The 1,153,433-nt window shown below is 41.8% G+C and overlaps 4 protein-coding genes and 1 pseudogene across 21 annotated transcripts; 2 read left to right on the top strand and 3 right to left on the bottom strand.

Moving 5' to 3' along the window:
- Positions 1 to 39,002: 39,002 nt before the first annotated feature.
- CCK (cholecystokinin) lies at positions 39,003 to 44,810 on the top strand. The gene is made up of 3 exons (XM_044255181.1): positions 39,003 to 39,331; positions 40,354 to 40,569; positions 44,421 to 44,810. Exons 2-3 carry the CDS (start codon positions 40,356 to 40,358, stop codon positions 44,552 to 44,554), a joined length of 348 nt encoding a protein of 115 aa, XP_044111116.1. The 5' UTR covers positions 39,003 to 39,331; positions 40,354 to 40,355; the 3' UTR covers positions 44,555 to 44,810.
- A 40,164-nt stretch (positions 44,811 to 84,974) lies between these two features.
- Positions 84,975 to 203,584, bottom strand: TRAK1 (trafficking kinesin protein 1). Of its 14 annotated transcripts, none has more exons than XM_044252444.1 (16): positions 203,299 to 203,584; positions 172,231 to 172,425; positions 129,133 to 129,209; positions 121,362 to 121,478; positions 119,117 to 119,217; positions 118,180 to 118,288; positions 116,013 to 116,091; positions 114,989 to 115,119; positions 114,272 to 114,346; positions 113,476 to 113,613; positions 109,447 to 109,523; positions 107,728 to 107,964; positions 106,395 to 106,711; positions 99,774 to 99,992; positions 90,610 to 90,712; positions 84,975 to 87,749 (listed from the first exon to the last, which is right to left on the bottom strand). In XM_044252444.1, exons 3-16 carry the CDS (start codon positions 129,181 to 129,183, stop codon positions 86,951 to 86,953), a joined length of 2,553 nt encoding a protein of 850 aa, XP_044108379.1. In that variant the 5' UTR covers positions 129,184 to 129,209; positions 172,231 to 172,425; positions 203,299 to 203,584; the 3' UTR covers positions 84,975 to 86,950. The 14 variants fall into 14 exon arrangements, 13 of the variants coding, with proteins under 13 accessions (XP_044108379.1, XP_044108373.1, XP_044108375.1 ...); XM_044252438.1 differs by lacking the exon at positions 203,299 to 203,584 and adding an exon at positions 199,455 to 199,669; XM_044252440.1 differs by lacking the exon at positions 203,299 to 203,584 and adding an exon at positions 199,455 to 199,668 and having other exon boundaries at positions 99,837 to 99,992.
- Positions 203,585 to 295,725: 92,141 nt separating this feature from the next.
- On the top strand, positions 295,726 to 968,062 carry ULK4 (unc-51 like kinase 4). 3 transcript variants are annotated; one of them, XM_044252436.1, is made up of 37 exons: positions 295,726 to 295,799; positions 301,390 to 301,584; positions 306,040 to 306,139; positions 310,573 to 310,712; positions 313,383 to 313,545; positions 315,795 to 315,896; positions 316,889 to 316,972; positions 318,634 to 318,709; positions 320,624 to 320,716; positions 322,758 to 322,870; positions 323,024 to 323,093; positions 324,902 to 324,998; positions 330,001 to 330,105; positions 332,536 to 332,596; positions 334,531 to 334,712; positions 335,026 to 335,072; positions 346,216 to 346,294; positions 383,828 to 383,935; positions 398,296 to 398,379; positions 430,951 to 431,112; positions 450,775 to 450,957; positions 477,032 to 477,159; positions 522,010 to 522,143; positions 524,361 to 524,482; positions 524,636 to 524,692; positions 533,056 to 533,107; positions 533,210 to 533,304; positions 559,357 to 559,408; positions 559,516 to 559,660; positions 581,692 to 581,784; positions 612,249 to 612,297; positions 683,641 to 683,746; positions 753,018 to 753,184; positions 760,036 to 760,134; positions 829,542 to 829,727; positions 965,289 to 965,374; positions 967,889 to 968,062. In XM_044252436.1, the coding sequence occupies exons 2-37, from the start codon at positions 301,447 to 301,449 to the stop codon at positions 967,950 to 967,952; spliced, it is 3,822 nt and encodes a 1,273-aa protein (XP_044108371.1). In that variant the 5' UTR covers positions 295,726 to 295,799; positions 301,390 to 301,446; the 3' UTR covers positions 967,953 to 968,062. The 3 variants fall into 3 exon arrangements, with proteins under 3 accessions (XP_044108371.1, XP_044108370.1, XP_044108372.1); XM_044252435.1 differs by having other exon boundaries at positions 322,755 to 322,870; XM_044252437.1 differs by lacking the exons at positions 612,249 to 612,297; positions 683,641 to 683,746; positions 753,018 to 753,184; ... (2 more) ...; positions 965,289 to 965,374; positions 967,889 to 968,062 and adding an exon at positions 600,971 to 601,009 and having other exon boundaries at positions 322,755 to 322,870.
- Positions 601,254 to 601,844, bottom strand: LOC122908977 (annotated as a pseudogene).
- Positions 968,063 to 972,774: 4,712 nt separating the features above from the next.
- CTNNB1 (catenin beta 1) lies at positions 972,775 to 1,013,429 on the bottom strand. 3 transcript variants are annotated; one of them, XM_044252434.1, is made up of 16 exons: positions 1,013,246 to 1,013,429; positions 986,358 to 986,418; positions 985,694 to 985,921; positions 985,244 to 985,497; positions 984,884 to 985,122; positions 984,593 to 984,794; positions 983,352 to 983,496; positions 979,910 to 980,013; positions 979,489 to 979,827; positions 979,078 to 979,236; positions 977,252 to 977,371; positions 976,491 to 976,641; positions 976,280 to 976,401; positions 975,093 to 975,153; positions 973,854 to 974,074; positions 972,775 to 973,550 (listed from the first exon to the last, which is right to left on the bottom strand). In XM_044252434.1, exons 2-15 carry the CDS (start codon positions 986,368 to 986,370, stop codon positions 973,866 to 973,868), a joined length of 2,346 nt encoding a protein of 781 aa, XP_044108369.1. In that variant the 5' UTR covers positions 986,371 to 986,418; positions 1,013,246 to 1,013,429; the 3' UTR covers positions 972,775 to 973,550; positions 973,854 to 973,865. The 3 variants fall into 3 exon arrangements, with proteins under 3 accessions (XP_044108369.1, XP_044108368.1, XP_044108367.1); XM_044252433.1 differs by having other exon boundaries at positions 972,775 to 973,391; XM_044252432.1 differs by having other exon boundaries at positions 972,775 to 974,074.
- Positions 1,013,430 to 1,153,433: the final 140,004 nt, after the last annotated feature.

Genomic DNA, 1,153,433 nt, shown 5'->3' with positions numbered 1-1,153,433 from the left:
CTGATGGAGGCATAATACTCCATAGTGTATATGGACCACATCTTCCTTATCCATTCATCCGTTGAAGGGCATCTTGGTTCTTTCCATAGGTTGGCGACTGTGGCCATTGCTGCTATAAACATTGGGGTACAGATGGCCCTTCTTTTCACGACATCTGTATCTTTGTATGTCTTGATTGGAGAAGTGTCTGTTCATATCTTCTGCCCATTTTTTGATGTGTTTGCCTGTTTTGTGTGTGTTGAGTTTGAGGAGTTCATTATAGATCCTGGATATCAACCTTTTGTCTGTACTGCCATTTGCAAATATCTTCTCCCATTCCGTGGGTTGCCTCTTTGTTTTATTGACTGTTTCCTTTGCTGTGCAGAAACTTTTGATTTTGATGAAGTCCCAGAAGTTTATTTTCGCTTTTGTTTCCTTTGCCTTTGGAGACGTATCTTGAAAGAAGTTGCTGTGGCTGATATCGAAGAGATTACTGCCTATGTTCTCCTCTAGGATTCTGATGGATTCCTGTCTCACGTTGAGGTCTTTTATCCATTTTGAGTTGATCTTTGTGTACGGTGTAAGAGAATGGTCGAGTTTCATTCTTCTACATATAGCTGTCCAGTTTTCCCAGCACCATTTATTGAAGAGACTGTCTTTTTTCCACTGTATATTTTTTCCTGTTTTGTCAAAGATTAATTGACCATAGAGTTGAGGGTCCATATCAGGGCTCTCTACTCTGTTCCACTGGTCTATGTGTCTGTTTTTATGCCAGTACCATGCTGTCTTGGTGATCACAGCTTTGTAATAAAGCTTGAAATCAGGTAAGGTGATGCCGCCAGCTTTATTTTTGTTTTTCAACATTTCCTTAGCGATTCGGGGTCTCTTCTGATTCCATACAAATTTTAGGATTATTTGCTCCAGCTCTTTGAAGAATGCCAGTGGAATTTTGATCGGAATGGCATTAAAAGTATAGATTGCTCTAGGCAGTATAGACATTTTAACAATGTTTATTCTTCCGATCCAAGAGCATGGAATGGTCTTCATAGATCTTGGATATCAGCCCTTTGTCTGTAATATCATTTGCGAATATCTTCTCCCATTTTATGGGCTGCCTCTTTGTTTTTTTTGTCTGTTTCCTGTGCTGCATAGAACTTTTTATCTTGATGAAGTCCCAAAAGTTCATTTTCACTTTTGTTTCCTTTGCCTTTGGAGACATGTCTTGAAAGAAGTTGCTGTGGCCTGTGTTGAAGGGGTTACTGCCTATGTTCTCCTCTAGGATTTTGATAGATTCCTACCTCACTTTGAGGTCTATTATCCATTTCAAGTTTATCTTTATGTATGGTGTAAGAGAATGATTGAGTTGCATTCCTTTATACATAAATCTCCAATTTCCCAGCACCATTTGTTGAAGAGACTGTCTTTTTTCCACCAGATATTTTTAAAGAACTGGAAAATCAACAACAAATTAAGCCAACCCCACACACAAGAAGGGAAATAATCAAGATTAGAGCAGAGATCAATTGAGTTATAAATGAGAGATAAAGTAGAACACATAATAAAACTAGTATCCCATTTTTGAATGAATCAATAGGCTCAATAAACCACAGACCAAACTAATCCAAAAGAAAAGAGAGAGGACACAAAAGAATAAAATTATGAATGAAAGGGGAGAGATCATGACTAACACCAAGGAAGTAGAAATAATCTTCAAAAATTATTATCAACAGTTATATCATAACTGCTATATGCCACAGTTAAGCAACCTGGAAGAAACAGATGCATTCCTGAAACAGGAAGAAATTAAAACCTGAACAGACCAATATCTGGTAATGAGATTAAAGCAGTGATCAAAAACCTCCCCAAAACAAGAGCCCAGAACCTGATGGATTCCCTGGGGAATTGTACCAAACACTCAAAGAAGAAATAATACCTGTTCTTCTGAAACTGTTTCAAAAAATAGAAACAGAAGGAAAACTTCCAGACTCCAAATCCCTAAACCAGGCAAAGACCCCATCAAAAAGGATAATTTCAGACCAATATCCCTGATGAATATGGATGCCAAGATTCTCAAAAATCTCCTAGCTGTTGGGATCCAACAGTACATTAAAAAGACTATCCACCAAGATCAGGTGGGATTTATCCCTGGGATGCAAGGATGGTTCAACATTCACAAATCAATCAATGTGATAGAACAAATCAATAAGAGAAGAGAGAAGAACAAAATGATCTTCTCAATTGATGCAGAAAAGCATTTGGCAAATTACAGCATCCATTCCTGATTAAAACTCTTCAAAGTATAGGGATAGAGGGAACATTCTTCAACTTCAAAAAAATCTATTTATGAAAAGCCTACAGCAAATATCATTCTCAATGGGGAAAAGCTGACAGCCTTCCCTTTGAGATCAGAAACACCACAAGGAGGCCCAATCTCATCACTCTTGTTCAACATAGTACTAGAAGTACTAGCAATTGCAGACAACAAAAATAAATAAAAGGTATTCATATTGGCAAAGAAGTCAAACTCTCTCTCTTCACAGATGATATGATACTTTATATGGAAAAGCCAAAAGACTCCACCCCCAAACTACTAGAACTCATACAACAATTCAGTAATGTGGCAGGATACAAAATCAGTGCACATAAATCAATTGCTTTCTTTTACACTAACAATGAAAATATAGAAAGGGAAATTAAAGAATCAATTCCATTTACTATAGCACCAAGAACCATAAAATACTTTAGAATAAACCTAACCAAAGAGGTAAGGGATCTGTACTCGGGGAACTACAGAACACTCATGAAAGAAATTGAAGAAGACACAAAAAGATGTAATTTTTTATTTTTAAAAATATTTTATTTATTTATTTATTTGATAGAAAGAGAGAGAGAGCACACAAGAAAGGGGAGCAGCAGAGGGAGAGGGAGAAGTAGGCTCCCCACTGAACAGGAAGCCTGATGCTAGGCTCCATCCCAGGACCCTGGGATCATGACCCGAGCCAAAGACAGGTGCTTAACCAACTGAGCCACCCAGGCAACACCGGAGATGACAATTTTTAACACCACTTCAAATCTTCTTGGTCCCAATTCCTATGCCAGCCACCTCTGAAGCAAGTTCTACACAGGTCCCAACCAATTTCACACAAGAGAGGCCTGAGAGTGTCTCTCATGCCCTAGGGCTGCTCTCATGCCAGGCTGGGAATATTTGGGGAGAGCCCATTTAGCACTCATGCATGTACAACCTGGGAGGATCCAGGAGTCAACATCTATGGGGGTAATGGCCGCTGATGGATAGATGCTCCCCTTCCATACCCCAGAAAGGTTATTCTGAGATGCCTTCCACAAAGCTCCTTAGACCATCCCACAGCATTGAGCACCAGTCAGTGGTCATAGTGATACTAACTTAAAGCATCTTTGTATTCACTTTCCCTCCCGTTTCACTCCCCTTGTCACTTGCTCCTGTTCCTTGGGATCACTTCCCAACTAAATTATCATCATACTTGCTTTACCTCTCAGTCTGCATTAGGGGGAACCAACAAGACAAAAATCACTTATCAGGTTATTTGCCCAGCATGCATGATAGGTCACAAACAGGGTCACACTTTGATGTGAGCCACAACAGAGAAAGGAGAATTAATTTGCCTGGATTCCCTTTGCCTTCCATTTTTCCCTATTCCAAACTTACCCCACAAGAAGATAACGCCCAGTCCTTCTGCATTGTATCATCCAGCTCCTTGCCCACCATCCAGGAAATATGATCCCATGTTTCACGGTATGGGTTGAAAGGGTGACCTCCTGGGGTGGGGGCTGATTGGTACAGAGAGAGGAGGGAATGGATCAGAGCAAAGCAATAGACACCCAAGTTGAGTGTCCTGTACAAGGGAGGAAACAGTAGTTGAGAAACAAGAGAATTGAAGGGGGACAGAACTTGGGAGTCTACAGAATATTCACAGAGAATCCATCCAGAAGCTACTGAAGCTCACTCAGGTCTGGCGCTCAGGAAATAGACCAGAGCTGGAGATGTGGATCAGGGACTAGGGACACAGGAGGGCTAGAAGCCTGGCTTAGAATGAGGCTACTCTGAAAGGCACAGAGAAGTCAGGTTCAAAGCTGGGGATCCAAGGCAGGCGAATGTGCAGAAGAGAAGCCAAGGGAGGACAAATTGTGTTAGGAGGAGAGCCAGGAGAGTGAGTGTTCTGTTATAGAAGCCAAAGGAGAGAAGAGAGGAGTAGGTGAAGTGCTGTGAGGAGGTCAAGCACAATGCATACCGAGGAAAAATCTGTCTTGTCTGACAATTAGGAAGTCACCCGTGAACCCCATGAAGAACTGCATCAGCAGAAATGTGGGCATGTAAGCCAGACTGCAGTGGGGGAGGTGAAGGAGATGGGTCTCCATGGATGCTCTTAGAGGAGACTGTGGATGCTAGCAGGAAGGAGAAGGGACTGAAGTGGGGGAGAGGGCAAGGAAGCTAACAATTCCTAGTATAACACTGAGCAACAGGCCAGTGTCATCCACATTATGTCCCCACTGACCGTATGCCCAGTCCTGGAGGGAAGAACCATCCTGAATGAGAGAAGGGAAAACGGAGGCTCAGAAAAGTGGCCAGACCAACGTCACAGGCTGGTAAGGGACAAGCCTGGAATTTGCACTCAGGACTGCCTACCTCCATGAGTTAGCCTCTCCATCATCTGCTAGAAAGTGAAGCAAAGCTCTGGGAAGGACATTTCAAGTGGAAGGGAATGGATTTAGTTGTAGTCAGAGAAGGAGCCAGAGGAGAGGAAGGGCTGGCAGTCAGGAATGGAGAGACTACCTGGAGGCGGCGGTCCCCGGAGGCAGCGATGGTGGCAGGTGGTGGGAGAATGCCACCCGTACATAATCCATCATGAGACTCAACAAATATCAAAATCATGGATACATCTTCGTTTCTGTCTTGGCCTTCTCTATGTTCATATCTCTAAGTTGATAGATAGCCTTCTGTCTTTCTTGCCCAGAAATTATTCATGTAGCTCACTAAAAAGTGTGGGGCCTGGAGAAGTGGAACAGGGGTGTGAGCTGCCTATGAGTCACAGGCCCCAGGTCCAAAATATTTCTCTCTGGGGATGAAAATATGCTTATGTAAGGAAAAAGAAATATGAACATTGCTGTGGGAATGGCAAAATATTATAAAAAAAAAAGTATCTTTCCTTTGTTTATAATTTTTTTTTACTATTTATGTTGAAATAATTCTAGGTTCTTAGGAAGTAAAATAAATCCATTTTAAATGATAGATTATTTTTTATTTTTGACAGATATTTTAAATGACATATTTTTTAAATGACGTATTTGTTTACTGCCAATTGGCAAAAAAATCAGATGTTAATCGTATGTAATATTGGCAAGGGTGCAGGGACAGCAGCTTTTTGGAGGACAGTTAGGTTGTGCCTTTATAAATCGAACACCCATGTGCACTTGGAACCTCCAGGTCCCAGTGTGAGAGAAGTGCTCATACATCTGCACAAAGAGGGTAAATGCCCATCCGTGGGGACACAATACATCAGTAAGCTGGAATTCCAATCAACCATGAAGATAAAGAACATGTATGTTAGGAAGTTCTCCAAAAACATTGCTAACTGGGAAAAAAAAAAACCGAGTTGAAAACAGTACTATAATACAGTATGACCTTATGTATTTAAATATCAAAACCAACACAAAACCAAATTATTTGTGTCTATATAACTACAGTAATGTTGAAGGAGAGGAATGAGATTGGAGGATAATAGAATCAAGGTGGAATTTCATTTTTATTAGTTTTGCTCTTTTGCAATGAGAATATACACATGTATCATTTGGGCGTTTAATTTTTTCACTAGAATGAGAACTGCAGGCATGTAATGACTGCATGAGACAGCATCTCCACTCCTTTCCTGGAGAATGTCACATAAAACTCCATTTTAAGCCAAGCTAGACTCCTACTGTTCTTACCCCCAATTCAGCAGTTTTTAGTAAATGAATGCTCCTCAGTTGGTTGTCTGCCTTTGGTCTATACCAAAGCCCTGAAACAGTGATTGCTTTGCAATAATTCTTCTTTTGTCCAGTTTTATAGCTGGTTTTTTTTTTTTAGTTAATGTTTTCAGTTTTTATGGAGTTTATATTGTTTCCTGGGGCTTCCAGAACACGTACCAAAAACTGAGTGACTTAAAACAAATTTATTTTTTCACAGTTAAGGAGGTCAGAATCAGAAATCAAGGTGTTGGCAAGCCCATGCTCTGTCTGAAGTTTCTAAAGGAGAATCTGTTCCATGTCTTTCTTTTAGCCTCTGGCATCATTGGCAATCACTGGCTTATTTTTTTTCTCATAGATGGATCACTCCAGTCTCTGCCTCTGTGGTTACATGGGGTTCTTCTCGTGTGTTTTCACATCATCTTTCCTCTGTGTATGTCTGTCTCTGTATCTCTTCTCTTCGCATAAGGATACAAGGCATACTGGATCAGGGCCCACCTTAATGACTTCATCTTACCCTGATTACATCTGCAAAAACCCTATTTCCAGAGAAGGTCACATTCACAGGTACCTGAGATTAGGACATCCATGTATCTTGAGGTGCATAATTCAATCTAAAACAGTTAAATATATCAGTCTATTATCTTGTGTCTATGTATTGACATCTGCCTCAGAAAGGCAGATGCCTTCTTTATCCATTTATGAATAAATATATTTTTATAATATAACTTTTTACATTTAAATTTCTGAGACATCTGAAATTGTTTTGGTGTAAGAAATGAGGTAAAGACTTTGTATTTTCCATTTTCTAAAATTGCTTACTAAATTACTCATTCCCTGCCATTGCTTTCAAGTGCCACAAATCTGACCCAGGAGGCAGAGATGCTGAAGAACCAGATGCAGTGAGAGTCCAGCTGTAGCTCCTTGCCAACCTGGTTACTCAGCAGATTGGTGACAACCCATGAGAGTCACTGGAGTGTCTCATGTCCTGCATCAGCTTCCCCAGTGTAAAGGAACATGGTTGTCCCCTTCTGTCAGCCTTCCAAATCTTCTGGAAAATATCTCTGGTGGCCCACAGTAACTTATGTCTATGCAGAGAAAGGAATTCTTAGCTATATTGACATAATAGTGTTTGAATGGAAGAATTATGTGATCTAACTTGAATTTTTAAAGGCTCACATTGGTTGTTATTGCATAATCCAGGTGAGATATGCATGTGGGAGATCAGGGAGTACTAGGAAGTGGGCATATATTTAAAGAACAAGCAAAAGGACTTGCTTATGGATTGGATGTTGTATGTGAAGAAAAAAAGATCAGTCAAGGATGACTCCAAGATATTTTGGCATAAGCAGCCTGAAAAATGGGATTGCCATTAACGGAAGTAGAGAGACTCGGATCATCCAAATGTGAGATACTGGAGTTAAGAAATGGGTTTTGGGGGGCACCTGGGTGGCTCAGTTGGTTAAGCTTCTGATTCTTGGTTTAGATCATGATCTCAGGATTGTAGAATTGAGCCCTGTGTTGAGCCCCATGTTGAGCCCAGCAGTCAGTGGGGAATCTGCTTGAGAGTCTCTCCTTTCCTCTCCCTCTGCCCCTCCCTCAACATGCATGTTCTCTCTCTCTCTCTCTCTCTCTCTCTCTCTTTCTCTCTCAAGTAAATAAGTAATTTTTAAAAAGAAACGGTTTCTGGTTATGTTAGATTTGAGGTGCTTACTAAACTTCTAAGTGGAGGTGTTGTAACTTGGATAAGTCCAAGGATGGATGGTCATTACCCATCAGGATGGGGTAAGTATGTTCCATGTGTGGGGAGAAGGGCGCATAGGGATATTTGGGTAGCCTGAGTGGTGGATTATAGCAGAGAATGTTATAGCCATCAATACCCAGCCTCATTTTCTTTCTTTAATAAGAGAATCCTGAGTGTTAGTTGACAATTGCCAGCCTTCCTTCAGCTTTCTGAAATCATACAATTTAGTTTTAGTTAACACTGTCATAGTAGAAGTATGTTAAGGCACCTGAGGTGTACTTTTAAAAGGAATGGGTAGCAGACCCATTGGGCTTGTAAACTCTCTCAGATGCAGATGTTAAGGTCAGTACTAAAGCAGCCATCTTAGATCATGAGATGGATGCCACATGTTGAAGACAATGAAAAGTTTTAAACATACCAAAAAACAGAAAGATAGTATAGTAAACCCCCATATAAATCCACCATTTGTATTTAACATTTATTAAAATATTGCCATATTTCCTTCATTTTTCCCCATATATTTTAAGTAAAATTACAACAACATGCTATTTCATTACTAAATTCTTTAGTATGCATCTTTAAAATGTAAGGTCATTTTTCTACATGATCAAAGCATCAGGATCACAATGAACAAAATTAGTAGCCATCCTTTAATATATTATCTTATACTTATTATATATTTCTATTTCTCCAATTGCTCCCTAAATTACTTTCAAAGTAATCTGGTTGAATAAAGATGCTATGAAGTTCCATTGTATATGTTGCTGTGTTTTAAATCTCCTTTAATCTGGAATAACCTTACTCTCCTCTATTTTATTCTCACATGATGGTGACCAATTGAAGAGACACAGTCAGATGTCCTATAGAATGACTCATCTCTTAATACTAAAAGTCAGTTTTAAATTGAGGTTAAAATTTGGGGCAAGGGCATTTCATAGATTTCCCTACGGACCTCACATTGTGTCACAACAGAAGGCACACAAAGTCTGATTATCCCATTATTAAAGATGCTAAAATTTTAAATTGATTTCAAAATCACTTTTTAAAACAATCTAAAATGCCTAATAAAGATAAAAAGACATCGGAATATACTTCCATCGAATAATCTAATTCATGGATCTATGCTTTAAGGAAATAATGAACCCAAAGTTTTATGAAGACCTTAGGTCCTCCCTCTTTTATGAAAAAAACTGGAAACACTATGAATGTTAAACAGTGGTAACTCTGGTTTATCCATTCCTTTATTTAATACTTATCTAACTCTTACTATGGGCTAGACACTGGGTAGGGCCTGGGAAGTGGAAGATAAAGACGGAATGGCTCCCACCTCGGGATCTGCTGGGGGGAACATGCAAGCACATACACATCTGCTTCACACAGTGAGGAAAACCACAATGGGGGAGTTCCCATTTTAATGATTTCAGTGTATTTCCTCCATTGCCCTTCCAGCTCAGCAGATGAGGAGGCACTCAAAAATGGATTTCCAATTCATGTGACATTAACGCCTGCTATAGCCACAGTGTGGTTTTATAAAAAGATAAGCAACATGATTTTTCAGGTAGCACATATTGATCATCTTGAGCCCTGAAACATTGAAGAGTTCCAAGATAGGAGAAATGACATTTGTTCAATAACAGAATTGTAACCTTCATGTTTTAATGGCCCTGGGAGAGAAGGGATGAGGGGGAAATGAGCATGATGTATTTGTAGATGTATATCATATCAGGTTTAATGATTTTTTTCTGTCTCTGAGCCTGAAATCATGTCCCCAAGGCAATTTACTCCATGGCAGTGGTGGGTTAGGTGTAGGGCACCGCCATCCCCAGGTTAGCAGCAGGGCAGGCACATGGGCACAGGTGTGTGGACAGACTCAGGTCCCACATCAGAGGACCTGAGCGCCGTTGACCCTTCTCAACACAAAGGCTTACTGCCACAGTCTCAAAGTGAAGCTGATTGAGTTAGGGTCAGACACTTTTAATGTTCACCTGATAACTACTCATCAAAGTATGTCTCTATAAAACAGCTTAAGAGTTTATGATTGAGGAAGAGCCTGTGTGGGTCAGTTGGTTAAGCATCTGCCTTCGCTCAGGTCATGATCCCAAGATCCTGGGATCAAACCCTGCATCCAGCTCCTTGTTCAGTGGAGAACCTACTTCTGTCCTTCACCCCTGCATGTCCGCTCTCTCTCTCTCCCTCTCTCAAATACATAAATAATATCTTTTTTTTTAAAAGATTTTAGGATTGAATCAGACCTGGATGAGAATTTAGGATGTTCTTAGTCCATTCTTCTAACTTTCAACAGGACCATAACTACCTCAGATCATAAAGGTAAGAACTTATTTTTTCTTTTTTAAAAAATCAGTAATAATGATAAATGCCCCAAGGAGCAATTTCACCATTTCCAATACTAACTGGCTGCTGTTTACAGACATTGGCACTCCATTCCTTATGCTTCCATTTCAACTTTGTTCCTTTAGTTCTTATCTCGGCTAAGACGAGGTGCCCAGGATCATTCCTTTGCCCACCTTCGTCTTCCACCTCATCCACCTAATACCCTTGCTCTACTTGGCTAACTTCTATTGCAAAATTTCCAAACCACATGCCACCATGGGCTAGCATATGGCTCGTTTTTCAAGGGACAGTGAGAGGAAAATTTCTAGAAACTTATGCTGTGGGCAGTCTCCTCTCCCAATTTGAGTAGCTCAGGGAAGCTTTCTCTTCCTCTTTTGAGGAGGCAGCCCTGTCTCATCTAGACACTTTTTCCAGCCTAATTTAAAATTCTTATTAGCAATTCCAGAAAATGTAAACAACTTTGTAGTGACAAAAACAGATCTGTGGTTGCCTGCAAATGTGGATGAGAAGGAAAGGAGGAATGGGACACCAGGAAACTTGCAGGAGAGATGGAAATGTTCCTTATCTTGACTGGTGATGGATTCAAGGTTGTATACATATGTCAAATGTGATCAAATTATACATGCTAAATATATGCGGTTTATTGCACATTAAGTATATCTCAGTAAAGTTGTTTAATAAATTCTTATTAGCTCCTAGTTCAACTTCTTTCAGATCCAGCCTAATTTCAGAAGCCTTGGTTTACTAATTTACAAAGCTAGATCCCTCGGTCAATACCATGTCCCTCCATTCACCAGGGCTAGAAACCAGTGTGGTAACATCTTCACACAAGCCTTTCTGTGTTAGTCAGTGTTAGTTCCCTATAATCATGCACTCAACTTCACTGTCACTGGGGCTCAGAAAAATTAAGTTGATTACAGCCTGTGCCTGCCATGCTTGCTATTCAGCTGTGTGTAGGCTGCTCTGTGACACTGGAAGGGCAGACCTTGCTTAATACAATGGACATTTCATAGATGAATATTCTGAAGAAGACATTTGTCTTTATGAATATGGACCACCACTTCCACCAATACCTCCTCAAGGCCATGACTAAGACTTCTCCATGCTGAATGTTTGTTGCTTTGGGGGTGCTTTGGTCTTCACCTGGCATTTCCTCGCCGGCAGCATTCCAGCCAGTTTTTAAAGAGAAAGAGACCTTAGTTGAGGGAGTAATGAAGAGAGATAGTGGGAACACTGAGCATCTCAGAACAACTCTAGAGCCTTCTATAGCAAAGACTCCAGTCACATTTAGCTCTGAGGCAAGGCACAATAGAGAAGATGAACTAACACATGTGTCAACATCTGAGCTGCCTTTTCCAAGAAAAAATATTTCTTCTTCCATTCACCTGGGGAAACAAGGCAGGACAGTTTTTAAAAGTCAGTTTCAGTTACCTTTTAATTGAAGGTAACAAAATCTTGGCTCAAAAGGGCCCACAAAGAATTGGAATTTATTAACTACTATCACCTGGAAATCCAGTGGTGCGTCTCCTCAGGCGTAGATGGATTCATATACTGAAGGCTACTGTCTGACCTCTGTCCCTTTCTCTTGTCTTGTCCTCTGTGATGGCTGCCTTCTCCACGTGGAAGGCCACAGAGATTGTCTTCTCTCTTGTGAAATTTTGTGATTCTCATTCATCTGGGGGGAAAAGAGAGACTTCAACTGTGGTGGAAAGCCTAATGCCCTGCCTTTGCCTGTGCTATCTTGCTTTTGCAGCAGGAGGAAAGGCCATTGGACACCCCTCCTCATTCACAGGAAAATAATGATGCCAACTTGTAATTTATTCAGAGCAGAGATAAACTTGACCTTCACAGAAGAAAATAGTTCTGAGAGGGGGACTGTATTGTTGAAAGAAATGTCATCATTCTTGGCCTTGGCCTGTAAGACTTAGATATGTAGTAATAGACATTCATAGAGGAAGGGGCACCTGTAATCACCTTTTATTATGTGCCTGAGGTTTATGTTCTCAAGAAGCCCACAATTTGAGATTCTTTTCCCTCTCCCTTATTCAGTGCTCTTCCACCTAAACGAAAGGAAATTTTAGCGGTATTGCTGTGATTCAAAAGTAAGTCCAGCTTGTGCTAAATCCTTGCTTTTACCATTGAACCCCTCCCCTCCTTGGTTCCAGCTCTACCATATATTGGTTACATGATCCTGGGCAAGTATTTTAATCCCTCCAAGCTTCTTCTCTTAAGGGCATACCAATAGATTGGACAATCCTCTTCAAATTGATCTATAGATTCAATACATGTTTGATCAAAACCCCTGAAGGTTTTTTGTGTGTGTGTGGAAATTGACAAGCTGATTCTAAAATTCATACAGAAATGCAAAGACTCTAGAATAGCCAAAACATTTCTGAAGAAATAAGGCTTCGGTGGGTGATTTTTGTTCTTCTAAGATTCTCTACCTACCCTAATGTTTCTCAGGTTTTCTCAAAAGTGTCTATATGTGGATTTATCTTTATCCTAAATGGATTTTAGTACTATGACTCCAAGGACTTAAACCTTTCTTCAGTTCTAGAAAGTTCCCAGCATTTTCTGGGAATATAAACTTTTATTCTCCTTTCTAACTCACTTTTTGTGGAACTCCTTTTAGATGTTTGTTAAAGACTCTCAGTCTAATTTCTTTCTTTCTTTCTTTTTTTAAAAGATTTTATTTATTTATATATTTATTTATTTGTTTGTTTATTTGACAGAGATCACAAGTAGGCAGAGAGGCAAGTGGGAAGCAGACTCCCTGCTGAGCAGAGAGCCCAATGCGGGGCTCGATCCCAGCACCTTGAGAACATAACCTGAGATGAAGGCAGCAGCTTTAACCTGCTGAGCCACCCAGGCACCACAATCTAATTTCTTTCTGTGTGTGTTTTATTCTTTTCTCATTCTGTGCTAACTTCCAGTTTCATCCTTTATGACTTACTTCAATTTGATTAATATTAGAGTTTGGTCTGTTGAGATTTTATTTCATTGACCATATTTTTTATTTCTAAGAGTTCTAATTGATTTCTTAGCATATCTACCTGGTCTTGTTTCTTTTTGTTTGTTTGTTTGTTTTTGTTCAATAATTTCTTATTTTTATAACAATTTCTTCATCTCCTGAGAATTCTTAGAATAAAGTCATTTTTCAGATTACTCCATTATTTTTATTTAATGTGATATAATTCATCTCTTGGTTCCTGCTCTCAGGAGCTGGACAGACAATACCTTAATCTAAAAACACATATAATACATTGAAAGGTAAGTAAAAGGAAAGCTAGGATAAACGTATGATGGTCTAGGGTGATTAGGAAGGTTGCACTGAGTTGATAAAAGTTAAAGAGAAGGTTTAAGAAATCGGCGGGGGGGTGGGAGGTTGGGGTACCAGGTGGTGGGTATTATAGAGGGCACAGCTTGCATGGAGCACTGGGTGTGGTGAAAAAATAATGAATACTGTTTTTCTGAAAATAAATAAATTGGGGAAAAAAATTTAAAAAAAAAAAAAGAAAAGAAATCGGCACCTTCACCTACCTGCATGGTTTATTTCATTTATCCCTCTTGGAAAATGTGTGCTTCAACTGAGAAATACTGAAAACAACTGTTTCTCCAGCAAAATATTTCTGCCTGGCTCAGCAGTCAGTAATTTTATTAAGGTATGATAAGGTGGCCTATTATTATTTTATTAATCCCTAAAGCCAGAACACAGTCTCAGATACCATCTTCAAATTATGAATAGCGTAAACAATGTGGCCAACTTTAATTTAAAGGAACTTCCCAGTCACCTAAGGTCATGAAATAAGGAAGACAGTGAAACTGAAATATTCGCCTTTTAAGAAATAATCACCCACAGTCCTGACAGCTGGGAAAAAGGAGAAGAATTTGGATCTTTATTTTAAATAAGTAGTCCCCCTCAAATTGAAGAAGTTCTCAAATTAAAACCAATGAAAGGCGTAGAATCAAATTTTATTGGTGGATTTTTTTTCTTCTGTTTTCTGTATCTTACTTATCTATTTGATGTCTCTTCTATTGACTATGGGTCTTAGTTCCCTGCTTTCCATATGTGATAATTTTTTCCCAATTTATTTATTTTCAGAAAAACAGTATTCATTATTTTTTTCACCGCACCCAGTGCTCCAGCAATCCGTGCCCTCTATAATACCCACCACCTGGTACCCCAACCTCCCACCCACCCCCGCCACTTCAAACCCCTCAGATTGTTTTTCAGAGTCCATAGTCTCTTGTGGTTCACCTCCCCTTCCAATTTACCCCAACTCCCTTCTCCTCTCTAACACCCCTTGTCCTCCATGATATTTGTTATGCTCCACAAATAAGTGAAACCATATGATAATTGACTCTCTCTGCTTGACTTATATGATAGTTTTTTATTACTGTTGAACATTGTAGATGATACGTTGTAGGAAGTCTGGACTATGCTGTTTTCCTTTAAAAAGTGGTTAGATTTTGCTCTGATGAGTCGCTAAATTACTGGTGGACCTTCTTGAACTTTCCAGGCTTTGATTAAGGCTTTAAATCCACCCAGTTGTATCCATGTCCTAGAGATGTGGCCCTCGATTTACGATGTGTTCCTTACTCCTAAAGTAAGGTCTGAGGTTGGACTGGATGCTCAAAGTGCTCAGTAAGATCTCTGAACTTGGCTACATGGAAATCTCAATGTTTCCCAGCTCTTCACCACTGCTTGTATCTCTTTAGCTCTCTCATGCCAGCAGAGTCTTGCCTTGCACATATATTGCTCGGACTGCTTCCCCTTGCACAGTCTCTCCTTGGATCGTGCTCTACTGATCCCAAACACCCAGCCACTACAAAGCTCATTCTCTGACTCCTCCATCATGCAAGACCCTTGTGCAGACCATGTGCCAAGGACTCAAATTGGACTTGGATTCAATTTTGACTCAACTTTTCTGCTCAAGTCTGGGAAGTGCCCTTAGGCACAGGGCCAGGGAAAATAGGAGTTTCTTCTCTCAATAATCAGAGTCTCTCATGGTCTGCTGTCTTGTACTGAAAATAATTGCCTTATTTATTTCATCTAGTTTTAGAATTGCTTATAAGAGGGGACAATGAACAAAAGAAGTGCATATTCTGGGGGCAGTATGTGCCTGTTATTTGCTAAGCTTTATAATATGCCAAACATATTTTCCAGGCCATGCCAGCATCTGCTGTTAGTGACCTAGTTACATGTCATTTCTGATATATTATATTTCATAGACTCTAAGACTCTATTGATTATAAAACACGTGATTATTTTAGGAACACTGAAGCAAAAAATGTTGTTGGTCAAACATTATTCCTTGATAGTCATCCTATATGATACATATATCTGTCATACCCACCCCTTGTTGCTTTGAAATTTCTTTCATCTATTCTAAGGAATTTGGCAATCTTTCCTGTCTTCAACTGCATGGCTTAGAGGGTGCTGGGCAATCATTTTGTTAAGTATCTTATTATAAAATGCAGCACAGCTTTGTCTGCTTGTGGGTGTCTTCCTTTTTATGACCTATATAAAGGACTTGACTATTATTTGCTGAGAAAATATAGAAGTGCAATATTTTTTTCAACAATACCTATTTGCTTCACTGACAACATCTCTAGGTTTTACTACTGTTTCTGTGCCCTTCTAGGTACACAACAACTTTTCATTTCAATGTCAATTGTAGTGTAATCTTTCCAAAGACATTCAAAATAGTGTCTAAAGCCAACATGCATTGGAGTGCCTGGCTTGCTCTGTCAGTGAAGCATGAGACTCTTGATCTTGGGGTCATGAGTTCAAGCCCCACACTGGGTGTAGAGATTACTTAAATAGAAAATTTTCTAAAAAATGCCAACATGTATAACCCTTTTTATTGCTCACTTGACACGCACCAATATGAACAACCAAGGCCAAGTTTGTTCATCTGTATGCAATGACAATCACAGGCCACCTTGTCTCCTGTGATTATAAAATGCCACATATTGTAACACATGTCCTGATTTCAGAAACATTAAAATGTGCAAAAATATCTACTTCATATAATTGATAAAATATGGTACACATAAATTATGCACACACACACACACACTTATATGACATAAAACTCTGTCCAAAAGGAAGTAATTTGCTCATAAAAGGCCTTCTAATTGCTGTTCCTGTTTTGACAACTTCAAGCACACTTCAAAGTTGCATCAGTGTTGACCTGTTAGTTGGCCTGGTTTTGCAAATTGGACCACAATTGAAGCACACTTTTCATAAAAATGAAAGTAATTACAGTGTGAGCATTCTGAAGGCCATCCCTTGTTCTCACCACACACACTCAGCTGGGAGACTATAAATCATCCTAACTGCATGCCCCTTGCTTCAGGGACTCATGTTAGCTGAAGGTTACCTTCTCAGGTCCAGCTATCCTGTCCCAAGGATAAGGGGGAAGGACGATGCTCTCACACTTGTAGCCTCTCTTGGAAGTAGGACCAAGGCAGCTCCCAAGCTCTAGGCTGCGTCCTACACCTTCCCCCCCACCCTCAATGCTAGAAACAAACATGAGTGATACAGGCTCTTTAAAACTGGCATTTAGGGTATTTAACCATTAAACTTTTCTGAAGTTGGGAACTATTTAGGCAAGGTGCAAGTTTATATCCCAGAACCAACATTGAAAGTGCAACATTTATTTATTTTTTTTATTCTCCAGAAAACTTGTTTTAAAGATTTGGGAAATCCCAGCAAGCAAAAGGCCTATTTTATTTTTTTTAATTTTTTATTTCTTTTCAGCATAACAGTATTCATTGTTTTTGTACCACACCCAGTGCTCCATGCAATATGTGCCTTCTCCAATACCCACCACCTGGTTCCCCCAACCTCCCACCCCCCACCCCTTCAAAACCCTCAGATTGTTTTTCAGAGTCCATAGTCTCTCATGGTTCATCTCCCCTTCCAATTTCCCCCAACTCCCTTCACCTCTCCATCTCCCCTTGTCCTCCATGCTATTTGTTATGCTCCACAAATAAGTGAAACCATATGATAATTGACTCTCTCTACTTCACTTATTTTACTCAGCATAATCTCTTCCAGTCCCTTCCATGTTGCTACAAAAGTTGGGTATTCATTCTTTCTGATGGAGGCATAATACTCCATAGTGTATATGGACCACATCTTCCTTATCCATTCGTCTGTTGAAGGGCATCTTCATTCTTTCCACAGTTTGGTGACCGTGGCCATTGCTGCTATAAACATTGGGGTACAGATGGCTCTTCTTTTCACCACATCTGTATCTTTGGGGTAAATACCCAGTAGTGCAATGGCAGGGTCATAGGGAAGCTCTATTTTTAATTTCTTGAAGAATCTCCACACTGTTTTCCAAAGTGGCTGCACCAGCTTGCATTCCCACCAACAGTCTTCATTGATAGCAGCAGTAGTTGGCATGTGTTATGTGCTGATTATATGTTATATGTTAGGATTTTGTGTGCCTGATCTAGTCCTGACAGCTACCAAGAGAAGTAGGTATCATTATGCTATTCATTTTACAGATGAAAAACCAATCATCAGAGAGACAGAGTAACACAGACAAGGCCACACAGCCAATAGGGACAAAGCAGGGATTTAAAATTGAGATTGTCTAACACCAAAGCCTATGTTCTTATGATTCATAAGAATTCCTTCCCCTTACTCCCCAGCTTTTCCATTCAAACCTCTTTCAAGTATAACCTGCCATCTCAAGTAAAATAGTGCTCTACCCGAGGGACTGAAAAGGTGAAGAATAAATGCTAAACTCACACCTCAGAGTGAGGAGAGAGCTCACAGTTGGCAGGAAGTGTCCTATCCTGGAGGTGAAGGAGAAGCTCAGGTGGCAGACACTTCATTTTCCCAACACAGCAGGCTTGGTCCACATCTGACTCACCAACATCCCACAAAGTCTGTGGGTTACCAGCTTTCCACTTCCACTGAATCCCTTAAGCTAATGTTGGCCTTCAAGGGGGATATGAGGTTATGCCCTGGGTGTACTTGGGTCACATGGGTCCTGAGTATAAGAGGCAGCATTGGAAAATTCAGTGAACTAGGAGCACTGAGCAGGATAAGACCCAGGGCTAAAATGGGGGGCACCTGGTTAGAGAAACAGTCTTCTGTAGAGGCCCTTACTCTGGGCTGACCCCAGATCTCTGGTCCAGAGAGAGGATAGATGCCATCAAGGGGAAGAAACTGTGAAGTCAGGAAAATGTGGAAGTCACTACCAGAAAGAGCTTCTGAACAGTCTAGCTTTGTGGTGATTTGTTACACAGCAATAGATAATGGAAGGAAGGAGATGAAAGAGAAAGGGTTAGATCCAGAGGCTATGGTAATAGCCTAGGGAAGAACCCATGAAGACCTAAACTATAGGAATTGAGAGGGGGGAAAGTCACCTTTGATTTGACCTGAAAACTCAGAGACTTGAAGCCTAGACAGATATTCAAATAATCCAGCAGCTGGAATCTCCATTGCTGAAGCCTTCCAAGTTGGACAGCAAGCCATCAGACATTTTGGTCACTGCACCAGATACACATCTAGCATTTGTCACTTCTCCCTGAAAGGAAGAACGTGTTTTCATTCCCAGCAATGATCAGGTCCTGACTGCATAGAGGCTTCATTGATCTCAATGAAAAGTCCTTCACAGGAGTGTCCTGAGAAGTGGCTGCTGGGGGGACAAAGGCAGAAGGCCAAAGATGTACAGCAAGGCCTAGGAGTGCTGGCATCCCATCCCACCCTTTCTTAAATTTCCATCTGCTCTTATTTCCCTTTTATACAGATTTAAAAATTCATTTATTTTGTGTAGATGTAATTCCTTCTCCATTCAAAACAAGTAATAATAATCCTGGTTTTCCCAGGACTATCCTAGAACTTGACACCAAGGCAGCTGCTTAAAAATAATAGCCTGTAAAGAGACTCTCTCCTATCATTCAAATAATTATGTTGGGTCTCTCCTGGAATTGGGATGTCCTTTGGAGTATCTGTAGGCTGGGAAGGAACTTGGCAGTAAACATGGGGGCTCCTACTTTGCCTCCAGCAGAGAGAGATATTGAAGGACTCACTCAATCATGCTTATCTAATAGCATGTGTATGTGCATGCACATGCCCTAAAACTTACCTAGCAGACAACCAGAAAAAATGAAAAGGCATGTTTTCACAGCTCAGTGGTGGAGAGATCTCAAAAAGATGCCTGGAACTGTCCAATGGAGCCACACTCCTGCACTTATCTTCCACCCCCCACCCCCACTCCACTCCTACTGTCTCCACTCCATGGAGTTCATTCTAGTCCTGTATAAGTCACAAGGAAAACAAAGGCAAAAACATACTACTGGGACTTCATCAAGATAGAAAGCTTTTGCACAGCAAAGGAAACGGTCAATAAAACCAAAACACAGCTGACAGAATGGGAGAAGACATTTGCAAATGACAAAATGACATATCAGATAAAGAGTTAGTATCCAAAATCTATGAAGAACTTATCAAACTCAACAAATAATCCTATCAAGAAATGATCAGAAAACATGAACAGACACATGAAAAAATGCTCAATCTCAGTCATCATCAGGGATAGTCAAATCAAAACCACAGTGATATACCACCTCACACCTGTTAGAATGGCTAAAATTAACAAGTCAGGAAATGACAGATGTTGGCAAGGATGCAGAGAAAGGGAAGCCCTCCTATAATGTTGATAGGAATGCAAGTTGGTGCAGTCAGTCTGGAAAACAATATGGAGGTTCCTCAAAAAGTTGAAAATAGAGCTACTCTATGACCCAGCAATTGCACTACCCGGCATTTATCCCAAAGATACAAATGTAGTGATCCAAAGGGGCACATGAACCCCAAAGTTTATAGCAGCAATGTCCACAATAGCCGAACTATGGAAAGAGCCCAGATGTCCATCAACAGATAAATGGATAAAGAAGATGCAGACAAACACATCAAAAAATGGGCAGAAGATATGAACAGACACTTCTCCAATCAAGAAATACAAATGGCTATCAGACACATGAAAAAATGCTCATCATCATTAGCCCTCAGGGAGATTCAAATTAAAACCACATTGAGATATCACCTTACACCAGTTAGAATGGCCAAAATTAACAAAACAGGAAACAACATGTGTTGGAGAGGATGTGGAGAAAGGGGAACCCTCTTACACTGTTGGTGGGAATGCAAGTTGGTGCAGCCTCTTTGGAGAACAGTGTGGAGATTCCTCAAGAAATTAAAAATAGAGCTTCCCTACGACCCTGCAATTGCACTCCTGGGTATTTACCCCAAAGATACAGATGTCGTGAAAAGAAGGGCCATCTGTACCCCAATGTTTATAGCAGCAATGGCCACAGTCGCCAAACTATGGAAAGAACCAAGATGCCCTTCAACGGATGAATGGATAAGGAAGATGTGGTCCATATACACTATGGAGTATTATGCCTCCATCAGAAAGGACGAATATCCAACTTTTGTAGCAACATGGACGGGACTGGAAGAGATTATGCTGAGTGAAATCAGTCAAGCAGAGAGAGTCAATTATCATATGGTTTCACTCATTTGTGGAGCATAACCAATAGCATGGAGGACAAGGGGCGTTAGAGAGTAGTAGGGAATTTGGGTAAATTGGAAGGGGAGGTGAACCATGAGAGACTATGGACTCTGAAAAACAGTCTGAGGGGTTTGAAGTGGCGGGGGGGTGGGAGGTTGGGGTACCAGGTGGTGGGTATTATAGAGGGCACAGCTTGCATGGAGCACTGGGTGTGGTGAAAAAATAATGAATACTGTTTTTCTGAAAATAAATAAATTGGGAAAAAAAAAAAAAAAGAAGATGCGGTGTATATATATACAATGGAATATTATGCAGCTATCAAAAACGAAATCTTGCCATTTGCAATGACATGGATGGAACTAGAAGGTATTATGCTAAATGAAATAAACCAATTGGGAAAGGCAATTATCCTACGACATCACCAATATGTGGAATTTAAGAAACAAAACAGAGGATCATAGGGGAAGAGAGGAAAAAACAAAACAAGACAAAACCAGAGAGAGAGACAAACCCTAAGAGACTATTAATCATAAGAAACAAACTGAGGATTGCTGGGGGGTGGGGTAATTGGGTAATGGACATTAAGGAAGGCATGTGATGGAATGAACACTGAGTGTTATATAAGACTGATGAATCACAGACTTTTCACCTCTGAAACCAATAATATTGTATGTCAATTAATTGAATTAAAATAGAAATTTAAAAAAAGAATCACCTGCTGAAATGAACACTGTCTCTGTTCAACCAGGTACCCTTGGATGCCTTTTGTGGCTGCTGTGCTCCCCTGCCCAAGCCTCCAATGGCTTCCACTCATGAATCTATCTAGAGAGCTGTGTTCAGGCAACTGGAGTGTCTTTACTGGCACCTCCAGAGAGCCAAAGTGCCAGTGAACTTGCTTGCCCTTAGCCAGTGACTGACAGGTGCAGAAGAACAAAAGCTCAGCCCTTTGCCTCAAGGGGGAACATCACTGAGATGTATCTTAAATGCCAGAGCTTCCCTGCCAGATGGAGTAGAGGCTATGTGGGGTTCTATGTGTGATTCTATGTGTGGTTCTAATGTGGTTTTATGGAGCTCTGTCTGGGATACATACTGCCTTGGCTTCCCCCATTCCTGCCTCACTTCTCCCACTCTCCTACCAGATGCATCACTCAGGTTGAGTTTTGGGGAGTCCAGCCAAGACATTTCAGGAATTTGTCAAAAATCACACTTTGGCCCCCACCTTCAGAGGTTCTGATAGTGTAGGTCTAAGATGAGGCTCAAATTCTGCCTTTTAATAAGCACCCCTCATGACTCTGAAGGATGGCATCAATCAGTGGATTCTATGGTGAGAATGACTCATCCAAAATAAGTGATTCAGACTCAAGGGACTGTACACTGGGGGCTTCTCATGTGGTTTGATGGTCCTAAAAATGGATGAGAGTCCTGATGCCAGGGTGAGGCCACTGTGCATTCAGCAAATGCTTTGCCAAATTGTGCAAAGGAAGCTTCTGCAACCCATTAAGATAAACGCTAGTGTCCATGTCCACACATCAGACCCTGGGCGAAGTAAACTCTTCAAAGCCAATGCACTCCCTTAGTTACCATAGCTTCCCAGGACTGTGCAGGACTCCTAGCCATGTGGTCCTCGGGGAGTTTATTGCCCATGACAGGGGTAAGCATGAGGAATATTTTTAACTCTGGAATATGATTTAGATTGATGGAAGCTGCCAATTCAACTCTCATAAGTTGGGTTTTCCCAGAAGTAGACCTGAGCAAAGGCTTTGAGGGCAAGTGGTTTATTTGGGAGGGGATCTCAGACAACACAGCATTGGAAATAAGGAAGGAGACAGAGTAAGGAAGGCAGCCAGTGAAAAGAGCATTGCTGAGCATGGTACCCCCAAGGGCCATTGTGGGTGAACCCTGTTGGGGACCAATGGCAGCCCAGCCAGTGTCAAACATGGCTTAAGAGAGAGAGCTGAGGATGTGTTCACCACTTCCCATGAGTCACTAATTGAGGGCTGCCCAATTAACGGGGGCCATTAATCCCCACCACTTGAAGCCCACCTCCACTTAGCAGAGCAGGGCTCCTTCCACCACCAGAGAGAAAGCTCAGGAGAAGAGTCATAGGGACTGGGGGCTGGAAGTTAGCCCTACCCACAAGGCACCATGGCATTTGATGAAGCATCTTTATCAGTCTGTGAGGTAAGTTCTTTCCAATTATAGTGCCTATTTCACGGTCCCTTTAAAAAAATAGAGATATTTTAACAATGTTTATTCTTCCGATCCAAGAGCATGGAATGGTCTTCCATCTTTTTGTGTCTTCTTCAATTTCTTTCATGAGTATTCTATAGTTCCTCGAATACAGATCCTTTACCTCTTTGGTTAGGTTTATTCCCAGGTATCTTATGGTTCTTGATGCTATAGTAAATGGAATCGATTCTCTAATTTCCCTTTCTGTATTTTCATTGTTAGTTGAAAAGAAATTATAAGAAAGCCACTGATTTCTGTACATTGACTTTGTATCCTGCCACGTTGCTGAATTTTTGTATGAGTTCTAGTGGTTTTGGGGTGGAGTCTTTTGGGTTTTCCATATAAAGAATCATGTCATCTGTGAAGAGAGAGAGTTTGACTTCTTCATTGACAATTTGGATACCTTTTATTTCTCTTTGTTGTCTGATTGCTCTTGCTAGGACTTCTAATACTATGTTGAACAAGAGTGGTGAGAGTGGGCATCCTTGTCGTGTTCCTGATCTCAACGGGAAGGCTGCAAGATTTTTCCCATTGAGGATGATATTTGCTGTGGGTCTTTCATTGTTAAAATATCTCTACTGCCTAGAGCAATCTATACTTTTAATGCCATTCCGATCAAAATTCCACCAGTATTTTTCAAGGAGCTGGAGCAAATAATCCTAAAATTTGTATGGAATCAGAAGAGACCCCGAATCGCTAAGGAAATGTTGAAAAACAAAAATAAAACAGGGGGCATCACGCTACCTGATTTCAAGCTTGACCAGAAAGCTGTGATCACCAAGACAGCATGGTACTGGCATAAAAACAGACACATAGACCAGTGGAATAGAGTAGAGAACCCAGATATGGACCCTCAACTCTATGGGCAAATAATCTTCAACAAAATGGGATATCACCTTACACCAGTTAGAATGGCCAAAATTAGCAAGACAGGAAACAACGTGTGTTGGAGGGGATGTGGAGAAAGGGGAACCCTCTTCCACTGTTGGTGGGAATGCAAGTTGGTGCAGCCTCTTTGGAGAACAGTGTGGAGATTCCTCAAGAAATTAAAAATAGAGCTTCCCTTTGACCCTGTAATTGCACTCCTGGGTATTTACCCCAAAGATACAGGTGTGTGAAAAGAAGGGCCATCTCTACCCCAATGTTTATAGCAGGAATGGCCACGGTCACCAAACTGTGGAAAGAACCAAGATGCCCTTCAATGGACGAATGGATAAGGAAGATGTGGTCCATATACACTATGGAGTATTATGCCTCCATAAGAAAGGACGAATACCCAACTTTTGTAGCAACATGGATGGGACTGGAAGAGATTATGCTGAATGAAATAAGTCAAGCAGAGAGAGTCAATTATCATATGGTTTCACTTATTTATGGAGCATAACAAACAGCATGGAGGACATGGGGAATTAGAGAGGTGAAGGGAGTTGGGGGAAATTGGAAGGGGAGGTGAACCATGAGAGACTATGGACTCTGAAAAACAACCTGAGGGTTTTGAAGGGGCGGGGGGTTGGAGGTTGGGGTACCAGCTGGTGGGTATTATAGAGGGCACAGATTGCATGGAGCACTGGGTGTGGTGCAGAAATAATGAATACTGTTATGCTGAAAATAAATTAAAAATAAATTTTAAAAAAATTAAAAATAAAATAATAAAATAATAAAGGAAAGCGAATAACTACAGACCGAAGAAAAACACAGCCATATCCTGAAACCAGCAGCATTTCTCTAGATGAATCCTTTAGACCCATCTGTATCTTCCCAAGGAGAGCAGATTGCTTTGTGAGCTCCAGGACTGGTGACAAACCCAGCTCCTCGCTTCTGATTTTCCCAGCTGTGTGTACAGCACAAGCGAATGCCTTTAGCAGCCTGGCAACTCTTGCAGCAATCATGGTTGCCAAGAAAGAGCTGCACTATCACTCCTATTCTCTGCATCCGTGATTTCTCTTTTAAAATTAGCATCTTGTTTTACAAGGGTTGTCCACAGGGAGCCCAGAAAAAAATCTCCCCAAACTGGACTGTTTTGGTGGACTTGAGCTTTTAGTGGGGTTTGACTTCAATGGAGCCCCTGTTCTCGGAAAAGGGAGTGAGTGATAAAATCGGGAGGCTCGGCATGGATCTGTGTAAGTGTCAGAATCCCAAATGCCTCTCTCCTCTACCCCATCCTCCCACAAGTGTCTCCTCTGCATCTTATCCTGAGACCAGTCCTTTTGTTCTAAGAAGAGCTGAATGTGGGAAAAGTTAGCCTTTTCTTGTTCCCAAGACCTCCCCTCAGATAAACCTCTGCTAGGGTTTATCCCATTAAGAGTTCACAATGTTCTAGGAAGGGATTCCTACATGACTTGACAGTTGTGCAAACTCAGGATCAGGAAAACAAAGTGGCTCACTCTGGGTTACATGAACCATGGCAGGGAGACCCAGAACTTACAGAGCTCCCAGGGTCAGAGAAGAAAGAGAATGGTATGTGGCATGAGAAAGAGGATATGTTTCTTGAACATTTCTCCAGGCATACATATTCCCCAAAGAATTAGAACAAATCAGGAAGACTTGTGTGTTTTTAAAGTTCATGAATGAAATGGGGTCTGTCCTCAGGTTTGCACTTAGGGGCTGCAGGAGACACTGTTGCTTCTTAACGAATATCCCCCCTGCCCACTTGAACATACCAGCAGCTGCTGGGGACAGTTCCCATACAGGCTGGTGGCTGTCCACATTGACTACCCTCATCTTTATTCTCTGCCAGTGGTAGGTCCTCCCAGCCCCCAATCCATCACAGATTCATTTTCCAACCTTCTCAGCTTGGCAATCTGAGAAGCCCTCCCAAAGTCTTTGTCTCAGGGTCTTTGTCTCAGAGTCTTTGGGGGGGAGGGACCCAAATTAAGATAGAGACCCAAAATATAAACTAACATTATTTTTTTAAAGATTTATTTGTTTATTTTAGAGAGAGCACAAATAGGAGGGGCAGAGGGAGAGAGGGAGGGAGAATCTGAAGCAGATTCCACACTGAGTGTGGGACCTGATGTGGGGCTTGATCCCAGGACTCCAAGATCATGACCTGAGCCAAAATCAAGAGCTGGATGCTCAAATGACTGACTGAGCCATTCAGGTGCTCCACGAACCAACATTCTTGCTCAAAGACTGAATCTCTTTTTCCTTTCCTCTCCCAGCTCCAGGAACTTACATAAGAAACACAATCTGGCAGATAAGATCAGATTCTCACTCCTTTGCAAGTCCTCAGCAGCCTCTGGGCCCAGCACCCTGAAGCTCCCCACTCAGCTGGAGGCCCGTCTGTTGCCAGCCATCTCCACGGAAGTCACAGAAGCTGGTAAACAAACTCTTTCCTTCACTCATCTTCCAGGGTGCTAGGAAAATATGAGTACAGATCCCTCATTTCTGGGCTGCCAATTTTTAACATTCTGTTGCACATGCTACAGGTTTGTGCTATTTCTTAAGGAATGAAAATCTAAATAGAACTTTTACATTTATGGAACAAAGCCCCCCAGTTCAAATACCACTGCTTTTTAGCATGGAATGATTTCCTCTTTTTCTTTGAGCTACCTTTCCCACCAACATGCCCTTTGGACATTGCTCAATGTTATCCTTATGCAAAGTATCCCAACCTGCTTTTCCTAAAACCCCAAATCTCTTCCCACCTCTGCACTGGAATCTGGGACCTCCTTGTCCACCCTTGGATCTCAGGCTTGTCCACAGGAAGTGAATACAGGATGAATGGTGTGGTCAAGACCCACTGCTCCAGAGCATGGTGAGGAGGAAGAAATGTGTACTTACATTCTCTCTGCACCAACACATGGCTCCATGCAGGGCTCGATCCCAGAACCCTGAGATCAGAAACCTGAGCTAAAGGCAGACACTTAACAACTGAGCCACCCAGAACTCCCTAGGCTTGCATCATGATAGACAGTCTTTATTCACCTACTTGAATGTCCAATCAGTCATTCAACACCATGTGTTTGTCTCTACAGGGGGTTGCCAGACACTCAGCATCCTGGTCCCCTTCCCCCAATGCCAGTAGGGGAAGATTATTATGATCACCCAAAAAAAAAGTCCCCATACGGTGGTATCTCAATGTGGTTTCTTTCTTTTTTTTTTTTTTAAAGATTTTATTTATTTATTTGACAGAGATCAAAGTAGGCAGAGAGGCAGTCAGAGAGAGGAGGAAGCAGGCTCCCTGCTGAGCAGAGAGCCCGATGTGGGGCTTGATCCCAGAACCCTGGGATCATGACCTGAGCTGAAGGCAGAGGCTTTAACCCACTGAGCCACCCAGGCGCCCCTCTCAATGTGGTTTTGATTTAATTCTTTCACCAACTCAGAGCTAATGATGATGAACATTTTTTCTTTGTGTCTGTTAGCCGTTTGTATGTCTTCTTTGGAGAAGTGTCTGTTCATGTCTTCTGCCCATTTTTTTGATGTGATTATCTGTTTTTTGAGTGTTGAGCTTGAGAAGTACTTTATAGATTTAAAATATCAGCCCTTTGTTTGTAGTGTCATTTGCGAATATCTTCTCCCATTCTGTGGGTTGCCGCTTTGCTTTGTTGACTACTTAGACTAGTTAGAATGGCCAAAATCAATAAGACAGTAAACAGTAAGTGTTGGAGAGGATGTGGAGAAAGGGGAACACTCTTACACTGTTGGTGGGAACGCAAGTTGGTGCAGCCACTTTGGAAAACAGTGTGGAGATTCCTTAAAATTAAAAATAGAGCTACCCTATGACCCTGCAATTGCACTACTGGGTATTTACCCCAAAGATACAGATGTAGTGGAAAGAAGGGCCATCTCTACCCCAATGTCCATAGCAGCAATGGCCACAGTCACCAAACTGTGGAAAGAGCTAAGACGTCCTTCAACAGACAAATATATAAAGAAGATATGATCCATATATACGATGGAGTAGTATGCCTCCATCAGAAAGGATGAATACCCGACTTTTGTAGCAACATGGATGGGACTGGAGGAGATTATGCTGAGTGAAATAAGTCAAGCTGAGAGAGTCAATTATCATATGGTTTGACTTAGTTGTGGAGGATAAGGAATAACACGGAGGGCATTGGGAGAAGGAGAGGAGAAGGGAGTTAGGGGAAATCGGAGGGGTAGATGAAGCATGAGAGATTGTGGACCTTGAGAAACAAACAGGGTTTTGGAGGGGAGGGGAATGGGAGGATGGGTGAGCCTGATGGTGGGTATTAAGGCGGGCACATATTGCATGGAATACTGGGTGTGGTGCATAAACAATGAATCTTGGGACACTGAAAAAATAAAGTTAAAAAAGAAAAAAAAGAAGAAGAAGTGCCCGTACATTTCCAAAACCTCACCTAGAGGGCAATACCAGCCACACTGAGAAGCACTACCTATCTTTGCCTCCCATGTACTGGAATTCAAACAGAACCGTCCCTCAAAGTTTAAATCCCAGTCATTCAGTGAAGTCAGCTCTCTACCAACTCAGAGCTAATGCTCACAGGCTGTGGGAGTGGCTGATGAGCTGGCCAAGTAGCTGGAGCTGAAGAATTAATAAGCAAGAAGAGATAAATATGCTGTCCTTGGCCATTGGGAACAATTGCCATAGAGGGGAACTTGGCAATATTTATCAAAATGTTAAATGTACATACCCTTTAATTCTGTAATTTTATAAATTCCTGCCACCGGCATACTTGTGCATGTGCAGAATGATGTATATTCGAGGAGCTTCTGTTATAACTGGAAAATACTGGAAACTATTTAAATTTTTATCAACAGAGCACTAACTAGGTGAATGATGGCACATCCTTGTAAAAGGGATATTCTATAGATATTGAGGTAGAATTATGCCAACAATTCACAGTGACCTCAATATATATTTTAAGTTAAAAAGGAGAAGTAGAAAACATGGAATATGTGCTTCTACTGGGACATTACGTGCTTGTGTGTGTGAGTGTGAGAAAGAGAGAGGAAGACACTTATTTGATGTACTTGTATGTGCATAGACTTTCTTTGGAAGAATTCACTATAAACCAGAAACACTCTATGCCCCAAAGGAAGAGAAATTGGTTTTAAGGGTGGCGTGAGGGGAAAACTTAGTTTCATTATATACTCTTTTCCACCTTTTCAGTTGTGAATTATGTGCATTTAATGCCTATTCAAACCATTTAAATTTATTTTTTAAAACTAAGAGCTTTCAGGGTACCTGGGTGGCTCAGTGGGTTAAGCCTCTGCCTTCAGTTCAGGTCATGTTCTCAGGGTCCTGGGATCGAGCCCCACATAGGGCTCTCTGCTCAGCAGGGAGCCTGCTTCCCCTGCTCTCTGCCTGCCTCTCTGCCTACTTGTGATCTCTCTGTCTCTGTCAAATAAATAAGTAAATAAATCTTAAAAAAAAAAAAAACAACTAAGAGCTTTCCCCAGTAAGGTCATCCTGGGCCACAGCTATGGCCCCAGCCATTAACTCAAAGGAGAGGTAATTATCTCCACTGGATACTAGGTAGGCTGGTAATGTGGAACGTGTCTCTGCTGGGTGCTGAGACCACTGCAGGGACACACCCTTGTCCTCTGGCACATGGCCCCCAGCTTCAGAGGGAAGCTGGACTGGCAGGATTTCAAAGACTCCAGAGCCCTGGTCAAAGAACTTGAGTCCGTTCATTAACTTTTCCCCAGTATGGCCATGGTTTCTTCTAAACCTTCTACAAAGGAAAGTGAGCCAAGAGACAGGCCTGAGAACATTGGCAGCCACTTTCCCCAGCAACTATCATTCTCTTGGCTTTTCAGTATTAGTTTGAAAAGCAAAAACTCATTCTGCTTTGGATCAATGTCTGTGAACTGACCTCTCCTCATTCCTATTGTCCATTCATGAGGCGACCTCCTATTTCTCGTAGCTCTTACATCCCTGGCAAAAAGAAATGGTGCTGAAAACAATTCCTGTGACAATTTGAGAGTCAGTAACCCAGCCAAGGGGAACCCAATGGCTTGTCACTCACCACCAAATACCTTGTATATCCAATCTATTGCACTAGGAGTTGCTTACTCAGTAAATGCTTATTGATTACTTAGCATGCACCCAGCACAGAAGTCACAGTTCCTGTCCTCTGGCAGATGAGACATTCAGACAGATGAAGAGGTCAGTCAACAGATTTATTGAGCAACTGCTAGGTACCAGGCACTGTTGTAGGAAATTCAGGTGAAATACGGCGCCTGAAGGGGAGCAGGAGCAGCGGCGGGGACACGGTCTCCGCCGCAAAAAAAAATTGGGGGGGGTACTTAGGAGGATTGTTTTATTAAAGCCCAAAAACAACCAAGTAATGGTTTGTGCTGAAGGGAATGACCAATACAGGGAGTAACTGGTGGGACAGAGAACGCGACTGCGAGACAAAATCTCTGTGCAGAAAGAGGGGGAAGGGCCCTGACCCCAGCGGAAGGGGAAGGGGGTGTTGCCTGTCTTAACCAAAGGGGATGGTGGGACCTCTAGGGCTGTGGACTGTGCAAGTTGGGGAAAAGATCGGCGAGTGTGTGTGATGAATTCTATTCTATGACTGCAATAAACGATAGGGGAGGTCACTGGCCAAGAGTAAGGAAAACTGTCAGAATTAACCTGTAATTGAAGCTCTAACATTGAGTGTCAGCAAAGTGTTAGAGGAGTAAATTGGCAGTGTCCCTGCCCCACCTATCACACCTTGTGCTTGACCTTAATAGTGCCTGTGGGCCCAGCTTCCAAAACCAGCAGCTGCAGCTGTTCCCCTAAGGAGTTCCCATGGGAGCTGGAAACCCCTCTGTCCCACACGCCAAGTGGGCCAGGAACACTAGGGAATTAATGTCCCTCTTCCAGGAACCACCCTTGACCAGTGACCGGCTGGAGTTGGTGTATAAATACCCCAGCTCCCTCACCCATTCAGCTAAGAGAACTTTGAAGTACAAGTTCTGCACTCACCCTGAGCGTTCCCCAGTGGGATTAACTACTGCCCAAAAGCCTCATTTGACATTTATCATTGTGATGTTGCTGTTGCTCTTCTTACCTGCAGCCTGTTTCACTCACCTGGTGGTGTTGGGGTTTGTGATGAGAGATCCTTCCTCCCCATATCAAGGGATTCCACTAACCTTATAGAAATGCCAATGAAAGGGGATTTTACCCTGTTTTCCCATGCAGGTATGTTGCAGTGTGGTGTGGGCTCAATGTTTGTGTCCTCCCAAAATTAAGAGGGGGGTGCCCTAACCCCCAATGTGATGGTATTAGGAGGTTGGACCTTTGAAGGTAATTAGGTCATGTGGGTGAGGTCATGTGGGTGAGGTACTCAGGATGTAACTGGTGCCCTAACAAGAACAAAATCATAGAGCTCTCTCTACCATGTGAGAGGTGAAGGGCTCTCACCAGATTCCCGACCATGAAGGCCCCCTGACTTGGGTATTCTCAGCCTCCAGGCTGTGAGAAATAAATGCGTATTGTTTAAGCCACCCTGTCTATGCATGGTATTTTATAGAACCCAGCTTTATAGAAACCCAGCTAGTCCCCTGGGCTCTGTGGTAGCTATTCCCATCTCAACCATCAGCTTCTCTGTTGTCTACCTGAGAACCTTCTCTGGCCCTACAGGAGAGGAAAGTCTATACAGAAGTGAAGAGGGAGCTGACATCCCTGGAACAGCCCTCAACCAGTGGGGCATGGGAGCTTGGGGGGATATGCCCCAGGCTCTCTTCCCAGCCTCAGGTAGGCTGGTTATGAAGCATGGTCCACGAGGTATCTCACAGAGACCCCAGTGGAACTGTCCCTACAACATGAACCTGCTCATCAGCATACATTTGATTGTCCTCTCTCTCCTGCCCCCTCACTCCTGCTTCCTTGAGGCCACTCCTAAATAAACTCCCTGCTCCCAGGTGCTTGTCTCAGCACTGCCTTTGCAAGCACTGAAACTAAGACAAGACATTCTAAGGGAACCCATCGTTAAAAAAATGAAGCACCGTTCACAATGACCACAGCTACTTCCCTCTTTTCAATCAAATCGTCCCCAGGTGATAGCAGAAACATTGGCTCTGTGGGCCTTTGAAAAGTGCCAGGACAAGGGGTCCCTGGGTGGCTCAGTGGGTTAAGCCTCTGCCTTCACTCAGGTCATGATCTCTGGGTCCTGGGATCAAGCCCCACGTCAGGCTCTCTGCTCAGCAGGGAGCCTGCTTCCCCCTCTCTCTCTATGCCTGTCTCTCTGCCTATCTATGATCTCTGTCTGTCAAATAAATAAAATATTTAAAAAAAAAAGAAAAGAAAAGTGCCAGGACAAATAATGGCATTTCTAATACATGTTCAAGGGGAAGAAACTCAAGACCCAAAAAAGAAGCCTTCAAACCAACACATTTTGAATCAGAGCAAATAGTCTCCTGACCAATCTATCTATCTATCTATCTTTCTTTCTTTCCTATCTTCTCTTTTCTTTCTTTCTTTTTCTATTTTTTTCTCACCATAGCACATTCCCTCCCCAATGTCCATCACCCAGCTCCCCCCACGCCTCCCACCCTTCTCCCCTCCAGCAACCCTCAGTTTGTTTCCTGATATTGAGTCTCTTATGGTTTGTCTCCCTCTCTGATTTCATCCTGTTTCATTTTTCCCTCCCTTCCCCTATGATCCTCTATCTTGGTTCTCAAATCCCTCACATTAATGAGATCATATGATACTTAACTTTCTCTGATTGACTTATTTCTCCTAGGGTAATACCCTCTAGTTCCATCCATGTCGCTGCAAATGGCAAGAATTCAGGGTTTTTATGGATGCATAATATGCCATCATGTATATATACCACATCCTCTTTATCCATTCATCTATTGATGGACATCCAGGCTCTTTTCCATAGTTTGGCAATTGTGGACATTGCTGCTATAAACATTCAGATGCACGTGCCCCTTCAGATCACTACATTTGTATCCTTGGGGTAAATATCCAGTAGTGCAATTGCTAGGTCATAGGGTAGCTCTATTTTCAACTTTTTGAGGAACCTCCATATTGTTTTCCAGAGTAGCTACACCAGCTTGCGTTCCCAACAGTGTAGAAGGGTTCCCCTTTTTTCTGTACCCTCGCCAGCATCTGTCATTTCTTGGCTTAATTTTAGCCATTCTGACTGGTGTGAGGTGGTATCTCACTGTGGTTTTGATTTGTATTTCCCTGATGTCTAGTGATGCTGAGCACTTTTTCATGTGTCTGTTGACCATTTGGATGTCTTCTTTGCAGAAATGTCTGTTCATGTCTTCTGACCATTTCTTGACTAGATTATTTGTTCTTTGGGTGTTGAGTTTGGTAAGTTGTTTATAGATTCTGGATACTAGCCCTTTATCTGATATGTCATTTGCAAATATCTTCTCCCATTTTGTTGGTTGTCTTTTGGTTTTGTTCACTGTTTTCTTTGCTGTGCAAAATCTTTTGATCTTGATGAAGTCCCAATAGTTCATTTTGCCCTTGCTTCCCTAGCATTTGGCAATGTTTCTAGGAAGAACTTGCTGCAGCTGAGATCAAAGAGGTTGCTGTCTGTGTTCTCCTCAAGGATTTTGATGGATTCCTGTCTGACACTGAGGTATTATCCATTTTGAGTCTATTTTTGTGTGTGATGTAAGGAAATGGTTTAGTTTCTTATCCATGTGGCTGTCCAATTTTCCCAGCACCATTTGTGGAAGAGGCTGTCTTTTTTCCATTGGACATTCTTTCCTCCTTTTGTTGAAGACCAGATGACCACAGAGTTGAGGATTCATTTTTGGGCTCTCTATTCTGTTCCACTGATCTATGTGTCTTTTTTTCTGTGTGTGTGCCTGTACCATAATGTCTTGATGGTTACAATATAATAGAGCTTGAAGTCTGGAATTGTGATGCTGCCAGCTTTCATGTTCTTTTTCAATATTCCTCTGACTATTTGGGGTCTTTTCTGGTTTCATAAAAATTTTAGGATTATTTGTTCCATTTCTTTGAAAAATTTTGATGGTATCTTGATGAGGATTGCATTAAATGTGTAGATTGCTCTAGGTAGGATAGACATTTTCACAATATTTGTTCTTCCAATCCATGAGCAGGAATGTTTTTCCATTTCTTCATGTCTCCCTCAATTTCTCTCATGAGTATTCTATAGTTTTCTGAGTAGAGTTGCTTTCCCTTTTTGGTTAGACTTATTCCTAGATATCTTATGGGTTTGGGTGCAATTGTAAATGGGATCGAATCCTTAATGTCTCTTTCTTCTCTCTTGCTGTTGGTGTATAGAAATGTCACTGATTTCTGTACATTGATTTTATATCCTGACACTTTACTGAATTCCTGTATGAGTTCTAGCAGTTTAGGAGTGGAATCTTTAGAGTTTTCCACATAAAGTATCATATCATCCGCAAAGAGTGAGAATTGACTTCTTCTTTGCTAATTCAGATGCCTTTTATTTCTTTTATTTCTTTTTGTTGTCTGATTGCTGAGGCTAGGACTTCTAGTACTATGTTGAATAGCAGTGGTGATAGTGGACAGTGGTGATAGTGTTCCTGACATTCGGGGAAAGCATTCAATTTCTCCCCATTGAGAATGATATTCACTGTGTGTTTTTCATAGATGGCTTTGATGATATTGAGGTATGTACCTTCTATCCCTACACTATGAAAAGTTTTGATCAAGAAAGAATGCTGTCAAATGCTTTTTCAGCATCTATTGAGAGTGTCATATGGTTCTTGTTCTTTCTTTTATTAATGCATTGTATCACATTGATTGATTTGCAGATGTTGAACCAATCCTGACCTCCTTTAAAGGGGAATTGCTTGTAACAAGTTTACATTCTGTGAATAATAAACTAAACTACAAGGGCAGAATTATTATATGCCTTTGAGATAACCTCCCGTGGCTAAAAATCTTACATTGCAACAATTGCCTCTGTTGCAAGGACTACTCTTTGTGGATGCCTCCCCAACTCTAAATGGAACTTAACTTAATTCTTTCACCATAATCAGATGGAAATGTCTAGCTTCTAAAACCAGTCACAAGCCTCCTCTCACCACTACTCCCTATCAAATGCCACATCTGATTATGGTTGTCATGCTTCTAGCCTCCTGCATGATGTGAAGGAACTTCCACATCATGGGCAGTTCTGCGCCCTGCCCTTTCTTTTTCTTTTTCTGAGACAAGAGGATGGGCTTAGGATAACAGTTAATTAACATTTCACACTCCGTGAAATACAAAAGTCCTCCAAATGGAATAAAATCTCATTACAACTTCCCTTGTGTTTATTTGTACTGAAAAGCAAAACCACTGCTCCTTAATATACATAGTGAGGTCTACATATCAAAGAGCCTAAACAGACCTCAAGCAAGGGTTTGCATATGTTCCTGCAAATCTTCTGCCCACACCATCTACCTGATCTACTTCTCTCAGAATCATTTGTGCCCATTGATGACCTACCACATACACAAGTATTTTTCTTGTTTATTACCCATCTCCCCCATTAGAATGGAAGCACCATGGGGCAGAGGGATTTTGTCTGTCTTGCTCCCTGTTTTATCCCAATGGTGCTTAATGGACAGTTGATGCTATCAGTAGGATTATCCTGAAATGAGAGAAAACTTTGGGGGCAAGTGGTTTATTTGAGAGATGATCCCAGATACAAGAAGTGAAAAATGAGAGGAATAAGGCTGGAGAGGAGGAAAAGTCAACTAGAGGCTCCTGGGTGGCTCAATCAGTTAAGTGTGTGCCTTTGGCTCAGGTCATGATCCTGGGGTCCTGGTATTGAGCCCCATATTGGGCTTCTTGCTCAGCATGGAGTTGCTTCTCCCTCTCCCTTTACTATTCCTGTCCCCCTCTTACTCCCCCTGCTTGTACTCTCTCTCTCAAATAATAAAAAAATCTTTTAAAAAGGAAAGAAAAGTCAACTAAAGGGAGGTTATCAAGGCCATTGCTGGAGGCAAAGGAACTTTAAGAAAACTCCAGAAACTTCTGGGGATGATCCATACAGAGAACAGGAAATGGGCTCCTATCCCCACTGGTTGAGGGTTGTCCTCTGGGATGTTAAGACCTTTACACTTCCAGACTAAACATCTGCTAGGGCTGAGCTTTGAGGCAGAGAACTGCAGAGGGGTGCTTTAGAAGCTTGAAATGGGAACACTGTCTGAATTCTCCAAACTGCCCAGTCCAAACCCAGCTAGAGCCAGAGGTGGGACATGGAGCTCTGGTGAAGGGCACCAAAAGCATCTGCCTTAAGAGGTATTAAGTAAGAATCTTTTAATGAATAAATGGATTCTCCTTAATGCAGATATGCATATGCCTTAACAGGAAAATTGGGGTCCCAGGCCCATCTTGCTTTAGACATGGTCAGAGTTATTAGTACCCTCTGACCTATTAAGAAGGAAGACTCATTACTATGGTCATGGAGTTCAGACACCTTTTACGCTTTTATTTTCCCAGAGGATCTTTGATAACATATCCCTGCTCAGAATCTGCTCAGAATCCCGTTCCTAAGAAGTGAAGTGGCTGCAACTTTATTGCAAGTTATAAAGGTCTCCTGCAAGAGTCCTTCTTTCAGCTTCTGATAATCCTTGTCGCTTCTCCTTATATAAGGCATTTTTACTCTGGTGTCTTGGCCACTCCTTATTTGGTTCTTTACTAACTCCCTCTTCTCCAGTCACCTTCTTGCTCTCATTCCTCAGGGTGTGCCTATTCTGCCTGTCCTCCTAGGCACCCCCCATGACTCCCAGGATAGAAGCCATCTCCCCCTGCCCCCAAAGACTCTGGTCCACACCTCCAGTGCTTCTGTCCTGAGCTCAGGGCTCATTCTCAACCTGCTCCTAGACCACCCATGCACAAGCAATGAGCTCAGCCCACCCATGCACAACCAATCACTCATTACCTACCTCATGCCCATACCCCAAACCTGCCCTCACACCTGAATTCCCGGTCTCCACCTACCCCCTTGTCTCACAACATGAAGCTTCAAGGTCAGCCTCAGTCACCTAGTTTTCATCACCCCTACAGTTTTCTCAGACACCAAGAGGTTAATAGTGGCTGTCACCGAATGAGGGAATTTTTCTTCTTTTTCTACTTTTACTGATTTTCTGAATTATCTCTGATGAACACTTTAGTTTCATAATGTTCAGTACGATTCATAACAACTAATGGGCTTCATAATGCATTATAATCCTCAGTGTAAATCCATCTTGATCCCTCTCGGCCCTCCCAGGAGATCATGGCTTACAGCCTCTCCCCACTGGGAACACCTTGCACATCACAACCAGACTCATCTTTCTAAAATCACAGTCTCATTCCTTCACCCCCCCGCAAAAAAACAAAACATTTCTCTGGGGGCATCTGGGTGGTTCAGTAGGTTGATCAACTGACTCTTGATTTCGGCTCAGGTCATGATCTCAGGGTCCTGGAATGGAGCTCCCTGCCCAGGCTCTGCACTCAGCCTGGAGTCCCTCTCTCTCTCTGCTCCCTGCCCCCACTCACTTGTGCACTCTCTCAAATAAATAAGTCAGTCTTAAAAACACACACACACACACACATTTCTCTGAGATCATCTCCCACCTCTTCCACCCTGATAGTCCCCCTAATACCTCAGAATCACTGGGGGGAGTGTGTCTGTTAATTTGGTTTTTCTGCTCCCCCATTTCATTGTCACCATACTGCACCCCGAATGCCTGGCACAAAGCAGGTGTTCAACAAACACTTATTAATTAAATGTATAGAAGGAAGGGCATTAAGTCACTGGCTTACCACAAGGAAATTCTATAGCAGTGGTTCTCAAAGTGTGTTCAGGGGACCACCAGCAGGCGCATCACCAGGGCACTTGTTAAAAGTGCAGATTCTTAGGGCCCACTTCAGAATCAGAAACTTTGGGGCTGTTTGAAAAAGCCCTTTAGGTGATTCTGTTTTATAACAAGTTTATGTTCCCGGAAATGTCTTGGCCACAGTCACAAATGCAACTAGTTTCTCCAGCTGAACTGCACAACCCTTAGCAGCCTCGTGGTAAAACCACCAGAAAACATTTTAAGCGCCGCTGTTTCAAAAACGTTGCTTGTCGGTTGCAGAAATACAGCAGCCTCTAGAGTTTAGAAAAGGGGATGCAACCAGCCGTGCTCCCAGCCAAGCTCCCCCGGCCACCCGGGATCCCGACCCTACCCCCCCACCCCGCAAGAGTCCTCTCGCTCCGGCCATCTCGGGACCTCCACTGCTGAGTACTGGTGCCAGTTTTGAAGGAAGCACTTCCAAATCCTTCTTGAGGGAAAGGAGGGGGAGGAATGGAGGGTTCCGGGACGGGAGGAGGCACGGATGCGGCCCGGAGGTCTTGCGCTGGGAGGCTCCGCGCGCGAGGCGGCCAGGGACGGGTGGTGGAGCCTCGGCTAGGCGCAGCTCTTCGCGCTTCCCTTTGCCGTCGGTGAAATGGGATTGGCAGTGCCTTTGGCGGAGAGGCGGCGAGCTCCAGCGCCCACCCAAACGGCCTCAGAGCCGAGATGGGTTTGGCCACTACGGCACACTGGCACGGGTCGCCTTGCTCGGGAGCCAGAGGCGCGATGGCATAGGGAAGGACGCAGGCCGGCCTCGGCGCCTCCCTTGGCCCTAGCGAGTGGTGAGTGACCAGGGCGAGGTCCTCAAGCCACAGCTGAGTAGCCCGCGCTGGAGCGGGGATCCGGCGAGGGTGTGAGAGCTCCGCCACAGGAGGAAGGTGGGAGGGGCGGATGCTACTGAGGGAGGGGAACGCCCAGGGAGGGCTCTTTGGGACACTCGCTGGCGCCACTTGGCGACCAGGAGCCGCACGCTCCCCGAGCAGGAGTAATTTGGCCCAGAGGAAAACAGCCCTTTCCCAAACTCTGAGCCAAGTCCTGGGGTGTCATCCTCACTTTACAGCTGCGCGAACAGAAGCCTGGAACTCCGAGAGCCTGCTGCAGCCGAAGCCCTTTCACTGACACGGAACACCTGCCCTCGGAGTCCGAGAGAACCTCTAGGGCTTTTCATGGGGCAGAGAAGAAAGACCCCCTCCCTCCCTCAAGAAGCCAACTCACTGGTCCAAAAACAAACTATTGCTGCCTGGGATGCTGGGGGGCGGGAAACACCCCCTCCATCTCCAAATTACACTTGGCTGACACCCAGCCCTGTCCAGTCACCCCCGCCCCCCACCCTGCTCTCGGTTTTCTTTCCGGCCCCTTTGGTCCCCAAGGCGGACTAAACTGGGGCAGCTTCTCCATCCTGAAGGAGATTCCCGACACTTAGGTTTCCCACCCTGGAAAGGGAGAAAGAGCAGGACAGAGCTGGGAGAGGAAGAGACAGAGAAGGGGGCTGGACACTGGACACCTCGCCTGCGAGGGGTTAACCCGCTCCACTGGGCCATTGCCCCCTCTCTCCCAGGAGCCACTTCAGTCGGTTGTCGCCCCAGTGGCCGCCCTCTGAGCACGTGTTGCTGCCGGTCTGCGTCAACGCTGAGTAAACAGATGACTGGCTGACAGCGCCGGGAGGGGCTATTTAAGAGGCAGCATCCTGCCGGCCCACCTGAACTTGGCTCTGCTCCCTCGCCACTCCGTAGAGACGCGAAGCCCGCTGCGTCCTACTCTGAAGGTAGGTTCCCCGCGGGGAATCCAAGTGTCAAGGTGCTTTGAGAATGCCGTCTTCAGTTTTGTGCCCCTTTCGTTTTATTTTTCTGTTTTCTGTGTCTTCTTCCCGACAGCTCGGAAGGCATTTCTTAAAGTCAGAAACAGCAGGGAGGTCTGGGTGGGTAGAGCTGCTTGAAAGACTTCCAAGCGCCTGCTTTGTTCTGGTCCGCAAGCAATGCTGGCATATCTATTTGCGAAGATTAGCATGCAAATTGCGTTTTGCTAGATGTTACACAGAGGTGCAGTGTCCTTTGCAATCTCTGCAAATAAACTATCAAGGGGTTTTAAGATTGAAATTCATTTTCTAAAATACTGCAGAAAAATTCAAGGCTTTAGGGATAGAAACGTACGGGTGTTGTATCTGCTGGTGGATCTAAAAGGCGGCGGCGCTTTGCCAAGGACAGAAGACTGAGCGCATATTTCGGATTTTTAAAAACCCTTCCTGTATTTTGCATAGTAGTTTATTGCCAGTTCCCCATATGCACCTTAAAGAAACTTTATAAATATGGCTTTTCTTTTTTGTCCCCTCATTTTAAGCTGTGCTTCTCTTTTTTCTCCCTTTAATTCTTGGCATCCAGGGTCTCATTTCTCCCACGGAGTCTTCTCTTTAAGATATTTTCCCAGCTTTAATCTCTTGCTTTCGGTTAGAAGACAGACGCTCTAACAACACTTTCTGAAACAAAAGGAAAACAGAACATTTCTTAGGCTAGCCAGGGCAGAAGACAGGGTCTCAGTCCGTTTCCCTGGGGCACCGGGTGTGGTTCACCCAAAAGACAAACGGGGTGTGCTCAGACACGCGGGATGCGGCCGCTTGGCTTACGTCGGCGCCTGGTGAGCCCTAGTATGTGCACCAGTGTGGCGGGCCTGGGGCCCCGCGCGTTTGGACGGAGCCCTCTTTTCCCTACCCCAGTTGCCCCAAGCCTCCGCAAGAGCCTGCGATGCCCCCGCCACCAGTCGTTCACGTCCCCTCCCCTTTGCTCTCCGCAGCCATGAACCGCGGCGTGTGCCTGTGCGTGCTGCTGGCGGTACTGGCGGCGGGCGCCCTCGCGCAGCCCGTACCTGCGACCGACCGGGTGGGCCCAGGGGCGCAGCAGGAGGAGGAGGCGCCCCGGAGGCAGCTGAGGGCCGTGCAGAAGGTGGACGGTGAGCCCCGAGCGCATCTGGGAGCACTGCTGGCCAGGTACATCCAGCAGGCCCGGAAAGGTACTGTTCATTCATCTGTAGGGTCCTTACCCTTGCTTCTGACCCGTTGCGGGCCTTCCAATCCTGACCCTCTTCCCTAGCGTCTGGCTGATGAAGGGGAGTAACCGCTGGGAAGGACACGCAAGGCCACACGTTAAACTAAAGATTTTTCCCTTTCTTCCCACCCCCCACTCCCACCCCGCCCCGAATTGCGCTGTGGCCAGAACAGTACAGTTTTCTGGACATCCTTTGTAGCAACTGAGAATGAGGGTGGAGGATTCAATTCATGAAGGAAAACCTTTTTAAAAAAGCTTTTTTGAAACTAGTGTTTGGCACGTGTTGCTGTTAAGTTCAACGCCATATTATAAAGACATTAAAAGATAATGACCGATAATGACTCTAGAAGGGTTTGCCAGATCTACTACCTACCTCACCCTGTAAATGCCGAAGAGCCAGGAGCCACCCAGATAGTGACACTGGGAAACCCCTAGCAGGAAGGGATCGATAGGAAGAATGCTCTTGAGTTCTGACGGCTAGACAGTTGAAAAAGCAGTGACAATGTCAGTTTTCACCAAAGAGTGTAACAGGTGGAAAGAATCAGTAGCAGTTTTGAGTTCTCCTTGGCCGTGATTGAAAATGATTACTCAGGAGACCGGTTTGTTCTTATTTTGCTGTTGGAGTCATGGTCCCAGTTGCAGCAGGAGTGGGCACAAGCCAGGTTTCTCAGCATCAAAGTCTGCCTCCAGGAATAAGGTGATTCGGTGGCTCACTAGCTGGGTGACATAGTGACAGCCCGAACCCTTTCCTGGGCCTGCCTCATCTGTAAAGTTCCCTTAGGTCCCTTCTAACTTTTTGTGTGATTCAGAGAGAGGCTAGTGTGTCTGTAGTGACCTTAGGAACCATGATTGTGACTGGGGTAATTTTTTTCTACAAACTTGATCCACAGGGACACTGATGTCACACACCGGCTATGGGGCCGTGTGCTAAGCTGGACCAATGCAGCTGGACAGTAAACCGCAAAAAAAAAAAAAAAAAAAATACGCTGCTGGGAAGGGTAGAGGGCAGAGGGTGGCTCCTTTCCCAGGAGGCTCTCTTCCTCCCATGTGCCAGGGCCTAGATTTGAACCTTAGCTCATGGCTTGACTAGGCAAGGAGAAAACGATGGGCTCGGCTTTCATATGAAGGTTTTATATGAAGGTAAGATCAGAGCTTTTTGACCAGGGCAATTCAGAAGGAAAAAGAACAACAACAGAAGATGATTTGTTACATTTTGTCCTCTCTTCAGGAAATTGTCCCAGCTACCATCTTCGCTTTGCTTTCTGGCTAATTAAATTGAGAGATGTGGAACTACTAGTCAGATGACAGAGAAAGTCTGAAAACTTTTGGAGTTCCTATTGATTGTCTGTCTCGAAGTAATTTAATATCTGTCCTTGGATGTAGGTTGAATTTCAGCCAGACCAGTCTGAAATATCACAGGTTTTTCAGAGAGCCATAATCTGGAACCGCCTCCCCACATTCAGGAAAGAGCCACCAGAAACAGGTCTGGGAAAGAAGCCAGTTACCAAACTATTTCCCCTGAATGGACACTTGACACTGGCGTTGTGCTACAAATCTTAGCTGGAAGTTTCTTCCTAGCATCTCTTCTCAGCCACCTTCTCCCTTTGCCTGTAGGATGTCGTGCCCAACAAGCCCACGTGGGAATGGCAGCCCCGGGTACTTTAGCTGCCAACACCCACGATGAGCCCTAGGTAGAAAACAATCACACTCTTCTCTTTGACAAATACGAGCCAGAAGGAAATATTTATCCCCATACTGTTTCTTTGACTATTTTGAGAACATCTTGGATATCTCCTCAAGTATAGTACTTAGGCTTAAAGATTCTAAACACAGTCATGTACTCCTTGAGGAGTGCTCAAGAGTTTACCATCAGGAAATGTGTGCAGAGTTTTCAGTTAGGGAGGGGAAGCAGATCTGTTGGGGACAGGAGACATCTAGCTTACACGTACCCAACAGCCCACGAAGCTCTCATGCTTATATCGGTAACATCCATACTGTCTCCTGGTCCTCAAGGAAGCCCTGCTTAGTGAGTCCCTTTGTCCCTGTGGCAGACTGGGCTCTAAGAGAATGTGTAATCTACATGACTTTGCTCACCTCATAGTCTGTTCCAGCCCTGCCCTCGCCTGAAGGTCTGGGAGCCATTCAGCTTCCCAGCTGTACTGCCCATTCTGGGTTTCAAAGTTTAAAGGAGCCAGGCCCTTCCGTTCAATTCTGTAAACCAGTTGGAGTTCCTACCTCGTGTCACTGTGGGGAAGTGAGCAGGGACCCTGGTAAATGAGCACAGCGTGGGGGAACTGAGATGTGTAAACAGCACAGCTACTGGGACTGAAAATGTGGTCCCCTCCCCAGCCCCGCCCCCCCCCACAACCCAGGCTGCTTGCACACATCGAAGCTGCCACTTTGCCTTCATTAACGGGAACTTGGAGCTGTGCCCAGCCTTTGATGGGGGCATTCATCAGCAGCAGACAGAAGGATGGGCCATACTTCTGTTAACCGTGTACAAGTAACTGGATCTGCAAGGTTTTCTTTCAATGCGAGGACTAATATTTCACCTGAAAAACACAGAACAATTAAACAGCCGGCTCTGTTTGCCTGTTGCGTAGGCTGGAGATACCTGTGAAGGGGCTGGAAGGTGCTGTGTTGACTCCTAATTCCGAGGCTGGGAAGTGATTGAGGTAGGGGTTGGGGGAGAAGAACGATTAGGGACATGGCTCTGTATAATTTTTTCTGGCTTTACCTGGTCATCCAATAAGACAGAGGAACTGCTCCTGCAAGCTCGTTTCGCAATAAATTAGCCATGGTCTGACTCTTTGCTGCCTGTGGGCAGGAGCTGGCAAGGGCAGCCTCAGACAGAAGGGCTGAATGACAACATCACAAGCAGTGGGGACACAGTGGCCCCATGGAGCGACCACTCTGCTCTTAGAGTCCCCTGGGCTTTGCCCTTCGAGGTCCCTGAAGGACCTTTCTTGTCTCTTAGCTTGCACAGAAGAAGGCATGATACTGATATCATATCCAGAAGGCCACAGTCTGTGATCTATGGGTCAGGACTGTGTCACATGTCCCCAAAGAAACTGCTTCTTCATGTCTCTGCTTCCTCAATGTCAATTACACATGAAAATCATCCTGCTCCTGAGGATTTCACTCCCATCCCCAAGGCCCGTTGCTCATTCAGTTATTGCATTTTGGCCAAAAGGTATAAATGAAATAACCCCCTTATTATCTCTCTGCCACTCTTCACTGAGTGTTACTGACATAAGATTTTGATCTGACAGGGTGCCTTTTCCTCAATATCACTTTCTAAAAAGAAAGTAGTTTTCAAATTAATTTCTAAATAGTATTTGCCTAGCATTGGGACTTGACCATTTTTTTAAAAACCATTCAAGATCAAAATATTGTATATTATACTTGTGTTACCTTAACAAGAGTACTCAGGTATGCTTGGGATCTTAAGGGGTGAACTTCAGAAATGGGTAAGTACCAAAGAACCTGACTTCACATCTGCTAAGGGCCAGCTACATAAGAGAAACCATCCCCCACCCCAGGAGTAGGGAAACCAAGGCAGGTCCTACAGTTGGTAAATCCTCTGAAATCCTTACAGATTGGAAGTCATACCCCTCACTAGTAAATATTACCCTCCCAGATCTGGGTCCTTCTCTTAGATTTTGGTCCAGCAAGCCCACTACTTGATAGTTCCTTGATACCTTTAAGAAGGTGCATGTTACATATTGTCTGGCTTTTCTCATTGTTCTCCTTTACAGATTGAATTAGCGATGCTCTTAAATATAATGGCCTTTCCTTTTCCCTTGCGCCTTATAGCTCCTTCTGGCCGAATGTCTGTCATTAAGAACCTGCAGGGCCTGGACCCCAGTCACAGGATAAGCGACCGGGATTACATGGGCTGGATGGATTTTGGTCGGCGCAGTGCTGAGGAGTATGAATACCCCTCCTAAGGGACCCCGCCTTTGTCAGCACACCAGGAAACGACCTCCGGGCTCAGAGGAGGCAGAATAAGAAAACAATCACACTCATAACTCATTGTCTCTGAAGTCTGACATTTTAAGTATTTATTAAGTTTTCAATGTGAAAAACATGTCTGTAACATCTCACCAGAATTGTACAAATGGAAGACAAAACATTGTCCTCATCTGTGACGCCTGGTCCTAAAGTGTTGCTATGCTATTAAACTGATTTCATTCTGCCCCCTCATTCCCTGTGTCTGTCAAGCACCAAGACGCCATTTCATCCTCAGGACCCTCAAGGAAGGAAGTCTGATACGGGTTGCCCAAAGACAAAACCATCGGTAGATGGTTCCAGAGAAAGCTCCAGAATCAAGGGTCGGGCATGGGGCTGACTTCACTGCTGTTGGCCAAGTGACCAGTGAAAGGGCCTTCTGGGTCAGCCCCATGCCCAGCCCTAGCCACCCTGGGCCTGGGTCCCCAGTTTGGGTCCACTGTAAAAAGAGAATGTGCCCTGATTGTAGTAAGCACTCATTTGTCTGGGTAAAGACCAGAAAAGCAACTTGGGATGGAGCCTTCCTTCCATCTGCCCATTCCCACAGGATGTACCAACCCCATCCCACACCAGAATTTCCTCGGGGTTCTCTTGACCTTTAAACAAATTATGGGGCAATGCCGGTCCATGCTTTCACATCCCTTGGATCTCTCCATGGCCCTATGGCACAGAAGTTATTGTCCTTTTACAGATGGGGAAACAGGCCCTGAGAGGTAGAAGTGGCTGGGCCACAGTCCAAGGTAACAAGATTCACAGACTCGATCATTCCCAGGTAGAGTGACCTCCATCACCCCAGACCTTCCAGACTCTGGAATGCATATGAACCACCAGCAAGTCTTGTAACCCACACACTCTGATTCGACAAATCTAGCCTTGGGCCTGAGCAAGCTCCCGGGTGATACCAGCACAGCGAGGCCTGGGCTACACTTGGGGTGGCAGTGGTCTTGAGAGGAGCCTGTGATCACAGTCCCCTGGGTCTCACCGTATTTCAGAGACTTATTTCAGGGCACGTTGGATGATTCTGGTAGCTATCCAGAGCAGAAGCTCTCCTTCCTTGAGCCAATCCCTCCTTTAGGTCCCCGTAGGAGTCTGTAAAAGAAATTATGTTAAGGGGGCACCCGGGGATAATCTGACGCTTGCCACCCACGATGCAGCCTTGCCATGTCTCCTGGCCAAGGCTTCCAGGAACCTCAGGTTCTTATCCAGCAAAGGCCACAGATGGCTTGCTGCAGCCAGACATGAAGCCCCAAAGAAACAGACATTGGAAAGAATGCTGGCAAATCTATAACTGGTCCCAGATGGACCGTCCTCAGCCCAGGGCTACCCTGCAAGCCCTTAGTGCCAGCTTCCTTGTTGATAGAAAGAGGATGCCAGGAAAGTCCTCAGAGGAAGAGGACTTTGCAGTTCTTTAAGTTGAACTGAAGTCAGCATTCAGTGTAAAACTTGGACTCTGAATAGACAACTCATTATATTCTTACCTTGTGAGGTCATTATCTCATTCAGTCCCTACAGTTTGGTCTCAAAGATCGCTTCATATCTCGGGGGTCCAAGCCCTGGCCCCATACCCAGATGCATATGTTTTTAGTGCAGAACACACATCTCACAAAAAACTTTTTTTTTTTCTGGGTGTGCAGGGGATCTTAGGTACAGATGGGGAGGGGAAGTGTGTGTGTGCGTGTGCATGCACGCGCACACAGGTGTATGTGGTGGGGTGGGGAATGGTGAAAGACTTAGAATTTAATATTAAATCAGCAATGGAGAATGGGTGACAAAGGCTTGATCAGAATTAGTAATTTATAAATCATCAGGGAAGTGGATGGTAAAATATCATTTTCAAAGATAAAAACATGAGTCATACAAATATAAATGAACACACATCAAAGATGTCATTTAAGTCATTAACAAAGAGACCAGTAAGATGCGGGAAAGGGAAAGGAAAAGGACATTTTCTGACCTCTCCTGGGGTGCAGGACTCTGTACAAGGAGACTCGTGAGCACCAACTTGGGATGCTGCCCCAATCCTGCAAGCAAGGTGACCCCAATTTTCAAAGAGGAAGCTGGAGCTCAGAGAGACTCAGTGACTTACCATGCACTTTGCCCACACTTGGTGGCATCAGGGTTGAAGCAGTTGGTTCCGAACTTTTAATGACATATCTAGAGTCTGGCCAAGAAGGGGCTGGGCGACTCATCTAGAAGCTTCGTCTACGTGAGTCTGAATTGGGCTGAATCAGCTCTTGAAGCTCTGCTTCAAAGATGCCTGGGGCAGGGATGGGGGATGCACACACACTGGAAAACCATGATGCCCCCTTCCTCCCTCCTCGTCGTCCTCCCCTCCAGCCTCCTCCTCACTCACTCCTCCCCACCCTCCTGTGCCTCTCACCATCCCCCTTCCTTTGCCAGCTGATCCCCTTGAGTCCTTTCAGCAGGCAAGACCTCTGCCCCAGACCCTGCCCCCCTGCAGATGTTCCCGCTGCTTGCATTCTCAACTCTGCTAATGAAGACTGCTCTAAGGGCTCTTTTTTCATCAATCCATTGGGATTTACAAGTGGAAAAGGCCAATGGCTATCACTCTAGCTCAACACACACCTTCCCCTACCCGACTCCGATTTTATAGATGATAAGTTCACTCATGATCACACACTGAATTAGTGGTGGAACCCATGGTCCTCTCTGGAATGATTCCTTGCCAGGCTGAGACACAGCAAACTTCCCTGCTGCCGCCTACACTTGCTCACACCTCTAGACCTCTGGGTTCAGAGGCCAGACCTGGCCTGCCTTGACCAGTGACCACTCAAGTCTCAGCAAGACCAGCGGCTGCAGAGTGGACAGAATTCCCTTTCCCAAGATTTGCTTTACCAAAGTCTGACTGCAGCATATCTCTCCTATAAAGTGAGAAAATCTTTACACAGTGCACCCCAAGCTACGGATGGCGTTTTTGTTCTCAAGTTCAGCCAGTCACAGATAAAGGGAAAGGGAAGACGGGAGAAAGGTATTCTGCGTTCATTCTTTTAAAAAAGCAACAGCACAAAACACCATCCTTCTTTCTTGTCTCAGGTTGAAGAGCTAGAGGAAAGAATCTTGACCAGTTAGCTAGATTTCCAGGTACCTGTGTATTTTTTTTTTTTCAGCATCTTCAAATTACTGTGAGTCCTGAAGGTAAGAAAGCAGATGCCAAGCAAAACAAGAGAAAAAAAAATTGCCTCACGAGTTCCCCCTGGGTCCTGGGTTCTGGGTTCTGAAAGGATTTAGTAAAATGATCTGTTTGTGTCTGGCTCCTGCTCTAAGATATGTCCTTGCAAAGAACCAGGATCAGGGACTCCAGATGAGGGAGTACCTGCCCAGATTATCCACCACACACAAAGCCCTTGCTGGACAGACCTCCCCCCGGACATCTTCATCATCAGTCCCACCTCTGTGACCTCATTTCTTACCACCACCCCCTCACTTACTCATTACACCCCACCCTCATTGCCTTCCTTGTTATTCCTTGGAAACTCTAAAGTCACTCCTACCTCAGGGCCTTTGCACCTGGTGCCTGGCTCACTCTTCTTCCAAAAAGGATGGCTAGATCTCTCAGCTCATTCAACTCCAACATCATCTGCTCAGAGACTGCCCTGACCATTCTCTTAAAAACCTCCTCCATTTCACTCTATCCTTTTCCTTGCTTTACTTTTCTTCTTGTGCTTACCATTTTGTGGAATTACATTACTTATCTATTTGTTTATTGGTTCTGTCTCACCTACTAGGATGTCAGATCCATGAGGGTAGAGATTTTTGTCTGTTTTATTGCTATATTCCCAATTCCTACCACAGTATCAGGCACATAATAGATACTCAATAACTATTTGCCTAATTAATTAATTAATCAATAAGGGAAAATATCTCTGGATCTCTGCTAGGCAGGTTATAGATCAGTTTTAGAAGCAATTTCATGAGAACATTTGTTTTAAAAATCAGAGAAGTAAAGCAGGCTTAGTTGACCCAGCCATGTCCCTCCAAGATAGGCATAAGGATAAGAAACTGGAAAACAGATCATGCACACGAAACTGGCTGACGACCTGAATAACATCCATGGAGATCAACATGGAAAGCACACTTTAAAATATATCCTACCCCCAGGGGTACTGGGTAGCTCAGTGGGTTAAGCGTTGGACTCTTGATTGTAGTTCAGGTCATGGTCTCAGGGTTGTGAGATCAATCCTCATGTCAGGCTCCATGGTGGGTGTAGAGTCTGCTTAAGATTCTTTCTCCCCGTTTCTCTCTCCTTCTCTCTCTAAAACTAAACTAAAATAAAGTAAAATAAAATAAAATATACCCTACCCCAAACACACACCTCCACCCCTATTTCTTTTGCTGTAAGTTGAAATCCAGATAGAATAGAGCAATTTCAAAGAAAAAAAAAGAAGAAGAAGAAGAATGTTGATAGGTTTTGCTGCATTTACTCAGAATGTCAAAGGAGTGGAAACAATGTAAACGGTCCACAGTGTGGAGTTGTTAAAGAGATGAGTGCAACACCCGCAAGTGGGCTCCGAAGCAGTGACTTCATGAGTATCGAGATGGTCTCGGCACATGAGAAATGACTACAATCCATGCAAAGTGAAAAGATCCTCTAATCTAATCCCATTAGGGATCCCATTAGGGATTATTTTTCCTTTAAAAAGATTGTGTGAAGGGGCACCTGGGTGGCTAGTAGGTTAAAGCCTCTGCCTTCAGCTCAGGCCATGATCTCAGGATTCTGGGATCGAGCCCCGCATAGGGCTCTCTGCTTGGCAGGGAGCCTGCTTCTTCCCTTCTCTCTCTGCCTGCCTCTCTGCCTACTTATGATCTCTGTCTGTCAAATAAATAAATAAATAAAATCTTAAAAAAATTAAAATTAAAAAATTAAAAAAATTAAAAAGATTGTGTGAAAATGAAGATAGTCACTTGAGGGTCATAGAATCACAGATGTTTTTCTTCCTCTTCTGCAAACCTCTGTCCTCTTTGTAGATCATCCTTATAATAACTATAGTTCATGTTTTCCAGGTTGTGCCACTCTACAGAGAGACACAGAGTCAGCAGAAAAGCCATAAAATCAGTTCTTCAGACACCTTTACCAAGAAAACACTGCCACCACTCCCCAGATGATTTTGACGATCACTCATGTAGCCACCTACAGCATCCACCATTTGCCTTCCTTAGCTCCTGCTCGTTAAGGCCTTGAAGCTCCCTGGGGATGTCACCTCTGCTGGTGGAGATAAGAGTATTCTAGCTACTGTGCCCACCCCACCCCGAGTTTCAGGCCCAGTGTCTAGAGTCTTCTGGTACCTTCTGTCCTCAGTGTGGGAGCCTGGGCCACACTGGTACCATTTTGTTCTCACTGAGTCTCAGTTCTCTGTGGGACCTGGATGCCAATTATCATCAAATTCACCGGTTTCTTTATCCAGGTGGGGGTACTGCCTCCACTGAGTATGCAAGTCCTTTATTCTACTCACAGTTTTCAAAACCATCATTGGCCTCTGAAGGTCACTTTGCATATTGAAGTCTCTGTGAGTCACGTAGGCAATCCATTCTTTACACCTGCTGGCTACGTTAGGTTCAGGGGGGCATCAAGAGCTCAGCTGCTGGGGTGGAACCAGAAGATCACCCTTCTTTCTAAAGAACTTTATTGGTTTTTCTAGAGCAGGTCTGCTGCTATCAAGTCCCTTAGTTTTCCTTCATTGGAAAACTTCTTTGTTTCTTCAGCTTCCTTCCTGAGGGATATTTTCAATGGATTTAGAATTCCAGGTTGACGGTTCTTTTCTTTTGTACTTTCAAAATACTTCATCACTTCCCATGACGTCCATGGTGTCTGCTGAGAAACCTGCAGTATTAAATCATGACTTGCCTATAGGTAATGAGTCCTTTTTTCTCTGACTGTTTTCAAGATATCTTCTTCATCTTAAGATTTCAGTAGTTTGTTTATGCTGTGTTTGGGTGTGGATTTCTTTCAGCTTATCCTGTTTGGGATGTATTCAACTTCTTGAATGTGTAAGTTTATATCTTTCACTAAACTTGGGGAAGTTTTCAGTCATGATTTCTTCAAATATTTTCCCAGCATCACACTCTTTTTGTCTCCTGGGATTTTGATGCAACAAACATTCAACCTTTTATTGTTGTGCCACATGTCCCAGAGGCTCTGTTCATTTTTTTTCTCTCCATGGTTTACAATGGATAATTTCTATTTATCGATCTTCTGGTTCACTCATTCTCTGTCATTCCCATTCTGCTAATGAGTCCCATCCCCTGAGTTTCTTAGTATGGTTTTTCTAATTTCTCAGTTCTAAAATTGCCATGATATCTTCCATTTCCTTGTGAAGATTTTCTATCTAAACAATTGTTTCAAGGAGGTTTGCAATTGTTCACTTGAACACTTTTAGAACAGCTGCTTGAAAGTCTTCAATAATTCCACCATCTGTAAAATCTCATCCTTGGTGTCTGTTAATTGTTTTTTTCTGAGGAAGATTGGAAATTTTATGGTTCTTTGTATGTTCAGTAATTTTGGATTGCATCCTAGACAATTTGAATATTACATTTTGAGACTCTGGATCTTGGGTAAGTCTTACTAAACAAAAATGTTGATATTTTTGATTTAGCAGGTGCAACCTGTTTAGGTTCAGTCTGCAAGTTCTAGTGCCCCTGCTGTGGGCTGTGGATCCAATGACAGTTTGGTTTTCAGTGAAGTTCTACTGCTCTTTGGCTCCATTTCAGGCATGCACTCCCAGTGACCATGGCAGGCACTGGGTGGTGCTCTATGCATCACTTTAGCTCTTAAAATATTTGGTATGCTAATTAAGATTGATCCAGACATGTATGGTTCAGGAGTTCATGTAAAATGATACAGAGTCATTTTCCTGAGCTCCTCCCTCTCTGCCATCTCCCCCACACTTTTCAGTTCCCTGGGGCTCCTCTTTTGGGTTCTCCACCCAGAAATTCAGGACTCTGGTACCCTGTTCTGCCACATGCTTCCACAACTGAGCCAATATTCAGGTCCCAGGGGCAGGAGAACAAAGAGATGGGGGAAAAAAAGCCATGGGGGCTGGCCCACCCTCTTGGGATCATAGTTCCTCTTAGCAAAGAGCAACTTTCCCCTCGCTCAGGGTTTTGGCTCCTACTCCATTACTGATGGCCACCACTGCACTGTGGGTCTGCCTGGGGGCTGCGGGATGAGAGAATGGAGAGAGAGAAGGAAGAAAAAAACACGGAATGTCCATACTCTCTGGGCATAAGGAGCTCCCTTTCTCATTCTTCAAGCCAGAAAGAATGGGCATCTTCTAGAGCTATTTGTGCCCTAGACCCTGCTTCCAGTCTCCAGAGTATTAAGCTTAAGATAGGCACCATCGAAACCTTCAGGACTTTCCCTTGCCTTCTCTCAATCTGTCAGGGTCTGGCATATCCTGCTGGAACTGTAGGATCTTGATGAGCTGTCATTTTAAGATGCGTTGAAAGTTTTAAAACCAGTCATTACTAGCATCAGGCTATTCCCTAAGAAGGTGTGGCTTGATTTATTATCTAAATTTTGAATTGTTTAATATGACTCCCAGAAGGCTTCTGGCTTGGAAAATCTCAAGAGAGGACAAGAGTTGCTGACGTGCAGAATGGTATATCTAACCAAGTTCCAAGACTAGCATCTTTTATACCTTTTCCTCTGCATGGCTCACACGCTGGGCTGGACAAATAGAGGCAGGCATACTGGGCAGTAGTTCAAGCCTTACCTGCCCAAACACCTCTGAACTACAGCAGGAATGACTTCCATGAATTCAATCTTTCTCTAAGTAACATTTTGGAAAGGATTCAACTGCTCTCTTGTATCAGTGGGCAGACTTACAAACCCTTCACTGACTTGACATGCAAGGAAATGTGCCTGTGTGACAGGCACTGTGTTGATGTAATAGGTGCAGAGACCCAGCCAGGTGGGAGATCTAGAAAATCATAGTGCAATGCACCAGGAACCATGATAGGTAATATGCAGAGGCTGGGAGAAAGCAGGGCAGCTGAATGAAGGAGCCAGCCAGCCAGGCAACTGTCAGAGGATGCCAGTCTCTTACTGACCTCAAAGCACCAATGAGACAAGTTGGAAATCCTGGTGTCAGTGAAGTTCTTCAAGCTAAATAGTTTACCTAACTGGAGAAAGGAGTTTTGTTCCACCCCTACAGAAGACAACAGCGCCCTCAAGTGGACATCTAAAAAACCACACTTCTCGGGATGCCAAGCTTCTGGGTAAAGAAACAGTTGTGCCCATGTTGAAATCTGCAGAATCAGGCCCATTTCTACTTGCCACCCTGCTGGTTATCCCACCTAGTTGGCTGAGATTTAAAACCAGAGAATTCTCTGAGAATAGGTGGTTTCTTTTATTATTTTAATTTTGCACCTTCAATATGGCTGCTAAAAGTCTCCTGGGTTTGGAAAATCACCCAATGAAACTGAAGAGAGAAGAACCACTGGCAAGCGACATGCTTTTTGTAGGATTAGAACCAAAAAAAACAAATTCTCAGATACATTGTGAAGGCAACTTGGTAACTATGGTTACCTCTAATTAGGGAGCACCTTATGCTTCCCAGATTTGAGTGGAGGAAAATTGAAAGGGAAAAAAATTCCAAATAAGTAAACATGTTAATTTGCATTGAAAGTATGTATTCTTATATCTTTAACATAGAAGATGAGATATAGACGTTCATTCTCTTCTCTTCACCTTCACCTTCTATGTCTGTCCTTGCATAATGAGGATTCATAACCGAAACTGGGGGTCAAGGATGTCTCTTTGAAGGGGGTGACACCAGAAGCCTGGGTGAAGGACAGGCAGCTCACCCAGAGTCAGACCTACGCAGGGGTTCTAAGTGTGACTCAATTAGGGTGACCATATTGTAACAGGATCTGCATTAACTCCTCCTGTTCTGTGCTGGACCCTGGGGAGGGGTTGAATCTTGCTGTGGTCCCCATAAGGAGTGACCAGTGAAGGGGTCCATAATTACTTGAACTTGAACTTGAACAGAGAGGGAAGCCCCAAAAGAAAGTGTTCTGGAGTCCTCCTCAGGTGTTCTGAGAGGAGGAAGGACAACATAAAAACATACCCACCTTTAAAGGAAGAAGAGAGGTGGGGTACTCACTCTGCTCACTTCAGTCCAATCAGCCTCACCAGAACTGACTATCTGACCCAGTCTCCAGCTGAATTCCGGCTGAGGTAAACTTATAACCAGAGAGGCGAAGCTCCTGTCTCTGTGAGGGATTTCTGCACATCAAGGGAGAAAGATTTCCTCTCGATTAGTGAAGTCATAAGATGGGTTTCCAATGAACGCTAGGCATCAGGCTATTCCCTAAGAAGGTGTGGCTTGCTTTATTATCTAAATTTTGAATTGACTAAATTTTTAATACGACTCCCAAGAGTCATATTAAACAATTCAAAATTTAGATAATAAAGAGTCTCCCAAGAGTCGTATGCAGAATAAAATCCATATTTTCTGATACTGTCTGGAGAAGAATTGTAGGGTTGGAATCTGAGTAAGATGAACTTTGGCCTATGTGAGGAACCCCTGATGTTGTTCATTTATTTTTTCATCCTTTCATTCAAAAGCTATTCACTCTGAACCCAGTGTGGAGCACCAGGCATTTCAAAATGAGACACATGGGCGCTGACATCAGGCATTCATGTTCTAGTCAGAGGTGAGAAATTGGGTCCAAAGGCAAAGATTTAGGAATCATCTTCCCTTGGATACCTAATGGACACCTCAATCTTGGTAAGTCCAAACTTAGACTGATGACCTTCCCCCTCCAACCTAATACCTGAATTCCAACTCAGCTGAGAGCAATTCATCCGTCCAGTTGCTCTGGTGAAACCCCTAGCAGTAATCTTTGACTCCTCTTGCCTTCAAGCCTTTCATCGAAAGCATTGACAAATGTTGGGAGCTTTACCTCAAAAAGTATTTAGAAACCACCCACTTTTTACTGCTTTCGCCGTCACCTCCTTGCTCTGAGCCACGTTATCTCTCACCCAGATTGCTGGAATCTGCCTGCTTCTATCCTACAGCTTATATACATAATTACAGCAACACGGGCAGATACTGAAACCAGCAAGCAACGAGTTAACAGGACTCCTGCAGCTGTAGACCAAGAAGCACACTTTTTACCCAGACCTTTTTCATTTCATTCTCATTTCACTCCCCTCCTTCAGGGAAGCAGATGGGAGGTTTGCCCTTCCGTCTCCTGGTTTGGCTCCCTCTCAAGTAATCTTTTCCTTGCTGCATATGCCATGTCTCAACGATCATTTTTTGCTGTTCTTCAGGTAGAGGAACTTGGATTCCATTACAAATATGACGCGCCAGCCAGGGGCTCTTTGCGGGTGGTTTGTCGACCCCCAGCCAAGAACAGAAGTCTGGTAACCGCTCTAGCCAACTGCCTAGGCTCTCTGTCCTGGGGACTGTCCCCATGGCCCCACCCCAACTGAATGTCGCCAATCCTTGGTGCTTAATTTAACTCTTGTGGCAAGAAAATGGTTTTTGGATTCAGTATGGACAGACGTCTCTCAGTGAGCATTTTGTGGGTGACTGCAGGTGAGCTAATTTCTTAATCCCAGTCAGCTGCATCCAGACACGGGGTTTGGGTTTTCTTAGCCTCTTTTTCTTGTTTGATTAAGAAAAAGTTGATTAGGGGGGCCCCTGGGTGACTCAGTGGGTTAACCCCTGCCTTCGGCTCTGGTCGTGATCTCAGGGTCCTGGGATCAAGCCCCACATCGAGCTCTCTGCTCAGCAGGGAACGTGCTCTCCCCTCTCTCTCTCTCTCTGCCTGCTGCTCTGCCTACTTGTGATCTCTCTTTGTCAAATAAATAAATAAATAAAATCTTTAAAAGGAAAAAAAAAGAAACAAAAGGTTGGTTAGGAAGCACTTTGATTCCGTTGGTGAAGCTCTGAATTTTAGGGAGGAACTAGAAAGCAGGAAGCTGTAGGTTCAGTTGGTGATGCCCCAATTTTTGAGGAGGTACCAACACTCACAGAGGTATTCTGGGTTTCAGTTGGTTGGTTTGTTACTTCAGCTTTCGGTGTCTTTGAATAAAACTAGCCGTGTTCTAATTGGAAAACAGGAGGTGACAATATATCCCTACGTGCTGCCCTTTGGGCTATGTCCTCCAAAATTGGGCAGTCTTTATTCTTTTTTGCAACGTTGCTTGGCCATAATATTCATTCAGCTCTGGAGAAGAATGGCCAATTCATGGATCCATCAGCTGTAATACCATCTCACAATTAGATCTGTTTTATAAATGGGAGATATTAGGGAATTGAACTTTTAAGATTTGGTTTGCATCCTGTTTGTGTATTTGTCCATGTACGTTGTAAGTATAAACTATGTTCTCTGTCTTTGGATGGAATTGTTAAATTTTATAAAAGAGCTGTTTAGTTGGTTGAAAATAAGCACTTAGAAGAATTAGGTATTCTAATTCAAAGAGAGAAATAAATGTTTTACAAGTTCTCAGGGTCTGGGAAAATATTTGCTATGAAAACTAACTTAAGGTTGGTTTCATTAAAATGGACATGTCTTTCTAATTATCAGCATTAAATATAAAACTTATTGGGGCGCCTGGGTGGCTCAGTGGGTTAAGCCCCTGCCTTCATCTCAGGTCATGATCTCAGGGTCCTGGGATTGAGTCCCGCATCGGGCTCTCTGCTCAGCAGGGAGCCTGCTTCCCTCCCTCTCTCTGCCTGCCTCTCTGTCTACTTGTGATCTCTCTCTGTCAAATAAATAAATAAAATCTTTAAAAAAAATAAGTTCTTGTTATCTCCATTGCGAAATTTGTTGGAAAGGGGGAGGAAAAAAAAGCCCTTAGAACTTTGATGCCTTGTGAAGTTTTATGGACAATCTAAGAACAAAGAAACATGTGTAAGTAATTTTAATGTTAAGACTACTGAAAATAAGAGACCAACTGTGTATGCAAGGAAAGCGAGCCTGGTTATTTAAGAGGGAAAACTTTAGGACAAAATCTGAATGTATCAAGGAAAGTCGTAGGTTTTGGAGAAGGGCATCTTTGGACAGGAATTTTGTGCATGGTCAGGATGAAGATGATGGAGGCTAGTATGTAAAAATGTCTATTAGGGAGAGATCAGCACCTGGGGTAGAGAAGGGTGAGTAAGAGAGCAAGACCAGGCAGACATTGAGCAGTGATACAATATCAACAGAAAGTCTAACTGATTCTCTGGCAAGGTCCAAGAGAATGGAAATTGGGACAAGAAGGCTGGATTTTTACAATAGTCATTTGATGTGGCTACCCAGGAAGATGGCAAGCCTCTGGCAAGGCAGCTGTCTTCAGTCAAGGAAATCTCTGATGGCGTCTGAGAGTTAAGGATGGTTGGCAGCACCCTTATAACCGAGGGTCCTTCATTCCTGATGGGGATTGTGGTCCACACATTCCAGCACCCACCCCAAGAACACAGGTCCATGCAGCACCCTGGATGTCCTTGTCTCAACAAGTATGTCAACATGGGAGTTAGGCAGGAGAGTGGTGGGACTACTCATTTTTTTTTTAATTCAGCCTGTTGACATGAATGAGTTTTAATATCAGAAGTACATTCTGATATATGATTGGTATAAGATTGGAATTTTGAGTTTTCTCTGTTAAAATGACATTTTTCTTAGATAATTGGTCTAAATTATAAACAAAAGTTTATCGTGCCCCTGCCTGGCTCAGGTGGAAGAGCATCCACCTCTTGATCTCAGGGTCATGAGTTTGAACCCCACATTCGGTGTAGAGATTACAGAAATGAATGAACGAACGAATGAACAAGTAGAGCAAAGTTTTGTTAACAACTATGTAACCCTCTGCATTTGGCTTTAGAATCTTTTATTGCCACCTTGACAAAATACATAATTGATTATTAAGTTTTGTAATCTGTAATCTTATTTAGACATGTGCTTCAGCACCCGATATTTCAAACAAAATTCTCAAAATTTGACTTCAAAATGAAGTCTTCTTGACAAATTTCATTTGTTGGGCATTGTTTTGTATGTTCAATTACATGGGGAGCATTGCCAAGTAAGTGAAAATAAACCCTCTTTATCACGAATTCTACGACTGTCCCAGGAATCCTATAAAATTCCTAAAGTTCTGATACATCTTGCAAAATGTCATCACTTGTCCTTCTAATTATTGAAGTGTTGGTCACAGAATTTCCTTGTCAATTGCATCGTAATGACAAATGCAGGTCTCCGATACCTTTAAGATCCTAAAACTAGAATTTCCGAAACAAATGGGAAGGCTGCATCCAAACATACTCTTGTTTAAACACTGCTGGTTCTCTAATATTTACTTTTCCAGATTTAAGGCTATCACTTACAGAAATCTGGTAAAATATTCCTTTGTACACAAATATGAAACCTTTATATTTTTCTCCCTACCTGTTCCCTCCAGAATTCAAAGACTGTGAGTATTATATTTTCATGGCAATGCAATTATTTATATAAGTTCGATAAGAGTCTGATCTCCTTATGTCAGGACACAATTGGAAACACTGATTCTACTATCAAGCTTTTGACTAGAATGTCCTATTTGAGAGAGGCATGTATAGACTCAGGTATGACTAGACAGCTTTAAAGGGTAAGGTTGCATTTATGGAGTTAATGAAGCCCTTTGGAAAAATCAGCCTCATACCTTGTGACTCATACCAGGTGACTTAGGAAGGTCACTTTCTGACAGGTGCAGGAACCTCAGGATATTTTGGATACCTCTGGAAGAGAGGGATCACAGGTGAAGTCTGTGACAAGTATGTGGCGTGGCTTCTTAGCCTCAAGAGCCTGTTAAAAGTTCAATCTGAAATTCCTTATGAAATTGCAGCAAAACAGATGAAAAACCAACTAACCTATATGACCAGTCACTAGCCTTGCTGTTGCTTATGTAAATAATTAGGCCAAGTGTGTTAAAATAAGATTTATTTTACAAATGAATTGGCATTATTTGGCTGTCTTTGGAAATGAGGGTGATTTTAGAGAAATTGTTTCAGTAACACCTTTATGGATGTTAGATTCTAGTTCTGCTTCACTGTCTTTGGACTGGATCCTAATTTCCTCAAATGTCTGGCTATGACTCTTCAAAGTAAGCCTTCCAATTTTCTCCCATTCCCTTAAACTTAGAATTAATGAGAACGAAAACTGCTTTTTTCTGAAGCACTCCAAACTGAACCTGGACAACCTGAAATAAACTTCAGAGAAAAATTGCTATATTGGCTCATGTATAGACACACTTCCCGCCTCTTGCTTCATAGGCCACTCAAAGGTCTCCAGAGTCATGCAGATCATTGAACAATTTTATTCCCACCATCCAGATTTGCTGGATCTGCCACTGGAAAATCCAAACCTTGAGATGTCACACATGCAAGCAGTCTGGAACCCAGACTTCAGAGAAGAACATGTTGCTTGGCTATTATCACAGAGCAGGGTGTGTGTGTGTGTGTGTGTGTGTGTGTGTGTGTACACGTGCACGTACATGAGAGAAAGAAAGGGAGAGTGAATGATGAAGCTGGTTCTGAGAATGAGGGAAAAGACTGAACTGGAACCAACTGTTGCTTCCAGGGTGAAGAAGTATTGCTGGTTGACACTGCACAGACAGGCAGTGACAGGTCTTGTCTCCCTCCTCTGGCCCCACGTGGTGTCCCTATTGGTACCACTTCCATGTGGACATGGTTTGCAGTCCCAGTCATGTATAAAATGGTAAGCTCAGAGCTGAGAAACCATGGCTTAAAAACCGGCAGAGTTGACTTTCTCTTTGACATAGGATGTGATAAATGGCTAACGCTGCAGTACATCCACAGGTCCAGTACATCAAGGCAGGGTTACGATGGAACAAGAGAAGGTCTGCGCATATCTTGTAGATCCTGAAATTCTTTTTAAAGAAGGCCATGCATTTATTATATGCAGGAGAGTCACTGTTGCTGATGAGGTTAAAGAATAAGAGTGTAATTAGGTGTTGGACAGCCAGGGGGTGGCCTATAGGGGACATTCAACATTTCTTTTGTCTATTCAGCATCTTTGAACGGCCCTCCTCTGTTTGGGAATTCTCTATAACCCCCAAGTAGAAGCCAGAAAACTTTTTCCCCAGCCCCTTTTGCAGCTGAGGCATGGACTTGGGAGGCTGGCCGCATCAGTCATACACAACATCAGTAGCATGGATTTCAGTCTCCTGGGTCTCCTGGACTGGGCTGGTGACAGGATTTGGAAATGTTCTTACCTCCATGGCTTCTAGCCATGGTTCTCCCAGTTAGGAGATTCTGTAATCGTATTATCCCTTACTAAGCCTATTTTCTTCCTAAACCAACTACAGCAGGTTCTCTTGTTTGTAACTAAGAGCCCTGACTGAGCAGATGGTAAGAACATACAATGTGTTACATAACGTTTTGCTCTAAGTTTTGAATTCTTCATAAAGAAGGTTTTTAAGATGCAGGTGAATGAGAGTATGATGGATGAAATAAGGCCCTGGGGAGTTAGGGAGGAGCTGACATCTATAAAACTGGTGGAGACCTGGGCCAGAGTCCAGAAGAAGAACCCATCCTCCATTGTAACAGAAGGTAGAGAGAAAATAATGAGTGGGTCTTCAGCAAGTTTACAGGTTTAGTCACAAAAAATTGAGATGATTCTTATGTGATGAATTCTCTCTATGAAAAAGGGAATTTCATTTGTTGAACATGAGGGTGAGATGGAATTGAAAGTGAGGAGGGGAGAAGAGCTGAAATAGTACCTACAGGGAATGAGAGAGACCATTGACGAGGGAAATGTATTGCCTTGCCATTTGGAAGGCTCAGGTGGAGTGGGGGACAGTAATTGGGCATTCATATGCATGGTTTATTTTCTCTACCAGAAGCCAGGAGTCCTGGCCAGGAAATAAAGTGAATGATCCAGAATTGGGGTTTTGACTTAGGAATTTGGTTCTGGAATGATGGGGCATAGTCTACACTGCATAGAAAGAAAAGTGATAAGATGAGGGGTAGATGGCAAATGAAAGGAGCAGAGGAGCCAGGAGTCTAGATATTTCTTTGAGATCCAAGAACACAGGGAGAGTGAGTAATTGACATGGAACCATGTGCCAAGAGGTTATGGTCAAAAGGGGCATAATTGCATCTCAAACTTTAGAAGTTGAGCTATCTCAGGTGGTAATAAGATCAAAGGTAGGGCTCTGGGAGAGCTTGGCAGAAATGGAGTGGTGGTGAGGCCAGTGGGGATGAAGAGGTAGAGGAACTGAGGGCGCAGAGACAAAAGGGCCGTCCCCATGGTGGTTGAAGTCATCTAGGCTGACAACAAGATGTAAGGTGGAGAAAAAGACGATAAGCTCAGTGTTAACATCTTCAAAGAATGAGGGGGAATTTCCAGGAAAATGGTCAAGGACAGCCTTGTGGGGAAAGAAGATGAGGGTTAGGAATCATGGACTTCAATATGGCAGTGGCTCTGAAGGGGGTTAGTGGGAAAAGACCAATCAGTCCAGGACCCTCTGAATGTGGGAAGAAGGGAATGAGAGAATGAGAACCTTCTCTGAGAGGCTGTGGGGAAGCAGTTCCTAGGGACCAGGCAGTTTTGATGAAACATGAGGTGGAGTGTTGTTGATGGTGGAAGTCAATAATGTAAGGGAGGCTGTTCACCATGGAACTGGCATTCCAGTGAAAACTGATGGAGAGGGCAGGGCTGAGGAAGAAGGGAGCTGCTGGCGCCATTTCCTGTCATTACCTTCTCCCCATTCTGGGTGGCTGTCCTAAAGGTACAGCCCAGGGGCGCCTGGGTGGCTCAGTGGGTTAAAGCCTCTGCCTTCGGCTCAGGTCATGATCTCAGGGTCCTGGGATTGAGCCCCGCATCAGGCTCTCTGCTCAGCAGGGAGCCTGTTTCCTCCCCTCTCTCTCTGCCTGCCTCTCTGCCTACTTGTGATCTCTGTCAAATAAATAAAATCTTTGAAAAAAATTATTTAAAGGTACAGCCCAACTTTGGTGTCTGCCTTCTTCCTGTTCCTCCATGTCATGAGGGTTATTTGCTAAAAGCAAAACTAACCATCCCCAGTTGTTAAAAAGCAACTTCACCTAACAATGGGAGATTTAACAAAAAGGTGCCTATCACCAGAGGAGTCCTTCATACCAGCACAACTCAAAGAGTGGTTTGTGGGCTGATGCCAGTCCATAAGAAAAGTAACAATGGAAATGGAGAATGAATGGTCAGATTCTTTGGAAGCAATCGACGTTGCCACATCATCTGATACCAAAAGGTGGACCAGTTCAGGTGTAGGAAGGACTGTCAGGTGGCACCAGCTGAAGACTAGTCACATGGGTGGCACCACGTTACCACACATGATATTTTAAGGTTACTTTGTCTACCGTACGCCAAAAATGTATAAAAATCTAATCAAATGTAAGCCTTCATTTACTTTTCTAACTTTTAAAATTTACCATCAAGTTTTATCAAGCTTTTAAACAACTTATAATTCTAGGGGCACCTGGGTGGTTCAGTTTGTTAGGCGAACGCCTTCAGCTCAGGTCATGATCCTGGAGTCCTGGGATTGAGTCCTGCATGAGGCTCCCTGCTTGGCAGGGAGTTTGCTTCTCCCTAGGACCCTCCCCCTTCTCATGCGCTCGCTCTCTCTCTCTCTCTCTCTCTTTCTGTCTCTCTCATTCTCTCTCTCAAATAAATAAAATCTTTTAAAAAATTTATAATTCTGGATGTCCATCGACAGGTGAATAGATAAAGAAGATATGGTCTATATATGCAATGGAATATTTTGTAGCCATCCAAAAAATGGATGCCATTTGCAATAATGTAGATGGAACTATAGAGTATTATGCTAAGTGAACCAAGTCTGAGAAAGACAATTAGCACGGGATCTCACTGATACATGGAATTTGAGAAATAAGGCGGAGGATCATGGGGGAAGAGAGGGGAAAAAATCTTGCCATTTGCAATAATGTAGATGGAACTATAGAGTATTATGCTAAGTGAACCAAGTCTGAGAAAGACAATTAGCACGGGATCTCACTGATACATGGAATTTGAGAAATAAGGCGGAGGATCATGGGGGAAGAGAGGGGAAAAAATGAAACAAGATGAAACCAAAGAGGGAGACAAACCATAACAGGAAACAAACTGAGGGTTGCTGGAGAGGAGGGAAGGGATGGCTGAGGGTAGACACTGGGGAGGGTACGTGCTATGGTGAGATTGTGTAAGACTGATGAATCACAGACCTTTGCCCCTGAAACGAATAATACATTATATGTTAATTTTAAAAAATCTTAAGTAAAAAAATTTAAAAAGTATAACTCAATATTATTCAAGATCAGAAAGTAAAATTTGTAGTGCTTAATTTTTAGCTAGAATTTACAGATTTTAAAATAAGCCCCACTAGAATTATTTGTCAAGAAGTTACTTGACAAATCTTGTCTTCCTTTCCTGTTGATATTCCTTCTCTGACATTAGTTTCTGTATGGTGGACGTTAGTCAAAGAAAACATGGAAGCACTGTAGATACACCTTATCCCCTGCAAGGAGCATGTTTGTCAGTCTGAAGCAGCTGAGATAAAATAACAAAATCCAACTCCTTTACCACCTTAAAAACTTTGATGTACAGTGTTCATTCCAAGTGAGCTTATAAGAGTTTAATATGGAAAATCACTACTTATAACTGCTTAGTGATGACTGCAGAGTGACAAAGTTGAGTGCAACAGTGGGTCCCTATACTAAATGTTCTATGTACTTTTCCAGTGAATAACATGTACTATTTTCATAACTCCTTCCCTGTGTTATAGTTGCTCTTTTATAATGTATGTATATACTTACGTACATATTTCCTTATATAGGTATATAATATACATACAAAAATTGTAGGTGACAGTCTCTCCTTAGAAATTTTGAGTCGTTCTTTTCTAGTCAGTGTTGCTGTAGAGAAGTGAGGTGCTACGGTGATTTCCTTTTCTGTTTGATTCTAACTCCAGTATAGTTAACATAGTGTTATATTAGTTCCAGCTTTACAATATAGAGATTCAACAGTTCCGTACATTATTCAGTGTTCATCATGATAAATGTACTCCTAGTCCCCTTTACCTATTTCATCCATTCCCCCACCCATGTCCCCTCTGGTAACCATCGGTTTGTTCTCTATAGCAAAGACTCGTTTTTTTGGTTTGTCTCTCTTTTTTTTTCTTTTTAAATTTACTTTGTTTCTTAAATTCCAAAGAAGTGAAATTACATAGTATTTGTCTTTCTCTGACTGAATTATTTCACTTAGCATTATATTCTCTAGCTCTATCCATTTCATTGCAAATGACAAGATTTCATTCTTCTAATGGCTGAATGATATTTCATTACATACACACACACACACACACACTCTCTCTCTCTCTCTCATGTCTGTTGATGGACACTTGGGCTGCTTCCATAGTTTAGCTATTGTAAATAATGTTACAGTAAACATAAGGTGTATGTATCCTTTTGAATTAGTGTTTTTTTAAATTTGGGGGTAAATACCCAGTAATGTAAGTACTAGATTATATGGTAGTTCTATTTTTAATAGAGGAATAGAGGAATTTAATAGAGGAAACTCCACACTGTTTTCCACAGTGGCTACACCAGTTTGCATTCTCGCCAACAGTGCACAAAGGTTCCTTTTCCCTCCACATCCTCAGCAACACTTTTCTTTCTTTATTTCTTTCATCTTCTGGTGTCAGGTGATTTCTCATTGTAGTTTTGTTTTGCATTTCCCTGATGGTGAGTGGTGTTCAGCACCTTTTCATGTGTCTGTTGGTGATCTGTATGACTTCTTTGGAGAAATGTTTATTAATGATTTCTCCCATTTTTTAATTGGATAATTTGGTTTTGGTGTATTGATTTGTATGAGTTCTTTATATATTTTGGATACTAACCCTTATCAGGTGTGTCATTTGCAAGTATCTTCTCCCATTAAGCAAGTTGCCTTTTACTTTTGCTGATGGTTTGTCACTGTGCAGAGTCTTTATTTTGATGTAGTCCCAATAGTTCATTTTTGCTTTTCTTTCCCTTGCCTCAGGAGACATAGCTAGAAAAATGTTGCTATAGCCAACATCAGAGAGATGCTCTCTTTAAGGAGTTTTATGGTTTCAGGTCTCAGATTTAGGTCTTTAATCTATTTTGAGATTTTTCTTTGTGTATGGTGAAAGAAAGTGATCCAGTTTCATTCTTTTGTATGTGGCTGTCCAGTATTCCCAACACCATTTGTTGAAAAGAAGACGGTCTTTTCCCCCATTGTATATTCATGCCTCTTTTGTAAAAAATCAATTGACTATATAATTAAGGGTTGATTTCTAGGCTTTCTATTCTATCTCATTGACCTATGTGTCTGTTTTTATGCCAGGAAACATACTGTTTTAATTACTACTGTTTTGTAATATGCCTTCCAACCTGGAATTGTGAGACCTCCAGTTTTGTTTTTCAAGATTACTTGGGCTATCTGAGGTCTGCTGTGATTCCATACAAATTTTAGGGTTGTTCTAGTTCTGTGAAAAATGCTGTTGGTATTTTGATAGGGATTGCATTAAATGTGTAGATTGCTTTGGGTAGTATAGATATTTCAACAATATTTGTTCTTCCAATCCATGAGCATGGAATGTCTTTCCATTTCTTTGCATCATCTTGAATTTCTTTCCTCAGTTGTTCTATAGTTTTCACAATACAAATCTTTCACCTCTTTGATTAGATTTATTCCTACATATTATTTTTGGTGCAATTGTAAATGAGATTGTTTTCTTAATTTTACATTTTGATGCTTCATTACTAGTGTACAGGTTCCTGTACATTGATTTTTGTATTCTGTGACTTCACTGAATTCATTTATCAGTTCTAGGAGTTGGAGTTGGTAGGGTTTTCTCTGTATAGCATCATGTCATCTGCAAATAGTGAGAGTTTTACTTCTTCCTTACCAATTTGGATGTCTTTTCTTTCTGTTGTCTAATTGCTGAGGCTAGGACTTCTGGTACTATGTTGAATAAAACTGGTGAGAGTGGACACCTTTGTGTTGTTCCTGACCTTAGGGGAAAAGCTCTCAGGTAACATCAGTATGATGTTAGCTGTGGGTTTTTTGTTTTTGGGTTTTGTTTTTGTTTTTGTTTTATAAGGCCTTTATTATTTATTATTATTATTTATTATTATTATAAGGTGTGTTCCCTCTAACTCTATTTTGTTGAGGTTTTTTTTTATCATGAAGGGATAGGTACTTTGTCAAATGCTTTTTCTGCATCTATTGAAGTGATCATATGGTTCTAATTCTTTCTCTTATGAATGCAATGTATCGTGTTGATTGTTTTGTTAATATTGAACAGCCCTTGCATCCCAGGAATAAATCTCACTGATTGTGGTATATGATATTTTTAAATATATTGTTGAATTTGGTTTGCTAATATTTTGTTGATTATTTCTGCATCTATGTACATCAGAGATATTGGCCTGTGTGTGTGTGTGTGTGTGTGTGTGTGTGTGTGTCTGGTATCTTGATCTAGTTTTGGTATCAGGTTGATACTAGCCTCATAGAATGAACTTGGAAACTTTCCTTCCTCTTATATTTTTTGGAATAGTTCAAGAAGAAGAAGTATTAACTCTTCTTTAAATGTTCAGTAGGTGGGGTGCCTGGGTGGCTCAGTGGGTTAAAGCCTCTGCTATCAGCTCAGGTCATGATCCCAGGATCCTGGGACCTAGCCCATCATCCGGTTCTCTGCTCAGCAGGAAACCTGCTTGCCGCCCCCTCTCTCTGCCTGCCTCTCTGCCTACTTGTGATCTCTGTCTGTCAAATAAATAAATAAAATCTTTAAATGTGTGGTAGAATTTGCCTGTGAAGGCATCTGGTCCTGGACTTTTGTTTGTTAGGAATTTTTTAAATTAGTGATTCAATTGCTGATAATTGATCTGTTCAAATTTTCTATTTCTTCCTGCATTCTATTTCTTCCTGTGTTTCTAGGAATTTAACCATCTCTTCTAAGTCATCCAATTTGTTGTCATATGGGTTTTCATAATATTCTGTTATAACTGTTTGTATTTCTGTGGTGTTGGTTCTTATTTCTTTTCTTTTGTTAGTGATTTTATTTACTTGGGTTCTCTCTTCCTCTTACTCTTCTGTGAGTCTGGCTTGAGGTTTATCAATTTTGTTGATCTTTTCAAAGCACCAGCTCCTGGTTCCATTGATCTGCTCTATTGTTTCTTAGTTTCTGTAGCATTTATTTCCGCTCTAATCTTTACTATCATTATGTTCTGAGTATATGTTAGATCCACCTGGTCAAAACGTCATTCAAAGCCACTGTTTCCTTGTTGATTTTTCTGTTTGGATAATCTACCCATTAATGTAAGTGGGGTGTTGTAAAGTCCCCTGTATTACTATTGATTGCTTCCATTATGTTTGTTAATAGCTGCTTTATGTACGTGGGTGCTCTTATGCTGGGGGTATAAATACTTACAATTGGCATGTCTTCTTGTTGGATTGTTCCCTTTATCATTATACGGTGTCCTTCTTTATCTGTTGTTACAGTCTTCGTTTTAAAGTCTATTTTGTCGGAAATATATATATTACTACACTGGCTTTCTTTTCACTTCCATTTGCCTGATAAATGCTTTTCCCTCCCTTCACTTTGAATCTGCATGTATCTTTAGGTCTGTAATGAGTCCATTCTGTCACCTTATGTCTTTCAATTGGAGCACTTAGTCCATTTACATTCAAAGTAATTATTGATAGGTATGTACTTCTTGTCACTTTTTTGTTTCATGGTTGTTTTTATAGTTCTTCTCTGTTCCTTTTCTTCCTCCCTTCTCCTACGGTTTGTTGGCTTTCTTTAGTGAAATAAAATTGGGTTATAGGGCACCTGGGTGGCTCAGTTGGTTGAGCATCTGACTCTCAATCTCAGATATTGATCTCGGGGTCATGGGTTCAAGCCCTGCATTGGGCCCTGCACTGAGTGTGGTGCCCACTTAAAAAAAAAAAAAAAAAGTTTACTTTTTCTTTATTTTTGCATATCTCTTCCTGGTTTTTGATTTGTGGTTATTTTCAGGTTTATGTATAACATTTTATGCATATAGCAGTGTATATTAAGTTGATAGTTGCTTAAGATTGAACCCATTCTTTACTCCCCCCACCCCACATTTTGGGTATATGGTGTTAGACTTTACATCCTTTCATTTTGTGAATTGATTTTTATAATTATACTTAATTTTAATGCTTTTGTGCTTCCTATTTTTCTTACTCTTACCTATGATCTTTTCTTCCCACTCAAAAAGTTCCTTCTAACATTTCTTATAGGACTGGTTCAGTGGTCATGAATTCCTTTAACTTTTGTCAGGGAAACTCTTTATCTCTTTTTCTATTCTGAATATAGCCTTACCATATAGAGTATTTGTGGTTGCAGGGTTTTTTCCTCTTAAATATATCTTTGAATTTATCTTGCCACTTTCTTCTAACCTGCAAATTTTCTGCTGAAAAATCTGATAGCCTTATGGGGTTTCCCTTGTGTACTACTATTTTCTTCCCTCTTGATGCTTTTAAAATTCTCTCTTTATCACTACTTTTTGCCATTTTAATTACTATATGTCTTGGTGTGGACCACCTTGGGTATTTATTGGGGGGTGTCTGTGCCGTCTTGATCTGGATTTCTCTTTCTTCCTTTCTTTCTTTCTTTCATGTTATGTTAGTCACCATACAGTATGTCATTAGTTTTGGATGTAGTGTTCCAAGATTCATTGTTAATGTATAACACCCAGAGCTCCATGTAATACATGCCCTCTTTAATGTCCACCACCAGGCCAACTCATCTTTCCACACCCCTCCCCTCTAAAACCCTCAGTTTGTTTCTCAGAGTCTACAGTCTCTCATGGTTCATCTCCACCTCTGATTCCCCCCTTCATTTTTCCCTTCCTTCTCCTAATGTCCTCCATGCTATTCCTTATGTTCCATAAGTAAATGAAACCATATCATAATTGACTTTCTCTCCTTAACTTATTTCACTTGGCATAATCTCCTCCAATGCCATCCATTTTGATGCAAAAGTTGGTTATTATCATTTCTGAAGGCTGAGTAATATTCCATTGTATATTTGGACCACATCTTCTTTATCCATCCCTCTGTTGAAGGGCATCTCAGCTCGTTCCACAGTTTGGGCAATTGTGGATGTTGCTGCTATGAACATTGGGGTACATATGGCCCTTCCTTTCACTAGATCTGTATCTTGGGGTAAATACCCAGTAGTGCAATTTCTGGGTCATAGGGTAGCTCTATTTATAATTTTTTGAAGAACTTCCACACTGTTTTCCAAAGTGGCTGCACCAGCTTGCATTCCCACCAACAGTGTAAGAGAGTTCCCCTTTCTCCACAACTTCTCCAAAATTTGTTGTTTCTTGCCTTGTTAATTTTTGCCATTCTGACTGGTATAAGGTGGTATCTCGATGTGGTTTTGATTTGAATCTCCCTGATGGCTAATGATGATGAACACTTTTTCATGTGTCTTCTAGCCATTTGTATGTCTTCTTTGGAGCTCACATCTTCTGTCCATTTTTTGACTTGAATATTTGTTTTTTGGATGTTGAGTTTGAGAGGTTCTTTATAGATCTCGGATATCAGCCCTCTGTGTGTAGTGTCATTTGCAAATATCTTCTCCCATTCTGTGGGTTGCCTCTTAGTTCTGTTTACTGTTTCCTTTGCTGCGCAGAAGCTTTTGATTTTGAAGAAGTCCCAAAAGTTCGTTTTCACTTCTGTTTCCTTTGCATTTGGAGATGTTATTTGAAAGAGTTGCTGTGGCTGACGTTGAAGAGGTTACTGCCTATGTTCTCCTCTAGGATTTTTATGGATTCCTGTCTCGCATTGAGTTCTTTCATCTGTTTTAAGTTTATCTTTGTGTATGATGTTAGAGAATGGTCAAATTTCATTCTTCTGTATATAGCAGTCCAATTTTCCCAGCACCATTTATTAAAGAGACCTTTTTTTTTTCCATTGGATATTTTTTTCCTGCTTTGTCAAAGATTATTTGACCATAGAGTTGAGGACCCATATCTGGGCTCTCTCCTCTGTTCCATTGGTCTGTGTGTCTGTTTTTGTGCCAGGACCATGCTGTCTTGGTGATCACAGCTTTGTAATGAAGCTTGAAATCAGGCAGCATGACGCCTCCAGCTTTGTTTTTCTTTTTCAACATTTCCTTGGCAATTCAGTGTCCTTTCTGGCTCCATACAAATTTTAGGAGTGTTTGTTCCAGCACTTTGAAAAATGCTGGTGATATTTTGATCAGGATGGCATTTAAAGCATAGATCACTCTGGGCCACATAGACATTTTAACAATGTTTATTCTTCTGATCCATGAGCATAAAATGTTTTTTCCATCCTTTTGAATCTTCTTCAGTTTCTTTCCTGAGTGTTCTGTAGTTCCTTGAGTATAGATCCTTTACCTTTTTGGTTAGGTTTATTTCAAGGTATCTTATGGTTCTTGGTGCTATTGTAAATGGAATTGATTCTTTGATTTCCCTTTCTACAGTTTCATTGTTAGTGTATAAGAAAGCAACTGATTTCTGTGCTTTGATTTTGTATCCTATCACATTACTGAATTGCTATATGACTTCTAGTAATTTGGGGGTGGAGTCTTCTGGGTTTTCCACATGAAGTATCATGTCATCTGCAAAGAGTGAGAGTTTGACTTCTTCTTTGCCAATTTGAATACCTTTTGTCTCTTTTTGTTGTCTGATTGTTGTTGCTAGGACTTCTAGTACTATGTTGAACAATAGTGGCAAAAGTAGGCATCCTTGTTGTGTTCCTGATCTTTAAAGGAAAGGCTCTCTTAGCTTTCTCCCATTGAGAATGATATTCACTGTGGGTTTTCCACAGATGGATTTTACGAAGTTGAGGAATGTTCCCTCTATTCCTATAGATATATATCTGAAGAATTTTATACTCTGAAGAATTTTAATCAGGAAAGGATGCTGTATTTTGTCAAATGCTTTTTCTTTATCAATTGAGAGGACCATGTGGTTCTTCTCTCTTCTTTTATTAATTTGTTCTATCACATTGATTTATTTGTGAATGTTGAATCACCCTTGCATCCCAGGGCTAAATCCTACCTGGTAGTAGTGGATAATATTTTTAATATGCTGTTGGATCCTATTAGCTAGGATCTTGTGGAGAATCTTGACATCCATATTCATCAGGGATATTTGTCTGAAATTCTCTTTTCTGTTGGGGTCTTTGCCTGGTTTGGGGATCAAGGTGATGCTGGCCTCATAGAAAGAGTCTGAAAGTTTTCCTTCTGTTTCTATTTTTTGAAACAGCTTCAGGAGAATAGGTATTATTTCTTCTTTGAATGTTTGGTAGAATTCCCCAGGGCATCTGTCAGGTCCTGGGCTCTTGTTTTTTCGAAGGTTTTTGATCACTGCTTCAATCTCATTACAGGTTATTTGTCTATTTTGGGTAATCGTCAATTTCTTCCTGTTTCAGTCTTGGAAGTTTATAGGTTTCCAGGAATGCATCTATATCTTCTAGGTTGATTAACTCATTGGCATACAGCTGTGGGTAATAAGTTCTGATGATTGTTTCTATTTCCTTGGTGTTGCTAGTGATCTCTCCCCTTTCATTTATAATTTTATTAATTTGGGTCATTTCTCTTTCTTTTGGATTAGTCTGGCCAATGGTTTATCAATCTATTAATTCTTTCAAAAAACCAGCTTCTAGTTTCATTGTTGTATTCTACTGTATCTCTGGTTTCTAATTCACTGATCTCTGCTCTAATCTTAATTATTTCCCTTTCTGGGTGTGGGGTAGGCTTAATTTGTTGTTGATTCTCTGGTTCTTTAAGGTGTAAAGAGAGTTTGTGTATTCAGGATTTTTCACTTTTTTTGAGTGAGGCTTCTATGGCTATGTATTTTTCCCTTAGGACTCCTTTGCTATATCCCATAGGTTTTGAGCCAATGTGTTTTGGTTCTCACTGGTTTCCATAAATTGTTTAACTTATTATTTGATTTCCTGGTTGACCCAAACATTCTTTTGTGTGTGTGTGTGTGTGTGTGTGTGTGTGTGGTTTTTTTTAAATTTTTTTATTTTTTATAAACATATATTTTTATCCCCAGGGGCATAGGTCTGTGAATCGCCAGGTTTACACACTTCACAGCACTCACCAAAGCACATACCCTCACCAATGTCCATAACTCCACCCCCCTTCTCCCAACCCCCCTCCCTCCAGCAACCCTCAGTTTGTTTTGTGAGATTAAGAGTCACTTATGGTTTGTCTCCCTCCCAATCCCATCTTGTTTCATGGATTCTTCTCCTACCCACTTAAGCCCCCATGTTGCATCACCACTTCCTCATATCAGGGAGATCATATGATAGTTGTCTTTCTCTGCTTGACTTATTTCACTGAGCATGATACGCTCTAGTTCCATCCATGTTGTCTCAAATGGCAAGATTTCATTTCTTTTGATGGCTGCATAGTATTCCATTGTGTATATATACCACATCTTCTTGATCCATTCATCTGTGGATGGACATCTAGGTTCTTTCCATAGTTTGACTATTGTGGACATTGCTGCTATAAACATTCGGGTGCACATGCCCCTTTGGATCACTACGTTTGTATCTTTAGGGTAAATACCCAGTAGTGCAATTGCTGGGTCATAGGGCAATTCTATTTTCAACATTTTGAGGAACCTCCATGCTGTTTTCCAGAGTGATTGCACCAGCTTGCATTCCCACCAACAGTGTAGGAGGGTTCCCCTTTCTCCGCATCCTCGCCAGCATCTGTCATTTCCTGACTTGTTCATTTTAGCCATTCTGACTGGTGTGAGGTGATATCTCATTGTGGTTTTGATTTGTATTTCTCTGATGCCGAGGGATATGGAGCACTTTTTCATGTGTCTGTTGGCCATCTGGATGTCTTCTTTGCAGAAATGTCTGTTCATGTCCTCTGCCCATTTCTTGATTGGATTATTTGTTCTTTGGGTGTTGAGTTTGCTAAGTTCTTTATAGATTTTGGACACTAGTCCTTTATCTGATATGTCGTTTGCAAATATCTTCTCCCATTCTGTCAGTTGTCTTTTGATTTTGTTAACTGTTTCCTTTGCTGTGCAAAAGCTTTTGATCTTGATGAAATCCCAATAGTTCATTTTTGCCCTTGCTTCCCTTGCCTTTGGCGATGTTCCTAAGAAGATGTTGCTGCGGCTGAGGTCGAAGAGGTTGCTGCCTGTGTTCTCCTCAAGGATTTGGATGGATTCCTTTCTCACATTGAGGTCCTTAATCCATTTTGAGTCTATTTTTGTGTGTGGTGTAAGGAAGTGGTCCAATTTCATTTTTCTGCATGTGGCTGTCCAATTTTCCCAACACCATTTATTGAAGATGCTGTCTTTTTTCCATTGGACATTCTTTCCTGCTTTGTCGAAGATTAGTTGACCAAAGAGTTGAGGGTCTATTTCTGGGCTCTCTATTCTGTTCCATTGATCTATGTGTCTGTTTTTGTGCCAATACCATGCTGTCTTGATGATGACAGCTTTGTAATAGAGCTTGAAGTCCGGAATTGTGATGCCACCAACTTTGGCTTTCTTTTTCAATATTCCTTCAGCTATTCGAGGTCTTTTCTTGTTCCATATAAATTTTAGGATTATTTGTTCCATTTCTTTGAAAAAGATGGATGGTACTTTGATAGGAATTGCATTAAATGTGTAGATTGCTTTAGGTAGCATAGACATTTTCACAATATTTATTCTTCCAATCCAGGAGCATGGAACATTTTTCCATTTCTTTGTGTCTTCCTCAATTTCTTTCATGAGTACTTTATAGTTTTCTGAGTATAGATTCTTAGCCTCTTTGGTTAGGTTTATTCCTAGGTATCTTATGGTTTGGGGTGCAATTGTAAATGGGATGGACTCCTTAATTTCTCTTTCTTTTGTCTTGTTGTTGGTGTAGAGAAATGCAACTGATTTCTGTGCATTGATTTTATATCCTGACACTTTACTGAATTCCTGTACAAGTTCTAGCAGTTGTGGAGTGGAGTCTTTTGGGTTTTCCACATATAGTATCATATCATCTGCGAAGAGTGATAGTTTGACTTCTTCTTTGCCGATTTGGATGTCTTTAATTTCCTTTTGTTGTCTGATTGCTGAGGCTAGGACTTCTAGTACTATGTTGAATAGCAGTGGTGATAATGGACATCCCTGCCTTGTTCCTGACCTTAGCGGAAAAGCTTTCAGTTTTTCTCCATTGAGAATGATATTTGCGGTGGGTTTTTCATAGATGGCTTTGATGATATTGAGGTATGTGCCCTCTATCCCTACACTTTGAAGAGTTTTGACCAGGAAGGGATGCTGTACTTTGTCAAATGCTTTTCCAGCATCTATTGAGAGTATCATATGGTTCTTGTTCTTTCTTTTTTTGATGTGTTGTATCACATTGACTGATTTGCAGATGTTGAACCAACCTTGCAGCCCTGGAATAAATTCCACTTGGTCGTGGTGAATAATCCTTTCAACATACTGTTGAATCCTATTGGCTAGTATTTTGGTGAGAATTTTCTCATCTGTGTTCATCAAGGATATTGGTCTATAGCTCTCTTTTTTGATGGGATCCTTGTCTGGTTTGGGGATCAAGGTGATGTTGGCCTCATAAAATGAGTTTGGAAGTTTTCCTTCCATTTCTATTTTTTAGAACAGTTTCAGGAGAATAGGAATTAGTTCTTCTTTAAATGTTTGGTAGAATTCCCCCAGGAACCATCTGGCCCTGGGTTTTTGTTTGTTTGGAGATTTTTAATGACTGTTTCAATCTCCTTACTGGTTATGGGTCTGTTCAGGCTTTCTATTTCTTCCTGGTTCAGTTGTGGTGGTTTATATGTTTCTAGGAATGCATCCATTTCTTCCAGATTGTCAAATTTGTTGGCTTAGAGTTGCTCATAGTATGTTCTTATAATAGTTTGTATTTCTTTGGTGTTAGTTGTGATCTCCCCTCTTTCATTCATGATTTTATTTATTTGGGTCCTTTCTCTTTTCTTTTTGATAAGTCTGGCCAGGGTTTTATCAATTTTATTAATTCTTTCAAAGAACCAGCTCCTAGTTTCATTGATTTGTTCTATTGTTTTTTTGGCTTCTATTTCATTGATTTCTGCTCTGATCTTTATGATTTCTCTTCTCCTGCTGGGCTTAGGGTTTCTTTCTTGTTCTTTCTCCAGCTCCTTTAGGTGTAGGGTTAGGTTGTGTACCTGAGACCTTTCTTGTTTCTTGAGAAAGGCTTGTACCGCTATATACTTTCCTCTCAGGACTGCCTTTGTTGTGTCCCACAGATTTTGAACCGTTGTGTTTTCATTATCATTTGTTTCCATGATTTTTTTCAATTCTTCTTTAATTTCCCGGTTGACCCATTCATTTTTTAGAAGGATGCTGTTTAGTCTCCATGTATTTGGGTTCTTTCCAAACTTCCTCTTGTGGTTGAGTTCTAGCTTCAGAGCATTGTGGTCTGAAAATATGCAGGGAATGATCCCAATCTTTTGATACTGGTTGAGTCCTGATTTAGGACCGAGGATGTGATCTATTCTGGAGAATGTTCCATGTGCACTAGAGAAGAATGCATATTCTGTTGCTTTGGGATGAAATGTTCTGAATATATCTGTGATGTCCATCTGGTCCAGTGTGTCGTTTAAGGCCTTTATTTCCTTGCTGATCTTTTGCTTGGATGATCTGTCCATTTCAGTGAGGGGAGTGTTAAAGTCCCCTACTATTATTGACCCAAACATTCTTGAGCAGGATAGTCTTTAGCTTCCAAGTGTTTGAATTTCTTCCAAACTTTTTCTTATGGTTGAGCTCCAGTTTCAAAGCACTGTGGTCTGAGAATATGCAGGAAAAAATCTCAACCTTTTGGTATCAGTTGAGATCTGATTTGTGACCCAGTTTGTGGTCTATTCTGGAGAAAGTTCCATGTGCACTTGAAAAGAATGACTATTCTGGGACGCCTGGGTGGCGCAGTTGGTTGGACGACTGCCTTCGACTCAGGGCGTGATCCTGGAGTCCCAGGATCGAGTCCCACATCAGGCTCCCAGCTCCATGGGGAGTCTGCTTCACTCTCTGACCTTCTCCTCGCTCATGCTCTTTCTCACTGTCTCTCTCTCAAATAAAAAAATAAAATAAAATCTTTATAAAAAAAAAAAGAAAAGAATGACTATTCTGTTGTTTTAGGGTGGAATGTTCTATATATATATATATATCTATGAGGTCCATCTGGGCCAATGTGTCTTTCAAAACTCTTATTTCTTTATTGATTTTCTGCTTAGATGATCTATCTGTTGCTGAGAGTGGCATGTTAAGATCCCCTACAGTTAACATATCCTTATCAATATGTATCTTTATTTTGATTAACAGTTGGCTTATGTAATTTTCTGCTCCCATGTTGGAGGCATAAGAATTTACAATTGTTAGATCATCTTGTTGGATAGACCCTTTAAGAATGATGTAGTGTCCTTCTGTATTTCTGACTACAGTCTTTAGCTTAAAATCTAATTTGCTTGATATGAGAATTGCTACCTCAGCTTTCTTTTGAGGTCCTTTGACATGAAATATGGTTCTCCATCCCTTCATTTTCAGTCTGAATGTATCTTTAGGTTCAAAATGAGTTTCTTGTAGACAACAAAGGAATGGGTCATCTTTTTATCCATCTGCAACTCTGTGCCATTTTATGGAAGCATTTAGGTTGTTCACATTCAGAGTGATTATTGAAAGATATGTTTTTATTGTCATCATGTTGCCTGTGAGATCCTTGTTTCTATAGATTGTCTCTGGGAATTTCTGTTCTATATCACTCGTGGGGTTTTTCTTTTGTTGAATTCCCCCTTAATAATTCTTGCAGGATCAGCTTGGTGGTTACATAATCTTTTAGACTTTGCTGGTCTTAGAAGTTCTTTATCTCTCCATTCATTCTAAATGATAGCCTTGCCAGATAAACTATTCTTGACTGCAATATTTAGTGCCCTGAATATGTCTTTCCAGGCCTTTCTGGCTTGTCAGGTTTCTGTGGGCAGGTCTAACATTATTTTCATGTTCCTCCTTCTGTTTGTAAGGAATCTCTTTCCCCCCTAGCTGCTATTAAGGTATTTTCTCTGGATTTAAGATTCATGAGTTTCACTATTTCATGCTGGGGTGTCACTCTACCCTTGTTGATCTTGGGGGTGTCCTCTCTGCCTCTAAGACATGAACACTTGTTTCATTTCCCAGGTTAGGGAAATTGTCAGCTAGAATTTGATCAATTATATCTTCTAGTCCTCTCTCTCCACCCCCTCAGGGATCCCAATAATTCTGACATTGGAACGTTTCATGGTGTCATTTATTTCTCTTATTCTGTTTTTATAGATTCTAAACTGTTTGTTCCTAGCCTCCTCCTGATCCTTCTTTTCTATCAGTTTGTCTTGTAGATCACTAATTTGATCTTCTGCCTCATTTGCCCTAGCTGTTAGAGTATCTAGATTAGATTGGATCTCATTGATAGCATTTTTAAGTTCTGCCAGATCAGCTCTCACTTCTGCCCTTAGAGAATCTATGTTGCCACTAATAGTTCTCTTCAACCTAGCTATTATCTGCATAACTATTGCCCTGAATTCTCTTCCTGACATCTTGCTTCTGTCCATATCCATTAACTCGGTAGCAGAGGTCATAGTCTCTGAGTTTTTCCTCTGTTGGGGGTTCCTCCTCCTAGTCATTCTGGTAAGAGGTGGTTGAGGGAATGTACAGAGTCCAAACTATTGACCACAATCCAAACAAGATGCACCAGTTTTATAGGGACTTTAGGGTTCTTGGCCTCTTGTTCTTTCAGCCTGTCTTCTGGGGGGTGGGGCCTGCTGCACTTTTATTAAGACAACCCTGTTTGGACAGAGTTGCCCTGCCCCTGTGGTGGGAGATGGGCTCAGTGAAAACCAGTTTTGGGGGGCTTTTGTTCTCTGGCAGCTTTCCCTGGCAGGCTTCTGTGTCCCTTCCAAGAGTCAGAGCAGAAATGATTGTGTCCAAGCTTCTGTCTCAGAACAGAGAGATTGCAGACTGTTCTCCAAAAAGCCCTATAGATCACACTGACTCTCTTTTTCTCTGCTGCTAAAAACCACAGCAACCTGGGTTGTGTGCCCCACAGCAGCACTCCCCGCCCTAGCTTCCAGGTCCAGGCATGTCTCTGTCCTTTGTGCTTCTAAAAACTCCCAGCTCTCCCCAATTCACATGTGCACCCCTGCAGCTCCAGGTTTCAGCCTGGGGGGCTGCCCTAAAGTCCTTTTCCCATGGCTACCAGTCTGCGAGTCTGTGCCCAGGCCTCGGGCCTTAACACAGGAGGCTTTTGCACTCCTGTGTTATTTCACCTTCCCACAGAGCAAGTGCTTGTAGTGGCTCCCTCCCCCTTAAGGTTATCTTCCAATATATGCCCACAGAATCCAGGCTCCTTGCTTCATATCTCAAAACCAGTTACTGGAGATATTATACTGATATAGATCCTGATATATCTTCTTACATATCAGGCTGATTTCGTGGGTGTTCAGAGTGGTCTGGCAGATATCCAGCTCAATTCAGGGGACTGATGAAATAGGGTCCCCTACACCAACATCTTGCCAGGGTCCCTCTGATCTGGATTTCTATTTTTTTCCCCCAGATTTGGGAAATTTTCAGGTATCATTTCTTAAAATAATTTTTTCTGCCCGCTTTTCTCTCTTTTCTCCTTCTGTGGGCCTTACAATGCAAATGTTATTATGCTTGGTGGTGTTGCTGAGTTCCCAAGTTCCTAGAGTCTATTTTTTTTCTTTCTTTTTGGTCTCTTTCTCCATTTCAGCTTGATTGTTTTCCATTACTCTGTCCTCCTGGTCACTGACCATTTTTCTGCTTCCTGTAGTCTACTATTTATTCCACGTAGAGTGTGTGTGTGTGTGTGTGTGTGTGTGTGTGTATTTTTTGCTTGATGAATAAGTTTATTATTGTCTTTATCTGAAAAAATCTTCAAAGAAAATTGTGGTTTGGCTTATTAGCTCTCAGCAGCCCACTCCTGAGCTCAAAGGAAGCTTGCCTTCTTCTGAGCTACCCGATCTTTCTTTTGGGCAAGACACATTTCGGGACGCTTCCACCTCTTCTTTTTAACTTCTTTCTTAGGCTTCTTCTTGTAGACTGGGTTCTCTCGTATAGCACCATGAGCTTTCTTATACATCTCCTCCATCATGTCTGGAGTTACATTGTTCTTTATGTATTGAGAGAATTGTTTCTTTTCTTTTTTTTTTTTTAAAAGATTTTATTTATTTATTTGACAGAGAGAGATCACAAGTAGGCAGAGAGGCAGGCAGAGAGAGAGAGAGGAGGAAGCAGGCTCCCCGCTGAGCAGAGAGCCCGATGCGGGACTCGATCCCAGGACCCTGAGATCATGACCCGAGCCGAAGGCAGCAGCTTAACCCACTGAGCCACCCAGGCGCCCGAGAGAATTGTTTCTTGTATGCATCTTTGTCTTCTTCCATTAGGTCACACATATAATCTGCAACATTCTGACCCATGATGTGCTTTCAATGTACTTCTTCATTGAATTCCTTGCTTTCTGAATCATAACCAGGGAATAGTTTGGTACTGTGAGGGATAGACAAGCCTCCATCCACTGCTCCCTTGAGGGCCCCCAAAACCTTATTTCCAGTAGTAGTTCTGGCAAGCCCTTCATCCAAATAGCAGGTGAAGGCACCAGGTTGACCATCATCTTGCTTATGTCCATATCCATTAACTCAGTAGCAGAGGTCACAGTCTCTGAGTTTTTCCTCTGTTGGGGGTTCCTCCTCCTAGTCATTCTGGTAAGAGGTGGTTGAGGGAATGTACAGAGTCCAAACTATTGACCACAATCCAAGCAAGATGCACCAGTTTTATAGGGACTTTTGGGTTCTTGGCCTCTTGTTCTTTCAGCCTGCTTTTGGTGGGTGGGTCAGTTCCATAGCTCCTGCAGAACTGGGGGCACCCTCTTGGAACAGCTGAGCATGCAGTACACTGACCCAAGACCAGTGAAGGTGACTGTTGGCAACCAGGAGAGTCAGGGGTCACCTGGAGCCATTGTTACACTGGGTCTTAGTGTTATAGGTGATGAGTAGAAGCCCCAGAGAGGACTAAGAGTTTATCTAGTTGGGGGCTTAGAAGAACAAAATATCTATTTTTTCTCTTTTCTCTTTCTCTCTCTCTCTTTTTTTAAGTAGGCTTCATGCCCTGTATGGACTCACGACCCTGAGATCAAGACCTGAGCTGGTATCAAGAGTCTGACACTTAACCAACTGAGACACCCAGTTACTCCTGTTTTTTTCTCTTCTGTAAAGATGTCCCTAAACTTTGGCCTGGTGCTTGTGAGTCACCTCTCCAGGTGGTCCTTCAGTGGTACAGCTGCCTGATTGCAGGAAACCCTGTTGCATTCTGCTCTACTCTTGATTGACACCAGGTTCCTGTCTTACTTCATTTCCCCAAGACTTTTCATGTCGACTCACATGCACTGCTGAGCCTCCATGCTATGGGTCTAAGCTAAAGGGCCCACTTTCTCTCTCTGGTCCTAAGTTCTTTGGGACTTGAAATCAGAATCCAGGCTGCACCTTGGGTATTAGACATGATGAATGTCCAAGCACCAAGGAACAGCCACTTCCTCCAACCCTGGGTTCAGTCAGTGTGCTGTGGCTCTGTCATGTTCAGGAGACTGGGGGTAATGTATTAAAGAGTAAAGAGGCAGGATATCTACAGCCCACTCTCAAATTTCTTTGGAAAAAGCAAGGAAAAATTGTTTAAAAGGGATGTGCATTAAAAGGGAGTGGATTAATTTCCAGAGGTAGAAACACCCTTCTAGTAAAGAATGGTTTGTAAACTATGTTTTGCTTTCTTTTGTCTCCTGAGTATGGCAGGACAGAGGGAGTGGTTTCCTCCCCATTTTATGCTAAATTTCTTTAGTGATAGTCCAAGACTGTGCATAAGCCGATCGCTTAGCCTGGAATGCCTCCTTCCAGTTCACTTGGTCAACTGAGACTACCTTCCTTCAATGTCTCTGTTCATCCCAGTTGCCATCCCTGAATTGCAAAAGCAATTCCCACATGTATTCAGGATTGGATCATCCCGGTAAATTCTTTCAGGTCTTCTACTATCTTAAAGTGCCCTCTACTGGATGCAGAAAATAAATCCTCCCAGGATAGTTCTCCCACCAGGAGTCCACATGAGCAAAAAATTAATTTTTTAAATTTCTAATCCGGGGTGCCTGGGTGGCTTAGTGGGTTAAAGCCTCTGCCTTCAGCTCAAGTCATGATCCCAGGGTCCTGGGATCGAGCCCCACATGGGGCTGTCTGCTCGGCAAGGAGCCTTCTTCCTCCTCTCTCTGCCTGCTTCTCTGCCTACTTGTGATCTTTGTCTGTGAAGTAAATAAATAAATAAAATCTTTAAATTTCCAATCCATTTAAGTCATCAGAATAAATTTCCACCTCCCCAGATGCATCTAAGTTCTGGGTGACAGCACTTCTATGAGCTTGGAGGGAGGCACGTGTCTACTTTGTTCCCTGTGTTGGAAAGGACCCCTTGGGCATACCTGCCTCTCTGCTCCCAGGCCATGTTTAGAAGTGAGTCCTACATCTGTCTGGTACCAGATACTTGGTGATCCCCTGGGGATCTCTCTGTGGAGACCCACTGGCCACTTCTACTTTTGTGTGGTCATTGCCTGAATGAGGCAGAGTGGTATTCTAGAATATCTTCCCTTTCTTGGTCCCTACTATGAAACTAGCTTATCTGTATTTGGATCTTCAGACTCCTCTGGGGCTTCTCCCAAGACCCTTGAGTTGGCCCAGGGTCAGGGAAGGTGAAGGGCCCCCATGTCAGCTGTGGGTCAGAGCCCCATCTAACATTCTCCTTCATGTACCAGCTTGGAGAATCTGCTGGGCCATTGCAGTAGCGGAGGGGTAGCAAGTAGTAAAAAGAGAAATTGGCTTAGTGGGTTTCATCTCAAATCTTTCATCTTTTTCTAAAAAAGATGTTTATTTATTTGAGCGAGTGAGCGAGAGAGAGCACAAACGGTGGGGAGAGGTAGAGTGCGAGAGAGAAGCAGACTCTCTGCTGAGCAGTGAGCCCAACACAAGGCTTGATCCCAGGACCCCGAGATCATGACCTGAGGCTAAGGCGGATACTTAACCAACTAAGTCACCCAGGTGCTCCCTGAATCTTTTGACCTTAATCAAAACATTTACTCAGCTTTTCCTGTATTCATAATTAAAAATACCAAGAATTAGACATCTTTGTTTTCTGGTCCCATCAACTGCCTCTTTGAGAACTTGGGCCCTGGGACCTTCTGGTTGAGTCTCCTGAGCTGAGGGTAGGATTCAGAATGTATGTGAAGAAATTAAACACAGAACAGGGAGGAAAAAACAAGTCATCCCCAGCATCTTCCTGCCACATGCCACAGCCACAGGGCAGAAGAATACATTTATTCTTATAGTTTACAAGACCTATGGTATTAGGGTGCCTTCCAACTTTTAGGGGTTCTTTTTCTTTAAAAAAAAAAGATGTTTATTTTGAGAGAGAGAGAGTAAGCAGGGAGAGGAAGGGAAGGAGATGGAGAGAGAATCTGAAGGCCTGATGCGGGGCTTGATCTCACAATCAGGAGATCATGACCTGAGCTAAAACCAAGTCAGACATTTAACTAACTGAGCCAACCAGTCGCCCCAAATGTTTTTTTTAAGTTAATCTCTACACCCAACCTGGGGCTCAAACACACAACCCTGAGATCAAGAGTTGCATGTTCTACCAACTGAGCCAGCCGAAAACGTCCGAAAATGACTTGCAGACTTCAAGCCCCTCTATCTTAATTCTTTAGCTAGTATCTCCTTTAAGAAATAGGACAAACTTTTACATAGTGACTGTACAACTGAATTCGATGAAATTTAACATGGACACAGCATTTTTAAATGTGTTCAATATTCAAATTTCTCTGATCATCCCAGCTTCTTTTAGAGCATGTTTTTTTATTTCAGAACCATGAATTCCCTTAGTTGTCTCTTTATTCTCCTTCATTCGGCTGTAGGTCCTGGATCTTTCTTTCATGACATCGACATTTTTCAAGGGAACAGGTACCTTGTTTTATAGAATGTCCTCCATTGGGGCTAGTCAGTTTCTCAGCCTCATGACTCAGGTTTTACGATTTGGGCAGAGTAGCACAGAAGGGATGTGTCCTTCCCAGTACATCACATCAAGAGGCACTGAGGCCAGTTTGTCTCCTTTGGGTAATGTTAAGTTTAATGACTTGCTAGAAGCGGTGCATGACCATGACTGGTTTCTCCACTGCAAAGGTATTTACACCCTCTGCAAAATAGCAAACACTCTATCAGAGGAAACGTGTGTAACTAGCATGCTACCTAACACACTCTCACCCAACTCAGTGGTTCTGGCTTCCATTGCTGTCAAGAGGAGTTAGCCTTATGGTTGCAAAATGGTGGTTTTCCTAACCCTATTGCCCCTTTTCTATCAGTTACCATGCTACTGTAAGGAAGGGCCTAGAAGAAGGCATTATGCTTGGATCCTTTTCCCATTCCTCCTCTACATCTTTACTCTCTGCTTGAAATGCCATCCTTCCCTCCCTACCCCCGCACCTGGCATATCCTGCCCATCTTTGAAGCCCAGATCCAGGGTCACCTTGTCTCAAAGCCTTCCCTGCCCAAGTTGGGCAGATAAACCCCTCACTCTGCCTTTCCCTGCAAGATGGGCCGCAGGTGTATGGCCTTCTCAAGCCCCCCACCCCAGGGCAGGGAGAGACTGTGGAAGGAAAACCCTCCCTCACATAGCAAGAAGCATACCCCCAGCACTGCCTGACCCAGCACAGTGGTTCTCAAACTTTGGGCCCAGAGTCCCCAGGAGGTCTGGGGAAAATGCAGAAGATGCCTGGGCCCTACACTGGATTCTGATGCACTCACGGCCCAAGCATCTCACTGGCCTAACAAGTTTGTTTCTCCTTCAGATCACGTGCAAAGTGCAGGTTGGCACAGAGTCTGGCCCATGTGGTCCTGGGCAACTCAGGGTGAAGGAGGCAGGCCACACCAACCTGTCCCCTCCCTTTCCACCTGCCCTTCAGGGGAAGGGAGGGGCGTGGGGAGTGGGGCACGGATCTCTCTCTGCTCACAGCCTCCAGGCCAGAACTAATCATGTGCCTTGTTCCCTGAAGAGTGGCTGGGAAGCATGGGGATCAGAGGGACTCCTCAGTGAGCATCCTGGCTTCCTGGTCCCACCGTGTTCCCCTTCTCCGCCAGCAGGTGGGTCTTCTTTCTGCTCCTGAAACACACCAAATGCATTTCCGGCCTTTGTGCCTTTGCACTGACTGCTCTCTGCCCATGTGGTCTTGTGCCAGATTTCACATGGTTGACTCAAGTGCCACCTCCCTGGAGAGGCCTTCCCTGACTGCCACCCACTCCCTCACAACACCCCACTAGAATTCTCTGCACAGCCCTCCTTAAGCTATGTTCGGTACCATCTTTTTCTCCCACTAACAGACTGTATACTCCATAAGAGTAGAAGTGACTCTGATCCCCACAACCTAGAACAGTGCCCGGCACACAGTAGAAGACTCAAGGCAAGCTGACTCAACGGATTAACCCCTCAGTATTTTACTGTTCAAATCTTGCAGGTTAAGAAAAGAGGCCCCAAAGACAATATGTGGCTCCCCCAAAGTCACACCAAGACCAAATGGCAGCACCTGCTTTGTCCATAGACAGAGGTAGCAGAGTAAGTTTGATCCTTTTTCTCTCAATCCTCTCATGACCCTCCACTGCCCTTAGTTTAAAAACAAAAAAACAAAAAATTAAAGCTTTTTATTTCAGAGGAGCAGGGAGGAGGGACAGAGAGGGAGGGAGAGAGAATCCTAAGCAGATTCTGCAGTGACCATGGAGCCCAATGTGGGGCTCAATCCTATGACTCTGAGGTCACGACCTGAGCTGAAATCAAGAGTCAGATGCTTACCTGACTGCACCACCCAGGCGCCTTCTGCCCCTGCAGAAGTTTTTTAACAATTTGGTAAAATCCATCTAGGAATTTATCACACAGATGTGCTCACATATACGGAAGATTACATACACGCACATTTTTTTTTTCATTGCAGTGCTGTGATAGAAAAGGCCAGAAGGAACTCCGTGTGTCGCCATAGGGTACTGGGGCCCGGGAGTATGACTGTATCCACTGTGGGTACGTGTGCATAGTGGAACAGTGTGCAGCCCTGAAAGGGAAGATCTTTGGGTTCCAGCTAGATAGGCGTCTAAGGGACAGCACCGTGTGGAAAGGGGTGGTCGGAACAGCATGGAATATAGATGGCTTCCATTTAATCTTCTGGAAGAGCTGAATAGCTTTACATCTCACATAAATGGAAAAGACAAAAATGAAACACAAGCCAGAATCCCAGTGTGGTTTCCATCACTTGAACTTCTTTTATTGATATTAGAGAATAAAATTTGTTGTTTTTTTTGATGCATGACAACACACTCTGTTGGCGGTGGTTGCACAAGGTTGATCATTAACTATACTAAATACTGCAACCTCCGAATTGCTGATTTTTACACTGGTATTTCCTTTGTGGTGATGGGTGGCTCCTCGCTGAATACATGAAGTGGTCCGTTCAGTTCGTGGTTTTCATATTCCTTTGTTATTCTACCTACTGCTTTAAAATACATTCCAATACAAAGAATTTCCTTGCAGTGAGTGCACGCATACAACCACGAGGGGAGCTGAAAATCATGAACCAGCCCCCCGCCTCGAGTTCTGAGAATAAGTAATCTAGAAGGGCGGGACTGGAGCTTGCTCCTTTGAGATGTTCTCAAAGTCTTCAGTGGGCATGTTTACACTCAACTGGACACATTTTTGCCAGGGTGGGAGGGGCTCGGGGAACAGGGGATGGCAACATGACAATTTCATCTGCATGTGATGTCACCCTTCCACAAATGCCTGGAACAAAGGACCAGGGAGCACTGTGCTGGGCAGTACAGCCCTCAGGTGAGAATAAATAAGTTACCTGCTCGGAGTGGAAGGCCACAGACACACTGTGACCAGAACTGGGAGGACAGCACACACACACATAATAAATAAAAGTTCAGAACTTGGTCAGTGACGGCAACAGGATCAGGCTCCCCTCTGTTCATTTCTGGTTCTTCCCACGAGCACCTCTATCTGTTCCTAGGGATAAATAGTGGCACACAGAGACCAAGGCTTTGGTGGGGCAGGTGGCAGGAGAAAAGATTGTGTTGTGACCACTCTGTCCTGAAACACGAGGGCAAGGTATGTGGGCATCAGCTGTGTGTGTAAAAACCACGTACATGGGAGCACATGGGCCAGCCTCCAACATCACAACGAGGACTGCCTCACTGCCCTTGTGAACCAGTTTGGTATTACCTTTGGGGGTGGTTCTTTTTACTTTTCCCATGGACACCTTCCATCCACGCCCTTTTCCCCTGCCCCCTTTCCTTTTCACCCTATTGTGAAATTTGTCTTGGGTCTGGTCTTAATCTGGTTGTGATCCTGGGTCCCCAAACTCCACTGCTATCTCACGAGCGACTGGGTGTGTGTGAAACGGATTTCCGTGTCCCAGAGCCACAGAGAGAACAGAGACTGCAACTTTCCATCTAGTACCATTACTTCCCTGCATATAAAAAAATGGAAAAAATAAGACCTCACACAGAACAGAGCGGGAGTGTCAATACATTCTTTCAGGTCTGACGTCTGGCCAGAGGACCGAGGAAAGGACATCGAAGGATGACTCAGGTTGAAGGCATGGAAAGAAAAAGTCACACCTCAAAAAAGAAGTGACTCTCCATTGAAGCGGAGTGAAGGTCTTGAGGAAGCTGGGCTACCCAGAAGAGGAAGTACAGCCCTGCCATCCCGGAAGCTACATCAGCTGTGTGTGGCCGCAGACGGAGGCTCGGCGGCTCCCCCGGGGTGTGGGAGGCGAGGCGCCCAGCGACACGGGCTGCGTACCAGCTCGCAATGTGCGGCACTGGGAGCTGGCCACAGATTCACAGGTTTCCTATCCATGGGATAAGAACGCACTTGGGAGTTTCAGTGCTTCTCAAAGGAGAGGAGAACTGGACACCTGGCTGCCCTTTGCCTCGGGCTAGCACAGGCGAAGTCCCAGTGAGAGCAGGGATGGTGCTGGGGGCCCCTCCCGCGGGATCGAGAGAAAGGGCAGGTGGACACAAGGTCTGCACGTCCTATGTACACACTTTACAAAGTCTCCACTCATTCCCCCAATAGGCACGAGGTTGATTTGTCTAGCTCAGAGGGGAGGGACGGAGGAGGAAAGAGGGAGAGCGCGCAGTGCAGAGTGGGGGAGGAGAGGGAGGCAGGAGCAAGCCTGGTCTCCTCCAGGGGAAGGGCCCCCTCCCCTCCTCACCGTAAGCTAGTTTGTTTGGGGAGCTTAGCACCCATCAAGATGCCCGAGGTGAGAGTCACAGGGGCTTTCATCTGCATGCTGGACCCCACCATGGTGGGGAAGCTGCGGTTCCTCCGGATGCCGCTGTTGAGCTGCAACCCACCCATGGCACTGGTGACGGTGGGGCATCCGAGGGGCAGACCCTCAGGGACCAGGCCACCGGGGACGAGGGCCTGGGCGGGGCCCGGAGGCCCACAGAGGAGAGGTCCCTGATCCTCAGTCAAGGTGGGGACGTGGGCTCGCCCTGAGTTCACCACTTTGGCCACGCCAAACCTCCTGACTTTGTCCACGAGGTTGAGGTTGGAGACAGACACATCTGTCTGGCTCTCGCTGCTCCGGACGTTCTTCTTTTCCCTCACTTCCCGCAGGATGGAGCTGGCCGGCTTGGAGGCCAGGAAGTTGTCATAGGGAGGGCTCGTGCACTTGAACTCAAAGGAGGGCGGGGAAGACGTGGGTGTCTGCATAGGCGAGTTGGGTGGGGTGGAGGGGATCACGGCCATCCTGGGGGTGTAGGAGTGCAGGAGGGAGCCCCGGCCGGCCCTGTCCCAGCTCTGAGGATCATACACAGCCGCAGAAATGCCCCGCTCCTTCAGCAGCCACACCAGCCCCAGAGACGTGCTCATGGTGGTCGTGGACTCACGGATGTTAGTGAAGGACTCGGCCAGGCTCAGTCTCCGTGGTGTGCATGGGGTGGCCACAGGCGTGCACTTCAAGTGGCTGGTGCTGCCACAAGCTGGAGTTGGAGCCGAGTTAAGGCTGATAAAAGACAAAAGGTCATTCATCAGAAAATGCCCATAAGCCCCTGGGAACAGCTTGTAGCCAGTCTCCTGCAGGGGCACAGGGAGGAGTCCCTCAACCCAGGCTCCCCAGATACCTCTTTCCCTGTCTGTTCCTCCCTCCTACCCAAGAGGGCTCTGGGTTTCCTTGCAGGGACCATGGAAATGATTCCCTTGTCTCAGCCCCAGAAGGGGGGGCTAACTGTCCCCTTTGCAGGTGAGGAAAGTCAGACTCAGAGGTTAGGGGGCTAGTCAATGTCACACTCAGCTATTAAGTGGAAGACCCAGGATTTGAGCCCAAGTCTGAGGGCTCAGGCCTCAAGGATGGGGGAGGGGAGAGCCCCTCAGCAGAGAAGCTTCCTTTCCCTACCAAATATAATCAAATTTCAGCATTCCTTCCTAACGACTACTTCCCTGAAGCCAGAAGTTAACCAGGGCTCTGAGAGCTCATCTTACAAATGGCCCCAGCAGGTGGGACACCCAGGTGGAGGGCCCCTGAGTGATGGGGAGATGGAGGCTGAGGGTGTGCATCACATCAGCAGCAGACCCCTGCCTCCTGACCCCCACTGTAGGCTCTTCCCTGTGTGCCACACTACCCCTTTGTCCTCCTCCTGTGGTTGCTGAGTTCGCCTCAGGGAGTGGAGATGTGGGGTCAGCAGCAGCCACGTCAGATAACATCGGGCCTACATCTGTGGAACGATCTAGAAAAGGCTCATGGCATATATGAAGCCTGCGTCAAAGGAAAGCCTTCTTTCCAAAGATTTCTTCATCCACCCCTGCTATGGTGGCTGAGGACCCAGGATGTTCTAGAAGCTGGGGTCCCGCAGTAACAGGAGTTAGGAAAGAATAGTGTAACAGCGCTGTAGGGGGAAAGGCACTGCTGTCTGCTTAAAACAGAGGAAAGGCCCTCTCTTCACAGCTGGTACAGGGATGGGGCTGGGAGGCCACTTAGGCACAGAGGCCATTCACAGTTGCTGGATGAACCAGCAAGGGCAAAGCAGCACACCCCTCTCCTTACAGTGTTGTGAGCCCTGTCCTGCTATCCACCCAAAGACATGGCAGGGGCTGCAGGTGCCCCCTGGAGCAGCCAGCTGGGTCGGCCCCAGGAGCTGGGGGACTGTCTGTCCCCAGGCTGGCGAGGGGAGGGCCAGATACCTTGGGCAAGCCACGAGCCAGGGAAATGGGCAGGAAGGGGCCTCCTTCTGTGGGAGGGAAGGTTCACAAGCCAAGTTCGAGCTAAGGCATCCTTTTGGCTGCTTGCCGCTGGCTGGTCAGCACGGGGCGAGAAGCCCAGAATAGACCCACCTCACACAAGCTCAGGAGTGGGGATGCCAGAGGGTCAGGAGCACTCAGAGAAACACGAGATTAGAAGCCACAGCAGAGTCCTAAGGTTAAAAGGTGGATTCCTCAAACGGCACAGGTGGGATCTAACAAAACCAGTCTACAAGCAGTAAGGCCAAACACTCTGGACTCAAAATCTTGTTGACGGGGCCATTCTGGGGAGATCTGTGATTTGGGGTCAAGCTCTTTCAAACTCAGGCAAAAAGCCTTCTCTTGCTACTGACTGCCCAGGCCTTTCCCATCCCTGACAAGAGATGGGGACAGGTGTGCTGGGTGGAGTCCTACGGCTTCAGGAAGGAGAGCACCGGGCACCAGTCTTTCCCAGGAGAAGCTTTAGTGCACGGTGAAAACAGAGCTCTTCCAACACAGAGCCCTGGGGGGGTTGGAATGCTGGCTTCTCCAGAGGCAGGCAGGGAGACAGAGAGGACAAACTAACATGTGGATTCCCTTTCTGCCGAGAACTCGGGTTAGGCCCATATTAGTGCTGGCACTGGGCTCAACTGAGCATCTGGGGGTGGGGGGGCGGTTAGGGGTATCCACTGTCAAGGCCCCGTTAGCCAGGCACAACCACAGAGACACAGCCACGCCTAAGTCCTGGGTTAGTGGCGGCCACACGTGCACACACAGCTCCTTCCAGGAGGCCCTGCCAGGCAGGCAGCGCTGGCAGTGTGCTCACCCCCTGCCTCGCCTGTGGGCTCACTCTCTGCCCTACATCTCCTCTCAGCTCAACGGGGCACAGGGCCGCTTCGGCGTCCTCCTCACATGACCTGCGGAGAATTATTCATAGTTTAAGGTGCTCCCTGGGGCAGCTGCTCCCTCGGAGCGAGCGGGCCCGGCTCGCCTCCCTCCCTCTCTGTGTTACCTGCCACGCACCCAGGCATCTCGCTCGCCTGCACCACACAGAAGACGCCCGGCTGGGACGGGGGGTTGGGGGGGGGCTTGCCTTTTCACTGGAAGCCAAGCGGACCACGCCATGCCATCCAGGTCCTCTTGTCAGATGGTGCCAACCTCTACCACCTCTTTAAGGCACCAGAAGGAAATGGCCCGAGCTGAGCACAAGGTATGCGGTCTTCGGGTTTTACTGTTTCAGTCATTACCACGAGGCTGTGGTGCATGGCTCCCGCAGTCTAGTCCAGAGGCACTTCCACCGGGCTCAGTAACTCCATTCCATGAAGGACCTTCATGCTCCACCAACAAACTTGGGGACAAAACGCCAGCAACCTGGGCCTTACGCCTCTGGTAGCATAGCTTTGGCCGGTTAAGACCAGCCCTAAGAATCTGTGGCCCATGAAAAAGACAACTGTAGGTGGGTCTAGGTCTGTCTCTGGGGGGATCTGAATCTAACAGGGGCCTCAAGTTAAGAGGAAAGATGGGACCCCACACTGGTGACAGCACATACTACAGGATGCCCCAGCGGAGCCTCTACTTGACTTTCCTTGACCTCGAGTCTTGAGTCAAGAGCCCCACCCTTCCCCCACCCCGGGGCCAGGGTCCCTTACCTTGGCGTGACCCGTGTGAGCTCGTCTGAGGGGTGCAGGATGCGGCAGGTGGTGAAGGTGAAGGTGGAGTTGGTCTGTGACATGCACTTCCCAGGATGGTGAGCTACGGGGGGGTGGGGAGGGAAGAGAACATATTCCTTGAATCCACACAAACCCACGAGAACAGTCAAATTCCAGCATGGCTCGCAGCGGCGGAAGAAGCGATGAGCTACCTTGTGAACTGGATCTGGGCAAGGAAGGTGTAATGCCAGCGTTCTGGATCGCAGAATCCAGAATCCAGAATCCAGCCTGGAGCACTGGCGTGCAGCGCAACCAGATCCCGCTTCCGACCCAGTCCAGACAGGGTTCCCCATCGGTGTTCTCTGGCCAGTAGTGGATCCAGTTTGAGGAGCTAATGAGCCTGTGGGGCGGGGGGTAATTTGGTTTCCCTCCTCAGGGGTCAGAATCGGCTTCCTTCTCGTGGGGCTTCATACTTCTTTTCATTGGCAAACAGGTGCCAAGTTCTGCCAAGGAGATGGGAGAGGTGCGGGGCAGGGAAGGGCCTTGCCACCTGGAAACAGGGCAAGGCTCGCATGGCTCCCTTTCCAGATTACACGGAAAGGGGCTTAGGGAAGCTGGCTCCACTACTGTGTATTGGTGGTGGGCAGGGATTGGGGGAGATGGGGCCTCAGCTGCCTCAGCAACAGGGTGTTAAGACTGCCAAAGCCTGCGGCTGTCTTCAGCACTAGGATCAGGTGTGGTCTGATGCACTCTAGTGCGTGCAGCTCCTGTCCTGTAGGCCACCGTCCCGGCCTCTCCAGAATGTCTGATTTCTAATGAAAATGAGACAGACACCAGCTGTCCTCAAGTTATTTCCTTTTAAAGCTCTAAAGTGCTGTTGTTCAGGCAGCTGAAGACTAGGATTTGGAGCAAAGTAAATCACAGAAGCATTAGGACCGTGCGTCAGGAAGCTGGCAAATGGTAAAGTGATGAGTGACAGTCTACGGGAGACATCATGATTGTAGAGGTCACCCTCATTCATAACTCAAATGCAAAAAAAAAAAAAAAAAAAAAGGAAAAGGGGGAGATGCTGCTCTGAATAGCATGCACAGTGAGGTACTGGGACACACACACACCCCCCGGCCCAGCCCGCCTCCCCTGCAGCAGCTCAGCCCCCAGAGACCTCTTGGGGGGAAACACATTTGGTTCTCAGATGCCATGAGCTCTCTGAAGATTCAGGAAGCTGTGAATGAGAATCTTCTAGCTCATTATGGCCACTTTTCTCTTGGATTTGACAAAAAGAAAATGGAAAACAAAACAGAAGAGATCGCTGCCCTAAACCTACAGATCCACACACAGCCGACTGTGTCTTTAAAAAACAAAAACAAAAAAAACCCAGAACCAGATGAAACAAAAAATGCTGGAGACGGGCAAACTGAAGGCAGGCAGGACAAAGCCAGAGCACAAAAACGTAAGGCTGCTTTGCCCCGATTGTTCTAGTCCAGCCCATCTTGCTGGGTCCAGGCAGGTGCCCGTGGTCCCTGCGTGGCAGCCAGCACCCCAGCCACCAGAGTAAACTCGCAGCCACACAGAGTGCCAGGCAGAGCAGGAAGGGGGAAAAAAAACACACATGGAAACAGGCTTCATGAATCTTTGTTTCTCAACCAATAAATGGGATGGCTTAGGAACTCAGGCAACTGGAAAACTGTTACAAACAAAACAAAAATGGAATAAGCTATGAAGAAAAGGCAACCGAACAATCACGATTCTCTGACTGCAATAAGGTCTAGCAACAAAAGCAACAAAAAGCCTGAGAGAAGCGTCCCAAATAACCGGAGCGAGGGGTTATTTGGGAGGGAGGGAGGAAAGAAAAATGAAGTAAAGAGAGGTAACTAAGAACAGTGGAAAGAGAGAACCTTACAAATAAGTCAAAAGCAAGGCTGATTTAAAAGTAGGAGTGTACCCCCTTTAAACATGTGGCCAGAATATCCAACCAAAAGGTACCAAAGGCCCCCTCCTCCCCCACCCCATCACCCATGGGATCTTGGATTGCAACAGGTAGCGCAAGATGGACATTTTCAGGACACAGTTGCATCAGCAGAAGCAAAACCCATCGGACGCAAATGGGTTTTGGGGATAGGAAAAGGCTGCTAAAATTCAGAAGTCATCATTCCCCGGAAGCCATGGAGAGGAAAATCAACAGGAATCAAGAGCCCCAAGCCAGAGGTTCGGCCCCTCCGCAATACCACTGGGACGCCTGGCCCCGCCAGCTCTCCGCACGTCACCACTGCCCGCCGGGCTGCTGCGGCATTTCCCTTCCTTGGGACACAACACAGAGACAGTGAGTCGCCCGAGGCCCCTTGTGCTCACCACCCAGCAGCTGCAGGCTGATTCCTAACACCCTGCCTGCAGGAGAGAGCGATTTCTCCAAGCAAGACGCAGCAGATGCCTTCTCAGCAGGGACAGGAGGCTCGGGGTGAGGGCTTCCTGCTCCAGTGCCCCGTCCCCAAAGTGCACCGAAGCCCTGCTTCACATGCTGGGTGTTCACCTCCTGCTGCCCACTTGGGGCCTCCGAAGAATGGGCTTTCTTGGATTTAATGCTCCAGCTTCCTACTTCCATCCTTTTTTCTTGGTCTGGACTACAGGGCCCCGTGGTGTTGTGAGCAGAGAATATTACACGGGTTAGAGTAGTCACACTGGAAAGAGCTTCCATCAAGCATCCCCTAATCCTACATATTTAAAAAAAATTTTTTTTAAATATTATTTTTTAATCCTACATTATTTTTGTCTGTTCCTTTCCCACCAGGTTCTGACACTAGTACAAAATCCGAATCTATCGACAAGAACCTACAAACTTAGTTAATCCTTGATTATTCAAGATCTTCTGTGTTGGTGAACTACATACAGGTGCCTAGCATGCAGTCGTTTTTTGGTTTTTTTCTGAATACAGCACACACAGGCACACCCCTTCAGCTAGCTGCAGGCTAGGGCATAGGAAGGCTTTTGAAGGACAAGGGTCAGCCTGCTTGCTTGCTCTCTGAGCAGACCCTGTACATGTTCTGCCTGGGGCAGGTGCACTTGGTAAATGGTTCCGATGGGCTGTGCTCCTCTGGCAGGCGCAGGGTGCTCAGTACTGATTGGAAACTGGGTGCCTGGAATGCTGCTGACGGGGCCCACAGTCTCCAGAGAGCTGGGGCTGCCTCCCTGGATGGCCCTGAGACTATACTGGGGGTTATCTGCAAGTGTGCTATGCAGATCTGGATGACTGCAGGGCCCCTGCTCTAATTGTGAGGAGAGAAAAGGAGCACAGACAAGGTGGGGTTGTTCTGGTGAGGACCTGAAGCCTGACGGAAACTACCAGCCTCTCCCGTCCACATGATGTGATTCAGATATACCAACTCATGCATCTCAGTCAATCCCAATGGCACATTCCATCCCCCATCCACAGGGAAAGGGAGAACAGAAACTCGCCCCAGTAAAAGCCAGCATGGCACCTAGTCCTTGAAAGAGCCCTTATGTGACCCACACAGATGCCAAAGAGTATGTCTGCACCTGGAGATTTCTAGCGGAGTTGCAAAATACACACCCATGCGAGGCTGCTTCAAAGGGGCTCTCTAAAGATGGAGAAACCTGGCCACACCACACACCCAGGCTACGTTTTTTGCTAACATAAACAACTTCTTGAAAGTCAAAATTACAAACGCCTCTCTAAATCTTGGAAAAAGAGGACTGTCTTTGTGATGCACTGAACATTTTCCACACTCTCTTTCCCCTTTTTCATGGGAAGCGGCCAAACCTGTGTAAAATGAACAAAATGCCTGACAATTTCCTCTTCTTAACTTAAACACCTAGGGTGAAGCTGAGGTCACATGATTTAGATCTGCTTTGCAATTTCTATGAACTCATTAGCCCCCCCCCACACGGACGCATCTTCTCTCCCCCCCCCCCCGACCCTGCCCCCTAAGGTTCCAGAAGCTTCCACCACATCAACAGTGGTACCCATGGGCTGGCCTTTTCTATCCAAGCCAAACCAAACCCACTGAAAACAGAAGCCACTGTCCATCCAGTTTAAGATTGTGACTTGAACTAAGAGCATCCATACCTTTTGTCTTTTTGTCTTGACCTTTTGACTAGCTTCTAACAACTTTGTTACTTTTTGTTCAAAGAGTAAGCATATTGGGGGCGGGGGTGTCTTTGGCTGTCAGTTACTTTCCCATTTCTTAAAAAAGGCAAAAGCAAGGCTTCTGAATTCTTCCTGAAAGACTAAAATGTCAGGATACAGGAAAATGCTTTAAAGACTTTTCCTGTCACTTCTTTATACTCTGCCCATGAATTTTTCTGGGGAAAAAAAAAAAAGTTCCATGATGAGTGCACGTGGGAAAAGCTTCATAATGCCTTTGTGTACCCTGTGCCTCATCATTAATATCAGTATTGTGTCTGGGCTTCATGTGTCTCTAATAAGAGTTTTTCTCTGGGGATGGAAGCCAAGTTTCTAAATACAATACTGTCGTTTTCACCCTTTAAAAAAACAAAAAGAAGATAAAAGTGATTTTAAGCCAAATAATGTTGCAGAAGTGCAACATTTCTTAAGCCCTTAGATCCAGGCTTAACATGGACCTGCTACTCTCGTTCTCTGCCTCTTCAGCATTTCTTCAACATGGCTCTCGTCTGCTCCTACAGCTCAACAGGGACCCCTGAGTCCCTGATGCAGACCTGGGCCTGCAGGCACTGGGAGGATTCTATCACAGATTTGTGAACTACACAAGATCTTCTTCTGGTTTCCATACAACTTATTTTTTGTTCCTACAAAATTAAAACAATTAAAAGTCAATTTTGCCCACTGTGCCAAGCTGTCTACTCCCTGTTTCATCTAAGAAGTAAGTGATTTAACAGATGAACACTCTAACAGTGTCATTCAGAGAGGGGCAGAAATTCTCCACAAGTGGCCGCTGAAATATGTTCTGGAGAAAGACTTTTTTTCTTTTTTTTAATGTAGTTAAAATGTCAAAGGGACAAAATGAAAAAGTCTCTTTGGATCCTGTGGCTGCCAATAAAGCTGGACCCTACACCCTGTCCTCTTGTCCCTCCTGTGGCAGACGTCCACCAGCGTGGGAGCTGGTGGTCTGGCCAAGCTGCACCAGAGACCCACTGCTGCTGGAGACCCATCCAAGCCAGTTCAGGAGCGCGCTTCCCCCGCCCGCCTCTTGGCGGTGCTGCTGGACCGCTCATCCCGCCAACGACGCCCACTGCAGCGACGCCCACTGCAGCGCTCCCTCCTCCGCGAAGTGTCCCCCTGCGCACTGTCCTCTGCGGTCCATGGGGGTGCTCCTGGAGCACGGGAGCGCCCTCCTGTGGTCTTCAGAGGTGATGCTGCCATCGAGAGAGCGCTCGCAAAGAGCAAGCTTGTTCAGGACATTGTAAGCGGGGTTGACTCCAGCTGTTGGTCTGGAAGGAGTCAACGACCTCTTTTCATTCATTTTCCCACTTCCGGGTCGCAGTGGGCCTGTTTCATGCACCAGTTTTATAGGTATCCCAAGGCAAGAGCACGGGGCCTTCCTTAGCATCGCCTAACACGGGTGGGTGAGCCGACCATCTGCCTGTGCACAAGGATCCAACTCTTGTCACCGCTGCAGGACGAGGGCTGGTTGGAACGTCTTCCCATCAGGGTGGGAATGCGCGGTCCACTCTCTCCGTGGAGATAAACGCGAACCTTTCCCACACCTGAGGGTCTGGGAATCGGAGATTGCCTTCCAGACCCATCGGGCCCCGCTTGGGTCCTGGGACAGAAAGGAGAGGGCGCGGCTGTGAGGCTCTGCTCCAACCTGCTCCTGGCCGGCCCAGGCACTGCAGAAATACTCCGCTGGCCCCACTGGCGCTCTGGCTCCCTTCCTCCATGAGCTCTTCCTTCTCTTGCCTCACTCAGTAGCTGCTCCTGAACAGAACCTGGACCTATGTACCAAGCAAGGTTGCTACAGAAGTTAATTCCTGGCCTTTGCCAGCTATGCTTGGGGCAGGGTTGGGGAGGGGGCAGAGCAAGTCCATATGCTGCACCTTCAGGGGTTTTTCAAGGGCTCTTTGACCAAATGTGATTTTTGCCTTCAACACTTACTTTTGCACCTGCCCCAATGAAGACACAGCTCCACTGTGGGGCCGCTGCCACACAGGCAGCCGTGATTGCTACGAACCTCCTTCCAGGTTCTCCCCCACCTGAGTGGCCTTCATGGGTAGGACTATGAAAATAAACTGACCTTCACTTCCTTCTATGTTGCTCTAATCCTACTTCTTTCTTTCCTTGAAGGATCCTGGCCGGCATCCAAAATAATTCAACTACACTGTCCAACCAACCATCTACCAATGTAACTGTAAGACTTCAAAACTCTGATCTTAATCCTTTCCCACATGTTGGCTCTTCCCTCCACATAAATACCTAAAATTCAGAACACAGATAGTATGAGATAATGACTATTCCTAATAAATTGTACTTTCTATGTGAGTTAATACATAAAACATCACTAAAAAGTAAAACTGTAATTGTTTTAAATAAAACTGTAATTTGTTTTAAATAATCCATTTTAATCATCTAATTTATTTACAAATATAAAAAAAGAAATCATGCTTTTTAAGACATGGGATTATAGAAATCAGCCAATAATGATACAATACATTAAAATATATTAGTAGGGTTGGGTTTTTTTTTTTTTTTCAGTACTCAGAGCTTTTTCTGTGTGAGCTAGTATGTTCTGGATAAAAGTGCCTAATATATAAGTCTCCCCAGTTTCCTTCCAGAGTATCAGTTGCAAGAAAAAGGCTATGTCTCTGTCTTCAGAGTTCCTCCCTACACAGTAGTCCCAGATGGCAGCTTCTGGGACTGTGCTGTCTGGCAACAGAAAAGCCTAAACATATCAAAGGCAGACCAAGGCAGGGACTAAACCAGACTGGACACAAATCCCAGGACAGGCAATGGCCCAGTCCTCCCTGCTGAAGCTTGTCTGTTTACCTGGGCCTCCAGGATTATGTACATAGTGCCACTCAGGGGTCACACAGGGGTGATTTACGATTTAGAGTGACATGTTTCTTACCTTCCAGTAATCTGAAGGGTCCTTTTACTCCCAGCAGGGAAAGAAAAGAGCGATGTCACTGTTCCAAACCACTGATCCCCTCTGTGCTGAGCTTTTAACAAGTCTGACCAAGAACAAGCCCAAAAGAACTCTTGTCTAAATGATCAGGCTCTTCCTAAGTTACCTTCAGTAATCTACAGAATTCTTTCCGATCACAGACTTCTAACCTGGGGCTAAGTTCCAACTCTAGATTGGTGTGTCTCTCCTCAAAGCTGCTGGGATGAATTTGCTGCAGGTATGAGGAAGGAGGGAAGAAGCAGTAAATATGAATGTGTCTTTGTTTAATGTAAGGAAAGTGGTCAGGACTTATGTCATAATTGGTCTCTCCCTCTAATTTCTGAGGGAAGTTCTTAGCTGATTTGAGGATAAGTTTTCTTCTTTCTGAATAACTTCTTAAAGACACACCTAATAGGTGCTTCTTTAAGCCTAAAGCGTTCACCTTCTGGTCCACCTGTAGGACTGCAGGGAGGGGTCATTGCCCTTGACATGATTCCTATCCTTTCAGTCACAATGCTCGCAGACACCAGTGTTTCCCGTACCACTGCCTGCCTTCCAGAAGGTCAGTGGTGCTGAGAACAAAGGGAAGTCACAATACCACAGCTGGTTTCCCTTCCTTAAATGTGAAGATATTAAATAAAACTCATTTTCATTCCGGAGCAAGCTCAATCTGGTAACTTATTTGGTAAAAAATAAATCAATAAACCATAAGCTTACTTGATAAACCAATCCTTTTTACTTGGTGATATCTCTAAAGTTTATGTCAAAGAAAAAAGAAAAGTTGGCCCCAAATAAAGTCCCTTAGCAGGGAGGCACCACCACGCACCTCAGCTCTCTCTTGTCCTGTCCTTCACGGCAGGAGGGCAGCCTTTGTGAACCAAAGTTACGAATCACCAAGACGCATGTCCTCTCCTCAAGTCTAGTGACTCCAAGATACCACTGGGATGACAGCATTGGGCAAATTCATCTTTTTCTGAGTCTCTGCCCTGATTCCACAAGAAAGCTTCCTTGTCTTCTCAGCACTGTGGCTGGGGTGGGGCGGGGGCGGGGGGGAGACCCAGGAAGTCTGGGGCAAATGGTAACCACATGACCTCTGTGGTCCTGGTGCCCTGAGCCCAAACCATTTCATCTCAGTGTCACCTAGGGTATAATTCTGCAAACTCATGATCCCATCTTTAATGGGGTAGCAGGGGGCAGGTGATCAGCTAGAACTCTTCTCTGAGTTCATCTGGGGTCCTCTCTCTGGAAAAGCTTACTGACCTTCTCCTTGGGTTTCTTGGGTTAAGGAGTATTGCTAAAATGCTTTGGAAAAATCCCCTTTGAACACATGCATAAGCTGGAGAGAAAATGCATATACCTTCATTGAAGTTAGAAATGGGGGAAAAAGCTGATTTATCCCAGTGTTGTCTGAAATCCTGAACACTTTCCGGGCTTCTTCCCACTTTGATGCTCCTCATAGGTAACAGATTCTCTCCTCGGGCACTCTACTCATTTCCCCTTAAGATGCCCAACTCTGCTCAACTTAGTTTGGAAATCACCGTGGGACTTGGGAACCTGCCCCCCAGACTCGGGGAGAGACCCACAGCAGAAGCAGGGGAGCTGACGGGCAGGATGGGGTGGGGGGCCAACAATCCACTTCTTTTTAGCAGCCTTTCCTGCTCCCCTGTCAGGAGCCCTGCCAGGCCATGCACCTCCCAGATGGGCAGGGAGCTACACCCACTCGTTACATCGGACACCACGGGGGCATCAGACTCTGTGTTACACAACAGAACCTCACGATGGGAAGCTGTGACCATCACCCACACAGACGAGCGGAAGCTACAGACAGAGAGCCACTACAGATGGTGCTTGGGACAGAGGTGAGAATGGCCCAGAACTCGGCCTCCGGTGAAGATGCCAGGTTCACAGGACTTATCGGGGTGCCCTCACCAGACCCCTCCTCCTCCTCCTCCTCCTCCTCCTCCTTCTGCTCGGCCGCTGGCGGCTCCTGCATCTCCTCTGGGAAAGCCTGAGGCCGGCGTGGGAAACTTCTGCTGCCTGAGACAGTCTCGCGTGCTCGGGACCCCTCACCTGAGGTCTCTGGGTGCTGAACTGGCGTGGAGGTAGCTAGGCCCGGGAGGGAAATGTGGTCACCTGTGTCATCTTCCTCAAAGTCGTTAAGGCAGTACACTTCATCCAGGTCAACGTCCAGTGTCCGGAAGCCCTTGGTGACCACACCGGGCCGGGGGTCCAGGATGCCCCCTAGGTGGGGCTGGGCCAACTGCTGCCAGTGGTGAAGGGTGGCAGAGCCTTGCAAGAGAAAGGGCAGAGAGGGAAGGGGGGACAGGGAGGAGAGAGGGTTAGGATGGACATCTGAGCAGACGGTGGGCACCACCCCCGGAGCGTGGAAACTGACCCCTGGCAGGATCTGAGCCCAGCCGGTGAACTCTGGCCGGGAAGCCGGCGGAGCGGCCCCAGCCACCGTGCCACAGGGGCTGATAACCCGCCAAGCCTGGGAGGGGCACCCATTCAAGGAATCCCAAGTGAATCTTTTTTACAAGGTGAAACTAATACCATCTGGTGTGGCAAGGATATCTGGGGACTAACTATTTTAGTCAAGCAAGGTCGATCCCCAGATCCAACACCTCATCCATGTAGGAGCCCCAGCAGAGGAAAAAGAAGCGAGACAAGTACAAAAAGGGGGTGTCTGGGTACCGAATCTGTGCCAAGCACCCGTGGCCAGGGACAGGGAAGACGCAAGCCCAGGCAGCGTAAGACAATTTGGAACTGACCCTGGGATGCACAAGACACAAGCAAAAGGAAATGAGAGTCACCCACACGACTATGGCCTCTTTTAGTTATTAGGGTTTGTCTTCTGGCAGCAACCGAGAGGCTGCAGGTTGGGGAGACAGAATGGGGCTAGCCAGGTGTGATCGACAAGCACGGAAGTCCACACAGAGGTCTGAAGCAGAGGAGCAGATCTCCTCAGTGACACCAAATCCCGGGACTCAGATGACATCGTGCAAGGTCTGTAATAACACCGAAGCGTGTCCCTGAGCACCTCAAGGGCGTCACGGCGGCTCAGAGAGAGAAGCGTTCCAAGTACCAGTACGCCTCACAACCTGGGTCGAGAAGCAAATTTACTAAGGAACATCTTAGAACCTTCAGTATGTTGCTGCATCCTGGGATCCTGCCCAGCCCATTTGTCAGAGCAACCCTTTTTCCTTTGGGACACTTTTTACACCTGGCATGGCCCGGGGATGATGGCCCTTGAGGTCAGGTGTCAGTCCCCATTCTACAGATAAATTAGCCACACAAATGCCTAGCTTTGAGAGCAGTTCTCAGGCGTGGGAAAGCAAGAGCCTTCCCACATGAATGATTCCCAGTCACCGCTGGTTTACCAGGGGAGTCCTCTGTGGAGCAGGCTGCCCCCGGGCATGTCAGACAGGGAAGTCGGGGCACCGGGAACCGGCAGCTCAGGAGACAAGAGAAGAGAGAAGAAAACGATGGCAGGTGTTGGGGTTGGGGGCCGGTGCAGGAACGTGAGCGAGATCCAGACAACCCCTTCCGCAGGAGCCCCCGACCCTCTGGTGTGCCCAGTGAGCATGCGGCCCCCAACCCACCGCCAGGAAGGAGCTTCCCGGGGAGCAGCCTCAGCCAAAGGGTCTTGAAGGGATCTTGTAAGTGGGCAAGTTCACACACACTTTAAGCTGCACATGCTGCCCGTATATGTTTAGGGAACCCCCAGACACCTCCTCCGAGGTCTGTCCCAGGTTTAAGTGGGTACAAGTACAACCTTCACCTGACGCTTCCACATATAAATAGCAAATACCCCACATGCAGAAGAAACATGGTAGCACAACAAATACTGTCCTCTCATGACGTGCTGAGATTTGAGCGGTGGTTCTCAACTAGGGGATGATCTTGTCCCACACATTCGGTAAACGAACGGAGACATTTCCAGCTGTCACCATTGTGGGGAAGGAGGGAATGCTCATGGCATCAAACAGGAAGGGGCAGGGACAGGGATGCTGGGTCCAACGATGCCCAGGGCAGCCCCCCACCCCCCGAGCGATGTGGCCCTGGATGTCAGCAGGGCTGAGATGGAGACACCCAGACCTAGAGCTGTGGTCCTCTGGTGTCGGATCTCGGGAGAACCCGGAGGAGCTCAGGCGCAAGTGGCCAGGGCTCGGCAGACATGCTCAAGACACCGGGGCCTCAGCAGCTTTTCTTTCTTTCTTTTTTTTTTTTTTTTAAGCAGCTTTTCTTTTCTTTTAAAGCTACCCTGATTGAGCAGCTGGTGTTACATCAACTCCCAGCTCAGAAGCACCCGATGAGGGGACCGAGGGTCACTCAAGTTAGAGAATTTTCCCAAGTCCCTGAACAGTGGCAGCCCTGAAGTCCAGGTCCCTTGAGTAAGCTCACACGGCCTGCCCCCCAGCCCATGTTCACAGGTCTGTAAACAAGCAAGGACCTCCGTGCTCTGGCCGGGAACCCATAGCAACTGAGAAGCATCCATGGTGGGCAGTAAACATCCTAGGTGGCCATCCAAGGCCGGCCAGGAGGCACACACACTACAGCTGATGGGATTTCTCAAGACCCCCTGGAACCCCCATTCATGATCCATAATGAGGCCCCTGCTCCTGTGGTCATCAGATGCCCAGGCACATTCCTGGCAAAAATACTGCACTGGGGAGAAGTCTTAACATGGCACCGGGACATCCAGCTTCGGACTCACATGCTGGTCTCACGAGGATGATGGCAAACGACTAAGTATGGTGTGGTCAGATCACCTCTACTTTTGGGAGGGGAGGAAAGGGAGAGATGACAGACACGGGGAAGTGAGGAACTATGTCTGAAGTGCCAGAGGTCCTCACCCTTCTGAAGGGGACTGAGAGGTTTACAGTGCCCAGGGAAAGAAAGAAGTCAGGGAGGCCCGAGGTCTGGGCCCAGACACCAGTCCCATGGGCCTCCGTCCTCCCTCTGTTCAGCAGACAGCCCTCATCTCTCCCCAACCCCGGCACGGGCTCGAGAGAGAAACGCTGCTGTTTGGAGTTCAAGATGCTACACAAGTACATGAGGTTATCTGCAGAGCCAAGGGAGTTGAGATCACAATGGAGAGATTAGGCTGGAAGATGCACGGTACTTGGATTCTTACCCCCTGCCTTGGGCACCCCTTACTCACGAAGAGCCAACCTTTACTGAGCATTAACCCGGTGTCAGGCACCCCTCCAAGAGCCTATTCTTAGGAACTCGATCATCATAACCCTGTTGTCCTCATTTTACAGATAAGGACATGGCGCTCAGGATGGTCAAGCAACTTGCGAGAGGCTGCATAGCTGGCAGGTGGCTAATCCGGGTTCAAACCCATGCTGGCTCCAGTGTCTGTCCTTCTCCGGGTCAGCAGTGAGGGGGCCTCCCTGGTGTGTGTCTCAGAAATCCGGGCAGTAACACACCCGACTGGCTTTTTCAATCCTCATACAGGTGTCTTCCCTCCTACAAAAGTGAATATTGGCCAAAGCCCTCACAGCCCTGTTATCTGAGTTACATCAGGCTGGGGGGGCCCACGCATCGTATCGTTTCCATTCCCAACTGGTTCTAAGGCCCCAAGAGGGTTTCTTGAGTCCAGGACCCAGGCAAAATAGCTCACACCTCACTCCCTCCCGCTGCCACTGCCTGCACCACCACATAGGAATCTGACCCATCCCGTGACTACCTGAGGTACAAGATGGAGCACAGGTTAAAAATTAAGGATAAATGGCACCTTATTCAGAGCCTTGGCTGCCTCTTTCCTACTCCCACTGCCCCCTCCAACCCCCGCAAGCCTGGCTTCCTCTATTTGTCAAGCACAACGCAGGAGAATCACCGCACTGTGAGATACTTCCCATGACCAGCCCCTCCCTCCCATCCACAAGAGAACGAGGCTGGGGTCAGGGAAAGAGAAGGCTTCGTGCTCCTGGCTGGCACCAAGATGAAGTTCTATGAAATAAGGATGTGGCCAGCAGGGAACACAGTCATGGCCACCATGCCTTTCCCTGTTTCCTTTCCTTCTACATCTCACTGTTCTAACTAAAAGCTGTGATATGATCAAAGGAGAAGGAAACCAAATCCATCTATGTCACAGGAGTACCCGGGGCTTGGAAGTTTAGACCTAACCTGCTGGACAATGTCTAGCTCAGCTAAGAAGTGTATGCTTTCAACTAATTACATGTGAACTTATTTACTGGGAAATACCCTCTTGATTTTAATTATTCACAAAGAAAGAGCAAACAAAATATACTGCCAGAGTCATCTTTGTCATGCGGATCTTTGTCAAGGAGTCTTGAGAAGTTCACCTGCGCTTCACCTACTTAAACTCCTAGGGTACGAGGAAGGGGCAAGAGTACTGACCTTAAACACCTAGCTCAACTACTTCAGCTGACACGAACAAGCAGATACCAGGATGCTTTAAATAGGGAAGGGAGACGCAGAGGGAAGACCCAGATTGGCTATCTACGATCCCAGCCAACGCTCTCCAGGGACCTCACCCCGGCACACTGACCTGCGCCACTGAAGATCAAGGATACAATCGGCTTCTGAGTGGGCCAACAGGAAAGGATGGTATGAAAACATGGCCCTGGCACAGTGCTAGTCTGGGTTCTCAATACCCTTTAGACCTGAACTGCTGGGACATGGCAAGTTTGGGGAACCTAAGTTTTAATTAGCACCTCTTGGGTGCCAGGCATAATCACATTTACTCTTGACAATTTTGTGTGGCAGATGTAAGCCTCATTTCACAAGTCAGAGAAACGGGGCTCAAAAGGGTCACTTCTCTTCTGCCACAGTTGGAGCTGCATTGAACCCCGTGCCAGGCAGACTTCTGGGTCAGCACTCCATCTCGTCAAATTAAACAAGGTAATACAAAAAAAACTGTGGAGGCAAGGAAAAAAGAAAATACTGGTTGTATGTGAAATAGCTGAGAAGTCTGAGAACTACAAAACAGAGGAGAGGAATCTCTAACATAAGGGTGCATTACAGTCCATAGTGATACAACGTGACTTCTTAACAGCAGTGATTTAACCTCCTGGTGAGAAGGGTACTGTAGATGAAACTGATCTAGTACACCTCCAGGGATTTTCTCTTCTTCTAGTAACACAAAAAATACTGCTAAGTCACAAGATTAAAAGGAAAAAAAAGATGAATTGGTTGAAATAAATTTTTTAAAATCTTTTCCTGCAATATGCTTGGAAAATGAATCCAAAGACATATTCTTAGAGGATCTAATGAAACATAAAGTCAAATACAGAAACCAGACGAAACAGAGATGATAAATTCCAATGAGCTTTAAGAGACAAAGGAGAAAAAAAGAAAAGAAAGGCAGAAAGTAAAATTGCAGAAATGAAAGATTTTATTGAAAGAAAAACAGACATAATTATGGATCAGGAAACAATCACCAAGCTCACAACTGAATAAACAATTAAAAACAGAACGAGCCATCCCTTTTCTGAAATCTAATAAGGGTCTGAATTATACAATTAAAAAATAATTCTGAAGAAAGAATGTCAGCCCACCCTCTTCCTAGCTCTGGAGACTACAGGACCCAGCATGTCTTGGGTCTTTAACAAGCACACCCTCATTTTACACCACACATTCTCAACAGGATCTTACGGGATAAAACGAATCCTACTCTTTTTAGGCAGAGAGCAAAGCTCTAACACATCAACAGTGTATCTGTGGTAGAGAATTGCAGGAATGAGTAACTATCGACTATATGCCTAAAATGACTCCTTAAAAATATAGGTCTAACATGGGACATACAGCCTTATAGAAATTCTGATTTTACTTTGCATCAGATATGTAATACAGAATTCTAAAGTACCTTCTCACACTCAATAGGGGTTTCCAAACTAAAGGAGTCAAAAATGAAAAATACAAACTCTCAGTAGCTCCTGACAGGGTTAAGTGGGTAGTTAAGAGGGAAGATATTTTTATAACACCTGGAAGAAAAAGCAAAGAACAAAGGTGAATTTTTTCCAGGAGTTTAACCATCTCATGTCCCAATTTACTAAAAAGTAAACTGCCCCTGGGAAAGGCGGTATAGAGCTCACTCACCTCCCTGACCACCCCCTTCCCACCCCCAGACTGTGGAGGTCTAGGCCTCTTGCTCAGAACCCACAGCACTGGAAGAAAGCCACACCCCCTTTACTGGAAGATGGAAACAAAACATGAAAGCCCATAATTTCAGATCGCTTTCAAGTGGTTCCTGAAAAAACAACTTCTAGCATGTGCTCTGAACCCCTCCCTGACACCAGCATTTCTGAGAGGGGACAGCAAGAATTCCCTGCGCTTCTCAGACCCCAGGCATGATCCAATGAACTTTCTAGTACGTCAGCAGTGCCTCTGCCTCTCAAAAAGATGCTAACTTCTAAGGTCCCAGATGCACAACAAAGAGAACTAGGAAACTGGCCTGAAGGCTTCGTTCCTTTCCTTTGGCCTAACTGGAGGAGGTCAGAGTTGGCCCGGGGTCAGCATGCACACTCCCACACCTGCCCCAGGAAACGGAGGCCCAGGCTGGGCGCCACCATCAGAGGAACTCAAACCAGCAGCGGGGGAGGCTGTCCCGGAAGAAAAAGGAGTAGGCATGACAGAGGCTGCCCGCTTGCTGGTGGTGGATCAGGGACCAGAGGCGGTCGCCGAGGAGGGCGGAGAGGGGCCGAGGCCCCTGGTGATCACCTTCCAGCGGCTTCACGATCTGGAGTTTCTCGGGCAGGTAGGAGCGGCTGCTGAAGGACATGCCCGAGAAGCCGGTGAACTCGGAGAAGCGCGAGTGGGTGCCGAGGGACATGATGCTCTCCGTGGGCGTGAGGGAGCCGCTGAGCAGCTCGCCCTTCTCCGCCAGCTCCCTGAGCTTCCGCTCCTGCTCCTCCTCGAAGAACCTCCGCTCCGAGAGGTAGTTCTCCCGGCGGAGGGACAGCCGCCGCAGCGCGGTCTCCAGGTCGTGGGAGCCCGGAGTGCCCGGCGTCCCGGGCTTCTTGCTCCGCTCGTCGTTCCTGCGGAGGGAGATGGGGCTGAGCGAGGCGCACCCCGCAGCGGGCGCCATGCAGGGTAGAGTGCACGGCTCGAGGCAGTCCTTACTGCTCGGTGGCCAGAGGTGCATGTGTTTCTTAGTGGCCGCAGGCTCTTTGCTAGGGAAGCCAACAAGGCAAGGAGCAGAAATTTAGGCAAAGCTGGGGACGGAAATGCCTACCGGGGGGAACCTAGTTCCCTCTGTTGGGTGTTCTGCCCTGTGGGGGGAGAGCACTAAGGTGTAATGAAAATTCGCAGACTATGTAAAAAATCCGTCCCTAGCTACATCTCCCTCGTGAGCCCTCAGGAAGACGACTTCTTCAGACCGAAGTCCTAGTTACCAGAAGGGTCACTGGTTCTAGGGGCATTTCTCTTTGTTCTTGAACTGAAAGAGCTGTTCTGATCAAGCAGTTCCCCTCGGAGCCAAGAGGTCAGAAGAACCAATCTCTCTGTCACAGAAAAAGGGTGTACAACACAGTTGACGTGCCTGCGTGTGTGTGGGTGTGGGTGTGTGCATGCGTGCACGCGCAGCTGTGGGTCTACAGGGCTTCGGGTCACAGAGGGGCTGCCCACCACTGAGGAGGCCCCACCCCAGCGACAGGGCTGTGATGTGCACCCTTTGCAGCAAACTGGATTCTGGTCACAAGTCAGAGCCTGAGTCCTCCTCAGCCTTCCAAACACCCAAGCTACAGAGGGGTCCCTGAAACAAAGGTCTATTCTGTAGCCCGACAGGGAAGTAACAGAAAACAATCATTTATCCACCCCCTTCAGCATTTGACATAAAGGCCGACTTCCTGTTGTGCCTCCTGCCACTAATGAAAGTACCAGAATCAAGAATGAGTGCACACTCAGAGGTCCTGGCAAAACAGATTACAGAACGAAAGGTCTATACTTGTCAGGCAATTCTTTACCTGCCTCCCTCTTCTGTGGGCCAAACCTATCCTCCGTCCACACCACCTGTCTCCCAGACCCAAAGATTACAAACTCCCCGCCGGCTCACCCCAGGTCCTCGGACTCTGCTTCCAGGATGATGCTGTTGGTCTTGTTGTCCAGGACAACGTTGCCAACGTCACTACCGTAGAAGCTGGACCGGGGGGTGCTGACGCAGCTGGAGAGGAGGGAGTTCACGGCTGAGGACTGGTTGGAGCCTGGGATGTTCATGGGGGATGGGGTCAGAGACCTCTGCTTGACGACCTGGTTGATGTTTCTCACCGTCTCAAAGACTCGCTTCTGGTGCCTGGGGAGGTGTGGAGAAGATGCACAACATCCATGAATAAACAAATGCAGGAATGATCGCGGAGTTCAACCTCTAGAAACTACCATCTGAGAGGCGAGAAAGGCAGCTAGCCCATGTGAGCCCCCAAGCAACCTACCATCCCCATCCATGTGTTTCTTAAGCCTTCCATGTGTTTCTTAAGCCTGTTGGCTGGAAAGCAAGAGACTCAGTACCCACTGAATTCAGGGCTCTACTTTGTGGCTATGTCCCAGAGGTGAAGCTAGCAAGGGGATATTGCTTTTCTCTCCCTTAGGCTTGACCCCCAAGTACAAGTACTTAAGTAGGACTTTAGTCTCCTGGCTACTTTTCCTCCGTCATGATGGTGCCTAAAATGCAAGGTCCAGGAGAGCCTGCTCAGCACATAACAGGGCTCCATAAGTATCTGTAGAATGAGTATTTGTAACTGTTTATGTGTGTGTGTGTATATATATGTGTGTGTGTGTGTGTGTATATATATATATATATATATATATATATATATATATGAAAGCCAGACAAAATCTCAAACTTCTACAATGAGATGATAAACACCACAGGAATCTTTTTTAGAAACTGCTGTTTCTAAGAGTGGAACCTCCTTGATGTTCATTTGTTCCCATGTCCCCCCCCCCGCCTTTTTTTTTAAGAAGGGGAGAGAGACAGAGAAAGAGAATCCCAAGCATGCTCCACGCCCAGTGCAGAGCCCAACATGGGGCTCCATCTCACGACCCTGAGATCATGACCTGAGCTACATCAAGAGTGGGATGCTTAACCGAGCCTCCCAGGCATCCCCTTATGTGTTCCTTTTACAGGAGACAAAGGTAGGCACATTGCCATAAACGCCACATCTTTCTGGGACACCTAAGGCTTCATACACGCACAGAGGCTCAGGGACTCTGGTCACTCCCAGGATCCCATTTCAGTTCTGGCTGTGGGCTTTGAGTTCAGAAAATACACACTGAAATCAGATCCACACACATCTGAGGAAACACCTCAGGGCTAGCCTAGCACAAGGTCTCATGTCAGGGAGAGAGCCCATAGGGGCCAGTATCGGTAAACATACCCAGAAAGGGCAGAAGCCTTGCATGCACCCCTCAAAGAGCCCTCTGTATCTCCTATAGCATGCGATCTCTCTTTCTCTAACGGATATTAATCATTTCCAAGTATTGTTTTTCACTGAACGGAAAGATAAAACCAAGGGGTGGTATCAAGACAGGGCTGCATTAACAGAGATGGGAAACACAGCTGTCCTTACTCAACTTTCTAGAAGTTAGTAGAAGAGCTTTAAAACCCAGGAAGAGGAGCTGGGGGATATATATGACTGTCTAAGTGCTCTTATCTCCCTCAACCCGGACCCAAATCTGTGCAAGGACCACAGAGCTGGTGTCTGAAGCCCAAATGCTGCTGGTTTTGATGAGCACAGGGTGTGAGGCGGTCTCCGGAAAACTTAGAAGGAGGCCATACGCGATGTCCGGAGACTCGGGCTCTTCCAGCTGCAGCTCCTTCCGCATCGTCCCCTCGATCTCCGCTGCCAAGGAGTCCTGAGAAAAGCCAGAGACACACAGAGTGAGCAGCAATTCAAGTCTCTGAAAGAGGCTCCCGGCTGGCTGGCCAGAGGAGTCTCCGGTGAGGTCTCAGAAGCCTGCAAACTGCCCTTCCGTGAGGCTGTCACCACTCATCACTGGGGGGATCCCTGAGTGAGCAAGCCCCATGGCGGGTTCCGAATGAAGCAGTCCCCAGTGGGCACTGAGTGGACAGCCCCTATGCTCCCCTGCGGCTAAGGATCTGAGAGCAAACCCCGTGTTCCCTTGGCTACACCATGGAGCTGTGGCTCTGCCTACAAGGAGAGGCAGGGAATTTGTGGAGGAAGGGCCCTGAGTTGTGAGCACTGTCATGTGAGCCTCTGCTCTTGTGCCCCCCGCTTCCCGTGCAAGGAAGGCTCCTCTCCCCACCAACGACCCAATGCCCACCCTCCTTTAATGACCCGCTCCTACCTCGTTTCCACTACCAATCCTTCACTCCTCCCCCAAGAAAGACACCAAACACACGAAGTCCCGACGAGTTCCCTGAACAGTGAGTTCACTTGGATCTTCCTCTAGCTAGGTTGTGGATTCTGTGGGTCAGGGGAAGGCCGGTCACAGATGGCTTCTCCCTTCTCAGATGGGCCAGGCCCCGAGCTGAGGCTCACTGATGAAGACTCCCTGATGAGCGGCCCCCATCCCTGAACGCCCCATCACTCCTTACCACCCGAGGCAGAGACTCACAGGCAATCCCACACACCGGCACAGGTCGGTGCCCACAGGAGGACCAAGTGTGTGCAGAAAAGCACCCACTGGGATCTCAGACAAGGAGACCACCTAGGACAGCTTGAAGGGAAGGGCTAACTCTTTGTTAACCGAAGACCTCCCAAGATGAGAGGAATGTTCTTTCTACACCGTGCACTGTGAGAGCCACGGGCCACAGGTGGCCATCAGGTGCTTAAAACATGACCAGTATCACTGGGAACCCGAATTCCCTGTGCTAATTCTAATGGATTTAACTTTACACAGCCACTTGTGACCAATGCCTTCCCAGCAGACAGAGCATGGGGACTCCAGAGCGCCCAGCTCCACAGCCCCAAAGTCAAGGAGTGATGCTCCAGGCTGGAAGCTGGAACCTATTTATACATACCTGATTTTATTTAGTAATTATTATGTACAGGTTGCCATTCAACATAACCCAAGTTGTAAAAGGCTTCCCTGGGTGAGCTCTTTTTTAAGTGATTTTATTTACTTATTTGATAGAGATCACAAGTATGCAGAGAGGCAGGCAGAGGTAGGTGGGGGAAGCAGGCTCCCTGCTAAGCAGAGAGCCCGACGCGGGGCTCGATCCCAGGAATCTGAGATCATGACCTGAGCCGAAGACAGAGGCTTTAACCCACTGAGCCACCCAGGCACCCCTGGGTGAGCTTTTTTAAAGCCAGTTTACTTTTCTTTCTCTCTTTAAGATTTTATTTATTTTTTTGAGAGAGAGAGAGAAACTGAGATAGTAAGAGCACAAGCAGGGAGGAGAGGGAGGAGCCCGATGCGGGGCTGGATCCCAAGACCCTGGGATCCTGACCTGAGCCAAAGGCAGAAGCTTACTGACTGAGCCAGCCAGGCACCCTGCAAGTTTCCTTTTCTTACTACTGTAACTCACCATATAGTTTGCATTCAGAGTGCATTTCCTCTGCACGAGGAAAGGACCTTCAAACAACTTAGGAGAGATGACATACCAAACAACTAATTTCAAGGCCATGCCTGGAGGAAATTGCAAGCTGGTTCTGTGCCCTTTTTGGCCCTGAGCCCCCTAGGAGTCTGGGGGAAGCCATGGACCCCTTCTCACAACAATATCTTTAAGTGAATAAAGTAAGACAAAAAGGAAGCCAGATATATTGAACTAGTCACTAGACTATTAATAACAACAATCGTGATACAGTAACACACAGGACCTGGCTTCAGGCCTGGTAATTACTGCCACCTTGAAGTGGAGCTTAGCACGAATAGGACTTGGAGACATCTTGGAGACAACAGACAGCAGCTGTGATCTCCACCAGTGACAAAGTCACGGGTGCTATTAACGCTGTGCCTTGGTGCCCACCTTCATATGAGAAGGAAGCACTGTATGCAATTAGGGATTAAGAGAAAAGATGTGCCCCTTCCTCAGGTTCATAGGCCTCCTGAGTCCTGTCTGGGGATCCCCAATTGGGAGCTCCTGCCAAACGCAAGAGCTGGCAACGCACTCTTCAGGCAGAAACTGCTGCTCACGGTCTGATTCAGCTACTAGAGAGGTTGGGAGCAAGACTGACAGATTTGGCCATTCTGCTCCAGAAACACGGGCACAACACTACTCAGCGCCACAAATACCTTTAATACATCGTGCACTTTAAAAATAGCCATCCTCAAAAACTGAGGCCAGCTGTGCCAACGGCTCCAGGGAAAGACAAGCGAAAGCTCCACCTCAGCAAATATGAAAGCTGAGAATCTCTGCAGAAAAGCCCCAAACGCAGATTTTCAGTTTGACTTCACTGTGTCACGGCTTCATTTTAAAACAAGTCTGTCCCTGAGAGTGAATGCAGTGGAGGGCCTCCTAAGTGCATGGAAATAAGATGCCCCCAGGAGGCCACCGCACCAAGGTGGGAAGCCAAGAAGAAGGGAAACTGAGGCAGGGAGCACACACTGCTATGTCGCAGGCCAGTCTGAGCTGACTGTCATCGGCTCCAGATGGAGGAATCGGGGGGCACTGAATGTTCTTCGCTGCCTTTCCTGGGATTCCTAGACCACCAGTCTGCCCCTTGGAAAGCTATGTCATGTACCTTTCATTTTGGTTTTATTAGATGTAGTCAAGCTGAGAGAGAAAGAGTGTGTGTGTTCTAGCCTGATTTTGATATATAAAAGGGAAGAAGCTCATGATTTAGGAAAACTGGGCCAGACAACAAGGCAGGGAGAGAGCAGTGTCAGTAACGGGGGTGGAGGGTGTACAGGGAAAGAGACCTAAGGAAAGGCCCAATTCCAAGGGGACGTAGTGTCACAAACATTGACACCGCCATCCACTTGTATTCATTTGGGAGTGTTTCTCTCAAAAGTTCTCGTCTCCTCAAAAAGACTGTGGTATTTCCTCAAACCATGAAACAGGATCTAAATATAAAAGGTCTTGGTCATTTGTTCTTTGGTCTGTTTGTCCACCCATCCAAATCTAGTAGCTACTAAGCACGTACAATTCTGTAACACAAGCTCCGAGTAGATAGCAGAGTGTCCCAGAGAGGGATGGAGGAAAGGAGCAAAGAAGACATGGCCCCCGCCTTCGAGAGGCCTTAGTCTGACAGAAGAAGGTGCAGCGAGGAAGATCAACAAGCATCACAGGAAAAAGGCCAACAGAAGAGGCCTTCGCAGAGCTGCTGAACCCCAGCAGGGAGGGGCTGACCTGGAAAATCCCCTTCTCAACCGTGTCTCCCTAAACCCCCAGCATGAAACCGATCAGGCCAGAGCTACGAAATCAGATTGTGGGGGAAATCATTTTGTAGCAATGGAAACGCCCCTCCAGGTGGAGAGACAGACACTTTTTCAGGTCACAGACACTGAAAGCCCCCAAGAGGATGACTAGGAAGCCTAGAAAGAACCAGCAGAACTGCATGGGCAACTTAAGAAATCTGGAATGAACTGTGAGCCCAAAACAGCTCATATTCTAGTACGGTTAGAAAAATAACAAGGTATGAATAAGATCTTCCAGACAGCTGAGGTTCCCATGAAATATATCCATTATGGACACAAGGAAAAAAAAAAAAGGACCGAGTCAGAGAGACGGCAGAAGAGGAGTGAGTCTGCCGGGAGCGGGCTCGCGAGCCCCAGATACTGATCTGATCTAAGCAGTGGAAAGAGGAGCCCACCCTCTGCACCTCCCCTCTAGACCTGCCTCTCTGCCGGGGCGCCCTGCGGCCCAGCAGGTGGGAAGCAGGGACCCAGAGCGGGCGCTCACCATGGGGAACAGCCCGAGCGAGTGGTAGCGCCGGGATGTGGTGTTGGGCACGGTCTTGTTGCGGAGGTTCTTGAGCTCCTCCTGCGCCTCGTGAAGCATCTCCATGCACTCGGCGTACTTGTCCTCCAGCTCGCGCAGCTGCGGGCACCGGAAAGGTATGCAGGGTCAGCGCGGGGCTGCCCAGGGCCTCCGGGCCCAACCCCGAAGGGCCCTGGAGGCTTAGTCCGGCTCCCACTTGGGGCATGCTTCTAGCCCCCCAAGTCCTAATGCATGACCGAGATCACAGGCTTCCAGTGACGGGGTGTGTAAGTCACGGAGGTGAAAGGCACGGTACAGGAATCGTGTCAGTGGGACGGTAGGGTGTCATGTGGTGCCAGATGGGGCAACAGTGTGGTGACCACAGCGTAATGTACAGAGGTGTCTCACCACTACATTGTACCCCTAAAACTCGTGGAACCTTGTGCCAATGAGACACAGTAAAAAATGGTTATTTCTTTCAAAGCCAACACCCTCATTTCCAGCCACATCTGTGAGTGGGCACCTTTCCATGGTGAGCTACAGGCCATTTCTCTCACCGGACATCGAACAGGAGCGGGCTGTGCAGGGCCTGGCCTGCTGGGTGCTCGCCAGCGGTGATGGATATCAGCAGGAATTTACCAGTAAGAACGGCTTTCGATTCAGAGTAAGGACAGCTAGCGAGGCGGACACGACCCACAGCCCCTCAGACAGAGGCTGAGCACCTTAACTGCGACAGGCCTGGGGAAAGGCGGGGGGCGGGGCGGGGGGAGCTGCTCACCTCGGCCGTGAGCTGCCGCTGGGCATCCTTAGCGGCCCCCAGGTGCTGGACCAGCTCTTCATTTTCCACCGCGCACTGCAACAGGGCAAAGACCCATCAACTTCTCCTCGAAGATACCTGGAAACGTCTGACTGCCTCTTATTACCTGGTCTGTTCGGATCCTATCACATTTCTACAGTGATACTTTTATGCCATTTTGTCTTTTCTGTAATTCTGAAGGCAGCCTTTCCTACATCCGTGGTCATGATGGATGGCCCCCCATTTCCCCGCCACTATAGGCACAACCCCTCCCCAGACGGGCTCCACCTCGAGCTTCTGGCAAACGCCTGACATGGGACATGAAACTGTATTTGTTCTGTTCTTGCTGTCTTGCTGCTGCTCCAGCTTAAATCTATAGGGGATATGACTCTGCTGCGGGACAGACACACCAGAGTGTGTAAAAACAAACCCTAGACTAAAAAATTCATGAGTTAAATTCCAGAACTGTGGATCTAAGGTACTTTTCTTAATGAGTTCTATTGATGCACAGATTATTTTTAAGAGAGAAGTGGTTATAGGATGCCCTCCCCAGTTCAGGGTGACTTGTTCACTCTGCTGAACTTGCTAATAAAGCCTTTTCTCCAAAGGGGCAGCACAGACACCTGAACTATGAGACCAAAGGGCCCGGTCTTCATGGGCCAATGCCATCTGCGGCAGCCAGAGAAACAGAAGCCTTACAGCTTTTGCCTTCTTCTGCAAGTCGACTATCTGTGACAGCAGGTGTGTGATCTCCTCCTGCTGGCGGGCAGCATCCTCAGTCTTCTTGGCCAGCTCCTCTGAGATACTGGCGATCTGCACGTTGGCGTCCCCTTTCACCAAGAAATGACAACGAGAGAAAGTCAGACCCAGAGAGAATGGTTTCTTTGTGGTGTGCTCAAGAAAAGGCATCTTTGTTACCAGACGGGGGAGGAGTGGAGAGGACAGTGAAGAAGGAACAGTGCCCGTTTTCCCGAACAGGCTCAGTCTGTCATGAGAAAGAGGTGTGGGGACCCAGCCCTGCTGACCAAAGCCGCCTCCTTTCCCAGAGAAAGTCAGACAGGCTTGGGGAGTCAGCCAGGAGATGACTGCCCCACCACCCAGTGCATCTGCCCGAAGCCCCACGTTTGTGCATGAACGGGTCCACATCATTAACAGGAGCTCCCTGCTGCACCGTGTCCTAGAAGGAACTGCTACTGGCACAGTGTAATCCCCTGGAGTGTTTTCAACCCATATTCAGAGTCATAACTCATTTTACTAGATTAGAACACGGGGTGTGTTTCATTTACTGAATGTTTTGCTGAAACTCAAAATACTGTTTGCCCTTTTGTCTAAACTTGTAAACTTATGATGGAGAGGGCGGGGGCGGGGGCGGGGGGGGAAGTACTTATTTGCAAAATGGAGAACTCTGGCCTCACTTTTCACCCATCAGTTATGAGAAACCGTAACTGGTTAGTGTTTGCACATCGGCAAGAGAACTCTGTAACTGGGCTCAACTTAGACTTCACATAACTCCAGTGTTCTAGTAGAAAGCTGGAATCAAACATCCATCTCAGGGAGAAATTAGGACAGTGTAAGACTGACAACCCAGCACCCGATTTCTTATGAATCAGAGTGAGGGGTGCCATGCAAGACAGGGGGGCGGGGAGAGTGTCTCATCCCAATGATGGCAGTTATAGAAAGTAAAAAGAGGGGGTGGGGATGGAGCAAGGGAACCAGGCCATACTCAGTTCCTTCACGCAGTCGTTGACCAGCTGCTGTTCCTTCTCTTCGTAGGTGATGGTCTCTGTCTTCAGCTGGCAGGCCTATGGATAAGGCTCGGGTCAGAGTCCCACAGTCACACCTCGACCGGTGAGGCGGGCAAGGCTAGGGCAAGGAGCAAGGACTAACCTGGGTCTGGAAGGCTTCCCTTCACCCTCTCCCCACCTGCCATCCGTGACACCCTCAAATACAGACAGTCCATCAGAACACCCTGCTCAGTTAAGGAATCTCAGACCCTCAAAGCTGAAGAGCTGAAAACGGTGTACCACCAGAGGGCGCCACACAAAGCGGTGTGCAGTCCGCAAGCGGCTCCCTTGTGTCTGTTCATTTGCATCAGTCCCAGCTCACAGACACAGACCCCTTTGTGACCGCAGAAGTGTCTAGGACTCAGCTCTGCCTACCGTCTACGGATGACCACAAGAATGGCTAACTCTTATCATGTACCTGCTTTATGCAAGGCACTGTCCTATGAGGCCTGAGTTGGAGTTAAATCTACTGTATTTAGCTAAGTTGAAACACGGTATAATACGAAAGCAGGGCGCCTGGGTGGCTCAGTGGGTTAAGCCGCTGCCTTCGGCTCAGGTCATGATCTCAGGGTCCTGGGATCGAGTCCCGCATCGGGCTCTCTGCTCAGCAGGGAGCCTGCTTCCTCCTCTCTCTCTCTCTCTGCCTGCCTCTCTGCCTACTTGTGATCTCTCTGTCAAATAAATAAATAAAATCTTAAAAAAAAAAAATATGAAAGCATTAAAATTCAGAGACCCAGGAGCTACCCCGGGACTCTGGATAGCCTGCTCCCAGCTGACAAGGTGAGAAAGTAGAGATCCAAAGGTCTGAAGAAAATATCCCAGGTGGAAAGGAGCTATCTCTGAGCCCTCGGGACCGAGCCCCAAGGAGCCACTACACTCCCGGAGGTAGAAGGGGTAGGCAGCTGGGATCAGATTCCCTCCACCTGCTTTAGGGGAACACTGACAGAGGGACATACTACCATGCACCAAGGCCTGGGGCGTTCACATGGGACAGGCACTGGCTATTATGCTGGGCAATAGCCCTGGCTTCGCCCCTGGCTATCAGAGAAAGCTTGGACAACCCTCTTGGTCACTCTGGGTTTGTGTCTCACACTAGAAAATAAGGACTAGAAGATCTATGGTGTAAAAAAACAGGACCCCTTTCTCGTGCATAGCCCTCGTAAGCTCAGACATGAGGTTCTTTTCAACAGGTGGGCAAGTTCAAGGTGGTCTGCCCTACTGCAGGGGTTTCAGGGAACCCTGGGCCAGCTGAGGTGGGCATACCATACCAAACTTGACAAAACATACCTCTGGCTGGAGAACATAAACTCACTGATAATTAAGACAAAAAGTATTAAACTTGCACACATCGGTGTTTTTAAGATGGGGCCATGGGTGAAGGGAAGTAGCAGGTTCAAAGTCACAGAGTCTTACAAATCCAGCCCTTGTCATTCCCTAACTTGCACCACGTTGGCAAATCAAACACCTAGGAGCCTGGGTTCCAGCTTTCTTACTATAAATGAGAAGCAAAATAACCAGTTTCTAGCCCTGCTGTGAAACTTGGAAAAAACAAAAACAAAACACAACTGCTGTGAAACTTGAGAAAAAAATAAAATAAAACCTGAAAAACAAAAAACACAATACAGGCAAAGTGCACAGCGACCAGCTAGTCAGAAACACTCAAAAGCATGAGTCCCCATGTGGTCTCAGCTCTACCTTTTTATGTTAATTGTCTAAGAAATCTGTCTTCAAGTTCTCACGTTACTATATTCCCTTGGAGCGTATGTGACCTGCGGCAACAAGCCTCAGTGTCATCTCCATGGCAGAGCTAGAGGACGCCACGAAGAGACACCACCGACGGAGCCTGCCCTAACTGGAGGAGGAGGGGCTTGCCATTCTTGCCCACCCGCACGGAGAATCCCCAAGTCCTCGGCCCCCAGACAGGTACGTGCTCCCCAGAAGCCAATGCCCAGCTCAGAGGAGGCATGCCAGCCAGACTCAGGGTGCTGCTGTGAGTGGAGCTCAGGTGGCTCTCTCACAGATGGTCACCCTCGAGAGCAGCGCTATAAGCACATCTCCTCCTGCCACCACCCTCCAGAGGCAACAAGGGCAGGGAGTGCACTTGACCTCCGATCGAAGTACGACGTTCTCCTCTTCAAGGTCCTTCAGCTTCTTCTGAAGAGAATCTAGATGGAAGTAATTCTGGACAGAGGAGGATGACTCATTCCTCTTCAACCTGGGGGAGAAGGTGAAACTTCGCTCCAGAGAGAGACTGGCTCCCTGCACCTGTCGAAGTACCGTTTCTGGTGGGGGAGGGGTGACCATGAACCATGCAGGGGTGATGGTAGCACCTGCTGCCACCTAGGTTCACCAGCACTCAGGACCCCCATCCCCACCCTCTGGCCACCGTGTGCAGCTGCCACACGGCCTCACAACTCAGCAGAGTCGACTCTTTGAAGCTGACGCACAATTCCGGATGCCTAAAAGTCTATTTCATATTTACATTGCAATTCTGTGTGCCTCGTCCTAAGTACTCTACAGGTATGAAGCCAATTAATGCTCATAACCCTCTGAACCAAGTACTATCAGTATTCCCACTTAACAAAGAGGAAACAGGCACAGAGCAGTTAAGTAACTTAGCCAAGAGCACACAGCTAGGAAACCACAGAGCCAAGGTCTGAATTGAGACCACTGGGCTCTAGAGTTCATGCTTCTGATGTAAGGTTCTGTGGACTCTCTGAGAAGTCCCCACACCTTCTGTCCCAGGGGCTCGCCGTGGCATCTCTGGCTCCAGAACCCATCCTATCCTCTACCTAACTGCAGGGCCCACGTGTTACCCGTGACCAGGCCGGATCAATCTAAATTGACAAATAACCCTGTCTCCTTCCACGTCCTGCAGAAATCATCCAATCTGTCAGAGGCACCTGGAGATGCTTGGTCTGGGGAAGGCTGGGAGCAGTGGACCTGAGCCACTGGGGAAGTGACCCTGCCAAGGCACTGCCAAGGACATGGACAGCCAGCTGCCTGCACCCCAGCCTCAGAGACACGGCCCTCTGCGACTTACGGGGTGGAGCACACGGACTCAGGCTCGCTCTCCTCCGCAGCGCTGGTGTAGAACTGAAGCAGCTCATCCTTCATGGACAGCTCATGCCGGAGCTGAGACACCTGCACAGACACAGCGGGGTGGGGGTGGGGGGTCGGGGGGTGGGAGCATTCAGCCCTGAGCACCACAGAGCCCCCGCCATGTGCAGACACTTGCTGCTGGGTGACAGTGTCTGTTTAATTCCTCACCCAAAGTGAAGGCGGGTCATCAATTTTGGGCTTTTCAAGGAAAAGAGGTTGCATTTGATCCCACTGAAGAATACAGTCACCGTGTTCTGACAGAAAACCCTCTGCCTAAGTTTATGGTTTTTACTTTGGCTCAGAGAGGAGGTGAGAGACTAGAAGGCTCTGGAATGAGGTTTAGGGGTGGGGGACAAGATAGCATATGGGTTTTGCAAGTAGCCAGATGACCAGCTGCGCAAATGGCCAGAGAAAGAGATCGTTTTACCAAGTGAAAGAAGAGGCCATTCACTTCTGCTGAAACATAACGCCGCCCTGGACCGGGCCCCTGGCGATGCTAGCTCCAGGTGGGCAGCTAAGAGCAGCTTGTCCACCCTTGCTGTCATACTTGGGACACTCACAGCTCCCACCCTGTGACTGCTGCACTCTCACAGGGCTCGCAGCCAAGCCTGGCCAGACCTTGCTCTGTACTCAGTGACCACAAGACAGCAATTTCAGACACAGGGAGAAAGGAGGCAGCCATCAGGAAGTGGCCATACTGATAACTAGGACAGTTTTTGCAAGTCGCCTAATTTATACTTAACATCTTAAGCAAACAAACCTGTGTCATAAAAGTTTTCACTTCTGATCAGCAGGGAACCGGTGCTGTAAGCGAGAATTACAATCTGGTTGTCATTCTTTGTTTCTAATTTGATTTGGGGTCTACGGTTGTTCCCAGCTTTCCTACCCAACACAGTGGGTATTTATGACTTCCACGGAGAAGCAAATTCTATGTGCACAAAAGCGTTAGTTCTAACATCTACATTGACAATTTAATGATGTGCCAACGGGGAACATATTATAGCTTCCACATTCAAAGCTTTCCAAGGAAAAAGACACTTTTCCACTTCCAAAGAGGTGGGTACTATTTGTGTGACGTGAGGGAACCCCCGGCAAGGGCAGTCATGTGGAGGAACAGCACACGAGGGACAGTGGGCGACCACATATTGGTCCCCTGGGTGGCATGGTCCTCTGCTCCCTAAAGCCTGCAAGAAGGGGAGGTCAGGCCATGCTGCTGGGTGCCGGGAAAGCAGGGGCGACTTGACCTCACCAAACATGACCATATCCTACCCTAACATCTTTCAGAGGAAGCCACCCAAGGTGAAAACTTTTCTCAGATATTGGAAAGTCTGTTTTATCAATATGAAAACCATTACCAAACCTAGACAACAATAAGTGGGAACAGCTTTAATGAGGACAGGTCTAAATAAATCTAAAAGACATGAGTCCGGGCATCCCCTCCCACTTAGAAGGTTTCTGACAGAAAACAAGAGAAACCAGAAGAAGAAGGTCAAGTGAAAGTCCTCACAGCTAAAATCTGCAGTTAAAAGAACAGGATGATGGGGAAGAAGCAACCAAGTAGGGCCCAGCTCTAATTCCTAAGCCTGTTCCAGCCACCCCGCCCGACTCGGCAGAGCCTCCCTTGTCCTACCCACCCCACAACCTTCCAGAAAACCAGTGCTGCTCCTCCGAAACCCCAGACCTGTAAGATAAGCCTAAAGCATTCAGCACCCCAGCCCTGACCACTGATGCCCTTCAGCCAAGGTTTGGATCATGAAAATGCTAGGGTTCCTACCGTGACTACAATAGCCTATTTTTTCATTTTGTTTTACAAACACAAAATGGTACTGGAATGAAGAATGTGCCGTCACTGCCCTACTCTGCAGCACAGGCTAGCCTCTTCCCAACAGGATTGCCCTATGGCCTGCCTGTGCCCACCTGCCCCAGGAACCCCCACTCACCGCCGTCTTAGCCTGCGTGCACTCCTCACAGGCTGTGTACTTCCCAGCCTGCGTGAGGACCTGGATTCACAGGGCACGGGGACAGGGACTGCCCCCGCACAGCCAGGCTTGGTGGCACCAAGCAGGGTCATTAACAGAAGCAGCAGCAGGAAGGCAGCCTTCTGCCTGCAGGAGGCCGCCCCGGAATAGACAGCTCTGGAGCCTGAGCCCAAGCCCGCCGGCCCTTGGCCCTTGCCACCAGCTCACCTCCTCCCTGATGTGTTCCACCTGTTCCTCCAACAGCTCGTTCCTCTCCGTTAGTGTCTTGTTCTTCTTCAACAACGACTGGCCGATCCGAGCAGCCAGTTCTAAATCCCGCTCTTTCTACGAAAGGCAAAGGTGAAAATGGACATTCAGAACACCTGTGCTTCCCAAAGGAGCCCAGGGCGCTCAGCGTCAACTGAGGAAAACAGGACATTTCAAACTAACAAAGGTATTAATAACTCACCGTCCACGTACCCGCACTTGATACCTGTTCAAAGAAGGGGATGCTCTGCCTACAGAAGGTGTCAGAGCAGACCTCGAGCAATGGGAGACAACCCATGGACTACAAGTCTCTGTTTCTATGAGAGAAACGTGCTTCCAAAAACATTCCTCCGCAGTGGCTTTGGGTGTCTGTGAAATCACGTGACAATCTGTCCGCCTGAGGGCTGGGCTACTGTACCTGCAGGGCCCAGCGCATGGAAATACTCTGTAGCTACCTGCTGGATGAATGAATGAGCATAGGAATCCCACGGTGCTCTTGCAATAAAGCAAAGAGCTGATGCAGGGAGGCAGGCTCCTTAGAACATATGAAAGTGGAATTTACAGAGCTATTTGTATTTACTTCATACGAAACAGAAATGGCCAAAGTTACTCTGAAATCCAACAGCATGTTTCTTTTACTTAATGGAGGGTACTTAGGTTGATTTTTTATTATTTATGTATTTATTTGAGAGAGAGCGAGTGTGCCTGCACGAAAGGGAGGATCCAGGGAGGGAGAGAGAGAGAATGTGAAGCAGACTCTCCCCTGAGTGTAGAGCCCAAAGCAGGGCTGGATTCAGGGATCCTGAGATCAGGACCTGATCCGTGGGAGGAGTCTGCAACTTCTGATCTCAGGGTTGGGGATTTGAGCCCCACGTTGGGTGTAGAGATTATTTTAAAAAAAAAAAAAAAAAAACTTTTTAAAAACTGCTAAAAATATTTTCAAAATGGAGGGGCGTCTGGGTGGCTCAGTCATTAAGCATCTGCCTTCAGCTCACGTCATGATTCCAGGGTCCTGGGACTGAGCCCCGCATCGGGCTCCCTGCTCTGCTGCGAGGCCTGCTTCTCCCTCTCCCACTCCCCCTGCTTGTGTTCCCTCTCTCGCTGTCTCTCTCTATCAAATAAATAAATAAAATCTTAAAAAAAAAATACTTTCAAAATGGAGATAATGCATAAAATCGCCTTACCTCAGGGACAAAGACTGTGTTAAAGACACAGAAGTTTTTTTATTTCCGTTGATGATACCACTTATATGCCACAGAACAGTACACCAACAAAGACCTTTAGTGGCATATAAAGGTACAGCTGTGGGGCGCCTGAGTGGCTCAGTCAGTGGGGCAGCTGAATCTTGACTTCGGGTAAGGTCATGATCTCAGGGCTGTGAGATCGAGGCCCCGTGTTAGGATCCGCGCTCAGCCAGGAGTCTGCTTGAGATTCTCTCCCTCTCCCTTTGCCCTTACCCCTGCTTCTGTGCTCGCTCTAAAATAGATAAATCTTTAAATAAATAAATAAATATGGGAGGAAAGATGTTTCCTGACAGTGCAGACAGCAGGACAGACACCATCACCAAAGGATGACTCCTCCGTTCTGAGACACTGTCTGCCACTATGATTAGGTTCGACTTGCTCCCTTGTGGGTAGGATTAGCAAGGGGAGGGGAGCACTGGAAAACTAAATCATATAAGAAGCTTGTGCTAGGGGTGCCTGGGTGGCTCAGTGGGTTGAGCCGCTGCCTTCGGCTCAGGTCATGATCTCTGGGTCCTGAGATCGAGTCCCGCATCAGGCTCTCTGCTCAGCAGGGAGCCTGCTTCCCTCTCTCTCTCTGCCTGCCTCTCCATCTACTTGTGATTTCTCTCTGTCAAATAAATATATAAAAAAAAAAAAAAATCTTAAAAAAAAAAAAAAAAGAAGCTTGTGCTAATTTCATCCAGCTGGTATAAGAAGAAGAGGAATGGGAATGTGGAGTTGAGAGAAGGGGAAAAGCTGGGGGGGAAGCAGATGCCTGCGTGGCTCAATCATTTAAGCATCTGCCTTCAGTTCAGGTCACGATCCCACAGTTCTGGGATCAAATCCTCCAACAGACTCCTTGCTCAGCAGAGAAACTGCTTCTCCCTCTCCCTCTGCACTTGTGTGTGTGACACATAAATAAATTCTGACAAATAAATTCTCTCTCTGACAAATAAATAGAACTTTAAAAAAAAAAAAAAGCTAGGGAGGAGCCTTAGCTTCTAATCGGCTACTAACTAACCATCTGACCTTGGGCCAATGGCTTCCATTTAATAAGGATCAGGTATACTCTAGGTCAGCTTTTTCCAAACATACATTATAAACCATCAGTAGGTTGAGAATCATTTTTGTAATGGCAACTGATAATTTGTTTTAAATAAAATTCAACAGCACGAGATCGAAATACCAAAGTGCATTCCACATTATGAGGATATTATTTTATGTTTATGCTTTCACTTGTCATATACTCATTTATGGGAGTACTGAGTCGCAACCTGAGATGCGTTTCTTACAGTGGTTATTGGTCAAAAGTTATATGCTCCAGGTGAACCCTTCTCTTCCACAGTGGTGAGATCGGGCTCTGCTTGAACATCCCTGGAACCCAGTTCCCTCCCCTGTTAGGTGGGGAGGAGGAATGGGGCAAACTGGCTGTTAGCTACCCTTGAAAAAATCTCTTAGCATTATGATTCAGACTTGTAGGATATGAAGAGAACAAAGGCACTTTGTATTTCTAACTTTTATATGCCCACTGAATAATTCTGTGCATGAGCAGCACACTTTCCCCCTTGCTTATCACAGGAATTTCACTGACATAGGAGCCAAGCAATGGAGGTTGAAGTACCATTTGGAAAGACTCTAGATGCGATTTGGCACTCTCTCACACAGATGATGGCCACTCCCACCTCCGTTTCCTACAGTCTGGAAATCTGTCACTGCTGTCACCGTTGCCCCAGGTGCCGCATCACAGGGCCCACAAATACCTCCACCTTATTTCCGCAATCTGAACCTACCAAGGCACAAGGGGGACCAGTGACTCTAGCCAATGAACCAAGATTTTCCTTTCTGTGAACTCATCCGTGCTTGCCACAGAGTCTTCCCAGGACGGTCCTCCACTCGGTGGCCCTTCATCACTTCTGAGACTCAACCTATGTGTTGACTGGGTACGTGGAGGAAAGGACCCAAAGGAATGGTGGGAGGGAACCTACCTCTCCAGGCCAACTCAAAACCAGCATCTTGTGCAAATGGTTTCACCTGGCTAACACTCACTTAAAAAAGCAGTATCTGTCCACTTCTCTTTGGAAGCATGGTCTCCACGCATCTAGCTCAAGCCCACTGAATCTACCAGAACAAATTCTCAGACTGAATACCCAGTAAGCACTTAAGGCCAGAGGCTTCACTGCCTCCCTGGTCTATGCTGCCATCATGTATGTGTCGTAGGAAGTTTCGACAAGCGCAGACATTCCGCCTGTCTTGGCCACAGTCTGCATGCAAACCCCACAGCAAACAAATCAAGCAAAAATTACAATTACGAAAGCCTGCTGGGTAAGGCCAGCTGGAGCACCCGAAGGATGGTGACGGCTTCCCATGGCACACAAAGGCCCAAGACCAACAGGCAGGGATGGGCTGTGCACTCAGTGAAGACCCTCGCCCTCCCCATGACACCCCAAACCTCAGGCCTGGGGCTCTCCCTCATCGTCCCTGCCGCACAGTGGGGCAGCTTTCACCCCATCTACACCAAAAATTGAATCTTTATAGTAACAGAAACAAAAACTCTCTGCGGGGGGTAAGAAAAAGACAAAAGTTATAGTAAAACTATTTATGGATGAAATGAAAAAACTGAACAGATTCTGTGGTGTCTGAAAGTTATCTAAGAGGAGAACCCAGCTGGCTCAGGTGGTAGAGCATAAGACTCCTGCTCTCAGGCCTGTGGGTTCGAGCCCCACGCTGCGTGTGGAGATGACTTAAAAGTTACCTAAAAACAGTTCATTTAAAAGTTACAGTAGCTAAAAACTTAGTAAAATAGCTCTGGTTTTTCTTTACTAAGAGGACAGTTTCTCCTGAACGATTCCAGAAATGAAACATTCGCATTTATTACACAACCAGCCAAAATATGGTAAAATGTTTACAGCTAAAAACAGGAAAGCGGCTAGGAAGTGACCACTGGGTTAAACTACAGTGAGCATGAGAGATTACAAATAAAGAATTTAGGCCCTTAGAAAGTAACTATTAAAAGAGCCGGGTTCAGCTGGGAAATGCAGCCAGGTGGAGGAGCTCATTCCTAGGGCTCGCTCCCTCTTGCCTGCCCCTGCTTTGCTTAAAGAGACAGTGACCTGGCTCAGCCCCTTCTGCAGTGGCACCCCTGCTGTCAGACAACAGCCCTCGGAGACGGAGAGCAGCAAGCCTCCCACTCATGGCAGCTGACTCATCTCATTCACCAATCTCAGCATCAAAAGCATGACTAAGGGGCCCTCGGAACAACCCTCTCCAAACGAGGGGGAGAGAGTAGCAGGAGGCAAGCTCTGCCCAAAGGTAAATCCAAAGGCAGGAAGCCAAGGCAAGCTGCAGCGGAATCCTCTTCCCCTTAGAGGCAGAAACAAAAGCTCCCCACCAGCCATGGGCTGCGCTTTGGCATCCTGTGTGTAGTACGTGTACACACACACAGACACACATACACACTTTCTCTCTCTCTCTCTCTCTCTCCCCACCCCCCACCCCCTGACCCTGCCTGAGTGTGGCCAGCCTGCGAACCGAAGCAAATGATCAGAGGAAGCAGAACCAAAGCCAAGCCAAGCAGAACACAGCCCAGTACCACGGTCCAGTGACCAACGCAGTTCACCTTTCACCAGGGAACCGCCTAGTTCCGAAGAAAGGCAGTGACTCAGAGGTGGTTCTTATCAGGACAAGGAGAAGAATGGCATTATAAATGAGACACACATACACACAGACCATGCCAGAATGCACTGCTAAAAACAGAACCCAGAGGGCACAAAGCCACCCAAAGAAAGTGCCCCACAAATATTCTTCTTGACAGCTCAGGTTTTTTGGTTTTTTTCTGTTTTATTTTGTTTTGTTTTTTTAAAGAGGACAGCATGACATCTGGGGAGTGACCCTGGCTGAGCAGATGAGCTGGGGGGACGGGGAACTAGACACCCAGGCTCTGCATGAAGGGCTGCAGGCCCGGCTCCTTTGGGAGCAATCCTCAGACGTCCAAGCAGAGACGGGGCTCAGCATCGCCAGTGCCAGCTCAGCAGGGACCAAGCACGGCAGGGGGCGGACGCTTACAGAGTAAGCATCCCTTAAAAATACGACCCTGTTTGTGTTTTTATAAAAAGTCCCACTGATGGCCAATGGACTATACTCCCCACAAAATGCATACGGCAGTCAACACTCAAGCCAAAAGCATGAGTCCCAGGTGCTGCAGTTACCAGCCTGGGGTGCACAGCAGCTGTGTGGCCCTGGGCTGCTTCTGTCCTCTGATTCGGGTCCCTTCACCCAAACCAGGGGCACCCGTGGCGGAGAGCTACCGCAGAACTGACAAGACGCAGTTCTCAGAAACAATTCACCCTTGATAACAAGTATGACAACAGCAGCAGACACTTGCAAAGGGCCTATCATTTCCAAGGTTGTAAGGGAAGAGACCTCCCCACCCACCCAGTGCCCCTGTCCTGGATGGTCCCCACCTTGGAAAAGCTTCCAGCTAATTTGGCTAAGAGAACAGGACAAAGGGAATTGCAGGATGACTGCCATGCTCAGGGCTCACAGGGGTACAGACCCCCTGGAGCCGTGGTGACAAACAGCTCTGAAGGTTCCCATGAGCCCTGCTGCACAACACTCAAGGCCAGGGAAGGATGGGGGAGGTCCCTGGTGACAAGCTGGAGGGGATTTCAGAACGGGATCTGTGTGTAGCTTTGGTTGCCACAGTGAGGACTTCTAAGTGTCTGTAAGTATGGGGGGTGGGGCAAAGAGGTCATAGCGGGCTTGGGATGCAGGCAGCTACAGAGAGAAACAGAAACCTCCCTCCTGAGGCTCTGTGGGCTGGAGGAGTAGAGTGGGCTTGAAATAAAAAGAACGGTCCAGACAGAGCCTCCTCAGAAGACCTGACAGCTAACAGTGTGGACTGAGGAGTAGATGTTGGAAATACCAGGGTACCCAAACAGCATGGCACTGTTGGGGGAAAAAACCAGTGGGAAGGGGTCTGTGATGAACCATTTTCAGAAGTCATTGGTGCTGGGTGCCTGGGTGGCTCAGTGGGTTAAGACTCTGCCTTTAGCTCAGGTCATGATTTCAGAGTCCTGGGATCGAGCCCTGCATCGGGCTCTCTGCTCAGCAGGGAGCCTGCTTCTCTCTCTCTCTCTCTCTCTCTCTCTTTCTTGGCCTCTCTGCCTACTTGTGATCTTTCTCTGTCAAATAAACAAATAAAATCTTTAAAAAAAAAAAAAAAAGAAGAAGAAGAAGAAGAAAAAGCTTGGTGCTAACCAAGCTAGCCTCCCAAGTGCCTAACACCAGCCACCATAATGGCAGCAACTGGAGTACCACCAGAAGGCCTGTGCCCCAAAATGCCTCTCAATGGCCCAGTCTCACAGCCAAAAACGTAACATCACTTATTTGGGGCCGACCTGTTGGTAACTGCTGTGACATGCAGGTGACCGAGAAGTCTCAGTTTCTGCCTACACGCACCCAACTGGGTCCATGAGCGGAGAGAGGACAGCTTCAGGAGAAGGGAGGGGAGCGGATGGCTAGGCAGGTGACCTTGAGGGTCTCAGGGGGGAATCCAAAGAGTCCACCCCTCAGAGCAGCTGTGAGAATACTGGATGTTCAGTTGGGAAAAATACAGGAGAGGACATACATAGAAGTGGGATACAAAGATGCCTCTCAAAACATTGGGTTCCACCACTCCTGCTCGGTCCTATGTTTCAACCTTGTTCCACCAGTGGCTGAAAAGGACAACAGTGATTTCTGTGTCTCCCACATCATGCTACCCTTTTCCTGGAAGAGCTGATAAATAATAACATGACCCCAAGTCAACCTTGGTTCCAGAGCAGAAACAAGGGTCTAAGTTAGCACTGGTGCCATTACGGACAGATAATGTTTAAAGACAGGCACTTATTCAATATACACCTATAAGAACCTGCTGTGTTTGGCTGGTTCTAGGCATGGGGGTATACATATAGTGCTCATCATTTGTAGAGGTATGCACAGCCCTAGGATTCTCAACTGCCAACAGAATGCTAAGAAGAAACTGAGAAAAACAGAGTCCCTACAATACCGACAGCTCATCCACCTCTAGGCAAGTTTCATAATTTTTCTTTCCCACAATGATTTTTGGTTATTTCTATGCTGTGTAATATCCCTTTAACTTGAGGTAAGTTCCAAAAAACTACAAAGATATCATCATGATGTCTTCTTTGGATGCTTTTGGATACCCTTAAAGTATAGCATTACAAAATACTTTCAGGGTTTTAAAAAGTCTTAAATTGGGTCTTCTAGCAAACATTCCTATTTTGTGTCATTTATACATTCCTTTTAAAAACCTAACATACCTTGTACAAAGTTACAGCCACAAAGACCTGCGGAGCTATCAGTTCAAAAAGCAAAGGCACTGCTTTGTACCCCAAGAGGGCCCCATTTGGGGGACTCTTCAAGGAGACCAACAACCATGTATGCTTTGATCAATGTAAGTTATAATCAGTCAATCATAAGCGGCCCTCGGCCTCGCCAGAAGCACTTACCTCCTCAAGAAGCCGAGTGACAGCATCTATGTCATTATACGTCTTAGTCATCTGGCCAACTCTTTCAGCACATAAAACTGCAAGAAATAAAAGTGGCAATGAGCTACAGATGTCACAAACCAGCCAAACAAATAACCCATCTAATAAAGCGGCCTTTAAGTCGGGCACAAAGGGTCGCTGGTTTAGCCAGGTTCAACCCACGCTGCACTCGGCACCACCAGAATTCATTTCCCAGTTCCAGAGAAGAGCCTCGGGGGGCAGGGAGGGGGCGCTCAGAGGATGGGGTAACTTCCAATCCTGCAAGGTTCTGACTGTGCGTATGTGTCTGTGTGTGCCACACTGGTGCACACATATAGGGGTGGCACGGGGGACAAGACGTTGGATTAAAAAGGGGTCTGGATTCATGTAAACTCAGCAAACTGAAACGGGTCAGCAGCACAGCCACCAGTGTGTGAGGGATCAGAAAGCATCCCGAGGGTCTAGAGCTCACCAACCACAGAGAGCCAACCGCATGGACGGAGTAGGATCCTTCAGAAAGGGCTACTGGTATAATTATTATTATTTTTTTTTTTTTTGCTACTGGTATAATTATTAAATAACAACCTGAGGGGGCGCCTGGGTGGCTCAGTGGGTTAAGCCTCTTCCTTCAGCTCAGGTCATGATCCCAGGGTCCTAGGATAGAGCCCCACATGGGTCTCTCTGCTCAGCGGGGAGCCTGCTTCCCCCTCCCCCTGCCTGCCTCTCTGCCTACTTGTGATCTCTGCCTGTCAAATAAATAAATAAATAAATAAATAAATAATCTTGTGAATAAATAAATAACAACCTTACCTGATCATTTCATAATGGTGCAGCCCCTCCCCTCCCCTCTCCAAATAGCCTAAATTCTAAGGCAAGGCAACCAGTTTCCCTACCATGAAAACTAGGGTCGCCGATTCTTTTTAATCCACACCAAAAAGGCTAATACCATTCCCGCCACGGACCAATACACAGCTCGCAGACTGGTATTTCACCACGTATCTAATTGGCTGTGGTCATGAGAGGCTACGCAGGCCACCTGAGGGTGCGTGGGTCTTTGTTCTCCTTCTGTGGAGTAAAAAGTAGTGCCACAAAAGAACACTTTATTCTGCAGAAAAATCGCAGGGCGGTTTTATTTTAAATCCATGGTAAGGAATCGATTTGCAATTCCACAAACACCAAGAAGGGTGTCACAGGTTTTATTCTGTGGAGGAAGGAATGAACGTAAGTCCCTGTAGGACCCAAGTGAAAAATTATTTGAAACTTGCCACTTCTGCCGTTAATAGAGTCCCAGTAACTCCTTATAACTAAGACTCTACAAAATAATTCCTTCAGAGCCGAAGACTTGGTTCAGCTTTCACAATGAACCACGTCCAGTAACAGCCCAGGCAAGGCAGCTGGGAATCAAGTGGGTAACTAAGCCAACCTCCGTAGCACTGCTAACGGCAAGCTGCAAGAGGAATGCTATAGGTCTCTAAATATTTTATTAAATGCAAGTAAAGATCACCCTAGTGAATGAGCTCAGAGAAAGCGGATCCGTTGGAATGATTTTCTAGCTTAAGGAGATCTGAAATCTGGTTCCAAATCTGAAACCCCCTTCCAGCTCTCTCCTCCACCAGACACTTCTGTGGGACTGGAAGGAAGTACGCTGCCTCGGGCGCTTTCCTTCCCTGGCCTCCAGTGGGGGCTACCCTGCTAGCAAAAACCAGGGAGCTTCATGTAAGGGTTGGTTTAAACCAGAATTTAACTTGATGGAGGTGGAGGACAGCTCAAACTGCTCTAAATTGTTCATCAGCTCAGGGCAGGAGAAATCCTTAAGAGAAGATTCCTGTGCCCCCACAGGAGTTCGTTTTCACGGGAGGGGGGTGGGGGATACAACTGTGCTCTGTGGCAGCATTGCAGGAAAAGACGCAGGAGGCCCCCCAAGCCTGTCGGCCCCATGGACAAGCATAGGCACACCCAGCTCATTAACAAGAAACAGACCCCAGCAGTAACAAAACGCCTCTGTGTGAACCAGGTGTTGTGACCAGGGGGCCCTGCTTACTGCCTACCCCAGCCCTTAACTTAGAGAACCAAGTACTCTGCTAATGTGGAGAAAAAGAAAACCAGGCTAGACTTGAATCGGTCTCCATGTCACCCAAACAGGAGATAGCAGGATTCCAAGCTGCTTTTTTCCTCTGGGATTGTATTAATCAGAAATTACATTTCTATTTTTAGGCGAATTTTTTGAGTTAGTCATGTGTAGATAATCACATGCAGATGTATGAAATAATAGAGAGGTCCCTAACACCCTTTACCCAGTTTCTCGCAGATGGTAACTTTCTGTGAAATACCACAACCAGGGCACTGACACTGATACAATCCACGAAGCTGACTCGGATTTCCCCAGCTTAATTCTCACTCGTCTGAGTGTGCAAGCATGCCCCCACATGGGACTCGTAAGCTCTCAACAATCCTATTACTGTGTTGGTTGTGTATCCACCACCACAAAGATCCCTCGTGTTTCCTTTTCTAAAGCTAATTTTCAAAAAGCTTTAATGTGCTTTAACCATTGACCCAATAGTATGTATACACTTGGACCAGTGGGTTTTTTCCTAGCATGAACCATACATATTGTTGCCACACACACAGGAGGGCAGGTGTGACCTTTCATGTTCAGTTAGGGCTGCAGAGTGAGGGAGAGACCTTCCAAAAATCCCCAGGCCTTTGAGAGAGCCCAGCTTCGGAATTCAGAGGCATAAATGAAAAACCACTACTGACTCTGAGCTATTAAAGGATGTGTATTGTTATTCCAGTAATGCTTTGAAAAATACATATATATAATCTGGGGTGCCTGAGGGGTTCAGTGGGTTAAGCCTCTGCCTTCATTCAGGTCATGATCCCAGGGTCCTGAGATGGAGCCCCGCATCGGGCTCCCTGCTCAGCGGGAAGCCTGCTTCCCCCTCTCCCACTGCCCCTGCTTGTGTTCCCTCTCTTGCTGTGTCTCTCCCTGTTAAATAAATAAATATATACATATATATAATATATTATATATATAATCCTAATGAAGAGAAGATGTACTGATTTATAATAAAAACACAGGAAAAAATTAGAAGAGTCATAAAAATATTGACATTTAGATAGCATTACAAATTCTAAATTTTTTTTTTTTGTAGTGACCATGTACTGATGGGAGAAAAATGACTTAAAATATTTCTCAGAACGTATACAGTTGACTACAATATAGGGTCCTGGGATCCTCCCTGATGCAACTTCTTAGAGAAATCAGTAACAGCAGCAGCAGCAGACCTTTACTGAGCACATCTCCTATGGCCAGGCCATGTTCAATAGCCCTCTATATGGATGACTGATAAACATGGCAGGATGGGAACATACACTAACCCCATTTTAAAATGGGAAACTGCTGGGTGGCTCAGTGGGTTAAGCCTCTGCCTTCGGCTCAGGTCATGATCTCAGGGTCCTGGGATCAAGGCCCGCATCGGGCTCCCTGCTCAGAGGGGAGCCTGCTTCCTCCTCTCTCTCTGCCTGCCTCTCTGCCTGCTTGTGATCTCTGTCTGTCAAATAAATAAATAAAATATTTTTAAAAATAAAAAATAAAATGGGAAACTGAGGCCCAGAGAGGCTAAGTCAATCCTCTGATGTCATAAAGCTACCAAATGGTGATGTCAGTCTAAGAAGAGATGCCCAGCAGGGGTAGCAGTTAACATTCACGCAGTTTCTGCTAAGTCCGGGGGATATGATGTGCTTTTTCCTTAATCCTCACCGAAGCCTGCAGGGTGGGTGCTGTCACGGTGACCATTCCACAGATGAAAAAACTGAGATGTGAAGGACCCAATCAAGGTCATGGCTGCACAGCAGGACTGCAGGTCGGCCAGTCTGGCTTGCATCCTGAGCTAGGGAGCCATAGAGGACACAAGGGCGAGGCTGAAGCCAGCACACATCAACAATATTCAGGACCCAGAAACAGAGCAAGAAGCATCTCTGGTGTAGGGCAGAGATCCCCGGCGCCAGGGCTCTGATGCTTAGGTTTCCACAGGAGACTCTACCAAGGTCATGAGGCCCTGGACAAAGCCCTGTAATTTCTTGGGTTCCTCTTCCAAGAAATGAGGGGGCTGGTGTGAGAACAATGAAGTGGGCAAAGAACCAACAATGCCTTTAAACAGTAAGACAAGTATAGGCTGCACCTTCCAAGCACAGACTTCCTAGATATTCAATCTACAAGAGACCATGGTCCTGTTTCTCTCTCCATGGGAACGACATTCCAAAGGGAGGCTCCAGTTCTGACCAAAAAAGCGAGAGTACATCAATCCACTTCCACTCAAAGAATGTTGAAAAAACAAACAAACACTAAAGTAAAAGCACAGCCATAAACCTCCACAGTAACATGAACAAACTAGGGTCTAAGTCCTAGGAAGAGAAGTTTAACATGCCCACAGTAGCAAAGCTGATACACCATACACACAGCACCCCTCCCGCAGTATCAAACTAACATGTCTCAAACAGGCAGCAGACTCTGCGTTCACCAGGACGGGAGACCTCCCCCTCCCGAGGCACAGAGAAAACAGGCCGCCCACGTGCCCCTTCCGGGTAACGCTGGGCTGGGGCCCAGGGTGTGTGAGGTCCGGCAAGTCCGTTTAAGGAGGCTGGGCTTCCATGATGGGACAGCAGAAGCCACTCTCAAAGAAAAAGTGTCCACCTAAGAGCTGTATTTCAGAAAAAACTCTGGCTACAGTACAGAGAAGTGGGGGGGGGGGTAATCAAGGCTGTTGATTAATCCAAGGCAATCTTAAATGGCTGTTAAATGGAGAGAAATGGTCTCTCTTGCTCAGAGAGTTAAGAGACAGGATGGGATGGGAGTTAAATCAGAAAGACAGGATTTGGGCTTCTCACCAGAACAGAGGGGACACAGGCACTCCACTTCTTAGGCATACTGTCCCCCACAAAGACAGGTGCATGTGACAGAGTCAGAAGCACGATGGGGCAGCCCTAATGCAGTCACTGGCAAGGGGGGCAGCGGCTGAGGTCACTACGGGAATAACGTGCCAGGCAGAGAGCCACACAACCGCCTGTAGCAGGAGGCCCACAGCAGCAAGGAATGCCTTCCCAGGAGCTAAATCATGGTCTGCAATGAGAAAAGAACCCAGTGCCTATCCTTGGGTGGGCAGGTGAAATCAGTAAGCCAGACTGGAATGAGTGGCCCTGGGCAGGCAGAGCAGAGACAGCAAGGCCTGTACTAGGCTGTCAGCTAACTGGGGGAGGGAGGAGGGTGCAGCTCCTAGGGTGGGGGGTAGACAGTTCTGGCTGAAAATCAGCAATGCAAACTTCATGGAAATTAAACCATGCCCCAGACATTTTTGAGAATAAATGCTGGCAGCCGGTTTACAGTTCCCGTTCATAGACCTGAGATGCCAGCCAAGAAATTTCCAATATCTACAGAGAGTAGGCCCTGAAGAGAGACGAGTGCCTGTCTAATGAGGAGATGCTATCAGTGGGAAGCTCGAGGTGACCACCTGAGGCCCAAGAGAAACCCCCACAGGGAAGAAAACAAGGGGCCAGGATCAGCAGGGGTGGGGGATGGGGTGGGACTTCAGGGTCAGATGAGACACGCACCTGGGAAGGAGCCCCAGGGCAGCAGTGGGAGAAGTGGGCAGGGGTGGGGCAGGCCATGGAGTGGCCAGAGCAGGAGGTCAGACACAGAATTGCAAGCCTGACCAATGAGTGGAGGGCAAGAAGGTTCCAGCATATGACCATCTCTCCCGATGAACCCCTGCCTTCTCATCACATTAACAGACTCAACAAGGCCCCCTTGACAGTTTTGGCCTTATCAGGTTTCTCCAAGAAACTCTGGTTGGCAATCCTCACTGCTCACTGAGGTACTGCATCGTGGTGGAAAGAGTCTCCTCAAATTGTGCGAAAGAGTAGCTCTCATCACTTCTTAACCGAATTTTGGTAACATTTCTCCTGTCAGTTTTACACACCTTTGGAGCAAATAAATGAATGTTTTGCACATGTACAAATATATATGTGTATACAGACAAAAGTGCACATATATATGATTAAATTATAAGTGTGTGTGTGTGCCTGTGTGTGCGTGCAAGCGTGCGCGCGTGTGTGTGTGAGAGAGCATGTGTGTGTGTGCGCAAGCGCCAAGACCTCAGGCGACATCGCTCCCTTATAACACAAAGACCAAGTCACCAATATCTGTGAATGGAAAGAAGATATTCATGACTGCCCGTAATATTTGCATTTGGGGTTGTGTGGCTACGTGTTCTAGCTTATTCACAGATCCTTTAATTAATTAGAATATTGCTTTTCAACCTTAGAACCTGCTTCCAAGTCTCCTCCCTAATAAATTCTCCTCTTACCTTAAAATCTTTTAAAAAGTGAATTTTATTTTCTGTAATATTTATAAAAACCCTAAACATATTGAATAAGCTTTCAATATGCCCAGCTGAGATGGAAGCCGGCAGTTAGGTGTCAGGGAAGAGTCCACAAATCAATGGATTATCCCTCTCTCACTCTGACCAGTAACAGCAGGTGCCAGTTGAAATAGCATCCCTACAGTTGGCCCCATTCCTCCAGGAAGTAAATCTAGTAAGTACTTACTGTCTGTCCTGCTCCCAGGTAAGGCAAGGAGTGGAAGGTTCAGAACCTGAAAGCCACAGGCTAAAAAATTGCCCCTCACACCTGTGAAATTCTAAGTGAGTCACCACTGGGGCTAAGTTTCCAGGCATTACAAAACAAATGTCCTTTATTTAAAGCTTTGTCTAGATGCTTTTGAATTTGGTTAGGCTTGGTGCCACATGTGCCTCTTTCCTTCTGCAGGGACTGTCTCTCGTCCGCTTCTCCAGCTGGGGCCTTCCTGCTCCTCCCCGAGGCCCAGCAGGACAACAGTCCGCCCTTGTAAAGACTGCGGCTTTCCCAGTCAGCCTTCCCTTGGAAGACAGCAAGCAGACTCCCAGACTAGGCCAATCTGGCAAAGCACGTTGATGAGGGGGACATCTTTTGTTTTTGTTTTTGTTTTTTTTTTAGTTTATTTGGGAGAGAGCAAGCAGAGCATGCGAGAAAGAACATGAATAGAGCGGGGAAGAGAAAGAGAAGCAGGGTCCCTGCTGAGCAGAGAGCCTGATGTGGGGCTCGATGCAGGGACCCTGGGATCATGACCTGAGCCGAAGGCAGAGGCTTAATCTACTGAGCCACCCAAGTGCCCCAAAGGCAGGGGGACATCTTTAAATGGCAGCAGCCCCTGCGTGCCTTGGCCACACACAGTGCTGGTGGGTTAGACATCTGTGTTCCCATACTTTATGGCAGAGAAACTCGGGCTCTGAGAAGTCAGATGAATGGCCTAAGGTCACAGACTTGACAAATCCCTCAGGCCTCTGCACAAGAGAAAGAAAAACCTATGTCCACACAAAACTTGCACACAAATGTTTACAGCAGCATTACTCATGAGAGCCAGAGAGTGGAAACAGCCCAAATGACACTCTCCCAGTGAACAGATAAACAGAAAATGGTACATCTGCCCCCTGGCAAGTTACACAGTTGTAAAAAGGAATGGAGGTTTGGTATACACAGCAAGTGGAGGGACCTCAGCAGCCTGCGCTCACAAGCAGACCGACACAAAAGACCATACCTTTAGGAGGCCTTCCTATGAGGTATCCAGTACAGGCAAATGGGACGGAAAGCAGCTTAGCGGGGGCTGCAGCTGGGAGTGGGAATGGGACTAGCCAGGAACGGGCATGAGGGAGCTCACTCGGGGAGGGCATACACATGTTCTACAGCTGGACTAGCGTGATGGCTATACCCCTCTGAGAATTTTCTCAAAAGCATTACTGTCCATTTAAAGTAGCTGAGTTTTATGGTATGTAAGCTATACCTCAATATTTTAAGTTACCAAATAGGCAACCACATATACAGGAACTACGAAGACTCTGTTCCAACCAGTGCCCCGTTACGTGGTAGTGTAAAAGCCTTCTTTCACAGCCTCGAACCCTGACCGAGCCTTCCCCAGACCACACAGCAGTAGTCCCCCCAGTCCAAAACCCGCCGTGATCAAAAGCACACAAATGTACTCATCCACCCCCACAGAGATGATCTATGACTTTCACTTGGATACCTGTCACAAAAATGTGCTCAGGTGGTAGATCTGTAAGGAAACCAAGCGCCACCTCGGTCCAGTTATGGAAAAGAGGGACTCTGGACGCCCTTCCCCGGCGTCCACTCTCCTCCCAAGTTACAGCCTCGTCCCTGGCGCAGCTGTTGTGCTTCCCCTATCTTCAAATTCATTCAGACTTGGCCCAACAGCCCAAGTGGATTAACTACCATACCCATAAGACACACATTATTTGGCTTAAACAAACACACAAAATAAATATTTTGATGTAGCCCTTGAAGTGGATATAGGAATAGGGTGATGACCCACCAAAAGCAGCCACAGCCTAGGCCATAAAGAACGTAATTCTTTTTTTTTTAAGATTTTATTTATTTGATACAGAGAGAGAGTAGGCAGAGAGGCAGACAGAGAGAGAGAAAGAAGGAAGCAGGCTCCCTTTTGAGCAGAGAGCCCGGATGTGGGGCTCGATCCCAAGACCCTGGGATCATGACCTGAGCCAAAGGTAGAGGCTTTAACCCAATGAGCCACCCAGGCGCCCCAAGAATGCAATTCTTAAAAAACAAACAAACAAACAAACAAACAAAAACAGATTTTATTTATTTATTTCATAGAGAGAGCAGAGCAGGGGTAGTAGCAGGCAGAAAGAAAGGGAGAAGCAGGCTCCCCGCTAAGCAGGAACCCTGACTTGGGACTCCAAAATAGGGGAAGGGCTCCATTCCAGGACCCTGTGATCCTGATCCGAGCCGAAGGCACACACTTAATGACTCAGCCACCCAGCGCCCCAATGAATGTAATTCTTACAAATGGCCCACGTCCCCTCCCACCTGGGCTATGGACGTCACAGGAAGGCAGTGGAGCCTTCTGTGGGGACCAACACATAACTGATACTCAAAAAAAGGAAGATTTTGGCTCATGTCTAACCAATACCACAGGGAGGGATGAAAACATTAAAGCCTCAGGGTATATCTGGTCACCCCAAGATAAGCAAAGGTCCCAGAGTATCGCCTCCCCTTCTCTCCCACGTCCCTGGGGCTGGGGGTGGGGGAAAGAAGCCACTTGGAAAATGGCAGTCTCAAGTCCAATGGGACACAAAGGGATGAGGAAGGAAGCTGCTAAGAAAGAAGCAGCGTTCAAAGGAAAGGCATCAACTAATAAGCAGCCGTGGTTTCAGGCCAGAAGCAAATGGGTTGACCAAGGCCACTGCTCCTCTCGGTGCAAAGTGCTGGTCTGTCACCACAGCCCCAGGAGCTGGGCTCCGGGACGGTGTGGTGGCAGAGGCTGGCCCGCTACAACAGCAGTCTGTCCAGTCACCACCAGTGACTGCGTGTGCACTGTGGGTGGGGGAGGGGCAGCACTGCCAAGAGCTCAAACCAGACAATACAGTCTGGTTACATTTCACTGCTCATCACCACCACTCACTACAATGCCAGTGTGACTGTTTTACTGAGTCACTTTCCCTTCCAAGGTGGGCTGAGAGCAGAGCACGGCGGCAAACTCCTGAAGATACAGGGAAGGAGAAACAAAACACCTACTGAGTATCTACAACATGTCACCTGCTACCCTGGGCATCTCACAACAGACTGGACTATTTCACTTAAAACCCGGCACAGCTCCACGACATACAAATGATCCCTATTTAACACACCAGGCAGGGAGGGAGGCCACGTGGTTTGTCCACTGACATAAGCACGAACTCCTGGATGCCATAAACATCCACCCGACCCTCGGCTGGAACACTCAGTTGATCTCTGGTGTCCTTCCACCATCGGGATGTCTGATGACGGCTCACCAAGTGCTGGCACTCTGCCAAGTGCTGGACGGCTATCGCCTCAGCCTCGCCTTCTTCAGTGTTTACATTCATCCCAGGACAGAAGTATTACTGCTGTCCACCCTTTAGAGATGGAGAAACGCCCCCAGTTCACCGAGCTATCATGGGAGGGCCTGAATGCCTTGACACAAAGGCGAGCTTAACCACGGTCTGCTGAGTAAATGCATGAACCTCAAGCAGGTAAGGAACTTGCATAAATGAGCACGACAGAGAGGACCCAGCAGGAAGTGCCAGGAGAGGGGCTGCTGGAAGCTCAGATACAAGAAGACTGAGGATGGCAAGGGGTTGGGGACGTGGGCAGAGCAGCAAAGGACCCCAAAGGAACACAGGCCCTAGACGAGCCTTGTCCTCGACCCCCCCTGGATTAATGCTGGTCCCTGCACCCCAGTCAGAGGACCACCCCAAGCAACGGACATCGCTGGAGGCCTGCATGGGGTGGCCATGGATACCACTAACCAAACCCCAGGCTGGAGGCGAAGGTTATGAACACCAAGAGCAAACAGTGCTGAGCCAGTACTGATAAGCTGGGTCAGCTCCTTCCTCCTGCGTGACCTACAGCAGAGAGTCCTACACGGCTTGCTCACATGCTGCCGGCCAACCCGTGTCAACACAGACACCAGGGCGTGACCCTGATGGCGCCTGCTCTGGGGCAGACATCACAAACACCTCCCATCCAGCACCCTCCACGCAGCCAGCAATTTCCCTCTCAAACGGGAGGAATGTGCCTTTGGCGCTGCCTCTCAGCCTGTGCCTTTGAACCAGCTGGAGAATGGGCACAGCCCAGCAGGGTGCCACCATGCACAAAGTTCCCTGGCCGGAGGCTCTCCATTAAGCTCTTGCTAGGTTCTTACTGCCAACTGGTGTTTTCTCCAACTCTGCTTTTCCAGATGACCATTTCTGGTTAGTACTTCTGGTTAGTACTTCCGTCCTGGCCATCAGCGGGGTCCAGTCCTGCTGGACTTCACTCCAGCAGCACTTCACCAGAACCCCAGCACTTCTAGAACGTCACTCCAGCAGCACTGAGCCCTGCCCCCGCCTCCTGCCCACTCTCAGCCCGAGCAGAGGGGACTGCGGCAAACAAGCAGAGGCTTCCTTCAAGAACACCACGAAGCCCAAACCTGCTTTGGGTCAATGCTGTTTCTGCGCTCTTCAAGTCCTCAGTGGCCGGGAGACACAGAACCCAGCCCTGGTCCAGCAGGCACCAGGACTAAGGCTCCTCCGCAGCCCGTGGGCTCAGAAAACCAAAACCTGCTATGAGGGCACCAAGTAAACCCCAGAGAATTCCATATGCTCTTTTCCAATCCTGCCACCTGCCAGGGACGGGGTGAGAAACTCTGCAGTTGGGTAACAGCCTCAAGGATTGTCCAGATGAGAAAAAAAGTTACGAAATCAGGATTCCTTAGGCACTCCCTTGAGAAAGTGGCAGAAATCTGCCACACAGCAAACCACAAGGAAATGACCACAAAACTTCGCTCTTCACCAGTGTTTTCCTGGTGCCAGTGCCAGCACCCTGCTCGGCGCGGAGAGCGGGGCACAACCTAGAACTTCACTCCAGCAGCACTGAGGCCTGCCCCCACCCCGATCCCTGCCCACTCTCAGCCCAAGCAGAGGAGACTGTGGCAAACAAGCAGAGGCCTCCTTCAAGAATGCCACGAAGCCCAAACCTGCTTCGGGTCAATGCCGTTTCTGCACTGTTCAAGTCCTCAGTGGCCGGAAGACACAGAACCCAGACATCTCTCAGGAGGACGGCGAGCACCAAGCCGCCCCTCACAGCTGCCTGGTGTGAACAAGCTGCTTCTCTTGGGAGCACCCGCCCCATGGGTTAGAACCATTACATGAGGAGAGGCCAGGAAGGGCCTTCAACTCCATTAGCTTTACGCCTGGGTGTGGTGGAAGGCAGACCCCAGGCAGGATGACGGTGGGGAAACCCAGGTCTGGGACAACCCAGGTCAGGGACAACCCAGCTTAGCCTCCGTTGTGCTGACAGCAAATGGGAGGAGCATTTATTTCAAAGGCTGTTTTGAAGGTTAAAGGGTGACATTGGAAGGTGCCTATCACCCCCGCGAGGTGACCGAAGAGAATAAATGTGTCCCAGACCCACAGCTATCAGAGCAATCCAGCACTTCTTTTAGGTCAGTTTACAGGGAAGAAAAACCACCTAAACCAGCTCAGAATCCAGGGAACAGTCCTGTCCACATCCTGCACATAATTTCATTACCCAAGAGCACTTCTCTTCCACATACAGGATGTGCTTCCCATCTTGTTTTGCTTTCAAGACACAGGCAGTACGACATCGCTGGAGAAAAGCAAGAGCCTGTCCAGCAAGTGGCTTGCTCCAGGACACAGGAATGGCCCCAGAAACCAAACCTGTCAAACCAAACCGCCGTCTTCTGATCCATACCCCAGACTTCCTGCAGCCGGGAGCCAGTCTCATGAATTTCATTTTACAAAGAAAAGGAAGCACACTGGCAATAAAGTGTCTTTCTTTGGAGCTCACTGTCCTGAAATTATTGTGAACACTTCACCCCTCCAGGACACTTGAGCATTTTATTGGAGAAAGGAAGGCAATGGAATGGGAAGGAACAAAAGAGAATTTAAGTCTATGAGAGGGAAATTAGGTCTATGAGATGGCAAATACAGAGCAGTGGCCCCCCTTGAATGTGATCTTCAAGTAGGGGACCTGTGTTGGGGGATGCCAAAAAAAAGATGTGACCACCTTCAGGTGATCTGTGAGCCGGACCTGGGCACTCAGAGGCTCCCTGTCCCCTACCTATCCTTGGAATGTGGGTTCTGCTGGCCTTTCCTGCTCCCAGAGGCCATTCCAAGGTCAAAGACTTGAGATGGTAAGGTAGTGTTGAGAACACCTGCACGGTATACGTGACTAAACCCTGTTAAAGCTTCTCTATAAACTTCTAAGGTTTGGCAGGCAGGTGTGGGGACCCACTATCTTCCAGCTGCCCAAGGCAAGCCTCCTACGGAAGTTCTCCTTGCTTGTAAAACCTGCCACCTACCAATCTGGAGTGGCCTGCCTCCTCCTTCATCTCTAGCTACCCACGGGGAATGGGGGTGGGTTTCAGATTACACCCAGGAAGCTCTGGAAAGGGTTGCTAACCAACACCCATGATTATCTATGAAACGTGGCCCAGCACAGGACAATGTACTTCGGAATCAGCCAGAGGGCATGTTAAAACCCAGTCTGCCGGGCCCCACCCCAGGGTGTCTGGCTCAGCAAGTCCCCACATTCGGAGGCAGGGCCTGAGAATGTTCATTTCTAACACAACCCTGGGTGATGTGGATGCTACCGGGCGGGAACCCACTTTGAGAGCTGCTAGCACAATGGTTTAAGATTAGAGGGCCCCTGAGCCATTCTGCATAGGTTGAAATCACTTGCTAGCTCCACGACTCTGGACAAGGTCAAATAAGTTTCCTCTTATAAACCGGTGAAATGGAAATGGTAACAGCACTTCACCACATATGGTTGCTTTAAGGATTAAATGCACAGACCCATAGAAAGTACTTAGAAAGGTGCCCCGCCCAAGCAGTAAATACAAGACAAACACTGGGTCTCATCACCATCATCGGCTCAGAGTTTTTGCCTTAAGGTTAAAAATACAGATATAGGAAACATTTTCAATACAACGCTTTTTCTTCTCTTGCCTAGGCCATAAGACACTGCTCCAGAACCTGGTATAGTCTTTAATTTAGAATCGTATGGTTCAATGAGTGGTTTCTAAAATCATCCTGCTCTGCTTTACAGCGACTGCTCATCCCACACTTTCATCCACATGGGAAGCCTTGGAAGATCTTGTTAAAAAGTGGGTTGTGACTCTGTGGGTCTGGGGCCCAAGAATGTGCATTTCTAACCAGATCCCAGGTGATATGGGCACAGGGACTGCAGGCTACAGTCCCACAGCTGTAAGGGACAGAAGCTGATCCAGGTAAACCTACAAGAACACACGGATGCCTTTCTCCTGAGTATTTCAGGAACCTGACTCATGTGCAGTCCCCATCGGCCAGACACTTCTCCATCCACCTCCACTATGTCCTCTGTGAAAGGGCCAGGCAGGACACCTAGCCTTAGCACAGAGTCCCCCTGGCTCTCTCCTGGCTGCCCCCTTTCCCTGCTTTCTCCAAAGTAATGCTTTTAACTATCCAGCAGGGGAAATGTTAGTCTCTTCAGGACAGAAACCTCAAAAGAGAAACTTTTGCTATATGGCTGATTATAAATAATTTCTAAAGTAAGGTTTTGTTAAGACATGAAAAGAGATCATCACAGAGCAGAATTTTGAAAAGGTATTCACACTGATTTTACTCAAGACCTAAGGAACAGACATGCAGTCACCAATGAAATATCCAGCTGCACCATAAAAATCCCTTTCTCTGGGATCTCTCTGGGTTGTGGGTGAAAGTCAAAGAAGGCCAACTAGGAAACTCACACCAAGCCTTTGGGCCTATCCTTAATTTAACACTCTCCTGCTTGTCCAAAAGCAGCATCCCTCTGATAAAGCCTAAAGGTGGGTTCCCAAGGCGACTTCAACATCAGCCCTTGTACTTTTCTATTTGGAATAATCCTTAGGGGCACATGGGTGGCTCAGTGAGTTAAACATCCGACTCTTGATTTCAGCTCAAGCCTTGACCTCGGGGTTTTAAGTTCATACTCCACAGTGAGCTCCACGCTGGGCATGGAGACTTTAACCACTCTGGGGCACCTGGGTGGCTCAGTTGGTTAAGGACAGACTCTTGATTTCAGCTCAGGTTATTGTCTCAGGGTAATGGCCCCCACTCAGCAGGGAGTCCACTTGAGAGTCTTTCCACCCCTAACTACCCAGCCCCTCCCCCCCACCACTCACTCTCTCTCTCAAATAAATAATTCTTTGAAAGAAAGTAAGAGAAGAAAAGAAAGAAGGAATCCTAAGTTTTTTTTTTTTTTTTAAAGTCCCTATTTCAAATTGATGGTTAATGATCTTTGAAGAATAATGCTAGCACACTATAGAAAACAAACAGGGTTGGGGCACCTGGGTGGCTCAGTGGGTTAAGCCGCTGCCTTCGGCTCAGGTCATGATCCCAGGGTCCTGGGATCGAGTCCCACATCAGGCTCTCCGCTGAGCGGAGAGCCTGCTTTCCTCTCTCTCTCTCTCTGCCTGCCTCTCTGCCTACTTGTGATTTCTCTCTGTCAAATAAATAGGTAAAATCTTTAAAAAAAAAAAAAAAGGAAACAAACAGGGTTGCTGGAGGGGAGGTTGGCGGGGGGATGGGATAACTGGGTGCATTAAGGAGGGCACCTGATGGAAGGAGCACTGGGTGCTGTATGTAACTGATGAATCACTGAATTCTACCCCTGAAACTAATAATACACTATACCTTAATTAACTGAATTTAAATGTAAAAAATAATAAGTAAAAATAAAGCCAGCCCAAAAACATACTTTATTTAATAATGACTCGGTCTCTTGCCCATTAATTTACCAAAACCCAATCAGCTACAAGAAAACAACTAAACCTCTTAAAAAAAGAGTACTGGGATGCCACTAAGGGGAAAACAACCAACCAGACAACTACTGATACTTGCAATAACATGTATGAATTGGTTAAGCAACAGAAGCCAGACAAACTAATGCCCAATACTGATTCCATCTACATAGATCAAGAACAAAGGAGCAAACAGATCAAAGATGATAGAAGCCAGGACAGCGGCCTCCCTCCTGGGGTGCAAGGGGCCTCCTCAGGGTGCTGGACGTGCTGCGTGTGGTTTTACACGGAGGTCGTTACAAGCCACTCGCCATGTAAGATCTGTATACTGGAAGTCACACCTCAATAGGAAAACAGAAGAGTGCTGCGAGATGAGTGAAACAGCCAGTGAGACACGAACAGGGAAGGGGTCAGATTGGAACAAAGTGCAGAATTTACCCTCTTCCAAGAGGTCCAGGCCTTCATGCTGTTCACGGGAGGTTTTTCTCTCTTCATCCTGGTAGTCATACTCAAAGTACTCTTCTTCCCTTCCCACGTCTCTCAGGGACATTGCTGAAGCCACCCCAAAGCCCAAACATTGCCCTAACAGGCGGTTCTTGGGGTAGCACCCAGCCGTCTACCCAGAGGAGCCACTGGAGCCCGGACCCCTGGGGCACATGCTGGGCCCTGGACGGGGCAGAGGACATTCCCTGGCTGAGCTGGAGTCGAGGGTGTGCACAGGGAATTGGCCCAGCGTCACCCAGGACAGACCCGGAAGGGGGTGGCTCCCAGGAGCTGGGAGGAGGGACATTGTGGGGCGGGGCAGGGCAGAAGCACCTGCCAGAATGGGAATGCCCTGCCTGCCCCAGGTGACCCTGGCAGGTGCTGTCGACTCAGAGGGGAGGCCGGCAGGCAGGTGCAGGACTTTAGGTTAAACTCTCCACCTCCAGATCCTTCTCCCCACTCTTATTCCCCCGGGGAATGAGGAATGGTAGCTCCCTGTAAGTTTCATAGCAACTGCGCCCAGCAATACTAAACAAGCCTGAAGCAGGTACACCTGTCTAAAGGTAGGACTCCAGCAGAGGAGCTGCCCTGATGAGTAACTGCCTAATGCCCTCAGATGAAAGAATTTTGGTGGGCGTGCTCCGGAAGCAGAGACCGACCTTTTTTTTTTCCCCTAATATTTTATTTATTTGTTTGAGGGCCAGCAGGAGCAGGGGAGAGGTGAAGAGGGAGAGAAAGAAGCAGACTCCCTGCTAAGCAGGGAGCCCATTGCGGGGCTGGATCCTAGGACCCTGAGATCATGACCTGAGCCAAGGGCACACCCTTAACTGACCAAGCCACCCAGGTACCCCCGAGCCCAGTGTGACTTTGGCAACAGCCTGACACAGTGCTGGACGGAGAAGGGAGTGATCACTGATTTCTAGCAGAAGGAAAAAAAGTCATGGCAATCACCATTACCTGTTTTAAGCTTCATTCAGTCTCTCTTCGGTAATAATAGACGGCCTTTGTTGTTTTTAAATCCGCATTTTATAACCTTCACTGTCATCCTAAATCTGTGTATTCACAGTCAGATTTACAAATTCTAATTGCTAGGATGAGGGGGGGATGGGAAAAGCATCTAAAACCGAATAATTTACAATGTCGCCTGGAAGAAGAATCCGTGGTTTAATTGTGTCTCAGTACCAATTCCTCGGCACTGTCTGATTCTGCCTTTGACAGTGGAAGTGGCAGGTTCTTCCATCAAACCCACCGGAAGGTGGCCCCGAGTGCTGGGAGCTAAGGACTGCAGCACATTCTGCAATTTTTCTGCCTCCGCCACCTCCCAGCTACACTGTGGAGGGCGTCCCTGCTCCAAAAAGCAAACAGCAGGAGACCTAAGCCCGCTGTCTACCGATTCACCTCCCCCAGGGATTCACCTCCCCCAGGGAACCTCGAGGGCAGCTAGCAGAGCCCTGGCCAGGCCATCACGCAGAATTCCCTGCCCAGGGGCAGGTGCCTGGTCTCATTTGGCTTTGGATCCGCAGGGCTGAAGATCCCATTTTGGCAGCTAAAGAGGTCTGCTACGTTGAATTGCTACCTCCGCAAAAATGAATAGAAGACCATATGAGTGCCTCAAATAGCAAATCAGAATGCAAGGAAAATGCTATTTAAAAATAAAACCCGAGAGACATATTCATTGTCTGGTTAATATTTCGGAAACCTGGAAATGATTACTATGTTGTACAACATTAAAGAGGTATTCTTTATGAAAAGGAGGCTTAGCAGAAATTCAGTGGCAAGGGGTTTAAAATCACATTTTGCATAAGCTTTAAATACAATGTTTAGGAGGACACACACTGCTGGGGTGGGGGGAGATGCCATTTAATCTCAATAAATGGCATCAAATTGGGCTTAATTCAATTCAAATGACAGTGAGTCTGAAGCCCTGTTGAGGGAGGGAGAAAGGGAAGGAGGATCTCCACCTTGCGCATTATTCATTCAGCAAATATCAGACTGACTGTAAGATGCGTAGGATACTGTATTGGGCCACGGTGTGTACAAATGACAACAAAAGCTGATCTCGTGTTTGAAAATACTCTCAGGGATGACTCATCACCAAGTTGTTTCTAACTCAGCCTTTAACTCAAATCTAGGTTATCTTTAACAAAAGATGTCCAAGTCTATATATATTACATCATAAACACTGAGGACACAGCATTTTGAACACAAAACCAGACTCTTCGTGTCACCCCGTATTTCTGGGTTTAGTCCTTCCGGAAATTCCCTGCCTCCCACAGCAAATCTCTCCTCCCCTTCCTCCCCCACCCCGCCCCACCAGGGATGTCAAGGAGTTCTCAAACCTGAACCACACCTGCATACATTTCAAGATTAAAGGCAGAGATGGACCCAAGAACTTCTTCTCTGACGGAGTAATTTCTTCAAAAACCCAAACAATAAAGCCCAGCAATCCCTGTGCCAAGTGGGAGATCCTGGACAGACCGCCTCCACATGGAGCTTGGCCCCAGGAAGAATCAAGTAGCAAGGGTATGTGCGTCCTAAAGGCAAGGACCCGACACGGGGGCCCCGGAGAAGAGGGGCAGGACTGAACTCCGGATGGTGGCTGGAAGAATGGACAGGAAGGTAGAGGGCTTCCTTCTGGGAGTGTCTCTCTCCAGATCCATTCAACATACCATCAGAGACAACACTGTCCCAAAGCTCTACCATGCACTGTCCCAAGAGAGGCCACAAGCCACTGGGGCCATTTACATTCAAATTTAAATTGATTAAAATTAAATAAAATCCAAAATCCAATTCATGGTAGCCACATTTCTGGTGCTCCAGAGCCACAGGTGGCTAGCCTACCATCCTGGAATACACGCACAGAACGTTTCCACTGTCACAAGTCCCACCGGGCAGCTTCCTTCCAGAGGGTGCCCCTTCCTTTCAAGATGTGAGCTGTACACTTTCTGACCTCCACAGTCTATGCCTTGCCGACAGCCCCCTACCCGCCTTGACCCTACTGCACCCCCTGCCGCAAGTGTCCTTCTGTCCTCTCCTCCCATACCATCCACCGTGCAGACTTCTCTCAGTGCTCCAAGCACCCCACCTCCAACTTCTTGGTCCATTGGAGCAGAGCCCCCATTATTGAGGGTCATGGCAAGGACCTAGCTATGCCATTAAAAAAAAAAATAAATAAGAGAAACATCATGCTCAAAACCTGGGCTCTGGGCTTGCATGGACATCTGAGGGAGGACATTACCACTACTTTCCCAAAGTGATAAAATCAAACAGTTACTTTATGCATTTGTACTTCTTTCTTTCTTTTTTTTTTTTCTTTTTAAACTCACTTTTACAGCCATTCAGAAGGGTGCTATGTCTGGAAAGGGAAAAACCATCGCCCACTCCCAAAGGTTCATCCCACAATAAGCAAAAGATGAACACATGGGGGCCTGTTTGCGTTGTTTGACACAAAGCGCAGGAACTTCAGAAAATCATCTCGAAACCTAGGAACAGTTTTCCGATGAATGTTTGCAATACCTCTAACAAAACTTTATTCCCAAACTAGCCACCACCCCCGACCTTAGGGTGGCATTGTAGAGGTCACTGCAGTTAAGTAAGGAACAGAGCCCCCATGACAGCTCCCATGTATTGTCACCAACTTTTCACTATGGAGTAAGAATAAGAAGCCCAAGGAACAATGTCTTTAGCCGTCCACTGGAGCTTCCCTGTGATAAGACAGCATGAGCGAAACCACCCCAACCCCGACACTCACAACTACAATGTCGTACAGCTGGCAATGAGGGTGCATGGGTACAAGAGAGACTAGCAAGAAACACGTGGTAAAGATACTACACTTTGGGGAGGCTGGGTGGCTCAAGCGGCGAAGCATCTGCCTTCTGTTCAGGTCATGATGCCAGAGTCCTGGGATTGAGCCCTGGAGCCCTCATCGGCTCCCTGTTCAGCGGGACATCTGCTTCTCCCTCTGACCATCCCCCTTATCACACTGGCTCTCTCTCTTTCAAATAAATAAAATCTTAAAAAAAATAAAAAAAGAAAGAAAGATACTATACCCTGTTCAAAATGCCACTCCCCTTCTGAAAAGGATTTTATTTATTTATTTTAGATTTTTTAATTTACTTGACAGAGAGAAAGAGATCACAAGTAGACAGAGAGGCAGGCAGGGGGGCGGGAAGCAGGCTCCCTGCTGAGCAGAGAGCCCAATGTGGAGCTCGATCCCAGGATCCTGAGATCATGGCCTGAGCTGAAGGCAGAGGCTTAACCCACTGAGCCACCCAGGCGCTCCCTGAAAGGGATTTTTAAAAAGAACGTACTAATTAGACTATTTCTGAGAAAATAAAATTAAGCACTGACCTAGCACATCACTGTTTACAGAAGCTTTTTACAGTTGACCCTTGAACAACATGGGTTTGAAGTTGGTGGGTCCACTGATATGTGGATTTTTTTCAATAAATGCAGCACGTACTGTACGTATATTTTCTCTTGCTTATGATTTTCTTAATAACATTTTCTTTTCTCTAGCTTACTTGATTCTAAGATTACTGCAATGGACAGACAAACATACGTGTATATCATACAGGTACGTGTCAACTATGTTATTTGCAATACCTAATAGCAGTTAAGTTTTTTTTTTTTTTAAAGATTTTTATTTATTATTTATTTGAAAGAGAGAGAGAGAACAAGTGGGCAGAGGGAGAGGGAGCCCGATGTGGGGCCTGATCCCAGGACTCCGGGATCATGACCTGAGCTGAAGGCAGACGCTTAATGACTGAGCCACCTAGGTGCCCCAGCAGTTAAGTTTTGAGGGAGTCAAAAGTTCTACACAGATTTTTTTTACAGTATGGGAGTCAGTACTCCAAACTCCACATTGTTCAAGGCTCAACTGTGGCTCTGGTCAGTGTGGCTGACTCTCTTCACTATGGCTCAACTACTCTTCACTAAGGCTCTGGTCAGTGTGGCTATCCCCACCTTTCAGATGGGACATCTGAGCTGACAGGGACTACAGGGACTCAGAGGTCCCAAGATGTGCCCAAACCACACAGCCATACAGAATGCTAAATGGGCCTCAGACAGAAAACTCCAGGCCAGTGCACTTTCTGGCAATCTCTGTACTTGTACAGTCATTGCTCATGTACATTAAAGACACACACTTGGGGTGCCTGGGTATCTCACTGGGTTAAAGCCTCTGCCCTGCATAGGCTCTCTGCTCAGCAGGGATCCTGTTTCCTCTTCTCTCTCAGCCTGCCTCTCTGCCTATTTGTGATCTCTGTCCGTCAAATAAATAATAAAATCTTTAATAAATAAATAAATAAATAAATAAATAAAGACACACACTTGAACCCGAGACGTTTTTAAATATTAAAAAGGCCTGTATCTAAAAACATACTTTAAAAAAAAAAAAGTGACCAGTGTAGCCAAGAAACAACATAGGATTCTGTGACAGATCTAAAGAATTACTTTCCAGACCCTGGAGCCTGGAGTTGGTCTCCACGGACATTGGGACAGTTTCCCAAACACACCCGATATAAAGAATCACCTAAAGCTCGTGCTAAAAATTCAGATTTCTCAGGACCTCTCTGGATCTGGAGTAAATCTGAGAATCTTCTTTTTAAATATGTGGGTGATTTTCATCATCTGGCAGGCTTTAGATGGGGGACACATCCGTTGTGGCTAGCCGGGGCTGTCTGACACTGCAGTTTAAAACCATAGGCCCTCATTTATCTGCCCGAATTCCACGAAGGAGATGCTATACCGTTGAGGGCTGGTTGTTTCGAATCTCTAGAAATGACTTTAAGATGCTGGGCAACCAACCTCTCCAATTTCTTCTTATTCTAAGCCCCTACCCCATGCCCCTTGTTATGCCCTCTGGGGTCTTACTGGTTTTGGTTGGGGCGGGTGGGGAAGGTGGTGTGTGAGAATGCGTAACTGAAACCCAAACAGGGAAGGATATAGCATTCGACACCGAATAAAGCTCTCCTAAACCTCAGAGGGAAAAGAGAATAGCAGCTATTTTTTTATTCCAATTTTTAAAGAGGGGTACTAACTGTCCTAGGGTCCACACCCCCATCCATATATATATATATATATATACACACACACACACATTACCTTCCAGTGCTAACCCTCCAATGCGAGTGTGAGTCAGTAACGCTGACATACATGATGATTTTGCATCTTTCGCAAAACATTTGACTCCTCTTTTGTTATTAATATGGGAAGTTCCCCTCGTTAATGATTCAAATGCCAAATGGTAAGAGAGACAAAGCCAAGTGAGGTGTCTACTCTTACCCGGCCCCTTCACTGCCCAGCAGGGGAGGACTGGGAGATGAAAGGGCTATTTTGTTTGCAATTTAAAAGATGCATATATAAACAAAGGCAAAATGCATTTCCAGATCAGTTGCCGAGGTAGGGAGAAATGAGTAAAGGAGTTAACTATAAAACTGGCATTTACAGGGCGCCTGGGTGGCTCAGTGGGTTGGGCTGCTGCCTTCGGCTCAGGTCATGATCTCAGGGTCCTGGGATCGAGTCCCGCATCGGGCTTTCTGCTCAGCGGGGAGCCTGCTTCCCTCTCTCTCTCTGCCTGCCTCTCTGACTACTTGTGATTTCTCTCTGTCAAATAAATAAATAAAATCTTTTAAAAAAAAAAATTGGCATTTACTTGAAATCCCAATCCCCTGGGTTTCCTAAACCCAATGATTTCTGGGTTTCTGTCCCTTGTATTCCCTGTTTTGCTGACTATTTTAAAAATGGGATTACGCAAATGCTGGTTGTCCCAGTAAATTCTGTCCCAATGGCCCTCTCCCCTTTATCCAAACCGGAATGGCGAGTAAAGGCAAGTATTTTTGCTCAATACACACTCAGACAGTGACTGCGAGCAACACTGATTTACCCTTGGACAGATGAGTCGTCTCTCCTTCCATTTTCCTTTCAGTTCGAAGAAGAGAGATCTGGCTGCCTCCGGGCCAAACGACTCCACTGAGAAATGGCTGGGTAAGAAAATCCTTCTGACAAACACCCAGATAAGAGTCAGCCTGCCTCCTCTCAGTCCTCAGACTGACTACCACAAGCGACTGGCTTTATTCCCAAGGACCAGGGTATAAAGCGAGCTGGACACTGTAACAACTGGGTCAAGACAGTATGAAGCACCTTCCTCCTCCACTTCTAGGAGGGATCCGTGGGAGCCACGGCCATGCCCCAACTCAGCCACAGTGTGGGACAGGCATTCTGCCAGAACTCACACTCCCCATTCCAGGGATCCACTGAGGTCCACACTCTAAAAAAGTTAGGGAGAGCTCACTCAGTTGAGTCCCAAATCACCAAGGAAACTCTTAAGAGTTCAGTGACAGTTCTGAAAAGAAGCATCCCTATCATTGCCTCTTGGAGTGGGGTAAGAGGATGGGAACTTGCATCAAGAATAACACATCCAAACAGCAAAAAGGACCCAGTCATCTTCTCCCCAGAAGACTCTCGGAGCGGCCCACCAGCACCATTACTCAGGATATTTAAAAACCACACAGGGACTCCACACAACGCTGGGGGACAGTGGGGCTCAACTGGGGAAGTTTCTCAGCGCAATTACATACCCACCCTCCCTCCGGGAGGGGAAGCCTCTCCGTCCCTCTCCCGTAGCTGTTGGTCAAGGCAGCAATCAGCAGACAGGAGATAATTATGCAGTCCTCAGCTTCCTGACGAGGCCAGCTCCCCGCCTGCTACATCATTCAGATTCATCCAATGTGGTCATGGTCAGAGCGGTCTGAAACTCCCAATTCAATTAAGAAAACAGCTACCTCACCTACTAATGGCTCCTGAGGCGCTGGGAACATGGTACCACTAGGGACCAGACCCTCAGACTGTACATATTAACTGTGTTCTTTTCATGTATGGGGGATGAGGGGGGCATGCGAAAGACATGTGATTTGAGGGTCATTTTGAAGAAGAAATTAAACAAGACAGATCCACTGTGTCCTACAAGGTTCTGGGACCCAGCACCACAGGAGCCTAAGGGCCCTCTCCTATGGCCTCCCTGAGAATGCACCTCAGTGCTAATTTCCCGGTACCCGAAACCTCCCGAGGCCTCTCGGGCCACACAAACTCCACCCAGTCTCCTCTGGAATGTGCCACACCCTCCCTGCACAAATGTGGCCTGTGACAGAAGGAGACAGTCTCTCCAGCCCCTCCCAATGTCTCCCCACCCCCACAGATCGCTGGGATCCCACAAGCAAAATGCATTTGAATTGCCTGCCCTGTGGGAAGCTGCTTCTGCATCTTCTCCAGCCTCCCCAGGGCCCACCTCCGGTCAGGGCTGGGTCTGGGCTTGGGAAAGGGAGGACTCTTCCAGGCCTGCTGCCAACAGTCCAGAGAGCCGCCTCCTCAATCCACTACTCCCAGCCCCGCCAACAGCACAGAGGTCACTGAACACATCTCTCCTTGCACGCGCGCGCACACACACATACACACACGTGTGTGCATGCATGCGCACGTCAACATCAAACTCACGTCTCACCCCGGAGCGAATTCAATCCAAGAGAAGTACAACGCTCACAAACCAGGCACACACCATCTGCCCTTCTGAGCAAAGACATACTAAGCACAGAAGGGTCCCTCTGAGCCCTGCCCACCTGCCATCTCACCCACCCTGCTTTCCAAACCGTCAGGGTCATGCACGCCTGCGGTCATGCAGGTTCCAGCACCCCCCACCACCCCCCACCACCTCCTGCCCGTGTCCCCAGCAAAGGTTTCAGGATCACCACCCCACCCCAGAGGGAGACAATGCTCCTACACATTCCTGCTCTGTTTCGTGGGGGGGCCATAATTACCGTCCGAGCATTCTTCATAATACCAGTCTAGTTCATAATAATCCGCTTCAATAAATTTCTGCATAGTCAGTATTCTCGCAGAGGAAAGAACAGACTTCACAGCACCATCAACATCAAGTAAAACACTGCCATGCCTCCCTGCCCTTCCAGAACACTGGGCAGAAGAGCGTCCTGAAACACACCGGGATTGAGCCGTGCATTCTTAATGACAGTCTGCCGCCGAAACAGAAAAAGAGGCCGTGAGAAGCAGAATTCTGGTGGGGCGAGGACAGGAGGGGCAGAAAGAGAAGCAATTTGCAGAGCCCCCCAGCAGTCCTGCTAATAAAGCGGCAGTGGCCAGCAGCCCTGAATGGGAGTATCCGTTATCGCCCTATCCAGACGCGAGGAGGGTGACGTCAGGGACACACACCACCACCCGGAGGTCTCACTCCAGCCTCGCCTCCCGCTTCGCCTCCCGCTTTGCCTCCCGCTCGCTGATCATCTTTCAATCTTACAGTTGCCATAGAAACTGGCCAGCTCTGAAAAATGATGCCAAGATGGAGGAAATGTCTTCCAAGGATGCTGGGAGCAGGGGCGGGGAGGTGCCACACAAGGAGAAAGGGGGGTGCGGGCAGGTGGGAGCTGGGGGCCTTGCCACCATCATCACTTCCAACAAATGTAAAGACAAGAACATCTGCTCAATTCTGAGCCACTATAAAGTCTGCATTTCAAAAAATGCCACGTTCTAAAATCTATAACCATTACTTTTGGTTTTCCTTGGTCAACCTGATTTAATATGTGAAACACCTTTTCTGAACATTTTTGACCACCACCTAAAGGAAAGGTAAATCACTCAGAAAATGGAAATGCTAGGGTACCTTTGTGGCTCTGCCTTCAGCTCAGGTCGTGGTCTCAGGGTCCCGGGATCGAGTCCAGCATCAGGCTCTCTGCTCAGCAGGGAGTCTGCTTCCCCCCACCTTCGCCCGCCTGCCTGCCTCTCTATTTGTGATCTGTCAAATAAACAAATAAAATCTTTAAAAAAAAAAAAAAAAGAAAGAAAGAAAGAAAAGAAAAGGAAAATGGAAATGCTTTCATTGAGATGCAGTTCTGCTCTGCTGCTCATGCCTTTGCTCAAACTTCTGGGAAAACAGCTTGCAACATACAAACGGGGGAGAACGCCATCACAAAGGGGCCCAGGCAATGCAAGAGACTGTTTCACTGGCATTCATATGTGTGATCCAAGTACAAACAACAGAAGGCAAGAGCCCACCTGCAAAATGGTGTGGTTGCCTCTAGGGATGGAGGGAATGGGCTTTTGCAACTATCCTTATAAATGCATCTGTAATATATTATTTCTTAAAGAAAAAAAATGGAGTCACCGTTGATTAGTGTTTGGCATGTTTTAAATATCGCAATTAAATGAGTAATAGATAGATTTTGGACTAACTATAGGTTAGCTTAATCCCTTGAACCAGGGTTTCTCAAGCTCAGTGCTACTGACATTTAAGGTCAGATCAACTGACACTTAAGGAGGGATCACTCTTTGCTGCTGGGGGCTATCTGGGCATTGCAGGGTGCTTAGCAGTGCCCCTGTCTCTACCACTTAGATCCCAGGAGCACCACCCCCCCTCTCTCCTTGACGTAAGGACACTGCCAAATGTCCTCTGGGAACAAAAATCTCCCTCAGAAACCAAAGCCCAAAAACAGAACTCCCTACCAAACCTCACCAGCCTGCTGGCTGGATGCCGTAACCATGTGCTGGCATCAACAGCAGCCGCGTGGGCTTTGATGGGTTTCTCCTCTTAATTTTCTACTCAAGACCATGTAACTTGTAAACTAGTAATACAAGAAGGTCTCTTTTCCACCATAGGGAGAGCATGCTCCTTTCCTTCTATGGTGACCGAGCAGGGACCATTTCCCTTCATTCTTCCAGTGGCACATGATGCCTCAGTTCACAACCACAGAAGCATCCCTCTAGGGCGGGGCTTCCAGGAGTTAACATGCCCATGAAGCACCAGGAGCTGTTGCTGAAATGCAGATCCGGACGCTGCAGGTATGCAGCAGGCCCAAGACTCTGCATCTCTGAGGAGTTCCCATTGGACAGCGGTGCTGCTGGTCCACAGGCCACAGTTGCAACAGTGAGGTAGGTCAGTAGGACGGATAGATCAGGAAGGGTAACATACACAGTGTGTGCGTGTTTGTGTGTGTGTGTCTGTGTGTGTGTCTGCATTTGAATAAAAAAATTTTTAAGAAAAAACTGTAGAGATGCGTGTGCACACACACGTTTATATACACGCATATACACACATAATTACAAACCCTATGTATGGACTCTTGGGCAGAATCTGTACTAAGTATAGATCTATCTCAACCCTCCTAAATCATGGGAAGCAAATGTGCCTCTAATGCTGTGTTGTGAGGTCCCCAGAGCTGGCTTCCTGTCCCCTGTGTAGGTTCCAGAAGCTTGTCCCAGCTCCAGGTACCCTCTCTGTACTCAAGGGCCCTGTGCTTTTTTACCAGGCCGTGCTTGCCCACCAGCACAAGATGCTACAAGCAGATCTTCCCACTTGCCGAGTGGCCAACTAAGCCCACTTGGCCCGGCCTGCACACTGGGAGAGCACATCCTGTCCCGTGTGGAAAGCGGGGTTCCTGCCTCTTCAGCAACATCAAATAGCAGAACCTCCTCAACTCTCAGAAGGGGAAAGGAAAGCTCAAGGCAGCTGGTGATGAATCTTGGCCCAGGATGTAAACAGGCTTTTGGTAAAGTTTGGAAGATACACAGTGCCAGGGAGTGGTACTGTCTCTGGTCATGCTGTTCCCCAGCTGTCACTTACACCCTAGAGGAACTGTGCCCCTCCCTACCCAATTCCAAATTCTTCCTGGGCAACATAGAAATCAGACCCCATCACCCTACTCACTCACTTGAATCCCTGTCCTTCCCTCTCCCTGACGCCTGCTTAGGTACACATTTAAGATTTTCTAGGACATCTGCCTATTTAAAGTCAGCAGCCAATGATTTTAATTCTCGCTATAGCTGCCCCCATTATCTGAACATATCTCTCCCTCTGGTCCTCTATCATGTCTCTCCCTGGCAAGGACAGCACCTCTCAACAGCCCCACAGCAGACCCCCATGTGAGACATGAGCAGAGGCTGTGCCCCAAGGTTTTCCAAGGTTTTGTTTAAAACCTTGAGTTGGGGGCGCCTAGGTGGCTCGGTCGGTTAAGCGTCTGCTTTCGGCTCAGGTCACGATCCCATGGCCAGGGATCAAGCCCCACATCAGGCTCCCTGCTCAACCGAGAGCCTGCTTCCCCTCTGCTTGCTACTCCCCCTACTTGTGCCCTCTCTCTGTCTCTCAAATAAATAAAATCTAAAAATAAATAAATAAATAAAGTTCCTTAAGGTGTTTCTAAAAAGATGATTCTAGGCCTCCAGTCAACAATTAACAGATTCCTCAAATATCAGCATGCTCAACAGGTTCAATCCACTATGTCTGGGGGAAAGGGTCCAATACGAATCTGCAAAATGCAGATGTAATAAGTGAACAGGACATGCAAACTCTGTAAAGCATCACAGAAAGTCAGATAAGGGGAGAGAAGAACAAAGGCATGCACATTTCCCTTCCGATACTATGAATTCTTAAAAATACTTTATCGGTATCATCATAAAGGCAAAAAATGATAGATGGATGGATGGATGGATGGATTGATGGATGGACGGATGGACATACAGACAGACGAGAGACAGACTAACAGGCAGTTTAACTTCACAGTTAAGAGCGTGGGCTTTGGTGTAAGATGGGCTGAGGTGTGGTCCAGGCTCCTCACCCACCATCCCTGTGACCTTCTTAGACACCTGAGCCTTAACTGTTACACGAGGGGATTGTAATACCTATCTCAGAGACAAGGCGAGGTTTCAGTTAATTAATTAATGCATGGTAGAACACTCAGCACAGTGCCTGGGACAAAGTGAGTTTGCAATAAATACTATCTGATCATCTTCATCACTCAAATTCTTTAAAAACTTAAGTAAGGTGGTATAGGCAATGAGAAAGACAGTACAATTTTCTAAGCTATAATTAGGGAAATGAGGTAGAACCGTCTTGGCTTGGCTTGTCCCCGCATAATTAATGAAAAGGCACTGAGTTCACAGTAATAGGCAGGGGTCAGGACAGAGGACGCATTTCTGAACAGTAACATACTCCTGAACATGACTTACACCACGTGCAAAAACTCTGCATAACAAATTCACGTCTTACAAAAATGGGAAAGAAAACAAAGTGTGCAGCAACAAGCACAAAGGAAATAGCATCACTTGTGGGTGACTTCCATGGGCTCCTAAGCAAGATTCAGAGGAACATCTACACCAAAACTCCCATTTTATAGGCTCAGAAGGATAAAGCAGTCCATCTGCAGCTCTGGAAATGGTGCTGAGGTTGAGATCCGGCTGTACCTGCCTTCAAATCCACATTCTCCTCCAAGAGTCCCATGGCCGGAGGGTCCCAGTCTTCCTTCCCTTCCTTCCCCACCACCCCCCCACTTCCTGCAGCTGAAAAAGCAAGTTCCTCCACAGCAACCTCCTAACCCCCGAATGCTCCCATCACCGCCCCACCCTGGGGGAATGAGGATCAGGGACAGGTCCCCAGAGAGCCTCAGAGAAGCAACCTCTCACTCACCCTCATCACCCAATACCATTTAGGGCATGCAGGCTGCACACCAGGTGGCCAGCACTTTCTAGCTGCTTCCTCACTCACTACTACCTAATTACCAGCCCCCTCGCTGTGCAGAGAAGGCCAGGGGACCCAGAGAATTTAACTCACTTGTCCAATATCACTCAGCAATTAGGAGCACGTAGATTTAAACTGGGCATGGTCCACCTCTACCGTCTTCCCACGATAACTAAGAAAACATCTAAGGATTATTTACAAATGAACTGTGAAAGGCGGGGGGAGACAAAGATAAAAACTCAAGTTGGCATTTCACAGCAAAAACAAATTGTGGGGGTACCTGGGTGGCTCAGTGGTTTAAGCGTCCCACTCTTGCATTTGGCTCAGGTTGTGAGATCAAGCCCCTGGGAGGCTCCCCTCTCAGCAGGGAGTCTGCTGGAGATTCTCCACCCCCATCCCTCTGCCCCTCCCATTCATGCTTGCTTTCTCTCTCTCAAATAAATAAATCTTTTTAAAAAATTGTTAAGTCCTATTTCCTTTTAAGAACAAACTAAAAAATGATCATGAAAGAATTAAACTGAAAATATCAATGGGACTTAGTGATACTAAAAAGAAATACTATTTCCAGATCTGTCAAGGAAGTGGCCCAGCAAGGACACTACTGCACCCACAACCAGCAGGTCAACAGTCTGGTGTCCGTCCAGCTTTAGGTGAAATGTCAACAGCGCTCCTTGTGAGAGCTGCTCATTCCATGCCTTGGGGCAAGAAAAAAACAAGATCCACCTACAAGGCTGGCTCGGAGGAAAGCAAAGATGGCTCCACAAGGTCTTGGGGGCAGAAGTGATAAGGCACAGAAGCCAGCGTAAAAGGATGGTCAAGGGCCAGCTGTGACAAACTGAACATCAAAAACCGAACACAGTTAATGACATTTAGAGGGAACAAGTCGAGTCTGTAAAGGTCGTGGTGATGATCAAGGAATGCCAAGACTAAAAGGGCAACCAAGTGAATGAGGCAACTGATGTATAAAGGAGAGAAGATTATAGGAAGATATTTTTAATGCTTCTGAAGAAGTAAGAGGAGGGTGGGCGTGTATGACTGTTCTGTCTCTGCCACTAATATCTTTTATAAAGCATTACATGAACACTTCTCAAAGTACGGTGGCTGTGAATAAGACAACTGGATATGGAACAAGGAGGCAGGTGGAGAACAGAAACAAGAGCAGAACGCTGTGGTCACAGGTCACACCCGGGCAAGGAGGACCGTCCCGTCCTGTGTTGTCGCTTAGGGGAGCACGTAAGCGAATCTAACAGATCTGGTCTGTAGTAATCTATGGCTTCCATTTGTGATCAGATTCAAATGTTGAAAAGAGTTTCTAAGCTTCTAAGTTTCTAATGATTAGTTCTGTGAGCGTATGAATTAAATAGTCTCATGCGTATGAGTGATTTTCTATATACACATCTGAACATACACATATATGTGTACCTAATTTTGAACAGTTATTCAATCGCTTAAAAGATGAGTAAACAATAACACTGAACAATTTAAAGCACAAAGAATTCAGTTAGGAGTTTGCCCCAAAATATCTGATGTCATGGCACATGCCACTTTCCTTCCTCCGTGCCCCTCGGTGATCAGCACAGGCCACACGCTGCCACTCACTCAAGCAGGTGGGTAGAAAGATGGCTTCCCTCCTGCTAGGAAGCAGAACCACTCGGCGGCCCCAATCCCCTCTGGAACACGATTCCAGTCTCTAGGGCTTTTCTCCGCTCGGGAAACAGCATGGCTGGCCTTCTATCTGCACTCAAAGAGGCCAGAAGCCTAGTAACAGAAAAATGGGCTTCCTGGTCTTCCAATCCTGACAGGGCTGCTGGAGCTTGCGTGAAACCCAGCCTCACCAGCAGACCTTCCTGCACCTGCTGCAGAGAGAATGCTTCTGGGGAGCTCTCCTTCCGATCTTTAAGACATTGCCACTGCCAGTCACTGAGCTCCTGTGGCAGAAGGCTGGCTGCTGGCAAACAGCTTGCTGTCAGCTACCCCCCTCCCAAACCATCTCCACCTCATTTCAAGCACAGGAAAAGCAGGCACCCATGCCACCTCCCAGTTCTCTGGGGCAGAACAGAGTCTGGCTTTCAGAGACACATCCAAAGGCAGAGACATGGCACTGCAGACGCGACGTGCGGCCCTGCCTTGGTGGAGTTATTAAAATCCGAGAAGGAAATGGAAAAGAAACAGTTCAGATGTGTCCCAGGTTCCCAGTCTGCTTCCTGCAGCCTTGGGGGGCTGCATGGGGCATTCCACTCCAGGACCCAGCGGGTCATATGGCTGATGTCACAGGCTTCAAGATGCAGCCAGAAGCTCCACCGAACCCCCACCCTGCTCCTGCTGCAACTTGGAGCCTCTCTGGCCTGAGTGCGTCCCCCAGGAGGAGCCGATGGGGGTGTGAGCTGAGCTGTCACGTCAATTTCCCACCTGAGCCCATTCCAACTTTGTCTTGGATGCGCCGGAGGGACGCGGGAAAGCAAACAGTCAATCTGTACAGAACTGCTTGCCAAGCATTTTTGGTCTCAAAAGAAAAGATATTTAAGATTGGAATCTGATTTGATGAGGGGAAAAAAAAAAGGTGGCAGGTGGCAGAAGCCAGAGGAAGCTTAGGGGACACGTGGGTGGGTAGACTGCCCCCAGAGAGGAGTCCCTGGCCACCCTGCTTGACCGGATGCTGCGCCCAGAGCTGCAGGTGCTATCGGGCTTGCCAGTGTGCGGCCGCCCTGCACCGGCCCCAGGACACAGGTCCTCCAGTTCCCGTGGGGCCTGGGCCCACGCCAGGGTGAGGATGGCTGTGACCAGGTGCGGCTCACGTGTGCACTGGGCTCACGCAGCCAGAGCTACTCTGCTCCCATCTCTGCCCCTGCACACCCCTGGATAGCTAGAAGCAGCAAAAACAGGCCCAAGGAAAAGTCCACTCGTGGGAGGGGCAAGCAAGAGAGGGGAGAAGGCACAATCCAGGGCTCATCGGACGCTCACCTGTCAACAACATGGCCCCCGGTCTTGGGATGGCAGAAGGACCCGGACAAAGTGTGGGCGTTTACAGGACAGAAATTCACAGCAACTATTTATAAATGTATTATAATGTATGCACTTTGGTATCATTTTGGTTGGCAAATGAAATAAGAAGTTGTTCCTGGCCACGAGATCCCTTTCCCATCTCCAGCACAGGCTCCACCCCAACCCTGTAATTTGTCTTTCCTCCCCTCACTCGACACCCCCCCACCACACATAACACCTGGGGGAGAACAGATCCCCAGGGCCCCACAGGGCACCCCTCCCCCATGTTTTCTCCTATGTCACCACCTCACGGAACTATTAAGCCCCTCCCTTCAGGAAGTCAGCACCGGGTGTTATCTGTCCATTTCATTTGGCCTATCCCAGTGCCTCTATTTTGGCCACACTTAGGATTTTAATCAGACTGAAGGCCATCTTGGGAAGGTGGCAAAACCAAACTCTGTGTGCCGTATGTGGGTTTTTTGTGTTTGTTTTATTTTAAAAAAGGAGAAAAACTTGAACCTCAAAACATGTATCTTTTCATTTTCTCTTCCTGAGGAAGCATTTATTAAACACTTACTTAATGCAAACATGAGGCAGACAAGGGCTCTGTCCCCTTGGGATTTACTCAATGAATACAGAAATTATTTCAAACAGCTTGCAGTCTTTCAGAACATAAGCCTTGCAGAGATCTAAATTTTAATGAGAAAAGTTCAAGGCAATTTTAAAATGTGCTTAGAGAATTAGGCCAGTATTTCTATCGTGTTCTGAGAGTTCTTTCTTTCTTTCTTTCTTTTTTTTTTAAGATTTTATTTATTTATTTATTTGACAGACAGAGATCACAAGTAGGCAGAGAGGTAGGCACAGAGAGGAGGAGGAAGCAGGCTCCCTGCTGAGAAAAGAGCCCAATGCGGGCTAGATCCCAGGATCCCGGGAAAATGACCTGAGCCGAAGGCAGAGGCTTCAACCCACTGAGCCACCCAGGTGCCCCTGTGTTCTGAGAATTCTTAAAAATTGTCCCTAGAGGGGCGCCTGGGTGGCTCAGTGGGTTAAGCCGCTGCCTTCGGCTCAGGTCATGATCTCAGGGTCCTGGGATCGAGTCCCGTATCAGGCTCTCTGCTCAGCGGGGAGCCTGCTTCCCTCTCTCTCTCTGCCTGCCTCTCTGCCTACTTGTGATCTCTCTCTGTCAAATAAATAAATAAAATCTTAAAAAAAAAAAAATTGTCCCTAGAACTATCACCTGAGGGCAATAACAGCACTTTTATTTTATTATTTTTTTAAAGATTTCTATTTATTTATTTGACAGACAGAGATCACAAGTAGGCAGAGAGGCAGGCAGAGAGAGAGGAGGAAGCAGACTCCCCGCTGAGCAGAGCCCATGCGAATCTCAATCCCAGGACCCTGGGATGTCCTGAGCCAAAGGCAGAGGCTTTAAACCCACTGAGCCACCCAGGTGCCCCAGCACTTCTATTTTAAAAGAGCAAAAACTACCTTTTTTTTTTTTTTTAAACTTATGAAGCTGGTTTTTCTCTTTAACAATTTCTTAAAACTGAAAATTAAAGTCTCAAGTCTCATAATTCCTATTATACAATATGGAAAAAATATTTTTAAAGGAAACACAGTAAGACAAAAACAATAATAAAAGAACTTTGTCCTGGGATCCCTTTGACAAAAGAGTAAAAAACTCTCAGTGACATATTTCAGAGAGCCACAGAATGTTTAATGCTGACTAATTTCCAGATAGTAAAATCTGAGTCCCTAAGAGGCTATGAGATTTGCTCAAGGTCACACATGGAGTTGGCAAGGGGGATGAGGGAGGCGAGGCCCTCTAACACAGGGCTGACTATTGGGTCCCTCACGACTGGTCTCTAAGAACCACTCAAAAGAGGAAAACCTTCACCATATAGGGAGGTTACCTAAACCTCAAATAGACATCCCCTACCCCCACACAGATTAGCTGCATCTCTCAGTCCTAGCTAACTTCTACAGATAACATACATTACTGTTCTCTCTCATGAAGCGGTCCTTGGTGAAAAGTTTAAGGTGATCCCTGGATAACAAACACACACACACACACAATTGAGCACTTCAATCAATTCTTCAGGCCATTATCTAATACTGTCATTTTCCAAACATTAATGCGTAACGATCTGCCCAAGCTAAGATAAGGGTCAGATACTTTTCCTCAGGTGTCTTGTAAGAAAACACGTAGGATATGTTCAGACTTCTTCAAGACCAAATACGGCGTTTTCAGGCAAAGTGCTTCTGAGTACTACACGGCCTGAAGTCTTGGAAATAAAAAGATTTAGTGAAAGATGAGAAGATCACAAGTCAGGGCTAGGGAGCAGGGAAATGCTGCCCATTTCAAGCACCTCAAAAGTACATAAGACCTTTTCAAACCAAAAATAAGGCCTGGGCTGCACTGAGGATATCCTATGATAGAAGAGAATGGGCTTGGTCCAGCTGGGCTGAGATCCTGCTTCTCCCCTATCCTGTGCGACCTTGGGGTGGCAATGGAGGGTCCCTCTGAACCACGGCCTCCTCATTTTAAAAATGGGGGGGACGCCTGGGTGGCTCAGTTGGTTAAGCGGCTGCCTTCAGCTCGGGTCATGATCCCAGCGTCCTGGGATCGAGTCCCACATCGGGCTCCTTGCTCGGCGGGAAGCCTGCTTCTCCCTCTGCCTCTGCCTGCCATTCTGTCTGCCTGTGCTCGCTCTCCCTCTCTCTCTCTGATAAATAAATAAAATCTTTAAAAAAAAAAAAAAAATGGGGATAAGCCAGTCTCGATCTTTGAGCACTGCAGGGGAACTCATTGCTCAGAATGTAATAAGCACTCAATAGATGTCCTTTTCATTTCTCACTAACCACCATGACATACAAACCATCCAGCAGAAATTAGAGACGAAACCTGAAAAGAATTCTGTATCCAAAGAATGAGGCATCCACCAATCTTGGAATCTCTGCTGACCATTCTTAGGTTAGAAAGAAAAATCAGGAAGTTTATGAACTCTTAGCACCTCGTGGAATGATGTTCTACTCATTCACTCACTCAACATTTATTCCTCAGGGCTCCTAATGATCTCATGACTCTGTATGATCTCATACTCACCAAGAATGGGCTGCTTTTTTGCAGTAAGTTAATATCTATTTATTTATTTTAAAAGATTATTATTTATTTGGCAGAGAGAGGATGAGCAGGGGAAGCACCAGGCAAAGGAAAAGGGAGAAGCAGGCTCCCTGCTGAGCAGCATGGGGCTCAATCCCAGAACCCTGGGATCATGACCCAAGCCAAACGTAGACACTCAACTGACTGAGCCACCCAAGCATCCCAGTTAATATTTAATCTAAGAGTAATCGTTCAAAGAAACTTAAAAATTGCCACATTTTCAAGCCAAGTAAATTTCTAGAAATACACCTTAAGGAAATCACGAGTTGGGTAGATACCTACAGATGTGGAAGGATGTTTTCGGGTGTGTTATCTGAGGAAAATTTACAAATGGCCCAGATCCTTAATAACAGACCAACAATTAGGTATAAATGATGGGATATTAAACAACAATGAAAACTGTGCTTTTCAAGAATTTTAATGCCACAGGGAAATGGTCAACATATGCAATTAAGTAAAAAAGCATTATGTCCCCAGATACGTAATATATTTGTTGGAGGAAAAAAAACCCACTAAAAATATCTCACAAAAACTGAGAAATGGTTGCTAAGTTAGTCATCTTTTTGTCCTAAGTCTTGCTAAATTACCTACAATCAGCAAATTTTTATGACCGAAGGATATACTATTTTTAAAACCTCACTCCCTTTGAAAACGGTTGACATTCACTAAATGGCCAGGCACTAAGGGCTGAGCAATGACAAGCATCCCTGCTTCCTCCACCCAGAAAATCAGAAATGGACACCATGTCCCAACAGAGTCACAGAACCTTTTTTTTTTTAAAACTTAAAAAAAAAAAAAGAAAACCAAGGTCCAAAGAGGTTCCACAACTTGCTCGTGGAGATGACAGTAACACTCACTCAGGACCAGGACCAGAAGGTGCCCCTGAGGACAGAAAGGACGGGACGTAGCACAGGCAGCGGCCGGGTGGGTGCTTGGGGCCTCCATGCACGTCAGGTAGCTGTGAGAAGACGGGGCGTGAAGATGACAAACCCGCGCTTAATTTACAAGAGACTCCAGCAACGCATCCTGTCGGTGGAGAGGGACATGCAGAAGCAGAGAGGCACGGCTAAAGAAAAGCGGGGGAGGGCAGGAGACCCCGAGACAGGAGACTGGTAAGCACCCATCATGAAGCAGAGGAAGGAGAAAAGAAATTTACCAAAAAGGAACAGGAACAAGCCAGACCAGAGAGGACTGGTCCAAGGAGAGGCAGAACTACAACACTGCCAGGGACAAGTCCCCTGCACACAGAGCTGCTACAGCCCTCTGTAGTCCCAGGCACTCCTGCAGGACCCGGAGTCCCAACAAGGAGTCGTGGCCCCCGGAGAGCAGGCTGCCCGCCCGCAGACACACCACTGTCTCTCCAGCCTGGCCATGTGGGCTCATAGGAATCAAGTTCTTTTCCCTACCAAGGCTCATTTGTCTTTGTCCCCAGATCTGTTCATGGCCGTTTTTGCTTGTTAATGTAATGACAGAGTTACGTTTATTATTTCATGAATTGCACAGACAAAGAGCTGTTTCTATGAAAGTGAAGTTTAATACCCTGAAAGACTAAATTAAGGATTAAATGGCCAATTCAATTTGCCTTTGCACTATATCTGAAAAAAAAAAACACTTAACAAAGAGGGGATCATAGACTTCAAATCCAGTGTATGTGTCCTAAAAGATTCATGAAGGTAAAGCGCTTACGAGCCCCAGACCAGCCAACAGGAAGCGCTCCCCAGACCTGACTCATTATTATTACTGCTTGCATCATCGTGGTGGAAGCATATAGACAGATGACAGCCGCAACAGCAGCCAGGAGGAAAGGGAAGGGACAGCACAGCTGGCTGCTCTCCAGGAAGGCAAAGAGTCCAGAAGGGAGTGGTTCCTGTGTCACCCCTGCTCCCAGGGCACCAAGACCTCCAGGGACAGCTAGGTAGAGATGCTGAAGTCCAGCCAACACCCTGGCCAGTTAGACCCCCTGCAGACGCTCTGGGCTTGCATACCTAGTCCCAAGCACTCTCCCGCTGCCCTGAAAGAGTCCTAGGGTGATGAAGGGTAACACACAAGCTCATACAAACACTCATGATGCTTGAGACCATGTGGACACAAGTGAATGAACACAGTGGAAATCGGCGTATGACAGTGACTGTGGACTCTAATCTTCCCTGGACACAACTCCAGAGGGCCGGGTGAGGGGCAGAGGGACCCATCCATGACCCCTGGCCCGTGCAAGGCCGGCACCATGCACAAATTTGTGAAGCACTTTGCCACAGGCCTCAGGTGCTCCAACAATGGTCTTTCATTTTTTTGTTGTTTAAATGAAATTTTAAAAACAGGAACCTGGTAGAATATGTAAGTTCCCAGACCCCACTCACTCCTCCCACATAAGCAAGGCAAGCAACTCTGTGCAGAGGCCTGGAAGGCTTTCTGCATGGGCCCACGTCCAGCTGCAAAGTCCCTGCTCAGGTAAGGGAAGAAAATCCATAATCCAGGAGCCATTCTTACTTCCTTAGCCAGAAAACCTGAGCTGGAACCCAAAGAAGTCAAGTTCACAAAAGATTACAGGTACATACAAGGCGCTCAGTAAATACCTGTTGGCTGATTCATTAAGATTAGTTTACAGTAAGAGTAAACAATAGAACAATGTCTTAAAACTCTTATTTACTTTATAACCTTCTTTTCTCCTTAGGAAAAAAAGATTATTCCAGGTAAAGTCGGAGGTGAAGTGGTCAGGGAATCCTACGCACTTGAGACACAGAGAGATTGCTTTTCTTGACCCAAAGCTCCTTAACCAAAAAGTGACACAAAGCAGGCCCTGGAAATGAGAAATGGGAAGGGGCCACAGCCACCTCTGTAACAAGTCAGTCACCTCCGCGTCTGCTGTCTGCAGAATGCTATGTGACAAGAAAGGTCCACAGCACACACAAGTTGTTTCCACCAGAGGAAAGGAAACGTGACCTACAGACCACATGACAGAGGCAAAACCACAGGGAAGCAGGGAGGAAATCACAAGTTGACAGTACGTTCCCACTAAGTGTCACTTGGGACAGCGACCTTTAGAGGAAAAAAGTCAGATCTTAAATATGTAGGAAACACATTTTATAAACAAATAGCTACTGATATTCTCAAACTGAGGGTCTGCTCTTCACATCCCACATCAGTTTTACTCTTAAACTACAACTGTTTTCTCGTTTTGCTCTTCTGAGAGAGTAGTTAAGATACAGAGGCAGAGCAGACAACCTAGGTTTGCATCCACCACCCCTTGCAAGCTGTGTGACTCTGGGCAAGCTTCTTAACTTCCCTGTGCCTCAGTGTCCTCATCTGTAGGATGGGGACAGCAAGACTCTTTCACTCAGAGGACACTGTGCAAATTGAATGAGATACATGTAAGGAATTAGGAACAGTGCCTGATAAATAGTAAGGGCTAAATGTTGACTACTCTGTCTTCCTCCTAGACCATCTAATCCTAAATGTCCCCATTTATGGGTACATCTGCTATGTGAATCATTTTCCTGTTCTGTGTTTCCCACGCTCCTCCGGAATTAAAAAAAAAAAAAATCAACCTGTAAAAAATTTGTCTGAAAAGGTCATTCTACCACTTGGTAAAGGGAGACACCCAAAGAGGTATCCACCTCTTCTTAACAAGCCAGGTGAGGGGCTCCTGACTGGCTCAGTTGGCAGAACATGTGACTCCCAATCTCAGGGCCATGAGTTCAAGCTCCATGTTAGGCATGGAAGCTACTTAAAATAAAAAAATGAAAAATGAAAAATTTAAAAAAAAACAAGCCAGGGGAGGGCCAGATCCAAAAGGCAAAGCATCATTCCTCTACTCTGGGAGATAGCCTGTAAGAGTGGGAGCTGAGGTTTACCTCATCTCCTATTATCAGAACCCCTAGGGTACCCCTTGTCCCCACTCCCACCCACAACAGAGAACCACTGCCCTAACTGATGAGAAAAGACATCTAAGAGGAAACAGCTCTGTTATCGTCTCCCACACCTCACAACTGACTTGACACAGTGAGTCACAGTGCTGTGGCCATGGTATCCCCTGGGTTACGCTCCTATAAACAAACAAGGAAACCCAAAAAGGACACCACGCATGGAGCAGGGCTCCTGATCTGTGCCTTCCACCGACCTCTCAGCCAGTTTGGCCAGGCTCACAGACCCCTTCTTAGAAGACAGGGTTGAAAACACAACATAAAAGTACAGACGACTCGGAGGAAACCAACTGTATTGCAATGCAGCTATGAAAACTTGCAGAAAGTCTGTGATAGAAAAGCTTATCAATGCATTAAATAACAAGATCGACCAGCACACCTTACAACGAAGGTAATTTCAGAGCCGTGACGAGTAGAGGTATTTCAAACCATCTCCATCGCAGCAGGACATGAAAATCTTCATTTCTAGCGGTGATGAAGCCACAGGGCCTGCTGATACCACCGTGCTTTGTTTTCTGGGTTCATCATGAAAGGAAACACTGCATTTCAGTTAGAAATCAGTGAAAATAAAGACGCCATGTCATTTCTTTACAAGTTCACAGAATCCCCAATTTCCCTCTACAGACTCTTCAGGGGTCCTAGGACCTCCATTTAAAAGCCATGCTGAGGAGCCTGCTCTATTTAAGAGTTTCCCCCGATCATTCATTTAATCCACAGTTAGCAAATACCCGCTTTGCTCTAAGCACAAGTAACACAGAAGAAAAATACAAAATTAATGTAAGACTTGGGGGCAGCCGTGCCCTAAGAACTATCAGAGTTTCCGCTCAGCTTCCTCTAATTTTGGCATAATTTTGTTATCCACTGCCAAATGCATAACCAAAAACGGAGTGCACAAACAGAAATGAGCCACAGCGTCTGCTCGAGTCTACTGTCTGCAAGTATTTCAGAAGCTGAAGGTCAGTGCTATGGAAGAAATACAGGAGCCCTCCATGCTTCCACTTCTTCAATAACCAAACCAGCCCTGCCCAGACTGCAGACACTGCATAGGGAAGAAAGGAGCAATTCATGTGAAAGTTCTCCGAGAATACTGAAGTCCTGCCTGTGGATGGTTCCTGTTATACCGTGACTATAAGCAATTCACCCGTGCAGGGACCCAGGAGCCTCCCACAGCAGAAATGGCCATGCAGGGTCCCACAGAATCACAGGAGGATCTCTTAAGGAAGAAGAAGTAACACACGGGGATTTGGGGGGAGGAAAGAACCAAACCAAACAAAACCAAACCAAACAAACAAAACCACAAAAGAAAAACAAACAAAGAAAACCTGTCCTGCTCTGAATTCTACCATGAAGCAGTCTGAAGGAACCAAAGACAGAACTTGCCAAGGACGTGACTCTGGACACAGTTTTCTATCCAAAACCACATCTCTTGGTATAACAGATACCGTGAGTCAACAAAAGGGACCAGCAAAGAGCTTCCTATTCACTGCCAGACACGTCAGAAAGTCTAAAGCTCCACTGGGAACACTGGTACAAGTCTAACATGCTTCATATTTGCCCAGGTGTAGATTATTCTATTTTTATTCCAAATGAAACTGATTACCTGCCGTGTTCATACACCTGATTTGTCTCAGGTATAAACACACACGTCAGTCTAAACAAAATTCCCTTCTCATTGATATCTAAGAGAGAAAATGAGAAAATAGCCCCAGATACATTCTAAAAGAGAAGTTTGTAGTTCCAACATGTTTATTATAAATGATTTCCCAAATTCAAGAACACCGGAGATCACTCTGTACTGAGACAATAATTACAGAAACCTTATGGACGTTAAAAGCTGGTTTTGAACCAAGTTACCATCAAGTAGAAGCAGGATTGCTATACTTTCTCTTTTTAAAGGTGATACAATGATACACAGGTATGTAAATGATCTCACTGCCAAAGTGACATCACTAACTCAGACAAGGTTAAAGTTAACTTGAATTTTAAAGTCAGAGGTGTCAAGACAATGGAGAGCTGTGTCTGTCCTACCAACCTCATTGGGCTGTGTTGAATTTCTAAAGTGTAAAATGATTTCTACAAAGGCGCCTCTTGAATGAATATTAGAAACATCATAAGCATGTGCTTTTTAAAAAAATTATCACGTTTTCCAAATCTGCAATATCGGGTTTCACACCCTTGTAACCACACGTTGCCGGGGAAGAGGGGGGACCCACGTGGTATACTGTTCACCCTACCAGGTATCAACTCTGCAGCCCCAGAGCATGACAGGTTTGTCATTGGAGCAGCCTTTGGATTTTTCTGAGTAACCAGCTTAGTGGGCTCTCACACAGAAATCGTTAGTCTTGGAAAACCAAGTTCACAGACACAGAGAATACAATGATAGTTGCCAGAGGCAGAGCTGGGAGCTGGGGGGGGGGGGCAGGAAAAACAGGTGAAGTGGGTCAACAGGTAAAAACTCCCAGCTATGGGGCGCCTGTGTGGCTCAGTGGGCTAAGCCTCTGCCTTCAGCTCAGGTCATGATCTCAGGGTCCTGGGATCAAGCCCCATATTGGGGTCTCTGCTCTGCGGAGAGCCTGCTTCCCCCTCTCTCTCTGCCTGCTGCTCTGCCTACTTGTGATCTCTGGCTGTCAAATAAATAAATAAATCTTTAAAAAAAAAAAAAAAACTTCCAGGGGCGCCTGGGTGGCTCAGTGGGTTAAGCCTCTGCCTTCAGCTCAGGTCATGATCCCGGGGTCCCGGGATGGAGCCCCACATCCAGGCTCTCTGCTCAGCGGGTAGCCTGCTTCCCCCCACTCTCTTTCTCTCTCTGCCTGCCTCTCTGCCTACTTGTGATCTCTGTCTGTCAAATAAATAAAATCTTAAAAACAAAAAACAAAAAAACAACTTCCAGTTATAATATATTTATAAAATAAATATGTCACGGGAATGTAACGCACAGCATGATGACCACAGTAATAATACCGTATTGCATGTTTGAAATTGCTAAGAGAGTAGATCTTAAAAGTTCTCACTATGAGAAAAAAAAATTTTTTTTTCTAACTATGTATGGGGACAGATGTTAACAAGACAAAGATTCATTCATTCATTTTGCAGTGTAGACAAATATCAAACCATTGTGTTGTACACCTGAAATTAATATAATGTTATATGTCAATTATACCCCAATTTAAAAATTAAAAAAAAGAAAGAAAATGCTCAATCTTGGTATACATGTCTTGCTATATCATATAAATAATGCTACGTAGCCAAGATGTTCCCAGTGACTTTGGTTTAAATGCAAACTCCTTCCCAGGGAGAGTTTCCACGGACTCACATGGTATTTTGGTAAAAGGCGGGAAATGGGAGTATTTTCAAATTCTTCTGTACAGTTAAGAGAAAACTGGTTCAAATGAAAATTCGTACCTGGTCCCCACCACCCTAAAATTTCTACTCAGAACACTCAATATCAAGGCCTTGTGTGTGGATCAACCCTAGAGCCACATTGCTCAGCACACCCTACCACAAATGGCAAGCCATAAGACCTGCTAACCAGCATGAGGTCCCACGTGAGGCCATGGCTAAGGACACCGGCCATCACAGTGCTGTCACCAGATGAAAGGGAACTACTCACGGAAGTACTTCAGCGTCTCTTCGATTTGCTCGGTTGTGAGGTCAATGTTGGCATCTGGAGAAATGAGGGGTGTATGGAGCCAGTCGTCGTGGTCATAACCGTAGATGGTGTCGGCTCTTAACTTATAATGGGGCAGCTGCTCCTCCAGCAGGCTGATGATCTCGACTTCCGGAAGATCGGTGCTGTTGCACACGTCTACAGAGAAAAAGACAGGGAAATGAGAGCCCAAAACTGGCTCTGGCCTTGCGGCTGCTAACCACTGGCATCATGGCCCCAACAGGTGTCTTCGCCTACTTACCCAAAGCAGGGTGAGGCCAGATTTGGCCACCTCAGGGGCCTTCTTCCAACTTAAATTCCACTCTCAAAATGTACAAGACCTACCTGAGACAGTTCCTATACTGTTTTTAGCAGCTCACTTTCTTCAAAGTGAAGCCACAACTCCTTAGGCTTTCTGGGCTCAGGCTTCCCGACCCTTTCTCGGATCATTCTCTTTCAAACACTCTACCTGTAAGCCAAACCCGCTACAATTTCACCAATATGTCTAACTGCTGCCTGCTACTCTTACCACTCAAACCATCCCCCATCTGGGATTTTTGCCTTCATTTAATTCACTCAACTGTTCATCCACCTGTATTTCTTTCCATTCATCCATCCTAATATACCCTGAGTCTCAGAGACACAGGAGATGCACCAGTCAACACAACTGTCATGGTCCTGCTTTTGCAATGCTTGTGTTCTTGTGGGGCTTCCAACCATTAAAGCAACAGGTGCCCCTCCTTTGAGGCGGAGGCTAGATCTTCCTGGATATGTTGGTGTTTTGAACACTTCAAGAAGAATTAACCTCTCTCCTCCCTTCCATATTCCTACAGTGTTTTGTTAGATATTCTGCTAGGTTCTGTCTTCTGGATATTTTAGTATCCAATCTGTCCCCCTGGGAGATGGCCAATTTCCACCACTGGTTTTTCTCAATCCACCACCTGTACCCCTCCTAGGTCCTGGCCCAGACTGTGCTCAAGGGGTGCACCGCAATGCCTGTGAAGGTCCATCCATCCCTACAAAGCCCATTAAAGAGGCCTTGTAATTAAACAGTAAACACAACAACACAGCTAGTGCACCCAGGACAAGACAAGTCTTCTTCAACTTCTCTACCGGGAGGAAGAATGAATTAAATAAATGCTAATGGGTGAACCTTGATTATCTCTTAATTATCTCTCAACTAATCCTGACATCAGTGACCATACTGGCCCAGTTCGCAGAGAATATTCGTGACCCATGACCGCAAACGGCAGATGTGAGCAGTGGTGGTCTTGTGACCCCACAAAGAAACCAGAGCACCCATGGTGCTCACGGCTGGACAAGAGAGTTACCTCGGTCTTTCCTCCTAGATCGGGCTCTCTGCTCAGCGGGGAGCCTGCTGCCCTCTCTCTGCCTACTTGTGATCTATCTCTCTCTGTCAAATAAATAAATAAAATCTAAAAAAAAAAAAAAAGACTACAATCAGAGCAATTCTTTTTTTTTTTTAAAGATTTTATTTATTTATTTGACAGAGAGAGATCACAAGCAGGCAGAGAGGCAGGCAGAGAGAGAGAGGAGGAAGCAAGCTCCCTGCAATCAGAGCAATTCTTAAGTTTATTGCACAATGTTCTTGCCTTGAAGAGTAAACAGAGGCCGCAGCCTGGGTCAAGGGGGAGGGCAGAACATGGGACTCCGCCTCCCATCCCTCTCCAAAGCGCAGGAAGGGGCAGGAGAAAATCCTCTGGAGATACATGAAACCACACAAGGTCAAGGTGAAGTAAGGAAGAGATGGTGACAAGAGATCACTCTTAGGAGTCATTCTTAGGACATAGAAGGTGGCATCAAAGGCAAGGAGAGGGGCCCAGCCTGAACACAAAGGAAATGAGTGGCACAAAGAGTGGGAGCAAAGCAAGCTGGAAAGGGGAGGCGGAGGGAGCAGGAAGGGCCCGGGGCGGAGCCTTGAGATTCACGGTGGAACCAAGGCCAGCAGAGCAAGGAAGATCAGTCCCTTTGCTGCTCTTGGGGCTGAACCAAAGCAAAGGTGGCAGCAGGGCGTGGCTACGGGGCCATTCACACTGGAGGATAATATGGAGCCTCCTGTGCCCACAACAACGGCTATCCCAGAGACTCTGTCCTTCCTGTTTAAGGCCACAGGACAGGCAAAAAAATATACAGAATCACAGGTCAAGGAAGCGTTTGGTGACCCAGTGTCGCCCTGTAGGCAAGAGCTCTCAGAAAGCACCTGTCAGACTCCCTCCACCTCCTACCAACACCCCCACACACCCCACCCTGTCTTACTCAGTTCATTATGCAAAGCTTTACCACAGAACATTTCAACTCAGGAAGTCAGTATGGTTTTTCAGGCACTGGGGAAAGAGAAGAAAATAAGTACAAAGTGAAGACATTTAGAATTTTCCTTGGAGTTTTAGGGACTGGAGGGAGACAACATCCGAACACTCGGATTCTTGGCTTCGTGTGGGAAATGTCACTGCAAGCGCTCTTGGCATTTCAGCCAGCTGAAAACCAGACCAGAGCTGCTCTGCCACTTAGCAAAGGTCTGCCGTGAACAGAAGGGGCCTCCTCTCTGAGGCCAGTGCCAACAGCCCAAGCTCAAGACAGATGTCTCCTACTTCTTCTCACCTCCTGCCAACAACAAAATGCCACTCAAGAGGCTCAAGTAGGGTGCGTAACTAAGCAAGTATTTCCACCCCTCATAATCAAGTGAAGAGTAGGTTCTCACAAAGCTCATCTTGGGGAGAGGCTTCATGGTTTAAAAAATGGCGGCCTTGCAGCTGAGGGGACACAGGGTCAAGGAGGGCTGACACCTGACTGGCAGCCTCTTGTAACTGAACACAGATGGGCTCCAGTGCCAGCCTAAGCCGAGGAGACCAGGCAGGGGACCAGTCATTCCTGCATGACTCACCCTCCCAACAGCGCAGGGTCTTCTGGTGTCACTGCTCTGGGTGCTAGGGAAGGCAACTATCTAAAACAGAAGTCCCTTCTAAGAATACCGGGTCACTTCTGAGCATGTTGGCAGCTGCTCAGACTGAGGCTTGACCTGCCTTTCTACACTTCCAGAACTGAAGGTCAACTTATTTACAGTGCAGGTCTTGATGTCCAGGAGAGGTCGTTTCCCTCAGAGCACATGATGACTGGCGAGATAAAGTATCGAAAGGTGAGACTGTGCCAAAATGCCTCTTTTAAAAAAACAAAAAACAAAAAACAAAAAAAAATCAGATGCCTGCATGGCTCAGTTGGTTAAGCAACTGCCTTTGGCTCAGGTCATGATCCTGGAGTCCCAGGGTCGAGTCCCGCATAGGGCTCTCAGCTCTGTGGGGAGTCTCCTTCTCCCTCTGATCTTCTCCCCTCTCATGCTCTCTCTCTCTCTCTCAAATAAATAAAATCTTTAAAAACAAACAATTCTGTGTATTTGATTTTGCCATAACATGACCAGCCATATAAACATAGCAAGTTTTCGGCCGCCTGGAAGGTCCAGAGAATCAGAGCACAGGGAAGGACTGCAGAGACCCAGGGAGCATTCCTTGAACTTGGCGGCAGGGTGAAGAGGGGAACACCACATCTGCCCCACGGAGAAGACAAACTCAAGGCCTGAGGTTGGGTACACATAGCAGGAGAGCCTTCTAGAATTCTCCAGGAATGCCTGCAGTGTTGCAGGCCCCCAGCCAGCTGCGTGCAGGGCACTCTCTGAACCTGCCAGCAACCTGAGACAGAGAACATCTGCTCTGATCAACAGAGGAGGAAGCAGAGATTCACAGGGGCTGTGGAGTATCTTGTTGGTCAAGGCCATGCAGCTAAGTGGCAGCTCCTGCATGAGAAGCCTCAGCTGTCTGACCAAAAGCTGTGCCCCTCCCTCCGCCACCAGCAGTCCGTCCCTCCCAGGCGGGTGCACAAGAAATGTTGGGGAACTCCCAGGATATTCCGATCAGGAAGTTTTTGCTCTAAGCAGGGAGATGACTTCATAAGCATGACAGGGATGTGCAGTTAAGCACACTGACCAATGAGGGAGGCATCAGAGTGATTTTCCCTCCTAGAGCCCAGGAAGCGGAGTGGAGAAGTGAAGGAACTTGTCTACAGAACCAGGGAGGGTCAGAGGCGCAAGAAGGATGGCCCTACCCCCTCTCCTGGGGCTTACTCAAGCTGACAAGGTCAAAGAACACTTGTTAGCCCAGCCTGGAGGGAAAGACCCCTTTTTACTCTTGACTGTCATCATTTCTGCACAGCTCCAACTCACATTATTATTTTTTTTAAGATTTTATGTATTTATCTGAGAGAGAGAACATGGGCAGGCATGGGGTACAAAGGGGGAGGGAGAGAAAGAAGCAGACTCCCGGCTGAGTCTAAAGCCCAATGAAATGTGGCTTGATCTCAGGACCCCAAGATTGTGACCTGAGCCGAAACCAAGAACTGGATGCTTATTGCACTGATGGGCATTTACCCCAAAGATACACATGTAGTGAAAAGAAGGGCCATATGTATCCCAATGTTCATAGCAGCAATGTCACAATAGGCAAACTGTGGAAAGAGCCAAGATGCCCTTCAATGGACGAAGGGATAAAGAATATATGGTCCATATATACAATGGAGTATTATGCCTCCATCAGAAAGGATGAATACCCAACTTTTGTATCAACATGGACGGGACTAGAGGAGATTATGCTGAGTGAAATAAGTCAAGCACAGAGTCAGTTATCACATGGTTTCACTTACTTGTGGAGCATAAGGAATAACATGAAGGACATTAGGAGAAGGAAAGGAAAAGTGAAGGGGGGGGTTATCTGAGGGGGAGATGAAGCATGAGAGACTGTGGACACCAAGAAACAAAGTGAGGGTTTTGGAAGTGGGGGGGAATGGGTGAGCCTGGTGATGGGTACTAAGGAGGACACATACTGCGTGGAGCACTGAGTGTGGTGCATAAACAATGAATCTTGGAACACTGAAAAATTAAATTAAATTAAAAAAAAAAATTGGATGCTTAACCAACTAAGCTACCCAGGCGGCCCCCAACTCACATTATTAAGAAGCTATAAAAATGTGTTCTCAGATAAACCTCAAATAAAGGGCATCAAGCCTGCAGATTGAACTTAGACCCCAACAGGTCCCTGGCTTCTGGGAGATGTGCAGCAACCACACAGTCCGGAACCACCAACGTCCAGCCTGTCAAACCATCAGAAGGCCAGGCTCACCCAGGGCGGATCTCCCCCTTCCCCAGTTACTACAACGGCCCCAAGGTTGCTGGCCACACTGCTACTAGGGCCATCTGAGGAAAGGTACTTTTTAAAAACATGGTACTGCCCTGCTTTAAAAACCTCCCAGCTCCCTACATAGTGTTCCATGTTTCAGCCCACGCCTTCCTAAAACAGAAGCTGTCGGAAAAGAGGTTTCCCAATATCCAATTTCAGCCTCTTCCTTTTGGTAATGGAGTTCCCAAGGTGTGGTTGGGCACATGGCCACCAGGCTAAAAACTACATTTCCCATCTTTCCTTGCACAAGGTAAGTCCCTATGCCTGGTTCACAAGCTATAAAGAGAGCTTCCAAGCCATGTTCTCCAGCAGTCCGTGCAGAGAGGGGATGGAGCTGAAATGATCTTCAGCCACACAAAGACGAGCAAGGCCAGAGCAACCCTGGGTGCCTGGGACCACCTGGTTGAGCCCAGCCTTCACCTGGAACTTTGAGGAGGGAAAGACAGGTCTACCTTGTGGAAGGCACTATTGCCTTGGTGTCCGTAAAAACAGCCTCTCTTAACACGTGCAGACTCTGCTGTTTTATCCAGTACCTCTTTAGTTAAGCCACGCCAACTTCTCACCATTTGCTAAGCATACTTTTTCACGAATGTTGGTTTTTACACCAGCTGTCCTTGTTGCCCAGAATGCCCTTCGCTGCCCAGCAAACTCCCATCTCAAAATACCACTCAAATGTCACCTTGTATTTCAAGCTTGCCTTGACTTGTGTCCTGTGGCTAGGTACAGAGTACACTGATGATTTCACTACAACGTGATCAGTGTTTTCTACAGCCCCTTCTCGACTAGCTGTGAGCCCCTCAGGGGAAGAACTGAGTTCCCGCCTTTGTCCAGCTGGGCAACAAACTGTAAGAGACCATTGAGTGTTGGGTAAACAATGGGGACAAGGGCAAGGGAAAAACCCAGCAGTGGGTGGCAGGGCTGGTCTGTCAGCCTTGTATCCTAGACAGACCAAAGCCCAGCATTCAGCATGGGGGAGGCAGGGCCATCTAGTGCCAATTTTTTTCAGGCCTCTCTGGGCATCCGGCATTGCTGCAGTTTTCACTCAGCATGGGGGACTTTGGAGGTAAGTCCTCCCAGGGAAGGGAATGTCCCCTCAATCACTAGCAAACACAGATCGGATCCAATGCCCCTTATTCTTACCACACCACTCTGGGGGGCAAAACATAATGGGTCTCCTCAACAATTCAGGGCTATAATCCCTCCTAGGTTTTCTCCAAGGCATAAGGTTTGGAGTGGGTTCCTCCTACCCAAGGATGAAGGCTACATTTAGGACTGGCTGGGAGGTGGGACAAGGTGCTGAAGGTCGGGGGGCATGGGGGCACTATGTCCACTCGACACCTGCCTTGAGTAGATCCTCATTCCCACAGAAGGGCTGGAAGGGGACCCCTCTGATACACAGGTGACATGCCAGCTTCATGGAACTTGCCAGGTGCCTGAGATAATGCTTAACGTTTTACAGCAGAGGCGGCAGCTCTAAATCAGTGCCTGACATTTAAAGATCAGGGAGGCTCATGTAAAAACACAGATCCCTGGCCTCTCAGAAGAAATCAGCATATCCAGGACCGTGCAGTTACACACTGAGTGGTGGCCATCCCCAGACGGAGTGGGGGTGTCTCCCTCGGGGTCTCTGGGCCTCCCTGCCTGCACGCTGAAGCTGGAGGGCTCTGGGCCCGGGGGAGAATGGGGAACTGCAAAGATGCAGGGGAGAAGCCTCCCAAACACTAACCCACGCTCCAGGAGATCCTGGGCCAACAACAGGGGGAGGAGAAGGAACAAAAGGAGAGAGGGGACAGCGCTGGATAAAGAGGAGGCCTTCCTGAGAAGAAATGCTAAATCAGGAGAGAGGGGAACAAGGGAACCGGGTCAAGTCAGGGAAGAGACAGACTGGGAGGCAAGCCAGAAGCAAGACTGCCACCTGCCGGAAGGGGCCAGGTCCAGGAGGAGTGCTGTTAGAGAACTCAGGGGAGGGGACCCCAAGCCTGGCTCTGTCGCCAACTTCTCCCAGTCACCCCAGCAAGTGCCATCTCATCCATCTGGAACTCAGTTTCTGCATGCACAGAACAAAGGTGTGCGGCTGCAGAAAAGCTCGATTCCAGCCCTATCCGCGCTGGGCCAAGGGCTGTTGTAGGGCATACCCTGCTCCACCCAGGGGGCGCCCGCAGCCCCGGACATGCTGATTCCTTCTGAGAGGAACCTGCATTTTTACATGAGATCTCTTGATTTTTGTTAATGTCAGGCACTCACTTAGAATTCTGTAAACAGGGGCGCCTGGGTGGCTCAGTGGGTTAAGCCGCTGCCTTCGGCTCGGGTCGTGATCTCAGGGTCCTGGGATCAAGTCCCGCGTCGGGCTCTCTGCTCAGCAGGGAGCCTGCTTCCTCCTCTCTCTCTCTGCCTGCCTCTCTGCCTACTTGTGATCTCTCTCTGTCAAGTAAATAAATAAAATCTTTTTAAAAAAAAGAAAAGAATTCTATAAACACCCGAGAGCCACATTAAACATGCGTGTGCCTCCTGTTTGTGCGCAGGGATTTCCAAAGCTAGTGTCTCACTCTGGGCCTCGGGAGAATGCTCTAGACTACGATAAAGGTAACAATCAAAGAAAAAGCAAAGGAACCTAACTCAACAAAACTGGCCATATTCTGAAAGTCCGTCTATCTTCTACTTTTTCCTCCCCTACCCCAACCCATTCCAGTTCTCTGCCCAACATGTGTCCACTTAGCCACAAGGGTGGTAGCTGAGGAACTTGACCCCAGGCCTATGCTTGAGGAGGTTCTGGAGAGGTGATAAGCCTCCAATCAACCACTATGCTTGGCAGAGACAGTAAACCCTCAGCAGTGTTTTAAAGACCGCATAAGACACGACCCTTCTCCTTCTCAGCCACTTGCAAATCACTTGTACAGACTTGGAAACAATTCATTTTTCTTGACATTACTAAGATGAAAGGGCACAGATGCAAAGACTTACACAGGGGCCATCCTGGTGCTAGAGACACATGTGATATTTTGTAACTCGTGTCTTTCTAGAACATTCCTACTATAGGGTCACACGGTTGAGAGTTTCTCCTCAGCATCTTCAGGGAACTCAGGGTTAGTAGTCATGCTCTATATCACAAAAGCTGTAATTTCACAAACTGCAAAAGGACCATTAGAGCTAAAAATTACTGGCTCGACTGCCTCACATAACGGAAAAAAGACTGTACTCAGAGAGGCTGAGTTGGTAGCCAAATGTCTGGGAGCAACCAGCGACAGACCCGATGTGGAGCAGGTGCTCAGCCTGCTCCACAGCCCACCACGTGAGAGGCCTCAGAAAGGGACAGTGTCATCTTGGATGCTGATCTGTCCTCCCCGCTATTTATACAACACCCTACCTTGGTAATCTGTAAGCGCTCAACAAACGTTTTCTGAATGATGCAACGCACATAGTACCTATTCCTGAATTTCATCTACTCTCATGAACCAGCAGGCAGTGCAAGGGGAGAATTAAGAACATATTTTACAGAAGAGGAAACCAAAGTCTCAGAGATTATGTGAGAACCCCAAGTGACTCCGCTAGCAAGGGGCTGAGCTGGACCCCGCACCCTAGCCCATCTCCCCACAACCCTAACTGACACATAGCTCACTCCAGGAGGGTCCTGGCGAGGATCCTCCAGGGAAGGAATGTATAAGAAAGCATTTCCCTTCCTTTATTGATCCATGCTGAGGAACCCTCCCAGGAACCGTACGTGAGGGTGGCATTGTCAATAGGTGGGCTTCTCTCTGAGGGGTCTTCAGATGGTTCCTGAGGCTCTACTCTAGACCTCCCGTACCAGGATCTAGATGGTGTGACCCAGGAACTGGCTTTTATGTCAAGCCCTCCAAGGGGTCTTGCACACCGAGAGTTGATACCTAGCCCCGGTGGTGTTCATTAACTGAATTTGGTTTCTTTAAAATAAAATGAATTGGTAAGACATGTGGCTCAATATTCAAACAGTACACAAGGGCGAGGAGGTCTCTCCACTGGCTCCATCTCGTCCACACTCCACCCTACCCTATGTGCACAAAGACCCTTCTCAGACTCCTCCTGAGAACCAGTGTGCGCTCACCATGAGCCTGTCCTCACCCTCCCCTTCGCCTTACACAGGAGAAAAGGCCCCACAAGGTGAAGGGCTGTAGGTGGACCAGACATGAAGCCCTGCTGTCCACCCGCGGCACCTCAGCTCATGTTCCAGCCCCAGAGGGACAGTCCCCAGTCCTCCCTCCCCTCCTCTTCTGCCCCACCCCACTGAGGGTCAGCTCCCTTGCTGAGAGCAGCACAAGTGATCCCCGGGAGGGGCAGAGCCACACAGAGAAAACCTCATGGACACAGAAAGAAGAGGCCAACTATAGGAAGGAAAACCTACACAGGGGAATTCTCAGCAATGGCTGTGACCCTACCTACCATAGAAGCAAGTCTTCCTAAGAAAAAGGATAAACAATGACACAGAGTGGACTCCACGGAGACCTGGTCTCAGGTCCCCAACTATCGCATAATCACGAACACCAGCTTGGAGGACACCTACCCCCGCCAGGAGCACAGCAGCAGAGACGGCCCATTGGCCGGACGGCCATGTTCACACGCAGGATTGCTGACGTGACGCTACGGTGCAGTCCTGTGCACCCGACCGTGGCACCATACACCCCAACAGGCCAGGGTGTTGTGCAAGAACAGAGGGCAAGAAGAGGCAAGGCACAGCAAAGGAGGCGGATCCTGCTATGGGGGATCCCCAGTGGCAAAACCAAATCCAGCTTTTCTGAAAGAGCGCCCCCAAGTGGGCTTTGCATAGAAATTGACAAAAGCAAATGATGTCACACTGCGGGCTGGATAGATTCTTATACGGAGACATACAGCTTGAACTGTACAGAAATTTATCTTACAAGGAAAAAGTACTATGTATAAATTCAGCCCATGGTTAAACCTGCACACACACCAAAAATCGGGAGTGTTCCTCCCTCTTAGAATAATTTGTTTTAGTGGGAGAGAAACAGAAAAAAAATACTTTGGTCTTCTAATTTCCTTGATCATTTCTCTTAAAAGCGTGTATTTTATAATTACTAAATCACCAGGGGGGAAGTAATTTTACACAAAAATAGCCATGGTCGGGGTGATAACTGCAATTAAAATGCTCCCAGCTGAATTAGTGTTTAGACAGATGGAGCTGGTATAAACTGGAACAACACTGGCAGTAAACAGTTTGACAGCATGTTTGGAGAACCAAAAATGTGTCATGACCCTCAAGCCAGTACTCTCACTTATAGGATCAAATCTAAGAAAGGAATCCAAAAAAATCTAGCATGCCAAATACATAAGCATGTTTACAGTGCATTGGATGAAAACATGGCTAACCGGTTTCCTCCAGAGTTAAACACAGAACTAACTTATGATCCAACAATTCCAAATCTGGGGGGCACCTGGGTGGCTCAGTCAGTCAGGCATCTGCCTACGGCTCAGGTCACGATCCCAGGGTCCTGGGATTGAGCCCCACATAGGGCTCCCTGTGTAATGAAGAAGCTGCTTCTCCCTCAGCCCCTCCCACCACCTGTTCTGTTTCTCTCTCTCTCTCTCTCTCTCTCTCTCTCATAAATAAATAAATAAATAATTTTTTTTTTTTTTTTTTTAAATTCTAAATCTGGATAAGCAACTGCAGGGACTCGAAAAGATATTTGTATACCCACAATCACAACAGCTAAATGGCAGAAGCAACCTAAGTGGTCACAGATGAATGAATAGACATCAAAACGTGGTCTATACACACAGGGGGCTATCACTCAGCCCTAAGTAGGAAGGAAATTCCACCACAAGCTACACCATGGATGAACCTTGAAGACCTCAGATGAAGTGAAATGAACCAGTCAGAAAACGGCAAACACTGCATGCTTCCTCTTCTGTGAGGAACCTAGAATAGCAAACGCATGGAAACAGAAAGTCGAATTGATGGCGGTGAAGACATAAGGCTGGAGGGAGGGGTACAGGGGACTTAAAGGGTACAGAATCTCGCTGGGGAAAATGACAAAGTTCTGGAGATGGATGAAGGCAGTACTAGCTTAACCCTGAAGGTACTTAATGTTACAGAACTGTATACTTAAAAATAGCTAAAACGTTAAGTTTTATGTTATGTGTATTTTACCACTATTTTATTTTTTAAAAGAAATGAAAGATGGTCACTGCATTAGGGATTTCCTTTTCTCAGACTGGAAACCTGAGGACCTTGGCCCCTCAGGGACAAGAAAGGATACACGTGGAATAGAAGTTGAAAAACATGGGAGGGAAGCGAGCACACCATCTGGATGGTGGCTAACACCAGGAGGGAAGGGAAGAGAGAAGATGGCGGGGCTAGGCTGAGCAAGGACGCCTGTTTGTCTGGGCTTCCCCAAGGGCAGCCCCAGTTCATGCCTGTTCTCCCAGTGTAAGTATTAGTATCATTCTGTCATACTCAAAAGGTGTCCCTTCCAGAAAACAGTATGGCAACTCCTCGGTAAGTTAAACACAGAATCACCATATGACCCTACAATTAATTCCACTCCTGGGTTGATACTCAAAAGGACTGAAGGTGTGTATTCAAACTAAATCTTGTACACAAACATCCACAGCAACACTCTTCCCCAGGGCCAAAAAGTGGAAACACGTATTGTTTACATTCCCAACAACAGTGTACGAGGGTCCCCTCTCCTCCACATCCTCACCAACATGTGTTGTCTCTTGTCTTTTCCATAGGAGCCATTCTAATAGCTCCGAGCCATTCTAATAGCTGGGGGAGGGAGGAGTGATACCTCACTGTGGTTTTGGTTTGCATTTCCCTGATGACTGCTGATGCTGAGCACCTTTCCATGCACCTGCTGGCTGTTGGCCTTTATTCCTTAATAATATCCAACCTCTTTTCACAAACATATTGGCCTTTTGCTTTTACAGGATGCTCGTATGTATTTTTTCTTGCTTATCTCTTCTTTAATATTGTTATACGCAGAGGAAGCTTTATATCAATTCCCTATCAAATACAGAGCAACTGTTCCTGCCACCTGCCCCGCCTTCCCCCCACTGGCCATGCAGCCCTACTCGTGTTTCCTGGGTTTTCCCACACAGCCTTGTGTGCTGCAATAGGACTTTCTAGCAGGAGCTCCTATGTTGGTATTAAGCAGGGAAGCCCTCTTACACTGCACAGGCAGGACTCCTTTCAGCCCTCTTTTAAAGAAGTTTAAAATAAGCACTGCACATAGGGCTCCATCCCCCAGGAGGTGCAGCCCAGCCTTGCAGGGGGGTTCCTCACAGAGGCTGCCCTTCCTCCTATGCCCACCTCCATGAGAGCTGCAGGGCTCAGAGCCCCCACTTCTGCACGGCTCCCAGCCTTTGCCCTGCACGGTTCCCACAGTCTCACATTATCTCTCCATGCACCGTGGGTGCTTTGTACTTTTTAGTGTTCTGGCTACAAAGTCATTCAAGTCCTGTTATTTCTGGCTGGTGATTCCGAAGAACATGTGAGCTTTTCAGGAACAGAAGCATCAAGTTCCAGCAAGAATCCCCGTCTCAGGCTTCATTTTTTAAATCGTCACAATGATCCCTCCTTTTCTTTACAGTTCTAGCCTCTGATTCCAGCATTTGGATGGCCTTGCCCATCTCGAGATGATTAAAATATCCAGAAATGTTTACTTCTACCACCTTTCTGGCTTCTTTCTTGATGCTCATTCTCTTTGGGCCATGTGGATTTTACTGGGTGTGAGAGCAATGTAGGGATCCAGCTGTATTTTTTTTTTTAAAGATTTTATTTATTTATTTGACAGACAGAGATCACAAGTAGGCAGAAAGGCAGGCAGAGAGAGAGGAGGAAGCAGGCTCCCTGCTGAACAGAGAGCCCGACGAGGGGCTCGATCCCAGGACTCTGGGATCATGACCTGAGCCGAAGGCAGAGGCTTTAACCCACTGAGCCACCCAGGCGCCCCACCAGCTGTACTTTTTATAATGATAATAAACGACAGTAATAAGAAGGTGGAGGACTACCACCACTATGTAAACCCTACCAGGTGAAGCCGCTGCTCGGCAGTTATCTTTCAGTCACTAGGAGGTAAACGTCTATTTTTCTGCTTCTCCACAGCAAAGACAGCTTATCAGACTTCACCTCACCCATCTCCCTCTCCCCCCTTGACTCCTGTTTGCTTTAATTTGTGGGTTCAGATCCAGTCTCCTGTTTTGAAAAGATTAACTTTTTACACTAACAATTGCTTTCTGTTTCCCAGAAACATCTATACCCAGTCTTTATGGTTAGCCTCTCTAACGCTTTCAAGGCAGCTTTGAAAAGCTGCTGCCCTGAAAAACAGCTGAGCAGCTTCCAGAGTTCAAGGCCCACATCCTCCCCAGGTCCTCTACTCCCCAAAGTTAGCTTTTACGATGGGATGAAAGCCAATTCATGTCCAAGGTTAAACACTGAGATCAACGGTCAGATGCCAGATCAGGACAAGTTTATTTTATTAATAGAACACAATTTTTTAAAAGCATAATGCCTACCGTGTCTCGACCATTGAATGCAGTCCACTGCTTTATTGTTCATCTAAATTATTTCCTAGGCAGGAAATTCTGTTTAAAGGCAAACAATGACCACTTTTTCAAAACATAAAGTGAGATCATCTGGATATTAAAAGACTACAAACTCATCCCCAAAACCATTACCATAACCCAACAATAAGCAGTTAAGCAAAATAGGTAAAACCAATAAAACCCGAGTGTGAAATGATTCCACGTTCCCTGAACCAGGTCTCAAAACAAGTATAAAATTACAAAGGGCGATTCCTTCAAAGCAAAATACAAGCGAAGAAAAAGAAAGGTATGATAAAGGCAAATGTTAAAGCTATGTCCTCAGCTGATGTAGTTCTGATGCCCAGATTCTCAGGGGCAGTGAAAGTATTAGTTGTGCACCTGCAGAGCATGATGACCACTCAAGAAGATTCCTGGCTCCAGGGATGCCTGGGTGGCTCAGTGGGTTAAGCATCAGCCTTCAACTCGGGACATGGTGCCAGGTCCTGAGATCAAGTCCCATATCTGGCTCCTTGCTCAGCAGGGAGCCTGCTTCTCCCACTGCCTGTAGCTTCCCCTGCTTGTGCACTTCCTCTCTCTCTCTCTCTCTCATTCTTTCTCTCTCTTTCCCTCCCCCCATGATAAATAAATAAATTCTTAAAAAAAAAAAAGAAGAAGAAGAAGAAGAAAAAGATGATGATGAAGATGATTCCTCGCTTTGCTCTCCAAGGCCAAGCTGAGCCTGTTAGGGCCAAGAAACCAGGGTAGCAGATTCCAAGAGGTGACCATCCAAAAGCTCATTAAAGATTCAGCCACATTGGATATCCAAGATCTATAAAGAACTCCTCAAACTCAACACTCAAAAAAGGGGGGGGCAGATAATCACGTCAAAAAATGGTCAGAAGACATTAACAGACATTTCTCCAAAGAAGATATACAAATGGCTAACAGACACATGAAAAAATGTTCATCATTTTTCTAATTAGCCATCAGGGAGATTCAAATCAAAACCACACTGAGATACCACCTTACACCAGTTAGAACGGCCAAAAATAAGAAGATAGTAAACAATGTGTGTTGGAGAGGATGTGGAGAAAGGGGAACCCTCTTACACTGTTGGTGGGAACACAAGTGGGTGCAGCCACTTTGGAGAACAGTGTGGAGATTCCTTAAGAAATTAAAAACAGAGCTTCCCTATGACCCTGCAATTGCACTACTGGGTTATTTACCCCACAGATACAGATGTAGTGGAAAGAAGGGCGATCTGTACCCCAATGTTCATAGCAGCAATGGCCACAGTCGCCAAACTGTGGAAAGAGCCAAGACGCCCTTCAATAGACAAATGGATAAAAAAGATGTAGTGCATATATACAATGGAGTATTATGCCTCCATCAAATGATGAATACCTAACTTTTGTATCAACATGGATGGGACTGGAAGAAATAAGTCAAGCAGAGAGAGTCAATTATCATATGGTTTCACTTCGTTGTGGAGTATAAGAAATAACACGGAGGACACTGGGAGAAGGAGAGGAGAAAGGAGTTGGGGGAAATCAGAGAAGGAGATGAACCATGAGAGACTGTGGGCTCTGAGAAACAAACTGAGGGTTTTAGAGGGGAGGGGAAAGGGGGGTTGGGTGAGCCTGGTGGTGGGTATTATGGAGGGCACGTATTGCATGGAACACTGGATGTGGTGCATAAACAATGAATCTTGGAATACTGGGAAAAAATAAATAAATAAAAAATTTTTTTAAATTCAGCCACACTGTAGGGAGGTGTGTGGATGGGAGTGGATTGGGGGTGACAGCTAAAGAGTCTGGAGTTTCTTTTGGGGGTGATGAAAGTGTTCTAAAATTGATTTGTGGTAACCATTGCACAACCCTGTGAACAAACTAGAGGCCATAAAACGACAGACTTTAAATGGGTGAATTATATCTCAATGGAATGGTCACACACATAAAACATAACCACAAGAGATGGGGAAGCAGGGTCGGTGAGCACACCTACTACCCTTACTTGGGCCCACCTCAAAGTCCTTCACCAAAAATGCTATTCCTGAAAGATAAATCGGAATCCAACATAAAGGTTAAATCGCCTTTCCTATCATCCTTGGAAAGACCAAGGATCTTCTCATACCCTTTCCAGACATTTCCATGGAGAACAGGTTAAGCCAAACGAGGTTTCGTTATGTAGAGACAAGAAGCTTTGGCTGCCTAGAAAATTCAGTGACAAAGAACCAGTTTACAGCTTGACCATGCTGCATGGTGAGTAGAGTATTACTGGACTCCCCAGTAGCCTCCCAACAAAGGCTATTCCTCGCTTACTGTTAGGTTGACATCCAGAGAGAAATGAGGGCTTGAACGTCTGCACCAGGAGTCCACCAACCACAGTCCACAGTCAAATCCAACCCTGGCCTGTTTTCATAAATAAGGATTTTACCGAAACCCAGCTATACACCTATTCCTTGAGATACTGTCTGTGGCTGCTTTCAGCTATGACAGCAGAGGCCAGTTGTTGTGACACAGGTCATGTGATCCACAAGCTTGAAATTTTACCCTCTGATCTTTAGGGGAAAGGTCTGCCAACCGGTATTCTGAGCCACTGGAGAGATCGTGGACTCCCTGTGGCTTCCTGAAGGCCACTGAGGGACCTCAGCCATTCGAGGATCTTCTAAAAATCTGGCTGTTCATCTTATTCACAATTCTTCCTTCACTATCTACCTTGGTTTTGGTGCACTGTGAACAAAACACCACTCTGCAGTTCTGTGACTGAGTGGGGCCACAGAACTCGCCTCGGCCGGTCTGGAATGCCAGCCAGAGACTCTGCTGCACGTGTAGCCAGAGACTCTGAATATGCTGGCGGAGTCTGTCCGTGTAAGCCTTGTCCTCTGCCAGGAGAAGGAGATGGATGGCCAAAGACAGCCGGGGCCCCTTCAGCCCAAATCCTCCAATGAGAGCTAAGGAGGGCAGACCTGAACTGACGCCCGAGCCATCCTCAGGTGACTGAAGACCACAATCTAGGAATAAACATTACAGTAGCCACTATGGATCTGGGAGTGGTGTGTTACCCAGCAACACCCGACTCAGTTTGAAATGACGTAACATATAACGACTGAGGGCTGGAAGAAAAAAGTTGCCCGCATGGCACTGAAATCACACCACCACCAGGACCTCCTAAACAGCAGCCTAAGCAGGAAAGACACCGTCATGCTTGGCTCTCCTAATACCCTCCCTCTTCTCATAAATTGCAAAAAACAATCTCTGGAATGAACTCCAGCAAACAGCAGACGGGGATCAATTAGAATAAAGGTAAAAGGAACAAGACAGAGGAAGGCATGGAGGGATGGACGGAGATTTGTTTTGTTCTACACAACTGAAGCCGTCTGCCTTCCTGTGGGATTCTGTGGACAATTAACCTCCTCTTTCCTTCAACCACTTTCGGAAGTTGCCAACCCCAGGGTACGGGATGCCTCTGGTCTCTGGGTTAAGCGGTCACTCCTACTGCTGGTGCTTCTCTCGCCCACTAGATGGTGCTGCGTGCACACCTGGGTGGGCCTAGCACCCCTCCCGGCCTCCTGGTCCGGAAAAGGAGACTGGGCAGCAGGGGACTCGCATTACCTTTTCTCAGACTTGTCCCTTCCCATTTTTTACCACCACAAACCCCCACATAAATAGGGAGAAACACCTGAAATGACACTGAGCAGCGGAGTTCACGCCCGCAGTTATGATCATCTGAACGAACTGTTGTCAAGGTTTTTCTTGATACAGAAAAAGAAGTACAATTATATTTATCAGATAAGCTGAAACGTGGCAAGTTGGGTTGAAAAGGAGAACAGAATTCCTGTAAGAGAAGGAATGTCAGGGTCGCCATGCCCCAGGCTTAGCCCTATCATCTTCCCAGCCACTGAGAAGCAAGAAGGAAGGTTCTCCCCCACTGGGCAGGTTCAGCGCGGCCCACATACGTGTTCCAGCACACAGATCAAAATCCAGGAGGGCGGAAGACCTCCTGGAACATGAGGATTCGAGTCTTGCTCTGAGCTGGTCCACTCGGGGTCTAGAGTTGGTATCCGCATTCTCCAGCTCCTCCAGCTACAGAGGGTTCATTTCCTTCCACCTGCCCTTACGCTGGCTCACCTGAGACTCAAGCCACCCTTGCTCACACTCACGTCTCTACTCCCTAGTTCCTCCCTGACCACACGCTCCACCTCTGCGAGCCGAGTCTAGGCCACCTGAAATCTGAAATTCAGACACCCACCTCCCTGATCATGACCAGCCCCTCCAGCCCCTCGTGCCCCCTCTCCTCACAGTTCCCCCTCATTTATTCCCACTGCACCACCTGGAGACCACCGCCCTGTGATTCCTCCACTTTGCCTTTCTTGGGCCCTTCCCTCCAGCTTGAATCCCACAGCCCTTTGCTTCAACTACCCCACTCACTCCACGGTACTTTCACCCAATTCTGCATGACAAGTGTCCACCTTGCCCTGCCTTGTCCCTGGACTCCCGGAAGCACTAGGGGAAATCAGAAAGCACCATGAGGATAGTGGAAAGCTCTAGAAGGCTGAGAACTCCCATGCTGGGAGGGGCCCACGCCCAGCACCCCATCATCTATTCTGAAACAGTGCTAGGGTGACAGGGGTGGGGGATGAGATAGGCTGGGAAAGGTCTAAAACAGCCTCTCTGCAGGGCAGTAACTCAGGGTAAAACCACCTTCCAGCAGCTTGCCATCACCCACAGGAGGAGCAGCCAGTCTCTGCACGTTCTCCCTCCTTCTTCCCTTCTCCCAGTGGTCAGGTTCCCTCCTAAAGACTTCCAGAGGTCACATGCAAACACTCAGTCCTCCCTTCCCACTTAGCTCCATCTGAGAATTCTCTAGACCGACCGCACACAGACTACACACATGGTGTTAAGGACCCGTCCCCTCTCTTGTCTTTGCTCACCAGCACGCTCAGCAGCGTGGCTGGGAAACACCTTTCCTAATCTTCCTCTTGTAGCCAAACCCCAGCATGTTCCAAATCAGCATAATGGAGCTCCTTCATTATCCCAGGATGTGTCCAGGAACAGAAGAAGGTGCCTGCTACCCAAACACAACGGGCCACCTTGTGCTAAAAAAGCACTGAAGAACATTAACCCAGCAGGGCCTGTATCCTGTAGCCTCTACCATAGTTCTGGTCGAACGCGACACAGCTTCCAGAGTCTGTAAAATTTTTAGAGAAAGAAAAAAGAGGGGTGCCTCAATCGGTTAAGTGTCTGACTCTCGATTTCGGCTCAGGTCCTGATTCCAGGGCTCGAGCCCTGAGTCGGGCTCCACATTCAGTGGGAAGTCTGCTTGAGATTCTCTCTCTCCCTTTCTCTCTGCTCCCACCCTCACGTGCAAGCAAGCGCGGTCGCACACTCTCTCTAAAAATAAATAAATATTTCTAAAAGAGAAAAAAGAAGAAACCATTTCTCTTATATGGAGGGAAGGGCAGGGGGAAAAGGAGAAAGGGAATAGGGAGGACAGAGGAAGGGGGGACAAAGATAGGAGAGGAAAGATGGGAGAAGTAAAAAGAAGGGAGGAAAGAGAAACTGAAAACATAAGTCCTCCAGGCTAGTCCTCCGGCAATGGGATGCCCACTGGCCCGGAGCGCGGAGGCAGGCCCCAGTATGACTGCAGGTTAAAAAGCCGGGGCCCTGCAAGGCCTCCCCAGAGCCTCGGCCTGACCACGTGTCCCCACACGTGTGTTCACGTGTGTCCCAGGACAGACACCTGTGAAACTTCAAGGCTCAAATCACAAAACACACAATGATCCCTGTTTGCATAAGGCACACCCCAGTAGGTGATCCAAAGCCTGACTCCTCACTCCTGGAATTCAAATCACGCAGTGCGGATGGTGAACTAAGAGATGAGGACGACGGGCAAGGTCTCTAGCAGATTTCCCACTAAACTGGGCCGCATGGACGCAGCTTCACCCTAATGGGAATTAAGCAGAGCCGTAAGGAACAACAGTCACCAATCCTTACTGAACACCTTCCTTGCACCGCTGTACCAAGGACTTTACAGGAATCACCATGCTGAGTACCAACACCGAAGGACCTTGAGGTTCTTACTCTCATCCCATTTTAGAGATGCAGAAACAGCTTCGGAGACGAGCTGATGTGCCCAATGTCCCATAGTAAATGCTGCAGCCGTAAAACACACCCAAAATGTCTCTGCCCCAAAGCCAACATGCTTTAGGCTGAGAACCCCAGGAAGGCACGCTGCTTCTCCCTTGGGAATACTGTCAGAGTCTGTACAGGCTAAAATATGGGGGTGGGTGGACTTCCCACAGGAACAAGTTCATGGAGCCTTGAGAAAGTATAGTGAGTCAACCTTTATTTCCTCTCAAACCTCATGTATGTCCATTAAGGTTTCAACAGAACTATGTTAGAATAAGCATAAAAAGAGGCTCCTGGGTGGCTCAATTGGTTAAGCCACTGCCTTCATGACTCAGGTCATGATCCTAGAGTCCTGGGATTAAGTACCATATCGGGCTTCCCCTGCTCTGCAGAGAGCCTGCTTCTCCCTCTCCTTCGGCCTGCCACTCCCCCTACTTGTGCTCATTCTCTCTCTCTGTCAAATAAATAAATAAAATCTTAAAAAGAAAAAAAAAAAAAGAAGAAGAAGCATAAAAAGAGAGCACCCTGTGTATTCTATTAAATGGAAGGAGTCAGAAGTAGGCAAGGACAGTTTTACCAGCATACCTATTCAGTGAAAACCTAAGGCAACTGAACTTTCTAGAAACCAAGGCAAAAAGAGACCTTCCCTGGCACAAACACCAAAACAAACAAACAAACCCAAAAACAAACAAACAAAAACAAAACCCCTCATTACCTAATAAAAAGAACCACAACTAAGCAGAAAACAGTTTTAGCAAGAATCCCAAGAGTTCATCAAGAAAATTTTTTTTAAGATTTTTTTATTTATCTATTTGACAGAGAGAGAGAGAGAGAGACACAACATGAGTAGGGGGAAGGGCTGAGGGGGAGGGAGAAGTAGGCTCACTACTGAGCCGGCTCCATTCCAGGACCCTGGCATCATGACCAGAGCTGAAGGCTCTGAGCCACCCAGGTACCCCAAGTTCATCAAGAAATTTTTGAGACAAATATTCAATAATGTAATGGGAAGTATATTTGATCCCAATCACTTCTATAATCAACCAGAGCTTTAAAAAAAGCAAAATCAGAGATCATATGCTGAAAGTCTATGAAGACATTTTAATGGAGGACATTTCCATCACTGTAGAAGGTGCCACTGGGCTCCCTGTTGAGTGTCACTTTTCTAAGTATTTCACAGAAATAGGTCACTTGCTTCACCCCCTCAATAAATCCATCATCCCCATTAGACAGGCAGAGAAACAAATTCTGCCACCCGAGCATTCCAGAAGCCTCCGAGACCCACCCCGAGGTCCCCTCGCAAGGCTTTCCAGTGATGGGAGCCAAATCCCGCCCAGCTTGCCACTCCCCGAAGAGCCTGACCCAGAACAAGGAGAGCAGTAAAGTAACAAAAAAGGAGGAACAAACCCAGCCCGGGCAAAGGAAGGAAGAGGTGAGAGAAGAGCCACAAGTGGGTAAAAGAGAAGCACATTTCTGGGAGATGGGTGGGAGCACGCTGACGTCAGAAAGGACAGAGTAAGTCTGGGACACAGAAAAAGGGCAAAGTGGGGGGCGCCTGAGTGGCTCAGTGGGTTAAAGCCTCTGCCTTTGGCTCAACTCATGATCCCAGGGTCCTGGGATCCAGCCCTGCATTGGGTTCCCTACTCAGCGGGACGCCCGCTGCCTCTCTCTGCCTGCCCTCTCTCTCTCTACCTCTCTCTCTCTCTCTCTCTCTCTGCCTGCTCCTCTGCCTGCTTGTGATCTCTCGCTCTCTATTAAATAAAAAAATAAAATCTTAAAAAAAAAAAAAAAAACCTGGGATCCTCTCAGAGACAGTGAGACAGACAGAAGAGGGGGAAGGGACCACAAACCAAGGGAGAGCGGAAGGGCAACAGGTGAAACAACTCTGCAACCTGCTGTCCTTCCCCTTGACCCTCCACCCAGCAACCTGGCCTCAGGCAGCCCAGGCCTTTCCTCCGGGCCAAACACACACAGACCAACAGACAGCGATAACAGACAAAGGACAGATGATAAACAGTCGGCATGCAACAGTAACAACACAGGAAGGGACTCACTGAACACCTACTATGTGCCCACAGCATGCTTGGCACCGTGCGTGAGGTAACTCGGTGAATCCTCACGCAAGCCCGTGAGGCAGGTACAAGGAGAGCTTCTCCACCGTTGGCAAAGGAAGGAAAGCGTAAATTACTATTCTCTTATATGGAATGATGGAATTAACTACTCCATGGGCTAAAAACAGAAACTGGTAAGAAGCATTTCTCTCAGATACGGAAAATAAAAATAAAAACTCCTTCTACGTACTGAGGGGAATGTAAATCGAGACCATCTGCGCTCTTGTTTTCACGCCTCAGTTGGCAAAGCAAGAGGTGTTTGCCAATACCCAGGGTGCAGGGGGGTGCAGGGGGGTGTGGGCCCAGACACCCCCACTTTATCTGCATAAAAATAAAACTGCTCTGGCAACATCCGTCAAAACTGAAGTCCCCACTCCAGAAAGTCTCACAAGTGTCTTCATCATATAGTTGCTCAATTATCTGGGAACATCGATATCCCCGGCAGCCTTCATGAACATTGCAAGGGACCCTGAATTAAAACCACCCAGCTAAGCTACTCCTAACTTCTCAACCCACAGAAATATGTGAGACTATAAATGTTTGCTGTTCTCAACGGCCAAGATTTGGGGAAGTATGCTGCATAAGTGATACATGAGAATTAAATGCAGGTAGATATAAAACGCAATTAGGACAACATCAAGTACACAGTAAGCGCTCTTTCAATCTTAGCTATGACTGTCAATAATCTTCCTGCCACAGGGCCTTTGCTCATGCTGTCTTTGCTGCTTAGAATGCTCTTCTCCCATCCCCACCATGCAAACTCCTACATACTCTTCAGACTTCTGCTCAAACACTGCTTTCCCATAGAAACCTTCTTGGAAATGCCACTTCAGAAATCCCCTTTATACAATCTTTTATTACCCTCTGGTTCTCCTATGAATATCAAATCTATAGTAATAGTAGTTAAATAGTAATTCGTGTGACTATTTTTAAGACATTTTTCCTCTTCTGAAATGTAAAAGAATCTTAACCTGACACACTGCCCTATCCTCTGTACACACAACAGAAACTCAATTATACCTCTTAAAGGACAAAAACCATTAAAGAGACCAAAAAACCAGGCTGTCTGCAGAAAATAAAATGGAACAGAAAAGAGGTACAGACTGTTCATAATGAAAAAGATACAGAGTAAAATGAAGTCCCCTTTTTCCTGACTAACTCATTAACGAAGATGAAAAGGGCTGACGATGCCCAAAGTTGGCAGGAAATGGCCACTCCCTTCCACTCGTACTGGGCACTTAATGGGTGCAGGCTCTCTGGAGGGCAGGGTTGTGATGTAGATCAAATCCTAAATGCACATTCCCTGTTATCTTACAGACACATAGGATAAATGACCCAAAAGATATACATGCAACACAGTTCCCTGGCATATTGTTATGATGTAAACCCTGGAAATATTGTAAAGGCTCCCCCGACAGGAGTCTACCCCAAACAGCGGCTCCTGCTTGGACGTTACTCAGCACAGCTTGGAAGTACTCAGCACATGGTCAACTGCCTCTGCAGCTGCCACCTTCCCCAGTGATCCCACCTGCAGGGGCAGGAGCTGACTGATCGTCACGCACCCTGGCAAGGCCACGGGCCTGTAGTCACAACCGAAATCCAGGTTATAGCAGTCTGCTTTGGCTTCTTGCCCACATTACAAGGAAGCATTACGCTGGTTCTTTTAAAATGGTCTTTAGGGGGTGCCTGGGTGGCTCAGTCGGTTAAGCCTCTCCCTTGGCTCAGGTCATGATCTCAGGGTCCCAGGATCAAGTCTGCTCAGCAGGGAGTGTTCTTCTCCCTCTCACTCACCCTTTGTGCGTATTCCCTCTCTCTCTCAAATAAAGAAAATCTTAAAAAAAAAAAAAATTCTCCCTTTCCCTCTCCCTCTGCCCCTCCCCCTGCTTACTTGCTCAAGAACTCTCTCTCCCTCAAAAAAAGTTTTTTTCACATGGAGGAAATCCACTGAAATAGGGTCAGCAAATGACACCATGTAGTCTAAACCAAGGACCCCTATTTCACATAAGAGGACAAGTCACTCCACTGTACACCTCCTTAAGGGTGCAAGTGATAACACTGCCCGCCACCCCAACCCCAGCAGGGCTGTGCCAAGGACGAAATGAGTTTCCACAGCAGTGCCCCGAAGCCTGCCAGCCACAAACAACCACTCTTAAGTGTCAGCCTGTGTTAGCATTTGTGATGGCTGTCAACCCTTCTGAGCCATGGGAAGCCCGGAGAGTTGGGCAAACATTCTGGGTGTTTCTGTGAGGGTATTTTTGGAAGAAATTAACATTTCAATCAGTAGACCCAGTAAAGCAGACTGCCCTCCTTAATGTGGGTGGGACTCATCCCATCTGGTGAAGGCCTGACTAGAACAAAGAAACCCCCCTCCAGTAAGACGCTTCCTCCCGTCTGACTGCTTTGGGGCTGACATCAACTTCTTCCTGCCTTTGGACTCAAACTGAAACACTGGCTCTTCCTAGCTTGCAAGCTGCTGGTCTCTGGCCTGGAGCTACGCCACTGGCTCTCTTGGGTCTCCAGTTTGCTGACTGCAGACCTTGGGCTTGTCAGCCTCCATAATCCTGTGAGTCAATTCTTCATAATAAACCTCTTTACAGATGTATATCCTGTTGGTTCTGTTCCTCTGGAGAGCCCTGACTAATACATGATTTATGAAATCTGATTCATTCCAGGTGTAATTATGGCTATAAAGTTCTAGTTCACGACGGTTTCAGCTTGAAGGGCTCAAATCTGTCAATGTTCACACCAGATTGGGGGGGGGGGGGCAGAGAACACAGGCAGGTCTCCCCAAGCCCCAAGTCCCAGAGTCACCGCTGAATCGCACAGACATCTGAACCCAGGGGAACAACTCCACCAAGCTCCTCCTGCCAGCCTCATACCCTCTCTCGCCAAGTCCCTGGAAAGGTCCTACAGCATGCCCTGCCAAGGGGGCAAACAGGGTGCTGAGGCCAGAGGTCCACACCTGGCCCCTCAGCCAGCAAATGCCCCTGAGCCCTGGTCTGGTCACATCACAAAGAGGGCCCCTTGACAAAAGCATGTATGAAGCAACCCTCACTTCACTCTGATACCTGCAAATCAAATTAATATAAATCCATTATGAAAACGGAGCAGCTAAAGGAACGCCATGAGGAATGCTATTTGAGGCTGGGATCAATGTCCTGAAGCACCTGCAAAGCACACCTGGTTAACACTTTAAAATAAGATCACTCTCAGGGCTCCCCAGGGGCTTGGTCGGTTAAGTGGCTGCCTTAGGCTCAGGTCATGATCCCAGAGTCCTGGTATCAAGCCCTGCATGGGACTCCCTGCTCAGCAGGAAGCCTGCTTCTCCTTCTGCCTATGCCCCTTCCCCCACTGCTTGTGCTCTCTCACTCTCTCTCAAAGAAAGAAAGAAAAAAAATCTTTAAAAGAAATAACAAGATCACTCTTTAATTTTGTTTAATGTCATTTACTATTTGCCAGCTTCCTAAAATGGTTTAAAATGGTCAGAGACTAACAGGAATACATTGGATATGTTCAAAACTTGTTTCAAATTCAAAATGCAAACCAAATCGGAGGATAAAAAAATACACAGATATCAAGCACCTGGAATTACAGATTCCAGATCACATGGTAAAAATCTTACTAATGCATTTTGCCTAGACTTTACAAGGTCTGTCGAAGACCCTGTGGGACAGATATTCTTTCCACTCCTCTCGCGATGAGGGACTGAGGGGGAAGGAGGATCCGCTGCGGACCTCCAAAATAACTTACAGCGTGTTTAAAGGACAGATGTGAATGTTTGCATGTTTTGCTGAAGCTTACACATTAGCTCCAGAAATCAGCATATGAGGCCTTCCTCCTGCATTACACGCACAAAACATCCACTCAACAGAGCAGATTCCGCTATGAAGAAGAAAAGAACACGTCCAAGTTATGAGTTTAGAAAACGTGTCATTCCCTGGATGCTAATTCACAACTCACCCTGTGAAAGAAGGGATATTTCACGGTCCATTCTTTTCTGTTTCACTCAGCCATTCAGGCTAAACTTCTCAACGGGAAACACATGAGGACTTTTACGCTAGACAGGAACCAACAGGCAAGACGTTAAACTGAACTCATAAAAGACGTCCACATTATCTTCTCTGAGCATGTTTTCAGAGCATCATCAAGTTTGATGGCTTAGGCTAGCGACAGAAAAGGAACAAATCCTAAACAGTGGATTTGCAGAGTGGGAGCAATTCTCTGGGGGCCACCGCTGGTCAGCTTAACCTCTGCCTGCCTCCGGGGCTCAGAGCTGGAGCCAGTTCTCAGCCTGGACCCCAACAAAATGCTGGCCTTGCAGAGCTATTGGTTGAACAGAATCACAGCACATGCCTGAAGGGCTTTACATAGCCCTCCCACCCCCACACTCACACACTCACAGGACCCCATCATCTCTCATTGAACTCTTAAATGTCCTGAAAACTGAACCAATTCAAACAGGCCAAGAGGGTCTCACCTCTCAGTTTACTGGGTTTGGGCCCAATCAGCTCTTGGTAAGAGCAGGAAGACAGGACAGACACCAGACATTCATCCATCATCAGACTCTGATCTGCTCCCTCAGCGGGGGAGACAAGCCAGAGCACAGATGATTCGCAAGCTCTCCATCACTGGGGTGTGGATCAGAGGTATGGACGGGGCCAAGCATGTTTAGGAAAGAAAAGAAAAAAAAAAAAAAAGTAAAGGCAGAGAAGAGAGGGGGAGGAAGGGAGACACTAACTCTGTTCTTCCTTCGCCTTTCAAAAAAGTCCTTGCTGACCCAGATGCCAGGTTAGGTTCTGAGAAACCAGGATGAAGACACAGGATTCGGAAAAATCCAAGAGTTGGAGAGGTAAGAGCTGGGGGGAAGGGGAGCTTGAAGACTCTCCCTGTTTAGCTGCTGCAAAGAACCACAAGGGGGAAAGTGCTTGGAGTCTAGGAGGCCTGGTCCCAACTCAGAGCTATCCTCACAGCCCCATGTCACTGCCTCCCCCGAGCCTCCGGGATGAGGGGACAAGGTGGGACCAGCTTCTGTAGACCCTCGGCTCTGCCCTTCAATGACTCAATATTGCAATTTCCCCACCATATGCCAAGGACAACCCGCCAAGCAAAACAGGGCAGGAGAGACACTACTTCTCCTGTGGTCTCTTCTTTCCGGCCACACCACAAAGAAAACAAACAGCAGACACTCTTACCACATGCGTTTGTCCGAATGAGCTCGCCTTGGCAGAGTCCTGGCAGAGGCTGGGCCCCGACGGGCTGCCCGAACCCAAGTACCAAGGCCATGTACAGAAATCCACTCCAAAAGCAATTCAGAGAGAAAGGGGATTCTCCGTGAGAACCCCAGCGCGGGCAAGACCTCAGCACAGCCACCCCGCTGTGCCTCCCTCAGCAGCTTTCTCAGTTTGCTTGTTGGGGCAAATCCCAAGATTGTGGCTGCTCTGGAGGCACAATGGGTTATGTAACTCCAGGCAGCCTGGGCACCCTATCGGCTCATCTCGTTAAACCGCCCCAAAGAGAAAATGACGCACCCAAAATGTGATATCCTTAAGTTGGGGCGGGGGGGAGCAGGGGAGCAGGGCTTTGTGCTAGACACTGGGCTTTGCCTAAAAATGAAAAAGGAACAAAAGGTCTGCTGTTCACCTCACTGCTCGCTGGGAACCGGGGGCGGAGGGTATTTACCGGAGGCCTGATGCCAAGTGGGCTCCCGGGACTGTACTTGGCAAAGCCCCTGGAGGCGGAGAGGCATTCTTGGGGACACTCCAGGTCTCTCCGAGAATAGTTTTCACTATTTCGATGACCCTCTAGTAAGACTTGAACCTGCACCATCCGGCCGTCCAGCACCTTGACCATGAAACAGGGTCTGTGCCCATAGTCCTGTTCACTCAGCTGCTGCCAAGTGTGACAGCGCTGAGCCCTGCGGCTCAGCTGTCCCCCACCGGCTGCCACCAACATCCCAGCAAAGAGCCTCCAGGCACCACACCCTGTGGGGTTTGAAGTTCCAGCACTGCATTAGACCATTTCTTTGTCCTCGGTTGTCACCTTCAGAGAAAGTGAAACTACTTCAACAGGCTGGATGTTTCCTGGATTTCGCTGGCACAGATTCCACTGGAAGCCCAGGGGTTAGTTCACATGCTTGTACAAGTGAGGACACAGTTGGGACACTGCCTCCTCCAGGAAGCCTTCTGGGTCCTCCCACAAACTTTTCCCTTCCAGGCTTAGCCAAACACTCTTCTCAGCGTGCTCCCATATGCCCATGCTTATCGCTGTGCTAACTGCGGCGCACCATCCATTTTCGCTTGTTCATCTGATCACCCCACTGGACTGTATTCCTGGGGAGCCCAGAACTCCTGTCCTGGGGTCATGACATGCACTCCAATCTCACTCCTCAAGCTCAAGGATCTTGCGCAGGATGCTGAACCTCTCATGATTTAGTCTCTCTACCTGTAAAAAGGGGAGAAGAGACCCCCCACTTGCCAAGCACTGGCTGCATGAAGTATGATTTTAATCACTGGGATTCAGGGCTGCACAAAGTCCTTGCCCTAAAATACAAACATGCAGTAATAACTCATGACTAAGTCTGGGGAGGAAGGTAAGGCAGGAAAAAGAGAAGGGGAAAGGTAGCAGTGGATCATTCTTTGTTCAGGGCAGTCACAAATGGCCTCTAATGAAATCCCCTTTGGAGAATGTGAAAAGGGAATCATGAGGACATCAGGGGTAAGGCGATCCAGGTGCTGGGCAGCAGCAAGAACAAAGGTCCTAAGGCAGCACATTCCTGGTGAGTCCAAGGATTAGCAAGGAGGCCAGTGTGTCTGGGGTGGAGTGAGCACAGAGGAGACAGTCAGAGAGGTGAGAAAGCCCTATCACTTAGACCTCCACTGGCCATGATCCGATAGGAGCCCACTGGAGGTCTGGAGCAGATGAGTTAAAGAAATCATCTGACTGTGTTTAAAAAGCCTCATTGGTGGGTAGACGGAGAACGGACCTCACAGAAGCAAGCAGGGAAGCAGGTGGCCCAATTTGGAGGCTACCGCAATAATCCAGATGTAAGAGGAAGGTGGCGTAGGACAGGTAGATGCCGTGGAGCTGGTGAGAAACCATCAAATTCTGGACACACTGAAGGCCAAGCCAAGACTTCCCAGCAAACTGGGGTGTGAAAGAAATACAGAGGTCATGAATGCCTCCAAGGCGATTGGTCTTGGCAACTACAAAGACAAAAGTACCATTTATAAAGACAGGGTAGACCACAGGAAAAGCAAGCCTAAGTGGGAAAGGGTTCACTTTTAGCTATTCAAGTTTAAGATGCCCACAGACACCCAAGGGGAAGATGTTGTATATGGCTTTAAACCAACATGTCTGGCATCCAGGGGAGAGGATTAGTCTGAGGACAGGAGCTAGACAGGGGTCAGTGTGGGGCAGATTCTAAATCCTGGAGACCTGGGGAGATCACCTGTGGCACTAGTGCTAATGAGAGAAGGAGGGGCTAGCAGGACTAAGCCCCAGGCCCTCCAACATCCCCAGGATCGGGAGGAACAACAGTCAGCAAGGTAGGAGAACAGGAGAATCAGGGAGCCAAGGGAGGACCAGATTTCCAGAAGGGAGTGCTCAGCAGTATCAAGCCCTCCTGAAAAGGCAAAAAGATGAAGCCTATGGACGGACCCCTACACTGACAAGGCCTTCAGTGCTAGGGGAATGGTAGGCTCACACCCTGCTCGTCCTGGGTGCAGGTGAGCACAGAAGAGAAACTGCAGTGAGCACAGACAGGAGCAAAGACATGGGTACCAGCACCGGCCATGAGGACCACAAGCAATTCTCTTCACGAAGGGAGAGATCATAGCATGTTTCTGTGCTAAGAGGAAAGCTCCCCGAGCAGAGGGAAATGGATGACGTGGAAGAAGAGAAGCTGCAGGAAATGTCTCCTTCCAGAAGTGGGCAGGCCAGCAGGGGTGGGATTCAGGGCAAGAGCAGACGGAGGGCCACTCGTGGGGCAGGAACTCAGCACAAGGGCGAGGCCCCCAGGCTGGGATCCTGGGCCATCCCCCTGGCCCACTACTTGGGACACTCCTGACATACAGGAGGTCCCCCACGTTTAACTGTGAGACAGATCAGTGGAAAGCTACTGGAAGCAAATCTGCACATTTTCAGCTGTCACTGGGTGTTATTTCAAACAGGAGGAGAAAAGTAAACACTGCAGACAAAACGAGAACTGGGGTGAACTTTGATATGAAGGCATCTAGATGTGACTCTAACAACACTCCTTGCTGCTGTCTGACCTCACCAGCCCACACTACATCTGCTCGGAGCCCCGCCAAGCACTCATCCCCATGATCCCTGGGGGCGGGGGGGGGGGGGCGGACAACAACTGGAGCAGGAGCTCCAGTGGGATGAACTCTGCTCCTGGGCCGCAGGGAAGCCAGACGGCTGCAGGCATGTGTAAGAAGCCCTATCTAAGCCAGCCTTGGCAGCAGACGCCGGGCACCACGAGCAGCTCCCCATGTTTGCATCCCCACAAGGCAGTCGTGTGTGATTTCCATTCCACCTGCCTTTATGTGAGAATCAGAAACAGAGCCTCCGCGAGAGAAGCAGGAGCCAAACTACACCCAGCATCACTACAGGCCAAGCAAGCTGCTCAGGGGCCAAAATTTACATCCTTGGGGCATCTGGCTGGCTCAGTTGTTAAGCATCTGCCTTCAGCTCAGGTCATGATTCCAGGATCCTGGGATCAAGCCCCACATCGGGCTCCCTGCTCAGCGGGAGGCCTGATGCTCCCTCTCCCACTCCCCCTGCTTGTGTTCACTCTCTCACTGTGTCTCTCTCCAACAAATAAATAAATAAAATTATGAAAGAAAATTTCCCATCCTTAACCTCCAGGGCAATTCTTCATCTCATGTTGGGTCTGGATGGTCGCTCTTGCCATCCCAAAGCTCAGACCCTCCGCACTCCACTCGTCCTCCCCGGCCCTCACACCTGCCCCCAATGACTCCTGTGGCCACACACCCCATGCCCCCCACCCCACCCCAGGCAGGAAAGGCCCCTTACCGGTGATGGTGCAGGCATCCCGGTACCCTCTGCAGCTGGGAGCATCTTCCACAGCCTCGCTTACATAGTGCTCCTCAGGGATGCCCGGGCTGCAGGCTAGGACTGCATGGCTGCACGCCTCCAGAGGGGGCACAGAGTTGGCCGAAGTGTCGTCGTGCGGAGCTGTGGCGTCCAGCTTGGCAGGTTTCACGGGGAGGTGCCCACTGCCATCGGGGGCCCCGCTGCCGGAGTCTGGGGCAGTCAGGTGGACAGCCCCTGGTAGGTGTGGTGTACCAGCAGGGGCTCCTTACAGGAAACCTAGGGGACAATCCAGACAGAGGAGCAGTTAGCGGAGCTTCTGAAAAACGACAGTAAAATAAGGGCCCTGAGATGATGTGGGTTCAGATCACAAATTCTGCAAACCAAGGCATTTCCCATCAAATTCTTCTATTCTGATCCAAGAAACGGCACAGTGGAGCTTTCCAGAGACCACCTGATGTAGGGTGACACCTTGCCCCGAAGGCTTATTAATGGAATGTGTCCTTCCGTATAGCTGTGGCTTAAATTTCCATTTTGATTTCTAATACTAATTCATATAATCAGTATAATGCCTATGAACAAAAGCTCTTTGAGATCATCAATAATTTTTTAAGGGATCCTGGGACCAAGAAAGTTTTAGAATTACTGCTCCAGTATATAGTTCTTTTTTTTTTTTTCATTAAGTATAACAACCAGTATAGTTAACAGTAAATAACCAGTATAGTTCTTTTTTTTTTTTTTAAAGATTTTATTTATTTATTTGACAGAGAGAGAGAGAGATCACAAGTAGGCAGAGAGACAGGCAGAGAGAGAGGGGGAAGCAGGCTCCCCGCCTGCACCCTGGGATCATGGTCCCAAAGGCAGAGGCTTAATGCACTGAGCCACCCAGGCGTCCTCCCCACCTTTTTTTTTAAATAAGAAAGGAAACAAAAAGAGGGGGAAACTAACGGACATTTTACCCAATACCAACACAGCCCAGTAGGTTGTGACAGAAAACTACAGCCCTAGATCTGTGACCTTTTCCCTCCACAAGATGTTATTTACCATAATACACCAAGAGTTCCTATTAGATATAAATGAATTAGCCCTCATTAAAAGTGAACACACAACTATCAAGTGGGAAGGAGTGGGGGAGCCTGTAGATCCCTGGTGAAAAGTGAAAGGTAACCAGAGATAAAACTGGATTGTGACATCTAGTTAGTGATTCAAATACAAATGGAGAAGCCGCCTGGTAAGAAAAAGCCTGGAATTCCCAAGCAGGACACCAAAAATATTGCAGGCTGCAGCGGCCTACGGCCTACGGAGGTGGACCAGGAGACCTCCTGAAGAGACCTGTGAGCCCACTAAGCTACTGTTCTATGCAAAGACAACAGAAAGACATTGTCAGACAGATAAAAGCTTAAAGATTCGATCCCTGATACTCCTGAGGAAGCTCCAGCCAGGGAAAGCCACCACACCTTACAGACTCCCACTAGTGAGCAGATCAATGGGAAGAACTCAAAGGGGAGGAAGGCCTGCTTATAGTTAAGAATGGCAGAGAAATTAAGCCAGGGACACTTAGAATTAAGGTCTAAATAATGCATACGATTCACAAGCCTGAAGCAAAGAGCTGAAAAGGGAAAAAAAAAAAAAAGGTCAAATGATTTATAGATTCTCTAGTCCCCAAAAAAGAAATACACAAACACACACACTAAACAATATTAAGGAACCTTAATAGCGGTCCAAACAAACAAAATCTCTATCAGACTGACAAAGATTTAAAAATTATAAAAAGGTTCAATTTGGCAAGACTTTTAAGAAACAGTGTTAGGCATTACTTGGGGTGGGAGGGGTGGTAATAAATTCAGGAGGGCAGCATGGCTGGATGTGAGCAAAGGATGTTTACCATCGTGAAATGCTAACAACAACCCAACTATGCCACAGGCGGTGGGGGGGGGGTGTCAATTACAGCTCCACCAGAGACAAGGCAACCATGCTACACTGAAAAGAAGTTTCAGGGCCCAGATTATTTCATCACCGTGGAAAGACACCCTGCCCAGAGGGAAGGGAGAGGATGAACATGGCCTTCCAAAAGTTTTAAATCCACTAACAGACTGAACCCTCAATGTATCCTTCTTTTTCTTTTTTTAAATAAGGAGTCTCGAATATACAGATTTCTTAAAGACGACTTCAACCATGGATTATACAACTTTTGCTTTCATGGTCCATAAAGTGAGGGGTTTGGCCGAAATCCTGGTGATTACGAGCCCTAAACTGCTACGGTTCTGCCTCCTGGTGCCTTTGCTTCAATTTACAGTAGTCATACCCTCACCCCAGGAACATAATGTTGTAAAACAAATAGTTTCAGGGCGCCTGGGTGACTCAGTCGGTTAAGCATCTGCCTTTAGCTCAGGTCATGATTCCAGCGTCCTGGGACTGAACAACATGTTGGGCTCCCTGCTCAGTGGGAAGCCAGCTTCTCCCTCTGCCCCTCCCCCTGCTCATTCTCTCTCTCTCTCTCCAATAAATAAATAAAATCTTAAAAAACAAATAGCTCAAGTTAGTATAAGCACTTTCTAAAAAACATAGTTTGGACACATCAGCAAATGCTCACTCAAGCCTCAAACAGGAACACAAGGAGCCATTTTTGAAGCACAAAGTACACTTATTATGGGCTGCAACTGGCAAAGCCCTCAGAAGCTTGAGAGGCCTCTCTTTTTTAAGTAGAACAGAACTACTCCAATTTATTTTCTCATCTCCAACCCCGGTGAAAAATAATTAAGTACATAGGCACGGGCATTCACATGCACACCACACCTGAGCTACATCATATCCCATAATTTGTGAATTTTAATGCTCATCACATGACTTTCTTTGGTCGTAATATTTTTGGTTTGCTGTGGTTAAAAAATATATAAATACCCACATAACATAAAATGTACCTTCTTCACTGCTTCTAAGCGTAAAGCTCAGTAGTGCTGAGTACCTTCCCATCGTGGTGGAACCAATCTCCAGAATGCTTTTCAGCTTGCAGAAATGAAGGTGCACCCATTAAACAGCCCCAGCCTCCTCTCCTGCCACCACCTGGCACCACCACCTACTTTCTATCCTATGAATTCCCTACTCTAAGTGCCTCATGTGAGTAGAACCATAGCATATCGTTTTGCAAATGACTTACGTCACGTAGCATAATTATCCTCAAGATTTATCTGCGTTGGAGCATCTGTTGGAATTTCCTTCATTCTTTCTAAAGGCTGAATAATATTTCACTGTACTGAGAAGCCCTTCTTGAAATGAAAAGGCCAATCTCTCGCCCATTAAAGTCAAACAGAAAACAACCTGAACTTCTACAAACACAAAAACAGTTACAGGGACACCTGGGTGGCTCATTCAGTTAGGCATCTGAGCCTTCAGCTCACATCATGATCCAGGGGTCCTGGGATCGAGTCTCACATCAGGCTCCCTGCTGCACAGGAAGGCTGCTGCTTCCTCTCCAGCTCCACCTGCCTGTGCTCCTTCTCTCACTGTGTGTCTCTCTCTCAAATAAATAAATAAAATCTTTTTTAAAAATAAATAATTAATTTTTTTAAAAAAAGTTGCGAATTGCAGCCGACCCAAACCACTGAAATTCTGGAAGAGGAGCTAATCCACCTAAGACACATGCCTCTGTGCCAGGTACATCTAACATTCTCAAAATAATCACAGACTTGCAAATCTGACCATCATATTCACATGCCAGCATCTCCCATCCTATTTCACTGTGAAACCTTTCTCCACGTGGTACCCAGTTGCCAGGTGTTTACTTCAGGAAAAGCCTCTAATGGAGTTTACTTCAGGAAAAGCCTCTCTGTGTGTCTGACTCAACCCCCCTGCCCCCATCCTCTTGTCTCCCACACACTGTGAGCATCTTAAAAGTCCCGGCACCTGCTGGGTACTAGGTAAATATTTACAGAATAAACAGTCATGAGTGAAGAACAAGGGATTTGGTCCCAATGACTCTGAGGATCTCCTGAAGCTACAAAGTGGTAGTTTGAGGATCAGTGTTGTGCGAACCCCACCGCAAGTCACAACGCCACGTACTGACCTTGAGGAATCTCTCTGAAGGGCGTCTGCAGAGCTGGGGGGAGGGAATAAAGACCACACCCTGTGGCCTCTGCAAGAGGGCGCCAATCGAACCTCACCACGTCCTTCCCATTACTGACTGATACAGACCAAGTGTGATTTTGTGTAAGATCACCCACATACAACAGTTCAGGAAATCAGGAAGCCTAACCCGTAAAACCCTCCCTCACCCAGTTTCTAGGTTGAAGAAACTCAGAGCATGAGTCCTGTCCCCACCCCCCAACCCCGGGGAGACCTCAGGTGCGGTGGGGGAGGGGTGACGACGCTTCTCTCCTGCCCCAAGTGCAGCTGGGCAGCCAGTCCAGGAGTGCTGTGAGAGACACAGTACCGTTTCAAAAATCAGTTTTCCCAGAACAGTGGTTTATCAGCGCATAATGCAGTTTTCTGCTGGGGACTCTAAGAGCTCAAGGATCAGAAATATAGAGAGCCAGGCACCCAATCAGACTCCAGAACCAAGTGGCCACTGCAAAGGAGATCACCCAGCAATATGACCCCAACAACCCCAAAGCAACATTTGGGGGGCAGGGAGGAGAGAGGCGCTCCTGTATGTCCCAGAGCCTCAGACGCCTCCTCTCTGAGGCAGTAATACCCACATCTCTCAGACTGTTAAACAGACTATAGACACGGATGTAAGTCTTTATAGCCAGCACCGTGCTAACCACACAGCAAACCCTCCAACTTTACAAATCCCCAAATTGCTCCCCCCTCCCAAAACTATTTATTTACTGTGTAAGAGAAGTGAACGTTCCTAAACGTGCACAATTTTGAATACCGGTATTCTGTAGGGCAGTGCATGTCTATAAAGTCCTAGCCATATAAACTTCTTTCCTAAGATTGTATTTATTTGAGAGAGAGCACAAGCAGGGAGAAGGGGCTAAGGGAAAGGGAGAAGCAGGCTCCCTGCTGAGCAGGGAGCCCAATGCAGCGCTCGATCCCAGGGCCCTGAGATCATGACCTGAGCTGAAATCAAGAGTCGGACACTTAACCAACTGAGCCACCTGGGCGCCCCAACAATCTCAACCTTATTAAGAGTTTGGAGAGTGCACCAGGCACTATGTCAAGAGTATTTTGGAGGCTTTAAGTTATGCCACCCTCTACCACCTCCCCATCCTTGCTGGGGTCCTGTGACCAGCTCCATTTCACAGTTGAGAAAAGAAATGCTCAGAGAGGTTCATTAACTTTCCAGAGGTCACAGAGCCAGCAATCCAGGTCTTCACTGCGACAAGGGATGGAAACCCAACATGAAGACAATTCCTAGCACCTGGTCTCTTGCCTTCCCCTCTGTCCACCGTACACGAGCATCTGAGGCTTCACGGGATTCAGGAACAGAGCAGCCACAGCAGCCCTGGGTGCTCTCTGGCTCCAGCAAACCCTGGCACCCCCAGCAAAAGGCCTCTTTCAAGCAGAGGAAACAAACAGGGCTTAGGCAAAGTGAAAGTGGACAGTCTGGAGCCATGAAAGGGCCTCTGTTTCCCTGCCTGACTTCTGCTTGCAGAGCCTGCGGGAAGGAGGGATTTTTCTCAGCAGAGGAGTGAGGAATTCTGCAACCTGGTCAATTCTTCAGCCAAAGAGGTGCCAGGAAAAGAAGTAGGAGAAAGTACACATGGAGGCAGTTTTGCATTCGAGCTAGGAAGCTTCTCCAGCCTCTGGCCCAAGGTCCTTGACCTAGGCTCTCCTGCCTCACTCTTCTTCTCAACTTATGACCCATGATCCAGCCCCCTGGTTGTCAGGGGATAGGACAAGCCACTCATCTTACTCTAGTTGGTTGCTGACAAAGTACACGGTGCAAGCTCTCGTCCCCCCCTGTCACCGGCATGTGATTTTCGGGAACCGGAACTAAAACCCAGAGAGCTGTGTGACACTGAGGACATGGCACTGCCTCTCTGAGCCTCAGATGCCTCATCTGGATAAGGAAGACCTTGAGGAAGCATGAACCAGACAGTCCCTTGCAGCTAAGCCCCATGAGGAGCCCCAAAAGCACAGGAAATTATGGGAAGGCTTCTGTGTCATCAGCCCTTCCCCTGCACCACCCTCGCCCCACTCCATACTATCCGCATGAATCCTCCTCCCTCACCCACATACAGGGGACTTCTGAGAGGAGAGCCAAGTGATACTATGCAGATACAGCCGCCCTACGCAGGCACGAATCAGCTATTTCCCAAGAGCCAAAGAAAGGAGCTTCCACCAGGACCAACTCAGATGTTGTTGGGGGGAAAACAGAACAGGGCTCCAGGTTGGTGACCCCACAGGTGACAAGAAGAAGCTGGTGCGGGATGACTCCCTCCATGGCCAGCCAGGTGCCTGAGCTTGCAAGGCCTCCATTTTCTGAGCAAAGGCATCCAATACATCTAGCACAGGACCTGCTATCATAGTTTAGTAATTCTGATTAGGTCCAAGAACAGCAAAAGTTTTCATCAGAATTTTATCAGTCCTGCACTGACGCAGTGGCAGGCTGCCACACATCTGCTGGCTTGAAATGACACCTATTTACCAACTCACTGTTTTCTAGGTCAGCAATCTGACATAGGACCCCCTGGGCCCTGGGCAACAGGTCAGCAGGGCCATGCTCCTTCCTGGTGCCCTGGAGAACAGCTGGAATCCAAGTGATTTAGGTTGTTGGTCATAATTGGTTTCCTGTGTTTGCAGGAATGCGATCCCGGTTTCCTTGCTGGGCTTTCTGCTGGGCACCTGCCTTTGCTCCTAGGCATCCTGTGTTCCTTGTCATATTTCCCAGGTTCTTGCTGGTGACCTGCACATCTCAGAGCAACCGCCCGTCGAGTCCTTCTCACACCTTGAACCTACAGTCCCCTCCCTCCACATCTGAGTAGCTCCTCTTCCATCCCCCTTCTCTGTTTTGAAGGGCTCATGTGATGACACTCACGTGATCAGGGCAATTTCCTGTCTTAAAGTCATGTGATCAATAACCTTAATTCCAACTGCAAGCCCCTTTGGGCCAGAACCTAGGTTGGTGCTGGACTGATGAAGCCAGGGGACAGCAATCTTGAAGGAACGACTTTAGAATTTTGCCTCCCACAAGGGCCTTTGGTTCTAAAGGCCCGGTAGACCTCAGGAGCCCACCATGTCGCCCCCAGCCTGGTGAGAAGGCAAACCAGAGTCAGCCCAGACCCTTTAGGCCCCACAGGAAGATGCCTGAGACCCAACACTGGGGACCAGACAGGAGAGGGTTTAGTCCCAGTTCTGCCACCACCTACTGACTGTGGTCCTTGGTCAGCTTCTAAGATGTATCTCATCTATAAAATGCAGGTGTCACCAATGGGTCACCAAGTGGCTGGGACAAAGAGAAACAATGAAAGCAGGTGGCCTGCCCCACCTGGGAGGGGAGCCTAAGCATTAGTACCTGAACATACCGCGGAGGCAGATTTATATCTACAATGCAGTTTTTCTCTCAAGAATCAGGTAACACGCAGGCTGTGGACTCAGGGCACCCACTTCCGGGCCCGGACACTCCCCAGAGGCTGAGTCAATCACAAAGGAGGCTGACTGAGGTGTGATGAGCTCTAGGCTCGCCCCACTCTTGGGTCAGCCATGCTGCAGCTGCTTCTCTGAGCAAACTGCTGTGTGCTTCGAAGGTGCTGAGACTCACATGCGCTACTTCAGAACCCGGGCGGCCTCAGCATTCCTGTAACATAAAATGAGCTACAGGCTTGGCACTCAACCTAGTAATCTACATGCATGACCTCATTTATGGCTCACAACCTATAAAAGTAATACCAGTAGCTGCTGTTTTCAGGAGAGGAACAGGCTCAGAGAGAGAAGTAACTCCAGGATTTGAACCTAGATCTGAATGGTCCCGAAGACGCTGCCTTACTGCAGCCGTGAGTGATCCTGGGTGACTGGGTCGTTCACTCAAGTGGAGAATCCTATGCTCCGTGCTGTCACACCGCTGCCCCTTCTCTTACAGCTGTCCGCTGTCTCTCAAAGCAACCTTCCTGGGACGCCTGAGTGGCACAGTGGGTTAAGCATCTGACTCTTGGTTTTCAGCTCTGGTCGTGATCTCAGGGTCGTGAGATGGAGTCCCACGTCCAGCTCCGCGCTCACATGGCATCTGCTTAGATTCTCTCTCCCTGGCTGTCTCTCCCTTCATGCTCACATACTCGCTCTCTCTCTGAAACAAAAAAATCTTTAAAAACAAACAAACCCTCTTGCCATAATAGGGGCAAAGGAACCCAAAGTGAAGATCCCACTGAAACCACTCAAGTGCACATAAGAAACATGTGTCCCCCGCCAGCCAGCCCAAGGCGCAGTCTGACCTCTGGGCCCACGCTGGGTAGGTACGCAGGCCTCCGAGGGGCACCCGCACAGGTCCGATCCTCCCTGACTTCTCCGTCTTACCCGCTCCCTCCCCACTGCATTTGACCTCTCTGCCACTCCCAGCAGCTCTGGCAGCTCCTTAAATAACTGGACAAGCAGCAAAGTAGTGGAAAATACCATGCACAGTTGGAACAGCTGGAGGATGAGGAGGGGAGGAGCTGCCACTTTGTGCAAAGGTGACACATGGCAGAAAGAGCGAGGCCGCCAGTGGACGGGCGGGATGGGAGTCCGGGGGAGGGGAGGTGAGCCCCCAGTCCTGCAGAATGACAAAATGGCTCACTGCAGGCTTTCACACACCCAAAACGCTTTGTCCCCTAAACCAAACCCACACTAGAGCCTGGTGGGGCCCTTCTCATTCTGGGAGGCAGCCGTGGGGCCAGGCTGAGGGCCTGGCTCCACATTTCATCCCCGGTAACAGGAGAAGCGGGACTGGGAAGCATTTCTTGTTGACATAAAAACTTCAACGACCGATCGCTATGCCACACTGCAAAGGGAAGGAGCGTCCTGGGAGAGGGTGAGCAGGACTACCCGTGGCACCAGGAGGCAGGGACAGCCAGGTCAGAGCCACAGTGGGCACCCCAAGGCACAAGAAAGGCAATGCCATATGGTCTCAAGGAGAACTGTCAGGGCCTCTCGTGGACTCCTAGGAGGTGCCTGGAAAGGGAGAGACGAGGGCTGGGGACAGTTAGGCACTGCAGGCAGGTGTCCTCACGGTTTGCACTAGGCTGGCTGAAGGCGTGGAGGTGGGCGGGGGGGTGGCACTCTAGTGCCTGCCACACGTGTCCTCCTCGCTGAAACCCACCTGCCCATGCTCTCATGTTCTTGTGTGTGCGCGTGTGCGCACACACACACACACACAGGAAATAACAGCCATTTCCAAGGCTGTACCATTCTCTAGTTCCAAAGAAAGTGAATCCCCAAAATAGTCTTTAAAAGAAAATAAAAAATCAAAGAAACGGCTGATAACTCTAGGCAAATAGAGGAAAAATTATGGGGTGTGGTCCTTTATAACCCCACCTTGTCTTTTCTAAACCTTGCTAGGACAGAAGCAAACCAGCCCACACACGGCACTGCCCCCCGCTCCCCAAGTCCCTGCCAGGAAGAATAGGCCCATTTCATCCATCGGGTCTCATGAATGAAAACTGCTGTCAGGTGACCAGATCTCCCAGTTTCCAAAAATAATCCTGCCGCGCCGGAGAGAACAGAAATGCCCAGCCTCGCCGCCTCCCAGCCCCGTCTCCCAGAAGAAGGCCGGCGAGGGAATCAAAGGCCGTGCGCTGACAGCCTTACGTAACAGCCCCAGCTCTCTAGAGCTGGCGGCAACAGATTTATAACATGCCAGAAATAGCTCCCTCTCCTGCGAAACGGGACTGGCCTGGGAGGCTGAGCAGCAGAGCCTCGCCTACAGCCTGCCTCTCCCCTTTCATCCGCAAAGGACCCCTTCTGTGCCTTCCAGCACGAAGTAAGTTCAGTGAGACCAGTTGCCAGGGCCCCACACAGACAGGTATCACCTGAGACCCTACCTCAATGCTGGAGAAGACATTCAAAACCTGGGTCCCTCAGAGGCGGCGTGCCCAGGCCAGGGGATGAATGGTAACTCCACTGCAGACAAGTGTCCCCAGCACCACTGGGTCGCTCCACGCTCCTAAACCAACTCAGGACAAAGCGTGGCCTCTGGACACTTTACCCTGTCAGCCCCAGAGTGCGAGGCCAGCCCGACAGGTGGCAGGCAGGACGGAGACGGTCATGTGTGCCCTGCCCCACTTCGAACCCCAATCGGAAAATCCGAAACTGCAGCAGAGGTCTGTTCACATTCCCAGGATGCCCTGGAGGAGTTCTGGAGGCTGGCCAAAGCTGGGGAGGGTAGCAAGGGTGGTGACCTCGTCCAGAATCGCCAGAGGATGGCTCACCAACAATCTCCATGATTCCAGGCTGGAGGGCTGTGGCTGCTTTAAAGAGGAAACAGTCCCCTGAGAAGAGCCAGATGTCCTCACCAGGAAGCCCGGCAGCCCAGATGCAAGTGTTCTCACTTTGAAGGGGCATGGGTCTCGGGGGAGCAAAAAGTGTGGGAGGGAAGAGAGCAGAGATCTTTGGGGAAAGGCAAGCGCATGAGGCCTCACCTGCCCTCTCAACATATAGGCCTGAATTAGCAATAAACTTTGCCTGGCCAAGAACAGCAATTGCCAAGCTGTCACGCTCCAGGATAAAGTTAATACAATAACCAGAGTGGGAAGGAGGCCCGAGAATGTGGGACAACAGTGGGAGACAAGAAGAGAAGGGAGCAGTTCTCTGTGCAGAAGCCCTCCGGAGGTCCTGGCTTTTATGGCACTCAGTCCCCAGGAGGAGCCTGGCTTTTAATGATTACAACAAGGAAAAGAGTATGAATGGCTCCTGGTTACTACACAGTGACCATGTCCCGGGTCAGGGCTGGGTGCATTACCCGCAGGCGTCCTGACGTAAAACTCCACGGTGGCCTGTGGGACCTGCGTCATGGCTCCTTCCTCACGCTGCTGATGGAGACACAGGCTGGAGATTCCTCGCCGACGGTCCGAGAGCCTGGAGGTAGGGCTTGTATTGAACCTTAGCCTATCTACCTGGCACACAGCAAATGTGTTGTACCCAGCAAATGCCAATAAATGCAGAAGGTGAGTGTCAGCTTTGCTCATGGCATTCTTTTTTTTTTTTTTAATATTTTATTTATTTGTTTGACAGAGAGAGAGAACACAAGCAGGGGAAGCAGCAGTGGGAGAGGAAGAAGCAGACTCCCGCTGAGCAGGGAGCCCAGGCAGGGCTAGATCTCAGGACCCTGAGATCATGACCTGAGCTCAAGGCAGAGGCTTAACTGACTGAGCCACCCAGGCGTCCCTCATGGTATTCTCTTACCACTCACATAAACTGGTAATTTTTCCGAACAGTTAGGACATAAAAAGAGCAATCCTTCACAAAGAAGAAATTCATAGTATAAGATAATGTCAGTTTCAAGATAAATGCATTCAAAGAAATCATGAAGATCATTTTACACTGAAAAATGTTAACATCCCCAATGAAAATGCTTAGGCATCATCATTAATAAAGGAAATTCAGTGATAGTTTTCAGGAGAAAAAAAAAATCATCAAAGAAATAGTAATGAAAACATGAGATACTATCTCATTATCTATCAAACAGGCACCCTTTTTCTTCCCCTGTAGATAGAGCCTCCACTGCAAACAAGGGTTTAGATAATGAGTTAGCTTCATGTCCAGGGGCAGGCATCAAAAGCAATCCCTCTTCTCCAAGTATTTCCTAGGAAAAAGACCATAACTGTGGACAGAGAGAACTTTCCTCTCCTCAGCACTGCACAACAGAGAACAGTTAGAAAATGAAAACCGCCTAATGATATAGACTTCAATTCAATAAAGCAAAGCCCATTCACATAACACATCTGTACACTCCTGACTGTAACACCATTTTTTTTTCATTTTTTAGAAGATTTTATTTATTTATTTGACAGAGAGAGAGAGATCACAAGTAGGCAGAAAAGCAGGTGGGGGGTGGGAAGCAGGCTCTCTGCTGAGCAGAGAGCACAATGCGGGGCTTGATCCCAGGACCAGGAGACCATGACCTGAGCCGAAGGCAGAGGCCTAACCCACTGAGCCACCCAGGTAGCCCATAACACCATTTCTAACATCGGTGTAGAGAAACGTGTGGTGGTCAAGCCAGGATGCTCAGGATAGATTCAGTGGGAAAACAGCAGACCACAAAAGCAGGTGCAGAAGACAGGGTGCCTGTTTTAATAAAAATGAGACACATACAAATATAATAAAAGAAATGTCATCTTCGTGGGCATCCCAACCTCATGCCCCATCCCCGCCCACAAAATTACACACAATAGTCTGCTGCTGCCCTTTCCTTATTAGAGCCCTGGCTGTCCTTCCTCATTACAGTCCAGCCTCCCCTCTCAATGGCTGGGTGAGCTCTAGCACCACTGCACCTTCCTAGATGCCCACAACTTTTGAACAGCCTGAGTTCAAGCACATTCCTTCACCAATGCAAAAAATGCCATTCCTAAAGCACTTCCACCATAAGCTCAGCCCCTTTGAAACAGTCCCCATAAGTCACCATGGGGGGTGTGGCAAGTTAAAGTTAGTTGGCCTCTATAAGCCTCAGTGTTCTCCTCTGTAAAATGGGACATAATAACAGTACCTAAGTGTGCAGGGCTGTCATAAGGATTCAGTGAGATATAATAAGCTAAAGTAAAGTCAAACGTACTCTAAGCACACAGAGTCAATGCTCAGTGACAGCTCCCTTAATGGGAGTCAATTTGTTGGGAAAATGGAAACCCTATTTCAACAAGCATTTTCCTACAACCAAGCTATGTATAAAGTTCAAGCACACATGGCTTATATTCTATGCTTCATATCATATGGACAGAAGCGGACTACAATCAAGACTCACTTCTGCCTCTTTGGTTCGTTGCTGTGGCCTCAGTTCCTGGGATATAGCAAAAGGCCCATGAATGCGGAAAGAATTAGATGACTCGCCCAACTGACTATAACCCCAACCCATCTTCTGATTTAATTACAACTACATGACAGGCTAATCACGATTAAGGTGACTCTGAGGTACAATGGGTTTCCACTGAGTCATCTGTCATATTAGAAAGTGAGAAGGGACTGTGTGAGAGGATTCCTGAATGACAGAACCAAGGTCATCTTCTGAAATTGACCCACAAAACCTGAAAGCTTAAAAGAGAAAAATAAGTCTCACCTAAGCATCAGAGGAGGACAGGAAATTTTTATTTTCAACTGTACTTCTGAATAAAGCTTCATTCCCATTTCCGTATCAGCTTCAACAAACTACAGTGAAATCATAGCCTTGTGTTTTTGAAAACAGATTCCGTAGCTATGGTAACAGAAGTTGTCACTACTCGGACTTCACTGTAGGATCAACTGGGGAGAAACAGCTCTCAGTCCAGACATAGCTAATCAGCTCCGGACAGTGTTCTTTTCAGTACAATGTGCTTAAACCATAATTAACAAAGCCCTTAAACAGAATTCTCTAGACAAACTGTACCACATAAAGGTTCCTTCAACTAACAATTCATAGTTAGGGATACACACACACAAATCTCCTTGTCCTGATTTTATTAATTCTAAATAATCCCCCAAGAGGCGAGTGATTGGTCCACATTAAAAAAATCAGATTCTGGACTTGAATCATCATGCCAACAAAGAAGCAATTTTCTACAAAACATTAACATAGGCATCTACACAGAAGTGGGAAACCATGGCTCAATTTTTATCATCCACTTTTGGTAAGTAATCCAAAACAGACTTTGGGATTACTCAAGAAGTAGCACAAATAATTAGGAATGCATGGTATTGAGAACAGAAGCCAAAAGTTTCTGTATGAAGATATCACAGGGGGGAAAAAAAAAAGAATATAGCAGAAAGCAGTGAGGTCAGAGACAATGGCTACTGAGGGGGGCTAAAGGAAGCACATTCCACCCCCGCCCCCGAAAAAAGCACCCAGGGGAGACTGGGTGACTCAGTCGGTTAAGCATCTGACTCTTGATTTCGGTTCAGGTCTTGATCTCAGGGTCATGAGTTCAAGCCCTGTGTTAGGCTCCACGCTAGACATGGATCCTATTAAAACACACATAGACACACACACACGGCACCCAATCAGGCTCTCTGAAATTAACAGGCTTGCTACTAGGGAACTGGTCGAACAGCCATGCACACACTGAATGAATCCTGACAGGTGGCTTGCAGTCAACATGTAGTTTCATGAGATGGCAAAATCTCCTTAAGATGAATGGGCCATGATAACCACAACACATAAAGGCAATAGCAAGACAGAAAACAGAAGGAGGAAACGCACTGGCTAGGAACTGGATGGATGGGATGGGAGGCAGGGAGGACAGAGTCATCTCCAAGCAAACAAGCACTGGCATCTCATTGGTCCTCACCAGTCATTGCCCCCAAGAGTGCCAAGAGCAGGGGTCCCACAGAGGCACTAATTCTGTACTGTTCATGACCTCAGCTGGGGGGATCAGTGCCCACATGCCACATTCCCAAGCTGGGCTATCCCTTTCCCTCTCCACCATCTTTCCAGTTCAAACAAGTGGCCCCTCTCCAAGGCCTTGGTGAGTCTAACGCACCCCAGAGTTTCATCTTCACAACTGCAAGTTTAACAGGAGACCCAAGGAAGACCGCTTGCTCACAACTTCAAAACCGCACCACCCACGTGGTCCTGGGAGAACTGAACGGGGTCACATTTTCACAACTCTCTTATGTTTGGCCTACAGCATGTTGTTAATTTTTGAACTAAGTGCCAAGTGTTAAAAGTCAAAAGTCTTCACATAAAAAATATCTGGATTTCTCAGCCTCTCAAGGTAAATTCGAAGTTCTGGTAACATCAGTCTCGTGGTCCTTAGAGGCGACCCTGGTCAGGAGCTAGAGAGCAGGTACCCTTCATCTGCCACAGTCCCCACCCCTCCCGGCTATCTGATACCCAGCTGGTCCACCCCTTGGTATTTCTTAGCCTGGCCTCTACTAGCATGTTCTATACCAACGAAGGCTACACTCTGGAATAGCTTTCCATTAATACAGAATGGTTCCCATCTTGGTAGGTGCCCTTTTCCCTATCATTCTACAAAATTCCAAACTCTGGAAAGGGACTGGTTTTAGATAAACTCCTGGTTAGCTTCTTGTTTATACTTGTAATAGAGAACATACAACCCAACATAAAAGTTTTTAAAGACATCCTTACACTTCCCATCATGAAAATTTTCTCCATCAAACTCTACTACTCATTTACAGAATTTCACAGGGGAATTCTATTAGACCTTCAAAGACCAGATAATCCCAAGTACAGTTAAATTATTCCGAGTCACATTAAAAAGAAAAGGGGGGAATAAAAAAACCACCGAGAAAACATGCACACACACATCATGGGATCTATTCCAGGAAATGTTCAACATTTAAGAATCCTTTACTACAATCCACCAAATTACTAACTCTAAGGAGAAAAATGATTATCTCTATAAATGCTAAAAAACTTCAATACAGTTCAACAACCTATTATCTAGTAAAAACAGTCCATAAAATAGGAATCGATGGATACTGCCTTAACAACACACACACACACACACACACACATCTATGTTCAACATCTTACTCAATGGAGAAACCATAGCACCGTTCTCAGTGAGGTGAGGAGAAGGTTAGGACACCCACTGTCTCCACTTCTAGGTAACAATGTGTTGTGGGTATGAGCTAACACAATTAGACAAATCAACAATTAGCAGCGTTAAGAATGGGGAAAAAAGTAGTAAAATGATCTCTCTGTAGATGATATGATTATATATGGAGAAAAACCAAGAGAAAAATAAAACTAACTCAATAAAGGAAGTTGGCAAAATAGCAGGATATGTTGGCACAAACATCAACAGCCTTCACATCCACGAACAATAACCAGAGGGAAGATACGACAGCAGATGAATCCCCCCACGACGCCAAAATAAACCACTCTGAAATAAACCGAACAAATGTATATACAACATAGGAGAACATTTTTTAAAAATCACACAAAGTTATTCATCATGTCACAAATTTTAAGACGAAAACATCAGAAACAGCATAAATATTTATATAAAAGAGTTTATTCAGCCAAACAATGGAATCCCATACAGCAGTAAAGAAAAAAAATATCTGAGGTAAGATCTCCATAAACAGATTATGGACTAGTTTCTGGAATATACTGCAAAGTGCAAGAAAAAAAGGTATAAAAGGTTACTACTTTGTGTACAAGAGAAGGGAAAATAAAACATTCACATACAAGTAGCAGGGTTTTTGTTTTTTTTTAAGATTTTATTTATTTATTTGAGAGAGAGAGAGAAAGAGCACAAGTTTAAGGGAGGGGCAGAGGGTGAAGCAGACTCCTCTCGAGCAGGAAGCCTGATGTGGTGCTGGACCCCAGGACCCTGAGATCATGACCTGAGCCGAAGGCATATGGCCAACCAATGCAGCCATCCAGGTGCCCCATCGCTGATTATTTTTATAAAAAGAAACACAGGAGGAACAAACAACTGAAAACTGGTTGCCTCTCCAGGTGGGTAGGAACAGGGCAAGACTAACACACGCTGTCTCTGGGTGCACCCTTTCCTACACTTTGGACTCTGGGTCAAATTCACAGTTTACATAATTGAAAAATTAAGTCAATGAAGATGGGAGACTGATACCGCACGTAATCAAAAGGACAAGAACATAGTCATAGAGCAAACAAGTAACACTAGCACTCAAAGAAGAAATCGGCAAAGTCACTCTTGCACCCAATACCCTGTACACACTCAATAAGGTACATTCTAAGGACAAAAAGAACTGCACAGGGACGCTTAGGTGGCTCGGTTGGTTAAGCGTCTGCCTTCAGTTCAGGTCATGATCCCAGGCTTCTGGGATGAGTCCCACTTTGGGTTCCTTGCTCAGCAGGGAGTCTGCTTCTCCCTCTGCCTGCCGCTCCCCTGCTTGTGTGTGCTCCCTCGCTCTCTTGCTCTCTCTCTCTCTCTCTCTCTCTCTCGCTGACAAATAAAATCTTTAAAAAAAACGAACTACACAAAGCCAATCTTACTTAGTAGGTGTACTGATGGGACTAGTATGGGTGTAACCACTTCTAAAATTATTTGGGGTGCAATGTGTAAATATGTTGGTATTGCATAATAAACAGCTATTGTTAGTAACAAGGAGGAGGGTGTTTATTTCATGGGAAGGGCAGGAAAAGCAGAACCAAGAAAACCCTAAAAAGGTTCGGTGTGGGTGGAACTGAAGATGCAGGGGAGAAAGCTGGAGAGGCAGGGGCAGGCGTGGATCACATCATCACACAGTTCCAAGGGGCCACTAGACACTGTCACCTGTGTAAATGAACACTAAGATGGCCCAGGCCTTTCTGCCCCATGCTAAAAAGAGCTTGGTCTTTATCCAGGAGGCAAATAATCTACCGTGGAAGAAATTCTTTGGGCTGCCAAGTTCATCCTAAGATACCCAGTGAGTTAAGATGACACCAGGGACTTTGACAGGAGAGAACATCGTGGCTAGGAGGCTCAGGAAGCCTCGGGACAAACAAGTCCCATAGATTTAGATCTGCAGAAAGGCATGAGCTTTAAACACCAATTCCAACCCTTCCACAATTCCTCTGATTAGAAACAAACAAAATCAAACTGAACAGCCCTATGCACGTGACTGCTTGGGGGAAAAGAAAAAAAAAAAAAAAAACAGCTCCTTAACTCACTGAAAATAAACCCTTGATATTCCAAGGTAAAAGCAACTCACAAATCATTTTCAGAAAAGCTGTCCTTTCCGGGAAGTCTAACACAAATATTTTAACTTTGATATTTTAAGAACCATTCTGTAAGCTGCTTAAAATGCTCATTATTCACTTGCTTTTCCATGATAAGCTCCTATAATAGAGCAACATTCAAGCTATTCTTCTAAGTCTAGAATCACATGAGAGCTTCCCAAATTCCAGCTGATAATATTTTAGAGTTCTTCAGAATTACATTTGGGTAACTCAAATGGCAAGTTCAAAAGTTTGTTTCACACCTCAAAGTCCTCAGGCACTGACACGGGACCGTCTGAGAATTCCCATCTGTATGCTATGTCACCACATACCAGTCTAGAAGGCATCTGTGGCCTCTCCCCCAGGTCTTATCTCACCTTGGTCTCCAGCTGCTTATCTCTTGCTGTACCACAAACCACCACAAAACACGCTTGCTCAGAACAACGATGGACTGTCTCTCCCAATTCTGTGGGAGTAACAGAGGCCCAGCTGGTAGTCCTTCTGCTGTTCTCACTCGGGTCTCTCCCGACACTGAGTCAGATGATAACAAGGGCTAGAGCATTTAAAATGGGTGCACTCATGTCTAGCACCTTGGCAAGCACGACAGGAAGGCTGGGACACCTCTCTCATGTGGCAACATGCTATTTCCATGGGGCTACTTGAGCTTCCCATACGCTGGCTGGACCCTAGTAGATGGCGTGTTCAACATATGAGGCAGAAACTGTAGATCTCTCTAGACTTGGTCTTGAAAGTTACACAGTATCACTTCTGCCACAGTCGGCTAGTAAAAAAAAAAAAATAATCACAAACCCAGCCCACGTTCCAGGGGAAGGAGACTCTACCTCTCCACAGGAAAGTGGCAGCAATCTGTGGTCCAACACATGGCCAAAGGTATCAGGCCCATGAAACTGTAGGGACGGCTGCCTTGCCCCTGCCTGCCTTGTCTTTGTTTACAGCAGAACTCAGTCACAAATTTGGGCTTTCCTGGAAAAAAGAAAAAAAAAAAAAAAAAAAAAAGTCTGAAAACACAAAGAGCCTAAAGGCTTCTTCAGCTATGGACTGTGACAAGGGTTGGCAAACTTTTTCTGTAAAGGGCAAGATAGAAATTTTCCAGGCTTTGAAGGCAATACAGTGTCTGCACTATTCAACTCAGCCTTTGTAGCAGGAAATTAGCCACTGACAATATGTAAATGAACAGGGGTGGCTGTGTTCCAATAAAACTTTATTTACAACAACAGGTGGTAGGAGGGAGTATTTTGCAGACCCCTGGTCTAGGACAAGGAGTACTGGATTTGGGAATGGAAAACCAGGCCTGGAATTCTGACTTCACCATCCACTATCCACGTGACCTTGGTGTAACTTCCGTTTTATTTTCTAAATCTACAACCAAGGGTAATATCATCTGTCTCCCAGGGTGGCTAGGGGCGGGGAAGGATACACAGCACCCTTCCCCCCAGTAAAACAAGCATGCCTTAGTGCTAGCCTGCAGGGCCTGAAGAACAGCTCCTTGGGAGGGGGTCATGGGGAAATCCAGCTGGGCAGGAGAGAAGGGACTGTCCTACACTGGTTTTCAGTGAAATGGAACCCTCACTGTGAAAATTATATTTCGCACCAGACTGAACACTCTTTGTTAAAGACCTGGCACTGTTTTTGCTCTTTTTCAACAGCAAAATACCTTGTTTTAAGGCAGACAGACAGTACTGAAACAACCAGTATGTCACAAACGAGTAGCACACACGCTCAATGAGAAGGAAAAAATAAAATACCAAAATGAGCAAAAGAAGTATTTTCTCAAATACAAAGTTTGTTCAGAAGCACAGCAATATAATCATACTGTATTTAAGCTGGTTTTATAATTTCTGAGAGATTAGGCAGAAAACAGTCTGAGACAAGTATATATATATATATATATATATATATATATATATATATATAAAGATAGATAGATTTTTTTTTAATGCTAAAAGCATACTGGCATTTTATAAACAGGTGAGTACAAGATTTACTTTCCTTAAGTTGGCCCTGATGGGAAACAATGTACTCAAAACATTTTTTTAAATCTACCCATAGCCAAAAGGAATTAAAAGCATTAAAGAACTCTGTTTGCATCCCCCCACTAATGGGGCAGCCCTTTATCATATCAATAGTCCTCTGTGAGAATAAGAGATTTCCCATAAGGAACTGGCAGCATTCTACTCCCTTGTTTGGAAAATTCCATCGCCTCACTGTCAACAACTTGTCCACTACCGGACTGTCCTGCTGCCCACACCTGAGCAGGATCCTGGCCACCACTCATTTTGCAATTTCATGTTCATTTCTCCCACAGCTGGGCAGCCCTGGTCAAAAGCAGCTGTCCTAGGGCCTCCATGAGAGACAGCTGCATTCCAGAGGGATGGTGTCAGGAACATCCTAGAAGGGTGTGGGCTCCTTCCTAAGCCTGGGAGTGAGTGCCAGTGGCTGTCACCATTTGGATTCAATGTCCATTTCCAAAGCAACCTGTACCACCTCCAGAACAAAATCCTCCTGAACAAAGTCAAAATCCAGGCAAATGGATGGATGAATGGCTTTCTTGTTCCTCATCCGGAAATTAATAAATTGGTACATATCATTGGTCTTCAGATTCAGAAATCAGATGGGAAAGAAGCAAGATGACTTAGCATTGAGAGAAGCAAAAGTGAATGCTTCCAAATTCTCTTGTATTTGTATTTGAGCAGAATGGAATTCTCACATGATCACTGGAATGTCTATATTAAGTCTCCGAGGCCAGTCTTCTCCTAAATAGAGTTCAAGTGGCACCGAGTTCACATGATCCTCGGCACTCTCCACACAGCTGACTGTTCCCCGGTATCTCCCGCTTTGGAACTTGAGCTTCAAAGTAGCTCCCTGTCTGCTTTTGCCACAGCCAGAGTCCATTCTGCACCCAGGAGGTGTGAGGGTGATGAGCTACCAGAGGCCCAAGTGCTAACAGAGTCACCCCCCTTGTGTGGGTATGTGTGTGTGTGTGTGTGTGTGTGCACGCGCATGCATGTGTGCACACACACAAGCAAACATGGCTGAAGGTCACCACAGGTCATGTAGGATGCTAAGATCAGGGAAAGCTGGGTCAAGGGTATATGGGAACTCTCTGTACTCTCTTTGCAACTCTTCTGCAAATCTAAAATTATACCATTATAAAGAGTTTCTTCTAAATAAAATAAACTTTAGGCCTGAGGGGTGCTTCTAGTTTTCACAGGCTCGTTTTATATCCACCATTAAATTCCCCAGAAGGTCCGTTTGTTTAGCCCTGAAATGAAGCTCATGAGCTTCCCAACGGATTGCAAACCATGCCTGACAAAAATGTATGAGTGTTTGGGGCGCCTGGGTGCTCAGTGGGTTAAGCCGCTGCCTTCGGCTCAGGTCATGATCTCGGGGTCCTGGGATCGAGTCCCACATCGGGCTCTCTGCTCGGCAGGGAGCCTGCTTCCTCCTCCTTCTCTCTCTACCTGCCTCTCTGCCTACTTGTAATCTCTCTCTGTCAAATAAATAAATAACATCTTTAAAAAAAAAAAAAAAGGTATGAGTGTTCAACATTCAGAGTCAGGCTTTCACCCCATGACGGGCTGCAGCTACACACCAGCCAGACCATTAAGTGAAGCCAGGCCTGGAAAAGAGACAGCCCGTCTCTTTATGCTACTATACGACCCTGCATTTCAATGCTGCCCCATCTCCTCGCTCCCAAATCCAAAGGGTCAGCAAACACAGAGGAACAGTCCTTTGGTAGCCCTTCAACATTTTAAGGGCACCGAAAAAATTTTTCATTTAGTTTTCACATAGTTGGTTATTACATATTTAAATGATTACTTCATAAGGAGTCATATAACACTAGCATCCTCTATTCCTTGAAACTCTGAATCTTTCTATTTGTTCCTTCTACCTAGAACCTCCTTCTCCCAGGCATCCTCACCACCTTCTGTCTCACCTTTTGTCAGAAACTAATGACACAACACCACCTCAGAGAGCCCTTTCCTGACCACCCAGTTTAAAACTGCACCTTTCCCAACATTTAGTATCTTCTTCCCTTCTGCCTTCAGCTCAGGTCATGATCCTGGAGTCCTGGGATCCAGCCCCACGTGGGGCTCCCTGCTCAGTGAGAAGTCTGCTTCTCCCTCGCCCTCTGCCCCTCCCCAGCCCCACTCATGTGCACTCTAATAAATAAAACCTTAAAAAAAAAAAAAAAAGTCATTCCTTCTAATGTACTATATAATTTACTCATTTGTTAAGGGTCCATAGTCCCCAAACTAAAATTACACTCCATGTGAGTGGAGTTTCTGTATGTTCTGTGCACTGCTAATGCAATTCTTAGAAACCCTCTATAGAAAGATAGTCCATGTTCATGGACAGGAAGACTCAATATCCTCCAGATGTCAGTTCTTTCCAACTTGATCTACAGATTCAATGCAATCCTAATGAATATTCCAGCAAGTTATTTTGTGGAAATTGACAAACTGATTGTAAAGTTTATATGAAGAAGCAAAAAACTTAGAACAGCCAACACAATACTAAAGGGGAAAAAAAAAAAAAACCAAAGCTGGAGGACAGATGTTACCCAAATTTAAGACCTACTAGAAATCAACAGTAATCAACACAGTATACTACTGGTGAAAGAATAGGCAAACAGATCAACAGAACAGAACAAAGAGCCCATAAATATAGTCAACTGATCTCAGACAAAAGAGCAAAGATGGTCTCTTCAACAAATGGTACTAGAACAACTGGACATCCACATGCAAGAAAATGAATCTAAACACAGACCTTACACCCCTCACAAATAACTCAAAATTGACCATGGTAAAATGCAAAACTATAAAATTCCAAGAAAACGTGGGAGAAAACCTAGATGGCATTAGGTATGGCTATCACTTTTTAGATACAACAGAAAAGGCACAATCCATGAAAGAAAAAAATTGATAAATTGTTAAATTTAACATTAAAATTATAATTAAAAACTTGTGTTCTGCAAAAGATAGTATCAAGAGAATAAGACAAACCACTCAGAGAAAATATTTGCAAAAGACACTTCTGCTAAAAAGGACTGTTAGCCAAAAAAAAAAACAAAACAAAACAAAAACCACCTCTTAAAACTCAACAATGAGAAAACAAAACCCAATTGAACAATGGGCCAGTGACCTTAACAGATACCTTACCAAAGAAGATACACAGTGGCAATTAAGCATACGAAAATATGCTCAAAATCACAAGTCATCAGGGAAAGGCAAATTAAAACAACTATGAAATACCACTAAGCCCCTATTAGAATGACAGCACCAAATGCTGACGAGAATACAGAGCAACAGGAACTCTCATTCACTGCTAGGAATACAAAATGGCATAGATACTTTGGAAGATGGGTGGCTTCTTACAAAACTAAATATACTCTTATCCTATGATCCAGGAATCAAGCTCCAAAGGAGTCCAAAACTTAAGTCCATACAAAAAACTGTGCACAGATGTTCACAGCAGTTTTATACATAACTGCCCAAACTTGGAAGCAACCAAGATGCTCTTTGGTAGGTGAATGGAAAAACTGTAGTACTTCCACACAATGGAGTATTATTAAACGCTAAGAAGGAATTCATTATCAAGTACAGAAAGAGATGGAGAAACCTCAAATGCATATTCCTAAGTGAAAGAAGCCAATCTGAAGAGCGACAAACTTTATGATTCCAACTATATGACATTCTGGAACAGGCAAAACTATGGACACAGTAAAAAGATCAGTGGTTGCCAGAGGCAGGAGGTGGGGAGTAGGGATGAATAAGAAGAACACAAAGAATTTTTAGAGCAATGAAATATTCTATATATTATAATGATGGATACATGTTATTATACATTTGTCCAAGTCCATAGAATGTACAACACCAAGAATGAATGCTAAAGTAAACTATGGACTTCGGATGATTACGCTGTGTCAGTGTAGTTTCTTCAACTGTAACAAATGTATCACTCTGGTGGAGGATGTGGATAATGGCCAGGGCTGGGAGGGCTGAGCTTGTTTGTGTAGGGAATATGGGAAATCTATGCATCTTCCACTCAATTTTGCTAGGTACCTAAAACTGCTCTTTAAAAAAAAAAAAAAAAAGTCTTTTTAAATTTAAACATTAGAAATTTTAAGTATGTAAGAAAAAAAAACCATGGTTCTTTAGGGTTGACAGGAAAAGAACAGAGTATTTTAAATAAGGAAAGGACATTTCTTATGCACAAAAAAGTGACTAACTTCAATCAAGCGCTTTCTGAATCACTGCTATGTGTATACAACACTATCCTTTATGCTCTGAGGTTACCATGGCACTTTCAGGTAAATTATTTCATTTGCTCTTCCCAAGACTGCAAAGGAGGAGGAGCAGGTATTATCATTCCCATTCCACAGAGGAGGAAACTGAGGCACAAGTAAATGGTAAAGCCAAGAAAGAATCTAAGCTACCAATATTTTCTTTGAACAGTCTCCACCACTGGTAGCTACTTCTCCGTAAGGGAAAAAAACACTCTGAAATCCGTCACTTTAAATTTTTTCTTAGAAAATAACAATTCAAAGTTGGATAATTCCTAAATTAAAACAAATATTAATGAAAATGACACATGTATTCTTGTAGGAAAACACACAAGGCCCTACTGATAGGCACGGGGAGAAACAGACCAGTTCTCACCAAGCTATTTCCAAAATTCTGTTGGAATTCATCAAGACTACCAGAAAGCTTACCAGTTAAGCCAAGTATATATTCTCCTAAGATACAGTTAACTTGGTTCCCATTGGCGGGGGGCGGGGTGGGGGGTAGTGAAAGTGGAATCTCAAAATTTGTATAGAAACAAAAGCACACATAAAATGCTGAAGCCCTGCGTGCCTGGGTGCTCTGTTGGTTACTCATCAAACTCTTTGACTGCGGGTCAGGTCATGATCTCAGGGTCTTGAGATCCAGCCCTGCATCGAGCTGCAATGTGCGTAGAGCCTGCTTAAGACTTTCCCTCTCCCTCTGCCCCTTCCTGCCCTCCATTTCTAAAAAATTCCCTGAAGCCCCAGGCCTGCTTACATTCCACGCATGAATATGTATACACACACACCTAGATTTCTTTTAAATCAGGTGAATACGCACTTGTTTAAAAGAAAAATATCACAGCAGAAAGGGCAGATGGTAAAGAAAAACTCTCTCAAGATACACACATTAGGCATTTTTCACATTTCAAGATCTCTAAAATCAAGGTCTGTCTTACATATAGCCAATGGTATCTTACACTTCTTTTTGCACCATTTTTTTTTCTTTTTGAGAGGTATATAAAATGGCAGACTCCCATTTAATATAATTTAATATAAAATATTATATATAATTTATTTTATTTATATATTTATATATATTTATATATAATTTATTTAATATAAAGGGTAGCATAGTATACACGCAGATCTGCTCTTTGCTCTCCTTGCTTAGCAGCTCTCCAATCAGTCCTTATCGATGCACAAATAGAGATGTGTCTTTGCCCTTAAACAGATATACAGCAAGCCAATGAACGGACAAACCCTAACTTAACCAGCTGCCTAGTAGTTTAGACTGTCTTAAATCTTTTGCCATATGTTGCGATGAATAGCCATGGACAATGGCTTTGTACATTCCTGAACACAGAGGACAGGTTTCTAGACATGGCATGGTGAAGTCTGAAGAAATCATGTAAATAAGTCACTTTGCCAAGAGCCCCCGGGACAGGAGAGATAAGCTCAACAACTCAAGTGGCCAAACAGAAGAGGAACAAGGACAGGCTATGTCTTATGGGAGATCCTTGCATCAGGGAGGACAGGGTGACTAAGGGTTCCTCTGGTCCTCACTGACCACTATGGAGATGAACATGACAAAACAGAGTTTACGGGGGAAAGGACACTGCAAACAATCCTTATTTCATCTAATCATCGTAACTGCCAGATGACATGGGAATGACTCCCATCTTAAACACGAGGAGAGAGACTCAGAGGGGTAAGGGACACAGGTCTGACTTCCCATCAAAATGCCCCGTGGCAAAGCAGTTAAGAAAACCATAAGCAAAACCAGGAGAGCTCAAAGGTGCAAGGACAATCCCAACTCACCTGGGGCAGAGGGCAGAGGTGGGAAAGAGTAAAGGCGTAAGGGAAGTCTGAGCTCAGTCTTAAAGGACAGGCTCAGGTTTCCTGGCATTAAAAAAAAAAAAAAAAAAAAAGAAAACTTTCAGATGGTTGTATTTTCCAGGTAAACAGGGTGAGTTCTCAAAGTTATAGGGCACTTTATGGAGGAAGGACATATGGCCTGCCTGAGAGGCAGATGAGTCAGAGCCAAACCCATTACCATCCATCCTTCCTGTTCCACGGGGCACCATGGTGCGTCTGCCGACACGCTGGTTCTCCTCAGAGAGCAGATACAGCATTACTGCAGACATGACAATGTTCAGGGGAAGGAGAGAGCCAGTCTTCACAAGTCTCTTTGTCGTTCTTCTCCCAGAAGAACCTTCCTCAGGAGACTGAAGCTGACTCGTCCTAGTTGCCACAGCCCATTTCAAAACCACAGCAAGGAGAATGGGACCCCAGTGACAGGCCTACGTCAATCAGCACCCAATCTCTCCTCCCTATCCCCACCACTGTACACTGCAAAGGAAGCTTAAGACTGGCACAAAATCCTGATTCTTCCAGGAAAGAAAAAAGCATGGTGGACGGTGGGTATGGGGGTTAGCGATGAGTTTCTGCTACTCCCATCACTTACTCATCCATTTGTCCGTTCGTTCATCCAAGCACCACTGTGAGCTTGTCAGCCTATGTAGAAAAAAAAACCCACCTGTCCCAAACTGAATTCTAGGCTTATGGTCCAGCCGTATTTACATAAAAAGATTTCCAACTCCTTGATATTCAGAGTAGCACTACCCAGGTGGTCTAAATATCCATGAGTAATATCGCTGCAGCAACTTCTGGCTAGCCAGGTCTCCAAAGGCAAGAGAAACAAAAGCAAAAATAAACTACTGAGACTTCATCAAGATAAAAAGCTTTTGCACAGCAAAGGAAACAGTCAACAAAACTAAAAAGGAACTATGGAATGGGAGAAGATATTTGGAAATGTCTTATCAGATAAAGGGTTAAGTATCCAAAAATCTATAAAGAACTTATCAAACTCAACACCCAAAGAACAAATAATCCAATCAAGAAATGGCCAGAGAACCTGAACAGACATTTCTCCAAAGACGACTTACAAATGGCCAACAGACACATGAAAAAGTGCTCCACATCACTCAGCATCAAGGAAATACAAATCAAAACCACAATGAGATACCACCTCCCACCAGTCAGAATGGCTAAAATTAACCAGTCAGGAAACAACAGATGTTGGTGAGGACGAGGAGAAAGGGGAACCTTCTCACACTGTTGGTGGGAATGCAAGCTGCTACAGCCACTCTGAAAATCAGTATGGAGGTTCCTCAAAAAGTTAAAAACAGAACTTCTTTAAGACCCAGCAATCACACTATTATGTATTTATCCAAAGGATATAGACATAGTGATTTGAAAGGACATATGCACCCCAATATTTACAGCAGCAATGTCCATAACAGCCAAAATACGGAAAGAGCCCAGATGTCCATCGACAGATGAATGGATAACAAAGATGTGCTATAGACATACAATGGAATATTACTCAGCCACCAAAAAGAATGAAATCTTGCCATTTACTAAAATGTGGCTGGAACTAGAGAGTATCTTGCTAAGTGAAATAAGGTAGTCAGAGAAAGACAAATACCATATGATTTCCCTCATATGTGGAATTTAAAAGAAACAAAACAGATGAACATAGGGGAAGAAAAGGGAAAATAAGACAAAAACTGAGAGGAAGGCAAACCATAAGAGACACTGAACTCTAGGAAAGAAACTGAGGGTTGCTGGAGGAGAGGTGGCAGGGAGATTGGGGGTAACTGAGTGATGGGTATTAAGGAGGACACCTGATGTAATGAGCACTGGGTGTTATAAGCAACTGATGAATCACTAAATTCTGCCTCTGAAATTTAAAAAAATCAAAAAGTAATATAATAGTGATACACAGATTTTAATTACTACACCTTAAAATGCATCAGTACCCTACTTCCCATTGCCACGATCATAGGTGGCTAGGAAGTGGTTCAGGGCAAAGCGGCTGAGGCAGAAGGTGCCCTTCGCCAGGCCCCTTCTATTAATAGCAGCTCACCGTGACTCGGGTTACAGGTTGGTTCAAATCCATAGACAACTGGCTCCTCTGACTGAGGCAATTTGGGAACTTTTTTCCTCCCATGAGATTTTTATTGTTAAAACCCTAGTGCTGGAAATAGAAATGTCAATGAAGTTATTAAAAAGGGTGGAGAACAGTCTATCATTACAATTAAGGCCAGAAAAATAGAATGTGTGAATACACACACACACACACACACACACACCCCTCCCTCAAGTTTTCAGTATTATATTCAGTATTATGGCACACACGTAACCTTACAATAGGAAAGATACACCTTTCTGATATATTTGAGACATTAAAAAGCAGGAATTCTGACCTTGTTTCTGTAAGATCTCCAAGTGAACAGAACAAAAAAGACTGCTTTTAATTTTACAATTTCTAACATTCACTTGGTGAAAAAATCTGTTTGATGTTAGTTAATATGTACGCTAAACATAATGTAAAAATCAATGATAAAAGGATGGATTTCTGTTTATGTTGAAATATTTTAAGCATTTACTGGTTATACACCCAAAATATGTTTTAATTAAACAAAATATTTCACAAGTTCATGGGACAAATGGCCAATAAGCTCATGGAGAGACAGATGTTCAAGGTCAGCAGCCATCAGGGAAATGGAAATCAAAATCTTAATGAGCTGCGACATCCCACACACTGGGACTGGCGGAAAATAACAATGATAAAGAAGACCCAACCGTTTGCTAAGCTGATGGGCAGGTTGGAAGCCTCATACACTGCTTGGGAAAATGCAAAATGGAGCAGCCACTTTGGGAAGCAGTGGGGCAGTTCCTGAAAAGGTTACCATATACAGGATCTAGCAAATTCCACTCACAGGTAGCCATCCGAGAGAAGGAGAAACACACCTCCATGCAAACATCTGTTTCTGAGTGTTCACAGCAGCGTCACTCATAATAACCAAAAAGTGGAAACAATCCAGAAGTTCAACTGATGACTGGATAAATGTAGCATACGCAGGCAACTGAGTGTTAAAGGCATGAAGTACCTGGAAAACAGTATGCTAAGTGAAAAAAGCCAAACGCCAAGGACCACATAGGACCCCATTTATATGAAATGTCCAGAGTAGGCAAATCCATTGAAACAGAAAGCAGATTCGTGGTTGCCTGCGGCTGGGGTGATCGAGGGAGATGGGGAGCCACTGCTGGTACAGGGTTTCTTTCTGGGGTGATGGAAGCCTTCTAAAATTGGTGGTGATGATGGCTGCATAACTTGTAAAGACACACAAGACCTGTGAATTCTCTACTTAGAGAGGTAAGGGGTAAGGGGCACGGTGTGCAGATTATTATCTCAATAAAGCCATTATTTTGAAAAAGAACATTTTTTAGATGTCTATGAGAGCAAGAGACTATGAAGGGACAGGGCAGTGGCTTTGGGGTAAGGGAACCACTTCTTTCCCTCAGTGGTGATTAGTGACTCTACACATGCGTTAAACCTCACAGACCAGACACAAAAGAAAAATGTCCATTTCGCTGTATGGCGATTTGAAAAATAAAATATTCTTCACAAGTCTAAGCTCTGGACATCCACAGCTGACGTATTAGGAACCAATTTTCAGATATAACACTGGCTGTATCTGCTGCAGTGCATAAAATGACCAAGCCCTCTCCACATTCCTCCTTACATGAACTGTAACATGCTTTAGAAATGATTCAACCGTGCTGGGAACACGTACAAAGGTGGTAAAACAGCAGAAGGCTGTTTTCAGAGGTAACTGAGTACCCCAGTATAACGCCACCTCCCCCAGTCACCAGGCAAGGAGTGGAAGGTCCTTGAGTCTCAGTCTTGCTAAGGAACTGCTTCCCTGGTAAGCAGGTGACCTGGGCTGAGTTATTTCTGATCCTTCTGCTTAAACCTGCCCACCACTTCCCATCATGCTAAAACAAGACCCAAGCTCCCAATTCTGGCGTGCAAGACTCTGGCTGTGCGGCCACATCTCTCTGCCTCTCCGTGCTGGCTGGGGACCAGGACAGGGCAGGAAGGCAGGGTAGGCCATGAAACCAGCCAGGCCAGACTCTCCAGCCAGAGGGAGAACGAAAGGAGGTCATTCACTGCACAAGTACTTATTGATCATGTTGACTAAGCGCTGAGCACACGCTTGGCACATAATGCATCCTCAATAAATGGTAGCTATTGTTTGTGTTAAAGATACACACACAAACCCGAATGTTAGCTCCTGAAGGACAGGTCCCCATTCATGCTCTATCATGTATCAACACCCAAATGGCAACAATATCAGGTATTCAGTAAACACACTGACTGCATGAAACTTGCCCTGGAGAACCAAGGGACAATTCTTCAAAAAAAGCCACTGTCTTTAGAGACATTTCTACTTAAAATGTTAGCAGACTTTTATGCATCCCAGTATCTTTTGTCATAGCTGAAGTAAGTGTCAGGGTAAGGTAGGCTGTCCGCTGGGACACAGATTTTGATTCCCAGGTGTATGAGATGAGCAGTAAATCCATCACCAGGCTTGGAAAAAGCAAACAGAGATCTGGGGTCTCACCTCACACACAGAAGACAAATCAAGAAGGAAAGGCCACATCCCTACATTCAAAACATCTCTTTGCTCAGGCTGGTTTAGACCCACACTACCTGTTGGGCCAGGTCAAGCAGGGTCAGTGAGAACTTGGCTGAGAGCAGGCCTGGGGCACTGGCACAGACCCAACTTTTGCTGGCTCCTCTGAGCGTGGATTTCAGGGACGGGGACAGGGAGGCAGTAGCTCCTCGGAATTTCTCTGCTCTTTGCCTGGGGCCAGGAGGAAAGGAGACTACACCACAGAATGGGGAACCCAGCAGAGTATACCCAGCTCCCCCACCAAAAGGAGAGACACCCTAGGGCCCAACCATCCACCTGTCCTAAGGGTTCTCTTTTACCCTCTTTCCTTGCTATCAACTTGATTTCTTATTCTGAGGGGACTGAACTGTGGAATCCTCCCTCCACAGAGTGTCCCATCCCTTGCCCCCCCAACCCGGGAATGGGGTGATGCCATCATCCACTTTTTTCTTTGTGCAAAGAATTAGTCGGCTATCCCACTACACTATCGGTAAACATCAGATAAAAGTCAACGAGACAGAGTCCATAAGGTTCACCAGCTTAAACAAATGGAAAAGAAAAGATTTCATTGTGTGTGGCATTGCCTGGGAGAAGCAAGAACTCATAGAACCAGCCATTGTTTGGGAGGAAAAGAATCAGGCAACTTTATTCCCGGCAGCACATGAGAAAGCAACATTCAGCCAGCTTGCAGCGTCAGGGAATCTGAATGGGAATGGAGTGGCCTGGTCAGTTGGCTCCCCCTGCCTTTCCCCCTTAACAGAAGGTTCAAGATGACCCAGGAGCCCGACAACTCCAAATGGCATGGGGGAGATGACTTCTTAAGGGCCTGCACCTGACCCAGTGCTTTTCTCAGAGCACAGGTAGGTGTCTCTGACAACTGGAACTCAAAACTGGGTCACCAGTTTTGAGTGGCCACCTGCCACCTCAGTCCTTAGACAGCAGTATCCAGGGCTCTTCCACCATGGGTTTGGGGGAGGCGAGGAACATAATACAGAACAATGCGTACAGTGGAATCGCAGCTAGGTGAAATATACATCCCGTATATTTCATATATACATCCCGTAGCCACAGGCACACAGAAGAAAGACTGGAAGGAAACCCCAAGAATGCCAACTGTTCTTATCACCCATACATACACACATACACATACACACACACACACACACACACACACACACACACACACACACCCCTCCTCAGTTCTTCACAGGATGCAGAATAAGACAAGTTATTTTTTGCCTTGGAGATTTAACCACGCTTTTGGTCTAGTTGGCTGCTTTCCCAAATCCCAGGCTGGAACTGCTCAACCACGCCATAGGGGCCTTGGGCAATGACTCTGGGGGGATACTTTTCTCAGGAAGCTGCAGGTAAGATTACTGCTCCTGTGGAATATAGATTTCCAGGCTTTGTGCCACTAACCCCCAAGTCCACAAGGATGAGCTTCAGTATGAATCTCATCATCTAAACCAGTCAGCATGCCTGGGAACCTTCTGGAGGGCTTGTTAAAAACTAAGATTGCTGGGCCCCATCCCTGCATTTCTCTATTGTGGAGTAAGACCTAAGAATTCACATTTCAGGTAGGCTTCCAGGTGAGGTTGCTGCTAGGAGACCAAAATGAGAGCCACTGCTCTAAACCAATATGTAATTTCAAGCCAAACATCCCTAAGACACCAACACACTGAATTCTTCAGCACAAGGCTAATGTCCCTTAGAACACTACCTAGGAGGGGTGTCTGGGACTTTTAATTCTCTTTAAATTTTTTGTGAGTTTGGAATTCCCAGATTACTCCTTGCTTCTTAAGAAGCCAGATTTCATCATTCAAAAGCTGGGGCCCCAGCTCAGCTATCATATCACAAGGTCATGGGGCAGCTTCAAGTCACAAAAGCTTCCAAATGAGTCACCAGGGTGTTGCCAGGCACTAAAGAAGATCATATTAGAAGGGAGAGAAGTTTGATAAGGAAAAAAAAAAAATCTCCGTCCCATGTAGACAGTCACCAGGCCTGCGTTCTTGGTAACCTGCGATGAAGCAGCTAGAACTCCACTGTGTTTCATGATTTAAAAGATGGGGGTTCTGACAATCTTCAAGGTCACACACGTATCACCCCTTATTGTCCTGCCCTTCTTCCTTAACCCATCCAAAGACAGCCGCAAAGAGCTAGCCATCCTCTCTATAAGACTTTGAAGGCCAGTTCACTTGGGTCTTAGCTATTCACCTCCTCAAACTAGTGCATAAGTACCCACCAGAGCCAAAAGAGGAAAACCATGTGACAGATGTTGGCCCAGGTTGAAAAGCAAGCTGCAGATAAAAGGGAAGTCCTCACTAAGGGAGCCCCTGAACTGTGAGGAGGGTTGATACTGTCCCCACTGCAGGGAAAAACGAGAAGGCATGGATTCTCACTGAGCTACCTACCCATCTTCCCATGGGCCTTGGAAGGTTCCCTAGTGAGTATCAAAGAAGAAGACACAGCAAGAGCTGCACCATCTCTTGCTCACAGAGGTTAACTCAAAGACCGAGAGCTCTGGCCTGGGATATGCCCATATGAAAGGACCCACCACCACTGGGAAGACAATAGCTAAAGAGCTTGCCTCTACACTGGACGGATGATACAATGTCAGCTTTGCTGTACATAAAAATAAAATTCTGTCTTCAAAATAAAGTCAGCCAGAGGGCCTTCAACTTTACTCCCATAAGTCCCCAAAGGGGAAAAAAAAAATGTCAAGATATAATAAGCTATAAAGTCAAAGAAACTGGAAGAGAAGAGAACATGAAAAACGTCAACCAATTTTCAGAAGATGAAAGGCAGCAGGATCTGGCTTCACCCGCCTTCCCAGAGCAGAAGCCACTGTAACAAGTACCTGCAGGGAGGGTCCCAAGGAGAAGTAAGGGACTAACTCTCAGAAGGCTGAACTATGGGGGATGGTGAGGGCCAACAAGCTGGGGATTAGCAGAAGGTTCACATACAAGAACAATCGGACACCTTCTCAGGCCCACAGATCCTGTTGGCCTGCCAGAACATCCGGGTAATAGTTCTTTGTTCATTCCAGCAGACCTTTGGAGTCAGAGTCAGAGACGTTGAACCACAGAAGCACTAGGCCCTAGAACACCAGGGAGGGCTGAGATTGGGTCAAAAATAGGGGAGTATGTATAGATTCCCCCTATTCACTTCCCCAACTCAATTCATAGAATACCAGCCACCAGGCAAGAGCTGAGGGTTCCCCTCTAGGGAAACAGACCAGAACCAAAGGAAACAACTCCAGATATCCAGAGTCCCCAGTGAAAAGGCTAAGTGCCCCAACACTTACCATACTCATCATACTTAATGCACAAGCCCCACTCTCCATATAGAACTCCAAATGTAATAAGGACAACCAAAGACCACCAGACATTTGAGAAAAGCCTCTAACCTGTAGACAGAGACCAAAGCAAACAGGAAAAGGAATTCAAAGGAAACAGGGACAATGCAGGGAACAGAAGCAAATTTCAAAATATTATCATTAATGCTTTCAGAAAGAGAAGACACTGCCCCCCCCCAAATGAGAATAGGACACTATTCCAAAAAAAAAGGGAGGAGGTATACTCAGAGAATAAAAGTGAGCATTCACAAATTAATACCAGAAATTAGCTTATAGCAGAAATAAGAAATTAAAGAACCAAGAATAAAGCTGAGGAAATCTCCCCAAAAAAAGAATAAGAATTAATAATAGAGAAAAATAGATAAGATAAAGAGGGAGCCAATCCCAGGGGTACAACAATCAATAAAAGGAGCTCCAGAATGGAAAAAGGGGGGGGAGGGGCTGGGGGGATAACAGGAAGAAATTATCAAAAAATTATATAAAGATTTTATAAAAATTATATGCATGATTATATTATGGATTTATATATAATTATATTTATGCATATATCACATAAATATTTCTTTATGCATAAAAACTGTGTCTCCTAGAACTGAAGAGCATACATTTCTAGATGAAGATGACCCACTGAATACCCAGAGTAATGAATCACAAACACCTTCTAAAAAATTGAGTGATATGCAAAAGATCAGGAATCAGGTTGGTCACAGACTTCCTAACAGCAACACTGAAGGGTCAAAGACAGGGAGCATGGCCCTCGGAATTCTGAGAGGAAGTTACCACAACCAAGAATTCTATACCCAGTCCAACTACCAATCAAGCATGAGAATAAAGTAAACCAAGATAATTTAGAACTATAAAAGCGAAGATGAGAAGAAAAACCTCAGAGCTTGTAATAAGAGGGAGAGGTGAACAGGTGGAATATGGAAAATACAGTTGTTTTTCACTGGTCCCTTAGTGTTATTAGACTTTTTAGAAACCATGTACATGAGATTAGCAGGAAATACAATGGACTGAGGACCACACTGAACTGCCCTGTGACTGTAAACACAAGTCAGGTCATTTCAGAGCTGTGGTCAACTCTGCAGTCCAATGGCCTGGGTTATTCAATAAACCATGAGGAAGAGGAAGTAAAGGAAGAGAAAAATCTGTGTATTAAAAGACTTAGAATGCATAGCATGTTTCTGGGGGTACCTCGGTGGCTTAGTCGGTTAAGCATCTGTCTTCGGCTCAGGTCATGATCTAGGGGTCCTGGGATCAAGCCCCATGTCAGGCTCCCTGCTCAGCTGGGAGTCTGCTTCTTGCCCCTCCCCCTGACTTGTGCATTCACTCTCTCGCTCACTCGCTCACTCTCTCTCTCTCTCTCAAGTAAATAAATAAAATCTTTTTTAAAATTGACAAAAATAAATTACGGTACTTAATGATTATGATAAAAGTCTGGACAGCAGTTACTTTTGGAGGGAGGTTGAGAGGGGCTTCTGCAGAAGCTGACAAAGTCGTACTTCCTAAACTGGGCTGTCACTATAGAAGGTATTTAATAATAATTCATTATGCTATTCATGGTTTTGTGTGGTGCTCTGTACCTGTTTGATTTTATAATAAAAAAATCTTTTTAAGTTATGTGCATGTGCATGTGCATGTGCTTGTCTTGATAAAAACTGTTTAAAAAAAGAAAAGTCAAGTGGATCTCACACACAGAAGAGATTCTGTGGCAAGATGTTCTCTGTGCATCAACACTGGGTATTTCTGAGTGGTCTATTTTGGAATGTTTTCTTGCTTTCATCTCTGTTCCATCCTAAATCACAGACCCTTGAAAAGGCTACTGCCAGGAAAGATTCACAATTTTTAACTTAAAAAGTCAACTGCAGGTATCTATGGGCTAATCATTCAAATTTGGGGGTTCCAGAGCTTTCTTCTTTTCTTTCCACCTGATTAATGTCAAAACTAGAACTGAAGGATAGAAATGGAAAAAAGTAAATCTAAAATGAGCCCATTTTTCTATCTTCCAGATCTGCCAAAAGACTGGCTTGTGTAGGACCATTTACATTCCCTCTTGTCGCCACTGAATATACAAAAATAATTCAGGGATAGAATAGTCATGTATTTTAAAGTCTGCTTCACTTTTATTTATATGAAAAAAAAAAGGCAACCTAATACTTTTGACCTCACTTAATGTAAAGAATGAATTTAAACATTAGGCACTAAAATGTTATTCTTAATTAGTAAGAAATATATACAAGTACCTCCAATTTCAGTCAAAGTCTGCACTGCCCCTTAAAAACTAAATGAAACCAAGGCCATCCAATTCAACAAAAAATAGTTACTTCAGGACCCTCAGGAAATAGCAAATCACAATATTCAGAATGGACAATCAAAAAGCATATACACTTACATTAAGAAAAGTAGGGGTACCTGGGTGGCTTAATTAGTTGAGTGGCAGACTTTCCATTTTGGCTCAGGTCATGATGTCAGGGTCATGGGATTGAACCCGGATCCATGCTCAACAGAGGGTCTGCATGAGAGTCTCTCTCCCTCTCCCTCTGCCCCCAACCCACTCCTGTATGCACACACGCACACACATGTGTGCAGGCTCTCTCTCTCCCTCTTTCTCCCAAATAAATAAATCTTTTAAAAGGGGGGGGGGCGGGAGAACACTCTTCAATGAACACCAGAACTATGACCCATTCATGCTTGATCGGTTTACGGATTGGGAGTTAATCTTATTGGAAAATGGAAACCGTTTACATTTCTCCCTCCCAAGACAAGTACTGTAAATATTAGCAGACACTGTGTCTTCTAGCCTAAATCCAAACTTAACTGTAAACACATTGATTAATTTTCCCTCTCTCAGAAGGGTTCCAAGTACTCAATAGACATCATCTGAATTCATCTTCCTAGGAGTGGGATACTAGGGCCTGAGAACCCCAGGCAGCAGCTGGATGAGCCAATAGACTCCTCCAGAGGGGAAGACCTAACATGAGCTGCCATGCTAAGCAGCAGAGGGGCACACAGCAGAGACCACGTCTGCTCTCACCAGGCAAAGTCTACCCGCCTTCCCAAGCTATGGCCTGCAAAGGGTCTCATGGGAGTTCCTGAACCGCATGAAAATTGTATGTGATTTTTTTCCAAGTATGCTCTATGGTACATTTGAATCCACAAAAAGAAAGAAAATTGCAAAAGTTGCTCAGTCCAAACCACGTTTATCAAGGCAAAGCTTCCAGTTCTGAATCTAGGATCTGCTACCCTTGAAGTCCCTGGTTTTCGTGGGGTTTGCCATTCAGTTCGGGGACCGCTACCCCAGGACACACATATTACTAAGACTGATACTGGTCTGGGAGAGGAGGGAGGTTCACATGGAAAGATAGCAATTCTCGGCAGGCTCAGGGACCTGCAGGCATAGGGACTCCCACTCATAGGATGTACTGAATCGTTCAATCATCTAAAATTCATGTAACCCAAAAAGCTTAAATATACAGATCTGTAGTGTTACCTTTGTATGTTATGGGCGATTGGAACAGCAGCCCAGGGGAATGCATTTGATTCCAAAGTAGTTCTGAACAAAGAGTATACTATGAAGGCTTTCGGTTTACTTGAACACAATGGCCTGATTTCTAACCATCCCAGGTGAAGGAGTCTTGGTTCAAGGGAGGAAGCCAGATGGCGTGGCCTCAGGATCACAGGACAACTGAAGGCCAGAGTCTGGTGCCCCAACCATGCAGTGAACCAAGAGTTCAGGGGACCCAGTTTTGAGTGTGAGCTTGAGGCAAAGGATTGGTTCCACAGTTACCCCACCTCACAGAGAGCATTCAGTCCATGTTTACCTTATCTTTTTTTTTAAGATTTTATTTATTTATTTGACAGAGAGATCACAAGTAGGCAGAGAGGCAGCCAGAGAGAGGGGGAGGCGGGCTCTGCGCTGAGCAGAGAGCCCAACGCGGGGCTCGATCCCAGGACCCTGGAATCGTGACCTGAGACGAAGGCAGAGGCTTAACCCACTGAGACACCCATGGGCCCCTCAGTCCATATTTAAATGAAAAAGGAAGTGATTCCACCTTTAAAACTCGACTCTGAAACAGTCCCCACAGTAAGGTGCCTTTAAATGAAGATAGGAGTCCAGCTTCTAAATAAGGTTATAAAAAGAAAAGGTATACATTTATATAGAGATGTAATACACTATAAAATGTGTATGTGTCCTCACGAGCAGTTTATAGCAGCAACAGGTTCCTGCTCTGAGAATTTTAAACCATCCCATTTCAGAATGGCCACATCTTTTTAAAATTTAAAAATAAAAAAAATTTTTTTTAAGAAACACACAGGCATTAGCTGCTAAAGATTTTATTTCTTCAAGTAACTTGGTTTTACAGCTCTAATTTCTTAGTCCAGGCTAACTTAAAAAACCCAGAGGAATCATGTAATTCAAGTGAAAAACAGAACAGGAAAGAAAAATAAAGAAAATGGGCAACCGGCTCAAGGCTGTTTCAGGGACTGACCTCTGTAACTAAATAATCATAATAACACATTGACGGTGTTTAGTAATAAGCACTTAAACTACAGCACACCCCCCCTTACCTTCACCATCCCTTGAACAAGGCACCCCATCTCAGCCCTACTGAGGAAGACACTACAACTCTAGGAGTAGGAGGAACAGACCACACAGCAGGCAGGTGGCACAGACCAGAGCCCAGCCTCTTGGCACAGCAAGATGAAACTTGGACTGGCAAATCCAATTTATTGACTACTTTCTAGGAAACTTGTCCTCTCTGAGACAGAAAACTTCCACATTATACAAACAATATTCAAATGACCTTTAAAAAAAGGAAAAGAAAGCCTTGAAAAGTATTAGTGGGGAGGGTGAAAGACACCCAAGTTGAACTTTAAAAAAAAAAAAAAAGAAAAGAAAAATTCATTATTTTAAAATTTCAACATCAGGGCCACCTGGGTGGCTCAGTCAGTTAAGCATCTGCCCTCTGCTCAGGTAGTGATCCCAGGGTTCTGGGATCAAGTCCTGCATGGGGCTCCCTGTGCAGTGGGGAGCTGGCTTCTCCCTCTCCCATTCCCCCTGCCTGTGTTCCCTCTCTTGCTGTCTCTCTGTCAGATAAATCAATAAAAATCTTTTTTTTTTTTTAAGATTTCATTTATTTATTTGACACAGAGAGAGAGATCACAAGTAGGCAGAGAGGCAGGCAGAGAGAGAGGAGGAAGCAGGCTCCCCACTGAGCAGAGAGCCTAATGCGGGGCTTGATCCCAGGACCCTGAGATCATGACCTGAGCTGAAGGCAGAGGCTTTAACCCGCTGAGCCACCCAGGTGCCCCTCAATAAAAATCTTTTAAAAAAATTTTTTTCAACACCAGTTTTAAGGTCCAAAATCTAAATCAATCTAGTACCTATGTAGAGCAACCTGAAAGGTAAATTTCTATCCAGGCCAGCAGCCAGGACATCTGGGTTCCAGCAGATCAAGAGAACTGGTCAGAAGATGACCCTTTCCATCCCAAACCAACCCACATCTGCAGATCCCAGCAAAGAATCACAACCAGATGTTTACAAAGTATTAAACTACGACCATAGCAATCATTTTGTGTAAAATATACCATCTCCCACTAATCAAAGGCATTCCAAAGGGGCAGTAAGAAGGCTGCCCATCAAGTCATCAAGAGCTTTCAGAGGCAACAGCATTGTCCTCTTTCAAATCTGCCAATATGTGTCCCCCAGGAATGGTGGGGGAGGAGCTCTGCCACTCTCAAGAGGTCACAATCAAAACCAGGGATACTGATAAGCAAAGCCAGGGACTGGCTCAGAAATAGCTAGACCCTAAAAACAGAGCCTGTCAGCGACCATGAAAACCGGGTCCCCCTTACTCCCCACCTTTGTGGAGAAAACAGGACACGGGATCTCAAGTTAGAGAAACCCACAGGCAAAAAGCCAAAAACAACATCCATCAGAAACCAGAGAGATTTGCTCACACGGCAGAGGGGGATTAGGGGGAGGAAAGGGGGGCCCCCCGGCGGTCACAGTAAGTACAAAGGATTCCCAAGACAAAGGGTGAAGCAGGAGGGCAAGGGTCAGGGGGAGGGGTCTAGAAAGAGAAAAGATGGGGCAGGAGAGAGGAGGGAAGGGGGAGAGAGGGGAGATGGACTGCAGGAGAGGGAATGGGGGAGGGGATAGAAAGAAGGGGAACAAGGAGGGGAGACCAGAGGAGAGATTAGGGGAAGGACAGGGGAAGAAAAGAGGAGAATGGGGGAGGGGAGAGGGAGAAGAGTGAATGCAGGAGAAAGAGGACACAACCAGGAACAAACTGAGACAGCTGAGTGCCGTGAAACGGTTGCTAAGCTGCTGCCCATAAACCCACAATAATGGCTGCAGATACACTAATCCTTACCTCAAAAGGGGGAGGCAAGATCAGTGAGAACACTAAAGCAGAGCTCCCGGGATCAAATTCCACATAAGCATCCTTCCTAATGTATTCTTTACAAAGGAGGCCAACATTCTCCGGTAATAAGAACCCGGGCTCATCATTCTTTCTAAAGATGAGACAAGGAGATCAGTATAATTAGTAACACTTCTAGACTGTGGCAGGTCAGGGTCCACAGCAGTCACAGCTAGCAGGGGCAACCGGAGATGATCAGCCCTGGAGAGCCGGACAGCCGGTTTGCCATCAGCATTAAGAACTGCATTTCTTCTTGGGAACATATCCTAGGAAGCAATCACTGTCACGGGTTCATTTTCCAAAAGAAAAAAAACAAAAAACAAAGAACTTCAGCTCAGTGAAAAACAATTTGTCAACAGAAGCAATTTTTTTACTTAGAAGTTCTCTATTTCAAAAGTATTTTCATTTAATAGAGGTCCTGAAAAATAATATAAGGAAGTAATGATCTGAAAATCATTTACTGCGATAGCCATCCTAATAAAATAAAGGACAAAAATCACAAGACCATCTCAATAGACGATGAAAGAACATCTGACAAAATTCAACACTCTTTCAAGACAAAACACTCAACAAACTAGAAATAAAAACCTACGATCAAGGGGGTGCCTGGGTGGCTCAGTTGGTTAGGCAACTGCCTTCGGCTCAGGTCATGATCCCAAGGTACTGGGATCAAACCCCATGTCGGCCTCCTTGCTTGGCAAGGTGTCTGCTTCTCCCTCTCCCTCTGCCTGCTGCTCTGCCTGCTTGTGCTCTCTCTCACTCTCTGTCAAATAAATAAATAAATTTAAAAAAAAAAAAAAAACTACAATCAGGAACAAGGCAAGGATGCCCACACTTGCCACTTCTGTTCTTCACTTTACAGGAGGTTCTAGCCAGAGCAAATAGGCAAGAAAATGGAATTAAAAACACTATTACTGGAAAGGCAGAAGTAAAGCTTCTATTTCTACTTGCACAAAAATCCTAAGGGACCCACTAAAAACCTATTGGAACTAATAAACAGGTTCGGCAAGGTTGCAGGATATGTCATCAATATACAAAAATCAGTTGTACTTCCATACACTGGTAAGGAACATTCTAAAAATGAAATTAGGAAAATTATCACATTTATAGTAACATCCGAATAAGGATAAAATACTAAAGGACAAATTTAACAAAAGAAGTGTTTAAGACTACATTGTGGAAAGAAGTGAGGACTATCTAACTAGATGAGAGGACATCTCACATTAAGGAAGACCTACTATTTTAAGACTGCGATGGTCCCAAAATTGATCTACAGATTCCATGCGACCCCTATCAAAATCCCAGTTGCCTTTTTGGCAGAAATTAAAAGCTGATCTTAAAGTTCAAGTGGAAATGTAGAAGATCCAGAAGGGCCAGAACAATCTTGAAAAAGGAAAAGTTGGAGGACTCACACTGCCTGATTTCAAAATTTTGTACAAAGCTACGGTTAATCATTACAGTGTAATACTGCCATAATGCTACAGATCAATGGAACAGAATGAGCACCCAAAAAAAACATACGTATGGACAACTGACTTTCGACACGACAATTCAATGTGGAAAGAACCGTCTTTCCAACAAATGGCGCTGGGACGATACCCACACGCAAAAACAGCAAAGCTGAACTCCTAAGCACGCAGCACACAAAAATTAACGGATCGCAGTCCTAAATGTACGAGCTGAAACTATAAAACTCTTAAAAGAAAACATAGGAATGGATCTTCAGGACCTTAAGCACGCCGCACACAAAAATTAACAGATCGCAGTCCTAAATGTACGAGCTGAAACTATAAAACTCTTAGAAAACATAGGAATGCATCTTCAGGACCTTAAGTCAGGCAATGAACAGTTTCTTCATTATAACACAATAAGCACAAGGAACCAAAAACAGATACATTAGGCTTGGTCAAAATTAAAAATTTCATGTTGCCAATGATACCACCAAGAAAGTGAAAAGTCAACACAGAATGGATATGTCAACTGGACCTCAAGGCTGTTCAAAACAAAACTACGTATCCTTGGTATTTTGGTCCAGGTATAAAGGCAGCTCAGGCTTCCTAACCCTACCCCAACACCCTTGCGCCACCTCTAGGAGGGGACACTATTGCAAAGATCTCAAGAGTTACCCAGTGGGTTGTGAACCTCTCTGCCACTCTCCAATCCCAGCCTGCCCTCCACTGGGTGTCCCCCTTAGAAAAAGTGATTGACCTCTCCAATCCACACCCTTGTCAGGCAAGGTGATAAGAGTACTTATAACCCAGGGCACCTGGGAAGCTCAGTGGGTTACAGCCTCTGCCTTCAGCTCATGTCAGGATCCCAGGATCCTGGGATGGAGCCCACATCGGGCTCTCTGCTCAGCGAGGAGCCTGCTTCCCCCCTCTCTCTCTGCCTCTCTGCCTACCTGTGATCTCTGTCAAATAAATAAATAAAAATCTTTAAAAAAAAAAAAAAAAAAAGAGTACCATAACCCTGTCTTTCAAGTATACAAGGTCCTGCAGTTCTCCCTGCAGTGACCCTGCAAGACAGCTCTCATGAAGCCAGGACTTCACACGCTTCACACAGCTTGCCTCTGGAAGCAGGAGAAGCAGGGATATGAGTAAAGATGCCTGGACTCGAACCCCTCAATACGGACCAGCTACTTAAATTCCAAAGGTTGGCCAGTCCCATCTCTGCGAAATCACTGGGAGGTTAAAACGTTGTAATCCATTAAACGTTACCGGTTGTTCTGAGAAAGGAGAGGCAGGTGTTAGAGTCCACTGATAGACACAGAAAAGAGGGTCCTCTAACGTGATTTCCCAACATGGGTCATGCTGCTCCCTCCATCTGAACGGCCCTGCATTTCTCTTGAGCTGAGCACCTTTCCTTTACCTCTGGGGACCCTTCCCAAACTCCCCAAGCCAAAAAGCTCCTGTGATCATCCATTGAACCCAGCAGCTTCTCGGTCACTGCTACAACACTACATTTCCTTCTGAAACGTCATTAATGTCTGTCTACACCACCAGACTCTAAACTCTAGGGGGCAGGGACTGCACACCTGTCCACCATCCCCCACCCCCTGCCCACCATGCCTTCAGCAGAAGCACTCTGCCAGGCACTGTGCTGAGCCCTGGGCACCCCCAGTGAGCCTCACAGATGAGGTTCCCAATCTCCAGCAGCTTCCAGTCTCCCTCGGGGGAGACTGGAAATAAAACCCCAAAACCAACGAATAAGATCATTAAGAAAATGGGCACAAAATGGGCCCGCTACACATATTTGTCCAGTAAATGATTGACAAAGAACCATACCCATTTCATGCTCCTGAAAGCATGAAAGCATCTTCCATGTGTCTCCTGCACGACAGCAGATGCCTGCTGCTCGGGACCCCAGCGCCAACCCCCGCACTTGGCCAGGTCCCTTTCCAAGGAGCATCAACTCCCTGGAAGGTGACGTGGAGAGCCAAGTCGAGTCTGCTTCCCCAGACCAGAAACATGTCCATTTTTCCCCAGTTGGGGCATGAGTCAGAGCAGCCACAACTATCTCATGACCCAGGAATTCTGTTACACGGCTATGGTGATTTACAACTTGTGATTTTAAAAGGCTCACAAACATGTGACAAAACGGTACAAGAGAGGTCAGAGAACAAGTCCACTCCAAGGGGCCGCTCCCATTCCCAAATCCATGCCCCCCTCTCCCCCATCATCCTGACAGACAGAGAGCAACTTAAATGTGCCATCATGAAAACTGAACAAGATCGAAAGGGTCACGTTTGCTCTGCAGTCATCTGATCTGATATTTACTGAGCACGTACTAGGTGCCAGGAGCTATGCCTGCCTCCGGTAGTACTGGGACTAGAGAGAAATGAATGGGACAGAAATCCCTGCCCTGATGGAACCTGCCACCCATTGCAAAGAATGATCTCAACATGCTGTGCCCCATATAAGATCCAGATGAAAATAGCCCTTTGGGTCAAGTGCCACATGCCAGGGCGGATGTCTGCACGCCCTCCACTGTTCCACTAAAGCCTCTCATGGATGTTCTTTACCTCCAAAGGGGCCACAGACAAAAATATCAGCAGTGATAGGCCTCCGGGAGAACTGCTGATACAGATGGGTAACCTGGGGTGAGGAAAGTCTTCCTGTGCCAAACTCAGGACAGACCTAAAAAGTGAGCAAGAGTCAGCCAAACTGCCAGGACAGGCTGTGCAGGGAGTGGGGGCAGAGTTAACAGCACAGGCAAAGTCCAGGAGGAAGAAGGGAAAGCAGGGCCCTGTGAGGGAATGGAAAAGCTCTGAAGGGCTTTAGCAAGGGAAAGAGGGGCAGCAGCCTCTTTGGCCCCATGGGGAGTTCCTGAACAGGCTGGAAGCTCGCAAATGAAGGGATCTGATCTACACTTCAGAAAGTCACCTCAGCAGAGTAGAGAAAATATTAGAGCAGCCAAGGCCAGCAGGCTATTCAGAGTGATCTAGGAGGCAAATACCCAGGGCAAGGGGCAGGAGTGAGAAATGGAGGGTAGGAAAAGGTCCAGGTTCCTACCTGAGCAGCTGAGAACAAGGATAACCACAATGTGACTGGGCTCACAGGTAGAGACTCCTTTCTTGGTGGGGAGGAAGTGGGGGGCAGGGGGAGAAAGTGGTGGAGGTGGTAATGAGCTGGGCCATGTTCATGCACCCTTAAGTGGAGGTGTGAGGTAGGCAGGCAGGGAAGCAGGCAGGTAAACGGGTCCAGGGCTCAGGAAACAAGATTTGGGTAGTGATGGCAAACGAGGCCACAGACGTGGCCACTTCCAGGGGCAGGGTGCAAGGCAGGGTGCTCCGCTGAGGTGACAGAGCTGGAGGACGCCACCACGCAAAGACTGCACTGGGGCAGAAGAACCTGTGAGGCAGGGCCGCGGCAGAGGTGGAAAGGAAGCCAGAAAGGAGCAGCTTTTTAGAAGCCCAGGGAAAAGAGCCTTCCGACATGGAAGGAATGCCAGTGTGTAGCCTATACTATCAAAGGTCAAAAATGACGGGACTGGGTGTTCCCTGGACTTATAGCACCAAATTCAGAGCTCTTCGTAGGGGAACAATTGGCTCAGGTGCCTGAGGGCAACAGGACCAGGGAGGAGGGGAAGAGAGGAAGGGGAAGTTTCAGTGAGACTGGCAGTGAAGGAAGGAAGGAAGGAGCTATGGCCAAGGAAGACCACGGGTCTAGAAAGAGGGGAGAGAACAAAGTATGTCAGAGGGATGTGGGATGCAGTCCACAGACAGGATGAGGCTAAAGAGACAGAAAGGACTGGGATTCCAGGCGCCACTCCTAAGGATGTGAGAGAGGATGGGACCCACAGGCTGATGCAAATTAGCCTCAGGCCAGAAGAGGGTCCCTCCTTCACGTCACAGGAGATAGGACAGAAGAAAGGTTCTCAACATCTGCACATGGAGGCTGCGAGGCAGCAAGTCTGTTGGCTCCTGCTCACACTGCCAGGGGTAAATGTTAGGGAAGACTTGGAAAGTCTTCAACAGTCACTGGGGCACAAGACAGAGAAACCTAAAGAAACTTCTGCATACAACTGGGCAAAGCCTGTGGCCCAGCTGAAGTTGCTTGACAGGGTCACCGTGCTAGGTGATAGGTGATTCTAGAACTTGTCCAGCAGCCCCCGGGAGGTTAGGCACAGAGTTCCACCCGGTGGCAAAAAGGAAGGACAACGGGTGCTCGGTGACAGTAGGCCAGAGTGGAGGGGAGATGCCAGGAACCTGGAGGGTGCAAGGAACGTGCATGAAGGGCTGGACAGTCTAGAGTCCAAAGAGCAGGGTAGTTATGCTGAGGTTTTCAGAGGTGGGACAGGTAACTTCAGGAGATGACACAGTCCAAGCTAAGACAAGGGCAAGGGAGGAGAGGCCACCACGGCAGAGGAGATGGTCAACATGACGGGTGAGTCATCAGAATCCCGAATAAGGCACTAGGTCAGGGGAACACGACCGTAACCCAAACATCCTGGTCTTCCATGATGGGAGGCATACAACCTGGGAGTGGAAGGAGAGGACAGTATCCCAAAGTGTCACCAGCCCCAAAAGAGTGGAGCTCAGAGCTCTCCAGGCTAAGGGCCTGCTGAACAGGCGAGAAGAAGCCAAACCATTCTACACGTCACCTTAGTGAATCCCCACAATCTTGTGACAGTCTTATTCCACAGATAGAAACACAGGCTCACTGGCAGAGACCCTTCCCAAGGTCACAAAGCCGAAGCCTGCAGGACCCAGATTATGAGGTTCAGGCATCTGAAGATCCAATGTGCTCGGCCCCGCCACATGCACAGGGAGGCAGGGTAGATTGCATTATTTATGCCCCAGCAATCACTTAGCCCCGTCCAAGGGCTCTCTAATTGGGCCTCACACCATCTCCAAGGAGGAGGGGTCAGGGGCCACCAGCTGCCAGCTAATAAGCAACTGGCTATCCTCCTGAATGGCTTACTGTACTCGCTGAGATGGGAGGCCACGGTAATTACCCAGAGCCCATTAAAAAGAGCCCAGAATGTGATGTGCTAATAGTTCCAGAACAAACACATCAAAATATAGTTGAAGGCACCCCGAGCCCAGAATGGCTATTTCTAAAAGAGCTGACTTGATCGTATTCTACAGGAAAAATCCCTTCCTTCCCACATTTCCGAACAAAGCAGCCAGTGTCTTGATTCAATGACAATGGAGTTTCATTTTAAGGAGGGTAGCAGCCTACCACACTGGTTTCGGGGAGTTAAAAAATATTGGTGCCACAGTCTTGGGGTGATAGAGAAGACACGAGGAAGGAAAACAGGATAACAGTCTTGTAATAGGCGAGACAGCCGTCAGCATTAATCTGGTTCTTCGTAACTTCCTATTGATTTATTCAGATGCCAATAAGACATAGTGCAAAGGCCTAGAAGAGAAGCATTCAGAGGTTGGAAAGCAGCCCTTGGGTGCTGACACACGCTAAGTGAATTTGAGCAATATCCTGGGGCTTCACACCATACTTGGCAAAGACTCGCCAGGCCTCAAACAGCATGACAGGGTGAGGGGCAGCTCCTCTGCACTGCACAGAGAGGAAACCCAAGTCCCAAAGCCACTACCTGGAAGATGGCAGCACGTTCTGCAATAAGCAGGCATGCCCCACTCATCTGCACATACCGGAATCCCAAGTAAACCCAGCTCTCGTGTTGATTATTCTTGCCATACTCGACCAGAAAGCAGCAAGATCTGTCCTTAAATATTTCAGATTCCAAGAGAACGCACCTTCCAGATTCTTGACCGATAACCTCAGCAACTGACCCCAAGAGAACGCACCTTCCAGATTCTTGACCGATAACCTCAGCGACTGACCGGCCTCAAGCAACAGCACAGGCTTCTCAAAGAAGGCTGTTAAGCCATTCCTCACTCAGACCCTTCAAGCCTTCAGGTGAAGGAAGGGAATCCTCTCACTTCCCAGAAGCTGGGGCAGAGTCAGATTTTCTGCCCAGGCCAAGTTTCAAGGCCAGGCCTTCCAGGGAGGGACATCATCTCAGATAATGAGGTAAGCAAGAGTGATAATGATAAACCTGGGATCGGCTTTTACTGTTTCTATCATCTTCCTGGTTCCTGAAATTCTGATCCTCACAGGGGGGAAAAGCTATCATCCACACTGTGAGGAAATCAGCAAGACACCTCAGACAACCCCACTCTCATTTATGGGAAGCCTTCTTAAAACAGTAAATTCCAAATAGAGCACTGTATCCAGACACAGGATAAGCAAACAAGCAACACACACAAAGAAAATACTACCGAATCGTTTGGAGACTCTTCAGAAACTTTTTTTTTTTTTTTTAAAGGTTTTATTTATTTGTTAGAGAGAGAGAGATACAGAGCGCAAGCACAGGCAGACAGAGTGGCAGGCTAGAGGCAGAGGGAGAAGCAGGCTCCCTGCCGAGCAAGGAGCCCGATGTGGGACTCAATCCCAGGACGCTGGGATCATGACCTGAGCCGAAGGCAGCCGCTTAACCAACTGAGCCACCCAGGCGTCCCCAGAAACTTTTTCAACATTGAAAATTCACATCGCTATGGCTCTCACCGTTACTCATGTGCTGAGGCACACCGTTCCTTTCCCTCTTTGTAATCTGTTCAACGGTTCATGCTCCTTGCCTGGTTGAAGTTTGATATTCCCCTTCTTCCCTCTTCTGCCAAGAAGAGTGACTTCCGGGCTGTGAAAGAACACGGCATTCTCCTTCCTCTCAGCCTTTACCTCAGGCTTCAGAGGAAGACGCCTCCGCTCTTTTCTTAGGTGTTGGGTAAAGTTTACCTCCAGCTGTCCCTACTAACCACTTCACCAACAAAGGACACCGAATGACTTCTAACACCAGGATTTTAAATTATGTAAATGATGTCCGGTGTTAAAAGCTCCATTCAGAATGTATGCGATCTAAGGCATCCCCGTTGAATCTTCCTTGCCATGGCTCCTCACATCCCTGGCCGGCCTGTCCTGAGCCTCTACCCCCAACACACAGCGCATCCTCCACCCTGGCCTAGAGCTGCCACCACCCTGCCTGAGCCTGTACCAACACAGAACACTCTCCCTCTCCCTGCTCCCCCTACCTGGCTGTCCACACAGCAGCGGGGGAACCCATGTACAAAGTAAATCCATTCACGTCACACTCCCTACTCAGAATCCTCCAGCAGCTTCCTTCCAATCACACTCAAAATAAAATTGCAACTGCTGACCGTAGCCAGGCAGGCCAATGGGACGCACTAGCCTACCTGCAGAGGCCTGGGCACTTGCTGTTTGCTTACCCAAGAGGACGCTGTCCTTCCACATTTTCCCATGGCTCATCTCCCTCTCCCCATGGTTGGGTCTCTGCTCACCCATAACCTCCCCTTGGAGGCCTTCAGAGCCACTCCACCCTCTGCCACCCCTCCCTCCCTATCACCCCCAGTCTCCACCTGGCATTACAGCTTACACCTGCTACTTGTTTGCATCTCTTTCACCTGTCCCCAGACCTGGGCTGTCTAGTTTACTGTCACACCTCAGTGCCTGGCCCAGGGAGGCCACTCCACACATACTTGCAATCACTCTTCTAACCAGACCTCCAGTTCCCCATCCTGTTGAGAAGGCACTGACTCCAACCAAAGCTGACTCTTACCTCCTGAAGACCTAGGAAATCAGAACCAACCACGATTCTGGGATCAGCATACTCCACTCAGCGAATACACTGACATTCGGCATGGATACTTGTCGCCCCACAGCGTGGAGCCATGGCACCCCCTTCCACCGATCTGTAAGAGCTGGGGTGGCCATCATAGGAAAAGGCTTCCTACTTTATGATTCCCCTTCTTCAGATAAAGTTAGAGACATGGGGAAAAAAAGGCCATTGTTGGTTATATTTCCCAATCTCTGAATTGGCAGAGAGACCAGTAAGAATAATTAGGTGCCCAGTTCATAACTCTCTTCCCATGTTGATCTCACTCCACATTTTGGGCTTGGGCTTTTTTTTTTTTTTTAGCATTTTCACAACAAAATGGTCTCTAAAATCCAAAAAAAGTAATTTTTTTCTAAAATAGTTATATTTAGTTATATTTATTTTCCTTTGAGAAAAAAATGCCCAGGTTATAGAGACTTTCTTAAAATTAGAGTAAGATAGGACAATGATATATGTATTATTTCATTATTTTTGAAATTAAAATGGGATCAATTTGTCATAGCTACAAAATTAGTGTAAATATCTCAAAACAACAGCACTGGGAAAAAAAGAGTAGTAAACTTTTCTAATGAAGCTTGCATCCCTTTGAGCTTTAAAACATATACATCGAGGTTCCAGCCCATAACCGCACATCCCCCGTACCGATTCAGTCCTCCCAGAAGAGTAATATAAGTAGCTCTGATACTGATTTTACCTTGTGTTTCCAAGCTGAGATGGGTTACTATAAAAATGAGGGGCGAGGGAAAGACCACATAGACACTTGCTGATAATAGTTGATTGGCGGGGACCCAGCACAATGGTGGCAGGAGAGGTCATCAGCCAAACCAACAATGCACACACTGTGTGCAAAAATGAACAGATAACCAGTGCCCTGGCCAGCTCCTCAGTCTGTCTGGGTTACAATGGCCCCAGAGCCATTAGGATCACTGCTGCGCCCCATGATTGGAGAGCAGTTCAGCTAATTGTGCAGTTTAAAACAGGCTCTTGACCACACAATCTCAAGTGTTCATCACCCTCAGACTTACCTGCACTCCTTATACTTTCTAGGAAACGCCGAGGTTCACATAACCTAAAATGGGCAAACTTTCTTCCCGTGCCACTCTGTCCTGCCCTAGTTCCCCACCAGGTTAAATAAGAGGGCCTCAAAGGAGAAAAGAAGGAAGTGTTATAGGAGGGAGGGAGGGAGGGGTGGGGGGGGCAGGGAAGAGTGCTAACAGCCCAGAAATAGAAAAGATGGAGAGAGACAGAAACAGAGAGAGGGAGGGAGAGAAAGACAACAAACAGCAGAGAGAGAAACAGAAAGACAAAAGACAGAGACAAGAAAACAGAAAACACAGTGAGAGAAAGAAAAAGAAAAGGAACGACACAGAGAAAATGCCACAAAGGTCGAGAGAAAGAGAAGGGAAAAGTTCACGGGGACAGGGTGGGGGGGTGGGAGGAATGATGTGTTTCATGGAAAAGCTATCTGTTACCGAGCCGCTCCTTTTCCATGTACTGTATTATGCCATATGTGGGAAGTGAACAAGGCTGGAACTCCGCCTAAGAACATCTGCCACGGACTTTAAAAGCCCTAATAATAGCACAGCTGGTGTCCCCAGCCTAATGAGCTCACCGCCCACGTGACCCATCTTCCCGGGCAGCTCCTCCCCAGAGAGAAGGCAGCCAACAGCGGCCAGTCCCCACCTCTCCGCCCTCCCTCCCCCAGGCTTTATTTCCTCCACTGCCTTCCCCACTCCCTTCTCCCAACACCACCCCCACCCACTCTCCCGAACCCAGTTACCCCGATGTGGCAGTTCCTATAAACAGAGATCTTCTTAACAGGAAAGGCACAGATCAGAAACAAAAGGGAGGACACCACTACACCTCTTCTAGACATTAAAAGGATAATGGTTACAGCAAGAAATTCAACAGCTTTAATGACATAGACCACTCCTGGAAACATACAACTTAACCAAAGCTAACACAAGAGGAAAGAACAGATCTGAATAACCCCATCTTTATTAAATTAATGGAACTCCTAATGAAAAAACTTTGCCCGATCCCATGAAAGGCTAGTGCACCATCAGCTGTGCTTTGATGCCAGGGTACAAGGTACCAGCCCCTCCAGGAGACCTGGTGCCGGTCTGGGGAAGCTGGTCTGTAGCAGGGAGGCTCTCAGCCAGCTTGACTTTCCCACTGACCACTGCATGTTGCTAGGAGAAAACCATGCACAGCAAAATGGGCAAGCAGGGTGGGAAGGCTGTGAACAAAGAAGTGAGCTTTTACAAGGCTGGAAGTTTTAACCCTCTCTGGCATACTTTCTTTAAAGTAATTCCATACGGTACACTTATAAAAGTCCTCTAGTACTCTGAAGAATCCATACCTTAGCATCAGGAAGGGCAAGCATTTCAGCTTCTAAGGGGAAGCCTGTCGGAAAGGGACAGAAAGGAGACTCCAGTTGGCACTGATACAGTATCCATAGCAATTTGGAAGAGATGCTGAAAAATATGGGACTTCTCTCGCGTGCGCATGCTCAGTCCAGGCAACACCTCAGACCACGAAGAAGAGCCCAATGGCATGATGCATGGGACTTACTCACCAGAAAAAGGCAAGAGGCCACATTTCAAAAACCACGCTTGATAACATACAAATGCACGGATGTGTCTGGAAGTACGTAATATGGAGGCTTGCAAATTACTAGATTCTGCCCTGCCTACCGAGTAATTACATCAACAACAGTCACACGGTTAGCTCAAAGGTGGGCAATCGTGAATTTTTTCTACTACCAAATACTGTTCCACACTACAAGACAACATTTTATATCTTGTTAATGCCATGAACAAATTACCTGAGCCTTAACAATTTCCTGTTTTGATTTAGAACATCAAGCCACTCTTGCCAGAAGTCAACACTATAAAATTCACCAAAACTTAAAAAAGAACAATTATAGTACCTGAAGGACCATCATTAAGTGCTTGTATACATTATTCCCTGTTGTCAGAATGTTTAATATACTGAGAAGAATCCTTTCCAAGACACAGCACAGTTGTTTCCATTCCCAAAACACTGAAGAGCACTAACAGAATCAAGGGCCATTCAGTCTTTACCAACCTGCCTTTTCACCTTTTACTCTCTTGAGTCAGTCAGACATCCAGGCCAAGACTATGGTTCTCAAGCCTCACATTCCTCCTGCTCCATCTTCTGGCCCATGACAGTGTCCTGTCAAGCCATATGCGAGCATCGGGAAAAACGAAAAATCAGTATTATGAATTCTGTCTTTATTACAAACGTTGACGTTTTGTTCACCATTGATTTCTCTGTGCTCATTTTTTTTTTTTTTAAGAAATACCACACTAAAATATTTTTCTTTTGATTACTTAAACTGTGCCTCTATCATATCACCCTAGGCCTGGCCCTGGGCCGCCAAGATAACAATACACCCTTCATGAACCAAGGAAAAATGAGTAAATACCCAGGCTTCATTAACTACCCCAAAGACTGGACAACAGCTGCCTTAAGGACCACGTACAAGGTGTGTGTTTTATGTTCCAAATGACTCCACGGGGGGACAATGGGATGGAAACCCCAGATCAGGGCACTGTTAAATTCTGTGGAACAGCTAACTATCTTACATCATGTTACATTAAAATCTCACAGTTGCCAAATTCGCCGGAACCTTTCACTGTCTTATGCATGCCTTACACATCCATCTTGCACAGATACCTCCTCGTCGGTAGAGGAGTTTTGTCCAATTAGACTTCTTGAGAATGGAATCCTCTGGAGTATACTTTTGTGTCTGGTCTCCTCAGCTCAACATTTCCTAGCAGCATTCGTCTACTTGTTGTGTCCATCAATAGCTCACCCCTTTTTACCGCTGAGCAGTAGAGCACTGTATGGATAAACCATGATTTTGTTGACACGGTCACTCGTTAATAGACATTTGGGCTTCTCCACCTGGAGACTAACTCGAGCAAAGCTGCTACTAATTAAGCAGCAGCACGCGTTTTTGTTGAATATACACCCAGGCGTGAATCTCAGGCTCATAATATAGATGGTCAGCGTGAGTAACTATCCCCAATCTTCCTACAGGTTGTTGTTCTTTGCATGTGGTGCGTGAGGTTTCCTTCCGCCTGTTCCACACCCTCACCAGCGGCTAGTACTGCCGCGTTGCTTATTTTATCCATTGTGACAGGCAGTAGAAGTTATCTTTACTAGAACAAGCAACTTCTAATTCCCTCCCATTTCACCATGATTCCCCAGCTCTAACAACACAAGCTGAAAACCCTCAAGTTACACATACAAGGGTCACAAAAAAAGTGCAACAAAATCCCTAATTCCAAACTCACTAATTTGGGGAACTCATCAAACATGCCTCCCCCACCATGAGATAAGCATATGGGATGCTTGGCAAGAACACTTGAAAATGTTCCTGAAGGCCACAAGAATCCTCATGGTCAACATGTTACTGTGCTTCCAAGGCGAAGCCTGCATCGCTTCTAGATACAACTACACAAATATTTGCATACCAACAAGTGTAAACAAACCCGGAGAACATTTTAGCTGCTATCTTGCAGGGCTCCGCACAGCAGAGAGAAGCCAGGAACCTGGAGCTTGCTGCAAGCACTCTCTCTTCCCCCAGCCCCTCTGTTCTCCTCCCAGGTAGATCTCTGGGAGTTCTTCCCATGACGTCACTACTGTCTACACCGCAATAGCCCCCAAGCCCTCCCCTCACACTCGGATCTCTCCCCTAAGCCTCAGGCCCAACACCTCCATCAAACCCAGGACCTCCCAAACAAGGTCCTGCCCGTCTTCACCACCACCCACCCACCGCCCCACCCCCTAGCGGTGCAAATGAGTTATCACAATTGAGTTAGCCAATTCAAAATTCTCAGCCCCATCCTTGAGGCCACCCCTCCCAAATGTTTAAAACCATCTCTTCAAAGGGCAAGCTGAGGTATCCCCTCCAGGTCACCCAAAGGAATCCATCCACTTTAACCACACTATCACTCACTGTCTGAAGTCACACCCTCTCTCACCTCTAGCCAAGCCAGAGCGTGGCTGTCGTTCCAGTGGCAGAAAGGGCTGGGGACCACACACATGCCTGGGCACGCTCACCCTGTGAAGCCAGCCGCCTCCCCTCATCACACCCCCACTCCGCCATGGCCTTCTCTTTGCTGCATCCCTGCTCTCCTACTGACCGCATGTGGGGGCAACTTCTGAGTCTGTGAAGGAAATCCTCACATATGATTACACTGAGATTCTCTGCCATGCGGCCTCTTCAATCAGGATACCATAAAGGATGATGAAAAAGGGTATGTTTGATGATAAAATAACCAAACTCTCTTCATTATTCCCTTTGTTCCCTTCCATATGAGTACTATTTCTCTTCTAGTATCAAGAGACTTAGCAGAGCTGAAAGCTGTTCAAGTTCACACTCAACAGCAGCTATGACATTCTTCTTCTACTCTTTTAATGACACAAACTATTTTCCTATCTTTCCAGTACAGTATGAACACACCTACTGCATCAGTCAACAGTTTACAGCCTATTTGTTTTCCCAGTGATTTGCTTGTCATACTTTATCTGTCGTAATAGAATATTCTGCTTGTCTTCTCAAACAGAAAGGTATTTTCTCAAATACTTAACACCGAACTACACTCCTTCCACAAGAGACCTTGGAAATGTCTTGATATTTGTGTCCAAATGTCAAGTCCAAAGGGATATCTTTGATGCCTCAGGATCCTTGCAAAGAGAACCGTTTCTCCTCAAAGCCAAAGGAGGGAAGTTCACTGTCAGGTGAGCAAAACTCACAGCCCATATTGCCTTAGGTCATGGGGGTTATCCCGGTGAGAACCACAAAGACAAGGCCCATAGCCCTGGGGCATAGCACAGGATTCGTAGCACAGGATGCCCTGAAATGACTCGGGAATGAACACATCATAAGGAGTTCAGTAACAATAATAATGGCCAACACAAAATGTTTACTGTGAGCCATGCATACACATTAAACTCACATAATCCCTTTAATAACCATATGAGATTATCATACAACGTAATGATTCAGAAATTGGCTGCCCCAAACAGGAGTTTTTGCCGGGTTCAACACAAATAACCCTGGAAAAGCACCAATCTTGGCGGGGGGGGGAGGGGGGGACATGACTTCAAACATCACGGTGTGCTACAGTTGATCCCAACAAACTATTAAATCTGGAGGATTTTATTTTTTAATGAATGGAAATAAGGCTATGCCCCAGTCAAGCACATAAAACTGTACAATTCCCAAAATTCAGCATTTTATTTAAAACATATTCTAGATGCCAAGGTTGAAACGGAATACCCACTGTCTGGATGACACTATTTCCTTCCCTACTACCTAAGCCAGTAAACCTATTGTCTCAGAAATCCTGTGTTCAACTGAACACTCACAGACACAACACCAGTGACTCATCCGTGTAACAAATTGCTCATTTTCCTTCTCTCCACCTTTCCTCAAAATCATTACACTGCTACCCCTGAATCATAGGTTTGGTTTTTTGTTTGTTGGCTGGTGTTTTTAATCTCCTGGCACAAAGCTCATCAATCCCAACCATGTAACATGACAAGAATCTGCCTGCCACTATAGTTTAAATAAATCGCCCATTTTCTTCCCAGATTTGAAAAAAAATGTTAAGATTGTATTTATTTGAGAGAGAGACACACACACAGAGCATGAGACAGAGAGAGAGCAGGCAGGAGCAGGGGGAAGAGCAGAGGGAGAAGCAGACTCCCTGCTGAGCAGGACCCCAGGATCACTACAGGAGCCAAAGGCAGATGCTTAAGCAACTGAGTTGAAACCCCAGATCTGAAATTCTGCAATATGGGCAAGATCTGGAGCCGACAATACAACTGTGTTGCCAGATTTCTGCAGATGTTAGACTGCCAAAAACCCCTACTACAAGGCAAGGTCCAACAAGCAAATCAAATTTATTCTTAGAACCCTGGACTCAGAATCACGAAATGCCATGTCCTGTCTTACTGAGTAGTCTTTCCACTATTGTCCTCCTTATTAACCCAACTTACACACCCACATTCCCATTCAAAATAAAAGAGGAGAGGGAAGCACGAAGGGAAAGACCATGAACTCACAGACCTCGCAGACTCTGAAATACTAGCAGCTCCTAGAAACCTTATTCATCCTAGTCTCACCACACTAAGTAAATTCAGTGTGACACCCACGGAGTTAAACAGCAATCAGGAGCAAGGATTGAAGCAAGAGTTCCACTTCTCAGAAATTCTCCACAGCTCAAAATCTGGCAAAAACCGTGGCTAGTGTTGGGAGACTATCAGAATAAAGAAAAGGGACTCGAAAGAAATAACCCAATCACACCGATCAGAATGGCTATTATCAAAGAGAGAACAGAACAAAAAACTGAAAATAACAAGTGTTGGTGAGAATGTGGAGAAATTGGAACAGCTGTGTGTTCCTGGTAGGAAAATAAAACAGTTCAGCCACTGAGAAAAATGGTATGGCACATTCTCAAAAATTAAACAGAATTACCACAGGACCCAGCAATTTTGCTTGTGGGTATGCACCCCAAAGAAGGTAAAGCAAGGACTCAAACAGATATTCGTACCCATGTTCATAGCAGCCTTATTCACAACCAGCAAAAGGTTGAAGCAACCCAAGTGTCCAAAGATAGATGAATGGATAAACAAAATATGGTCTATACACACAATGGAATACTACTGATTCTTAAAAAGAACTGAAATTCTGGTACATGTTACAACATGGATGGACCCTGACGATATTATGCTAAGTGAAAAAAGCCAGATACAAAACAACAAATAGAGTATGATGCCTCTTAAATAAGAGACCTAGAGTGGTAAACTCACAGAGACACAAAGTAGAAGCACAGTGGTTGCCCAAGGCTGAAGGGACAGAGGTATGGGGAAGCAGGATTTAATGGGTATAGAGTGGCAGTTGGGGAAGATGGAAAAGTTCTGGGGGTATCTGCACAAAGTGAATCAGTTTAATGCCACGAAACTGTACAATGAAAAATGGCTAAAATGGTGAAATTTGTTGTATACAACTTTTTTAAAAAGAAAAGCTGATTATATTAGACATTTCCTTTCCTTTTTTAATTTGCTTTTTTTTTTTTAAAGAGTTTATTTGTTTATTTCAGCACAAGTCAGGGAGAGGGAGACGCAGGCTCCCTGCTCGATCCCAGGACTCTGGGATCATGACATGAGCTGAAGGCAGATGCTTAACTTACTGAACCCCCCAAGGGCCCCTAGAGATTTCCTTTCATCTCTCAGACTGGGATCTTGGGCACCTCTAGGGCAAAAAGGGAAAAAAGGAGAATTTTGCAAAGGCGGGTTGTGTGCACCCATCCCAGTATGAGGTTACAGAAGGAGGACCCTAGGCCGAGAGCTCTGCACCTGCCAGGAAAGCAGAACGAAGAAGGGAGGATGAGAAAGTTTACCTATATGCTGGGATCAGATCCACCCACCTTCTCTCTAGCTTCCACCCTGTCTAGTGACGTCCACACATATGACCGGGCACTTCCAATCTACCCAGCAAAGGGAGGTGAGTGTGTGGGTAGCTAGGTCAACTCTAGAGCTAGAACTTAGAACCACCTAGTCACTGCTCTGGCGTTTTAAGAACGTAAAACACCACTGAATGTTTCAGATGTGCCTTGTGGCAGGGAGGGTAAATGACTGGCCACATTTGGGAATGCTTCTCCTCACTGCTGAATGAGAACAACAGCTTGTCCATTCCCTCTTTGGGTCTTCCCATTGTACAGTTCACTGCGCACAATTTAAGGGAAGAGGTGGGCACTGGGGAGAGCCCAGGTTCACCAACCTCTTCTCAGAAACCCCAGCCCCTTTCCTTCCAGGGGAGGGCAAGAGGAGGAATCCAACCTTGAGCGTCAACTATCCCAAGGAGGGCAGGGAATGAGTGTGTACCGGCCACTTGTTCTTCCCAACATATATGAAGTCTCACCTCACGCATGGGGAAAGAACGTTCTGGGGAACCACCAAGAGGTGAAGAGGTCTCTGAGCATCAATACCACCTGGGGATAGGTTTAAAATGAAGATTCATGGGGCATCAGGGGTGGCTCCACTGGTTAAGCATCGGACTAAATAAATAAATAGAAAAATAAAATAAAATAAAACAAAATTAAATCAAATCAAATGCAGCTTCATATCCAGCAAGTCTGGGACAGGGTCTGAGGTTCTGCAGGGCTAACAGGCTCCCAGGTAATGCTGACCGGCTGCAGGCCCACCTGCCACAGGTTGGGTAGTGAAGCCTTCCATTTCTGCAAATGGCTGGAGCCAGGAGAGCAGGGAGCAAAAGCCAGGCACAAACAGCACCACCAGGATCTTCCTCTCATGAGCCTCCCTCTCAACCTCCCTGGGGGCCACAGCCAATCGGTGGGACCAATCAAGGTCCCACCTCGAACCCGGTCCCCTTTGGCATAAATAGCAAAAATGAAATTCCTCCCCCTCACTCCTCACCAGGCCAAATTTTCCAAACTCTTCGGACAACTTCAAGGGCAGCTTCCACACTCATTGTTCACCTGCTCCCCCTGGTTCAAACTCCTGCGTCAATCACACAAGGGAAGCCAAACCTATTCTAACATTCTAATGTGAGACGCAGGTGTTTGACCACATCCCCCTTATTACTTGAGAAGGAGCATGATAAAAGGAAGCAAACCTACACCAAGGTCCCACCTTCTCTACTTTTTGCAAAACTTAGAAAGTGAGAGCTCAAAAAAAAAAAAAAAAGAAAGAAAGAAAGTGAGAGCTCGCAGAACGCACCCTTGAAAAAAATCCAGGCCCACAGCCTATACCACTGATGTGAAGAACTGCCAGGAAGGAGTTTTTGACTTTACCCAAACCACCAGAGGAACTGATGGAGAACTTCGAAAATCCCAGGGTTCTCCATTTGCAGGGATGCTTTTTCTCCCTAAATGTGGAGAAGAGAAATCAAAATCCTTACGCTTATTCTAATTAATACCCATTTTAAAGTGACATAAGCAAACCTGCATCTGTGTAATCCAAGGTAGGAATTGCTACCAGCTAGTTCATGTGAACATAATTCAGGAGACAGCAGCATTTTGTGATCAATATCATCTTGCTACCTAGTAACAGGTCTAGTTACTAAGGGGGCGTGCAATAAAGTAAGTAGTGCTCTGAATACTATTCTACAAGGGATACCTTCCAGAAAAAGTCAAACCACTTTATCCACAGGTTCACGGTTTTTTTTCAACAATTCTTACGGGCAAAAAAAAAAAATTTCAAAGTCCCTTGAATACCCAGAGCATGGTCTTCCTTTACATTCAAATCCAGATAATTTATACTCTGGTGTTTCTTTGATTCACTAACATACCTTTGGATATTAGAGCACCCTTTTCACCTCTAGGAAGGAGAGGACCTCCTGCTTTTAAAAGTCCAGGCATGGAGCACCTGGGTGGCTCAGTGGGTTAAAGCCTCTGCCTCCGGCTCAGGTCATGATCCCAGGGTCCTGGAATGGAGCCCCACATCAGGCTCTCTGCTCAGCTTCCCCGCCCCCCTCCCTGCACCTGCCTCTCTGCCTACTTGTGATCTCTGTCAAATATATAAATAAAATCTTTAAGAAAAAAAAGTCCAGGCACATCATGAAGTCTGGAATGAGCAGAGCCCCTAGAAATAATCCAGCTCCAAGATTCTAAATTGAGGTATCCAAAATTTTTTTTAAGATTTTATTTATTTATTTGAGCGAGAGAGAGATACGGCAAGAGAGGGAACACAAGCAGGGGAAGTGGGAGAGGGAGAAGCAAGCTTCCCACTGAGCAGGGAGCCCAATGCAGGGCTTGATCCTAGGACCCCAGGATGATGACCTGAGCAGAGGGCAGAGGCCCAACAACTGAGCTACCCAGGGACCCCTGGGGTCACCAAACTTATGCTGCAGGGAGCCCACAGAGCCTAAGGTGCATCTTCCTTGGGTGCTTTTTGAATTAAGACAATAACTTAAAGCATTTTTATATTAAAACAAATGAATCCTGAATCCTATTCTCCATCAAAGGAATTGGTGAATGAACATTGAAAAATTCCCTGAAAAGTGCCAGAAACCTCAGGCTATGCCCCGAAATCCCCCTTTCCAGGGTTCCTTTGCCCTGAAGATTATGGGGCAGGTTTAAGAAGTATCAATATGATCCATTTCATAGCTTGAGACCTGGCTGTGAGTGGCTCCTAGAAGTCACTGCGCTGTTAGTCTTCGAAGAGATTTACAGCCCTCCTCCTATTAACCAGGTGAGGCTGGGAGCAGCCCTTCCCGAATGCAGGACCAGAAGCCAAACAAGGTTGTTAAGAGCCAGCCTTCCACCTGTGTGCCATCCTCTTCCACCTCAGGTGCACTCCTAACAAACACATAATTAAATGAGCTTCTCAATGAATCATAAAGCCACACGTCCCTCCATAAAACACGTCAAAGCATTTCTTTAAGCGGCTGTTCATCACTGGCATTATATGTAGCTTGGAGGCATCCAGATTTACGCATATGCTATTAGTTACTGTCTCTTCACTAAAACGCTGAATTTTTCAACACTGCAGGTGGCCTCCATTTGGACACACCTAATAAGGAAGCAAGTCAGAATGGGTAGTATTTGTTCCCAAAAACGGGGGGGGGGGGGGGGGGCAGAAGGCCCATTCAACATTGTGTCTCTAGACAAAAGACACTCCCTTGAGACTGAAAAATAAAATCTAAGAACCTATGTGAGATGGTCAACTCAAGAGTCATCTAACAATTAGAGACCTACTGTGTGCCAGGTCAGAGGCTAGGGGCTTAAGAAGCAATGACCAGAAGGAAATCCACATCAGACAGCAAATGGTAAGGCACTGTTAGTTTGGAAACTGAAAGCTGAGGAACTCCTTTCAACGCAAGTCCTGCTCGTTTATTTTCAAAGCCCCCTTTTGGGGGAGAGGGGAAGAGGGAGAATCTTAAGCAGGCTCCAGCCCAGCACAGAACCTGACCTGGAGCTCAAACTCACAACCCTGAGATCATGACCTAAGCTGAAATCAAGAGTCGGACACTTAATGGACTGAACTCCCCCAGGTGTCCCTCAACACCCTTTTACGTGATCTGATTTGACCTTCATAGCAAAACTGTAAGAAAGATAATTAGTATTATAATATCTGCTTTATTTATCTCTGTTAGGGCTGAAAAAGGTCACCAATTGACACACCTAGTCATATCAGAATGAGACCTGAAAATCTGTCACATCATTTAGTCAAACTTTTACAAACACTTTCATTTAAAACACTCTTTAATCCTTGTAATAATTCCATGAGTTTTGTTTGTTCCGGGGAGGCAACCAATCCCAGAGAAGGGAAAGCCAGATCATAGGGGTTAAATAAGGGCCCAAGGTCACAAAGGAGAGAAGAGCTGGAATTTGAATCCAGGTCTTTCACCCAAAGGCCTGCGTCCTGGGGCACCTGGATGGCTCAGTGTGTTGAACAGCAGATTCTTGATTTAGGCTCAGGTCATGGTCTTGGGGTCCTGGGACCAAGCCTACCCTCCCCCCCATCAGGCTCAGTACTCACTTCCTTAGTCTGCTTGGGAATTCTCTTTCCTCCTCCCACTGCTCCCTCCACCCGGCTGGCCCATGCTCCCACACAAGCACTCTCTAATAAATAAATAAATATTAAAAAAAAAAAAAAAAAGCCTGTGTCCTTTCAGAAAGAACATCAGCAACACACCCAGGGTAGGGACACCCTCCAGGAGGAGCTGGGGATGGGAAACCAAATCTCACAGGCCCCCGGGGAGTTGAACAGGAACAGGCTCATGCTGGGGTCAAGCTGAGACCCAGCTCTTGCCAAACCTGCTGGGCTTTCTAACCCAGCTCAGCAACCCCCAGCCCTGCTCGGCTCCCCAGGTGGCCTATGTTTGTCAGGGCACCTCTGTGATAAAACTAGGGTCAGAGATCAAAGGGCACACAAGTGTGATCTTTCCAAACCAGGAAAAAGAGGAAGGTGTCATTTGTCACTCCAGATCCAACTCTGAACCTGCCAGGCAAACGTCCTGTCTGGCGCAGGGGGAGGGGGGCATTGACCCTCCCCAGTGCAGACTGCACAGGACTGAGCATTGCTCAATCTGGCCAACCACCTCTCTGCTGCTCTTGCAGTTGCAAACTTAAAAGGACCCTGTTCCTAGCTTGTCCCCCTGTCTGATATCCCTTGTTTATCCCTGCCGCAGATAAACAAAAGATGCTCCAGGAAAGGGTACCCATCCAGCCTACACACTTGCAGACAACAGTTACGTATTTGTTTGAAGCCATTAAGTTCTGGGAAAGAAAATCAGAAAACTGTTTAAAAAAAAGCAAACGGAGGCCAAACCACTTACACTTCGGAGGCGCTCAAAGTGAAGGCTGATTTCGGTTTCTGAGCAAGTGCAGGAAAGGGCTTGAAGCACAGAGGCTTCAAAGGCTCTCCTGCACCGGGAACGCCAGCCCGGGAGCAGCTGAGCTTCCCTAAACACAACTTAACAAAAGAAGAAACCACACTTCATCACATTTGTTTTCACCTGCAAGAGGCTGACCTTGAAGCTTCGAAAAGGATTTAAAAACCCATGTCAAAAAAGTGACAAAAGTAGGGACGCCTGGGTGGCTCAGTGGGTTAAAGCCTCTGCCTTCGGCTCAGGTCATGATCCCAGGGTCCTGGGATCGAGCACCATATGGGCTTTCTGCTTGGCAGGGAGCCTGCTTCCTCCCCCCTCTCTCTCTGCCTACCTCTCTGCCTACTAGTGATCTCTGTCTGTCGAATAAATAAATAAAATCTTTTAAAAAAAAAAAAAGTGACAAAAGTAAACTTGTTAACTCTCAGAATTGAAAGGAAGGTTCCTAAAAGCCACACGTTCGGTCCCAGACACACTCAGATGATGTAATTTACATTAGTTTTGCGGGAGAGTGGGAACCGGGGTGCTGCTCACTCTCTGGCCTGGCTCAGATCGGGGCTCTCTGAAGGTCGCCTCACTGTCATCTCCGAGTGCCGAAACCCGGAATCCGGGCCACGCGGTGTGACCGACACCATGGCTACGGGCACCTTTTGGGGCCCCGCGAGGGTCTCCCTCAGGTGCGGCCAATGCAGGAGGGGTATGCCTCAGGGTCCCGGAGTCCGGCCTCTCCCGCCGCCGCCAACACCGCATCACGCGCCCAGACTCCACGAACACTGGTGTTCCTCCCCACCCACCCGCCGGGCCCGATGCGCGGCCCCGGGTCTTACCCGAGAGAGGCGCACGGAGCGCGGCCCCGTCGCAGGCGCGGTCCCGGGGGCCTCCCGCGCGGGGCTCTCCGGGCGCTTGGTTTTGCCGGCCGCCTCCTCTTCGTTGTCCTCGGCCCGGCCCCGGCCGCCCGGCGGCTCCGGTTCCCTCCGCAGCTGCCGGCCGGGCGGCACAGGGGTGCACGCGGCTGGGTTCGGCTTCGGCGCCCCCTCCTCCTGCTGCTCGCCGCCGACTCGGCGCTCGAGGGCTCGGGGTCCGCGGTTCCGGGACGCGGGGGTCGTCTAGGTGCTCCGGCTGCCCCGCGCTCCCTCCCGCGCGCAGCCCCTCTCCGGGGGCGCCTCACTCGTGGCGCGCGGGCGTCACGGGCTCGGGGCGCGCGGGCACGGCGGCGGGGTGGGCCCCGGGGCGGCGGGCGGGGGCGCTTCTGCAGACGGGGGCACTGATGCGGGCGCCGCGGCGCGGCCTCTCGCCATGGCTCCCCCGCGGGCAGGCGGCTCGCACCTCCCCTCCGCGCTGCCGTCACCGCCCGACGCGCGCCGAGCCCTCCCCTTCCACCGCCCCGCCCGCCCGCCAGCCTGGGCCGCCACCTGCGGGCGGCCCTCCAGGATGCACGCCCGGCGAAGCGCGCGGGTTGCGCCGGAAGCCGCGCCCCTCTGCCCTGCAGCCGCGGTCCTGGTCCCGCCCCTCGCTTTTACCTGCGCCGCGGGGCTTGGGAAAGTGCCGGTCGATTCGAATACCTGGGTGGGGGAAACCTGTACACAGCTCCCCGAGCGCTTACTTCTAGCGCTTTTCCGCGTCCGTCTAGGTTCAGCCTACCGGGAGCACGTGCGCTGCTTACCACTAAAGCAGTTGAAGTCCAGACGCGTTCCTGCAGGTTGGGCGTTCTCCTAGGAAGCAAACCTGAGGCTCAAGCAGAGGAAGGACACCGCCGGGTGCTGGGGAGTGGCGGTGGAGGAGGGGTATGTCAATGGACAGTCTGAAAAAAATGCCACCGACCTCTAGGTCGGGGAAGGCCGAGGGTTGGGGGGCGGGGCGTGGAATCAGAAAAGGATCCAGGAAGTAAGTGCTCACAGGCCAATATATTATGCAAATCACCAATGGACAGTTTAACTCGAAACAACCCAATTAGCTCATTTCCACTTAGGGCTGCTGAGTGTACTACTTTGGCCCCTTCTCTGCCTAAAGGTTGTAGAGGATGTTGGGAAGGCACGGAGAGGACTCTTAACCAAAACCAAAGACGTAAGAAAGCTGAGCCATAGAAAACCTGGTTTCAAATAATGGAAGAAGACTTGAAGTGTACCACAAAGATTCTTTCAAGCAAGAATCATCCCCCGATGCTAACACTAGAGCGGATTTAATTGAAGAGCAGATATTTGCTTCGCTTAATGTCTCTCCATTGATGGTTTAGGCTCATTAATAGCAAGGGGGAAATATTTACAAAGGAGCCGGCAGACAACACCTTGACCAGGTGGTCAAAATTAACATCATGAATGAGAGTAGACGGGTACCATGTCCTCAGAACTCTTCACCTACGCAGTATTCCGGGGAAACTGCATTAACCTGAATCTGACGATGATGAAACCTCAGATAAACACCAAATGAGGAACATCTAGTGAAAAGGGGCAGAGACTGTATTCTTCAAATGTGTCAACGTCAAAAAGACAAAAGAGGGGAGTCCAGGTGGCTCAGTTAATGAAGTGTCTGACTTTTGGTTTCAGCTCAGGTCTTGATCCCAGAGTAGTGAGTTCAAGTCCCACATTGGACTTTCAAGTCCTGTCTCCAAGGCAAGGAAACAAAAGCGAAAATGAACTTTTGGGACTTCATCAAAATAGGAAGCTTCTGCACAGGAAAGGAAACAGTCAAAAAAACAAAGAGGTATCCCCCAGAATGGGAGAAGATATACAAATGACACTAAGACAAAGGGCTGATATCCAAGATCTGTAAAGAATCTCAAACTCAACACCCAAAAAACAATTGGGTCAAAAAATTGGCAGAAGACATAAGCAGACACTTCTCTAAAGAAGACATACAAATGGCTAACAGACTCATGAAAAAGTGTTCATTATCAGTAGCCTTCAGGGAAATTCAAATCAAAACCACATTGAGATACCATCTTATACCTGTTAGAATGCAAAAACTGACAAGGCAAGAAACAACTAATATTGGAGAAGTCGTGGAGAAAGGGGAACCTCCTTATGCTATTGGGGGGAATGCAAATTGGAGCGACCACTTTGGAAAACAGTGTGGAGTTTCCTCAAAAAATTAAAAATAGCAGCGCCTGGGTGGCCCAGTCATTAAGGGTCTGCCTTCTCCTTAGGTCATGATCCCAGGGTCCTGGGATTGAGCCCCGCACTGGGCTCCCTGCTTGGCCAGAAGCCTGCTTCTCCCTCTCACGCTCCCCCTGCTTATAGTCCCTTTCTTGCTGTGTCTCTCTCTGTCAAATAAATAAAATCTTTTTAAAAAATTAAAAATAGAGCTACCCTATGACCCAGCAATTGCACTACCGGTACTCACCCCAAAGATACAGATGTAGTGAAAAGAAGGGCTATATGCACCCCAATGTTCATAGCAGCAATATCCACAATAACCAAACTGGAAAGAGCTGGGATCTCCTTCAATAGATGAATGGATAAAGATGTGGTCCATATACACAATGGAATATTACTCAGCCATCAGAAAGGATGAATACCCAACTTCTGCGTCAACATGAACAGGACTAAAGGAGATTATGCTAAGTGAAATAAGTCAAGCAGAGAAAGTCAATTACCGTATGGTTTCACTTACATGTGGAACATAAGGAATAGCATAGAGGACATTAGGAGAAGAAAAGGAAAAGTGAATTGGGGTGAATCAGAAGGGGAGATGAAGCATGAGAGACTGTGGATTCTGGGAAACAAACTGAGGGTTTTAGAAGGGAGGGGATAGAGGAATGGGTGAGCCTGGTGATGGGTATTTAGGATGGCATGAGTGGCATGGACACTACATCAAAAACTAATGATGTACTGTATGGTGACTAACACAATAAAAATAAATAAATAAACATTACCATATGTACATTAGAAAAAAGAAAAAGAAAAAAAAAGGACAGAAGGAGGTTAAATGTTCCAAATTAAAGGCTGCTAAAAAAGACATGACAACTTAATGGGATACCTTGTCCTAATCTGAATCCTGTACTGGAGGAGGGAAAATGCTGGAAAGAATATTTCAGCGGACAAAGTTGGAGTCCTGATAGTAAATTATTGGCTCAATGTTAAATTCACTGCTGTTGATAACTTGGACCATGATCATGTAGAAGAATATCCCCATTCTTAGAAATAGACACTAAAGTATTGTGCAAGCATGATGTGTGCAACTTCAAGGGACTCAGAAAAAAATAGGAAAAACAATAAAATAAATGGGCAAAATATTAACAATCAGTGAATCTGGGTACAGGATGTACTGAAACATGTCTGTACGTTTGAAATTATTTCCAAATAAAAATACTTTTGAGAAACCAAGCAGGGGATGTGGTTGGATGGGAGGAAGGCAAGGTGCGTCTGTAAAAGGGGGACACAAGATTCTTCTGCTTTTAGAACTTGTGGTCTTAGAGCAAGTGGTCAAATTTATATAGAACTGACATACACTGAAATAAGTACAAGTAAGACTGGGGAAATCTGAATAAGAAGTGGGTTGTATCAATGTTAACATTCTAGTTGTAATAACATATCAAGGTTTTCAAAATGTGATCAATGAGGAAACTGTGCAAAGTGTATTATTTCCTGTGGTTAAATGTGAATCTACAATTATCTCAATAGAAATTTCAATTACAAAGACGCCTGGCTGCCTTGGTTGCTAGAGAATGCAACTCTTGATCTCGGGGTTGTGAGTTCGAGCCCCACACTGGGTGTGGAAATTACTTTAAAATAAATAAAATCTTTTTTAAAAAATTCAATTATAAAAGAAGTGATCGAATATATGCCAGATTGGTATGTAGGTAGGCAGGGCTAACTGGGAGTGTGTAAGAGCAAATGCGCTGGTGCTATCTCCTTGTGGGTTTAGAGTAGACATGGGGCTGTTAGCAATATGTTTTTTTAACTAAAAAATAATAATAATTAAAATAAAATAAATAATACAAATAAGTAAAAATAAAATAATAATAAAATAAACTATTTGATAAACTATTTGACTATTTGATATATCACTGACAGATCAGGTTCCTTCCAATTCTGTAATTTAAGAATCCTAGAGCTGGGGGATCTTTGACATCATCTAGTCCAACCTTCTCATTTTCAGGAAAATGCGGGCAGAAAAGTGGTACATGACCAAAGGAACATCCAATTAGTGGTAGACCCATAACTACAACTCTTGTCTGCCAAATACGTCCAATGCTCTTTGCACCTTTACCAGCTGCCTGTCACTCTCTATATCCATGAGGTGCAGTCAAGATTGGTGCCAAATTTTGAAGTCATCCATTCATTCATTTTGACTCCCTGACTGTGGCCCCTTGGGCACAGGGTCCTGACATCCTGTTTCCAGCACCAGATGACAGACGCATGTATCCCACCCTGGAGGAGGAGGGGCTGGTTTCCTTCTGCCATCCTCAGCCTGGTAGGAGCAGGTGGCAGGCAGGACCCCTTGAGTGAGCCCCCAGCTGTGTGCCCTGAGCTACTTCAGCAGCTGGTGACCTGCTGCTTCTGGAAGTCAAGGGTGCAGCGACCTAAGAGAGCAGCTAGATGGGTATACAGAAGAGAAAGTACTAATTGCCTGGCAGGTCCCAGCCTTACCCAGCATCCAGCATAGGTCTCTACACCAGAAGTGACTTGGGCCTCCCTTAGGACACAGATAGGCACTGTATTCTTTCCTTCTGTCAAATCAAATCAAAATCAGCATATGTTCACTGATATTTGCCAGGCCCTGAATAAGTAGCTATGGGGAAAAAATATATATATATATATGTAATTCCTGCCCTTTAAAAACCCAAAATACAACCAGGGACCCACGATGGACATGCAGAAAATGTCCTGACAAAAGAATTAAAACGTTAGCTTTGCTGGCTTGGGTTCTCCTCAAAAGCAGTGTTAAAGGAGGACTCAAGAGCAGGTAGTTTCTTTGGGGAAGTGATTGCATGGAACAGGGGTAGGAAAAGGAATCAGGGCCAGAAAGAATGAAACAGGCAGGGAGAGAAAACCCATCCAAGGGTGCTTAATCTAGGTGGTCTCCTCTATGAGCAAGTAGGCCTCAGTCCTCCCGGCACCCTCTGAGGAATTGCATAGAATGCAAGACATGGGGACACCTGGGGGGTGCACTTGGTTAAGTATCTGACTTTTGGTTTTGGCTCAGGTCATGATCTCAGGGTTGTGAGATCAAGCCCCACACCAGGCTCTGTGCTCATCATGGAGTCAGCTTGGGGTTATCGCTCCCTCTTCCCATGCCCCTCCCCCTGTGCTCTCGCTAAAATAAATAAATGAATCTTTGAAAAAAAAGGATGCAAGACGGAAGAAGGGACCATTTATCCACCAGCTCCAAGCTCCCATTGGCCAAGTGGGCACTGAGCAAAAAAGTGAACTGAGAAGGTATCACGGGGACATACATATATATAAAATGCTCAGATTCACCAGCAGAAAAGCAGCCTCCGGGCAGAGATTTTTGCTTGCTTTATTCGTTGCTGCATTCCAAGCAGCAACAATAGGACTTGACTCATAGTCGATGCTCAATCAATTGACCCAGAATGAGTGGACTATAGAGGAAATTGTTAAAAGTATGTAAATAAGTCATTTATCAACAATGGGTGTGTGTTTACATGCTCACTTGTATGTGCACTGGGTATTGGATAGGTTAGAGTGATAGTGAACAAAAAAGGTACAGTCTTGGCCCTGTGAATCTTTCACTCCAGTAGAAGAGTCAGATAATATGCTCTATATGCACCTTCAATTAGTTTGTGACACATGCTGAGAAGAAAAGCATGCAGGCACTGGAAATAGAATCATAGGAGGATTTATAATAGACCAGTTGGTCAGGGAGGATCTGTCCAAGGAGGTGACCCAGAAGAGGAACAGGAACGAATCATGCAAGGGGCAAAGGGCAGCATCAGAAAAGGGCCCAGAGGCAAGAAAGACAGTAGCTGGCGCTGCTGGGATTTCAGGGAAGAGCCAGACTGTGACCTGTGTGCCAGTTTGAGGAAATCCAGATGGCACTTCAGAGCCAGACGGCAGGGCTCACCCACAACCTCCACTTCCATCTCCACTACTGCTACAAGTAATACTTCGGGAACATGCTAAAATCCCACGTCATATAAGCAGGCCCCTGCAAATTCAACTGGTAGGGTGTAGCATAGGGTCACAAAACTGAAAGTTAATTAAAATCAGTATTTCTGGAGTGCCAGGGCAGCTCAGTTGGTTGAGCGTCTGCCTTCAGTTCGGGTCACAATCCTGGGGTCCTGGGATGGAGCTCCAAGTGGGGCTCCACGCTCAGCATGAAGTCTGCTTCTCCCTTTCCCTTTGCCCCTCCCCCTGGCTCTTGCTCTCATGCTCTCTACCAAATAAATAAATAAAATCTTTTTGTAAAAAATCAGTATTTCTTGGGGCACCTGGGTGGCTCAGTGGGTTAAAGTCTCTGCCTTTGGCTCAGGTCGTGATCCCAGGGTCCTGGGATCAAGCCCCGCATTGGGCTCTCTGCTCAGCAGGGAGCCTGCTTCCCCTCCTTTCTCTCTGCCTGTCTCTCTGCCTACTTGTGATCTCTGTCTGTCAAATAAAGAAATAAAATCCTTATTAAAAAATCAATATTTCTAGTAACTATTTCATAGTTACTATGTGACCAAAAAAAAGGAAAATGTTTTCTATTCATTTAATAAATATCTAGGGAGTCATGAATAAAGCAACAGGTTAACTGAACTGAGAGCACCCCCAAATGATCATGGGCTCCTCATGTATAACCACCTTCCACACATACATCCTCCAAGAAAAGAACTTGAACCTGCCAGAACAAGAACAAAAATCCAATCTTGTTATATCCACACCCACGTTGTCACTGAATGTCTTATCCCAGGGTTTGTTTGTTTGTTTTTATTAAGATTTGTTTATTTATTTGAGACAGAGGTAGAGAGAGTGGGGAAGGAGAATCCCAAGCAGACTCCATGCCGAGTGCAGAGCCTGACATAGGGCTGGACCCCAGGACCCTGAGATCACAACCTGAGCCAAAACCAAGAGTCAGTTTACCAACTGACTACACCACCAGGTGGCCCTTATCGCAGGGTTTTAATCTGACATTTACTGAGCACATATATGCACCAAGCACTGTTCTAAGAACTGACATCACTTCATTGAATCCCTACAGCAAGTCTGTATGATAGCCATTAACATCTGCAATTTATAAATAAGAAAACTGGAGCCTCGGAGAAATTAATTTACCCAAAGTCACACACTATTGACAAAATCAGAATCAATCCAAGCTTCTAGCCCTCTATGATTGATTCAACACTTTGCTTTTGTCCTGTGAAGAAAAGGAGAATCAACCAGTCTTAGAAGAATGGAAGAATGGGGAGGTTAGGATTGGGGTGAGAAAGGAACCCTAGGATCAAGATGCGTAGCCTTGTGTTTATAATGCCGACCAGCTGCTCGTGGGAAGTAAGAAAAAAATAGATTTATATCAAAACCTTCTTTAATAGCTGGTCTTAGTCCTGATGCTTTAAACACCATCTATACGTGGATAACTTCCAACTTTACCCTTCCAGTCCTGACTCTCCCTCCTGAACTCCAGACTCATGAAACAAACTGCCTAACTGGCACTTCTGTCTGGATGTCTAGCAATCATCTCAACCCTCTGATGCGCCAACATGAGCTGCTGGCCTTGTCCCAAGTAGTTCTACTCTCCCGGTCTTTTAGATTTCAGTTGCTCAGGCCAAAAACCTTATAATCATTTTAAACTTCTCTCTTTGTTCCCAACCTATTGGGGATTCTGTTGGTTCTACCTTTCAGATACAATTCAGAACCTACTTCTCACCACCTTCATTGCTTTCAACCTGCTCCATTTCCCCTGGAGCCCTGCAAGAACATCCCCAAAACTTGCTTGCTCCCCTCTCATCCTCTCCTTTCCCCCAGAGTCCGTTGTCAACACAAGAGCCAATATCCTTGTAAAATGTGGCTCATTTCATGGTCCTCCTCTCTCAAAATCCTCCAATACCTCCCCATTTTCCCCAGAAAATAAGCAAATATCTTTCCAGTTGTCCATAAGATCTACAGGGTCTGCACCCCCACCTCCCAGCCTCATTTCCCTCTTCTCTCCAACTCCCTTCACTCCACAAGCATAATGATCTCTTTGCTATTCCCTGAACACCCAAAGACACTCTCACCTCAGCATTGCACACTGTTCCCTTTGCCCCAAATTCTCTTCCTCCACATGGCCCTTCCCATCACCTTCCCAGCAAGGCCCTTAGGCACCCCAATTCCCCTTGCTCTCTTCTATTTTTTCTTATTCAACACATTATAACATGTACTCATTGCTGTTTATTTTCTGCCTTCTCTTGATTCACAAGGTAGTTTTATTCCTAGGTATAATCTTGACACAATGTCTAGAACAAAGTAGTTGCTCAATAATTATTTGTCGAATGATCCATCCTTCGGACTCTTACCAAAGAACCATCTGACCCAAAGTACACTCATTGATTAACATTTCATTGTCTTATTGGAGGTGGGGAATATAGTAATTTCTGGTTTTTTATCAGTGTTAAAAGACCTTGAGAGGGCGCCTGGGTGGCTCAGTTGTTAAGCGTCTACCTTCAGCTCAGGTCATGATCCCAGAGGTCTGGGATCGAGTCCCACATCAGGCTCCCTGCTCCATCGGGGGAGTCTGCTTCTCCCTCTGACCTTCTCCTGTCTCATGCTCTCTCTTACTGTCTCTTTCTCAAATAAATAAGTAAAATCTTAAAAACAAACAAACAAACAAAAAACCCTTGAGAATATGTCCTGACTTTCCTTAACTTCTCTTCTACAACCCATTATGAAGTGACCATCTACCCAAACCCTGCGAGACCCTATTTATTCTCAAGATCTACAGTATTATTCTCAAGGGAATGAGTATCCTATATGATTTTCTGATTATGGTATATTCATTCCTATTGGCAAATGTTGTCATAAAACAACTTCTTATCTCCAAGTCCTAGGAATCCACGTTTCACTGGATGACTCTGGGGTGTCACTGTCAGTTTATCCTGATAGGAAACTATCTCTGCTATTTTAATTCTTTACTTACGCCCATCTAAGTCTTTTCAAATTCATATACCTTGAAGATTTTCTGGTACATGATATTTTACATGTGGCCAATATTCTCCTAATTGCCTGTTTCCTAGTGGTATATATTTATGTTTTGTTTCATTTCCCCCTGAGCATGGATTCTTCATCCAGGGTCCACGGAGGTCCAAGGGGAGATGTCAGGGAGTGTTTTAGTTTGAGTGGGCTAAACTGATGTAGTAAGTAAATGTAAAATGTAACAGTTTGACACAGTGGTTTGTCTTTTGCTCAAGTAACAATCGAGAGTAATTCCAGACTGGTAGAGGAGCTCTGCTCCACTTATTTCACTAAGGGACTGATTGTGGACTGAATGGGCAAACTCTGGCTCCGCCATCTTGGGTCACGCAGGCCATGGCCCAACTCAGTGAAGGGCTGGGGGAGAGAGCGTGGAGGAACCTGCAGGGGAGGTTCTGTGAGCCAGGCCTGGCAGGAACACACAAACCACTTCCACTCAAGTTTCACTGGCGAAAGGTCTTAGTTACATGGCCACAGTCACTAGAGGGAAGCTGGGCAATGTCATCTAGCTGAGCAACCAGGAAGAAAGGGGAAACAGATTTTGGTACCCAGCTAGCATTTTCTGCCACGGGGGGCAGGGAAGGTCTGAAGAACAGGTGCAAACACACACACACACACACACACACACACACCACAAAAGATGCATTTTCATTTTATTTACTTTAAAAATTATAAAGAAAAAATTGCTTTACTAGTTCAAAGTACAAGCTTATGGTTTTAGTTCACTTTATGCTTCATGAGGAGGCATAAGGTGATCTGATTGGTCGGGCTGGGTCATATGACTATACGGGATCAGGGGTGGGGTCTGTTACCAAGGAAAGATGCTGGTACTTAGGCTCAGTCAAGGTACAAGGGTCATCCCACTATCGTGTCATCTGAATTAACTTAATTGGAAAAACATGTTGTGAGGGACACAGCTGGAATTTCCCTGTCCCCCTCACAGTTTAGTGCAGCCCGTGTCAGTAGCCAGCACCTGCATCTCTTCCACTTTTTCTGGCAACTGAAGGCTGTTCTGCTCAGTAGGACAGCCTAGAAGTTTGGGGATATTGAAGACCCTATTCCAGAAGTCTCCATTGCCTTGCCCCTTAGGACAATGTCAATTTTGTGTTGGCTCCCCGACTTCTTCCACGTGATTAAGTTCCAGTTATTTTTGCTTGATAAAACGTCCTTCATTGGCTATCTTTCTTTCTCTGTCTCACTTCTCTGCTCTCCTGCCCAAGTCTCTTGGGATCGCCAAATAAGTAGCTTGAAATCCCTGGAGTTTCTTTTGGGGGGGACCCAGACTAAGACACTTAACCCGCCATGACTGTTATGCATCTTGGTCAATGTTTGTTAGCGCGGACTCTGTACTGTCAAAGCAAGCAAAGAACATCCATGGAAACTGCTTTAGATACCATGATTATGTCAAGCTGGGAAATAAGGTGAGGAGAAACAGGGTCAGTGGTTTCTGTGCTGCAAGGGCTATGAAAAGAAAACAAAAGTAACAGTCTCGTAGAGCTCAGCATCAGCAAGTAGAACATTTTCCCCTGCTGTTACTAAATTTATCACATTCAGCAACAGAAAGTAGTTGACCCAACTTGAACAGACTCCCATTTCTCTGACTGGAGTTTAGGAATAAATAAGCCTGTAAGAACAGCCTCCATGTAGGATGTAAGACCTTGGCACAGATGAAGTGGAGTTAGGTAATGGAATACGGCAGGGCAGAAACAGTTTGCTCTCTTCCTCCCAAGCCCCCCAACACAGACCAATTATATTAATAGTATAGCAGTAGCAGCAAACTCTTAAAAAACAAACGAACAAACAAACAAACAAACAAAAAACCCCAAAACCTAAGACTATTTGTTAGCTGAGGCGACAAAGAAGGGTTTTCAGGAACACGAAGTGCTCATGGCTTTCGTTTGACTTGAATTATCGCGTGGGACAAGACACAAAGCCACCCCGTTCCACATGGGATGACGTTCTTGCTGACAAAAGCACAAAGGCAAAGGCCAAGTGCAGGAGCATCCGTGGCTCGTCATCTTGGACAGGCTGTAAAGAGGGTGCATCTTCTTCCTGAGAAGAACTCAAACTGGGGTTTGCTTCCATTCAGAAGCCCCGTGTGAAGCCTCCATGGGGGGTGCACATCCCAGTGCCAAACGGAAAAGATGACACACAACTCAAGGCAACTGATGAAGTCCTTGCTTCCTCCTTCCCCCTCCACTTCAAAAGGTTGCTGGAGAGAACGCATGTTATTCTTTTCCTCACTGTCTCAATTGTTATGAAAGTTTTACAACCTGTTTCAATTTCTTTCATATTTACCTTTAAAATTTTACAAATATATGGTTATTTATCAAAACAAGGCATCAATCTGACTTGAGGATTTACTCTAGGAAAACAAACAAACATAGATGCAAATAAAGAAGCTAACAGACGACATGTAAAACAATAATGAGAAAATGTCATATGTGTTTGGGTTGCGGGGTGGCACAGTGGGGTAAGTGTCTGACTCTTGATCTTTGGCTCAAGGTCGTGGCATGGAGCTCCAAAGTTGGACTTTGTGCTCACTGTGGAGTCTGCTTGAGATTCCCTCTCCCTCTCCCTCTTCCCCTCCCCCCCTCGTTCTGTCTCTCTCTAAAATAAATAAATAAATCTTTTTTAAAAAGGTTTATTTATTTATTTGACAGAGATCACAAGTAGGCAGAGAGGCAGGCAGAGAGAGAGGGAGAAACAGGCTCCCCGCCGAGCAGAGAGCCTGATGTGGGGCTCGATCCCAGGACTCTAGGCTCATGACCTGAGCCAAAGGTAGAGGCTTTAACCCACTGAGCCACCCAGGCACCCCAATAAATCTTTTTTTTCCTAAGGTTTTATTTGTTCAAGAGAGACTGAGGGACAGATAGCTAGAGAGCACACAAACAGGGAGGAGAGGGAGAAGCAGGCTCCCTGCTCAGCTCAATCCCAGGGCTGGATCCCAGGACCCTGAGATCATGACCTGAGCCAAAGGCAGACATTTAACCGACTGAGCCACCCAGGCGCCCCTAAAATAAATAAACCAATCTAAAAAAAAAAAAGAAAAAGAAGTGCTCAAAGGACAAAACAAAACCCAGAGTGATGGGTTATGTCAACGGGACCAGGGGTCAGCTATAAGAATTCCAAATGGTCAAAGCTGAGACAATTTGAGCAAAAAATAAAGTGGTATTGAGTCATTTGGATTATAACCCAAAGTACAAATTAAATAGCCATGAATACATACTGGCATAAATAAATGATCGAATAAGTAAATACACGGGAAGCAAGAAAAAAATCTCCCATGCAGAAGAATTCCAAATAAAGTATGTAGATCTCCATTCTCAAGGGGGTTGGTGCATAACTCCCCACTCTGGAAGTGTGGGCTAAATATAGTGACTTCCTTCCAGAGAGTTCCATACAGAAAGAGGAAAAAAGAGTTACTTTACAGTGGGGAAACATGGTAAATACCGCCTCCACCAGGTGAACAAGACCTATGTCAACAGTGACATGTCATGTTGACAGCGGGTACCCCTAATACGATGTGATGAGAAGGGCACTTCACCTCTGTGGTCCTCCTTCCTTGACCCATAACCCCAGTCTAATCATAAGAAATACATCAGACAGATCTCAACTGATTGATATTCTAAAAATACCTAACCAGTGTTCTTCAAAACTGTCAAGGTCATCAAAAACAAGGAAAGTGTGAGAAACGGTCACAACCAAGAGAAGCCACAACAACTAAGAGATACAACAACTAAACTAAACTCAGTATTTTGGATGAGCTCCTGGAAATTTGGTAAAAACTAAAGAAATCTGAGTAAAATGTGGACTTTAGTTATGTCTCAATATTTGTGACAAGCATGCCATCCTAAGATGTTAACAGAGAAAACGGGGTGTGGGGCATGAGAAGTGTTCATGCTATCTTCGTCATTTTTCTATGAATCTAAAACAATTCCAAAGTAAGTTTATTTAAAAAATAATGGTAACATCAAAACTGGTACCATTTAAAGTCAAAACAACTTTTTAAAAAAAGGTGTTGTTTGATTATTTGAGAGAGAGTGTATGTCCAAGAGCATGAGCTGGGGAGAGGGCAGAGGGAGAGGAAGAAGCAGATTCCCCACTGAGTGGGGAGCCCGAGGTGGGGCTCCATCCCAGGATCCCAGGACCATGACATGAGCCGTAGGCAGACGCTTAACCGACTGAGCCACTCAGGTACCCCTAAAGTCAAAATAACTTTTAATAATATGATGAGAATGCTTAATGCACTGGTTGTGAAGAAATGATTTAAATATAAATAAAATCAATAACTTGAAATTAAAGTACAATTTCCACAAAATCCATGGAGAGGGAGGAAGTTGGAGAAGGAAATTAAGTCTTAGGGGACAGGGGGATGGGCAAATGGGCGAAGGGGAAGGGGAGGTCCAGGCTTCTCATTATGGAATGAACATGTCAGGGGGATATAGTCAATGGTACCATAGGTAGAGCACCATAGGTGTGGTGATGGACACTTGTGGGGAACAGTGCATAACATATGGAGAAGTTGAATCATTCTGTCTTATATCTGAAACTAGGGGAACATTGTATGCCAACTATACTTTAATAAAATAAAAATACATTTTAAAAACATTTTTAAAGGGAAGTTAAGTCTAAAGATTTCGTCCTGAGTAATGCATGATTTTGGAGAAAAAAGACATATTTTGTAGATGGGCGCACTTATTGCTGGAGGAATTAAAGTAGCTGCCACATAGGCAAAGCAAGAGAGGAGAATGACGATAAAGCATAATAAAGTCAAACACAGAACATGACCAGAAGAAGGTCACTGTGTAACTGGGGATCATAGGAAACTTCAAAAGGTTAAATCCTCCCTCAGAAAGAGAAGACTCTCAGACTGGGTAAAGGAAAGTCCAGCTTTTTGGGCTTTACAAAAGACACCAAAAACAATATGATTATTTTTTTAAAAAGATTTTTAAAAATTTATTTATTTGTCAAAGAGAGAGAAGAGCACAAGAACAGGGAGCAGCCAACAGAGGGAGAGGGAGAATCAGGCTCCCCACTGAGCAGGGAGTTGAGGGGCTCGATCTCACAAGCCTGGGATCATGACCTGAGCTGAAGGCAGACGCTTAACCAACTGAGCCACCTAGGCATCCTAGGAGTATGATTTTTAAAACACTGACAGTCCTAGGAAGGGCAAACATATAACAGTAGAAGGCACAATACATTAAGAAATGGAAACATACACAGAAAGCTTTGGTGACACTACTAACACAAGAGCAGTGTCCTTAACTGCTTACACGCGCCTTTCTCAGTCCGTTCACACCTAGCCTGAGTCCAGCGCACACCTATCTACAGGAAGTTCTACCCTTCCCCTGGTAAATCTGAGTGCTTACATTTTCCAAAAAGCCATCTGGCTATTCTTGTCACCTCTTGTGCTGGGGCTGCAGATGACTCACTTGGGCCTCTGGCCTCTCTGGATCTCTCCAGTCAAGGCCACCTGGAGACCCCCCTATGTCCAGCCAAGCACAGCTAATGTAGGGCTTGTCAAGTTTAATTAGAGTTCACAAAGACCCAATGACAGTCATTACATGTAAGCCAAGCTTACCAGATGGAAAGAGTTGTTGTTGTGATATGTCACTTATCCCTCCAAATTGATCAGTGGATTTTTTTTAAAAAGATTTTATTTATTTATTTGACAGAGGGTTAGAGAGAGAGCACAAGTAGGCAGAGTGGAAGGCGGAGGGAGAGGGAGAAGCAGGCCCTCCGCTGAGTGGGCAGCCCCACGCTGGGCTCCATCCCAGGATCCCAGGATCGTGACCTGAGCTGAACACAGCTGCTTTAACCAACTGAGCCATCGAGGCATCCCTGATCAGTTGGTTTGATGTTAAACCAATCAGACGCCAGGGAAAAATTTTTTTTTATGTCTTTCAGTTCATAGGGAAAGACAAATACATAAGAATATCCAAGACAATTGAAAAAACCATCAAGGGCTACTAATTCTAACCAGAAAGCAAAATACAGGGTTGTTTCTGTCATAGGAATTGACAAGAACAGGAATAGCATGGAACTGAGAACTGAAAAACAGAACAATGCCATTGTGAGAATTTAGGACTTTGCTAGCAGGACACTGTTTTCCCTTTGTTTTAGTAGTCAAAATTCTCTGGGGTCCTGAATAATTAAATAAAAACTGTGTTACTGAAAGAAAACTGTGAAGTTTGATTAATCACTGTGACATGAGTTTCAGGCAAAATTCTGAACAATTCAGAGAAAACACTTTTAAAAAGGGTTCCCTAAGTGTTCCTTGTTTCTCTAATTTCTTCTTAGTTTCTCTTCCTCTTTTTATATTTTCTAAATTTTTTGAAAGATTTAAAAAAAAATTTTAAGATTTTTCATTTATTTGAGAGAGAGAGCATGAGCTGAGGGAGAGGCCAATGGAGAGGGAGAGACGGATTCCCCGCTCAGCAGTACAGGGCTCTATCCCAAGGCCCCAGGATCATGACCTGAGCTGAAGGCAGTCATTTAACTAACTGAGCCACTCAAGTGCCGTAAAAGATTTTATTTTTAAGTAATCTCTACATCCAAGGTAGGGCTTGAACTCATGACCCCGAGATCAAGAGTCACATGCTCCACCAACTGAGACATCCAGGAGCCCCCTCTCCTTCCCCTTTTTATTTTTATTTATTTTGATTTATTTTTAAAGGTTTATACTTATTTACTTGTCAGACAGAAGAGATAGAGATCACAAGTAGACAGAGAGGCAGGCAGAGAGAGAGGGGGAAGCAGGCTCCCTGCTGAGCAGAAAGCCTGATGTGGGGCTCTATTCCAGGACCCTGAGACCATGACCTGAGCTGAGGGCAGAGGCTTAACCCACTGAGCCACCTAGGCACCCCTTCTTCCTCTTTATAAAGAGATGATGTGGAAAATATATCTCTAGAGGCCCTGAAATTCCAGTCATCACCAACAGATTCAGCAGTTTTTTAAAGAAACTATAAAAAAATTTCTGAACATGAAAATAGAGTTGTATAATGGGCTCCATGTATTCATCGCCAACTTCAACAAGGATCAGGGCAGAGCCCACTTTTTCCATCCTCACCCAATTCCCTCATCCTTTAAATTATTTTGAAGCAAATCCCAATCCCAGACAACATATCATCTCATTTATAAATATTTCAGTGTGTCTCTCTAAAAGGCGAGAAGTCCTTTTCTGACAAGTTACCTAAAATGTACCTAGTTTTGGTATTATGCTACGTGAAATAAGTTACGGAAAGACAAATGCCATATGATTTCAGTAGCAAGTGGAATCTAAAAAACAAAACAAAACAAAACAAAACAAACAAACGAGGCAGAAACAGACCCATAAATACGGAGAACAAACTGGTGGTTGCCAGAGGGGAGGAGGGTGGGGGGATGGGTCAGGTGGGAGGTACAGGCTTCCAGTTCTAGAATGAGTAAGTCACAGAAATAAAAGGCACAGCACAGGAAATCCAGTCAATGGTATCTTAGTAGAGCTGCACCGTGACAGACGGGAGCTGCACGTGTGGTGAGCAGAGCATGAGGTATAGGCTGTGCAACCACTACGTTGTACACCTGAAACTAATGGAACGTGTGTGTCAACTATACTTCAATTTAAAAAGTACATGTTATTGGGCATCTGGGTGGCTCAGTCATTAAGCATCTATCTTCAGCTCAGGTCTTGATCTCAGGGTGACGGGATCGAGTCCCCCATTGGGCTCTCTGCTCCCCGGGGAGTCTGCTTCTCCCTCTCCCTCTGTTGCTCCCCCCCACTCATGCTCGTACTTGTGCTATCTTGTGCTCAAATAAATAAATAAAATCTTTTTAAAAAATGTACAAATTATTCATGAAGCTGAGTTCACAAAACGAACCTTGACTTAGCTTTTTGAGGGACTCCAGGTCTTTTGTAAATTTTTCAATATCTTCTTTGGTTATTACTTTATTAAAATTTTCTATGTTTGAGGCCATGTTGTGAGTCTGAATTTTGGTAAAAATACAACAATTTCATCAAATCTCCCAATTTATTTTCATGAAATTGCATCTAGTGAGAGAAAAAAATAGAATATATTAAGTTAATGCTGGAGGAGGAAATTGATGATGTAGGAGAGAGAGGATGGATTAGGGGAACAAGTGTGTGTGGCGGGGGCGGGGGCAATGGTGCCTCCCATCCACTGTGTAAGGTGGGGAGAGGGCTCATGGGTTCAGATAGGTGTAAGTGGCTTGATTCAGTATTTCCACTGAGAGTGAGGGTAGTGATGAGAACATCAGATGCTGCAGGAGAGAGGAACTGCTCAAAAAGGGAAGAAGTGAATCGTCTAAGAAAATATAGGAATTCCTGGAGGTCTGAAGAACCATTTTAGATGCGTGGGTTATAAATTTAAATAGAGCTCGATCAATGTGATTGCGTATTTTCCCCTGACCACAATCCTCTGCTTCATGTTGGCATAAAGGGAAGAAGAAAGTTGGATTTCACCCGTTAGTTTTTTCCAATTGGGTTTAATGAAGGAAGAGAGGTAGGTTTGGGGTAGTTTAGGGTAGACATAGGAGAGTAATTTTAGTGATTGGGAAAGTAAAAAGAAGCTGAAAGCGGTGAAGGATGTCAAAACCATTGTGGTGTGGGAGAAAAATGCCTGAGAGGTTGGTAGGAGCAGCTATGTGTTTAGGGAACAGCCAGGGGCTTTGGCTGATGATGGGCTGTAGCTTTAGAGGGCAGAGCCGAAGTGCCTGGAAGGGGCACAGTGGAGGAGTGTGCGGGAGAGTGTTGCAGTAAGCGTATCAGAATAAGATTACAAGAGAGGAATGATGTCCAAGGAAGCTTTCACTTCTTGTGACCATTACACACTGCCCGTGAATCTTGTTTACTCTTTATTTCTGGGCTTTTCTCTATTTAGAAAAGTGGATTCACTCTTTAAAAGTTCCCCCACTGGGAGGATTTTCTTTCCTTTAGTTTTCAAAACCATCCTTCTCTGTCTTTCATACCTGTAATGATAAGGCAGCCCACTTCTGGTCGGTTCCAAGAAACCTTGCAGAGAACAATATAAGCCAGCCTTGAATTTTTCTTCAACCGTCAACTGGTCAAAAGAAACTCCCCAAGAGGAAAAAGTGTGGGTTAAAAAGGGGTTTCTAGGGACGCCTGGGTGGCTCAGTTGGTAGAGCACTCTTTATCTTAGGATCGTGAGTTAGAGCCCTATGTTGGGAGTTGAGATTACTTTAAAAACTAAAGCGATTTTTTAAAAAAGGGAGGGTTTCTATGCATCAAGAGTTGTCATGCTGGGAGTTTAATCAACCTGCTCAGGCAGCTCACTGATGCCTTCAGGACCTACAATTAACAAGGTGGTACTAACACTGGACACACCCATCTTAGTGGTTTCTTGGATCCTAAAACTCAGTTCATGATAAGTGCCTTACATACCAAGGTTACTTACTATCTAATGGTATCTATCAGGGGCCTCGAAGAACTGTTTCTCAAAGCTGGTTACCTGATGGAGAAAGGGTGCTCTGTTTCAAATTCATGGGCACCAGCCCTGGGCTAGTGTAGTCAGAGCTGACTACAGGATCCATATGGATCTGACACTAACACTTCAACAGCATCGCATCCATTGGAGTATGTGGACCAAATCCCAGAACTCTTTGCTCATTGGCCTGGACAGGCTGGAGAGGTTCTTTGGTTCCTGGTTCCACTCAAATTTGGCATCCTTTTCATATAAGTTAGCAGACTCAGAGTAACACATCTGAATATTTTGCTTCAGAAATCCAAAGAGGTCCAGCAAACATTGTGCATCTTTTTTAGTGGTAGAGATACTAGGTGGGGTAATTTCCTCTTGGCTTTGAAGTAGGGACCACTGGCTTATCAGAAAATTCGATCAAATAAAAGGTATCTGAATTTTCTTAGGGCTTCTTAAGATTCATACCCTACTCTCACAGGGTAAATATGTATTACCAGGAAATCTAGCAGGCCTGTTATTTCCATCTTTCCTGATTTTATCAGCATTATGGCTTCAATATAATGAAACTGTGTGATATCCTGTAGGATGATGAGAGGGTCAATGTCGCTATGAGCTAAACTGTGGCACAGAGCCAGAGTGCATATAACCCTGAGGAAAATTTGAAAGTCCACTACTTACCTTATCAGGTGAAAAAAAAAAAAAACCACAAAAAAAACCAAACCCTGATTTCCCCCTCCCTCCCATGTCAAGAGATAAAGAAAAATGCATTTGCCAGGGCACCTGGGGTGCTCCATTTGTTAAGCAACTGCCTTCCAGTCAGATCATGATCCTGGAGCCCTGGGATGGAGCCCCTGTATCTGTCTCCCTGCTAAGCAGGGAATCTGCTTCTCCCTCTGACTTCTCCCTTCTCATGCTCTCTCTCTCAAATAAAAAAATAGATAAAATCTTTTAAAAATGCACTTGCCAAATAACAAGTTACACACCAGATGCTAAGAAGGTTGATTTACTCCAATAAGGAAACCACATCTGGAAAAGCAAGTGCAATTTTAAGACACCAACTGACGAAGCCTGTGGTAATCCATTGTCATTTTGCAACGTCTTCTGTTGAAAGTCAGTCTGGGTTTGTTACTTCAAAGCCAGTGCCAAGTGTCCCCAGACAGTCCAGGAATTTCCCTTTCCCTGGTGCACTGTTACTTTGATCAATGGTTTCAAGTCTTTTTGGAAAATAGCAGGAGGAAGACACACAGTTTCTGAGTCTGGTGGAAGTATTTTCTTCTCATGGGCATTTGGGCCTCCTCCTCATTTGAAGACTCCTGGTCTGTCTTTGGTGTGGCACTTGGGTGAGGGGCCATGATTTTCCATCATGGTGTTTCAAATTACACCTCTGTTTTTTAGACCTAAACATTTTTGTGGGAGGAGGAAGGGTCATACAGATCAAATAGTACTTAGTACACAGTTATCTATGTTAGTAGTACAGATTACACCATTAAGTAGCCCCACTTAAATATCCCTGAGGTGAGCACTTTCTCTTTAGTCTCACCATCCCTGCTGGCTCTCATGGTAACCATGACCATCTTGACTCTTTGCAGTCAAGAGCTGCGTGATCAGACCTTCCTGGGGTCCCGCCATTCCCATCGAAACAAACATTGCCCAGTCTATGGAGAAAAGCCACTCAAGTGCTTTTAAAACATGTTTAGGGGTGCCTGGGTGGCTCAGTTGTTAAGCGTCTGGCTTTGGCTTGGGTCATGATGGGATCGAGCCAGTGTCAGGCTTCCTGCTTGGAAGCCTGCTTCTCCCTCTCCCACTCCCCCTGCTTGTATTCTCTCTCTCACTGTCTCTCTCTATCAAATAAATAAATAAAAAAAATCTTAAAAAATGTTTATACTTCTCTCCCAATATATTTCTCAAGGATTTAGTGAAGTAAGGGTCTTCTGGGTTCCATTGGGACACATACAAAGGGATGATTAGGTCCCCTCTTAAAGTCTTTGGAGCCCTTTCTCTTTATCAATGCCTCTCAAAGTACGGTGCAGGGACCCCCAGGGGTCTCTGAGCTCCTTTTAGGGTATGTACAAGCTCAGACCTATTTTCACAGTAAAACACGGGGCCACCTGCCTTTTCCACTCTCATTCTCTCATGAGTAGACTGTGAAGATTTCCAGAGGCTCTGTGACATGACCCCTCCGCAGGCTGAGTGCAGAGGCACGAGTGAGAATCCAGCTCTCTCCATTTAAGCTAGACCCTAGAGAGATTTACAGAACAATGCTATCTTCCTCACTAAATTCTTTCTTTGGAAAATAGTTATGTTTATCAAATTATGTTATTGTGAAAAGGTAAGGGATTTATTCTTTAGTAAATACTATTACATGAATACTTTTCTTAAATTTCTGAGTTTGAATTGTTGACATGATTAGTATCAATAGCTATGCACACAAAATCTGGGGTCTTCAATAATTTTTTTAAAAAGATTTTATTTATTTGACAGAAAGAGGGAGATCACCCGTAGGCAGAGAGGCAGGCAGAGAGAGAGGGGGAAGTAGGCTTCCTGCTGAGCAGAGACCCCGATGCAGGGCTCAATCCCAGGACCCTGAGATCATGACCTGAGCTGAAGGCAGAGGCTTAACCCACTGAGTCACCCAGGTGCCCCTTCAATAATCTTTAAAAAATATTTATTTATTTATTTATTTGAGAGCGAGAGACTACAAACAGGGGGAGGAGCAGAGGGAGAGAGAGAGAGAGAGAGAGAAGAGAGAGAATCCCCCAAGCAGACTCCCTGTTGAGTACAGAGTCCCTCCGAAGGAGACCCGAGGATGCTGAGATCACAACCCAAGCTGACTTCAAGGGTCAAACACTCAACTGACTGAGCCACCCAGGTGTCCCAGGGCCTTTTTTGTTTTGTTTTAAAGATTTTTTTTTTATTTTTAAAGATTTTTATTTTTTTTTAGATTTTTTTCCTTTTTTTTTCCAATTTATTTATTTTCAGAAAACCAGTATTCATTATTTTTTCACCACACCCAGTGCTCCATGCAAGCTGTGCCCTCTATAATACCCACCACCTGGTACCCCAACCTCCCACCCCCCCTAGATTTTTTTATTTTTAAAGATTTTATTTTTAAAGATTTATTTATTTGAAACAGAGAGAGAGAGATCACAAGTATGCAGAGAGGCAGAGGCAGGCATAGAGGAGAAAGCAGGCTGCCCGCTGAGCAGAGAGCCTGACACAGGACTCGATCCCAGGACCCTGAGATCATGACCCGAGCCGAAGGCAGAGGCTTAACCCACTGAGCCACCCAGGCGCCCAGTCCCAGGGTCTTGAATAATTTTTGAGAGTGGAAAGACATCCCAACACCAAAAATTTTAAGAACTTTTGATTTATATTTTATAACTTGGGGCTTTTGGCATTAAAACACACTAGGTCACCGGTGAGACCAGTTTCAATCAACTAAGAAAATAGGCTATAAATTCGGCTGATATAATTTGCAATCCACAGTTTTTTTTCCAATTTAAGTCATGTAGCTTTGAAATAAGAGATTCTTTAATCATAGTCATACAGGTTCCTGAGGTTTTATTCCATGCTTCAAACTAAGAATTTAGGAACTTAACACTGTCCAGCCCCATTAGTAGACGCTATCTCAAGCCACAGGTCTTAAACACTTTGTGGTGTGTGTGTGTGTGTGTGTGTGTGTGTGTGTGTGTGAATCCTGCAGCACTGGCTTTTTTACTCTCAAGCCTTTTTTCAATTGAGTATCCATCCCAGGTGACTACAGATAATAATTTCAATCCTCATTTTCCCTCTTTCTTCTACGGGTTGCCAAATTCCCACCCTTAAAATGAGCTAGATTTCATCATGTTGGTCCCCAGGCAGACCTGATATCTACCCCACATTTACTCTGAAATTTTAGGGGTTTTCTTTAGTCTGCATCTACTCTTGGGATCATTTCCCATATTAGTCAGGGCTCTTAACTGAAAGCAACAGAAATGGACTCTGATTAAATAAAATAGGAATATATTGATAAGATACAGGGAAGTTCACAGAAATATTGGAAAGACTGGGGAACTGGGCTTTAAAAAAACAAGAAAGAATAAAGAGAACCATAGTACTAGGACATGGGATCAGAGCTGTAACTGCGGTTAAGGTTAGGGTTAGGATCAGAGCTCAGATTGGAGAAAGGGCTGGGGCTTAGGTTAAACTAGTGATAGAATTATGTTTGGGATATGGCTAAAGTCAGGGTTACAATTGGGGCTAGGATTAGATTTAGGGCTAATGTAGGTCTAGGGTTGAAAGAGTAGATTTAGAGTTATGGCTAGGTCTAGGCTTTTATGGCTTTTGCTAACCTTAGGACAAAGAGACCCATAGGACTAGAGGTGGGGTTCCTCTAGTACTCAAGTTAGATTTATGGTTAAGGCAAGTGTAAGTCTCACTTGGTGAAGGTAGTTCGTGTTTCTGAGATTTCACCAAGGTTTTCTCTATCTGGCTGGTATTCTCTATCTGGCTGGTATACTCATCCTCCAATTACTTCCTTCTGTTGAAATTTACTCTATTTAAGAGTAACCGTCACAACCTTGGAAATTAGGCTGCTCAACCTGGTGGAAGTAGACTTCCACAAAATTTGACTGCTACCAGCATTTGAAAATGGCACCTCAGCTTCAAGGTGGAACCAATTCTGGGTTGCAATTTATGGTTTGGGGCTACCAGTGGGTTCAGGCCAAAGCTTGTCTCCAGGTAGACCACATTCCTGCTTAGCTGCTCCTATGTCCTGTCCTATTTTCCTCACTCCCCCTTTTCTAGGAACGCTTCCCACTAAATCACATGCACAAGAATCCCCTTCTCAGGTTTGATTTCTAGGCAACGCTACCCAAGACAGTGAACAATAACTCAATTATAAGAAGGAGATTCATGTTTTGCACTGCCAAAAATGGACAGTCATCCACAATGGCTATCTTAAGAGAAAAAGCAAGATGCATAATCCCCACTGACAATGTATTCTTGTCCAGGGACACCATTTCTCTCTCCAGTTCCAATAGACTCTGTGAGACAGAAAGCTATCTTTTTGTTCACTGCTTTAGACTAAGGAGTGAATGTCTTGCCTGATACATAGGAGGCTCTAAGTATATATTTGTTGAATGAATGCGTGGTTAATACATATGATTCCTCTGATCCTGTTCGCAGACAGCTGTGAACTACAGAGGGTCACCATGCCAGAATTTTTCTCTTATAATTTGATGTTCTGCAGCCACAGTTCAGCTATTAGCGTAGCTCAGGGCTTCAACTCTAAATGGCTCCCCATCCCACATGTGCCCTACCTTTTCTTAACCATCCCCCTCCCTATGTTCTCACTGTTACCCTGCCCCTTTGTTCTCTGCAGGTAATTTGTCTTTCTTCCATGTTATAAAATTTTAAAACACAAATTATTCAGAATCCTCTTCAACTACTCCACAAATACAGATCTCAACCAATCAAAATAAACAAGCTAGAAACAGAGCTTCATGTGTATATTTAAAAAACTGGTCTACAATGAAGAAGGCATCACAAGTGCCTGAGGAAAGGGAGAATGTTAGTGCTGGGATAACTGGTTAATTATTCTGAGGTGAAATAAAGTTAGGAACTACTTCCACTATGTTCCCCAAGACAAATTCCAGTTGGACTAAATAATCCAATGTAAAAGCTGAAACAATAAACACAGAAAATATGTGAATGGCTAATCTCCAGATGGGAAATGCCTTTTTTGTGTGTGTGGGAAATGCCTTTCTAAGCTTACAAATAACTTTCTAGAAATCACAAACGAAATGTTAAACCTGTGACACTACCCTATCACATGTGAATTTATGCTCAGGCCAAAAATCAGAGCTGCTCGCAGAGATGGATGGATAAGAACTTTTCTTTCAGTGTTACCAGGAAAGAGGAAAGGGAACCAGCTCTTCCCCTTTCAGAGACTCTTAAGAGAGGCTGGCTTAATAATTTGGCTTGAGATTTGTTCAGAGAAAACTCAGAGTTCAAATAATCTACAGACTCTTTGGATACCTAAAGGTAGCAATCAGGAGCAGTCAACATCTGTTCAGGGAAACTCTGTTAACAACCTTCCTGCTGATGAAAGATTAGATCAGTTCTGCCCGAAGGAGATAAGGAATGGGTAAGGAGCTCAGGTGCTCCATCAGATAGGATGATGGGACTGAGACAATATTCCCCTGAGGACAAAGAAAGAGGGATGTCAGTCCTGAACTGAGTAGAAGAGGAGAGAAGGGAAAAAGAGGCTCTGGGGTAAGTCTAAGAGAGGAGGGTGGTACGTAGCTGGGAGGCTTGCAGAATGGCAACGAACCACACTCCATTTTGTCTATTTGTGGATAAATGTATATATGTGTGTATATATAAAACATATCCATATGTTATATATAATTTAAAAACATATATTCATTTACATTATGTGATGCAGAGGTAGAATAGGTAGTCCTTGTTATGTGGTTTCAAATTTGAACTATACAAATTGTGTCTCTTCTAGCCGGTCCTGCACCCACCCAGGTCCCCTTCAATAGTCAGCAGTCACTGGCTTCTTGTCCTTCCTTCAGGAGGTGTTGGAACTATTCTCTGCATATATGAACAAATATCTGCATGTACTTTTGCTCCTTTTTTTTGGTTTATAAATGGGAGTATATTAGGCTCAGTATTATGCATCTTGCTTTTCCCCTTTAATAACTAGTTTTGGAGATTTTTTATATCAATACACAAAGAGCAAATTCATCTCTAATTTAATCATTATCTTGCTGATAGACATTTGAATTGTTATCAGTTTTTTAAAACTTATAGACGAGGCTTCATTGAATAGTTTTTGCATACATTATTTTTCAAATGTAAGTATATGTGTGTGAATAAATACACACATATATATGATTTAGATCAATTTTTAGAAGAGCCGCTGGACCATTGGGGATGTGCATCTGTTATTTCGATAAAATTGCCAACTTGCTCTCCCACCAGCAGTGTGCAAGTGCCTGCTTTCTAACACCCTTTTCATGACTATGTCTAACACTCACTCTTAAGTCCTTTCTGTGTTGTAACCTCTGTTCTTACCACTCCATCGGTAAAATGTCTTGCAAAGTAACATGGGCTTTGCATCAAATGCATGAGGGGGAGCAGGGTCAGAGGTGACTAGGATGTCCTGGAGATAAGATGGGGAGAAGGAAGCAATCATCAAGGTATTTGTTGCAGTAAGTGTCCAAAAAATGTAATTTCTTTGGAAATCTAGTCTAAACTGGAGTTTCCAGAGCATTTGTAACAGATGTTAGAGTGATTAATTCTTGTTATTAAAGGGAAAAGATATCTCAGGAGGCCAGAAATTTTAAAGACTATGGGTTAGTGTTATAGGGTTGAAAATCTCCCATTGAAGAGGAAGGTGGCACCTGGTTCTTTCAGTATCTACACTTGTAAGCCGGTGCTAGAGGAATGATCATGCTTTCTCCCAAGCCTTCAAAGTACTACCAAGTAATGGGGTACTTTGGTCTTGAGGTTCTCAGACTTGAGCTTGTGTCTCCCAGATAGTCCATCCCCTGAGCTGGTAATCTGAGCATGGAGCACATTGCAAGGAGAGCTGGATACCACAGGGAACAAGAGTCAGCTTCTGTGTCTAGTTCTCTGGAGGAAATTACAACCCAAAAGAGAACCATGAAAACCATCTTCTGCCCTCTGAGTTTATATCCTGGTTGGATTTCCACCCCTTCTGTTTCATTCATTTCTGTTTCTTAAAAAAGCTTCATTGGGGCACCTGGGTGGCTCAGTGGGTTAAGCCTCTCCCTTCAGCTCAGGTCATGGTCTCAGGATCCTGGAATTGAGCCCCACATTGGGTTCTCTGCTCAATGGTGAGCCTGCTTCCCCCTCTCTCTCTGCCTTCTCTCTGCCTATTTGTGATCTCTCTGTCAAATAAATAAATAAAGTCCTGAAGAGAAAGATTTTATTTATCTATCTATTTGAGAGAGAGAGACAGTGAAAGAGAGCATGAGAGAAGAGAAGCAGACTCCCCGTGGAGCTGGGAATACGATGCGGGACTTGATCCTGGTGCTCCGGGATCATGACCTGAGTGAAGGCAGTTGTTTAACCTTCTAACCGTTTAATCGGTTAGAAGTGCCCCTTTTTTCTTTTTTTAAATCTTTAATAGTGTTTTCCTTCTATTTATTTCCACTGGGATAATTTTGTTGTTATTTTTTAAGCTCACTGTCCTTGAACTAAACCCCAAAACAAGTAATTGCCAAATCCATAATCATAATGAGTAACTTCAAAACACCTTTCTCAGTAAGTGGCAGAGCAATCAGGATAAAGAAACTTAGAGGTTTGAAAGATTAGAACATGTCAGTTAATAACCTTGAAAATATGCATATGAAATTCTAAACACAACAAATAAGAAACAGATCTTCTTTCCAAACTCCTGTGGAACATTTAAAAATATTAGTAATTTATTAGACCACAAAGGAAATTTCAGTAGTTTCCCCAAACCAAATATATGCAGGCCAACAAGAAGAGCAAAATTTATCTAGCAACAAAGCAAACAAAGGCCCAACTCTTACATCTCTTGCATTAAAGAAAAACAAAAGAGAATGCAAACTACAGATGCTATAGATTTCACATCTATAATGATATTAATAACTTTGAAGTTTTATCCTGGTTTCTGCCTTGTTTTTGTTTCATTGGTTTGCTTATTTTAATCTCTTTCATATTAGGGTCTTTCCTCATGTATCTTGATATTTGCGGCTACATATACACATGCAAGACTAAGGCATTAAAAGGCTCATTCAGTGTCTATCGCACATTTTGGGGGTTATTGATTAGCGAATTTGGTTTGGAAGAAATAAAGCATTAACATAGCTCTTTTATTGGGAGACCTTCTCTTCTGCCAGGTATTTGGCAAATCTCTTTCCCCAACTTTGCCAGTTTTTTTCACCAAAGATTAGAACACTAGCTGCTGCCATCATTGTGGGTAGAAAAAGCCTCAGGGTTCAGAAGGCATTCTTCATTCTCCACTGCTTTCAGCCTTTAGCTCTTGTCGTTTAGAAAGTACTTCCAAGTTCTATCTTGAAAGCAGAAGCGCTGAGAAAGAATCCTGAGAGAGTATGAAGGGTTTTAAGTCAAAGAAGAGCGGCGATTCACCTGAGATCAAAGAGATTAACAGCTCCTCCACATACAGTTTTGCAAAGCGTGGCTCCTGATCAGCAACATCCACATTATCTGGTAAAACTTGATAGAACTGCAACATTTTGGACCTCACCAAGAGGCACAGAATCCAGTGTTCTGTGTGTGGGGCCCAGAAACGTGTTTCAACAAGCGTTCCAGGTGATTCTGATGCCAAAGTTTGAGAACCACTGGCCTAACTTGACGGAGGGAAGGGGGGGGGGGCTTGTGTTCACGTGTCTCATGGCTGGAATTTGAGGAGTGGGATTTTAAAAGCCATATGCAATCAACTCGAGATGGAGGATATGGTCTGTTTTCTCAGGTGCAAGAAGAAAGGTTTTCTCTTTAGTCTTCTCTTTTCTTCTAAAGGGTGAGGGACCCGAGACATCCGCTTCTTTCTGAGCCATTTGTTACCCAGATTGCGTCGCCTCGTCCCTGAGCTCCGGCAAGTGTCAAAATGGGAGAAGATAGAGGAGGACAGTGTGGGGCAAGAAGAAATAACAAGGTCCCAGTCTTTCATAGCCTCCAAATGTCAATCTATAGCCCAAGCAGGTGTCCTATCCGCCCCAAATCCCAACCACCGCACGCAGTTAGGTTGGATAGACGCTTCACCACGGCCTCCCCACTTCCGGGCCCTAGCCAATAGGAACTCGAATTGCTCAGCCAGTCAGCGCCCTGCGCTACTTCCGGCGTTCTGCGTGCTGCCCTGGAGACGGGATGGGCGAATCCAAACGCAGAGGGGTATAAGACACGCATTACCTAAAACTGCGCCTGCGTGTTCCACTTTGCTCCCTTGCTTCACCCCGGGCCTTGCCCAGTGGACCTGCCTTGAAGGATTAGAACCCCAGACGCGGGCCTTGGCTGGAGCCTTGCACTGCGTCGGCGGCTTTTTTTCGTCGATCGTTCTGGTGAGTGGCAGTGGCAGTGGCAGTTTTAGAGTTTACGAATTTGGGTTTGTGTCTTGCTGAGGGTGCGGGGTACACTACAGGCCTGGAGGGGCGCCATTCACCTACCCTTTCTCCGTGAACCCTGTGTCTCCGGTGTCTTCTTTCTTCGGACTCTGTCTTGATACCGAGTTAAACTAAAAACCTGAAACAGTTTTCTCGAGGCTTTGGTTCCGGGTACATGGGACACCTTCTCGAGGACTTAGGTGCAAGGGGGATTCGGGGCTGTAGGGTTCGGGAGATGAGCTTTACGGACGTCCCAGATGCGGAGTTTTTCCCCTTAAAACCTTGGCGGCGCTTCCCGAATTCTAAGCCGGCCGTGCTTCCAGATGTCCGTGGACGTGGAGAGAAAGAGAGTGAAACCTCCAGTTCGCTGGCAGTGAGCTTCTTAGAGTGAGGGGTGTTTACATAGTGATTGAGCACCCGCGCTTTCGAGATCAGGCTAAGCTTAGAGACTGTAGTTAAGCCTGTCAAGAAGGCGCGCCTGTTGAATGCTTGGGCACAGCGCCTGCCACCTTTTACGCCCTCCAAAAAGGTTGTTTTAGTCTGTGGTTAGGGAAGTTGAGCGTGTATTCGGGGGGTGAGTGAAACCACAGGTGGCTGGGCTTTGCTTCCACAGTTTCTGATTCAATAGGTTTGGGCGGGGGCAGCTGCTGCTAGTTGAGGAGTTAATGGCCTGAAGGTAGAGTTAAGGGAGGGTTCCGGTCTTCATCTGCGTGCGTCTAGCACCGGGTTAGTTTCAGAGTTTGTTGCCTGTAAGCCCAGCCACTGAATCTTAAATGCCTCATTTGGTCCTATGTGTGATTCGTTCTGATTTCTGGCTTCTCTGGTAATACCTTGGTGAGCTTGTAGGTTGAGAGTCTTAAAAGACACGCCACACCTTTAGAAAAATTGGGAAGGCTAAATGGTGGTGTCTGGAAATGCACACTCGGTGAGAACACAATAAACAAGCGCGAGGAAGTGATAACAAGCGCGAGGAAGTGATAACTGAAACTCGGGAAAATGATTGCCTTTGGAAAGGATGAAGAGTTGTGATTGCCATAGGCCCAGGAAGGGACTTCGGGAGTAGCAGGCCAAGTGATGTTCTTTACCTGGGTGGTGATCGCAAGGATGTCCCTCTTATAATCATTAAACTATACATTTATTTTGTGGAGTTTTCTGTATTTGTGTTTTATTTTACAATTTAAGAGGTTACATATTTTTAAAAACTCTTATTAGGAAGTCTAAGTGAGAATGGCATTGGAGTGAGCCAAAAAGACTCTAAAAGCCTGGAATTTCAAACTTGAAACAAAACTTAGAAAATCATCTGATCCAATTCCTATTTTACTCTAAGGAAACTGAGCCTCAGAGAGGGGAAATGTTCCCATAGTAAACCTCTCTTACCTAAGCCAGACTTTGTAATTGGTGTATTTCATTAATTTCAGGCTATGTGGTCTCCCTAGATATCACTACTCCGTAAAAGATTGAAGAAAATAATTTGGCCCGAAGCAAGTTCAAAGCTTGAAGATTTCATTTTTTTTTCTTGTGGCTTAAAACCTTATTTTCAAAGAATGAATTCTTTGTCTTACATAAAAACTTACTTCAACACCTTATCCTGCTGTATCCTAATGTAGCCAATTTGCAAACATTTAAGTAAATGTTAAAGATCTGGTTATTTTTTTCTGGCTAAATGGCTTTTCCATCTTAACATATTGTCATTTTAATCTTACTTTGGTTATATTACATACTTTGTAATGTTGACCTGTTACCACAAAATTACTCTTGTCTGGGCTGAATTTTGGTGGGTCATGAGTCAGCACTGAAGTCATGACAGAACTTTTTTTTTTTAAGATTTTATTTACTTATTTGACAGACAGAGCTTACAAGTAGGAGACATGCAGACAGAAAGAGGGGAGGAAGCAGGCTCCCCGCCGAAGCAGAGAGCCGGATGTGGGACTTGATCCCAGAACCCTGGGATCGTGATCTGAGTTGAAAGCAGAGGCTTTAACCCACTGAGTCACCCAGGCATTGGATTTTTAATGAATGGGTTTTAGGAAGAGGGGAGCATAGAACTTAGTAAAAGTGCTTGTTAAAATAAAATAAATAGATACTACCTGTGCCACTTTTGGATTTTCATTTGATTTAAATTTGGATTTCTTCCACATCTTTTCTAATTAAAATTTAAAGAATTTTGCTCTCAATAGTATGAGTTCTTCTGATTTGACATAGAGACCAGGTTTGTAATCCAAATAACTAAATGTAATTACTAGCCTGTACACTTTATAGATTTTTTCCCATTTTGCAGTAAATTTTAATTTTTTTGGAAAATTGAATCATAAAATTAGTTATTCCTAGATTGTTAGATTACTGGTTCCCTATGCCAGGATAGGACAAACTGCTGCCTGTTGGCCAAATCTAGCTCTTAGGTATGTAGGCCATACCTGTTATGGTATGGCTTACAGCAGAGAATACATTCTGAAGATCTGGTATACAGCATAGTGATTATACTGAACAATAAGGTATTATGTACTTCAAAGTCACTACAAGAATAGATCTTACATGTTCCTACCACAAAAAATGATAATTATGTGACATGTAGAGATATTAACTACTGCTATGGTAGTGATCATATTCTTATATATAAATGTATCAAATCACATTGTACACTTTAAACTTAAAGTACATGTCAATTATATCAACACAAAATTGAGATATGTAAATACTATATAGTTAACCCCTTTTAAAATGTAGAATTCAGTGATTTTTTAAAAAAAGATTTTATTTATTTATTTGTTAGAGAAAGCACAAGCAGGCAGAGGGAGAGGGGGAAGCAGGCACCCTGCAGAACAGGGAACCTAATGTGGGGCTTGATCCCAGAACTCTGGGATCATGATTTGAGCTGAAGGCAAAGGCCCAACCATCTGAGCCATCTTGGTGCCCCCAGTGATTTTTTTTTTTTTTTTAAAGATTGTACTTATTGGGGGAGAGAATGAGAGTGTGGGGATGGGAGGGCAGAGGGAGAGGGAGAAGCAGACTCCACACTAAGTAGGGAGCACTAGGGGCTCACTCCCAGGACCCCAAGATCATGACCTGCACCCAAGGCAGATACTTAACCTACTGAGCCACCTAGGCACCCTGATTCAGGGATTATTCACAAAGTTGTACAACCATCAGTACTAATTCCAGAACATTTTCATCTGCCCAAAAAGAAATGCCATACTCATTAACTTCTTTTACAAAGAGTTTTGCTATAGGTTCTGACTTACTGGATACAATGTAGAAACAGCTGCTTTTAAAGAATTTATTTTTTTTTTTTAACTCATAAGTTTTTTTTAAGAGTCCATCTATTTATTTGACAGACAGGGATCACAAGTAGACAGAGAGGCAGGCAGAGAGACAGGGAAGCAGGTTCCCTGCTGAGCAGAGAGCCCTACGTAGGGCTCAATTCCAGAACCCTGGGATCTTGACCTGAGCTGAAGGCAGAGGCCCAACCCACTAAGCCACTCAGGCGCCCCTGCTTTTAAAGAATTTCTTATAGCTTACTGGATAATTTCTGGAAAATTTTCTGTAGTCTACCATATGAAATCCTTTCAAAGAGATACCAGTTTAAAATCGGTTTTGTGGATCAAGTTAATACTTCGATTATATTGTAAATGTATTGTTCAAGATGCTGAATCTACTGATGTGCTTTAATTCGGCTCAGTGGGTTAAGCCGCTGCCTTCAGCTCGGGTCATGATCTCAGGGTCCTGGGATCGAGTCCCGCATCGGGCTCTCTGCTCAGCAGGGAGCCTGCTTCCTTCTCTCTCTCTGCCTGCCTCTCCATCTACTTGTGATTTCTCTCTGTCAAATAAATAAATAAAATCTTTAAAAATAAATAAATAAATAAATAAATTCTAAAAAATAAAATTCTAAATAAAATAAAATAAGACTATATCAATTCCTGTTCAGTCATGCAAATTAGGACAAATTGGCCAAGAAAATGAACTCTCTCTCTTTTTTTTTCAATTTATTTATTTTCAGAAAAACAGTATTCATTATTTTTTCACCACACCCAGTGCTCCATGCAATCCATGCCCTCTATAATACCCACCACCTGGTACCCCCGACCTCCCCCCCCCCCCCCGCCACTTCAAACCCCTCAGATTGTTTTTCAGAGTCCATAGTCTCTCATGATTCACCTCCCCTTCCAATTTACCCCAACTCCCTTCTCCTCTCTTACACCCCTTGTCCTCCATGATATTTGTTATGCTCCACAAATAAGTGAAACCATATGATAATTGACTCTCTCTGCTTGACTTATTTCACTCAGCATAATCTCTTCCAGTCCCGTCCATGTTGCTACAAAAGTTGGGTATTCATCCTTTCTGATGGAGGCATAATACTCCATAGTGTATATGGACCACATCTTCCTTATCCATTCATCCGTTGAAGGGCATCTTGGTTCTTTCCATAGTTTGGTGACCGTGGCCATTGCTGCTATAAACATTAGGGTACAGATGGCCCTTCTTTTCACGACATCTGTATCCTTGGGGTAAATACCCAGGAGTGCAATTGCAGGGTCATAGGGAAGCTCTATTTTTAATTTCTTGAGGAATCTCCACACTATTCTCCAAAGAGGCTGCACCAACTTGCATTCCCACCAACAGTGTAAGAGGGTTCCCCTTTCTCCACATCCTCTCCAACACATGTTGTTTCCTGTTTTGTTAATTTTGGCCATTCTAACTGGTGTAAGGTGATATCTCAATGTGGTTTTAATTTGAATCTCCCTGAGGGCTAATGATGATGAGCATTTTTTCATGTGTCTGATAGCCGAAAATGAACTCTCTTAACTGCTTATATCCTAGATGATGAAGTGGTTGGTTAAAAAAAAATTTTTTTTTTGGTTTTTGTTTAAATTTAAAATAGGAGTTGGTAAACTTTTTCTGTAAAGGGATAGATAGGAGGTATTTAAAATGTGTGTAGGCCATTATTCTGTCACAGCTCTGCAATTGTAGCCTAAAAGGAGCCTTAGACAATATACAAGTAAATGGGTGTGGCTTTGTTCCAGTTAAAACTTGATTTACAAACGCAGGCAGCAAGCTGAATGTGGAAGAGGACCCTTTAGTTTAGTAACAGCTGACTTCAAATAGTATTTGGATTGACTCTTAGAATCTTTGTGGATTAGATGTAAATATCATTACATATAAAGAATTTTAACATACATTGTCTAATTTGTATTTCACAGTTTGAGGTTTAGGTGGGTCATATATTGGCACATTCTATACAGATGTTGACACAATGTGCCTGCCTTTGTAATAAGAGCCTAAGAAAAGTATCAAGATACATTGACTGGTATCTCATTCATCCCTCTTTTTGTCATTTTCATCACTTTTGTTGAGATCTTGTTGAAGGAATTTGTGAATTTTTTTGTTTTCCCCTTAGCTTATTTTTTTCTTCACCCTACAAAGAGACATTAGTATCTAACATTTGTAGGTGAATTTTCTGAGTTTATTATTAGGTTTACATATTAAGTATCCTACGCTAATTAAACATGTAACCAGCTTGCATTTATAAATGTTTTTGTTTACCTTTTAGGAACTAGAGATGCCATTAAGCTCTTATTTTATCCAATGTTGAGAAGTCAGCCCAGAGATGGAAAACTTCATTCTCTATGAGGAGATTGGCCGAGGAAGCAACACCGTTGTTTATAAAGGGCGTAGGAAGGGAACAATCAATTTTGTAGCTATTCTTTGTACTGATAAGAACAAAAGGCCTGAAATAACCAATTGGGTAAGTAAGTCAAGTATGTTTCCTTCCCCCTGGGAAAACACAGAGCTATTATCAAGGAGAGGTAATAGCGTCAAACCAAAGCCATTGAACTCACTATAGCATATACCATATTTTCAGTCGGGATGGGTGACCTTCTGTTTAGTGCCACCAATCCTGAATAATGACTAGTATACATACCTAGGTAATTACCAACTTTGTTATTTTTTTGGGAAGAGTCATGGAAAATACACTCTATATTAGTATATTTACTTATAAATTTAGTATGTGATTTATGAAGATTGCCAAAGGAAGGACAGTGGGTAAGAGTGAGTTGGGTTTAAAATTTATAGCCCAGGGTCCTGGACAAAATTTAGGTTCCCCCCCTTGTGGTAAAATACACGTATCAAAAATGTACCATTTTGACCATTTTTAAGTGTATAGCTAGTGATATTCAGTACATTCATAATGCTGTATAACCAACACCATCCCTAGAACTCATTTTTTTTTAAGTAAAGTTTTTTTTTTTTTAAAGTAGTAGGCTCCATGCCCAGGGTGGAGCTCAGTGTGGGGCCTGAACTCATGACCCTGAGATCAAGACCTGAGCTGAGATTGAGTTGGATGCTTAACCAACTGAGCCATCCAGGTGCCCCTAAAAAGTTAAGTTCTTAAGAGCAGTTTTAGAGTCACAGCAAAAAGTGTAGTGATTTTCCACTTACTCCCTGTTGTCCTGCATGCATAGTCTTCTCCATTGTCCGCATATCCCTACTGAAGTGGCACATATATTACAATGGACGAATCCACATTGATACAGCATAATCATCTGTACACCATAGTTGACATTAGGGTGCACTCTTGGTGGTGTACATTCCATAGTGGTGGACAAATGTCATATGTATTTATTACAGTATCGTACAGAAGACTTTGACTGCCCTAAAAATCCACTGTGCTCCACCTAGTCATCCCTCCACCTTCTCCCCAACCTTGGGCAACCACTGACCTTTTTATTAGGTCTATAGTTCTGCCTTTTCCAGAATGTAATATAGTTGGAATTGTATAGTATGTAGCCTTTTCAGACTGACATCTTTAACTTAGCAATGTTTTCTGTGTCTGTCTGTAGCTGACAGCTCATGTCTTTTGAGAAACCTCACATAGATGTACCAGTTTGTTCATCTATTGAAGGGCATCTTGATTGTTTGCAATTGTGAATAAAGCTGCTATAAACATCTGTATACAGGTTTTTGTGTGGACATGAGGTTTCAACTCTTTTGGGTAAATACCTAGAGTGCGATTGTTGGATGGTCTAGAACTCTCATCATCTAGCAAAACTGAAACTCTATACACCTTAAACAGTAATTCCTCATTTCTCCTTCCCCAGTCCCAGGCAACCACCATTCTACTTTGTCTCTGAATGGTACCTCATGTAAGTGGAATCCTACCTCCTTTGTCTTTTATGACTTATTTCACTTAGCATGGTGTCCTCAGGGTTCATTCATGTTGAAGCATGTGTTAGAATTTTTCATAAGACTGCAATATTCTATGGTATATATAGACCACATTTTGCTTATCCATTTACCTGTCTATGGACACTTCTGTTCTTCTACCTTTTGGCTATTGTGAATAATACTGCTGTGAAAATAGGTGTACATATATGTCTTCAGGACATGTTCTGCTTTCAGTCCTTTAGATATATACTCAGAAAATGGAATTCTATGTTTAACTTTCTTTTTTTTTTTTTAAGGAACTAACACACTTTTCCACAGAGGCTGTAGCATTTTACACTCCCAACAATGTACAGGGAATTCCATTTCTCCACATCTTTGGTGGCAACACTTGTTACTCTTTGTTTTTGTTTTGAAGGTAGCTATTCTAAGGGGTGTAAGGCGGTGTTGGTTTCTCTAAGGAGTGCGGATAGTTGTGGGAAAACAGATGTATGGGACATGATACAGGTTAGTTTGTAGATTTGGTGCTGGGAACACAAGAAATTTCTCTTCTAATGAGGTTTTCTCTGAACTGAGAAGCTAAGTCCTCAATTGAGGGGGTGGTGGAAGGCGTTCTAGGCAAAAGGAAAGCAGAAATGTGAATCCTCACTTGGCGGACAGACTGGCTGGGGCCACTTGAAATTGGAGATCCTGAACTGAAGCTGTATCAGTCAGTGTGGCTTGTGTCTGCCTCAGTTGCTTGTGTCTGTGCAGAGTGTGGAGGTCTAAACTGAACCAGAATTGGAGTACTAGCGTGAGTGAACTGGAAAGTCAACAGGTAGTGGTCACGAGCTAGGATGTGTGCAAGATTTTGGAGACATTACAGCTCTTGGTCAAAACCTAACAATGCAGTCCAATAGAAATACAATGGGGGCTGCATATCTAACTTTAAAGGTCATAGGATCCACATGGAAAGGACATTTTATTAATTAATCCAGCAAGAAGAATATATTATTTCAACAGATGGGTGGTTTGCAAGATTGAGAGTGCCAAGGTGAACCAGTATCTGGAAGAGTAGGTACTTACTCTTACATATACTGAGTGATAGGCAGCGCGGGAGGGTGGGCTGTGGCCTGATTTCTGTTGGAATTTCCATACCTCCTTTACTTGTCATTAGGACCTCCCCCTTCCAGTGCCTGAATCAATGGAGATCCATTTAAACATGCTCACGATGTGTCTTCCCCATTTTCTTCTGGCCCTGTATTAGTTTATTATAAGGTGCTCCTCAAATTCTCTTGGTCACTCTGATTTTTGTTTTTCTTCTCATCTGTCTTCTAAATTATGTGCATTCATTTCCCTTTCTTTGTGTTAGAATACGAGCCCACCCGCTGTTCCTAAAGTGTACCACTTATCCATTTTTAAAACTGGGAGCTCTGTATTTCTGTGGATCAATGGGCCCATTAGCCTGTGTTGAGTGTGAGTGACAATAGAGTGTGTGTGTATGTGTTAGTGTGTGTGTGTGTGTGTGTCAGGAAATCAGAGGACGAGGATTCAAAGCACTTGGATCACGAATTTGGAGTCTGGATGGTTTGTTAATAGAGCATATATTTTTATGGTTTCAGTTTCCATACTTCTAGGAATTTTGAAGGGAGGAAACAAAAATCCCTGAGGCAAGTTAGTATTCTTTTAAACTGACAGGTTCTTGCATCTTTGTTGAGTTTTCAATTCACTCTTGTTTTTGGTGCACAGCAATTCTCATGATATAATGGAAATGTACATTTTAAGATCAGTGGGCTCACTGTAATGATTCTTTTAATAACCCAAGTGAATTTACACTGGGATTCACTAAGGATTTTTTTTTAAAGATTTTATTTATTTATTTGACAGAGATCACAAGAAGACAGAGAGGCAGGTGGAGAGAGAGGAGAAGCAGGCTCCCTGCTGAGCAGAGAGCCTGATGCAGGGATGGATCCCAGGACTCTGGGATCATGACCTGAGCGAAAGGCAGAGGCTTAACCCACTGAGCCACCCAGGCGTCCCCACTAAGGGTATTTTTAAGAATAAAATTGTAGGGGCGCCTGGGTGGCTCAGTGGGTTAAGCCGCTGCCTTCGGCTCAGGTTATGATCTCAGGGTCCTGGGATCGAGTCCCGCATCGGGCTCTCTGCTCAGCGGGGAGCCTGCATCCTCCTCTCTCTCTCTGCCTGCCTCTCTGCCTATTTGTAATCTCTCTCTGTCAAATAAATAAATAAAATCTTTAAAAAAAAAAGAATAAAATTGTAGAATCCTTTAAGGATTCTTTTAAATATTTTAAAAGTAATGTATCATTATTATAGAAAACTTGGACAATCCAGAAGAATGGGTAGAAGAGGTGGGGAAAAGAAAGGGCTGCATTGTGCTGTCACCTGAGGTAGTCCCTGTTTTGTTTTGGTTGGTTGGTTCTACTGTTGTTTACTATGAGTTTTAAAAAAAAATTTGAATCCTGATAATGCATAATTTTGTTTCTTGCCTTTTTCACTTAAATTATTATGCTGTCATTTTTTTATCATATAAAATTAAACATTTTGAAGTTGGGCTAATAATTTTTCACTTGCTATATAATTTAACTATTGTGTTATTGAGACTTGAGGTTATTGTTACTTAGTAAAGGTGCTTTTCTTCCTTGAAAATTATTTCTTTCCTAATTATAAAAGTACTGTGTGCTTAATGTATAAAATAGAAAAAAGTAGAAATTACCAGTTCTACTCATAGCAGCTATTTTGACGTATTCTTTTTGGTCCTTTTCCTATGAACATTTCTTTTGCAATGATGTATTTATATAAATACACAAAACTGTATTGCATAAGTTTTTTTTCTAAGACTGTACATTAAATTAGCATTTTTCCACATCACCAGCCTTAAGAGCCATCATTTTAAGTTTGTCTGATTCCACCAAATTCTGCTATCTTGTTACCCATGTCCCAATTGTGTATTTAGGTGTTTCTTAACAGATGTGAGGATTAATATGAGAAAATTAAGCATTTTCTTTTATGTGTGTTTGTGAATGCTGTATTTTTATAGGTCCGTCTCACCCATGAAATTAAACACAAAAACATCGTAACTTTTCATGAATGGTATGAAACCAGCAATCATCTCTGGCTAGTGGTGGAACTCTGCACAGGTAAGTGTGTGTAGGAAGTGCTACAAATATTTCCACCTCCTGTAATTTTGAAAAAACATGTAGGTTTTGTTATTTTCCTTTTGTATTGCAAATAGAAGCACTTGATACTATTGACTGTGTTCGCTTGCATGTATGTTTGGTTACTAGGGGAGAATAAAGAGCAAAGATGTCTGCTGAGAGGAAGACCGTAAAATTCAATTTGGACTTAACTTTATTTTGGTATAAAATACTACTGCATCGCCTATATAAAAATTTAGAAATATTTTTTAGTGAGGAACTTATCAAGCAAGTTTTCTTATTCAATAAAAACCAAGTGTTTTAGTTCAAGGAGCTATTAGTTAGCTCATTAGTTTATAAAGTGATCATCTTTTTGTTTATGAAGAGAATACTTGCTGTTTATAAAAACTTAAGGTATGTGAATAAATAAAAGATGAACCAACAAATACTACCACCTAACAATGATTAGAGATAACTTGTTATAGCTCTTGCTTTATACAACTTTCTGTGACTGTATGTAGGGAGAAAACTGACTGACTATATTGATATTATCTGGGCTTTTAGTTTCAGTCTCTTCAGGGATAAAGTACCACTGTTGGCATACTTCTGTTTATACATTGATAATAAAGAATCACTAAATATTAAGATAGAATTTCTAGTTTTATGGGTCTTACCCATTATATTGGCAATTCAAATTTATAAAACTGAATCCTGAAAGAGGTTATTTGGAATAATTCTTACATTTTATTTTTTCCAAAATAATAGGAAGGGACTATAGTTTAAATGCTTTCACAGTTGAACACACTTTTTTTTTTTTTTTTAAAGATTTTATTTATTTATTTATTTGAGAGACAGTGAGAAAGAGCATGAGCGAGGAGAAGGTCAGAGAGTGAAGCAGACTCCCCATGGAGCTGGGAGCCTGATGTGGGACTCGATCCTGGGACTCCAGGATCACGCCCTGAGCCGAAGGCAGTCGTCCAACCAACTGCGCCACCCAGGCGTCCCGAACACACTTTTTTTTTAAAATTTTTTTTTTTAATTTTTTTTTCCAATTTATTTATTTTCAGAAAAACAGTATTCATTATTTTTTCACCACACCCAGTGCTCCATGCAAGCTGTGCCCTCTATAATACCCACCACCTGGTACCCCAACCTCCCACCCCCCCGCCACTTCAAACCCCTCAGATTGTTTTTCAGAGTCCATAGTCTCTCATGGTTCATCTCCCCTTCCAATTTACCCAAAAGCACATACCCTCCCCAATGTCCATAACCCTACCCCCCTTCTCCCTACCCCCCTCCCCCCAGCAACCCACAGTTTGTTTCGTGAGATTAAGAGTCACTTATGGTTTGTCTCCCTCCCTATCCCATCTTGTTTCATGGATTCAGTTGAACACACTTTTGAGGTGATCAGCAGACTTTCCCTGTGTTCCTTCTTGCTTCAGCTGTTATTTCTGCTCCCGGACCATCTTCATAGCTTTACTACTTTATGCCGGTGTATGGAGTGGTTCCTCACCCACTGAAACAAAAATCAGCTTCAAAAAGTCTATATTCAGACAAACCATAAGTGACTCTTAATCTCAAAACAAACTGAGGGTTTCTGGGGGGAGGGGGGTTGGGAGAAGGGGGGTGGGGTTATGGACATTGGGGAGGGTATGTGCTTTGGTGAGTGCTGTGAAGTGTGTAAACCTGGCGATTCACAGACCTGTACCCCTGGGGATAAAAATATATATTTATTAAAAAAAAAAAAAGCTATTAGGTTAACATATCATTTAAATGCTTAATTTCAGTGGTGAGATTTTGTTAAACCCTGGGCTACAATAAATGTGATTCAACCCAATCTAGATCAGACTCTACAATTTTCCTGTTTCTGCTTTCTGCTACCACTGTAAATTGTTCTTTTTGTAGGCCTACTTCACACATCGTTGTTAAGAGAGAAAACCTCTTATTAGCCTACAGTGTTTGCTCCCAGCATACATATATTCGAAGCCTACTTGTTTTTATGCTTCCTTCTATATTCCTTCCACCTGTTCCCAGAACACAACCTGGAAAAGAGTAACTGATGATCAACGAGTAGATAATCTTAACTTCCCTTATTTAATGTCTTCACAGAAACAACTCTTAAGGCTTGTACAAGTCCCTTAGATTCTTACAAATACAAACTTGATGTTTCTCCTTGCTTTGAAGTAGACATCCTGATCAAAATCAACCTTCCAAACCTTACATCAAGTATCCTCAGTATCAGAATACTTCTTTTCCTCTTTAAATTATGAATTTATGTAAGTTAATGACTTTCAGTTATTAGTCTTCAACATGGTCTTCACTTAATAAATATTCGGTGTTCCTTGTACTGAATAACACTGTGCCCTTACTTTTACTTACTTCTCATTCCCCAGTAGGACTCATGAATCCTAATTCATAATGCTTACTTTTTGAATTTGTTAAGTATTATATTTATCAGTTTATTAAATATCAGATATACTAAAAATATGTATGGATATTTGTGAGTTGTAGAGAAATACTGATGTATATAGTGTATTTTCTACAATAAAGATCAAAATTGCCAAAAAAAAAAAAAATCTATTTTCAGGGGCACCTGGGTGGCTCAGTGGGTTAAACCTCTGCCTTCGGCTCAGGTCGTGATCCCAGAGTCCTGGGATCGAGTCCCGCATCAGGCTCTCTGCTCAGCAGGGAGCCTGCTTCCTCCTCTCTCTCTGCCTGCCTCTCTGTCTACCTGTGACTGTCAAATAAATAAATAAAAATCTTAAAAAAAAATCTATATTCATAGTGTTCTGACTGAACTTTCAGATAACATCTAAGGCTTTTTTTTTCCCCCCCCAAGAGTGTGTGCAGGCCCCGGGGCCGGGGGAGGTGCATTGGGAGATGGGGTGGGGCGGAGGGAGAAAGGGAGAGAATCTTTTTTTTTTTTTTTCTCCCAATTTATTTATTTTCAGAAAAACAGTATTCATTATTTTTTCACCACACCCAGTGCTCCATGCAAGCTGTGCCCTCTATAATACCCACCACCTGGTACCCCAACCTCCCACCCCCCCGCCACTTCAAACCCCTCAGACTGTTTTTCAGAGTCCATAGTCTCTCATGGTTCACCTCCCCTTCCAATTTACCCAAATTCCCTACTACTGTCTAACGCCCCTTGTCCTCCATGCTATTGGTTATGCTCCACAAATGAGTGAAACCATATGATAATTGACTCTCTCTGCTTGACTGATTTCACTCAGCATAATCTCTTCCAGTAAGGGAGAGAATCTTAAGCGGACTCCATGCCCAGCACAGAGCCTGACTGGGCTTCATCTCCTGACCCTGAGATCATGACCTGATCTGAAATCAAGAGTCCAATGCCATCAGGCGTCCCAGGACGCCCCTCCCCCCTTCCCCCCTCTTCCTCCCTCCCTTCTCCCCAAGACTTTTTTCTCCCCCAACCCCCTCCTCTGTCCTGCCCCCCTCCTCCACCCAACCCTCCTCCCCCTTCTCTCTTTTTTCTTCTCTCTCTCCTCTCCTCTTTTCTTTTATCTTCTCTTTTCTCTTTTCTTTTTTCTTTTCTTCTCTTTTCTTCTCTCCTCTTTTTTCTTCTCTTTTTTCTTTTTTTCTTCTCTCTTCTTTCTTTTTTTCTCTTCTCTCCTTTTTTCTCTTATTTCTTCTCTTCTCTTTTTTCTTTCTTCTCCTTTTTCTGTTTTTCTTAAGAGAAAGGAGAAGAGTTTTATTTGAGCCCAAGTTAGGTTAGCTGCCTGGTTTATACAATTGTCACAAAGAAAAGAGTGCTCTGGGGAGAGAACATTATGTGCAGGGTTATATATATTCCTCTGAACTTGGCTCCTGTTGGAACCTTGATGCTTTAAAAAAAAGTTTGTTCCTGGCACTTAGATGGTAGAAATGTGAACAGGACCTTGGTAGAGTATAGGAATAGAATTCAGTGTGTCTGCCTTTGTTTTATTTCCTCAGTGATGTACTCTAAGGGTTGTGATTTTCTGTTAAGGAAAGACCTTTTTCTGCCATGCAGACTTTGTAGAAAATGGTTAACTTTGTATAGGAGTAAATGTGGCTATACTTTGCATGGTGTGTTTTAAATGCACAATTTGAATTAATATTTACCACTAATTTTTGTAGCTGTTCAGTTCCCAAGGGATGAGTTAGAAATCATAACACCAGAAGGATTCTCCCTGCATCCCTCCTGCTTGCTTACTGATTAGTTTCCCATCCTGAGCAGTAAGTCTCTGGAAGCTGGCTCTGGAGTACGGACACAAATTCCTCTTCAGTGCTTGGACCACTGTGTTCATCCATATGTGCATTTCCCCTGTCAGGCTGTCCATGTGTACTGATTTATTTTTTTAAGGCTCAGTATCATCACCAATCGTGGGAGCTCCTGGAGACACTGTGCTATGTTGGTGGGTTAAAATGGGTGATTTTTAATCAACTTGCAGGTGGTTCCTTAGAAATGGTTATTGCTCAAGATGAAAACCTCCCAGAAGATGTTGTTAGAGAATTTGGTGTTGACCTCATTACTGGATTACATCATCTTCATCAACTTGGCATTCTCTTTTGTGACCTTTCTCCTGGCAAGGTAATTTATGAAAGTTTTCATTTCCTAACTCCTACTGTCTTAAGTTATAGTGCTTTCCCTGAGGTGTTTTTATTTTTAGATAAAATTTAGGTAAAATACAGACCATCTCGAAATTGAGTTAATTTTTTTTCTTTTAAAGCTTTTATTTATTTTAGAGCTAGAGTGAGCACTATCAAGAAGGGGCAGAGGGATGGGGCGCCTGGGTGGCTCAGTGGGTTGAAGCCTCTGCCTTTGGCTCCGGTCATGATCCTAGGGTCCTGGGGTGGAGCCCCACCTCTGGCTCTCTGCTCAGCAGGGAGTCTGTTTCCCTCCCCTCCTCTGCATGCTTCTCTGCCTACTTGTGATCTCTGTCTGCCTAATAAATAAATAAAATCTTTAAAAAAATAAACAAAATATATATAAAAAATAAATTAAAAAAAATAAATCAAATCTTAAAAGAAGGGGCAGAGGGAGAGGGAGAGAGAATGTCCAGCCGACTCCGTGTGCTGAGCGTGGAGCTAATCTCCTTACCTGGCATCATGACCCAAGACAAAACCAAGAGTTGAAGCCCAACTGACTGAGCCACCCAGGAGCCCCTTGAATTAATACTTTTTAAAATTAAAAACATGGTGCCATATTTTAGTTACCTATTGAAGTAGCTTTTATTTATTTATTTATTTATTTATTATTTTTATTATTATTTTTTTTAAGATTTTATTTATTTGACAGAGTTCACAAGTAGGCAGAGAGGCGGGCGGGGGAGGGGAGAGCAGGCTCCCCACCAAGCAGAGAGCCTGATATGGGGCTCAAACCCAGGACCCAGAGATCATGAACCAAGCTGAAGACAGAAGCTTTAACCCACTGAGCCACCCAAGTGCCCCTCGAGGTACCTTTTAGAATGGGAACTCTCCTCTGAGTCCTTTTTTTTTTTTTCCCAATTTATTTATTTTCAGAAAAACATTATTCATTATTTTTTCACCACACCCAGTGCTCCATGCAAGCCGTGCCCTCTATAATACCCACCACCTGGTACCCCAACTTCCCACCCCTCCGCCACATCAAACCCCTCAGATTGTTTTTCAGAGTCCATAGTCTCTCATGGTTCACCTCCCCTTCCAATTTACCCAAAAGCACATACCCTCCCCAATGTCCATAACCCTACCCTCCTTCTCCCAACCCCCCTCCCCCCAGCAACCCACAGTTTGTTTCGTGAGATTAAGTCACTTATGGTTTGTCTCCTCTGAGTCCTTTGAGTAAATGTTACTGCTGCTAAGGTATATTGTGAATGATGAGCTCAGTATCTCTATAAACTAGGATGCTAAGCTCTTAAATTACGATATATGATTATAAGCCATTATTTTAGCTTGATAATGACCTTTTTGGCTTTGCTATTTGATTAGTGACATTATGGGTCAAAAGCTTCTTTGTTGGTAAAAATTAATGACCCATAACTAAACGTGCTTCAGTGTGGTAGAGGCATGAAACCTGCTCAGTTCTAGAATCATAGGTGACACTGACATTTAGAAGTTGTGTGACCCTGGGCAAGTTTCCCTTTCTCTCTGCATTGGCTTCCTTTCTGATCTGGAAATGGATTCCATACTATATTTAGGTTAAGCTTCTAGGACACTTGCTGGTGTTTTCAATCAATGGCATCTATTTATAAGTACATATTCTTAGGTATTGTACTTATTACTGGTTTGAGTTGCTGCTTTGTGAAGGTGTACATAATGAAATACAAAGTTGAATATTGTTTTTTTTTTTTTTTTAAAGATTTTATTTATTTATTTGACAGAGAGAGATGACAAGCAGGCAGAGAGGCAGGCAGAGAGAGAGGAGGAAGCAGACTCCCTGCTGAGCAGAGAGCCCGATGCGGGGCTCGATCCCAGGACCCTGAGATCATGACCCGAGCCGAAGGCAGCGGTTTAACCCACTGAGCCACCCAGGTGCCCCAAAGTTGAATATTGTTAAACATTATTATTGTAATCCCTTCATATGAGAATATAATTACAGGTGAGGAGACTGAAATTTAGATAGGTTAAGTGAATTCTCCAGTCTGAACTTGAGTGGTGGACCTAGGGCTAGACCTCTAACTTCAAAATGCTAGTTTTTTTTTTTTTAAAGATTTTATTTATTTATTTGACAGAGATTACAAGTAGGCAGAGAGGCAGGTAGAGAGAGAAGGAGAAGGAAGCAGGCTCCCTGCTGAGCAGAGAGCCCGATGCGGGACTCGATCCCAGGACCCCGAGATCATGACCTGAGCCGAAGGCAGCAGCTTAACCCACTGAGCCACCCAGGCGCCCCCAAAATGCTAGTTTTGAGCCTGTGAGTAAACAACACCTTGGAGAAGTAGGTTTTCAAATCCTCCTACAGCTGTGATGGAGGATTGGCGAGGATGAATTGTTCCGTATACACTGTTCTTTATCTTTCCCAAAGGCATGTGGTTTCCTTCTGTGGTTATGATGTGTTCATTGTATACATCTGAGCATGGGCAGCTTAATATTTGATCCTATTATTAAAATATTGCATTTTATTTCTTTAGCCGCTTTAAAAAATTTGTATGCCTTTAATTTTTTGAGTAGGATGAAGCAAGAAGGCCAGTGCTCCAAGATCTTCAGCGGGATTTGAAGAGGGACTGAAGGGGAGTGCAAATGGGACTGGTTTCTGAACACCTGTATTTTCTCATCTTCATAGATACTCTTGGAAGGGCCTGGCACATTGAAGTTTAGTAATTTTTGCTTGGCCAAAGTAGAAGGTGAAAATTTGGATGAGTTCTTTGCTTTGGTGGCAGCAGAAGAAGGCGGAGGTGATAGTGGGGAAAATGTACTGAAGAAAACTGTAAAAAGTAGAGCCAAAGGTATGTGGAGAGCTTACAGATCAGAATACTGCCCAAGTCATTGTGTTTAGGAGATAATGTCGACTTTGTGTTTTTGCCAGTCAAATTAATATATTGAAAATAACAGTAGAAGTCTGGGTATGGGAATGGCTTTGTCCATAGCCCAAAGGTTTTCGCATAGGTCCAATACTGTGTAAAGTACAGGGAATCTCTAACAAAGCTTGTATTCTATCCTTGGCTTTCTACGTCACCACTCATTGAACATGGGGATGGCCATTTTGTCCTGCTTCCTTCTGTATCCTAAGTACTTAGAACAGTGCCTGCCACACACTATAGGCTCAGTAGATATTTTTTCAGCATTGATGAGCTGCTGATATTCTGAAATTAAGGGAGATTGTTAGGGTGCATTTTTGGGAGGTGGTTTTGCTAGTGAGTTGGGGCCTGGAATGTTAAGAGTTGTTGTACTTGAGGGGCGATTGTGAAGTGATACCTTTTGTAATACTCTGTTTTTAGAGAGAGAAGGAGTGTGCGAGTGGAGCTGGGGGCAGGAAGGGGAGAAGGAGAGGGAGAGAGAGAATCCAAGCAGGCTCCATGCCACTGCGGAGCTGATGTGGGACTCAGTGTCACAACCCTGAGATCATGACATGAGCCAAAATCAAGAGTTGGAGCTTAACTGACAGAGCCATCAGGCGCCCCTCTTTTGTAATGTTCCATGTGTAAATCTGTTGTCAAACTTAACACACGTAATCATTTTCTTCCCACGCAGTTATGTTGGTAGGGACTTCATTTGTTCATTAGTATGTTTATTAACTCAATGTCGAGGGAAGAAGAAAGTGCATAAATCAACAGAAATTTAGACATGTCCTAGACACTGGAAATATGAAAGTGAACAAACAGGCAAAACCCCCAGGCCTAACTAAACTAGTATTCTAATCAGGGAAGACTGACATTCACCTTCAACACCTACTAATGATGTGCCTGGGCAGGGTGCCTGGGCATCTTGGGGGTCTTATTTATGCTTGCTTTCTCAGGACCTGGCATAGTAAGGGCAAATAGGCCTTCCGTAAGTGTGTGCTGTGTGAGTGAATGTATGGATGAAATGTGATGGCATAGCAAAAATGTCACCTAGGAGAGCTTTAAACACTGAGGCCACTTGAGACTGCAGCCCTGGCTGTAATGGGCCCTGGGGATACTGTTTGCTGGAAGATTTACCTCAGTGGAATATACTCACTCACCAGTGAGTGGTGATGACTCGCTTCATGGAAAGAACTTTCTCATTGGAAGATGGGCGGGTTTTCGGTGGAATTCTGGTGGGTGTTCTGCAACCCCTCAACCATGTGACTTAGAGATGTTAGGGGACCCTCTAGGCTTCAGTTTCTCATCAGTGAATAAGGGAACTTGCTAACTCAATGCTACTTATCTGTAATTTTTTTAAAAAGATTTTATTTATTTATTTGACAGAGATCGCAAGTAGGCAGAGAGGCAGGCAGAGAGTGGGGGAGAAGCAGGCTCCTCATTGAGCAGAGAGCCCGAAGCGGGGCTCGATCCCAGGACCCTGAGATCATGACCTGAGCCGAAGGCAGAGGCTTTAACCCACTGAGCCACCTAGGCGCCCCACTTCTTTGTAATATTAAACTTGTATAAAGTCTATGTGGCACACCTTAGTGTTTCTCACTAAACACTGCCTGTTCCCCTAGATTGCATCTTCTCCCTGCCAAAGTTTAGGAAGTGTGAGCAGAAGTGATGGGAGTTACTCTGAGGTGGGCATTTTCAGAGCCAGTGTGCAGTTTGCCATGTTCTTTCCCCCATCTTGGTGATTATGGAAGCCTGTGTTGAGATGGTGTCTCTGTCAGCCTGGCTCTTGGAGTGATTCTGAGGGTCAGGGCCCCTGGGCTGACCTGTGGTGGACGTGTTGGTGGACATTGGGAGTAATAAATAAGCCTTTGTTGGTAAGCCAGTGCGAATTTGGGGTGTTATTGCTATATAATTTAGCCTGTTCTAATGAAAATATTATAATCAAAGGTTCTTTTGATTATTTAAATTTTTACCTTAAAAAAAAAAAAGAATATACTGAAGATGCAATAGTATTGTGCCATACCTTTAACTCAAGTGGGTTTTTGAAACCTCTTTGTGTTCTTATGTATCCTTGTAAATGAAACCTTAAAATTAGAAACCATTAAAAAAGTGGAATACACAGGAAGGCCTAGGGAGGTAGATTTGTTTTGGGGATTGATGCAAACGCCTAACAAAGTTGTTTTTTGTACTTCTAGGATCTCTTACATATACAGCGCCAGAAATTTTAAGAGGTGCTGACTTCTCCATCACCAGTGACCTCTGGTCTTTGGGCTGCCTGCTTTATGAAATGTTTTCAGGTGATTACTTTCTGGTTCATTTTAAAATCCAAGCTGGGGGGTGCCTGGGTGGCTCAGTGGGTTAAGCCTCTGCCTTCGGCTCAGGTCATGATCTCAGGGTCCTGGGATCGAGCCCCACATCGGGCTCTCTGCTCAGCAGGGAGCCTGCTTCCTCCTCTCTCTCTGCCTGCCTCTCTGCCTACTTGTGATCTCTGTCTGTCAAATAAATAAATAAAATCTTTAAAAAAAAAAATCCAAGCTGGGCACACACAAAAGATTGAAGTCTGTAGTTTGCAGCAATTTTACCTGGAAGATGGGAAAAAAACCAAAAAAATTTTTTTTAAATGATTTTATTTATTTATTTGTCAGAGCGCACAAGGAGCCAAAGAGGCAGACAGAGGCAGAGAGAGAAGCAGGCTTCCCGCTGAGCCAGGACCCCCGATTCGGGACTCGATCCCAGGACCCTAGGATCATGACCTGAGCCAAAGGCAGTGGCTTAACCCACTGAGCCACTCAGGCATCCCACCAAATTTTTATATAACTGGTTTTAGCTTGCTTTTCTCTGTATTCCTCCTGTATTCTTGGTGTCTATGCATACATCTGGAATCTTTAACATAATACGTTAAGGAGCTTCTGAGGTATAGGTGTTTTTCATGATAATCATTTGGAAAAATGTGCCTACTTATTAGATTATTAGATTATTATAGTTATTAGAAGTTGTAAGGTACCTTGTGCCTGTGAATTATTCAGATGTGTCCTGTGGCCCATGCAGTCCTGGGATCATGGCAATGGTCCATAAATGCATCAGCATATTTGTTAGGCTGATAGGTTTTGAATTATAGAAATATAAAAATATACAGTGTGCCTGGTCTGTACCAAGCATTCAGTAAGTAGTTCTTGCTCTATATTTTTTCCTATCAATTATATAATCCTAAACTATCTGTAGTTCAGATTTAGAATTATTAGTGATAGCAAAATATTGTCTAATTTTGCAGTTTTTCTTGTGGTTTCAGGAAAACCTCCATTCTTCTCAGAAACTTTTTCAGAATTAGTTGAAAAGATTTTTTATGAGGATCCTTTGCCACCTATTCCAAAAGGTAAGATTTATTTATTTATTTATTTTTTGTGATAAAGGCAGCTAGTTTTCATCTGACACTAATGGTACATTTTTATCTAAAATCAGTTTTTAATTCCTATCCCTCAAATTTACATTTTATAGATTCAGATGGATACTTTTAGAAATGTTAGCATTCCTTTTGCTTTTTTTTTTAAGACACTAAAATGAAAACCAAAGTACTACTAATAGATTCCCTCACTTAAAAGCACAAATTATTTTGTGCTCTTATATCAACATAAGTCTGATTAAAGATTTTAAAAACCCAACCTTCTGTGTTTTTCTTTCTTGTGTATGTATCATTTATCATTTATCTTGTGTATGTATCATTTACTTACATTGTGCTTATGTTCCAAGTAGTTGCTTCTGTTTAATATTCAAATAAGGGCAAGCCAGGCATTTGTCAGTCCTTCTCTATCTCAATGAATAAGAATGTCCCTGACGTGTTTTTAGTCTTTTTTTAAACTAGATAGAGTTGTAGTATTTTAAAAGTATTGGAACTTTTATCATGTGAATTTTGATTAACCTAACAATGTACCACTAACAATTTTAAGGCAAGAAAAGGAAAAAAACCCCGACCATACAAAGTAAAGCACTTTGGTGTGCATGGAAGTGCCATGCTCACAAAAGGAGTTTCAAGACACACACGTGAAAACAGGACTTTATAAAAAAATGTACATTTTTAGAAGAAAAAAACGTAGAGAACTAATCTATGGAACTGGGAATACAGAATTCTTTTAGGATTTCAAGAGCCATTCTAAGGAGGAGAAAACCCTCAAAACCTTATTTTGAAAATAGTCTGTACTTACTAAAAAAAACAAAACTGCATTTGTTTGTCTTTTAACTTTTATATTAAGAATGACTGGTTTCTACAAAAGTTATCTCCTGTAATGATGATTTCTGATATTTGTTTTGTTTTTAATACTCACAGTATTGATTATGGGTCTGTCCTGTAAGTTAAGGATTTTTATGCAGGGAAGAGAAATCTGAAAATGCAGGTGTCAAAGGTGTGGTGGCCCAGGCTTATTTAGCAGTCTTCCTGTGACAGTGACCATAGTGCCCAATAACACCCTCTGTTTGATGTGTTTGTGCATTGTCTTCATGGCCACCTGTAACCAGAGACTGGTAGTGTGGTTGTGGTATAATCTTATTTAAAAAGAACTTATAGTTGGAGAATACTGGAATTGGCCAATATCATCATATTGTGCTATCTATTATTTTCCTGTTAAAAAAAATCTTTAGAATAGGGAGAGGGAGAAAAGAGGGATTGCAAATATTTTTATTATGCATTGTGAAGCCACGTTGGTCAAATTAAGAATGCCTCAGAAAATGAGGCATAATTAAAAGTTAAAGACAAGGGTATGAGCATGTCAGGCTTGTGGTTCTTCCTGGGCTTTATGCAATAAAGAGAAAATGAAGTCAAGACTTAGTTTTTGAGATTCATGTTTTTTGTGTTCTAGGAAAACACATTTCATTTTATGCCCACACCTCACCCCCATTAAATGGAGGCTGTAATTGTTAGTAATGGATCCAGTGTTCTCTTAAACATGATACGTGCTTAGAGTACTGTTACTCTAAATGTTTTTGCAGAGTATGTATTCCTATACTTATCACCTGTTTTTCCTTTTGGGAATTTATGTATAGATCCTTCTCTTCCTAAAGCTTCTTCAGATTTTATTAATTTGCTTGATGGTTTACTTCAAAAGGATCCTCAGAAGAGGTATGTGTGGGTAGTATTTTAATATGAAGAAGAGGAATCTTTTTCCTCTTTTTCTCTTTTCACATACTTCTAAAATAGTACTGTTATATACAGAGAGCTATTCAAATTACTCAACATAAACTCAGATTTCTTTCTTTTTTTTTTGAGTGTTTATTTTTTCTGTTTGCAGGGGTTTTAAAGTTTTTAATTCCAGGTAACATACAGTGTAATATTAAAGATTTATTTATTTTAGAGAAAGTGAGAGAGGGTGAGTGAAGGGAGGGGCAGAGGGAGAGGGAGAAACAGACTCCCTGCTGAGTGGGAAGTCCTACATGCAGCTTGACCCCTGACCCTAAGATCATGACCTGAGCTGAAATCAAGAGTCAGCAGCTTAACCTACTGAGCTGCCCGGGAGCCCCTAACACATAGTGTAATATTAGTTTTAGGTGTACCATATAGGGATTCAACAGTTCCATACATCATCCTGGGCTCATCACAGCGAAGGCCCTCCTTTATCCCCGTCACCTATCTCCCCCATCCTCCCGCCTTCCTCCCCTCTGGTAGCCAGCAGTCTATTCTCTCTAGTTAAGAGTATTTGGGGTCTCTGCTTCAGGGTGTAAAATGAAGTCAGTTTAGTGTAGCATGTAAAATAATCCAGTCTCTAAGATTAAGGTCCGTAAGTATAAGTGAAAAACAACAGAAGGAGCTGCTAATTCTTGCTTAAATGGATGCTTTTAGGATTGCTGTTATTTTGCTGTGATCTTCCAGACACCTTTTGATAGGATACAAATATACTTAATTTAGGATGGTGTATTCACATTTCCACATGTTTATATCCTTGTATACTTAGTTGCATAAATGGTACCACTCTGTAACCTAGTTCTTTCTATATGTGCACTAAGTCCTACATGGCTCCATGCCCAGTGTGGAGCCCAACTCAGGGCTTGAACTCATGACCCTGAGATCAAGATCTGAGCTGAAGTCAGAGTCGGATGCTTACCTGACTGAGCCACCCAGGCGCCCTAAAGTGATTTTATTTCATAATCATATCTTCTCTTTCATTTTGAAATTTCAGTTAGGCTTAACCATTCCTAGTCTGATGATTATAACCAGAAGCATGCTTTATTAATTGTAAAAACTAATGCTTTGAAAGTGAGTCTGGGTTTTAGACACGGTCTGAAGTCATTCTAATATGGGTGAACTAGCTAGATAACATTTTGGCTTCTACACAGAAGTGTGACTGTGTAAAATTATGAGGTTAATTTTCTTCTTTATTTCTGAATTCAGTTTTAAAAGTGAAGTTCCCAAAATGAAATGTGTGAAATAGGTAAGGTATATAGAATAAAGGATGACAGAATTATAGATTGATAATGTTGGATATATTTAGTTTAAAATTTTAAGCTAATTTTAGATTCCATTCATAGAATGTTTTTGAGAACCCAAAATGTTTTTATCAGGCTCCGTCAAATATGAGCCCTGAAACTTCTAATACTTAATTATTGGACTCTTTAATTCTTTACTATTTAAGTTTATGAATTATTTTTTCGTGTTTCATTAAGAGATTAATTATATACTAAAATGAAACTAGGGGCACCTGGGTGGCTCAGTCGGTTCATGTCTGACTCTTGGTTTTGGCTCAGGTCATGATCTCAGGGTGGTGCAATTGGGCCCCGAGTCAGACTCAACGCTCAGCGGGAAGTCTGCTTGAGACTCTCTCCCTCATCTGCTCGGCCATATGCTTGCTGTCTTGTGCTCTGTCTTTCAAATAAATAAATAAAATCTTAAAAACAATTAAATGAAAGAATTGCTGAGGTATATTTATAGAGAGAAATTTATAAATCATAAATTCTGGTAGATGTAGTTGGGACATGACTTGGGAATTGTGGATGGTAGATAATGTTAAAATAGAATTTTTAACATTTTTGTTTTATAAAGATTAACTTGGGCAGGCCTACTGCAGCATTCATTTTGGAAGGATGCCTTCACTAGGAAAGATCAGGAATCAAGCATTGAGGATTCCAACATCAGGTAGTAATATAAGCTTATCTTTGTGTGGGGGGCATGGTTATTAAATGATCTTACTGATTACTGTTCTATCAATGCAGTGTCAATGACATGAATTTCTCTGCTTGCTAGGAGAAAATCTTTTAAGTTTTGCTAAAGGATTTAATCATGACATTGTGTTCTCAACTTTGTTCATTTTCTCATTAGTTGTTTATTATCCAGTCAGTGATTTAGTATGGTAGTCATTAGCTCTGACCACCAAATGTAACTCACGTTCCACCTTGCAGGCACATAGTAGGATTTCCTTTCCCCCTTTTGAGTTAGGTGTGGTCCTGGGACTGGCTTTGGCTAGTGAAACGTGAGCAGAAGCGATGTGTGTTCCGCATAGAAACCTTTGAGCCAGTGTGAGATCTGACACATTTCTTCCTGCTGATGAGGTAACTGGGATGAAAATGTCCAAATGGGGTTGCTGTCAGGATGAGTCTTCAGTGACTGTGATTAGTGTTGCTTCCCTGCCAGCCTTCAATGGCTGTGTGCATGAGTGAGACAAAGTTAGGAGACTCCAGCCACTGGGATTTGTGGATTACCGCAGCATAACCTAGCTCCTGTCTGAGCCTGACTGAAATACCTCATTTTTATTATATAATCTTCTTAGCCCAGGACACTTACACAAGTAATTTTTATTAAGAACCAGGTGAGAAGTGGTCAAGTAAAGTTCTGCTAATTAGCTTCCCTCCCTCTCCACTTATTCAGTGATGGGTGTCCGATTCTTGATTTTCATTTTGGCAAATTCAGTGTATTGGATGGAGAACACTGAATTTTAATAAGGTCTCTCCCTAACTTGGGTTTCTCTGATCCAGTGAGATTTAACCATACTTTCCCCATTGTGTTAGGCTTTGGGGGAACTCCAGAAAGCGGGGCCCTGGTCTTGGTCCTCCTGCATCAGCAAGTCACAGAACACCTCTGCCCTTAGTTTGTCATCTTCCCTTTTAATCTCTGTGCTTTTGATTTCTTTTCTTGCCTTATTGCCCTTGCAGAGCCTTTTTTTTTTTTTTCTTTCCTGTAAGATGTTGAATCAGTAGTGATGAAAGTTAACATCTTTGCCTGGTTTCTGCCTCTGGGATGAAAGCCTTCAGCCTTTCACCATTAAGTACAGTGAGCCGGAGGTTTGTGTAGCTGCTCTTTTTAGTTTGAATGAACATTCAGTTTTATAAAATGCCTTTTATTATCAGTTGATGAAGATCACATGCATTTTTTTCTTGAGACTCTGATTATGGACTCTTACATACATTGGTTTTCAAATATTGAAACAGCCTTGTAATCCCACAATAAACCCTACTTAGTCACGCTATGTTATAATTTTTATGTTTTGCTGCAGGTATTTGGGGCCAAGTGACAGGAGGACAGCAAGACAGGAGAAAGAAAGAACAGAGCAACAGGGATTTGCTTTATGTTCTTGGGATCCTAGCTATCTGATTAGAGAAGATCCCCCTCCCTCAGTTTTAGGCACCAGCTAGAAGCTGCTGCTTTGCCAGGTAGCTGCTGCAGGATTACCTGGAGGGTGGAACACAATAAAATGGAAAAAGAAAAAAAAATTGAAAAAACCAAAAACAAACCAGGGAATTTCCCCTTAGAGGTCCCTTTTCTTATTCTGTAGAACAGAACTACGAAGATTCTCTTGAGGGGTCCTCTTGTCTGTACTCATTGCCTTAGAGGCTAGGCCAGGCCATACTGGAAGGGGCAAAAGGGAAACTCACTGTGGGTTTATAGGTACTTTGAGTTATAGGTACTCAAGGTACTTATAGGTACTTTGAGTTTTGGTTTCTTTCTCCAGTCTGCGTGCTGTGTTTATTTTTCAGAGATAAGGTTTATATACTCCATACAATGCCTTTGGTATTGTAAGTGCTCATTTTAGCCACTCTGTGACTATACTTTCCAACCCCATAGCTTTGCCAGATGTTACCTGTAATTTAATGATCTTTTCCCCTCTCTTGTTCTGCACAGAAAATTCTAGAAAACTCAAAAGTAAATTTGATCGTGTTGCCTTTCTCCTGTTGAACAGCAGGAAAGTGATGGAGCTTTCTGGGACACAAGATCGCAAGGAGTTTTTGAAGCCTCCGAGCGGACAAGCCAAGGGGGAGAAGAGCGGTCAGCGATTAAGTCACTCTTTCAGACTAGGTGAGCTCTCAATACAGCACGTTCGTGTCACAGATGATACTTTTTAAGGGTTTCTAGTTTTTGTTACCATTCTCTTTAAGTTTCTGTCTGTATCCTGCTCTGCTCATAATATTTTTGGTCCTTTATGGGTAATGTTTATCTTTCCTGCCACAGAAAATCCAACCGAGTTGAGGCCTAAAAGTACTGTTGGAGGTCAACCGAATGAGTCCATGTTTCTTCTCAGGTGGGTAAGATGACAGAGCAGCAGGGAATCCATGGGAGGTGACAGTGGGGTCTTCCCAAAGCATCTCTTGTCCTGGTGGCAAGCCATGTTGAGCAGAGATACAGGACAGGGATGTGAATGCCAGATTCCATTTTCACTCTCTGCTTTCAAAGTTACTGTTAAGTGCTGACAATTGGAATGTTGACTTGGCTGTGCATTTTTAAGTTTTTAACAGCACCACCCATTTTTCCTATTCATAAGGGTTAAAACCTCTTCATTTTGTACTTTGCCTTCAAATAGTTGAATTTTAAATTTTAGCAGTCTCTTTTTTATTAGATAAAGACCTACAGGAAAGAACAGGTTTTTTTTTTTTTAAGTGTTATTTTATATGGAGGCATAGATAGTGTTCACCTAATTATGTAATTATCAAATAGTTAAATATCAGAATAGTATTTTAATGTGATTAAGAAAAATACATTTAAAATTTTAGTAATACATCTTAAGTTTTGTATTTTATTTATGGTTTTAGTCTTAGACACAGTATTATTTAATGACATAGGGTTTATAACAATAAACTAAGGTTTCCTGACTTATTTTACCCTATTTAATCATAAAATATGTTAACTTTTATCTATATACATTCTAGGCATTTTATTTTACTTTTTATGTTTTTATTATTATTTTTAAAGATTTTATTTATTTATTTGACAGAGATCACAAGTAGGCAGAGAGGCAGGCAGAAAGAGGAGGAAGCAGGCTCCCCATTGAGCAGAGAGAGCCTGATGCGGGGCTTGATCCCAGGACCCTGGGAGCATGACCTGGGCCGAAGGCATAGGCTTTAACCCACCGAACCACCCAGGCGCCCCCATTCTAGGCATTTTAAAGTCAGTTTTTAAAAACTTTGTATAATCTTTGGCATATTTTGTGAATTAAATAAGGATTTGTTCTAGGAATAAATAGATAAGTGAAAGGGGTGAGAATCCTGATATTTGGGAATTTGAAGGAACTTGTTGAAAAATACCCTAATTATCTGAGTGGAAACTTTTTTTTGTTTGTTTATTTTTGAAGATTTATTTATTTATTTGACAGAGTGAGAGTGAGAGGGATCACAAGTAGGCAGAGAGGTGGGCAGAGAGAAAGGGGGAAGCAGGCTCCCTGCCAAACAGAGAGCCTGATGCAGGGCTTGATCCCAGGACTCTGAGATCATGACCTGAGCCGAAGGCAGAGGCTTAACTCACCGAGCCACCCAGGCACCCCCAAAATTTCTAAAAATATGAAAAACTCCAAATCAGAGACCCAAGTATAATAGAGTGACCCACAGAGTATGACGACCATTTTTAAGTGTAGGAGGAGTCATTAAAAATAGATGCAGATTATAACTTGTTTCTTAAATAGATACCAAGATCATCTGCCATTTCAAACATTCTGAAATAAAATTGTAAATATTTTCCATCCTTTGTAGAATGTCTGTATTTTGTCAATCCTGATACCAGCAGACATCTACACAATAATAAAATCAGTGTTTTAAGATTTCTAGTTAAAATAGAAACTGTGATATATAACATAGATTGTATAAATAAAAGAGATAATAAATTAGCTAGGAAATTGCTTTAAAGACATTTACAAAAGTGTCAGATAAACACAAAGTAGAATTTAAATATATGAGATCACCTAGAATCTTGATTTTTCTGTTTTTTTTTTTCTCTCGTTTTTTTTTTTTTTTTTCTCTCGTGAGGTGTGTGTGTGTGGTTTTTTTTTCCCTCCAGATAATAGTTAACATGTGAAAGTTTCTAAAATCTGAGTAATGTTGACTGGTTGGTATTTTCCAGTACTCGTCCAACTCCAAGAACGAGCACTGCAGTGGGATTAAGTCCTGGTGAGGACAGGACTCAGCATTCACCCCAGAAGACTTCTCCTTCAACCAAGGTGAACATAAAGGAACTTTTTCTTGGTTTTTTTTTGTTTGTTTGTTTTTTGTTCTTTGTTTTTTTTCATATAAGATAGACTCAGAAGAATAATTACCAAGTTCATCTCTGAACTATGATCGAAGTGACGAAATTTACAATTAAGTCATCTTCTTTGATGATCACTGGTTTTTCTGCTAAGTACTCTTAAGAGGGAGTTATGTCTTTGATAATGGCTTTCCTGAGATGTGACTGACATCCATGCAATTCACTTGGACAGAGTATACAGTTCAGGTCTTTGAGCATATTCATGCAGTCATGCAGCCATCATCACGGTCATTTTGAAAACACTAATTGTGCCACAAAGAAACCCCACACTTACTAGCCATCACTCCTGCTTTCCCTCAATTTCTCTCACCTCTTACCCTAGGCAACCACTCTTCTTTGTCTTTAGACATTTGTTTATTCTGGACATCGCATGTAAATGAAATAACACAATATGTGTTCTTTTGTGACTGGCTTTCTTCACCTAACCTCATGTTTTTTTAAGATTCATCCAAATTATAGCATGTATCAGTCCTCTGTTTCTTTTTAGTGCCAAAAATTAATCTGTTGCATATGCCACATTAGATGTCCCATTCATTGGTTGGTGGACATTTGGGTCTTTTCCACCTTGTGGTTGTTGTGACTTGGGCTGCTGTGAACATCCATACATTTGGTTTTGAGGGAGCATGTGTTTAATTTCTCCTCATACCTGTAGGAGTGTAATCGTGGCATTGTGTGGTAACTGCCATTTTACATTGCCCCCAGCAGTGATGAGAATGCCAGTGTTGACCTATCCCTAACAAAACTTGGTACTGTCCATTTGTTTTCTAATTATGGTAAAAGAGATATTATGTAAAATTTACCATTTGACTATTTTTAAGTGGACAATTCTGTGGCATTAAGTACCTTCCCATTTTTGTTCAACCATTCCCACCATCTATCTCCAGAACTTTTTTATATCCCAAACTGAGACTATGTACCCAAACTGAGCTATGATTCTCCTCTCTGTGTCTGTGAAGTTGCCTAGTCATCTCATCTAAGTGGAATCATATAATATTTGCCCTTTTGTGTCTGGCTTATAACACTCAGTGTGATATCTTCTGGGTCCATCCATGTTGTGGCATGTGTCACTTCTATTCCTTTTTAAGGCTGAATAATAATCCATCGTGTATAAATCACATATTGTTTATCTGTTCATCTTTGGACACTTTGGTTGCTTCAGCCTTTGGGGTATTGTGAATAATTCACGGTAGCCATACTGTGGGGTGTGAAATTGTATCTAGTTTTGATTGGCATTTCTGATGGCTAATTATGTTGAGTATCTTTTCATTCATATATGTATGTGTGTAAGTATATACATATATACATATATATATGTATTTCCTTTGGAAGAATTCAAATCCTTACCCATTTGAGTTGTAGGAATTCTTTGTATATTCTGGTGGTGGTGTCCTTTGAAGCACAGATATTTTTAATTTTGATGTAGTTCAAATGATCTCTGTGTGCATGTTTGTTGTTGCCTATGCTTGTGGTGTCGTAATTTAGAAGCCATTGGCTACTTGAAGGTTACAAAGGTTTATGCCTATGCTTAGCTCTTACCTTTAGCTCTTTAATGCATTTGAGTTAATTTTTGTATATGGCATGAGGCATATGCCAGCTTCATTGTTTTGCATGTGGATTTCCATTTCTTAGCACTATTTGTTGAAAAGACTGTTCTTTCCCCAATTAATTATCTTGGCATTCTTGTTGACTATCAATTGACTATAAAAGTGAGGTTTATTTCTGGACTCTCTAGTCTGTTGATCTATGCATCCTTCTCATGCTGGTAGTATAGTAACTGGTTAGCTACTTTATTTTCTATTTTAAGAGATAGAGCACAAGGGCGAGGGAGGGATGAGGGGGAGTAGAAGATGGAGACGGAGAGAGATTTCCCAGACAGGCTTCATGCCCAACCCAGAGCTCAGTGTGGGGCTTGATCTCCTGACCCTGAGATCATGACATGAGCTGAAGCCACACAGGTGCCCCAATAATTTTTTTTTTTTTAAGTAGACTCTGTGCCCAGCGTGGAGCCCAATGAGGGGCTTGAACTCATGACCCTGAGATCTAAGAGTCGAACACTTAACTGGCTGGCCACCCTGATGCCCCTAGCTAGCTATTCTTATTCTTCTTCTTCCTTTTTTTTTTAAAGATTTTATTTATTTATAGAGCACACAAGTAGGGGGAACAGGAGAGAGAGGGAGAAGCAGGCTCCCCGCTGAGCAGGGAGCCAGTTGTGCAGCTCAGTCCCAGGACCCTCAAATCATGACATGAGCCAAAGGCAGCCGCCTAACTGACTGAACCATGCAGGTGCCCTCAGCTAGCTATTCTTGATCATCATAGCCTTTTAGTAAGTTTTGAAGTTAGGAGGTATGATTCTTCTAACTTTGCTCTTTTTCGAGGTTGTTTTGGCTGTTCTGTGTTCCTTGCATTTCCATGTGAATTTTAGGATCAGTTTTCACTTTGCATGTTTCTGAAGAAGGCAGGTGGGATTGTGATAGCAGTGACATTGAATTTGGGGAGTATGGCTATTTTAACAATGTACAGTTTTCCTCCGTGAATGTGGACTGTGTTTCTGTTTGTTTACATCTTTAGTTTCCTTCATTCAGTTGTTTTTGAATGCAGAGATATTTTGAATTAGTTTTTCCAAGTTAACTCATTGTACTTAGTGCTTGAGAGATATACTTCCTTTTAGTTCTGTAATTTTTTTTTTTTTTAAAGATTTTATTTATTTATTTGACAGAGAGAAATCACAAGTAGACGGAGAGGCAGGCAGAGAGAGAGAGAGGGAAGCAGGCTCCCTGCCGAGCAGAGAGCCCGATGCGGGACTCGATCCCAGGACCCTGAGATCATGACCTGAGCCGAAGGCAGCGGCTTAACCCACTGAGCCACCCAGGCGCCCCAAGTTCTGTAATTTTTAATATGAAATGCATTTGGACTGCACGAAACTTACTTCTGCATTGAAATGAAATACAAATGCATTATAATAAAATCTAATTCTGCTAATAATTGTTTAGTTATATGTGAGATAGAAAATCAGTGTAAAAGTTAAAAAAATGCATTTTGAAATAGATGTTGAATATCTTCTGGCACATGGTTATTGTAGAAAAGTTTACTTAATCATTTTATTGAGAATACTCAAGCAGTAATTATATAAGTACTATATGAGAATATTTTTTATTTTCTAAGTGATACTTTTTTTTTTTAAAAGATTTTATTTATTTATTTGACAGAGAGAGATCACAAGCAGGCAGAGAGGCAGGCAGAGAGAGAGGAGGAAGCAGGCTCCCTGCTGAGCAGAGAGCCCGATGCGGGCCTCGATCCCAGGACCCTGAGATATGACCTGAGCCCAAGGCAGTGGCTTAACCCACTGAGCCACCCAGGCGCCCTCTAAGTGATACTTTTAAATTTAATTACAAAATTTTTATAATTGTAGAAAACTTGGAAACTGTACAAGAGGACAAAAAAAACAACAACAACCCTACTTTAATTACCCAGAGGAACCACGGGTTATAATTTGATATTTCTTTTTGGTTTTATACATATGTATTCATTTTCAAACAGGGGAACATAATTTTTTAAACTTAATTTTTTTTCATTTGGTGGATTATAGTGTTTGATCATTTAGTTTATTCCTGAGCATTATATTTTATTTTTGGCTCTCATGCGTGGGTTTTTTTAAATTAATTTTTCTTTTTTTTTTTTAAAGAGAGCGTGAGTAGGGGTTCGGGAGGGACAGAGGGAGAGGGAGAATCTGAGAAGGCTTTACACCCTGTGCAGAGCCCAATGCAGATCTCAATCTAACGACCCTGAGATCATGACCTGAGTTGAAATTAGGAATTGGACACCTAACCGACTGAGCTACACAGGCTTCCTTGGTATTTCATTTTTGTAATCTGTTACCCATGCCTACATTTCGTTTATATATAGGAAATTAATTTTTACATATAAATTTCTAACTGGTCTGCCTAATTCTCATAAGAATATATTATATACTAATATAACTAATTCATTATGGTCTTTCTTTGAAGTCTTTGTCTTGAAAGTTCATATCTTTAAGCATTAAAATTTTTGTTTTCCAAAGTTGTTCCATACTTACTCTTTATGTTTTTTTTTTATATGTCTGTTTTCTAAGTTACAAAGGGGTGGTCTTGGTTCCAGTAACTTTATTAGCTACTTACTCTATTCCTTTTTTCATGCCCCTGCCTCAATTTTGGATAATTTCCTCATTTTTCACTTCACTGATTTGGTTTTATCTTGTTCAGTTTGCTGGTTGGTGTTTCAGTGGAAATTCTTGATGTATAAATTTTTTTTTTTTTTGTCTTATGTGAAGTCCTAATGCATAACACTAGGAATGAGAGTTCTGTTTACTGTTCAAGTAGAGCACAAAGAAACATCTCATAGAATTTTAGCAAATATCTGGTTACTCCTTTTCATTATGTGTTAGCTCTACTTCACCTTTCATAAAGGTAGATGTGCAACACTTAGGTAACAGGTTAGTACTTGACCCTGAGATTCTTTTATGCTGTCATTTTAACTTCGTACTGAATATTCTGTAAGGCGGTATAAAGTGATGAGCGTCCAGTGGATGAATGATAAAAACCATGCTGGTGACTGAAAAACCAGTTTGCCTCCTCATAGTTTAGAGCGTCAGACTAGAGAAGCTCCGTTTTCTGGTCCTCACTAGCCTTTGTGGCGAACACAAACAAGTCCATTACTTTGAGCTTTCTGTGTTTTACTTCTGTAAAAATGGAATGATACAGATGACTGAAGATCTTTGTGAGAATCAAAGAATTCTGTGAAAGTGTTTGATTTGCGAAGTGAGTGATTCACTGATCTAGGTGACCCTTCCAGGGGTGTCTTACTCAACATCTTATGAGCTCAGATTTTAAAAGCTCTTCATGAGTCACAGAAACAAAGCCTCATTTTTGTTCTTATTTCAGAATACAAGCGGACACCTGAGTCAGCAGGACCTGGAATCCCAGATGAAAGAGCTTATCTACATGGACTCTGATCTCGTTGTCACCCCCATCATCGACAACCCAAAGGTGTGGAAAGATGCTCTAAGAGACAAGGGCTGAGCTTTAGCTTTCCCTGAGAGCTGGAATCCTGGTGTGATATTGTCATCACAAATATTCTTTGCCTTATTTTCTTGGCTGATCCTCATGTCTGCTTTTATGTCACTCGTGCCGTGTGGCTACATTTCTTTCTACAGGCTACATTTCTCCTGTCTGTAACACTCTCCTTTCTGCTTCACTGAGTGGTGAGTTTTTTTTCTTCCTCTTGTGCATCAGCTCAGTCCCCCCTCCCTCCCCTCTATCTGTGGGCTTCTAGGCCTCAGACCTTTGTTTCTCAGTCCCTTCGTTTCTCCATGCATACTTGGGTGAATTTCTCTAAGCGCTCTAACTGTGCATGTGTTATGAAAGCAGATGGGAGTGAGCACTGCTCCCTTCAGCTGGGGTGGATGGGCAGGGCACACAGAGACCACACCCTCTCACAGGTGCTCAGGACTGCAGACCAGGTGGTAGGGAGAAACTGGGAGCTTGGGGAGTCATGTTTCACCGGTATACTTTGTACCCAGCATGATTTTTGTTGCTTCATGTCACTTTGAATGTACTACTGTATTACTGGGGAATGATGAGTATTCTCCTTAAGAAAATAAACATTAATTTTTCAGTCCCTCTGTACTACCTATTCTGTTACTTAATTTTCCCTTTCTTTCTTTCTTTCTTAAAGTCTTTCTATTTCAATTCATGGCCATTTTCTCTCCTCTCATTGGGGAACATTAATTTAGAACAAATGGGTTTTTGGATGTGTATTTACTAGGTAGACAAGATTTAATATAGATTACCCAGCAGTTTTTCATAATGGAGCTAATTCTTTTTATGAGTTCAGCTGTCTGGCAGAATAATTGTATATTATGCCAAATTTAATGTGTAATAGGTCATTTTCCCAGTAGACCTTCTAAGAACAGTTTGTAATATCTTTTGACCATATTTTTTCTGCTTATATCTTTTATGACCATACTTAATTGTTTTGGGGAAGCCTTAGTAGAAATTTTTTTAACTTCTAATTTTAAAGATACAGAAACGGTCCAAAAATAGTGGAGTTACTGTATAGTTTTTACCCAGCTTCTCCTAATGTTAGCATCTTATAACACCATAGAATGGTTAGCAAAGCCAGGGAATTAACATTGGTACAGTGCTAATAACTAAATTCCTGAATTTATTTGAATTTTACTAGTTTGTACTACTGATGTCCTTTTTCTGTTCTAGGGTTTGTTAACAGTTTGCTGTTAGGCCTTCTTTTCCTTCTACTTCCTGTCCTTGTCTTTCATGGCCTTGTGGTAATTTCTCAGTCATTTCTTGGCTTTCATGACTTTGACATTGAAGTGTACTGGTCAGGTATTTTGTAGAATGTCGCTCAAGCTGGGTTTGTCTGTTTCTTATGATTACTATGTATAAGGTTCTGCATTTTTGGCAAGAATACTACCAGCAAAGCTTTTTAAAATTCTCTCTCTGTAGAGAGGTTTTGGAGGATTTAGACTTAGAGATGATGGTTGAACTTTTTAATTAAACGTCTCAAGATGAAAGTACCTTTTGTTCTAAACTTATGGATCCAGCTAACCATTTTTTTTTTTCCCCTTCCTTAAAAAAACAGTCATGTGCTTTCCTTTTCATGCTGTTTACAGCTTCCTGCAGTGGTGTGTTCTCGAATTCAACCATGAAGTTCTTACCATTCTTTAAAACCTTACCCCCTTTCCAGCTCTTCCACAAACCTTGTCAGCCTAAAGTGCTCGCTGCTTTCTCTAATATTTTAAAATTTTTTTTCTCTAGGTTAATGTCCTATAATTATGTCCTGCCCAGTTTGCATTGTTCAATATTTGTTTGTTTGTTTTAACATGTTTCCAGTCAGAGTATCAGCTTTCTGACTGTAGGATTTTGTTTTTCACATCTTGGTTATCCCCCTTAGCATTTAGCCTCCTGCCTTACCCTCTCAGGTGCCCAATAAATATTTGTTGATATGACTAAATTTCTAAGCTAGAGTTTTATTACCTAAAGAGGATATCCTTTTGAGGATATCCTTACCAGGATAAATTGCTTCTTTTTTAATGAAGCTTTATTTTATTTCCGATATCAATTGAAGTGATATTCTAAAAATTTTACCTATTTAAAGTAAATTCTACCCCCAACATGGGGTTTGAACTCACAACCCAGAGATCAGAAGTCACATTTTCTACTGACTGAGCCAGTGAGGTTCCCTGAAATGATTTTATTTTTATAAATTATTATCTGTCTTTTGTATTTAAATCTGAAGGGCAGTGTTGAATTCTTTTTCTTCTTAGTGACAAATTTTCATTGTTTTTTTTTTTTTTTTTCCTGCCCTAATTGATTTATAATCTGGTAACGGGAGATATATCAGGAGATAGATATCTGTCTCAAAAGGCATCTTAAAAGTGTTTGTTTTTTCAACCACAGATAATGAAACAACCACCAATTAAATTTGATCCAAAGATACTGCATCTCCCGGCACATTCAGGTAGGATTATAGCAGCCTGGTTACGTATAGACTCTTAGAAGATAGATATGAATAAGAAATTTAATAGCAAATGGAATATCTTATTTATTAAGTAGCTGAGTTCCTGTTTTCTTGCCACTTGACTATTCTTGGAGCAGTGCTGTGTATGTTATAAATCTGTAATCCATTTGTGCCAGGCATTCACCTTACTCAGCTGAAAATTCCTGTAAAGCTGTGTGGACTCTTCTCTTGCCCTTGCCTTTTGTAGATCCACTGACTTTCCAACACTTATGGTGCTCTTGTGGGTACAGAGGGTTGGAGACCACAATGAAGAATTGAGATTCTAGGGGTGCTTAGATGGCTCAGTTGTTAAGTGTCTGCCTTCGGGTCAGGTCATGATCCTAGGGTCCTGGGATCGAGCACCACATTGGGCTTCCTGCTTGACGGGAAGCCCACTTCTCTCTCTCTCTCTTCCCCTGCTTGTGTTCCCTTTCTTGATGTGTCTCTTTCTGTCAAATAAATAAAATCTTAAAAAAATAAAGAATTGAGGTTCTATTTCGGAGTGGGGCAGTTGACAAGGGGGTCAGGTGGTTCACTTTTGTGGGGATGGTGTAGGAATGGAGATACTTAAAGAATGATTGTTAGGTTTCCTTTCACCTAATGGGAAGTCTTATTTGGGATGAACATTAGAAATTGTTTTATACCTGGGGCACCTGGGTGGCTCAGTGGGTTAAAGACTCTGCCTTTGGCTCGGGTCATGATCTCAGGGTCCTGGGATCGAGCCCCGCATCGGGCTCTCTGCTCAGTGGGGAGTCTGCTTCCTCCTCTCTGTGCCTGCCTCTCTGCCTACTTGTGATCTGTCAAATAAATAAATAAATAAATCTTAAAAAAAAAAAAAGAAATTGTTTTATACCTTAAATTTTGATGGCTATTGTTTGAGAAAATCTATTTGTAGCTATTTAGCTCGAGCCAGAAAAAATTCATTTTCCTAGCTAGAGTATAATCTATAATTTAAAAGCAAATTAAAAGTAAAAGTAAATTAAAAATAAAATGTGTTCAAATTTAAATAAACTGCCAAGTAGGGGCACCTGGGTTGCTCAGTGGGTTAAGCCTCTGCCTTGGGCTCAGGTCATGATCTCAGGGTCCTGGGATCGAGCCCTGTGTCAGACTCTCTGCACAGCAGGGAGCCTGCTTCCCCCTCACTCTCTCTGCCTGCCTCTCTCCCTACTGTGATCTCTGTCTGTTGAATAAATAAATTTAAAAAAATCTTAAAAAAACAAAACAAAGCTGTGCCAAGTAGAACCATATTCATGAAAACCTTGGAGGAGTATTTCAAAATAATATTCCATTCCTTTGTCCCTTTATGTTGAGTTGCTTTAGGAAATTATTATAGTTATTTTGTTTAAGGATAGAAATTAGCTGAAACTGTGTTAATTTTAGATGGCATCTAATGGCCCAGTTTTTGTTTTCTGTTTGTGGAGGGTTTGGATTTGGATTCTCCAGATGACTTTAGCTACAATATTAACGTGTTATGCTTAATACTTTCATTGAAACCTTTTAACAACTGTGCAGTTCTTGGCTTTTCAGATATTTTAAGGCTAGATTGCTTTACTTACACAAAGGCTATCTTGCTTTTTTGTAATACAATTTTATTTAGCTTTGTATTTTGTAGATTCTGGGTTGCAGGATGATTCTCCCGTGGGCATCTGCACAGTTTTCCATTCACATAGTGAAACAGTCTCCATGGGTAGAAGAAGAGGGATCTAGAAGAATAAATAAAAGTAGTGTCCTCTTTGGAGGACTTTATGGTTTTGACATTGTAAAGTTAGGATTTTCTTTGTCCTCATTTTAGCTATTGAAATTCTATGTTCCATTTATTTCTCTTGTAATGTTTTCAGTTTTTTTTTTTTAATTTTTACATGATACCTACTTTGAACCTTTCCTTTCCTCTCCAGTGGATAAGTTAATATTTCTAAAAGACCAAGATTGGAATGACTTTTTACAGCAAGTGTGCTCACAGATCGACTCCACTGAAAAGAGCACAGGGGCCTCCCGAGCCAAGCTCAATCTCCTTTGCTATCTGTGTGTTGTGGCTGGACACCGGGACGTGGCCACCCGGCTCCTCCATTCCCCGCTGGTACGTAGTTCATTGTAAAGACTCCTTTCATGGTCCTCACAGCATGCCTTTTGTATGTAACTTTTGTGTTTCTGTTGAGATTAAAACTTTAGTGCTAAAATACTAACTTGATCTAATTACAGTAGAAAAAAATGATTTATCAAGATTATAGTTTGCCGGAGTTGTTTAATCCTCATGTCTGAAATCAGTTTAATAGACAGTGATCTTTAACTTCTTCTGTTGTCTCCTAGTGCAGGATTCACATTTCAGTTGTCTTCAGGTCACATGCATTAGTCATGAACAAAGTGTACATCTTACTTTTTTTTAATTCTAGTTCCAGTTGCTAATCCAGCATTTGAGAATAGCTCCAAACTGGGATATGTAAGTAACATTTATATTTTAATTATTCATTAAATAGTTACAACATATTTATCAAAAGCACACAGTTCTAAGTTATTATATACTGAAGTAATAATTACTCTGAATCCTAAGCAATCATAGGCATACCAACTGTAAATTAAAAATATTTCAAAAATAGGCCATATACTATTATAAATATAATTCTAGGATTATATAAACTACCTCTGGAAACTTTGTTACTCTTCCTCTTATGAGTATTCTTTATTAAACACTGTGTTTTATTTTTGCTTCCTGCAGAGTTTTCCCTTGTGATTTCATCTTTCCTTTAACATGATGCATGACTTCCTTATGTTGTTATTTGAAATCTAATGGGATTATGATGTTATTTGAAATCTAATGGGATTATCAGGAGATGGAAAGATGTATATTTTCTTATTATGCAGGCAACATACCATGGTGGAAAAGCACATTAGATAAAGTGTTAGAAGGCTCTGGGCTCTGGTAGCCAGCGAGACCAGGCCAGATGATTACCTCTTTCTTTTCTTTTCATTCTTTTTTTTTTTTTTTAAAGTTTTATTTTATTTTATTTTTTCAGTGATCCGTAATTCATTGTTTATGCACCACACCCAGTGCTCCATCAGTTTGTGCCCTTCTTAATACCTACCACCAGGCTCACCCCCCCCCCACCCCCCTCCACTCCAAAACCCTCAGTTTGCTTCTCAGAGTCCACAGTCTCTCATGGTTGGGGGAAATCGGAGGGGGGAAACAAACCATGATTACCTCTTTCTGAGTCTCAGCTCCGCTGGGAGTCTGTGTGGGGCTATGAAATTGCATGGGCTTTGCATTCACACAGACCTGGGTGTGACTCACAGATCTGCCCTCTGGGTAAATTGCCTTAAGTGCTGAGCCTCAGTTTCCTCAATTCTAAGATGAGGATAGCGTATACATCAGATACTAATAATTACTTTCGAATGAGCAAGTACAGGAACTACTTTGCACTGGTGCCAGATTCTTCCTGGGTGGGTAGCAGATGTTGGAGACTGGAGGTTGCAGTGGCTGTGCTTGGTGTGGTCAAGCCTGCTTATCTTGTATTCTTGTTAGAAAAGTACATGAAAACAACAGTGAGGGTATTTGTGAAATGTGGTAATAGCACTTATTCCAGAATGGTGAAATTTGGGGGAAATGAGGTATTCACAAATGCTTTTTTTTTTTTTATAATTTTTGTTAGGTGTCTTCTGAGGTTACTTCCCCAAGGTAAAACTTGGCATTGCAAATAGGATTTTTAGATATTTTTTGAGCATGTAAAACTTTGAGAAGGTTTGTGGTGTGATTACTAAAAAGAAACCAAACAAAACCTCACACTTCAGCTAAAACTTATATCCTTGAATGGGGTGCCCCCTGCTGACTTACAAAAATCGACTTTTTTTAATCCTTTCCAAGGACTGCCCCCCCCGCCATCTTTTAGATTGAAACTTCATTATAAAACAGCTTGTGTTTGAGGAAAGTGATAAATAATAAGGTAGTCAAATCCTCTGCTTGGAACCTTCTTTCTATTTGTCTTCCTCCATTCAAACACCAGTTCTTCCAGCAGGGCCTTCTCTGACCTAGGTCATATCCCCTTAACAGCATATATGGGTCCTCAACTTAGCTGGGGGGTAGCCACTGTTGAAGTAGATGTGTTTATTCCTTGGCTTTGTTCAGCATACAGAAAAACAAAGTAGAACAACATAGAATTTGTTTCTCCGAACCGAGGGTCTGGATGGCGGGGAGGTGGGGGAATGGGATAACTGGGTGATGAATTTTTTTTTTTTTTTAAAGACTTTATTTATTTTATTTGACAGCTAGAGATCACAAGTAGGCAGAGAGGCAGGCAGAGAGAGAGGGAGGAGGAAGAAGGCTCCCTGCTGAGCAGAGAGCCCGATGCGGGGCTCGTTCCCAGGACCCTGAGACCATGACCTGAGCTGAGGGCAGAGGCCCTAACCCACTGAGCCACCCAGGCGCCCCTGGGTGATGAATATTAAGGAGGGAATGTGTCAGCACGGGGTATCATAGGAGACTGATGAATCACTGCTCTCTACCTCTGAAACTAATAATATATGTTAATTGAATTTAAATAAAATTAAAAGACGTTTTGTTTCTCTTCCCCTTATGTCTCTACTTTTTTGAGAGCGAGAAATAGGGAAGGGGCTGAAGGAGTGGGAAAGAGATAATCTTAAGCAGGTGCTACACTCAGCATGGAGCCTGTTGAAGGGCTTGATCTCATGACCCTGAGATCATGACCTGAGCTGAAATAAAGTCAGGTACTTAACAAACTGAGCTACCCAGGCACCCCATATGTTATGCATTTTTTAATGTCATTAATAATTTGTCTAAGATTTTTTTCAAGGTATGCCTTTTCTTCTATGCTAGGAATGTCTGATCATTTAATTTACCCTGTTCCCTATTTTTGGATAATATTGTAACATTATAAATAATATGTCAATGAACATTTTTGTGTTTAAATCTTGGTGCCTGTTTATTTTTTCTTTTTTCCTGAGGGCAGATTCATAGAATTAGAACAAATGAGTACAAGGCAATAAATAATTCTGATAAAATGCTAAAACATTCTTTAGAAACATTGTATTGACATGCATTCCTAGTTGGTGTTTATAAAAATGCCCTTTTGTTAGAACTTTCAATAGTGGATATTTATGAAATTTTGTATCCTTTGCCAATCAACTTTATCGAGGTATATAATCCACATATAATAATGCATAATATTTTAGTATATGTGCTGCCAAAGCGAGCACAGTAATGTATAATATTTTAATTAAACTGTTTTGGGACACCTGGGTGGCTTAGCGAATTAAGCCTCTGCCTTCAGCTCAGGTCATGATCTCAGGGTCCTGGGATCGAGCCCCGAATTGGGCTCTCTGCTCAGCGGGGAGCCTGCTTCCCCCCCATCTCTCTCTGTCTGCCTCTCTGCCTACTTGTGATCTCTGTCTGTCAAATAATACAGGTTTTTTTTTTTTTTTTAAAGATTTTGATTGTGGAAATATACATCATATGAAATTGACCATTTTAGTGAGTGTACAATTCAGGGGTATTAAGTATATTCACAATGCTGTGCAACCTTCACCACTATCAATTTCTAGAACTTTTTCATCATCTGAAAAAGAAGCCATTACCCATTAAACTTTAACTCCCCATCCTCCTTCTCCCAGTCCTTTTGTTTCTCTGAATTTGCTTATTCTATACCTAAATTAATTGGGATCATACGATATTTTATCTTTTTATGCCTGGCTTAATTCACTTAGCTTAACGTTTTCAGAGTTCAGTCATGTCGTAGCATGTATCAGAAGGTCTTCCCTTTCCCCCAGATGTATATGCCACATTTAAAAAAAAATTTATTATGTTAGTCACCATACAGTATGTCATTAGTTTCTGATGTGTTCCAAGATTCATTGTTTAGGTATAACACCCAGTGCTCCATTTTATCTTTTTACCTGTTGATGGATACTTGGGTTGCTTCTATCTTTGGCTATTGCAATTAATACTGCTGTGAACATTGGTACACAAATATCTGTTTGAGTCCCTGCTATCAGTTATTTTGGGTATATACTTAGGAGTGGAGTTGTTGGATTATTTGGTAATTCTATCTTCTCATTTACTGAGGAGACCTCATACTGTTTTCCACAGCGGCTGTACTATCTTACGTTCCTTCTAGCAGTGCACAAGGCTTCCAATTTGTCCACATCCTCCTCCTCCTCATTTTTTAATAGTAGCTATCCTGATGGGTGTGAAGCTGCACACCCGCGTGGTTTTGATTTGCAGTTCACTGATGACTAGTAATGTTGCGCATCTTTTCATGTATTTTTTGACCATCTGTTTTTCTTTTTTGGAGAAATGTCCATTCATGTTCTTTGCCTGTTTTCTAATTGGGTTGTTTTATGATGTTGATTTGTAATAGTTCTTATCTTCTGGCTGTTACCCTTTTATCAGATTAGGTGATTTGGAAATATTTTCTCCTATTCTGTGGGTTGCGTTTTTGCTCTTGAATAGTGCCCTTTGAAACTTAGATTTTCCACTTTTTTCTTTTAATGTTATATGCAAGAAATCATTGCCAAATCCAGCGTCTTAAAGCTTTTCATTTCTGGGCGCCTGGGTGGCTCAGTGGGTTGAGCCGCTGCCTTTGGCTCAGGTCATGATTTCAGGGTCCTGGGATCAAGTCCCGCGTCGGGCTCTCTGCTCAGCAGGGAGCCTGCTTCCCTATCTCTCTCTCTGCCTGCCTCTCCATCTACTTGTAATTTCTCTCTGTCAAATTAATAAATAAAATGTTTTAAAAAAATTAAAAAATAATTTAAAGCTTTTCATTTCTTAGAATTTTACAGTTTTAGCTTTTGTATTTAGGTTTTTGATCCATTTTGAGTTAATTTTTGTATATGGTGTTAGTAAGGGTTTGACTTCATTCTTTTGCACGTATATATCCAGTTTTCCCAGCACCATTTGTTGAAAAGGCTGTTGTTTCCCCATTGATTGGTATTGGCTCCCTTGTTGATAATCTTTTGGCCACATATGTGAGGCTTTATTTAGTCTAAATACCAGTCTTTATGCCAGTCCCAGAGTGTCTTGATTATCATAGCTTTGTAATAGTTAAGTTCTGGAGTCAAAGTGTGAGACCTCCAACTTTTTTCTCTTTTTCAGGATTGTTTCTTCGTTGGGGTCCCTTGGGATTCATATAAATTTTAGGAAGGATTTTCTAATTTTTGGTATAGGTTTGACACTTGAATAAGGTAAAGTAAATGTTCATCAGTTTTTAAAATCTAGTTTCTCTGTAAATTTTGTTGCTCTGCTTTACCTCTTAGTTGATTGTATTTCATTTTTTTCAGGAGTTCTATTTTTTTCTTTTTTCCTTTCTTTTTTTTCTTTTTTAATTCAAGATCTCTGAGTCTCTGCTTCTCTAGTTGTTGCCTCCTCAAGGTTTTGTGTCTGGTTTTAGGGTTTAGGTACAGGGGCTGACTGAGACTTTCTTGTGCCCTTGGGCTCGTTCACCCCTGTGCCGTGCTTTGGAATTTGCCTTCTGTTTGCACAGCTCTGGAAGACTCAGGGCCAACCTGTCTTTTTCTTCTTCTTTATATGTGACTAGTTTGATTATTTCTCAGTATCTGGATTTTTCTTTATTCTAGGCCACGAAATTTTATTGGAATGTATATAGGTATTTTCACTAATTTGCTATGCCAGATTAAGTTTAAGTGCTTCAGGCTTTCTTTAGCTTCCCTGTTTCCTTAAGATCACTTCTTCTGTGTTTCATCCTTTTTCTGCTCCTGAAAGTCCTGTGGATGGGTGTGGGATTTCCTGTCTTTCTCTCTCTCCTCTCTCTCTCTTTTTTTTTTTTTTTTTAAGATTGATTTATTTGTGACAGAGAGCAAGAGCAGGAGGGATAGAGAGAGGGAGAGAGAATCTCAAGCAGATTCCATGCTGAGCATAGAGCCCAACACAAGGCTTGAATTTATGACCCTGAGATCATGACCTGAACTAAAACCAAGAGTCAGACACTTAACTGAGTGCACCACCCAGGTGCCCCTCCTGTCTGTTTACTCTTCTTTCCCTTTTGCTTTCTTACTCTTTTGCTGAGATATAATTCACATATCAAGACTCACTTTTTTTGTTTGGTTTTATTGAGTTTATTTATTTATTTACTTGAGCAGTTTTAAGTTCACAGCAAAATTCAGAGGAAGGTATAGAGATTTCTACTATGCCTCCTGTCCCCATACAGGCTAGCCTCCCCTATTATCACCCCCCACCCCTATTAGAGTAGTATGTTTGTTAGAACTGATAAATCTATATTGGCATGGTGTAATCACCCACAGTTCATAGTTTACAGTTTAATCTTGGTTTATACATTCCATGGGCTTGGACAAATGCATTATGACCTGTATTGTCCTTATAGTATCGTATGGAATATTTTCATTGCCCTAAAAATCTGTGCTCTGACTATTCATCCCTCTGACAGTCACTGAAATTTTACTTTCTCTATCGTTTCACCTTTTCCAGAATGCCCTACTGGTAATCCTACAATAATGGGATCCTACGATATGTATCCTCAGAATTGGCTTCTTTCACTTAGTAATAGGCATTTAAGGTTCCTCCATCTCTTTTCATAGCTTGACAGCTTATTTCTTTTTAGTGCCAAATATCTCCTCGTCTACATGTACCACAGTTTGTTCACATACTGAAGGACCCCCTGGTTGCTTCCAAGTTTAGCATTTATGAATAAAATTGCTGTAAACACCATGTGGACATATGCTTTCAACTCCTTTGGGTAAGGCCCAAAGAGTAGGATTGCTGGATTGTTTAGTAGGAGTATGTTTAATTTTGTAAGAAACTTTCAAACTGTCTTCTAAAGTGGCTATACTATGTTGCGTTCCCATCAACAATGAACGAGAGTTCCTGTTGCTCCATAGCCTTGCTAACATTTGGTGTTGTCAGTGTTTTGGAATTTGGCCATACTTATTCAGGTTTAGTAGTATATTGTTTTAATTTGCATTTCCCTGGTGACATACGATGTGGAGTGTTTTCTCATATGTTTATTTGCCATCTGTTTATCTTTTTTGCTGGGGTATCTGTTAAGATCTTTGGCTCATTTTTTCATTTGGTTGTTTTCTTACTGAGTTTTAAGAGGTCTTTGTATATTGTGAAGGACAGTCTTATATCAGGTATGCCTTTGGTAAATATCTTCTTCTACTCTGTAGCTTGTCTTCTCATTTTCCTTATGTTATCTTTCACAGAATAGAAATCTCTTTCTTTCTTTCTTTTAAGAGAGAGTATAAGCAGAGGGGAGTGGCAGAGAGAGGGAGAAGCAGGTTCCCCTCTGAGCAGGGAGCATGATGCAGGGCTCCAGGACCCTGGGATCATGACCTAAGCTGAAGGCAGTCATTTCACCAACTGAGCCATCCAGATGCCCATAGAAGTTTTTATTTAGATAACGTTCAGGTTATTTGTTTCTTTTATGGACTGTGCCTTTGGTGGTTGTATCTAAAAAGTCCTTGTCACACCTGAGGTTATGTAGGTTTTTTTTCTCCTATGTTACCTTCAAGCAGTTTTATACTTTGACTTCTTTCTCTTAGGTCTTTGTTCTATTTTGTATTTTTATAAAGTGAGTAAGATCTGTTTCCAGATTCTTCTTTTTTTTTTTTTTTTTGCATGTATATTAGCACAATTTGTTGAAAAGACCATCTTTGCTCCATTGTATTGCCTTAGCTTCTTTGTCAAAGATCCTTTAAGTGTGTTAATGTGAGTCTATTTCTTAGTCCTTTGTTCTGTTTCATTGATCCTTTTGTTCTTTGTTAATACCACACTGTCTTGATGACTGTAACTTTGTAGTGAACCTTGATGAAGTCCAGTGTTGTCAGGCATCTGAATGCTTGTACCTATGTATTCATTGTAGCCTCCTTGCCGTGCTTGGAAAAGTTGGTTGAAGTTTCCCACTACTCTTGGGTATACTTTCAATTCTTTGTTACACAGTGTGTAGTAATACCCTTTGTAGTTTATACTGCTTTTAGTTACAAGGAATCTTTTTCTCATTTAGTGATGTTAGCCTAAAATTCTTTTTTTGAGGTTTATATTGAAAACCCTGTTCTACTTTCTTTGACTTCATGCAGTGATATAGTCACTCCTTTCCTACTAAGGTGTTTAGTTACCTTATATTTGATGTCGATGTTCTGTTTATTCAGGGCCTACTTGATGCAAGGGATTCTCCTGATGTTGGCGTTGGTGAGCAGTACCAAGGCCTTGCCTTCGTTGGCCTTCTAGGCTGGTGGGGGAACAGATAATAAACAAGTAAACACATGAAGAAGGAAGTACTTTTAGATCTACTCTGTCTAACGTAGCCTCTAGCTGTATGTGGTTATTAAAATTTAAACTTCAAAGTAATTCCACAAAACATTCTTAACTTGTACCAGCTCTATTTTAAGTGTTAAATAGTCACATGTGACCAATGGATACTCTTTTGGATAGTGTAGATATAGAACCTATCTGTCATTGCATGAAGCTTATTGGCCAGTGCAGTTTTGCATAATGTCATGAATATGGGGACACTTCTGAGGTACAGTGTAACAGGACACTAGGGACATCCAAAGTGGTGACATTTAAGAGGAAAGCTGTTTATGAGAAGAAGTCTTTTTTGAGGGCATCATATATAGGATATAGTTGTATGTAAGTATTTGGTATAAAATAAGAAAGGTTTTTATTAAATATTTCATAATTTAAAACCAAGAATGTTAAGATAGTGTATCATCTCTTGTTCTGATAGGGATTGTATCTGCTGAGATTGGAGAAATTAATCTTGAGATTAATGTTTTAATGCATTTTTCTTTTAGTTGAGTAAGTCTTGTAGACAGTATTTACTTTCATACATAGAAAAAAATAAGTTAGTGTTTGGAAGTACATTTAGGTTTGCCCTAGAACTAAGATAAGTTTTTGCCTTGCATCCTCTAGTTTAGTAGTCAGTTTTTGATAGTGTTTTATCATTATAAAAAAAATTTTTTTGTAGTTAATTTAATCCATCTATCCCTTGAAATTGCATGAAGGAAATCGAAGCATAATTCACTTGGCTGTGGTCACAAAATGGGTCAGTGGCAGAGCAGTGACTAGGTGCTTTTTCTTGTAACTTTTGGTCCAATGTCCTACCAAATCTTTTTCAAAATGATCACTTTTTAAAAAATTTTTTATTTATTTTTTTCATTTTTTTTCAATTTATTCATTTTCAGAGAAAACATTATTCATTTTTTTTCACCTTTTATTTATTTTTTATTTTTTAAGGATTTTATTTATTTATTTGACAAACAGAGGTCACAAGAAGGCAGAGAGGCAGGCAGAGAGAGAGGATGAAGCAGGATCCTTGCTGAGCAGAGAGCCCGATGTGGGGCTCAATCCCACGACCCTGGGATCATGACCTGAGCCGAAGGCAGAGGCTTTAACCAACTGAGCCACTCAGGTGCCCCAAAATGATCACTTTTAAAGAATAATCTTGTTAAGACCATCTTTTCAACACATGGTGTTGGAGAAAACTGGAAAGACACATGCAAAACAATGAAACTGGACTACTTTCTTACACCAAATACAAAAATAACCTCAAAATGGAATAAGGGCTTACATGTGGGACCTGAAACCCTCAAAATCCTAGAAGTGAGCATAGGCAGTGATGACTCTGACATACCTATAGCAACATTTATCTAGATGTCTCCTGAGGCAAGGGAAATAAAAAGAAAAATAAACTCTTGGGATTACATCAAAATAAAAGCTTCTGCACAGCGAAGGAAACAAAACTAAAAGGCATCTTATGGAATGGGAGAAGATATTTGCAAATGATCTATTGATAAACTTACATAACTCACGACATAGGAAACAATCTAATTAAAAAATCGCTTCTCGGCCTTTTGGCTAAGATCAGGTGTAAAAATGGGCAGAAGACCTAGACATTTGTCCAAAGAAGAACTTGACGTGACAGCAGACACATGAAGAGATGTTCAGCATCACTGACGATCAGGGAAATGCAAATCAAAACTAGTGACCTATCCCCTCACACTTGTCAGAATGGCTAAAATCAACAAGGACCAGTGCTGATGAGGATGTGGAGAAAAAGGAACCCTCTTACACTGTTGGTGGGAACACAAATTGGTATAGCCACTGTGGAAAATAGTGTGGAGGTTCCTCAAAAAATTAAAAATAGAACTACCATATGATCCAGTAATTACTACTGAGTATTTACCAAAGAATACAAAAACACTAACTCAAAGGGATACATGCACCCTTATGTATTTTGTAGCATTATTTATAGTAGTCAAACTGTAGAAGCAGCCCAAGTGTATATTGATAGGTGAATGGATAAAGAAGATATAATGCAGTATCATTCAACCATAAAGAATGGAATCTTGCCATTTACGACAATATGGATGGAGCTGGAGAGTATGATGTAAGCAAAATAATTGAGCCAGAGAAAGACAAAAACCATATGATTTCACTCATATATGGAATTAAAGGAAAAAAAAAAGACAAACCAGAAGCCAGACTGTTAACTATAGAGAACAAACTGATGGTTACCAGAGAGGAGGTGGGTTGGGGGGGAATGGGTGAAACCGATGATGGGGGTGAAGGAGCAGACTGGCCCAATCACTATATTGTACACCTGAAACTTCTGTAACACTGCTTGAAGTACACTGGAATTAAAATTTAAATAACAGTGTAATGTTTTTTATTTAGAGGCAGGATGCTCGTCATACAAATGCCTAGGACTTCTTTAATTTGTAAATGTTACGAGATTTGAATCGTTAATTCAAGAAATATTGAAATCTGTAAGAATGATGTCTGTATGTTAGAGTTCTGATAACATGAATACTTTCCTGTGGTCCTTCTTGGAGTCTGATTTGTTTCCCTCCATGGGTCCTGTGTAGTTAAGAACCTGAACAGTTAAGAGACTTTCTGGCTGGTATACACACTGATTAGCCCAGAGAGCATGCAAGCATCAATATGAATACAGTGCTTAAAAAAAAAATACAGTTCTCATCAACTCACATGTCCAACTATTTTCTCCAATTAAAAAAATCTTCTGACTGAACTTTTGCAAATCATTTGAAAATGGTATGTAATAATTTATTGACCTTATTTTCTGTTGAATAATGATACAGAAACACCTCACTAGAACTAGTAGTTTTTGGAACAATATTTGTAAGATCAAGGATTGTAAAAAATTTCTATAAAAGTGGATATATAAATATTTATTTAACTGTTCTGTTGTTTTTTTTTATCACTTATGAATAAAACCCTTGGTCTGCTAATAAGTAGGACCTAACCTTTAGCCAAATACTGCTGTACCCAGAAGTAAAAGAGTTCATTACATTTTTTCTCCTCTGGTTAAGGCCCTTCATAAAGTTTATCTGGCATTCTACCACAAAAGCCCAACTTGTTCAACTTGAGTCGCTATTAGACTCAATCCCCTGCAGAGGGCATTGCTGCTCTTGTCCCTTCGTGTACACGAGGGCCATATATGTGGGGGAGTGAATGCTCATCCTAGCACGCCTCACTTTGATCTTACGTTAATGCTTAGAATCGTGTAATGTAACTAACTAGGGCTAGTTACTTGGGTCTCTAACTCTCTTCTTCAGAGTTTATTTTTCTTCATTAACAGACGGGCCAAGGTTGCTCGGGTGATTGGTTTACTGGCCTCGCACACAACTGAGCTCCAGGAAAATACACCGGTTACTGAGGTAATTCTCTTTTATTACTGGAATGTTACAAATGACAAAAAAAGGTTGTTCTTGACTTTGTAATTTAGAACATGCAGCTTTCATTGACCTTCACTTAAGTTTTCTTTGTGGAATTGTGGCAATTATAAAATAACCTCAGTAGACCCTTAGGCATAAATACAGCTGCACATTTACAACCTATTCTGTTATTAAAGGTGATAACGGTGCAGATAAAAGGCTTGTGGGCTCTATTCATCATTATTTCAGGAATTTTTGGATAACCCTTATTTCATTCCTAGTTTTCTTGTAGTCCACTCAACATTTTATTATACTTAATTTATTTCCTAGTTGATGCACAGCTCATAATTCCAATTAAAATCCTTTCAACCCTGAATTTCATGTTTTATCCTCACCAGTTGTCAGTTATTTTGGACAACAATCCAAGTATTTAATGGCCATGCATGCTTGAAAGAGATTTTGAAATATTTTGAAAATACTGCTATTGGGAAGTGTTTAGTAAATCTAAGTCCCATCAAGTGAATGCCACAATTGTATTGCCTTTCTGAGTCCTTTACCCCTTGGACTAGGGGAATGTCAAGAGTCGAAATAGGCAAAAAGAACCAAGGCTTGTAAGGGCAAGGGCAAGAACTTCTGAAGGAAGGAGAATGTGGGAAGAAGGAAGTAGGAAGAAGAGATGGGGTTTTTGTAGAACCAGGACCTGACGGTGTGGTAGTTGAGGCTTGAGGAGAACTTGTTTAGCCAAGTATTGTCCAGTAGAACTTTCTGTAGTGATGGAAAATGTTCTGTAACTTTGCTTTCCCAGCCAGTTGCTGGAATGGCATCCCAGTTATCCCTGGTCTGAGTGGCCATGCACAGACAGTTAATTTAAGGTCCCTGCATTTCCTTTGCTCTTAATTCCATCCCTACTTTCTGCAAACTGCAAACTGTGAGATCCCTGTGTCACTAAGACTAACCTTTTTCTTGTTTTTATCGGACCAAAAAGAATGAATTGTGACCGTAGCAATCCCTGATGGCACCCAACTTGGCTATCAGAGATGTATAAGCTTGACTTTTCTAAGACCAAGCAGATAGGGCACTATCACTAAGCAGAGAGGCTTTTAGCTCAAAAGTTGGGGGACTTCTTCTGACGACTCAGAGGAAGGGTTTCCAGTGAAACAGAGTGGTACTCTAGGAGATGAAAGAGAAGTTAAAATTCTACGACAAGTCCTGACATTCTAGAGGGCATTCCTAAATAATCAGAACAGGCAGTCAGTACTCAGGAGCAGTGTGCCATGAAGAGTGAGACCCTGAAGATGTAAAATAGGACTGTTGAATTAAAATGTTCAATAGGTGCCAAAATGAGTGGGGTGAATACTTTAGGAAGCTCAGTTAGTGGATTTGAAAATCATCTGCATGAATTCTTTTAGGATTCAGAATGAAAAGAGAAGAGTTAAAAATTATTAACTACAAAAGAATGGAAGAGGGTTCCAGAAGATCTGTTCTGCTGTCCGGTTTGACAGACACTAGCCCAAAATGACGTTTGAGCCTTTGAAAAGCAGGTAGTCTGAATTGAGATGAGCTTCAACTAGAGCTCACATACCAGATTTTGAAGACTCAGTATGTGGGGGGGAAGCATCTCACCTGTAAATTTTTTATAGATTACATTTTCAAATGATAATATTTTGGGTATATTTGGATAAATACATTATTACAATTAATTTCCTTTCTTTTTATTTTTTGATGTGGCTCCTGGAAATATTAAAATTACCTTTGTGTTTTGAATTGTATTTCTGTTGGACTGTACTTGTCTAAGATAAACATAATGGGATTTCAAGGCTAGATCAAAGCAAACATTCATGAAAGAAATAATAGAAGAAAATTTCACTCTGAGCTGAAGAAAGACTCAATCTTTAGATAAAAGGTTTCACCAAATGTCAGGCAAGATATTGAAAAAATGTACACATTTAGACCTATACTGGTGAAATTTGTAATTACCAAGAGAAAAAGAAAACCAAAACTCAGGTTATAAACAAAAGCGAATTAGACTTGCATATAACTTACTTGTAACCCTACAAGCTGAAGATATGGAAAACAATAGAAATAGAACAAAACTTCAGGGATTGTGTGACTTTAAATTTCTCTGTGCAGCTGCCCTGTTGCCTGCTTGTGAGGACAAAAGGAAGACTTTTTCAGAAATTCAGAGACTCAGTCTTAATTTCACCAACATTTCTAAACTTGAACTTGAGCAAGTTACTTGACTAGCTCCCTATAATCAAATTTTCAGGTAAAGAAGCAAATATAAACAATGAATCATTAATATTTAAATCCAAATGATAGCTGTTAATGTGACATGTAACCTAGAAAGAATTAATTCTTCAGAAAGAATAAATATACTCTGAAAATATTAATGGTAGCATGGAAGTAAATTCTACATTGTTTTAGAAGATCTGGAAGGGAGAGAAGGGAATAGGAAAGGGCGAGACAAATTGCTGTTCTTTTACTAATTGAACATTTCTTGAGTATCTCTTACGGGCATGGCAATTTGTTACATGCAGGAAGACCATTACTTGAGGCAGGTTCTTATCTTATTCTAGAAGAAATTCATAGATACGGTTTTATTGTATTGATACTCTCTTGTTCCTTGTTTGACAAATATTTGTCAGTGGCTGTGTATATACAAGGTACTCTCTAGGTACTAAGGTGCAGTGTTTGAGCAAGAGAGCTAAAAATCCCCGTTCTGATGGAGTCCATGTTCTAGTGTGAGGAAAGAGCGAGAATGAGCAGATATGTAGCATTGGGCGGTGATAAATGCAATGAAAAAGCTAAAAGTAGACTAGTGGTGTTTGGGAAGGATGAGGTGGTGGTGGCACCATTTTAGATGGGTTGGTCATCTAAACCCAAGATGGAGAGGAACATCCAAACAGATACCTGAAGGGGTCGGGGTAGGGGGGTACATTTCCGTCAGCTGGGGAAAGGGTGAACAGCAGGTGCACAAGATTGGCGATGGAAAAGTGGTTGGCATATTTCGAGGAACAATGCAGAGGTGATGAAGCTGGAACTGAGCGAGAGGGAGATTCAGGAGAAGGACATAGAAGATGAAGTTACTGAGATAGCCAGGGACTTGGTCATCCCAAGCTTGTTATAAGCCCTGGTCAGAACTGGGACTTTATTCCAAATGAGATGGGAAGCCATTAGAGGAATTTGAGCAGGGGAGAGAGCCTTGATAGGGCTTATGTTCTAAGAGGATCACTGTGTTACAAGGACAGGGGTAAGGTAGAATCAGAACACTAAGAGCCAGTGGTATGTGGTAGTTCAGGTAAGGGGTGGTGGTGACTTCAACTAGGTTTGTAGTGGTAGATGTGGTAAAAAAAAAAAAAAAGACTTTATTCTGGATATATGCTTTCTGGTTAGATCTCAAAGTGTTGACAGATTGGCTGATTGCTGTGATATTTGAAGGCAGACTTTAATAACCAGGTCTAGCCAATATAAATTCTAAAATTCACTATGAAGAGTATTGAGGCATCAGAGAAAGGCAAATCAAAACCAAAATGACATACCAAGGGAGTTGCCAGGTTGGCAAAGATGAAAAAGCCTAAAATGTTAGTGAAAGTACTGGACAGAAGGAAGGCTTGTATGCTGCTGGTGGGAATGTGACTGGGCACAGGCTCTCTCGAAAATGGTCTTTACTCCATAAGCCAGCACCCCATATCTTGTAACCAAGCGACATGCTCAAGAATGTATATTACCAGCATTATTTGTAACTATAAGCCCCAAGCATGAAATAACCCCTATATCTATCAACAGTAGAACAGACAAAGTGTGGCACCTTCACACGGTGGGATACTAATTAGCATTGTGAATAATGAACCCCAGCTTTGAGCAGCAAGTCTGAATGAATCTCCTCATCATGGACAGTGTCCTAGACATCAGTAGGACATTCCCTGGGGAAAGATTGATGTATAGATTCAGAAATATCCAGGGGCTGTGAAGTTCTTGTTTAGAAGATTCTTGCCTCTTGATGCCGGATGTCATGAAGGAGAGGCGGATGTAGGTAGATGTCATGGAGGGTGTGGAGGTGAGGGGTGCCTTGTGGCAGAATCTGGGAAGACAGGCTGGAGGCCAAGACTGGAACTGAGAGGTTGTCTGCACCCCTGTGATGTCCTTGTGCTTGGGGCTTCCTGTGGTGGTGACTGCAGACAGTACGTTGTGCTGTTGTAGGAATTCCTGTGGGTCTGAGCAGAAGGCCCCTGCACTAACTGGGGACCTGTAAGTCACCCCGAGTGATGTGCTCGACTCACCCCTGGCTCCATGCTGGTGGTCTGTCCCGCTGGTGATTGCTGTTGTCACTGAGGGTGTTTGGTGGGGGCAGTTCTGGAAGCATCTTTGTCTCTGTGCACCCAGGTTGTTCCTTAGCCCGTGCTTCCCTCCCTTTAGCGACTGGGTACCTCGTGTTCTCAAGATACTGGCCTACTCCTATTGCTGTTCTTTATTAAACATTGCATTCTCGATGCTGCCTGTGTTGACGCTCGGAGAGGGATGGGTGTTAATTCCTGAGGTTCTGGTGTCCTTCATTCATGTACTGTCCTTTTCTGGGTGTTTGCTGATGTTTTATTAATTTGAAATGAAACTTGGGAGAAATTATACTTTAAAAATGCAGTAATGTTAGGGCACCTGGGTGGCTCAGTGGGTTAAAGCCTCTGCTTTTGGCTCAGGTCATGGTCCCGGGGTTCTGGGATCGAGCCCCGCATCGGGTTCTTTGCTCAGTGGGGAGTCTGCTTCCCTTCCTCTCTCTGCCTGCCTCTCTGCCTACTTGTGATCTGTCAAATAAATAAATAAAATCTTAAAAAAAATGCAGTAATGTGTCATGAGTAATTTGGGAAACTTCTGAATTATGCATATTGTAAACTAAGTTCCTTTGGATAATGAGAAGTTCCCAGAGTAACCCGAAATTGTGCCAGGTGCTCCTGATGATGCCATCTTTTATTCTGTTTTTTCTTACACTTTTTCATTCTTAATTCCTGCTATGGACTGTTGTGACAATTAAAGCAGCCACTAGAGGGCACTCAAACACTGGAAACAAAGTTTGACAAGTGGACTGTATCTTCAACTTGAAAAAGCTGGCTTAATAGGTATACAGCCCAGTGTTACATCTTTTCCCTGGTTTTTGGAGTTTTTACTGCATGGCCCGTGATTTTATTCCATTACCAATTATTGCCATTTGAGATTAATGAACACCTTGGCAGCCTATCCAGAAAAATAGTCCTTTCAGGGGGTTTGAGAACCACATGGAGTGCATTGGTGAATCTTAGCTTCAGAACTCTGGAGACCAAGTTTCTGTAATACTCATAATTGTGGGTGTTCATAGATATTTTTCAGTAAATCATGAATAAAATCTCAAGTGTGAGATATGTCCTGATTTCGGCCGTAGGTTTACTGCTGGTGGACCCTTTTCCCATTGTGACTGAAGATTTTATAGACACTTTAAAGGCATAGAACCTCATTTTATAATTTATCTTTGTATCCCACAGTGCCTGGCCAGCAGAGCAATGAGTATTTTAGGCCCTGAGTCAATGTTGAAGGGTTTAATAAATGATTAAAAGAATGGTAGGGAAATATGGCAGTATAATTTGTTATGGAGAGAAGAGATGATGGAAAGCTATTTTGCTGTCCTGGTGGTATAATTTAAGTCTCTTTCATCTAATTCTATCACCAGTGGCCACAGAAAAGAGCTAGTTTTATTCTCCTAGATGTATTTAGAAGCATTTATTCCATTCTCTATTTTTTCTACTGAAAGAGATAGCCAGCTTCTTAAGCCTATCTTCCTAGATAATACACTCACCCGCCCCCCCCTTAATGATAATGATTCTTATGTGTAATAATTTTAAAGAAATATTCTTGATGTTCTGCTGCATAGATTGTCTTATGTACTCCTTATGACTATAAGGAGAACAGTAGCCAAGGACTGAAAAACTGAACTTGCGTCTAATCAAGGCTATGTATCAAAAACTACAGTTCAGGGCACCTGGGTGGCGCAGTGGGTTGAGCCGCTGCCTTCTGCTCGGGTCATGATCTCAGGGTGCTGGGATCGAGTCCTGCATCCGGCTCTCTGCTCAGCAGGGAGCCTGCTTCCTCCTCTCTCTCTCTGCCTGCCTCTCTGCCTACTTGTGATCTCTCTCTGTCAAATAAATAAATAAAAAATCTTAAAAAAAAAAAAAACTATGGTTCATAGGAAATGCAGGTGATTAAGGACCATGCAAAATGACATCAAGAGGGTGGGATAAAATTTCCGACATTCCAGCTTTTGCTAAAACAAATGGCGATTTGTCTTTAAAAGATGGCATTAAAACACCATAGGGAAATGTTTGAAATTAAAAGACATAGAGCCTACATTATCTAAATGCAATGCAAGACCCCATTTCAACTCTGGCTCAGTGAAAATTTACAAAATGGGACCATCAAGAAAATGGCCCACAACCACCAGAAACCTCATTGCTGGATCAACTGACCCTGTGCTTAAAGAAACTTAATGAGACCAGATTTGGAGCATGTTCCAGACCTCCTTTTTAATTAAACCCTCTAAGTTTGACTCAGATGGAGGAGACATATCAGGACAGATTTTAAATTAGATAAGGACAATGATACCTTTAATCACATTGTCAAGGAAATTACAGAAGCTGTTCTAGTTCAATGAAAACTCTGTAGGTAAATGGAATGTCTCCATAATCCCATTATAGAAGATAAATAAGTTTCACTTATTGGATAGATGACTATTCAGGGGACCATTGAAAGGAAACCAATCATTTATTAACAATACAATACACAGACTGCTAAGCCAAATTCAAAGGAATGTTTTTGTTCTGACCCACATTTAAACCACAGCCATTCAAGATGGGCTGAGTTTTGGATTGAATAATTCTTTACATTTCTGTGACTGATAATGATATATAATTATATATTCAATTTTTGTTACTTCCCTGCTTAGGGAAATAGGGATTACTTTGTGCTTGCTTTTTGATTTATAAGTAATAATGCTTTTTATTTAATTGAAGAGGTACAAATATACAGAAATGTGTGCAAAAGATACATATCCTGCTCAATGACTTGTCACAAAGTAAAAACCCAAAGTCCAACTGGGTCAAGAAATAGACCATTACCAGCGCAACGAATACCCCTTATACCTTCTTGTGATTACTCATCTCTCCCTTTGCTCTACAGGTGACTACTACTGTAATATGTAATAATATGATCATTGTGCCTGTTTTGAATTGTATTTAAGGCATACCATATGACCTGTATTCTTTGGCTTATTTTGTTCCATGTTATGTTTGGGGAACCCTTGTTGTTTTAGGTACCTGTAGTTCATTTTCATTAAATGGATATATCACACCACTGGTGATGGACATTGGGTATTTTTTCATATTTGACTGTTGTAAGTAATTCTTGGATGTACATTTTGATATACTTAAGTCAGCTTTCTTTTGGGTCAACGTAGGATTTAGAATTCCTAGACAAAGTGTTTGGATATGTTCAACTTTAGAGGATAATCTAAATGATTTTCTAAAGTTATGGAAAACAAAAATCCTTATACCAATGAAAGAATTTTCGGTATTCTGTACTCTCATAAATACTTGGTTTTGCTATAAAATCTTGCTCAAGATCTACCAAGTTCTCCTTTATTTTGAACATGAATGAGTGTTGAATTTCGTTATAGGACATCTATAAAGGTGATGGCAAAGTTTTTCTCTGTATCTCTATTAACAGGTATAGTTGGCATTCCTAAAATTAAATCATCCTTGTGTTTTTAGAAGAAACTCCACTTGGCTTGTGATATATTACATTTTAATAATCTGTTGGCTTTTTTGGTGCTAATGTTTCTTGTAGATTTGTGCCCCATTTTTCTCCTAGAACATCAGTTTCTTAATGCAAGTCACTTTTTTTTTTTGAATTTTATTTATTTGTTAGAGAGAGAGTGAGTGCCTAAGCAGGGGGAGAGGGAGAAGCAGGCTCTCCACTGAGCAGGGAGCCCAGACATGGGACTTGATCTGAGGATCTTGGGATCACAACCTGAGCCAAAGGCAGTTCTTTAACGCCTGAGCCTCCAGACACTCCCCAAGCCACTTGCCTTGTAGAATGTTCCACATTTTGAATTTGTCTTTTTTTTTTTCCCCCTCTTGGTTTTCTAGTCCCTAAAGTTCCTATAAACTGTAATTTAGGTCAAGAGGCTTGATTAGATTCAGATTCAACTTTGTTTTTAGGTAAGAACTTATAGGTGATGTTGGTGTTTCATATTTCCTCATAGGGGAAGCATATAGTGTCAAATTTCCCCTGTTAGTTTTACTTACTTTGATCCCTTGTTAAAAGACGTGATGCCAGATATCTGCATTGTTGAGGTATGTTTCTTCTTGGCAGTGTCACTTTAACTGTCATGTTAAATATACAATAAGGACATTTGTATGGATTATCAATTTTGTTTTTACCTTTTTCTAAATTGAAATGGGCAGTTTTGGTTTATGACCTCTTGATGTACTGCTGTCATTGATTGCTATTATTTTTTTCTCTTTTCATTCTCAACAGATTCACTAAGTTCATTATGCTATGCAACATTGTTATTGTTTTGAAATTAATTTTCAAGCTTTATTTTGCTTTTTATGTCATTTTTTTTGGTAGGATAAACACATTTTGTGATTTAGTTGCGCAAGAGTGAGAACTCCTAAGAGCTCTTGACTGAAGAAAATGGACATTGTGTTATTCAGGCTCCTACTGAATTGGGTTTAGAATTAAATTTTATGTTAAGCAGTGGATATATGGTGATTGGAAGCATTATTTAACTTACAGATTTCTCGGAACATTGCGTGCTTTGGGAACTCTAGGCATAGGATGTGTTGAACTGCATTTAGAGACAGAGCTCCTGTATATCGTGGAGGTCCTGGTACAGAGTGTTCGGCTACATAATTGCACCACTTCTGCCCACCGCAGGGTAGGGGGGTGGGGCGGGCCTGAGTACTGCAGCGCTTCATTGCTAGCATGGCTGCCCACGTGGTATTCTGCCGTGGTCCTTATGTGCCACAGTCTTTTTTTTTTTTTTTTTAAAGATTTATTTATTAGAGAGGGGGAGAGAGAGAGAGAGAGAAGTGGAGAAGTGGGGGAGAGAGAGACCAGGGAAGAGAGAGAGACAAGGGGAGAGAGAGAGACAAGGGGAGAGAGAGAGAGACAAGGGGAGAGAGAGAGAGACAAGAGGAGAGAGAGAGACAAGGGGAAGGAGAGAGAAAAGGGGAGAGAGAAAGACAAAGGGAGGGGGAGAGAGAGACAAAGGGAGGGGGGGAGAGAGAGACAAAGGGAGAGGGGGAGAGAGACAAAGGGAGGGGAGAGAGAGAGACAAAGGGAGGGGGAGAGAGAGAGACAAAGGGAGGGGGAGAGAGGGAAACAAAGGGAGGGGAGAGAGAGAGACGGGGGAGGGAGAGAGAGACGGGGGGGGGAGGGAGAGAGAGACAAGGGGAGGGAGAGAGAGACAAGGGGAGGGAGAGAGAGACAAGGGGAGAGAGAGAGAGAGAGGCAGGGGGAGAGAGAGAGAGAGGCAGGGGGAGAGAGAGAGAGAGAGAGGCAGGGGGAGAGAGAGAGGGAGAGGCAGGGGGAGAGAGTTTAAGTTTCCTCATGTTTGTGGTATAAATTTATACTTCTTCCAAACTGAAAAATTAAAAATCAGACATGGGGTAAAGTTCTGGTTCTGGTAATGGTCAAGAAGCTATAGTGGGCTAACCATTTTGCCTATAACAATAACAAATCTGGACAGAATATAAGAGCAAAAGTACATAAAAGCTAAAGAGGACACACTATTTTTTAAAATTAACATATGTTTTTGTTTCAGACATACAGCTCTGTGATTCATCAGTCTTATAGAACACCCAGTGCTCATTACAACACCTGTGCTCCCCAATGTTTATCACCCATTTACCCTGTCCCCCCACCCCTCTCCCCTCCAGCACCCTCAGTTCGTTTCCTAAGATTAAGAATCTCTTATGGTTTGTCTCCCTCTGGTTTTACCTTAATTCATTTTTTCCCCTTCCCCTACAGTCCTCTGTTATTTCTTAAATTCCACACATCAGTGAGATAATATGATAATTGTGTTTCTCTGATTGACTCATATTGCTTGGCATAATAAGCCTAGTTCCATCCATGTCATTGCCAGTGGCAAGATTTTATTTCTTGATAGCTGTGTAATACTCCATTGTGTGTGTGTGTGTGTATACATACACACACCCCCACACACCCCACATCTTTATCCATTCATCTGTTGTTGGACATCTGGGCTCTTTTCATAGTTTGGCTACTGTGGACATTGCTCCTATAAACACTGGGGTGCAGGTTCCCCTTCAGATCACTACATTTGTATCTTTGGGGTAAATACCCAATAGTGCAATTGCTAGGTCATAGGGTAGCTCTATTTTCCATTTTTTAGGAACCTCCGTATTGTTTTCCTGAGTGGCTGTACCAGCTTGCATTCCTACCAACAGTGTAGGAGGGTTCTCCTTTCTCTGCATCCTTGCCAACATGTCATTTCCTGACTTGTTAATTTTAGCCATTCTGATTGGTGTGAAGTGGTAGCTCACTGTGGTATTTCCCTGATGCCGAGTGATGTGGAACACTTTTTCATGTGTTTTTTGGCCATTTGGATGTCTTCTTTGGAGAAATGTCTGTTCATGTCTTCTGCCCATTTCTTGATTGGATTATTTGTTCTTTGGGTGTTGAATTGGTAAGTTCTTTATAGATTTTGGATACTAGCCCTTTATCTGATATGTCATTTGCACATATCTCCTCCCATTTTGTTAGTCGCCTTTTGGTTTTGTTGACTGTTTCCTTTGCTGTGTAAAGGCTTTTTATCTTGATGAAGTTGCAATAGTTCATTTTTTTTTTTAAAAGATTTTATTTATTTATTTGACAGAGAGAAATCACAAGTAGATGGAGAGGCAGGCAGAGAGAGAGAGAGGGAAGCAGGCTCTCTGCTGAGCAGAGAGCCCGATGCGGGACTCGATCCCAGGACCCTGAGATCATGACCTGAGCCGAAGGCAGCGGCTTAACCCACTGAGCCACCCAGGTGCCCCGCAATAGTTCATTTTTGCCTTTGTTTTGACTTTGGAGATTTCTCTAGCAAGAAGTTGCTCTGCAGCTTGAGGTGGAAGAGGTTGCTGCCTGTGTTTCTCCTCTAGGATTTTGATGGATTCCTGTCTCACATTGAGGTCTTTCATCCATTTTAAGTTTATTTTTGTGTATGGTGTAAGGAAATGGTCCACATGACTGAGGACACACTATTCACAGAAGGGAGGCAGATTTTAAGAGATGTACTTTTAATTGGTTTATTCCCTGCAGGAACCATGAATTCATGCAAGGGAACAGAGTTCAGGTAGAATACAACACTCTTGCTGGGCCAAGGAACTGTGGTTGGAACTTGGCACCGTTAGACAGGAGTGTCTAAGAAAAGGAGTGGGGGGAAGTCTTTCAAGAGCAAAGCTATGAAATATGCACACCAGTTCCTCTGTAGTCCTTAAGTAACTTGGAAGCTCTGTGTGTGTTGAGTGATACTGCATGGAAACAGGCAGAGAGTGGCAGCTGGAAGGTTGAAGAGTTCAGCAGAAGTTTCAGCAGTTGCCCAGTGCTGGGGAGATCAAGGGTTTGGGGGTCAAGTCCCACCAACTTAAGAGGGGCTTGATAAATACCATGGACTTTTCATTGAAATTCTAGGAGGGCTACACTTTAGATCTAAGAACTGTGCCCTAGGACTAAAGGAAAACCAAGTCTTCATAGGGTAGAGGTGATTGGACATTATTTTAACTGATTGAAAACAAAACTCTATGTTCTTTATAGGAAAGTAAGATTATCCACAGTGTTCAGAGGAGAATCTCTTTGTTACCCTCAGAGATTTCTTAGATTTAATGCCAAGAGCATGATCCATAAACAAAAGAAATCAGTAAATTGGACTTCATCAAAATGAGACTTTTGCTCTGGCAAAGCCCCTGTTAAGATGATGAAAAGGCAAACTACACACGGGAGAAAATATTTGCAAACTACATATCTGACAAGGGACTCATATTTATAATAGTAAAGAACTCTCAAAAGTCAAGAGTGAACAAGTGAAACCCCCCCCCCGCAAAAAAAAAAAAAGAAAATAGGCCAAAGACATGAGGGACATTATACCAAAGAGGATATATGGTAAATAAGTACATGAAAATATATTTAGCAATATTTTTCATTAGAGAAAAGCAAACTAAGATTGCATCTACATGTGTATTAAAACAATTAACATAATCGTGACAATACCAAGTGTGGGCAAAGATGCTGAGAATTGATCTTTTTATATTGCTGGTGGAAATGTAAAATGGTACATCAACTCTAGAAGACATTTTGGCAGTTTTGTAAAAAATGAAATCTACATTTATCATATGAATTAGCTGTTTTTCTCCTGGGCTCTCTTTCAAAGAAATGAAATCCTGTATTAATAAAAAAGTATATATTTGACTATTCATACCAGTTTCGTCATAGCCCAAACCTGAAAATACTAAAATATCCTTTAATTTTTGAGCCATTATATACAGACCTTAGTATGTCTTTACCATGGAATAGTACTTCACAGTAAAGAGGAACTATTTATAATTGGGTGGATATCAAGGGTGTTATGCTTTGTGAAAGGTCAGGTTATATATTATTCTTGAAATGACAAAATTATAGAGCTGGAAAACAGACATTGGTTGCTAGGGGTTAGGGATACTGAGAGAAGAGTGAGAGTTTTACTGTAAAGGCATAGCAAGATTTTGATGATGGATTAATTCTGTATTATGACTGCATTCAATTCATAGGACTATGAATTTGATATAATGAGGTAGAACTCTACGTACATATTGTACCAATGCCAAATTTCTGGTTTTTGATGATGTACTATAATTGTGTAGGATATCAGACACACTGGGAAACTGGAGGAAGAGAATATGGGATCTCTCTGTACTACTTTCTGTGGCTCCCTGTGAGTTTATTATTAAGAAAAAGTATTTTATATTTCCAACATCTTTACCTCTCTAGTTTTGTGTTTTTTTTAAAAAATTTTTTTCAATTTATTTATTTTCAGAAAAACAGTATTCATTATTTTTTCACCACACCCAGTGCTCCATGCAATCCGTGCCCTCTATAATACCCACCACCTGGTACCCCGACCTCCCACCCCCCCGCCACTTCAAACCCCTCAGATTGTTTTTCAGAGTCCATAGTCTCTCATGGTTCACCTCCCCTTCCAATTTCCCCCAACTCCCTTCTCCTCTCTAACACCCCTTGTCCTCCATGCTATTTGTTATGCTTCACAAATAAGTGAAACCATATGATAATTGACTCTCTCTGCTTGACTTATTTCACTCAGCATAATCTCTTCCAGTCCCGTCCATGTTGCTACAAAAGTTGGGTATTCATCCTTTCTGATGGAGGCATAATACTCCATAGTGTATATGGACCACATCTTCCTTATCCATTCATCCGTTGAAGGGCATCTTGGTTCTTTCCATAGTTTGGCGACCGTGGCCATTCCTGCTATAAACATTGGAGTACAGATGGCCCTTCTTCTCACAACATCTGTATCCTTGGGGTAAATTTTTTTTTTGTTGTTGTTGTTTGTTTGTTTTTTATTTTATTTTTTATTTTTTAAAGATTTTATTTATTTATTTATTTGTCAGAGAGAGAGAGCGTGAGCGAGAGCAAGCACAGGCAGACAGAGTGGAAGGCAGAGTCAGAGGGAGAAGCAGGCTCCCCGAGGAGCAAGGAGCCCCATATGGTACTCGATCCCAGGACACCAGGATCATGACCTGAGCCGAAGGCAGCTGCTCAACCAACTGAGCCACCCAGGCGTCCCTATTTTGTTTGTTTTTTAAGAGGTGGTGGTAAGGGCAGAGGGAGAGAATCTTTTTTTTTTTTTCTTGATGTATTTTATTTTTTCATTTTTAAAAATTAATATATATTGTATTAGCCCCAGAGATACAGGTCTGTGAATTGCCAGGTTTACACACTTCACAGCACTCACCATAGCGCATACCCTCCCAAATGTCAATAACCCAACCACCCTCTCCCTGCCCCCTGACCCCCCAGCAACCCTCAGTTTGTTTTGTGAGATTAAGAGTCTCTTACCGTTTGTCTCCCTCCCAATCCCATCTCGTTTCATTTTTTCCTTCCCTACCCCCCAAATCTCCCACCTTGCCTCTTAGCTTCCTCATATCAGGGAAATCATATGATAATTATCTTTCTCTGACTGACTTACTTTGCTCAACATAATACCCTCTAGTTCCATCTATGTCATTGCAAATGGCAAGATTTCATTTCTTTTGATGGCTGCATACAATTCCACTGTATATATATACCACATCTTCTTTATCCATTCATCTGTTGATGGACATCTACGTTCTTTCCATAGTTTGGCTGTTGTGGACATTGCTGCTATAAACATTTGGGTGCATGTGCCCCTTCAGATCACTACATTTGTGTCTTTAGGGTAAATACCCAGTAGTGCGATTGTTGGTTGTAGGGTAGCTGTATTTTCAACATTTTGAGGAACCTTCATGCTGTTTTCCAGAGTGGTTGTACCAGCTTGCATTCCTACCAACAGTGTAGGAGGGTTCCCCTTTCTCCACATCCTCGCCAGCATCTGTCATTTCCTGACTTGTTAATTTTAGCTGTTCTAACTGATGTGAGGTGGTATCTTACTGTGGTTTTGATTTGTATTTCCCTGAGTGATGTGGAGAACTTTTTCATGTGTCTGTTGGCAATTTGGATGTCTTCTTTGGAGAAATGTCTGTTCATGTCTTCTGCCCATTTCTTGATTGGATTATTTGTTCTTTGGGTGTTGAGTTTGATAAGTTCTTTCTAGATTTTGGATGCTAGCCCTTTATCTGATATGTCCTTTGCAAATATCTTGGGAGAGAGAATCTTAAGCAGTCTCCATACTCAACTGTGGAGCCTGACAAAGGCTTTGGTCTCATCACCTGAAGTCATGACCTGAACCAAAATCAAGAGTTGTACTTTTAACTGTGTGAGCCATCCAGGTGCCCCACTATAGCATATCTTTTATTTTTATTTACATTTTATTTTAGGTTTGTATCTAGACCTTTTTCCCCTTAGCCTGAAAGATTTACTTTCTTGCTAATTTTGGCCATTCTAAGTGGTGTAAGGTGGTATCTCAATGTGGTTTTAATTTGAATCTCCCTGATGGCTAGTGATAATGAACATTTATTCATGTGTCTGAGAGCCATTTGTATGTCTTCATTGGAGAAGTGTCTGTTCATATCTTCTGCCCATTTTTTGATATGATTGTCTGTTTTGTGTGTGTTGAGTTTGAGGAGTTCTTTATAGATCCAAAATTAGCAAGACAGGAAACAACATGTGTTGGAGGGGATGTGGAGAAAGGGGAAACCTCTTACACTGTTGGTGGAAATGCAAGTTGGTGCAGCCACTTAGGAGAACAGTGTGGAGATTCCTCAAGAAATTAAAAATAGAGCTTCCCTATGACCCTGCAATTGCACTACTGGGTATTTACCCCAAAGATACAGATGTGTGAAAAGAAGGGCCATCTGTACCCCAATGTTTATAGCAGGAATGGCCACGGTCGCCATACTGTGGAAAGAACCAAGATGCCCTTCAACGGACAAAAGGATAAGGAAGATGTGGTCCATATACACTATGGAGTATTATGCCTCCATCAGAAAGGATGAATACCCAACTTTTGTAGCAACATGGATGGGACTGGAAGAGATTATGCTGAGTGAAATAAGTCAAGCAGAGAGAGTCAATTATCATATGGTTTCACTTATTTGTGGAGCATAACAAATAGTATGGAAGACAAGGGGAGTTAGAGAGGAGAAGGTAGTTGATGGAAATTGGAAGGGGAACTGAACCATGATAGACTATGGACTCTGAAAAACAATCTGAGGTTTTGAAGGGGTGGGGGTGGGAAGTTGGGGGAACCAGGTGGTGGGTATTGGAGAGGGCATGGATTGCATGGAGCACTGGGTGTGGTGCAAAAGCAATGAATACTGTTACGCTGAAAATAAATTTAAAAAATTAAAAAAAAAAGATTTACTTTAACATTTTTTGTTAAATTGTCTGGAGATGAATTTGCCCATTTCCCTTTTATTTCTTCATTATTTTTGAATCTTTTCATAGATACAGAATTCTGATAGAGTTCTTTTTTTCTTTCAAGCTTTAGAAATATTGTTCTAGCATCTTTTTTTTTAAGTTTTTATTTATTTATTTGACAGACAGAGAGATCACAAGTAGGCAGAGAGGCAGGCAGAGAGAGAGGAAGGGAAGCAGGCTCCCTGCTGAGCAGAGAGCCCGATGCGGGGCTCGATCCCAGGACCCTGGGATCACGACCTGAGCCGAAGGCAGAGGCTTAACCCACTGAGCCACCCAGGCGCCCTTGTTCTAGCATCTTATGGCATTGGTGTTTTTTGATAAGAAGTCAGCATTTGTTCCTGTGATTGTTTCCCCAGAATGAATTATATAGCATTTCTCTAACTGCTTTCAAGGTATTCTCTTTGGTTTTTATTTTCAGCAGTTTGAGTATAATGGACCTAGTGCCTCTTTGTATATCTTGGTCCAGGTTCAACAAGATTCTTGGCAGTGTGAGCTGATTCTGTCATGATATTTGAAAAAATTTCAACAATTACCATATTCTGTCTTTTATGTGTCTTATATACCTATTGTTTGTGTTGTGCTGTATATGAAATAATATATTGTTGATTTAAGGTGAATTTTGATGATTTATAGGTATTCTTATAATCTGCAGAATATCTAGTAAAAATTAAACAGCTATAGCTAAATAGCCAATAGAAGAGATTAAATAGAATACTAAATGCTCAATTCAAAAGAAGTCAGGAAAGAAGGAAGAAAGATCCAGTGAGAAAAAGAGAAAGCAAATAGCAAGCTGATAGGCTTAAACTTCACCACATTAGTAATTACATTCGATGTTAGTGGCTTAAATAGTCTATTCGAAAGGGAAGTGATTATCATACTGGATCAAGGAGGGAAACCTAGCTATGTACAGTTTATACACGACCTACTTTAAATAAAAGACAAACTAAAAAAATGGGAAAAAATATACCATGGATATACTACTAGTAAGAAAGTTTATATGGATATATTAATAACAAAGTAGACATTAAGGGAGTATTGCCAACGATGAAGATGAGTATTTTAAAATGAGAGTTTCAGTTCAGGGTACCCGGGTGGCTCAGTTGATTAAGCATCTGATTCTTGGTTTTGGCTCAGGTTGTGATTTCAGGATTGGAATTGAGCCCTGGCTTGGACTCTGTGCTCAGCATGGAGTCTCAGATTCTTTCCCTCTCCCTCTGCTCCTGCTCCTTCCCCTGGTCTTGTAAATCTTAAAAAAAAAAAAAAGTTTCAACTCATTAGGAAGTATTAACAATCCTTAATTTGTATGTATCAACTAATAGCAGTTTAAAAAAGATGAAGAATCATTTAGTAGAACTACAAGTTAAAGTAGACATATTCATTATATATATTTTAAAAAAGATAAAGTCAGGACGTGAAAGGCTTGGATGATACAATTGAAACTGAACTAGTTGACATTCACAGAACACTAACTCCAGCAACTGTAAAACACATAAATTTTCAGTGCACACTGATTATCCACTAAGACATTTTCAGCCATAAAACATATCTTAAGTAAGGATTAAAATAAATGGAATTAATAGCACTAATTAAAATTTAGAATAAATTTTGACTACATAGAATTAAATTAGAAATAGATAACAAGAGGAAATCTGGGAAATCCCCCAAGCATTTGGAAATTGAAATACTTTTAAATAACTCATGAGCCAATGAAGAATGCTCAAGAGGATTTAAATATTTTAAACTAAATGATAATGAACACCTAATACATCACGATTTTTGTGATGTGTTAAAGTGGGACTAAGAGGGAAATTCAAGATCATTAAAAGGTATTAACTATAGGCCTAAATACTTGACAGTTTGAATGAAATGGACAAGTTGCCCAAATGACACAACTTTTTGGAATTGCCCAAAGAAGAACCATTTGGAGAGCACCATGTCTGTTAATCATTATTTAAACTACCCCCCCCCCCCGCAAAATAGCTCTGGGCTAGATGACTTCTGGTGAATTCAATCCCCCTATGTATGGGAGTATATATGTAGTAGTATATACATAAATATATATATTTATTTCCATTCAGCGTCCAGTTTACTTAGCTTTATGAGAAAGTGCAAGACAGGCAACATAGCATGAATTATAATAGCATGGTCGCGATCTCATGATGTAGGTGTAACTAGTGATGATCCATGTCACTTTGCACTTGGGAAGCATGTGGCTGAAAGAGATGAGGCTGGATGGGCATAGAACAATTTATTTTGGGGAAATGATAATCTTCAAAGTTAGGGTTGTTTTCTTAGTCCTGAACTTTGCTTATCTGTCTTCCTATTATCCATCCATTACCAACTCTCACTCTTTAGTGATCTGTCTGTATAGCTATATATCTGTATCTGAGAGTGCTTTATGTATTCTGGATATAAGTTCTTTATCAGATGTGTAGTTTGCACTATTTTTTTCTAGTCTCTGGTTTGTCATTTTATTCTCTTTATAGTGTTATCTAAAAGTTAATTTTGATTAAGTCTAATTTATCAGTTTTTCTCTTTTATGGATCATGCTTTTGATATCCTATCTAAAAAATCTTTGTCTATTCCAAGGTCACAAAACATTTTTATTTCTTTTTTTTTTTTTTTAAAGATTTTATTTATTTATTTGTCAGAGAGAGAGGGAGAGAGAGCGAGCACAGGCAGACAGAGAGGCAGGCAGAGGCAGAGGGAGAAGCAGGCTCCCCGCCGAGCAAGGAGCCTGATGTGGGACTCGATCCCAGGATGCTGGGATCGTGACCTGAGCCAAAGGCAGCTGCCCAACCAACTGAGCCACCCAGGCATCCCACAAAACATTTTTCTTATGTTTCTTTGTAAAATTCTGTAGTTTTAGATTTTATATTTGGACCATAATTTATTTTGAGTTAATTTCATATAGGATATTAGATATGGATCCAGGCTTTTTGGGCCAAGTAATGGAGTAGGCACTGGAAACACAATAATGAACAAAAAAAGATGTCCCTGTCTTCATGGAGCTTTATAATGGACAAAGGATATTAAACAGAGAAAGAGGAAGTCATAAAGGAACCTGAAAAGGAACAGTGGTGAAGTAGAAAGAAACTCAGGAGAGTTGCATTAGTAGAAGGGAAGAGATGACCATGTGCCAAAGAGAAAATGGTCATCTTTTTTATTGCATCTCAGATTTAGGTTAATTTGAAAATGGACATTTCTATTGGAATTGTCAAGATAAGGGTTATTAGTAACTCGTAAGAATAGTTTATATGCAGTGGAAGCCAGATGGGAATGATTATGTAGAAAACCAGAGATGAGTAAGTGGTAAATATGTATCTAGATAATGACGTTTGGGTACGAGTGTGGAGATTCACTCGAGAGAGAGGCATTGAAGATAGAGGCTAGTGAGGTCTAGCTGAAGGTATAAAATCCTTCAGATGAGAAGGAGGGAATGACTGAGGAGGATGATTGGCCTTAGGTCAGAGAAGGGATGCTTTATCTCCTAAAATAGGAAGAGAGGATTAGTAAAGGTAGATGGAGCAGGGAGGGGGTAAGATTTGGTGGTGGGGGATGCAAGATCTTGCATCTGGCTTCTGATAATGCAGTAAGTACATCAGGTCAGCATCAGAAAGAGGGGAATGAGTGCCCATGGGATTTGAAGTAGAAGAGAAGCTCAGAAACTGTCCTCTCCCTGAAAGAAAATAGGGTTCCTTAGAAACCAAGCGTGTGATAAAGAATTTAAGGTGAAAGAAACCAATCTGCCTCATTGTATGATGTTCTCTAGAAGAGAGAACATCAATGGGGCGGTTGAGTTCTCCCCATTGGAGGGAGAGAGTAGCTACTTCCAAACCTTTCACATGAGGCCCTGTGGTTTTGAGTCTTACACCCCAGGACCCAGTCCGGGTAGGAAAGCAAGTAAACAAGGAAATGGCGCACTCACTGACATGGATAGTATTGGTGAGTTTAAAAAGTATTGTGAAGGGCTTTTGAAAGGATCTTAAAAAGATGAGAGTGGAGATTGAAGAGTGTTTGAATTTGAGAAGTATTGGAGGTGTTGTCAGGGTCCAGGAGGTGACTGGGGGTGAGCAGGCTAATGAACTGAGCAATGAGCCCAAGGACACTGTGTGGTCAGGATGCTGGGTGTGTGTTCCAAATGGATGTCCACTTTGCTGAAGGTGCAGAAGGTGCAGGAGTGCAGGTGGGAAAGAAGGTGAGGAGCAAGGAGCCAATGTCCTCAGTGGGGAAGAGGAGTGAGCAGGGGATCAGTAGTCAAGGGCACCCAGGAAGCTGGTGTAATAATATGAGACTCTATCGTGGATCCTTTGGCATGACAGAAGGTTTGGGCCTCTCAGAAGGAGTGAGAAGGACACCAGCCTCATCTCACCTCCAAAGACACTTTGAGAGGGCACTGGAGTGGCATAGTTGGTTAGGCATCTGCTTTTGGCTCAGGTCATGATCCCAGGATTCTGGGATCAAGTCCGCATCTGGGACTCCACGCAGCAGGCAGTTTGCTTCTCCTTCTCCCTCTGTGTGTGCATGTGTGCTCTCTCAAATAAGTAAAATCTTTAAACAAACAAAAGCCCCCCTAAACCCACACATTTTGAGTTAGGTTTAGTATCACCTTTGCTGCATGACAGGGCAACAGGAAGCATAGAGAGAAATACATTTTTGATTAGAATCTCAAGAGACAGCAATTTCGCTGTTCTTGGGATAGGGGTATTTAAATTTGGCCCATCATCAGGACTCTGTTAATAATGGTGTTGTGTGTCTGCCAGTGTATGTGTCACAGTTCAAGACAAAGGAATTGCTCAAATGTGGCCAGTGGGAAGAACTTCTTAAAAACAAAAAACAAAACAAAACAAAAAAAACAAAAAACAAAAAACAAACCCAACAAAAAATTAGTTTAGCTAGGTTTCTGGTAATACTTTTCTTTCTAAAATCTGCATTTGAGCAAGTTCTTGTTGATGGCAATTTGTAAAAATGGTGCTAGGTGGGTTCCTTAAAAAAAAAAACAAAAAACCAAAACTATAGAACAACCTCTGCCTTGTTGGTTATATACTTCCCCCCTTTCGTGGTTATTAAATAGCCCCACAGAGTGCTTTGTACTCGACTGCTGTGTGGTTGTGGTCTCCTCAGGAGTTTTTGTGTTGAGGGGCTGACAGATGCCATCTTTTACATCAGATACTGGGAAACCATTTCTGGTTTGTTTGTACCCCTGAACTGAGACTGTTATCAATTATAATCTTCCCCATTGTTAGTTTCAGCGACTCTGCCCTTGTACTTCCCTGCTAAACAAACTTGTTTTTCTGTTACTTTTTGGATAGCGCCAGAGACAAATTTGTTGAAAACGATAAAGCGAGAGTTGAATAATAATCATGTCTTTTTGTAGAATAAAGTGAAACATTCTGGATTTGTTGTATTAAGCCATGATGCTGAGGTTTATATCATTTGAGGGAATTGCCATATTTGAATCACTTTTGCAGATAAATTAAATGTCTCACATTAAAGAATTCTTAAAAGGCATGTTTCCTAATTTCTTATAATGGTAGAATTCATCTAATTTCTTACCTGACATCTTGTAGAACGATTTTTAGCTTCTGTCTTTTCTGCTCTAATTTTTATGCTTGCTTTACCTGGGCTATGCACATACCTTTGTTATAATATTTTTGGAGTAGCAGTTGTGAGGCTTATATATTTGAATATGATATAATTTAGTAATCCTTGGGAACCTAGCAGAGCATCACATTTAATTTTCTATTAGATGAAAGAAACCTGGAAAGAGAATTGGTGATGGAGAGAATTGCACAAAACAGAACTAATCAGAGCTGATCCCTGAGGCAGAAAACTGCAATTTAAAATGAGTTTCCTTTGTATTTCTACTATTGAGGAATGTTGACGGGATGACTATTAAGAACACAGTACCAAGTAAATAATAGCAGTTATATATAGCAAGCTCCAACCGCAGTATTGAGGTTATGTTCTTTGTGCCATAACTTTTACATTGTTCCGGTCCCTAAAAGACTCAGTATTAATGAAGGACAATGATAACTTGGTTTCTTAAGAAGACATTTATGTATCAGGAGTACTTGTGTTCTGTTGATCCCAAATAAAAATGTCATTTAACCCTTGATAAAGATATGTATGTATATTGTCTATACCCTACTAGCTCCTACATTAGATACAGAAGAAGGGCTTTACCACGACACTGGGGCAATACCTGGAGTATATGTCTAGCTTTGTTTTATCCGTCTGGAATAGCTTCTTCTTCCCTCTTCGTCCCATTTAGTCTGTGGTTGCTGGAGGGAGGTGGAGAAGGGTGGAAGTAGAGCAGGTGTCTCTCTTTCTAGTAGAGCTGCCAGAGAGTCCTGGCTACAGCATCTGACATGGGGAAGGAATCACTTGTTAGACTCACATCACTTTTTTATCATCATAGGTTGATTTTAGACTGAGGCCTCTGTGCCCTGCCGGTGTCTCATTTTGTACTGCCCTCCCTTAGCCACTATCACACAGTTGCCATTGGTGAACATTGTTTGCTTGACCAGTAGTCCAGAGGCCAAATACAGGATCTAATTCTCTGATCCCTCCCTACTTTATGATTTTCTTTCTTTTTGGGGGGGTATCTCTCTAGGTTGTTCTCTCTAGGTTTTTGACTCCCCTGTTAGCTACTGCCTCTGAGTTGGTATAGATCCATCCTTAGTTCATCTCTCTCTATTAGTAGGTGTATCACCCAAAGTTTTGCCTGCTCAGTGGATTTTCTTTTACCGTTGTCTTTGTGGGCCAAGTTGAATGGGGACTGCAGTAAAGTGGCCATCCACTTTCTGTTGATTTTGATGTACCATGCGTCAAACCTGAGAACCAGGTTTATGCTTTTTTTTTTCTCCAGAGAGGGAGGAAATCTAGAACTCCCTAGGAAGTCATGAAAAGGGTCAATGATGGGAGAAGCAGCTGAGCAGTGGGAGCAGATAACCATAGGAGTCTGAGTCACCTGCACATGGAGTGAGTGATCTACTTGGCTTGGGCCCATTCTTACCATTTTAATTTAAAAATAAAATGCTATTGTGTGTGATGAATGTTATGGTAATATGCAGTTCATGATGAGTAGTCGGTCAGGTCTCATATTATTCCAGGGTCAGGCATTCAACCTCAGCCAGGGTCCAGGAACAAGCCAGGAGCTGCTTTTCAAATGGACTGGGCAGGACAAGACCTCATTCCAAAATCCTAGGGGTCTGTGCTGTGCTATGACTCTGCTGCTAGGGCTTGCCATAGGCTTTGTATAGCATCCGTATCTGCCCTAGTCCATTCCAGTGGCATTAGGTCTGCTGAGTCTTGAGACCCAGCTGACAGAGGAGGTTGTCCTTTAGCTTGGACTGGCTGTAGAGCCCTTTCTTGGGCCCCTCTCAAAATTGGCAGCCTTACTGATGATCAGGAAATGGGTTGGATCCTCTAAAATCCAAACAGACTTACCCATTATCAAACCTCCTTATTTCAGTGGGTAACGCAAGACACAGCCATTTTTCTCTTACTTTAGAAGGAATATTATCACATGCTCCAAGACCACTGGATTCCTAGGTACTTCACCAGAGTAATAGACCATGAACTTTTGCAGGACTTCTCTCTCCTACTCTCTGGCATCCAAATTAGGGTGCTACTTACCAGGTCCAGTTAGCATGCCACCAGGATAATGAAACAGTATGCTATCCTGCAGATTATCAAGATGAGGGAGTCCCTCTGGACTATATTATGACAGAGCTGGAGACTTGATATAGGGGCAATTGTTAAGTGGTAACTGCTTCTGATTTTATTTACTGATTAGAATGGAAAAGAAAGCAGAACAAATGCCGGGGGCTATGTTAATTTGCTTCAGTAAATATGCCACATCTGAAACTGCAGCTGTAGTAGGCATCAGCTGATTAAACTTGCAGTAGCTATAACCCACGTAGTTCCTGTACTGGCTTAACAGGCAAGTTAAGTGGGGATGTGATAGAAGTTCCCATCCCTGTGCTTTTCAAGTCTTTGTTGGCACTGGTTCCTAGTTGTTGATCTGGTGGATATGGCTTGCTTTTGCTTTACTGTCTTTGAATGTGTGGGCAGGGCACGTATTGTAGTTCCAGGAACTTCTGCTTTGTCTCTTTGTACTCTGAATAGTCCTCAGTTCACTGGGTGGGAATCCGCTCTGGGGATCCTACTAGTTACCGCATGTATCTTTTCTCATTGTATGTTCTAGGATACTAACCAAGAATAGGCCCACTGGACAGATGTGAGATGGATTTAGTAAGATGCCATGTGGCACCTGGCCTTGATAAGCTCTTTCTTAATCTGACTACTAGAGTAAAATGGCTTCTTAGGTCTTCAGAGATCAGCCCAAGTTCAGAGTCAGTATCTAAAAAGTTTAAAGGGTCTGGGTATTTTCCCAGTTCTCAGACCCATGGTAAATATCTGAGGACTCTCTGGGGAAGGAAAGTGGTGAGGGAAGATCTATAGCATTCACTATGACCATTTTTTAGGGTGTCTTTGGAAGGGACCTTTAGCTTAATATCGGAGCTCTGGATCTACGAACCAGCCTGGGTGTGGGATCTGGGTGAGAGACTGAATCCTTGGTGTGGGGATTTTTGTTAGGTTTCTGCCCAGTAGATCTAGAAATTTTCTTACCGTATGTCAGTCGTCACTTTAGTAGGCTGATTTGATGGCCAGTTTACCATCATCTTGGATTCTTGTGGGTCAGAATACTCTGATTACCAGATGCCACGTGACTCACTACAGCACTTGTGCCTATGGTTAAGTGTTCATTGGCCTCTACCACCGCTAGGTCCCATTATTCCCACAGTGACCAGAGAACCCAGTTCCACTGCTTGTATTTTCTGTTGGGCCCTCCACCCTCCCCAGCCTGTCAAGGACAGCCAAGAGCTTCTCAAAGGTGCTGGTTCCCTTATCCTTGAGGCATGTTTTTCAGGCCTATCTGGGAAGGGCGGTTTAGTGGCTTGAACAGATTGCATTTTGTAGAAGCATTCCAACATTTCTAGTTCCCTGGACTTTCAGGCTTTGTTCTCTGTAATTCTGATGTCCAGGCTACACTCTAGACCAATTAAACCAGAATCTTTGGGGCTGGATACAGTATCTATAGTTTTTAAAGCCCTGCAAATGATTCTAATATGCGGGCAACATTGGCTCCTACAGTAGTGATTTCATTGTTGTCTTAGAACTAAAGCACCACTGGGCAATTTGTTAGGCATACAGATTCTCAGGCCCCCACCCCAGATATACAGAATGAGAAACTCTGAGGGTGGAGCCCAGTATGGTGTTTTTACAAATTCTTCAGTGATTATGAAGCACAGTAAAATAGAGAATCACTGCTCTACAGTCTGCTGGGGAAATCCTGGCATTTATACCTCATTAACTGTAGACCATCATTAAGGCTATGTTGCCACTGGTCAGCTGAGCAAACTCCCAGGTGCTTGAATCTCTGGTCTCCCATGTGAGAGGCAATGAGAATATGACCTGCAGATGTGCTTTTCAGACCTGGTTCAATGCTCGGGGAAGATACCTGCCTGCCCGCCAACCCCCTCCCTTCTTGATTCAGTACCAAGATCTCAAGATTCCTTACCATCCTTTTTTGCAGGCTGATTCATGTTTTTTTTTAAAGATTTATTTATTTATTTATTTGACAGAAAGAGATGACAAGCAGGCAGAGAGGCAGGCAGAGAGAGAGAGAGGAAGCAGGCTCCCTGCTGAGCAGAGAGCCCGATGCGGGGCTCGATCCCAGGACCCTGGGATCATGACCTGAGCCGAAGGCAGCGGCTTAACCCACTGAGCCACCCAGTTGCCCCTGGTTCATGTTTTATTCCTACGTCCTTGGGGTTTCAACTGAATGTAAATGATCTCCTATATTTGATGCCACACTATGGGCAGGGCCCAAAATTTGTCTCTTGTTCCATTTCCAAAGGTCATTTTCAAGGTCACCAAGATTTAGCACATGCCACCAAGGTTAAAGTATCTTCTTAAAAAAAAAAAAAAGATTTATTTATTTGTTTGACAGTGAGTGTGTGTGTGAGAGAGAGAGAGAGAGAGAGAGAGAGACCAAGGGAGGGGGGGAAAGAGAAGCTCAAGGAGACTCCCTGCTGACAGTGTGGAGCCCACCCAGCCTGGGGCTCTACCCCATGACCCTGAGATCAAGACCCGAGCTTAAATCAAGAGTCAGAGGCTTAACTGACTGAACCACCCAGGTGTCCTAGGGTTAAAGTGTCCTGAGTGCTTGGCTTATATCTGTTTTCCCCTCTTCTCTATTTTTGGTCTTTCAGGTTTCCTTAATTTCTTGCAATTTAGTGGTACATTTTATAAACATATTTAAAAATATTTTACCTGGGACTCCTGGGTGGCTCAGTTGGTTGGACAACTGCCTTCGGCTCAGGGCGTGATCCTGGAGTCCCGGGATCGAGTCCCACATCAGGCTCCCAGCTCCATGGGGAGTCTGCTTCGCTCTCTGACCTTCCCCTTGCTCATGCTCTCTCTCACTGTCTCTCTCTCTCAAATAAATAAATAAAATCTTTAAAAAAAAAAATATTTTACCTGACATTTTTTGTTATTTTCAAGGCAAGTAATATTCAGGATATGTTGTCTGCCATCCATCTGAAAGGACAAAATAATTTTAATGGTTACTCAGGTTTCAAACGACAGATTCATTACAGATTTATTGTAATCGGATATCTAATTTCTTAACTTAATCTGCATAGCAAGATTTATTCATATGCTTTTATTTATTGATTTATTTTTAGATTTTATTTATTTGAGGGAGAGAGGGAGAGAGTATGCACCAGCAGGGGTGAGGGGCAGAGATAGAGGGAGAAGCAGACTCCCACATGAGCAGGGAGCCTGATTTGGGACTTGATTCCAGGGCCCTGGGTTCATGACCTGAGCTGAAGGCAGACGCTTAACTGACTGAGCCACCGGTTGCCCTATTCATACACTTTTAACACTGCTTTTCTGGTGGTTGGTGCTTTGCAACTATGGTAACAGATCCATGACATAAATGTTGATGGCAGATCTTAGCTGCCACACAATGATCTTTTACCCTTAGATATATGTGCAAGAATTTACTGAGTGTTTTATTAGTGATTATTTTAAAGTATGAAAAAGCCTTTGTTTCTTTTCTTTTTTTTTTTTAAAGATTTTATTTTTTTGACAGATCACAAGTAGGCAGAGAGAGGAGGAAGCAGGCTTCCCACCGAGCAGAGAGCCCGATGCAGGACGTGATCCCAGAACTCTGAGTTTGTGACCTGAGCCAAAGGCATAAGCTTAACCCACTGAGCCACCCAGGCACCCAAGCCTTTATTTCTATGTATAACTAGAGTAGTCTCCTTGAATGAGGGTTCAGTCTCATGATAGGCTAGTTTATGTTGTGATAATGAAGACCATCCACATCTCAGGCTCACCTTTGTTCTTGTTGGCCTTGGTTGCTCTGCGGGCATCTGACCTGAGCCTTCTAGGCTGCTTCCATCTCTATGGCGTCTCCCTCTGGCAGAATGCTTTCAAGTTTCCTGGGGTGGGAGGAGAGACTGGAAAATTGCACATGGGCATACCTACATTGTTTCCACTTTTGGCCAGTGGCTGGACCTAGTCACCCCACCACATCCAATGCCAGGTGGGGGTGTTGGGAAATCTTGGTGTGGGTTCAGGAAAGGAGAACTGGTCAGCGATGGTACTGTGTATCACTTTTCCAGATTGACTCTGCTTACCTTAAGCACAAGGGCTATTTATTAGGAGGGTATGAGCAAGGTCAAGGGGTCCAAGAGAAGGTTTGGAGAAGTCAGGACCTGGCAACTCTGGAAGGCCTCTGGAGCAGGACCCTCTTGGAATCTTGGTTGGGGCCACTGCCAGAATGAGTGAATGAAGTTCATCATTTTCTTTACTCCGTGTCTGTCCACTCAAGAGTCAGATTTCTGAGCAAGAGCCCTGCTGGCTGAGTTTAGACTGTGGCCTTCCCTAGACTGTACCAGACCATGGGACGAAAGACATTTCCAAAGGGAGCCAGGGTCCCTATCAGGTTCCATATTTGGACAGCAGAATGCCCTTTTTCTCATCCTGCAGACTAAGTGCAGTACAAAAGGTTTTTCCCCAAAAGGAAGTTCAGGGGTGTTCAGAAGGGGGATCGGATCACTGGTAACCAAAACATGACAAATTTCTTTTTCATTTGAAAGTTGTTGACACCTAATTTAAAAACAAAAACCCCCAAACAACTGAGGAAGTTGTTAAAGTTTGTGTGCCTAGTGCTTCCAAACTTTCTATGTGACTGTAAAAGACTGTAAGAAATCTACTTCCGTGTTTTATTTGCTTTTCTTGATAGCTTATTATCTTTATGAGAAGGAATCCACCAGTTATAGGTTGTTTATATTTAGGCCTCAACAGGGAAGGGACAAGTTAGCAGTCCTTGCTACATCTTCCATTAACTGGTTTTTAGGAATGAGATGCCAATTTGAATGCAGTTGCCCAACCCATATGCAGAGAATCAGAGATTAAAGGTTACATCCACAGATGATAGTGTTAAAACTTTGATGTCAGCATGTCACTAGGAGAACTTTGTGGAGACAACAGTGTTTCCTTGCAATCGCAGTTTCAATTATCAAATACAGAACAGAATTATATTCTCTTCAATCAGGTTTTCCATCTTTTTTTGGCATCATTGGCCTGCTTTTGTGTGTCAAGACTACATTCTCTCACTTTTTTAACCAGCTCTTGTGAAAATGAGGGTTTGAAGTTTCAAGTTTACAGGTGTGATTTTACTTGGCAAGAAATGCAAGGTCCAAGGGAATCTAAGATTTAATATGAATAAAATTTAAGAGAGGACCGTGAAACTTATCATGTTCTTATTTTATGTGCATGAGCTATGTTTGGGACATTGAAAGTGGGGTTCTAAGAAAGAAAAAGCCTGGGCAGAGTGTTATCAATTGGAATTGGAATTCAATTGGAATTGTGGAATACCTCTTGAGAGGTTAGGGGAGAATGTTGAATAATATCTAATTTAAAAGATTATGTTATAGTTGTTATGGTATCTGCTGCTCTATCTCCAACTGGGAGTAGGTCAGTAGAGTTTAAAAGGAGGTCCTGTTAGTTTAAAAAACACTGACCAAATAGGAAATGCCAGATATTTTCTGAATCTGGAGTTTAATTTAGTTTCTTTTTGTAGCTATTTATTGTATAGCTTTGAACACGAATATTTAAGAACTATTTTGAGGGTCAAGAGCAAGTAAATTTTATCTGTGCAAGTGTCAGATTATTAGTTTTATAACTACAGAACTTCCAAATTTTGGTATTCTTAACTCATCTTCCTGTCTTTCTGCCTTTGACTTAAGAGACTCGGTCTAAGATAGGTAAGACTGATGTACATTTGACTACTTTTTTCCAATCTGATGACTTCAGATAAAGCTGAAAGAGGCCTTCTTCCACCTTGTCAAAGTTGGTATAAAATAGGTTTGGATTTCAAAGTAGTTTAGGAAATAGTACAATCTTAAATTATTATTTGTAGTAATCAACCAATCATACTTGTGGTTGCAGAAGGATAGTCTTCATTAATGATGGTGTAGGTGTGCCTCAAAGCATAATGATGCTAGAAACAAGACCCTTCCCATTCCCTTGTTCTTCTTTACTTTGGTTTTTCAAAAAATGAACACAAGAGTAGCATAATACTTGAATATCCTATTTTTAATTAAAAAATTATTTTTAGAGAGATAGCGTGTGTGTGTGTGTGTGTGTGTGTGTGTTGGGGAAGTGCAGAGAGAGAGAATCTTAAGCAGGCTCCATGTCCAGTGTGAAGCCTGATATGGGGCCCAATTCCATGAGATCATGATCTGAGCTGAAATCAAGAGTCAGATGGTTAATCCACTGACCCAATCAGACGCCTCTTGGTTTCAGTGTTAGAAGGCCAGGTGAATTTTTACAGAACATAAGAAAATATGCTAAGATCAATATTCACACATTATTTGATTTTTGAGTTTGAAGAAGAACTAAACAAGGGTATTTTATTTTTTTATTTTTTACTTTTTAAATTTAATTTTATTTTTTTAGCATTCCAAGATTCATTGTTTATGTACCACACCCTTTTTGTTTGGTTTAGTATTGGCATTTTCCAATGTCATTGTACCTACATCAACAAAAACTTGTTTTTCTCCTTGGTGTTTGTCATTTATGCCATATGTTAGATTATTAATCTTACAGTTTTCCATTTTAATATTAAAATTTCTTTTAAAATTTAAAAATAGCAAATGGAAAATCTGTACAAATAACACTGCGGGCAAACATTACCTGTTGTGTACTGTTCAGGGTTATCAGGGGTACCTTTTGCAGGTGACATGTCCGGTTGCTGTGGCTCTACTAGCATAGATTCTGTGATGTGTGTCTATTTACAAGACACTAAGCTCCAGAGCAATTTCTGTTACGCTGCAGGCAGTTCAGACAGTTTTATCTCTTCAAGGATCTGCAGCATTGAAATGTTTTTAATTTCAAGTGACACTCACTGATACAAAATGCCAGTGGATTATAAAATGGAAAAATGTTATAAATCCCTGCCACTAACTTTGTGAAGCAGAAAGTGAGATTTAGGTTTCAAATTTAGTATGAGGTTGGCTTTTTAAAAGAAAGCTTTTGAGATAACTGTGGATCATATGCAGTTGTAAAAAAAACAATACAGAAATGCTGTGCATATAGGCTTCATCCAGTTTTTCACAATGGTAACATCTTGGAGAGCTATGGTACAATGTTACAGCCAGAATATTGGCATTGAAACAGTTAAGGAACAGAACAGTCTCATCCCCAGGGATTCCTCAGATTGCTGTTTTAGAATCACAGACATTTGCTCTGTCACGTGTCTCACCCCCACCCCAACCACTGGCAACCACTAATTTACTCTCCATTTCTGTATTTGTGTAACTTTGAGAATGTTGCGTAAATTCAGTCATACGGTATGTAATGTGTTAAGACTGGCCTTTAATACTTAGAGTTATTCTTTAGAGATTCGTCCACGTTGTAGCGTGTGTCAGTAGTTCTTTTTCATTGCTGAAGGGTATTCCATGTTATCAGTTGTACCATTTATTTAACCACTTACTTGCTGAAAGACACCCAGGTCATTTCTGAGTTTTGACAGTTACAGATAAAGCTGCTATAAACATTGTTGTACAGGTTTTTGTGTGGATCAAAGTCTTCATTCTCTGGGATAAGTTCCGAGGATCTGGGGTTAGGTAGAGAGTAAACCTAGCACCAAATCACAGTTTTTCTGGGACACAGGGGAACAGTTTGCTGGGTAATGACATGTTTAGTGTTTTTTTTTCTTTCTAGAAATGGCTACACTATTTTCCAGAATGTCTGTACCAGTAAGGTATGAGTGGTCTAGTTTCTTTCCATTCTTAGTAGCAATTGGTGTGTCACTATTTTGTATTTTTGCCATTCTGGTAAGTGTGTAGTGGTATCTCATTATGGTTTTAATTTACGTTTCCCTAATTGCTAATCACACTGAACATGTTTTCATGTGCTTATTTGCCAACTGCACATTTTCAGTGTTTCCTAGCCTTTGGTGTCAAGTCTACTTTTTTACCTATATCCTGAAGAATTTATCCCATCCCCGCTCACAACCCAGTTTTATAGTTTCATGTTCTACATGTAAGTCCCTGGTCCTTTTCTTTTTTTAAAGATTTTATTTATTTGCCAGAGAGAGATCACAAGTAGGCAGAGAGGCAGGCAGAGAGAAGAGAGGAGGAAGCAGGCTCCCTGCCTAGCAGAGAGCCCGATGCACGACTTGATCCCAGGACCCTGGGATCATGACCTGAGCTGAAGGCAGAGGCTTTAACCCACTGAGCCACCCAGGCAGCCCAGTCCCTGGTCCATTTTAAGTTAATATTTTGTATAAAGTGTTAGACTTAGGTCAAGGCTTACTTTTTCCTCTGTCCTTTGGATAGCCAGTTGCTCTAGCTTCTTTTGTTGAAAACGCTGATTTTCCTCCATTGGATTGCCTTTGCACCTTTGTCAAAAATCACCAGGCCATACTTGTGTGAAGCTATATTTGGATTCTCTGTTCCGTTGATCAATATGTCTATCTCTTTGGCAGTGCCACACAGTTTTGATTACTTATCTATATAGTAAGTATTGAAATCAGCTAGAATAATTTCAAGTCCCCCCACTTTTTTTCAAAATTGTTTTGGCTATTCTAATTCTTTTGCCTTTCCAAATAAATTTTATTTATTTTACTTTTTAAATTTTTTAAGAGATTTTATTTATTTACTTGAGAGAGACACAATGAGAGAGGGAACACAAGCAAGAGGAATATGAGAGGGAGAAGCAGGCTTCCCACTGAGCAGGGAGCCTGACGTGGGTCTTGATCCCAGGACCCTGGGATCATGACCGGAGCTGAAGGCAGACACTTAATGGCTGAGCCACCCAGGCACCCCAATTTTATTTTATTTTTAAAGATTTTACTTATTTATTTGACACAGAGAGAGAGTGTATGTGAGTGAGAGAGAGATAAGTTGGGAATTGGTGGGGGGAAGAGAAGGCTTGAGAGAGAGAAGCAGACTCCGGCTGAGCAGGGAGCCTGACACTGGACTCTATCCCAGAACCTTGGGATCATGACCTGAGCCAAAAGGCAGACACCCAACTGACTGAGCCACCCAGGCACCCTCCACAGAAATTTTAGAATAATCTTGTTGATAGCTACAAATTTTTTTGCTGGGATTTTTGTAAGAATTGCATTAAACTGGGCTATCAGACTGGGGAAATTGGACATCTTTACTATATTGTTTTCCTCTCTATGCACATAGTTTATCTCTTATTTTGTATTTGTTTATAAGATGGTCAGTCAGGACTGGCCACCAAAGGAGATAGAGGAGAGGCTCAGGAAAGCAAAGTTTATTATACTCACAGGTCCTAGAGACAGGCATGGCATGCCACACAGGACCACATGGAAAAATACCACAGATCAGAAGGCAGAAGATGGCAGCAAGGGGAATGCTTAAAGCCATGACCTTTATTGGGGTTTCCATAGGAAAGGCAAGGGAAGAGTGAGCAGTTTAGGATTGGGTGGTTGGAATAACTTAAGCAGACTTTGGGCCATAGGGTAGTCTCTAGTTGGATGCTAACACCCCTCTGGATGATGAAGGCAGAAGAATATTGCCTCCTGGGGTGTATGGACCAGGTAGAGGAGTATATGGTGGGATTTGCTAGTTTGCATATCAAAGACATAGTTAATCTGAGCCTTTGCTGTTTTAAGAATTGGCTAGCCTTGGGAAGGTCAGTCTCTCCCCAATCAGAATGGTCATAATCACAGAAAATATAGCACATGCATGCACAAATTCATGTCTTTTTTATTTATTTATTTATTCCAATTTATTTATTTCCAGAAAAACATTATTCATTATTTTTTCACCACACCCAGTGCTCCATGCAAGCCGTGCCCTCTATAATACCCACCATCTGGTACCCCAACCTCCCACCCCCCGCCACTTCAAACCCCTCAGACTGTTTTTCAGAGTCCATAGTCTCTCATGGTTCACCTCCCCTTCCAATTTACCCAAATTCCCTACTACTCTCTAACGCCCCTTGTCCTCCATGCTATGTGTTATGCTCCACAAATAAGTGAAACCATATGATAATTGACTCTCTCTGCTTGACTTATTTCACTCAGCATAATCTCTTCCAGTCCCGTCCATGTTGCTACAAAAGTTGGGTATTCATCCTTTCTGATGGAGGCATAATACTCCATAGTGTATATGGACCACATCTTCCTTATCCATTTATCCGTTGAAGGGCATCTTGGTTCTTTCCATAGTTTGGCAACCGTGGCCATTGCTGCTATAAACATTGGGGTACAGATGGCCCTTCTTTTCACGACATCTGTGTCTTTGGGGTAAATACCCAGGAGTGCAATTGCAGGGTCATAGGGAAGCTCTATTTTTAATTTCTTGAGGAATCTCCACACTGTTCTCCAAAGAGGCTGCACCAACTTGCATTCCCACCAACAGTGTAAGAGGGTTCCCCTTTCTCCACATCCTCTCCAACACATGTTGTTTCCTGTTTTGTTAATTTTGGCCATTCTAAGTGGTGTAAGGTGATATCTCAATGTGGTTTTAATTTGAATCTCCCTGAGGGCTAATGATGATGAGCATTTTTTCATGTGTCTGATAGCCATTTGTATGTCTTGATTGGAGAAGTGTCTGTTCATATCTTCTGCCCATTTTTTGATGTGTTTGCCTGTTTCGTGTGGGTTGAGTTTCATGTCTTTTTTATTTAGATCTTCTTTGATTTCTTTTAAACAGTGTTGTGTGGTTTTCGCATATGGGTCCGATGCATGTTTTGTTAGATTTATACCTAAGTATTTAATATTTGCAGTGATTGTAAATGGTATTTTTAAGTTTCCATGTGTTCATTACTTATATGAAGAAATAGAGTTAGTTTTTGAATGCTGACAGTTTATCCTGTCACTTTACCAGACTCACTTGTAAGTTATAGGAGTTTGTTTCTGTAGATTCTTTGGTGTTTCCTGTGAAGACAATTATGTCATCTGCAAATAATTTTCTATTTCATATTGGGTGAGTTGTGATAGTTCGTGTTTTCTAAGGGGTTGGTCCATTTAATCTAAGTTGCCAAACTTGTATGTGTAGAGTTTTGTCCTTTTGATGTCTGCTCATTTTCTGCCTACTTATTTTATCAATTTTTGAGAGAAGGGTGTTGAAGTCTGCAAAAATAATTGGTGGTTTTTTTTTCTTTTTATAATTTTGTCACTTTTTGGTTCACATATTTTATAGCTTTTTGTTTGATGCATGCACATTTAAGATCGGTACATTTTATTGGTGGATTGACCCTTTTGTTATGTAGTTTTCTTTGCTCTGAAATCTATGTTATGTGATATTAACATAGCCATTCCTGTTTTGCTTTGATTACTGCTATATATACGTGTGTGTGTGTGTACACACACACACACACATACATATACATGAATGTATGTATATATACAGGTATATGTATACACTTTATTATTTATTTTCAATCTGCCTATATCACTGTCTTTGATGTGAGTTTCTTATAGATTGCAACAGTTGTGTCTTATTTTTAAAGGCACTGTCTTTTAATTGTATTTAGACCATTTACATTTAATATAATTATGATAGATTTGATATTAAGTTTACCATTTTGTTTCTTCTTGCTGTTTTTCATTTTCTTTTTACTTTTATATGAGTTATTGAGCATTTTTCATAATTTTGATTTTTTATTGTATTTTAGAGTCTATCTGTATAGGTTTTTACTGATTATAAATATTATATATATATCATATATATGTGTATAATTTTGTATAACCTATTGTTTTAGTGGTTCAAATAAAGCATAGAAAACTTACCTACCTTTTCAACCTGTTTGTTTCCCTCATTTTTATATAATTGTCTTAAATATGTTGTCTAAATTAATTTAGAACCAAAGCAGACATTATTATAATATTTGCTTCAACCATCAAACATAGTTTAGGAAATCTAAAAGGAGAAGGAAAATCTGTTACATTTACCTCTATTATTTCATGTTCTTGTTTCCTTCCTGTTAATTCTAAGGTTCTTTCCTTTATCATTTCCTTTTTTTTTCAGAATACTTCCTTTAGCGTTGGGGTAGGTATGCTGGTGACAGATCTCTGTTTTCGTAGATTATAAAAAAAAGTCTGAATGCTGTTAATTTCGGATGGTTTGGTGGATGATCAGTAAAGGTCATGGAAAAGGAAGACTGGAGGAGAAGTGACCTCCTTTAAGGGCTGATGTGATTTACATGCTTCCCTTTCCTTCTCACTCACACAGAGTGTTCATTATGTATGAGGCGGTGAGTGGTGGGGTTTATACATTTTGGTATATCCATTCAGGGGAATACCACTCAGCAATAAAAAGAACAAATTATTGATATATGATGCGACATGGGTGACTCTCAAATGCATTATGCTAAGTGAACAGAGCCAGACCAAAAAGAATACATAGGATATGATCCCATTAACATAAATTCTAGAAAATGTGAGTTAATGGCAGAAAGTAAATCAGTGGCTGTCTGGAGAAAGAATGAAAGGGAGCAAGATGGAGGGATTACCAAGGGAACTTGAGGTAACATGTGGAGGTGTTATCTTGACTGTGGTGATGATTTCATAGATGTATATGTATGTCAAATGTACCTAATTGTACACTTTAAATATATGCAGTTTATTCTGTGTTAGTTATAACTTAATAAAGCTGTTTCAAAAATACCACATTAACAAGTGTTCCTTTAGTGCATGGCTGTTGGGCGGCAACCCCATGTGCAGGTCCGATTTGTCTGTACTCTTGTTTACAGAGTCAGGCCCATGATCACATGTTTGGATGTTGTGGCATTGTCAAATGGCTTTGGAGGTTTTTAAATGCTTACTCTCGGTTTCTTTCTTTCTTCCTTTCTTTCAAGATTTTGTTTATATTCTGTATTTGATACAGCTCAAGTGGGGGAGTGGCAGGCAGAAAGAGAGGGAGAAGCATGCTCCTTGCAGAGTTAGGAGTCCCATGCAGGACTTGATACCGGGACTCTGGGATCATGACCTGAACTGAAGGCAGACGCTTAACTGACTGAGCCACCCAGGCACCCTGTTACTCTCAGCTTCTCTACTTAAATTTTTGTTGACAGTAAGAAACAGTTTTATCTGTGCATGATACTTTGAGTCCCACTGTTTTAGAGCAGTGCTACCATGCTCTTTTATATACATTTTTTTTCTGTCTCAGCATGGGGCCATTCTATATGCATCATTCTAAACCCATTTTATTCTACTTTATGGACACATTGTGATTTGATTAACTTGTGTTCTCGTGTATGAATTCTGGCAATGTGTGTATGTATGTGATTTTCTTAGCATGGCTCCCAGGAAATTAACTGGGTCTGAGACAGTAGCCTGCTGAATTTCAAAGTGGATTATATTGAAACTTTGGTATAATGTTTCCTACTCTCAGATTTTTAGAGGAATCATTTAAAAGTTTCATGCAGTGTAAGAATTTTTCAAACTGCGGTACACTGGAAGATAGTAGGCTCTGGCATGGTAAAATCTATGTTCAGATCCTGGCTGTCCAAGTAAACTGGACAGAGACCTGTTTCAGCCTTTCTTGTTTTTAGAAATGCAGGAACAGTTGCCTGGTAGGATCAGAAATACAGTGAAAGTGCTTGGTAACTGACAAGTGGTATATGTATGTGCCCATTTTTTACTGGATATATTTTTACCTTCATCTGGGACATTTACCGTTTTTTCAGGATTAAGGCTCATATTTGGAAAATAATTTGGAAAGTAGTTCTTAAAAATGGAAGGTGAGTTTTGTAGATTGTCTTGTCTTTTACATATAGGTGAAAGAACTGAGAATACATATGAACTAATACACCTTTTTTTCTTTTCAGGCAATTACTGTCTTAACTGAATTAATTAGGGAAAACTTCAGAAACAGTAAATTAAAGCAGTGCCTGTTACCAACCCTTGGGGAGCTGATCTACCTTGTAGCCACCCAGGTGAGACCATATGATTAACTCTATTGCTGTTTGACCTGTTTTGACACATCCTGGCTAACAAGTGTTAATATCCTATAAAAGTTGTTTTGACTTTGCCCCTTAGAGCATACCTAAGGAACCTTGGGGAAATTTTTACCTCTGAAAGAGGTTATCATGTTTTTCAATCTCTCTCTCTCCTTGTCTGTCATGTTCCCTCTCTCCCGGTGCCTCCCAGAAAGTGTAGGAAATTCTCAAGCCATATTTAAAAAACAATCCACCCAAAGTCCCCCAAACTACTTTCTAGGTTGCTGCCATCATTGGCTCCTTTAAGAGGAGGCCATTGGTTCTCCAAATATAAAAGCTTCATTTCAGTTAAAAACACTACTTTGTGCAAATAGAGCTCTTAACATGGCCATGAGAGTTTGTATCCACAGAATTTGACTACTTATTTCTTAAATTACAATATGGAAGTGCTATTGAATTCAACAAAGAAAAATTAGTATTTCTTTAGTGTTTTTTTATGAATGTTATTACATTGATAATGATAAATTATGAGTTATTCATTAGATACTGATTTTTTTCTTTAGTTTCAGAGGTAGAATTTAGTGATTCATCAGTTGTGTGTAACACCCAGCGTTCATTATATCAAGTACCCTCCTGAATGCCCATCACCAATTATCCCATCCCTTCACCCACTTCCCCTCCAGCCACCCTGTTTGTTTTCCTAGAGTTTAGCATCTCTTATTGTTTGCTTCCCTCTCAATTTTCATCTTTTTTATTTTTCCTTTCCTTCCTTTATGTTCATTGATTTGTTTCTTAAATTTCACATATGAGTGAAATCATATGGTTTTTATCATTCTCTGGCTGACTTATTTCGCTTAGTGTAATCTGGAGATCCATCCATGTCAGTGTAAATGGTAGGTATTCATCCTTTCTGATGGCTGAGTAATGTTCCATTGTATATGTATGTATACCAACTCTTCCTTATCCATTCTTCTGTCAGTGAACATCTGGGCTCTTTTCATAGTTTGGCTAGTGTGGCAATTGCTGCTATAAACACTGGTGATACTGAGTTTTAAAGAAGTACTGGTAAGTTACAGTTGATCAGGAGTTTCTTTCACTGTGTTTGTGATGTTTTGAGTCCTAGATCTTGCTCAAGTGTTGTATAACTTGAGTATCCTTAGTATCTAAATTAAACTGACTTATTAGAAAAATAATCATTTTAAGACAACTACTGTAATTGCTATAAAACATCAGCATTTAAATTATTTAGCTCCATAATTAGTAGTGGTAGCTGGTACAGCAAATATGTCCTCCTTATTCTTTTTTTTTTCATAAATGTCTTGGCTGTTGGCCCCTTGCATGTTGGAATCAGCTTGTCCAATTTTGCAAATCGTAAAAAGAAATTGCCTTGATTGTGCAGATCAATTTGGGAAGTATTGTTATCTTGATAACTTGGAGTCTTCTGCATATTTGGAATTGTACTGAACCCTATGTCAGTTAGGAAAGTATCCATATATTAACGGTATTTTGTCTTCTAGTGCATGAAAGTGGCATTCCATATACTCTGTTTTTAGAAATACTTTCATTTAAGTTCATTCTATTCATAAAACTTCTGTACATCTATCTTTGGTTGAATTTGTTCTTAGTTAATTTTATATTTTGAAGAGACAACACATTCATGAGGCTAGAAAGCTAGGAAGTCCAGAAAGGTCTAGGGGGGAAAGTGGCTTTCCTGTTTTTCTTCCCTATGTGCCTTGTTCCCCAGTCTAATCATAGTTACTTTTGTCTGTATGAGCAAACAGAAATGTAGATTCTTATTTTGTGTCATTTTCATGTACCAAGTAGGAAAACTTGCTTTTTTCTCTTAATAGTTATACACTCTTACACCAGTTAGAATGGCCCAAATTAACAAAACAGGAAACAACATGTGTTGGAGAGGATGTGGAGAAAGGGGAACCCTCTTACACTGTTGGTGGGAATGCAAGTTGGTGCAGCCTCTTTGGAGAACAGTGTGGAGATTCCTCAAGAAATTAAAAATAGAGCTTCCCTATGACCCTGCAATTGCACTCCTGGGTATTTACCCCAAAGACACAGATGTCGTGAAAAGAAGGGCCATCTGTACCCCAATGTTTATAGCAGCAATGGCCACGGTTGCCAAACTATGGAAAGAACCAAGATGCCCTTCAGCGGATGAATGGATAAGGAAGATGTGGTCCATATACACTATGGAGTATTATGCCTCCATCAGAAAGGATGAATACCCAACTTTTGTAGCAACATGGACGGGACTGGAAGAGATTATGCTGAATGAAATAAGTCAAGCAGAGAGAGTCAATTATCATATGGTTTCACTTATTTGTGGAGCATAACAAATAGCATGGAGGACAAGGGGCGTTAGAGAGTAGTAGGGAATTTGGGTAAATTGGAAGGGGAGGTGAACCATGAGAGACTATGGACTCTGAAAAACAATCTGAGGGGTTTGAAGTGGCAGGGGGGTGGGAGGTTGGGGTACCAGGTGGTGGGTATTATAGAGGGCACGGCTTGAATGGAGCACTGGGTGTGGTGAAAAAATAATGAATAATGTTTTTCTGGAAATAAATAAATTGAAAAAAAAATAGTTATACACTCTTTAAAAATTTTTATTTGAAAGAGAGAGAGCATGTATGAGCACGAGTAGGGGGAGAAGCAAAGGGAGAGGGACAAGCAGACTCTCCCTGAATGTGGAGCCTGATGCAGGGCTCCATCCCATAGCCATGAGATCATGACCTGAGCCAAAGGCAGGTGCTTAACTGAATGAGCCACCCAGGTGTCCCAATAGCTGTACACTTTTAAGAATAACATATGGAAATACATACACTGGAGTTATTTCTCAATTAATGGATATATTTCTTAATCAGCGCTTAGGGCTCCCTCCTCCCTCCCTGTCATTCTCTTCTTGTCCCAGAACATTTTCATGTGTGCCAAGTTTGATGAAAAGCAGTTTTACTTTATCTTCAGCTTGAGTCCCCAGGGCCTTGGCATCAAAGCTCAGACTGACCAAGTTCTGTAGGCTCTCAGAGTCAAAGCACACTTTCAGTGCTCAGTTGAACTCTCACACTTGTGGTTATCTAAGGTTTGGTTTGATTCTTTGTTTTCCTGTCAACATCTCTGATGCATTGTAAGGATGTCAGAATACAAGGTGTTGCTTTTACCAGAAGAGTGTTCAGATACCTAGTCTGCCATCTGATCAGGAATGAGAGTCTACTTGAATTGTTTTCGCTGTTGTTCCTTTTTTAAAGTTATTATCTTGGCGCCTGGGTGACTCAGTGGGTTAAAGCCTCTCCCTTCGGCTCAGGTCATGATCCCAGGGTCCTGGGATCGAGCTCTGCATCAGGCTTTCTGCTCAGCGGGGAGCCTGCTTTATTCTCTCTCTCTCTCTGCCTGCCTCTCTGCCTACTTGTGATCTCTGTCTGTCAAATAAATAAATAAAATCTTAAAGTTATTGTCTCCCTCTCCAGCTTAATTGTGGTATAATTGGCATGCAGTCAACTGCACATGCTTAAAGATTACAGTTTGATCAATGTTGATATGTGTATACACCTGTGAAACCATCACCACAGTTCAGATAATGAACATATCCATCACCTCTCAAAATTTCTCCACACCCTCCAAGCCCTCCCGGGAAACCACTGATACAACCACTAGTTTGTATTTTCTAGAATCTTATAAATGGAATCTTACAGAATCCTATTTCTGTTTGCTTCAAAAAGTAGATCTAGAGAATCATTTTCTTTGGTACGTGCTTTAATTGGATATAAGCTAAGGCTATTTTAATAAAAGGATGGTTCTGTGGTATTTGAATACAATTTAGGATGGCAAACTAGAAAAGGAGGGTATGTCCCTGGATCTATGAAAATCAATAACTTTTCATGAGATTTTTGTGGAATTGCCACTTTGAATATACGTGAACTGTAAAATCTTAGGTCAGTGCTGATGTAGTGAGACTGACTTGAATCAAGAGTGTATACTGTGTATAATACAGAGACTTAAGCCCTGTCCTGTTGGCTCTTTGGGAGCACTCTAAGGTTACAAGCTTGAGGATGGAAGACCGGAGGAGGTTTTGCAGAGGACGGTAGTAGGTGATACATTTACAGTTTATGTATTTTTTTTTCTTTTGTCAAGAATACCTCCCACTTTGAGCCCAGGTATTCCTATTTTGTCCTTTTGTTGTTGTTGTTATTGTTGAGCCATTAAAGATCTTTCACCTGGACTATTGTAAGAACTCTTAGATGATCTCCTTGCTTTATTGTGTCTACTGCAGTCTATTTTCCAGACATTAGCCAGAGTGAGCCTGTGAAAGACACAGTGTCCCTCCTCAGAGCCCTCCTGTGCTTCTTACCTTGCTTGTTGTCACTGCCAAATCCCACCATTTGCCTTGTTGGCCCTTGTGGGCTGCCTCCACAGTGCCTGGTTGACTTTAGCTCTCACTGATGTCCTGCTCTCTTCCTCTTCCCGACATATTGACCTCCTTACAGCTCTTTGAAACTGGCATGCCACACTCCTGCCTCAACCCCATTGCACTTACTGTTCCTCCTGCTTGCAGTGATTTCACACCCTCCCCCACCTAGAGGTTTGAGTTTTCTTTGTTTAGATCCCTTCACAGAGCCTTTTCCTGGCTCTGTGCAATATGAGATGGACCATGTCTATGGTCTTTCTCTAGCTCCTTACCCTGCTCTGGTTTTCTTTATGGTAGTCCTCACCATCTTGACTGACTTGTCTTGTTGGTTCCTCCTCCTCATCCACCTACCTCTTTCTTTTCCTCCTTTTCCTTCCTCCTCCTCCTCCTCTTCTTTCCCCACTAAGCATTATTAAAGCAAAAAATTTGTCTTGCTCATAGCTTTGTGGCTCTTGTTTAGAAGAATTCCTGGCACTTCGCAGGTGCTTTTGTTTTTTATTTTATTTTATTTTATTTTATTTATTTTTTTTTTTTTCCCAATTTATTTATTTTCAGAAAAACAGTATTCATTATTTTTTCACCACACCCAGTGCTCCATGCAAGCTGTGCCCTCTATAATACCCACCACCTGGCACCCCAACCTCCCACCCCCCCGCCACTTCAAACCCCTCAGACTGTTTTTCAGAGTCCATAGTCTCTCATGGTTCATCTCCCCTTCCAATTTACCCAAAAGCACATACCCTCCCCAATGTCCATAACCCTACCCCCCTTCTCCCAACCCCCCTCCCCCCAGAAACCCACAGTTTGTTTCGTGAGATTAAGAGTCACTTATGGTTGGTCTCCCTCCCTATCCCATCTTGTTTCATGGATTCTTCTCCTACCCACTTAAGCCCCCATGTTGCATCACCACTCCCTCATATCAGGGAGATCATATGATAGTTGTCTTTCTCCGCTTGACTTATTTCGCTAAGCATGATACGCTCTAGTTCCATCCATGTTGTCGCAAATGGCAAGATTTCGTTTCTTTTGATGGCTGCATAGTATTCCATTGTGTATATATACCACCTCTTCTTGATCCATTCATCTGTTGATGGACATCTAGGTTCTTTCCATAGTTTGGCTATTGTGGACATTGCTGCTATAAACATTCGGGTGCACGTGCCCCTTTGGATCACTACATTTGTATCTTTAGGGTAAATTCCCAGTAGTGCAATTGCTGGGTCATAGGGCAGTTCTATTTTCAACATTTTGAGGTACCTCCATGCTGTTTTCCAGAGTGGTTGCACCAGCTTGCATTCCCACCAACAGTGTAGGAGGGTTCCCCTTTCTCCGCATCCTCGCCAGCATCTGTCATTTCCTGACCTGTTGATTTTAGCCATTCTGACTGGTGTGAGGTGATATCTCATTGTGGTTTTGATTTGTATTTCCCTGATGCCGAGTGATATGGAGCACTTTTTCATGTGTCTGTTGGCCATCTGGATGTCTTCTTTGCAGAAACGTCTGTTCATGTCCTCTGCCCATTTCTTGATTGGATTATTAGTTCTTTGGGTGTTGAGTTTGTTAAGTTCTTTATAGATTTTGGACACTAGTCCTTTATCTGATATGTCGTTTGCAAATATCTTCTCCCATTCTGTCAGTTGTCTTTTGGTTTTGTTAACTGTTTCCTTTGCTGTGCAAAAGCTTTTGATTTTGATGAAATCCCAAAAGTTCATTTTTGCCTTTGCTTCCCTTGCCTTTGGCGATGTTCCTAGGAAGATGTTGCTGTGGCTGAGGTCGAAGAGGTTGCTGCCTGTGTTCTCCTCAAGGATTTTGATGGATTCCTTTCTCACATTGAGATCCTTAATCCATTTTGAATCTATTTTTGTGTGTGGTGTAAGGAAATGGTCCAATTTCATTTTTCTGCACGTGGCTGTCCAATTTTCCCAACACCATTTATTGAAGAGGCTGTCTTTTTTCCATTGGACATTCTTTCCTGCTTTGTCGAAGATTAGTTGACCATAGAGTTGAGGGTCTATTTCTGGGCTCTCTATTCTGTTCCATTGGTCTATGTGTCTGTTTTTGTGCCAGTACCATGCTGTCTTGATGATGACAGCTTTGTAATAAAGCTTGAAGTCCGGAATTGTGATGCCACCAACTTTGGCTTTCTTTTTCAATATCCCTTTGGCTATTCGAGGTCTTTTCTGGTTCCATATAAATTTTAAAATTATTTGTTCCATTTCTTTGAAAAAGATGGATGGTACTTTGATAGGAATTGCATTAAATGTGTAGATTGCTTTAGGTAGCATAGACATTTTCACAATATTTATTCTTCCAATCCAGGAGCATGGAACATTTTTCCATTTTTTTGTGTCTTCCTCAATTTCTTTCATGAGTACTTTATAGTTTTCTGAGTATAGATTCTTAGCCTCTTTGGTTAGGTTTATTCCTAGGTATCTTATGGTTTGGGGTGCAATTGTAAATGGGATTGACTCCTTAATTTCTCTTTCTTCTGTCTTGTTGTTTGTGTAGAGAAATGCAACTGATTTCTGTGCATTGATCTTATATCCTGACACTTTACTGAATTCCTGTATAAGTTCTAGCAGTTTTGGAGTGGAGTCTTTTGGGTTTTCCACATAGAGTATCATATCATCTGCGAAGAGTGATAATTTGACTTCTTCTTTGCCAATTTGGATTCCTTTAATTTCCTTTTGTTGTCTGATTGCTGAGGCTAGGACTTCTAGTACTATGTTGAATAGCAGTGGTGATAATGGACATCCCTGCCGTGTTCCTGACCGTAGTGGAAAAGCTTTCAGTTTTTCTCCATTGAGAATGATATTTGCAGTGGGTTTTTCATAGATGGCTTTGATGATATTGAGGTATGTGCCCTCTATCCCTACACTTTGAAGGGTTTTGATCAGGAAGGGATGCTGTACTTTGTCAAATGCTTTTTCAGCATCTATTGAGAGTATCATATGGTTCTTGTTCTTTCTTTTATTGATGTGTTGTATCACATTGACTGATTTGCGGATGTTGAACCAACCTTGCAGCCCTGGGATAAATCCCACTTGGTCGTGGTGAATAATCCTTTTAATGTACTGTTGAATCCTATTGGCTAGTATTTTGGTGAGAATTTTTGCATCTGTGTTCATCAAGGATATTGGTCTATAGCTCTCTTTTTTGATGGGATCCTTGTCTGGTTTTGGGATCAAGGTGATGCTGGCCTCATAAAATGAGTTTGGGAGTTTTCCTTCCATTTCTATTTTTTGGAACAGTTTCAGGAGAATAGGAATTAGTTCTTCTTTAAATGTTTGGTAGAATTCCACCGGGAAGCCATCTGGCCCTGGGCTTTTGTTTGTTTGGAGATTTTTAATGACTGTTTCAATCTCCTTACTGGTTATGGGTCTGTTCAGGCTTTCTATTTCTTCCTGGTTCAATTTTGGTAGTTTATATGTTTCTAGGAATGCATCCATTTCTTCCAGATTGTCAAATTTGTTGGCGTAGAGTTGCTCATAGTATGTTCTTATAATAGTTTGTATTTCTTTGGTGTTAGTTGTGATCTCTCCTCTTTCATTCATGATTTTATTTATTTGGGTCCTTTCTCTTTTCTTTTTGATAAGTCTGGCCAAGGGTTTATCAATTTTATTAATTCTTTCAAAGAACCAGCTCCTAGTTTGGTTGATTTGTTCTATTGTTTTTTTGGTTTCTATTTCATTGATTTCTGCTCTGATCTTTATGATTTCTCTTCTCCTGCTGGGCTTAGGGTTTCTTTCTTGTTCTTTCTCCAGCTCCTTTAGGTGTAGGGTTAGGTTGTGTACCTGAGACCTTTCTTGTTTCTTGAGAAAAGCTTGTACCGCTATATATTTTCCTCTCAGGACTGCCTTTGTTGTGTCCCACAGATTTTGAACCGTTGTATTTTCATTATCATTTGTTTCCATGATTTTTTTCAATTCTTCTTTAATTTCCCGGTTGACCCATTCATTCTTTAGAAGGATGCTGTTTAGTCTCCATGTATTTATGTTCTTTCCAAACTTCCTCTTGTGGTTGAGTTCTAGCTTCAGAGCATTGTGGTCTGAAAATATGCAGGGAATGATCCCAATCTTTTGATACCGGTTGAGTCCTGATTTAGGACCAAGGATGTGATCTATTCTGGAGAATGTTCCATGTGCACTAGAGAAGAATGTGTATTCTGTTGCTTTGGGATGAAATGTTCTGAATATATCTGTGATGTCCATCTCATCCAGTGTATCATTTAAGGCCTTTATTTCCCTGTTGATCTTTTGCTTGGATGATCTGTCCATTTCAGTGAGGGGAGTGTTAAAGTCCCCTACTATTATTGTATTATTGTTGATGTGTTTCTTTGATTTTGTTATTAATTGGTTTATATAGTTTGCTGCGCCCACGTTGGGGGCATAGATATTTAAAATTGTTAGATCTTCTTGTTGGACAGACCCTTTGAGTATGATATAGTGTCCTTCCTCATCTCTTATTATAGTCTTTGGCTTAAAATCTAATTGATCTGATATAAGGATTGCCACTCCTGCTTTTTTCTGATGTCCATTAGCATGGTAAATTCTTTTCCACCCCCTCACTTTAAGTCTGGAGGTGTCTTCGGGTTTAAAATGAGTTTCTTGGAGGCAACATATAGATGGGTTTTGTTTTTTTATCCATTCTGATACCCTGTGTCTTTTGATTGGGGCATTTAGCCCATTAACATTCAGGGTAACTATTGAGAGATATGATTTTAGTGCCATTGTATTGCCTGTAAGGTGACTGTTACTGTATATTGTCTCTGTTCCTTTCTGATCTACCATTTGTAGGCTCTCTCTTTGCTTAGAGGACCCCTTTCAGTATTTCCTGTAGAGCTGGTTTGGTATTTGCAAATTCTTTCAGTTTTTGTTTGTCCTGGAAGCTTTTAATCTCTCCTTCTATTTTCAATGATAGCCTAGCTGGATATAGTATTCTTGGCTGCATGTTTTTCTTGTTTAGTGCTCTGAAAATATCATGCCAGCTCTTTCTGGCCTGCCAGGTCTCTGTGGATAAGTCAGCTGCCAATCTAATACTTTTACCATTGTATGTTACAGACTTCTTTTCCCGGGCTGCTTTCAGGATTTTCTCTTTGTCACTAAGGTTTGTAAATTTTACTATTAGGTGACGGGGTGTGGGCCTATTCTTATTGATTTTGAGGGGCGTTCTCTGAACCTCCTGAATTTTGATGCTCGTTCCCTTTGCCATATTGGGGAAATTCTCCCCAATAATTCTCTCCAGTATACCTTCTGCTCCCCTCTCTCTTTCTTCTTCTTCTGGAATCCCAATTATTCTAATGTTGTTTCGTCTTATGGTGTCACTTATCTCTCGAATTCTCCCCTCATGGTCCAGTAGCTGTTTGTCCCTCTTTTGCTCAGCTTCTTTATTCTCTGTCATTTGGTCTTCTATATCGCTAATTCTTTCTTCTGCCTCATTTATCCTAGCAGTGAGAGCCTCCATTTTTGATTGAACTTCATTAATAGCTTTTTTGATTTCAACTTGGTTAGATTTTAGTTCTTTTATTTCTCCAGAGAGGGCTTTTATATCTCTGGAGAGGGTTTCTCTAATGTCTTCCATGCCTTTTTCAAGCCCGGCTATAACCTTGAGAATTGTCATTTTGAACTCTAGATCTGACATATTACCAATGTCTGTATTGATTAGGTCCCTAGCCTTCGGTACTGCCTCTTGTTCTTTTTTTTGTTGTGAATTTTTCCGCCTTGTCATTTTGTCCAGCTAAGAGTATATGAAGGAGCAAGTAAAATACTAAAAGGGTGGCAACAATCCCAGGAAAATATGCTTTAACCAAATCAGAAGAGATCCCAAATCGTGAGGGGGGATTTCTCCCTCCCCCCTCACGATTGGGTGAGGGATCTCCTCTGATTGGGATCTCCTTTGATTGGGATCTCCCAATCTCTTCTGATTGGGATCTCCCAATCTCTTCTGATTTGGGGATAAAAAGAGGTTCAAAAAGAAAGAAAGAAAAAAAAGAAAAAAAGAATTAAAAAAAAGAGATTGAATTAAAAATTCAATCAAGAATTTTAAAAAGAATTAAGAAAAAAAAGATTGAAGAGATTAGGATCTCTTCTGATTTGGGGATAAAAAAAGGTTCAAAAATAAAGAAAGAAAAAAAGAAAAAAGAAGAATTAAAAAAAAGAAAATGAATAAAGAAAAGTATAAAAAAGAAAAATATATATATATTAGATAGTCTAGTTAAAAAACGTTAAAAAAGAAAAGGGTAAAAGTTTTAAAAAATTTTAGCAGAAGAAGAGAAAAAAAAATGAAAAAAAAAATTAAATTAACTGCAAGACTAAAAAATCACAGGGAGAAATCCATGAGTTCCGTGGTTTGTTTTCTCCTCCTCTGGAATTCTGCTGCTCTCCTTGGTATTGAAACTGCACTCCTTGGTAGGTGAACTTGGTCTTGGCAGGATTTCTTGTTGATCTTCTGGGGGATGGGCCTGTTGTAGTGATTCTCAAGTGTCTTTGCCCCAGGCGGAATTGCACCGCCCTTACCAGGGTCCGGGCTGAGTGATCCGCTTGCCTTTGCTTTCAGGAGCTTTTGTTCCCTGAGCGCTTTCCGTAGAGTTCCGGAGGACGGGAATACAAATGGCGGCCTCCTGGTCTCCGGCCGGAGGAGCCAAGAGCCCGGGGCCCCACTCCCCAGTGCGCCCTCAGAGAACAGCTCCCAGTAACTCGCGTCTGCCTGACCTCCGGCCGCGCTCCCAGCTCACCGAGCCTGCGACCGGTTCAAGGCAACTCTGAGCTGCGCGCTCACTGTCGGCTCTGTCTCTGCAGCCGGCTTTCCCGTTCCAATATCCGCAAGCTCTGCGACACTCAGACACCCCCGATCCTTCTGTGACCCCACGGGACCTGAGATCACGCCAACCCCGCGTGGGCTTCGCCCCGGTTTAGCCTCCGGAGCGATGTCCCTCAGCGGAACAGACTTTTAAAAGTCCCGATTTTGTGCTCCGTTGCTCCGCCGCTTGCCGGGAGCCGGCCCCTCCCCCCGGGGTCTATCTTCCCGTCGCTTTGGATTCACTTCTCCACCAGTCCTACCTTTCAGAAAGTGGTTGTTTTTCTGTTTCTAGAATTGCTGTTCTTCTCTTCGATCTGCCGATGGATTTGCAGGTGTTTGCAATCTTTAGATAAGCTCTCTAGCTGATCTCCTGCTAGCTGAGGTAGTCTCAGCCTGCTACTTCTCCGCCATCTTGACTCCTCCCCTCTCCCCCACTTTCCTATTTTATTTTATTTTTATTTATTTATTTGACAGAGATCACAAGTAGGCGGAGAGGTGTGCAGAGAAAGAGGGGGAAGCAGGCTCCCCAGTGAGCAGGGAGCCCAATGCAGGGCTCGATCCCAGAACCCTGAGACCGTGACCCAAGCCGAAGGAAGAGGCCTTACCCTCTGAGCCACCCAGGCGCCCCTGCAGGTGTTTTTATAATGCATAACTTGCACCAGGACCAGGGGGACAGGAGGGAAGTGAGCAAGGAGGCAGGGTTGGAGAGACCTGTCAGGCATGTTCAGGAAGGACTCCTTGCCTGAGTTGGACGTGTCTTGACTCTGAGCAAGGGGAAATCATGAAGGCTTTAAAGAAGGGAATCAACGTCATCTTGTTTAAATGCCAAAAAGATGACTCTGTCTTAAGATGGAGAATAGATTGGAGAATGATAAGAAAGGATTCTGAAACTAAATGTGAGTAAACAACGTAGAAGTAAAGTTAGGAGTGAGAAGAGGGTGTTTCAGGATAGAGAAAGTCTACAGCACTGATGTAATCGATGATCCATGAAGGAGGACTGAAAAGAACCTGCTGGACTGAGTGATGTGGAAGTTACCGGAAACTCAGCAAGAGCTATTTTAGGTAGTTAATTACTTTGAGGGAGGAAGTCAGAAGGTCTCTGGGAGTGTGCTGAGGTTTTAGTAGGAGGTGAGGAAGCTGGGAAAGGCAATATGAAGCCAGAATGGTTGTGAAAAGTTGGCAGGAGTGCAGGGGGCTGCAGGGGGTCCTGTTTGGAAGTTGGGGACAGTTAGCCTATTCTAACAGAGATGGAAAGGACCCGATGGACAGGACTTTGAAAATTTAGGAGTGGTATGGGATGGTCCATAACCTGATGACCCTGGAGGAGGCAGGATGTGAATGCAATCTGAGCCCACCTGGTGGGGGTGGAGGAGCCTCTCCTGGTATAACCACTGGGTGTAAGTAATGGATGCCTTCAGGTATAGGAAAGCTGGGAGCTCTTTTCTCATGATCTCCATGACCTCTGAGGAGGGGGAAAGTAGGTGCAGTGATGGGAGGATTCTAGGTGTGAAGCCTTCCTTTTGAAGAGGGAATCGGTCAGAGAGGATTGGGAGGCCACTGAGTGATACTGAAGATCCCTGGCTTGGTGACTTTAAGTCATTCATGGACTCTCTGTGTTCTGCGATCTGCTCTCTATGGGCCCAGCTGCATAAACATGGGCCTGGAGAAGACAAGCCATTGGCTCCCTTCGGGGTTGGGTTCCCCAGGGAAGTAAAAAGGGGATGTCAGGGAGGGAGGTGTTCAGGCTTTTGGCAGGAGTGATTGGATGATAGACCAGGGCATCTAAGTGGCCGGGAGGTAGGGTAGGTGATAGATTCCAGAAAGATTGTGGTAGCTGTTTTGAATAACTGAGCTAGAAAGGGGGAAAGTTGTGTTTTGAAGTTAAATTGGGTGCTGAATTAGTGATTTTTAAGCTGCAGCAGCAGCTTGCGATGGTAATGTCTAGATTATGACTGTGTGTAGGTTTCTTTTTTTTAGATTTATTTGAGAGAGTGTGCATGTGCACGAGAGCATGGGGGAGCAGAGGGAGGAGCAGACTCGCATTGAGCAGGGATCCTGATGTGGGGCTCAATCCCAGGACCATCATGACCTGAGCTGAAGGCAGATGCATCACTGACTGAGCCACCTAGGTATCGCGACTGTGTGGAATTCTGTGATTAAACAAGGAAATGGTTTTAATCAGTCATATTTCTCATCATAAGTGTAAGAAACATTTGGATCAGTAAGGTACCAGTTCTAAAATTTGGATAATCTTAAATATTTTCTCTAAATAGTAACTAATTTCTTTTGCTTTAAAGTGATTAATTTCCCCACTTTTCTGTGTGGTCCCCAATTTATATTTTGAAGTTATTTGATACATTGCAAGAGGGTTTTACGGGTTATTACCCTAATTTGGTTCTTCTGAGAGAATCATTGCTGATATCATTAAAACCTGTGGACCTGGGGCACCTGGGTGGCTCAGTGGGTTAAGCCTCTGCCTTTGGCTCAGGTCATGATCTTAGGGTCCTGGGATGGAGCCCCCCCATCAGGCTTTCTGCTCAGCAGGGAGCCTGCCTCCCCCTCTCTCTGCCTGTCTCTCTGCCTACTTGTGTTCTCTCTCTCTGTCAAATAAGTAAATAAAATCTTCAAAAAAAAAAAAACCCCACCAAAAACCATGGACCTGCTAAAACCATCACTTATTTTTGTTTAGCACATTGTCTTACTAGGTAACATACTCGTCTACTTGTACTTAGGGGTTATCCTGAATATTCCTAAGAGCTGTGTATTCTGTGCTTTCAAATCATTTCAGATAATGTAATACATTTTGGGTGGGAATACCTGTCTTATCAGCTACAGTTACCAATAGAGTAGTTTCTCTACCAGCTGGATCATACTGTCATTTCTCACTTCTTTTTGTCTGGCTCCTGATGAAGGGGTCCAATGAACATTACCACGTACACTCTGATGAGAAAGAGAAATCCCTTGTATGTACAAAGTGGTAAAAGACCCCCTACCGAGGTCAAAATTGTCAGATAATCAGCACTCCTTTACATAGAATATTAAGAAGTTTTAGATAGTTTGTGTATTTGAAATGGTCTTTTTTCTTAAACGGATTAATATCTTTTGTGCTGTTAGCTTCACTGCCTTTCCTTCTGCTTCATTTTAGGAAGAAAAAAAAAAGAACCCTAGAGAGTGTTGGACTGTTCCCTTGGCCGTGTACACAGTGCTAATGAGGTGCCTTCGGGAAGGGGTAAGCCTCCTTTGTTGTCCTCTGTAGACACCTGCCATTGTAATAACCCTTCAGGCACTGTGTGCGGATTGTAGCCTGCAGCGGTGCAGGAGCTTGTCAGCCCAGTATTGCTTCTGAATTTCAATAATCCCAACACGCTGCCGTGAGCAAGTGACCTACAGCAGAGCACGTGTAAAAACCAGCTAGCTTTCTCCTTCACTTTTGACAATGTCTTGCCTTTTAAAAGATGATAACAAGCACAAACAACGTAAGTAGATTTTTACTAACATGTTCTCAGTCCTCCCCTGCTTTTAAGCTTATTGAGACACCAGTTTAGTAAGCAAGGGGTATGCAGGGACTTTTCTGTGAGCCTCAAAAGCCCCCTGATTATCTTGTCAGGTTGCCATTTTGCAGTTCAGAAACAGGAAGCTTCCACCGGTACCCATGGATTTTTAATATTAAATAGTGTTTATTTCGTGATTTTTTCCCCCAGTTTATTCACTGTCCTCCTCATGCTGTTGTTTGTGGCTGAAAAATCAGCCAACTGTCCAACCAACTGACCAGTATATGTAGCTCCTGTGTGTTGCTGTGCAAAGGATTTGATAGCTGACCTGAAAGGTTTGCAATTTCTGTTGGCTTTAAACCATTTGACATGGCTTCACCCAAGGCAAAGCCATAAGCGAAAAACATTCCTTAAGGAGTGAAAAAAATATGTCACAATAAACATCTTCCTTTTGAGTTCATTACTTGCTGCGTTGTATGGAAGTGGAATGATGTTGCAAGTGTAGAAGAGCTCTGCGAGGTTTGCCCCCTAGTGATCCAGAAGTGAAGCTTGAACACTTCCCAGTCCATAGGGTTGGATGTGTTGTCAGCTGTCGTTCCGGGACATGAATGAAGCCGGTAAGTCCTACTTTATCAATAATATGAGAATGAAGTCCTGTTTATCTGTAGTCCCAAGATGTGTTTCAGTTTACCATTCAAGGCCTCAAGCTAAGCACACTTGGGGGCACACAGATGAAGAAGGTGAATATTCTCTTTACACACTGATCCCATCTATTGCGGGAGATAAAGATAAAAATATAAAGTGGAATATGTCGGGCGCCTGGGTGGCTCAGTGGGTTAAGCCGCTGCCTTCGGCTCAGGTCATGATCTCAGGGTCCTGGGATCGAGTCCCACATCGGGCTCTCTGCTGAGCAGGGAGCCTGTTTCCTCCTCTCTCTCTCTGCCTGCCTCTCTGCCTACTTGTAATCTCTCTCTGTCAAATAAATAAATAAATCTTTAAAAAAAAAAAATAAAGTGGAATATGTCGAGTGTATAAATGTGAACAAAATTTGGGAACTCAAGGGAGAAAGGAGTCTTCTAGAAACTTAACAGTGTAAAGAAATTTATACAACTTTGTATTTTAATTTTTAAAAGTTAGATTAATGTGTAGTAAAAGATGATTAGTTCTAGTCCATGGGATTTTATCCTTTATTGAAAATCTTCTCCCCATCCCCTGCTGTGTTTATCACTGTGCATGTAATATGAAGAATAATGTCTGATATCCATGTATATTGTTATTAAATAATTATTAATAATTATAATGACATTTTATATTGTAGTAGCACATGTACCTTTCAATGTCTTGGTATGTATGACAGGTCTTGTGTATTTTTCATGAAGAGGGAGGGAAGTCCAGGACTCTATAACTAATGAAAATTTTATTTTCTATCTGAAAAGCAGTTAGATATGTGCTTGGCACATGTGCCCCTTGCTTTTCAAAAGTTCATGTTACCTGCTTCACTTTTACAAAATACCCACGTTAGCACTTGTTTTTTCTAATTGAAAGAAATGGGAAGAGGATTTCTGCTTCTATGAAAAAAGATGAAAAGCAAAAATAGCCTTCAGATTTGTTTTGCAGCGAGTTGTTATACAGGGAGGCCTCCCCCGCCCTGTAAAGCAGGGAGAGCGGCCCTGCCATGTTTCTTCCTTTCCCCGGAATCTACTCATCATCAAGCTACCATGGCTTTGAACCGCGGTGTCTTTGAGTGTCTGGGCTTTGTCTGGATGTATTATCTTCATCCGTTAACAAGATGTGTCCTAAGATACCAGAGAAGCCTGAGAGAAGTTATTTTTGGGGTCTGGGACTACTCAAAATCTTGTCTATTTAAATTAATGTAATTGCTCTTCACTTTACACCATTGGGGCTTAGGAAAGTTTTCACAGGAACACAGTACTTTTGGATAGTGGGGGAAACCTGAACTTTAACTTTGTCTCTGTAAAAGAGATAAAGTAAGGGATGATTATATCCCCCCATAGAAAAAGGTTTCTATCTTTACAAAAATAACTCAATTGTAGCAGTTCTTTAATGTAATAGGTCTACTGTCTTTAAGACATAGTTGAGGGTAAATAATTAAGCCTCTTATCTTCAACAATTAAAACCTTTTTCCAGGTAGGAAAACTGTTTTCCGAGAACCTACTGATGTTTCTGAATGTAGGTTTTTTTTTGTGAAATATACATTATAAACAAAAGAGCATGTGAAATTTTTGTGTATGCTTATATGTATGGCTAAAAGCATACACTTAGATATACCCACTCTTGAAGGAAGTGAGAAGGGCTGGTGGCTTATAGAATTCTTCTCTGTCCCTCTTGGATTGCAGCTTGCTTTTTCTTTTAAGGAGTAGCCACTATTCTGACTTTATGATAAATATTCCCAAGTTTTTTTTTTTTTTTAAAGATTTTTTTCTTTTATTTGACAGAGATCACAAACAAAGAGGCAGGCAGAGAGAGAGGAGGAAGCAGGTTCCCTGCTGTGCAGAGAGCCCGATGTGGGGCTCAATACCAGAACCCCAGGATCATGACCTGAGCTGAAAGCAGAGCCTTTAATCTGCTGAGCCACCCAGGCTCCCTCAAGTTTTTTTTTTTTTAATCATGTTTCCATCTTTGATTGTATTGCTAGACATTTCTTCCTTTCCTTCCTTCCTTCTTTCCTTCTTTTGTTTTCTTTCTTTCTTTCTTTTGAGGGAGGGACAGAGGGAGATGGAGAAAGAGAATCTTAAGCAGGATCCTCGCCCAGCCCAATGTGGGGGGCTTGATCTCACGACCCTGAGATCATGACCTGAGCCAAAATCAAGAGTTGGATGCTTAAGCGACTGAGCCACCCAGGTGCCCCTATATTGATAGATATTTCATTGCCTGTTTCTTAAGGCTAAACGTCATATAAATAAATGGCACCAAATCCTGTGGAGACTTAATTCTTTAGCTCCAATGTTAGGTCAAGATTGATACATGCTAATTATGAAAACTGTCATTCATTTATACTACTGTGTAGTATGTTGTTAGAATACATGCTTCAATATACATAGAAATGTGTATATTAGTTATACTCCTACTGGTAGGGTATAAAAGTACCCCTTAACCCACATCTCGAATATTTGATATAGTGAGACTCCAAATTTTTGCAAATTTCATGGACATTAAATATTTTCTCATAATAGTTTTAATATTCATTTTTGTGATTACTGATAGGATCACCTATCAGTTTTTTCATTTTGGTTTTACATTGCTTTGCAGGAATTCTGTACACTGCCTCCCTTACTGCAAGCCTATTGTTATAAAATGTTTGAAATCTTAGAAAAGGAAAGAAAACTATAATGGTGACCTTTATTTCCATCACTTAGTTTTAACAGTTTTTAACATTTTGCTCTTCTTTCTTTGTTGTGGCATAGGTGTATATATTCATGTGTACATGCATTTATTACTCGTTTACTCATTTCTTTATTTTCTGAACTGTTTGAAAAGATTGCAGACATAATGGCACTCTACCCACTGGAGTTATGTGTTCTGGATATTCTGTTTTTATGTGTTACAGATATTTTGTGATTTATGGTTGGACTTTTCATTTTCTTTATAGTGTCTGTTGATAAGCAGGAGTTTCTCATTTTAATATAGCTAAAATTATCAATCTGCTTCATTATGATTTGTGGTTTTTGGGTCTTAAATGCTTCTCTTCTTCGTCATTAAGATGGTCTATTCCATTTTCTTCTTCTTCTTTTTTTTAAGATTTATTTATTTATTTGGCAGAGAGATCACAAGTAGGCAGAGAGGCGGGCAGACAGAGAGGGCAAAGCAGGCTCCCTGCTGAGCAGATAGCCTGATGCGGGGCTCGATCCAGGACCCTGAGGTCATGACCTGAGCTGAAGGCAGAGGCTTAACCCATTGAGCCACCCAGGCACCCCATCCATTTTCTTCTAAAAGCTTTATTTTCCCTTTTTCTATTTAGAACTTTAATCTGTTTGCAATTATTTTGTGTGTGTGGTGCTATGTATGGGTAGTTTTATTTTGAAAAAGTAATATGGATATCTGATCTCCCAGCATTATTTAATGAGAAGGTCACCCTGTCCCCAGGTCTGCAGTGTCCCCTGTGCCATCAATGTCTCTTCCCGGACTCTGTTGGACTATTATCTGTCTCTGTGCCATACCATCCAAATATTTTCTATTATTTAATAATTTTTAAGTGGGGAGCCTTTCCCTACTAACATAATCTTTTTTTTCTTTAAGATTTTATTTATTTAAGAGAGAGCATGTACATGAGAGAGAGCATGAGCGCTTGGGACAGTAAGAGTGAGCAAGCGGCCTGATATAGGACTTGATCCCAGGACCCTGGGATCATGACCTGAGCCAAAGGCAGACACCCAATCATCTGAGCCACCCAGGCACCCCAACATAATCTTTTTCAAGAGTTTCTTAGCTATTTTTGTTCCTTTCACTTGTGGATAGCTTTTACAGTCACCTCTTCAGGTGCGCCTGTTGGGATCTTAAGAATATATCTGTAAATAAATTTGAGGAGAATTAGTTGAAATTAGAAGATGGAGGGTCTACTCAGTGAGAAGACTTATAATAGGAAAATGATACATTTGATTGAAAAAACTGAATTAAGGAAACTGAAGTTTCTTTGAATTCTTGAAGACATTTAGCTAATGTATTTATTGCTCAAGTTAATTCTCTCAGATGTAGGTCTCATTCTTTGCAGCTAACATTTCTGAGACCTATATGATGTCCTAGCTGGGTACAAGAAAAGTAAAGATGAATTAAGACACTGCCCTCCCTTCATTTTTTTTAGGAAAGAGAGAATTATTTTTTACCTCAGTTCTGTGTGTCTGCCTTTTATTGTTGTTTTTGTAACTTAATTTGCTTTGGTTTCTTTGTGTAGTCACTAAGACATTTCCGGCTGTGAACTGTTTTCTTTCTCTAGTGTTAGCTGTATCTCACTAGTTTTGACATATAGTGTTTCCAGTGTTGCTGTTTTATTGATAGTCCCCAGTTCTCATTTTAAATTTGTCCTTACTCCAGGGTTATTTATGAGATGGTTAAAACTTTTTCAGGTGGGTAGGATTTTATTGTCTTTCCCCTCCCTTTGTTAAAATAGTGAAGTTGCATTACCTTATCAAGAAAGTGGTTTGGCCGGGGCACCTGGATGGCTCAGTTGTTAAGCCTCTGCCTTCAGCTCAGGTCATGATCCCAGGGTCCTGGCATCAAGCCCCATATCGGGGTTCCTCCTCAGTGGAGAGCCTCCTTCTCCTTCCTCTCCTGGTCCCCCTGCTTGTGCTTGTGCGCGTGCTCTTTCTCGCTCTCTCTCTCTCACTGTTGCTCTCTGGCAAATAAATAAATAAATAAATAAAATCTTTAAAAAAAAAAAAATCCCCAAAACGTTGTTTGTCCTATTTCTCTTTGGATGAAAAAAAATTATGGTTAAGTACACATAACATAAAACTTAACCACTTTAACCACTAAGCATATAGTTCTGTGAAATTGAGTACATTTACATTGCTGTGCTATTTCTTTTGTTTTAAATATAGTGAGATGTCCTTATTGCCTCACTGAACTGAGTTTTTTTTCTGCATCAAAACTTAATAATGTGTCTTGTTGAATATGGGCCATTGGTTATGGGCCTGGTAAAAACCAGGGTTTTACCCCTTTTCTTTCTTTTTTCTAATTTCTGCATTGGGAAGAAAGCAGTATAGATATTTTACTTCATTTTAATTTGATATGTAGACTTCTTAGAAGCCAATTTTAGTTTTAAATTATAAAATTTTTTTGTTCATTACATATAGAAAATTGGCTTTGCCATGAGATATTTATAAGTGTTGTAAGAATAAAGCATTTTTAAATCAAATACATTGAGACACTGGATTAAACAAGGTTGGACAGTTTTGGTCTTTTTTAGTACTTTTCAGAGCTTATAATTATGACTCTACTTGGGATAGTGTATGCAACATTTTCAAAGCAATTTGCCCACAGACCCACCTTACCCTATGTCATTGTGGGATGCACTTTGGGAGAGGAAGCTATGAACTGACACAGAGTGTTGGGAGTTTAAGATAGTTTTCAGTAGGTTTTCTCTAAAGTTATCTAAAATATTATGAACATGTTTTCCAAACAGCAAACCTACTTTCTGAACATGATTTCTGTAACTTTTAACAGTGGTGATAGGGATGCAAATTAGTTATTTTTGTCCTTGTTACAGTTGTCAGGTGGAGAGAGGGGAAATATTTAGAGTAAGAGACATGTGGTGGACCACAGAAACAATAGGAAGATCTGGTGTGACTGTTGAAAAAGGAGTATGGCAGTATGGAAGGAAAGGTTTTCATGACACTGACTGACTTTAAGAATTGGGGCTAGCATTTCAGAGACCTTGAGCTGGGAGACAGAGGATGTGAATTTCAATCCCTCATGTGCTACTCTTTAGTTGTTTTATCTTGGTCAAGGTCTGGGTGCCCTACCTGGTGGTATTTCTTACATAGGAGGACACTTGTTCTTGATGATCTTCCATGAGCTTCTGAAGTGGGCCCCTTCTGAGTCTGACAAATTTCCCTTCCGTTTCTTTGATTTTTATGCTTGCATACAGTAGCAAGGAGTAGTTCCCTCCTTGGGATCATTGCTGTAATGATCTCAGGAGTATTTGGCAATGAACTTACATGATGTATGTTTTATATATGCATGGAATAAACAGGATGAGAAAGGTGACATTTCTCTGAGGTGTTTGTTTTAATCCGGGTAGGTAGCATCCCATTTTACAACCCCAAAGAAGCTGGAAATGGGTCCTAGACAATTTTCACATATTTGGAGGAAAAGATTAATTTGTGTATTTCTATTTGATCAGCCACATGTTTTTTGATAGCCTGTGTAATAGTCTGCAATAATTATAGGTGCTGAACTGACATGGCGTAGGTTGTAGTTAAAAATATGAGGTTAAAAAAATAATGAATACTGTTTTTCTGAAAATAAATAAATTGGAAAAAAAAAAGAAAATGTTCAGAAACCTTAGAGATTTATGATAACACATGAGATTTGTGATTACACAAATCACATGATATCTGGTTCTTTTCCTTAATAATAAAACATGTAAAATAAATAAATAAAGACAGGAGATTAAGAAGCAAAAAAAAATATGAGGTTAAAAAAATAAACTGTTGGCTTTATTGTTTTATTTCTGAAGAATAATCAATAATTTTGGAGTAACAAAATTATTTTAAGAGGAAATAAGAGGAAATTTCATTTTTTAACTAGAGCTCTTTTTTTTTTTTTAAGGAAACTGGTAAAACTATTTATGTGTTTAATTAGAAAAGACTGGGCTTGAATTAGTATGAAGTGCCAGAGATACATTATCTTTGAAATGTTTTAGACAACTAGGGTTCCTAAAACAAAGAGAGAAATGAGTTAAAATTCTTGGTTTTTGATAAAAGTTAAAGCTTTTCTATATTTTCTGATTTTGTTATTGTAACAGTTTATTTTATCCTCTAATGAAAAAATATGTGTGTCTCAACATCAGGTTCTTTCTCAGTACTCACGGCTCTGATGGAATTTTTGCAGTGAGACTGGGCAACATGTATGTGGAATAGAAATGATCCAGTGTTTTCTTTAGTACTATGCATGATTTTTTTTTTTTTTGATCTAAGTATAGTATACTTATTTGATGGTACACGACAAGGTTAGTGCTCCCCAAGCTGGGGAGGTTGGAAACTGTGTAGAAGTCAAGAGATTCTCACTGTGTTGGGGAAAGAGTTGGGGCAAGGACTCCTCAGCAGCTGAGGGCCTCTTTTTCCTCTTGCTCTAATGGGGTCTGGGGTCCAGAGGGCTCTTACTCCTTGGAGGCTGTGTGGCCCATAAAGTCCATCACCTGGTTGTTATAGCCAAATTCATTCTAATATCAGGAAATGAGCTTGATGAAGTGGTCCTTGAGAGCAAAGTCTGTCCCAGCACTGAAGGTGGAAGAGTGGGTGTCACTGTTCAAGTCGCAAGAGACATCTGGTCCTCAGCCCAGGATACTTTTGAGGGAACCCTTTAGCAACTTCTTGATGTCATTATATTTGGCAGCTTTCTTCAGGTGGCAGGTCACATCCATGACTGACATGTTGGAGGTAGGGACCTGGAAGGTCATGTTTGTGAGCTGCTTAATCAGCCCAGGGATAGTCTTGCCTACAGCTGTGGCAGTGCCGGTAGAATGTTCTGGGAAGCCCCTTGATCATCATGCCACAGCTTCCCAAAGGGGCTATCCAACATCTTCTGGGTGGCAATGATGGCATGGAGTCATGAGTCTCTCCATGATGCCAAAGTTGTGATGGATGATCTTGGCTAGAGGGGCCACGGAGTTGGTGGTGCAGAAAGCATTGCTGTCAGTCTTTAGGGAGTTGTCATACTTCTGGTTCTTGCCCATCACAAACATGGGGACATTAGCAGAAGGGGGAGAGATGATGATCCTCTTGGCCCCAACTTCCAAGTGAGCCGAGGTGGTGCCTTATCCTTATCCATGGTGGTGAAGACCTCTTTGGACTCCACAACATACTTAGCACCAGCATCACCCCATTTGATACTGGCAGGATCTCACTCCTGGAAGATGGAGATGGGCTTTCCATTGATGCAAGTTTTCTGTTCTCAGTCTTGACTATGCTGTTGAATTTACCAGGGGTGGAATCATACAGGAACACGTAGACCATGTAGTTGAGGTAAATGAAGGGGTCATCTATGATGACAGTATCCATTTTGCCAGAGTTAAAAGCAGCCCTGGTGACCAGGCACCCAATATGGCCAAATCACTTTACTTTCACCTTCACCATCATGTTTTAGGGGTATGGCTGGCACTGCATCAAAAGATGCAGCCATCTGTTGAATGGGAAGGAGCAGAGAGCCATTATCCATAATGTTTTTTTTTTCCAATTTATTTATTTTCAGAAAAACATTATTCATTATTTTTTCACCACACCCAGTGCTCCATGCAAGCCGTGCCCTCTATAATACCCACCACCTGGTACCCCAACCTCCCACCCCCCCACCACTTCAAACCCCTCAGATTGTTTTTCAGAGTCCATAGTTTCTCATGGTTCACCTCCCCTTCCAATTTACCCAAATTCCCTTCTCCTCTCTATCCATAATGTTTTGAATGCTATTCAGTAAAATGCAGAAGGGCTTACTATGTAAAGTAAGGTGGAGTTACCTAATATGTTTTGAAGTAAACCTTTGAGAATGGTATGAGGAATTGATCCTCAATTCTGATCCTGAATTAGTACCAAGTGAGATAGACCAGCTTCCAGAGAGGTGTTGTAGGGTAATAAGCACAAAGCATGGCATTTTCCATTCAAGGGTGAGGTTGCATCTCCTCTCCTCCTGTGGCAGGTAACTTCACAGGGGAGGCTTCAGAGTTTGGCTTTGCTGAGTTCAGTATGTGAGAACTGGTAAAATATCAATTGTAATATGTTTCAAAGATTTATATTGGTTGGATTTCTGTGTAAATTTTCATTTTCATTTGACTTATTTTTATCCTACTACATGCTTTGCACTGTTAACAAATCCTATAGGTCTTCTGTTTCTTACTCATTTAATACCTTTCCTTAGAGTTTTTCTATTTATCTTTTTATTAATATTTTTAGCTTATGGTATTATGGTTAGAGGAAATGGCATATGTATGATTTCAGTCCTTTAGAATTTGTTGAGACTTCTTTCATGACTCAGTATGTGTATACTGAGGGGAAAAAAAGCGAATTCTCTCATTGTTGGATAATGTGTTTTTTTCTGTCCATTAGGTCAAGCTTATTAATCTGTTAGGGATATAAATCTTCTGTATCTATGCCGATTGCTTCTTGTCTGTTTATTTTATCAGCTACTGAGATAGGTTTGAAATGCCTTCTTTGGTACATTTGCAATTTTGTATTTTGCCTTTATGGATTTTGAATATTAGTTATTAGACATATAAAAATATATAGATTATATTTCCCTTGGCTTATTGAAATTATCATTATCTTGTTACTTAAAAATTCACCAGTATAGGGCGCCTGGCTGGCTAAGTTGGCAGGGCATGTGACTCTTGATCTTGAAGTCATGCTTTCAAGTCCCATGTAAGGTGTATAAGTAATCAGAAGATTACTTATGAATAAATAAAACTTTAAGAAAATCACCAGTAATGCTTATTGTTCAAAGCCCATTCTGTCTTAAATTAATTTAGTTTTACCATCCTGTGCTGGGTTACATATGACTGGCATATCTTTTTTTTTTTTTTAAAGATTTTATTTCTTTATTTGACAGATCACAAGCAGGCAAAGCAGGTGGAGAGAGAGGAAGGGAAGCAGGCTCCCTGCTGAGCAGAGAGCCCGATGCAGGGCTGTATCCCAGGACCCTGGGATCATGACCTGAGTGGAAGGCAGAGGCTTTAACCCACTGAGCAACCCAGGCACCCAAGAAAATTAATTCTTAAAAGCAAACAAACAAACAAAAAAACCCAGTAACAGTCTATAAGACACCTTCATGAACTGAATTGGAAGGAAACACACTTCCCATCAGTTTGTAGGGATGTTCCATCCTCCTGGACCAACAGCACATGATGCCAAGGGGTGGCTTCCTAAGGCCCACAGCTGGCTGAACAGAAAAAGCCCTAAAATGCCTACTTCAGTTTCGATCCAGTATGCTCCTTAAGTTTCTGAACCGTTGTGAATATGTATATACATGGAGAGTTACCTATTTTAAGAATCTAAGGTTTTTGAAATTCATTATCAGCTTATCATCAGAGGTATATCCATACCCTCTTGCCTTGATTTATTTTTATTTAAAAATTTTTTTTATTTTTTTTATTAACATATAATGTATTATCAGCCCCAGGGGTACAAGTCTGTGAATCGCCAGGTTTACACACTTCATAGCACATACCTTCCTTAATGTCCATAACGCCACCACTCTCTTCCTACCGCCTTCCCCCCAGGAACCCTCAGTTTGTTTTGTGAGATTAAGAGTCTCTTATGGTTTGTCTCCCTCCTGATCCTATCTTGTTTCATTTATTCTTTTCCTACCCCCTAAACTCCCCACGTTGCCTCTCAACTTCCTCATATCAGGGAGATTATATGATAATTGTCTCTCTCTGATTGACATATTTCGCTCAGCATAATACCCTCTAGTTCTATCCATGTCGTTGCAAATGGCAAGATTTCATTTCTTTTGATGGCTGCATAGTATTCTGTTGTGTATGTATACCACATCTTTTTTATCCATTCATCTGTTGATGGACATCTAGGTTCTTTCCATAATTTGGTTATTGTGGACATTGCTGCTATAAACATTTGGGTGCATGTGCCCCTTCAGATCACTACATTTGTATCTTTAGGGTAAATACCCAGTAGTGCGATTGCTGGTTGTAGGGTAGCTGTATTTTCAACTTTTTGAGGAACCTCCATGCTGTTTTCCAGAGTGGTTGCACCAGCTTGCATTCCCACCAACAGTGTAGGAGGGTTCCCCTTTCTTCACATTCTCTCCAGCATCTGTCATTTCCTGACTTGTTAATTTTAGCCATTCTGACTAGTGTGAGGTGGTATCTCATTGTAGTTTTCATTTGTATTTCCCTGATGCTGAGTGATGTGGAGCACTTTTTCATGTGTCTGTTGGCCATCTGGATGTCTTTGCAGAAATGTCTATTCATGTCCTCTGCCCATTTCTTGATTGGATTATTTGTTCCTTGGGTGTTGAGTTTGATAAGTTCTTTCTAGATTTTGGATACTAGCCTTTTATCTGATATGTTGTTTGCAAATATCTTCTCCCATTCTGTCAGTTTTCTTTTTTTTTTTTAAAGATTTTATTCATTTATTTGACAGAGATCACAAGTAGGCAGAGAGGCAGGCAGAGAGAGAGAGAGGAGGAAGCAGGCTTCTTCCTGAGCAGAGAGCCCGACACGGGGCTCGATCCCAGGACCCTGGGATCATGACCTGAGCCGAAGGCAAAGGCTTAACCCACTGAGCCACCCAGGTGCCCCTAGTTTTCTTTTAGTTTTGTTGACTGTTTCCATTGCTGTGCAAATGCTTTTGATCTTGACAAGTCCCAATAGTTCATTTTTGCCCTTGCTTCCCTTGCCTTTGGCAGTGTTCCTAGAAAGAAGTTACTGGGATGAGGTCAAAGAGGTTGCTGTCTGACTGGTATATCTTTACCATTCTCTTATTAGCCTTTCTGGTGGAACAACTTTTTTTTTTTTGGTTTGTTTGTTTGATGTGTCTCTTTGCTGTGTTAAAAAAACTTTTTGCTTTATAGTTTTTCTTTAGTATTTATTCCATTTATATTGTAGTTGTTGGTATAGTTGTCTTTATAGCTACTATCTTATTTAGTGCTTTTGTTTATTCTTTGTGTTTATTTTTTTCTTCATGTCTTTTTAAAAAATAATTCCTTTTATTCTTTTAGTAGTTATTCTCCTGCTCTTGTTTTTTAAATCTATTATTTCTGTGAATACAATTGTAGGGTGACAATATTTTTAACAATTAAAGATATTGTGTTAGTGTCTTTTGATTGCACTTGTTGCTGTTAAGAAATTAGCTGTTAGAACAACTGTGGCTCTTTTGAAAGAGATACTCTAAATCAAGTGAGGACCTACTTATGCTTTTAGCTTTTGGACTTCCCCTCCTGCAATATCCTTTCCCTAAAAGACACCTTCAGCCCCCAACCCAGATCAATGAGGGGCCAGGGAGATGGGAGACTACTTTTTCTTCATCTCTATTATACTTGGTTATAATACACTGGAAGCTCTAGCTTTAATTGGGGCTGGGTTTTCATCTAACTTCTAGTTTGCATGTGCCCTGACCTTTCCTCTCATTCTTCTTGTTCATCTTGTCAGACAAATGCTCTCAGTATAAACATCAGCTTTAGAGCTCTCGGTACCTCTCAGGGTTCTTGCCTATACAGTCACTGGCCTAAGAATTTGGTGCTAGTTAGTTCATTGATTCTTTTAAGAAGGTTTATTTTCTTATTTTTTGTTGAGCATTTTTAGTCACTTTTAGAGGGAGTTGTCCAGATATGTAGCCCACTATATATCAAGACATAGAAATCCTATTCTATTGAATTGACTAGACTGAATGAGTTACTGAAACAGTAAACCAAACGAAATAAACTCCAGGTACCTGGAAATCTTTAGAAGAAAGCTCATGGTTTTATTAAATCAACAAATGTGAAAATAATTAATGTCAGTATTTTAGATGTTAATTTTGGTACTCTTTTTGGAAAAGTAGGCATGTAGACTAACATTGGCAGCAATTTTTTTTAAGTCTACCCACCATACATTAAAATTGCTAACATTATTAAAAAATAGTACAGCTCTTCATTAATAAGCCTGGTCATCATAGCTTATTTTCATAGGATAATTTTTAATCGTCATAGGTTTTATCCTCATAATATGATGAAATAGCTCTTTGATTTGAATGACAGATAATAGTGCAATCCAGTTATCCCTTCCAAAGAATTAATTAAGCAGAAAATAGCACCAATCTTACTGCTTATATCGTGTCCCACAGGGGATTTCAGAGGGACTAGGATAGCTCATTTCAGGTAGTAGCAAGTTGAATTGGCCTGACAGCCTCACTGAGTTTATAGAGCACTGAGATGACACATGGCTCCTTTCCAACCTAAGTGCTAAAGTAGTGGTGGTTTTCCAGTCCTGGGAATGAGTCCTCTAGGAATTGACTGACAGTTGTGATGGAAAGCACATGTTAAGGTATTTGGGAAGGTCCTTCCCCCTCTCAAATTGCACTTTCCCCCCTACATGCAGGTCAAAGGTTCAGAACCTAATGAGAAGACACAGAACAAGGCATATGGGACAAAAATAACATACGTGTATGTACTGAGAGCTAGGGAGGGTGGAAGATGTAGCTTATTATTTTTGGATAAGTAGGCTCCCTTATATTGCACTCCCACGTTAGGGAAATTTTACACTGCCCAGGTATAGCTTCACTCTCCAAGTGGAATACCCATTTAGATAAGACTTAAAATGGGGAATATGAGAAGACAGCTCTGTGTGGTTGGGGCTGGGCTCAAGGAGAAAGGGGCAGGAGTTGAGCTGAGCAGTTAGGCATGCTTTTTTATTTTTTCCATAATTGCCAACTAGGTGTAGCATTTTATTTTCTCTTGAGTAGAATAAATAAAGGAACAGAGGGAGGATGAACAGGTTATATAAATTTATTCTCACCATATACAAGGAAACATCAGGAATGGGGAGGAAGCAATGAAGAAGTTCAGGTATCTTTAGCAGCCATACAATTTATACTCTATGATATTAATAGTAGGAAGGAAAACTAAAATGTTAAAATATGCTACTTTTTATGACTTGGTTAAGTGTCCATATATGTTGTTTAATTTCTAAACTGCCTTGTGTTTTATTATTTTTATAAATGCCCAAGGATATATAGCTTGTAGAATGTAAAATAATTGTGCGAACCTAGATCTAACTCTGTGTCTTCTATTTTATTTTACATTTTCATGAAAAATACATAATTTTTTGATTGAGAAGTAATGTGTACTCTTAACAATTCAAATAATGTAAACATGTCCTAAGTAAAATTAGTGGACCCCACTCCCTCCAGCTCACACATACTATACTGTTAACAGGTGTTCTATCTCTTTTTATGTCTTTCCTTTACTTATATACTTACATATGTATATTTTCTTGTTAAATAAACATGGGATTACATTATGCATAGAATTTTTAAGATTTTATTTAATTGACAGACATAGTGAGAGAGGGAACGTAAGCAGGGGGAGCTGTAGAGGGAGAGGGAGAAGCAGGATCCCTGCTGAGCAGGGAGCCCAGAGTGAGGCTTGATCCCAGGACCCTGAGATCATGACCCGAGCAGAAGGCAGATGCTTAATGACTGAGCCACCCAGGTGCCCCGGCATACAATTTTTAATATAGTTTTCAAATTTGAATTGACATATAACTTATATAAATTACTCAGATATTTAGTGTGTATGTATTGCAAATATTTTCTCCCAGTCTAAAACACTATGAAGCATAATGGTGTCATTATGGGTAGAAATTTATTTTTTATGGGGGTTACTTTGCCAATTTTTTCTTTTATGCTTAGTGCCTTTTTTTCCCTAAGAAAGCTTTGCCTACCCCGAAATAGCCAATACATTCTTTATGATCTCGTGTAGAAGCTTTTTTGTTTTAGCTTTTGTGTTTAAGTCTGTGACTCATCTCAAATTAATTTGTAGTATAGAATTTCATGGGATGTTTTATGGTTCAGAACATAGTCCAACATGGTAACGTTTTGTTTGATCTCAAAAAGGACATCGTGTTTTACTTCTGTTGAATAGAGTGTTATATCTGTGTCAAAATTGGTTGATTGTGTTATCTTTCTATATCCTTACTGAGTTTCTGCTACTTACTCTGTCAGTTATTGAGAAAGAATATGGAATTTCTCAGCTAAAGTTGCGGGTTTGTCTATGTACTCTCTCAATTTTATCAAGTTTTGCCTCAGGTATTTTGAAGTTCTGTTGTTAAGAGGCATACATAGTTAGGATTGTTATATCTTCTTGTTGAATGAGTCTTTGTGAAATGACCTTTATCTATCCCTGGAGATAATTTTTGCTCTGGAATCTGCTTTCCTGAAGTACTATAGCCCTTCTGGCTTTCTTTTGATCACATTAGCATGATATATATTTTCCATTCTTTTATTTTTAACTTGTGAATTTATTTATAAGGGGGTTTCTTGCAGATAGCCTATATGTGAGTTTTGTTTTTTAAAAAAATCTAATTTGAGAATCTCTACCTTTTAATTAGTATATTTAGACTTTTATATTTAGTGTGATTGTTGAAATAGGTTTAAATCTGCCATTTATGTTCAGTTTGTCCACCCATCATTTTGTTTCCTTTTTTCTTTTCCTGCCTTCTTTTGAAATTGACTTTTAAATGATTCCATTTTATCTCCTCTATAGGGTTATTACTCATTTTTCTTTACAGTATACATCTCTAACATATTACAATTGACTTTCAAGTAATGATACATGGATTCATACAGATAAGAACTTTGTATAAGAAGCTTACACCAGAACTTACTGTATATAATGTTATATAAATTTATATATCCTATATAAGAAATCTATATAAGGCCATTACACCAGAATATATCTAGTACTCCGTTTCTAGCCTATTATTGTACATTTTACTTCTACATGTTCTGTTTTTTGTTCTATATATATATTTAAAGATTTTACTTATTTATTTGTCAGAGATCACAAGAAGGCAGAGAGGCAGGCAGGCAGAGTGAGGAAGAGAAGCACGCTCCCTGCTGAGCAGAGAGCCCGATGTGGGGCTCGATCCCAGGACTCTGGGATCATGACCTGAGTTGAAGGCAGAGGCTTTAACCCAGTGAGCCACCCAGGCACCCCTGTTCTATATATTTTAAAAGATTTTACTTATTAGAGTGCACACATGAGTGGGATGGGGGAGGGGCAGAGGAGGAGGCAGAGGGAGAAGCAGGGTGCAAGGCTTGATCCCAGGATCCTGGGATTATGAGCTTAGCTGAAGGCAGATGCTTAACAACTGAGCCACCCAGGCGACCCTGTTGTTGTACTTGTTGAGGTACAACTGACACAATTTTAAGTGTGATATAGTGATAATTTGATCTATATATACACGGTGAAAGGATTCCCCCACTGAGTTAATTAAAACATCAATCACCTCACATATTTACCTCTCTCTTCTTTTTTGGATGAGAGCATTTGTATTCTACTGTTTAAGTAAATTCCCATTGTACAGTACAGGGTTGTCGACTATAGTCACAGTGTTTTACATTAGATCCTCAGAGCTTATTTATTTTATAGCTGAAAGTTTGTACCCATCACAAACCTTCCCTATCCACCCCCACCTTTATCTTTGTTTTTGAAAGGTATTTTTATTGGAAATACATTTGAAGGTTGACAGTTACCAGTCTTTTTTTGTTTTTTTCTTTATGTTTTAAAGATACTGCTCTCACTATCTTCTGGCTTGCGTTGTTTCTGATGAGAAGTTTTCTGTTCTCCTTATCTTTGTTCCCCTCTACATAATGTGTCTTTTTATCAAAATTCAGTACTGTTTTTAACAGTTTCAGTATGATGTGCCTTGGTGTAATTTTTTTTTTTTTGCTTGATTCCTTCCCACTTGAGGTTCATTGAATTTCATAAGTTGAGAATTACTAGTTTTTATGAATTTAAAATTTTTCAGCGTGTATTTCAACCTTCCACTGCTCTCTTGCCATCTTTGGGATTTTATTGTGTATACATTAGGTTATTTGAAGTTGCCCTATAGTTCACTGATGCATTGATGCTCTGTTCCCTTTCCCTGCCCCCAGCCTTCTTTCTGTGTTTATTTTAGATAGTTTTTATTGGTAATTTCTATGTCTCAAAGTTCAGTAATCATTAAGTTTCCAGAATGTAATCTGTTAATCCAACTCAGTATATTTTTCATATAAGAATCTGTAATGTCTGGCCATTTGATTTGGGCCATTTTTATATCTTCTATTTCACATTTTATCATGCTTAGGCTTTCTTCTTCCTTCTTAGTGTATAGAAAATATTTATAATAGCCATTTAAATATATTTTTCTCAAAAAAAATAAATATATTTTTCTCTAAATCCATTGTACATTTCGTTTCTAACTAAATTTTCTTTTTAGGAGTATTTTTTTTTCTGTTTCTTTGCATGTGTGGCAATATTAATGGATGCCAGACATTGTACTTTTTATATTGTTAGGTGCTAGAGTTTTTGTATTCTTATTTTGAAATTTTTTTTATTTTGCAGACACCTGGCTGGCTCAGTTGTAGGAACATAGGACTCCTGATTTGAGGGTTGTCAGTTCAAGCCCACATGGGGTGTGGAACCAACTTAAAGATTTTTTTTAAATTTGTAATTATCTTTTATTCCTTTAAATTCTTGTGTGGTTATTCTTGGATCATTTAAGTTATGTAGAAACAGTTTGATCCTTTTTAAAAAATTATTTTATTAACATGTAATTATTATTAGCCCCAGGGGTACAGGTGTGTGAATGATCAGGCTTACATTTTTCACAGCACTCACCATAGCACATACCGTCCCCAATGTCCATAACCCAACCACCCTCTCCCTAACCCCCGATCCCCCAGCAACCCTCAGTTTTGTGAAATTAAGAGTCTCTTACAGTGTCTCCTTCCCAATCTCATTTGTTTCATTTTTTCCTTCCCTGTCCCCTAAGCCTCCCCACCCTGCCTCTCAAATTCCTCATATCAGAGAGATCATATGGTAATTGTCTTTTTCTGATTGACTTATTTCGCTCAGCATAATACCTTCTAGTTCCATCCAAGTCATTGCAAATGGCAAGATTTCATTTCTTTTGATGGCCGCATAGTATTCCATTGTGTATATATACCACATCTTCTTTATCCATTCATCTGTTGATGGACATCTAGGTTCTTTCCATAGTTTGGCTATTGTGGACATTGCTACTATAAACATTTGGGTGCACATGCCCCTTTGGATCACTACATTTGTACCTTTAGGGTAAATACCCAGTAGTGTGACTGCTGGGTGGTAGGGTAGCTGTATTTTCAACTTTTTGAGGAACCTCCATGCTGTTTTCCAGAGTGGTTGCACCAGCTTGCATTCCCACCAACAGTGTAGGAGGGTTCTCCTTTCTCTGCATCCTTGCCAGCATCTGTCATTTCCTGACTTGTTAATTTTAGCCATTCTGACTGGTGTGAGGTGGTATCTCACTGTAGTTTTGATTTGTATTTCCCTGATGCCGAGTGATGTGGAGCACTTTTTCATGTGTCTGTTGACTATCTGGATGTCTTCTTTGCAGAAATGTCTATTCATGTCCTCTGCCCATTTCTTGATTGGATTATTTGTTCTTTGGGTGTTGAGTCTGATAAGTTCTTCCTAGATTTTGGATACTAGCCTTTTATCTGATATGTCGTTTGCAAATATCTTCTCCCATTCTGTCAGTTTTCTTTTAGTTTTGTTGACTGTTTCCTTTGCTGTGAAAATGCTTTTGATCTCGACAAGTCCCAATAGTTCATTTTTGCCCTTGCTTCCCTTGCCTTTGGCGGATGTTTCTAGGAAGAAGTTGCTGTGGCTGAGGTCGAAGAGGTTGCTGCCTGTGCTCTCGTCAAGGATTTTGATGGATTCCTTTCTCACATTGGGGTCCTTCATCCATTTTGAGTCTATTTTTGTGTGTGGTGTAAGGAAATGGTCCAGTTTCATTTTTCTGCATGTCGCTGTGCAATTTTCCCAACACCATTTGTTGAAGAGACTATCTCTTTTTTTCCACTAGACATTCTTTCCCACGTTGTCAAAGATTATTTGACCATAGAGTTGAGAGTCCACTTCCGGGCTCTCTATTCTGTTCCATTGATCTATGTGTCTGTTTTTGTCCCAGTACCATATGTCTTGATGATGACGGCTTTGTCATAGAGCTTGAAGTCTGGAATTGTGATGCCACCAACTTTGGCTTTTTTTTTTTTTTTTGCAATATTCCTCTGGCTATTTGAGATCTTTCCTGGTTCCATATAAACTTTAGGATTATTTGTTCCATTTCTTTGAAAAAAATTGGTATTTTGATAGGGATTGCATTGAACATGTAGATTGCTTTGGGTAGCATAGACATTTTCACAGTATTTGTTCTTCCAATCTATGAGCATAGAAGGTTTTTCATTTCTTTGTGTCTTTCTCAATTTCTTTCATGAGTACTTTATAGTTCTCTGAGTACAGATTCTTTGCCTCTTTGGTTAGGTTTATTCCTAGGTATCAACTCCTTAATTTCTGTTTATTCTGTCTTGCTATTGGTGTATAGAAATGCAACTGATTTCTGTGCATTGGTTGTATATCCTGACACTTTACTGAATTCCTGTACAAGTTCTAGCAGATTTGGAGTGGAGTCTTTTGGGTTTTCCATGTAAAGTATCATGTCATCTGCAAAGAGAGTTGGATGACTTCTTTGCTGATTCAGATGCCTTTAATTTCTTTTTGTTGTCTGATTGCTGAGGCTAGGAGTTCTAGTACTATGTTGAATAGTAGTGGTGATAATGGACATCCCTGCTATGTTCTTGACCTTACGGGAAAAGATCTCAGTTTTTCCCCGTTGAGAATGATATTTGCTGTGGGTTTTTCATAAATGGCTTTTATGATATTGAGGTATGTATCCTCTATCTCTACACTTTGAAGAGTTTTGAACAAGAAGGATGCTGTACTTTGTCAAATGCTTTTTCAGCATCTAATGAGAGTATCATATGGTTCTTACTCTTCCTTTTACTAATGTATCACATTGATTGATTTGCAGATGTTGAACCAACCTTGCCCTGGAATAAATCACACTTGGTCGTGGTGAATAATCCTTTTAGTGTACTCTTGGATCCTATTGGCTAGTAATTTGGTGAGAATTTTTGCATCTGTGTTCATTAAAGATATTGGTCTATAATTCTCCTTTTTGATGGGGTGTTTGTCTGGTTTTGAGATCAAGGTAATGCTAGCCTCATAAAGTGAGTTTGGAAGTTTTCCTTCCATTTCTATTTCTTGGAACTGTTTCAGGAGAGTAGGTATTAATTCTTCTTTAAATGTTTGGTAGAATTCTCCTGAGAAGCTTTCTGGCCCTGGGCTTTTGTTTGTTGGGAGATTTTTGATGACTGCTTCAATCTCCTCACTGGTTATGGGTCTGTTCAGATTTTCTTTTCCTTCCTGGTTCAGTTTTGGTAGTTTATAGGTCTCTAGAAATGCATCCATTTCTTTCAGATTGTCAAATTTGCTGGCATACAGTTGCTCATAATGTGTTCTTATAATTGTTTGTATTTCTTTGGTGTTGGCTGTGATCTTTCCTCTTTCATTCATGATTTTATTAATTTGGGTCCTTTCTCTTTTCTTTGTAAGTCTGGCCAGGGGTTTATCAATCTTATTAATTCTTTCAAAGAACCAGCTTCTCGTTTTGTTGATTTGTTCTACTGTTCTTTTGGCTTCTATTTCATTGATTTCTGTTCGGATCTTTATGATTTCTCTTCTCCTGCTGGATTTAGGCTTCCTTTACTGTTATTTCTCCAGCTTCTTTAGCTGTAGGGTTAGGCTGTGTACTGAGACCTTTCTTATTTCTTGATAAAGGCTTGTATTGCTATATACTTTCCTCCTAGGACAACCTTTGCTGTGTCCCAGAGATTTTGAACATGTGTTTTCATTTTCATTTGTTTCCAAATTTTTTTTCAACTTTTCTTTAATTTCCTGTTTGACCCACTCATTCTTCAGTAGGATGCTCTTTAGCCTTTATGTATTTGAGTTCTTTCCAGCTTTCCCCTTGTGATTGAGTTCTAGCTTCAGAGTGCTGTGATCTGAAAATATGCAACGAATGATCCCAGTCTTTTGGTACCAGTTGAGACCTTATTCGTGAACCAGGATGTGATCTATTCTGGAGAATATTCCATGTGCACTAGAGAAGAATATGTGGATATTTGGGATGGAATGTTTTGAATATATCTCTGATGTCCATCTGGTCCAGTGTGTCATTTAAAGCCTTTATTTCCTTGTTGATCTCTTGTTTGGATGATATGTCCATTTCAGTGAGGGGGGTGTTAAGGTCCCTTACTATTATTTTATTACTGTTGATGTGTTTCTTTGATCATCTTGTTAATCGGTTTATATACTTGGCTGCTCCCATGTTAGGGGCATAGATATTTAAAATTGTTAGATCTTCTTGTTGGACAGACACTTTAGGTATGATATAGTGTCCTTCCTCATCTCTTATTATAGCCTTTGGCTTAAAATCTGATTTATCTGACATAAGGATTGCCACCCCAGCTTTCTTTTGATGTTCATTAGCATGGTAAATTATTTTCCACCCCCTCACTTTAAATCTGGAGGTGTCTTTGGCTCTGAAATCAGTTTCTTCTAGACAGCATACTGATGGATCCTGGTTTTTAATCCGTTAAAGACATTAAAGACATTAATCCATTAAAGACATTAAAGACACAGATACCCTGTGTCTTTTGATTGGGGGCATTTAGCCCATTTACATTCAGGGTAACTAATGAAAGATATGAATTTAATGCCACTATATTTCCTGTAAGGTGACTGTTACTGTATATGGTCTCTGTTCCTTTCTGGTCTACTATTTTGGGCTCCCTTTTGCTTAGAGGACCACTTTCAATATTTCCTGGAGGAGTGGTTCTGTGTTTGCAAATTCTTTTAATTTTTGTTTGTCCTGGAAGCTCTTTATCTCTCCTTCTATTTTCAAAGACAGCATATTTTTCTTGTTTAGTGCTTTGAATATATCATGCCAGTTCTTTCTGGCCTGCCAGGTCTCTGTGGATAAGTCCGCTTCCAATCTAATATTTTTACCATTGTATGTTATAGAATTCTTGTCCTGGGCTGCTTTCAGGACTTTTTCTTTGTCACTAAGACTTATAAGTTTTACTATTAGATCACAGAGTGTGGACCTATTTTTTTTGAGGTGCGTTTTCTGTGCCTCCTGGATTTTGATGCTTGTTCCCTTTGCCATATTAGGGAAATTTTCTACAGTAATTTGCTCCAATATACCTTCTGCCCCCCTCTCTCTTTCTTCTCCTTTTGGGATCCCAATTATTCTAATACTGTTTCATCTTATGGTATCACTTATCTCTTGAATTCTTCCCTCATGGTCTAGTATTTGTCTCTCTTTTGCTCAGTTTCTTTATTCTCCATCATTTGATCTTTTATATCACTAATTCTTTCTTCTGCCTCATTTATCCTAGCAGTAATTGCCTCCATTTTTTATTGCACCTCATTAATAACTTCTTTGATTTCAACTTGGTTAGATTTTAGTTTTTTATTTCTCCAGAAGGGATTTTATTTCTCTAGACAGGGTTTCTATAATATCCTCCATGCCTTTTTTGAGCCCCGCTAGCACCTTGAGAATTGTCATTCTGAACTCTAGAGCTGACATATTACCAATGTCTGTAGTGATTAGGTCCCTAGCTGTTGGTACTGCCTCTTGTTTTTTTTTTTTTTTTGTGGTGAGTTTTTCTGCCTTGTCATTTTATCCAGATATGATTATATGAATGAGAAAATAAAATACTAAAAGGGTGGAAAAGACCCTAGAAAAATATATGCTAACCAAATCAGAAGACACCTGAAATATATATATTTTCCCCCCTATTCTCTATATATCTATATATCTATTCTTCCCCATATATATATATATATATATATATATATATATATATATATATATTAGGCTGATGAATAAGACAGAGTCATCCATTTGATTTTGGGTGTATTCTGGTCTCTTAGAAGAAACTACCTCCAAAAATTTTAAAGAAAAAAAAAGTATATATATACACAAAGATTATAGTAAACACAATGAAGGGGTGGAATATGACTATAAAGATGAAAATTAAAAAAAAAGAAAAGTTTTTAAAAAATGAATTGATAAGGGAAGTTGGTTGTAAAAAGAAAAAAAAAAGGGGAGAATGTGATCAGACTGGAGAGTAGAACAAAATCATGTGCTAAATTTAGGATATATTTTGATTTATTAGAAGAAATTGTATCCCAACATTTAAAGGAAAAAATTCTATATGTGTACCAAAACTAAGATTAAGTACAATGAAAGGGTAAAATATGACTTTAACAATGAAAATTTAAAATGATTAAGAGAAAAAGATATTCTTAAGATAAAATAGTTAAAAAACATAAGAGGAAAGAGGAAAAGTTAAAAAAATAGAATAAAAAAGGAAATTTAAAAGAATTCACTTAACAAGACTAAAGGATCATGGGAAAAATGCCATGAATTCTATGCAGTGCTTTTCTGTAGCTCTGGAGTTTGTAGTTCTTGTTGATCTGAACTTGGTCTTGGCTGGACTTTCTTACTGATCTTCTGGGGGAGGGGCCTGTTGCAGTGATTCTCAAATGTCTTTGCCAGAGTTGCAATTGTCATGCCCTTACCAAGGGCCACGCTAAGCAATCTGTTCAGGTTTGCTCTCCAGAGCTTTTGTTCCCTGAATGCTTTCTGTAGAGCTCTGGAGGATGGTAGTGAAAATGGTAGCTCCCAGTCTCTGGCCTGGTGGAGCATAGAGCTCAGGGCCCCACTCCTCAGTGCAAAAAGCAGTCAGTCCCTCCCGTCTCTCTAGTCTCTGGATGCACTCTGTGCTCACCTGGCCTGTGATTGAGCATTTATATCTCTGGTGCACAGCCCTGTTTGGAGTTGCCAAACCTAGCAGATACCTGCCACACGTTCCTGTGCACTCCTCCCAGAGGAGAAAGGAGGGGGTTTCCTTGGATCTGCCACTTGTGCAGTCCCTGCTTGAAGGGCAGTGGCCTGAGAGTACCTTGGATCATGGCTTAAGGTAATCCTGAGCTGCGATCCTATTCCTTGGCTCCAGTTCTGTCTCTGTAGTCAGTTTCCCTGCTCTGATACCTGACAGCTTCACCACTCTCAGACATCCCTGGTCTTTTGGTGTCCCTGCAGGTCCTGAGACCACCCTGTGCCTGTGAGGGCTCGATTCCTGTGTAGCTTCTGGAGCATTGTTCCTCAGTGGAGCAGACTTCGCAGTGGATCAAAGTTCTGATTATGTGCTCTCCTGCTCCATGGTTTGCTGGGAGCTGCCCCTTCCCACTGCAGTCTCTCTTCCTGTTGCTTTGGATTCACTTCTCTGCACATCCTACCTTCCAGGAAGTGGTCGATTTTCTGTTCCTAGAATTGCTGCTCTTCTCTTCGATCTCCTGTTGAGTTTGTAGGTATTCGGAATGGTTTGATAACTATCTTGCTGAACTACTGGGACCTAATGCTGTTTCAGTTTGCTATTCCTGTGCCATCTTGTTTCCTCCAGTTTGATCCTTTTTTTTTTTTAAAAGATTTTATTTATTTGACAGAGAGAAATCACAAGTAGGCAGAGAGGCAGGCAGAGAGAGAGAGGGGAGGAAGCAGAGAGCCCATGTGGGGCTCGATCCCAGGACCCTGGGATCATGACCTGAACCGAAGGCAGAGGCTTTAACCCACTGAGCCACACAGGCGCCCCCAGTGTGATCCTTTTCTTTTTTTCCATTTTTACTACATTTATTAGTTGGATTTTTTTTATACACATATATTTTAATCCCCAGGGGTACAGGTCTGTGAATCTCCGGGGTTACACACTTCACAGCACTCACCAAAGCACATACCCTCCCCAATGTCCATAACCCTACCCTCCTTCTCCCAACCCCCCTCCCCCCAGCAACCCTCAGTTTGTTTTGTGAGATTAAGAGTCACTTATGGTTTGTCTCCCTCCCAATCCCATCTTGTTTCATGGATTCTTCTCCTACCCACTTAAGCCCCCATGTTGCATCACCACTTCCTCATATCAGGGAGATCATATGATAGTTGTCTTTCTCTGCTTGACTTATTTTCCTAAGCATGATACGTTCTAGTTCCATCCATGTTGTCGCAAATGGCAAGATTTCATTTCTTTTGATGGCTGCATAGTATTCCATTGTGTATGTATACCACATCTTCTTTATCCATTCATCTGTGGATGGACATCTACGTTCTTTCCATAGTGTGGCTATTGTGGACATTGCTGCTATAAACATTCAGGTGCACGTGCCCCTTTGGATCACTACGTTTGTATCTTTAGGGTAAATACCCAGTAGTGCAATTTCTGGGTCATAGGGCAGTTCTATTTTCAACATTTTGAGGAACCTCCATGCTGTTTTCCAGAGTGGTTGCACCAGCTTGCATTCCCACCAACAGTGTAGGAGGGTTCCCCTTTCTCCGCATCCTCGCCAGCATCTGTCATTTCCTGACTTGTTGATTTTAACCATTCTGACTGGTGTGAGGTGATATCTCATTGTGGTTTTGATTTGTATTTCCCTGATGCCGAGTGATATGGAGCACTTTTTCATGTGTCTGTTGGCCATCTGGATGTCTTCTTTGCAGAAACGTCTGTTCATGTCCTCTGCCCATTTCTTGATTGGATTATTTGTTCTTTGGGTGTTGAGTTTGCTAAGTTCTTTATAGATTTTGGACACTAGTCCTTTATCTGATATGTCGTTTGCAAATATCTTCTCTGATTCTGTCAGTTGTCTTTTGATTTTGTTAACTGTTTCCTTTGCTGTACAAAAGCTTTTGATCTTGATGAAAACCCAATAGTTCATTTTTGCCCTTGCTTCCCTTGCCTTTGGCGATGTTCCTAGGAAGATGTTGCTGCGGCTGAGGTCGAAGAGGTTGCTGCCTGTGTTCTCCTCAAGGATTTTGATGGATTCCTTTCTCACATTGAGGTCCTTCATCCATTTTGAGGCTATTTTTGTGTGTGGTGTAAGGAAATGGTCCAATTTCATTTTTCTGCACGTGGCTGTCCAATTTTCCCAACACCATTTATTAAAGAGGCTGTCTTTTTTCCATTGGACATTCTTTCCTGCTTTGTCAAAGATTAGTTGACCATAGAGTTGAGGGTCTATTTCTGGGCTCTCTATTCTGTTCCATTGATCTATGTGTCTGTTTTTGTGCCAGTACCATGCTGTCTTGATAATGACAGCTTTGTAATAGAGCTTGAAGTCCAGAATTGTGATGCCACCAACTTTGGCTGTCTTTTTCAATATCCCTTTGGCTATTCGAGGTCTTTTCTGGTTCCATATAAATTTTAGAATTATTTGTTCCATTTCTTTGAAAAAGATGGATGGTACTTTGATAGGAATTGCATTAAATGTGTAGATTGCTTTAGGTAGCATAGACATTTTCACAATATTTATTCTTCCAATCCAGGAGCATGGAACATTTTCCCATTTCTTTGTGTCTTCCTCAATTTCTTTCATGAGTACTTTATAGTTTTCTGAGTATAGATTCTGTGCCTCTTTGGTTAGGTTTATTCCTAGGTATCTTATGGTTTGGGGTGCAATTGTAAATGGGATGAACTCCTTAATTTCTCTTTCTTCTGTCTTGTTGTTGGTGTAGAGAAATGCAACTGATTTCTGTGCATTGATCTTATATCCTGACACTTTACTGAATTCCTGTATAATTTCTAGCAGTTTTGGAGTGGAGTCTTTTGGGTTTTCCACATAGAGTATCATATCATCTGCGAAGAGTGATAATTTGACTTCTTCTTTGCCGATTTGGATGCCTTTAATTTCCTTTTGTTGTCTGATTGCTGAGGCTAGGACTTCTAGTACTATGTTGAATAGCAGTGGTGATAATGGACATCCCTGCCGTGTTCCTGACCTTAGCGGAAAAGCTTTCAGTTTTTCTCCATTGAGAATGGTATTTGCGGTGGGTTTTTCATAGATGGCTTTGATGATATTGAGGTATGTGCCCTCTATCCCTACACTTTGAAGGGTTTTGATCAGGAAGGGATGCTGTACTTTGTCAAATGCTTTTTCAGCATCTATTGAGAGTATCATATGGTTCTTGTTCTTTCTTTTATTGATGTGTTGTATCACATTGACTGATTTGCGGATGTTGAACCAACCTTGCAGCCCTGGAATAAATCCCACTTGGTCGTGGGCAATAATTTTTTTAATGTACTGTTGAATCCTATTGGCTAGTATTTTGGTGAGAATTTTCTCATCTGTGTTCATCAAGGATATTGGTCTATAGCTCTCTTTTTTGATGGGATCCTTGTCTGGTTTTGGGCAGTGTGATCCTTTTTGAGGCTAGTTTTTAAGCATTGTTAGGACAATCCAGAACAGCCTTTAGTTTAGTATTAATTTGGTCATACCCCTGAGGCAATGCATTTCTTGGGACATTGCCTTGTATTTTAGGTGGTGTTTGGTTGATTGGTATGCTAATTATTTCCAGCCTGGAGTGATTCCTAAAGATTTTTCTTCTTGGTGCTTTTGATTTTAAAAGTATCTTCCATTTTTAAACCCAAAAGACTCCACTCCAAAACTGCTAGAAATTATACAGGAATTCAGTATAGTGTCAGGATATAAGATCAATGCACAGAAATCAGTTGCATTTCTCTACACCAACAACAAGACAGAAGAAAGAGAAATTAAGGAGTTCATCCCATTTACAATTGCACCCCAAACCATAAGATACCTAGGAATAAACCTAACCAAAGAGGCACAGAATCTATACTCAGAAAACTATAAAGTACTCATGAAAGAAATTGAGGAAGACACAAAGAAATGGGAAAATGTTCCATGCTCCTGGATTGGAAGAATAAATATTGTGAAAATGTCTATGCTACCTAAAGCAATCTACACATTTAATGCAATTCCTATCAAAGTACCATCCATCTTTTTCAAAGAAATGGAACAAATAATTCTAAAATTTATATGGAACCAGAAAAGACCTCGAATAGCCAAAGGGATATTGAAAAAGACAGCCAAAGTTGGTGGCATCACAATTCTGGACTTCAAGCTCTATTACAAAGCTGTCATCATCAAGACAGCATGGTACTGGCACAAAAACAGACACATAGATCAATGGAACAGAATAGAGAGCCCAGAAATAGACCCTCAACTCTATGGTCAACTAATCTTCGACATAGCAGGAAAGAATGTCCAATGGGAAAAAGACAGCCTCTTCAATAAATGATGTTGGGAAAATTGGACAGCCACGTGCAGAAAAATGAAATTGGACCATTTCCTTACACCACACACAAAAATAGCCTCAAAATGGATGAAGGACCTCAATGTGAGAAAGGAATCCATCAAAATCCTTGAGGAGAACACAGGCAGCAACCTCTTCGACCTCAGCCGCAGCAACATCTTCCTAGGAACATCGCCAAAGGCAAGGGAAGCAAGGGCAAAAATGAACTATTGGGTTTTCATCAAGATCAAAAGCTTTTGTACAGCAAAGGAAACAGTTAACAAAATCAAAAGACAACTGACAGAATCAGAGAAGATATTTGCAAACGACATATCAGATAAAGGACTAGTGTCCAAAATCTATAAAGAACTTAGCAAACTCAACACCCAAAGAACAAATAATCCAATCAAGAAATGGGCAGAGGACATGAACAGACGTTTCTGCAAAGAAGACATCCAGATGGCCAACAGACACATGAAAAAGTGCTCCATATCACTCGGCATCAGGGAAATACAAATCAAAACCACAATGAGATATCACCTCACACCAGTCAGAATGGTTAAAATCAACAAGTCAGGAAATGACAGATGCTGGCGAGGATGCAGAGAAAGGGGAACCCTCCTACACTGTTGGTGGGAATGCAAGCTGGTGCAACCACTCTGGAAAACAGCATGGAGGTTCCTCAAAATGTTGAAAATAGAACTGCCCTATGACCCAGATATTGCACTACTGGGAATTTACCCTAAAGATACAAACGTAGTGATCCAAAGGGGCACGTGCACCTGAATGTTTATAGCAGCAATGTCCACAATAGCCAAACTATGGAAAGAACGTAGATGTCCATCCACAGATGAATGGATAAAGAAGATGTGGTATACATACACAGTGGAATACTATGCAGCCATCAAAAGAAACGAAATCTTGCCATTTGCGACAACATGGATGGAACTAGAACGTATCATGCTTAGGAAAATAAGTCAAGCAGAGAAAGACAACTATCATATGATCTCCCTGATATGAGGAAGTGGTGATGCAACATGGGGGCTTAAGTGGGTAGGAGAAGAATCCATGAAACAAGATGGGATAGGGAGGGAGACAAACCATAAGTGGCTCTTAATCTCACAAAACAAACTGTGGGTTGCTGGGGGGAGGGTGGTTAGGAGAAGGGGGGTGGGGTTATGGACATTAAGGAAGGTATGTGCTTTTGGGTAAATTGGAAGGGGAGGTGAACCATGAGAGACTATGGACTCTGAAAAAGAATCTGAGGGGTTTGCAGTGGCGGGGGGGTGGGAGGTTGGGGTACCAAGTGGTGGGTATTATAGAGGGCACGGCTTGCATGGAGTACTGGGTGTGGTGAAAAAATAATGAATACTGTTTTTCTGAAAGTAAAAGAAACAAAAACAAAAATAAAAGTATCTTCCATTTTTATGTTATACTCATATTACATATTTTTCAGATTATTTTAGCATTTTATTTTTAAATTTATTGTATTTTTCTTTTTCAAGTTTTTATATAAATTCCAGTTAACATACAGTGTAATATTATTTTCAGGTATAGAATTTTAGTGATTCATCAGTTACATACAACATGTAGTGCTCATCACAACAAGTGCTTTCCATAATAATCATTGCCCACATAACCCACCCCCCCTTCCACTAACTCCCAGTTTGTTCTCTGTAACTAAGAGGTCTGTTTTATGGCTTGCCTCTCTTTTTTTCTCCCATGTTCTTCTGTTTTGTTTCTTAAATTACACATATGAATGCGACCATAGAGTATTTGTCTTTCTCTAAATTATTTTGCGTAACATAATACACATCACCGCAGTTGGCAAGATTTTGTTCTTTTTGATGGCTAAGCAATATTCCTGTGTGTGTGTGTACCACTTTTTTTCCAATTTATTTATTTTCAGTAAAACATTATTCATTAATTTTTTCACGACACCCAGTGCTCCATGCAAGCCATGCCCTCTATAATACCCACCACCTGGTACCCCAACCTCCCACCCCCCCCGCCACTTCAAACCCCTCAGACTGTTTTTCAGAGTCCATAGTCTCTCATGGTTCACCTCCCCTTCCAATTTACCCAAATTCCCTACTCCTCTCTAACGCCCCTTGTCCTCCATGCCATTTGTTATGCTCCACAAATAAGTGAAACCATATGATAATTGACTCTCTCTGCTTGACTTATTTCACTCAGCATAATCTCTTCCAGTCCCGTCCATGTTGCTACAAAAGTTGGGTATTCGTCCTTTCTGATGGAGGCATAATACTCCATAGTGTATATGGACCACACCTTCCTTATCCATTCATCCGTTGAAGGGCATCTTGGTTCTTTCCATAGTTTGGCAACCGTGGCCATTGCTGCTATAAACATTGGGGTACAGATGGCCCTTCTTTTCACGACATCTGTATCTTTGGGGTAAATACCCAGGAGTGCAATTGCAGGGTCGTAGGGAAGCTCTATTTTTAATTTCTTGAGGAATCTCCACACTGTTCTCCAAAGAGGCTGCACCAACTTGCATTCCCACCAACAGTGGAAGAGGGTTCCCCTTTCTCCACATCCTCTCCAACACATGTTGTTTCCTGTTTTGTTAATTTTGGCCATTCTAACTGGTGTAAGGTGATATCTCAATGTGGTTTTAATTTGAATCTCCCTGAGGGCTAATGATGATGAGCATTTTTTCATGTGTTTGATAGCCATTTGTATGTCTTGATTGGAGAAGTGTCTGTTCATATCTTCTGCCCATTTTTTGATGTGTTTGCCTGTTTTGTGTGTGTTGAGTTTGAGGAGTTCATTATAGATCCTGGATATCAACCTTTTGTCTGTACTGTCATTTGCAAATATCTTCTCCCATTCCGTGGGTTGCCTCTTTGTTTTTTTGACTGTTTCCTTTGCTGTGCAGAAGCTTTTGATTTTGATGAAGTCCCAAAAGTTTATTTTCGCTTTTGTTTCCTTTGCCTTTGGAGACGTATCTTGAAAGAAGTTGCTGTGGCTGATATCAAAGAGATTACTGCCTATGTTCTCCTCTAGGATTCTGATGGATTCCTGTCTCACGTTGAGGTCTTTTATCCATTTTGAGTTGATCTTTGTGTACAGTGTAAGAGAATGGTCGAGTTTCATTCTTCTACATATAGCTGTCCAGTTTTCCCAGCACCATTTATTGAAGAGACTGTCTTTTTTCCACTGTATATTTTTTCCTGGTTTGTCCAAGATTAATTGACCATAGAGTAGAGGGTCCATATCTGGGCTCTCTATTCTGTTCCACTGGTCTATGTGTCTGTTTTTATGTCAGTACCATGCTGTCTTGGTGATCACAGCTTTGTAATAAAGCTTGAAATCAGGTAACGTGATGCCGCCAGCTTTATTTTTGTGTACCACATTTTTAAAATGCATTCATTAGTTGATAAACATTTGGGATCTTTTCATAATTTGACAATTACAGATAATGCTGCTATAAAAAAGTGTGCATGTGTCCCTTCAAATCAATATTTTTGATCCTTTGGGTGAATACCTAGTAGTGCAATTGCTGGATCGTAGGGCATTTCTATTTTTAACTTTTTGAGGAATCTCTGTACTGTTTTCCAGAGTCTCTTATTTTTATTAAAATATATTAAAATTATGTTATGCTAAGTTTTAGTGATTAAAAGATTAAATTGATTTAGTGATTAAATTGTCGTAATTTCATAATAGTCTGAAAGAATGACCACACCTTCTAAGTACCTAATACATGCAGAGGCAGATAATATATTCTTGGTATCAGGCCTTTATTTGCACTGGTTATGAATAAATTGCATGTATGTATTTCTCCTGTTAAATAACCCCCTTTCACTCTTCTCTCTTTCACTAGGAAGAACGTGTTGTGAATCACATGGCTGCAAAGATTATTGAAAATGTCTGCACTACCTTTTCTGCTCAGGCCCAGGGCTTTATTACAGGGGAAGTTGGACCCGTCTTATGGTACCTATTCAAACATTCCACTGTTGATTCTCTCAGGATCACAGCAATATCGGTAAGATGGAGCATCTTTTGGCGATATATCTGGGTATATTTAAATACGAAGTCTGACAAACTGCCAGAAATAGGGTAAATTTCAAATACAGTAAATTTCAGTGAATAAGTAGCACACAAATCTCAGACTAATATAGTTGGTGAGAACAAGAATTTTTCTTTTAAAACAAAATTTTCAAAATTGGAGTTGGAAAACCTTGGAACTGTGGGGACCTTGTGTGACCATATGTTATGGTTTCAGAAACAATTGGGAAGTGATAGTGGAATACTGTGCTCATGGGTAGGGTGCAGCATTTGGTTTGGTTTATGTTTAGCGTTCCCTGATTTTTCCTGCTAGCCCCCTCTTTCAGATTTTATACTAAATACATTTATCGTGAATTAATTATGAGGTGAATTCATGTTAATGTTCTGGCATCTGTGGTTTTGCAGCTTTTGTATTTTGATTGGCTGTCTACTACTTTGCTCACATGGTTATAGTGACTTGGTATAAAAGATAGTTATGTATGAAGAGGTGTTAACATGGTTGTATCAATTTAACAGTCTGTTGAACAAATACAACCTTGCTCATATGATTTATTAAAATACTCTTTTTGATCACTGGTCTCATGTGGACTCTCAGTATTTTATGGCAGCCTTGCTGTCTCTCTCTCTCTCCCCTGCTCATTCTTGCACTTCTCTCTTTCCTCCCTTATTCTCTTTCCTTAGACCTCCAACCCATATTTTTCTCCTCCATCCTCAGTAAGTGACTTTCTCCAGTACTTCCCAGAGAAAAATGGAGACTTCCAGTGGTAATTATCCCAGCATACGTCTACCATGTCTGTAGACTAATTTACATCCCACCGCCTGCCCTTACTGGTCCTGTCTTTCCCTCCTGTTAGAGTTGATGAACTATCCCTTCTTCTGGTAGAGACAAATCTCTCCCTATTTTTTCCCATCTTCCTCCTGTTCCTTTCTTGGGAGTTTCACTCAAATGGTTATTTTTGCTCTTTCCTGAATCTTTAACTCTCCCTCTCTACTAGATCATCCTAATCAGCATTCAGGTATTCTTTATCCCATTACAAAGAATAAAAGCACACATGCAGACATATCAAAGAGTCACTGGGCTTCATGTCCCCCTTCACATCCGTACTTCTTTAAAGAGTTATTGCCACAAACTGTCACTCTTTTCTGGCCGTTTCCTCTTTAACCCCGTGCAGTATCTGTCCCAAGATGCCACTGAAGCTGATCTTGCTGAGATATTTATTGACGTTTGTGTTGCTAAATCCTGGTAATATTTATGGATGTCTTCCAGTTCTTACCTTAAATTTACCTATGTAACAAATGCTAACCATTCTGTTTGTTGACTGTTATTAAGCAAAGGGTATGTAGCATCTGCCTCTGTTCCTGTCTGTTTCTTACACACACACACACACACACGCTTCTGGAGCCACATGATTTCAAACTGACAGAAAAAACCCTAATTATGATATTAGTAATTATGGAGAGACTGTCAGAAAGAATTACAAAGTATACCAGTGAACTTTCTCAAGGCACCTTGGAATCCTATCTTAGAACATCAATTTTACACTACATCTTCTCTATATACAATGGAATATTACTCAGCCATCAGAAAGAATGAAATCTTGCCATTTGAAATGATGTGGATGGAACTAGATGATATTATGCTGAGTGAGGTAAGTCGGAAAAAGACAAATAGCATATATTTCACTCATGTGTGGAATTTAAGAAAGAGAACAGAGGATTGTAGGGGAAGGGAATGAAAAAGAAGATGAAAACAAAGAGGGAGGCAAACCATCAGAGATTTAACTGTAGGGAATAACCTGAGGGTTGTTGAAGGGGAAAGGAGTAGGGGAATGGGGCAGTTGGGTGATGGACATTGGGGAGGGCATATGATGTGATGAGCTCGGTTGTCGTATGCAACTGAGGAATCACTAAATTCTACCTCTGAAACTGATAATACACTATATGTTAATTAAATTGAATTTAAAAAATTAAAAACATTCATTTTAATTCTGGGCCTTTAAAAAAAAGTCTGTCTTGCTTTAATTGGGTTTATGTAGTTTTCATCTTTATACTCAAGCTTGGTTTCTTTTCTTGGCAAATTTTTTTTTTTCCAATTTTCACCAAAGTTAGGCCTTTCTTCACCTGACACATTAAGCTTCATCCTTTCATCTTGGGGTTCTTGTATTTTGCTCTTAGCTTTCATCTGAATCATTAATTTTTCACTGAAATTTTGCCCATTATCCCAAAAAAGTCCTTTCTTTGCTCCAGGATCCTGTTCAGTATCATGTGTTTTGTACTGTTTTCCTATTTCTTTAGTCTCCTCCAATATGAAACAGTTCCCCAGTCTTCCTGTGTACTTCATGTCCTTTACTATTTTAAAGAATATAGGGCTTTTATTTTATAGAGGGAGGCTTGACCTGGGTCTGTCTGGTGCTTCCTCATGAAACCTCCTTAGCACTATTGACAACTCCCACCTGTAACCAGTCTGTGATGGGAGCCATGGGAGGATCATCTATTTTTATTATTTCTTCTCGAGCAGGGGTTGGCAAATGGTTTCTATAAAGGGCCAGATAATAAAGAACTTGGCTTGGTAGGCCACATGTAGTCTCTGTTGCACATCCTTTTTGATTTGTTTTCTATAGCCCCTCTAAAAGTGTAAAAATCATTTTTTTTAAAGAAAGATTTTTATTTATTACTTGAAAGAGAGAGACAGAGTGAGAGCATGCACGAATGGCAGGGTTGAGGGGAAAAGCAGATTCTCAGCTGAGCAGAGAGCCGACACCCATGTGTCTTGAGATCATGATGTGAGCCGAAGTCAGAAGCTTAACTGACTGAGCCACCCCGGGTGCCCCTCATTTCTCTTTCTTTCTCTCTCTTTTTTTTCTTCTTCTCTCTCTCTTTCTTTCTTTCTGTCTCTTTCTTTCCTTCCTTTCTTTGCCTTTCCTTCCTTAAGCTTTTATTTATTTGAGAAAGAGAAAGCACAAGCCAGTGCTGGGTGAGGGGGAGGTGGTGTGTGGTGTAAAAGGCAGAGAAGAGGGAAAAACAGGCTGCCCTCTGAACAGGCAGCTTGACACAGGGCTTGGTCTCAGGACCCCAAGATCCTGAGCTGAAGGCAGACACTTAACTAACTGAGCCCCTCACATGCCCCCAAAACCATTCTTCTTGTATATCTCATGAACTGTGGAAAAACGGGCCTTTGTTAGTGGTTGGTATTCTACTGTAACAGAGCTCTTTCTCTTCTTCCATGTGTATGTGTGTATTTATATAATTATTTTGATGAATAACTACTTTGTGCAATGGATCATAACGTGATACTCCTGCCACTATTATTATTTGTGGGGATGCTGTAGTCATCCTGGATTTGGCCAATGTGAGCCCTTCAAGCTGGCTTCTGTGTTCTATGGACCCATTTCTTTTTTTTTTTTTTAATTTTAATTTTTTTTTCCAATTTATTTATTTTCAGAAAAACAGTATTCATTATTTTTTCACCACACCCAGTGCTCCATGCAAGCTGTGCCCTCTATAATACCCACCACCTGGTACCCCAACCTCCCACCCCCCCGCCACTTCAAACCCCTCAGGTTGTTTTTCAGAGTCCATAGTCTCTCATGGTTCATCTCCCCTTCCAATTTACCCAAAAGCATATACCCTCCCCAATGTCCATAACCCTACCCTCCTTCTCCCAACCCCCCTCCCCCCAGCAACCCACAGTTTGTTTCGTGAGATTAAGAGTCACTTATGGTTTGTCTCCCTCCCTATCCCATCTTGTGTCATGGATTCTTCTCCTACCCATTTAAGCCCCCATGTTGCATCACCACTTCCTCATATCAGGGAGATCATATGATAGTTGTCTTTCTCTGCTTGACTTATTTCGCTAAGCATGATATGCTCTACTTCCATCCATGTTGTCGCAAATGGCAAGATTTCGTTTCTTTTGATGGCTGCATAGTATTCCATTGTGTATATATACCACATCTTCTTGATCCATTCATCTGTGATGGACATCTAGGTTCTTTCCATAGTTTGGCTATTGTGGACATTGCTGCTATAAACATTCGGGTGCACGTGCCCCTTTGGATCACTACGTTTGTATCTTTAGGGTAAATTCCCAGTAGTGCAATTGCTGGGTCATAGGGCAGTTCTATTTTCAACATTTTGAGGAATCTCCATGCTGTTTTCCAGAGTGGTTGCACCAGATTGCATTCCCACCAACAGTGTAGGAGGGTTCCCCTTTCTCCGCATCCTCGCCAGCATCTGTCATTTCCTGACTTGTTGATTTTAGCCATTCTGACTGGTGTGAGGTGATATCTCATTGTGGTTTTGATTTGTATTTCCCTGATGCCGAGTGATATGGAGCACTTTTTCATGTGTCTGTTGGCCATCTGGATGTCTTCTTTGCAGAAACGTCTGTTCATGTCCTCAGCCCATTTCTTGATTGGATTATTTGTTCTTTGGGTGTTGAGTTTGTTAAGTTCTTTATAGATTTTGGACACTAGTCCTTTATCTGATATGTCATTTGCAAATATCTTCTCCCATTCTGTCAGTTGTCTTTTGGTTTTGTTAACTGTTTCCTTTGCTGTGCAAAAGCATTTGACAAAGTACAGCATCCCTTCCTGATCAAAACCCTTCAAAGTGTAGGGATAGAGGGCACATACCTCAATATCATCAAAGCCATCTATGAAAAACCCACTGCAAATATCATTCTCAATGGAGAAAAACTGAAAGCTTTTCCACTAAGGTCAGGAACACGGCAGGGATGTCCATTATCACCACTGCTATTCAACATAGTACTAGAAGTCCTAGCCTCAGCAATCAGACAACAAAAGGAAATTAAAGGCATCCAAATCGGCAAAGAAGAAGTCAAATTATCACTCTTCGCAGATGATATGATACTCTATGTGGAAAACCCAAAAGACTCCACTCCAAAACTGCTAGAAATTATACAGGAATTCAGTAAAGTGTCAGGATATAAGATCAATGCACAGAAATCAGTTGCATTTCTCTACACCAACAACAAGACAGAAGAAAGAGAAATTAAGGAGTTCATCCCATTTACAATTGCACCCCAAACCATAAGATACCTAGGAATAAACCTAACCAAAGAGGCACAGAATCTATACTCAGAAAACTATAAAGTACTCATGAAAGAAATTGAGGAAGACACAAAGAAATGGGAAAATGTTCCATGCTTCTGGATTGGAAGAATAAATATTGTGAAAATGTTTATGCTACCTAAAGCAATCTACACATTTAATGCAATTCCTATCAAAGTACCATCCATCTTTTTCAAAGAAATGGAACAAATAATTCTAAAATTTATATGGAACCAGAAAAGACCTCGAATAGCCAAAGGGATATTGAAAAAGACAGCCAAAGTTGGTGGCATCACAATTCTGGACTTCAAGCTCTATTACAAAGCTGTCATCATCAAGACAGCATGGTACTGGCACAAAAACAGACACATAGATCAATGGAACAGAATAGAGAGCCCAGAAATAGACCCTCAACTCTATGGTCAACTAATCTTCGACAAAGCAGGAAAGAATGTCCAATGGGAAAAAGACAGCCTCTTCAATAAATGGTGTTGGGAAAATTGGACAGCCACGTGCAGAAAAATGAAATTGGACCATTTCCTTACACCACACAGAAAAATAGATTCAAAATGGATTAAGGAACTCAATGTGAGAAAGGAATCCATCAAAATCCTTGAGGAGAACACAGGCAGCAACCTCTTCGACCTCAGCCGCAGCAACATCTTCCTAGGAACATCGCCAAAGGCAAGGGAAGCAAAGGCAAAAATGAACTTTTGGGATTTCATCAAAATCAAAAGCTTTTGCACAGCAATGGACCCATTTCTTTTTTAAAAATTTATTTAAAATTTTTTTAAAAAGATTTTCTTTGGGACGCCTGGATGGCTCAGTTGGTTAAGCAGCTGCCTTCAGCTCAGGTCATGATCCCAGCGTCCTGGGATCGAGTCCCACATCGGGCTCCTTGCTCGGCAGGGATCCTGCTTCTCCCTCTGCCTCTGCCTGCCTCTCTGTCTGCCTGTGCTCACTCACTCTTCCTCTCTCTCTGACCAAAAAAAAAAAAAAAAAAAAAGAAAAAAAGATTTTCTTTGACAGAGACAGTGAGAGAGGGAACCCAAGCAGGGGTTGTGAGAGAGGGAGAAGCAGGCTTCCGATGGAGCCGGGAGCCCGATGTAGGGCTCAATCTCAGGACCCTGGGATCATGACATGAGCCGAAGGCAGACCCTTATCGCCTGAGCCACCTAGGTGCCTCTCGGTGGATCCATTTCCATCATTGTTTGAGCACTTCATTATTTTCTGATATTATCTGATGTTCTGGGTTATTTTTTACTTTCTCTCTCCCAGCTCTGGAATCAGTCATTTTTTGGGGGGGAAACTCTGGTATTTAGAAGCCAAGATCTGGGTGCTCTGTGTTTATTCCTATGGGGTGTCATTGTTTCTACGTCTTCTTAATATTCAGAGTTAGAAAAAATATATCCATCCATCCCTATATATTTATAATTGTTTTTATATATATCATTGTACATAAGCAGAACAAAACTCATGCATTCATGTTGATACTTCCAAATTTAACCTAATACCTTAAGATTCTTTCTAGCCTTCCCCCTTTCCGTGTTTGTAAGTCCCTTCTCAGATGGAGACAAACATGGCTCCTGTTATTCTCAATATCTGTACTGGTTTGTTCAGTGAATTTACTTCTGTCAGACTCCATCTACTCAGGCCACTTCCACTGTGTCATCCTCTGTCTTCCTTGCCATTGCCACCCAGCTTCCTTGACCACCTGTGCTCAGTTCCCCCTCCCCCTTAATGTCCCCTTTCCTCAAGCACTGACATGTTGACCTTGGGAGGGGAAAGTGAGAGGAGATGGATTAGGGAAAACAAAGGGTCAAGTGTTCTTTTTCATACTTTCCCTTAACTCCTCTCACCTCACTGTTCACATTCAGTTACTTAACCTTCCTGGGAACCTCGTTTCCTCTCAGGTTGCTGTGTTGCTACTGCCATGGTCTAGGCCCCACCATCTCTCCTGTGGACCACTCAAGTGGTCTCCTCACTGGTCTTCCTATGGCCAGTATGCCCCACTAACATCATTCTCCACACAGAGAGCACTTCCTAAAAATCATGTATCTTATAGTTTTTTACTATTTTTCTTCAAGGATTGGTACAACTTTAAGCAAAATACCAGGTAGAAGTTAAGAATTGGCGAGGCTTTCACTTTTAGAACTAATTCATTAATAAATAAATAAATACTATTTAAAGCAGTTAGCACATTGTGCTTAATAAAGTAGTTGTTAGCTTATTATAATTATAATGTAATTATATTGATTATAAACTCCTATAAAGCCAGGACTGTATTTTTTTCATCTCTCTGTTTGAAGCCAGGTCTTTGATTACAAGTGAAGATTTTTCCTGCAAAAAATGAGAGGAAGGGATCCTTCTGTCTCACGTCATGAATTGAGGGGGGCATCATGAGTAGATGTTTAATAACAGTTAACATCCCTTTTTACTGGGGAAACAAAAATAGCTCACAAAGGTCTTGCTAGTAATAAAGTGGGGTGATCCTTTTTATTATATAAAATATAAATAGATGTATTTTGTTATATAAAAGTATGAGATCATTGTTGGAGGATCCTAAAATAAAGTTATCCTAATGTAATCTTAAGCAAATTGTTTTTGCCTTGTAAACAGGTTTACCTGAGTATCTATTAAAGATTGAGGTGACAAAAACTGAAAATAGACATTCTGAACACACTTCATGTAAATTCCTAGCAGGGAATGACATTTCCTTCCTCCCTAGTATACCTAACAGAGCTGAACTTTTTCTTTCCTTTTTCTTTTTTTTTTTTAAGATTTTTTTTTTAAAGATTTTATTTGTTTATTTGTCAGAAAGAGAGCACAAGCAGACAGAATGGCAGACAGAGGCAGAGAGAGAAGCCGGCTCCTGCCGAGCAAGGAGGCTGATGCGATCTCAGGACCCTGGGATCATGACCTGAACCAAAGGCAGCGGCTAACCCACTGAGCCACCCAGGTGTCCCTGAACTTTTTCTTTTTCCAAACTCTTCTCTCAGGAATGTGTGCTGGAGGTTAACGTACCCATTTGGAGTTAAAGATGGAATTATCACTGCCTTCAAGATCTCAGATGGTTTGGCCCCTGCCTCCCTTTTTTGTCACACCTCCTAAAGCTCATCTTCTCACTCTCTGTGCTTCAGCCACATTTTGTTCTGACATTTTCTAGAATTTGCAAACACTTTTCTGCCTCAGCACTTTCCCCTTTGCTGTTTCCTGTGTCTGGTTGCTCTTTTCACATGGCTGAGTCTTCACGTTTCACGTATCAGCTCCTCTGGTAGGACATCTCCTGGACCCTCAAATCTCTTTGTAGTTTTGCTCATAGCAGTGACCACAGCTCGATTGACCTCAAGTATGGAAGCCAGATTTTCTGTCTCAGTGTCAGTTCCAGGAAGATAGGAGCCCTTTCCCCCTTGTTCCCTTCCTGAGCACACAAGGTGGGTGCTCTGGTAACCAGATGAATGGCTGGGCTCTGGCTGGGGAAAGTGTTGTTCAGTGCTGGGGACTGACTTGCTCATTTTGTTTGTAACAGTCTGCATCTGCTGTGCCTCCCAGCACAGTGATTTCCTGGTCATCTCCTGGTCTCATACATTCTCCTGTACCAGTGTGGTCCCTGGCCCAGCAGCATCAACATCACCTGGGAACTTGTTAGAAATCCAGATTTTTGACTCTTGACTCAGACCTGCTAAATAGGAAATTTCCAGGGGCAGAGGCTCCATAATCTGCATGTTAACATGCCTCCAGCTGATTCTACAACTTGCTGAAGTGGGAGAACCTAGTCCTTGAAGCTCTTGGAAGACAAGAGCCTGGCCTGGTGTGAGTGAAGGATGGTGCATTTCTCCTTCCCACTCAGGAATGTTTCCATGGCTTAGGAATTGGTTGTTGAGTGGAGTGGACCTGACTTAGGAAATATATTGGATGGATAAAAGATTACTAAAATTATTAGGATTATAAGAAATCTCTATGAACCATAGTGGGGACCAGAGAAACCTATAGAATTGGATTGAGAAAGATGACCCCGATAAGGATGATAACTGGGGTAAACATCATTACTGATGGGTTGAGATGAAGGGGATAAAAAGTGAAGAATTTTGCAGCATAGTGTTTCTCACTGGGGTTGGCCAGGAGCTTTTCAAGCAGCACTGACTACTTCCTCCACTTGACATACCCCCTTCCCTTATTCTGTTGTATCTTAAGATCTCTCAGGAGTCAGAGGAGAGTGTGTGCAGTTTAGAAAAGCTCCCAAGGTAATTTTGATAGGACATGAAAGAAACCATTCAAAAGACAAAACAGAAATGGTTTTTAAAGTTTTTATTCCATGGTGAGTCCATGTTTCTCATAGATAACTGTCCTCTACTTTTTTAAAAATTTACATTTATTTTTTTCCAGCATTCCAAAATTCATTGTTTATGCATCACACCCAGTGCCCCGTACAATATGTGCCCTCCTTAATACCCACCTCCACTTTTAACTTAGTCTATTTCTTAGGAGTTGCCTTTATTATATAGACTATCAGGAATTCTGTGGGTAACACAGTGTTATTTTTGAATAAAATTTGAAGTGAATTTTAGATGGCAGGTGTTTTCCCCAGTTTTAAAATGTAGTCACAAGCTCTATTTTAATAAATAAATATTTCAAAACTAGTTCACTGAGCTCAAACTTGAGATTTGATTTTTTTGATTCAGAAAATACAAGCACTAGTGTGCTCTTGAGCCTCCATGAAGCTCTCAACTGTGTTTGATATCCAGAAGTGGCAGGTTAAAAGTGTTTTTTTTTCTGCAGGAGCTTTTTAAAATGGAAAGTCTGTTAGGCTTCTGAGCTGCATTCTGAAGATGAGACCTTCTAGTCCCCTCATATTGGTTTGAACACATTTAGAAGTAGTCTGGACAAATCTTTTATCACGAAGAGTCCCCATTATGAACATTACGATCAGGTAGGGATTTTATATTGGTAGAAAGTTTTGCTGTGAGAGCTGCCCCCCAAATTTTCAAAAAGCCAATGACAGTGTTTTGTGTTTTGAGGTCACTGTTGGTTTAATCCTTAATTTGCTCAAAACATTCTGAGTGTAGCATGACTTTTAGGGACTCTGTTGAAAAAAAATTGTTTTTTTTTTCCCCTAAATTCTTGGATTAAAATACTTAAATAATTGCTTTGATTTCATACAGAGAAGTTTTCTTAGATCCATTGTAAATGAGTTTTAAAAAAACGTTCACATTCTACAATCAGAGCTAGTTTTGTTTTTAGTGAACTCATTTTTCATACTCCTATTTTCAGATATTAGTAGCCACTTTCTTGCTGAAACATATACAATTTGGGCTTTAGACTTGAAGAACCCGACTCTCTTAGTTTCCAAACCATCATGTCTAAGTTACCCATCTGTAAATCCCATGGAAGGAAGAGGAAGGACTGAAATACGATTTGAAAGGTGTCCAAAATAGAGTGATTTTCCTCCCATAATCTCATTTTGCTATGGCTATCTGTAAATGAATACAGATCCCTGGTATATGTTTGGAAATAGTCAATGATTATTGTTACATTTTCTAGCTTACTTACCATTTATTTTTTGTGGTGTAGACATTTACAATTTATTTTCTTAACAACTTTCAAATACATTATTTTATTATTATATATATTTTTTATTATTAACTATAATTACCATGCTGTACATTAGATACCCAGAACTTGTTTATTTATTTAACATAACACTGGAAATTTGTACTCTTTGCCCAACATTTCCCTGTTTTCCCACTCCCAAGTCCCTGGAAACCACATTCCAGTCTCTGTTTCTATGAGTTCGGCTTTTTCAGATTCCACATGTAAGTATTTCGATGTCATAAAGTATTCATCTTTCTTTTTCTGTCTTATTTCACTTAGCATAATGCCTGAAAGGCTGACCCATGTTGTTGTGCATGGCAGAATTTCCTTTTCTTGTGTGGCTGAATAATAATCTGTTGTGTATATTTATTGCATGTATACCACATCTTCCTTATCCATTCATCCATGGATAGACACTGAAGTTGTTTTCGTATCTTGGTTATTGTCAGTAATGCTGCAGTGAGCATGGGCATCCAGATCTCTTTGAGATCCCATATTCATTTGTCAGTGATTACTGAGACAAGATTATGCATCTCATATGGTAATCAGTTCCATGAGGAGAGGGACACTTTTTGTTTCGGCAGAACAGTATATGTAGTTAGTGCTTTGTCAATGCTCAGGTTTCAGTGCATTTGTTTATTCAGTAATTTCAGCTATGGTAGTAAATATATCCATTATTTATAATGTTAACTTGCCTGGGGTGCCTCCATGGCTCAGTCGGTTAAGAGTCTGACTCTTGATATTGGCTCAGGTCAGATCTCGGGGTCATGGGATAGAGCCCCATGCTGGGTTCTGCTCTCAGCACAGAGTCTGCTTGAGATTCTCTCTCTCCCTCCCCACTAGCGGTTGCTCTCTCTCAAATAAATGAAATCTTATAAAAAAAATGTAAACTTTCCTTAAATATTTATTTCCATCTAATTAAAAATGTCTAATACAGTCATGGTATCAAAATGTAAATTAAAAATTATTATAAAATAATGTGCATTTATTTGAAAACTTTGAACAGGACATATGTGAAAGGGTGAAGACTTCTTGTCTTTTCTCTAACTCACTTCAGTCCCACCCTGGGGAGACAGAGCTTGGAGACGTTCCTTCCAGATTTTCATTGTTACTGGTTGTACTATCTTTTCCTTTCTGGTTATAATATCACATTAGTATTTTCTTAAGGATTGGAACTAAGGTTTAGCATTGAGTAAATAGATATATTTACTTTAAACTGTTCATTTTGGTGGAAGTTTGATTTTATACTGATTAACACTTGTTTTCCTTATTTTATCACCAGGAATAACTTTTAAAGGAAGTTCATTTTTGGAGATAGAAAAAATATTTAATTTTTTTCCTGAGATTTTGTTTTATTTTAATTTAAAAATTATTAATAATAAGATTATTAATAATTTATTATTAATTATAAATAATAAATAATTTATTAATTATTAATAATTATCATTAATAAGAAAATAATTAAAATTATTTTCTTTCTTTCTTAGATTTGATTTATTTGTCAGGGAGATAGAGAGCATGTGTATGTGTGCACAAGCTGGAACAGCAGAGGGAGAAGCAAGGTTGAGCAAGGAGCCCAATGTGTGACTTGATCCCAGGACCCTGGGATTATGACCGGAGCCAAAGGCAGAGTTTAATGGACTGAGCCACCCAGGCATCCCATTTCCTGAGATTTTAAAGAAGATGAAAATATTTCTTGAAACCTTTATCTTTTCCCTTCCTCTTTCCTTACAGTTTGTCTTTAATTAATTCATTAATTTAAAGAGAGCTAGAGATTGCACACATGCACATTAGGGAGGTGGGGGGAGGGACAGAAGGAGAGGGAGGGGGAGAGAATCTTAAGGAGGCTTATGCTGAGCCCAGAGGCCAACTTGGGGACTTCATCTTAGGACCCTGATATGGTGACCTGAGCCAAAATCAAGAGTCTGACACTTAACTGACTGGGCCACCCAGGGGTTCCTAATAATTCGTCTTATATTTGATCTTTTCGTTATTGATCAAGGTTATAGATCTATTAAAATATAAATCAGGAAGAAGGAGGTTATAGGACATTAATTATAATGAATGTTTTTGTAAAACTGTTTCTGACTTTCTTTGTAGTCTCCCGTATATGCTCGGAATATGACCATCCCTTGTTTTTTTGTTTTTTAAATTTTGCTTAAAAACTTTTGAGGTCTTTCCATTACTTATGACATAAAATTCAAAAGCCCTAGTTTGGGGGCTTCATGGTGGCTCAGTGGGTTAAGCTTCTGCCTTCGGCTCAGGTCATGATCTCAGGGTCCTGAGATCAAGCCCTGCATCAGGCTCTCTGCTCAGTGGGGAGCCTGCTTCCCCCTCTCTCTGTCTGCCTCTCTGCCCACTTGTGATCTCTCTGTCAAATAAATAAATAAAATCTTAAAAAGAAAAAAGTCCAAAGGAAAGAAAAGTGAAAATAAACTTTTGGGACTTCATCAAAATCAAAAGCTTCTGCACAGCAAAGGAAACAGTCAAAAAAACAAAGAAGCAAAGAGGCAACCCACAGAATGGGAGAAGATATTTGCAAATGACAGTACAGACAAAAGGTTGATATCCAGGATCTATAATGAACTCCTCAAACTCAACACACACAAAACAGGCAATCATATCAAAAAATGGGCAGAAGATATGATCAGACACTTCTCCAATGAAGACATACAAATGGCTATCAGACACATGAAAAAATGTTCATCATCACTAGCCCTCAGGGAGATTCAAATTAAAACCACATTGAGATATCACCTTACACCAGTTAGAATGACCAAAATTAACAAGACAGGAAACAACATGTGTTGGAGGGGATGTGGAGAAAGGGGAACCCTCTTACACCGTTGGTGGGAATGCAAGTTGGTGCAGCCTCTTTGGAGAACAGTGTGGAGATTCCTCAAGAAATTAAAAATAGAACTTCTCTATGACCCTGCAATTGCACTCCTGGGTATTTACCCCAAAGATACAGATGTCATGAAAAGAAGGGCCATCTGTATCCCAATGTTTATAGTAGCAATGGCCACGGTCGCCAAACTGTGGAAAGAACCAAGATGTCCTTCAATGGACGAATGGATAAGGAAAATGTGATTCATATACACTATGGAGTGTTATGCCTCCATCAGAAAGGATGAATACCCAACTTTTGTAGCAACATGGATGGGACTGGAGGAGATTCTACTGAGTGAAATAAGTCAAGCAGAGAGAGTCAATTATCATATGGTTTCACTTATTTGTGGAGCATAACAAATAGCATGGAGGACAAGGGGTGTTAGGAGAAGGGAGTTGGGGTAAATTGGAAGGGGAGGTGAATCATGAGAGACTATGGACTCTGAAAAACAATTTGAGGGGTTTGAAATGGCGGAGGATTGGGAGGTTGGGGTACCAGGTGGTGGGTATTATAGAGGGCACGGCTTGCATGGAGCACTGGGTGTGGTGAAAAAATAATGAATACTGTTATGCTGAAAATAAATAAATTACTAAAAAAATAAAAATAAAAAAGTCCTGGATTGGTAGACCAATTCTGACTCCAGCGTACTTCCTTATTTTCTGCTTTTCCTCCTGCACCTGAAGGGTGTTCTCATTGAATCAATTTCACCTTTTTATTTTTTTAAGATTTTTATTTATTTATTTGACAGACAAAGGTCACAGTAGGCAGAGAGGCAGGCAGAGAGAGAGAGGAGGAAGCAGGCTTTCCGCTGAGCAGAGAGCCCGATGCGGGGGTCCATCCCAGGATCCCGGGCTCATGAACTGAGCCGAAGGCAGAGGCTTAACCCACTGAGCCACCCAGGCGCCCCAAATCAATTTCACCTTCTTAAACCATGCTCTTCATCTCCATGTCTCCTTGTGAACACTTGCTCTCTTCTCTTTGGCTAGAATTTTTTAAATTTAATTTAAAAAAAACCCAGTATATGTACAATGAACCTATGGTGTTGTATTAGCTCCAGGTGTTCAAGAGAATGATTCAGCAATTCTGTACATTACTCAGGGCTCATCATGAGTAATGCCCTTTACTTATTTCACCCATCACTTCCTGACCCCACTTCCCCTCTGGTAACTGTCAGTTCTCTACAGTTAAGAGTTAAAAGTCTCTTTTTTTTCTTCGTTTTTTTTTTTTTTTTAAATTTCACATTTGCGTGAAATCTGATCGTATTTGTCTTTCTCTGACTGACTTATTTCAGTTAGCATTATACTCTAGCTCCACCATGTTGTTTCAAGTGGCATATATATATATATATATATATATATATATATATGTATATGGTGTATATATACATACCACGTCTTCTTTATGCATTCTTCAGTGAGTAGACACTTGGACTGCCTCCATAATTGGGCTATTGTAAATAATACTGCAACAACCACAAGGGTACATGTGTCCCTTTGAATTAGTATTTTTCTTTGGGTAAATACCCAGTGGTATGGTTACTGGATCACAAAGTAGTTCTATTTTTAACTTTTTGAGGCACCTCCATCTAGTTTTCTGCAGTGACTACACCAGTTTGCATTCTCACCAATAATATGTGAGGGTTCCTTTTTCCCCCCATCTTCACCAACACTTGGTGTTTCTTGTGTTTTTGATTTTAGCCATTCTGACAGGAGTGAGGTGATCTCTCACTGTGGTTTTGATTTGCATTTCCCTGATGATGAGTGACATTCAGCAACTTTTCATATGTCTGTTAGCCATCTGTATGTCGTCTTTTTTTTTTCCAATTTATTTATTTTCAGAAAAACAGTATTCATTATTTTTTCACCACACCCAGTGCTCCATGCAATCCGTGCCCTCTATAATACCCACCACCTGGTACCCCAACCTCCCACCCCCCGCCACTTCAAACCCCTCAGATTGTTTTTCAGAGTCCATAGTCTCTCATGGTTCACCTCCCCTTCCAATTCACCCAAATTCCCTACTCCTCTCTAACGCCCCTTGTCCTCCATGCCATTTGTTATGCTCCACAAATAAGTGAAACCATATGATAATTGGCTTTCTCTGCTTGACTTATTTCACTCAGCATAATCTCTTCCAGTCCCGTCCATGTTGCTACAAAAGTTGGGTATTCATCCTTTCTGATGGAGGCGTAATACTCCATAGTGTATATGGACCACACCTTCCTTATCCATTCATCCATTGAAGGGCATCATGGTTCTTTCCATAGTTTGGCGACTGTGGCCATTGCTGCTATAAACATTGGGGTACAGATGGCCCTTCTTTTCACGACATCTGTATCTTTGGGGTAAATACCCAGGAGTGCAATTGCAGGGTCATAGGGAAGTTCTATTTTTAATTTCTTGAGGAATCTCCACACTGTTCTCCAAAGAGGCTGCACCAACTTGCATTCCCACAAACAGTGTAAGAGGGTTCCCCTTTCTCCACATCCTCTCCAACACATGTTGTTTCCTGTTTTGTTAATTTTGGCCATTCTAACTGGTGTAAGGTGATATCTCAATGTGGTTTTAATTTGAATCTCCCTGAGGGCTAATGATGATGAGCATTTTTTCATGTGTCTGATAGCCATTTGTATGTCTTGATTGGAGAAGTGTCTGTTCATATCTTCTGCCCATTTTTGATGTGTTTGCCTGTTTTGTGTGTGTTGAGTTTGAGGAGTTCATTATAGATCCTGGATATCAACCTTTTGTCTGTACTGTCATTTGCAAATATCTTCTCCCATTCCGTGGGTTGCCTCTTTGTTTTTTTGACTGTTTCCTTTGCTGTGCAGAAGCTTTTGATTTTGATGAAATATGTCTTCTTTAGAAAAATGTCTGTTCATGTCTTCTGCCCACTTTTTTTTTTTTAAAGATTTTATTTATTTATTTGACAGAGCGAGATCACAAGCAGGCAGAGAGGCAGGCAGAGAGAGAGGAGGAAGCAGGCTCCCTGCTGAGCAGAGAGCCCGATGTGGGCCTCGATCCCAGGACCCTGAGATCATGACCTGAGCCGAAGGCAGCGGCCCAACCCACTGAGCCACCCAGGCGCCCCTTCTGCCCACTTTTTAATTGGATTTTTTTGTTTTTTGGGTGTTGAGTTTTATATGTTTTTAAATATTTTGTTTTGTTTTTTAAAAGATTTTATTTATTTATTTATTAGATCACAATCTGGGAGGTAGGGTAGAAGGAGAAGTAGGCTCTCTGCTGAGCAGGGAGCACAATGTGGAACTGATTATGGGATCATGACCTGAGCCGAAGACAGTTGTTTAACCGACTGAGCCACCCAGGTGCCCCGAGTTTTTATATATTTTGGATACCAATTCTTAATCAGAGGTATCATTTGCAAATATATGTTCCCATTCTGTAGGCTGTCTTTCTGTTGACTGTTTCCTTTGCTGTGCAGAAACTTTTTATTTTGATGTAGTCCCAACAGTTTAGTTTTGCTTTTGTTTCCCTGGCCTCAGGAGACACATTTAGAAAAAGTTGCTATGTTTGATATTGGAGAAATTACTACCTGTGTTCTCTTCTAGGGTTTTTACAGTTTCAAGTCACACATTTGGTCCTGGCTAGAATTTTTTTCACTTATTTTTCTGCTATCCACTCTCCATTTACCCTTCAAAAACCGGTTCAAGATCATCTTCCTATGTTGTTGACTTGCTTTATTTTCCTTTCCAAGCATAATTTGGTGAGCTCACTTCTGTTACGATACTTGTTACATTTTATTAGTTTTTTTTTTCAATTTATTTATTTTCAGAAAAACAGTATTCATTATTTTTTCACCACACCCAGTGCTCCATGCAAGCCGTGCCCTCTATAATACCCACCATCTGGTACCCCAACCTCCCACCCCCGCCCCACCACTTCAAACCCCTCAGATTGTTTTTCAGAGTCCATAGTCTCTCATGGTTCACCTCCCCTTCTAATTTACCCAAATTCCCTACTCCTCTCTAACGCCCCTTGTCCTCCATGCTATTTGTTATGCTCCACAAATAAGTGAAACCATATGATAATTGACTCTCTCTGCTTGACTTATTTCACTCAGCATAATCTCTTCCAGTCCCGTCCATGTTGCTACAAAAGTTGGGTATTCGTCCTTTCTGATGGAGGCATAATACTCCATAGTATATATGGACCACATATTCCTTATCCATTCATCCGTTGAAGGGCATCATGGTTCTTTCCATAGTTTGGCGACTGTGGCCATTGCTGCTATAAACATTGGGGTACAGATGGCCCTTCTTTTCACGACATCTGTATCTTTGGGGTAAATACCCAGGAGTGCAATTGCAGGGTCATAGGGAAGTTCTATTTTTAATTTCTTGAGGAATCTCCACACTGTTCTCCAAAGAGGCTGCACCAACTTGCATTCCCACAAACAGTGTAAGAGGGTTCCCCTTTCTCCACATCCTCTCCAACACATGTTGTTTCCTGTTTTGTTAATTTTGGCCATTCTAAGTGGTGTAAGGTGATATCTCAATGTGGTTTTAATTTGAATCTCCCTGAGGGCTAATGATGATGAGCATTTTTTCATGTGTCTGATAGCCATTTGTATGTCTTGATTGGAGAAGTGTCTGTTCATATCTTCTGCCCATTTTTGATGTGTTTGCCTGTTTTGTGTGGGTTGAGTTTGAGGAGTTCATTATAGATCCTGGATATCAACCTTTTGTCTGTACTGTCATTTGCAAATATCTTCTCCCATTCCGTGGGTTGCCTCTTTGTTTTTTTGACTGTTTCCTTTGCTGTGCAGAAGCTTTTGATTTTGATGAAGTCCCAAAAGTTTATTTTCGCTTTTGTTTCCTTTGCCTTTGGAGACGTATCTTGAAAGAAGTTGCTGTGGGTGATATCAAAGAGATTACTGCCTATATTCTCCTCTAGGATTCTGATGGATTCCTGTCTCACGTTGAGGTCTTTTATCCATTTTGAGTTTATCTTTGTGTATGGTGTAAGAGAATGGTCGAGTTTCATTCTTCTACATATAGATGGAAGACCATTCCATGCTCTTGGATTGGAAGAATAAACATTGTTAAAATGTCTATACTGCCTAGAGCAATCTATAATTTTAATGCCATTCTGATCAAAATTCCACCGGCATTCTTCAAAGAGCTGGAGCAAATAATCCTAAAATTTGTATGGAATCAGAAGAGACCCCAAATCGCTATGGAAATGTTGAAAAACAAAAATAAAGCTGGCGGCATCACCTTACCTGATTTCAAGCTTTATTACAAAGCTGTGATCACCAAGACAGCATGGTACTGGTTTAAAAAAAGACACATAGACCAGTGGAACAGAGTAGAGAGCCCAGATATGGACCCTCAACTCTATGGTCAATTAATCTTTGACAAAACAGGAAAAAATATACAGTGGAAAAAAGATAGTCTCTTCAATAAATGGTGCTGGGAAAACATTTTATTAGTTTTCAAATTATGTTTCATCTCTAATCTGTGAGCAAGTTAGGAAAAGCTCAGAAGTCTGATTATCTTGGTTTGAATTCTAGCTTTGTCACTTACTAGGTACAAGCCTTTGGGCAAGTAACTTTAAGTATTCTATGCTTTAGTTCTATTGTTTATAAAGTAGGTTAGTACTAATACTTTTCTTATATGTTATTGGGAGAACTAAATGTGATAGCCTGATATTCTGAGATACCATTTTTCACATGCTAAACAATAAATGTTAAGTATTTATTTTTATGGCTGTTTTTTCCACCTTTACCAGTGTCTGCAAAAAGAAGGCCCTTGATGTTTTTTATTTCTTAAAGGGAAGTTTTTCTATACAGACTTATAAATTAGTTTGTCATTTCAGTTAACCCTTTATAATTTGTATGTTTATCATAAGAGGCTTTGTTGTCTTAAAACAACATTAGTTTTTACTGGGAGCTGGATTATTTTGTTTTTAAATATGCGGACGTTTTCCAACTTTCTTATGCCAAAACAAGTAATGAAGGGGCAAGGTAAGCACCCTCTACTCCTTTACACAGAAGCTGGTATTATCTTTCTGAGTCACAGTTAATGCACTTGGAGTTGTCTGACGGATCTATTCTCCTGTCTCTGCAGGCCTTGTGTAGAATCACCCGTCATTCTCCTACTGCCTTCCAGAATGTTATTGAGAAGGTGGGACTGAACTCAGTGATAAACTCCCTGGCCTCAGCCATCTGCAAAGTTCAGCAGTACATGTTGACCTTATTTACTGCAATGTTGTCTTGTGGGATTCATCTTCAGAGACTAATCCAAGAAAAGGTTTGACTTCGATTTCACCTATTACTATATTTTAAAAATTGTTGTTGAGCCTTTACAGTTGCAGGAGAAAACAAGTAATATCATCTCTGTAGAATTTATTTTTCTTCTCAGGGGACCTTTTTGAACTTTGCCAAACCCGTGTACCACAGGCCATTCATCTGCAGTTGTTGTAAGGGTCTTTTAGTGATTAAAATAGAAATCCAGTAAATGGCTCTGCCTGCATATCCCATTTTATTAATGAAAAGTTGGGAAAATTTATGAGTCCTTCCTTTATGCTGGTATTTCTTATGGCTCTTGTTCCTCAGCCCCCATCTCTTTCCCCATATGCTTTGTCTTCCCTTTATATCCTTTGGACTCATTTACCTGGATTCATTTCTTGCCCATTTCCTTGTCCAGTATTTGGCCAACACAAATCCCCTGGATAACTCCCTTTCTTCTCTTTTTAGCTTACTTTCTTTCTACTCCTTTGATAGTCCCTTATTTTATGTATAGTGGAGTTTTAAAATATTCAGTTCCGATCACAGAACTGCGTGGCTGTGAAGAAGCCTCTGTGGTAGCCTTCTCCAGCATGTCTTCTCAACATGTCTATCCACTAAAGAATGATCCAAGAACCAGAAGCAATGGGCATTACCTGGGAGAGGATTGGAAATGCAGCCCCTTGGGCCCTACCTTGGGCCTGCTGAATCTGAATCTACATTTTTTTTTTGCGTACTGAACCTGTTTATTTCACTCTACGTAAAATCTGCCTCAATTTTTTCCAATTTATTTATTTTCAGAAAAACATTATTCATTATTTTTTCACCACACCCAGTGCTCCATGCTAGCCGTGCCCTCTATAATACCCACCACCTGGTACCCCAACCTCCCACCCCCCCGCCACTTCAAACCCCTCAGACTGTTTTTCAGAGTCCATAGTCTCTCATGGTTCACCTCCCCTTCCAATTTACCCAAATTCCCTGAATCTACATTTTAATGAGATCTCTAGGTGGTTTGTTTGAACTTTATGATTTGAGAAGCCCTGTCGTAGAATATTAGTGTTGGGTGAGGTGTTACCAGGTAGAAAATGTGGACCATGTTTATCTATATGTGTTTGGAAAACTTTGAGTCAAAGTGAAATAGATAGTTTTAACTGTATGGCCTTTCCCAGTGTTTTATATGCTCATGTGTATTTCAAATCTTTTCAAGGGGAATGTAGTGTTGGTGTTCTTTAAACTTACTGGACCAATTACCCTTTTTATTTAGAGGGGAGATGCTTGTCAAACTGGAGATTTGGGAACTTGGTATAAGTATAGTGCTCCTAACAAGTGGAGAATAGAACCACTTACGTACACTGTTTGCCTTGGTTCTTGGGTGTTAACGGTCCACACATTAAATCCTGGTTTTTATAATAAAAGTTCAAATTTCAATAATTATGAATAATTATCTGATTTGCATAGTAAACTTGATCTGTCAAAGTCAAGCTGGAGAGTAAACCACTTCTTGTCTCTTTATTCTGATTAGTCTGATTTAGATTCTGTTAGGAAGTGTGAGCCTCAGAAAAACCTATTTTTTTTTCCCAACAGTCTATCTAATTTCCACTATTAATTTTCCAAGTCATTAAATATTATTACATTGTATTAGAAAAAGCCCCACTTGAGTAGTTTTCTGTGTAAATTGTGATAAGAGAGGCTGAGAGTTTTTGCAGTTTGGCTTTTTCCCACTTTCAGAACAGGTATGGATCGACTGAGTTTCAAATATGGTATTTCACAAAGGTAGTAAAATAAGATGCATTGATTAATGTGATTTTGTAATTGCTTTATAATATATAGTATTCCATGGACTTTAACAAAAGGAATGATTGAACTCTGAAATGTATTGAATAAGTAATCTTTTGATTTTGAGTAGTATTGGTACTGAAAAAAATTATTGTGGTAGAAAAGATGTAATACAAAATTCACAGTCTTCACTATTTTTAAGTTTATAGTTCGTAGTGGTAAGTATATTCATACCTTTGTGGAACAGATCTCTAGAACCTTTTCATCTTACAAAACTGAAACTCTGTGCCCACTAAACATTAGGGTGCTGTGTTTTAAGGAGTCTGGGTTTTATGTGAATCTGTTTTAGCAGGCCTCTGACAGGGAGACAGCAGAGAAAGGAGGGCGATGCCTGTGCCTGCCTTTCTGGGTTAGAAGTGCAGGTTCCTCAGTGGGCTTCTGTTGACATCCCGTGGATACAGAGAGCCCCTCCTTACTGTTGGGCAGGGGTGCGATTCCACACTCTCCATAGGCCTTCTTTGATGCACCCCCTGGCTGGGAGTGGGGAGGGCTTCTCATTTACTGTCTCCCCTGCCATATGGATGGAACTGTGAGCCTCATTTCTGGTGAAAGTTGCTAAAGGTGCAAACTTCCCACTCGCCTTCTCTGCTGCTATCTTGGGGAGAGAGAAAGGAATCTGGTTACTCTTATTATGGGTGGGGGCCCAGGCTCCCCACATGGCCTGTACTGACACCAGGGTTGGGGGCAAATGGCTGTCGTTGGGTGGGTGTTACTGTTAGCTCTCCACTTGCATTTTTGTGGTATTGCCCTTGTGGGGAGAGTGTTGGCTATTGAGGGTAGGAGTTTAGGCTCCCAACTTGCCCTGGGCTGATGGAGATGGGGTCATGGTTTTTCTTTGATGTTCAACTTGAGTAGAGTAGCTCTTGTTTGAAAGTTTTCGATCTTCCTGGCCTGCCCCTTTCTTGGTTCTTTGGCTTGAGAGAGCTGATTTTTCTTATGTTTTGTGCCTATTGGTGTTTCTAGGTTCTTGGATATCCACTCAATCCAGGATATCGGTGGCAAAAAAAAAATCCAGTGAGTTCATTGCCATGTTGATACTCAGATCCTGAGTTTCCTACTGGTTCTGTCTTCTCTCTACCTTTCAGAGTTGTCTTATGTTTGTTTATATCCAACATCGAGGGTTTTTAGTTGTGCTTAGTGGGAAGAATAGGAAAAAGTGTACCTCCTCTCTCTTGTCCTTTCGTTTTTTTTTTTTCTCAATTTATTTATTTTCAGAAAAACATTATTCATTATTTTTTCACCACACCCAGTGCTCCATGCAAGCTGTGCCCCCTATAATACCCACCACCTGGTACCCCAACCTCCCACCCCCCCGCCACTTCAAACCCCTCAGATTGTTTTTCAGAGTCCATAGGCCTTTCGTTTTTAAAATGTTTCTATGATAGGTTAGTAATATGCAGTGAATTCTCATTTAAAATGTAAGATTCTATTTGTAATTAATTAAAAAGTATTATCATTTATTGAACATTTACTATGGGCCAGTTAGTGACTTGCAATCTTGGGGTATTCACAGACGAAACTTAGTGTGTTGAGTAATTTTGTCAAGTTAATGGATGATGTCAGTGCTAGAGCTAATGCTGATGCCAGACAAATGAGGACACAGAACAATTTTGCATAGTGTTGATCCTCTGAAGAATGTAAAAGAGAGTAATGTGATAGCATGTCTGTAATAGGCAGTGTGCAGGGAGTGCTTGTAATGATATTACCTGGGTGTGTATGGGGAGAAGTCAGGGAAGGCTTCTCTGAGGAGATGTCATTCTATCTGAACCCTGAATGACAAGAAAGAGTTTTCTCTGTGAAGCTCTTGGGAGGAAGAACTTTGTAGTTCAGCTTCCCTGAGGTGTGAGAGATTCTGGGAGGGTCTGGAAAGAAAGAAGACCTGCTGAACCTAGTGAGCAAGGGGTGGGGAAGAGACCATTGGAGGGAGGCTGGGAACAGAGGGAGACCTAGATCATGTAGGGTCGTGGTATTGGCCTTCCTCACGGATTTTATTTTTATTTAAAGATTTTATTTATTTATATTAGAGAGAGAGAGAGAGAACATGAATGGAGTGAGGGACAGAGGGAGAAGCGGACTCCCTGCTGAGCAGGGAATCTGATCTGGGGCTCCATCCTGGGACTCCGGGATCATGACCTGAGCAGGAGGTAGATGCTTAACTGACTGAGCCACCCAGGCACCACTGTTTTTATTTTTTTAGGACTTTATTTATTTGACAGAAAGAGAGAGAAAAAACTAACACAAGAGTGTGCAAGCCGGGGGAGCTGTAGAGAAAGAGGGAGAAGCAGTCTCCCCGCTGAGCAGACTGCCCCGGTTGAGCTGGTCCTTGAGCCACGTGATCTCAGGACTCTGAGATCATGACCTGAGCAAGAGACAGACACTTAACTGGGGAGCACTCAGGCGCACCAGTGGTGTGTGTTTTTCATTACAGAAGGCACACATGGATGACTTGGCTCTTTTCTTTTCCCATCCAAAGAGTGAGCAGTGGCTTCACGTCCAAGTCTACTTGTTCTAAGTTTCCTCACCTCCTTTCCTTGTAGTGGTTTTAGCAGCTGTCAGTGATAATTGCTGAGGCATTGTGTTTTGGTATGGGTGAAAATATCATTCTGACTTCATGTCTTAATTGAAATTGCTCTATAGAAAAAAGCTTTTATCAACTGCGTGGTTACCCTGAGGAATGGTTTACCTACGATTGGCTTAGTGACTGGGTTTTGGAATCATGAGTTGGTTTTTCTAGCAGTCTCCAAAGACTTACTTTTTAGGATGGGGACTCGAAAGGATACTCATGGATTTTAATATTTTGGTATGTTTCCATTGTGGATGATGTTCTTTTTAGTACTGATAAGTGTTGCTTCTTTAGCCTGTGGAAGCCTCCCTAAGTGGCCTCCTGGGTCCTTTAGTCAGAAATCCAGTAGTCTTTAATTTCTTGCCTTCTGATGGAACAGTGTGTTTTAGACTTCTCTTGCAGGTTTTATGTGCTGCATCTGGAACCACTCGTTCCTCCAAAGAGCCACGGTTCCTCTAGTGGGAAATAATAGTTAGAGACCACAATGTGTTAGGAGTACTCACTGCCACTGGGTTAGTTATTGTTTTGAGGCACTCCCAACAGATAGAGCCAGGAAATGACTTTTATTTATTTATTTATTTATTAAAAGATTTTATTTATTTATTTGATAGAGACAGATCACAAGTAGGCAGAGAGGCAGGCAGAGAGAGAGAGGAGGAAGCAGGCTCCCTGCTGAGCAGAGAGCCCGATGCGGGACTTGATCCCAGGACCCTGAGATAATGACCTGAGCCAAAGGCAGCAGCTTAACCCACTGAGCCACCCAGGCGCCCAGGAAATGTCTTTTAAAACTACGTCTGCTTATGTTGGTATTTCCAATTTCAGTATTTTGGTTAATTTATTTTATATGATATATATAACTTATAATTTAATAATAAAATTATTTTATAGTAAAAATAAAATATATATTTATATTTATATTTTGTATTTATATAATAAATATATATATATTTATATATGCAATAAATATGTTTATGTATTTATACATACATTTATTTGCATATACAATGTTTAATATATCCACTTATATATAAAATATATATTATATATTTATAATCATATATAATTATTATATAATACCATTTATATAGAGTATATAATTATATCATTAGTTATATGTAATATTTATGTTATAACTATATAATTATATAATATATTAATATTTATATAATAATATAATTATATATAATTGTATTTACATAATATGTAATATATAAATATATAAAATATAAATAAATGTATATATAAACATGTATTTATAAGATATAAAATATATAAATATATACATAAGTATAAATATGTATATATATTTATAAATATAAATGTATATTTATAAAAGATATTAAATTATAAACTTATATAAAATTTATATTTTATTAAAATATTAAAAATAATAGAATATAATTTATATGATACTTCTTTAAGTTGAAAATCTTGCTTTCTGTTGGCATTAACATAATTTCTTACATGTTTTACAATATTTATAGAAGTCTCAGAATAACAGTGATATTTTTAATATTGTTATGATTTCTGAACACAACCTAGGATTTTTGTGCAATTGTTTTAGTGCTTAGGGTATGTCCAACTAATGTGTAGTCAGATTAGTATGGGGTAAATTCTTTTCAAATAATTGTTTTTTGTTTGTGTGTGTTAAAGCACCAACATAATATACCCTTAAGTATCATTTTCTTTTTTATTTGAGAGTATTGCTTTATGTTTGATTTAATTTGTTTTATAATCATGTAAAATGTTGGTATTGTTTTAATGTCAGCTTACAGAGAATCCATTCACAGGAAACTGCTTTCCATCTCTACACTTTTCACTTGTTCCCTTCTTTACCCATCGAATGTAAACTTTTTTTTTTTTAAGATTTTATTTATTTATTTGGCAGACAGAGATCACAAGTAGGCGGAGAAGCAGGCAGAGAGAGAGGAAGAAGCAGGCTCCCTGCTGAGCAGAGAGCCCGATGCGGGGCTCGATCCCAGGACCCTGGGATCATGACCTGAGCTGAAGGCAGAGGCTTTTAACCCACTTAGCCACACAGGCACCCTGAATGTAAACATTTTTATTAGTATCTGTTTAAATCTTCTATTTAAAGAAAATGGAATATAAACAACTATGTCTCTCTCCCTATATCTGTTTCTCTCTTTATATCCATGCAATTTATCTATGTATTTATCTCTGTGTATTTGGCCCTAAAATTTTCATTAAAATTTTTTTTATTTTTTATTTTTTTATTTTTAGTTTTTATTTTTATTTTATAGTTAATTTATTTTATAGATATACTGTTTATATCTAGCTCTTTACTTCATTTTATCTACCTCCCCCCTACCCACCTCTTCACCATGGTCCCATATCTATGGGTAAAGGATTAAGAATTGTACTTTCAGTTAACTTTCCAGCTTTTTCTGGAAACCTAAGACCAACCTGTCATTTGTGGTATTGTTGAGAGAGAGACTGTTGCCTGTGGGCTACGAAGCTTCTAAGCCAGGCTGACTCTCATAACTACCCAGTGTGGTCCTTTTCTTACTATACCGAACTGTGCTCCATAGGCTATGGCCAGAGCAACTTCAGATGCTGCCCGCCCAGCAAGCTCTGGTTCCTGAGCAGACCGGTTGAAAATGTGATCTATGGTCGTCTTTTGCATCAGTATGTCTAATTGACACTAAAATGACCCCTGGGTGGGTGCTGTATTATTTTCTTCTTTCTTTAGACAAAAGGACAGCAATATGCCATTTTGAACCTTGTAGGGTTTTTTTTTTTCATGTAGTAATGTATTTCAGAGATCACTGCACTGTTGTTAATAGATATGTTCCTGTAGGTGCCCCCCACCTTTTTAAAAACAGTGCTTCATAGTGGATGCACTACATTTTATTCATCCATTCTGTGTTTGAAAGATATTTGGCCATTAGGTCTCTTATCAGGCTAAAATATGAAAACTTGAAAAATTTTAAAAGAAAATGTAAGTGGCTATTTTTATAACCTTGCTGAAGGAAAGTTTTCTTAAAGTGTAGTATCCAGCACATAAAAAATAGCCTATGTATAAAAAGGAAAAGACAAGACAAAATGAACATAGGCTATGAAGGCGTACTTCATAGAAGAAGAATCTAGACTGGTCAATAGTGTTGGGAAAAGATGCTCTCACTGATTGTTGGTGAATAAAATGAAGGTTAAAATGAGTTAGTTTTATACACTTTAGGTTGGCAAATATATAAGTCTGACAGAGTTGTTGGTGAAGGTAAAGTGGTATAATCACTTTAGAGTGCAATTTCATACTCTCTAGTGAATTTGAAGTTGCACATAGCATAGCAATATTTCCATTAGGAACATATCCTTGTACAGTTGTATGCAGAAACAGTATTTGTATCACAGAATTTTTGTAGTATCAGAAGATGGCAAACTGTGTGTAAAAGTCAATCAACAAAGGATTGGGAAATTAAATTGTAATATATCCATATGATGGACCAATACATAGCAAGTAAAAATGAGTTAGCTAGACTGAAAATGTATTGATGTGGGTAAATCTCATAAAACTGAGTGAAAAAGGTAAGGTGAAAAGGATATGGACAAAAGAATAACATACACAAAGTTTAAGATATGCAAAAATATTTACCTATTTTTTATGGTTACCGAATTCTGTTGTAACCACCAGAGTTCTGAGAATACTTACCTTTTGTAATAGAGGGCAACAGCATTAGCTGTGTCTCTGTAATATGTTGTTTCTTTAAACAAAAAAAAGGAATTTGGGTTTATTTTTTAAATACTAAGATTTGATAGAGTTGAATGATTTTTATTTTATTTATTTTTTAAAGAATTTTTTTCGGTTCCAGAATTCATTGTTTATGTGCGTAAACATTGAATGGATTTTTAAAATAACTTTTCTGTATCCTTGAGATGTTTCATAATTTGGCTAAAAGGATTCATGTTATAGCACTCAAATTATAATTTACCTTTTCTTCACTTTTGAAGTTTCTGATGATCTCTAAGGAGCATTCAGTTTTCTCCTTGAGATTGTGTGTGTGGTGATTGTAGCTATGGTGTTAGGTGTGATAGTCTTACTACCACATGGATAATTTTTACCTGTATGCAGTATGGTCTGAAAGGAGAATCATAGTAACATCTCATAGGTAACTCATTTGTGATTTTTTTTTTGAAGTGCAAGAATTCTTCAAAATTCTGGTGTTAGGGTACCTGGGTGGTTGGTTGGGTATCTACCTTCAACTCAGGTCATGATCCCTGGGGTCCTAGGATCATGCCCCACCTCCCTGCTTAGCAGGAGTGGTCTGCTTCTCATTCTCCTTCTGCCCCTCCTCCTACTTGCACATGCTCTCTCTCTCCCTCTCTCTCTTTCTCAAATAAATAAATAAAATCTTTAAAAAAATTCTGGTATTTACTAATAATATGACTACCAATGAAATACATAAATCTTATAGTTTACATTTATTGAGTTCTGGTATCACTTGTGAGTCTAAGCTTCCTTTTGTTCTTTAGAAATGTACTTGAAGGTAGAAACACTGTAATATGTATTTAAAAAATATTTATTTAAACTCAATTTAGTGAACATACACTGTATTATTAGTTTTAGGGGTAGAATTTCATTTCATCAATTGCATATAACACCCAGTGCTCATTATGTCAGGTGCCTTCCTTAATGCCCATCATCGAGTTACCCCATCCCCCACCCATATCCCCTCCAGCAACCCTGTTTCCTAGAGTTCAGAGTCTCTTATGGTTTGCCTCCCTCTCTGTTTTCATCTTATTTTAATTTTCCTTCCCTTCCCCTATGTTCATGTGTTTTGTTTCTTAAGTTCCACATATGAGTGAAGTAATATGATGCTTGTCTTACTCTGACTGACTTATTTTGGTTAGCACAATACCTTCTACTTCTATCCATGTCTTTGCAAATGGCAAGATTTCATTCTTTTTTTTTTTTTTTAAAGATTTTATTTATTTATTTGACAGAGAGAGATCACAAGTAGGCAGAGAGGCAGGCAGAGAGAGAGAGAGGAGGAAGCAGGCTCCCTGCTGAGCAGAGAGCCTGTTGCGGGACTCGATCCCAGGATCCTGAGATCATGACCTGAGCCGAAGGCAGCAGCTTAACCCACTGAGCCACCCAGGCGCCCCAAGATTTCATTCTTGATGGCCAAGTAATATTCCATTGTGTGTATATACCACATCTTCTTTTTCTTTTCATCTGTCAGTGGACATCTGGGCTCTTTCCATAGTTCGGCTATTGTGGACATTGCTGCTATAAACATTGGGGTGTAGTTGCCCCTTGAAATCACAATGTATCCTTTATATAAATATCTGGTAGAGTAATTGCTGGGTTGTAGGTGGTTCTATTTTTAGCTTTCTGAGGAACCTCTATAGTGTTTTTCACAGTGGCTATACCAGTTTGCCTTCCCACCAGTGTAAGAGGGTTCTCCTTTCTCTGTATCCTCACCACCATCTGTTAGGTTAGGTCCTCCGTTAATTTTAGCCATTCTGACTGGTGTGAGGTGGTATCTCATTGTGGTTTTGATTTGTGTTTCCCTGATGATGAGTAATTTGAACATTTTTTCATGTATCTGTTAGCCATTTGTATGTTTTCTTAGGAGAAATGTCTTTTCATGTCTTCTGGCCCATTTCTTGACTGGATTTCCACCCCCCACCCCATTTGTTCTTAAAGCTTTATAGACAGTCTCAACAATATATAGGGTTTTAGGGACCTTATTATCTCATTGAAAATAGTATGGATTCCTAAACCAACGAACTTTGAACATTACCACCTGTGTTTAATGGAAATATTCTGGCAACTTGGTAATGTTGTACTTTATGATAGATGAGATGGAACGTGATGTAGGGATGAGACCCCATGTCACCACAAAAATAAAAAGAAATTATCCTTACCCAATGTATAAGATGTATGTGATGGAACGTGTTGTAGGCTCACTCAAGGGAGCTGGGGAGTGAGTGTCTTCTGTGACAGGCTGTGTTATTAGTTGCGTCACTTGTTTTGGATATAAGAAGTGTTCTGGGGTGCCTGGGTGGCTCAGTGGGTTAAGCTGCTGCCTTCGGCTCAGGTCATGAACTCGGGGTTCTGGGATGGAGTCCCGCATCGGGCTCTGTGCTCAGCAGGGAGCCTGCTTCCTCCTCTCTCTCTCTGCCTGCCTCTCTGCCTGCTTGTGATCTCTCTCTGTCGAATAAATAAATGAAAAAAATCTTAAAAAAAAAAAAAAGAAGTGTTCATCCTTTTTTCAATTCTGTCTTAAACATCACAAAATTAGTCATCTTCTTTCAATTTGCAGGCCTTCATGGTTGACTTTAGGCATACTGGTTTAGTTAAGGGGAGAATTTGAAGTTAATTAAAAAAAAATTTCTTTAAAGAAGTTTAGCTTCCAGAAATAATATTTGCCATCTAAAAGCCTACCAGATATCCCTCTGCTTTGTGATTCAGGAGGTATCATTCTATTAAATTCACATATGAAAAAAAATTTACATAAGACTTCTACAACTTTCAGTGACAACATTGCACTCTGTAGCTTTGGGAAAATTATGATTGGAAAGAGTGCTCTGAGGGAAGAGGTGTATTGCTTATATGAAATATTTGAGTTATTTAACACTGGTACTTGTGGTATGCTGATGAGATTGGGAGGTTGGCCACAGCTCTTGTGTATGCCTTCTTGTTTCTTTGTTTTGGTCTTTTGGGCTGTGGTTCATGTTTTGGACTGATGGTTTAGGAAGGCCTTGGTGCTTTTATTTAGTGGTATAAAAGATCTGATTGCTGTCATTTTGTGCTTATTCAGAGTGCTGCCAGCCTGGTGCAAAGAGTGGATTTTGAGTAGGATACATATATACACTTGAAATAGTTATTTAAAAATATTTATATGCTTGTTGATTTGTCCATATATTCCATATGTGAGATTGTGTCTTTGTAACTTATTTGAGATTATAATAATTTACTGATGGGATTATTCAGATGATAGAATCAGTATCATAGCCCCTTGCCTATGAATCCTGTTGAAACTGAGACAAACTCAAAGGTAAACATTATATAGTACAGTGTTCTGTTGGAGTAGATTTGGGGAGGAAGAATGCTGTTGTTACACAGAATTTTTTCACCTCCTCAGATCTCCTTATAAAGGTATCAAGTTATTCCACCAATGCCAGAATAGAAGTGAATGCAGTAAAATTGTGAATGGCAGTGTGGGGTCAGCAGCTGTTTGGGAGGTTGGGGAGGGAAGGAGAAGGTGTCTTCTGTCAGTCCCAGCAACTGGGAAATCCAAGAATTTCTGGCAAGTACTCACTCTCTAGCAGAAAATTCCCCACTCAAAGGGGAAAACCTGGCCTGTTCTTAGATTAGTCATTGAGAACTGGGGACACTTCATTCATAGGTTCTAGTGCGTGGTTGAGTACGGAAAGACTGGGGAGACTAGGGTGGGCAAGAGAAACATAAGCCCTTCCAGGTTTTCATAAATACCCAAGAAAAACTCTCCTAGGAAGCCACTCCACTCTGGACAAACTAAAACTAGAATACACATTAAATATGGTAAGAATCCTGAGAGAAAAGATGTAGAGGACATTGCATAAGGCAGCTCCTAGAAGTTGCTGTGGAGTTCACTTCCAAGAGGCCCTATGTGTGAACATTTCAGAGTCACAGCAGAGGAAAGAGCCTTCAAATCACAAAAATAACAACTAATCTTGGCCTATCCTCACTAGAATCTTCTAGGATTACAAGAAATCCATTTCGTTCAGACACCAACAAAGCAAAAATGTTATGGTCAAAAATCCGTGAAAAGATAGTGTAAAAGAATGTAGGAGGGTAAGAATAAGTGGTTCTGAATAACATCCCCCTGGACAGTGGACGATTATTAATAAAAACATGGACACAAAGCATATGAAATCTTTGAAACCTAATATTTAAAAAAATCAAAATGAATTAGGAAATTTGGAATGGAAGCTATGGAAGAACTGCACAAGTCAGAAAGAGGAGAGGGGAAACAGAACTGGGCTGTAGGAAAGTACAAAAAGGTGATATTATCTTAGGAAAGATTCCAAAATAAGGGGAAAAGCAGTAATGAAGATTATTAAGACAATTTATAAAGGAACACAAAGGGAAATAGGCACTAACACTTTTGTCTTATAAGGATAATAAGAATAGAAAGAAAGTGAAAAAAAATCAAGCAAATTAAGGGAGAGATGAAAAGCATCCCAGTGACTGTCTTAGATATAGAGGAGACAAAATAATCCAACATAGAAGAAAACTAAGTCACTGAAACAGAACAAATACTAAAAACTACAACCCAGACAATATTTTCCTGAATAAAAAGAGTTCTTGAATGTACAAATCAAAAGGACATACAGTGTATATAGGAAAATCATTCTACAATAGCAATAAGACAATGTTTTAAAGAAAAGCCCTTTGAGCATCTAGGCAAAAGGACCTTGAATTTTAGCAAGTCAGTTACAAGGAAACGATAATTACACTGGCATTTGACATTTCCATAGTGACCTCGGTTGCCACAATTCAGCTCCACTTACTCCTCAGGTATTAAAGATTTTTAAGAAAAGACATTAGCCAAAGATTTTATATTCAATTACATTGGATCTTTGTGATAAAAACCACAGGTAGTTGTGTGAACATGGAAGAGATCAGTTCCTGTGAGCTCTTCCTAAGGCTTCCATCAGAGAATGAACTGCAGACAACCAACAATGTTTGAATAAGCTAAGGCTAAGTAATGAGAATCAGGTTGATAGATTAGTATGTCATTCTAAACCTGCAGTGACTGTCTCCTTCCCTCCCCCACTCCCTCTCTCCCTTCCATCCCTCCATCCATCCATATGCATACATAGATGTGACTACACGCCTATGTGTGTATATAAGTACATACAACGAAAAGGGTAGTTAAGATGTGAAAGTTAACCTAGTCCATTGCTTTGTAAATCACTGGTGTGATTTAAAAAAACAACAACCCTAAAAACTCTGTCTGATTGTTGATGTTAGGAAATTGAAAGCATATAAAACTCTTGGAACCAGGGGCGCCTGGGTGGCTGACTGGTTTAAGCCTCTGCCTTGGTCTCAGGTCCTGATCTCAGGGTCCTGGGATGGAGCCCCACATCAGGCTCTCTGCTCAGTGGGGAGCCTGCTTCCCTCTCTCTCTCTGCCTTTCTCTCTGCCTACTTGTGATCTCTCTGTCAAATAAATAAATAAAAACTTAAAAAAACAAAACCAAACAACTCCTGGAACCCTGTTGTATTTCTGTTAATTGAGCTTTGAAAACTCACATCAACTTGTTTAAGTTTCACAGGTTCAAGCATTTGCCTTGGTTATGTTTTTCCTAAGGTAAGTGACCTCGAAAGTACTTTGTAGGTGGATAATCAGTAATGCATCCTTTGGACTTCATATGCTTTGGAGGTTAAAGATTTACACATTAATTTTTAAAGGCATATCATATTGCACAAGTGAGTTTGTTCATGCTCACTGGTAAGAACGGTTTCCTTCTGAGTGGTATTGACTAGAAATACTGCCTTCCGAAAATTTTTTCCTTATTAATCTTAACAATAGCTGCTGTCCATTTTTATTTTAGCAGTCTAGGTTGACTGAAGTTGTTGGTTCAGATTTTGTGTTTTGCCCAGGTAGCACATTAGCAATTAATAATAAACCAGAAGCTGTAGACCACTGTTATTTGGAAGTACCAGGAAGGATCAATGAGATATCTTATGCATGTAAAATGTAGAAAAATTTGAATGCTAAGCCTACTTAGTTTTTTTTTCTTCTGAAAATCACTAGGCATACTGGCTCAATGGTCTCTAATTAAGCATTTAAAAGATAGTAATTTATGCATATTCATCAGACCATGAGTTTGTATTGTGGTATTTTTAGTCTATCTACATTAATAAATGTGCTTTGTGAGACATTTTAGTTAGATACTTGGCTAAAGTTTAAGGAAGTGTAACCCAAAATCAATTTCAGATTTAATCAGTACTTTAAAAAAAATTTCCATTGCTATTAAACAGGAGAAAATTGTGTCACTGATTTCTCCTTGTTTTCCTGGAGGCGATTATCTGTTGATGGCCAGGTTGTACTCATTGATTTTTACCTGTGACAGTTGATTGAAGCAGATCAGTTTTTCCTCTTGAGATTTTCAGGAGATAATGTTGAAGTTCTCTACCTCATCATTATTTTTATTCATCTAATAGTTTTGTCTTTATGGGAAGTAGTAGAGGGATGTTTTATCCTTTTGCTGAATTTTGATGACGGTTTCATTTTGTTTGCTCTGGAAGCTTCACATATTTCGACCAATTCTTGTGTTGTGAATATTTCATCATCTCTTTGTTAGGTAGATCTGTCTACTGTGAAATCACTGCCAAGTACCATCTGATTGTTGGACATGAACTTACTATGCTGTGGTTTGGTTATAGACCTACACAGCTTCTGCTTTTTCTTCCCCACATGTAATATTTAGGCATGTTGAGCTGAATGGCAAGATGAATTCAATCAAAGCTGAATACATAGTGGACTGCAAACTGAAGTAACCTGAGGTCATTTTTGGTTCTCTAAAGGTAGTTTTGATTATTCATCCTGGACACTGAGTCTTTGCCTACAGCCTATGGTCTTCCCTCCTCAAGTGTTATAAGACTAACACTGTTCAAGAGGTGTGGTGCATTAGTTTAGGATTAATTTGGAGTCCTGAACAATTAGTTGTAGGGAATCAGACTGATCATTTTTTCAGTTATGATTAAGTGAGAATTTATGTAGGCCATAAGATGTTTTTAGGCCTCAATCAAAAATTGTTATCTGTAATATACTGCATCTTTTCAAGGGACTGAGAGTTACTGTGTCACAAACAAATCTCATATATAGTTTTTTTAATTTTTAGTATTTGTTTTTTTTTTTTTTTTAAAGATTTTATTTATTTATTTGAGAGAGACAGTGAGAGAGAGCATGAGCGAGGAGAAGGTCAGAGAGCGAAGCAGACTCCCCATGGAGCTGGGAGCCTGATGTGGGACTCGATCCCGGGACTCCAGGATCACGCCCTGAGCCGAAGGCAGTCGTCCAACCAACCGCGCCACCCAGGCGTCCCAATTTTTAGTATTTGTTATAGTTTTTCTTTTTTCCCAACCAAAATTATAAATTATTTTAGTTTTGCAAGATTGTTAATAATGGTTGTATCCACTACATCAAGAAGAAATACAGTAGACCTCATCACTTACTTGGGGGATGTTTCTATGTTTTAAAATTATGGCTGCTATTGTACAAAATTTTTTTTTATGCCTGGAAAGTTCTCGTCTTCCATTATATCCTTAAGCTGTATTTCACTCATCTTTCCTCTGTAACAAACTACTTCAAAATGTAGTGGCTTACACAAGGGAAGCAATTCATTTTGCTCACAAATCTGTAATTCTGGCGAGACTGTGTGAGCTGGAAAGATTGAGTGGGTTTGGAGAATAAATTTTCCAGATGGTTGATTCACATGAGCAGCAAGTTGCTGCTAGCCATTCAGTGGGCACCCAGCTGGGGTTGTGGGCTGGGAGCCTCATTTGCTTTCCATGTGGGCCTCTGAAGGTTGCCTGGGCTTCCTCACAGCATAGTGGCTGGGTTCCATGAGTGCTCTGAGAGGGGTGACCGGGTGGCACAGTCTGTTGAGCATCCGACGCTTGGTTTTGGCTTGGGTTGTGATCTTGAAGGTCATGGGATCAACCTGCATGTTGGGCTTCATGCTGCATCCACATGGAGTCTGCTTGAGTTTCTTCTCTCTCCCTCTGAACAACCCCCTCCACTCTCTCACTCTTTCTAAAATAAATAAATAGATCTTAAAAAAAAAAAAATATTTCCTGAGAGAAGCAGGCAGAGGCCACATGGCCTTTTCTGACCTGGCCTTGGAAGTAATGCAGTGCCCTCCACCCTCAAGCACATTGTTAATGTTTGCTGTGGAAGAAAACAATGAAACAGGAAGTGGGGTAGATACAGTCCTTGCTACAGTTATGATTTACTTAACAGATCCCCTGTTTTGGGATATTAAGATTGTTGCTTGTTTTTTTCTGTCATGTAAGCAACACGACCACAAATATAATTGTACTTAAAGCTCATTTTCATCACTTTGTTAGGAGAAATTGTAACACCTGTGTCAGAAGAAAATAACATTTTTAAGGCCCTTGAAAAATAACTCACTTTCCTCCCAGCTGGAGGAAAGGTTGAACACTTATTTTCATATGGGATATATTTAAGATTTACCTATTTACCCATGACCATGCCAACACTGGCTGCCATTCATTTTCATCTTTGCTGGTCTGCTTTGCAATGAAATGGAATCTTATTCTTCTGAAATTTGCATTTCTTTCTCTACTAGTGAGAGTAGATGATTTATTTCCTTCTTTGGCAGCTTAGAGTTCTTTTATCAGTTGTTTGCTAGTTCATATGTTTTTTAACTGGAGTGTTCATAAATTTTTTATTGGTAAAAGTGATTTATACATATTTCAAATACTTTTCCCCAGATTATGTATTTATTTTGACAGACGGATAGTAGCATAAGGCTGTTCCCCCACCCCTTATTTAAATTTAAATTTTTAACGACCTGCTCGGAGTCTTTCTAATGTAAATAAAACTCTCAATAAATGAATAGACTGTTTTTTATCTTTTTTATTTGCTAAAGTCTTAAATATACCTCTGATTGCTTTCCTCTTTTTATTGTTTTATTTATGTTTCTCATACACGTTTCAAAAACTTTAGTCCTTGCAGCCCTTTATGATGTGTTTTGGTAATTGTATGGAAAATACATTATTTAGTATTTTTAGTTATTTTAGGATTTTGAAGTTGGACAAAAAGCCTTTGGTCATTATATCAAGCCTGTGAAAATGTCAGTGTAATCATCTCCATTTGATTTTAAAAAGTTGAGGAAATGGAATCCTAGAGAGGTTATTTTGTCAAGGAATGTGGTGTTCGTACTCCAGTTTGCTTGGCTCCCAATTGCAAGTTCTTTCTCTGTCCATATATTATGCTGCCACTGCAGTTGCTTGAGTTCTCTTACCACTCACTCAAAAGCTATGGTTTTCTTTGTCGAGTCATACATTTCTCTCAAGTGTTTTCTTAAATGGTTTGTATTTTTGTTGTTTTATCAAAGTGATTCATCTTTTCATGGCCTAGTAGAGTGAAAACTATGGAGCTTTGAGTTCTATCTTGCCACTTTCCTAGGCACTTGGAAAAGAAAAAGCACTAATTATATTTTTGGCATAATGCTTTTGGGCTTGAATGCATAAATGCTAAATCTACGAGTACTTAAAAGATTTAAATGTTTAAAATATAAGAAGATACATTCTAATATACCTAAAAATCTGTGGCAAGAGTATTCACCATTTGTAACAGTGTATTTAAGTTAATGTAGATTTTCATTTTCTTGATTTCTTATTCATACTAAAGTCTTAGGCTGTGTTTTTTGTCAGGGAGCTGTATCTGTTCATTTATTTGTTTTTTTAAAGATTTTATTTATTTACTTGACAGACAGAGATCACAAGTAGGCAGAGGCAGGCAGAGAGAGAAGGGGAAGCAGGCTCCCTGCTGAGCAGAGAGCCTGATGTGGAGCTTGATTCTAGGACCCTGAGATCATGACCTGAGCCAAAGGCAGAGGCTTTAACCCATTGAGCCACCCAGGCGCCCTGGAGCTGTATCTGTTTAAATACAGATTTCCTTTGTTCATTGCTATGAATTCTTTTTAGTTCCTTTTAAGTTGGAATAAGGGATATGTTATCTTGTTCTTAAAACTTTGGATGGCTTTAAAGTAATACCAAACTCTTTAGAAACTTTCTCCTTCTAAATTGACTGTCATTGGTGTTCATTATATTTGCTCTAAACTCAGAGTTAGAAATTTAGATAAAATGAAAAGATGGATAATAACAAGTGTTGGGAAGGATGTGGAAATGCAACTTTCATATATTAGTGAAGAATAAATTAGTACAACCACTTTGGAAAATCATTTGACAGCCTCGATTAAAGCTAAATAGATACCTACTTCTTGACTTAATAGTTCTGCTCTAAAGCATATCTCCAAGAGAAGTGGATATATGTGTTATTCACAGAAAGACACAAATGAGAATGTCTATAGCAGCTTTACTTGTAATAGTCCCAAACTTCAAACAACACAAATGTTCAGGAGTAGAAGGGATTCATATATTTTTCTGTGTTTGCATAGTAGAACACTATTCAGCAGTGAAACATAGACTGCTTCTGCATGGAACACAGCTTTCACACCATTATACTGAAGCCAGGCATTGAAAATGTTTAAATTTCTTCTTCTTCTTCTTTTTTAAAAAAATCTTTCCTGTCTCACTTTTATCCTGATTAATTTAGTGCTTTATCTACTTTGTTATTTTTCAAAAAACCAGCATTTGACTTATTTATCATTTACCTCCCCCCCATTTTCTATATTATTACCTTCTGCTTACATCTTTATTTTCTTAACTTTTATGTTTTCTCCCCCCTCAGTTTTTTATGTTGGGAATTTAGTTCTCATATTTTTTGTTCTTTCATTTTCATTTACAAATGTATTTACAGGTTGTATTTTCTTCTGACTGCTGTTCTAAATATATCCCATAGGTTCTGATACATAATGTTCTTCCTATTTTTAAGTTTTTCAATTCTGGTTTGTTTAGGGCTTTAAAAAATAGGTTGAAAAAATTTCCAGGTGTCAGAATGGCCAAAATCAACAAGACAGTAAACAACAAGTGTTGGAGAGGATGTGGAGAAAGGGGTACCCTCTTACTTACTGTTGGTGGAAATGCAAGTTGGTGCAGCCACTTTGGAAAACAGTGTGGAGATTCCTTAAGAAATTAAAAATAGAGCTTCCCTATGACCCTGCAATTGCACTACTGGGTATTTACCCCAAAGATACAGATGTAGTGAAAAGAAGGGACATCTGTACCCCAATGTTTATAGCAGCAATGGCCATAGTCACCAAACTGTGGAAAGAGCCAAGATGTTCTTCAGCAGAAGAATGGATAAAGAAGATATGGTCCATATATGCAATGGAGTATTATGCCTCCATCAGAAAGGATGAATACCCAAGTTTTTTTTTTATCAACGTGGATGAGACTGAAGGAGATTATGCTGAGTGAAATAAGTCAAGCAAAGAGTCAGTTATCCTATGGTTTCGCTTACTTATGGAGCTTAAGGAATAACATGGAGGACATGGGGAGATGGAGAGGAGAAGTGAGTTGAGGGAAATCGGAGGGTGGTACAAACCAGGAGAGACTGTAGACTCTGAGAAAAAAACTGAGGGTTTTGGAGGGGAGGGGTGTGGGAGGTTGGATAAACCTGATGGTTATATTAAGGAGGGCACTTATTGCATGGAGCACTGGGTGTGGTGCATAAACAATGAAATTTGGAACACTGGGAAGAAAATAAATAAAAATTAAAAACGTTTCCAGGTATTAGGATCTTTTGGATTATTGGTGCTTATTGCATCAAGCTAATAAAAATTCTTTTGTATCAAACTATTTCAAAAAATGGAAGAGAAAGGAAACTTTCAAATTCACTATGAGTTTCAATGTTGCCCTTATAACAAAATCAGATAAAGACATTACAAAAAAAGAGAATTAGAGGCTGATGTATCTGATGAACATAGATGTAAAAATCTCAACAAAATACTAGCAAACTGAGTCTAGCAATACATTAAAAAAAAATCATTCACTACGACCAAGTGGGATTTATTCCCGGAATGCAAAGATGGTTCATTACTCACAAATCAATCAATACGATGCATCACATCAACAACAGAAGTGATAAAACCATATGATAATCTCAATAGGCACAAAAAAGCATTTGACAGAGTACAACATTCATTCATGACTAAATACCCTCAATAAAGTAGGTTTAGAGTGAACATAGCTCATATATGATCATATATATATATATATATATATATATGAAGATCATATATAAAAAACCCACAGCTAACATCATACTCAATGGTGAGAAGCCAAGAGATTTTCCTATAAGTTCAGGGACAAGAGAGGGATATCACTCTTGCCACTTACATTCAACATAGTACTGAATATCTAAGTCACAGTGCTCAGACAAGAAAAATAAAAAGCAACCAGATTGGTAAGGAAGAAGTAAAACGTTCACTATTTGCAGATGACATGATACTGAATATAGAAAACCCTAAAGATTCTACTGCTAGAACTGATAAATGGATTTGGTAAGGTCAGTGGCTACAAAACCAATGCACAGAAATCCATTGCATTCCTATGCACTAATAATGAAGTAGCAGTGAAACTAAGAAAAATCCATTTTCAGGTGTACCTAAGATAATAAAATCCCTAGGAATAAAATAAGGAGGTAAAAGACTAGTATTCCAAACTATAAAACACAAAGAAATGGAAAGACATTCCATGCTCATGGATTAGAAGAATTTTTTTAAAAAAAATGCCCATACTGGGATGCCTGGGTGGCTCAGTGGGTTAAGCCTCTGCCTTAGGCTCGGGTCATGATCTGAGGGTGCTGGGATCTAGTCCCGCATCGGGCTCTCTGCTCAACGGGGAGCCTGCTTCTCTCTCTCTCTCTCTCTGCCTGCCTCTCCATCTACTTGTGATCTCTCTCTGTCAAATAAATAAATAAAATCTTTAAAAAAAATGTCCATACTACACCCAAAGCAATCCACAGATTTATTGCAGTGCTATCAAAATACCAACATTTTTTCACAGAACTAGAACAAATAACCCTAAAATTTGTATGGAATCACAGGAGACCTCAAAAAAGCCCAAAGCCTTGAAAAAGAAGAGCAAAGCAGGAGTTATCACAATACCAGATTTCAAGATATACTATAAAGCTGTAGTAATCAAAACAGTACCATTCTGACACAAAAATAGATACACAGATCAATGGGACAGAATTGGGAGTCCAGAAATAAACCTGTGCTTTTATGGTCAATTATTCTACGACAATGGAGGCAAGAACATACAATGGGGAAAAGACCGTCTCTTCACAACAAATGGTGCTGGGAAAACTGGAGTACTTTCTTACATTATACACAAAAATAAACTGAAAATGGATTAAGGACCTAACTGTGAGACTTTAAAACCATAAGATTCTTAAAAGAAAACTTGGTAATTTCTGTGACAGCAGGTGTAGAAACTTTTTTTTTTTCCAAAGATATGTCTCCTCAGGAAGGGGAAACAAAGGAAAAATAAATTACTGGGACTACATCAAAATAAAAAGCTTTCACCAAAATAGAAAGGCAGTCTACTGAAAGAAGATATTTGCAAATGATATAGTCAATAAGGGGTTAATATCTAAAATACATAAAGAACTTATGTAACTCAATGCCCAAGAAACCCAAATCTAACTAAAAATGGGCAGAGGACCTAAAAACACATTTTTTCAAAGAACACATACAGATGGCTAACAGACCCATGAAAAGATGATCAACATCACTAACCATCAGGGAAATGCAAATCAAAACCACAGTGAGATATTGGCATACTTCTACCAGAATGACTAGAATCAAAAGACAAGAGATAACAAATGTTGATGGGGATGTGAAGGAAAAGGAATCCTTGTGCACTGTTTGTGGGAATGCAAACTGGAGCAGCCACCATGGAACACAGTATAGAGATTCCTCAAAAAATTAAAAATAGAATTACCATATGACCTCATAATTTCACAACTGGATATTTACCCAAAGAAAATGAAAACACTAATTCAGAAAGATAATGCATCTTTGTTTATTGCAGCATTATTTACTACAGCCAAGATATGAAAGCAACCCAAGCATCCACTGATGGATGAATGGATAAAAATGATGCCACACACTCACAGAAATATTACTCAGCCATAAAAAGGAATGAGATCTTTCCATCTGCAACAACATGGGTGGACTTCAGAGGGTATAATGATAAATGAAATAAGTCAGAGAAAGATAAATACCATCTGATTTTGTTAATATGTGGAATTTGAGAAACAAAACAAAGGAGCAACAAAAAAGACAAAAAAGACTTAAATAGAGAAAACAAAATGGTGGCTGTCAGAGGGGAGGTGGGTGAAGAGAGAGATGAAATCTAAAAAAAGTATTTTTTATGTTATGGATTACATTAAGATTTTCTTTGTGACCTTTTATATGGTCAGTTTAAAGGAACATTTTAAAATTGAAGAAAAAAGGTACATTTTCTGTTATCTAAGTGTAAAGTTGGGTATATATCTATAACATCTTATCTGTTGTTTATGTCATTTAGTATTTTATATTCTCACTTATTTTTGTTCTCTTGACAGTCTTGGGTTGAGAGTGGTGTGATAAAGTCTGTTGCTTCTTGCATCTTCTATAGTTTCCACTTTATAAAAGTGGTCACTGTACTATTTAAGGCCTAGCATTCATTACTGTATTCATTACTGGTGGATGTTTGTTTTGAATGGTGGGCTTTAGCATTGAAAAGTGTTCCTTGTCTTAATTACTTCTTTTTGGCTTCAGTTCTGCCTTGTGTGTGAGGAAGAGTCATTATGTAACTCTTTGTGTATTAGGAACACAAACACAGTTCGTGCTCTCTTTTCTTGTTTATCTCTCTCTCTCTCTCTCTTATCACTTTTTATCACTTCTAACATATATATACAGTGCAATTTACTTTTTAGAGTACAGTTCTGTGAGGATTAACACATGCATAGACCCACAAGAAAGGCACATAACAGTAGCGACATCCCAAAGAATAATATTGTGCTGCTCCCTTTGTAGGCAGACCACCTCCCTCCCACCCCATTCCCTGGCAATTTCTGATGCCTTATCTGCCCCAAAGTTTTACCTTTTCTAAAATGTTACCTAAATGAAACTATTTGTATGTAATCTTTGAGAGTTTTTTTTAACTTAATGTAGTTGAGATTCATCCATGTTGTTGTGAGTATCAATAGTTCATTTCCTTTTATTGCCAAGTCCTGTTCCATTACGTAGATATGCCACAGTTTATATACCCATGTACCCATTCAAGGACACAAGGGTTGTTTCCATTTTCTGACTTTTACGAAAAATGTTGCTGTCAACTTTTCTGTGTAGGTTTTTCTGTGGACATATATTTTTATTTCACTAAATACAAGTTGCAGTGGCTGCATCTAATATATGGTAGGTGTATGTTTAATAACTCTTTTTTTATGAAACTGCCAAGCTATTTTCTAGAGTAATGAGGCCATTTTGCAGTTCTACCAGCAATATTCATAGAATTCTAGTTGTTCCATATACTAGTCACTTTTCAGTTGGCCATTCCAATAATTGCATAGTGTCTTATTATGATCTCAGTTTATGTTGTTTTAATGGTGGTGATATTGGGCATCCTCTTATGTTTATGTGAATATTTGCCTATGTTCTTTGGTGAAATGTCTGTTTAAATATTTTGCTCATTAAAAATGTTTTTTCTTAATACTGAGTTTTGAGAGTTCTTTGTATATTTTGGAAACAAATATTTTATGCTACGATCTGGCTTGTCTTGTCTTATTTGTCTTCCACAGAGGATAATTTTAAAATTCGTGAGGTTCAGTTCATCAGTTATTTCTTTTATGAATTGTGCTTTTGGTGTTCTATCTAAAAACTTTCTGACCTAAGGTCATGAAGATTTTCTGTTCTGTTTTCTTGTAAGGACTTTATAGTTTTACATTTTTTATTCAGTTATATGATTCATTTTGTATTATTGCAATTTTTGCAATAATTGGTACAGAGTATGGAATGAAATATATCTTTTTGTTTTGTTTTGTTTTGCATGTGGATATCTATAATAAGCGCTACTTATTGAAAAGACTGTCCTTTATCCTAAGTTCCCCTTGCAACTTTGTCTTAAACTAATTGACTCCATTTCTGAACTCTGTTTCCTTGGCCTTTGTATCTGTCATTTTATCAATACCACATTGGGGTTTTTCTTGTGTCTTAAAATAATTGAGTGGTTTTGGGTGTGTGTTTGTATGTGTGGCTGGTGTTGGTAGTGTGGAAAACATATTTGTAACTGTAGTCCTTGGGCCCAGGGTTTAAATTAGAACTGAAATTTACTGTAGAGAATGCACTTTCTACTGTCTACATGCTGGAAAGGTGGAAACATATATTACTCAAAGATTTTTAGTGTTGATTCATTTTTTGACCCTAGGAGATGAATTAGCTTGATTATTTCATTCAGGACCTAGGTCAGACTCATGCATAGGTATAGATACATAAGTATATCTCCATCCTTAAATAAAAGCATATGCCTGTCTATGTAAATTCTTCCTGCTTGGCAACATATCATCACCCAGTGTAAAAGGACCATGGCATGGCCAAAATATTGAACTGCTTCCATTTGCCTTGGACATAACAGTGTCACTGTTCAGTGTTTGCTTCTCTTCAGGACTGCTGGGAACTTGCCCTCGTGCTCTGTGTAGCCATCTTGCTAACAATAAAGTTCTATTTTCCTCCCTGCTTATATTCGTTAACTCTGTGTGCATATGTGTATGTGTCTGCATTTCCTTTTTCATATCAATAGACACCTGAAATGATGGACTATCTGTTAGAAGGGAAATAATGTTAATATTAGTGAGTACGCATTCCTCTCTATTGTATTACACCTTTAGTTACAGAATGTTATAGGAATATAGGTTTTTCTTTTGGGTATTTGTATATCTGTAGGACCTTAAATGTGTAGACTAGAGATACATTTTCTGTAGACGCAAGTTTGTGCAGATGTTCACATGTACATACAGTTGTGATTTCCAGTTTTTCTAGTTATTTATTGCCACACTTCTCTTGGGTGGTCGAGTGATTAAGAGGCAGGCTTTGTTGTCCCACTGGCCTTGATTTCAGTTCAACTTTTTGGATTGCTTAACTTTTCAAGATTCATTTTCCTCTTTAAAATAGGGATAACACCGAGATGACTGGGTGGCTCAGAAGGTTAAGAGTCTGCCTTCAGCTAAGGTCATCACCCTGTGGTCCTGGGATGGAGCCTGCAATGAGCCCCACATCAGACACCCTGCTCAGCAGGGAGTCTGCTTCTCTCTCTCCCTCTACCACTCCCGCTCCCCCACAATCATGAGTGCCCTATCTCTCAAATTGATGAATAAATTTTTCAAAAAAATAGGGATAATAGCTTTAACTTGTTATGTCTAGTTTTCAGGTTTGAACGAGGTACTGCATACTAAAATTTTACCTATTTATTTATTTATTAAAGATTTTATTTATTTATTTCACAGAGAGAAATCACAAGTAGGACAAGTAGGCAGAGAGACAGGCAGAGAAGAGGAAGGAAAGCAGGCCCCCCACCGAGCCGAGAGCCTGATGTGGGACTTAATCCCAGGACCCCAAGATCATGACCCGAGCCGAAGGCAGTAGCTTAGCCCACTGAGCCACCCAGGCGCCCCCATACTAAAATTTTAGTATAGAGTCCAGGACAAATTAAGAATGCAAAAATAGGGCACCTGGGTGGCTCAGTGGGTTAAGCCACTGCCTTCGGCTCAGGTCATGATCTTGGGGTCCTGGGATCGAGTCCCACGTCGGGCTCTCTGCTCGGCAGGGAGCCTGCTTCCTCCTCTCTCTCTCTCTGCCTGCCTCTATGCCTACTTGTGATCTCTCTCTGTCAAATAAATAAATAAAATCTTAAAAAAAATGCAAAAATAGTAGCTGATTTTTTTTTTTTTTGCTGTATGTTTAGTTATTGTATGCTACTGACCCTGATAGTTGACTGCTCTGTTCATTTTATGTTTTCTCAAAAAATGTTTTAATGTCTTCCACAGGATTTTGTCTCTACAATTATTCGTTTACTCGACAGCCCCTCAACTTCCATTAGGGCAAAAGCCTTCCTCGTTCTTTTATATATTTTGATTCATAACCGCGAGATGCTGCTGCTCGGCTGCCAAGCAAGGTATGATTTTCTCTGATAAGGTTTCATCAATAACATCAATATGGAACCCATTTTATTATAGTATTTCATGGCCTCTGTATACTTAATATTGAAATGTTTTCCCCCTAGACTTTTCCAAGGGTTTAATTTTTCACATACAGCCTCGGCTAAGAAATACAGATGACTGAGAGAAGACTTCTAGAGCTGAAGCAGGGTGGTGGGAAAGAGCCACAGTTCCTAGATGTGAGGACAGTTCATGGCAGGTGTTAAAGTTGGTTCTGGTTTGCATCTTTGGGAGGCATTTTTGACTGGTGGTTTGGTCATTCACCTTTGTAAGATTCTGGAATGAGCAGCTGGAAGCCCAGCGGAACAGTCTACTCAAGAGTAGAGGAAGAGGCAGAGCAGGGAGAAGTTTCTGGACTGGACCTGGGCTGGGCAGATCTCACTCTCCCTGGGTTCCACCCTCTTTCTCTGAAAGGAGAAGCTGTTCTGACACACCCCAGATTCCCTTTGTGTTGTGATGCTTCCTGATTAGCATCTAGACTGTCTGATGCATGTGAAATTACAACTCAGAGGAACCTTAAATATATGGTTGAATGTCTATTTCTTGATCTAGCTTGTTACTCATTGTAGAATACTGAGGAGACCCTAGAATTGCTAGACTGATCTAGATTAGAGGTTGGAAAGCTTTTTTCCTGTAAATAGAGAGTAAATATTTTAGGATTTATGGGTTAAGAGGCAAAATCGTGGCCATTTATATTTATGTAATGAGAAAAAACAAATTTCCACAAATTTTTTTATTGATGAATGTACTTCTATAACAAGACAGAAAACAAATATCTACAGATTTTTGAGTTGACATAGTAAAAATATACTAATAAATGAGTACTTTTTTTAATAATGCAGGTTTAGAAATGAGAAGAACAGAATTCTTTTTCTGAGGGAGAGAGAACATTTTGCGTAATTAGGGATCAAAATTAGTGTCTTCCTCATCAAATCAGTTGTGAATGTCTGTAAGTGCTGATTGCTAGCTTAATTTTGTGCATCTTGTCTTTGAAAATGTCTTTTCTTACAGATAAGTAGTGTCACATACCAATATTAGTTCATGAGTATGTGATTTTAATTGAACATATTCATTGGTTGGAAGGCATGTATAGGATTCTGTTAGATTCTTCCTTGATATTTGCCTTTTAGCATGCCCTTATGTTGCAGGTTAATCAGAACTAAGTGCAGGGTATATTGAAGCTCCTACAGAGCCTCCTTTCTTTCTATGTCTCAGAGATCATCATCCAGCTTTGTTTTACAACCCGTGTCTTAAAAACTGATGTTTCACATATTTTGTCTAACTTGTACTTGTGTTTTTAAAAACTTCTCATTTAAATTCAATTTAGTGAATATAGACTTTATTATTACTTTCAGGGGTAGAATTCAGTGATTCATTAGTTGCATGTAACACCCAGTGTTCATTCCATCACATGCTCTCCTTAATGCCCATCACCCAGTTACCCCATCCCCTCACCCGCCTCCCCTATAGCAACCCTCAGTTTATTTCCTAGTTAAGAGTCTCATGTTTTGCCTCCCTGTCTGTTTTAATCTTATTTTTCCCTTCCCTTTCCCTATGTTCATCTGTTTTGTTTCTTAAATTCCATGTATGAGTGAGATCATATGGTATTTGTCTTTCTCTGATTTCTCTTAGCATAATACCCTCTGGCTCCATCCATGTTGTTGCAAATGGCAAGATTTCATTCTTTTTTGATGACTGAGTAATATTCCATTCTATATATTTACCACATCTTCTTTGTCCATTCATGTGTCAGTGGATCTCTGGGTTCTTTCCATATTTTGGCTATTGTGGACATTGCTGCTATAAACATTGGGGTGCAGGTGCCCCTTCAAATCACTATGTTTTTATTCTTTGGATAAATATCTATTAGTACAGTTTCTGGGTCATAGGCTAGCTCTACTTTTAACTTTGTGAGGAACCTCCATACTCTTTTCCAGAGTGGCTGCACCAGCTTGCATTCCCACCAACAGTGTAGGAGAGTTCCCCTCTCTCTGCATCCTTGTCTACATCTGTCGTTTTCTGGTTTGTTAATTTTAGTCATTCTGACTGGTGCGAGGTGGTATCTCAATGTGGTTTTATTTGTATTTCCCCGATGCTGACTGATATGGAATATTTTTTCATGTGTCTATTAGACATTTGTATGTTTTCTTTGGAGAAATGTTCATGTCTTCTGCCCATTTCTTGATTGGATTATTTGTTCTTTGGGTGTTGAGTTTGGTCAGTTCTTTATAGATTCTGGATACTAGCCCTTTATCTGATATGTCATTTACAAATAATCTTCTCCCATTCTGTCGTTGTCTTTTGGTTTTGTTGACTGTTTCCTTTGCTGTGCAAAAGCTTTTTATCCTTATTAAGTTCCAATAGTTCATTTTTACTTTTGTTTCCCTTGCCTTTCGAGACACATCTAGCAAGAAGTTGCTGTGGGCGAGGTCAGAGCGGTTACTGCTTGTGTTCTCTAGGATTTTGATGGATATCTGTGTCATATTTAGGTCGTTACTCCATTCTGAATTTATTTTTGTGTGTTGTGTAAGGAAATGGTCCAGTTTCATTCTTCTGCATGTGGTTGTCCAATTTTCCCAACTCCATTTATTGAAGACACTGTCTTTTTTCCATTGGATATTCTTTCCTGCTTTGTCGAAGATTAGTTGACCATAGAGTTGAGGGTCTATTTCTGGGCTCTCTATTCTATTCCATGGATCTATGTGTGTTTTTATTCCAGTACCATACTGTCCTGGAGACTGCATGTTTTATAATTGTTTCAAATGGAAGCATGCATCCCGTCCTTTGTCCATTAGAGCCAGAAGCAGAAGTTGTTATCTATTTGTAAAAGCCCCTCACCACTCTACTCTGTGTCTACCATAATTTTCACCAGGAAAAATAGTATAGTTTCTTAACAGATGTTCTTACATCATTTCTTAGACTCATAGTCTGGTCTCCATGTAGCAAATAGAGAATCTCTTACACAGTGTGAATTGGCTTTTGTTTCTTCCCTGCTCATACTCTTCTAACAACATCCTATCATGCTGAAATGATAGCCTTGGTCTCTTCTTCCCTGCTTCACCTAGTCCCTGCCCACCTCTCAGCCTGTGTCTCCTATGACTCTTCTTGGCTTTTGCTCCATTCCAGCCATATAGTTTTTCTTACTGCTTTTCAAACATAGTAAGCCTACCAGACTCACCTCAGGACCTTACCCAGGTTCTGTTCCTTATGCCCATAATGCTCTTCCCCCAGATGTCTTCATGGCTGGATTCCTCAGGTCATTAAGGTTTCTGGTCAGTGTAGGGGTCTCTTCTTCTGAGAGCCACTCTGAATCCTGTCTCAGACCCCCCTCCCAACCCCAACCACAAAAACCCTTTAACTGGAAAGACCTAAAGCATTCAGACCATCAGAGCCTGGGCATGATATCTTTGGTATCCTCAGGAAATTGCTATGATTTCTGTGTGTCTGAATGAATATTAGAGACTTTAGCAGTGGTGGGAAGATGGTGGTCTGTGCATACCCTGGCCCCGACTTCCACCCTGCCGATTCTCTGGAGCACCACCGTGAGCCAGGTGTGTGTAGAGGAGCTTGGAAAGTGAGGCTTAGCCTTGCTGGAGAGGTGAGGACAGGTTCCGTTCTTCCTGTGCTGGTGGCAGAGTTGACTCACTATCCTCTACACCTTGGCGAATAGCAATTCTTGGGCTTTGGGAGGGTCCAAACTGCAGATGCTTTCTATGTGTGGTTGTTGGGACTAGTATGCCTATGCCCAGGAGATCAGGAGCAAGACTCAGTGGAGGCCAATCTGCCCCAGTTGGTGAGGCTGCAGGCAGACAACCTCATTTCCTTATACTTGAAGAAATCAGCTCTGTCTCATCACCTGCTGCTTTGCCACAATCTGTCCTGGTCAGGTGCTGAGTAGATGAAGTCGTGAGTAAGCACATTTGTTAATGTGTCATAGTCCATTGACAGAGACATGGTACTTGAAGGAGGAGGAAAATGAAGAACAGGCAGCTCTCACCAGGGCAGAACGAATGGACTCGACAGAATTTTAACAAACAAGTAATGAAAACTCTGTGGACTGGCTGTTTTTTGAAATCCAGCAGAGGAACTAAAAGAGCATGGCCTCTGCTGGGGATGGTGTTAGGGCTTTGAAAGGCTCCATGATAGAACACACTGAACCACACCAAGTGGATGATAGAGACCTGGGCATTTCATGTGAAAACAATAGGAAAGATGGAGTGAAGTTCTAGGAGACCTCACACGCCCTGAATGCCAGTGGGAAGAAAGGAACCGATGGAGGATTTCTTTTGGTTTTTTTTTACTTCATAGGACAACTTTTATTTTTAATTCGTTTCCACTATTCTGGCTCATTTTTTTTAATATAGTTAATTTTTTAACCTATTTACCATCACAGTGAGATGTCCAGTACATCAAATTCCATAATAGCCTTCTAACCTGAACTTTTTGATACATACACCTGTGTTTTCCTTTTGCATTTCTATTTTTTAAATTTCTTTTTTCTTTAATTTTAGTTTAGTTTAATCTAGTTTATTCCTTTTTTAATTTTTATTTTCTAATATTCATATAGAGTTAAACTTTAAGGTAATCCCCTTTCCCCAATCAATGCTACCCCTATAGGTAAACCAATTTTTTTTTCTAGGTGTTTATTTTTATTTTATTTAAATAAATTTTTAAATTTTCTATAAACATATATTTTTATCCCCAGGGGTACAGGTCTGTGAATAGCCAGGTTTACACACTTCACAGCACTCACCAAAGCACATACCCTCCCCAATGTCCATAACCGCATCCCCCTTCTCCCAACCCCCCTCCCCCCAGCAACCCTCAGTTTGTTTTGTGAGCTTAAGAGTCACTTATGGTTTATCTCCCTCCCAATCCCATCTTGTTTCATTTATTCTTCTCCTACCCACTTAAGCCCCCATGTTGCATCACCACTTCCTCATATCAGGGAGATCATATGATAGTTGTCTTTCTCCGCTTGACTTATTTCGCTGAGCATGATACGCTCTAGTTCCATCCATGTTGTCGCAAATGGCAAGATTTCATTTCTTTTGATGGCTGCATAGTATTCCATTGTGTATATACCACATCTTCTTGATCCATTCATCTGTGGATGGACATCTAGGTTCTTTCCATAGTTTAGCTATTGTGGACATTGCTGCTATAAACATTCGGGTGCACGTGCCCCTTTGGATCACTACGTTTGTATCTTTAGGGTAAATACCCAGTAGTGCAATTGCTGGGTCATAGGGCAGTTCTATTTTCAACATTTTGAGGAACCTCCATGCTGTTTTCCAGAGTGGTTGCACCAGCTTGCATTCCCACCAACAGTGTAGGAGGGTTCCCCTTTCTCCGCATCCTCGCCAGCATCTGTCATTTCCTGACTTGTTGATTTTAGCCATTCTGACTGGTGTGAGGTGATATCTCATTGTGGTTTTGATTTGTATTTCCCTGATGCCGAGTGATATGGAGCACTTTTTCATGTGTCTGTTGGCCATCTGGATGTCTTCTTTGCAGAAATGTCTGTTCATGTCCTCTGCCCATTTCTTGATTGAATTATTTGTTCTTTGGGTGTTGAGTTTGCTAAGTTCTTTATAGATTTTGGACACTAGTCCTTTATCTGATATGTCGTTTGCAAATATCTTCTCTGATTCTGTCAGTTGTCTTTTGATTTTGTTAACTATTTCCTTTGCTGTGCAAAAGCTTTTGATCTTGATGAAATCCCAGTAGTTCATTTTTGCCCTTGCTTCCCTTGCCTTTGGCGATGTTCCTAGGAAGATGTTGCTGCGGCTGAGGTCGAAGAGGTTGCTGCCTGTGTTCTCCTCAAGGATTTTGATGGATTCCTTTCTCACATTGGGGTCCTTCATCCATTTTGAGTCTATTTTTGTGTGTGGTGTAAGGAAATGGTCCAATTTCATTTTTCTGCATGTGGCTGTCCAATTTTCCCAACATCATTTATTGAAGAGGCTGTCTTTTTTCCATTGGACATTCTTTCCTGCTTTGTCAAAGATTAGTTGACCATAGAGTTGAGGGTCTATTTCTGGGCTCTCTATTCTGTTCCATTGATCTATGTGTCTGTTTTTGTGCCAGTACCATGCTGTCTTGATGATGACAGCTTTGTAATAAAGCTTGAAGTCCGGAATTGTGATGCCACCAACTTTGGCTTTCTTTTTCAATATTCCTTTGGCTACTCGAGGTCTTTTCTGGTTCCATATAAATTTTAGAATTATTTGTTCCATTTCTTTGAAAAAGATGGATGGTACTTTGATAGGAATTGCATTAAATGTGTAGATTGCTTTAGGTAGCATAGACATTTTCACAATATTTATTCTTCCAATCCAGGAGCATGGAACATTTTCCCATTTCTTTGTGTCTTCCTCAATTTCTTTCATGAGTACTTTATAGTTTTCTGAGTATAGATTCTGTGCCTCTTTGGTTAGGTTTATTCCTAGGTATCTTATGGTTTGGGGTGCAGTTGTAAATGGGATGGACTCCTTAATTTCTCTTTCTTCTGTCTTGTTGTTGGTGTAGAGAAATGCAACTGATTTCTGTGCATTGATTTTATATCCTGACACTGTAGTGAATTCCTGTACAAGTTCTAGCAGTTTTGGAGTGGAGTCTTTTGGGTTTTCCACATATAGTATCATATCATCTGCGAAGAGTGATAGTTTGACTTCTTCTTTGCCGATTTGGATGCCTTTAATTTCCTTTTGTTGTCTGATTGCTGAGGCTAGGACTTCTAGTACTATGTTGAATAGCGGTGGTGATAATGGACATCCCTGCTGTGTTCCTGACCTCAGCAGAAAAGCTTTCAGTTTTTCTCCATTGAGAATGGTATTTGCGGTGGGTTTTTCATAGATGGCTTTGATGATATTGAGGTATGTGCCCTCTATCCCTACACTTTGAAGAGTTTTGATCAGGAAGGGATGCTGTACTTTGTCAAATGCTTTTTCAGCATCTATTGAGAGTATCATATGGTTCTTGTTCTTTCTTTTATTGATGTGTTGTATCACATTGACTGATTTGCGGATGTTGAATCAACCTTGCAGCCCTGGAATAAATCCCACTTGGTCTTGGTGAATAATCCTTTTAATGTACTGTTGAATCCTATTGGCTAGTATTTTGGTGAGAATTTTCACATCTGTGTTCATCAAGGATATTGGTCTATAGCTCTCTTTTTTGATGGGATCCTTGTCTGGTTTGGGGATCAAGGTGATGTTGGCCTCATAAAATGAGTTTGGAAGTTTTCCTTCCATTTCTTTTTTTTTTTTCCAGTTTATTTATTCAGGAGAATAGGAATTAGTTCTTCTTTAAATGTTTGGTAGAATTCCCCCGGGAAGCCGTCTGGCCCTGGGCTTTTGTTTGTTTGGAGATTTTTTTTTTTTTTAAAGATTTTATTTATTTATTTGTCAGAGAGAGAGGGAGACAGAGCGAGCACAGGCAGACAGAGAGGCAGGCAGAGGCAGAGGGAGAAGCAGGCTCCCCGCAGAGCAAGGAGCCCGATGTGGGACTCGATCCCAGGACGCCGAGATCATGACCTGAGCCGAAGGCAGCTGCTTAACCAACTGAGCCACCCAGGCGTCCCTGTTTGGAGATTTTTAATGACTATTCAATCTCCTTACGGGTTATGGGTCTGTTCAGGCTTTCTATTTTTTCCTGGTTCACTTGTGCTAGTTTATATGTTTCTAGGAATGCATTCATTTCTTCCAGATTGTCAAATTTGTTGGCGTAGAGTTGCTCATAGTATGTTCTTATAATAATTTGTATTTCTTTGGTGTTAGTTGTGATCTCTCCTCTTTCATTTATGATTTTATTTATTTGGGTCCTTTCTCTTTTCTTTTTGATAAGTCTGGCCAGGGGTTTATCAATTTTATTAATTCTTTCAAAGAACCAGCTCCTAGTTTCGTTGATTTGTTCTATTGTTTTTTTTGGTTTCTATTTCATTGATTTCTGCTCTGATCTTTATGATTTCTCTTCTCCTGCTGGGCTTAGGGTTTCTTTCTTGTTCTTTCTCCAGCTCCTTTAGGTGTAGGGTTAGGTTGTGTACCTGAGACCTTTCTTGTTTCTTGAGAAAGGCTTGTACTGCTATATATTTTCCTCTCAGGACTGCCTTTGTTGTGTCCCACAGATTTTGAACCGTTGTGTTTTCATTATCATTTGTTTCCATGATTTTTTTCAATTCTTCTTTAATTTCCCGGTTGACTCATTCATTCTTTAGAAGGATGCTGTTTGGTCTCCATGTATTTGGGTTCTTTCCAAACTTTCTCTTGTGGTTGAGTTCTAGCTTCAGAGCATTGTGGTCTGAAAATATGCAGGGAATGATCCCAATCTTTTGATACCGGCTGAGTCCTGATTTAGGACCGAGGATGTGATCTATTCTGGAGAATGTTCCATGTGCACTAGAGAAGAATGTATATTCTGTTGCTTTGGGATGAAATGTTCTGAATATATCTGTGATGTCCATCTGGTCCAGTGTGTCGTTTAAGGCCTTTATTTCCCTGTTGATCTTTTGCTTGGATGATCTTTCCATTTCAGTGAGGGGAGTGTTAAAGTCCCCTACTATTATCGTATTATTGTTGATGTGTTTCTTTGATTTTGTTATTAATTGGTTTATATAGTTGGCTGCTCCCACGTTGGGGGCATAGATATTTAAAATTGTTAGATCTTCTTGTTGGACAGACCCTTTGAGTATGATATAGTGTCCTTCCTCATCTCTTATTATAGTCTTTGGCTTAAAATCTAATTGATCGGATATAAGGATTGCCACTCCTGCTTTCTTCTGATGTCTATTAGCATGGTAAATTCTTTTCCACCCCCTCACTTTAAATCTGGAGGTGTCTTCGGGCTTAAAATGAGTTTCTTGGAGGCAACATATAGATGGGTTTTGTTTTTTTATCCATGCTGGTACCCCGTGTCTTTTGATTGGGGCATTTAGCCCATTAACATTCAGGGTAACTATTGAGAGATATGAATTTAGTACCATTGTATTGCCTGTAAGGTGACTGTTACTGTATATTGTTTCTGTTCCTTTCTGATCTACCACTTGTAGACTCTCTCTTTGCTTAGAGGACCCCTTTCAATATTTCCTGTAGAGCTGGTTTGGTGTTTGCAAATTCTTTCAGTTTTTGTTTGTCCTGGAAGCTTTTAATCTCTCCTTCTATTTTCAATGATAGCCTAGCTGGATATAGTATTCTTGGCTACATGTTTTTCTCGTTTAGTGCTCTGAAAATATCATGCCAGCTCTTTCTGGCCTGCCAGGTCTCTGTGGATAAGTCCACTGCCAATCTAATATTTTTACCATTGTATATTACAGACTTCTTTTCCCGGGCTGCTTTCAGGATTTTCTCTTTGTCACTAAGACTTGTAAATTTTACTATTAGGTGACATGGTGTGGGCCTATTCTTATTGATTTTGAGGGGCGTTCTCTGAACCTCCTGAATTTTGATGCTCGTTCCCTTTGCCATATTGGGGAAATTCTCCCCAATAATTCTCTCCAGTATACCTTCTGCTCCCCTCTCTCTTTCTTCTTCTTCTGGAATCCCAATTATTCTAATGTTGTTTCGTCTTATGGTGTCACTTATCTCTCGAATTCTCCCCTCGTGGTCCAGTAGCTGTTTGTACCTCTTTTGCTTAGCTTCTTTTTTCTCTGTCATTTGGTCTTCTATATCGCTAATTCTTTCTTCTGCCTCATTTATCCTAGCAGTGAGAGCCTCCATTTTTGATTGCACCTCATTAATAGCTTTTTTGATTTCAACTTGGTTAGATTTTAGTTCTTTTATTTCTCCAGAAAGGGCTTTTATATCTCCCGAGAGGGTTTCTCTAATATCTTCCATGCCTTTTTCAAGCCTGGCTAGAACCTTGAGAATTGTCATTCTGAACTCTAGATCTGACATATTACCAATGTCTGTATTGATTAGGTCCCTAGCCTTCGGTACTGCCTCTTCTTCTTTTTTTTTTGTGGTGAATTTTCCCGCCTTGTCATTTTGTCCAGATAAGAGTATATGAAGGAGCAAGTAAAATACTAAAAGGGTGGCAACATGCCCAGGAAAATATGCTTTATCCAAATCAGAAGAGATCTCTAATCGTGAGGGGGGAGAAAGGGGATAAAAAGAGGTTAAAAAAAAAAAGAACGGAAAAAAAGAAAGTAATTAAAAAAAGAAAACGAATAAAGAAAAGTATGAAAAAGAAAAAATATATATATTAGATAAACTAGTTAAAAAACGTTAAAAATGAAAAGGGTAAAACTTAAAAAAATTTAGCGAAAGAAGAGAAAAAAAAATGAAAAAGAAAAAACTTACTTTAACCGCAAGACTAAAAAATCACAGGGAGAAAGCCATGAGTTCCATGCTTTGCTTTCTCCTCTTCTGGAATTCTGCTGCTCTCCTGGGTATTGAAACCACACTCCTTGGTAGGTGAACTTGGTCTTGGCTGGATTTCTTGTTGATCTTCTGGGGGAGGGGCCTGGTGTAGTGATTCTCAAGTGTCTTTGCCCCAGGCGGAATTGCACTGCCCTTACCAGGGGCCGGCTGAGTAATCCATTGGGGTTTGCTTTCAGGAGCTTTTGTTCCCTGAGCACTTTCCGTAGAGTTCCGGAGGACAGGAATACAAATGGCGGCCTCCTGGTCTCCGGCTGGAGGAGCCGAGAGCCCGGGGCCCCACTCCTCAGTGCACCCTCAGAGAACAGTGCCCAGTATCTGCCTGACCTCCGGCCGCGCTCCTAGCTCACTGAGCCTGCGACCGGTTCAAGGTAACCCCCAGCTGTGAGCTTACTGTCGGCTCTGTCTCTGTAGCCGGCTTTCCCGTTCCAATATCCGCAAGCTCTGCAACACTCAGACACCCCCGATCCTTCTGTGACCCTGCGGGACCTGAGGCCACGCCGACCCTGCGTGGGCTTCGCACCGGTTTAGCCTCCGGAGCGATGTCCCTCAGCGGAACAGACTTTTAAAAGTCCTGATTTTGTGCTCCGTTGCTCCGCCGCTTGCCGGGAGCCGGCCCCTCCCCCCGGGGTCTATCTTCCCGTCGCTTTGGATTCACTTCTCCGCCAGTCCTACCTTTCAGAAAGTGGTTGTTTTTCTGTTTTTAGAATTGCTGTTCTTCTCTTCGATCTGCCGATGGATTTGCAGGTGTTTGCAATCTTTAGATAAGCTATCTAGCTGATCTCCTGCTAGCTGTAGTAGTCTCAGCCTGCTACTTCTCCGCCATCTTCTACACTCGATGGAGGATTTCTAACTGAAGAAATGTTAGCAGTCAGTCACCTTCTGTTCAAATGTATTTTCTTCTGATACTGTCTAGAGCTGCAAGTAAAGAAATGAGAAAGTCACAAAACTACAAAGGTAAAGGGAAGGATGGCTAAAGCCGATGAGCACTGTCACCTCATCTTTGGGTTCTGGAAGCTGGAAAGCTGACAGATGAATTCTTGCTTGTTTAGCAGAATGGGGATTGGCGAGATCCCTTTTGGTCTCTGGGGAAAGCCATGAGGAGATCTGATGACTGCATGACAGAACTCTGGAGAGGTTGGGAATTAGGGGTGCCTGCTATGTTTGATGGTGGTGGTGAGGGGGAGGGGAGACTCAAGGCAACATTGTTGGGGAATCTGCATGGAAGGTTGATCCCCAGCCCTCTTCCTCCAGCGGAAACCTCCAGGAGACTCTGCCTCTTCTGGTGCAGCAGGGGACTTGAAATGCATTCTGGATAGTGTGAACTGGAAATATTGCCAGTTCAGTTGTTCTCACCCATAGATATGAGGGAGATGAGGGAGTTGCCTTCTGAGAAATCTGAGGATGGTCCACAAGTCTACTTACTCTGAATGGTGAGGACTTCCACCCCCTTTTCTACTGCATTTGCAGGCTGTTGGCAGCCTGGCTAATGTACTATTGGCCAGAATCTGGAGATTCATCTCTGGGAAGCTGACCAAATTCTGATAAAAGTCCTATAGGGGCTGCCATTTGGATGTCCCCTTCTGCAGCTAGTGACACCTTGCTGAATATTCTTGGAGTGGAGTCTATCAGCCCTAGACTCTGCTCTTGCACAGACACCTCCCAACAACACTCCAGTGCATCATTTAAAAATATAAACGGACCTCAAGAATTACCAGATATTTAAGGGAAGCCTCTAACATGGGTTACAGAAGCCCAAACTCTCCAACAGATGAAAGGGACACAGCAGAAACAGAGATGAAACTTAGAAACAGACATCTCTTGGAGAAATGAATGAGGAGAGCCTTTAAGCCTACCAAGTCAATGTGAAAGCTTCCTCATAAGAGGAATGCACTTTGCTCTTCCTCATTCTAAGGGAAATCAGCAGACAGTGGTTCTCACTCAGTGCACTGGCGGGGTCTGAAAATGTATTCTTTTTGTGAGGCTATGGGGAAACCAGCTTTCTCCTTTGTTTTCAATGTAAGCTTAGGTTTCTTTTTTTAAAATTTAAATTCAGTTAACCAATACATAGTATATCATTAGTTTTTGATGTAGTGTTCACTGATTTATTAGTTGTATATAATATCCAGTGTTCATCAGATCACAAGCCCTCCTTAATATCCATCACCCAGTTAACCCAACCCTCCCACCCCCCTCTCTTCTATAACCCTCAGTTTGTTTCACAGAGTCAAGAGTTTGTAATGGTGTGTCTCCTTCTCTAATTTCTTCTTACTCTGTTTTCCCTCACTTTCCCTGTGGTCCTCTGCACTATTCCTTATGTTCCACATATGAGTGGAACCACATGATAATTGTCTTTCTCTGATTGATTTATTTCACTTAGCATAATCCCCTCCAGTTCCATCCATGTCAGTGTAAATGGTGGGTATTTACCCTTTCCGATGGCTGAGTAATACTCCATTGTATATATGAACCACATCTTCTTTATTCATTCATCTGTTGAAGGGCATCTCGGCTCCTTCCACAGGTTGGCTATGGTGGACATTGCTGTTGTGAACATTGGGGTGCCAGTGCCCCTTCTTTTCATTACATTTGTATCTTTGGGGTAAATACCCAGTAGTGCAGTTGCTGGGTTGTAGGTGGCTCTATTTTTAACTTCTTGGAGAACCTCCCTGCTGTTTTCCAGAGTGGCTGCACCAGCTCGCATTCCCACCAACTGTAAGAGGGCTCCAATTTCTCCACATCCTCACCAATATTCATTTTTCCCTGTCTTGTTAATTTGATCCATTCTAACTGAAACAAGGTGGTATCTCATTGTGGTTTTGCTTTGTATTTCCCTGATGACAAGTGATGGGAGCACTTTTTCATGTGTCTGTTGGCTATTTGTATGCCTTCTTTGAAACCAGCCTTCTCATACTTTGCTGGTGGGGATGTAAAATATAGTTACCATGAAGAGGAATTTGACAATATCTAGAAAAATCACATATTTTTATCCTTTTCCCCCAGTCATTTAACTTCTAGGTGATAGCATCCGAAGATCTATTATTAGCAAAGAAGTGAATGACACATCCACTAGGCATTGCTTGTTATGGCAAAAGACGCATCAGCAGGAGACTGGCTCTAGAACTGTAGGCAACCTTGTATGAGTTTTGTATTGCCACTGTAACAAATTACCACAAACTCCGTGGTTTCAGACAATGCACATTATTAATCTAACAGCCCTGGGTTGTGAGTCTGGGTGCTGTGTAGCGGGACCCTCTGCCCACCTCTCATAGACTTGAAGCGACGGTGTTGGCTTGTAATGCAGTCTTCATCTGAGGCTTCTCTAATTGTTAGGTCCTCTTCTAAGCTGAGTAATTGTTGGTGGAATTTATTTCCTGCAGCTGTAGGACTGAAGTCCCCATTTCCTTGCTGGCCTTTGGCTGGGGATAGCTCTCAAGCTTCTAGAGACTGACCTTCTACATCCTCAGTGTACAGTGGAGCTCTTTGCTTTCTTCCTGGTGGCCAGCAGGGGGCTACTTAGTCCTTAAATCCCCTCCACCCTCCTCAAATGTCCTTGACCTCCCTCTTCTGCTGCCAGCCACAGAAGACTGCTTTTTACAGGTTTCACCTGATTGGGTTAGGGTCCTGCAGATAATCTACATATTTTTAGCTTAATTGAACTGGGACTTGATTTTTTAAAATTAATTAATTTTTAAAAAAGATTTTATTTATTTATTTGACAGATCACAAGTAGGCAGAGAGGCAGGCGGGGTGGGGGAGAAGCAGGCTCCCTGCTGAGCAGAGAGCCCGATGTGGGGCTGGATCCCAGGACCCTGGGATCATGACCTGAACCAAAGGCAGAGGCTTTAACCCACTGAGCCACCCAGGTGCCCCTGAACTGGGACTTTAATGGCTTCTTCAAATTCTTCCCTGTAGTGCCTACATTAGTGTTTGATGTCAGAGGGGTGGGAATCTTGGGAGAGGGACATCTTTAGAATTCTGCCAACCACAGTCCCTATAATGGAGGACTAGGCAGCTGTGGAAAGAGACCAAGAAGATCCTGATACACAACCATGGAGTGGTCTCCAAGATAACGTTGTTATCCTGAAAACAATCAAGGTGCAGAATAGTATTTATGGCATACTAACTTTTGTATAAGAAAGGGGGTGAAAACAGGAAAGATACATGCATTTACTAATATTTTCAAAAAGAGAATGGAAGGATGAATGAAAAGTTAACAAAAAATAATTTATAGGGAAAGGAAGAGAATAGGGAGTAGGGGCAGGGAAGAAAACTCTACTTCTCTGAATGTAAATGGTTTATGACTTAGATGTAAAAACCACATAAATGTGCATGATTAAAAATAAAAAGAAATAAAAACAGTAAAAAGAAAGTAGTGTGTAAAAATGGAAAAAGTAACCTGGTATCAACTTTGTGGTATAACTCCCCAGAGAAGAGATAAAAACATGTTTTTAAAATCACAGTACTTGGCAGTATATTTCTATTGGGATATATTTTAGGGACCAGAAAACCATGTTAAGAAACTTACAGGTGTATTTTGTTCTTGTTGTTGGTGTTAATAATTGTACTTCTGGCTTGAAACTATTGTATATACATATATGTATGGGAAGATAAACCTAATAATTATGGGTAAACTGTGGCCTCTTTATATTACTTTGCAATAACTACTTATCAATAAATAGTTTTTAGAACTGAAACATCCTGCTTATAAGCTAATGAGCGAGCCTGCTGGTTTTAATAGATGCAGGTGGCAGACTCAGACTCCTGGGTCAGGGACAGGACTTTATTACTCAGGGCACAGTGGACAGCATGAAGGTTATGTTTGAATTGGTTCTCCTCGACTCCCAGGTCCCATGGTGGGGGACACGATGTCCAAGCCGGCCCAGGTAGATGATATCGACGGTGAGGGGGTTTGTGTCATTGCTAAGGAGGGCTGTGATTAGGAAACCCCCATTTTAAGAGGGGTGCTGGCAAGTCTGCCCAACTTTTACCCATAGAAGGAGACATTATCTTCATTATCCTGATTTGAAAATAAATCTACCCTCTTTCTGGGGGTAGGGGTGGGGGGGTACATCCTTTCCTCCCTCTTGTCCCTTTTTTCCTTTCTTTCTCTGGTTTGAGTATAAAACTGGCCTCATAAAATAAGTGGGCATATGTTCCTTCCTTCTCTGCTTTCTGGAAGAGATTGTATAAAATTGGTGTTTAGTTTTCTTTAAATGTTTGGTAGATTGTTCCAATGGCTTCATCTGGTCCTGGAGATTTATTTATTTATTTTTTTGGAGCATTTTACCCAAATCCAATTTTTTTTTTTAATTTATTTGACAGAGAAAGATCACAAGTAGAAAGAGAGGCAGGCAGAGAGAGGAGGAAGCAGGCTCCCTGCTGAGTAGAGAGCCCGATGCGGGACTTGATCCCAGGACCCCGAGATCATGACCTGAGCCGAAGGCAGCAGCTTAACCCACTGAGCCACCCAGGTGCCCCCAAATCCAATTTTTTAATTCATTGCAGGGCCATTCAGATTATTAATTTTGTTTTTGTCAAGTTTTGGTTACATGGTTTTTGAAGAATTGGCCCATTTCTTCTGTGTTGTTGAGTTTATGAGAATAAAGTTTTTTTTTCCTGGTGTTACTATTTTTTAACTGGTGAAGGATCTGTAGTAATATCTCTTTTCATTCCTGATATTGGTAATGTGTACCTCTTTTTTTTGCCCAGTTGTGTTAGAAATTTAACAATTAAAAGAAATAACTACCTTTTTGTTTCATTAATTATCTTTTATTGTTTTTTCTGTTTTCAGTGTCAATTTCTTCTCTGATTTTTATCATTTTTTTCCTTATTATTTGGGCTTGTTTTGCTCTTTTTTTATTTCATGAAGTAGAAACTGAGATTATTGATTTGAGTCCTTTCTCTGTAAAAGTTCTCATGTAGGTTGAATGTTTTAAGTCCACTTCATAGCAACACTTTTCCTGCTTTCGTACATATTTTATCTTCTTAGAAATTTCTTTCATTCAGTTATATGCATCTTTATTTCCTTTAAAACTTCCTCTTTGATCCATGGATTATTTAGAAATGTGTTAATTTTCATATGCTGGAGATTTTCTGTTGTCATTTTGTTATTGATTTCTAGTTGGATTTTATAATTGATTTCTAGTTGGATTTCTAGTTGGATTTTGTTATGGAATCATTGTATGATTCCAGTTCTTAAAAAAGTTGTTGAGATTTATGGTTTAGTAAACAGTTTATCTTAGTGAATGTTGGACGGATGCTTGGAAAGGATGTGAATTCTGCTAATTGTTGGGTGGAGTGTTCTTTCTGCGTCAGATTCTCTTGTTTCATTGTGTTGAGATAATTTGTACTCTTACAGTTTTTATTTCTAGATTTTTGGCAATTACTGGATATACGATAATGAAGTCTGCAGTTATAATTGTGGATTTGTCTATTTCTCTTTTTAGCTCTAACAATTTTTATTTATGTTTTTTATTTTGATTTTTAAATTTAAATTAAATTAGCCAAGGTATAGTAGATCATTAGTTTTTTATATAACACCCACTGCTCATCATCAGCCCTCGTTAATTCCCATCACCCAGCTGCCCCATCCCTTCACGCATCTTCCTTTCTGCAGCCCTCCATTTGTTTCCCAGAGTCAAGAGTCTCATACAGTTTCTGTTTTCTTCCCAGTTTTCCCTGCCTTCCCCTATTGTCCTCTGCACTATTCCCTATGTTCCACATATTAGTGAAACTACATGGTAATTGTGTTTCTCTGTTTGGCTTATTTTACTTAGCATAATATCCTTTGGTTTCATTCGTGTAGGTGTAAATGGTAGGCATTCATCCTTTCTGATGGCTGAATATTATTCCATTGTATATATGAACTACATCCTCCATTCATTTGTTGAAGGACATATCAGGTCCTTCCACAGTTTAGCTATTGTGGACATTGCTGCCCTGAACACTGAGGTGCAGGTCCCCTTTCTTTTCACTACATCTCTAACAGTTTTTACCTCATGTATTTGGAGGCTCCATTGTTTAGCACGTACATATTTAGGGTTGTTATGTCTTCCTGGCAGATGGATGCTTTTATCATTATTTAAATTCCTCTTTGATAGTTTTCTTTTCTGTGATATCTACTTCATTTAGTGTCAATATAGCCACTTCTGCCTTTATTTAGTTAGACTACTATATATTTCCCTAGTTTTGCCCATTCTGATGTTCTTCTTTACTTTTTTTGATATTTTTAATCTGATGTTATTGTTTCCTTTATATTTAGAGAACTTTCTCAAGCTTTTCTTTAAAGAAAGGTTTGTTATAAAGGAACTATTGCGTTTCCTTTTTCTGAGAAATCTTTATTTCTCTTACCTTCCCAATGCGTATTTCTCTGCAGTTAAAACTTTGGTTGACAATTTTTTTTTTTGTAAGTCCTCCAGAATAGGACTTTCTTCTGGTCCTCATAGTTTTATATGAAAAAATCTGTTATTACAGTTGATGTTCTTTATAAGTGATGGGCTATTCCTCTTGGGTTGTTTTAAAGATATTTTCTTTGTCTTTTAGGATTTAGAAGCTTAATTATAATTTATCTGTGGTGTGAATTTCTTTTCTTTCTTTCTTTTTTTTTTTTTTTTAAAGATTTTATTTATTTATTTGTCAGAGAGAGAGAGAGAGATCACAAGTAGGCAGAGAGGCAGGCAGAGACAGAGGGAGAAGTGGATTCCCTACTGAGCAAGGAGCCGGATATGGGACTCGATCCCAGGATGCTGGGATCATGACCCGAGCCAAAGGCAGCCGCTTAACCAACTGAGCCACCCAGGAGTCCCTGTGGTGCGAATTTCTTTGAGTTTCTTCTATTTTGAGTTTGCTCAGCTCCTTAAATACATAGATTTATTTCTTTTGGAAAATTTGGTTATTTTCCAGCCATTATTTCTTCAAATACTTGTTCCATTCCATTCTTCCTTTCCTTTCCTTCTTGGGACTCTGAGGATAAAAATACAGGCATACCTTAAAGATATTGCAGGTTCAGTTCCAGACTACCACAGTAAAGTGAATATCATAATAAAGTGAGTCAAATGAATTTTTTAAATTTACCAATGCATGTAAAAGTTATGTTTAAACTATATTGTGGTCTATTAAGTGTGAAGTAGCATTATGTCTAAAAAAATACACACCTTAATTAAAAATTACCTTATTGCAAAAAAAAATGTTAACCATCATCTGAACTTTCAGTGAACTACAATTTTTTTTTTTTTTTTTTTGCTCATGGAGGGTCTTACCTTGATGTTGATGGCCACTGACTGATCAGGGTGGTAGTTGCTGAAGGTTGGGGTGGTTATAGCAATTTCTAAAATAATCCAACAGTGAAGTTTGCCTCACTGACTCTTCCTTTCATGAATGATTTCTCTGTAGCATGTAATTTTGTTTGATTGCATTTTACCCAAGTAGAACTTCTTTCAAAATTGGAGTCAGTTTTTTCAAACCCTGCTGTTACTTTATCAACTAAGTTTATGTAATATTCTAAATGTTTTTGTTGTTATTTCAACAATCTTCACAGCATTTTTACCAAAAGTAGATACCCTCTCAAGAAATTGCTTTGTTTGCTCATCCATGAGAAGCAAGTCCTCATCTATTAAAGTTTTATCATGAGATTGCAGCAACTCAAATATAATAAATAATATGAAAAAATTTGAAATGTTGCAAGAATTACCAAAATGTGACAGAGACATAAGTGAGCAAATGCTGTTGGGAAAATGACACAATAGACTTGGTTCATGTAGAGTTGACAAACCTTCAGTTTATTAAAAATGCAGTATCTGCAAAGCTCAATAAAATGAGGTATCCCTGTGTAAAGTATTTTGTGATTATTCTACATGTGATGAGACTCTGCTTTTTTTTTTTTTTTCCTTTAGAGCAGGTGGAGGTGAGGGGGAGGGAAAGTAGAGAACCTTAAGCAGGCTCCACATCTAATGTGGGGCTCGATCTCACGCCCTGAGATCATGACCTGAGCTGAAAGCAAGAGTTGGATGCTTAGCTGAGTGAGCCCCCAGGGAGGCCTACTGCTTTTTTTTTTTTTTTTAAGTATTTTTTTTAAATCAGTTTTTCAGATTTTATAAATAAAATTAATCTGCTCATAATTAACTGGTTATGTTCTCTTCCACCTGCATTCTATTATTAAGCCCATACAGTGAGTTCTTTATATTGGTTATTGTATTTTCCAGTTCTCTATTTTATATTTTTTGTAACATTTATTTTCCCTGAAACTTTCAGTTCTTTCATTGGTTTTAAGAGAATTTGAAACATTTTTCTTATGGTGGTTTTAAAATTCTTATGAGATCATTTTAGCCCTGATTCATATTGGTGTTAGGATCTGTTGATGGTTTTTTTGATTACAGTTGTGATATTCCTGGTTCTTGCTACCATCAATGATTTTTGACTGGATCTTGGACATTTTGCCCATTATCTTAGGAGACACTCTGTCTTCACCTTAACTTTGTGTCATTAAATTGTGTTGCTTGTTAAGAAATGGAGGTTCCGCTCACTACTGGACCCCACTAACACTAATCTGATGGGGGAATCACATTGCTGCTTGCTTCTGCTGGCTGGGGAATGGAAGAAGAGCTTTGGCTCAGATATGCTGTATCCAGCTCTCTGGGAAACTGGAGAGGGCCTTGGTTTGGTTGGGGAGGGAGTGGAGGATCAGTTGCCTGCTCAGCTCACTGGATGCTGTCCCTGGGGTGAGGCGGTGGGTGGTGGGATCAGATTGTTGCTGCCTGCTCCCACCAGGCAGAGGATGGAAGATTAGCTGCTCGATGGCCTGCCCACACCTCCCCACTGGGGAGTGGGAGTGGGCTACCCACTGAACTGTAGAGGAAGGAGAGGCTGTATGCAGTTTTCTGTTGGTGTTTTGCCAAAGTAGGGCAGGTAATCTTACAAAAATTTCCCCTTAGGCTATCTTTTTACTGGTGCTTTGGCTAGGGGAAGCAAGACTTTTCTCTTTTGGGGGATAGTTGTGGGTCTGCAAGTTCTGCAACATCCTTTTCTGAATATGTGAGCCGCAGTAAGGAAACTGAGGAGACTCACGGCTGTGTTGTTCCTTAAATCCTTTATTCTCCAGGCAGCTCGCCTCCTTTTTTGCATATTTTAGAGTCATCTTATGCTTGTTCTTTATATTATGTCCAGGCATGTTTAGCTATAAGAGGGAAGATCTGGGAGGAATGGAGCATAATTGGAAATCCAAAGTCACTTTTAAGTGATGCCCATGGAAATACAAATTGGTGCAACTTTTTGGAAAGTAATTTAAAAGCATCTATGACTTAACAATACACATCACTTTCATTCTAACAGATCCGCATTTGGTGTTACAAAAAGAAGCATGAATTATTCAGGATGTATCCCTGAGGGTGTCCGATGTAGTAGCATTGTTTCTAGTGGTTACTATCTGGAAATACTATCCATACTATACATTGATATTAAAATAATGGTAAAGCTATTGTATAAGTGATTCATTAACTTGGAGGTATGTTCATTATATATAGACAAGTGGCAAAATGAAAGGGCGGAGCCACGTATAATGAAGTTATTTTTATAAAACAAATAAATTTGTATAAAAATTTATTTTAAAAAAAAGCTAGTGAAGGATAATACCAACTTGGTATTATCAGAGGAGGGTGGGATAGGGAGATTGTTATTTTTATTCAGGAGATTGTTATTTTTATTCATTTTTATTTTAGCCTTGTTATAAGAATGTTTCACTCCTGTAATTAAAATATAATGAAGAAAAAAATGTCAGCAATAAACACTAGCTGATTTTAAAGATTAAGGGAATCCTTAAGGTAGTCAAAGCTCAAGTTTGTTTCAACTTTTAGATTAAAATTATGAATGTGTTACTCTCAGAAACACAGAGGTAGCCCGCCCAGACTATGGAAAATCTTGGTACTTGTTGCTTTGTGCTTTGCAGCCCAGATATTATATTAGGGTGTCTATAAAATGTAAGGTTGAATATAAAAGTATACAAAAAGAAGGCAGAAATCAGGTTAGAGAGATATTAAAACTCTCTGTGATGAGTTTGTATGCAAGATTTTTTATTCTTCCTTACCTGTCCCCTGGAACTCCACTAGCAGGTGTAATTCTAAACTAACTACGATGCTGTCCATCTGCCTGAGAACTTGAAACCTCACATCGAGAGCCCACGATAACCTTTACTACATTATGTAGATGTTTTTTCCTGCTTACTGTCATCACCATTGGCCTTTTATGGATTAAATATCAGCACATTTTCTATGATGTCAGTTTTCAAATCTATCTTGCATGACAGGCAGTGAAATTGAGCTGTCAGGATCAGATAAAAATTACATGATGGCCCCAAAATGTCCACCTATTTTTCCAAAGGGTTTCCTACTCATATTGAATATGACAGGTGATAAAATAGGGTCTTATTTGTCTCTAGAAGTGATAACCCTTTCAGAGGATGAATAGTCTCGTAAGCTCATTGTATAGATTTGCTCTGTGAGCCTGGAATTTCAGTGACTCCTGAGGGATCACGTTTTTTTCAAGGTTTTTTTTCTCCCCCTTCCCCATAGCATTACTATTAATATGGTAATTAGTGAAATACAGTAAAAGTCTACTTTGATCTTGGAGGATTTTTTTAAAGAAACATTTATTCTGTATAATTGGTTAACTGTGTGGGAAGAATTTTTCTCAGGTTACACCATACAAAAGCCAATTCCAGATAGATTAAAGAATTATGTACCAAAAAGGAACCATAAGCAGCTGAGAAAGAACATGTTTAAATATATGTAGCCAGGGCGCCTGGGTGGCTCAGTGGGTTAAGCCGCTGCCTTCGGCTCAGGTCATGATCTCAGGGTCCTGGGATCGAGTACCACATTTGGCTCTCTGCTTGGCAGGAAGCCTGCTTCCTCCTCTCTCTCTACCTGATTCTCTGCCTACTTGTGATCTGCCAAATAAATAAATAAATTCTTAAAAAAAATAATAAAAATAAATCTTTAATCTGTACTTTCAATGTAAGATAGGGATGGTTTTTTCCTTAATATATTATGATAGGTAGAAATAGTATTTGGTTATAATTTTAATTTGCATTTCAATTGCCTGTTAAGTATCTCTTCATATCTTCATGAATCTCTTTATAGAATATAGGTTAACTCTTTGTTATATATGATACAAAATTTCATGAATTTTGTTAACATGAAATTTTATTTATAATTTTGGAGTATATAAAAGTTCCTAATCTTTATCCTACAACCCAGCAATTACACTACCAAGTATTTACCCCAAAGAGACAAATATAGTGATCGAAAGGGGCACATGCCCCTGAATGTTTATAGCAGCAATGTCCACAATAACCAAACTATGGAAAGAGCAGCCCAGATGTCTATCAACAGATGAATGAATAAAGATGTGTGTATGTAGGTATATACATACCTACATACACATATATACATACCTACATACACACACACACACACACACGACAGAATATTACTCAGCCATCAAAAAAAATGAAATCTTGCCATTTGCAATGACACGGATGGAACTATAGGGTATTATTCTAAGTGAAATAAGTCAATCAGAGAAAGACATTATCATATGATCTCACTGATACATGAAATTTAAGAAACAAAACAGAGGATCATAGGGGAAGAGAGAAAAAAAATAAAAGAAGATGAAACCGGAGAGGGTGACAAACCATCAGAGACTCTTAATCGAAGGAACAAACTGAGGGTTGCTGGGGGGGAGGAGAGGGATGAGGTGGCTGGGAGATGGACATCAAGGAGGGCACACGATATAGTAAGCACTGGGCATTACATAAGATGGATGAATCAATGACCTCTACCTCTAAAACCAATCATGCATTATGTTAATTAAATGAATTTAAATTTTTTAAATAAACAAAAAAAAAACCAGTTTCTAATCTATATATAGCCAAACCATCAGTATTTCCTTTTATGGTTTCTTTCATTGTTTTTCTACTCAAAACACTTTGGCTACATATATATATATATATTTTTTTTAATTATTTATTTATTTATTTATTTGACAGAGCGAGATCACAAGCAGGCAGAGAGGCAGGCAGAGAGAGAGGAGGAAGCAGGCTCCCTGCTGAGCAGAGAGCCCGATGCAGGCCTCGATCCCAGGACCCACTCTGAGCCACACAGGTGCCCCTGAAAGTACAGATTAAAGGACAACTTTTAACCAGTAGGTGAAGCTACCTTTTTGATGGCATTTAAAAATGTACATCAGGAATCCCTATGAATCAGTAGTTCCACTGCTTTAAGTAAATTTGAATCACAGGTTTGTACTTTTCTGAGAGTGTCAAGGACCTGAAAGATGGGAATGAATCCTCCCTCAGTGTGTCTTCCTTTACTTGCTTGCTGAGATTTTCATTAACTTTAACTGTTAAGGAAGTACCTAGAGGCTCTTTAAAACAATCCACTGGTTCTAGTTGCCCCTGTCCACAGTGTAATCATGACCGCTCACTCTTACACAGTAGCGTGACCCTCATTCCCTAAAATGGAATTGCTGTTGTGTCCTCTGGTGGCAGCTTTCCTTCCTTGGACCCAATCTAGCAGAGCCGTGGGGTCAGAGACCAGAAGTAAAAACCCTGTGAATGCTGTAAGACAGAACACAATTTTTCACTGTGTCCTTCCCAGTTGGCACCATGACTGAGTTGTCAGTAGGTAGGTCATTCCTCCTTCCAGTCAAGCCAGGCGCTTGTGGGAAAACGGGTGCTTGCTGAGATAAGTGAATTTCATGGGCTTGAGCACATTACCACACTTCTTTTACTGTTAATAAAATCCTGGGTCAGATACACTATTATATTGATCACTATGATGATAAATAAGGCATTTCTTAAATCCACAGTTAGTGGCACAGGCAGACGCTTAGAGGCAGGGAAAGCAAATCCGTATCCAGGATATGTAACTTGTTACACCAAGGGGAGTTTACTGCCTGACAGTAAACTTGTACTTGTTGCTAGATGACTGGCAGGTCTCCCCAGGAAATGGGGCCAAATGGGGCGCTCAGCATTGGCTTCTCCTGTTGGCTGAAGTGGCAATATCCAGGTCATGGTTGATGAGGAGCATTCCTTTTGCTGAGCCCATGCATAGCCTTCATTGTTGCTGCCTGGGCCACTTTGCATGTGGGTCCGTTGAGCAAGTCCCAGAGTGGCTGGAGGGAGTCCTGACTGATGTTGCAGATGATGTCGTCCAGTAATTGAGAGCCTCCTCTGATGGGGATGCCCACTAAAGGTCATCCACATGGTTCAGCGATGTCTTCATGCTTTGTGCCCGTTCAGATATGTCTGCCTACATACCCCTTTCCCAGTACTTCTTGTCATCGGTCTTCGTATCTTGTTCTTTCTAAGTCCCTGACCACCCTCCTAAGCTGTTAGCCAGTGCCCAGGAATCAGCATGCATCTCTGCTTGGAGCTGTATCTTCATTTAAACACAGGCTACAACAAAATGTATTTGAAGCTCTGCCACCTGGGAGGATTTCCTTTCCTGGAACTCTTGTGTTTTGGTTTGTAAACTGCAGGCAGCAGTGTATTTCGATTTGGTGCCAGCAAATTGTACCACGCCATTCAGCAAGCAGGCTCAGTGGTTTTCCTCTTCAGTCAGGTGGTCGTAAGTAATTCTCGATCAGGATCAAAGGATGGGGGGGCAGTGCCGTAGAGTGTGTGTCAGAAGAATCTCAGCCACCTACTTAGGCAACTTACTAGTACATTCTGGACCTGTTCCAGCTCAGTTTCTTCTGCTGATAAGTTTCCCTGGTGGGTTACTGCTCTGCATGCCCAGCCTAGTGGCTTGGTGTGTCAGATTAATGTTACAGGTAATGAAAGGTAACTCAGATGATGTGATCTTTCGATGTTCACATGTTCACAGTTATTCATCTTTTCTCCATCAGGAACTGTTTCTACAAAGAATTATTTTTTTTTTAAAGATTTTATTTTATTTATTTGAGAGAGAGAGACAGTGAGAGAGAGAATGAGCGAGGAGAAGGTCAGAGAGCAAAGCAGACTCCCCATGGAGCTGGGAGCCTGATGTGGGACTCGATCCCGGGACTCCAGGATCACGCCCTGAGCCGGAGGCAGTCGTTCAACCAACTGCGCCACCCAGGCGTCCCTCTACAAAGAATTATTATCTGCAGATGAGCATGTGGCTCTGCTCTAAAACCTCCAGGTCTCTTTGGGCAGCTATGACAAAATGCCAGAGACCCGCTAGCTTATCAACAACAAAAACACGGTTCCAGAGGGTGGAAGTGTGACATTCGGGTACCAGCATGGTTGGAGGAAGGCCCTCACCCAGTCATAGACTTCTCCTTGTGTCCTCACATCGAGGAAGGAACTAGGGAGCTCTGTGGGATCTCTTTTATAAGGGCACTAATTCCATTCATGAGGGCTCTCCCTTCATCACCTAATTACCTCTCAGGGGTGACCTAGTTGCTTTCTAACACCATCACATTGGGTGTTGGGAGTCCAAACTGTGAATTTTAGGGGGAATACAACCCTTCACAATATAGCAACCCTAGAGATCTGTGTTGTGATCCACTTCTTGGTGATTCCCTAGGACTTGCTCTGTCAACACTGTTTACCACTGACACTCAGAGTATCAGTAGCTCTGCTGGGTCATGGGGCCTGAGTGGCAGAGCAGCTCACACTGCAGGCTGGAAGAGTAGCAGAGCCTTCATTCACACCACCTCTGTTCAAAACTAGCAAGTTTTTAAATGGGTTCCTCAGAAAATGAGTTAAGGAGAACACATTCAAAGGTGGTACATGTTGCTTCCTAAGTTCACAAGAGGCCACTTTTGGGGTCGTAGTTGGTAGAAGATGCAATAATTTGTTTTGGACCCAGAGGGATGCCCCAATGTACTCTAGACCAGTGAGCCCCAGAAAGTTCACTGAGGACTATTAGGCCCATGGATTTTTATGGGATTTATCTGTCTCTCCTATGTCTTCCTGACCAACTGAAATACCCGCTGCTAACTGTTCCTCAAGTCCAATCAGCTTAATGCCAATAAAGTAGCATGCAAGTGTGATGTTGGATAGACATCAAGATGACCTAGATCTTTGCAACTGTTTTATGGCTGAGAGCAGGATCATGGCGTGACTCAAAGGCAAGGCAGTGAACATTGACTGTTTACTCTGATGAGTAAAAGCAAACACATGCTGGTGGTTCTTCTAAACTGGTAACAGTAAAAAGCCTTTGTCAGGTCAATAGTGACTACAATTCCAGGGTGGTGTTGATTTGCTTCAGGAGGGATCCTGAATCTTAAATCAGCTGCAGCTGGAGTCACAGCCTGTTCCTATTTTGGATCACTTATAGTCATTCAAGGTCTAGCATAGTCATTTCTAAGATTTTGCACTGGCTAAGTTAGTTTAAATGGGGACATTTTTTCAATTTTTTGCTATTGGCGTAACTCGGTGTGATTTGGTTTTCCACTGGTGTGAGTTACTATCTTGTTAGGGGACATGCCGGACACTGCCATTTATCCCTTCTGATCATAATAGGCCTCACTGCACAGATCAGATAGCCAGTGGATGGATTCTGCTAGTTGCTAAGTATGCCTGTTCCAGTTATAAATTTAGGAACTGAAGAAATAATCACTGACTAGGTTTGTAGGTATGCTCAGTGAATGCAATTTGAATCGGGGCCAAAACACCACTTATCACCCGACTTTCCTAAGTTGAGAGACAGTAGCTTTAATTAACAAACAGAAGTTTTAAATTGGATGATTAATTTGCTGAGGATTCTGACAAGGCAATGGAAGAGATTTAAAGTACAAATTTTTGCTGTATGGGGGAAAAAATCAGTTATGAGTTAAAGAATGTGCAGTAGATAGATAAAAATGGGCTTAGTGTGTAGTGCAGCAAAGAAAAATGTGGTGTTTCGGTTCTCTAGAAATAGTATATGGCCACAGCAAGGAAGTTGTCTAGGATGAATCCAAGTGGGATGGCTATCCCCAGGTTGCACAGTACTGCAGTAGTGTGGGAAGATCTGCAGTAGACACAGACAGTGGAGCAGTGCCATCCATGGGCACAGCGAGCTCAGTAGAACTTGAGGGGAGTAGAGATGTCTTGGGGCTAGGGGGTTTGAATGGGGGGCAGAGGTGAAGGCATCTTCCGGAAGGGCATGGATTAAATTAAAGCAAGGTGTGTGGCTTTTCCATTCTTAAAACCTATCTAATTGCCTTCCCACAGTGTGGGAAGCGGTTCCATTCTCTCAATATTATGAAATCTTGTCTCTCTCAATATTATGAAAATCTTGTTTCCTAGTCAAACCATTTCCAGGCAGTCTGTTCTGTTCTTGAGCTCCTTTCTGTTTCTCCTCCACCTGTTCACATGTAATTTCTAATTGCCTGTGTGGCTTACTCCCTTTCTGATCCTTCCTGCCACTACTAGATTAATATTCCTTAACATGCCACTTTTTTTTTTTTTATCAAGTCATCCCTTTGCTTTAAAAAATTTCCTTCCTGCAGTTCTCTGTGCTCCCTCTTTTAGTTAGCATGGCCTTTGTGCCAAGTTTGCTGGTTTGTGGGTCCTTTAAGAATTGTTCATAGGACATATCTGATAAACAGTATCCCAAATACATGAGGGACTGATACAGTTCAATACAAAAAAACAAATAGTCTGATTAAAAATGGGCAGAAGACAAGAATGGACATTTTTCCAAAGAAGACATCCAAATGACCAACAGACAAATGAAAAGATGCTCACCATCACTGATCATCAGGGAAAAGCAAATCAAAACTACAATGAGCTGTCACCTCATTCCTGTCAGAACAGCTAAAATCTAAAACACAAGAAACAACAGGTGTTGGCAAGGATGTGCAGAAAAAGGAACACTCATGCACTGTTGGTGGGAATGCAAACTGATGCAGCCACTGTGGGAAACGGTATGGAGGTTCCTCAAATTAAAAATAGAGCTACCCTATGATCTAGTAATCACACCACTGGGTGTTTACCCCCCAAATACAGAAACACTAGTTCAAATGGATACTTGTATAAATGAAACAAGATGGGATTGGGAGGGAGACAAACCATAAGTGACTCTTAATCTCACAAAACAAACTGAGGGTTGCTGGGGGGAGGGGGGTTGGAAGAAGGGGGATGGGGTTATGGACATTGGGGAGGTTATGTGCTTTGGTGAGTGCTGTGAAGTATGTAAACCTGGCGATTCACAGACCTGTACTCCTTGGGATAAAAATATATGTTTCTAAAAAATAAAAAAAATTTAAAAAAATTAAAAAGAATATAAAATGCAAAAAACCCCCAAAAAACACAAATGGATACTTGTACCCCCATGTTTATTGCAACATTATTTACAATAGCCCAGCTATGGAAGCAGCCCAAGTGTCCATCAGTATAAGACAGATAAAGAAGATGTGGTGTATACTATATAATGGAATATTATTCAGCCATAAAAAGAATGAAATCCTGCCATTTGCAATAGTGTTGTTAGAGCTAGAAAGTATAATGCTGAGCCAAGTAAGTCAGCCAGAGAAAGACAAATACTATATGATCTCACTCATATGGAATTTAAGAAGCAAAACAAAGGAGCAAATTTAAAAAAGAGACAGACCAAGAAACAGACTCCTAGCTATAGAGAACAAACTCTATTATTAGAGGAGAGGGTGGTGGGGGAAATGTAGGAAGTAGGTGATGGGGATGAAAGAGTATACTTACCTTGATGGAAAAAGAATGATAGTTTTCTTCCTGTAATCCCTCTGTGCTCCTCCTTTTCGTTAGCATGGCCTTTGCGCCAAGCTTGCTGATATGCAGTTCCTTTAAGAGTTGTTCGTGGGGGGAGCACCTGGGTGGCTCAGTTGGTTAAACATCTGCTCAGTGGGGAGTCTGCTTCTCTCTCTGCCCCTCCCCCCACTTGTGTGAGCTTGCTCTCTCTCTAACGAATAAAATCTTTAAAAAAAAAAAAAAGTTCATAGGGTTGAGAAACTTCCCTCCCCTTGTCAGGCTCTACATCTATAAACCTGTCTTGATTCCCTGCCATTTAGAGCTTCACGTTCTGCTGGGGTTCTCCCCACTTCTCAGCCAAGTTTTCCATCCTGGGCACTTGGGGCCTCCCTCGGTGCACTTACATCTGCACCATCATCTTTAGGAAATTCTTTTAAGGTTCTGGCTGTGAATAGTACAGTTTCCTGGTTGTAGGGCTGAGGTAAATTTTCTGTGGGAAGACGCAAAAATGGGAGGTAAGTGGCGGGGGGGGTGGGAGGTTGGGGTACCAGGTGGTGGGTATTATAGAGGGCACAGCTTGCATGGAGCACTGGGTGTGGTGAAAAAATAATGAATACTGTTTTTCTGAAAATAAATAAATTGAAGAAAAAAAATGGGAGGTAAAATGCTTGGGTTCAACTTGCCAACTGGACCCAGAATCTACCTTTGTAGATATAGAGCTCACAGTTGGAACTTGGTGGACAGTCCTTGCTTTCATTCCACGTCAGGCTCTCTTAGCTGGTTATCCCTCTTCTGTTTCATCCCAGGTCCTCCTTGTTTCCCTATCATTCTGAGGTGATTTCATCTAATCCAATGGCTTCAAAACCTTTTATCTTCTGGTAGGCACTGAAATGACCTCTTACCACTCTAGGCTTATATGATCGCCATGTGTTCAATGTTCAGTGGCATGCCTAAGAGGAATTTCCTGTACCAACCAGATCTGTACCAACCAGATCTGCTTTCCACCTCCATCTCCACTCCCAGACTCCACCATCTCAATAGCATTTAACATTCTAGGTAGTATTCTTTATCTAGTTATTTGATCCCAAACCTCTGAGTAACTCATGTTTTTGTTGTTGTTTTCATCACTTAGTCCATTTCACCAGCAAAACATATTGACTCTTCTTCCTAAACCTCCCCGTTTATCTACTTTCCATCCAGACCTCTCCTACTCTTAGTTCAAGCCAACAGCATCTCTCCTTGGCTATGACACTAGCCTCTAACTGGTTTCTCTGTTTCTAATCTTGCACCCCCCCATGATTTATTTTCCGTATAAAAGCTAGAATAATCTGATGAAAACATCTTGGAGTTAGTTGAATTCAAGGTGATTCTGATTATAACACAAACACCCAGTTTTTCAGTGATAGATTCAAAAAGGCTTGTTGGAACCATGGTGAACGTGTGTGTGTGTGTGTGTGTGTGTGTGTGTGTATTTGATGAAATACACGTATCTACCTATAACTCTAAATTTTAAACCCATTATGGTGGTTACATGTACATACTTAAAATTACATAAAAGAATATACTGGTTTAGAAATTTTTTCCATTCTTGCATTTCAAAAGATGGATTCATTTTAACACTCCACAGGCATCTTCTTCAGCTGTTTTATTGAGGTGTTACCACAGCTTGGTTGACATCAGCTCCTTGAGTTTTTTCTGAAACATCTGACATGGTATTCCAGGGAGTATCACCATCTCTTCCATTTGAATTGTTTCAGAGACAACACTTTTGGCGTCCAAGTATATTGTCCCTGAAAGTCCTATATGAACCATGCCTTTCCTGTATAATAGTAGACAATTACTTAGGCATTTTTCCCGTGCTTATTTGTGCTCTACATAATTTAATATGATTATTAAATGGATATATATTCAGCATGTTTCTTTTTTGTGTTTTTTTTTATAGTGGGGAGGTTTGTCTGAATAACTAACTTGCCTTTACCAGAAACTGGAAGTCCACTGTCTTCTCCTGTACTTCTGAAGTACTTTCAGGGTGGCCTGGCATCCAGAATAATTTTTATGGTTTTCTTCATCCTTCACTAGTCAATTCTTGCTCAGTTTCCTTTGCTGGTCCTTCCTAATGATCCCATCTCAGTAGTAGTCCCATGGCTGAGCCCTTGGACGTTCCCTTCCCAGGAGATCTCTTTTAGTTTAATGGCCTTACCTACCATCTGTGTGTGGATCATTGTCGGATCATTGTCAGATTAGTGTCATCAGCCTAGACCTTAACCTCTGAACTCGCATGTCAGCAGCCAACATGATATCCACACTTACTTGTCTAATGCTGGATTTTCTACCCCAGATTTGCTGTTCTATTGGTCTGTACCCCTCTCAATAAATGGCAGCTCCATTTTTCCAGCTGTTTAGTTACATAGTTACTCCTGGCTTCTCTCTTTCACATCTCGCATCTCTAATCAATAACAAGTCTAATTATTTGTACCTTAAAAAAATACCTAGAATCTCACGACAATTTCTTTCTTGAACTATGACACTGGCTCTTCACTAGTATTTATTCTTATGTTTGTATAATCTGTTCTCCTCATGGTATCCAGAGCTGTTTTTAACCCACAAGTCAGATCATGCTATTCCCTCTCACTGAGGGTGAGAGTCAAGGTTCTTACCATGGCCTCTAATGTCTTAGAAGATCTGGAGCCTATCTCTCTGCTCTTTTCTGTCACTGTGCTCCAGCCACACAAGAACACACCAAGCACATGCTTGCTTTGGGATGTTGCATTGTGCCTTCCCAGCTGCCTGGAACATTTTGCCCTGGCCTCCACATTCCTCCCTTCTTCACTCCATCTGCTCTTTGCTTAAATGTCATCTTGCCAGAGATGCCTTCTCTGACAAGTGACTAATTGTTTTACTCTTCTTTAACTTTTAGGATTTACCACTGCGTAAACTATTTTGTAGGTATTTGTTAATTATCTTTTTCCCACTTGAATGTACATTCCATGAGCCCTATCCCCATCATCTAGAAAAATGCTTAGCACATAGTGGACACTGTAAATACTGAGCTAATAAATGAATATCATTATCCTTGTGCTCATTGAGTTCATTTTACTAAAGGCACTGCACTGATATAAGTACTGGAGATATAAACAAGTTTAGGATATGGCAGGTTTGGCTGCAGACTCACGTGGTACAGCAGGAGGCAGATCAGGGACCTATAAAGGTGTATGTGTGTGGAATGAGCATAAGATTCCTTGGGAGATGATAGTAAGAAAACTGTGGTCAGATTGGTGGGAATGACGCACAGGAATAAATGGAAGGAAATGGGGGACCAGGCAGTAGATTGGAAAGAAGACGTGTCCTAGGCAGAAATAATTCTATTACAGGTTATGGGGGAGGGGAGGAGGAGTGAATCTTATTTTTTTGTGTTTTACTTGGATTACAGTGCAGATTGTTGGTCTTTTTAACTTGATCTCTTTGTAGAAAGCTAAAAAACATCATTTACAGTTTTGTTTTAGAGCAATTGTAAAGTGTTTATGGACACTACACTCAAATGTTCCCACATTGTATTTTGTTCATAGAATGTGAATCCTTTTAGAAGCTAATGTTCCCCTGTCAGTAAAGCCAATTTATCCTACTATAGCGTGTGTAAACACATCCTATAATGGGAGGGCACTGGAGAGAGCACAAAGAAATCAAGCGTCATTCTAGAGTTAGTTTGATATTGTTATGGATCCCATCAGTCTTTTATTTCTCCCAGCAGAGTAATGGATATTTTCTTATGTGTTAAAAGTCTGTGCTAGTGTTTGGAAACTATTTGAGTAGTTTTCGCCTTAAAAAAAATAAAAGATATATTTCAGGCTATAGTAGTTAGGTAGCACATTATAACATTTTGTAACAGATAATTTAAATACCAAGGAAAAATCAGTTCCTTATAGATGAGTGTTAATTAGCTTTTTTTAATACTCTGTGAATTTTGGCAGGATTTCTTTTGGATCCCCTGATTTCCAGTAGATAAACATTTCCATCTTCTGTTTTCTGTTTCTGGAGCTACCTGTTACTTATATAAGGGATTTCCTGGAACAAGGAAAGAAGCCCTCTTCTGAAACATCTCAATATCTGAGTGGATTCAAGTGATCCAGGCTTATTGATTCCCCAACTGCCTTCCAGAAGCAAATGTAAATTTTGTCTGGAGAAGACTAATCCTAGGCTTCAAAATATTTTTCCAGTTTCCATGTATAGAATCTAACCCTCAATAGAAAGTAATTAGGCCTACGAGGACACAAGATGATATGACAAAAACAAATGAACAAACAAACAAGGTAACAGTATCCACAAAGGATACAGACGATGGACGTATCAGATGTTGACCTTAAAATAACTATATCAGTATATTCCTGTTCAGATGGGACATTTCAATAGAGAGCTAGAGCAATAAAAACAAACAAAAATGGGGATTCAAGAACTGAAAAATGCAGTATCTGAAAGTAGGAGTTCAGTGGATTAGACACAGCCGAATAGAGAATTAATCTACTGAAGTAAGGTGGGGTCAGGATAGAGAGAAATTCAGGGTAGAAAACATGGAGAAGAGCAGAAGAGATAGGAGATGACAGTGGAAATGGTGGTTTTTACAATAGTGCTGAATTACTTTAGATATCAGTATAGAGAGACTGTATTAAGTTATACTGTATAAAATATCAATTTTGATAGATTTCATGTTTAAATATAAAAATGTTATTTAAACAATAAAGCTTCCAGTAGGTAACAAATAAAAATATCTTTGTGATCCTGGAGTTGACCAACATTTTTTTAACAGGACACTAAAGCAGTTCAAGAAGGAAAATATTGATAGATTGCATTACCTTAAAATTGGGAACTCTGTTAATCAAAAGACATGATGATAGTAAGAAAACTGTGGTCAGTTTTAAGAGAATAACAAAATAAGACATAGGGTACAGGAAGATATTTGACACACACATAATCAACAGTGGGCTCTTAATTACAGTATCTAAAGAACTGAAAGGGGATAACCCAACAGGAAAATGAACACAAGACTTGAATAGGCAGTTTATAAAAGTCATCTCCAAGAGGGCATTGAACACACAAAAAGGTGCATAACCTTATTAATCATCAGGAAAATTCAGTTTGATTGTAATGATGTACCAAAGGATACACACCAGAATGGCTATAAATTAAAAAACCTGTTAACGTAAATTTTGGCAAAAATGTAGAGCAACTGGAATTCTTTATATCTCCCTGTTGGAATGTAAATTGTCTTAATAATCACTTTGGAAAACTGATCATCTGCAGTGTCTACTAAACTGAATCTAAGAATGCATTGTGATCCAGCAATTTTACTTGCAGGTGTTTACCCAACATGGGACATGTTTACATGTGCCAAGCACAAGATATTCTTAGCACTATTCATAAATTGAAACAGCTCCAACATCCATCAATAATGACTAAGTTGTAGTATATCCACACACTGGAATACTATCCAGCAATGGAAAAGAGCATGGATGAATGTCAGCAATTAGAATTCAAGCAAAGGCATGGCTGCAGATAAGTGGTAATGTTTGGTTTGATCATGATTAAGAATTGAGCCTGTTTTAGAAGTTCTCAGTGCATGAATGAATTTTCTTGACTTTTGAGTTTCACACTAAGATCATCTGTACAGACATTTAATTTGAACTTCATTAATATCTCTAATATGTTTGCCTTGGGCTAGTTTTGCTAAAGAGCATGAAGAGCATCCTGGTTATCAGCTGGAAGCCTGGGCCCTGGCTGCGAGAATCCTCGGAGTCTTCTGGGGAAGGGGGCTGGAAGCCTCAATGGGAATTCACTTAGTCTCTATTTGTACTTTGGTAGTGGTCTCTTTGATTTGGTCTACTTTCTCCCAGTCTAGAAACTTTCTGTTTCATTTTCTCTCAGAATAAACCTCCCAATTTCAATGTCTTCTTGGGTGCAAGTTCAGTGGCAGTCACCTGACTTATTGGGTAGAGGAGGTAATCTAGGGATAAGCTGCTTTTTTATCAGACTTTGCCCTGTATTTGTTATTTTACCCTTCCTCTTTCACACTTAGTTTTAGAAGTACCTTTTTAGTCAGTAGTACCAGGCAAGTGGTTATCTACCTGGAAGAATTATGGATTTCAATTTCTTCCCAATCCATATGATAAATCCGTATCCAATGAATTGAGGAATTCAGTGGAAAAGACCAAAAGAAGGAGAAGAAAGAGAAAGAAGGGAAAAGAAGGGGAAGAAGAAAGATCTTGACCATATAGATAATGCCTACAAGTCAGTAAGAGAAGATTGAAAACCCAGTGGGAGAATGAGCAAAACACCTGAACAGGTATTTCACAAAAGAGGAGATACAAAAATATGCTTACCATGTTAATAATGAAGAAAATTCAAATGAAGACCACAGGATATGGATGGGTCAGGATGAAATCTGACACCAGTAGATAGCAATGAGCTTACAACTCAGAGGCAACTCCTACCTGGCTGTTGGGACTACCTTGGGACAGCCACTTTGGGAAGCAGTGGGGGCAGCTCCGTGATGTGGAACTGTCGTGGTTCTCTTTTTATGTATGTACCTCAGCCTCTTTTGCCCCTGTAACCCAGTAGACAAATGCAGTGGCCTTCACAGTGGAATGGTCTGTAAGAAAGAAAGCTGACAGCAGCCATAATGCCTCTTACTAGAAGATTGGGTTAATAAATGGCTGTACATCCTGGATGTTCTTTTAAAATAAAACTGACCTGATAGCTATTTTATTTCCTTACTGGAAATGTTTACATTTTTCTTACATCAAAAGGAGTAGTAAAGTTTTAATGACCTGTATTTCCACACCATCTCCTGAAAGACAGCATACTCCCTCTTACTGTAATCACTTGAGGCAGGGCTCTAAATGCAGGGGAAGCCAGAGGCAAGATTTTCAACCATGATGATCTGTGAATAAGAGAGTAGGATGAGAAGTAATTTGCCCTCTGGGATCTTTCAAGAAAGCAGTTTGTTGAGTTTGGTGGTAGAGGTAATAGTAATTATTAATATTAATAATAACAATAGTTGGGGCACCTGGGTGGCTCAATGGGTTAAAGCCTCTGCCTTCAGTTCAGATCATGATCTCAGGGTCCTGGGATTGAGCCCTGCATCGGGTTCTCTGCTCAGCAGGGAGCCTGCCTCCTCCTCTCTCTCTTTGCCTGCCTCTCTGCCTACTTGTGATTTCTGTCTGTCAAATAAATAAATAAAATCTTTAAAAAATAATAACAATAATTAACAGTACTAGCTACCATTTTTTGAGAAATGACTGTGTGTCCTACCCCAGGCTACTAGCTCATTGAATTGTCACAGTGGTATCCTACAACGTGGGCATTATTATCTCATTTATAATTAGAGAACTGAAGCTTTTAAGAGGTAACAGAATTTGTTCAGGATCATAGTTTTACGTAGTGCTGCAGGGAATTACATACAGGTTTGGTCGGCCACTCCATCTTAGTATTGTTGGATGAAGTGACCCTGCTGAAGGAAAGGAGAAAAAAACATATAGACATCTTAATGGGCCATGGACCATAATAAACTTTTGGAGGCAGTGCTGTGGTACTGTCATAGGCTTAATACTTTTTGAAAGTCATCCTGATACTTGGCACTGTGAGAAAGCATAACTCCATAGGTCTTACAGAGAGGGATAGTCTTTTTGTCTGCACTCAGCACTTACCATTTGGTAGCATCTCATGTGTTATTGAGCATTATATCACCGAAACAATATCTTTTCTTTTCTCTCTTTTTTTTGAGAACAGCTGACACACGGTGTTATATTACTTTGAGATGTAAAACAGAGTGATTCTGGAACTCTGTACATGGTCCTGTGTCCACTGCAAGTGTAGCTCCCATCTGTCCCCATACAACGCTTTTACAGTACCAGTGGCTATATTTCCTATGCTGTGCCTTTCATTCCTGTGAGTTAAAAAAATGGACTCTGTAGGACAATGATATTATTCCATGTTTTGAGTAGATAACTTGTATTCATTGTTCAAAAATCAAATAAAATTCAGAAGTGAGAAATATATTCCACCTTGTGTTCCGAAGCCCCAGAGCACCATCATGCAATACGAAGCATTGTTATTAGTTCCTTTTGGCTTGTGTATCCTTCCAAAGAATTTTTTATCCAAGAAAATGTGAGTATAGATCCTATTTGTCAAAACAAAAAATACTGTTTTGAACTTTTCCTGTTTTACTTAACAATGTCTCTTATACATCATTCTTTCCCTATAGTATATAGTTACAGTGTAATGAGGGACCATATTTTATTTAACCATCCCTCTTTTGCTGGGCATGTTCCTCCTTAATTTCTTACTGTTATAAGCAGAAAAATATGAATGTGTTGCGGGTGTACAATTATATACAGAATAATTTCTTCCTAGAGGTAGATTTGCTAGACTTTTTTTTTTTTTAATTTTGAAGATAACTGCCCATCTGCTGTCTCTGGGATTTGCGCCAAGTTATACTTCCACCAGCAGTACTATTGGTATCATCCCGAGTCTTGATGGCAGTCTTTGCTATCAAACTTTATGCATTTGGCCATTTGAAGGCTATATAGATATTTTAATATACTGTTGACCCTTGACCAATATGGGTTTGATCTGTATAGGTCCACGTTTATACAGATTTTTTTTTTTCAATAAATACCTTGGAAAAATTTTTTGAGATTTGTGACAATTTGAAAAAAGCTCACAGATGAAGCGTATAGCCTAGAAATATTGAAAAAAATTAAGAAAAAGTTGGGTATGTCATGAATGCACAAAATATATAGAGATACTAGGCTATCTTATCATTTACTGTCATAAAATACATATAAATCTATTATAAAAAGTTAAAACTGGGGGCGCCTGGATGGCTCAGTTAAGTGTCTGACTCTTGGTTTTGGCTCAGGTTGTGATTTTGAGGTCCTGGGATTGAGCCCTGCATAAAGACGCATGCTCAGCGGGGAGTCGACTTCACCCTTCCCCCTGCCCCCCCCAACTCATGTGCATTCTCTCACTCTCTCTAAATTAAGTAGATAAATCTTAAAAAATGTTAAAATTGATCACAGCTCAAGCCATTTGTAGTTGAGAGAGATATAAACAAATGTAAAGATGCAGTATTAAATCATAGCTACATAAAACTCACTGTAGCACATACTGTATTACTATAAGAATTTTATAGCTACTTCGTGGTACAGTTGCAGTGAGCTCAAGTGTTGGGAGTATCTGCTTAAAACATCATGTGACACTAGTTGTCTGTGCTTGAGCCGCAGTTCATCTCTGTAGGAAATTGTGTGATCACAGTAAAAAGTGCTCTATTGTGGTTCCTGTATTGGTAGTTAGGTTTTTTCAGGTGAGGGGGTCAAAAGTTATATGTGGACTTTGAACTGTGTGGGGAGCTCAGCACCCTCAACCCCCACATTATTCAAGGGCCAACATACATTTCTCTTATTATGGGCAAAGTGGAGCATCTTCTTGCTTGGGCCATTTATATTATCTTCTCTGTATATTGCCTTTTCCTATCTTTCATATTTTCTCTTGGCTTCTTAGTTTTATTCTAATTGATATCTGGGAGGCATATATATGTATGCCTCCCATATATACACACATATACATAAGTGTGTATATGTGTCTGTGTGTACATATCGTCTTTTGTGGTATGAATTGGAAATATTTTCCCACAGTTTGTCTTTTTTAGAAAGATTCAGCTTTATTGAGGTATAATTGACATATAAAATTGTAAGATGTTTAAAGTGTAGATTGTGGTGATTTGATACATTATGAAAGGACTCCTCCAGCTAGCTAGTTAATACCTTCACCACTTACAGATTTATCTTTATTTTTCTTTTGAGAGCATTTAAGTTCTACTTTCTTAGTAAATTTCAGTTATACAATAAAGTGTTCTCCACCATAGTTACCATGCTTTTTTTTTTTAGCTTTATTTTATTTTTTCAGTGTTCCAAGAGTCATTGTTTATGCACCACACCCAGTGCTCCAAGCAATATGGGCCCTTCTTAAATATGCACCACCAGGTTCACCCAACCCCACACCTCCCTCCTCGCCAAAACCCTCAGTTTGTTTCTCAGAGTCCTCAGTCTCTCATGCTTTGTCTCCCCCTCCGATTTCACCCAGCTCCCTTCTCCTCTCCTTCTCCCAATGTTTCCCGTGTTATTCCTTATCCTCCACAAGCAAGTGAAACCATATGATATTTGACTCTCTCTCTGCTTGACTTCACTCCAGTCCTATCCATGTTGATATGAAAGTTGCGTATTAATCTTCCTGATGGAGGCATAGTACTCCATTGTACATATGGACCATATCTTCTTTATCCATTTGTCTATTGAAGGGCATCTTGGCTCTTTCCACAGTTTGGCGACTGTGGCCATTGCTGCTGTGAACACTGGGGTACAGATGGCCCTTCTTTTCACTACATCTGTATCTTTGGGGTAAATACCCAGTAGTGCAATTGCAAGGTCCTAGGGTAGCTCTACTTTGAATTCCTTAAGGAATCTCCACACTGTTTCCAAAGTGGCTGCACCAGCTTGCATTCCCACCAATAGTGTACGAGGGTTCCCATTTCCCCACATCCTCTCCAACACTTGTTGTTTAGAGAGCCCAGATATGGACCCACGACTCTATGGCCAAATAATCTTCAACAAAGCAGAATACATATACAGTGGAAAAAAGAGAGTCTCTTCAATAAATAGTGCTGGGAAAATTGGACAGCTATGTATAGAAGAATGAAACTTGACCATTTTCTTCTACCACACACAAAGATAAACTCGAAATCGTTAAAAAAAACCTCAACATGAGACAGGAATCTATCAAAATCCTAGAGGAGAACATAAGCAGTAACCTTTTCGACATCGGCTACAGCAATTTTTTTCAAGATATGTCTCCAGAGGCAAAGGAAACAAAAGTAAAAATGAACTTTTGGGACTTCATCAAGATCAAAAGCTTCTGCACAGCAAAGGAAACAGTTTAGAAAACAAACAGGCAACCCACAGAATGGGAGAAGATATTCACAAATGACACTACAGACAAAAGGCTGATATCCAAGATCTATAAAGAACTCCTCAAACTCAACACCCAAAAAACAGATAATCATGTCAAAAAATGGCCAGAAGACATGAACAAACACTTCTCCAAAGAAGACATACAGATGGCTAACAGACACATGAAAAAATGTTCATCATCATTAGCCATCAGGGAGATTCAAATCAAAACCACATTGAGATACCACCTTACCCCAGTTAGAATGGCCAAAATTAAGAAGTCACTATGTTTTACATTAGATCCTCTGACTTTATTGCTCCTATCACGGAAAGTTGAACCATCTTATCTACCTCTCTTTATTCTCCCCACCCTCAGCATCTGGCAACTACTATTTTACTCTCAGTTTCTATGAGTTTGACTTTTCTTTTCCTTCCTTCCTTCCTTCCTTCCTTCCTTCCTCTCTCTCTCTCTCTCTTTCTAGATTCCACACAAAAATGCTACCATGTAGTATTTGACTTCTTGGCTTGCTTGACTTAGCACAGTGCCCTTAAAATCCATCCATGTTGTCTCAAATGGCAGGATTTCCTTTGACATGCTGCATAATACTCCATTGTATTTGTATACCACATCGTCTTTATCTATTCATCACTTGATGAACCAAATGGAGGAAATATTTTTCCTCCATTTGTTTTTTGATTTTACTTATGGTATCTCTTTCTTAGAAAAAGCTTTTCTTAGAAATTTTATTCCTTCTTTCCTTCTTTCTCTCTCCCCTCCCCTCCCTTAACTTTCCCTTCCTCCCTCCTTCCCTCCCTCCCTTTCTCCCTCCCTTCCTTATATAACACAGCTCTGTAAATGCCAAACACATCAAACAGTAGAATTAAGAAAAAGACCTTGGGAAAAGTAAGGACCAAGGAATTGCTTCAGAGAACTAGGTAAAGTCTTAGGGCAGTTTCAAAAGCAATATGTGTCTAGTCAGCTAATATTTATCAGGCACTTATTTCATGTCAGGAACTGTACTCAGAAGTAGAAAGATGGGGTGAGCAAAATCAGATATGGTTCTTGCCCTATGGTATTTTTAAATTTCCTGGGATGCAAACTATCAGATAATCAAAAATACATCATAAAAGGTATAAAAATACATTATAAAATGTATGAAAATTGTAAAATCTCACTGGCCAGGAGGAAGAGAAGATTCATGCAGGCAGAGAGGTAATACCTTGTTGCTGAGGAAGGTGAGAGGGGCTGGAAGAACAGTGTAACCAGAGGAAAAGAAAGCAAACCAAAGCTGGAAATGCAGTTGGGGGCCAGACCCTATAGGCATTGCAGGTCATGATAGGGACTTTTAAGAACTCCCCATGTTGGGGTGCCTGGGTGGCTCAGTGGGTTAAAGCCTCTGCCTTTGGCTCAGGTCATGATCCCAGGGTCCTGGGATTGAGCCCTGCATTGGGCTGTCTGCTCAGTAGGGAGCCTGCCTCTCTGCCTACTTGTGATCTCTGTCAAATAAATAAATCTTAAAAAAAAAAGTACTCCCATGTTAAGGATAGTGGGATTCCACTGAAAGGTTTTAAGAACAGGAGGAACCTGGTGGACAAGATCCACATAGATGTAGGGTGTGTAAGGGTTAAAATGACAGAGTAGAAGGACATACACCAGCTAGGAGGCTATTATAGTTGTGTGGAAGAAGGTAATATGGAAGCTTGCATTTGATTGGGAGCGAAAAACTGTAAGGGTTTGGGAAATATTTAATGATTGATGTGCTGTAGGAAGTAAGAGAAAAGGAGGTGATAAGGATGACTCTTAGGCTTCTGGTTTGTATTAATAGGGTGGAGAGTGATGTTTTACAATGGGACATTATATTATGAAAGACCACAGGTTGGTTGGGATGATAATTATGTTTACTTGGGATATGTAGATTTTGAAATGCCTTTGAGACAAAGAAAAGCAGAAGTCAAATCAGCAGTGGAATATAGAGACCAGGTTTGGGCTGCAGCTCTGGAATTGGAGTATACACAGGTGTATATGTGGAGTTCAAATCATTGATGGAGATGAGATTGCCTGGGTCAAATGGTAGTAGGAAAAGAGCAGTAGATCTAGAACTGAGTCTTGATAAACTTGAGCATTTAGAAGCACGAATCAACAAAAGACACAGAGAAGGACCAACTGAAGAAACTGGAGAAGAACACTAGGAAGGTATGGTGTTATGGTATATAGAGGAGTAGGAGGGGTGACAACAGTGTTGAACACTGCTGACACGTGCCCACTTGATTTGATGTCAGTGACCTTCAAGTGAGTGAAGACCGTGAGTGAGACTGAGGTGGTTGAGGAACATGTAGGAGGAACTGTGGAGGTGCTAGGTATAGATTTCTGTTTTAAGAGGTTTGACGAGAAGGGACTGAGAGAAGCAATGAGGAAGTTGTTAGAAAAATTACAAAAATTATGTTGTTAAGTGGCCGAAAGTAAATATATAAAAGGGAAAATGAGTAATTGGCAGTTTTAAGGTTCTGAGAAGGTAGGGGAGAATGAGAGCTAAAGCACAGAGCAAAGGAGAGATAGGTCCTCTGTTGAGATGGGAGGAAATGTGGCTAGGATGTGATTCACAGGAGGTGTGCATGTTGAGACTTAGGAAGGACAGTTCCTTCATGATGCTTTCTATTTTCTCTGTACAATAGTTAGAATCACTCAGTGAGAGTCTAATGAGAGGGTAGACCCTTAGGGGTTTGAAGAGAATGACAGTTTGAAAATAGACTGACATACATTGACCAATGAGATATTCAGATTGCTGCTACTGCTCTGGGCCATTCAGTAGAGGTGTCACGCATTTATGGTGGAGTTGAGCTTCAGCAGCCTTCTTTGCAGGCATCCAGAAAGCTGATCTTTGGACTCATCCAGAGTATGTTTGGCTAGATGGGCCCACAGAAAAGACAGGGGACAAGAGGGCATCAAAATGATAGATAATGGGATGTAATCGAAGCAGGAAGTAAGTGAAGAGAAGTCTTGGTGGATTGGGAGAAAACATCGTGGATTCAATTAGGAGAAGTTTCCTGAAATTGAGGATTGGTTGCAGTAGAAGAGTGTGCAAGTAGGATCAAGAGCAGATTATGGTTAGGGGGTGTGTTTGAAATACTCATCTTGGAGGAGACAAAGTATTCTTTCACTTCAGAAAAGCTGTTGGGCAGTTGGCTAAGGCTGGGCAGGGAGATGTCAGGCAACCCCTTTTGGGGAGCAGAAAAGGAAGATTAGTTTTCCCCCTCCTTGGTATTTTCAGGTCCCTCTCCTTGGGTTGGGCTGAGGGAACAGGGCCAACTAATCAAGAGATTCTTAAAGTTGCTGCTCTTGTCTCAGAAGCTTCCAGCCATAACAACAGTGTGTGGTGGCATGTGTTTTGGAAGCTCCAGGCTGGCTGGCTGAGAAGGCTGTCCCCATGCACTGTATCACATCTCCTGAAGCTCTTAGAGTCCATTCATCATGAAGTCTCTGGGTCTCATTTCTGTGGTTTACTTGTCATCAGAAAGTTTTGTCCTATGGGTTCTTTAAGTAGTAGTGATACACTGCTGGTGATTCATGAGTGTTTCCCCTGATTTTAATGAATGCCATGTGCTTGTTAGAGTGTGGCCAGCACTGTTATCAGTAACTTGAGCAGAGGATACTAACTGGCTGATGGAAACAGACTTTTGATTCAGTGTTGCCCGCTTGTGTTCACGTAGAGCTCCAAGTAATAGTGAGCAAAAATGGTAAAAAGCCTGACCAGATCTACGAAGAGAGCTACATGAATGCTAAGCATTATGATTTCAGTATTCTTTATATCTATATGTGTTATTTACAAACCCCCCTCCTTCCAGTTGACAAGAGGAGTTGGTTAGAAGTTCTCTCTGGGAAGTAAAAATTGGGTGATCTGAGTGAGAACAAGGGATGATGGCATGGGGAATATAAAGGAGCTTTCATGCAACAAAATCAGTGAACTCACTGCCCACTCAAGAAACAAGAGGAGTGGGCATTTGGGAATGTGCCTGGTGGGTTCAGCAGAGGGGATGAAACAGGAGCCTAAAAGTTTTCAACCTTACCCTCAGTGTCTGGAGTAATGGCCTGTTATGTTCCTTGGGTCTGGGCTGGGCACACTTGGTCAGAGATTGATGTACTAAATGCCAGTGGGTTGAAGAAGTCCTATGTTTGTTAAAGGACAGAGATCATAAAAGTAGGGGAAAAGGAACATGTGAAATGCAGATGTTTTGATATAGTATCTGCTATCCGTATCATCCAATGTTGAAATGAAACTCTTTCTTTGGATTTATGTACACAATTAGTGAAGGAGCTGGAATTCATGGGACTTGCCTGAGGTTCCAAGCAAATTTAGTACTGATGACCAACAGAAGTGCAGACAACTTGTGGTTCCACTTTGAATCTTTGAAACTCCGAGCGCTCTTCTACCCAGACGCCTTTTTCTGCCTTTCATCTGTCATCTGAAAAATGCGGTTTCTTTTCCTGGGCCAAGGCTAAATGAAATCAGGGCATTATTTTGTAATATGTTGGCAGATACATTCTAAGTTGCCTTATTTTCTTATTGCATAAACGTTTAGATTTTTCTAAGGCAAAAATAGACTGTGCCTGACAAATTGCTACAAATCCAAATGTCAGCATGATTGGGACTGTGCCCCCTGGAAACACTTGCCTTGGCGGCATTTTCAGACAGATGCTATCAACTGTTCTATCATGAGAGGTAATCTTTTGCACTTTCCTGTATGTAGACTGGTGATGTACATCGAGAGAGACAGCAGAAAGACCACTCCAGGCAAGGAGCAGGAAAGCAGCAATGAATACCTGTCCAGATGCCTGGACCTTCTCATCCATCACATCGTGCAGGAACTGCCACGGATCCTGGGTAAAATCGGGGGCTCCTCCGCAGGCCCCATGCTGACTGCCTTTCTGTGCATGAGCTTTTTGGTTGTGCCTCTTTTTTAGTCTTGCCTCTCGCTTATCACAGGCGAGTACAGTGACACCTTTTCTTGGTTGTGTCGTTTCAAGATTTCAATTCAAGATTTGCTTTATCTTGTTTTATAGTTATTTTGAATCAGTGACATGACTGAGGCAATGAGCAGGCTAAAGGTCGCACTGAGGTGTTCTCTGAGGTGAACGGGCAATTTTGGAAAAATCAACACAATGAAAGCATCTTAAGAGCTTAAAATTGAACTTAGGCTTTCTCGAGATTTCTCTCTGCCTAATTCTGAAGAAAAAAATTTTCCTTCAGGTTACAGCCACACATTTATTTACTGTCAAAAGAATTTTAAAATGCATAGGCATTAATGTATAGATATTAAAGAATTTTAATTTTGAAGTTCAAAGTTTAGAAACTTCTGGAGTTTGAAGAAATTTAAATAAATATATCACATAAGGATTTGCAAAAGATGTCTATCCCAGTTAATCTCTTTTTTTTTATTTTTTTGAAGACTTTTTTTCCAATTTATTTATTTTCAGAAAAACATTATTCATTATTTTTTCACCACACCCAATGCTCCATGCAGGCCATGCCCTCTATAATACCCACCACCTGGTACCCCAACCCCCCCCCCGCCACTTCAAACCCCTCAGATTGTTTTTCAGAGTCCATAGTCTCTCATGGTTCACCTCCCCTTCCAATTTCCCCAAATTCCCTTCTCCTCTCGAACACCCCTTGTCCTCCATGCTATTTGTTATGCTCCACAAATAAGTGAAACCATATGATAATTGACTCTCTCTGCTTGACTTATTTCACTCAGCATAATCTCTTCCAGTTAATCTCTTATTCATTGTTATTTGGAGAAACTAAAATAATCTAAGGAATGCATACATTTTATTTAAATCCCATTCCATGCTTTTCCAGCAGATGTAGCTGTAAACCAGAAATGTTTAAAATGTGAAATTTGATCCAGTCTCTTATGGTAAAATATACTTAGACTCAGAAGTGTTGAGTATTAAATCTGAATAATGAAAATATCTTCATGGCTGATTGATGGTATCCTTTTGGTCCTTACTTATACTTTGAGAGATTTTTTTTTTTTTTTGCCTGTTAATGACTGAAAATAGAACATTTCAAATTTTTTGGGGGGGGGATTGTAACCTTTTATAAGATTTCAACCTGAAGAGTACAGTCTGGTCAGTTGGTAGTTGAGTTTCTTAGTGCCAGATTCATCCTGTTTTAGGATGTGATGCTAAGATTCAGATGTCCATAATACAAGTTTTATTTATGATTGGACTTATCATCCAATAGGAAGTTTTAGGAATTGATCCTTTTTCCTCCATCCTATTCTGTTATTTAAAAATTGCAGTCTATAATCTGCTCACTTACATATTTTTTAAGTAGGCTGGGCATGGAACCCAACATGGGACTTGAACTCATGACTCTGAGATCAAGACCTGAGCTGAGATCGAGAGTTGGGTGCTTAAACGACTGAGCCACCCAGGAGCCCCCATTTTTAATTTTTAATTTATTTTATTTTATTATTTATTTATTTATTTTTTCAGTGTTCCAAGATTCATTTTTAATTTTTTAAATAAAATTTTTCTGTTTACAGAAGTGAAAAGTGCTTGTGGTTAAAATTTGGAAAAGACCAAAAAAACAAAGAATAATCACCATGTTGAAAACCACTACTATAAACTCTGTTTAAAATTGCTTGATGAGGGACGCCTGGGTGGCTCAGTTGGTTAAGCAGCTGCTTCAGCTCAGGTCATGATCCCGGCGTCCTGGGATCAAGTCCCACATCGGGCTCCTTGCTCTGCAGGGAGCCTGCTTCTCCCTCTCCCTCTGACTCTGCCTGCCACTCTGTCTGCCTGTGCTCGCTCTCGCTCTCTCTGACAAATAAGTAAATAAAATCTTTAAAAAAAATAAAATAAAATAAAATTGCTCGATGAAAGATCAAACTTATATCCATTCTGTCTCCAGAGGCCACAGTTTTCTATTATAATCTCAATATTTGTGAATAAAATAACACAGCTTCTACCCACTTCTTTTATTTGGAAAGTAATTATCACAGCAGCCCCATGAGTGTTCAGGCAGTGACTGATGGTCCTGAAGTATTTGCGTTCTGTAACCTTCGTGTGGGCTCTGGGATGTGCTTTGCAGGTGACATTCTTAATGCCTTGGCTAATGTTTCTGGCCGCAAACACCCATCAACAGTCCAAGCGAAGCAGCTGAAGCTGTGTCTACCCCTGATGCCTATCGTGCTTCACCTCGTAACTTCTCAGGTACTATCTTATTAGCAAAAAAAAATAATGTAAAAGTGACTCCCTTTTTGGTTAAACTGAGTCTTAGAGACTGCAACTCAGACAAAACATTTTTATTTTGTTTTCTTACACGTGGCTTTCAGCATTTAATCTGTGGAAACTCTCATCACACAGGTATTTCGACCTCAAGTTGTAACAGAAGAATTCCTTTTCAGTTATGGAACTATTCTTGTGAGTAACACTGAATTTTTAACGTTCCTAATAAAAATGTGGCTGTCTTTACTGTCTGTGGAATTTGGTGTCAGAATGAAGTAATTTTAAAATCCTTGTGGTATTTATTTGACTCTAGGGATATGACCTTTTTATATTTTTATCTGTTGACTGTAATAAAATTTGACATTTGGAGAAAAATACATTCTCTCCTGATAATGTATTTTGTTCAGATACCACCCAAGTAGGGCAAATAAGTCCATAGAAATCACTTCATAGATTTTGGTATTAAACGTTGTGAAAAAATTTAAAATAGTCAACCTGGAGAGAATAGAATGCTGGGAATATGTTATCATCATTATTTACTTTGGCTTATGTTGTCCAGTTACATGCAGTGTCTCTTTTTATGATGGCATTTCTCTAAGTTAAGCTCAATTTAACTTTTTCTTTAATTTTGATGAGATGGGTAACAATGAAAAGCAAATCATTGTCCTGCTTTCACTTCATTTTTGTTGACAAAAAATAGTCATTTTGTTCAGGTTGTGGCTCAAGAATCATATTATCTTTTTTTCTACCCTGGAATAGTTATATATTGTTGATAAAATGGGGTCCTACACAAAGGGGAAGTTGCGATATTTGTCACATGCCATCTCCAGTCTTACTTTGATATTAATAACAAACACTCAGTTGAGATTTTCAAAACGCCATAGGGGTTTCTAGTTAAAATGAAGTAAACATCTCTACATTATCCCAAGTTTGGAATACAAAAAAATGACTGTCCTTTGCAAGTGGGAGTGTAGTTTTCTAGAAGGTTCATCATAGAGTAAAATAATGAAGTTTTGAAGTTGAGTGGAGATCACTGATTTTTTTAAGAAGTGTGCTCAAGCAATGTAGTTAGGGTCCTTTTGTACCTAACTTCAAATCTTTATTATCTTAAGTGCCTTGAATCCCAAATTTTGCAAAGTATGTAATTTTGTTGTTGTACATTCATGGATTTGCAAATTATTAGAATTTTCATTTGCTACCTTCTTTAATTTGCCTTTTAATCTGTTTTTAAGTACTATATAGGTATCACTTTGGCATGCCTTAATTCCCTGATCCTTTTGCACTGAGCTATCGTTCCCTGGAGATGGTAGTTTTGCCCTTGTAGGCATCTTGGAATCTTTTGACATGATGTTTATTTGGGAGGCCGATAATTGTCCTTGTTTGTTTGCTCTCTTATTTTTTTCTCCTGTGGAGTGCTTTTCTCTGTGTATATTAACTGACTACAGTTTAGGTTTTCAAGGAACTGGCAAGTGTCTCCAACAAAAAAAGTCTTTATGAACTTCAGGAATTATGTGTGTGTGTTTTGGGGAGAACACATCTGCTCCATCTAATGCTATGCTCCAGACAAGGGAGGAGGTCACACCAAGGCGGGACCTCCTTATCTTCTCCCAAGGATGGGTGAACTCTGTGTGGATTAGGAGGTAGTCTGGAGGGTCCTCTTAATATAGGCCCTTTTAGGGAATGGAAAATTCTTGGTTGAAAGGTAGTTAGGATACTGGAAAAATCTTTAGCCTTGTCCCCCCGCCCCCAGATAATGTCACTCAGGTAGAGGGAGTTTAGGCAAGTAAAATGGAAAAGATCTTTTGGCTTTCTCCATGATGTTTTCCTAGTTTGGATCATGACCAGTTCCAGAATTCTTTCATCATTTTCCTCATCTCATATGTTATTTGGCCTTAGCTGCGTGTTCATTCTTCTTTTACTCAGTGTGGATGGCTTTGATGAAAAATTAGTAAAGGGGAAGAGATATTGACTAAAATGAAGGACCTAGATTTACTTATCTACAGAGTTCTTATGCATTTATTATGAACTATTGAGAATTGGTTGTTACTTCTGAGAACTTATTCATAATCTATCCAGAGGGTGCCAAAGGTATTATCGAAGTCACCCCTACTGATGCCATCAGACGAAGTCAATTTATCCAGCATCCTTCAGCTTCACAGAAATTCACAGCGCAGGTTAGCATATTAAAGCCTCTTGAGTTTTGAGCTTCGAAATAATTCTTTTAAATTTTATTTTGGTAAAGGTTTCCTCTTTTTTGGGAAGAGGTTTTGTTTGTTGGTTTTGTGTGCATGTATATGCGCGTGCATGCGTGTGTGTGTGTGTGTGTGTGTGTGTGTAGAGAAGGGGGCTGCACAGCTGTATGTAGCAGTCCTGTAGAAACTGTCCAGAGCACGGGGCACCCTCTGTCCTGGTGGCCTGAGGGGGTCATTCTGGTGGGTGTATTCAGTACTGTGCTTTGAAAGACTTATTGTTCTATCTGGAGTTAAATATTATTTTTAGTATTTTTTCCAAAATATATCTGGTAGAATAGCTTAGTTTGCCTTCATTTGAGCTACTCTAGCCTGGTTCATCTTCAGTAGCTATATCCAGTGGCAGCACGTTGCTCTCCAGAGCTTTCTGGGCTTCCTCTAAAGCAGCTGTCCAGGAGCTGCTGGCCTGCCTTTCACAGTTGTGGAGACAGCAGTCAGGCTGGTGCGATGGCCACTCGTGAGAAGGGTCCTGAAGGAGCTGGGCTGCAGGGAGCGGTGGCGTTGTGCTTCCTGTTGGTCTCACTTCTCATGCTGGCACCAGGCATGGTTTGCCTATTTGACCCATAGACTTCTTTTATTTATTTATTTTTGGGGGAGGGTAGGAAAATTCAGGACTTCTTACGTATGAACATATGAGTATAGCAATTAACATTTTATAAACATATTTTTCCTAACTAAAGTGAATTTTGGTCGTTTACGTTTAAAAGGGGTATTTGGAAACAATTTAGCAGGGCACCTTTAAACCATTATTGAGCTTTCAAAGGGTCCAGACAAAAGAGGACTACATAGCTGGTAATTGCTATTTTCCCTTCTGATTAACAGAAGCGGTATGTCATCATACCCACATTTCTCTCCGGTTTAAAAAAAAAAGTGTCTAGGGATAATGTGAGCCTCTGGGGAAGTGCTGTGGGGAGATTCTCTGGTGAATACCATAGTTCTGTGGGGCCTCCATTGAACTGGGCTGGGAAATAGGAAGCAATGACATTAAGGAAATGCGCTCAGGAACTCATGATGTGTATTAACCTAATGTTCACTGTGTTTCTTGTGTCCTTTGGAAAATTCTCTTGATTAATGCACTGAGGAAGAGGATTTTGTTGAGTTTTTTTTTTTTAAGGTCCTGGCCTCATCAAGTGCAACAATAGCAGTGTGGTGGCTATCGTTTTCTCCTAAAAAAGACCACACAATTCTAATTTTCAAATACATGAAATGATAAAATTATTCTGGTAAAATTTTTATAGAAAAGTATAATTATAATCTCCTTTATTAGTAAATCTTTACTTATCCTGAACATTGAGATAATTATTTGAAAAGAGATCTACTTCCTGCCTTCTGCAGATTTTTATTTTAAGTGAATGCTGGTTTGTTGGTAGGTATGACCTCAGCTGCAGTAGACAGAGCAGAGAGAGTACACTCTTACATTTTTAAAAATATGGTACTATGTACTTGGTCACTGCCACACAAATGTTCCTATTATGACCCCCCCGCCTTTTATGAACTGCAAGTTAATTTATATACATAGTTTGCTGCAGGAGCTCATTCCCAGCTTCTTTGAAGTACTGGATGATACTGCAGAGCACTGGCCTGCCCTCAAGGTGCTGCTTTTCCTTCTAGATGGTACCATTTTGGGGTCCCCATTCCTCCATGCCAGGAGCCTGGCTGTGGGACAGGTATCTATCTTCTCTGCTCCTCTGCGAAAACTCCCAGCTTTGAAACTTGTGCCCTCAGAAGGTGGTTTTGTGCTCATACAGATTCCTGGATCATTGCCCCTCATGCCTCAGAATCTTCCAGCATTGAGCTCACTGCTAGTGTCTTCATGCTGCATCTGTCCATGTTCTTGGAAAACCAAACCTCACTTGGACCATCCTTGCAACACCTCAGCCTCTCAGCCTCTCCACCACCTCTTCCCTCAAGAGTTTGTCTTCCTTCAGATTTACCCAAAAGCACATACCCTCCCCAATGTCCATAACCTTCCCCCCTTCTCCCAACCCCCCTCCCCCCAGCAACCCACAGTTTGTTTCGTGAGATTAAGAGTCACTTATGGTTTGTCTCCCTCCCTATCCCATCTTGTTTCATGGATTCTTCTCCTACCCACTTAAGCCCCCATGTTGCATCACCACTCCCTCTGAAAAACAGTCTGAGGGGTTTGAAGTGGCGGGGGGGTGGGAGGTTGGGGTACCAGGTGGTGGGTATTATAGAGGGCACAGCCTGCATGGAGCACTGGGTGTGGTGAAAAAATAATGAATACTGTTTTTCTGAAAATAAATAAATTGGGAAAAAAAAAAAAAAGAGTTTGTCTTCCTTCTCTCAGCCACCTGCACCCATGACGTTTCCAGGACCAAATTGTTTGGCCACCACCCCTGATTCTCACCTCACTTCCTCTGCTCCCCATGCCCAACAGCCCTTCGAGTCCTCTGAGGCTTAAATTGGTCTTAGCACTTTCCACTTACCGTCCTATCCTGCCAAGGGATAACAATGTCAATTTTCTCTTCACCCAGCTTTGAGTCCCTTGTTCAGTCCCCATTATTGCTTTATACAAACCTGTAATTCCCTTTGCTTTCTTCCTCTAGTGTCCTCCTCTGGCAGACCCTAGCTCTGGTTCTATGTAATTCTCCACCTCCTGCTTTGAGTGGCTAATATGGCTAGAAAAAAACTCAGTGAAGTAACTGGTCTCACTTTATTTTTTTTCTTTATTTTTTTGTAACTGGTCTCACTTTAAATTCATGACTGCTCATCTCAAGTGAGCCCTCTCTCTGCACACTGGCCCATCTAGCGTATTTTCCTAATTTACACACCTTCATGCTTACTAGAAGAAGAAATGTATCAAGTGTATTAATGTATCAAATGTATTAATGTATAAATGTATCAAATTTATTAAAATTGGTAAATCAATGAAACATTCAGGAGGAATTTTTAAAAATTAAGCAGGAAGCATAAGGAAGAGAATAAGTTAAAAGAATCCCATAATTTCACTGTCTAGATAACCCTTCTTGACATTAAAAAAGAAAAAAAACATTAATACACATATATGGCTAGAAAGTTCCAACAGTGCAGAAGGGCAGAAAATGAAATGTAAAAGCCCATCTCCTAGGCTAGCATTCTGTCTTCCTAAAGGAAACCTCTGCTGGTGGTTTCTTGTGATTCTTGCTCAAAAATTTTTGTCCTCATCTGTGTTTGTGTATTATCTATATTTAAAAAAATATACGCAGGAAAGATCATAGTATAAACACTGTGCTGTGCCTTCTTTCTTTATTAAGTAATCTATAGACCTTTAAATAGATTTATTTAAGTCAAAAGACATCTTTCTCTGAATATTTTATTCAACATCATATTTACTCGGCAAAAGTTATGTGCCCATTTTGGAATTTTGTGAAATTATTTCAACCAAATTATTATGACAGGCTTATGTTGCCTATTTAAAACATTTATTATATTATTTCTTTTTTAGTTTTTTGGGTTTTGTAATCATAGACTAAAAAAAACAATTTAAAGTATCTCATATGGTCAGATTTCAAAAAGCCTATGTCTTTGAAATTTTGTCTTAAAGGCAATTTGTGCTTATTTATTTAAATTATAAAATATGTACTCATTCAAGAAAATGTAGAAAATTATAGTGAGATTTGAAGGAGAAATTCACCCATAACTCCACCAGTTTCAGAAACAACCCCATTGTTAACATGTTGTTTACTTAGCGTGTTTCAATTCATATATATGCATCTGTGTGTGGAAAACTGTATGTGTAATGTATATATATATGTATACACACACATATATACATATATGACTTACACTGATATGTGGTTGAGATTATGCTGTGTGTATATGTATAAATAGATTTGTATTCTTTTTTCTATTTAACTTCTTAAAGATTTTATTAGAGAGAGAGAGCAAGCAGGGGGAGGGGCAGAGGGATAGAGGAAGTAAACTCCCTGCTGAACATGGGGAGCCCCATATGGAGCTTGAGCTCACAATCCTGAGATCAAGACCTGAGCTAAGATCAAAAGTCGGATGCTCAATCGACTGAGCAACCCAGGTGCCCCTGGAATGTCTTAGTTCTTTTGTTTTTTTTATTCATTTTATTTATTTTTTTTTCCAATTTATTTATTTTCAGAAAAACAGTATTCATTATTTTTTCACCACACCCAGTGCTCCATGCAAGCTGTGCCCTCTATAATACCCACCACCTGGTACCCCAACCTCCCACCCCCCCACCACTTCAAACCCCTCAGATTGTTTTTCAGAGTCCATAGTCTCTCATGGTTCATCTCCCCTTCCAATTTACCCAAAAGCACATACCCTCTCCAATGTCCATAACCCTACCCCCCCTTCTCCCAACCCCCCTCCCCCCAGCAACCCACAGTCTGTTTCGTGAGATTAAGAGTCACTTATGATTTGTCTCCCTCCCTATCCCATCTTGTTTCATGGATTCTTCTCCTACCCACTTAAGCCCCCATGTTGCATCACCACTCCCTCATATTAGGGAGATCATATGATAGTTGTCTTTCTCCGCTTGACTTATTTCGCTAAGCATGATACGCTCTAGTTCCATCCATGTTGTCGCAAATGGCAAGATTTCGTTTCTTTTGATGGCTGCATAGTATTCCATTGTGTATATATACCACATCTTCTTGATCCATTCATCTGTGGATGGACATCTAGGTTCTTTCCATAGTTTGGCTATTGTGGACATTGCTGCTATAAACATTCGGGTGCACGTGCCCCTTTGGATCACTACATTTGTATCTTTAGGGTAAATTCCCAGTAGTGCAACTAGGAATAAACCTAACCAAAGAGGCTAAGAATCTATACTCAGAAAACTATAAAATACTCATGAAAGAAATTGAGGAAGACACAAAGAAATGGAAAAATGTTCCATGCTCCTGGATTGGAAGAATAAATATTGTGAAAATGTCTATGCTACCTAAAGCAATCTACACATTTAATGCAATTCCTATCAAAGTACCATCCATCTTTTTCAAAGAAATGGAACAAATAATTTTAAAATTTATATGGAACCAGAAAAGACCTCGAATAGCCAAAGGGATATTGAAAAAGACAGCCAAAGTTGGTGGCATCACAATTCCAGACTTCAAGCTTTATTTTTATTATTTTTAAAAAAGATTTTATTTATTTATTTGACAGACAGAGATCACAAGCAGGCAGAGAGGCAGGCAGAGAGAGAGGGGGAAGCAGGCTCCCTGCTGAGCAGAGAGCCTGAAAGGGGGCTCCATTCCAGGACCCTAGGATCATGACCTGAGCCCAAGGCAGAGGCTTTAACCCACTGAGCCACTCAGGCGCCCCAGGAATGTCTTAATTCTTAACTCAAATATGGTTGTAAGGATTTTCTTTCCTTCTATAGTGCAAAAACCTGTACATATGTTCTTTTATATGATATATATATATATATATATATATATATATATACTTGTTTATATTACGAAGTATTTTAAGAGGAACCATTGGACTCATTTTCCTTCCAGACTAATTGCTTACTTTTTTTTTTTAAATACCACGGTAATCTTATACTTTATTTGGTATTTGTTATTATATACAAAATGTTATATATGTATTCTTTTGTGTGCCAAGGTCCAGAACTCCATTGTGGTGCTTCCACACATCATCATCATGGCCATGCTGGTTATTATTACTGTTGCATTCAGATCTTGTGTTCATAGAGTACCTCTTCTCTGTGGGGCCTTCAGCTGGGGACTGGGAAATTTACACAGGGAGCTCGTAGGCTTGCTTCTAGAACAGTGTTGGGGGTCATTGTGCATGGGGGCACAGGGCTTCGGTTGGGTTGGGGTAGCACATATATAAGAGGGACTAAGAACAATGGTGAACTTTGAAGGCTGTACTTGAACTGCTGCCTCTCGGTGCTAAGTGCAGTCAAGGGTAGACAAGGCTTGACCTTCCTGGGAGAGGTTTGTTTCACCCAGTTACGTGCATCCATACTAACTTCGAAGGTAGGGAGTAAGTGTAGTATATTGGAAATGGTTATGTATTAATTGGATTATCCTCACTTTTATAGGTTGACCTTTCTGTGCTTTTATTGCTATGGCATTTATTCCAACATTAAATCTCATGGGTGATGATCTGTGTTTAAAAATGACTATGGTTTACAATGTATATATTATTTCACATGATCCTATTTTAAGATGATGGTTGTAGTGTTTATAAATTGCATATGGTATGTAATACCTTCCAGGAATGATTTCAGTAAGAATGATGGGTGCAGTTTTGGGGAAAATATTATCTCTATTTTCTTTCAGAGTTATTTTGAAATCTTCACTTACTAATTTTTATTTTTTACAGAGTCATATTAAATCTGTAGACTCAGGAGAAACTAACATAGATGGAGCTATAGGTGAGTAGACCATGGAACATTTTGCATCTTTGTTTGAGGTTCTTTGATGTTGTGATTTTGCACATGAAAATAAACATCTGTAATAATTACCTGTATTCCTAGGACTGATGGCATCGGAAGAATTTATCAAGATCACGTTGTCGGCTTTTGAAGCAATAATACAGTATCCTATTTTGTTGAAAGACTATTGCTCTACGGTCAGTTCTGTCAGCTTGTGAGAAAGATTTTTTTTGTTTGCTTGGTATTTCTGTATATAAAGAGAGTAATTTACAGATGTTTGGTTTATATATGTTCCTCATGTGAAATAACCATTCAGAAAAGCTGCCCCCTGATGAGACGAACATAGAAGTGTCTTTCCTCATTGATTTTTTCAGGATTACCGATACTCATTATTCTGTTTCCCTTCTGGTCCACACCTTACCCCCAGCTTGCTGCTTCTTGCTTCTTTTCTGGTTATTTGTTGTACCCAACTGCATAAACTCTTACAGCAGGGTTTCTCGGTCTTGGCACTGTGAGCATTTGGGGATGGACCGTTTCTTGTTGTGATGGCTGTCCTGGGCCTTGTAGGATGTTTCAGAGTGTCCCTGGCCTCTGCCCACTAGATTTGGGTAGCACCCATGCTTCCCCCTTTAGTGACAAACAGAAAGGTCTTTACTAGTTGCCAGATGTCTTCTGGACTGTGAAATTGCATCCATTTTAGAACCTCTGCCTGAGGGATCCTTAGCTGAGTTGAGCTCTGACTTTAGAGGAGGGAGGAGAGGCTATGTGATTTCATTCTCACCCACAGGAAGCATCAAGAAAAGAAGCCAGGTAAGATGAATACCCTAGTTATCATTTTCCTATTTTCTCTAATGATTCTAGGGATTAACTGAACTCAGTAAGGCAATTCTAACTTGGGGTCTTTTAAGTGCTGGTGGTCAGTGGTGCCTGGGACTGGAATCATCTAAGGCTCATTTGCTCACATATCTGCCTCCAGCTGGGACTCTCTTTATCCTCTGTGTGGTCTCTCCAGCAGAGTGACTTCAGGGTGGCCTGAGTTCTTACATGGCATCTAAGGACTTGGAGGACACATGTTGCAAGAGAGTGGGGATAATTATTTTTTGAGGGTAGAAAATTTCTACCAATTCTTTATGGTTGTTTTCTTCTCCTTCTCTATTTCCTCTTTCTCCTCCTCCTTTTTAAAGGTGCCTTAAAACGTGTGTAGTTTAACAAATAGTTGCAAAACCAGTGCTGGAGAAATTGCCACTCTGTTGAAAAACCGTGACTATAGCCCCGAATTCCCCTCAATCAGGATTCTTTTCCTCCTGGGAGAGACTTTCATGGTAATCATTCCCATGTATTCCTTTGTAGGCCTGTGTATGCATTCCTAAACTATATAGATTGGTTTTGCCTGCCTTTATACTGTGTATCAATACTATACGTGTTCATTTGTAACCCCTTTTTTGCTCAGTGTTTGTAGGATATCTGTGTTGTTAAGTATCTTTATGGTTTAATTTTTCATTAGTGTATTGTAATGTTGAAATATGAGTATATGCAGATATCACAATTTACTTATTTTTTTTCTTGATAGGCATTAGGCTCTTCCTGGTTTTGGCATTTACACAAAATATTGCTGTGGAGGTTCTTGTTTTTGTATTTTGTACCACATAGCATGCAGTATTTCTAGGATACATATTTTGGAGTGAAATTAGTGGTTATGGAATACTTGCAAACTCATTTTATCTAGAAAATGCCACAGTGTTTTCCAAAGAGGTGGTACTAACTTGTATTCACACAAGCAGTGCAGTACCCAATCCCCACATCCTTCCCAACTCCTGTTATCTCAGGCTTTTTAATCAATGAATATATAGCGATATTTTACCATAGTTTTAAATGGTAGGATCAAGACTACTAAATGAGGATGAGTTATTTTTCTTTTTTTTTTTAATTTATTTTTTTTATTTTCCTTTTTTTTTCAATTTATTTATTTTCAGAAAAACATTATTCATTATTTTTTCACCACACCCAGTGCTCCATGCAAGCCGTGCCCTCTATAATACCCACCACCTGGTACCCCAACCTCCCACCCCCCCGTCACTTCAAACCCCTCAAATTGTTTATCAGAGTCCATAGTCTCTCGGGGTTCACCTCCCCTTCCAATTTACCCAAATTCCCTACTCCTCTCTAACGCCCCTTGTCCTCCATGCCATTTGTTATGCTCCACAAATAAGTGAAACCATATGATAATTGACTCTCTCTGCTTGACTTATTTCATTCAGCATAATCTCTTCCAGTCCCGTCCATGTTGCTACAAAAGTTGGGTATTCGTCCTTTCTGATGGAGGCATAATACTCCATAGTGTATATGGACCACACCTTCCTTATCCATTCATCCGTTGAAGGGCATCTGGGTTCTTTCCATAGTTTGGTGACCATGGCCATTGCTGCTATAAACATTGGGGTACAGATGGCCCTTCTTTTCACGACATCTGTATCTTTGGGGTAAATACCCAGGAGAGCAACTGCAGGGTCGTAGGGAAGCTCTATTTTTAATTTCTTGAGGAATCTCCACACTGTTCTCCAAAGAGGCTGCACCAACTTGCATTCCCACCAACAGTGGAAGAGGGTTCCCCTTTCTCCACATCCTCTCCAACACATGTTGTTTCCTGTTTTGTTAATTTTGGCCATTTTAACTGGTGTAAGGTGATATGTCAATGTGGTTTTAATTTGAATCTCCCTGAGGGCTAATGATGATGAGCATTTTTTCATGTGTCTGATAGCCATTTGTATGTCTTGATTGGAGAAGTGTCTGTTCATATCTTCTGCCCAAAAAATGGGGCAGAAGATATGAACAGACATTTCTCCAATCAAGAGTTATTTTTCAAATGTTTATTGGCTACTTGAGAATATTCTTTTATGAAATGCTTGTCCAGGTATTTCTGTGATTTTGATTTTGACTGTTGTATCATTTTTCTTTTTTTAGAAGATTTTATTTATTTATTTGACAGATAGAGATCACAAGTAGGCAGAGAGGCAGGTGGAGAGAGAAAGGAGGAAGCAGGCTCCCTGCCGAGCAGAGATCATGACCTGAGCAGAAGGCAAGGGCTTTAACCCACTGAGCCACCCAGGCGCCCCAGTTGTATCATTTTTCTATAACTTACTGAGAGAAGTGTGAATAAGTCTCCTTTAAGACTTATGAATTTATTTCTCCTTCTGTAATTCTATTTTTTGTTTTATGTATTTTGAGGCCATGTTATTAGGTGCATGAAAATTTAAATTCTGGTGTCATTTTATGAAATTGATCTTTTTTTTGTGAAGTGACTTTTTTATTTCTAGTAATGCTTTTTGCTGTAAGGCCTATTATGTCTCATTTAATATAATCACACATACTTTCTTTTGCTTAATATTTGTTGATATATCTTTTTCATTTTTTCCCTTTCGACAGCTCTCTATACTTACATTTTAGGTCTGTTTCATAGTAAATACTGTATAGTATTTTTAAAAAATTTAATTTGACCAATATTTAGCTTTTCACTGGAACATGTGCTCCATTTACATTTACTGTAGTTGTTAGTATATTGGGCTTCATTGTACCGTCTTCTTTCAGACTTTGTCATTCATATTTTCTCTTTTCTCATCTTTCATTTCTCTTCTTAGTGACTTTTTTTTTCATTTTTTCTCCGTAGGAATGTAGTATTTAGGTACTGCCTGTTCTTTTACTGCTTACCGTAAAATTTACATTATGCGTATTAATTTATTAAAAGCTGAACTTAAAAAAAGCTCTCTTTTCTTTAAGTAACATATCAGACTTTTAAATAAAATACAGGTTATAGGTTTGAGATTGTAAGTTCCCAGGGCAGCCTCCTCAGCAGTTCCCAAGACTGTGAATGTGTGTGGAGGGGTTGGTGACTAGATCACTGGAATGAGTTCCGCATTACTCTGAGAGCATAATCCCCCCTCCTCAGTGCCCAGCTGAGGGTAAGAGACAATGCAAAACTGGGTATGCTGGGAAGTCCCAAACTTACACCTTTCTCCCTGGCTCTGGTGCGCACCACCCCCCCTCAGTACCCTCAATGCCACTGAAGCCTGTGTTTGCATTACTGGTAGGCATCTCTGTGGCACAATCAGGTATGTGCTTATGTGGTCTACTCCACTCTCTAGGTAAGACTTTCATTCAAGAAATTGGTCTGAAAGTTCTGCCACTGTCTTTTTCAGATCTCAAATACTTTTAAGATTTTGTTCATTTATATTTTATCTGGCATTGTATACTGTTTTCAGTGAGAGGGTTAATCCAAATAATCATACCTACTATTACCTGAAACTCTGTGATGGTCATTTTCTCAGCAATGATTTCATTGAGTTTTTCATTGAGCTCTTACTTGCTCCAGTGTTGCTTATTGATTCTTTATCCTAGTGAACAATAACCCCATGGAGAATTTGTTAAGATCCAGTATTTACACGTATCTGTACTTACATGTATGTAGGCATTTAATTAGTTTATTACAAGACATGAAATGCCATCATAATAACTACAGCCCATATTATGATAGGAAAGGTACCATTGCTTCATAAAATGGACTTCATAAAAAAATATTTTTTAATGCTATAACCCATGGGAAATCTTCTAATTATCTCTTCCTGAGCATGACTGGAATACATGAAATTGAAGATCCAGCACTCCCAGGAGCATAACATTGTTTCAGATGCTAGCACATACTGTGTTCAAGGCTGCTGATCAATACTCTATTATATGGAAGTGATTACATGCATTTAATTCTTTTTTTTTCAATTTATTTATTTTCAGAAAAACAGTATTCATTATTTTTTCACCACACCCAGTGCTCCATGCAAGCCGTGCCCTCTATAATACCCACCACCTGGTACCCCAACCTCCCACCCCCCTGCCACTTCAAACCTCTCAGATTGTTTTTCAGAGTCCATAGTTTCTCGGGGTTCACCTCCCCTTCCAATTTACCCAAATTCCCTTCTCCTCTCTAACGCCCCTTGTCCTCCATGCTATTTGTTATGCTCCACAAATAAGTGAAACTATATGATAATTGACTCTCTCTGCTTGACTTATTTCACTCAGCATAATCTCTTCCAGTCCCGTCCATGTTGCTACAAAAGTTGGGTATTCGTCCTTTCTGATGGAGGCATAATACTCCATAGTGTATATGGACCACACCTTCCTTATCCATTCATCCGTTGAAGGGCATCTGGGTTCTTTCCATAGTTTGGTGACCATGGCCATTGCTGCTATAAACATTGGGGTACAGATGGCCCTTCTTTTCACGACATCTGTATCTTTGGGGTAAATACCCAGGAGAGCAACTGCAGGGTCGTAGGGAAGCTCTATTTTTAATTTCTTGAGGAATCTCCACACTGTTCTCCAAAGAGGCTGCACCAACTTGCATTCCCACCAACAGTGGAAGAGGGTTCCCCTTTCTCCACATCCTCTCCAACACATGTTGTTTCCTGTTTTGTTAATTTTGGCCATTCTAACTGGTGTAAGGTGATATGTCAATGTGGTTTTAATTTGAATCTCCCTGAGGGCTAATGATGATGAGCATTTTTTCATGTGTCTGATAGCCATTTGTATGTCTTGATTGGAGAAGTGTCTGTTCATATCTTCTGCCCATTTTTTGATGTGTTTGCCTGTTTCGTGTGTGTTGAGTTTGATGAGTTCATTATAGATCCTGGATATCAACCTTTTGTCTGTACTGTCATTTGCAAATATCTTCTCCCATTCCGTGGGTTGCCTCTTTGTTTTTTGACTGTTTCCTTTGCTGTGCAGAAGCTTTCAGAAGAGACCCCGAATTGCTAAGGAAATGTTGAAAAACAAAAATAAAGCTGGCGGCATCACGTTACCTGATTTCAAGCTTTATTACAAAGCTGTGATCAACAAGACAGCATGGTACTGGCATAAAAACAGACACATAGACCAGTGGAACAGAGTAGAGAGCCCAGATATGGACCCTCAACTCTATGGTCAATTAATCTTCGACAAAACAGGAAAAAATATACAGTGGAAAAAAGACAGTATCTTCAATAAATGGTGCTGGGAAAACTAGACAGCTATATGTAGAAGAATGAAACTCGACCATTCTCTTATACCGTACACAAAGATAAACTCAAAATGGATAAAAGACCTCAACGTGAGACAGGAATCCATCAGAATCATAGAGGAGAACATAGGCAGTAATCTCTTTGATATCAGCCACAGCAACTTCTTTCAAGATACGTCTCCAAAGGCAAAGGAAACAAAAGCGAAAATAAACTTTTGGGACTTCATCAAAATCATGCATTTAATTCTTGATGAGCACAATTGCTTAACTGAGATTCTTCCTAGAGTTTAGACCACTTAGCTCCTCAGAGTGCGAAGTCAACAGTGTGGCCTACAGAGCAGTCAGAAATACATAATTATTGGGATTATACAAAGAATTTGTTCCCATTCATGGTGGTTTCAAAAAAATGTTTCTAATAGCAAAGAGAAAAATAAAGATGTTCTTAATTGGAAAATTATGGCAATAATATACATAAATCACCCAAAATATATTTCAGTTTCTTTTACTAAAAAACTAAGCTAAGTCATAATCTACCCCCCACCCCTTATTTTAAATGAAATCCTGCCCTTTTGTGAATTTTTAAGCTAAAACCAGGAGGCTAACAAATACTGAGTAGTTTATCTTCAAATCAGAATTTTGGATTAAGAGTTGGTGAGGATGTAGAGCATGGAGCTCTCAAAAACTTGTAGTGGGAATGTAAGTTGGTACAGATACTTTGGAAACCGGGTAGTACTATTGAAACCAAACATAGTATATACATGAGTCCGCAGTTTCACCTCTAAATGTACATTCAATAGAAATGTGAGCATATGTTCACTAAAATACACATAGAAGGATGCTCATAACTCCAAATGGGAAACTATTCAAATGTCCATCATCAGCAATCTGATGGATAAACAAATTATGGTTTTGTCCTGTGATGGAATACTATGTAACAAAGAAAGTGAATGATTTATAGTTATACTTAAGAACATGGATAAATCTCACAAAGTTAGTACTGAGACAAAGATGGCAAATACAAAATATTATACAGTTTCATTAAATTTGAAAACAGGTTTGTCTATTACAAGCTAGGATAGTTGTTATCCCTGGGGCAGGTGTTGGCTGGAAGGGGCTACAAGGGGACTTTGCAATGTACTCCTAAAGTCTTATTTTGATCCAGGTGCAGACATGAGTGTGTTCATCTTGTGAAAGTTAGCCGAGACATATGCCTAGGATTAGTGTACCTTTCTGTATGTATTTATGCTGAAATTTAAAAAGGTTGCATAAATATAAATTTTTTTCCATAAATAAGTTAAAAAGTGTTTATATCTTGGTTAAATATAAGACTTTTTTTTTTGGCAAAGTAACTGATATGAATGAGCATATCTATTAATCAATCACTGGTATGGACTTGTATTCTATAGTAGCTTGCTATCATTTCTGTAATAAATTATCAAAACTTTAGTGGCTTAAAACAACACAAATTTATTATGTTAGGGTTTTGGAGGTCAGAAGTACAAAATGGGTACAAAATGGGTCTGTGAGGTTAAAATACCTATGTCAGCATACCTATGCTCCTTTTGGAAGCAATAAGGGAAAAATTCATTTTCCTTGTCTTTTCCAGCTTCCAGGGGCTATCCGTATTCCTTGGCTTATGGTCCCTTCTTCTGTCTTCAAAGGTGGCAGTGTAACACCTTCAGATCTCTCTCTCTGACGTCTGCTTCCCCCACTCCCCCCATCCTAGAGAGAACCTTGAGCAGGCTCTATGCCTGGTAAGGAGCCTGATGCTGGGCTCGATCTCACAGCCCTGAGCCAAAACCAAGAGTCAGATGCTTAACTAACTGAGCCACCCAGGTGCCCCACTGACCTCTGCTTTTGTTGACACACCTCCTCTCACTCTGACCCTCATCTCTTATAAGGAGGTCTTGTTTTTACGTTCAGCCCACCTGTCTGATCCAGGATAAACACCTCATCTCGAGATCCTTGATGGAATCATATCGACAAAATCACGTTTGCTGTGTAAGATAAGGAATTACCAGGTTTCAGAGATAAGGATGGTGGACATCTTTCTGTCTGCCATCATTCTGTGTACCACCGATTCCTATTTTTTATCAGCAGCTTCATTGCTAGATTTATTCTGGTGCTCAAATTACACCAGATTTGGCCAACATAAAGCCTTTAAAGTTGGCTCCTGTGTCCTTGTGACATACCCCATCACTTTTTGAGTGATTTTTTTCCCTAAATTTCTGGCACAACAAGATCTTCTTGCTTCAGCTTCTAGCTTCTAGCCTTGGCTCAGTCATTTCCCAGTCAATTCTCTGAGGAGCCTGGGCTCCTTTTCAAGGGAGGTGGCATTAGTTAGGGCCCCAAGTGTGCTCTTCCTTCCTAGGATGTCTTGGATTCTAGGAAATGTATACATAAAACAGAGCTAGGAAGTGGATACATGTATATACACATGGGAACACGCAGGGCACAATCATATGCATGCTTGCATATGCCTGTACCTATGCACAGACACATGTACATGTATTTTGAATCACGAGTTCACATTAAAACCTTCAAATCCAGTCCTTGTCCACATGGTCCTTTTTTGCCTTTCTCCATTTCATATTTATGTGTCCCTTCTTTCCTTTGTAAAAATTCTGGCTTCCAGCAACATCATATTCTCTCATTTGCTTAATTGTGTAAGGCATCTGAAATTGTTATAGAATTGCTTTACCCTCACCAATACAAAAACAAACAATGAAATCAGGGAACCAGGGAGGGAATTCTTCCCTCTTCTCTGCCTCCCAGATGTAACCCAAGCAAGACGGGGGCTGCATACTCAATGCTGTGTTCATAAGGCACTGGGGTTGGTTCCCTTCCTCCCCTTTCTGTGTGGTTATCATACTGATCTGAAATGCAGTTGATTTGTTTTTAGTTTGCTTTCAATTGTAGGTTTTCTTTTCTCCTTCCTATCCTTTTTGATTTTATTTTTTGAATACATGTAAGATTAACATGCTTCCAAAATCCAAAGCCATAGAAACAGATGTATTCAGAGCAGTATCACTTCCTTCCCCTGGGCATAGATCTCTTCTACCCTGCCATTGCTCCAGCACATCTTGCCTACTCTTACAGGTAGCTGGCCTCGTTGTTTTTGTTCTCCTTCAGTGTTTATTTTTGGTGAAGAGAACAGATGTCTTCTGCCTCTTTCTTGTATAAAAGGCAACACACTCTACTCTTTTGCACTTTGCTTTTTTGTTTCATAATGGATGTTGGAAATTACTCCATTTCAGTTCCTAGAACTCTGTTTCTTCATCAGAACAGTATAGTACTCCATGGTGTGTATATGGATCATAGGTTATTCAACCCATCTCCTGTGTTGGGACATGTAGTATCTAATGTTTTTCAGTTATAAACAAATAGCCTCATGCCTATGCAGTTTCCCATTGCTGGAGGGTTATCTTCAGGGCCCATTTTCAGAACAGTGCTTGTGGGATCAAAGGATAAATGCCTAGGGTTTACTGTTTTGCTTCCCCCCGAGTAGTATATGAGAGTTCCTATGTTTCCCAGTCCTGGTATTGCCAAGAGCAAATGCCAGTCTTCTGAAATTCTGCCCCCTCTTGTGTCTTGGGAATTTCTTAACATCTTTTTAGGTATTTACTATTATAAAGAAGATTTAAGCAAGTTCTGGCTAGTTTTCTTAGTTGTTCTCCTCAAAAGGGGTGTTCTGTATGACCCACTCTGCCATTAGCAGAGGTGGAATTCATCTCTTAGCCATGTGTTCCCTGTATGTCTGATGTTACTTTGTGAGGAGGAAAGGGGACTGGAAGTTGGTGTGAACATGTTAATTACTGTGCTGTCAGAGATACCAGATTTTCCAAGGCCTGCTGCAATGAAGGAAGTGGTGATTAATTTTCAAATGTAGGATAAGAATTTTAATCGAGTATCTAGAATAGTAAAACTTGACTTTTCAAATGATATACTTTCATCTATAAAATTAAAAAAAAGGAAAAAAAACCCTCTACAGAAATAACAGTATAAAGTTTACTTTCACCATAAATGATTATTTCAGAAATATACTTTCCATAGGTAAAATTGTTGCTTTTTCCTCTGTGAAAAGAAGAAAATTTGAGTATGGTTACATTTCTCTTTACAGTTTAAAACTGCTAAGTTCATGTTCATCATTTTTTAAAATGGAAAATAAGTCTCTTAACTGATAAAGTATCATTTCGGATATCATTGGCTTTAAGAACAACTGGAGTAAGGGTTTGCCGTGGGAGTGTTATTTACATATTTCAGTGCCTTTGTGATTGTTGAGCTTACGTGTCCCAGAGCTGTCGGTAGCATCTTTAAGTCATAGGCATTCATTTCTTTTGGGACACTGAGGATGATCATTAGCAGCAACTGATGTGCAAACATGCACACACAGTTTTTGAAAATGGGGCTTTGCCCACTTTTTGAGCAAAGAAATAAAAAGTCCATAGCCTTGGAAATCTGCACTATTTTAAAAAGAGGAAATACTCAAACTCAACCCACACGAAACAGACAAACACATCAAAAAATGGGCAAAAGATATGAACAGACACTTCTCCAATCAAGAAATACAAATGGCTATCAGACACATGAAAAAATGCTCATCATCATTAGCCCTCAGGGAGATTCAAATTAAAACCACATTGAGATATCACCTTACACCAGTTAGAATGGCCAAAATTAACAAAACAGGAAACAACATGTGTTGGAGAGGATGTGGAGAAAGGGGAACCCTCTTCCACTGTTGGTGGGAATGCAAGTTGGTGCAGCCTCTTTGGAGAACAGTGTGGAGATTCCTCAAGAAATTAAAAATAGAGCTTCCCTATGCCCCTGCAATTGCACTCCTGGGTATTTACCCCAAAGATACAGATGTCGTGACAAGAAGGGCCATCTGTACCCCAATGTTTATAGCAGCAATGGCCACAGTCGCCAAACTATGGAAAGAACCAAGATGCCCTTCAACGGATGAATGGATAAGGAAGATGTGGTCCATATACACTATGGAGTATTATGCCTCCATCAGAAAGGACGAATATCCAACTTTTGTAGCAACATGGACGGGACTGGAAGAGATTATGCTGAGTGAAATCAGTCAAGCAGAGAGAGTCAATTATCATATGGTTTCACTCATTTGTGGAGCATAACCAATAGCATGGAGGACAAGGGGCGTTAGAGAGGAGTAGGGAATTTGGGTAAATTGGAAGGGGAGGTGAACCATGAGAGACTATGGACTCTGAAAAACAGTCTGAGGGGTTTGAAGTGGCGGGGGGGGGGTGGGAGGTTGGGGTACCAGGTGGTGGGTATTATAGAGGGCACAGCTTGCATGGAGCACTGGGTGTGGTGAAAAAATAATGAATACTGTTTTTCTGAAAATAAATAAATTGGGAAAAAAAAAAGAGGAAATACCACTCTGTTTTTAGGACATGTCCTTCAATGACCTCTACCACAGATGAACGTCTTTGTTTAAGAAAGCAATGGTGCTATGTATAAAATTGTTGAATCATTATGTCGTACACCTGAAACCAATATAACACTGTATGTTAACTACACTGGAATTAAAATTAAAAACTTAATAAAAATCAGGTGCTGTTAAGGAAGAAAATAACACATGAATGGTATTTAAAAGTACACTGGGAAGAGGGCACCTGGGTGGCTCAGTGGGTTAAACCTCTGCCTTCAGCTCAGGTCATGATCTCAGGGTCCTAGGATCAAGTCCCACATCAGTCTCGCTGCTTGGCAGGGAACCTGCTTCCTCCTCTCTGTCTCTGTCTCTCTCTCTGCCTCCTTGTGATCTCTGTCTGTTAAAAAACTTTAGGATGAAAAAATAAAAAAGGGAAGGCTGAAGGCACATCTTAGTTGGCATGGGGGAGCTGGAGGCACACTAATGACAGGGTCTCCTGTGGGATTGGTTAGGGGAGCATATTTGGCTTCCTCTGGCCAGTCTTGAGTTGGGAGTGGCTCGTGGTGCCAAACACAGTGGAACTGGCTGTCATCCACCATGCTCTGACCGTCCCGAGCTGATTGCAGCAGGTGTGATTTGGCTTTCCTGCCCAGTTTGTGCAGAGGCTGTGGGGCAGGGTCCTAATTGTGACAGATAGTCTGACCACCGTTCCTTTGTATAGTCACTTTCCCTGAAGCAAACAGCAGGAGAAGGTGAGAAGCTAATAAAACGCTGGAGTACAAGGGCGCCTGGGTGGCTCAGGTCATGATCCCGGGGCCCTAGGATAGAGCCCCACATTGGGCTCTCTGCTCAGTGTGGAGCCTGCTTCTCACACTCCCTCTGCCTGCCACCCCCCTGCTTGTGCTCTCTCTCTCTTTCAAATAAATAACTAAAATCTTAAAAAAAAATAGCAGAATAAGTAAAAATCTCAGAGTCAGCAGTGAAGCACGGGAAAGTAAATAAACCACTGTACATTCCTAGAAATCTGGAAAAGGACCAGAGATTTCTTATAGAATTCAGGCCTGAGAGTTTTATTTAAAATTAAAGTTTGGGGTCACCTCAGCTGACAACTAGCATACAAAATCATATTAGGTTTTCCTTTCCTTCTTTTTCTTATTAAAAAGAAATTGCCATTGTGTAGAATGAATACTTTTTATTTTATTTTTAAAAAGATTTTATTTATTTATTTGAGAGAGAGAGAGAGAGTGTGAGTGAGAGAGAACGAGTGGGGGGAGGGGCAGAGGGAGAGGCAGACTCCCTGTGGAGCAGAGAGCCCAACACAGGACTTGATCCCAGGCCCTTGGGATCATGACCTGAGCTGAAGGCAGACTCTTAACTGTCTGAGCCGTTGTGGAGCCTGAACAAATACCTTTTGGGTTTCAAAACGTTTTTAAAATCCTCTTCATATTAATAGGATCGATTAATACGAATAGAGTTATAGCAGCCATGTAATGAATGGACCCCAAAAAACTTTTAAGTTTTTGGTATACTTACATATTTATCACTCATATATTTATAGTAAGTACCTTTCATAAACCACCTTTTAAAATCAAAGCACCAAGAATACACTAGTGAGCTGGAATCAGACCCTGCTCTGAATAGGTTCAGTTTTGGTTGGAAGAGACCAATGGGAAAAATTAAGATTGGACCACGTATGGTTTGAAGAGTGCTGCCTTGGTGGTTTGCATGGGGGTATAGCCAAGAATCCTATTCAGTTGAGAGGGTCTGGAGATTATTTTTAGAGGGGATGATTTTATTCTTGAACTAAATCTTGAAGACAGGTAGGCATTAACTCCTGAGTGGATGCCTGGGTGAGGAGTGGGCATTATAGGCAGAGAAGTATGAAATAATTTCACGAGTCATTTTAAGGTTTCTCCCTGTATTATTTTGAGATACTTAGGGTAATTTACTTGAAAATACTTAATCATAGAGGTATAAAATTCTATGCTTGAGTCGTTTTTAAAAAATTTTTTAAAATTTATTTATTTTCAGCATAACAGTATCATTATTTTTTCACCACACCCAGTGCTCCATGCAATCCGTGCCCTCTATAATACCCACCACCTGGTACCCCCAACCTCCAACCCCCGCCCCCGCCACTTCAAACCCCTCAGATTGTTTTTCAGAGTCCATAGTCTCTCATGGTTCACCTCCCCTTCCAATTTACCCCACCCCCCTTCTCTCTAACTCCCCATGTCCTCCATGCTTTTTGTTATGCTCCACAAATAAGTGAAACCATATGATAATTGACTCTCTCTGCTTGACTTATTTCACTCAGCATAATCTCTTCCAGTCCCGTCCATGTTGCTACAAAAGTTGGGTATTCGTCCTTTCTGATGGAGGCATAATAAATACTCCATAGTGTATATGGACCACATCTTCCTTACCATTCGTCCGTTGAAGGGCATCTTGGTTCTTTCCACAGTTTGGCGACCGTGGCCATTGCTGCTATATAAACATTGGGGTACAGATGGCCCTTCTTTTCATGACATCTGTATCTTTGGGGTAAATACCCAGGAGTGCAATGGCAGGGTCAACACACACAAGACAATCACATCAAAAAATGGGCAGAAGATATGAACAGACACTTCTCCAATCAAGACATACAAATGGCTATCAGACACATGAAAAAATGCTCATCATCACTAGCCATCAGGGAGATTCAAATTAAAACCACATTGAGATATCACCTTACACCAGTTAGAATGGCCAAAATTAGCAAGACAGGAAACAACATGTGTTGGAGGGGATGTGGAGAAAGGGGAACCCTCTTCCACTGTTGGTGGGAATGCAAGTTGGTGCAGCCACTTTGGAGAACAGTGTGGAGATTCCTCAATAAATTAAAAATAGAACTTCCCTATGACCCTGCCATTGCTTGAGTCTTTTTTAATGTTTGCCCCAGGAAAGTTTAGTTTGTATGTGACATGCTCTCACGAATGTACCCTAGAGAGGTGGTTGGTTAGCATTTGAAAGACTCTAATCAGAAGTTCACACCTGTGAAGTATCTTTATCTTGGTGATGCTTCTGTTAGAAGGATTTTTTCTTAGGTGAAATGGGTCCATTTTTAAAGATACATGCATTGGCTGGAAGTAATGGGCAAGTGGCCCACTTTGGAAGGGTAGGAGAACCAGGTGAGCCCAGCAGGGTGGCGTTCTTGGCGTCCGACTCGGGTTTGTTCCTGAGTTTTGTACAGTGGAAGCCTTTAGCAGTCTGGGGAAGTCTGTGAATTCATTCTCCAGATGTTTTTAAATACATAAGGCAAAATAAATAAACTGCATAGGGATATATTGGAAGCCATTTGTACTGATATACAGATATCAAGATATTTTTAAAAAAGAACAAATTCACCCTGCTGCTGGGCCCAAGTAATCCTCAGTCCTGTGTTTCCAAGAGCCTTTTTTGTTTTTCCAACATTCTCTGCTGACTCACTTTGAGCACCCTTGGAGCTGTGGTCTTTTATTTTCAGGAGTACCCCTCTATCCCTCTCTGCATGAGTGACCATGTGACTCCAGGGATTTGGGGCCAGAGGCTAGAATTTTGTTCAATTTGTCTTCATGAGCCAATCTCTCTCAGTTTAGAGTTGCTTTCTCCTCTCTGGCTGCTATCTTGTGGGTTATATATCCGTAATTGTTTTATGGTTCATCTGGATTTTTTCAAAATAAATTCAGAGTAAATTACTCTAAATATCTCAAAAAGGAAAAAAAAAAGGCCCAAGTCATCATATGTATGGACTTCTTGGACTTTAAACCTGACTCTTGGCAGTTATTTATTTCAAGGCCAGTGGCAGCAACAAAATATACCTCCCCCTGTGCCAGGAAACTCTGGCTCACCCACACATTCCAATTTATGTAATGTTAGTTATTTTACATTTGTGTTTGTTTCCCTCCCAGCCCTTAGTAGCTATTAAGTTTTGATAGTGGTGGTGATAAAAATACCTATACCTACGTACGGTGAGCTCACTGAAATTATTTCTGTGTCTGCGCGCAAGCTTGTGTGTGTGTATGTGTGTGTGTGTGTGCGTGTGTGTGTGAGTGTATGTATTTATATAGGTCTACTTATACTTAATATTTGTAGAAATGTTGAGATGTATCAGTTCTACAGATTTTTTTTTCTTGCATTTTGTTGAGAGTAGATTCAGTAACCCTTCTGATTTGAATGGGAAGATCTAAATGTTTTATTTTCTTAGATTTTTGTTAAATTTTCTTTGTATTTTCTGCTAAATTCTACTCTAAGAACTAAATATGTTTCACTGTTCTATGCTCTAAAGTAACTAACATTTAAAAATTTTAATTTTTATCTGTTCTTTTTTGCTCGAATCATTGTATATTTAATTTTAAGTGAGCATTTTGCCAAAGGTATGTGGTCCTTTTCCATGTTAGCATTTGAAAACCAGTGATATTTTCCTGAAAACCATTTATTATTTTGATTTATGTAGTTATTGAATAGAATATAAATAAAACAGATAAAACTGTTCTTCAGTTTTTATCTCCCTTGCCTTGCTCGAATTGCTAAGCATCCAGACATTTTCAGTGTAATTTTATTTTTATTTATTGGTTCATGTCTTTAGGGGTCGTTTTCTTTTGATAAAGTAATCAGCTGTCTTGTTCAGCAAAAATATGAATTAAAGTTGAATAGTCAGATAATCTTTTGAATTGTCTTGTAGTTTTCATTTATATATTATAGCAAGCATTTTATTTCTTCATCACCATCCTCTACCTGTTATTCCTTCTAAAGGATTATTCTCAATTGGAAGGATTAAATTTGTATCATCCTGGGATGCAATTGTAATTGCCTTCAGTCATTCAAAGGAAAACCATTAATTATAATATCATCTAATTTTTTAATGAACTAGATTTCTTCTTCTAAAACTGATGAAATATATTTTTAATACTGAAATTTACATTTAGGATGTATTTAAGATTGTATTGTATTTAAGGTATTGTTTGTATTTTTTTAAAGTATTGTTTCAGGCTATCTAGTGTTATGCCATCCAGATTTTTTTGCAGGTTGATTGTGTTCATGAAATATAATGAGAGATTTACACATTCTATTTTTGAACTCTTGAAATCAGATCTTCAATGAGGATCTTTGAATGTGTCACATAGATGTGGAATTGTTGGGTTGTAGGGTGTGTTCATCTTCAGCTTTGGTTGGTGTTGTGAAATCCTTTATCCAAGTTGTGGTACCAATTTACTGATTTACTGTGGAATGTGACTACCTGTCCCCCTACCCCAAGTTTTGCAAGTTCTTGGTATTAATGTGATTGCTTAACTGGATATGTGTTGATATGTATCTCAGTGTTCTGATTTTCATTTCTGTGATCATTAGTGGGTTTGGGTAGTTCTCACATGTTTGTTGGCTATTTGGGTATTCTCTTTTGGGAACCACTTATTCTAGTTTCAGGGACTGTTCATCTTTTCCCCACTGATTTATTTTCCCCTTGTATTCTATGTATTAATCCATTGTCAAGAATGGAAATTGCAGAACTTTCTTCTAGCTAGTGGTTTTTCTTCTCATTTTGTTTATGGGGATGCCTACAATTTTTTTTTTTTAATTTTAGCTTGTACTTTTTAGATGTTATTTAAGAAGTCACAAAACTGTGCTCTCTTATTTTCCTTTAAAAGCCTTTCTTTTTAACTGTTGGATCTTTAATCCTCCTATAATCATGTTTTTAAAGTATTTTCTGGTATTTTTTTTTAACCAAATAGATAGCTAACTATTAGCTAACTAAACCTATACCCTTAGATGAATAGTCAAAGACAGAATTGGTGTATAATGAAGGAAGTCAGTTTATTACTTTGCCAGGGAAAGAAGTCTGCAGCAGGCTAATGCTTCCAAGACTGTAAGCCTGCCTGGGGTAAAAGGCCAGGATCTGGGTGGTTCTGATAGGAATCTGAAACATGCCTTGCCAGCTGTCTTCATCGTGTCTTCGAGGTGGTCTCATGACTTGCACTGATGTGGCCATCCGAGTCTTGATTATTAAGTATACGTGGGGTTCAGCAAGATGTCAGTATTGATACTGAGTTCCTGAAACAAAGGATTCTACAGAAAAACAAGTGACAGAGAAGGAAAGGCTTCAAGAATAAGGAAGAGGAATATTTATTCGAAGTCAAGCCTTGCTCAAGAACTAGTGTGTCCCTCTTAATTTCCATCCATCTTTCTGTTTCTATAGCAGTGTCACTACTTTTCAAATACACTATGGAATCAATATGAGGAGTTCATGAAAACCTCCTTGGAATATACATTGGAATTAGGGGTTAATTTTGAGGAGAGTTAACCTCTCTGAGTCTTCTCATCAATGACTATGTGTTACTTTCATTTATTCCTTCTCTGACACAGAAATATGAGTTTCTGACCTGTATCATTTTTTCTTCTCTCTGAAGACCTTTTTATTTTCAAAAGATTTCATTTTCGATGCCATGAAGCGTTCCAACGTCAGAATTATTGGAATTCCTGAAGGGGAGGAGAAAGAAAGAAGTCTAGAAGATATCGTGGAACAAGTCCTTCATGAAAATTTTCCGAATCTCGCGAATGAAACCAGCGTTCATGTACTAGAGGCTGAACGGTCTCCACCCAAGATTATACACTCCAAAAAAAATCACGACACCTGATAGTCAAATTGAGAAATTATAATTGTAGATATAATCTCTTGAAAGCTGCCAGGGCAAAGAGGCTCCTTACTTACAGAGGGAAGCCCATCAGAATAACGTCAGACCTGTCCACAGAGACCTGGCAAGCCAGAAGAGGCTGGCAAGATATATTCAGGGCACTAAATGAGAAGTACATGCAGCCAAGAATACTTTATCCAGCAAGACTGACATTCAAAATGGATGGAGAGATAAAGAGTTTCCAAGACCGGCAAGGCTTAAAAGACTATGCAACCACCAAGCCGACACTGCAGGAAATATTAAGGGGGGTTCTATAAAAGAGGAAAAATCCCAAGAATAGCATTGAACAGAAATATAGAGACAGTCTACAGAAAGAAAGACTTCAAAGGTAACTCATGTCAATAAAAACGTATCTATCAATAATCACTCTCAATGTGAATGGCCTAAATGCACCCATAAAACGGCACAGGGTTGCAGATTGGATAAAACGACAGGACCCATCCATATGCTGTCTACAAGAGACCCATTTTGAACCTAAAGATACACGCAGACTGAAAGTGAAGGGGTGGAGAAGCATCTTTCATGCCAATGGGCCTCAAAAGAAGGCTGGGGTAGCGATTCTCATATCAGATAAATTAGACTTCAAACTAAAGACTGTAGTCAGAGATACAGAAGGACACTACATAATCCTTAGAGGGACTATCCACCAAGATGATCTAACAATTGTAAATATCTATGCTCCCAATATGGGAGCAGCCAATTACTTAAGAAAACCGTTAATCAAGATAAAGAGTCATATTGATATGAATACACTAATCGTAGGAGATCTTAACATGCCTCTTTCAGAATTAGACAGATCATCGAAGCAGAAAATCAATAAAGAAACAAGAGCAGTGAATGACACATTGGACCAGATGGACCTCATAGATATATACAGAACATTTCACCCTAAAAAACCAGAATACTCATTCTTCTCAAGTGCACACGGAACCTTCTCCAGAATAGACCACATACTGGGTCACAAATCAGGACTCAACCGATACCAAAAGACTGAGATTATTCCCTGCATATTCTCAGATCACAATGCTTTGAAACTGGAGCTCAATCACAAGGAAAAGTTCCGAAGGAACTCAAACACCTGGAAGCTAAAGACCACCTTGCTTAAGAATGCTTGGATCAACCAGGAGATCAAAGAAGAACTGAAACAATTCATGGAAACCAATGAGAATGAAGACACTTCGGTCCAAAACCTATGGGATACAGCAAAGGCGGTCCTAAGGGGAAAATACATAGCCATCCAAGCCTCCCTCAAAAAAATTGAAAAATCTAGAACACACCAGCTGTCTCTACACCTTAAAGAACTGGAGGATCAACAACAAATCAAACCAACTCCATACATCAGAAGGGAAATCATCAAGATTAGAGCTGAGATCAATGAGGGAGAAACCAGAGATACAGTAGAACGTATCAATGAAAGTAGAAGCTGGTTTTTTGAAAGAATGAATAAGATCGATAAACCATTGGCCACACTAATCCAAAAGAAAAGAGAGAAAGCCCAAATTCATAAAATTATGAATGAAAAGGGAGAGGTCACAACTAACACCAAGGAAGTAGAAACAATCATCAGAAGTTATTATCAACAGTTATATGCCAATAAGCTTAGCAACCTAGATGAAATGGATGCATTCCTGGAAAAATATAAACTACCAACGTTGAACCAGGAAGAAATCGACAACCTGAATAGACCGATATCTAATAACGAGATTGAAGCAGTGATCAAAAATCTCCCAAAAAACAAGAGCCCAGGACCTGACGGATTCCCTGGGGAATTCTACCAAACCTTCCAAGAAGAAATAACACCTATTCTCCTGAAGCTGTTTCAAAAAATTGAAGCAGAAGGAAAACTTCCAGACTCTTTCTATGAAGCCAGCATTACCCTGATCCCCAAACCAGGCAAAGACCATACCAAAAAGGAGAATTTCAGACCAATATCACTGATGAATATGGATGCTAAGATTCTCAACAAGATCCTAGCCAACAGGATCCAACAGCACATTAAAAAGATTATCCACCATGATCTGGTGGGATTCATCCCTGGGCTACAAGGATGGTTCAACATTCGCAAATCAATCAATGTGATACAACAAATGAATATGAGAAGAGAGAAGAACCACATGGTCCTCTCAATTGATGCAGTAAAAGCATTTGACAAACCCAACATCCGTTCCTGATTAAAACGCTTCAAAGTATAGGGATAGAGGGAACATTCCTGAGCCTCATCAAATCTATCTATGAAAGACCCACAGCAAATATGATCCTCAATGGGAAAAAGCTTGCAGCCTTCCCATTGAGATCAGGAACAAGACAAGGATGCCCACTTTCACCACTCTTGTTCAACATAGTATTAGAAGTCCTAGCAACAGCAATCAGACAACAGAGAGAAATAAAAGGTATCCAAATTGGCAATGAAGAAGTCAAACTCTCTCTCTTTGCAGATGACATGATTCTTTATATGGAAAACCCAAAAGACTCCACCCCCAAACTACTAGAACTCATACAGCAATTCAGCAGCGTGGCAGGATACAAAGTCAATGTGCAGAAATCAGTGGCTTTCTTATACACTAACAATGAAAATACAGAAAGGGAAATTAGAGAATCGATTCCATTTACTATAGCACCAAGAACCATAAGATACCTGGGAATAAACCTAACTAAAGAGGTAAAGGATCTATACTTGAGGAACTATAGAACACTCATGAAAGAAATTGAAGAAGACACAAAAAGATGGAAGACCATTCCATGCTCTTGGATCAGAAGAATAAACATCGTTAAAATGTCTATACTGCCTAGAGCAATCTATACTTTTAATGCCATTCCGATCAAAATTCCACCGGCATTCTTCAAAGAGCTGGAGCAAATAATCCTAAAATTTGTATGGAATCAGAAGAAACCCCGAATCGCTAAGGAAATGTTGAAAAACAAAAATAAAGCTGGCGGCATCACCTTACCTGATTTCAAGCTTTATTACAGAGCTGTGATCACCAAGACAGCATGGTACTGGCATAAAAACAGACACATAGACCAGTGGAACAGAGTAGAGAGCCCTGATATGGACCCTCAACTCTATGGTCAATTAATCTTCGACAAAACAGGAAAAAATATACAGTGGAAAAAAGACAGTCTCTTCAATAAATGGTGCTGGGAAAACTGGACAGCTATATGTAGAAGAATGAAACTCGACCATTCTCTTACACCGTACACAAAGATCAACTCAAAATGGATAAAAGACCTCAACGTGAGACAGGAATCTCTCAGAATCTTAGAGGAGAACATAGGCAGTAATCTCTTTGATATCGGCCACAGCAACTTCTTTCAAGATACGTCTCCAAAGGCAAAGGAAACAAAAGCGAAAATAAACTTCTGGGACTTCATCAAAATCAAAAGCTTCTGCACAGCAAAGGAAACAGTCAAAAAAACAAAGAGGCAACCCACGGAATGGGAGTAGATATTTGCAAATGACAGTACAGACAAAAGGTTGATATCCAGGATCTATAATGAACTCCTCAAACTCAACCCACAGGAAACAGACAAACACATCAAAAAATGGGCAGAAGATATGAACAGACACTTCTCCAATCAAGACATACAAATGGCTATCAGACACATGAAAAAATGCTCATCATCATTAGCCCTCAGGGAGATTCAAATTAAAACCACATTGAGATATCACCTTACACCAGTTAGAATGGCCAAAATTAACAAAACAGGAAACAACATGTGTTGGAGAGGATGTGGAGAAAGGGGAACCCTCTTCCACTGTTGGTGGGAATGCAAGTTGGTGCAGCCTCTTTGGAGAACAGTGTGGAGATTCCTCAAGAAATTAAAAATAGAGCTTCCCTATGCCTCTGCAATTGGACTCCTGGGTATTTACCCCAAAGATACAGATGTCGTGACAAGAAGGGCCATCTGTACCCCAATGTTTATAGCAGCAATGGCCACAGTCGCCAAACTATGGAAAGAACCAAGATGCCCTTCAACGGATGAATGGATAAGGAAGATGTGGTCCATATGCACTATGGAGTATTATGCCTCCATCAGAAAGGACGAATATCCAACTTTTGTAGCAACATGGACGGGACTGGAAGAGATTATGCTGAGTGAAATCAGTCAAGCAGAGAGAGTCAATTATCATATGGTTTCACTCATTTGTGGAGCATAACCAATAGCATGGAGGACAAGGGGTGTTCGAGAGGAGAAGGGAATTTGGGTAAATTGGAAGGGGAGATGAACCATGAGAGACTATGGACTCTGAAAAACAGTCTGAGGGGTTTGACATGGCGGGGGGGTGGGAGGTTGGGGTACCAGGTGGTGGGTATTATAGAGGGCACAGCTTGCATGGAGCACTGGGTGTGGTGAAAAAATAATGAATACTGTTTTTCTGAAAATAAATAAATTGGGGAAAAAAAAAGATTTCATTTTCAAGTAATCTTTATACCCAGTGTGGGGCTTGAACTCACAACCCCAAGATCAAGTGTCGCATGCTCCTCTGACTGAGCCAGCTGGGTGACTCTCTTTGAGAAACTTTTAAAAAATATTTCTTGCTCCTATGTAAATTCTACGGTTATTTGTTCCATTTCTTTGAAAAAAAAATGGATGGTATTTTGATAGGAATTGCATTAAATATGTAAATTGCTTTAGGTAGCATAGACATTTTCACAATATTTTTTCTTCCAATCCAGGAGCATGGAACATTTTTCCTTTTCTTTGTGTCTTCCTCAGTTTCTTTCATAAGTACTTTATAGTTTTCTGAGTATAGATTCTTAGCCTCTTTGGTTAGGTAAGGCAGGTCAATTGACAGAAATTTTCTTTCATTTTTGTTTGTGTGAGAAAATTTTTTTTGGATTTTTTTCAATTTATTTATTTTTAGAAAACCAGTATTCATTATTTTTTCACCACACCCAGTGCTCCATGCAATCCGTGCCCTCTATAATACCCACCACCTGGTACCCCAACCTCCCACCACCCCCCCGCCACTTCAAACCCCTCAGATTGTTTTTCAGAGTGCATAGTCTCTCGTGGTTCACCTCCCTATCCAATTTACCCCAACTCCCTTCTCCTCTCTAACACCCCTTGTCCTCCATGCTATTTGTTATGCTCCACAAATAAGTGAGACCATATGATAATTGGCTCTCCCTGCTTGACTTATTTCACTCAGCATAATCTCTTCCAGTCCCGTCCATGTTGCTACAAAAGTTGGGTATTCATCCTTTCTGATGGAGGCATAATACTCCATAGTGTATATGGACCACACCTTCCTTATCCATTCATCCGTTGAAGGGCATCTTGGTTCTTTCCATAGTTTGGCGACCGTGGCCATTGCTGCTATAAACATTGGGGTTCAGATGGCCCTTCTTGTCACGACATCTGTATCTTTGGGGTAAATACCCAGGAGTGCAATTGCAGGGTCGTAGGGAAGCTCTATTTTTAATTTCTTGAGGAATCTCCACACAGTTCTCCAAAGAGGCTGCACCAACCTGCATTCCCACCAACAGTGTAAGAGGGTGTGAGAAAATTTTATTTCTTCTTTTACTTTTGAGGGATAGTTTCACTCAGAATTCAAAGCTGGTGGCTTTTTTCTCTTAACACTTTACCTGACATATCAGGTAGAATGAACTGAGATAAATGAGTCATTAGTGTAAGATTGTACATGTGTATGGCTTGAAGCCAGGTTATGTTCACTGTTTGCTGAACCTGTGGTTTCAGAGGTTAAAATTCCCTGCGGCATCCTTGTTTTTGTACACCTGTTGTTTGGGTTTTCCTAATAACTCCTTCTGACATAAAACCTGTGTCTTGGAACTGTCTCAGTTGTAACCTGTGTTATTATACCGGAGCTCTGTTGATATTGTAGTGGGAGGGGAAGCATCCAACAGTCCTATGGTTAGGATTCTTTCTGTGAGCCTGTGCCTTTGGTCTATGACCTTCACAAGTACTTCTCAGTTATTTCCCCTCACAGAGGAGACAAGAAGGCTTAGAGGGTGCTGGAGTTGGGTTTGTCCTACCCAGGTCAGTTAGGTTCTGGTGAAATAGTGTTCCCTGTGTCCAGACCTTTGTTGAGGAGAAAAGAATGCTCTGAGCATGTTTCACAATGGTTAATTTTTCTTCCTTCTGCCTGAAGCATAGGGACGGGGGTGTTTCTTTGATTTTCACCCGAGAATCTAGTGGGGATTCTGGGAAGTTAAACTCCTGGGAGTGTTGGGTTCCACTGAGGCTGGGCTCTAGGAGTTTTAATCCCCCAACCTCAGGTTCCACTGATTAGTTACTCTTCCTGTTTTTGCATCAGTTGCCAGCTTTAGTGGTGATTCATGTTCCCATTAAGCTGTGATTCTCTGTATTTGCCTGGCTCTTAAGTGTTTGGGGCAGGAGTTTGTTCCATGACATCAATTCTCTGATCAGGTCTACAAAGACCTGTTGATTTTGTTGGTGTAGCATTTTTCTTGTTGTAAGGATGGTTGTGACAACATCCAAGGTTTTTTCAGAAGTCTGTCAGTAGTGATCATACCTATAAATATTTTCTACATTTTTTTCTGTAGAAGTCATAATATCATAGATACTTCAGAATTTTACTGTTGTTGTAGATTGTATCTTAATTAAGTCATTTTATTGGTTATATTGTAGGCATATAGGAATACTAATTTTTTTCTCTTCATCTTCTGATGATCTTGCTTTTTGACCATGCTTAACTGTTCTTTAAACTTGGACACTTAGATCATTTATGTCAGTCCCACTTCTCTAAAGCCTTTAAGGTAAGTGTTGATCATGTTAATAGGTGTTAATAGTAGGATATATTTCTTTCCTTTGTATGGTTTTTGCTTTTGACATAACTGCAAGTTTAGAGATGTCAAGATTCCTTAGTGGAGCAGGATATCGAGGCTTTCAGTGACGTGACATCACTTAATGGAAGAGGATAAACAGAACATCTCTAGTTCTTAGGGTTCTTGCACAAATATCAAGATATCATATATAAACTTTTTTTTTTTAAAGATTTTATTTATTTATTTGAGAGAGAGAGACAGTGAGAGAGAGCATGAGCGAGGAGAAGGTCAGAGAGCGAAGCAGACTCCCCATGGAGCTGGGAGCCTGATGTGGGACTCGATCCCGGGACTCCAGGATCACGCCCTGAGCCGAAGGCAGTCGTCCAACCAACTGAGCCACCCAGGTGTCCCAAGATATCATATATAAACTTTTTATATAAAGTGGAGTTAGAGTAGGTTTATACTGATGGGCTACTACCCATGTGTGGAGATCTTTATCTGTGCAGAGCTTCCTTTCCTTGGTTTGGACAGCAAGATGGTATTGTTGGGGTGTGACCAGTTTCTCCTGCCCTTCTTTCAGTGTAGAGAGAAAAAAATTCTTTTTTTTTTCATTGTAGATAGAACAAATACATATTTCAGGGTCTGGAATAAATTCAGTTGTAAACAACAGGAATTTTGTTTATTGTTGCCAAAATAGTTCATTAAACGAGGGAGTAGGTTTCCAAATTAGATGTGGAAATGACTTGTCCTTCTTCATTTTTCATTTTCATTCAGGGGAATAATTTTGTTATTTTGGAGTAGGTTTCAAACCATATTTGATTGTGCTCTGTCTGAAACTATGAGGAAGTCTTCAAGGTGGTTTGTGGAGTGGATTTATAGCTTTTGAATCAGTTTTTTTAAACACCCAAGATTAACTTGTCATGGCTCTTTGATGTATTTAATAAAGCATGAGGATTGGGTGTCTCCTTTTTCTCCCAATATTTGATTGTGTAGTTTAAATTTGAGTAATGATCACCAGCTTACATATGTTAATTTGGTGATTTAATGTCAACCCATGCCAACCAAATTTTGTGTTATATAGTAAAGTTTCTTTTGTAAACTCTGAAGGTTTGATAAATTACCATTTTGATGATCATAATGTCATTTTGACCTGAGGACTTTTTCAGAGTTAAATGAGCCTGGTGGCTTATCAAATGTCATGCAGAGTTTAAATCCAGGATAAATTTAGCTTTTGAATTTCCCCCTCTTTTGATTAGTGATTCTGTCAGTACAAAAAGTACTCATAGTAGTTAATACCAGTTTTGTGGTTAAAAAGATTGGAACCAAATCTTTTATGTCTTTTCTTTAAGGTTGTTGACTATATCCTGCCACCCTTGATCTCCTTGGTTCAGAGCCAAAATGGTAAGTGTGACCACATCAGCGAGAATGCCATTAGATACACATTCAGTTTACACTCTCTCTCCATGTACTCATATTCTTAGCGGTTTTTGTTTTTGTTTTTTTTCAAGTGGAGTGGAGACTCTTCAGCTTGCGGTTACTCTCAGAAACCACATCTCTACTCGTGAACCAGGAGGTTGGGGATGACAAGAAGGAGGCGAATGTCGATTTTGACAGCAATCTGCTAGCTCTCATTAGAGACGTCTTACTTCCCCAGTAAGTCCCACATGCTGCATTCATGTGGAGAAGTGTAGGAAGTCTAGGATGCTTCTGTCAAATGAGGGCCAATGCTGGGGTTGGGCTCAGTGTCCTATGCTACTACACTGCATGGAACCCAGGAGAATCCATTTAGAGCCTTCACTGTTTTCCCTAAGGCACAGGACTCTGAGGTTATGCAGACTTACAGGTGTTCGTGGCCAGAGAGTAAAGTTTATTATTCAAGGTCAACACTGTAAGACTCTTGGAAACATGGAATCAGGACATTTCCTGGCTCTGCTTTGAAATAATAGAGATGGAAAGAAATCTTCCTTCACTCCAAACTCTTGGAATGGAAATTAAGCTTATTTATAAACAAGGTATTTTGAGGGAGGAGTGGAGTGGGGATGGTGCTAGAACAAGTAATGTTCTACTACTAACAAACAGGAGGGGGTTATCTTTTTCCTTTGACTCCATGGTTCACATAGAAACATACGGGAGGATGACGACTAAGAGGACCCAAGGCAAACATGTGAAGCTCTAAAATGACATCTTATAATTGAGGGACACTGAAGTTTTTTTCCCCCCTACTGTGAGTCTTATCAAACAGAAGGAAAGGGCTACCTGGTTTTATTATTCTTTGCTTTAGTGTGCTTCAGAGATGTTGTGTCTTTCACAATTGAAGGTCAACCCTCTGTTGAGCAAGTCTTTCCAGTAATATTTGCTCACCTCATGTCTCTGGGTTATGTTTTGGTAATCCTCACAGTGTTTCAGACTTTATTATTATTGTATTTGTTACATTGATCTGTGATCAGTGGTCATGACTTGCTAAAAGCTCAGGTGGTAGTAGCCTTTTTTAGTAGTAAAGTTTTTTTAAGCCAAGGTACATGCATGTTTTTAGACATAATGCTATTACACACTTACTAGGCTATTTAGTACAGTGTAAAGGAACTTTTACATGAGCTGGAAAACCACAAATTTCCTTTGACCTGTTTCATTGCCGCATTTGCGTTGCTGTGGTGGTCTGGAAGGTCACCCACAAAACCCCACAGTATGCCTGGAACTAGAGCTGAGAAATGTATGCCAGATATCACTATTCAAGGAAAGATAACAGAATTCAACAGAGACCAGATTGCATGTCCTGCATTGGTGTGCCTGCCTGCTCATAGGCACAGGCTTCCTCAGGGTCCGGGCTGTCTGAGCTCAACGGGTTTTCAGGAGTGGCAGTTTCACCAAATGTCCCCATCAGTTTGTTTCACTTTTCCAGATCACTGGTGCTCATGTAAGAAAAAACTCATTTCCACAATATATAGATGCCAGATCTGATCCTATTCTAAAGCATTCAACCCCCATCATTGGTTTAGGAAGGTTCATCTTACGAAGCGAGTGGCCAGTGTGTCTGAACCTCTTCCTGGCAGAGGGGCCTGTCTCGACTGCTTGGAGCTGGATCTGTAATAGCTTGGTTTATAGAGCCAGGCTGTTTCTTTTATTCCTGCACTGCTGCAGTTGGTTTCAGGGAGACTCCTGATAATGAATATATACTGTTAGAATAGGTTTGATACCCAAAGTAAGAAAGTGGCTATCTATAGGAAGAAACACTGTTAAACTTTCTCATGTGAGAAACTATCAGTAAATGTATTTTTGGTTCCATTTGTTATCTCTGAGTGTCTATGTTTGTACTCCTGTGGGTAAATATAAGATTAGAACCTTCTCTCGTGGGATTAATTCTTTCTTTCAGTGCCATCTTACACTTCTAAGCCATATGTAATTATTTACATCTTTCTGATAAGAAAATGCCCCAAAAGATTTTTTATTTTTTTGTGAAAAGTGTAATTTTTGAAAGATTTGCTTTGGCTATCTGCTATCTAACAGCTTGTAGAGAAGCATTTCTCAGGACCTGAGATGTGCCCTCCACAGTAGGGACAAGATTTTCTTTAACAGGACTTCACAGGTTATTTTTTTTTTTAAAAGAAATTGATTTATTTTTATTTAAGTTCAATTAACGTACAATGTGTTATTGGTTTTGGAGGTTGAGGTCAGGGATTCATTAGTCTTATAGAATACCCAGTGGCTCATTATATCCCGTGCCTTCATCCTAATGCCTATCCCCCCAACCCTCCACCCCTCCAACAGCCCTCAGTTTGTTTCCTATGCTTATGAGTCTCTAATGGTTTGTTTCCCTCTCTAATTTCTTATTTTTTCTTCCCTTCCCCTGTGATTCTCTGTTTTGTTTCTTAAATTCCACATATCAGTGACATGATAATTGTCTTTTTCTGATTGACTTATTTCACTTAGTGTAATACCCTCTAGATCCATCCACTTTGTTGCAAATGGCAAGATTTTGGTTTTTTTTTTTTTTCTGATGCCTGAGTAGTATTCCATTATATAAATTAATGTACCATATGTTCTTTATCCATTTATTGGTCGATGGACATCTGGGTTCTTTTCATAGTTTGCCTATTGTGGACATTGCTGCTATAAACATTGTGCCCCTTCGCATCACTACACTTGTACCTTTAGGATAAATACCCAGTAGTGCAGCTGCTGGATCGTAGGGTAGCTCTATTTTCAACCTTTTCAGGAACCTCCATACTGTTTTCCAGAGTGGCTGCACCAGCTTGCATTCCCACCAAGAGTGTAGGGGAGGGTTCCCCTTTTTCCACATCCTCGCCAACATCTGTTGTTTCCCGACTTGTTAATTTTAGCCATTCTGATTGGTGAGGACCTCACAGGTTACCAAAGCTGGTTAACGCCCATGCAAATATGAAATAAAATTTCTTCCTATCTGGAGTTTTCCCACTTTTGGAAGAGTTTGTAAAATAAAAGTGTTAAATCTATTATTCCACACTTTTGTTTTACTCATCTGATTTGGAATAAATAGTATGTACTTCCTATAACGTGTATCTTTTTCCAGAGATGAGGAATTATGGAGGAAAATACAAATAAAACCACATGACAACTCAAGAACAGAAGTAATATAGATGAGTTCAGGTATTCATTAAGCAATTTGAAATCTACTTTGGTTAGTATTACAGAATTGATTGGAATATGGTGCAGGCTGTTTTCAAAGCTTATGGACTGACTCTGATGTGATGCATAAATCTTGGCTCTACATTTTGTTCTCTTGGCCTTGTTTTCTAAGCTCCCAGAATGGGGGCAATAGTATCTACCTCAGAAAATAGTTGTGGGGATTAAATAGGATACCTCTTGTGAAGCTTAGTGTAGTGTGTGGGGCACGGTATACTCTTGACAATATTAGCTCTGGTAAATTTATTATAACCTTTCCTTATTAACCTTTAAAAGGAAGATTGTGATAGAACAATAATAATTGTTGAAATTGTTGAAATTGAAGAGTTGAAATAACCATTAAAATAGGTATTGCTGAATGTGCCTAGCCAGCATGTATAGTAAGGGCTCAGTAAATGTTAAATAAAAACTTAATAATGAAATCGAATACATTCATTTAACCTTGACTCTGGAAAACTAGAAATCTTGGCAAGGAGTTTGGTCTTTGATGACAGCTCTTAGTGATTGTAAGTTTAGAAATTCTAATCAAAGAAAATTCATATTCTTCATTGAGTAGGTGAATATATGACTTAAGAATGATGAGAAATCTTGCCATTTGTGACAACGTGAATGGACCTAGAGGATGTTATGCTAAGTGAAATAAAGCAGACAGAGAATGACAAATGCCATATGGTTTCACTTGTATGTGAAATTAAAAAAAAAAATTAAAACAACAACAGCCTCATAGATACAGGAAATAAACTGTTGGTTACCTGAAGGGGGGGAAGCAGGAGGCTGGTGAAATAGGTGAAGGGGGTTAAGGGTATAAGCTTGTTGGTTATAGACATTGGGGGGGTATGTGATATGGTGAGTGCTATGAAGTGTGTAAGCCTGACGATTCATATACTTGTACCCTTGGGGTAAATAATACATTGTATGTTAATAAAAATAATTTAAAAACGTATAAGCTTGGGGACAAGATGGCGGGGGAATAGGAAGAGGCGCCTTTTCAGCCGGTACCCCAAAGTGAGCTGATTACCTACCAAAGAACTCCGATCACCCATGAAATCAGCCTGAGATCAGAATTATACACATCTGGATCTCTACAGGGGCAGAAGACGCCAGTGGGCAGGTAAAGCGGAATGGGAACAGCGGACTGATATCGGAAGATAAACAAAAGGGGGAGGGAGCCACCAGTGGCGACCGGTTGGAAAGTAATACCCCAATACGAGGGAGAGTGCCCTGCGTCTGGGGACCAGCATTAACTCGGAGACTGGTTGAAAGCACTCCAAAAGAGCAAAGGATCGCGGGGGGAAATTGTGGGAATCGGGGTGGCTAGGGACAGGGACTTAAGTCCCCGGTCCCAGGACAGCCTCCCCGGCACTGAAGTAGAGAGAGTGCGGTGGGGAAACCAGCTCCTGGTCCCTAAGCCGCCAGCGCGTCTGAGAATGCGTGGGTTCTGGTTCCTGTGAGGGGATGGGAGCCCCGCAGGTCTGCAGAACGCGCGCTAGCCCTACCACAAAGCTTGAGATATGCGCACACGTCCCTCATGCTCCCCTAAGTTACAAGGGCCCAGCCAGCGCTCTTTGACCCGCACCATTGTTTCGAAGCCTAAGCCACGCGCGAAACTCTTCCCCTGACAGAGGCGTGCAAAAGCCCAGCCTGGGGCTTATGGACCAGCGCCCCATTCTCAGTGCCCCAGACCCGCGCCCGACCCACAGCTGCCTCTGAAAAGAGGTGCGCGCAAGCCGGGCACTCCCAGCCCGGTCCAGCGGCAAAATCTCAGTGTGCGATCGCTGCTTGGAACCTCTCTGGCGGTCGGGAGCTCCCAGAAAGCCGCCACTGCCTTGGCTTTGGGTACAAGCAAAAGATCCTGCGCCCCCAGGGTCTGCAACTTGGAACCTGCTCTGCCAGCCGCCAAGGGGGAAGTTATTCAGGTTCTGCACCCAGACTGAGGCTTCTCTCTGAGAGGGAGATCAGGGTGCGGTTTGATTTCCTCTAATACTACAAAAACCATCAAGGCAGTCAAGGTGAGAGAAAAAAAAAGTGAACAAGCATAAAAACCGCCAGAGAACAAAAGCCTGAAAAAAACCAGTTTCCTCATAGCCCACCCCCTTGAGGGGGGCGGGAGGACTCAACTCAGGAAACATCATTGACTGACAACCCACGTGGCAGGCCCCTCCCCCAGAAAACAAACCAAGAAAGGAGAAAAAAAAAAAAAAGGACTACAAGAGAACAACCACTACTTCATAGGAAAACTTGTATTGTTCACTCGTTCCCACTATTCCGGTTCATATATAGATATTTTTTTAACACATAGGTAATTTTTTTAACCTATTTACCATCACAGCGATTTGTACAGTACATCAAATTCCATAATACCATTCTAACCTGAACTTTTTGATACATACACCTATATTATTCTTTTGCATTTTTATTTTTTGAATTCCTTTTTTAAAATTTTAGTTTAGTTTAGTCTAGTTTATTCCTTTTTATTTTTATCCTCTAATATTCATATAGAGTTAAACTTCAAAGTAATCCCCTTTCCCCAATCAATACTACCCCTATAGGTAAACCAATTTTTAATCCCCTTTATCTTAGGAAAGTTGAGTCCTTTAACAAAGATATCAAGATACATCCAGGAAGAATCAAAACAACCTTCCTCAGGGCGCCTCGGTGGCTCAGTGGGTTGGGCCGCTGCCTTTGGCTCAGGTCATGATCTCGGGGTCCTGGGATCGAGTCCCGCATCGGGCTCTCTGCTCTGCAGGGAGCCTGCTTCCTCCTCTCCCTCTCTCTGCCTGCCTGTCTGCCTGCTTGTGATCTCTGTCTGTCAAATAAATAAATAAAATCTTTTAAAAAAAAAAAAAAGGATCAGGAGGAAGCCTGGAAGAAACAGCTTAGAAACCACGAAAACAGAATCAAGGAAATAAATGATGCCATGAAGCGTTCCAACGTCAGAATTATTGGAATCCCTGAAGGGGAGGAGAAAGAAAGAAGTCTAGAAGATATCGTGGAACAAGTCCTTCATGAAAATTTTCCCAATCTCGTTAATGGAACAAGCGTTCATGTACTAGAGGCTGAATGGTCTCCACCCAAGATTATACATTCCAAAAAAACATCACGACACCTGATAGTCAAATTGAGAAATTATAATTGTAGGTATAATCTCTTGAAAGCCGCCAGGGCAAAGAGGCTCCTTACTTACAGAGGGAAGCCCATCAGAATAACGTCAGACCTGTCCACAGAGACCTGGCAAGCCAGAAGAGGTTGGCAAGATATATTCAGGGCACTAAATGAGAAGAACATGCAGCCAAGAATACTTTATCCAGCAAGACTGACATTCAAAATGGATGGAGAGATAAAGAGTTTTCAAGACCGGCAAGGCTTAAAGGACTATGCAACCACCAAGCCAACACTGCAGGAAATATTAAGGGGGGTTTTATAAAAGAGGAAAAATCCCAAGAATAGCATTGAACAGAAATATAGAGACAGTCTACAGAAAGAAAGACTTCAAAGGTAACTCATGTCAATAAAAACGTATCTATCAATAATCACTCTCAATGTGAATGGCCTAAATGCAACCATAAAACAGCACAGGATTGCAGATTGGATAAAACGACAGGACCCATGCATATGTTGTCTACAAGAGACCCATTAAGATACACGCAGACTGAAAGTGAAGGGATGGAGGAACATCTTTCATGCCAATGGGCCTCAAAAGAAGGCTGGGGTAGCGATTCTCATATCAGATAAATTAGACTTCAAACTAAAGACTGTAGTCAGAGATACAGAAGGACACTACATAATCCTTAAAGGGACTATCCACCAAGATGATCTAACAATTGTAAATATCAATGCTCCCAATATGGGAGCAGCCAATTACTTAAGAAAACTGTTAATCAGGATAAAGAGTCATATTGATATGAATGCACTAATCGTAGGAGATCTTAACATGCCTCTTTCAGAATTAGACAGATCATCGAAGCAGAAAATCAATAAAGAAACAAGAGCAGTGAATGACACATTGGACCAGATGGACCTCATAGATATATACAGAACATTTCACCCTAAAAAACCAGAATACTCATTCTTCTCAAGTGCACACGGAACCTTCTCCAGAATAGACCACATACTGGGTCACAAATCAGGACTCAACCGATACCAAAAGACTGAGATTATTCCCTGCATATTCTCAGATCACAATGCTTTGAAACTGGAGCTCAATCACAAGGAAAAGTTCCGAAGGAACTCAAACACCTGGAAGCTAAAGACCACCTTGCTTAAGAATGCTTGGATCGGGGCGCCTGGGTGGCTCAGTGGGTTAGAGCCTCTGCCTTCGGCTCAGGTCATGATCCCGGGGTCCTGGGATCAAGCCCCGCATCGGGCTCTCTGTTCAGCGGGGAGCCTGCTTCCTCCTCTCTCTGCCTGCCTCTCTGCCTACTTGTGACCTCTGTCTGTCAAATAGATAAATAAAATCTTAAAAAAAAAAAAAGTTTAAAAAAAAAAAAGAATGCTTGGATCAACCAGGAGATCAAAGAAGAACTGAAACAATTCATGGAAACCAATGAGAATGAAGACACTTCGGTCCAAAACCTATGGGATACAGCAAAGGCGGTCCTAAGGGGAAAATACATAGCCATCCAAGCCTCCCTCAAAAAAATTGAAAAATCTAGAACACACCAGCTGTCTCTACACCTTAAAGAACTGGAGGATCAACAACAAATCAAACCAACTCCATACATCAGAAGGGAAATCATCAAGATTAGAGCTGAGATCAATGAGGGAGAAACCAGAGATACAGTAGAACGTATCAATGAAAGTAGAAGCTGGTTTTTTGAAAGAATGAATAAGATCGATAAACCATTGGCCACACTAATCCAAAAGAAAAGAGAGAAAGCCCAAATTCATAAAATTATGAATGAAAAGGGAGAGGTCACAACTAACACCAAGGAAGTAGAAACAATCATCAGAAGTTATTATCAACAGTTATATGCCAATAAGCTTAGCAACCTAGATGAAATGGATGCATTCCTGGAAAAATATAAACTACCAACGTTGAACCAGGAAGAAATCGACAACCTGAATAGACCGATATCTAATAACGAGATTGAATCAGTGATCAAAAACCTCCCAAAAAACAAGAGCCCAGGACCTGACAGATTCCCTGGGGAATTCTACCAAACCTTCCAAGAAGAAATAACACCTATTCTCCTGAAGCTGTTTCAAAAAATTGAAGCAGAAGGAAAACTTCCAGACTCTTTCTATGAAGCCAGCATTACCCTGATCCCCAAACCAGGCAAAGACCATACCAAAAAGGAGAATTTCAGACCAATATCACTGATGAATATGGATGCTAAGATTCTCAAAAGATCCTAGCCAACAGGATCCAACAGCACATTAAAAAGATTATCCACCATGATCTGGTGGGATTCATCCCTGGGCTACAAGGATGGTTCAACATTCGCAAATCAATCAATGTGATACAACAAATGAATATGAGAAGAGAGAAGAACCACATGGTCCTCTCAATTGATGCAGAAAAAGCATTTGACAAAATCCAGCATCCGTTCCTGATTAAAACGCTTCAAAGTACAGGGATAGAGGGAACATTCCTGAGCCTCATCAAATCTATCTATGAAAGACCCACAGCAAATATGATCCTCAATGGGAAAAAGCTTGCAGCCTTCCCACTGAGATCAGGAACAAGACAAGGATGCCCACTTTCACCACTCTTGTTCAACATAGTATTCGAAGTCCTAGCAACAGCAATCAGACAACAAAGAGAAATAAAAGGTATTCAAATTTGTAATGAAGAAGTCAAACTCTCTCTCTTTGCAGATGACATGATTCTTTATATGGAAAACCCAAAAGACTCCACCCCCAAACTACTAGAACTCATACAGCAATTCAGCAACATGGCAGGGTACAAAGTCAATGTGCAGAAATCAGTGGCTTTCTTATACACTAACAATGAAAATACAGAAAGGGAAATTAGAGAATCGATTCCATTTACTATAGCACCAAGAACCATAAGATACCTGGGAATAAACCTAACTAAAGAGGTAAAGGATCTATACTTGAGGAACTATAGAACACTCATGAAAGAAATTGAAGAAGACACAAAAAGATGGAAGACCATTCCATGCTCTTGGATCGGAAGAATAAACATTGTTAAAATGTCTATACTGCCTAGAGCAATCTATACTTTTAATGCCATTCCGATCAAAATTCCACCGGCATTCTTCAAAGAGCTGGAGCAAATAATCCTAAAATTTGTATGGAATCAGAAGAGACCCCGAATCGCTAAGGAAATGTTGAAAAACAAAAATAAAGCTGGCGGCATCACCTTACCTGATTTCAAGCTTTATTACAAAGCTGTGATCACCAAGACAGCATGGTACTGGTTTAAAAAAAGACACATAGACCAGTGGAACAGAGTAGAGAGCCCAGATATGGACCCTCAACTCTATGGTCAATTAATCTTCGACAAAACAGGAAAAAATATACAGTGGAAAAAAGTCTCTTCAATAAATGGTGCTGGGAAAACTGGACAGCTATATGTAGAAGAATGAAACTCGACCATTCTCTTACACCGTACACAAAGATCAACTCAAAATGGATAAAGGACCTCAACGTGAGACATGAATCCATCAGAATCATAGAGGAGAACATAGGCAGTAATCTCTTTGATATCAGCCACAGCAACTTCTTTCAAGATACGTCTCCAAAGGCAAAGGAAACAAAAGCGAAAATAAACTTTTGAGACTTCATCAAAATCAAAAGCTTCTGCACAGCAAAGGAAGCAGTCAAAAAAACAAAGAGGCAACCCACGGAATGGGAGAAGATATTTGCAAATGACAGTACAGACAAAAGGTTGATATCCAGGATCTATAATGAACTCCTCAAACTCAACCCACACGAAACAGACAAACACATCAAAAAATGGGCAGAAGATATGAACAGACACTTCTCCAATCAAGACATACAAATGGCTATCAGACACATGAAAAAATGCTCATCATCATTAGCCCTCAGGGAGATTCAAATTAAAACCACATTGAGATATCACCTTACACCAGTTAGAATGGCCAAAATTAGCAAAACAGGAAACAACGTGTGTTGGAGAGGATGTGGAGAAAGGGGAACCCTCTTCCACTGTTGGTGGGAATGCAAGTTGGTGCAGCCTCTTTGGAGAACAGTGTGGAGATTCCTCAAGAAATTAAAAATAGAGCTTCCCTACGACCCTGCAATTGCACTCCTGGGTATTTACCCCAAAGACACAGATGTCGTGAAAAGAAGGGCCATCTGTACCCCAATGTTTATAGCAGCAATGGCCACAGTCGCCAAACTATGGAAAGAACCAAGATGCCCGTCATTGGATGAATGGATAAGGAAGATGTGGTCCATATACACTATGGAGTATTATGCCTCCATCAGAAAGGATGAATACCCAACTTTTGTAGCAACATGGACGGGACTGGAAGAGATTATGCTGAGTGAAATAAGTCAAGCAGAGAGAGTCAATTATCATATGGTTTCACTTATTTGTGGAGTATAACAAATAGCATGGAGAACAAGGGGTGTTAGAGAGGAGAAGGGAATTTGGGTAAATTGGAAGGGGAGGTGAACCCCGAGAGACTATGGACTCTGAAAAACAATCTGAGGGGTTTGAAGTGGTGGGGGTGGGTGGGAGGTTGGGGTACCAGGCGGTGGGTATTATAGAGGGCACGGATTGCATGGAGCACTGGGTGTGGTGAAAAAATAATGAATACTGTTTTTCTGAAAATAAATAAATTGGAAAAAAATGTATAAGCTTGCAGTTATAAAATAAATAAGTTGTAGGGATGTTACATGCAGCTTACCCAACATTAATAATATTGTAATAATTGTATGGTGACAGATAACAGTAACTAGACATATCATAGTGATCATTTTATAATGTATAAAATATTGAATCCCATGATGTGCATCTAAAACTAATAAAATCTTGTATGTCTCTTGTACATTAATGAAAGAATAGTGAAGTTTCTACAGTTTTAAGAGTGACATGGTTTTGGCTTCAGCTTGTTAAATGTACATACTAATATCCATATTTTTAATTTTGTTGAATTTTTAAAAAAAGATTTTATTTATGAATTTAACAGCACAAGCAGTGGGAACAGCAGAGGGAGAGAGACAGGTTCTCTCCTGAACAGGGAGCACTATGTGGGGTTCCATCCCAGGACCCTGGGATCATGACCTGAGCTGAAGGCAGATTTTTAACTGACTGAGCCACCTAGATGCTCCATAATTTTGTTAAAGTTTTAATCTTACTTTTGGGGTGCCTGGGTGGCTCAGTTGTTGAGTATCGGCCTTTGGCTTAGGTCATAATCCCAGGGTCCTGGGATTGAGCCCAATGTTGGACTCCCTGCTCAGCAGGAAGCCTGCTTCCTCTTCTCCCCACTACCCCAGCTTGTGTTCTGTCTCTCACTGTGTCTCTCTTTGTCTAATAAATAAATAAAATCTTTCAAGAAAAAAAGTTTTAATCTTTCTTTGACCTTAGTACTTTGGCTAAAGCCAAGAGGATAGGCTTTTTATGCACATATACAGTAGGCTTTCCAGTTTTTACACGGAAGTGTTATATTAGGACTTCTATTTGCAAACAGTAACACTCATACTAATTTGGAAAATACTCATGTGCTCACATTATGAGCTTGTGCTGGCATCAAATATAGCTGGATTCAGGGATGTGAGTGATGGCATCAAATATAGCTGGATTCAGGGATGTGAGTGATGTCGACATTCCTGTGTGTTTGTGTCTATAGCTATGTGGCTTTGTTCTCAGAAAGGCTCTTTCTGCTTGGTGGTTAAATGGTTCCTGGGTGTTGATCCTTTGGAAAGAGTGGATGTCTCTTCTAAAAACCTTAACAAAATGTTCAGGGAGCACAGTAATTTAATCTTGTTAAATACCATGTAATACCTGTGTTCCAGGTGCTTATCAGAACTGCTAGTGATATGAATGAAAACTCAGTTGTAAGAATAAATATCTTATTAAATATTAGTTTGGTTCTCAGAAAAATAGAACTGGTAGGGTGTATGTATATAAAGAAAGAGATTTACAATAAGGAAATTTGCTCACATGCCTGTAGAGGCTGAGACGGCTCAAGATCAGCAGTCTGCAGGCTAGAGACCCAGAGAGCCTATGGTGTAGTTCTGGCTTGAGTCCGAAGGCCTGAGAACCAGGCCAGCTGGTAGGAACATACCAGTCTGAAAGCTGACAGGCTGGAGACTGAAGAACTGATGCTTCCGGTCGAAAGGTGGCTGAAGAACAATGTCCCAGCTCAGTGCAGTAGAACAGAGGTGTTCCCTTTCACTCGGTCTTTTTGTTCTACCCAGGTCTTGAACTGATTAGAAGAGGCCCACCCACACGAGGGAGGGCAATCTGCTTTACTTAGTTTACTGACTCAAATGTTAATCTCATCCAGACAGACCCAGAATGATGTTTGACCAAATAACTGTGCTTGTGTGGCCCAGTCAAGTTAACACATAAAATTAACCATCACCTCATCTATCATAAATATCTTGGATGGATTGCTTTCTATATACATTCATGAATTAATATAAAAGAAGTGTTACCTCTGCAGTGTACGTGCTTTGCTTTCTGAAGAGATGAACTTTAGTTGTAAGTATTGGTTTCTGTGTGAAAAATTATAATACCACTGATAGAGAGGGGGTATTTCAGTTAGATACTGAAATCTAGGTAGGGTTGCAAAGAAAAGCAGTAGGTCTTCTAGGCAAGGTTGGGTTACACAAAGGTGTGGGAAGCACAGAGCAGTGAGCAGTAAACAGGCCAGCTTATTTCCAGTGGACAGCTGCATGGGATAGTTACATGAAGTGAGCTGGAGAGAGAATGTTTTTTCTCCCAATCAGCTTATTTATTCATTGGCACTAATTGAGTACATCTTACTGTATAGGCATATTTCTAGTTTCTGTGAATATAATAATGACCAAGACAGGCACAGCCTTTTTGGAATGTGTACTATGTGGTAGAGCCAAATATTTCAGACATTAATATTTTTTAACTGAACAAGTCTGTAAGTCCTGCAAATAAAAATGTTTAGTTAAGTATAAATTAAATTTCGAAGCCAACTTCCTTCAACAGGGTGCCTGTGTAAGGTTCATAGACCTGCCACAGAACACATGTTCTTTCTGAAACGTTTTGTGTGTTTACTATCCCTTGGGTTTTGAATTTCACAATTCACCCATTTAACTTTCTGAAGCTCAGTGTTTCTCAACATTTTATGACCTTAAGACACTATTTCCTATGGCTTATCTATTACCATCTCCCAGAACTCTTTTGATCACAGTTTTGAAATACTACTCAAAGGCTTTTCCATTAAGATCAGGAACAAGAAAAAGATGCTCACCATCAAAACTTCCTTGTAACATTGCATCATGAGAATTAACTAATGTAATAGAATGTAATAGTACAAGAATATTAAACTCTGAATATTCCATTAGATCTGTATTGGTGCATAAAAAATTATCACACACCGAGTGGCTTAAACCAACATCTACTTAGTTCTGTATGTGGGAAGTCTGACACAGCGTGACCAGGATCTCTGTCCTAGATCTCACACCCCTGAAGTCAGGTGTCCCTGGGCTGAGTCCTTGCCTGGAGACTATGAGAGAAACTTGCTTCTGGGCTCGGTCAGGTTGTTGGCAGAATTCAGTTTCTCATAGTTTGCATTCGTTTCTTAAGGCTGAATTACCACACACTGATTGGCTTAAAATAAGAGAAATTTATTCTTTGATAGTTCAGGAGGTCAGAAGTTCAAAGTCAAAGTCTTGGCAGTGTTAGTTTCCTTTTGGATGCTCTGAGGGAGAAACCATGCCTCTCTCCTGGCTTCTGATGGCTGCCAGCAGTCTTGGGTTTATAGCTGTGTCCACTCCAATCTCTGCCTCTTTTTTCACCTGGCCTTCTCCCCTGTGTCTGCCTTGACTTTGCCTCTCCTTTTCTCATATAAGGATATCTGTCATTAAGTTTAAGGCCTACTTAAATTATCTTGAGATCCTTAACCACATCTGCACGGCTTCTTCCAAATAAAGTCATATTCACAGGTACCAGGGGTTAGGACTTGGACAGATTTGGGCCCATTATTCACCTCAGTACACAGTCGTAGGACCAGAGTCCCTGTTTCTGTGCTGCCTTGTGTTCCGTTAGTGTGCCCTCACATCTTCTCACTGGTCCCTCCATCTTTACGTCAGCAACAGTTGTCAAACCTTCCTTGTGCTTACAGCCTTTCTGAGTTCCTTGTCTGCCTACCCCCAGTTGGAGAAGACTCTGCATGCTAAAGTTGGTGATGTTGGCCTCTGGTAGTCTGGGTCTTGTGATTAGAATAAACTTGTGATGAAATCTTGGTTCTGCCACACTTGGTGCGTGTGCTCTTACTTCCTGCTCCTCTCCTTCCCTCCTTCAGTCTCGCCCACTCTGAGATGGTTGGAATGCCACTAATGTAATTGATTCACGAGAAAAAGTTTTTTCCTGGGAAATTTCCGGAAATTGCTATGATTTCCTTCAGCAGAGAGACAAGATTTGATTTGAAAGATTCCTGCAGAAGAGGCAATAATAGTTAATGAAACTTGAGTCCAGAGTGACTTCAATTAAAGTTGACACCTCTCAGAAGTTTAATATCAAATTCATTATCAATGGACTTGTAGTATTGAAAGTAGTCTTCTTCTGTTTTTTCCCCGAGACTTGTTCTACAAGGTGAGGACATTTCTCTTTCAGTATTTAGCCATAAATGGGACTAGATTCTTCACTCAGGAAAGACACCATTTCTCTTCTTGGGAAAGAGGAAATTTTCATATTCATACAAAGGTAGATCATGTCATTTGTACTACATTTTGTGATTGTGTACATGAGGTTTAAAGCCCTCTCTCCCTCCCTCCCCTCCATAAATATATTTTAATGACTTCCACATGCCAGGCACTGGGGATGCTATGGTGGGTAAGATTGGATCCCTGCCTTTCAGCGCAATTACATTCTAGTGGGTGAGACAAAGCAGTAAACAGATAAATAAGATGATTGCAGCTAATTGTGAGCACTTTAAGGAAAATCAAAACATAAAACAGTGTCAGGGGATAGAGAATGATCATAAGGAGAAAGAGGAAGGGATTGTTTTAGGTAGAATAGTCAGGAAAAGCTTTCTTTATGCCAGGTAGCAAGCCATGGGGAAAATCTCCATGGAATTTGCCTTTGCTAGGCTAGAAGTACTTTGCCAACATGTATTTTAGTTTTCATATTTTCTTTTAGCTTTGTGTGTTTTGAAAAGAGATCATGCTGATATAAATGTGCTTACAGTGTTTTTATGACAATATGGCATTCAGCATTTCTCTCCTGGGGAAAATGAGTATTGCCTTTCTTCTTTAGAATTCTCTTGTGACCTGTGCAATCATCAGGGCCATAATGACTTCATAAATTATTAAGACTTTGTTTTTTAGAATCTCAGAAAGGGCTATATTTTTTACAAATTAGAATTGCATTTTCTCTTAGAAATTGGAATTTGTAAGTGGATTCCATTAGTGGCAATACACCGTAGAGCTCTTTATCTGGGTTTGAAATAATACCCTGTAAAAGTCGTGAGTTTGGCTACCTGGCTTATGTGTTGGTGACTTAACGGGCATCCAGATGGTTCTTTATCCTGCCTTTGTCTCCCTTAACCACAAATATTCTATGTTAAAATAGATGTGAACTTGGCCATCTCTGATGGAAATCAGAACAGAGTATTTCAATTTTAGCTTTCCCTCAGATAATTTTATTTTACAGATAACATTTGAATCACAACTATTTTTGTAGCCTAAAGAAGCATCATAATGTTCTACTTTGTTCCTTTTACTTAATCCTTCTATGTTTTGAGCGTCTACTTAAAGCAGTGCATTGAGGTACAGTGATCCCTCCTGGGATACAACCTCTAGGAATCTAAAGTAGGATAATCTCAGAGTTAAAGTAAGGACAGATATTCTTGTATCCTTCTGAATCAGGATAATTCTAATGCTCCAGTCCTTTGGATAATATTTGGTTAACTTTGAGTGTTGCTTTATTGAAGGCTTTTTTTTTAAGCCTTCCAGGCCTTTGTAATAAAAATTTGCTGTTGGTTTTGTTGAAGAGATCCAGAAGAGCTGAGCGTTTACTCTCTGAAATTATATTTAGCACTTATTTTGAAGTCATACCTATCTTTCTTTCACTTAAAAATATTAAAATATATAAATATATATATCATTTTCCTGTTTCTCCACCTACTTACGTATCCATTTAACTTCTTATATACTTAAATATCTATGCATTCATGCAAGACAACAGAATATCAGGTCACATAAAAATCACAAGACTGAAAAATTCTCAAGATATCAACTCTTTATTTGGTTCATGCCTTTCTCAGTTCATAAAATTTTGGAGTTGACTCAAGATATCACCTAGATCAATTTTTGGACAAAACTGTACAGAAAATGCCTAAGAGTAGGTTCTCTACTCCTTTCTCACAGCCATCTGGTGGGGAGGTCCTCAGCCTTCTCCACAGGCAGGTTTCACCTTCATGCCTTTGCTCTTTGGCAGTCTTCTCTTGAGCTAACCCCACACATTTCTTTCCTCTATGCTCCAAGCTTTGAATCCATCTTGTATTCTGTTAGATATGCCTTTAAACACACTGTCTTCTTCATATTGTCCCTTGCTCAAAAATCTTTGCATTATAGAAAATAACATTCACAGGACTTACCCGGCCATTCAAGGTTTTTCACATTTTGTCTCTCGCCTACCATTTTATGTTAATATCTGCCTGGTTTTCAATATGGTTTCTCTGTTTGTGGTAAGATTTACTTAGTATTTTCTGAAATTTCCTCCTTAGAACCTATCTTTCCTGCCAATTCCCAGACACCGTACTGTGAATATCTCTGTCTATCCCAATATAAGTGGATTACTGCCTTGTATTCTACTTATCTACATTTATAAATGTACTCAAAATGATTTAAACAATTTCCAGTTACTGAGCATCTAGGATTTTCCCAGTGTTTCATAATTATATATACTGCTGCAAAGAGCCACTTTTTGGGTTACATCTTTGAGTACATTTCTTTTTGTTGAATCTCTAGGGTTGGAGTCACTATAATATTAAATACATTTTTAAGGGCATTTGATAGGTTTTGACAAATTTTTTTCAGAGATGATGACGAGTTTATATTACCAGCTTCCCTTTATGAACTTATTTTGCTGTACTCTTGTTATCTCTTAAATTCCTTTAGATGTTAGTGAAGTTGGCCATTTCCCTCCATGCTTCTTGGCCATTTATATTCTTCTTGGATGGATTTTGTCCCCCCCTTTTTTTTTTGGTTGGATATTTATTGGTTTGCAATAGCCTTTTATATATTAAGACTATACACTCTGTTCTGCCAACATTCTGCAAATTTTCCCCTCATTTGATTCATTTATGGAGGTTTTGCCTATTGAGAAATACTACTTAAAACTTTAAAGCTATAAATATTTTTTGATTCATTTCTTTTGTCGTGCTTCAGAGTGCTTCACTCAAGATTATGTGAATATTTACTTATGTTAGTATTTTAGTGGAAGTTAAAATTTGTTAATTCTTAATTTATTGGTGATATATTTTCATAAGATATGTCCTAACGATTCTAACCCCTTTTCTAAGATCACTCTTTCTTGTCCAATGTATGTCACCTTTCTTTCCTTAGTTTATATGTATGTTCTTGATCTCACAACACTTAATAATTATTATGATTTTGTAAAGTAATTCAGCTTTTCATTTAGCAGGATCTTCCTCATTGTACTTTCTTCTAAAGTTCCTTGGATATTCTATTCTTTTTATTTTTTATTTTATTTATTTATTTAATTTTTTTAAAAAAAGATTTTATTTATTCATTTGACAGAGATCACAGGTAGGCAGAGAGGCAGGCAGAGAGAGAGGAAGGGAAGCAGGCTCCCTGCTGAGCAGAGAGCCAGACGACGCGGGGCTCTATCCCAGGACCCGGAGATCATGACCTGAGCTGAAGGCAGAGGCTTTAACCCACTGAGGCACCCAGGCACCCCTGGATATTCTATTCTTGAATCCTTTCCCCTAAAATTCTCAGAGCCCATCCCACTGAGACGTAGAAATGTGAATTTGTGGCTTACTCCAAGCAGAGTGGTCCTCTTCAAGATATGGGCCTCCCCTTACCCCTAGCAGAATAGATACTTCTTTCCACTCGGTCGGATCTTTGTTCACTTTTCCAGAGTAGCTTCTCCCAATGATGCAGAGTTATTCTGATAGCCTGTTTCCACTTCCTGACAGCTTATGTAATTGGGTGCCAGTTTCACCAGGCACTTAGCAAGATAAGGAAGAGAACATCCCTTGGATCTCTAAATATATGATTTTTAGAAGTGTGTTCTCTCCTTTGGGGTTGATGTGGATTTAGTACAAAGGGCTTTTCCTGCCTGGGTTCCAGCTGTTTGGGACCTGGAAAAGACCCTTATTTGGGAGGATTCTAGAAGCAGAAGAATAGAGGCTTACGTTGTTAGCGATCTCAGTCTGTATCCAGGCTCAAGGCACTTGGAGCGCTCCTCTCCAGCCCCTGTCCATCAAAATGGGCCAGCTCTCCCCTGTTCAGTCTCCTTCCACGCCTTCCAGGAGTCCAGACTCATCACTCTTGGTTTCCTGCCAAGTCATATTCAGAGGAGTGCAAGATCCAATGACCATCAGCTCAGATGCTTTATCTCTGTTTAGAAGACAAGCTTAATAAATCACAGCATTCTTCTGGCTAGTTCTTGCTGACCGTTACAAACCTATCTTTGATGAAATGAAATTATATTCAATGTATTTAGTATTTGTATTTTAAACATATTTATTATGACTCTTACCTTTTTTTTGTTCCTAAGGGGAGAAAAACATAACAGTATTTTTTGGGAACATTCTCATGCACAGGCTGGTACAAGCTTTATCTCTCCCTCCCATTTCCAGGTTAGATGACCTCAAACAGCTTAAGACATTTGAATTTCAGTCAGTAAAGCTTTATCCTTGTGTTCTTTTTAAATGTAGATTCTACATATTCCTATTAATTCTATTTTAAAATAGTTTGTGTTTTCTCAGTCTTCTTGGGATTGTTTATTACATTTCTAACCAGTTGTCCACATTTTATCTTGTCCTTTCCACAAGAAAAGTACAGAAGATTATATGGGAAGCTTTTGTAAATTTATAGGCTTGTGGTCTTTTCCTCAGTGATTCAGCTAAGTCTGGGAATGAGGACTGGCAGGGGTGGGGGGCGTCATCCAGCCTGTTTGTGTGACTCATCAGAAGCCTCCCATTCCCATTTCCAGTGAAATTCTCTGGCTGACAATTTCCAAATACTGGTCGGCAGCAGAAGGGTACATCCTTCTCCTATCTAACTTAATGCCTCACTTTAAACTCAGTGCCTCAGTTTCCTTTTTCAGGACGTGTGCCCTGAAGAGCTAACTTAGGAAATGTGGAGTGTTCAAGCCCTACAAGTTACAAAGAGAGACTGACCCTTGATATTCTTCTGGGAGATAACTTCTGAGCCTTTGGACTATCCTGCTTGATAAGAGAGTCTCTGTATACAGGGGGCCTTGAGCTGTGCCAGATACTTTATGCTAACAATGTGAATTTTGGTGGGGGCCTTGGGCTATAGCATATCAACTTGACCCCTGGAGGGGCTGGAGACTGAGCAACTAAGGTTAGCCTGCAGACACATGGCCATACCCATGTGACCGACCTCTAATGCAACTTTGGACACAAGTGCTCCAGTGAGCTTCCCCACCTGGCAGTACAGCCCGTGTGTTGTCCACAGTGTTGCTTGGAGGGTAAGCTCTGTCCAACCGCCTCCATTGGGAAAGGACAGCTGACAGCTTGCTCCCGGTCCCGCCTGGACTCTGCCCTATGAGCCTTTCACCTACGCTGGTATTCACTGTAACACACCATAATTATTAGCTTAACAACTTTTCTGTAAGGCTTTCTAGCAAACCATTAAATCTGAAGGTCGTCTTGGGTGCCCCCAACTTAGGATGTAAGAGCTTTTTATTTTATAAGACTCTTCTAGAAAGGAATAATGATTTCTCTCTAATATGCTGAGTTGTTCCTTTTTTAGAAAGAGTTCAACCTGGATCTTAAATTTTTATCACCTCTAAAGGTGTTTCCTTGCATTTTGTTTTATTCAGATGATAAAACATATTGTTTTTCTAAATTTGATTTTTTTTCACTCCTGAAATTATTGATGCTTAGGTTGTACCATACTGTTTTTTAACATACCATTCTCTTTGATTTATTAACATTTATGATTTTATTATGAGTGATTGGCATTTTGACTTTTATCTTTGTCATACCTGAGCAAAACTTTTAATTGCTGTAATTTAAAAATATTTTACAAGAAATCTTTCTAAAATATGGTACTTCCTGCCTACTTAACCAGAGCACTGTACCCAATTGAACATTTTCTTGACTCACTACCCCCATTTTGAGCATTATGGTGTGTAATGGGCCCTCTGGTCCCATTGAGGTACGAGCAGCTGCTGTTTCTACGTTAAATGCTCCCTAGACTTCTCTCTGTTTGGAGTTTTTGGGTTTGCTTTTTTTTTTTTTGTTTTTCCTATGCCTTCAAGTCCCACTTCATTCTGTAATAGTCCCTCTCTTCCCTTTACTTGGCTCCTTTTTAATGGCTGTGGGATTAGAGGCTACATAATTAAGCTGGTTATATAATGATTTCCAAAATGAGAGTAAATAGGCTCTGACTAAGAGCCTGGGGCCCTATTCGCCAGATGAAAAGCATCCGCTTCATGTCATGGATTTTTAAATATACATTTTGGGTTTGAGGGTAGTTTACTCCCTTTTTAGTTGTTGGATGTTCCAGAGAGTAGAGTCAAAAAGGTTTGTTTGTTGCTATGTCCATCCATTTCTCCAACTGTCTGTCCATCTCTTCATCTGACACTTATATCTTGAGCACCTCCGTGGTGCTGTAGACCAGCTAGCTGAACTTGAGTAGGTGAGACGCCCTCTGCAAACCAGCGTCTGCCTCACAGATAACACGGGGGCACTGTCTGAACTGTGTTGCTGAAACTTTTAGTTAATAATAATAAAGACCTTTTATTCGTTTATTTTTAAGTTTTATTCTTTCTGGCAATAATTGTTTCAGATTTTAAAGTTTTCATAAGAAGAATATTATGTAGAAAAGAGTTAACACAGCAGGTCTGTGACTGCTCCCCTTAGGAATGACTGCTTGCTGGATGAGAGGCTGGACCTTGGCAGGATGGCGACTTAGAACTTGGTGCTCAAGAGTGTTTCCAGCCCCATTTAACTGCTGGGGGTAGTTCAGACTGCCTGGTCTCTTGTGCAGAGGCAGGGTTTATGCTGAATGTCAGCTTTCCTCTTAGGAGCGATTTTGACTCTTATTAGAAGTTGCTAATGTCTCCAGCCCCCAACAAAAGCCTTGGTCCCTTGAGTCTCTGATAGGCAGAGACATCACATGCATGTGTTGCATTTTTGTTGCTGGGGACAAGATTATTCTCTGTCTGACCTCTTATGGGAGGGAGAGAACATAAGGAAGATTAGGACTCTGTACACAGAGTCCTCCAGTCTCCACCTGTGTCCTTCTTCTCTAGGATTCATCTGTGTATCCTAGCCATGTAGCCCTATTGAGTCTCCATCATGAGCCCATCTGAAGGTGCAGATGCTCTTGAAGGTGCTCTTGGGGACCCTGCCACAAATGCTTCCTTTTCCTTCTATCTTTTACCATGTGTGCAACCCAATACTAATCCATTTACTGGATTGTCTCATTAACTCTTCCTCAAACAGACCTCTGTGAGGCAGGTTGGTGTCCTCATGTCCTGTGGCCGAGTGAAGCTCTTTGAAGTTCCATTAGGTTAAGTATCCGGTACCAGGTCCTATTGCTCATATGTTTATTCTGGTATCTTTATTTTTGCACTTTATGGTTCTTTAAGGCTTCTGTTGTTCAGAGGAGACATGAAGTGAAGAAAACCACTGAATCTGTTTGTAATCACTTTATCATTGCAGGTATGAGCACATCCTCACAGAGCCTGACCCGGTCCCAGCATATGCTCTGAAATTGCTAGTTGCGATGACAGAACACAACCCAACTTTCACCAGGTACTATAGCTCCAGCTTTCTTTTGCTTGTTTTTTCAGCTGTAAAATGAATTTTATATGGTCTAAAAATGCTAGAGATGATGAGTTTCTGAAAGAGTAACATTTGAGTCACCAAAGTGGTCATTTCTCATGTTTGATGGTTTGTGGTACCTTGCATTTATGCGGTTTTGGGTCTTATTCTCATACTTTTATCCCTTACTGGAGTTTGCATACTCTGGAATTCATGATGCTTTAAAATTATAAATTCTTGGGATGCCTGGGTGGCTCATTTAGTTAAGTGTCTGCCTTCGGCTCAGGTCATGATCCTAAAGTTCTGGAATTGAGTCCCGCAGGGAGCCAGTTTCCCCCTCTCCCTCTGCTGCTCCCACAGCTTATGCTTTCTCACTCACTCTCTGTTAAATAAATAAAATATTTTAAAAAAATTATAAATTCTTTAAAGAGAAAAAACTAGGGGCACCTGGTTGGCTCAGAGGGTTAAACCTCTGCCTTCGGCTCAGGTCATAATCTCAGGGTTTTGGGATCGAGCCCCACATTGAGCTCTCTGCTCATCGGGGAGCCTGCTTCTCCCTCTCTCTCTGCCTGCCTCTCTGCCTACTTGTGATCTCTCTCTGTGTCAAATAAATAAATAAAATCTTAAAAAAAAGAAAAAACTAACACATATACTTTAAAATGTCAATTGGGGCTTCCTATTGTACTGAGCAGTTGTTTATTCAATCTGTCTAGTATTTATAGACTCTTATTTTCTACCATTTTGTTAAACTGACATGCTTTTATTCAGCAGGGGAGAGCTTTTGCCTCTATAGAAGATACTATGTGTGATGATGCCAAATATTTTAGAGCTAGTTTCTAGAAGAGTGGCAACTGCTTTCAGTCTGGGACAGGAGAGTTGGTCAGAGAGAGCCCCAGGTCCATAGAAGGGGCAGAGAAGAGGAGGCCCTCCTTGCTTTCCATCAGGAAAGCTAGTTGTAGTTGTTAGGTGATGGCCAAGGACCTTTGGGTTTGGACACCTCTATGGCTGGTCTTTAGGAAAGAACTAAGTCACACAGCCCCAACCATCTTGTTTTCATCTGCTCTGTTGTTCTGCCATGGAAGGTATTGTGTAGTGGTGAGCCACATTCAGTGTTAGTAGTAAACACCCAGTATGGGTGAAAGTCTGAACTGCAACCTTTCTGGTGGCATGCCATGACTGTGTCCTTGGGCTGCCAAGGTGCTCTTGGGCTTTGGATCATCTGCAGGGCTGATGCTGAAGTAATTTCAGGCCCGTTTCCTGTGCTCTGAGCAGCCTCATTTGTTTCCAGATAGCAACATAGAAATACTACCTTGTACTCTCAATGTCATGTTGCAAAAGAATTTGGGGAGCATTTACTCTTGCCAATTCTAAATCCTGTGTCTGTATAGCCCTTTAAAAGCCTGACCAATGAGCCTTCCAAACTTGTTACTCAAAGGTACTGTTTTCTCTTCCTACAGAAGAAATTTCATTATAAAGAGTGTATCTGTATTAGAAGTCAAATATAAATTCATATAGTTACTTCTTTACTGGAGTTTTGATACCAGGCATTAATACTGTATACTAACTGTATCCTTTCATTAGATGGGGCAGGTTGCATTTACTTTTTTAGTGCTGACTCTTGCTCACTCATGTCACATGCTTTCTAGAATCCTTCCTCTTCTTGCCAGCTTGCTATGAAATTCATGTGAATTTCCTCACATTGAGGGGAAGAACCTACTGAAGTCGATGACCTATATACAGTCTTTTTATTTTGAAAATGAGTAGTCTTGGAAGACACTTTTTTTTTTAAGTTTACAAGCAGAATTCAATGAATAATTTTTATAAATGTTTTTCTTTGCTTTAGTTTGACAAGTAACATCTGAATGTATTGTGTGTGCATTATAATCCAGCAGTAAAATCAAGAAGTCCTCTAGGCTTCCTTGTTCCCTCTCACACTGCCATACACAGGTCTCTGTCCCAGGGGTAATAGTTGTTGTTTTGGTGTATATCTGTCCTGAATCTTTTCTGGGTTTTTAAATTCAATATGCATGTACAGGAATAAATGACTTTGGTTTCTGATTGTTGATTTAAAAAAAATCGGAGGTAGTATCACTATGTATTTTTCTGGAATTTGCCTTTTTATTTATCAAAATTGTTGGAAGATTTTTTACATCAGTATTTATTCATACTCTTGGTGATATCTTTGCTAATGGATGAAAATGAGATTTCATTTTGCATTTATTTACCTACTGATAATGTTGAAGCACTTAATGTTTATTTACTATATTTAATTAAAGTATAAAAGGTCCAGTTTTCCCAGCACCATTTATTGAAGAGACTGTCTTTTGTCCACTGTATATTTTTTCCTGTTTTGTCGAAGATTAATTGACCATAGAGTTGAGGGTTCATATCTGGGCTCTCTACTCTGTTCCACTGGTTTATGTGTCTGTTTTTATGTCAGTACCATGCTGCCTTGGTGACCACAGCTTTGTAATAAAGCTTGAAATCAGGTAACGTGATGCCCCCCGTTTTATTTTTGTTTTTCAACATTTCCTTAGCGATTCGGGGTCTCTTCTGATTCCATACAAATTTTTGGATTATTTGCTCAATAAATGGTGCTGGGAAAACTGGACAGCTATATGTAGAAGAATGAAACTCGACCATTCTCTTACACCGTACACAAAGATCAACTCAAAATGGATAAAAGACCTCAACCTGAGACAGGAATCCATCAGAATCCTGGAGGAGAACATAGGCAGTAACCTCTTCGATATCAGCCACAGCAACTTCTTTCAAGATATGTCTCCAAAGGCAAAGGAAACAAAAGCGAAAATAAACTTCATCAAAATCAAAAGCTTCTTCACAGCAAAGGAAACAGTCAAGAAAACAAAGAGGCAACCCACAGAATGAGAGAAGATATTTGCAAATGACAGTACAGACAAAGGTTGATATCCAGGATCTATAATGAACTCCTCAAACTCAACACACACAAAACAGAATGGACAGAAGATATGAACAGACACTTCTTCTGTTTGCTTGGAGAGTGATACAACCAGATTGATTTTATATAATTTTATTTTAATTTTTTAAAATTTATTTTTTAAGGAGTGCCTTGGTGGCTCAGTTGGTTAGGCATCTGACTCTTGGTTCCAGCTCTGGTCATGATTTCAGGGTTGTGAGATGGAGGCCTCCTGATTCTCTCTCTGCTTCTGCTCTGTCCCACACTTGCACATGTACACACACATGCTCTCTCTCAAATAAATAAATTTTTTAAAGATTTTATTTATTTATTTGACAGAGAGAGACACAGCGAGTGAGAACACAAGCAGGGGTGGGTGGGAGAGGGAAAAGCAGACTTCCTGCTGAGTGGGGAGCCCGATGCGGGGCTTGATCCCAGGACCCTTGGATCATGACTTGAGCTGAAGGCAGACACTTAATGACTGAGCCACCCAAGTACCCCTAAATAAATAAATCTTTAAAAAAAAGAAAAAGAGATTTTTTAGGAGTTAATATATAACACTTTAAAAATTTCAGTACTTGGAAGAGTATGCAGAGAAAAGCATATTTTTACCCAAGGAGAAAGCCACTCTTATCTGTGTGTGTGTGTGTGTGTGTGTGGTGGTGGTGGTGGTGGTTGGTAGTATGCTGTATGCACCATTCTGCACTTCTTTTTAAAAATACATACAACAGCTTTATTGGGATATAATTCACATACCATCTGCACTTCTTTTTAACAGATGCATAAGCATTGCATTTTATGGATGCTCCATATTTACTTAACAAGTTCCCTTTTGGTGAACATTTAATTTATGTTTTTCTAAACTTTTGGTATCATAAAACAAAGCTATAATTAATGACATAGGCCATTCATTACATATGTGAATATTTATGTGTAGGATAAGTAAGGAAAAGTGGAATTACTTCATCAAAGGGTACATAAACCAGTGATTCCCAAACTTATCTGCACACTAATGTCATCTGGGGAATCTTTTGAAAAGTCTGAAGACTGGCCACAGCCTAGCCCAGCTAAATAAAAATCTCCATGGCTGGACATAGATACCAGTAATTGTTGACTCTCACTAGGGGATTACAATGTGCAGGCAAGTGTGGGAATTTGTATTTTGAAAAGTGTTGCCCAGTTGCCCCCCCACCAAGGTTGTGCCAGTTTATTCTCCACTAGCAGTGTATGAGAGCGCCTGTGGGTGTGCCAGCCCTTTACTCTATCCGTGCGTATATGTGTTTGGCCTTTGCCATTGTGATAGGCTGTCTATTCACTCTTCGCTCCTGATTTCTAGTTTTCTTGCTTTGTGATCAGACCATATTTTTTTTTCTAATTTTTATTTGATTTCATTTGTGATATAATAGGTCAATTGTGGTGAATGTTTTATGTTTAGTTGCTGACTATAACTAAAACAAAGTTTTAATGTCACCCATCCCTGACTTTGGCCCGTTGTTTTAAAATGGTAACTCATTAACTTAGGAGATTGTCCCCAGTCACTTGGTAGCAGTGACTTTTAGGCAAAATGCTGATTATAAGTGTATATCAAGTGTAGGATGTCTTAATTTTTATGTACAGATAGATTTCTACTAATATAAAATAAACATGAACGTTTTATTAGAAATTTAGCTTATTTATTGGCTCCATCTGCATCATGTTCTTTGAAGTATAGCATTTGAGCTTGTATATATAATGACCCTTGAACAATGTGGGGGTTAGGGCCATGGTCAAAACTCTGCGTATCTTCTGACTCCCCCAAAACTTAACTACTATTAGCCTAGTATTGACTGGAGGCTTTGCTGATAACATAAACAGTCAATCGCCACATATTTTCTATGTTATATGTATTATATACAAACATAAGGTAAGCTAGAGAAAAGAAAATGTTATTAAGAAAATCATAAGAAGAGATGGCATTTGTAGTACTGCACTGTATTTATTAAAAAAAAAAAAAAATTCCATGTATAAGCAGACCCATGCAGTTCAAACCAGTGTTGTTCAAGGGTCAACTGCATTAAGAGTTTAGAGTACCAAATAATAACCACTGGAACAGTAAATCATCCTATGCCAAGTGCACCATTATTTCATTGTGTTTATTCTTATTTTAGAGGATTCTGAATGGGTAAAGAAATCCTCAAAACTTAAAGTACAATTGCAAATTTATTGTTCCTTCAAATGAGAGAAGAGCACTATCTAATCTACATTGTATCTGACTGGGATTTTATTTTTTTTTTTAAGCCTACTGCCTTGGTGAATCTAGTTTCTGACTGGGTTTATAGCAGAAAAGTAAATTGTTTACCGTGTTGGTCCAATGTTACTACCAGAAGGGTTGTGTTCACTCCTCTGAGCTCTGCCCTTTTCTCTCTTCTTAATTTTACAGTAGGTTGCTCTGAACCATTGTTCTCAGGGAGAGCCGTACCCCAGGAGCTTGTTTCCATTAAGAGCTAATTAGCTTTCAGCAAATCTTTGTTAGCAAACAAATTGAATTTTAACTTCTTGAGTTCTTTAGGAGCAAAATTTACCTCTTACTTTGAATTGCAAAAGGTTGTTTATGCTCCATATCTAAGGATTATCATTTTAGTTCACTCAAAAAATGTTAGAGCTGTTTATTTTATGGCAAGATTCACAGAAATGTCTTTTGAAGAATAAAATTTTAGTGATCTCTTAAATGAAATTCATGGTGAATCCACTGTATAGCCTTCAGTGAAAAATACTTCTGCCTTTACAGTTACCAGGCTTCCGCTGACTTCCCTTATTGGTTTTTGGTTCATTTGTTCATTGATTCGTTCGCCCATTCATTCATTCAACTAAGCAGCAACCACTGAATGATACAAGGATAAAAGGCAGTTAAAGGTCTCCCCCTCGAGGTGCTAAGGATTTCGTGGAGGAGACATTTATCAATAGGTTCCTGTAAAACAGTATAATAATTTCAGCGGTACAGTCATGTCTAGAAGGTTATGGGAGCACCTAAAGGAATTTAACCCAAGTAGTTGTATGATTTTGGCCAAGTTTCTTAACCTCTCTGTGCCTAAGTTTCCTCATCTGGAAATATTAGCATCTGGTCCGCAGAAAATGCTGTGTAAGTCTTCCCTTTCTTCCTTCCCCCACAGTTTATCTCCGTACTCTTCCTCTTTTTCATATGATTAGAGGAAGAACTAGCAAAGGAAGTATCCCAGAAGAGGTATCCTCTTTGACAGTAGAAAGAAAAGTTTGGTGACAACTGAAACTAGAGCTCTAACACCCTACAAGGAATTGGGAGAAAACCCCCAGGTTTTCAATAACAGAAACAAACTGCATGGTGTGGTCTTATTAGTTTGTGCATAACAGAACTGGGGCAGCCATAGAGAACATTCCCCACACAAGATACCTGCCATACACACTTGCCTTTTAATTTATATTCTTAATAACATTTGTTTTTGACATATTCTGTTATATTTTATTTAAATTTTGTAGCCTGGTGAAGCTAAAAGCCCAAATGATGAGAAATGTTAGAGATGTTTGAGAGGGGTTCCCTGTCATTTAAATAAGCCAGTTAGGTGTTTTTACCCCCTCAGTGCACTGAGCTTACCCAGCTAAATATTTCCTTTGATGAAATCTGTGAGCAAAATAACTATGTAATATAATAACACTTTATTGTTAGAACAAATTGATTTCTCCAGAAATGATTTGCTGCTTCTCAGGTTGCTTGTGGATATCAAAAAGCCCCATCATGAGGAGCAAGTCAGTCTCTGCGTCTTTGTGGCTCCCATTTCTATTCTAGGGTCACTCTTCTGTGGCTTCCCCATTTATTCTTTATGAGCACTCGCAGAATAAAACACAAGGTTTTTCCAATAGGCGCTGAGACTTTGAGCATCTATTTTTTACCTTCTCTTTCCTCTCATGGACATAGCCCATGTTCGAGTGTTCCTAGCCACTTGTTCAAACTGGGCACACATCTATACTTCTTACTAAAGTACAGTCATTTCAGGGGATAAAGCAAGCATAAAAGATTAAAAATACTGAATGATTTTGGATTTGTGCCTTTCATCAGTTCCTTGAACCAAAAACTTTATTATTTACTTATTTTTGTTTTTTTTTTTCCTCTCTCTGCCTTTATTTGGGATTATTGTACTGCACCCTTGTTTAACACGTACATCTTTGGTCCTTAAATATTGAGAAGAATTTGGAAATTAAATTAAAATTGCCCTAATGATCCACTTTGCTGGGGTATTTTGTGTACTTCCATTGAGATTATCCTTTTAAGAGTTAGAAATGTTGTTTTGCTCTCAGAAAAGTTCAGCATTTCATTTTTTTTTCCAGGGAAGTTCTTCTTCAGCTGCTAGTGGTGGTTAACTGTCTTTGAAAACTGAGTAGAACAGCACCTTGCAATCGAAAGCTATTTCTAGGTCAGAGTGGATGGTCTCAGTTGACTTTTTTTGCTGTGACATTTACATTGAAAGAAAGCACTTTGAGTTCATTGTACACCTTGGCAAATAGTGCTTTCCCAGTTGTGTGTCGTAGGGCCATATTTGGTCTGAGTGGGGATTCAGTAAAGCTTCTTGTGTTTCACAAGATGTCCTCAGGTCTGTTGACTTACCCTTGTCATCTAAAGAGACTGGCAAACTGTGGTCCACAGAGCCAGCTGGCTTGCAGCCTCTTTTTGTATGGTCTGTAAGGTAAGAGTGATATTGACATATTTAAAGAGTCGTAAAATTTACAAACACACAGATGCATCTGAGTCATACCTTGGGTCCGGCAAAACCTGAAATATTTACTTTCTAGCCCTTTTCACACAGTGTTTCCTGAACCCTGATCTAAAGGAACAATCTTTTTTTTTTTTATTTTTTACCTTTATTCATGAGAATGTAGAAATAGAATTTTTGAGCTGTTAGGGAACTTTAGAGATTTTCTTGGTGTTATAAAATGTAGATTTTTTGATGTTGATGTGGTAAGGTGTAGTGTGGTAAGTTCAGTAGATCAGGTGAAAACTGTCCTGGAAAAGAAAGCTTATTATATTAACAGATCCAAAGAGGAGGGGACATACCATGCCAAAGGTGGCCACATGAAGAAGCGGCAGGGTCAGTCAAGAGGCAGAGGAAGTGAGAGGCAAATGTGGACCAGAGCCATTATTGTAGTTTACAAAGGAAGGAATGGGTGAGCAGATTTAGGCTTGACTAGTTTGAATAATTTCATGGGGTTGTGGAAGTATAGGGGCTGTCTCTAGTCATCTGGTACCTTCCCCTGGGGTAAGTAGGGGCCAGCCATAAAGGAGGTCGTTGGGGTTATGGCTTTGGGTTGGTTGGTTTGCATAGGAAAGGCAAGCTCAAAGGAGAGTTGTTTGCTATCTCTAAGAATCAGCTGGCTCTGGGAGGGGCATTCCCTCCAGAATTAGCAAGTCCTCAAGATGTTAAAGAGACAAGAATACAGAATAAAAAGACTTGATTAGTACACTGGGCTAATGTCTTCATTTTATACATTACCCTTGTATAGTCCCAGAAGGAATTGGTGACTGAACTTCAAGTCAGTTTGAAGATCAGGATTTGGATCAGACTACTGGTCTGTTGTTCTTTGTACTACCCAGCAGAGCCACTTTTTAAAAAACAAACCCAAGTGGATATCACAGTGGACTTTGAAGTCATCTTGTTTTCAGTTTCATTGCCCCATGTTTACTTAGAAGAGTGGTCCAGTTCCTCAACACAGTCAACTTCACTGTCACGTGGATCTGTTAAGAGCAAATGATTCTTCTTTGTGTCCCTCTGCCATCATCACTAGGTTCTGGCACCATTGTTCTTTGATTTTTATCACTGTGGCAGCTGCTGGCACAAATGTGGTTAATAATATCCTGGTTCCCGGTTCAATGGAACCTCTTTACCTCATCTTCCCAGGTTTGGGACCCTCCTGTGCTTATGACTTAGAACACACCAGTTGGGTTGAAATCCCTCCTTACTACGTTAATCATGCTATAATTAATCTCAGTGTTTCCTATAGGGAAAACGTAAGTGTTTATGTAAGCACTCATGGAGTAAACATTCAATTAATTCTCTCCTTCCACCCCAGCGTTCTGTTTCTGATAGAATTATGGAAGGACATCCACCTAAAACCTTAGGAACTGATCCAGGGCATTCTCTTTTCCTAAATGATGTGTGGGGAAAATAAATGGTAATTGAAATCTGTTTCAACGTTGTGTTTTCCGAAAAAAACAAAACAACAACAACAAAAAAACCCAAAAAACCCCAACAACTCTTAACATGGTTTATGCCTGCTACTAGTGGAAATACATGCTTCTGATTATTTTCTTCCATCATCTTGCTTACCATCATGGAGTTTTCCCCCAAGTTCATGAGCTGGTGAGCTGGTAAGCATTTCATTGCCTGTCCTTACTGTATGGGGTTCACTTGGGTCCCTGGAGACAGTTTGGATCTCTTGTCAGAAACAAATTAATCTTTTATTATTCTCATAACAGCCTATATGCTTGGTCATTTCAGTTTTCCTCTTCTGACTCATGTGGGCTCAGTGACAGCTCTCTTTAGGGAGTGGAGTGACAGGCAGCACCTGGCTGGGAGTCCTCCATGCTGGTGTTTCTGGCCCCTTGGTGCCCAGACTTGAGCAGCTCACTGAATGTCATGTCAGAAGCCAGCATTTAGTGGATGTATTTAGTCAGAGCAAGCCCTGGTATTTTGGGGGCTCCAATCAACAATGATTCACAGGTGCCTCCTCCTGTATTTAACTAGACATTCATAGATACCATCATCTTTAACAAAATGATACCTACCATTTTCTCAGGAAAGTTTGTTTGCTTCTTTTCAGTTCTCTACAGAAGCTCTTGAAGTTTTGCAGTTTATTTCCATCATAGAATTATGGACCTTCAGAACAGAGTGAGCTTTGATAATTTTCTACCTGCAAGAAAAGTTAATATTATTCATTCATTCCTTGAGTCACCCAACAAAGAGTTGTGTTCACTGAGATAGAACAGACGTGGTCCTGGTTTTCATGAACCTTATGATTCTGAGGGGATCATAGACAATAAGCAGGGAAATTAATTTTAAAAAAAAGTCTGAATTTCAGTTAGTGGTATAAAGAACAGAGAGCAGGGTTAGAGAATGGGGAGTGATGGATTGGGACCCACTGTGTTTGAAAGGGCGCTCAGAGTTTCCCTGGGAAGGTGGCAGAGTTGACTGGCTGCGTGAATGCTAGCTTCATAAGTAAAGAAGTAAGCCTCTGATTTTCAGGGTTTGAAGAGGGAGGGAAGTACTCACAGCGTCAGATGTTCTTGAGAGTGTCCCTAAGATGAGGATGGAGAAGTAATGGTTATAGTGGCAACAGGAGTAACTTCTTGAAGAGTTATTTTCACAAGCATGTGGGTAAGAGTTTGGTGGGGTTCATTGCAGAGGGAATGATGAGGTGGAGACAGGGAACCCCAGTAAATCTAGAGAGAGTTTTCCTCTAAAGGAGAGCTGAAAAATGGGGAGCTAGAAGGAGATATGGAGTCACAGGCATTTCTTGTTTTTTTTTTTTTCAGGATGAGCGATGTTTTAGAGACATTTCTATGTTGACAAGAATGATCTAGTACAGAGGTTGATTACCTACAGTTTACGGGGCAAATCCAGCCCACCTGCTTTTGTCAATATAATATTATCAGAGCACAGCCCTATGGATTTGTTTATGGTCTGTGGCTGCTTTTGCATTACAGTGGCACAGCTGAGTCGTTTTGAAAGAGACCATATGGCATGCAAAGCCAAAAGTATTTACTTCTGATCCTTTAATAGAAAAGTTGCCTAACTCTTGATTCTGTTTTTTTTTTGTTTTTTTTTTCAATTTATTTATTTTCAGAAAAACATTATTCATTATTTTTTCACCACACCCAGTGCTCCATGCAAGCCGTGTGCCCTCTATAATACCCACCACCTGGTACCCCAACCTCCCACCCCCCACCCCCCGCCACTTCAAACTTATTTGTGGAGCATAACAAATAGCATGGAGGACAAGGGGCGTTAGAGAGGAGTAGGGAATTTGGGTAAATTGGAAGGGGAGGTGAACCATGAGAGACTATGGACTCTAACTCTTGATTTTGGAGAGAGGATAAAACCACTGAAGCAAGAGGGTGAGGGGTGGTTTGCTAGACTGATGTCCTGTCCCCTAGGGGGTGTCCCCTACAGTATTCTTTAAGGGAGAAGGGTTGGAACTCTTGCATGCATGGAGGGACCATTGAACTGGGAAATTAGGAAGTGGTGTTTTGCTTTTGGGAAGATTTCAAATGAGACTTTTGAAGTGAAAGGTGCCATTAGTGGTCCTAAACCTGTAGAAACTGGGTGCGTGAGGACAGAATAAGAAAAGTGTTTGGAAACCACGAGGTCCATGAATTGTCACGTCAAGGTATTGCATTTCTATTTGGATAATTGGAAACTAGATTATATATGTCCATTTGTAGAATACTTATGAAAACAATACTAGCACTTTACTAAAGACTTGTTTATGTGTGTGTGTATGTTTTAAAGATTTTATTTATTTATTTGACAGAGATCACAAGTAGGCAGAGAGTCAGGCAGAGAGAGAGGGAGAAGCAGGCTCCCCACTGAGCTGAGAGCCTGATATGGGGCTCCATCCCAGGACCCTGAGATCATGACCTGAGCTAAAGGCAGAGGCTTAACCCACTGAGCCACGCAGACGCCCCTACATGTTTCTTTTTGAGGCTATTGTCATTTGTTATTATCCTTCGTTTCCTCCTTTAAGACAGACAGTAAGAGTGGTATTGTGGTTACTGAAAAATGGTGATCGTTATTGTAGTGATTGTTATTTTTATGAGTTCCTCTTTTTATAATAGCCTTTAAAAATAATTAAGTAATACTTATTTTGCCTGTGGAAAAAAGCGTTACATTTTTCTTAACAAACCATTTAAGCCTGTTTGGAATTACTCTTTATTCTTAGCCCTTTCAGATGGGATAGAGGGACTCACCTCTCTGGGGGTGGAGCGCTTCTCTGAACCCTTCTTAGGTAATTCTCTCTGGAGCCCTTGTAAGGTAGGTTTGAGCCTGGGTGTTGTAGGCTTCAGGGGCAGTGGTTTTTAGGAGTTAAGGGCTGGAGAGATTATTGGAGTGTTCCTACACATTCTTACTGAACTCCTGCATAAAGTGAGTATCATCCAGGTTCCTTGCTACATATAAACTCCAAATGTGGGTTAAATGTCAGATGTACCATGCCCTTGGCCATATTTTATCACCCGCTCATTATTTGCTCAGACTTACAGCTTTTGGGGCCAGGGTTTGGGGCTGGTGATTCTGGAGTCCTGGACAAAGCTGGAGTCCTGGACAAGTGGGCAGTGCATGCAGCCCCCACATCCCTAGTCATCTTCTCCTTGGTTCCTCACTGTCAACAGCCCTAGGCTTGCTGGACCTCCAGACAGAGCCAGAGACTCTTCTGCAAACTCTGTGGCCATTGTGGGGGTGCATGGCAGCATCACGACAATCATGGTGCTCAAATTCCATCATTCCTTGATGGTCAGAGGTCTGGCCAGCACTGTCAGAGTGTGATGTAAATTCCTGGGCTAGATCACACACCTAAGCCGTTAGGTGTTGGGCCTAGTTTGGCAGTAGGCTCTTCCATTGTGTAGGAATTACTGAGAAATGACTTGAGTTGTAGAGAGCAACCTTTCTGTGAGGCTTGTGCAGAGTGTTGTGTGTGTGAGTGCGCAGTGAGCTTTTCCAGCTAATTCAGTGGGGAGGTGAAAGCTCCAAGTGGCCTGTGTGCTAGTGGAAATGATGTTTCAGGGTGGGAGTGGCAGGGCCCACGAGGAGATGGCTGTTATGATGGTGTTGGGAAAACCCGACCTTCACAACCTCTCAAGGCCATTAGCCGTTGAAATATGGATTTCCCTTCACGATACTTGGTGTCTCACGTACACATCGGGGATGGCAACAAAGCAATCGACTTTATTTTCTATCATTTTAAACAGGTTTCCATTTCTTCAGCCAGCCAGCATAGGCATCATTATCTTCAGGATTTAAAAGGAGTAGTCTTGGGACGCCTGGGTGGCTCAGTTGGTTAAGCAGCTGCCTTCAGCTCAGGTCATGATCCCAGCGTCCTGGGATCGAGTCCCGCATCAGGCTCCTTGCTCGGCAGGGAGCCTACTTCTCCCTCTGCCTCTGCCTGCCATTCTGTCCACCTGTGCTCGCTCTCTCTCCCTCTCTCTCTGATAAATAAATAAATAAAATCTTCAAAAAAAAAAAAGGAGTAGTCTTTAAATTTCTTGTCTGTTTAACATCAGACTAACCTCTTCATCAGTTCATTAAGGAATATGTAGAGATGACAGTTGAGCCAATTGGCTTGGACTAGAATATTAATGTCAGGTATGTTTATTTGGACTGATATATTTATTTATTTTTGCTTGATGGGAGTTTCCAATTTTCCTTATTGACCTCTTTGATTTTTGACTCATCAGTTAATGCCTTTTGGTTATTTTATACTTGTAAAACAAATTTATTTTGCTTCTGAATGGTGTTAAAATGTGTAGCATTGAAGACCATGGCAAAGGGCGAAGATACCATTGTCTTGCTGTTAAGCATTTCTTTGGTGCCCTTACATTTTGTGTTTATATGGTTATTGGGTCTCTTTTTGAATCATACAGTTAATTTATAGGCCTTTGTTTGTTTGGTTTTTACAACCAGATAAACCATCATGGCATTCTAGTGTAGAAATAATAGGTAAACAAAGTCTCTTGGTATGATCAGTGTACCTTCTAAAGTCTTGAATAAATCCTTTGCTACTGTTTGGCCGATTTTAGCATCAGAGTTCTCTTTTAATGTTTGCACTCTCTTTCGGTGATTTTCCAAGGTAGTTTACCATTTCAGAAAGAGTATAGTACATGTGCTACAGACTCATTTTTGTTGTTGTTTATCTGCTCTTGATAAAGTCATGCATTGTCTGTGAATATATTGAGTACACCTGTCACTGTCAACTCCGTAGAACAAAGCGAAGCCCAACTGAATGGAATGTAACATGAGGCATAAAGCACAGACTCTCAACACCAAATCCTCCTCCTTATCAAGTCTTCTGATTTTATGTGATGACAGTTATTGGTCAGAATATATTACAGTGTTTGCTGTACAGACGGGGCCTTTGTGATATAATTAAAGAGCACAAGAGCTGCCAGACTAAACAGTGGTCTGAGTTTCAAATGTTCTGTGACTTTCCTGGCACAGTTTTATTGCCATCTTGAACATGTGTTATCACTTAAGATTCTTTGCCATAGAGTATTACATAGGAAAAAAACCCCAGGGAGTGAAGGAGACTAACCATGGCTCTTCAATGAGGTAAATGCCTCTGAGACACCTCATACCCTCAAAATGTACCATTTTATGCGTGTGCATTTCTTCTGTCTGCTTGAAGTCATAAATCCAGCTTAACCCAACTGTTACAAAGTAAACAAAATGGTCAGCTTTTAGGGACAAACTTCATTAGTTATTTTGAAATTCTAAAGTAGGGTAGCTCAAAGGGAAAATGGACAAAGGGCATGAAAAGGGCATTTCTAACATTAATATGAAAAAGAGTAACCCAATTAGGAATCAAGAAAATTCTATTTAGATAATAAAGAAGTCAAATTGGTAGGTTTTTTTTTTTTTAAACAGCTCTTGTTGAGAGTTTAGTGAAACTTGCACTTTCCTATATTAGTACTTCTTTTGTGACTTGCAGACTGTCAGTATGTGTTAAATCTTAAATGTCCTTTGGTTCCACTTCGAGGAATACAGCTTAAGAAAACAGTAAAAGATATGCACAAATATTTGTGTACAAGGATATCCATTGATACATTATTTAAAACAACAATGAAAGGTGGGGCACCTGGGTGGCCCAGTCGGTTAAGCATCTGACTATTGGTTTTAGCCCAGGTCATGATCTCAGGGTCATGGGATTGAGCCCTGTGTTGAGCCCCGTGTTGGGCTCTGTGTCAGGCTCTGTGTTGCGCTAGGCCTGGGGCCTGCTTAAGATTCTCTCTCTCCTTCTCTCTCTGTCCCTCCCCCACTGCTCACTCTCGGGCTCTCTTCCTCTCTCTCTCTCTAGTAAACAACAACAACAACAACAACAATGAAAGTGAAGACAACTAGTAACTGTCTTCAAAGAGAGCTGCTTATGTTCCAGACAGTGTTGGATAACTCATGTGAACAACCATATTTAATCTTCAGCCTCACAAAATGAAGTAGACAGTGCTATTATATGCAAAGAAAGTAAGCTTGGAGTTGATATACTTACCAGGATTACAGAGTTTAGGACTATTGAATGAGGATTCAAACTCCTTTGAAGTGATCCCTTAACCACTACATTTGGGTTTTTTCCCCCTACTGAATACTAGAAGAGTGGAAAACAAGGATCCATCCATAGAGAATTAGCTAAATACTTTGTAGGTTAGAAAACTATGGTTTATTGATATGGGAGAATGTTTTTAATAAGCCCCATATATGTGGTATGAGTTGACCATTTTCTCCCATCCCCTATTTGGATGCAATACACCTTAAATTAGGCAGATTCCAGTTCTAATCCCAGATCCATTCCTGGATTGTGAGTGGCTGTGAGAAAATTGCCCACCAGCCTGTGCTTCAGGGTCTTCTCTGTAAGTGTCATTAGACATTAAATGAGGCGTGGCTGAGCAGGGGTCAGAATACATGCACAAGAAATGGTAGCTGAGATTTTCCAGGTGAGGTGGACCCTATGCCTTGTATGAATAGAGAAAGACAAGTAAATAATACATCAGAATTTATTAATGATTTTCTTACAGCACTGGGATTGCAATATTGTCTTGCAATGTTTTTCTGTTTTTCCCAAAGGTAACATTCAGTAAAATACTATATTTTATACTTCTGTATTTCTAGATTTTATATAGATAATTTTATATAAATAAGTCTGTAAAATTAAGATTTTTTTCTCTCCATCCTAATTTGATCTGTAGGAGGTTTTAAACTAATACCATACTCCATTATAGTGAAGTTTATAAAAAATGTTGGTAACTGATAGAGTATATCTGCCTACCTTGTTCTTTTCTCATTTGTTCGTTTACTTATAGTCAATTTATTTAAAGTGTAAGAAAAAAATCAAACAGTTCACACTTTTCTCCCGCACCCACCCAGCCCTTACCTCTGGTAACCACCAGTCTTTCCTCTGTATTCGTGAGCTTGGTTTTGTTTGGTTTGTGGATTTGTTTTATTTAGATTCTACATTTAAGTGCGATCATATAGTAATTGTCTTTGCCTTATTTCACTTACAGTAATGCCTTTAAGGTCCATCTGTATTGTTGGAAATGGCAAGTTTTTTTTTTTAAAGGTCTTATTTATGTTTTTGACAGACAGAGATCACAAGTAGGCAGAGAGGCAGAGAGGGAGGAAGGGAAGCAGACTCCCTACTGAGCAGAGAGCCCAATGCAGGGCTCGATTCTGGGACCCTGAGATCATGACCTGAGCTGAAGGCAGAGACTTTAACCCACTGATCCACCCAGGTGCCCCAAGATTTTTATTTTTTTTTAATTAGCTGCATAATATACCACTGTGTGTGTGTGTGTGTGTGTGTGTGGTGTATCAGTGGACACTTGGACTGCTTCTGTAGCTTGGCATTTTTAAAGAAGGCTGCAGTGAACATGAGGGTGCATATATCTTTTCAAATTAATGCTTTTGTTTTCTTTGGATAAATACCCATAAGTAGAATTGTTGAATCATATGATGTCCTATTTTAATTTTCAAGAAACTAATATGTTGTTTTCCACAGTGGCTGTACCAATTTATATTCTGATCAAAAGGGCACAAGGGTACTCTTTTTTTCTACATCTTCACCAACATTGTTATTTCTGGTCTTTTTGATAAGTCATTTTAAGAGGTGTGAGGTGATAATTTCATTGTGGTTTTGATTTGCATTTCCCTGATGATTAATGATGTTGAGCATCTTTTCATGTACCTGTTGGCCATCTGTATGTTTTCTTTGGAAAAATGCCTACTCAGATCTTGCCTATTTTTGATATGATTTTTAATAATTATTTTGTAGAATCAGGAAAAAATTTGTTAAAAACACACTCCTAGAGGTTGGTAGTTTTTTTTTTTTTTAGGATTTTACTTACTTGAGAAAGAGAGCAAGCACGAGCAGGGGAAGGCAAAGGGAGGAGGAGAAATAGACTCTCTACTCAGCAGGGAGCTAGATGTGGGACTCGTTCCCAGGACCCCAGGATCATGACCTGAACTGAAGGCAGCTGCTTACCTGACTGAGCCACTCAGGCGCCCCCATGCTGGTGGTTCTTATCAAACATTAACATGAATGATAATCCATCACCTATCTTGTGGTTTTGAAGGTCAGCAATGTAGCCTTTGGTTCAGTGGCTTCCAGTTGATCATCACTCTATTTTGTTTGTTTGTTTGTACCATAGTATCATTTATTGATCTTAGAAATGACTCCTGAAGTGAGCTTGGGGAGTTACTCCATATAATACAAGCATAACTTATAGAAACTGGGACTGAACCTAAGATCTGAATATCCAGGAGATTGAGCAGGGTGTTAAGGTGTTCTTTTTGACTCTCTCCATTCCACTCCACTGACACCCTTGCTTCCTGCATTCTGTGAACCTTGACACCATTGGGTGTTTGTTTTTTTTCCTGCCGATTCTTTAAATGTTGGTGTGCCTTGAGTTTCTGCCCTCAGTTGACTTGTCACTCATCTTTCAGAACTTAATTCATTTTCTTAACCAAAGTAAGTTTTCCCTCTATGTATCATAGTATCTTAGAGCAGTTAATATCGTGAACTCAGAAACTAGCTATGTTACCTTGTATTAGGTTTAGTGTTCGTTTTCTTCTCTGTAGAACAAGGGGACTCCTTCCTACATCATGGTAAAGGATTAGGTGAGAGATAGAGTGCTGATTACACCCAGTGTGTGATGCATAGGAGTTCCTGTGAGGTTGCTTGTTGTGATGGGGATTGTTCTGGTGCTAGTCATGGTGGTAACTCCAGGTGGGACAGATCAGGCACCTGGAGTCATTCTGTAATCCTTCCCTCCTCTTCCTCTTCTGCATCCAGTAGATTTTGAAATCCCATTGATACAACCTTATTGATAGTTCTCATTTTTCTTTTCCCATTTCTGCCTGTGTTGGTGCTTATCACCTCTTATGTTGAGAATAGTCACTGTCAGCTAACTGATCTTTCTGTTCCTGGTCCCCCTTTTTTTTTTTTTAAGATTTTATTTATTTATTTGACAGACAGAGATCACAAGTAGGTAGAGAGAGAGGGGAAGCAGGCTCCCCGATGAGCAGAGAGCCCGATGCAGGACTTGATCCCAGGACCCCAGGATCATGACCTGAGCTGAAGGCAGAGGCTTTAACCCACTGAGCCACCCAGGAGCCCCTGTTCCCAGTCCTTTTTTTTTTTTTTTTTTAAGATTTTATTTATTTATTTGACAGAGAGAAATCACAAGTAGACAGAGAGGCAGGCAGAGAGAGAGAGAGGGAAGCAGGCTCCACGCTGAGCAGAGAGCCCGATGCGGGACTTGATCCCAGGACCCTGAGATCATGACCTGAGCCGAAGGCAGCGGCTTAACCCACTGAGCCACCCAGGCGCCCCCCCAGTCCTTTTTATTTCCAGTTCATCCTCTTCACTCTGGCCTGAATAACCATTGTAAAACTATAAAGCTGGTAACAATACCATTTTGCCTAATCAGCCGCTTAGCAGCTCCTAGTTACCTAGAGTAGGGCTTGATAAGCTTTCTCTAAAAGACCAGATAGTAAATATTTCAGGCATTACTGGCCATATGGGCTCTGTTGCAGCTACTCAGCCTTGGCATTGCAGTGTAAAAGCAACCAGAGACAGTATGTAAATGAATGAGCATGGCTGTGTTTCAGTTAAACTTTATTTATGAAAACTGAAATTTGAATTTCATATGTCATGAAATATTCCTTTGATTTTTTCCCCAACTATTTAGAAACATAACAGCCATTTGTAGCTTGTGGGCCATAGAAATAATAGGTGACCAGTAGGAAGCCTGGAATTTACCAGTCCCCACCCAGAGGATAAAGTTTAAGCTCCTTGGCATAGCTAGTAAGATCTCTTGTGATCTGCCCTGGTTTATTCCTCCAGCCTGATCTTTAATTATCTTCCCTTTACTACTTCTACTACTACAGCAAATGTGCCTGTTCACTTGCTTTTCACTGCCTGTAATGAGCCCATTCCAATTTTGCCCTTTGTCATGCTGTTTTTCCCTTTGCCCAGGACATAATTCATCCCTACCTGTCCTCCTCTTCCTCCTCCTGCTTCATCCATTTTCTGCCTGTCAAGAACCTACTCCTCTTTCAAGATTCAACTCAGGTAATACCTGTACTGTGGGGTGTAATCTAAGCTGTCCTCCTTCTCACTTGACCAATTTACTTCCTTATGTCTCAGTTTCTCATGTGAAACAAACAAAATTCATCAACATCATCATCTGACCTGACTCCTAGGATTTTTTTTCATACATTATAATTTTATTTTTGTGTACACGTTTGTTTAACAGTCACTAAATTTCTAGGGCAGGTTCAGGTAACTGAAGGGCCTTTATAATTAGTTTATATTGTCTAGATCCAAGGTATGCTGCAAACATAGTCTGGAGCAAAACAGGAAGTAACATCTTTCTAAAGACAGGCTTAGAAATTCTAGTCCAATAAGTTAAAGAAGTTTCCTTTCTCTGGTAACGGGGCTGACTCATACCTGGCTGCTAGGCCACAGTTCACAGGTATAGCCAAGATAACAGTGTACAGACCACCCAAAACAAGACCAACTAGTCCACCCTGTGTTATGGTACAGGTTTCACAGTTCAAATCACCTGTATTCAAAGGTAAACTTACAAAACCTTCGTAATTTAAGTCTGTAATCAAAAATGGGATCATTGCTTTGGTAAGCCAGCAGCTATACAAGCCTTTGTCACATTTAAGATGCATCAAAAAAGACTATTTGCTATTAGACCACAGAGACCAACGTTAAGTCCAACATATGTTGATCAATGTTCAAGCAGATTCCTTTCTGCTTCTGGGAGTTGGTTAATTTTTCTAGTTATGATATTGAAGATTAAGTCCTCCTTGACAGTATCATGTGGTTCATGGTTTTCCATCTTGAGCCTTAAAATATTTTTCAATAATATATTTTCAATAATATATATCTTATGTTTTCCTCACAGCATTCAGTGCCTCTGCTGGTCCCCCATGCTGGGCCTCCCTCCAACTTTTGTTGTCCTACCCTGAGCGCAACCATCTTTGGCTGACACGTGGCTCAAGTCAGGCAGGCACGGGGGATTTTCGTTTTCTTTGTTAGAATCTGGTGAATTACCACATGTGCAGCCTTGGGAACATGTTCCACACAGTAATTGTGCGCTCTCTGTTTACTACTATTGTCATTGTAGGTTTCAATTCAAAGACTTTGTTATGCTCCTCAGAAAAGTCTATAGCTGACTCTTGAACAACATGGGTTTGAACTGCATAGGCCCATTCATATGCGGATTTTTTCCCGATAAATACAGTACAGTATTGTAAATGCATTTTCTCTTCCTTATGCTTTCCTTAACATTTTTTTCTCTAGCTTACTTTATTGTAAGAATAGAGTATATAATTATATAACATACAAAGTATGTGGTAATGGGCTGTTTATGTTATCAGTAAGGTTTCAGATCAACAGTAGGCTAATACTAGTTAAGTTTTGGGGGAGTCAGAAGTTATACATGGATTTTTCAACTATGTAGGGTGTCAGTATCCTTACTTACTGTGTTATTCAAGGGTCAACTCTATTTCTAACGTCCCTTCTGTACTTTTTTTTTTCTTATATAAGATTTTAAGTAAACTTTACACCCAATGTGGGGCTTGAACTTACAACCCAAGATCAAAAGTTGCTCACTTTACCAACTGAGCTAGACAGGCGCTCCCTTCACAGTACTTGCTGTAGCTTTAACTTAGCTCAATGCATGGCATGTAATGGGTACCCAGTAGATATTAATGAGTGTGTGAAAGAAAAGAGATCTTAGCCTGACTTCAAGTAATTAAAAAAAAATTCTCTTGCATTTCATTAAGTAATAGGACAAGGGACCATAGAATATAAGCAGGTACATTAATTTGAAAAGAATTTAAGGATTATCTCTTATACATTTGCTCTTCCCTAGTGTTGGGCTCATGTCTATAGGGGAAAAGGAGATGCTGGCCGCGTGTGAAATCTGGTGGTCCTCTGGGGACTTGTCTCTGCTTTGTGCTCTTGCCAGTCCTTTTATCTTTCTTGTCTTACTTATAGTGTTTTCGCCCACCCCCTTCCGTTCAGTCCCCTCCCAGCTCTGGCGCAAGAAGCAACATGCTTCTCACCTGGAGTGTGAATGTGGAGCTGTGTGACCAGAACAGAACCATGTCCTGGGGAGAGTGCCAAGGATTCAAAGAATTATTACAGAAAAGAGACCAGCTACAGAGCCGCAGTGTTCAGAAAGATAAGAGGGTAAAGGCCCAGGACCTAGGCAGAACAGAAAGGATGTTATGAGGGGCCAAAAGCCCTTGGTTGGTGAACAAGAATGTTGTTGCCTGTGCAGGGACAGTGAGTGTAAGGCCCTGGACAAAATGTGACTTTCAGACACCTTATAGCACTCGGAGTTAGAAGGAGTCAGGAAGATTTTGTACCTGAGGTCCATGTACTGTGTGGAGAGCCTCTGGAGTCCGGCTCCTCCATCTCACCGGCTGTCCTTTCTGTTATAGAAACAGGCTGGGGCCTTGTTCAACAGATGTGGGTCGTTGCAGGCCTGTACTGGGTATTTGTTGAGGTAATGGGTACAAAAGCATTTTGTACATATAGAACATATGTACATACAGTTTAAAAATTCCTATATAAATATTCTTTCTCTTAGAAAACACTCGCTTTTTTTTAAGATTTTATTTATTTATTTGACAGAGAGAAATCACAAGTAGACGGAGAGGCAGGCAGAGAGAGAGAGAGGGAAGCAGGCTCCCTGCTGAGCAGAGAGCCCGATGCAGGACTTGATCCCAGGACCCCGAGATCACGACCTGAGCCGAAGGCAGTGGCCCAACCCACCGAGCCACCCAGGCGCCCCTAGAAAACACTTGCTTTTTGTTTAGCCATAGTTTCTTACTGAAATTTGTATCTTTTTCATGCTCCTTGGGGCAATGGGAGATTCTGTACATGGGAGGTGCATTCTGGTATAGCCTTGTATTCTAACTTAATTTTGAGACTTTCTCAGGAAATGAAGCAGTTCGCTTTATAAGTTAAATTATTTTTAACATTAATAAATTAAGTTATTTTTTGCTCACTGGGGTATAAACTTCTTCAAGGAAGAGGTATAACACTTGCCCATACGAAGGACTCTATAGATCCTTGTAAAATGGACCAATCTAAAATTGTTCTGTGCTAGAGCTGTTAAAATTTCAACCCTGCCCGTTTCCTGTGACAAGTATCTCCTTAGATGTGTACCTCTATTGGTAAGACTTCTGCAATTCTGTGCAAGAGGATTAGCAAGCATTGCAGGCAAGGGCAAACATTTCAAGGAGAAACATTACAAAGAGTCTTGCTTTCAGGCTAGACATAATATCATGCCATAGCTATACATTATGAAACTATTTCTTTTTGAAGCTGATTCACTGGGCCAGTAATTTGAAATTCAACTTGATGTTAGAGCTTTTTTTGTTTTTAATTTAAAATGACTGGTATTAGTCCACTAGGCTGGCAAATTGTGTAAGTCATAAGAAATGAAAAAGCTTTGTTTGTAGTCTAGTGCTCAGTTTCAAACTCCTAACCAGCATTGTTGAAGTTTTAAAAAGTCTAGCATCTGTTTAGGGCTTCTACATAAGTTTACCAGAGGCAGCTTATTTGAAGAACTAAATTTGAATTATTCCTTAAAAAAGGAAACAAGGATGAGGTGACACTGGAGTGGATGGAATTTCCAGGTGAGCTTCAAGGTTCCCAGCAGGTGTATACACTCTTTCTCCCAGGTACTCAGTGAAACAGTAATTTAGTGTTGTTGTGAAGGGGCATTGAAGATGTAATTAAGGTCCCAAACTAGTTGACCTTAAAATATGGAGATCATCAGGGTGGGTCTTACTCATAGGAGTCATTTCAGTCTGGCCCAGAGGTCAGAGTCTGGGAAGTCAAAGAGATTTGAATCTCGAGGATTTGACATGGAGGAGAGTTCTCTTTTGCTGGTCTTCCAGGTAGAGGAGTCCATGGACCATGGATGTGAGCGGTGTGTAGGATCTTAGAGGGACTCATGCCTGGTAGCCAACAAGGAAAGAGGGGCATCAGTCCTGCAACTGCAAGGAACTGAACTCTGTAAACAAGAAGGAGTGGTTGAAAACACATCCTCTGGGGTGCCTGGGTGGCTCAGTCAGTTAAACATATGCCTTCGGCTCAGGTCATGATCCCAGGGTCCTGGGATTGAGTCCTACACCTGGCTCCATGCACAGCGGGGAGTCTGCTTCTCCCTTTGCCCTTCCCCTTGTCGTGCTCACTCACTCTCAGATAAATAAATCTTTAAAAAAAGGAAAAAGAAAACACAACCTCTCGTCCCCAGTATCCCAAGGGGAAGTTAGCACCACTGACACCTTAGTTCCAGATCTATGGCGCTCTGAGCGGATCCCCTAGTCATGCTGAGCTAGGCTTCTGACCTACAGGACTTTGAATCAATGAATGGGTATTGCTTTAAGCCACTGAGTTTGTGCTGATTTGTTATTCAGCAAAAGAAATCAAATACGAGGCCCCAGTTACGACTCCTTTGGATTGCTGTCGTAGCCTATTAACTATTAACTGTTCTATTAATTGTTAACTATTCTCTCTGGCTCTAAACTAATGTTACTCACACTATCTGTGGTGAAGAAACCGTTTTTAAAATTTGTGTGTTGTGGACTAATGCCGGGGCAGACTGAATCTTACGGAGATGGCTACAGAAGTCTCTCTCATCCCATGTGCTCTTCCTCAACTCCCACCATCAGGGGATGACCATTTCTCCTCCACTTGAGGCTAAGCTGACCTTAAAGACTGGCTTGTAACCATCTAGAATGCCGTGAAAATGATACTAGGTAAGCCTGGGCAGTTTCATCTGGTTGTCTAGGAATGCTCCCTCTTGGCACCCGTCTGCCATGCTGTGAGAGGCTAGGCCACTTGGAGAGGGTAGCAACAGGTGATCCAGTGGGCAGAATTAACTGAGGCTTCCTTGAGTCACCCCCTGTGACATGTGAGTGAAGAAGCCTGCCGATGCTTCCAGCCCCTCAGCTGTTCTAGTCACCCCAGCTTTTGTGTCTTCCCAGCTGATGTCGGGGAACAGACATCAGAGAGCAAGGACAGGTCATCCTCCGCGTGCTCTGTCCAAATCCATGATCCAAAGAAGTCGTTAGCATCATAATATAGTTATTGCTTTATGACACTAAGTTTGGGGTAGTTTGTTATGCAGCAACAGATAACAAGAATACATAATTTGTAAGATGTTATAAAACTGAAATCTAGAAAATGCACTCAGAATATAAGCAGAGGTCATGCAGTGACTACACTGTTGGTCAAAGCCATTACAAACCTGCCTAGACTCATGGGGAACGAACATAGATCCCACTTCTCGGAGAGGAGAGTCAAAGATTTGGGAACCACAACACAAAACAACCCAAACAAACAAAACATACATCAAAAGACTTTTAATATTGAGATAATTTTAGGCTTACAGAACAATTACAGAATTAGTACAAAGAATTTGTGTATGCCTTTCACCCAGCTTCCACGAATGTCAACATCTTACAGAACAATAGCACTGTTATTAAAACCCAGGAAATTAACACTGATATAATCATATTAACTAACCTGCAGATCTTTTCGAGTTTTGCCAGTTTTTGCCGCTTTTTCTAGTCCTGAGTCTGATCTGGGGTCCCACATTGCATTTAGTTTTCTCTCTAGTAGGAGTCCCCCTAAGTTGGGGACAGCTTCTCACTCTTGTCTTTTATGGCTTTAAAATTTTTTTAAAAGATTTTATTTACTTATTTGTTTGAGAGAGTGAGAGAAGGAGCAGGGGGAGGAGCAGAGGGAGAGAGAGAAGCCAACTCCCTGCTGAGCAAGGAGCCAGACGTGGGGCTTGATCCTGGGACCTGAACTGAAGGCAGATGCTTAACCGACTGAGCCTCCCAGAGGCCCTGGCTTTAACACTTTAGAATTGCATTGGGAAGTTACTTTGTAGATGCCACTCAATCTGAGTAGCATTTTTTTCGTGATTAGATCAAGGTTTGTAGTTTTGGAAAAAGTACCTCAGAAGCAATGTTGTGTCCTCCTTAGTGCTCGATATCAGGATGTATATTTGATGTCATCTTATTTCTGGTGATGTGGAACGTGCTCTGTTGGTTAAGGTGGTGTCTGCCACATTTCTGCCCTGTAGGTTTCTTTGTGGGGAACTATTTTGAAGCTGTGCAAATATCCTGTTTTCCATCATAGTTCAGTGGGGTCATGTTTTAAACTGCTGCAAAGTTCAGATTTCTTATCGTTAGACCCAGCAGGCAAAAACTTACTTTTTCAGATTTGGATAGTTGTCTTGTCACAGACCTGTGACAGTTTGCAGGCTGGCTCTGGTCTGTAGTCCATTCTTTGAGTAGGAATGTTCTGACTATACTCCTTCCCCCGGTCATTGCTTGCATTGCTATCAGATTAGAGTTTGAACAGCAAATCAATGACGTATACGTCATTCTTCTGCTTAAAATCCTTCATCAACTCCCTGTAACCTGTAGGTAAAACCCAGACTTGGCATGGAGTTCAAGGTTGCATCATTCTGCTCCATCTTTCACATTGTCCTTTTACTACTTCGGCTGCACCGTTTCTCCTGCTCACCCTTTCCGTGTAGGCGCGCTTTACCTTAAATGGCCAATTCCTTCAGTGCTGGTGAAACACCTCTTCTCCCCAGCCTGGGCTCGCTGGCCTTTTCCAGTTCGGTTCCCTTATCTGTGCTAGAAGTTAATTAACTCTGGTTGCTGTTCAGCGTGTCTGTAAAGCCATTTGACTCCCAAATTTGAACGGACAGATTTTGAGCTCATAAGAGTAGCCCATGGCAAATGCTCAATAGGGTTAGTTATAATTTGAGTACTGAGATAGTTTTCAGGAAAAAAAGTCTGCAGCAATAAATAAGATCAGTATGACAATGTGAATTGTTGATATGCAGAGATAATGGATGGAAAAGCCCTTGGTGGGGACCTCTTGGCTTCTGGTGCTTGCTTCATTCATATTGTCCCTACCTCTGGTGGGCAGATAAAAACTTCAAGCAAGCTAGCGAGCAGACATGACAGTGCAGTTCTGTGACCAAACCTGGTTCCGCCTTAGACCCATTTAATCATGGTTGGGGCTGCTTTCTTTGTCTTGTAAACCTGAGCCAAGAGCGGGCAAAGATCCTTTCCTTCCCCTCCATGGACCTCCTCCTCCTCCTGGCTCTTCTTTTCTCTGAATAAATAGCAGTATGGTAGGGTAGGTCAAGGAACTTTATTTAGTTACTTTTTTTTTTTTTAAGTTCTTGTTCTTGGTTCATCCCAAGATAGTCTTTATGTTTCAAAAGAAAGTTAAAAAAATGTCAACAATGGTTCGAAATTAATTTCTTCTCATTTCGGTAGCTCTCTGAACAGAATCAGAGAACTCTCCCTCTTCCTACTTTTTCCTACCTAAATTGTGTTTAGTCATTTATATCTAACTGCTGCTAGACTTTATATTTAGTCTGAATTGTCATGCATCAGTAAATAAAACTTCTAAAAAGTTTCCCAAAACTGGGGTGCCTGGCTGGCTCAGTTGGTTAAGTGTCTGCCTTTGGCTCAAGTCATGATCCCAGGGTCTTGGGATCCAGCTCCTGCTCAGCAGGGAGTCTGCTTTTCCCCCTCCCTGTTTTCCCCCCACCCATCACTGGTGAGCATTCTCTTTCTCAAAAAAACAACAAAACAAAACAAAACAAAACAAAAAAACAAAAAAAAACTTTACCAAAAAAACTTTCCCAACACTAAGAGTGACAATTACTTTAGGCACAGGAGGGAGTTAAAATGCCAAATAATGTATCCTAAAGATGTAAGTTTATTCAAAATGTTCTAATTCAAACAACAGCCTCTTTGTTAATCATATAGATCACAGATAAAGGAAATCTGTGAATCTTCTGAATCAGAATTTTGTAAGGAAAACTCTTTAACCCCATGCAATCTATTATTAAATTGTACTGTTAAGGGGAAGAAACAAAACAAAGAAGACCTCTCCCTCCAAAATCAAGTGGTCCCATGAACTACATTTGGGATTCAGAGAGGGCAGAATATTTCAGTTTTCATCTGGAATTACTTAAAAACAGTGTGCTTGGATGGTTAACATAAAGAAAAGTATACTGTGTTGTAGTTAATATCTTCGCAGTCCTTTGAAGATTAGGGGTAATTTCAGAAAGATCTCTTTTTGGTTTTTTTTGGTTTAAAAAAAAAAACCAGATAAATCTTCTTACTTCCTGTCCTCAGGCTGCCTATAAACCAGAGAAATTTTATTATTTTAGAATGTAGGATATAACAGGCTCATGTAGTAAAATGATACTGGTGATTTAAAATCATGGTGGCCAACCGCCGAACGGAGCCCAAAAATAAGATAGCCTTTTGCAAATGTCTACTCTGATGATTTAAGACTTATGACCTGAACAAGTCCCTGAGACTGCCACATCAGCTTTCTTTGGAGGTAAACCTCGTCCTTCCTGCTCTACAGAGGCCTAAGCGCCAGGGCTGCTCTCCAGAGTGCAAATCAAAGGAAGAGAGCTCCAAGAAGATTGCTCCATTACTCAGAGCACATCAAGGGTTTGATCACTGGAGACCGGTGCCGCTAATTGGTACCACTATAGTGGTATGAGAGGAGGTGGTTAAAATAAGGAGATGGTTTTAAAAATCAAAGTTGAAGAGTACATGGGAGGCAAATATTGTCTTTAAAGCAATCTAAAATCTCTGGATTTCAGATGTCTAACTATGACCCACATATTAAAAAAATGCATTTTACGTCACTACCAAGTATGCATCTATAGGGCTAAAACTGAAACAAAAATGCTACGGAACCATACTATGAGTGACAGCTTTGGATATTCTTATTATTTTTAATTAAGAAAATGCTAGTCAGGGTGCCTGGGTGGTTCACTTGGTTGAGTGTCTGCCTTCGGCTCGGTTCACAGGATTGTGTCCCATGTAGGCTCTCCATTCAGTGGGGATCCTGCTTCTCCCTCTCCCACTGTCCCTCCCCACTGTCCATGTGCTCTCTCTCTCTCTCTCTCACTCTCTCTCTGTGTGTGTCTCTGCTCTTTCTCTCACATGAATAAATAAAATCTTAAAGGAAAAAAATGCTAATCAGTGAACTCATGTCATTGCACTCTTATTGGCCACTTCCCACAGTCTGGAAAAACACTGCCTGAGATTGTCGTAAATATTTGCAGCAACTTTTGTTCTGTACTTGCTTTAGAGAGTTGTTTTTGTTTTGTTTGTTTGTTTTGAATTTACATTTAGTTCATGAGTCGCAGAAAAGTTCATAGAAATGGTGTGTGTGTGTGTTTAAACTTAAAGTGCTTTTATTTAGCTCGAGCTCCCTTTTTATGGTTCTGAATCATGTCTGTCCAATCAGGGAATAACTGTTTTGCTTGGTGGTATTCAGAAAGATGTGAGGCCTGGCATGCTAGAACGGGGAGTTGAAGGGGCATGAAGAGGTAGTCCAGGCCAGCCTGTTCTTCATGCAGAAGCCTGGAGAAAGACTAGTTAATTCATCAGAACGAATTATAGTAGTTTCTGTAGTCGTGTCCTAGCAGTAGAGTATATTTAAAAGTACTGTCATGAGGGCACTAGTGTTGTGAGTGGATGCTTCTGGAACTGAATGTTGGGGTGAGAGTATAGAAGAAGCAGGTCTCACCTCTGGGTACCATTGGAGAAAAGTGGAGCCCATGTTCCCAGGACTTTCTTGGCTTGGGAGCTTGGCAACTCTCAGATGTATGTGCTTGGCTATTTCAGCCCAGGCCTAATAAAAATATATGTCATAAAAATTTAAGAAGATAAATTCAGGGAAAGTGTGGTCAACATCTTGGGAGCCAAGGAAGAAGCATGGAAATGTGCTGGCCCGAGGTCGTGCTCAGTCTTGAGTCTATGCATTTCCTATCCTGCCCAGACATGGTGTAAGGAGATTCGGCCTCACATCCAAGCCTTCAGTTGCCCCAGAAAGTGAATAAATAAATTTAATATTTGTAATATTTATAAATTTAATATTTATAAATAAATTTAATATTTATAGTCAAAACCTTATCCCCTAAGATATTAAAACTACAGAAATAATTACATTTATTTCTGCTAGATACTGAGACGCTAAGTACTCACTCCAGTCTTTGGGACTCCTCCCCGTGCCTCACTTTCCCTTAACACGTATTTATAAACACTGTGATCTCCTTTTGGCAAGTCTCATAGGCTTTTCTTTTATCAGTGTATTATCATAGGCAGACAAGCTTTAGGGAGGCTAGATGATAAATTCCTTTCCTATGCTCCTGGCATCTTCTATGAAATAGACAAACTGTAATACCCACAATGAAGGCAGCATGCTTATCTTAAGTGCTGTCATTTATCATATGAACTCAACACTAATAAAATGAAGGAATCTGGTTTATTTTTAAAATAGAACCAGGAATCAGCAAATTATAGCTTATGGGCCAAATACGGCACATACCTGTTTCTGTAAATAAAATTTTATTGGAACACAGCCATGCCTATTCATTTATGTATAATTTATGCCTACTTTTACATTATAGTGACAGAGTTAAGTAGTCACTGTAGAGAGCGCGTGGCCCACCAAAGCCTAAAATCTTGGCCATCTGACCCTTTACAGAAACAAGTTGACTGCCCTGGACTGAAGGAATATTTAGAGAATGAAGTATTGTTTTTAGTAAGGATGGTTGAGGCTATTTTCTCTTCAATGGTGTGAAAAAAAACTTGGCACAATAGATAATATAATAGATAATAATAACATAACTAGTTTCGATGAGAGAAAATTCCCAAAGTCTATTGGGTGATTGGGGCCTACTCTTTTCTTTTTTAAGTAAAAGATTAAAAATTATTATACATTCATTCATTAATGCTGAGAAGATAGCTAATGAGGCATATATGAAAGATTGTGTGTGGCACACTTATAATTTAACTGTGCAGTGAGGGTTGGTCACATGATTTCAGCTGTCATTGCCTATTCTCAAAGTCTTTATAATTATAATGACTGTGAGTTTTAATTAATTTTTACATTTATTAATGTCAATGTATTTGAGATTATACTTGCTACAGATCAATAAGGCTAAGCTAATAGTCGCTTGCCAAGAGCCCCATATTTCTTGTACTTAATGGATATAGTTAAATGTGTTAAAAATGAGTATTTAATCATCTGGTTCTCACTCACAAAATTTAAGTGGTAAAACAGGGGGCTGCAGTACTCCTGATCAGGGCAGTTTAAATATGAGCTATCTAATGTGTGTTTACCTTTTTTTTTTTGTTTTTCCCAACAGACTTGTGGAAGAGAGCAAACTGATCCCACTCATTTTTGAAGTAATTCTGGTAAGAAGGGAAATGTGTCTCTGAAATTCAAGTGACATTTAAAAAAATTTAAGGTTTTGACCATGTTGTGGGATTAGGGTTTAACCCTGACTCTGTCCAGAAGGATTCTGTGCCCTTCATCATCTCACTTAACCTTATAAGGCCTCAGTTTCCCTATCTGAACTCTTGTCCAGCTCTGAAATTGTATAGGACACTCCTTACTGACCTGCCTTCTTTTTTTTTTCCAATTTATTTATTTTCAGAAAAACAGTATTCATTATTTTTTCACTACACCCAGTGCTCCATGCAAGCCGTGCCCTCTATAATACCCACCACCTGGTACCCCAACCTCCCATCCCCCTGTCACTTCAAACCCCTCAGATTGTTTTTCAGAGTCCATAGTCTCTCATGGTTCACCTCCCCTTCCAATTTACCCAAAAGCACATACCCTCCCCAATGTCCATAACACTACCCCCCTTCTCCCAACCCCCCTCCCCCCAGCAACCCACAGTTTGTTTCGTGAGATTAAGAGTCACTTATGGTTTGTCTCCCTCCCTGCCTTCTTTTTACAAATCCTTCATGAGATCGGTTTGTGGAGGAAGGGCAGAGGGATGAGCATTAGGCTTCACTGTGAATTTTCTGATGCTTGGGAAGCCCTCTGACTTGGTAATCATTGGGTCAGGTCAACAGTTTTGTGCCTATGGCCAGAAAATCATGTTCTTTTGAATGTGGAATAGCTTTACTTCCATATGTCATTTTTTCCTGTCATAGAATGCTACTCCATTGAAAAGCCATCTGTTAAAGGAAACCTTTCTTCTATGGTTCCTATGTGTAAAGAGTAAAAGGAGATTGCGGAGTTGACTTTCCACACTTCTTTTTTTTTTTAAATTTTTTATTTATTTTCGACATAACAGTATTCATTATTTTTTCACCACACCCAGTGCTCCATGCAATCCGTGCCCTCTATAATACCCACCACCTGGACTTTCCTCACTTCTGATAAATCCCAGGTTTGAGAAATAGGCTGGAATTTGAGTTGGAACTTAGAGCAACAGAGTGCCCTTACCTGAAGAAATGTTCTCTTATACCTGGATTGACTGCCCCCCTTCACTAAAAGCTTGCCCTACAGAGCTAACTGACAGCATAAGGGGCAAAGGAGGGGACACCTCCCCAGCCAGCTCAGCCTAACCTACCTTGGTTGTCAGTGGAGCAATAACCCTAGTCTTATAACTGTATCATGGAAAATTAGCTTTCTTTAATCATCCTGATATATTAATCTGTAAGTTGTTTGTGTGTTGATATGGCTAAATGGTGAAAACATTATTTTTGTTAGTGGCAAGGTGAATCTTGTCCTTCTAGGAGAGTGGGTTGGGTTTGCTGAACTGTGTGGTTTAGATGGGGGACAAGAGGTGGCAGTGGATGGTATTCCCAAAGGATGCTCCGGTGACCAGATGACACAGAGCTGCCATGCTGGGGAATGTGCAAGGTTGGGAACTGGATTGAATTTCTTTGAATAATAAGGGTATTTTATAAGCAGTATTGAGAAAAGGAATAGAGAAAATGACAGGAAGATACATGGAGATGGAGAGCTGTCTAATGGGATTTTAAGCTTTGCCAAGTGGCCTATGTGTCTCCACATCTTCAGTAAGGGTATATGTGACTTGCTAATTTGTTGCAAGATTGGATTTGTTTTGGCAGACAGTGGGTGCAAAAAACTGCCTGCTGTGGGTTTGGCTGGGCGTGGGGCAAGAGCCAAAGCTTTCCAAACAGCCATATCAGGCTTGCATTTGAGGAGACCAGTGTTGAAGACAGGGAGGTCCTCTAGAGCTAGAACAGGCCTTAGTTGGGGTAGAGGGGGGATGTGACTCATTCCCTTGTGGTGGTAGAAACTCCTTTTGTGACTGATGAGAAGTTCTCATCCCATCTTTTGGCAATCACTTCAGGGTCTCAAATCTTGTACATAGGAAATTGCTTCTTGAAGGTCACCCAAATCCCTCTGTGCTTGATTAGTATTTGTATAATTACCACCTAGAAAGGCTTTATATATTTTTTAAGATTTTATTTATTTATTTTCCAAGAGGGAGAGTGTGTGCACAGGAGTGATGGGGGGGGGTAGGGGCAGAGGGAGAAGCCAACTTCCTGCTGAGCAGGGAGCCGATGCTGATGCCGGGGTTCTATCCCAGGACTCTGGGATCATAACCTGAGCCAAAGGCAGATGCTTAACAGACTGAGCCACCCAGGTACCCAAAAGGCTTCATATCTTACAAACCACAGTGAATATTTCATTGATTAATGCCATGATTTAGACCTTTGTCATGTGTTGGAGCTGTCATAGAGAGAGAGTGGGTAGAGGTGGTGTCTACTCTCCAGATGAGGATCTCAGCTGGTCCTGAGCCCTGCAACCTCCCAGCCATGTCTAGGATGATGCTTTTCTTCTAACTAGAACAGCTCCATACTCTGGCATTATTATCTTGTAGGATGATACCATACCAGAGTATGGTATTACTCTGGTATATTATCTTGTAAGATAATATTTCAAAAAGAGGTCCTGCTGCTAAAAAAAGGTAAATTAAAAAAAAAAAACAGTTGGAAATCACTGCTTTTTGGGAACAGGACTCTGATGTCCTTAAAGATCATTATTAAATCCCTTTTCTACTTTTGTCTTTCTTGAGTTTAATAATCTCAACTTTTTCCCTCTGTATGAATGCATTTTTTAATCAGTGGAATGTCTTTGTAGCAGTTATCTTGTGAACAATTACCTTGTTCTTTCTCAATTTTTGTCACTGAGCAAGACATGATATAGCATTTTAGTGATTCTCTGATGCACCTTTTTTTTCCCCTTCAGATTTTAACATTTCTGAAACTGGGATGTACTTTCCAAATCAGTGGCATTTTAAAATTGCTTTCAGCCAGGTGACCTGGTTGTCATTGCCTTAACCAATTCATTTCACTTTTCTTTTTCTTTTTTATAAGTGCCCAAGAGTGATGCATTATAAAAATATGTGTCTGAATATGTCTAAAAGAGCTCTTTCAATAAAAATAAAATGAACCTTCTAAGTAATAAATCATGTCATAGTTTAATTGGTAGCATTTTTCTTTCTTAGGGTTTAATAAAATAATGGTACATCTTAGAACTGAGGGGTTCCTAGTTTCAGGGAAACACAGTATATACTGTAGTTAGGTTTGGTTTCTAAGCTCAAGGGCCTGTGTGGCGTCTTTATACATGTAGCAGCTTCTTGGCAACAGTTTGATCAGGAAAGGCATAACAAAAAGATGGTGCGGGGTCCCATGTATTGGCTACTGCTTTTTAAAAAAACAAAAGCTGGTGGTCCACTGTGGCCTCCTGATGACTTTGTTCTCCCCTCTTAGCCCATAACTGTTTTCCAGCTTCTCTTGATGTACTTAAAGCCTGATACAGGCTTTATAACTTCCTCCTTTTCTAGAGGTCCTCATACAATGTGCTTTTACCAGCAGTGCATCCTCTCCTGCATGTTTTTCAGTAAGAAAGCAAATGTCTCTCTTCTCATGGGCAGGCAGTTTCTGTGTCTTTTCTGTGCGCCTGGAAGGAAGTGAAGATGATTCCATAAATTTTCCATATAATCTTTTACTCAAAGAAAAAGAAAACACTCTGAAAAGATACACGCATCCCTATGTTTATTGAAGCATTATTCATAGTAGCCAAAATACGGAAGTGTTAAGTGATAGATGAATGGATAATGAACATGCATGCACATGCGCACACACACGCACACACATACACATACACAGGAATATTACTCAGCCATGGAAAGGATGGAATCTTGACATTTGCAACAACATGGATGGAGCTGGGCAATATTGTGCTAAGTAAAATAAGTCAGAGAAAGACAAATGCCATATGATTTCACTTCTTTGTGGAGTCTAAAAAACAAAACAAATGAATAAACAAAAAGCAGAATCAGATCTATAAATATAGGAGACAAACTGATGGTTGCCAGGGGTGAGGGGGTTGGACAAAATGAATGAAGGGGAGTGGTTGGTACAGACTTCCACTTATGGAATGAATAAGTCATGGAAAAAAGGGCACAGACAGCGTAAGGAGTCTAGTCAATGGTATTGCAATAGCGTTTTATGGTGGAGATCAGAGGATAATGTATAGACTAGTCAAATCCCTGTGTTGTACACCTGAAACTAATGTAACATTGTGTGTCAACTATATTAAAGAAAACAACAACAACAACAAAAACAAATCACAACTGGTTAAAGAAAGTAGTTTTTATGATTGAAAAACCAATTGAAAGTAGTTGTTATGATTTTGAAAAAAAGTAGTTTTAGAGTTTAGAGACTCTTTTCTTTCTTTTTTTTTTTTTTTTGAGACTCTTTTCTAAAGTTACCAATTGAAAGCAGTTTTTATGATTTTGTAAAAAAAGCCCAATCTCCAGTTTTAACTGCCTACTCCGGAGCACAGTGTTCCCTCCTGTCTGGATGGCTAAATGTCTGGGCCCTCTGGATTCATAATGCAGAAAAACGATGTGCAAGCACATAACTGGACAGTAGTGTAGTAGCTTTATGGAGGGAGGGAGACAATACTGTGGATCCCAGGGGTGAGAGGGCCCCACCACTCATTGCAAGGAGAGGAGTCTCTCAGAAATAACCTTTGAACATAGCCTTGAGGGAGTTGCCATGAGGAGAGGGGACATTCCAGCATGGGGGATGGTGAGTACTTAGCTGTGCCTGGACTAGAGACTGTGGAGAAATGCAGGGAGTGAGGCTGGAAGGTAGTTTGGGCACAGATCCTGCAGGCTTTATACTGTGGAGGTTTCACATTTGGTTTGGCTTTGCACATAGTTGATGCTTTTCAAAATCAGATCATATCCTCTACTTCGAAAAAAGAAAATCTTTAGAAACTTATAGCTGCAGGGGCTGTGTGCGCTGAGGAGGTAGGCTGCTCAGCCAGAGGTTGGGACTTGGAAGGAATCAGGCTTAGGGTCAGGGGATTATATGGAAAACTTGGGACCAGTTGAGGGCTGGATTCAGTGAGTTCTCTGCAAATCTCCACCAGTGAGGCTTTTGAAGTCAAGCCACAGGGAGAGTGGGGAAGGAGACATAAAACACAGGGTTGGTCTCAGAGGTTTGATCCAAGGGTCCAGGAGTTCTAAAACCACATTCAGGCCAGAGAGCAGGCAGAATGTTTTTAATCTTCAGATCCAGCTGCAAGTGTCCCAGCTCTTGGCCAGCCAAGCGAGTAGAGAAAGCCAGGTAGCTGATTGCTTACAAAAAAGGAGCAGTCACAGCAGTTGGGGGCTGCTTCCCTGGCAGGGCCCACCTGGGTGAGGGCACTGCCTTTTCTTGGACCCTGCAAGGCAGCTGTGTTGAGGGGGAATGGAGGCTCAGGCAGTGTGTGTTGGATTAAGCTAGATGGATTTCTCTGCACAGTCTTCAGAGTCTAGCATGCTAAGGCAGTCTGGATCTGTGTAACAAATGCAGGTTCCTAAGAATGGGAGCCATCAGAAGGACCCTGTGGCTTGGTTTCAAGTGCAGAGTTGCCAGCGGAGCAGGATGGAAGACATTCTTCTTTCCCTTTTGCCACTTTTCCAAGAGTAGAAGTTGCTTTGAAATATGTCTTAAGTATGAATTTGGATGAATCAGCCTTTGGATTTTGCTATAACTCTAATCTCTCTTCATTTTATTTTAGTGGTTTGTGCTTTGGCCGACTTCAGTAAATCATTTTGATACCAAGTAATATAGGCAAACTATATTTTATTGGAAAAAATCTATATTCATGGCAGATTTTCCAATATGTGCCAAAATATCACTGTCATGATATTTTATGTGTCTGTTCCAAAACAAACAATTACAGAGCAATTTCAGTGGCAAATGTTAACAATAAAAATGGGATTAGCAATACACTAGTTTGACAATTATATTGTTTTAACAATCTCAAGGATAGCAGCTGAAGCAAGCTTGAGTAAATCTTTCAAGTCAATGGTATCTTTAGAAAAGAGTCTCTTTATAGATCCTTGGAGCCTGAAGGATTGAATCATGGAGGCACCAGCACAGTACAGACTGGCAGCCACTTTACATGTAAGAAATGTTTTCAGTCCTGTGCATTCATCAGGCTTTTAAACTTACTTTGCTCTTTTCTTGTTGCCGCACATCTGGTATGAATGGGTTCTGTTAGGGTATGTTAAAATGACAATTTCCTTGTAAGATTAAGAATCTGCACATTTGTGTTCAATATACCATTAATATGATTCTCCTGTGCACATGGGCATGAATTTCTGAAGTCGCAAACAAGATTTGATTACAATTTCAAAATGCTTGACTTAAGAAGATCCTTTCAGAGTTATGCAAAGAGCACTTACTGGATATAAGAGAAATCTGTTTCTTCGACCTGTAAGAATAACTATTCAGGATTTCTGTAGATTGCAAAAGGGAGCCGTATAACCCAACTGCTATTGTGTACAAGCTGATTTTCTATACACTACTCACACACTGTTGTTAAGGTATATATTTGAGTTGGTTTTTATTGTGAGGGGCAGGAAATGGATACACATGCATCTGCCCTTGGTAGCTTATGTTGTCAATTTGTATTTGCAAATTAGCTCTCTAGGGCTAGGGTGTAAGCTATTGATGCAGGATTAAATGTAGTGAAGTTGCCAGCATTGCTGCTGAACAGGTGACTAATCTGATCAGTATACTGTTATCTGGTTGGCCGAATAAATGGGTTGAAGCTAAATAAAATAAACGTATATCGGCAAACTTGGTGTAAAGCATAACTAGTTTCTGCATAATTAGCCCAATTGGCTTGAAAGAATATGGAGTCTATTAAGATAAAAACCATATATTGTGTCTACTGAAAAAAATGCTCAAGTAGAGCTGAGTATATCTTTGGCCAATCACAGGGCATACACTGGAAATTGTGTTACATATGGCCTCTTCTAAGCCAGTGGAATCCTGACTTTTATTCTCATCATTCTTGTTTGTAGTTAGTTATGCTCTAGGTCCGGGGCTTCACTTTGAGGAAGCAGAATTCCTTCTTCCTTCTCTCTAAGATGACAGTCTAGTGAAAAGTGTGGTAGCCAGTAGCCACGCAGAGCATTGAACAGGGATGTGCTCTAATGTAAAATACTGGATTTCAAAAACAAAAAACCGAAGTTAAGTAGCTAATTTTCTTATACTGACTGTATGTTAAAATAGTATTTTGGATATATTAGGCTTAGTGAAGTATCATTAAATTAATTTCATCTGTTTCTTTTTGCTTATTACAGCTTCTAGAACATGTAAAATGTGGTTTGCATTCTATTTCTGTTGGATAGTGCTGTAGTAGGTGATTTCCTATGTTCCTCAATTAGATCCTGGTTGAGTTTCACTTAGAGAAGAACCTCTGCTGTGTACAACCTCATTTTCCCCCTCACATTGCCCTCCTGCATTTTGCCTTTCAGCATGTATTGATTCATTCCCGAACAAGTGAGGGATGTAAGGCATGGCTGATATATGCAGATCCTTCTTTCCTAGACTAGGGTCAGCAGCCGGTCTTCCTCCTGTTGATAGTGGTGGGAAGATGAAATAGTAAGACAGGCCAGTGTTCTATAAGTGACATTCTCACAAAAGGCAGTTTGGTTGTAGCTCCCCTGACTTTTGTCCTTGGCTGGTGACACCACTTGATTTTTCTTGTTTCCTGACTCTGAACCATCTGGAGATGCCCATTCAGTGGCTATTGGTGACCTTTTGGTTCAGGCTTGTGTTAAAAATTAAAATGCCTGCAGTGGTCATCAGGCATTGCCCAGTCTCATGACTCCCAAACTTCTGTATTTAGGCCACTTAGATAGACGGGAACAGAGTAGAATGACTCATGGTAAATACAAAGACTTATTGGAAGGGCCTAGTGTAAAATCAGTGATTACTCATTCTCCATATGTAACCACTGAATGTTACTTTTTCTTAAACTTCTTCAGTAGCGTAGGATTCTAAAAAGTTTATTCATGAACAAAACAACTGAGAATACCCACTTTTTAAGAAAGTGGAAATGTTAGCAAAAAGTTACTAGTTTTGTAGGAGAAGAATAAATGAAACAAGATGGGATCGGGAGGGAGACAAACCATAAGTGACTCTTTTTTTTTTTTAAATTTTTTATTTTTTTTCCAATTTATTTATCTTCAGAAAAACAGTATTCATTATTTTTTCACCACACCCAGTGCTCCATGCAAGCCGTGCCCTCTATAATACCCACCACCTGGTACCCCAACCTCCCACCCCCCCGCCACTTCAAACCCCTCAGACTGTTTTTCAGAGTCCATAGTCTCTCATGGTTCACCTCCCCTTCCAATTTACCCAAATTCCCTACTCCTCTCTAACGCCCCTTGTCCTCCATGCTATGTGTTATGCTCCACAAATAAGTGAAACCATATGATAATTGACTCTCTCTGCTTGACTTATTTCACTCAGCATCATCTCTTCCAGTCCCGTCCATGTTGCTACAAAAGTTGGGTATTCATCCTTTCTGATGGAGGCATAATACTCCATAGTGTATATGGACCACATCTTCCTTATCCGTTCGTCCGTTGAAGGGCATCTTGGTTCTTTCCACAGTTTGGCGACCGTGGCCATTCCTGCTATAAACATTGGGGTATAGATGGCCCTTCTTTTCACGACATCTGTGTCTTTGGGGTAAATACCCAGGAGTGCAATTGTAGGGTCATAGGGAAGCTCTATTTTTAATTTCTTGAGGAATCTCCACACTGTTCTCCAAAGAGGCTGCACCAACCATAAGTGACTCTTAATCTCACAAAACAAACTGAGGATTGCTGGGAGGAGAGGGGTTGGGAGAAGGGGTGTGGGGTTATGGACATTGGGGAGGGTATGTGCTATGGTGAGTGCTGTGAAGTGTGTAAACCTGGCGATTTACAGACCTGTACCCCTGGGGATAAAAATATATGTTTATAAAAAATAAAAAATTTTTTTAAAAGTTACTAGTTTTGATTAAAGCCACAAACATCTATTAGCATTTGTTTTTGATGCTTTTGTGTTTGTTTTCTTGGATGACCAAGAAAGAGCAACCTGGAGCTGCAAAGGATTTTCAGACTGAGCCAGGAAATCTGATGAACTGAAGCAGTTTACAGATTTATGGGGAAAGGAAAGCTTTTTAAATAGCACTAGCAAGTGAGATTGCATTTTGGATTTATTAGAGGTACCAAATTGCAGAAAGACTGTGAGGAGAAGCCAGTAAGGACAAATTATTACATAGGATTTTGAGGTTTATTTTTTCTGGTAACAAAATCAGTGCCTACTTGTGAAGAGTTCAAATAGTATAGAAATGTCTAACATAGAATGTGAAGATCTTTCGTAATATCATACAACACAGCTTAATGCATAGTTGTATTCTTTTTCACCCATGTGTTTTTTTAATCAAAAACAGAACCATACTAAATATTCTATTTTGTATCTGCCTTACTTTATAGTGTCCATGACAGATGTGTGTATATGTGTGCACAAATGTATTAATTGTTCTATTTCATGACCATATAATGTTTCATTGTATTAACATCATTTATTTAGCCAATCCCCACTGATGGACACTTAAAGTTTTTTCCCTTGCCTTTTTTCCCTTGCCTTTTTGCTAATACGAGCAACACCGAACAGAGTATCTTTTGCCATGTCTTTGCACTTCTGTTTCTCAAAATTCTTAGAAGTCGAATTGTTATGCCAAAATATATGCATCTTTTGTATTTTATATTACTCTCAAAAATGTTAATATGAAACTTCCCACACAGCAGTAGGATAAAATAGTACCAACTAGGTCATGCTCACACTGAGTACATTCAGTTGTCAGTTGTTTGTGTTTTGACTGGTTTGCTTTTTAATATTTGTCAAATAGATCTTTTTTTAAAAAAAAGATTTTATTTATTTATTAGAGAGCGTGTGTGTGTTGGTGCGCATATATTAGCAGAGGGAGGGGGAAGGGCAGAGGGTGAGGGAGAAGCAGACTCCCTGCACTATCTGAGGAAGGCAGATGGTTAACTAGCTGAGCCCCTCAGGGGCCCCTCTTCTTCCCTCCCCGCCCCTCCCTCCCTCCTTCCCTCTCTCTCTCTCTCTCCATCCCTCCCTTCCATCTGTCCTTCCTTCCTTCCTTCTTCAGTCCCTTTCTTCCTCCCTCCTTCCCTCCTTCTTTTCTTCTTGCTTGCTTGCTTATAGCTTCTGTGTTTTCCAGCTCAACCAGTTTATATAATATTGTTTATTCTGCACATTTATGGTGTCATGATTACATTTTTTAGTTTTTCTCTAAAATAATTTCGTTGTAAGGAATGAGTTCAAATCCAGCTTTTCTCTTCCCCACACCTCCCTTTCTCATTCACTGAGTTGTTGTTCTGACACTGTTGGTTGGTGTAATTCATCATTATGGTGACTTAAAATATTATATTTATCATTTATTCATGAGATCTCTACATATTGTACATTTGAACATTATATTGTATTGTAGTACATTGTATTGTACATTGTGTATTTATCTCCACATATTTATTGTCTATATGTGCATACAATTTCCTGCATATATTTAGCATGTGTAATTTGATGAGTTTTTAAACATGGATATTCAATCAAGGTGATGAACTTATCCATCATCCCCCTAAAATTTTGCATTCCTATTTGTAATCCATCCCTTTATATCCCCTTCTTGTCCCAGGCAACTATTAATTTACTTTCAGTTACTATAGATCAGCTTTCACATGATAGTTTGTGTATAGAATTTTATATAAATAAGTAATAATATATGGACTTTTCTTTTATGGACTCTTGGCTTCTTTCACTGAACAAACTTATTATTTTTTTTTTAATTTTTTTAAAGATTTTATTTTAGTTATTTGAGAGAGAGAGACAGTGAGAGAGAGAATGAGTGAGGAGAAGGTCAGAGAGCGAAGCAGACTCCCCATGATGCTGGGAGCCTGATGTGGGACTCGATCCCGGGACTCCAGGATCACGCCCTGAGCCGGAGGCAGTCGTCCAACCAACTGCGCCACCCAGGCGTCCCTGAACAAACTTATTTTGAGCCCATCAGTGTTGTAGTGTGTATTGGTAGTTCATTTGTTTTTTTTGCAGAGTACTGTTCCATTGCAAAGAGTAAGAATTGCATTAACCAACGTATAGTACATTGAAAGACCCGCGGATCCCCTTACCCAAGAATTCAACATTGCCACAGGATGCAAGCAGCAAGAGGTTCTTTATTGTAGCGCGGGCGCCTGCGGGTGGTCAGCAGCTCCTGCTAGCTGAGTACACCAGGCTGGGGTGGTGCAGGATTTTTATAGACAGATACAAACAAGTTTTGGATGGGGCGGAGCTGATTGGCTGACAATTTGAACATTTGAAAAAGGCATACTTGGTGTTTGCGGATTGGCTTTGGAGGACCCCCGCGCGTGAAGAAAAAGGCGGGAAGGGGGAGTGAGGAGGGGGAGTTGGACCTTATTACTCAGCAGAGAAGCATCCTGCCTACGTGACTATGCGGCCCCCTGCCTACGTGACTATGCCTCGGCTATTAGCAGAAGGTATCTTGTTCAAACAGGAGACCAGTGTCACACCCTAAAAGCGAAGCGGTTACAGAAAGGCAAAAGAGCAGTTAATTAGTTAACAACTGGGGGAAGGGTCTTTCAACATCCTTAGTTTTTGATGTAGTATTCAGTGATTCATTAGTTGCTAATAACACAATGCTTATGACAACACCTGCCCTCCTTAATACCCATCACCTGGAGACTCCATCCCTCCTACCCCCTCCCATCGGTAACCCTGAGTTTGTTTCCAGGAATCCAGAGTCTCTCATGGTTTGTCTCCCTCTCTGATTTCTTCCCATTCAGTTTTTCCTCCCTTCCCCTATGGTCTTCTGTGCTATTCCTTATGTTTCACATATGAGTGAAACCATGTGATAGTTGTCTTTCTCTGCTTGACTCATTTCACTTAGCATAATCCCCTCCAGGTTCGTCCATGTTTACACAAATGGTAGGTATTCATCCTTTCTGATGGCTGAGTAATGTTCCATTGTGTATATGAACCACATCTTCTTTATCTGTTCATCTGTTAAAGGACATCTTGGCTCCTTCCGTAGTTTGGCTATTGTGAACATTGCTGCTATGAACGTCGGGGTGCAGGTGCCCCTTCTTTTCACTACATCCATGTCTTTGGGGTAAATACCTAGTAGTACAATTGCTGGGCCATAGGGTAGCTCTATTTTTAAAGTGTTGGAAAACCTCCACACTGTTTTCCAGAGTGGCTGTACCAGCTTGCATTCCCACCAACAGTCTTTCTCCACACCTTCACCAACATTTGTTGTTTCCTGTCTTGTTAATTTTGCCATTCTAACTGGTATAAGATGGTATCTCTTTGTGATTTTGATTTGTATTTCCCTAATGGCTAGAACTTTTGGGACTTCATCAAGATAAAAGCTCAACACAGCAAAGGAGACAGTCAACAAAAGTAAGAGGCAACCCCAGAATGGAAGAAGATATTTGCAAATGACATTACAGATAAAGGTGTGGTATGTAAGAACGATAAATAACTTAAAAACTCAACACACAAAAAACAAATAATCAAGCCGAGAAATGGGCAGAAGACATGAACAGACATCTCTCCAAAGAAAACGTACAAATGGCAAACAGGCACGTGAAAATATGTCTAACATTTTAAGAAACTGCAAAACCATTTTTGAACATGGCTGTAATCTTTTAGATTCCTATTAGCAGTGGATGAGAGTTGTGGTTATTTGACATTTTCATTAATACTTGGCTTGATTAATCTTTTTTGTTTTAGACATTCTAATGGATTTGTGGTAGCATATCAGTGTGCCTTAATTTGTATTTCCTTGATAATTACTTTGTTGGATTTATTTGCCATCCGTGTGTGTGTGTGTGTATAATATATATATCTTTATCTTTTATAATCTATAGAAATCTTCTGCCCATTTTTTTATTGTTTGTTTTCTTGTCACTGAGCTGTAAAAGTTTTTTTGTATCTGCCTAAAGTACTTTGTCAGTTGTATATTCTGAGTATTTTTATGGCAGCGTGTAGTTTGCTTTTTTATTTTCATTGTAGTGTTCAAAATACTAAAGGTTCTGAAGACTGAATGTTTTCAATTTTGATGAAGTCCAAATATTTTTTCTTTTTAATACTAGATATTTTTTGTATCCTATTTAAGAAATACTTGCCAAAACCAAGTTCATAAAATTGCTTATGTGCTTTCCTTTATTTTGGTTTTTCTGTTTTGTTTTGTTTTGCATTTAGGTTCAGTAAGTTAACATGTACTGTATTACTAGTTTCAGGAGTAGAATTCGGTCATTCATCAGTTGCATATAACACCCAGTGCTCATTATATCAAGTGCCCTCTTTAATGCCTATCACCCAGTTACCCCATTCCTCCACTCACCTCCCCTCCAGCAACCCTCAGTGTGTTTCCTAGAGTTAAGGGTCTCTTATGGTTTGCCTCCCTCTCTGATAGTTGTAGTTCTTACACTGAGATCTGAAATATATTTGAGTATATGATGTGAAGTGGGAGTTGGGGTTTATTTCCTTTCTTCAGGGCATCCAATTGTTCCAGCACCATTTGTTGAAAAAATTATCCTTTCCATGTTGAATTACTTCCGTTCCTTTAACCAAAGGTTAAAAACGAATTAAACATTTATGTTTTAATTGATCTCTGGATTTTCTCTTTTGTTCCATTGTTTTACATGGGTAGGTCCTTTGCATTTCCATGTAGATTTTAGCATCATCTTGTCAATTTCTCTCCCAAAATGCCTGTTGATTTATGGACTCTATGCATGATTTTGGGGAGAATGGATATCTCAATAACACTGTCTTCTGATCCCTGAGCTTAGTATATCTCTCTTTCTTTCTCTTTTTTTTTGTTTTTTGATATTCTATGATATCTGTCAGCAATATTTTGTAGTTTTCATTGTATAGGAAGGGTATATATGCAACCTTTCTCAAATTTAACTCTTGGAATTTAAGCTATTATAAGAAGCATTCTTTAACTTCCATTTCTATCTATCTTTTTTTTTTTTTAAAGATTTTATTTATTTGACAGAGATCACAAGTAGGCAGAGAGGCAGGCAGAGAGAGGAAGAAGCAGGTTCCCTGCTGAGCAGGGAGCCAGATGCAGGGCTTGATCCCAGGACCCCGGGATCATGACCTGAGCCAAAGGCAGAGGCTCTAATCCGCTGAGCCACCCAGGCACCCCTAACTTCCATTTCTGATTGTTCATTGCTAGCATATACAAATACAATTGATTTTTGTGTGGTGACCTTGTATCCTGCCACCTAGCCAAACTCACTTTTTATTTCTAATAGCTATATGGTAGAATCTTCAGAATATTCTATGTAAATGATCATGACATTTGTAGATAAAACTATTATTTTTTCTTTTACAATCTATATGTCTTTTGTTTTCCTTCTCTTTTTGCACTGGCTAGGACCGCCAGTGTAGCAATGTACAGAGTGGTTAAAGCAGATATCCTAGGCTCTTTCCAGATCCTAGGGAGAAAGGATTATCTCTGATATGGGCTATAGGTTTTTTGTAGAATCCTTTAGTGGCTGACAAGTTCTCTTTCGTTCATTCCAAGTATGCTGAGATTTCAACGTGATGATTTTCTTTTCTGCATCTATTGAAATGATCATAGAGTTCTTTAAAATTTTTTCATTTTATTTTATTTTATTTTATTTCTTTTCAGTGTTCCAAAATTTGTTGTTTATGCATCACATGCAGTGCTCCACGCAGTATGTGCTGTCCATAATACCCACCACCAGGCTCACCCAACCCCTCACCCCCTTCCCTCCAGAACCCTCAGTTTTTTTAAATTTTCTTTTAAAGATTTTATTTATTTATTTCACAAATGGAGATCACAAGCAGGCAGAGAGGCAGGCAGAGAGAGAGAGGAGGAAGCAGGCTCCCTGCTGAGCAGAGAGCCTGATGCGGGGCTCAATCCCAGGACTCTAAGATCATGATCTGAGCCGAAGGCAGTGGCTTAACCCACTGAGCCACCCAGGCACCCACAGAACACTCAGTTTGTTTCTCAGAGTCCGCAGTCTCTCATGGTTTGTCTACCCCTCCAATTTCCCCCAACTCACTTCTCCTCTCTATCTCCGCATGTCCTCCGTGTTATTCCTTATGCTCCACAAGTAAGTGAAACCACGTGATAATTGACTCTCTCTGCTTGACTTATTTCACTCAGAATAATCTCTTCCCGTCCCATCCATGTTGATACAAAAGTTGGGTATTCATCTTTCCTGATGGAGGCATAATACTCCATTGTATATATGGACCATATCTTCCTTATCCATTCATCTTTTGAAGGGCATTTTGGCTCTTTCCACAGTTTGGCAACTGTGGCCATTGCTGCTGTGAACACTGGGGTACAGATGGCCCTTCTTTTCACTGTATCTGTATCCTTGGGGTAGATACCCAGTAGTGCAATTGCAGGGTCATAGAGTAGCTCTATTTTTATTTCTTAAGGAATCTCCACACTGTTTTCCAAAGTGGCTGCACCAACTTGCATTCCCACCAACAGTGTAAGAGGGTTCTCCCTTTCTCCACATCCTCTCCAACACATGTTGTTTCCTGTCTTGTTAATTTTGGACATTCTAACTGGTGTAAAGTGATTATCTCAATGTGGTTTTGATTGGAGTCTCCCTGATGGCTAATGATGATGAGCATTTTTTCATGGTCTACTAGCCATTTTTATGTCTTCTTTGGAGAAGTGTCTGTTCATGTCTTCTGCCCATTTTTTTTTGTTTGTTTGTTCGTTTTATTTTTAATTTTAATTTTAATTTTAATTTTTTTATTTTTATTTTTTATTTTTTCCAATTTATTTATTTTCAGAAAAACATTATTCATTATTTTTTCACCACACCCAGTGCTCCATCAAGCCGTACCCTCTATAATATCCACCACCTGGTACCCCAACCTCCCACCCCCCCCGCCACTTCAAACCCCTCAGACTGTTTTTCAGAGTCCATAGTCTCTCATGGTTCACCTCCCCTTCCAATTTACCCAAATTCCCTACTCCTCTCTAACGCCCCTTGTCCTCTTTTTTGACATGACGATCTGTTTTTTGGGTGTTGAGTTTGAGGAGTTCTTTATAGATCTTGGATATCAGCCCTTTGTCTGTAGCATCATTTGTGTATATCTTCTCCCATTCTGTGGATTGTCTATTTGTTTTGTAGACTGTTTCCTTTGCTGTGCAGAAGCTTTTGATTTTGATGAAGTCCCAAAAGTTCATTTTTGATTTTGTTTCCTTTGCCTTTGGAGACATATCTTGAGAGAAGTTGCTGTGGCTGATTCGAAGAAATTACTGCCTATGTTCTCCTCTAGAATATTGATTGATTCCTGCCTCACATTGAGATCTTTTATCCATTTCGAGTTTATCTTCATGGATGGTGTAAGAGAGTGGGTTAGTTTCATTCTTCTACACATAGGTGTCTAATTTTCTCAGTACCGTTTATTGAAGAGACTGTCTTTTCCACTGTATATGTATTCCTGCTTTGTGGAAGATTATTTGACCATAGAGTTGAGGGTCCATATCTGGGATCTCTACTTTGTTCCACTGGTCTATATGTCTGTTTTTGTGGTAGTCCCATGCTGTTTTGGTAATCAAGGTTTGGTGTAAAGCTTGAAACAAGGCAACGTGATGCCCCCAGTTTTGTTTTTCTTTTTCAACATTTCCTTTATTAGCTAGGATCCTATTGAGATTCTTGGCATCCATATTCATCAGGGATATTGATCTGAAATTCTCCTTTTTGATGGAGTCTTTGCCTAGTTTGGGGATCAGGGTAATGCTGGCTTCATTGAAAGAGTTTGGAAGTTTTCCTTCTGTTTCTATTTTTTGAAACAGCTTTGGGAGAATAGGTATTATTTTTTCTTCGAATGTTTGGTAGAATTCCTCAGGGAATCCGTCAGGTCCTGTGCTCTTGTTTTTTTGTGAGCTTTTGATTACTGCTTCAATCTCATTACTAGATATTGGTCTATTCAGGTTGTCAATTTTTTCCTGTTTCTGTCTTGGAAATTTATAGGTTTCCATGAATGCATCCATTTCTTCTAGATCGCTTAACTTATTAGCATAAAACTGTTGATAATAATTTCTGATGATTGTTTCTATATTTCTTTGGTGTTAGTAATGATGTCTCTGCTTTCATTCATAATTGTGTTAATTTGAGCCCTCTTTTGTTTTGGATTAGTTTTGGCAGTGATTTATTGATCTAATTGATTCTTTCAATGAATCAGCTTCTAGTTTTGTTGATGTGTCTGCTATATCTCTAGTTTCTAACTCATTGATCTCTGCTCTAATCTTGATTATTTCCCTTCTTGTGTATGTGGTTTTCTTAATTTGTTGTTGATTTTCCAGTTTTTTAAGGTGTAAAGAGAGTTAGTGTATTTGGGATTTTTCATTTCTTTTGTGTGAGGCTTGGATGGCTATGTATGTACCCCTTAGGACTGCCTTTGCTGTATCCCATAGGTTTGGACCTATGTGTCTTTATTCTCATTGGTTTCTATGAATTGTTTGAGTTCTTTGATTCCCTGGTTGATCCAAACATTGCGCAGGATTGTGTTTGGTTTCCAAATGTTTGAATTTCTTCTAAGCTTTTGCTTGTGTTTAAGCTCCAGTTTCAAAGCATCTTGGTCTGGGAGTATGCAGGGAATAATCTCAATTTTTTGGTATCAGTTGAGCCCTGATTTGTGACCCAGTATGTGGTGTATTCTAGAGAAAGTTCCATGTGCGCTCAAGAAGAATGAGTATTCTGTTGTTTTAGGGTGGAATGTTCTATATATATCTATGAGGTCCATCTGGTCCAATGTATCATTCAGTGCTCTTATTTCTTTATTGATTTTTTGCTTTGATGATCTATTACTGAGAGTGGTATGTCAAGATCCCCTACAATTAATGTATTCATATGAATATGACTCTTTATTTTGATTAATAGTTGGTTTATGTAGTTGTCTGCTCCCATATTGGGAGCATAAATATTTATAGTTGTTCTATCTTCTTGGTGGATAGAGTCTTTATGAATGATGTAGTATCCTTCTGTATCTCTGACTACAGTCTCTAGCTTAAAATCTAATTTATCTGATACGAGTATTGCTACCCCAGCTTTTTTTTGCAGCCCATTGGCATGAAAGATGATTCTTCATCCCTTCACTTTCAGTCTGGGTTCCCAATGTGTCTTGTAGACAACATATGGATGGGTTCTGTTGTTTTATCCAGTCTTCAGCCCTGTGCCACTTTATGGGAGCATTTAGTCTGTTCATGTTGAAAGTAATTTTTGAAAGATAAGTTTTCATTGACATCATGTTGCTTGTGAAGTCCTTGTTTCTATAGCATGTCTCTGTAAATTTCTGTTCTGTGTCAATCTTGGGTTCTTTCTTCTTTTATAGAAACCCCCTTAATATTTCTTGTAGTGCTGGTTTGGTGGTCACATACCCTTTTCATCCTTGCCGGTCTTGAAAGCTCTTTATCTCCCCATACATTTTTGAATGTCAGCATTGCTTGATAAAGTATGCTTGGCTGCATGTTCTTCTCATTTAGTGCCCTGAATATGTCATGCCAGCCCTTTCTGGCTTGCCAGGTTTCTGTGGACAGGTCTGATGTTATTCTGATGGTCCTTCCTATGTTTGTAAGAAATCTCTTCCCCCTAGCTGCCCTTAAGACCTCCTGTCTGAAATTATGATTTGTGAATTTCACAGTTAAGCATCTAGAGGTCTTTCTAGATTCGTTGATCTTGGGGGGTGTCTTTTCTGCCTCTAGGACATGAACACTTGTTCCATTCCCCAGATGGGGAAATGCTCATCTAGAATTTGTTCAACTATATCTTCTAGTCTTCTCTCTTTCTCCATCTACTCAGGGATAACAATAAATCTGACGTTGGAATATTTCATGGCATCATTTATTTCCCTAGTCCTGTTTTCATGACTTCTAAGCTATTTGTTCCAGGTCTCCTCCTGATCCTTCTTTTTTTATCAGTATGTCCTCTAGATCACTAATTCCATCTTCTGCCTTGGTTACCATAGCTGTTAGAGAATTTAGATTAGATTGGATCTCATTGATAGCACTTCTACCTTCTACCAGATCAGCTCTCACTTCCGTCCTTAGAGATTCTATGTTGTCACTAATGGTCTTCTCCAACCTAGCCATTGTCTAGATAATTGTTACCCTGTAACAATTGTTACCTGAATTCCCTTTCCAACATACTGTTTATGTTCATATCCAGTAGTTCTGTGGCAGAGGGCACAGTCTCTGAATTTTACCTCCGTTGGGTATTATTCCTCCTAATCACTTTGGTGAGGGTTGTTTGAGAGGATATATAGCTGAATATATCAACCATGATCCAGGCAAGGTGCACCCTCTTGGAGATGCAGAAATACCACTAACAGCAAAAGGCTGCCATGTCTATTCCATGATCTTCTCTTCAAAATGGAGAAAACTGGGACCCTGGGTGGCCCAGTCAGCTAACCTTTTGCCTTTGGGTCAGGTCACAATCCCAGAATCCTGGGATGGATTGCCTAGCAGGCTCTCTTCTCCACAAGGAGCCCGCTTCTCTTCCTATAGTGTTTTTAAGTTTATCTTTTTGTATATGTTTTTTAGTGGTTACTCACTGTATCATACATAATTTATATGCATATTTATGTTTTTTTTTTATTTTATTTATTTGAGAGAGAGAGACAGTGAGAGAGAGAATGAGCGAGGAGAAGGTCAGAGAGCGAAGCAGACTCCCCATGGAGCTGGGAGCCTGATGTGGGACTCGATCCCGGGACTCCAGGATCACGCCCTGAGCCGGAGGCAGTCGTCCAACCAACTGCGCCACCCAGGCGTCCCCATATTTATGTTTTGATGATCTAATAGTGCCACTGTCTTTTACCAGTTTTAATGAAGCATGGAAAATTTATCTCCCTTTACAGAAGATTTGTTTACCAATTTCACCTCTGACACTGGTCATAGCTCCTTCCCCCCACCCAAGTTTATTTAAATTCCATTTAGTTAACATATAGTGTAATATTAGTTTCAAGAGTAGAATTTAGTGATTCATCACTTACATGGAATAGCCGATGCTCATCACAAGTGTCCTCCTCGATAACCATCACCCATTTAAGCCACCCTCCTGCCCACCTACCCTCCAACAACCCTCAATTTATTCTCTATAGTTAAGGGTCTGTTTTATGGTTAGTCATCTTTTCTTCTCTGTTCATCTGAAATTCCAATATATGAATGAAGTCATATGGTGTTTTTCTTTCTCTGAAAAAATAAGTCTGATTGACTTATTTTAATCTGACTTATTTTAATTAGCATGTATGCTGTAGCTCCATACATGTCATTGCAAATGGCAAGGTTTCAGTCCTTTTAATGACTAAGTAGTATTCCTGTTTAGACACACACACACACACACACACACCCCACAATTTCTTTATCCATCTGTTTATTATTTGAGCTCTTTCCATAATTTAGGTATCATTAATAATGCTGCTATAAAGATAGTGGTGCATGTGTCCTGTCAAATCAGTATTTTTGTATCCTTTAGGTAAATACCTAGTAGTCTGATTGCTGGGTCATAGGGAAATTCTAGTTTTAACTTTTTGAGAAACCTCCATACTGTTTTCCACAATGACCTCATCAGTTTGCATTCCCTCCAGTAGTGTAGGAGGATTCTCTTTTTTCCACATCCTCCCTCCCATCTATTGTTTTCTGTGTTGTTAATTTTAGCCATTCTGATGGGTGTAAGGTAGTATCTCATTGTGGTTTTGATTTGTATTTGCCTGGTGGTGAGTGATGTTGAGCATCTTTTTCATGTGTCTTTTAGCCATCTGGATGTCTTCTTTGGAAAAATGTCTTTTCATGTCTTCTCATTTCTTAACTGTATTGTTTTTTGGATGTTGAGTTTGGTAAGTTCTTTATAGATTTTGAATACTAACCTTTTATTAGATTGATATTTGCAAGTATCTTTTGCCATTCCAAAGGTTTCTTTTCATTTCATTGATTGTTTCCTTTGCTATGTTGCTTTTTATGTTGATGAAGTCCAAATAGTTCATTTTTGCTTTTGTTTCCCTTGCCTCTGGGGATGTATGAAGTAAAAAGTTGCTACAGCTGATGTCAAAGAGGTTGCTGCCGGTGTTCTCTTCTAGGATTTTGATGGTTTCCTGTCTCACATTTAGGTCTTTCATCCCTTTTAATTTTTTTTTTTGTATAGGGCTTAAGAAAGTGGTCCAGTTTCACTCTTCATGCCACTGTTCAGTTTCCATAAACCATTTGTTGAAAAGACTGTCTTTTTCCAATGGATATTCTTTCCTGCTTTGTTGAAAATTATTTGACCGTATAGTTGAGGGCCGATTTTTGGGTTTTCTAATCTGTTCCACTGATCTATGCGTCTGTTTTTGTGCCAGTACCATACTCTCTTAATGATAATAGCTTTTTATTATAGTTTGAAGCCTGGAATTGTGATGCCTCCAGCTTTGCTTTTCTTTTTCAAGATTGCTTTGGCTATTTGTGGTCTTTTGTATTTCCATACATATTTTAGGATTGTTTAGCTCTGTGAAAAATGATGATAATATTTTGACAGGAATTGCATTAAGTGTGTAGATTGCTTTGGTTGGTATAGACACTTTAACAATGTTTGTTCTTCCGATTCATGAGCATGGAATGTTTTTTCTCTTTCTTTGTTTCATACTCAGTTTCTTTCATAAGTGTTCTTTAGTTTTCAGAGTAAATATCTTTACCTCTTTGGTTAGGTTTATTCTTAGATATCTTATGGCTTTTGGTGCAGTTATAAATAGGATTAGTTCCTTGATTTCTCTTTCTACTGCTTCATTATTGGTGTATAGAAATGCAACAGATTTCTGTGCATTGATTTTTATATCCTGTGACTTTGCTGCACTCATGGATCAGTTCTAGCAACTTTTTGGTGGAGTCTTTGGGTTTTCTACATAGAGTATCACAACATCTGTGAATAGTGAAAATTTGACTTCCTCCTTGCTGATTTGGATGCATTTCATTTCTTTTTGTTATCTGATTGTTGTAGCTAGGACTTCCAGTTCTATGTTAAATAGCATTAGTGAGATTGGACATCCCTGTCTTGTTACTGATGGTAGAGGAAAAGCTTTCAGTTTTTTCCCATTGAGGACGATGTTAGCTGTGGTGTTTTGTTTTTGTTTGTTTGTTTGTTTGTTTGTTTTTGTATATAGCCTTTATGATATTGAGGTATGTTCTCCCTGTCCCTACTTTATTGAGGGTTTTTATCAAAAATGGATGCTGTACTTTGTGAGATGCTTTTTCTGCATCTATTGGGAGGACTATATAGTTCTTATCCTCAGTTAATTAACATATAATGTGTTACTGATTTCAGAGGTACAGGTCTGTGATTCATCAGTGTTATATAACACCCAGTGTTCATTCCATCACATGCCATCCTTAATGTCCCTTTCCCAGTTACCCGATCCCTCCCCTCAGCAACCCTCAGTTTGTTTCCTATGATTAAGAGTCTCTTATGATTTCTCTCTCTCTGGTTTCATCTTGCTTTATTTTTCCTCTCTTCCCCTATGATTTTCTGTTTTGTTTCTTAAATTCCACAAAACAGTGATGTCATATGATAATTGTCTTTCTCTGATTGACTTATTTCGCTTAACATAATACCCTCTATTTCCAGCTATGTCATTGCAAATGGCAAGATTTCATCTTTGATGGCTTCATAATATTCCACTGTACGCTGTTTTTTTTTTTTTGTGTGTGTGTGTGTGTGTGTATCTTGCATATCTTCTTTATCCATTTACCTGTTGCTGGATATTTGGCTATTGTGGACATTGCTGCTATAAACATTGGGATGCCTGTGTCCCTTCAGATCACTACATTTGTATCTTTGGGGTAAATACCCAGGAGTGCAATTGCTAGGTCATAGGGTAGCTCTATTTTCACCTTTCTGAGGAACCTCCACACTGTTTTCCTGAGTGGCTGCATTCTTGCATTCAGCTTGCATTCTACCAATAATGTAGGAGGGCTCCCCGTTCTCCACATCCTCACCAACATCTGCTATTTCCTGTGTTACGCTAGTTAGAATGACGAATTTATTCTTTAGTAGGATGTTCTTTTACTTCCATGTATTTATGGTTTTTCCAAATTTTTTCTTGTGGCTGACTCCAAGTTTCATAGCACTGTGGTCTGAAAATGTGCATGGTATGATCTCAGTCTTTTTGTACTCATTGAGACTTGATTTGTGACCTAGTATGTGATCTATTCCGGAGAATGTCCCATGTGCACTCAAAAAGAATGTGTATTCTCATCACTCAGCATCAGGGAAATACAACTCAAAACCTTAATGAGATACTACCTCACACCAGTCAGAATGGCTAAAATTAAGAAGTCAGGAAATGACAGATGCTGGCGAGGATGTGGAGAAAGGGGAACCCTCCTACACTGTTGGTGTGAATGCAAGCTGATACAACCACTCTGGAAAACAGCATGGAGGTTCCTCAAAAAGTTGAAAATAGAGCTACCCTATGACCCAGCAATTGCACTACTGGGTATTTACCCTAAAGATACAAACGTAGTGATCCGAAGAAGCATGTGAACCTGAATGTTTATAGCAGCAATGTCCATAATAGCCAAACTATGGAAAGAACCTAGGTGTCCATCAACAGATGAATGGATAAAGAAGAGGTGGTATATATATACAATGGAATACTATGCAACCATCAAAAGAAATGAAATCTTGCCACTTGTGACGACGTGGATGGAACTAGAGGGTATTATGCTTAGTGAAATAAGTCAATCGGAGAAAAACAACTATCATATGATCTCCCTGGTATGAGAAAGTGGAGATGCAATGTGGGGGGTTTGCGGAGCAGGAAAAGAATAAATGAAACAAGATGGGATCAGGAGGGAGAAAAACCATAAGAGACTCTTAATCTCACAAAACAAACTGAGGGTTGCTGGGGCAGGGAGGAGCGTGGTGGAGTTATGGACATTGGGGAGGGTATGTGCTATGGTGAGTGCTGTGAAGTGTGTAAACCTGGCGATTCACAGACCTGTACCCCTGGAGCTAATAATACATTCTATGTTTATAAAAAAATAATAAAATTATAAAAAAAAGAATTTGTATTCTCCAGCTTTAGGATGAAATGTTCTGAATATATCTGTTAAGCCCATCTGGTCCAGTGTGTCATTCAAAGCCATTGTTTCCTTGTTGATTTTCTGTTTAGATGATTTGTCCATTGCTGTAAATGGGGTGTTTAAGTCCTGTAGTATTATTGTATTATTATCAGTGAATTCCTTTATATTTGTTATTAATTGTTATATATGCAGGTGCTCCCAACTTGAGGGCATAAATATTTATAATTGTTATGTCTTCCTGTTGGAAGATATAACATCTATTGGGAGGATCATATCCTGTTGGATAGATCCCTTTATTATGATATAGTGCCCTTCTTCATCTGTTGTTAACAGTCATTGTTTTAAAATCTAGTTTGCCTGATATAAGCATGTCTGCTCCACCTTTCTTTTGATGTTCATTAGCATGATAAATGGTTCTCTTATCCCTCACTTTCAAGCTGCAGCTGTCTTTAGTTCTAAAATGAGTGTCTTATAGGCGATATATGGATGGCTCTTGTTTTTTAATCCATTCTCACACCAAATGACTTTTTAAAGATTTTATTTATTTATTTGAAACAGAGAGCATGAGAGAGAGAGAGAGAGAGAGAGAGAGAGAAAATGAACAGGGGGAAGGGGCAGAGGGGAAGTAGGCTCCCTGCCGAGGAAAAAGTCTGTTATGGGGCTCGATCCCAGAACTCCAAGACATGATCATGACCCATGCTGAAGACAGATGCTAAAAGAACTGAACCATCCAGGCACCCCACCCTATGACTTTTATTGGAGCATTTAGTCTATTTACATTCAGAGTGATTATTGATAGATATGAATTTAATGCCATTTTATTTCTTGTTTTGTCATTGTTTATGGAGATTTTCTCTTTTCCTTTCTATTCCGTGTTGCTTTTGGTCTCTGTCTCCCACTCAAAGAGTCCCCTTCAATATTTCTTACAGGGTTGCTTTAGTGGCCACGTTGCTCAACTCGGAAACTCTTTATCTCTCCTTTCATTCTGAATGACAGCCTTGCTGGATAGAGTACCCTGGGCAGCATATTTTTCCCATTTAACACATTGAATATATTATGCCACTCCCTTCTGGCCTGCCACGTTTCTGTGGGTAGAACTGTTGCTAGCCTTATTTGTCTTCCCCTGTAAGTTAGGAACTTCTTTTGTCTTATTGCTATTCAGATCTCTTTATTTTGCAAATTTAACTATGATATGTCTTGGTATTGGCCTGCTTTTGTTCATTTTGTTGAGAGTTCTCTGTAGTTCCTGGATTTGGATGTCTGTTTCCTTCCTCAGATGTGGGCAATTTTCAGCTATACTTTACTCAAATAAACCTTTTGTCCATTTTTCCATCTCTTCTTCCTTTGGGACTTCTATGATCTGAATGTTATTATGCTTTATGGAGTCACTGTATTCCTACTGTATTCACATTTGTGATCCAATATTTTTCTTTACCTCTTATTTCCAGCTTCATTATTTTTCATATTTTTATCTTCTATATCACTTGTTTCTTTGCTTCTTCCATCCTTGTGTTCATTATATCAAGTCAGTTTTGCTTTTGCATCTCCTTCTAACATTTTTTATTTCTGCCTCACTAGTTTTTAGACTTTTTATCTCTACAGTAAGGGACTCCCTGGTGTCTTCTGTGTTTTCCTCAAACCCAGCTAGTATCTTTGTGATTGTTGCTTTAAATTCTGGATCAGGCATATTACTTACATCTGTTTCAATTAGATACCTGGCTCTGACCTTTTCCTATTATTTCTTTTGGGATGGATTCTTACATTGTGGCATTTTACCTAGGTCTCTGACTTTTCTGTGTGTTAGGAAAGCCTATTAATGTTTTCTGCTCTTAAGAATAATGGCTTTCTGGGGCGCCTGGGTGGCTCAGTGGGTTAAGCCGCTGCCTTCGGCTCAGGTCATGATCTCAGGGTCCTGGGATCGAGTCCCGCATCGGGCTCCCTGCTCAGCAGGGAGCCTGCTTCCTCCTCTCTCTCTCTGCCTGCCTCTGCCTATTTGTGATCTCTCTCTGTCAAATAAATAAATAAAATCTTAAAAAAAAAAAAAAAGAAGAATGGCTTTATGGAGAAGAGGTCATACACTCTTCAGGGCCTGGTGCTTCAGGAAGGGTCTTTGGTCTATGCTGTGTGCACTCTGCTGCTATGTTTTGGCTGTTCTTTCCCTCAAGTCAGTCCTCTGCAAAGTTTCTCTTTGCCTGCAGTGAGGGAGTGTTTGGACCCTGTCCAGATTGTGGTGAGTTTTAACTAGGTGTACTTTGGGCAGCTTTTTCAAACAGACCTGGTGCTATTTCCCCTAGAGCTGAACCTTTATGTAGTGCTCTGTAGTCAGTAGACATGGTGTATGTGGGGAAGCTTGTGCTGGTCTTCTGGGGGAGATGTCAGGCACACTGGTTCTCTGGTTCTCAGGCACACTTGCCCACAAAAGCAGCACCTGCAGAGGGCAGGGGAGGCAGGGCTTGTTGTAAGTGGGTTTAGTCTGCCGCTATTGGTTCTGTGTTGCTTACTGAAGTTAGCTTGTGCTGAGTGGCAGGGGTGAAAAGTGGTGTCAGCCCCTCACCCTACTCCCCAGAGAGGGGAGTTCGCACCCACTGCTGTCCAGGAAGCCCTCCCAGAAGAGCAAACAAACTCTCCCTCATGTATCTTAGGCATTCCTCAGATCCTTGCCTTCACCCTTTTTGCCTGGCAGGGTGGTACATCTGTATTCTATCCTAGGCAAGCCTGTTGAGTTTTAAAACTACACAAGCTTTAGGGATCTGGCTGGCACAGGCCCATGCTGGTCCTTTGGGGGAGGGTGTCCCTATTCTGGGACTAAGGCAGGTTTGTCTCAGAATGACAGTGGCACCAAAGTACTGAGGCATGGAGTTTGGAGTAAAGTGCAGCAAAGAGCTGGTGTCCAGGTTAGCCTCCCTCAGCAGGGGTCTCTGCGCCTATACTGAGGGGTAGGGGAAGGAAATGGTGCCCACTAGCTCTCTTGTCCCTGAAGAGGCAAAGTCACCTCTCCCAGATATTTCCAAGAAAGGAAAACTCTCTCTCCCAGTGCTTCCTAGGGGATCCTCAGATCTGCTCCCAGGGTATCCATCCTTGCCATGCCACACATGTCTAAAACTCCAGTCTTTGAGCTCCATTGGTTGTAAAAACTAAAAAAATCAGCCCCTCTTGTTTTCCTAGTCAATGGCTTTGGGAAAATGTTTTCCTTGTGTGATCCCCTGTGCATTCCTCTTTCTCTTGCCTTTCTCTCTCTGACCAGGGCTCTCTCCCCTCTACAGCTCCGTGATCTGTTTCTCCCCCGAATTATGCTCTGCACCTTCTACCTTCCATGATGTGGGCTCTTCTCTCTCTCTAGTTGTGTACGTTGTTCTGTCAGGCCTCAGATTGATTACTTGGATATTCAGATTTATTTGGTATTTATCTAGCTGTGTTTGAGGATGAGGCAAAGCTAGGGTCCTCCTGCTACTCCTCCATCTTAGCTCTTCTCTGATCATGGTTCTTTTTTAAGGAAATTAGAATCTCCTCATTGACCACTTAAACAAACAAACACTTTTTTCTTAGTGTAGTTTCAGATTTGCAGAAAGGTTTTGAAGGTAGTACGGAGGATGTAGTCTTACCCCCTTGCCTGGCAAGTTCTTACCTTACTGTGCTGCATCTGTCACAGTTGGCAGTCCTATACGTGATTCAGATTCCACTAATTGTTCATAGTTCCTTTTTCTTTTCCCAGCATCACCCAGTGCAATACATTGTACTTAGACATGGTGTCTCCTTAATCTCCTCCTCAGACTTCCCTTGATTTTTAAGGACCTTGGTGGTTTTGAGTAGCCCTGGCATTTTGAAAAATGTCTCATAATCCAAGTGTGCCCTGTTTTGTTTTATTTTTTTCCCTCCTGATAAGTCAGAGATGGGTTTGGGGGAGGAATACCACAGAGGTGAAGTGCTGTTTATATCACATATGAAGGGTACAGACAGTCAGTGCTCTGTCACTGAGCATTAACCTTGACTGTGTGGCTGAGTTTTATCAGTTTTCTCCTGCCCCCCTTTTCCATACTTTGTTCTTCAGAAGCAGTTCACAAAGTCATCTGGCGCTCGAAGGATGTGGAATTCAGCTCTATCTTCCCAAGGGCATGGTATCTACATAAATTATTTGGAATTTTTCTATATGGGAGATTTATCTCTTCTCTCCATTAATTTTTTTTATTATTATTTGACAGCTTTTAAAATTGGTTTCCTAGTTATCTCCTCTTAAAGTTTTTTTTCCCTTTATTTTGGAAATTTGAATCTTTCTAAAGTATCATCCAAATCCATCATTTATTAGCGTGGCATTATATAAATATTTATTTTAACATATATGGTTATTTACCTGGTCTTTCTTCCTAATTTGGTGTATTTGTGACTTCTTCCATTTTGCCTACTTTAAGATAGCTAGTGTTTCATGATCCCCCCTGCAAATAACTAGCTCTTGGATATTTACCAATTCTGATTTTATCCTAATTACATTCATTCCCTTTAAAAATATCATTAATCATTCCTTTCTCCTTTCACTAGAACTTTTTGTTCATTTCCTTATCTCTTGACTTTGGTGCCCTTACGCACTTACCAGTTCTCCTTGTGAGAAATAATGGATGCCAACCAGAGCTTCCTCTTTTTCTTGAGAGTGTCAGGGAGAGAAGTGGAAAGTGTTATTATCATGTGGAAGTTTGTGTGTGACTTGTGGTGGTCCCTGTTACTCAGTGGGTTGGCCTGTAAAGCACTGCTGGGGGCGTGCTCATGGTTTACTGTGGAAGCCAACAGATACCAGCAGTTCAGTGCAGCATCCTGCAAGTTATAACAGATAACGAGGGCTAGCTCTCTGGTGTGGGGTGATTAGAGCCCCTTCATGGAGCGGGACACACTTGTGAGCGGGACACACTTGTGGTGAGCGGGAAGTATGCACTTGGCGCGACAGACGATGTTGTGCACCATCAGCAGTGTGCACTTACCCTGTCCCGGTCCCCCAAGGGCGCAGTCCCCTGCCCTTCCTTTGCCTGCATGACTGCTGATATCTGTGTGCAAGGGTAATTTCCAGTGGTGCCTCCTGTGCCCTCTTGGCTACCGCCTCCTGAGGATCAGCAGGGCTCTCGTGACCAGGTGAGATGCCTTTGTCCCATGCTTCTGTACAGCACTTGTCACTGTTACAGTGTTATCTTTGTTTTGTGTGATGAATTGATTAAAGTCTACCACGGAACAGCTGGCTTCAGACAGCAAGAACCGTGTCCTGTTTGACTACTGCCCTATCCCTGCATGTCCGTTAGGGAATGGTGCGTCCTAGGTGCTTAGTGAAGGCCTGCATTGAATGAGTGATGCGTAAGGGGGAGCAGCAGTAGATTTCAGGTGCATTGGGTCCATATTGTGAAGATCCTTATGTCTCTGCCAAAGGGTTTAGACTCTGCCTCATGTTCTCTGATGAGCCTTGGAAGAATATTAAGTAAGGAGTTGACATGATTACATTTAATTTAGAAAGATCTACTGGGAACCAGTTATGGGAAAAACACATTTTATTTTATTTATTTATTTTTAAAGATTTTATTTATTAATTTGACAGAGAAAAATCACAAGTAGATGGAGAGGCAGCCAGAGAGAGAGAGATAGGGAAGCAGGCTCCCTGCTGAGCAGAGAGACCGATGCGGGACTCGATCCCAGGACCCTGAGATCACGACCTGAGCCGAAGGCAGCGGCTTAACCCACTGAGCCACCCAGGCACCCCGGAAAAACACATTTTAGAACATGTGAGGAAAGCAGTGTTAACAAATAGAGGTTTCTTATTTTTGTAGATATTAGCCCCCTAGTTATTATTCACAAAGTTCCCATTTTGAAAATGCCTTTTACAAGCAATCTTTTTCTACATTTATGGAGATTCTCTCCTATGCTATAGTTAGGAATGTTTTTTAGAGTTTCTACCCATGGTTAACAGAATATTGCCTCCACCTGCTAAGATGTCCCTGTTTTAATCCCTGAAACCTGTGAGTTGCTTGGCTTTGGGGGAAATTACGGCTGCAGATGGAATTAACCTTGTTAATCAGTTGACCTTAGGGAGATTATCCTGGATTATCCAGGGGGCCCAGTGTAATCACAAGTACCTTTAAAAGTGGAAAGAGGAGGCAGAAGGAGCTCTTAAAGTGGCCGGATGAAATGCAGGCAGACCCATCTGGCCATTGCTGGCTTTCCAGCTGAAAAGGGGCCACAGGCCAAGGCATGCCAGGAGCCTCTAGATGCTGGAAAAGGCTGGGCTCTAGAAAAGAATGCAGCCTTGCCAACATCTTGGTTCTTAGTCCAGTAAGACCAATCTTGGACTTCTGACCTCCAGAACTATAATGTAAGAAATTTGTGTTGTTTTAAGCCTCTATGTTTGTGGTAACTTGTTATGGTAATTATGGTACATTCACAGAAAAACACTTAGCTATATTTTATAGTAAGACTACCATGTAAGGAATCATGAGAAAAAATACAAAGGGTTCTTTGTAGAAGGAGCAACTGAGATTAATTGTGAAATTCTGCTTGGGTCTTTTTGTATTTGTGTATTTGATGGGTGATAAAAATATCCCCATGTATTGGCTGTTTTTTAGATTTAAATCACATTAACATTTTTTGATCTATATTGGTCAAAGCAGAAATAATGTTCTTTTTTTATTCTGATGCTGCCCCCACATGATTCACATGTGAATAATTCCTGTGCCGAGTAACTATGGCAATTTCTAGGTTTCGTTGTAAAAATAATTCATTTTGCTCTCCATGACAGGCTTTCTTTTGAAATATATTACTCTTGTGCTCTGGGAGATTGCTCACATATGTCTCTCTCTGTGTGTCTGGTCTCCTGAGATGCTCTGTGTCTGTTGAAGCACTGCATTTTTATTTTTATTTCACTATAAAATGTTTAATAGTTTTCCATAGCTCCAGTTGAGCCACTTTTTAGCAATTAATATTTTTAGAGGGTTTAGTTAGACCGTATGCCACGTTGTAAAGCTGTTTAGATAGATGGCTGGGGCGGGCAGGCTGGAGCAAGGTCAGGTGCTCCCTCTCTTCCTTGTGATGGAGCCTCTGGCGGAGGGAGGGAGGAGCTGGTCGGCTCCATCCCAGTGTCTGTGTGTTGGTCAGTTTCACATATAGAAGATTCTTGTGATGTTCAGTGGGTCCGTTCATCTCTAGGGAGCCTTAGAACTCGTAAGTTTTATTAGTTGGAGACCTTTTGGAAGTCCGGGGCTGCCAGTAATGAAAGACATGCTTAAAAGTGAATTTTTAAGAAAGTTGTTACTCTTTAATTCCGGGAAACCCATGTCAAGAGAAGGTAACACTGTTGCTGCATTTAGGAGTTTTGTTTTGTTCTTCACTTTTCTCCATGTGGTGTGTGAACAGTTACACATTTTACCTTTGAGGTCCTCTGCTCTGCAGAGCTGGCCCCCACCCAAATCTCTTAAATTTGTGTTTTAAGGAGCCTCTTTTTGGCCTTTTAAAAAAAATTGTCCGAAGGTAATTCCATTGTCTGGGGATGGTAATCAGAGAGGAGCACCTCTCTGAATGTGGGTGTGACTGCCTCCTTAGGACCTCCCTGTGCCATGAATACACTCAGCACTCCCTCCTACCTTCACTCTGGGGAGTGAACCCAGATGACAACACAAGGGAGTCCTATACTCAGTTCATTGTTTGGTGTTACCAGGGTCTTGATTATGCAAGATGCTGGAATGTTCGCCTAGAACTTTCAACCTGGAGCATGCTGTGGGGGGAGGGGCAGGGAAACCCATGTTTTCTTTAAGATATAAAAGATAGATGTATAATTTGCCATGTCCCAATGAGTGCAAAGAAAGCCCTGCAAATTTTGAGCTTAAAGAAGGAGAGCCCCTGTGTATCTTCCTTGGTCTACATGGAGAAAAGTTCTTTGGACCCGGTTCTGTTTCCTGGAGAGTCCTTTGGGTTGAATGTGGGACTTCCCATCACCTCCAAGCTACATGAGATCAGGGTCCTCCGTGGACTTGACTCTTGACTCCTGAGGGAGGAGTCTGCAGGGTCAGCCTTTTCTCAACCCAGGAGAACTGTAACAGACTCATTTGGGATGCTATTTTGGTCCAGAAGCCAGAGGTTAGGGGTGCACTCAATGGCAGACAATGCCCAGGATGGCTACCACCACAAAGAATTACCTGGCCCCAAATATAGGTAGCACCGACGTCACTCTGGAGTCTGGCTCCCTTTCATTGTTTCTGTGACAACTGTCCTTGTTTTTGGTGACTTCAGTTTTTATGTAGATGCTCAATCAGTATGTCAGCCATTTTCAATTTTTCTTTTCCATCCCCTGCATACACTTGATGTGCCCGTCTGTGGACATGTTTCTGACTTTTTCACCCTCATCAACATACACTGCCCTCACAGTCTGGCTTCGAGCAGCCCCCTCTCTGAGTGCCCTCCTGTCCCTCCTGCGCACCCACACTAGTGCTCTTAGAGGTTCTCAGAAGCCATGCCTAGGCCACTGATGCAGCCCCCCTCACCCTCCCCTTCTCCAGCTCCACTATCTGTCTCCTGTCCTTGAGCATCCCAGTTCCCTCACCCCCTTCCCTGTCCCTTACTCACCTGTCAGACCTACTACAACTTTCATTAAGCCCAGCTGTCCTCCTGTTCTTCACTGGCACCTGATCAATTAAAATCTGGAGGAAAAACATGCAGTGATACCAACTGGTTTCTCTTTAAATTAACTGACTCTGTCAACTGGGAAGCCCCACTGGCAGTCTGCGCGTGCTTCATGGGTCTGATTCCCACTGTCCAAGCTGAAACACCTTCCTTCGCTTAGCATCCTGCTGGAAATAAAATCAAATTTCTTTACCTGGACCTACAGCCACCCATATCATCTGTGCCCTGCACCTTGCTCTCCCCATCTCCCACCCCGGGTCCCTTCCCCGTGTACTCACTGGAGGCACACTCGCCATCCCATTGCTCCAGCTGATCAAGCTGGCTTCCATGTTAGAGCTTCACAGTTTCATTTGCTTATGATGCCTGCCTCATGTGCTATGGCTGGTCCCTGGGATCATTTAAGTTAAAATCTGAATCTTATTCCTCTGGGAGGCCTCCCTCTGCCCCACTTCCAACGAAAATACTTACATGCTATCAGAACACCCTGAGGTGTTCTGAGGACACCTAAGGGCTACATTTATTTCTTAATGTAGCCCTTAGCACTTTTGGGTATTTTTCTTGTTTGTCCACTTTGTGTCTCTCCTTGCTAAAATTTAAGCTCCATGAGAGGAAAGCCTCACCTGGAACATCAAAGGGCAATATCAGCAGTGTTGATTAAATACTGAATGAATGAATGAAAGAGGAAACATCTGTTGAGGCATTTACTTCTCAAACCCATACATTTTTCGGGTTTCAAAATCTTCATTCTAGAAAAAAGTGTTAGATGCTGAAAGATGAAAGAAGGAAATAAAAATCAACTTTTCCCAACTACCTAGGCATAATCATGTTAACATTTTGGTGTGTTGTTCTCTAATCATGCATATACTTCTATGTCTAACTATTAATACTGTTTTCTAGTTTACATTTATTACATGTATCTTTTCCTTTTTAATCTACATAATTCTGTTTCATTGCTTTTAAGCAATTGTTGGGCGCTTAGCTGGTTCCCATTTTTTCTCTCTTCCACTAATTTGTAATCTTTGTGAGGTCATAAATTATACCTATTTAACTACTGGATTCATAAACCTTATCTCAATATAGCATTTAATAAATGCTCATAAATACTCTTTGAATGAATTTTATTTTTTACAGGGGATTGTTGATCAAAAATGTGGAGGCCAAGAAAAACAAGGCTGTACCCACCTCACGTCTAGCCCTGACATAAGTACAGCCATCTTGGCAAAGTGGAGGCTGACACCTTGCACCCCCTCTCCACCCGCTCCCTTCCCCTCCGTAGTATGTGTGACATTCCTTAGCCACTTCTGGCTGCCCTAAAAAAAAAAAAAAAAACAAATAGTAAACTTGCAGAGATCACAATCCTGCAAGACAGAAGTCTCCCTTGGTTTACCAATGTCCTAGAGATTAACAACAAAGAAGGTATCTTAACAATAGCACAATTTCCAGAGGAAAATAACTCAGTTTCTTAAGCCCTAATGTCACCCTCCCCACCATAAAACTGAAGGAGGCTGAGGCAGAAGTTAAATAAAGTAAGTAAATAAAGTTAAATTTCTTATAAACCTAAACCTCACTAACCAGGACACTTGATAGGAGAAATGTGAAACTTTATCTCTAAACCTCCAAGCTAGTGTCAGCGATCATTCCCAAGCATATGACTCACTGATATACATCTAAAGGGTCTCACAAGATGATTTTTATTATTGGTAATGAATAACCTTTTCCCCAGACAACAGCTAGCCCCTCAAGGTCCTGGAGACCTCACTTCCAAAATTCCTTAGAGACTTACATCATCCATAACCCCCTTTGTCCTCACCCACCACCGAGTCCACCCCTACTCTGCCTTTAAAAACTCTGTTTTTAAAGGGTCAAAAGGACTTTTGACCCTTGGCTCGGGGTCCAAGTCCTTACTCCGCTCTGTCGGGTATACTTGGGCTCAAGTTTAAGCTTATCAAATAAACCCTCGTGTGATTGCATCAGTGCTTGGATCCTTGGTGGTCTCTCAGACGCGAAAACTCGGCACAACAAAAAAAAAATCATATATTTTTATCTTTATACATAGTCTTAAAATTTAGGAGAAAATTCTAAAGGTAGAATTTCCAAAAAGAGCTGTATCATTTTATATTCCTTACAACTGTTTATAAAATCATCTATTTTCTAGATTCATGCCAATAGTTATAATAAATGCATACACATGCATTTATAAATCTTTGCTATATAAATCTGTATTTTATAGGCAGATCTCATAATTTCCATTTGCAATTCTCTGAATACCAATAAAGTTTTCCATGAAGACATTTACTAGAAATTTTACTTACTCTTCTGTCAATTGCTTATTTATGGCCATTTTTCTATATACCTATTTGTCATTTTCTTAGTGACTTATAGAACTCCATATATTACATTAACTTATTGTATATGACTTCAGTATTTTCTTAGTTTGTCATTTGAGTTTTAGGGGCATTTATGTTGATTTGAGACATATTTTTATTAATTTTAAAGTCCTATTTATATGCTTTAAGATTTGGTCTTTGATATTAATCTTTTCCTTTAAAGATTTCATTTATTTATTTGTGAGAGAGAGCATGAGCAAAGTGAGGGGCAGAGGGAGATGCAGACTCCCAACCGAGCAGGGAGCCCAGTGCGGGGCAGGACTCCAGGATCATGACTGGAGCCAAGCAGACCCTTAACCAATTGAGCCGTCCAGTCACCCCTGATATTAGTCTTTTAACATGGTTTTCCTACTCCTGATTTTAAAAGTGTCTGTCTTATGGTTGTAGTTTTATTTTTGACATTGGCCTTTCAGATTTACTTAAGGTTTGCTGTGGATTGTGCTTTGAAATGAAGATCTAGGTTTGGTTTTTCCTAATATTTACTTTATTTAAAAAATAAGCTTAGGGTGTTTAGCATGGACCAGTCACTGTTCTAAGGCTTTCTACTTGCTAACTTGTGGGTAATTTGTAATCCTCATAACAACCTTATAAAGTAGTTCTCCTTTCCTCACCCATTTTATAGATGAAGGATGCAGAGGCACTGGGAGGTTAGTAACTTGTCAAGGTCAAGGTTGGTAAGAGTTGGTACTGCCTTGATCCAGAGTCTGTACTGTTAACCACTTCAGTCTACGGTCTCTCCTCATGTTAAATACTCCTCTCTGCACCGTTTTGTAAATAGCCCACCTAGCCCACTTGTAACATTATGTAAAGACATATATGTGTTTAGATTTCTTCCCAAGCTTCCTTGCCTGCTCAATTTAACCTCTGTTCTAGTGAAAGTCCCACACTTTTAAGAATTGTTTTTAATTTCATCTTTTCCTCCTCATTCTTCTTTAAGTGTTCCAGTACTTTTACACATTTTTTTTTTGACCAAAACCCTACTTCTAGAAAAGTGAAGACCTGAATCTGCTCTAGTAAGCTGTGTTTCAGTGCCAAAAATGCTTGATTTATTATAAGGAATGATGTATCGACTTAATGGTTATGAGAAACGTTTCCCACAGTGATGACCCAACCCTGCAGGGCACTTCATGTCCAGTCCTCATTGGTTATGTGAGATTGTAGTGTGCACTGAAGCTCAATGCCAGGGATAGAGTAGGTGCTCAATAAGTGTATGTCATAAACTTAGATAGGAGAATAATTGGCCGGTTGCCACATTCTGTTTTTAATTTTCATTTGTATCTTCTCTGTCAAATGTGTGTATTTAAGAGTAATACTGAGTTTACTTGAATGGGAGGAGGCTTTGAAATCCCTCCCCTTACCTGTGCCAATTTCTGGTGGGATGAGGAAGATGCTAAATTTCCTATGTCAGCCTCTCCTCCACTGCTATTACTGGCACTATGGAGATGAATCAAGAGAGGCACCAAGATCCTTGGCCTCTCTACAGGGACTTGCAGAGGTTTATTTTCACAGGACTTTCCTCCTTAGAGCCAAAGTGATTGGGACTATTTGGAAAAAGCCTGACAGTACAAACCCATTGTTTGTCCTTCCTTCCTTCCTTGCCTGCCTGCCTTCCTTCCTTCCTTCCTCCTTTCCTTCCTTCTTCCTCCCTCCTTGTAAAATATTTTGTAATAATGGCCTTGGTTATGATAATCTAGAGAAAATAATTCAAGGCAATTGTCCATTTCCACCCACCCACCAAGAACCCTGTTACTACAAGTGAGAGGTGGACAATCTGAAACAGGAAATTAATTCTCTAATCCCCAGGTTTTGCTTATTGTAGCTAAATGGAATATGTTTAAATATAAGAGAATGTATACATTACTTGCATAAGGTACTTGAATGTAAAGACAGGCCCATTATTTCTTTTTTAAAATTAATTATTTTTATTAACATATAATGTATTATTTGCCACAGGGATACAGGTCTGAATTGTCAGGCTTACACACTTCACAGCACTCAACATATCACATACCCTCCCCAGTGTCTATAACCCAACCACCGAATCCATATCCTCCTCTGCCCAGCAACCCTCAGTTTGTTCTGTGAGATTAAGAGTCCCTTATGGTTTGTCTCCCTCCTGATCCCATCTTGTTTCATTTTTCCTTCCTTACTCCCCAAACCCCCCACTGCCTCTCACACTTCTCATATCAGGGAGGTCATATGATAATTGTCTTTCTCTGATTGACTTATTTCACTCAGCATAATACCCTCTAGTTCCATCCACATCATTGCAAGTGGCAAGATTTCATTTCTTTCAATGGCTTTATAGTATTCCATATATATTCCCATATATATTCCATATAGTATTCCATATATATATATATATATATATATATATATATATGCACACACACCACATCTTCTTTATCCATTCATCTGTTGATGGACATTAGGGTCTTTCCATAGTTTGGCTATTGTAGACATTGTTGCTATAAACTTTTGGGGGCACATGCCCCTTGGGACCCCTACATTTGTATCTTTAGGGAAAATACCCAGTACTGAGATTGCTGGGTGATAGGGTAGCTCTATTTTCAACTTTCTGAGGAACCTCTATGCTGTTTTTCAGAGTGGCTGCACCAGCTTACATTCCCACCACCAGGGTAGGAGAGTTCCCCTTTCTCTGCATCCTTTCCAACATCTGTGTTCCCTGACTTGTTAATTTTAGCCATTCTGACTGGTGTGAGGTGGTATCTCATTGAGGTTTTGATTTGTATTTCCCTGATGCCAAGTATGTGGAGCACTTTCTCATGTGCCTGTTGGTTATCTGGATGTCTTCTCTGCAGAAATGTCTGTTCCTGTCCTCTGCCTATTTCTTGATTGGATTATTTGTTCTTTGGGTGTTGAGTTTGATAAGTTCTTTATAGATTTTGGATACCAGCCCTTTATCTGAAATGTCATTTGCAAATATCTTTTCCCATTCTGTCAGTTGTCTTTTGATATTGTTGACTGTTTCCTTTGATGTGCAAAAGCTTTTGATTTTGATGAAGTTCCAATAGTTCATTTTTGCCCTTGCTTTCCTTGCCTTTGGCAGATTTTTCAAGGAAGAAGTTGCTGCGGCTGAGGTGGAAGAGGTTGCTGCCTGTGTTCTCCTCAAGGATTCTGATGGATTCCTGTCTCACATGGAGGTCTTTCAACCATTTTGAGTATATTTTTGTGTGTGGTGTGAGCAAATGGTCCAGTTTCATTCTTCTTCATGTGGTTGTCCAATTTCTCCAACACCATTTGTTGAAGAGACTGTCTTTTTTCCATTGGACATCCTTGCCTGCTTTGTCAAAGATTAGTTGATCATAGACTTGAGGATCCATTTCTGGGCACTCTGTTCTGTTCCATTGATCTATGTGTCTGTTTTTGTGCCAGTACCATACTGTCTTGATGATTACACCTTTGTAATAGAACTTGAAGTCTGGAATTATGATGCTGCCAACTTTGGTTTTCTATTTTAACATTTCTCTGGCTATTCGGGGTCTTTTCTGGTTCCATATAAATTTTAGGATTATTTGTCCCATTTCTTTGAAAAAAATTGATGGTACATGTTTAACGCAATCCCCTAGATAGGGATCTATCCTAGATAGGGGTTGCATTAAACATGTAGATTGCTTTAGGTAGCATAGACATTTTCACAGTATTTGTTCTTCCAACCCATGAGCATGGAATGTTTTTCCATTCCTTTGTGTTTTCCTCAATTTCTTTCACGAGTACTTTATAGTTTTCTGAGTACAGATTCTTTGCCTCTTTGGTTAGGTTTATTCCTAGGTATCTTATGGTTTTGGGTGACATTGTAAATGGGATTGACTCCTTAATTTCTCTTTCTTCTGTCTTGCTGTTGGTGTACAGAAATGCAGTGGATTTCTGTGCATTGATTCTGTATCCTGACACATTACTGAATTCCTGTACAAGTTCTAGCAGTTTTGGAGTGGAGTTTTTTTGGTTTTCCACATAAAGTATCACAGCACCTGCAAAGAGTGAGAGTTTGAATTCTTTGCCAATTCAGATGGCTTTTATTTCTTTTTGTTGTCTGATTGCCAAGGCTAGGACTTCTAGTACTAAGTTGAATAGCAGTGGTTATAGTGGACATCCCTGCCATGTTCCTGACAGGAGAAAAGCTCTCAGTTTTTCTCCATTGAGAATGATACTCACTGTGGGTTTTTCATGTTTTTTCATAATGATGATATTGAGGTATGTACCCTCCAACCCTACCCTTTGAAGAGTTTTGATCAGGAAAGGGTACTATACTTTGTCAAATGCTTTTTCAGCATCTATTGAGAGTATCATATGGTTCTTACTCTTCCTTTTATTAATGTATTATATCACATTGATTAATTTGTGGATGTTGGACCAACCTTGCAGTTCAGGAATAAATCCCACTTGGTCGTGGTGAATAATCCTTTTAATGTACTGTTGGATCCTATTGGCTAGTATTTTGGTAAGAATTTTTGCATCCATGTTTATTAAGGATATTGGTCTGTAATTCTCATTTGTGATGGAGTCTTTGTCTGATTTTGGGATCAGGGTCCTGCTGGCCTCATAAAATGAGTTTCAGCATTTTCCTTCCATTTCTATTTTTTGGAACAGTTACAGGAGAATAGGTATTAATTCTTCTTTAAATGTTTAGTAGAATTCCCTTGGGAAGCTGTCTGGCCCTGCGCTCTTGTTTGTTGGGAAATTTGATGACTGCTTCAGTCTCCTTATGGTTATGGGTCTGTTAAGGTTTTCTATTTCTTCCTGGTTCAGTTTTGGTAGTTTATATGTCTCTAGGAATGCATCCATTTCTTCCAGATTGTCAAATTTGCTGGAGTATTGTTGCCCATAATATGTTCTTATAATTGTTTGTATTTCTTTGGTGTTGGTTGTGATCTCTCCTCTTTCATTCATGCTTTTTTTTTGTTGTTGTTTAGGTCCTTTTTCTTTTCTTTTTGATAAGTCTGGCCAGGGGTTTATCAATCTTCTTAGTTCTTTCGAAGAACCAGCTCCTAGTTTCGTTGATTTGTTGTTTTGGTTTCTTTTTCATTGATTTCTGCTCTGATCTTTATGATTTCTCTTCTCCTGATGGGTTTAGGCTTTCTTTGCAGTTCTTTTTCCAGCTCCTTTAGGTGTAGGGTTAGGTTGTGTACTTGAGACCTTTCTTGTTTCTTGAGAAAGGCTTGTATTGCTATATACTTTCCTCCCAGGACTGCCTTTGCTGTGTCTCACAGATTTTGAACCATTGCGTTTTCATTTTCATTTGTTTCCACGAATTTTTTTCAATCCTTCTTTAATATCCTGGTTGACCCATTCATTGTTTAGTAGGATGCTTTTTAGCCTTCATGTATTTGAGTACTTTCCAACTTTTCTCTTATTAATTGGGTTCTAGCTTCAGAGCATTGTGGTCTGAAAATATGCAGGGAATAATCCCAATCTTTTGGTATTGATTGAGACCTGATTTGTGACCTGGGACATGATCTTTTCTGGAGAATATTCCATGTGCACTAGAGAAGAATGTGTATTCTGTTGCTTTGGGATGGAATGTTCTGAATATATCTGTGATGTCCATCTGGTCCAGTGTGTCATTTAAGGCCTTTATTTTCTTGTTGATTTATGCTGAGGTGATCTGTCCATCAGTGACGGGGTGGTAAAGTCCCCTACTATTATTGCATTATTGTCAATATGTTTCTTTGATTTTGTTATTAATTGGTTTATATAATTGACTTCTCCTATGTTAGGGGCATAGATATTTAAAATTGTTAGATCTTCTGGTTGGACAGACCCTTTAACTCTGATATAGTGTCCTTCCTCATCTCTTATTATAGTCTTTGACTTAAAATCTAATGTATCTGATAAAAGGATTGCCACCCCAGCTTTCTTTTGATGTCTATTAGCATGGCAACTTTTATCCACTGCCTCACTTTTTTTTTTTTTTTCTCACTGTCGCACTTTAAATATGGGAGGTGTCTTTGGGTCTAAAATGAGTTTCTTGTAGAAAGCATATTGATGGGTTTTGTTTTTTTATCCATTCTGATACCCTGTGTCTCTTGACTGGTGCATTTTACCCATTTACATTTGGGGTAACTATTGGAAGATACGAATTTAGTGCCATTGTATTTCCTGTAAGGTGACTGTTACTGTATATTGCCTCTGTTCCTTTCTGGTCTACTACTTTTAGACTCTCTCTTTGCTTATAGGACCCTTTTCAATATTTCCTGGAGGGCTGGTTTGGTGTTTGAAAATTCTTTTAGTTTTTGGTTGTCCTGGAAGCTTTTTATCTCTCCTTTTATTTTCAGTGACAGCCTAGCTGGGTATAGTATTTGTGGCTGCATATTTTTCTCATTTAGTGCTCTGAATATATCATGCCCATTCTTTCTGGCCTGCCAGGTCTCTGTGGATAGGTCTGCTGCCAATCTAATATTTCTACCATTGTATGTTACAGACTTCTTGTCCTGAGGTGCTTTCAGGATTTTCTCTTTGTCAGTAAGACTTGTAAATTTTACTATTAGATGACAGGCTGTGGACCTATTTTAATTGATTTTGAGGGGGTTCTCTGTGGCTGCTGGATTTTGATGCTTGTTCCATTTCCATATTAGGGAAATGCTCTACTATAATTGGCTCCAATATATCTTCTGCCCATCTCTCTCTTCTTCTTCTGGAGTCCGAATTATTCTAATATTGTTTTGTCTTATGGTATCACTCATCTTTTGAATTCACCCCTTGCGGTCTAGTAGTTGTTTGTCTCTCTTTTGGTCAACTTCTTTATTCTCCATCATTTGGTCTTCTATATCACTAGTTCTCTCTTCTACCTGATTTATCCTAGCAGTAATAACCTCCATTTTTTATTGCACTTCATTATTTTTTTATTTCAACTTGGTTAGATTTCAGTTCTTTTATTTCTCCAGAATGGGATTTTATTTCTCCAGACAGGGTTTCTCTAACATCTTCCATGCCTTTTTTGAGTCCAACTGGCACCTTGAGAATTGTCATTCTGAACTCTGGTTCTTACATATTACCCATGTCCGTATTGATTAGGTCCCTAGGCTTTGGTACTGCCTCTTGTTCTTTATTTTTTTTTTTTTTAAAGATTTTATTTATTTATTTGATAGACAGGGATCACAAGTAGGCAGAGAGGCAGGCAGAGAGAGAGAGAGGAGGAAGCAGGCTCCCTGCCGAGCAGAGAGCATGATGCGGGGCTCGATTCCAGGACCCTGGGACCATGACCTGAGCCGAAGACAGAGGCTCCAACCCACTGAGCCACCCAGGTGCCCCGCCTCTTGTTCTTTTTTTTATGGTTAGTTTTTCTGCCTTGTTATTTTATCTAGATTAGAATATATGAACAAGAGAATATAGTACTAAAAGGATAGTAAAGACCCCCCAAAAATGTACTCTAACCAAATCAGAAGAGAACCAAAACCAGGGTAGAAGAAAAGGGGGAAACAGAAAAAAAATATATATATATCTATATATTAGACTGGTGAATGGAACAGAGCCCCCCACTTGATTTTGGGTGTATTTCGGTCTCTTAAAAAAACTACCTCCCCAAATTTTAAAGATAGAAATATATATATATATGTGTATATATATACACACATATATATATATAAAATAAGGGTAAACATGATGAAGGAATGGAATATGAATGTAAAGATGAAAATTTAAAAAAGAATTCTAAAAAAGGAATTGATAAGTAAGTTGGTTGGAAAGAGGGAAAAAAGAAAGGAGAGAATGTGCTCTGGCTGGAGACTAGAACAAAGTCATGTGCTAGATTTAGGGTACATTTTGATCGATTAGAAGAAATTGTATCCCAAAAATTAAAAAAAAACAACCCTGTATGTATACAAAAACTAAGGTTATATACAATGAAGGGATAAAATATAACAGTGAAGGTTTTAAAAGGTTTTTTTTTTCAGAATGATATTGTTAAGATAGACTAGTTAAAAAATGTTAAAAGAGTAAAGAGGAAAAGTTAAAATTAGAATAAGAAAAAAATAAGATTAAAAAAATTTAACTTTGCAAGACGGAAAGATCATGGGGAAAAAGCCATGAATTCTATGCATTGCTTTTCCCTAGCTCTGGAGTTCCACTGTTCTCATTGATTGATGAAATTGGTCTTGGCTGGATGTTCTTGATGATCTTCTGGGGGATGGGCCTATTGCAGTGATTCTCAAATGTCTTTGCCCAAGGTGGAATTGTACTGCCCTTGCCAGGGGCTGGGCTAAGTAATGTGCTCAGGTTTGCTTTCCAAAGCTTTTGTTTCCTGAGCACTTTCTGTACAGCTTTGGAGGATGGGAGTAAAAATGGCAGCCTCCCAATCTCTAGCCCAAAGGAGCCAAGAGCTCAGGGCCCCACTCCTCATTGTGCCCTTAGAGAAAAACAGTCAGTCACTCCTGTCTCCCTGGTCTCCGACCTCACTCTGACCTCACCCAGCCTGTGACCGAGTGTTTCTGTCTTTGGTGCCCTGCCTTTTGGAGTCTGCAAACCCAGCAGATTCCTGCCTCACTGCTCCTCCCGGAGGAGGGAGGCGAGTTTCCTCGGACCTGCCACTTGTGGGGTCCCTGCTCGAAGAGCCGTGGTCTGACTGTACCTTGGGTCACGGCTTAAGGTAACCCCGAGCTGAGAGCCCCTCCTCGGCTCTGTCCCTGCAGCCAGCTTCCCCACTCTGATACCAGGAGCTCTGCCACACGCAGACACTCCCTTCTTTCTGTGACCCTGTGGGACCTGAGACCACGTGTCCCCACGTGGGCTCCTTCCCCACACCCCCAGCCTCTGGAGTCATTTGTTCTAAAACTCTGGAGCAGAGTTCTAAAAGTTCTGATTTTGTGCTCTGCTACTCCACCATTTGCTGGGAGCTGGTCTCTCCTTCCACAGTCTATCTTCCTGTAGTTTCAGATTCACTTCTCTGCACATCCTACCATTCAGAAAGTGGTTGATTGTCTGTTCCTAGAATCGCTGCTCTTCTCTTCTATCTCCTGTTGAGTTTGTAGGTGTTCAGAATGGTTTGATAACTATCTAGTTGAACTCCTGCAACCTGATGTCATTTCAGTCTGCTACTCCTCCTCCATCTTGCCATTCCTGTGTTTAGAAATATTGCAAGGGTGTGTGGCTGGATCAGTCAGAAGAATGTGTGACTCTTGATCTCAGGGTTGTGAGTTTGAGCCCCACACTGGGTGTAGAGATTATTTAAAAAAATAATAAAACCTGCTGGGGACATGCAGATGGGTGGATCCAAGGGCAGGAAGTTGGCCCGTAATTTCTTATAAGAGTTCTTAGTGATCACAAGCCATACACACTGGCTTGAATGATCTTTGACTGTAATGAACTCACCTCTGAGAGGGATGGAAACATCCATTATATTATATCATACACTAGTCATTGAAAATCAGGATGGACAGGGGGATAGAAAGAATATCTTTGGGTAATATTTTGTTCTTTTGAAATTGACATTTTGTTTTCAATATTTTCACTTATTCCTGGTTTTCTTTTTTTTTTGTATTTAAAATAGGTGATTGCTTTAATGATATCACAAAGTGGGAAACAACCAAAATGTGTAACTGTAGGGGACTATTTTTTTTTATATCAATTTTTTCCCATTTATTTATTTTCAGAAAAACAGTATTCATTATTTTTTCACCACACCCAGTGCTCCATGCAAGCTGTGCCCTCTATAATACCCACCACCTGGTACCCCAACCTCCCACCCCCCTGCCACTTCAAACCCCTCAGATTGTTTTTCAGAGTCCATAGTCTCTCATGGTTCACCTCCCCTTCCAATTTACCCCAAAGCACATACCCTCCCCAATGTCCATAACCCTACCCCCCTTCTCCCAACCCCCCTCCCCCCAGCAACCCACAGTTTGTTTCGTGAGATTAAGAGTCACTTATGGTTTGTCTCCCTCCCTATCCCATCTTGTTTCATGGATTCTTCTCCTACCCACTTAAGCCCCCATGTTGCATCACCACTTCCTCATATCAGGGAGATCATATGATAGTTGTCTTTCTCCTCTTGACTTATTTCGCTAAGCATGATACGCTCTAGTTCCATCCATGTTGTCGCAAATGGCAAGATTTCGTTTCTTTTGATGGCCGCATAATGAATAGAGAGCCCAGAAATAGACCCTCAACTCTATGGTCAACTAATCTTTGACAAAGCAGGAAAGAATGTCCAATGGAAAAAAGACAGCCTCTTCAATAAATGGTGTTGGGAAAATTGGACAGCCACGTGCAGAAAAATGAAATTGGACCATTTCCTTACACCACACACAAAAATAGACTCAAAATGGATGAAGGACCTCAATGTGGAAAGGAATCCATCAAAATCCTTGAGGAGAACACAGGCAGCAACCTCTTCGACCTCAGCAGCAGCAACATCTTCCTAGGAACATCGCCAAAGGCAAGGGAAACAAAGGCAAAAATGAACTATTGGGATTTCATCAAGATCAAAAGCTTTTGCACAGCAAAGGAAACAGTTAACAAAATCAAAAGACAACTGACAGAATGGGAGAAGATATTTGTAAACGACATATCAGATAAAGGACTAGTGTCCAAAATCTATAAAGAACTTAGCAAACTCAACACCCAAAGAACTGCTTCCCTCTCTCTCTCTCTCTGTCTGCCTCTCCATCTACTTGTGATCTCTCTCTGTCAAATAAATAAATAAAAATCTTTAAAAACAAAACAAAACAAAACAAAACAAAAAGAACAAATAATCCAATCAAGAAATGGGCAGAGGACATGAACAGACGTTTCTGCAAAGAAGACATCCAGATGGCCAACAGACACATGAAAAAGTGCTCCATATCACTCGGCATCAGGGAAATACAAATCAAAACCACAATGAGATATCACCTCACACCAGTCAGAATGGCTAAAATCAACAAGTCAGGAAATGACAGATGCTGGCGAGGATGCGGAGAAAGGGGAACCCTCCTACACTGTTGGTGGGAATGCAATCTGGTGCAACCACTCTGGAAAACAGCATGGAGGTTCCTCAAAATGTTGAAAATAGAACTGCCCTATGACCCAGCAATTGCACTACTGGGAATTTACCCTAAAGATACAAACGTAGTGATCCAAAGGGGCATGTGCACCCGAATGTTTATAGCAGCAATGTCCACAATAGCCAAACTATGGAAAGAACCTAGATGTCCATCAACAGATGAATGGATAAAGAAGATGTGGTATATATACACAATGGAATACTATTCCTGGTTTTCTACAGTTTTATTATAATACATTTCTGTGTTTTGTTTATTTTTAACCTGTTTTGGATTAGGTGAGCTTCTCGAATCTGTGGGTTAAGTTTTTCTGTTAATTGAAAATATTTTTAATCATTTGCAGAAAGTACTTAGATGCTACCCCTTTAAATATTTCTTCTGCTCATTCCTTCATTCTTGCTCATTCCCTCTTCATTCTGGGCTTAAATTATACCTGTTGGATCTTTTGAGTGTTTCATATCTTTCTTACCATCTTAACTTTTCCCCTTTGTTTCTTTCCCTTTTTGCTTAGTTTTCACTTTCTTAACCTGTCTTCTAGAAAACAAAGCAAGTATTTAGTTGTATGGAAATTACTTTTCTAGTGCATCTATTGTATTGGTAATATAGATATTTCATTGTTCAATTCTAGAATGTCCATTTGATTTTTTGAATAGAGTGCACTATTCTGGTGAGTTTCTCCATTATTTTGTCTATTTTCTGTTTTGTTCATTATTCATAATTATTTTAAGATACTTTAAAAATAACTAGCATTTTTTCCTCTCCACATTGGTCACAGTTTCTTACCTCTTTGCATGCCTAACAATTTTTCATTGTATATTATCTTATGTAAAAACTATAGAGAATACTGATCCTATTGTATTTTCCATCAGAGAGAGGCCCCATCTCTCTCTCTTTTTTTTCTTATTGAAGGGGAGAGGGAGAGGTAGGGGTGAGTAGGGGGAGGGAGGCACAGAAGGAGAGGGAGAAAGAGAATCTTAAGCAGGCTCCATGCCCAACTAGAAGCCTGACAGGGGCTCAGTCTCATAACTGTGAGATCATGACCTGAGGTGCAATCAAGAGTTGGATTTTTAACTGACTGAGCCTCCCCGGTGCCACCCCCTCTACCCCTTTTTTTTCTTGGTCATTTAGGGATAGAGCCTGATCAACTTAATCCAATTGGAAAGTAAGCTGTGTCAGGGCTGTTTTATTATGATTTGGTTTTAATTCTGTTCTTTTGTTTGGCTTTCCTGGACTTTGATTAACACCTGATTGTTCTGTGTCCCCTCAGTCCTACAAGACCGGGGGATTCAACTCTACTTTTCAAAATGTTTGAGCCTCGTTCTTGAACTTAATGCCTCACATACTTTCAGAATCTGACAAATACCTTAAGGGAGAGACCATTTGAATTCTTGGGATGGAGTCCTTTTTCTGGCTAGTCATATCTTCTTTCTTTCTTTTTTAAATATACTTTTTAAATTGAAGTGTAATTAACATATAGTGTTATATTAGTTTCAGTTGTACAATAGAATAATTCAACGATTTTGTATATTACCCAGTGCTTACCAAGATTAGTGTTTTTTTTAAGCTTTTATTTAAGTTCCGCTTAGTTAAGAGATGATATTATAATTACAGGTGTACAATATATTGATTTAGTACTTCCATACAACACCCGGTCCTCATCATAATAAATGTACTCCTGAATCCCCATCACCTGTTTCACCCATTTCCTTCTGTCTCCCCTCTGCTTACCATCAGTTTGTTCACTATAGTTAAGATTCTGTTTCTTGGTTTGCTTCTTTCTCTCTCTTTTTTGATCTTTGCTCCTTTGTTTTGTTTTTTAAATTCCACATATGAGTGAAATTATATTGAATTTGTCTTTCTCTGACTGACTTATTTCCATAACACTCTGGTTCCATCTATGTCTTTGCAAATGGCAAGATTTCATTTTTTCACTGGTGAGTAATATTCCTGTGTGTGCATATGTGTGTGTGTGTATGATCTCTTTTTCCTTTGTCTCAGATCTAGGGTTAGAATTAGGGCTAGGGCTAAGGTGAGGGTTAATGTTAAGATTTATGCTTGGCATCCTGTAGTTAGAGACCTCTCCAAAGAATAAAATCCCAGACTTCTGCTGGGATGAGAATAGATGTGGTAACCCTCTACTGAGCTGAGGCAAGGAGGGGCTTGGAGCTCTAAATAGTCTTCAAATAGATATTAAGTTATTCCATCTGTTTATCTCTACCTTCAGACCCATTTTCAGAAATATTACCAATTTTTAAATGTTTGGGTCTTCTCCAGAATAACAAAGTTAGCTGCTTCTCTGCTCTTATTGTGTGTTTGGGAACCCACTTTCTCAGACCTAGGTTTAGGGTTAGGATGAAAGTTTTTGCCTGGCATCTTGCAGACCTCTCCAGAGAATAAAACCTAGTCTTCTGCTTGGGTGATGAGTATGGACATGGCAGCCATCCACTGAGCTGAGTCAAGGAGGGGATTTGTGGCTCTAAATACTAATTTAAGATAAGTGTATTCTTAATCCCCTTTAGTTCACCCATCCCCCTATCTACTTCCCCTCTCAGCCACTAGTTCTTTTTATTTAAGAGTCTGGTTTTTGTTTGTCTCTTTTTTTTCTTTGTTCATATGCCTTCTTAATTTCCACATTCGAGTGAGATCATAAAGTGTTTGTCTTTCTCTGACTTATTTCACTTAGCATAATATACTCTAACCCCATTCATGTTGTTGCAGATGGGAAGATTTCAGTCTTTTTATGGCTGAGTGATACTCTATTCTATAGATACACTATATTTTCTCTATCTGTTCATATATGGATAGATACTTGGTCTGCTTTCATTTTTTGGCTATTGTAAACAGTGCTGCAGTAAACATAGGGATTATATGTATTTTCATATAAGTTTTCAATTTTGATCTTTATTTCCCTCAAGAATTTTAAAATTTCATTTAATAGAAACTTACCTATTTTCTTTGGGTAAATACCCAGTAGTTGAATTCTGGATCATATGGTGGTTCTGTTTTTAACTTTGAGGAACCTCTATACTGTTTTCCACAGTGGCTTTACCAATTTGCATTCCCACCACCAGTGCACAAGGATTCCTTTTTCTCTACATCTTTTTCAGCACTTGATATTCCTTGTCTTTTTTATTTAACCATTTTGACAGGTGTGAGGTGATTTCTCATTGTGGTTTTGATTTGCATTTCCCTGATGATGAGTGATGTTGAGCATCTTTTCATGTGTCTGTTGGCTATCTGTATGTTGTCTTTGGAAAAATGTTTGTTCATGTCTTCTGCCCATTTTTTGAATGAATTTTTTGGTGTTGTATAAATTTTTTATGTTTTGGGTATTAACCCCTTATTGGTTTTATCGCTTGCAAATATTTTCTCTCATTTGATAGGTTGCCTTCTTGTTTTGTTGATGATTTCCTTTGCTGTGTAAGCTTTTTTTGGGTGCAGTCTGAATAGTTTATTTTCTCTTTTATTTCTCTTGCCTCAGGAGACATATCTAGAGGACATAACTAGACATAAGTAAGGCAACATTGTCAAAGCAATTACTGTCTATGTTTTCTTCTAGGAGTTTTATAGTCATGTCTCACATTTAAGTCTAATTCATTTTGAGTTTATTTTTGTGTATGGTGTAAGAAAGTGGTCCAGTTTGATTCTTTTACATTTAGCTGTCCAGTTTTGCCAACACCATTGGTCAAAGAGACTGTCTTTTCCCCATTGTTCATTCTTGCTTCCTTTGTCATAGATTAATTAACCCATGAAAGCCTCTTGGGTTAGTGCAGACAGAACATGGTACAATGTTGTGTAACTGCAGCCCCAGCAGATGGCCTGGGGGCTGGCATCCGGTCTGAGTGCTTACACCACCCAACCACAATTCTGAGGCAGCCCCAGACAGACCCCTTAATAGCACAGGGACCAAACCCTTCCTAGTACACCCACAGCAGGCAAAGACGGTCATTGCAGCCAACTAGACTGAAGGCAATCATGGCTCAGCCACAGCAGTAGGGTGCACACAGTCCACATAAGGAAAGACATCAGGAGTGTCTGGTTCTGGTGAGCAGAGGGCATTCTGCTATAGGGCACTGCAGGACCCCTTCTTCCTAAGGCTACTACTTTCAAGATGAGGAGACATAGTTGACCTTCCTACTATATAGTAACAAAGACAGAGAGTTAGGTAAAAGGAGGAGACAAATAGTTGTGTTCCAAATGAAAGAAGAGGACAAAACCCCAGCAAAAGACTGAAATGAAATAAGCAATATGCCTCATAGAGAATTCAAAGTTATGGTCATAAAGATATTCACTGGACTTGAGAAAAGAATTGAGGATCTCAGTGAGACCTTTGACAAAGAGATAGAACATATAAAAAATAACCAGTCAGAGAGAAGGAACTCAGTGACAAAACAGAACAAAACAAAATCACTAGAGAAAATCAGTAGTGGAATAGAGGTTACAGAAGAACAGATCTATGAGCTGGAAGACAGTAATGGAAAGTAACCAAATTGAACAGCAAAAAGAAAAAAATGATAAAAAGGAGAATAGGTTAAGGGAAGTCCATGATATCATCAAGTGTAATAACATTTGTGTTACAAGAATCTCAGAAAGAGGAAAAGAGAGTTGGGGGCAGAAAATTCATTTGGAGAAGTAATAACTGAAAACTTCCCTATCTGGGGAAGAAAAACAGACATCTAGATCCACAAGACACAGAGCTCCCCCAACAAAATCAACTCAAGGAGGTCCACAAGTTACATAATAATTAAAATGGCAAAATGTAGAGATTGAAGCAGTGATCAAAAATCTCCCAAAAAACAAGAGCCCAGGACCTGATGGATTCCCTGGGGAATTCTACCAAACCTTCCAAGAAGAAATAACACCTATTCTCCCGAAGCTGTTTCAAAAAATTGAAGCAGAAGGAAAACTTCCAGACTCTTTCTATGAAGCCAGCATTACCCTGATCCCCAAACCAGGCAAGGACCATACCAAAAAGGAGAATTTCAGACCAATATCACTGATGAATATGGATGCTAAGTTTCTCAACAAGAGCCTAGCCAACAGGATCCAACAACACATTAAAAAGATTATCCACCATGATCAGGTGGGATTCATCCCTGGGCTACAAGGATGGTTCAACATTCGCAAATCAATCAATGTGATACAACAAATGAATATGAGAAGAGAGAAGAACCACATGGTCCTCTCAATTGATGCAGAAAAAGCATTTGACAAAATCCAACATCCGTTCCTGATTAAAACGCTTCAAAGTATAGGGATAGAGGGAACATTCCTGAACCTCATCAAATCTATCTATGAAAGACCCACAGCAAATATCATCCTCAATGGGAAAAAGTTTGCAGCCTTCCCGTTGAGATCAGGAACAAGACAAGGATGCCCACTTTCACCACTCTTGTTCAACATAGTATTAGAAGTCCTAGCAACAGCAATCAGACAACAGAGAGAAATAAAAGGTATCCAAATTGGCAATGAAGAAGTCAAACTCTCTCTCTTTGCAGATGACATGATTCTTTATATGGAAAACCCAAAAGACTCCACCCCCAAACTACTAGAACTCATACAGCAATTCAGCAGCGTGGCAGGATACAAAGTCAATGTGCAGAAATCAGTGGCTTTCTTATACACTAACAATGAAAATACAGAAAGGGAAATTAGAGAATCGATTCCATTTACTATAGCACCAAGAACCATAAGATACCTGGGAATAAACCTAACTAAAGAGGTAAAGGATCTATACTTGAGGAACTATAGAACACTCATGAAAGAAATTGAAGAAGACACAAAAAGATGGAAGACCATTCCATGCTCTTGGATCGGAAGAATAAACATTGTTAAAATGTCTATACTGCCTAGAGCAATCTATACTTTTAATGCCATTCCGATCAAAATTCCACCGGCATTCTTCAAAGAGCTGGAGCAAATAATCCTAAAATTTGTATGGAATCAGAAGAAACCCCGAATCGCTAAGGAAATGTTGAAAAACAAAAATAAAGCTGGCGGCATCACCTTACCTGATTTCAAGCTTTATTACAGAGCTGTGATCACCAAGACAGCATGGTACTGGCATAAAAACAGACACATAGACCAGTGGAACAGAGTAGAGAGCCCTGATATGGACCCTCAACTCTATGGTCAATTAATCTTCGACAAAACAGGAAAAAATATACAGTGGAAAAAAGACAGTCTCTTCAATAAATGGTGCTGGGAAAACTGGACAGCTATATGTAGAAGAATGAAACTCGACCATTCTCTTACACCGTACACAAAGATAAACTCAAAATGGATAAAAGACCTCAACGTGAGACAGGAATCTATCAGAATCTTAGAGGAGAACATAGGCAGTAATCTCTTCGATATCAGCCACAGCAACTTCTTTCAAGATACGTCTCCAAAGGCAAAGGAAACAAAAGCGAAAATAAACTTCTGGGACTTCATCAAAATCAAAAGCTTCTGCACAGCAAAGGAAACAGTCAAAAAAACAAAGAGGCAACCCACGGAATGGGAGAAGATATTTGCAAATGACAGTACAGACAAAAGGTTGATATCCAGGATCTATAATGAACTCCTCAAACTCAACCCACATGAAACAGACAAACACATCAAAAAATGGGCAGAAGATATGAACAGACACTTCTCCAATCAAGACATACAAATGGCTATCAGACACATGAAAAAATGCTCATCATCATTAGCCCTCAGGGAGATTCAAATTAAAACCACATTGAGATATCACCTTACACCAGTTAGAATGGCCAAAATTAACAAAACAGGAAACAACATGTGTTGGAGAGGATGTGGAGAAAGGGGAACCCTCTTCCACTGTTGGTGGGAATGCAAGTTGGTGCAGCCTCTTTGGAGAACAGTGTGGAGATTCCTCAAGAAATTAAAAATAGAGCTTCCCTACGACCCTGCAATTGCACTCCTGGGTATTTACCCCAAAGATACAGATGTCGTGACAAGAAGGGCCATCTGTACCCCAATGTTTATAGCAGCAATGGCCACAGTCGCCAAACTATGGAAAGAACCAAGATGCCCTTCAACGGATGAATGGATAAGGAAGATGTGGTCCATATACACTATGGAGTATTATGCCTCCATCAGAAAGGACTTTTGTAGCAACATGGACGGGACTGGAAGAGATTATGCTGAGTGAAATCAGTCAAGCAGAGAGAGTCAATTATCATATGGTTTCACTCATTTGTGGAGCATAACCAATAGCATGGAGGACAAGGGGCGTTAGAGAGTAGTAGGGAATTTGGGTAAATTGGAAGGGGAGGTGAACCATGAGAGACTATGGACTCTGAAAAACAGTCTGAGGGGTTTGAAGTGGTGGGGGGGGTGGGAGGTTGGGGTACCAGGTGGTGGGTATTATAGAGGGCACAGCTTGCATGGAGCACTGGGTGTGGTGAAAAAATAATGAATACTGTTTTTCTGAAAATAAATAAATTGGGAAAAAAAGATTAACAAGAAATAAACAAACAGAAGTTTAATAACAAAAAAAAATGTAGTGATAAAGACTTTTTAAAAGCTGGAAGAGGAAAGAAAACTGTTACATACAAGGGAAACCCCATAAGTTTATCAGCTGATTTTTCAGTGGAACCTTTGCTGGACAGAAGGGAATGGCATGCTATATTCAGATTACTGAAAGGAAAAATCCTGCAATCAAGAATACTCTATCTGGCAAGGTACAGAATAGAAGGTGAGGTAGATTTTCCTAGGCAAACTAAAATTAATGGAGTTTATCACCACTAAGCCAACCTTACAAGAAATGTTAAAAGAAATTCTTTGAGTGGAAAGACCATTATTAGGAGTAAAAAACAAATTATGAAAAGGAAGAATTTCACAGATAAATACAAACATAACCAAAGTTGTAGATTGATTACTTATAAAACCACTATAGAGGTCAAAGCACAGAAGCAGTAATATCAATTGTATCTACAAAAATCAGCTGAGGGATTCACAAAATAAAAGGATGTAAAGTATCACACTGTATATATAAAATGGGGAGTGGGAGTAAAAATTTAGTGCTTTTAGAATAGATTTAAACTTAAGCATCCATTAACTTAATATAGAGTGCTATATGCATAAGATCTTATATATGAAACTATTTATTGGTAACCACACAAAAAAGAGAAAAGAATCTAAGCATAATACTCAAGAAAGCTATCAAACAACAAGGGAAGATAGCAAAAAGAAGAGAGGAACAGAATTATGAAGACAACCATGAAAAAAGTAATAAAAGTAATAAAATGCCTATTAATAATTACTTTAAATGTAAATGGGCTAAATGCTTCAACAAAAGGACATAGAGTGACTGAATGGTCATTGTTTCTTCGGTACTACCAACTGCAGAAGATTTTACTCCACAGTGTATGGATTTTTCTGTTCATTTTATCAGCCTTCTGTAGCAACCATAAAATGTTTTGGGGGATGCTGTTTTTGTTTGAGGCCCCTTAAGTTTCCTATTTGTCATTCCAGCCCCATTCAAACTTTCAAGCCATTGCCACTTTCTCATGCCCTCAGTGGAGCCTTCTGTAAGTACTAAGCTCAGTTTTCAGCCATCATCCAAAAGAAGCAAATGCCCCTGCAGGAAGAAATGGAAGTATCAGTTGATATTTGAAAATTTCTCTCCTTTCTGGAACTTTAGTTCACCTACTTCTTGGTGCTTCCGTAGCCATCTGATGTCTCTACAAATACAATTTTATAATTTATGTGAGGTTTTCTGATTGTTATAAGGTAGTATTGGCCTTTGTGACCTAATAATACATCCTCATAGAGGCAGAAGTCTCCTAATTGGTTAATTTCTGCTTTTACTTTTTAAATGTCATCTTGTTGCTTGCTTTTAGTAACTTCATTTTTTTCTATATTTTAAAAACTGAATACTTCCTTTATTGTAGTATTTTTATCATTGTATCTAATGCTGTTTTCATCTTATAAACTGCTTTAGCATTATTGCCTGCGTTCTAATGTATAATGTTTTCATTATATGTATTTTCATAAAGGTTTTCAATTTTGATCTTTATTTCCCTCAAGAATTTAAAAAATTCATTTAATAAAAACTTGTTTGGTTTTTAAATTTCTAGTATTAGTATAATGATTAAATTTCTATTCGGGGGGAAATTTGTTGTTTCTTCGCATATGCTATGGTTCATTTCATGAATTCTCTGTGCCTTTGAAAATGATTATTCTCTGTAGGGTTCAGAATTTGGCATATGCCCATAAGATATTTATCTCTAAGATATATCATGTATGTATAAGATATACCCTACTAATTTTTTTCTTTAATCTATCTTAGATTGAGGGAAGTGAATATAGTGTTCCATTATTACTGTGTTTCTGTGTATTTCTCCTGCTTCTCCTGGTTTGAGAGTTGTTATATTACTGGGTGCAGAAATGTCAATAATTATTATATTATTGTTTAATTTTATTGTCTGTAGTTGAGATTTGTTTCAGAAGTTCATTCTTTATGGTGTTTTGTGTTCTTCAGTCCTTAATACAGAATTAGAATAGAAAATAGGTGTGGGTTCTTTTCTGGTTCATGCATGACATTCTCCCAGCCACTTCTCCCATAGTTGTCATTCCTACTGGATGTGAATTTTCCCTCATAAATCCTCTAATTCTTGCTAGAAGTGATCAAGATTTGCCCTCTAATTTGCAAATTGTGATTCTGCTTACACTTCACAGCTTTTTCATCATGTGCTTTGGGAAGAATATTTAAAACACCCCCTGCATATTCTGACAGGTGGTTCTGTTCTTTGCCAGAGCCCAGAACTGGGGAGCCACTCTGTTGTTCTTTGCTATGTTCCCTGTTTGCATGCTCCTGGACTGAGTGAACGATTGCTTACAATTTGTCACTCTGTGCTCGATAATTCTCATCTAGGTGGCTATGCTGTAGCATCCCTCTGGAAGCAAACACTCCAGCGTTCTGGACAATAGTATCAAAGCACTCCAAACATGATAAAAGTCCATCAAAGAGCAAGGGGAGGAGGATGCGTTTGATGATTAAGGTCTGAGGAGGTGAGGTGACCCATCAGCACAGGAAGTGGGAACAACTGTCGCTCCCTTTTAAAGCTGGTATGGAAGCAAAGACTGGTTAAAGATGGTCCCTCTAGCAGGTGATACGTTGCTTTTGAATGAGACCCTAATTATAGTATAATGCTTTCCTTACGGATCTAAATATAAAATATTAGACAAAGTATCATACCATCTCTCTGAGTGGTTACTTCCTGATTGCAGAATGGGTAAGATTTTAGATGATCCATCTCTTCTTATTAATCCTGCAGGGTTTCATAGTGGAAAATAAATGAGACTTATTTATGCTTGCAAATCAAATTACCATAAAAGGTTATTTCAATAGACAGAGGCAAAAATCATACTAAAATAATTTAGTAAAAATGGGAGCTAAGAGCATGCTTAATGGAACATGATTAGATTTAATTTTCTTACTATTTCCACCATTAAAGCTCCATTATCTTTTCTGAGACTTCATTTAGGTTTCCAGCCACACAGCAACTCTGAGGCATTTGTGGGGAGCACATGGAAGCCTGTGAGTTCCATTAAAAAACAAAACAGCTAATAATATGCTGTTCTTTCATTTTTGCTATCAGTCTCTCATCCAGAGCCTCTTGTATTCTCTTCTTAACCTGATCTCTTAAAACTTATAAGTATCACTATCTAAGAGCTTTCATGCAAAAGAAGTTTGATTCTAGAGTTGCAACAACTTAGATTTATTACGAATGTCTCTGAAGTTCAGAAGTTCTGAGAATTTTTAAGAATTCCTCTGTTAGACTTTGGCTTCAGGTATATCCACATTCCTCTCTACGTACCCAGTCTAGTTTTTGGCCATCACCCAGAACTCGCTAAAACCTTTTCTGGTCTTCTCAGCTCACCAGGGTCTCACTCCCTAGTGTGTGTCAGTATGATCAGCATACCTTACTCCCCTCAGCCCATTCTATCTCCTTGCCCTCCCACTGGATGGGAAGCTCCTCCAGGTCTGGTGCAGGTTTGGGGTGTGTTATCAGGATCTATGGTGGGCCTGATGTATGCTGGTCTTTAGTATGGATTGTTGAAGGAATTGACATTCAGTTGTGTGCAGAGGAGATCATGAATTTTTTAAATAAAATTTTTTATTTTTTATAAATATATATTTTTATCCCCAGGGGTACAGGTCTGTGAATCGCCAGGTTTACACACTTCACATAACTCACCAAAGCACATACCCTCCCCAATGTCCATAACCCCACCCCCCTTCACCCAATCCCCCTCCCCCCAGCAACCCTCAGTTTGTTTTGTGAGATTAAGAGTCACTTATGGTTTGTCTCCCTCCCAATCCCATCTCGTTTCATTTATTCTTCTCCTACCCACTTAAGCCCCCATGTTGCATCACCACTTCCTCATATCAGGGAGATCATATGATAGTTGTCTTTCTCTGCTTGACTTATTTCGCTGAGCATGATACGCTCTACTTCCATCCATGTTGTCGCAAATGGCAAGATTTCATTTCTTTTGATGGCTGCATAGTATTCTATTGTGTATATATACCACATCTTCTTTATCCATTCATCTGTTGATGGACATCTAGGTTCTTTCCATAGTTTGGCTATTGTGGACATTGCTGCTATAAACATTCGGGTGCACGTGCCCCTTTGGATCACTACGTTTGTATCTTTAGGGTAAATACCCAGTAGTGCAATTGCTGGGTCATAGGGCAGTTCTATTTTCAACATTTTGAGGAACCTCCATGCTGTTTTCCAGAGTGGTTGCACCAGCTTGCATTCCCACCAACAGTGTAGGAGGGTTCCCCTTTCTCCACATCCTCGCCAGCATCTGTCATTTCCTGACTTGTTAATTTTAGCCATTCTGACTGGTGTGAGATATCAATGTTCCATGCTCCTGGATTGGAAGAATAAATATTGTGAAAATGTCTATGCTACCTAAAGCAGTCTACACATTTAGTGCAATTCCTATCAAAGTACCATACATCTTTTTCAAAGAAATGGAACAAATAATCCTAAAATTTATATGGAACCAGAAAAGACCTCGAATAGCCAAAGGAATATTGAAAAAGAAAGCCAAAGTTGGTGGCATCACAATTCTGGACTTCAAGCTCTATTACAAAGCTGTCATCATCAAGACAGCATGGTATTGGCACAAAAACAGACACATAGATCAATGGAACAGAATGGAGAGCCCAGAAATAGACCCTCAACTCTATGGTCAACTAATCTTTGACAAAGCAGGAAAGAATGTCCAATGGAAAAAAGACAGCCTCTTCAATAAATGGTGTTGGGAAAATTGGACAGCCACGTGCAGAAAAATGAAATTGGACCATTTCCTTACACCACACACAAAAATAGCCTCAAAATGGATGAAGGATTTCAATGTGAGAAAGGAATCCATCAAAATCCTTGAGGAGAACACAGGCAGCAACCTCTTCGACCTCAGCCGCAGCAACATCTTCCTAGGAACATCGCCAAAGGCAAGGGAAGCAAGGGCAAAAATGAACTATTGGGATTTCATCAAGATCAAAAGCTTTTGCACAGCAAAGGAAACCGTTAACAAAATCAAAAGACAACTGACAGAATGGGAGAAGATATTTGCAAACAACATATCAGATAAAGGACTAGTGTCCAAAATCTATAAAGATCATGCATTTTTTTCCAATTTATTTATTTTCAGAAAAACATTATTCATTATTTTTTCACCACACCCAGTGCTCCATGTAAGCCGTGCCCTCTATAATACCCACCACCTGGTACCCCCAACCTCCCACCCCCCCCCGCCACTTCAAACCCCTCAGATTGTTTTTCAGAGTCCATAGTCTCTCATGGTTCACCTCCCCTTCCAATTTACCCAAATTCCCTTCTCCTCTCTAATGCATTTTTTACCTTCAAAATAGTGTACACTATTTTCTGTAATATAAAAGGGTATCAACTGGGGAGACTTCTCAAAATAATGAATAATTAAATTGGTTACATATTTGTAAAGGTTTTCAGGTCTGTTTGTGTGTATATATGTTTGTGTGCATTTAAAAATGTATGCAAATTCACATTAAAACCACTTTGTTTTAATATGGGAGCTTACATTCATGCTGAGTTAGTTCTGTTTTCTATATTATGAAATCCTGTGACTCAGGATAGTAACTCATAAACTTATCCTTTTCTACCCCTCCCCCCTATATTTATGTGATGAAATTGGACTTTATGGTAACTCAGGTGGCATGTGGTATTTAGGATTCTTTTAGTGGCTGAAGAAAGGCAGGATTCTGAGGACATTGTTTCACTCAACAACCTTTTGTTCTTGGATTGATTAGGTGGACATTGGAAAGACAGAGATAGTGTTACTTGTCTTCTGCTCAAACTTATATTTGAATGATCTTTGCTACAGTCCACAAGGAAATATTTGAGTGTGCAGAACTGTTCTGTTTGACTATAGGAAAGCGTAGGAATTTGATATTATTTGGTATTCTTTACCACCTCTTTCAAATATTCCTTCAGAAGAATCAAAGACAAAACTGCAAGTGGCAAAATAAAATATGTGCTTTTATTGGGAGTCTTTAAGGATTACGATCCAGAAGATACAGGTTTAATTGAAATAAAAAACGTGCTCTGGAGAGACAAAGTAGGTTAGCGTTTTTAAAGTGCAAAGAAAGGGGGTGCCTGGGTTGCTCAGTCGGTTAAGTGGCCAACTCTTGATTTTTGGCTCAGGTCATGATCTCAGGGTCCTGGGATTGAGCCCCAAGTTGGACTCCCTGCTTGTGGGGAATCTGCTGTGCCTCTGTCCCGCCCCCACCCCTGCTTGTGCTCTCTCTCCCTCAAATCAATAAAATCTTAAAAAAAAATAAAATAATTTGGAAAGAGAATTTACGGAAGTCGTAGTGAAGAAATGGTGATTGATGCTGGTTTATCTACAGTTACATTAATCTACATTTGATTGGTTGCTAGGGCTAATATGGGGCAGAAAATCCATTAATGCCCATTATAACATAAGTAGATGCCTTTACTTTTAGCTGAGTTCAGTTAAAAACCGTCTGAGAATTTGAGACAGAAGATGTGCATGAGCCCTACCTCCTTGGTGTCCTCCTGATTTCATTTTAAATAACTGTTAGAAGTGTTCATTCTGCCATATGCTCTCCGTTGCTGGAAGACACAGCATGTTTAGCATGGAAGGCTGTTAAAGCAGAAGAGGACCTTGGAGGTTAGCCTGAAACTCCAGTGGGTCACTTCTCATTGGTTGCCCACATCTGCATATGTCAGGGGTAGGGCTTTCCCTTCTGCCTGTTTCCAGTGGAGCTCCCAGCCCTGCCCCTTGCAGCTGGTGCAAAATGATGAGCTGGGTGTTCTGTCCCCCTGCATTGCTGGGGGGAAGGGCTCCCTGTCCTCTGTATGGCTCCATACAATGGTTCCAGCTGCCTGAGGTTTTGCCTCTTGCCCTGCCCTTGATGGATCTGGTGACAATGACTTGGATGCTGTGGCTTAAATTCATTGCTGTTGGAGTCATTCTGGAGCATTCTGTTGGAGCACCAGAGCCTACATTATTCAGAGCATGGTGATGTGAAATGTTTCAGACTGAAGCTATATTGTTTCTCCTCCTGCTTTTGGTTCCCAACCCTCTAAGGAGCTTCCTGGTTGAAATCTGAAGCCAACCCTAGTACTGGCAGGGCAGGGAGAGATGGAAGAAACAGACTGGCCACTTCAGGTTGGTAGGTGGCCATTTCATAAGTAAAGAGAACTTATATTCAAGGCTTGTCTTGGGCAGCAGCAAGACAGTGGATCTCTGCATTGCCTGCCAAATGTTCAAAGTTTGTAGATAGAGGCCTTAGCTGGGTTCGGTCATATATACCATGCAGGTGTTTTCATCACCATATCACTGTCTCAAGGTTGTGTCCTTGGGGCAGCCTTTGGGGGCTGGAAAGGCAAGCAGAACCCACATTCCAAGGGCGGGGAGGGGTTGGGAGCCACCGAGTGCCCTGGTCAACTGGCAGTCTTGTCTTTTTGTTGACTTTTCCTAATAGTTTCAAGACAGGGTGTGTGTGTGTGTGTGTGTGTGTGTGTGTGTGTATGTGTGTGTATGTGTGCACATGTGTGTTTGGTTTGGTTGTTTAATGGGCTACTTGTGCCCTCAGAGAGGAGATTCTAAGATTAGCCAATAAGACTGGTGATGAATAGACTCCAAGTCCTCCGTGAATGGTGTATGCATATCCCAGAAACTCAGGGACAGCTCAGGAAAACTCTCCTAAAGATCAACGCCCCTTCTCTGTGCACCCCACACAAACAGACTGGACAGCATTCACCTGTGCTCATCCATTGTCAAGCAAGCCATCAGAAGGGAGGATCCCATGTCAGCCCTTCTGCCCAAGGGGACCACATATCTTTTCATTTGCAGCTCATCAAAATTCACACACAGAAAGGGCACTATTATTCCATATATTCATGGGACTGTGGGGGGATGGCCGGGTGAGAGTGTGGTAGCAAGAAAAAATCCCAACACATGTGTTCCATGAATTGAGAAAGAGCTTGAAGTGGTTGGCGTTAAACAGAATCATTTGCTTCTTTGCTCCCTGTCTGTTGGGGATGGCCCAGGTCACCTGGGGCCTGACACTAGGCATTGCTAACAGGCAGAGACCCGAGCTGTTGTCTCTGTACATGTCCCATTGGAATGTTGGTCAGCATTTAATTTGGAGATACCCCATGGCTTAACATATAATATGTCATTTGACTGACTTCTAGTACCTAATTGAGGTGACCAGCTGCCCTCTGATACAGAGTTTTTGTTTTAGCACCTGTAGACCTGGGGGTTGTACCCTGAGCTTATCTTTTCTGGGCTCATTTTTCTTTCTTGAGGAAATCCAGTAGTCCCTTTTTTCCCCTTCCCATCCTTTCCAGTCTTTCTCTCTCCTGTTCTTTGCCCCTCCCTTCTCAGCACTCATTCTGATTTCTGGTTTTCTTTTTGACCTGCTTGAAGAAAACTTAATGAAACCATCCTGATATATAATTTCTTAAAGCGGAACTGTATTTATTGAGGTACAGGAATTAAAAATATGAAAATCCCATACCCTTCCCTTTCCCTTCCTCCCTACTCCCTCATTCCTAAGCTTAAGGGACTTCCCAGGTACTGGTGGGACAGTTGCTTTGATCCAGAAGCAATTGATGTGAGCAAATAGGCACTCCATAGATGAGTCTTGGTTGTCCGCATACAGCCAAGACCCCCGTAGGGATTTATCCCAGAATAGATGTTGAAGAGGCGGTCAGGTTTCAGCTGATATCACAAGGTCCTTAGGAGATGCTTAGCCTGGCTTTGTCTAAGAAATGATTTTAAGCTCTCAATATTCCCCTTCTAGGTTTTAGAAATGAAACTGGCCAATATATGGTCACATTCTTCCTTTGTCAAGTTTGTCAATCTCTTGACTCCTCTGGAATCTCCTCCTTTTTCTTGTGTTCCCAGGACATACCCAGCTCTCTGCTCAGGGTCTATGAGTTTCTTGATCCCTTCTCCCAAAACTTTTTCCAACACAAGACCTTTTTACCCTGCCCATGATTGTCCAGCATTGATACACATCAATGCTTTTATGCTTGTGCCCAGTTTATGCTTACATTAGAATATCTTCAAATGCCAGTTAATATTTTGGGTCCTTGCTGGCATTTTTTTAATTACCTAGTAGACGAAAAATTCTTCAGATGATTTTATCCTTTTACAACCCATTCATTCTCCAAGATGGTATAGTTTCTATCATTGTGTGGCCAAAAATGAGCATATTGAATGTTCCAAAGTGATTATACAGATATAACTGTTACTGTCTAAGTAGAGTCTCAAAAAAGGAAAGCTTGTTGCCCTCAGTTCTGGAGGTTGAGAACAGAAGTGTTGTCATGCACAAAATACCAAGTGCACCAAATTCCAGGGTGAGTGACAAAGTTCCAGGCTGCCTCGTGCTGCTGGTTGGTAAATATCCAGTGTATGTATTTGCAGTTCCCCTGATGTCTGACTTGTTACCTGCTCAGAATAATTTATTGGAGAAATGTGCACCTTCTTTGAAATTTCAACTCAGATGGTGAAATGGGTAGGCTGTGTTGCCTCTTTAGAGACAGCCCTGTGCAACAAAAACTGGTTGAAAGATCCAATGAGATCCAGACAGTATGTGCTTTGGGGATGTGGGGGTCAGTAGATATTATGTCATGGTATTCCCATGTCTTTAGGAGTAGTTGACCTAGCAAAGAGATGTTAAGGGCAATGAATCTGTAGCTCCAGGGAGCAGTGACTATAGTGTTTGCAAAAGAAAAAAAAAGAGAGAGAGAGAGAAAGAAAGAAAGAAAGATAGATCAGTTTTTAAAGTGGCTAACTTGACTCTGCATGTCCAAATGTAAATTGTGAGGACAAAGTGAGGTGGTGGGGAGGGAATAAGAAATTCTGAGTTGAAGTCCTGGCCTGCTCCTTCTATTCTCTTCTAGGACCTCAGTTTCTTTATCTTTAAAACCCAAAAATTGAACTAGCAAGTTCTCTAAGATTCTTCCAAAGTCTGGTAGTATGATTCTTGCTTAGCTCCTGCATAGCCTCCTGGTTTGGGGCAGGCCAAGGAGCTCTTTCCTCAGCCTGTGTTTCCCTTCTGCTTACCACTCTATCTCTTTGTGCTCTCCAAAAACCTAGGTTCAAAGAAACTTGCCAGTCAGCACAGTCTTTCCCCTGCAGACTTTGCTAGTACTCCTTTGAGATAGGAACTCTGAGTACCAACACTTGGTAAACTCCCAGCATGGGCACTTTCCCCTAGTAGAAGACAGCTGTGATTAAAAACAGTCTTGTGATAATGGAATGTATTGATCTTATCATTCACCATATGTAATATTTTCTTTCTTTAAAATGGGACACTTCTTTATTTTTGTGAGCAATCACTTTTTAAAAATTAATTTATTTTTTTCAGCGTAACAGTATTCATTGTTTTTGCACCACACCCAGTGCTCCATGCAATCCGTGCCCTCTCTAATACCCACCACCTGGTTCCCCCAACCTCCCACCCCCCACCCCTTCAAAACCCTCAGATTGTTTTTCAGAGTCCATAGTCTCTCAGGGTTTACCTCCCCTTCCAATTTCCCTCAAAAATACTTGTTTATTTTTCAGAGAGAGAGAGACAAAGAACAAGCAGGGGGAGTGGCAGGCAGAGCAGGCTCCCAATTGAGCAAGGAACCTGATGTGGGCCTTAATCTCAAGACCCTGGGATCATGACCTGAGCTGAAGGCAGATGCTTAATCGACTGGGTCACCCATGTGTCCAAGATGAGCAAACACTTTTAACAGAGAATGCCATTAAAAGTGTATCAGCATTGGGGTGTCTGGGTGGCTCAGTTGGTTAGGCATCTGCCTTTGGCTCAGGTCATGATCTCAGGGTCCTGGGATCGAGCCACATCAGGCCCCATGCTCAGCAGAGTGTGTTCTCTCCCTCTCTTGGCTATGTGTGTGCTCTCTCTCAATAAATAGAAAATCTTTTAAAAAATTGTGTGAGCATCTTTCAGGATTTGGGGAGTATGTATTTTCCATGCCGATGCAAGTGCTTCATGAGTCCTTGACAACTATTTCACATGGGAGGAATTTTATGTATTTAAAGTAGAAAGGTCTGGATTTATCATTTATTGCAAATACTCAAAAGAAAGTATGTATCTATTTAAACTTTTTGAGAAAGATTGTGCTCATTGCTCAATAAATATTTATCAGTTATTTAATTGAAAACAATATCTAGTCTGTGACAAGGTAATTCTTTGAAGGAGAATCCCATGAGCTATCTATCCCTTCCCCAGCTATATTCACCCAAGCAGCTTTGAGCCGTTTTGCTTCTTAGTTAATCTACTGGAGGCCTCTGCATACCAGGCACTGCACCTCGCACTGGGGACAGGATTAAAAGTCCCACTTCTGCCCTCCAGGAGCTTGTCATCAGGTGAGGACTGGATGAACCACGGGTTACTGTATACAGTAGGTGCTCTGATGAAGTCAGACACAGGAAGGTGCCAGTGGTGCTGCCCACCAAGGAGGATAGCCTTCCCCCCTACCCCCATCCCTGCCGGCTTCAGCAAACAGCATCTGGCCTGAATTTTTAAGAGTGAACATTGGTTTGCCAAGGCTGTACTTCTGTAACATTTTATTATTGTCTATTATTTTGGACAGTGGCAGGGATGAGATAGGATGGCGAAAGGAGTTGTGTACCTGGATGCACACCTGTATTTTCTCATTTGTCCCCTCTACCTGGGGCCCGTGTTTGGCTCAGATAGGGTGTTGTAGGGCAGTTTGGCCTGTCAGCCCCCTAGGCAGACACATGAAAGGGGTGCTGTTTATTCCCGGGACACTGGTCCTGGCTGCTTCCCTCCATCTCGCTCCATTGCCAGGGCTCTCCTTCCTGAGTAGCACTGGCTCCAACCCAGCGTGCCTGCCTTGAGGGCTCTACTGGGAGCCAGAAGGATGGAAATTTCCTGCTAGAAGCTTAAATAATGTGAAAGGGCAGGAGGGCTGAGCAAGCCAAGTGACACAGTTAATCTACCAGAAGGGCATCCATAGCAGTCCGCCATTGGTGTTGAGCAAGGACTGGATTTCTCAGGCTGAGCTCAGCATATGATTGGCAAGTGGTGCTATTTGGTTCATAGCCTCCCTTCTGTGCCAGCTGGAATGTGTTGCTAATAAGAACTTGTATTTGCTGCTGCTAGAAGGCCCCTATACTATTGGTCAGTCAAATTAAAAAATTTAAATTCTTTTCTCTCATGTCTTTGAATCAGAAAGATAATGACCCAAACCAAGGAAGAGACTTAATTCTATACCTCCAGGCTTTTAGGGTAAGAGCATCCTACACCTTTGGCCACACATGGGGAAGAACATGCCTGAGGGTCTCTCTTTGCCTCCTCAGAGAATGCTAAGCCCCAAGCAGCCCTGACCAGAGGGGCAGAGGAGCTGTTTGACTGTTTCATAACTGGCAGAGCAAATGCCCGGTGGTTGTTGCCCCAGCCCCAACATGATCACACCTGAAACATTCTCACTTCAGATGCCCATATCTGGACCTTGCTCCCCAGGAAATCCCATATATCTATTTACAAGGTAAACGAGTGAAGATTGATTTTATTTTATTTATTTTAAAGATTTATTTATTTGACAGGCAGAGATCACAAGTAGTCAGAGAGGCAGGCAGAGAGAGGGAGAGGAGGAAGCAGGCTCCCTGCTGAGCAGAGAGCCCAATGCAGGGCTCGATCCCAGGACCCTGGGATCATGACCTGAGCTGAAGGCAGAGGCCTAACCCACTGAGCCACCCAGGCGCCCCTGGAGATTGATTTTAAATTTGTGCTCCTTCAGCTTGTTCCCTTCCCTTTTCCTTACCCACAGGAGTCAGAATTTGGTCCAATAAATCATGAGAATATTTCCCAAATCATAATATGATACTTCTCTGGGATTGAGAGCAGTGGAGCTACAATGCCCTTGCTTATGCCATCCCCTGGTTCTTGTGTCCTCTCTCCCCTCAGGCCTTAGAATCCCCCTGGGGCTCTGGACAAATGGGATGGTGGGAGCAATGGCCCTCCACCTTGAGACTACAGTAGACTCTAATATACTCCCTGGGCCTTCAGGCCCCAGGTTTAAGCCCTAGGAATGGGGATCAGTCTTGCCACTCAAGAAAAAGGAGCCTGGTTAGTAGTGGAGGACAGGAGGCGAGAAGGAGAGACTCCACTAGGAGCTTGTGGCAGCCCTGGTCAAATATGACAACCACCTTATCTTTAGCAGAGGAGAGCTTCAAGAGGAGGCCCATGGAGAATCAAGAGGAATTCATTGCAGATGGGATGTGGAGGCGGGAGAGAGGCGGCTGTCCCAGGTGATTCCAGGATTTATGGCTACATGATAGACAGATGGTAGAGCTCTTCATTGAGACCAGAGGATGATGGTGAGGGAAAAGGACAGGATGAATTCAGTTTGGATCCCATTGGGTTGGAGCTGTGTGCGGTATAGTCTTGTGAAAAATCAGTAACATGAAAGAGTGTCCTCTTCTACTCTGATACATTGATTTCATCTGAAAGCTCTGAAGAGTCTTCTGTGGGCTCCAGATGTCTAGGAATCTAACTTTATGGGAGAAGGTATAAAAAGGAAAGTGAGCAGACACCCACTCTGTCTCTGTTACCTTTGTACTCTGTCCCAGCACATGCGCAGTAGACTAGCATCCTGTCGTGCAAGGTGCAAAACATTTCCCCTGAAATGTGATCTCATTGTGTGTTGAAATAGGATGTGCCCTGTGTTTATTTCCCAGAGATGATACATTTCACGTTCACAATCCTTGCGTGTGCTTCTTTTTCTGCCTCCTCTCAGTTTCCAACCTTCCCAGGACCAGTGCTTGTCTTTTATTTTGCCCTCTTTGGAATTTTGACCCCACATCAAGGGCAAAAGAGAGTGACCATTGCTCATTGTTACTTTCGATTGCTAAAGGTGTTTCCTCCCTTGACGATCAAGAGCCCTGCCAAACTTTAGAGTCTGGCCATCTGACATCTTTGAATGCCATTTCTGTCCTCAGATATTAGAAGAAAGTATAATGCTTTGTTTACAGTGAAGCCGCTTTGGGAAGGCTGATCATTTTTCAGGAGTGTTTCCTTGCCGTGTCCTTGGTAGTTCAGAGCTGTCCTCTTTAAGCACTGAAGCAATTAGTTTTGAGAAGGCTGATTCTTCAGGGTCCAGTGCTCCCCTGCCTTTCATTTGCTGAAGCTGTACATTTTAATGAAGTTGTTTCATCTATGTTGCCAAACATGAGGATTTTGCTGCTTCAATTCCAATTATCTCTACTGGCAAATGCTATGTTTTATTAGTATTCTCAAGTGCTCTGTTTATTAAATGTCCATATACTATGGCATTAGACACACAAATTAGGTCAGCTGTGCTTATTGATGGGTTATGGATAAAGGAGTTACATATTTCATCATAATCTTAAAATGCAGTGGGATGGCCTTCCATGGCTTTGCACGTGGTCAGTGATGCCTTCTCTGATGAGCTCTTCTGCCTTTCTTACCCAGTGGTCGAGGTTCATGCTGATTGAGCAAAGGGGCTATTATTGTATGTACTTCCAGTTTTTGGAGTAATATGCTTGTGCTTATTCTTTTCTTCTAGTTGCCTGGCACCTTCACTGGCTTCCTAGGTTCTGTGTCTTACAGCATGGTGATATCTACGGAGGGTACTTATGAAGCCAGGAGAGGCCAGCAGTGGTGGCACAGGCAGGACAGCGCTACCATAGCAGCCCCAATTCAGTATTTCTCTGCTTCTTTCTCCCCCCACACCCCAATCTGGGCCCTTTAGATTCCTCCCACCTTACCCTGTGGGTTCTCAGGTTGTACGGGTTACCCTAGGATGTGCTGACAGGCTGGAAGCTCTCACCCCCTCCCCCATCTTGTGTCTCTTGTGCGCATCACTGTGGGTCACCAGGCAATGCTGCATGGCGATGAGGTGCCATGGCTTTCACCATCCCAGAGACCCAGTCCTAGCTTCAGCTTTGAAGAGCTGCGTGACCCTTGGCAAGTTACACTTCACCTCGCTAACCTCATTGTCTGTATCTATAGGAAGGGGAGAATGTAGCCACTTCAGTGTTTCCGTGAGGATCAGATGAGACAGTGATATAGGTTACATGCCTGGGGTATGGGCTGTGGCACACAGTGTCCTATCAGCAAACTGTTAGCCCTGCCTCGTCTCTCCCCTTTCCCTCATAGGCCTGCGTGGCTGCTCTGCCACCACTGGGCTAAGATCAGCACAGAGGCCACTGGTGCCTGAGCCCCTAACCATGCCAAAGGCTCTGTTGAAGTCATCGGCTGCTGCTTTCTCTCCTTACAATGCTTTACTTGTTTGTGTTCCTTGCTTTTATTCATAAGCCGTGGGGATTTAAAAAGGAAAGGAAAGGAAAAGGAAAAGGAAAGAAAAAAGACATAAGGTCTTTACCTAGCCTTCTGTTACAATCTTTTTACCTTGGAATTTAGTCATAGCTTTCTGGGAGGAGGGGCTGCCCTAGAGAGCATCTAATGGGGACCTAGTCTTTCATCAGGATCATCCCTTCCCTCTGGCTTGGACTGGGGTCTTTGAACCAAACTTGAGCTTCCCACTTGTCTTTACACCAGGCTTGCAGAGTCCCCAAGAACAACTCTGGCCCCACATATTTACCCCTTGTTTTCTCCCTTCCTATAATCCTCTGCTCTCTAAGTAACTGGTGTTTTTCAGTGCATCGTTTATCCCCTGTAGGCTAATACTGTTGTGAACAGCAGGAACAAATCTTATTAAAGTTGCTAAGAGAAATGAAATAACTCAATTTGATAGAAGTTAATGGAAGTGTGTTTAACTCATTTTTATACCTTCTCAACTGTGATGTATTACATTCTTTCTGGGGAAAATGATGACCTGGGCCATAGCAGTAGCTGTCAGTCCACCTGGAGAACCGTAGCATCATCTCGAGCAGGAATAAGGACTATGTTTCACGCTCTTCCTCCCCAACACTATGTAGGAGATATATGTATATATGTATATGTGTGTTTGTATATATATACATATACATATATTTAAATGTATATGTAAATTTAATTTGTGTGTGTAAATACATATTTATAATATATAGTGTTATATACAAAAATTTATTTTGTAATATATATTTGTAAATATATACATTTACAATACAGATAAAGATTGTAGATATATCTGTAGATAAATATAGCTATAAGAGAGAAGAGTACGTAAATAGAATTCTCTGCTATAATTTTTACAAACTCCTCACTTTAAATTATACAGAGTTCATAGTTTATGAATGGCTTGAAATCCAACAACAAAGAAACTAAAAAACAATAATTTTTTTTATAATGGCTGAAAAAGAAAAGGAACCATTTCTTCCAGTCTAGTTATAGGATTATTGGTCTCTTTTACTTCCTGCATCAAATATTTTATCCTGCAGACCCCGAGTAGCATGGTGGGCTGGGGCTTTAAATGATTAAGAGTGCACCTTGGCTTTCTGCCCCTCTGTAGACTGAGATGTGGGGTTGGGAGAGGCCTTCATTTTGCAGGGACTCTGGAACCTCCAGGGCAGGAGTCCGAGAACCTGGTTGGTCAGGGGACAGTTCTGGGTTCGTAGTGTTCGGGGTAATGGGGATTTGGATAGTTGGCTTTTATATGAAAGGAAATGCCGATATCAGCAAGTGGTGCTCACCCCATGAGTACAAGGGAAAACGAAAGTATTGGCTTCACAGGGAGGCGAAAATATTACCAAGAGCATCATGGAAAAGGTACATTTAATCATAAGAAATGTATATAGTGAAGGAACAATAGATTTATCTCCAGCAAAACTGCCCTGTATTTGCTGACAGGCTGGTCTTTGAACAAGGAGCAGAATGTGTTATTTTATCAAATGGGACCAAAAAAAGAAAAAGAAAAAGAAAATGAAAAAGATGTATTAGCTTCTCTTTTCCTATGTATCATTAGTTACTTTATCATGAATAACATTTTGTGTCATCTTGTGCTTATTAATCACCCCTTCCTTCCAACCAGCTGTAGGAATAATTAGTTGAAATTGTTGGCAGACCATCGCTTCCATATTCATCTTCTTAAACTGGTGTCAGTGGAACATTCAAACATGAACATCTACTCTTAAGTGTGTGTGTTTCTAAAGAAGGGTAGAAATTGTTAGGTACGGGGTTTGCAATGCAAACCCTTTGTCTCAGATCAAGTGAAGAACTAGATGGTGAGACTTGGAACATCAGGTGGCTGGCATGGCTGGGAGGCACACATCTGGGGACAGAGCAGCTTCAGAAGCAGATGCAGGGCTGGTGTTTCTGTAAGCTTTGAAAACCATGTGTCCATCCAGGGTTTCCTGGTCACTCTGCTGCATCTGTCACTCTGAGACGTGGTAGCTTTATTTTGTGACCTTAGTCACTTTCAGGTGTGTGGTCTCCTAAGCTCCATGTGGTTGATTTCTAGTCACTCTGACACCCCTGCCCCCAGCTAAAGCCCAGAGGCTATGTGGTTGTCACTCAGCTCATGGGTAAGGGAGTGCATGTTGCGGTGCTGGTACCCTGACAGGTTCATGCTGCCTCCCCTCTGACTTAACGCCCTGATGGGGAGTGCCGTAATGCAGAAGGGTCTGCTTCATTAAAGCACAGAAAGATAATTGTTTAACCTTATGCAAAGACTGAAGGGATGGAGGTCATTTGACCACTTGTCTCTATCATGTTGTAAGTGGAATTCTATATAGTTATGATGGAAATTGTGATCTATTGCAGGAACATCAGGAGAACATTCTGGGTAACACCATGCAAAGTGTGATTGCATTGCTCAACAATCTGGTTGCCTGCAAAGATTCAAATATGAAGCTGCTTTATGAACAAGGTAAATGCTCCTTAGAATCTGTTTTGAGTCTTGATTTCTGCCTCTTTGTTATTTTCCTCATCATGTATAGCAGGGAGTCAAGAAGTGCTATTCAAAGGTGACGGGGTGGCTCAGTGGGTTAAGCCGCTGCCTTCGGCTCAGGTCATGATCTCAGAGTCCTGGGATCGAGTCCTGCATCGGGCTCTCTACTCAGCAGGGAGCCTGCTTCCTCCTCTCTCTCTCTCTCTCTCTCTCTGCCTGCCTCTCTGCCTGCTTGTGATCTCTCTCTGTCGAATAAAAAAAAAAAAGGTGATGAATCAAAATAGATATTTAAGAATCTGTGAATAATAATGTTATCAGTGAAAATAGGAAATGTGGTTGGGTTGTGTTAGTTTCTCTAAGTTCATTTATTTTCCTTTAGGGCTCAAAAATTCCTTACTCCTATAGGCACTGTTACAGATGATAAACCAAGAAGTATGAGTGTGAGCATGGTAATTAGACTTATTGCTGTCAGTCAGAATAAAAACATTTAGTCCAAGACATCTTAGAAAATGAGATCAGATGAGTTGAGGGTGGCTTTATGTTACATCTTGTGCATATCTATAACATTAAGATTAAAAATGTTTTTTTAAGACTTTATTTTTTTAGACTAGTTTTAGGTTTAAAACTACATTGTGAGGTAGGTACCGAAATTTCCCATATAACCCCTGCCCCCATTTATATCTTCCCCTTCTAATTGTCTTTTTATTGTCTCTGTAGTATAATTTTCCAGAATGGCACTGTTGGAATCCTAGAGTATGTAGCTTTTTAGGATTGGTGACTTACCAAACTCACCAAGTGATATGCATTTCTGGTTCCTCATGTCTTTCCATGACTTGTTAACTCTTTCTTTTCAGCACTGAGTAATCCTCCATTTGTCTGGATATACCACAGTTTTTTTTTTATTTTTTTTTTCTAAATCCATTCCCCAGCTGAAGGATATCTTGGTTTTGTCAAGGCTTCATAACTAGGGTGTAGTCATCTAAATTAAGTCTAGATATCATGAGACCCCTTGGGTACATTTTTGGTAGGTGTAGCTCCTTGAATTTTGGTCCTTTCAAACTTGAAGACTTGTGAACTAAGGACACAAGTTTCTGCTCTGCCACATCTCTAGACTCCGATGAGGATATACAGAGAGAAATGCCCTCATAGAAACTCTCATTTAAAAGGAAGAACTAGGGACACCTGGGTGGCTTAGTGGGTTAAAGCCTCTGCCTTCGGCTCAGGTCATGAGCCTAGGATCCTGGGATTGAGCCCCGCTTTGGGCTCTCTGCTTAGCAGGGAGTCTGCTTCCTCCTCTCTCTCTCTCTCTCTCTCTCTCTCTGCCTACTTGTGATCTCTGTCAAATAAATAAATAAATAAATAATGAATAATGTTTTTCTGAAAATAAATAAATTGGAAGAAAAAAAAGAGCAACAGAAAATATCACACTGCTGGTAATGGATATAAATTGGTATAACCATGTTGAAAAACCACTCGGAATTAACTTAAATTTGAACCATCTTAAATTTGAACCTTCAGAATATATCTGATGATTATGATGTACTATTTCATTACTCAAAGAAGTTTTGAGAATGAAAGGGAGAGTCATAAATAATTACAGGACAATAGGGCTTTTTTTTTTCATCCTGAACATTTTATTGTGAAATTAAAAAATGAAAGATACTTAAATAGATACAAACATGTAAGGCAAAATAGAATAATAAAATTTAATGTTGAATTAAAAATATCTTTAAAAAAATAAATAAAAGGAAAAACTAAAAGGACATAGCAGTCACTGATGCATGACAATGTTGAAATCTTGGCAAACGTATTTCCTGATTTCCTTTGTTCCACAGGGGAAGAAAAATATCTCTTGCTTTGAGAGTAGGTCTCCCTGCAACTGCTTCTCCATGGCTCTTACCTCTAACTTCTGGATCATTGTTCTTGTTCCATAAAGATGGCTCATCATTGTAGCTGAATAAGGTTCTAAGCCTGATTCCTGTCCATAGATGTTTGGGGCTCTACAACCTCTTTTCATTCTCAAAGGAATTATCCCTGCTCTTTTTAGTCCAAATCTGTGGTGCTTCTTACAGTATAAATCTATTGAAATCTTTGTTAGTTCCTATAATTTTTTTCCAGTTTTATTGAGAAATAACTGACATAACAACACTGTGTAAGTTTAAGGCATACAACATGCTGGTTTGATTTGCATATACTGTGAAATGATTACCACTATAAGTTCAGCTAACATCCATCTTCTCCTATAGGTGGAATGAAAAGAAAAAAAGATGGGCAAATTTTTTCCTTACAGTGAGAACTCTTAGCATTTACTCAACAGTTTTCCTGTATATTGTACAGCAGTGTTAGCTGTAGTCATCGTGTTGTATATTATATTCCTAGTACTTACTTGTTTTTCTACAGCTGGGGGCTTGTGCCTTTTTACACCTTATTCCTATTCCTCCTCTCCTAACCCTCCACCTATGTATGTATGTATGTATGTATGATGTATGTAACCACATACATGCATACACAGACATACATGCACACTCCATAACTTCTTTATCCATTTATTGGTCAATAGATACTGAAGTTTTTTTCATGTCTGGCTATTATAAACAATGCTGCTATTAACATGCAGGTGCAGACATCTTTTTGAGTGTTTTTGTCCTATGGATATATTCTCAGAATTGCTGGATCATAGGATAGGTCTATTTTTTTTTCCTTTTTGAGGAGCCTCCATCTTGTTTTCCATAGTGGGTGCACCAATTTACTTTCTCGCCCACTGCTCAAGGGTCTTTTTTCTCATCCATGCCAGCATTTGTTAGCCCTTGTCTTTTTGATGGTGTCCGTCCTAATAGCCATAAGATGATATCTCACTGTGGTTTTAATTTGCATTTTTCTAGTAACTAGTGATGTTGAGCATCTTTGCACTTACCTGTTCACCTTTTGGAGAAATGCATATTCAGGTTCTTTACCTGTTTTTTAATGGGGTTACTTTTTTTTTTGCTATTGAGTTGTAGGATTTCTTTATATATTCTGGATATTAGCCCCTTATCAGATATATGATTTGCAAATATTTTTTCTCATTTAATAGTTTGTCTTTTTACTTTCTTGATGGTTTCTTATGCTGCACAAAAGTTTTTTAGGAGTGTTTCTTCTACTTCTGTAAAATTGTCATTGGTATCTTCATAGGGATTGCATTAAATATATTGATGGCTTTTGGTATTTTTCGCATTTTAACACTATTAATTCTTCCAACCCATGAACATAAGATACCTTTCCATTTCTTCCTTTCTTCTTCAGTTTCTTTCATTAACATCTTCTATTTTTTGGAGTAGAGATCTTTCATTTCTTTACTGAAATTTATTCCTAAGCATTTTGTTGCTTTTGATGCTATTGGAATTGGGATTTATTTCTTTCTTTTTCAGAAAATTCATTGTTATCATATAGAAATGCTACTGAATTTTTGTTAATCTTTTATCCTGCAACTTTATTGATTTACTGATGACACCTAACAGTTTTTTGGTTGGGTCTTTAGAGATTCTTTATATAAAATAATGTCATCTACAAATAGAGACAGTTTTACTTCTTTGTTTGCCATTCCTTTCCCATGCCTTTGTAGTGACTCTTATTTCTTTTTCTTTCCTGATTATTCTAGTGAGGCCTTTTAGTATTATGTTGGTGGGAATGGGCACCCTTATCTTTTTCACTATTGAGGATGATGTCAAACTGTAAGCTTGTCATATATGCCTTTTTCTTTTGATGCCTAATTTGTTAGATTTTATCATGAATGGATGTTGAATTTTGTCAAATGCTTTTTCTGTGTCTATTAAGATGATCATATGTTCTTTCTTTCCATTCTCTTAATGTGATATATCACATTGATTTTGTATATGTTGAACCATCCTTGAATCCCATTTGATCATGGTGAATGATCCTTTTTAATGTGCTGCTGACTTTGGTTTGTTAGTATTTTGTTGATAATTTTTGCATCTGTATTCATCAAGGATATTGGCCTTTAGTTTTCTTTCTTAGTAGTGTCCTGTTGTGGTTTTGGTAACAGGATAAATTCTGGCTTTATAAAATGCATTCAGCAATGTTTCCTGCTACTTTGATTTTTTGGAAGCGCTTGAGAAGAGTTGGTATTCTTTCAATGTTTGATAAAATTCACCAGTGAAGCCATCTGGTTGTGACTTTACTTCATTGGGAGGTTTTTGCTTACTGATTCATTATTCTTACTAGTAATCAGTCTTCAGATTTTCTATTTCTTCCTGATTTAGTCTTGGTAGATTGTAGACTTCTAAGAATTTTTCCATTGCTTTTAAGTTTTATAGTTCATTGGTGTATTGTTGGTCATAGTAGCCTCTTAATGATACATTGAATTTCTGTAGAATCCATTGCAATGCCTCCTTTGTCATTTACAATTTTGTTGATTCGAGTCCTTTTTCTGTCTCTCTCTTCTTTCTTCCCTCTTTCTTTTAGTTAATCTAACTAAGCGTTTGTCAATTTTATCTTTTCAAAATAACCAACTATTAGTTTGATTAACCTTTTCTACTGTTTTTCTGTTTTCTATTTCATTTATGTATACTCTAATCTTTCTTATTTTCTTTGGGATCAGTTCTTTTTTTTTCTTATTGAGGTATAGTTAGTTTCTAGAGTGTAACATAGTGATTCGACAAGTCTATACATTATGCTGTGCTCATCACAAGTGTAGCTCCCATCTGTCACTGTACGATGCCAATTACATTATTAGTTGATTTATCTTTTTCTGTCTTCTTAAGGTGTAGATTTAGGTTGTTTCTTTGGGGTCTTTCTCACTTTTTTTTTTTTTTAAGATTTTATGTATTAATTTGACAGAGAGAGACAAGTAGGCAGAGGGGCAGACAGAGAGAGAGAGAAGGAAGCAGGCTCCCTGCTGAGCAGGGAGCCCGATGTGGGGCTTGATCCCAGCACCCTGGGATCATGACCTGAGCTGAAGGCAGAGGCTTTAACCCACTGAACCACCCAGGCGCCCTCTTTTTTGCTTCTTAATGTAAGTGTTAGTACTGCGAACTTCCCTCTTAGAACTACTTTTGCTGTATCCCATAAATTCTGATATATTTCTGTTTCCATCTGTCTCAAACTTTGTTTTGAATTTCACCTGTAATTCTTCTTAGAGCCATTGGTTGTTCAGGAGAGTGTTGAATTTCCATGTATTTGTGAATTTTTGTTTTCCCATTGTTACTGATTTTTACTTTCATGCCACTGTGACCAGAGAAGGTACTTGATATTATTTCAGTCCTTTTAAATTTTCTAAGACTTATTTTGTGGCCTAATGCATGGTCTGTCTTAGAATGTGGTCAGTGTGCATTCAAGGAGACTGTGTATCCTGCTGTTGTCGGTCAGAATGTTCTGTATATGTCTCTTAGCTCTATTTGATCTCTAGTATTGTTCAAATCTGTTTCCTTATGGATTGTCTGTCTGGATGGTTTATCCATTGTTGACAGTAGGGTATTAAAGTAACTATTATTGTATTGCTGTTATTTCTCCTTTTACATCTGTTTTTGCTTTATATATTTAGACACTCCTATGTTTGCCAAATAAATTTTTTTGGGGGGGGTGAAAATGGCTCATTTTTATTTATATTTGTTAGTTATTTTTTTCCAATTTATTTATTTTCAGAAAAACAGTATTCATTATTTTTTCACCACACCCAGTGCTCCATGCAAGCCGTGCCCTCTATAATACCCACCACCTGGTACCCCAACCTCCCACCCCCCCCGCCACTTCAAACCCCTCAGACTGTTTTTCAGAGTCCATAGTCTCTCGGGGTTCACCTCCCCTTCCAATTTACCCCAACTCCCTTCTCCTCTCTAACACCCCTTGTTCTCCGTGCTATTTGTTATGCTCCACAAATAAGTGAAACCATATGATAATTGACTCTCTGTGCTTGACTTATTTCACTCAGCATAATCTCTTCCAGTCCCGTCCGTGTTGCTACAAAAGTTGGGTATTCATCCTTTCTGATGGAGGCATAATACTCCATAGTGTATATGGACCACATCTTCCTTATCCATTCATCCGTTGAAGGGCATCTTGGTTCTTTCCATAGTTTGGCGACCGTGGCCATTGCTGCTATAAACATTGGGGTACAGATGGCCCTTCTTTTCACGACATCTGTATCTTTGGGGTAAATACCCAGGAGTGCAATTGCAGGGTCGTAGGGAAGCTCTATTTTTAATTTCTTGAGGAATCTCCACACTGTTCTCCAAAGAGGCTGCACCAACTTGCATTCCCACCAACAGTGTAAGAGGGTTCCCTTTTCTCCACATCCTCTCCAACACATGTTGTTTCCTGTTTTGTTAATTGCCAAATAAATTTTTAAAATTTTTTATTTAAATTCAATTTAATTAGCATATACTCTACTATTAATTTCAGGGATTGAATTTAGTGATTGATCAGTTGCATAGAACGTACAGTGCTCATAACATCAATGCCCTCCTTAATGCCCATTACCCAATCACCCCCTCCCTCTATTCTCCACCCCTCCAGCCCTCAGTTTGTTTTCTAGTGTTAAGCATCTCTTATTTATAATTATCATATCTTCTTGTATTGATCTCTTCCTTGTTCTATAATGATCTTCTTTGTCTCTTTTGATCATTTTTCATTGAAATTCATTTTGTCTGATGTAAGTACAGCTGATCCTGCTTTTTTTAGTTACCATTTAATGAAAATGTCCTTTTTTATCCCTCACTCTCAGTGAAGTCTCTTGTAGCCAGCATATTGTTGGTTTTTTTCAATACACTCTGTGTCCTTTAATTAGATAATTTAATCTGTTTCAAGTAATTATTGATAGGTCGGGACTAACCTTTGCCACTCTGTTGATTGTTTCTGGTTATCTTACAGATTCATTATTCTTTGTTTCTTATCCTGCTTTTTTTGAGTTTTCATGTCTTTTGCCATCTCTTTGCTTTGGTTCTTTCCTTGTGGTTACCATAAAGCTTACATAAGATATTTCAAACTTGTAACACCCTATTTTAAGCTGATAACAACTTCAGTAGAATTTTTAAACTTGGCACTTTTACTTCTCTAAGGTTATTGCTGTTACAATTTATGTGTTTTTTATGTTGTATAATTAATAACAGACTATTGTAGTTATTATTTTTAATACATTTTTTTTAAACTTGCGAACTAGAGTTGTAAGTGAATTATTCACCACTATTACCATATTGCAGAATCTAACTATGATTATATACTTAAACCATTATCAGTGAGATTTATACTGTCTTTTTATATTTTTATGATGATATTTTACTTTTACTTTACTTTTACTTTCACTTTTACTATTTACTTTTTACATCCACTCAAAGAATTTCCTTTAGCGTTTATTGGAAGACATTTCTGATGGTAATGAACTCTTTTTGCTCATTTAGGAAAGTCCTTATTCATCCTTCATTTCTGGAAGACAGGTTCATGAGGTATAGAATTCTTGGTTGACAGTTATTCTCTTTCAGTATTTTAAATATGCCATCCCATTCACTCCTTGCCTGAAAGTTTCTGTTTAGAAATTTGTCAGTAGTCTTGTAGGAGGTTCCCTTGTGTTTAACTTCCTTCTTTTCTCTTGCTGTTTTTAAAATTCTTCCTTTGTTTTTAACTTTTGACAATTTAGAGTGCGCCTCTGTAACTCTATTCAGGTTCACCGTATTTGGGGTCCTTTGGACCTCAGACATAGAGTTGTCCATTTCTCTCCCCAGCTTCTGGAAGTTTTCAGCCATTGTTGCTTTAAATATACTTTCTGTTCTCTCTCTTCTCATTCTGGAATCTCCTTAGTGTGAATATTGTTTCCTTTCATAGTGCCCCCATAATTCATATAGGGTATTTTATTCTTTTGTTGCTTTTTCCTTTTTGCTTTTATGACTGTGTATTACCATGTCCTATACTCCAGATTGCTGGTTCTTTCTTTTGTATTACTAGAAACTCTATTGAGTTCATCAGTTTAGTTATTGTATTTTTAAATCTAGGATTTCTTTTTGTTTGGTTTTTTGATGGTTTCTATTTCCTTGTTGAACTTCTTGTTTTGTTCATGCATTGTTTTTTTTAATTCATTTACTTGTCTGTGTTTTCTTATAGTTCACTAAGCTTCCTTAAAAGGCTTATTATGAATTCTTTGTCTGACAGTTCAGAGATCTCCATTTTGGGGGGCCAGTTATTGGAGCTTTATTAGTTTACTTTGGTGTTATCATCTTTACTTGACTTTTCATGATCCTGATTCTTTAGGTTGATATCCACACATTTGAGTAATCAATATCCTCAAGTTTACAACTTTGCTTTGGCAGAGATTAATCTTCACCAGTTAGCCCAGTTTGGGTTTCTGGGTGTGTCTGCTGGTAATGACCTTGAGCAGGTGGGATGGGCTATTTTGGTCTATTTTGTGATAAGGCAGCTATTTGTCTTTTGAGGACAGTGATGGATGTGCCACAGGCATAGAGCAGTTGGATAGGACTGCTGGCTCCATTCCCTACTTGAGTGAGGCTGTGGGATGGGCTCCATGGTTGGTTGGTTCTCTGATTAGGCTTACTAGATGGTCAAGACTGGGGACTAGACTGGGGCTATGAATTAGCTTGCCTGCTCTGGCCAGGGCAGCAGGATGGCGCTCAGCACCTGAATAGCTCATTTGGGAATGTGAATTAGGTCAAGCTGTGTCCTGAATTCCCCGGTCATGTGAGGGCACCAGTTTTGCTCTACAGATGGGGGAAGCCATTGGCTCTGCTCTCTGCTCTCTGCTCGTGGACCACTCTATGTGTATTATTGAATGAGCTCTAAAATTTCCTGTATGCTCTTGTTAGGTTCCCTGGTTAGATTGGCTGAAGGCTATATTCAGGAATCAGCAGGGCTTTGAATTAGATTTTCTGTTTGGGGACAGTAGGAGAAGCAGCTCTAAAGCTGGTAAAGCTCATTGTTGTCTTAAGTCAAGCCAACTTACATCCCAAGTTCTCTGACTGAACAAGGCCACTGGCTTTCCTCTGCAAACTTTTCTCCCTGCTTACCCATCTCTTGGCTCAAGTGTCATCAGGTTGCACAGCTTCTAGGATTTGTCATAGCCCATCTGGTCAGATGGGGCCAAATGACACCCCCATAGTGAGTGAAGCTATGTTGCTGCTTGCATGAATATGACATGGAGGGTCTGTGCAAGGCTACTCTCAATTCCAAACAGCCTCTCCAGTTGGGAAGGGTCAGGAATGACCCTCAGCCTTGGCTGTGAACGAATCCCCCTGCTCGTTTCTAGTACAGGATGCTCCATACCCAGTTCTGGCTTTTCTCTGTGGGTGATCAGCTACGTCTGCTCACCTGCCTGTTGGCTCAAGTGCCACTGGACCACACTGCTTCCAGCTGTCACTAGCCCTACTGGTCAGATTGTGCTCGAAATCACTTTTCATAGCAGGTGAGGCTGTGACTCAGCAGCACCATTCATTGAGATTACTACTTGGTCACCTCAGGAACAAGCTCAGTCTGCCAAGATACCCGTGTTGGATGTCACCAGCCCCTCCCCACTTCACTGTTAGTCAAGCTTCCATTGGCGGAGCTCCACAGATTCCCTTGGCAATCCCTGTGGTACAAGATCAGACCAAGGGCTCCTGCATAGCAACTCACAATGTTGGGGGGCTGCTGGTTTTCCCTGCAGGTTCTTTTTTTCCCACTGTTGAATTGAAGGCTCAGAGAGACCTTTCCCTGGGGTGCTACACTGGCCTGGGGGAGGGGCAATGTGGCCAATATGGAGCTGCTTCTCTTACTCTTCAGATATCGTCTGTCTCAGTCTCTTTGAAACAGGGTGTGCTTCAGTCTCACCTCCATGTTCTAGGATTTTCTCAGTGGTGTCTTGTTCCTGAACAGTTATCACTTGTTGTGAGGGGAGCAGAATCAGGAATAATCTGTATCACCATCTTAGTGACATCACTCAGTTTCCTATAAATCTTACTGGTATTTGTTACATTAAACCAATAGCCCACCCATGAATCCCTTCAAAGCATTCTAACTTAGTCTGAGGATTAGGATACTGTGAAACAGTGCCCATAGGATTCTTAGTTGCCCCATTGGCTGGTAGGGAGAGGGGGTGAGGAGTCAGATGGCTGAAATTGAGATTAGAGAGGTTGCAGCTACTGGCTTGTGAAAGCATGGAATTCCAGGGCTGAGGCAGGATGAAGGACAAAATGCTAGAGGACAGGAACTTAGGGAAGTATGAAATCAGGCATGGAAGGATTGTTTATGAGGTGATCTCAATGGCTACAGAGATTTTGTGTTCAATGAACTGTTTGAGCCAGAGCAGCTGAAGAAGCTCAGGCAGATTTACCACCAAGCTAATGAAGCTTAAGTGTCAAGGGCCTTCTTCTACAGAGGGGCAATTTTACGCTTGTAATTTTTTTCTTCTTCTTAAAGTCTGTCTCTACCCCCAACCAGAGAAGCTTCAGTTCTCATGGTATCTGGCCCCATTCCAGGTTTTGTGGGGTGAACTGGAAATCACAAAAGTAATTATGGCTAGAACAGTGTTAGTTAATGGTAATAATGTTAGTAACATTAGTGTTAATATTGTGCTCAGGGTGTAAGCAGGAGTGATTTAGTGGTCTGAGTGATGGCAATTGGGAGAGAAGAAGCAGGTGGTAGAGACTGTTGATCTGATATGTTGTGAGCCGTAGACTGCTGGCTGGGTGCTTGCTCTTGCAAATATAGTTTTGTTGGAACATAGACATGTCTATTCATTTACATGCATCTTTGGTAGTTTCATTGTATAATGGCACTGTCCACAGTTGAGATTCAACATGCATGGCCCATAAAGCCTGAAATATTTGTCCTATGGCCCTTAAAGAAAAACGTTTGCCAGGTCTAGAAAGGTCTAGAAGCAGCAGTATGGAATAGACGACTCTGCTCAGATACATTTAGAGAGAGGTGGACAGATTGGGAGTTTTGCTGATGGTCTGTTGCAGATGTCACAATGGAAGGGTTTCAGGGGTAGGGTGTTGCCCTTGAAAGATGATTTGCAAAACTGTCTGTGTTTGAAGTGCTGGAGATGGTGGATGAATGACTGGGGATCATAAACTTCTTGTGGCACCAGAAGTAGAGATAGTGGGCATGATGACTCTACATGGTCTTTGGCTGAAGGGGTTAGTCAGCAAGGACGGCAGGATGAGGAAGGGTAGTGAATTCCAGGAGTACAGACTTTGGGAACTCCTTGCTGGCACCTGCTAGCAGAGGATAGAAAGGAGGGGAAGGGAAGAGGCTCCTGTGGCCTTCAGAATGGTCTGCTTCCCATCTCTGGAGATGAGCGCCAGGTCTGATATTCCATATTGCTCTGCTGCTTTCCAAACTCTTTCGCTACTAAATGTGTGCGTTGATTTTTCTGGAGTTGGGTTAAGACCCAATGCATGTTTGCAAACCTAGAGCATATTAAGAGTCATTGGAGTGTGGCGATGTGAAGAGTCATTGACAACCTGCCACTGCACGGCTTTGAATGTGTGTGGTTGGTTTGAATGAAATCTTCTTGTTAATCTTTATTTCGGGTCGGTTCTGACTTGATTACTGGTTTATATATTTATTACAATTCTTACAGAGTTAAATTCCCTCTTCTGAACATAGAGCTGTTTCCAACATTGATACTTTAAAAATTACCTCCACCTAAGTGAACGATAAGGTAGATGAGGAAATGATTATTCTTGCTTTCCGGGTGCCTCATAAAGGCATTGTGTTGGGCCAGTGGCTAAGCTGAGTTTCATCTGCAGACTGTGCACCAGCAACAGGGAGAGACCTCAGGAGGGTCTGCTCCAGCCACACTCTCTTGTACCAGTGCTCTGATGGTACACAGTGTGCACAACAACACAGACAGCAATGATTCTGAATTGAAAAATGAGAAGAGTCCTCCTCCAAATGGGAAGAACTTTTTAGAAAAAAATGAGACCAACTAATTTTATTTCCATATTCCTTTTTATGTCCATATAAAGGTAATAGGTGAGAAACTCATCAGAAGTCTCAGGGAGCACTTGCATGGAGTGTAGGATGGGGTTCTGAGTGATAAAGCATGTGACATAATGTGGTTGGCAGCATTTTTTTCCTTCTTAGTGGTATATAAAATAGCGCTTTTTCTGTCAATTAGTGACATCTTAGACTCCATGAAGTGCATCTCAGTACGGTGTCTGCCACCCAGTAGGCCTGCCACAAAGCATGCTAACTCTGTTAAGTACAGTCACTGCCATATCACCAGCATGCAATGACATTATGTCATTCAGATTTTTTGTTTCAACATTTTCATTTTCAAATGAACCATTTAGGGAGAGAATTATAAAATAAAGGAAGACTTTATTTACATTTGAAAAATATCAGAGTTATTAACATTTTAGAACTGGCTGCTGGCTTGTCCCTGTGCAGTGACCTTTCAATAATGGATATTAATTCCAGCTCTGTTTTACCAGCAGAGCTGTCAGAAAGATGTATTTACTTGACACACTGCAGCAGCCAAAAAACTGTAGCACCTTGAAAGAGGCATCTAAAGAAATTATGTTTGTCTCCTTTGGTTTATGGTGTGTCAGAAATCAAAATACTCATTTCTTACTAGGTTTATGAAACCCCTGGAATTGGTGTTTACTTAAGAAACCAGAAAATCACTGAGAGTTGTTTGGGCTTTGAAAGTATACTTGATAGCTGTCTTAGATTCTTTCACTTTTGTGAATAAGATTCAAAATAATGCTGTACAGTAGAGGTTGGCAAACATTTCCTGCAAAGGACAAAATAGCAAATATTGTAGGCTTGTAGACTCTATGGTCTTTGTCATTACTACTCAGTACTATTAATAGAGCAATAAAGCAGCCATTGAGAATCCATAAATGAATGGACATGACCTGTTTCAATAAAATTTTATTTCCAAAATTAGGTGGCCAGTCTACTGGCCATGGTTTGCCAACCTCTATTATACAGTAACTAAATCAGACTTTCTCAAAACTACTCTTAAATCTTTACAAATCAACATATTTATTATATTTATTTATTAAGTTATCAAGAAATAACAGCAAAAAAAGAAATAACAGAAAATTTCATATAATTTAATAAGTTAAGTAGGAGTCTGCTGCCATTGTAATAGAATGAAGGTATATGAAGAAAAGCAGAAATTCGCCCTGAGAGGCTAATCTAAGAATGATAATTAATAAATTTGATTGTATCAGTTAGCCTTTACTAGATAATAAACCACATCAAAGCTAAGTTACTTAAAATAAGTCATTTATTTTCTCCCCATTCTGTGGGTTGGAAACATGGGCTTGGGCTCCCCCCCTTGTATGCCTGGATCCTCAGTGGGGGCCACTCACCTTCAAGGGGGACTCCCTTGGTCTTCCTGACATGGCAGCCACATTCAGGAAGAGCCTGCATGGAAGCTGCAAAGCCCTTCAGAAGTCTCATGCCCCTTGTATCCCATGCTCTTGGTTGAGGGGGATCACTAAGCCAGGCTGGTTCATGAGGTGAGAAAAGAGGTTCCAACTCTTGATAGCCGGAGCTTCAGAGAATACATGGCCATCGTTAATCTACTTCAGTTACCTAGACATTTAGAACCAGAACTTGACACGCTCCACAACTGGGCATTAGGGGTCGGCAGACCATTCTATGAAAGATCCAGGTAATACATATTTTAGGCATTGTGGCCACAGTCTCTGTGGTGGCTGCTCGTTTCCAGTCTCAGAGCCCTGAAAAAAATGTAGACAGTACATAAAGCAATGAGCATGACTGTTTCAATAAAAATTTATTTACAAAAACAGGGAATTTGACCCTCCCCCCACCACCCCAATCTAGTGCATTCAGTCTTCTAACAGATCTGTGTGTGCCAGGCATTGTTCTAGTGCAAGGAATACAGCAATGTACAAAACTGATAAATTTCTCTGCCCTCTTGTAACTTATGTTCTGTACAGAAAATAAGATTTAATGAAGAAGAGGTTTATGTTAGAAAATGTTAGATGTTATGTGGTGATAAGTACTTTGGGTAGCCAAGGAAGGTTTCACTTTGAAGGTGATTGTTAAGTAAAAACTTGAAAGAAGTGAAGAAGCGAATCCCGCAGGTAACTGGGGTCAGTGGGCAGTTGAACAAGCAAGTGCAGAACGAAGCAGGTGTGTGCTGGCAGGTGGGAGGAATAGTAGGGAGGTGAAGAACAGTGGGAAAAGTCAGCAGAACTGGTTGGTATGTTCAGGGTGCATGGGGCCATTATTTTTGTCAAAAGCTATTGAAAGTTTAAAATCATCTAGAAACTTGTGGCTAGACTGACGTTAAGGGTGTTTTTTAAAGATCATTTACTTATTTATTTGAAAGAGAGTGAGTGAGCAGAAAGGGCAGAAGGGGAGGGAGAAGCAGGCTCCCGCTGAGCAGGGAGCCTAATGTGGGGCTTGATCTCGGGGCCTGGGATCCTGAGCCAAGGCAGTTGCTTAACCGACTGAGCCACCCAGGTGCCCCTTCAGTTCAGTTTTAATGGAGGACTTGGTGATTCGTTGGTTGCCTGCCTACCTACCCACCTCCCTTGGCTAATGCGTAAAGATCAGACCAGTAGTTTTAGGTGAAGCGAATGATAATGCAGGTTGGAAAAATGGACTCAGCTCCCACCTGGGGCTGGCATCTTTTATTGGCTGTCACCTTGAGAGATTACTGTGTGTATGGCTCTGGCATTGGAAAGCCCTTTTTTGCACTAAACAGCACACTTCACCTTTGACCAATTCTAATTGTTAGGAAGGGTTTCTTTTTATTGAGCTGAAACTGACTTCTCTACCCTACTTGATCCTGGTTTCCCCCTTTGGAGCTACTTAGACAACATTTTTTTATTTCAGTTCCCTGCAGGGGGAAGAAAGTACCTTGCAGTATTATGTGTCCTCGTAGAGTTTAGATTACAGTGATATCACAATTTGCATTTTATAATATCTTACTGTTTAAGATGCCAGAAATACGTTATTGATTTTTTTTTTAGCTGTTAAGAGACCTATTTCATTCTTTCCTACCCTGTGTAGCTATTTATAGTACCCCTTGCTAACATATCTCTCAAAATGCATGGTGTTCCTTGATTTTGACATTCATTTTACTTCATCCATTATTGAGAATTTATTCAGTTATACCAATTTATTTTAGATGGTGTTTTTTTTTCAAGTTGTACTGGCTGTTGTGGATTACATACCACCCCATAAATCAGTAAATTAAAACAAAAATCTCATTATTTTGACTCCCCATGTTGGCTGGGGCTCACTCTAGGCTAAGTGTGAAAACTTAACATGAACAGATTGCCTAAGTAGGATGAACTCTAATGGACCCTGATGAAGTTGGGGTCTTCTACAGTTCTGTTTATTTCTGGATGCAGTCCAGCTGCAAGATCCCTCAATGCTTTCATGGCCATGGTCAATGCTGCAAAAATAAGCACGTTAGTCTTTGAGGACACAAAAATCCCAGTGTGACTCCCTGACTGCTGAGGACCCAATTTGCTCAGTGGTCCAAGCATTTCACCTCAGTTTTCTGAACTCCATCTTTTTAAATGCCCTGTTGTACCTGACAGCAGTTTCTGAGTGATAGATAATTTGAGAGGAAAGACTGATTTTAAGGATTGATGTGTTCAAGTTTCTTAAGACGGTTCTAGAAAATATTTTACTCTTCTTCATTTGGTGAAATTTTAGTTGTTTAAAGTATAGTTTTAAAATTTGAGATCAATTTCATATACCACAAAATTCAACATTTTAAAGTTACTAATTTGGTGATTTTACCATAGTCACAATGTGTACAACCATATCCACTATCTAATTCCAGAACATTGTCATGACTTCAAGAAATCCCCAAAATCAAAAACCAAAACAAACCCTGTGTTCTCCTCTCAGTCGTTCAGTCATTTCCATTTACTTCCCTGGTGTTTTCCAGGTATCTGGAGGCGCTCCTGGGTGGCTCAGTCAGTTGAGTGTCTGCCTCTTGATTTCAGGACAGGTCACGATCTCAGGGTCCTAGGATTGAGACCCACGTCAGTTTGCACTCAGTGCAGACTGATTGTCCCTCTCCTCTTCTCCCCACTCACTCCCTCTCTCTTGCTCTCTCAAATAAAAAAAACTCTTAAAAAGAACTAAGTATCTGGAAAACCCTTAATTGGGCTTTATCTATATAAGATAGTATTTTCTTTTAGTGGAATACTGAGGTATGTCACAAGGTTCTCTTTCAGCCTGTGTTGAGACAAAGTATATCTTTTCTTGCCTTCCTACTTATACTAACCAACACTTGACTACACTTAATCAATGGAAAAATCAATATTCTCCCCTTCCCCACATTTCCTTGGTTTTCTACTTATACAGTGGCTGTAATAATATTTATCTAGGTACTCTGCAGGTGAATGAATTGTTAGAGACTTTTGAAACCCCTCAGGAAAGATGCTATAGTTAACAAAACACTCCCTAACAAGAAAGCTATAAAATGAATTATTTATATGTAAATATCCATATCTATAAATTTTTAGTGATAAATTGGAGCATATAATTAGACCTAGGTTCCAATAGAAAACTATAAAAAATACCTGTGAAGGCAGGATTTGGGGGAGTGGCTTCAGGATACAGGAGTTATTAGGTGAACTCAAGCTTGGCCTGTCAGTCTTTGCTTCTTGAGGGTATGTCTGCCTATGAGGTGTGGCCAATCTCCTGTCTTACCATGTTATTTATATGTCCCACTCTCAAAGGGAGTGCATTATTTGAGTTTTTCTTCCATAAAATGAAAAATCTAGAGATCTGAAATTCCATCATCCTATCATGTCCTCACTGTGGGACCATGAAATCATAATTGATTTTGATCAATTTGATGAAGTAGAGCTTTAGTCTTCTTTGAAGGATTGGGAAAATTTAAATGAAATCATGTGTGTAAAGCACTTGACAAATAATGGAGTCCCAACAAATAGTAGCTATTATTACTACTACTATTTTGGTGTCAAGCTTGGTAAATAACTACTTGCTAGATGAATTGCAGATTTGATTTTTTTCAGACCTTCTGAAAGTTTCTGGATAAAGTAACAGGGAAAGAAAAACTCACTTAATTTTACTCCCACTTCCCCCAGTCCACATAAAACAGAATTCCAGGTTCATCTTCAAAGAAAAAAAAAACCTGCTAAACTTCAAGCAGCTAAAACTGCTAAAAACCTGCTAAACTTCAAGGACCTTTGAGGTCCACCTGCCAAATTCTGTACAAACATGAGCAATATTCACCACCTTTAGACTTTGAACAAGGTGTATATTTCCCCCAAATAAGTGCCACAACCCTGAAAGGCATATCTGATAAGTCCTTGATTGGAGTGACAAGATACAGGTCAGTCAAGTGGTGATGTCCCTAAAAAGATAACTGTTTCAGAACCACAGGGGCATTAGGAAACCCATAGGAAGTAGAAGGCTACAGGGGAGACCATGCTTATGTACCAGTTTTGTCATCTCTGAACTTGCCTTCCAGCTAAAGGCAGCAACCTTAGGAAATGTGTTAAGGAGGGCCTTTGGCAGGAACTTTTGTCTGAATTGACTTAGCGATGGCCACTTGGGTCTCTGGAATGTTAATGAGATGCACATGGAGATAGCAGACTGATTCCACTCATGCTGACCCTGGCCCTTTTCATATTTCTTGAGCAGGTAACCTGTTCTTTTTCAAAGATGAGTAACCGTCAGGAAGGAACCACCCATAAAAACTGGAGGAAGGAAACTTATGTGAAAGGTAGAGAAAAGACCAACATTTCAAGAGAAACAGAAGAATCCACATTTTCTAAGTCTGAGAGATGTAAACAGGCTCACTCTAGATGAAGGAGTTCAAGGAGAGATGCAGAAAGAGCTCGGAGTAGACATGAGACAGAGAAGGAAATGAACAGCTGACTGGGAGAGCTTGGGAAGAAATGGAAGATGGAAACTTTTTTTGGTGACGTTGGAAATTACCTGTTACAGACCTGAGAGCCATACCAGAAGGTGCAAAAAACTGAGTCAGTACAGCTGAAGGTATCATCAGAGAGCAAATAGACTTCAGGAAGTCACACAATGACGTAAAAGAAAATAATGATTTAAAAATACAAATAGAGGCAATGATCAATATCCTTGGAAAAGAAGATAGAACATAGGAAGGTTGATTGGTGCTCTTAAAAAAGAGGCCTGAGCAAATTGAACAGATAAATACTTTAAAACAGTAGAAAATGCTCCATAAATAAGTAAGTGTGCAGATTAAAAAGGCCTGTCGTATCCTAGAAAAAATGATGCAAGGTGATCTATTCTGGTGGCAGTATTAACCATCAAGAACAGAGAAAAGGTTTTTTGTACCTTTTTTATGTGACTGTCCTAGTAGAGTGAAGATGGTTTTGACATGCAGTTCCATAATGGCTAATGATGTTGAGCATCCTTTCATTGGCTTATTGACTATTTTTCAGTGAAATGTCTATTCGGATTGTCTATTTTATTATTGAATTGTAGGAATTCTTTTCCTTTAAATTTTAAAATTTCAATGGCACCTAGGTGGCTTAGTTGGTTAAGTGCCTGCCTTTGGCTCAGGTCATAATCCCAGGGTCCTGGGGGTGATTCCCGTGTTGGGCTCTCTGCTCAGTGGGGAGTCTACTTGTCCCTCTCCCCCTGTCCCTCTCTCCCCTGCTTATGTGTATTCTCTCTCTCTCAAATAAATAAATAAAATCTTAGAAAAATAAATTTTAAAATCTCAAATGTTTTAATGGCATTGCTGCCTACTAGGGATTTTAGAGGTGGTTTGTCGGGGACTTAACTTGGGAACAGGAGAACATTGGAGTAGCAGATAAGAGAATTCTCTGACTTATTTTTTGTAGAGCAATAGCCAGAATGGTCATTTCAGGGGGCAAATCTTATACTGCTCCCTATACTAACTTTTATGCTGTTTTTAAGAGCAAAGATGGAATCATTAATGTATCATAGCGCTCTCATTCTATCTACTTTATCCTAAGCCACTTTTCCCTCTGCTGTCTGTGCTTTGGCCTCATTCACCATATCTTAGTATCTGTCCTGTACCATGCTTCTTTCTACCCCACACCTTCTGCCTTCCCATGTACCATTTCCTATCCTTCTGTCCTCCTTACTGCCTTCAGAGCTCAGTTCAAACACCTTTCCTCAAGGAATCCTCCTGGATACTCCATATTCTCCTCTGTTATGCTTTTCACAGCTTTAATTATAATATGAATTACGCATTAATTGCTTAATGTCCCAGTCCTCTGTGAGAAGGAAATCCCCACAGCGCCTGGCACCTGCCTGTTCCATTCACAATGGACTCTGCTGCCTAATTTATAGGGCATGGAAATTGCTCAGTAAATATGCTCTGACTGAATTAATGGTAGTGGACTACCCAGTATAGTGCTCATATTCCATTTCTAGAATAAGTGCTTCAAGTCTCTGCACTCCCCTCACGAACTCAGCCACGGAATGCACCAACTATATGTGTTGTCCAACTGCTAACCTCATCTATTGTGATGTGCTTTGTGTCTTTCTTCCCTCCACACATATTTAAGTAAGACATGTGTGCTGGATTGTCTTAAGGCCACCAAACTGAGTAAAATTTGAGCTGCTGGTTTTTCTTTAGTTCTCACCTAGTTCCTCACCTTTGGGATCCAGCTCACTGATCTCCCAAGGGCAGATCCTATCACTTTGGAGTACACTGAAAGTCACTGCCAGAGGCTGAGACCATAATCTTGGACTTAGCTGAGCAATTCTGGGGAGCTAACAACTTAGAAGCAGTGATCTCATTTTTGTATCTTTTTTTTTTTTTTTTGTATTTGATTTTAAAATAAGGACAACTAGATGTTAGATAGATAGAACTGTCCACTTATCTTTCTTTCAGGTTTCTTTGAGCTAGAAGGACCTGTGCACCATTACTCCCCTTCCCAAGAATGTCCTCACCAGCCCTCAGTTAGGCTTTTTAATGTCAGAAATACTCAGAAATATCAAAGCCACATTATCATGTATCAAAAAAGTTTTTTTTTAGTAAAAGGAAAAAAGACTTTTAACAGGCTTTTTTATTAAATCAGATTAAAAACATGTTAAATAGGAGGAAAGCACATATAATGGAAGGTGTGAATCTATAGGCCTCCTCTAAATATTTCAAAGAACTATTGAAAGGTTTTTGAAACACTCTTCAAAGAAAAAAAAAAGATATAAACCCGTTATTTAGGGAAGAATTTGAGAAGTTAGCATGCAAGTAAAAGAAGGTTACATGGTATGGCAATTGAAATAGCTGGGTTTGAATCCTGAGTCTACAACTTATCTGTGAGATACTTTGGGTCCTAATCTCTTTAGGATAGTGTACCTATTTCATATGTTTGATTTGAGGATTAAATGATAATATATGTAAAACTTCCATGTATAATTAATAAAATTTGCATAGGTGTTTAAGAGTACTAAAAATAGCTGAGTGGTCCTCACATGGGACGATATAAGCAGATCCTTGGAATGAGAGAAGTGAAGCCCAAGATAAATTATTTGATTCTAAGATAGTATCAGCCATTTTAAATGAGTTAAACTTGACCACTTCTAATAGTTTATAATGCAGTATACTGAAAGATCCCCAAATATGATCTCTGAGCCATTGTTCTTTTTTCATAATTAGATATTTGTAAGATTCTTTCTCTTTCCTTCTTTCTGAGATTTAATTGACATATAAGAGAGTGACTGTTTAAGGTGTATAAATGTGTTGATTTATTATACAAATAGTGCAGAGTTATATCACATAAGTACCTTTTTTGGTGGTGAGAACATTCTAGCAACTTTCAAATATACAATACAGGATCATTAACCATAATCACCATGCTGTACATTAGACGCCCAGACCTTATTCATCTTATAACTGAAAGTTTATACTCAGTCATCATTCTTAAGAAGTTACCGAGAAATGGGGATGCTAAGATTGTAGGACGGAAAGGATCTCATTTACAAAAAAAGGAATGGAGGGAGTCCATCTTAACAAAATTATGATGCTGTTAGTTTGTGATAATTGAAAAAAGGAGGGTTAATCAGAGAATGCCCAAGACCATATTTAAGGGGCACTAACGGCAATGCAATCTAGGGGATGGAAATTGTGAACTTTTAGGTCTTACAATCAGAATGACTGAACATTTGGCAAGAGGACTGTGTTAGGTTAGGTAATGGTAGCTTGTGGAGAAAAGGAACAAAATTTCTGTAGAATACAAAAAAAGTTTATCGGTTATGTAAATAGTAGAATATGTGGCCTTCTTGGTCAGTGGAAGCTTTCTTCCTTGTGGTGCCCATCTCCTTCCATTTCATGGCTCCATTATTCCTCTGGTTCTTATTGTCCTCTACATCCAGTGGGTAGAAGAGTAAAATAGTGGAGAGGGCACACCTGCTTCTTAACAACCCCAGCTAGATGTGAAAATACTTGCAAGTCATTTATCTGATAAGGGATTAATTTCCAGAATATATGAAGAACACCTACAATTCAACAACAAAAATCCAAACAACATAATTCAAAAATGGGCAAAGTACTTGAATAGACATTTCTCAAAAGAAGATCTACAGGTAGCCAGTAAGCATATGAAAAGATACACAATATTATTTGTTATTAGGGAAATGCAAATCAAAACCATAAAGAGATACTACTTCACACCTATGAAGATGACAATTAGGTTTGTTTTTTTTTTTTAAGGGAAATGTTGATAAGGATATGGAGAAATGAGAACCCTCATGCATCGCTGATGGCAGTGTAAAATGGTACAACTGCTGTAGTGATTCCTCAAAAAGTTAAACACAGAATTACCACCTGATCTACGAGTCCCCCTCTGAGGTGTATGCCTGAGAGAATTGACAAGGACTCAAACAGATACTTAAACACAAACGTTTGTTGCAGCATTATTCACAACAGCCAAAGGGTAGAAACTACCCATGTGCTCCCCGGTGGATGAGTGGAAGACAGATGTGGTATACAGAACAAAATATATGTACATTGCAACATTACTCAGTCATAAAAAGGAATAGAATTCTGATACATACTACAACATGGATGAACTTTGTTAACATTACCCTAAACGAAAGAAGCCAGACACAAAAGGAAGAGTAGCAATATGATTTCACTTCTGTGAGTACCTGGAATAGACAGATTTATAGAGTCAGTAGAATAGCAGTTGCCAGGGCTTGGGAGGAGGGGGTGTGGGGGTACTGTTTAATGGGTCCAAAATCTGTCTGGGGTGATGAAAATGGTCTGGATACAGTGACAATAATTACACAACATTGTGAATGTATTTAATGCCACTGAATTGAATACTTAGGGGTTAAAATGGTAAGTGCTATGTTACGTACATTTTACCACGACTAAGAAAGAAACCCTGCTGGAAAGGACACACATCCCCTTTGGTCACATTCCCTGGGCGAGAACCAGAGCCACGGACAGGTTAGGTGGCGGAGAGTTTGGGCAGTGGTATACCAGCCCGAGCAGCCACTTCTCAGGGATGATTGCACAGTTTAGAAAGAAGACTGAGAACATTTTGTGGCCAGCCAGCTACTTTGGACACAAGAGATCAAGTTTTAAACTGTTTTCTAGTATGTATTTTGCAAGATAGTAAATCCAGTTTAGAAGCAACTTCTTGAAACTGTAGGATCAGAAGATCCTGAAAATTTCCTATCAAACATGAATGAAGTAACAGAAATATTGAAGTTCCCAGTTTAGTAATTTTAAGTGTAGGAAATGTTTAAGTGTAGGAATGCAATGTTTCTTATGTTAGCATGTGTTCTGTGTCCTATTAAGGCATTCATGAATTTACTTTGCTTTGTCCCTATTTTCTGCACATGTTCTTGTGTACTTTAAGCTCAAATTCTCTACGACACTCCATTTCAGGAGGGTCGCGCTTGATGACATCCCAGGCTTGGACTTCAGATATCTCTTTGATGTGAGTAAGAATGTTGAGTTTACTTCTGGGTGAAACATTAAGGAAACATTGCAGATAAAGTGAGAGGTTGCTTAGCATAAGGTATCAATGATGGAGAGGCAGTTCTTTCTGGAATGGAATGGATGGAAGCCATCTGTCATCCTAAGGAGTGACAGAAGATGCTGGGCTGTTGGCTTATAGGCTGGATGAGCTCCCAGCACTGTCTTCAGATCGGTATCCACCTCTGCTGTGAAATATAAGAAGGTTCATGCCATGAGTCGCTCCAAAAGGCAGGACCTGGAGCCCTAGTGAAGGTTCCAGGGCAGCCACATCCTGTTCAACAAAAGAAAGATCTTCCCAGCAATTTGAAGACTGAAGTGTGGAGAGGTCAGCTTCTGGGCAAAGTGAGTGCCACAAGTCTGGAAGGGAGACCAGACAGAGAAGCGATTTGCGGGGCTAGTGGGGGAGCTGGCTTATGGCAGCTAGAACTTCTTAAATGCTCCCAAGAGTCTGTGATTCTCTCCTATACTTGCCACTGTTGGCAAACATTCCTGCAGTCAAGATGAAAAGATGAAAAGCAGAGGAGGAGTTAATGTAATGAAAGGAAGCAATTAAGATGTAAATTGTTTTCTCCCTAAGTGCTTTCACAATGTACTGAAATGTACATTCACTTTTATTCCCTTCTGTCTAGGCTGCAAACACTGGGGAACTAGGAATGGAAATGTGGAATCAAGCAGGTTATCCCCATACAAAGAGAGACCGCTAACATCTGGCTCTTTCCTTTTTTCCTTTAAAGGATATAATCAGTGTTTCATGGTGTCTCTAACGCCTGCTCTTTTATATCCTTAGTTTTAGAGGGAGAAAAATGTAATGTCGGGTAGCAATTACAGCAGCAGCATATTCAGCAAACAGTAGGCCATTTAAACTGAGGACAGTTATTAATGGGATTAGAACAGTAATAAAACTTTATAGAGGAGTTTAATAACTCATTTACAGACCATGAAACAAAGCTAATAGTCAACCTTCATGGGTGAAGTGTTCTATTTGTCCTGTGGTCCACTGCTTTGACTTTTAGTCAAATGTCAAGAGATTACTTAGATTTCAAACACCAGTCTGCATCTTATTGTTAAAGCAGGTAGAATTTTGCACACTTAAAAAATGAGTCCCCAGGGAGCAATAATCTAGCATTAACATTTTTAATAAAATGTAAGGTATTTGCTCTTTCCATCTACAGATATATAAATGAGTGATTGGAAAACAATAAAATGATCTATATAAGCACCAAACTTTGGATTTAATCCAGTCATTTTCTCTAGGTGTCTCTTGGTTGTTAGCTATAAATGGCTGAACAAATCAGTCCATTTATCTCTCATTATGTTAACAACCTATACCACAGTGGAGTCTGTCTGGGCATCATAGCTGGTTCTCTCCTCCTTCCTAACAGCTGTCTTTCACTGCCCCATGCCCAGAGAATCTCCTTTCCTTTGGCGATGGTTGCCTGATTTGGATTTTGTTTCTTTACATTTCACTCCATAACCTTTTTTTTTGAACCCCAGTGTCTAGAGTTGGGATATTCCTAAAAGTCACTTACTCAAACCCCTCGTTGTGCATATGACGAAAGCAAGGCCAACAGGTGCAGAATCTTGCCTGGGGGATGGGAGCTCCAGTAGGAAAGTAGCTGAGATGACGCCTAGATGCAGAGGTTCTCAACTTGAGCCCCCTTCGCTCCCTAGCCTTCAGCAAGGGCTGGCTCACCTCTGTCTCCAGAACACCAAGTATTTGACACAAGGTACTTGGTACCAGCCATTAGGTATTATTTTCTGCTCTCCTTTGGAATCCAGATTTCGCTATAGTTCTGTTTGCTCTCAGTGAAATGGACTGGAACAATGCCCTCTGTCTTTGAGGCTAATCTTGCTGATGACTTGAGGTCCCTCCCTTATAGACACAATTCAGCATCTTCTCCCTTGATGTCCCTGGTTACCAGTGGCATACATTTTCTTTCTTTTTGAGACATGGCCAGTGTTTAGAAAAGGCATCACTGCTTAGAGAATAACGGTATGCATTTTTTAATCCTGGGTTTCCAACAACTGCGCTCTGTAGCTAGAAAAGACATTCACCCTAGCACTCTGACAATAAAGACAAAAGAAAGGATGATTGTTTGGGCACTGGTCTATTTTATGAAATTGAAGCAGTAAACAGATTGCTGGCATGGCTTTTAATTCGTTACTCAGTCCTCCTAATCATATCTTGACAGAATGGCCAGTCCAAAGGGTTTTACTAAGATAGCCTAATCGGGTATTTGATGGATAAAGGGTTGCTCATCTAGATTTTTCGGTATAAGATCAGGCATATCATTTTTGCTCAATAAATACTTTTTGAATGAATGAATGAAGAAATGAACTAAAAAAATTAGGTAATTAAAGATAATTACACATGGTGTGTACTTGTGAGTCCATCAGATGAGAACAATTCCTATAATAATAATAATAATAATAGCAACAACAGTTATAAGAAGTGGGATCCCAAAAGGCATTTGTTTTTCAAAGACCCAGCCATCTAGCACTGAACACTGTTAATGGGGTTTGCCTCTGTCTGGTTCTCTACCAGGCAAGAGGGATGTCTCTTGAGGAAAACCAGCCACCCAAATCCAGAGAGCCCACAGAGGGGTTATCAGAATGGCAGCATGAAAATAGAAACCTGATTTTGACTTTGTGGGTTATTTTACTTTAAATATGACATATCTGATACATGTTGTTAGATCATATATCTATGGGCCAAAAATGTATGTATGTATGTATAAATGAAAACCTTTCACAAGCCTCATCTCTACTGCATAGCAAAACCCAAATTAAACAAACAAACAAACAAAAAACCTTGAACTTTTCTCCCAAATGTGAACTTTCCAGTTAAATGTGTCTAATTCTCGTCTAATTCTTTCTGGTTGAAGATAGCCTGATTGCCAGTCTATTTGTAGTCTGTTCAACATCCATCTCTCTCCCCTCCCTAAAGCAGAGGCTGGATCTATAGCAGTGTTTTGTTTGTCCTTGTGGGGGCAGGGAAGGGTAGGGGCTCTGTGGCTCCCCTTATGACGAGACACAAATGAAATAAATTTTTTTAATTAATTTTATTTTAATGGTATGAAATACATTTTGGTTTTTAATCAGATATGTTTCATTATTTTTGAAAATAAGATTTAGCATTTTATGAGAAAGCATTTTGCAGATTTGGTTTGGTTTATTTTTTCTTAATGAGTAGATTTTTTTTTTTGTCCTTCATGTGGCTCTGATAGATTTTTTAAAATTTTTTATAAACATATAATGTATTACTAGCTCCAGAGGTACAGGTCTGTGAACCGCCAGGTTTACACAGTTCATAGCACTCACCATATCACACACCCTCCCCAATGTCCATAGCCCCACCACCCTCTCCCTAGATTTTTTTTTTTTAAGGAGCTGTTTTAGGGGGCATCCATGTGGCACAGTTGGTTAAGCATTGGATTTTTGGTTTTGGCTCACATTGTGATCTGAGTCTGAGATCAAGGCCTGCACTGAGCTCCATACTCTGTGTAAAGTCAGCTTCAGGTTCTTTCTTCCTCTCCCTCAGCCCCTCCCACTTATGCTTTCTCTCTCTCTCTCTTTCTTAAATAAATCTTTTTCTAAAAATAAGCAGTTTTAGGTTTACAGAGAAGTTGAACAGGAAGTACAAAGATGCCCCCTGTCTCTCCCCTTTCCTCTAACCCCCTGCATAGATTCCTCTCTTGTAACATACTGATGTTAATATTTGTTATAATTGGTGAACCAATATCGATACATAATTTTTATATAGAATTCATAGTTTACTTTGTGGGTTACTCTTTTTATTGCATGGTTCAATGGGTTTTGCCAAGTGCAGTGTCATATAGAATGGTTCCACTGTCCCCCAAATCTCCTGTTCTACATGTATTCATCCTTCTCTCTGTCCCACTCCAACCCCCTGATCTTTTTTTTTTTTTTTTAAGATTTTATTTATTTATTTGACAGACAGAGATCACAAGTAGGCAGAGAGGCAGGCAGAGAGAGAGAGAGGAGGAAGCAGGCTTCCCGCTGAGCAGCGAGCCCGATGCGGGGCTCGATCCCAGGACCCCGGGATCACGACCCGAGCCGAAGGCAGAGGCTTTAACCCTCTGAGCCACCCAGGCACCCCCCCCCCCGATCTTTTTAATGTCTCTATAGTTTTACCTTTGTCATGTATTTGGAATCATATAGTTTGCACCCTTTTTATACTGGCTTCTTTTATCCACAGTATCCATTTAAGACGTTTCTCTGTGTCTTTTTGTGGCTTGATGGCTCATCTCTTTTTATTGCTGAATAATATTCCATTGTATATACCATATTTATTCTATCAGACTGTCACAGTTTGTTTATCTACTTGAAAGACATCTTGGTTGCTTCCAAGTTTTAGCAATTATGAATAAAGCTGCTGTAAACTTGTCTGTGCAGATTTTTGTGTGGACTGAAGATTTTCAGCTCGTATGAGTTAATACCAAAGGGCACAGTCGCTAGACTGTACCGCAAGCTTACATTTAGTTTTGTAAGAAAGTGACAAACTGTCTTCCAAAGTGGCTGTGCCATTTTCCATTCCTCCCCGCCGTGAATGAGAGTTCTTGTTGCCCCACATCCTCACCAGCATTTGGTGTCCATGTTTTGAGTTCTTACCATTCTAGAAGTTTATGATGGTATCTCATGTGATTTGCAGTTCCCTAACCCCATGTGATGTGGGGCATCTTTTCATATGTTTATTTGCCATCTGTGTATCTTCTTTGATGAAGTATGTGTTCAGATCTTTTGCCTGTTTTTTAATTGGATTGTTTGTTTTCTTACTGTTGAGCTTTAAGGATTATTTGTATATTTTGGCTACAGGTACTTTTTCAGATATGTGTTTTGTAAATATTTGTTCCCACTCTGGCCTGTCTTTTTATTTCCTTCTGGTTTACTTAATTTTGATACTTGGTTTTAATGATTGCTATCGCTGAAAAATGAGTCTCATAACGGTGCATAGATGCGCGTGGAGAATGTGCACCATTGACTCTGCTTCCTAAATTATACTTATTTTCAAGACCATAAACCAGTTATGCAAAGATTTGTTAATAATTTATTTAGCAAAATATCATTTTCCCAGAACATTGCCTATTCTTACAAACTAATTGAAACATTTTGCATTCTTATATAGATTCAAGACCTACTGAGATTTCCTTGGAAAACATTTAAATGGGTGTGAAATAGCTTTAAATTTTTTTGGTCATATTTTATTTACTTTTTATTGAGCTTTAACAGGCAGTAATAAAATAGACTAATTTTAAGCATACAACTTAATGAATTTTTACATATGTACGAACATATGTAAAACATATGTAAAACCAACATCTAAATCCAGAGTAAGAACATTTTTACTACAACAGAAAGTTCCTTCAAATTCATTTCCAGTCCATGCTTTACCCAGAGCTAATCAGTATTCCGATTTCTAGAACTATTGATTAGTTTGTCTGTTCTTGAACTTCATATAAAAGAAATACAAAATAGTTCCACTTTTGTGTCTGGCTACTTTCATACCATAATTTCTTGGAAAGTCATCTGCATTGTTCCTTTTTATAAGTTTTTTAATTTAAAAAGTTGCCATATAGTATCCCATTATATGACTATATTGCAGTTTCTCTTTTCCTACTGATGAGCATTTGGCTTGTTTTCACTTAATGGCTAGTTGTTTTTTTTTTTTTTTTTTAAGATTTTATTTATTTGTCAGGAAGGGAGAGAGAGCATGAGCGAGCACAAGCAGGGGAGAGTGACAGGCAGAGGGAGAAGCAGACTCTCCACTGAGCAGGGAGCCCGATGCCGGGCTCTGTCCCACGACCCTGGGATCATGACCAGAGCCGAAGGCAGACACCTAACTGACTAAGCCACCCAGGCATCCTATACTTTATGGCTATTATGAATAGTGTTGCTGTTAATATTCTTGTACACATGTTTTTGTGGCCATATCCCCTCACTTGTTTTGGATATAGACAGAACCACACACACATGCATGTGCGCGCGCACACACACACACACACACACACACTTACAAGTAAGATTGCTGAGTCTTAGGGAAGATGTATATATTAGTCTTCAGAGATTTTTTTTTAAGATTTTATTTATTTGACAGAGACACAGTGAGAGAGGGGACACAAGCAAGAGGAGTGGGAGAGGGAGAAGCAGGCTTCCTGCTGAGCAAGGAGCCCCATGTGGGGCTCAATCCCAGAACCCTGGGATTGTGACCTGAGCTGAAGGCAGGCGATTAACAACTGAGTGCCCCAGGCTCCCCAGTCTTCAGAGATTTTACTAAACAGTTTTCTAAAGTGTTCTGCTGATTTGCCTACCAACTGCCTCTATAAGAGAATTACAGTTGCTCTGCGTATTTGGTATTCATCTTTTTAATTTTAGTCTTTCTGTTGGTGTGTAAGTAGTATCTTACTATGTTCTTAATATGTAACATTTTCATAAGTTGGTTGGCCATTTGAATATCTTTTTTTGTCCCTGTGCATATCTTTCACTCATTTCTAAAATTGGCTTTTTGGGTATCTAATTACTTTATAGGATTCTTTATGTATTCTAGATAAGATTCCTTTGTTGGATATGTATTGTTTTCAGTTCTGTAGTGTGCTTTATATACTCCTCAACTGCAAACTTCATGAGCAGCTGTTCCTAATTTAATGAAATCTTTTATTTTTATAGTTAATGTTTTATTGTGCCTTATTTAAGAAATTTTGCCAAAGTCTCAAAGATCTTCTACTATGCTTTTTTCTAGAAGCTTTATCATTTACCTTTCATATGTAGATCCATGAAACATCTCAAATTAATTTTTGTGTATAGTATGATATAATGGCCATGGCTTATTTTTTTCTTTTTAATCTCCTACACTGTGTACTTAAAGGCCTTTTCTTTTTGTCTGATTTTCCTTATGGTATAGATTTGAGATTTTTAAGGAACAGTCTTACTATAGTACTTTTAGTAACCCAGTCAGACGATGCTGGAAACATTCTCAAAAATATTTTTTAAAAATGCTCTCCATAGTGGTTCACATTTTCACTTAATGTTTTAACTTCCTCACCATGCAGGAATGGTGAAATGTGTGTTAAGGAGTGGAGGGTGCGTGTGTGTGTTAGCACCTGCTGGATAAATTCCTGACAGCTTGTTTGTTATCACAGAATCTCAGCAACTACCTTTTTGTAAAGGAAAAAAAAAAAACCCTGCATAAATCATCTTCAAGCTTAGCAGCTCTTCTAACATTTTAACCATAAGATAAGAAGTGAATCCATGTGTTTTTCTGATCATTCTGCTTCTCATTACAATATTTGTAAAGATTTGTCTATTGTCAAGATCTTGCTTTTCCAAAACTCACATCAGTGGCCTAGTCTTTGGGAGTGGGCATTCTCAACATGGGTTGCCTGGGTTTGAGTCCTGGCTGTGCAGTTGAAAGCCACTATGACCTTGGGCAGGTCTTCCCTTTTGCTTCAGTGGCCTCACCTGTGACGTAGGTTTAATTACAATATCAAGCATAGGGGATTGTTGCAAATGTTACACAAGAATGAATGTAAAGAATTCAGAATGTTGTCTTGCCCAAAGTTCATATTTTGTAAATATTTGTTATGCATATAGTCATGTATGGATGGGTGTTTATTTAATTTTGTTATTTTTCCTCTAACATATTGTGTATTTCTGCCATTCAGTACCTCTACTGCAGCAGTTTGCCAGTGAATGATGCTAGAACAAATTTTACTTATGGAGTTATCTTTCTAACCTTACCCTGAGAATAATTTTATAAAAAATTGATATTGAAATAGATATTCTATAAGTGATTTCACTTACACAGGTTTTAATAAAAACCTCTCTAGTAAATAAATTATTGACTGTCAAGAATATATCATTTCCAGCACATCTTTTCTTTAGTGACTCATAGAAAAAGTAATTATGTGACTATTTTTTGGTATGAACAGAATTTCTTAATAGTATGACTGGAATCAATTTGAGATAGCTATATTGTAATCCATCCTCTCATAATATATAATTTGTTCTAATACTTGCTGCTTCTAGTTTTCAGCAAGATTTAAAAAATATTGCCAACAATATATATTGATAAAGATTACATTTCAGGTTCTGTTTTTTTGTTTTTTGTTTTTTTTTTCGGTTGGATGTTATTTCAGCCATTTTTACTGTGAGAAGAAAAGTGTTGTAAAGTGTGAAACCACATAGAGGCTTCTGCATATTTATCATTAAGTTCCATAAAATATTGAGAGGTACTAGAATCACATGAAATATAGAGATTTATTTTTCTTCTTGGGTGCTTAGTCTTACATTTTCTTGCTAATTATGACAGATTGCTATTTCTAGCTAAAGTGTCAAAACAAAATATATAGCAAATTCATTGTAACAGTGGTACTTGTCGTAATTTAAATTTTTAAAGCTGCTTTTCAGATCTGATTAGCTTGTCTTTTTTTTTTTTTTTTACTTTTTTTGTTAGTTTTTTTTTAAATTTTATTTATTTATTTGTCAGAGAGAGAGAGAGAGTGAGCACAGGCAGACAGAATGGCAGGCAGAGGCAGAGGGAGAAGCAGGCTCCCTGCTGAGCAAGGAGCCTGATGTGGGACTTGATCCCAGGACGCTGGGATCATGACCCGAGCCGAAGGCAGCTGCTTAACCAACTGAGCCACCCAGGCGTCCCTGTTAGTTTTAATTTAATTTAATTTTTTTAGTGTTCCAACATTCATTGTTTACGCACCACACCCAGTGCTTCATGCAATCCGTGCCCTCCTTAATACCCACCACCAGGCTCACCCAACCCCCCACCTCCTCCCCTCTAAAACCCTCAGTTTGTTTCTCAGAGTCCTCAGTCTCTCATGCTTTGTTTCCTCCTCTGATTTACCCCAATTCACTTTTCCTTTCCTTCTCCTAATGTCCCCCATGATATTCCTTATGTTCCACAAGTAAGTGAAACCACATGATAGTTGACTTTCTCTGCTTGACTTATTTCATTCAGCAGAATCTCTTCCAGTCCTGTCCATGTTGCTACAAAAGTTGGGTATTCATCATTTCTGATGGAGGCATAATCCTCCATAGTGTATATGGACCACATCTTCTTTATCCATTTGTCTGTTGAAGGGCATCTTGGTTCTTTCCATAGTTGGGTGACTGTGGCCATTGCTGCTATGAATATTGGGGTACATATGGCCCTTCTTTTCACTACATCTGTATCTTTGGGGTAAATACTCAGTAGTGCAATTGCAGGGTCACAGGGTAGCTCTATTTTTAATTTTGTTGAGGAATTTCCACACTGTTTTCTAAAGTGGCTGCACCAACTTGCATTTCTACCAACAGTGTAAGAGGGTTCTTCTTTCTCCACATCCTCTCCAACACATGTTGTTTCCTGTTTTGTTAATTTTGACCATTCTAACTGGTGTAAGGTGATATCTCAATGTGGTTTTAATTTGAATCTCCCTGAGGGCTAATGATGATGAACATTTTTTCATGTGTCTGTTAACCACTTGTATGTCTTCTTTAGGGAAGTGTCTGTTCATGTCTTATGGCCATTTTTTGACATGATTATCTGTTTTTTGGGTGTTGAATTTGAGGAGTTCTTTATAGATCTTGGATATCAGCCCTTTGTGTGTAGTGTCATTTGCGAATATCTTCTCTCATTCCTTGGGTTGCCAGTTTGTTTTGTAGACTGTTTCCTTTGCTATGCAGAAGCTTTTGATCTTGATGAAGTCCCAAAAGTTCATTTTTACTTTTGTTTCCTTTGCCTTTGGAGACATATCTTGAAAGATTGCTGTGGCCGATGTTGGACATGTTACTGCCTATGTTCTCCTCCTAGATTTTGATATCTTCCTGCCTCATGTTGAGGTCTTTCAACCATTTCGAGTTTATCTTTGTGTATGGTGTAAAAGAATGGTCGAGTTTCATTCTTCAACACATAGCTGTCTAATTTTCCCAACATCATTTATTGGTGAGACTTTTTTCCACTGGTCATTGTTTTTAACATCATGATGTGGGGAAGGAATACTGTAGGGATCAGAATCGCTCTGAATCTTTGTTTGCTTGTGTTATTAGTATTACCTTCAATTCCACTTTTGTTGTTGTTGTTACAGCAATCATTATAAGGTACTCATCTACTTTTTGATTTGTTAGTTATTATTATTAATTTGGTTAAAACGAGATAGAACAATTGGTACATCCATTTAACCAAAGGTACATGAGCTGCTATGAAGTCCCAGTGGGGTGAAATTTTACAAAACCCATGGCCCACTCTGCCTCCCTGAATCTTGCTGCCCCCAGCCTTTTGTCTGGATACCAAGTACCCCTGACTGTGTGCAGAAGAATGATACATCCAGTGAAAAGACCAGCTGTTGGTGGGTTTTCTTAGTTGCTTGGTAAAAATAATTACAGTAAGTTCTAATGTTTTTTAAAACAAACTCCAGTAGGTCACTTTGGAGACCTCTGTTCAAAAACAAGAAAACACCTGCTTCAGTGCCAGAGAACAGGGAAGGGATTCATTAATGAAGGACTAAGGGTTAGAAAGCAAGAAAGGAGATTTGAGAGAAAAAATTAACAGAGAAGGTAATATAAAATTGGTGGGAAGGTAAAGAAAAATCATAAAAGATTCCAGAAAGGAAGAAGAAAAAGGTAGAAGAAAAAGCAGCAGCAAGAAAAAGAGAATGGTTATAATCCAGGATTTTTGCAGTCCTCTTGCTTCTAGCCTCAAGACTCGGACAAGCAAGGTGCATGAGTCATGGTCAGCTCCCACTCTCTTCCCTATAGTATATACTGTACCCACACTTAGGAAACCCATCTAACCACGCTCTCAGCCTGTTTGGGTTGTGGAATAATTGTCTCCAGAGCCATAAGATGAGTGGGAAGATGCATACAGCAGCTCAAGTACCTTCTCTTTGGCTTCTGCTGCTGTTTCTTTGTCCTGGAGACCTGAGGTTCTCTTCTGGATTCCTCCCTCCACAGAAATGAATATCAGTGCCAGCAGGGTTGGATGAAGGAACTATAATGTAGATAAAAAATGTTAATGTTCCCCATAATCTAATTTTTTAAAAGATTTTATTTATTTATTTGACAGAAAGAGAGATCACAAGTAGGCAGAGAGGCAGACAGAGAGAGGAGGAACAGACTCCTTGCTGAGCAGAGAGCCTGATGCGGGACTCCATCCCAGGACCCTGAGATCATGACCTGTGCCGAAGGCAGAGGCTCAACCCACTGAGCCACCCAGGCGCCCCGTCCCATAATCTAATTTTTAAAGATAATTGCATTCATGTTTGTACAGGTTATGTGAGACAGGCATTTCTAGTTTGTTTTTTCTTACTATATTGGCAATTAAAAGAATAACATTACAGAAAATACATTTGACAAAAGGTAACACCTATTTGTAATTTTGAAACTATTGGCTTACTAAAATTAGAAGGGAATTGGGGTACCAGGTGGTGGGTATTATAGAGGGCACGGCTTGCATGGAGCACTGGATGTGGTGAAAAAATAATGAATAATGTTTTTCTGAAAATAAATAAATTGGGAAAAAAAGGGAATTACTTTCAGTTGGTAAAGAATATTTTAAAAAAAAAAAACCTAAAGCAAAAGTCATATTCAACATTAAAACATCAGAATATTGACAATTTCAACCTGCAATTGGAACAAATAAAAAATGTTCACCATCACTATGTTTAAAATTGATAAGTCCTGCCCAATGCAATAGGTATATGAAAAAAAAGATGCATAAGAATTAGAAAGAAATAATACTATCATTATTTTCAGATGACATGAATGTGAACCTAGAGAATACAAAAGAATCAGTGCAGTACTGAAATTAACATGCAAATTTATCAAGGTCACCAGTTATAAGGTCACTATAAAATGTCAGTTGACATAAGATCAATATTAAGAAAACCACAGATTTCCCCTAACAATAAATAAAAATTGAAGGATGGTTCTATTTATAATAGTATCCAAAAAATCAAATACTTAGGAATAAATCTAATGGGCAAAACTTACTATACTTAAATCTACAAAACATTGAGAGATATATACAAGGGTGTTGATAGCAAAATATTTGTAGTACCAAAACACTGGAGACTCTTCCAATGCCCATCAACTTGAGAATATTTAAATACGCTGTGATGTAGTCACAAATACAGGGCCACATAGCACTACTCTACTGTTAGTGTCTTATGCATGGATCTCATGAACATAACGTGGGATTCTAATTATACAAAATACAAAGTCAGCAGCTCATTCTTGATGTTAGAAGTCAGGGTCCATAATGACTTTTGGGGAGGGAGATAATGTCTAGAGGGGGCACAAGAGGAATCTGGGTGCCGATGATGTTCTTTCTTTAGCTGTGGGCTCTTCACATGTGTTCAGTTTGGAAAATTTCATCTGTGTACTTGGGATATTTATATTTTTTTATATCTACTGCACATCAGTAAAAATGTTTTCTAAAAGAGTCTAGTATTTCTTAGAGATGCAGGTAGTGGCTTACCATTGGGTATATGGGTACCTAGATTCAGGTTCATCAGATTGGATTGTCATTTGGCACCGCTTTTCGTGATAGCTGTGTGACCTTGCATCCCACAAGCACACGTGTGAGCTGCTTCATCATCTCTAAGATGGGGATAATGTTATTGTTATTTAGTTATATTGAGAATTTAATATGGCACATAGATGTCATTGAGAAGAATGCTCCTTTTCTTCCCTTTAAGGGACACTGTATATTATATACACATAATATATCTATGATAAAGAGCAACAACTCAGTGAATTTTAAATTACAACTCCTGATAAGATTCAGAATGATATATCTACAAACAAAACTGAAAATATGTTTACAGTTTACATTTATAAATCAAGTATAACTATACGTTTATATGGCTATGTTCAAAGACAGAGCAAAGTTCATGGAAACGTTTTTACAGTGACAGTATGGCCATTTATTTTTTCCCCTCTAAGAGCTATTATGTATAATAAAATGTATCATTAGTTACATTTAGGTTGTTATAGACGATAGGTTGGGATCTAATAATGATTTTTCTCCCTTTGCAGGTTGTCAGATTTAATCAGTAGGTAATCAGGCATTGATGGAAATGAAATTCAAAGTTATGCTCTACATTTCCATATTTGCATACATCAGTCTGAAGACCTGAGCCGTTTTATAGTCCCAAATAACAGAAGTGGCTTTTATTTCCACCCACTTAGTCATTCACATATTCATTTATTTAAATGCTTGATGAGAACTGATTTCAGCCACTATTCCAGGCACTGGTTAGTGGATAAAACAAAGGCTTTTGTCTTAACAGTGATTCTTTATTGTCTCTCTCCCCCAGAATACAATCTGTGTCAAATATTTGTTAGATCATGACATGACAATGGGGGGGGTAGAACATGTGACATGAGGTTATGCACAGGATGACTGAGGAAGTCCTGTCTTTTAAAATGGCATTTGAGCAGAGATGTGAAGGAAGAGTCATACCGGTGTGTTTGGGGGAGGGGGGACACGCATTTTCTACCTGACCAACTTGAATATACCCTACTCTTAAATCAAAATCAAACACCCAATCTGTTGGGTGTTTTTTTTTTTTTTTTTTTTTAGTGTTGAAATTCAATAAACAAAACAAAGGAAAAGAGAGAAAAACACAGATTTACATACAGAGAATAAGCTGGTGGTTTCCAGAGTGGTGGTGGACAGGAGGATGAGTGAAATAGATGAGGGTAAAGAGTACACTCACGGTGAGGAGCGCTAAGTGATGGATAGTATTGTTGAATTACTGTATTTTATACCCGAAACTAATAGAACACTGTATGTTAATTACACTTCCAATTTAAAAAAAAACACCCAAAATAAAAGTCTTACAAGTCTTTCTATGGAACATTTTTGTTGTTTTCTGTTTTCTTTGCTTTAGTTTTATATTTTTTGGACACAACCAAAGTGGCCCATACTATTGATTCAAATGACTAGTTCCGAATGTTGAAGTTCCAGAATTCCAGTGTTTCTAGTTCTAGCTTCTCTTTTCAGGGCCTTGCTTTTTTGTTGTTGGTGGTGGTGATAATGTTTTTTTAAATTTATTTTTAATTGAAGGGTAGTGACATATAATATTAGCTTCAGGGGTACAATTTAGAGATTCAACATTTCTATACATTTTGAAGTGCCCGACAAGATAAGTGTCCTGACCTTCTGTCAGCATATACAAATTTGTTACAGTGCTGTTGGCTGTATTCCCTATGCTGTATTTTTATCCCCCTGACTTAATTATTTTATAAATGGAAGTTTATACCCCTTAATACCCTTCATCTGTTTCACCCATCCTTCCACCCCTAACCCTTTTGGCAACTACCAGATCCCTGTAATTGAGTCTATTTCTGGGTTTTGTTTGTTTTGTTTTTTAGAGTCCATGTATAAATGAAATCATATGGTACTTGTCTTTCTCTGTGACATACTTTGCTTAGCATTATACTCTCTAGGCCCATCCATCTTTTCACAAATGGCAAGATTTCTTTTCTTTTTTCATGGGTGAATAATGTTTCATTATGTGTGTATGTGTGATACATATATATGTGTGTATATACATATGCCATCCTCTTCGTATATTCATGTTATCCAGGGACACTCAAGTTGCTTCCATATCTTGGCTATTGTAAATAATGTTGCAGTAAACATAGGGGCACGTATATCTTTTGGAATTAGTGAGTTTATTTTTTTAAATAATTACCAAGTAATGGAATTACTGGATTATATGGTATTTTTATTTTTAATATTTTGGGGGAAACTCCATACTGTTTTCCATAGTGGCGGCATCAATTTCCATTTCCACCAGCAGTGCATGGGGTTACTTTTTCTCTACATCTTCACTAACACTTGTTATTTCTTGTGTGTTTGTTTTTGTTTTGTTTTAATGTTAGCCTTTCTGACCGATCTGAAGTGATATATCCTTGTGGTTTTGACTTGCATTTTCCTGATGGCTAGTGATATTGAGCATCTTTTCACATGTCTGTTGGCCAACTGTATGTCTTCTTTGGAAAAATGTCTATATAGTTCCTCTGCCTATTTTTTAATTATTTGGGGGCTTTTTGGTGTAGGAGTTCTTTACTTATTTTGGATATTAACCCTTTATCAGATATGTCATTTGCAGATATTTCTCTGTTCAGTAGGTTGCATTTCCTTTTTATTGATGGTTTCTTTCCCTGTGCGAAAGCTTTTTTTGTTGTTGGTCCTTGATTAATGTAAAAATCTATTGACATCCTGAATAAGATTCAGATTTATTTTTTCAGAAGGACAAAGTATGGGTTTTCTTTTTTTATGTTTTAGAACATTAAAATATCAGCATTAATCATCAGCTTTCTTCTTTTTTTTAAAAGACCCCCTCCAAAAAACCCCCAAATGATGTATAAAGCATGCATACAAAATACATATATGTTATAATTTTAAGTTAAATTTCAAGTTAAAAATATACATAGTTATTTAGGATAATTTTTCAACCAGCTCAGAACTCAGTGTTTTTAATATTTTTCAACAATCTAAACTATGTAGCTGATTTATTTTAAAAAAAAAAGTACTCCATGGCATTAGCAGGAACTTTTTTGAGAATTTTAGAATGGACAGGACCTTGAGAGCTCTTCTGATATGATGCCTTACTGACACTGAATAGGTCTGGAAGAAGGTGGGGTACCAGACTAGAGCTGACAACTGTGACCTGAAGTCTCTGAAACAAAGCCCTTCTCTCTGTTTCCTACATCAGCCACAGATCACAGCATGCTCATAAAGAGGAGCTCATGTCACAATTATTTGTATAGATGATCACTGGCACTGGAATGTTTTACACATATCTAGTTTAACAACCAAATTTTAATCTCTTGTTGGCCTTGCTATTTGCCTCTCTGCTCCCTGTACCAGAGCCAGCACATCCACTGATGGCCCTTTGGGACACTAATTAGACCTTAAGAAATGTCCATCTCTGTAAGATAGTTCTGTGCAGTTACAGCACTCCTTGTGAGAGTTACTATATGGCCAAATAAACCAAAGGAACAGAAAGATTACTCACAAATAGGCCCTCCCTTTCTTTCACGATGCAAGGGACATTTCAGGTCTCTGGAGAAGTCCTGGAGTATTCAGTAAATGGTCCCGGAATGATTATTTGTCATTATGAGGATGAAAGAGAAAGTGGACCTCTACTTGACACCATTCATGAAAACCAAGTCCAGGAGTTTTATGTATCTAAATGTAAAAGACTATCCTTTAAAAACTTTTGGAAGAAAATATAAGAGAATGCCTTTATGATCTCAAGATATGTAAAGATACCTTAAACACTAATCACGAAAAAGGACTGATTTGAGTACCTCAAATTTTTAAAAATTTGCTTATCATAATACACCATCTAAAAAGTAAAAAGACAAGGCATAAATCGAGAGAAGTTATTCTTGACATACATAATTGACCTAGCATTAACTTCCTATGTCTATGAAGAGCTCCCTGAATTCAGGAAGAACTGACAAAGACAAGCCAATAGAAAATTAAGCATAAGTAGTAAATAGGCATTTACTGAAGATATAAATGACAAATAAATATGAAATCATAAACAAATTTAAAAAACAGCCTTTTTATTAATAGGGAGATATAAATTAAGTTCTTGATGAGATACCATTTTATACTATTAGATTAGTTCTGGATCCTTGGTGAAGAAGCCACATGAATGCTGTATATTCATAACCCCGCTGTGGCTGGTAGACACGCTACCTTGTAAAATTGAACATCTGTATATCCTTTGAGCAATTCCTCTTCTACAAATCTTAGAGAAATTTTTGTGTATGTAAGTCAAGGGAAATATACAAAAATATTCATATCAGCATGGAAACAACACCAGTAAACATCAGTAGAAGAATAGATAAATAAATGTGGCAAAATCCTACAGAAGAATATTTTTCAGCCATGAAATGAATGAATCAAAGCCAAATACACAAACTATTAAAATACAAGCTGCACAATTCCATGCGTAGTGTAAAAACCAATTTTATAAAACTCAAGATTAAACAATACATTTAGGGATACATACATGTAATAAGACTGTGGAAGCAAAAGCAAGGGAATAAAACACTCAAAATGTAGCACAGTGGATGTATCTAGGGAGGATTATCTAGGCATATTATAGGGAATTGGTGATATTCTAATTTTCAAGTTGAGTATAACATTTATGGATGTTCATTTTATTATGCTTCATAATCTATTGATTATATCAAAATATCATAAAATCTAATGAAAAATCAGAACTACAATTACAGCTTATTTAGAAAATAAAGGCTCAGGGAATCTATATATTATATTTTCTGTATTTTCAGTTAAGCTCTTCCAGATTAAATAAATTTGAATTCTTTTTATTTTAAATAAGAAAAGTGAAGATAAGTGGATCAAATATTCAACTTGGAGTTAAACGAAAGCAGCAATGGATTGGAGGAATTGGTAGATGTTTCAGCAAAATAGTTGAAAGCTAAAAGTAAAATTAGAACAAATTTCAGAATTTAACACTTATTGCAGGGGCAAATAAGGACTTTTCAGCAAGCTCATACAAGTACAGAATGTCCCCTGGATCTTTGGCTGAGGTGCTCTGGGGGATCGTCTGGGCAGAGAGAAGGCAGAAACCTTGAAGGAGACTCTGGGACATGGCATGTGGGACACTGTACATGGGTACAGGGACTAGATGCATCACAAGGGCAGGTGGGTAGGATGGATGAGGTGGGCTTTTCTAGGCAGGGAGTATCTGGCCACAGGCAACCTTGTCATTTGCTGCACTGTGCTAAGCAGATGTTATTTTATTGTTACCTCTGAATGTCTCATTTTCATAATGCTGGCAAGCTTCTGCAGAATTAATATAATAATTAAAATTTCAATAAGTTACAAATTTTTGCCACATAGCAGAAGTCAGAAGTGAAGTTGAACACTTGAAAAAAAAAATCTTCAACTTTACTTAATGTAGAAGTTAAACTTTAACTCCCATCCTTTGCATTTTATGGTAGATTGTACCCAGGCTGGGAGCCTACCACACATTTTATGGCAATCAAAAACATTTACTCAGGGTGTCCTGCCTTCAGCACCCTACGCATAAGAAAAAAGTTGCCAAAGGAAACAGTCAACAAAACAAAGAGGCAACCCACGGAATGGGAGAATATATTTTCAAATGACAGTACAGACAAAAGGTTGATATCCAGGATCTATTAAGAACTCCTCAAACTCAACACACACAAAACAGACAATCATATCAAAAAATGGGCAGAAGATATGAACAGACACTTCTCCAATCAAGACATACAAATGGCTATCAGACACATGAAAAAATGCTCATCATCATTAGCCCTCAGGGAGATTCAAATTAAAACCACATTGAGATATCACCTTACACCAGTTAGAATGGCCAAAATTAACAAAACAGGAAACAACATGTGTTGGAGAGGATGTGGAGAAAGGGGAACCCTCTTCCACTGTTGGTGGGAATGCAAGTTGGTGCAGCCTCTTTGGAGAACAGTGTGGAGATTCCTCAAGAAATTAAAAATAGAGCTTCCCTACGACCCTGCAATTGCACTCCTGGGTATTTACCCCAAAGATACAGATGTCGTGAAAAGAAGGGCCATCTGTACCCCAATGTTTATAGCAGCAATGGCTGCAGTCACCAAACTGTGGAAAGAACCAAGATGCTATTCAACGGACGAATGGATGAGGAAGATGTGGTCCATATACACTATGGAGTATTATGCCTCCATCAGAAAGGATGAATACCCAACTTTTGTAGCAACGTGCATAGGACTGGAAGAGATTATGCTGAGTGAAATAAGTCAAGCAGAGAGAGTCAATTATATATGGTTTCACTTATTTTTGGAGCATTAACAAATAGCATGGAGGACAAGGGGAGATGGAGAGGAGAAGGGAGTTGAGGGAAATTGGAAGGGGAGGTGAACGATGAGAGACTATGGGCTCTGAAAAACAATCAGAGGGTTTTGAAGGGGTGGGGGGTAGGAGGTTGGGGGAACCAGGTGGTTGGTATTGGAAAGGGCACGGATTACATGGAGCACTGGGTGTGGTGCAAAAACAATGAATACTGTAATTCTGAAAAATAAATAAATAAATAAATAATTTTTTAAAAGGGAAAAAAGTTGCCACTTTGCCAAGGAAATGCTAGGATCCCGTTGTGGTGCTTCCGAAGTTTTGCAAAGATTTAATTTGGATATTTCTGTTGAATGTAGTCAACTACTGATTGCCCAGACCGCCATAAGAAGAAAGTGGATGGTTGGAAGAAAGTGTTCAAAGGTAGATCACAAGCAAGATAGCCTTTCTTCCTTTCAACAGAGCACCCCTACTCACATCTGTTTTGCATATTGGGGTTTTTCATGATACATCTCAGCAGAAGAATTTTCATCAGTAAAAATAACTTGGAAAAACAATGTTCTGTATTGCATTTTACCCATAAGAATTGAATTCCTAGCTCAATGAAAGTATTGGTAAAAGAATGACAGGATGAATAAATGAATGAAGTGGCTTCAGGGAAGGACATAAAACAGTCCATTTTAATTGAGAGTCCATTTAATTGAGTCCATTATAATTTTAATTAATTGTCAGCAAACTTGATAAGACAGAAAATAATACAGTGTGTGAAATTTAGGGCAGATTTCTGCTGGGCCCGATTTCCCATTTTCAGCTTTTGTTTTCTATAGATTTGTCTTCTCTGGGCATTTCATATAAATGGGATCATTCAATATATTGTCTTTTGCATCCAGCTTTTTTTTTTTAAGATTTTATTTATTTAAGAATGAGAGAGCGCATGAGTTGGGAGAGGGGTAGAGGGGCAAACAGACTCCCTGATGAGCAGGGAGCCTGATGTCAGATCCCAGGACTCTGAGATCACTACCTGAGCCAAAGTCAGACGTTTAACCAACTGAGCCACCCAGGCGCCCCTTGAATTCAGCTTTTTTAACTTAGATAGCATTTTTTGAGCTTTATCCATGTTGTCGCATATGTCAATATTTCATTTCCTTTTATTACAAAATAGTATTTTTACTTTGTGCTTTTCTTTTTCTTCACTTTTGCTAGGGTTTTTTTTTTAATTTTTTCAATTTATTTATTTTCAGAAAAACAGTATTCATTATTTTTTCACCACACCCAGTGCTCCATGCAATCCGTGCCCTCTATAATACCCACCACCTGGTACCCCAACCTCCCACCCCCCTGCCACTTCAAACCCCTCAGATTGTTTTTCAGAGTCCATAGTCTCTCATGATTCACCTCCCCTTCCAATTTACCCCAACTCCCTTCTCCTCTCTAACACCCCTTTTCCTCCATATTTGTTATGCTCCACAAATAAGTGAAACCATATGATAATTGACTCTCTCTGCTTGACTTATTTCACTCTTTTTTATCAATGTATTAGTTTTTAAAAGAAGAAGCTGTAATATTTGTCTGTTTTCTGTTTCGCTGATTTCTGGTTTTATCTTTATTAGTTCTTTCTGTTTATTTTGGGCTTATTTGGGGGGAGGAGGATTTCCCCCTAGATTCCTAGGGTTAGGATTTAGAGAACCAATTTTAAAGCTTTCTTCATTTCCAGCATTTATAACTACAGATTTTTGGCTAAGCACCTAAGCACTGTTGTATTTTCATTATTAACCATTTTGACGTATTTTCTAAATTTCCTTGTGATATCTTCTTTAACCTGATCGTGTTTTAGAAGTATCTTTAATTTTTATACACTTAGATACTTTACTGTTACTAATTTCTAGTTTGTTTTTAAGAACACACTCTGTAAGATTTCAGTGTTTTGGAATTTTTGAGGCTTATTATTTTGACCTGGTATGTATGTGGTCTGTCTTTGCAGGTTTCATATGTACTGGTAAAGAATGTATATTCTGAAGTAGTTGTTGGATATAGATACAGTAGTCTGTAAAAATTATTAACCTCAACGTGATTGTGAGAGCTATTCAGATTTTTTGGGTTAATTTTCTATATACTGATTTTTTTTCAATGGTTCAATCACTAAGAGAGAAGTATTTAAAATCTCCCGTTATTGGGGTACCTGGGTGGCTCAGATGGTTAAGTGTCTGCCTTGTGCTCAGGTCATGATCTCTAAGTCCTGGGATCAAGCCCTGTGTTGGGCTTCTGGCTCGGGAGAGAGTGTGTGTCTCCCTCTCCCTCTGCCCCCACCCCTGCTCATTCTCTCTCTCTGTATCTCTCTGTCTCAAATGAATAAATAAAATCTTAAAAATGTGGTGCATAAACAATGAGTTTTGGAACGCTGAAAAAAATAAAATTTGAAAAAATAGTAAGTATGAATTATAAAAAAACAAAAAATTATAAAATAAAAAATAAAATCTTCAATTATGACAGGATCTATTTTTGTTTAGTTGTATCAGGTTTTGTTTTATGTAGTTTGAAACTCTGTAACATTTAAGATTGTCATCCTTATATCATCATGAAATGTCCCTTTTTACTTCTGGTACAATATATTTGATTTTCTTGAGTTTGACTAATGACAAACCTTGGTATAGTTTTATTTATAATTTTCTCCTTGCAGTTTGTTGAGCTCCTTGAATTTGCAAGTATATATATATATTGATGTATATATTGATGTATATTTCAATCAAATTTGGCTAACTGTGAGCTATTATTTTTCCAAATAGTTCTTCTCCCCCATTATTTCTCTTTTTCCTCTAGAATGCTGGTTATTATGTATATCCTGCGTATGTGTTAGTCTATTTGGATTTGTTACGTTCTTTATTATTTAAACTTGTCTTTTCCTCTTTTCTTCAAAAGTATAGATCTTTTAGTTTACAGACCTTTTTCTCTGCCATCTCTAGTTTCCTCTTGATCCCAATGAGTGACAACTTCATTTCAGATAGTGTACTTTTTAGTTTTAGAATTTCCATTTGGTTTATTGTTTTCATTTCTTAAGGAGTTCTGATCTGTTAATTCATTATGACCATATTTTCTTCTATATCTTTCAAATATTTTCATTAGCTGCTTTAAAAACCTGGGTCATCTTGATACCATATATATATATATATATATATATATATATATATATATAGTTTTTTCCTTTTTTTTTAAATTTATTTTCAGCATAACTGTATTCATTGTTTTTGTACCACACCCAGTGCTCCATGTAATCCGTGCCCTCTCCAATACCCACCACCTGGTTCCCCCAACCCCCCACCCCGCCTTCAAAACCCTCAGGTTGTTTTTCAGAGCCCATAGTCTCTCATCATTCACCTCCCCTTCCAATTTCCCCCAACTCCCTTCTCCTCTCTAACTCCCCTTGTCCTCCATGCTATTTGTTATGCTCCACAAATAAGTGAAACCATATATAATTGACTTTCTCTGCTTGACTTATTTCACTCAGCATAATCTCTTCCAGTCCCGTCCATGTTGCTACAAAAGTTGGGTATTCATCCTTTCTGATGGAGGCACAATACTCCATAGTGTATATGGACCACATCTTCCTTATCCATTCGTCCGTTGAAGGGCATCTTGGTTTTTTCCACAGTTTGGCGACCGTGGCCATTGCTGCTATAAACATTGGGGTACAGAGGATCCTCCTTTTCACTACATCTGTATCTTTGTGGTAAATACCCAAGAGTGCAATTGCAGGGTCATAGAGAAACTCTATTTTTAATTTCTTGAGGAATCTCCACACTGTTCTCCAAAGTGGCTGCGCCAACTTGCATTCCCACCAACAGTGTAGGAGTGTTCCCCTTTCTCCACATCCCCTCCAACACATGATGTTTCCTGTCTTGCTAATTTTGGCCATTCTAACTGGTGTAAGGTGACCGATATCTAGTAACGAGATTGAAACTGTGATCAAAAACCTCGCAAAAAACAAGAGCCCAGGACCTGATGGATTCCCTGGGGAATTCTACCAAACCTTCAAAGAAGAAATAACACCTATTCTCCTGAAGCTGTTTCAAAAAATTGAAGCAGAAGGAAAACTTCCAGACTCTTTCTATGAAGCCAGCATTACCCTGATCCCCAAACCTGGCAAAGACCCTACCAAAAAGGAGAATTTCAAACCAATATCACTGATGAATATGGATACTAAGATTCTCAACAAGATCCTAGCAAACGGATCCAACAGCACATTAAAAAGATTATCCACCATGACCAGGTGGGATTCATCCCTGGGCTACAACGTTGGTTTAACATTCTCAAATCAATCAATGTGATAGAACAAATGAATATGAGTAGAGAAAAGAACCACATGGTCCTCTCAATTGATGCAGAAAAAGCATTTGACAAAATCCAGCATCTGTTCCTGAATAAAACGCTTCAAAGTATAGGGATAGAGGGAACATTCCTGAACCTCATCAAATCTATCTATGAAAGACCCACAGCAAATATCATCCTCAATGGGAAAAAGCTCACAGCCTTCCCGTTGAGATCAGGAACAAGACAAGGATGCCCACTCTCACCACTCTTGTTCAACATAGTATTAGAAGCCCTAACAACAGCAATCAGACAACAAAGAGAAATAAAAGCTATCCAAATCGGCAATGAAGAAGTCAAACTATCTCTCTTCGCAGATGACATGATTCTTTATATGGAAAACCCAAAAGACTCCACCCCCAAACTACTAGAACTCATACAGCAATTCAGTAACTTGGCAGGATACAAAGTTAATGTGCAGAAATCAGTGGCTTTCTTATACATTAACAATGAAAATACAGAAAAGGAATTTAGAGAATTGATTGCATTTACTATAGCACCAAGAACCATAAGATACCTGGGAATAAACCTAACCAAAGAGGTAAAGGATCTGTACTTGAGGAACTATAGAACACTCATGAAACAAATTGAAGAAGACACAAAAAGATGGAAGACCATTCCATGCTCTTGGATCAGAAGAATAAACATTGTTAAAATGTCTATACTGCCTAGAGCATTCTATACTTTTAATGCCATTCTGATCAAAATTCCACCAGTATTTTTCAAAGAGCTGGAGCAAATCATCCAAAAATTTGTATGGAACCAGAAGAGACCCCGAATTGCTAAGGAAATGCTGAAAAACAAAAACAAAACTGGGGGCATCACGTTACCTGATTTCAAGCTTTATACAAAGCTGTGATCACCAAGATAGCATGGTACTGGCATAAAAACAGACACATAGACCAGTGGAACAGAGTAGAGAGCCCAGATATGGACCCTCAACTCTATGGTCAAATAATCATTGACAAAACAGGAAAATATATACAGTGGAAAAAAGACAGTCTCTTCAATAAATGGTGCTGGGAAAACTGGACAGCTATATGTAGAAGAATGAAACTCGACCATTCTCTTACACCATATACAAAGATAAACTCAAAATGGGTAAAAGACCACAACGTGAGACAGGAATCCATCAGAACCCTAGAGGAGAACATAGGCAGTAATCTCTTCGATATCAGCCACAGCAACTTCTTTCAAGATATGTCTCCAAAAGCAAAGGAAACAACAGCGAAAATAAACTTTTGGGACTTCATCAAAATCAAAAGCTTGTGCACAGCAAAGGAAACAGTCAAGAAAACAAAGAGGCAACCCATGGAATGGGAGAAGATATTTGCAAATGACAGTACAGACAAAAGGTTGATATCCAGGATCTATAAAGAACTCCTCAAACTCAACACACATAAAACAGATAATCATATCAAAAAGTGGGCAGAAGATATGAACAGACACTTCTCCAATGAAGACATACAAATGGCTCATACACATTTAATATATTTTTTTTTCTTGCTTATGGGTTACATTTCTCAGTCCCTGATTTGTTGCAATGTATAATGATTTTTGCACGGTTGCAGTTCTGCCGGCACAATAGGGAGTCTGAATTTTGGTGCCTTTAGAGAAAATTGAGTTCTTTCTGGCTGTCATTTAATTTACTGGTAGTTCAAGTAAACTACTTTCAAGCTTTGTTTTTAATTTTTGTTCCATGGGTCTGTTAGTATGTGTGGCTTTTCTGAGATCTCAGTCCATTACTCAGAGTATTTAGTAAGATTAGTTCTCTCTGGATTGCCAGAACTCTTGTCTCCCAGCTCTGTGCAAATTCAGGCTCTCCCCTCAATCCACAGCTTCCAGGGCACTGTTGTCTATCAGGCTACCTGGACTCTTGTCCAACCGACATCTTAGCATGTGACCAAAGACTTTCAGGTATCACTGTGAAGATTTCCGAAACTGCTTTTCTGAGCAGCTGTACTCCCTTCATTAGTCTACCTGGGAAACCCCTGCTGCCTCAGCAAACCCTACCTCCAGTCTCCAGCTGCGCAGCAAAGTGAGGCTGCTGTGCTCTGAGTCCCACAACCCCATGTCTTCATCTGGAAAGTAGCTCAAAGGAAGAAATGCCAGGAAAGACAGAGTGATTATAGGGCTTATTTCCTTCATCTTCTCTCTCTTAAGAATCAGAGTCCTGTACTCTTTGTTATCTAACATCTGAGAAAGGGTTGTGTCATATATTTTGTCTAGGTTCAATCTTGCTTATGTAGAAGGATGAGCTTGGTATCAGTTACACCATCATGACTGGATATCACAGTCCTCTCTCTTTCTCTCTATTTTGAAGTTTACTTACTATGAGCATCTCTTCTTTTATGTAAGAGCCATTTGTATTTCTTTCTCTTAGAAGTATTTCTCTGTTCATTTTCTTTGACCACTTTTCTCCTGTGTTTCTAAAAGTGTTTTCTTATCAGTTTTTCAGCATTCTTTATGAGTAAGTGAAAATTAACTCCTGTGATGTGTTATGCAAATATTTACCACTTGGTTTTTGCATATTTATTTTTATTAATGTTGTATTTTGCTACAGAAATTAGACTTCTAATAAGTATTATTTAATAAATCTTTTATAGCTTCTGGGTTTTGTGTTCTATTAGGAATGATTTCTCAACTGTAAATTCTTCTTAATTTTTTTCTGTTACTTTTATGGATTCAGTTTTGATTATTAAATCATTGATCTACCTGGAATTTAATTGGTTTTAAGTCTTGATGTTAGGATTTATTGTTTTATGACTCCTTAGTAGTATCATTAAGTGTACATTCTGTCTTTTCTCTATCAATCTGAAATGCCATCCTATTAATCTTTGTATTTTTGTGCATATTTTCAGCCTCTTCATTTTTCCTTTTGATTGACACTCACATGTCAGTGCCAAACTCTTTTAATTTTCGTGGTATTGTTATGTAGTTAGACATTTGAATGGGATAGTTCCCACTTCTTGTTACGTTACCTATTTTAAGAGTTTCCTTGCTGTTTTACCTTTTGATTTTTTTCTCCCACAATAACTTTGTAAGTAGCTTGTCAAAATCCATGTTGACTCCTAATGTTTTTGCAGTTACTTTTAATTCATAGATTAATTTAGGAAGAATCAACACGTTGATGATTTTGAGCTTCTCTAGCCAAAAATATGCATGACTCTTTATTTGTTTGATTCTTTATCTCCCAGTAATCTTTGTTTCTTCCTGTGGACCTTGCAAGGTCCTTGATAACATTTATTCTTAAGTATCTCTTCTAATTTTGTTGCTGTTGTAAATGGGATCTTTTGTCTTTTAAGTGACTATTACTCTTCCACTGCATATTTTTCTTTTTTACAATAAATTCTAAACTGTGATATTCATAACCTTCACCTAAACACTGTCCCCTTCCTCTGTCTGCTTTTCTCACTGTCATTCACCCATAGATTTATTGAGTCCATTGAGATGGGCTCTGGGTAGAATGATGCACAAGATATGTTCATACCCTCAAGTGCCAATAGTCTAAATTAGTCATTTATTTTTTCACTCAAAAGGTATTTACCGAATATCTTCAATATTTGGAAACCATGATAGACAGCATAGAACTCACAAAAAGCACCTTGTGCAATTCTAGTATATATATTCAATATTTCTAAAATATGTTTTCATTCCAGTATTTGTTCTTTTCTTGGGGAACTTGTGGTCTCGTTGGGGAGAAACATTTTCTATGAAAGGATAAGTACCAATACAAGATGATATTGCACAAATGGATGGTATAAACAGAATCTTACAAAGGAGAAAGTGGTGAGTGCAAGTGCATCACTGAAGTGCAAGCTGGAGGCAAGATGAGGAAGAGAGGCCATCTTAGCCAGAAAGAGCAGTGGGAGCTGAGCACAGAAGCAGGAGTGAGGGACTAGAGCACGGGGGCATGGGGCCTGTATATCTGGGCTGAAAGAGCGGGTCTATGTTGGCAGGCTGGGCTGGAGCCAGAGTGCGGAGGGCCTTGAATGCTCAGCCAGGTAAGAAATGGCAAGGTCCGGTGCTCAGGCTCTCTTGGCAGTGTGGGAACATTTCCTCAGTGATGCTGAGCAAGATTAGGCTGCCCTGATGGTGGGACAGAGATTGGAAGCAGAATTGCAGGAGGTGAAAAGAGTAGCTGTAGATATGTGGTGATACCTACCAGTACAACCTGGAATGGAAAAGGAGCTGATGCAGCATGTGGGCGTGTGGTGAAAGGAGCACTGCTGGGACTGAGTGTCAGGCTTTTGGGTTGAGAGGGAAGAGATGTCATTGCCAATGAGGTTTCAGACTCAGGGAGAGGGAAAACTCATCATGCCTTTGGCTTCTTCCTGAAGATGTCGTGAAGATGTCCTGAAGATGAAGATGTCATCCTCTGATTTGGGTTATTGAGTTGGGAAAGTGAAAGAATTGATATGTGAGGATAATCCTAGTCATAGCCTGTGTGTTAATACCTTGTGTTTTAGGCTTTATAATTAGAATCTAACAACTAGAATGTTGCTAGCCAAGATTGGTGGGAGGTGACATCTGAGAGACTGTCTTTCTGGAGTGGGATCAGTTGAGTAACTAATCCACAGTAGAGTTATGTTTACTGGCTCTCAGGGTGCCTTAGTGCTGATGAGCTTGAAAACAGCAGGCACAGTAGGTGCATTTCTTATGCTGGAAAAAACTTTGCAGATAGTCACAGGGGAGATGAAGGTTAGGGGAAAAGCATCTACTTTTACCCAGGTTGGGTGGGAGAAGAAAAGATCACACCAGGAAGGTAGATCGTGTTGCTCTTTGTTTTATCAAGTTGATAGTAGGATTTGGCTTCATTATCAGAGGAGATTAACATATTGGTTGTGAAGCATGGGGCCAAGCTAGGGAATGAAAGCATGACACACCCTGCCCTCTAGATGCTCTGGTCTTCAAAAAGGTCCCGTTACTATCCCATTGTGCCTAATGAAGTATTCTTTTACCAACCAGCTATGATGAGCAACAGAGAACCCAGGAGGGCAGTGAGAAACCAGCCAGGGTTGAGAAGATGTGAAGTGCTGTGGTGAAAAATCTAGTGGTGACTTTACTAGAAGAAAAAATGGAAAGGAAACCAATTTGTCTACATTGTCAGTAAAATAAAGGGATAGGATGGTATTTTGAGAAAGGGGGCAACAAGGCCAGTTGAACATTTCATTTGGAACTGAGAAATTGACTTAGGTGAAAGAGACAGGTGAAGGGAGAGATGAAGGATACTTAGATGAGGTGAGCGACTCGACCAGGGAGGCAAGGGGTGGAAGATTTGGAGAAGGCAGAGGAACTGGCGTAGAGCTTGTGGACAAGGGATCTGTAAGCTGATCCCTGAAAAGGGATCAGACTGCTTTTTGCTTTTGCTCAGAGACATCCAGGAGGGATGATGATAGGGTATCATTTTTCCAGCTCCATTTTCTCTATCCTTGGTTTTCACATTATGCCCCTTGGTCAAAGCCATCACACCTAGACAGGCAAAGCCAGCACTCTGATGTCCCCTGAAACACCAGGTAGTACTTCTTTTCTTGGTATCAAGCTTCTTATGTCTGAGATTCTTGAGACTTCCTTGGTGAAACAAGGTGAGACAAGCCTCACAAATGTGTCAGAATGGAATGAGTCTCTCATGGTGTTACAGAGGTTCAGTCTGAACCCAGAACCCTGAATAGTAGCCTTTACGCGCCGGTCCAAAAGTGTCTCAAGTACTGTATCATTCCTTCTTCTTTTTATTTTTTAAAGATGTAAAATATCTGTAAATTTTCTGACCATAAAAGTAACATGTATTCAATAGAAACATATTCATGAATGCAGAAGGGTATGAAGTTAAAAAGTGAGCTCGCCTGGGTTGATGAACTGGGTTATTCTCTGAATAAAGATTTACCAAGCAATACTAGGTAGTGAGGAAGAATCCAGGTCTGGGGCTGTACGTCACTTCCAGTTCTCTTTAACGTCCCTACCTTCTCATCTGCAGGGTAGTGGGGATAACTGGGCGGCCATGGCAGATTGGATGAGATAATGTGTATAAAGATAACTGTGTATAAAGGAGCACAGTGCTTGAAAGATAGGATATGTTCAATAAATGACTCTTAAATGCCTTCTCTACATGCTGTTATTCTATGTGTATAATTTTTATTTATTTATTTATTTGACATGCAGGGATCTCAAGTAGGCAGAGAAGCAGGCAGAGAGCTGGGTGGGGGCGGGAAGCTGGCCTCCCGCCGAGCAGATAGCCTGTTGGGGGACTTGATCCCAGGATCCCGGGATCACGATCCAGGCCGAAGGCAGAGGCCCAACTAACCGAGCCACCGAGGCGACCCATGTGTATAATTTTTTAACTTGGTTTTCCATATTTTATGTGATAGGCAGATGTCTATGTCAATACATGTAGTTCTGCTTCATTTTTTTTAATGATTGCAAATCTCATTGATCCCCTCCCTAAGTAGACTTTTTGAGAAGCCTATTAACTATCAGAGTCATTACATATTATTGTCATTGCCTTGGCTAAATTAGCCAACAGAATTTTGAATGAAAATTGGGAGTGGGCATCCTTTTCCAGTTCCTGACCTTAACGGGTATGCCTCCACTATTGAGAGGCTCTACGTAAATGGCCAATGGTCAGTTCATATTTGAAAATAGAACTGACTCCCAGCCTCTGCAGCACCTAGCCTAGGAAGCCAAACTACAGCCTCTGCAGCAACCGCTCTGGGATGCCACACCACCACCATCAATAACTGTCATCTTACTTAAGTTTCACCCCTGCTTCTGACTCAGGATCAACCGCAGAAATCCAAACCTACTCCCTAAACCAATAATAGGACATGCCTTACTTCTAGTTAACTTGCTTCCAGCTTCCCCATACCAACCACCTCTGATCAGTGCATACCTCAAGGCTTCCTGTCTTCTTACTATAAAACTTTTCCACTCCTCTGCCTGCCTTTGAGTCTCTGCCAACTGCAAGGGGCAGTGGCTGACCCCCCTTGCTATAGGAAGCTCTGAATAGCCTCTGCTAGTTCTCCTTTGGATGATCTTTATTTCTTTACACTGTTCAGTAAAATATCCAGTAGTGGGTTTTCTAATGATTAATCAGCTGTGTATTTCTAGAATGAGCTCTTCTGAGGTTGCATAATGTTTGTTACTCAACACATGTTTCTTGAGAACATCTATGAACCAGGGTCTGTACTAGGCTCAGATAAGATAGGAATAACTCAAACAGATGTGTTTTCTGCTGTTGTAGGGTTTATGGTCTAGTAGGCAACACAGGCATTCATCAGAGAAGTACATTTGATTGTGGGGTTTTGGAGAAAAGTACTCCAGGAAACTGAGAAGGAATGGGCAGGGAGGAAACTCAGAAGAGTGGGGTGTCCTCTAAGCCAAGAGAAGGTGGCCATATTTCCAAGAGATCAGATGCGACAAGAGCAATCAAGAAGTCAAGTGCAAGGAGGGAAAGAATGAGTATTATGGTCTTCTGGTTTTTTTTTTTTTTCATGCTCTTCAGCTTTTTTTTTTTACCACGTTTCTTCATTTATTTTCCTCTGTGGTTATTTCGGAAGGCTTCCTTTTTACATTCATATTTAAGTGAGCATTTACAAGTTCCTTTATAGCTTGAATTGATTTCCAATGTGACTTCAAATTTTTTTCAGAAATTTGATATGTAGAAAGTGCATATCAAACTCTTCCTAAGTAATATTTATTTTCTCCACCAGAAAACTGGAAATGCATTCCCTGCTGATTGTTGTCATTTACTTGGCAGCACTGGTGTTGACTATCTGATATTGCTTCGTGTCTCCTGCAGCAGCGGCTCGATGGGCTCACTCTGTGAGTGGCACCTGTTAATTAACTAATGCAGAAAGATGTCACTGAAGTAGAAGACTGTCATGGGATACCGGACCTGCTGTGTACAAATGTGAAAATAACTTCTGCAAAATAAGACTTTAACGAAGCGGATTTATTTTCACAGCACAGTGTGGTAATTTCCTGTCCCTTCTTTCGTTTACTTATTTTTCAGCCTTTATATTTCTCTAGTGGTGAGAGAGATTCAACTTGATATGTGTTGCCCTCCCCCTCACCTTCTTAGCCTTATCTGTTCCTAATTACATCTTTTTAAAACCTGTTGTTTTTTGTATTTTTTAAGGATTATTTATTTATTGAGAGAGTGCATACATCTTGTGTGGGGTGCAGAGGGAAAAGGAGAGAGAGTCTCTTTTTTATTAATTATTTTTATTAATATATAATACATTATTTGCCCTAGGGATACAGGTCTGTGAATCCTCAGGCTTACACATTTCACAACACTCACCATAGCACATACCTTCCCCAGTGTCCATCACCCACCCACCTTATTCCTACCCTGCCCTCCCCCTGGCAACCCTCAGTTTGTTTCTGGAGATTAAGAGTCTCTTATGGTTGTCTCCCTCCTGATGCCATCTTGTTTCATTTCTTTCCTTCCCTACCCACCAAACCCCCGACCCTGCCTCTCAAATTCCTCATATCAGAGAGATCTTATGAAAATTGTCTTGAGAGAGAGTCTTAAGCAGACTCCCTGCAGAGCTTAGAGGAGATGATGTGGGCCTTGATCTCTAGACCTTAGATCACAACCTGAGCAGAAACCAAGAGTCAGAGGTTCAGCAGATTGTGCCTCCTGGGCACCCCTGTATTTTGTTTTATAGTCACATGATAAGCTTCACAGATAGTCCTTCTTTTCCATTTTCAGTCATTTCAGTTACAGAAAAACAGTCTTGCTGAGTGAGTAATAGCATAGACTAGAGCCAGATGACCGTGGCAAAGTTACTCAACCTTTTCCAAACTTCAGTTTCATCATCTTTAAAATAGAGTTAAGGGGATTTTTGGTTAGATTATCCGTTAAAGCACTTAGAATAGTACTTTGCACATGGTAAGAGTCCTATAGGTATTTCCTATCATTGTTCTTTCTCTTCACAGCTTATTCTAATATCTGATTTTTAGCTTTGGAGTGTTGATTTATAAATAATAATACCAGTTTGTTATCCTGTCTCTTGACTGATAGTGTAGGGACATAATTTTCCCTGTGGAGTTTTAATAGGTTTAGGGTAAATGAGTGCTATTTAATATTCATTTGCCACATTCTGACTTATAAAATATTAAAGCTAAGAGAAACCTCCAGTGTCACAGAGTGCTCCTTCTTTATTTTCTAACAAGGAAATTAGGGCTCAGGAAAATGGAATAAGTTGACCACAGTCACTTTGTAGGTTCTGATAGTGCTGACACCAGAACCTGTCACTTTCAGTCCGAAGAGTTTCCAGTGCTATAATTTGAATTATATAGAACCCCCCCATTTTTGGATGACCAAAAATGAGCCAGTTAATCAATTTTTCCCACAGAAAAATGCAGTTAATATAGTGTCTCTGGTCCATCAGCTGACACAGACTCAGTAGTGCATCTCATCAGCAGCAAGTGGGTGAGGACTTCTGGGTCAAGATGGCAGATCAACAAAGGGAATTCCATCTGCTTCCTCATTGTATTGTCTTCTTGTTGCTGTAGTAACAAAGTCGCAATTTTAGTGGCTTAAAACTACACAAAAATCTATTCTCTTACAGTTCTAGAAGTCAAGAGTCTAAAGTCAAGATGTTGGTGGCTTCATTTCTTCAGGAAGCTTCTGTTTCCTTGCCTTGAAAACCGAAGCTGAAAAGCTTCTAGCTGCTGCCTGTGTTCCTTGTTCCTCCACCTTTGTGCCACTGCAAACTCATACTTCTGTCTTTACATCACCTTCACTCTGACCTCCTGCTTCTCTCCTGTAGGAGTCATTGTGGTTACATTGGACCTGTTTGGATCATCCAGGATAGTCTATCTCAAGGTCCTTAATCAGTGGGAAGCCTGGGTGGCTCAGTTGGTTAGGTGTCTGCCTTTGGCTCAGGTCATGATCCTGGGGTTCTGGAATTGAGTCCCCCATTGGGCTCCTTGCTCAGTGGAGAATCTGCTTCTTCCTCTGCCTGCTCCTCTCCCAGCTTGTGCACACACACACACTCTCTCTCTCTCTCTGACAAGTAAATAAAATCTTAAAAAAAAAAGAGGATCCTTAACCTAATCACATTTGCAAAGTTCCCTTTTCCATGGAAGGAAGGTAACACTCACAGTTTCCAGGAATTAGGATATGGATATCTTTGTTGAGGAGGGGGTAGACATTATTCATCCTACCACACTCCCAAAGCACCATTAAAATGAGAATCAAGTCTTCAAAGTTATTAACTCTAGAGAAAACATGAAGTTGCCAAGGAAAGGAAAAATAATCATAGTTTTCCATGTGACTTAATTGGGAATAGTGTTTATACAGTCATTAACAATGTAATCACTGTCAATCTGATTGAAAGTAAGAGATACCTGTAGTAGGGGGATGAGGAGTGGGAGCTGTGTAGGTGTGAGGTAGGACATAGAGAAAGAGCTTCTGTCTTCCTTCCCACTTAGGGGGAAGTCAACAGATAATGCCGGCAACTCCTAAAAGCAAGTGTATTATTTAGAGAAATGGGGGGGGGGACAATGATAATTAGGTAAAAGAAGTGAAACTAGTTGCCTCTGGGGAGAAGGTTACCTGGACAACAGGAAGACTTTGACTCTGAAAGGAATAAAAAATTAAAAAATTAATATACATTGAAAGGGAAATGAGGAGGGTGGCTAATACATGGAGTCAAGATAGCATGATGCTTTTGAAGATAACTAACTTGAAGTTTGACACCTGGGAGACTGATACCCTGTCCCATTAAGGAAGAGTTATTTATTTATTTATTTATTTATTTATTTATTTCAGCATAACAGTATTCATTGTTTTTGCACCACACCCAGTGCTCCATGCAATCCGTGCCCTCTCCAATACCCACCACCTGGTTCCCCCAACCTCCCACCCCCCGCCCCTTCAAAACCCTCAGATTGTTTTTCAGAGCCCGTAGTCTCTCATGGTTTACCTCCCCTTCCAATTTCCCTCAACTCCCTTCTCCTCTCCATTTCCCCTTGTCCTCCATGCTATTTGTTATGCTCCACAAATAAGTGAAACCATATATAATTGACTTGACTCTCTCTGCTTGACTTATTTCACTCAGCCTAATCTCTTCCAGTCCTGTGCACGTTGCTACAAAAGTTGGGTATTCATCCTTTCTGATGGAGGCATAATACTCCATAGTGTATATGGACCACATCTTCCTTATCCATTCGTCTGTTGAAGGGCATCTTGGTTCTTTCCACAGTTTGGCGACTGTGGCCATTGCTGCTATAAACATTGGGGTACAGATGGCACTTCTTTTCACTGTATCTGTATCTTTGGAGTAAATACCCAAGAGTGCAATTGCAGGGTCATAGGGAAGCTCTATTTTTAATTTCTTGAGGAATCTCCACACTGTTCTCCAAAGTGGCTGCACCAACTTGCATTCCCACCAACAGTGTAAGAGGGTTCCCCTTTCTCCACATCCCCTCCAACACATGTTTCTTGTCTTGCTGATTTTGGCCATTCTAACTGGTGTAAGGTGGTGTCTCAATGTGGTTTTAATTTGCATCTCCCTGATGGCTAGTGATGATGAACATTTTTTCATGTGTCTGATAGCCATTTGTATTTCTTGATTGGAGAAGTGTCTGTTCATATCTTCTGCCCATTTTTTGATATGATTGTCTGTTTTGTGTGTGTTGAGTTTGAGGAGTTCTTTATAGATCCTGGATATCAACCTTTTGTCTGTACTGCAAATATCTTCTCCCATTCCATGGGTTGCCTCTTTGTTTTCTTGACTGTTTCCTTTGCTGTGCACAAGCTTTTGATTTTGATGAAGTCCCAAAAGTTCATCTTCGCTTTTGTTTCCTTTGCCTTTGGAGACATATCTTGAAAGAAGTTGCTGTGGCTGATAATAAAGAGGTTACTGCCTATGTCCTCCTCTAGGGTTCTGATGGATTCCTGTCTCACGTTGTGGTCTTTTATCCATTTTGAGTTGATCTTTGTGTACGGTGTAAGAGAATGGTCGAGTTTCATTCTTCTACATATAGCTGTCCAGTTTTCCCAGCACCATTTATTAAAGAGACTGTCTTTTTTCCACTGTATATCTTTTCCTGTTTTGTCAAAGATTATTTGACCATAGAGTTGAGGGTCCATATCTGGGTTCTCTACTCTGTTCCACTGGTCTATGTGTCTGTTTTTATGCCAGTACCATGCTGTCTTAGTGATCACAGCTTTGTAGTAAAGCTTGAAATCAGGTAACGTGATGCCCCCAGTTTTGTTTTTGTTTTTCAGCATTTCCTTAGCAATTCGGGGTCTCTTCTGGTTCCATACAAATTTTTGGATGATTTGCTCCAGCTCTTTGAAAAATACTGGTGGAATTTTGATCGGAATGGCATTAAAAGTATAGATTGCTCTAGGCAGTATAGACATTTTAACAATGTTTATTCTTCTGATCCAAGAGCATGGAATGGTCTCCATCTTTTTGTGTCTTCTTCAGTTTCTTTCATGAGTGCTCTGTAGTTCCTCGAGTACATATGCGTTACCTCTTTGGTTAAGTTTATTCCTATTAAGGAAGTATTAAAAAAACAATTAGAACTCCCAGTCCCTTGACCTGGTTAGGACTCTCAACATACACATATCAGAAATTCAGATTAGCGACATGGAAAAAAAAAAAGAAAATGTCTTACCAGTGAGAGCATTTCTGATGGGACTCAAACTAAGAGTCATTCTTGGGGGGGAGCACCTGGGTAGCTCAGTGTGTTAAGGCTCTGCCTTCGGCTCAGGTCATGATCTCAGGGTCCTGGGATTGAGTCCTGTATCAGGCTTTCTGCTCAGCAGGGAGCCTGCTTCTCCCCCTCTCTCTGTCAAATAAAGAAATCAAATATTAAAAAAAAAGAAGAAGAAGAATCATTCTTGGGCCAGAAACGGCTAGAACCATGGCCCTAAATATGATACTCGGAGCCCCTGACCCCTGAGTTCTCTTCCTCCCCCCATCATTTTCCTTTCCACCCTCACTACAGCCTAGTGTTCTTGCTCCTTGGTCCTTGAGATGATGCATTGGCATTGTTGCTCCCTATTTCTCATGTTGAAATATATTCATTTCTTGCCTCTGCTGCCCCATTTCTGGAACTCCAGGGCGGGGGAAGAAACAGCTGGCTATCGCTGGGGACAGTCACTTTGTGTCAAGTGAACACTACACAGTAACCAGGTGGTGCCTGAACTTGCCCCTTCCTTCTTGGGATTGCTAGCTGTGTCATGGAATTTCATCTTAAAAAGGGACACTGTACAGTTACTTAATAGAACAAGTTAGCATTTTATCTATTGAATGAGCTAAGATATAGAAGTCTCTGATACATCCTTCAGTGAAAAATAGCAAGGTATGGGCTATATTGCACGCATCTGTATATGCATGTGTTTGCATGTGTTTCATATGCCCTCTACAGCACCCCATGCATGGTAAGTTTCGAGGAAATGGGATGTCAGGGATCTTTGTATTTTCTGTGTCATACTTTTTACATACAAATACATTGGATTTTTACATTTTACATTACAAAATTGAATTTTTACAGAGTATAAGAAAAAATGACAAGTGTGGCTTGGATCTTCACTCCCTCTGGCTGAGTGGACCAAGCTGGCATTTTACTCCATGATCTGTGTGACCCATAGATATCTGTTTATGGACCCTGAAGGGAAGGGACCGTTTCTTGAATTGTTTTCTAGTTCCTTCCTTGTGGAGTACTATAAAATTTACATTACAGATGTTCTGCATATTACAGATGAACGGGGGATTGAATGAATGATTCATGTTCTCTCCCAAATAACTCACAGATAGATCACAGGGAAGGAGAAAGGGTAGGAGGGAAGATGTGGTAGGTGGAACTTGGGAGGATATGCTCAAACTCAGTGCCCAGCTCATAAAAGACCCTTCATACTTCAGCAAGTGCTTTATTGAAGTCAGAATTCAACTGGACAAAGCTTTCACACTTTCAGGACAGACCCTGAGGTGTGTGCTGCTAAGAGGGGTCACCCTCCCTCCTGAGAAGGTTTCCTTCCCTATTTTTTCACCCAACTCTGCCCCAGCACTTTTCCTGGGCTTCACACATATATAATCAGTCATTCCATTACTCCTCCATTTCCTGGTAGAGATTGGAAACTTGATGCACCTTTGAGTTAATGAAACGTACTTTTTTGATTAGTCATAAACAGCATTGTATCTTAAGTTTTGGATATGAAATTAGCACCTACTTCTACTTTTTGTGTTCACCCTTTCAAAAATGGCTCCGGATATATTTGTATAAATCAATTCTAAGCTACTCTAGCTATCTGAGTAATCAAAAGGAGTGTATGTTTCAGTGCATAAATCTGTCAAATGTTAAACTTCTTTTTTCAGCTATATTGTAATTGAGCTTATTCTATCCAAAATTTTTACCTCTCAAGTATGCATGGAGGGGGCGGGCATAGAAGTAGGTTTCCATGTTGCTAAAATGCAGGGTATCTGCTTCAAAAAGAAAAGGGCATTTCAGTCTCCTGGGGCAGGTGACCAGAATAAATCATATACTTGGAATAATTCAATACAGTGTTCTCCTCTGTCCTTTGAGTTAAGTGCTAGACTGATACTATACTAATTGTGGGGGTCCGTAGACCACTGTGGCTTCAGGGGAGCTGGGACAAGGTTGTTTTTAAGATACTCTCATATAGAGAATCCCTTCAAGTTGTTGGGGGGGGTGTTAATTAAAACATTAGCCTCTGTCATTTTTGAGAAGTCCCTAGCCTTTTTCCATGAAGTACTTTCAGTTTTCAGGTTTGATGGGTTCCTTGATTTCAGCAGAATACAACGTTGGGAATTGTTCGGTCCTACACACCAAATGAAGCTTATCCAGTGTCCTTCTCCTAACTGGGGCGAGCCAGACTCCCATGGGTGCTGGTGTTTGGGCAGGGTGTGAGAGGGAGGGCTTAAGATGTAGTGTGGAAACCAAAGCTCCAAGGCAGATGACATGCAGAATTGGGGCCACAATTGCGTGGGGGGAAGGAAAGCTGGAGAGCCCGGTGTAGACACCCAGGGTCTCCTAAGAAGCGGCTGAAATAACAGGCAAAACCTGCCCTAAGATGGTTCCTAAATTTTTAGACAGAGAGATGAGACATATTTTCTTTCGGGGTCGTGGCTGCGTGGGCTGCGTGGCTGCTCATTAACGTTCAGTCAGAACAGGTTTTGTGTTCTTGGATGCTCTGGCTCAGGACCTCGGATTTACAAATGCCTGCATTTACCTCGCCAAATGTTTCTGGGATGGGCATGGCCACTTTCACCCTTCATGGTTTTAACTCCGCGGATTTGTTGTGATCCTGCATTTGGTAGTATAGCACCGATCATTTTGGAAAAGAACGATTTCCCACATCACATCTCTCAGATGCCTTTATATTGCTTTTCTAGATTGCCTGTTCAGGGTGACTTTCATGAACTGTAGGAGAAATGGCCACATGTTTGTATGATGCAGATATAAACTTATTCACAAGGAAGCCTCAATTTGGGGAGGTTACATTTGGATTTAGAATGTTATATTCAAGCCATTAATGATAGAAATATAAATTGCTTTCAAATCTTGGCATTTCAAAGTGTACTCTCATATTATCTCTCTACTCCAACAGATTTTGAAAAATTAATAATATAATCAGGACACAGTGACCAGAGTTGGAAAAAGCTCATGTACATTAATATTCCCAGAACATTAAACACTTGAAAATAACTCATGGGGATGACTCCTTTAGAGATTTGCTTATAATTAATACAAAATAATTCTTGGATTTTTTTTTTTTTTGATGAGTTGGTTGTAATTAATGCAAAGTAATTCTTGGTTTCTGTAGCTTAATGAATTTTGATTTCTCTTTTAGGTGTTAGGATAGAGTATTTTTTTAAAAAGATTTTATTTATTTCTTTGACAGAGATCACAAGTAGGCAGAGAGGCAGGCAGAGAGAGAGAGGGGGAAGCAGGTTCCCCGCTGAGCAGAGAACCCAATATGGGGCTCGATCCCAGGACCCTGAGATCATGACCTGAGCCGAAAGCAGAGGCTTAACCCACTGAGCCACCAAGGCGCCCCATAGGTGTTAGGATAGAGTATTAAGAAGTTCTTACAGTGACATTTGACCAGAGGACTGGGAAAAGCTGGATCCCCATTTCAGATCCTTTGTACAGCATCTGTGAGAGAGCTGATGGGCAAACAAGGCACAGAAACCTTTTTTATTATGCTGGTCTACATAGAAGACTGCTTTTAGCCTTACTTCCTATATTAGATCCACCTGCCAGACTGGAAACAAAGTTGGTTGTGACTTTCCTGTGTATTTGCCTCAGTGTTGAAACATCAGTCTTACCACTCAAGGCAGGAGAGCCTCCCTTTTCCCTTTATACAGATGCATACTGGGTTGGACCAGTGGAAAGAGATGGGAAACACAGGTGCATTTGCACAGGGATCTGGAGCAGAGCTGAACCTAAGTCACAGGTAGCTACTAAATCTCAGACAGGGTCTGGATGATAGAGGGGAGAGAGGGAAAATCCCCCCAAAACCATGAAAGGAATGGCCAGGCCTTCCCCAGGGGTGCAGGCCTCTCGCTGTGCTGTATACCACCAGCCTTTTTAGTGGAAGAGGAGAGTTGAAAGAGCTGCATACCCATGCCCACTGACAGTTGAATCCCTTGGAGAATTTTCAATCTGGAGATCACGGCCCTGATAATGTCCCTGAACTTGATTCTCTCCCTTTTTGGAGGTAAGAATATCTTTCTCTTGATTAGTACCTATATTTGGAAAAGAATAAAAAAACAGAACTAGGGGAATGTTAACATGCTTTCCTTCCCTCTGCCTCCTTCTTAGATTTATTCCTCCATTTTGGTAAAATGCATCCTGTTTTAGCTTATTCACAGAGCTTTGCCAGTATTAGCAATCTAATCCTTGAGTCCCATGGGGTAGGATGAAGGGACAACCAGTGGTCCCTTGCTTTCCTCCAAAGTGGATATGGTCAGCCTTATGCAAATGCAGGTTCAAGCCTTTCCTTCCAAGAAACAGTATTTCCTAACTCCCTCTATGGGGAAATTCTGGACACAGTGTGGAAGCAAACATGTCAAAACCTACAGGGTTTTTGGAGAAAATATACCAAGAAAGATCTAGTAACTTGAAGTTTGACTTCAAGCCACAGGATTACCAACAACTGACATCAATTGCCTAGAAATGACCCAGTCAGGGAACTTTCCTCAGGTTTATGAACCATGGCAACAAAGCACCCTTCCTTGACACTCTTTTTAGATTTGAACCATTCCTTTTTATCTATGGCATGGTTATGTTATAATGATTATTTTTCTAGTAGGATCTTTTTCTTCCTTTCCTCTATAAAGCCTCCCCCTGTCTGGGATTTGCTTAGTGCTGGTTGTCTTGTCTGTCTTGACTGCCCTTTGGGAACCCTTATGTTCTTTCTGGTCATCTCCAATTTCTGTTTTTCTGGTCTTGACTGCTACCCAGTTTCTAGATTTTAATCTCCACCTGCCTTTGGTCATTGGCCTTTGGATGTTATCTCAAACTCATGTCTTAAAAAGCTATCTTACAGTGCCTAGAAAACCTACTCCCCAGTTCTTCCAAAGCTGATATAGTTCTCCTATTCCTTATTTACTCTTTAGTTCCCATGCCACTATTGCCACCAGAGTTAAAAATCACACTTCTTTAGTGATGTGTCTGCCTTCCTCCTTGCTTCCCACTACCACTTGGTTATGGCATGACCTCAGTGGCCTACTCATTGGTCTTCTGGTCTCAGTTTCCCACTGGTTGGTCCAAGAATCTCCACAATATTGACAAAATTACATGGACTTTGGAGGTAACACATGTGTTCAAATCACTTCTTGACTTGCACTTAATTCTGTGACCTTGAACTTGTTACTTGAGTACTTTGTTTTTGCTTATATAAAATGGAAATATCAGCATCTGCCTCACAGAGCTGTTAGGTATTAAATGTAAATTCAGGTGAGGTATTAAATGTAAAAAACCAAGTAAAACCCATTGCCAGACAGAGCAGTGCACAGTAAATGGTGCTATCATCCCAGCACAGGCTGCACTGTCAAACTATGGAAGAGTTCCATCACCCTAGAAAATTCTATCCTGTCCCTTCCCTAGAGGCAACTATATTCTGATTTCAATCAACATAGACATTTTTTTTCCCAGAATCTTACAGATGTAGTCTTACCACTGTGTTTATACACCTGTTTCTGGTGTCTATCTCTCAGCATCCTTTTTGAGATTCATCCATATCATTGTGTGATTTGGTGGCTCATTTCTTTTCATTGTTGACTAGAGTCCCATTGTATGAATATGTCTTATTGTGTCTGCCCATTCTCCTCTTGATGGACACTTGGGCTGTCTCTAGCTTGGGGCTATTTTGAATAAAGGTCTAATGAGTCTTTCTGTAGATAAAGGTTTGCACTTGGGTAAATATGTAAGAGTGGAAATGCTAGGTAATATACTAACTGTGTATTTAAATTTATAAAAACTGCAACTATTTCCCATCAGCAGTGTATATGAGTACTGGTCACACCACATCCTTACCAACATTTGGTGTTGTCAGTATTTTTTCCTTATAGTTATTTCTGTTTGTTTGTAGTGGTATCTCATTGTGATTTTAATTTGCATTTTGTTAGTGACTAATGATGTTGAACATTTTTCATGTGCTTATTGACATAGATCTTTGGTGAATGGACTGTTTAAGTTTTCTACCCATCTTTAAAATTGATTGTCTTTTTATTATTGAGTTGTAGGAACTGTTTGTGTATTCTGCATGTAAGTTCTTTATTAGATATCTAGGTTGTAAATATTTAATTTTGTGATGATGTTTAATTTACTGATTTTTAAGTGATCCATACTTTTTGAGACCTTAGAAATCTTTCCTGCCTTGTGGTTACAAAGTTCTTCTCTTATATCTTATTTTAGAACTCTTACAGTTTTAGTTTTTATGTGCAGATCTGTGATTCATGTGAAGCTAATTTTGCATAGCATACAATGTCATGGTCAAGGATCCTTTTCTCCATATGGATACTCAGTTTTTCTACCCCCTTTTGTTGAAAAGAATTTTTATTTTGTAAAACATTCATTTTTTTTGCAGTTTATGTGACCATATATGTGTGGGTCCATTTCTGGACTCTGAAACTGGAAGTATTGGCATAAAGTCATTTTTCTCTGTTGATGAGTACCTGTTATCTCTATTCACAGAATGACCCAGTAGCAATGAGCATCCTTAGTTCTCAAATCATGGTTTCCAAACACAGTTTCTTCTTAAAAGACACCAGGGCTTCTTGAAGAAGTAGCTAATGCCTAGTCTGAGACAGGAATTTTTTATTTTTTTAAACCCTTCATAAAGCTTTTAAATTCATTTTATTTAATATGTTTGAGGCAGGAATTCTTAAGATGAACTTGGAACATATTATAAAAGTGGCTAGGACACATTCAAGGGGCTTTCAGCAGCCAAAGATGGAAACAAGTTGGACATTAAAAAAAAAAAAAAGATTGAATCCACTGAAATCCATAAAATGTATCCTTTAAATATCCAGTGTATTCACAATGATACCACAAAATGAACTCATTAGTAACTTTTGGTAGTTTCTAGCTTCTCCACCCTGTCCCCCATTAGTCACATTTGGTAATTGCTAATACTCCAAAATCACTGTTCTGAAAACTGGTAAGTGACAACAAAGAAGCATTTATTAAACACATATCCTGCCTTTCCTTTACAAACCATATTTTTTGATAACTAGATAGTTGATAAAAGAATTTCTTTCCTTCCTTCCTTCCTCCCTTACCCCCTCTCTTTCTGTTTCTTCCTTCTTACTTCTTTCTCCCTTCCTACTTCTTTCTTCCTTTCTTTCTTTCTCTCGCTCTTTCTTCCTTCCTTCCTCCCTCCCTTCCCCTTCCTTCCATCCTACCTACCTTCCTTCCTTTCTCTCTTTCTCTCTTTCATTCTTTCTAGGAGAGACAATGAGCGAGAGTGAAAGAGAGAGCACGAGCTGGGGGCAAGGCAGAGGGAGAGGGAAAAGCAGGCTCTGCACTAAGCAGGGAGCACTATATGGGGCTTATCCTAGGACCCTGGGATCATGACCAGGGCCAAAGACAGATGCTTAACTGACTGAGCCACTGAGGTGCCCCCAAGAAGATTCTTTTTTTTTTTTTTTTTAAGATGTTATTTATTTATTTGACACAGAGAGAGAGATCACATGTAAGCAGAGCAGCAAGCAGAGAGAGAGGGGGAAGCAGGCTCCCTGCTGAGCAGAGAGCCCCATGCAGAGCTCAATCCCAGGACTCTGAGATCATGACCTGTGCTGAAGGCAGAGACTTAATCCACCTTAGCCACCCAGGTCCCTAAGAAGAAAACCAACTGAAAAAATGCAGAAGGAGTGATAGAATATGAAACTTAACTGTATTGCCCTTATCTAATGAAATGTGGGAATAGATGGTGGTCTTTAGTAGGTAGCATTTGATGTTGAACTTTATAATGAATTGCTTAGACTAACAATCCCTGAACCCGATGAATTTTAATATTGTTAAGTGTAGAACAGCTAGACAGTGTATCCGTCCAGATATGAAGCAACAGGACATATAGAGACCCAGCCTCCAAGTATCATTGCCCCCAAAATTGAATCTGAATTAAATGGAGTCTCTAGTCACTACAATTACCATTTTACAGGAAATGCAGGGATACAGGAACAACACCACAAGAAAATCTACAGGAAAACAACATTCTAACTTCTCCAAAAATAAATGGCATGAAAATTGCAGGCAGGGGAAAGACTGTTAGACATTAAAGGAGATGTAAGGTCTGCAACCAAATGGAATGTGTGGACCTGGTTTGTATCCTGATTTCAACAAACTAATCCTTAAAAAGACAGTTTTGAGATATTTGAGTTTTGAACACAGGCTGCATATTGCCTATATTAAATAAGTCTCATTAAGTGGTAATAATTTTTTTAAAGAAATAACCTTTTTCTGTTAGACTATACTGAAGTATTTACAGGAGAAATAAGATGATGTCTGTTATTTGCTTTAAAATCCTAAAAAAAAAAATGGGGGTAGATTAAGCAAAGATGGGCAAAAGTGTTGAGGATTATTGAAGAAAGTGATGGGGGCTCTTTTTACAGAGTCTTGTGACTTTCTTTGTTTCCATAATAAAAAGTTTAAATGAGAAAAACGTGTATTTTGACCCTGAAGTGTAAGTTCTAGCCATGAAGAGCATTGAATATGTGGCTGAGAATAGACCACTTGACATCCTTCTAATGAGTTTGCTGGCATTATCACCGGTGTGGAGAAATATTTTGTGTCATGCTTCATTTCAAGTCTCCTATGAACACCTTCCCTGACAGCTGGTGACTTCAGTGTGTCAAGCCAGAGCTTGGCATTTGTCGCCCACTTTTCCACAGAGCAGGCTGGAAAGACTTTCTGTCCCAGCGGGGATCTGATTATGTTCATTGTTTGCACTCTTTCCTTGAAGACAGAATGAGGATCAGGAATATCGCTCGCTGTTGCTTACCAGCTGTTTAGTCTGAGTCAAGCCTCACGTAGAGGGACATCTGGGGTCTGCCTCCCCCTCTGAAGAGCCACGTCCTCCTCTGCTGTTCTCATAGTTCTCACCCTTCTGCACCTTTGACCCTCTGCGTGATGTGTTACAAAGTAATCCTAACCCCCCAGAGGAAAATCTCTTGCAGCATGGATTTACCAAACACTTTGTTTTAAAGTCCTTCTGCCCTGTCTGCAGCTCATGAATGCCCAAGTGATGATTCATGGTATGGGAATGAGTGATGCTGCCTGACTCAGAGGAGAATGCCTTCTGGTGTCGTGTATGTGTCATAATAATTGCTTTTCTGGGCTCTATGTCATTGATGATATGTACCATCAAACCCCATCATCAGTTTTGCCAATAGTTAATTCTACCTTCTCTTCAAGTATATTTATCTTCAGCCCTGTGACTTGTACCACTCTTTGCCACAAGGAGTACAACTTTGAGACCTATATAATTTTGGTTTCTCTCTGCCTTTAGTGACAAAATTAATTACTTTTGAAGTCTAAGTCTAGGAGAACTCAGTTGCTTTACTGCAAATGACAATGGCATTGTTTGGAAGAGATACCAAAGCTTGGATAGCTGTGCTTGGCAGAGTTGCCATCCAATTGATCATCTGAAAACTAAGGACAAGTGGATTGTAAGACCAATAAAGTCCAGCTTACTGTATAGCTCTTTACCATGCTTCCCCCCACCATCTGCTATGTAAAATATTTTATTTTAGAAGATTCAGTTTTCTAGAGCATTCAGATGATCTACCGAGGCCAAAGGTCCTGTTTACCATGTTAGGTGTCTAACACTGAGTGTTGTATTTTCACCACATTCACTCTATATGAATTCAGAGAGTAATGCTACACAATAGTATCAATAAAAATGCCAATTTAAGTGTAAACAATAATGCTCCTACTTGTGAAAATGTATTTTTTGTGACCGACAGCATCAAACTTAAAGTTGAAGACAACCACAATGTTAATCTAATACCAGGTTTGCAGCAGCAAAATGATAGAACCTGGAAATTTCTGAATATCAGATTTCTTAAAATCATAGTTGATCTTACATTTTGCTTTTTTTTTTTAATGGAAAAAAATTGCCTCATTGCTTTTATCCTCTGGCAATGACCCATTACTTGTAGATACTTGTTGATCCTTATGTCCCCTGTGTCTGCCCGTAGAGCCTGATCCGGATTGTGAATAACTGAACTTCAGAGAACCTGGGGACAGTATGTTCATATGTAACATGTTTTCTTCCAGTGTGAGGGAAACCCTCTGCCCTTGTGAAGCCTCTTCATGTAGGATCATGTTTCTCAAAGTGTAATTTAGGGAACCCTTGCATCAAGTCACCCGGGGCGCTTACTTAACACATTCCAGGCTCGTGAGCAGATTCTGGGAGTGAGGAATTTTAAAATTAAATTAAATTAAATCAAAAAATTCTGGAAACCTGCAATTTTAAAAATGTGCCTGAGGGTATCTGGTATGAGTACCATTGAAGGACTGCTTTGGCTTTAGGCAACATAGAACACACATGCCTGCTCTGCTGGGTTTATGTGACACGTTATTTTGTAATTCACAAGACATGTTGTACCCTTCTTTTTTACCCTCAGGACTGGTCCGCCACGTCTGTGACCTGTTCACTGAAACCGCCACACTATGCTTGGATGTGGACAATAAGAACAACAATGAGACGGCAGCCGCACTGCTCTTCTCCCTGCTCGATATTCTGCATGGCATGCTGACCTACACGTCCGGCGTCGTTCGGCTGGCTCTGCAGGTGCAGGGCCTCTCCTCCCATGTCTTGAACAACCCTATACCACGTCACCCTTCCCTTTTGTTCTCTCCTTTCTGATCTTCCTCTACTGAGTCTTAATTTTGAAAAATAACATATGATTCTATAGGGAGAGGCTAGGAGAGAAGTCATCTTGGGGTGAGCAATGTCAAGGACACAATCTGAAAGGAAAACAGGAGACGCCTAAGGAAACATTTGCCAAGAGGTAGTTGGGGAAGTCTCCTGGTGGAGGAGATCATTTGCCTTATAGGCTCCCTAGGGCTGGCCCAGTGGTGTGCCATCTTTCCTATCTAGGGATGGCACCCCAGCCCACCCTCAACAGGATGAATTAGCTTACACAGACAGTGGATGCAAACACACACACACATGTTTGTACTCACATATACATACATGTATAACACATAAAGTTTATCACTTTCTCTTATGACCAATAACATGGAATTGGAAGACAGTTTTTGAGAACTAGGAGTATGTTCAGTGGCTATGAAAAGCCAGTTTACCCCAAAGTATAATGAATTTACTTCACACCATACTGTAAAGAAGGAAGGGGATGTGGCTTTATTGAATACTTTCTGTGTTGGATGTTAGGTGCCCACATGTGGCTATTTCATTTAACCAACTGTGTCTGCTGATGCTTAGATTATGTGAAAGCATACAGCCGATATGACTTCATTGCTATATTTGAAATCCTGGTAAAATTGCAACAGGTATATACATCAAATGTTAGCTTCCTGGCTTGGAGAGATGCAGAAGCTCAAGTTGAAACCAAGCTGTTTGATAATTTGCCAGGAGTCCTCGTAACAGAGCCAAGAATGATTCCCCAGACTCTGGTTTAGTTTCTGTTATTCATCATTCTGATAAATGGTATCTCGTATCCCCAGTTCAGCTGGTCAAGTGTTTAGCTTGTCTAGTGTGGTTTAATAAATAATTCCAGATGCCTTAGTAAACATGATAGTTAGTGTTTAACACAAACTTGTAAAGCCAGTAGAGGGAAGTGGCCTTCAAACTACCTGGTTGTTTTTATTTGCTCATCTATAAGAATTGCAAGCTAATAAGGCACTGTTAAGTACTCATGCAATCCTGTGTTACAGATTTCTTGCTTTTCCTCTCTTTTCTAGTGCTTTTTCCAAAGAGTGTTGTTTCTTATTTCAGTTTTGACAGTGGTTTTAGGTAATTCTTTAAGATGCCAGCAATAGGTACTCTGCAAGATGCTTTGATGGTATCAATCTATAAAAGATTATGTTTTGTAGTCTGTAGATAAAAAGGATCAGAAGTTTAAAAATTCCAGAACAATAGAAATCCTTTTATTACAAGCAATTTTGAGAGAGATTCAAGTGTGTAAAAGAAAACTCCTTAATACAAAATATTTTTTAATTCTGTTTTTTAAATTTTCTGGTGTGCCAATAGATCACTGTGTCTTATTTTTTCATTTCTTCCACACCACTGTATATTTTACTCTTAACATCTTTCTAAATCTCCCCCTATAATACCTGCTGCATATTGCTTTTGGCCTTGACTGCCAACTTTGATCTTTATATACCATGTCAGTCTGACAGAGGTAGAGTCTTTGAGACAGAATTAGGGGAAAGGGCTGGGAAAAGAAATGTCATGTGTATCAAAGACATATCCTTCTAGAACAGGGAGCTAGAAGTACTTTCCAAACCTAAGGTCACTTATTCCATTTATAAACATCCTCCAGGGGCATCTGGATGGTTCAGTCGGTTAAGCATCTGCCTTCAGCTCTGGTCATGATCCCAGAGTCCTGGGGTTGAGCCCCACATAGGGCTTTCTGCTCATCGAAGAGTCTGCTTCTCCCACTGCCCCTCACCCTGCTCGTGCTCTCTCTTGCTTTCTCTCAGATAAATAAATAAAATCTTGGGGCACCTGGGTGACTCAGTTGGTTAAGCATCTGTTTTTGGCTGGGGTCATGATCTTGGGGTCCTGGGATTGAGCCCTGCATCGGGCTCTCTGCTCAACGGGGAGTCAGTTTCTCCATCCCCTCTTCTTCTGTGTGCTTGCTCTCTCTCTTTCTCTCTCAAATAAATAAATGAAAAAATCTTTAAAAAAAATAAAAAACTAAAACAACAAAAAAAATCTTAAAAAAATAAAGTAAAAAGAATATAAATGAACGTTCCTCCCTGGAGATTCTTCAGCATTTAAAACCTCATCTGCCTCTTGCAGGAATGACCACCAAGCAGCAGAATTGAGGGTTGCCACTGTTTGAAGTGAGAAGTGCTTCGCTTTTCTTTTTCAGGGAGGAGAGTGCTATTATACAAATGTGTGCTAGGGAGGTGGGGACCATGGGAAGGCAGGTGTTAGAATCTCCATTAGGAGTTCAGTCCCTGCCGCCAACATGCCTTATGATTCAAAATCGGTCCTGGTTTAACCTGAGGGTTGTGTGGCAGAGATGTGGAAGCAGAGACAAGTACATGCTCTAGGCTCGCTGGTGTGGGATGGGCTTTGGATGCAAGTCCCAGCCACATCCCTTTCCACCTGTATGACCCTAGGCAAGTTTCTTCACCCACCTACTATTGGTTTCCTCATGTGCAGAGTACAAATGATAAAAACTGCTCTGCTGGGTTGTGGTGTGACTTCCATGAGAGAAGAAGATAAATGTGAGTAGATGTAAATAGACAGCACTTTGTATTTACCTGGCCAAGGGAAGGTAAGCACTAAATGGTCGCTGTATCATTGACAGCGAGAAGAGAAGTGCTCCCCTCATAGTCCTATTTACACAAGGCTTCCTGTGGATGGTGACTTCCTCAGGTCTATGTCCTGGCACATGGGAGGCTGCTTAGGCCATGGTTCCTGACTAAAGCGACTCCTGGCAGGCTAACGAAATATTAATTCATGGTTTGCTTCTGCACCTAGTAGCCTGGAATAGGGCTGGGTGAGATTTCAGCAAGGATTTAGGGAGGAAGAGTGTTAGTGCTCAGGGAGCTTCTGGTGTCAGAGGGAAGACCGTCACTACACAATGGTGAGGAAATCGCCATCTCTTTATGTCTTTGAGCCCGCAGCTGCTGTGACGTATAGGGCACTCCAGGATGAACGTGGAAGAGGAGAAACTAACCGAGTTTGGGGGGTCGGGAAGCCCAATTCAAATTCCAGGTCACCTGACTCTCCTGCCTGGGCCTCGACTATCATTTGTGAAGTGATGGGGGACTTTCACCCACTGCTCTTGTGATCATGGGGCCATTAGACTGCTGTTTCTAGGCAGACGTACTGGTGTTGCTGACACTGGAATGTGGACAAGAGTCTCTTGAAATGATCCAGTTTGACTCCTCTGTGGTGTCCCCCTTGTTCATGCCCGTTGGCTACCCTCTGCCTGGTTGCTGAACACAAGGCGGATTTTTCAGCCATCACCCATAATACTCCCCATGACTCTCCCTTCCTTGCCAGACCTCAGGGACATCTTGTTATCCGTGCCTTCTAACTCGTTGGTGAGACATTCAGGGCTTGGAATGATCCAGCCTCAGTGTGCATTCCAGCCTGGTCTGCCAGGCCTCCGTGCTGCCCACTCCTATGCCAGACAGTCCTCTCTCGATATTTCACTCCCGTGCATTTTCCTCCTATGGTTCCTGGCCCCTGAAATACCACTCTCCAAACTGTTTCCTGTAGACCTCCTTCCCACCATGGAAATGATGAAGTCGTATGTCATCTTCTCGTTAGCCCCCACTACCCAAACTGTGTCTGCCTCTACTTTCACACTCTTCCTTCAGCAGTTATTTGGAAGCATGCTGTCTTTTGGAGCAGATGGTGAAACCCTACAGAGGGGGGGCTAGATTGTGCCATCTGCCCATTGTGAGCACCCATGTGATGGTAACTGGGGAGCACAGTGAGTGCCGAACTGGTCCAGGTGCCACCATTGTGAGTTGTGCTCCTTAATGGGGCATCAGACAACAGCTACCTGAGGAATTGACTGTCTCTTGTTTTCTACAGCTGCCTTCCCTCCCTCATGTTTATTTTTTTTCAATTTTTAAAGAAGATTTTATTTATTTGAGAGAGCATGAGTAGGAGGGGGTGGAGGAATAGAGGGAGGAGCAGACTCCCCACTGAGTGAGGAGCCTGACCTGGGGCTTGATCCCAGGACTCTGAGATCGTGACCTGAGCTGAAGGCAGACGCTTACCTCACTGAGCCACCTAGATGCCCCACCTCCGTGTTTAACAAACCTCTCTCGAGTACCTACCTGCATGCACTAGATTCGTGTAGCATTGCTAAATAGAATAGAATTGTGTTTGCCTAGCCTTTTTTTTTTTTAACACTGTACTCCTTTAGCTCATTTTGAGCAATGCTGTGTTGCCATTTAATATTAAAGATGGCTCGTAAGTTGACATTCCCAGGTTTTATATGTTTAAGTCTACTAAGTTTATATTTCTACCCAGAGTCCTCCCGGGAAATCCATCCTTAGAAATCCAGCAACTTTCTCTACATAATCACTAGAACCTGCCATCATCCCCTCAAACATGTCCAAAGCGAAACTCAGGATTTGCCTCCCCAAAACATGCTGCTGCCAGCAAGGCCAGCCACTTTCCTTCTGCTACACATACTAGAAACCTGGGAAACATCCTTAAAACTTTTCTCTTTTTCATATTCCATATCTTTTTTCTTTTCTTTTTTTTTTAAGATTTTATTTATTTGACAGACAGAGATCACAAGTAGGCAGAGAGGCAGACAGAGAGAGAGGAGGAAGCAGGCTCCCTGCTGAGCAGAGAGCCTGATGCGGTGCTCAATCCCAGGACCCTGGGATCATGACCTGAGCCGAAGGCTGAGGCTTTAACCCACTGAGCCACCCAGGCGCCCCCATACTCCATATCTAATCTGTTCCTCAGATAATGTAGATTTTACCTTAAATATCTAGTAAGTCCAACCACTTCTCTCAAACCCTACTGCTGACTCCCCAGTGCTGTCTACCATCCTCTTGCTTAGACCATAACTGGGTGGGTCCAGAACACTGGATGACTGGGAGTAGGGTCAGTTTCTGTATGGCTGTGATGGGGGCAAGTGAATTGCAGACCAGAGGCAAGAGCAGAGGGCCTGAATGGGGAGGACAATAGCAGTGTCATAGCAGAAAGAGAATCCTTGCTGTAGAAAAGGCCCTTTATGAAATGCATACAGTGAGCCACAGATGTGGGTATCAAGAAGTTGCCTTTAGGGAGTATGACATTAGGGACTTGGAGACAGACTGAGAGGAGAGGTGAACTTGGGCCTCTGAAATTGTTGCTCAGCTTCTGTTTTTCCTCCTGCGGGAATCCCTGCTGGGATCCCTCTGTGCACAGAGCTTCCATTGCAGTCCCATATTTTTGTAAGTTCCGGGTGTGAACTTCTCTTTCCAGAACACTGGCAGCTTTGCAAGGAGGAGGTACCTGAATACTGGTGGGGAGAGTCCTGATGCCTGTTGGTAACAATTAGGAAGGACTGCGTGGATTTAGAGGCTATGGAGGATGCTAGATGTCCTGGTGGGAGAGTCTCACAGCAGGCACTTGCTCTCGTGACCCCATCTGCTTGCTTCCTTGTGTGTGGAAAGGAAGCAGTGGCCTCAAGCCCCCTCTCAGCCCAGGAGCTAGTTTGCAGGACTGCCTTATCTTTCCCAGGAGAGAATCCGTTTGCTCTAAAGGATAATGTGTTCATGTGAAAAGGCCAGTGTTCTGTCTTGCTCCGTACTTCCAAAGGCAGGATCAATAGCCAAGAGTCAGGAAGGTTCAGACCTGCACAGTTGTTTTCTGGAAGGAAATTCTACCTTTCTGGTAAAATCAGTTGGGAAGGCTGAGGTGGGGGCAGGATAGGGAGGGAAGTGGAGAGGGAAGTTCTGGGCTATGATTGTGGTGATTCCCCTTAGCCATAGAGAGGTATAAGTTGTTAAAAGACAGGCGTCTACTTTTTCAGTTGAGCCCCTCTGAGCCAGATAAAGCAGGCCACTTAAATTCTGTCCAGAAGGAACTGGGCCTTCCTGAGAAGGGTCCTGGAGTCCAGGCTAATAACCCGAGGCAGGCATTCTGCAGCCTACCCTGAAGGCAGAGGTCATGACGTGCAAGTAGTTTGGTTTCTTCTGAGTGAAATTAAAACAGAGAGGAGGTATATGAATGAAATGTGTATATATTATAGCAAACATGATAGTCAGTGCCTTTTTTCAGTATAAAATTATTCACCCCTTATAAGAGAGATTAGACAGTCCCATAAAACTCCTGAGAGCAGACACACTGGAGAGCAGAGCCACACAATTCTTATTTCCTTTTTCCAGTGCAATTTCAGGGCATTCTTCCTAAGCAATGTAGGTCTGTGTCTGAGGCCTCTGCGTGCGCTGGTATGTTGGACAGCTATTCCAAATGTTGTTCAAGCATGCAGATGCATACAGAAAATGAGAGCATAGCCGAATTACACGATGATGGTATGCATCAGGTAATGTGCATCAAAATGCCCATGAGAAATGAGCATATGTAATTTCGAGTCCGGCTTTGCCACTCATTATCTGTGGGGCTTTTTGACAAACTAACTTCTCTCAACTTCAGTTTTCTCACCCGAAAGATAGGGGTAGCAGCCCCTCATCTCAGCATGGTTGGAAAGATAGAGTCCCCTCCACAGTACATGAACATCAACATCCTTTCAAGGACAGCCTTGGTCTTGCTTTATCTGTGGGCTGTCCAACCCGGCCTCTGTGGCCTGAGCTGTTGGCCGTGGCCCTGTGTGAGCTCTTTGTCCTGTTATAACAAGGCCTCACCTCTCCTCAGGGGGCTGCGGGGGATTACTTCCTAGGCTCCTTTCCTCTCCTGATCTGTCTCCTCTGGCCAAACTGACAAATCTCCGACACACCGCTTCCCTTCTTTTCTCCCCCCTCAAGGCGCAGAAGTCTGGCTCAGGAGGGGACACTCAGGCTGCCGAGGACCTGCTGCTGCTCAGCAAACCTCTGACAGACCTCATTAGCCTGCTCATTCCGCTGGTAAGGGCCCAACTGTTTGTGCATCTTTCAGAACAGTGCTGAAGTGAAAGTCATTTTCTTTGAATTTTGTGATGTCTTCAATTTCTATGCCACTTTAATTATTTTCAAAGCTGGAACCAAAAGGAATTTCAGAAGATTATTTGGCCTAGAAATACTAAATTTCTACTTTATTTTAAAACTAGATGGCTTAGCATTCATTTCAATAGGTATTTAAGTCAGAATCTCAAAGCCATCTTAATGGGAGGTAGAAAATTTGAGAAATGAATTCAAAGAAGGAAGGAGAAATCATTATGGAGACCAGTTCTCTCTCCAAAAGATGTTTTAGAGTTGTGCTTGGCATGCAGGACTCCTGAGGAATGCAGAAGCAGGCACGTAGACCTAGAGCGTATTCCTCTAAATCTCCACAAAGACAGAAGGAAATAAGTAAAGTTAAATGAAGGCAGGTAAAACCACACAAGGCCACCGAATATATGGAAAGAGCCCAGCAGAAACTTGGAGTTTGGACCAACTCAATTTTACCCAAACTTGAAGAGGACCCAATGCTTAGACACATGATTCCTATAGAGCAGCCAGTCAGAGGGTGCACTGATAAAATTCCATGAAGGCTCCTGAATACCTCTCTAGATTTGGGGATCCAAGGATTGGGGGTCCCTGTAATCCTTGCGACCATAGATCTGGTTCTTCACAGAGACAGCCCTTTGGTTCTCAAACTGCTAGGAGTTGTCTTTTTCTGCTCTGTGGCTTTGAAAGGAAGGCAAATGCAGTTTGGATGAATAATTCCTTAGACTTAATTATGTTTAGCAAATAAAGGTTTGGTTTAATGGGGTGAGAAAGAAAGAAGGGAAAAATCCATCAATGCTGGGTTATATTAAATAATGGCACATGTGGAGTCGAGCAATCACAAAAAAAAGTGTCTGTGGGCTCACAGAGAGGTAAGGGAACACTCCCCAGCCCCAGAGTGGAAGGATAGTTGGTGTAGAGTATCTTTTGCATGAAGCTACATGGAAAATAGAACGCTAACTGCTCTAGCTCAGAATAGGGGCTGAACCAGATAATCAGCTCTCATCTTGGGCTAAGGCCAGGAAAAAGAAGAGGCTCCAGTGAACAGAGGAAAGACAAACACAAACTAGACTCTCTTCTGTAAGAGACTCAAATGACATCAAATTAAAAAAAATGTATATACATATGTATATACATACACACACATATATAAACTGATGCAACATATGACACACTGGATAATAATTACATTTATAGAGGAAAAGATTTAAAAAGACAGATGAAGGGGATCTTTCTTAAGAAGGACAGATGCAGAGATGCCTGGGTGGCTCAGTCAGTTGAGTGTCTAACTCTTGGTTTCAGCTCAGGTCATGATCTCAGGGTCCTGGGATTGAGTACCACTGTTGGGTTCTGTGCTCAACACAAAGTCTGCTTGTTCCTCTCCCTCCTGCTCTGCTCCTCCCCACGCTCTCTCTTTCTCTCTCTCGAATAAATAAAATCTAAAGAAAAAAAAAAAAAGGAAATGCAGATGGAGAATCCCTAATAGGTAAAACTTCCAGGACACTCTTTTGCACATCCATCTTATAGACCAGGCTTTCGTGTTTGCCATATTCTCAGATTGGCTTTCTTTTAATGGGTAAATTTATTCCAGTTGGATTTGTTGTTAAACTTCTCTTTGATCTTAATGTTATTGTTATTTTATATTTTCTTTCTAAATATTTTTAATATTAATATAAGTTTTAATGTACAAAAAACTTTTCAGAACAAAGAGAGGATTCTACAGTGATAAGGAATAAAATTCACACGAGGACCTAATAGCTATGAACCTTTTTGTGTTGAATATTAGATCATAGAACTCTATAAACAAAGGACCAAAAACACCTAGGAGGAAATCCAAAAAACACAGTAGTGTTGAGAGATATAACTCCTCTTTCTCATTGCTTTACAGACCAAGTAGTTAAAAATAATGATGTAGGACAGGGGTTGATAAACTGTGGCCTATGGGCTAACTTTGGCCCACTGCTTTTTTGTGAAGTGTTTTTATTTTTTAATTTCCTTATTTTTTAAGAGATTATTTATTTAAGGAGGAGAGAGTACATGCTCTGAGGGGTAGAGGGAGAGGAGGAGAGAGAAAATCTCTAGCAGACTCACCACTGAGCATGGAGACTATTGCAGGGATGATCCCAGGACCCTGAGATTATGACCTGAGCTGAAATCAGGAGTCAGACGCTCAACCAACAGAGCCACCCAGCTGCCCTCTCCCCATCCCCACATTGCCTATTTTTGTAAATAAAGTTTTATTGAATACAGCCACACAGACCACTTGTTTACATATCGTCTATGGCTGTTTTGCTCTTTGGTAGGAGTTGAGGAGTTACAACACACACCTTATAGCTCACAAGTCTATATTCTATTACTGTCTGGCTCTTCATGGAAAAATTTTGCTGACCCCTATATAATGGGCATAAATTTTTAAAAATATTTCATTTATTTGACACAGAGAGAGAGAGAGATCACAAGTAGGGTGAGCAACAGGCAGAGGGAGAGGGAGAAGCAGTCTCCCCACCAAGCAGGGAGCCTGTTGTGGTGTTCAAGCGCAGGTCCCTGGGATCATGACCTGAGCTGAAGGCAGATGTTTAGCACCTGAGCCACCCAGCTGCCCCCAGGGCATAAATATTTTAATAAGATTGAGCTAAGAGAAATATGTCCATCTCTGTACCCTGAAAACAGAAACTCTAACTTCAGTTTTCCAGAAACATCTTTAAAAAGTTGGCCATGCATTATGTTAAAAGGATATCAATAAACTCCAGTAAGTTGGAATTACATATACTACATCCTTTAACCACAATACAGTTAAACTGGAAGGAAAAATGAGTAGGAGATGCACTTTTAGCAAATACTATCCATGAGTATAATCAAAGAATAAGTTTTCTTTGTGATTATTTCAGTCTGGGTCCAATCAGAAGGGAGAAACCACACAGTGATTTAAATAGGGGAATTTTAATATAAAACATCATTCGCTATGAAAAAAGAGTAAGCATAAGATTTAAAAAGAACTTGTTAAGGTAACCTACAGCTGCTTGAGAGTACTCAAGGAAGGACAGACTTGATCCGGGGCACCCCTACACTGAGACTGTGGGTCACACCTTATTGGGGAAGGCAGCCCACGGGATAGTAGACAAATTTGCTGGGTTGCCTAGGCTGGAGTGGGTCCACTGTCCCCTGGAAAGCAGGAAGCAACCCTTTGGGGTGCAGATGACTCCTAGTCAGTGGGCAGGCAACAGAGGAACAGGGTGCCATGGTGGTAGGAAGCCTGAGGTGCCCAGTATCATGTAGAGAGGACTACAGGAAACAAAGATATGCAAGAGACAGATGAATGGGGGCGGCAGCGTCAGATAGCCAGTATACATGGGAGGGCTGGAGTGTACAGTTTGCCTTGGGGAGGGCAACAGGAACATAATCACAGGTCAGTATAGGGCTGTAGGTTGCCGAGGGGGCCACACATTCTGGGCCCCTGGTTAAGTTGGATCTCTGCCTCACATTCACACCTCTGAGCAACAGAAACAGCAGGAGAATCTCTTCTTCCTGCACTGTGTCATCTGAGAGATTTTCCCCAGCTCTCTGAGACTCTGAATTCTTGTTGCTAGTAACTTGATCACACTTATGTTCTAGTATATGGCCAGACATCAGCCTAGCGTGCATGAGCTGTGTTGTGTATATACACACCGATCACCAAAGTCACTGGTTTTAAAAATGGCCTGTGACAAGAACATTGCAATATATCTTCTCTGGAAAAGATTAGCACATATTTATAGCCATGTATAAAGTGAAGAAAAATAGTAATAAGGCAATTTAGGACTTAAACCAGAGCACATACAGACCAAAGATAAATTTTATAGGGGTCGTTAAAAAATGTAATAGGTTACAGAATGAGGTGTTGGAATTGCTTTCCCATAGGGAGAAATAAACAGACTTTCAGTTTTCATCTGACTTGGGTAATTTTGGAGCTATTTCACCCAAAGGCAGGTGGATGAACTTTTAGCTCTTGAGGTTCTTTCCAGATTATGGTCCTCCGAAAGAAAATATATTCTTAAGAGAAGAGAAACCTGTCAACCTCTAATTTATGCCCTATATTTTTACTATAGCTGTAGTAGAACCATAGTGGAAGATAGATGTAAGATAGTGATTCTTAGTCTGTTTTGAATGTAAACTGCTTTAAGAATGTGAGGGTTCTAGTCCCTCTTCCCAGAAAAATGTGTAGACTCATTTATATGCTGGGTTCTTGGCACAATTCACAATTTCAGGGGGATCTTTGTTTTTTTAATTTCAATTAGCCAACATATAGTACATCGTTTTTGATGTAGTGTTCAATGATTCATTATATAATACCCAGTGCTCATCACATCACCTGCCCTTTTAAACGCCCATCATCCAGTTACCCCATTCCCCAACCCACCTCCCCTTCCACAACCCTCAGTTTTTTTTCCCCAGAGTCAAGTGTCTGTCATGGTTTGTCACCCCTCTGATTTCTTCCCATTTAGTTTCAGGGGGATCTTTGAACCCTCACTTGGAACGTAGTATAAGATCTGGTTAATAAAAGGTATAACCAATTGACCATGTCTCCTAAAAAAAAAAATACAGCAAGGTAATTGTTTGAATTAAATATTTTACTTAGGAAGAAGAAATGAGCAGCTAGGCTGTACATCCTACATGAGTTTTTTTTTTTTTTCCCTACATGAGTTTTATAACTAGATAAAGTTGCTATAAGAAATTAGTCTTCAGCCTCCTTCTCCCTCAACTAAAATAGACATTTTCCAAACTTGGAAGAGATCATTGTTTTTAAAAATTTTTCTTCGTTTGGTCTGAGCTGCTGTATGTAGCCTGTTTTACATGTTTTGTGTTAGCCGTGCCTTCCTTGGCCATTGAGAAGATGGCCCTGTGCAGACTCTGTGCTGTCAGGTCGGGATGGTAGTCCTTACTGAGCCCCAGAACGTGAGTTCCCTCCTGTGCTAGAGGAGTAGGGACCTGAGCCTTCTCCCAAACAACTAATGATTCTGCCAGGAGCAACATTTAGGCCTGTATCAACATTATCCGTACCAGTTCATGTTTCTGATGCTACCGTGCAGTGTAAAAAATTGTGCCCCACTAAGTATAGGGGGAAAAGTTCCTTTTTTTTTTTCCCACTTTCTAATTTCTTAGTAGATTTTTCTCTTTACATAGTAATGAACTTGGACTTGTCTGTTCTTTCTCTTTGTAGTCAGCAGCCTGAAATCTAGGTGATGGTTTATGGTGATTATGGTCAAGGGTGATGGAGGCCAGAGGTACTGAGTAGTCTGTTTGCAGGTCAAACCCAAGAGGTTGGGCATCTTGCTAGTTCTTAGTAAGCAGCTGCTCTAAGAAGTTACTGACCGATTTAATAGGGATATCCCTCTTTCTAGCTAACCACTGTCCGTCTGGCTGCTCACCATTTCCACTGGATGCACCATAAACACCTCAAACACAACAGGATTAAAACAAACCCATAATCACCTCCTTAAAATTGTTTCTCTTCTTGTGGCCTGTGTCAGAGAAGGAAATTCACCCGCTCAGTTGCCCAGCCAAGAATGCAGGCATCCTCTTGGCCTCTTTTCCTTTGCCATCCTGCCCTATTCTGTCAAGCCACTGAAACGCAACAGACTGTCTTCCTCTTCACTCCCATGGACAGTATCATAAAGCCCACCACCATCTTGTGCTTGAGGGGTCCCAGTGGCCTTCTCCATGAGATTTCTGCCTGCTCTTGCCCTGCCCACTATCTTCTCACAGTGGAAGCAGCATGCTTTCTCTAAAATGCAAGACTCATCTTGTCACTCATTGACTTAAAACACATCAATGATCCCCCACTATTCATGGGTAAATTCTAACTTCTTAACAGGCTTACAGAACCATGTGTTGTCTGCATCTGTTGGCTCTCTCTGCCCTACTCTTGTGTTCTGTACCCCAGTTTTTTTCAGTTCTTTAAATGTAGTTTGATTTCCCTTGTCTCTGTCTAGAATGTGCTCCTCCTCCTTCTGCTTGAGTGTTCCTCAGCTTTCAGCTCTTGCCTTAGATGTCCCTTCTTTTCAGCTTTACTTTTGGGTCTGGTGCAGCAGAGGGATTTGATTAATATTTGTGTAGGAAAGCAAGCTAATTGCTAACAAATGCAGTATATTTTCTGCCTTTCCTTAGAATAACCAAGAATAGACTACATCTGGTAGGACATAGATTCAAGTACAAATTTATCCAAGGAGTTGCTCTGTACCCTTGCTGTCCTGCCCTGCTTAAGCCAGCCCCTTCTAGTGGTTGGTAATGACATGGCTCACTCGCTTGCTTTAAAATTACATCATTTGAATTTCTCTCTAGAAGTTGACCTCTTCTTGGCAGGAGTTCTCCTGACCTTCATTGGGCAGCCTATATTCCTGAAATAACCCATACTCTGCCTTAGATTGTCAGGAAAGGACACAAAAGGGCAGGTAACCTTGCCCAAGGACTTCTGTTTTGGGAAAATTGCTGTACTTGTAGTAACTGCAAAATATAAAAACTCAGCCCTAGAATCCCCACTGCAGTGGTGAGCATAAAAGCCTCTGAGCCATCAAAATAGAAACACGGCATCATCACCTTTTCTAACAGTAGACCCCCCTCCACCCTAGAATTCTGACGTTCAGTGTTTGAACTCAGGTAGCCTTGGGAAAGACTCCCAAAACTGCAGGTGTGTTTTCTGCCATTACTTCCATTACTTCTTACACCTTTATCTTAAGGTGGTTGCAATATAGTGGCATGTGTTTTTTTAAATTATTTATTTATTTATTTTAGAGAGAGACCAGGGGAGGATTAGCGGGAAAGCGAGACAGAGAGAGAGAGAATACTTAAGCAGACTCCCTCTGAACCTAGAGCCCAACTCGAGGCTCGATCCTAGGACCCGAGATCATGACCTGAGCCAACATCAAGAGTTGGTTGCTTAACCTAGTGAGCCACCCATGCACTCCATGATAAATTTTTTAATAGTATTTGGTTGTTGTTCAGAGCTGCTAGTTCTAATCTGAATAGGAACAAATTCCCTTACACAGTAGAGTGTGACTGGTGTCAGAAAGCAACCCCTCCCGTCTATGTTGCTACAAAAGTTGGGTATTCATCCTTTCTGATGGAGGCATAATACTCCACAGTGTATATGGACCACATCTTCCTTATCCATTCATCCGTTGAAAGGCATCTTGGTTCTTTCCATAGTTTGGCGACCGTGGCCATTGCTGCTATAAACATTGGGGGTACAGATGGCCCTTCTTTTCACGACATCTGTATCCTTAGTGTAAATACCCAGGAGTGCAATTGTAGGGTCATAGGGAAGTTCTATTTTTAATTTCTTGAGGAATCTCCACACTGTTCTCCAAAGAGGCTGCACCAACTTGCATTCCCGCCCACAGTGGAAGAGGGTTCCCCTTTCTCCACATCCTCTCCAACACATGTTGCTTCCTGTCTTGTTAATTTTGGCCATTCTAACTGGTGTAAGGTGATATCTCAATGTGGTTTTAATTTGAATCTCCCTGAGGGCTAATGGTGATGAACATTTTTTCATGTGTCTGATAGCCATTTGTATGTCTTGATTGGAGAAGTATCTGTTCATATCTTCTGCCCATTTTTTGATATGTTTGCCTGTTTCGTGTGGGTTGAGTTTGAGGAGTTCATTATAGATCCTGGATATCAACCTTTTGTCTGTACTGTCATTTGCAAATATCTTCTCCCATTCCGTGGGTTGCCTCTTTGTTTCTTTGACTGTTTCCTTTGCTGTGCAGAAGCTTTTGATTTTGATTATGCTGAGTGAAATAAGTCAAGCAGAGAGAATCAATTATCATATGGTTTCACTTATTTGTGGAGCATAACAAATATCATGGAGGACAAGGGGTGTTAGGAGAAGGGAGTTGGGGTAAATTGGAAGGGGAGGTGAATCACGAGAGACTATGGACTCTGAAAAACAATCTGAGGGGTTTGAAGTGGCAGGGGGGTGGGAGGTTGGGGTACCAGATGGTGGGTATTATAGAGGGCACGGATTGCATGGAGCACTGGGTGTGGTGAAAATATAATGAATACTGTTTTTTTGAAAATAAATAAATTGAAAAAATTAAAAAAAAAAAAAAGAAAGCAACCCCTCTAGAAAATTGTTCTCACCCATCAATGACCGGAATGCCCATACTTTATTGCCCTCTTTACAAGCCTTCTTTTAAATAGTAATGCTTTAACATGAAAGTGTGTCACTCATTTCACAAAACAATACCAGGGCAGCAGGAGAGATCAATAGAAAAGAATGAGGAGGTGGGAGTTTGAGGGACAAAGAACTGAATATGAAACTGTGAAACATGGATCATGCCAAAATCAAAGTTAGTTAGTAAAGATTTTGGGGGTGGACTTTATTCTCTGTTCCCAGTACATTTGCCTTGACTTAAAAAAAAAAAGTTAATAATTAATGGCTGAATCTTTTATGTGCATCATTGAAGAAAGTGAATGCTTGTAATTAGACTCTCATAAACAGCTCTAAAAGTTATTAGAACCAGCTAAAAACACATCAGAATTATGGTGTTGATTTTTTTAAAAATTTTAGTTATTTATTTGTCAGAGAGAGAGATCACAAGTAGGCAGAGAGGCAAGCAGAGAGGGTGGGGGGAAGCAGCCTTCCTGCTGAGTAGAGAGCCCAATGCGGGGCTTGATCCCAGGACCCTGAGATCAGGACCTGAGCCAAAGGCAGAGGCTTAACCCACTGAGCCACCCAGGTGCCCCTATGGTGTTGATTTTATATTTATATCTTGCTTATGTAACAAATGCACAAGAAAGCAATAACAGCCTGGGATTTTTGGAGTTCCACACTTGTTCATTTTTGAGACAGTGTCTGTAAAGAGGTACTCTATAGAAAGAAGTCATATAAATTGCCGAGAAATAGACAAGTATCCCAAGAGAAAAGTGAGCAAAGGATTTGAGTGGGCAACTCACAGCAACAAAAATGCAAATTTCCAATGTTAATTTCACTGGACACATTTAAATATGCTATGAATAATGGAAAATTATTTTTTAAAAATGCAATATGATCCTCAAAGTTGGAAGCTGACTTTGGGACAAAAAGAGATAAATAAAAATATATATAGGTCTGTATCAAAAGCCTTCCAATTATTTATATCCTTTGATGTAGTCATTCTATTTCTAGAAAATTTGTGCATAGGAAACAGAGAAGTACTGAGTGATTTGTGTAAACATAGGTTCTCACAACATTATCTCTAGTATCAAACACTTTGGTAATAACCTATATGTTGCTCATTTGGAAATTAATTTCCATTCTTAGGGTAGAAGTCCTTGTGCTATTAAATATCATATTTTCCAAGCACATATAATAGCATGGGAAAATACAAGGCTAAAGAAAATCAGAATATATATTAATTGTAGAATGATGCTAATTTAAAATGTAATAAAAATTGTAAATATATATAATAAAAAATGTATATGTACCCAAAATGCATATACATTTTAAATTAGCATCATTTTTATAATTATCATATATAGTGATGCTCACACAGAGACGATCCTGACTTTCACAGGGCTTTAATATGCACAGATTTCAGCCATATAATACCAGTGCCCCACAACATGGTTCATATTTCAGTTACCCTGTTGTATTCACTGTGATTAATTGCATGAAGTAGAGACTTTGCTGCTGGCTCTTCAGTGAACAAATCACTATGTAAATAATAATGTGCATCATCCCCAGTAATCAATCATGCACTTACATGAAAATCTGTCAGCAATTGGTCACATTGCATTTATTATTTAGTTCACACACAGACAGCAAAGCATGTAATTATGTTTCCTCCTTGACTTCTAGTGATAAATAGCATTTTACACATAGCATGTTACAAAACCTGATCACTGAAAGAGGGGATTGTGCACCAAAGACAAAAGAGCAACAAAGAAGCTGAAAGTGATAATGTTGGAAGGAAATTTGAATCTAATGTAAACAAAGTTGCAGAAGAAACAGCAGACTTTGAGAATGTTGACAGTGGTGCCATTTAAGAGGTTCTAGATAGGCGGCCAGAGGAACTTAGTGGAAGTGACGTCATCTATGTAAATAAGGAAAGGGCTTTTTAAAATGAATGAATGAATTAATTTTTTATTATAATATGTTAGTCACCATACAATACGTCATTAGTTTTTGATGTAGTGTTCCAAGATTAATTGTTTACATATAACATATAGCTCCATGCAATACGTGCCTAAGGAAAGTTTTTTTTTTGAAGAAAAGAATGAAATCTCAGAAGGCAATGCAAGCAAAAAACAAAAAGCCACAAACCAAAACAAACAAAAAAGCATAAACAAAAACAAAAAACCCTTTACACTAAAGGAATTCCGGGAGATATTTTCCAATAGTGAAAGCACAAAGGATAAATTGTTGGGAGTTGAGTCAGGGTTAGAAAGGAGTAGGACAGGTTGCCTATGGCATAGAAAAGATGCTCTCTCTGTATGGTGAGTTGAAGGTGGTAGTGGTAGAGGGGCAGAGGGCAAAGGAGAGAGAGAATCCCAGGCAGGCTCCATTCCCTTTGTGGAGCCTGTCCCAGAGCTTGATCTCCTGACCCTAGCTGAGACCAAGCATTGGTTGCTCAATTGACTGAGCCACCCAGGCACACCAAACTACTCTTGATAACTGTTTTTCAGAACAACAAAAACAAAAATACTTTAATTCTCAATGTTTCTAATGTTTTGGACTACAGCAATAAATATTAGGTTTACTGTTTATTCTCCTGCACATTTATCAGTACATATTTCTAATTGATAATGAAAGTTTTTAATGTTTTGATAACATTTTAAAGGTCATGGAATAGTTGTAATTTCCCCATTCATTAAGATCATTCTGTGTGGTTAAAGTTGGCATGGGCATTTTTATGGTTGCCTGCTGAGTAGGTAGATAGGTAAAGTAGGTAAATAAGACAGTGGTTAACTGCAGTGGTTAACTCTGGGTGGTAGAAATACATGTGATTTCCATTTTTGTAACACCCATCTGTATATTTCAGATTTTATAAATTGAGCATTTATTACTTTCATAATCATAAAAGTTTTAAGTCCTTATTTCTATCTTTTGTAATCCCATTTTATTCAGCAAAAACAATTTATAATACTGAATTTCTACCTTTTCTGTCCTTTCCCAGCTTCCTCCTACCTTCTAGTGAATGACTGACATTCCTTTTCCATCAGCCAACAGGCGGTCAACTTTAGACTTCTTAAAAATCCTACTGCCAAGTTTTCCTCCACTTTTCATCTCCCATAATGTCCTCTGGACAACTTTTCTTTCATTGAAATGTCTAACAGCAATTTCAGCCATAAACCTCCAGCCTCTTGACGATACATTCTTGAATTACAGAGATCTAGAGTATATTCCTCAGAAAACATTAAGGTTTTCCAATATATCTTCATAAACATCATGCATAAGATCAAGGAATAGCTATAAACTAGCAAATCCATCACACAATAAAATATAGTGAATCCTGTGGTAGACTTATAGGTGCCATTGGGTCCTGTGGAGGGAACAGCTAACTACATGAATTGGACCAAGGAGGTAGGGCTGGATGAATTTTTTTTCCAATTCTTTTTTATTATAGTGAAATAAATGTAAAATTTACCATGTAAACCATTTTTTAGCATACAGTTCACATTTAAATATATTCATAATGTTGTACAACCATCACCACTGTTCATTTGTATAACACTTTTCATCTTGTGAAACTGCAACTCTATACCTATTAAACATTAACTCCCTATTCCCTTTTACCCCAGTGCCTGGCAACTGCCATTCTACTTCCTGTCTCTATGATTTTGATTAATATTAAGTACCTCATATAAATGGAGTCATACCTTATTTTTTGTTTTGTGACTTATTTCACTTAGCATGATGTCTTCAAGTTTCATCCATGTTGTAGTTTGTATCAGAATTTCTGTGCTTTTTTTTTTTCAATTTATTTATTTTCAGAAAAACAGTATTCATTATATTTTCACCACACCCAGTGCTCCATGCAAGCTGTGATCTCTATAATACCCACCACCTGGTACCCCAACCTCCCACCCCCCCCGCCACTTCAAACCCCTCAGATTGTTTTTCAGAGTCCATAGTCTCTCATGGTTCATCTCCCTTTCCAATTTACCCAAAAGCACATACCCTCCCCAATGTCCATAACCCTACACCCCTTCTCCCAACCCCCTCCCCCCAGCAACCCACAGTTTGTTTCGTGAGATTAAGAGTCACTTATGGTTTGTCTCCCTCCCTATCCCATCTTGTTTCATGGATTCTTCTCCTACCCACTTAAGCCCCCATGTTGCATCACCACTCCCTCATATCAGGGAGATCATATGATAGTTGTCTTTCTCCGCTTGACTTATTTCGCTAAGCATGATACGCTCTAGTTCCATCCATGTTGTCGCAAATGGCAAGATTTCGTTTCTTTTGATGGCTGCATAGTATTCCATTGTGTATATATACCACATCTTCTTGATCCATTCATCTGTTGATGGACATCTAGGTTCTTTCCATAGTTTGGCTATTGTGGACATTGCTGCTATAAACATTCGGGTGCACGTGCCCCTCACTACGTTTGTATCTTTAGGGTAAATACCCAGTAGTGCAATTGCTGGGTCATAGGGCAGTTCTATTTTCAACATTTTGAGGAACCTCCAATGCTGTTTTCCAGAGTGGTTGCACCAGCTTGCATTCCCACCAACAGTGTAGGAGGGTTCTCCTTTCTCCGCATCCTCGCCAGCATCTGTCATTTCCTGACTTGTTGATTTTAGCCATTCTGACTGGTGTGAGGTGATATCTCATTGTGGTTTTGATTTGTATTTCCCTGATGCCGAGTGATATGGAGCACTTTTTCATGTGTCTGTTGGCCATCTGGATGTCTTCTTTGCAGAAACGTCTGTTCATGTCCTCTGCCCATTTCTTGATTGGATTATTTGTTCTTTGGGTGTTGAGTTTGTTAAGTTCTTTATAGATTTTGGACACTAGTCCTTTATCTGATATGTCGTTTGCAAATATCTTCTCCCATTCTGTCAGTTGTCTTTTGGTTTTGTTAACTGTTTCCTTTGCTGTGCAAAAGCTTTTGATTTTGATGAAATCCCAAAAGTTCATTTTTGCCCTTGCTTCCCTTGCCTTTGGCGATGTTCCTAGGAAGATGTTGCTGCGGCTGAGGTCAAGGAGGTTGCTGCCTGTGTTCTCCTCAAGGATTTTCATGGATTCCTTTCTCACATTGAGGTCCTTAATCCATTTTGAATCTATTTTTGTGTGTGGTGTAAGGAAATGGTCCAATAGAATTTCTGTGCTTTTTAATGCTACATAATACTCTATTGTGTGTATGTACCACATTTTACTTATTCATTCATTTGTCAATGGTCAGTTGGATTCTTTCCAACTTTTAGTTGTGGATAGTGCTGCTATGAACACAGATGTACCTTTTCTGAGATCCTGCTTTCAGATGTTTTGAATATATATCCAGAAATGGTTTTGTCAGGAGCTTTTCAGTTACTGATTCAAACTCTCTACTAGTTATAGTTATATTCACATTTTCTGCTTCTTTGTGATTTAGTCGTTGTAGGTTTTACATTTCTAGGAATTTGTCCATTTCATCTAGGGTATCCAATTTGTTGGCTTACAGTTGTTCACAGTACTCTCTTATAATCCTTTTTAATTCTATAGAATTGACAGTATTCCAGGATTATTTGTTCCATTTCTTTGAAAAAGATGGATGTTACTTTGGTAGGAATTGCAATAAATGTGTAGATTGCTTTAGGTAGCATAGATATTTTCACAATATTTGTTCTTCCAATCCAGGAGCATGGGACATTTTTCCATTTCTTCATGTCTTCCTCAATTTCTTTCATGAGTGCTTTATAGTTTTCTGAGTATAGATTCTTTGCCTCTTTGGTTAGGTTTATTCCTAGGTATCTTATGGTTTTGGGCACAACTGTAAATGGGACTGACTCCTTAATTTCTCTTTCTTTTGTCTTATTGTTAGTGTAAAGAATTGCAACTGATTTCTGTGCATTGACTTTATATCCTGACACTTTAATGAATTCCTGTACAAGTTCTAGCAGTTTTAGAGTGGAGTCTTTTGGGTTTTCCACATATAGTATCATATCATCTGCAAAGAATGATAGTTTGCCTTCTTCTTTGCTGATTTGTATGCCTTTAATTTCTTTTTGTTGTCTGATTGCTGAGGCTAGGACTTCTAGTACTATGTTAAGCAGCAGTGGTGATAATGGACATCCCTGCCATGTTCCTGACCTTAGTGGAAAAGCTTTCAGTTTTTCTCCATTGAGAATGATATTTGCAGTAGGTTTTTCATAGATGGCTTTGATAATATTGAGGTATGTGCCCTTTATCCCTACACTTTGAAGAGTTTTAATCAGGAAGGGATGCTGCACTTTGTCAAATACATTTTCAGCATCTATTGAGAGTATCATATGGTTCTTATTCTTTCTTTTATTAATGTATTGTATCACATTGATTGATTTGCGGACGTTGAACCAACTGTGCAGCCCTGGAATAAATCCCACTTGGTCGTGGTGAATAATCCTTTTAAAGTACTGTTGGATCCTATCAGCTAGATTTTGGTGAGAATTTTTGCATCTGTGTTCATCAAGGAAATTGGTCTGTAATTCTCTTTTTTGATGGAATCCTTGTCTGGTTTTGGGATCAAGGTGATGCTGGCCTCATAAAATGAGTTTGGAAGTTTTCCTTCCATTTCTATTTTTTGGAACAGTTTCAGGAGAATAGGAATTAGTTCTTCTTTAAATGTTTGGTAGAATTCCCCTGGGAAGCTATCTGGCCCTGGACTTTTGTTTGGAGATTTTTGATGACTGTTTCAATCTCCTTACTTGTTATGGATCTGTTCAGGTTTTCTATTTCTTCCTGGTTCAGTTGTGGTAGTTTATATTTCTCTAGAAATGTATCCATTTCTTCCAGATTGTCAAATTTGTTGGCATAAAGTTCCTCATAGTATGTTCTTATAATTGTTTGTATTTCTTTGGTGTTGGTTGATCTTTCCTCTTTCATTCATGATTTTATTTATCTGGGTCCTTTCTCTTTTCTTTTTGATAAGTCTGGCCAGGGATTTGTCAATCTTATTAATTCTTTCAAAGAACCAGCTCCTAGTTTCATTGATTTGTTCTATTGTTTTTTTAGTTTCTATTTCATTGATTTCTGCTCTGATCTTTATGATTTCTCTTCTCCTTCTGGATTTAGCTTTCTTTGTTGTTCTTTCTCCAGCTCCTTTAGGTGTAGGGTTACGTTATGTATTTGAGACCTTTCTTATTTCTTGAGAAAGGCTTGTACCACTATGTATTTTCCTCTCAGGACTGCCTTTGTTGTGTCTCACGGATTTTGAACTATTGTGTTTTTATTATCATTTGTTTCCATGAATTTTTTCAATTCTTCTTTAATTTCCTGGTTGACCCATTCATTCTTTAGAAGGATGCTGTTTAGTCTTCATGTATTTGGGTTCTTTCCAAATTTCCTCTCGTGATTGAATTCTAGCTTCAGAGCATTGTGATCTGAAAATATTCAGGGAATGATCCCAATCATTTGAAACTGATCGAGACCAGGATGTGGTCTATTCTGGAGAATGTTCCATGTGCACTAGAGAAGAATGTGTATTCTGTTGGTTTGGTATGCAATGTTCTGAATACATCTGTGATGTCCATCTGGTCCAGTGTGTCATTTAAGGCCTTTATTTCCTTGTTGATCTTTTGCTTAGGTGATTTGTCCATTTCAGTAAGGGGAGTGTTAAAGTCCCCTACTATTATTGTAGATGTATTTCTTTGATTTTGTTATTAATTGGTTTATATAGTTGGCTGCAGCCATGTTAGGACCATAGATATTTAAAATTGTTAGGTCTTCTTGTTGGACAGACCCTTTGAGTATGATATAGTGTCCTTCTTCATCTCTTATTATAGTCTTTGGCTTAAAATCTAATCTAATCTAAGGATTGCCACCCCAGCTTTCTTCTGATGTCCATTAGCATGGTACATTGTTTTCCACCCACTCACTTTAAATCTGGAGGTGTCTTCGGGTCTAAAATGAGTTTCTTGTAGGCAACATATTGATGGGTTTTGGTTTTTTTATCCATTCTGATACCCTGTGTCTTTTGATTGGGGCATTTAGTCCATTAACATTTCAGGGTAACTATTGAGAGATATGAATTTAACGCCATTGTATTGCTAGTAAGGTGACTGTTACTGTATATTGCCTCTGATCTACTACTTTTAGGGTCTCTCTTTGCTTAAAGGACCCCGTTCAATATTTCCTGAAGAGATGGTTTGGAGTTTGCAAATTCTTTCAGTTTTTGTTTGTCCTGGAAGGCTTTTATCTCTCCTTCTATTTTCAGTGATAGCCTAGCTAGCTATAGTATTCTTGGGTGCATGTTTTTCTCGTTTAGTGCTCTGAATATATCATGCCAGTTCTTTGTGGCCTGCCAGGTCTCTGTGGAGAGGTCTGCTGCCAATCTAATGTTTTTACCATTGTATGTTATAGACTTCTTTTCCCGGGCTGCTTTCAGGATTTTCTCTTTGTCACTAAGACTTGTAAATTTTACTATTAGGTGACGGGGTGTGGATCTATTCTTATTGATTTTGAGGGGCGTTCTTAGCATCTCCTGGATTTTGATGTTTGTTCCCTTTGCCATATTAGGGAAATTCTCTCCAATATACCTTCTTCCCCCCTCTCTCTTTCTTCTTCTTCTGGAATGCCAATTATTCTAATGTTGTGTCGTCTTATGGTGTCACTTATCTCTTGAATTCTCTCTTCATGGTCCAGTATTTGTTTGTCTCTCTTTTGCTCAGCTTCTTTATTCTCTGTCATTTGGTCTTCTATATCGCTAATTCTTTCTTCTGCCTCATTTATCCTAGCAGTAAGAGCTTCCATTTTTGATTGCACCTCATTAATAGCTTTTTGATTTCAACTTTGTTAGATTTTAGTTCTTTTATTTCTCCAGAAAGGGCTTTTATCTCTCTGGAGAGCGTTTCTCTAATATCTTCTATGCCTTTTTCAAGCCTGGCTAGAACCTTGAAAATCGTCATTCTGAACTCTAGATCTGTCATATTAGCAATGTCTGTATTGATTAGGTCCCCAGCCTTCGGTACTGTCTCTTGCTCTTTTTTTTGTGGTGAGTTTTTCCACCTTGTCATTTTGTCCAGGTAAGATTTGCTTTCTCCTCCTCTGGAATTCCGATGTTTTCCTTGGTGAGTGAAGTTGGTCTTGGCTGGGTTTCTTGTTGATCTTCTGTGGGAGGGGCCTGTTGTAGTGATTCTCAAGTGTTTTTGCCCCATGCGGAATTGCACCATCCTTACCAGGGGCCGGGCTGAGTAATCTGCTTGGGTTCACTTTCGGGAGCTTTTGTTCCCTGAGCACTTTCCGAGGGTTCTGGAGGACGGAATGAAGATGATGGCCTCCCAATCTCTGGTCCAGAGGAGCCAAGAGCTCAGGTCCCACTCCTCAGTGCGCCCTCAGAGAAAAGCGCCCAACCGTCCCCGTCTCCCTGGCCTCTGGCTGCACTTGGAGGAACGTGCTCAATCACTCGCACTTGGAGAAAAGCGCCCAGTCGCTTCCGTCTCCAAGGCCTCCGGCTGCGCTCCGAGCTCACCCAGCCTGCGACCAGTTCAAGGTAAGCCCCAGTCGAGAGCTCACTTTTGACTTTGTCACTGTTGCTGGCTTCCCCACTCTATTACCTGCGAGCTCTGCGACACTCAGACACCCCTGGTCCTTCTGTGACCCTGGAGGACCTGGGGTTACGCTGACCCCATGTGGGCTTCCTCCTGGTTTAGCCTCTGGAGCGATGTCCCTCCATGGAGCAGACTTTTAAAAGTCCTGATTTTGTGCTCCATTGCTCTGCTGCTTGCTGGGAGCTGGCCCCTCCCCCCATGGTCTATCTTCCCGTCACTTTGGATTCACTTCTCCGCAGGTCCTACCTTTCAGAAAGTGATCAATTTTCTGTTTCTAGAGTTGTTGCTCTTCTTCTCTTTGATTCTCTGTTGGATTTGTAGGTGTTCGCAATGGTTGGATAAGCTATCTAGCTGATCTCCTGCTACCTGATGTCGTCTCAGCCTGCTACTTCTCCGCCATCTTGACTACCCCGCCATTTCTTGTTTGGATTATTTGTTCTTGGGGTGTTGAGTTTGATAAGTTCTTTAAAGATTTTGAATATTAGCCCTTTATCTGATATGTTGTTTGCAAATATCTTCTCCCATTCTTTCAGCTGTCTTTTGGTTTTGTTGACTGTTTCCTTTGCTGTGCAAAAGCGTTTTATCTTGATGAAATCCCAATAGTTCATTTTTGCCCTTGCTTCCCTTGCCTTTGGCGATGTTTCTAGGAAGAAGTTGCTGTGGCCAAGGTGGAAAAAGTTGCTGCCTGTGTTCTCCTCAAGGATTTTGGTGGATTCCTTTCTCACATTGAGGTTTTTCATCCATTTGGAGCCTTTGTTTATCTGGTATAAGGAAATGATCCAGTTTCATTCTGCATGTGGCTGTCTAATTTTCCCAAAACCATTTGTTGAAGAGGCTGTCTTTTTTCCATTGGACATTCTTTGATGCTTTGTTAAAGATTAGTTGACCATAGAGTTGAGGGTCTATTTCTGGGCTCTCTATTCTGTTCCACTGATCTATGTGTCTGTTTTTGTGCCAATACCATACTGTCTTGATGATGACAGCTTTATAATAGAGCTTGAAGTCTAGAATTGTGATGCCACCAACTTTGGCTTTCTTTTTCAACATTCCTCTGGCTACTTGAGGTATTTTCTGGTTCCATAAAAATTTAAGGATTATTTGTCCCATTTCTTTGGGAAAAAAAGGAAGGGGATGGTATTTTGGTAGGGATTGCTTTAAATGTGTAGATTGCTTTAAGTAGGATAGACATTTTCAGAATATTTGTTCTTACAATCCAAGAGCATGGAACATTTTTCCATATCTTTGTGTCTTCCTCAATTTCTTTCTTATGAACTTTACAGTTTTCTGAGTACAGATTCTTTGCCTCTTTGGTTAGGTTTATTCCTAGGTATCTTATTGTTTTGGGTGTCATTGTAAATTAACTTTGACTCCTTAATTTCTATTTCTTCTGTCTTGCTCTTGGTGTAAAGAAATGCAACTGATTACTGTGCATTGATTTTATATCCTGACACATTCCTGAATTCCTGTACAAGTTCTAGCAGATTTAGAGTGTAGCCTTTTGGGTTTTCCACATACAGTATCATATCATCTGCAAAGAGTGAGATTTGACTTCTTCTTTTCTGATTCAGATGCCTTTTATTTCTTTTTGTTGTCTGATTGCCAAGGCTAGGACTTCTTGTACTATGTTGAATAGCGGTGGTCATAATGGACATCCCTGCCTTAGCAGAAAATGGACATGTTTTTGACCTTAGCAGAAAAGCTCTCAGGTTTTCTCCATTGAGAATGATATTCATATTGGGTTTTTTCATAGATGGCTTTGATGATATTGAGGTATGTATCCTCTATCCCTACACTTTGAAGAGTTTTGATTGAGAAAGGATGCTGTACTTCGTCAAATGCTTTTTCAGCATCTATTGAGAATATCATATGGTTGTTGTTCTTTCTTTTATTAATGTATTGTATCACATTGATTAATTTGCTGATGTTGAACCAACCTTGCAGCCCTGGAATAAATCCCACTTGGTCGTGGTGAATAATCCTTTTAATGACTGTTGGATCCTATCGGCTAGTATTTTGGTGAGAATTTTCGCATCTGCGTTCATCAGGGATATTGGTCTGTAATTCTCTTTTTTAATGGGATCCTTGTCTGGTTTTGGGATCAAGGTGATGCTGGCCTCATAAAATGAGTTTGCAAGTTTTCCTTCCATTTCTATTTTTTGGAACAGTTTCAGGAGAATAGGAATTAGTTCTTCTTTAAATGTTTGGTAGAATTCCCCTGGGAAGCTGTCTGGCCCTGGGCTCTTGGTTTTTTGGGAGGTTTTTGATGACTACTTCAAATCTCCTTACGTTTATGCATCTGTTCAGGTTTTCTCTTTAATCCTGGTTCAGTTGTGGTAGTTTATATGTCTCTAAGAATGCATCCATTTCTTCCAGATTGCCAAATTTATTGGCATAGAGTTGCTCATACTATGTTCTTATAATTGTTTGTATTTCTTTGGTGTTGGTTGTGATCTCTCCTCTTTCATTCATGATTTTGTTTATCTGGGTCCTTTCTCTTTTCTTTTTGATAAATCTGGCCAGGGGTTTATCAATCTTATTAATTCTTTCAAAGAAATTCTTTTCAAAGAATACTTTTAAAGAATTAAAAATTCTTTCAATCTTATTAATTCTTTCAAGGATTTGTTCTGTTGTTTTTTTTGGTTTCTATTTCATTGATTTCTGCTCTGATCTTTATTATTTATTTTTTCCTGCTGGGTTTAGGCTTTCTTTGCAGCTCTTTCTCCAGCTCCTTTAGGTGTAGGGTTACGTTGTATATTTGAGACCTTTCTTGTTTCTTGAGAAAGGCTTGTATTGTGATATATTTTCCTCTCAGGACTGCCTTTGTTGTGTCCCACAGATTTTGAACTGCTGTGTTTTTATTATCATTTGTTTTCACGAATTTTTTCAATTCTTCTTTAATTTCCTGATTGACCCATTCATTCTTTAGTAGGATGCTCTTTAGCCTCCATGAACTTGAGTTCTTTCCAACTTTCCTCTTGTGATTGAATTCTAGCTTCAGAGCATTGTGTTTTGAAAATATTCAGGGTATGATTCCAATCTTTTTGTAGCAGTTGAGACCTGATTTGTGACCCAGGATGTGATCTATTCCGGAGAATGTTTCATGTGCACTAGAGAAGAATGTGTTCTGTTGCTTTGGGACACAATGTTCTGAATACATCTGTGATGTCCATCTGGTCCAGTGTGTCATTTAAAGCCTATATTTCCTTGTTGATCTTTTGCTTGGATCTGTCCATTTCAGTGAGGGAAGTGTTAAATTCCCCTACTATTATTGTATTATTGTTGATGTGTTTCTTTGATTTTGTTATTAATTGGTTTTTGTAGTTGGCTGCTCCCATGTTAAGGTATAGCTATTTTAAATTGTTAGATCTTCTTGTTGAAAAGACCCTTTAGGTTTGATATAGTGTCCTTCCTCATCTCTTACTATAGTCTTTGGCTTAACATTTGATGTATCTGATATAAAAGATTGCCACCCCAGCTTTCTTTTGATGTCCATTAGGATGGTAAACTGTTTTCCACTCCCTCACTTTAAATTTGGAGGTGTCTTCGGGTCTAAAATGAGTTTCTTGTAGGCAGCATATCGATGGGTTTTGGTTTTTTATCCATTCTGATGCCCTGTGTCTTTTGATTGAGGCGTTTAGCTCATTTACATTCAGGATAACTATTGAGAGATATGAATTTAGTGCCACTGTGTTGCCTGCAAGGTGACTTACTGTATATTGTTTCTGTTCCTTTCTGGTCACTACCTTTAGCCTCTCTCTTTGATTAGTGGACCCCTTTTGATATTTCCTGTAGAGCTGGTTTGGTGTTGATAAACTCTTTTAATTTTTGTTGTCTTGGAAGCTTTTTATCTCTCCTATTTTCAGTGATAACCTAGCTGGATATAGTAGTATTCTTGGCTGCATGTTTTTCTCATTTAGTGCTCTGAATACATCATGGCTGTTCTTTCTGGCCTACCAGGTTTCTGTGGATAAGTCTGCTGCCAATCTAATATTTTTACCATTGTATGTTACAGACTTCTTGTCCTAGGCTGCTTTCAGGAGTTTCTCTTTGTCACTAAGACTTGTAAATTTTACAATTAGATGATGGGGTTTTGACCTATTCTTATTGATTTTGAGGGTGGTTCTCTGTACCTCCTGGATTTTGATGCTTGTTCCCTTTGCCAGATTCTGCCACTGAAACTGTTGTCTAGGTGGTGAGACAGATTCCTGTTGCTTCTGATTTTTTTTCCAAATCCTCCAGGGCTTTTTAAATTTTGTTTGAAGAGTGGATGACAGTGTGCTAAGCAAATAGGGTATTGGATGGATGAAGGACACCACACATATAGGACATACTCATAGGCATAGAAGATCTTTTGAAGTTTGGGGCTCTGAAGGTAATGGTGGGATGGGAACTCAAGGTATTCTAATATAGTGACAAAATCATACTTTGGAAAACTGTCAGGGACAGATAGTGAAAAAAATATGTAAGCCTTTTCACTATGTGTAAATCTTAATTAAATAACTAGTGTCACTTTATTTTTCTCAATCAAATGAAATCTGGCATTATCAATGGATGCTAAAATTATAATGTATATGTATAATGTGAAATAAATAATTATTTGTATAATATGAAATAAGAAATAAAACCTAAAATTACCTCTCCACAAGATGTTAAGTAATTACAAAAGAAATTACGATATTTTTACAGTACAGAAAACTGATACTTAACATCCTAACCAAGCAATCAAAGTTAATATCACAAGGGATAAGCTGATTGATACCCTGCACCTATGGGCATAATGCACCAAAGGTGTATAACATCAGTATTACCAAGATTTAATCATGAGGAAATATCAGTCAATTCAAAGAGTGTCCTACATACTAACTGGCCAGTACTCTTCACAAGTGTCTATGTCATTAAAGTCCAAGAAAGACTAGATGGACTACCACAAATTGTAGGAGATTGAGGAGGTATGATAACTAAATCCTATTTGAATCCCAGATCGGATCCTGGGCCAGAAAAGGACATTAGTGGAAAAACTGGCAAAACTTGAATAAGGTTTGTAAATTAATTAATAGTAATGTCTCAATTTTAAATTCTTAATTGTTATGGGACGCCTGGGTGGCGCAGTTGGTTAAACGACTGCCTCCGGCTCAGGGCGTGATCCTGGAGTCCCGGGATCGAGTCCCACATCAGGCTCCCAGCTCCATGGGGAGTCTGCTTCTCCCTCTGACCTTCTCCTCGCTCATGCTCTCTCTCACTGTCTCTCTCTCTCAAATAAATAAAATAAAAATCTTAAATTCTTAATTGTTATAACTATACTATTGCTCCATAAGATGTTACTATATAGAGCAGTAAAGTGAACTCATTTTTACTGCTTGCTATAGCTCATTTACGTCCAAAATTATATCAAAATGAAAAATGAAAAATTAAGGACTTGAAGAAAGGAAGAAATCTGGCTCCTACATGCCATCCACTCCTTTTAGTACAAAAGTCTTAGTCCTTCTCCCTGGATTAATTTTCCCTCATAGAATTTTTGAAGGTTATCTTGTTTCCCAAGAAAAAGGCACTTGAGGATCAACGTCCATAGCATTTAGACACTACCTCCTGATGACCACTTCTAAACCTGTCTTATATGGCCTGCCCATTGTTTTCCAGTTGTAAATTCTTTTTGTAAGTTGGCCACTGCCCTGCCTCTCAAATCTTCAAGCTTTCTATGTCTCAGAGAATCAACTCTTGGCTTATATTTAAGAATCTATGGGAAACTAAGGCATCATTTCTTCTAGTGTGGGTCATCCAGCATAACTGTATTTAGTCTCATTCTATGATAATAATAGTACATTTTGGAAGAATTTTAAACAAGAGTATGCTATCAGATTTTTGTTTTAGACTAAAGACTGAGTTGAGATAAATCTGAGAAGATTGACAGAACAAAGTAAACAGAGTTCCCAGGACAGAAAGTTGCACAGGGAGAGAATCCCAGACATCTACAGAGGGTTTCTCTCAGTATGCAGCAGAGTATATGTATATGAGGAAACAACCCAAGGCCAGCAACAAAACAGGCCATAAGGATTAGAGAATAGAGTTAGCTAGTCACACAAGGCCTAAAATAGTTCTTTTTCCCACCAGACAGACCAGAAACAATTCTTAATTCATGGAACATTGGAAAAGATACTCAGGAAGATCTTGCTTCAGTTGTAGGGAATAATTAGTCCTAGACTGAGCACTGCTCCAGACCCACCTAACTCATCATAAAAACAAGATCTGAAAGGACCAAACTGTTTCCAGTTAACTGTCTCCCAGGAAAAAAAAAACTCATGACTATTTTTAGGAATATACATATATGAAGCACTCAATGAGGTTAGATTTGCAGTTCCTAGCATCTCTCTAAAGGATAATTGACTATTTAAACTATAATAATAGCTATGTGTATTGTGAAGTTTATAAAATCATGTGTGTATGTATAATGCAAAATCTGGAAGGGAAAAAGTGGAATTATACTATTATAAGATTCTTATACTATTGTGAAGTGCTGTAATATCACTTGGGGGTAGACTGTGTTATGTTAAAGATGATACTGTTAAACCCTAATGCAAACACTGCACAAAACAAATAGTCATAACTAGTAATCAAGGAGATGAATAAAATAATAAATAACAGTTCACTGGAAAGAAGACAAAAAAAGAGAGAAAAGAGAACAAAAACTTCCAGAACAAATAGCAAACAAAGTCAAAAAGGTAGAGTTAAGCCTAACAGTACCAACAATCACATAAAACATAAACAGTCTAAACACCTCAATTAAAAGGCAGAAATTGTCATATTGGGCCAAAAACCAAGACCGAACTTTATACTGCCTACAAGAAACTTAATGTACATATAAAGACAGAAGTAGGTTAAAGGAAAAAGAATGGAAGAAGATGTGCCAAACCAATACTAGTCAAGAGAAGACTGGAATGACTATTTTAGTATTAGACAAAGTAGATTTCAGATCAAAGAATATTACTAGGGATGAAAAAGGTCATTTTCTAATTACGAAGTAATCAGTTAATCAAGTAGACATAGTAGTCCTAAATAAACCAAATGACACAAAAGAGTGTCAGAAGTACAAGGATGAGATGATAAATCCAGTTTTCATCAGAGATTTCAATGCCCCTCTCTTAATAATTGATAGAAGAAACTGAAAGAAAATTATCAAGAAAATGGTATAGTTGAGTGACACTATCATTCAGGGTGAGCTGGTTGACATTCATAGAATTCCCAATCAAAGAAGAAAACAGAGTTTTTCAGGTGCAAGCTGAGCATTTTAGCAAGATTATATTCTGAGCCATAAAGCAAGTCACAATAAATTAAAAATTATTCAAGTCATATAAAATATATTCTCCCATCATAATAGAATTAAATTAAAAATCAATAAAAGATACTTGGAATATTCAAAAATATTTGGAACTCAGTAACCTATTTCTTTTTTTTCCAATTTATTTATTTTCAGAAAAACAGTATTCATTATTTTTTCACCACACCCAGTGCTCCATGCAAGCTGTGCCCTCTATAATACCCACCACCTGGTACCCCAACCTCCCACCCCCCCCGCCACTTCAAACCCCTCAGATTGTTTTTCAGAGTCCATAGTCTCTCATGGTTCACCTCCCCTTCCAATTTACCCAAAAGCACATACCCTCCCCAATGTCCATAACCCTACCCCTCTTCTCCCAACCCCCCTCCCCCCAGCAACCCACAGTTTGTTTCGTGAGATTAAGAGTCACTTATGGTTTGTCTCCCTCCCAATCCCATCTCGTTTCATGGATTCTTCTCCTACCCACTTAAGCCCCCATGTTGCATCACCACTCCCTCATATCAGGGAGATCATATGATAGTTGTCTTTCTCCGCTTGACTTATTTCGCTAAGCATGATACGCTCTACTTCCATCCATGTTGTCGCAAATGGCAAGATTTCGTTTCTTTTGATGGCTGCATAGTATTCCATTGTGTATATATACCACATCTTCTTGATCCATTCATCTGTTGATGGACATCTAGGCTCTTTCCATAGTTTGGCTATTGTGGACATTGCTGCTATAAACATTCGGGTGCACGTGCCCCTTTGGATCACTACGTTTGTATCTTAGGGTAAATACCCAGTAGTGCAATTGCTGGGTCATAGGGCAGTTCTATTTTCAACATTTTGAGGAACCTCCATGCTGTTTTCCAGAGTGGTTGCACCAGCTTGCATTCCCACCAACAGTGTAGGAGGGTTCCCCTTTCTCCGCATCCTCGCCAGCATCTGTCATTTCCTGACTTGTTGATTTTAGCCATTCTGACTGGTGTATGGTGATATCTCATTGTGGTTTTGATTTGTATTTCCCTGATGCCAAGTGATATGGAGCACTTTTTCATGTGTCTGTTGGCCATCTGGATGTCTTCTTTGCAGAAACGTCTGTTCATGTCCTCTGCCCATTTCTTGATTGGATTATTTGTTCTTTGGGTGTTGAGTTTGCTAAGTTCTTTGTAGATTTTGGACACTAGTCCTTTATCTGATATGTTGTTTGCAAATATCTTCTCCCATTCTGTCAGTTGTCTTTTGAGTTTGTTAACTGTTTCCTTTGTTGTGCAAAAGCTTTTGATCTGGATGAAATCCCAAAAGTTTATTTTTGCCTTTGCTTCCCTTGCCTTTGGCGATATTCCTAGGAAGATGTTGCTGCGGCTGAGGTCGAAGAGGTTGCTGCCTGTGTTCTCCTTAAGAGATGGATTCCTTTCTCACATTGAAGTCCTTCATCCATTTTGAGTCTATTTTTGTGTGTGGTGTAAGGAAATGGTCCAATTTCATTTTTCTGCACGTGGCTGTCCAATTTTCCCAATACCATTTATTGAAGAGGCTGTCTTTTTTCCATTGGACATTCTTTCCTCCTTTGTCAAAGATTAGTTGACCATAGGGTTGAGGGTCTATTTCTGGGCTCTCTATTCTGTTCCATTGGTCTATGTGTCTGTTTTGGTGCCAGTACCATGCTGTCTTGATGATGACAGCTTTGTAATAAAGCTTGAAGTCCAGAATTATGATGCCACCAACTTTGGCTTTCTTTTTCAATATCCTTTTGGCTATTCGAGGTCTTTTCTGGTTCCATATAAATTTTAAAATTATTTGTTCCATTTCTTTGAAAAAGATGGATGGTACTTTGATAGGAATTGCATTAAATGTGTAGATTGCTTTAGGTAGCATAGACATTTTCACGATATTTATTCTTCCAATCTAGGAGCATGGAACATTTTTCCATTTCTTTGTGTCTTCCTCAATTTCTTTCATGAGTACTTTATAGTTTTCTGAGTATAGATTCTGTGCCTCTTTGGTTAGGTTTATTCCTAGGTATCTTATGGTTTGGGGTGCAATTGTAAATGGGATGGACTCCTTAATTTCTCTTTCTTCTGTCTTGTTGTTGGTGTAGAGAAATGCAACTGATTTCTGTGCATTGATCTTATATCCTGACACTTTACTGAATTCCTGTACAAGTTCTAGCAGTTTTGGAGTGGAGTCTTTTGGGTTTTCCACATAGAGTATCATATCATCTGTGAAGAGTGATAATTTGACTTCTTCTTTGCCAATTTGGATGCCTTTAATTTCCTTTTGTTGTCTGATTGCTGAGGCTAGGACTTCTAGTACTATGTTGAATAGCAGTAGTGATAATGGACATCCCTGCCATGTTCCTGACCTTAGTGGAAAAGCTTTCAGTTTTTCTCCATTGAGAATGATATTTGCAGTGGGTTTTTCATAGATGGCTTTGATAATATTGAGGTATGTGCCCTCTATCCCTACACTTTGAAGGGTTTTGATCAGGAAGGGATGCTGTACTTTGTCAAATGCTTTTTCAGCATCTATTGAGAGTATCATATGGTTCTTGTTCTTTCTTTTATTGATGTGTTGTATCACATTGACTGATTTGCGGATGTTGAATCAACCTTGCAGCCCTGGGATAAATCCCACTTGGTCGTGGTGAATAATCCTTTTAATGTACTGTTGAATCCTATTGGCTAATATTTGGTGAGAATTTTTGCGTCTGTGTTCATCAAGGATATTGGTCTATAGCTCCCTTTTTTGATGGGATCCTTGTCTGGTTTTGGGATCAAGGTGATGCTGGCCTCATAAAATGAGTTTGGAAGTTTTCCTTCTATTTCTATTTTTTGGAACTGTTTCAGAATAGAAATTAGTCCTTTAAATGTTTGGTAGAATTCCCCCGGGAAGCCGTCTGGCCCTAGGCTTTTGTTCGTTTGGAGATTTTTAATGACTGTTTCAATCTCCTTACTCGTTATGGGTCTGTTCAGGCTTTCTATTTCTTCCTGGTTCAATTTTGGTAGTTTATATGTTTCTAGGAATGCATCCATTTCTTCCAGATTGTCAAATTTGTTGGCATAGAGTTGCTCATAGTATGTTCTTATAATAGTTTGTATTTCTTTGGTGTTAGTTGTGATCTCTCCTCTTTCACTCATGATTTTATTTATTTGGGTCCTTTCTCTTTTCTTTTTGATAAGTCTGGCCAGGGGTTTATCAATCTTATTAATTCTTTCAAAGAACCAGCTCCTAGTTTCGTTGATTTGTTCTATTGTTTTTTTTTTTTTGGTTTCTATTTCATTGATTTCTGCTCTGATCTTTATGATTTCTCTTCCTCTGCTGGGCTTAGGTTTTCTTTCTTGTTCTTTCTCCAGCTCCTTTAGGTGTAGGGTTAGGTTGTGTACCTGAGACCTTTCTTGTTTCTTGAGAAAAGCTTGCACCGCTATATATTTTCCTCTCAGGACTGCCTTTGTTGTGTCCCACAGATTTTGAACCATTCTATTTTCATTATCATTTGTTTCCATGATTTTTTTCAATTCTTCTTTAATTTCCCGGTTGACCCATTCATTCTTTAGAAGGATACTGTTTAGTCTCCATGTATTTGGGTTCTTTCCAAACTTCCTCTTGTGGTTGAGTTCTAGCTTCAGAGCATTGTGGTCTGAAAATATGCAGGGAATGATCCCAATCTTTTGATACCGGTTGAGTCCAGATTTAGGACCAAGGATGTGATCTATTCTGGAGAATATTCCATGTGCACTAGAGAAGAATGTGTATTCTGTTGCTTTGGGATGAAATGTTCTGAATATATCTGTGATGTCCATCTCATCCAGTGTATCATTTAAGGCCTTTATTTCCCTGTTGATCTTTTGCTTGGATGATCTGTCCATTTCAGTGAGGGGAGTGTTAAATTCCCCTACTATTATTGTATTATTCTTGATGTGTTTCTTTGATTTTGTTATTAATTGGTTTATATAGTTGGCTGCTCCCAAGTTGGGGGCATAGATATTTAAAATTGATAGATCTTCTTTTTGGACAGACCCTTTGAGTACGATATAGTGTCCTTCCTCATCTCTTATTATAGTCTTTGGCTTAAAATCTAATTGATCTGATATAAGGATTGCCACTCCTGCTTTCTTCTGATGTCCATTAGCATGGTAAATTCTTTTCCACCCCCTCACTTTAAGTCTGGAGGTGTCTTCGGGTTTAAAATGAGTTTCTTGGAGGCAACATTTAGATGGGTTTTGTTTTTTAATCCATTCTGATACACTGTGTCTTTTGATTGGGGCATTTAGCCCATTAAAATTCAGGGTAACTGAATTTATTGAGAGATATGATTTTAGTGCCATTGTATTGCCTGTAAGTTGACTGTTACTGTATATTGTCTCTGTTCCTTTCTGATCTACCACTTGTAGGCTCTCTCTTTGCTTAGAGGACCCCTTTCAGTATTTCCTGTAGAGCTGGTTTGGTGTTTGCAAATTCTTTCAGTTTTTGTTTGTCCTGGAAGCTTTTAATCTCTCCTTCTATTTTCAATGATAGCCTAGCTGGATATAGTATTCTTGGCTGCATGTTTTTCTCATTTAGTGCTCTGAAAATATCATGCCAGCTCTTTCTGGCCTGCCAGTTCTCTGTGGATAAGTCAGCTGCCAATCTAATACTTTTACCATTGTATGTTACAGACTTCTTTTCCCAGGCTGCTTTCAGGATTTTCTCTTTGTCACTAACGCTTGTAAATTTTACTATTAGGTGACGGGGTGTGGGCCTATTCTTATTGATTTTGAGGAGCATTCTCTGTACCTCCTGAATTTTGATGCTCGTTCCCTTTGCCATATTGGGGAAATTCTCCCCAATAATTCTCTCCAGTATACCTTCTGCTCCCCTCTCTCTTTCTTCTTCTTCTGGAATCCCAATTATTCTAATGTTGTTTCATCTTATGGTGTCACTTATCTCTCGAATTCTCCCCTCATGGTCCAGTAGCTGTTTGTCCCTCTTTTGCTCAGCTTCTTTATTTTCTGTCATTTGGTCTTCTAATCGCTAATTATTTCTTCTGCCTCATTTATCCTATCAGTGAGAGCCTCCATTTTTGATTGAGCCTCATTAATAGCTTTTTTTATTTCAACATGGTTAGATTTTAGTTCTTTTATTTCTCCAGAAAGGGCTTTTATATCTCTGGAGAGGGTTTCTCTAATATCTTCCATGCCTTTTTCAAGCCCGGCTAGAACCTTGAGAATTGTCATTTTGAACTCTAGATCTGACATATTACCAATGTCTGTATTGATTAGGTCCCTAGCCTTCGGTACTGCCTCTTGTTCTTTTTTTTTGTGGTGAATTTTTCTGCCTTGTCATTTTGTCCAGCTAAGAGTATATGAAGGAGCAAGTGAAATACTAAAAGGGTGGCAACAATCCCAGGAAAATATGCTTTAACCAAATCAGAAGAGATCCCAAATCGTGAGGGGGGAGAAATCCCCCCTCACGATTGGGTGAGGGATCTCCTCTGATTGGGATCTCCTCTGATTGGGATCTCCCAATCTCTTCTGATTGGGATCTCTTCTGATTTGGGGATAAAAAGAGTTTCAAAAAGAAAGAAAGAAAAAAAAGAAAAAAAAAAGAATTAAAAAAAAAGAGATTGAATTAAAAATTCAATCAAGAATTTAAAAAAGAATTTAAAAAAAGACTGAAGAGATTGGGATCTCTTCTGATTTGGGGATAAAAAGAAGTTCGAAAAAAAAGAATTAAAAAAAAGAAAACGAATAAAGAAAAGTATAAAAAAGAAAAAAATATATATATATATTAGATAAACTAGTTAAAAAACGTTACAAAAGAAAAGGGTAAAAGTTAAAAAAAATTTTAGCAGAAGAATAGAAAAAAATGAAAAAGAAAGAAATTAAATTAACTGCAAGACTAAAAAATCACAGGGAGAAAGCCATGAGTTCCGTGGTTTGTTTTCTCCTCCTCTGGAATTCTGCTGCTCTCCTTGGTATTGAAACTGCACTCCTTGGTAGGTGAAGTTGGTCTTGCCTGGATTTCTTGTTGATCTTCTGGGGGAGGGGCTTGTTGTAGTGATTCTCAAGTGTCTTTGCCCCAGGCGGAATTGCACCGTCCTTACCAGGGGCCGGGCTGAGTGACCCGCTCGGCTTTGCTTTCAGGAGCTTTTGTTCCCTGAGCGCTTTCCGTAGAGTTCCAGAGGACGGGAATACAAATGGTGGCCTCCTGGTCTCCGGCCCGAAGGAGCCGAGAGCCCGGGGCCCCGCTCCCCAGGGCGCCCTCAGCAAACAGCTCCTAGTAACTCGCGTCTGCCTAACCTCCGGCCGCGCTCCGTGCTCACCGAGCCTGCGACCGGTTCAAGGCAACACTGAGCTGCGAGCTTACTGTCGGCTCTGTCTCTGTAGCCGGCTTTCCCGTTCCAATATCCACAAGCTCTGCAACACTCAGACACCCCCGATCCTTCTGTGACCCTGCGGGACCTGAGGTCATGCCGACCCCGGGTGGGCTTCGCCCCGGTTTAGCCTCCGGAGCGATGTCCCTCAGTGGAACAGACTTTTAAAAGTCCTGATTTTGTGCTCCGTTGCTCTGCCGCTTGCCGGGAGCCGGCCCCTCCCCCCGGGGTCTATCTTCCTGTCGCTTTGGATTCACTTCTCCGCCAGTCCTACCTTTCAGAAAGTGGTTGTTTTTCTGTTTCTAGAACTGCTGTTCTTCTTCTCTTCAATCTGCCGATGGATTTGCAGGTGTTTGCAATCTTTACATAAGCTCTCGAGCTGATCTCCTGCTAGCTGAAGTAGTCTCAGCCTGCTACTTCTCCGCCATCTTGACTCCTCCTCAGTAACCTATTTCTAAATAATCATGGATCAATTTAAAAATAAAAAATGAAATTAAAAAATATTTTGAATGAAATGAAAATGAAAACACTACATATCAGAATTATTTGGATGCTTTAAAATGTTATTGAGGGGGAGGGACATTTATAGCCATAACATCTATGTTGGAAAATAAGAAGGGTTTCAAATCAATGAGCTCAGCTTCTACCTTAAGAGACTAGAAAAAGAAAAGCAAATGAAACCCCAAATAAGCAGAAGAAAGGAAATAATTATGACCAAAGCAGGAAACAGGAAAATGGAAATATGAAACCGAGAAAATAAATGAAACCAAAATCCACTTCTTTGAGAAGATCTACAAAATTACTAAACCCTTTGCCAGACTCATCAGGGAGAAATGAAACAAGACACTAATTGCCCAGATCAGGAATGAGAGAGATGTAGAAAAATATCACCACAGATTTTATAAATAATAAAAGGAAAATGAAGGAATATCATGAACAGCTTTATGCTAATTTAAGCATATCATCAACTTAGATGAAATGGACAAGTTCCTTGAGAGATCCAAATTATCAAAGCTCACTCAAAAAAGAAAGAAAGATATTCTGAATAGCTCTGTATGTATTAAGGAAATTGCACTTTTAGTAAAAAATATTTCTATAAGGAGGACTCCAGACTCAAATGGCCTTAGTAGTAAATTCAAGTAAACCTTTAATAAGAAATTTCAAATTTAAATGAACTTTCCCTGAAAATTGAAAAAGAAATATGATTTCCCATTCTAAGAGGCTAGCATTACCCTGATACCAAAATTCATACAAAAGCATTACAAGAAAATCTACCAATCAGTATACCTCATTAACATGTAAAAATTCTAAGTAAAATTTTAACAGGTTGAATCCAACAAATATATTAAAAGGATAGTGTATCATGATCAACTGGGATTTGTCCTAGTAACACAAGGATTGTGTTATGCTTCATAAAATATGCTTCAATAAAATATGCTTCATTTGCAAGCTCAGAAGAAAAACCTTGTAATCATGTTAATAGATGCAGAAACATCTATGAAAAACCAAATTTTGTATTCATACTTGATGGTGAAGTTTAATGCTTTTTCCCTAAGATCAGGAATACAGAGATAATAGCTTTTGCTGCTTCTACTTGCCATTGTATTGTAGGTTCTGGCCAGTGCAATCAGGCAAGAAAAAAGAATAATCATTTAGATTGGAAAAGAAAAAGTAAAACTGTCTCTATTCCCAGATGACTTGATTATCTTTGTCAAAAAAATCCAATGAAATCTATAAAATAGCTACTAGATATAATAAAATTTAGCAGTGTTACAGGAAACAAGATCAATATACAAAAATCTATTTTATTTCTGAGGATGATTGGAAAATGAAAATAATACTATTTACAATAGCAGAAAAATATGGAATTCCTAGGAATAAATCTGACTAAAGGCATGAAAGCCCAAAAAACATTGCTTAGAGAAATTATTTATAAATGGAGATATACCTGGCTCATGAGTGGCAGACTCAATATGGTTAAAATACCAGTTCTCCCCAAATAAATTTGTAAACTCAATGCAATTTCAAACTCCCATCAGCCTTTTTTTGTAGAAATGGGGCAACTGGCTCTAAAAGTTACATGAAATACAAAGGACATTTGTATTTGGAAAAGAACAAAGTTGGAGGGTTAACACTAACTAATTTCATAGTAAGTCTTTACTATGAAGCTACTATAGTCAAAATTGGATCAGATATTGGCGAAAAGATACTTTGAAGGTTGTGAATGTATATGTTCATTATCTTAATTGCTGTACACTTTAAGTATGTGTGGTTTAAATCGTTAAATAGGAAGTCATTCCTTTATTATTTTCTTTGCACTCTAAGTCGATTCACTGGTAGTTACTGTGTTTGGTGGTTCTCTTTTTCTATTTCAGGCTTCCTTCCTACTCAGTCTTATCAAGAGTGGTAGTTATTTATATTCTGTAGTGCTGTTGTTTCTTCTCTGCACCAGGTCCTCCCTATCTAGTGGTACTGCAGTTACCCTGACTCTTCCCTGGGTCCCTCAATCCAGAAACAGATATGAAACCCAAATTTCCATCTCATGGTGAAACTGGGTGGGTGGGGGACTTTATCACAGAGCCATGCCCTGAGCCTGCAGGACATTTGGCTCAGGTTCTGTTGTTACTGTTATCAACAACAGAGGAACTTCCTATATTAGCTAGAGCCCCCACACTAGGGCAGCTTCTTCAGCCTCCTTTTGTGGAGAGGGAACCCCAACCCCCATTTCATACTCTGGATCTGGCTTTTGTCCTTGGTCTGTATGGGGTGGTGGCCCCACTTATAATGGAGAGCCCATCTCCTGGTTGTTTCCTCTCACTGGTTTTGAGTCTCAGGTTTCTGTGTATTTGTTCTGTTTCTAGTCCATAGAGATACTAATTTGTATCTTTAAAATTTTTTTCTTATTTTTCATTATGATGGAAGTATTGGTGCAAATTTTGAAGTCACACTCTATCTTGCCTGTAAGTCACAGGTCTGTTTATTTCCCAGCTTTATCCGTGGCACTTTTCAAAGTGCTAAGCCATTGCAAGCTCTTAATAAATAATTGCAGGATGCATGAATAAGATACATCGACTGCTCAAATAATATTACATTATGAGCTCACTCATGTCATACTCAATATATGTTTATATAAAGTGCATAAAAAGAAATGATCGTGGAATGATTTATACTAAGAGTTCAACAGGGTATTGTCAACCATTTTTTGCTTTTTAAAAAATGTCTCTCTGTGCTCTCTCCCTCCCACTGTTTATTGTTGTTGTTACAATAAATATGACCTCTGAATACACAGTACTTATTTTGACCTTGGAAAAACTTAAATAGTGATCCTGACTCTTAAGTCCACCGAAGTTGAGGCACTGCCACCCTCACCCTCCCATTCCTTATTCCCAAACCTCAAGTCATGTCTGCACATGATTTTCTGTCACCTTTCTCCCTGGCCTTTCTTCCTCTGGGAACTAACTCTTAGGTACTCTAAAAGGACCAAGAGGTTTTAAAAAAGTAAACAGAATATTGCCTTCATATCCTTCAAGAAGTCATTCCATCTGCTTGATACTACTTGAAAGTCTTTTAGTTAGGGTAAGAAATCGAAGTGTTAGGCTTGGATTGCCTCCTTGGGAAAGCTAACAAACTAATATGTGTGCATTTCTGACAAATCAGTGATGACATTCAGATTTTTTTTCCATTTTTGTTTGGGGTGTGGGTGATAAAACAGGAAAACTAAATGTTCATGAGGTAGGGTAGGGATGCTTTTAAGAGGACACAGGACAATTGACATTCAACCTCATCCTCAGAAACCTTTCTCCACTCCAAGAGTGGCCAGAATATAGCCTCCAAGGCATCTCTTACTGCCTCAGTGTGGACCAAGTGGGCTTTTAGCTCTGCCCAGAGTGTTGTGCATAAGACATGGAAAACAAGCAAGGCAGCAGCTTCCTGCTAGCTCTTTCCCCTCTAAAGATACCGGATATTCCTCTACATCAGATAGAGAGAAAGATCTAGCGTGTATTCTAGCTTCAGAATTTTGAACATATTTCCTAATATACCTTATCATTTTTGTAAACAGTGAATTTTTTTCCTAAATATAGCATTTGAAATCCTAGACTCAAATCTGATAGGTAACTCCAAGCTTCTTGGATGATTCAGAAGCGCACATCCTTCTCAGCCTCTTGCCAGTGCCAGCACAGTAGGAAAACTTCATAAATATTTACTAGTTCTGCAATTCTCACAGTAGCTGCTATCAAAAGAGTTCACTCCGGTTCTGCCAGTAAAGGTCAACATATTGTTCTGTTGAGTGAAAACTAAGAACAGACCAAAAGTGGCAATAAATAAGCTCTGTAGTGCTATAATATATATTTTATGTATATTTTTGGTCTCCAAAATAAGTACTAGATATGACTTAGCATAAAACTTTAGGTTGTACTTAAAAATGTTGTTCCTCTACTTTCAGATTCAGTAAGCTTCTTGTCTTGTCATGTGTGCCATATCCATGAAATGAAAAGATTAGTAAAAGCAAATGAGATTTTGGATCTATATTACTTGTGATGATTTCTAATTGTAATTAATGTTTGATGACTTCCCTAAGGGAGCCGGATTGTGTCCCTTTGCTGCAGAAGACCTACCAACAGCAGCCCCTGGATTTGCCTTCCAAGTACTGTCAAAAGAGCAAGGCTGTTTGATCTCTCTTCTCAAGCAGACTATTTGGGGCTGATAGCCTTTACCATGCATGTCCTTATCCAGTGACCTAGTGCAACCAATTGACTCACTATATAAAGGTAGCATTTTCATCCAGTTCATTTGAAAGATTGACTGGGAGTTAAAAATGACCGTTTCCTTCTCCCAAGCTTGTGGTTAGATGAGAAATATTCTGTGGGCCTCTTGAAGTTCTATCAATTTAAAATTCACCTGGGATAATGATAAATATCTGGTACCAGTTTGAAATGGTATAGTATTTTTAAAGAAGTATCAACCAGAAATATTCTTCTTTTTGAAAAGGTAGACTTTTAATAACTGCCCTATTAAGAATGTCAAAATTTACTGCCATTATGACTTATAGTCCAAGGAGTGCAGTAACCTCCTTATCATGTCAACCAGAAATATTCTTTAAAAATATTGGTTAGGGACACCTGGGTGGCTCAGTTGGTTAAGCTTCTGCCTTCAGCTCAAGTCATGATTCCAAGGTCCTGAGATTGAGTCGCACATCAGACTCGTCACTCAGTTCAGAGCATGCTTCTTCCTCTACCTGCTACTCCCCCTGCTGTGTACTACCTCTCTTTCTCTCTGTCTCTCTCTGATTGTTTGTTTGATTGATTGAGAGATAAATGTTATATGTAGTTCTATTTTCCTACTTTTGAAGTATCCCTTGGGAAGTCCTAGCCACAATAATCAGACAAGAAAAAGAAGCGGCATCCATACGGGTAAGGAAGAATTTAAGCTGTCACTATTTGCAGATAACACAATACTACACATTTAAAAAACCTATACATTCCACCAAAAAACTACTAGAAGTAATAATCAACTTCAGTAAAGTTGCAGGTTACAAAATTAATAGGCAGAAATAGGTAGCATTTTTGTACACTAATAATGAAGCAGCAGAAAGATTGAGAAAACAATTCCATTTACAATTATAAGAAAGAGAAGAAAATCCTAGGAGTAAACTTAACCTGGGAGATGAAAGACCTACACTCTGAAAACTCTGAAACATGAATGAAAGAATTTGATGATGACACAAACAAATGGAAAGATATTTCATGCTTATGGACTGGAAGAATTTATATTGTTAAAATGTCCATACTACCCAAAGCAATCTGCAGATTCAGTGCAGTCCCTCTCAAATCACCAATAGGATTTTTCACAGACCTAGAACAAATAATACTGAAATTTGTATGGAACAACAAAAGCCAAATACAATAGCCAACACAATCTTGAGAAAGCAGAACAAAGCTGGAAGTATCACAATTCCAGATTTCAAGATACACTACAAAGCTGTAATAATCAAAGCAGTATGGTACTGGCACCAAAACAGACATGCAGATCTATCAAACAGAACAGAGAGCCCAGAAATAAACCCAGGCTTATATGATTAAGTCTATGGCAAAATAGACAAGAATATACAACAAGGTAAAGACATAAGTGGTGTTGGGAAGACTAGACAGTTACATGCAAAAGAATGAAACTGGACCACTTTCTAATACCATACAAAAAAATAAGCTCAAAATGGTAAAAGATCTAAATATAAGACAGGAAACCATAAAAATCCTAGAAGAGAACAAAGCCAGCAATTTCTCTGATATTGGCCATAGCAACATTTTTCTGAATATCTCCTAAGATAAGGGAAACAAAAACAAAAATAAACTACTGGGCATACTTCAAAATAAGAAGCTTTTGCATAGCAAAGGAACCCATCAACAACACAAAAAGGCAACCTACTGAATGGGAGAAGGTATTTGAAATGATTTCTCTAATAAGGGATTAATATCCAAAATACTTGAAGATCTTATACAACTCAGTGCCAAAAATTTTTTTTTCAATTTATTTATTTTCAGAAAAACATTATTCATTATTTTTTCACCACACCCAGTGCTCCATGCAAGCTGTGCCCTCTATAATACCCACCACCTGGTACCCCAACCTCCCAACCCTGCCCCCCCCCCGGCCACTTCAAACCCCTCAGATTGTTTTTCAGAGTTCATAGTCTCTCATGGTTCACCTCCCCTTCCAATTTACCCAAATTCCCTACTCCTCTCTAACGCCCCTTGTCCTCCATGCAAAAAATTTTTTTGATTAAAAAATGGGGAGAGGACCTGAATAGGATTTTTTTCCAAAGAAGACATAAAAATGGCTAACAAACACATGAGAAGATGCTTAACATCACTCATCATCAGGGAAATGCAAATCAAAAGCACAATGAGGTATCAACTCACACCTTTTAGAATGGCGGAAGTAGAAAAGACAAGAAACAAGTACTGACATACATAGAGAAAAAAAACCCTCATGCACTGTTGGTGGGAATGTAAATTGGTGCAGCCACTGTGGAAAAAAGTATGGAGGTTCCTCAAAAAGTTAAAAACAGAAATACTATGTGATCCAGTAATTCCACTGCTGAGCATTTACCCAAAGAAAATGAAAACACTAACTCATAAAGATACATTTACCCCTAAGTTTATTGCAACTTATTTACAGTAGCCAAAATATGGAAGCAACCTAAATGTCCCATCAATAAATAGGATGATAGAAAACACACACACACACACACACACACGGATATTCAGCCATAAAAAAAGATGAGACATATTACCATTTGTGACAACATGGATGGGTATTATTCTAAATGAAATAAGTCAGACTGAGAAAGGCAAATATTATATGATTTCACTCAAATGTGAAATCTAAGAAATAAAATAAATGAATAAATAAAATGCAGAATCAGACCTATAAATACAGAGAACAAACTGATGGTTGCCAGAAGGAAGAGGGTTGGGGGGATAGGCAAAATGGGTGAAAAGGAGGGAGATACAGGCTCCCAGTTATGCAATGAATAAGGCCTGGGAATAAAAGATCCAGCATAGAGAATCTAGACATATCTTATATGTGATACTGTAATGTGACAGTTGGTAGCTACACTTGTCGTGAGCATAGCATAATACGTAGAGAAGTTGAATATTGTACATCTGAAAGTAATACAACATTTGTGTCAATTGTACTCAATTAATAAAAATAAAAGCGAAGTATTCCTTGGGCCAGAAAGTAATTGTACTCATATTTAAATCAAAGTTACAAAAGTAATTTTACTCATATTTAGATCAAAGTTATAATTTATTCTCCTATAGAATTTTATTTAACAATATTTTACTTTTTTTTTTTTTTAAAGATTTTATTTATTTATTTGACAGAGAGAGATCACAAGTAGGCAGAGAGGCAGGCAGAGAGAGAGAGAGGAGGAAGCAGGCTCCCTGCTGAGCAGAGAGCCCGATGCGGGACTCGATCCCAGGACCCTGAGATCATGACCTGAGCTGAAGGCCGCGGCTTAACCCACTGAGCCACCCAGGCGCCCCTAACAATATTTTACTTATTTTGGGCCATGCCTACATGATCCGGTGAAATAATTGGGAAACATCAACCTTGAGCCATTTGACCTCATTAGCATACTTCTTAAAAATCAGTCTATTATTCTTTTGCATTATAAACTTTTGTATGTATCTTCTAATAGGTATTTATATTTTCACTCTGACTGGACTCCCTATGGTCTTTAGTAGTTTGGTTTCTGTAGTTGTTTATCCTTAGATTAAGTTGTCTTCAAGAACGGCAGTGTGATATCTCTGAAAACGTGGCATGAGGAGTTCATTTGCAGTGATCATTCCACCATCCGGGCAGGCCTCCTGGTCTGCACATTTTCAAATGTAGCAGACAATCACTCATTTTACAGAGAAGTAAATTTAAGTATACACTGTGTGGTGAAGCTATTCCTATCTTTCTTTTTGTCAGTGTGAATTGAAGGGTAAAATTTTCAACTCATAACTTATTTTGTAATTATGGTTTAGTACATAATTAAAGATAGACTTGAGGCAAAAAATAGGAAACTCACATTTCATGTAAATGAGACCTCAAAGCTGTTTGGAATGTGGATACCAAGATAATTACAAAATCCATCATGCAGAAACACTGCAAATACAGAAAATTCAATGTTTAACGCAGTGATCAGTTTCTCTTAATTTATCACTGAGAGAAAAATGAATTGAATACTGAAGAACTAAACTCCTTTTTTGTGTAATAGTTATTGTTTAATAATTAGTTGGAAACACTTTGAGCATTAATACTGAGCAAATATAAAGTACTAAAATATAAAATAATAATAAAGTGAGATATTTTTATGCTGGGGCCTCACATAAAGGTGAGGTATTTTTGGTATCATGGTATGATACCAAAAAGTGCAAATGAAAAATGAAAAATTAGTCATCCTGATGTATGGACAGAATAGCTCTCTTTTGAGTTTTTAGTGAATATGCATGATACATTTTCTCTGGGTGTGTTTCTGAAGGTGTTTCTGGAAGCAATTGGGATTTCACAGTAGGCTCCGTAAGGCAAATTGTCCTCACCAGCTTGAGTGGGCCTATTCTAATCCCTTGAGGGCCTAAGTAGGACAGAAACGCAAAGGAAGGGTGGATTTGCTCTGTGCTTGAGCTGGGATGTCCAAATGCTTCTGCCCTCATACATTAGAGCTCCTGGTTCTTGGGTTTTCAGACTCAGAGTAAGTTTTACACCATTCTACCCCACCACACCCCCCTTTCTGGCCTTTGGGTTTCGATGGGAATTACAACACCATCTTCCCTTGGCCTGCAGTTTGTAGGTGGCAGGTTGTGGAACTTCTCAGCCTCCCTAATCATGTAAGCCAGTCCTTCATAATAAATCTCTTTCTGCACACCTACATATCTCCTATTATCTTTGTGTCTCTGGAGAATCCTGTCTAATATGTTAAGTGAAAGGGTTATAAATTTTTAATTTTGTTATATATATAGTGCCAAATTGTCCTCATAGTGTAGAGTACCAATTTTCATTCTTAGTAAAATAGAAACTGCCCTTTCCCTATAGCCTTGCTGATACCTTTTTGTAACATTTTGTCTTTCTGACACATGAAACATTGTAGGTCTTTGATGTTTTGTATTTACTTCATTGTCAGTGAGGTTTTACTTAACCATTTGTGTGTCTTTTTCTAGAAATCCCTTTTGTGTAATCTTTGTCCATTTATTTCTACTTAGTTTATGTTTTTTATTGATTTTTGAAAGTTTTTTGTATGTGTATTTTGTTAGAACAAATGTGTTTTTACTTTCTCTTTGTATTTTTAGTTTTATTGGTATTTATAGCTATAAAGTAGTTTCCCTTTAGTGGTGAAATTTTTTAGTGTTTTCCTTCATGCCTTTGAGTTTTATGTCATGTTTTAAAGGTCTTCCTATTCCAAGGTTATAAATATATTCACCCATATTTTCTTCTAGTGCTTTCATATTTTTTTGGCATTTAGATAATGATTTATTCAGGATTATTGTGTTATAAAGAGTAAGGTGGACATCTCTGTGGCAACAGATTTCTAAAAGATGTCCAACATCAAATACGATTAAGATTTTTTTCCCATTGGTTCTATTTATCTTTTGCCATAGACTTATTAGCTAAGTGGGAGTAGTACCTGCATATCTTTAAAAAATACCATTTATTCAAATATAAGTGGTTATGTTTATTCTTTGCACCATATCATTAAATAATTAGGAGTAGTTTATGTCCTAGGAGACAGTAGCAAAACATATCCTATGAAAACATCATCTCTTTGACCTAATAGGGTATGTTCCTGATAAAACTAAATAGAAGGGGATGAAACTATAGTGATTCTTTTATATCACAGAGATGGAGATGAGTAGTGACCTCCTACATTCTGGCATGTATTCCCCAAGGTTTACATAGAAGAGCCTTGCTTTTACATTATGTGATCCTCTAGAGAAGGTAGCATTTTCAGGATTGGTTTCTCCCATGGAAAACATCTTTTCTTCACTGGTTCATCAGAAAGAAACAGTCAGTTTCAAGACATGTTATGCCATTTCTTTGGGAATTGATGAAGAAAACTGTTAAAAACTCCATTGATTGGGGCGCCTGGGTGGTATAGTCATGGTTATGTGTCTGACTCATGATTTCGGCTCAGGTGATGATCTCAGGATTGTGGGATTGATCTTGTGTCAGGTTCCATGCTCAGCATGGAGTCCGCTTGAGATTCTCTGCCTTTCTCCCTCCCCCCAAATCACACACTCTCTCTCTAAATTAATTACATTAATTTTAAAAAACTCTATTGAAGGATAATGGGTAATTTGCATGCATTTTATGTGTATATAGATACATGATACAGATATATTATCTAGTATCTATATATTATGTATCTCTCTATACATAAACCTGATCTACTGATGGTCATACTGGTCATCAGGTCATACTGATGGCATTTTACTTTGTCAGTCTGGTCTTTAAATATCTTGGCCACCTAGAATGTGGGCTAGATTTTTAAACCTTGGAAACTGCAGTTGCTCTATTGTCAGTAGGGTTAATAGGGTTAATAGCCTGATAGCCTGCAATGAGCTGTTTACAGGAACAGCAACAAAACAAGCAACAAAAAGAGAAATGATTGCATCTTCACAAGGGAAAAGTCAAACAATGTTATCTAATTGATTGGACTTTCCACATGAGACTTTCCACATTGGCTGGACACAGTGGCATTTCCATGATTCATTTGGGTCCTCTCCGAATATCCACGTATTTACCTGTAGTGAAGTTGGTTTCGTTGGTTACAAGATGGATTACCATGGGAAAGTTAGTAAGCCTCCATTTCTACATCCAAAAAAAAAAAAAAAAGGCGGAAGTGTTAATACCTCACAGGGTTGTTGGGAGGACAAAAAAACAATGCTTGAGGAACTTCTGGCATAGTACTTGGCACATAATAAATTCTCACCCCCCCTGAATTTGTTTTTATCTTTGTTTTATCATTATTGATGCTAGTATTATCTTTATTACTCAGTAGTACAATAACATGCAGTGAAAAACCCATTATGGCTAGAGCCTTGAAATACAATTCCTGGGTGTCTTTAGAAGTGGGCCATATTTAAAATGAGTAGTAAACACCGTGAGTTTGCTTTATTTTATTTTTGCTATCCCCCCAAAAGTCTTCAATTTCATGTAAACTCAGAAAGTATGCCTATGCATCATTCTTGAAGCAAGAAAATAATGTGGATATTTAATAGTGTGGATATTTACCCATAACTGTGATACAGTGAAGTTAGCAGTTTTGATAATGATGTTGGCTTTTCTGTTTTGTTTAATGCCTGCAAAATTATCCTGCCTACGGCTCCCAGAGGCCCTTCCCATACAGCATGTTCTGTAATCATATTACTGATCTAATAAACATCTATCTCATTGTAATAAACTCTCTTTGTGAACAGCCTCATTAATGTGCTGAAATAATGTACCCGGGGGTATTTCCAGCAATTTCATTGTAGCTCTAAAATTAGCTGCCCTAACAGCTCTATTGGTGGGAAAACTGCCACTTCAGCTCCAATGATCAAATCTTCTGCAGTGCCTTACTGATCATGAAGGTACATGGGACAGAGCTCCTGGTAAAGGTACTTTGGGGGCAACAAAGTCCTACAGTGTAAAACTTTAAACAAACAATCTCATTTTAATTTTAATTCTGGATCAGTCTCTTTGAATAAATGAACCATTAGTTAATAAAGCTGAGACTTTACCTTATGGAATTCATGCTAAGTATCTAGATAATAAAGCCATAACTATGTTTAACTGATTTTATACAGAGAATTTTCTTCTTCCAGTTATAAAAATTGCCTGGCTTGATAAGTTTTTTTACTGTTAAGAAGTGGTTTTTTAGATGTTATTAGCCTTACAATTTTATTCTAAAATATCCATTCTTTTTAATAGATATAAAAACCCTTTTTTAGGAATAAATGTATTTTCTTTTATTCTTTTTTTCCTTTTGGTTATATTTTCTAACTCAAAACTATATTATTTAGAGATGAGCTTTTTAGAAAGGAATTATTTTAGTATGAAGAGGACTTTAGGTATTTTTAGGTATTTTTTAATATCCTTCAGTATATAGTAATTTTTTTAAAGTTTTATTTGTTTTAGAGAGAGGGAGAGGGAGAAAAAGAGAGCACTTGAGTCAGGGGATGGGCAGAGGGAGAGAATCTCCAGTAGACTCCCCACTGAGCAGGGCTCCATCTCCTGACCCATGAAGTCATGACCTGAGCTAAAATCAGAAGTTAGGCACTTAACTAAATCAGCGCTTCCAGTACACAGTAATTTTAACAGATTTCTAAACTACATAGATCTGTAACACATTTTTGAATCTTATGACCAAAAAGGAACATTTCCAAGTTTCTTTGTCCATGAATTGCCAGTCATGAGAAGTGCTAGTCTCTTACTGGAGCTGTTAAGGCAGATTTAGCCCTTCACATTTTCTCAGGCCATTATTGTTGGTTATAGCAACCATGTCAGTACTGCCTCATGTCAGCATCTGAGGGTCATTACAGAGGGAGCCCAGGACATTTACTGTCTTTTAAATTTTAGGGGAAGGGAAGGCACATTATAACATTTTTGTTTATGTATCTGTGTGTATAGTTGACACTTTCAGGTATTGGAATGATAAAAGCACCATAAGCACGTTATAACAATTCAAACAATAAAGAAATGGTTAAAGTAAAACTAAAGTCTCCCTCTAAAGTAGAACTAAACTGTCCCCTAGGGTAACCACTGTATACATTTAATATGTATTCTTGCATTATTTTCACTTTGCTTACAATCACATGTACTTACATCATTGATTTTTTTTTTTAAGATTTTATTTATTTATTTGAGAGAGAGAGACAGTGAGAGAGAGCATGAGCGAGGAGAAGGTCAGAGAGCGAAGCAGACTCCCCATGGAGCTGGGATCCTGATGTGGGACTCGATCCCGGGACTCCAGGATCACGCCCTGAGCCGAAGGCAGTCGTCCAACCAACTGAGCCACCCAGGCGTCCCTACATCATTGATTTTGTTTTTTGTTTTGTTTTAGCCCTCATTCCTAGAAGTAGGACCATAGTATATATATAGATATTTTATAACTTTTTACTCCTCTCCATATTATGGACATCTTTTCAGGTTAATACTTAGACACCAGTCTCATTCTTTTTAAGAGCCACGTGGCATTTCATAGTATAAATGTACTATTATTTATTCAATTCAAACATCCAATTCAAACACCATTGGATGGTGATTCAAGTTGTTTCCACTTATTTGCTATTATAACTATGACACAATACACATCTTTGTATAGTTTTTGGTACTTCTGCATTTTCTTTAATTAGATAAGCACCCAGAAGTGAGAGGTTAAAAGTGCTTTTAAATTTCAATAAATATTCATTACCATATAACTTCTTAAAACATGTTAGTACTTTATATTCTAATTAAAGGTGTAGAAATGTACCTTTTTTCCTACATTGTCAGCAGCACCACATCTTCTGAGTCTTTCTAAAATTGTCTGTTTAACAAGTAAAAATAAGGTTTAATATTTCATGGCTGTAGCATTTAGAAAAAGGGCATGCAGCCACACACGTGAAATATGTATCGCATGAAGGTGTTAACTTTGGAAATACAAAGAAGTAGATAATTACATAGCCATAGCAAATTATAAATTACCAAAATTGGCATGGGAATAATTAAAAATATCAAGCTTCAAAAGTGGTTAAAATTTAATCACTGATGATATAATTCCCTCAACCTCTTTGTTTATTTATTTATTTTTATTAATTACTTTTATCAACATATAATGTATTATTTACCTCAGGAGTACAGGTCTGTGAATCGTCAGGCTTCAATCTCCTTGTTTAGATAGGAATACACAAGGTTTAATTTGTTTATACCACAAGCATGTGGCAAAGAGGCTATGTCAATTCAACAAAGAAACCTTACAAGTATATATACACCATGTAGAAACTCAAAGTTGTCAATGTAAGTATTATCTCAAAGCAAACATTATTAGGTAGGATAACCAATCAGTTATTTATGTTTTAAAAATTAGGAATTGATTTCACAGGACATGAACACCCTTTCTGTCTTCTAGGTGCCCTACGAGACTTCTTTGTTAGAGATGATCTTTTCAAGGACTACTTTATGATGCAGAATATAATCTGCTCTTCTGTAGCTTCAGGGGAAAAAAGAATATTTTTTTCTTTATTATCCTGTTAAGATTTCTTTCAAAAGCAGTTAGAGGGGTAAATACTAGAATTCCATTACTTACTTACCAGAAGAAAAAATGTACAATATGGAGGAAAAAAACCAAAACCAGACAGCTGGATTGTAGTAACATGATATTTTGCATCTGCAAGATTATCATTAAAATATTGCAAGTCTAGGTAGTTTTACATGTGGGTTTTAAATTTTTGAGAAATAGACCATTCCTGTGCTATTTAATTCAGAATATAGAAAACTATGGAAAGTTTTTGGTTCATTTTTATAAAACTGTAATAAGTTTAATACTATAACCTACTTTAAAATAAGACAGAACAACTGCAGATCACTTTTATTTATGAATATAGCTAAGAAAAATTTTTAAAAATACTAAATCAAATCTAGCAATATATTGAAGGAGTGCTATAACAAAATTGAGTTTGATCCAGGAATTCAAGAAAGTTCAATCACTAGAAAAGCATAACTTAATATTTTAAACAATTAAAGGAGATTAAAAACATGGTCGTAATAATCAATGCTAAAAGTAGGTTCGGCTAGTCCTTCCTTTTTTAACTCTATTTGAGACAGAGCATATCTTCTAAACATATTGAAAGTTATTTCCTTGAAATTAATAGTAAAAGTTTTAAATAAATACTGAAGGCAAGTTCATTAAAATCTGAAAAAGAGGAATACTTCCATTACCACCAATAGTCAACAGTGATTGGTGAGGAGAATGGGGGCTTATAGATAATGCTGGGAGATAAGAGAAATATTAAATCTAAAAATGATCATTATTTAGGTTCTTAAAAATTTTATACCTAGAAAAAGATTGGAGTAAAATTTTGTTGGAACCAAAAAGCAGGACACCTGAGTGGCTCAGGGGGTTAAGCCTCTGCCTTCGGCTCAGGTCATGGTCTCTGGGATCGAGTCCCGCATCGGGCTCTCTGCTCAGCAGGGAGCCTGCTTCTTCCTCCCTCCCCTCCCCCCTCTCTCTCTCTCTGCCTGCCTCTCTGCCTACTTGTGATCTCTGTCTGTCAAATAGATGAATAAAATCTTAAAAAAAATAAAATAAAAAGCAAAGTTCAGTAAGTCCGTGGATTATAATGTAATACACAAAACCCAACAGCTCCTGCTGACGTTAGTCTGACAGAAATAGAAGTGGGGAGGGTCTCTTTTCAGACGTGACTAAAGCAACCCCATGAAAAGGCCCAAAATAAATATAACAAGAAAATTCAGATCATGTGATAACTGTAGAATATTTTGAAAGACATAATGTATGACCTAAATAAATGGAGAGACATGCTGGGAGCCTGGTAGTAAGACTTAAAAATATAGATTCTTCCCAAATTCATATACAAATTTAATTTTTTGTCATAATTCCATCCACACTTTTTTAGTTCACTGAAATGATCCTATGGAATAAAAGTGAAGTTTGACATGAAAATCTTCCACAGGATGGCCTCTTCCCACTGTTGTTTTCACACAATCCATTCCTGTCTCTCATAAGATGCCTTTCAAGGAAAAGTGCAGGAGCTCAAAAAGCAGTAACTTATAGCAATGAAGAAAAAGAGAAAATGGGAGTTAGTAGCAGATTAAGATCAACATATTTCTGGAGAATGGAAGGAAGCCTATAGAAGGATTACACTAGGGCAGAAGAAGCCTGGCCCCAAAACAGTGTGGTGGGCAGGCGTTGGCCTTCCCTCTGAAACTCCACAGCACCTCAGGCCTTAGGGAAAGAGATGGAAATCAAGGGATTTTCGAAAAGACTATAAAAACAGCTCCACATTCGATCCTTTGTTTGCTCTTCTCCAACTCTGACATGCAGAAAACTAAGTAGTGTAGTATATACCTTCCAAGATGTTGCCAGGACCTTCCCCTAGAGATGCTGAAGCTGAGACAAAATCCAGCGGTACCACAGAGTAAAGCATTCCTGAATTTTCTGAGGAAGAGTAGCGGTAGAACTAATGATGAGGACTCCCTAAAGCAAAGCTTCCCCAACTCCACACCCGCAGTGGAAGAATGGGCTACCACCCACATGTGTATCTTTAGTCATGACCTATCCCTGAACTCCATAGCTGAATGTCCTGTGCTACTCTCTATAGTAGCTCCATAAGAATATCTCTGCCAGTGGTGGTTTTGGCAGGGAATGAGGACCAAACTGATGTTTTGTAGGCTCGGGTCCTCTCGCTGTCCTTTCTGCATTGCCTGTGCTTCTGGCACATTCACTGCAGTCATATTGTTTCATTGCTCAGGATCTCATGGATCCTGAGCTCATCAGCCATTGGGACTGTATTCTAAATGCAGGGAGAAGCTGGAGGTTCTAAGAAGAAGAGTGATAAGATCTCATTCACGTTAAAACAACCCCTCTGGCTTTTGTGGGGAAACAGATTGGAATGAACACAAGTAGAAGCATGAGGGAATATTTGGTTACTTTTTGAGTGGCTATCTCCACCATCTTTCCCTCACCCAGTGGCAGTGAAATCCACTTTAATCCCTCTGTGGTTTCTGTAGCTTTGCTGCTTCAGTAGAATTGTTTGAATCTCCTTCTGTATTGATGGGCTGTGAGTTCTTAAATGAGCTCCATTTCCCCATTTTGTAGTTATTGACAAGGAAAGTGTAAAGTTCTGTTACAAGAGGTAGAACAGTCCAGGAGCCCTGGGAGTCAAGGCCAATTTGACCTACCTATGACTTTAAAATTGTTTTCAGATTTTTTTTTTTTTTTTTGACCCTAGCACTCTGGTCTGTGATATATAGACTTACAACTGAATCAATAATGGTAGTGGCAGGTTTTCTTCCTTTTAAATGTTCACTTTTAGGAATATAATTTGCCTGGGGGGTTAATAAGACTAGACAGTAGCCTTATTTCTCAAGGGTGAGGGGGCAATCTCAAGACTGTGGGCAATAGTGAGTCCTTGGATGATGTCATCTGGAATTACCACCATTTATCAGCTGAATGGTATTTTCTGCTGCCTCTTTAGCTGAATTTGGGCAGGAGTAATATATGAAAATGAAGAAGAACAGGGAATTGATGGCCTAATGTGAAATCTTGTTAAAATAATACAGATGGAGTCGGCTCTCAAGGTGCTTTTAAACAGCATAAAAATAGAAAACATTGCATTATAAGAAGTTATTTTTTGTCCTTTCTTGGTTAATTTGTTCTCTTCTCTGAAAATAAATATTTCTATACATTTTTGACGACCACCAGGCACCGTTTTTAGTATGCAATATAAAACGAGAATGGATTTTCCTCAAGTGCATTATTGTATTGGATAGATTGAATAAAGGGACACACAACTGTGATTTTTTAATTGATTTAAAATAGCTTTAAGAATTCAAATGTAAGTATGGCATCTGGGTGGCTCAGTCAGTTAAACATCTGCCTTCAGCTTGGGTTGTGATCCCAGGGTCCTGGGATTGAGCCCCGCATTGGGCTCCCTGCTCTATGGGTAGTCTGCTTCTCCCTCTCCCATTCCATTCCATTCCATTCCTGCTTGTGTTCCCTCTCCTGCTGTTTCTCTCTCTCTTTCTGTCAAATAAATAAATAAATAAATAAATTCAAGTTTAAGTTTACTTTGAGATAGTTCTAAGTTATGTGTGTGTGTGTGTGTGTGTGTGTGTGTATTTATATTCTCTTCCATAAAGCATTTGAGTTGGCCAATAAGAATATCTGCAGTAAATTTAGTGTTGACAGGTAAAATACAATGCCAAGTGGACATACTTACACTAAAAAAAGGTATGTTGTTTATCTGAAATTCAAACTTAATTGGGTGTTTGTGTTTTTTTTTTTTTTAAGTCTGGCAATTCTAAGTAAATTAGAGAATGTAAATAAAATAATGAAGATGAGATAAGGTGAAGTTTCTATACAGGTATGAAGTCTAACATAATTACTAAAGTTGGGTCATGGTTTTGGCCTTGAGAATTCAGGTTGCCACACAGAAATGGAAATATAACCATTTATGAGATATATGTTGCCCAGAAAGTGGGAGAGGTTGGTGGGGAGACAGTTCCTTGGAGTCAGGAAACATTTTGTACTCTTTGAGTCTGAAAAAACACTTCTTCATAGGTCCCCTTTAAAGGGAGGGATACTTTGTGACGGGGTTGGTGGTGGTGATATATGTACCTTTTATTGAGCATTTTATGAATTAGTGTCTTTCAAAGAGAATTTTAAAATTTTTTTTTTAAGATTTTATTTATTGATTTGACAGACAGAGATCACAAGTAGGCAGAGAGGCAGAGAGAGAGGAAGGGAAACAGGCTCCCTGCTGGGCAGAGAGCCCGATGTGGGGCCCCATCCTAGGACCCTGAGACCATGACCTGAGCTGAAGGTAGAGGCTTTAACCCACTGAACCACCCAGGTGCCCCAAGAATTTTTAAATTTAGATGAAGTTCATTTTACTGTTCTTTTTTCCTTTTTGGAAATTATGCTTTTGCAGTCATTTCTAAGGATAAGACCATTTCTCCCAGTTTTCTCTTAGAAATTTTATAGCTTTAAGTCTTATATTTAGATCTATCAACCACTTTTTTTTTTTTTTTTAAAGAATGAAATGAGTTTCAGAGATTCCCAAGGACTTGGGTTTCTTTCATTGAGTATGGATGTTCCCTAGTGTTTCTGGGCCATCTTAGTGCTAGAATTGACCTTTGTTGTCAACCATTTTGAGTTAACTTTTGTATAGGGTAAAAGGTACAGATTGAAGTTTATGTTTTGGCATATTTTTCAAGCACCTTTATGAGAAGCCTGGAAACTCAGTAATGTTAGTTTCTCAACTTTTGTTCTTTTTCAAATTTGTTTTGGCTATCCTATGTCCTTTCTATTTCCATATGAAACTTACAATCAACTTGTCAGTTTCTAACAAAACAAACAAAAAACAAACAAACAAAATTACTGGGATTGCAAAGGGGATTGCATTGAATCTGTAGACTAATTTGGAGAGAATGTTATTTTAATAAAATTGAACCATCTGACTTATGAACAAGGTAGATCCCTACCTTTATCTTGGTCCTTTTTAATTCCTCTCAGCAATATTTTGTATTTTTCAATGTAGAGGTTTTTCGCCCTCTGTCACATCTGAGTTTTTCAGTTTTTTTGGTTATTGTACATGGTATTGTTTTGTTTTTATTAAATTTTATTTTTTTCAGTGTTACAAAACTCATAGTTTATGCACCACATCCATTGCTTCATGTAATCCATGCCCTCCATAATACCTACCACCAGGCTCACCCCACCCCCCCTTCCAAAACCCTCTGTTTCTCAGAGTCCACAGTTTCTCATGGTTTGTCTGACCCTCCGATTTCCCCCAACTCACTTCTCATCTCCATCTCCCAATGTCCTCCATGTCATTCCTTATGCTCCACCAGTAAGTGGAACCATATGATAATTGACTCTCTCTGCTTGACTTATTTCACTCAGCATAATCTTTTCCAGTCCCACCCATGTTGCTACAAAAGTTGGGTATTCATCCTTTCTGATGGAGGCATACTACTCCATTGTATATATGGACCATATCTTTTTTATCCATTTGTCCATTGAAGGGCATCTTGGTTCTTTCCACAGTTTGGTGACTGTGGCCATTGCTGCTATAAACATTGGGGTACAGATGGCCCTTCTTTCCATGACATCTGTATCTTTGGGGTAAATACCCAGTAATGCAATTGCAGGGTCATAGGGTAGCTCTATTTTTAATTTCTTGAGAAATCTCCACACTGTTTTCCAAAGTGGCTGTACCAACTTGCATTCCCACCAACAGTCTAAGAGGGTCCTCCCTTTCTCCACATGCTCTCCAACACTTGTTTACCGTCTTGTTAATTTTGGCCATCTTAACTGGTATAAGGTGGTGGTATTTCAATGTATGTCTTGTATGTCTTCTTCGGTGAAGTGTCTGTTCTTGTCTGTTCATGTTTTTTGACATGATTATCTGTTTTGTGTGTGTTGAGTTTGAGCAGTTCTTTATGAGCTTGGATATCAACCCTTTGTCTGTAGTGTTGTTTGCAAATACCTTCTCCCACTTTGTGGGTTGCCTGTTTGTTTTGTTGTCTATTCCTTTTTGTTGTTTTGTTGTTGTTTGTTCATTTGTTTTTTTATTTTTGAAATTGTATCATATTTATCTTTCTCTGACTTCTTTCACTTAGCATAATACCCTCTAGGTCCATCCATGTTGTCCCAAATGGCAAGAATTAATCCATTTTTATGGCTGAATAATATTCCATTGTGTATACATACCATATCTTCTATTCATCCATTGATGGACACTTAGGTTGTTTCCATATGTTGGGTATTGTAAATAATGCTGCAGTGACCATGGAGGGTGCATATATCCTTTCAAATTAGTGTTTTCATTGTTTTCTGGGGATAAAATTACTGGATTGTATGATATTTCTATTTTTAACTATTGAGGAACTACAATGAAGTTTTCCATAGTGGCTGTACTAATTTATATTTCCACCAATAGTGCACAAGATTTCCCTTTTCTCCATATCCTCACCAAAATGTCTTTCTTATCTGTTTGATACTAGGCATTCTGACTGGTATGAGGGGATATCTCATTGTGGTCTTGATTTTCATTTCCCTGATGATGAGTGATGTTGAGTATCTTTTCCCGTGTCTGTTGGCCATCTATGGGTCCTCTTTGGAAAATATGTCTATTCAGGTCCTCTGCCCATTTTTAAATTGAATTGTTTGGCTTTTTTAATGTTGAGTTGTATTTGTTCTTCATATATTTTTGATATTAACCCTTTGTCAGACACATAATTTCCACATAGCTTCTCCCATTCAGTAGGTTGCCTTTTTGTTTTGATGATGGTTTCATTTGCTGTATAGAGCTTTTTAGTTTGATGTAGTCCTAATAGTTTGGTTTTGGTTTTGTTTTTTAAAGATTTTTTATTGTTTTATTTGACAGAGATCACAAGTAGGCAGAGAGGCAGGCAGAGAGAGAGGGGGAAGCAGGCTCCCTGCTGAGCAGTGAGCCTGATGCTGGGCAGGATCCCAGGACTCTGAGTTCATGACCTGAGCCAAAGGCAGAGGCTTAACCCACTGAGCAACCCAGGCACCCCTGGTTTTGTTTTGTTTCCCTTGCCTGGGGAAACATATTCAAGAAGATACTGCTAAGGCTGATGTCCAAGAGTTTTCTTTTAGTTAAGAGTTTTATGGTTTCAGGTCCACAGTTAGGTCTTTAATCCATTTTAAGTTTATTTTTGTGCCTGGTGTAAGAAAGTGGTCCACTATCATCCTTTTGCATATGACTGTCCAGGTTTCCCACACCATTTATTGACTCTTTTTCCCATTGTATACTCTTGCCTCCTTTGTCATGGACTAATTGACCATATAAGCATGGGTTTATTTCTGGGCTCTCTGTTCTGTTCCATTGGTTTGTGTGTCTGTTCCTGTACTATTGCCATACTCTTTTGATTAATGTAGTTTTGAAATCTGAGAGCATGATGCCTCGCTCTTTGTTCTTCTTTCTCAAGACTCCTTTGGCTTTTAGGGGTTTTATGATTCCATACAAATGTTAAAGTCATTCTAGTTCTGTGAAAAGTACTATTGGTGTTTTGACAGAGACTGCATTGAAACTATAGACCATTTTATATGGTATGGAGATTTAAACAATATTCATTCTTCTAATTCATGAGCATGAAATATCTTTCCATTTTTGTCATCTTCAATTTATTTCATCAGTGTCTTATAGTTTTTAGTGTACAGGTCTTTCACCTTCTTGGTTTTCTGTGTTTTTAATTATAGCCATCCTAGTGTGTGTGAAGTGATATTTCATGGTGGTTTTAATTTGTATTTTCCTGATGATAGGTAATGCGAAGCATCTTTTCTTGTGATTATTGATTTCTATATATTTTTTGGATAAATGTCTATTTTCTTTGCCTTTTTAGCAATTAGATTTTGTGGGGGTTTTTTTGTTACTGAATTGTCAGTTATCCTATTTTGTGTATATATATACAGTTTTACTGAAATATAATTGACATGCCCAAATCCTTTTTTTTTTTTTTTTAAGTAAACTCCATACCCAATGTGGGTCTTGAACTCGGGACTCCAAGATCAATAGTCACATGTTCTACCAAGTGAGCTAGCCAGGCATCCCTATAATCCTTTTATAAAGTTGCTGGATATGGTCTACTAACATTTTGTTGATGATGTTTTCACTCATATTCATAAGGGCTATTGGTTTGTAGGTTTTTTTCTTGGAATGTCTTTGTCTGGTTTTGATATCAGAGTAATACCAACAGCATAGAATGAGTATGGAATTGCTGCTTTTTCTTTAGCTTTCTGGAAGAGTTTGTGTAGACTTGGTTTTACTTCTTCCTTGACTATATAGTAGGATTAGCAAGCAAAAGCAGTTTAGACCTGAAATTTTCTTTATAGGGAAGCCCTTAACCATACATTTATTTCATCTACTGGATAAATCACTATCCAGGTGATCTTTCTTTTTGAGTGGGCCCATTGCCCTGCTTCTCTCTAATACCTTGTCCTGTGAGCTCTAGCTGCTTTGGATTTCTGAGACTTTTAACCCATAATGTCTCCTTAATTTAAGGAATCTGCTACAAGAGTAGAGCTCACCTCACTTGCTTTCCAGCCTTTGGCTATCATTGTCCTGCTTTGCCTAATGCCTAGTGTCTTAAAAGCCATTATGGCATATATTTCTCTGCTGATTTATTATTGTAGGCAGTTGGATATATCTTTTCCCTGTTATTCCAAAGAAGATGGGAGTGGGGGATTTTTATGCCTTCACAGTCTTTTTTTAGTGAGGGGCACTAGAAAACCCCTACAAACACTATGAGATTTGCAACTATCCAAAAATAAGCCACCTTGAAAATCTTGCTTGTGATAAACAGCCTCCCATTATTTGAACAAATGAAACAAAATTAGCTCAAAAATTAGCTCAAAATTAGCTCAAAATAGCTCAAAAATTAGCTCAAAAATTAGCTCAAATGTTAAAATAGAAGCCCGAAGACCTGTGCTACCTCACCAACTACCCACAATGTATAATAATAAAGGATTAAATATATCTTAAAATTTGGGAAGAACAGAGAAGCTGTTAATGCAAAAGAAATTATGTGCAAGTACTAGATGATAGAAAGCAGATGGGACTGAATTGAAATAGTTAAGAAACCTATTACCCAGAATATACATAGGAGAGAACTAACCAGAAGATAGGAACAGATGCAGAAGATCTATAAACTCAGAGTGAGGTGAAAAACTGATAAAGGCCCTAAGGCATTTCCCAGGCTAATTGAAGATTAACATTTAGAACAGGCTACCAATAGACCCCTCCCCTTATCCATTTTGTTCCACTTTTTTCTCCGCATAATAAGTCAAGAACTGTACTCTGAAAAGGATGACCTGTCTATTTGATGTGATTTCTACTATGGGGTCAGGGCCTAGGAATAAGCCTGTGGAATTTGAGAAACTGAAGAACACAGACAAGGGAAACCAGCTGAAGAAACAGATATATACAAATGCAGAAGAAATCCATACCAGCTGCCTATAATAATCTGCCCAATCTTTCACTCATAAAACAGAAAACCAAAGATGGCTAGACATTTGGGAGAGCCTAACTGCAAGAAGCAAAAAAACTAAATTATGGGGAGTTAGAGAGGAGAAGGGAGTTGGGGAAAATTGGAAGGGGAGGTGAATCATGAGAGACTATGGACTCTGAAAAACAATCTGAGGGGTTTGAAGTGGTGGGGTGGTGGGAGGTTGGGGTACCAGGTGGTGGGTATTATAGAGGGCACGGATTGCATGGAGAACTGGGTGTGGTGAAAAAATAATGAATACTGTTATGCTGAAAATAAATAAAATTAATTAACAAAAAAATACTAAACCTGGACCAAACCAAAACAAAAAAAAACGAAAAAACAATGTAAATAAACAGCTGAGTACAGATGGAACAAAATTGATAAGAAGTATTACGGGTTGAATTGTGTCCCCCATAATTAAAGTCCTAACTCCCAGTACCTCAGAATTCTACCTTATTTGGAAATAGTATTGTTCCAGATGTAATTAGTTAAGATGAGGTCATTGTCAAGTACAATGGGCCCCTATCCAATCTGACTGGTGTCCTTATAAGAAGACAACCATATGAAGACAGACACACAAGGGAAATGTCATATGATGACAGAGGCAGAGATTGGAATTATGCAGCTACAAGTGAAGGAATGCCAATGATTGCCAGAAGGTGGCAAAAAGCAAGGGTGGAAGGGGAGGTGAACCATGAGAGACTATGGACTCTGAAAAACAATCTGAGGGGTTTGAAGTGGCGGGGGGGGTGGGAGGTTGGGGTACCAGGTGGTAGGTATTATAGAGGGCACAGATTGCATGGAGCACTGGGTGTGGTGAAAAAATAATGAATACTGTTTTTCTGAAAATAAATAAATTGGAAAAAAAAAAAAAGCAAGGGTGGAATCTGCTATGGGTTTCAGAGGAAACGTGGCCTTTACCTTTGGTTTCAGGTTTCTAACTTCCAGAACTGTCAGACTACAAATTTCTACTTTTTGTGCCACCTGTTTGTGCCATTTTGTTATGGTCTCCTAGGAAACTACTACTGGGAATTAAAGTTCTCTCTCACTTCCATAAAATGAATCTGCAAGTAACCCACAGAAAGGTTTAAAAAATGGGAGGGATTTTGTTAACTGTTTCCTTTGCTGTGCAAAAGCTTTTGATTTTGATGAAATCCCAAAAGTTCATTTTTGCCCTTGCTTCCCTTGCCTTTGGTGATGTTCCTAGGAAGATGTTGCTGCGGCTGAGGTCGAAGAGGTTGCTGCCTGTGTTCTCCTCAAGGATTTTGATGGATTCCTTTCTCACATTGAGGTCCTTAATCCATTTTGAGTCTATTTTTGTGTGTGGTGTAAGGAAATGGTCCAATTTCATTTTTCTGCACATGGCTGTCCAATTTTCCCAACACCATTTATTGAAGAGGCTGTCTTTTTTCCATTGGACATTCTTTCCTGCTTTGTCGAAGATTAGTTGACCATAGAGTTGAGGGTCTATTTCTGGGCTCTCTATTCTGTTCCATTGGTCTATGTGTCTGTTTTTGTGCCAGTACCATGCTGTCTTGATGATGACAGCTTTGTAATAAAGCTTGAAGTCTGGAATTGTGATGCCACCAACTTTGGCTTTCTTTTTCAATATCCCTTTGGCTAGCTGACAGAATGGGAGAAGATATTTGCAAACGACATATCAGATAAAGGACTAGTGTCCAAAATCTATAAAGAACTTAACAAACTCAACACCCAAAGAACAAATAATCCAATCAAGAAATGGGCAGAGGACATGAACAGACGTTTCTGCAAAGAAGACATCCAGATGGCCAACAGACACATGAAAAAGTGCTCCATATCACTCGGCATCAGGGAAATACAAATCAAAACCACAATGAGATATCACCTCACACCAGTCAGAATGGCTAAAATCAACAAGTCAGGAAATGACAGATGCTGGCGAGGATGCGGAGAAAGGGGAACCCTCCTACACTGTTGGTGGGAATGCAAGCTGGTGCAACCCCTCTGGAAAACAGCATGGAGGTTCCTCAAAATGTTGAAAATAGAACTGCCCTATGACCCAGCAATTGCACTACTGGGAATTTACCCTAAAGATACAAACGTAGTGATCCAAAGGGGCATGTGCACCCGAATGTTTATAGCAGCAATGTCCACAATAGCCAAACTATGGAAAGAACCTAGATGTCCATCAACAGATGAATGGATCAAGAAGATGTGGTATATATACACAATGGAATACTATGCAGCCATCAAAAGAAACGAAATCTTGCCATTTGTGACAACATGGATGGAACTAGAGCGTATCATGCTTAGCGAAATAAGTCAAGCGGAGAAAGACAACTATCATATGATCTCCCTGATATGAGGGAGTGGTGATGCAACATGGGGGCCTAAGTGGGTAGGAGAAGAATCCATGAAACAAGATGGGATAGGGAGGGAGACAAACCATAAGTGACTCTTAATCTCACGAAACAAACTGTGGGTTGCTGGGGGGAGGGGGGTTGGGAGAAGGGGGGTAGGGTTATGGACATTGGGGAGGGTATGTGCTTTGGGGTAAATTGGAAGGGGAGATGAACCATGAGAGACTATGGACTCTGAAAAACAATCTGAGGGGTTTGAAGTGGTGGGGGGGGTGGGAGGTTGGGGTACCAGGTGGTGGGTATTATAGAGGGCACAGCTTGCCTGGAGCACTGGGTGTGGTGAAAAAATAATGAATACTGTTTTTCTGAAAATAAATAAATTGGAAAAAAAAATGGGAGGGAAATCAGAATAACAAGAAACAGAGGGAAAATATAGAAGATAAATAATAAAACTGTATATTACACTTAAACCCTAGCATCTTAATATTTACCTTAAAGGTAAATGGTTTAAATGCACCAATTAAAAGACAAAGATAGCTAGAATGGATAATAAAACATGATTCAACAATATGTTGTCTATAAAAAACTCATTTAATACGTTGAAAATAAAGGTCAAAAAGTATGTACTGTGCAAATACTAATTTTAGAAACACAGGACTGGCTTTCTTAATATCAGATAAAGTAGACCTCTGAGCAGGAAAAATTACTAGAGATGGGGATATTGCATGATAATGATAAAGGACAATCCCATTGAGGAGACAACCATTTTAAGTATATGGATAATAAACAACAAGACTACAAAGTACATGAAGCAAAAAATGGTAGTGCTAAAAGGATAAATAGATTCATGACTATAGTGGATTTCAAAACTCCACTCTCCAGCAATTAATAGAACAACTACAAGAAAACCATCAAGAATAAAAAAAATTGAGCAACACAATCAACAGAATATAATTGACATTTATAGGACACCCTACCCAACCACTATAGAATACATATTTTTCCGTTACCCATGGAATAGTCACACATCCTGGGCCATAAAATAAACCTTAACAAATGTAAAATAAAGTAATACAAAATGGATTTTCTAAGCATAATGAAATCATACTGGGAGTCAGTAATTAAAAGACCACAGGAACATATCCAACACTTAAAAAGAAAACACCCATTAAATAATTCATGGGTCAAAAAGGGTGTCACAAGAGACATTTTTTATATGCGTAAAAGTGAATGAAAAAGAAAACATATCAAAATATGTAGAATGCAGCGGCACTTGGGCAGCTCAGTTGGTTAAGCATCCAACTCTTGATTTCTTTTTTTTTTTTAATTTTTATTGCTTTTCAGCGTAACAGTATTAATTATTTTTGCACCACACCCAGTGCTCCATGCAATCCGTGCCCTCCCTAATGCCCACCCCCTGGTTCCCCCAACCTCCCACCCCTTGCCCCTTCAAAACCCTCAGGTTGTTTTTCAGAGTCCATAGTCTCTCATAGTTCACCTCCCCTTCCAATTTCCCTCAATTCCCTTCTCCTCTCCATCTCCCCTTGTCCTCCATGTTGTTTGTTATGCTCCACAAATAAGTGAAACAATATGATAATTGACTCTCTCTGCTTGACTTATTTCACTCAGCATAATCTCTTCCAGTCCTGGGATTGAGCCCCATGTCAGGATCCATGCTCAGGGTGGAGTCTGCTTAAGGGTTCTCTCCTTCTTCTTCTGCCCATCCCCATCTGCTTTCTCTCTAAAATAGATAAATCTTTTAAAAAATATATGTAAAATGCATATTAAATACTACTAAAATAATACTGAGGAAAATTTATAGTAAGAAAAGCTTTCATTAGAAAATCTTAAATCAGTAATCTAAGTTTCCACCTCCAGAAACTAGAAAAGGAACAACATAATGAACCCAGAGCAAACTAAAGGTAGGAAATAATAAAGATAAAACCAGAAATTAGTGAAATTCAAAAAAGAAAAACAATACAGAAAAATCAATGAAACAAAAACCTGACACAACAAAACTGAAAAATCTCTAGCAAGCTAACAAAGATAAAAGAAGACAAAATTACCAATATAAGGAATGAAACAGAAATTGTCAGTATAGGGCGCCTGGGTGGCTCAGTGGGTTAAGCCACTGCCTTCGGCTCAGGTCATGATCCCAGGGTCCTGGGATCGAGTCCCACATCGGGCTCTCTGCTCAGCGGGGAGAGCCCCCCCCGACTGCCTCTCTGTAAAATCTTGTGATCTCTCTCTGTAAAATAAATAATAATAATAAAAAAGAAATTGTCAGTATAGATCCACAATCATTAAAAAGATAACAGTGGACTATTCTGAATAATTTTATGCTTATAAATTCTGTAACTAAAAGAAATGAACATATTGTTTAAAAAGTGCCAAAACTCAGATAAGATAAGCACCTTAATAGTCCTATAATCATTAAAGACATTGAATTTGTAATTTAAAAGTTCATGAAAAGCCATCTCCTGGTCTAGATGATTTCACTGGAGAATTCTATCAAACATTTCAATAGGGTTTAATAACAATTTGAAGGGGAGGTTTTTTAAAAGATTTTATTTATTTATTCGACAGACAAAGATCACAGGTGGCAAAGAGGCCGATGTGGGGCTCGATCCCAGGACACTGGGATCATGACCTGAGCCGAAGGCAGAGGCTTTAACCCACTGAGCCACCCAGGCTCCCCTTAAGGGGAATTTTATGAGGATACTATTACCCTGACATTAAACTAAACAAACAAACAAACAAACAAAACTACAACAAAATATAACCTAAACCTACAATCTCTCTTATAAACTTCGATACAAACATTTTCAACAAAATATTAGCAAATTGGATGCACCAGTGTATAAAAAGACTTAATACTATGACCAAGCAGGATTTATTGCATTTGCAAAGCTTGTTCAGTGTCCAAAAATCCATCGATGCATTCTACCATATAAACAAGTGAAAGAAAAAATATCACATGATCCTATCAAATATTACAGAAAAAGGTATTTGACAAATCCAGCACTCATGATAAAAGTTAACATCAGACTAGAATTAGAGGGGGAAATTCTTCAGTTGATACAGAGCATCTATGCAAAACCTACAGCTAACATCATACTTAATGGTAAAAGACTGAATTTTTTTTCCCTATGATGGAGAACAAAGCAAGTGTGTCTGTCTGCTCCCCCCTCCATTTTTATTTATTGTAGTACTAGAAGTTCTAGCCAGTGCAGTAAGGCAAGAAAAGAAATAAAAGACATACTCTATGAAAGAAAGAGCTAAAGCTATCCCTGTTTGCCTGTGACATAATTGTCTTTGTAAAAAATTCAAAGAGATATACAAAAACACTCTCAGCATTAATATATGAGGTTAGCAAGTTTGCAGGATCCAAGATTACCAAACGAAAATCAGTTGTATTGCTCTCCTGACAGTGAACGTGTGAAAATATTAAAATCACCATTTATAAATTTGCAAAGAAAATTAAGATCTAAGATATAAATATAACAAAATGTTTACAGGATCTATATCCTTGATATTGCAGAATTGTGATAAAAGAAATCAAAGAAGAGAGACCTAAATCGAGAGACGTTGCTGTCCCTGCATTAGAAGACTCAACAGACTAAAAATGTCAGTTTTGACAGTTTCATAGACAATTTTAAGGCAATTCCTATTAAAATTCCAATAAAATTTTTAATAAGTAGACAAACTTATTCTAAAATTTATGTAGAAAAATAATGGGCATTAGTATAGCTAAAATAATTTGAAAAAGAAGGAAGTTGGAGAAAACACTGTACCTGGTGTTAACACTTATGATATAGCTCCAGTAACAAGATGGTGTATTATTGGTGGAGAATAGATATTAAGATCAATGCAACAGAATAGAGGAACTCAGACTCACACAAACATGCCCAACTCATTTTTTTAATGAAGGTGTGAAAATAATTCGGTGGAGAAACCAATTTTTAAGAATGAAGCTGGAGCAATTGTAAATTTGGTGGCAAAAATAAATAAATAGAAGAACCTCTACCTAAACCTCACACTTTATACAAAAATTAATTCATTTAAATGTAAATTTTGAAACTTTTAGGGAAAAAATAGAAAATCTTCAGAACTGAGGACTAGACAAAGAATTTTTTTACTTGATATCAAAAGCACAATCCCAGTAAAATGAAACCACAAATCAGACCTAATAAAAATTAAAATTTTCTTTCTGCAAAGAATGAAATGGATGAAAAGACAAGCTACGAACCAGGAGAATGTTTGCAAGCCACATATCTGAAGAAGAAGCCATATCTAGAATATTTGAAGAACTTTGAAATACCAAAAATAAAGCAAACAAACAATCCAGTTAGCAGAGGTTAGCAAAGGTTAGCAAAGGTCAAAAGACACGAACCGATAAAAAGATACTCACTACCAGTTGCTATTAGGAAAATGCAGATTGAAACCACAATGACACCAAATGCTGATAAAGAGGATGAGAAACTGGATCTCTTAAACATTGCTTCTAGGAATATAAAATCATAAAATGGTACAGCCATTCTTAAAAACAGTTCACTAGTTTCTTAAAAAAACTAAATACAAGCCTCCCATTCAACCCAGTAATGTACTCTTGAACATTTATGTCAATGAGAAATGAAACTTAATGTTCACATAAAAACTTACACAAATGTTCTCTTAGTAGTTTTATTTGGGATAGCTCCAAATTGGGAACAATTCAAATTTCCTTTAAGGAGCAAGTAGTTAAATTGTGGTACATCCATACCATGGGATACAACTTAGTAATAAAAAGAAATGAACTGTTGATACTCAAAAAAACTTGGATGACTCACAAAGAAATTATGTTGAGTGAAGAAAACCATATGTACCACGCACTTTCATTTATGTTACTTACTTGAAATGACAAAATGGCGAACAGGCAAGTGGTTGCTAGGGATTAGAAATGGAGGAGGGAGAGAGTTGGCTTTTGCTATGAAAAAAATCTTTTTGATAGAATTGTTCTTTATCTTAAGGTAGTGGGTGTCACCAAATCCACTCATGATAAAATGGCATAGAACTAAATACATATGTACACACACACACACACACACACACAACATACATGTAAAAGCAGTAGAATCTGACTAAGGTCAATGGATTATATCAATGTTAATTTCCTGGTTGTGCTATTGTACCTTAGTTATGGAAGATGGTTCCATTGGGGAAAATGGGTAAAATAAATATGAGATCTCTCTGTACTGTTTCTTACAAGTGCATATGAACCTACATATATCTCAGAATAAAAGATTAATTCACATGCAAAAGAATGAAGTTGGAACCCTGCTAATACCATATTCAAAATTAACTCAAAGTGGATCAAAGACCTAATGTAAAAGTTAAAATTGTAACATTCTTAGAAGAAAAATAAACATAAGAGCTAAAAGTGTAAAAATTTTTAGAAACAAATCTCAGAACATTGGAGCAGGTGATGCTTTCTTCGGTAGGATACCAAAATCACAAAAAACTTAAAAAAATGAATTAGGATTCATCAAAATAAACTATTTTGTGCTTCAAAGATGACTTTTTAAAAAATACTATTTATTTTTAATTAATATATAATGTATTTTTTCAAGGGTACAGGTCTGTGAATCATCTGTCTTACACAATTCATAGCACTCACCATAGCACATATCCTCCTCAATGTCCATCACCCAGCCACCCTGTCCCTCCCCACACCCCAGCAACCCTCAGTTTGTTTCCTGAGATGAAGTGTCTCTTATGGTTTGTCTCCCTTCCAGGTCCCATCTTTTTTCATTTTTCCTTCCCTTCCCCTCATGACCCCCCACTGGCCTCTCAAATTCCTCATATGAGAGAGATCATATGATAATTGTCTTTTTCTGATTGACTTATTTTGCCTAGCGTAATACCTTCTAGTTCCATCCACGTTGTTGCAAATAGCAAGATTCCAGGGTTTTTTTGATGGCTTCATAATCTTCCATTGTGTGTGTATGTATATTTATGTATGTGTGTGTATATATTAGTTATGTGTATACATACACACATATATATATATATATCACATCTTCCATATCCATTCATCTGTTAATAGACATCTAGGCTATTTCCATAGTTCAGCTATTATAGACATCGCAGCTATAAATATTCAGGTGCATGTGCCCCTTTGGATCACTACATTTATATCTTTAGGGTAAATACCCAGTAGTACGATTGCTGGGTCATAGGGTAGCTCTATTTTCAGCATTTTGAGGAACCTCCTTACTGTTTTCCAGAGTGGTTGCACCAGCTTGCATTCCTACCAACATGTAGGAGGGCTCCCCTTTCTCCGCATCCTCGCCAGCATCTGTTGTTTCCTGACTTGTTAATTTTAGCCATTCTGACTGGTGTGAGGTGGTATCTTGTGGTTTTGACTTGTATTTCCCTGATGCCAAGTGATGTGGAGCACTTTTTCATGTATCTGTTGACCATCTGGATGTCTTCTCTGCAGAATGTCCTCTGCCCATTTCTTGATTGGATTATTTGTTCTTTGGGTGTTGAGTTTGATAAGCTCTTTATAGATTTTGGACACTAGCCCTTTATCTGATATGTCATTTGCAAATATCTTCTCCCATTCTGTCAGTTGTCTTTTGGTTTTGTTAACTGTTTCCTTTGTTGTGAAAAAGCTTTTGATCTTGATAAAAACCCAGTAGTTCATTTTTGCCCTTGCTTCCCTTGCCTTTGGCGATGTTCCTAGGAAGATGTTGCTGCGGCTGAGGTGGAAGAGGTTGCTGCCTGTGTTCTCCTCAGGGAGTCTGATGGATTCCTGTCTCACATTGAGGGCTTTCATCCACTTTCAGTCTAATTTTGTGTGTGGTGTAAGGAAATGGTCCAGTTTCATTCTGCATGTGGCTGTCTAATTTTCCCAACACCATTTGTTCAAGGGACTATCTTTTTTCCATTGGACATTCTTTCCTGCTTTGTCGAAGATTAGTTGATCATAGAGTTGAGGATCTGTTTCTGGGCACTCTCTTCTGTTCCATTGATCTATGTGTCTGTTTTTGTGCCAATACCATACTATCTTGATGATTACAGCTTTGTAATAGAGCTTCAAGTCTGGAATTACAATGCCACCAACTTTAGTTTTCTTTTTCAACATTCCTCTAGCTATTTGGGGTCTTTTCTGGTTCCATATAAATTTTAGGATTATTTGTTCCATTCCTTTGAAAAAATTGATGGTATTTTGATAGGGATTGCAATAAACATGTATATTGCTCTAGGTAGCATATATATTTTCACAATATTTATTCTTCCAATCCATGTGCATGGAACATTTTTCCATTTCTTTATGTCTTCCTCAATTTCTTTCTTGAGTACTTTATAGTTTTCTAAGTACAGATTCTTTGCCTCTTTGGTTAGGTTTATTCCTAGGTATCTTATTGTTTTGTGTACAATTGTAAATGGGATTGACTCCTTAATTTCTCTTTCTTCTGTCTTGCTGTTGGTGTATAGAAATGCAACTGATTTCTGTGCATTGATTTTATATCCTGACACTTTATGAATTCCTGTATGAGTTCTAGCAGATTTGGAGTGGAGTCTTTTGGGTTTTCTACATAAAGTATCATATCATCTGGCAAAGAGTGAGATTTGACTTTTTCGTCAATTTGGATGCCTTTTATTTTTTTTTGTTGCCTGAGTGCCAAGGCTAGGACTTCTAGTACTGTGTTGATTAGCAGTGGTGATAGTGGACGTCCCTGCTGTGCTCCTGACCTTAGCAGAAAAGCTCTTAGTTTTTCTGCATTGAGAATGATATTCATTGTGGTTTTTCATAGATGGCTTTGATGATACTGAGGTATGTACCTCCTATCCCCACAATTTGAAGAGTTTTGATCAAGAAAGGATGCTGTACTTCATCAAATGCTTTTTCAGCATCTATTGAGAATATCACATGGTTCTTGTTCTTTTTTTTAATTAATGTATTGTATCACATTGATTGATTTGCAGATGTTGAACCAACCTTGCAGCCTGGAATAAATCCCATTTCGTTGTGGTGAATAATCCTTTTAATGTACTGTTGTATCCTGTTGGCTAGCATTTTGCATGTTGGTGAGAATTTTTGCATCCAAGTTCATCAGGGATATTGGTCTGTAATTCTCTTTTTTGATGGGTTATTTGTGCGGTTTTGGGATCAAGGTAATGCTGGCCTCATAAAATGAGTTTGGAAGTTTCCCTTCCATTTCTATTTTTTGGAACAGTTTCAGGAGAATGGGAATTAATTCTTTAAATGCTTGGTAGAATTCCCCTGAGAAACTATCTGGCCCTGGGCTCTTCTTTTTTGGGAGATTTTTGATGACTGCTTCAATCTCCTTACTGGTTATGGGTCTGTTTATATTTCTTCCTGGTTCAGTTTTGGTAGTTTATATATCTCTAGGAATGCATCCATTTCTTCCAGATTGTCAAATTTGCTGACGTATAGTTGCTCATAGTATGTTCTTATAATTGTTTGTATTTCTTTGGTGTTGGCCGTGATCTCTCCTCTTTCATTTATGCTTTTCTTTGTTTGGGTCTGTTGTCTTTTGTTTTTGGTAAGTCTTGCCAGGGGTTTATCAATCTTATTAATTCTTTCAAAGAACCAGCTGCTACTTTTGTTGATTTGTTCTGCTGTTCTTTTGGTTTTTATTTCATTGGTTTCTGCTCTGATCTTTATGATTTCTCTTCTCCTGTTAGGTTGGGCTTTCTTTGCTGTTCTTTCTCTAGCTCCTTTAGGGTTAGATTGTATATTTGACACCTTTCTTGTTTCTTGAGAAAGGCTTATATTGCTAAATAGTTTCCTCTCAGGACCACCTTTGCTGTATCCCAAAGAATTTGAACAGATATATATATATTTTTCCAATTTATTTATTTTCAGAAAAACATTATTCATTATTTTTTCACCACACCCAGTATATTTTCATTTTCATTTGTTTCCATGAATTTTTTCAATTCTTCTTTAATTTCCTGGTTGATCCTTTCATTCTTTAGTAGGATGCTCTTTAGCCTCCATGTATTTGAGTACTTTCCAACTTTCCTCTTGCAGTTGAGTTCTAGTTCCAAAGAATTTTGGTCTGAAAATATTCAGGGAATGATCCCAATCTTTTGGTACCGGTTGAGACCTGATATGTGATCTGGGACGTGACCTATTCTGGAGAATGTTCTTGTGCGCTGGAGAAGAATGTGTAGGAATCCTTTGAAACCAATGAAATAAAAACCAAAAGAACAGCAGAACAAATTAACAAAAGAAGGAGCTGGTTCTTTGAAAGAATTAATAAGATTGATAAACCCCTGGCAAGACTTACCAAAAACAAAAGACAACAGACCCAAACAAAGAAAAGCATAAATGAAAGAGGAGAGATCACGGCCAAAATCAAAGAAATACAAACAATTATAAGAACATACTATGAGCAACTATACATCAGCAAATTTGACAATCTGGAAGAAATGGATGCATTCCTACACATCCTTTGGGATGGAATGTTCTGAATATATCTGCGATGTCCATCTGGTCTAGTGTGTCATTTAAAGCCTTTATTTCCTTGTTGATCTTTTGCTTAGATGATCTGTCCATTTCAGTGAGGGGGGGGTGTTAAGGTCCCCTACTATTATTATCTTATTGTCAATGTGTTTCTTTTATTTTGTTATTAAATGGCTTATATAATTGGCTGCTCCCATGTTACAGGCATAGATATTTAAAATTGTTAGATCTTCTTATTGGACAGACCCTTTAAGTGTGATACAGTGTCCTTTCTCATCTCTTATTATAGGTCCTTCAAAGGATACTATCAAGAAAGTTCAAAGACAAACCACAGAATAGGAAAACATTTTTGAAAATCTGCTAAGGGGGGCACCTGGGTGGCTCAGTGGGTTAAAGCCTCTGCCTTCGGCTCAGTCATGATCCCAGGGTCCCGGGAACGAGCCCCACATCAGGCTCTCTGCTCAGCAGGGGGCCTGCTTCCTCCTCTCTCTCTGCCTGCTTGTGATCTCTGTCTGTCAAATAAATAAATAAAATCTTTAAAAAAAATAAAAGAAAAAAAGAAAATCTGCTAAGGGACTTGTTTTTAAAATATATAAAGAATACTAAGTCTTGATCATAAAGTGGCAGATGACCCATTTTAAAAATGGGCAAAGAATCTGAATGGACATTCCTCCAAAGAAGATGTACAAATGGCCAATAAGCAGATGAAAAGCTGCTCCCCATTCTTAGTAATTCTGGAAGTACCAGTGAAAACCATACTGAGTTACCACTCTATACCCACTAGGATGACTATAATTAAACATACAGATAACAGCAAGTGTTGGTGAGGATGTAGAAAAACTGGAACCTTCCTACATTTCTGATGCTAATAGCAACTTTGAAAAACAGACTGGCAGTTCCTCAAAAGGTTAAATGTAGAATTACCATATGACCCAGCAATCACTTTTAAGTGTACACCCAAGAGATATGAAAATCTACATCTGCACAAAAACTTACCCACAAATGTTCACAGCAGTATTATTCATAATAACCAGGAAGTGAAAACAACCCAGATGTTCATCATCTGATGAACATGAATAGATAAATAAGATGTGGTCTATTCATGCAACAGAATGTTAACAATAAAAAGAAATGAAATACTGTTATATGCTAGCAGGGATGAATCCTGAAAACATTATACTAAGTAAAAAGAAGCCAGTCACAAAAGGTCATATTTTGTGTGATTTCATGTTTTGGGTAACGAAAAATATTCTAAAATTGATTGTGGTGATGGTTGCACAACTCTGCATATACTAAAAAATCCCTGCATTGTGCATGTAAAATGACTAAATGGCACAGGAATTACATCTCAAGCTCTTACAAATCTTTTTATTTTTAAATTTTAAGATGCTCTATAGTATGATTATTATTTCATACTATACCTTTTAATACATAACAGAAACATTGCTCTCTGTCCCACAGGTTTAGTCAATAATTCAGAATGTTCCTTTATATCTCCTAGGAAGTAGATTTTTCCTAAACAGTCAGTAGTAAGCAAGAACAGATGAGCCATGCTCCTGAAAACTCAGACTATTTGCATTCCTACAAACGGACACACATGTCCGTATAAATATATTCACATACTAGGAATACATATAAAATATATGCTGGTCCTTTGCTTGTTACAGGCTGTTCTTTACTGTGAATTAAAGAAAGGACCAAAGGACTTCGTTCTGATTTTGTGCTATTAGCCTTGACTTACTGTATGCATTTTGAAAGAGATTGAAAAAAATCCCGAGTTAGTCAATCTCTGTACTCACTCTGACTGACATTCTCCCCATTGGGTCAAATTTTTTCATGTTTCTAGATGAATACCAGCACTGTCCTCAATTTACTTAAGTAGTCCTATTTGTTAATTTGCAGCTTCCAAATGAGGATCCTGAAATTTTTGAAGTGTCATCCAAGTGTCTTTCCATACTGGTTCAGCTGTACGGAGGGGAAAACCCAGACAGCCTGTCTCCTGAAAATGCAGAGAATTTTGCCAATTTACTGACATCCAAGGAGGACCCAAAAGAGCAGAAGCTTCTGTTGAAGATTCTCAGAAGAATGGTGAGTCCACATGGAAACTGGGTCCAGGATGGGTGGCTTCTCCGACAGTTGATTGAAGAGAGTTGTGATTTTCTTCCACCTGATTTCAGTAAAAGAATACCTGGGTATGTTACTCAGTAGTCACCTCTTGATGATGTTTATCATGTTCTTCCTGTCTCTCTACATATCCACATTTTTTTTCTGAACTGTTGAAGAATAAGTTAGAGACATTGTGCCCTCTCACTCCTTAAAGCATTAAATGGATATTTTCTAACAAAATGGATGTTCTTTTCACCATAGTAATCAAAATCAAGAAATTTACCATTGATACACTTCTTTTACTGATGGGCTATTAATATTGCAATTCTGTCAATTGTCCCAATAATGACTTTTAATGTCTTTTATGGCTTTTTTTTTCTGGTAGAGGATCCAGTTCAGGATCATATATTTTGCTAGACCCTTGTCTTTAATCTGGAATAGTTCTGCCACTTTTCTTCATCTTGCATGACATTTTTGAAGAACATAGGCTAGATGGTCTATAGGCTCTCATTCAGTTTAGGTTTGTGTGATGTTTTCTGATGATTAGATTCAGGAAAACCCCTGAAGGGAAATCATGTCTTTCTCACTCCTTCACACCCAGAGGCACATGATGTCTATTTGCCCCTTCACTGGTGACGTTAATGTTGATCCCTGGGATTAGTCAATGACAGCCATTATTTTTAATGTTGCAATTGTTGCAAGATGGAGATATTCTGACTTCCATCAGTTCTAACTCCCAATATTCTACCTTAAGGAAAAAATTTCCTTTTGCCCCATCGGTTTTGTTTTATATTTTAAAATGTCTTTAGCTGATGTTTACTTGAAAGTACTTTTGAAAACTGACTTATTTTCTTTTTACTGTAAATATTATCCTGCTGGTTTGGAAAGCCATTGTATATAGTAGCTATTGTTGAAATTAATGAAGGAGTGGAGGTCCCGTTTGTCTGTGTCATATTCTGACTTGCCAATCTGTGTTTACTTCTAGCTACAGATATCTTGAGGGGTCCATTGCCCTGGAGGCTACAGATGCTCCAGAGACTTATATTCAAGACAACTTTTGTGCCAGTTTGATAGACAGCTGTAGTGCGTGACCCAGCTAAATCTATAGAGCAGGTTATGGGTGATAGATTAGAAGGGACATAGAGATTTACCCTGAAATGATTTCTCTACAGTTTCTGACATGACACCTATAGGCCCAGTTAGATTCCATTTGGGGAAGAAAAGTTAAATTCAGGGGACTTTGACCTGTATATATGAAAACAGAAGTCATTTCTGATGCTGTTCATCCTTTTTCATTTTTAATTGAGTTAATATATATTATAATATATATAACACATATATGTGTACATATAAAACATATGTATAGTATATAAATATTATTTAAATATATAACATAAAATTTACCATCTTAACCCATTTTAATTATATAGTTCAATGGTACTGTGTGCATTCTAATATCTTTCTCTATAAATTTGTCTACTCTCAGTCCCTTGTATTGGTGGAAGCATACAGTATTTGCCCTTTTATGTCTGGTTTATTTCACTCCATGTAATGTCTTTGGGGTTCATCCATGGTGTAGCCTGTGCCAGAATTTCCTTCCTGTTTAAGGCTGAATAATACTCCAGTTGTGTGTATGGACTACATTTTGCTTATCTTTCCATCTGTCGATGGACATTTGGGTTGTTTCCACCTTTTCTTCTCCATTTAATTTTTTTTTGTCTTTGTATTATTATCATGGCATTTTTCTTTTTTTCAGTGTGTTGTAATCCACTGCTTTCTAGTATGTGGCCAGTAGGAACCTCTTCTGGGTGGCTGTGTCTTTTGCCATACCCCCATCATTTTTTTTTGAGCACTTCCATCATTTTTCCCTTTGTAATCCCATGTGTATTCTCTTTTTGTAATTGAGGTGTTGACAGGCAATGTTATTATTGGGTTCAGGTATACAGCATAGCGATTTAACAGTTCTTTCTATACATTACAGTGTTTGCCACAATAAATATGGTTCTCTGTCACCATACAAAGTTATTAAAATTATTGCCAGTATTCCCTGTGCTGTACTTTTCATTGCTGTGATGTATTTATTTTATAAATCGAAGTTGGTACCTCTTAATCCCCTTCAGCTATTTTGCCCACCCCCATACCTTTCCCCCTCCCCTCTGACAACTACCAATTTGTTCTCTATATTTGAGTGTGTTTCTGTTTTTGTTTATTGTGTGTTGTAGAATCCATATATAAGTAAAATCGTGCGACATCTTTCTTTCTCTGTCTGACTTATTACTTAAATAGTACTCTCTAGGTCCACCCATGTTGTTGCAAAGAACACACACACACATACATATATATGTGTGTAGATATATTTCATTGTATATACATAGCATATATACATATATATACACACACAAACACACATGCACACACCATTCATCCATTCATCTATCAATTCATTCATCTATCAATGGACAGTTAGGTTGCTTATGTATCTTGGCTATTATAAATAATGCTGTACTTGGTATTAAAAACTCTTCAAATGTTTGGTAGAATTCTCCAGTGAAATCATCTAGGCCAGAAGATGGCTTTTCAAGAACTTTTAAATTATGAATTCAATTTCTTTAGTGATTATAGGACTATTAAGTTGTTTATCTTAGCTGAGTTTTGGTGCTTTTTTTTTTTCAGAAAAAGATATCATTTTACTTTAAGTTAGTTAGCATTACAAAATTCCCACTTAACTACTTTACCTTATCTATCATTGTTACATTTACGTATTTATGAAATGTAAAATCAATTGAGCTTTCTCTTTTTTTAATTCAATAATAAACAAATGTTTTTTGAATACCATGAGCTTAGTCAAAGATAGGTGATCTTAGATACAAATAATGATAAACACTCTGGATGTTTATAATGTAGTCCATAGAAAAATTATAGATGTAAAAGAAAATTAAGAATTAAATATACTTTTCTGTTCATCCATATTGTACCTAACTCAATGTCTTTTTTTTTTAAAGAATTTGTCCATTTCTTATAGTTACAGAATTTATGAGCATAAAATTATTCAGAATATTCTGCTATTACCCTTTTCAAATTAGTGTTTTCCTTTTCTTTGGTTAAATACCCAGCAGCAGAATTATTGGATCATATAGTATTTCTCATTTTTTTAGGGACTTCCATATTGTTTTCCACAGTGGCTACCATCAGTTGACATCCCATACCAACAGAGTACAGAGGTTCCCTTATCTCTACCTCCTCACCAAAACTTGTTATTTTTTGTCTTTTTGATTCTAGCCATTGTGACAGATGTGAGGTAGTATCTCATTGTGGTTTTCACTTGCATTTCCCTGATAATGAGTGATGTTGAGCATTTTATCATTTGTCTGTTGGCCGTCTATATGTCTTCTTTGGAAAAACATCTGTTCAGGTCCTTTGCTCATCTTTTTCCCCATCAAACTGTGTGTGTGTGTGTGTGTGTGTGTGTGTGTGTTGAGTTGTGTAAGGTCTTTATATATTTTGGATATTAACCTCTTACCAAATGTATCACTTGCAAATATCTTCTCTCATTTAATAGATTGCATTTTTGTTTTGTTGATGGCTTCCTTTGCCATGCCAAAGCTTTTTAGTTTGGTGCCATCCTAATAGTTCGTAGTTGCTTTTGTTTCCCTTGCCTCAGGAAACATATCTAGAAAAATATTGCTATAGCTGATGTCAGAGACATTATGGCCTGTTCTTTCTTCTAGAATTTTTATGGTTTCAGGTCTCACATGTAGGTCTTGAATCCATTTGAGTTTATTTTTGTGTATGGTGTAAGAAAGTAGTCCAATTTTGTTCTTACGCATGTAGCTGTCCAGTTTTCCCCACACCATTTATTGAAGAGACTGTCTTTCCCTTGTTGTGTGTTCTTGCCTCCTTTGTTGTAGATTAACTGACCATGTAAGTGTGGGTATATTTCTGGACTTTCTATTAAGCATTTATTCTCATAACATGATATTCTAGTTCATCTTCTACCTTTTTTTGCAGCAGCCCTGGAGTCAGCCATTCCCCCAAGGAACCGTGGAACATTTTCCTAGAGTTTTCTTGCTTTTCACTTAGAAAAAGCAAAATACAAAAATGTTCTAGGGTGATGTTATGAGGACTGTTTGCTTAACAAGAAAAACAGGTGGTACAGTCCCAAGAGCCCCATCCCAAGTTGTACTGTCTCATAGAGGAAAGCTCTGCAGAGACATCACCCTGATGTGTCTGACTTAGCTATATGGGAATGTCTGTCGTGTTTACAGGTCAGCCATCTGTGAGGCATGTTTTAAAATCTCCCGCAGCTTTCTAAATTACCCTGGGTCAGTCAGTGGTGGGTTCAAGTTGTGTAAAACACAGTCAGGGATTCTGGGGCCCATTCAGCACAGCTGAGGCCTAGAATTTGCCTATCCTGAAACTCCATTCTAGTCCCACTTAACACTGAGTCCAGTATGTTCAGATACAAATGGCAGTAGATTACTCAGAATTGTATAATGCCTGATGTAGTCTTTCCTCCTGCCTCGCCCACCGCTCCCCATCCTTACCTCTGTGGCAACCATTTTCCTAACCATTGGCTTACTTTCTGTTCTCATCTGCATATTACCAGGGTAGTGATGTGGTCTTGTTCACCACTCTATATTCATCGTGCTATAGCATCTGATCCATAAAAAGTGGTCGGTAGATGTCCATACCTGTGCTGGTCCCAGCATTGAGGACTTTCAGTGCATTGTCTCATTTAACAGCAACCCTAGAGGTCAGCCCCATGGATCAGTACCATTTTACAGGTTCAAAACTAAGACTCAGAGAACTTAAGTAATATCCCCACAGCCACCAAGTAGGAGACAGAAGAGCTGATACCAAGTTGGATAGCCCCTCACCCATGCTCTTTCCAAGCAGCTGGCCACCTTGCCACTGCCGCCCATTACTGAAATGGACTCTGTGGCGTTCATCAAGCTGACTTTAACCAAATTTTGATCTGGAATGCACTTGAGAGATTTGTTCTTTCATTCATGGAAAAAGAAGTCATAGAATTCTTCCTATGCACAAGTGTGGCTTCGAGGATACTAGGACAGTAACGCATCATCTTCCTGCTCCCTGTTCTCAAGGGTCTCTCCCTGGAGAGATAGAAAAACACCCAGCTTCCTTATAAAACAGAATGCAATCCATTCTACACTGGAGAGGCCAGCAAAGTTCCACAGGAACAAGCCCATTAGGGATGAAGTTGGCAGTGTCGTCCACACTTGGAAAGGAGGAAACATCCTGAGCAAGGGATGTGAGATTTATGGAGCTAGAATGGGAAACATAAGAAAAGGGCCAAGAAAGACCAGACCATTCCAGTAGCAATTTTAGTAGCATTTGGAGTTGGGACGCCATTTTTTGGAATTGGGAAATTCTGCGCTCTGAAACAAAAGGGCAGTGACAGCATCTAATTGAATTTCAATTATCTGTACTGGAAAAGAAAGCTTCATCATAGTAGCTGGCATATAATAGGTATTTAATAGGTGTCCAATGATTTGAGTAAGAAATGTCTATAAAATCTCTGCTTTTTTGTTAGTGACAGTTGTTCATTATTTTGCCATCCACTGTGTGTATTGTGAGCGCACTTGAGTCCTTCATGGATGCATAGATCAGACTGAGAAGGGCGTTGTAAGACATGTAGTATGCCCACAGTCTTCTGTCCCAGTCTCCTCTGTGGTATCCCTGCCAAGTTTTTGTGGAGTGGGTGAGATCGGAGAGGCAGATCTAAAGACGACAGGAACTCAAAAGATCCAGAAATGTAAGCAGAGCTTTCCTATGGCCTTCTGGAGGCAGCCTCTCAGGCACACCTCACCTCACCTCGCAGAACTACGGGAACCAGATATGATAGAGAAGAAGGGACCCTTCTAGATTTCTTACCTGCTGTCAGTAATTGGATTGGGGCCTGATAGGTGCAGCCTCCTGGTTGTAAGGAGTTAAGAAGGGAAAGACAAGTCATTGAGGATCTTCCTCAAAGGATTGTTCATTCACGGAGTGCATACTCCCCCCATGAGCACTTCCAAAAACAAGGCCCTGTGCTATGGGGTTATCTCTTTTTAAGCCCTAATAGGAGAGTAACCTCCTTTCCCTAAAGCCAGGTGAACTTGTTGGTTTCATCCAGAGAGGATGTCTCAAATACATGTGACACCATAGTTACAATGCCAAGTAATAAGCATGTCAGAGATTGGTAAACCACCATCAACAGAGAACTTTCTTGGGGCATAAGGTGGCTGATCCCCCCACTGCAGCGAGTCTCACAAAAGGCCTAGATTCTTGAAATACCTGTTTATAGTCCCAAGCTTGTGCTAACTTTCTAAAATCACAGTTTTCAATAACCAATTCAAGATACAGAATATTTAATTTGTGCCAATGGACGTGGAATATGTTCTGCCCCTGGGGTGCTCTTGCTTATTTAGTCTGTATTTAGAACATCCAGAAAATGTTGAAGAGACCTAAGAATGTAATTATCTATTGTAATTTACCAGACAGTTGGGAGGTTTTATAATTATACTTTGTGCTGTAGCTTTAAAAATGTGATGGAATCTTTCAGGGTGCTCCCATGTTTATGGGTCCCTTAAACTTGATATCAGTGGGAGTTTTCCCAGGGTAGTGATCATAGATTAGATACTCATCACTTAGTTAAAGCTAGCTTATTCCAACACTGGAAATACCAAGTACACGCAGACCACCAGACTTGTTCTGTAAAACTGGCTTAAACATAAACTATTGACTACATCAGATAGCAGAGAAGTGATCTGTTGGAGGGTGATGGTGAGATGCTTGATGGGTCTAATACCTGTCAGCTGCCCATCTGTCTACCTGGTGTGGCAGAAGTACAATTTGGGATTGTTCTCTGATGAGGGTTAAGATTCAAGATTATTACAAGTAGCTATCTCTTGGAGCTCCTTTAGCATGTGGCTTTCAGAAAATCTCCCTGTGCTCACCATCGTTTTCCTTCCAAATTCTCACTTACGTCCCCGGGTCCTTTCATTCCAGCATGGGAAGAGGGCTGCTCTGTTGGTAAAAACCAGTGTTCACATACAGGGTCTTTAAAGCTTTGGGGAGACCACATGCAGAAACTGAAAATTCTTCAGCCATTCTTTTTCTATTTTAGGACCAGGATGAGCTATAGACTTAGGTTCAGAAAGGACTTCATTACTATTAGAAAAGTAAAGAAGTGTTTCTTGAGGTATAATAAAAAGGCAAAATGATTCCTCTTTCCCTCCTAGCTTATTTTTCTCATGATAAGATCTTCTGCTCTTGCTTTTCTTCTTAAAGGAGAAAAAAAGAGGAAGATTGGTGTGAAGCCAGCGAAATTTTTAAGAGAAACACTATGCACCCAAACAACTAAAAAGTAAATGTAATCTATTTTGTGGAAATCTGGTCACTTAGAGGTTTTTTATTAAACTCTGAGAGGTGCTCTTATGTGTTTGCAAGGGGGATCATTCTCCGAATCCATACACACCCATTTGTAGTTCACTGGACAAGCATTCTCCACCAGTGATTTCCATAGAGTCGCAAGGTATTTGGGGATTCTGTGAACGACTGAGTTGTCTCTTTCTAACAAAGAAAAACATTGTCTTGCCTAGAATTTTTACTAAATTCCCTGAGCAAACATGCCCAAGCTTTTGAGCAAGACAGGCTCCGGAAGCAAATGGCCAGTGAAATACAGTCCTTGATAGCCTGTCCCTCTCAGGATATAGACTTCTGTCTTGCAGTGAGACAACCATCCCTCTCAAGAGCCTGAGGGAGCATAGGGCTCCTTGCCATAGGTTTCTTCAGGAGGTGCCTGTAACAGAGAAAGCTTCCTTAAAATTCACTTTGAACATGTCTTAAATTCCCCCACATTTCCTTCATCTTCCCCTTTGTGCACCTGCTCCCTCTTTCACTTCTCAATGGAAGCTCCTTGGGATGAGGCTGGTCATGGTCCTGGCTGCTTTCACAGTCTGTTTGTATTCCCTGGGCAGCATAATTGTCCTTCTGTTTTAACTTCTCAAGATGTTCATCTCCCCTCCCCACTCCCTCAAATTCTTCTGGGGAAAAAATTTGTTCCCTTTCTCTAAAGAGATTGCCATTGATGGCACTTTTACCCTCCTTTTTATCACAAAAGTTTCAAAAACACAAAAAGTTGAAAGGACAGTGGACAGTGTAGTGAACACCAGTATAATCAAGAATTGTTATCATAATTGTTACCATTTTATCATACTCTCTATTTCTATGTATCTTATTTTCCGAATTATGTGAATGTAAAAGCAGCATGACACTCAGCCCCTAACTACATCAACATTATCACACCCAAGAAAAGAATAGTTTCATAATATTGATAATCTCCACTTCTTATTTATTTTTCTGGTTGTAAAAAAAATGGCTTTTGTAGCTTTTTTTTTAAGAACCATATAATTGTTGGGGCACCTGGGTGACTCAGTCAGTTGAGCATCAAGCTCTTGATTTTAGCTAAGGTCATGATCTCTCAGGGTGGTGAGATTGTCAGGCTCCAAGCTCACTGGGGAGTCTGCTTGAGGATTTTCTCTCCCTCTCACCTCTCTCACTCTCAAATAAATAAGTGTGCCCCTCCTCCCACTCTCTCTCAAATAAATAAGTCTTAAAAAAAAAAAAAAGAACCACATTCTAGTTAAGGTTCAGACACATATTTAATTTTTTTTTAAAGTCTCTTTCTCTCTTGACACACACTCTATAATTAATCTCTCCCCACAACGTGGGCTCAGACAATACAACCCCAAGGTCAAGAATCGAATGCTCTTCCAATGAGCCAGCCAGACTCCCTTTGTCTCTTTTACTAGAAAAGTCTTTTGCTTCCTCCCCTCCCCACCCAGGAAATTGACTATTTAAAGAGCTCAAGTATTTGACTGGTAGAATGTTCAATATTCTGGAACATATGATTGTTTCTTCATAACATTTTTGGTGAGAATACCTCACTGGCAATAACCCCTCATGTTGTATCCCACGGGAAGCATATGATGTCAAGCTGCCCCATTTGTGGGAGAAGTTTGTTTGCTTGTTTAAGGGGCTGTGTGTCACACCTCTCTGTCTTGCAGATTTGTTTCCCATTGCAATTACAAAGTAACTCTCAGAGAGATGCTTTGGCACTGTGTGAACAACTGTATTCCCCATAACTTTTTTAAACCAAAGGGTAAAATCTATATAAATGGGATGATGTTCATGGAGCAAAAGAAACAGGTGATTTGTAAGCATGAGAGAGGGAACATTTGAAGCATGGGAGGGGCCAACCTGCTGTCCTTGGCAACAGGTAGACTTTCCCTCAGAAAGATGGAAGACCTGCCAGCGATGCTGCTTCCTTCCACAATATTAATTCCCTGAGAACACACCCAGTGTAAATTGTGAGTAAAGCTGAATCTTTGGAATTGGTTTATGTTCTGTAGCCTCCTAACAACCAGGGAGGAAAATAAAATAAGGAAAAAGAACCAAAAAAAGAAGCTGTTTACTCTGAAGGATCATTTATTTATGCAAACCTTGAATATTCCCACTTATAGGGACTTATTATCTGGTTCAAATTAGAGTGATGATTACTCACTCTGGAGTTCCCCTGATTTTTAGTGATCATTCTGACCATCATCAACCCCACTGTGTGGCTGTTGTGTGTGGAATGTTGCAGACTCTCTTGGTTATGTGGGATTTCCTTAATGATGTGATGTGCTTTTAACGAAACCATCTCAAAATAATGAGCATTCAAAGCATGCTAAGTGTTAGGATGAATGTGTTTGAAAAATACCTCCTTGTGGATATGGACAGCAAAGAAAATTGTTCTTAGGGTCCTTCCCTTATAAACAGCTACATTAAATATTTCTAATTTTTTTATTTTTGAAATTATTTCACATAGAATTTTCCTTTACATAAATTATATTAATTTTAAGAAATGAATTCCACTGGTTGAGGGAAGTATCAATTAATATCTATATTCTGTTCATAGGAATATGTTTCTTTCCTTAAAAAGATTGTTTTCAAGTAGATTCACTGTGTATAACAAAGAATGAGAATTTGGTTTCAGGTTTTCAGTTTTTAAATAATCCTAGAAAAAGTTAAAAATTTAAAAATGTTTTCCAGTTGATATTTTAAATATCTGAGAAAGTATTTTCTTTATTTTAATGATTATTTATTTATTTATTTTAGAGAGAGGAGAGAGCAGGGAGGGGTTAGAGAGAGAGGAAGAATCTTAAGCACGTTCCATGCAAAGCACAGAGCCTGGTATGGGGCACGATCTCAGAGCTGTGAGATCATGACCTTAGCCGAAATCAAGAGTCAGATAACTGACTCAGCCACCCAGGAGCCTCTGAGTGAGTACTTTAAATTGTAGCTTTTAGATAACTTGAATTAAAAAGTATTTTGTGACCTCTTCTTTGGGGAGGGTAAGTAATTGATCAACAGAAGTACTTAACCAAGTTTAGGCATATGATTTTGTGATATAGGAATTCCTTTTTGTTCCAGAACAAGTGATACTGGAAAAATAACCACTTAGTGTAAATTCATGTGCTAGCCACATAACAATTGTGGTAAATAATGATAGTTAAGTGGTGGGACTTGATCTCAAAAAATAAAACTAAAATTTATTAAAGTGAATTGATTTTGTCTTTTAACAAATTATAAAAGCATGTTTATAGTGAGTTGCTACTTAGTATTTTGTGACACTATGCAGAAAAGATCTTTACTCTTAGAGAAGACTAAACACTCAGCAAGTAGTTATTAAAAGTGCCTACCCTGGGGTGCCTGGGTGGCTCAGTGGGTTGAAGCCTCTGCCTTCGGCTCGGGTCATGATCCCCGGGTCCTGGGATCGAGCCCCACGTTGGGCTCTCTGCTTGGCGGGGAGCCTGCTTCCCTTCCTCTCTCTCTGCCTGCTTGTGATCTCTGTCTGTCAAATGAATAAATAAAATCTTTAAAAAAAAAAAAAAGTGCCTACCCTGTGCCAGACAGAGTTCCAAAGGCTAGGTATGCAGCAGTGAACAACACAGATAAAAATCTCAGCTCTACTGGAGCTTCCTGGGAGAGTGAGATGATAGCCATGTAGATATAAATATAGTTCTGTTATATTTTAAGCAGTAAAAGCACCAAGAAGATAAGTATATCAGGAAAGAAATAGAGCAGGACATTTGCAACTTGAGATAACATGGCCAGGGAAGGTCTTACTGAGATGGTATCTGAGTGAAGAGTAGACATATGGGATGTGAGGGAGATAATGGGGAAGGGGTGAAGCAGAGGAAGGAAGTCCTTGCTGCCCCATAAGCCCTTGAAAAGACGGGCCTTTATCCTGAGGGTTTTGAGCAGGGGGCTGAGATTGACCTCGCAGTGTTGAGAATAGGCATTGAAGATCAGAGCTAAGAGATGTCAGGAGGTTACTGCAGTCCGGGAGAGTCCTGATCATGGCTTGCAGTTTTTCTATTTTGGATAGATCTTGAAAGCATAACCAGTGGTGTGTGCCAACAGATTGGATATAGGTCAAGACAAAAGGAGTAGTCAAAGTCGATTCCAATTTTGGTCTAAGCTAAGCCCTAGATGGCTAGAACTCAGAGGGAACTGGTTTTAGGGGAGGGTGGGGAAATCAGGAACTCAGTTTGGAATAGGTTCTGTGTGAGCTGTCAGTCAGACAACCAACTGGGAGTGTCTCGTTGGCTGTTGGAGCTACAGATCTGGAATTCTAAGTAGAAGAAGTCTGGACTGGAGGGGATGGTGGGAGGTGTTGACCAGAGTGTGGGGTGCTTGCATGTGGATTCTGGAGGGCTACAATTAATGGTAATTACCAGGTCTAGGGTAAAACCATAGGAGTGAGTGTCTAAAATGTGAAGGTGTCTAAGGTCATTGGATGGAAAGCCAAAATACTGTCTGTTGCTAGAAAGATCCTCTCTATGGATATTGATATTGCTAAGCACTGTGATGGGAACAGTGTCAAGGACAAGGATAGTGAGCCGAGGACCAACTGATCCTGTAATTGCAACAGGGAAGAGTAGCAGGTCTGAGAGACACCTGCAGGGGAGGCAGCATTCTGAGGGAAAAGCCCAGTTTCAGTTAAAGCAACAAAGGGAAGGGAACATCCTGGGAAAAGATGAACATACAAGAGATTTTGCTGGTGACTAACCAAAGGGCACAGTGCATGAAGTTCAAGAGAAGGGATGAACAGGGTCAAGAAGGGTCTGTACAGAGCCTTTGGGAATGACAGTCCAGGGGAAGAGGGGACCTGAGCTTCACATAACGACCAATGTAAACTAGGATAGAGCATGTGAGGAGATTGGTCCTGACTGTTCTAGGCAGACAGGATGGGGGAGGCTGTGAGAGATCAGAGTCAGTAGATGGCTGGTCTTGCTCTGCATGTGCATGTCCCACCTGAGCCCTCCCAAGGCGGCCTCTAGCCGGTCCTTCCACCCCATCACCTGGGGCTCTCCCAGTGATTTGGGACTTGTTGTGTGTGTCAATTTTCACATTCTCACAATTGAATGATGGCACATTGTAATAGCCTGCCTGTTGAACCTTCTTAGCAACAACTTAGAATGGTTTTTGCCATGCTGCTTAAGGTCTCACAAATTTTCCATTGCAATTCATATTAGTGTTGCCTTTTGAAGTGCCTCTCTTCTCTCCACATTTGAGGTATTTGTCCCTTCTTCAGCTGGTGATCATCCAGTTTCTCTGCCAGACCTTCACTCTTCAAAGGCTTTGAGTGTGAGTGTTACACCATCATTGGCAATGATTTAATGAAATTGTTAATGAAATTTAATAAAATCCCATATGTTTTGTAAGATTGGAATTTTCATTTTGCAATTGATCTGTGTATCACAAATAGGCTGACTTATAAAAAAACATTTCACCTCACCCAGCTGAGCACTTTCATGTGTGAGTGCCTGACAGCAAATCACCCACCAGTTTATTGGTGAACTTACTCGTACACCAGACGTGTGCTTCCCAACTCAATCAGAGCTCATGGGGACTTGGGTTTGGAAAATAAATATTTGCATAATAAGAACCCTCTGCCACCCTGTAATGGCTCTTTTAACTTTGTAAATTGATGATCCCCCATGCAGACATAGTTTGCATTTAAGGATTTACCTTTAAACTCAACCATCATAATAAATGACCCTCCTGATCTATGTCTGTGGACATTTGCTTTGATATCTTAATATTTTGATTTGTAGGGTTGATTAGTAAGACTGAGCAAACTGTACGGTCTCCTTCTACTCTTTTTCCCTAGAACCTCAGGAGAGGGCTAAAGAGGTTAGGTGGCCCATACAGGCAGTATAGAAAGACCAAGTCTCATTAACATCTTAGGGTGTTGAGCCATCATCCTATACCAGCATCCCAGGGGTACACATAGATCATTACTGAGACCTGCCATAACTTTTTGTTTCAGGGATTAGCTTTTCCAACACCATTGCTACAGGAAATGTTTTGAAAATGTTCCTGAGAATTATTTTCTGTGGCATCTTGCTTTCCTGTTGCCACTCTCATGACCCTCTTTGAAGCAGGTAATGATTGGAACTCTCATTTCAAATTATCCTTGCTTCCCTTCTGGTTTATACACAGGACATATTTATCCTTTCTTCAAAGAAAGTTTCAAAGTTCTACACAGTGTATTTTTTCAAGATGTTAAATACTTCTATTTACTACAAACAGACCGTACTTGCTTTCTGTGAAATACCCCCAGAAACATGATAGATTTCATTAATTGGGGCTCCAAAATATTTAGTTTTAAGTACCATAAAAGTTTTGATGCCACTCTCTTTTTTTTTTATTCCTTCATTATTGTGTCAAGAAATGAAGCCTGTTTATGAACTCCACATGGACCTTTTGTGTAATGGTTATGAGCAGGTTTTAATGAAATTTGAGAGTGTCTCTAGAGATCACAGATACTGGGGCCTTTAACATTGCAGTGTTGCTTAGCAACCTGGAAGTCATTACATTTCCAGGCTCTGTAATAGCATGATATACTTTTCTTTGCCAGTCCCTGATGAGAATGTAAGGGAAATAATCCCTTTCTAAAGGTTGCACTCCAGGAGTGGGCAGCAAAATAGATTTTTTTTTTTTCTCTTCTCATGGTCTGGGCAGGTTTTAATTCAGTTCACAAGCATTGTTTTTTGAATGTTGCATGTGGCAGAATGAAATAGATTCTAAGATGATGTTCTTAAAAGGAAGGTCTACCGTTCTAAAATTTTATTGTAAATACCATAGGAGTTGTTAACATATGCATGTACCTTTCACTGTGTTGAAAAGATTTGGCTTATTCATTGACTACCAGTTAATCCAAGAATGTCTGCCTATTCAGTCCAGGTATTTGCAGGTACCAGACAGATTTTAAGAGTATAGGAAAACCATATGTTTTAGGTGGGAAAGCTTGCCTTATTGACTATCTTTGGAAAGATATTTTTGTAATTTTTCTAAAGCAGTATCTTTTTAGGTTATAAAAGAATAGATAATTTTACATGAAGTTCATAGCAGCATTGTTGATAGGCAAAAAGTAGAAACAACCCAAACGTCCATCACCTGATGAATGAACAAATAAAATGTGGTATATCCATATAATGGAATATTATCTGGCCATGAAAGGGAGTGAAGTATTGATGCGTGCTACAACAAGGATGAACCTTGAGATTCCTTGAAAGGAATCCCACACAAAATACCACATATTGCACAATTCCATTTATGTGAACCCTAGAATAGAAAAACCTATAGAGACAGAAGGATTAGTGGTTGCCAGGGCTCGAAAGGGAGGGGAGGAAAGAGACTGCTAATGCATATGGGGTTTGGGGAGGTGATGAACATGATCTAGAACCAACTGTGATGGTGGATACAAACCTTTGTGAATATACTGAAAACCAGTGAATTGAAAGCTTTTAAAATGATGAGGTTTGTGTTATGTAAACTTGTTATAAACAAGTTACAGTATCCAAGAAAAATAGTAAAAGGAATATATAACCATGGTAGAAAACTTGGGAAATATCTGAGTAAAAAAAAGAAAATCATCCTTAAACTTATAATCCGTACAATTACCATGGTTAATGTTTTGTTTCATTCTGGATACACATGACCTATATGTGTGTATTTGTGTGTGTGTGAGTGTGTGTGTGTGTGTGTGTGTGTGTGTGTACATATGCACAAACACACATGTATATTGACATGTTTCTAAATGATTAGAGATTTTAAGTCATGGTGGTAAAAAATTAATGTGTTTACCTTGATTGCCTCCACAAATTCCATCAAAATGATCAATATAAATAAAAAATAAATTTAAAAGAAGGTAAAAAATTTAAAAATTAAAAAAATAAGCAGAAGTGCATAGTCTCACTGAAAACAAGGAAAAGGATCAGTAATAGATGTTTAATTTGGGGAATTTATAGAAGACAGCAATTAATTTAAGAGAGAGGGTATTCTGAATTTAGGAGACCTCAGATCACCATAGGTGAAGAAGCATGTTTATGGAGAAGCTTTAGAAGAATCCCAGGCTCAGGGTCAGCCGGGGCTCAGAGGCAGCGCAGAGCCTAGGCCCTGGCCACAGCCTTGGACCTGCTCAGCACAGGAACTGCTCCAAGGTGCTCTGCGGTAGCTGCAAGGGTGACTGAATTCGGGCTGGACTGTCCTGGCCCACCAGAGCCACTGCCCTCCACCAAAGCGAATTGAATGCTCAACCTTCTGACCCTGTTCCTCTTCTGAATTTAAGTCACTCATTTCTCCTTCATTTCGTCCAGGGCAAAGCTGCCATTGCTCTCAGCAGCCTCTGCTTAGCAGAGATTCCCTAAGGAATCCTAAGTGAGATCTTACAAATTCCTGAGGTGGCTACCAGAAACTCACTCATATAGATCTTCATTTGTGAATATGAATAGGCAAAGAAGAAATCAATTGCTGGACATTTGAGGAAAGTCTATAGCCAAAGAATAGCCACAGGTGAGCCAAAAAAGCCAGTGGTTACAGGAAAAAAAAAATAAACAAGACTTAAAAAAAAATTCCAATTAGTATCCTCATAAAGACTTTAAAGATTATTGCATTCATAAAACATGGCTTTCGAATTTTAAAACCCAGTAGAGAGGTTGAGTAACAGAATAAACTCTGACAAAAGCCAAGTGAATTATTTATAAAACAAATCTGAAGAGTTCTTTCTGAACACAGAGTGAGAGAAATGTTAAGAACTGTGGCAGATGGATCCAGGAAATCCAATAGCCTTTCAGGGAAACAGTCTATTAGCACCACAGGTCTGGTGATCCACCCAAGTTAATTACCCTCTTGGCATAGGGAAGAGGGATTGAACACCTGACTGTGGTATGTGGATGTTTCTTCCACATCCTCTCCAGGAGTGCAATCTGCTTGTAGGCTATATGCATAAATGTATAGGTATACTTACTGTGTATCTGTTTGCAAATTGCTCTCCCGTGGAGCTGTATATACACACAATAAGTGTGTGTGTGCGTGTGTGTGTGTGTGTTTGTCTGTATGTATGTATGTCAGGTTTGTTTTCTAAAGGTAGGTATTTGGGGCATTTCATTTGTAGAATCTATTGAACTGGATCCTGATTGTTTTGTAGTGTTTAAAACATAAGGTGTATAATATTACTCTTGGAAGAACACATTTTCTAAGGATTTACATATATTTCCAAAACTGTAATATACAAATAAAAGATGATCCCATCCCTTTTCCCTTGTATTTCATCTAAATAGTCACCCCTCTTTGATGCTGAGCTAATGGGAACCACCAGCAATGTTATTAGCCCCATGAGTTCCTTGAGTTTCCATTGAAGTAAATTTTTTTCATCTTCTTATTTTTAATGGGGATATAACTGATATACAACATTAATTTCAGGTGTACAATGTAATGATTGGATATGTGTATATATTGTGAAATGATCATCACAATAAGTCTGGTTAACATCCATCACCACATCTCTTGTCTTTAAGGATAGACATTTTAAAAGGTATAAGGTGATGTCTCACTGTATTTTTAATGTGCATTTCCTTTTTTTATTTTAAATTAAATTTAGTTAACATATAATGCGCATTATTAGGTTCAGGGTAGAGTTTAGGGATTCATCAAGTCTTAAGAGGATTTCAAGAGTGGAATTGAACTCGGGGAATCCATGAAGCCATGCGACCAGGATTCCTTGTCTGGTCCCCAAGGGCTGTCTATATGTGGTCCCCAAGGGCTGTCTTAATACCTAAATGCTGCTTGCTGTTTGCTTTGAGAGCATCTCTGGCCTTTGCGATGGTGCCACTGTGAGACTGTCCCATCTTTTCTGGATTAGCAGATCTAACCCAGGCAGCCTTTCAGATGTGTGATTAACAGATCACCCTTTGTTGAGATACACAGTGAATCTATCCAGATGCTTCCTGAATGATTCACTTTGCAATATGGAGTATTTGATTTAAACCAATTTAATCTATGTCTTTAACCAAAAATATCAGTTGTCCTAATTCGATTTTTAAAAAGCCTTTGGTTTATTTGATACAACTTTAGGACGTGATGTTCTTTCTATTGAGGTGGGTGAAGTCTGAACTTCGAAGAGATGCTTGTTTTGCATTCCCAGTGAAAGAGCTCAGTCAAATGGTAAAGAGGCTTGGGGGGTTACTGTTTACTGCGACATGAAGAAGCATTCACCCAGGGTAGACCCCAGTAAAAACACCTGGATTTCCAGACCAGATATTGAGATTACCCAGCAAAAATCCGAATCCGGTGTGTAATGAACTTGCTGAAATAGTACCATCTCAGGGCTAGTTTGATGGTGTGACGGAGTCCACAGTCTCCAGCCCCTTGCTACTCAAAATGTGGTCCCAGACCTGTAGCAGCTTTACTACTAGGAAGCACATTTGAAATGCAGAGTTTTGGGTCCCACCCTGTGCCTGCTGAATCAGAATCTGCATGTCAGCTTGTCCCCCAGGAGGTTCATGGGCACACTCTTTGAACAATAGTACTCAAAAGAAAGGGTGGGGGGAAGACGGAGTGGGAGGCAAAGGAAAAGGAAAAAGGAAGGAAAAAACACTACTCTAGGGTCTGCTCCTGCAAATCCAGAGTGGGTGGTTACTGAAGCCATAAAATAGATCTGGGTCTGAGAGATTCCCTTCTCAGAATCCAGTCTCTCTTGAGCCAATTGCATGTACTTTTAGCTGTGTTTTCGAGAAGAGACTCTTCTTGGTCTCAATAAGAGACTCTTATAGGTATCTGTCCATTTATTTCTAGAAGACCTGTTAACATCTACTTTTGGTAATCTTTTTATTTCTTATTTTAATTTTTCTTATATTGGAACATGATCATGACATTCAAAGTTGACATAACTGTTTATGGTTTCTGTTTCTAAAAGCTTGTTTAACTAGTAGAGAATTCACAAGGGCAGGAACTTTGAACAGCACGAGAAGAGAAATACCAGGGAGAGAATATTGATTAAATAAGCCCGTGAAACAGACTAGCAGAAAGTATGAGAGTTTTCCCGTCTGCTAAAATGATAATATCCACGTACAAATGCATTAATAATGCAGTAATGTGGACAAAGGGCCCAGCTTGGGGTCTGGCAGAGGGCAGGGAGCCAACGTTGTTTCTGATCGATCATTTCAGGGGCAGAGGCCAGGAAGCGAGGATGGGGGGGGCAGTATTGAGTGAGCCCTTTTAGTCATCACCAGTGACTGGATTGACTTAGAGAGGACACTAAGGCATAGCTAGGCAGGTTCAGACCTCTCCTTCATTTACCTGCTGTGTCCTTGGACAAGTCACTTGACATCTCAGATCGGAGTACATCTACCTCCTGGAGCCCTCATGTAAGGATTACAGGAGATGATAGTCCAGCACATCGCTGATCACAGCACGGACAAAGCCATCAGTAAAGGCATCCATGACTGCGCATGCGCACAGGGATAGGCTTTGGAAATGGCAAGTGTATTTCCAGATCCTTAGGACCCAGGTATCTGTTCCTACAAGACTGTAGACTTCCCTAGAACTTACTTTCTCAGTGAATGCCACTGCTGTTTGAGAACACACATCCTTCCTATCTACAATACACACCTTCCACGCAGGGCTTCGGTGACAGAGGGCTTCGGTGACAGGGGGCTGGCCAGCACACTGCATAATGCGTAAAGTTTTATTGCTTGCCTCTATGAAGCTGGGGCTCTGAAGTCAGTTTTAGAGCAGTCCCCGTCGGACTTGCTGAAGCAGCCCTGGGCCAGCAGCAGTCTCCCGGCACAGAGGAGGCCTCTGTTGTCTGCTTCCCCAAACTAGGGATCAACCTTGCTGTGTCTCTGGAGAGCTCAGAGCTGTCAACAGAGCTGCTCATGACTTATGCATGAAGCCAGGTGATCCCATCTGGTCTCCCTCAAGGTCTCGACCCTTCCTTGGCCCTTCCCTGCGGCCAACATGGAATCCTTAGCCCCTGGGGAACCTGAGGCCTGTTGCCAATTACTGTGGGTATCTCTCTGTGCTTCCCTAAAGAGCTCCTTGTGCCTTGTTAGGCTTAATTACATGGCCCCTGAGAGCTGGAGCCTGTGGTTTGAGGCTCACCAGTGGCCCTGGGGCATTCTGAGGAGGGGCAGCAGGGATCCTGGGGTTCACAGTGCAGCGGTGCACACACTTGCCGCCTCCTTGACCACTCCAAAGGCTGGAGGGTGGCCAGACTGCTGCTGCAGTTCACACTGGAGACTGTGTCACCCCACAAAAACTTTCTAGGAACAGTGCATCCAGGATAGGGTGCCTTGATCTCCTGAGCTTCTGAGCCATTGCGAACCTGGAATGTCCTCTGCTGCTAAGTGCAGGGAATTCCAGTTCTTGTTGCCAACTGTTAATCAAATGACTCTAAAGACTGGGGATAGGTGGATATTAATAGCCCCATTTTTCCTTTGAGGACACTGAGGCACAGGAACCCAGATGAGTAGGTTGTAGATCCAGGATTGGAACCCACATATTTTACCTTAACATCTTTAACCATCGTCATCGTGAATCGTGTATGTCGTGTCATATTTACCCCAAATAGGAGAAAATTATGCACCTAAAGTGGATAATAGGATAAATTTTATCACAATTTTTTTTTTAATTGAAAAAAAAAAAGAAGAATTGGCAAAATCCTCCAGGGTCTACTTTTATAAATGTGTGGCTAATTTGAATGTTCCTAACTGATCTCTGCTTTCAGTAGCCTGAATGTGTCAATCTCTAACTCAATTATAAATTCTAACTTTTCCCTTAAAGTTGTCTTTTCTTAAAAAAACATCCCCCAATAATTTGGTGCCCTCATTCTTAGGAACTTTCTGTAAATGTGTTGGCAACTACTTTTAAGGGCTGCATTTCTCATATTCTTTAATCCACGTGTCTATGCCAGTTTTTAGGTCACACCTGAAATGAATTTGCTAGTCCTGGCCATCTATTTTAAAGTTAACCCTCTGCTGTCTGCTGTGGCTGGGAAGTGGGTTATTCTAGCTAATTGAGGCATCTAATTAATGTTGTCCCAGGAAACTAAACTGCGGTTAAGTTATGCTTATTGGCAAAACTCTTCTAAACCTACGTTAGTCTTAGCTTGACTGTTTTGAGCTCTTTTCTTTTTTTATAAATATTTTATTTATTAGAGAGAGAGAGAATGTGTGCGCATGAATGGGAAGGGGCAGAAGGAGAGGGAGAAAGAATCTGAAGAACACGCTGCACTGAGTACAGAGCCCGACATGGGGATCGATCCCATGACCATGAGATCAGTGTCCTCAAGAACCAAGAGTCAGACATGTAACCGGCCGAGCCACCTGGACACATCAGAACACCAACTGTAGGCTTATTTAATTATTTTGTTGTTATTGTTTTATGAGCATGGCTGAAGTTCTTCATAATGATGTAAAATCAAACAAAACAAAACCAGCCACCTTCCTTTGAAACAACACCAAAGCATTACAATCTATTTTTAAAATTTCTATGGCAGAAACTTGCATTTAATACACACCGACTATATCAAAATTTGAGTAAGATGCTGCATTTTATTATCATGATTAATATTACACAATCACAGAAAGGTACAGAGAGCAAAATAACAAAACAGTCTAGTCACCACCACCCACTGAGGTGCTGCTTTGAAAAAATATCTTAGTGAGTCATGCTAGGGTATGAAAACGTATAGTAATGTGGCAATGGAAAAGAACCCCCAAATAATGAAGTATTTTCAGCAGTTGAGTTTTTGAGCTTATAGGCACTTTTATGGACAATGCATACCATATTCTGGGGGATTCTGTCTTCTGCCTCTGCAGGGAATGGCCCAAGGAGAGATGAGTTTATATTCAAGAGCACTTGGCAAACAGCAGGATAAGAAATGAGCACTTTTGATAATTCTGCATATTTTTTCCTGAACTTTATGATATCAAATCCATTTCCTCTTAGTCAAATCTAAGTTTACTGTGTTCTATTTTAAATCTTTTATTTTTTAATTTTTTATTTTTTTTAATAATTTTTTCAATTTATTTATTTTCAGAAAAACAATATTCATTATTTTTTCACCACACCCAGTGCTCCGTGCAATCCTTTTAAAGATCTCCAAACCCATTATTTCCCCCCATCTTTTTTGTCAGCTGAGGAGTTTTCTTCATATTTCACTGGGAAAACAGAGGCCATCAGAGGAGAACTGCCTTCAACTCCTTTCCGAACATGGCAGCCTCCCTGCATCTGAGCTACTCCCCTCCTGTCCTCCATTCCTGCCCTGACCCTTCTCTTCCTTCTTGCTCAGGGATGTTTTTCTGACCTCTTTCCTGCATTGTCATTGTCCCCTTAGCTGGGTCCTTCCCTCAGGGCACAGTTTGCTGTTATATCACCCATTTTTAGAAAGGCTTAAACTTCTGCTGACCCACATCCCTGCCTAGCTGCCCCATTTCTCTGCCCCCATCCCAGCAAACCCCCTTGGGATGCAGCTAGTGAGCTTTCACTCCCAACCCTCTATCAGACAGCTCTCACTGTGACAGCTGGTGACCTGTCCTTCCCCAGACTGACTTTCACTTGCCCTGTGGCACAGTGGTGGCTCTCACCTTTGGGAAACTCTCTCCTCCCTGAGTTTCTGGGATGGAATATTGTCCTGCTCCATCTACATTCAGTCCTCAGCAAGCTCAGCCAGTTCCTTGCCTCTCTGGTCACCTTCATATTTGCTCCTTCAAGCCCCTGAACTTAAGCCTGATGGCATCCAGCCTGTTCTATACTGTCACTCTGCTGACTGTCATACCTCGGACTTCCTGTTCCCCACCCAGCTTCACAGTCTGTTTTGAACATGGCAGCCAGGATAATCCCTTTCAACCCGAAGTGACATCGTGGCACTCTTTCTCAGAGTGAAACCTATGAGGCTCTTGCGAGTTGGCCTCCACCCTAACCCATCTCATCAGCTGTCCTACTGCTTTTCTTCTTGCTTACGTCAGTCCAGACCCACGGGTCCCTCCTCAGACATCCCAGGCATGCTTGTACCTCAAGGCCTGTATAAGGGCTGTACCTTCTTTCTGGATGATTCCTCCCCACACCCTGGCTTCACCCCTTCTTTCAGATCTTGACTCAAGTGTGACTGGGACAGAGACCTTCCTAGTCAGCCTTCCTTTTCTGTGCCCTTCATCTATTAACCAGCTTCCTTTTTCTTCATTACACTCATTGTTATGCTGTGTTGTCTGTCAGTTTGTTCATTTTCTATTGTTTTTCTTCCTCACTAGGTTATAAACACTGCGAGGACAAGGAGTTCATCTGTTTTTAGCATTGCTTCTGCATCCCTGCCACCTAGAGTTGTACCAGGAATATCTGATTTCTTTAAATAAATGAATGGTTTTGGAGCCTGCTCCTGCTCTGGATAGACAAGCCACAAGCTGTGCAGTAGAGCCCACTCTTTCATGCTATGTTTGCCCACAGATGCCCTGTGGCTTGAGAATGTGCAGGAGGCCATGCATAATGGTGTATGGCATGGACTCTGAGATTAAAACCTGGCTCCACTGTGACCTTAGGTTACTTAACCTGCCGGTGCCCCAGTGTCCTCATCTGCAAAATGGAATTGTAATAGTCCTCTCCTAGCGTAGGTTTCTTGTGAAACTCAGAAGAATTACTTCTGCAAAAGCAGAACAGTGCCCAGCACATGCTAGGTACTATCTATGTGTTTGCTCTATTATTTTAACTCCCCTTTGGATCTGCCATGACACCTGCCACAGTAGCCTGAATTCAGTGGCAGTCATCAAATCCATGTCTCCTGTTGGGGAGACAACCCAAGGGAGAATAGGTGATGTGTTACATCAGCAGGTAGCAGACCTCGTCCCGAGCCATTCCCACTTCATGTCTGCATTCAGCAAAAGTGCTGAGCCCTACCCTGTGCCATGCTCAGTGTTGGGCATTGGGCAGAGTGATATGCAAACACAGCCCAGTCACTAGTTTCAGGGAGCTCTCCATTCTGCTTATGTAGCTATGGGAGCTTGGTGTCCCACCCACTCGGAGGAGCTGACAATGAGGGAGGTAGACCAAATGCAGTCTGTAATTTCATCTCACCGGCTCCCATGCATCCCAGAGTTGGTGTGGACTTCCCCCCATCTTAGTGTGCTGGCATTTGGGGTTTGGGGCATTGTACCCCATATAGCACTGACACATCCACCTGGAGTGGAGTGGCTGCTTATTCCTTCCAAGATCACATTCACAAGGAGGAAGGTTTCAATTTCAGGTGTAAATCTAAGTGTCTGCTCTATACTAGGGAACCTTGGCCAAGGTACTTCCTGAAACATTCTCTGAATTTCAATAAACTAGAGATTTCAACATCTGCCCTGCAGGTTATTGTAAGGATCAGAAGCTTACCCAAATGTCCTCACATATTCCAGGATTTTAGGGTCACCATTTCCTTTAACCTCCACTTAAAATAATTGATGTGCCCTAGGGTCCAGCACTCCCCCATGGTTGCAGGAGACGCCTGAGAAGTAGAAGGGGCTGAGAATCAGTTGGTCTCTTGTGCCCCAAATCCCTGCTTGCTCCTCATGATCACACCTTTTAGTATTCCTGTCCTTTCTCACCCTATTTTGCTTAAAACTTGCACCTGAGGCTTCTTCTCTCATCCCTCAGCATTCTATTTCCCCAAGGTTGGGGAGGGGGCATTTTCCACTTGTTGCCTAAACTGTTAGGCCTCATTCTACCTTGCATCCCACTTCCCAGCTGCCCCCCCTTCCTTCAGCTCCTGCTGCCTCAGCCTTGGGCCCTACCTAGGACTTGACCCTGCCGCTTGAACCTGCTCACCAGACTCCTAGCTCTCTGGACTTTGCCTGGTTTCACCTTACCTTCTACCCCAATCTTGTCTTCCTTATGGACCACCTAAACCAGAGAAATATTTTTTCCCCCGTAGCTAGCAAAATTTAATCTTTATTTTTATTTTCTGATTACAAGTAACATGACTCTTTGTTATATAATTCAAGTGTTACAGAAATGACTGAGAAAATTAAAAATCCCAGAGAAAAGAATCCTATGAAATGCACTGTCTCACAACTGCCTTTTAGCACTGGCTTGTGTGGCATGGAGTTTTAAATCTGGTTAGTCTACAGTTAATAAATAGTGGGGACATAAAGGATATCATTTCTAATGTTATGATTTATAATACTACCACATCCTCAGAGCTCTGTGAGGGATCACATCAGAAAAGAATAGTCAGAATCACTGAGAATTCAGAGAAAAGAGAGATGAGCAAGAGACAGAACACTAGATAATTCACATCTGATGATAACAAATCAAATGTATTCCTGCCAGGCAGCTTCGGGCCTCCTCTGTGTGTCTGACACGTCCTGATGACTGTCACGTCTCAATCTCCTATTCATAGGGCCTGATGTTCTTTGAGTGATCCTCTTTCCTTTCTAGAAAAACATGGGGAGTCACAGTAGAGCCAATGAACAGTTGGTCACAGAGAACAAGAGGGGACAGGGCCCCTCTTTGGAGGCCTGCAAATATGAACACAAATTCAATTATGAGGGTCATGACCTATTTTTCATCTCACCATGGTAAGAATGATAAACAAATTACATGTAAGGGAAAATGACTTGATAGTTAAATGAAATATCCAGGTGTTTATCTAAAAGAGGCTGTGGGATATCCTTGGGGCTAGCAGTCTGGTTTGCATCGAGTATCTGTTCATAAGTTTTCTGTTTTGAATTTGGTGACATTTTTAAGCTAGCTGTTTCATTTTAGCATACCCAGTAATGAAATAAACAAAGTGTGAATATGAGACAGTGCTAGTTAAACATTTATACCAGCCCTACCCTGTCATTTCTTGAAACTATTAAAATGTAATGTTTTTATATGAAATCATTATAAATTTATAACAAGTCTAATCTGTGGTGATGCGCTGTTCCATGGACTGTGAATTATTGTTCTAAATTTCGGGTGGCAGATGCTTTCTCTGAGAGATGGTGCCGGGATGATTAGTTCCTATGATGCAGTGTAAGAATATGTCTTTAATTTGCATAAAACATGAGTGCTGATTATACAGTTTGATTTGAGACCTTCTACAATATTTTTCCCAAACAACAATCTTGACAATCAGCTCTCTTACAATAAGGAAGTGCTGATTGATTATGAATACTGCCCTGAAGACTTTCTACCCCCAAATCTCCATTAAAAATGTATCCATAGAGACGATGACACTAAAAAAAAAAAAAAAAAAAAAAAAAAAAAAAAAATCACTAAGTCCAGGATGGGTGCAGTAATGAGCTGTAAGCAGAAGTTAGGTTCTGAAAAACAATCTGAGGGGTTTGAAGTGGCGGGGGGGGGGGTGGGAGGTTGGGGTACCAGGTGGTGGGTATTATAGAGGGCACGGCTTGCATGGAGCACTGGGTGTGGTGAAAAAATAATGAATACTGTTTTTCTGAAAATAAATAAATTGGAAAAAAAAGAAATATCATAGTCTTGCTCATAGTAAGTGAATTATAAAAATTATATATATGCACATTTATTTCTTTGTTGATTTTTTCTTATTATTAAAAATAAAAGAAGATGTTCTCCATGGTAAAAAAAAAAAAAAAAAGAAGTTAGGTTCTGCAAAGCTTTTGCTGAGCTCAAGGGCATGGGGTTTGGAGGTTGGGATTCAGCCCAGGATTGGATCCCTCTTCCCAGGGCGAGGCTTAGATGTGGGTAAACCAAAAGCTACCATTTCTTGAGGTGATAGAAGAGTAATAAGAATGCCTTTCCACCTCAAAGTGTCTCTGTCCTCCCTGAAAGTCAGCATCAGTTCCTAATATTCCACCATCAGGGATCTCTTTTTGGGGAACAAGCTCTCATTAATAGGCAGGCACTCTTAGACAGGTGATGTTTTAACCCTCAGCATAGTTAGTTCATGGGCAAATAAGAGTTTTTCCAACGTGGTGGAGAGCTGAGAGCAACTCCTTCAAGAATGATGACTACAGGGGTGCCTGGGTGGCTCAGTGGGTTAAGTCGCTGGCTTCGGCTCGGGTCATGATCTCAGGGTCCTGGGATCGAGCCCCGCTTCGGGCTCTCTGCTCAGTGGGGAGCCTGCTTCTCTCTCTGCCTCTGCCTGCCTCTCTGCCTGCTTGTGCTCTCTCTCTATGTCAAGTAAATAAATAAATAAAATCTTTTAAAAAATTAAAAAAAAAAAGAATGATGACTACAATAGAAACAAATCAGGGCTTTGATATATGTACGAGGTAGGAGGGGGGAGGAGACAGTGACCTAGATCACTGGGATCCACAAGCAAAAGTGGGGTCAGCAAGCCATTCTGGGTTTCCATAATATTCAGAGGGCAAATGTTTACCTGGAGAAGAGTGCACAGTAGTTCTTGTCTACAATTATATATGCCTGTAGTGAAAACAGATTTGGAAATTAAGTTATACTCTAGTAAACAGTTTCTTTGGTGGGCTGGCAGATCTGCCTCAGAGTAGGGCCCTCATTTCTTGAGATTACAGGACCCTTGTATAATCTGGGCTCTGCCAAGCTTTTGCCTGCTTCCTAACTTAAAAGCAGAAAGTACAATAAAGAGTACTTCCTCTATTGTGTCTTGACCTCAGGGAGCTCCCTGTCCTAATGAGCAAGAAGCACGTTACCACCCAGTGTTTGTTTAGAAGGTGAAATAAAAAACTTCAACAAAATTGAGAATTACCTGTAAATGTACTCTATAAATGAGATAGCTGAAAAGAGACCATTGAAAACCATTCTCCATTGAAATCCCCGAAACAGCCAGAGAAGCTCGTTTTGCAGTGGATGCAATTTATGAAAATGGCAGCTAGTAATGCTTGGGAAATGAGAGGTCTCTGCCAAGCCACTCAAGCCTTTTAGTAAAAGAAAATTGGTCCTCGTGATCTCATAAGGCTTTCTCTATGAGATCATGATTCCAGCACAGCCTCTGCTCAGCCACAATGGACTGACGGGAGAAGGAGGGGCCACAGAGTAGCCAGTGATACACAAAGCATGGTGCCCACAACTGAACTACATATCCCAGAATCCCTTACATTCGGTTCTAGCCAGTTGCTGGAACACATATATGTGAGCTTCTGGGTTGAGGTCCCTTAGGAGGCAAAGGTCCCTTTTCCTCTCTTTCTCTTTCTTTTACCATTTGCCAGCTGGATACAAAGGGTTCTGAGATGCCCGTGGGATAGTGGAGCCAGAAGATGGAGGGAGCATGTGTCTCTGAGGTACCAGGTAGCAGGTCCCTTTTGAAACTTGCATTGAACTTTCAGAGGAGACAAAAGTAAACTTATAGGCCCCTGAGAATTGGGTAGTAGGAGTGGTTAGGACTGTTAATGTCATTTAGCATCTTTTTTTTTTTCTGGTTTAAGTTTTTTTTATTTTGGAGCATCATTTTGACTAATGTAGTAGTAGCCTATGGAAGTAGGTTGGAAAGTTATAATGGAGCCTTTTCTTGTTTTGCTTTAGTTATTATTGACTTCATGTCAGTCCAGTCTATACCAGATTGTTCATCAAATATATTAGTACAAACGTGTGCCTATTTCCCCAGCCCTTTGAGTGAACATTATCTGGTTTATACTCAGTGAGGTAGGTCATTGCTTAGCTCGGCCAAGCCCTGCTTATTCTAACCAGTGGGAACTTGATGGCCAGAGAGAGTTCTAAGATGGGAAGACCCAGGAGCAATGAACACCAAGCTTAGAATGTCACAGAGTAAGCAGGAGGCAGTATCCCTGGGAGAGGCCAAAGTCAAGTTGTTTCTTTGATTACCAAGCCCAAAGAGGAAGGTTACCATTTACTGCTGGCACTGAAAGCAAGTCCAGCAGAGTTTAAAGCACGAGAAAGCAGGGCAAGAGGCAGATTCCAAGTTCCATGGGTACCATTCTGATACCCAGTGGGTGGAAGATGCTGCTGATCTATTTTGCTTGAGATATGAAAGTGCTTTTGCCCTACTTTCTTCTGAGTTGCACTTGTCTGACCTCAAAGACACACACTGTTCCATGGTAACCAGCATCTTAGGTTAGGTCCCTTGAGTCATGTGCCTTCCTCCATGCCAGCCAGCTTCCTGCTTGGGCTCTGGGCTCCACAGAGATGAGGCTGGGATCCTAGTCTAAAGGAGGAGGTTAAACAAAGAGGAGCTAAGGTACTCTGCTGGGTGAATCAAAAGTGTGCTGTGCTGGAAGGGGAAGTTACTGTGGTATTAACGATTTCTGACTTCTTGGTGGTCAGAGTGTCCTGAGCTTGGGACCAGAGCATGGGGAGAATGAGCTTATACCTAAAAAAAAGGGGCCCCAGAAATAAGAAGGGGGGCAGGGAAAGGAGTGTTTAAAAGGGGGACCCCAGCAGTGGGACTGACGAAGACCTCAAGGAGAACACCAAAACCTGATACAGAGTTTTAAGTCTTCTTTTTCAAATGGCAAATGCCTTCTGAAACTCTGAGTAAAGACTGTTATAAATACTAGTCAAATCAGGGGTGGTTTGAGGGATAAAAGAAGGAGGAACAGTGTGTGCTGTGACCCTCACCGTTCCTCGGTTGCTTCAATGATAGTTGGAGCATGGATGAGGGAAGGAGTCGGTGGTCCCCAAATCCAGGTGGTAATCAGGAGCCTTCCAAACATGCCTGCAGCTGAGCAAAAAGCACAGAACCATAGCCAGATACCATGAAAGTCCAGAGACACACCAACCGCCTCCTTCAAATACACTGGAGTGGTGTTTGCCAATCTTTCATTATTATTATGATGGCGATGATGATGATGTTGATGATTATGATGATGATGATGCATCCAAGGGAACCTTTGCCTCTCCCTGTAAAATTTTAGTACTGCAGACATTCTACCCTTCTATCTGTCTATCTGGTGGTCCTTGGAAGAACTATAAGTCACTGTAATATCTAAGATTTAGTCCTGCCCCCAACAAGAGCCAGTTTTCACCTGTTTGGGATCAATATTGCCCTGTTGAGAATGCATATTCTAGAAGGTGACCGGAAAGGAGGGAAGGTCAGATCTTCTGCCTTATGGATGGGGGTGACCCTAGTAGTCACACTGGGTGCAACACACTGAAAGGAGCTCCTGTATGCCTGATGTGGAGATTTACCCGGTGGTAGGGAAGATGGCTGTATTTGAAAAGACAGGAACTTGGGTTTGTCTCAAAAAGAAACCTTTATGTCTAAGCAGCAAAAAGGCTCTTGTAGCAATACTGGGGGTAGGGGTGGGGTAAAGGGGAGCCAGGGATGCCTCCACAGCTCATAGCTTGAATGAGAAGAGAAAGAATAAAGCACTGCCATGTCAAATACTACTCTAGAATGCCCAGAGTTTCTAATTTCTAATTATTTCAAAATATATCCTGGAGGAATTGGCAATTCTGCCACTTTTCATCAGCTGAAACTGGATGTAATTCTTGGTGTATTTCCAGAAACTAGGCCACAGCTTTTGTCCATCAGATGTGTGTTGTTTGAACCAAAGAGCTCCTGGTTTGACTCCTTTTATGAAGAAGGAAGGACATCAGTCTCTGCCTCCACATACCCTGGCACCGGGCCTTCCACCAGCAATCCCATGGAAGTATTTCCCACCGTGCTAAGTTTTGTTTTAGGAGAGCCAAGGCCTTGACTCACCAGCTTCTAAAGGATTTGGTCAAGCAGTGATGCAGGGTGTTAAGTTCCTACCCACTGCCTCGAGTTTGCTGGCTTTCCAGACAACTCAGGGGGCTTGACACGTCACCAGTCTGGAGCACTCCCATGTGGTCTGGAAAGGAATGCTTCTGAGAGGAGCTGAAAGGGAAAAGTTGATCATGGAACACTTAGTAGTTTTGTTTTGATTTTGGCCATCCCAATAAGGAAAATCGCTCATTAAAGTTTTTGTTACTGGTGCTCCTGAGAAATCCTGAGCGCTTTAAACTAGACTTCCATTCTGGAAGAGGAGGGTGCAGGCAGGTGTTCTTACAAATGGCCCAGTGTGGGAGGAGGAGGCCTGGTGGCTGGATCACCGACAAAAGGATCAGGTCCTGTTAATTTCTCTGCAACAGGCAATCTGTACACATCTGGCAACACTAGCTGACACCTTTGAGGGCTCTTTCTGCTCAGATTTGAAAATGGAAATTTGGATTTCTGCATCTTTTCTGTGATGACCCAGGTAGCCCCAGTGAGGCGGACCTTGCCAAATGCAAAGATACTTCTTGAAAGACATAATAAAGACTAAACCATGGATTCATCACAAAGAATACAAGACTGTTAGGGTCCGTGATCAAAGGAACGAGACTGATACAAAGCGAAGGTCAAGCAAAACTTTATTTCGCGCCAAGCATCAGGAATCAAACAACCGGTCAGAGCTACCTCTTAAGAAAAGGCGGTGACGATGAACCCAACAAGGTCACTTCCAAGAAGGCCACTCTGGACGAGGCCGCTCTAGATGACGCTGCTGCTCCGCAGATGAGGCCGCTCCATGATTGGAGCTGTTCCCAAGAAGAGGCCACTCCCAAGACAAGGCCACTGCTCAATGAAGTTGCTCCCCGGACAAGGCCGCTCCCAAGAAGAGGCTGTTCTGGACAAGACCATTTCCTGGATGAGGCCACTCCCAATGACGAAGAAGCAACAATGACAAGGAGGACAACCCGGATGACACAGACTCTGCTCCCCACGATGCTACTCTGACCAGGCTTCCACCCGGAGGAAGCCACCACTGCGGACAAGGCCACTTGTGGTTCGGGGTGGCGAGGCATTTTGCAGCGAGGCTGCTGGTGTCTGGGGCCGTTGGCATCTCAGGGCTGCTTACGCCTCGAGACCGCTGGCACCTAGGGGCTGCAGGTGTCTCAGGACCGCAGGCATCGAGGGACCGCTGACAACTAGACCACAGATGTCTTGGGACCGCAGGTGTCGAGGGACCGCTGACAACTGGACCACAGATGTCTCGGGACCGCAGGCGTCGAGGGACCGCTGACAACTGGACCGCAGACGTCTCGGGACCGCAGGCGTCGAGGGACCGCTGACAACTGGACCGCAGACGTCTCGGGACCGCAGGCGCCGAGGGACCGCTGACAACTGGACTGCTAGGCCGCCGGAGGCTGGAGGCTGCAGGCGGCGGCTCGGGGCCGCCGCCGGAGGCTGGAGGCTGGAGGCTGGACCGCCAAACGCGGTTATAGCTCTTACAAGAGCTGTTACAGCTCTTCTATACACCGTTGACTCCCCTGCTCTCCTGCGACTTCCACCGCTCTCCGCTCCACTTCACCGCTCTCCGCCGACTTCACTGCTCTCCGCGGACTTCACCGCTCTCCGCCGACTTCACCGCTCTCCGCCGATTTCACCGCTCTCCTGCAGCAGCCCCGGCTCTCCTGCAGCAGCCCCCCTTTGACAGCCTGGCAGAGTAACCTTTATGGGGGTGGTTAAGCCCCGCCCCTACACAGGTGGCCAATTGAATTCCAATTTTCCCAGTGGATATACATACGGCTTACTGATTGGATGACTCCACTCAGTCTGCCCCACCCTTACAAAGACGATTCTGGAGTTACTTGATGTCAGCCTAGCTTTGGTTATACTATTAAAACACCCAGGCCCCACACGCCCCCCTGTCTCTCAAGCACCAAGGCCATAAATCCAGTTTCTTACTCAGGTTAAATAACAGCGAGCTTTCAAATTGAAGTTTGTTCTTAAGCAGCATCACTTTGTCAGTTTATATGCTCAATAAGCACATAAAAAAGGTAGTGAAAGCTACCTAATTCTTTGTAAAAATTATTTCTCCATTGTGCTTATGTTAAGGAAATAAACTTCCAATGAAATAGAACTAGTTCTATGAAAACTTGGTTTCTGATTATGCACATTTTTCTGCAGAAGGGATCTATAATTTTCATTCTTAAAAAGACCCAGGACTCGGAACAAAAAACAAGAAAAATGGAATCAAAAACAAAAAATGGAGAATGTGTTCCCTTCCTGGAGGGAGACTGAGATAGCCAAGTTAGAATAATATAAAATGATTCCTTCAATTTACGCTTTTATTATCTTCTCGTGTTAAATACAGGAATGCTAAATATGGATAGTAGGTTTGCCTAAAATACAGAAAAAGATCTGTTTGTGAAGAAATGACTTTCACAGATCACATTTATCATAATGTAGTGTTAAATTTTAAAATGTCTACCATGTGCCTGGAAATATACCCACAAAATATCAAAAGAATTTATGCCTATATTAATAATGGCAAGATGGACAAAATAATCTACATTTTTTTAAAGATTTTATTTATTTATTTGACAGAGAGAGAGAGAGATCACAAGTAGGCAGGGAGGCAGGCAGAGAGAGGAGGAAGCAGCATCTCGGCAGAGCGGAGAGTCTGAGGTGCCCCAATAATCTACATCTTATTTTCACAAAGATATGTGTGGCCTTGACAGTGGCACCATGGTGATATTTCCTTCAATTTACAGGGGGGAAAAAACACATAAAGAAAAATTATGCTATCGTATCAAAAGTGACAGAAAGGAACCTTGGGCTCCACATTCCGTAGTGAGACACCTCTAGGGGGAAACCTCTCTGCCTTCTCTGTGTGCCCAGAGCACCATGGGGACATCAGTTTTGTGTTCATATTTGATAAACAGACTGAGGATAGAAAAGATTCTGGTTTTGTCCTCCTAGAGTCTGACTTAGACCCCTAGAGTGCAATTCTACAAGAGGGGTGGGGCTTGAGAAGCTACTGCTGCTGTTTATTATGACTACTAGTAATCGTATCAGTGCTGCTCCAATACCCACACATCCCTCTCATCCACATGCCCATGACGTGCTGAGTGTGAGTGGATGGGCCAGTTCCATGCTGGCCCCCAAGCAGTACTCAGATGCAGGGGCTGGAGGCAGAGGAGTTTGGCTCAGGTCATCCCGTGTGGAATGGACTTGGAGGCAAGCTCTCAGCAACCAAACTAGATTATCAGACTTCCTTAAGATGACCCTAGAGATCTACAGTTTCAGAGCATACATTGTTCAGCAGGTGCTTTTATTTTTTTGCCCCTGGTCAAATGGCAAGGGTCTGTGACTGCCTTCTAGGAGTAACATTAGATATGGAGGGAGGGAAGGATGGGCACTTCTGTTTTGGAAAACTAAGCAGATGTAGATGATACAATGGGTGCAGGGGTATGTGAATTCAGTAGGAGCTCAGCCTTCCATCTCTTGTGACCATTAATATGGCCTTAGCCCTGGAGACCCTCTGGTCTTCCAGGTGTGCTAGACCACAACCCTTGACTGAAGACCTCCACCATTGCATCTCCATTGCATCTCTGGACCTGTGGCATGGAGACTGATTTGGGGAAATGTGAACTGCTTTGATCATAGCTTTATGAGGCTCTTCGCTTCCTTGGGTCTCTTGGTTCTGGATAGGCTTCCAGAAGGTGTTCCCTTCTCTGGAGTCTTGCAGAAGCTGAGAACTAAGAGCTCTGGTGCTCTCTGGCAAGGCACAGCCAAACCCTTTGTCTGTTGACTGATTCAGATGATGTTGAATCTAACAGGTGAGTCAATTCAAGGATGTGGACACTGTCTGAGGAGTGTGATGCATTATGCAGAGGTGAGGGGCCTCTGTTGACCTCTTCTGATATTTCCTGCTATAAAACTACTGGTGCCAGAAGAGTTTCACAGTTACATTTCTTCGTGTGTTCCTGGGGCTTGGAGTATGTTTGCAGCTTTATTTCTTTCTCTTAGAGTATTGTGTTCTTGGGGCAGCATAGGGAGTGGGACATAGAGGCAGAAGGAATTTTAGCTATTTGAACCTCTCCGAGCTCACTTAGCCTCTCTGACCCTTGTTCCTCATCTGTAAAGCAGAGATCATAATATGTTTATTCTAGAATTGTTTTGAGAAATAAATAAAACACTGTAAGTAAGTCACCTGCACACCCCTTCACCCTGCCATATTTGGCCGACACACTAAAGTGGTGTCACTTTTGTTCTCTAGGACACCTTGTATAGGAACACAGAAATGCTGAATTGTGAACACTACCACTGTGCTGAAACTTCATTTACATCAAAGATCTTACTCTTTTCCACCTTTTCTCCATGCATTTACTTATTTTAAGTGAAGTTTTAATTTTAATTCCAGTATAGTTAACATACAGTATAATATTATTTTCAGGTGTGCAATATAGTGATTTAACACCTCCGTACATCACCCGGAGCTCATCATAGCAATTGCCCTCCTTCATCCCCGCCACCTATTTCACCCATCCTCCCACCCACCTCCCCACTGGTAACCACCAAATTTTGTTCTATGTAGATGAGGGTCTGTATCTTGGTTTGTTTCTTTTTCTCTCTTTTTTCCCCCCCTTTGTTCATTTATTTTCTTTCTTAAATTCTACATATAGGTGAAATCAGATAGTATTTTTCTTTCTCTGACTCACTTATTTTGCTCGGCATTATACTCTTTGGATTCTTCCATGTTGTTGCAAATGGCAAGATCTTACTCCTTTTTATGACCAAATAATACTGCATTGTGTATACATATATACCACCTCTTCTTTATTCATCTCTTAATGGAAATGGACACTTGGGTTGCCTCCATAATTTGGCTGTTGTAAATAATGCTGCAATAAACATAGGGGTGCATGTATGTGGTCTAATGGTTAGGATTAGGTGCTCTCCGTTCATTTACTTTAATTTGTTATTAAATCAGCAAATATGCCTGTTGATAGCTTCCCAATACCTTACTGCTCACATAGGGAGCAGGTGCTGATGACTGTTGTAAATCAAGCCATGCACTAGGGGTCACCTTGGGTTTACCTTGCCCTCTATGAGCCTAGAATAGATAGCACAAGTCAGCAGTATGTGGTTCCGTGATTCCGTTAGGATGTGAGGCTTCTTTTTTCTGCAGATACTGAGGCAAGGTTCTTAGATCGGGTCACATCTGAGATGAGTATGATACATGTGTAGGATTTGGACATACAGATATGGAGGGAAGAACATTCCAAAGACAGGGAATGGTATGAGCAAGAGTATGGAGGCAAGAAAGGGAGAGCCATATATAGAAAAGGAAAGGAAGTCTCAGATGGAGTGTTAAATTTGTGAATGAGAGGTGGAAGAAGAAATGGAGTTGACAAAATCAATCAGAGCCCTTTCTGGAAGTAGCTTGGCTATCTCTTGATTTTTCAGACCTGGAGAAAGCACCCACCTTGCTTGTTCCCTACAGTGTTTTGAGATGTCAGGCCTCACCTTTTTTCAGATGATGAACTCTATACAGAAAATATTCAAAATAAGAATTCTTTATTTTATAATTCACCCAAAACCAAAGAGACATCTTGCATACTAAAAACTTGAAAGCAGTGTACCCATGGCAAGTTTAGTTAGCACGTGTGTGACTTTGGACCGAGTCTCCTGTTGGGATGAACTTGAAAGCTGATGCACTGTGCCTTTGAACTCAGAGCTGCAATGATGGCACTTGTATTTAGTGCCTGTTTGGTTCAGAAAAAAAGTATAAATCTTTACTTGTGAGCTCTATGATTTTTTTTCCCCTAAATACTTGTTCCTGTGTGTAAAAGGGTGGGGGGGGATTCTAGTGACTGAATTCTGTAATTGGAGTCCTTTGAAGATAAATCCTGAGTAATGACTCATGTATTATAGGTTATTTTTAAGCCATTAGAAAAGTTGGAAGCTCATCAGAAAAAGCAGTGAGTCTATATGTGACAGAGCCCTCAAATCCAGATGACTGACTCACATTCTTTTGTCACATTCAATACTGTGTACTTAAAACTACTTGGAAAATGATTCTATAAATGAATTATTTTAGAACAAGAGTACTCAAGGATGTAGAAGCTCTACTTGCTATCATCTTTTTCAGTTGTTTTACTTCAGATTTCTTTTCCACAGCACACACACACAAAAGTACTTACTCATTTTGTAGTTATGGAGAGTCATCAACAATAAAATTAACATCCAAAAGCTAGATTATATTAAACTAAGCCTACAAAAATGAAATAGCGGGAGTCTTCTCATTGCCCCGTCAGGCTCCGTTCCTTCTTCCCTCATACCTGCTATGGACTTGCCTCTTGTCCGCCCTGGGCTCCACACCCTGGGCACTGGTAGGAGCAGGTGTTCACTGCAAGCTCCTTCTGCAGAGGAAGAGTACAGAGGACCTCAGTATGCGAGAAATAGGACTTATGCTCTTTGGAGAGGAAGCCTAGTGTTCCTTGTGAGGCACAAACAAGAAAAGGCTAGGAACTTTCGAGAGATGAGTGAAATGAAGTCCTGATGGTCCTGATGTGTCCACACGAGAGGGTCATGTAAGTGGCAGGAAGAAGCACCCCAGTGAAAACGTAGGCCATGTCCACATGAAACATTTATTGAGCACCTGGGAAAAGCATCATACTGCCTGGTTTCAGCCCATTGGCTAGTCCCCACCATCTACCCATCCTCCTCCACTCCCCGTCTGCTCACTGTGGCCACTCTGGCCACCAATAGTCTCCTCTTTAGCCATAGTTTAAGTTGCCTTTGAGCTGTCTCCTCCATGTGGAGGCATGTTCCCTTCCAGCCTCACCTCCCATCCTCTCCTCTTGCCCCCAGCACATTCCTCTCTCTCTGCAGATCTGTTCATTGTTCTGACTAGAGGAGGGTAACACCCTGTGCTTACCCCATTGTGACATTTCACAACATCATCATGTTTAGTTCCTGCAAGTAGACTGCACGGTCTTTGGGGAACTATCTCGGTCACACCCCACTAACATTTAGCAGAGTTCATGGAACAGACATTCAGACATCCAGAGGAAGGGAGGACAGAAGGATGAGAGGAAAGACAGGCACAGGAAGAAGGAGGAAAAAGAACTAAATTCCTGTGTGGGATTGAGCCAGGCACTGGAAGTAAAATTTGAGTGAAGTTCCCTTGGCCACAGGAGCTTGAAGCCTCGTGGGGAAGAAAAACTTATACCAAATTATTAAAAATGCAGTGTGCAAAAGCCTATGCTAGTGGTACACACCAAGTGTTCTGGACCCCACAGGGTGGCTCCTGAATGTTAGTGAGACCTTGCTACAGATCTCAGGATACTGGGCCCAGGAGGTCAGGCGATGAGATTGCCTGGGTCGAAAGGTTGGCCATCTGGGTTGCCATGCGCAGCCCGAGGGGCCCACAGGATTCTCCTTGCCTCCACCTCAAGGGGCTGGATCAAGCACATGTGTACTTTGTGTAGGGACACTGAGGCACTCTGGACTTATGTGCCCCAAATCATGGGAAAGCACAGGGGGCTACCGCCCCCTGATTCCTGCGGGCACGATCTCTTGCCCGAATATAGAGGGGCTTCCAGCTTGAGCATGGTTCTGATGAGTTGCTGGAGGCCAGGAGGCCTTCTTCCCAGAGCTGGCCAAGCTTCCACTGTTACCATGATGCTGCTAGAAGAAAGAATACTACAGGCAACTATATAGGAGGTTATCAAACTTGGGCATTAACGGGTTTGATCTCGTTTAAAGTTCTTAAAAATGAAAGGCTGATAGGAGGTCCCCCAAGTGCTGTCCAGATGAGTAGCCATTCTTCCTGTGAGCTGTGGAACAGCACAGTGAGAGGCGTGCACCAGCCCTGCTGCGGCTCCTCACGCCCACTCTGTCCTCTGTAATCTCACTGGCCGTGGTGGGAAAGAAAAAGCTCATGAGCGTGAAGCTGTGGGAGAAGCTTCCACGGTGATGGAGGTTTATTCATTGTTCTGTACAATTGCAGTGCTATGGGAACTTGTGAGGATTCAGATTCAAACAAGACCGCAGCCTGGGGGTGGTTTACTTTTTTGCTCATTTGGTTCTTTATTAGGCAGTTGCTGTTGCGTATTTCTTATATGACGTTAGCTCTAATGACAGTAGCAACATCCTAATTATTAGAGGCCCCTCCATCAGTTTTGATTGCAACAGAGACTGGGGAGATCTAGTAGAAACCTTGGGCTCCATAGAGACATGGAAGCATTAGATTGTGGTGTGAGTCCATCAGTTTTGCGGGCAGACGCCTTCCTGTCCATTCTGCCCTCCCTCCCGTGGCTGTGCAGTGGCCGTGGCTGTGCATTTCTGATATGGCGGGAAGCGGTAGCCTGTCCCCAGGCATGAGAACTCAAGTTGGGAAGTTTGACCCTGAGCCCTCCACTCATGAGGGCACGCTCCCCAGACACTGCTATACTCACCATGGACCCCACACTGAACGGAGGGAGAACAACTCCTCGTGTTTTTTCTATTTGTCCCACATCTTAACACAAACCATATAGAATTTTTCTTCTTCTCCAAACATCACCTAACTTAACACCTCAGCTAAAACTCTGTGCTTGCCTGGCTTTTAATATAGCAAAATTTGCTTGTAAATAGTTCAAGGAATGTTCTGATGTGGGAGACAATTCTACAAATGCTTCAGGTTCCATTTTGTTTCCAAAACAACAGGAGCCAACTCTCAGCCACATGGTTGTGATTCTTCCAGTCGTTTGTGTTGATCCTCTGAGAGACAGACATCATCCTTTTCAGGGAAGTAAAGTGTGGGGCTGCGTAGCTGTGCTTTCTCCCACAGAGCCTGCAGAACTGCCATAAAGTCCATCATTCTGGTGTCTCAACGGCAGCACCCCCGCCCTTCACTGGTCCCATCCTTCTGTCTTCCAGCTTCCCCTCCGGGGCCAGCTGACAACCAATTCAGGGAAGAGTAGCCCTGAGGCCAAAGCACAGAGACGGGAGGTGGTATGGGCTCCACTGTGAGCAGCCCACAAAGGGAGATGCTCTGGGGAGAGTAGCTCCCACCTGTCATTCATGTGTATCTCTGCTCCAAGACACAGGTCCACGCTGGTGGTTTTATGCCCAGGGCTCTCTGATAATAACATAGGGGTGAGAGAAGAGCAAAAATGAAGGTTTTGAGCAAAAATGAAGTTGTTTTCAAAATGTCTCCTTTTGTCACGGTTCTAGAGTCTAGAGGCAAATACTGCTTGGTGAGGTGTGCTGGGGCACCTATATCTTCTATGGAATTGGTCATGATATAATGTTGGAGTTGGTTCCAGCGTTTGGGCTGCTCTGTTTTGAGCTGCCGTTCTGGTCTGGGGCAGGTTTCTGTGGTCAGGCAAACTCTCACGTGTGGGACTGTGGTGGTCAGAACCCACCTGGTCTATCCTCACCATGCTTGATGTGGTGCTGCCAGGCCAGTTCTTCAAAAGAGATCAGTCTCTAAATAAAATCACAGCCTCAAATCGTATTCTTTTCCTGATGCCCTTTTTCAGATGCCCTAAGCTGGGCCTGGCCTTCCTTTCTCTCACCACAGTCAGCTATTGCCACAGTAACACATGGCCCAGTAACATAACAGACCACCCGGAGCCCCGAAGCATCGCACAACTAGGCATTTCTTTCTCAATCATATGATTGTAGGTCACCTGGGTCCCGCCGATCTTGGCTAGGCTCAGCTAGGCTTAGCCCACTCCACAGCTTGGATCCAGCTCTGCTCTATTCCTCATGACCAGTGGACTAGTCAGAGCCAGGTCCTTTCAGGCAAGCGGCAGAAGTCCAAACCCATCACGTGAGGACATTCCAAGCTGCTGCCGGTGTCGCATCTACTGACACCCCCACTGGCCTAGTCAGGTCACATGCTCAGGCCCAAAATCAAGGAGATGGGAACTACCTCCACCCCATGAAGCCAAATCAAATCATAGGGCCAAACCCAAGTGGATATTTGTGGAAAAATAACATAAACTCTCCCACCATCACAGGGCCTGGCCACATGAGGTCAGTCCCATATCAGTCTTCCTGTTTCTCTCTTGCTGCTTATGCAGAAACATAACCCTGCCTATATTAATGATGGTGTAACCACAGCACTGGCGGTAGAATTAATTCACACGTGAGAGAACATGGTCTAGAAGGAAAAGCAGTTATGACACTGGCCTGGGGTAGTCCTAGCAGTGGGGCTGGCATAACTGATCAGCTTCCATTCAGAAATTTGACGAGGCTCGTTCTGTACTCAGCTGAGGAACCATTCTTAGTACCCCCGTCCCCCCGACACACACAATGTACTATTTCTACATGTGTCTTTCTCCTCCTGAAAGATTCTCATTTCCTCCCAGAGGAGAAACCTGCCCCTTTGTTCCCCATCTTTGCCCTTCAGCCCCACCCAGTTCTGTGAAAGCTTCCCAGCGAACGCCTATAAAATGACAGAAGCCTCAGCGTTGCACCGCAGGTGGTTAGCAGTAGGAACTTGGGCTTCTTGTTACATCATTTTAATTGTAGCACAATAGAGATGGAGATGACCTTAGAGATCATCTAGTTCAACACTGTCCAGTCAAACTTTCTACAGCTGCAAATGCTGTAGGTCGATACTGTCCAGTACAGTAGCCATTGTCATCAGGGGCTGCTGAGCACTTATGTGTCTGAGGAAACTGAAGAACTGAATTTTAACTTTATTTAATTTTAATTTAGATTTATATTTAAAGAGGCACCCATGGCTAGTCAGTACCATATTAGACAGTGTAGATCCATTTAATCCCTTATTGGCCCAGAGTAGACATCAATAGGTAGTTCTTGAATGAATGAGGAGAGTAATGTCTCCCAGCCATATCACCCAGCAAACTGGTGGCAAAGCCAAAATAAGACCCTGGGACATGGTTGGGGGGGCCTGGGCATGTCCCCGGGCCATGGCGCCTCCTGAGGCCTATATGTGTTTGCGCTAGCTTGGCCTTACTTCTCTACCGATAACCTTCCAACAGTATCTGCACAGTTCGTGGTCAGATAGGCTGGGGTAGGGGCTGGAAACACTGAACTATTTTTGTGTCTTTAGTAATTTGAAGAGTGAGCTTCAAAAACTCAATCAAACATCAAATAATTTTTACACAGTAGAAATAATACACACTTTCCATCTGAATTAAAACACAGGCTCCCAGCAATTTAATTATGCAAATGTGATATAAGCAGCAGCAAAACAGTGTTAAAGGGGAAGAATGAAGATGGATAAGCTAAAATTTTCAGTGACATTTTCCTTTTCTAATTTCCTCTTTTGGTTAATATTATGCTGATTTTCATGCACTGCTTAGGTAGATACTTTATTTCTTTGTGATAAGTGGCTCTGCAAATTTATGCAAATACTGCTAATCACTGTTGAGAAAAACAGCAGCCATTACGAGCCTTACTGCCCGCATGTGTTAGGCAGTGGCACTAGATGAGTGAGTCCTTAGCCATGAATTTCATTAAATACCCTGGTCAGCAAAGCTGCTGGGTCAGAAAGGGCTGTTTTCCTCCAGCTGCATGGAGAATTCTAGATACTAAAGTATAATTCCCACTCCCCTAGAACAAATTCCCCTCCAGCAGAACAAACTAGGGGAAGCCCTAAGCGAAAATTGAAGATTAGATAGACTGTTGTGCCCCACTTTCTCAGAGGAGCCCCATTCTCTGGCCCAAGACCTGTTGTAAGGTGGGTCTTTCAGAAGCCAACCTGGAGATAAGGATTTGGGTACAAGTAGTTTATTGAGGAAGTGCTTACAGGAGAAACTTGTGAAGAGGGTGGAGGCATGAGACATAGAAGGAGAGAAAGGCAAACAAGAGTGGGATTTCAGGCAGAGCCCCATGGAGGGTGGCTTCATCCTGATTCCATGGGGGCCACTGGATGTATTTGTTCCCACCTGACCAGGGGACTGGGCTTTCATAATGTGTACTCCAAGTCACTCATGGGCAAGAGTCATCCTGAGGCACTTGCTGCTTCCTGGGAGGACTGGTAGAATAGATGTAGGTCAAGGGAAGACCTCTAACGGGAGCCTCTGGGGCAGGACTGTGGGTGGGCACACAGAGACAGGAGGGGACTGGGCAGAGAGCTGGCCCTGTCCACCAGAACCTTATCCTATCTCCCTGGCCATAGCCGGCATCCCTACCTCATTGCTCTTTTCCCAAAGTACCTGGCACCTCTTGCCTGGGGTTCCCCTTGACAGCTTTCCAGTACATGATGTCCAGACAACTGGGATTTTTTTCATAACGTTTTTTTGTTCTGTCTGATCACATGGGTATTTTGGCTGCAGCCTGCAGGGTTTTAAACAGAAGTGTGAGCAGTGGCGGGAACCTGTAGCAAGCCCAGTACAGAAAGTGTTCAGATCAAGAGAGCCTCTCATGGGCAAGGCCAAATCATAAGGACCTACATAAGGCAGAAATTAAGTTTTAGTGTTTCTCCTCCAGCACCTGGGAATTTCCTGGGAATACTGTAGAGAATGCCACCTTATCAGGCTGAGATCTCTGGGGCTGAATCTCTGAGCAGCAGCGACAGTCTCCAGCAGACCTTCCTGCTGCCTTTGGAGCAGCCTCCCCGAACCTGTGTCGCTGTTAGGGTTGGGAGGGGATCAAATCCCAGGTGCCAGACACCCTTATATCGAAGCACTCATATCCTGTTGGAGAAAAATTGGAGCCCTAGATACTTTCTTCTTATTTACCTTCTTTCAAGGAAGGTGTTCTCTTTTTGGCTCTGTGCAAAGCAGAAATGCTATTTTGAAGGAGAACATAAAAGCTCTCTTGGCAAAGAAATTGCTTTGTTCCATTTGAGAAAGCTCTCTGCCTTTGAGAGAAGAGAGGGCGCGAGGCTCTGAGAACTTGATTAGCTCTCATCATCTTTCCCTCTGGCTTCCAGGGACGAGGCTAGACAGAAAGGTTCACGCGTTCTTCCCATGGCTCTCTCTGTCCCCCCCATCTCAGAGCTTCAAGGACCACACATCCAGAACTGTCTGAGACCCTGGGATCCCCAATATGAGGGCAGACGCAGAGGGCAGAGCCTAGGTAGGGCCCATGAGGGAGGGGAGGAACTGTGTTTGCACCTCCTGTCTTTGGTTGAGGCTATTTGGGCTGTTAAGTGGCTTTGAAAATCCCGTCTTAGGAAAAGAGGCTGGTAGCACATCAGCACGGAGTGGCAGAGCACATTGTAAACTGTAAAGTGTCGCGTGGTTCCCGTCGGTGGTGGTGGTGATGAACTCTGGGCCACAGGACCTCAGAGTACTATGTGAGTGGTGTGTGTGTGTGTGTGTGTGTGCGCGCGCGCTCACGTGCGCATATGCATGTGCTTTGTCCTCTTCTAACAGAGTGTTTGGTGGTGACGTGCCCCTCAGGAACCGGCCCTTCTCTCACCCCACCTCGAAGAACAGGGCAAGTGGGGAGCCCCTTCCTCTACACAGACCCTTGACTGCAGCAGTGACAGAGGGCGACGACAGTGATTCCTATTCCTGAACTCCTCCCTACCCGCCCTTCTCCCTAGCCTATGCAAGGAGTCTGTCAGAACAATGTCAATTTTATTTTACTCAAATTGGCTACTCTTAAATAAACATAAAAAATATACTGTATAGTAGCACTTTAGAGCCCAGAAATGTGAAATTGAAAATCAAAATGGAGTGTTCATTGGGATTTTGAGTAAGAAGACGTGGATTTGAGGTTGACTCATTATGTACACGCCGTCTTCCTGAGACAGTTTTCCCATCTAGCAGACAGCACTAAGGCCCCAGCGTGTGATGGTCCAGTAAGATGATATTTGATCAGTGTGAACTGTAGAACAGAGTACTCCTGACATGGAGTTAATACCATCAGTGGCCTTAGCAAGGTGATTTGGAGCCATTGTACGGCCCCTTCCCCTATTTCCTGGATGAGGAAGCAAAGTCCCAGGTTGGTTCAGACTATTCCATGGCCCCCCAGCAAGTGACTAACAGTGGGGCTGTAGTAACCCCACAGCTTCCTGGGCAGGACATCCCCTGCACTGCAGGTAGACAGCCTCGCGGGCCCCCCAGAGCCCAGTCTTGCTGGCTGCCAGCTGTTGCCAGGCTCTGGAAGGGCCAGTGCTGGAGATCTGCCTGAGGGGGCTAGTGGTGCAGTCAAAAGAGGGACAGACCATGGGTGCTTGTAAAGGGGAGTGGATGTGGACTGGGGTGAAATTGCTCCCTCACCTTTGAGTCGGCCCCATGCCTGCCTGTACCAGCAAGTTCTCTTCATAAACCTCCTATGCGTTGATTTCTTGTCCTTGAAACCTGCTGAGAAGTGGATGTCTGCCTTCATGTGGAAGCTATACAGGCAGAAGTCCATGGCACCTTCCTCTCCCCACTCTCTTTCCTAAACTGGGTCCCAGTAACATTGGAGAATTTTTCAAGGGGCAGTGTTGAGGTTCTACCACCATCATTTCCTATTGCATTTTCTTACAGGCTTGAAGCTTTGTAGGGAGGAAACTTTAGTGCATGCTGTTTTCCGAGAGCTCTTGCTGGCTGTTCTCTCGTACAGGAGAGTGTTTTCCTCCAGAGGCAATTTCTTCAGTGTAGTAGTTTTCCTGGTAATAGTAGTGGGGTCCTTCCAGGAGTGTCTGAGGCTGGGGCTCCGCCTGTTGCAGGGGTGGTGAACCAGAGGAACCCCTGGTTCTCGCATTCAGCCTCCCACGAGCTGAGAGTCTGTGTCAAAGCTGTGGTCATGTGCTGTGTGCCTGAGATACATATGCCATCAGCTGACATAGCTGCTTCCTTGTGCCCACCCTCCCTCTGGGCATCTCTCCCTCTCTTTCTCTCTCTCTGTCAGAAAGACTTGTTCTAGAAGAAGTTTGCAGTTTTCCCTGTTTTCAATTTAAGTATTTCTTTATAAGCCTGTGGAGTATTTTTTATTTGGGTGACCTCTTGATGATATGTTCCTTTCCGTTTTCTGCGTATTCCTTGAAAACCTTGGGATAGATACTTTTTAAATATTCAAAATTAGAAATAATTCAAGATGAGAAAGTCAGTGATGTCCAAAGACCACTACATCCTTTCTTTCTGTGCTTGTGCTTTTGACATCCAACTTCCTTAAATCTTATGCCTATAGGACACATCTGTTTTGCCAGGATCAATTTCTGTGGAGTAGGCTTGCATCACGTACAGCACTCTTTAACAAAAGGGTTCTCTGCTTTTTACTCCTCACAGGCCGTAATTTTCTTATATCTTGTGTCATTAGCGGTTGTGACTTTTTTGAAAGAGGGAAAAAGTCTTCCATTTTGTCTTACTAGCTCTTAAATTTTTAGTGTGTTCCCAAGAAACACCTGCTACCACCAAGACATATTTTAATAATTTCCAATCTCATTAAACTTGATGATACAAAGGAAGATATTCTTACCTAACTTGTTAGGGATTCGTTGAACAAATGAAAATAGAGGTTGATAAATATTCAATGTTGCTGATTACTTTTGTTTCCAGTTTTTTAAGTCCTAGGTCATGAAATATGATTCCTTACCCTCAGATCATCTTACTACGAAGCTTTAACTAGCATTAAAGGCCTGTTGTGCCTTAGCTCAAATTAAGCTAACTTACGACTCCACTCTTAATGAGTATGTGTAATAGCATAATAGTGTTGTTTCATGATTTAATTATCCACTCTACTTGTCTTGCAAAGAACACTATTATGAAGGAATCGGGTATCATTGTTTAAAACACCTTTTAAAAATCGTTTCAAAACTGTCCAAGTTTTGTTTCTCACATTTGTAAAACCAGCACTTCCCTATCAATATCAATTTACCTGCATTGCCCTTTCTGTCAGCTTCATTGTTAGAAATTTCCATCCTACCTTAAGTTCTCCGTGTCCCTCAGGAAACGAGCCATCATTTTGACTGTCCTTTCCCCTTAGCTATGACATTCCAGAGCCCTGTTCAGTTTTTCTTTCCCCCTTTGTGTGAGTCTTCTTTATTTCTACTCCTTCAAAAGATGAATGAAAACAAAAGTTAAACATAAACTTTTTTTTTTTTTTTTTTTTTACTATTTGTTGTTAATTCTTTCCCGTAAACTTTCAAATCCATTCTCATTATTAATACATACATAATAAAGATATCTCTTTAGGCTGTAAACTTCAAAGACCCAGAACCAGTTCTTTGTTTAAATGGTTTGTAGCCACACAAGGGGACTTCCTGCAGCCCTTCGAGGCATGTGTGGAAGTGGTGGGGCAGCAGCAGAGGGTGCCTGACTGAGAAGAGCAGAGAAGCCCCTGCAGAGCTGCATTCGTGTCATTCCCCATGACTCCCTGTTCCGTGTATTTTATGGACAAGCATGAAACCCCTAAAGATGCGAAAGCAGTTGCATCAGTTTGAAAAATACATGCTGCTCTGTATTTGTTTATATTTATGTATCTTCATGCCTTACATAGAAAAATAATCCATAAAAAATCCCCAAAAGTCACTGTAGAGGTCCAGAAATGTAGACCTGGAAGGAACCCAGGATATCAGGTGAGACACCCTTTCTGTGTAGCTAAGGCTTGGGCTTTCCCCAGCATGATGGGGATGGTGAGGGCGGGGGTGGACAAAGAACCAAGTGGCCAATCAAACCTCAAAAGACACAACAGGACTCCACCTGAGAGTAGATGAAGCAGCCTCTCAACCCTATTCACAAAAATAATTTTCGCAAAGGTTTCTGTAGGTTAAGCCTTCTCCAGTTTGCAACGCCTTTCACAGACCTCCATGTTCAGCCCTCTTTCTGTCACCATAGCAACGTACTTCTAATAAAGTAGGAGCGGGGAAGAAGCAATTTTGCAAATGTGACCTTCTTCTACCCTCAGTTTAGCCAGTGTGTGGGGGGTTTTCCTTAGTTGTCCTGTCTTGTGAACTTGTATTCTCCTCTCAAGATCTTAATATCTTATAATAAATAGCCCCTGGCCACTAAAATAGGAAAGCCAGGCCTGAGATCTTTAATAACTTGGCACTAAGTGTTCTACTTAGGGATTCCCAAGTGCCAGTCCATGGCCCAGCTGCCATGCAGTCCAGAAGACTCCAGTCCAGCCCAGCTGAGTCACAGTTTCCAGTTATGGTACCCAGGAACCTGAATCCTTACTGCAGCCCACTAAGGTGGCCCCTCATTTGCCGGTCCTGGTATATTTTATGCTAAAGCTGTTCCAAGTAGCCAGCGTCCCAACACTGCCTCCATGTCCTATCCAGCAAACAAATGGAAAGAGAAATTCCAAACCCTGCATGGATGATGGATGATGAAAAGGAATAGCAAGAACTGTTTTAGACAAAAATGAAGGTTATCATAAGATGACACTATCCTTAGTTACCCTTTAGGTAAGGTAGAAAAGATGTCAAATTTAAAAAAAATACTAGACACCAAGACAAAAAAGAATGCAGGCCAAGGCAGTTGGAAACATCTACTGATTCCAGCTTTTTCCCCAAGCCCAGAGCCCCACTCCTGATTGGATATCTAACTTCTCTGCACTAGTTTTTTGGGGTTTTTGGTGCATCTCCATTGAAAAGGATGTGGAAAGTCTCAGTCATAGACAGAAATGAGCAGAAACTACACCAGTTCCCCTTTGTGAATGCATGTCTGTTGAGGCCATGTGCACTGTTAGATTTTGCTGTTATAGCACTAACTTCTGTAGATACCACTGGCAATCAGGCTTCAGTCTGAAATTATCCAGGTTACACTTGTCTGCATGATTCAGTTCACTGAATTGATCTGAAACATCTCTGGACGATGTCCTCACAGTTTATTCTTACTGATATAGTCTAAAATGGAAGCTTCCAGAAAGATTCTTTCTCATGTTGTCTGGATTGGTCATAGCCAAGCATTAAGTTAGATAAAGTGTATTATCAGCCTGTCCTCTGGATCTCAATGCACAATGCTTTGCTTGAGAAAAAAAAAATTGTTTCCGAAATTCCAGATGAGATGACTAGAAAGCATGTTTAAAGGTTAATTGAGGGTTGGGAGAAGGGGGGTAGGGTTATGGACATTGGGGAGGGTATGTGCTTTTGGGCAAATTGGAAGGGGAGATGAACCATGAGAGACTATGGACTCTGAAAAACAATCTGAGGGGTTTGAAGTGGCGGGGGGGTGGGAGGTTGGGGTACCAGGTGGTGGGTATTATAGAGGGCACAGCTTGCATGGAGCACTGGGTGTGGTGAAAAAATAATGAATACTGTTTTTCTGAAAATAAATAAATTGGAAAAAAAAAAACCTCAACCTAAAAAAAAAAAAAAAAAAGGTTAATTGAAGTTGGTTTAAAGGTTGGTGCCAGCTTCATTAAAGAAAAGATCTTAAACTCTGTTGCCTACCACATCATGTGGCCAGCCAAGCAACATAGTACGTAGTCTTAGACCATTAAGCAACTTCCAACTAAGACTGTCACTGGGAAGGTGGGAAGCTCTAAATACTGTCCTTTTGTACCACTAGTGTGGTTAATCATGATGAAATCAAGTTGATTTCTTGCTGGGACTTGTTTTCCAGGATTTTCTTAAAATCATGTGAATGTTTGATTGGAATTCACAAATGTTGGTATGGCCCCCAGATTTGCTTTGTAATGGATTCTTTTGGGATAGATCAGCTTTGAAAGGGAAATCTAGGTCTGTTGGGTTATGTTTTATTTTTCTCCTCTTGGCTAGAGAATCTCTGCTTACTGGAGGAACAACCCCATCCTGAGGTCATATAATGGTCATGCTCAGATTTCCCGTGACTACTGAAGAAAGATCCAGGGGCTCTTAAGACCCAACATCCCAAGATCTCTCGTTTTATTTTATTTTTAAAAGCTATTTGTTTTAGCTTATAGAAAATTTAGAAAGACATTTAAGAGGCAAAAAAATTTTACCACAGTCCCAGATAAATTGTTGGTTATCATTTTGGTGTATTTTCTTCTAATCATATGTCTACTTGTTCCACACTAATGAATATTTATCACTTGCTCTTTATAAGGCAGTAAGGAACGATCTAAAGCTATTAACAGTCTATCAAACAGAGATCAATGGAGTTATTGGAAAACTCCTGTTAAGTCCAAATGGAGAAAACAAAGTGCTAAGAAATTTGTCTCAGACAACTTTCAAGAGTCTCCCAAGTTTGGCACAGGTGTTGGGAGTGAGGAGAAAGGGAGATTGCAGAGAAAATGTTCATTTTTCCTTTGAATTTGTAAAATAGTGAAGAAAATGTATAGGTAAATGTAGGAAAAAAAGAAACTGAGGAATCCTAAATGACATGGTGACACTTTGTTATCCTGGGGTTGGGGATATGGAGAGAAAACAAAAAGCACAATAACCTTAGGTAGACTTTTTTCTTTATCTTCTTACTTTTTTTTTTTTTTTTTAGGCTCATAGAGCAAAGAATTAATGTTAAGCAGTCAGGCTTATTCTATAATTGCACATGTTATTAACCCAAGAATACTCCATTTTCTTTTTTTTTTCAATTTATTTATTTTTAGAAAAACAGTATTCATTATTTTTTCACCACACCCAGTGCTCCATGAATCCGTGCCCTCTATAATACCCACCACCTGGTACCCCAACCTCCCACCCCCCCGCCACTTCAAACCCCTCAGATTGTTTTTCAGAGTCCACAGTCTCTCGTGGTTCACCTCCCCTTCCAATTTACCCCAACTCCCTTCTCCTCTCTAACACCCCTTGTCCTCCATGCTATTTGTTATGCTCCACAAATAAGTGAAACCATATGATAATTGACTCTCTCTGCTTGACTTATTTCACTCAGCATAATCTCTTCCAGTCCCATTAATGTTGCTACAAAAGTTGGGTATTCATCCTTTCTGATGGAGGCATAATACTCCATAGTGTATATATGGACCACATCTTCCTTATCCATTCATCCGTTGAAGGGCATCTTGGTTCTTTCCATAGTTTGGCGACCGTGGCCATTGCTACTATAAACATTGGGGTACAGATGGCCCTTCTTTTCACAACATCTGTGTCCTTAGGGTAAATACCCAGGAGGGCAATTGCAGGGTCATAGGGGAGCTCTATTTTTAATTTCTTGAGGAATCTCCACACAGTTCTCCAAAGAGGCTGCACCAACTTGCATTCCCACCAACAGTGTAAGAGGGTTCCCCTTTCTCCACATCCTCTCCAACACATGATGTTTCCTGTTTTGTTAATTTTGGCCATTCTAACTGGTGTAAGGTGATATCTCAATGTGGTTTTAATTTGAATCTCCCTGAGGGCTAATGATGATGAACATTTTTTCATGTGTCTGATAGCCATTTGTATGTCTTGATTGGAGAAGTGTCTGTTCATATCTTCTGCCCATTTTTTGATATGTTTGCCTGTTTCATGTGTGTTGAGTTTGAGGAGTTCATTATAGATCCTGGATATCAACCTTTTATCTGTACTGTCATTTGCAAATATCTTCTCCCATTCCGTGGGTTGCCTCTTTGTTTTTTGACTGTTTCCTTTGCTGTGCAGAAGCTTTTGATTTTGATGAAGTCCCAAAAGTTTATTTTCACTTTTGTTTCCTTTGCCTTTGGAGACGTATCTTGAAAGAAGTTGCTGTGGCTGATATAGAAGAGATTACCGCCTATGTTCTCTCTAAGATTCTGATGGATTCCTGTCTCACGTTGAGGTCTTTTATCCATTTTGAGTTGATCTTTGTGTACGGTGTAAGCGAATGGTCGAGTTTCATTCTTCTACATATAGCTGTCCAGTTTTCCCAGCACCATTTATTGAAGAGACTGTCTTTTTTCCACTGTATATTTTTTCCTGTTTTGTCGAAGATTAATTGACCATAGAGTTGAGGGTCCATATGTGGGCTCTCTACTCGGGTTCCACTGGTCTATGTGTCTGTTTTTATGCCAGTACCATGCTGTCTTGGTGATCACAGCTTTGTAATAAAGCTTGAAATCAGGTAAGGTGATGCTGCCAGCTTTATTTTTGTTTTTCAACATTTCCTTAGCGATTCGGGGTTTCTTCTGATTCCATACAAATTTTAGGATTATTTGCTCCAGCTCTTTGAAGAATGCTGGTGGAATTTTGATCAGAATGGCATTAAAAGTATAGATTGCTCTAGGCAGTATAGACATTTTAACAATGTTTATTCTTCCGATCCAAGAGCATGGAATGGTCTTCCATCTATTTGTGTCTTCTTCAATTTTTTTCATGAGTGTTCTATAGTTCCTCAAGTACAGATCCTTTACCTCTTTGGTTAGGTTTATTCCCAGGTATCTTATGGTTCTTGGTGCTATAGTAAATGGAATCGATTCTCTAATTTCCCTTTCTGTATTTTCATTGTTAGTGTATAAGAAAGCCACTGATTTCTGCACATTGACTTTGTTTCCTGCCACGTTGCTGAATTGCTGTATGAGTTCTAGTAGTTTGGGGGTGGAGTCTTTTGGGTTTTCCATATAAAGAATCATGTCATCTGCAAAGAGAGAGAGTTTGACTTCTTCATTACAAATTTGGATACCTTTTATTTCTCTTTGTTGTCTGATTGCTGTAGCTAGGACTTCGAATACTATGTTGAACAAGAGTGGTGAAAGTGGGCATCCTTGTCTTGTTCCTGATCTCAACGGGAAGGCTGCAAGCTTTTTCCCATTGAGGATGATATTTGCTGTGGGTCTTTCATAGATAGATTTGATGAGGTTCAGGAATGTTCCCTCTATCCCTATACTTTGAAGCGTTTTAATCAGGAACGGATGCTGGATTTTGTCAAATGCCTTTTCTGCATCAATTGAGAGGACCATGTGGTTCTTCTCTCTTCTCATATTAATTTGTTGTATCACATTGATTGATTTGCGAATGTTGAACCATCTTTGTAGCCCAGGGATGAATCCCACCTGATGATGGTGGATAATCTTTTTAATGTGCTGTTGGATCCTGTTGGCTAGGATCTTGTTGAGAATCTTAGTATCCATATTCATCAGTGATATTGGTCTGAAATTCTCCTTTTTGGTAGGGTCTTTGCCTGGTTTGGGGATCAGGGTAATGCTGGCTTCATAGGAAGAGTCTGGAAGTTTTCCTTCTGCTTCAAATTTTTGAAACAGCTTCAGGAGAATAGGTGTTATTTCTTCTTTGAAGGTTTGGTAGAATTCCCCAGGGAATCCATCAGGTCCTGGGCTCTTGTTTTTTGGGAGGTTTTTGATCACTGATTCAATCTCGTTGTTAGATATCGGTCTATTCAGGTTGTTGATTTCTTCCTGGTTCGATGTTGGTAGTTTATATTTTTCCAGGAATGCATCCATTTCATCTAGGTTGCTAAGCTTATTGGCATATAACTGTTGATAATAACTTCTGGTGATTGTTTCTACTTCCTTAGTGTTAGTTGTGATCTCTCCCTTTTCATTCATAATTTTATGAATTTGGGCTTTCTCTCTTTTCTTTTGGATTAGTGTGGCCAATGGTTTATCAATCTTATTGATTCTTTCAAAAACCAGCTTCTACTTTCATTGATAAGTTCTACTGTATCTGGTTTCTACCTCATTGATCTCAGCTCTAATCTTGATGATTTCCCTTCTTATGTGTGGAGTTGGTTTGATTTGTTGTTGATTCTCCAGTTCTTTAAGGTGTAGAGACAACTGGTGTGTTCTAGATTTTTCAATATTTTTGAGGGAGGCTTGGATGGCTATGTATTTTCCCCTTAGGACCGCCTTTGCCTTATCCCATAGGTTTTGGACCAAAGTGTCTTCATTCTCATTGGTTTCCATGAATTGTTTCAGTTCTTCTTTGATCTCCTGGTTGATCCAAGCATTCTTAAGCAAGGTGGTCTTTAGCTTCCAGGTGTTTGAGTTCCTTCGGAACTTTTCCTTGTGATTGAGCCCCAGTTTCAAAGCATTGTGATCTGAGAATATGCAGGGAATAATTTCAGTCTTTTGGTATCGGTTGAGTCCTGATTTGTGACCCAGTATGTGGTCTATTCTGGAGAAGGTTCCATGTGTACTTGAGAAGAATGAGTATTCTGTTGTTTTAGGGTGGAATGTTCTGTATATATCTATGAGGTCCATCTGGTCCAATGTGTCATTCAATGCTCTTGTTTCCTTATTGATTTTCTGCTTCCAAGATCTGTCTAATTCTGAAAGAAGCATGTTAAGATCTCCTACGATTAGTGTATTCATATCAATATGACTCTTTATCTTGATTAACAGTTTTCTTAAGTAATTGGCTGCTCCCATATTGGGAGCATAGATATTCAAAATTGTTAGGTCATCTTGGTGGATAGTCCCTTTAAGGATTATGTAGTGTCCTTCTGTATCTCTGACTACAGTCTTTAGTTTGAAGTCTAATTTATCTGATATAAGAATCGCTACCCCAGCCTTCTTTTGAGGCCCATTGGCATGAAAGATGCTTCTCCATCCCTTCACTTTCAGTCTGCGTGTATCTTTAGGTTCAAAATGGGTCTCTTGTAGACAACATATGGATGGGTCCTGTCGTTTTATCCAATCTGCAACCCTGTGCCATTTTATGGGTGCATTTAGGCCATTCCCATTGAGAGTGATTATTGATAGATACGTTTTTATTGCCATCGAGTTACCTTTGAAGTCTTTCTTTCTGTAGACTGTCTCTACATTTCTGTTCAATGTTATTCTTGGGATTTTTCCTCTTTTATAGAACCCCCCTTAATATTTCCTGCAGTGTCGGCTTGGTGGTTGCATAGTCTTTTAAGCCTTGCCGGTCTTGAAAACTCTTTATCTCTCCATCCATTTTGAATGTGAGTCTTGCTGGATAAAGTATTCTTAGCTGCATGTTCTTCTCATTTAGTGCCCTGAATATATCTTGCCAGCCTCTTCTGGCTTGCCAGGTCTCTGTGGACAGGTCTGACGTTATTCTGATGGGCTTCCCTCTGTAAGTAAGGAGCCTCTTTGCCCTGGCGGCTTTCAAGAGATTATACCTACAATTATAATTCCTCAATTTGACTATCAGGTGTCGTGATTTTTTTTGGAATGTATAATCTTGGGTGGAGACCTTTCAGCCTCTAGTACATGAACGCTGGTTCCATTTGCGAGATTGGGAAAATTTTCATGAAGGACTTGTTCCACTATATCTTCTAGACTTCTTTCTTTCTCCTCCCCTTCAGGGATTCCAATAATTCTGACATTGGAACGCTTCATGGCATCATTTATTTCCCTGATTCTGTTTTCGTGGTTTCTAAGCTGTTTCTTCCAGGCTTCCTCCTGATCCTTTCTCTCTATCTGTTTGTCTTCCAGATCACTAATTCTATCTTCTGTCTCAGTTACCCTAGCTTTGAGAGAGTTTAGATTAGATTGGAACTCATTGAGAGCATTGTGGACCTCCTCCCTGGTAGCTTTAAGCTCCGCCCTAACATTGTGAACATCCTGTCTGGTCGCTTTCAGTTCGGCCCTAATCAATTCTGTTTGGTCATCCATGGCTTTCTCCAACCTAGCTATTGCCTGGATAATTGTTAGCCTGAATTCTCTTTCCGACATATTGTCTATGTTGCTAGCCATTAGCTCTATTGCAGAAGGTCCATCCTCTGTATTTTTCTTCTGTTGGGTATTCCTCTTCCTTGTCATTTTGGTGGGAAATGACTGAACAGATGTAGCTGGATGTATCAACTCTGGTGCAGTCAAGGTGCACCCTGGAACACTTCTGAGCAACCAGGATTCCCCACCCAAACGAGAGACAAAAGAAAAGAAAAAGAAAAAGAAAAAAAAGAAAATAAGAAAAAGAAAAAGAAAAAAAAAGACAGAGAGAGAGATACAGGAAAGAAAGGGAAGATGAAAAAGAAGGTTCAGCCCAGATGGGCCCCAAGGTAAGATTTATGAAGTAGACAAACAAAAAGAGATAAAAAGACTGATACAAGTATTTGACAAGAGAAAAAAATATATATATATGCAAATAAAGAAAGAACCTCATCAAAAAGAACCACAAGTGTAAAATTTATATGCTATCAGGACAAACACAAAAAACACAGAAACACTGGTGGAAGAAGATGGGAGAGTTCTTATAAATTCTCAGTGTGTGTGAGGAAGGTTGGTTTTTTTTTAAGATTTTATTTATTTGACAGAGAGAGACCACAAGTAGGCATAAAGGCAGGCAGAGAGAGAGGAGGAAGCAGCCTCCCTGCTGAGCCGAGAGCCCGATGCGGGACTCGATCCCAAGACCCTGAGATCATGACCTGAGCCGAAGGCAGCGGCTCAACCCACTGAGCCACCCAGGCGCCCCGAGGAAGGTTGTTTTGATTCTTCCTGGATGTATCTTGATATCTTTGTTAAAGGACTCAACTTTCCTAAGATAAAGTGGATTAAAAATTGGTTTACCTATAGGGGTAGTATTGATTGGGGAAAGGGGATTACTTTGAAGTTTAACTTTATATGAATGTCAGAGGATAAAAACAAAAAGGAATAAACTAGACTAAACTAAACTAAAATTTTAAAAAAGGAATTCAAAAAATAAAAATGCAAAAGAAAAACATAGGTATATGTATCAAAAAGTTCAGGTTAGAAAGGTATTATGGAATTTGATGTGCTGTACAACTCGCTGTGATGGTAAATAGGTTAAAAAAATTACCTATGTGTAAAAAAAAAAAAAATGAACTGGAATAGTGGGAATGAGTGAACAATACAAGTTTTCTTATGAAGTGGTTGTTCTCTTGTAGTCCTTTTTATTTTTCCTTTCTTGGTTTGTTTACTGGGGGAGGGGCCTGCCACGTGCTTTGTCAGTCAATGATGTTTCCTGAGTTAAGTCCTCCCGCCCCCCTCAAGGGGGTGGGCTCTGAGGAAACTGGCTTTTTTTCAGGCTTCTGTTCTCTGGCGGGTTTTATGCTTGTTCACTTTTTTTTTCTCTCACCTTGACCGCCTTTGATGGTTTTTGTAGTATTAGAGGAAATCAAACCGCACCCTGATCTCCCTCTCAGAGAGAAGCCTCAGTCTGGGTGCAGAAGCTGAATAAATTCCCCCTTGGCCGCTGGCAGAGCAGGTTCCAAGTTGCAGACCCTGGGGGCACAGGATCTTTTGCTCGTACCCAAAGCCAAGGCAGTGGCAGCTGTCTGGGAGCTCCCGACCGCCAGAGAGGTTCCAAGCAGCAATCGCACACTGAGATTTTGCCACTGGACAGGGCTGGGAGTGCCCGGCTTGCGCGCACCTCTTTTCCGAGGCGGCTATGGGTCGGGCTAGCGTCTGGGGCACTGAGAACAGGGCGCTGGTCCGTAAGCCCCAGGCTGGGCTTTTGCGCGCCTCTGTCAGGGGAAGAGTTTCGCGCTTGCGGCTTAGGCTTTGAAACAATGGCGCGGGTCAAAGAGCGCTGGCCGTGCCTCTGTAACTCAGGGGAGCATGAGGGACGTGCGCGCGTATCTCAGGCTTTGTGGTAAGGCTAGCGCGCGTTCTGCAGACCGGCGCGGCTCCCATCCCCTCACAGGAGTCAGAACCCACGCATTCTCAGGCGTGCTGGTGGCTTGGGGCTCATAAGAAGCTGGTTTCTCTGCCGCACTCTCTCTGCCTCAGCGCCCGGGAGGCTGTCCTGGGCCCAGGGACTTAAGTCCCTGTCCCTAGCCGTCCCAATTCCCACAATTTCCCCCCATGATCCTTTGCTCTTTTGGAGTGCTTTCAACCAATCTCCAAGTTAATGCTGGTCCCCAGACGCAGGGCACTCTCGCTCATATTGGGGTATTACTTTCCCACCGGTCGCCTCTGGTGGCTCCCTCCCCTTTTGTTTATCTTCCGATATCAGGTCGCTGTTCCCATTCCGCTTTACCTGCCCACTGGCGTCTTCTGCCCCTGTAGAGATCCAGACGTGTATAATTCTGATCTCAGGCCAATTTCATGGGTGATCGGAGTTCTTTGGTAGGTAATCAGCTCACTTTGGGGTACAGGCTGAAAAGGTGCCTCCTCCTACTCCCCCGCCATCTTGTTCCTCCAATACTCCATTTTCTTAAGGTAATTGGAGTAGATAAACTGTCAAGAACCCAGGAGCACATGCCCAGTTTGAATTGATTTGCCCAAATGGTACTATTCTCTTGATGAGTCCCTTACGTGCATCACTGCTGTGCCATTTCCTCAACTGTTGGCTCCAAGGCAACAGTCCTGCTGGACGCAGTTGGGACTAACAAGGTCTCTCCCCCTAATGAATGGTTGCAGACCTGACCCACAGAGCTAACCTATACCTAAGTCGGGCTGAGGGCAACTCCCTTCTTTTACCCAAATTGTTGCTGTGCCTAAAGAGTTCACTAGAAAGTTTAATGAGAGCCCAAGAGCAGGGACCTGAGGCTCCTTCAGTGTTTTTATGGAAAGTGTGTGTGTGTGTGTGTGTGTGTGTTGTATGAGCAAACCCTTTAGTATTTGGGAAACCACCATGCCAAGTGCTAAGCTCCAGATCTCAGGGACCACCTTCCCCCAGAGATGGACAGAGATGGGCCACTCCTCCTGTCTCCCTGTAGCCTCCTTGCCTCTTTTCTGTCTAAGCTCTGTAGCCACTGTGAGCATAGCATCAGGGCTTAGCAAAAGCACAGAACCTGAGACTCCTTCTGTGGTCATGGCTGGACTCTTTCCACAGTTCTGTTCTGTTGCCTGGAACTGTGAGGCCCAAGTGAAATTGTGGGCATAGAGATCCTTTAAGCCACAGAATGCTGGGGGCAGAGGGCTCTTCAGAGCTTTTAGATGATTTAGGGGTGAACAGACCGCTTAGTGTGTGGCATGGCTCTGAGCCTCTCACTCCACACTCTTCACCTTGGTAATGCACCTGTTTCTTGCAGCATCATTGCCTGCCCATGCCCAGCTCTGGTTTCTGAAACTTCTTTCCTGGATGGGTTTACCGAACAGTAGGGAATAGTGAGACCTAACCTGACTGGTTTCGCTTATAAGAAGTGGCTAGGTAAGCATTGCCTGAAGAATTGGGATAGCATGTGAGCAGTGGCCAGCCTTGGGAAAAGTCCAAATGTGCTCCTATTGTCAGATAATTTGTAAGACTCATAAAAAGTAGTCAGTATGGGGTCCATTTCCTTGGGAAAGCAAAACCAAGACATTTGTTGGGAGAGACAAACTGGCAGAAGTTGATTGAATGAAACAAGGGAGAAATAGGCACATAGGGATTAGAGAAGCAGAGAGTCCTTGTGCTGGCAAGTTCTAATCTTTGACATGGACTCCAGTGCACCAAGTCCAGAAAGCTCAACGACAACAGGATTATAAGATCTGTGGCAGGAAACAGCTCTTAGCTTCAGGGGAGAAACACATTTGATTGTTCACAGAGGAAACACTGGTCCTATGGACTTAGAGCCAGTTAATGTGATATTAATCTGGAACATCTTCATGCCCACACAAATTAGGGAACTTGATTTCTGGTGTTTATATTTTTATTCCCCAGTGCAAATCCTTTTGTCAAATCCAATGCATTTTCCCAAAAGATACCCCTTTTTGTGTATCATTCAATGGCTTTTATTTTTTCATTCAATGGCTTAAATCCCTATCATATATATAAAAAGGTACTTATTGCTATATTGAATTAACAAAAACTTATAAATAAATGTTCAACCATAGGGACCAATTATATTAATGTTGCTTCATCTGTATAATAGAATACCATGCAGTTCTTAAAAACAATATGGTAGAACTACCTATGTTGATAGAAAAAGATGTTTATGGCATCAGTTGCACACCTGTATTTAAAGTAAGATCCCATTTTTATAAATACTAAATAGATATGAGGTTAATATCTATGAAAACTAGATATTTCTAAGGTTAGAAATGAGTCTAAAAGGAATAGGCATCCCACCATGAATAGTGTGTTCCTATAAATGGGAAATTTTCATTTTCTTATATATACACACACACACACACACACACACACACACACATCCCTAGCATTTGGGTTTTTTACAGTGAACAGGGACTTTGTTGTGTTTTTTTTCTTTTTTAGAATTCAGATTTCCTTTAAAATTAAACACCAGTGGAAAGAAAAAGATCACTAGAGCCACAGCTACTATAATTTCTTAAACTGGATTCACTGCTCTCCAGATAGAGGCAAGAAGTTTAGAAAATGTGAAAAAACAGAATATGAAGTAGCAAATTGAGGTTCTTCATTACCCTTTGTTTAAGAATTGGGACTGATATACATAGGAACTTGAATGGATCTCAAAGGCATTGTGCTGAATCAAAGAAGCCAGTGTCAAGAAGTTACATAGAGTATGATTCCATTTACCTGACACCCCTAAAACACCATCATTCTAGGGAAAGAGAAGAGATCAGTGGTTACCAGGATTTGGGAACTAGGGCCATGGAGGGGGATTGTTTCTGGCGATGGAACTGTTCTGGATTGTGATTATGGTGGAGATGAACATGCAATTTTCATGCCAGAATTCATAGAACTATACTCAGAAAAGTCCATTTTATTCCATGCTAATTAAAAAAGATTTTCTTAAGCAATAAAAGAAAGGAGAAGAGAACTGAGGGGGATCATGTGTCTGACCCCACGAAAGAACTTGGCCATGGTCTTGCTGTTGTCAGCATTGCATATTCTCTACTCTACATGACTTGCTCTCCTTGGCTGAGTCTCAGAGGTGGCCTCCCCTCACCTCTGTGCCCAGCGCACTTGTTCCTCCACCCAACAACTATGATGGATTATCTAGTTTGTGTCTGAGCAAATCCCATATCGGGAAGCTCAAGACCTTTCAAGACTTTAAGATTTACATGTATGCCTTCTATGGGACTTCTTCCCTGCAACTTGCCCCAGTGGAATCTAATTTTGCTCTCTGATAATAAAATAAGGCCAACCCCTCTTACAATTCCAGAAACATCTGTTTACTGCAGTCGTATCTGCTCTGTCAGAGTCCCACAACTCTTGCTACATTCAGGGTTTTTTGTGTTTTTTTTTTTTTTTTTTAGATTTATTTATTTATTTGACAGAGATCACAATAGGCAGAAAGGCACACAGATCGGGGGAAGGAGCAGGCTCCCCACTGAGCAGAGAGCCTAATGTGGGGCTCAATCCCAGGACCCTGAGATCATGACCTGAGCCTAAGGCAGAGGCTTAACCCACTGAGCCACCCAGGTGCCCCTACCTTCAGGTTTTAAGAACCTCCAGCTTTCTGGTCTCTTTTGTCTGAAACCACATTGGTTAAAAGTGAGTGTGCTCCTCTTTGTTTGGTCTGGCAGTAGAGCACAGAGCTGACCAGCTCTCCTGCCGATCCTGACATGGGTTTTTGGTCAGTGGTCACCGTCTCTGGAAGCTGTATCTCTCTGTGGACTTGAAGTGTGCAGACACCACCTTTTCACACTGCCGCTAAGAAGCCTTATCTCCCCACCCATATTCCCAAGTAGGTTCTTCATCTTTCACGGTTGAATTGCACATTTATCCTGTTTGGTTACATCCTCCTAGAGTGACCAGCCCAGACTATCCAGAATCCTATGGGGCGCTAACATCTGGCACACCCACCATCCTTCCACCTCAGGCTCAGACATGCCAAATCTTCATCTCTGTCAGTGTTGTCCCTCTTTCTAGAAGACTTGAGGAGGAAAGATGCCTGAGCTTCATCTCTGCCTCATCACCTGTGACTCACTGGAAGAGCCTGTTCCATGGGAAGAGAAAGGGCATCGTGCCCTTAAGGTTTCCTCTGCCCGTATTCCCTTCCAGAAAGATCCTCTGTTTTCCCAATATTGTCACTCTTTATATATGACTGTTAATTGTATGCCTCGATGCTAGTTTAGGTTGGTGGGGCAGGATGGCGCCACATAAATACAAGTTATCATCCTAATTGGCATCACTGCATACTTAAGCGGGTTTGAAACCTTGAGGCCTTCTCTGGCACTTCATGGGAGTGTAGTTCTTACGAAATTACTACACATCTGGATGTCTTATTTCCATAATTGCTGCACTTGAAAGGTGACTACTGGCCTGTTCTAGAATGAAAAGGCATTAATTATGTTAATAATTGGGAATTCTGATGCAGCTTCTCTGAGTGCTGGAGGGGTGTGGGTTCCGCAGACCACAGAGAAAACAGGTAGCCAGTGACCTGGTGCCAGTGTCTAAGCAAATGGACATAGAAGGAAATAGAGACACTGTAAAGTAATGTGAGAAAAACATGTAAAGGAAAAGCAGATTTATATAAAAGGCAATTGAGGCAATTTTTTGGTGTGACTCAACAGTGCACTTGATAGAATGAGGTAAATTAAATAGACCAGGGATGTGGTACAGTTTGCTTCTGAACAAAGTGTTCTATGGACTTTGTCCATTAAGATACCTTCTTCCAAAACATGGCTTAAGTTGTGAGGATAAATGGAGAGAGTATTAGATTGCCTCTTCCCCACCCCAGAAGCCAAGGATTCATTTCCAAACCTCTCTCTTTTTTTTTCCCCCTCATTTCACCAAAAAATAAAATAACTCACACCAAAGCAGTGTGTTGGGCCACTTATCAAGAGCTTGGAACATACAAATGCGATGTTATCCAACACTGACCTGTTTTATAGAACTGTTCCTAAACTGCTTGGTCAAGAGACTGTGTTCAGTTCAGACCCATATATAAAACATTTGCTACCATGTTCTAAAGACCCTGGTCTTGATGGGGTGAGAAGGGGACCTGGCTTCTGGGTCAGTGGTCCCCTAGGATTGCTAGACTGGCAAATGGTAAAACTGTTCTCTGTGTGTCTCCCAAAGCTCCAGACACTCTCAAAGATGACCATTTCTAAAGGAAACTGAAATATCTAAACGGTCCATTCTCAGCAATCAGGGTCCTGTGGCTTAGGGAGAGAAAAAATACACTTCATTTAAAAAGCTCAGAACATCTGTAAAACAGATTTACATATGACCCCCAAAATATACATTGTGTGAGCTTTTTCTTTTATTCCAAAACCCCCAAACCTGCACCCTATCGACTGTAAGCTTCATTTGCCTGAAGTCTGCCATTGACGTAATGTTTTTCTTTTTACCCTTTTTAAACAGAGAAGGTAGTATGTAATACTGTTCTACTCTATGTGTCATCTTGTGTATATACAAACATGTAAATTAAACTTCTTTAACTTGCAGTTAATGCATTTTCCAACCAATGTAGGATAATCTAGTTGGAGAGAAGTGGGGATTGCAGCAGGCAGGCGTTTCAATCACAGATTCTAAATTGCACTTCAGTTAATAATGAAATTCTTGCAGGAATTAGCTGCAAACTTGTACTCAAGAATCGAGTTTGAAGAGTTGTCCATATCGATTTGTGAAGTGTAATGGTACTTCTCGTGATCAGAATGCTGCAGATTTGCTGCCTGCAGACAGAGTGGGAAAGCAGATCAGAACAGTCTGTCCTTGGGGAGCCTGAGCTGTGCTGAAGCAAACAGCCCCCACTAATAACCAGTGGGGGGTCCAGGAGCCCAGTCGCTGTGTCCTTACTGTGTATCTTACTGGAGTATGAAAAAGACCTGGCTTTATTTTATTACATATATAAATGAATTATTTTATGTCTACAGGGATATATTCATATACACATATGTGCCTACATTTACATAGTTATGTATATACGTATATGATACATAGTATCTATTTCTTATATACATATATATTACAAAATCCATTCTTTCATTAAAAACAGCTTTTTCATTGCTAGGAGCTTCTCGCGTGCAGTTTCCATGCCTCTGAAAACTATTTTCAACCAAGACAATAAATAAATTATAGAATTTACTGAATGGATAAGTATTTGAATTGAATATATCTGTTTTACATAATAACATAAAATCTGATTTCTTTTTATATTTAATTAGAGCTTAACTCTTATCTTCCTTCTAAGAAACCAGTGACTAGGGGTGCCTGGAGGGCTCAGTTGGTTTAAGTGTGGCTCTTGGTTACAGCTCAAGTCATGATCTCACGGGTCATGAGATGGAGCCCCATATTGGGCTCTAGGCTCACAGGGAGTCTGCTGGGGTTTCTTCCTCCCTCCCTCTTTGCTCCCCCCGCCCCTGTGCATGCGTTCTCTCTAAGATAAATAAATCTTTTTTGTTTTTTAAAGAAACCAATGAGTAATTTATACTTAAATACAAATATTTTTTGAAAAGTTAACTCAGTCCCTACTAACTTGTACTTCATCTTAATTCTTCAAAGTCCCCAGGATGCCCCCACCTCCTGGGCTTCATTTTTCTGAGCAACCAAACTGAAACTGTCACTTTTTGAAAAGAGGGATTTACCTTAGGGAGTCTTGGGAGAATATTGCCATTATACTCATCTAACAGTCAGCAGGGACCAAGTGAATAGCGTCAAGCTGGACTTAAATGAAAAGCGTTATCACCTAAACAATCAGAAAATTGTAGGTTGCACTGCAAAGAAATGCAGGGCCTTCTCCCACCATAACAAGCCCGACTGGTCCCTCCTAGTGCAGATGATCTCATTCGGCTGGGTAAATATCTCCTTTGGACAGGTGATCATTCGTTTTTACTCTTGTGTTGCTAATTGTTTTTTTCTGACCTAATATTTTAGTTCAGTACTTCCTCCACGCAAGAGGGAAACATGCATAGCTTGTCACAAGATTGGAGTTGGAAAACAAGCGAAGGAAACCCTCCCAGATCACGGTGTATGAGGTGAAAGAGGAAATTGCCCTTAACATGGCATGGCCCTCAATGAAAGGAAGAGAAAAATGCTGGCAGGGAGAGTCCCAGAGAGAGAGGGTGCCCCTCACCGTTAGCCTTTGCTCTTCCCCCATTGTTCTTTCCTCGTGTCCAAACCCCATTTCCCTGCATCTGTGTCAGCCCCTCGCCCACTGCCTGCGCATGGAGCCATCCCTCCCCTGACTGGCACTTCTTCCTCTGTACCTGGTGTGTTCCGGAGTCTGTTTTCTGTGATTCTTGGGTTCCTATTAAACTTTTCCCATCGATTCCCCCTGCCACATTAATGTAGGGATGCCACCTCACGTGCCTTTGTATAGCTCTTGCACAGAGTAGACAATAAATGCGTGGAATTTTGTAAAGGAACTCATAAATGAAACAGATGTTCAGCAGTCCCCTCATTCACTGTAGCTTTCTTACTCAGCAGAGAATTGGTTCATGACTGTGGACAGGAGCTTGATGTCTCCTCCCCAGGGGTCAGGCCTGCATCTTCCTGGGTCCCCCTGCATCCCTAGCACAGGCTGGGAACACCCAGGATTCTCATAACCTGCTCGCTGAATGGAAAGGCAGAGAAAGGGCTGCCTTCTGGATGCTTTGGCCCCGCCTGAAGTAGCCGGCAATCACAGTCTCAGGACCCTGAGCCCTGGCTGGCCTGGCTTCCTGCTGGGCCAGACCTGCAGCAGCAGTCAGAATTCCCCAAAGCAACATAACTGAAATGTTGCTGGATCATGAAACAGCACGAGATAACGAGGTGTGGCCTCCGCTGCCCTCCCCGTTTAGGAATGCTAGGAGGTAGCTAACCTCTGCCACCCACAAGAAAGAGGAAACGTTTCAAATCTACTTTTTTTCCCCATTTTTTCTTATTTTTAATCCTGAGGTCTGTCCGTTTCTGGGGCTCTTGAACTGTAGTTGTTTTGCTTGCTACTTTTTGTCCAGCTCAGTAAAAATACCCCTAATGTAACCTTCCTCCCCTTCCCCCTGCTGAGCCTTCAAGGGATCTGCCTCTTTCACGATCTGCAAGTGGGATTGGACAGGGGAAGGGCGCTCTCAGCAATCCTGCAGGCATCCTTGCAGCCAGCCCTGCCCACTGGGGAGTAGCAAAGTCACCTGCTTGGGTGCAGGATTCCTGGATGTGGGATCCTGGCTCGCTGATGAATTAACTTCCTGTAACAGAGCAGTGTGAGACTGCTACAGTATTTAGTCAACACTAAATCCTAGTTAGGAAAAATGTTCATTTTTTGTCTCATAGCTGAATTTAAAGTTTCCTTCTCTAGATGTACGGTGCCCACTGTTTTATGTTGTTGTAATTCAGCCGCAAGCTATTTTGTTTTTCTCCCTCTCCAGTGTCCACTCACACGCAGAGAGCTCTTTTGTTTGTATGCGTGTATGTTTAATTTACACAAGTAATTCTGTTCTTGTTCATGTTCAAGGGATCATGGTGGGGTTTTTTTTGTTTGTTTGTTTGTTTGTTTACATTTTTTTCCTAACACTACACTCAAAACCCATTCATGTTACTTCGTGTACATGTAGTTCTTTGCATCTAGAATATAGAGCCAGGTATGGACTTGCTGGGCCATATATGGGCGTCCTTTCTCTCAGTGAATCCTGGCAGATTGTTTGACGGCATGGGGGCAGTAGCTTAATGCCCCACAGTGGTCCTTGAGGGTTCTCGGTTTCTGTGCATCCTTGGTAACATTCAGTATTATCTACCTTTCTGTTTGCCAGGCACTTATATTCATTCTGGTGGGTGCAAGGTAATATTTCACTGTAAATTCATTTTGCATTTCTGGGCATATTTGTGCTTTTGTGAATTTCCTGCTTATAACCCTTGCCCATTTTTCTGTTCGTATTCCTGGCTGATTTGTAGATAGTGCTGATATATTCCAGATATTTATATGTGGATCTAAAGATGGCAAATATTATCTTTATTCCTGTCTTGTTTGTTGACTTTGTCATGTCCTTCACCGAACATAAAATTATCAGCTGTTTGTCTTTGGTTTGTACTTCGAGAGATTTGCTTAAGAAGCCTTTCCTTAATCCCTGGTCATAAAGATACCTCCTACAATGTGTCCTTTTCACTTCATTTCGAAATGTCATCCTATGTAAGTCTTCGGCACACATTTATTTCGGTTCCTTTCATCTTAATTTCACGTCTAGCACAAATCTTGACTATAGATTTAACATGTTTGCAGTGGAGCCTAACAAGCAGTACATGCTGAACGTTGGATAATTTGGTTAGAAGTAAGTCAGCATCCATCATTCCTTTTACCAGTGGTTCTCAAACTTGAGTATATGCGGGAATTACCTGGGAGCCTCATAGAATGGCAGAGTCTTGATCCCTACCAAAGATCCTAGCTCATTAGATCTGGGGTAGGGATCTGGAATCTGCTTTTTATCCAGTTTGAGAGGATTCTGATGCAGGTAGTCTGTAACTAGTACCTTGAGAGAAGCTACCTTGGAGTTCAGATGGGACGGGTGCATCACCTTAAGAAAAGTGAGCCACAACAATCCAAATAAGGGACTTTGAGCAAAGGACATGTAATGGAAAATTCACCCGCAACCACAGTCCAGACTTTGGGCACTGCAGTCATTGGAGTGGGGGTGGCCTGGGGTATGAGGAAGTTAAGGCTTCTATCCCCAAGAGTTGTTGAATATTTTAAACCCCTAGCTCTTTTCACACTGACTCTGACTTTCTAAAGGACACTGGAGACCGGGAATGGGTTTTTAGAGGCCATTACCACCCTAATTAACACCTCTCCTTTTCTTTTAAAGATGCCCCCTGAAGTAGTAATGGAAATTTGAGATCTTGGGAGAAAGCTCCTTCCCAGGTTCCCACTTTGCTGCATTATAAAGGGAAAAAAGAAAGAACCAGAAAGACGTGGCAATTAAGAGCCATGGACAGTTTCCAGGCTTTAAAAAATGGCAGTAAGATATAATTGCCTTAAATTACTGAACTCAAAACTTGTTCCAGAGCACAGCCAATGTGGCTTCTTTTAAGGCTGGGTCTCTCGAGATCAGTTCAGGAGCATATTCCCCTTTGAGAAGGATCCTTGTCCAGGACAGGGACGGGCAGAATTTGTACTCAGTGTCCAGCCTGGGTTGGGTGACTGGGCCGGGTTTGCGCATGACCTCCTGAGTTCCAGAGACACTGGAGGAATTTATGCTACATGTATGAGGCTCCTGGGGACCCAGCCACTCTCCTGCTCTTGGAGAATGTGCTGTGATTCCAACAGCTGACTTGTATTAACACGTTCGTCATCGTTACCAGGGTGGTAATAGTGATACCCTGTGGATTCATATAGCACGGTTTACGCAGGACTTTCCCCTAGATTATCTCAGAATAATAATGACTGCTTTTCGTTGAGTGCTCAAAATGAGATGGATGCTTTACATACATTACCTTTAACACCCCCCCCCCCAAGAAATCTGTACTTGTATGGTTGGGGAGACAGAGACTCAAAACCACTCAAATTTCCTTTAAGCCACACAACCAATAAGCAGCAGAGCTGGAATCAGAATTCAAGTAGCAGATTCTCTAGTCATGTGCTGTGTATTCAGTCATTTAAAGAAAATGCAAATTTTTTTTCCCCAATTTATTTATTTTCAGAAAAACAGTATTCATTATTTTTTCACCACACCCAGTGCTCCATGCAAGCTGTGCCCTCTATAATACCCACCACCTGGTACCCCAACCTCCCACCCCCCCCGCCACTTCAAACCCCTCAGACTGTTTTTCAGAGTCCATAGTCTCTCATGGTTCACCTCCCCTTCCAATTTACCCAAATTCCCTACTCCTCTCTAACGCCCCTTGTCCTCCATGCTATTGGTTATGCTCCACTAATGAGTGAAACCATATGATAATTGACTCTCTCTGCTTGACTGATTTCACTCAGCATAATCTCTTCCAGTCCCGTCCATGTTGCTACAAAAGTTGGATATTCGTCCTTTCTGATGGAGGCATAATACTCCATAGTGTATATGGACCACATCTTCCTTATCCACTCATCCGTTGAAGGGCATCTTGGTTCTTTCCATAGTTTGGCGACTGTGGCCATTGCTGCTATAAACATTGGGGTACAGATGGCCCTTCTTTTCACGACATCTGTATCTTTGGGGTAAATACCCAGGAGTGCAATTGCAGGGTCGTAGGGAAGCTCTATTTTTAATTTCAACCCACACGAAACAGACAAACACATCAAAAAATGGGCAGAAGATATGAACAGACACTTCTCCAATCAAGAAATACAAATGGCTATCAGACACATGAAAAAATGCTCATCATCATTAGCCCTCAGGGAGATTCAAATTAAAACCACATTGAGATATCACCTTACACCAGTTAGAATGGCCAAAATTAACAAAACAGGAAACAACATGTGTTGGAGAGGATGTGGAGAAAGGGGAACCCTCTTACACTGTTGGTGGGAATGCAAGTTGGTGCAGCCTCTTTGGAGAACAGTGTGGCGATTCCTCAAGAAATTAAAAATAGAGCTTCCCTACGACCCTGCAATTGCACTCCTGGGTATTTACCCCAAAGAAAATGCAAATTTTATGTTTGTCTCAACCCATCAACATTTAAAATATAGCATATCTCTATCACTCCTGAGTTGTATTTTTTTCTCTTTTTTTACTCCTGAGTTGTATTAAGTTATGAGAAACTTTTGTATCTATTTAGACAAAGAAACCCCTGCGGAATCAGTGCCTAAAAGCTTGGGCTCTGTGTCTATTTTTCAATGACTCCAGATCTTCCAGTTCTTAATTCAGTGATTTTAAGAGAGTTATGTATCCTCTCTGATTTCAGTTTCCGGATCTATTAGCTGGAAAAAATAGCAAAGCCTATTTGCATCATTCTTGGGAGGCTTGCCTGACATAATGCATACAGAGGGTTTAGGGAAGTGTCAGGCACTTGGAAAGCACCCAATAAATGTTAGATGTTTAAAAAACAAATATGTGGTGATATGATGGCATTTGCCATGGCAGTTTGGAGATGTACTTGCTTGGACCATGTATCAGGCTGTATTTAGTCTAGTAAAACAATACGTGCAAAGATTTCTTCTTACTTACGAGACCTTAGATTTCGAGAGAGCCACAGCCCTGCAGGTTCTCCCTTTTGATCTGGCCTCTCCCAGAATTGACAACAGTTAAACACCTTGCTTTTTCTGAAAAGTTATGATAACCAATGCACATATAACATGAAAAGGGCTGTTAGGTCTTTTGAGCCACTGAGATCTCAGTGGAAATGACTTAGCCTGCAGCTCTTATGATGGAATACCATCTGACTGGAGGGATAAATTGCAGTTATGGGCATGTGCATGCACCCACCCCTCCCTAGACATGTGAGAGAGAAACACAGCCTGCGCGCCCATTTCCAAGGCTCCCTCAGTTTCCACACAGCCATTTTGAATTATCTCTGGGGTCATCTTGTACTAACTTAACCATTGAATTTAAGTGAAGGAAGGACTCCATTTCTAGAAAGGATGTAAGACATATCTAAGCTCATTTTCATAGATCTCTTAGAGCTAACGATACCTTTTCAGACACAGTTCTTTATTCCCTAGACTCTATCATCCTATCATCAATGGTACAGACATCTCCATAGTTCCATTTAGAACAAAAATAACCTGTGCTGGGAGTAAATATTTTAAATGGATCCATCCTACCAGTTATGGTAGAAGATTAATCACTGATTGAGACCACTTCTTTCCAAATGCCACCCGTTTTCTTTGTAAGCCATGATTAGATCTGTGTTGTCCAACTGTAGTTCTAGATTTTCTCTTGCCTTCACAGAGTACACTGCTGATTGCCTGCTGCTGTCTCTCTGAGGTGACTCTGGTGGCTGGCTGACGCTGTGCAGCAGGATCTCCCTTAGGGCACATTCCCAGCCAGGACTTTTCTTCCCATCAGCACTCTGCATAGCAACTTTATTATATGGAAGATTCTGAATAAAATATTTTAATATAGTGATAGCTATAATCCAAAACACAAGATTTGTTGGTAGCATTTCTTCCAGCTCTTGGTTTGGCCTTTCAGTACTACTACATTTATATTTAAGAAATTTAAGTTTTGAACTAAAAACTAGCTGTAATAACTATGCCTACTTACTGAATTTAAAACCAAACACAAATATCCATTTTTATTAAAATATCCAAACAACCATTTTTTAAAAAACCAACCTTACAACCCAGTTCAAACCTATGTGGACTTCTTAAATTAGAATATCAAACTTGTTCTACAAAGTGAAATTTTGTTTGAGACCCAAATTTTTAAAAATATCTTCTCAATTTATGCCAGAGAAAATTCCATTTATTATTATTTACCATTTACCAGTCTTAAAATGGAAGAACTGAAACAAGGGGATTTTTTTTCTGTCTTGTCTTCTTTACCTATATTTACCCCCATTACGATTTTCTCCAGAGGTACGATAAAGAGTTGAGAGCAATTTTTTCATTTAATCTCATTAATATTTCACATTAATCCCTGGGACAATAGGGTCAGATACACCCATTAGTTAAAGGGTCAATAAAACTGCATCAACAGAAGTGGGGAGTTTGGGTGATTAATTCCCTGCAGCATCTGTGACTTAACAATAAACATATATCAAAGGGAAGGAGTTGGCAGCAACTTTTCCAGCCTGGGGTCCAGAAAGTAAATCTTTTCTGTCTGTGATCACAGGAAGTTATTCTAGAGGGTGTCAGAACCCTGGTTTGTGGTTTAGGTAGCATTGTGGAATAAATCAGAACATTTTGGAGTATTCTGGTAATTTTCTCCATCAGGATTGCAATTCTGTTCAGCATCAGCCACTTATGATGAGGTTCCCATCATCATAACATTTGATGGGCTATATATTTGACCAAGAAAAAAAATAGTTGTGATTTGGTAAATGTAGTGTGCGGGGAAGGGGCCTGCAGGCTGGAGCTGGACTGAGTTATCATCTCTTCCGTCATATAAGCATCACAAATTCTTTTTTTTTTTTTTAAGATTTTATTATTTATTTGTCAGAGAGAGAGAGCACAAGCAGGCAAAGTGGCAAGCAGAGGCAGAGAGAGAAGCAGGCTCCCCACTGAGCAAGGAGGTTGCTGTGGGACTCGAGACCAGAACCCTGGGATCATGACCTGAGCCGAAGGCAGAGGATTAACCAGCTGAACCACCCAGGCGTCCCAAGCATCACACATTCTTATGTTGGATATTCGTCTTTATAAATAATCAGCTGTGCAGGGAGTAGAAACTTAAAAAGTAAAATGTCAGTGTTTCCAAATCAGAAGTGAATTTGAATTGCTGAGAAAGGAGATGTGACTGTCTATTTTACATTAAAATATTCAATCATTCAAACATTAAAATGTTTAATGAGAGTATTAATGTTTTCAGAGAATGACTGATACAGTATTAACTTAGAAAATTGCATAGAGTCAGGGCACCTGGGCGGCTCAGTCAGTTAAGCGTCCGACTCTTGATTTCTGCTTAGGTCATGATTTCATGGGTTATGAGATCAAGCCCTGAGTCAGTCTCCTAGCTCAGTGGGGAGTCTGCTTGAGAGTCTCTCTCTTTCCCTCTGCTTTTCCTCACCCCCACCGTCCCCGAACGCTGACATGGTCTCAAAAGAAATAAAGAGAAAAGAAAATTACATAGAGGAAATATATGGGCTAAGTGCAATAGATATTCCAAGATGTAGAGTCATTCACTTAACAAAGATTTTAGTGCCTATTACATGCAAGATGCTGTTGTACATGCTGACATACGTGGAAACGGAATAAAAAAGTTCCCTGCCTTCATGGAGATCCATTCCAGTTGTGGGGAGGGGGCACAGCGTACTAGTTTTGAGGTTTCTTTATAACAGCTCTGTTGAGATATAATTCATATACCATACACATCACCCATCTAAAGTATACCATTCAATGTTGTTATTGTTTTGTACATCCACAGTTGTGCAGCCATCACTGTGGTTTCACAAGTTTTATCACCCCCAAAAGCAATCTCATACCCAATCACTTCCCATTTGCCCCTCTCTCTAGCCCCTAGCCTCTCTCTCTAGCCACAAACTTTTCTCTCTCTAGATTCATCTCTTTTAGACCTTTCATATAAATGAAGTCACATAATGGGTGGTGTGGCCTTTTGTGTCTGATTTTTTTCACCTAGTATAGTGCTTTCAGAATTCATCTGTGTTGTAGCTTATGTCAGTCCTTCATCCTTTCTTCTACCAAATAATTATATGTTATGTTATGTTTTGTTATGTTGTATTATATCCATTGTATAGATAGACCACGTTATATTTATCCAGTCATCAGTTGACAGTTATTTGGCTTTTCTCTACCTTTTGTTAATATGAGTAATACTGCTATGAACATTCATGTACAAGTATTCACATAGGCCTATGTTTTTGTTTCTCTTGGGTAGGGAATCCTGGGTCATATGGTAAATCTATGTTTAATCATTTGAGGAATTCCTAGAGTCTCTTCCAAAATGGCTACATCATTTTACATTCTCACCAGTGGTGTATGAGCACTCTGATTTCTCCACATCTTTATCATTATCATCATTTGCTAATGTTTGTCTTTTTGGTTAAAGCCATCCTAGTGGGTATGAAGTGGTGTCTCATTGTGGTTTTGATTTGTATTTCCCTGATGGCTAATGATATTGCTCATTTTTTCATGTGCTTATTGGCCATTTGTATATCTTCTTTGAGGGATGTTTATTTAGTACTTGGGCCCTATTAGCTAAGAGAAACTGGGGAAGGCATGGTCAGGGAGGGCTCTTTGGTAGCCATGACCTGAGTGCTGAGTGGGAGCCCGTCACAGAGAGGAGAGTATTCTGGGCCTAAAGAGCACCAGGTGAACCTATGTTGAGTGAATTTGACTTGTTGAAGGAGCAGATGGACCAGTGAGGCCAAAACACAGTGGGTGAGGGGACAGTGGTAGGAGAGATGACTGGACACTAGAATAAGTGTTAGTTTAGTGAAAGTGCTGTGGTAGGAATAAAAAAGATTGGGGTGGGCAGGAGCTAAAGTAGCGTACTAGTTAGGAGGTCACTGCATTAAATACAGATACAGGTGATGGTGATGGACTGCTGTGATGGGATTTGAGATGTACTTTCAAGGTAGTGGCATCAGGACTAGCTCTTGTGTCAGATGTAGGGTGTGAAGGAATGAGGTAATACAGAGGACCACTAGATTTTGCCAATGTAGTTGGGGAGAGGACAACCACCACCTGAGGTGATGCAATTTCAGCTTCAATTTTAGAGAATAATTCTACTTTGTCAAGTTGGAGAGCTTCTTGGATATATAGTTTCTCATCAGATTTGGAAAGCTTTCAGCCATTATTTTTTTGAATATTTTTTCGCCACAGTCTCTCCTCTCCTGGTACTTCCATTACACATGTACTGGTACACTTAATGTATCTCACATTTCTCTAAGGCTCTCTTCATTTTTCTTCATCATTTCTTTCTCTCTGTTCTTTGGATTGCATAATCTCTATTGATATATCTTAAGTGTGCTGATTTTTTTTTCTGTCTATTCAAATCTACCATTGGGAGATTCTAGTGAACTTACCATTTCATTTATTGTACTTTTCAATATCAGAATTGATGTCTTAAAACTTTTGTCCTTAAAAAATTTTTTTCTCTTTATTCATATTCTGCATTTGATGAACATTGTCATCACACTTTACTTCTTTAAACATGATTTCCATTAGGTCTTTGAGCATATTTCTAATGCTGCTTTGAAGTTCATGTCTGTTAAATCCAACTTCTGGATCCTTTCACAACTGCTGCCTGATTTTTTTTTTTTCCTATATGGGTCATATTTTTGTGTTTCTTTGTATAGTCATAATTTCTTGTTGGAAATTAGACATCTTAGATAACATTATAGCAATTCTGGTTACTGGTTTCCCTTCCTCCAGAACTTGTTATTATTATTTTCTCATTTACTTCTTTATTTCTTTTTTTTAAGGATTTTATTTATTTATTTGACAGGAGGCAGCAGGCAGAGGGAGAGAGAGAGCAGGCTCCCTACTAAGCAGGGAGCTTGATGTGGGGCTTGACCTCAGGACCCTGGGATCATGACCTGAACCTAAGACAGGTGCTTAACTGACTGAGCCAACGAGGTATCCCTCTTCATTTATTTCTTCCATGACTGGTAATATTATTGTAGTGGAATCTATTTCTTTCTACCCTCTCCACAGTATAGAGCCTCTCATGAAGCCTTCTCAAGATTGCAGCCTGGGGTATTTGCACAGTCACCCTGGGATGATGATGGTTTTACCAGTCCTTCTGTCTCTTTCCAGGATCTCTCCATTAAGCCATCTGCCTCTTTGGTATCACATCTAACCATAAGCTTATATTAATTACTAATTGTTGTGTATGTTTTAAAAAATGCTCTAGGGCAAAAATTGCTCTACAGTCTGATCCAATAAATTTCCCCTTTGCAGGGGAATTTTTTTATTTTGTTTGTTCTGACCCCAAGAGGGCCCTCTTTTGGACTATCTCTTTTCATGGTTCTCTTTGATAAAGAAAGTGGCCTGCAATTTAGCTTGCTACTACAATAAAACTACTAGCCTTCCCTTACTTGCTTACCACCAAAAGCATCTTTGTTTCTGGAGGATCCTTAGGCTTGAACTTCCTCATACTCTGTTCCAAATAAAGTCAGTTCCTTTGGGGACAGCTTTGGAAATCTTTGTTCTTATGGCCTGCCTCTTTCCTGCATAAAATATCTGAGACACAACTCTGGAGCTGGGGGAGGGGACAGTGGCCAGTTTCTCTCAGAGTGACACCCCTTCTTGAGGAGCAGGGTAGCCTCTGGCCTTCTCAGCTTACCTCTTCTAGCATGGACTCTCTGGCCTATGAATAAACTGGGGCAAGGGCAATCAGGGCACCACTGTTCTCAGTATGCCACACCTGACAGGGAACATCTGCTGTCTGTATGGGAACTGGGTGAAGGAAGGGAGCCTCTAGTTTCTCAGCTGTGCTTGCCTAGAACTTAGCCCTACAACACACAGTTGGGCAGGATGAGAAATGTTAGTGTCTTGCCCCGCCTGGGGCAGTATCATAGCCCCTACCTGGGAACTTGCAAGAACGGGAACCCTATATTCTTGGCTACACCAGTCTAGAGTGGAGTTTCCATCACACTGAGCTGGAATGGGATGGAAGAGATTGTGGTTGACATGCCACAGACTTTCACTGTTTGCATTGAATGCGTTAGTGGATTTTCTTGAATAAACATTTCATCATTTGCTGTATGCCCTTAAGATAATTTTAGACACCATTTAGACAAATAATTTCTACCAATTATGCTTGTTTTGCTGGGATGTGGGTCTGTGGACCTTGCATTACCATTCCAAAAGCCTGTAACACCATTTTTACTCAAAAGAACAACTATTAACAAATTATGGTTTGACTCCAACATTTAGCAAGCATTTTCTCAAAAAATGAAGTCTATCACTTCAGGGAGAACAACTGACAGCATTTGTTGCCATAAAATTTTCAAGCAAAAATTAGAATTTTGAAGATGTGTAGTCACCATGGGGAGTTTAGCGGTGTTCTAGTATGTAAAGGCTTTTCTGGTGAGATCAGTGGTGATACTAGTAAATGTGAATTTTTAATATTATATAACAAAATGCATCAGCATTTTGTGCAGATCTTTACAATTCTAGTAGACTGGTATTTTTGAGATGACAAAACACATGAGATTACAAAATTTTGTATGGCAAAAGACCTATTCAAAGTGCAAGATAAACTAAGGGATTTTCGTGTAATAAGAGCATGGAAAGTTTACTGATTCCATGTCACAGTTATCCTTAAGAAACTTCCACTTGTTGAATTTTGGTGTAGCATCAAAGGAGGATATTCACAGTCATCTGAAAAGAATATTATGATACTTCTCCACTTCCCAGTTACATATGTGTGTGAGGCTGAATCTTCTTTGTATATTTCAAAGAAAACAATGTATCCCAGCTGATACCATGCAGAAGCAAACTTGAGAATCCAGTTGTCTTTTAATGCATCTGATATTAAAGAATTTGCAAAAACATAAAATATTATACTCTTGTTTCAAAATTTTTCACTTAGGAAAACAAAATATATATATATATATATTTTTTTTTAAGATTTATTTATTTATTTGACAGACAGAGATCACAAGTAGGCAGAGAGGCAGGCAGAGAGAAAAGGGAAGCAGGCTCCCTGCTGAGCAGAGAGTTTGATGTGGGGCTCCATCCCAGGACCCTGAGATCATGACCTGAGCCTAAGGCAGAGGCTTAACCCACTGAGCCACCCAGGTGCCCCAGGAAAAAAATATTTTTAAAGTAAAAACATTTGCTAATATGAATGGTTTTGTTATTATTTTTAAATGAATTTATATTTTTAAATGTCTCACTTTTGATTTCCAATCCAATAAATATTGATAAATAGCCCCCACATAAACAAAGGACATCAGCATCTTCATTTTTTTTTAATGTAAAGGGTTCTGAGAATAAAAAGTTTGAAAACCACTCATCTAAGGGAAACCCATATATACTGTCCATTAGATAAGTGTTTTCATATGTATGTTTGTGAATCTACATATGCTCACACATACATGTGTATATAAGCCCACACTGAACAAAGATGTATTCTTTACAGAGACACATGGAACAATTACACTTAGAGATGATCACAAAGTTTTTTAACCAATTTAAAATAAATTGTATACTCAGACCACATCTCTAACCCAGTCAAATTAAATTAGATATGAATAATAAGCCATCCCATCACCATTACCACCACTGCCATTATTTGTTTGGAGACTATGGCATGTACATACTCTTAATTCATGGCTTTAAAAGAATTTGGAGGCACGTGGGTGGCTCAATGGATTAAACCTCTGCCTTCAGCTCAGGTCATGATCTCAGGGTCCTGGGGTCGAGCACCGCATCAGGCTCTCTGCTCTACGGGGAGCCTGCTTCCCCCCTCTCTCTGCTGTCTTCTCTGCCTGCTTGTGATCTTTCTCTCTCTTGTGTCAAATAAATAAATAAAATCTTTTAAAAAATGTTTAAAAAAAAAGAATTTGATGATGTTCATATTGGAAATATTTAGAACTGTTCTGGTTATCTATTGACATGAAACAAACCTCACTGAAACTTATTGGCCTAAAAAATTTATTTGCTGACAGATCCGTAGTTTGCCTTAGACTCAGTAAAGCCAACTTGTCTTTGTTCCTCTGTACCATGGGACATCAGCTGGCACATCTTAAAGGCTGGGGGCTGGAGTCATCTGAAGGCTTACTCTCATGTCTTGCAATTGATGTTATCTCTTTACATGGCCTCTTCACATAGCCTGGGCTTCCCCAGAACATGGTGGCTAGTATTAAGGATGACCATCTCTAGAGAGCCTTGCAGAAGCTGCATTGTCTTTTACGACCCAGGTTTGGAAGTCAGTCAATATCACTTCTCTCTGCTCCAGGTCAAGTCACTAGACTGAGCGAAGCAGGAATAGACTCCATCTTTTGATAGGAGGATTGTCAGAGAACCCCTGGGCATGTTTTAAAACCACTATAGAATTGTGTAGTAAAATTAAATAGTTTAACTTGGGCAGCACGTTACTACTTTAGCTAGAGGGAAATTTTTAGCATTAAAAACAAAGTTTTAAAATAAGAAATGTTGAAAATAAATGTGTTGATTATTCAACTAAAGAAGCTTGTAAAAGAATGACAGATTAAACCCAAAGAAAGCAGAAGGAAGAAAATGCTAGATATAAGAATAGAAATTAATGAAATAGGAAATAATGCAATAAACGAGAAGATCAGCAAAACCAAAAGACAATCTTTTTTTTTAATAATTTTTTTTATTTTTTATAAACATATATTTTTATCCCCAGGGGTACAGGTCTGTGAATCGCCAGATTTATACACTTCACAGCACTCACCAAAGCACATACCCTCCCCAATGTCCATAACCCCACCCCCCTTCTCCCAACCCCCTCCCCCCAGCAACCCTCAGTTTGTTTTGTGAGATTAAGAGTCACTTATGGTTTGTCTCCCTCCCAATCCCATCTTGTTTCATTTATTCTTCTCCTACCCACTTAAGCCCCCATGTTGCATCGCCAAAGGCAAGGGAAGCAAGGGCAAAAATGAACTATTGGGGTTTCATCAAGATCAAAAGCTTTTACACAGCAAAGGAAACAGTTAACAAAATCAAAAGAAAACTGACAGAATGGGAGAAGATATTTGCAAACGACATATCAGATAAAGGACTAGTGTCCAAAATCTATAAAGAACTTAGCAAACTCAACACCCAAAGAACAAATAATCCAATCAAGAAATGGGCAGAGGACATGAACAGACGTTTCTGCAAAGAAGACATCCAGATGGCCAACAGACACATGAAAAAGTGCTCCATATCACTTGGCATCAGGGAAATACAAATCAAAACCACAATGAGATATCACCTCACACCAGTCAGAATGGCTAAAATCAACAAGTCAGGAAATGACAGATGCTGGCGAGGATGCGGAGAAAGGGGAACCCTCCTACACTGTTGGTGGGAATGCAAGCTGGTGCAACCACTCTGGAAAACAGCATGGAGGTTCCTCAAAATGTTGAAAATAGAACTGCCCTATGACCCAGCAATTGCACTACTGGGTATTTACCCTAAAGATACAAACGTAGTGATCCAAAGGGGCACGTGCACCCGAATGTTTATAGCAGCAATGTCCGCAATAGCCAAACTATGGAAAGAACCTAGATGTCCATCCACAGATGAATGGATAAAGAAGATGTGGTATATATACACAATGGAATACTATGCAGCCATCAAAAGAAATGATATTTTGCTATTTGCGACAACATGGATGGAACTAAAGCGTATCATGCTTAGTGAAATAAGTCAAGTGGAGGAAGTGGTGATCCAAAAGACAATCTTATAAAAATACTAATAAAATAGTCCAACTGGCTAAAGAGAATCAGAGCAAATAATTATGCACCAACAATAGCAGAAACAGCCAACATTTAGTGAGCACTAGATGTATTAGTTGTTGTCACTTTTATTGCCAAGGACTCATCTAGGTATATTACATCCATTAACCAGTTTAATTTTCCCAACAATTAGATGAGATTGGCACATTAGATAACCCTAATTTACAGATGATGAAACCAAAGCATTGTAGAGGTTAAATAATTTGCCCATGAGACACATAGCCGCTAAGTGCCCTATTACTTTTCATCTTTGCTGCATCTGTGTTGATGCCCGCCTTTTCATTCCTAATGGTGTTTTTTTCCTTTCTCTTCTTGAGCAAACTTTCTAGAGGTTCAACTATTCTCTTGGACTTTAAGAACCATCCCTGGGCTTTGCTGATTTTTTGTCTTTCACTCATCTTTGTTCCTGTAGTTAGTCCTAGTTCCCTTAGATTTATTTTGCTTTTCTTTTTCTAGTTTATTAATTTGCATGATAAGCCCATTGCTTTTTAGCCTTTCTTCTTTTCTGATCTAAGCATTTAGGGCTATAAATATCCCTCCTAGGGCCACTTGCACTGCTTTCCACAAGTTTTGATATATAGTGTGGTTTTTTTAAAATTATTATTATCACTCAGACCTAACTTTTAAAAACAATTATATCATCCCATCTTTGAATCTTAAGTTATTTATAAGTGTGGTTTTAGATTTCCAAACCTATGGGTTGTTTTGTTGTGATTGACTTCCTTTTTTTTTTTTAATCAACATTTTATTGTTGTGATTGACTTCTAATTGAATGGTGTTTTGGACCAGGAATATGATCTTTGTAGATTCTCGTTCTTAAACTTTTTTGAGACTTGCTTTATGGCCTAACATATTATCTCTTTTTATAAATGTTCTATGTGTGCATTAGGAGAATATGCACTCTTCAGTTGTGGGTATAAAGCTCTCTCTATCTGTTACATTGAGGCTGTTAATTATTTTGTTGAAGTAGTCTATGTCTATTTAAATTTTGTATCTGCCTGATTATCAGCGAGGTTGTAAATTTGTGCATTTCTCCCTATAGTTCTATCAATTTTTGATCTTGGTATTTTGACACTAATTTTCCTTAGGTGCATTGGAGTTCAGAATTGTATCATACTGGTGATTTGAAACTTTTAATATCATGCAGATAACTTTCTCCATCCCTAATTATGGTTTTTATCTTAAGGTCTATTTTTTAGATTAAGATAGTTCTGTCCAATTTCTTTGAGTATTACTTTCATGGTTAGTTTTTTTTTTCCATATTTTTACTTTCCACCTTTCTATATATCCTTTTGCTTTAGAAGTGGCTCTTATAAGGACCCTGGAGCTGGATTTTGTTTTGTTTTCTATTCCCTGTGTAACATTCTCAGTTACACTTTTAACTCAGTTGTTTTCTCAATTGTTCTCTTTTATTGTAAAATATCTTCCATTCAGAAGGGTATATAAACATATTTGCGTGATTTAAAGGATAATTACAATGCAGACAGATAGGTGACTATGATATAGTTTAGGATACAGCATGTATCCTATTGTATCTATTGTACATCCCTCCCCGCTAACATTCTGCTTAGACTCCTCCTAAATGTAACCATTTCTCACTAGTATGATGATCATTCTCTTTCTCTGTAACTTTAAAATTTGTTATTTTCTAATAAAACCACTTAAGACTTTGTCCTCGCAGTAGCCCTTTAATTAAAAAGTAGAAATTTCAGGAGGGAGGCATCAAGATGGCGGAGAAATAGCAGGCTGAGACTACTTCAGATAGCAGGAGATCAGCTAGATAGCTTATCTAAAGCTTGCAAACACCTACAAATCCAATGGCCGACCGAAGAGAAGAAGAACAGCAATTCCAGAAACAGAAAATCAACCACTTTCTGAAAGGTAGGACTGGAGGAGAAGTGAATCCAAGGCAACGGGAAGATAGACCCTGGGGGGAGGGGCCGGCTCCCGGCAAGCAGTGGAGCAACAGAGCACTAAATCAGGACTTTTAAAAGTCTGTTCCGCTGAGGGACATTGCTCCAGAGGCTAAACCGGGGTGAAGCCCACGCGGGGTCAGCGTGGCCTCAGGTCCCGCAGGGTCACAGAAGGATCGGGGGTGTCTGAGTGTTGCAGTGCTTACAGGTATTAGAATGGGGAAGCCGGCTACAGAGACAGAGCCAAGGAGTGAGCTCTCAGCTCGGGGTTACCTTGAACTGGTCGCAGGCTTGGTGAGCTTGGAGCACGGCTGGAGGCCACGGAGACGGGAGTAATTGGGTGCTGTTCTCTGAAGGCGCACTGAGGAGTGGGACACCAGGCTCTCGGCTCCTCCAGGCTGGAGACTGGGAGGCCGCCATTTTCATTCCCGTCCTCCAGAACTCTACAGAAAGCACTCAGGGAACAAGAGCTCCCAAAAGCAAACCCGAGCAGGTTACTCAGCCCAGCTCCTGGTAAGGGCGGTGCAATTCCACCTGGGGGAAAGACACTTGAGAATCACTACAATAGGCCCTCCCCCAGAAGATCAACAAGAAATCCAGCCAGAACCAAGTTCACCTACCAAGGAGTGCAGTTTCAATACCAAGGAGAGCAGCGGAATTCCAGAGGAGGAGAAAGCAAAACACGGAACTCATGACTTTCTCCCTATGATTCTTTAGTCTTGTAGTTAATTTAATTTTTTTTCTCTTTTTCAATTTTTTTCTCTTCTTATGCTAAATTTTTAACTTTTACCCTTTTCTTTTCTAACGTTTTTAAACTAGTTTATCTAATATATATATTTTTCTTTTTTATACTTTTTCTTTATTCGTTTTCTTTTTCTTTAATTGCTTTTCTTTCTGTCTGTCTTTTTTTTTTTTCTTTATGAACCTCTTTTTATCCCCTTTCTCCCCCCTCATGATTTGGGATCTCTTCTGATTTGGTTAAAGCATATTTTCCAGGGGTTGTTGCCACCCTTTTAGTATTTTACTTGCTCCTTCATATACTCTTATCTGGACAAAATGACAAGGCAGAAAAATTCACCACAAAAAAAAGAACAAGAGGCAGTACCAAAGGCTAGGGACCTAATCAATACAGACATTGGTAATATGTCAGATCTAGAGTTCAGAATGACGATTCTCAAGGTTCTAGCTGGGCTTGAAAAAGGCATGGAAGATATTACAGAAACGCTCTCGGGAGATATAAAAGCCCTTTCTGGAGAAATAAAAGAACTAAAATCTAACCAAGCTGAAATCAAAAAGCTATTAATGAGGTGCAATAAAAAATGGAGGCTCTCATTGCTAGGAAAATTAGGTAGAAGAAAGAATTAGCAATATAGAAGACCAAATGACAGAGAATAAAAAAGCTGAGCAAAAGAGGGACAAACAGCTACTGGACCACAAGGGCAGAATTCGAGAGATAAGTGACACCATAAGATGAAACAACACTAGAATAACTGGGATTCCAAAAGAAGAAGAAAGAGAGAGGGGGGCAGACGGTATATTGGAGAGAATTATTGGAGAGAATTTCCCTAATATGGCAAAGGGAACAAGCATCAAAATCCAGGAGGTGCAGAGAACCCCCCTCAAAATCAATAAGAATAGGTCCACACCCCATCACCTAATAGTAAAATTTACAAGTCTTAGTGACAAAGAGAAAATCCTGAAAGCAGCCCGGGAAAAGAAGTCTGTAACATACAATGGTAAAAATATTAGATTGGCAGTGGACTTATCCACAGAGACCTGGCAGGCCAGAAAGATCTGGCATGATATATTCAGAGCACTAAATGAGAAAAGCATGCAGCCAAGAATTCTATATCCAGCTAGGCTATCATTGAAAATAGAAGGAGAGATAAAAACCTTCCAGGACAAACAAAAGCTTAAAGAATTTGCAAACACCAAACCAGCTCTACAGGAAATATTGAAAGGGGTTATCTAAGCAAAGAGAGAGCCTAAAAGTAGTAGATCAGAAAGGAACAGAGACAATATACGGTAACAGTCACCTTACATGAAATACAATGGCACTAAATTCATATCTCTCAATAGTTACCCTGAATGTTAATGGGCTAAATGCCCCAATCAAAAGACACAGGGTATCAGAATGGATACAAAAACAAAACCCATCTATATGTTGCCTACAAGAAACTCATTTTAAACCTGAAGACACCTCCAGATTTAAAGTGAGGGGATGGAAAAGAATTTACCATGCTAATGGACATCAGAAGAAAGCAGGAGTGGCAATCCTTATATCAGATCAATTAGATTTTAAGCCAAAGACTATAATAAGAGATGAGGAAGGACACTATATCATACTCAAAGGATCTGTCCAACAAGAAGATCTAACAATTTAAAATATCTATGCCCCCAACGTGGGAGTAGCCAACTATATAAACCAATTAATAACAAAGTCAAAGAAACACATCAACAATAATAGTAGGGGATTTAACACTCCCCTCACTGAAAAGGACAGATCATCCAAGCAAAAGATCAGCAAGGAAATAAAGGCCTTAAATGACACACTGGACCAGATGGACATCATAGATGTATTCAGAACATTTCATCCCAAAGCAACAGAATACACATTCTTCTCTAGTGCACATGGAACATTCTCCAGAATGGATCACATCCTCGGTCCTAAATCAGGTCTCAGCCAGTATCAAAAGATTGGAATCATTCCCTGCATATTTCCAGAGCAAAATGCTCTGAAGCTACAACTCAATCACAAGAGGAAATATGGAAAGAACCCAAATACATGGAGAAAAAAACAGCATCCTTCTAAAGAATGAATGGGTCAACCAGGAAATTAAAGAAGAATTGAAAAAATTCATGAAAACAAATGAGAATGAAAGCACACGGTTCAAAATCTGTTGGACACAACAAAGTCAGTCCTGAGAGGAAAATATATAGAAGTACAAGCCTTTCTCAAGAAACAAGAAAGGTCTCAGGTATACAACCTAACCCTACACCTAAAGGAGCTGGAGAAAGAACAAGAAAGAAACCCTAAACCCAGCAGGAGAAGAGAAATCATAAAGATCAGAGCAGAAATCAATGAAATAGAAACCACAAAAACAATAGAACAAATCAACGAAACTAGGAGCTGGTTCTTTGAAAGAATTAATAACATTGATAAACCCCTGAACAGATTTATCAAAAAGAAAAGAGAAAGGACCCAAATAAATAAAATCATGAAGGAAAGAGGAGAGATCACAACCAACACCAAAGAAATACAATTATAAGAACATACTATGAGCAACTCTACGCCAACAAATTTGACAATCTGGAAGAAATGGATGCATTCCTAGAGACATATAAACCATCACAACTGAACCAGGAAGAAATAGAAAGCCTGAACAGACCCATAACCAGTAAGGAGATTGAAACAGTCATCAAAAATCTCCAAACAAACAAAAGCCTAGGGCCAGACGGCTTCCCGGGGGAATTCTACCAAACATTTAAAGAACTAATTTCTATTCTGAAACTGTTCCAAAAAATAGAAATGGAAGGAAAACTTCCCAACTCTTTTTTTATGAGGCCAGCATCACGTTGGTCCCAAAACCAGACAAGGATTCCATCAAAAAATAGAACTACAGAACAATATCCTTGATGAACACAGATGCAAAAATTCTCACCAAAATACTAGCCAATAGGATTCAACAGTACATTAAAAGGATTATTCACCACGACCAAGTGGGATTTATTCCAGGGTTGCAAGGTTGGTTCAACATCCTCAAATCAATTAATGTGATATAACACATCAATAAAAGAAAGAACAAGAACCATATGATACTCTCAATAGATGCTGGAAAAGCATTTGACAAAGTACAGCATCCCTTCCTGATCAAAACTCTTCAAAGTGTAGGGATAGAGGGCACATACCTCAATATTATCAAAGCCATCTATGAAAAACCCACTGCAAATATCATTCTCAATGGAGAAAAACTGAAAGCCTTTCCGCTAAGGTCAGGAACATGGCAGGGATGTCCATTATCACCACTGCTATTCAACATAGTACTAGAAGTCCTAGCCTCAGCAGTCAGACAACAAAAGGAAATTAAAGGCATCCAGATTTGCAAAGAAGAAGGCAAACTATCACTCTTCGCAGATAATATGATACTATATGCGGAGAACACAAAAAAGACTCCACTCCAAAACTGCTAGAACCTGTACAGGAATTCAGTAAAGTGTCAGGATATAAAGTCAATGCACAGAAATCAGTTGCATTTCTCTACACCAACAACAAGCCAGAAGAAAGAGAAATTAAGGAGTCAATCCCATTTTCAATTGCACCCAAAACCATAAGACACCTAGGAATAAACCTAACCAAAGAGGCAAAGAATCTATACTCAGAAAAGTATAAAGTACTCATGAAAGAAATTGAGGAAGACATAAAGAAATGGAAAAATGTTCCATGCTCCTGGATTGGAAGAATAAATATTGTGAAAATGTCTATGCTACCTAAAACAATTTACACATTTAATTCAATTCTTATCAAAGTACTATCCATTTTTTCAAAGGAATGGAACAAATAATCCTAAAATTTATATGGAACCAGAAAAGACCTCAAATAGCCAAAGGAATATTGAAAAAGAAAGCCAAAGTTGGTGGCATCACAATTCTGGACTTCAAGCTCTATTACAAAGCTGTCATCATCAAGACAGCATGGTACTGGCACAAAAACAGACACATAGATCAATGGAACAGAATAGAGAGCGCAGAAATAGACCCTCAACTCTATGGTCAACTAATCTTCGACAAAGCAGGGAAGAATGTCCAATGGAAAAAAGACAGCCTCTTCAATAAATAGTGTTGCAAAAATTGGACAGCCACATGCAGAAAAATGAAATTGGACCATTTCCTTACACCACACACGAAAATAGACTCAAAATGGATGAAGGACCTCAATGTGAGAAAGGAATCTATCTAAATCCTTGAGGAGAACACAGGCAGCAAACTCTTCGACCTCAGCCACAGCAACATCTTCCTAGGAACATCGCTAAAGGCAAGGGAAACAAGGGCAAAAATGAACCATTTGGATTTTGTCAAGATCAAAAGCTTTTGCACAGCAAAGGAAACAGTTAACAAAACCAAAAGACAACTGACAGAATGGGAGAAGTTATTTGCAAATGACATATCAGATAAAGGGCTAGGGTACAAAATCTATAAAGAACTTAGCAAACTCAACACCCAAAGAACAAATAATCAATCAAGAAATGGGCAGAAGACATGAACAGACATTTCTGCAAAGAAGACATCCAGATGGCCAACAGACACATGAAAAAGTGCTCCATATCACTTGGCATCAGGGAAATACAAATCAAAACCACAATGAGGTATCACCTCACACCAGTCAGAATGGCTAAAATTAACAAGTAAGGAGATCACAGATGCTGGCGAGGATGCGGAGAAAGGGGAATCCTCCTACACTGTTGGTGGGAATGCAAGCTGGCCACCTACTCTGGAAAACAACATGGAGGGTCCTCAAAATGTTGAAAATAGAACTACCCTATAACCCAGCAATAGCACTACTGGGTATTTACCCTAAAGATACGAACATAGTGATCTGAAGGGGCACGTGCACCCTCATGTTTATAGCAGCAATGTCTGCAATAGCCAAACTATGGAAAGAACCTAGATGTCCATCAACAGATGAATAGATAAAGAAGATGTGGTATATATACATAATGGAATACTATGTAGCCGCAAAATGAAATCTTGCCATTTGTGACAAGGTGGATGGAACTAGAGGGCATCATGCTTAGTGAAATAAGTCAAGTAGAGAAAGACAACTATCATATGATCTCCCTGATATGAGGAAGTGGAGATGCAACATGGGGGGTTAAGGGTGTAGGAGAAGAATAAATGAAACAAGATGGGATTGGGAGGGAGACAAACCATAAGTGACTCTTAATCTCACAAAACAAACTGAGGGTTGCTGGGGGGAGGGGGGTTGGGAGAAGGGGGGTGGGGTTATGGACATTGGGGAGGGTATGTGCTATGGTGAGTGCTGTGAAGTGTGCAAACCTGACGATTCACAGACCTGTACCCCTGGGGATAAAAATATATGTTTATTTAAAAAATTAAAAATTAAAAAAAAGTAGAAATTTCAATATGTAGCCCTTTTATTCATTTTAGTTCTAAATAGGTTGTATATTCCTTTAAACATATTCTGTGTTCCATTTGTTCTCTCTCGTGTCATTAGAAGTCTGTTTGAAATATTCAGAATTTATGAGTTTTTTTAAAAAAATTTTTTCTATTTTAATTGCATCATAGGTCAGAAAATATCATCTCTATGATATCATTTCTTAGCTATTTATTGAAACTATTTATAGCTTAATATGGGGTCAATTTTTGTACTATTTCATGTTTGGAAAAAAAGCGTGTATTTTAGTTTTAGAGTACAGGTTTCTATGTATAGCTGTTATGTTAATCTTACTAGTTGTGTTACCTTCCTATCTTTATGGTCTTCCTGATGTTGTGGGCTATTTGGTAGACCAGTCAATGGTGATGTTAACACACCCGTCACTATGATTATTGATTCCAAGATTTCCTTATAATTTATTCATTTCTACATTATATATTTTAGGGTTGTGGTATTTATGAGTATACAACATCAGAATTATTATTAGTTTTCATGCCAACTTCCTAGAGAATTCTTTTTTTATCTTGTATTTGGGCCTTCATTTTCATTTCTAAATAATGCTTTTTGCCTTAAGATCTGTTAGATTTGTTTTACCTTTCTCTTGCTTGTTGTATTAGTCAAGGTTCTCCAGAGAAACAACCAATAGAGAGAGAGAGAAAAAGAGAATTATTCCATATTTTTGTATCTGTGTATATGGAGAAAGAGATTTTTTTTAAGGGATTGGCTCATGGAATTGTGAAGGCTTAGTGGGTCCCCAAATCTGCTCAGTAGGCTTGGAGACCCAGGGCAGAATTGCAGTTCAAATCCAAATCCAAAGGCTATCTGCTGGCAGAATTCCCTTCTTCTTTGGCCAGGGGTGGGGGGGAGTGGGGGGGCAGTGGAGGGGTTGTCATCCTTACTCTATTGAGGCCTTCAACTGATTAGATGAGGCCTATAGGCATTATGGAGGTAACCTACTTCATACCAATTTAAAGGTTAATCTCATCCAAAAAATGCTTTCAAAGAAATATCTGGAATAAATTGTGTTTGGCAAAATATTTGGGTGCTGTGGCCTAGCCAAGTTGAAACATAAAATTAACTGTCACTCTTGTTATTTCATTTTCCATATTTTTACTCTCAGCCATGCTCTGCTTTTATGCATCAGGTTAGCTTTTGTTGTTGGTATTGTCTGATCTGACAGTCTCTGTCTTTTAATTGGTCCATTTGTTCCATTTGCATTTATTGTGATCCTATATGGAGTTAGTTTTTTCTGTCATTTTGTGTATTTCTGACTTGTCCCCCTTCTGTTTTCTCCTGGCTTCTAATAATAAATTGATTGCAATGTAAATAAATACATACCTTTTTTCCCTGTTCTATTGCTTTGAAAGATATATGTTCTTTCTCTTCTATTTAGCAATTATCTTTGAGAAGTTAACAAGTATCACTGATTTAACAAAGTCTAAAAGCAGTGCTGCTAAAAATTGTGAACCACAGATTGGTGCCAGTCCAAGATTTTTTTTTTTTTTTTTTTGCGATTAGTCTATAGATTACGTTTCTGTAGCATGTAAGGACAGAAAGTGAGACCTTGAATAAATATGAGAAAGGAACTTGAAATTCAAGTTTTTGGTTACCAAAATAGCATGTTCTGTGGCAGCCACACCAGCAAACATCCCCCAGGTTTTAATTTCTTCCTTGTGTTTTCTTGCTGGGGATTTCCCTTGTTTCCTTGCTACTCAGCTAGATAGTTAAGGAAATGTGTGTTCTATTTTATCAGCCCATCTAGGCTTTTATAGTGTGAGAGTTTCTAGTCTATCCAGGCCTTAATGTTTTATTGTCTTAAATAGAAGTCTCTCACAATGCATCTTTATCATCAGAAATAATATTGATGTATTTTCATTTAAAAGAGAAAAAAAAGCACTTGTCTTTACAAAGGGCTGGAGTTTCCTTTCCCAGGGTATAAATCTTCCCCCTCCAGGCCTGACCGTCCTTTTGGTAGCCCAGTGTGTGCACCTATCTCCATAAAAAGGGAAAGTTTCCTACCTTACAACTCTTGGCAGGAAACAAAGACTATCTCTAATGATAATACTATGCACTTGCTATTCCAGGCTCCTTTGAAGCTGAGCCACAGACAGGTGATTTCAGCTCTTGGTGTCGGATGCCCCTATTGCAAAGTCTAACGTTGGAGCTAATGACATAAGCAAGGGATGGTGAGTTTGCTCTCTGGAGAAGTGACAGGATCTCACTTTGCCAGATTGACTTCCTGGCAGTTGGGAGCAGAAGTAGGATGGTTCCCAGTCATGACTGTAGTATGATGGCCTTCCCAGTCAGAAGCAGCCCTAGTGCAAGCTGGAGTACCTTGTACCAGAGGCAGTGATTGGTGTGGAGTTTGTCCCTGGAAGCTTAGCCTCAAATTTTTCAGCTCCCCCAAAATTATGAGCCCCCAATATCTTTCTCAGTTTGGATGATCCAGGGTTGATCTCTGCAGCTTGCTACTAAAAACTAAGAACCCAAGTGTTAAATTTATCTATGTTAAGTTTCTGATTCCACGGAGCCAACATTTCTATGTTCTCTTGAAGAAGGAATCACCTGGCAGATTTTTCACCATCTTACATGGGATGCTGAGTACCCTCCCTACTGCAATTTTCCAAACCTTCTATGTGTCCTTTCCTTCAGTATCCATGTATAAGTGGTAACAATCAAATGGCATGAATATAGGCTCTCTAGTCCTTTCCCAGGAGATCTTTGAACACCTCCTCATTGTCCTCTCTCACTGTACACTCTACCATGTGTCTCCCAGATTTAATTGTGGGCTCTTCTACTGGCTGCTGCCCTCCCCAACGTGCCTTACCTCAGATCACAGGGATATCCACAGGGCCTGCTACCTAAGATGACCCTGAGATACAGACTTGAGCAAAAGACAGACTTATGACTGGGTTCTTAAAGATCACATTGCCTGGCCCGGAGAACCCTCCCTCATCTCAGAGAACACAGTGGCTAGATTGGGTGAAGACTCACTTCTATTAGTTGAATCATCAGAAGTCATTTGTCTGTATTTCACTGTGTGGAGAAGTATATTCAGGAGAAGTCGATCAAACTGAGACCTCACTCACCTCACTGGCTCTACAGAGACAGCTGCATCATTACTCTGAATGTGCTTGGCTAGAAGAGTGCTGGCACATTACTGTGGTCACAGGATCTCCACGTTAATGAATTCCACTTCTCTCCTTTTCTTGGGGAAGCAGAATTAACATTCTAGCATGAACTACAAATGCTAAATTGTTAATAGCCTCCCTAGAGTTACTTCTTGCTATGACACCTTCGATGATTAATCCTGATTTAAGCAGAGGAAAATATCTGTGTTGGATCCTGAACTAGAAGCTCTTTAAATGCTCCTCAAAAAGAAAATCTTTGCTCTCGAACCCTGGGAAGAAGACAACGCCAAGTAATCATGATCAGAGCAGTTCTTTAATTTTTTTAAAAAGCATAATATCTAAATAATAATTATGACATTTGTTCATTTGTATTTGATGTTTTATGAATTTTGAATAAGATGATTTTTTCTGACATAAATGCAAATTCTGTCTTCCAGTCTTTTGCTGCAGACTGTTGCAATCTACTTCCTTTTAAGAAATATTTCCCTTATTCTTTAGTATCCTGAAATGTTCTTATGCCTACATCAAATTAGGGAATAAATTACTTTGATTTTTAAATATTTAATCAAACTTGTTTATCTGAATTTGACAGATACGGGGCCAAAGATAACTGCTCTGCTAGCACAGATCACTTGAAATGTTTGTGATTCGCCATATTCCCCCAACAGACATTCATCGTGAATTTTTTATTTGGAATCAGAGCTTTTTCCCATTTCTCTTCACTTTAAGATGATCTGTTCACTCTAAATACGGACCATTTTGCAACTTAAAATCTGAACTTCTTGGAGAGTAATTGGAAGTAAATAAACAGGGCTGCAACTGGGCAATATTCTAAATATTTCAAGAACTTTGAAAATACTTAAAAGAAACAGATTCTTACAGCATGCTGAGTTTTCACAAAACTACCTCTTTTGATCACAGACTTGACTATCCAAAGAATAATCTTTCACAGCTTTGTTCTCATCAGCTTGCCATCCTTCCATCCTTTTGTATTCTTCCTTCAAAAGGCCACCAGATGTGTAAGAGCTGAGACAGTGGCATCCACGGTCATCCACGTCCTTTCTCCTTCTGGACCCCAGACATGCAAAAAGCTGTTTACTGACTTGCTTAAACAATTTCACTAAGTCTTGATGTGGATCTTTTTTTTTGCTTCTACTCAATAATAAATTGAAGAAAACACTTTATCTCTGAGAAAAAAGATAAACACATTTAAAAGTGATAGCTGGACTCTTTGACTATGTCTGTGCAAGTCTCTAGTAGCCAGGCATTCTTTACGGTGCTTATGTGTGTAAGAGTAGCTTTCTGTGAGGTATGACAGGCCCACTTTCTTCACCCGAGAGCTCCAAATGATTCTCATTTTCCCATGTTCTTGCTCTGACTCTGACATCCTCGGTGTGACCTTCATCACCAGTTAGCACTGAAGCCCAGTGCTAAGACCATCTTAAAGAGAAACTGCTCAGTTTATTAATATCATAAAAATATTTTATTCATCAAGAGGCCAAGATGGCTTTAAAACCTTAAACTGAGTTTTACTGTTAGAAGATCAACATCAAATAACTCTTAGAGTTCCTTTTCCCAAGAGGTATTCCATTCACCAGGGATTTAGGCTAATTTTTCACAGACAAGTATTTTGATACTCTATGAGTATTTGGATTGGGAAATCTTTCAATGATGACATCTGGCAGTGTGCATTCAGTGCCAACCAAATTCCTACCTTTGTGTTTGTGTTCTTTCCTGTTTCTTCCTTTGTATTAATAGATCCTTAAAATAAAGATGCTTTCACTCAGATGCATTCCTTTGCAATGCTGTAAACATAGCCTGTTACTATAGAAAATCTTGAGCAACCAACCATCCCACCCAGGGCTGAAGCTTGTACTAATGGAAAGTTAAGTAAACGGAGATTGGTTGAAGTCTTCTTCAGCTGGCTATATATACCATTAAATAAGTCAGTGCTCATGCACTATATCCATTCCTGGAGTGTAACTTAGAGCCAATTAGAAGTTATCTTGTGGCCTGGGAAGACTCGGTCCATTGTATTCAACATTGTTATGTGGAAATGCACATTACCCCTCATCTTGAAAGATTGAATAGCATTTCATTTAAACATGAAATAAAATGCCAACTGGTTAAAAGAGAAAAAAAATGTAGTTAGTATAATATTCTTCACATCAGTGGTACCATCCCTGCAGGGTACTGATTTCTCCCTGTCTCACTCAGATCTCAGTCTTGACTAATAAAGGCAGCCAGAGGTGTGGATGACCCCTGGTCAATAAATGATACAGAAATCACACCTTTTCATTTTGGATTGACATGCAACAGCATCCTCTGACCCTTTCTGTTCCATCCATGTGGCTGCACAGTCTTGGACAAGTCCCTGAGCTTGAAAGATTTTGTCACACCAAACCTCCTTTCATGATCCTCCTTCTCAATCTGAATTCAGCTACCTCCCTATCATGACTTTGGGTCCTGGTTATTCAAGATCAGAAAGAAGCCCCAAAACCTGTGAAATGATTGAGATTTAATTATATTGGGTCCAGAAATTATTCAGTCTCCATTAGTGGGATCTGAGCTCATGAACCTTCCTTGGGACTGATGTTCGTTCATTTAAAGTGTCCCGGCGGGGAGCCTGGGTGGCTCAATGGGTCATAAAGTGTCCCGGGGCTTCTAGCTTATCTGTAACGGAAGCAGAAACGCCAGCTCTGGTGAAACACTGGTTTGTGGCAATATTAATAATATCTTGTCTTATTTTTTATGACTCCATATTAACATGACCTTTCTAGGAGTTGGGGGTTTCATAATTGTGCTCTTCCTTATCTCTGATCCCAGGATCTAAAGTTAAGAGAAGGAAAAAAGTCAATTCAACAAATGCTTACCTACCAGACTTTATTCCAGGATCTGGGGATGTGTCAGTGAAGCAAAGCAGACATAAATCCCTCCTGTGGATTTTATATTCATTTGTGGGGTGTGGGGGAGGTAGACAGCAAATAAGGGAATTATATGGTATATCAGAAAGTAACAAGTACTGGGGGAAATTAGCAAAGGAATGGGCAGATGAAGTATGATGGGTTCTGGCTACAATTGAGAGGTGACATTTGTGTAAAGCCTTGAAGGAGGTGGGGGAATGAGGTCTGTAGGTATTTAGAACAAAAACTTTGCAGGCAGAGGAAGCAGCAAGTGCAAAGGCCCTGAGACAGGAATGTGCCTAACCTAGTCTAATGACAGCCAGACATGGCAGGTTCAAGGAACAGCATCATGGCCGTGTGGAGACAGGGGGAGGAGAACAGTGGAAGGCTGAGGGCAGGTCACCTACTGCAGTACCAAGGACAAAGATAACTGTGGCTTGGCCCAGGGTAGTGGCAGTGTGGGTGGTGAGAAGGGGTCATACTTTATATCTTCTGTGGAGACAAACCTGACAGATTTTGTGACAGACTGGATATAGGGCATGAGAGAGAAAAGGGAATCCAGAATGACTGTAGGAGGGGTTCCTGGGTGTTTGTCTTCGGTTCAGGTCATGATCTCAGGGTCCTGGGATCGAGCCCTGTGTTGGGCTCCCTGCTCAGGGGGGAGTCTGCTTCTCCCTCTCCTCTGAACCTCCCCCTGTTCATGCTCTTGTGCATGCTGTCTCTCTCTCATTTGAATAAATAAGAAACCTTAAATTATTTATTAAAAGGAATGACTTCAGGAAGAGTCAATTTTGAAGACAAGATTGGTGTTCAGTTGTTCCGTTCAATTTAGAACATGTTTAATTTGAGATGCTGACTAGATATGCAAGTCAATGTCCCACTGGTATAATCTGACTTTTCCTTCCAGTCTTGGGATTGACCTGGTCTTGGCTAGGTTTGCATAAGGGCTAGGAAGCTTTCGGAATTTCCTTGCTGTTGCATTGGTATGATATGCTGAACATTAGGCCCAGTTTCTAGAGAATTAGCTATAACCCCACCCCTTCATTTGCTATGCAAACCTACCAGAATGCAAGAAAGGGGGCATAACGTTTCCAGTTAGAACTTGTTTCCTAGGAGGAGAAAATTAGCTCTCTTTTATAAACAGCAATGCTTTAACTGCTATTAAACCCACATCACTTGTATTGTGCCTGGAAGGGTTCTTCTAGTTGGAACCCACTTGATCCTTCTCACAGCCACCTGGGTGGGCTGTGCAAGTATATGGGAGGCTCACCAGGCCAATGTGGTGTACACTGTTAGGGTTTGATTAAGATAAATCTTCTCCCAGTCCTGCTTGTGTCCTTTGGGAAGTGTTCCACAACCACAGAATAATTTTAATACAGAAATCAGTGAAAACTAACTGTTGTCAGTTTATTGTTATCCCCTCAATATGGTTGTGTTAAATAATGCCCATTATAAATGCTCATTTAGAGGAAAGTTACACATAGCCAAATACCATATCTGTTGTAATGAAGTTTCCTCCCCTGAAAACTCAGTTTTAGAAAAGCAGATAAATACCCACCAGTTTTCACAATTTAGAGCTGCTGTAAATGTTCCAGAAATAAATATCTGAGTCACATTTACCTCTCCCTGAGTTCTCTACATCTTCAAAATTTTATGCCAACCTCATTTATCCAGTGGTGTATAAATCAGACAGCTCTGTGGTTGCCCCAGGCTTTCATCCAGTCAAAGAAATGTAACCAAAGCTCTCATTTTTCAATTTTTCATCTACTAAATTTGTACTTCCCCAAAATAAATCCAGTACTGGCAAGTGTGTGATGAAACTGGTTGCCGTCCCCTGATGGTGTCAGTGAGCACTCAGCCCCTCTGCCAAGTATCTCCTGATGTTTTTCCAGAGCCATATTATTTGTAATGACCTTGACTCAATAATCCTGTGCCTAAGCGCTTATCCTAAAGAAATCATTGGAAACATGGGAAATGTTATATGTATTAAATTATTTATAGTTCAGAAATTGCAGTCAATCTAAAAATCCACCAACATGGGCATGATCAGGGAAATTATATTTTATTCCTTCAGTGGAATATTTTATGGTCATTAAAATTATTCTGATACTAATTAGCAATGTGAAAAATATATGGGCTATTATAGTTGGAAGTAAAGCAACACAAAAATAATATGTTCACTGGGGTTATGAATTACTCCTCTTATGCAAAGGATCACAGAACATAAGACTCTCCCCATCCAAATTTCTGAGAGATCTCCAGTTATATCAACTAAATATTGCTATATTAACCAATCACCCTAAAACTTACAGATTTAAAACAAGAGCCCCTTAAATGGCTCACGATTCTGCAGGTCAGCCATTTAGGCTGCTGGCCATTCTTTTACTGGTCTTGACTGGGCTATCTCATGCATCCTTGGTCAGCTGCAGATCAGGTAGGTAGCTATCTCAAATATCTGGGGTTTTTACTGGGCCAGTTCTGCCCCATATGGCCTCTCATTCTCCAGCGGGTGAGGCCAGGCTTCTTCTCATAGATAGAGGTCCAGAGGGAGAATGGAAGTGTACAGAGCCCCTTAGGTCCTAGGCTTGGAACTCATATATCACTTCCTGCAAGCCAAAGCAAGTCACAAGGCCAGCCCAGATTCAAAGGTGGGAAATAGGGTCCACTTTTTTATAGGAGGAGCTTTGAGACCACATAGTTGAAGGTGTGGATATAGAGAGGAAAATAATTGCAGCCATTTTTGAGAATATTCTGCCCTACCATCTCACTGTATTGTTGAGGTTCCTTATAGTTATTAGTGATTTTTCCAGAGTTTGGGTATTCCAAACTGGTGCTTCACCCCAAGTTGAGCTCCATCCTGATCACTTCAGTGTGCACCCCTTGGGGTTGGCCATCGTGTCCAATCTGGCTGCTCAGTCCTGTGTCAAACTGATTCTTAAGTATTTTGAATGTCTCTTCCATTTGACCCTCTCTGATTGGAGGATCCCAAATATGCATGGGGGTTTACAACCTTTCCGGGGTTATGCTTCTTCTGATACATAGTTTAGAGAAAGAGAATGTAATTCTTCAGTTAATCTCCAACAACAGAGGGTGGAATGATGGTTGCTGGGACCCTTATTTCTTTTTCTTTTTCCTTTCCTTTTTTCTTCTCTTTTGTTTTGCTTTTCTTTCCTTTTCTTTCTTTTTTTCTTCTTTATTTCTTTCTTTCAAGATTTATTTATTTATTTGAGAGTACATGAGGAGGAGGGATGGAGGGAGAGAGAGCTTTGAGCTGACTCCACGCTGAGCATGGAACCCAATGTTGGGCTTGATCCCATGACCCTGAAATCAAGACCTGAGCTGAAATCAAGAGTCAGACACTTTAAAAACAAAAAAAAATATATTTTATTTATTTATTTGACAGAAATCACAAGTAGGGAGAGAGGCAGGCAGAGAGAGAGGGGGAAGCAGACTCCCCACTGAGCAGAGTTCCTGGTGTGGGACTCGATCCCAGGACCCTGAGATCATGACCTGAGCTGAAGGCAGAGACTTTAGCCCACTGAGCCACCCAAGCACCCCCAAGAGTCAGGCACTTAACCGATTGTGCCACTCAGACACCCCTGGGACACTATTTCTTATTTTTAGATGAAAATCTTGTTTCCTTTTTTTTAAAGGAGAAAAATGAGGGTTATCTGGTTGGCTCAGTCAGTTAAGCATCTGCCTCTGGCTCAGATCACAATCCTGGGGTCCTGGGATTGCATCCCATGTTGGGCTCCTTGCTTCTCCCTTTTCTGCCACTCCCCCTGCTTCTTTGTGTCAAATAAATAAATAAAATCCTAAAAAAAAAAAAAGGAGAAAAATGAGAATAGGAAGACTAAATATTCTTAAACAGCACGAATTCTGGTTAATTTGTTTATTTTAAAGACAGGAAAAAAAACAAAACCATGAGCAGGAAGGAGTCAAGATGGTGGAGAAGTAGCAGGCTGAGACTACATCAGATAGTAGGAGATAAGCTATATAGCTTATAAAAGCATTGCAAACACCTACAAATCCAATAGGAGATAGAAGAGAAGAAGAGCAACAATTTTAGAAACAGAAAATTGACCACTTTCTGAAATACAGGACTGGTGGAAAAGTGAATCCAAAGCAACGGGAAGATAGACCGCAGGGGAGGAGCCGGCTCCCGGCAAGCAGCAGAGCAACAGAGCACAGAATCAGGACTTTTAAAAGTCTGCTCCACTGAGGGACATCGCTCCAGAGGCTAAACTGGGGTGAAGCCCATGCGGGGTCAGCGTGGCCTCAGGTCCCGCACGGTCACAGAAGGATCGGGGGAGATTGAGTGTTGCAGAGCTTGCAGGTATTAGAGCGAGGAAGCCGGCTACAGAGACAGAGCTGAGGAGTGAGTTCTCAGGTCGGGGTTACCTTGAACCGGTTGCAGGCTGGGTGAGCTCGGAGCACGGCCAGATGCCAGGGAGATGGGAGTGATTGAGCACTTTTCTCTGAGGGTGCACTGAGGAGCGGGGCCCTGAGCTCTCAGCTCCTCTGGGCCAGAGGTTGGGAGAACGCCAAGGGACAATAGCTCCCCAAAGCAAACCCAAGCGGATTACTCAGCCTGGCCCCTGGTAAGGGCGGTGCAATTCCACCTGGGGCAAAGACACTTGAGAATCACTACAACAGGCCCCTCCCCCAGAAGATCAACAAGAAATCCAGCCAGGACCAAGTTCACTTACCAAGGAAAACAGTGGAATTCCAGAGGAGGAGAAAGCAAAGCATGGAATTCATGGCTTTCTCCCCATGATTCTTTAGTCTTGCAGTTAATTTAATTTTTTTTCTTCTGCTAAATTTTTTTTACCTTTTACCCTTTCCTCTTTTAACGTTTTTTAAACTACTTTATTTTAACAATATGTTTCATAAAAAAAAAAATAATAATCTTTTTTGAAACTTCATTATTATAGTCATATTTTATCCTAAATTGTATCTAACTTTATTTTTTGTATACACATAGGGTTTTTTCTTCTAAAAAATTTGGGGTACAACTTCTTCTAACACATCAAAATATACCTTAAATCTAGCTCTGGGTTTGTTCTAGTCTCCAGCCTGAGCAAATTCTCTCCATTTTCTTTTTCTTTATTTTCCCAACCAACCTACTTTATCAACTCCTTTTTTAGAAATTAAAAAAAAATTCTTTTCATTTTTATAGGCATATTCCATCCCTTCATTGTGTTTACCCTTATATATGTTTTTCATTCTTGGGAGGTAGTTCTTCTAAGAGACCAAAATACTACTAAAATTAAGTGGGTGATCCTGTTCTAGTCACCAGTCTAATATATGCATATATTTTTTTTTCTTTTTTATATTTTTCTTTATTTGTTTTCTTCTTTTAATTTTTTTTTCTGAACTTCTTTTTATCCCCTTTCTCCTCTCCACCCCCTGATTTGGGGTCTCTTCTGATTTGGTTAAAGGGCATTTTCCTGGGGTCTTTGGGACCCTTTTAGTATTTTATTTGCTCCTTCATATATTCTTATCTGGACAAAATGACAGGGCAGAAAAACTCACCCCCCAAAAAAGAACAAGAGGCAGTACCGAAGGCCAGGTGATCAATACAGACATTGGTAATATGTCAGATCTAGTATTCAGAATGACGATTCTCAAGGTTCTAACTGGGCTTGAAAAAGGCATGGAAGTTAATAGAGAAACCCTCTCTGGAGAGATAAAAGCCCTTTCTGGAGAAATAAAAGAATGGAAATCTAACCAAGTTGAAATTAATAAAAGCTGTTAATGGGGTGCAATAACAAATGCAGGCTCTTACTGCTAGGATAAATGAGGCAGAAGAAAGAATTAGCGATATAGAAGACCAAATGACAGAAAATAAAGAAGCTGAGCAAAAGAGAGACAAACAACTAATGGACCATGAGGGGAGAATTCAAGAGATAAGTGACACCATAAGACGAAACAACACTAGAATAACTGGGATTCCAGAAGAAGAAGAAAGAGAGAGGGGAGCAGAAGGTATATTGGAGAGAATTATTGGAGAGATTTTCCCTAATATGGCAAAAGGAACAAGCATCAAAATCCAGGAGGTGCAGAGAACCCCCATCCAAATCAATAAGAATAGGTCCACACCCTGTCACCTAATAGTAAAATTTACAAGTCTTAGTGACAAAGAGAAAATCCTGAAAGCAACCTGGGAAAAGAAGTCTGTAACATACAATGGTAAAAATATTAGATTAGCAGTAGACTTATCCACAGAGACCTGGCAGGCCAGAAAGAACTGGCATGATATATTCAGAGCACTAAATGAGAAAAACATGCAGCCAAGAATACTATATCCAGCTAGGCTATCATTGAAAATAGAAGGAGAGAAAAAAAGTTTCCAGGACAAGCAAAAACTGAAAGAATTTGCAAACACCAAACCAGGAAATATTGAAAGGGGTCCTCTAAGCAAAGAGAGAGCCTAAAAGTAGTAGATCAGAAAGGAACAGAGAAAATATATTTTAACAGTCACCTTACAGGCAATACAATGGCACTAAATTCATATCTCTCAATAGTTACCCTGAATGTAAATGGGCTAAATGCCCCAATCAAAAGACACAAGGTATCAGAATGGATAAAAAAACAAAACCCATCAATATGCTGCCTATAAGAAACTCATTTTAGACCCAGAAACACCTCGAGATTTAAAGTGAGGGTGTGGAATACAATTTACCATGCTATTGGACACCAGAAGAAAGTTGGGGTGGCAATCCTTATATCAGATCAATTAGGTTTTAAGCCAAAGACTATAATAAGCGATGAGGAAGGACACTATATCATACTCAAAGGGTCTGTCCAACAAGAAGACCTAACAATTTTAAATATCTATGCCCCTAACATGGGAGCAGCCAACTATATAAACCAATTAATAACAAAATCAAAGAAACACATCGACAATAATACAATAATAGTAGGGGACTTTAACACTCCCTTCACTGAATGGACAGATCGTCCAAGCAAAAGAACAGCAAGGAAATAAAGGCCTTAAATGACACACTGGACCAGATGGACATCACATTCAGAACATTCCATCCCAAAGCAACAGAATACACATTCTTCTCTAGTGCACATGGCACATTCTCTAGAATAGATCACATTCTGGGTCATAAATCAGGTCTCAACCGGTATCAAAAGATTGGGATCACTCCCTGCATATTTTCAGACCACAATGCTCTGAAGCTACAACTCAATCACAAGAGGAAATTTGGAAAGAACCCAAATACATGGTGACTAAACAGCATCCTTTTAAAGAATGAATGGGTCAACCAGGAAATTAAAGAAGAATTGAAAAAATTTGTGGAAACAATAATGAAAACACAACAGTTCAAAATCTGTGAGAAACAGCAAAGGCAGTCCTGAAAGGAAAATATATAGAAGTACAAGCCTTTCTCAAGAAACAAGAAAGGTCTCAGGTATATAACCTAACCCTACACTTAAAGGAGCTGGAGAAAGAACAAGAAAGAAACCCTAAACCCAGAAGGAGAAGAGAAATCATAAAGATCAGAGCAGAAATCAATGAAATAGAAACCAAAAAAACAATAGAACAAATCAACAAAACTAGGAGCTGGTTCTTTGAAAGAATTAATAACATTGATAAACCCCTGGCCAGGCTTATCAAAAAGAAAAGAGAAAGGACCCAAATAAATAAAATCATGAAGGAAAGAGGAGAGATCACAACCAACACCAAAGAAATACAATTATAAGAACATACTATGAGCAACTCTACGCCAACAAATTTGACAATCTGGAAGAAATGGATGCATTCCTAGAGACATATAAACTATCACAACTGAACCAGGAAGAAATAGAAAACCTGAACAGACCCATAACCAGTAAGGAGATTGAAACAGTCATCAAAAATCTCCAGACAAACAAAAGCCCAGGGCCAGACGGCTTCCCAGGGGAATTCTACCAAACATTTAAAGAAGAACTAATTCCTCTTCTCCTGAAACAGTTCCAAAAAATAGAAATGGAAGGAAAACTTCCAAACTCATTTTATGAGGCCAGCATCACCTTGATCCCAAAACCAGACAAGGATTCCATCAAAAAAGAGAATTACAGAACAATTTCCTTGATGAACACAGATGCAAAAATTCTCACCAATATCTAGCTGATAGGATCCAACAATACTTTAAAAGGATTATTCACCACGACCAAGTGGGATTTATTCCAGGGCTGCACAGTTGGTTCAATGTCCACAAATCAATCAATGTAATACAATACATTAATAAAAGAAAGAACAAGAACCATATGATACTCTCAATAGATGCTGAAAAAGTATTTGACAAAGTACAGTATCCCTTCCTGAACAGAACTCTTCAAAGTGTAGGGATAGAGGGCACATACCTCAATATTATCAAAGCCATCTATGAAAAACCCACTGCAAATATCATTCTCAATGGAGAAAAACTGAAAGCTTTTCCGCTAAGGTCAGGAACACGGCAGGGATGTCCATTATCACCACTGCTATTCAACATAGTACTAGAAGTCCTAGCCTCAGCAGTCAGACAACAAAAGGAATTTAAAGGCATCCAAATCGGCAAAGAAGAAGGCAAACTATCACACTTTGCAGATGATATGATACTATATGTGGAAAACCCAAAAGGCTCCAGTCCAAAACTGCTAGAACTTGTACAGGAATTCAGTAAAGTGTCAGGATATAAAGTCAATGCACAGAAATCAGTTGCATTTCTTGACACTAACAACAAGACAGAAGAAAGAGAAATTAAGGAGTCAGTCCCATTTACAGTTGCACCCAAAACCATAAGATACCTAGGAATAAACATAACCAAGGAGGCAAAGAATCTATACTCAGAAAACTATAAAGTGCTCCAGAAAGAAATTGAGGAAGACACAAAGAAATGGAAAAATGCTCCATGCTCCTGGATTGGAAGACCAAATATTGTGAAAATGTCTATGCTACCTAAAGCAATCTACACATTTAATGAAATCTGTATCAAAATCCCATCCATTTTTTTTTTCAAAGAAATGGAACAAATAATCCTAAAATTTATATGGAACCAGAAAAGACCTCAAATAGCCAAAGGAATATTGAAAAAGAAAGCCAAAGTTGGTGGCATCACAATTCCGGACTTTAAGCTCTATTACAAAGCTGTCATCATCAAGACAGAATGGTACTGGCACAAAAACAGACACATAGATCAATGGAACAGAATAGAAAGCCCAGAAATAGACCCTCAACTCCGTGGTCAACTAATCTTTGACAAAGCAGCAAAGAATGTCCAATGGAAAAAAGACAGCCTCTTAAACAAATGGTGTTGGGAAAATGGACAGCCATGTGCAGAATAATGAAACTGGACTATTTCCTTACACCACACACAAAAATAGACTCAAAATGGATGAAAAACCTCAATGTGAGAAAGGAATCCATCAAAATCCTTGAGGAGAACACAGGCAGCAACTTCTTCCACCTCAGCCGCAGCAACTTCTTCCTAGGAACACTGTCAAAGGCAAGGGAAGCAAGGGCAAAAATGAACTATTGGGATTTCATCAAGATCAAAAGCTTTGCACAGCAAAGGAAACAGTTAACAATACCAAAAGACAACTGACAGAATGGGAGAAGATATTTGCAAATAACATATCAGATAAAGGGCTAGTATCCAAAATCTATAAAGAGCTTATCATACTCAACACCCAAAGAACAAATAATCCAATCAAGAAATGGGCAGAGGACACAAACAGACATTTCTGCAAAGAAGACATCCAGATGGCCTACAGACACATGAAAAAATGCTCTACATCACTTGGCATCAGGGAAATACATATCAAAACCACAATGAGATACCACCTCACGCCAGTCAGTATGGCTAAAATTAACAAGTCAGGAAATGGCAGATGCTGGTGAGGATGTGGAGAAAGGGGAACCCTCCTATACTGTTGGTGGGAATGCAAGCTGGTGCAACCACTCTCGAAAACAGCATGGAGGATCCTCAAAAAGTTGAAAGTAGAGCTACTCTATGACCCAGCATTTGCATTACTGGGTATTTACCCTAAAGATACAAACATAGTGATCCGAAGGGGCATGTGCACCTGAATGTTTATAGCAGCAATGTCCACAATAGCCAAACTATGGAAAGAACCTAGATGTCCATCAATAGATGGGATATCTGGATAAATGTGAATGGATAAAGAAGACGTGGTATGTATGTATGTACACACACACACACACACACACACACACGCCGTGGAATACTATGCAGCCATCAAAAGAAATGAAATCTTGCCATTTGTGACAATGTGGATGGAACTAGAGGGTATTATGCTTAGCGAAATAAGTCAATCAGAGAATGACGACTATCGTATGATCTCCCTGATATGAGGAAGTGTAGATGCAACGTGGGGGGTTTTGGGGGTAGGAAAAGAATAAATGAAACAAGATGGGATCGGGAGGGAGACAAACCATAAGAGACTCTTAATCTCACAAAACAAACTGAGGGTTGCTGGGGGGAGGTGGGTAGGGAGAGGGTGGTTGGGTTATGGACACTGGGGAGGGTATGTGCTATGGTGAGTGCTGTGAAGTGTGTAAACCTGGCGATTCACAGACCTGTACCCCTGGGGATAAAAATACATTATATGTTTATAAAAAAATTCTTAATTAAAAAAAACCCATGAGCACACAGATAATAATGGCATAGTATTGAAGTTACATGTAATTTTGGGGACTGACTGATATGGATTGAATTGTGAGCCTTAAACTCTTAGGAGAAGCAAATGCTTTTGTCTGTTGAATCCTGGTGTTTTTTCTCCTCATTGACAGAAAACCCAAAATAATTTTGGATTTTGGGAAGCCCAAATGCCAATTTTTAAAAGTGTTTTGATAGCTTTCTGGTTGGAGATTGTGCATTAGCCTTGTAAGCTAAATATTATTTTCTTTCTAGTGCATTTTGAACTGAATATCAGTTATTGTGGTGGTATATGATATGACTTGGGTGTGTGATTCTCCCACTCATTAGCAGAGTCCAATGATAGAAGCAGTCTCTTCAGTGGAGATAGGCAACTTTTCATCTACTGTAAACTCATAAGGCAAAGTGGCTGCCTAGTCAGCTGTTGAACACGGATGTGTTGATTTGTGTTAGACATTTGACCTACAGGTGCAAAAATTAACATCACTGGGCAGGAGGCCGTCATTCATTTCCTTTGTCACCTGGAACACTGAGCTGATATGTATGCTCTTCTGCAATATGAGAGTGCGGCAGCCCATCCAAGGACTGCTGACAGCCTCCTCAGCCTCAGCCTCTTACCAAGAGAGAGGCTGGGGTGAGCAAGGCCATTTGCTTTGGAAAGCATCACTGTGTTCCATTGGAAAAAACAAATCAAATCCATTAAGAGTGGGAATTTTTCTTTGGCTTCAGTTGATTTCAGTGGCTCTTAACCTTTGAAACTTCAAAAGAGTGCTTGCCCCTAGTCCCTGAGGATTCTGACCTGCTAAGTCTAGAGGGGCCTGGAAATCTCTGTGTTTCATAGCTGTAGAGGTAATTCTGACATGTGCTAAGGGTTGAGACCCTTCAGATTAGGTCTATGTTTTGAGGAAGAAGAGACTGACAATTCTTTAAACAGGATTCATCGTCAGCATCCTTTTGTCTTCTTCTTTGCCATTGCAATATGCTGAAAACCTCCCTGTGGCCTTTGTGCGTGTGACATCAGTCTCAAAATAAAACAGCCGGACACTCCCTCCGTTCTGTTTTCCAAACGTTTGTAGCAGGAAGAATCGCCCCTCCCCACTGCCACCTTGCCCCTTGCAGGTGCCTGGCAGCAGGGACTGCGGAGAGGCAGGAGTTGGGGTTCCAGAAAGAATCTAGGCTCACAAAGCTTCTGTACAGGAAAATTAAATAGCAGATAAGTACTGACCATAAGCACAGCAGGCACTCTGAGAGGCCATGGGAGGGAGAGAAACTTCAGGAGACATTGGGTCTTTGAAGGGTAGATGGGCTCAGATGGGGCACATGAAAAGAGAAAACACATTCCTGGCCCAGGAGGGGCACATCACAGCCCCTGGGGCTCTGTTTGCAGAGGTCTGAAAAGTCATAGGCAGTCTAGCCCTTACCCCTCCCTCCATCGACTTCCAGCCACAGGGACAGAGCCCTGAGCTCAGGCCCCTTGCTTTCCAGTTATTAGGCCTGGAGTTCCCTCTGATCACCATGCTCTGCCCTTCCTCAGGATCCTTGTATGGCTGCTGCCTCTCTAGTGTAGGCCTTGGCACAAATGTCACCCCTCACCAAAGGCCTTGGATGTCTCACTGATAATTCTTTTTCCATCAGCGGCTCTAAGAGATGGCAGCCTCCGCATGTGGTCCCCAGCTGCTGGACAGTTTCCCATGCCCACACCACAGGCAGGACTGGCCTTCCTGACTCCCAGCTTCAGTTGGGAAGCTCAGCCCTAGTTTGGCAAGTCTGGGGCCTGTGGCCTCCAGCATTCAGCAGGCTGGTGCTACAGCCTGTCCCCGTGATGTCTACCCTGGTCAAGGTCCCCAGAGGCTGGGGTGCCTGGGTGGCTCAGTCAGTTAAGTGTCTGTCTTCTGCTCAGGTCATGATCCTGGGGTCTTAGGATTGAGCCCCTCGCCTGCTTCTCTCTCTCTCCTCCCAGCTTGTGCTCTCTCGCTACCTCTGTCTCTCACTCTCAAATAAATAAATAAAATCTTAAAAAAGAAAAAACATCCCCAGAGGCTTTGGCTTCCTGCCTTGCTGTCCACTACTCTCTGGGGGTCCCTTTCTTTCAGACCAATTCAAGTGGGTTTCCTTGTCATTTGGGTTGTGTGCTGCCTGACATTTCAATGTGTTTGGAAAGTGGGGGGAATTCTAACATCACTGTCCCTGTTCATATTTGTACTGAAGTCACATTATCCTTATAAAACAAATCTGATCACTTCCTTTCCTATAAAAAACTCTCATGATTTCTTCTACTGACAGAATAATGTACAAGCTCAGCATGACCCAGAAAGCCTGTTAACAGCTGGCCCTGTACACTCTCTGCACCTGCCTTTCAGCATCCTCCACGGCAAACCACAAAGGAGTCTGGGAATTGTAGTTTCCAAGGCTCCTGCCTAGAGGCAAGAGCTTAGAAGAGTAGTAGGGGTCCTGAGTATCAAGAAATGATGTTCAGCATACATGTGCCACAGTCCTTGTCTACAGGGAACTCATGAACTAAAGGAGTCCAGATCATTCTGGGCAGGACCTGGAATATGCTTTGTAATGCTGCCCTTCAGTCACTCAACACCTAGGGTCCCTAAACCCCTTCCCAATGCAAGCCCACAGGTCACTGAGAGCACCACACAGCAAGAAAGGGCTGACTGAGGAGTGGGAGCCAGCTGAAGATGACAGAAGCCTAGAAGGGAAGCACTATAACCTAAAGAGGAAGAGCAGAGCCTTTGAAGCTAGACTGGGAGGGTTCAAATCCCAGTTCCTCGACTCTCTGACTGGGGTGAAAGGCACTTAAACCTCTGTCTCAATTTCTCCATCTGTTAAGTGGAGGTAACAACAGTACCTTCCTTGTCCAGTTGTTGTAGGATTAAATGAGTGAATCCACGCAAAGCGATGGTACTTCATAAATCCTCAGTGAACTTAGCTGTCTTCATCATCCTTGGCATTGCCATCAACATCGTCCCTGTGACATCGTATGGCCAAGATCTTATCAGATCTTACACCAAAATAAGGTTGCACTAAATGGAGAAGATGAGGGGCAGGTCCAGTTTCTGGTTAGACTGACTCACTCCCTTCCTTGGACTTCCACCTCAAGCCCCGAGCTGTCAGTTCCTCTGTACAAGGAGGAGAGGTGGGATTCCTCCTGCTCTGTCAACCTGGGACCCTGCAGCCACCTTCAGACTGAGATTCTGTGGGATCTCAGAGGATACTGCTCAGGCTTTCATTCCATGAAAGTTCCCCTCAGCATAAAATGTTTGGGTCCAGGAGCCAAAATCATATTCAATTCACTTTATATTTTGTGGGTGTTTTCAGTAATGCTAAATTTCTGAGGGAGTTTTGTGACAGTATTTATGATTATCTTTAGTAGGCGTTGGGTCTAGGTGACTGTAAAATCTAATTAAGAATCCAGAGGATGGAGTCCCCTGCGGGGATTTAATCATTTCTTTTAGTCATGTTAGTGCACTGTGTCTTTTCCCTCTCCTACCTGGAACCATAAGCTTAGTAAGTAGTATCCATGATTTTAAAATATTCAGTGCACTCAGATGTTAGTGTGATATCCCAAAATTAGGAACATCTTAAGTATGTGGCATATAATTGCCATAACAGCCATAATAGAACAATTTAAATAGGTTAACTAAAAAAAAAATTAAATGTATAGGAGATGCAGCTACAATAGAAAAAACTAGAAAGCCTCAGGAGTTGCCCAGCTGCTTTAGATGCTCCCCTAACAGCTCTTTCAACGGAGCTCCCTCCACAGCCACACTGTGCTTGGTGCTGTGCATCCCTGACAGCCGGATGGGAATGCCTGCTCTGTTGTGAATAGGATCAAAGAGGGACTCATACGTTTGCCATCTTTGATCATCACACATCAAGACTAGGTTTGGACCATCACACATCAAGACTAGGTTGGAAACTGTGGCCATTCAAAAAATTACTTCCAGGAGGGTTTCTTCTCTGAGTAAGCATGGCCACTGGGCACGACCATGTTGGCTTTGGCAGGCCTCTGGCTGCTTATACACTGGGGTAGAATAAGGGTCTCTAAGCATGCCTAGGGTCATGTATTAGTTATCACTTGTGTCATCAGCAAATTACAGAGTCCACCTTGTTTAAGCGGAAAGTAATCATGCTACATCTCCTAGAAGGGAATCCAGTGGTACAGGAGATCCCAAGTCTCTGTCTACTCCTCATTCTCAAATTGCCCTCTTCCTTATATGAGCTGCTTTCTCAGACTGTGGCAGGCCATGGAGGGCAGTCCCAGACATCACACCAAGGCAGACCCTCCAAAAGGTCTCCAGGTCCTGCCCAGGTCTTGGAGAGGGAAGCCTTCTCAAGAAACTCCCAGAAGATTTCCCATAAAGTCTCCTTGACCAGCTTCAGGTCAATGCCTTGGCTGGGTTTCTGTTTACCAGGATTGGCTAAGACTAGTTGGAAATGACCTCTGGGACTTGGGTGAAGCAAGCCACATGGAGAAGTACTTACCGAAATAAAATTGGGGTTCAGTTAAGAAGCAAAAAGGTGGGAGATGGAATTTCCAGGGCCATAGAGATATCCACTACATGCTATATTTCATTTTTTGTTTATTTGTGAAATTACTTAAAGTTTAGTTTTCCCATAAAACTGTATACAAAGGAAAGTAGAAGCAAACAATTTTAGGATAATTCTCCTCCTCATTGAAGAAATCACTATGATCCCTTTGGGTCTGCTCACACCCACCTTAGACTCAAAAAGATCTAGAAGCAACTCTGAAGACACTTAACCCAGTCACCTTACATTTACACACAGGCTCTTGGGATCAAGATCCAAAAGCAGTTTCAGCTCTAGTTTAAAAAAACCAGCTATGTAGACCCTGTCTTCAAATGTGCAGCCCTGGGCAGTAATAAGATTCACTGAACTAAATGTTATGAACACACATGATATTAACCTCAGTGTAGTACTTTCCAGAATGACTCTAGTTCCTATATTTGGACTCTGGCAAATGTTGTCATCCTAGGTGGGTTTGAGGCTCTTAATTGTGGGGAGTTGGTTGAGAGAAGAATGCTGCTTCCACAGACCCACATCTCTAGCCAGACAACATGTGAAAAGGGCTTAAACCCCTGGAGAGTTTCAGTGTTTCCGGGGTGAAGGGAGAAGCTAGAATGTGTCTTCTGTCAGTCACAGCTCCATGTCCTGTCCTTTGCAGAACTAAATTACACAACCAGATTTCACCCCACAGGGCCCCCATTTGATCTTATTTTTGTTTCTGAGTTTTGGACCGAGAAAAAACAATATAAAGATAAGCATCATATTCCACTCACAGCCGAAACCCATATCCCAGGGGCAGAAAGAGGAAGCTGCCTTGTTTTTCTCTTCACATCATCTCAGTTCTTGAGCCAGCAGGAAACTATATCCTACTCAGCTGCTCGGTCTTATTTTCCTTCCTTCCACCAAGTTAAACAGGAACAACCTTCTTTCCTCCTGCATATTAGAAGAATCAAGTCCCTGTTCCTTTGCTTAGACTTCCTCAACCTCCAGCCACACCTGCTTGGTGGCCTTCCTCGTCTCTGCTCTTGGACACCCTCCTTTTTGCCCCTACATTCAGCCCCCACCCTGATCTTCCCAGTCACTATGGAGATTTTGACCAGGTTCTGTCGAGAGTGTTTGGAGTCACACCAGGCACTCTGGTGCCTGGATGCACCAGGATGCGCAGGGAGCACCAGCAAGGAGCCCTGGGGCCTTCAGCAGGGCCTCTGTGGTCTTCAGTGAGTGGTTCTCACAAAAAGCAGTGATCAGATGGATTTGCAGTGTCCTGGCACCGAGAAAAGCCTGGACTGGGCTTCTGGGCCCAGCAGTCATGCAGGCCTGGAGAAGCACAACTCGGGGAGATGATACAGAGCAGATTGACCTCTGCCTTGGGGATAACTATCACTTGCAGGGGGAAGGTCTCTAAGATGAAGGCAAGAAGCAGGAAGGGATGGAGTGGAGAGAGAAGGCCTTAGCATGGAAGAGAAAGATGGTACTCTACAGATTCGGCAAGAGCTTTGGCCCCAAATCTGTACTCCTGTGCTACTTCTGAGCCTACTTTCAGAGCCTTCTTGTTTTGCCTGGTCACAACCTCCCTTTCTCCTTATGCAGGGCTGTAGTGGTACCCTGAGGTATTGCCTGGGCCCTGGTGGAGATATTCTACCTGTCTTTACCATGAGCCCTGCCTCGTCCTTCTGAAGGTCTGTACAGGCCTCAGGACTGCACCCAGGTGGACCCTCTGTTAGTTATCACAGCTTCAGCCTTCCAGCTGCCCTCACTCCCTCGTCTGCTTTCCCCCATGGCTTCTGGCAGCTTCGTAGCGTCTGAACTTTGGGTTGGGCAGATCCAAAAATGCAACCTCAGGTGACCACCAGAACAAATTTGTGCCAAATCCGGGCTCTGGAACTTGGCTCTTTGGCTCCAGAAAGTGGCCTCTCTGAGCCTTACTCGCCCCCTCTGAAAAACAGAGATGAAAATACTACCTGCATCAGAGACTTATGCCATGGATTCAGGAGGATAATATATGAAAGAGCTTCATAAACTGCCATGCACCAGTCTGTTGTCTTTTTAAAGGAAATTGTTATAGATCCATTCCTGCAGGTGCAGAGCCTCTCCTTTGGTGTGGCACGGCGACACGCCCAACAGAACACCGTCCTGGGAAACATCTTCTTTCCCTCGATATCGACGAAATGAGTGCAGCTGTCAGGCACTCTCTGGTTCAAATTTCAATCAGTAATGAGAATATAGGGGGAACGATCTCTTCTCCAGCCTCCAAATTCTACTCTCTGGAGGCAGCCCGGTGCTATTGTTTTCCAGATATCCATGTGCACGTGCTGTATGCATAGACAAGGAAGGGCTAGATTTCCATCCTCCTCCCCCTCTACACAAGCAGTGGCTTTCTCTTTCTCCACAGACACCTTTCCCACTTCTTCCTCGCTTGCTTCATCTTTCCCATTCAGTAGGTGGAAATGATATTTTACTCTGGTTATAATTTGTATTTTACAATACAAATTAAGTGGGATTAAGTGTGATTAAGTGCAATTTGCTGTCCAAAAACCACGTGAGTTTCTTGTGAGATGTATTTTCATGTTTTGCCCTTTAGGTTTTTGATTTGTTTGTTGTTTTTATTATTATTATTTGTTTTTGCTTTGGTTTTTTGTTTTTCCAGCTGATCTAATACTTCTTGATTTGTAGCTCTTTACCAGGGAAATGAGCCCTCTGTGATCCATGTCCCAACTGTTTTCCCAGCTTATGGTTTGCCTCTTAATTCCATTCATACTGGTTTCCATGCAGACTGTGATTTTATGTAGTCACATTTGTGGAAAGAAAGAACAAAGACAAGGAGCTCTTGAGCTCTGAGGGCTGCCTCTCAGTGGGTCTCTCTTGAACCCTTATTCTTTTTCTGTCACCTATTGTTATGCCTTGACCTCTGCTTTCAGCCAAGGGATGGGTACAAGGACTGGAGCTTTGACTGGGATGGTCCCAAGCAGCAAGGGACCATCCAAAATGTTGAGTCTTAGGGCAAATGAAGAACACATCTGAGATCTGAAGGGACGGGCCTGCCCCAGAGAGTAGGCTTAAAGGTCCAGGTGACCAGAACACAAATCCTCAGAGCTCTGGGAAAGGAGTCTTTTATTAAGTTGGGGTTAGGTTGAGAGTGCCAAGCCTGTTTCATACTTCCTGTCATCTGACAACTACAGGAGAATGAGAGAATTAATCTAGTCAATGAGTTGGAACCCGCACAGTTTGAGATCAGACTCTGGGCAGGTATCTGCCATTCATGGACACACCTTCTCTAGTTCATTTTCTCCCTGAGACAATAAGCCAGGCCCTTGTGGATCAGCCGTCATCTCTTCGGGTACATATTCTGTCATTGTGGAATCCTAGAACTGGAATGGGTAAGGGGCTGGTCCTTAGTCCTTTCTGCTTTGATGTCCCTTCCTTAATACGGTATGGCAAAGCGCATGCGTGGTTGAGGACAGCTCATTACATTTTCCCTGCCGGGAGGCTCGATGGCAGCAGCAACTGGATCAGTCTTGGTTAGAGTGACCGGAAGAGCCACACACATTTCTTGGGCACATGGCATCACCCTAGATCCTTCTGATGACAGGAAAGTTTCTGAGCAAGTTCACCAGCAGCTGGGTTGTCCTCTCATGAGTGTTCATACATCTGATGGATGCACCAGCTTGTCTGGACTAGTAGCTCAGAGGTTTGGTCTGAGTGCCATTACTGAGTTTTCCCCACCCTTTATCATCTCTCCACCCTTTGGCCATTCTCCTAAAGTCAGATTCTCATCTTTCTTTGAAAAGAATATTTCTCATAAGAAATGTTTTCTCCTTCTGCTAGACAGTCCTGGAACAAGAGAGGATGAACAAGAGGCTTTGATCTTGTAGGCATTCTTTTTAAGTTTGATCTTTTGATCCAATGTTTTGTTTTTATGTACTTAATGGTTTGCTTCAAAATCACCTAAATATCAGGTCAAATAAGACAATACTTTCAAAAGCAAAGCCCATACTGATGCTTTATTGTAACCCTTAACAAACTGCTGTTAAATTATCCTTTGCAACCAGCAAATTGTTTCTAACCAGGCAGGAGGTAAAGAGAACTTCCCAGGTCTCTTCTGTAACAGGGGATCTCTAACTTCATGATTCCCAAAGCCCAGAGAGCAAATCACGTATCAGTGTTCTGCTTTGTCTCATCACTGTTCTATGATTCTTTACAGGAAGTAATAGACAAGTTGCATCTTCTGGGGCATTCCCTAAACACCACAGGCTGTACACCATCATCCATGTCATTTTCATGAGGGCTATGGGAAGACCTGGCACACACTACGTAGGCCCCATTGGACTGTGGGCCTCTGAGCTGGGCGGTGGAGGGTACAGATGCCTCAGGTGGTTTCACACACAATGTCAGTGGACCAGGTACTGCATCTGGGTTGCCAGAGTTGGGGAGCTATGATGGCGCCATCTTTTCCCTTCACCCTTTATCTCCCCTGCCACCATGTAGATGAAAGTCCTAGGCACTTGAGTCCATGAGATACAGGACACAGAGGACTCCAACAGATTGGAGCACAGACAGCTCTTTGGGACCTAATAGTCCTTACCGCCTGTTCAGGTTTCAGAAACCTATGTGAACGACTGCGAATCGAGCCTGGCGGAATTTGTATTCTGGCTCAGTACAGTTGTAATCATGTATTCTAGGCCAAGGCCTATAATTAATTTGGCTATATCTGTGCCCAAATATTCTTACAAAGAAGAATTTGAGATTCTGTGGTTACTACCCATCTTTAAGGCCATGAGTCAGCCCTTTTATTTTTCTTAATGGTTTATGCCTTCTTAGGAAAAATACTACTACTGTGAGTGAATGTCAATGTATTATAGTCAGCTGTCCGTGTGGCTGTCCAATCTGAAAATAAACTGCAAACTAATGCATGCGCCCAAAAAAGGAAAAGTGAGACACATCCCAGGTATCCAACAATAGAGAAATGGTTAGCTAAATTTTGAACATGAAAGCTTTACAGATTAGTACATGAGGACTTCTGCTTCAGGACAGGATTGAGTAAGAGAGCACAGCCTGAAAGAAAACAAAACAAATAGGAAAAAACAAATAGGAAAAAACAAAACAAATAGAAAAAAATATATATATATTTTATATATATATATATATATACATATATATACATATATATAAACGAATAGGAAAAAACAAAACAAATAGGAAAAATCATATATACATATATATATACACACACACAGATATATATATGTGTGTATATGTGTGTGTGTATATACACACACACACATACACAGTGGCTTTTTTAAGGCACTGGCCATAAAAGATAAAGATAGTGGTCCCTGAGATACAGTTCACAGGGAGATGAGTCTTATCATTTCCCCAGCTCAGGAGTCTACAGGCCACAGTATGTGGAGGAGGGACTGAGCTGGAGCCAAGAGCTAAGAGTCCAGGGAGATCAGGACAGCTAGAGTTCACAGGACACAGAAGTAGAGCAGAGAGGTCTGCATACAGAGGAACCCTTGAATATTCCATGGAGTACTGATCAATGCCTGTGTGTGAGGCCAGCAAAAGAGCTATGCAAAGGGATTAAAGGGAACAGAACCCAGTACTCATAGCCAGAAATAGTGTTCCCACCAGTTTAACTGGAAAACCTCAAGATTCACGAGGCATAAAGTAGAATACCCAGTAAATGTCTATCCCCAGTAGCAGGGGATAACTAGCCCCAAATTGAGCAGTGTTCTAGACCCTCACCACAAATAAAAAAAGTAAGACCCCAGATAATCAAAATGATTCCAGTAATTCAGCTGCATCCCAATGCAAAACCCAAGAATATTTATGAGAATACAAAAATATCAAGCACCAGGATAAATTGCATAATATCTGGTATCAAGGATTACAAGGTGTACCAAGAAGCAGAAAGACACAATCCATCAAAACAAACCCAGAACTGACAAAGATGTTAGAATTATCAGACAAATATGTTAAAATTTGTTATTACTGTATTCTGCATACTTAAAATGTTAGCAGAGATGTAAATATATATATATACATATATATGTGTGTGTATATATATATATATCTGAGAAGATATGAAATAGAACTTTAAAAAACATTTTTTAATTTATTTTCAGTGTAACAGTATTCATTGTTTTTGCACCACACCCAGTGCTCCATGCAATACATGCCCTCTCTAATACCCACCACCTGGTTCCCCCAACCTCCCACCCCCTGCCCCTTCAAAACCCGCAGGTTGTTTTTCAGAGTCCATAGTCTCTCATGGTTCACCTCCCCTTCCAATTTCCCTCAACTCCCTTCTCCTCTCATCTCCCCTTGTCCTCCATGCTATTTGTTATGCTCCACAAATAAGTGAAACCATAGGATAATTGACTCTCTCTGCTTGACTTATGAAATAGAACTCTTAGAGATGAAATATACATGGAAGGAAATCAACAGTAGATTAAATATTGAAGAAGAAGTGTTTACTGAGTTTGAACACATAGTTATGGACACTATCCAAAATGGGACACAGAAAAAAATAACAAAAAGAAAAAGATAAAGAATATCAGTGAACTTTTGGATAACTTCAAGTTGCCTAACATAGGTATCATTGGAGTCCCTGAAAAAAAAAGAGGGGGGAGCAGCAAAAGTATTTGAAGAAAGAGTACTTGGAATTTTTCTAAATTTGGTGGAAGCAATAAACCCACAAATCCAACATGTTCAGCGAACCCCAAGCACAAGAAACATGAAGAAAAAGTAAAGGCACATTACAAGAAGATTGCTCAAAACTAAAGATAAAGAAAAAAACCAGGTAGCCAGAGGAAAAACAAATATACAGAGAAACAGAGATGAGGATGACAGCCCATTTCTCTTTAGCAACAGTGCACAAGAGAAGACAATGAGGCAACACCTTTGAAGCAGTGAATGGAAAGCTGTCAACTTAGAATTCTATATCCAGCAAATAATATCTTTCAAAACTGAAGGAAAAAAAAAGGACATTTTCAGATATACAAAAGCTGAAGGAATTCATTACCAGCAGACAGACCCACACTGTAAGAAGTCCTGCAGTTGGAAGGAAGAGGATGTCAGATTGAAATCTGTATCTACACAAAGGAATGAAGGTCATTAGAAGTGGTAATGATGTTTCTAGGAGCAGAATATGCAAATTCACAGTAGCTCCATTTGTAATTGCCCAAAGCTGGAAACAACCAAAATGCCCATCAGTAAGTGATCAGTTAAATACACTAGTATATCCATCCATACAATGGAGTACCACTCAGCTATAAAAAGGAATGAATTATTGATACATGTTACAACATGGATGAGTCTCAACATAATTATACTGAAAGTAGCTAGATAACATACACTGTCTGATTCCATCTACATAAAATTTTATGAAATGCAAAAATAGTATATTTTGAAGACAGATCAGTGCTTTCCTGGAGGTGGAGATGGGACCAGAAAGGAGAAGGTAGAGACTACAAATAGGCATGAGGACACTTTGGGGATGGTGAATATTTTCACCATCTGGCTTATGGTGTTGGTTTCACGTATGTATACAATTGTATGCATATGTACAATGTAGCAGATTGTATAATTTCTGTTTGTGTAGTTTATCATGTCAATTAAGCCTCAATAAAGCTGTGAAAAATGATTAATACATGAAGACAGAATGAAAAAAGTGAGAAGGAAATAGAAAAAGGACATAGAAAAACATTTTTAAAAGCACAATTTTAATTTCGTGAGGAATCTCCATACTGTTCTCCAAAGTGGCTGCACCAACTTGCATTCCCACCAACAGTGGAAGAGCATTCCCCTTTCTCCACGTCCTCTCCAACACGTTTCCTGTCTTGCTAATTTTGGCCATTCTAACTGGTGTAAGGTGGTATCTCAATGTGGTTTTAATTTGAATCTCCCTGATGGCTAGTGATGATGAACATTTTTTCATGTGTCTGATAGCCATTTGTATGTCTTCACTGGAGAAGTGTCTGTTCATATCTTCTGCCCATTTTTTGATATGATGGTTTGTTTTGTGTGTGTTGAGTTTAAGGAGTTCATTATAGATCCTGGATATCAACCTTTTGTCTGTACTGTCATTTGCAAATATCTTCTCCCATTCCGTGGGTTGCCTCTTTGTTTTCTTGACTGTTTCCTTTGCTGTGCAGAAGCTTTTGATCTTGATGAAGTCCCAAAAGTTCATTTTCACTTTTGTTTCCTTTGCCTTTGGAGACATATATTGAAAGAAGTTGCTGTGGCTGATATCAAAGAGGTTACTGCCTATGTTCTCTAGGATTCTGATGGATTCCTGTCTCACGTTGAGGTCTTTTATCCATTTCGAGTTTATCTTTGTGTACTTAACAAATAACATGGAGGACATGGGGAGATGGAGAGGAGAAGGGAGTTGAGGGAAATTGGAAGGAGAGGTGAACCATGAGAGACTATGGACTCTGAAAAACGACCTGCGGGTTTTGAAGGGGCAGGGGGTGGGAGGTTGGGGGAACCAGGTCATGGGTATTGGGGAGGGGATGTATTGCATGGAGCACTGGGTGTGGTGCAAAAACAATGAATACTATTACACTGAAAAGAAATTGTAAAAAAAAATAATTAAAAAAAAAGCACAATTTTAGAAGCCCTGTATCAACTAGGTAAAAACTACAAGTGATATAGATGGTTAAAAAGAAGTAATTTAAAGATGTCATGTTTAGAAAAAGAGTTATTATAATAATTTTTGCTACTTGTTTTAATACACAAAATGAATAAATAGACAATGCACTTTATTCTCAGATTTTGTCATTTTATGGATTTGAGTTTCAGTATTGCTTGTTTAAGCTTTTTAATAGATTCCTTAGGAATATAAACTTTCTGTGCCACAATCTCTTCATATATGAAATGAGAACATTAACAGGTTTTAATTCTTAGGAGCTCTGATAAGCTAATTCATCTCTAAGTACCTGGAACAGTACCTGGCCCATAGTAAGCATTTAGGGCACTAACGTTAGCAGGACCAGCTGCTAATATAACATGGTCTCACAGCTGCCTTGGATCCAAGCATGAAAGGCAGAGGTTGAACTCTGGAGTGGTGCTGATCCCTCCCTATTTCAGAGAAAAACAATAAAAGCAAAAAAAGAGATCTAGAAGAAGGGAAAGATCTTTGTACTTCCTAACTCTGATACGGAGATCCAAGGACAGTGCAGAGTGATCCATTAAGTCTCCTGGGCAGAGGAGTGGGCAAGTATGGATGTGGAGTCAGTCAAGCTTGCTTTAAGGTCATGGACCCTCAACTGGATAGAGTGAGTACCTAACCTGGATGTCTAGCCCTGGCCCTGGGACCCTCTCTTGGTTGGTCGTTTATATCCTCCCCCATCTGAATGTGTCCATCCTTCCTTCTTGTCTCTGAACTCTGGGCACCCTATTTGAGCAGGTGGTTTTTATTATATATTACAGATCATTTTTTCTCTGAGTGATGCTCTATCTCTTGGCTTCCGACTTGAGCTAACAACCTTGCCTGTCATTGCTCTAGGCTGCTTACATGATGTGTCTATGTCTGTTGTTTTTTCTAATATATACATATATATTCCAACTAATCCAGAAAACAATCTGTAATTTTCACACATAACGGTTCATGCTAGCAAAAATAGTATTTTCATTGTATCCTCAAACTGAAGGTTTAGTTATACAAAGTATCAAGAGTGGAAAAAAATGAGCGGCCAGAGAGTCAAGGACTTTCCCCAGCACCCTTTCAACTACAGTTATGTTCAAGTAATTTATTGTACACTTCTCTTATTCAGTAATTTAATTTTATAGGAAACTGTAAAACCAAATGTTTTATCATTCGAGTAACTTTAAGAGACATGGAGATTGTACTGTTTAAAGGAATCCTATGAAGGTCCATTAAGTAGATAATCTGCATAAGAATTTGTTTTTCATAAAGTTGCATTTCATTAAAATAGTCCCAGAATTCCTATGATTTTAACTCATGTTTCAGTTTCATGAACCAAAGCATCTCATCAAGGTAGCAACTGAATCATGGTACCATTTTGTTGTGGGGTAAAATGGGTTTTAGCCTCGTAATATCCCTAATTAAGGGAACTTTTGGACCATGCTACATTTTCCTGAGGCCACCTCATCCATGTGCTGGAAGACTGTGCATTTGCACAGGACCATCATTTCCTAGAACTCACTTATGTATCCTAGGCCCAGTGTCTGTTTCTAGGATTTTCTATAAAAGGGCATGTTGGGTAACATGTAATATTTCCAGTCTGTGACCTCTATTCTTTTCAGGGATTTGCACTGAAATTATTAGTAAAGCTAATGGAGGAGGATGAAATTTTCCATTTCCAATGGTTATCTTGGAATGATGATTGAGTAATTATACTCTAAATACGAAATAAGGGTATTGTGCTCATCACACTTTAATTCTTCCAGAATCCCGATCTGTTCTAAAACTCTTACAGAATGAATTTCAGATGAGTGTGATAACGCTTGCTTTAAACTTTCACTCCCGTGGGTCACGTGGGAAAAAAGAACTAGCTGGTGATAGTTGAGTTCCAGTTTGGCCTGGATAGAAACTATCTCCCCTAGGTTGGTTGAGTCCATGGAACTGGTGAGCACTTTGGTCCACAGAGCAATGGGAGGGCTAGCCCAAGAGCCGCGTTACAGGTGCTGCTTCTTCAGTGGCTCTAAAGCATCTCTCTGTGAACACTACTTTCTAGAGCCATGTGCAGGGATAGTGGAACATGGGGGCCTTTCAGGATGCTCTACCAGGACCTCTAAGCCTTGGGAAGCTCAGAAGGGCCCTGCAGCACAAGTTTATCCTGGGGTGGGATATATACTGTGATGGTCACAGCCCCACAGACCCCGGAAGGAAGACTGTGGTGCATTGGACAAAGGCTAGTCCACGACTTAACCTCATGCAGAAAACAACAGGGCAGGGGGAGCTAGCCTTCTGAATTGCCCCAGACATCCTAGTACAGCATGGGAAGGTGACAACATAACCTGCCTGAGCAAGGATCTGGTGGCTAACACAGGGCTTGTCAACCTCAGTGCTATTGACATTGGAGTCAGATAATCCTCTGTTGCAGGGCTATCCTGTGCTTCTAAGATGTGGAGCAGCACCTCCCCTTTACCCAACGTTTGCCAGTAGCACATCCCCAGCTGTGATGAGAAATGACTCCAGACATGGCTAAATGTCCTCTGGGGGACAGAACTCCCCCCTTTTTAAATTTTTATTTTATTTTTAAAATTAACATGTAATGTATTATTTGTTTCAGGGGTACAGATCTGTGATTCATTAGTCTTAGCGCTCACCATAGCACATACTTTCTCCAATGTCCATCACCCAACCACCCTCTCCCTCCCACCCTCCTTGCCTCCAGCAACCCTCAGTTTGTTTCCTGAGTTTGAAAGTCTCTTATGGTTTGTCTCCCTCTCTGCTTTTATCTTGTTTCATTTTTCCCTCCCTTCCCCTATGATCCTCTGTCTTGTTTCTCAAATTCCTCATATCAGAGAGATCATATGATACTTGTCTTTCTCTGACTGACTTATTTTGCTTCGCATAATACCCTCTAGTTTCATCCAGGTCGTTGCAAATGGCAAGATTTCGGGTTCTTTGATGGCTGAGTAATATTCCATTGTATACATATACCACATCTTTATCCATTCATCTGTTGATGGACATCTGGGCTCTTTCCATAGTTTGGCTATTGTAGACATCAGAGCACCCCCCCCACCACCTTTGAGAAACATGGATGTGGAGAGTAGGCTGCATTGTGAAGCCAGTGGATCATCCACAGTCACAGCTTGACACCTATTTGGCAGGCCATTTGGATCTCATAGACCTCACACCTCACACTCCTGACTTGGCCTCTTCATTTTCTCTCAGTGCCACTTGATGACTGAGACCGAGGCTCCTGAGTAGAGGAGACCTTGTTACCCACTTTTCCTCTCAAGATGGCAGTTCCTTCCTCTGGGAAATGAGAATAGCAGTAGGGCCCCTGCTCACTCTGAGGTCAGTTGGGGTAATGCATGTGAAGGCCTTCTCACTATAGCTCTTGTCACATTATGACCTAAATGTCTCACAGAGGTTACTATGTTGAAGTCCATAGGATTTTTGCCTTTTGCCTTCTGCTGTGTTCCTCATTTCGAGATAAGTGAACCTATCTGAGGGAAGTGTTTAGAGCCTCAAAACACCCCCTCCCAGCACATTTACACACACACACACACGCACACACACACACAAACACACACACGCAGAGGATCAAATTCTCTACTTAAAAGCTGTCAGGCAGCCCCACCCTCATGTTAGCATTGCCCTTGCTCCATATAGGTCAGTCCTGGGCAGAGTGCTTTTGAGGGACTAAGGGAGTAAGAGGGAGCTGTCAGGGGAAGATGTCACAGCACTGTAGTTAGAAGGAGGAGTAGGAGAGCTCCCTGTCCTCTCTAGGGAAAGAAATTCTTTCCTCAGTCTATTCTCCTGCCTCTGTTTAGTGAAAACCTCCTAGGGATACTTCTGCCTTCGACCTAGGGCTCAAGAAGCACATGGAAGTCATGTATGTGCCACCTTGTCTGAAAGCCCTGGCAGGTTTCCCCTTGGATAATGCTCTTAGGCTTCCAAGAGGCTTGACCTTGTACTGTGAACCATTAAGGACAATGTGGAAAAACAATGGTCTTGCCTGATTGTGGCCAGACCACCTATTCCCAAAGTTCTCCCATGGTGCCTGATCTGGGTGGAGATGGAGTCCCTGCTGGTTTCAGAGCTCTGGGACCTCAACACTGCAAGGTTCTTTTGGTGTCCCATTCTGGTCTACAAAGACATTTGAGCTGAGTCTGCAGCCAACCCAAGGCTTTTCTAGAGGCTCTGACTCACCCATCAGAGACTCCCTCGTACCAAAGCTCTGACATCCCTATTAAAGGACTCCAGCTGGCCCAAAAGGGGGCCCTGAGTGATTGCCAAGTGGTAGCCACAACTTCTTTGATTCCAAGAACCTGAACCCGGTCTAGTCACCAGCAGCAGCCACGCTCCCCTTCCCCAGCCCCATGAGTTCCCCACAGAGATGAGGGATAGAGGCCTGCAGAGGTTGGTCACCTCAGCCTGCCAGAGCCTTTTAGAGAGAAAGATCCAGGCTCTTTGATGTCACCCCCGAAGGCTCTGAGACTTTGCTTCAGTTAATTTTATCCCAAGGCCAGTTTGACCCTTGTCCAGGAAGTTGTTTCCCGTGGATACCAATTCTGCTCAGCGCTGTGTAGATCACCAGGTTCACCTAGGGCTTCTCCTTGGGGTTTCCCAAGCCCACCCACACCCACCACACATGGCTCCTTATTGTGACCTAGCTGTGCATAATGGATGCTTCAGGGTCAGTCGACAGCTGACTTGCCTCTGAGGTCAGGACTTCACGACTCTTCTCCCTCCTTCTGGAGCCAGGCTTTCTTGAGGCCTCACAAAGTATGTCCTCATGCTGAGGTCTGCCTGAGGGAAGGTAGGACGAGATGCTCACTGGGGTTTCTCATGTTTGCAGAATGGTCATTATTAAAATGCTTCCAAATGGAGTCTCTTAGTATTAAGTCTCTCAACAAAAATAACAGCCACCATAGGAATGTTCAGCTGTCCAGCAGTCAATATCTGGCCTAAATTTTGACTAATTGGTGCCTGATGGCTTTAATCCTATAAACCAGATATGCTCTAATTTTCCTTTCCATGTCATTTTCTTCCCAGTTTTACCAATTTGAGGAAATTTTAACAGCCCCCAATCACTCGAGGGTCCCAGAAGTATAAGGGTGAAACTTGGAAGACAGTGTAAGGTGCAAGAAATGAGGTGACCCTTTTCTCTGCCTGCCTATGCCTGTGTGTTAGGCCTTGTCCTAACACGTGCTGAGGTGACTGCTGAGGTGATAGTGAGCCTCCTGGAAGCCACCTGTCTCGGAGGCCCAGGAAGTCTGGCAGGTCACTCCCAAAGCAGGCCGCTCCCTGCATCCACACCATTGCTGGCTGTGGAACCTGTGGCTGCTGTCTGCCCACCAACCCTGAAGTGTTCCCTCACTTGCCTTCTTGAGTGGAGGCCCAGGCCCACTCCAGCCTGAGGATCCTGAGGTGTTGGCTCTGTCTCCAGACCCAGCTGTCTCAACCTCTCATGTCTCTCCATCCCTGAGGTCCTCTGTTATGACTTAACAGATCCCAACTTGATGTCTTTAGAATCCTTTGTCTTGACTTCCCTGAGGGCCTGTGGGGGCAAGTTACTAGGCCCGAACCCCGTATCATCTCCCCCTTGTACTTGCGAATGCAGTGACTTCACAGTAGCAAAGGTGTTTTGGCTTGTGGAGCATGTGGTTACAAGCAGAATTCACAGTTGGCCATAACCAACTGACGCTTTCCTCCAGTCATGACATGTGTGTCAGGAGTAGGTTGAAGACTTCTCTCGTTTAGCTAAGAGTTTACCATTTATTAACAAGTAGTCACCAAAAACCAAAAGCTCATCTAGTAAGTCTGTTTAAAAGATGATTAGTAATCATAGATGAGTTTATCTCCCTCCACTTTGAGAATGAGTCTGTGATCACATCACCTGTTTCAAATAGAAGGTCTCTACGTCCACCTTTTCCTTGTCTCTGGAGCATCCTGATAGAAATCTTAAGGGTTCTGTTTCCACATCATGAAGTCTAGGATGTAGAATTTTATTGTATTCCCCCAAAAGGGACTGTGTAGAGACTTGGTCTACAATAAGGGGTTGTCCCATTTGGCACACTCACCCCCCCCTCCAGTCATCTGTTGCCTCATGCCTCCACCAGAAAAGGTACAGTCTCTGCCACTGAGAACAAAGGTCCAGGCAGCATCTTCTCTTTGCATAATTGAAGGCTCACTAGAAGGAAAGACAGGAGGGGTCAAGTCAGCGTGGTTGGGGACCCGGGGTTGGCAGGTGAGCTCTTGGATGAGGTCCCCATGGCCGTCATTTCATCCTCCCAGCTGACTTCCTACTTCTACTGCTCCCCAGTCTGTGTGGCATTGTTCCTACCTTGGGTCCTGCATGGCTGCTGCTCCTGTTCCTCTGCAGAATACAAGCCTCCAGACTGTTCTCATGGCTGGTGCTCCCATCATTCTGTCCTCAGGGAGATTGTCCCGGCCACCCAACCACACACACTTCTCTTCTCTGCTCTGGCTTCTTCATAACACCTACTGCTATCTCAAATTATTCTGTTTGCTTTTTCATTGATTCTCACAGCCACAGCTCTGACTCAACCCTCCTCCACACGCTAGATCTGCAGACTTCAAATAGGGCCTGGCATACAGTAGGTGCTCAGTGCACCCTGAATTGGAGTACAGAATCATACTAACTAACAGTTAGTATGGACATGTACAGTCACCAAAAGAGCTTTTCACGTGTCATCCCGTTTACTGTTGTGGTTTCTTTTCTGCCTACTTCTCACTTAACTGAGGGCCTTGGGGGTGAGAATGAGGTATGTAATTCTCTTACAACACTAGAGGCTACAAACTTAGCACATACCCATACTCATTTTAGATGATTGTAGTCATGTTCCACATATGTGTTTATTTTTTGCATTTTTTAATTTACGTCATGAGCATTTTCCTGATTGTTCTTATTTATAATTGCTGAACCACAGCAGGGTGGTGTTGTAGCTAACAGTGTCCTTACTTGGTGCAGGGAGGAACTGAGGAAAGAAGGAAACTCTGGGGTCTTATTTAGCCTTGTTGGCCTGATATCAACATCGCGCTACTTTGTCTCTCCATCCACTAGAGGGTTCAGAGAAAGAGCTGGAAATGGGTACTATTAAGCCACTTCTATCTGCTTCTTTCCCACCTCAAAGCCCCGCCCTTACACACACTCATAGCTCATACCACAAACCAGGGATCCCACTGTCAGACACCTCTGTATGACCCTATAGTCTTCCAAAGGATGAGCTGGAACTTTCTTGGGTCAAGTTCAAATTGTTCCTACTCACACAGTTCCTTACTTCCTGTGACTCAAGTTATGCTTTACAAATCATGTGATGGTTGCTACCTTGAGTATTTTCTCTTGTGAGGAAGTGATTCCAGCCACATCCCATGGTTGACATCCTAGGACCACTGCCTTGGAAATCTGCTCTCTCATATTTGCCCAAGCACATGGATGGGATCCTTTGGGGAAAATGGCATGGAGCCTGTATTTCACCAGAAATCTCTCTGGGCCATCCTCTAGTTTATCCTTATATCCACATGCTGTCCACAATTGTAATTTTTTGCCAATTAAAGCTGCTTTTTCCTCACATATTTTGGACCTGGCTGTTGTAGCTAGTCAGTTGGATCTGGCTTAAAAGATATCCCAAACCAGCTATATTATATTCAACATTTTAAACTTACTAGATTTAATGGCCAGAAACTGATATAATTATGGACAGTTTTAAGCAATAAGGGCATTTTTACTGCCCCACAGAGATATGAGAGAATTGGCTGGCCTAAAATGAAGGAAGTAGAAAATTTTCTTCTAGAAAATAATCGTGTCTTATGGGATGAAAAGGGAAAACATTCAAGTCCTCAGCATATTATTTCCATGGCCCCTGGATTTAGCAGGTACCCATAGGTGCAGGCAGCAGTCTGGGCAGGAGAGGAGAACCGAGGTGTCAGGCTAGACTTGGGAGCATACAGACCCCTAGGAGAAGGAAAGAAAGGTCAACAGAAAGAAGAAAATCCTCCCACACTGGTGTGTTCTCACTAAAGCCATCTGATAATTCAAATGTTTGCCTACCACCCATCCTCCTTTGATGGCTGCTTTTCCAAATCTGGAAGTATCAGTTGAGAGAAGAGTGCTCCCCACTTTGACCTAGCTCTAGAGGCTGTGGCCTTAAATACTTCAGGCCCAGCTATTCCTTCTAGAAGCTAGGGCTGGCTCCTGTCATGCCGGAATGCCAGCCTCTCATTACTCATGGGAGGCATCAGCTCCTACCTTCCTTGGTTGAATGCTGGCTCTGTCTCTGTTGAGTGTTCCTCCAGACAGACACTGATGGGGGTGGGCAGAGGGCAGCATGGTGATTAGGGCGGGGGGAGCAATGGACTCAGCCAGACCTGGTCTCCATCCCAGCTCCACTACAGACCAGCAATCTCACCCCACCTCAAATGTGGGATCATAGACCTTTCTTATAGGGCCATTGGGAGGAGAACAGGAAATAATAGTCTACAGTGGCAGCCCAGAAAACTTATAACTCACTTCCCATCACCAGCAAGGACAGACCTCCACCCATGGATGCAAGGAGGGGTGCACAAAAGCCTTCTTCTGGTAGCCAGGCAGTGAAGGCAATCACCAAATGAGTGATGGTCTCCAAATCAGGAGCCATTTATCAGACAGGACACATGACCTAGAGTCCTCCAATCAATACCTAGAACCCCAGTTCTGTCTAGGAGAGATACTCTGTGGTCCCTGCTCCCATTGGAAATTATGGGAGTCCACAACAGCAATGGTGGGAAGCAGGGTATCTTATGATTCACAAGGGGTGGGGTACACGGCGGCACGGAACCGGCAAGCCTTTATGCGGGATCACCAGCATGTAGGCAGAGGAGCTTGAATTGCAACTGCACTCCCTCAGTCAGTCACTTATTACTATTGCCCAGCCCAGCAGCCATCTCCAGCCGTGCAGGGTGTTCAGCACACACGTGAGGATGGAGCAGTCTCTTGGGAAGAACAGTCAGGGGTCTTGAAGTTGGGGAGACTGGGTCCTATCCCAGTGCCAGTGCTTGCTGGCCATGTGACCCTGGATAAGTCACAGAAGCCCTGCTAGCCTCCTTTTCCCCTTCTGGGGCAAGTGAGCATACTAAGATTTATTTTTCAAGGTTGTCCAGGTCTCTCCTTTCTTGACCCAAATTCCAAGACCATTCTACTCCTAGGCCTTTTAGGTTTTAAAAAGGTGAATCCCAGCAGTTCCTACCTGAAACCTAAGACTTGTTAGCCTTGCCTGTGCGCACCTACCAATGTCCTGCAGTGCACTCCCCCAACCCCAGTTCTTTTAAACTTTTTTTTTTTTTGTAAAGATTTTATTTATTTATTTGACAGAGAGAAATCACAAGTAGATGGAGAGGCAGGCAGAGAGAGAGAAGCAGGCTCCCCGCCGAGCAGAGAGCCCAATGCGGGACTCAATCCCAGGACCCTGAGATCATGACCCGAGCCGAAGGCAGCGGCTCAACCCACTGAGCCACCCAGGCGCCCCAACCCCAGTTCTTGAGTACTCAACATGGAACCTCATTGGATGCCCTTGAATGAGAGGTGGTCAACCATTTTCTTCCTCTTCTGCCCCAGCCTTCTTCAACTTGAGGAATCAATACATTCTGGCTGTCACCATTCTCTGGTCCTCCATGCCACTAAACTGTGAATGAAAGCTAAATTGTGCTTCCTGTGGAGCGTAGACGAATCCCTCCATAGCGGTCAGTCTGGACACACAGATGGTACTGCATAGGCTCCCTTACCATTCAGGCTTAGCATAAGACCTCCAGCACCATCCAGAGAGCCTGAGTCCATGGGAATCTGGGCCAAATCTAGGTGAGCAAGGCTCTGCCAGGAGGTCTGCCTCATCTGCAAGCCCTCTCTTCCCTGGAGATGCCCCGGTGTAGGTTGTAGCTAGAACCCCTTACCCCTTAGTGATCAATCAGCAGATCCACTTACAGGAATCACCTCTAGATTCCTTCTAGTTATCCCTTCCTGCTTACTAGTCTGAAGGGGCCTCCCTTGCTTTTATTGAGGAGCATAAACTTTTTAAATGGGCTCCAGGGAAGGCCTGTGTGCCATGAGGCCACTGAAAGCTGCATGAGATTTGCTCCATTTTACCCCAGATTTACTCCACATCATGGAAGGTATGATGAGCGTACAGGCCTGGGTGCAGAGCAGCGTGTGTTAATATAGCCTTGCTCGAATGTGCATGTGGGAGGCAGGAGCCTGGCAGCAGCTCAGTAAGTTTCTGGAGAGGCCCACAGCAAACACTGCCACACCAGGCCGAAGTAGGGGAGGAACTGGCAGATCCCCTCATACCTTCCAGAGGTTCTTCCCCAGATTCCACCCTGGTGTCTGATGGCAAGGGGAAAGCCCGCCTCCCTATGCTTTTGGGAAAATGACTATGAAGTCACCTAAAAATCTCTGCTGAGAGAAGACCAAGTATCTGTTAAGAGAACAAAATAAAGGGGCTCGGCAGATGGGTTTATTTTTGAAATTTAAACTCTCTGAAGTAGGGTCGTCATAGTTACCTGCCTGTTTTTACTTGTATTTGTGAGATCTGAAGGGCACAGAATTAAAACAAACCTCCCCTGTGTGAAGTGTGTGTCTATAATAACAAGCACCAGGGAGCACCTGGGCTGGCTCCCCATGCCCTGTTTCATCTCCTGGATTCTTCTAGTCTCTGAGCATTGCCTGGGCCTGTCTGGAGGCCTCTCTGGTTAGAAAACCAAAGCTACCTTGGCTTCATTTTGCCACACACATTCAGGATCGCTGAAGACACAGGCAGATGTTATGACACACTCATAAACCCCACAGGCTGCCCAAGTCTGACTCGGTTGCAGCCACATAGCTCCCCATTTCCCCAGAAACCATCTCTAAATAGAGAAGCTCACCCTGGAACATTTATGAGCTTCACAAGGATGATGCTGTGAGTCATGTTTATGAACATGAATTCATTATATACCACCATGATAGAAAATTAAAGTACATTCTCATTCACACCTTTTTTATGGCCTTAGATCAGGAGTGTAGGCACCAGGCCTGACTTTGTCCCTCTGTGGCCCCTGTGCCCTGGGCAAGCCACTGTCTTCCCTGTTGTCACAACTTCACCTGCCCAGTGAAAGGACTGGGTGACTTCAGTGTCCTGCCATGGGTGGGGGGTGGAGGGGGAGGCACAGAAGAGGACTTTTCTGTGGGTTTGCCTTTGGGAAGGTGAAATCCAGAAAGCAGCCAAGCCCAAGTTTGTCCTATAGGTTGTGTAAAACCACTACCTTACAGTCTGTGAGCCTGGTAGGGCATTTGAAGGTTGATTCTGCAGGACACTCGCCTCTCCTTTCAATATTGTAGTTATGCCCAGTGACGCACGAATGCTGATCGACACACCTCACATTCAAGTGATGGTAGCAGGTAGAATAAGTCATATATTGGCCCAGAGTGTGTTACCTGTTTTTTAATATATATCCTCAATTAAACAGCAGTGGAGGAATATTCTTTCCAATTTGCTCTTAATTCTAAGCTCCAATTCCCAACTTTTTTTCTGATCTTTTTCTTAAACATCCCATGTTTGGAGCAATCCTGTCTACCAAGGGAATGGCATGTATTTAGTATAATTCATGTTTCCATTTTGACTGATTTTAGCCACACAGCTATGAGTAATGACTAATGACTATGAATAATGACTAGTACTCCATATTCAGCAGGTACATTTTTATCATAATGAGGAGGAATGTGAGGCAGGTGTGACTTTTCGCAGGAAGTGTACGGCGTTTGGAAATAATGAAATCCACTTGTAGACTCTTGGAGGTCCAGGAACCTTGGCTATAGTACATTATTGGAAAACAAAATTGAGTTTGTTTGTCTTGGCTTATGGGAATTAGCTGAGTGCTAGTAATGAAAATAGTAATTGCAGGGAGAAATATTATGTTTACACTCTTTGCCAATCTCCTCTTACATTATTTATTTTCTTAAAATGAGTCCCTGTAATGCTCTTTCTTGACGACTCTAATCATGGTCATGAGAAGTTCTCCAACAGTGGCTGAGCCAGAAATTCAGGATCATGGTGGACAAGTATCACTTCTACCTCACTGACATTTTTCTGTGGGTCTCACTGTGCACAGAACATTCTCTGCTTCGTAAGACAAAAGAGAAAGGGTAGGACAGCTCTTGAACAGACCCACAATTTGGGTTTAAGTACCGAGAACATAGAAGGTTCAGGGCCGCACTGTGTGGTAGGTACTGTGGAATGTTTCTAAAGTAGGGTTGGTTCCCATCTTAATTTATAACTCTCAGTGGCCTGAGAGGAGCCCAAACTCTGGGAGAAAGGAATCATTTACTCTTAAGGATCATCTTGAAGCCACTGGAAATCCCAATATTGCCAGCTAGACTAATTACAGGAAATAGGCAATCACAGGACAAAATAACTTAGCAGGGTAAATTAAAACTCAAAAATCATCTGGACCTTACTTTGTTGTCATTCTAAAGACCCAGTCAGACCTAGACACCAAGTAATGCACAAATGCTTTCCCTACTGTTTTTTTATTTCCCTGTCGCAGGACATCTTGGTTCCTTTCACTTTTTAGTGATTATGAATAAAGCTGCTAAAGACTTTTGGAATAAAAGTTCTTGTGCAAACGTAAGTTTTCAGTGTACTTGGGTGAATTACCTAAGAATGTAATTGCTGGGCCATATGGTAAGACCACATTTATTATAAGAAAGTGCCAAACTGTCTTCCAAACTGCTATACCATTTTGCATTCCAGCCAGCAAGGAATGGGAGTTTCTGCTGCTCTGCTTCCTGGCCAGCATTTGTTGATGTTAATTTTCTGAATGTTAGCCATTCTGATAAGATATAGTGGTATTGCTTTGCGGTTTTAGTTTGTATTTCCTTAATAACACACGTGCTCCTTTGCCACCCATAAGACTTTCCTTCGTGAAGTATCTATGCAGATTTTCTGCCCATTTTTAACAATCCAGCAAGTTGTTCTGCTGAGTTTTAAAGTTCTTTTTACATTGTGGATAAAAGTCCTTTATCAGATATGTGTGTCAAATAAATAAATAAAATCTTAAAAACAAAAAACAAACATACAAAAAACAAAAAAAGTCTGCATTCCTTCTGATTTTTGTCTGCATGTTCCTGGGAGAGATTGAAAGTACCCCATATAATTATGGTATCTAATGCTCATATTGGTTTCATCATTTTTTAAAATTTATTTTTAGACGGTTCTTAAGTACATTTAGAATTTAGACTTGGTGTACATATTCCTGGTCAGTTGATCTTTTTATAAATACGAAATATCCGTCTTTATCTGTAGTTATGATCATTGGCTTAAAGTCTACCTTAACTGATATTAGCTACAGAAACTTTCTTTGGCTAGTATTTGTGTAGCATCTTTTTTTTTTTTAAAGATTTTATTTATTTATTTGACACAGAGAGATCACACATAGGCAGAGAGGCAGGCAGAGAGAGAGAAGGAAGCAGGCCCTCCGCTAAGCAGAGACCGAGATGCAGGGCTCTATCCCAGGTCCCTGAGGCCATGACCTGAGCTGAAGGCAGAGGTTTAACCTACTGAGCCACCAGGCGACCCTAGTTTTTTATTCTTTACCCTGCATTTGTTCTGTGCCCTTCTATCTAAAAAGGTACGTTTCTCATAAGCAGCATGTAGTTATGTTGTGGTTTTTTTTTTTTTATATCCCGACTGCAAATCTTAGTCTTTTACTTGTAGTATTTGTTAAATTTACACTTAATGTACATGTTGATAATACTTGGACTTATGTGTACCACATTACTCTTGATTTCTGCTCCTTTTTCCTTTCCTCTTTGAGTTTCAGTTTTTCGTGCTCTTCTTTCTCTAGTTTCTTAACATGAAAGTTTGAATTAATTTGAAACTTTTTTCATGTTTAATGTTAAGTATTTAGTTCTATAAATTTCTCCTTAACCACTGCTTTAGCAGCATCCCATAGATTTAGATATATTGTCATTTTTACCAAGTTAAATATTTTATTTAAGTTTTATTAAGTTAGAATATTTTCCAATTTTTAAATTTTCCTTGGGAAAATGATCTTTGGGTTATAGGAATAAGTTTAATTTTCAAGGTATTTGAGATTTTCCCATTATCTTTATTGATTTCTAGTTTATGATTGAAAATATAATTTATATGGTTTCAATTCTTTTATATGAGTTAAGATTTGTTTTATGATCTAGAGTATTATGTAGATTGGTGAGTGTTCCTGAGCTCTTGGGAAAAAAATTTGTATTATGTTATTGATGGGTTTAGTGCTCTACCAATGTCAATGGTAGCTGTCAATACCAGTTAGCTGTTGGTGTGGTTCAACTCTTCTGTATCCTTACTGATTTTTTTTCCTGCTCATTCTGTCTATTACTAGGTTTGAAGCATCCAACTGCTGTTGTAGACTTACCTGTTTTTCCTTTCACTTGTATCAGTTTTGCTTTGTGTATTTTTAATTTCTATTGCTAAATGAGTAAAAAAAATTATATCTTCTTGATGATAAACCTTTTTATCAAAATGTTATGTCCCTTGGTAATTTATCCTTGATAGTTTTTTTGTTCTGAAGTCTTCTTTGATATTAATGTAGTCATTCTGGTTTTCTTTTGATTCATGTTTGCATGGTATATCTGTTTTCATCCTTTTACTTTTTACCAACCTATCTCACTCTATTTAAGATTCTTATAGATAGTATATAGTTGGGTCATTTTTTTTGTCATGTAGAAAAAAAAAATTTTTTTTGCTGCCATTTGGATCATTTACATTTATTTAATGTAATTCTTGATTTGTTTTTATTTGTTTATCCCCTCAGTTTTCATTTTCTTGCTTTTTTCTTTCCTGATTTCTTTTAAGCTATTTTTGTCTTTATGTTTAACATGTCAAATGTTAAAATGTCAAAATGTTTTAACATTTTGTCTATTGTATTTCTTAAGATTTCTGTACATTTTCTTTTATGATTGTATTTTTTACTATCTCTGTATAAGTTTTGTTAGTGGTTGCCATTGGGATTATAAGACTTGACTTTTCACAATCTATTTATAATCAGTATTTTACAACTTCAATTATAATATAGAAACCTTACCATCTTATAGATTACTCTGTTCTCTCCCCTTTATGTTTCATTTCTCTCATATCTACATTGGACAATATTATATGTTCATCTTTTCTACTGTCAAATGTATTTTGAAGAAAGGGAATAGTCTGTTATGTTTACCCAGATAATTACCATTTCTGTTGCTCTTCTTTCATTCCTATGTTCCAAGTTTCCTTCTGGTGTTATTTCCTTTCTCTCTGAAGAGGTTTTTTTTTTAATTTTTTTTTTTTAAGTTTATTTATTTATTTTCAAATAATCTCTACCCCCAAGACGGGGCTCAGACTCACAACTCCAAAATCAAGAGTCACATGCTCTTATGACTGAGCCGGCCAGGTGCCCCAGGTTTCCTTTAGTGATTCTTTTAGACAACTTCTGCTTCCATTAGTCCTTCACCTGAGAATATCTTTATTTCACCTAATTCCTGAATGATATTTTTGCGAGATACAGAATTCTAGTTTGATACCTACTTTCTTTAAGCAATTTAAAAATATTATGTAACTCTTTTCTGACCATCCACAGTAATTCAAATCAGTGTTCCCCTATAGGTAATGTATCTTTTTTTTTCCCCCTGCCTGCTCTCACAATTCTTCCTTTGCCCTGAGCAAATTTGATTATGATGTGTTGGATATGGATCCTTTGGATTTATCTTTTTTGAGAGCCTCTCACTTTTTTTTTTGGACTATGTACATTTATGTCTTTCATCACACTTGAAATAGTTTTAGCTATGATTTCTTCAAATACTTTTCATCCGTTCATGCTCTGCCCTTTCATTCTGGAACTTCAGTGGTACAAATTTTTTGTTAGTGCTCCACAGATCCCTGAGTCTCTTTTTGTGTTTTTAAACTTTATCCCCCCTCTGGTTGCTCTGATTGGATCATTTCTATTTATCTGCCTCTTTCCATAATGCAAATTTCATTATACTAATGAATCCATTTGGCATGGTTTTTAAAAATGTGCGGTTATATTTTTACCTCTAAATTTTTGTTTAGTTCTCCTTTATATCTTCTAATTTTTTACATTCTATTCTAGTACTTTATTTTAATACTATTCTAATACTTGTTTTAAGAGTGTTACATTCTGTTTTAATACTTGTTTCAAGAGCATTAGTGATTGCTTGTTTTAGCATTTTTAACAAGACTTTAAAGTTTTTGTCAGATAATTCCAACATCTGTGTCATCCTATTATTTATTTTGTATTGTCTTTTTTTCTCATGTGAGTTGAGATTTTCATGGTTGGTTGGATGCTGAGCAATTCTGGATTTTATCTTGGCTATTTTAATATTATATTACGAGACAATGTGCCTACTTGGAACCCTACAGAGAATATTGATACTTTTACTTGAGCAAGCAATTATGTTGGTTATGATCAGGCTGCAGATTAGAATAGTAATTTCAATGTTAAGTCAGTTTCTCAGCATTTGGGTCTATCTTGTGTGTCCCTCCTCTAGGGGTCAGTCTAGGGTCTGGACAGAGGTTTATTAGCTCAGTTCCCTAAGTTTTTGGTATGCCATTTGGATCAGTTCCATGCATGCATGAGCCTATGAGTTTATAAACAATTTTATGGTGTTTTGTTTTTGTTTTTCTCAAGCTCTTCCTGATTTGTTATCTCCCCAATACTTTACTGGTTTCTTGAATCTCCCATTTTCTGTCTGGCCATAAATTGCTTGCTTACTGCCATGTCTGGACTAAACATTGGTGAGAATAGAGCAGAGGGAGGGGGCAGGTTTGGCTGGGGCTCCTGTCACTGGCTGCCTCCACAGAATTGCCTGAGGCCTGGGATAAAAGAACTGAGGGAAAGGAGAGGGGGAAAAACCTGAAGGATTTTATCTGTTCTCTGTGAGCTTTTGGGAGTTTCCTTTCCCATTCCTCAAGCCTGGTTTCCCCTGAGCTCTCTCTTCTGTCCCATAGTACTGACTTCAAGCCAGAATATTCTGGAGGGGGAGAAGTGGTCAACTCTACACCAGTTTAGTGGTACTTTGAATTCACTGCATTTCCCCAGTCTACCTGTTGCTGTTCACTTTTCAGTGTTCCCAAATAGCTGTGCTGCGCACTCTATTCAGGTTTTATAATTGCATTTAGAGGGAGAAAAAGGGTGGCATGTGTTTTTTTTTGTCTTACCCAGAACTAGAACCTCTGATTTATTTACAATATTTATCTTCTAATTAACTCATCTTTATATACAGGACAACTGATATTGTTAATAAGAATTCAGTTAAGGGACACCTGGGTGGATCAGTTGGTTGAGCATCTGACTCTTGGTTTTGGCTCAGCTGGTGATCTCAGGATTGCTGAGACTGAGCCCCACTTTGGGCTCCTCACTCAGCGGGAAATCTGCTGGAGATTCTTTCCCTCTGCCCCTCTCCCTATTCCTGCACATTCTCTAAAATAAATAAATCTTTAAAAAAACAAAGTTCATTTAAGTTGCCGAATCACATAGTTTTTAAGGAACTCTTTTGGCATCATTTATGGCTACATTTATGTCAGCCACACATGATGCTGTTTTGATCTCTTCCTTTCATCACTTCATTCTCATGTAGTTTTCTATTTGCACCTTCTAACTCACCTTGGGTCTTGTTATTTCTTTGCAGCTTGTTGGGTAATTGCCTTGGAGCACAGCCTCTACACACAGTCCCACAGTAGGGCTGGTCAGGGCAGTGGTTGTGGACATAGCTCAACTGAGTTATGTGTGGCACAGTTTTTAGGAAAAATTAGGTGGAAAACCTCCCTGAAGACCCCTGTGCTTACTTTAGACCTAATTTAACTACAGCTGATGTTTTCAAATAGCAGCCTTTGAACTCATCAAGTTGGGTATAATTTCAGAACAAATTTACATGCAGGCCTTTTAAGATGTAAATCTTTGCAGAAATCACACCTGATGCAGTTGACCTTGGCAGCTGGTCGCTGGCACACTCAGAAGGTGGGATAGGATCTCAGTGGAGGTGCAAACTCACTCACATGAAATTCAGAGTCTGTGTTAAGGTCTAATTACCCCTATGACCTTCGTATCACCATGAATGATTATGAAATGTTCAGCTCTTGAGAAATGATAATCCAGCCCTGGATGATCAAATGGAAAGACCACCTAAGCTCTGGGGGGCAGCTGAGGCCAGCCTGGCTCCAGCTTCATGGTGGGGTTAGGATTGGGCTCCAGGTGTACCTCTGTTTTGACCCCCTAATGATCTCATCTATAAAATATCCTACATGCTTACCTTGCAAGGTGAATAAATAAAAGTAGATGAGAAAATTGACAGGAGACTGGAGAGCTTTCTGAAAGGTAAAGTACCATGCAAATGTTTATTTTAAAAAATTTTTTAATAACAAAGACACAAATAGGACACAGAAGTTGAATTAAGAGGAGTAACTCTAATACTAGGATTAAGGTTCATTCCTAAAGCCTTCTCTTCTTGCCTCACAGACAAGGACTTTTATGGAGGGCTTTATGAGGAGGTCTCTGGAAGCCCAGGTTGGGTCCACTCCCATCTAGGCCTTTCCAACCCTGCGAGTGTATGATTCAGCTCACAGGAGCCACAGAGTCAGAGATTCCCATGTGTTTTTGCTGTTCTCCCAGGACCGTGGCAGTGAGCCAGGTCCCACTCCCCAGGATACTCATGAAGGGGTATGTGCCCTGATTTGGTTATTAGTGCTTCTCCCCTCAGCTCCTCCACCCCCTAGATCTCCAGGCACCTAGAACTGATTCTTTTGTCCATATGAAAGAGGTTGTGTTGGGTTCAAGGCCCCAAGGAGTCCTGTCTCTAACAACTGGAAGTTCATTCACCATCATTTGCTCTAACTCAGCAGTTTAGGCTTCCAGAACACAAACTCTCCTGAGGGACCCACAGGAGGCTCCCCACCCTGAAGCCCCAAAGGACTCCCTCCTGCTCACTACCCCCAGAGGCCAACACTATCTGCCTTTAATGCTCCGGTCAGCAGTGCCCTGGGAGTAGGACTTCAGGCTGCTCCCTACCACCACTAGGAGCCTGAGACCCAGGGTACTCATCTGATGGGGCTGAGTCAGGAATGGGATGGGCCAGCCAACCACTTTTTTCTCCCTCCTTTGCAGGTCACATCTAATGAGAAGCACCTGGAGACCCTCAAGGATGCGGGCAGTCTTCTGCAGGCTCTGGAATGGCTGGCCCCAGCTGGGGGGTAAGTAGGCCCAGGAGCAGTAGTGCAGAGTTTACTGGGCTTCCCCACATCCCAGGACCCATACCTTCCAGCCTGCCATTGCCAGTGTGTGAGGGGCTGCTGTGCCCCTGCACTCCCCCCGGGAATCCCCACTGTGCTGGTGGTAGGGGTTTGGGGGAGGTCAGCAGTGGGAGGGAGAAAAGTAGAATGTTCTAGTCCTATGGGGGAGGCATTTTCCCATCTATAGGGAAGAGAGCTGAGGAGGGATGCCTGGAGTGGGGGATGTGATGAGATGAACCTCACAAGGAAGGTGTGGCCAGCCCGTGCACACATGGTTCCACTGTCACCACCTCACAGGGGTTTGGGCAGGGCTGGGGCAGGACTGACAGCACAGGCTATTTTCCTTGGCCACATCTTCAGGGAAAACTGGGAACCTGTGCACCAGACTGTTTGTCACCCAGAAGTTGACAGTGAGGTGAGCCTCCTAGTCCTCAGCTCTCCACTCTGTATGTGCAGTATGTCCTAGAAGTGAGCTTCACAGCCTGGGGCTGCCCTGTCGCCCAGGAGCACGTCACACACTGTGAAGGTGGGAACCGGGATGTCAGTGAAAGAAGGGCTGCAGGAAGGGTTCATCTCACGGTGACACCACCCACGCACACCGCCTAAACTTGAGAGGTGGTAGCAGGTGGGGGTGGGGTGGGCAGAACTTACAAGTTGTTACACTAGAACTGAATTGTTAATGCCAAGTGACCAAAGGAAAAATCATGGAAGCAGGAGCAAGCTGACCCAGGCATCCATCCTGCAGTCAGACCGTGTTGATGGCCGCTCACTGTGCGTAACAGTGTCAGAGCTGGGCTTGCGTCAGGCCACTGTCCCCAGAGCTGAGGGAAGTGGTAGGGGCTACAGTCCCCTGAACTTAAGCTGCTCTCTGGGTCCTGGGGAGAAGGAGCCACCTCCTAAGGGATACCGGGCCATCACTGGGCACACAAGACATGGAATGGGTGCTAGTGTTTCCTGGTGGTTGGTTTTCAGAACCATGGTGTTCTCTGAATTCTGGTTCCTACTGTTTTGGGTTCAGTATTAATTGGAAGAAAAAGTACATGGCTGGGGCATTGCTGAGAAGCAGTCTGTGGAAAAGGGATGCTATCTCCTAGACTACCCCAGTCCCTCTCAAGTTTAAGCCAAAGAGGTAGTTTATCTGTGGTTTCTCTGAGGTGAGGGGGTGAGGAACAGGCTGGCTTTGAGGGGGCTCCTCCTCGCTCTGCTGGGTCCCTGTGGGGTAAGGAATGGACAGTGACTCCGCAAGCTGGGCCACAGGCCACCTGCTGGGCCGCTGTGTGAGGACCATGTGGCATCTGTCCCCAGAGACCTGGCTTTGTGCCATGGTGAAGCCACTCTGAGCAGATGTGTGCCAAGGAGGATCCAGAGGGTTGAGTGGAGAGCACCAAGTACCCTTCCTCTCCAGAGCCTGCCTCTGTGGGAGCCCTCGCCCAACAGGGGCTTCCATCTGCCTTGAGGCCAAAGCCAGCACCTCTCGGCACTGGACCCAGATTGGGACCAAATGTGTCAAAACATAGCTCAGTGCTCCACAAAGCTGGGGGCCCCTCCTGCACCCTGGCCCAACACTGCAGCAACTGAAATGTCCACACCAGGCAGATCTCGAGTTGGGTTGGGGAGGGTGCTGCTGCGAAGTTGTCTTGTTTGGGTTTCATTCTGCTGGCCCAACCAAAAGAGTTCTTCTGTAGACCAAGAATGAGTGGATGGCTCTCAGTTCCAGTGTGGTGCTGCCAGAGGTCAGTGTACCCTCCTCGCCAGTTACTGGGGCCTCTGGGCTGCTCCAGTGGGCAAGGTGGGCGGCAGGACTCCACCAGCCTAGCCTTGACGCAGCCGGGATCAGGCAGAGCTCAAACACCACAGCCCCATCCACTGTGACCCACCTCTTACACAGCACCCCCACCCCTGGTTATTGGCCAAAGCTCTATCTCTGTGTAGTCAGAAGTCTGCCATGAGCTAATTTTATGCTTCAAGGTAGTGCTGTCTGTCCTCCTTTTCCTTGCGAACAGTTGTGAAGGCACAGGTTTAAATGTGTCTCAGTTTGCTCCAGTGGCAAATTTTTCACGTTAAGCTCGATTGCGCATCCACATTTATGAGAGTAAGAAACTCAGAGCCTCCTGGCTGACTGGCCTGGAAGTGGCAATAGGGAGCAGGGAGAGCCAGCGTCGGAAGCAGGTCTGGATCTTGGCCCTCGTGCCCAAGTCAGCTGTAGGCCAGCTCTCTGGGCAGGCCTGTCGCCGCAGGACCTGAGCTAGGCAGGGGCTGGCTGCTGACTTGCCCTTACAGCTCAGTGTCAGGTGGGGGGAGTGGGGGCTGAAGGTTCTCACCTTGAGGCCCTGAAGCCCTAGTGTCCTGTTTCTGCACCTCAAGGTGATACACAGGTCTGGCCCATCAGGTACTCCAGTATGAGAGGCCCCTTTGGAAGAGGGCACATTTTGCCCCAGAGGTGGCTAAGTGTTTTTGCTCTGGTTTTTCTCACAGTTCATCTGCTGACAGTGTGGTGGCTTCCTTGGCCCTGGAAATCCTGCAAGCTGTTGGACATTAGGCAAGAAGGCACTGGGCACAAGTCTGCTCTGCAGCACCCACCCTTGGCTGTGCACATTCACCACATTGCCACCCATAGCTCCGGACCTAATAAAGTCGGCTGAACCAGAACCTTCCGGTTGAGGTGTTCTCACTAACCCTGGGCCCCCGGAAACCCACTGAGAACAGAGTGGTTCCTTCATTCCTGAGGGATGCATCTAGAAGCCACGGGTCTGAGAAGGTGCTTTCCTGCTCTGTTGTGTGCTAGGTAGCCTCCACAAGTCTATGCTAATCAAGGAGATGAGAAGCCACAGTCCTTGGCCTGTGGTGTCTGTGGACATTTTTCTCCGGAGAAGATTTAAAAGACAGGACTAGGTGTGAATGCTCCCCCAGCCACAGCTCCAGAGCAAGCCTCTGAAAGCTAGTTTTAGTCTCATCTTCCCACTTTTACCTCTGGCTTCTTTTCATTTCAGGGACAAACTGAATCCAAGAATCCTGGGAAGGGCTGGGCAAAGCTCCACCAACAGGCAGGCAGTGCGAAGCTTGCCTAAAGGATGCAAAATGCTTTAGAAATCCCAGCGTCCTTGAAGGTGTTGTGATCAGGGCTGTGGCGGCGGCGGTGGGGAGGTTCTACTCTGATGCTAACTCCTGCCAATTACCCCCTTACCCTTAGAACCTTCTCAGCTTCTTCCTGTGTTCCCTCACACATATGCTCTTAAACCTTCTACGTATGTAAGAAGCCCGTGGAAATATTCGGTGGACATTGCAGAAAGGTGCTGGGACTGTGGTAATGAGGCAGGCTTACTCTGGAGTCTGGCCTGGAAGGTGGGGGTGGTCTGGGCAGCTCAAACCACATCCTCAGCCTCTCTGGGGCCAGTATCTCCATCTGTAAAAGGAAACTCGCTACCACTGTCCCAAGCCCAGATGGGATCCCGCCCCAGAAGGCAGCCACCATGCACAGGGGTAATGGGTAGGATAAGCACAAGGGGGCACACAGGTGGCCCCATCCACCGCATCACAGGAAGCTGGTCATGTTGTCACCAACAGCCCCACTTGATCACGGTCCAGGAGATACTACATGGAAGTCTGCCAGCTTCCATGTGGCTTTGTAATGAGAACAGCAGGTCCGTGCCCAACTCCACCAAGGGCATGTATGTGTTACCTTATTTACTTGCCATCACAACCTACAAAGCAGGCCGCCTTAGCTTCATTTCCTGAAAGAAAACAGGCTCAGAGGAGCCAGTCCGACTGTCCAAGGCCCCAGAGTCTAGTTGAACAAAGGACCTGACCACAGCCTTTGTGTGACCCTTAGCGGGACAGCCAGAGCTTGAGCTAGACTAGTTACAGCACAAGAGTGGCCTACCCAGGGGCAGGCAGTCTATTTCCATCTCTCCTAGCCTACTCACCGCCTGTGGTGAAGAGGCTCCAGGCTCCCACTGACTTTGCCTGTGATCCCGGGGTGAGGGAGCAGCCGAGGCCTGGCCCTCGTCTCCCTGCTTTCCCAGGAAACAAATCTGTTCTCTCCCTTCATTCAGTTCTTGGGGAACTGCCCTGGAGTTCTGTGCCTGCAGTCTTCCCAGAAGGTATTTTAGAGCACTGGAAGATTCTGCTTTACCCTTTTTAGTTGAGCATGGAGGAATCTTTGCTGTTTGAGGTAAAACAAAAGTTTTAGTATTCTAGAATGATTTTGTTGAATGGACCCTTCTTGGCCTGGGGCCCCTCAGCATTGCCTTTGTCAGGAAAAGCTATCTGAGAAGGTAAGGGACAAGCAGAGCTACTGCTTGGCCTAGGGTTCCGGGGCATGGAGAAGAGCCCATGACAAACTTCACACTGACATCCTGGAGTTAGGGGATCCTTTTTATGATTCTCGTGAAGGTGCTAAGTGGAAAGCAGCAGCCCAGGTCCCACTGAGCTCATACATAGGGGATAAGAACAGGCTTGGCTGGGTGGGCAGGAAGCCTAACCCTTCCTTGCCCTCCCCATGTGAGGCCCTCATATTTGGCTTCCCAGGCTGTCTCTAGTTCTACTCCCCTGGCTCCTGACCCATCTGAACTCCCAGGATTCTGGCAGTGGCAAGGGGCCCAGACCCAGGCACCTACAGCCCTCATTCCCCCTACCTCCATGCTTCAGCTATTTGCTCTTTAACTGGCTACAACCATCAGCTGAGCCTCTTCAGGGACAAATGGAGTCACAAATTGCAGAGTACATTAGGGAGCAGGAGATGACCCAGTGAATGGTTGCACAGAACTACCTCTCCCCCGCATCATGAGCAAGACCAAAGCTTCAAGACCTTAACTTACAGTCTGAGAGCAGGGGGCAATCATCGGGGCAACTAAGCCTGTGGTTCTATAGGATGCAGGAACAGAATTTACTCTTCCAGTACTCTGTATTCTCTAGCTCTTCACGGCTCCCCTATTTCCCTGAGACTTTTCAGATCTCATGAAGTTTCAGGTCAATTCTGTGACCACACGCAGGCTTTATCCCCATGACATGGCTCTCAGAGTGGGAACTCTGTGGGCTAAAGCTCTTGGCCAAGGTGAGAGGGGAACTGGGTGTCTCCTGTCTTGGCTTGAAGCAAGATCCCCTTTTTTCTCTGACAGAAAAATATGGTGGCAGAATCTATGGATATATAGAAGAGCTGACGTAGGAGCTTCAGGAAGGAACTGGTAGGGAAGTGGGGCATGTGGGGGACAAGCCAAGCCAAAGTTTAGGAGGCCCTGAAAGCCTCGAGCCTTCAAGCCTTCCCTTCCTGAGGAGTGAAGTATAGGGATGAGAAACAAGAAGTCACAGCCCTGAATGAGGACCACGAAGGTGTGGAGTCCTGATGTGACCTGGAGTCTTTTAAAGCCCATTTTAGGGCCCTTACTATTGAGGTGGTAGAGGCAGCCTGTCCCCTGCCTCTAGCTCCCTTGTGGGGTGGGGAGGGGCAGGGGACTCCCCCTAGCACGGAGTCCGAGGAAAAGGAAGCACCATCTTCTCAGCCTTGACCCTCACTCTGCAATTACATCTGGGTGTGTGACTCACTCACGGTTAAGGTAAGGCCATTTTAAATTCTCATCTATCAGAAAAAAACTGCAATCAACTGGGCACTCTCCACTTTATAAACCAAACAGCATGACTGAGACCTGTTTTCACTACAGAAATCAAAACAAAAATTGAAAAGCAGTAGGATCTTTCACTGTCAAGGACTCAATCAGACTGAAGCCTCACGTCTAGAACATGTTTCCACATGGAAGAGAGCTGCATTCTTCAGCTTAGTGTGGTCACTGCAATGGGATCAAATGTCTTAGGTGCCCTTTATCCCCAGGTAGCCACTATTCTGATTTCTGTAGTAATCCAATCTCCTCCTTTTGTTTTTACCATCCAGGGGTGATGTCCCCTAAACAGTTTGCTCTTTTATTTGATCAGTGAAGTCCTACAACATGCATCTGTGACTTGCTTTTGGTCAGTACTGTTGGCAGTATCCATACACTGCCTGCCATGTGAAGCTGTAGTTCTCTACTGCAGGACAGCGGTTATCAGACACATGGGCTGTCGAAAGCGGTGTTCTCCCAAGGCATAGTAATGGGAGTTCGAGGCAAAAGAAAAATCATTAATACTGACCCTACATGTCCTTAAAATCTTGGTATTTTGTGGGTCATGGATTTTTTCCTTCTGCATTTTTAGTTTTTCCAAACGGCTACCACCTGTTCCATACCTTTACTAAAAAGTCCCTCTTTTCACACTGACCTCCAGCGCTTCCTCTCAAGTACTATGTCCACATCTTCCCTATCTCTGTGCCAGTAACTGCCAGCTACTTCTACCCTTCTATTTAGACCTGGACCACTGGCAGAACAAGTCTTCCCCCCTCATTCTTTCCAAGCGTCTTGGCTATTCGCCTGGCCCTTTGTATTACTGAATACTTGCAGAACCACCTTACTGAATCAGATTAACTTTACATTTTTAAGTAGAACTTCAAAAACTACATTAAGCAAAGCCCTGAAAATGTCTTCCAATTTTAAGAAGTTCTTTAAGTAAAACACCCTGCTGTGGTATGTTGTGTGAGGCTGCTTACTGTACTGGCATGGTTCTGTCATGCACTGAAAGGAACCTGAAACCAACCACCTCAAGAGGTATAGGGTCTCCTCTCCCACTCCAGTTATACTTTAGACCACAGTGGCTTTCACAAAACTTCATCCAAAGGGAAGTGAACATGTTTATCTAAGTCATGATCTTAAATAAAAATACCCGGTAACTCAAACACCTCTCCCTAAGCACAAAACACTTTCGCTTTTTCTAAAGACCAAAATACAAGTCTTAACAGGTCTACTGACTCTGCCCTCAGGGATGAACTAACTAAGGCTTGAAGACCTACCGCCAGGATGACAGGATTACCTGGCAGACAGGTGGAAGGCGGCTCATTCTGGTCTGATTATGTTCAAGATAAACATCATCACTTAAACCATCTTAATTTTCAGTTCAAAGTGGAGTTGAAGGAATTCCCCTCTCCAAATGAGTCACATTTATGTGAAGGTGCTTGAAATCCAAATCCAGGTAGTTAATTCATTAATACCTTAATAGAAAGGAAGCATCTGATGGTGTCTGGAGTGGGGGTAAGCCTATCTGGTGTTCCGTTTGGTTCTATGGAGCCCAAAGAAAACAGGACAAGCCTCTGAACGGAGGTTTCTGGTGCAACTTAACCCAAGGTCCACTGTTAAAGAAAGTTGGCAACAGCACCATCTGGACGTAAGGCTCACTCTCTCATTACAACTTAAATTATTTCACTATGTGTGTTTTCCTCAGGATGAAGCTGAATAACTATCGTCACAAATTGTTTAATGACCAAGGAGAAAGAGATGACACAATTGAATGAATTAAAAGTTTAATTCTGAACCATTTTTATAACCGCATTTTCTCTTGAAGCATTGTATCACAGCAGGTTACAACAACTTTGGGATAAAAGGCAAATGGTAAACTGTCCAAAACAAGGTTCCAAATAACACCTCTTACTGATTTACCCTACCCATACATATCCCAAATAAAGTTTTTGATCAAAAAACATGAAATAGATCCACCTGCTTATTTTAAGCATATTAAAAAGGAAACTAATTAGACCATTTCTATTTGTCTATTTTATACAAAAAGGCTACACAATGTTACACTTTATTCAGATTACAATTAGAGTGATTATGAATTAGTGTTCTACACCATTACTCAATTCTTAAAAATTAGAAATTGCTGTAGCAGTATTCACTATAACTTAACACTACGAGAGACTTAAAAAACTAACAGTTACTGCAAAAAAAAAAAAAAAAAAATTAAAGAGCTACTTCAAAGCAAGCAAAGTCAGTACCATTACAGATATTTAAAAAAAAAATTTAACAAGCAAGGCTAGAGTTTGATAAATTCCATATCTTGTGATCCATTCTTGTGCATTCTTCACTTCTTGAGTCACTCCCAAAATCCATTTGTATTGTTACTCCTCGACCAAAAAGGACCAGAACAAAAAGTTTACTTCAATTGTTCCCATAGGAAACTCAGCTTGGTTAGTGTGTCAGGCACTTTCTGAGATACCAGCCCACCCCTCGAGCCCTCTCAGCAACTCTACAGGCCAATCACAATGCAAGTTCAGACAATACAGCTGTATAAAGAGAGAAAGGCTGCTATTAATGTTTAAAACAGCAAATGTTACTCATTTGAGTATTAAGTTGCAAAAGCTGTGGCAAAAAACATTAAAGTTAATAACTTCCACACATGACCACTTAACCAGAAATCTGAGAACAGTCAAATGTTCTAAGACATCTCCTTTCAAAGTATGTATCTGTTTTCATGGCAGATTTACAAATAGGCCTAAACCACTCCCACCCTACCAACCAAGTCTCTCTGAAGTTCTGTAGGCAGAGTAAAAGTATTTTACCCAAACTGGCTTTTTTTAACTTCTTACCTAAAGGATGATTTACAGGTCAGTATCAAACCAGGCCAGCTGATTGCTGTCACCTGGAGGCAGCCCATCCATGAGGTCCTGGGCATGCCCCAGATCTGGCAGCCCATCAACTGGATAGTCAGCACCAGGGTGGTGGCCACCCATCTCGTGCTCCATCATGGGGTCCATCCCCAAAGCATCCTGGCCATATCCACCAGAGTGAAAAGAACGATAGCTGGGATCTAGAGGAGTCAGGGTGGATAAAAGGGGCAAGGGACAGAGGGAAAGAGGAGAGAGACATTGAAGTTAACGCTAAGGCTGGGCCTTCAATGGCATCAAACTTGTCTCAGAAAGCAGGCCTTTCTAGACTCTTCAACTTCTAGCTTTCTTCAACGAAGTAATTACTCAGTGCCAGGCCACCCACAAGGCTATACAAAGTCTGTTTCCATGAGAGGCAGACTAGCCAGTTCTAACCACACCATCCCGTTTACCACTGAACATTTTGTGTTTGCTTCGGTAGAGATGTAAAATCTCTGAGGATGGGCAGCAAGCAGTCTACTGTATGTATGACTGCCCAAGCATCAACAAGTCATGGGCAAGAGATAGAATAAGCAAGGTGGTCCGGCACATATAACCTATTTGTTGCAAAGTCCAGTGATACAAAGGTACTGAGAAAACGCAAGCTGCCGTTTCCAATGAAACCTTTACAGGTTGACGTTTATGTCTCTGTCATGTGAGACACCTATGAGCCTCGGTGGCCTGCCTAATACTTACGTTTATAATCTCACTGTTCTATTTGTTCACGGTCTACCCCATGCTCCATCTCCATTACCCAGATCTGAATGAGCTTTTCAGAAAACCCTGATAGCAGAACTACGCAGATCCACCCCAGATCTGAGCTTGGAGCCAGAGTTCCTCATACTCTCATTTCCTGGGTGGACTGCAGATACAGAGATTATAGGTTCTCTGACCAAAAACGGGACTACAAAAGCAACTTGTCATGCTCTTGCACGGCAGAGGCCCAGTAGTCGTGACACACACTTGTTGGTGTGATCCTGCCACCTGCTCAGCGTGCGGCTCCAAATTCCCTAGGCTCCACGAGAGCTACTGTTGCTGACTCTGGAATTTCAGAAGTGCCTTTAACTGCTGCCACTACTTTCCTGCCAACACTGGTTTCCCAGGTGAGCAAACCAGCTCTTCTGATAAAGCTTTGGAACCTTAGCTTGACTTGGAATTAATAGAGAAATCTGAGACACATACCATCCTGGCGATATCCAAGGGGTTCTCCCTGGGCACCAATATCAAGTCCAAGATCAGCAGTCTAGATAAACAAGTACAATGCAAAGAAGCAAAATGAAAATGAAAATTCTCAAGTATACTAATATTCTGAAAACATATTTTCAGATTATAGAAGGAACAAAGAATTTACAGAAATGCTTCAAACTCCACCCCTCAGAGATGAACTCCTGATACTTAGAACAACTTGTCACTGTACATAGTATTAAAAATATTCACTAATTTGGGGCACGTGGGTGACTCAGTGCTTTAAAAGCCTCTGCTTTCAGCTCAGGTCATGATCCCAGGGTCCTAAGGATCCAGCCCCACATCGGGCTCTCTGCTGAGCAGAGAGCCTGCTTCCCTTCCTCTCTCTCTTTGCCTGCCTCTCTGCCTACTTGTGATGTCAAATAAATAAATAAATCTTTAAAAAAAAATTACTAATTTATTCTTTCAGTAAATATAACAGTCAACAAAATGAGCAAAGTGTCTGCCCCCAACAGCAATTGCTAACAGGATATGTCCTATCAAAGAAGATTTTTAGCCCCAGCACCTGAAAGAGGAAGATGAGGAGGGGAACAGGTTTGGGGAAGTTCACAGCCCAAGCTGGAACATGTTAAGACTGCCCACTAAAAACCCAACTAACATATTACTCACTATTTGGCAATCTACTTTTCTTTTTCACCTAACAATCTACAGCATCTCTTTGCATTCATACAATCAACTGTATGACTATGTAGCATAACTGAATAAATTCAGGGTGGTTCTAATGTTTCAAGAACAATTCTGTACTGAAGGCAAATTCATAGAAATTCAAATAGAAAAGTAGATGAAAAATTGAGAATTCAAACAAAGTATCAATAAATTGACCTCCAACTAACAGTGCTTAATAGAGTGCCTCTTTCCTTAAAAGGAAAAATATTCCTTCGTGGAAAAGATGCTTTAACCTGGTAACTTTTTCATCCATCTCCCTCACAAATTCTAATGTGAAGCAGCATTACTTGTTTGTTCTTAATAGGCTGTTTAAAGTTGTGGTTCTTCCTCATAGCAGCTGGTAAGGTAGCAGAAAAGGATAAATATTCAAGCCAAGGACACGGTCAATGCAAATCAATGTGTACGAACATTTGAGGGGAAACTGCACACTACCGCATACACATGTCCACATGGCCTACCTCATTCCAAGCCATTGGCTCTGTTCTGAAGAGAGAACTGGTCAGCTCAACCGAAAGTCGTTTCTTATAATCCTGTGGCTTGTCCTCAGACATACGGAACAAAACAGCAGCTGCATATGTTGCTGGAAGAAGAAAGGAAAAAGGCCCCTGAGGAAAAGCTGAGGCTCTCCTATGTACACCAGCTAAAGGTTCTGGTTCCTCTCGCACTTACCTACACCTTCGTTCCTAGAGTGAAGTAACTCTGTCAGAGGAGCCGTGGCTCCCTCCGCTTCGATGGCTTCTGCAGCCTCCTTGTCCTGAGCAAGTTCACAGAGGACCCCTGCAGCTACTCTTTGGATATTTTCAATGGGAGAATAAAGCAGCTAAAGAGAAAACCACAAACAAAACCTACTTAAATAAAGGAAAAACACGGCAAGCGCCGCACTGTGTTGCAAACACTCCCACTGCAGAGAGAGCAAGGTGTTTGCACTACTTGTATTAAATTCTATTCTCTAACTGCTCAGGTATGTGATGCTCTGGAGCACTGGTTTTCTAGATCACTTCTGGCTACAAAACCTTTCCTCAGCAACAGTTTTAGTTGAGCTCAGATGTGGCAAACCAGGAGATGGCTGGAGATCTGTGCTTTGGCAACCGAGACCATCTTTCCTACCTCCAAAGCTCAGCACCTCAAAAGTGGAGTATCCCTCTTCTTCAGGCTCTAGCCCTAGTATTTCTCCTACCACCCAGGGAAAATGAAGGGACTTTTCATAAAGTTAAACGTACTGGATTAAAAGGACACTACACACTGAGATTCCATTTGTCATTTATTGGCAGGGGATGTGAGCAGAGTGTTGTCATTTTATAAATGGAGAGAGATGAAAAATTGCCCCATTTGGTCCCTAATTTTCTGAAATCTTGCTTAATCATTAAAATCCCTGAAATTTTACTTATAGACTCATAAAATCTAGAACACCTCACATGAAACCAACATACCTGCACGAACAATGGAATGGTATTTAGTCCTCTGATTACGATTCGGTTGTGAACATCCCGAGCTAGGATATGAAGGGCTCCAGTACAACCTTCAACAATTTCTTCCATACGAACCCCCTCCTACCAAAAGAAACATAGTAAACAAATTGGGCATTCTCTTCTCTAAACTTTATAAACAGAAAGGCTTTCTGTAGCAGTTCTTTAACTAGTTATTCCCATTATACATCCAAAATTCCCCAGAATTTGCAACTGGTTTAGGAATGAAGGATTCCATGCAGATGAATGTTACTGAGGTGGGGGAAACCTTCTGACGGCACTAATTCCTAGCTGCACCACCCTCCCCCCTGCCCCCCACACACTACGCACAGGAAATAGTGCTTTGACATACTCTCAATCCCAAAGATAACTTTCTTACAGTCTAGATACCAACCAATTTTTTTTTTTTTAAAAGATTTTATTTATTTGAGAGAGAGAGAGAGCATGAGAAGGGGGTGGGTCAGAGGGAGAAGCAGACTTCCTGCCTAGCAGAGAGCCCAATGCGGGACTCAATCCAGGGACTCTAGGATCATGACCTGAGCCGAAGGCAGTCGCTTAACCAACTGAGCCACCCAGGCACCCCAAGACACCAACCACTTTCGGTAAAAGGAATATATAAAGATACACAAATATGGCAAAGTTATGCACAGACTGACAAGTGCTTTTCTTCCATATGCTCCATTTAGTTTTGTATATCTATGTGTATCAGGTGAAAATCAAGCAGAGTTTTATCACCAACTGCTAAATTTCTATTGAGCTGTCAAGTGGAAGATCCACTCTTTTCCACCTCCAAGACTGTCTGATTGTTGGTCTCTATGGGAGAAGGATGGTAGTTTTTGTTAATGTAGGTACTCACAGCTTTTTCCCTGTTCCTGAGTTTTAAAAAAGGTAATGATTCTGCTACTTTTAGTGACATTTATAAAAACAACTTGATTTTTTATAAAGACACAAATATTCCTTTTTTCCTAAAGAGTTAAAAGGTATCTTTTGCATTATTTTAAGCCATTATCATGGAGACATGCCAATACCAAGAGTAACAAATGGATAAAGGCCCTATCATGAGTGTGTACACATAACAACTAGCCAAGAAGAGATGCCCAAAATCTGTTCTGATAGGCTCTTGTTTTCTAAAGTAACCTAATTCAGAAAGAGAAAACTCTTTGAAGATCTGAATCTTCAGAAATAAATTCGGAGGAATAAATCCCGAAGTGTCTTTAGATACTTATAATGAAGCTGGTTTGTAAAAGACTGCAAACCTGACATCAAAGCTTTAGGCTGAGATTATGGGTTAAGATATCAAAAATGCTACTACTTATTCTTGAAATTTGTTAGTATTCTTAGGTCTGTAAAAAAGGTTTCAATCATTCCTGGAAGAGACAGTAAGCTAAGTGTCTTACATACTTACAGGCAAACTCATGTTCTAATGGGGAATAAGGGCTCTGAAATCAAATGGACTTGGATTCACATTACGGTTCTGCTGCTTTCTAAGGTGAACCTACCCATGGATTAAATGAAAACATTCTAAGTGCCTAATCCCACAGCAGTACATCACAACTATACTCTCTTTATAAGACTGATGATGCAATGGAGAAGTCAAAGGCTTTACTATGAGCCACATTATTCCTTACTCTTTTCTGCAGTCACAGAAACATGTCAGTTTTTTTTTAAAAGATTAGCAAATAGACCTGCAGCCAGGAAGATGGAGGGAACCAATGACCGAAAAAGTTCAGGATCCTATGAATTTATGCATTCCTTTTAAATAGCCAAGTGTCACTATTCAGTCTACCTACCACAAACTGTTGCTGTGTTCCGCCCATAGATGTACGGCGCTGGGTATCCTGATGGGCACGAACCAGCAACTGAACTAGTCGTGGAATAGCACCCTGTTCACGCAGAGGAGCATGATTTGCCGGACAAAGGGCAAGATTTCGAATCAATCCAACAGTAGCCTGTAGATAAGAAAGAATAATTAACAGGCCTGTAACTCAACAAAATCATCATCTTAGCCTAAAAGTCCCACCACACTAAACCTACTGGTGTCACCTGAAAGTAGCGCAGACTTCACAAATACTTCGGAACCCCATCCGGGCCATACCTCCCAAGTACTAAGGAATGGACTCGTGCTTGACAATCTATTATGCTAGAGCATAGAGGTGGCTCATTTTCAATTCTGCAACCTTCTATTTTGATTGACAGTTTACCTTTATCAGAGGCCAATGGGATGGAGGGTGCAGGAGTTTAACCACAACTGGTAGTCCATAGTGAAGACGAACAGCATTCTGAGCCATCTCTGCTTCCTGGTGTCGGCTGGTCAGATGACGAAGAGCACAGATGGCAGGCTCAGTAATATCCTCCCTGTCACCAGCTCGAAGGACAGTACGGACAAGCGCCTCTATACCACCCACTTGGCAGACCATCATCTTGTTCTTATAATTATTGCAAGTGAGATTAGAAAGAATTCCAGCTGCACAGGTGACCACATTTATATCATCTGAGCCCAGAAGCTGAACAAGGGTCCCAAGAAGACCTTCCATCCCTTCCTATGGACATAAAAACAAATGCTCAGTACCTATTCATCTTACTTAGTTGTGTCACCAAGGCACTGGCATACTCAAAATTTACCTGTTTAGTTGCAGCATCTGATAGATTCCTAAGAGTCCAAAGACAATTCTGAACAAGACGTTGACTTGGATCTGTCAGGTGAAGCCCTAAAGCTTGCATTCCGCCTAGAATGTGAAAAAAGATCTAAGGTGATGGCCATTAGCTGGTAATTCCAATCAGCACTGTCTTTTCTAGGCTTAGAGAGTATCCCTCTTCATTGCCAAAGCTTATCCCCTCCACCTAAGTCCTTTGTTTCATTTGCTAGGATGTTGCTCAGTTCCCCTTCTTTTCCGATTCACCTCAATTAGTGACAACTTCTGTTGAGTATCTATTGTTCTTTCTCTATGTGGAGAAAGCCTTCATTACCTCCACTGTCCTTCTTAGGTAATATTTATATTGTTTATTTCCTTTCAAACATTCAACCATCTCAAAATTTCACCTATTTTGAGATGAAGCTGTACCAGGGAGCAAAATACTCCAAGGTCCCCACTCACATAGAGTTTATAGTCTAGCGGAGGCAGACAATAAACAAGTACACAGTTAATAAACTGAAACTACATAGTATGTGAGATGGTATTAAGTGCTATGGAAAAAAATAACACAAGATGGTGGGGGCTACAATTTCAAGTAGTGTAATTAGGTCACCTCAGTGTGAAACTGACGCCTGAGCAAAGACCTGAAGCAGCTATGTGAGACCAATTCAAAAACGCATGGGAATGCTTATTACGAGAGACTCTGTGGAACGTATGGACTCCAAAAGTATGTGCCTGAAAGGTTTGCAACCTTTCGCCACTTAGGAGCCTAAGGAAGGACACTTATAGTGGTGAAGTCTATATAGAAGCTCACTTTCCCACACAATGGCCTAACTTCACCCATCTCTCTCCTACTGAAGTCCCTTCTGAATGCTCTGAGATACTTTCCCTTGTCTCCTTGTTCATCTTTTCAGGTCTGTTTTACTTTTCATTTTATTATTTTTAAATATAAAAGTAGGCTCCACAACCAATATGGGGCTTGATTTCATAAACCTGGAGATCAAGAGTTGCATGCTTTACCAATTGAGCCAGCCACGTGCCCCTTTCGAGATTCTGTAATTTTAAAACACTACTTCCTCTACCTCCACTACAGGACAAGGATCATCCCCATCTGGTTCCTTCCTCATAGCAGCTCCAGCTACTAACAAACAGAATGACCTGCAAAAGGCTGATGCCCAGTACTTGTTAAATGACTACCTTCTTTCCCCCACAGATTTTATTCCCTCCCTTGACTCTTCACTCTCACAGGGTGTATTCTTAACCCCAAATATCCCATTAGAACAGCCTGTAGACTTTAAAAACACACAACTGTATTCGGCAGGTCTAAGGGAAAAGTCCTATGCAGATGCCTCTGATGCACACATACACTTTCCTCGTAAGCTGACTGGTCAACTCGAAAATCTCTAGCCCAGTCTTCCCCTGCATTTTAGGACCATACGCTTCTACCTACCTACCGCCGTTTCTGTCAGCTTCTTAAATTATCTTGTTTCAAATCTTTACCAATCCATTCTGGTAGTTGCATTTATCTTAATGGTACCAATGTTCTCCCCACCACAAACCACATCTGGCTGCAACTTTTTTTTTTTTTTTAAAGATTTTTTTTTTTTTTTTAATTTATTTGACAGAGAGAGATTACAAGTAGGCAGAGAGGCAGGCAGAGAGAGAGGAGGAAGCAGGCTCCCTGCTGAGCAGAGAGCCTGATGCGGGACTCGATCCCAGGACCCTGAGATCATGACCTGAGCCGAAGGCAGCGGCTTAACCCACTGAGCCACCCAGGCGCCCCTGGCTGCACCTTTAACCCCTAAGTTATTATATTCTATGGGTTCTTTTGGAAACCTCAAAACAGTCATCCTTTGCAGTGTATTTTTAATAACAAACTGTTTCGTTCCTAGAAGCCTGTAACACATCTCTGTGGCCCGGTCTGCTTGTCTTTGGTCATTCAAACTGTCACACACTGTTAGTATTAATATTCCAAAACACCACACTGTGATGCTGTGCCACTGCTTAATAACCATCAGTAACTTCTCATTTTCTATTAAGACAAAGGCCAAATTCTTCAGCATAACCTTAAGGTACCCTTTAGAATTTGGATCCCACCTAGTACTGCAAACTGAACTAAATAGTCTACATCTGTGGTTCTAAAGTTGGAAAAAAAGCACAAATGAACATCGTAAAGGTCTAGAAAGTCCTATAAGATATGGGCCCTTACCCTAACCTCTCAATCTCATTCTGGGCTACTCACCCATTACTCATTAAATTCTAGTTACACACACTTCCTCTTTAGCACTTAGAGATTAACAATCTCTTTCTCAGGACATAGCACATGTTTCCTCTCTCTGCCTGGAAGGCATCTAATCCCCACTTCTCATATAGCTAACAGGTGCCTTCTTATCCCGCATTCCCATTTTATGTCCCCTTCTCAGTCAAGTACCCCCCTCCTCATTAATTCTGTATCAGTATTTGCTGTTTCTCACCCTACACAGAATTCATTCTAAGTTGTAATGCCCCCATCTCTTGCATATTTTTGTCACCCTCACCAGAATGGAATAAATACAGGGACTGTATCTGCTTGGTTATCTATCCCATGTATACCACATGCTTATTTTAGTGCTTGAGACACAGATGCTGAATGTTTTCAGAATACACAAATGAACATCAGAATAACCTGGCTAACTTCTTAAAATGGAAGATACCTAGGTCTTCAGTCCCATATACATTTCCAGCTACCCACCTGTCACTGCACTCCACGAATTCAGATTAAGTCCAAAATTCTGCAATTTTTGCAAGCACTCCTCATATTTCTGGAATAGCTGGCAGAATTTTATCTCCTTGCAGAGTATGAATGCAGCCACACCTGTCCGTCCTAGTGTCAGCTGCCATCCTGTGTAATCATAATGCTCCTCTCTCCCACAAATTCTCAAGTAAAATTATTCTCAACAAGTGAGAAAAATAGGTGTTACCAACCCTACACTTTACTCCCAGTATTTTCTTCTATTAAATGCTTTCATATTTTCCCTCTTCCAGTTGTGATATAAAGCTTGGTTTAAGAGTCCAGGTAGATCCTGTTAGGTGGGTTACAAAAAGGAGAACTGATGCTAGGTAGCTAAAGAATAACTGTAGCCTTGTGATAAAAAAACAAAAGGCCCTAGTTGGTCCACCTATTCCTTTCCTCTGCTACTGACATGCACACAATATAAACTACCAAGTATCGGTCATTAGTTTTGATGGACAGTAAGAACTCTGCCTAAACTAGGCTTAAACAGCACCAATGCAGGTGTCAAGCAGCACATATACTTTGAATGGAATCCTGGGTGCAAACTGGTTCTATTCAGTTTCAGCCCACTAAGGTCAAGGTGTATTACCCTTTTCCTAATATAAGTAATCTAATTAGAACTGCAAGATGCTGTACATATGACACTCAGAATACTTACCTGCTTCTACAATAGCTGGTTTATTACTAGAGCAGACAGACAGCACCTTCAGTACCCTGCTTGTGGTCCATAGTAGTTTCTCGTAAGTGTAGGTCCTCATTATATTTACTAAAGCTTGAGGTCCACCACTCGCCAGAATGATCAGCTAGAAAGACATGTATGTTGTTAGCTATGAAATCTTCACCATATGATGAAGAAAAGCTACATTACCAACCTATTTTATTAAAGAGGCATTTCAGCCAGCTTGCCACTGATCTAAATGTATTCCTGGACCCCATAACCCAGATCCCCAAACTGAAGCCATGTTTAACCCCTCCTTCTACAGCATTCCACTCAAATTCAAGTATCCCAGTACTCCCAAGAAATAGCAACTCTGACCCAATTTTCCTCCTCCCGCACTGGTCAGAGCAAAAGAAACAAAGAGAAACCATGTTGGTATGCAACAGTAATGCCCAGATAGTCATGCTGTATCAAAGTGGATATGTTGAAAATCTGAATCAGAATAGGCACTTAGAACTCCTAATGATTCGGCTCTTGGCTTTTCCTAATCGTTGTTATTCACCTACTTAAAATGAGGTATCATCAAATAATCATTCATTCTTGTCCTTTACTTCCCTGCATACTCCCACCTCCAAACTATCCTGATTTTTGAAAAACAAATCTCATCACTTAAAGCCTCTGCTGATACTGAACTGCTTTCCATTACTCTTTGACCATTCTCCACAAGGCCCTGCAGAACCTGCACTGCTGATACCTCAGTCTCATCTCAAACCTTTCCTCCTCACACTTCATAAACTCATCCCTCTCCTTCATCAGTAGGACTTTCCAAGGTGTCGTTTCCTCTCTCTGACCTTCACCTAATCAGTCTCTCCTCATCCTTGAGAGCTGAACTCAATTATCATTTCCTCCTACAGGTCTCCCTGAACTTTCGAAACAGGGTCTAGTTCACATATATGCTCTTATAGCCCCTCTATTTCTTTGGAATACATGAATTAAATAGTAATTACGTTATCATCTCAGTGCCTATCACCCACCTAAGAATGAAAGCTCTAAGTCTGCCCACTTTATCCCTATCACCTAGCTGCATACAGAAAAATACTTAAAGAAAAAGAGATGCCCAGTTTTTTTTCTAGTATGTATACAAAGGGTGAAGCATACAAAGAATGTGCAAGAGTCCACAGAAGGACAGGACACTGGATTCCCTGATGCTCCATGAACCACATTCAGAAAAATACTTTTACCTTGCTTTCTTGATTGCCGTAAGCTAAAATCTGAAGGCAGTCTGTTGTAATAGCCAAAAATTTAACATTTGTTTTGTTGAGCAAGGCAACCATTTTCTGCAGCCCACCAGCTAAACGCACTGCCATTTTAGCTCCTTCTTGATGCAATAAAAGGTTGTGGAGAGTTGTAATGGCATAAAACAATACAGAATCCACTGGTGAACTAGGAAGAGGAAAAAAGCCTCATCAGAAATGCTGTGATGGCACTCTTCTCCTTCTTAGCTTCAAGCACTGTGACCATGTTTTTCTTACCCAAGCATCTTCACCAGGGCAGGAATGCCCCCAGACTTAAAGATGGCCAGCAATCCCTCACGATGATGAGAAAGATTGTGCAAGGTCCCAGCAGTACAGCGAGCTGTTTCCACATCATTTGTATTCTGCATGGTGCGTACAATAGCAGACACCATCTGAGGAGAACGCATGATGGCGTGTCTGGAAGCTTCCTTTTTAGAAAGCTGATGGACCATAACTGCAGCCTTATTAACCACCACCTATAATGTATAGGAATCAAGAAACAGCATTAATTTTCAAATACTGATATTGGTGGACAGAGGCTCCTTCCTTGAGAGCTTCCTTCAGAGCAGATTAAAAGCTAGCCATATCGTTACTTACCTGGTCCTCATCGTTTAGCAGTTTTGTCAGTTCAGGGATTGCACGTGTGGCAAGTTCTGCATCATCTTGATAGTTAATCAAATTTACAACTGCGTGTTTCAGCATCTGTGATGGTTCAGCCAAACGCTGGACATTAGTAGGATGAGCAGCATCGAACTGTGTAGATGGGATCTGCATGCCCTCATCTAACGTCTCAGGGAACATTGCAGCTCGCACCCTCTGAGCTCGAGTCATCGCATACTGACCATCAATATCTGGGAAAGATAAATTCAGCACTCACAATCCATAACTCAGCATTCACCTGAATTTGTGCTACCCTAAGTGGTAAGGTAACAGCGTAATCACTCCCCTCTTTTACCACACCATTTTATTTAAGTGATTACATGCTAACTGTTTTAAAAATCATTCTCAAAACTGTCTTCTGACTTTTACTAAGGCAGTAACACTTACCAGCTACTTGTTCTTGAGTGAAGGACTGAGAAAAGCCCTGCTCCCACTCATATAGGACTTGGGTGGTATCCACATCCTCTTCCTCAGGATTGCCTTTACCACTCAGAGAAGGAGCTGTGGTAGTGGCACCAGAATGGATTCCAGAGTCCAGGTAAGATTGTTGCTGCCAGTGACTAACAGCTGCTTTTCTGTCTGGCTCCATGGCCATGTCCAGCTCCATCAAATCAGCTATAAAAATCAAACAGCATTAGTATTATCAACACAGAAATGTTATCTTCATTTAAAAATCTGTTCATATGACCCACTGAAATATTGTTAGGAATAGTCAAATCTGAAATGCAGCCAGTAACAACAATGATAGCCAGGATTAGCTCAGTGATGAAATATCTACACTCGGAGGGGACCACCACCTAACAGTTACTCACTGAATTAGTGGAAGAATGGTACTGCATCCAAGCTCCAGAAGCAGTCATCCAGACTAGATTCCTGCTGGTGGCTTGTTTGCTATTTCACCAAGCCATTAGGAGGAATGAGCAGAAAATGGAGCAAAAGGTAGCCTGATAATTAAGCAGGGAGAGAGTAAAGCAGGGGGATCTGAGCCAGACTGGGTTAATGGAAATGAAACAGAGCCCTGATTCAGGAACTAAAGACTTAGGATACAAACCTTGGGTAGCCATTGCCCACACAGGATTTTCAAAACCGTTGTATGGTATGCTTCAGATACCCTAGAAGAGTTAATCATGTCATTAGAATTTAATTTTAAATTAATTTTATTTATAATCTTATAAACTTTATTTATATTTTGCTATTAATATAAAATTCATATTTTAGTAATAAAATATAAATTAAATAATAAAATAAAAATAAAAACATATTAATATAAAATATTTGTATTTTATTATTTTAAAGTTTGTTTTTAGTACTTTTCAGTCACTAGGATGGCCTCCTAAACATCATGGACTACATCCATGAAAAGTCCCAAATCCCCTTTTATCATAAATGTGAGAATGAAACCCAGACTCTACAGTCTCTTCCATCCTCTCAACCACAGCTCCACCACTGCTGAACCTTGAAGTAAAAATTCCTTAACAAGAACCTCTTAAGTAGAAATACAAATTCGTTATTCAGTATGTCAGAAAGTATAATTATTTTTGCAGATAATGAAAATTTATAGTGAAAGTCAAAGTGGGGAGGGGGGGGGAACTACTCAAAATCAACTCCTCCTTGAGTTCCCAAAAGCCCTTTGTTCCTTTTTAACTTTATTCACTAAGAAATTCAGAGATCTTTCTAGCCAGTGAAATTGGACATGGGATTTTAAAAAAAAACACCAGATTTTCACTGAATGGTTTTTCTTTCTTGATATAATACAATGCCATCTAAAATACCTTCACACAGCAGGTTTTGGTGACTGGACCATACACTCAATTTCAGATCTTTTACTAAGAAGTAAAATTACTTTTCAAATGAAGTTTGCAACACAAAAAGCACCTTTTTGGTTAAAATTTTTTTCTAGCTCAAATTTATAGCAACGATGTTTTATAAATATTACTGACTAATGCTGTTTTGATCATTATAAAAAACTTAATCATATATATATATATATATATAAATAAATCTTAGCATCTATGTTTGCCTTTTGGCTCACTGAATCACATGGGAAACTACCTGCAAATGAGAACTGTTTAAAGGCTCATGGCCACTAGATATTCCTAGTAAAAATTTTCCTTTATCACCAAGGATTCCCCTAAACAAGTTTATCTTGCACTACCAATTACATATTGGGTTTACCAAAATGTAGAGATATGGACTAAAATACTTAATTAAGTGTGAGGGGCACCTGGATGGCTCAGTAGGTTAAGCCTCTCTGCCTTTGGCTCAGGTCATGATCTCAGGGTCCTGGAATCGAGCCCCGTGTCGGGATCTCTGTTCAGCAGAGAGCCTACTTCTGCCTGCCTCTCTGCCTACTTGTGATCTCTCTCTCTCTGCCAAATAAATAAATATTTTTAAAAATGAAAAACAGAGTTAAAAAAACACTTAAGTGAGAAGTGTTTATTTTATCAATGTAAAAAGGAGTCTAAAAAGTTGGAAACTACATTCTAAAGTCCTATTTGATCTATGTAAAGGAAGTGTGTATTAATTATTCCTGAAATTGCTCTTCTAGTTCTAGATTTTCATAACCACAAAGATCCCCTGACACATAAAGATGACAAGAGTTGTGGATACAATTGTTTTAGTGTCCATGGCAGAAACAATTGACAATCTTTGTACACAGCAAAACGAAGGACAGAAAATAATAAAGGTGGTTCCTGTCAATAAGAATCTTTTAAGATACCAAGTGGGATTATGTGTTTAAGGTTTTGATTCAGAGTGGGGCATAGAAACTTGAATTTTTATGAACATTCTAGCATACACAAGTGATCCACAGACCACACTTTGAGAAATACCAAGTTCTTCACTAATCGATGCTGCATTTTAGCTTTTATTCTTCTGCCTCTCTGGAAACTGAGTTCTCCAGTCCAGTTCCCAGTGTATTTCTGGGAAAGGCGACCTAACACGTGTTCCACATTGAGCACCTCCTTTGGCTAATGAATGCTACAGGGCTCAGAAACAAACTAGTCACTATAATATACATAAATAGAATGTGTTAATCAACTGTTTATGCTATTGGTAAGGCTTCTGGTCAGCAGCAGGCTATTGATAGTTAAGTTTTTGCCAAGTCAACAGTTATATGCTGTTCTTCAAGGATCTAGTACACATGGCTTCAAGGAAAAAAAAACATTTATATTTTAGTACTGTTTCCTTGTTGTTGATGCAAAGACAAAACATTAAGTCATGTTACTGCATAAAATCTGTTTATAGGGGCTGATCTGTAATTTGACTGTAATCTATAATTTTATGGAAAAAAGCAAGCTGCTATTCCAAACTTACAATATCAATTTGTATGTTGGGGACTTGTAAATACTATTATTTTTATAGCACTTAAATTTTATGCAGCATACGAAAAAATTATTCTTGTTCTTCACTACAATCCTATGTGTGAAGGAGGCCAAGTGTCAATCCAGCAGGCTGAGAAATGGAAAGTAGGAAGGAAAATGGGGATCTACATAAGCAACAGTATAATCAAATCACTCCTACATTACTCTGCAGACAAATCCAAAATTTCCAAAAATATGAGAACTATTCATTTTAGAATTTTCTTTAGAAACTGAATATACTGTCTAAAGAGAACTAGTCCAGAATCTTGCCCAAAAGGAGAGCCTTCCTCAGTCTTCCTCTGGACAGACCTTTCAGCCCAAGGGCTGGCTTCCCCTCCACCACACCCTGCCAATATCAGAAAACCCTCCAATATCAAAGGAAAAAGTTCAAGAAAAATCAACAGAAAAACTGACTCCAGAGTAACACAGAATTTTTAAAAAGGGTTAAGGGTGGGAAAGGAAACAGAACGTTTCAATTTATTATTTTTGGAAAAACCCTCTTAAAACATTAAGGAGAAAGATGCTCAATATACAAAAGAGAAGAAACAAGATGATCAACCTAGATGATCAAAGTTCCAACTATTGGGCATTTCAGAAAGAATTAGGAGAAACAGAAATAGGGAAAAGCCTATTAAGTTCCAACTCAAGATGAAGGGGAGATAGTGCTAATGAATTATGAACTACTAAATGTTCCCAGATGCAAGTAATCACAACTACAGACTACATTACAATGCCTTGTGTCCTGCCCGCTTTACCACCACCAAGTGGTGCTTTAACAAAGAAAGAAGATTGCCAGGATCGCCAATTTTTCCAGTTTAGTAGGTAACGGATTCATGGATCCTTCCTTATTTATTTTTTTGTTGTTGTTATTTAAACATGTACTCTTTCCAGTTATCTCTAAATTTATCTATTTTTGATTTAAAAATCTGTAAGGTTTTAATAAGATATGGAATTAAAAAGATATATCCTCTATATGTTAATAATTTCTACCTAGGTGAAAGTTCATCTTGATCCAGACCTTCAAAGTATTGGTCAAAGTATGGTCAAAGTATTACCATAATCATTTTCCTTCAGCTTTTCTAACAGGACTACTTAAGCATTCTAGGCTTTTCTTTTTTCTCATTAGGAAAAATTTCAACTATTCTGGAAAGTAGACACAACTCTACAATGAACACCAACATCACCTATACTTAATGACTGTTGGTATTATGCAATATTTGTGTCCTCTCACAGAATAATTTCAAAGTACGTCACATACATTAGTTCATCAAGTGGCTACAAAAAGGGTTATTTTTTTGCAAACCAGAAAATTTTTATAAAAGATTAGCCTTACTAGTTGCTACTCGATTCACAAAGAGTGAACTGGAGCCTCTACTTCACCTTGTGTACTTTAAGTAGCCTTCTGTCAAAGCCTATGTGAGAATACTTAGTATGACACAGGTTTCACACTGAAGTTTACTTCTCCAGCTTCCCTCAGGACAAATCATCTTAATTACCTGAGAGTTCACAAAATTTGAGTATTACTAACTAGGAGAAACTTTGCTATGTAAAAATAAAGCAGATGTATTATAAAGCCACATTTTTATACTGGCAGTTCATGCAAACAATTGACTTTCCAAAAACCCGTACTGAAAGAACCAAGGCCAATCACTTAACTCTGTTTTTTTAAATAAGAAAACACAACTTGACTTCAGGAGCATAAAAAACTTGTGAAAAATCCTCAGGGATTAAGAATAGTTCTAAGTAAAATCTGCTTTGTAAATCTAAAAGCACACACATATGCTTTTTTATTAACCATCCCTACTAATACCTTGCCAGTTAAAAAATTTATAGTCTCCTCAAATCTTCCTGTTTGCACACTTTTTATTCATCAGAAACACTTCTAAATCACAGCTTGCTCCAGTTTCCTTCCTACTTTTACTCCTCAGCTATGTCTGAGTATTCTGAGGAGTCTTCCTACACCAGCCAATAAAAAACAAGTATCTAATGACACTTTTGCTCCTTCAAAACTCCTTAATATTAATGGCCTTTGTGTTATCTTTAAATACATAGGCATAAAAATGACTACCAGAATATGAACTGTGATTAGGAAAAATTAGGACATTTCCCAAATGATCTCTCTTCTTTTTACTGTCTTCCCTATTCTCTACCCTACCTATAAAGTAATATATATATATCTTAGTATAAAATATTTTTCTTTGTCATTCACATAATAATGATACACCATTAATGACATTTGGTATATTTAGTATTTTATAAATTTACTATTAGATATTCTTTTAATATAAACACGCAAAACCAAATTCCTCGTATTGTACACATTAACAAAATATTTTCATCTATACTGCATCATATATGTGTAGTATTAATGTAACCAAATCTCCCATTCTTGAATATCTAGTCCTCCCCCATTTAGTTTGCTATTCAAACAATGCTGAATAAAAATCTCTGCATATGAATGATTCTCTTAGTTTCTTCCACTTCCCTTCCACATGAGAACTGCTCCAACTACTGGGTTAAAAGGGTAAGAATTTATAAGGCCTTTAATACACAGCTCCATAATACTGATGGAGCATAAGCAGACATTTTCACAGAAGGCCCTGTGTAAGTGGCCAGCCTACGAAGCAAGGTACGCAGCCATCAACTGTTACCTCAAGACAACCTGTTATAGTCATGTCCATCCATCTAATGTACACACCACCCAAGTCTGCAAGTTTTTCTAAATTTTGAGATTAAATGCTTAATTTGTTTGTCCGCCACATGTAGCTTTTTTGGCTTGCCAGATTCTTAATGTTGTCCTTTTACATTTTTATAAAGTACATGCAGATGTTATTATAAAAAGCTCCTTGAATAATCACTGATACAGCATATTTAGGCCTCCTGTGTATATCTGAAAATATGATTTTATACTTAAAATAATTTGACTGTGGTAATATCCTTTATACTTCTCACTGATAGCTTTGCACAGAATTTTTGGTCAGTAACATTATCTGGATCCTTCAAAAAGAATGTTTCATTTTATTTATTTAAAGATTGTATTCATTTATTTGACAGGGAGAGAGAGAGAGAGAGAGACAGTGAGAGAGGGAACACAAGCAGGGTGACTGGGAAAGGAAGAAGCAGGCTCCCCGCAGAGCAGGGAGCTCCATGTTGGGGCTCAATCCCGGGACTGGCATCATGACATGAACCAAAGGCAGATGCTCAATGACTAAGTCACCCAAACACCCCAAAGAGAATGTTTTAAAACACACTTTCACTTTATTCACTCTGAACAAATCACTACAAAAATCAGCCTATTATTTAGCTATATTAAACTAAGGAAGCAAAAAGATATTTTAAAACACAGCTATTTCAAAGTATATAAGTACATAAGAAATAGCCACAGGCACGTTTTTATCATTTCCAAATATAATTTTATGCCAGCTAAGTTAAAAAACCAAAATGTTTAAGACTGTTGATGCAGTAAAAGTATGATTACATGCTAGCTTCTTAATATGTGGGTGCAAAGGGAATCAGGAATGAAGGGTATTAAAGATGCCTTCAACTCTTCAGCATTTTTAAAAAATCAAATAAATACAGCAAAATTACATACATCTCTTAATCTGGGTCACTGGTGAATACATGACTATTTGTTACATTATTCTCTATACCTTGCAGAGCAAAAAATAACTGGTTAAAAATAAAATAAGGAAATAGCTCTACACTGGTATTTCAGGTAAACTCCAAATATGATTTCAAAATATAAGAAAATCTTTGTACTTCAATATTTTCAAACAATTAAAGTGGAATTATTCATAAAAGACACAAGTATTTCATGTACACTTTTGTCAAACCAACTAAACCTAACAAATTCAAGTCTCAAAGATGAGGATAAAATAAATACTCCTGTCTCCTTAGAGGCAGCAGTCACAACAGCTAATAAGCAGGCCACAAGTCTATTTTATAAGGCTAAAAAGTATAAGCTATGTGGGAGGGTCTCTGTTTCCTGAAACTGAAAATCTTGTTTCCCTCAAGTTCATAAAATGATGATTAACTAAATACTTTTTAACTTGAGGATTTTCTTTGTTAACACTCTAGAGACATTTTTACACCCATTTTAAGGTACAGTGTGGTAACGCCGCACAGGGAATAGTTCACAGTTCAACTAGACTTTTAATAAAAGAGACCATTATGTACAAACTACTTTCCTATGTACAAAACAGGTTAGAAAAATATAATCACAAAAAGATCTCATTCATAAACGCGACACTAAAAACAAAGTACATACAAGATTAAATGGAATTACATTTTTTGGACTAGAAAGCTTTTGCTATTGTTGGTTTTCTCTGACTTTAGTTTATAAGTTTAATGTATCCCCCCCAAAAGTCTCAGATTTCTTTAGCACTGAAAATGGTTCTTAAGTTCATCTGGAATAGAAGTATAAAGATGATAATAATAAAAAAGACTGAAATAACTATAAGAAGGGACCGATTTTATCAGATACTAAGTACATTATAAATCACCAGCCACAGCAATTAAAGAATTGTATAATTGGGATATGAGTGGATAAGACTACTGTAAGTAGTGGATAAGACAATACCAAGATATAATCTGGCAATTTAATAAATGAAATAAGTGATACTTTAAGTAGTGGGAGGCAGGTGGATTATCCAACTAACAGTATTAGGAAATGGGCTTGTCATCTAAAAATCATTTCTTTTATCCTTTTTCATCTACTTTCATTTCACTGTATTAAAATTAAGCCTACATTCATCAAATATTTACATGTAAGAAATAATACACAATGAGATAAAATAATGTATATGTAAGTAGGGGTGGTATACACAGAAATAAACAATGGTAAAAAAACCAAATAGAAGCATGACTTGAAACTCTGAAACTGGCAGGACCATTAATGTGTGTACATAAAATTTCTAAATTCCAGGCCAAAAAAAACCATACAAGGTAACTTTAAAAATGACATGCTGGACACAAGACAGGTGAAATATGATTAAAGGATAATATCCATAGTACACAAAGAACTAAGGAGAAAATCAGTAAGAAAAAAACATTAGGGAAAGGGCAAGAACCATCATTTCAAAGGAAAAATAAAAAGCAACCAATAAATGTACACAAAATAGAAACTCATTTATTTTTTGCTTATCAGACTAGTAAAGATAGCCATCAGTTTGTTCTCTATGATTCAGAGTCTGTTTCTTGGTTTGTCCTATTTTTCCCCCCTTTGTTCATTTTTTAAAATTCCACATGAGTGAGATCATATGATATTTGTCTTTCTCTGACTTATTTTGCTTAGAATTATGCTCTCTCCATATTGTTCCGAGTGGCAAGATTTCTTTCTTTTTTATGGCCGAGTAATATTCCATTACATATATCAACTACATCTTTATCCAGTTATGGGTCAATGGATACTTGGGCTGCTTCCACAGTTTAGCTACTGTAAACAATGCTGCTATAAACATAGGGGTGCATATATCTTCTCAAATTAGTGTGTTTGTATTCTTTGGGTAAATACCCAGTACTGGAATTACTGGATCATATGGTAATCCTATTTTTAATTTTTTGAGGAAACTCCATACTATTTTCCACAGTGGCTGCAGCACCACTCTGCATTCCCACCAACACTGCAAGAGGGTTCCTTTTTCTCCACATCCTTGCCAACACCTGTTTCTTGTAAACATGGATTTTTTTTTATAGTACAGTACTGTAATCAAAGTATTTTCTCTTATGGTTTTCTTCACATTTTCTTTTCTCTAGCTTACTTTACAGTAAGAATACAGTATATAATACACACAACATATAAAAATGTTTTAATCCTCTGTTATTAGTAAGGTTTTCTTTTTTTTCTATCAACAGTAGGCCATTAGCAAGTTAAGTTTTGGATGAGTCAAAGTTATGCACAGACTTTGGACTGTGTGGAGTCTGATTGGCCCTAGTCTCATTATTCAAGAGTTAACTGTAGTTAAACTGGCAGAAATTTTCTGGAGGATATGTTGGCACTATCCACTAAATACAAGCGTAAATACTCTCTTACTTTAAAATTTCATTTTTAAAACAGAAATGTATTATGCAGGAATATTCATAGAAGTATGCTAAAAAGTCTGCACAGTGAAGCATTCATACAAATTGCTGGAAATTACTCAAATGCTCGTCAACAAGGGAATGAGTAAAAAATAATTTAACTATTAAATGGGATGTATTTTCATTCACTGAACAAATATTTAACACCTTTCATGTTACTGGCATTGCAATAACAGTGAATAAGAGTCCGTGAGTCAAGGTCACACATCTAGTAAAGCTTGCACTCTACAATCAGAAAGTTAATAAAAACAAAACAATTTAAAAGAGCGAGAACTGCTGTAAAGAAAATCAACAAGGAGAGAACAGAGTAACGGGTTGAGGACGAAGATTACTCTAGGTAAGAATGAGATGATGGAATAACATCTGAGCAGAGGAGGAGGAACCAGTCAACTAAAGATGGGACAGAACATTTCATGCAGAGAAAAAGGAGAAAGGAAGGTAAGCTATTTGGTAAAGGTACTAAAAGGTCACCAGTGTATCAAGAAGTCAGGGAACTATGAAAAGAGGAATGGCCAGGTCAAAAAGGATACAGAATAAAATCCAAAGTGCACTAAGAAGCCACTGGAGGTGCATGTTCTGTGATTTATACTTTTTTTTTTTTTTTTTAAGATTTTATTTATTTGACACAGAGAGAGAGAGATCACAAGCAGGCAGAGGCAGGCGGGGCCGGGGGGCGGGGAGGAGCAGGCTCCCTGCTGAACTGAGAGCCTTATGTGGGGCTCAATCCCAGGACCCTGAGATCATGACCTGAGCCTAACGCAGAGGCTTAACCCACTGAGCCACCCAGGCACCCCTGATTTAGACCTTTTAAAGTTCACTCTAGTATCTCTATAGATGGTGAGAGGCCAAAAGAAAAGCAGGGACATCAATCAGGAAGCTACTATAAACAAAATCAAGTGAGAAGGGATAGTATGTAGCCATTAAAAATAATGAATTTTTTAGGGAAAAAAAAATTCAACACATATTTGTTATACAAAGCATTTGTATATTTTCATATTTTTGGCATACATTCCCAGAATTAAATTTATGTAAGTAATACAATGTATTAGAAATGATACATGTCCAAGAAAATATATCATTTAGCCCCATATGTGTTAGCCAGTGATACTAACATTAAGGAAATGTTTTTATGTATGAAAGGTAAGTGGCCTATAAAACAGACTTTCCGCAAAAGAATGTGGAACCTTCTCAGCCAACCATTAGTACTGCAAGCGGGAAAAAAAAAAAAACTAAAAAGACCCCAAATTCTTTGGAAAAATAATGTTTCCTAAAAGCAAGAAAATCAAACATTGCACTTTTTAATAATTAGACAAATAACATTTTATTTAACTATACAAATAATTTTCCAATTTTTAGTAGTTTAATAGAGATTTTCATTCAGTTCTTGTTCTATTAAAATGGCACTACTGTAAGAATCAACTACACCACGAAGTAATGCCAGATCTGATTAATTTATTTTGAATATTGTTTTACAGCATTAAGATGCTGCCTTGTAACATCAGGTAAACATCTAATTTTGCCTTTGACATACTTAGCAACACTTAGTAACTTGAGTTCTGAGTCTAATGTTACCCCACTGAAATCTTCCCAGAAACCTCGTGAAGTAGGCAACATTCCCCCAAATAATCAGATTAAAAGCCTGATGAGCAGCAGTTAATATAAGAGTATAGCTAATAAACTGCTCAGTTAAAATTCAAATCCAGGTCTAATGTTTAAGCTCAGAGTCATGTGCCCCCCCTCCTTTTTAAGATTTTGTTTATTTATCTGACAGACAGAGATCACAAGTAGGCAGAGAGGGAGGAAGAGACAGAGAGGAGGAAGCAGGCTCCCCACTGAGCAGAGAGCCCAGGAGCGCAGGACCATGACCCAAGCGGAAGGCAGAGGCCTCAACCCACTGAGCCACCCAGGCGCTCCAGCCCTTTTAATCATATCATATACCCCACTCTCACCCCAAAGCTAAAGGCAATTTGTATTTAACAATGTTGCAGATCACTGCAAGAGAAAGGTCAGCAAAAAGAACTACACTCTTTGAACAGTGACTACAGGAAGAAAAATAAATAAATAAATAAAACTAAGATGCAAATCACTACTACTTCATATTGATTCTGTGCCCAGCTAGACAGCACTGCTGCTGACAAGAAAATGCAAAATTTTCAAACACAAGATTATGCCAAGGAGACAAAATAGTTTATTTCAAGAAAGTTTCCAGATGTTAACCTCTAAAATCCCGCTACAGGAAGAATTAGCAACAATGGACTCAATGACTTCTACAAGTAATTAATGTGTTACTTTATACTCCTTAGCAATAACCTTCCTCTTAAAAAAAGTTCAATGTGTGAACTCAGTGAGAGCTGGGGCTGTATCTTTCTTTTCTCATTGTATCGAAAGTGCTTAGCACATACCAAGCTTTTAAATAGTTGATGGACTAAAGGTGTCAATAAGAAAGATGTTAAAAAACTAGACAGTAAGACAAATGAGATAAAATAAAAAGGCTTAGATAACCAACAAACAAACCTATGAGACTTCTTAAATGCCTTTAAGGAACATGAAGGGTTCATTTATGAAGAACGTATCTCATCTGAAACAGAGGTCAGCAAACTTTTTCGTAAAGGGCCAGATAATAATTTGAGCCTCGGTGGGCCATAAAACGGACTATACCAAAATAAAAAGCTTTGCACAGCAAAGGAAACCACCAATAAAATGAAAAGACAATATACCAAATGGGAGAAAATATGTGCAAATGATATATCCAATAAAGATTAGTATCCAAAATATATAAAGAACTTACACAACTTTATACCAAAACAACCCATACATCTAATTAAAAACTGGACAGATGACCAGAATAAACATTTTTCTGAAGACCTACAAATAGCCAACAGACACATGAAAAGATGCTCAACATCATTAATCATCAGGGAAATGCAAACCAAAACCACAACGTGGTATCACCTGACACAAATCAGAATGAATGGCTAGTATCAAAGAGACAAGAAATAATAAGTGTTGGCAAAAATGTGGTGAAAAGAGAACCCCTGTGCACTGTTGGTGGCAGTGGAAACTGGTGCACCACTATGGAATGGAGGTTCTTCTTGAAAAATTAACAACAGAAATACCATATGATCCAGTAATTCCAAAACTAGGTATGTATCCAAAGAAAACAAAAACACTAATTGGAAAAGACATATGCACCCCATGTTTACTGCAGCATTATTTACAATAGCCCAGATATGGAAGCAACCTAAATGTCCATCCGTAGATGAATGGATAAAGATGTGGTATATATATGCACACAAGGGGACATACTCAGCGATTAAAAAAAAAAAAAAAAAAAAAAACCAAAGGAATCGGTGCCATTCATAACAATATGGAAGGGACCGCTTACAGAGAATTATGCAGAGCAAACTCAGACAAAGAAAGGAAAACACCATACGATTTCACTTGTACGTGGAATCTAAAAACAAATGAAAAAAAAAAAGCAGAAAGATTTATAAATACAGAGAACATGTGGTTGCCAGAGGGAACAAGAGAAGAATGGGTGAAATAGGTGGAGGAGATTAAGAGGTACAAATTCTCAGTTTTATATATATATATGTATTTTTTCCCAGTCATAAAATAAATACATCACAGAGATGAAAAGTACAGCATTGGAAACATAGACAATAATAAATAATACTGTAAAACCATTGTATGGTGACAAATGGTGACTATGCTTATCATGATGAGCAGTGAGTAATGTATAAGATGTGCAATCTCTATGTTGTACACATGAAACTAATACATTATATGTTAGCTATACTTCCAGCAATAAAAATGTTTCTTAAAAAAGATCTTGGTTACAACTACTCAACTCTATTATAACATGAAAGCAGCCAGACAATATGCACACAAACAAGCACGGCTGTATTCCAATAAAACTTTACTCATGAAAATCGCAAATCTGCAATTTCATGTAATTTCACATGTCATAAGATCTTATCCTTCTTTTGACTTTTTAATCAGCCATTAAAAAAAATGTAAAAACTATTCTTAGTCCTCAGGCCATACAAAAACAGGTAGAGAACCGTAGTTGCCCTTTCCCTCACCGATTACATACTTTCACTGAGGACAAACCAAATGCAACTGAGTTTACATTTATTTAAACATAAATGTTTACATTTATTTAAACATCTTACTTACTTGACAGAGAGACAGAATAAGAGTGAGTGTGAGTGTGCATGGGGAGCAGCAATGAGAGGGAGAAGCAGGCTCCCAGAGCAGGGAGCATGATGTGGGGGCTCGGTCCCAGGACCGTGGGATCATGGCCTGAGCCGAAGGCAGATGCGTAACGACTGAGCCACCCAGGCGCCCCCTGAATTTACATTTTTAATTAAGTACATTAATCCAAAATGTGAAGACCAGTAACAGAAAGGGTTAAATTAAGTAAGCTAACAGGTTGCTGAGAGGTCACATACTGGTTTTTGCCTGTACCTCCAGAAAACAGGTTATGTGAAAAACAAAACTGGAACAAATGACATATGAAAGCCACAAGACCATTTATTTGGGAAAAATATTTCAGGCCATTAATTCTAGGTATGCATAAAACCAGAATTAGGCCTCAATATATGTATACCTTTTAAAATCTTTTTTACTATAAAGACCGCCAGGTTTGCTTGAAGAACCCTTTAAACTGGCTATCAGATCCTTGCTATGATTCTAACCTGGAAATTTGAAAAGAAAGGGGGGGGGGGGAGGACTCCACTCCATCCCCACAGTTCCGTAACCCAGTAGGGCTGGGATAAGACACTGGCATAGCATTTTTAAATATTTAATGTGTCATACATGTTGCCGACAATGCTACTGCCAGCAAGGGGCTACAGCCGTAGATGAAACATATGATCCAATTGATGTATATAACCATCAGCAACTCAAGTTAAATAGTAAAACAAATGGGACTCCACAAAATAACCACAGGGTCAGCTCTTTTAAGAAACAAATTTCATAAGGACAACACAAATACTTACTGTAACTTAAAAAAAAAAAAAAGTGAGCATAAACAGGGAGGGGCAGAGAGCAAGGGAGAGAGACTCTCAAGTGGACTAAGCTCCAGAGCCCCACGAAGGCCTCAGGATGCTGAGATCATGATGAGAGCTGAAATCAAGAGTCAATGTTTAACCCACTGTTATACCCAATGTTTAAGCCCCGATTCTTATTAATCTTTAGCAACCTTCTATACTACTTTCCCAAACAGAAGGATATTTTTGCTGCTTTTGGCAGCCTTACCATAGTAACAGGTTTCATAATCATAAGGCTCTCGTATTTAGAAAGAATAGCAGAGTATTACAGAAAGTACAGTGAGCTAGGAGGCTTTTATTTTCAAGATATGACTACTTTCATTATCTCAATACAAAAAGAACTTAAGGAATAGCTCTAAATCTCTATTCTACTTTAAGTCAAAAAATACACCAACAAATGAGTCATAACCTGGAGGTATATATGAATGCCTCACTGGAATATTATGTTCTTTGTTTTCTCAATTTGCCAATTTGTGATATTAATCAAGATTTTCTGTTCCACAAGAAAGTTCCCCCACAATCCCTTCATTTAATGAAAAGTTCAAGGATATAGCAATATCAATGGCATAAATAAAACATATGTTAGATTTCGTTTATTCAACAAATGTTTGCAAATGCTAAATGTGAGAAGGTTTAACAGACTCTGGTTAGACAGTAGTGATTAAAGCAGACATGGTCCTTGCATCCTTGATAGGGAGAGAGACAGATTACTGAATAAACAATTACAAAAAGAGCTTTGTGTATAAGCAACAAATGGGAGAAGGGAGTAGAATGACATAAGGACAAGTGGAAGGTCCTACTTATAGTAGCCAAAGGCTTCTGGAAGGTAACCTTCAAAAACTGAGACCTGAAAAATGATGCAAAAGAGACAGCAATATGAGGAGCAAAGCAGGGTCATTCCAGAAACAGAAGTAACATGTGCAGAAGCCCAGTCATGAAGACCTGATCATTTTTTTTAAGAATGAAATCTTGAGACCAGTGTTTAATTACAACGGGAAAGTGAGTGCAATGAGATGAGTCTGAAAATAGCCAGATCCTGTAGCATTCTTTAGCCTTTGGTAAGGAATGCATTTTTTCCTTAAGTGCTACTGAAAGTCCATGAAAGGAGATAAGGTGGTGAATAACAAAATCCCACTTTTTAAAAGATTTATCTATTTATTTGACAGAGTGCGAGCACACGTGTGCAAGTGCAAGTGTGCAAGGGCAGGGGGTGAGAGGTAAGGAGCATAGAGGAAGGTTGGGGAAATACTCTCAAGCAGACTCCCTGTTGAGCACTAAGCTCAAGGCAGGGCTCAATCTCAGGACTCTGAGATCATGACCTGAGCTGAAACAAGAGTCTGGATGCTTAACTGACTGAGTTCCCACTCAGGTGCCCCGAGATCCCACTGAGTTTTTAAAAGCTGGTTTTGGTTATAATGGGAAAAAACTGAAAAGGGGACAAGAAATAATGAAGGGAAACCTGTAAAGAAATTATAGCAAATAGTCCAGGTGATGGTGGTAGCTTAAGCTAGGGCACTAGCACTAAGCACAAAAAAAGATCTACACTGGAAAAATACTCTGGAAATAGAAACAACAGACTGGTTGTAATAAATGAGAGAAATTGAAGTTGGGTAAGAGAAATTCAAGAAGAATCTTAAGTACCTGGGTTGAGCAATTAAGTTGTAATACTGCGTTTATTAGCGCAATGAAGGGAAAAAAAGCTGGGGAGGGTGTATTTCTAGAACTGCACTGTCCAATTCAATAGCTACTTTACATTTACATTTAATTTTATTAAAAATGTAGTTCTTCAGATTGCCATATTTCAAATGCTCAAGCACCACATGGCTACCGTACTAGACAATATAGATACAGAACATTCCCACTACTACAGAAAATTTTACTGGTGAGTGCTGTTATAGGAAGAATAAAGAAAAAAATAAATAAAAATAGAAATAAAGTATCAAATGCTGGGTAGTCCAGCAAGAATAAAGCTGAAAAGTATCCATATGGTTGGTCAACATGCAGGTCCAATAGTGAGCTCAAGCAGAGCATGAACTGGAATGGGAGATGGAAAGTGGAGACATATCCATAAGATAGGGACACACTGTGAAATGGAACAGACAAATATATGGGGCATTAGCTGGAGGAAAGCAAAGGGTGTCCAATTCTAGAACATTCACCCAGCCAACAACCTTTACTGACCACCTATAACTTCCAGACACTCTTCTGGATACCAGGGATATGAAACTAAGACAAGACCAGGAGAGGAAGTAAAAACAAACAAGCAAACAATGTTTCTTCAGAGTATAAGTGCCACAAACCAAGTAAGAGAATATGATAAAACAAAAATGAGTGAACAGAAAAGACTTCAATGTAGAAGTGGTACCTGAACATGAGCCATAACTGACAAGAAGAAACCATCTCTGCAAAGGTCTGGAATATACCTATATGCTATTGGGAATGATCCAAATGAGGTGGTAACACTCACTCAACACGTATTTACCAGTCCACTACTGTGCAGTATGACTGTAGGCAATGGGAAGAAAACAGCCAAGGTCAAAGACAAAAATCCGTCTTTCTGGAGTTTACATTCTAGTAAGCTAAGAAAGAAGAAAAATAACAAAACAAATAAAATATTATGTTATCTATTATGTTACAGAGTGATGAGGGCTAAAGAGAAACATAAAGCAAGAAAGGAGATAGGAAGTTAGGTAAGGACTGTAATTTCAAACAGGACAGGAAAAAAAAAAAAAAAAGCCTGAAAAAGGTAAGGAAGTGAGCCATGATATGGCGCATGCTTGACCAGTTGGAGGAAAAGTATTAAGTGTCACAGAAGAAGAGAAGGAAAATAGTAAGTGCTAAAGAGTGCTGAACAGAGTGCCTTTACTGAATGAGATGGTAAGCACCTGGAGGTTTCTGAACAGAAAATTTACATGATCTATTGCTTTAAAAGAATTACTCTGGCTACTGTGTTGAGAATACACTTTAGGGGAACAAAGGTATAAGCACGGAGACCCGTTAGAAGCCCTGTGCAGTAATCTGGGCAAATGATCACAACGGCATGGTTATAGTAAAAAAAATAGTTAGGTTTTGGAAAGGGAAAGCAGACATGACTTGTAGACAGAGTCTGGATATGCTGTGTGACAGAAAATAAGTCAAGAACAATATTGTTAGAAGTTTGAGTCACTGGAAAGAATCAGGTGCATTTAGGAACAACTAAGAGAAGCAGTCTTACAGGAAACTGGGAGCTCAGTTCTAGATGTATTAAGTTTGTAATGCTTCTTAGACACCCCAAATTTTTTTTCAAAATAGCTGGATATTAGCATCTAGAGTTCAGGGGAGAAACTCAAGCTAGGGATATAGATTTGGAAGTTATTCACAAACAAATGTTATCTGTTTAAAGCGTTAAGACTGGTGGGTATTCGGACAACAAAAAAAGAGAAGTCCTAAAGCTAAACTCTCAGCCACATCAACAAAGGTCAGAGAAATAACAGAAAAAGCAAAGGAGACAAAGAAGGAACCACCAGTGAAGTATGAAGAAAACTGCAAGCAGACACGGTGGCCTAGAAGCCAAAGAAAAAGCATTTCAAGCCAACTGTGCCAAATGCTACTAATAGGTTAAATGAAATGAGGATTGGAAATTTCTGACAGTGGTTGCTGGTAGGGGTTTTAAAGAAAAGAGAGAGTGAATATAAGTATATTTTTCAAGGTATTTTGTGTAGGTGGTAGGTGAAAGGGGAGACAGGAAGAAAACTGTTTTAAAATGAGATAAACAAAATAATCATGTTTGTATGCTCATGGGAAGAGCTTAGTAGAGAAGGAAAAACCAAAGATGCAAAAGAAGGGAGACTGATCAGAGTAGTATTATTCTTGAGACCAAGAGGGAATGGGATCTAGTACACTAATGAACTGGCCTGTCCTTATTTTGGAATACTACAGTTCATCGACAGTGACAGAGAAAGAGCACAGTCACAGATTCAGGAGCATGCAGGTATTCTTTCAATTATTCAGTATGCTTAGTGAAACAGAAAAGCAATGGCATTACTTGAGTGAGGACAGGGAGGAGGTGCTGTGTTGTCTGAGAAACAGAAGAAGAAAAAGTCCTAGAAGAGGGTGAACTAATAGACCAGGGACCATTGGGCATAAAGCCAGAGAAGGACAAAGTTGTTGAGAGTATGTGTAAGAAAGTGATTATGATTCAACATGAAATTTCAACTGGGTATAAGTGAGGGTGAGGGATACGAAAAGCTTAGATGTATAGATTTTAGGTTCTGGTAGAGGTGAAGGGCTGCTGGAACTGTAAGTATTTACTAGAGGAATACAACAGTGGCACACCTGAAAAGAGATTGGAGAGGATACAGTTACTGGTGAAAGACAGGTATTCTAGGATATGAAATGGGAACATGTGGATGAATTAAGACTGAAAAATAAGAGCACTGGAAAAGAAATCAAGGAACCAACAGGCATTTTTTATATCAATGTTCCTCAAAGAGCCAGACCAGACACCATAAGGAGCTTGTGCCAGATTGTAAATCAACACCCTGCGTCCTTTATCAAAAAAGAGTTGCTGCAAAAAAAGTCAGCTGCACGAAACCATTGAATTTAGTGACAGGTGATTTATATTCTGGCACAAACCTCTTATCATAATCCATACTAGTAACGAACAGTTCAGATCAGACGACATTCTGAGTAGCACTATTCTACTTGGGACACTGATTACCACCAAGAATTATGACAGATAAAAGAAGAAAGTGAGCCAGGCTAATAAAGTGTTAAGGGAGCTCCTGGTGGCTCAATGGGTTAAAGCCTCTGCCTTCGGCTTGGGTCTTGATCCCCCCCCCCCACTGCCCCTCTGCCTATTTGTGATCTCTATCAAATAAATAAATAAAATCTTAAAGAAAAAAAAAAAGTGTTTCAAGGAAGAAGGGAGATGACCCTTACTTTTTCTTTTTTTCTCAGACATCACAATACCTCCCCAGGAAAGTTGGCAGATGACTAAAATAAAGAGTGGTAGTGGGTAGCATAATTTGATGGGATGAGAGTAAAAAGTTTGAAATTCTGGAAACTAATGGTCAAGATGTGACAATGAGAAACAAAGACACTTTCTCTACCTCTTTGTTTAGTAGTAAGGTGTGCAAAAATATACTGAGAGAGCTGCAAGGGAAGTAGCATTATCAAGAGAGAGGCTAGGTTACAGTGGGATTAATAAAGAGAAGGCAACATTCCCAGAATACATTGAAAATAAAAGGGTATGCTGATGACTATGAGTTATAGAGGGCATAGTGAGTGAATTTCAGGAGGATGATAAAAGGTAGGAGACAGAAAAAAAGCAACGGGATTAGAATCTGGAGGGATAAGACTAATTAAAGAAGTTAGGTGTAACTAAAAGAACAAAGTCCTTGAAAAGGCATGAGCCAGGACTGGCCTCTGACCAGGATATACTATTTCCTCCATTTTAAAGATGCAGACTGATAGGGTGGTGAAGGAGTTCCTGCTTAGGTTCTGAGGGGCAATAGGGGACTAATTTGAAGAACAGAGAAGGTTAAATAGTCTTCCTGTCTCTGAGCTTTCTAGAGAAATGTAATATGATCTGGGCTATAAAGGCAAAGGGAGAAACCTGAGGCCCCTTAGCATATAGTGAGGCTATTCTTCAAGCATGATTATTAAGTATTCTTACAAAAAAAAAATTTAGTACTTTCCAGCTTCCACTTTTGAGCAATACCAATTAAACTATCATTTCTCTGCCTCATGAGTGACCCCCCCCCACCAATCTTGAGGTATTCCAGACTTTTAATCTCTTAAACTTTCTGGCCTCTTATTTCTTATTCTATGGGAAACAGAAAGACTGGCACTCTGATTCAGGACCCAGGAAAAATGACAACTGAATTAAGGCAGGAAATGTGACCTAAAGGACAACTATCAGATAAAGAATAACAGTTTCACAACATGAATGGATCACACAAAATATTCATAATTAGAAGTTATAACAATATAAACCTAATTTCATAGTCTCACGTGGCTTTTCCAACGGAAGATAATAAAAATAATAAAATAGCTGGACTTAAAAACCAAACTGTAGAATTAAGCAAAATGCCAGAAAACAGACTAAATTTACTAATCTATCCAAAAAGTTCTATTCTATGTCCATGCACACTAGGTTTCCTGTAATATTTAATGTCTACTTTTGCATCTAAATGAACTATTAGGTAGATAAAAGTAATGTGTCACATTGCTGCAATCTTTCAGTAGCTCAGAAAAAGAATTTAACTGTAAGCCAGCACTTTCTATACAGCAGAACAGAACACCACTTGGAAACCTCCACAGTTAGACTGGAAAATATTTCCAACAAACCCTTGTTCCTGTTTTACACATATGGCACTCATCTAGTATATGGAAAACTTCAAAGACAGACTCACTCCCTACATCCTTACCCCCAAACCACTTAATTATACTTTAAAAAAAGTTTACAACAATCACCCCTTAATGCAGCAAATTACTACAATCATTTAAGATCATCTTCAAATTGCATTCCCAAGAAATTCTGCAGTAAGTCTAACTTCTCACATTTTTATATGAAAAATGTACAATAAAATATATGTATATACATACATACATCATAATTATTTCAGCTATCCTAAAACCCTTTTAATAAAAGAAGCTTATTAAACTAACCCTTCAGCCTTTGCACAAATTTTACTTCCAAGTCAGATCAGCTACCAGCATTTCAGGTTAAGATTAATCACAGATATGGTGTGCAAGGGAAGTAGTATTATCAAGAGAGAGGCTAGGTTACAGTGGGCACACAAGTGCCTGCCGTGAGAAATGATGAACTTGACAGAACTTAAACAGGTTAAATATATCTCCCCACCCAACTTTTTAACTAATTGTTTAACCTATCTGTTACAAATCAGCTAAAAGGAAAAATCTGTACAGCAACGCGTGAATTATGAAATCATGAGTAAAACTGTGGAAACCTTAGTGAAGAAATTAAAAGACAGAAATAAATATGGGAGAAAATGGAAAGTGCTATGAAGCATTTTCACCCCAGCATCATCCAGCTGTTCACACTATTTTAAAGCTGCTGGGGCAAGAGCAGCCTTTTCAACAAGTTCATAAGAAATCAGAGGCAGGAAATTTCTAGAATATTATATGAGAAACTTTACAGTGGCTTTGTAAAGTTAAATGGGGAATAGTGGGACAGGGCAAGGAGTAAGCACCTCTGAGATAAATGTTTTTGTGAAAAGTCCGAAGATCAGTTGTTTGTATTCTATACCATATCATATAAATATAACTGTAGCACTATTCTAAGATACTCCGTTTTATAACCAATGTTGCTCTAAGCACGGCATTTTCAGTCCAGACATAGCTTGTCACTTAAACACGTAGCGTGAAGATTAAACACCCAACTTTTCTAACTCTAGAAATGAAAAACTTTGCCCTAGGAACAAAGGATTTAACCAAAATCTACTTAACTGCCTGCATAAACATATTCTAACCAAGTAACAGCATGCCATTAATTTAAGTAAACCTTATATTCAATTATTTTTTCATTATCTAAACTTTGCTTTTAAATTTTGGATTTGGTCTGATAACAGTTTACGTTAAAAAGTGTAGACTTCAGACAAAAACCAGGACATGATCTAAAGACATCAATAAAATTTCAGGCTGACATGATTACGTACATGCAGCCAGAACATGTCCAGCATTTTTAGTGTCTTCAAAATTAAGTTTTGAAATGTCTTTTAAAAATGCATTTTAGGTGGCACCTGGGTGGCTCAGTGGGTTAAAGCCTCTGCCTCTGCCTTCAGCTCAGGTCCTGGGATCCAACCCCACATCGGTCTCTCTGCTCAGCAGGGAGCTTGCTTCCCTTCCTCTCTCTGCCTGCCTCTCTGCCTACTTGTGAACTCTGTCAAATAAATAAATTAGAAAAAAAAACTTCAAAAAAAAAAATGCTTTTTAAATAACCAAGTTGTTATTTCTCCTTTTCCTTCACCAAAACTATAATTCTTAAACTAAAGTGTTAAGGTTTCCCAGATTTCACAAATAACACGAAAGTGCTTTTAAGTTCCCAATGTATAACCAAGTGATAGAAGGCATTTTCTAAGTGCCTAAACATGACGCTAACAGTTTAACAATCATATTTCCTATGTTGTATGAACCCACAGATTCATATCATCCTGTCATATAATAGAAATATCATCATAAAGAACTGTACTCTAAATGGGGCCACCGCAGATATACAAACTGGGAGTATCCTGCCAGTAGGTGTATTTAATTTGTGCTGAATACTGTCTTAAAACATGGATTTTATTCACTAACATATGCAAATCAAAGGATGCACATTAATCTGATTTCCTGCTTCTCTCAAGAAAAAAAAAAAATCAATTGATGTGGCAACATGAACTATATTCCCACACAATAGCTGGAACTGCTGAAGACTGGCTGCTTAGAAGGGATTTGTATTCTCCAATTTGTTGTGTTCCAGAGTCCCAGTTATCCTATGCCACCTGGTCTTAGAACACTGAGTAGTCATCACCACTGTAACAGAAGACCAATCCTATATGGCTTATGAAAGCAATCTTACTTTAGTCACTTATCTTGAATGTCAAAAGGTTGTATGTTATAGTAATGAAGACAAGCAGCCAATTTCAGAGATAAATTAAGTCCTTAATAGAATTTCTCCAGTAAGCTGTATGCACATACTCTTTAAAAGAACTTTCAAATCCACTCTCATTTCTCATAAAAATCTTGGAAAACTCAAACAGCAGCTATTTGACCTTAAGAGAAAATAAATGATGCAAATACCAAGAATCAACTTTAACATTACTAATTCCAAAAATGATCCATTACAAAAAAACACAATCATTCCAGAAAACCATTTGTGTAAAACAAGGCATTCTTGCTGTGTTTAAAAAACAAAACAAAACAAAAACAACTCCTAACAGTATTTCTTAGTCAATAATTATTATCAGTATTTTCAAAAAACTACAATGAATTCCAAGAGCAAAATGGTGCAGCAAGTGATACCATCATTTTTCTTCCCTACTGTCCACTTTTCTATTTCACTTCAATCACCCTTTATGTAAAACAGGCAACATTTTCAAGTTGTCTAAATTGATTAATTTTCCACAAAATTAACATTCGACTTCCAAAAGCTAAGAATACACTTCACTCTTGTTACTAATCAGAATCCAGACTGAAACAAGTATATTCATTAAAAAAAAAAAAATTACTAGCAGAAATGTCAGTACTTTAATACAAGAGCAGGGAGAAGGGTTTTTATTTAAAAATTTAAAGGACAAAATATTGGCATAGTGCATTACCATCCACAGCCTTATATGACAAGAGTCTATAGTAACCAGGACAGTATAATCTGGAGTTCACACACAGTGACTGAGCTAGTTTTGTTTCTACCTAGTTCCTAACACAGACCCATTCCTTGATAATATAACTCAGTTGAGTTATATTAACTCATGTTAATATAACTCATGTTTTACTGTGTCACTTATTTTAGACACACTGACAATCTGATTGACTTTTTCCTGAGAATTTAAGTTTCTGTAATTCATTAGGACAGTTAAATACATGCTCTCTCACCCCCAAATTATTACAGTGAGTTTTTGGTTTTATCATCATGATATATTTAACCTACTTAAAGGGGCTTACATTAAATGTAATCCCTAATTTAACTTTGGTCTTTCTGCTACAAATATGGGTTGAGATGACATTTTCTCAAGACAATCTTTTAATGACCGGTATTGAGATGAATAAATTAATAATAAATTATTCTAGAATTCAAACAATTTCTTGATTGATGCTTTCTGAACAGAAATATTCAAATATTCCACATAAACTTGCGGGGGGGGGGGACATCACAAGCATTACATTATATCCACTGGAGGGCACTCAACATGGCCAAAGCATGCAATGAAAATATGCCCTAACACTCCTCATTCTGCTGCTGGATAAGGTTTGAGGGAAACTCTGGGGGATAGGGAATGTCTCTTAGAAGAGATGCCCACAATTAATAAATTCAGAAAGGCAGTTAAACGCTAAAAAAGATTCCAAGGTGACTGACTTTCTCTGTTAAGAGCATCTTTCTTCAGGGAAAGTAGATTTTATACATACTTTTAAGGATAGCAGGGTTCAGGCCTCAACAGATGGATCTAGGTTTCAAATTGAATCAAGCTCTGTCTTGCATGAAACAAAAACAAAAGCAGCATTCTTAGGTAAACAGAGGAAATAAAGAACTTTCTCCTGAGTTTAAACGATAAAAGCTATACAAATTAATTCCTACTCATTTTCAAGCAACACAAACCACATTATTTTCTCTTCATGGAACCTGAGAAGTATATACTTATTTTAGCTTATTAGCCTAGTTACCCATCACATAATTAGAACATATTACATAAACAATTGTCTGTTAAAGAATGAAAACTCATTCTGCAAATCAGTATCCTCTATATGAGGGTACAAGGGAGGAGACAATAGTTAAACGCTCTGGTATAATCAGAAGCAGTTCCTAGGCTATTTACTTTTATGGTATAAAAATGTTTTTATTTAGTCAAGCTATTTCAACAAAAGATATCATACTCCCAACAAGAAGAGAACTGCAAGAAAAACGTTAAAACTAATGTTTTCAAAAACAATGTCACAAGTCAATACAAAGTACTACATAAGAGTTGTAATATTTTTTATTAGAAGTTTGTGCTATACAAAAAAGCATTCACCCCCCTTCTACCCTGGGTTAGCAATCAAGTATAATTCCAACCAAGTTCAAAGTACAAACTTAAAATTTACCACCTACTCATCTGCAATTATTGATTATCAACAACTACTAAACCATGAAAGAGAAACAAAATCATATTATAACTCAACAGATGTAGTCTTTCATTTGAATAACAAAAAAAGTTTCATTTAGCCAAATATACTTAAGATAGTCCATTTGGGGGAGGGCTGTAATTTCACTGCTACTTAAAACTATAAAAAAGATATTCAGACTTTTGAATTATCCACCTTCCTAGTTTCAATAATATTTATGCTACTCTTCCCACCCTCCCAACAAAAAAATTGGTATCTGCACATAGTTTTTTTAAGTGCCACCTTCTAAAATACCCTTTGAGAAATTTGCCTACTTCATGTCTTCCCTTCCTATTTGGGGAGGTAAGGATCTATGAAAACAAGCACAAAAACTTAATGTATATGATCAATTTTTATTTGTCATGACTAATAGGAAGCTCAATTCAATTTGATAAGTTTTAATATTGGAATATACGTTTATTCCACATAATAATCTTAGCAAAGGATAACTAACAACAATTAGTTCAAAAGAAAGAAAACTTGAATACTTGACACTTGAACACTGGCAAATGTTTTCTTTTTTATTAACCACCCTATTTGAAAAACTTAGCTTTCCCTGAAAGCTATTTAAAATGACTGTTGCAGTCTCTGGGAGAGTCTCAAGCTTAGGACTCCACAAGGACTCTAAGTTGCATGCTATACTAAACTTCCTAGTGCATTTTATTTCCCCCTCAAGGACTTCAGGCTTGAATAATCTCAGGATTCCCTTAATCCTATAGAATAGTCTTCTGCAAGTTTTTCAAGTTACTGTTGCAATCACTTTAGGGCCTTGTCCTTGTACATGGCCTTCAGAACAAAGACTGGGTCAACGTAATGAATATTGGGTGCAAATTAAGCAAATTCTGAAAAACGATATTCTCCAGTAAACCTCAATGGTACTCTTTTTAAATCTAGGGAATGTGTGGGTTTAAATGTGAAAATTAAAATAAATACTACAACAGCCTTAGTTTAGACCCAAAACAAAGCCTCCAAAGTAGAAGTTCATGTCACTAATTTAAGCAGATAGTTAACGGTAAGCGTTATGAAAAGACAGTTCAAGCTATGTCTACTGTTTTGCAGGATGAAGACAAGTTAACACGAATTAAAGGTACTGAATGTTCACCAAATACCATATGAAATGGCTTTCTAAATTCCACATAATATATTTTGTAACTTCTGCTATCTGAAAAACATTAGGCTAGACTTTATCAAAGGATAGCCGTCTCTTCAAGTTGATGTCTAGTCTAAACCACCCCTATTCATGATACAAAGCTCTCATTTCACTAAAACCACTCCTCGATTTCCTTTTGCCGACCTCTGCATACCAGCAGGCCAGTCTCCCTTCATTCACCACTCAAACTCAGGGGGGGGGGAGGGGAGACCACAGATGTCTGGAAGATAGAAAGTATGGAGACAATGCTCCCTCCAAAAGGGAACAGAAAATGAAGGGAACAACTACACCCAACTGCTAAAGCTTTTAAGTTTCGCGGATTCTGAAGCAGGCTTTGAGAACTTCCAAAGCTCTGTTCAAAACCCTCTCCCGAGACAAAACACTGAAAAAAGTTGCAACACCTGAATTTTATTTAGTAAATTTCGTAGCGAGTGAAAAATTCACTCTGCTGAAAGGAAAACGTGCTCTAAAAATCATGTTTAGTTGCCATTAAAGTATTTGAATAAATCATTTCTACCAGCAAGATTCTCGAAGCACTCAGGAGCTGAATCCCGCGGCTCACTTGATAAGAAATCGTAAGCCAGTCGCCCTGGCCCCCCGCCCCGGTTCTTTTCCAGGGTCTCACACCCACCGCCATAAATCCAAGACTCCCAGTACGTTGCATGCCGCTTTCACTCACCCACACGATACAAGAAAATATAGGTGTAGGACATGGATTTATATGTGCAAACACTACTGACGCATCCCACCGCCTGCACTAGTAGTTTGGTTCCTCTAAGGTTTAAAGTTGCTTGGATCTAAACAAGCGCCAGCGCCAAACTCACATAAGCGGGGCATTAAAAAAAAGGGGGGGGGCAAATCTCTTAAGAATTCTCTTAATTTCTCCTTAAAACGAAAGAGGGAATCCGAACAGAAAGTCTACTGGCCCTATCGACCCAGCAGATGGGACCTGGGTGGCGTCCCAGGCCCAGAGTCCGTACCCCAACTCTCGGCTGGGGCTGGGAAGGCGGAGCCCCCTACCCCCGTCCCCACCCCGCCCCCCACCCCGGTCCGGAGCATCCAGAGGCGCAGGGTCCCTCCCCCAAACTCGCCCGCGGCCGGAGCCCCGGACAGAAACCACAGCCTCCCCCACGCCCGCCCCCGCCGGCCATCAAGCTCCTGGACTCGCCCTCGCGTCGCCCCCTCCCCGCCAGCGGCGCCCCCGGGGCCCAGAGGAGCACCGCGACCGGAACCCGGCCCTGGCCGCCGCCCTCCGCCCCCCCGGGCGAGGCCCGCCCCCACCGCCTCCTCGGCGCCCCCAGCCCGCACCCCTCCCTCCGCTCCCCACCCCGGGCCTCCGCGCCGCGCCGGGCCCGGTTCCCAGCCGCCGCCGGGACCGCGCGCCCGCGACGAAGTTTGGCTCCGAAGAAGGAGCGGGAGCAGCCCCGGAAGGGTAAGGAAAGGAGCGCCCAAGCACCTCAGGGGAACAGGCTCCTCCCGCCGCTGGAGTCCGACCGTCCTCGGCCTGCGGTGGCGGCTCGGCGGGGACTGGAGCTGCTCCTCGGACCTTCCTCCGTCTCCGCCTCCCCTCGCTCTCAGCTCCTAGGGCCAGGCTAGCGCAGCTGCCACAGACCGAGAGGCTTAAAATGGCGCCGCACAAGGAGCTCTTATAAGGCTCACAGTGGCCGCTGTATCCTGCCGCCACCGGCGCAGCGCGGAGCGTTCCGCCGCGCGAGGACAAGGGGCGGGGCGCGGACGAGCGGCGGAAAGTAGTCCCCGCACCGCCCAGCTCCCGCAACCGACCGCCCCGAGACGGGGCGGGGCGCCCGCGCGCTCCCCTGCAGGTCCCGGGGCAAGAGACTGGAGGCTGTCCTGCGGCGCGGCTCTGGGTGGCGACCCGTGGGGGCGCAGTGGTTCGAGGCGGGGAGCCCCGGACCCCGCAGGCTAGGGGTTGAAGGGAGGACGGCACCGGGAGCCACTGTCCGGAGCCCGGCGCCCCCGCCCCGCGCGGGCCCTGACCGTGAGAGCGGACGTGGGACTGCCGCGCGCTTCCCGCTGCCTGCGGGTGGCGGCCTCTCGGCTTCGGTCTCCGGGGGTGGGGGGAGGCGGTGGCGCGGGCACTGAGGTCGGGGCCCGCCCGCCCTGGGTGCTGGTGGGCGCCGCCGCAGCCCAGCTGTCGGGTCAGGGAACTCCGGCGGGCTAGGGCTTCCGCGGTGTTTGCGGTCTGGGCCTCACACTCCCCGCAGGACTGGCTCGCGGCATATCGCCCCAAAGCCCCACGCTGTCCGGGTCGTGGATCCCACATCCCGACCGGTTGCTCAGCCTCAATCTGGAAGTGAACCGCCGGGCTGGACCGCCCGCGATCCCCACTCCCTTAGGCTGTGAACTCTCTTTAGAATGGGCGCCTAGTCCGCAGTTCAACAAGTCCTTAACGAGTACGCGCTGTGAACAAATGACTGATGGAAATGAATTAGCTCTAGAGCCCTGTCAATTAGGTTAATTCTTACAGATTCCATTTTTATCTGGTTTCACAGTGCTGCTAACTATCAATAGATTTATTTGTGGGGATGTTTCTTTGGAGGAAATACATTTGTAAGGTAATACTTTTGAGAAATCGATTATGTTGTTTATAGAAGGAGTTATCAATTAGTTTGTGATTTTTTAAAACTGATTTCCGATTCCTCAAAAACATTTTTTTAATTCGTCTTAATAGCTGGAGCTGGGTCTTCATTTCCCTTGGAAATGTTGTGATTGTCATCCAGCAAGATTGGCATTTGTTAAAGCTGAAACAATTATGATTGACTCAGTTTCTTTGGTCCATTGTTTTATGCTTATTTTTCCTCCAAAACAATGGAGACTGCAAAAGCAACAGTGAAAGTTGTCTGGAGGCTTTTATGCCTATAATTAATGCATGCACACAATAGATCTTTATACATAGGTACAAGCAGGAAACCTACTTAATCACTCTTCACTCATGGAGTAGAATATGTAGTTTTAGGCAAGCTAATGCTTCAGGGCCAAGATATTCTTTAAATAATTGTGTTTTTTTCCCCTTGTCTTAAAACTACAAACAGTGGTAACGTTTAACTGCTATGACCATACCAGTGGAAAAAGTACACACATTTAAGATGATGTTCAGTAAGATCCATTGTCTAGAATTACTTTCTCATTTGTTCCTTTGCTAATGATTCTGTAGAATTAAATAAGCCAATGGTGGTGATTAACTCTGCTAGTCAGAATTCAAACAGAAAAAGTTATTTAATCAAAGCAGTGTTTCCCATATAAACCCAAAAGTGTAAATAGCATTTCCAGGCACCGACCCCCCATTTTAACCCTTATATATAGTATTAAGGAATACACAGTTGATTGATTACAGTCACATTTAAAATCAGATGACTGATTAATTAATATTTAAGGAATTTTTTATGGATGTCTCCTTTTTCTACATTGGTCTTGTTTCTTTCCTCAATAAGACACTGTTAAAACTGGTTAAGACATGTTTGCACCATTTATACATCTAAAGGATAAAAACCCTTCTGTGTTTGTATTTCTTTATTCAGATGCCGAAATAACTGAAGTGCTTTCTATCATTTGGATATATTAATATAAATTTGAAATTAAGATTTTTAAATCCCTGCTAATGCTTTAAGCAAACACAGTGTCATTAAAGGAAATGTAAAATTTGCAACAATGCAGTAAGCTGTTTTTCCCATCAAATTAAAGTGTATTGAAGAATTACTGGGTGACTACCATTTAAAAAATTTTTTACTGAATTTAACATATTGCTCAGAATTTTTTACTTACTTTTCTCAAACAACAGAAATTGTTCCAATTGTCTCACCAAAAATATGACATGAATAACTTCTGTGAAATGAAGACAAACGCTATCATTAAACCAAGGAGAAATGCAAGCATCAAAATATCTGATGAGCTGCTGAATTAAGTGATTTTATAAAAATAATTTTTCAAAATTGACCTTGGGCAATATGTTTCATAAAAAAACACTTGGTTATCTTTTTACACCTTTTTCTTTTAGAGCCGGCCATTTGGGTTTGACATAAATTAATCCATTTTAATGCAAAAGACTGCATTCAACAAACAAACAAAAAAACTGCAAAAGACAAATGGTTTTAAATTTCAGGCTCTGTGCCTAGAAACCCAAAGTGTCTCCAGCTGGTTTAACAGAGGAAGTATTACTTGTCATGATATTAAACCATTGGCATATCAAGCAGTGACTACATGGAACTTGAATGTAAAGCTCCCCTTCACTAAAACACATACTTTTGAATCACCTTTAGGCAAAGAAATAAATGCCCAGATTGCTTGTGTACTTCCAAAAGAAACATTAATCAAGTCAGCACTGTAAAGAAGGCCCATTCACTTTTTGGATAGTTAACTATCAAATCCATTAATTAAACATTTATTGAGCACTAAGACAATGAGCTTCCTTTAGAGAGAGGAAAATGAGTGACTGGCTTCTTTTGACTAGGTCCCTTATATTAATGTATAATTGTAGCTGTTAATCAATCTAACTTAAAAGTAAACAGAGACAGTAAAAATAAGAGCCGTGAAGCGAGGGTGTGGTCCCGTCTAGACTCTATGTCCAAACCTCCTTGGGAAGAAACCTCTCCCAGCAGAAAGGTAAGACTACACAATATTCCATGCACTTACAAGCACTAAGTCCCAATTTCTCTAAGAAGGTCTGTTAAAAATATTTCTTTCTGACAAAGTGAAAACATTGGACAAAAAAATCAGATCAGCTTTTCATTTAGCAGCTCATCAAGTGGGCTATTTATGGATTGGGACTTTTGATTTGCAATACCTCATCTCAGGGTTCAGTGTTATCTTTTGATTTCTTTCCAGCTGAACAGGCTAAGTAGTTGTAAATACCTCTTGTCAGACTACATGGTTGGCTATTCTCGCTCACAGAAGTAATCTAGGAACCCACTGGGCAAATTCGGGCGGAGAGCCACTGTGGAAAGCTTACATCTGGTGTGCACTGCAGAGGGAGGGAGGGGCGGTGAAGATGGTGGGAGGCGATGGCCATGGTGGTGGCCGTGGCAGCGGCAGTGGTAGCTATGATCATGGCGGCTTCAGTTATGCCAGGAACAGGCTTCCTGCTTGGAGTTACATGTTCTCGAGGCCTTCCTTGGTTTGACACAACAGTCCTTGCCATACTAAGGAAGCACAGTTAATGGCTACCATACAAAGTGTGAAGGAAAAGCAATGGAGACATCATCCATGATATTCAAAGAACACAAAGGTATATGTTTCTCAATGTTTCTAAGAATTAAGACAGATACCACTGCATTGCAAAGAAATCACGCTTTGGAGACATACACCCCCCACTCCAAACACACATACAGACACACACACACACACACACACCCCTTTATTAAAAATTTCAAAATGGTTGCAGATATCTCATTCACAAGAAGGTTAAAGGCGTTTCCCATCGCAAGAAGGATTAACTTACCGGAGGATTCTGGGACTGCAGATGTATACTGCGGCAAAATCCTAAATTCATCGAAAAAAATCATTTCTGGACTCCAGCTGCTAAAAATAATAGAATTATAGTAAATCATGGATAAGATTAAAACAAGCCATTTTCACATCCCCAAGTGTTCAGAAAAAAATGATTCTTTTCTTTTAACTCATTTCTTAAACAATGCAAATTTTAAAGTAGCTTTTCTTTCCAGAGCACGCAGCGCCATGAAATCGATAATTTTTGATCTTTCGGTTAGTAGGCAACATGGTGAGCTATTGCAGGGACTGCAGGCAGCAGACATGTTCTTGTCAGCTAAAAATTTTCATATTGTTTTTGAATCCATTGAGATTTGTAGATTTGATATCACCGGTTTTTTGTTTTAGCCTGCACTGGGCTATGGGGACGCAAACTCTCAGTTTATCGACATATACATGTCTATTGCTTTATATATATTAAAAACAGGGAGTCTTACTGGATCTTAAACAAAAAATTATGTAAAAGGAGTGGCTGGTGTGATTATAATCCCATCATGCAGGGTCCACGGTTCCCATTTAGTGAAATTTCGCAGAGGGCAACTTCTTAAGAACATCCCTGCTGTGCAGAGTGAAAAGCATGAACAAACCAAAGACAGAATTCATCTGTGTTTATATTTTACAAACAATGAAAAACCTACTCTTTGTATGCCTCTTTTCCCCCACCTTATTATTTCATGAAAACTGCAGCATTTTCCCCGCCCCCATCCAAACACTCACCACCCCAGCACTGCAGTGTTCCGTCCCTCTTTTGCTTCTCCTTCGTCTTCTTTTTCGCTTTCACAAATTCTGCACGCGCCATCTTTGTGTGGGGTGATTCTTTGCTAATTTCAGTTACCCATTCTCTTACAAATCGGTTCAGAAATAGAAAATTATAGTGCGCTTTGGGGCTTAATTTGCCTAAATTTCTTTCAGTCTTCCCTTCTGACATAGAAAAATGGAAACGACAGGGGGGAAACCAAAAAAAGAGATATTTCTATTATTTCCATAACCTGTTGTATACAGTGGTGATAAAAAATATTATTAACATAATAGCAACAGCTGCAGCCTAAATAGAAGCTATGAGATAATTAATGTGCTACAACAAATTAATTTGCTGCAGGTGCCTCTGCTGTGAACTGAGTAACCCATGCCATATAAAGTCTAAATACAATTATGATTCCCCCCCCACACTAAAACAAAATACAGAGCAAAATGTCTTATTTGGTAAATATAATGCATGCCTATTGTAAAAAAAATAAATAAAATCCTCCCCAGCCCCTTTCCCCGCTGGCCCCCATCAAGCCATCCCAAATGGTTTAGTCATCAGTGGTAAGTGTGGAGTTGGATCGGGTGTGTATGTGTGTATGTACAGAGGTGGAGGAGATGGCGTTTTTAAGCATGTGGAGGTTAAATGCTATGTCTTAGTTGGAAAATGGATGGACCAGCTATAGATTTCTTTTGAAAAAATTAGAGATAGTTCATAATATTTAAGAGCTCACTTGGTTTTAAAACAAAAATTAGGTGGATTCATGAGTATAGCTGGAAGAAAAAATAACAGTTTTGAGCAGTTGTCCATCTGAATTAATCTTTTTAAAAAATCATTCATCTTATAAGAGAGAAATGTGTTTGTAGTGTGGCACTCTTCATTGATGTAAAAGATAGTTTTTGTTTTTTGCTTTTGGTTTTTACTCTCACTTGCTGTCAAGTTGAGCATTTATGGAGAATGGTTGCTGGTTATATTGCAAGTATGTGCCAAAAATACACTGTGTCAGGGCAACTCAGACAGGGGCCTGGAGAAGGTCACAGTGCCAGAAGCAAATGCCCATTTTCTGTTTTGCACCACTCAGTAAAAATGAAATTTGGGCCTAGGAAAGTGGAGAAACATACAGATTAAATTTTATCTAACTACCTGACTAAAAAAATGCTCTTGAGTAAGGATCTAGTCATTTCTGACTTTTCTTCCAATAAAGCCATGAAAGAAATGATATTTTTGTTGTCGTTGCAGCCTCAGTTCGTTGTTTGTTAAAAGCCAAAAAGTATACATTTTAGCATGGTCTAAGTATTCGAGGCTATTAGTTAGTTATTAAAATCTATTTTATCGGATGATCTTCAGTTTCAATTATAAATCTTACATTAAATGATATTAGTTTCTTAAATAATGGATAGAGTGCTATGGCATTTTGATTTGACTTTGCAGAAATTTTAGTTCTAGGAGATGATATAAGATTATTCTAACAGAACACTGTTCCAGCTATCCTCAGAAAGGAGATTCCATTGCGCAAGTTTTCTTTAAAATAGATTTTTATTTCCCATGTTCCTTTTGGGTGGAGAAGCAGTACTTGTCACTATCATTCTGACGCAGAAGTGCCGTACGTTTGTCCTGCCATTTCTCATGCGGTGACGGGGATGCATTTTACTCCATCTTTCTTTTGTTTATACCAAAGCTGCTTCATAAGCCATCTTCACATCTGCTCATATTTTGAATTTATAGTTAGAGAATTTGATTGGGGGGGGATAAAAAGAAACAAAGACTATTTTCTTTTAAAATGAGAAGAAAGAAATGGGCAATTCCTTGGTAAAAAGGAAAAAAGTTGACAAGTTTGTAATATATACGTCTCCTCCAGGATTTTCCAGTAATTTTTATGTCAGCTGACTCTGTCACTCCACACAAATGTAACCCTCCAAAATCATATTGTTCTATAAAATTGCGATTTTGAAATCAATTAGGGAAAAGAAAAAAAAGCTTTAATTTCTTTGACTCTGACCAATCATCCATTCAAAATATTTTTCCTCCTACCATAAATTGTATTCAAATCTAAGCTGTAAGAAATCAAGGTAGAAAATGCCTAACACACACATTTCTCTTTCCCATTTCTTTTCTCTTTTCACAGCATAACAACTGCTGGTCTCTCAGCCCTGCCTCATATGACTTAGTTTTTGGAAACTGTATTCTTAGATTGTCAAGACAAGTGACACTGTGCAGGTTCTGAGCAAAAAAAGAAAAAAAAAGGTTGTTGTTGAAAGCCAACTCCTTTTGGGGTGGTTTTTTACACAGGGAAAAGCTGACTAGTATAGCTAAGATGATTCCATTTGGGGCTTATTTTTACCACTAACTGATCATTAGGATTAATTTCCTAATGTTGATCCTGAGCTGGGTTGTCTTCTAAAACAAAAATTTCTACTGATTTTGCATTGTGCAGTCTTCTTACTAAAATAACTATGAGTATGCACCCTCTAGATGTATATTTATTTAAATGAAACACATGTACTATTGTAAATGCACACATGAAATATCAGTGAAGCTTGACTTCTTTTTTTTTTTTTTTTTAAGATAAAAAGTAAATATAAGAGTTGCAGTATTTTACTTTTTCCTCCCAGTGAATCCTCATGTGCACCTTCTGGGTTTTATTCACTCCACTCAGGACCACTTGTTAAAATTCTGAAATCTTTCATATAATCTGCTTTTAAGGCATTATTTCACCCAATTTGAATGGGTGCAATTCATTTTTTAAAAGTAAACTCAGAGCTTTATTTATCAGAGTTGCTGATTATTGTAGAATTCTTTAGGGAATTACATACTCATCTTTTCTGTTAAGTGGCTTTAAATAAACCCTCCAGTAAAAACTGCCATTCACGTTTCTAGCCAATGTACCTGGAATATACTGGTTGATGGAGTCTCTTGCATCGCTATTTTCTCTTGGTATTTAACTCTTTTGTGTGGGTGTTTGCCGTGTCTCCTTCTTTAACTCTGTTTTGACAAGGTGTTAACCTTTTCAACCAGGAGGATGAGGGTGCCTTCGGATATCCCTCATGTGGTAATAGTTGTCCTTTTAGTGCCTATTGATTGAGAATCCACATGGTGATAAAAAAAAGCTCCTATAAAGTCAGTAATGCTTTAAACAAATTTATGTTTTATTAATCCCAGTAGAATCGACATGAATTTGAATACTAATCACAAACATATGGGGAAGACACATTTTGCAGTGCACAGACCGTTCGTAGAGCCCCTATGGGGTTTTGGAGCCCTGCTTAACTTGGTAGTGAGAAAACCACCGTGGTAAGGAAAACAGGAGAAACAGATTCTACTCTGCTTGCACAAGCCATTGTGACCCAGGCGGGCTCTTTAATCTCTCGGAGTCTTGGCGTCCCCTTTGCAATGGCAGTCCCAGGAATCCAAATGGCAGCTTCCATTCGCTGAGCTTCTGCCAGATACGAAGCTCTGCCTTTCACAATCCAGGGATCTTCACCTTTTCACATAGAAGACCTCTTTTAGCCATGTCAGACAGGGGTAGGGGAACGTTATTTTCCCTGTTTCACATTTGGAGAAACTGAGATTCAGGGAAGTTAAAGCATTTGCTCAAGTTACAAGAACTGGAATTAGAACTCCAGACCTGTGTTTGTCTCGTCCAGTAGCTGCTTGTGGCCTTTTTAATTTAAATGGAAATAGATTAAAATTACAGAGTTAACATCCAGTTCCCGAGTCTCATTAGCACATTGCAAGCACTCAGTAACCACGTGTGGCTACCATAGTGCACAGCACAGATAAAGAACCATCGTCATGGAGATCCACTGGACAGGGCTGAACTAGACTGACCAACTGCAAAGCAAACCTGTACTTCCACTGCTGGACTTAACTCCTCCTTACCCATTCGTCCCTTTGCTCATTCACCGGACTAACATTTCCTGAATACTTGCTACCTGCCTGGCACCATGTTGGACCCTGGAGAGTTGTCTCATTGTGGTGTTGTCCAGAGCAAATGCAATACACATTAGAGAGCTTCCTAAGCTGAAAGGTTCTAGATAAAAGTGCAATACTTGTGTTGTAGTTGCTATAATGCAATGGGATTCCACTTCACTTGAGGGCAGGGTCTCTGTTACTCTTCTTGGAGTCCTTTCGCCCCTCTGCCCCTCGGCAGGGTGCAATTCCTATCAAAAGTGAATGCAGAGCTTCCCATAAGAGGCACGTATATCCGTTTCACCCACCTTCTAAACCCTTTTCCCAGATTTGGCAATTCATCACATTGTGCCCATCACAATATGCTCATCATATTGTGAGCAACATGGTGGCTGGCACCCGGGCATGAGGTCTCAGCTCAGTCAGAAAGATGCTTCTGCTTGGGGCTTTGAAACGGGAGCGAGTGAGAGGAAGAAGCTACAGCACATTTAATATCCATCTCCTACACTAGTATCACTTCGCTGGACTTGTGATGAGCATTCCTACAGGCATCCTTATTTTTGTCCACCCAACCCAACCTCCTCCCCCCTTAAGCCTCCTCCACCTGCCGTTACCACCGGAAGCCACATGAAATGAATGCCTCTGACATTTTTGGCCTTTTCCAGGTGACAAAATCTTATGGTCATTAACTTGTAAAACATGGTCTCAGTTTATCTATATTTCTATCTTCCGCTGAAGGTAAAAGTGCTCCTCCCTATCCCAGCTAGGACTATGAAGAGAGTGGGTTGACTCCTTCCTCTCCCCATCATATCTGCCTCACTGCCTAGCTGCTGCTGTTCACCCTTCTGGGGTTAGGGCCAAGAGGGATGAGGCATTTCCCCACAGACTGGTTACTGTCATAAACTGGCTTTTGCTCTCTGGGTCTGGCCAATGTTGAAAGGTGGCCCTGTTATGGGCATTTTTGTGGGTTTGTTGGCAGCTCTCCTGCTGGAATGCTCTATCACTCTCTTGGGCATAGTGGGACTCCACAATCTTAGGGTCCTCTTCAAGGATCTGCCCCCAATCTTGGTATCTAGTCTCTTTGATGTCCTCACTGTGCCCAATTCTGGGACATCTGCATCTCTGCCTGCTGACCTACTCCACACCCTCAAAAAAAAAAGCTGCCATATCTCCGTGCTGCAGTTGAAACTTCTGGTCTGACTTCCCGTTCCCCTAAAGATGGCAGAGGGAAACAAATCAGAAATATATAACACAGACTGAAAAAGTGCTGCCTAATTCCATATTCCCCATATCCACATTCATCAGCATTTCTAAGTTTAATTTTTGAATTATAATATATATATAATATATATATAATGTATTCACAATTTTATACATATTTCACCCTATCCACAACTTATACCCATAAAACCCTCACCTTTGCATTGTTAATTTCTTCTGTATCTTGCCAGTTTCTCTATGCATATATAAGTCAATATGAGTTTGGGTTGCTTACCTTTCACCACCCTTCTTACAGAAAAGATGGTATAAAATTCTCTACCTTCACTTTCGTCACTTAACAACATATCTTGGAAATCTCACCACATCGACACCCCAGAGTAATGCCTCGTTTGTTTTTATAGCTGCATGGCCCTCCACCATACCTCGCTTCATTTAGCTAGCCCCTTCACACTGATGGACATTAGGCTGTTTCCAAGAGTTTGTCACTGCAAATAGTGCTTCATGAATAATCTCGCCCACGTGCCCACTTGCTAAGTGCGCAAATCTTAACTGTCAAATTCCCAGAAGTGGGACTGCTGAGTCAAAGGGTATCTTCACCACGAGAAAAGAGTCCTTATTAGGAACTGCCAGATTGCCAATAACTCACTGGCACTCACAAGTGCCATAGGCGTCGTAACAATTTCCATTCTCACTAACAAGACACGAGAGTGCCTGTTCGCTGGCAGCCTCGTCAATGGAGGAGGAGGATGCCTTGCCCCACCCATGCCTCTAGACTGTCATCTCTATATTGTAGCTGCAACTCTGCCCCAGGGCTTTTTTCTGGCTTTCGGAAGCTGGGTTGGTCCATGCGTGAGTGTGGAAGAAAGGGCAGAAATGCCGGAGAGTTAATTCTCCACAAGTAGCCATCAAAAGCAATGGTCAAGCAGTTGGTAGATAACCTCCCCTGCTTTCTTACCTGTGGAAGGTATAAATCGGATGTGTGTTCTGCACTGTCTCCTAGTTTAAAAGCCTAGCTCCTGATGCCCTTCCTGGCAATTGATCTGATAACACAGCCAGTCACAACTTCTTTCCCTTCTCCTCACTTTCCTGCTGGCCATTCCAGTGATCACCTCCCAAAGAAACTACTTCCACTAAACTATTTGTCTCAAGGTCTGCTTTTGGGAAAATCCAATCTAATAGCTGGTCTCAAACATTTGCAGCTTTAGAAATATCTCAGTGTAATTTAAATTTGCATTTATCTTACAAATGTTATTTTCATATATCTGAGCTATTTTTATTTCTACTTCTATGTACTGATGGTCATCTTTTGCCTATTGCCTCTTCAGTTTCTATAAAATCAATAGGAAGATTTGTGATATGAATATTTATTCTAGTTTGTTCTTTGTCCTTATGGGGTTTGTAAAATGTTGTTTTATTTTCTTCACTCCACCTTTTCTTCTGCCTCCTCTTCTTTCTTTTTCTTGCTGTTCGGAAGTTTTTATTTTTATGTAGACAAATTAATCAATATTTTCTTTTGTCTTTTCTGAATTTGGAGTCATGGTAAAATGCTTTCTTTCATCTTAAGATATAGAAGAAGAAATTCATGTCTTCTGATAACTTGTAAGTTTTAAAAATATTTAATTATATCTTTAATCCCTTTGGAATTTATCCTAGTAAATGTTCATCAACTTTTACCTTTGTTTTGCTTTTTCTGCTCTATGGTCCCTCCCAGGATCACCCACTGCTCTGAAACTGCCCTTGGGTTACTTTGAGCAAAGTGTCATATTTCACTGCTCTAACCTCTTTCCTCTTGCAGATGACACTGGGTAGCTGGTCTTTCCTCTTAACTTGGCCTTTACTACCCTTATTAGCAGAAGTGTTTCCCACTGCAGTATTTCTCTATCTGGAATAGCCTCCTTGTATCTTTCACTTTACTGAGCCCGTATTTTATCTCATCTAAAAGTATGTATTTTTTTCCTTTCCCACATCTCTGCATTTTTTCTTTTGTTCTGTTCAAAATTGCAGAGCAACTCATGTGCCATTTTCATATGGCATTGGACCCAGTCTCTCCTAAGGTTGCAGCATGTTTTTAACTGCAAGCTCAAAAAAAAAAAAAAAAAAAAAAAGAAAGAAAGAAAGAAAGAAAAAAAAGATTGAGAGGGCCACTAACAATTTTGTAAATCTTCAGGATCCTTCTGCACCTCAACACATTGCAGTTTTTTTTTTGTCTTGACAGTCCACTCTTACAGAGAAAAATACAAAAAAAAAAAAAAAAAAAAAAAAAAAAATTCAGTGAATAGACCTGATAGACCTGATCTGTATTCATCCATAGAGTGCTTAACAAGTCAGGCAAATCATATCTGCACATGAACTTGATTAAATTTTGTTGTTTTGGCCAAACCAGATAAACTGAAAAATTAAATTTTTTTGGATTTATTGCTGTCCATTTGGCCATTTCTTAGTTATGCTTCTAAAAATGTTCCTGCACCTCTGGTGCCTCTTTTTTTGATTGTGCAAGCCAATTCTACCCTCCAAGTGTGGGTGAATCATACACACTGATCTTCGCCTTTCTTTTAGTTGGGTATGCCCCACGGAGGCACAGGCTCTTCTTAGAAGGAAAGACTCATCATGCTCTGTTGGTCTGATTAACTGTCCTACCATTGAGTCAGAGGCCCTACTGAGCATGAGGAGAGGAAACCAGCTTTCATTGCTTCATCCCATGGGTGTGTTGTGCTCCTTTGGCCCACACAGGATGCAAAAAGAATGCATCATCTCCACCTGTTTACTCAACTGTATACGATCCCTCTCGCTTTACCTGGGAAGAGAGTAATGCGACTGGAATAATGCAAGATCCCTTTCATGGATACTCTCCAGGGCCTTTCTGATTTTTCTTGCAGGAGACCAGGGGAGGAAAACTGGGTGGTGAAATGCCCATCTTCCTACCTGTCCTCCATTCTCTCTGCGAGTTTTCAGTGTAGCCTCTGCGGAAACTTCCATCACAGACATCTCCCCCGGGCACCCCCACCCTCCTCATCAGAATACTCCTCCTCTGAGTGTCACTAGCTGTGGGATTGTAAGACTCCATTATAATAAAGGTGACAATGACAGATCTCAAGGAAGTAGAGCTCCAAAGTGAGGGAGGGAGGCACATCAGAGAGAACGGGCTCCGGGAGCCTGATAATGAGCATGGAGAGGACTTTTCCTGCTTATGGGTGAAAAAGACAGGGAAGTCTCTGTTTGAAGACAAAGCACATAATAACGTGATCACAGAGCCCTCCTAATGGGGCCAATGTGATGTTCAGAAAATGTATTCTTTTCACTGCCTTATTCTTACAATCCAGTGGGAAAGGTCTTCAAATGAGTGTTTACTTAATGTATCTAACTCGGTAACACCACACTCTAGCCAAGATTTTTCTATGGCAAAGCTACGCACACAAGTGTATGTTTAATTGACTTAATGACCTTGGGTCTTGTAGATGATTTTTTCTAAATTCTTTGCCTCAGTTAGAAGAATTAAAAAAAAAAAAAAAGTTTGTTCAGACAGAAATCTCTTAGTAGTGTTCTCAATTTATTTCTAAAGGATTTTCTAACATGCTTAGCTGGGTGTTCCCTTGCCTTTCCCTTCTCCAAACGAAAGGCGAATTTTTACAGAAGTGTATAAATTGGTTCAACAAGCATTGCCAGCTTCCTATGTAAGGAATGCTCTGTTTTCCCCAACCTTGAATCTGGAGAAGCGGGGCCTGTGGAGGGAGTGACCTGACATCACCTTGGTGTTCAGGAAGGAAATAAGCCACACCTCTGCTTCGTGTGCCAGAGGCTACGGCTGCCCTCAGGATAGCTGTGTAGGCAAACACTCACATTTCTCTTGGACTGTGACACTGGGCTAGATTCATTAGCTTGACTCGATTGAGTTGATATGGCCTCTCCTTTATTTTCTTTCTGTTGATTTGTTAGTCACTGAGCTTGGGGATCAGAAAGGCACTCTAAACTCATGACTCAAGCAAGCACCTGTAGATCACAGGGGACTTTCCAGAGGTATTCTTTCCCATAGGGCTTTCTGAATGGTTCCTGAGATCCAGAACAAGAGGGCTGGCCCACCAGCCCTACTTACTTTTTTGCTTGGGGAATTTGGGGATAGGGATCAGGAATGACTGCTAATGGGTATGGGGTTTCTTTTTGGAGTGGTGAAAATCTCCTAAAATTTATTGCACTACTTTGTCTTCCCTACTAAAAATGGCTGAGATGTATACTCTGAAGCGGGGAATTGTATGGTATGTGAATTATACTTCAACAAAATGAATAAAAATGTATTCATATATCTTAGTGTTAATAATTAACTTATTCTTCTAGGAGCCCATCCTTAATGAAGCAAATGATATGCATCTCTTAAGAGCAATATGTAGTCACCCATGACTAAGTGCAGGTGTCAAAAGATATGAGCAGACTTTGTACAAAGTTTGTTCCTGTGACAGACTGAGCAGCTCATACAGTTCTTGCAAACATTGTGAGGCAATATATTCATTTCAAAATCGGGAATATGAGTTTTGTACCATATGCTTAGATAGCCAGAGATTAATTTTTTTAAATGTTAGGTAAATAAAAGCTCAGAAATAGATCGAATCTTCCAGTCACTACTTGCCCAGTACCCAGTACTTTCTGATTCATTGGCTGGAAAGATCACACAAGAACATGCTCAGTGGAACCTCAGTGTCACGTCCTTCAGCATTTTATGAGAGCAGCTGCAGGTAGTCAGTCTGCTAGGATGTCACGGAACCAAGGCATGTGATCTGCCCACATCTTAGAAAGGCTGTACCACTTGGGGACCCTTGTTCCACACTTTGGTGTTCATCTGCAGGAGGTAGCATTGCATTTCTTTTTAGAAGACTGTCCCCAGTTTCTTGGGGTATAGGTTGTCTATATGCACAGAGAGCCAGCAGCACCTGGGAGTTTATGTGCCCACCCACACGGGGAGTGGCTTGAATCCATGACTGAGGGGTGCAGATGGGGAAAGTTGAAAACACCAACTTCCTTATCTCAGGCCTGGATAACTGTGAGATGTCCTTAATAACCCAGAGCTCTTCGTGGAATCAGGTGAGGCCATCCTCCGAGGCATTCTGCCTGGGATGCCACTCCTGTTTAGCTTCCTCTCCTTCCCTGTCCGGCTTCCCAAGTTCCTTAGAGGTCTCCCCTGACAGCACTTCCTGTACAAATCACCTGCACACCAATTCTTGTCTCAGAAGTTGCTTTGGGGGGGCCTGACCTAAGTCTGCCAACATCTAGGCTAATCGGTGTGTTTGTGGTAAGCATGCCTGGGCACGCTGTGGATACAGCTGGTCTAAGAGTCTCAATTGGCTGTTTGTATGAATCCAGACAGGCCTTGCCCTCGAGAATGTCAGAGTGCAAGTGCAGATGTGGAATCAGTTGGGACTTGGTGGAACCAAGAACTAGAGAAGAAAGACACTGGGGGCTTGGTGACATTGTTTGAGCCCCTCGTGGGGCCAGCTTTAAGGGCAGGTAGTCTGTGCAGTCATGTGGGGCTCTGGGCTTAGAAGGATCCTGTGCTAGTTTTAATGCACGTCATCTTGAAATTCTTACTGGGTTTTGAAAAAGGTCCCTGTACTTTCACTTTGTGCTGAGCCCTGCAAATTACATAGCTGGCTGTGGTGCCCAGATCTAATGATACCTGAAACTATATTCTCCTGGATTATTTTGGTTTTGTGACCCAGCAAACTTCCCTTGGGCTTCTGTCATTCGCAGTTTATAGAGCTGTGAGCACTGTCTGGGCTCCCAGTTGCAAACATCAGAAACTCATCCCAGCTAGTTTAAGCAGGAGAATTTATTCAAGAGTATCAGAAGGGAGTTGAGGGAAATTGGAAGGGGAGGTGAACCATGAGAAACTATGGATTCTGAAAAACAATCTGAGGGTTTTGAAGGGATGGGGGTGGGAGGTTGGGGGAGCCAGGTGGGGGGTATTATAGAGGGCACATATTGCATGGAGCACTGGGTGTGGTGCAAAAACAATGAATACTGTTACGCTAAAAATAAATTAAAAATTTAAAAAAAAAAAAGAGTGTCAAATAACTCACAAAATCTCTGGGAGGTCTAGAGGAACAAACCAGAAGGCCCACTGATAAAGAAACATGACCAGATTCTATCTCAAACAGAATATACCCCTGGGCACAAATATCGTGTCCATGTCCCTGACTCTGGTGCTTGAATGTTACTTGGGACCTCTGTCCCTGGGAGCAAAGACTGCTGCTCCCCTCAGCTGCATGGACCCCGTGTACCACCTCATCCTTTGGGGCAGTAGCTTCACACTCAGAGTCTCGTGTGACTATGTCAGACCAGTGAACCCCAAATGGCTGCCTGCACCTTAGTGGCAAGAGAAATCCCAGCTTTTATTGTGAGGAGCCATGGGGACATAAACCAGGAATTTCCCTCCAAATAAGAAAGGGATTGAAGGATGCTGGGAAGCCTCCAGTACCTTCTGCTTACTTACATACAGCTGACTTCCGCTGAGGGCGGGGCAATTGGAAGTGCTTCAGAAATAGGGTCGATGCACATACTTTCTGCTGTTCTCAGTGATTCTGGGGACCCCCAGGGTGCCGCCCCCAACCAATCCTTGGGTCAGCCTATCCTTTTTTGCCCTTTTAAGGGCTGCCCTGGGGTCAGTTTTTGACTCCACCTCCCAAGTAATTTACTATTTTCTACCCACCTGGAATCATAACCAGGACAAGATAGGTATGTTTCTGCAAAGTAAAACATAACGCAGCCCTTGGGTTACAGGGTATTTGTTTACCTGGAGGCAGATGGAAAGGTGCCTGCTAGAGTTTATTGGCTGCCACAGAGCGAGTCCCACACACTGCAGCTGGCAGGTAATAAACCGATTTCTAGGCAAAAAAAACCTCTTTATTGCTAATAATTTTTATGCCAGCTTCCAGCCTGTTCAGAAGGAATATTTCTCAGAATTGGGTGTTAACAAAATAATGAACAAAATAAAATATACAAAGTTAGTAATTACCAGTTTCCTTTAATGAATCAGCCCTGGCGTTTGTTATCACAAATCCGATATAAAAAATAAATAGAAGAACAAAAAGAGTGCCTTTGGGAGGGGCATGAAATCAGCATTTAAAAACAACTTTCATGCATTCTGTATCTTTGTCTTGGATGCATTGATTTCAAAGGGGAGGCTGGAATACAGAAAGTGGGCATGTGCCGAGGGGCTGCTGCAGACACCACGGTCCTCAAGGTGGGGCTTTCTGGCTGTTTTGGGAGAGGCTCTAGGTGGTCTGTTAGGAGAACACCTTGGTGTTGGAGAGGTGAGGTTGGGCAGACATCAACAGGGCCAGATTCATGTCTGACAGAGTGTGACTACGCCAGGGGCTTGAGGACGTGCAGGGTTTAGAACCGAGAAAGAGCAAAGAGCAGTCACTTCTCTGTACCCCTGCCCTGGGTCAGCTCATGGACTCAGTTTGCCTGAAGTGGTATGCTAGATGGGGAGGGGCTGGCATGAACTGGGGCTCGTCTGAGAGGCTACTCTCCCCTGGCTGGAAGCCTTCATTCTCTCCGGGACACATTACAGGATTTTCCAAAGCGTCCTTGAGGATGATGTGGTCACGAATTCTGTTTATCTGGGAATCAGCCAGTGGTGTGTGATAGGTGCTCAGTAAACGTTTGCTACCTTTTTCACCTTAAACCTTCATCGCTGCTGTTTCCAGTACCTAGGGTAGTCTTTCCCTTTCCTTGCTTCCCATCAGTCACTAGAACATCTTCAAATTTTGACAGAAAGCATTAAAACATAAAGTCATAAATCTTGACGGAGCTATAGCCTCCTGAATGCCAGGAGTACACATGCACCCAGGAGACTGCCTTCCGGTCAAGTTCACCTCCAAATCGTTCCTCTGTACTGCACAGGGAGTGCGGATAACCCACGTCGAGTTCCGTGTCACCTCTTCCAAGGAAGCATCCGTGGCGTCAGAGCAAATTCCTGAATCACCTGTGTGGTATGTTTTCACTGACCTTGAAGCCAAAACAACACAGATGAAGAACAGTTCCAAGGATGAGAAAGGCAGGTTGAGGATTCAATTTTTAAGGAATTGGTCATATCTGGGAAGTCTTATCTCTGCTCCCAAGTGCAAATCTTCACTACTGATACAACTCTTTTCACACAACTCTGCCTGAGACCCTCCCTGTATTGCATCATTTGGGCTGTGGTCTCACCTCCTCTCATCCGTGGGAGGTGACATGGGCTTCCCCACTTTGGGAGGGAGACACAGAACCCACATAACTCAGCTACCATCTCTGAGATGCCAGGGTACATCCCTCCTGTACCTAGTGGAGGCTTGCAGTGGCTTTAAATTCATAATCAAACTCATTTCTGGGCATTTCTGGGTGGGAGGTCACCTCCAGAACTGAAATCTCTGCCTGCAGCCTCTGGGATCAGAGTGACCAAGTACAGCTTCCTCCTTTCCTCTCCAAATTTAGCCAAGACAAGTTCTTCCATGATTGGTAGGTGAAGTTGCAACTTATCGCCAAGGTGCTTCTGAATCCTTTCTAGTAAAAGGATGCATACATTATCAAAGGTGACCAAAACATCTTTTCAGAAGAGATGGCAACACATGCTGGAAGGACACATGCAAAAATAAACAATGTGTTGTAGAGTGCCCTCCCCATTCTGAACTTTTTTTTTTTTTAGATTGTATTTATTTATTTGAGAGACAGAGTGCAAGCAAGATGGCAGAAACAGAAGGAACAGCAGAGGGAGAGAGTGAAGCAGGCTCCTTGCCCAGGCGCCCCAACCCATTCTGAACTTTAAAGCAACCCCAATTCTTTGAACCCAGGAAGCAGTGTGGCCTACCTGTGACTATGAACCCCGGCTCTGCCACTTTCCAACTGTGGGATCTTAGGAGAGCTACTTGACCTCTGGATCTCAAGTTGGTCATCTGCAAAATGGGGATAATAATTGTACTGTCTCATAGGAATGCTGCAAAGATTAATGAAGCAGACAGCTGATGGGCTCAGCATGGGACCTGGAACATACAACAGAAGCTCAGTGAGCATTAGTCCTTACCTGTTCCTTGAATATGACTGGGTGACAGCTGTGGCCTGACAGATGTCTGGACTATTGAGAGAGGCTCTCTTGAAGGGTGCAGGAGCATGATCAGGGGCTTGGGCCCAGCAGTGGATGCTGTTGCTCTGTGAGTCTGAGTCAGGAGCCTTCAACTCTAGCCTCCCTGGATTGGATAGCTGCCTCTACCCAGATGACCTTGAAAATGGGCAAACCATGAGACCAGAAAGTTTTGCCCTCTCTGTGATTGACTTGTTTAATTATCACTCTCTGGGGTTTGACTGACCAGAGATGAGCTCAAGAGAAAAGAAGGGGCCAGATTCCAATAGGACTTCTACCCAACACAAAGGAATTTGGAGTCTTCTGGAAACTAGAGCATAACTTCCAAGGATTTTAAGCAGGAGGGTGGTACGGTCAGAATTATGTTTCTGAAAAAAATCACAAGGGAAGTTGTTGTATACCCACCAGTGTCCATAGAAGACCATACTGTCAGGTAGGAGGTCAGAGGTGATGGACACCAGCTGGGGGACCCCCAGTCATTCAGGTAAGAGATGACCCATGTAGACAAAGACAGGGCAATGGGAATGGAGAGAGGGTAATGAGAACAGAATGGACATGAGGGAGAGCAAAGGGTAGAATTAGCTGTGCTTGGTGAGTGGTTGGGTACAGGGGTGGGGCAGGGAGGAGTGTGACTCTCAAGCTTTGGCTTGAACACATTGCTCCCGGCAGGATGAAGGGCAGATTTGGGGGAAGATGAGCTTGCAGACATGCTGAGATTAGAGTAACGTGGGAGGCTCCAGTGGTGGTTCCTCCCCATAGATGCAGGCCTGGAGTGAGGTGCGGTCTGCCCCAGTTAGCTCCAGCTGTGGTTGAGCCACCCAAGGAGGGAAAACTGACCACAAACACAGCAACAGCTTCAGTGTCAACCCAGACCCAGCCAAGTAACCAGCCAGCATGATCTCAACATAGCCATACACTGACTACCCCAAGGGTCCTTGAGGGTACAGGCTATACCTTCCAAGGCTACTGTTTCTGGAGAACTAGGAGGAGAAGCAATAAGGAGATTCCAGACAGAGACAGAGGCTGGAGAGACGAGCAGTCTCATAGGAGAGTTAGCCCTCCTCTCTGGTTCCCTGGCCTTCCACATGACTGCCCCACTCTCAACTCACACCTCGCATATGCCGTCATTGAGTGGGAGGAAAGTCTGCCCCTAGGAGAATTCTCCACCTGCCCTGAATCCCTGGGGATGCCTCCCAGGGAGCACGGGGACTCTGGGGAGCTTTGCTTTCTTGCCTCTGAAGCTCTGCAGGGCCCTAGCTGTCAGCAGGAAGCAGGAGGCAGATTCCCTGAGGCTTGGCACTCAGGAAGCCCACTGGCTCCAGGAACCACCACTCTGGCAAAGGAGGAGGCAAGAGTGATGGCTGTGCCTGGTGGTAGGCAGTTCACAGGTGAGTATTGGAAGGCGCAATACACAGCTGCCAAGGAAAGAAAGAAATACACCAGGCTGTGCCCTATAGAACCAAGTAAGCAAAGGTTGGTAAACCAACTCAGTCTCCTGAGAACCTGCCTGAAGGACAGATTTGACCACTGGGTCCTCTGTAATTAGGGATGTCATTTACTTACTTATTGTAGATCTTGGGGGAGCATCATGGCAAAACAGCATCTCTAACTGTATCAAAATGCTGTCTCCTGCGGTTTGATGTTAGGAAGGTCTTTACCTAATTTCCAGGGCTTTGGCTATGTGATCTTGGAGCTTTCTCTGTGTTCCAGCATCAGTTACCAAAGTTTCTGAGAAGAGCTTCCTTACCACTAATGATGATCTGATTTGAGCCCAGGGAAGTGGGGCTGACACTTTTTTCTTACAGTCTGGAATTCAGGACAAGCACAATCCATGTTGCTAACTCCTTTCCTCTTGGCTTCAACTCAAGCTCCAGTTTGGTGTTGTGAATAACTGTGCCCTGAAGCAGTGTTTCTCAACCTCGGCATTGTTGACATTCTGGGTCCTGATAATTCTTTGTTGTTTAGGGATGTCCTGTGAATTGCAGGATTCAGCAACATCCCTGGCCTCCAGATGTTAGTTGTGGTCCCTCCAGTTATGACAACCAAAAATGTCTCTAGACATTGACAAGTATTCTTTGGTGGGGAAAATCACCCTTACTTGAAAATTGTTGTTCAGAAGGAGGGACACTGGTTGGAAGTGGTGTCTGGTCTTTGATAACCAGTATGGAGAGCCCAATTCTGCTCTGATGTTTGTCCCTGAGAAAAGTGAGGAGGGTGTGAACACAGGACTCCAAACATCTTTCCTAGTAATGGGATAGCCTCCTTGTCACATCCACTGGGTGAGCCAGATTTTGAACCCCGGTACCCACCTCACAGGGGATTTCAGGTGGGTCATAGATGCAGTCTTAGAAAATAATGAGTTTAAAGCATAAACTTGCTTTCTTGTGTTTCTTTTAGACAAATCTGAATCTCGGATTGATGCTAACCTCTTTTCTATCTCATTAACTTGCCTTTGCTATTTTCTTCTTTTTCTTTTTCTTTTTTTTCAAATTTTCTCTCTTGTATTAACTTTTCTGTTACATTTTATAGTATCATTGTTTCAGTTGTTACTCTAGAAATTACAAAATGTATCTTTAACTTAGTGTAGTCTGTCTTAAATTAGTACTTTTACTGCATCCTCAAGGATGCAAGACTGTTATGGCAGCTTAAACCTGTGTATCTCTCTCCCACCTTTTTGCTCTCATTGTTCTATATATGTCTTATATTATTACTACCCTTGTTTAAATGGCCCAAAGTTTTTTATATTTACCTTTTTAGGTTCGATACTTTTCTTCCTGTACTTCCTTCCTTCCTGTCTGTGACAATTCTGTGACAGATCAAAAACTGAGAAGGTCGTATGGAGGTTTCCAAAGGTTGGTAGTGATAACTTGTGAGTTTCAGGTGTTCCTATTGTTCTAGGTTGCTGACAGCTACCTTATAGTGATTCTGTGATAACTGTCATTTATGGCCTAAACACCAGGTGCCAGGTAATATGCTAAAGACCTTTACACTAACCAGAGGTCAGGTTTTTATTATTATTATCAACCAATATCCCACTTTTCTTTAATCACCTAATTTCCTGTACTTGTCAGCCTTCTTCATGTACTCACTCACTGAATGGTTATTGGGCCTCTTCTCTGTCCTGGTCCTGGTTTTGGTGTTCAGCATATTGTGGCGACCAAAAGCTCTCTCCAGCTATGCTTCCTTCTGGAAGACATCAGTCTAAAAATCCCCAAAGTAAGTATGTAATTGCAAACTAGCTGAGGGCTGGAAGAAGGAACCGTGCTGTTCTGAGGTTCTGGCAGGGTCTGGGAGGTTAGGGGGAGCTTTCTGAGGCCACTCAGCTGAGCCGCTCTCCCCTTGCCCCCACTCTCCTCACCTGGCCCCTCTCCCAGACACTTCAGGTCCCCACTTATTTCCTTAGAGCCCTTCTCTGATCCCCGTATTCAGTTAGATAGATGTACCGGCTGTTAGCCTGCACCCTAGTGAACACCCTAGACTTTTCCTTTTATAGAATGTCCCATCATTATAATTACTGTTGACCCTTGAATAACATGGGTTTGAACGGCATGGGTCCATATACATGTGGAGTTTTTACAGCATAGTACTTTGAATGTAGTTTCTGTTTCTTATGATTTTCTTGATATTTTTTCCTCTAACTTATTTCATTGTAAGAATAGAGGATATGCTATATATAACATACAAAATATGTGTTAATCGACTGTTAATGTTATCAGTAAGGCTTCCTGTCAATGGTAACCTCTGAGATGGGGTGGGGGGTGTTGAAAATTAGATGTAGATTTTCCACTGCATGGAGGGTTGGTGCCTTTAGCCCCTGTGTTATTAAAGGGTCAACTGTACGTAATTATTTGGGTAATTATTTGTTCAGTATCTGAGTTTCATGAAGGCTGAGAAAATGTCTGTCATGTTCACTGCTCTGTGCTGGCACGCAGTAGGCTATCAGCAATATGGATGAATCAAAGCAAACCTCTCCTGACCTCAGATTCCTCATCGCAAAATGAGTGCAATGATACTGAACTTACATTTGTTGAACAAGCATTTGTTTTTGGTTTTTGGTTTTGCAAAAATAAAATCAATGTGTGAAGTACAAGGTGTGTAGATAGTTTTACATGTTATTCCCTGCCTCAATTTTTGTTGTTGTTGCTGTTGATTTCTTTCCTGCAATTCTGTGACCTCCTGCATTAGCCCATTCTCAGAGCTCCACATTCTTCTCCCCTCTGTCTCCGAAAGTCCATCACCGAGGCAGGCTTCCAGTTTTCCCCTGTGGTTAGGGAAGACTTCTCCCCACCCTGTGGTCTCTTGCAGACATTTGCTTAATCATAAACAGATTTACAACTTAATTACAGGTCGCTTAAGCTGGCCCCAGCCGGACTGCGGATGCTCCAAAACTCACCTTTGATGGGGAAGAGAGATTAATTAAGTCCCTTAATAAAATCCTTTATCCCCACCCAAAAAGCAAGCAGAAATAGTTCTCGTGCACTTTTAGGAAAAGTAAACACATGTGTTCTAGGTCAAAAAAGGAACAGATGGTTGTCACCAAGCTGGGCAGGCCATGGAGCACATCAGAAGAATTCCCTCCAGTTCACAGGTTAGGAAACTGAGGCCCAAGGAGCATAGCTAGTTATTGGCAGAGCTCAAAGCAGTGTGAGGACCAAGATTTTGATGTTGTTCTGTAGTAGCCACAGGTTTAAATGATATATCTTGTCCCTTCTTGCCCATCTTTAATGAACGAACATTTTTCTGGGCAAATAGACTGTTTTTTTATGTCACCAAAGGGGACTAATTAGTTAATTCAACTACATTTTCTGAATACCAACTCTGGGCCAGCGGCTGTCAGGGACTGGGTAAGCAAAGATAATAGGACAAGCTCACCAAGCCTCACCCAGGAGAGTGGTTGAACTCTGGGACATCTACACACAGGAGTATTCTGGGTGGGATGTTTAGTCCAACTCCTTCCAGATATTTACTCTTGGCTTCATGCTGATCAGCGTTTTCATAAAGAGGGGGAAAAAAGATTAAGGACTCGCCAGAAAAAATAGCTTAAGCAGCTTTGTCTGCCTGCCTGCCTGCCTGCCTTCCTTTCCTTCTTTCTTTTTATTTTGAGAAAGAGTGAAAGAGAGAGAGTGCCAGCAGAGAGGGGCAGAGGAAGGAGAGAGAGAATCTCAAGAAGGCTTCACGCCCCTTGTGGAGCCCAACATTGGGCCCGATCCCACAACCCCAAGACCAGGACCTGAGCCGAGACCAAGAGTCAGACACTCAACCGACTGAGCCATCCAGGCACCCTGATTTTGTTTTTCTTTATCTCTGCTTCTCCCCTGACAAGTTTGGGCCCCAAAGTATGAGGGTTCCCCTGGAAAAGGGAAAGTGCAGGGCAAATGTATGCTTGCTCTTAGCTGCTGCACTCCCCACACCAGCTAGTTATTCCTATTTGCCTCTTTCCACTGGCTGGAGTTTAGATCCTGCCTCGCAAGAGGCATGCAGTCCAGCAGGACCTCAAGTGTGATCTCCAAAACTGTTTGGACTCATTTGTCCTCTAGAGGCTTCTGTAGGAATTCTGATCTCTGCTGGCTGGCCTTGGCCTCTGGCATTTGGTCTTTTCTGCTGCTTATTTGCTTTGCTTTGATTACTAACATGCTCTCGGGTCAGTCTGCTTACACTTTTGGTCTCTATTAAACTGCCCAATAGGGGTGCCTGGGTGGCTCAGTGGGTTAAGCCTCTACCTTCGGCTCAGGTCATGATCTTGGTCCTGGGATCTCTGCTTGCAGGGAGCCTGCTTCCCCCTCCCCCTCGCCTGCCTCTCTGCCTACTTGTGATCTCTCTCTCTCTGTCAAATAAACAAACAAACAAAAAAAAAAAAAAAAAAAAACCTGCCCAGTAGAACTTACTGCAATGATAGAAATGCTCTATAATATGTGCCATCCAAACAGTAATCACTAGCTACTAGCGAACCCTTGAAGTGTGGCTAATATGACTAAGGAATTGAATTTCTGATTTTGTCTACTTTAAATTCATTTAAATTTAAAAAGCCACAAAGAGTGGCTACCAGAACTGGACAGTACAGGTCTAAATAGAGACTCTGCTTGGCCTGGATCACTAACAAATCTTTGGGCTTTCATATTTATGGACCACTTACACTCTTGACTTCATCCAGCCAGCCAGCCAGCCAGCCAGCCCAGAGACTGCCACTTGTGCTACACTCTCAGAGGTACATTGAGAACCCAGAGGTGAATCAGACATGAACCTTATCCCTAAGAAATCTACAGCCTGGAAGAGGGAGACAGATAAACAAATATGGCCACCATTACCTCCAACATTATACCCTTCCTGGCAGGATTGGTGGACTTTAGAACAATGGTAGGGACACAGACGTGGGCATGATCTGTTCCACTTAGCCTTAGGCAGGTGGCTAGTCAGAGAAGACATAGCTTTTGTGATTAGTCCTGCAAAAAATCAAAAGGAATATTTAGCAATATGCTATTCTGTGTATCTCTAACACCTTCCTGAAATTCTAGGAGTTAATCTTTGGTACCTTGAACTGTGTCTCTGGGGGTGGGGATGGACTGAAGAGCATTTGATTCTTTTTTAATGTCTTGTTTAGATATTTGGATACTACTTTCAATTAACTTTTCCAAATACCAAAAAGTAGACTAAATTCCACTGAAAGGAAAATTAGTTTTTTCCAGGAGCCCTGGTTGTTGTCCAAGGAAAGAAACTGATGGCCAAAGAGCATTTTCTTTTTCTTTTTTTCTTTCTTCTTTTTTCCACCAATGGACCTTTATAACTTTTAGGGAAGAAGGAACTAATATGGAAACTGTTGTCACTTAATTTTATTCTTTTTCATAATCACTTGATTCTGTTAAAAAGAGGGTTTTGCCCTCAGGGAGATTCAAATTAAAACCACATTGAGATATCACCTTACACCAGTTAGAATGGCCAAAATTAACAAAACAGGAAACAACATGTGTTGGAGAGGATGTGGAGAAAGGGGAACCCTCTTACACTGTTGGTGGGAATGCAAGTTGGTGCAGCCTCTTTGGAGAACAGTGTGGAGATTCCTCAAGAAATTAAAAATAGAGCTTCCCTGCGACCCTGCAATTGCACTCCTGGGTATTTACCCCAAAGATACAGATGTCGTGACAAGAAGGGCCATCTGTACCCCAATGTTTATAGCAGCAATGGCCACAGTCGCCAAACTATGGAAAGAACCAAGATGCCCTTCAACAGATGAATGGATAAGGAAGATGTGGTCCATATACACTATGGAGTATTATGCCTCCATCAGAAAGGATGAATACCCAACTTTTGTAGCAACATGGACGGGACTGGAAGAGATTATGCTGAGTGAAATAAGTCAAGCAGAGAGAGTCAGTTATCATATGGTTTCACTTATTTGTGGAGCATAACAAATAGCATGGAGGACAAGGGGTGTTAGAGAGGAGTAGGGAATTTGGGTAAATTGGAAGGGGAGGTGAACCATGAGAGACTATGGACTCTGAAAAACAATCTGAGGGGTTTGAAGTGGCGGGGGGGTGGGAGGTTGGGGTACCAGGTGGTGGGTATTATAGAGGGCACGGCTTGCCTGGAGCACTGGGTGTGGTGAAAAAATAATGAATACTGTTTTTCTGAAAAAAAATAAATTGAAAAAAAAAAGAGGGTTTTGGTTTTTGTTTTTTGACTTGTTTTTGTTTTTTTGAGAGAGAGAGCACATGTACGAGAGCAGTGGGGGGGGGAGGGTCAGAAAGAGAGGGAGAGAGAGATTCCTAAGCAGGCTCCATGCCCAGCACAGAGCCTGACATATGGCCTGATCTCACAACCCTGAGATCATGACCTGAGCCAGATGCTTAATTGACTGAGCTACACAGGCACCCTTGTTAAAAAGAGTTTTTAAAAACCCCTCGTGATTTAAATTATCTTTTAGAAGTATGTAGAGAGACAAGAATTCCAAGATGTCAGAAAGAATGAAAGCCCTGCTTCCTTAAGATGCATGTTGCTGTCACGTGGGTCATCAGTAGTATTTTGTCTGTTCCAACACTCACTTTCCTTGGTCTGGAGAATTGCACATCTCCGGCTTCAAACACAATGGATGGAGGCAGGCAGTCACAAGACTCTGATCTCTTCCTGGGGGGTCATATGACCCAAGTAAGGCCAATCAGGGTCCTTCTCAGATTTTTCAGTTGGTGTTGGAGAAGAGCCCTGTCCCTAGGGTTATAGATCAAGAAGGATCTGAAGTCAGAGAATGATGGCCTTGTTCCCAGCCACCCAGAGAGAGCTGTCTGCTAGGAGACAACAAGCCAAGCAGATATAAGCAAAGAAGAGAGAAAGAGAGAACTCTGGTCTTGTTTCTCACCCCTAAAAGTACACATAAAAATGAGCTCTGGATGGCTCAACAGGATTAGGGAAAATAGATAAACTAAGAGAATCCAAATGTAAGTGGTTCATTGAGAACACTCAGTATGGTAGAGATATAAACACAAGATTTTTTTTTCCTACTCATTGCTATGCTCTGTAATTTCTGCTCTTTTGATCTTCAATTTATCTTGGCAGATTCCTTCACTTTCTGGCCACCTCCAATGATTAAATACAGCCAGGTCCCATTAAAAACACCAATCTTCTATCCAGTGCCATGATTTCTCCTCTGCCACTGCTGTCTAGACTTGTGGCTTGGAAGACTTATATGGAGGAAAAGCATGGTCCTCTTTTCTCTTATCCCCCCTCCCTGTTGCTTCTAGCTTGTCTATACTGAGACAGTGGGGGAGGGATGGGAAGAGCCAGTCAACTTACGTGACCCTTATGTGGTGAGGTGGTCTTGATTTCTCTCTGGTTCAATCTGGTTCTGTCTGCAGCTTGAGGTCTTTTCAGATATGGGTGTACCTTTATATACAGTGTAGGATTTTCCTGGGGAGTGCTCAGTTTTGTTCCATCTCTTTCTATTGTTAAAGACTCTTCAGAGTTGACCATGTCTCCCCACAGGTAGTTTAGATTCCAACACCCGTTCAGAGGGCTGTCTCCTCTCTTGGCTGGGGGACATCTGGGCAGCCCCATACTTCTGGCCTCCCCATCTATCTTTGAGTTTCTTCTGTTGAGGTGGAGGTGCCCTCTCCCTTTCTTCCTGGGCACCCTTATGGGTCTTTTCTCTGGGTAAGATGAGGATGTGCCCTTAACCTTCAGGAGACACTTACAAATTCCCCAAGCACTCCCCAAACACATTCCTTTCTGCCTATTGCCAGCACTTGAGAGAGACGGGGAGGAGATGAAACCTTCCCTTCTTTTAGATATCCCAAATATTCATGAGTGGATTTTCCTGATCCTTTCTACCCACTGGTGTGAAGAGGAGAAATTCCTCCTATCTTCCCATCATTAGTGGGGAGGTATGGGTTTAGTCTTGCCAGGAACACTGAGATCACCAAAAAGCCACACAGAACTCTCCACTGATCTCCACTTCCTTTCCTTTCTCCAGTGTTCTCTTTATAAGTACCACCCAGGGACAGGGCTGGTGATTGATTATAGAATGGGCACTGCTACTGCTTCTTAATAAGCCATGAAGGAGGTGCCATCTTTTTAGAGTATGGGGATCATTAGCAGTAAGGCTATCAGTTGTCAATTCTATGTCAACAAGGAGGCCCAGTCAGAGTAAAGTGTCTTCTCACCACTAGACCAAAAGACTCAAAGGAAGAATCCATCACTCAGTGGCTCAGGTCATTTTTCCTGATGGGTTTGGATTTCAGACAGGCTATGGATGTCTACAAAGATATCTGTAGGTGGGTAGGAAGAAAAGCCTGCAAAACACTGAATAAGATGTTCATCCCCTTCAGGCCAGTGTTCTTGGAGAGATATTCCATACGTTGGAAGATAGAGCCTCACCTGGAAAACTACTACCAATATGAAAAGATGCTTGCAATCACTTTCAAGTCTCAACCTCATTTTCCTCATCTGCAAGATGGGACACTACTATTGACCATGCTCTGTAGATTAGAGATGCATCACGAGTCTGGTAAGTACTAAGTATTAATCTTGTTTCTGTTCCTATTCTCTATAAGAAATATGACATCAGAGATTTACTTTTCAAAATGGATGGGTTTAGTAGGTTTCTTCTCACCAAAGGGACGGGAATTGGAATGGTGAGGGGGAAATAGCTAGGGTGGTTGTAGATACTACTGGTGTAGCTGCTCAGGTTCCAGCAGTTGTTGTGAGGCCTTGTCCTTGCTATACCCCCATTCTCTTCAGGGAATTGTTCTTCCTCCAACTGATACCTAAAGCTGCATGTGGTTTTAGTAAAGGCTGCCATTCCTGGGCACCCACACCCTTGACCTGATGGGGCCAATTATAGTGCTTCAGCTCCTGGAAATCCAGTGATCAGTCTTGGGATGGGGAAATAATTTCTTCTTGGATGATGAAGTTGATGCATATTCTAGAGTTCTACGGAGCCATGATTTCATTTCATGAAAGGAACTGTAATGTCACTGTGAACCAAGTGAATCCTGACCCATATAGGGCCCTTCCTCTTGAGATAAGATATTGATACCAGGTTCATTGCTGATGGACTGGGAAATACCCTGCCAGGATACTCAATACCCTGCCAGGATACTCAAATGATAGGTCAAAGGTGTCTTTAAATTGGCAGTACTTCTAGGGCGAGCCTATTAGAATTGGCATGTAAATATTTTCTTCAAATGAGACCCTCTAGTTTGTCCCCAGGGGCCTCCTAGATACAAAGCAAATCTCCATAGACTTGATCTTGGTCTGCTCTGGCTCCTGTTTTCCTGGGAAAGGAGAGTGCTTTCTCAGGTATCTCCAAAAGTTTCTGACCTGACTGCAGATTGTCCTGCTCTATTGCTTTTATAGCTGACACCTTGGCTCCCTAGGCTAGATTTTTTTTTTTTAATTTTTGGATTTTGTATTAACATATAATGTATTATTTATTTCAGGGGTACAGGTCTGTGATTCATCAGTCTTACACAACTGACAATACTCCCAGGCTAGATTCTTTATGAGAAATTCTAACGCTTGAAAAATCCATTTGGGTTCCTTAAAGCTTATTTAGTTGGTTCTTAAAGTTGGTTCCACCCTATGGAAATGCTTGGTTCCTTTACATCTTCTCTTGCCTGAGCTTATGGGAGCCATGTGGCCTCAATGGCAGCTTCCAGTGCCTGTCTATAACACCCCTATTCTGCTGCTGTTCTGTTCCCTGTCATTTCCAATGAAGGACAAGGACTTTGGAGTCACAAAGAACTGGGGTCTGACCCCTGGCCCTATTATTTTTTAGCCAGTTGAATTTGGGCACAAACTTCATCTTGCTGAACCTTGGGTTATTCATTCATAAATGGGAATATTAATAGTACCTCCCTTATGGGGGGTCACTGACCCTGTAACCTAGTCTACCTATCTCCAACTGTATGTTTGAAATAGGAAATGTACAGCTACCCAAAGGAAAGAGTGCTAGACAGAAGACACACGGGTGTCCTTGTGATCCCAAATGTCCTTACTAATGCGAAGGCTCAGGGCACATTTTTCTGGAGCATGCTGTCATCTGTTAGTACTTTAATAATCAATCACTCCAGCCTGTATCTCAGTGAACACCTGAGCCACTGCTTTCTCTGCTCTAGGATAAGACCTAGAATATTGGTCTTTTCTAGAGGACTGAAGGCTGTGTTCGTCTACGAAGGTTATAATAAATCATTGTATTTTAGGAACCCAAATTCACTCTGGTCATCCAGTAACATATCTTCAACCATTTGCATCAAGCCAATGCTCCTGAGGGACAAGCTATACATTTTAGGGTTCTAACTCCCTAAAGAGGACCTAGTTTCACCAAAGAATGGCCACTCACATTAATAATTCCAAATATTCTATTTATATGAGATGACGGATGTTAACTCAACCTATTGCTGTAATCATTTCATGACATATGTAAATCAAGCCGTCATGCTATATATCTTAAACTTACACAGTTACTATGTAATTATTTCCAAATTAAACTGGAAAAAAAAAAAGAATCCATCAAGCTCAAGATGGGTAGAGGAAATTTTGCTGATGAACCTAAACAGAGTAAATGTTGAAGAAATAAGAAATTAAAATGTAAAAGAAAAATCTGAAACTAATCCCCAATATCCATATGCATCTTAATTTGCAAGCAAGTATGCCCTTTGAAAGAACCCTTTCTGTGACTTGATCTCTATTTTCCCAAGTTTGAATGGAGGGTAATGGTGATTTTCGTTTAAGGAATGTATTGAACGCAGACAGCAGATTGGGTACTGAGTGGCACCTGGGACACAAAAGTGATCAAAAGATACCACTGTTACCCTTGATGACTTTGCAAATAATTGCAGTACCCTCTGGTAAATGTGGCCCTAGAGATGTGCACAGGATGAGGGCAGCTTGGCCAACTAAGAAGGGATTTCAGGTGGATCTTACAGTCATGCTCCATGAAATCAAGCAAGAGTTGGGCATACACTATGTGTTTCCTGCTGTTCTCTGGATGCAGATAGCATGATTTTACTGTAGAACCTTTGCACATTTGATTTTTTCTTTTGCCCAGATTACTTTTCCCTCAAAGATCCTTATGGATCTCTCCCTTACTTTATGCAACATCCACATTCATATGCTATTTTATCAGAGTAGGCCTTCCCCTGACCATTCCATACAGAAACTACGCTCAACACATTTAGTTTCTATTCCATACCTGGCTCTATCTTTTTTTCATTGTATTTACCACCACTGACATATGTTTGCTTGTTTTTATCTGTCGTATTTTGACACACATGCGTGGGTACACACACACACACACACGTGCGCGCGTGTGCGCACGCATGGCTTTTAAAATTAAGAAAGTAGGGACCTAGTTTTTTTTTTTTCCTTACTTCCATGTCCCCAGTACCTGGAACAGTGTTTGCCATAGAGTAGACACTCAGTTGATACAAATTATAAATGTGTGAATGAGCTAAGATGTCTGGCTGGTTCAAACTTGACTCTTTCATTAGTATTGTACAATTTGTTTGGGAAGAAAAATAGACCAACAAAATAGAAGAAGACGTGTTTGCTGTTTTAATTAAAATATGTGTAAAGTGCTACTAGAACTTGGAAGAGAAAGCTATTCATTTCTTCTCTGTGGAGAGACAGTGAGGAAGGAGGTGATATCTCAAAGGAGGTCACATTTCACCTGGGTCTTGAAAGATAAATAAGAGTTTGCCGGCAAAATGAGGATTAAGAGTAGTAGCAATGGCTGTGGATGCAGTACCCAAATTCCTGAACTCACTCTCTACTACATGGGACCAGATGTATGCTACTGCATGCCCATACAGCTCTGAGTCCAAGGCTTTCTCCTGGAAGTGTGTTAGGCAGGAAGTGTTGACGAGCTAGCACCCAGAAGCAGCCCTAAGCCTATGGTGGGTGGACATTGGAAGAGAGAGGCCCCAATGTTGTTGCCCCTCCAGTGGAACAACTTAGAGGTGTCCTTTATGCTGTTTGCCTGAAGTCTCTGAGGGGGCTGGGTCTCTCTCATCCATGGTAATATGTTTGATAATACATTCTTTTTTGACTTTCTTTCCTTTCCCACCTCAATTCCCTACTTCCCTTCAGTGTTTCCTGTGGTCACTTCCCAAACAATTTCCTTTGAATTCTTGCCCCAAGACTACTTCTGGAAGAACCACCAAAGGCTTTCATGGTACCAGAAGGAGTAAGGACATGGACAAAGGGGGCTGGACTGCACCCTGCAAGTCTGGGACATAGAGAGACCAGAGCAAGAGCTACAAATGTGGCTGGTTGGCAACTTGACTGGGAAATGTGTCTATACATCAGATTGAATAGTAGCAAGATTATGCTGACAAGCACATGGAACCTCAGCTTGGAGCCAGCAATATCTCCTTCCTCAGCCACAGCTTTTAGATGCTGACTTAGACTTTCAGATTTTCATCATTCTATTTGCTGCCCTTTCATTCCAGATTTTTCCTTCTTTCTGTCACTGGAAAAGAAATGATACCCATGATGTGAGAGCCAAATCTCTCTTGTATAGAGTGGGTCTTGAAAAAGTGTTCTCTGGGCAGAGAGTGACCAATGTAGAAATGCCACCTGGTAACACATCATGGCCTTAGGGCAGATACTCACTGGTGGGTGGGTTTGATGAGTCATTGATTTAGGCAAAGGGAAGGAAGATAAGTACAGGAGATGGGGGACATATATTTGGGACTATTTGTTCTTTTGGAATTGCATGTTCACATCAGGCATCATTGTCATTTCAGTCAAGTCTCCTTGTCGGAGTGGCCAATTGTTCTGAGAGATCATTAAACGGTACCCAAAGCAGAGACAGTCATTAGAAGGGTTGCTTCTGAGTGGAGATGACAAGAGTAGCAAGTGTTTGAGATATAAATCCACTCCCATGATGGCTGTAAATCTTGCAAAGAGAGGGATGCCCAGACCTGGTGGTGCAGGTTCTCATGGGTCCCTAGGTAAGTGACTGGTGGACCTTTGTCTCATCCAGTAGGCTGAGAGGAAATTGAGCTGCCAAGTCATATGAAGCTCCTGCTAGAGATCTGGAGGAAGATGAATGGCACTTAAGTAACAAGAACACCGTGAAATCAAACCATTAAAAAACAATTTCAAGTCCAGTCAACTTCCCTCACCTTCTTTTCACTGTGATAAAGCCCCCAAAAGTCACTGGATGGCTCCTTTGATCTTGCTCAAGTTGGTGTGCTGACTTTCTCACCACTTTCCATTGGAGCATGCAAGGGCTTCCTGCATATAAGGTGAATGCTGCCTTTGGGGGAGGGTGGAGAGGGGAGAGGCCCCTCCACCCACTACACCCCATATCTCTTATTGTTATCCAGGCTGGGGACAAAGCTTGCTTTCTTGGGGTTGAAGTCACCAAGGTTGTCTGCAGGCATCTTTAGGAGAGAGTCTCACTAGGTTTATTGTTCTGTCATTTAAAAAAAGTTCTTTCATCCCATCTCTGAGATCTCTGTCACTTTCTACCCCAGAGGGGTAGAAGTCCTGAATGGACTTCTGTGGGTTTTCAGCCCATGAACAGGGTGACTTTAAATTTGGTGGCAGTGACAGTGACGGTGGTGGGTGTCACCTAGGATGACACAGATCTCTCCTTCTGCCCCAAAGGCCCAACTTCCATTTTGCAGTTTTTAATTTAAAAATTAATTATATAAATTATAGAGAAGTGAATTCTTCTTTTGAAAAATTAAATCAAAACCCTTTGGGTAAGATTAAAGGTCACTTTGACCCCTAGTGCTTCCCACCCCAACGAGGTAACAGCTATTATAGGAAGATATATACCCCATTTGTCCTTTTTCTATTTATTAACATACATGTTAATGTATGCGTGTCTGCATAAAAAAATATAAAGAATGTGTGCTTAAATATATTAAAGTTGTAATATTTTATATACTATACTACAACTTATTTTTCCATTTGACACAGTCCTCTAGGTTAGTAAGGCTGAACTCAGAAGCCACCTCTCTGGTCACAGAGCTGAGAGGGCGTGAAGGAGGATTAAACTCAGCCCATCTCTGCTTAGCCCAAAGGGAGGGCTCCTTTTCTCTATCTGGTTTACCCAGAGGGTGCTATCTTTCTGTAATTCAAACACAGATATGGTATCTGATGTGGTGGCCCTGGATGGATCTTCCATGCTTTATTTGATTGATAGTAGTATTCCATAATATGTATTCCATAGATAGTATTCCATAATATGGATAGATTGAATTATATGTATCTATCCTCATGGTTAGACACTTAAGTTGTTTCTAATTTCTCATGATTGTAGGCAATGCTGCCATGAACAGTCTTTTGTTTTTTTTAAGATTTTATTTATTTATTTGACAGAGAGGGATCACAAGTAGATGGAGAGGCAGGCAGAGAGAGAGAAAGAGAGAGAGGGAAGCAGGCTCCCTGCTGAGGGAGCCTGATGCGGGACTCGATCCCAGGACCGTGAGATCATGACCTGAGCCGAAGGCAGTGGCCTAACCCACTGAGCCACCAAGGTGCCCTTGAACAGTCTTTTATATGTCTCTGCGTCCGCTTGTGTAGGTGTTTCTCTAGAGAAGTATTGGGATTGCTGAGTCATAGGGATGGACATTTTAAATTCTACTAGACAATGTTAGCTTGTCCTCTGAAGGGCTGTACCAATATGCAGTCCCAGCAGGACACAAGAGTGCCCATTTCCACCATCCTCACCAACATTTGATGCTGCTGGACTTGGATATTTCCTAATTTTCTTCCCCTTCTTTTTTTCTTAAGATTTTATTTATTTATTTGAGAGAGAAAGAGAGTATGAGGGGAATGAGGGGCAGAGGCAGAGGGAGAAGCAGACTCTGCTGAGCAGGGAGCATGATGTGGGGCTCGATCCCAGGACCCTGAGATCATGACCTGAGGCAAAGGCAGACACTTAACCAATTGAGCCACTCAAGCACCCTGTTTCTTCCCCTTCTTAATGTGCATTCTGATCAACCCTGCTGTCCTGGGGTTGTTCCAAATCTATAGTTTTATTTTGTCCCTGGTTTCTTCATCATCTGGATTTCAGTATTTGTTCTCTGGACACCTGAGCTCCCAGCTCCTTGGTCCATCCACTCTGGCAAGGAGTGTCTGTCTCATTCTGGCCTGAATTCCAAGTGGCAAATGTGCAAAACAGCTCTGTCTCAACCTAGCTGTGACCTAGTGTGACCATGGGCCAATTGCTTGTCTAGGCTTCAGATTCCCCATCGGCACCATAAAGGAACTGCGTTACAGAAACTCCGGGATCCTAGCTGTCTAGCTCTGGCCTGAAGAGGACTAACAATTTCAATGTAAAAAGGCACTCATGCCCCCATCAGAGTTAGCCATGCTTTGGTTTGGTTGAAATGCTTTACTGTTAGTGCACACGGTCAGACATGAATCATTTGAAGATGTAATGAACATTTTATTGCTCCAATAATTTATGTCACTATTCATTTCTGCATTTTCATGGGTAGGGCTGGGTGATGGAGAAAGAACTTTTCGTCTGTGCGAGCTGTCACCTGGTAGTGAACATTTCTCAGATAAATCAGTCCCACTTTCACTTCTGTGATCACTTCCTTCTTGGACTTCAGGCCACACCTTCCTCATTCATTCATCAGGTATCCACTGAGCCCCTATGATGTCCCCTGCTCAGTGGTCACTTCGGCAAAGAATAAGAGTGGAAGATCCAGGGTACTAGAAAGTGATGTTATGAGCTCTCCTGGTTTTATTCAGTGTCATTCAATAGAACCGTTTGAGACGATAGAAAAGTTCTGCCAAATCTGTGCTGTCAATATGGACAAACACTCAAGTGCCTTGGAGGAAGCAATACAGTGCTGGGGACTTTGCAGCAAACACTCCAGAATTCAGTCCTCTTCATCCCTTCTTTGAGGCTTCTGTCCCTTTATTTGTAGAGAATCATTTTGAAGATCAAAGGTTCCTGGCACAGGGCCTGGCCCACTGTAGATTCCAGTTACCCTCTGTGTGTCATCTTGGCTCTCAGGATTCCCAACATGATTTGGACAAGTAGAAGTTTCCACCTGGTGGAGGTGGGACTCAGGGAGCAGAGCCTATACTTCTGGGAGGGGCAGGCTGAAGAGGCCACCTCCCCCTTCAGAGGCTTCCTCAAGCCTCAGACTTGGATTCTCCCAGGTGAATCGCACAACTTTATGGTCACCACAAGTCAGATCCCTTTCATTGTGGGGATTTTAAGTGGTGGGACTTTGCCTCCCCCACTACTTTCCACCTAGACAGGTGCTGGAACACAATAGGTGCTCAGGAAACAACTGTGGATGGATTAATTACTCCAAGTTATTACAGTTGAGTGGAAGCCAGGAGCTAGGAGTTTTAGAGAGGCTTCCCGCCTCCCTGGGCCCAGCTCTGCCTCACTAGGAAAATGCAAGGACTCCAGAGTGGCAAGCTACAGTCTGTATTTCAGCTTTGCTGCTGCCTGGCTCTGTGGTCTTGGCAAGTGCTTGGTGTCTCAGTTCCCCTATTTGTCCTGGGGTGTCCTCGACTCCTGTGACCTGAATACATACGGGCTGCGTCTGCTGGGCAGTGCCTGACCCTGGCATTGGGGTTCCATACACATTTCTCCTCAGGTTGGTGTTTGTCCAGGCTGTTCACTCTCCTGGCCCCCTCCCCGCCCCCTCTCCGCACAGCAGGAGCTGGCAGTTGGCTTCCTGCCATTCCGACAACAGGCGGGTGGTGTTCTCCTTCCCTTCCCTGACCTCACCCAGCAAGCACTCCAGAGGTGGTCAGAGCAAACAGGGCTTGCTTGACCTGGCCAGGAAATCCAGAACAAAAGAGGTTTCTTGAATCAGCTGTTTCCTTTAGTCAGAAGATAAATTTAAAAAAACTGGAAGAGAGGAGAAACAAAGTAAGCCATATATACTTTGATGAAATTAAGGCATTCATTTATTTTTCATTCCACAAGCATGGAAATATTATGACAGGTGCGTGGAGCTGTGGATGTGTAAGGGTGCCCTGGACATGGAGTGTGACCTAGGAGGGGTCACACTTTAGTGGAGATTAGAAGTAGGAGCCAGGGCAAATTACTGTATAGTACGAATAGGGGTCGCTGACTTCACCTTTTTCATTACTGTGTCCGCACTGTTTAGATTTTGGCTAGGTGGTGATATATTTATATAATAAAATATACATATAATATAACAAATATAATATGTATATTTTATTATATAAATATAATAAATATATTTTATTTTATTATATTTTAGATACTATATATATATATTTTAAAGATTTTATTTATTTATTTGACAGACAGAGATCACAAGTAGGCAGAGAGGCAGGCAGAGAAAGAGGAGGAAGCAGGCTCCCCACCGAGCAGAAAGCCGGATGCGGGGCTTGATCCCAGGACCCTGGGATCATGACCTGAGCCGAAGGCAGAGGCTTAGCCCACTGAGCCACCCAGGTGCCCCTAGATACAATATATTTAAATATATATATATATATATATACATTTCTTTATATATTGTGCTCCCAAACATGTATATGTATATAGTGATAAATCAAATTGGATTAATGGTCAGCAAATATTCACTCTTCGGTATTAACCTACGTGTGTACATATGTATACTGTTGGTGCTTAATAATGATTTGTTGAGTAAATGAATGAGTGAATAAGGATGGGGTAGTTTGGGGAGCCCCTAGAAGGGGCCCTAATTCTGTATCCAAGGAATGACAGAGGCTCGTGAAAAAAGGGTAGAAGTGAATAAGAGAGAGGAAGTGAGGTGGGGTAGGTAGGGAAAAGATGGGGTGTTGAGAAGGTGTCGGAGCTCGCAGGCCCAGGGAGCAGCAACAGTTGAGGATGAAGGCCTTGGGTAGGTTCAACCACATAAAGTCGCCAATAACTGACCATTTTTGATGAAGAAAACCAACAACCAAATAGAGTTGAACCAGATGCTTCAAACATCACCAAACCGTTAGGGACAAGATTGTGTGGGGCTTTTTGAGCTGCATAAAGAAACTGAATTTTCTCCTGAAGGAATGGAGAGGCAATGAGGTTTTCCTTTTCCTTAAAATAAGACCATTTTGGCGGGGGGGTAGTGGCTCTGTAACTTACATATGTCATTATTTTAAAAAATTCATATTATAACAACAGTATAGAGAAAGAAGATAATAATCATCTTTGCTCTCACTACCCAGATAACCATAGTCAGTTGGAAATGGCATGTCAGTCATAACAATTTGGAATGCTTTTTCTGGACTGTTTTTTGGTTTTATCCCCCTCAAGTTGTATATACAAAGAGGAGTAGGACATGAAGCTGCTATTTAAAAGTTGCCAGCAGCCTTTGTGTCTAACGGGGGAGGCTGTAGGTTACCATGGAAAAATTGGTTTTTGTTTTGTGAGCAATCAGGGTGGGAGAAAGGCCTAGCTGGACTTTTTTGGGGCCTGACTGCTGTATCCTTTCATATATGATTCTCGTGAGGCTGCTAAGGACAAGCTGAGCACATTTCAATGAGACTCAAGGAGTTCCCTGGGATGCAGGGCATGGAGATCTACCATTTTCTCTAAGAAACCAAACCCAAACAAAAAACCTTGGACCTTTGAAAAATAGAGAAAAATACAAAAATGAAAATGATCATCTGCGGTCCTACCAGGCAGAATCTCATTGACATTTTTGACATATTTGCTCCCTCTTTTTTTATATATATATATTGTTTTCACGTATATAGTGATAAGTAAAATTAGCTTAATGGTCAGCAAATATTCACTTTTTGGTATTTGAATATGTATGCATTTGGTATTTACATACATATAAATATACACATAAAACACATGCATAGAAATATATGTGTACATATTTACATATGAATTTTGTTATGTATATACATCTATAAATGCAAAATAAGCAGTATTGATTTGTATTTCTTTCCCTCTTGCCACTTTATTTTAGAATTCTATCTTGGAAATTCCTAAGGGGATCTTATTATCCTGAAATAATCTGTCACAGCTCCTTGATGATATGCCCTTGACTCCAGAGAAGTCTTTCTTTCCCTAAAATTGGTAGGCTGAAGCTACTTTTTCAGAATCAGAGTCTCCTCCTTTTTGTGGTGTTAGGTTTCTTACCTAATTTACCAGGGGTAGGCATACCTGACATTTGTCAAGCAACAAATCAAGTCCTGCAACTTTTCAAAATGGTAAGTGGGACACAAACAGCCTGTCTCTGCCTCTGTGGCTGGCTTTCATGGAATGTGGATGCATGGCCAGGATGTCCACGTAGAGCCCAGCCCTACTGCCTAGAGTGGAGTGTGAACACCCGAAACTGATCAAGGGGGTCTATGTTCCTTTGACAGTCCCTGCATCCCTCCCACTACCACCTGTCTCTTCCCTGAGCTCCCTCCCCTCTGTTCCAGCCTAACCACCTCTCCATCTTGGTTGTGTGTGTGTGTGTGTGTGTGTGTGTGTGTGTGTGTGTGTAGGGGGTAGGGGAAGCTTCTGCCACATACTCCACCTTCCAAAACCAAATCCTGGGTGGAGCTCTGGGTTGGCCAGGAGAGCCACAATGAATGGAGACTTGTGACATTCCACTAATATTCTGAGCACTGAATCCATTTTACCTCGGCTTCCACGTTTCTCTTGGAGACAGACTTCAGCCACTGGAGATGATTTCGGTGCAAGATGGTGAAACCCTTCTTTAAATCTCCTTCTGTTTTCTGACTTTCTCCAAGTGCCTTTAACTTTTGCAGTTCTAGAGGAATTCTCTTTCGGATACTACTCATTCTGCATATGCTCTCCCCCACTTCCCCTTAGTGGTTTGTCCTGTGCCCCCAGCATTGTCCCTTTCCCTGCCTGTCCCTAGAAGTGCAGGGATGACACCTGCAGTCTCAGGCCTTCTTACCCAGCCACTAGAGTTCTATGAGTTTCCTTGAAGTCCTCTCAGTTGCTTCTGTTCCTTTTCTATTGTCTTGGGCTTCAACTTCTTCCTTTGTCTTCTTACATTCATTTTATTAACTGGAAGAAATTCAGGATTCCCTGTCGTCTGCCAATCAGAACCAGAGTCTTGATAATGACAACTTCTTTGTTCATTGTTTCTTTTTTCTCTACTACTTTCTATAACAAACCTTCCGGGCTCATGACAAAGACCTTTTCCTCTTCTTATATTATTGATAACCACTCAAAATCATAATAAAACAGTGACAATACTAGCTTACATATATTGGGTGCTTACCATGTACCAGGTATTATTTGTTGTGCTTTACAGATACGATCTCTTTGACCCTTATGACAATCCCCACTCTACAGATGAGAAAAATTAGGCACAGAAAATTTAAATAACTTACAGAGTGCTAGAACCAATGTATGAACCCAGTTAGTATCCTAGATTAAGAGCCTTTGGAATATACCCTGTTTAGAAATCTTTGTGTATCCCATTGGTGCCCTTCTTTAAGCCTTCTCAAGTGGTCCTGGACATTTAGGCACTGTTATTGATACACTGTTTCTCTGAAGGACATGTATTGTCTCATATGTCCACTTGAAGGCTTTGCATCTGGACCCTTTTCTTGGTTCTTACAGTCTACGCTGGCTGCAACTCTTTCTGTAGCATCTCAGGGTCGGGCTTCAATGTCCCCTCTTCAAGCCCTTACTTGACTGCAGCCCCTCCAGTGTGTTCCTCATGCCTTTGCCCAGCCTCTACATGATTCTGTGACATGCTCAGGGCCCAGGCTGAAGGGAGGGACCTGCATGCATCAGCCATGGCTGACCCTCTGCTTTAAAGGCACATCTGTTGAATGGATAAAGAAGATGTGGTATATATACACAATTGAATATTATAAAGCCGTAAAAAACCTGAAATCTTGCTATTTGCAATGATGTGGATGAAACTAGAGGGTATTATGCTAAGCAAAATAAGTCAATCAGAGAAAGACAATTTTCATATGATCTCACCGATATGAGAAATTTGAGAAACAAGACAGAGGATCATAGGGGAAGGGAGGGAAAAATGAAACAAGATAAAACCAGAGAGGAAGACAAACCATAAGAGACTTTTAAACTCAGGAAACAAACTGAGGCTTGCTGGAGGGGAGTGGGTAGAAGGGATTTTGTGGTTGGGTGATGGACATTGGGGAGGGTATGTGCTATGGTGAGTGCTGTGAATTGTGTAAGACTGGTGAATCACAGACCTGTACCCCTGGGACAAATAATACATTATATGTTAATAAAAAATATATGCCCAAAAAACCCCCCTAAAGCAAACAAACAAAAAAACCCAAAGGCACATCTGTGAAACAGGCATAGCCATCAACTTGCAGATCCCTGAGGCCGCTATCATGGTCCCTAGTCCCAGACATATGAGTGCCATGTTCCTGCTGGCATACCTTGCCCCTGGTACCTTCCCCAAGGTTATCCCTTGAGTCAGTGGGTCTGGGTTTCTTACAGCCTTTTTGACCCCAAGTGATACCAGGGGTGCATGCGCTGGGGCCAGGCTGCTAGGATCAGTCTGTCTGAATGACCTATCTATAATTTCATTTCATTTTGACTGATGTAAATGACAATGGTGGAAAAAAATATTCCTGTGTGAGGATGGTTCTGGCGGGGTTAGGCTGGCCTCAGTAGCAGAGGTGTGAGTTGCATTCGGTATGAGGCTTCACAGAGTTTACACGGACCCAGTAGCCCTTATCAGAGTCCCAGGCCTCCTGGAAACAAGAGGATTTCCTGAAGTAACAGGTTACCAGGGGTCCCGTGTCTGCTGCAGGATCAGTCGTCCTTCCCTTCTTCCGGTAATTGGGTGGGTTAGAAGAGAATGGTGTCCCACCTGCTGGAATTGGAAACCAGAGATGAGGAAGCAGAGGGTGAGAAGCTCCGACTGTTGGTGGAGGAAGAGCTGATATGAGATTTTGGGCCAGTGGTCTCTGAAGGGGATGTGGAGATATCATCTGCAGCATGGAAGTGGCAGGACCCCGAGGCCCTGGGGTGGGGACTGAGTGCTCAGACAGGCACTGACAGGCTATGCCAGAAGGCCTTCTAATGGCCAGATAACTCTGGCAAAGTGCCTTACCTCGCTTAGGACATTTACTTATTTATTTATTTAAAAGATTCTACTTATTTGAGAGAGAGGGAGAGAAAGATGAGACCTGGGAGGGTCAGAGGGAGAAGCAGACTCCTCAGGCACCCCTCTCACTTGGGATTTTTTGAAAATCAGATTAGCAAAGATGAAAACAACTTAATGAAAATGGCACCCTCATACTCTCCTGGGGGGGAAGCATGAATTAATACTGGTCTGCAGTCCTTAACCTGAAATCCATGGGGCCAGAATTATATTGGAATTTAGAATTTTTCAGATTTTTAAAAAACTATATGGTGTATAAACTGTATATTATTTAACCCTCCCTGCAGGAACCAGGGAAATATACACATTTATGTATCTGCCTGAAATGTATAAACATTCATACATAGTGGAGTAAATAAAGACTGTCAATAGCCTTGTGTCCATTCAGGTCAGGGTCTGACACCAAATGAGTTTAGATATTCAACTTGTGAAAGCATTCTCAGTTTTCAGACTTTTGTGGATAAGGGATTAGAGACCTTGCAACCTTTCTGCAGGACACTTTGTATTAAGAGTCTTAAAACATACATGCCCCCTCACCCAGCAACTTTACTTCTAGGACTTGGTTCTAAGGGAATAACTGTGATTACAAGCAACAATCTAGCAATAAGGATGTTCATTACTGCACTGTTTTTGTTTGAAAAAGAATCAAAGAAAAGGAGAAATAATCTAAATGTCTACCCATAGGGGATTTAAAAAAAAAATTTATTTCTTTCTTTTTAGAGAGGTAGAGGATGCAGGACTGGGGAGGGAAGGAGAGACAGTGGAAAGAGAATTTTAAGCAGATTCAGCATACAGTGGGGAGCCCAAGGCAGGGCTCTGTCTCCCGACCTTGAGATAGCAACCTGAGCTGAAACCGAGAGTTGGACACTTAACAGACTGCACCACCCAGGAACCTTAGGGGAACTGTTTAAGTAAATACAGCACATCCATGCAATGGAAGATCAGGTGGTCTTTAAAACTGTACTGTTTGCTTGTTGACTTGGAAAGATGTGCACAATTTATTATTTAGAGACACATTTTAGCTATGAGTACAGTCTTATTAGTGTAACGAAACCTCGAAGAGCAGACGCACACCAGCAGGGTTATCTCCAGCGCTTTGCAGGGTTTTTATTTCTTTATTGGTAATGTGGATTTTCTCATCTCTCTCTTCTAAGTTCAAAAAGCAGTACTTCCAAACTTCCAAAGAATTCAGCTGTATCTAAGCCAAAACAAGACTTTTGCTCCTCTCACCCTTTCCTATCCCCTTGGAGGTAACCCATATCCATGTGTGGGTGTCTTTCCAGACCCTCTTCTCTGTAAATGCCTAACAAATTTTAAAGAAATTCTTCCATCCATGAAGTCCTACCATGGATACTGTTCTTTGCCTTCCTCTTTCACTTGACTCTATCATTAACCTCTTTCCATGCTGCAAGGCTGTTGTTTTTTCTTTTATTAAGGCATGAATGGCACACAATGTTACATTAGTTTCAGGTGTACAACATAGTGGTTCCACATCTCTCTACCTTATGCTCTGCTCACCACATGTGCAGTTCCTATCTGTGACCATACAACCCGATTACAATACCATTGACTACTTTCCCTGTGCTGTGCCTTTCATCCTGCAAGGTTGAGCTTTAATTTACTCAACCCTTTCCACCTCCTTGAACACAAGTACTTTCTATTTATTTACTATCTCTAACAATGTTGCAAAGAACATTCTTGTGCGTGTGCTCTTGTGGGCATAGGCGTGCAATTTTGTGGAACAGTTCTTAGTTTTCATTTCTCTGCAATGAATGTGCATTATTTCGATTATTAAAAATATTGAACATATTAAAAGATTCCATTAGACTGTTTCTAATAGCCTGAAGGCACTCAGTTGGCCCATCTTTCCCCTCAGGATAAATGAGCTATTCACTAGCACAACCTTGTAAAAAAATACCACATATTTTGGGGCCACACACACACATATATATATTTTTACAGATTCCTCATCCCCCAGGGGTATTTGATCCAGGGTAGCAGGCAGGAGTCAGGAGAGGAGGCTGCAGTTTGCCAAGCCTCAAGGGGAGGTGCAGGGTGGATTGTCCTTGGATGGCTCTGAGTATTCACTTTTCATAGACTGGTGACCCAAAACCTTTTCCTTGGCAGTTAGAGGTCTCTGAGCATTCCTGGGAAGGCTTTAGACACTGATCCCCTGGGCTGTGGCATCCCAGGGGAGTGGGCTGGCTTCTCTGGAGCTTGGGCCTGATGGATTTTCTTGAGGTACAAGGGGATAGACAGGCAGAATAGGTCTTCATCCTGGACCCAAATCCTCCAGCCTTACTCTTCCTCTTGCACCTGCAAAATAGACACCACATTTCCCCATTGTGCAGATACCCACTTTTCTGTTCCATTGCAGTGCTCCTGCAATGGGAGGTGGACCTTGAGTGTGGGAGTGTCCCTCCCCCTGGCTCTTTCTGAAGCCTGTTATTAAATATGGGGTGTGTCGTCCTACAATTGATGGGGTCCTGGAGTCAGGGAACATAGATGCTCCCTTCTATTCCCCTTCACGTCCAGCCCCATTACCCATGTAGCTCTGCAGGCCCACCAGATCAGGGGCCACATAAATCCCACCCCTTGTATGTAGAGAATGAAGGAAAAAGCTGTCAAAATCTTTTCGTGAATTCAGACTGGATGCAAGTGCAAAGCAAAAGCCAAGCTTGTTATCTTTCTCCTGGGCTGCTCGGTGCCCATCCCTTCCCATAATGCTGCCTGAACCCTTCTGTGTAATTAGTGGGGGCATAATTAATACATGAGAGGAAGCTTTCTAACAGATCTGAGCCAGTGTGTCCTCTTAAAATGGGATGGGAGGCAGAACCTTACAGGCTTCTACATGTCCACCTGAAATGTCCAGTCAGACAATCCCATCATTGTCTCCAGTTGTGTGCATTAATGTGCTTCTGGGATGGACCAGCCAGAAGAGCAAATCATGGGGTGAGGATGGGTTCTGGGTACCTGGAGGGGGGCTTCAGTAACTAGCTGAGAAAACTGTGATAGTGTTACTGTTTCAATATGAACATCTTCGCCAGGTGGATAATGGACAGTGAGACTGACTGGGGAAGACACTGAGTATTAAACAAGTATGTATATATGTATGTATGTATTTATTTATTTTACATATTTTCTTTATTCATTTGACAGACAGAGATCACAAGTAGGCAGAGAGGCAGGCAGAGAGAGGAGGAAGCAGGCTCCCTGCTGAGCAGAGAGCCCGGTGTGGGACTTGATCCCAGGACCCTGGGATCATGACCTGAGCTGAAGGCAGAGGCTTTTAACCACTGAGCCACTCAGGCGCCCCTTAAGTATTTATGAAGTACCTATTGTGTACCAGGCACTGAGCCTCTGTTTTTTTAATTCCTGAGATAAGTGTCTAGCGCTCCTTTGCAACCTCATCACCTATAGATGGAAATATGCTCCCCTTTCAAGACTGCTCAGGGGACATGCAGGTATTGGTCTCCATGTTCTCTAAAGTTGTGTCCAGACCTACTGGTCATGGTCTGACAGTTGGAAGGGCTGACTCTTTCATAAGTATTTTCCCAATTAATTTTATAAGCTTCTGATTGCCAGTAGGCACAAAGCAACACCCTGGTCCCCAACCAAATTTGCTTTTCTTCCTCTCTTTTATTTATCCCAGTGACCATTCTCCCCTCAGCTGACCAAGCAGGGCCTGAATCTCAACCTGGAAGCTTCTTTTGTTCTCTTACCCTGATACCCCAGTCACTGATGCCCAAATAGTTCCACATCCCCACCCCTACCTTTCCAAGCCCATGGTCACAACCTTAGTTCATTACTTGCTTGGAATTGCTTTCCATCTGTCCTGTGTACCCTCATTTTTACTTTCCACCCTTTCTAGCATCCCATTCTTCACGTTGCAGCCAAATGATCTTTTGAGACTATAAAGCTGACCACATCACTTGGCTATTTTAAAGCCCTTCGATGGCTCCCTCATGCCCTCAAACTCCTTAACATAACTTATGAAGACTTCATCATCTGGCCACTGGTATCTCTGCAGTTTGGTCTCCCTTGTCCCTCTTCTAGCCTCTCCCTTGCCACTATACACCCCAATTTCACAAAAATACATGTGTGTAGGGGATGGGGGTGGGGCAGCAGCAATCATTTACATAATTGCTGAGCTCGGCTGGGAAAGAAATGAAACTTAATTTTTCTGCAACTAAACTAAAATTATTACATGTCTTCTTTTCTGCTCAGAAGTAGAAAAAAGTAATTCTTGCCAATTCAAGGTAACTTAATTAATGCTGTTTTTTTTAAAAATGCTTTTTTTATTGCGATAAAATATGCATAACTTAAAATGTACCATTTTAGGGGCACATGGAGAGCTCAGTGGGTTAAGCGTCTGCCTTTGGCTCAGGTAATGATCTCAGGGTCCTGAGACTGAGCCCAGCGTGGGTCTCCTGGTTCACCAGGGAGTCTGCTTTTCTTCTCCCTCTGCCCTGCTCATGCTCTTCCTCTCTCTCAAATACATAAATAAAAATCTTAAAAAAATAAACTGTATCATTTAAACCAGTTTTTTAAAAAAGATTTATTTGTTTATTTGAGAGAAAGAGAGCATGAATGGGAGTAAGGGGCAGAGGGAGAAGCAGATTCCCCACTGAGCAGGGAGCCTGATGTGGGGCTGGAGCCTGACGTGGGACTTGATCCCAAAACCTGAGATCATGACCTCAGCCAAAGGCAAATGCTTAGCCAACTCAGCTACACAGGCACCCCCATTTTAGCTAGTTTTAAGTATACAGTTCAATGGCATTAAATTGTTCACGTGGTTGTGCAACCATCAATATTACCCATCTCTAGAACTTTTTCATCTTCCCCAACAGAAACTCCATACTCATCAAATAACTCTCCCTGCCCCCAGTACCTGGCAACTTGCATTTCACTTCCTGCCTCTACGAATCAGACTGGTCACTACTCAGTGTTTTGGGGACTACTAGGCGACTTAAGTTTCTCTCCCATTCCTTCTCCACTCTTTCTCGGGGGATTTAAGTTTCTAGGTGTCAAGGGAGGTTCACAGCCTTGCTACTCTGTTGGCATGAACCTTGTCTGTGGTTCATGTCCGTGGTCTTGCTGTGGCTATTTGCTGACTGTTCCACATGCTGTTCATGTGTCCACACAGACCTCGCCAGTGCACTGGCCTTCTCAGCCCTTCTGCACACTGTCCCAGCTCCAGGAGTTCCAGGTGTATACCCATTCCTCAGCCCAGGTCCCACTTCAAGGGCTAGGTCTCCTGGAGACTGAATCACCATTGCCTCTCTTGCAGTACTTGGATCTTCTCCAGGACTCTTTCAGCCACCCTGGGTTATACCTGGAAGGCCAAAGGTCAGTCCCACGTGACCCTCGAGTGCCCTCTTCCTATCTGAGGAATTCTTCATCTGCCTTCACCCCAACATTCTCAGAATTCCAATCAGGGGTCAAGTAGCAGCTGAGCTTTGATTTTGACCCCGCTCCTTCTCCTACCACTAGCTATGAATTCTCTCCATTTGGGCAGGGGAAAGTTATTTTCTTCCAACCCATGCCACAGATTTTCTCCCTCTATTTCAGGGCTCATAACTTTTGGGAACTCAGAATTTTTTTTCTCTAGTTCTTACCATGGAAAATTTGGGCTCTTCAGACTACATCCCTGCTAAGGATTTCTATATTTATTCATTTCTAGAACAACTATTTGTTGAGCATTTACTATGTTCCAGGTGACTTTCTAGTCCTAGTGAACAAAAGAGATAGAGACATCTGTCCTCCCCATATACTCCAGTGGGACAAGACAGAGAATAAACAAGTTAAATAAAATAAATGTCAGATCCTGGTAAATGCGAAGGAGGAAAATGAAGCTGAGGAGAGGGACGGGGAGTATTTTTGTGGAGTTGCAATCTGGAAAGGGGTTGTCAGGGAAGACCTCACTGAAAAGCAATACCTGAGTAAAGGCAAGGCAGAGGTGAAGGAGACAATCCTGCAGAAAGCTGAGGGAGGAGATTTCCAGGCGAGATCATGGGAAGTGCAATGTTCTGAGCATTTAGTGAGGTTAATGTGTTTGGGATACAACAGAAAGGTCAGTGTCATTGCCTTGGTGTGAGTAAACAGAAGGTGAAATCCAAGAGGCAGTGGGTGTTGTGGGGAGGAGAGCAGATGATGCAGAACTTTGTAGGTCATTGTAAGGCTTGGAATTTTACTCAGAGTGAGAGGAAAATCCTTTGGAGGGTATGAGTATGGGAGAGATGTGGACAAACAAGTCTTAGATGGAGGATTACCTACCATACGCAGCCACATTTTTTCTCACCAGCAGACTTTGCTTTCCTCTTCGCCTTGAACCTCTTCTTCCCATCCTGGCTGATGGATTCCTACTCATCTTTCAGGGATCTCACCATGCAGGCACTTCTTCCAAGATGCCTTGGAGCCATTTGACCACCAGGTTGGGGTTGGGAGCCCCTCATATAACTTCCTGTACAGAATGACTTAACCCACGGGGTTATTCTGTGCCATTCATGAGCTAACATATGTAAAGGTGATTTTATTTATTTCTTATTTATTATTAACATATAATGTATTATTTGCCCCAGGGGTACATGTCTGTAAATCATCATGCTTACACATTTCACAGCACTTACCACAGCACATACCCTCCCCAATGTCCATAACCCAACCACCCTCTCCCTACTTCCCCAGCCCCCAGCAACCCTCAGTTTGTTTTGTGAGATGAAGAGTCTCTTATGGTTTGTCTTTCTCCTGATCCCATCTTGTTTCATTTTTTTCCCTTCCCTACCCTCACAATCCCCCTGCTTCTCAAATTCCTCATATCAGGGAGATCATATGATAATTGTCTTTCTCTGATTGACTTATTTCACTCAGCATAATACCCTCTAGATCCATCCACGTCATTACAAATGGCAAGATTTCATTTCTTTTGATGGCTGCATAGTATTCCTTTGTGAATACTATGCAGCCATCAAAAGAAATGAATATGAGGAATTTGAGAAGCAGGGGGGTTGTGAGGGTAGGGAAGGGAAAAAAATGAAACAAGATGGGATCAGGAGAAAGACAAACCATAAGAGACTCTTCATCTCACAAAACAAACTGAGGGTTGCTGGGGGCTGGGGAAGTAGGGAGAGGGTGGTTGGGTTATGGACATTGGGGAGGGTATGTGCTGTGGTAAGTGCTGAAATGTGTAAGCATGATGATTTACAGACATGTACCCCTGGGGCAAATAATACATTATATGTTAATAATAAATAATAAATAAATAAAATCTGCTGAGTGAAATAAGTCAAGCAGAGAGAGTCAATTATCATATGGTTTCACTTATTTGTGGAGCATAACAAATCTCATGGAGGACAAGGGGCGTTAGAGAGGAGTAGGGAATTTGGGTAATTTGGAAGGGGAGGTGAACCATGAGAGACTATGGACTCTGAAGAACAGTCTGAGGGGTTTGAAGTGGCGGGGGGGTGGGAGGTTGGGGTACCAGGTGGTGGGTATTATAGAGGGCACGGCTTGCCTGGAGCACTGGGTGTGGTGAAAAAATAATGAATACTGTTTTTCTGAAAATAAATAAATTGAAAAAAAAAGTAAATGATTCCAAGGAAAAGAATGTAACCCCTCAAATTTCTAAGGTATAGATTTAGCCATTTTTATATTTTTCTTAATTCTAATTGGTGCTTCTTTACTCACCCCTCCAAAATAAAGTGCAAATTCCTTGGCAAAAATAAATAAATAAATAAATAAAGTACCATTCAAGCAGATCTCCTGATTTCCCCCATTTTTGTTCTTCTTGCTGTTCTTTCCTATTTTTTATCTTCTTCCTGTTCCTTATTTAGCAGAGGTCCTTCTTCTGAGGGCCTGAGGAAGGGTAGGCAGCATTTCCTGTGTTTGGGTGTATGTATATGTTCCTGGAGGCAAGCTCCAGAGTGTTCATCAGTGTCTCAGGAGTACTTGACCCAAAAAAGGTCAAGGATCACTATAAATTTACTTGACATAAAAGGGGAGTAAGATGGAGACCCTTTCTTTAGCCTTTCGTCATTCTGTCTGCCCGGATTTGTCTTTCTAGAACACAGATGCAACCTTAAAATGTGAAACCAAACTCTTAAGTCTAGATTGAGGCAATATTTGAAATCTAAAGTTCAACCTCAAAGCAATCTCTTCTCTCAGAGTTGTTTGTCCCCAGGAAGGCAGCTCCAACACATAGGGCTTCCTTTAAATGTTGGGTAGAGTGGAAGGCCAGTTTTCCTATGGGGCTCTAATTTCCATGGGTGAGCAACTGATGTTGTTGAGCAGAATTTGCACCCAGGATCAGAAGCACTGTCCCTACAGTCCCTGGAGAGCTGCCTTCCTGTCCCGTGGGCCACACTGCCCAGCATCGCCAACTGTTCTGTCCACATGAAGGTTGAGCCTCCTGCTAGACATGATCACTATCACTCAGTTTAATTCACATTTAATAGAGCATCAAGATTCATGAATCCAGCCTGTGAAGGTGCAGAGCAAATGTGTGAAAACAAAACATCTCTCGACCTTGCCATCAGAGTCTGAGATTTTATTTATTTTCTTAGGAGTGGAGTGTCTGCTGGGGTTTCCTACCCACCCCCCCGCCCTTTCTTTGGTTGTTGCTGTTGTAGCTCAGTGGGGCATTAAATTTAGGGAGCCATCTGATCTGTCATAGCCAGAGCTGGCGAGAGTGCGGATGATGTGGTCCAGAGATACAGGACTACAAGCTTGTTATAAATTCTTCAGTCTGCGGCTGGGCCCTGAGGGAGGGCTCCAGGCCTCGCCTGCTCTGAACAAGTGTGGAGTCCTAAAAACAGTGTCATTATAACATTCACTGAATGATTTTTGAGGCCTTGACTGAGTTTTGGGTACCCCCCAAAGCAGGTCCCAGGAAACGTTATTGATTTAGGGAAGTGAAACAGGGAAGGAAAGGAAGGAGGTCCAGTGTGAGTTAATGAGCAGGTCTCCTCCATGAGCAAGTTGGAGTTCAGTCCACAGGTGTCCTTGAGAGACTGTCCCTGGGCAGGGGGAGAAAAATGGGATATTTATTCATAAACTCTTGTGTTTTGCTAGTTGGGGGTTGTTCTCTGGGTTATTTTTTTAGTTTCTGTGATACACTACTCTACTAATCTCCATTGGTTTTCAGGCTACTTTTTTGGTTCCTCTTACAGAATTCATCATTAAATTAGAAGTGCCTTAGGCTTGGTCTCCCTGTTTCCTTAGTTATCTACACCATCATCTTATAGTATCTTACTTGCTCCCTTGGCTTTAGTTCCACCAACTAATGACTGTAATTGCTGGCTGGGGAGACCACTAGCTGCATCCCCTATCTGTTCCCCTTTCTTTCATATTAATTCAGTTGTAGCCAGACCTTAGGCTTCCAAGGTAGAGGCAACATTTTCTGCCTTCCTTGTGGCCAGCTGTGGCCAGCTTTGACGTTTGGCCAAATTTGAGTCAATTGGTTGTGAGCAGAAGTGATGTGGGCAATTTCTGGTTAAGTCCAACTTAACAACAAGTCACTTGCCTTGGATCTCCCCTCTGCCCTCCTTCCCATGGGCTGGGATACAGAGAGAGCAGTAAACTAACCTTGTCAATACCAGTGAGGACACACTCTGAGGATGGTGGAGAGAATATATGGAAGAGCCTGGGTCCCTGAATTACCTCATGGAGCAGAGACATACCACATTAAAATTTCATTTGATTAAACATCTGTATTTGGAGTTTCATTACATTATAGCAGGTTAGCCTGTTAATGAAGTTATAAACTAGACCAGGCTCCTCTTCTGAGGTCCTGACCCATTTATCCAATTTCAACTCCACATTTCTACTTGGATGACCCTTGGTCCCTCAATTAAAACTGAACTCTTGGGGTGACTGGGTGGTGCAGTCAGTTAAGCATCTGACTCCTGGTTTCGGCTCAGGTCATGCTGTCAAGGTTGAGAGATCCAACCTTGCTTCGGGCTCGATTCTCGGCATGGAGTCTGTTTGAGTTTCTCTCCTTCCCCCATTTTCCTTCCTGCTTGTGTGCTCTCTCTCCCAAATAAATAAATAAATAAATAATTAAAAAAACACAAAACCAAAACAAAACACCTGAACTCTTAGTTTTCACTCCCTTTCTCTTGTAATGTCCCTCTCTGTTATTTTCCTTTTCTATCAGCATCATGTAGGCTGAATTTCTGTATTGCCAGGATGTTGGTATTTATTTATAATCCCTCCCCCCACCTTTGACTCCACTTCCAATCCATCACACAATTTCCATTTCAAGATCTATCATACATTCACTCACTCATCCCATATCCTTTCTCCCTATGGGCAAGCATCCTGATGTTTGGTATGTATCTTGGAAAAATACATAGTATTTGCATATGCAACTGTTTTGGTTTATAATAGAGATCTCATTCTTGCTTTTGTAACCAACATTAAGCTTTCCAAGATTTACTATATGAACCTCTAGTTCATTGTGTCTATTGTTTCTGTGTGTTCCATAATGAGCTGACACCATATTTTGCTTATCCATTCCCTTAATTATGTATGCTTCATTAATCACAAAACCCCTGCTAGAAAGAAAACATTTGTTACCTCCACCACCCCTCCAAAAATCCTCAGTCATATTCCTTCATGGACCTCGGTGTGAACTCTTCTTGGGTGTGTATCTGAGTGGGATTTCTGGATCACAGGTTATAAACATACTTAAATAGAGCTAGATGGCTTTCCAGGCTGGCTGTACCTGGTCTTCTTTCTTACCCTCAGTCAATAAATATTTGCCTATTATGCTTCAGATATTGGTATTGACTTTTTAATTTTGCTGATATCATGGATAAGTGGTATCTCATAATTATTTTAATTATTTTAATTAATTAATACTTAATTTAATTATTTTAATTCAGTTAATTGGCCTGTTAAACAGTTAAGTAAACTGAATCAGTGATTCAATTTATTGTTTCAGTGTGAATGTCAGTTCTCATGCTTGTCGGCCATTCAAACTTCACTTCTTTGAACTGACTGTTCATATTTTTTAAACATTTTTTTCCTATTGGGTTTCCTGTCTTGTTCTTATGGATTTGGAGGGAGGCGTTTCCTTTTGTCATGGGAACTATCGTAACCAAATACTATCCCTGTTTATATTCATGTTTACCCGCATGTCGGTAAAGCTCAAACAAATCATAGGAACGAAGGACTTACAGTAATTCATATAGAGAAAGGACGTGGGAGGAATGAGTCATTTTTCCATCCTGGGTAGTACAAGAGTCTACCACCCCCCAGAGCCTGTGCTCTGGCCATTAGAACTACACTCACAGCACAAGGCTGCGCTATACGGGCCATGTCTTTGTACAAACCAACCTTCAACAGTTCATTAACAATAAGGGTATTAGTAATTGTGCACTGAAGAAGTTTTCATTAAATGGTGCTTTAAATTTTTCAGCACTCTATTTGGGAATGCACCATTAAATTGATTGGGCCATTAAAAATCAGTGGTTAAAAATGAGTTCATTGTTAAAATGGAAAAATAATGAAAATGATACTGACAGAGACTGAAACAATGGACCATCCTGTTCAAAATCAAAAGAATCAAGCCATTAACATGTGAAATGTAAGACGTGCAAATGAATTTTCCCACTCTTAGGTCCAATGTTGGTGATTTACTTTGAACAAAACAACATCATTAATCATGCTAAAGAAATGTGGTTAGTTTCCATTTCATTCGTTTTAGAGTTTAGCTTGTGTTTAATTTGCAAATTGTTTTTTATAGGTTTTTTTTTTTTTGGTAGATTTTGTAACCATGAGAATTTTATAACTATTTTTATGTTTCTACATTTTAAATAACATTGTAATAAAAGTAATTTTGACAAACGCTGGGGGTCTGTAATAATTTTCACATTAAAGTTTGAGAAATGCTGTGTACATTCAGTGTACTGAAATGTTCATGTGCAGATTAAAGACTATTAACTATTTGACAGAGTTGGGGGAATAGTGGTTACCAAAATGAATTAAAAAATATCAGGCACCACAGGCAATTCAATTATGTGTGAATCTGAGGGGCAGATCAGAGGCAAGGTTAATATACATATAGATTTGTGGCAGGCATTACATTCTTTTTCTAGGGTCTTCTCTTCTTGTAGAGGCTGGAATGCCAAGAACATTTCCCAGACTCCTTTGCAGGTCAAGTTCTAGATAGGATCTAGACTTAGCCTATCAGGTGCATTCGCATGTATGTAGAGAGGCTGAAGTGAGCAAATGATGGGCTTCTACTCTTTCTGTTGTCATGCTTATAGAGCCATATGTATTGGTCTCAGGATTCAGTCGTTGTCTTTAAGGGTATCAAAAGGCAGAGTGCAGGTGGGGCATGCTTCCAATGGTGTGGGTCCTAGGATATGTGGTGGTCTCTTGGCTGTGGGACTGGTGATGTCCCCAGTGGTTTCCTGACTGTAAGAGACACAATAGCTTTTTTTGGTGACCCAGTTATTCCTGTGGCTTTGAGAGTCATTTGGGAAAGCTCACCTGTTTGTTGAGTACTTCTAGTGATCCATTAAGCTGTGAGTATCCTATAATAATTCATTCTTGCATAACCTGGCTAGAATAGTTTCTATTCTTTGCATATAAGGCTGAGTGTTGTAAAGTCAGATTCTTGTAGAGTGAGATTTTCTGGCTATTAAAATAAGTTTCTTTGGGCTCTCTGCTCAGCAGGGATTCTGCTTCCCATCTCTCTCTGCCTGCCTCTCTGGCCACTTGTGATCTCTCTTTGTCTCTGTCGAATAAGTAAATTTAAAAACACTTAAAAAAAATTTCTGCACAGAATGTGATCACCTTTTATGTGTAGAGGGTGTGGGTTTCATCTTTGCCACCAGGTAGCCAGAGAAAGACTGTGTGTGCTCAGTGGCACAAGAATAGCATGAACTGTGGTCCCTGGGTTCAAAATGGGTGAGGTATAGTGGCACTATCTGTTGGTGGCTAGGGAAGCCTCATGGAAAAGATTGAATCTGAACTGAACTTAATGAGTTGAGTCTAGAGAGGAGGCAAGGAAGGAAGAGAGAGGACATTGGGAAGAGGGGAGAACAGCAGATATAGCATCCAGATGTGGAGGGACAAGTTTTGGCTATTGGAAAACCTTGAATACTAGGAGAAGAATGTAGTAATGCTTCATTGCCTAAACATTGGAGAACCATTTCAGGTTTTGAGTAGAAGTGGTGTGATTGAAGCTGTGCTTCTCCCCACAATTCCTCCCCTAACCTTGTCTTGGGAATAGAGTGTTTACACGATAAGCTTTTGGAGTGAATGGTGATATTTTATGGGGTGAGATTGGGACTGAGATATTCTTACATGGTCCATTATTTTGGAACTTCAGAAGGTGGGACCCATAAGTCTTAGCATTGGATAAATTTTGCCTGGAAAGGCTACAAAATTCCTTTTGAATTCTTCCTCCCTGTCTCCCCATGAGCAGGCAGCCTACGTAGTAGCTACTAGAGGAGAAACCAAGATTCCACCCAGGTTTCAAAGAGCCTTCTCCTAACTTAGGGCTATGTAAAATGAAAAGAAAAAAAATTCTGCAAAAGATGTTGTTCAACTTTGATTTCTTTAAGTAGAAAGTGGGGGATATTTGATTGTAAGAGGCAACAATGGAGGGCTGATGACATTGTCGGAAATTATGTCTTTCTAAGAACTTTAATTTTTGTGTGGAAAATTTGTAATGGTCTGGGGAATCTTAATTTCATTTTTATCTTGTTGGTTTTTATCTCGCTGGTCCCTGGGTTCAGGATGAGCTGTTTGCATAACCTTCTCTGATGAGCTAGATTGGATGATGTAGCTGCGATATAGAATGGGGACAAATTCTTGGGTAGTGGACTTGGGAGTTAAATGAGTGTCCTTTCTTGACCCACTTCGGAGTTTTCTGGAGGCAATGCAAATAAGGCACTGCTGAGGGAATGAAAGTATAGACAAGGGACCACAATAATGGTGGAAGAGGTATTCCTGATACTCTGTGAATTTTTTTACCCTGAGTCAGATAGTTCAGATTTGACTGACAATATACCTGACTATTAAGCCCAATGGTTAGCAAAAGCAAAAAGCCTGGATGGGTTTCTAAAGGGAGAAATATACCCATGGCCTGTTCTCTCACCCATTTTCATTCTCTCTTGGAGGAGGAAACACCAGCCTAACTGGTTAGTTGAGGGTGAGCAGTGTGGATGGGTGGACACTGATTTCCTTGCTCCTTCTTCACTCTATCACACAGCTGTGCCACCCTGGATGGTCCCACTTCCAGATTTCAACTAGACTTATGTGTTCCCCTCCTGGAATCACTGTGTCATGATAATACAGAAAGGAGTTTGACTTCCCAGAGTGCCTTACTTAGTGTCTATGTAGTCCTTTTTTTTTTTTTAAAGATTTTATTTGTTTATTTGACAGAGAGAGATCACAAGTAGGCAGAGAGGCAGGCAGAGAAAGAGAGAGAGAGAGGAGGAAGCAGGTTCCTCGCCCAGCAGAGAGTCTGATGTGGGACTTGATCCCAGAACCCTGAGATCATAACCTGAGCCGAAGACAGAGGCTTAACCCACTGAGCCATCCAGGCACCCTATAAGTCCTTTCCTGGCAATAACTTGATAGATGATTTTCTTTCAGGGCACGTACAAACAACATTAAGCTTCTGTGACCTAAACTGCATGGACTAGATTTACGTCTTCCATTTTTCCTTATAGGTGTCACTAATGTGAAAATAAACTACCTATCTTTTCACTGTCCTTGTAATTTTGGTTGTGTCTTTTTGGTGCCAGCCCATTTTGCCTGAGAATATTGTCTACTTGTTTCACAAATATCTTTTTAACCCAACCATAGATGACCATTTTATGGTCATCATCATCTTCTTCTTCTTCATTATCCTTTCCAACATCCTATTTGGAAGGAGGCTCCCTTGCCTCATTCCTCTCAGTGCTTTGCTTTCTTCCTCTTGTTTCCTGGCAGGCAGAAGAGCAAGTGCACACATTTGTCTATTCTGCAGTCATGTGCACATGGACATTGTTCTCTCCTCAGTCTTGGGTGACAGGCCATGGAGAGTTTTGTCTTGAGCCAAGGGGGAGAAGGACATCTTCTTTGTCCCTGGCTCAGACATGCTTTCTGGTCTTTTTATCTATTAAGTGCTACATTAGAATTTAAGTCTGCGAATGTCAAGAGTACCTTGTTTCTCATTTGCCCCTTGCGAAGGATGGTAAACTCATCTCAGAAGGTAAGGGACAAAGGTAAGATTTGGCATTTCTGGGTTCCCTATCCAGATGTCAGTTAAACCCCATCATGCATCTAGCAGACAATATTCCTGGAGCAAAGCTGGGGAAGGACTATGGTAGCAAGGAGTAGGAGACCATTGGCAATCACTGAGGCATGCAGTGATGAGGTTTCTACTAAAGGTTAGAGTGTGGGAGGAAGAGAAGGTGTGGGTGTGAGAGACAGGGAGGAAGAATTCAAAGGACTTCAAATTGGTGATAAAATTTGGTCCTAAGTATAAGCAAGCAAAAATATCAGGAATAGGGGGCAAAGGGATAACTGAAAAGATGAATGATATGGATAACAAAGAAAGGAAAAGATGAAATAAAAATTATGGTTATAGGACAAAAAGAATTTAAGAAAAAATTATAAAAAGATGTCAAAAACAGTTTTGTGGATAAGATTTTAGAACTCTACTTGCTCACACAATTTTTCTTCAATTGCCACAGCCCACCTCTACCTGGAGGCTGATATAGGTTTAGAGAAAGTCAACACTAGCTAGTCCAAAAAGGGAGAGGCTTTTGAAAGGAGCTGAACCTTGCATTTCCAAAAGCCTTCACCACAAAGGAGGTCAGCTGCTCTGAAATTACTATGGTTTCTGAGGGCTCTGTGCCCTAATCTATTCCAAAGTAATGCTCAGCATGGACTGTGTCTTCTTGGCGGTGCCTTTTCTGATTCCTCCTGTCTTGTGTTCTCCTGAAAGCAGAGCCTGAGATAAGAGCTCCAGGAGTGACTCCTGGAAGCAGGAGTGTGGGGCAGGGAAGGGGAGAAGCTGGTATACAGATGCTTTATGGAGGTCTTGCTCCTGGGATTGTGGGGAAGGACTGTTCACTAAAGGAGAGAAGACAATTGTCTCCCTAACGTATCTCCTCCCCTCCCTGTGGCTGGTTGAGGGCTGCCTCAGGGAATGTTGGTGCCCTTCAATTCTGGGTTGAACTGAAGCACGTTGATAGCTCTGGGGCAGAAAATAGAAAGACAGTGGCACTTGGCATAGGACACTGTCAGCTTGTGGAACAGTCCACCGCAGGTGTGGTTGAAGTCATAGGCAGGATGAAGGGACGTGGCAGGGCATCCAAGCAGATGCCCAGCTAATAACCTCCTCTGGGACCACCCCTGGCTTGCACCAAACCATACCACATTGTATCAGTGCTGCTATTCAGCTGATGTGCTCCTGGTGTCCAAACACAGAACTGAGAACTCCACGCCCAAACACTGTGCTAGCCCTCAGCCTGTCCCTGAAACCTGTGATGGTCCCATAAGCTGGCAAATAAAGAGTTGATTCCTGGCTCAGTAGGTCTCTGCTCTGTTCTGATTGGTCAGGGACCTGTGCCCCATTGGTGGTAATATATTTCGAATATCTCCACTGATTGTAATCATCCGCCCACATATCTGTCTCTTCCACCAGATTATGTGCCTTCCAGCAAGGGCTGTTTTATTTATTTTTATATTCTCATCACCCAGTAAAGGACATGCTACATTTGGGGACTCAATACTAGAAACAGAAATGGGTATCAAAATTAAAATATCCATTTAATACCAAGGTTACCAAAATCTTGACTTAAGTCAGATAATGAGTATTGTGCTATGGCTTATGACTATATTGAACAGTGAATATTTCAAGTCTTACTTTAACCTTGGGCATAATCTTATTCTAAACTGTAACCTAAATCCATTATAAAGCTGGGTTTTAAAGATAATATCTTGCAAACTTTGGTTCTTTGAGAGTGAATTTGATGTTTAGAAATGACCCAGATTTGTTCAAAGGTAAGTCTGGCAAATTCCAGTAGTTTTTCAAAGTAAGAAAAACCATTTAGATTATAAATAAGGTATACAGCTCTTAAGTAATGACTTTTGTTTCTTTTGTTGCTTTAACCTTCACTGGAATGCATTTCCAAAGAAGATGTCCAAAAATATTTTCAGCAATGGCAGATTTGTTAAAAGTAAGTGCATAGCCACTATGAAATGCCATCTTCAACCCATTAAGATAGCTATATATTTAAAACAACAACAACAATAACAACAATAGAAAATGACAAGTGCTGGCAAGGGTGTTGAGAAGTTGGAATCCTTGTACACTGTTGGTAAGAATACAAATGGTGCAGCCATTGTGGAAAACAGTAGAAGGGCTCCTCAAAAAATTAAAAATAGAATTACCCTATGATCCAATGATCCCACTTCTGAGTATAGACTCATAGGAATTGAAAGCAGGAGCTCAAAGAGATAGTTGAACACTGTGTTCCTAACAGCATTAGTCACAATAGCCAAAAGATGGAAAATAAGCCCGTGTCCATTGACAGATGATTGTTAAACAAAATATGATAAATACACACAATGGAATATTATTTCACTTTAAAAACGAATGGAATTCAGGGGGAGGAGTCAAGATGGCGGAGAAGTAGCAGGCTGAGACTACTTCAGCTAGCAAGAGATCAGCTAGAGAGCTTATCTAAAGTTTGCAAACACCTGCAAATCCATCGGCAGATCGAAGAGAAGAAGAACAGCAATTCTGGAAACGGAAAGGCAACCACTTTCTAAAAGGTAGGACTGGCAGAGAAGTGAATCCAAAGCGACGGGAAGATAGACCCCGGGGGGAGGGGCCGGCTCCCGGCAAGCGGCGGAGCAACGAAGCACAAAATCAGGACTTTTAAAAGTCTGTTCTGCTGAGGGACATCACTCCAGAGGCTAAACCGGGGCGAAGCCCACGCGGGATCGGCATGGCCTCGGGTCTCGCAGGGTCACAGAAGGATCGGGGGTGTCTGAGTGTTGCAGAGCTTGCAGATATTGGAACGGGAAAGCCGGCTACAGAGACAGAGCCGACAGTAAGCTCGCAGCTCGGTGTTGCCTTGAACCGGTCGCAGGCTCGGTGAGCTCAGATCGCAGCCGGAGGTTGGGCAGACGGGAGTTGCTGGGAGCTGTTCGCTGAGGGCGCCCTGGGGAGCGGGGCCCCGGGCTCTCGGCTGCTCCGGGCCAGAGACCAGGAGGCCGCCATTTGTATTCCCGTCCTCCGGAACTCTACGGAAAGCACTCAGGGAACAAAAGCTCCTGAAAGCAAAGCCCAGCGGATCACTCAGCCCGGCCACTGGTAAGGGCGGTGCAATTCCGCCTGAGGCAAAGACACTTGAGAATCACTACAACAGGCCCCTCCCCCAGAAGATCAACAAGAAATCCAGGCAAGACCAAGTTCACCTACCAAGGAGTGCAGTTTCAATACCAAGGAGAGCAGCAGAATTCTAGAGGAGGAGAAAGCAAAGCACGGAACTCATGGCTATCTCCCTGTGATTTTTTAGTCTTGCCGTTAATTTAATTTTTTTCTTTTTCATTATTTTTTCTCTTCTTCTGCTAAAATTTTTTTAACTTTTACCCTTTTCTTTTTTAACGTTTTTAAACTAGTTTATCTAATATATATATATATATATTTTCTTTTTTATACTTTACTTTATTCGTTTTCTTTTTTTTAATTCTTTTTTTTCTTTCTTTATTTTTGAACCTCTTTTTATCCCCAAATCAGAAGAGAACTCAATTTCTTCAATCTCTTTTTTTAATTCTTTTTTTTAAAAATTTCATTTTATTTTATTTCTTTTCAGTGCTCCAGCATTCTTTGTTTATGCACCACCCCCAGTGCTCCATGCAATATGTGGAGATCTATATTTTATATCTCAATAGTGGGAACTAGTTCCTTTTTTTTTTTACAATTTATTATTTTCAGAAAAACATTATTCATTATTTTTTCACCACACCCAGTGCTCCATGCAAGCCGTGCCCTCTATAATACCCACCACCTGGTACCCCAACCTCCCACCCCCCTGCCACTTCAAACCCCTCAGACTGTTTTTCAGAGTCCATAGTCTCTCATGGTTCACCTCCCCTTCCAATTTACCCAAATTCCCTTCTCCTCTCTAACACCCCTTGTCCTCCATGCTATTTGTTATGCTCCACAAATAAGTGAAACCATATGATAATTGACTCTCTCTGCTTGACTTATTTCACTCAGCATAATGTCTTCCAGTCCCGTCCATGTTGCTACAAAAGTTGGGTATTCATCCTTTCTGATGGAGGCATAATACTCCATAGTGTATATGAACCACATGTTCCTTATCCATTCATCCGTTGAAGGGCATCTTTTTATAATTCTTGATTGAATTTTTAATTCAATCTTTTTATAATTCTTTTTTTTCTTTCTTTATTTTTGAACCTCTTTTTATCCCCAAATCAGAAGAGATCCCAATCAGAAGAGATTGGGAGATCCCAATCAGAAGAGATCCCAGTCAGAGGAGATCCCTCACCCAATCGTGAGGAAGGAGAAACCCCCCCTCATGAATTGGGATCTCTTCTGATTTGGTTAAAGCATATTTTCCTGGGATTGTTGCCACCCTTTTAGTATTTTACTTGCTCCTTCATATACTCTTAGCTGGACAAAATGACAAGGGGGAAAAATTCACCACAAAAAAAAAGAACAAGAGGCAGTACCGAAGGCTAGGGACCTAATCAATACAGACATTGGTAATGTGTCAGATCTAGAGTTCAAAATGACAATTCTCAAGGTTCTAGCCGGGCTTGAAAAAGGCATGGAAGATATTAGAGAAACCCTCTCCAGAGATATAAAAGCCCTTTCTGGAGAAATAAAAGAACTAAAATCTAACCAAGTTGAAATCAAAAAAGCTATTAATGAGGTTCAATCAAAAATGGAGGCTCTCACTGCTAGGATAAATGAGGCAGAAGAAAGAATTAGCGATATAGAAGACCAAATGACAGAAAATAAAGAAGCTGAGCAAAAGAGAGACAAACAAGTACTGGACCACGAGGGGAGAGTTCAAGAGATAAGTGACACCATAAGACGAAACAACATTAGAATAATTGGGATTCCAGAAGAAGAAGAAAGAGAGAGGGGAGCAGAAGGTATACTGGAGAGAATTATTGGGGAGAATTTCCCCAATATGGCAAAGGGAACGAGCATCAAAATTCAGGAGGTTCAGAGAACGCCCCTCAAAATCAATAAGAATAGGCCCACACCCCATCACCTAATAGTAAAATTTACAAGCCTTAGTGACAAAGAGAAAATCCTGAAAGCAGTCTGGGAAAAGAAGTCTGTAACATACAATGGTAAAAGTATTAGATTGGCAGCTGACTTATCCACAGAGACCTGGCAGGCCAGAAAGAGCTGGCATGATATTTTCAGAGCACTAAACGAGAAAAACATGCAGCCAAGAATACTATATCCAGCTAGGCTATCATTGAAAATAGAAGGAGAGATTAAAAGCTTCCAGGACAAACAAAAACTGAAAGAATTTGCAAACACCAAACCAGCTCTACAGGAAATACTGAAAGAGGTCCTCTAAGCAAAGAGAGAGCCTACAAGTGGTAGATCAGAAAGGAACAGAGACAATATACAGTAACAGTCACCTTACAGGCAATACAATGGCACTAAAATCATATCTCTCAATAGTTACCCTGAATGTTAATGGACTAAATGCCCCAATCAAAAGACACAGGGTATCAGAATGGATAAAAAAACAAAACCCATGTATATGTTGCCTCCAGGAAACTGATTTTAAGCCCGAAGACACCTCCAGATTTAAAGCGAGGGGGTGGAAAAGAATTTACCATGCTAATGGACTTCAGAAGAAAGCAGGAGTGGCAATCCTTATATCAGATCAATTAGATTTTAAGCCAAAGACTATAATAAGAGATGAGGAAGGACACTATATCATACTCAAAGGGTCTGTCCAAAAAGAAGATCTAACAATTTTAAATATCTATGCCCCCAACGTGGGAGCAGCCAACTATATAAACCAATTAATAACAAAATCAAAGAAACACATCAACAATAATACAATAATAGTAGGGGACTTTAACACTCCCCTCACTGAAATGGACAGATCATCCAAGCAAAAGATCAACAGGGAAATAAAGGCCTTAAATGATACACTGGATGAGATGGACATCAAGATATATTCAGAACATTTCATCCCAAAGCAACAGAATATACATTCTTCTCTAGTGCACATGGAACATTCTCCAGAATAGATCACATCCTCGGTCCTAAATCAGGACTCAATTGGTATCAAAAGATTGGGATCATTCCCTGCATATTTTCAGGCCACAATGCTCTGAAGCTAGAACTCAACCACAAGAAGAAGTTTGGAAAGAACCCAAATACATGGAGACTAAACAGCATCCTTCTAAAGAATGAATGGGTCAACCAGGAAATTAAAGAAGAATTGAAAAAAATCATGGAAACAAATGATAATGAAAATAGAACGGTTCAAAATCTGTGGGACACAACAAAGGCAGTCCTGAGAGGAAAATATATAGCGGTACAAGCCTTTCTCAAGAAACAAGAAAGGTCTCAGGTACACAACCCAGCCCTACACCTAAAGGAGCTGGAGAAAGAACAAGAAAGAAACCCTAAGCCCAGCAGGAGAAGAGAGATCATAAAGATCAGAGCAGAAATCAATGAAATAGAAACCAAAAAAACAATAGAACAAATCAACGAAACTAGGAGCTGGTTCTTTGAAAGAATTAATAAAATTGATAAACCCCTGGCCAGGCTTATCAAAATGAAAAGAGAAAGGACCCAAATAAATAAAATCATGAATGAATGAGGAGAGATCACAACTAACACCAAAGAAATACAAACTATTATAAGAACATACTATGAGCAACTCTATGCCAACAAATTTGACAATCTGGAAGAAATGGATGCATTCCTAGAAACATATAAAGTACCAAAATTGAACCATGAAGAAATAGAAAGCCTGAACAGACCCATAACCAGTAAGGAGATTGAAACAGTCATTAAAAATCTCCAAACAAAAAAAAGCCCAGGGCCAGACGGCTTCCTGGGGGAATTCTACCAAACATTTAAAGAAGAACGAATTCCTATTCTCCTGAAACTGTTCCAAAAAATAGAAATGGAAGGAAAATTTCCAAACTCATTTTATGAGGCCAGCATCACCTTGATCCCAAAACCAGACAAGGATCCCATCAAAAAAGAGAGCTATAGACCAAAATCCTTGATGAACACAGATGCGAAAATTCTCACCAAAATACTAGCCAATAGGATTCAACAGTACATTAAAAGGATTATTCACCACGACCAAGTGGGATTTATCCCAGGGCTGCAAAGTTGGTTCAACATCCGCAAATCAGTCAATGTGATACAACACATCAATAAAAGAATAAACAAGAACCATATGATACTCTCAATAGATGCTGAAAAAGCATTTGACAAAGTACAGCATCTCTTCCTGATCAAAACTCTTCAAAGTGTAGCGATAAAGGGCACATACCTCAATATCATCAAAGCCATCTAAGAAAAACCCACCGCAAATATCATTCTCAATGGAGAAAAACTGAAAGCTTTTCCGCTAAGGTCAGGAACACAGCAGGGATGTCCATTATCACCACTGCTATTCAACATAGTACTAGAAGTCCTAGCCTCAGCAATCAGACAACAAAAGGAAATTAAAGGCATCCAAATCGGCAAAGAAGAAGTCAATTATCGCTCTTTGCAGATGATATGATACTCTATGTGGAAAACCCAAAAGACTCCACTCCAAAACTGCTAGAACGTGTACAGGAATTCAGTAAAGCGTCAGGATATACGATCAATGCACAGAAATAAATTGCATTTCTTTACACTAACAAGACAAAAGAAAGAGAAATTAAGGAGTCAGTCCCATTTACAGTTGTGCCCAAAACCATAAGATACCTAGGAATAAACCTAACCAAAGAGGCTAAGAATCTATACTCAGAAAACTATAAAGCACTCATGAAAGAAATTGAGGAAGACACGAAGAAATGGAAAAATGTTCCATGCTCCTGGATTGGAAGAACAAATATTGTGAAAATGTCTATGCTACCTAAAGCAATCTACACATTTAATGCAATTCCTATCAAAGTACCATCCATCTTTTTCAAAGAAATGGAACAAATAATTTTAAAATTTATATGGAACCAGAAAAGACCTCGAATAGCCAAAGGGATATTGAAAAAGAAAGCCAAAATTGGTGGCATCACAATTCCGGACTTCAAGCTCTATTACAAAGCTGTCATCATCAAGACAGCATGGTACTGGCACAAAAACAGACACATAGATCAGTGGAACAGAATAGAGAGACCAGAAATAGACCCTCAACTCTATGGTCAACTAATCTTTGACAAAGCAGGAAAGAATGTCCAATGGAAAAAAGACAGCCTCTTCAATAAATGGTATTTGGAAAATTGGACAGCCACGTGCAGAAAAATGAAATTGGACTATTTCCTTACACCACACACAAAAAATAGACTCAAAATGGATTAAGGATCTCTATGTGAGAAAGGAATCCATGAAAATCCTTGAGGAGAACACAGGCAGCAACCTCCTTGACCTCAGCCGCAGCAACATCTTCCTAGGAACATCGCCAAAGGCAAGGGAAGCAAAGGCAAAAATGAACTTTTGGGATTTCATCAAGATCAAAAGCTTTTGCACAGCAAAGGAAACAGTTAACAAAATCAAAAGACAACTGACAGAATGGGAGAAGATATTTACAAACGACATATCAGATAAAGGACTAGAGTCCAAAATCTATAAAGAACTTAACAAACTCAACCCCCCAAGAACAAATAATCCAATCAAGAAATGGGCAGAGGACATGAACAGAAGTTTCTACAAAGAAGACATCCAGATGGCCAACAGACACATGAAAAAGTGCTCCATATCACTTGGCATCAGGGAAATACAAATCAAAACCACAATGAGATATCACCTCACACCAGTCAGAATGGCTAAAATCAACAAGTCAGGAAATGACAGATGCTGGCGAGGATGCGGAGAAAGGGGAACCCTCCTACACTGTTGGTGGGAATGCAAGCTGGTGCAACCACTCTGGAAAACAGCATGGAGGTTCCTCAAAATGTTGAAAATAGAACTGCCCTATGACCCAGTAATTGTACTACTGGGTATTTACCCTAAAGATACAAACGTAGTGATCCAAGGGGGCACGTGCACCCGAATGTTTATAGAAGCAATGTCCACAATAGCCAAACTATGGAAAGAACCTAGATGTCCATCAACAGATGAATGGATCAAGAAGATGTGGTATATATACACAATGGAATACTATGCAGCCATCAAAAAAACAAAATTTTGCCATTTGCGACAACATGGATGGAACTAGAGCGTATCATGCTTAGCGAAATAAGTCAAGTGGAGAAAGACAACTATCATATGATCTCCCTGATATGAGGAAGTGGTGATGCAACATGGGGGCTTAAGTGGGTAGGAGAAGAATCCATGAAACAAGATGGGATAGGGAGGGAGACAAACCATAAGTGACTCTTAATCTCACGAAACAAACTGTGGGTTGCTGGGGGGAGGGGGGTTGGGAGAAGGGGTTAGGGTTGTGGACATTGGGGAGGGTATGTGCTTTGGGTAAATTGGAAGGGGAGGTGAACCATGAGAGACTATGAACTATGAAAAACAATCTGAGGGGTTTGAAGTGGCGGGGGGGGGGGTGGGAGGTTGGGGTACCAGGTGGTGGGTATTATAGAGGGCACGGCTTGCATGGAGCACTGGGTGTGGTGAAAAAATAATGAATACTATTTTTCTGAAAATAAATAAATTGGGGAAAAAATGAATGGAATTCTGACATGCTACAACATAGATGAACAGTGTGGGCGTTATTCTAAGTGAAATAATCATGAAAGGACAAAGACTGTGATTCCACTTACATGAGATATTTAAAGTAGCCAGCTTCACAGAGACAGAAAATAGAATGGTAGTTGCAAGAGGCAATGCTGGGCAGGCGGTGATGGGGGGAGTGCTGGGAATGAGTTATTGTTTCATGTGTCCAGAGTATTGGTTTTGCAAGATGAAATGAGGTCTGTGGATGGACAGTGGTGATGATTGCACAACAGTGTGAATGACTTAATGTCACTGACTGTACACTTAAAAATGGCTAAGATAATAGATTTTATATAATGTGTATTTTTCCACAACTTAAAGAAAAGATAGACTTGAAAAAATATAAATGTACAGCTTCCCAAGGTGACTACTTTGAAAGGAAACACTTGTTTAGATGTTTAAGTAGGTTTAATATGATCAGTCATAGGAAATCATGGCCACAATTCATCTATAGGTGAACACACACCACATTCCCAAATGCTGAGACACATCATTATCTCTTCTCTCTTGTGTTAAATGGAGTCTATGTTTGAGAAGCTATAGACTAGCAAGTGGGGAAAAGAGAGCATGATGGCAACATATCCTACTATCCATTTTCTCACCTTTAAAGTTGTTAAATCTCACTACTGTCCATTTCTTCCCTTGAGAAGATGGTTACATATCTTTTCTGGTATAAGAATGTCATAAGTCAGTGGGTCGTTATCATTCCAGAAGGTAGGATGACTCAGTAAATCCAACCAGTACATGCTGCTAAAATAGAAAGAGCCAGCTGTACTTCGTGAAGATGAAAACCCAGCCACCTACAATTCAGTTTTCACTGTTAATTTGCGTCTGGTTCACGTGAAAGTGGGCAGAGTCCCTGCTCCTTCACCCTCTGTTCTCTTAGACCTTCAGCTTGGTTGGAGACTCTTATTCCTTTAAATCAAGATTTCTCAAGCTCAGCAATTCTGACATTTTGGATTGGATAATGGTTTATAGTGGGCTGTCCTGCGCATTGTAGGATGTTTAGCAGCATCCCTGGCTTCTATTTGCTAGACGCCAGTAGCAACGTCCTCATCCCCCATCCTGTGACAGACAAAACATCTCTAGACATTGCTAAGTGTCCCCAAGGAGCAACCCCACTCCCACCCAAGTTGAGAACCACTGCTTTAAATGGAGGACAAACCACTCAGCACCTCTTTGAGAATAACAGGACTTAAGTGGCAGAGAACTTTGCCACGTCTACCATGGCAGTGCAGAACATTCTGCAAATGGTGTGGTTTTGTCAGATGCTGGAGGGAAACCCAGGCTTTTTACCCAGATGCCATCCATGCCTCTTGTGGTGAGAGGCAGCTGTTAGCTGAAGTTTCCTACCCTTCTGTGACTTTAGTGTGGTTTAAGGACAGAGCACAGACTTCAGGGCCATATGGTTCTGGGCTCAGATCTTGTTCTGTGGGTAAGTTACCCAATCTGTCGGAGTGTGGGGTTTCTTTGTATACATGAGGATTTCAGGCCCAAGCTTGTGGAAGAGCTGGGAGCAAATGATGTCTGAGCATATGCTAACGACAAACCCTTACTCCCCCATCTTTTCCCCAAACCACCTGAGTCAGTTGTAGCAGACAGACCTGGTCCTCAGCTCAAGTCCTATTGAGTCCCTTTTACATTTCCGTGCTTTACTTTATATGATAGCTTAGGTGACTCTTGAGATGATTGCTCTTGGGCTGCTGGGGCCACTTAGTGCCATATAGAGAGAGGGGTATGTTTGGGTGATCACATCCCCTTTGTCTCCCTGTGGGCACCAGCCAATTACTCACAGGTGTAAAAATAGGAAGGCTTCATTCATTCTCTCAAGTTGGGTCAAACTTAGTCATAAACTCTAGCATTCATCTCTGGATTTAGGGTAAGGATAGAATTTTGCCCCCAAATCACTCTTCCTGGGCATCCTCCTGTTCCATGATGTGCTCCCCTATTCTCTTACTCAGTTTCTCCTGGGAGCACTTCTTCTATCAGTTGTCTGCTCAAGAATCTTTGACCCAAGCCCTGCTCTGGGGAACTGTGTAGTCTCCAGAAATGGTCTCCATCAATTTCTTCCTTCCCTATGCCTGTCATTCCTTGCGTCAAGAAGTAGATTCTAATTTCTAGCCCCTGAATCTGTGCAGGACTTAGTGACTTGTTCACCTAGTGGAAAGCAGCTGAATGACGTTCTGAGCCTGCTAAGACTAGGTCATAAGAAGCCCAGCAGCTGCCACTTGGGTCTCTTGCTTCCTCTTTGAACCCAGTCTCCAGGCTGTGAAAACCCAAGCCGCATGGGAAGGACGTTTATAGGTACCCCAGTCAACAGCTCCAGTTGAGCTTTCAGCCTATAGCCACCACTGACCAGCAGCCATGAGGGAGACATCGTGGATGTCCGGCCCAGCTGAGCCTTCAGACAACTCCAACTGCACCTGATGGTCACTACATGATGGACACCAAGTAAGACCTACCCAGCTGAACCCAGCTAATCCACAGGCTCATTTGAGATAGTAATAAGTTGCTTTAAGCCATTAAGTTTTCAGATGTCTATTTCAAAGATACCTATAACAGAAACTGGACTGAAGACTTCAGTTAGAAGGAGGTTCTCCTGGAGGACGTATGTTAAACAGAGATGTGCCCACCTGCCCTGCTGGGCCGAGAAGAACATTCTCAGGGCAGCTGTGCGGGGGTGAAAGACAGGGGAAAAGTTGCCAGTTACCTTAGGGATGTGCAGGTAGGATGGACCCTTGTCTATTTGCATCCTCCACTGCAGGGAACACTAGGGAGTGAGACAATGTGTTCCTTGTGTGTTTTGCTCTGCTGAATTTCCCAGCAAGATGTTTATGTGTTGCTCCTTCCACAGTTCAGCTAATTAGCTTCTATGTCTGATTAACTGCTTGCCTTCTAAAAATGGGTCTGTGAAAATGATACACCCCTGTTCAAGAGTTATATTGGCTTTCTGTGAGATGCTAGCACTTCATGACAATCTCGGACCCAAGCCCCACTGATGCAAAGGTAAATATACCCCCAAAATGAGGTATTATTAGCTGTTCTGAACAATCAGTCTACACAAGCCACTTGCTCAAGTTGCTGTCTCTCAGCTGGTGTCCTGGGTTGATGTGAAGTGAGCTAAGTTTTAAGATGCTTTTTACAATAATAGTCAGAGATCTAATCAGGAAGTAGGCACACAAGGTAGAAGGAATGGGTATGAGGGGGTCCTAGGTGAGGTTTTGGGGACCAGGGAAAATGACTCACTTGACTCTGACTAATCTGCTGTGTGTGTGTGTGTGTGTGTGTGTGTGTGTGTATGTATGGTGGGGGTTGGGTGGATATGTGAGTGTGTAATCAAAACAATAAGAAATAATGGGAAGAAACTACAACAAAAAGTCTCTCTTTACTCTTTACAGCTGTTAATGGCAAGACATATGCTAGAGTGAAGGGAGGAAGAATGGAGGCTCATTGTTTCTCTTCCCAGTCCAAAGAGCCTAGCAAGTCAGATTTGTCATTGGTAGCGGTGGCACTAACTCATGTCATTGTCCTCTGGCTTCTGAAATCGTAGGTCATGGGAGGGAGATAACGAGTGAGGGGATTTGGAGATCAGATCAGACTGAACTTCTCCCTCCCCTCAGATTCTCCATGGAAGTACAGCTCAACCCCCAGACCAGTGTTGTCACAACCCAGTAAAGAAAGTGAGGGCTTGAGCTAGAAGTTCTTAGCTTTGTTCACATGTACCAGGATGAGATTAGGCCTAACAGAGCGTCCAGGGACAGGAGGTAATGTAGTCATTACAACTCAGGGAGTCTATATGAACTGGAGTTAGGTAGTGTACAACCTGTGGCCCTGGTGGGAAAGGAGGCAGTATAGACTTCTGTAAACAGCACTGAGCTGCGGCCTAGAAGACGGTTTCTAATACTCCTCAAAGCTGCTTGATCTTGCCACTATCCTACTCAATAGCTTCTTAGCAAAAGTCCTTACTAGTGCTCCATGTTCTGGCTCCTCACCACTTCTGTTTTCAACCCCAAAGTCTCATCCACTCACTCTTCACCAGCCACACTGGTTTTGCTGCTTTTCAAATATACCAACTGTCTTTCTTCTTGGGACTTTTTTCCTTTACCTAGAATGCTCTTCCCACAGATGTCTGCATGTTCATTACAATTTATTCTGGCCCTGTGTTCAAATATCAGCTCTTTAGAGATGCCCTTTCTTCACTACCCTGTCCAAAAGACTGTCCCTCACACTATCCACTTCCACCCCAGTTTGGGTTGATAACATGGTACTTATCACCATCAGAGAGTATCTTTTTTTTTTTTTTAAAGATTTTATTTATTTATTTGACAGAGGTCATAAGTAGTCAGAGAAACAGGCAGAGAGAGAGAGAGGAGGAAGCAGGCTCCCTGCTGAGCAGAGAGCCCGATTCAGGGCTTGATTCCAGGACCCTGGGATCATGACCTGAGCTGAAGGCAGAGGCTTTAACCCACTGAGTCACCCAGGCGCCCCACCATCAGAGAGTATAGTATCTTGCATTCTCTTTGTTTGTCTTTGCTCTGTCCTTATCTTTAATACCGAGAACAGTGCCTAGAGCATAATAGAGGTCCTCAAAACATATTAGATGAATAAAAGAGAGAATGTTCTTCAGGTCTGCCGATTGTGTGCTGCATGACCTCAAACAAACCAGGTGGTCCTTTTGAGTAGCCCATCTGTTCCACGAGGAGATGATAGGAACCCCCCGTCTCTGTAGTCATGGCTTGGTAGTTTGCTTCTCCCCTCTTTGGGGCAAAGACAATACAAAGATACTGGACCCTGTATAGGATGTGTGGAAGGATCTAGAAGTGGAAGAAGGAAGCAGCAGGAAAAAAGAGATGGAGCGTGAGGGATGATGTAGAAAATGCTGGCTGAAGATGACTTCTAGGCCAGATGGCATAAAAATGTCCTCCACATTGGCTGTTTCAGAAGCAGGCAGAAAAGTCTTACCAGGGAGGATGGAATTCAGTTTGGGTACTAAAGGAGGTTCAAAGGCTCCAGGGTGGCCAGGGTGGTAGACAGTTGCACATGGAGTATGCAGATCCAGTACTAAATAACACTGAGTCGTATTATGGTAAACATGTCCTTATAAGTGCTCCTGTTGATATGTGGAGGAGAAAGTCTCCATCGGACACTGGTAAGGTTTACTCTGTTTTAAATCTCCCTTTGTAGTAAAGAGGCCACAGGACTTGGGCTCAGAGCCTGAAGCAGGCAAAATTTCCAGATAGAATTTAGTAATTTTGTTTTACTTGTAGTTATTTTTTGTGATTACTCTTCATTTATGGCAAATGATACTGAATTCCAACTTCTCTTGGGAAGCCAAAAGGTCTGGCAAGCCCGGATCTTCTTTCCCTCCTGGCCACAATATACTGGGATGAGAAGCGACTCCTCATTTTAGGTGGGCAGTTTTCCAGAATCACCCCCACTCACATTTTGGCTCACAGTTACCAACTCATTCAGTTTATAGAGAAACAAAGCCTGAGAAATTAAGGGCTGGCCCCAGGCACATAGAATATGTCCAGGATTAGAGCTCAAGTTTATTTGCAGGAGGGATTATTAATCATGCATGGGCATCAGCATCACCAAGGCAGTTTTAAAAAAATGCATACCTGAATTGTTTAGAAGCCTTCCAGGTATTTCTGATAAGCACTGCTTGGTTGGTTTGTTTTGTATTGACCTGTAATCAGAGATGTCAAAAAAGGTTAGCCTACTCACTTATACCCTTTCTCCATGGATATGTTAAATGTCTTTGATGGTAAGCAACATAGAGTAACATTTATTAGCTTAATTTAAAAAATAACTTACTGGAAATCCTTCCAGTAAGGATAGTTGATAGAATCACTATCAAGTGGGCTATGGGAATCAACAGAGCCATGAAAATCTTAGTTAAAAACAGGTGAGCTATCTCGTTTGAGGTTTTTCCATCAGATGTCTCAGTTCCGTCTCTCCACTCAAAATTCTAATTTCCAGAAGAACCTCAACAGTCTCAGTTGAGTCATGTTTCTCTCTTGGCCAAATGGGGTGGTGGGACATTTTGGCCCATCAGGATCCCATAAGAAAAACTGAGTTCTGTTAGCAAGGCCATGGAGAGAGATGCTGGAAAGGTGTAAACAGTAAGTGTCTACTACATTTTGTAAGGATCTTCTCAGTACAACTGAAACTATATAGCAGTTTCCATTTGGCTTGTTTTAGGAGCCCTGGATGGAGGGGTAATTTCCTATCTGCACATGGAAGATTTGAGATAATGAGATATAATTAGATCTTCAAGGGAAATCCTTGATTGATGTTTTAATGGAAACTAAGTTTCCTGACTTTTCTCCAAGACTTTGGAACTGATTTTCTTATAGGTTGGGGAGAAAGCACCCATCACTCCATTTGGAAGATCTGTCTTAGTTTTTTGAGGTTTGGATAAGGGGATTTTTTTCTCATAGCATGTACTCAGCCAGTAACGGGATCATATATTTCAACGGATGAACCCTTAGCTGGTGGTCCCAGGTGCTTCCTGAGTGAGGCTGATTTGAATAAAATACTTCTTGGGATGAGAAATGGATCTAAGTTTTTTCAAGGAGAGTTTTGTCTATAATGCTGGCTCTTGATTTTGGCACATCATTTACAACTAAAACTATGTGACTAATCTTGTTTCCTTTTTCGCTTAGGCTGCCAGGATATCTTGAATTATACCAACTGTGCAGGACTTTGTTGAGATCTTTTTCTTCTCAGCCCTTATATTCTGTTCTAATTCCCATATTTTCCTGATTCTTTTGGATATTGAACTATTTTATTATATGCATTTACTACAGCCATCTTCATTCCCTTTGTAGAGAAAAGCTGGGTAGAAATAACGTGCCTCTCCTCTGATGGTTATTAGCTGGGCGGTCTCAGGAAAGACATTCTAAATCTTTGCACCTCAGTTTTCTATAAAACACCCTGCCAACTTCACTGGGCAGTTTTAAGGGTCAAGTGAGTTGATGTGCATGAGAGGGATTTGTTCTGCAATATAATCCTACAAAGTATTATTAGGCATTGTAGCAGCAGCATGATTAAGGGTAATATTTGGCTGAGGCTCATGCAGATTTTACTTTGTCCTGAAATTCAGCCAAGCAAAAGGAAAGAAAAAACCAAAGGGCGGGGGCGGGGAGCTCTTTCCAAAGTTGGGGGAGAGGGGCTTTCAGCTCTGGGACTCTCTGAATTCACCTCACCCCTTGGTTGGCTCTTGCTGCAGCTACTGCAAAGTAACTCTGGATCAGCCTTTTCTGAGTGCTGGTCTCGTGGTACAACACGTGGGGTTCCTGAGCTGAGGAATTTTAGTTTTCCTAGCAACACCTCCACCCCTGCCCTGAGAACGTGGGAGGCCTGTGAAATGGACTGCAGGCTTCTCTGCACAGGGGTCCGAGGTGTGGGAGGCTGAGTCGTGGATCTGGGAGTTGGCCCACTCAGTGCTCCTGTGTCCCCCTACTGTCCTGTTGGTAACCTGAACAAATGCCAAGGAACAGAAAGCAGCCATTTTAAGGGCTTCTTTGTTTCCATAGAATCTGTGCCATTCCATCACAGAAAACATCCCATCTTTACCATGTATGAAAATATTGAAGAGTGACATTGCTTGACCTGTAACAATTATTTGCACTTTCCTGGGGATAGGAATATCATAGTTGCCTTTTAGATAACTCTGAGGGGAGATTTTTAATTGGATTTGACAGAAACATCAACACCTTTGAAATAATCTCTTCCTCCTGGCCTGGATTGATTTGGGAGAGGTACTCCCATCAGTATGGATCCTGCCCAACCATGCTCTGGGTCACTGTCAGCCACAGCACACCTAAGGGGATGGGGGCACTGGTGAGTCTGGGGAAGTGCCAGTGGTGAGCTGATACGGGGCAGTAGCTTGGCTCCAACCATGATCCGCAATTCTTCAAAATCAGGATTCCTAATTCTGCCTTCTCTCTTCAATTAAAACTGGCCTTGGCTGGCAGAAGTGGAACATGGCTATGGGCACTCGGACCTAACCATCTACTTCGCTGCCTTTTAAACTAGTCTTCTTAAGAATCTGTTCAATGTTTATGTAGTAGAAGTATGGGGGGTATGGATTTCCCAATAATAAAAGCCCTACATAAGGAAAGATGCAAAGTATTTCCATTGAATCAAGGGTTGGAAGAAATTCAGCAAAAATATTTCCCACTTTTTGGTGGCTCTTCTTTGTAAAGGAATTAATTTAAATTTCTTGCAAGTAAATTCTGCATATTGAAAAAAATCAATAGATTGGAAAAAATCAAATAGGACTCTAAGACTTAAAATAAAAAATGAGAATTCACTTCTTGGCCCCCCTGCCTTTCCATGTCCTCAAATACCCAAAGGTTTCCACCTCTAGTTTGCCCTCATAAGTAATATATTTATAGTATTCTATATATTATGTTATTGTACTATTTCTTTTAAAAATATGGTTCTTCCTTTTAAAAATGGAATGTAATTGACATACAACACTGTTTTAGTTTTAGACGAACAACATACCAACTTCATATATGTATATATTAAGGACGTGATCACCATAATAAGTTTAGTTAACATCCATCATCGCACATAGTTACAAATTTTTTTCTTGTGATGAGAACTTTTAAGATCTACTTTTTTTTTTTTTTTTTTTTTTTTAGCAGCTTTCAAATATACAATGCGGTATCATTAACTATAGGCACCATGCTATACATTAAATCCCTGGGACTTACTTATCTTATAACTGGAAGTCTGTACCTTTAGACTTCCTTTTGTATGTTTGACCAAATATTGCACTATTTCTTGCTGTGTCTGTTTGTATGCTATTTATTAACGTCTCTTGTGATGGTTGAGAATTAAACATCCTACCATCACTTGCCTTGGTCCTTCCCCCTCGATCTCAGTATCACAACTTTCGGTTAATCAAATCTCGTTTCCATTAAAACTATGAAACTATAGTCCACCGATGGATCAAGTAGTGTAATATAATCAAGTTTCAATGCTTGAAAAAGTGTCCCACTTTTTCCTTTTGCTTAATTGTGTGTATATCCGAGGCAATTCCTCTGTCCCCAGCCCATACCCAGTACGTCTACAGATACGCCAATCTCATCAACATTTTCTCAAATCCATCAAGGAACCTATCATTCCCCTCCCAGTCTCATACTGTTGCCATCTTCCCTGTGCTTTCTAAGATGGTACCTATCCTTTATCCTCGCATGTCCCGTCACTCTCTTCTCTGATTTACTGCTGTTCCTTCTCTATTTCTCTCTCTCTCTCTTTTTAAGAATTAATTTATTTATTTGACAGAGAGGGAGCATGAGTGGCAGAGGAAGAGAGAATCTCAAGCAGACTCTGAGCTGAGCAGGGAGCCAATGTAGGGCTTGATGTCACGACCCTGAGATGAAGACCTGAGCCTAAATCAACAGCCAGATGCTTAACCACCTAAGTCACCCAGGCACTCCTGCAGTTCCTTCTCCGTATGGTTTTGTTTTTGTCTTGCCAAAACACATTCTCCAGAAGCTTCCTAAGAATGGATACATGGCAGATCTTTTTTTTTTTTTTTTTTTGAGTCACTCTATATGACCATGTCTTCATTCTACATTCATACCTGGTTGACTATTTGTCTGGATATAGAATCAGTCGGGTGTTCTCACTATTTTCACCTTTGTGACCCGGGAGTCTAGTAGTGTCTGGAACATGACTGCCCCTCCATCCAGCTGAGATGCGTGAATGGAGAGCTCAGAATTCCAGTCTGCCGCTGTAGACTCCAGAGCCAATCTGCCTGTGTGCCTTGCTGCCCCTGCCAAGGTAAACAGCTAGATGATTTAGGAGTTCCTGGCTCCTTCCTCACCTGGCTGTGGCCTCTTTGCTGATGTCAGAAAATTCTAGGAAGTGTAATTAAGCCGAGGAGAGCTCACTAGCCTTCAAGCAGGCACAGCTATAAACAAACTTGTTGAGAATGTAGAGACCAGGTGAGGTACTCTTGCTAACAGACATAGACCCTAGAGCTGGATTGTCTAGGTTGGCACCCCAGGTCTGTCCCATCCTAGTTGCATGGTGTTTGCAAATTTCTTAAACTTTCTGTGCCTCAGTTTCCTCATCTGTAAGTGGCGAAAATAGTGGTCTCGATCTAAAGAGGTTACCATGAAGATGAAAAGAGAAAATTCGTGAAAAACACTCAGAACAAGACCAAACAGATAATAACTGCTCAATAAATGGTAGTTGATATCTGCCCTCAAATATCCTGTCCCTGTTGCAGTCCATCTGATCCCCTATCCTTTGATTCCTGATTTCTTCATTCTGACCAACTGGTCAAGTAGCAAACATTTGGAATTTGGGATCAAAGAGTTTGAGCAGCTCACCAATGGTGTGGGTGGAGACACGTCACAGGACATCCCTGAGCCTGTTTCCTTACTGGGAAATAGTGGACTCCCTCCTTAGCTGCCCACACAGGTTCTGGCTCCTGGGGAGGATACCAGTGTTCTTTAGAATCATTGCTGCAGCCCTGTTCACCTCAAGGGGCCTGTGTAGCCACTGGGAATCCCTGCAGTACTCCTAGCCTGCCCTACTAGCCTGCTGGCCTGATTCCAACAGCCAGAGGCTCTGTTTCTTTTTCCGAAGGCATCATCTGGCCACTGAGGTTCACATGACAGATCCATGTGAAAGGCTGGATATGCTAGGAATTAACACGCCCCCCCCTTTCTCCTCCCTCCCTCACCAACTGGCTCATCTTCAAATCAAGACTGCAGGAGTTGGTATAAAAATGCTCCAGCTAATGGGCAAATAATCTACACGAGTTCCCAGTTCTCCCAGGGGATTAAACTCTAGTGACCCATAGCTAACTTGTCAACATGGCAGTATTTATTCCCTAACTTCTCCAGTCTCTTTTATTCCAAATAAACTGCTTGCACTTGAATCCTTGTCTCAGATCTGCTTTGCGGGGAACTGATGTCTGATACAATTTACTAGGTGATGCTTCTCAGCTTCTTGGCAGGGGACTTACATTACAAATGGTGGCTTGAGGAAATTCTGTCTCCCTAGGAAGAGCTTGCTCTGGCCCTGTAGGAGGGAACGAATTTCAGTTTTGGACCCACTGCTTGGGTATTTCTGATCAAAGACAGGATGTGCTCCCCATGTGGGCAGGTACAGGTGATAACTTCTTCCACAGACATGTGAGGCCTGGACCATGCGAAAAAGGGCCTTATTCCAAGTGATGATGAAGCCTGGCACAAATTGGAGCCATCCCAGAGCATTTTTTTGTCTTCTGTCAGGGATCAGCCTTGGCACCCCTCATCCCACCTGTCCACTGGCAAGCCCCTGTAAGCAGATGGGCCTCCTAGGAGCTGCATCCCTTGACCTTCCAGCTCATGTTGGGCCCTTCACAGTAGCCATAAGGAGCAGGAAAGCTCAGGCTCAGGAATAGGAGGTCATCATTGTACAGCTGATCACAGTAGGGAGGGGTTATTCTTTATTGGCTCCTTCTGGGTTAATCATGGGAATTAACAAGAGGGTGTGTGGCTGAGAGCCCTGCTGTTTATTTTAGTAACTGTCTTACATTTTGAGGGGGAAAACAGAGACAGAGTTTGAACTGGGCTGGACTCTACCCAAGCTTAGCTTTGAGCCAAGTGTAGCCTGTGGCATTCTGGGGAGCTTAGTGGGCAGTGTAGAGGAGGCCTGGGCTGGTGCAGGAATTCTCAGGTAAGGGGGATGGGCGAGTGACTCCTGCCTCCCTGAGATGACCTGTGTCAAGGAAAGCCTCCCCTGTGTAGTCTACTGCCTGCCTAATAAGAAATCCTGACTATCACATATCTTTTGACTGGTTTGCTCCTTCTTTCTCCCCTCTACTCCTGTACCTTCTTACCAATAGAACACCTCATAAGTTGTTCCTCAATTCAGACATTGGGACAGTCGGACATTTGATGAGTATTGTTTTCTTATGATCTGTGCAACTGGGCTATGTTGTCCTCAGCTCTCACTGCCATTTCTTGGAAAAAACAGGGTCCTCGTGTTAAGAGGAATAGGGCTGGGGAAGGGACACTGGAGGCCATGTCCTTTGTGCTGAGGGCAAGAAGACACTTCCTGAAAGCAAATGTGAGCTATCACCTTGGGAAGTGTGCCTGTGTCCCTGGCAGGTAAAGGCAGGATATTCTGTTCAGCAACCAGTGCTAAATCCTGACCAAGAGTAAATAGCCAGCTTTTCTCCCATTAGTGTCCAGGAATGGGCAGGAGGAATCTTAGAAGTGTTAAAAATGATTAAAGAAGACAATTTAGGTGATACGAACTTTAATTAACCCTTCCTGAAGTGGATAGTCACCTTTCAGAGAATTGCAAAATGGGGTGGAGGGCAGGACACTTTTATAGGATAAAGAATAAAGAGTGAGGGAGAGAAAATAGAAAATAGCTGATGGACCAGATGGCCAACCATATTTGGGGTGAGAAGATCCAGAGTTGGCTTGGGGTTAGGGGATTGGCTGGATGGACAGACTGCATTTCTGGTCAAGCATAGCAATGACAGGGACATTAGTTATCTTAGTTTTGGTTTGCTAACATGGCACCCCAGGCAAGACAGGCTCTGTCTTGGGCCTAGGAAGTGATTTTGATGAAAGTGATAATCAAGCCTCTTAGTTGAGAAGATAGCTACAGAACACAAGAGTCACCATTTCTATGAACATATGCTCCCTGACTCTAGGACCTCAAATCTCCCCTGCACCATGCTTATTGACTCCACCCGGCCCCCCACCTTGTCCTCATACTCTGCCATGCTGGGTCCCAAGCCCATGAGTGCTCAACCGAACCTCCCTCACCCCTCCTGGGTTAAATTGCAATTTTAACTAGTTATCCCATCTTCTGGGAGTCTTGCCACCTATTCCCAGCTTCTGGGAGGCCCCTCCAGCTTTGGAGATCCCATGCCTGGTGCACACTGAGCTTCCCAGGCCTACTTCCAGCAGTCCCAACACACCCTCCTGTCTCACCCTTGCCAGCCCTTCTGCTGCCCATGCCCCCCGCCTTCTGTCTGAAAGCCCTTTGGGATGCACTTCTCCAGTGTGCTTACCTCAGCCTGCTGACTCCTCTGGATCTCACACAACCCATGGAGGTTTTTACTCTGCAACCCGAGCCTCCAGAGACCACACTGGCTGTCCCTCAGGAAGAGGTGTGGGCAGTTGTGTTGGAAGGTTACTCAAACACTTCCCTCCACCACCATTCCCTCTGCTTCCCTTGCCCTAGCAGCCCTTGGTGTACTGATGACTTCTTACTGAAGAATTGACTAGCTGACCTTACCTATGCTTTGCTTCCTCAGCCAGTAAAACTCCTTTGCAAGGATTCCTTTTCTTTTTGGGGAGAGGTGTCCAAATTATCTTACTTAGGAGAGGAGATTGTTCTGATATTATTTCAGTCAGGGCTTGCCTTTGTTTAAAACAAAGATCCATGTCTTTGCGTTTGTCTGTCTGAGGCAGAGGGAATAATACTATTCCTTCTGAGCTGAGAGCTATAGGAGATACAGGAAATTTAGATATATCAGATCTATATTGCTACCTACACCAATTATCCAATGCTGTGTAAAAAACAATGTCAAGACTTGGTAGTTCAAAACAAGCACCATTTGTCCAGCTCGTGGTGCTATGAGTCAGGAATTTGGGCTAGGTTCAGTTGGGTGGTTCTTCTGGTTTAGTTGGGCTCGCTCATGAGTCTGTGGTCACCTAGCAAGCCTATGGATCAAGTATGTTTTCATGCACACATCTGGTGTTGGCTGGCCATTAGCTTTCTGCACCATAGAACCTGTCATCTTCCAGCAGCTAGCTTGGGTTTTTTTCACCTGGTAAGTGGACAGGATTCCAGGATGATAAGCAGAAATGTGCAAGGCCTCTTTTGGTTTGGCTCAAAACTGGCTCAGTGTCTCTTCTGCTGCCTGTTGGTCAGAGCAAGCATGAGGCCAGCCCTGATTCAAGGGTGGAAATAGGATCTGGATAGTTTCAGTACAAAAGGACATGGATAACGGAAGAGTGGAAACAATCTACGCATCACACTACCTATGCATTGTCTTTTCTCTTCGTGAAACGCATGGTGATATTTAAGTAGCACCATTTAGTAAGTCCAGAGTTTTTTCTATAGCTCCCTTTGTACCTCCAAGCAATGGTCCCCACAATGTACAGAGTGGGTGTCAGAGGAGGGAGTGACATGAAACCTCAGAGCACTGGCACTGCAGGGATCCCGGAATGAATTAGACAGTCCTTGGAGAGGCTTACAGGCTTGGAGGGATGGAAATAAATAAAACAAATATTCCAAAACAATCCCTTAGGTGCTGTGATAATGGGAGGTTAGGAAATAGAGCAGGATTTTTTCCTGTATATGTTTTTGACATTGTTTTGAATTTCAGACTTAGAAAAAAGTTGTCAAGCAGTACACAGAGATTCTGTCTACTCTTCACTTAGCTTCCCTTAATGCTAACATCTTACATCACCTAGTACTATGACTGAAGCCAAGAAATGAACACTGATGTAGTTCTATTAACCAACCTACAGGCTTTATTCATATTTTCCCAACTGTCCCACTAATAGCTTTTTTTAGTCTAGGAGCCCACATTGTCTGCCTGCATTTAGCTGTCCTGTAAGCCTCCTCTGATCTGAAATACTTCCTTAGTCTTTCTTTGCCTTCTATGACTGCTGCTCTTTTGAAGAATGCTAGCCAGTTATTTTGTAGAATGTCTCTTAATATGGGGTTTGTATGATAACTTCTCATGATTAGATTGAAGTTATGCATTTTTGGCAGCAATAGCACAAAAGTGATATTGTGTCCTTCTTAGTGCATCATATCAGGAGGTGCATGATGTCACCTTGTCTTATCATTAGTGATATTAACTGATCATCTGGTGAAGGTGATGTCTGCTGGGTGTCTCCAGCATGAAGTTGCTATCCTTGCATTTGTAATTGATGTATTCCTTGTCAGGATGAGACTTTGCAAAGTCTTTGAGACTATGAAAATATCCTGTTTCTTAGCACACAGTAGTCCACTAATTTTAGTAATAGCATTTGATTCTTTCCTAGAGCATTATTATAATATAGATGTTATATATACATATATAGAAAATTAGAATTATTAAAGCCAAATGGTGACTTCCTCCTATTCCCATCACTCATTGTGCATTTATTAATTAGAATTCAAGTGTAAGAGTGAGCTGTCCCTTCTCTGTCACTTAATTATTTATTCACATGTTTATTTATATGAGTGCAAACTCTTGAATATTTTTGTTTGTTATAATCTACTACTATCATTATTTCACCAAGGCAGGCCGTTTCAAATGGTCAGGAACTTCACAGTGTCCCAACGATCTGTAATGTGCTGGTTACTTCCTCCAGAGCGTGTAACCTGCATGTCCCAGGCCATAGGCCTTTCACGTGTGCTGAATGAGTGAATGCATGAATGAATGAATGATTTTAATGCCAGTAAGTAGATGCGATAATAAGATCTCCAGAGGCCCCAAGCTCTAAAATGTTGATGGTGACTTTCTCCAAGCTTGATTAGTAAAAACTAAACAAAAACAAAACCAAAATGTATAAGGAAGCCCAAACCAAGTCAGAACATTTTGCCTATTGGCTGCTTGGCTGCCTTTGTTTTTTAGAAATATCAAAATTGTTTAAAAAGAGCTATTGGTTGTCTCTGTTTGCTGGTGTCCGAAACACATGCTAAATCTGCCTAGTTGATTGTCTTGCACCTCTTAGAAAGAGTTTGGGATGACTTCATGGAGAAGGGGACATCAGAGGTAGGTCTGAAAGGGTTTAACAGACAGAGGAAAGGGGAAGAGTATTCCAGGCAGAGGAAGTAACACTTGCAAAGCCCATCAGAGTGAAAAATGGTGACATTTTGGCCAAATGGTCAATAGCCCATGGAGAGGAATGGCAGGGCATGAAACTTCGGTGGGAAATTGGTGTAGAAAATTGTAAAGGGCCTTGAGTAATTATACGAGGGGTTGTAGACTTGATTGTATAGTTAATGGAGGAGCCAAAGAATTTCTCAATTAGGCATTGAGGACATTCATTCAGTCATTCATTGAAGAAAAGCTTATTGACTATCAGCCTCCTAGATCCTAGGGCTGCAGGTTCCAGCCTGGTCCACATGGAACCAGGAGAGAAGGAGGGTGTCAGGCGACATACAACAGTAAGTGCTCCTACAAAACCTGTGTGTTTTAGAAAGAGATTCTGACGAGAGGGGAGCCCTGGTAGGGAGGCAGGGAGGGAGTGACTCATCTCCTTCCTCCTTAATGCTCTGTTTTGCTTGGACATAACTCTAGGTCCACAGGTGCCAGAGGAAAGGAGAACGAATTCCTCGGCTTCAGAAAGCCCTGCAGGCTATCTAGGTTAAGGACAGGACTTCATGTCCAGGCAACTCTTTCTGCAAAATGAGGAGAAAACTTTCCTCTAGGAAAAACATTGATGACTATGGTAATAGGGCAAAGATTTCCAAACCCAATGTAACTTGTTGCCTAGAAACCCAAGAGGCACCCAATGAGAAGAGGTGTGGCATGCTAAAGGCAATGTTTATCTCTGGAATTTCAATTCGCACTCTGTATTTTGAAGCTGTAGCCCCAAACACGAATGATACACTTCACTGATATTTGCCATGGGGGTTTACTCTCTAGCTTACCATTGCAACATATTTCCAACAGTTAGTGCCTGTATCTCTTTGTTGGAGGTGTCCTCTGCCCCAGCCAGGGTATGGGAGCTCAGAGTGCCTGAGAATTATCATCCTCCCTCCTGTAACCCTCAGTGAAGGACTGGCAGGAGCCAAGAGGCCAATACTCCAGATCCCTCACCTCCAGGAGCAGTAACTCTGAAGTGTATGTTCTACACTGTCTGCCTGGTTTGTCCAGACAGATTAAGTACCAGGTGCCCACAGTGGTCACTTACTTGATGTCACAGTCTTTATTGGCTGCCTGCAGTCCTGTCTCCCTTCCTACCTCCCTACAGGTGTTTCCTGGGATCCCCTCCCAGATAAATTGCCCTCCGTGGAATCCTGGGCTCTGGCTCTGCCTGGAAGAACCTACTTGGAGCCAGCAGGCCACACATGTGGTTTAGAGGAAGAGTCTTGTTACTTGCATTTATATCTTGGCTCACCTCCTTTGGGGTGGGAAGGAGCTGCTGTCAGGAGGGCACAGGCAACCAGGGTGAGGGCATCCACTCTCTTTCCACCTCGGCTTCTTGATACTGCCTGCAGTCCCTGAGATCTGTCATACACCCCTCCCTGACTCTGGAGATGGAGGAATGTAGAGATCACATCACAGGAGGAGCTCAGGCAGGGTCTGCTTGAAACAGGCAAGACTGATGGCAAAGGAATTCATGGCTCATCCTTTTCAGTCATTTCCCTGTAAATAGCAACGAGCACCTTCACTTTTTTTTTCCCTTTTCCTTTTTTTTTTTTCTTTTTTTTTTGCAGTCTAACCACTAAGAACTCCCCTCTGGTGGGTACTTTTTTTAGAGCATAATAGAAGGTGTGATATCTTGTGAGAGGCGCCAGAGTTACTTGGAGAATGGCAGCTCAGGGATTGAAGTTCCTGAGAATATTAAAGATTAACACCAAATACTTTGTTGCTATTTAACTCTCTGCCGATTCATGTTCCTGGAGCAGAAACAGAACATTTCTTTCCCTCCCTTCTGTTTATTCCTTCCCTTCTCTGTTCCGGGGATTCAGAAGCTGTAGATGTCATATGCCAACTCCTTAAGGGCTGAAATGGTTTTATATAATAACAGAGAGGGGGAGCCTACAAAATGAAGAAAGAATCTAATTCAGCGCTGGGGCTGAAATGGGAACTGGAAACACGGAGGGGAGCCTTCTTAAAAATAGCTCACTCAGAGGGAAGAATGCAGCTCCTCTTGAGGCAGGCAGACAGGCGCAACCCTGGGGTGAATTACAGGAACCCACTGTAGGCCTCCTGCGTTTGCTTTTGAAATGCTGATCATCGCTAAGAGGAGGCAGGCAAATGGAAGGCTGCTGGTGGCTGAGGCTGGGAGCGGTCCTTGGCAATGGAGGAGGCTATCAGGCATCTGTCTGCACAGACAGGACGTTCTTGAGATCTGTATGCCCTGTGCCCGTCCCTGGTGATATATGCAGCCCCCATCACTGAAACTCCAAACCTGCCTGGAGGGGCACACAAGTCTCTACAGAGGAGGGGGAAGGAACCCAGGGGAGCCCAAGGAGAGTGGGGAGAGGTGCAGAGAGAATGAAGAGAGAGGTCTGACAGGAGGTGATGAGCACCTTAGAGACCCAGTGGCTCAGATAGAGAGAGAGAGCAGCCAAATGAGGACAGAAGTCCACAAGGGAAAGCAGAAAGAAGCCAGACACACACAGAGACAGAGGGAAGGAGGGAGATCAGTCATGGGAAGGAAAGGAAGCAATGGGTACCTTACTGGATAATGAGAAGGAAAGAGACAGCACAGCATCCTTCCCCAGGTTGCAAATGATCCACACTTCCTATGCCCCAGCCCCTCTCTGTGTTTACAGGAGGAGCCATGATTGATTCTGCTTGGTGGTCATCTTTGCTTCTAAGGGACAACTACCAGGAAGAGCATGGAAATTCTACAATCATTTCAAGCTTTCCCTGCAGTCCTCCAGCTGGGCAAGTGATCACCAAGAACGTAACTTCTGTGTCTGCTGCATTAAGGGATCTCCGCATCTGCCCTCTTTCCTCTCTGAAAGGTTGGCCTTTGGTTGATGACAAGTTCAAGTGCCTCATCTGCATCTCCTTGGACTCTCCCAAACTGGGAAGTGACTCCCAATTCCTTCTTCCCTACCTGAGATACCTGAGAAGGTGTGCATGCAGACGAAGTGACCTAGAGTCCTTGGTGTATCATCTTCCAAATCACAGTCCATAAGGGGGAAGAGAAAAGAGGGCAAGAGCACTCTGTCCTGAAATCATGGTACTCGACACCACTCCATTGTCAGGGGTACCCTGTCCATATCCCCCTGGTAGTCACCATTCCCATGCCTGCTATCAGGCTCTGATCTAGGCATGTGTGTGTCTCTTTGCCTGAGGACTTTTGTCTCAAGTGTTTGGCTTGTCTGGGGCACAAATAAACTGCTGGATAAATGCTGCGCCTTCTTTCACACAAACTCTGGGGCATGTCCTACATCTCCTAGAGAGCCTCAGGAACCCCTAGAGGTGACCTGCTCAGGATCACCCCCTGTCTTATCTTCCTATCCTTCCCCACTTCATGTGGCCTGCTACTGTTTTGGAGCTTTCACTGTGGGCCTCCCAGGTAAACTGCATGCCTGCTCTTCAGTTCTCATCTTCCTGGAGGAACTTAGCTCAAGACAGGGGCTATGTGGTTCTAGCAGCATCTCCCCAGCTTCTGGAAGCTGCATCATCACCGTACAAAGCAGCACATGATTCTTGCCTGGGTTTCCAGGAGACCACCCAGGGAACTTGCTGGAGCCCAAGTGTGTCTCTACAAGGACTGTCAGGCAGAAGCTGCCTTAATTAATAAACAACAGAAAATCAAGAATACCATAGAAAAACAATAAGCACAGTAACTTCTGAGCTTTGACAGATATACTTTGAGAATTGACCACCCAAATAAAACAGAATATTTTAGAAGCAAACCAGGAGCATGGAGTGACCTGGCCGCTCTTGGGCTTCTCAAACTCTGGTTGGACCCGTCATCAGAGAGGTGGGTATAGGCAGTAGGAATGTGGGCTGTGGCCATTGTTGGCCTGTCCTTAAGGAATGATCCTGGAGAGAACAATCTTCCTAAGAGAGGGGTTGAGGTGTCTGGGAAGATTCTGAATCCTGGAGGAGATGAGGTAGAGTTGAAACTCTGCTCCATGTTCTAGCAGTGCTACCATAGGCAAATGATTTAACCTCTCTAAGCCTCAGTTTCCCCATCTGCAAACCCAGGGCCCTGACACCTCAGGGAAGACAATATAATGCCTATCCAGCTGCTGATATTAAGTATAGCTCCCATTTGCCTTCTCTTCCAACTCCTTCAAGAGAGCTACACATCCTTGGCCTGACAGAGGGCAGGTTGAGAGTAAAAGGAAGCCTGACCTGAGAGAGCCCCAGCCACACGGCCGGCATTGAGACAGCCGGACACCACAGTCCCCACATGCAGCCAGTCTGCATCCGTGGGCGTGGGAAAGAGACGTAAACGCTGACGGGCATTAAACACGAGTTAGACATGCCATTCCGCGCCACCAACACATTTCAAAAGTGCACATCACAGGGCTCTTGTTGAAGCCCTGGCGGCCGGCCAGGGTCAGACCACAAAAGGAAGCTGTTTCCCCGCTCGAGCTGCCGGGTGGCCGGGCGTGGCCAGGGCCTCACGTCACTGCAGAGTGTGGGGGTTCTGTTGGGATTTCCTGCCTTGGCATCCGCTCTTTCTCCTGCGGGCCCTGCTGTGACTATCCCAGGTGACGTTGCTCCCCCTGCGAGGGAAGTCCGCTTTCCTCGGACCCTTCCCCGTGTCCCCAGAAAGGCCCTGTCAGTGATGTTTACTCAGGGACCCTCCTTATGGCCCTGCAGCCTTCTGGAGGCCCCGCTGCGCGTTTTCTCCCTGCAGAATGCCAAGGAAAAGTTCTCTTGTTCGCAGTTGGGAGAGGTCACAACCCATCGACGGTGTCAAGGTGGAATGGCCGCCACAGGCAGGATTGGGTGCATGGGGGGTGTTGGTGGTGGCAGAAGACGTGTGATGTGGCTGGCCGAAGCCCGGTCTCCCTCCTGGCAGACGATCTGCAAATATTTATTGAGGGTCGGCCTTGGACCAGCTCTGTGGCAAGATCTGCCGGGCACACAGAGGTGCCCTGTGTGACACAAGGAGGTTATGTTCAGACTGAGAAGCCAGGGGGGCACACGGGAAACCAGGCGTCCTATTGACCCCCTGAGCTACACTTTCAGGCGTGGATGTGTGGGAAGGTACAGACTGAATGCGCAGGCATAGGTCTCACTTCATGTTAGGTGTCGCACTATGGAATCCCCAAGAGGCTGTGCAGCCATTGCTGTGGGTTGGGGAGTCAGGGTATGGGGATTAGGGTAGGGCTCTCCTCCAAACATTTAGCTCTCAGATGGATGCCTTCAGGAACTCGGGTCTCCCTCCTTATTCCCGGTGGTCTTTTTGTCCTACACAGTGTTATCCCTTCAAACTAAGCACACAAACATCCACAAAATGTTTGCTTTTATCAATTAGCCCTTGCAAATACTTGGTGAGTGATGGGAGGGGGACCGGCGATTTCCCCTTTGCAGAGGAGGGAGCTGAGGCTGGGCGATGGGTATGTCCAGGGTCACATGGAGAGTTAAGCTGCTGTTCTGTGTGGTCCCTGACCCTTAGGGTCCCCACAGAAGGGGTAGGACTGGTGCAGTGTGTAAAAGATGATGCCGGCAGACCCAGCTCTGTTCTTATGTTGGAGAAATATTGGTCCTTGAGAGCAGGCTCCTTTAAATGTCATATAAACAGACTCTACATCCTACCCACCTGCCAGTGGTTCCTATTTGAATAAACACTGACACATACTTTCTTATGCATAGAGACCACTCAAATGATGGATCAGTAAGATGTGTTTGTTAATTTTTCCCTGAGTCATTGAACTGGTCATTGGCCAATCCGTGTGATTGACTTTTGCCGAGTGCCTATGACTGGACTAACTCTTTGAGGCCCACCCTTAGCTGGACTCTGCCCATTCTCCATTCCTGCCATGCATTAAACAGTGTCTGTTGCTGAGATTGGAAGAGGACCAATAAACAGTGTGCCTCTTCTCACCTGAACACTGAGCCACTGGGGCAGACTGAGGAATCTCTGGAAGAGCAATGAAATATCAATTTCACTAGCCAAGGTGATGGTGGAGAGCATGGCTTTGTTGTGGAGCTACTGTGGATCTCAAAATAATGAATGCCCTATAGGACAGACTGATCTCCCAACACATTCCAGTTGTCCCTATGTTGGGGCCTGACCTCACATTGGGGAGCAAGAAAGAATGTGGGTTTCCTGCAAGCAATCAAAGCTCCAAGAGGAAAGGACTTCTAATAGCTTCTTTCAACCACTCAGGTTTGGGGAGAGTGCAGGGTGGGGAGAAGTCAGGGCTATTAAGTAGGTAAAGTTCCTCCTGCCCAACAGTGCACACCATACCATAGCTACACATGGTGGGGTCCTTCTCTGTAAGGATACCCTTTCTAGCCCCATATCACTCAACTCCAGCTGTCTTGGAGATATATCATGAGTTCAGAGTTTGAAGGCCAACTTACTGGTAGCTGCTTGAGGTTGTTCTTTGACGAGGGATAAGAGGGTAGAGAGAGGAACCTTGAGAGTCTGTTACAACATTTTCCTGCACTGAGAGGCTTAGTAGTATGGTGATTAAGGGAATGGCTTCTTGGAGTCAGCCCTGGCTCTCTTCCTAATTTTCTTATTTGTAAAATAGAGATAATATTTATACTTCTTGTTTTCATGGATTAAATAAAACTATTAGCACCGTCTCTGGCACATAGTGACTGCTTAATGGATATTTACTTTTATTATAGCAAACGGGATCCCTTATGCTGACATTAACACACTTTTGTAGAATATCGTCAGCTCCATATCCTTATTTGTCCAATGATGACTTGGTACACATCTAGCCTTCCCTGGTCAAGGGGCTTGGGCAAGGTCCTGAGCACATAGTAGCTGCTGCGGGGATTAATTCCTCCAGTGAGTTCCCTCTTGAATTGGAGCTGAGCTCCCTGTACTAAGGGAATGAATATTTGGATTAGAGTAAACAGAAGGAAGTGATTGTGGAGTTGAGTCTCAGTCATGGGGGTGGGGAGTACTTGGGGCCCTGGAAGAAGGGAACGGTGGTCCTAGCGAGTCAGAGATGAACATGGAAAGGGAGATGGGGATAGCCAAAAATCAGCATCTCCTGCATTTGCACTCTTTTCCATACAGAGAAAATTCCTGGGATCCAGGGGTTTCATGGACAGCCCTACCCTGGTCATTGCATTAGATGTCTCATGAGAATCCCCTCCTCTTTTTCTTTCTCAATCTCTCTCTCTCTCTCCCTCCACCTCACTCTCCCACCCTTCCTCTCTGCTCCCCCCTGCTTTCCAGCCTTCCTTCTCTCACTCTGCCTCTCACACTCCCAAACCTCCTTCCCCTTCTAATTATATTGGGGTTCAGCCTTGGATCTAGCACCTGCATTTTTCAGGCAATGAGAGCAAGCCCTGACTATGTTGTGATGTTCTTTTCGACAAAACTGCCTTTTAGGTAAACACTTTTTGGGCCAATCTTGCTGAATTAACTATCTGGGTCATTTGAATTTCTTCTCTAGGAAATAATTATGGCCTTTGGGAAATGTGAAGTATACTGCAGTCCTGTGAGCGGAAAGAAAATATCAGCCTCCCTGTTCCTGTGCCTCCTCCTTCCATTTCTCTGTGACACAGGAAACCAAATTAGCAGTGACTCCCATCTCTGGGGTCCAGTGTGGCTTTGGATCTCTCTGGGGAAGTACCTTAGGCATTCATTCATGTGAGGAAGATTATATTCATGTTACTCTTCCTTGTGGGAGAGCAATGACTTCCTCCCAGGCGGCGAAAATTTTTTGAAAAATAACATCCTGTAGATTCCCTTCATGATTATGGAGGTGAAATAGAGAAGTAAGTGTTGTTGCCATGCTCCAGCCTCGGGAGGACCAAGGCTTGCTTCATAACGCCAGGCAAGAACAGAAGCTCTTAGACCCAAGCTGGGGAGTGGGCTGACAGTGGGGGTAGCTGAGTAGCTTTGACTATGGGAATGGGGTGTTGTCATGGAATAAGCTGCCAGCCTCTTCTGGCTGGGAGATGTAGGAAGCCCCCTTCAGCTTGAGAAGGGTTCCTTTTCATCCTGAAAATGTGAAATAAGGAGATCTCTGCCGTCCTAGGGAAAGGAGGCTGGCTCTTCCCTCTACCCTTCGGGAGGCAGAGCTGGCTTGAGGGAAGATGGTGGGAAAGTTTACAAGGGTGGTTCTGTTCATTTGCTAAGACCGTCACCACAACATACCACAAACTGGGTAGCTGAAACACAGACATTTGTTTCCTCACAGTTCTAGGGGACAAAAGTCTGAGATCAAGTGTGTCTTTCCTCTGTGCCAGTCTATGTTCTAATCTTCCCAGAAAGACACCAGTCCTACTGGGACAGGGCCCACTCAATGACTTCATTTTACCATAGAGCCCCCATCTCCATCTAAGGTCAAATTCTGAGGTCCTGGGAATTAGGATTATAGCATGTGAATTTTGAGGAGGACACAGTTCAGCCCCTAACAGACCTCCTGGAAGGCCGGGTAAGAAGGTGGGCACTGAGTGAATCAGGAGCAGAGGGGAAACAAATGGTGTATGCTAACGCTGCTGATGTTCAGAGAGATTAGCACCTCCCTGGTCATCCTGAATGACCTGGGCACCCTGGCCAGAGGACATCAAGAGACCTAATGGTGAGGTCACCAAGCAGGAAGAGAGGTCTGGGCTGATGACCCAGGCTCATCAGCAGGATCTACAGCCAGTGTGTGTGGGTTTGGGGAATAGGGGGAGGGGAGGGTCCCCGTGGGGAAGAGAGCTGAGAACTGAGCGCTGAGGCTGGATGATCCTCCAACTGTCCCTAGGAACTGGCTGAGCACATGAAAGCAAATCTAAAGAACTTCAACCTTGGAACCCAAGTGAGGGCCGCACAGGCCGTGCTGGGGCTTGCAGAAGCAAGGTCACTGTGCACACTTGTGGGAGCAACACACTGCACATTTCTGTCTTGTGCCTCGGGACTGTGGATGGGAGCAGCACTCCTGGAGTGGGACTTCGGCCTGCATGGCTGGACCCAATGGCTCTGACTTCAGTGCAGGGGCATCCATCCATCTGAAGGACCAGTTTTCAACAGTGATCCCAGGTGGCAGCAACAGAGGTCATAGCAGGAGTAGGACTGAGCAGAGTCTTATTCTTTCTCCCCCAGGTAGTTAAAACCAGGGCTGGACTCTTCAGTCAGAGCAAAGCCCAGCAAGGTTGGGAGAGGAAGATAAAGAAGGTCCAAAGAAGGACTCTTCTAGATAAGGTGGGAAGCGGGGGGTTGAATGATTGAACACAAGAAATAGAACTGGTTTGTTCCAACAAGCTCCACAGCTTGTTGTATGGTTCACAGCAGTCAGATTAAGATCTGTTTGGGAAGTGTGGACACCTTTCCTGAGTGACGTTTTAAAAAAATCTGCCCTTTGGGATCTTGGTTCACATTTGGACGCATTGTACATCTGAACACACATATTTTATCAGTCTGTACTCAATAGGGCAGAGACTTCTGAGTCAGGCACTCTGGTAGGCATGAGAAGAGGGGCATTGGCCTTAAGTAATTTATTAACAGAGAAGAGACCCAGGGGTCATTCAGTCGGCTGGGTCCCAGACACCAGTTGGCTGCCTTCATTGAGGAAATGCTCTGTCTTAGGAGGTTTCTTGGAAGCAAGCCCTGAGACGAGGATCTGTGGGAAACTGATTTCTGAGGTGGTGCTTTCAAAGGAAATGCTTTCAAAAGTGGGAGTGAGGCAGGGTAAAGCTTAAGGCTATCAGCTCAGGCAGAGTCTCAGCCTCCACAGGGGCCCACCAGATGCTCTGAAGCATGTCCCATCTTAGAGGCCACCCTGACTCGAGGCAACTGAGCTAGCTTTCATAGCCCTCAGTCAGTCAGTTGTTGGCTAAGGGCCACCTGGGGTGTCAGAAACTTCTAGGCACTGCCAGCTTTTTGCTTGTGTGAGCAGAGTACTGCAGGAGCCCATGGACAATCCTCCCCAGGGAGAGGCTGGGGTGGCTATTAGCAGCAGAGGGACACAGCCCTGTGGCAGAGGTGCATGGAAAGGGCAAAAGGAATGTCACTGAGGGCTGCCATTCTCCACTGAGCTGCTCACTGCCTTTTCTTAGCTCCCTTCCCCCCAGGAACTATTTGAAGACCCGATTCTGTGATGGGGTGTGAAACTTGGACCAGCACCACCACCGAGGCTGAAAACTCCTTAACTCACCAGCTTTGTGACCTTGAGCAAATGTCTCTGACCTTCATGCTCCTCTTTGGCATGATGGAGTGGTAATTCCTTTCTCATAGGGCCGTTGTAGAGATAAAAGGAGCAATGCCTAGCTCCCTGCTTGGATCGCAGCAGGAATTTGTGAAATGCCAACTCCCTTCCTTGACTACTTTTCCTCCCCCTTCTTGAGGAAGAACGTTACCCATGAGCAAAGGGCTGCCAAAAAATCCTTGCGACCTGCTCATTTTGTTTATGTACCGTCCAGCGGAAGGTAACAATTTAGATGGCAAATTGCTCTGCCAGAGTTGGGGAGTTGGTGTATTAATTCCTGACTATTTACTGTGACAGGTTTAAAGCCCAGTATCTCAGGGAGTTCTGGGGCTCCCACTCCGCGGCATACAGAATTCCAGGGATGCACCTTGCTGCTTCCTGGCGGTACCAAGCATATCCTCTGTGCCGGGGTGGAGGGGGCAGGGTTCAGGAGAACTCAAAGGGTGGAGTTCATCCTGTCTCCTCTCCCAGCAGCTCCAGTGAGCCACCAGCTCCAGCCTTATGGGTGTTGAGGGAAGGCACTCTTTTTTTCTCGGAAGAGCACAGACAAACTTGTTTTCAGTGCTACTGAGCTTTTTAGCAATTAGCCTGGGAGTGCATGTGCCATCCCAGTGGCTCTGTTGGTGCCCATCTCAGTTGGACCACAAAGGCATGCAGCCCCAGGGGTGACCTGGGACCTTTATCAATCAATGCACCTGTGTCTCTTCCCTGTGGGACCCAAGCATGTGTCTATGTTAGGTGGTGCGGCCTCCAATCTGCCGACCCGCAAACTCAGGCTTGAGCCAACTCTGGCAGCCAGCAAGAGGTTAACTCCAGCATGGAGCTGATGTCTTCTTTCTGGGATACACCAGGCCACACTGCCTCTCCTTTCTCTTTCCACTGCTGCCCCCCAGGCCTGTCCATCCAACATCCCAGGAGGCTTTTCCAAGAGACTGAGGAGCTTCACGTGGGCTTCATGCTCGCATCTTCCTGGTGCTACTCTTTTCTAGCCTCTGTTGCCTTCCCCACAGAGAAACAAATGATCACAGAGTGATTTGATCAGCATCATGTACTCCTTGGGCACAATCTTGGAGACTCACCCTCTGCCCTGAGCAGCATAGTAAAGCGTTTCTTCCCAACAGATTACTTTTAATGAATGGGAGAACATTTTTCCCCCACCCGAATTTCTCATTTAAAATAGTTTAAATAGTACCCACACCTTGGGATTGGGGGGAGGGGGCTGTGTGTGGTGGAGTGCATGGCACCTAGTAAATCCTTGGTTGCTGTTCATGGTTATTATTACTGCTGGCCTCTTTTGGTAGGGTGCTCCTTTGTGCCTTCCATAAGTAGGAAGATAAACTTCATTTTAAATCTGAATGGATTTCCAGAAAGGTGATACCAAACAGAGGTCCTCTGTGACAGCTGAGTGTGAGGAGGAATTGTTTAGCCAGCACGATCCAAAAGAACTTTCTGTGATTATGGAAAATTTCTGTAATATACATTGTTCAGCGGAGAAGCCAGTGGCCACATGGAGTTATAGAGCACCTGGTGTGGTGAGTGCAAATGAGAACTTGAATTTTTTGTTGTTGTTCAATTTTTAATTTTAATTAATTTAAATTTAGGGGACCACACATGGTAAGTGGCTACTGACCTGAATAGTATATGTTTAGCCCTACTGTAGCGACTGATGGCTGCTATAAAAGCTTTAGCCATAGCACAAGCAAATGCTCTAAAAGGATTTACGGCTAAAATATACATCGTAAGGAAGCTAATAATCATGATAGTGGGTAATAAAAGATTTGTTAATCATTCTTTGGAGGTGACATACCTAAAACACATATGCTAATAAGTGACTCCTGACTTGTGGGTTGTTGAAGGAGTCCTGCAGGGAGGACCATGATGATCACATCTGCTTCAGTTAAGCCGATGATAAGCCTCTCACTGAAATGGAAGTGAACACATTTGGGTCCTTTTGAATCCAAATACTGCAAGCAATGTTTGCAGATGTCTTATGAACACATTCCAAAGTGTGCTTTAAAAAAATACACTACATGCAGTATTCTTCTCTTTCAGCTCAGGAACCTCATTTCTAGGAATTTGTCCTGAAAAAGGTAACCCCCAAATAAAGAAATAACATTGTATGCACAAAGATGTTAATTACACTGGTACTCACACTAGTAGGCCCTTGTCATGTTCATTAGAGAAGAGCTAAAGAAACCACACAATAAACTGTTGGAAACTATTCAAATGGTTAAGAAGAGAATGGCTAAGAAATTGTGTGTTATCAATGTGATACTATAATCTATACCCATTAAAATCATATGTACAGTGTAATGCTGTGTTTTTTTTTTTTTCTTTTTTTCAGGATCTCTCTCTCTCTTTTTTTTTTCACCTCTTTTAATTTTAATTTTTTTTAATTTGTTTTCAGTGTAACAGAATTCATTGTTTATGCATCGCACCCAGTGCTCCATGCAATATGTGCCCTCCTTAATACCCACCACCAGGCTCACCCAACCTCCCACACCCCCGCCCCTTCAAAACCCTCAGATTGATTTTTAGAGTCCATCATCTCTCAAGGTTCATCTTCCCCTCCAATTTCCCTCAACTCCCTTCTCCTCTCCATCTCCCCATGTCCTCCGTGTTATTTCTTATGCTCCACAAATAAGTGAAACCATATGATAATTGACTCTCTCTTCTTGACTTATTTCACTCAGTATAATCTCTTCCAGTCCCATCCATGTTGATACAAAAGTTGGGTATTCATCCTTTCTGGTGGAGGCATAATACTCCATAGTGTATATGGACCACATCTTCTTTATCCATTAGTCCGTTGAAGGGCATCTTGGTTCTTTCCACAGTTTGGCGACCGTGGCCATTGCTGCTATGAACATTAGGGTACAGATGGCCCTTCTTTTCACTACATCTGTATCTTTGGGGCAAATACCCAGTAGTGCAATTGCAGGGTCATAGGGAAGCTCTATTTTTAATTTCTTAAGGAATCTCCACACTGTTCTCCAAAGAGGCTGCACCAACTTGCATTCCCACCGACAGTGTAAGAGGGTTCCCCTTTCCCACATTCTCTCCAACACATGTTGTTTCTTGTCTTGTTAATTTTGGCCCTTCTAACTGGTGTAAGGTGGTATCTCAATGTGGTTTTGATTTTAATCTCCCTGATGGCTAGTGATGATGAACATTTTTTCATGTGCCTGATAGCCATTTGTATGTCTGTTCATGTCTTCTGCCCATTTTTTGACATGCTGAGTTTTTAAAAGCAGGATTGTATGTACAGAAAATTCTCAAGTTTTAAATGCATAGAAAAGATTGAAGGAAATGAATGGAAAGTGTTCCATTAGAATTCTGTTTCTGAGAAGGTAGAGTGAACATAGTTTCATTCCATCTACCTCTAAGTACAACTAAAAACTCTAGATATGTGAAACAAACATAAGAACTCTCAAAGGTGGAGAGAAGCAGCTAGGAACTTCAAGACCAAAGGAAGGGCATGATGGTAAATTTTCTGGGTTTTCTTTTTGCCTTAGAGACACCAAACTTGGATAAGAACCAGCAGCCCCCAAATGCAAATAGGTACAGATTTCAAAAGCCCTGACAAAAGCATATTCTTTCAGGGAAAAGGACCAGGAATGAGGAAGGCTAACAAGACAGAAAACTTTTAGACAATGACTGCTCTACTCCAGCCAAACATCACAGAAAAAAGTGTGGCTTACATCTACCCATGTCAGTAAAGGCCAAATAGGATCCGAGACCTCCACCCTCCCAAGGCTGTAGCAAGGCATCCCAACACCCCCAGAGGGGAGATGTTCGAGAAAGTCATTTAGGGAACCAGGACTTTTATCCCCCCAGGTCAGTGATGAGACCTCCTCCTCCCCTAAGACAACTGTAATAGAAGGCTTAAATAAGAAATGAGTAGGTCCCAGTGTCAATAGAAAGTCACTTGTAATACTAAGAACCAGGAAAATCTCAACCAAATGAAAAAAGATAATCAAGAGATACTAACACTGTCAACCAACAGGATCTCATAGACATTTGTGGAACCCTTCACCCAAACAATAGAATACACATTCTTTTCAAGTGTCTGTGGAACACATACCAAGATAGACCATATTCTGGGCCAGGAAAACAAACCTCAACAAACTGAAAATAATTGAAGTCCTACATAGTGTATTCTTTCATCACAATGAAACTGAATTAGAAATCAATAACAGAAAGATAACTGAAAAATCTCCAAATACTTGAAAATTAATATACTTTTAAATAGTGGATGGGTTAAAGAGGAAGTATCAGGAAACTAAAATCATACATTAGGCTGAATGAAAATGAAAATGCAACATTTCAAAACTGTGGGACACAGCTACTGCAGTGTTAACAGGAGATTTGTAACATTAAATATATACACTAGAGAAGTGGAAAAGCCTCAGGTTGGTAATACAGCTCCTAGTATAAGGGTCTTGAAAAGGAAGAGTGAAATAAACCAATAAAATAAAGTGAAGAGCAAGAAAGAAATAATAAATATAAGAGCAGAAATCAATGAAATTGAAAATAGAAACCATAGAGAAAATCAATGAAGCAAAGAGATGGTCCTTTGAAAAAAATCAATAAAATTGATAGACCTCCAGCAAGACTGACAAAAGGAAAGAGAGAAGAGACACCAATTACCAATATCAAGGATGAAATGAGATCTATCTACAGATGCTAAAGGCATCAAAAAGATAATAAGGTAATACCGTAAGCAACTCTCCACACATAAATTTGACAACTTGGAGGAAATGGATCACCTTGTTGAAAACACAGACAATCACATCTCATTCAACATGAAATAGATAATCTTGAACAACTTTTAACTACTAAGGAAATTGAATTTCTAGCTTTAAAGCTCCCCAAAATGAAATCTCTAGGCCCAGATGGTTTCACTGAAGAATTCTACCAAGAATTTATATCAATTCTACACAAATTTCTTCCAGAAAATAGAAAAGGAGGGAACAGTTCCCAATTTATTGTATGAAGCAAGTATTATCCTGATATCAAATGAAAACATTACAAAAAAGAAAATTATACCAATATATCTCATGAATATAGATGCAAAAATCTGTAACAAAATATTAGCAAATGGAATTTAGCAGTATATAAATTATATACCAAGATGGAGTGGAGTTTATCCCAAGAATGATGATTCAATATTCAAAAATCAATCTGTGTAATCCATCAAATTAACAAGCTAAAGAAAAAAATTACATGATTATATCAATTAATGCAGAAAAGAACTTGACAAATTTCAACAACTCATTTATGATTAAAAAAAAAAACTGAGAAAACTAAGAATTAGAGGGAACCTTCTCAATTCGATAAAGAGCATCTACAAAACCCCTACAACTAACCTTATACTTATTGGTGAAAGACTGAGTGCTTTATCCCTAAGATCAGAAACAAGGCAAAGATGTCTGCTTTACTGCTTTCAAACAACACTGTGTTTGAATTCTAGCCAGCATAACAAAACAAGTAAGGGAAATAAAAGGCGTACATATTGAGAAGGAAGAAATAAAGCTGTTCCTATGTGCAGACGACATGATTGTCTATGTAGGAAATCCCAAGGAATCTACTAAAGAAAGAAAGAAAGGAAGAAAGAAAGAAAGAAAGAAAAAAAGAAAGAAAGAAAATCTCCTAAAATTAACCTGTGAATTGAGTCATAGGATACAAGATAAGCATATGGAAAAACAGCTATATTTTATATATAAGCAATAACCATGTGACTCTCGTAATTAAAAATACAATTACATTTATGATCACTCAGTGAAAAAACAAAATATTTAAGTATATATCTAACAGTATATGTGCAGGAGTTGTATGCTGAAAACTATAAAACACTAATGAAATAAGTCAAAGAGAACCTAAATAACTGAAGAGACATACCAGATTCATGGATTGGGAGGCTGAACACAACAAATACATTAATTCTTTACAAATTGGTCTATGGCTTTAACATATTTCCAATCAAAGTCCCAGGATAATTTTAGTTTTTTAGGTATAGGATATTATTCTAAAATCTTTGTGGAAGTGCAAATAGGTTAGAATAGCTAAAACAATTTCCAAAAAGAAGATTAAAGTGTTATGAATAAGTCTAGCCAATGTCAAGACTTATTGAGTAACTATAATAATCAAGCCTGGCTGGGAATGGTGGAGGGATAGACAAAGAACCCAGAAACAGACACACAAATATGCCTAACTGATTTTTTTTTTCCAGAGATGCAAAAATGATCCCATGGAGGATAGAGAGCCTTTACAACAAATTGTGTTGGAGCAATGGGAAAGCTATAAGCAACAAAACAAAACCAAAACAAAGCTTAACATAAGCCTCACACCTTATACAAAAATTAACTTAAAATGGATTACAAACAAATATAAAATGTAAACTATAAAACTTATAAAACTAGAAAAAACAGAGGAAACTATTTGGAGTTAGATTCTGATCCTAGTGATTTAAAGGTGTGAACTAATATACTAGGTAATACCATTCTTGGGCAAAAACAAGGAGTGGTTTTATGGCGATGATACTGCTTCTCTTTGATGCCTTGTAAATGATCTAAGAACGTCACCATAGGAGGTTTCTCAAAAACATTTCCAGCAATGGCATTGGCCAGGCATAAGATGGGTGTGGTTTTCCAGAGTGATGCTTTGGGGAACAGAGTTCATTTGGGTGTAGACCTTCTATACCTTGAAAATAAGAGAGCCTTTCTCCTTTATGATCCAGTTTGTATGATTTCATATTTAGGGTGCTATTTGTCTTGCAGTCCTGAGGGTCCCAAATACTTTGCCCCTTAAAAAATCAGAAGGGAAGGAGCATCTCTGGGGTGCTTTCCTTCTTCCTGAGGTTGAGAAGAGGTTTCCAGGCCCATGCTGTCCTCAGGCTAGAGGGAATTAAGCAGCTCCTGCCCCAGCTCAGCTCCTGTTCTTGTCTCTCTTTCACTTGTGGAGCTAGGGGATCCTACCTATGCCCCTGCCTTACAGAGGGGCTCAGCATTGCCCTTGATCTTGCCTATGCCTCTCCCTATCCTAGATAAAGCTATCTGTTCTCAGAAGTTGATTCAGAGCCTGGGCCTCAGCTCCTGACTCTAAGCCCACTTAGCAGGGCCCCAGGCACCTACTGGGCTGTCTTGCTTTCCTCATACCTTGGCAGTCTCCCTATTTATTGCCTTACCCAATAGTTTCTCATTGCCCCTGGTTGGCACCACCTGCCAGGCACCCCACTTTACCCAGCCATACATAGTTTGGTTAGTCAGATGACTCTGGAGTGCTCCCAGAAGAAGCTCCATGTCTAGCTGGGTTATGGGGTACAACCGAGAGCTAACTCCCTTCCTACATCAAGGTACTAGATTACAGCCAGGTTCTGTTCCAGGAAATTCCCTGGAGGAACAACTGACCCTTTAGAAATTAGAACAAACTCAGGCACAGAACTGGACATGGCTGTGAGTAATGGTAGGGAAGTCTCCCTGAACTCTTTATTCCACTGCAGGGACCAGACCAGATCTTAGAGGGTCTATTCAAACTGCAGGTGTCCGCAGGCAGCCCAGGTGATTACAGGAACCCTGGGAGGATAAGATAGCCTGAGGTCAGTATAAGTGGATTGAAGGACCATGGTCAAAGGCCCACATCCCCAATTGCTCTGATATCCCTGGCCAGGCCCACCTGTGGCCTGGCATGCTGCTGGTTCCCCAGGTGAGTAATGTTCTGTCACCAGACCAGGGAAGGTGGAAAGCTCCATATCAGCCCCAACTTTTTCTCTTTCCCAAGTGGTACTTGTTCAGAAAGCAAGGCACACCTTGAGCTGTGCCTGAGTCTGAGTTGTAGTGCTGGAGTTTCCTGTACCTGATGGTGTAGACCTGAGCTCAGTCTTCCCACAGGAGGGACTCCCAGCCCTCAACCTCAGGCAATCCTACTACAAGACCAAGGAGGCAGACCTTCTGAGGAATGCCAGCCGGGGGCTTCCTGGCTGACTGCCAGGGATGAATTCACCTGAGAGTGGCAAATCTTCGAAGGTAGACTGGAAAAGCCAATTCTTATCTCTAGTTTTGAGGCTTCTATGTCAATTCCTGTTAAAATAGGGAGAGGATTCTTCCTCCAGAAGGCTGGGTCATCTTGTCTCTACCCTAAAGTCAATCCACAAGAGGATCCTTTTAGAAATCTGAATAGCCAGAGACATTTTTGTGAGCAAGTGCTCAGACAGCAGTGTGTTTGATGACACAGTGACAGGTGACTCAGTAAAGTGACCTGCATCATGGAGACTGCTGGTTCTGTGCACACTCACCTTTATCATGTGGCTGGGGAGCTTGAAAAAACTGGCCTAGTAAATCATTCCGGCAGCAGGGAGAGAGATGCTCTGCGAACCAGGGAGGGAGGTGCATCAGAAGGGTGGCAGTGACCCAGGCCAGGATGAGGGCATGGCAACAGGAGACAACTGGCCTGTTCATAGGTTCCAATTCTTCCAGTTTCTTGAGTGAGAAACTCGTCTTTACATTCAAAAGAGTTTTCCTATGCACAGTTTAGGGAAATTCTGACAGTCACAGTCTTGTTGGGAAGGCTCTGCAGGTGCAAACCCAGTTGTATATGCAGGAACACAAGATACCAGGGCTGAGGGACAGCGTGGCTTCATCCAGCAGTCACAGAGTACCTCATCACCATCACGGAGGCGAATTTTCCTGGTTACCTGTCCTTGAGTTACTTAGCATATAACGTTCCAGGCCCTTCCAGTAAACATCTATTGCTATCCAGATTTCCAAAAGACTTCTCTTGTTGACAGAGGCGTGGGATTACCTCCCCTACTGACTTAATGCTGTCGATTTGTTAGCCAGGTTTGACTGAAGAGCCTTAGGGAAGCAGATAGAAATGGGGGGAGATAAAGGGGAGAGGGGTGTGGCTGTCTTCTGGTGGCTCATGGCAGAGGGAGGTAGGGGGACAGGTACAGAGACCAACAATTATAACATCACACAGTGAGCGTTTAAATCAAGCTGAACCCTGTGTGTTTGGCACCCAAAGGTAAGGATGCCTAACTGGGGAGCAGGAGACAGGGCGATGGGGAGGACAGTAAGAAGAAGCAAGTTGTGGATTTGCAACAGCTTGGCTGGTCTTATAAAATAAGTACTAGGGATAGGGAAAGGAAAGGTGGGCTTTTTGGAGGGCACAGAAGGGCACAGGTGCAGAGATCAGTGAGCCATGGTGTATTTGTGGGAGAATGGAGCACTGTGGTCCTGGAGGGAGGAGGTATTGTAATCCTGGGAGCCAATGCTACAGAGGGAGGTGGCGGTGGGATCACAAAGGGTCTTGTGTGCCAAGTGAGGGAGTCCGAGCTCTATCCTGTAGGTTATTGGGGAAAAGTAGAGGGCTTTGAAGAAAAAGTTTTGTGATTAGCTTTTTTTTTTTTTATAAACATATAATATATTTTTATCCCCAGGGGTACAGGTCTGTGGATCACCAGGTTTATGCACTTCACAGCACTCACCATAGCACATACCCTCCCCAATGTCCATAAACCCACCCCCCTCTCCCAATCCCCCTCCCCCCAGCAACCCTCAGTTTGTTTTGTGAGATTAAAAGTCACTTATGGTTTGTCACCCTCCCAATCCCATCTTGTTTCATTTATTCTTCTCCTACCCACTTAACCCCCCATGTTGCATCTCCACTTCCTCATATCAGGGAGATCATATGATAGTTATCTTTCTCCGATTGACTTATTTTGCTAAGCATGATACCCTCTAGTTCGATTCATGTCACCGCAAATGGCAAGATTTCATTTCTTTTGGTGTAGCTTTGTTTTTTACCACTAGATTGGGTATTCTTCCTTCCTTACCAGCCCATGGGTATACGTGAAGTTAGAGTGATAGGGTGATCATGTTTTGTGCCCGTAACTGCATATTCTTTTTCCACCTGCTGAACAGAAGGACCCTATCCCAACCGTGAGATCTCAGGGAGGCCCTGAGAGGACGGCTCCCGCTGGGTCTAGTTTCGTGGTCTGTTGCAGCCAGGCCACTGGCCTGCTCCCAGCCTGGGTTAAAGTTAGTGTCTGCAATATCTACTGGTTCTCCTGCCCCAGACCATCTGTGCTCACCTCTCCTGCAGGTGGGGATGTTACTTATTCTTTGCGTTCTGTCGTGTCACAGCATCCCATGGCAGGCTACTTAGGCCCAGAAGTATCATAGGACTTTTGTCAACCTTTGTCCTTTTTTATTAAGACTTTACTATTTATAGATACAAATATAAAATATTTTATATACGTAAATAAAGGAAATATTGTATACATCTATGATAAAGATGAAGATTAAGGTTTGCAACCAAAGTTCTTTTTTACTTTGAGACCTCGAGACCCACCGCTTTCCTCCCAGAGCATGGGGCTGGATTTGAGGCTCCCTCTTAAAGAAACCTTTGTAAGTGTGTCCTTTGGCTGGATGCTTTTCAGCCTTCCCAGAGACAGGTCATCAGTGTGAGTTTATGGTTGTGTTTAAGTGGATTCCCAGCAACTCAGAAATACTTTAGAAGGCGCATTGTATTTTGCAAGCTTCTCTGTTACGAATGCTGTGCATCTCTCCTTCAAGGTGGAAGTTCTGTAGAGGAAAGCAAATAACGTTCCAGGCCCTTCCAGTAAACATCTATTGCTATCCAGATTTCCAAAAGACTTCTCTTGTTGACAGAGGCGTGGGATTACCTCCCCTACTGACTTAATGCTGTCGATTTGTTAGCCTCCAACACCGTGGAGGTGGGCAGGGCCTGGAATAAAGGCAAAGGATCTCAGAGCCTGGTTCTGCCATTTAGTGTTTGACTTTGGACACACTAGCTTTGCTTATTTAGCTTTGCTCCATTTCAGTTTTGTCATCAACAAAATGGGGATGATGACACATCATCATCTACATCTACGATGTAAAGTTGTTATGATGCTTAAGTGAATGAAGGACACAGCTGTGCCTTTAGTACTTCTGATATGCAGCCTCTTTCTGCTTCAGGGAACAAGGACAGGAATTGTGACCAGTGGAGCTGCAGCGGTGCAGGAACAATTACGTTAGTGACATTTTCAGATGGCCAAGCTGAGGGACGCTGATTTGCCTTTCAAATGAACACTGTCGCAGGAGGTTAGAGATTATTTTTCTTTGGAGAAGATTCAGGCTAAGGCTGCCAACCATTTTTAGGGGGGTTTACAATGTAGCTTTGCCCGGAGTCAGGGGAATAGATAATCTGACCTGGACGTGTACTGTCTTTGTGAGAAACCAGCTCCCGTCGTGCCACGAGGAAGTGCTTGGAAAAGTGAGCTGTTAAAAAAGAAAAGTTGCAAAAGGAAAAACATTATGCCTCTTTAACTCTTGCACTTGGGTGGTTCTCGGAGCAAGGTACTGATGGCTCAGAGAATAATGGAATAATTGATAGAAGCCCCCAGCTCCCCTTGGGCAGAAGAGGATCCAGGAACAGAAGGTTCCTGAGCTGCTAAAGAAAGCTGGGTCTTCCCACCCTGGCCGCGGAGCCTCTGGGGCTCCTCACTGCTGAACCTGCAAGGCAGGAAGTGTCTCACGAAGTTCATGGTCTCAAGCTTCTCTCCTTTTTGATAGTCAGGAAATGCGCTACGACTGCTCTAAACCCAAAGGGCCATCCAAACCCAGTATCACCGCAGCTTTCTGCCCCAGACCCAGTAGGTGGGACACATGTGGTGCTCACTGTGGCCAGGCTGGGTGGTAGTCTGTGTAGAGGGCTTGTGTCTCCACGTCCTTTGGCGTTTCCCAGTGCTGGTGGATTTCATCGGGCTGACCAGCCAGCAAGAGAAGGGGTATCTTTTCTCCACATGTCATCCCTCTATTTTTGTGTAAAAATAATTATCTGTTTTCAAAAGCTTATTGCTATTAAAGCTTTAGTAATTTAATAAAGTCAATTTTAGAAAAGAAAAAAAATTCCCCTTTCTACCAGCATCATCATTTTTGCACATTTCCTTCAGACTTAGCCACGTTGCAAATATAGTTTTAAAGATTTGCAACCACTAGTCAACCATGTGTAGTCTGGTCTTCACTCAACATTATGTCGTAAGCATCATTAGTGTTGCTATACGATTTCATAATTATTCTTTAGAGCTTTATGACAAATATTCCCCTGCGTTACTAGACCATCATTTATTTAGTCAGTTCTTATTAATGAATGTTTAGATCATTTTTTGACTTTGGCTATGATGGTGACTGTTGTGAGAACATCTTTGTATTAATAGTTGGTTTCTTCTATAAAATTCTTCCTCTGGGTGAAATACAGGGACTGGGCTTACTGGGCTGAAAGTTCTTTAACATTTTCTCCTCCTCCTTAATACATATTATTTTCCAAAAGGTTTGAACCAATTTGCAAGGTTACCAGCTATGCATGATGCTACCACTTCCTGTTCAACTTTACTCACAATGCCTGTTACCATTAAAATTTGTATTATTAATTTTTATAGCTAAGACACAGTGCCCCACATCTACTTCGATTGCATTTCTTCAATTTTTAGTGTCTTCCCTTTATCTGACCCTTTTGTCAGGAAAACTTACCAATCCGTCCTATCCTGCTGGCCTTAACTTTCTAGGACATCTCTACACTACCCATGTTAATCCTGAATCTGTTTTCAATGATTCTTAAACCCGGGGAGGATTTCCCTGCCTGCCCCTGGCTCCTGCCAGATTTGATTCTTTTCCAGGCTCTTCTAGTGTGCACGTTCTCTAGCCAACTCCTCCAGTTGTTTCAATTAAGGAATTATTGTTCCATGCTCTCTGGATAGCATTCCTCCCTCTCCTGACGGGAGGCACTGATTTAGATAGTGCAAATGGGAAGGAGCATTTCCGCATACATTTGAGGAGAGTGTGTTTTCTCTTGTGGGAGTTGCCCATGTCCTCTACTATATCCTTCCTTCATTTATTCATTCATTACAAAAAAAATATTGCTGAGTGCCTAAGATGTTCTGGATGGTAGAGCTATGACAGTAAAGGTATAGTCTCTGCCCTCATCCAGCTCAAATTTTACTGGGACACACACACACGCTATTAATAAGCAAGTGAGTGAATGAATAATATATTATGCTATAGGGACAAGAAACCAAGTAGGGTAAAGGGACAGAGAAGGCTGGGGAAATGTGGGCAATGGTGTCCTGCCACTACCTTGCACCAGCTCTTGAAAACTGTGTGCATCCCTCCAAGCCCCTGTTCAGTGACCTCATCATGTTTACAGCTGGAAATTGGTCATGGTGGAAGTATTTACATCACACACATAAAATGCTACAATTCAGGGGCAGCTGGCGTTAAACTTGTTAAACTTTTATCAGCACACAGCTGGGTATGGGGTGGCTACTTTGCATGGGTGAATCAGGGAAGATCTCACTGAGAGGGTGACATTGGACAAGGAGGAGATGAGGGAGGGAGCCATATAGGTTTTCTGGGAAGGAGCATTCCAGCCAGAGGGAACAGCCGATGCAAAGTCCTGAGGCAAGTTGTGGTTGCATGTTTTAAAAACAGCAAGGAGACCAGTGCAGCTGGAGCATATTTGGAGGAAATGAGTTGCAGAACAATGGTGGTAAGTGATGGGAAACAAGGAGGAGACTGGTTAGAGACAAGATCAGATGTAGGCCATATAGGTTATTGTAAATATTTTGGCTTTTACTCCTGATTTGAGATGGAAGTCATTGGAGGATGTTGAGCTGAGAAATGACAAGTTCTGATTTATGTTTTAAAAGATTACTCTGGCTGCTATGTTGAGTATAGAACTATAGGAAGGCCGAATTCCAACCATTAGCAGACTATTGAAATAATCCAGGAGAGAGTTATGGTTGTTTTGACTGTTCTGGAGGTGAAGAAGTGGTTAGATTCTGAATACACAGTTGAGGAAGGACCCACAGTATTTGCTGAGATCAGATATGCTGCCTGTGGGAAAGAAGCCAAGGATGACCCCTTTCTATTAAGGCTATTTTTTATGTTGACATTAAAGAAAATGTTTTAGTTTAGGAAGACCTCAGGTATGGTGGCAGAGTCTACCACTTAGCTCTTTGGTTTTTCTTTCTTCCTTCTACACAAATTTTAGTCTGAGGAAAGATTTCCTTTATCTATGATTTTGAGCAGTCCAGTCCTAAGCGAACCAAGCACAACTGCAAGGAGAGTGGGAGAGGTCCAGAAAAATCCATTCTCCTCCTTTCTCATACATAGTAGCAGAGCTGACATTGGGCATGAAGCACCTGGATGCATCTCTGGGACCAAGTGCGGACTAAAGGAAGGGGAGTGGAAGTATCAATCCCAGGGTGATCCCCCCACACATGAGAAGATATTTTTCCTCTTTAGAGCTCATAAGCTGAAACACCCAAAAGCTGATGACTTAGCTTTGACCACAGAACCAAGAACCGTGGAGTAAGAGGGTGGAGAAAACTGAGGTTTTGAGGTGACCATGAAGAGCAGAACTTCCATCTCACATCTTCCCTCAGGACTGTTATGTGAGAGAGGAAATATAATCTTCTTAAAGTCATAGTTTCTTGGAGGTATTTTGGTACAGCAGCTTAAAATTTACTCTAATATAAGAGTCCATTCCAAAAGAAACCAATCAACCAGCAGAAAATCAAAAAGTTGGAAGCGGCATCATTCAGTTGAGGAATGAAGTCTGCAGGATCAGAACTTTTAAATGAGTATAAAATGGAGGAAGACCAAGAGCAGAGGGACATCCAGGAGCCGGGAGCATTTGTGGACGGCTGGCCATGATTTTGGGGGGAATAGTGTGAACAGATTTACACTGGAAACAGTGAGGAGAAAGACATTGGGTGAAAGAGAGCAAAGAATGCTGGAATTTTAAGGCAGGAAGCTTTTCCTAGCATGAAACCAATATATACTGGGAAGTGGGGGCTGAAGTCAAAAGCCTATAGGGGAATTGGTTCTGTTGTGAAGAAGGGAAAACATGAGAAATCATCCTGGGAGAAGGCTCCCTTGCAGTCACTGAGGAGGTGGGCAGGAATGATCCAGTAGGTCTTTTGAAAAATATGTCTTTTATTGGCCATGCACTAACCTTGATCTATGCTAAGGGAGGGGGAAATAGACACCTAACAACCTTCCACATTAAAGTTAATGGGGAATCTCCTATAAAGTCTAAGGGCAGAATATGGCATGATGAATCTGTATGATTATTTCATGAAGCTTCCCAAAGATAAATAAGGCTCTTAAAAGACGTGTTTATTGGCGAACAATTTATATCGGTGTACGTAGCATCAGCTGGAATGTAATACACAATTGCTGAGGATAAGGCAGGAAACGATTACCAGGTTTGGCTCCAGCTGGCGCTGGCCCTGTGGGAATGCAGTAAATAACTGCCGAATCACAGTGAAGATAAATTGGTGCACTGGGTGAGTACTTCCAGAGAGCCTATACGTACCTCTTTACTCTCTTTAAGGAACTGGTATTGCCTGGCCCTTGGGGGAAGCAGCAAGGCTTGCCTTGAAGACCACTTTGGAGGCCAGGTCAACATCTTTGGCAGAAGGAAAGGAGTAGTATTCCAATACTTCAGGGTCCTGTTGAGGCAGCTGTGTGAGCCTAAGTTTTGCTGGAAGGATTGGGCTTCCATCTTTTCCATAACCCCTTGGGCACTTACAGCTGGAAGAGCTCTGCCCACTTCCCCTCTCTCTGTAACTTTGCTGCTCCGAGGGGACATTCCTATGGTTCCATTCCTCGCCCCCCAAATATGTCTATGTCTTCCGTGGTTTGCTTTTACTCCCTGACTCTGGAGAGGCTACTCTTCTTATCAGTGCTCAGCACGGTGGTTAATTAACACACAGGCTGTGAATGAGCCTGTTTGGGTGCAAATTCTGGCCATGCCATGTGAGGACTTCAGTGTCAATGGATACCCAGAGAACAGGACATTCAAGATTATGGGAATAACCAGTAGTTTCCAATGCATTCTCATAAGATGAAGGCTGGAAAAAAAAATGCCCAATTGGTTTGGTAGTTTGGGAGGTAATCAATGATTTTAGATAACAATGGCAAGCAGTTATCCAATGCTTCCGTTAGACGTCAAGCTAAGCCTTGTATTATATTTTTTGGGTAATCCTTAGAATACCTCTTCAATTATTAATACCTAACACTTATTGAGTGATTACCATGTGTCATGGATCAGCTAACTCAATCCCCAGCTCTTCGTTTGTTTCTGTTTATCCACTATGTACTCCATGACAGCAGGAACTGACTCTAGTTTTTACCTTACATTCCTAGAACACTATAGGCATATATCACAGGTACCCAATACATGCTGATTTAAAAGAATGGGCACATGGAGAAGTGATTCGGGTCCAGCTGAGATTAGGTCCCCCACTTAAGAAGAACACCCTCATTAGTTGGGTGTACATGCAGAGGTCTGTCTCCTTAGGTGAAAATTTCTAGAAGAACTGAAGAAGTCTATTAGATAAAAAGTACAGAAAACAGGGTGAAAAATGGGTGTCAGCATCTACATGGTTATGGTTCTTCAAAGGAAACCTGAATTGGATAGGGTGGGGCAGGAGTGAGGACCATTTTGGGGAAGCATGAAGTAGATACCAGTAGGACTTATGTTAAGCCAGTGGGGATATTATTTATCACAACAATTATTCCTCTCTCTATAACCATGCTTCTTTTCATTATGACTTTGCAGGTCTCCCCATCAGGAAGTAAAGTCTGTTTATTTATAGAAATAGAAGTCTCTATTTCTTAAATCTGTATTGGCCTTATGTGACTTACTTTAGCCAATAGAAAGTGGCAGAAGTGACACCACACCAGTTCTGAGCCTAGGACTCAAAAGACTTTTGGGTTTCTCTCTCTCTCCTTTTTTTTTTTTGACAGACAGAGATCACAAGTAGGCAGAGAGGCAGGAAGCAGGCTCCCCTGCTGAGCAGAAAGCCTGACATGGGGCTCGATCCCAGGACCCTGGGATCATGACCTGAGCTAAAGGCAGAGGCCCTAACCCACTAAGCCACCCAGGCGCTCCTGGGCTTTTCTCTCTTAAAAACCTGTATGGTGATGTGAACAAGCCCTGGCCAACCTGCTGGAGGATGGCATACCAAGTGGACCAGAGAAGCTAAGTTAGCCCAGGTGTTCGTCTTCAGAAATGTGAGAGCATGGGGAATGTCAGCAAAGCCAACCAAGAGCCGACCCACGTCTGACTGCAGGTGCATGAGGGAGCCAAGCCAGGAACAGAAAGACCATCAGCTGAGCTCAGTCCCAGCTGCCAGGACACAGTATCATCAGCTGGATTAATGGTAAGGTTTTAAGCCACGTAGTTTGGGGTTAAATAACTAATAGATAGCTAATTCATCATTTAACAAAGTTGGGGGTGGAACCTGAGAGTCAGAGAAAGTGGTGTGTGTCCCTTTCCCCACACTTAGCGTTCACTGCAAACAACTACCATTGTTTCTTTTTACACTTCACTTTCCTAGGTATTGCAGGGGAAATTTTCTTTTTCTTCCTTTTTAAAGACTTACTTATTTATCTGAGAGAGAGAACATGAATGCACAAGTGGGGGAGAGGCAGAGGAAGAGAAATTCAGCAGATTTCCCACTCAGTGGGGAGCCCCATGAGGGGCTCAATCCCACAATCCATGAGATCATGACCTGAGCCAAAATCAAGAGTCAGATGCCCAACAGACTGAGCCACCCAGGTGCCCCAGGGAGGAAGATATCTGACTGAGATCTAGGTCGGTGGCCCAGCTGATAAATCAGTCTGTCTATATCCTGTCTATATCCTGTGTAGCTCCAGAGCCCTCTGCATCTTTGGACATTATGCCCAAGGAAAGCCAGCAGCCATGGCTACTCCACCTACAAAGGACCCATGACAGCTCCTGTTGCTGGCTCCCTGGAGGTGTGTGGTGAGGTGGGCACGGGAAGGTAAAGACTGTGGTACTGACTAGCTGTGTGAGCCTCAGTTTTTTCACTAGTAAAATGAGGACAGTACTGCTTGCTGCTAGGGTCACTGGTAGGATGAAATGAAATAATACATGTATGGGACCTATCTCATAGGATTGGAATGAAATGTGGGAGAAATTTTGCAGGGCTGGGGCCCAACATAACTGAACTTGGGAAACATGTCTTCCCCCACATGAATGAGGAGACAGTCCTGGTGTTCACTAACTGGCCATAGGCTTAATTTACCATGATCTTAGAGCCATCAGAGGAGGCCTGGGGCAGGTGGGGCTTCCCCTTTGCCTGAACTTATGTGACCAACCGTGGGTCCTGCCTTGAACCACTTAGTCAGGACAGGGCCGTCCTCTTGGCAAAACTTCTCTGCTCTTTGTGCTAGCAATGTAGTGTTTAGTGAATTTCTTCCTGTTTTGGAGCCCAGAAATGATTGTGTTGGTGGCCAGGGCACGTGTTTTCCTCACAGGAGATCATGGGAGTGGGAATGGTTTGTACATTTGTAGCCAATTGCCTCCTGCTCCCCCCAGGCTGCACCTCCACCCATCAGCACTGCCCCAGTTCCTGTGGGTCAGCGGACTGGGCCAACCGGTGTGGATTTATGTCCATCAGAAGTCTGATTGAGGGTTAGCAAGAGTCATTTGAGATGTGATGACAATCACAGGCCCAGACCCTACAGTTGTTCCTCCTCTTTCTTTTCACAGACTTTTCCCACGGGCCTTCTGTCTTAAGCAGTTGCCAATATCTGCTGAAAAGCTTAATATTTCCCCATAGCCCTAGAAAACTCTAAAGGAGAAACCATGCAACCTTTGGGTCACCTACTCTTTTTGCATATTCTTCCAGAATTTTTGTACACACACACTCACTCACTGATATACATGTATACATTCATATATGTATGTATCTCTCCATATACATGTATGTGTATACATATAAAGAGACAATACCTGTATGCTCGTATGCACATGCATACATACATGTCTGTATGTAAAATGGGATCATACTGATTAGTGGCTTCTTGTTTTCCCGTAATATATCATAAACATCTTTTCTGATCAGGAAACCTTTAGTAAAAGATGACAACCTGGTGCGATGGGGGTCTTGTTTGAATTTGAATGTCTTAGGGAGGGGTGTGTATCCTTCAGTCCCTGACTGGCATTGGAGGTGTTTGAGATTGCCATCCCAAATTTTATATCATTATTTATGATTATTAGTATCCTGCCATAACAATCATTATTTCTCAGTAGTAACTGGCATTGGGGGTCAGATAATTCTGTTTTCTGAGACTGTTTTGTACAGACACACTTAGCATCTCTGACTTCCACTGACTCAGGTCAATGTGACAACCCAAACTGACCCTGGGCACGGCCAAACTGGGCCATCTGACATTATGGATTCTCTTTCCTAGATACGTTTGAGTATGGAGATGACACATTGTCACTTACCTAGGGACAGTCCCAGGTACTTTTGTGGTCTTCCAATAAGATGTACTTATTTGTAGCCCTCCTTTCCTCTCAGAAGGTCCTTGTTTGGATGATAAACCATTTGGTCACTCCAAGTATAAGGCTGTACTTCAGAAATGCTTATACTGTCAGAGTTCTGGGCAGGAGACACTAGCCTTCTCAGACTTAACCAATTTGTCTGATGGTGGATGGTTTCCATTGGGTGGTGCCATGGACAGATCCTACTCTCTGCTGAACATCAGGGGCATTCAATGACATTCAAGGACACTTTAAAAATAAAAAAATGAGTAAAGAATTGGCTTAAGGCCAGAGTTAGGCTGGAGAAACAGGATGTCCACTGACCCCTTGCATTCAAGAAGACCCAGAAATTTACAAGGAGGGACAACCTCTTTTATCTACCTGCTGTGGAACCCCAAAGAGTGAGACAGTCTGTGAGTGTGGTATTAACACTTACATTATATACTGCATGGATATTTGTATTTTTTATGTAAAGATTAAGCATTTTTTACTGAAGCAATATTTGCCCCCTTAGGGACAAAACCACTCCTGTTAAGAAGGCATGGCCTAGAGAGGCCAGCTCAGGCTCCACATTTTATAGACTAAACCCAAGGAGAGGGAAGAAAGCAGAACCTCAGTGTGTCAAAGGCTTCAGGGTCTCTCTTCACCTTGGAAGCTGGCATTTCTCCTGAGCCCGACTTCAGATGGAGAGTCAGCTTTGCTTGAAAACCCCAGCCACAGATTACAGAGATCATTTGGGCCAGAACCAGAACTCAGGGCTCCCAAGTCTTGGGATAGAGCTCATCACTTGAGTCCATTCTGTCTCTCCCTGGATTTCTTCCTAAAATGCTTAAACCTTCACTCCCATTTATATGTAAAAGATGGAATAGGTCTGGAAGGACCAGATACCTCAGAGAGAAGGCTCCCAGAAGTTTTAGAATGTTTGTTCAACAGTCATATACAAGGCAAATGCAGTGGAGTGAGGCTTTTTCTGTGGGCTGGTTGGAGAGGTGGATTCCATCGTATCTGACTTTAGAAAGTTTGTAGTTGACCCCCTCATGAGAGGACACATGCTTCAATTACTTAAGGTTCCAGAAAGGTTTTCCCCAGGAGTCATGCCTAGGAGCATCTGGTTATCTGGGAGGTGGAAGAGGATTCACCCCAAACCTCCTGACTGCAAAGGAGCTGGGCCCTCAGCATGGAAGGGGGCTGGGACTGAACTGGCTGTAGACCCTGCTTCTGCCTGATGCCATTTCCAGCTGGATGCTTCAGCATTTAGAGCTGGCTCCATGCAGGAAGTTTGTCTTGTGTTGAAAGCTGAGGCTCTTTCTATTGTTCATTCTTATTTATGACCTTTTATGGGATTGGTGCTCCTTTAGAGAGACCTGTTAGCTAATCCTTGTGGGCAGCTCTGTTTATTGACACATGATTTGCTCTGCATTAGTTATGCTCAAATCATGGGCATTACTACAATCTGGAAGACCACAGGATTTTACAAGAGGAGGTGCCTTTCCTTGCACTAGTTTTTTCAAATGTCCTCTTAGAACTTGCTCATTTAACCTCACTTTGGATTCATGCTTTTCATTAGGAATGGTGTATTGCTACTGGATTTTAAAAACTGAAACCATTCTGAACAAACATGGTAAGAAACATTTGGTGGATCATTTACATGTTAATATCAACATTAATCTAAATGATATTAATATTATTTATTAGTTTCCATGGGCCAGATCTATGCTAAGCACTTCCATGGACAAACTCATTTAATCCCTGTAGCTAAATTATGATAGATGAATTCCCTCCAGGGTAAAACTGGGGTCAGAGAAGTTAAGTAACTTGATCAAGAGTACACAGCCACTGAATGCCAGAGTATTTTACTGGCTCAGAGAACTCAGGTGAAGAGTGTCCCATTTACCTCTTCTCTCCGAGACACATACACTCTCAGCATGTCTGCTTACCGGGAATGCAGTGTGGAGTGACAGAGACAGCACTGCTCCAAATTCAGAAAGTCTGGATATGAGTAGCAACACCTACCCTGTCTATATTGAGTTTATTATAAAGATTGAGTGCTACAATCTGCATGACTAAGGTCTTTATAATTGTAGGTTGTGCTAGATTTTACAAAAGATGGCTATTACGTATATATACATACCTTCTCCACATGTGTTACACCACACACACACACACACACACACACACATATACACATCCAGTGTTGATAGGCTTATATCAGTTTGCTCACAGCTGGACAAGCTGTTCTTGGGATTAGGATTTCTGGACTGGAAGAGGCCTAAGAGATCACCACACTTTACAAGTTAGGGGAGCAAAGTTTGGGGAGAGATTTCTTCGTTACTTTCCCCAGGGTCAGCAGAATGACAGTGAGGCTTACAGACTAAATGACTCAAGGGTAGGCAGGGACCAAAAGAATTGTAACATGTAAATGTAATGTTAGAAAGCTTTGAGATCATCTGTGGGAAGAACCCAGACCAGATTAGGAGAGGGGCAGACTAGAACCAGAGGGACAATCACAATGGCTGGGAGAGCAAGAAGTGACAGTTTCAGGGGGCAGGACAGTGCTATCTGTAAGGCAGGGTATTCAGAAAGCTTTATACCTGAGCTGACCTAATGCTGTTTCTTCTTCACGTCTTCACTTTTCTTTTCATAGGCAATGTGCAGTACTCCATGACTGCATATCTCTGGGTAATTGGGTTTTGCTGTGTTCAGGGAGGCTGACTAAGAACATACATTTGACATCTTACCAAGAGGCTGGATTTTGGAGTGTACTAGAAGGTGTCCCCAAGGGCAAGTCAAACTTTCAAGACTGCAAGTGCTCAGGTAAAGGACCTGTAATGAGTCAACTGAACATCAGGTGAGAAGATGAAGGTGAAGGATTTGATTCCCAAAGAAGGTCAGGAACAGTTGGGTCTTTATAGAAGTGATTCCAGGATCCAAATTTCCTATTAATCTCACCCATGATGCTCCCACACCCCACATTAACTACCCATTCTTCTTTCCGAGGCCAAATTGACCCCACACTCCTCTTTCACCATCTTCCTGCAAATGCCTGGTCCTAGTCCAAACTAGATGAAAGGGTACCAACAAATAATCCAAGTCCACAGCTGACAAAACAACCCACAGCACATGTCCTGTGCCCAGATGGGGACCAGGGTCAACTGTGTCATCTCTCTTTATGGAAGAGAGCATGTTATTATACTAATTACAGTGTACTGGGCTTTACTGGGAACCAAAAATAGAGCTATGTGGCTTCTAGGGACAGGCACCAACATTCTTTTGGCTTCCTTGGCTATGGAGGGTTTTTGTTTTGTTTTGTTTTGTTTTGTTTGAGAAATCTTTGCCATGATTAGAAAAAAAAAAAGGGGGGGGGTCTGCTGGAAGCTGTGATGCCTTAAGCATTTTGGGAAGGGAAGGTGCATTTGACCTATGCCACACTCACATTTGTCCTCTTTCAGGATGCTGTTCCCTATGGTCATGTATGATTGCTAAAGAAACAAAACAGGCAACCCCACTCTGTCTTCTACTCTAGTGTTTCGATTTCCAGGCTCTTCACATCACTTAATGAGGAGTTTCATGCCACAACCCAGCTTGGGTGGGCCCAAGAGACCTTTTCCCTGGAGAAGAAATTGGAGAGAGTTTCGTGCTGACTCTGCAACAGGATGAGAGAAGGAATTAGCATTTATTGAGCTCCCGCTGTGTGCTCTTCTGCGCCAGATGCTTTTGCTGAACACCGCAAAAAGTGTTCCTCTGGAAGGTAAATGAAGAATTGAAAGCTCTGGATAAAGAAGCCCAAGGATGGAGGTGGAATCTGGGCCCAAGTCTGTTCATTCCAAGCTCAAGTTCTCCCTGTGTGTATCAGGATTCAATTAGTCCATGGCAGAAAGGACAGAATTCTTAGTGGCCTAGCTGCCACTGTGATAGCTCTTGGGAGACCGAGTGGAGGTGAAATGGGACAGGACAGGAAACACTCCTATTATTTCTGTTCTCAGGTAGGCACAATCAACTGATGTTTACAAACCCAAATGCCTTTGGTGGCATGGTGGGATATGTAAATGTGAGTGAAGCGTGGTGAATAGGGAGTTGGGGGGACAGAACTATAATGGAACCAGGATGCGCATGTCCCATCGGAAGACATCAGCATTCACATTTTTAAAAACACTGTTGGCCAAACCAAACATGTCTTGTGAACCCACCAGGACCAAGGACTGCCATTTCAGGATTGCCAATTCAAATGTCTATCTAAGCATCAAAAGCATTGTATAATGTTTGATTTCTTCATTTGTTTTTAAAAAAGGAGAATAAATATATTACATACGCAAATTAAAAGCTATACATGCACACATGCAGACATAGGCATGTGCATATATATATACACACACACATACATATATATATATATATGTCTCTCAAGTGGAAGGAATGTGATGAGTGTTACATTATTATTTATACTTTCCCTTCAAATTCCTTTTACATATTAAGGGAAAATACAGCTTGTGAGAACTGAAAGCAGCCTTAGTGCTTTACTTGAACTCACCCATTTTATAGATTAAAAAAACTGAGGTCCAGAGAGAAAGAGTCTTCTCAGTTTTACATAACTGTTGCGAAAGCTAAATCTGGGCCCTTCACTTATTGTCTAGCATCCTTTCACTACAGACTCATCCATGCACAAGTGTATGGGCTAGACAGGAGTCAAAGCATCATGAATGGAAATGCTTGCAGCGGTGGTTTACACTGATTTAAGATCAAGACTAGGCAGTGTGACTATGTTCAGCCGGCAGAGGGGGACCAGGCAGAATTTGCTTGTGAGGCCTCCTGGCTAAGTGCCGCTGTATGAGGGAATGAAGATGTGAGCCTGGTACTCTAACACAACCCCCACTTGGCTCGGGTTATTTCTCTGCTGTGAGAGTCCAGGTGGGAGATATCCTGAGGAGGATGTCCTTTCTCTGAGAATGCAATGGTGGAGTCTTCTCTCTGAATGGAGCAAGAGGTTCCAAGTAAACAAGTGAAGGGAGAATTTTCTTTAATCCAAACTTAAAACCCCACCTGGGCTAAGATTTGTCCTAACTCTAAATGAAAGGTGCTTTGAATTCCTTGGGAAGAGAATCAGAATATTAGAGCTGGGAAGAACTCTGGAGAATAGTCAGTCAAATTACTCATTACCAATGGGGAAACAGGTGCAGAAGTAGAAGGCGTGATCACCCTTACAGCATGCGAGTTCTGGCAAAATAGTTTTTTGAGGGTCCCTGTCTATATAAATAATTTGAAACAATACTAAGAAATCATAATTTAAATTAATTAATAAATGTTAAATAATAATAAAACTCTAAGTAGAAAATATAATAATTTTCTAATAAGTATATTATAAAATTCATGGGCCCATGTAAGGCATAGTAATTTCTTGGTGAAGATTTAGAATAATGAGTAGAGAAGTGGCACATATGTATTTGTTGTCTTGTCATGCGAATATTCTTTGTGGACTCTAGGCATTGTGTCTTCCTTTTTTGGGCCATGAAACATCCTTTCATGTTCTTTATTGTGAAATACACCTGGGTAATTTAATATCTCCTGCTATGAGAAAAATATAGCAACACACGTAGTGTCATGGCTCCTTGGAAATTCTTTGTGTTGAAACCAAATACATCTTCTTGCCTCTGTGGTTCCCTAATGCCCTCTATTTAATGCTGGCCTTATCATTACTCATGGCGCTCCATCATGTTCTGCACCACTTATGAATAATGGCTTCCAATGACTCTCGCAAAAAAAAAAAAAAGATTGTGACTGTGCTTCACTTATGATGACCACTGTGTCTGTCAGGCTTAACCAGAGAAACAGAATCAGTAGGATATGCATATATTAAGAAATTTATTGTCAGCAGTTGGTTATGCAATTGTGAGAGCTGGATAGATAAGTTCAAACTCCATAGGGCAGGCTGTTGGGAAGGTGGGCTGGAACTCTCAGGTATGAGCTAACACTGCTGTTCACAGGAAAAATTTCCTCTTGAAAATCTTGGAGGAGATGGCTGCAACCAACTCTAGAGGGAGCAGAGTCTGCAGAGGGGATGGAGTAACTGTCCTGCATGCCCACAGCAGGGGCTTCACAGTAAAATATCCCTGTTGCCCTAAGGAACTATAGACTGGATGTGGCACTGTGGTCAGAACACAGTCGAGTGAGAGCCAACCCAGGGGTACATGCACAGGGCTCAGGGCCAAGAGTTGATGGTGAACTATTCCAAGTCCAGAGTCCTGAGCTCATCCTGTGTCTGATGTGAGAGTCGCCAAATCAGCATACCAGCTCCATTCTGGCAGCCCAGTCTCATGCAATCCCTTAACAAAAATACCACACAAGCCAGTGGGGGCAGTCTGTTTGTCAGAACAACCTCATAAGCATGAGTCCCGAAGCCCCTAGGGGCATTAAGTCAACATTGCTCATTAGGAATGAAGGTCAGAGAACATTCTGAAAGAGAAATGGGGATGGATCTCACATGGATCCCAGTCTGTGCCCAGGATACCCCGCTGAAATAGTACTATCAGCCCAGGATGATTTCAAGTACCTAAGTGTTCTTAGGAATGCCCTGAGGAAGATATTCCAAAGCAAGGGGAGGAGATTGTGGGTGCCAAGGCTAGGGGAGTGGAGTACGGGCTCCACTTACTTGTCAAGATCTGAGTGTGGTGCTAGGGGAAGGAAATTGTTTAGGATCACACAGCTGGTTGTTGGCAAAACTGTGGTGTCAGTGAGGTGTGACCAAGAAAGTTGCTACTAGTAATTATTAAGGAACTGAAGCTTATAAAAGCGTCACTAAAAATGCAGTACAGATGGGCACGTTAGACCAGAACGCCAGTCTAGAAGGGTGCTGAGACACTAAGCCATTACCAAAGTGTAACATAATGGAGAAAGCTGTTCCTGCAGGGATGACAGTCCATACGTGCTCCAGGGATGGAAGTATAGAAGTGATGAGGGGTTCAAGGGAAAAGCAAAACACACACACAAAATCCAGAAAACATCAAGAGTTGGCAAAGATATAGAACACCTGATGCTCTCAAATACTACTGATGGGAGTGTGACTTGGTACCATCTCCTTTACTCTGCCTCTCAAGAAGGTGCCAGCTTCCTCCCCGCCCACCCCTCAGCCCCAAGAGTATAAGAACAGAGGGGACATGAGCTCCCTGGGTATCTGTCTTCATAGTCTAACAAAAGAAACTTGTGGAAACCTCCATTTCATCTTGGTTTCTGTGTTGAACAAGCTCCCAATTAAACTCTGGACAGTCGGAGCAGCTGGTCATTCTGGGCTTCCGAAGCTTAGCGCTTTGGCCTGCCCTGGTTACCCCAAAAACTCCACCTCTAGTCCCCCAAAATGTCCTCAAAATTGATGCAAGCTCATCAGAGGTCAGGTAGGGAGTGGACTGACAGGAAGAGACCTAGAATTTGCCTTAATACTGACACCGGATAGGGATTTCCCAAGGAGATGAGAATGGAAGGCATTGCAGGGAGAGAAAATAGCGTGGGCACAAAGTGTGGTGTCTGGAATAAGCATTAGCATCTCAGGAATTGTAAGTAGCTTGAAATGACGAGTTCAAAACAGGAAGCAGAGTACATAAGGCTGGAAGGGATGGGGAAATGATCATTCTTGGATGGTCTTGAATCCCAGGTAGAAAGTTCTGGATCTAGCCTCCTCTCCCCTCTGCAATTTCCTCTACAAGAATGCAGTTTCCTCAGTGAAAACTCTTTCCTCTTTAAGGTATTGTCATATTGTAAAATAGTGATGGGAGACCCCTTCCTGCGGTGTTCCACACAGACCCATGCCCATTCTGTTATGCAAATCTGATTATGCTACACCTTCATCTAAGATCTTCTGTATCTCCAGTCTAGGATTACATGTAGTTACCTGTGCCTGGCATTCAAGGTCACATATGGCCTGTTATGGCTCACTCTCCAGCCTCATTTACCATTGCTTCTAGGTGATGGAGTTCATGTGGAAAGCAGTATACTAGACATCTGGTGCTATAAAGATGAGCTAGATAAGGTGTCAGTCTAGGTTGTGGGACTGATAAGCAAACTGAGAACTCTGTGTGCAGGATAACAGAGAAGCAGTACCATTTAAGTGTTCGAGGGGTGGGAGAGACCTGGTGGTGGAAATTTAAATCATTGCCTATGAGCGCTTAGAGTCTTAAAGAGCCTGGGGCTTAGGTTTACTAGCTGAATGCCACTTGCTTGTTCGAGCTTGCTTTCTCTTTCTCTTTCTCTCTTTTCTTTTCTTCCTTCCTTCCTTCCTTCCTTTATTTATTTATTTCAGATTTTATTTATTTATTTGTCAGAGAGAGACACATTGAGAGAGGTAACACAAGCAGGGGGAGTGGAAGAGGGAGAGGGAGCAGGGCTCTGTCCCAGGACCCTGGGATCATGACCTGAGCCGAGGCAGACGCTTAATGCCTGAACCACCCAGGCACGCACCTCTTCTGAGGCTTGTTTTCTCCTTTTTCAAATGAGGAAAAGCATTCTTGTTCTCTCCACTTCACAGAATGATTTTGTAGGATTTAGATGACACACAGTAACTATTTTAGAATTGGAAAGCATTATTGAAGTATGAACACATCTAGGGAGCTGGAAGGCTATCTCTAGGGAATCTGACCTCAGAAGGTGGAAATTAGTTCCACATGTACATAGACTCCCATGGCTCTAGTTAAGCTCTGCTGCCTTCTTATGCAAAAATCAGCATAGAGATAGAGATATTACTAGTGGGTGCATAGTTTTGGCCCTTGGCACCCAGAAGGCAATTGGATGTCTCAAGGAGTGAACAGCATGGCCCACCTGCAGGAGTTGGCTGGCAACCTGTTTTGTTTGTGGTTCCTCAGTAAGCTCAGGATGAAGGCTGCTGCAACACTCAGAGCCCAGTATTGGTTGTGTTCATGATTTGAACATTCAGAGACAAAGGAATTGACTGCTGGATGTTTCCTGATGCTTTATGACAGGTGTGGCCCAGGGACCACTCCTCCAAACCTGGGCGCATCCTCCAAGCCTGGGCGCATCATCCACCGCTATAAAACAACTTAATCATTTCTCATTCCTGGCATCCTCACCACTCTACTGGCTCCTCTCTCCCTCCTCTCTTACATACTAGTGCTGCTTCTTCCTGAGCTATAGCCAGGAATGGCTCTCAGTGCTGTGAGCCTTAGGCTACCAGGGTCGGAGTCAAGAAGGACTGACATTTAGGGAACAACTTTTAGAGCACTAGCATGGTTATCTCATTACCAACTTTTCAAAATAGATACTATTGGCCCCATTTCACTGATGAATGTGCTGAAGTTGAGGGTAATAATGTGGGGCACCCAAGTCTGTCTCACTTCACTGCCTACAGAAGAGGCTAGAAGGAGAAAGGGAAGGGGATAGAAAATAGAACTTCACTTGGGGTGGAATAAATTGCAGGCTGGGAACAATATTTCTGGGGCCCACCAGGCTGCACTCGAGGTGACACAAGATGCAATAGGTAGGGAGGAAGGGTAAGAAGAGGAGTAGGCAGATAGTTCTGTCTTAGGCTTCTTTGAAACAAAGGTCCTAGAGAACAGACATAAATGAGTCTACACACATCTTTCTACTAAACACATATCACTAGTAGGTTGCTATGTGGAGTTCTTTGATTTCCTTGGGGATGGCAGAGCTGGATATATCTCTAAAAGGCCCTGGACATATTCGGCAAACTTTAGAAAAAAGTAACTGAGTAGCCTGGATCCCACTAAGTCAGGAAGAGGGTCCGGAGCTCTGGGTCTCTGCCTCAGGGCCACCTGTATTTGTCCCTTCCATTCCTGTCATACACTGGCTCCTCTTGGGCATTCTGACAATTTGGTCCCACCTCTCTAAGTCTGAAGACAGTCAGAATATCCCAGGCTCATGTGCCAAGGAGCCTTTGTGGGTAGGGGCTGGCAGAGTGGGAGAAAAAGAGTGGGAGTATCCCCTGAAGGGTTTGGACAGGCTTTCAACAATTCTGCTGTGTGGTAAGCACGAACATACACAAGATTCCACCTCACTTTGTTGGCTCAGATTAAACCAAGTTCACAAGCACTACATATATGTTCCTAGGGTGTAATGCCCAACATGGACAAGACATGCTCACCAGTAACAGTTGGGCACTGCAGAACAGCATAAAGACTCAGAAAGAGGTCTTAACAAAAGACTGAGGGGCTCTGAGGTAGGAAGGGGATCAGCATAACATGGTTCCTTCAGTAAAGCAGCAGACATGGACCAAACTCTTACCCTTCTCTAGTTGCTGGGGAAGTAGATATAAAAGACACATCCTTGTCATCAGGGAATCACAATATAGGCTTGCAAAGGCACAGACCATTGTCAAAGAGTTAGGAAAATATCTGACAATAGATTTATGCTCAGAGAATTCTAATACATAGTCCATATGAAGAAGAGGAAGGTTCCTGGAGGCTGTGACCTCTGAACTAAGTCTTGATGGACAAAGGATGAGTAGACACTAGTACTGGGCATGTCCTTTGAGCTACAAACAATGGGACATGGTTTATCTGTATAGTGGGTGTTTATGTGTTGGGGACAGAGTCTGGATGGGGAAAGGAGATGCAACTGAGAAGCGGTCAGCACATAGCACAGATGTATCACAAGCCTCTAGTGCTTTGAAGACTCGGAGGAGCCGAAAAAGGAGGTGGTGGATACAACACGTGTTCTACCAGTGTTGCTCTGACTAGCATGGGCTGGGGGGTGGTGCCATGGTAATGCAGGCAAGAAACTATGAGGGCCTGATGAGTCATGGCTTGCACTGGCCTCAGATTTAGAAATACAGGACTACAGGTGACTTTAGGAGGCACTCATAGGGAGAGACCTTGTGAGCTCCAAGCCATGGCTTAGTTCCACATTCCATGTGGTTGTATCAGTCATGGGTCCTAGTTAGAAGCTTCAGAAGTGAATTTTTTTTTTCAATTTATTTATTTTCAGAAAAACATTATTCATTATTTTTTCACCACACCCAGTGCTCCATGCAAGCCATGCCCTCTATAATACCCACCACCTGGTACCCCAACCTCCCACCCCCCCGCCACTTCAAACCCCTCAGACTGTTCTTCAGAGTCCATAGTCTCTCAGGGTTCACCTCCCCTTCCAATTTACCCAAATTCCCTACTCCTCTCTAACACCCCTTGTCCTCCATGCTATTTGTTATGCTCCACAAATAAGTGAAACCATATGATAATTGACTCTCTCTGCTTGACTTATTTCACTCAGCATAATGTCTTCCAGTCCCGTCCATGTTGCTACAAAAGTTGGGTATTCATCCTTTCTGATGGAGGCATAATACTCCATAGTGTATATGGACCACATCTTCCTTATCCATTCATCCGTTGAAGGGCATTTTGCTGATTGAGGCAGAAGAGAGTCTGATGAAAAGGACACTGGGTATCTAGAAAATCAATAGACAGTTGACAGAACTGGAGGATAGCAGCAATGCTATACCTCCATAGCTGAGCAATGCTCAAAGTCATGTGACAAAAGGGGTCTAGTGAAGCTTCCACTCTTGTGGCCATTGAACCCTCAGTGGCATTGCTACTACCTCCATGCTATAAACTTGAACTTGCAGCACAGGGAGAGAAGGAAGTCCTCCATTCCTGCTTCCAGCTTCTGGATCAAAGACCAGCATGGGCACAGGGTTGGTGAGTCCTGGAGATGGCCTGTGCCCTGGCTGCAAAGGTTGCTGGGAATGCCATTTCCTATCATTGTCAGCATCAACAATGGCAAGTTGACACTGAGGACCATGAAGGCTCATAAAGTGGGGAGCTCTCCAAATACAACAGGGATTCAGGTAACAGGACAACCAAATAAAATGATCAATACTCACAGCTGCTCTGGGCAGGGTCAGGATGCTGATGGTAATAATGTTCTCTAATGGGTTTTGAGCAGTCACTCTATGTGCTAAGTGGTATAAAAGCAGCATCTCATTTAATCTTCCTGACAGATCGCCTGGCAATTACTAGTATTGTACCCACTTTACAAAAAAGGCAAATGCATTATAGACATGTCCTAGGTACACAGCTAGTAGGTGGCCAAGCTGAATTCCAGTTTAGGCAGCCTGTCTTCGGAAACTGTGGTCAACATCATTGAGTGAGGCTGGATGAGGAACTCTAGGCATATTTCTCTAAGTTACAGCACTGTAACCAGCTGTCTCTAAGACTCACCATTCACAGGGACAAATTATGTCACATTAATTGCTCATAGAAACTCCAGTATTTTGCAAACCCCATGTCAAGGTACTTCTGGGATTCTCCAAGAACAGCGTATGTGGGCTACTGAGTCAGAACATGTTACTGGTGGCCACTGTGTTGTCACCATCCCTTGCCTAACCCAGCCTTGCTATGAGGGCTGCTGGCCATGCTGAGAAACTCTAGCTTGGGTTGCAGGGCTGCTAGTGGGCAGTCTTCTACAGCCCTTCTTGACAGCACTGGGGGCCCCCCCACTCTTCTCCCATCTTTCAGACTGAGCCACCTGCTGCTACATGTCCCCCAAGTCTGCCACAACTTCCCAACAAGCCAGAGACCCTCTGGGATTGCTGGCCCTCATCCAGGTGAGGTCTTCAGGAACAGGTTTCTGCAGTTTACTGTGAGGGCACAAGAGGATGAGCTCTTCTTGACTGCAATCTGTGATGGGGCAAGTTTGGCAAGGCTACTTGGGCCCTGAGGAGCCTCAGATTTCAGTAGGAGGCAAGTATAATCTCTCCTACAAGCCACATCTTCTTCTTTGAGGTCTGTACAAATGTCTGCACAGTGATGTCAGAACACCCTCAGTCCCAGGGGCACAAACCACTTGGTGAGGCATCTTCCTTCTGCTCCTCCCCACTGATGACCCTACCTTCCCTTTTTGATATTTGGCTCAAACCATTCTCCCACCTCAACCTCATACTCATTAACTTACTTGGTCAACAGCAAATATTCATTTTGGACCAGTTATCTATAAAATAAAAAGATCTATGTAATAATACTATCTGTCTTGGTTTGGGTCTCTGGCAAGCAGAGATAAGACAAGGACTTGGGTGCATGTTGTATATTTGGAAAATGACCCCAGGAAACAGAAGTGAGAAAGCAGGGAAAGGAGTAGGGAAGGGGGGAAGCACCAACACTAAGGCACCTTATCAAGGTCAGTACTGCTGCAGTGGAGCCCAGTTGTCGTGGGACCTCTGAGAAGTGTGCAGAGCCCCCCAGGATTGACCTTGAGAAGAAAAGTGGCAAGAGCACTTACTCATAGTTCCCAGCTCTGCTTGATGGAGAGCTGCCTAGAGTGGGGTCAGGCACCAGGAATTACCAGCCCTGCCCTTCAGAGGACTGAGTTGGCTTCTGTAGCTTCAGTGAGTCTGCGAGCTCAAGAGGCAAGCTGTGGGCACATCCCTGGGGGCCATGTCCTAGAAGGAAGCTTCCCATTGCAGCCGGATTGAAATCAAGGGTGAGGTGAGGGCCCATGATGTGGGACACAAAACATAAGCTATGCTTCCCCATGAGGTTATTATGATTGAGTTAATTTATGTAAAATGCCTAGAATAATACCTGATCTTGTACGGTTATGTTGTGATGACTGCAACATGCCTGGTGCTTCTCTGGCCTTGTGGGTATGTCCTCATGAGATTTGCCTTCAGTTCACAAAACATGCCTTATTTATGTGTCAGAACTCTGATTATTGCCATTGTTCAAGTCCTTCTGTCAGGAGGCTCTTGGACCCCATGTCAATGGGTTGCTTGGGGATGGGCAGGTGACATGGCCCTGTCCATATGTTAACCTTATTTGTATCTCTGTTCCACTGTGTGCCCTGTGCTCAGATCCAAAAAAAGGTTTGCGAGCTAAGGTTTGAGTCTTAGATGTGAAACAATCAAATCCAAGTTGTCCACCTTATGAATTATACTCTTCTGGGAAGAGAAGGCCAAAGTCACTTAGCTTTTTAATAATTGATGTGTAAGATATTACAGCATGCTCAAAAACACACCTTCTAGATATGCCACTAAGTGGTTAGAAGAAAGAAATTACTCTTGCCATCCCCTGAGGCCTGACCTTCCCTCACTAATCTGATGACCTAATCCTTTCACATGGGGGAGGACCAGAGCCTCTGTGTCCAGGCAATGAGTGTACCTTGTCACTGGAGCCTTCGAAGGTAAGTCCATCTCAGCCATTGTTTATTTTTCCAGCTGACTTGCCTGCAGTGCTACGCCAGTGCCAAATAGGAATGTCTTGTCCTCCTACCCTCTCCTTGTTCCTAGCCTAAGCCTTGACCATGCCGTCCCCATAACTGTCTCTAAGATATGACACTTGATATGGCTCTTTGAGGACTGCCTTGGCCACAAGGCAGTGGTGGCTGGCTTGCCTTGCTGGCTGGCTTCTGGGGTTCCAGCAGTGTCTAGCTTCACAGGGGATCCCCTCAACTCAACTGTGTGATATATAACATAAGTGGTCCTTGGACTCTAGCTTAGCCCAGGCATTGGGAGTCTGGGGCCTTCTCTAGCTCCACCTGGGCTCTCACAATTGGGTACTGGTGAGGCTTCACACAGGATGAGAACCAGGATTCACTTACTTTTTGAAATGTTAATGTATTGGTATGAAAACATGCCTCTATTATTCCTTAATGCCTTAGCCACAATGTCAAGATCCAAAAAGCTCTGAAAACCAAAAGGTAGTTGTAATCTAAATAGCAGCAAAATCTGATCAGACTTATCTCATTTGCTAGAAATATCTGACCTGCATCAAGGGGAGACTATTTATAGCCTTTATTGATCTCACTTAGTGTGAATATGTATACACGCCGCTGCAAAAATATGAATGCCATTGACTAGGAGAGGTCCCAAAGCCCCCTCGGGGTGTGGTATAAGATGTGGGATGTGCACCAAATCCAGCTTTCTAAAATACATTCTACATTCTGAAATGCACTTGGCTCCCAGCCTGCAGGACAAGGGACTGAGGCCTCTGTCAGGATTGTCCCAGGTAAGGCTATGACCTGGGAGAGGTGATCCATGCAGGGAACAGGGTTAACTGCAGCCTGAGTTAAATATCACTTGGTTCTTTAGTATAATTACAGTACCAGGACTTCTTAAGGACAGTCATACTGACATCCCCTCCATCAAAAAGATAAGAAAAACCACGCTTTCTGTACTCTACACCCATTAGTTCAGCATCCCCCTTAATAGCTGACCCCCCCCCCCAGAATGACCAAGGCCTTTTGCAAATAATATTTTGAGGTCTTTGTCTTTCCTTGTCCCCTCTTTTCTTTGCCCACTTCTGAACTTTGCCCCTCCACTTTTTTTGTTTGTGAGAGAGCAGCTCTCCTAAATTACGTGACAATAAGTCTCATTAGGTAATCAAAGAGAAATTGAAAGCCTGAATTACAAATTCAGAGCACCTTGCTCTGCTTCTAGTTCTGCTTCTACTGAGAATGTGATTCTGGGGATAAGAAGGAGGAGAAGGAGTCAATGCACAAGAAGCATCTACTGGGTACTGGGCACTTCCACATGGAATGGGCAGAGAGGATGTTTTGAACACAAACTTGGTGTCTCTCACCAGATCGTTTATGTTATCTGTCCTCCTTCTCCCCAACTCCAGGTGTGAGGGAGCTGGTGTTTATACACAGTCTCAGAGAATCACAGATTGAGGACTTCTGGGGGCTGGGATGATAATGCCCCAGCACTTCTGGCCTGCTTCCTGGGAACAAAGCTGCTTTCCCAGGTTCTGGATAAAGGCCTCAAGCTCAGAGATATAAACACTTGGGTTTGGAGTTGGTTGTTGCATATCATAATAATAAAGTCTGAGGAATACTGGCAGGGCACTGATCACCTCTGCTACAATTCTTTTCACTAAAAATTTAAAGGAATTTTTGTATTAATTTATTAGATTTATAAAAAAGGGAAAAGTTACTCCCCCATTTTGATGGGGGAGTCAGCAGAACTTGGAGGAGCAGTAATGATGTTTGATGAGAGGATCATTTGTGCCCAGTGATTGCTTAAGTAAAGGGTATGTGGTCCTCTCCTGGCCAGTAAGACACAAGTGAAAGCCTGTGTGCAGTGGAGGAGGAGGTGTGCCAGGAAGGTTTATGCTCTCCTAAGAAGGAAACCCAGAGAGAGATGGTAACCCTTCTTCCTGTGGACTTTGCCATAAGTGCCTGAGATTGCTATGCCATCTTCCTATCAACCAAAAGACAGGCCAGCATCAAAGATGGTTAAATGGTAGGATGGAAGGTTCCTAGGTCTCCAAGGACTGTATCGCCTGGCTGTTGATCTGTATCTACCTTCAGATTATATTGCCTCTGGACTTGCTTATTGTTGAAGCCAACTGGGCATTGGAATCCTCTGTTGTTTGTACCCCAAAGCACCTAACTGATAAGGTTGAAGCGATGTCCTTGAGACAAGAACACCCACTAAGATAAGAAATCAGGGAAGAGCACAGAGTGGGCAGTGGGGGGCTAGACACTTTTAATAGTTTGGTGTGAAACACGCCTTGTAGCCCACCTGGAATGTCCCCAAGAATCTGTATTAATTAACTAACTCTCAATGAAATTGTAGCAGGCACTTGCCACATGGACAGTACAGGGACAGGTCTTTCTGGGAATAAAGGAGTCATATAAAGCACCGTCCTTATCTTCAAGCATCATAAAACTTAGTTGGTGGAGAGAAGACTAGAAATAAAGCAAAATAAATGGTTTAGAGAAGGACATGATCAGTGCATGCTAGAGTAGGTAAAAGCTCTGTGGAGATGGAGAGAGCTGAGCTGGATCATCAGTCAGGGAGAAGGACAAAAGTGAGGACACTAACAGCAACGTGCTCCAGATTACACTGCTGGAAGGTAGCAGGGCTAAGGTCCAAACTCAGGATGTGACTCCTTTAACACCTGAGCCAGTAACTACTACATCATGCTCCCAAGATGGGTATGTAAGCATGGAATGCTGACTTACTAATGCATGATGAGAAAGAGAACTGGCCAGCATTATAATCCAAAGTTTGGGAAGCTGAATTACATTCAAAAGGTCCTGGAGGGAGCTTGAAGCCAATCAACACACAGGACACCCCTGACTCTGGGATGGGATCACATGTCTCCTAGGGCTGGGCCTTGTGCCCCTGGCTATCATAGAAGAATGCCACATCTCAGGGCTCCTGTTTCAATCCTGGGCTGTTTATACAGTCCTTTTTATGACATGGTCACACTCAACTGGTTAGGCCTATTCAATGGTGGTCTAGTAAATGCTTTTTCTCTAGTAAAAACAAAAAAACAACAGAAACAACACAACACAAAACAAATCCTGATTCATAGTATTTGCCAAGTTCCATGGTATAAATATACCCACCAAGACTGATTTCAAGCGACCAGTGGGACTAGGTGTGTGTACAGTGGTGCAAAGAACAGGTGTGGGCAGTCTCTAGCGCTCGGCTGTGATAATGTCCAGATGCCCTAAGGGAATTATGTGGTGTTCCCAGACTTCTTGTAGCACATTTACCAAATTAGTCACAGCCATCGTCTATGAAATTTTTCAGTTTAATTCTTGGGGAAAAGCCTCATTTCCAAGTTCTTGGAGAACATTGTATTTTTAGCCCCATACACTACCAAATAATACAGGCATAAGGTGGCCGTTAAGTGACTGGAAATTTGATGGGCTCAAGAAACCCAAGAGAGATTTCCTTTTTATGTTGCCAAAAGTCAAGTCCTATGGAAAAAAATTGTAAAAAGTAAGGTATGGTGTCTGTAGTGGACTAAAACCATGGGTAGCAATAACAACATTAGTGCATAAGAAGCTTCTGGAACCCTCAACCTCCACTCCACCTCACTTTACTGTTCTGCCCAATATAAAATGACAGGGGAGAAAAAAAAAAAACAAAAAACCCACCGCTGTTGCTTAGTAACAGCCCAGGATGCAGGGGGAGACCAGTCAATACAATTCTGAATTAAGGCAACAACAACCCACCAAAAAAAAAAAAATAAATAAAAAAAAAAATAAAAATCCATCTTGAGGATTTATAGGAAAACCAAAGCATACTTATAGTCTCATTGTTGGTGGGGAAGTCCCATTAGCTCTGGTATTGGATTATTTAAGGTGAAATATCTGGGATATGGATGTTTTTTTCTGGGAAGAATAATCTGCTCTGAGGCCTTCAAAATCAATAGGCCACTTTGAAGGCTGACTCAAGCCATTATTGGTAATGTTTTGGTTGTGTTTGCAAATCAATTCAGCAAAAAATAGGACCATTTAGTAGTTCCCATGGAGGCCTTATCTGTCAATCTTGCAAGGAGGACTTTCCATGCACTGAAAGTGTTAGCACCTCCCAAGGGCTTTGGGGAGCTGTACGGAGCCCCAAAGCTGAAACCAGCATGCAGGATTGAGGGTAGATCTACAGTGGCCAATGGTCCCATTTCACTCGGTACTCAAGGGTTTTCTGGGATGCTGGACTTTTAACATTAAAATCAGGATAGTTCTGGGTGAACTGGGGTGTTTGGTCACCCTAGATCCATGGTTCTCAACTGGGGGTAATTTTGCTCCCAAGATGGAGGTGACTCTGCCCCCGCAAATGAATATTTTTAGTATAAGTATGTCCCAAATATAATAAACAGATTCCTTACTTATCTGAAATTCAAATTTAACCAGGCATCTTTTTAATTTCTTATCTTCTAAATCTGGCAACCCTACTCCCAGAGGACACCTGGCAACGATTGGAGGCATTTTGGGTTGTCATAACCACAAATTGTGTGTCAGGGGGCAGTGCTTCTAGGCTTTAGTGGGTAGAGACCAGGGATGTTGCTAAACTTTGTATATGACACGGGGCAGCCTCCCCACTGCCCCCAACAAAGAATTATCTGGCCAAAAATGTGAGCAGTGCAGAGGTGGAAAGAGCTTACCCCGAGATATCACGTAAGCAAGTGGGGCAACTATGTAGCTCCATCTTCCTTGGGGGAACACCAGAGAACAGACATGGACTTCTCTGATTTACACACACACGCACGCGCGCGCACACACACACACATGGAAAGATGTAATATACATTCCTGATCCTTAATGCTGTCAGTCACCTAGAGTCAAACAGCAATTGGAGCTTAAGAAATGACTAGCAAAAGGCTTTCCCTTTGCAAGGCTGCCCCTTCCACACTCAGGGAGAGCAAGGCAAGGTGTGCCAGGGAACAATAGTGCAGAGAAAAGCTGAATCATTTTGGTCTGCGGGGTGCCTCCATCTCCCCAGACTTTTGTGGTGACATTTCCTTGCACTCCTGAAGCTTGTTCTTGGCTTTGAAAACAGAGCTTCAGAATGTCTTCATTGTTTCACCACACCGGTACTGGCCGCGCCTGGAGTTTTCCTGAAGGAAACTGCAGCAGCAGGAATTTTGTGTAATGCCATAATAAGGGGGCTTTATCCTTTCAAAAATACATCCTTTCTCCTTGTTGCCAGCTCTCCCACAGCCCTCTGAGAAATGCTGCTCAGAAGTTACTGAGGCGTTTTTATGTTTTTCCTGTCTCTCTATAGTTCGTATCAAGCAATAGAGGACAACTATTCTGTTGTTCACACTCAGGCACACTAGCTCAATTGAATACATGAGTGAATCAGTGAATCCAAGTGTCAGTTCTGTACCCATTTCCCTATTACTTAAAAAATTAAATATAAAGGCGCCTGGGTGGCTCAGTTGGTTAAGTGACTGCCTTCGGCTTAGGTCATGATTCCTGGAGTCCCAGAATCGAGTCTTGCGTTGGAGTCCTTGCTCAGGGGAGGGTCTGCTTCTCCTTCTAACCCTCCCCACTCTCATGCTCTCTCTCTCAAATAAGTAAATAAAATCTTTTAAAAAATTAAGTGTAAAAAAATGGTATCTGCTTAAAGGATTTGGTGAATTTGACTATTGTAGATACTCATACACATGGAATTCACATTTAATGGGGACAGAGTTTCAGCTGGGGAAAATGAAGGCGTTCTGGGCATGGTGAAGACTACTCATCAGTGAGAATATATTTAATGACACAGAAAAAATGGTTAAAATGGCACATTTTGTGTTATGTGTATTTAAACAAACAAACAAACAAAACCCACAAAGGACCGGTGGAATAGTATTCATCCAGGTGTATACTAAGTATTCAATAAATGTTTACTGATTGATTACTTACCTCGGGTTGGTCTGGATCTGTCTGCATATTTTCCCCCAGTACACTTGGCAACTGCCTCATCACCCCATATTGTTGTCCTCAGAGGGACTGAGTATTGCCTGTGCCTTGGGCTTTCTATTCTTCCCTCCTGGTCTTATTTGAAGATGAGAATATGTTTTTTGTTTGGAAGTCACTCTTCATCTTCCAAAGTCAGATCTGGTTAAGTCTTCATCTCCTCCAAGTATGTATAAGATACTTCGAGCCTCTTGTCTTTCCCCAGAGTGTGGGGAAGGCATTTGCCATTCCAGTCTGAATTTGGGAGCACTGATCCATCACAAGACTACTAAGTCTAGATTGGCTGACAGTCCAGTGTGGTAACCGTTCCATAGATGATTCTAAAAGGAACTCATTTTTAAAAGAGATTTATTTATTTACAAGAGAGAGAGTGAGAGAGCGCACATGAGTGAGGTAAGGAGCAGAAGCAGAGGAAGAGGGAGAGAGAATTCTCAAGCAGATCCCCTGAAGAGTGTGGAGCCCAATGTGGGGCCCAATCCCACAACCCCGAGATCATGACCAGAGCCAAAGTCCAGAGTCTGATGCTTAACCGACTGAGCCTGCGAAAAGGAAGTAGTCTTTTATTTCCCAAACGTATGCTCTCCATTCCACTGTATCTACCAGGAATTAGGCAGAACTGGGAAGTCTCTTTCCTGTTTTACATGGGAGGAGACAGGAGACCTGGGAACATAAAATATCTGTCCCACAGTCGTATCCTGACTCAGTGCGGAGCTGGTGCTATCTCTTTGACCAGCATTTCCTTCTCTATTTTATGCTTTTCAAGGGAAGAGGGGCTTCTCAGAGACACTGAGCTCAATTCTCTCTTTCATACATGCCTCTAGATCTCTGCAAAGTGTTTGACTATTAAGTAGAGAAGGGGAAAGGCTGGTATCTGACCAGCCTCCACACCCAACACACACACAATCACACACACATACATGAACACACACACACACATATACACGAACACATATGAACACACATGCACATACACAAATGCACACATATACATAACATGCATACACACACACATGAAAACACATACACTACTGAACACATAAATACACATGCAAAAGCAACTGTGAGACAACTGACAATGGCCCCAAACTGGAATGCAAGCTGTTTTTGATGACTTTCTGGGTTCTCTCAGGAATTGCTGGTAAATCTGTGTGTGTGTGTGTGGTGGTGGGGATAGGGCTATTTCAGAGAGAACGCCATGCCAGCCAACTACACAGGATTTGAAGTAATTTCTGCTCAGCTGCTGGCTGGCATCCCTCCTGTCACTGCTCCACAGCTACTTAAGCAGTCTTTTCTAAACCTGAATTTAACTATGTCGCCCTCTCTCAGGAATCTGCATTATCACCTTCCGGATCCAGCTCAGGCCTGAAGGCAACATAAAGACCTGGCCAGGCGCCCACTGCCTGCCAGCAGGCCAAGGTAGCTCTGACCCAGTGCTCCCCTGCTCTCCAGCAACTCAGAGCGACCCGCCCCTCCCCTCGCTGGGGCCTCTGACCCTTGGATCATTCTTTCTGCACCAGCCTCTTCCTCACCTTCCCCCTGAGCATGAACCTTGAAGTCTTGCCTCCAGAACTGTCCTGACTCCTTTTGTCTTTAACGTTATTGTCCATTCTGGTGGTCTGCTCACTTCCACTTCTCAATGGACCCAAGCACTGGAGGATGAGGACAGCATGCGAGTCCCTTCTGATTGCCCCAGTTCCTAGCCCAGAGTTGACCCATTAGGCACCCTTGCAAGCTTACTGAATAAACAGAAGAATGAATGGATGGCTTGGAGCTCTGACCACATCCTTCTACAGAAACAGTGTTGAAAATGACTCTGTGTTCCCAGCAGGCCGCTGACCAGAGCTGACCTCTGGTCCCTGTGAGACTACAACAGTCTGGTTCCTCTAACCATCTGGAGAGGCAGCAGCAAGGTTGGGATCTCAACCTCAGTTCCAGGGACCAACTTGATTGGGTAGAAAGTCATTCCAATGACCTGGCCTTAGATTGGCTTAGGGCAAGAAGGACACCCCATTTGGAGCCATTGAGACTCATGGAGAGAGTGACTGGAGGTGCAAAGAAAGTTCTCTGAGGAGGCTGATGGCCAGTGGCCTCTGAGAGCCATCTCGAGAACAGAGAGGATGCAGATATAAGATGACGCTGGTTACACAGAGAGCAGAGATGAAAGGCAGAGAGAAATCGGGTCCCTGGGGAAACTACCGATGGATCCTTCAAATTGTCCACTTCTGACTTCTAGTACGTGCACTGGCGAGAATTCTGCTTCTGGGAGCTGCAATAAGCTGTTTTCTGTCACCCACAGCTGGAAGCAGGGCTGATCTCTGTAAGCTGAAAAAACAGAAGGTTTCTGTTATTAAGGTTGTTTTACTTACACACGCCCCCTCCAAGGATGGGGAAGGACCTCACAAAGTGCTTGCGGGTGACATGTTTTTGTAAAACTTGCAAAGGCATGGCAGTTTAACCACAGTCCATCAAGCACACCTCTTCCCGCACCCACATCCCCTACACTGCCTCTGGGTGGGGTGCAGCTGAGGCGGCCAAGGCAGTTTGAGGACCCAGCCCAGGGAGAGAGGAGTTGGTCACTCATTTAGTTGGGTGTGGGAGGGCATGGTTCACGGTCACTTTGGGGTTTAGCTTAAGTCATGCTGGATCATACCATGTGGGAACGACTTCTAAGAATTCTCTTACCACCCACTAGCTGACTCACCGGGGGCACCGCATCTCAAAGGTGCAGGGCCTGAGATTGTCACACAGTGTGAACACGGACCAGGGCACACAGCCCAGACACATGTAGAGGGCAGAGGAGGAAGAAGATTCGAAATTTAGTCTGAGGAAACTCCTTTCACCTGCCAGATACATATGAGTGAAAGATTCTGTTCTCTGCAATGCCTCATCAGAACAGAAGTTCCCTCAGATGTGATAGCATCAGCCTCCCAGGAGGCCACTTTGGTGGTGGTGTGGGTGACAGACTCATTAATAAGTGCCTCCAACTCAGAGCATAAAGATGAGCCACTACAGAAGAAAATCGAGGAAGCTTCTGGGTGTCTCAGTTGGTTAAGCATCTGCCTTGGGCTCAGATCATGATCTCGGGGTCCTGGAGGGGAGTCTGCTTCTCTCTTTCCCTCTGCCTCCTCCCTCCCACTCGTGGGTGTGCTCTCTCTCTCTCTAATAAATAAATAAATATATATATATATAAATAAAGTATTAAAAAAACAAGCCCCGCCCCAACAAAAACTTGAAACACCCTGGAAGGATTTCCAGCTTGGAGAAGATTCCCCAAGTTTGATAATCATCCTAAAAATGTCTGTGACCTTATCAGCAATATGTTGTAAAGTTACAAGAAAGCTTGATAAACTGTTGATTAAAAGTAAAAAAAAAAAAAAAAGAAATCTGCTCAACTATGTTAGAGAAAAAAACTTAAAGGTCTTTCTATAGGCTCTGTAGAAAAATATTATAAAATTGTTGTCATGTCATGAAGCAGTCAGAAGGAAATCAGATACATAAATGCAGAAAAAAATATTGTAGACAAGAGTCAGGTGGTTATTTATTAAAAATAAAATGCTATTTTTTGTGATTTTTGTAATGTTTGTGTTTCCAGCTTTCGGTATTTATAATTTGTTACTTCTTTTCTCATTTTCAGTATTTGTTGTCATGCCTAATTTTGTATTAGTAATTTTGTGTTGTTTCCTCAAGAGAGGTCCCTGAGTTGTATGAGCCTTAGGCCCCACAGCACATGTGTCTGCTATGTCTGCTGGCTTCATAACCTGGGCCTAATAGACACATCCCCTCAAGGGCCGAAGGGTAGAGGTCAGTGGGTCTGCGAACCTGGCTAGGTGAACCATTACATCCTTATTTCTACTAACCTTTAAGTAAAATTTAGCATTTCTATCAATTATCAACATAGGCAACAAAGTGTAGTATTAGCAGGACTATCACCAAGAAAAATCACGGATTTTTTTTATGTCATTAATGTTTTTGAAGTTCCCTTAAGATATCATTATGTTCACCGTTACTTCAAATAATAGTGACTAGACCTACTGCTAGACTTTACTTAATGTGTTAATATAGAAGCTATACAGTTGCTGTGTCACATGTTATATCTCATATTTTAATAATGATTTCAACATAATTAGCTTTCTTTATAATCTGTTACTTTATTAAATTCACCTAAAAACATTACTCTGAGAAGGGATCTATGGGACCGAGTGCCAGTGGGGTCCATAGCACTGGGAAGGTTAAGAATAGCCATGGTCAAGGAAGTCACAAGTCTAGAGAAATAAGGTAGTAGATGGGATAAGGAAAAGAAGAACAAAGTGTTGCCTAAATGGCTAGCTTTTGGCTCTGAGTTGAATTTTTCAACTCTATGTAGTCATGCATTCATTTATTCAAAGAACATTCAATGAGCATCTACTATGTGGTGAGTTAATCTAATCCAGTACTCCATTTATGAGGCAAGCAGCATTATTAAGCCATTTTACAGAAGGAGCAAGATTAAGGAGGTTAAATTACTTGCTCAGAGTCACATGGTTGCTAAGTGGGAGAATAGGACTTTGGTGAGGTGGGCGTTTATGGCTGGGGGCCCCTCTATAAACTTCACCCCAAGCCAGCTCTCCTGGTGAGGGATTGAGTGCCCTGACACAGGGAACATAAGGTTTGTCATTTCAACCAGCCTATGGAGAGGGCAGGAGGACTATCTGGAAGAGGTGACTTTTGATATTTGAATAAGAGTTGCCTGGTGCCTAGAAGGCAACTAGAGAGCTGATGCAGGCTGCCTGGGTGGAGGAAGGGGCTGGGAGAAAGGAGAGGGGTGTTATGGAAGAGAAGTCAGACCGAGGACTCAGGGAGCATCTTGGACGCCTCCTTTAACATCTGAGTCTGGAACTTGTTCTAGCCACATGGTTGGGAAGGAAGGGTTCTCTCTAGGTCACTTGGGGTGATCACAAGTTGGGAGTGAAGTATTTCCCAGCACATGGGGTTTTCAGTGGGAAAACTGGAAAAGTCCTGGCAAATCAGGATGAATTGGTCACCCTAAAAACCAGGAAGGATAGCTTTTCTGGCAAAAGAAACATTGCTCTCCTCTCCTCAAATTCAGGCAGTGAAGGTGATGTCCATCCGCAGCTCCTGGGTTTGCAGAGACGAGAGGTAGTCTCAGGTAATGGCTGTTCAGCTTCTCCCTCGTTTTTCTACTTCTCTCTGCTGTTGGATTAGAACAAAGCTCCTCCACTCTAGCTGCAACCCTGGGTTTCCTCCAGAATGCTCTGCAGAGTCTACACCCCAAAACTAATTGCTGGGTGCATGAGTGGGGTCATCGCTCGTGGGATGGTAGCCTCTTCAGCCATAAAAAACAAGGTGGCATATGGGGTGTTGCTTCGGGCCTTGTGGATTCCGTGGGCCAATCCAGGTACCTACAAACCCCTTTAAGTTCTTTCTCTTTTGTTTTTGTTTTTTTTTTTTTCAAGTCAAGATCAGATCAGCCTTCTCAAATGTCAGTGGGTTGCTTGTGAAAATGTTGATTCCTTGACCTATACCTCTATAGATCTGAGTTTAACATGTGGGGTGTGGTCCAAGGAATAGCACTGGACACAAGTTCAATACAAGACACAAGTCACAAGAATAATGGCACAAGAGCCCTCAAACCCTGGAAAAGAGAATTTAAAATGAACCCAGAAATTCTACCTTTTGGAATTTATCCTAAAGGCAAGTACACAAAAATGAAATTAAGAGAATTATTATTTCAATGTGGTTAAAACAGAAAAACTTGGGGGGGAAACTAGACATTGATTAATAAAATTTGGTATTTCTGTACAATGAAATGCTAAGCAGTCATGAAAAAAATATTGTAGACTTTTATTGCACTGAAAGGTATCTAACATTTTTTTAAAAGACTTTTTATTTTGAAATAAGTTTAGATTCACAGGAGAGCTGCAAATATAGTACAGAGAGTTCTAGTGTACCTTTCACACAAGTTTCCCTGGATATTAGCATCCTATATTACCATGGCACATTTATCAAAGCCAAGAAATCAATCAGCATCCATACAACCTTATTTATTAAACTATGCACTTCATTCAAACTTTACCACTTTTCTGCAAAGGCTCTTTTTTTGTTCCAAGATCTAATCTAGACCACTATGTTGCATTTAGCCTTCATGTGTTCTTAGTTTTCTCTAATCTTTGACAGTTTCTCAGTCTTGTTTTTCATGGCCTTGACACTTTGGAAGAGGACCCTTGGAGAGGTCTAACCCCATGGCAAGTGGGAGTTGGGGGATAGCTTCCCAGCCTCCTGTCCTTGAGTTGATAGCATGCCTTATGTGGTCTCCCAGAATTCCCTGGGAGGGTTGGGCTTTTGGTTGCCCACAGTGATAATCTGTGGCCACTCTGCATTGGCTGCCTTTCCTACCTTCCTACTGGTATGTCCTGGGACCACCGCCCAGATAAACTCCATGCACTGCAGTCCTAGTCTCAGAATCTATTGCGGCAAGGAGGAGGGGGTTCCTTCTAGCTAAGGCAATACCATCATTTCTGGAGCTCAGGTTCAATTCTGTGCCCTGTGTTCATGTCATCCACAGGAGGGCGCTGTCATAATCTGAGTCTTGTGCACATAGTCAGAGGGTTTATGACCAGACTAACCTGGGATTTTAACTTGGGAAGATTTTGAAGAGATGGGCAAGGTGTCTTCAAATGCCCAGAAGGTGCCTTATGTAAAGGTGAATATGTTCTTTCCATCCAGAATGGGGCAATGATGGGAACTCTATAAGTAACAATGAGTGACTCTACCACACTATTAGCTTCCTTAGATTGGGTTTTATTCAACTTGCCATGTTCAGTAACCAACATAGTGACTGTCACTAAGCAGAGGCTTATGGGAGACGTTTGTGGCTGCCTCCCCAGGATCCATTCCCCCTGCCTCTCCTGCCAAAAGCATCTTCACTTTCCTTTAGAGAATTTATTCTCCCTCCATTTCAGGTTTTTTGGCTTGGGTCAGATAGACAATACCCCTTTCCAACCACAACTCATCCCTTTGGCTGTAGTGATTGGTCCAAGATAAGGGTGCCTGTCTCAATTAAAAAAAAATTTATTTAAGTATAACCGACATATAGCATTATATTAGTTTCAGGTGTATAACATAGTGATTCAGTATTTGTGTACATTGTGAAATGATCATCACAATAAATCTAGTTAA

The sequence above is a fragment of the Neovison vison genome, chromosome 6, assembly GCF_020171115.1.
Source record: "Neovison vison isolate M4711 chromosome 6, ASM_NN_V1, whole genome shotgun sequence".
Classification (NCBI taxonomy): Eukaryota; Metazoa; Chordata; class Mammalia; order Carnivora; family Mustelidae; genus Neogale; species Neogale vison.
Note: the sequence above shows the minus strand (reverse complement) of the source record. Positions and strands in the feature narration are given on the sequence as shown.

Coding starts and splice junctions, on each gene's coding strand:
- CCK (XM_044255181.1), top strand. CDS start 40,356: ATGAACCGCGGCGTGTGCCTGTGCGTGCTGCTGGCGGTACTGGCGGCG. Junction 40,570..44,420: donor CATCCAGCAGGCCCGGAAAG/GTACTGTTCATT, acceptor TGCGCCTTATAG/CTCCTTCTGGCCGAATGTCT.
- TRAK1 (XM_044252438.1), bottom strand. CDS start 199,545: ATGGCCTTGGTACTTGGGTTCGGGCAGCCCGTCGGGGCCCAGCCTCTG. Junction 107,965..109,446: donor CCCGAGTCTCCGGACATCGC/GTATGGCCTCCT, acceptor ACACCTCCCCAG/GCACCAGAAGCGAGTCTTTG. Junction 90,713..99,773: donor TCAGCACCCAGAGACCTCAG/GTGAGGGGTCCC, acceptor ACCCCCCCGTAG/CTCACCATCCTGGGAAGTGC.
- ULK4 (XM_044252435.1), top strand. CDS start 301,447: ATGGAAAACTTCATTCTCTATGAGGAGATTGGCCGAGGAAGCAACACC. Junction 323,094..324,901: donor GAGTCCATGTTTCTTCTCAG/GTGGGTAAGATG, acceptor GGTATTTTCCAG/TACTCGTCCAACTCCAAGAA. Junction 581,785..612,248: donor CACAACCCAACTTTCACCAG/GTACTATAGCTC, acceptor TTTTCCCAACAG/ACTTGTGGAAGAGAGCAAAC.
- CTNNB1 (XM_044252432.1), bottom strand. Junction 983,497..984,592: donor ACGGCAATCAAGAAAGCAAG/GTAAAAGTATTT, acceptor ATGTCTTTCTAG/CTGATCATTCTGGCGAGTGG. Junction 976,402..976,490: donor CTCTAGGAACGAAGGTGTAG/GTAAGTGCGAGA, acceptor TTCTTCTTCCAG/CAACATATGCAGCTGCTGTT.